At 38.2% G+C, this 979,517-nt stretch overlaps 2 protein-coding genes across 4 annotated transcripts in view; both read right to left on the bottom strand.

The window, feature by feature from the left end:
* Positions 1-7,105: 7,105 nt before the first annotated feature.
* On the bottom strand, positions 7,106-517,734 carry LOC150076514 (trafficking protein particle complex subunit 11-like; the record flags this gene model as incomplete). 3 transcript variants are annotated; one of them, XM_090388020.1, is given in 28 exon segments in its annotated part: positions 7,106-7,210; positions 27,179-27,227; positions 52,770-52,877; positions 79,168-79,293; positions 103,912-103,971; positions 128,348-128,436; positions 134,007-134,179; positions 143,344-143,522; positions 151,481-151,642; positions 166,956-167,013; positions 177,649-177,721; positions 184,136-184,268; positions 207,223-207,284; positions 215,660-215,805; positions 220,639-220,693; positions 238,338-238,416; positions 242,542-242,624; positions 259,461-259,551; positions 280,057-280,198; positions 302,737-302,870; positions 317,015-317,111; positions 367,685-367,758; positions 367,925-368,036; positions 402,097-402,211; positions 415,872-415,942; positions 438,618-438,787; positions 472,372-472,575; positions 517,636-517,734. In XM_090388020.1, coding segments are annotated over 27 exon segments (2,947 nt in total), but the record flags the coding sequence as incomplete, so codon positions are not given.
* A 79,103-nt stretch (positions 517,735-596,837) lies between these two features.
* The window catches only part of LOC150076513 (muscle calcium channel subunit alpha-1-like), a 1,171,392-nt gene continuing 788,712 nt past the window's right edge, over positions 596,838-979,517 (bottom strand). Inside the window, exons 28-44 of the mRNA XM_090387375.1 lie at positions 970,641-970,751; positions 942,322-942,405; positions 925,453-925,575; positions 860,453-860,518; positions 829,020-829,111; positions 818,888-819,044; positions 783,009-783,136; positions 760,163-760,259; positions 731,204-731,306; positions 716,723-716,824; positions 708,797-708,933; positions 699,522-699,632; positions 677,272-677,534; positions 656,159-656,491; positions 627,819-628,159; positions 600,480-600,589; positions 596,838-597,212 (exon numbers count right to left, since the gene is read on the bottom strand). Of these exons, the coding sequence (XP_090243501.1) occupies positions 596,838-597,212; positions 600,480-600,589; positions 627,819-628,159; positions 656,159-656,491; positions 677,272-677,534; positions 699,522-699,632; positions 708,797-708,933; positions 716,723-716,824; positions 731,204-731,306; positions 760,163-760,259; positions 783,009-783,136; positions 818,888-819,044; positions 829,020-829,111; positions 860,453-860,518; positions 925,453-925,575; positions 942,322-942,405; positions 970,641-970,751 (2,733 nt within the window). The remainder of the gene's footprint in view (positions 597,213-600,479; positions 600,590-627,818; positions 628,160-656,158; positions 656,492-677,271; positions 677,535-699,521; positions 699,633-708,796; positions 708,934-716,722; positions 716,825-731,203; positions 731,307-760,162; positions 760,260-783,008; positions 783,137-818,887; positions 819,045-829,019; positions 829,112-860,452; positions 860,519-925,452; positions 925,576-942,321; positions 942,406-970,640; positions 970,752-979,517) is intronic.

The raw sequence follows: 979,517 nt of genomic DNA, 5'->3' as shown, positions 1-979,517 counted from the left end.
ATCTTCTGAAAGCTTCCTCAAGGGCAGCAGTAAACAGCTTCGGAGATATTGTGTCTCCTTGTCGAACTCCTTTCTCGATTTTAAATTTGCTACTGTCTTTGTCTAGTCTAATAAAGGCGGTAGCACTCTCATATATTTTCTTCAAAATCATAATATATGGGGTATCTATGCCTTGTCTTTCCAGTGCCCGAAACATTGCCTTATGCTGTATGGAGTCAAATGTCTTTTCATAATCCACAAATGCCAGGCATAATGGTGTTTTATATTCATTTGCTTTCTCCATTAGCTGTGATATTACGTGAAGGTGATCCATAGTTGAGAATCCTGTCCTAAAGCCAGCTTGCTCTTTCGGTTGAGTGTCAAGAGACTGCCAATGTGACATGAAAAAATTTTAGATAACTTTAGTATAATCAGAAAATGGAACTAAGGTTTTCCTTTGAGTGTTACACAATAATATTTTGCAGCTGCTTGTTCATTTCCCTTAATTCCAGAATGAGTTGACTCCTGCAATACTGTAGTGTCGTTATATAAAGTGTGCTAAATCTGACTGAAAACTGGATAAGTTTTGTTGTTGCGTAAAACTTATACTGGCTCTTCATGTATAGAATACATAAAGAGCCAGTTTTTTTTATATATATATATATAAATATATAAATAGGGGTTATCCCCTTGCTACAATAAACTGAATTAGGGTACAAGCTAGGGATAGGATACAAAATACTACATCAACCAACAATCGTAATATTAAAAAATACACTTTATTTCTGTCCCATACATTGAACAGTGGCACAAAGAGCTTAACAGATTCTTTAAAGATACCGAATTTAAAATTGTGGCCAGGCCAATATGGAAACTACACACTATACTGTGGCCAGGTCAATACGAAAACTACACACTATACTGAAAAATCGCTCAGTCCTTTCCTCGTTTGCAACACAAATAAATTACCTAGTATACAACATTTCTTGTGGTGATTGCAACTTGTCGTACCAAGGTTGTTGTAGTTGTAGTAGTAGTGGCATGTGATGAAAGAAAGCAAGTGTATGAGCTTATGCAGCATCAGCCAAAAAAAAAAAAAAAAGAAATCACACCATTACCTCCAAATGCCTGTCCAGTTCCTCCTTAAATTTATTTATTCTATCAACTTAAATTTATTTAATCTATCAAAGTGCAGGAGAAATTGTAATTTATATGCATCCCATGCATTTTTCTTCTCCGTCACGAGTCTCATTAGTGCATTTGATAAACTTTTAGTAGCTTCTACGATTAATTCCTTGAATGCTTCCCACTTAGAATTTACTGTTGGTAACATCGTCAGTTGATCCCACTGTACAGAATTTAAAAACTGTCTGAGACCACTGTACTCACCTTTACGGAAGCAAAAACCCTTTCCTTTACCCCTGATGGTAATTATATCTTTAAGTAAATCCCACATCAGTACACTGTGAGCACTGCCAGTGGTTCCTTTATCTGCAAATTCTTAATACACGAATGATCACTGCTGATAACCAGATCAAGAGTATTACCCTCTGGATGCCTCTCAAACATGCTGACAAACATTTGGAGAGAGTGGATGGGTGAAATAAGGATTTTTTTTGTTTTTTTTTTGTTGATGCTATATAAGCTTGCTTTCTTGCATCACGTGCCTCTGTTAATGCTAATGCTAATTTCGCTCTATTGGTTCACCATTCTACTGGTGTACATTTTACTTTAGTTTCACAGTTTCAAAACCTAGTGTTAAAGACAGCGCTGTTAAAATTGGTGGGTATGTCACTTAGGGTATGGGGAAGTGATTTGTAGAAGAAGAAAAAAAGTTCAAATTTCTGCCACCAGGGGAGAGTTGCTATTGTAAACAGGAGATGGAATACTTAACTTAGGAGTAAATTTTAATATCAGAACTTTGAAATCTACAGATTGTTCTATGAGCTTTCCTTCATTTGAGATGACATTCTGAAAATGGTGGACTCTGTGCAACACAGTTTCGAATAGCATCTCATTGGGGACGTCGACTACATGCTGTTTAATGCTTGCTTTCAAATCGGCAAGCATCTATAATGGTAAACCCTGTCTTTCAGGTATCTCCACAGGCAGAAATCACAGGGATTGAGATCTGCTGATCAGGCTGGCCAGAACTGCGGAAAGTCATTAGAAAATATTTCCGAACGTTGAACGGAGCAGTTCCTTCACTTGTCGACTAATGTGGGGAGAAGGCACCATCTTGCATGAACAGTATGGTCTCCAAGTATTGCCTTTCTTGCAGAGCGGGAATAATGTGATCTCTTAGAAGAACACAGTACAGTGCACTAGTTACCGTACACCTTACGGGGGTGGGGGCATGAGTTGTAGATTCTTCAAAGAAAAATGGTCCAATTATAAACTCTGCTGTGAATCCACACCATACTGTAACGTAAGGACTTTGTAGTGGTCTTTCATGCATTTACAGCCCCACGAAGAGTGAAATGTGCCTTATCAGACCACAAGATCATTCAAGCCCATGTATTGTCAAGTTCCATACAAGCCAGAAATCGTAGAGCAAAGTCTATTCATTGTTGCTGATCACAAGACTTTAGTTCTTGCACTACGTGAATCTTGTATGGGAACCAGAGTAAAATTATTTGAAGCACTTTAAGTACAGCAGACCAAGGAAGGTTCAAATCTCTTGACACACCTCTGGCAAGCACTATTGACTGATACTGTTTGGCATTCTGACCTGGAGGCCATTGCAACCGCCACTTCATCCACTACCTCCATTCCGATATGTGGTCATCCCCTGCCTGGAATTACACCTAACTCCCCCAGTCACTTCAAATTTAATTATTAGTTTTCGAAGCCCCACTGATGTCAAAGGTCCTTCATGCAAACATTTAAGTTTCTGATATTCACATAGTGCTGCATTAGCCTTACTATTATTCTGGTAGAACAGTTTTACTAAAAGAGCACGTTCCTTTTTTGTAAGAGCCATGGTGGTTATTGACGGTGGCATCAGCCTTTCTGCTTTTATTTAAGAGGATGCAATTTTCATAAGCAGCATGTCTTGAAGTAAATGACAACTTTTACATATGTGCAGTGCTGTTTTTCCCCTGGTTGCGGAAATTTGAACTAATTTTTTTTCTTCTACAAATCACTTCTCCATACCCTAAATGACAGATGGAACGAACTTCCATCTGTCATTGTAGAAGATGATAGCTTAAACATATTCAAGGTGGAACTAGACAAACATTTGGAGCAGGTGGATGAGTGAAATGAGAAGGGTGTGTGTGTGTGTGTGTGTTTTGGCTGATGCTATATAAGCTTGCTTTCTTGCATCATGTGCCCTTGCTAATGCTAAATGACATACCCACTGATTTTCACAGCACTAACTCTAATCATTTTGATACTAGGGTCTCCTGAATAGGGAAACTTATTTTATAACCATCTGGTGTATGGGTATATATGAATGCAAGCTGCCACAACTGATGGAGTTAAGACTTTCAGCACAGAATGATAATAGGGTATCTCAAGCAATCAGTCTCTACGTGACATTTCAATGTAACTGAAGATTGCTAGGTCGATGAATGGTGATGTGATCTTCAAATGGAAATTTACTAGTGCCAAAACTGTCATTAAATGACCCAGAAAACCTTACAAGCTGATGGAATGTCCTTTTAATTTTTGTGACAGGAGAGCCTTTGCAAGGCTCTCCTGTCACAAAAATTAAAAGGACTGACGGTGCAGAAAGTTTTATAGAAAGTGACAGATAGCTTGGACTTGGATGTCATGATATTCATGTATTGAGTATTGGTGGAGAGAAATTATCTGCTGATCAGCTTGCTGCTAAAAATTTAAGGAAGATTTAAGGTCATTTATCAACAGAGAAAAACTGATTTGGAGAACAACTGTACAATACGAATGAAACAGATTTAAATAAGATGTTACTCACAAAACAATGGCAAAAAAACTTTTCTCATCAGGATACAAAAATATCTCAAGAGGGAATTACAGTGGATGCTTGCAGCAGTGCAACTAGAACTCATAAATTTCTGCTATTTATTGCTGGTCAAACAAATAATTCTAGAGGTTTTAAAAATAAAAATCATTTGTCTTTATCAGCTTCCTGTCATTCACAAAAATCAATGACGGGCTCTGCATTATTCAAAGAATGTTTTTTTTTTTGCAAATTTTTAGTTTTGGTAAAGAAATACTTGAAGAAAATAAACTTACATTCTTTCTGAATAATGCTCCTTCACATCCGAATTTTGAGCAACTTAGAGAGGGGATCATAAAGGCCATGATTTTACTACTGAATATAACATCCCCGAACCAGCCTACAGATCAAGGGAGTTCTAGAATTTTTAAAGATCAAGGGAGTTCTAGAATGTTTAAAAATCAGTGATGTATTTAAAGAGATAATTATGAAAGTTTAAAGAGACGATTATGATTCCAGTAACTATGAATATTCTTCATTATCTTCTTAGATGATAATGAAGAAGATAATAAAGATAATGAAGAGCATAGTTTATCCAGTTACTAGAATATTGAGTCTTTAGACAGGGACTCAGTTTGAAAAGAGACTACTATCAAGCAGAGATCTGAGATGCCTACAGGACCACTATAACATTGACTATGCATTTAAAGGGTTGATTGTGAGAAAAATGTAAGGGTGTTGGGAGTTTGGTTAGAATTGTCTGTTCTTTTCTGGTAGTTGAAAAACCTGAGAAAGTCATTAATAATTGCAAAAGACTCTGCATCTCAACCAACTGCACCCAGTTCAACTAGTAAACTGAAGCCACCTGTAGTTGTGAATATTAAAATCACCAAAGAAAATTACCTCATTGTTAAGAAAGTTAGCCTGGTGAAAGTTGAGTTTCAAAGAAAGGAAGTTAAAGAGTTAAGGGCGATTAGTGGAGTTGGGAGAAGGATAGAGACAACAGTTGAATTTTACAGAATGGGATAGAGAAGTTTTAAGCTAGAAGAGATCAAAAAGAAAACATTCCAAATTAGAAAGTCTCTGACAAGGAATATTGGATTCAATGTATACATAAGTACCAACTTTGAAGCAGAGGAATCACAAAACAAATAATTAAAGAAACTGAGACAAGTAACGGTAGAAGCAAGCAATAATTGGAATTTTTTTCAGAAAAAAGTATGTGGGGCTTGGCACACTATGGGTGGAAATGGCCATCACTAAGATAGATTAAAAAATATACAAATTTGTGAATTTGAATGAGGAAGTTTTTTGGGAGGTTTAGATCATTTTTTGCAGATAAGTACCAGTTTGACTCTTCTTCTCCCTATTAGTTTGACTATTTGTGATGCATTCAGTAGATAAAGTAGAAAGGGGACATATATACATTAAGGAAATTTTTGGATATTGAGTACACACAGCAAGAATATACCCAGAGAATATATTTTTATTTCTCCAGGCCAATGCTTCCCCCCCATATCCAGTCACTAGCTTGCAGAAAAGAGGTAACGAGATTAGAGCTGATATGAATGCCTCCTAGAGTATTAACAATAGGTTTTGTCTGGTGGACAATCTGGCAGCTAACCTGTGAAAAGTTTTAGAGCTATATTCCCCCAAAATGTAAATAATTCTAGATCTGTAAGTAATGGCTAACCTATAATGGGCTTCAGGAGAAATTTATGATGTAAACTTATTGTACTATTGGACAAGTGACAGCTGTTTCCAGCAATGGTGGTGGTTGTTGTTTATTGGTGCAAGAGTAGCTTAGGCTATAATTATGGATCCTACCTAGGCTATGTGCCTAGCCTAGGTAGGATCCAGCAATAGTGTGTGATTTTCTGTTCAAACCAGGTGACCAGGCAGTCACATCTATCCATCAAAAACTCCTGGCTGTTTATAGTGACCAGAAAATTGATTAAAGTAATGTCCAGAGGTAGCGCCAATGATTTTGGAAAGGTCATTTTAGCATAAAGGACAAACTAAGAGCTGGAAGACCAATGTCTGTCATAAATAGTGATAACAAAGAATTCACCGACTAGCTCATTCGAAATGAACAGGTGCATAACCACCAGACAAATGATGGACACTGTGAAAATGTCAAAAGGAAGTGATTAGACCATCATCAACAGGTTGAGAAACAGAAAAATCAGTTCTTGGTGAGCTGAAAACAAAACTCCTGGCTGTTTATAGGGACCAGAAAATTGATTAAAGTAATGTCCAGAGGTAGCGCCAATGATTTTGGAAAGGTCATTTTAGCATAAAGGACAAACCAAGAGCTGGAAGACCAATGTCTGTCATAAACAGTGATAACGAAGAATTCACCGACTAGCTCATTCGAAATGAACAGGTGCATAACCACCAGACAAATGATGGACACTGTGAAAATGTCAAAAGGAAGTGATTTGACCATCATCAACAGAAAAATCAGTTCTTGGTGAGCTAAGCAGCTCACATGAAAGATGATGGTCATGAGGAAAGAGATCTATGAAGAGAAGTTTGGTGCTGCCAGTCATGTGTGCTTTAAAGGGGTCATTATATACAATGAAACATGGTTCTTCCATCATGACCCATAAGCCAAATGACAATCCATGAAATAGGCACATTTGATCATTGGCAAACTTAGGCCACCTTCGTCATGATCAAACTTTCACCATGTTAATTGATTTTATTATCAAAGAAAGATATTGCTTGGCTCAGGAAAAGCTTAATTCAGCTCTGAAAACCAAAAGACCTGAACTAAATCATCGGGACATCAAGTTTCATCGTAATAACAAAAAACCACACACATCATTATAGTAGTAGAGGCATGTAATGCAAGAAAGCAAGAGTATGAGCTTCTGTAGCATCATAAGCACCAAAAATAAAAAAAAAAGTAAAAAAAAAAAGAATTTCACACATCTAAAAGTTTGCCCAGTTCCTCCTTGAATTCTTTTAAGCTATCAACTTCCACAACGGCAGATGAAAGTTTGTTCCAGCAATTAACCACCCACTGGCTAAAGGCAAATTTCCGCACATCTATTCTACAACTTTTATGACTTCCTTACATAACAATTTATGGGGAGAACTTAAAAATTACAAGATCCTTCAGGGAGAATGATATATATTTGTGATCACAGATTCAAATATTATTTTAACATATTAAAAAGCACATAAATACTCACCTTTTCCACTGAATAACGTAAGATCCTAGTGGTAAAGGGTTGAATAAAGCAGACGGAACCACAAGGCAGAAACATTCAGAAGCCGATTCTTTGTGTGCTAGAATAACTATATGCATATATATAAAAAAAAAATAAATAAATATAAATACACATACATACACACATTTAGTTTTGTTATTAGTCAAATTTTAATAATTAAAGTATGTTATTGTTATTATTAGCCATATGGTGAGGGAGAGAGTCAAAAGCAGAAGGGAATCACCAAGAAAGAGAAGAATGATGCAATCCAGCTCAGGACCCTGGGTGTGCCAAGCCAATACTCACCAGATGTGCGCCCTTGGGGTTAATATGTATGTCTTTACTTCACAGTTAATCATCGCTCTAAGATTAGTAAATCTTATTCAGGAATACAAATATAACTAATTCACCCATAAATTGTTATTTGTATTTATAAGATTTTTAGAGCCAAAATGAAAACATTTACACCAATTAAAACACACACTATATCTTCAAACAGGCCTATGGGGCTGGGAATTTCCATACTATAATAATTAATGATAAACACCAGCCAAGAAATTGAACTGAAAATTTACTATAAAATGAAATAATATACAGTGAAATGTGATGAAAATAAAAACACTGATTAAATTAAGTTACAATATAATTTAAAATATAGTTAAAAGCAATAAAATTATCTAAAATAAACTGGGTTAAAAGCGATAAAACAATGAAATCTGGAGCTTTCGGAGAACTGCCGTCTCCTTCTTCAACAGCATACTACTAGTGCTAAGACACATCCTTAAGTAGCAGGTCCACGGTACTCATGCGCGTGATCATCAGACACATGATCTACATTCTCCATGCGCGTATCAGAAACGGAAGTGGCTCGGGAGCGTGTCAAACAGAAACGGTCATCCCTTCTGAGGACAACTGCCTCAAACAGGGGGTGTAAACGGATCCCCATGTCCCTATTAATAGTATTGTGACTGGATAAACCGATTCGCAAGCTCTCGAGCCACTTGCGTTCCCAAAATCCATGGGCGCGGTCAGTAATGACCGCATCTTCAGGGGAGATCCGATGCTGCTTTTCCCAGAAATGCTCTGCCACAGCAGACCTCGCATAGTTAGCAGTCTTGATAGCGGTCGTGTGTTCCCCCAGACAGTCCTTTAAATGTCGCCCCGTTTCCCCCATTGTGAGGAGTGTTATGTGGGGGAAACGGGGCGACATTTAAAGGACCGTCTGGGGGAACACACGACCGCTATCAAGACTGCTAACTATGCGAGGTCTGCTGTGGCAGAGCATTTCTGGGAAAAGCAGCATCGGATCTCCCCTGAAGATGCAGTCATTACTGACTGCGCCCATGGATTTTGGGAACGCAAGTGGCTCGAGAGCTTGCGAATCGGTTCATCCAGTCACAATACTATTAATAGGGACAGCGGGATCCGTTTACACCCCCTGTTTGAGGCAGTTGTCCTCAGAAGGGATGACCGTTTCTGTTTGACACGCTCCCGAGCCACTTCCGTTTCCGATACGCGCATGGAGAGTGTAGATCATGTGTCTGATGATCACGCGCATGAGCGCCATGGACCTGCTACTTAAGGATGTGTCTTAGCACTAGTAGTATGCTGTTGAAGAAGGAGACGGTAGTTCTCCGAAAGCTCCAGGTTCATTGTTTTATCGCTTTTAACCCAGTTTATTTTAGATAATTTTATTGCTTTTAACTATATTTTAAATTATATTGTAACTTAATTTAATCAGTGTTTTTATTTTCATCACATTTCACTGTATATTATTTCATTTTATAGTAAATTTTCAGTTCAATTTCTTGGCTGGTGTTCATCATTAATTATTATAGTAAAACACACACACACACAGTTAAAATAAATAAAGCACATTTATAAATAAATTAAGTGCTAGTATAACTATATGCATAAAAAAAAAAAAAAACATATATATATATATATATATATACAAAGGGTACTAGGAAAGTTTTGCAATACAGCTTTGTTTATTTAATTTTTTCAAAGTAATTTCCTCTACATTCAATACACCTCTCCATCCTCCGAAACCAATCTTTAAACCAGTTCTGCCAAGTTTCACTAGGGAGTAAAGCACACTCGTTGTCCCAAGCCCGTAGAAGGTCTCATCACTGGAAAACCGCCTCCCTTTTAGCTTCATTTTCACATGCGGGAACAGTGCAGAGTCACAGGGAGCAAGGTCTGGACTGTAGGGAGGGTGCTTGAGAAGTTTCAGTCCTGTCGTGGTCAAATATTCGGTGCAGGCTTTGGCGTGGTGAGCTTTAGCATTATCGTGATGGAGGTACCAGGTGTCCATTCTTGACTTTGGCCGCAGGTTCTTCATAGATCCAATGACTTTAGGCAGGCATTGTTCAGTATACCACTTAGCTGTGACTGTCTTCTGCGTATCCAAAACGACACGTTCCACAATTCCACTCAATTTGAAAAATACAGCTATCATTTTCTTCTTTACAGATCAGGATTTTCTGACAATTACGGGTGTGTCGTCATCATCAAAGACCCAAACTTTGTTTTGAGCCTTGGTCGGCAGATCGTAATAGTACAGCCAAGTCTCGTCACCTGTCACGATGTTGTTCACATACCGAGATTGCCCCTTATCAAACTTTTTTAACACCTCCCGGCACCAAGTCACACGTCGTGTCATCTGCTCTTCAGTCAGTTGATGCGGCACCCAGAGAAAACAAAGTTTCTTCACGTGCAAATGATCTTGCAGAATCGAACGAATTGCTGGTGCATTTAGGCCCAAAGTATCCTCTATCTGTTGGTAGGTCACTCGCCTGTTTTCGTCAAGCATTTTCCTCACAGCAGTAATGTTTTCCTCCGTAACTGACGTTCGTGGCCTTCCCGGCCTTTCAGAATCCTCCAGAGCGAAATTTCCCCTTTGGAATTCTCTATACCACCTGAATATCGTTGCACGATGTGGACAATCATCATCTAGTGCAAGAGTCATTTCTTCTAAGCACTGGTCTATTGTTAAACCACGCACGAAATTATACCGCTAAACTGTCCTTATCTCATTTCGTAACCACGATGCCATCGCAAGCACTTTACACTCTCACTACTAATGAATAACTGAGCCCATCGACCTGGCGCGGCAGCTACTATACACGTATGAACATGTCTCAACATGCAGCAACAAGCAGCTTCCTGTGATTCATTGTTGCGTCACATTGCAAAACTTTCCTAGTACCCTTTGTATATAGGGTGATTCAATACCAGTGCGACAAACTTGCAGGAGGTGTAGGGGGCACAAAGACGAATCGGAATCACATAACATTGCAGGGTCCGAAATGCCTTCGTCATGCGGTAGAGGACGTTGAATGGGAGGGTGCGTGAACAGCGATCCTGCTGGAAGTCAGCATTTGTGAACCAGTTCCCGAGGCAGTAGGATGGACGAGTATTCAAACGTTGAACTGGCCGACGTGCACCTCGCGTGTGGAGTTGCGGACTGTAACGAGTGCGCCGCTCTGCACTTGTACCACGAACGTTTCACGCACAGGCGTGCTCCTCATCATACGATTTTCGCACTTGTGCACAGAAGGTTATGTGAGACTGGTTGTTTCACGAGAGGTACCATGAATCGAGAGCGAACAACGAGGACACCAGACAATGAGGAGAATGTCCTACGTCTTGCAGAAGGCAATTCGAGTACAAGTACTCGAGCGATAGGCCAATGATTGGGTATTTCCCAATCCACTGTATGGAGGATACTGTCAACAAACCAAATGAGTTCATACCATCTGCAACGTGTCCAATCATTGGAGCCTGTGGATTATCCACTCCGGAGGACTTTTGCTACTTGGTTTCTTCAACAGAAACAGTTCGCAAATGCTGACTTCCAGCGGGATCGCTGTTCACGCGATCTCCCATTCAACGTCCTATACCGCATGATGAAGGCATTTCAGACCCTGCAATGCTATGTGATTCCATTTTGTATTTGTACCCCCTACATCTCCTGCAAGTTTGTCGCACTGGTAGTGAATCACCCTGTATATATATGCGTGCGTGTGTGTGTGCTTTTGCCAGTTCAGAGATGCAATCTCTAAGGTTAATCCTAACCTCCAAATTTCTATTTTCTTGTAACGCATTCACAATCTTCATTATTACCGCCAGGCCTTGCATACCGCAAGTTCGATTAATGCATTTTTCAGTTAAACTATTTGAAAAAAATTATACCACTTCTTACTTTACACGATGCAAATTTCCAGTTAAAGTGATTATTTTTTTATCTGATAATTGAAAAAGATTTGAATCACGTGCTAAGCATACTGCACATCAGACAGGCAATAAACAAGTGTTTGCCCACTGCCCGCCTAGGTGTGTTCCATCAACCATTGGAGGAAGACTTGTTACCTATTTGTCTCCCGCTAATAAAGTTACTTGCATTTAAAAATTCAAATTTTTAAATGAGCCAAATGGTAAAAGAACTAGATGAAATCTTTCATATCGCAGAGTACTTCAAACAAAAGGTTTGAGGTTCTTCTGCGATATTTATTTCGTCAAGGCCTAGAGAAGATTATTGTTCGCTATCGGAAATTAATTGATGAAAAAAAAAAAAAGAAAACCAAAACTGTTCAAATGGCTCTGCTCAAATATTTCCGTAACAAATAGTTTCTTCATTGTGTATTTTATGCCAGAGGTTCCCAAACTGTCTAGGTTCATGGCACCCTTAATGTCGCAGTAATATTTTCACAGTCCCCCGAGGCAAAAAGAAATTACTAACACTTCCGTTTATTAAGTAGTTAGGTCCAAACAACTTAATAAGCAGTGTTGAAACTGTGAAGTACCTCGAGCTAGTAGTTTGTGCGGTGTCCGACAGATCAGCATTAGTAGAGATATATGATGCAAGAAAGCAATCTTATAATCATCAGCCAAAAAAAAAAAAAAAAAAAAACCGCTCCCATTTCACCCCTCTGTTCGTTCCAAATACCCGACCAGCTCTGACTTAAATTTATTTAGGCTATCAACTTCCACAACAAAGGATGGAAGTCTGTTCCACCAACCAACTACCCGCTGGCTAAAGGCAAACTTCCACACATCTCTCCTACATCTGTCTTTCCTCAATTTGAATTTATGCCCTCTCAGGTGATTATTCTAAGATGCCCTCTCAGGCAATTATTCTGAGAAGCCTAGTGCCTAGTCTCCAGACACTGTAATTTGCAAAACTTAAGCCTTTCTTCATAAGAGCAACCCTTTGTTCCATTCACTGATCTTGTTGCCCTGCGCTATACTCGTTCCAACAGCTCTACATCCTTCTTAAAATGTCTCCAGACCTGTATACAGTACTCAAGGTGTGACCTGACCACTGTCTTATACAAGGGGATAATCACCTCCTTACCCCTGCTAGAAAAATTCCTGTATATCATTGACAAGACACCACGAGCTACTCTTGCAGACTGTCTTCACTGCTCAGAAAACTTCATATCTGACTGCACAATTATCTCCAGGTCCTTTTCGTTCTCTACCACTGTCAGTATAGTACCACAGAGTTGATAAGTTATTCTGGGGTTATTGCTTCCCATATATAGTACTTTACATTTGTCAATATTAAACTTCATTTTCCATCTCTCAGCCCATGTACTCAACTTTTCTAGATCCTGTCACAGCAGCGTACCCTCATTAGTGTCATTAACAACCCTGCCAACCTTCGTATCATCTGCAAACTAGGACATTAAGCCTGATATATCATCATCAATATCATTTATAAATATAGAAAACAACAATGGACCCAACACTGAACCGTAAGGGACTCCACTAATAACATTAGTCCACGATGAGCAGTGTCCATTGATTACCAATCTTTGTCTTCTCCCACTCAACCATCCCTTTATCCATAGTAGAAATTTGCCTCAAGAGTCACACTTCTCCAATTTGTTAAGCAGTCTTCCATGTGAAACAGTATCAAAAGCCTTTCTAAGATCCAAATATATGACATCAAAGTTATTCCCTGCATCCAGTTCCTTTGTGACCATATCATAGTATCCAATCAAATTAGTCAGGCAAGACTTTGACTTAACAAAACCATGCTGTGTCTGAGCTATACCTGAAGTCTTGTCTAGATGATCCTGCAGTGCTTCTTTAACCAGTGTCTCCATTCATTTTCCTGGAAAAGAAGTTAAACTAACAGGTCTATAATTACTTGTGTCAGCCTTTGATCCTCCTTTGTGAATTGGGGTCACATTTGCACATTTCCAGTCTATGGGTACCTCCCCTGAGTCCAAGGAAGCTCTCATAATTATGGCTAAGGGTTTGCTTACTTCCTTTGCTGCCTCCTTTAATATAACTGGATAGATCCCATCCACCCCGGGTGCCTTTCTTGTGTTTATCTTCAACAATTTCTCCTCCCCTTTCCTCTCAGTTATTACAAAATCATCTAGCTCACTACCAGAATTTAATTCACCTCTGGCATTCCCCTCCCTGCATAACTCCTCATGTGTGAATGTAGATGCAAAATACTCATTTAGTTTGTCAGCCACCTGAGCATCATCAACAGTTGAACCATCAATATCCAGTGGACCAATCTAATTCATCCCTTTCCTTCTAGAGTTTACATAGATAAAGAACTCTTTGCTGTTTTTCTTTGCATCCTTTGACAAAGATTTCTCATAATCTGTCTTTGCCTGCCTAATCTCCTTTGTGACCGATATGATAGATATAAGCTGGTTACAGACCAGCTTATATCTATCATAGGCTTCCATGTCACCCATTAATTTATATGTATCCTATGCATTTTTCTTCTCTGACATATGTCTCATTAATTCATCTGACATCCATTTAGGCCTAAACCTTGATCAACATTTCTTAGTTGGTATGTAACGCCTAGTAGCCTCCAAGATAAATTCTTTGAATGCTTCCCATTTTTAATTTGCTATTGCTAACATCATCAGTTGGTCCCACCATATAGAATTTAAATACTGTATCAGACCACCATAGTCGCCTTTACAAAAGCAAAAATCCTTTCCTTTATGCCTCATGGTAGTTACCTGTTTGAGTAAATTCCACTTCAGCACACTGTGATCACTGCCACCTAGTGGTTCCTTTATCTGCAGATCCTTAATGCATGAAGAATCACTACTGATAATCAGATCAAGAGTATTACTCCCTCTAGTTGCCTCCTGAACATGCTGATGTAGAAAACAATCATCCAATAAGTCCACAAAAGCCTTGCTATTGTGTGAGTTATCAACTCACAAATTCCAGTCAATATCAAGGAAATTAAAATCCCCTATTATAAGACTCTCTGATTTACTGACCCACTCTATTTCCCTGTACAGTTTCTTATTATAGTCATCTGAGTCATTAGGCCTATAGCACACTCCTACTCTCAATTTTGATCTCCCAATGGTTATGTCACACCAAACTGACTCAACACTGCACTGTGCAGCGATGTCGACTGGCTTTACTTCCTTAGATTTTATGTGTTTCTTAACTAATAGCTATAGTATGAATCAGAGCTGTAATACTCAATATGTTCTACGTTGATAATAATATTAGTAAATTAATAAGAGGAGTATACCTCAATATAGTACGTGGAACACTTCCGTATGACACCCTCCAGAAATTAAAACGGAAAAAATGAAAAAATCGACAACTTACCGGTACATTAAAGTAAAATATAAATAATTAAAGTAAAATATAAATAATTAAATAATCAATTTAACACAATTCAAAACAATTAAAATTCAAATTAACGCAATTAAAAGAATCTAACGAAAAAATTCAAAACGATTTTCCTTCCTGAAGCTGACAATGCTTTTCGACCGACTGTCGTGATCACAGGAATGAAAATTACCGAATCAGGCTAAACCTGCACCTTAAATAGTGATTATGTGTCTTCGCGCATGCGCGTAAAGGTCCACGCATCGGAGATCAAATATGGCCGCCGAACATTAACAGAATTCTCGTGTAATTTAATTTCAACGGTTTCTGCAATTAATAGTCGCGTATAATTACGTTGAATGTTAAGTATTTTGGCCTCGTTAAATAAAAAAGTATGTTTTTCGTTAATGGCATGAAAGGCTAATTCTGACGCTGCTGAACGAGAAGCACGAACTGAGGCTTCGTGTTGATTTACACGAATATTAAGAGAAAACCGCGTCGAACCCTGATAAGACGAGTCGCAATCACCGCAAGAAATGTTGTATACTAGATCGTTAATTTGTGTTGCGAACGCGGAAAGAACCGAGCGATTGTTCAGTATAGTGTGTAACTTCCGTATAGGCCTAGCTATAATTTTAAATTCGGTATCTTTAAAGAATCTGTTAAGCTGTTTGTGCCACTGTTCAACATATGGGACAGAAATAAAGTATTTTTTGATATTACTATTGTTGATTGGTGCAGTATTTTGTATCCTATCCTTAGCTTGTACCCTAATTCGATTTATTGTGTTAATGGGATAACCTCTGTTCAAGAATCTACTAGTTAATATTTGTATTTCTGAGTGCAAAGCAGAATCCGTCGTTGAATATTTATAGGCATTTAGAAATTGATTAAAGATAACCGATCTTTTGTAGGTGAACGGGTGGTAGCTATTATAATGTAGAAGCATACCGGTGTTTGTGGGTTTCCGATAGATGCTAAATTGTATTTTGTTCGAGTCCCGGGTAAGCGTGAAATTTAGAAAGTTTAATGACTTAGTATCCGTATCTTCCCTTTCCAATGTAAATTTGAGTCTAGAATGAATATTATTAAACGAATGTAAAATGTCTTGGATAGTACTACTATCGGTAATAATTAGAACATCGTCTAAATACCTCCCATAGTATGTGATACGGGGACGAAAAGGTGTCAAATGTATCTGCTCAATCGTTGAGAGATAGATCTCTGACATTAAGCCACTCAGACTCAAACCCATTGGTAATCCAAAAATTTGTTTGTACACCTTGTCTCGAAAGGTGATGTAGTTAGCCTCAACTAATAGTTTAATTAAGTGAAAAAGTTCCTTAATAGGCAGCTTCGTATAATTAATCGGTGTCGAGTTTTTATTTAACATATCCCAAATAATATCTAATGTGTATTCAACGTTTACATTCGTATATAATGAGGTAACATCTAATGAGAATAAATTGTCATTGTCGCCAAGTCTACAGTCTTTAAGATTATTAAATAATGTATCGTAATTCTTAATCGCAAATTGTATAACCTGTCTAAAAGGTTTTATAATGTTATATACATGTGTGGCTAAGGCTGAAAATGCCGAGTTCCTGTAGGAAACAATAGGTCGAATCGGAAATCCAGGCTTGTGTAATTTTACCTGACCAAAAAGTGCAGGAATATTGTATGTTCTGGACTTCAATTCCTTCAACTGAACCATAGTAATGTAGTCGTTTTTACGATATGTGGTTAACGTTACTAATTACTACTTAACTAATAGCATAATCCCTCCTCCCTTCCTATCCTTCCTGTACACATTGTACTCCCCAAATTCCAGTTCTGCATTCCTTATATCTGTGTGACACCACGTCTCTGATAACCTAACAATATCTGCCTTTGATGTTTAAGCAATACCTCAAATTCATCAAATTTATTTACCAAACTCCTAGCATTGGTGTGTACGCAAGTATACATGCACCTGTTCCTATTCTTAGCTACCCTAACAAACTCCCAGCAGTCTCTGAAATACCCTGCATATTGTTTTCCAGGCTGCTGCTCATTCCAATAGAAGCAGTGCAAGAATCACTTTCTCCTTTGCCAGTAGAGGAGAAAGTGATTCTTGCCTCAATATCATCATCAGATTTTGGATGTTGAATATCACTGTTTCCCTCGGAAATTTAAAATATTCCATGATGCAGTTTGAGAAATGCTGTTTTATGCAATAAACATTTAATTCCATAATTAATTTCATTATCTTTTACATGGCATACAGTCAAAAAGTTATTTAAAAGGTATTTTTAAAATTCTTTATGGACATTCCTGAATGTCAAGGACAAATTATAATTTTTCCTATCAATTATTATATTCAATTAATGCAATGTGCTTGTGGGACAAATTAATCGCTTTAATTGAGTCCAGCTGGTATTCTCTTTCGATAAAGAAATTTAAAATTTTTATTAATGCCTTGGTTCACTGGCTGGAGTTTTGATGTTAAATTTGGTGGTAAAAACAACAACTTCACACTTTTAAGTTTGACAGAAATACTGGCAGGATGTGCTGGACTGTTGTCAGTAATCAACACAATTTTTCTTTTTGTTATACACTTGTCTAGTTTTAATATTCATCCTTCGAAAAGGTCATACTCAAGATGTTGGGTACAAGTTACCAGTTTTTAAATAGGGAACTCGTTTTCTGCTACAAAAACAGCGGTAAGGCAGGGGCTAAACACCCTCACTAAGGCTAATGATAGCGAAGTCACAATAATCATCCAATCACAGAACTCGACTATACAATATCTCTGATGTTTAAAACCACGCCTACTTCACAGAGACAACTTAGCATTAGCATTAGTAGAGGCATATGATGCAAGAAAGCAAGCTTATTCAGCATCAGCCAAAAAAAAAAAAAAAAGCATAACCACTACTCCCATTTCACCCCTCCGTTCGTTCGAAATACCTGTCCAGCTGAGCCTTAAATTTGTTTAGGCTATCAACTTCAACAACAAGTGATGGAAGTCTATTCCACAAACCAACTGCCCGCTGGCTAAAGGCAAATTTCCGCACATCTATCCGACATTCCTCAATTTGAATTTATGCCCTCTCAGGTGATTACTCTGAGCTTCCTCAGAATAATCACCAGAGACAAAGGAATAGTTGTTTTACCAGCAGACAAAGGGAGATCAACGGTGGTCCTAAATACAGAAGATTATAATAAGAAGGCATTGGAACTTCTGCAAGATAATAACACTTATAAGGTGATCCAGAGGAACCCATTGGTGGGTCTGGAACGGTGAGTCAATAAATTGGTACAATCCTGGTTGAACATGAAGATTTCCAAGGAGAGTTACTGGTCATTACACACTACAGGTAGTCAACTCCCACGATTCTATGGACTGCCAAAAATTCATAAGGCAGAAGTACCCTTGAGACCTATAGTTTCATTTATAGGGAGTCCTTCCTATGTGCTATCAGGGTACTTGGCCAAAATAATTGCACCCATAGTGGGGCAGTCCGAGTATGTTGTTAAGGACAGTAGAGAGTTTGTGAATTTTTGGGGAATTTAACTATAAATGATGATGAGAGCATGATCTCTTTTGATGTTGTATCTTTATTTACATGTATTCCTATTAATCATGCAGTATATTGTGTAAAAATGGCATTGACCAGGGATGCCTCACTTGGTAATAGATCACTGCTCGGTGTGGAAGATATTTGTACCAGGGTAGAATTATGTCTAGCTAGCACTACCATGTTATTTCAAGGAACTATGTATAAGCAGGTTCGCGGTACGGCCATGGGTTCACCCATTAGTGCCACCGTGGCCAACTTGGCCATGGAGGAGTTGGAAAGCATGGTTTTTAGTGGGTGTTCGTTTCCTATCAGGAATTGGAGAAGATACGTTGATGATACCTTTGCCCTGGTCCAGAAGGGGAGGGAGGATGATGCCGTTTGCTGGCTTAATAGCTTCTCCCAATTTATACAATTTACCTCAGAGGTGGAAACGGGCGGTACTCTGTCGGTTTTGGATGTATTGGTCTCTAGGGTGGGTTCTAGGCTTAAGACGTCAGTTTTTAAAAAAACTCATGTGTAGAGGTCAATACACACACTATAATTCAGCACAAGCTGGACAATACAAGAATAGTGTAGCAAAAGCTTTATTTGACAGAGTAAGATCACACTGTACCACTTCTGAGGATAAAGAGAAAGAAATTAATCGTGTCATGGCAGAACTTAGAAAGTGCGGATACCCCCAGAGGATCCTGGATAGATATAGTAGAGGGGTGTCTGAGCGTAGGGAGTCGTTCGTCCCGGTAGCCACCGCATACATCCCCTACTATCCGAGCCTTACTGAGCATCTGGCAAGAATTTTACGGGGTTATAAGACACGCTGTGTACAGCTTCCTGGGCGGAGGCTGTGCACAGCTGTGTCTCAGGTCAAAGACCGTATACCAAAAGATCTCAGTAGCGGAGTTATTTATAGAATAGAATGCCCGGATTGTGGGGAGTGTTATGTGGGGGAAACAAAACGACGGCTTAGGGATCGTCTGGGGGGACATTTAAATGCTATAAGAACCGCTGATTACAGTAAGTCTGCCGTGGCCGAACATTTTTGGGAGAAGCAGCATCAAATCTCCCCGGAGGACGCTATTATTTTGGATCGTGCACACGGATACTGGGAGCGTAAATGGCTCGAGGGTTTATGGATTGGTTCATCCAGTAAGAATACCATGAATAGAGATAGAGGCATGCGTATTCATCCTATTTTTGAAACAATTGTATTAAGTTCGGATGAACGATTTTATTTGCCACGTACTTGAGACATTTCCGCTTCCGGTTCTGACCATGTGCCGATTGAACCACGTGGAGAAATAACACGTGTGGAGGTACCATGAACCTGCTATTTAAGGAGATGTTGCAGAAAGTCATATTACTGTTGAAGAAGAGAGCTGACGCTCTCGAAAGCTCCAGGTTTTTAGCGCTTTTAATTTTATATTTTAGCTTATTTTATGGTAAACGATCTTTTATTACAGTTTTTAGTATTCCGCAATATACAATTATCAGTTTATTATAAATAATTTGTTTTTATACTATTTGTAAAAATTTTAGTTACAGTAAATTTTGTTCAATGATCGGTGTATGAGTATTTCCTAGATATGAGTTTTCCCAACCTCAGAGGCCTCTTTCAGGATATGATGATCAGGTATATAATATTCTTTTCTCTACTACTTTCCTTGACAAATAACAATCATCTAGTTGATTTAAAAATTTTGTCCCTCATGTCGAGTTTCTTTCCCATTTGCTCCAATCAATCAGAGGCAAATTAAAATCACCCATAATAAGACATTCACACTTACTTGACCATTCCACTTGCATGTAGAGGCTCTCATCATAGGTGCCTCCTTAGCCAGGTGGGCAGGAGCAGCAGTGCATAGCACACACTTCTTGATTAGACCGGGGTTCGAGCCCGTGACCACAAATACAGAGGATGCAGAAAGGTCAGGGAATGACCACCGCATATTCCCGGAGCAATATAGCCTTAGTTGATAATGCTCCTAAAAACCAAGTAACAAACAAACAAGCTCTCATCATAACCTTCACAATCACCTGGCCTGCAGATTACTTCCATTCTCATTATACCTTTGCTTCCAACTATCTCACGCCATACAGATTCTATCTATCATGCTAAATGTCCAAATCTGAGAAAGCTTTCGTTATGCTCAGGCTGATAAGAAGTATGACAATATCACTCACTCCTTCTGTATGCCCTATCCTTCCTAAATACATTATACATACCATACTGAAACTCGTCATCTCATATCTGTGGGTGGCACCAAGTTTCCATAAGCCCTATTATATCAGCATTACTTATCCTAATCAGCAGTTCGAATTCACTAATTTTATTGACGACACTTCTGACATTACTGTATAAACGATCAAGACTTCTTACTGTATAAACGATTAAGTGTTCTTGTATAGTTAACTACCCTGACACACCTCGTGAAGTTATTTGAGCTTGCTTCCCTAGCATTAACTACCTGCTCATTAGAAACATTTCAACTCTCAGAACATCTTGCTAATATGACCTATTGCAGTAACAAATAAAAAACTCTTGAGGTATGTGCAAGTGTTACTTTGACCAATATTATCAGATAAAAGCGTATCTATATTATCATTCCCCCCCCCAAATAATCAGTTTCCCTGAACCTTTAAGGTATCCTTAATGATACTGGCAAAACCTGTTGCACAACCTTTGTTTAAATATATCCCATCTCTACAAAACAAATTCCTTCTACCTACAAGTGCAGGCCAAGCTGATAAAAATATTCCCCTCCCAAGAGCCTTTCAGAGTCCTTCAAGTCTTGAGTTATTCCACAAGGCTTTCAGCCAATAAGAGATTAAAAATGAATTTGATAGATGAACTAGAGCTATAATGCTCAATACATTCTACATTGATATCAATATTTGTAAAAGAATAAGAGAAGTTTATCTCAATATGATAACGTAGAACACTTCTGTATGATACTCTCCAAAAATTAAAACGAAAACAATTAAAAAAATCGAAAATCTTACATTAGAGTAAGAAATGAATGGTTTGAGCATGCTCAATGCTGATGGGATTCTTCCTCTTGCTCAGAATAATCGCCTGAGAGGGCATAAATTCAAATTGAGGAAAGACGGTTGTGGGATAGATGTGCGGAAGTTTGCCTTTAGCCAGTGGGTGGTTGACTGTTATTGTTATTTGATTTTTTTTTAGGAGCATTAGCAACTAAGGCCATATTGCTCCGGGGATATGCAGTGGTCGTTCCCTGACCTTTCCACATCCTCCATATTTGGTGGTCACGAGCGGGTGGTTGATTTCTGGAACAAACTTCCATCTGTTGTTGTAGAAGTTGATAGCTTAAATATATTCAGGCAGAACTTGACAAACATTTGGAGCGAGTGGATGGGTGAAATAAGAGGGGGTTTTTTTTTTGGTTGATGCTATATAAGCTTGCTTTCTTGCATCATGTGCCTTTGCTAATGCTAAAATAATTAACAATAATTATCAAATAAAATGAACACAATTAAAAATTAAGTAAAAAATAAATTTAATGAAACAAATGCAAAACGATTTTCCTTCCTGAAGCTGACAATGCTTTTCGACCGTATGTCGTGATCACAGGAATGAAAATTACCGGATAGGAGCGAGCATGGAACTTAAATAGGGATTATTTGTCTTCGTGTATGCGTGTAAAGGACCATGAGTCAGAGTTTAGATATGCCAGTGAACATTAACAGAATTCTCATATAATTTATTAATTGCAGAAACCATCGAAATTAAATTACACGAGAATTCTGTTCATGTTTGCCAGCCTCTGACCAGCTAATCTCTGACTCATGGTCCTTTACGAGCATGCACGAAGACAAATAATCCTTATTTAACTTTCATGCTCACCCCCTTTGGGTAATTTTCATTCCTATGATCACGACATATGGTCGAAAAGCATTGTCAGCTTCAGGAAGAAAAATTGTTTTGTAATTTTTTTTGTTAAATTAATTTTTAATTATTGTTAATTATTTCTTACTGTAATGTAAGATTTTCGATTTTTTAAAATTGTTTTTGTTTAATTTCTGGAGAGTATCATACGGAAGTGTTGTAAGTATCATACTGAGGTAAACTTCTCTTATTCTTTTAAAATGCTTTCAGCATATAATCCCTCCTATCGTGCTTGGCTAGAACTGCAGACACAGACATTCTGACCTAACTTGTGGCATTTCTTCAGCAATGTCATATATTCGTTTAAGAAATCATCAGCTCATGTGTGCTTAATATCATTAGTCCCCACATGAATAATAATAATCTCTTGACCCCCTTAAAATCTGACAATTCATTGACGACATCATTAACTGTTGCTCTCAGCAGCCATACCCTGGTTCTAGACAATCTACCCTTATTACAAAGAATATTCCACAAGTCCCTGATAATGAAGTCTCCTAACGAACTGTGTCCTTCTGAATCAGAGCAGTTTGCACTTGATTATTCTGCTCTGGGGCCTGAATCGGGAGTGTATCACTTGGTAGGTTACTAGAATCTTGAATCCCTGACAAGCCCCCAGTTACATTATTCTCTAGGGAAAGCACCCATTTCTTCAGTGACTCAAATTTTTCTAGCAGTGCACCACATTTTAATTTTAGATCGGTACACTCCATACAATGGTGACAAAGAAAATAATCGCCAGGTGAGCTATGATTATCCACTAGGTCGACCTTGGAATACATGCCACAGGTTCTGCAAATGATGAAATCGTGATTCATCAGGAAATTGCCACAGGCTATTTCTGTACAAGTCATGATACCCTCTGACGAAGTGTTCAAGGTGGATCTTGTCACAACCATTGTTAAATTTACTAAATATTACAGAAAGTACCTTTTAAAAATTGTATTTATAATAATTATAAAAATTTAATTTAACTATTACAAGAAAAAAAATATATATAAAAATAAACTTTGCAATATATAAAAATAAATAATTTAAAAGCAATTATCTAACCCCCTTAGCCCTAATCTAATCCTCTAATCACTTTGCTCTCCCTGCACTTCCTAGGAGCAATATGAGGACACATCTGCTCACTACAAATGCCAACAATCAAATGATGATATTGCCTGGTAACACAGAGGGACAGCATTCCTCCATGTAGTGTGGGTGCCACGCCTCAACCCCTCTTACGTTGGTTTGCACCTGGGTGGTCACCTACAGTGTGCAAGCTGCAGTGTTTCAGAACTTGCTCATGGAGATTACACCCAGAGCTACTAACAGTCCCACCATCATGAAGGTGCAACCAGAGGATTTGGCTGTCACAGATTGACCGTACTTAGTCAAAAGTAGGTCCACTTCATTTAAGTGTCACCTGAATATCAGTTCCATCAGACAGTTTTAGACTCACAGGTAGCAAGCTGTGCTTAACAGATATGTCAAGTCTGTGACAGCCTCAAGGGCCAAAATTAATACTCTGTTCTATGCAAAAGTTAAGATTTATTTAAAGATGTAACCACCATCTCAGAAATAAAGAAATGAGCTTTTACTTTCATTAAGGTGAATATAGTGATCTCAGAAAGTTTTTAAATTCTGTACAGTTTGAACAAATAGTGATATTACCAGAAGCAAATTCTAAATGGGAAGCACTGAGGGAAGTAATCATAGCAGCTATTAGGTTTTCATACCAACTAAAAAAAAATACCGTTTAGGGTTCAGACAATGAATGTCATTTCAATTAATGAGATTTGTTTGTTTGTTATTTGGTTTTTAGGAGCAATAGCAACTAAGGCCATATTGCTCCAGGATATGCGGTGGTCATTCCCTGACCTTTCCACATCCTCTGTATTTGGTGGTGACTGGCTCGAACCCGGTCTAATCAAGAAGCGTGTACTATGCACTGCTGCTCCTTCCCACCTGGCTATGGAGGCGCCAATGAGATTTGTGGCACAGAAGAAAAGTGCATGTAGACATACAAATATGATGCAAGAAAGCAAGGTTATCCAAAAAAAAAAAAAAAAGAAAAAACCTTCCCAATTCACCTATCCACTCCCTCTGAAAGTTCATCTAGTTCTTCCTTGAATTTATTTAGGCTATCAACTTCCACAATGACTGATGGAAGTTAGTTCCAGAAATAAACCACTCGTTGACTAAATGCAAATTTTCACACGTGTATTCTGCAACCGTCTTTCCTCAATTTCGATTTATGCCCCCCTCAAGTGCTGAGGTAGAGAAAGAATCCCATCGGCATAGAGCTTGCTCAAACCATTCAAAGCCTTAAACACCTTAATCAGATCATCTCGCAGGTGCCTAGTCTCCAGATGCCGAAATTTGCAAAAATGAAGGTTTCTGTGTTAAGAGCACCCCTTTGTGTGGACTTTGTATTGCACTTTATGGTGCAGTGAGGGCACAGCATGGAATTCAATAAGAAGTTTTTCAGTAGTTCACTCGTTTGTTTCAGCAGTGTGCACATCAAAAAATGGCTTAGCTGTCAGTCTACATGCTGTTACGCTAAGGTATGCAGAAATGAGAAGTAATTGGATGCTTTAGCAGACAACTGACACCAGATCAAGGTCATGCATCTTGTTCTCGGATACATACTCAGAAAACTGTAGAAATAACCACAGCAACTGCTTTATAGAAATTCAAACAATACTTTTTTTTTTTTCTTTTTTTTCATGTTTGTTACTGAATGGTCATAGCTAGCATTTCCATGAGTCCTCCTTGATATGGTGAAACTGAAAAGTAATTTAATATTGCATTTTTTAATACACAAAAAACTAAGACTTATGGAGCAAAACATCGTACAAACATTTGCTATCATCCTGCTAGTGGTATTATGGTTTCTATCTAGAGTAGCTAAGTATTACTGTTTATTTTATTTTATTTATTTATTTTTTGCACAATACAAATTTGCAAAATACAAACTATGATACTGTTCCAAGATCCTAGAAGATACTGCACCAAAATTTTGTTTGTTGTTCAAAATATAAACTTATAGCATTACAGATTTATCCAAAAGGATTCTTATAAGTTTCATGGCAGATTTAAGGTCACTCTATTCAAGAATTTTTCAACTTTTAATTTAATTATATCAATACTTAAAGTGTCCCCCCCCCCCAGAATTTCAAGCAACATCTCATGTAAGTCAGCTTAACTAAGACAAATAAAAAAATCTCATTTTCTTTAAAATTTTTCAATAATGGCTCTCTCACTAAAATGTAGTGGCATATTCTAAATTTCTATGATACTGTTTCAATTAATCTCTTCTATGCGCTTCTTATTTATAATATGATTATCATATTTCTATCTCTAAACATACCTATGCTTCAACATGCTTTTTGATGACATCTTACTTAAATTCATTATCTTGTATCAGTTTCACTAGTAGAGCTCTCTTAAAAAACGTTTTTGCTTCTAATTTTGAATTCTTTGAGCATTTATTAGTTTACTAAACATTAGAGTCCTTTTAATTAAGTATTCTGTTACACTGGAATTCTTAGTATTAATTATTTTAATACAATTTGACTGCCTTAAATACATCTGCTTTTACTATAGTGCAAAGTTTTTACAATCTCTCTAGCTAAATCTTAACCAGATATATCTATATCAGTTCACCTTTTTTTTTTTTTTTTTTTCCCTCCCCAACAATACGTGGTAGTGCTGACCATAAGTCATCATATCTGCTTTCTCTCTCTCTCTCTCTCTCTCTCTCTCTCTCTCTCTCTCTCTCTCTCTCTCTCTCTCTCTCTCTCTCTCTCTCTCACACACACACACACACAACACACACACACGACATGTGTTAACTGAGGTTAAACACATTGTTCACTGAGGATTGTATATTCACAGAAATATAATATGTATAAGAGACTATTCACTTACAATTAGACAATTCAACATAGGTAAGTCATACATATATAATAAACTCAAATCAATTCTGTTAATATAATTAAATATCTATATTACATCTAGAATAACCTTTTTCTACAGTTACATCTTTTTTCTAGCGCCTCCGTAGCCAGGTGGGCAGGAGCAGCAGTGCGTAGAACACGCTTCTTAATTAGACTGGGGTTCGAGGCCGTGACCACCAAATACAGAGGATGAGGAAAGGTCAGGGAATGACCACCGCATATCCCCGGAGCAATATGGCCTTAGTTGCTAATGCTCCTAAAAACCAAATAACAAACAAACAAACATCTTTTTTCTACATCAATTTTAGCTCCCAGCAGACACCCTCATTCCACTGGTCTGTTAAAAAAAAAAAAGTTACCATTTCTCTGATGGGATTCCCCCAATAAAACTGACCTTCAGTTGTTAGGAGGAGGATGGGGAGCCACATGTCATAGAAAACAGTTTGGGAAGAGAAATGGGTAGTTCGAATTAGCAAAGGAAATTCACATCATGAAGTATTAGCATGTCATGCTTGTATATTGTGTTCTCAAATGTGCGTCTGTTCTTAAAATATAAAAATCTGGGAAAAAATTCTACAGATATATCCAAGCCGAGTAAATTCAGCTGTGCTCGATGCTTTGCCAAATTTCTCAGGATTGAGAGGATTTGAACCCAGACCTTTCTGATTAGTGGAAAGACTGCTTGACCACTGAGGTCAGCAATTTGTTTAAAAAAAAAAAAAAAAAAATGTTGCAAGCAAGTCTGAGGGAGGTTTTGAAGAACATTTGGAAATAGGAATGTTCAGAAATACAGAGCTAAAACTTTGTCCCCAATATGCTTAATTCATCATCATGATAACCACCTATATTATGACACTACTGATTAAAATCTTCAGGTCTATGAAAGCTTATATTTATAAATTAATACATAAATATAAATGCTAATAATAGTACAGTTATGTCAAAAAAAAAAACCACAGGGATGAATCATAAATTAATATATATATTTCACTACAACAAAATATCTTTCAATGACATACCGTTTTTCACTGAAGATTCATTTTCATCAAATGGTTCCACATAAGGAGACTAAGAACATAAAAGGAAAATAAAATTATACATCCAGAACAAAGATAACAGTTACAATTATAAATTCTAGTCTCATAATTTCTGAATAACAATCATGACAGCAACAGCTTACTTATATTAATATAGAATTACACTTAAACAAAAACACCTTATTATTAGACAAATGGGTGGATGTTGACTTCTCAGGAGCAGTCCACAGTGATTGCATGTAAAAAAAAAAAAAACTCTCACATTACTGGTCCAACTCCTCTAATAATGTCTAGTTTTGATTAAATTGATTCAAACCATCCACTTTGACAAAACCAGATAGAAGTTTGCTTCAAAACTTCTATCTGGTGTTTTCAAAACACAGACTGAAAACACACACTAATATCCTACAATCATCATTCCTCAATTTAAATGTATTCAACACAAACCATCATTCCTCAATTCAACACAAATGACAACATTTGTGTTGTCTGAGCAAAAAAAGATGCCATCAGCATTTAGCTTACTCAATCCATTCAAAATCTTTAAATATCTTAATCATTAAGAAAGGGTGCAAGAATGTTTGCTGATGCTATCGAGGCAATGTTAGGTGGGTCGGAAAACTGCTAGATTGGGGGGATACAAGGACTAATAGATTAACAGTAGCCACTGGCAGAGGTGAAAGTGATTCTTGCACTGCTTCTATTGGAATGAGCCGCAGCCTGGAAAATAAGATGCAGGATATTTCAGAGACTGCTGGGAATCATTGGGGTACAAGTAAACACATGGGTTGTGTTAGGGTAGCTAAGAAAAAGAACAGGTGCATGTATACTTGTGTGTACACCAATGCTAGGAGTTTAGTAAATAAATTTGATGAATTTGAGGTATTGCTCAAAACATCAAAGGCAGATATTGTGGGGATTTCAGAGACGTGGTGTCACACAGATATAAGAAATGCAGAACTGGAATTTGGGGAGTACAATGTCTACAGAAAGGATAGACAGGATAGGAAGGGAGGAGGGGTTATGCTATTAGTTAAAAAACACATAAAATCCAAGGAAGTGAAGCCAGTCGACATCGCTGGACAGTGCAGTGTCGAGTCAGTTTGGTGTGACATAAGCATTGGGTGTGACATAAGCATTGGGGGATCAAAATTGAGAGTAGGAGTGTGCTATAGGCCTAATGACTCTGATGAGTATAATAAGAAACTGTTCGGAGAAATAGAGTGGGCCAGTAAATCAGAGAGTCTTATAATGGGGGATTTTAATTTCCCAGATATTGACTGGAATTTGGGGGCTGGTCACTCACACAGTAGCAAGGCTTTTGTGGATTTATTGGATGATTGTTTTCTACATCAGCATGTTCGGGAGGCAACTAGAGGGAGTAATACTCTTGATTTGATTATCAGTAGTGATTCTTCATGCATTAAGAATCTGCAGATAAATGAACCACTTGGTGGCAGTGATCACAGTGTGCTGAAGTGGGAGTTACTCAAAGAGGTAACTACCATTAGGGGTAAAGGGAAGGGGTATTGCTTTCGTAAAGGCGACTACAATGGACTGAGACAGTATTTAAATTCTATACAGTGGGATCAACTGATGATATTGCCAACAGCAAATTCAAAATGGGAAGCATTCAAAGAACTTATTGTGGAAGCTACTTGGCTTTACATACCAACTAAGAAATATTGTTCAAGGTTTAGGCCTAAATGGTTGTCAGATGAACTAATAAGGCATATGGCAGAGAAGAAAAATGCATGGGATACATACAAATTAACATGTGACACGGACGCCTATGATAGATACAAGTTGATCTGTAACCAAGTTACAAAGGAGGTTAGGCAGGCGAAGGCAGATTACGAGAGATCCTTGGCAAGGGATGCGAAGAAAAACAGCAAAGAGTTCTTTACTTATGTAAACTCTAGAAGGAAGGGGATGAATCAGATTGGTCCACTTGAGATCGATGGGTCAACTGTTGATGACCCTGCTCGGGTAGCTAACAAACTAAATGAATATTTTGCATCGACATTCACACATGAGGAGTTATTCAGCGAGGGGAATGCCAGAGGTGTATTCAACTCTAGCAGTAAGCTAGAGAATCTTGTAATAACTGAGAGCAAAGTGGAGGAGAAATTGTTGAAGATAAACACAAGAAAGGCACCTGGGGTGGATGGGATCTATCCAGTTATATTAAAGGAGGCAGCAAAGGAGGTAAGCAAACCCTTAGCCATAATTATGAGAGCTTCCTTGGACTCAGGGGAGGTACCCATGGACTGGAGATGTGCAAATGTGACCCCAATTCACAAAGGGGGATCAAAGGCTGACACAAGTAATTATAGACCTGTGAGTTTAACTTCTGTTCCCGGAAAATTAATGGAGGCACTGGTGAAAGAAGCACTGCAGGATCATCTAGACAAGACTTCAGTTATAGCTAGGACACAGCATGGTTTTGTTAAGGGGAAGTCTTGCCTGACCAATTTGATTGGATACTATGATGCAGTCACAAAAGAACTGGATGCAGGGAATAACTTTGATATTATATACTTGGATCTTAGAAAGGCTTTTGATACTGTTGCACATGGAAGACTGCTGCACAAATTGGAGCAGTGTGGCATTGGAGGCAAGTTGCTGCTATGGATAAAGGGGTGGTTGAGGGGGAGAAGACAGAGAGTGGTAATCAATGGACACTGCTCATCGTGGACTAATGTTATTAGTGGAGTCCCTCAGGGTTCAGTATTGGGGCCTTTATTGTTTTCTGTATTTATAAATGATATTGATGATGGTATATCAGGCTTAATGTCCAAGTTTGCAGACGATACGAAGGTTGGCAGGGTTGTCAAGGACACTACTGACACTATGCTGCTGCAACAGGATTTGGAAAGGTTGAGCAGATGGGCTTCGAGGTGGCAAATGAAGTTTAACATTGACAAATGTAAAGTACTACATATGGGAAACAGCAACCCCAGAGCAACGTATCAACTCTGTGGTACTACACTGACAGTGGTAGAGAATGAAAGGGACCTGGGGGTGGTGGTGCAGGCAGATATCAAGTTCTCTGAGCAGTGCAGACGAGCTGCAAGAGTAGCTCATGGTGTATTGTCAATGATATATAGGAATTTTTCTAGCAGGGATAAGGAGGTGATTATTCCCTTGTATAAGGCAATGGTCAGGCCACACCTAGAGTACTGTATACAGGCCTGGAGGCCTCATTTCAGGAAGGATGTAGAGCTGCTGGAACGAGTACAGAGAAGGGCAACTAGATTGGTGAATGGGACAAAGGGGTTCTCTTACGAAGAAAGGCTTAAGTTTTGCAAATTACAGTGTCTGGAAACTAGGTACCAGCGGGGTGATCTGATAGAGGTGTACAAAGCCTTGAATGGTTTGAGCATGCTCAATGCTGATGGGATTCTTCCTCTAGCTCAGAAAAATCACCTGAGAGGGCATAAATTCAAATTGAGGAAAGACAGATGTAGGATAGATGTGCGGAAATTTGCCTTTAGCCAGCGGGTGGTTGGTGGGTGGAACAGACTTCCATCCCTTGTCGTGGAAGTTGATAGCCTAAATAAGTTTAAGGCTCAGCTGGACAGGTATTTCGAACGAACAGAGGGGTGAAGTGGAAGTGGTTATTTTTATTTATTTATGTTACTTTTTTTTTTTTTTTTTTTTTTTGGCTGATGCTGCATAAGCTTGCTTTCTTGCATCAAATGCCTCTACTAATGCTAATGCTAATGCTAATTTCTCCTCACAAGTGCTTAGTTTTCAGATGCTACAATTTGCAGAATTGATGCTTTTCTTGGCAAGAGTATCCTTTTGTTCCCTTACTATTCTCATGGCCCTTCTCTACACCCATTCCAACAGATCAACATCTTTCCAAAAAAAGGCATATTGCTAGTGATATATGATGCAAGGAAACTGGTACAGCATTTATATAGCATCAGCAAAGGGAGGGGGAACTTTCAAAATGACCTCTCCATTCCCAAAATAACCTGTATAATTCTTCCTTAAATTATACTAGATAGTATGAATCAGAGCTGTACTACTCAATATGTTCTACGTTGATAATAATATTAGTAAAATAATAAGAGGAGTTTACCTCAATATAGTGCGTAGAACACTTCCGTATGATACCCTCCAGAAATTAAAACGGAAAAAACGACCACTTACTGGTACATTAGAGTAAAATATAAATAATTAAATAATCAATTTAACACAATACAAATCAATTTAAAACAATTAAAAATCAAATTAACACAATTAAAAGAATTTAACGAAAATATTCAAAACGATTTTCCTTCCTGAAGCTGACAACGCTTTTCGACCGTATGTCGTGATCACAGGAATGAAAATTACCGAATCGGGTTAAACCTGATACTTAAATGGAGATTATTTGTCTTCGCGCATGTGCGTAAAGGTCCACGCATCGGAGATCAAATATGGCCACCGAACATTAACAGAATTCTCATGTAATTTAATTTCAACGGTTTCTGCAATTAATAGTCGCGTATAATTACGTTGAACGTTAAGTATTTTGGCCTCGTTAAATAAAAAAAGTATGTTTTTCGTTAATGGCATGAAAGGCTAATTCTGACGCTGCTGAACGAGAAGCACGAACTGAGGCTTCATGTTGATTTACACGAATATTAAGAGAAAATCGGGTCGAACCTTGATAAGACGAGTCGCAATCACCGCAAGAAATGTTGTATACCAGATCATTAATTTGTGTTGCGAACGCTGAAAGAACCGCGCGATTGTTCAGTATAGTGTGTAACTTCTGTATTGGCCTAGCTACAATTTTAAATTGGTATCTTTAAAGAATCTGTTAAGCTGTTTGTGCCACTATTCAACATATGGGACAGAAATAAAGTATTTTTTGATATTACTATTGTTGATTGGTGTAGTATTTTGTATCCTATCCTTAGCTTGTACCCTAATTCGGTTTATTGTGGTAATGGAATAACCCCTGTTTAAGAATCTGCTAGTTAATATTTATATTTCTGAGTCCAAAGCAGTTTCCATCGTTGAATATTTATAGGCATTAAGAAATTGATTAAAGATAATCCATCTTTTGTAGGTGAACGGGCGATAGCTATTATAATGTAGAAGCATACCGGTGTTTGTAGGTTTTCGATAGATGCTAAATTGTATTTTATTCAAGTCCCGGGTAAGCGTGAAATTTAGAAAGTTTAATGACTTGGTATCCGTATCCTCCCTTTCCAATGTAAATTTGAGTCTAGAATGAATATTATTAAACGAATGTAAAATGTCTTGGATAGTGTTACTATCGGTAATAACTAGAACATCGTCTAAATACCTCCCATAGTATGTGATACGGGTTCGAAAAGGTGTCAAATGTATCTGCTCAATTGTTGAGAGATAGATCTCTGACATTAAGCCACTCAGGCTCAAACCCATTGGTAATCCAAAAATTTGTTTGTACACCTTGTCTCGAAAGGTGATGTAATTAGCCTCAACTAACAGTTTAATTAAGTGAAAAATTTCCTTAATAGGTAGCTTCGTATAATTAATCAGTGTCGAGTTTTTATTTAACATATCCCAAATAATATCTAATGTGTATTCAACGTTTACATTCGTATATAATGAGGTAACATCTAGTGAGAATAAATTGTTATTGTCGCCGAGTCTACAGTCTTTAAGCTTATTAAATAATGTATCGTAGTTCTTAATCCCAAATTGTATTACCTGTCTAAAGGGTTTTATAATGTTATATACATGTGTGGCTAAGGATGAAAATGCCGAGTTCCTGTAGGAAACAATAGGTCGAATAGGAAACCCAGTCTTATGTAATTTTACCTGACCGAAAAGTGCAGGAATATTGTATGTTCTGGACTTCAATTCCTTTAACTGAACCATAGTAATGTAGTCGTTTTTTCGATACGTGGTTAACGTTTTATTGTACTGATTGACCAAATTGGTAAACAGTGCCGGGTCTACTTCACGATAAGTGGAGGTATCTGACACAACTGAATCTAACTTATTAATATAATCATGTTTATCTAGTATTACCACCGTATCTCCTTTATCTGCCCTCTGTATAATAATGTCCTTATTTCCCCGAACTTCTCGTAAAGCTGAACTGTCATGTGTATTCAATTTAGGAAGTTGCGTTTCTTTTATGTTATTCACTACTTGGTTAACTTGTTGAATAAATACATCTTTTTGTGGAACATTACGAAGTCCAAATTCAATATCAATTACGCATTGTTTTTTAGGCAGTTTTCGAGGTGGTAAATTATAATTTAGTCCTTTGGATAAAAGCGAAATCTGGTTCTGCGATAGTGTACCCGAGGAAAGATTTGTAACCTGTTGATATGTCAGTTCGTTGGATACTGGGTGAGGGGGTGTTCGTGAACTAGCTTGGATACTGGGTGAGGGGGTGTTCGTGAACTAGCTTGGATACTGGGTGAGGGGGCGTTCTTGAACTAAGGAAATTTTTCACTTAATTAAACTGTTAGTTGAGGCTAATTACATCACCTTTCGAGACAAGGTGTACAAACAAATTTTTGGATTACCAATGGGTTTGAGCCTGAGTGGCTTAATGTCAGAGATCTATCTCTCAACAATTGAGCAGATACATTTGACACCTTTTCGAACCCGTATCACATACTATGGAAGGTATTTAGACGATGTTCTAGTTATTACCGATAGTAACACTATTCAAGACATTTTACATTCATTTAATAATATTCATTCAAGACTCAAATTTACATTGGAAAGGGAGGATACGGATACCAAGTCATTAAACTTTCTAAATTTCACGCTTACCCGGGACTCGAATAAAATACAATTTAGCATCTATCGAAAACCTACAAACACCGGTATGCTTCTACATTATAATAGCTATCACCCGTGTACAGAGAAATAGAGTGGGCTAGAAAATCGGAATGTCTTATAATGGGGGATTTTAACTTCCCAGATATTGAATGGAACTTGTGGATTGGGCACTCATACACTAGTCAGACTTTTGTGGATTTATTGGATGATTGTTTTCTGCAGCAGCATGTTCGAGAGGCAACCAGAGAAAGTAATACTCTTGATCTGGTTATCAGCAGTGATCATTCGTGTATTAGGAATTTGCAGATAAAAGAACCACTAGGTGGCAGTGATCACAGTGTACTGACGTGGGATTTAATTAAAGATTTAATTACCATCAGGGGTAAAGGAAAGGGTTTTTGCTTCCGTAAAGGCGAGTACAGTGGTCTCCAACAGTTTTTAAATTCTGTACAGTGGGATCAACTGACGATGTTACCAACAGTAAATTCTAAGTGGGAAGCATTCAAGGAATTAATCGTGGAAGCTACTAAAAGTTTCATACCTATTAAGAAATATTGTTCAAAGTTTAGGCCTAAATGGTTGTCAAATGAACTAATGAGACTCGTAACAGAGAAGAAAAATGCATGGGATGCATATAAATTATCAAGCGACTCAGAAGCCTATGGCAGATATAAGTTAATCTGTAATCAGGTCACAAAGGAGGTTCGGCAGGCGAAGGCAGATTACGAGAAATCCTTGGCAAAAGATGCTAAGAAAAACAGCAAGTATTTCTTTACTTATATAAACTCTAAAAGGAAGGGGATGAATCTGATTGGTCTACTTGATATCGATGGTTCGACTGTTGATGATCCTGCTCAGATAGCAAACTGAATGAGTATTTTGCATCTACATTCACACGTGAGGAATTATTAAGGTTTGAAAATGGCAGAAGGTTATCAAATTGTAGCAAGATACTTAATGATTTTCTAATAACTGAGAGCAAAGTGGAAGAGAAATTGTTGAAGTTAAGCGTAAGAAAAGGACCTGGGGTGGATGGGATCTATCCAGTTATATTAAAGGAGGCGGCAAAGCAACCAAACCCTTAGCCATAATTATGAGAGCATCCTTGGACTCAGGGGAGGTTCCCACGGACTGGAGATGTGCAAATGTATCCCCAATTCACAAAGGGGGATCGAAGGGTGACACGAGTAATTACAGACCAGTTAGTTTAACTTCTGTTCCGGGTAAAATAATGGAGTCGCTGGTTAAAGATGCATTGCAGGATCATCTAGACAAGACTGCAGCAATAATTCAGACACAGCATGGGTTTGTTAAGGGAAAGTCTTGTCTGACAAATTTGATAGGATATTATGATGTGGTTACAAAGGAACTGGATGCAAAAAATAATTTTGATATCATATATTTGGATTTCAGGAAAGCTTTTGACACTGTTGCGCATGGAAGACTATTGTACAAATTGGAGCAGAATGGTATAAAGGGTAAGTTGCTACAATGGATAAAAGGATGGTTAAGTGCGAGAAGACAGAGGGTGGTAATCAATGGGTGCTGCTCTTCTTGGACTAATGTTAGTAGTGGAGTCCCACAGGGTTCGGTGTTAGGTCCACTGTTGTTTTGTATATTTATCAATGATATTGATGAAGGTATATCAGGCTTAATGTCGAAGTTTTCAGATGATATAAAGGTTGGCAGGGTTGTTAATGACAGTAATGGCAGTGTGCTACTGCAACAGGATCTGGATAATTTGGGCAGATGGACTAAGAAGTGGCAACTGAAGTTTAACCTTGACAAATGCAAAGTACTGCATATGCATTAGCATTAGTAGAGGCATTTGATGCAAGAAAGCAAGCTTATGCAGCATCAGCCAAAAAAAAAAAAAAAAAAAGTAACATAAATAAATAAAAATAACCACTTCCACTTCACCCCTCTGTTCGTTCGAAATACCTGTCCAGCTGAGCCTTAAACTTATTTAGGCTATCAACTTCCACGACAAGGGATGGAAGTCTGTTCCACCCACCAACCACCCGCTGGCTAAAGGCAAATTTCCGCACATCTATCCTACATCTGTCTTTCCTCAATTTGAATTTATGCCCTCTCAGGTGATTTTTCTGAGCTAGAGGAAGAATCCCATCAGCATTGAGCATGCTCAAACCATTCAAGGCTTTGTACACCTCTATCAGATCACCCCGCTGGTGCCTAGTTTCCAGACACTGTAATTTGCAAAACTTAAGCCTTTCTTCGTAAGAGAACCCCTTTGTCCCATTCACCAATCTAGTTGCCCTTCTCTGTACTCGTTCCAGCAGCTCTACATCCTTCCTGAAATGAGGCCTCCAGGCCTGTATACAGTACTCTAGGTGTGGCCTGACCATTGCCTTATACAAGGGAATAATCACCTCCTTATCCCTGCTAGAAAAATTCCTATATATCATTGACAATACACCATGAGCTACTCTTGCAGCTCGTCTGCACTGCTCAGAGAACTTCATATCTGCCTGCACCACCACCCCCAGGTCCCTTTCATTCTCTACCACTGTCAGTGTAGTACCACAGAGTTGATACGTTGCTCTGGGGTTGCTGTTTCCCATATGTAGTACTTTACATTTGTCAATGTTAAACTTCATTTGCCACCTCGAAGCCCATCTGCTCAACCTTTCCAAATCCTGTTGCAGCAGCATAGTGTCAGTAGTGTCCTTGACAACCCTGCCAACCTTCGTATCGTCTGCAAACTTGGTCATTAAGCCTGATATACCATCATCAATATCATTTATAAATACAGAAAACAATAAAGGCCCCAATACTGAACCCTGAGGGACTCCACTAATAACATTAGTCCACGATGAGCAGTGTCCATTGATTACCACTCTCTGTCTTCTCCCCCTCAACCACCCCTTTATCCATAGCAGCAACTTGCCTCCAATGCCACACTGCTCCAATTTGTGCAGCAGTCTTCCATGTGCAACAGTATCAAAAGCCTTTCTAAGATCCAAGTATATAATATCAAAGTTATTCCCTGCATCCAGTTCTTTTGTGACTGCATCATAGTATCCAATCAAATTGGTCAGGCAAGACTTCCCCTTAATAAAACCATGCTGTGTCCTAGCTATAACTGAAGTCTTGTCTAGATGATCCTGCAGTGCTTCTTTCACCAGTGCCTCCATTAATTTTCCGGGAACAGAAGTTAAACTCACAGGTCTATAATTACTTGTGTCAGCCTTTGATCCCCCTTTGTGAATTGGGGTCACATTTGCACATCTCCAGTCAATGGGTACCTCCCCTGAGTCCAAGGAAGCTCTCATAATTATGGCTAAGGGTTTGCTTGGGTAGAAGTAACCCCAGAGAAATGTACCAACTGTGTGGTACTACACTTAAGGTGGTAGAAAATGAAAAAGACCTGGGAGTAATTGTGCAGGCAGATATGAAGTTTTCTTCACATGAAGATATGAAGGAGGAACTGGACAGGTATTTGGAGAGAATGGTGTGATTTTTTTTTTTTTTTTTTTTTTTGGCTGATGCTGCATAAGCTCATACATTTGCTTTCTTGCATCACATGCCACTACTACTACTAGCAGATTCTTGAACAGGGGTTATTCCATTACCACAATAAACCGAATTAGGGTACAAGCTAAAGATAGGATACAAAATACTACACCAATCAACAATAGTAATATCAAAAAATACTTTATTTCTGTCCCATATGTTGAACAGTGGCACAAACAGCTTAACATATTCTTTAAAGATACCGAATTTAAAATTGTAGCTAGGCCAATACGGAAGTTACACACTATAATGAACAATCACGCGGTTCTTTCAGCGTTCGCAACCCAAATTAATGATCTGGTATACAACATTTCTTGCGGTGATTGCGACTCGTCTTATCAAGGTTCTACCCGATTTTCTCTTAATATTCGTGTAAATCAACATGAAGCCTCAGTTCGTGCTTCTCGTTCAGCAGCGTCAGAATTAGCCTTTCATGCCATTAACGAAAAACATACTTTTTTATTTAACGAGGCCAAAATACTTAACGTTCAACGTAATTATACGCGACTATTAATTGCAGAAACCGTTGAAATTAAATTACACGAGAATTCTGTTAATGTTCGGCGGCCATATTTGATATCCGATGCGTGGACCTTTGCGCGCATGCACGAAGACAAATAATCTCCATTTAAGTATCAGGTTTAACCCGATTCGGTAATTTTCATTCCTGTGATCACGACATATGGTCGAAAAGCGTTGTCAGCTGCAGGAAGGAAAATCGTTTTGAATATTTTCGTTAGATTCTTTTAATTGTGTTAATTTGATTTTTAATTGTTTTAAATTGATTTGTATTGTGTTAAATTGATTATTTAATTATTTATATTTTACTCTAATGTACCCGTAAGTGGTCGATTTTTTCGTTTTTTCCGTTTTAATTTCTGGAGGGTATCATACAGAAGTGTTCTACGCACTATATTGAGGTAAACTCCTCTTATTATTTTACTAATACTTAAATTATACTGTATATTGTATATATTCATATACAGTGAATATTGTATCTAGTTAGTAGTAACTTGCAGTGTTTTAGTTGCTGCAAATAAACAGCTTGAAGGTTCTAATTGCATAGCTGTTTTTTTTTTTAATTTTTTTTTATTTAAGAAAAGAAATGAGAAAGTTGCAAGCATTATTTTGAAACGTAATAGTGTAACAAATACCGTGCAACAAAATCTGGTAACAGCATGCACTGTTATACTATTCTCTCTTAGTTCTTGTAGTAGTTTTAAATTTTAAAACTAGAATCAACACCTCAAATGAGAACAGCAAAGCAAAAAGAGTAAGACAGCTTTGGCTAGGGAGCGAGCCCATTGATGGATGTTCTGCAATTCACAGCTCCATTCATTCTGCTAACCGTGGCCTTTTAGTGGAGTTATCTGTAACTAAAATGGCAAGTAAGCATTCTAATGGACTTACATGAGGGCTCAAGGAACAGGGCTGATGCCCTTGAAGAAATTAATAAAATAACTCTTCAAGAACTCTGGCACGCTGAAACAAAGGGCACACTCATGCAACACAACATGCAAAAAGATCCTCCATGGCAGAATGCACTTGAGGTACTGTTTGTAGTGTCACTGGATAAGAGTGTTAGGTGTTTTGGTAAGCCACAGAGATGAAGCGTCAGAGTAATGCAGTGGACTTCAAACTCATTATCAAGGCCCAAAAAGTTTCATTCACAGAAGTCCAGAATCAAGATGATACTGACCATGTTTTTTGACAAACAGGTTGTGATTCACCAGGAATTTTTACATGAAGGGGAAGAGAGAGTCAATATGCTACATTCTATGTACAGGTACTTCAAAGACTATTGAAGCAAATTTCCCAGTTGAGGCCATAATTTCAAGAGAAAGGCAGCTGGTTCTTATTGCATGACAATGCCTCACCTATTCCACACTTGTTGTGAAGACATTTCTGATGAAACATGACATTGTACATTTAAAACATCCACCCTACTCTCCTAATCTAGCTTAAACAGACTTCTTCCTCTTTCCCAAGATGAAAACTATCTTCAAAAGAAAAAATTTCAAGATGTTGAGGGCATAAATAAAAATGTAACCACCAAATTGAACATCATTTTGGATACCTTTACTGATTCTTTTCAGAAACTTTTAAGACAGTGTAATAAGCATTCAATCAGGTGTTGATTATTTTGAATAAAAAGAAAACCATTTTTGAGTTCCTTCACTCTATGTTTGTTTTTTTGCACCAGTCTGGGAGCATTATTGGATATCCCATATATGTCAAAATTATTCTTTGCAGTCATTTACTTCGTTACTACATAACAGCATTTAGATTGCTCACATGTAGTAAAATAAAAAAAAAAAAAAAAAAACAGTCGGCTTCTGCTGTCATTGTGTTGTACCGATAAGAAAGTTCAAATTTTGCCTACTCGTAACAAATCCATGCTGTGACTGCAGTAAAACTGCAAGTCTTATGTAATATGGTATTACATAACCGGTAGTGTAGTGCATAGTAGTGGAATTGTAGGTTTTTAATTGTAGTAAACAAGTAGCTCATGGGCTACTTGTTTACTACAAAGGTTCTAATTACAACACATGTATTTTTTTTTTTTTTGTTTTAGCTAACAAACTTGTTTGCAAATTTGATTTGTTTGTTATAAGTAACATGTTTGTTACTTATTGTTTATAATTGCATAAGAAACCACAATCGACTTTTTCCACGATTGTATCAATAGGAAACGTTCAAATGTTGCTGACACTGTTATAGTATTGAGGGCATGGTAAGGGAATTCTGGTGTTTAAATTGTGGCAAATAGGTAGCTCAAGAGTTTGAATCACATAGGCTGGCATTATTCAGATAAATTACTATCTATTATAATTACTCAGAACTTACAAATGTAATGGTATAACATAATACATATAATATTGAAAGGAGATATGAAATACATATAGAGTAAGCTCAATAACATAATACACAATGTAAGCATGATATTGCTATATATATAAAACTTCATAGCATAATATGCATTATTTCTGCATAAATGGTGCATAGTGTTATTACTTCCGAACAATTTTGTGAAGAAGTAGTGGGAAGAAGTCGCAAATAAGACAGACTGTGGTTATTGGATCTAGAAACAGATCAACCACAATCTGTCTCATTCACCACTTCTTCCCACTACTTCTTCACAAAATTGTTTGGAACCTCAGAAAGCAATAGGAAACAGCAAATTCAAATAGAAGAAGGAATAAACAACCAGAAAAGAAAATAGACTAGATACTTCTCCCTTCCGTCCACCTGAACCAGAAACAAGGTCTCATGATGGGTATCAGCAAGATCCCACACTTGCACAATGCACACCAACCGTGATGTCCAGGGTATGAGATTCAGGATAAAAACTTGGCACCAGAAGCACGGACTGATGATAGCATCGGTAAGATCCTGAACCAGCCTGCACACCAACACTGATATCAAGAGTATGAGAGCAAATGTTACCCCAGGATTCTAACAACTCCAGATCCAGAATAAAAACTATCCTAATGGCTGTTAGAGTTAACCCCTTTCCTATAAATTTACTGCTGGCAGCCTCCTGCCTGTATACACATCAGGTTTCTGGACCATCAGCAGGAGAAGTCTCTCAGAAGGTAAGAACTTAAATCTCTTTATAATTTACCTTAGATTTCCCATTTTCTATTGTAATGGCAATTCAAAACTTAATAATTTAGAACCATAATTAACAAATCTTAATTGTAATATTGACAAGGGCCAGATAAAGAAAAAATGCACAAAATTAATCAGGGTATTACAAAATAATACTACACTACTAATTTTAACAAATTGTAAACTGGTAACTGTAATTGTTTTATGGTAATTGTAATTTTATAATTATAATATTTTAATTCATTCAAATTTGTAACCCTTTCTATTTTCTGTTCCCCCAACAGCTTGGGCTGATGATGGGGTATCAGTAAGATACCCATCATCAGCAGGAGGTAACACTAATGAATAGTAATGTAGGCGAACAGCCTAATAAACTATATTATTAATTTTCATGTGGTATAAGAGTGCTTTTAATATTATAATAACCTAAACCTGCCAACCTTTGTATCATCTGCAAACTTGGACATTAAGCTTGATACACCATCAATATCATTGATAAATATACAAAACAACAATGGGTGCAACACCGAACACTGGGAGACTCTACTAATAACATTAGTCCATGAAGACCAATGTCCATTGATTACAACTCTCTGTCATCTCCCACTCAACCACCCTTTCATCCATTGTAGCAACTTGCCCTTAATGCCATACTGCTCCAATTTGTACAGCAGTATTCCATGTGCGACAGTATCGAAAGCTTTCATGAAATCCAAGTATATGATATCAAAATTATTTTTTGCACCCAGTTCCTTTGTGATCACATCATAGTACCCAATCAAACATCAGACAAGACCTCACTTTAAGAAACCCATGCTGTCTCTTTACTACTACTAGAGTCTTATCTAGATGATCCCACAATGCTTCTTTAACCAGTGACTCCATTATTTTCTCCAGAACAGAAGTTAAACTAACAGGTCTGTAATTACTTGTGTCAACTTTTGAAACCCCTTTGTGAATTGGTGATACATTTGCACACCTCCAGTCCACGGGGACCTCACCCGAGTCCAAGGATGCTCTCATTCTTATGACTAAGGGTTTGCTTACTTCCTTTGCTGCCTCCTTTAATATAATTGGATAGATCCCATCCACCCCAGGGTGCCTTTCTTATGTTTAACTTCAACAATTTCTCCTCCACTTTGCTCTCAGTTACCACAAAATCATTAAGCTCCCTGTTAGAGTTTAATAAGCTTCTGTCCACTTCAATACAGAATTCCCCATGTGTGAATGTAGATGCAAAATTCTCATTCAGTTTATCAGCTACTTGAGCATGATCATCAATAGTCAAACGATCTATGTTAAATGGACCAATCTGATTCATCCTCTTCCTTCTAGGGGTAACATAAGTAAAGAACTTTTTGCTGTTTTTCTTTGCGTCCTTTGCCAAAAATTTTTCGTAGTCAACCTTTGCTTGCCTAACCTCCTTTGTGACTTGATTACAGACCAGCTTATATCTACCATAGGTTTCTGTCTCCTGATAATTTAAATGCATCCCATGCATTTTTCTTCTCTGCCACGACTCTCAATAATTCATCTGACACCCATTTAGGACTAAACCTTGAACAATATTTCCTAGTTGGTATGAAAATCCTAGTAGCTTTCAAGATTAATTCATTGAATGCTTCCCATTTAGAATTTGCTGTTGGTAACATCATCAGTTCATCCCACTATACAGAATTGAAAAACTGTGTGAGACCATTGTAATTACCTTTACGAAAGCAAAATCCCTTCCCTTCACTCTGATGGTAGGTTATGTCTTTAAGTAAATCCCACATCAGTAAACTGTGATCAATGCCACCTAGCGGCTCCTTCATCTGCAAATTCTTAATGCACGAATAATCACTGCTGATAATCAGATCAAGAGTATTACTCCCTCTGGTTGCCTCTCGAACATGCTGCTGAAGAAAACAATCATTCAATAAATCCACAAAATTCATGCTAGTGGGCGACTGACCAATCTACAAGTTCCAGTCAATATCTGGGAAATTAAAATCCCCCTTCATTGGGAATTCCGCTTTGCTGGCCCACTCTATTTCCCTGTACAATTGTTCATTGTACTTATCAGAGTCGCTAGGCCTAGAACACACTCCTACTCTCATTTTTGCTTTCCTTCCCACTGCTTATGTGATACCAAACTGACTTAACATTGCACTGTCCATCTGTGTCAACTGGAAGCACTTCCTTAGATTTTGTGTTTCTTAACTAACAGCATAAACCCTCCTCCCTTTGTATCCTGCCTATCCTTTCTGTACACAGTTTTTTTTTTTTTTTTGTTAATTGTTGGCGCATCGGCTTCTGTGGCCATAATGCACCTCCCAATTTTTTTTGCACTACTCTGATCCAAGCCCGAGGCAGGATTTGAACCTGCGACCTTTGGGATGCCAGACAGCACTTGACCCACTCGGCTGTACACACTACTGCCCCTATTCCAAATCTGCACTGTTATATCTGTATGTAACCATGTCTCTGATATCCCAACAATATCTGCCTTTAATGTCTTGACCAGCACTTCAAATTCATCAAATTTATTTACTATACTCCTAGCATTGGTGTACACGCAAGTATACATGCACTTGTTCTTACTCTTAGTTACCCTTATACAGCTCAGGTATTTACTTGTTCCATGATGACTCTCACCAATCTTTGAAATCTCCGGAGCTTGCTTTCTAGGCTGCTGCCCATTCTAATAGAAGCAGCACAAGAATTACTTTCACCTCTGCCTCTGGCTACTGTTAATCTGTTAGTCTGTGAATCCCACCAAGCTAGCAGTTTTCTGACCCACCTAACACTGCCTTCATAGCATCAGCAAATATTGTTGAACCCTTTCTATTTAAGTGTATCCCATCACTGTAGAAGCAATCTCTCCTGTTAACAAGCACAGATCATGCTGAGTAAAATTCTAACCCATGAGCCTTGCACAATTTCTCTAGCGCCAAATTGATTGACAAAGCTCTCATCATATACTTCTTCCTGTCGTGTCTGGGCAGAATTGCAGACACTTTCAAATTTAACCCTAACTTGCAACTTTCTTTCAACGTTGAGCTGGACTTGTTAAGTAAATTTGCAAATCTCCTACTCTTAATGTTATTAGTGCCAACGTGTACAACAATATTACCCTCTGTGCCCTTAAAAGATGATATCTGCTTTACAATGTCATCAACTTTTGCCCCTGGCAGACATACCCTGGTCCAATTCCACCTATCATTTTTGCACAATATGTTACCAGTCTCCCTGACAATCGAGTCACTGACAATAGCTAGTCACAGGAGCTAGTCACTGACTAGCTCCTGTGGGACAACTGCATTCTGCCTTAAAGATTGCTGCTGTGTTAACTGAGGCACAAGAGTGAGCTCTGGTGTTAAGTTGGGCAGTGAGAGCTTGATGGGTCCCCACTTTAATACCTTTGAGGGCATCTACCTGATTCTTCAAACTCTCATAGACACTCATCAGAATTCTGAGTTGGCAGCTAATTTCTCAACACTCTCTCCACCTAGCGCGTGCGCACACACGCACGCACGCGCACACACACACACACACACACAAAGACATTCTCCTTGGCTAGATCATGTCCTGTTCCAGAAAGTTATGCAAACAAGTTGCACATTTTTTTAGGCTGTGATGCGTTGGAGAATTGTCCCCTTTGGTTTTCTCCAGAGCCACAGCACTTCTGCTACTTTGTGCCCGTTGCTTAGCTGCTCTAGCCTTGGGCATAATTTCCATTTGAATACAAATGATTAACAATGAAAATGAATAAGATTAATAAATTTAATTAATTAATTGTCAATACTACACTAACCTAATAGATTCCCAAATGAAGTGATACGTATTATGCTATCTAGTTTTACGTTATACCTTGTGCTAATAAGTTTGGAATATAATACGTTACGCTATACCGTAATGACCACAATGTTAAATTAGTTAAACACAAAGATATATGCGCAACAAGTAAGTTAATTGTAATATATAACAAAATTATCCAACTAACACCAACCTAATTGATTCGAACTTTACATCTACCTATTTACCACAATTAAAAATTTGAATTCCCCTACCACTCGTGCTATACAATAACAATGGTGGCAAGATTTGAACTAAACAACGGTTCTGTGTATATTAAGTAGTAATCTACAAAATTTCTAGCTAAATAAAAAAATAAAAATAACAAGCGTGACTAGGACAATAAAGATACTTATAGAGAGTACAAAATAATATGATAGTTATGTCAATAAAGCGGCAAAAAGTCTTAAAAAACTTAAGATGTCTTGGAGGTGGAAATTCACTGCTGGCACATATATAATCTCATCCACCCAATTATTCAATAACTGGATGGATGAATTATTGAATAATTCAGCTACAAAATCTAAGAATCCAAAACAATGTTTCGTGATCCTTTATTATCCTCTGAGCAATGGTATTTAGTTCCATTATTCCGTCTCTTGTTCATCTACTCTCTCTGAATTGATGCATATTGATCATCCCTTACACATTCTTCAATCCTTCTCTTTATCCTCCTCAATATCACCCCTAATAGAATTTTAGAGATGCGTTGTGATGCTTATTGTTTATAATTGCTGCAATCTAGGCTATTTCTCATCTTGGGTATGGGGATCATTATTGTTTGTTTATAATCCTCCAGCAGCTCCTCTGTCATGTAAATATCATTCTTCTTTCATCTTTGAAAGAAGTGTCTCCAAGGCATCTTTATATTCTTGTAGAATTCTATAAGAATATATTATCCATGCCACGAGTCTTTCATTCTTTATTCTCTTTATTGCTGCTTCTATTTCTTCCCTCATATTTTGTTGACCATACTCTTCCTCTGGGATTTCCATTCCCTCCATACACCTTTTCCCCATATTCTTTCCATCTTTCCATGATGACTTTGTCATCATATAATATTTTGCCATTCCTATCTTTTAACTCCTCCTGGGCCTCTTCTTTCCTTCTGCTGAATTTATTTCTTATGATCCTGTGCATTCTGTTAGTGTCACGTCTTTTATCCAGGTCCTCAATTTCCTTACACTTTTTCTTCGTGCCATTTTTGCTTTTCCTGTCAACATCTTTTTCTTACAGTAGAGTTTAACACCTTGTACTCCTCTCAGTCACTTCTTTCATCTTTCTTCTGTCCTCCATCATGCTTCAGGTTCCTTCTGAAATCCATGGTTTTCTTCTTTTTTTCTTTTGGTATCCTATTTCCTCCTTAGCTGTTTGCTGTATAATTCCTTTAAACCTGTTCCATCTGTCATTCAGTGTGCTTGTGTTGAGTTGCTAGCTTTTATTTTTCTCTTTAATTTATCATTAAATGCACCTATTTTGAAATTCTTCTAAATTCCAATTTTTGTTATTCCTACTCTTATTTTTTCTTTTTTTTATCTTTTTTAGCTTTAGCTTTATCATATAGACCACTGGGTTGTGGTCTGTGCTGCAGTTTGCATCAAGCATAGCTTTGCAGTTCTTCATAGTATTTTTATATCTCTCAGTCAATTTGGTTTCTAATTTCATCAGATGAGATACAAGTTTTTTCCCTCAAACCACATATTACCGATACATAAATCATATCTAATGCAAAATTATATCAAATAATCACATTGTCCATTTCTTTCTCCTAGCCCTACTATGTTTGGCGGTGCCACCCAAAATCCCAACATGCTGATTGTATTTAAAAAAACAAAGTTAGAGACCATATCTCAGAAACTGTTTACAATAAAAAAATGTTTTTCATGTAATCAAAACGGCCACTAAAAACATTATAATTTTATTTGAACACATGGAATGTATACAATGCAGTTATACAAACAGTATATGATATTGTTAATATTTTAATGTCATATTAATGAATAAACAACACACGCACACAATAAAATAATATTTATATACATTGTGCACGATACGATGAAGGTAATCCATTACAGATCTATTTTCACTATTTCACAACTGTCAATTATTCTTGTTTCTCTCTCAACTGTCGTCTTCTTGCGTTTTGGACAGGGTTCACCACGAAATATGCATTCAGCCTGGTTATCGAGCTGCTGCTTGATAACCAGAACTCACATTTAGCGACGTCACACCATTCAGTAAATAGCTGTATTCATGCAGTGATTTGTTTGAAGTCTGAGTGGAGGGACATACCAACAAAATTGTGTGATTAAATGTCTTGAATATTGCCTTCCAAGGCGAATGCGAGGATAGTTTTTTAAAAGATTTAGCTAATTTTGGCATGCATTCTTAAAAAGGTTCGCCACCCCAGCCCTATACAAATATCAAAATTCGACTTGAAAAATTACCAACGAAATGGAATATAATAAAGTAAAATTAATTAAGTCATTTTTATTTGCTGATCGTATTTTAAAACTGTTTGTTTCTGTAACAGAAAACACGATCTTCAAATTGAGAGAGGTATTTGTTGTTAAAATTGTTGTTATTATTTTATATTCTTTCTATATAAAATTAATCTGATAAGGTAAATTTTTACTTACTAAAAAACTAATAAATATATAGAATTATATTCATATATTTTTACAATATAGTAGATACTGTTGGAATTTTGGGCTGTTGGGATTCTGGGCCAGACCCTATGTTTCCATCCTTGTCCTACTTTTGCATTCCAATCACCCATTATAATCACCATGTCTTTAAATTTCCTTTTCATCATGACTTCTAATTGTTGGTAGAATTCATTTATTACTTATTCAGTTATGTCTGAAGTTGGTGCATATACCTAGATTATGAGTAGATCTCTCTCCTCTTACTCCACCCTCATTACAATTATTCTTTTCAAGATCCTCTAGAAATCCTTTATGTAACCAGTTAAATTATCTTTCATGATAAAACCAACTCCTCTTCTTTTTTATTCCTCCTCCTGCAGTTATGACTCTGAAAGAAGTTTCCCCTTCCCATATTGTTGTGGTGAAATCTTTGTTTTCTTCACAAAAGGTTTCTGATATTCCCTTTATTTTTATATCCATTCACTTCCTTTCCTGACACGCATTAGCTAATTTGCCTCTTATATTCTTACCTTGAATGTCCCACATGCAAGGGAAGAATATAAGAGGCAAATTAGCTTAACCTCACTTTGACACAGTGCTGCTTTCAGGAGTTGTGCTATTTTAGAGTTAACAGTTCTGCCTGTTAATCCACCACACCCTGCTGTACTGTGGCTAATTGTTAGGGACTGCTTATTTCTTATTCTCAGCTACCTACCACATCTGATGAGTGTTCCATTATCAACAACCTGTGGACATGCCTGGTAGCAGTCAGATTTGCTCTCTGGGTATAATTCCAGGCCAGGTATAATTTTGTTACTTAACTTAAATATGGACACCATTTGCAATCTATGTGATAATCAACTTCCATCCATACTTGGCCCAGCATATGTGGTGTAATGGTTCAATAGCTTCAGCATTCTTAACAAATTACTTAATATTTTCTCCATCTTATCTACACTATCTATGAATTTTTACAGGATAAATAATGTTCTTAATATTCCCTACTCCCACAAAAAAGGTGCATTAGCAGGACTCCTAGGGAGCCAGAATATTGGTCCACCTCTTCCAATCCAAAATTTGCAAATTTTATCATTCAACGGGCTTTTTTTTTTTTTTTCCAGCAAAAAAAAAAAAAAAAAAAAAACCAATAAAAATAAAAAGTCCAATACCACTTTTATTCATTATTCACCACAAATTAACATTTGGATCATGATGCATATGTTCCATTACAACAAAAGGATTTTTGTAACTTAAAATGTGGCAGCTGAGCTGATTTATAGCACTAGTCATGTGAAATGCGACTTGTGGGGGGGGTTAGAATCTTTGGTTTCTCTTCCCCCAACAGAGTCACAAAATCCACCCATGCAGGATAGTCAGCTGGTTTAATTTTGAATTTCAGCTTAATTTTGTAAATGTGAAGTTTCAGCTATTTGCAAAACATTTTTGGATAGCAGATTTTGGTATTTCAAGCACAAGACTAGAATGCATAACTATGCATAAGATTACATGATTGTCTGATTCAATAAACCAATTTCTCTCTGCTTGATGATTTTCTCTTCTTAACACTGCCAGTTTCTCTATATTGATTATATCAACAAAAAAATAGCCTTGTGGTCTGCAGGATCTCTTCTGTATTCATGAAGAAAATTACATTGCAGTCATAAAAGATTTGTGTTCCACATAGTCATACCATAACATGCACTTAGCTTTCTCTTATACAGTAGCCATCTGACTGATGCTAGCACTGCCACCGCTATGATACTATAGCAGAGAGAAAAACAAGACAGCTCAAGGTCATCCAATAGGCCTTCACTTTTATTATTATTATTTTTATTATTATCATTAGCCATATGGTGCAAGGAAGCCTGAGGCTTTTGCTGCACCAGCCAAAAAAAAAAAAAAAAAATTCTAATTTACCCTAAGAGAGAGAGAGAGAGAGAGAGAGAGAGAGAGAGAGAGAAAGAAGTAGAAGGAAATCATCAAGGAAGAGAAGAATGATGATATCCAGCTCAGGACCCTGGGTGTGCCAAGCCCATGCTCACCAGATGTGAGCCCCTGGGGTTTCATAGTGTTAGTAAAAAAATGGGAGGTTAAAAAAGTAACCTTGAGCCTCCTGTTGTTTTTTTTACCTGCTTTAGTTTCAAACCTGAAAAATAGGAAACTCACAAAGTTTTTTCTTTGGTAATTTGTGACAATAATCAACGTTAGTGTAACTATTTAATAAAATACAGTTCATTAATATTCTGCAGTTTATTAAATCTTTTAATAAAATAACAAAATAACATAAAATAATAATAATAAATAGAATTCATAACTCGCTTAATGAAGTATATGTGTTCAAGAATTCACTTTGTTAACAAAACATTTTATCATTTCATGTTAATATTTTATCTTCATATTATCATTTCATTATCAGAGGTAAAAATAACATAACAGGAATAGGGATATATGTTCTTAAAGGCAAAAATAAATATGTTTCAAGGATTTTTTGAAAATTCTAAATAAAGGGTATGCATTTCTTTGCATTCTTTATTTTTTTTTAAGTAACATCTCACTATAGCAATTCAATGCTTTCTATACACTTCTCTTCGCCGTGAAAAATCATGATAATTTTCGGCTATAACTTCTAATTCATGATTTATCTCATTTAGGTAATCAGATAAAATATTTTTTTTTGTTAATGATCTCTCCAATTTGTCATTTTCTATAGAAACCATGGCTTCTTCTACTCCTTATTGCTTGCACCATCAACTTCAGTAGTCCATTTGATAAAGCTTTTTCCAATAACTCTTGAACATCTTTGTGTTGACCTCTTGTAAGTTGTTGTTGTTTGGTTTTTAGGAGCATTAGCAACTAAGGCCATATTGCTCCAGGGATATGCGGTGGTCATTCCCTGCCTTACCACATCCTCTGTATTTGGTGGTCACAGGCTTGAACCCCGGTCTAATCAAGAAATGTGTGATACGCACTGCTGATCCTGCCCACCTGGCTACGGAGGCGCCCCTCTTGGAAGTTAACTTCTTGTGTCATCTGCATGATATCTTCTTTAATTGAAAAAATAGGTTAGGATTACAAGAACTTCATAGATTATAATCTGTTAGAAATAACAGATTCTAACCTATCAAGTTCTTGTACTACTTTGGCCCGTAGCTTCTTCCAAGCTGCAATAAGACACTCCTGTTACTCCTTCCCAGGATTAATTATTTCATATTGCTTTCATTATGTTATAATTATTCCAGAATTCTTTGATTGACTGTTGTTGAATGTCATTAGCTTTTGATTAAAAGTGTATCATAGATAGGCCTTAAATGCAACTATAACGCCTTGGTCCACTGGCTGTATAAGCAATGTCATATTTGGTGGAAGAAACATCATCTCAACAGGAATGCAGGAATGAACTGGTCAAGGTTTGAAGGATAGCTTGGAACATCATCTAGTATTAATAATGCTTCGGGTGCCAAATTATTTTTTAGGCAATGGCAAAACAGAAATGACTAGCAAATCAGTTACTAAACAAATCCATTGTTACCCAAGCCTTTCTGTTGGATTTTCATATCTTGAGTAAATTTTGTTTGGGAAAATCATTCATTGTTCAAGTGTCTCAGAATGATAAATAAGCAGTGGTGTACAGTTTCATATCTCCTGTTGCATTTCCACTAATAGGATAGTCAAATGATCTTCAGCTTCTTTAAAACTTGAATCCCTTCTTTCATCTTGGGAAATAAAAGTTTTATAAGGTTTCCAAAACACTATTTGTTCCACACTGATAATAAATTTGGAGTGTATCCACCTTCTACTACAGTTAGGTAATATCACTATTTGCAGCTTCACCTATAATACAAATGCTATGGATTTTGGCATGTTTTTTAAAATTTTTCAAACCATCCATAGGACACTTCCTTGGTGGTTACTTCATCTTTCTGGTCTTTTAGGTAAGTAAATAAACTTAATGCTTTGTGCTGTATTGTCAACTGCCTGACCACCATATCATCCAACAAAATACTTAATATTTTCTCCATCTTATCTACAGCACTACTTTGGGTGCATATCAACTTACTTGCACTAATAGTCACACAATTTTACGTAATGATGCTTTAATTATATCTGACTAGTTTAAAACTGTCTTCAAAGTTGATTGTGTCAAAACAAATGTTTGTATTGGCACAATTTTTAGATTTAGATTGGTGACTCAATTGTTTCTTCACTTTTCTTGTTATCAACTTTTATTCTTTGTATGTTCATTTTGGGTTTCTAAGCTTACTTCTTTTCATTTTCTTAACATTGTACAGTAAGATGATGATTTTTTCGCTTTCTATATTTTCTTTAAACTCTTGAAACAGAATAAGCATTTGAAATTGTACACAACATCAGAACATAAGCACAGCAAATACATAAACACATTGGCTACAAAATAAAGGCCTTCTTACAATTCAGATAGCACACGTTCAACTATCACAAAAAAAAACAAAGAAAAAAGAAAAATTGTTAATACGAAGTTTTGCTCTCAGGGATTCATTAAGCAAGATATCACTGTGTGTTGTGCACGCACGCAATAATAAAATAACAGGAAATTATTATTTAATAAAATAATACACAATGAGCTTTCTCTTGTATGGTTACCATCTTACCAATGCTGGCACCAACACTGCGATACTAGTGCCATGCCTGCATGAACAAGGTTGGTCATCTGGTTGGTATTGGATTTTCTGGTGCATCAGCAACTCTGGCTATAATGTGCCACATAACCCCAGGGGCTCACATCTGGTGAGTATGGGCTTGGCACACACCCACACCCAGGGTCCTGAGATGGATATAATCATTCCTCTCTTTCTTGGTAATTCCCCCCCCCCTCTCTCTCTCTCAGGGTAATTCTGAAATTTTTTTTTGGCTGGTGCAGCATAAGCCTCAGGCTTCCTTGTACCATATGGGTCATAATAATAAACAAGGAAAGACGTTTTAAACAAAAATCATCATTGTAGCTTAATTATTTACTATGGGTATCCTTTTATACTGACCCCATATAGTACACAACATGATGTATTTGCAATCAGCCAGAAATATCAGTAATCATACTTATCAAAAGGCAATGAAACAACAGGGAGAAAAAAAAAAAAAAAAAAAAAGAAAGAGAGAAAAGAAAACCAAACTCTTACCAGGCCCAGAAAACCCTCTTCTAGCTGCACAGAAAGAACTGAACTGGAGGTGACATCTATTTTCAACACAAAAGGTTCTTCAGCACGGATATATTGTAGAGGTTCAAACTGGAATTAAATTCATCCATAACAGATCTTGCAGTTATAATAAATCTAATACTAAGAAGTTAAATTAAAGAAAAAATCTTTCATTACACTGATTTTAATACAAAGAAAACTAGTAAACACATAAAATATTTATGAGACATTTCACCCACATACATATAGCATCCCATAAATCAGAAAGTGAAGTTGGAAAATGTATAAAATCATTTATTGCAATCCAATAAAGTAAGGGCAATACCCCTGTACAGCCAAGCTAGTGGGAGGGGAGACGTTTAAAATTTTGAGTGATAATAATAGAATACAAAATTGGTGAATGTGGCTTTAACAATGGAATAAAATAAAAATGTGACAAATTCGATGAAACTGGAGATAAGTCTGAAAATTTAAAGTTTGAGATGAGTGAATTAAAATATTTTTTTTGTACACCTTGTCACGAATTCAAACCTCAGGGTCAAGGTCGAAGGAAGTAGCTAGCTCGATGGAGTTGTTGATGAATAGAAATGTATGTAACTGTTTATTCTGGAGAGTTTAGACTGAAAATAAGGAGTGGCTCCAGTAGCCTTGGGTGAAATTTATCCCTGAAGAAAGTACCAGATGTTAAAGAAGTCACTTTGGCCAGTGATCAGAGTTAAAAAAGGGCTGAATCGCTTTGTATTGCAAGTGAATAGTAACAAATATTATTTCAATTTGTTAGTACAGCTGGTGTTGAGATGACGTAATAGGGTGCCCAGCCTTGGCATTTACCCATCTGATAAGAAAATATTCAGCTGACATGACACGCTGAAGGGCAAATTCTGAGATGAAAGTCCAGATTAGTGATGCATAATGGAAGTGTGGTAAGATATAGATAGCAAAATATTTCCATATAGTGTTCAAATTATGAGAGCAAGGTCACACTTCATAAACCAAAATGCTGTCAGAATAGTAGTCTGAAACTCTGTGTAATGGACTGAGAAGAGAAGGTTAAAATCCAGGTGCACTACTAAGAATTTAATCTGGTTTACAGGGGGTTATTAATTTAGATTGGATTCTAACTTGTAGGCGAGAGGAGACGAGACTGTCAAGGGAGCAAATGGTTAACACTTGGTGTTCAAGGAAGGGGGTTGACATGTAGACCAAAAAGTTCAATATAACTCAAGATGTTGTCAGTCAGTTATTGAGTTATTGAGATGAATTGAAAAGGCTGACGCTGTATGTACATATATATGTATATATTTGTTGCAGTGGCACCTGAAACATTAGTTCAACTCCGCCCTGTTTCACTGTCCATATACAGAACTCTGTAAAAGGCCAGGCATGTTGTTGTTGTATGTTTTACGGCGCAACAGCAGCTATAGGCCATTATGCGCCAAACAATGGTAGGAGGGCCAGGCATGTGAGTAGTGTTATATCTGTGTAAATTGTGCAAGTCATGTTGCACATTTGTGCTGGCCACATTGCCAAATCCTAGGGACAAAAACAAGTCACAAAAGGTATGAAACCCACAAGAAACAGAAAAAATCCTGGAAGCACAAGACAGGAATAAAAAAAATAAATACAATACAAAAGTAAATAAAAAAACAGTAAAAATGGTCAAAACAACGTGGAGATATTAGCAAATATACATAGTATATATGCAGGATTATTAAACTAATTAATGTTAATTAGTTATCATTAAATGTATCGTTAATGTAAAACAATTAATTACAATAAGATATTTTCTAAACATAGACAATGGGCATTAAAGGTAAAGATTCTTTTAAGGTTAAGTCCCCAAAGGATTTGGAGAACCATATAAATACAGCAGGCCCTTGTTATAACGCGGTTCCCTTTAGGTTGATTCGCTATAATGCTGTTCTTATATTATAACCCGTATCTGACTATAAAGCTGTCACAAATCACTATAACGCCCTTTTACAGATTGCATTTTTGGCATATTTAACAAAATTGTTTTATTTGATAGAGTCGATAGCTTGAAAATGAATGGCAAAATAGTATTAAAACATTTCCCACGTCGACTTGAGAAATTTTCCCATGCTCAGTGAAATTTTCTCGCACACTAATTTAATTGCAGTACAGTGACTTGTTACGTAGTTCTGAGATCAACATTTTAAAAAATGATCAAGTATATTGCTTGTAATATTTGTGTTATATGCATTTATCCGAAGTCTAGTCATCACTCAGTACAGTATTAGACATCATGCGTAATGGACAGTTTACTCAAATATTGTATCATAATTATGATGACTGTGCTTATGTAAATATATTTATGGTAAGGAAACGTTGCATTCTTTATGGCTTGGGAGAAAATTATTTTAAAATATATTCAACATAATTAATTAGAAATATTGGACATTAATTGGACATTGAAGAAGGAAGAAGAGGGATAATAGCGTCACCTTATGAATAAATTCATTGACTGTAGATATAATAACTACTGGTGCGAATCTAATGAATAATATATATCCATTTATATACATAGACGACCTCTGGAAACCAGGCGAAAACCAGTTGTAATCAGTCTTCTGCCCTTAGTGGGGGCTCTCAGTAGTCACCTTTCCTCTTCAAGAGCATCTCATGGGATGTATGATGACTCTTCCTATGATTAAAGCCAGCCCCTTTCAAAATCGGCCATGTGGTGGCCACAACAGCTCCTCAGAGAACTATGTGACTGGAAGAAGAAGAACGCAGTTACATTTTCGAAGAGTTAATAATGGCGGATAAAAATGAAAAAGCAACAACGTCTGAATGCAATATGAAGACTATAAATGTAAGAAAAAGACTGAATTTGAAAATTAAATTAGATGTTTTGAAGAGAATCAATTCCAGTCAACGACAAGCATATGTGTGCCATAATTTTAGGACTGGCAAGTTTAACTGTAAGACCAATTATAAAAAATAAAGAATTAATTTTAGCAGTGGGAAAGACAGCTGTTCCACTGCAAGCAACTACGGCTAGGCCGGCTATTAGGATTGAAATGGAGACTAATTTTATTGAAGATAATATCCAATGCAGAATTCAGTTAAGTTAAATATTATAATAATAAAAAAAAAAGAGAGAGAGAGAGAGATTAGCCTATATGATCTGAAGAAAACTCACCTAAAAATGTGGAATCATTTAAAACTAGTAAGGGCTGGTTGAATAGATTTAAAATCCATAGAGAAGCTGCAAGTGCAGATCAAGGAACTGAAACTTCCAAAAAAGAACTTGTTAAAATTATTGAAGAGGGGTATTATGTGTTATACTTCTCAACAAGTTTTCAACATAGATGAAGCAGGACTTTTTTTGGAAACGAATGCCCAAAAGAAGTTTCATATTGAATGGGGAAAAAAAAAAAAAAAAATATGCCAGGTTTCAAATGGAAAAGTGGCAAAGGATCGGTTGACTTTATTGTTCGGTGGTAATGCTGCAGAGGATTTAAAATTAAAACCCATTTCAGTTTACCAGGAAGAGGGCCAAAGTACAACCCAAAATCGACACATTTTTCATGATTAAATTCATCGATTAAATTAAATCAATTTAGATCAATTAAATTCATGATTTTAATTGGAATTTTAAGTTTAATTTTGATACGTAAGTAGTTAACACATAATTATATATATATGTAATTCGGAATATTTTATGTGTACATTTTGAATATTAAATATTTTGACCGACATTTGTGAATCTTTTCACTACCACTTATTATTGATTAGGAAATATCCTATGGCACCGACCGCAACTCACAAATACATGTTACCTTATGGGAATGCGGCGCTTGCTTAGTGCTCTGTTTTTCCAGAACGAATTATCAGTGTTAAGCTAGGGTCACCTGTATACAATTCACATACCCAAATCATATGTAGCCGACCGGGCTAGCCGAGTGGGTAAAGTACCTGCCCGGCAACCCAAAGGTCGCGGGTTCGATTCCCGCCTCGGGCTTGGATCAAAGTAGTGCAAAAACCTTGGGAGGTGCAATATGGCCACAGAAGCCGATGCGCCAACAACTACCAAATCAAAAAAAAAAAAAAAAAAAAAAAAAAATCATATGTATACATACCTATACAAAATAACAAACATAAAAGGCCCCAATTATCACATATGGAAAAGGTTGACATTGCTAAAAAGGACTGGTTTTTTTTTTTTTTTTTTGATTTGGTAGTTATTGGCGCATCGGCTTCTGTGGCCATATTGCACCTCCCAAGGTTTTTGCAGTACTTTGATCCAAGCCCGAGGCGGGAATCGAACCCGCGACCTTTGGGTTGCCGGGCAGGTACTTTACCCACTCGGCTAGCCCGGTCGGCAAAAAGGACTGGAAAAGCCAGAAAAATATCATCAGCATAAGAACTGAAGCTTGGGTGACTTGAAAGAAAAGAATATGGTCAGGAAGAACACAGGTGAGAGAGCTCCTTCTTGGGGTAGGCCTAACTAAGCTAATGTTCTGAATGCAGGTTGTGGATTTGTTAGAGAAGATAAGAGTGTTATTCTTGTTATTTGGTTTTTAGGAGCATTAGCAACTAAAGCCATATTGTTCCGGGAATATGCGGTGATCATTCCCTGACCTTTCCGCATCCTCCGTGTTTGGTGGTGATAGGCTTGAACCCCGGTCTAATCAAGAAACATGTGCTATGCACTACTGCTCCTTCCCACCTGGCTATGGAGGTGCCATATAAGAGTGTGATTGTAAAGTAACTACTGAACCACTTTCAGCAGGGGTCCTGAAATGCAGTAATAGTTCTGTAGATATCAGTAGACCAATAGCAACTGAGTCAAAGGCAATGGTGATATCAAGGAAGGAGTGCAGATTCTCACTTTTCTGCCATGTGTAACTCGTGGAAATGAGCTGAAGAAAACACATTTCAGTTGAATGTGCTGAGATGCCACAATGAATCGATGCTGGTCTAGAAGCAAAAATTTGCCTATAAAATAGAATTTTGTCCAAATGCTTTAGTGAAGGGAAGCAAATAGCAATAGGCTTTAAGTCTTTCAGCTCCTATGGGGGCAGGAATAACTTATGTACCTCCAGAGTGGAATAGCATTTCCACTCCAGAGGTACATCAGCTTGAGTGAGATTTGGCTGTAAAGATTTGCCAAGATGTCAAGTAAGAAAAAGCTGTCGATTTTGAGGTGGCAGTTATTTAACCATCCAGTTCTATCACAGAGCAGTTCAAAAAGGAGTTGATTAACCACTTTAAAGCAGCAGTTGGAGAACATGCTGTGTGAAATCCCAGCATCATTATTATTAGCCATATGGTGAAAGGAAGCCTGAGGCTTATGCTGTACCCAGCAAAAAAAAAAAAAATCCCACAGTACCCTGGGCACGAGAGAGAGAGTCAGAAATAGAAGGGAATCACCAAGAAAGCAAGAAAGAGAAGAATGATATATCCAGCTCAGGACCCTGGGTTTGCCAAGCTATTGCTATTGGTCTACTGAGTTCTTATCACAGCATGAAGAATTCTTCAGCATAGGCACTACATCAGTGGATGAGATAAGACCAAATCTGGTAACATAATCTGCTCAGGCCTTTAACTGTAAGTCTTGAGAGATGGATGTGAATTTTTGTGAAAAGATCCTTTTTTTTTTCTGAGATCAAGCATTAATAAATTCAGTTTAGGGCTGCTTTCTTAGCAGTATTAAACAGGAAACAATAACATGGGTGGGGGAGAATTCCAGTTAATATCTGGAAAGTTAAAAGTATTATAAGACATTTTGTACAGTTGTATAGTATAGTTGTTTTTTATACTCATCACAGTCATTAGGCCTATAATATTACTACTCTCATTTTGTTTTCTCATTGCTTATGTCACACACCAAAATGACTCAACATTGCACTGTCCCCTATTATCCATATTCAAATTCTGCATCACTTATGTTTGAGTTATACCACATCTTTGATATCCCTAGAATGTTTGCATTTGGTAACTTAGTCAGTGATTAAAATCCACAAATTTATTTTCTATGCTCCTAGCATTAGTGTACATGCACCCGTACACTTATAGTTACCATAACACAGTCTTATGTATTTGCTTATTCCATTAGCATGTTACATTGGCTGACTTGTAAATATAGTTGGTAATGCCACTGGTTATTATATGTTTTACATCAGTAGAGATGTATACATATTGGTATGGTTATGCCCAGTTTTATAATTTGAAACATATTTTTACTTATTTTACCAATAATTTTTATTTTATTTTATTTTATTTTTACTAATATACCATTTTAGTGCATTACTAATTATTGGTATAAATTTATTTAGGTGCACATTAAGTTTTAATACTAATTTCAAAGTGATATTAATATTATATTCAGAGTCAAAATACACATATCAAAAAGTATAGGGGTGCAACAGTTATTTTCATAGCAGGTAGCTCAATCCTTGCCTTTATTTATTAGTTCTGCAGCCTCTGATTGGCAAACATATGCATTACGACCATTTTTTGTTTAAATTTAAGTTATGATCTGTCAGCCTAACAATCCCTTTAGGCTACCACAGAATACAGCAAAATAAGTTCTTCCCTCCCTTATGTTAAAATTTAAGTAAAATTATTTAGAGAAAAATATTTTATAATGATGTATCTCCACACCCAATAAATCTATTATTCAAAACTTTGATAATCAGCCCATTGTGATACTGGTATATGGTACATAGAAACATACAGTAATTAATCTAATTATTTATTAGTATGCATTGATGGTTGTTACCACCCAGATAAAGTGCCTGGATGAGTAAAGTTAGATTAAACCACAATTATTTTCTGTAAATGAAATTATTTGCATCAATCAGTGAACTGTGGAGTGACATTAGCATTAGTAGTGGCGTTGTTAATGTTGTTTGGTTTTCAGGAGCATTAGCAACTAAGGCCATATTGCTCCGGGATATGCGGTGGTCAATCCCTGACCTTTCCGCATCCTCCGTATTTGGTGGTGACGGGCTTGAACCCCGGTCTAATCAAGAAGCGTGTGCTACGCACTGCTGCTCCTTCCCACCTGGCTACAGAGGCGCCTGTGTACTGATGTACGATTTACTTAAAGATTTAATTACCATCAGGGGTAAAGGAAAGGGTTTTTGCTTCTGTAAAGGTGAGTACAGTGGTCTCCGACAGTTTTTAAATTCTGTACAGTGGGATAAACTAACGATGTTACCAACAGTAAATTCTAAGTGGGAAGCATTCAAGGAATTAATCGTGGATGCTACTAAAAGTTTCATACCTATTAAGAAATATTGTTCAAGGTTTAGGCCTAAATGGTTATCAAATGAACTAATGAGACTCGTGACAGAAGAAAAATGCATGGGATGCATATAAATTATCAAACGACTCAGAAGCCTATGGCAGGTATAAGCTAGTCTGTAATCAGGTCACAAAGGAAGTTAGGCAGGCGAAGGCAGATTATGAGAAATCCTTGGCAAAATATGCTAAGAAAAACAGCAAGGATTTCTTTACTTATATAAACTCTAAAAGGAAGGGGATGAATCTGATTGTCCCACTTGACATCAATGCTTCGACTGTTGATGATCCTGTTCAGATAGCAAACAAACTGAATGAGTATTTTGCATCTACATTCACACATGAGGAATTATTAAGGTTTGAAAATGGCAGAAGGTTATCAAATTGTAGCAGGATACTTAATGATTTTGGAATAACTGAAAGCAAAGTGGAGGAGAAATTGTTGAAGTTAAACATAAGAAAAGCACGTGGGGTGGATGGGATCTATCCAGTTATATTAAAGGAGGCGGTAAAGGAACTAAGCAAACCCTTAGCCATAATTATGAGAGCATCCTTGGACTCAGGGGAGGTTCCCACGGACTGGAGATGTGCAAATGTATCCCCAATTCACAAAGGGGGATCGAAGGGTGACACGAGTAATTACAGACCAGTTAGTTTAACTTCTGTTCCGGGTAAAATAATGGAGTCACTGGTTAAAGATTCATTGCAGGATCATCTAGACAAGACTGCAGCAATAATTTAGACACAGCATGGGTTTGTTAAGGGAAAGTCTTGTCTGACAAATTTGATAGGATATTATGACATAGTTACAAAGGAACCAGATGCAAAAAATAATTTTGATATCATATATTTGGATTTCAGGAAAGCTTTTGACACTGTTGCGCATGGAAGACTATTGTACAAATTGGAGCAGAATGGTATTAAGGGTAAGTTGCTACAATGGATAAAAGGATGGTTAAGTGGGAGAAGACAGATGGTAATCAATGGGTGCTGTTCTTCTTGGACTAATTATTATTATTATTATTTCATATGGCAAAAAATGAGGATACATTTGTAACAAACAATGTCAAAAAATAAATAAATAAATTACAATAAGCCTAAAAACAATATTTACAGAAAAAAATTATAAGTAACATTTGATGAATTAAAATGTAATGTCCAGTTTATTCAGCCACTTAATAGCATCATCAGTAACACTATGTAGATCTTGGATGGAGCCTTCAAATCTCCTCTTTGGGCACTCCGAGATGACATGCTAGATGGTCTGGGGCACGTTGTCACAGTCGCAGAATGGGTTTTCAGTTTTTCCCCACTTATGCAGCCAAAACTTGCATCTTCCGTGATTTGTTCGGATTCTGTTCAGGGATGTCCATTCCTTTCTTGGTAAGTTGAAACCTAGAACAGCTCTGCATGGATCACTGACTAAGCCCAGGTGGTCGGGATTTGAAGTAGTCCAGTCTTCGCGCCAGGTCTGGTCAGCATTAAAATGTGACTTGATAAGTTTCTCGCCTAGCTTCCATGAGGGGTTCCTAGACTTCAATCTCTCCGGCTTCTGGGGTTTGCAATCCTGATATATGGGCAATTGAGGATTTCTTTGACATTTCTGCCATTCTTTCAGCAAGGCTATTTCTCTTCTTATTTTTTTTTTTTTTTTATTTTTTTTTTATGAGAACCCCAAACACGAGAGGTATTAGAACCTATAGTACTTAGTACCGTGCTTGGGTTGGAGGTTGAGAAGACGAAAGAAGATATTTGTTGATATTGGACTTGAACTTCTGTAGATTGTAGTTTTCAGGAAATACGTATGAAGGAAGGTTGTTCCAGAAAACGGCAGTTGAATGAATAAATGAGGAAGATGAAAAGTTGGTTCTGTGGGTTTGAAGTTGGACAGTAAATGGATGTTGGCTGGTGGCAGCACGTGTTCGGACTGTTTTGAAAGAGAGAGCGGGAATTATAGAAGCCAATTCAGAAGAACAGTGCCCATGGAAGTATCTGTAGAAGAGGCATGCAGCAGAAACAGTGCGTCTATGAGAAAGCGAGTGGAGGGACTCTGTTAGAGATGAATCATTAATTAACCTAACTGCCCTCTTCTGAATGGAATCAAGAAGCCTGAGAGAGGTTTTGGGGGCACCACCCCAGATGTGGGAACAATATTCCATGGCAGGGCGGATTTGCGATTTATACAGAGTGAGAAGCTGTTTGGAAGAAAAGTAACGGTGAGAGCGAAAGAGAAAACCAAGTCTTTTAGATGCAGAGGAAGCAATATTTGTAATGTGCTTGTGCCAAGAGAGATTAGAAGTCAGGGTAATCCCCAAAAGAGATATATCATTTTGCCTAGAAATCGGAGTGTCACTAAAGATAAGCATAGGAGCAGAAGAATCCTTTTTGCGAGATATAAGACAAGATTGTGTTATAGAAGGGTTGAAATCAACTAAGTTGTCTTTGCCCCACTGGAGAATTACCTGAAGATCGGCATTTAAGGAATTGGCAGCAGATTTTCGAGAACTTGAAGCTGATTGAGCTGGACAAGGTTTCTCAAATTGGAAAGTTGAATGCAATGTGCTATCATCGGCAAAACTATGGATAGGATTTCCAGTCAATGGAAGAAGGTCATTGATATATAAGAGGAAAAGAGTGGGGGAAAGAACTGAACCTTGGGGGACACCGGCATTAGTGGAGAAGTTAGAAGACAGAGAGCCATCTACCATCACCCTCAGTGAGCGATCAGAGAGAAAACTGGATAACCAATTACTAAAAACAGTTGGCAAACCATAAGATGGAAGCTTGTTTAGAAGACCTTTATGCCAAACACGATCAAAAGCCTTTGAGATGTCAAGAGCAACTACTTGTGTTTCACGGAACCTTTCCATTGAATTAGTCCATAAATGGGTAACATAAGCCAGAATATCACCAGTGGATCGACACTGACGGATTCCATACTGGCAATCGTTGATCAGATGGAAGGTTTCTAGGTAGTTTAAAAGTTGGCGGTTAATTGATTTCTCCATTACTTTAGAAAGAGTAGAAGTAATTGCAATGGGACGGTAATTGGATGGGAGGGATTTGTCACCCTTTTTAGGAACTGGCTGGATATGAGCAAATTTCCAAGCAGAAGGAAAAACACCTTTGGAATAAGAAAGTGAAAAAAGGCGGCAAAGAATAGGAGTAAGTTCAGGAGGTTTTGAGAACAAGTGGAGAAATACCATCAGGACCTGGAGCTTTCATAGCATTAAGATTCATCAAAATCCTTCTGATATCCTTTTGACAGAAGACCACAGGAGGCATTAAATGGAGCGTGTTGGGAATGGTGGGAGGTGTTTTACCAAGATCATTAATACATGAGCTGGAAGAAAAATGGGATGCTAGCAGGTCAGCTTTATCCTTGGCTGAAGTGGCAACAGAACCATCTGGTTTGGACAGAGGTGGGAGCAAAGATGGGCAAAAGTTGCGGCCAATAGCTTTGGCAAGAGACCAGAATGCTCGGCTACCATTAGGGCAAGAAGCAAGTTTTCTACTCTTAGCCTGTTCAAACTCTAGTTTGGACTGATTGATAACTGCTTTACAATTGTTGCGAGCTTTGGTGTAGGCAGAAAATGAAACTGAAGAATTAGAAACAAGCCAATTACGATATGCAACGTCCTTCTCTTGGACAGCCTTAGCACATTTATTGGAAAACCAAGGTTTAGATAAAGGACGAGATTTTAAAGTGGAGTGTGGGATAAAGGATTCCATTCCTGCAAGAATAATTTCACTGACACGATCTGAGCAAACGTTGACATCAGAAGTTTTGAAACAGTAATCAGACCAAGGAAAAGAAGTCTCGCAGGTCATCCCATTTTGCATTCTTGTAATGCCAAACAATACGAGGTTGGGAATAGCCATGAGATAAAGGTTCCATTGGAGAAGAGACAATCACCAAGTTGTGATCTGAAGTGCCTAAAGGACCTCTCACTTCAACCTTGTACTTAGAAGGGCTGTTTGTGAGAAAAAGATCAAGCATATTGGCTGTGTGATTAGGATTGTCTGGTATTCTTGTAGGTAAATGAACAATCTGTGCTAGGTCATTAGTAATTGCAAAAGCCTCAGCATCTCGACCTGCTGGGTCGGTGTGACTAGAAAACGGAAGCCAGCTGGAGTTGTGAACGTTAAAATAACCAAGGAAAATTACCTCACTGTTAGGAAAGTTGGACTGGAGAAAGTCAAGTTGCAAAGAGAGGAGGTCAAAGAGCTCCAAGTGATTAGTGGAGTTGGGAGAACGGTAGAGACAACAGATGAATTTTACCCAATGAGGTAGAGAGATTTTAAGCCAGAGAAGATCAAAGAGAGGAGATTCCAAATTGCCAAGTCTCTGACATGGAATATCAGAACGGACATATGCACAAGTACCACCTTTGAGGCGAAAGGAATCATACAGCAAATAATTTGGACATCTGAGATGAGCAGTAGTTGAATCAACTGATAACTGAGATTCAGTCAGAAAAAGTACATGGGGTTTGGAAGACTGCAAGTGGAAATGGACATCGTTGAGATTGGAACTGAGACCACGTATATTTGTGAAATGAATTAGGAAGTCCTTGGGAGGTTTAGATCTTTTCGCAGATAAGCTTGCTCTATTATTTTGACAATTCATGGTGTATTCAATAGTAAGAAAAAGTGGGTGGGACATGCTGTATGAAGTAATGAAATTTTTGGATATGGCGTACATGTGGTAAGAATATACCCAGATCCTTGACATAACGTGGCCTCGACAATGCTCCCTGCATACACACTACTCGGACTCCCTCCAGTCACTATCTGGCAGAGTAGAGGTAGCAAGATTATACACTAGCTGATCCGGAAGCCTCCTAGAGAGTTACCAATAGGTTTGGTCCGGTGTACTATCTAGCGGCCGGCCTGCGAACACCGTTTTAGAGCTGTACCCTCGAAATGTAAGGAATATTGGATCTCACCACGACATTCATCATAACCTCAAAAATCATCAATCATACTGCATGATGGAAGAGATAGGGAAGGGTTGGCCGGAACTTAGCTCTAGAGACTAAACATGGGTTCCACCACTTCAGGCCTCCAATAAGCAAAGTGGTGGTATTTCACCGGTTGATGAGAGTCATCTACCACCTAGTACTGCCTGGTAACATAGAGGGGCAGCATTCCTCCATGTGGTGTGGGCACCACACCTCGACCCCTGCTTACATTGGTTCACACCTGGGTGGTCACCCACCATGTACTTGTGCATGAAGGTTATACCCAGGATTACTAACAGTCCCACCATCGTGAAGGTGCAAGCAGAGGATTTGGCTGTCATAGACCGTCCGGACTTCACCGAAATTGGGTCCACTTGTCTTGAGTGTCACCCGAATATCAGTTCCATCAGCGTTTTAGACTCCCACGTAGCAAGAACAGCTTGTCTGGCATATCTGAGAGAATGTCTGTGACAACCTCAAGGACCAAATGTCAATGACCAAATGTCAAATTATATGAGGGGGATAGATGTTAGATAACACTGGTAGCCATTTTAAAGGTGTCGATTTAATGGTGCCTGATATTGTCCTCATTGTGTCATTCAGTTGGATATCAACTTTTACAGAGTGTGCACTATTAAGCCATACGGGGCAACAATATTCTGCAACTGAGTAGACTAGGGCAAGGGCTGATGTTCGTAGCACCGTTGCGTTTGCTCCCCAGCCTGTTCCACTGAGTTTATGCAAGATGTTATTCCCAGTTTTTATCTTTGCTGCAATATTACAAAGGTGGTGTTTATACGTCAGTGTTCGGTCCATTATAATTCCCAGATATTTTGGGCAAGGGTTGTGTTTCAGTCGTTGACCTTTATATTCCACTTGTGGCATATAGTTAGCCCTATGATTATCCAGATGAAAACAGCTAACTTCGGTTTTATTTAAATTAGGTTTAAGTCGCCATGTGTGAAAATATTTATTCAGGTTATGAAGATCCTTTGTAAGTACAATTTCGGCTGCATTGAAGTCAGTAGACTGGGCAGTCAGGGCTATGTCATCTGCGTACATGAATTTCCTAGAAGCAGTTGTTGGAAGATATTAAATAATAATGGGGCTAGAACTGATCCTTGTGGTAAACCATCATTTAATATATAGGGCTTGCTCACTCTGCCGTTTAAGTGTACTTCAAACACTCTGTTGCATAACATATTGTTAAGTAGGATCGTGAGGGGCTTACAAGGAATAATCTTCAAAAATTTCAGAATCATTCCTTGTCGCCATACTGTGTCATAAGCTGATGTGAAGTCCACAAAGACTGCAATGGTCTTCTTCTTATCTTGGAATCCGTTCTCGATATGGCTGGTAAGTGCCAGTACCTGATCGCAGCAGCTTCGGCCTGGTCGGAATCTGGCTTGTTCAATTGGTATGTGTTGGAAGGTTGTGGATGAAATTCTATTGTAAACCATTCTTTCAATTAATTTATAACATATATTTAAAAGTGCAATTGGGCGATAATCTTCAGGGCAAGATCCACTTTTCCCAGGCTTTAGGATGGCAACTATTTTAGTTCTCTTAAACAAAGACAGGAACCTACCATTCTGCAAGATGTCTTTAAAAAATTTAACTAGCCAATTCAGAGCTCTTGGACCACAATGTTTCAGGAACTCTGGATATATTCCATCCACTCCGGCTGCTTTGCCTGGTTTTATTTCCTTCAGAGCTGTCGAAATCTCTGCAATTGTGAATTCTCCTGAGAATTGGGAGGTTCGTTCAGCCAAGGATGGTCTAGTTCTTAATTCCTTCTTAAGTTTTTTGACTTCATCTTTGTTAGTATCGGTTGGTCTCTTGGAAATGTTGACAATTCTCTTGGCTACTTTTCCTGGGGATACTTCTGAGCTCTTATTAATATATTTGGGAGTACTACTTCCGAGTTTCCTCAGAAGTGTCCATGCTTTTCTGCTTGAGTGTTGGAAATTCATACCTGCTGTCATTATATTCCATTTTTCTTTCCTAGCAGAGTCTAAGCATTGCAATAGTTCATCAGCAATTTCTGTTCTATTGCTAAGTTGGTATTCTTCAGATAGTATGAATCAGAGCTGTAATACTCAATATGTTCTACGTTGATAATAATATTAGTAAATTTATAAGAGGAGTTTACCTCAATATAGTACGTGGAACACTTCCGTATGATACCCTCCAGAAATTAAAACGGAAAAAACGAAAAAATCGACAACTTACCGGTCCATTAAAGTAAAATATAAATAATTAAAGTAAAATATAAATAATTAAATAATCAATTTAACACAATTCAAAATCAATTCAAAACAATTAAAATTAAAATTAACGCAATTAAAAGAATAACGAAAATATTCAAAACGATCTTCCTTCCTGAAGCTGACAATGCTTTTCGACCGACTGTCGTGATCACAGGAATGAAAATCCTGTGATTTTCATTCCTGTGATCACGACAGTCGGTCGAAAAGCATTGTCAGCTTCAGGAAGGAAGATCGTTTTGAATATTTTCGTTATTCTTTTAATTGCGTTAATTTTAATTTTAATTGTTTTGAATTGATTTTGAATTGTGTTAAATTGATTATTTAATTATTTATATTTTACTTTAATGGACCGGTAAGTTGTCGATTTTTTCGTTTTTTCCGTTTTAATTTCTGGAGGGTATCATACGGAAGTGTTCCACGTACTATATTGAGGTAAACTCCTCTTATAAATTTACTAAGTTGGTATTCTTCATATAGCTCATCACATCTTCTGTTCCAGCCAGGAATGTATTCTTTCCTATATCCTCTGGGAATATGTTTCTTTGCTATGGAGCATATTAAACCAACAAATCGCTTATAATTGTCGGTTTTTAATGGGATCCATTGAATATTGTGATCCACCTCATTAGTGAAGGCTTCCCAGTGAGTTTTCCAAAGTTCCAGCGAGGTACAAGCTTTGATCTTACTATTGGAACTTCGGTACAAATTTTTACAAGAATTGGTCTATGCTGACTACGAGGAAAATTATTCAAAACTTTCCTGCTACACTGCAAAGGTCTTCCGCACTCATCTCTTGAGACAAAACAGAGGTCTGGGTTGGTATCTTTGTTCCATCTTCCTGAGTGAAAGGAACCTTTCTCTTTTGCATCATGCATTAAGAAAACATCCTCGACTTCAGACCAGGCCATCACACCAAGGCCATCTGCATTAGTGTCAGCATAGCCCCAAAGAGTACTCCTACTGTTGAAATCTCCCATAATAATTTATGGATGATGCACATTCTGGATAGCTTCTTTACACCAAGGTCGAGATGGTGGTTTATAGATATTTATTATTTCCAGGCCCATCACCCCAACCCTGGTAGTGAAAATGTCATTAGTGCTTATGTCCAAAATTTCTATTTGGTCAATTTTATTTCGGATATGCGTAGTGGTACCATAGCTTTTATGGAAACTAGCCGCGACAAGGCTGTATCCTGGTAATTTACATCTAGAGTAAAGTTGGTTTTGACTAATGTTATTAGTGGAGTCTCACAGGGTTCAGTGTTAGGTCCACTGTTGTTTTGTATATTTATCAATGATATTACATCAGGCTTAATGTCGAAGTTTGCAGATGATACAAAGGTTGGCAGGGTTGTTAATGACAGTAATGGCAGTGTGCTACTGCAACAGGATCTAGATAATTTGGGCAGATGGGCTAAGAAGTGGCAACTGAAGTTTATCCTTGACAAATACAAAGTACTGCATATGGGTAGAAGTAACTCCAGAGAAACGTACCAACTGTGTGGTACTACACTTAAGGTGGTAGAAAATGAAAAAGACCTGGGAGTAATTGTGCAGGCAGATATGAAGTTTTCTGAGCAATGCAGACAGGTCATGGGGTTTTGTTAATGATATATAGGAATTTTGCTAGCAGAGAGAAGGAGGTGATTGTCCCTCTGTATAAGGCAATGGTCAGGTCAAGCCTTGAGTACTGCGTACAGGTCTGGAGGCCTCATTTTAGGAAGGATGTAGATTTACTTGAGCGTGTACAGAGAAGGGCAACAAGATTTGTGAGGGGAATGAAGGGATCCTCTTACCAAGAGAGGCTTAAGTTCTGCAAATTGCAGTGGCTGGAGACTAGGCACCTGTGCGGTGATCTGATTGAGGTGTATAAGGCCTTGAATGGGTTGAGCACGCTGAATTCTGATGAGATCCTTCCACTTGTTCAGATTACGAACCTAAGGGGGCATAAATTCAAATTAAGAAAAGACAGATGTAGAATAGATGTGCGGAAATTTGCCTTTAGGCAGTGGGTGGTTAATTGCTGGAACAAACTTCCATCTGTTGTTGTGGAAGTTGATAGGTTGAATAAATTTAAGGAGGAACTGGACAGGCATTTGGAGGGACAGGTGTGAGTTTTTTTTTTTTTTTTTGGCTGATGCTGCATAAGCTCATACACTTGCTTTCTTGCATCACATGGCACTACTACTGCTACTACCACCTCAGGTGCCTTTTTTGTGTTTATCTTCAACAAGTTCTCCTCCACTTTACTCTCAGTTATTAGAAGATTATCTAGCTTACTGCCAGAGTTGAATACACATCTGGCATTTCCCTAGCTGAATAACTCCTCATGTGTGAATGTCGATGCAAAATATTCATTTAGTTTGTTAGCTACCTGAGCAGGATCATCAACAGTTCACCATCGATATCAAGTGGACCAATCTGATTCATCCCCTTCCTTCTAGAGTTTACATAAGTAAAGAACTCTTTGCTGTTTTTCTTTGCATTCCCTGCCAAAGATTTCTCGTAATCTGCCTTTGCTTGCCTAACCTCCTTTGTAACTTGGTTACAGATCAACTTACAGATCAACAGATCATCTATCATAGGCTTCTGTGTCACGTGTTAATTTATATGTATCCCATACGGTTTTCTTCTCTGTCATATGTCTCATTAGTTCATCTGACATCCATTTAGGCCTAAACCCTGAACAATATTTCTTAGTTGGTATGTAAAGCCTAGTAGCTTCCACGATAAGTTCTTTGTATGCTTCCCATTTTTAATTTGCTGTTGGTAACATCTTCAGTTGGTCCCACTGTATAGAATTTAAATACTGTCTCAGACCATCGTAGTCACCTTTACAAAAGCAATAACCCTTCCCTTTACCCCTGATGGTAGTTACCTCTTTGAGTAAATCCCACTTCAGCACACCGTGATCATTGCCACCGAGTGGTTCCTTTATCTGCAGATTCTTAATGCATGAAGAATCACTACTGATAATCAAATCAAGAGTATTACTCCCTCTAGTTGCCTTCCAAACATGCTGATGTAGAAAACAATCATCCAATAAATCCACAAAAGCCTTGCTAGTGTGTGAGTGACCAACCCACAAATTCCAGTCAATATCTGGGAAATTAAAATCCCTCATTATAAGACTCTCTGATTTTCTGGCCCACTCTATTTCCCTGTACAGTTTCTTATTATACTCATCAGAGTCATTAGGCCTATAGCACACTCCTACTCTCAATTTTGATCTCCCAATGCTTATGTCACACCAAACTGACTCGACACTGCACTGTCCAGCGATGTCGACTGGCTTCACTTCCTTGGATTTTATGTGTTTCTTAACTAATAGCATAACCCCTCCTCCCTTCCTATCCTGTCTATTCTTTCTGTAGACGTTGTATTCCCCAAATTCCAGTTCTGCATTACTTATATCTGTGTGACACCACGTCTCTGATCTCCCAACAATATCCACCTCTGATGCTTTGAGCAATACCTCAAATTCATCAAATTTATTTACCAAACTCCTAGCATTAGTGTACACGCAAGTATACAAGCACCTGTTTCTATTCTTAGCTACCCTAACACAACCCATGTGTTTACTTGTACCGCAATGACTCCCAGCAGTCACTGAAATATCCTGCATCTTATTTTTCAGGCTTCTGCTCATTCCAATAGAAGTAGTGCAAGAATCACTTTCACCTCTGCCAGTGGCTACTGTTAATCTATTAGTCTTTGTATCCCCCCAAGCTAGCAGTTTTCCGACCCACCTAACACTGCCTCGATAGCATCAACAAATAATCTTGCACCCTTTCTATTTAAGTGTATCCCATCCCTGTAGAAGCAGTCTCTCCTGTTAGACATGAAGTTCTCTGAGCATTATAGACTGGTTGGTTGGTTGGTTATTGGAAGTTTAATGGTGCATCAGCATCTAAGGCTATCGAGCGCCAAGCCGATATATCTAAGGTAATAAAATATAAATATGTAAAAATATAAAATAGCATATCTAGTTAATATATTATAAACAAAAATATGGCATAAAACACTTACAATATATTAAACATTAGAGCAATCTAAATAAATCTATATATATTAATCAGTTGTAAAAACCTGAATACATCTGACACATTGTCATCATCAGATAAAATCTGCCGGAGTGTATAAGGTTCAGACAGATGGTTAAAATATAAACGGCATTCATTACTAAAATATGTACATTCAACTAAAATATGACGGATAGTTAAAATTGCTTTACAATGTCTATACACAGGACAATCATCAGCCCTCAGCAAATACGAGTGTGTTAGGCGAGAATATCCTATGCGTAGCCAAGCAAGGATTACTTCCTCCCGTCGAACCCTGCGCTGACTAGAATGCCTAAGCATTATTACAGGCTTAATGTCGTTCAGCTTGTTGGTAGGACACCCATTCCAAGATTCTTGCCAACGCGCGCATAATTTTTGGTAGATCAGTTACTTGCAGTCTGTATAGGGGACTGACAAGCAGATGCGACTTTTGTGGGCGTTGCTGATTTTGCTGCTGCATCAGCCAAGTCATTGCCTCTGATACCAACATGGCTAGGGATCCAGCAAAAGTGAATATCAAAGTTTAACTCTGGAAGGGAGTATAATATTTGCTGCACCCGACATAATACTGGGTGAGTGCTTCTCACGGTGGATAAGGCCTGTAATACGCTTAGGGAGGTCGGTATATAACATGCACTTTGGTACTGGTGGATTTTTATACGATCCAGGGCCAGTTCTATTGTGTGTAGCTCTTCAGTGTATATGCTACGTTCGCTTGGAATACGACTGCAGATTGTTTTGCTTGGAAAGACACAAGCAGATCCCGCAAACTCTTCAAACTTCGAGCCATCTGTATAAACCGGCAAGAATTCAGAGTATTCAGCAAGGAGTGCTGCAAAGAGTTGCTGATATATACATGGCAATGTGTTAGCTTTCAGCCATTTCCTAAGAGTGAAGTCACAAGACGGAGATCGTATATTCCAAGGGGGAAGAACTTGCTTGACAGACGTGGATATATTATCCAATGTGAAGTTAATATCATGAACCAGCTCTTGAATCCTGATACCAAAAGGCCGACTGGCAGTTTTACACGTATTATATAGATTTTCCCACCGTGGCATATAAACAGATATCCATGTAGGATGGTCAGGCAGGGATTTTATTTTTACAGCATATTGTAATGACAATTGCTAACATCGAAGCATCAATGGTGGTTCGTTGGCTTCAACGTATAGACTTTGGACAGGCGAAGTACGGAATGCCCCCGTGACAATCCGAATGGCTTTATGGTGGATTGGGTCAAGCCATCGGAGTACAGAATTTCTAGCAGAAGAATAAGCTTGGGAACCATAGTCAAGTTTAGAGTGAACGAGTGCTCGGTATAGATGCAATAATGTGCTTCTATCTATCTGCTCCCCAAAAGTTGGAGGAGACAGCACTGAGCATGTTCAAACCCCTCATGCATTTTTCTCTAAGCTGACGGATATGGTGTAGGAATGTCAGTTTTTTATCCAAGATAAGTCCCAAAAATTTTGTTTCTGCTACCACAGGAATTGGATTTTGTCCAAGTCTGAGTTCCGGGTCAGGATGTAGATTCCGTTTGCGGCAGAAGTGCACACAAATGGTCTTTTGGGAAGAAAACTTAAACCCATTGGTTAAAGCCCAGGAACTAAGGTGATTGACTGCTTGTTGCAATTGTCGTTCAATAACTCTCATGCTACAGGAGTGACAAAAAATACTAAAATCATCAGCGTACAAGGCACTATTTACTGAAGGAGGAAGCTGTTTTGTAATGGAGTTAACTTTGACTGCAAACAACGTAACACTGAGGACAGAGCTTTGGGGAACTCCTTCCTGTTGACAAAAAAAGCGGGACACACTGGATTTAATACGAACCTGGAAGAGTCATTTAGATAAAAAATTTATGATAAAAATAGGGAGGTGGCCTCTTAGACCAAAAGAATAGAGGTCTTTTAAAACACCATACCTCCAGGTTGTGTCATAAGCTTTTTCCATGTCAAAGAAGACTGATACTAAGTGCTCACGATTTATAAACGCATCGCGAATCGCTGTTTCCAGTCGGATTAAATGGTCCAAAGTGGGCCGATTCCTTCGGAAGCCACACTGAATCTTGTTCAAATGGTCGTTTGCCTCAAGGTAATATATGAGGCGGGCATTCACCATTTTTTCCAAAATCTTACATAAGCAACAGATCAGAGCAATTGGACGATAGTTGCTAGAAATTTTGGGGTCTTTTCCTGGCTTTGGGAAAGCGAGAATGGTTGCCCTATGCCAAGAAACGGGAAATTGATCCTCCAAATAAATTCTGTTGTAGAGATGTGGCAACAGCTCTAGAGAGTGAGATGAAAGATGTTTTATGATCTCATACTGAATTTCATCTGGCCCTACGGCACTCGCTTTCGAGGTAGAAAGTGCAATGGTTAATTCCACTTCACTAAAAGGCAGGTTATAAGTTTCGGCTTTGCTTGGAGGGAAATTGAGTTTTTGTTTCTCCACTATCTTCTTTAAAACCAGAAACTCAGCAGAGTATGAAGTTTCAGCAGACAGAATACTTCTCCTAGAGCATTGGCAATAGCAGTTGGGTCTGCCAATGTACAACCATTATGTTGTAACATAGATGAGGGAACTGACGTGTATTTACCCTTCATCTTCCGAATTTTATCCCAGACGACTTTGGCACTGGTCATCTGGTTAATTGAGGATGTAAACTTGACCCAGCATTCCTTTTGGCTCTGTCAGCGTATAAGTCGTGCTTTGGCATGGGCACGTTTAAAGGCTATAAGATTTTCGGTTGTGGGGTAACATCGGAATTTTCCCCATGCTGTAAGTTTCTTGCTTCTTTACAATCTTGGTTCCACCATGGCTTTGGAAAATGTGGAAATCGGGAGAATGTTTTTGGAATTGCAATTGCCACTGCATCAATAATACACTCTGTAATATACTTCACTGCTTCATCAATTGACTCTTGTTGAATTTGTACAGAATCAAATTCAGTAAGCCGTGAAAATTTACTCCAGTCTGCTTGATCATACTTCCAATGTGGAGTTCTAAATGGATGACAAGATTGTGCATCCACTATGGTAGATATTACGGAGAAATGATCGCTTCCATAAGGATTCTGTTCCACTTTCCAGGAAAGCAAAGGTAGCAGAGAAGATGAGCAGATGGAAAGGTCGATGGCAGAGAAATTACGGGTAGGCATATGGAAATAGGTTTAGTAACAAAAGGCCGTTATTGTCGAGAACACGTTCAACAATACGACCTCCTTCATTAGTTTCTGCACTACCCCACCAGGTCGCAAGGAAGGCCCATGTTGTCCTATCAATGATTTATCGAACATTTACTAGTAGATAGAGATAAGGACATCATAAACCCATAATATACGGCAGTTGTAAGACCACACTTGGAATACTCTATTCAATTATGGAGACCCACATCTAAAAAAAGACATTGAGCTTCTTTAAAGGGTCCAAAGATTGGTAACTTGCCTGGTGAGATCGGCAAAAGGGCATCCATATGAGGAAAGACTTCGAATACGTGGGTTGCATAGCTTGGAAACTAGGCACCTTCGAGGAGACTTAATCGAGATGTTTAAAGCTCTGAGAGGCAAAAGTAAAATGAATGAGGACAAAATTTTCACAGCTATAAATGATTCTAGAACTAGGGCTCATAAATTCAAGTTATGGTGTAGATGTTTAGACTGGATTGCAGGAAGCTTTATTTCAGCCAGCAAGTTATAAATTACTGGAATAAGTTACCTACACAGAGGCTGATAGTTGGGGAAGTTCAAAGGTAAGCTGAAGAGTTACCTGTGGGAGGAGGGAAATGCATTGGCTGTCTATTTCCTTTTCTTTTATTGATTATTCATTTTATTTAATTCTTTTTATTATTATTATTTTACTCTTTTTTCTTTTCCCTTTTTTAAATTTTTTTTTATTTTGGCTAGTGCACCATAAGCCTTAGGCTTCCTTGCACGATATGGCCATTACTATTACTAATGGCATACAGCATTGGCCAAAAAAAAAAAAAAAAAAATACACACAGTAGACTCCACCCTCCAAGAATTTGTACAGTTCTACCTTAAATCTACAGGTACTCCCTGATTTATGTACGGGTTGAGTTCCATGGAACTCTACGTAAGTCTAATTTTACGTAAGTCGGAATTTCCCTAAATGCTTATGCAGCACACGCAACTATGCTCGCTGAATTTGATTGAAGCAAAAAAGAAATGTTCAATGAACATGTAAATAGAATTACTCATTAAATTTTTTTTTTTATCTCATGCCTAAGGAAAATTACAAAAGTGTGTAATTACAAAAATTTTGAAATTCTAAAATTACAAAAAAGGGGAGGGGGGGGTCAGCAAGTTTTACTTTTCGAGAATTGTTGCCAGAATCAGTCTCCAGCTGATATGTTCCTGCAGAGGATGAGGGCTGTGGAAATTTAGAAGGGGTTTTTTCGAACACAACACAATTTCTTTGCTGCTGCAGAATCGGCACTGGCGACTTCATTTTAATGTTGTGGGAAACCAGCACGAAGCTTGAACCTATAAAACCACCCATTGCTTGCCACAAATTTGGCTTGGGGTTCGCTGTACTTATCCTTAATATCTTCATAAATACTTCTTGCTTTTGCTTGAATAGCCATTAGACTCAAGGGCACTTGTTTCTAAATCTAATTTTCCATCCATATTATTGATAGTTTTTCCGTCTTCAATATAGCACCTGAACGCTGTTTTGTAATTACTGTTGATCTTAAATGCATTGATCCTTTAACATGTTCTTTTACATGGTCCTTTAAAATAGTATAAACTGTTGAAGCAGCAAGAGCTAATTCCCGTGCACTAGATGACAAACTTTGTCCTACTTCTTACTTCTTAATCATTTTCATTTTTAAATCAATTTTGTTTAGCTTTCTAGCACTGCCACCACTTGCACTTTCCGTTGGTTTCTTTTTCCTTCAGGCGCCAATAAAATCGAAATCAATCAATCAATCAATTTTCCTTCATCATTGTAATAAGTAACTAGGAATGAAGAGATTCTGAAAATTTATTTATGTTTTTTACATGATTGAAGATTTCACATGATTGAAGATAAATGTGTTTACCTTAATTTTACATTATTAAGGTGAACACATTTCACCTTAATAATGTAAAAACCCACACAATTCCAGTTACTGGGATTATTGCAAATGCAATAAGATCGAGTTTACCACCAGTTTATAACAGATTGCACTAACAGAAAAGCCAAATAACCTAGAAAGTGCAAACTTTTTTTATTGTTTTATGGTCATGACCACCAGAAATGTTCTTTAGAAAAATATCAACAAAGGCATTCAAAATTGATTCTTATAATGGAACGTACGATGAAGGGTGAAGGGATTATAAAAATGACCTTTTAGAGAGATAAACAGCATAATAGCAAAATTTTCAACTTCCAAAGTCTTGGAACGAATTACAAAAGTGTTATTGGATTCACACTGCAACATTTTCACAATACCTCCATTTATTCCTAAAGGATGTAGATTATGTTTCCATGATTTTTTTTTAAGTTTGCACCGTCTGGCAAAAACTTACGTAAAGTTGAATTTACGGAAGTCAAATATTACGTAAGTTGGAGAGTGCCTGTATTCAAACCATCCACTTCCACAACAGATGGAAGCCTACCTAACAATCGACCATTTGCTGGCTGAAGGTGAACGTACGCACATCTATCATGCAACCATCCTTCCTCAACTCAGATTTATGCCTGTGCAGTGTTAAATCCAAACTGATTCAACACTGCACAGGCCACCCATATCCACTGGCTGGACTGCCTTAAATTTTATATGCTTCTTAACTGAAAACATAGCTATTCCCTCCCATCTGTGCACACTGTACTTCCCATATTGAAATTCTGTATTGCTTATATCTGAGTGACACCACGACTCTTTTATGTCCATAATGGAAACATATGATTGGTACTTCAAACATATCAAATTTATTTGCGATAAATCATGGGTATATGAGTAGGACCTGGAAATGAAGGCTCATTTCTTTCAACAAATGACTCCATCTTTCCAAGGCGCACACAAAAAAAAAAAAAAAAAAAAGAAAGACTAACAGTATTTCTTAGTTGGAACAAAAAGCCTAGTTACTTCCTTGAATGCTTCCCATTTAGAATTGTTTTGACTGCTTTGTTGGAAAAAAGACCCTTTTATAGGAGGGAAACCTTATTATCCTCTCTTAAGACAGAGAGAAAAAAGAATCTCAGCAACTGTGAAGATCATGCCTATCACGTTTTTTGACATACATGATACTGTTCACATAGTAAAAGAGTGAATCAGGACTACTACAAAATGGATTGCACAACAATGCTTTTTGGAGAAAACAGCATGAAAAATAGGTTTCATGAGGTATTTGCATCACAACCACACCCTTGTACACTCAACACTTCCATTCAAAAATTTCTTTCAAAGTGCTGCATCACTGTGGTCTCCCATCCACTATACCAATTGGATTTAATTCCCTGCAATTTTTTTAAAATTTTGTTTCCTAAGCATGAAACTCCATGAAAGGTCATAGATTTGAATGACTGAACAAATTATTCAGAACATGACACAAAAACTATTAGCAATTCAAAAAGACGCCAATCAGGAATGCACCAGAAGTTGCAGAAGCATTCGAATATTGAGTGCATTCGAATGTTGATGGAGGTCCATCCAAATTGTCAGTAAGCTTCAACATTTCCCATAATATTAGTTCAGTCCCCAAACTTTATGTTCACACCTCATATGTTACTAACAAATATGATATAAATTGTAAATATATTTAAATTCCACTTGGTACTGAAGAAGTTTCTGAAAAGAGATATGTATCGTATAGCTCTGTAAATATTATTTCAACTGAATTGCACAGGAATGTTTTTAGATTTTTTTCCTCTAAGCAGAAAAGTCTATTTTCATTATTTTTGTGTACTGTATATAACCATGTTCTCTGCCAATCATATTAGAAGATTCAGATAGAAAATATCCTTTTGATTTTGTGTTATAGCCTTGAATTTGAGATAAGCAAAAATATCAATGAAATCCATGGCTTCTCATTTTACACTAAATCATAGGAACAGCAAAATACAGTATTTTTTAAATGCTGTTTTCATTTTCTCAACTATTCAACACAAGTATAGAAAACACTTGTGTTGAATAGTTTTATATTGGTTACCAGGAGAAGCATATTCAGTATATTTTGGTCCCCAAATATACTGAATATGCTTCTTTTTTTTTTTTTTTTTTTTTAAATAATTCTATAATGATTTTCCTCCTTTTTTTTTGTAAACCACATTATTACAAGTGTAGCAAAATTTTTCAGGTTTATTCATGAAGCCTCTTCTTGCCATAGTGCACTACAAACTTACAAGTACAGAAATAAATGCAGTTTTACTTGGATTGTTCTGAGCAAATTAAAGAAATAAAACAATTATATTTTCTAGCAGTCTGATGTCTATTTATATAGAAAAACTTCTTGCATTGTGCATTTTTAACACTTCCAGAAGATTCTTTGTTAATGTCACAAACGTAAAAAAAAAAAAAAAAAAAAGACTTGAAAATCTTTATGTGGTGACAAAAAAATGGATATCATTTTTGAAATCAATGTACATAACTGACTAATGTATTCATATAATTATCCAGAATTCCAAACCACTATGGGCTGTGCAACAATATTATACTAGAAGGAAAAGGCTTTTGAGGAATGTATTAAATATTTTTCATTTTAGCTAACTATATGTAGAAGCATTTAAAATCATTTAAATATATTTTTCAAAAAACTTCAACTCTTAAAATAATCAACAACTCATACATGATCTCACCTTCATGTTTAACAAACTAATTGAGAAATCAAATGGTTCAGCACTTTCCAGTTCTAATTTCTCTGTTTTAGAACACGAGTAGTGCAATATCTCATCATCAATTTCGACATCAATTTCATAAGATACCTAGATCAAAATAATATCGCTAAGTTCAAAAAGCCAACTAAATTATAATATAGGGTGGCTGAGAAGTCATGCAACTGATAATAAACATCTTTAATTTTGGAGTAACACTGACATCCTAAGTACAAATAAGTAATCACAGGAGAGTACATCTAACCTTGCCAACATCAGAGATTACAACATGTGTTGAGTTATGTTATGTTTGTTATTTGGAGCATTAGCAACAAAGACCATATTGCTCCGGAATATGCGGTGGTCATTCCATGACCTTTCCGCATCCTCCGTATTTGGTGGTGATGGGCTCGAACCCCAGTCTAATCAAGAAGCGTGTGCTCCTTCCCACTTGGCTACGGAGGCGCCTAATGTGTTGGGAATGCCACCTTTTTATGCACATGCACACACTTTCTCCATGTCCAAAACAAACTTATACAACATTGAAAGATGTGGTTTTTCAATCACTGTCACAATGTTGGTCTTCAGTATGTGTGTGATTGAGTTATTTGTGTATACCATTCCTTTCAGATACCTCCAGAACAAAAAAAAAACCCAGAGATGATCCTCTGGAAGTTAGACAATCTTTAAGAATTCTCAAATAAAGTACATGGTTAGCATTAGCATTAGCATTAGCATTAGTAGAGGCATTTGATGCAAGAAAGCAAGCTTATGCAGCATCAGCCAAAAAAAAAAAAAAAAAAAAAACCACTTCCACTTCACCCCTCCGTTCGTTCAAAATACCTGTCCAGCTGAGCCTTAAACTTATTTAGGCTATCAACCTCCACCACAAGGGATGGAAGTCTGTTCCACCAACCAACCACCCGCTGGCTAAAGGCAAATTTCCGCACGTCTATCCTACATCTGTCTTTCCTCAATTTGAATTTATGCCCTCTCAGGTGATTATTCTGAGCTAGAGGAAGAATCCCATCAGCATTGAGCATGCTTAAACCATTCAAGGCTTTATACACCTCTATCAGATCACCTCGCTGGTGCCTAGTCTCCAGACACTGTAATTTGCAAAACTTAAGCCGTTCTTCGTAAGAGCACCCCTTTGTTCCATTCACTAATCTTGTTGCCCTTCTCTGTACTCATTCCAGCAGCTCTACATCCTTCTTGAAATGAGGCCTCCAGACCTGTATACAGTACTCTAGGTGTGGCCTGACCATCGCCTTATACAATGGAATAATCACCTCCTTATCCCTGCTGGAAAAATATATCATTGACAATACTCCATGAGCTACTCTTGCAGCCCGTCTGCACTGCTCAGAGAACTTCATATCTGCCTGCACAACCACCCCCAAGTCCCTTTCATTCTCTACCACTGTCAGTGTTGTACCACAGAGTTGATACGTTGCTCTGGGGTTGCTGTTTCCCATGTGTAGTACTTTACATTTGTCAATGTTAAACTTCATTTGCCACCTCTCAGCCCATCTGCTCAACCTTTCCAGATCCTGTTGCAGCAGCATAGTGTCAGTAGTGTCCTTGACAACCCTGCCAACCTTTGTATCGTCTGCAACCTTGGACATTAATCCCGATATACCATCATCAATATCATTTATAAATACAGAAAACAATAATGGACCCAACACTGAGCCCTGAGGGACTCCACTAATAACATCAGTCCACGATGAGCAGTGTCCATTGATTACCACTCTCTGTCTTCTCCCCCTCAACCACCCCTTTATCTATAGCAGTAATTTGCCTCCAATGTCACACTGCTCCAATTTGTGTAGCAGTCTTCCATGTGCAACAGTATCAAAAGCCTTTCTAGCAGACATGTGGCATATTGAAACCAATATGCCACATACTGTCTTGATGAAACTAGTTGCATTCATCTACCTGAGTGAAATGAACTGTGTGATGATATCTCGATGATATCATCACACAGTTAGAGGCACCATTCCCCACAGTCTCAAACAAAAGGGGCCTACCAAGCAGCAGTGTAAAACAGAAAAACCATATCTAATTTTCTGTTAGTGCAAGGAGCTTTTCATGAAATGCATGTGGATTTTCAGTGAACAAAATCCTAGTATTTTGACTATTCACATAACCACTGAGATGGAATCAAGCTTCATCAGGGAAGAAAACGCTATCACACTTATCTATTTCAAGTTCATTAGAGAATGCCTGAAACCATCAAAAGTAAAGAAGGTGCCTGTTTTTTTTTTTTTTTTTTTCCCTGTCATGCTTCTCCAGCTTCTGGACCAAGCGAACACAATATGGGTGCAGGTGTAACTACTTCACAGCCTTGTGTGTACTTCAATATGTAAATTCAGCTTTTACTGCAAGTTTCCCAAGACTTTTCACTGGGGGGCTACTGATATTTTTCTATCACTTTGCCCATTGCAATGTTGGTCAAAATGAAACGTGTTTCACTCTGTTTCTGTCACAAACAGTTCCACTTTCACAAAAATGGTACAAAAGTATTGATATCATCATCTTATAAGGGGCTATAGCATCCAGTTATTTCTTATTAAACCTTTTGGTCATCTGTGCATACAAATGCGTTCTAAAACACTATTTGTTTATGAATAAACACTGGGAAAATGACACCTTGCTCATTTCATAAACGAAATACTACTGGTGCTGAACCTAGGTAGGTGACACTACCATCGGTGACTGTTATGTTTAACAACATTCTTCTGCCCCCTATTGGTGAAAATGCAAGTTACAGCACTTTTATGCAAATATACAGCCAAACTTTGGGTTGTACAACTTCTCAATCATCCTGTATAAATTATTCAATATACTATAGTAAAAATGAACAGTACAATTCACGATCTAAATTGGAAATGTTCCATAATAGAATATAATTCCAGAAATTAAAATATAAAAAAAAAAGTAAAGACAAAGAATGAAGTCTGGTTTATTCAATTGCTTTCAGAATGTATTACACTTGCAGAAATTAAAATACATAATGCTTCAGATTTTAATATTCCATTTCAGGTACAACAAATTTTTATTTCTTAAATTTCTTAAATTTTTCCTTTTTCCGTGAATAAAAGAAATAAATAACTAATTATACTTTTACCAATTAATTAATTGATTAACTAACAATAATATGTAAAAGTAATTGTTTTATTCACTGCACAATGTAATATTCAATCAATGTTTTGTAATGTACTCTACTTATTTCTTCCTGTAATTTTAATGAAAATTTAAATGCACAATTTTTTCATCTATCTTCTGCAATTGATTTTAATAAAAATTTTAAATGCAAAAATTTTTTTTATATCTTCTGCCATTTAATAAAATACACAAAGAGCAACACGCGGTATGCGGACAACATTTGTTGGATGTATACCTATATCCTCTGGCATTTCAGTATCACTCGAAAGATAACACACATTCCATGCGTCTGCTATGATTAATATAATAAGAAAATGTAATAATTCATATGTTTAGTTAACTCATAACACATAAAAAAAAACAAAAAAAAACTCAAGTCTCATTTGTATGAACCAAGAATGTTCCTGTTCTCACATATGAAACTTTGGTAATATGGTAGGTATGAACACCTACGTTGACACCTACCATATTACCCATTTATTCCTCTAATGAGAACATAGCAAAAAACATAATTCATTATTGGATATTATCAACTATTATGCAGTACCTGGATAGCCCATGTGACATATAAAAAAAGAAAAGATAGTAACTGTAGAAATTCTAGTTGTCTGATTTTAATGAAAATTGGGGCAGCCAGAGCCATATATAAAATTTCATGAAAATCCATTAACTGGGACTAAGTTATTTCAAGAAGGCAGATGAACAGATTTAACACTGAAGTCAGACTAACTGCATATGTGCTAATGAACCTAAAAAAAGAACTTTGCTAAAAGTTCTCTCAAATATCTGCAAGCAAAGAGTAATTTTAATTATATATATATATATATATATATACACCATATTTCTTCGATTCTAAGATGTCATTGATTGTAAGACACACCTTAATTTCAGAAAAAAAGCTTTGATTCACAGAAAAAAATAAAATAATAAAATAAAACGCTAAAATATTTTTATTATAATAAAATTCAATTCACTAACAACGATAGTACCGGTATTTATCAGTAGGTATGTTATTCATCACTTCCTTCTGAATCTTCTGAGCAGTCTTTATCTTCATTATCTTCTGAGCCATCGAGAGCATTGGTGATGCAACATTTTTTAAACGCTTTACTATTCTTTCTGGGATCAGCTTCCAAGCTGTTGATACCCATTCTGCCATATATCTTCTGAGCCATCAAGAGCTTTGGTGATGCAACATTTTTTAAACGAGTGCTTTACTATTCTTTCTGGGATCAGCTTCCAAGCTGTTGATACCCATTCTGCCAATTTTGATGCCAGTGTTTTCTTAATTTTTCCGGAAGGTGTCAGCAGGTCAACAGCCAGGATTCATATTCCTTTCTCAAGTAATCCTTAAATGGTTTGTTGACTGAAACGTCGAGTGGCTGCAGTTGGTTAGTCATGCCACCAGGAATCACAACCAAGTCACCACGCTTTTGCACGATTTTATTTTTGACACTTTCAGACAAATGTCCACGAAATGGCATCAAGTACTAGCATGCTAGGTGGGTTACAAAGACTTCCAGGACATCTATTTCCATGACATTTAGCCAGTCATCTATAAGCTCTGCCAACATCCATCCATTTTTTTGTGTATGCACAATAACATCTTTGGGGAAAATTTCATTCTTCGGTATGGTTTTTCTATTTAAAAATTAAATATGGTGGCAACTTTCGACCATCAGCAGTGATGCATAGCATCACAGTGATATGCTGCTTTTCGTAGCCTGTGCTTATAATCTTGATTTCTTTAGCACCTTTAGTGTTGACTGTCTAATTTCGAGTTAGTCGGTCTCAGGCATAGATAGCAACGTTTTTCCCACAGAAACTGGGTTTTTCGTCCAGCAAACAGACAAATCGACCATAGAACACACGCAATTAACAGACATAAGGTACAGCACGGCAGATGAATTTAATTATTTGGGTGGCCTAAATATAATAGTTTGCTTAGTTTTTTTTGTGTAATTTCGAGGCATATCGAAGAAGACTGGGGTTTCATCAGCATTTCCAATTTGACTAAACTCATAGTTTCTTTTTTTCCTTAATTTCATCACCTGTCGCTGAAATTTAATCAGCTTCTGTTGAAATTCTGCATGAATTTTTTGACAGATAGATGTTCGGCACCTTAATGATAATTCACTACGATGCATGAGTCTGTCACACCAGCCGCACTGCCTTTAAAAATTATTTTCTCTATTCTGAGAGACTTGGCAATTTCTCCGGCTTTCAATTGCATCGCTTGTCGAGTGATGGGTAATCCTTTTGCGCATGTCTCCATTACAAAACGTATCACAGCTTCATCGACTTGTGGAAATCTTCCTTTCTTAGGCTCTGTAAAGCACTTGGTTGTTGCTTTGCACAAAAATATGGAATTGCGATCATTTCTCCAATGACGAACATTTACTTCACTAATGTCAAAATGTCGACCAGCAGCTCTATTTCCATGTTCTTTTGCATACACAATAACTTTTCGTTTCAATATGGCTTCGTAGCGCAATCTTTCAGACATTTTAATGTGCAATAAGGGATCAAAATTAAAGAAATACAGTAACTCCACTTCTAACATACTTTCGAAGATACAAACAAAACTTACTAGTTTTCACTGAGTGAGCTTCACTATAATGAAATAACAGTGGCTTCACATTTCGAAAGCACTTGAAATCACCTATGCCACTTTATTCTTCAATTGAATTGGAATATGCGATAACGATCAAACTTGGAGGCGGGGTTTCCACGTAAAAACAAAACACGTGGTGCTGTGAAAAATGCAGAAAAATTTTAAAAAAAACTGCGATTGTAAGACACCATCGATTCTAAGACACACCCCGTTTTTAAGGATGTTTATAGGGGGAAAAAAGTGAGTCTTAGAATCGAAGAAATACAGTATATATAAATAGTTAATTAAAACCAGTAGAGATAACAGAAAAATAAAAATGGTTTTGACAAATCAAATGCACCAAGGTTAGATATCAATTTCATTAATATCTAAATAAACCTGAAGAAGCTGTGCTTGGTGCTGATAATTAACTACTGTACTGATCTTGATATCATCTGAAAATTTTGATATCATGCCCTCTATCCCTTCATCACCATCATTAAAAAAAAAAAAAAAATCAAAAATATGAATGGTCCAAGTACTGATCCTCAATGAACCCCACTTCTTACATTAGCCCAATTTAAAGTATAACTGTTATTCACAATCCACTGCATCCTGTACTGCAGCCATTCTGCAATCCAGCTAAGGATTTTTCCTGCAATTCCATCATGTTTCAGCTTAGGTTGATTGATTTAAGAATTCTTGGTGCCAGAGCTAATGCGGCTAAAATGCACCTGGAAGATTTTATACAACAGCTTTGTTCCAATTTGTATCTTTCTGCTAATAGTCTCCAAGAGTCACAGAGTGACTATAGTTGGCTTCGGAGATAATATTTGGTTTCATATTTGATTATAGTAATTTATTTTCTCGAGGAACTGAAAAACATTGCTATATTTTTCCTATCTTCCAGTATGGTTTTGAGATGACAGTGAGGAAGTGATGTTTGTTTAACTCTTTGAAGCAGTTTCGGTGCTCATCTGCAAAAGCTGGACAAGTAATCAGTACATTTCTGTTATTCACAATCCACTGCATCCTGTACTGCAGCCATTCTGCAATCCAGCTAAGGATTTTTCCTGCAATTCATCATGTTTCAGCTTAGGTTGATTGATTTAAGAATTCTTGGTGCCAGAGCTAATGCGGCTAAAATGCACCTGGAAGATTTTATACAACAGCTTTGTTCCAATTTGTATCTTTCTGCTAATAGTCTCCAAGAGTCACAGAGTGACTATAGTTGGCTTCGGAGATAATATTTGGTTTCATATTTGATTATAGTAATTTATTTTCTCGAGGAACTGAAAAACATTGCTATATTTTTCCTATCTTCCAGTATGGTTTTGAGATGACAGTGAGGAAGTGATGTTTGTTTAACTCTTTGAAGCAGTTTCGGTGCTCATCTGCAAAAGCTGGACAAGTAATCAGTACATGTTCTACTGTTTGTTGTGCATGACAGATAGGACACAGAGGGGGATTCCAAAATCTCCTCGCAAAAGATAAGAGTGGCTGAAATGCATGTGTCCTATTCTTAACCTTGCAAGTATCACTTCATCATGTCTATTTTTCTGTATGCTGGATTTCCACGGTTAGAGTAATCTTTTAATCTGATGCAATTTATTAGTGGCTAGTACTTGCCATTGCTGTTACCAGTAATGTATCCCACTGTGATGAATAACTTGTTTGTAGTCTGAGAAAGGGATATATTCTGATGCAGAAATGTTGTTGTTGGCTTCTTTAGCACCTCTATCTGCTTGCTCGTTACCATGTATTCCGAATATAAATTGGGATCCAGCAAAATCTAATGTTACGCCGTTGTTCAAGGAGTTTTGATAATCTGTATTGAATTTGCTGTTGTAGTGGATGTTTGTTAGAATTGATATTTTGTATCGCCATCATGGAACTAAGGGAGTCAGTGAAAATGATGCTGTTTTGGGAACTTGAATGGTCTAGAAAAGTCAAATTTTTTTTGTCAATTCATATGCTCTAGAAAAGTCAATTTTTTTGTCAAAAACAAGTCCTAAGAAACTGACACTATTTTTAACTGGGATGATCTATTCTTTCAGCCTGAGTTCAGGGTCAGGATGGAGATTCCTTTTTCTGCAGAAATGTATACATAGTCTTTTGTACTGAAATTCTATGTCCATTTCTTTCTGTCCATTTTATGACTGTTTATGGCTACTTGTAATTGCTGTTCAATTGTCCTCATATGCTGCACTTGATAAGAAATGCTGAAATCATCAGCATCAGCTAGTCAAAACTATGAGACGATAGTTCTGTGGGTCTGATAGATCTTTTCCCTGTTTTGGGAAAGCTAGTATTATTGCATGGTGCCATTTGTCTAGGAAAGAATTTTCAAGGTATATCTAGTTGTATAGATCTAACAGGGCTAATTGGGACTGTTCATCTAATTGTTGTATCATTGCATAATGAATTTCATCAGGTGCGACTGTGCTGTGTTTCAGAGTTTTAGTTATGCTACTGTGAGGGGCAAGTTTTATCGTTCGCATTGATTGCTGGAAATGTTTAGTTTATTTTTTCGGCCTCATTCTTGTACATTTTGAAAGCAGTTGAGTATGCACAATTAGACAATGTATTGGAAAAATTTTCACCAAGCACATTGACTATACCTAATGTATTTGTAGCCAACTGTCCTTTCAAATTTAGCAATGGAGAGGGGTTTATTTGAGAATTGTTTGTCATCTTTCTGATCTTTTTCCAGATAAAGTGTAGCTGGTGTGGAAATGGTTATAGTGGATGCAAATTTCATCCAAGTTTGCTTTTTTGCTTATTTTTTGCACTTTCCTGACATTGGCTCTGGCTCTCTTGAACAGTATCAGATTGCCTGTTGTTGGATTTTTGCGAAAGAGATTCCAGGCTCTATTTCTCTCTTTTTTAGCTTCCTGGTACTCTTTGTTCCACCATTGTTTTGGATATATTCTAATGTTAGAAGATGTTTGTATTGATTCTCGTTCAATAATGTTGCAGTCTAACTTGGATTTCAGGATTGGGAAACATTCAGGCTAGTGACCTGAATATTTCCCAATCTGCATCATATATTTTCCATCTGCGGTGCCTACTGGCTTGGCATGGCGATTTCTTCATGATTTTCAAAATTATGGGCTAGTGGTCACTGCTCAATGGAGTCGTATGCACGCTCCATTGTGTCATCGGGAAAAGTGTTGGGGAACAGATTGATAAGTCTATTGCAGAACTGCTTTTTGATGAAAGCTGAAAATGTGTGTGTTTGTGTCATCATTTAAAATCATTAGGTTGTTCTCAACAACTCATTTTTAAATTTGCTTTCCCTTCTGGTCTATTTTGGGATCGCCACATAGTGGGTGATGTCCATTTAGGTTACCTAAAATGCAGAACGGAGGTGGTAGTCGAGCAATCAGCTCTTCGAAATCTTTAAATCGGCATTCTTGATTAGGGGGTAGATATATTGATGTATGGTAATATTGAAACCTATTGCTAGATGGGCTGCGACTGCTTCTAATGGTATTGTTGGGAAGGAAATGTCTGTTAACTAATACTGCAACTCATCCTCACATTGTTCCATTCGTTATGCGATCCTTTTTATATGTAGTATAATTTTTGATTATACTATTGTCCTGTGGTTTTAAATAGGTTTTTTGTAAGCAGATACTTAGTGGATGATACTGGGTAATGAGGTAGTAGCAGTGGCATGTGATGCAAGAAAGCAAGTGTATGAGCTTATGCAGCATCAGCCAAAAAAAAAAAAAAAAAAAAAAAAATCACACCATTCCCTCCTCAATTTGAATTTATGCCCTCTCAGGTGATTATTCTGAGCTAGAGGAAGAATCCCATCAGCATTGAGAATGCTCAAACCATTCAAGGCTTTATACACCTCTATCAGATCACCTCGCTGGTGCCTAGTCTCCAGACACTAATTTGCAAAACTTAAGCCTTTCTTCGTAAGAGCACCCCTTTGTTCCATTCACTAATCTTGTTGCCCTTCTCTGTACTCGTTCCAGCAGCTCTACATCCTTCTTGAAATGAGGCCTCCAGACCTGTATACAGTACTCTAGGTGTGGCCTGACCATTGCCTTATACAAGGGAATAATCACCTCCTTATCCCTGCTGGAAAAATTCCTGTATATCATTGACAATACTCCATGAGCTACTCTTGCAGCCCGTCTGCATTGCTCAGAGAACTTCATATCTGCCTGCACAACCACCCCCAAGTCCCTTTCATTCTCTACCACTGTCAGTGTAGTACCACAGAGTTGATACGTTGCTCTGGGGTTGCTGTTTCCCATGTGTAGTACTTTACATTTGTCAATGTTAAACTTCATTTGCCACCTCTCAGCCCATCTGCTCAACCTTTCCAGATCCTGTTGCAGCAGCATAGTGTCAGTAGTGTCCTTGACAACCCTGCCAACCTTTGTATCGTCTGCAAACTTGGACATTAAGCTTGATATACCATCATCAATATTATTTATAAATACAGAAAACAACAATGGACCCAACACTGAACCCTGAGTGACTCCATTAATAACATTAGTCCACGATGAGCAATGTCCATTGAATACCACTCTCTGTCTTCTCCCCCTCAACCACCCCTTTATCCATAGCAGCAATTTGCCTCCAATGCCACATTGCTCCAATTTGTGTAGCAGTCTTCCATGTGCAACAGTATCAAAAGCCTTTCTAAGATCCAAGTATATAATATCAAAGCTATTCCCTGCATCCAGTTCTTTTGTGACTGCATCATAGTATCCAATCAAATTGGTCAGGCAAGACTTCCCCTTAACAAAGCCATGCTGTGTCCGAGCTATAACTGAAGTTTTGTCTAAATGATCCTGCAGTGCTTCTTTAACCAGTGCCTCCATTAATTTTCCTGGAACAGAAGTTAAGCTCACAGGTCTATAATTACTTGTGTCAGCCTTTGATCCTCCTTTGTGAATTGGGGTCACATTTGCACATTTCCAGTCTATGGGTACCTCCCCTGAACCCAAGGAAGCTCTCATAATTATGGCTAAGGGTTTGCTTATTTCCTTTGCTGCCTCCTTTAATATAACTGGATAGATCCCATCCACCCCGGGTGCCTTTCTTGTGCTTATCTTCAACAGTTTCTCCTCCACTTTACTCCCAGTTATTTCAAGATTCTGTAGCTTACTGCTAGAGTTGAATACACCTCTGGCATTCCCCTCGCTGAATAACTCCTCATGTGTGAATGTCGATGCAAAATATTCATTTAGTTTGTTAGCTACCTGAGCAGGATCATCAACAGTTGACCCAGCAATATCAAGTGGACCAATCTGATTCATCCCCTTCCTTCTAGAGTTTACATAAGTAAAGAACTCTTTGCTGTTTTTCTTTGCATCCCTTGCCAAGGATTTCTCGTAATCTGCCTTCGCCTGCCTAACCTCCTTTGTAACTTGGTTGCATATCAACTTGTATCTATCATAGGCTTCTGTGTCATGTGTTAATTTGTAAGTATCCCATGCATTTTTCTTCTCTGCCATATGCCTCATTAGTTCATCTGACATCCATTTTGGCCTAAACCTTGAACAATATTTCTTAGTTGGTATGTAAAGCCTAGTAGCTTCCAAGATAAGTTCTTTGAATGCTTCCCATTTTGAATTTGCTGTTGGTAACATCATCAGTTGGTCCCACTGTATAGAATTTAAATACTGTCTCAGTCCATCGTAGTCGCCTTTACGGAAGCAATAACCCTTCCCTTTACCCCTAATGGTAGTTACCTCTTTCAGTAAATCCCACTTCAGCACACTGTGATCACTGCCACCTAGTGGTTCATTTATCTGCAGATTCTTAATGCATGAAGAATCACTGCTGATAATCAAATCAAGAGTATTACTCCCTCTAGTTGCCTCCTGAACATGCTGATGTAGAAAACAATCATCCAATAAATCCACAAAAGCTCTGCTAGTGTGTGAGTGACCAGCCCCCAAATTCCAGTCAATATCTGGGAAATTAAAATCTCCCATTATAAGACTCTCTGATTTACTGGCCCACTCTATTTCCTTGTACAGTTTCTTATTATACTCATCAGAGTCATTAGGCCTATAGCACACTCCTACTCTCAATTTTGATCTCCCAATGCTTATGTCACACCAAACTGACTCAACACTGCACTGTCCAGCGATGTCGACTGGCTTCACTTCCTTGGTTTTTATGTGTTTCTTAACTAATAGCATAACCCCTCCCCCCTTCCTATCCTGTCTATCCTTTCTGTAGATGTTGTACTCCCCAAATTCCAGTTCTGCATCCCTTATATCTGTGTGACACCACGTCTCTGATATCCCAACAATATCTGCCTTTGATGTTTTGAGCAATACCTCAAATTCATCAAATTTATTTACTAAACTCCTAGCATTGGTGTACACGCAAGTATACCTGCACCTGTTTCTATTCTTAGCTACCCTAACACAACCCATGTGTTTACTTGTACCGCAATGGCTCCCAGCAGTCTCTGAAATATCATGCATCTTGTTTTTCAGGCTTCTGCTCATTCTAGTAGAAGCAGTGCAAGAATCTCTGCAAGCTCCCCCCAAGCTTGCAGTTTTCCGACCCACCTAACACTGCCTCGATAGCATCAGCAAATATTCTTGCACCCTTTCTATTTAAGTGTATCCCATCCCTGTAGAAGCAATCTCTCCTGTTAACAAGTACAGTCCAGGCTGAAAAAAATTCTACCCTTTGAGCCTTGCACAATCTTTCCAGGGCCGAATTGGTCGACAATGCTCTCATCATATACTCCCTCCTATCGTGTCTGGGCAGAATTGCAGACACTTTCAAATTCAACCCTAATTCTCGGCTTTTGTTCAACAGTGACCTGTACTTGTTAAGTAATTCTGCCCGTCTTCTACTCTTAATATTATTAGTGCCAACGTGTACAACTATATCACCTTTTGTGCCCTTATAAGATGATATTCGCTCTACAACATCATCAACCTTTGCCCCTGGCAGACATACCCTGGTCCTGTTCCACCTATCTTTTTTACAAAGCATGTTCCCTGTTTCCCTGACAATAGAGTCACCAACAACTACTAGTTCCTTCGGGACCAGCGCATTCTGTCTTGGGGGTTGTCTCTGTGTCACGCGATGCCCAAGTGCAAGCTCTGGCGTTGATGTGGGCGGCTGAGAGCTTGATGGGCCCCTCAATTTAGTTTCTTCGAGGGTATCCACCCTGTCCTTCAAGCTCTCATATAGGCCCACAAGAACGCCGAGTTGTTGCCTGATATCGATACACTTCTTGCATCGCGCACACACAAAGACATCCCCCTTGGCAGTATCATGTCTCGTACCCGATTGCTCTGCAAACATCAAGCAAACAGTGCATTTTATAAGGCTGTGAGTCAGAGGACAACTGCCCCCCTCAGTTCTGCTCTGAGCCACAGCACTTCCATTAGCTTGAGCCTTTTGCTTTGCTGCTCTGGTCTGAGTCATGATTCTATTAATTTATTAATTAATTACAATTAATTATGTTATGTTATTAATTATGTTAAATATAATTAATTATATTACGTTTGTAATCTAAGTCGTTATATGTATTTATTTAAAAGTACAATTTAACTGCTAACGAAGTTCAACTAACGCTATCTAGTACGGTAGTTATATGTATTTATTTAAAAGTACATATTTATTTAAAAGTCGTTATATGTATTTATTTAAAAGTACAATTTAACTGCTAACGAAGTTCAACTAACGCTATCTAGTATATGACTATCGTATCACAAATGCGGGAAAGTTACGAACGGTAAATCTACGGACACTTAAGTATTAATTAACTTTCAAATCTCGCTGTCTCAATTCAGAATAAACTAACGATCCTTACTAGGTCTATAAGCTACTTACAGAAATAATTCGATGTAAAAAATATTCAATCAAGCGGCTAAATATGGCTAAAGAACTTCTCGTTCAGCGGAGTTGCAAACACGTGGATACCCTTACCGATACTTTTATGCAATTACAAGGCCGAGTAAAGAATAAATACACCAAATTAATCAGAAAATCACAAAATAATGTTATACTACTAAATTTAAATCAAAAGTTTTAGAAAAACAATAATTTCAAATCAATAAATAAGAAAAATCCACTTAGCGGCTTTGAACACGACCGTCTCCTAGTAGCCTCTTACTAGGAGGCTACCTCCTAGTAGCCTCATATCATTGATAAATATACAAAACAACAGTGGACCTAACACCGAACCCTGTGGGACACCACTAATAACATTAGTCCACGAAGAGCAACACCCATTGATTACCACCCTCTGTCTTCTCCCACTTAACCATCCTTTTATCCATTGTAGCAACTTACCCATAATACCATTCTGCTCCAATTTGTACAATAGTCTTCCATGCGCAACAGTGTCAAAAGTTTTCCTGAAATCCAAATATATGAATTAGTGTCAAGTGTCATGCCCAAGAATCGGATATTGCTGGTAATTGGTATCTGTTGATTTCCCAGTGATAATTCCGGTTCTGGATGTAGTTGGCATTTTTTACAAAAGTGAATGGCTGCAGTTTTGATTGCCGACAGATGATAACCATTACGTGAAGTCCGTGACACTATTTTGTTTATTGCAAGCTGCAGATGTCATTCAATGGAACGCATATTCTGTGAACGGCAAGATACTGCAAGATCATCATCATCATCATTGGCCATTTTCAATCCACTGCAGGATGAAGGCCTCTCCAGCAACTTTCCAGTTCCTTCTGTTTTGAGCACTGGCCATCCATTTACTACCCACAAACTCATGAATTTCATCTACCCATCTCTGCCTTTGTCTTCCAGGTTTTCTTCTAGCTATCCGTGGGTACCATTCTGTTATTTTCTTAGTCCATATGTCATCAAGCTATGTGTCCTGCCCAAGACCATTTTAGTTGTTTAGTTTTGATAAGAATATCCTTTACTTGAGTTTGCTGCCTAATCCATGTGTTTCTCTTCTTATCTAACAGTCTGATTCCCAATATAATTTGTTCCATTCTTCGCTGTGTAGTTCTCAGCTTCTCTTCCATTCTTTTGGTGAGTGCCCAAGTTTCACTTCCATAGGTCATGGGGGGGAGTATACATTGGTTCATTATTTTACGTTTCAGACAAACTGGGATAATGCTCTTCAGTATGTGACTATATTTCCTGAATTCTATCCATCCAAAATTTATTCTTCTTTTGACTTCCAGCCATTTATCATTATTACAGCTAATAACTTGTCCCAGATAAGTATATGACACCACCTTTTCAATTACTGCTCCTGCAATCATTATTTCCCTTTCTATGGCATACTTGTTCATCATTATTTTTGTTTTAGCCATATTCATCTTTAGTCCAAAATCCTTACTAACTGTGCATAACTGATTAAGATTTTCCTCTAATTCTTTGGCATCGTGGCTTATGACCACAATGTCATCTGCAAATTGTAAATGGTTTGGGTACTCTCCGTTCACATTGACTCTTTTCTGCGACCAGTCTAATCTTCTGAAAGCTTCCTCAAGGGCAGCAGTAAACAGCTTCAGAGATATTGTGTCTCCTTGTCGAACTCCTTTCTCAATTTTAAATTTCCTACTGTCTTTGTCTAATAAAGGAGGTAGCACTCTCATATATTTTCTTCAAAATCATGATATGTGGGGAATCTATGCCTTGTCTTTCTAGTGCCCGAAACAGTGCCTTATGCTGTATGGAGTCAAATGCCTTTTCATAATCCACAAATGCCAGGCATAATGGTGTTTTATATTCATTTGCTTTCTCCATTAGCTGTGATATTACATGAAGGTGATCCATAGTTGAGAATCCTGTTCTAAAGCCAGCTTGCTCTTTCGGTTGATTCTCAACAAGTGTTCTTTCTAATCTGTTAGTAATGACCCTTGTGAACAACTTGTAGATGTGGGATAACAAGCTAATTGGTCTATAATTTCCAATTTCTGATTTATCTCCTTTCTTATGCAGCAAAACTATGATTGCATTATTCCACTGCTTAGGCGTCTCTCCTTTTCTAATGCACTTTGTGAAGAGCTTTGCCAGTTTTTGTGTTATGTCTCTTCCTCCCAATTTTAACAACTCTACAGTAACTTCATCTTCCCCCGGGGCTTTCTGATTCTTCATTTTCTTCAATGCATGTTCTACATCATCAGGAAGAATATTGGATATGTCGTATGTGTTGCTAATTTGCAATTCATCTTTCCCACTGCTGGCATCATTCCCTCGCTCCTTGTATAATTCTCTATAGTAGTCTTCTGCTATTTGAATTATGCGTTCTCTGCTGTTTATAAGTAAACCATTGCTATTCTTCAGTTTCAGTATCATTTGTCTTTCTGTATTACTGCTCGTGGCTGCTGATTTAAATCCTTTGTTTTCCCTACATGCTTGTTTTACTTTTCTTGTGTTAAATCTTCTTATGTCCTCTCTGAGTCTCTTTCATCATCAGCATAAAGGTAGATTTCTGCATTACCCAAAATATTCTGCACTAAATTGTTTATGCTGAGGGCAAAGAGTGTATCGCTGAGTACTGATCCCTGTGGTACACCTTCTCTTTGGATAAGAGCTTGCAAAACAGCATTACGATAACTCACTTGAAAAGTTCTATTTTTAAGGTAACTCTCTATGATCATTGGGAGTCGACCTCTGAATCCTATGGCATACAGGACTTGCAGAATACCACAGCGCCAGGTGGTGTCAAAGGATTTTTCAATATCTAGGCACACCACAACAAGATGTTCTTTCCGAATAAAGGAGTTCCATATGTTACACTCAGCTTTCACCATAAGGTCTAATGTGGATTGGTTTTTGCAGAAGTCGTAATGATTACAACTGATGACTGAGTGGGATTCTATCTACCATACAAGTCTACTGTGTACCATCTTTTCCAATGTCTTGCACAAGCAGCTGGTAAGGGATATCAGTCTATAGTTGCACGGATTTGTCTGATTTTTTCCAGATTTTGGAAAAGCTAGCACAGTTGAATGACACCATGAGCGAGGATAGTAGCTTTTGGAGAAGATCCGATTCAAAAAAAGCAATAGGGAATTTAATACCTTTTTGTCTAGTGTTGCAACATGAGGTAATAAAGACCGTCAGGTCCTGATGCCCCTTTGTTGATTTGTTTAGAGCATCCTGTAGCTCCAACATTGTAAAGGGTTGATTGTATGGGAGTGCTAGTCTTGTACTGAAATTTAATTTGCTTTGCTCAGTCCTTTAAAGTTGCTGAAAAGCTGGTTCATATGCAGCTGTATCTGAGATTTTGGCAAAGTTTTCTGCCAGGACATTAGCTATTTCAACTGGAGATAAGTCTTGTTCATTCCATCTCAGTATTGGAGAGGATGTTGGACGAAATCTACCATTCAGTTTTTTTATTTTATTCCAGATTATTCTGCTGTTTGTGTTCTTCGTTATAGTAGAGAAACTGGATCCAAGAGTCTTTTTTTGCCTTTTTCCTTATGAATCATGCTTTTGCTTTCAGTTTTTTTAAATTTATAAGATTCTCAGTATTTGGGTGTTTACAAAACAGGTTCCATGTCCTGTTTTTCTCTTTTTTGGCAAGTTGGCACACATCACTCCACCAAAGATTGGCATGTTTAAAAGAACCAGTACAGATTTTTGGAATGGCCTTTGGTTTCTGCATTTAGAATCTGAGATGTGATGTGCTGTGTGGTATCACTGATGGGTTGAAATTTGATAATTTCATCATTGAATGAGTTACTTGAAGCAAATAGCTTCTAATCAGCCTTGGGAAAATTTTCATTTTAAGCGGGAATTATTTGCCTGAGGGATTCTAATTGTTTGGATTTCACAAATTATCGGATAATGGTCACTATTGTCACTGTTTTTGTCCAGAGTTGTCCAGCAGATGAGTGGATATTGGAGAGCAGATTGTTAAGTCTATAGTCTGCAGTGGAATGTATTTAGTAGCGACTCTTGAATTTACTAGAATGGCCACACCTCCACGCACAGTGGTATTGTTATTTCTATTATGCTGATATATAGTATAGTTCTTGATTTTTGGAATTACTTGTGGTGGTAGATTAGTTTCTTATAAACATATGCTTACCGGACTATACTGTTGGATTAGGTCATAGATATCATCGATGTTGCTGCATAGGCCTCTACAGTTCCACTGTATGATGTGATCCATTATTTGTTTTTAGCAGTTGCATTTGATTCAGTCTGCCTTTTAGGTCCAGTCTGTTTTTGTCTCTCCAATTTTATTCTTTCTTTTTTCGAGAAGATAGGAAATGCTGTATCCATGTCGTCTTCTGCGTACAGATCTAAGATTGGCCCATCCGGGTTGATGTTTTCATCTGTATCCATATTTGTTACATTTGGCTGACTTTTCTGCATTGGGACTGCTGTTTTAGTTTTTATGGTTTCTGAGGAAGACTGCAATGCAGTTGGCAGTACTGTAACTGGTGTGTTGTTAGCACTATCTATCGCATGCTGTTCCTTAGTAGATTGTTGTGAGGTTGAGAGTATTTCTCAGGCCCAATCTGCAATAGACATGGATGGGGGAACTGACACGTCAGTTTGAGTTGTTGCTGCATAGGTGTATTTAAGTGTAGCAAGCATAATTTGCTTCTTTGCCTCTTGGTAAGTCACTTTCCGCTCTACTTTGTATTTTTGGATCTTTTTTCCTGTTTTCCATAGTTCACAGGACTTTGAATAATGTTGGCCTTGACAGTTTGGAAAGTGTGGTGTTTCAGCATCACATTCCGTTTGTGTGTGGAATTTTTAACCACAGTTTAGGCACACTGTGGTTGCATCCCTTCGACAGACTATCTGAGAGTGCCCAAACTTTTGACACTTATAACACCTGATGGGATTAGGAATGTAGGGTCTTATGCGGCAATTGAGATAGCCGGCTTTAACACTCAATGGTACATTCGGTGTGCCAAACATAAGGACGATGTTCCGCATAGGAACAAGCTGACCATCTTTTCTGATCATAATCCGCTTAGCATGTGTGACTTTTTTGTTCTTTTAATTATTGGACTAATTCATCTTCTGTGACATTGATCAAATCCCACTCAGTGATGACCCCTTGGGAGGCATTTAGTGTTGCATGTGAGGTAACTTGCACGGGAATACCACCAAAGGTTGGGAGTCTCTGATTGCTTACGACTCACTTTCAATTAGTAGATCACTTGATCTAAGTCTTTTCACCATTTTAAGTGAACTTGCTGAGCTTTCCAATTTCTGTATCAGAAATGAGGAGAGTGTACTCATGCATTTGTTTGACAAGGACTGGAAGATAAGGAAAGATGGACATTCCTTTTGCTCTGTGTCAGTCTGCAGTCTTTTCGACTGTGATGTGTCATGGTCATTATCATTTAATTTAGAACACGATGAGCGTCAAGGCTCAATTTGAGGGAAATTGTCAAATTCCATTTTTGCTCCTTTTAGCCCTGGGAGAGGACTGTCTGCGAATGACAGTTGAAACAATGTAGAGGATTCGGGATATACAGTCTTATATTGCAGTGCAGATATCCTGCTTTTACTGATCTGGGTAGTTTTGGTGTGGTTAAAGTGAGTGTCAGATTCCTGGTGGGGGTGATTATCTTTTCTTTTTTAATTATAATTCTTTTAACACAGATGAATTCTTGTTCCTGGAGCTCAATTTGAATTTCCTCTTCAGGCACATTTAGAAGGTCCCATTCCATAATGACACCTTTTGAGGTATTTAATGTATTGTGTGAGGATACCGTTACTGGTATTCCTGGAAAGGTTGTCATTTGTAATAATCTTTCGGATGTTTAGAATTGGCTGTTTCTACCAAAATATCACCTGATTTTAATCTTTTAATCGTTTTTGGTGGGCCAATATAACTCTCAAGAATCTTTTGTATGAGAAAGGGTGACAATTGGCCTACTGCTTTCTCAGTATTTGAATATATACTAATATATGTTGGAGAATTTAAAGCATGGTATATAAAGGGAATCTTTGTGGAGACAGAGTCATTTCTATCACTTTTCTGGTTGCCTTAGAGGTATCTCCGAAAGAACTCGATTCCTCATATCTTGGGTCAGTTCTATTCGGGTCCATTGACCCCAGTGAATTCCTAGGTATTGGAGTCAGTTCGCTCCATTTCGTCCTGGAAGGGAGAGCTATTCCACTCCAGGTTACCGGCCCCTTCTTAATCTAGTAAAGTTTCTTTCTTTACTATAGTTATTTAATTGTTTTTTTTTTTGATTTGGTAGTTGTTGGCACATCGGCTTCTGTGGCCATATTGCACCTCCCAAGGTTTTTTTTTGCAGTACTTTGATCCAAGCCCGAGGCGGGAATCGAACCTGCGACCTTTGGGTTGCCGGGCAGGTACTTTACCCACTCGGCTAGCCCGGTCGGCCTTATTTAATTGTGTAATATTTAATAAATACTTTCAATAAGGAAATTATTTCTATTTCAAGAAAGAGCACTAATTCAGAGCAGTCACTTGATCGTTTGGAACCTGGGGCCCCCAGCTTAGGTAGTATAAATCTCCACTCTTTGAGTGGCATGGTGTGTAGGTAAAATAAGTTAGCATTAGCAAGGGCACATGATCCAAGAAAGAAAGCTTATATAGCATCAGCCAAAAAAAAAAAAAAAAAAAACCCCTTATTTCACTCATCCCCTCACTCCAAATGTTTGTCAAGTTCTGCCTTGAATCTATTTAAGCTATCAACTTCTATGACAGATGGAAGTTTGTTCCAGCAATTTACCACCCGCTGGCTAAATGCAAACTTCCGCACATCTATCCTACAAATGTCTTTCCTCAATTTGAATTTATGCCCTCTCAGGTAATTATTCTGAGCAAGAGGAAGAATCCCATCAGCATTGAGCATGCTCAAACCATTCAAGGCTTTATACACCTCAATCAGATCACCTTGCAGGTGCCTAGTCTCCAGGCACTGTAATTTGCAAAACTTAAGCCTTTCTTTGTAAGAGCAACCCTTTGTTCTGTTCACTAATCTTGCTGCCCTTCTCTGTACTCGTTCCAACAGCTCTACATCCTTCTTAAAATGAGGCCTCCAGACCTGTATACAGTACTTAAGGTGTGGCCTGACCATCGTCTTATACAAGGGGATAATCACCTCCTTATCCCTGCTAGAAAAATTCCTGTATATCATTGACAAGACACCATGAGCTACTCTTGCACACCATCTGCACTGCTCAGAAAACTTCATATCTGCCTGCACAATTACCCCCACGTCCTTTTCATTCTTTACCACTGTCAGTGTGGTACCAGTGAGTTGATACGTTACTCTGGGATTACTGCTTCCCATATATAGTACTTTACATTTGTCAATATTAAACATCATTTCCATCTCTCAGCCCATCTACTCAACTTTTCTAGATCCTGTTGCAGCAGTGTACTGTCATTAGTGTCATTAACAACGCTGCCAACCTTCGTATCGTCTGCAAACTTGGACATTAAGCCTGTTATACACTCATCAATATCATTTATAAATACAGAAAACAACAATGGACCCAACACCGAACCCTGAGGGACTCTACTAATAACATTAGTCCACGAAGAGCAGTGTCCATTGATTACCACTGTCTTCTCCCACTCAACCATCCCTTTATCCATAGCAGCAATTCGACAAACAATGTTCGACAAACATTTGACTCCATTATGTAATTTTAATATTTCCAATTTGGAAGTAAACAAAATTACAACACAGAAGTTTCAGTCCTTTATCTTCAAACAATGTTTTATTGTATACAGTAGCTCCTCGTGGGATTGAGCCAAATGCTTTGCTGAAAACTAAGTAAACAAGTCAAAATTATCTCCTACATCCAACTCATGAGTGACTGTCAAAATAGGTGATCAGGTCTTCAGGTCTAAACATGATCTTCCCTTTATATACCATGCTGTGTTTCCTTCTGAATTCTATTTCTATCTAAATGACTTGTAATGCACTCTTTATTAATGCTTCCATGGTTTTTCCTTTCACCGAAGTCAGGCTGGGTGGGTGGTAATTATCCACTTCACTTGAAGTCACCTTTATATATTGACAATACATTGGCACATCTCAAATCCAAGAGAATAACTCTTGAATCTAGTGACAACCTCAAAATTAACCTGAGTAGTTGAATGCACTCTCTTTCCACCTCCCTCAAAATTTAATGGATACATGCCATCAACTCAAGGAGCCATAATTGCTTTAAGGCTCAAAAGTTTTTCTTATAAATAATTTAAAATTTCAATATCGCCAATTTCATGCTTTCCATCTTCACTAGCACAGTTTCTCCTCACCACGAAGGGTCTTTCTTCTGTAAATATCAATCCAAAGTACCTGTTCAATTCACCTACAACATCAGCAGGGTTGTCTATATCTTTCCTGCATCCATTATGCAAGAGTTTATCTGATTTGCTCTTTTCTTTTTAATATTTGTGTATGAGAAGAACTTCTTGACTAGTATTCATGATGAGATAAACTCCTGTTTTGCCCGTTCTTTACTCTCTTTGCCTGTTGTTATTTGTTTGTTATTTGGTTTTTTGGAGCATTAGCAACTAAGGCCATAATTGCTACGGGGATATGTGGTGGTCATTCCTTGACCTTTCTGCATCCTCCGTATTATTTGGTGGTCACAGGCTCGAACTCCGGTCTAATCAAGAAGCGTGTGCTACGCACTGCTGCTCCTGCCCACCTGGCTACGGAGGCACCCTCCTTGCCTGTGGTATTGTTACAAATCAGTTTGTAAACATTATAGGCTTTAATCGCTTTGTTACTTTTCCATGCCGTCGTTTTTTTGTTCTATTAAACTAGCTAGTTCATTATGGGGTACTTATTGTGGTACATACCAGAATCCTTCTTGTGCTACATTTTCTTACTCTGGGGAGAATTTTTCTCAGTGTTGTTAACAGGAGTGACAAACTACAGGGATGGAACACACTTAAACAGAAAGAGTGCAAAATATTTGCTGAATGAGACAGTGCTGGGTGAGTTGAAAAACTGCTAGCTCTTGGGGGCGGGGTGGGGTGGGGTGGGGGGAGATACACAGAATAATAGATTAACAATAGCCACAGGCAGAGTTTAAAGTGATTTTTGCACTGCTTCTATTAAAACATGGAGCAGCCTGAAAGCAAGGTGTTAGGAATTTCAAAACCTGCTGTGGGTTCTCATTGCACAAACAAATACATGGGCTTTCTTAGGGCAAATATAAGTGTACACTAATGCACTAGTAATGTGTAAATAAATTTGTCAAATTTGAAGTACTGATCAAATCATCAAATGTAGATGTGGTGATATCAGAGAAATGGTGTAAATCAGATATAAGGAGTTGAGAATTTGAATATGGCGATGTACAGAAAGGACACAATGTATAGCTCTATATACTGTGTCCACAAGTGTATAAAGGCCACAAGTGTAGATTATAGTGTAGTCTGCATGGTGTGCCTTAGAGGTGTGTTTCTCTGTTGTTCATCTTGCCTCTTTGCTTTTGGACCCTTGGAAGGCCAAGGTCCCACCATTGCCTGTCCTTCACCCAAGTGTCTAGTGGACCAGGTAGGGTTGCACGTCTTTGGCTTGGAAAAGAAAAAAAAAAAAAAAAACAGAAAAAGAAAAGAAGAATTTTTTTTTTAAGTGAAACTTCTTTAGGTACACCCCAGGCAGTTTTCACAAGGGAATAACTTGCATCTATGGAGTGACAAAAATTGCCACAAAAATGCAACACAAAATTACGTACAGCGTATATAGCAGCAATGCATGATGCAATCAGTACCCCAACAGTGTGGCCACAGTGTAACTCGCACATGTGTTGCATTTGCATTTTATATCACTATATCATAGCTTCTAGCATGATATAGTGATATACCATTTTTACAAATTTAAAAACCAAAATTTTTTTTTCATCATTCTCTATCATATTTCATAAAAAATTTCGACAGAAAAAAATTGTAAATTCAACATGTCGAAGACTAATAGTGAGCATTGCAAGGCATATAGACCAGATATATGTGCAATGCGGACCACCAAAACCACCTCCATTGAGTACAAAGAAGAGATCTGTAAAAACTTTGTAATAAATTTGTAAAACAATTGTAAAATATTAAACCACTATAACATTGAAATAATAAACATTTCAAAAGATTCTAAAGAAGTTTCACTTAATTTCTGCTATGCATGCTCGGCACATAAACATGAGTTTTAAATTTTAAATTTATTTTAATTTTGACTGGGACTCCCTGGAGTTACTCTTTCCTATTAAGAGGTTTAGGATCTTCTTTTGGTTGAGAACTTTAGAATATCTGCATGGAATAGGCTGTAATACACATCATGGAAGTTAACTACTTGCTTCTTGTTGATTGCTATGCTTTAATGAAATAGGCTTCTTTGAAGGTTCTTCTTCTGGAGTATGATGAATCTGTTGTCAGAAGTATGGCGTTGGAGAAATCCAATATACCTTTGCAGCAAAGGGTGTGTGCATCTGTTTCGGAATTTTTGATTCTACCATGTTGAGTTGTGACTGTTCTCATATCCCGTTTGTTGAGTCTTCTGTGTGTTTCTCTGATGTGGGTTAAGTTTCATGAGCATTACATAAAGTACACGGAGCAGCTAGGGTTAGATCTTTGATACTAGTTCCTGGATAGTTTCTGTTTCAGAGATTGGGTTCCTGCATAGAATGTGGGTTTTTGATAATTTGGCTACGATGCAATTCCTGCAATGGAATAATGACTTAGTCTTAGGTTTGTCTTCTTTCTTCTGTGGAGGTCTGGAACTATTGTTTAGAGTTTTGTTGATGCTGTCTGCTAATGCTAGAAGATAATGATTCTTTAAAGCTATTGCTTTTATGGTTGAGATTTTAGTGGAAAAGGATATTACAGGTTCAAACTCCTAATGTTTCTGCATATAGTGATACTAAATACATTTAGTATTTAGTATCACTATATGCAGATTTTTTAATTTTTTGTAATTAAATAATTAACAAACATTTCACGACAATGGCTGCATATTTTTTTTAATTTATAAACAATAAGTGGTAAAGAAAATATGATAAAAAGAATAACATCTTACCTTAATGAACACTTTACGTAATGCAAATTCAGTACTTTTCATATAAAACTTCTTCTCTATCTAGATATAAAAAAATAACAACTTCAAAATTTTTTCAAAAGTATAGAGGGAATAAAATAAAAATATAATCACAATAAAAACTTCACTAAATCAGAATTCACTCATTTGGACCCTCTATAATTCACATTACTATATTTTTTTAATATATATTTTATTTATGCAGAACAGATATTTTTTCCTAAATAATCCAAATCAAAATCTAAATCAAAGAAATTTAATGGTACAATTCCAAACTTTTCAAAATGGTTTTACGACAACTTGATAAACAAAGTAAAATCATTTAAAAAATGAAAGGTAAATAAAAACATTAAGACATTCTTATTATTGGATAAGGCACCTTCACATCTTTCTGATGAATTTTATCATGCGATAATGGCAACCTCGAGTGCATTTTCGTAAATTCAAGTACCACAGCCCTCATACAACTTAATGATCGGGACTAGCAGAAGAAGCAATGCTTTCAGAGCTGCTAAGTGGGACTTTCTTTATTGCTTAAAAATTGTTTTTCTACAACTTTTGATTTAAAATTGGTAGTGTGGTTATTGTTTATGATTCTTTAAGTCTGATGGTGAATTTGTTTGTTACTTGGCCTTGCAGCAAAACACAGTCAACTTCTGCCACCATTATGTATTGAACTGATAAGAATGTTCGAACTTTGCTGCCATTGTTATAGTATTACTGAGTGAGTGGTAGAGGAATTTGAGTGGTTTAACTATGATAAATAGTTAGCTTGAAAATTCAAATCACATAGGTTGGTGTTAGTAGAATAACTTTTTATTATATATTATAATTAACTTAACCTTAAAGCATAATGGCACAGCCTAAATACATATAATGTAAAATTGGTAGCATGGTAAGAACATTGCTGCCTAACTGGTGAATTGAAATAGGATTATTATTGCATTTAACTGTTGATTTAAAATTAAAAATGTAATTTCTGATTCTGTGATTACATTGGTGAATTTGTCTGCTACTTATCATTCATAACAGCTTAAGAAACCACAGGTGACTTCTACCACCACTGTTTCGTATCAATAAGAACATTTGAATTTTGTTGCCATTATTACAGTATTGAGTGCAGTGTAGGGAAATACTGGCATTTTAATTGTGGCAAATAGGTGGCTGTGAAGTACGAAAGTTCGAATCATGTATGTTGGCATTAATCAGATAAATTTATTATTAGCATTAGCATTAGTAGAGGCATTTGATGCAAGAAAGCAAGCTTATGCAGCATCAGCCAAAAAAAAAAAAAAAAAAGTAACATAAGTAACATTATCTATTAAAATTACTTAGAACATACAAATTGGCATTAGTTGAAGCATATGATGCAAGAAAGGAAGCTTAAATAGCATCAGTCGAAAAAAAAAAAAATAAAATAAATAAAAATAATAAATAAAAGATATAAAAAAAAAAAAACCCCTTCCCATTTCACCCATCCAGTCACTCCAAATGTTTGTCTATTTCAGATTTAAATTTATTTAAGGCTATCAACTTTCACAAAAACAGATGGAAGTCTGTTCCATCAATCAACTACCTGCTGGCTAAAGGCAAACTTCCGCACATCTATTCTACAACTAACTTTCCTCAATTTGAGTCTATGCTCCCTAAAGTTCTTAATCTGAGCAAGCGGAAGTATCCCTTCAGCATTGAGCCTGCTCAAACCATTCAAGGCCTTGTACACCTCAATCATATCTTATTGCAGGTGCCTAGTCTCCTGTGATAAGCTGCAATTTGCAGAACTTCTGCCATTCTTCATAAGGTCCCCCTTTGTATCTCTCACTGATCTTACTGCCCTTCTCTGTACTCATTCTAGCAATCTACGTCCTTCCAAAAATCAGTCCTCCAGACCTGTATGCAGTACTCAAGGTGTGGCCTGACCATTGCCTTATACAAAGGTATAATCACCCCGTCTCTGCTAGAAAAATTCCTATATATCATTGACAAAACTACATTACCTGCTCTGGCAGCCCATCTGCATGCTCAGAAAACTTCATATCCGTCTGCACAATTACCCTGAGCTCTTTTTCATTCTCCACATCCCTGAGTGTAGTACCACACAGTTGGTACATTTCTCTTGGGATACTGCTACCCATATGCAGTACTTTCCATTTGTCAATATTAAATTACAATTTCCATTTCTCAACCCATCTACCTAACTTTTCTAGATCCTGTTGCAGTAGCATACTGTCTTTACTATCATTAACAACCCTGCCACCCTTTGCATCATCTGCAAACTTGGACATTAATAAGCCTGATATACCTTCATCAATACCATTAATAAATACAGAAAACAACAATGGGCCCAGCACCGAACCCCGGGGGACTCTACTAATAACATTAGTCCATGTAGAGCAGTGTCCATTTATTAACACTCTCTGCCATCTCCCACTCAACCATCTCTCTATCAATTGCAGCAACTTACCCTTAATGCCATACCACTCCAATTTGTACAGCAGTATTCCATGTGCAACAGTATCAAAAGCTTTCCTGAAATCCAAGTATATGATATAAAAATTATTTTTTGCATCAGTTCCTTTGTGACCACATCATAGTATCAAATCAAATTGGTCAGACAAGACTTCCCCTTAACAAATCCATACTGTGTCTGAACTATTAATGCAGTCTTGTCTAGGTGATCCTGCATCACTTCTTTAACCAGTTACACCATCATTTTACTGGAACAGAAGTTAAACTAACAGGTCTATAATTATTTGTGTCACCCTTTGAACCTCCTATGTCAATTGGAGATACATTTGCACCTGAAAGCATCTGCAATTCTGCCCAGACACGATAGAAAGGATTATATGATGAGAGCAATGTCAATCAATTCAGCCCTGGGTAGATGTGCAAAACTCATGGAATAGAATTTTTTGCAGTGTGAACTCTGCTGTGTTAACAGGACAAAATTCTTCAATTAAATAGAAAGGGGTGCAAGAATAATTGCTTATGCTATCAAACAATGTTAGGTGGGTCAATAAAATGATAGCATGAGGGGAGGGGGGGAATACAGACTAACAGATTAACAATAGCTGCAGTCTGGAAAGCAAAGTGCCAGGGAATTCAAGGACTGCTAAGAGTCATCAAGTAAATATATGGGCTTTGTTAGGGTAACTAAACTAAGAGTAAAAACAGGTACATATATACTTGCAAGGAAACTAATTCTAGGAGCATAGTAAATAATTTGATGAATTTGAAATGCTGGTCAAGACATCAAATGTGGACACTGTTGGAAAATATCAGAGACGTGGTGTCATTCAGATATAAGGGATACAGAATTTGAATATGGTGAGTACAATTTGTACAGAAAGAAAAACCTATAGTGTTGCTTGTCAGGTGGCACCAGGGTCCTCCCAAATCTATATAGAATATTCTGTGATGGAGTACAAACTCTGTTACAGCCAGAGATAGTGAAGTATTAGTGTAGTCTGCATAGTGTAGAAAATATTTTAATGCAGTCTGCATAGGTACAAAAAGGAGAGGGAGGGGTTATGCTCTTAGTTAGGAAGCACAAAATCTAATGCAGTGCATCTAGTGACATTGGTGGCCAGTGCAATGCTGGGTCAGTTTGGTGTGACAATCACTGGGAAAATGAATATAAAAGTAGGAGTATGTTATGTTGTTGTTTGTTTGATATTGGTGCAATGGCTACTACGGCCATAATGCACCTATTACAATATTAGTTGGTACAGGTTTGGTATACTAAACAGAAGAGTTCAGATCAGATGGTATTTGTTTATTATTTTCAGGAAAGTAAAAAGATCATTTATATCTTGTCAGTCTTCAAGAAACTGCAGTAAAGTAAGTTGAATGGAGGAACATAGTTGGGAGGAGAAAGCTGTTTGTCATTCTCTCAAGTATAATGGGCATTCAATGATAAGGTGTCTTACTGTCCCGTGTGAGTAGGCAACTATGAGTTAGGTGGGTATGCCCAGTCCACAATCTAGCAAGTACAACTTCTTCCTTCCTATTCCCTCTTAGGCTTGATGGCCACTGCTTGTGATCATTTTAAATCTGGAACAGTTTATTGCTTTTGTTTTCCGCTATATGGATAGCCATTTTTTTCCTACCGGTACATTGTATGATGTGTTTGTAATTGCTGTAAGGTATCTGGATGTCTGATGTTATGTGACTCGCATTCTTGGCAGAAAAATCTGCTTTTTCATTTCCTGTTATTCCAGAATATCCAGGTATCCAACAGTATTTTTTGCATGTTTGTAAGAAACAGCACTAAATTTATTTAAATTTGTTGTAAAAAGGAATGACGAAGAAAGTTGACACTGAACAGCAGATAGAGCACTTAAGGAATTGGTATAGATAATGGTTTGAGGGTATGAAGTCCATTTTACATTCTCTAAAGCCATCAGGATAACAAACAGTTCTGCAGTGTAAGTGCTACTTAATATTGAAATTGGAAGTGCACTCTTTCCCCATTGTTGGAAAGGTTTATCAAAGTGTGCCATGGGTATTTGCCATGGCAGTGTAGCCATGCTTTCATTTGAAATTATGTTAACTATATTTAGTTGCGAACATGTTTAAGCTTTGTAACATAATGCTGCATAGTTTATTTTGCAAAGGTTTATTTTTATGCAATTATCCTATTTTGGTGTGAACCAAAATAGGATAATTGCATAAAAATAAAGATATTGATATATGGGAAATTGCTGATTTTAGCTGCATAGTTTAATAGCAGAGCAGGCAAATGAAAGCGTACGAGTAGTTCGTGTGCTTCGATATAAAGACTCTGAACTGGTGATGTATGAAAAGCATCTAAGGCAATTCAGAGAGCATTGTGATGTACACAGGGTCAAGCCATTTTAATACACTGTCTGGCTGAGGCATATACCAGGAGACCCATAGTCTAGTCTTGATCTAATTAGTGAATGGTACAGGTGTAGCAGCATGTACCGACCTGCAGCCCAAGAAATAGCAGAAATTGCCCTAAGCAAATTCAGCTTTCTTAGACAGGTTGTACAGATATGCTTAATATGCTTCAAACAACTTAATTTTTTGGAGCATAATTAGTCCAAAAAATCTAAAACTATGTTGAAAAGTAACTGGATGAGAGTTGAGTTGTAAATCTGGATCAGGATATAAGTTCTATTTACAGCAAAAATGAATTGCTGTTGTTTTTTGCTTTGAGAGTTGATAACCATTATTTTTTGCTCACTGAACAAGCTTGTTAATTGTACCTTGAAGCTGTCTTCAATTACATGCATATTTTGAGAGTGGCATGAGAGAGTGAGATTGTCAGTGTACAGATATGTTTCAATTGTGTCAGGAATGCATTTGGTAATTGAATTCATCCTGATGGAGAAGTGTGTGGCACTGAGCACAGAACCCTGGGTGACCTACTATTCTTGCCCAAGTGTTTGGGAGAGAGCAGAGTGATACCAGAAAGGATCTACTGCTCAAAAAGCTCTGGATAAATTTTGGAAAATGACCTTGAAGACTGGATTCATAGAGATTGTGAAGAATCCCATATCAAGACATATCATCACTAAGTGTTCATTCCTGAGAAATTCATTTTGAATGTTTCCTTCAGCTTTAACCATGATGTCAAGTGTTGAGCTACTCCTTTGAAAGCCATATTGATTTTGACTTTGGTTGTTTTCAGACTTTAGGAACCATGTCAACCTGGCATGGTTGACATGGTTCCTAAAAATTAATTAATTTTTCTAATGTTTTTTTTCCTAAATAGCTAGTTAAAGCAACAGGTCAGTAATTTGTCTTGTCCTTTCCTGGTTTTTGGGAATAATAATACAATAGAATGACCAGCTAGTAGGGTAGTAATTCTCGTAAAAAATTCTATCATACAGTTTTAGAAAAGCAGACTGGGACCCTTCACTCAAATGATATAATATGGCATAATAGATTCCATCAGGCCAGCAGCACCATTCTTTGATCGTAAGGGTCATGGTAAAGGATACATTATATGTAAGCTGGCGTGTAGTATTAAAATTCAGATTATATTTTTCTTTCTGCTTGTACTTTACATGACTGATAAGTTGGCGCTTAGGCAGTTACAGCTGAGAGTGTTTTAAATGGTTCACCTAATGAATTGGCAATTTTGAGAGGATTAAGGATTTCTTTCACTTTTAGAAATAATATAGGAGTGGTTATAGGAGGGTGTTCCCATTAATTCTCCTGACTTTAATCCAAACAGTTTTGATGTCTGTGGTTCTGTTTATAGTGGAGGCATATCAGAACCATCTCTCATTTTTACTCATTTGCTGTATATAATGAGCTTTAGCTCTTGCTTTCTTAAACTGTATCAGATTAGCAGTGGTTATGTGTTTGCAAAATAAATTCCATTACCTATTCTTCTCTTTTTTGGCATTGTTAGGGGCTCCATTCCACCACATTTTCAGGTGGGAGCAGGTTTTCGTGGATGATTTAGGTATGGCAGTTTCTGCAGCTGTCATTATTTGCTGAGTGATGTAACTTACTGCAGAGTCAATGGTGAGAAACTCAATGGGAATATCTAAATGTGTCAATTTTTGATATTTCATCCAGTTAACTTTGTCAAACTTCCAGACTGTTTTTATTCGGTTTGAGAATGAGCGTTAGTCAAAAGTATGCATATTACTGGAAAGTGGTCACTGTTGCGAAGGTTGTCAGTAACTGTCCAATTAATAAGTGGAAATAAATTTGACGAGCATATTGAAAGGTCAACTGCAGAAGTTAACCTTGAGGAGAGATACACGTATGTGTGCCTGCCATTGTTTAACAATGTTAAGTTGTGCCTTTTGAGGGGTTCCCATGCTTGCCTGATAGCTCCATTAAGAGTCTCAGCTAGTGAGTATTCCCTGGCGTACCACCACATGGCCAAGGTTGGGAGTCAGTGGGCAGAGGACCAGGTGTTATTATTATTATTATTAGGCATATGGTGCAAGGAAGCCTGAGGCTTATGCTGCACCAGCCAAAAAAAAAAAAAAATTCCACATTACCCAGAGAGAGAGAGAGAGAGAGAGAGAGAGAGAGAGAGAAGTAGAAAGGAATCACCAAGAAAGCAAGAAAGAAAGAAAAAGAAGAATGATGATATCCAGCTCAGGACCCTGGGTTTGCCAAGCCCATACTCACCAGATGTGAGCCCCTGGGGTTATCTGCTCCATAGCTGCAAAGTGGTCAGGTGCTGGCACTAACACACCAACACTTGCTGGTCTTGGCCTTATGCCTTTTCAGATGTTACAGCAGCAGCATATAGGAGAAACCCCGGAGACCGCAATTAAAACAAACACACTTTCACACATTGACCTTGAGCCTTTCAAGAAATTTTTCAATTAACTGACTTCTCTTATCAAGATGTAAGGAACACCATAGGGAGTGATGCCCATTCCAGTCACTCAAGATACAAAAAGGTGATGGCAGCTGAGTAACAAAATCATCCAAATCAGCAAAAGCATATGATTGATTGGGTGAAGGGTATAAAGAAACAACTGTTATTGCTATCCTGACCATAACTTGGGAAGCGATTGTTTCTAAAGTTGTTTGCAGAGGGATAGGTCTGAAGGAAATTCTGGAGTTTACTAGCAATGCTACCCATCCATGGGCAATATCAGAGTTCTTTCTAAGTATTATGTGATATTTTATTCTCATAGATATTTGAAGGGTAAAGTTTGTTTCCTTACCCTTCAAATATCTATGACAAAGAAAAGTAGGCTGATATTTGGTAATTAGGTCATAAACTTTGTTGGAGCTTCCTTGGACTCAGGGAAGGTCCCCAGGGACTGGAGGTGTGCAACTGTATCACCAATTCACAAAGGGGGGTTCAAAAGGTGACACAAGTAACTATAGACCTGTTAGTTTAACTTGTGTTCTGGGTAAAATAATGGAATCACTAGTTAAAGAAGCATTGCAGGATCATCCAGACAAGACTGCAGTAACAGTTAAGACACAGCATTGGTTTGTTAAAGGGAGGTCTTGTCTGAACAATTTGGTTGGATACTATGATGTGGTCACAAAGGAACTGAATGCCAAAAATAATTTTGATATCATACACTTGGATTTCAGGAAAGCTTTTAATACTGTTGCACATGGTAGACTGCTGTACAAATTGAAGAGATATGGCATTAAGGGTAAGTTGCTACAATGGATAAAGGGATGGTAGAGTGGAAGACAATAGAGAGTGTTAATAAATGGTTACTGGCTCTTCGTGGAGTTCCTCAGGGTTCGGCCCATTGTTGTTTTGTATATTTATTAATGATATTGATGAAGGTATATCAGGTTTAATGTCCAAGTTTGCAGTTGATACAAAGGTTGGCAGGGTTGTTAAGGACAGTAAAGACAGTATGCTACTTCAACTGGATAAAGATAAGTTCGGCAAATGGGCTGAGAAGTGGCAAATGAAGTTTAACATTGACAAATGCAAAGTACTGCATATGGGTAGCAATAACCAAAAAGAAACATACCAACTGTGTGATATTACACTCAGGGAAGTGGAAATTGAAAAAGACCTGGGGGTAATTGTGCAGTCAAATATAAAGTTTGCTGAGCAGTGCAGACAGGCTGGTCATGGATTCTTGTCAATGATATATAGGAATTTTGCTAGCAGGGACAGGGAGATGATTAACCCATTATACAAGGCAATGGTCAGGCCACACCTAGAGTACTGTGTACAGGTCTGGAGGCCTCATTTTAAAAAGGATGTAGAGTTGCTAGAATGAGTACAAAGAAGGGCAACAAGCTTGGTGAGAGGAACAACAGGGTGCTCTTACCAAGAAAGCTTGAGTTCTGCAAACTGCAGTGCCTGGAGAGTAGGCACCTGCGAGGTGATCTGATTGAGGTGTACAAGGCCCTAAATGGCTTGAGCAAGCTGAATGCTGATGGGATTCTTCCTCTTGCTCAGATTAAGAACCTGAGGGGGCACAGATTCAAACTGAGGAAAGACAGTTGCAGAATAGATGTGCGGAAATTTGCCTTTAGCCAGAGGATAGTTGATTGGTGGAACAGACTTCCATCTTTTGTTGTGGAAGTTGATAGCCTAAATAAATTTAAGGCTGAGCTGGACAGGCATTTGGAACGAATGGAGGGGCAAAATGGGAGGTTTTTTTTTGGCTGATGCTGCATAAGCTTGCTTTCTTGCATCATATGCCTCTACTAATGCTAATGGTCTAAATTAGCTAGGAGTCAGCGACAATCCCACTGAATGATTCTATACATGCTTGAGGATTATCAGGTGTGTCTACTTGCCTACAGGATTCAGTTTGTTTACACCTGTCTATTCTTATTTTTTATTTATTTATTTTTTTTCCCTTTTTGGGAATATTGGTCTACTGATGTCTATGTCTTCCTCTGCATGAATTTCAAGAAATGGATCACCCTCATGATTTTATGTCTATGGTATCAGTACTGAATTTTTGATTCCCTCCTTCAGAATCTGTTTGCTTTACTGGTTGCTGTACAGAGTTTTTATTTGGCATCATCAGTATTGTATTTACTGAAAGAGTTTTATGCTGTTCAGTAGGATGTTCTTTTAGCAAGGAAAGGACTGATCTTTCCCAGCCAAGTTTGTCAGGCTTGGAGGAATTGAACAATCAGCCTGTACTGTTATGGAGTCTTGTTGCTTTTGCACAACTGAAGCATAGGAGAGTGTTATTTTTGGACACTAAAATCTGTTGGCACCTCCGTAGCCAGGTGGGCAAGAGCAGCAGTGCGTAGCACACGCTTCTTGATTAGACTGGGGTTCGAGCCCGTGACCACCAAATACGGAGGATGCGGAAAGGTCAGGGAATGACCACCGCATATCCCCGGAGCAATATGGCCTTACTTGCTAATGCTCCTAAAAACCAAACAACATCACTAAAATCTGTTTTTTTGATTCATGGTATGGCACTGTGTTCAACTCTGCACTTTTGAATTCTCTTTTCTCTCTGCCAAATGATTTTCTTGGAAATCTGAACAGCACTGCATTTTGGAAATACAGTCTGAGTGAACGTGCTCTTTTGAACCACAGGAGGTACAGGTAGTTACACCTCTGCAGACTGCTTGGGAGTGCCCAAATTTCTGGCACTTAAAATGTCTGACCGGGTTAGGAATGTCAGGTCGAATTTTACTTCTCATATTAGCATTAGCTTTAGTAGAGGCATATGATGCAAGAAAGCAAGCTTATGCAGCATCAGCCAAAAAAAAAAAACAAAAAACACCCCACTTCCACTTCACCCCTCCGTTCGTTCGAAATACCTGTCCAGCTGAGCCTTAAATTTATTTAGGCTATCAACTTCCACTACAAGAGATGGAAGTCTGTTCCATCAACCAACTACCCGCTGGCTAAAGGCAAATTTCCGTACATCTATCCTACATCTGTCTTTCCTCAATTTGAATTTATGCCCTCTCAGGTGATTATTCTGAGCAAGAGGCAGTATCCCATCAGCATTGAGCATGCTCCAACCATTCAAGGCTTTGTACACCTCTATCAGATCACCTCGCCGGTGCCTAGTCTCCAGACACTGTAATTTGCAAAACTTAAGCCTTTCTTCGTAAGAGCAACCCTTCGTTCCGTTCACTAACCTTGTTGCCCTTCTCTGTACATGTTCCAGCAGCTCTAAATCCTTCTTGAAATGAGGCCTCCAGACCTGTATACAGTACTCTAGGTGCGGCCTAACCATTGCCTTATACAAGGGAATAATCACATCCCTATCCCTGCTAGAAAAATTCCTGTATATCATTGATAAGACACCATGAGCTACTCTTGCAGCCCGTCTGCACTGCACAGAGAACTTCATATCTGCCTGCACAATTACCTCCAGGTGCTTTTCATTCTCTACCACTGTCAGTGTAGTACCACAGAGTTGATACGTTGCTCTGGGGTTGCTGATTCCCATATGTAGTACTTTACATTTGTCAATGTTAAACTTCATTTGCCACCTCTCAGCCCATCTGCTCAACCTTTCCAGATCCTGTTGCAGCAGCATAGCGTCAGTAGTGTCCTTAACAACCCTGCCAACCTTTGTATCTGCAAGCTTGGACATTAAGCTTGATATACCATCATCAATATTATTTATAAATACAGAAAACAACAATGGACCCAACACTGAACCCTGAGTGATTCCATTAATAACATTAGTCCACGATGAGCAGTGTCCATTAATTACCACTCTCTGTCTTCTGCCACTCAACCATCCCTTTATCCATAGCAACAATTTGCCACCAATGCCACACTGCTCCAATTTGTGCAGCAGTCTTCCGTGTGCAACAGTATCAAAAGCCTTTCTAAGATCCAAATATATAATATCAAAGTTATTCCCTGCATCCAATTCTTTTGTGACTACATCATAGTATCCAATCAAATTGGTCAGGCAAGACCTTCCCTTAACAAAACCACGCTGTGTCTGAGCTATAACTGTATTTTTGTCAAGATGATCCTGCAGTGCTTCTTTAACAGTGCTTCCATTAATTTTCCTGGAACAGAAGTTAAACTCACAGGTCTATAATTACTTGTGTCAGCCTTTGATCCTCCTTTGTGAATTGGGGTTACATTTGCACGTCTCCAGTCTGTGGGTAACCTCCCCTGAGTCCAGCTCTCATAATTATGGCTAACAGATTGCTTACTTCCTTTGCTGCCTCCTTTAATATAACTGGATAGATCCCATCCACCCCAGGTGCCTTTCTGGTATTGATCTTCAACCATTTCGCCTCCAATTTACTCTCAATTATTACAAGATCATCTAGCTCACTGCCAGTGTTTACTTCATCTATGGCATTCCTCTTCCTGAATAACTCATGTGTGAATGTAGATGCAAAATATTGATTTAGTTTGTTAGCTACCTGAGCAGGATCATGAACAGTTGAACCATCGATATCAAGTGGACCAATCTGATTCATTCCCTTCCTTCTAGAGTTTACATAACTAAAGAACTCCTTGCTGTTTTTCTTTGCATCCCTTGCCAAAGATTTCTCGTGATCTGCCTTCGCCTGCCTAACCTCCTTTGTAACTTGGTTACAGATCAACTTATATCTATCATAGGCTTCTGTGTCATATGTTAATTTATATGTATCCCATGCATTTTTCTTCTCTGTCATATGTCTCATTAGTTCATCTGACATCCATTTAGGCCTGAACCTTGAACAATATTTCTTAGTTGGTATGTAAAGCCTAGTAGCTTCCAAGATAAGTTCTTTGAATGCTTCCCATTTTGAGTTTACTGTTGGTAACGTCATCAGTTGGTCCCACTGTATAGAATTTAAATACTGTCTCAGATCATCGTAGTCACCTTTACGAAAGCAATAACCCTTCCCTTTACCCCTGATGGTAGTTACCTCCTTGAGTAAATCCCACTTCAGCACACTGTGATCACTGCCACCTGTGGTTCCTGTATCTGCAGACTCTTAATGCATGAAGAATCATTACTGATAATCAAATCAAGAGTATTACTCCCTCTAGTTGCCTCCCGAGCAGCTGATTTAGAAAACAATCATCCAATAAATCCACAAAAGCCTTGCTAGTGTGTGAGTGACCAACCCACAAATTCCAGTCAATATCTGGGAAATTAAAATCCCTCATTATAAGACTCTCTGATTTTCTGGCCCACTCTATTTCCCTGTACAGTTTCTTATTATACTCATCAGAGTCATTAGGCCTATAGCACACTCCTACTCTCAATTTTGATCTCCCAATGCTTATGTCACACCAAACTGACTCGACACTGCACTGTCCAGCGATGTCAACTGGCTTCACTTCCTTGGATTTTATGTGTTTCTTAACTAATAGCATAACCCCTCCTCCCTTCCTATCCTGTCTATCCTTTCTGTAGACGATGTACTCCCCAAATTCCAGTTCTGCATCCCTTATATCTGTGTGACACCACGTCTCTGATATCCCAACAATATCCACCTTTGATGCTTTGAGCAATACCTCAAATTCATCAAATTTATTTACCAAACTCCTAGCATTAGTGTACACGCAAGTATACATGCACCTGTTCTTTTTCTTAGCTACCCTAACACATGTGTTTACTTGTACCCCAATGACTCCCAGCAGTCTCTGAAATACCTGCATCTTATTTTCCAAACTGCTGCTCATTCCAATAGAAGCAGTGCAAGAATCACTTTCACCTCTGCCTTCGGCTACTGTTAATCTATTAGTCCTTGAATTCCCCCAATCTAGCAGTTTTCCGACCCGCCTAACACTGCCTCAATAGCAATAGCAAACATTCTTGCACCCGTTCTATTTAAGTGTATCCCATCCCTGTAGAAGCAGTCTCTCCTGTTAACAAGTACAGACCAGGCTGAAAAAAAATTTTACCCCTTGAGCCTTGCACAATCTTTCCAGGGCCGAATTGATCGACAGGGCTCTCATCATATACTCCCTCCTATCATGTCTGGGCAGAAATGCAGACACTTTCAAATTCAACCCTAATTCCCGGCTTTTTTTCAACAGTGACCTGTACTTGTTAAGTAATTCCGCTGGTCTCCTACTCTTAATATCATTAGTGCCTACGTGTACAACTATATCACCTTTTGTGCCCTTAAAAGATGATATCGGCTCTACAACGTCATCAACCTTTGCCCCTGGCAGACATACCCTGGTCCTGGTCCACCTATCATATATCCAGCTATATATCCAGGATATATACTATATATATCTGGATATATACTATATATCCAGTTTTTACCCTTAATGGCAGTATGTTGTATGTAAGAATGATTGTCTGAGTAGCAGTAAATACTCCATATTTCTTGATGACTATTGAAACCTTCAGCCCATTTTTAGAGGGCTGACCACATTTTCAGGACATTTCTGAATTAAAAATTTGGGACAGCTTAATGGGTTGTCTTTGTCAAGGAGTGCAGAATTAGAAAAAGAGGTTCTCAGTTCCTTCTTTTTTCTGCCACTTTTCACTGAATGTATTTATATCATCTCTGGTCGACGGATCTGGATCAAAGGATCCAAAAGTAGTATGTCTGTTGATATCCATCACTGCACATTTTAGCCCTGGAAGAGCAAGTTTCTTCTCCCAGGTTACTGGGCCCGCCATTTAGAAGCAGGAGCAGTGCCACCAGTAACGAAGCAGTTATAGAAGTTAGTAGAGTTTGTTAGTAATTAATATATATATATATATATATATATATATAAAAGCATGTAAGAATAGATAAGTCTGATGAAGTTTGCACAGATGGAGGAGAAAATTACACAAAGTGCCAAGGCCTAGAAGGGTAAGGATAGTAGAAAAAAGAAATATTGTAGATTTGCAAATGAATGTTAATATCCTAATGATATCCTAAGTTATGATGAATTAGGAAAAATTATGGATTGAACTGCAAAGCCAATTAGAAGTGAGGGAGCTGAAAAGTGAAAAGATTAATAACAAATGATTAAACGAAAAAAAGTAATATAAAAGGTGGTAGAGCTGTCATCAGATATGGGTGGGCAAATTTAGTTATAAGTCAAAAACAAGGGTAGCAAAAATGCAAAATCTGATGTCAGCTGAAATAAATATTGATACATGGTCAGGTATTTGGTCAGATCCTGCAACAGGTTCTAGAAAATTTGAGCAGATGGGCTGAGAGGTGTCAACTGAAGTTTAACATTGACAAATGTAAAGTATTGCATATGGGAAGCAGTAACCCCAGACGTATCAACTGTGTGGTACTACATTGACAGTGGTAGAGAATGAAAAGGACTTGGGGGTAACTGTGCAGGCAGATATGAAGTTTTCTGAGCAGTGCAGATGGTCTAGATCATGGTGTCTTGTCAATGATATACAGGGATAAGGAGGTGATTATCCCCTTGTATAAGGCAATGGTCAGGCCACACCTTGAGTACTGTATACAGGTGTGGACGCCTCATTTTAGGAAGGATGTAGGGCTGTTGGAATGAGTACAGAGAAGGGCAACAAGATTAATGAATGGAACACAGGCTTGCTCTTACGAAGAAAGGCTTCAGTTTTGCAAATTACAGTGTCTGGAAACTAGGCACCTGCGAGGTGATCTGATTGAGCTGTATAAAGCCTTGAATGGTTTGAGCATGCTCAATGCTGATGGGATTCTTCCTCTTGCTCAGAATAATCGCCTGAGAGTAGCAGTAGTAGTAGTGGCATGTGATGCAAGAAAGCAAATGTATGAGCTTATGCAGCATCAGCCAACAAAAAAAAAAAAAAAAAAAAATCACACCATTCTCTCCAAATGCCTGTCCAGTTCCTCCTTAAATTTATTCAACCTATCAACTTCCACAACGACAGATGGAAGTTTGTTCCAGCAATTAACCACCCGCTGGCTAAAGGCAAATTTCCGCACATCTATTCTACATCTGTCTTTTCTTAATTTGAATTTATGCCCCCTTCGGTTCGTAATCTGAACAAGTGGAAGGATCCCATCAGAATTCAGCGCGCTCAACCCATTCAAGGCCTTATATACCTCAATCAGATCACCGCGCAAGTGCCTAGTCTCCAGCCACTGCAATTTGCACAACTTAAGCCTCTCTTGGTAAGAGGATCCCTTCATTCCCCTCAACAATCTTGTTGCCCTTCTCTGTACACGCTTAAGTAAATCTACATCCTTCCTAAAATGAGACCTCCAGACCTGTTCGCAGTACTCAAGGCGTTGCCTGACCATTGCCTTACACAGAGGGATAATCACCTCCTTTTCCCTGCTAGCAAAATTCCTATATATCATTGACAAAACCCCATGACCTGCCCTGGCAGCCTGTCTGCATTGCTCAGAGGGCATAAATTCAAATTGAGGAAAGACAGTTGTAGGATAGATGTGCAGACGTTTGCCTTTAGCCAGCATATGGTTGATTGCTGGAACCAACTTCCATCTGTGATTGTAGAAGTTGATAGCTTAAACAGATTAAAGGCAGAACTAGACAAACATTTGGAGCGAGTGAATGGGTGAAATTAGAAGGGTTTTTTTTTGGCTGATGCTTGCTTTCTTGCATCATGTGCCTTTACTAATGCTAATTTCATCAGGGGACTACACCTGAACATATATCAGGAACTGCATTTCTATACTTGTCCATAACAGTGGAAGAGAGTTGAAATAAAGCCAAAAAGCAAAAGTAAATAAAATTAGCACATTCTCTAACTGTATGGACAAGGCAGTCCAAATGCAGTGTCAATGATATGAAAATTATTAAGGTATAAGGATAAGGCTAAAAAATATAATTAAGTGTTTTCAGAGGGAAAAAGATTTCCTAAGCAAAAGGAAGAATCCATCAGAATTTAGCCGGCTCAACACATTCACGGCATTATACATCTCAATCAGATCACCTCAGAAGTACCCAGTCTAGCAGAAACCAAGCAATCTGCAATTAGCAGAAACCAAGCCTTTCTTGGTAAGATGACCCCTTCGTTCCCCTCACCAATCTTTTAGCCTTTCTCTGTACTCACTCAAGCAACTCTACATTCTTCCTAAAATGAGGCCCCCAGACCTGTATGCAGTACTCAAGATGTGGCCTGATCACTGCCATATACAAAGGGATAATCACTTTTTCCTACTAGCAAAATTCCTGTACATCACTGACAACACTCCATGACCTACTCTGACAACCAGTCTGCACTGCTTCACATCTGACTGCACGATTACTCCCAGGACTTTTTCATTTTCTACCACACTTAGTATGTTTCTCTGGGGTTACTTCTACAAATATATAGTACTTTGCATTTGTCAATATTAAACCTCAGTTGCCACTTCTCAGCACATCTGCCTAACGTTTCTACATCCTGTTTGCAGGAGTACACTGCCATTACTGTCATTAACAACCCTGCCAACCTTAGTATCATCTGCACACTTGGATATTAAGCCTGATATACTTTCATCAATATCATTAATAAATATACATAACAACAGTGGCCTCAACACCAAAACCTGAGGGACTCCACTAATAACATTAGTCCACAAAGAGCAGCATCCATTTGATTACCACTGTCTTCTCCTACTCAGCCACCCTTTTATCCATTGTAGCAACTTGCCCTTAATACCAAACTGCTCCAATTTGTACAGTAGTCTTCTATTTGAAAAATAAGAGATTTAACTCATACCTTTTTATAGGAAGTTCTTCGGTTTGACACTCACATCAAATTAATCCAATTAATACATTATATGAAACTAAATTTATGACACGATATTATGGTTTAAAATTGTTAATATATACGGGTTACTTAAAAAAGAATCCTGTATTCAATTTCCATAATTTACTCACTGCCAAAAGGAAGAGCAAAGCAAAGTCGATATACATCAACCCACTACAAACTACACCACCCATCAATAATGGACAGGAAATTGAAGACAATTGTCAAATTTACTAAAATATTTTAGACTAAACTTCTTAATAAGGGACAAAGTTATTTCAAGATGGTCCGTGCTCACAAGAAATAAAATGACACTTAACAATCTCCACTCTCTTTTATGCTAATAATAAGATTCAATTTAGAGTACCCCGATGAGATTATTTTTATTAACCAATGTAAATAATGTTATTTACACATACGCGTAAAGGTCCATGAGTCCGAAATCGTGTATGATCTACGTACATTTCTAGTGTTAGGGTTTACTTCATTTCAAGTGTTTTGGCTATTAGGAGTTTTGTATATTCATATTGTGTATTAATTACTTTAGCCTCATTAAAAAGAAACATATGGTTCTCATGGATGGCATGAAAGGAAAGTTCAGACACACCTGTTATTTTTGGTTTTCTCTTTCGCTCTCGATGTTATTTTTCTTCCAAACACCTGTTCACTATGTACAAATCACAAATCCGCCCTACCATGGAATATTGTTTCCGTATCTGGGGTGGTGGCCCCGAAACCTCTTTTAAGCTTCTAGATTCCATTCAGAAGAGGGCAGTTAGGTTAATTAATGACTCCTCTCTAACAGAGTCTCTCCACTTGCTCTCTCATAGACATACTGTTTCTGCTGCATGCCTTTTCTACAGATACTTCCATGGGCACTGTTCTTCTGAATTGGCTTCTATAATTCCTGCTCTCTCTTTCAAAATAGCACAAACTCGTGCCACCACCAGCCAACATCCATTTACTATTCAACTTCAAACTCACAGAACCAACTTTTCATCTTCCTTGTTTATTCATTCAACTGCCATTTTCTGGAACAACCTTCCTTCATACGTATTTCCTGAAAATTAGTCTACAGAAGTTCTAGTCCAATGTCAACAAATATCTTCTTTCATCTTCTCAACCTCTAACCCAAGCACGGTACTAAGTACTATAGGTTCTAATACCTCTCGTGTTTGGGGTTTACATAAAAAAAAAAAAAATAGCAAAACCAAGCAATAAAAAAATGCACAAATCAAGGGATGACTGTATTCTGTAAAGAGAACTGCTTCAATCAAAGCAATAGAAGCAGTTTAGAGTTGTTTTGCGGTAGAGACTCTAAACAGATCTTCAAAATATCCAGTAGCAATATGGATGGCCAATTCTGATGGTGGAGTTGGTCAAGCTATCACAATATGCTGTTTCTAGCTGATATATATATATATCTATACCCAGAGCCAATAATCTAGTTTAGAGTAAACAAGTGCACAATGTCAAAATCCCTCATGCACTTTGTCCGCAGCTGCAGATGTGTTTGACAACAGTCGACCTTTTATTAAATACAAGCTCCAAGGACTGTGTATCAAGTACCAGAATGATATTTAATCTAATCTTCAGTCTGGTATGAGAACCTTAACCCCTTCATGGATTATCCTGAGATATCTCGTTTTTAGTTTTAAAAGTTATTTGGAACTACAAAATATCTTGGGATACAATAATACCTGAAGCAAACAATAATATCTCCAAATTTACAATTGAAGCTATTTTCTCGGGCATTTATCTGGCTAATTTTGCATTAGCCAGATAAATCCCAAGATTTCTCAGAATTTTCTTACAGCTGGCAGCAGACGACTGGCTTTCATTTTACTTATATTTACTTATTGTACAGCAATGTCAGAACAAAAACGTGCGTTCCTATGTGCCGCCAGTAAGAAAAATAAAATTTGCCGTCCTAAATACTGAAAAACATTAACCAATTAGAAAACAATATTTAAAAATATTTCAGCGCCCTCTTGAACTGCTGCCCATAAGCGATGCTTACCTCAACTATTCGCTTGCAGCAGCCGTGTTTCAAAATGTTGTTAGTTCACGATTATCACTTGTGGCGGAAGGATACTGCTTGTGCGTTCCACTTGATTTTTTAAATTTATTTATATAATGAGTAGTGAAGAGTGTTTTACTTTTCTTTTTTTTTTTAACTCAAGCACTAATTTATTTAAAAAATCTGTATAATTTTCATACTTTTTTGGCATACACGAAATAACTCGGGATAGCCCAAATAGGTTAATTACTCCTATGTATTTTCTACTAAAAAATTTATAAAAAACACAAAAAACTATACAATGAGTATTTGCATTATGCATACTTTAATTCTGTAAAATAAAAAAAGTTGATCCGTTATAGCACATTTTCAGGGAAAAAATGTTCTGGGAAGGGGTTAAACCATTAGCTACTGCCCGGAAGTTGAGATGGTTGACAGTGTGCTGCAAAGGCATCATTTCAGAGATTGTCTCCTCACTGATAGCTGGGTAAGCAAACTAAATTAACATGGAAAGGAGATACCATCTAGATAACTTTCAGTGATGGAGAGAGAGAGAGACTGGAAAGTTGAATATGTACTAATTTCAACTGGAGGTTACCAGATTCTTCAATGTGTCTGAAAGCAACTTTCCTGCAATTACATGTTCCTATATGTAATTGCAGGAAAGATGACAGCTAGCCATAAAATATCCACATAGGCTATCCACAAAATATCCAGATAGTGATCATCCTCTTTCGGCTAACACTGAAAGAGGATGATCACTATCTGGCCTTAACAGTTAAATACAAGAGATAAATGTCTATATCATTACCTTATATTGGCACTCTTATCCGTCACAGTTGCAGTGTTTTGAGATATACAGTACAATTGTATAACTTGAAGACTTAAAACAAAGAAGATGCCAGTAAGAAATATATGCAATTTACATTCTTTTAACCCAAACCCACAAGAGAGACCATTTTCCTAGGTGTACAGAGCATAGCAATCGGATACTGAACAATGGAATTAAGTTTTGTTCTCTGATGAATCAAGGTTCAGCCTGATTCTTGAGTATTACATCTGGAGAGAGAGAGAATGTGGTGTATGATATCAGTCTTTTATCATATAGGAAAAGAACAGTTTCAGTGGTATGGAGAGGCACTATCATTAATGGCTGCACACCCTTCCACGTGTTCAAGAAGAGAACCCTGAACTGTGTGCTCTTCCAGGGCTGTCCCTAGGTAAAGAGTGACCAGGGCAAGTGGTTCTATTGCATCCTCTATTCCACTTTATATATAAAAAATGTCTCTGATATAATATAATATAATACTCTTTTGTTTGCAAAATGTGTTTTAAATAAAAATAATTATTTTTATTTTTTGAAACAGTTGCTAGTGCAGATTTTGGAAACTTCATTCCAGGCACTCATTGTCATATGACCATCTAGAACAGTTATCTGCTTTGAGATATCGGATGATGTTCCCAAACCTTCATCTATAGACTGGATGATTCTTCACCTCATATCTGATCTATAAAAGATCTTAAAGGTTTTTATTATTCCCTAGTCGAGAGGTTGAATCAGTAATGTGGTATTCGAAGGTAAAAAAAAAAACTAATTCAATGTTTATGAAAGTTAACTTTGGATGAGCTGAGCAATTGTCCAAAATCAATGCAATTTTTTTGTTTTTCTTATCCATTTGCAAATCCCATTTATGAAGATAATCTTCAAATAAAGAAGCTGTCATTCAAGCATTGGAAGCATTATTAGCATTTTCAACAGGCAGTTCTTTTACTCCTTTAAAACACCTAGGCGATTTACTTGTGCCTATAACTTGCTTATAATGGCTTCATATTGATTGTTACCATCTTGTTGCATGTGAAAAGAATTTGTAATCCTGTTTAATTTTCTTTCCTGCAGATGCAGAGGAATTTTTAAAAATCATATAATGGTCTTGGGTAGCCCTGTAGTACAACCCTGTTTCATCTGTATTGAAAATGTCTTCAGAATTATAAGTGTTTAACACAGTGTTCCAAGAGGTTTTCAACCAGTTGTCACTGCAGAACCACCGGAATCCTGTTTTTCCTTCGGCGAAGTTTTTTTGTAAACAATATCATAACTTTTCTTCCATCGCCTTAAACTCTTCATGTAGTTTTTCAGCAAAATCATTAGCTTTTAGAAGAATGCTATAATTGATTGGTGCATTAAATGAGGTGGCCAGTTTGAACCAAACGAACAGAGCTTCATCTACTGTTTAGCATTTCCCTTCATGCTTCCTTTTTCTGGTTTCAGTAATCACATTAGTGTTTAATGTGTGTGATGTGATTTTAATAATTTTGATAAAGATGACTGAGGCCCTCCTAATTTTACTGCCGCTTCCTTTTGAGACATATTGCCTAAGTTTAATTTATTGTACGTTTATATAATTCGTAACTTATCTTTTACACTCAAGTTTACACTCTTTCTGTTCACTGACATTTTTTTTTTTGGGGTGGTAAAATTTAAAACACGGTAAAAAAGATAAGCATCAATCAATAACAAAGCACGCGGCAAACAAAAATTGTTTTGATATAGAAATGAAGAGAAGATTTCTGTGAAGGGGAAACACATTTCACCATAATAATGTGAAAACACAGAATTCCAGCCATCGATATTATTGAAAATGCAATAAGATAGAGTTTACTATCCATTTATTGCACTAACAAATTTGCATTAACAGAAAAGCCCAATAAACCAGAAACTGCAAATTGTTTTTATTATTTTATGGTTGTGACCTCTATAAATGTGACCTCCAGACCTTTAGAAAAGAATGTGATCTTTAGAAAAATATCACAGAGCGTTCAAAATTGATTCTTATAACAGAAAATATAATTCTAATAAACAATGAAAGTGTAGCGCATTTTATTGATTTAAATTGTTTCTTAGAATTTGATTGTACAAAGCAGCTGATTCTAATAACCAGTGATCACTATAACTGGTGCTTACTGTAACTATAGTTAGAGGTAAAACTGACAAGAAATAAAACACAATACACTTTTTTTTTAAAATTAAATAAAATTTACTTTTTGAATCTTTGGATCAGTAAGATGCCAGGTCAAGCTTACATCGCCAGTGATGAGAGTTTCTCATCTATCAGTGTGGAACAATTACAGATTTTAATTAGTTTCAATTTTGAGAAACTTCTTTCAGCACTGGCAACTGTTACTGGTAAGGTCAGTAAAATACGTAGTGCTGCATTCATATAGTTGAGTGATTAAATGTGAAAGTATACTAGTACGCCAACTCAAGTTGAATAGGACTCAATGTTCTTGTATTCTCTCACCTTGTAAATTTCTCTGGCCCATTGTGGCTTTCCAGAATATAATAGAAAATAAATAAATTTTCTTCATTTTAATATAGAACAACTTGTTTTAATATTACCTCCAGTCTTTCCTTTACTGATTCGCCTTGCCCTCACATCAAACATTTTTCATCTAAGTTTTCATGCAGGTTCCGTAAAGGAAGTAAGCATTGAGAGCTTCTGCACTCTTTTGCAATATTAACAGGACCTTTAAATCTACAATTTCTATATCAAGACAAATATTCTAAACATCTATTAAGAAGAGATATTACAGATTTGATATCTACTGCTGAATTTTGCATTATCTTATTCAGTAATTGAATTAGAAATGAATTAGAATTTGAAGTCTTAACTTATTTGATAGGCACTGTGCTTAGTGCCTAATTGCAATCTTCCATGAATTGACTTAACATCTTTTGTTTGATGATGTGCAACTGTTATACTTTCAGTGTGACCTTCTGTCCACTTAATATATAATAATATAAAAAATTAAAGAGGTTCATGGTGCTTCGATCACTTACCAACCAGAGAAGTCATCCCTGACACCCTGCCCCAAAGCCAGCTTTCTTTGCACACATCTAGGGCTGTTAGTTGTTTAATTTCTGAAAAGTAAAAACCTTGTTGCCAGAATGAGCGTTAAGTGTGCCGCAGTGAGGAATAGTTAAACCTGAATTAATCCATTTGTAATCCCTCATCCACAGAAAAAATTCATGAGTTGATTATTCTTTCAAAATATGCATGTTCATTGTATTTTTGTAGATTTTAGCAGTAACTAATTTATAGATCTACACTAGACAACAATTTAATAAATGCATATAAAAGCCTAATAACATGATTACACTATCATATGCTTGAAACAGACTGAGTAACAGACAATAAAATGGCACTCGCCCTTCTTGGACTCTGTTGCTGAGCATTATGCCGAAAAAGCGGAACAAGTGCCGAACATAATGAACATGGATATAATTGAAAACTGCTGTATTAGTGGAATGCTGAAAAGTGGAACCCTACTATATTGTTATATATTGCACAATTCTAGTGTCATTTTCAAGTGTCAACCACCAGAATTGCCTGACAACATGACAATATAGTGTCCTCTGTTTCTAACATAAAGTACATTCCATGCTAATATATAATTACAGCTACAGCTAAAACAAAAATGAACAAAGAAACTAAAACTAGAACAAAGACCACTGTTGAGAGTAGACAAAGGCTAATGGTGGAGATTTATATAAACCTCTATTTATATTATAGCATATAGCTAACCAAAGGTGAAAATAGGAAGGTAATTAGTATAGCTGGAAGGTAAAAAAAATACTCCTGCCCTTGTATTGCAATAATAGCCCATAGTATGGAAAAATTATAGTTTAAGGAAAGTAAACAGTATTTGACTGAAGAATATAATGTTGGAGCTCAGGTTATCCAGGAGCTTGATTCTCGTCTGTGCTGGTAACAGCCCAAGACATATACATAACAGTAATAAGTAGAAGGCAGCGGAAGCTAAAGAGGTCCATTCCATTTCTTTTTTTCCTTTCTCTCTTTTCTTTCTTCTTTCTCACTTTTTACTTACTTCTCTTATCTCCACAACCCTTATTTACCCACTTCTCTAATTCCTTTTTTCATACTCTTTCTTCTACCATTAATATTCACTATATAGTATTAGTATTAGCAATGACCACATGGTGCAAGGAAGCCCATGGCTTAAGCTGCAACAGCCAAAATAAATATGTAAAATAAAATAAAAAAACAATAAATATAAAATAATAAGAAGAAATTAATTTTAAAAAATACATAATTAATAAGAGAAAAGATAAACAACTATGTCTTTCCCTCCTCCTGTAGGTAATTATCCACCTTTGAATTTACCCAAACTGTCAGTCTCTACCACCCATATAGGTAACTTATTCCAGTAAAACTTGTAAATATATATATAATGTTCAATTTATCTTCCACACATTTTTTTAGACCATTCAAAACATCTTTTTATAATAACAACCTTAGAAAAATTAAAAAACATAACTATAACTTCTTACTTTGTCTCCTGGAGCAATATCTTGAAGTTTTATATTCTGCAGAATAGGAAGAAACTGCCCTTTAAATTCTGCACTTTCGGAAAAATGAGCTGTTAAAAATTAAAAGGGCATAATTTTATTATTTATTGACAGGTTTATTTTCCATTCTCAAAATGGAACTTAAACAGTACAAGAATACTTCAGTATTCTTTCATACATACATATTGGCTATTCAATACTCGGGAGTATACAATTGAATGGATCACCCCCCACCCCCCCCCCCATGTAATGTTATATATTGGAGTTACTTTCTGGTACCACAGTCAGAAACATTTTTTTGTAGAAAAGTAAGGTCAAAACCAGACCAACTATGAAACTTTTAATATTTAAAAATTACAGTAATGTAAGCATTAAACCTTTTGTAGCTTAGGCCATCAGAAATTCTAAAAATAAATTGTGGGTCACATTTAATCAGCCATGGGCCACACAAAATTCTCTAAGTATAATAATAGTGTATAACCATTATGCATGTAGAGTAATTGACATTGTATAAAAAACATTATGGGAACCCTGCTGTCTCGAAACTTTACTAGAAATGTTGGACAGACAACTTGTGTGATCGATACCCACTAATATTAGCGGGCCTTGATCACACTGCATTATTCTGCACATAGGTAAAAAGCCAGACTGAAGTTCGGACATAAAAGCACTATACATTTCATATTTTGAAGCAAATTACCTCACTCTTGGCTTTCAAATAAATAACCCTTCCAAATAAAGAAGTGTAACAGTTTATTTAATTTTATACTTTTATGAAAATGGATCAATTCATAGGCACAGTGTATATATCAATGTATTTTATTCCAACAAAAATATTTTAACAATAACATCACAAATTTAAATTAGAGCTGCTGAGAAAGCTTCAGTTTAGTAACCTTAGGAAACAAAACTGAAATGTGTTTTATTTCCTTTTAACAAAGTATGACAACATCATTCAGGTTCTATTTCACATAATAAAACAATTCTCACCACTTTCTAACTAGAAAAAGTTAGAAAACTATTGGAAAGATAAGTAAAGTTGACAAGTTACTTGAGTTTACAGAAATTGCTTGATTGCATATGTGGATTTTCATTCATCATTATCATTCATATCATATAGAATGATAATAAGAGTGTGGGACTACTTTTCTCTGAACTCTTACACTCCTTTTCCATATTAGCTATTAATCTTCTCTATTTTTCTAACCAATGAAGCAACAGGTGAAGACAAAAAAAAAAATGGAATTTGAAATTGAAAAATTAAAATGTTTTTAATTATTGTTATGATGCCAACATCAATTCACTGAATTCCATTTTGCTGGCAGGCTGTTTTCTCTATACAGCATCATGCAATCACCGTAGAAATGCTTTAGTATTCATTGCTTACTGTTTAAGCATGTAGGACAAATACATCATAATGAACAAAGCCCTACAAGTCAAAAAATATGATAAGCATGATCTTCACATCTGACCAAGATTGACTTGCTTTTTTTAAGGCCTTTGAGAAGACAGTATTCCATGAGAGGACTGCACTTCATTTCTGGTTCATAGCCAGATATCCATGGTACTTGAGTAAATGCATCATTGGTTTTTAAAGTTCAAGGGCAGCCTGAGGAAGGCTCATCTTTGATGGATAAGCCCTCTTTAAATTTTGCAAACTGCATAAGTGGGCTTTTATACATCTTTATCTTTGAAGGCTGTTCTGGGTTTCTGTTGCACTTTACCCTAATTTGAAACTAAATTTGATAAAACAGACTTGCTGTGTGCTCTTCTTGTGTTTCATCCAATTTTAAAATTGTGATGAAACATATCAAACACCTTCTATTCAACACATGTTAATTCAATCTGACAGTTAATATAGTTAGTGAACATGTTGCAGCAAGTCACCACTTATGAAGAATGCCACAATTTCAAGATACAAAGCAGTCGCCAAAATTTTTTATCATACCTCATATGATTACTAAGATCTAGATCCTAGCTCTCCCAAAGTGAAAAATTGAATTCCATGACAGGAGCATTCAAATTAAACAGTCTGCTGTTTCTGTGAAAGGTCAATACTCAGGATGAAAAAAATTACATTGTTAATTTACATTGTAAAGGATGCAAAGAAAAACAGCAAAGAGTTCTTTACTTATGTAAACTCTAGAAGGAAAGGGATGAATCAGATTGGACCACTTAACATAGATGGGTTGCCTATTGATGATCATGCTCAGATAGCTGATAAACTGAAGGAGTATTTTGCATCAACATTCACACATGAGGAGTTATTCAATGAGGAGAGTGCAGATGTTTATCAAACTCTAACAGGGAGCTAAGTGATTTTGTAATAACTGAGAGCAAAGTGGAGGAGAAATTGTTGAAATTAAACATAAAAAAGGCACCTGGGGTGGACGGGATCTATCCAGTTATGTTAAAGCATGCAGCAACAGAAGTAAGCAAACCCTTAGCCATAATTATGAGAGCTTTCTTGGACTTAGGGGAGATCCCCATGGACTGGAGGTGTGCAAATGTATCACCAATTCACAAATGGGGGTTTAAAAGGTGACACAAGTAACTACAGACCTGTTAGTTTAACTTGTGTTCCAGGGAAAATAATGGAATCACTAGTTAAAGAAGCATTGCAGGATCATCTAGACAAGCCACATCTAGATCATCTAGACAAGACACAGCATGGGTTTGTTAAAGGGAGGTCTTGTCTGACCAATTTGATTGGATACTATGATGTGGTCACAAAGGAACAGAATGCCAACAATAATTTTGATAATCTTGGATTTCAGGAAAGCTTTTGGTACTGTTGCATGTGGAAGACTGCTGTACAAATTGGAGAGGTATGACATTAAGGGTAAGTTGCCACAATGGATAAAGGGATGGTTGAGTGGGAGACAACGGAGAGTGGTAATCAATGTTGTTAACGACAGTAAAGACAGTATGCTACTCCAACTGGATCTAGATAAGTTGGGCAAATGGGCTGAAAAGTGGCAACTGAAGTTTAACATTGACAAATGCAAAGTACTGCATTTGACCAAAGAAAAACGTACCAACTGTGTGGTACTACACTCAGGGAATTGGAAAGTGAAAAAGACCTGGGGGTAATTGTGCAGTCGAATATAAAGTTTGCTGAGCAGTGCAGACAGGCTTCCAGGGGAGGTCATGGAGTCTTTTTTTTTTTTTTTTTAATGAAAACCCCAAACACGAAAGGTATTAAAACCTATAGTACTTAGTACCGTGCATGGGTTGAAGGAGAAATATGGAGGGAGGGGGGGTGCTGGAAACTTTTCTCTAGAGACTAAACATGGGTTTCACCACTTCAAGCCTCCAATAAGCAAAGTGGTGGTATTCCACCGGTTGATGAAAGTAATCTACCACCTACAAAATGAAGCAAAACAGATACTGCAAAAGAATACATCCGTTTACCGACAATACTGAAAGGGGTAAAAAAAAAAAAAAAAAACCCACTAAGTGCATGACACTAGAGCAGGGATAAAAAACAGAATGTGAAACTTTGTGTGGTACCAACAAAAAAGTGCATCTAATTTTCCAAATCAGGTGCGATTTTGCAAAGAGAAGACTGCTATCAGGCACAGATGACATAGGACACCATTTTAACCTGTACACTAATCCAACTTCAAGAGAACATTGTTGATTTAACTAATTAATTACATACATGTGTCAGTCGGGGGGAGCCTATCAAAAGATTGTCAATGATATATAGGAATTCTGCTAGCAGGGACAGAGAGGTGATTATACCATTATACACAGGCCACACCTAGAGTACTGTGTACAGGTCTGGAGGCCTCATTTTAGAAGGACGTAGAGTTGCTAGAACGAGTACAAAGAAGGGCAACAAGATTGATGAGGGGGATCAAAGGGGTGCTCTTACCAAAAAAGGCTTAAGTTCTGCAAATTGCAGCACCTGGAGAGTAGGCACCTGCAAGGTGATCTGATTGAGTTGTATAACACCTTGAATGGGTTGAGCAAGCCGAATGCTGATGGGATTCTTCCTTTTGCTCATATTAAGAACCTGAGGGGGCACAGATTCAAATTGAGTAAAGTCAGTTGTAGAATAGATGTGCGGAAGTTTGCCTTTAGCCAGCAGGTAGTTGACGTGTGGAACAGACTTCCATCTTTTGTTGTGGAAGTTGATAGCCTAAATAAATTTAAGGCTGAGCTGGACAGGCATTTGGAATGAATGGAGGGGTGAAATGGGAGGTTTTGTTTTTTTTTTTTCCTGGCTGATGCTGCATAAGCTTGCTTTCTTGCATCGTATGCCTCTATTAATGCTAATGCATGTTAAACAGGTATTTTCAGTGACAGCAAAGATGGAAGTCATTTGAGGTGAGTATTACTGTTCATTACAATGTCTGATAATCAGGAAGTGTGACCACAACAAAACATTCCAGGGCTAACCATTCTCAAAGTGCTATGAAACACACATAAAAATGACACAGTAGTATAGCAGCTAACACTATCTGATCTTTAGAAAATGTACAGATTTTGTTCCCTAAATCCTGATTAGATTTAAAATTCTGTAGACTGAAAGGGCACATTCACTGGAATAGTAGAAAACAGAATCCCTCCTACACACACACACACACACACACACACACACACACACACACACACACACACACACACACACACACACACACAAACTGATCAAGAAGACCCTCCTTAAAAGCAAAGATGTTGTTATAATTGGAGGGGGGAAGAATCATCTTCACCATAGTGAGCTGTTGAATGCAGTCACAGTTAATGCTGAGATTATTTCAAACAGATAGCCTGTCTTGTACAACTGAATTAATTTGATTTTTCATATTTTTAGTTCTGAAAAAAAAAAAAAAAAAAAGATCAAACCAAAAAGGCAAAATTAGAAATAGTTTAAGAGCAACTATTACTTAAAATACTGGGTAAAACTGAATCAGTTATATTAAGCTCATAATTTGAGCTTTCTATACTTACAGTTTTTAAATGCACATAATCAGTGTTAAACATAAAGGTTACATCTACAATAGGCTAACTAGTTTCATGTTTAAATTTCATTGTAGCACAGGCCATTTCATAGAATATCAAGTCATTTTTAAAGTTAATACCTTGTTAATCAACGTACAATTTTTTTTTTTTTATTTCCATACTACGAAATTAAGAAATATTTACAAAATCAAAAAACAATTCCATAAATGATTAAAAAGTATTACTTTTATAAATTACTACTCAAAAATTAATTGAAATTTTAAGTAGTAATTTTAATCCATCAGAGTAAATCACTCCATGAAATATCTTATGCTATGATAAAATTTAGACTGCTAGACTTAACTATCCATAGACTATTGTAGATGTGACCCTTGCTAAATCGGAAATTCCCACTGCTAATTAATGTAACTTAACACTAATTATCAGCATTTAAGAGCTTTAGGTACTACTAAACTACGTTTCGTATCAAACCATAAAATAACTACAATACCATAACCACATACCAAGAAAATATTAGCATCACAATGTGAGATCAATGACTTGGGATAATAACATCGTCTTTTCCAATACCAATTTTATTTAGGAAAGCACATAGATACAAAACTGCAAATTTTGCATAGACTAAAAAAAATTTATATTTATTAAACAGAAAATTAAACACTAAACTCACTTGTTTCAAAGAGTTTGTCTTGTCCTTCTTGCAATCCTATCACTAGCATGCAATTTGTGATGGAATTCATTTCTTCACTAGTCACTATCACCGAAAGAACATAAAATTCATTTAAGAGTACAGGCGGCTTGTGATGAAGATCCACGATAATGTGAGGTTTTCTTGGAAGAATTCTGTATATATGCCCCAAAGGAAAGTTAACAATACTGCAACTGATATGTTTCTTCATAGTTATAAAATATATTGCACAAAACTTACTTCAGTTTTTTTTTTTATTTTTTTTTTTATTTCTAACAAATGTCAATAGCAAATGAAAAGTACTGGTTTTCAACAATAATATATATTATTATATAAGATGGGAAGGAAGATATTATTGCAGAAATTAAATACAGACAGGTTTAAAGCACTTAACTGCATTAGGCCGATCATGGAAGAATGTTCTGTACCCTCCAAAGATTGATAAAGTTGTTCTTATGTCCAACTTGACAAACACAATTATCCATGGTTCAGCCTAAGTTGCTAAAATATTTTAATTTGAATACACATCACCCAACAGGCAAATCTGCTATACATTAAATTTAAGATACTGCCAGGACAGCTGTTTTGAAGCTTACTGGCTTTTCATCAGCCAGTAGGTGGCTTCTAACAGTAAATTTATGCCATATAAGTGAGCAATTGGATGTTGTCTAAGTGAACAGAAAAGTATTGAATGGAAGAAAACTTGCATTTAAGTACATAATAATTCCCCCAATAACTGGGTTGTTGGAAGAATTCACCATGCAATATTATTATATACAACTGTGGCAGATGCTAATGCAGAAATTAAAAAACCCCTATGATTATATGACAATCACAGGGTTTATATGTTGTCTAAGTGAACTGCCAAGCACGGTTCACTTACAAAACATAGAGCTGTTCACTTCTTCAGGATAGGTTTGCTAACAGAAGTCACCTGCCAGCTGATGAGAAGCCAGTGAGCTTTAAAACAGCAGTCGTGGCAGTGTCTCCGATTTTTAAATGCATAGTGGATAATCCACTAGAAGGCTATACCTACTAGATGATGCTATGCAATTTAAAAGATATTAGCAACCTTAAGCTGAACAGTGGATAATGGTGTCTGTTTCGACTTGGACATAAACCAACTGATCTTTGAAGAGAACAGAATATTGTCCCACGATCAGCGTAATGCACTTTACAACTGTCTGTAATAATATATTTTTAATGTGAATATTCAATAACCTATCAATATTGTTACATACTTATGCAACAAATCATTATTTTTATGTTACTCGATTGCAATAAAATCTGTTTAGAAATTAGGCACAACTTGATCTAAATATTATACATTTTTTTTATGAACTTCATTAATATTTTTTCATTATTGTGAACCTTCAGAGAAAGTAGCGAATGGTCAGAGACAATTCAGGATAGTATCTGCTACCACCATACTTAAAAAAAAAGTTCAGGAACTAAGTATATAAAATGAGTTAGCATATAATGTTAACATTAATTCTGAAAGGAAATTGGAAATTTTCAATATCCAAACAAAATTTTAAAGCTAATTGTAATACATACTCTCAGTTATGAGCTTTTTTGTGTGTGTAAAATAAAGAATGAATAAATTGAAAACTAAACATTCCTCAGTTTCATTTAACAAAGTAATACCAAAGAAGGTGGAAATACTAAACTTCATTAAATGGCAATAGTGCAGGCAGAAAGGGTTATTCTTCTGTGGTAGGCTGGCTAGAAAATTTTAGGAAGGAAGATGAAAGTTTATGTGCATACCATTATCTGAAGATGACACACGCCAAATCTTGCTATCTGAAATAAAAAATCCTAAAACTGTATATATTGTGGGGGAGAAGAAGAATCAAATTGACAACTAAAGCCAATTGTATTTTTGCGATAGTGGAACAGCAAGATCACATTCACTGACAAGATGGAGAAAAAACATTCACAAAACACACCGATGAGCCAAAACATGGCCAGAGAGTCGTTATGAAAATTGAAGCAACTGCAGGTGAACTACGGTGTATGTGCGGGTTGGGACATGGTAGAAAAAACACCCGATACTGTGCTCCATTAATCAGTGTTAATCAGTGTTACCTTTCCAGATAGGAAAGGCAGCGGACTTAAGTGAGTTTGACAAAGGCCAAATTGTAGTGGCCAGACGACTAGGTCAGAGCATATCCAAAACGGCACGGCTGGTGGAATGCTCAAGGTCAGTCATGGTTAGTGCCTACCAAAAGTGGTCTGAGGAGGGGGAACCCATGAACCGCCAGCGAGGTTTTGGATGACCATGGCTCATCACTGCTCGAGGTGAGCGAAGACTCTCCTGGATGTTACGGAGCAACAGAAGGGTGACTGTGGCACAGCTCACCAGTAATTGGAATGCTGGTGACAGGAGTAATGTGCCACAACACACAGTACATCAAACCCTGCTGAAAATGGGGCTGCATAGCTGCAGGCCGCTCTGAGTGCCCATGCTAAGCACGGTTCACTGGCAACAGTGCCTACAACGGGCACGTGAGGATCGAAACTGGACCTTGAGTGACTGGAAGAAGGCAGTCTGGTCTGATGAATCGCGTTTCCTGTTGCACCATCCGGACGGCCAGGTATGTGTGTGTCGTTTACTTGGGGAAGTGATGGATGCGCCATGGGACAAAAACAAGCCGGTGGTGTCATGCTTTGGGCGATGTTCTGCTGGGATACCCTGGGTCCATCATCCATGTGCCGGGCACTCTGACATCTACCACCTACCTAGCATTCACTGATTTTGCCCAGAAATTGTTTGCAAGACGGAGGGCCAACTACGCCATCGCCCACAACTGACAACACTCCCAGGATAAATTCAATCCTGACTAAAGTAACTGGATCAGGATAAATCAGGATAAATTTAAACAGTGCCCCAAGGCACTGTTTAAAAATATGGACAGTAACCAACGAGAAAAGTCTGTAACTAATCAGGTGAAACGAAAAGGAAACCCCAGTGTCCTATCACAGACGAGACCCCGACTGAGGACAAATGTCAATTCACAAAGCAGGCGAACAGCCTTCTACTATAAACACAACAAAAGAACAAATAAACACTCGGGGATTGCCTGCAAGGACAAGACCCCGACTAAAAAGAAACAAACTGGACTGGACTGGACCATAGGAACATCGACTGCGACAACGAAGGAGGAACAAGAAGGGAACTTAATAATGGACACCCACGAAGTACATGACTAGTCACCTACAACCACAAGCAGAACCTGAGGACATCCACGTAGCTGGAACAAAGGGATCCTTGCTCCTGTTCCAGGACAAATACCAGACTGAAAACTCGGATGGAGTTGATGTGTGTGTGGCATGCAGCCTAGCTGCCGACGCCACGTGGCGATCTGAGCCATGTGGCCAGGATTTAAAGAGAATCGGGCAACCTAGCCCGACTCTTTAAATCCTGGGGTGGGAGGGGCCCTCCCCTCCTTTCCTTCTGGTGAGGCATGTGCATGCCCCACTGATCTACTGGGGTCACCTACTTTATTGTCCCCATACTTCTGCCTTATAGTATATATATATATATATATATATTTTATATGCATGTGTGTGTGTGTGTGTGTGTATATATATATATATATATATATATATATATTTTTTTTTTTTTTTTTAGGTCCTAGCCACTGAAATCTGGCAGGTGGCAAAAAAGGTGGCAGGACCGCCTAATTTTCTGAGATTTCAGTGGTCCAGTCTACTAGGTTCCTGGTCTGCCTCCATGGGGCGTAAGTGGGGCAACGTTGGGCCTCAGCAGGGGTCTAGTGGCTAAACGACCAGATGAACAATGGTACACGACATAACACAAATTCAATACCTACACACTTTTAAATCTCTGGCTTTCCCAGCAAACTGGCACACCCACAATGTAAGCAACGTGGAGATGAGGGAAACCCCTGGTGCCGGCTAGACATTAACACACTTTACATTTTACCTAAACATCACTGCTGACCAGGTACACCCTTTCAAGGCAACAGTCTTCCCCTCTGGCAGTGCAGTCTTTCAGCAAGATAATGTGCCATGCCACACTGCCCGGATTGTTCGAGACTGGTTTGTGAAACATGAGGAAAACTTCCAGGTATTGCCCTGGCCTCCAAATTCCCCAGACATCAATCCCATCAAGCATCTGTGGTTTGTGTTGGAACAGCAACTCCAATCTGCAGCGTATCAACCACAGAACTTCCAGGAGTTAAAGGTTCTACTGGTTACGTGCGGTACTAGATACCACAAGACACATTTAGTGGCACCTCTGTAGACAGGTGGGTAGAAGCACAAGTGTGTAGCACACGCTTCTTGATTAGACCGGGGTTGAAGCCTGTGACCACCAAATACAGAGGATGCGGAAAGGTCAGGGAATGACCACCGCATATCCCCGGAGCAATATGGCCTTAGTTGCTAATGCTCCTAAAAAAAAAAAAAAAAACCAACACATTTAGTAATCTTGTAGCATCCATGCCTCACCAGGTATCAGCTGTTTTGGCTGCACGGGGATGACTAACATTATATTAGGTAAGTGGTCATAATGTTTTGGCTTATCTATGATTATTAGATTCAATTAGTAATAAATAGATTATAACCTTTACATAGTGAAGAGATTTCATTTGAAATATTTTGCTGTACTCCAGTAATCCAGCGGCTTGGAGGCCATTTATGTATACAGCCACTACCCGGCTTACGTAATACTTGACTTACGGAAATTTGATTTTACATAAGCTTTTGCCAGCTGGTGCAAACTTAAAAAAAAATCGTGTAAACATATTTTGCATCCCGCAGGAATAAATGGAAGTATTGTGAAAATATCGCAATGTGTACCCAACAACACATGTTTTTTTGGTAATTCGTTCAAAGACCTTGGAAATTGAAATTTTTACTATATAACTAAGCTATTTATCTCTCTAAAAAGTTGGTTTTTTATAATGGAAATCACAATACACTTTCATCTTTCCATACGCTACGTTATAAGAATCAATTTTGAAGGCCTTTGTGACATTTTTCTAAAACACATTTCTGGAGGTCATGGCCATAAAACGATAAGAGCAATTTAAACTTTCCGGTTTATTGGGCTTTACTGTTAGCACAATCTATTATAAAAGGGTAGTAAACTCGATCTTATGGCATTTGCGATAATCCTGATAACTGGAATTCTGTGGGTTTTTACATTACGGTATTATGGTGAAATGAGTTCCCTCTTCACTGAAATCTTCTCAATTGCATAAAAAACATAAATAAATTTTTAGAATCTTCTCTTCATTTCTATTTACTTATTACAATGGTGAAGGGAAAGGGACAAACGGAAAGTGCAAGTGCTGGCAGTGCTAGGAAACAAAACAAAAGGGACAGTGCACACATATATAGAAGAACGCGTTAAAGGATCAACGCATTTAAGATCACCAGTGACCATTAAAATAGCATTCAAGTGCTATATCGAAGATGGAAAAGCTATTAATAATATGGATGGAAAATCAGATTCAGAAGCAAGTGCCCCTGAGTCCAATGACCATTCAAGCATGAGGCAAGAAGTATTTATGAAGATATTAAGTATAAGTACGGTGAATGCCAAGCCAAATTCATGGCAAGCAAAGGGTGGTTTAAAAGGTTCAAGCATTGTGCTGGTTTCCAAAACAGTAAAGTATGCGGTGAAGTCACCAATGCCGTCTGCAGCTGCAGAGAAATTTTGTGATGTGTTGGTAAAAACCCATTCTAAATTTCCACAGCCCTTAACCTTTGCAGAGTTAATTCTGGCAATGATGCTCAAAAGGTAAAACTTGTTGACGTTATGCCTGTCTCCTCTCTCATTTTGTAATTTTATAATTTTGAAAATTTTGTAAATTTTCCTGCGCATGAGATAAAAAAAATTTAATAAATCATTCTATTTACATGTTCGTCGAACATTTCTTTTTTGCTTCAATCAAATTTGTGAGTGCTGCATAAGCATTTAGGGAAATTCTGACTTAAGTAAAATTCCACGGAACACAATCCTTACATAACTCGGGGAGTGGCTGTATGTTTTGTTTAAGATGTAACTATTTGTAAATTAGATGGTAGCAACCCATCTCCTCAGTGACTAGGGGTGGTAACTTGATCACACAGTCAGATTGTTTTTTTTTTTTTTTTTTTTAGATTTATGCACTAAATATATGTGCTGTTATTTTAACTATAGAGCCCTTAATGTGGATGTGCTGAAGGACAAATAACATTATAAGCAGAGACACAACTGAAATATGAAACTACTCCCATGTTATATTGGTTCACCATGCTCATAAAAGTATCCAGGCATATGCCAATTTCACATTGACATTACTGCCACTTACTTCAATAACATGTCAGTCCTCTTTGGCTGCTATGCCCCCCCCCATCCCAACCATATGCCTTTCTATTACTAACAAACGGTCCGCAGGCAAGTAAAATCTTTCCAGTTGCAAAACTGGAACTTCTGTACTCCTCAACAGATACCAAATCTGCACATAGGGAACCACCCTGACTCCTCAGGGTGCCCACCATGGCAGATCTAGCAGTACAATCGTTTTGACACCAAATCCTCTAATCCACTTGCAGTGACCAGTTGGGCTACTAACATGGGATGTTTTGGTCTAGCCTTCAACTGACTTTCCAGTTTATCCCACAGGTGTTCCATAGAGTTCAAATCAGGACTCTGCACAAGCCAATCCAACATTTACATGTATGTCCATTAACCATTCTTGAACAGCACTGATGGTATGACATGCGGCATCTGCTGAAGCAATTATAGATCCATACCAAAGAAGTGCTACATTAGAATTAGCAGAGGCATATGATACAAAAAAGCAACCTTATTGAATATCAGCCAAATAAAAAAAAAAAAAAAAAAAAAAAAAAGTTCCCACTTCACCCATTTGGTCACTCTAAATATTTGTCTAGTTCAGCCTTAAATTTATTTAAGCTATCAATTTCCACAACAACAGATGGAAGTCTGTTCCAGAAATCAACAACCCACCAGCTAAAGGCAAACTTCTGCACATAAATTCTACAACTATCTTTCCTCAATTTGAATCTATGCCCCCACCTCAGGTTCTTAATCTGAGCAAACAAAAGTATCCCATCAACATTGAGTCTGCTTGAACCATTCAAGGCTTGTACACCTCAATCAGATCATCTCGCAAGTGCCTAGTCTCCAGATGCTGCAACTTGCAGAATTTAAGTCTCTCTTGTTAAGAGAAGCCCTTTATTCCTCTCACCATTCTTGTCGCACTTCTCTGTACTCATTCTAGCAACTAAATGTACTTTCTTAAATGAGGCCTCCAGATCTGCATGCAGTACTTGAGGTGTGGCCTGACCACTGCCTCATACAAAGGTATAATCACCTTGTCTCTGCTAGCAAAATTCCTATAAATCATTGACAAAACTATGACCTAATCTGGCATCCCATCTGCACTGCTCAGAGAACTTCATATCAGACTGCACAATTACCTCTAGGTCTTTTTCATTCTCCACCTCCCTGAGTGTAGTATCACACAGTTGGTCATTTTCTCCTGGGTTACTGCTACCCATATGCAGTACATTGCATTTGTCAATATTAAACTTCAGTTGCCACTTCTGCTCATCTACAGGAACTTTTCTAGATCCTGTTGCAGTAGTATACTCTCATTGTTACACTCATTAACAACCCTGCCAACCTTTGTATCATCTGCAAACTTGGACAATAAGCCTGATATACCTTCATTGATATCATTAATAAATGATATCAACTTCTACAACATAAATGATATCAAGCTATCAACTTCTACAACAGATGGAAGTTTGTTCCAGCAATTTACCACTCGCTAGCTAAAGGCAAACTTCCGCACATATATCCTACAAATGTCTTTCCTCAATTTGAATTTATGTCCTCTCGGGCAATTATTCTGAGCAAGAGGAAAATCTCATCAGCATTGAGCATACTCAAACCATTCAAGACTTATACACCTCAATCAGATCACCTCACAGGTGCCTAGTCTCCACTGTAATTTGCAAAATTTAAGCCTTTCTTCATAAGAACAACCCTTCATTTCACTCACTAATCTTGTTGCCCTTCTCTGTACTTCTTCCAGCAGATCTACATCCTTCTTAAAATGAGGCCTCCAGACCTGTATACAGTACTCAAGGTGTGGCCTGACCATTGCCTTATAGAAGGGGATAATCACCTCCTTATCCCTGCTAGACACTAATACGGTGAATGCCAAGCCATGAATTTGGCTTGGCATTCACCGTACTTATACTTAATATCTTCATAAATACTTCTTGCCTCATGCTTGAATGGCCATTGGACTCAGGGGCACTTGCTTCTGAATCTGATGCTTCCATTTATTCCTACGGAATGCAAAATACGTTTCCAAGAACATTTTAAATTTGCACCGGCCGGCAAAAACTTACATAAAGTTGAATTTCCATAAGTAGAGTATTACATAAGCAGGGGAGTGGCTCTAATTGGTGGGGTTGAACTTAAAACTGTAGAGGAGGAGAAGAATCTAGGAGTTATGATACAGGTAGACATGAAGTTTTCTGATCAGTGTTAACAGACAGCCAGAAAAGTCCATGGTGTCCTATCGATGATTTATTCCTGCAGAGATGGGTAGGTCATAATCCCACTGTATAAGGCAATTGCAAAACTACGTTTGGAACTATTTACAAGTATGGAAACCTCATCTAAAAAAAACTGGACTTCTTAAAAGGGTCCATAGACAGGCAATTTGCATGGTGAGATCAGCAACTGGGCAACAGTTAGGATTGACTTCAATTATGTCGGGGTACAGAACTAGGCAACAAGGTACCTTACAGGGGATTTAGCGTTTATAAAGCTCTGAGAGGGGTTAGTAATATGAATGAAGGCGGAATTTTCACTGTTAAAAAGAATTCCAAGATGAGGGGCCATAAATTCATATTACAGGGGAGGAGGTTTTACTAGATTGTAGGAAGTTTTCTTTTAGCCAGTAAATGGAACAAGTGACATTTAAATAAATTGTTCAGTTATTTTTTAACCCCAGTAATTTTATTCTTAGTTAATAGCATCCTTTCTCAGTTTTTGGGTTTTTTTTTTTTTTTTTAGGAGCATTAGCAACTAAGGCCATATTGCTCTGTGATATGCGGTGGTCATTCCCTGACCTTTCCGCATCCTCCGTATTCGGTGGTGACGGGCTCGAACCCCGGTTTAATTAAGAAGCGTGTGCTATGCACTGCTGCTCCTTCCCACCTGGCTATGGAGGCGCCTCCCCCCCTCCTTTCTCAGTAAATTAATACATAGACTACCCTGTATATACGATAAACATACAATAAAGTCTAACAAAATTACCTGCAAAATGGCTCCACAACCAACTCGTAGAAACTGGGATCATCACTCAAAGTCAAACCCTTTTTAATTTTGTTAACCACACCTGGCACTACAGTTGAGCCATCCGAGTTAGTTAGTGTCCAGTGGAGAACAGCACACAATTTACTTTCAGATCCCAATTGAAGAGCTATGTGTGTAATCTAATAATGAAAAAAGAAATGTAATATGTGATTTTATATCATTTGCTTTATAGTAAAAATATTTAAGAAATCAAATACTGGAGTTTTTCCATAAAAGGATTTTTGAATTACATTTTCACCATTATCAATCACAAATATCCATTCTGTAAGCACCTTTTCAAATCTGCCTTTTTTAAAAAATGCAACCAGCTTTCATATAGATAAATACAAAGGTGAGGAATTTCTCAAACTCAATATCTCAAAAAGTTTACCACTTAAAGTGGTTCAGAGATCTGAATCAAATCTGAATGTGTACAGAAAGGATAGACAGGACAGGAAGGGAGGAGGGGTTATGCTGTTAGTTAAGAAACACACAAAATCTAAAGAAGTGCATCCAATTGATAGGTGGACAATGCAATGTTGAGTGTTTGGTATGACATAAGCACTGGGAAATGAAAAACAAGAGTAGGTGTGTGTTACAGGCCTAATGAATCTGATGAGTATAATGAGTAATTGTGCAGAAAAATAGAGTGGGCCAGTAAATCAGTATAATGGGGGATTTTAAATTTCCAGATATGGAACTTGTGGATTGGTCACTCGCACACTAGCAAGACTTTTTTGGATTTATTGGATGACTGTTTTCTACAGCAGCATGTTCGAGAGGCAACCATAGGGAGTAATACTCAATCTGATTATCAGCAGTGATTATTCATGCATTAAAAATTTGCTGATAAAGGAACCACTGGGTGATAGTGAGCACAATATACTGATGTGGGAATTACTTAAAGATGTAACTACCATCAAGGCTAAAGGGAAGGGCTTTTGCTTTTGTAGAGGTGACTACGGAAATCTCAGACAGTTTTTAAATTATGTACAGCGGTATCAACTGATGGTGTTACCAACATTGAATTCTAAATGGGAAGCCTTCAGGGACTTAATTTTGCAACTAAGAAATACTGCTCAAGGTTTAGGTCTAAGTGGATGTTGGATGAATTAGTGAGGCTCATGGCAGAGAAGAAGAATGTATGGGATGCATATAAAGTATCAGGTGATACAGAAGCCTATGACAGGTATAAACTAGTCTGTAATCAAGTCACAAAGGAGGTTAGGCAAGCGAAGGCAGATTAAGAGAAATCTTTGGCAAAGGATGCAAAGAGTTCTTTAGTTATGTAAACTCTGGAAGGAAAGGGATGAATCAGATTGGACCACTTAACATAGATGGGTTGACTATTGATGACCATGCTCAGTCAGCTGATAAACTGAATGAGTATTTTGCATCTACATTCACACATGAGGAGTTATTCAATGAGGGGAGTGCCAGAAGTATATCACACTCTCACAGGGAGCTAAGTGATTTTGTAATAACTGAGAGCAAACTGGAGGAGAAATTGCTGAAGTTAAACATAAAAAAGGCACCTGGGGTGGACAGGATCTATTCAGTTATATTAAAGGAGGCAGCAAAGGAAGTAAGCAAACCCTCAGCCATAATTTATGAGAGCTTCCTTCGACTCAGGGAAGGTCCCCATGGACTGGAGGTGTGCAAACGTATCGCCAATTCACAATTCACAAAGGGGGTTCAAAAGGTGACACAAGTAACTATAGACCTGTTAGTTTAACTTGTGTTCCGGGGAAAATAATGGAATCACTGGTTAAAGAAGCATTGCAGGATCATTTAGACAAGTCTGGAGTAATAATTCAGACACAGCATGGTTTTGTTAAGGGGAAGTCTTGGCTGACCAATTTGATTGGATACTACGATGTGGTCACAAAGGAACTGGATGCAAAAAATAATTTTGATATCATATACTTGGATTTCAGGAAAGCTTTTGATACCGTTGTACATGGAAGACTGCTGTACAAATTGGAATTAAGGGAAAGTTACTGAAGGGATAAAGGGATGGTTGAGTGGGAGATGGCAGAGAGTGGTAATAAATGGACACTACGGACACTGCTCTATGTGGACTAAGTTAGTGGAGTCCCCTGGGGTTCGGTGCTGAGCCCATTGTTGTTTTTGTGTATTTATTGATGATATCGATGAAGGTATATCAGGCTTAATGTCCAAGTTTGCAGATGATACAAAGGCTGACAGGGTTGTTAATGACAGTAAAGACAGTATGCTACTGCAGCAGGATCTAGAAAAGTTAGGCAGATGGGCTGAGAAGTGGCAACTGAAGTTTACATTGACAAATGCAAAGTACGCCATATGGGTAGCAGTAACCCAAGAGAAACATACCAACTGTGTGGTACTACACTCAGGGAGGTGAAGAATGAAAAAGATCTGGGGGGTAATTGTGCAGTCAGATATGAAGTTTTCTGAGCAGTGCAGAGGAGCTGCCAGAGCAGGTAATGGAGTTTTGTCAATGATATATAGAAATTTTGCTAGCAGAGACAAGGTGATTATCCCTTTGTATAAGGAAATGGTCAGGCTACACCTTGATTACTGTATATAGTCTGGAGGCCTCGTTTTAGGAAGAATGTAGTTGCTAGAATGAGTACAAAGAAGGGCAACAAGATTGGTGAGAGGAACAAAGGGGTGCGCTTATGAAGAAAGGCTTAAGTTCTGCAAGTTGCAGCATCTGGAGATTAGACACCTGCGAGGTGATCTGATTGAGGTGTATAAGGCCTTGAATGGTTTGATCAGGCTCAATGCTGGCGGGATACTTCTGCTTGCTCAGATTAAGAATCTGAGGGGGCACAGATTCAAATTGAGGAAAGACAGTTGTAGAATAGATTGCGGAAATTTGCCTTCAGCTAGCGGGTTGTTGATTGGTGGAACAGATTTCCATCTTTTGTTGTGGAAGTTGATACTTTAAATAAATTTAAGGCTGAACTAGACAAACATTTGGAGTGACCGGATGGGTGAAATGGGAAGGGTTTTTTCTTTCTTTTTTTTTTTTTTTTGCATTCCAGGTTTTCTTTTAGCTCCTCTTGAGTACCATTCTGTTATTTTCTTAATTCCTAATATAATTCGTCCCATTCTTTGCTGTGTGGTTTTCAGGTTCTCTTCCATTCTTTTGGTTAGTGCTCAAGTTTCACTTCCATACGTCATGGTAGGAGTATACATTGGTTCATTATTTTACGTTTCAGACAAATTGAGATATTGCTCCTCAGTATAACTATATTTCCTGAATGCTATCTATCCGAAATTTCTTCTTCTCTTTACTTCCCACCATTTATCATTAGACAGCTAATGACTTGTCCCAGATAAGTATATGAATCTGCCTTTACACTTTCAATTACTTCTCCTTCAATGATTATATCCCTTTCTGTGGCATACTTGTTCATCATTACTTTTGTTTTAGCCATATTCATCTTTAGTCTAAAATCCTTACTATCACTGCATATGATTAAGATTTTCCTCTAATTCTTTGGGATCGTGGCTTATGATCACAATGTTATCTGCAAATCGTAAATGGTTTAGGTACTCTCCATTCATATTGACTGCTTTCTGCGATCAGTCCAAAGCTTCAAGGGTGGCAGTAATCAACTTCAGAGATACTGTGTTGAACTTCTTTCTCAATTTTCAATTTGCTACTGTCTTTGTCTAGTCTAATAAAGGAAGTAGCATTCTCATATATTTTCTTAAAACTCAATGTATGGAGTGTCTATGCCTTGTCTTTCCAGTGCCCGAAACACTGGCTTATTCTGTATGGAGTCAAATGTCTTTTCATAATCCACAAATGCCAGGCATAATGGTATTTTATATTCATTTGTTTTCTCCATTAGCTGTGATATTACATAAAGGTGATCCATAGTTGAGAATCCTTTCATAAAGTCAGCTTGCTCTTTCGGTTGATTCTCAGCATGTATTCTTTCTAGTCTATTGGTATTGTCCCTTATGAACAACTTGTAGATATGGGACAACAAGCTACCGTATTTCCCCATGTACAAGACGCACCTTAATTTTGGGGCCTGAAATTTGAAAAAAAATGTATTACATAAAGTTATTGAACTCAAGTTTTATTCATCATAAAATTCATAAAACTCCTCATCACTGTCAAAACTCCCATCCATTAGCTTGTCCTCATAGTGTCTGATGACGAATCACTGTCTTCATATATTGCCTCGTCCTCAGTTCCATCTATGGCATTTGAAATGCCACACTTCTTAAATGACTTCACAACGATCTCAATCTTGATATTATCCCAGGTACAAACTTCTCCTATAGTTGGTTTCTTCACTCTTCCTGCTGGTATCAAATTGTCCCCAGAAGATTTCATCCATTGGTTCCTTTCGTCTCTCATGTCAGCTTTGAAGGGTTTATTAATGCTGACATCAAGTGGTTGGAGCTGAGATGTCAAGGTATGAGGGCAAGTTTTGTTTTTTTGCTCTGCAGCAATCTTCTTTGTATTTTTTGTTATGTGTGCCCTGAACTGATCAAGCACCAATTGGGCAGGTTTGCGTAAGAGCCCACCTGGTCTCCTGCTCCAAACTTTCTCAAACCAGATCTTCATCCCATCCTGATCCATCCAACCCTTGTCATGAACGTGGATAATCACTCCTCGAGGAATGTCTTCTTTTGTCATTGTTTTGCGTTTGAAAATCAGCATAGGAGGCAGCTTGGTTCCGTTGGCACAACAAGCTAGAACAACTGTATAATGGCTCTTTTCATGTCCACTTGTCTTCACAGTTACAGTTTTCACCCGCTTCTTATCAACAGTTCGTTACTTGGGACATCAAATTGAAGGGGGACTTCGTCCATATTTGCAATCTGTCCCAACTCAAACTGATGTGTCTTCCGACATTGACAAAATGATGAAATTCAAGGACCTTCTGCTCATAGCTTTCAGGCATCTTTTTGGGCAAGTCTGGTGCATGTACACATGCTTAGTCTATTCCATTTCATGAACCTGAAGCACCAATTGTGTCCTCCTTTGAAATCAGTAACTTATTTTTTATCAGCAATTCTTCTTGCTTCATGCTGAACCATCTTTGTTGGCACAGGAATTCCAATTGCCCTTTGCTCTTCAATCCATATCTTCAATTCCCTCTCTAAATCAGGCCATTTTGCTGACTTGCCTCTCATGGCCTTCTTCTGCCGTGACTTTTCAGTAGGGTTTCTTCTTCCCGTAGCCAGTCTCTGATTGTTTTCTCAGTTGGAGGGAGGACCAAACTTACGTTCAGCAACACGATTTCCATTCACTTTTGCAAACTGGATCACTTTTAACTTGAATTCAGCACTGTACGAAAATCTTTTCTGAGCCATTTCTGGGCAGAACGTGGCAAAACGTAACCTAATATACCGGTAACAAGTGTGAAACAATGAGCGCAAAGACAACAAGCACGAAATGCAAGTAAAAAAAAACTACAACCACTGTATAAGACGCACCCAGTTTTTAGACCCCAAATTTTTCGAAAAAAAGTGCGTCTTATACATGGGGAAATACGGTAATTGTTCTATAATTTCCAATCTCTGATTTATCTCCTTTCTTATGCAGCAAAATTATGATTGCATTATTCCACTCCTTAGGCATCATGCCTTTCCTGATGTATTTTATGAAAAAGTCTTGCCAGTTTCTGTGTTATGTCCCTTCCTCCTAATTTTAACAACTCTACAGTAACTTCATTTTCACCAGGGGCTTTCTGATTCTTCATTTTCTTCAATGCATGTTCTACCTCACTGGGGAGGATATCGGGTATGTCATATGTTGCTAATTTGTGGTCCGTCTTCCCACTGCTTGCACATCATTTCCTTGCTCCTTATATAATTCTTTATACTAGTCTTCTGCTATTTGAATTATGCCTTCTTTGCTATTTATAAGTACACCATCAGTATTCTTCAGATTCAGTATCATTTGTCTTTCTGTATTACTGCTCAAGACTGCCGATTTAAGTCCTTTGTTTTCCCTTAATGCTTGTTCTACTTTTGTGTTAAATCTCCTTATGTCCTCTCTTAGACTCCTTCTAATGGCTTTGCATAACTCAGTATACTGAATTTTGTCATTGTCGGTGATTATCTTGCTCTTCATTTGTTGTCTTCGGTTCATCATGACAAGTGTTTCTTGACTAATTTTTTCTTCTTTGGATTTCTTTTTACCTATAGGTTTCTCAGGCTTTATCACTTTCAGAAAATTGTTGTATTCCTTGTCAATATCTTGGTCCTGAAAGGTCTTCAAAATCTCAAACAAACTTTTTCTTAAGTTCCAGTACATACTGCTTTTTCTCATCTTCTGTTATCTCAAAAACCTTTGTATTATTTATTCAAAGGTCAGTTTTTCCTTTTTCTTATATCAAGTGTGCATCTTACCATTCTGTGATCACTTCCAACTTTTACCTTGTTCAGGATGGTAACATTGTTCACAATATACCTTCTGTTAGTGAGGATGGAGTCGATTTCATTAGTTGTTAATCCATTTGGGCTCTTCCATGTCCAAGCTTTGCTCACCCTTTTCTTGAAAAAATTCCTCGAGATTCTGCAAATTCCAGAAGTCTTTCACCTCTTTCATCAATTCCAAAATTTCATATAATTCCCCTTACTGTGCTGTTTTGTCTCCTTCCAACCTCAGCATTGAAGTCTCCCATAATAATGGTGTAAAGAGTTTTCTGCTCATCTAGAAGTCTCTCAATTTTGGTGTACATTTACAACGTAGAACTTAAGAGTGTGTAGTGCAAGTCATGCACAGTAAACTGCATGATGTAGCAACTAACTGTCTGAAGTTGAAGTCTGTGGTTGTGACGTATGTGAACGTTGCTAACGTTTGCCAGTCATGAGCGTGTAGTGCAGGACTGGCACTACACACTCTTAAGTTCTATGTTCCTAAACTTTCAGTTCAACTGATGAAGGTTACCATAATAACCAAAAGCTTTTTGTATTGTATGTATTTAACATATTCTGTTTTACTATTTAACATTAAACCTGTCATTTATTTTACTTTCCATTTCGCTCTGTGCTACATAATAGATTATACAAAATAAATATGGTTTAGTTTACAAAGTAATTTGCGGAGAATCTTCTAGTGTGAATATGTTAAAAGTTGATGAGTGGAGAAAAAGGAAACTACATGTTTTGATCAAACAATATAGAAAGTGTGATATTTTTAATGTTGACGAATTAGGACTCTTTTATAACCAACTTCCTAATAAAGCTTATGCATTCAAGGGATAAGCTCAGTTTGCCACCACAGAATTGTCGTGATGGCAAACTGAGTAAAGAGAGAATTAGAGTTTTAGTGGGGGGGCTAATATGGATGGCTCAGAGAAACTACCATTGCTTGTGATAGGAAAACCCAAGGAACCACAATGTTTCAAGAATGAGAAACACTTCCATGTAAATACAGGAACAATAAAACAGCATAGATGACCTGTGCTCTTTTTGATGAGTATTCTTTATGATGAGTATGTAAAATCCAACTCAAAACATTGAGATTTCAATATTCAGCAGCGATAGAGGGAATGATTATAGTTAAAGCAATAACTAAGGTTTTCCAAAGGCTGGCATTTAGTGGTTATTACCTCTGGGTTTTTTTTTTGGTAGTTGTTGGCGCATCGCTTCTGTGGCCATAGTGCACCTCCCAAGGTTTTGCAGTACTTTGATCCAAGCCCGATGCGGGATTCGAACCCGCAACCTTTTACCTCTGTTATACAGAAAACAATATCTGTCAAGTCAGGAAGGAAAACAAATGAAAACAGAATCTTCTGGCAAAAAAACTAATATACTGTTGAATAAAATTTAACTAGATAAACTTCCAAGGTTCTTCCTAGTTTTTTACCAATGCCAAACAGAGATAAAGTTAAAACAAAAATAAAGTTACAAATTTTAAACATCAGAAAACAAGCACAAATTCTATTTGTGCTTGTTTTCTGGTGTTAAAAATTGTTTTATCATCAAATATTCTAAGAATATTTCATGATGTCATTGAAAAAGCTATTTCAAAAAAAGAAATTAGCTATAATAAGGCCTCATTAATTCAAAGAATATATTTATTATAGTAAACAAAAAAATCTATAATATTTCAGCAATAAATGGTATTTTAACATACCTGTATATCATTGTTTATATCGCTGAATTCTGGTAAAAAGCTGAATGTAAATATGTGCGTTTTTCGAGGTACAAGATAGAGATGCTGACCTTGAATATAATTATTGTCAGTTGTATAGGATGCATTACCAGGTGACGGCAATTCACACTTGCTGTTATAAGCCTAAAAATTTTGAAATATCTTTAATTAAACAAAATTAATTTATAATGAAAGTTTCTGCAATATGCAAAAAATATATAAATATATATTTGAATATAAAATTATGAAAGGTAAAAAAACAATGCAGTAAAAGTAATTTTGGCTGTTCTTTTGTTATTAAGAGTTCAGTGAACATAAGACCAATAAAAATTAAAAATTAATCAAAAAAGATTAATTACATTGGACTGGTTCAAGACTATAGTCATTGAAGTTGGAGAATTAGAGCTCTTGAAATGAGAAGTTTTTTGGAAAAATTTGACTTCTTTCGCTTAATTAACATATTCAATTATGTTAAAATATAGTCTTAATAGTCCATTCATTAGCTTATTTAAAATTTAGCTAAGGATTTAGTAAGTTATGACAATATTCACAGAGCCTTTGTTATCAGCTATTTCAGTGTGAATATTGTGTCTAGTAATTAATAACTTGTAGGCATCATAATAGTAACTGTATTAAAGTATCTTGAAGGTTCTAATCATGCAGGTTGTTGCATTTCTTTAGTTTTTAGCTAAGAAATGGGAATGCCAGTAGCATTATTTAGAAACAAAACGGCACAGCATATATCATGTAACAAAACTAGTAATAGTTTGTGTTGTTATACTCTCACCCCTTACTTCAAACAGTGATTTTAATTTGAATAATGTCTCAAACAAGAGTAACAAAGTGAACAGCTCAGAATAGCACCTTTTTGCAGAATTATCTATAATGGGACATAATTTACCGAAGGTAATATCGTTGTGCTTTTGTTGCAGAGAGTGCAAGGAACCAAAGTGACAAGCAAGTGTTCTGATAGGCTTATATGAGGGCTTCAGAAACAGAAATGATGCCTTTGAAGAAATTAAAAAAGAAGAGACTTTTCAAGGCTGCCCAGCTGGTGAGGGAAAGTTGCAAGTTAAGATTAAATTTTTTTAAGTAATGCAATTCTGCCCAGACATAACAGGATGGAGTACAAGATGAGAACCATGTCACTCATTTTAATTCTGGATATACTGTACAAGGCTCAAAGGTGACAGAATTTTTCTCAGTATGGTCTGTGCTTGTTAACCAGAGAGAGTGTTTTTAAGGGAATGGGATACACTTAAATAGAAGGGATGCAAGAATATTTTCTGATGCTATCGAGGTAGTGTTAGGTAGGTCAGAAAACTAATAGCTGGGTTGGGGGGGGAGATATACAGATTAATAGATTAACAGCACCTGCAGGCAGAGGTGTAAGTGATTGTGTTGCTTCTAGAAAAACATACAGCAACCTGGAAAACAAAGCGTTGGAGATTTCTAAGCCTACTGAGGGTTCCTCATGCAATCAGCAAATACATGAGATGTTAGGAGCACGGTAAATAAATTTACCATGCTCCTACAATAAATCACAAATGCAATCATTAATCAGATTTAGCAATCACGGGCTTCACTCATGGTCCAGTCAAAGAGCCTGTTCTACTGCAGTCTCACTCCTGGCCACTTGGATACATCATGGAGAGTACAATGTGTACAGACAGGACTTTTTTTTTATCATTAATTTATTTAATTAGGTGGTCCCAGCCAACGTTTGGCAACCCCACCGAACTACAGTACAGTTTCATACACAGATATAATGATACAATTTAGAATGTCATACAAAATGCAAAGTAAAGTACACCTTACAAAATGAACATCCTGGATTAATACAATTTACAATTTCAAATATCATACAAAATGCAGAGTGTGATGAGTACCTGGAAATGCAAAGCAAGGTACAATGACTTACAAAATGAACATCCTCGATTGATTCTACTTACAGTTTTGAATATCATACAAAGAGAGCAATGTTCCAGGAAAAGCTTCCATCAGTCATAGAACAAAGTTACTTTTCATCCTACGCTTGCTCTGTTATCTTTCACTCTATTTTCTTTTCTGTTCCATTATGCTCTGAACTGCTCCAAACTTATTCAACCTTTCAAAGAAAGATCCATGACCCATCATGAGAAAACAAACTGTACAAGTCTGTTTGAAACCATTTACAACATATTCTTTCTCACATCTGGTAAACATTTTCGTGTTATTTCTCCTTTATTCGAAGTCTCCCATTGACTTTTCCAAATCACTAACAACTTGTTCCACACACTTCTTTTCTCCCACTTTATATTATCTTCTTCTAGATAGATAGGACAGGAGAAGGAGATATGCTCTTGAATAAAATTTAAATAAAATCTTAAGACAGTGCCTCCAGTCAACATGAGTAGCCGCTATTGAGTCAGTTAGGTGTGGCATAAACATAGAAATACAAAAATAGAAGTAGGAGCATGTTATAGGAGTGTAACTGTGAAGAGTATAAAGAACTAGAAAAAAAAACAGAGTGGGTCAGTAAATCAGAATCTTTTATAATGGGAGATTTTAGCTTTCCGGATATTGAATAGAACTCGTGAGTTGGTCACAAGTTCCAGTCAATAATTGGAAAGTTATTTCACACAGTAGCAAAAGTTTTGTGGATTTATTGGATGACCATTTTCTAAACCAGTGAATTAAACAGGCAACAAGAGAAAGCAATACTCTTGATTTGATCATAAGCAGAAATTCTTCATGTGTTAAGAATCTGCAGATAAAAGAACAACGTGACAGCAATCACTGTGTACTGAAGAGGGATTTATTTAAAAATAAATTTTAAAAAATAAAGGTGACTATAGACAGTGACCTCAGACAGTTTTTAAATTCTATTCAATGGAATTAGCATTAGCATTAGTACAGGCATATGATGCAAGAAAGCAAGCTTATTCAGCATCAGCCAAAAAAAAAAAAAAAAAAAAAAAAAAAACCCTCTCCCATTTCACCCCTCCGTTCGTTCGAAATACCTGTCCAGTTGAGCTTTAAATTTGTTTAGGCTATCAACTTCAACAACAAGTGATGGAAGTCGGTTCCACCAACCAACCACCCGCTGGCCAAAGGCAAATTTCCGCACATCTGTCCGACATCCGTCCTTCCTCAATTTGAATTTATGCCCTCTGAGGTGATTATTCTGAGAAAGATGAAGAATCCCATTGGCATTGAGCATGCTCAAACCATTCAAAGCCTTATACACCTCTATCAGATCACCTCGCCGGTGCCTAGTCTCCAGACTCTGTAATTTGCAAAACTTAAGCCTTTCTTCGTAAGAGCAACCCTTTGTTCCATTTACTAATCTTGTTGCCCTTCTCTGTACCCGTTCCAGCAGCTCTACATCTTTCTTGAAATGAGGCCTCCAGACCTGTATACAGTACTCAAGATGTGGCCTAACCATTGCCTTATACAAGGGAATAATCACCTCCTTATCCCTGCTAGAAAAATTCCTGTATATCATTGACAAGACACCATGAGCTACTCTTGCAGCTCGTCTGCACTGCTCAGAGAACTTCATATCTGCCTGCACAATTACCCCCAGGTCCTTTTCATTCTCCACCACTGTCAGTGTAGTACCGCAGAGTTGATACATTGCTCTGGGGTTACTGTTACCCATATGTAGTACTTTACATTTGTCAATGTTAAACTTCATTTGCCACCTCTCAGCCCATCAGTTCAACCTTTCCAGATCCTGTTGCAGCAGCATAGCGTCAGTAGTGTCCTTAACGACCCTGCCAACCTTTGTATCATCTGCAAACTTAGACATTAAACTTGATATCCCATCATCAATATCATTCATAAACACCGAAAACAACAATGGACCCAACACTGAACCTTGAGGAACTCCACTAATAACATTAGTCCACGTTGAGCAGTGTCCATTGATTACCACTCTCTGTCTTCTGCCACTCAACCATCCCCTTATCCATAGCAGCAATTTGCCTCCAATGCCACACTGCTCCAATTTGTGCAGCAGTCTTCCATGTGCAACAGTATCAAAAGCCTTTCTAAGATCCAAATATATAATATAAAAGTTATTCCCTGCATCCAGTTCTTTTGTGGCTACATCATAGTATCCAATCAAATTGGTCAGGCAAGACCTGCCCTTAACAAAACCATGCTGCGTCTGAGCTATAACTGAATTCTTGTCTAGATGATCCTGCAGTGCTTCTTTAACCAGTGCCTCCATTAATTTACCTGGAACAGAAGTTAAACTAACAGGTCTATAATTACTTGTGTCAGCCTTTGATCCTCCTTTGTGAATTGGGGTTACATTTGCACATCTCCAGTCTATGGGTACCTCCCCTGAGTCCAAAGAAGCTCTCATAATTATGGCTAGGGGTTTGCATACTTCCTTTGCTGCCTCCTTTAATATAACTGGATAGATCCCATCCACCCCAGGTGCCTTTTTTATGTTTATCCTCAACAATCTCTCCTCCACTTTCCTCTCAGTTATTACAAAGTCATCCAGCTCACTGCCAATGTTTACTTTACCTACATCATTCTCCTTCCTGAATAACTCCTCATGCATGAATGTAGATGCAAAATACTCGTTTAGATTGTTAGCCACCTGAGCAGGATCCTCAACTGTTGAACCATCAATATCCAGTGGACCAATCTGATTCATCCCTTTCCTTCTCGAGTTCAAGTATGTAAAGAACTCCTTTCTGTTTTTCTTTGCATCCTTTGCCAAGGATTTTTCGTAGTCTGCCTTTGCCTGCCTAATCTCCTTTGTGACTTGGTTACAGACCAACTTATATCTATCATAGGCTTCCATGTCACCCATTAATTTGTATGTATCCCATGCATTTTTCTTCTCTGCCACATGTCTCATTAGTCCATTTGACAACCATTTAGGCCTAAACCTTGAACAATATTTCTTAGTTGGTATGTAAAGCCTGGTAGCCACCAAGATTAGTTCCTTGAATGCTTCCCATTTTGAGTTTGCTGTTGGTAACATCATCAGTTGGTCCCACTGTATAGAATTTAAATACTGTCTCAGACCATCATAGTCGCCTTTACGAAAACAAAAACCCTTCCCTTTACCTCTGATGGTAGTTACCTCCTTGAGTAAATCCCACTTCAACACACTGTGATCACTGCCACCTAGTGGTTCATTTATCTGCAGGTTCTTAATGCATGAAGAATCACTACTGATAATCAGATCAAGAGTATTGCTCCCTCTTGTTGCCTCACGAACATGCTGATGTAGAAAACAATCATCCAATAAATCCACAAAAGCCTTGCTAGTGTGCGAGTGACCAACCCACAAATTCCAGTCAATATCTGGGAAATTAAAATCCCCCATTATAAGACTCTCTGATTTACTGGCCCACTCTATTTCCCTGTACAATATATTATTATACTCATCAGAGTCATTAGGCCTATAGCACACTCCTACTCTCAATTTTGATTTCCCTATGCTTATGTCACACCAAACTGACTCGACACTGCCCTGTCCATCGATGTCAACTGGCTTCACTTCCTTTGACTTTATGTGTTTCTTAATTAATAGCATAACCCCTCCTCCCCTCCTGTCCTGTCTATCCTTTCTATATACATTGTATTCCCCAAATTCCAGTTCCGCATTACTTATATCTGTGTGATACCACGTCTCTGATATCCCAACAATATCTGCCTTTGATGTTTTGAGCAATACCTCAAATTCATCAAATTTATTTACCAAACTCCTAGCATTGGTGTACACGCAGGTATACATGCACCTGTTTCTATTCTTAGCTACCCTAACTGATAATGAATCAACTGATAATGTCACCAAAACCAAATTTTAAATGGAAAACATTCACATAAGTAAATGCAGAAGTTACTAGGCTTTTTATACCAATTAAGAGATACTATTCAAGGCTTAAACTTAAATATATGTCAGATAAACTGATCAGACTTGCAGCAGAGAACAAAAATACATGGGATGCAAATAAATTATCAAGTAATACAGATGCCTACAGTAGTTATAAACTAGTCTGTAATCAAATTGTAACTTAAGGAGATTAGACAAGTTAAAACAAATTACAAGAAGTTTCTGGCAAAGAACAAAACAAAAGTAGCAAACTCGTCTTTACTTAAACACTAGAAAAAGGGGATGAAATTGCATTCATCCACTAGTTATGAATGGTGTGTCTCTTGATGATCCTGTTCAGGTTGCTAACTGAATAGTATTTTGAATTTACGTTCAGACAAGGAATTTTTTACGAATAGAGATGCCAGAAATTAATCAAATTTTAATAGGCAATTAAATGATTTTGTGTTTGTTGTAACTAAGAGGAAAGTGGAAGAAAAATCATTGAAGCTAAACATAAAAAAGGCACCTAGGGTGAAAGGGTTCTATTGAAATATATTACAGGAGACAATAGCAATAAGCAAACCGTTATTATGAGAGAACTGTTGAATTTGGGGCAGGTCTGTAGAAATTCAACAGTTGCACATCGCCAGTATGGCAATATGCAAATACCTACCTCAATTCCCAAAGGGAATCAAAGGATGAAGTGAGTAATTATGTATATTTGAAGATTAATTTTACAGTTAGCCTAACTTCTGTTCCAGAGAAACTAATGCAGTCTCTGGTTGAAGAAGTAATGCAGGATCACGACAGAAATGCAGTTATACTGCAGTCACAGTATGGATCTGTTAAGGAGCAATCTTGTCTGACCAATCTGACTGGATACTATGATGGGGTAACAAAGGAACTGAATGCAAAAAAAAATAATTCTGGCATCATTACTTAGATTTCTGTAAGATTTTTACACTGTTCCACATAAAACACTGCTAAACAATTTGTATCAGTTATCAGTAGGGTAAATTACAATTATGAATAAAGAGCACTACTCCTCTTCAACTACCATTGTTAGTGGAGTGACAATGAAACAACAATGCATCCAGCACTGAACCTTGGTTCAGTGCTGGATGCAGTGTTGTTTTCTGCATTTATTAATGATATTGATGAAGGCATATCAGAGTTAATGTGTAAGTTTACATTTTTTATATGAAGGTTAGCAGGGTAGAAGATTGACAGTAATAAGGTTATGCTACTGAAACAAGATCTAGAAAAATCAGGCAAATGGGCTGAAAAAAATGCAACTGAAGTTGCTTATCATTGAAAGATGCAAGGTACTACAAATGAGTAGCAGTAATCAAAGAACAACATACCAACTATGTAGTACAGACTCAGGCTATTGGAGAACAAATATAATCTAGAACTAATTGCCCGTCAGACATGAAGTTCTCTAGGCAGTGCAGACAAGCTGCTAGGACAGCTCATGGGGTTTTGTCAATCATATACAGGAAATTTTCTAGCAAGGTAAGAAGGTAATTATCCTGTTGTATAAGGCAAACAGTTAGATCATATCTTGAGTACTATACACAGTTCTGGTTTGTCTTGGTGTTTAGTTTTTTATGGCACAAAAAAGAATAAATTATAATGCACCACAATAAAGTTAAAATTTCAAAAAACATTGGGATTTTGATAACCTTTAAAAAGGTTACCTCACGAGAAGGTTATATATACACATATCATACAGTCTTCTTCTTCTCCCACGTTATATGGGGTCAGCATTCAATGTTCCCAATTCACGCTTCACATCCTCCTCTTCTCCTCTAGTTGGATTAACTTCTTAACCAGAACACATCTATTGGTTTTGGAATAGTTTTTACGAACGGATGCCCTTCCTGACGTCAACCCTCACCATTTATCCGGGCTTGGGATTTAAGCTGCTGATCTACTAAACCTGCGGCAGCCATATAAATGGAGTAGCTCTTATTCAGTGATGAAGCTTCCTCGTGACGTCACAATTTAATAATTTTAGGCAATTTATGCCGAATTTCTAGTCACCACTGAACAAGCAGGTGGCACTGCTGCAGTTCTTTTATCTCCTGGAAACATCCAAATGGCTGACTCGGTAGAATTACTGGAACCTTGAAAATACCAATAATGCATAACTCAGCAACACGTGAGTATTTTTAAATACAATTTAGTATCCTGAAAACTTCTACATCAAAGCTATCAGGTAGCACAACTATTCTACTAAGAATTCCCAGTGACTGATTATAGTTCCTTAAAAATTTAATGACCTTAAAATTTCCTATGTTTTCCTATGTCTGAACATAATAATGATAGCCATTTTAAAAAAGTTCACAGTCCGAAAAATAAAACCACCTTTAGGTCCCAAATCTTAACCTAGCACTCACCCACACTTATTTTATCTAAAATATAACTTCTTTTTGAGCAACACTCCGGAAAACCTTTAGTAATTAATTTTAATAGCACACTAATTTAGCTAGCATACAGCTGGTTTTTTTTTTTTTTTTTTGGTAGTTGTTGGCGCATAGGCTTCTATGGCCATAATGCACCTCCCAAGGTTTTTGCAGTACTTTGATCCAAGCCCGAGGCGGGAATCGAACCCGCAACTTTTGGGTTGCCAGGCAGGCATTATACAGCTGGTGCCACCAGCGCCACATACATATCATACAGTGTAAGAGTAAAAATAAGTTGAATATTTCATATAAGTATCTACATATCAATTGCTTTAAAAATTTAAATCCTTCACCATGTGCAGGTGCCACACATCAAGGGTGCATACAGTTCTGGGAGTCTTATTTTAGGAAAGATGCGGATCTGTTGCAGTGGGTACAGAAAATACCAATGAGTAGTAAGGAGGAAGAAAAGAGTGCTGCCACTAAGAAGAACTGTAGCCTTTCTTATTAACATTAGAGACTAGGCACTTACAAGGAGATCTGATTGAATGGATTGAGTAAGCTCAATGCTGATGTCATCCTTCCTCTTGCTCACAACACACAAATGAGAAGGCATAAATTTAATGAAGGAAGGATGGTTGCAGGACAAAGTATGGAAATTTGCCTTAAACCGGTGGGTAGTTGATTGTTTGAATGTGTTGAAGTGGGTGGTATGAATAAATCAACAAAGGACAAAACAAAAGTATTAGAGGCAATGGACAGATGATATCAAAAGTGTTATTTATTTTTATTTTATCTATTTATTTTTTTTTTTTTTTGGCTGATGCCACATCCGCTTGACTTTTTGCATTTTTGCCACTATTAGTACTAATGTTAGAGGTGAGGTTACCCATGTATCAGTTCTGGGACCAGTGTTGCTTCTGATTTTCATAAATGATGTCGACAAAGCAATAAAGAGCATGTTCCCAAAATTTTTAAATGATGGGAAGAGAAGATTAGAAGAGTGGTTAATGATCAGCAAAGCAGCACTCCTTCAAAATGATCATAAAAGTGGCAGTTATGTTTTAATACAGCAAAATTTAGGGCCTCACACTTGGGAACAGCAACCCCAGAATGACTTATTAACTTTATGGGATTGAATTAAAAACAGCAGAGGAAGAAAGAGATTTGGGAGTTACAATATGGTCCAACATCAATTCTCTTAGCATTGTAGAAAGGTGGCAAGAAAGAGATCCAAGGTATCCTGTCGATGATTTATCTCATATTTACTCGTAAAGATGGGGAAATCATAATCCCACTGTATAATGCAATTGCAAGATTTCACTATAAAATGGTTTTTTTTTTTTTTTTTGAGAAAACCCCAAACACGAGAGGTATTAAAAACTATGGTACTTAGTACCGTGCTTGGGTTGGAGGTTGAGAAGGCGAGAGAAGATATTTGTTGACATTCTGTAGACTGTAATTTTCAGGAAAGATGTATGAAGGAAGGTTGTTCCAGAAAACGCCAGTTGAATGAATAAACGAGGAAGATGAAAAGTTAGTTTTGTGAGTTTGAAGTTGGACAGTAAATGGATGTTGGCTGGTGGCGGCACATGTTCGGACTATTTTTAAAAATAGAGCGGGAATTATAGAAGCCAATTCAGAAGAACAGTGCCCGTGAAAGTATCTGTAGAAAAGGCATGCAGGAGAAACAAATATGTCTATCAGACAGCAAGTGGAGAGACACTGTTAGGGAGGAGTCATTAATTAATCTAACTGCCCTCTTCTGAATGGAATCTAGAAATCTGAGAGAGTTTTTGGGGGCACCGCACAAGATGTGAGAACAATATTCCATGGTAGGGCAGATTTGCGATTTGTACAGAGTGAACAGCTGTTTGAAAGAAAAGTAAACGCCAAAAGCTAAAGAGAAAACCAAGTTTTTGAGATGCAGAGGAAGCAATATTTGTAATGTGCTTATGCCAAGAGAGATTAGAAGTCAGGGTAATCCCCAAAAGAGACATATCACTTTGCCGAGAAATCGAAGTGTCAACAAAGATAAGCATAGGCGCAGAAGAATCCTTTTTGTGAGATGAGATATAAGACAAGACTGAGTTTTAGAAGGACTGAAATCAACTAAGTTGTCTTTGCCCACTAGAGAATTACCTGGAGATTGGCATTTAAGGAATTCGTAGCGGATATTCGAGAATTTGAAGCTGATTGAGCAGAGCAAGGTTTCTCAAAATGGAAAGCAATGTGCTATTGTTCGCAAAACTATGGATAGGATTTCCAGTCAATGGAAGAAGGTCATTAATATACAAGAGGAAAAGAGTGGGGGAAATAACTGAACCTTGGAGACACCAGCATTAGTGGAAAAGTTAAGACGACAGAGAGCCATCTACCATCACCCTCAGTGAGTAATCAGAGAAAAAACTGGAAAACCAATTACAAAAAACAGTTGGCAAACCATAAGATGGAAGCTTGTGTGTAGAAGACCTTTATGCCAAACACTATTGAAAGCCTTTGAGATGTCAAGAGGAACTGTGTTTCACCAAACTTTTCCATTGAATTTGTACATCAATTAGTGGCGCCTCTGTAGCCAGGTGGGAAAGAGCAGCAGTGCGTAGCATACGCTTTCTTGATTAGACCGGGGTTCGAGCCTGTCACCACCAAATACGGAGGATGCAGAAAGTTCAGGGAATGTCCACCGCATATTCCCGGAGCAATATGGCCTTAGTTGCTAATGCTCCTAAAAACCAAATAACAACAACAACAACATAAATGAGTAACATAAGCCAGAATATCACCAGTGGATTGACACTGACAGAATCCATACTAGAGATCATTGATCAGACGGAAGGTTTCTAGGTGGTTTAAGAGTTGGCAGTTAATTAATTTCTCCATTACATTAGAAAGAGGAGAAGTAATTGCAATGGGACGATAATTGGATGGGAGGGATTTGTCGCCCATTTTAGGAACTGGAAGGATATGAGCAAATTTCCAAGAAGATGGAATAACACCTTTGGAATAAGAAAGTGAAAAAAGGTGAAAAAGAACAGGTGTAAGTTCAGGAGCACAGGTTTTGAGAACAAGTAGAGAAATACCAACAGGAAGTGGAGCTTTCTTAGCATCAAGATCGTCAAAATCCTTCTGGCAGAAGACCACAGGAGGCATTGAATGGAGCGTGTTGAGAATGGTGGGAGGTGTTTTACCAAGATTCTTAATACAAGAGTTGGAAGAAAAATGGGATGCTAGCAGGTCAGCTTTATCCTTGGCCAAAGTGACAACAGAACCATCGGGTTTCAGGTTTTAACAGAAGTGGGAGCAGAGATTGGCAAAAGCTGCAGCTTTGGCAAGAGACCAGAATGTTCGGCTACCATTAGGGCAAGAAGCAACTTTTCTACTCTTAGCCTGTTCAAAATCTAGTTTGGACTGATCAATAACTGCTTTACATTTGTTGCGAGCTTTGGTGTAGGCAGAAAATGAAACTAAAGAATTGGAAATAAGACAATTACGATATGCAACATTCTTCTACTGAACAGCCATAGCACATTTATTGGAAAACAAAGGTTTAGATAAAGGATGAGATTTTAAAGTAAAGTGTGGAATAAAGGATTCCATTCCTACAAGAATAATTTTACTGACACAATTTGAGCAACGTTGACATCAGAAGTTTTGAAACAGTAGTCCGACCAAGGAAAAGAAAAGAAATCTCAGAGGTCATCGCATTTTGCATTCCTGTAATGCCAAACAACACAAGGTTGGGAATAGCCATGAGATAAAGGCTCCATTGGCGAAGAGACAATCACCAAGTTATGATCTGAGGTGCCTAAAGGACCACTCACTTCGACCGTGTACTTAGGATTTTCCAGTAAGGTAAATGAACACTCTGTGCAAGGCCATTAGTAATTGCAAAAGCCTCAGCATCTCGACCAGCTGTGTCGGTGTGACTAGAAAATAGAAGCCAGCTGGAGTGGTGAACATTAAAATAACCAAGGAAAATTACCTCACTGTTAGGAAAGTTGGACTGGAGAAAGTCAATTTGCAAAGAGAGGATGTAGAGGAGCTCCAAGTGATTAGTGGAGTTGGTTTGTTTGTTTGTTATTTAGTTTTTAGGAGCATTAGCAACTTAAGGCCATATTGCTCCGGGATATGCGGTGGTCATTCCCTGACCTTTCCGCATCCTCCGTATTTGGTGGTGACGGGCTCGAACCCCGGTCTAATCAAGAAGCATGTGCTACGCACTGCTGCTCCTTCCCACCTGGCTACGGAGGCGCCTAGTGGAGTTGGGAGAAGGTAGAGACAACAGATGAATTTGACACAATGAGGTAGAGAGATTTTAAGCCAGAGATGATCAAAGAGAGGAGATTCCAAATTACCAAGTCTCCAACAGGGAATATCAGAACGAACATACGCACAAGTGCTACCTTTGAGGAAAAAGGAATCATACAGCGAATAATCTGGGCAACTGAGATGAGAAATAGTTGAATCAACCGATAACTGAGATTCTGTCAGAAAAAATACATGGGGTTTGGCAGACTGCAAGTGGAAATGGACATTGTTGAGATTAGAATTGAGACCACGTATATTTGTGAAATGAACTAGGAAGTGTTTAGATCTTTTCGCAACTAAGCTTACTCTATTAGTTTGACAATTCATGATATATTCAATAGTAAGAAAGGTGTGAGGGGGAGGGACATGCTGTATGAAGTAATGAAATTTTTGGATATGGCATACACATGGTAAGAATATACCCAGATCCTTGACATAACGTGGAGTCGACAATGCCCCCCCCCCGCATACACAGTACTCGAACTCCCTCCAGTCACTATCTGGCAGCGTAGAGGTAGCAAGATTATACACTAGCTGATCTGGAAGCCTCCTAAATGGTTACCAATAGGTTCAGTCTGGTGTAAAAACTAATAGCCGACCTGCGAACACTGTTTTAGAGATGTACCCTCGAAATGTATGGTAGATTGGATCTCGCCATGATATCCACCATAACCTCAGTCATACTGCATGATGGGAGATGGGGAAGGGTTGACCAGAACTTAGCTCTGGAGACTTAACATGGGTTCCACCACTTCAAGCCTCCAATAAACAAAGTGGTGGTATTGCAGCGGTTGATGAGTCATCTACCACCTAGTATTGCCTGGTAGCACAGAGGGGCAACATTCCTCCATGTGGTTTGGGCGCCACACCTCAACCCCTGCTTATATTAGGTGGTCACCCACAGGTTGCTTCTGCGTGGGGTCTATACCCAGAATTACTAATAGTCCCACCATTGTGAAGGAGCAAGCAGAAGATCTGGCTGTCACAGACCATCCAGACTTCACCGAAATTGAGTCCACTTGACTTGAGTGCCACCCGAATATCAGTTCCATCAGCGTTTGACTCCCAGGTAGAAAGTTCAGCTTTTCTGGCATATCTGAGAGAATGTCTGTGACAACCGCAAAGACCATGTGTCCAAGTATGGTTTGTTTTTTATTTGGCTTTTAGGAGCATTAGCAGCTAATGCCATATTGCTCCGTCCAAGTATGGAGATTGCACCTAAAAAAAGACACCGAATTTCTAGAAACAGTATTTTAAACCCTTTCAAGTTCAGGAATTCATTTGGCAAGATTTGCAAAAAAAAGTACCTGTATGAGGAAAGACTTTGAATATGTGGGCTATAGAGCTTGGTAGCCAAGTACCTTATGTGGGGGGGCTGATTGAGGTCTATTATACTCTGACTTGGGATAGTAAAATGAATGAAGGCAAAATTTTCACTATAAACAATTATAATGATTTCACAAATCAGACATCAAAAATTAAAATTAAGAGTAAGAGTTTTAAATTGAATTGAAAGAAGTTTTCTTTTAGCCAGTGAGTTGTTAATGAAGGAAACAAATAACCTGTGGGTAGTTGAGGCTGACATCTTGAGGAAATTCAAATGTTATCTGAATTGTAGCCTATATGATGAGGGAAATGCATATACGTAGTTTACTTTCTTTTTATATATTTTACTTTTTTATTATTATTATTATTGTTTTTTTCACTTTTGGCTAGTGCAGCAAAAGGCTGGGGCTTTTTTGCCCTATATGGCTAATGTGATCACAAACTCTAATGCTGTTGTGCTATGCTATATCATCCTTTTCAATAATATTTAAAGATAACTTAGTTAATTTATATCCTTCTAAAATTTAATCCTATCTTGTAACTCACAAAATAGAGTCTATTTTGTGAGTTACGAGACATGCAAACCAGTCAGCATATACTGTGGGAATACTATCCAACTTCAAACTCACAGAACCAAATTTTTTTCTTCTCCACTTATCCCTTCAACTTCTGTTTTCTGAAACAAACCTTCCTTCATATGTATTTAGTGAAAATTACAATCTAAAAAATTCGTCTAATGTCAACAAGTATCTTCGGTTTTCTCAACCTTCAGCCCATATATGGTACTAAGTACTAGAGGACTGACTAAAACCTGTAAGAAAAGTGAACTTTCCAGAAAACCATGAGTGTCACATGAATACTGGAAAAAATAGTAGGCATGCCACTAGACAAGTATGGAATTTTGGGGAAACATTTTCAATTGTACCCCTCCCCATTACCACCACCATTACAAACTTTTTTCTCCTGGAAGAATGGCCTTCAGTAACATCAAAAATCTTGTTGTTTGTTATTTGGTTTTTAGGAGCATTAGCAACTAAGGCCATATTGCTCCAGGGATATGTGGTAGTCATTCCCTGACCTTTCCGCATCCTCTGTATTTGGTGGTGATGGGCTCGAACCCAGGTCTAATCAAGAAAGAAGCGTGTGCTATGCACTGCTGCTCCTGCCCACGGAGGTGCCTCAAAAATCTTGAACACCCTTATTAATATTATGAGAGCCCAATGCAAGTGTTGCTGGATATTAGATATAATTATAGCTGCCGCCCCATTAAGGTCTCTGACATTCTTTGTTGTTACTCATTTTCAAGTGCCACTAGCCAATGTGCAAATTTCAGAAATGACATTTTCTCACACAGTACTACTGCATTGTAATGATGCATCAACATATCGAATTTATCAAGCTGTGTCCAAATTTTGCAAACTATTACAACTCTTACAGTTATATTACATTTATACCTTAACTTTTGTCAAATAGTTATATGCAATGTACAAAAGAAGTAATATATTTACAAAATCCAAAATCAAAAATTTGTGCTAAAAATATAATTTTTAATATTAAAAATACAGAACAACAAATGAAAAGTACTTACTGAATTATTAAAAAGAACACTTAGTTTTGAAAACAACATAGGCTGAGGACAATTCATCCTATGAAAAAAAAATTAAAATGCAACTTTGCTTTGTCTTATTTTTATTAAAATTAAGTTTTGAAAACAACTACCTATTAAGCTAGTAATATGAATAAAATAAAAAATAACTGTAAAATAAACAAATTTAAAAATTCATTTTTTTAAAAGAATCTTTTATAAGAATATTCTCTTTTTAATATTTATTCCTCATGACAAATAACATAAAATATAAATAATATAATATACCTATTAATTAAAATCCAGTACCTTTATAAATATAAGGGTGGAGGAAAGTCTAGCTACACTTAAAAAAAAAAAAAAAAAAAAAGTAGTACTGCAAGTGTCTGATTTATGCATTATGTTGCATTAATAATTTTCAAGCACCAATTTTTATTTTATTACGTATTTACAATGTATAAACTCGTTTATATGTATAAAATCATTAATATTATGAATGGTGGTCATTTTATACCTCATATTAAAAAAATATTGGACAATTACAACACCCATACTGGAGGTAGCATTGAAACACATGACCTTTAGTTTTTTAGGCAAATGTTACACACTGAACCATTCAGCAGTGGATTAACATTTTTGCTTTAAATATCACTCTGTGGAGACAAGATGGTTCTGAGTTACTGAAATAACTAATTACCCCAGAATACTTAGTCTATGTACATAACCTTCAAAAAACTGGAATTTTCAAAAGTTAGCGTGTGCTGGTTCCCAAGGATGTTGGATTTGGGGTTGTACTGTAATATGTTTTGTAATTTTATATATATATTCTGTATTCTCTTTTTAATTTATCATTCATCAAAAAACATATACTGTATAACACTGATTTTTTTTCTTAATGTAATGTTTGAAGACTTCTTTATTTATATGCCTGTTTATTAAAATCACATTCCTACTGCACCATCACAGGCCATTTTTATGAACTATGTCAACTCTTTGAAACAAGATGGCAATGTTCAATATTAAGCTCCTTTGAAATTGAGACAGACTTGTGGTCAGACTCATTAATAGCCTGTTATCTGGCACATCATATTATATTATAATACCCTCTGCTGTTGCATCTTTTATTTCGCACCTTCTTAGAATATTATAATTTCCATGGGACAGATCCCATCCACCGCAGGCACCTGGGGTGGATGGGATCTGTCCAGTTATATTAAAGGAGGCAGCAAAGGAAGTAAGCACACCCTTAGCCATAATTATGAGAGCTTTGTTGGACTCAGGGGAAGTACCCAAGGACTGGAGATGTTCCAATGTGACCCCAATTCACAAAGGAGGATCAAAGGGCGACACAAGTAATTATAGACCTGTTAGTTTAACTGCTGTTCCCGGAAAATTAAAGTAGGCACTGGTTAAAGAAGCACTGCAGGATCATCTAGACAAGACTTCAGTTATAGCTCAGACACAGCATGGTTTTGTTAAGGGGAAGTCTTGCCTGACCAATTTGATTGGATACTATGATGCAGTCACAAAAGAACTGGATGCAGGGAATAACTTTGATATTATATACTTGGATCTTAGAAAGGCTTATGATACTGTTGCACATGGAAGACTGCTGCACAAATTGGAGTAGTGTGGCATTGGAGGCAAATTGCTGCTATGGATAAAGGGGTGGTTGAGGGGGAGAAGACAGAGAGTGGTAATCAATGGACACTGTCCATCATGGACTAATGTTATTAGTGGAGTCCCTCAGGGTTCAGTATTGGGTCCATTATTGTTTTCTGTATTTATAAATGATATTGATGATGGTATATCTAGCTTAATGTCCAAGTTTGCAGGCGATACGAAGGTTGGCAGGGTTGTCAAGGACACTACTGACACCATGCTACTGCAACAGGATCTGGAAAGGTTGAGCAGATGGGCTGAGAGGTGGCAAATGAAGTTTAACATTGACAAATGTAAAGTACTACATATGGGAAACAGCAATCCCAGAGCAATGTATCAACTCTGTGGTACTACACTGACAGTGGTAGAGAATGAAAGGGACCTGGGGGTGGTTGTGCAGGCAGATATGAAGTTTTCTGAGCAGTGTAGATGGGCTGCAAGAGTAGCTCATGGTGTATTGTCGATGATATATAGGAATTTTTCTAGCAGGGATAAGGAGGTGATTATTCCCTTGTATAAGGCAATGGTCAGGCCACACCTGGAGTATTGTATACAGGTCTGGAGGCCTCATTTCAAGAATGATGTAGAGATGTTGGAACGAGTACAGAGAAGGGCAACAAGATTAGTGAATGGAACAAAGGGGTGCTCTTACGAAGAAAGGCTTAAGTTTTGCAAATTACAGTGTCTGGAGACTAGGCACCAGCGAGGTGATCTGATAGAGGTGTATAAAGCCTTGAATGGTTTGAGCATGCTCAATGCTGATGGGATTTTTCCTCTTGCTCAGAATAATCACTTGAGAGGGCATAAATTCAAATTGAGGAAAAGACAGATGTAGGATAGACGTGAGGAAATTTGCCTTTAGCCAGCGGGTAGTTGGTTGGTGGAACAGACTTCCATCCCTTGTCGTAGAAGTAGATAGCCTAGATAAGTTTAAGGCTCAGCTGGACAGGTATTTCGAACGAACAGAGGGGTGAAGTGGAAGTGGTTATTTTTTATTTATTTATTATTTTTTTTTTGGCTGATGCTGCATATGCTTGCTTTCTGGCATCAAATGCCTCTACTAATGCTAATGTGGTATGGATGATATTCAGTTTAATATATACAGGAAACCTACTAATACGATAAGAAGGTTAGCAGAGTTGTTAATGACAGTATGCTGCTGCAACAGGATCTAGAAAAGTTGAGCAGATGGGCTGAGAGGTAGTAGTAGTGGCATGTGATGCAAGAAAGCAAGTGTATGAGCTTATGCAGCATCAGCCAAAAAAAAAAAAAAAAAAAAAAAATTACAAAACAATCCCCTCTAAATGTTTGTCCAGTTCCTCCTTAAATTTATTTAACCTATCAACTTCCACAACAACAGATGGAAGTTTGTTGCAACAATTAACCACCCACTGGCTAAAGGCAAATTTCCACATATTTATTCTACATCTGTCCTTCCTCAATTTCAATTTATGCCCCCTTAGGTTAGTAATTTTCCCCTTAGGTTAGTAATTTTCCCCTTAGGTAGCAAATGAAATTTAACATTGACAAATGTAAAGTACTACCTATGGGAAGCAGTAACCTCACAGTAACGTATCAACTCTGTGGTACTACACTGACAGTGGTAGAGAATGAAAAGGACCTGGGGGTAATTGTGCAGGCAGATATGAAGTTTTCTGAGCAGTACAGACGGTCTGCAAGAGTAGCTCGTGGTGTCTTGTCATTGATATACGAGAATTTTTGTAGCAGGGATAAGGAGGTGATTATCCCCTTGTATAAGACGATGGTCAGGCCACACCTTGAGTACTGTATACAGGTCTGGAGGCCTCATTTTAAGAAGGATGTGGAACTGTTGGAACGAGTACAGAGAAGAGCAACAAGATTAGTGAATGGAACAAAGGGTTGCTCTTACAAAGAAAGGCTTAAGTTTTGGAGATTACAGTGTTTGGAGACTAGGCACCAGCGAGGTGATCTGATTGAGGTGTGTAAAACCTTGAATGGTTTGAGCATGCTCAATGCTGATGGGATTCTTCCTCTTGCTCAGAATAATCACCTGAGAGGGCATAAATTCCAACTGAGGAAAGATAGTTGTAGGATAGATGTTCAGAAGTTTGCCTTTAGCAGCGTATAGTTGATTGGTTGAAGAGACTTCCATCTTTTGTTGTGGAAGTTGATAGCCTAAATAAATTTAAGGCTGAACTGGACAGGTATTTGGAATGAATGGATGGATGAAACTGGAGTTTCCCCCCCCACTTTGGCTGATGCTGCATAAGCTTGCTTTCTTGCATCGTGTGCTTCTACTAATGCTAATACTGGCATTTTTTTGTATTACAATAGTTACCATCCCCTCACTTATAAAAGGTTGATAATCCTAAATCAGTTTCTTAATGTATGTAAATTCTCTACTTCTGAATCTCCTTTGAACACTGAAATACAAGCATTAACAAATTATTATTATTAGCCATATAGTGCAAGGAAGCATGAGGCTTATGCTGCACCAACCAAAAACAATTTCCGAGTTACCCTGTGAGAGAGAGAGAGAGAGAGAGAGAGAGAGAGAGAGAGAGAGAGAGAGAGAGAGAGAGAGAGAGAAGAAAGGAATCACCAAGAAAGAGAAGAATGATGATATCCGCTCAGAACCCTGCATGTGCCAAGCCTATACTCGCCAACTGTGAGCCCCTAGGGTTAACTAGAGTCCAAAAAAACAGTGGTTATCCCTTATCAAAAATAAACTGTATAAAAGTAAAAGCAAAAAATCAGTTACATAATTTGATACCTATAAACAATAGTAATGTAATAAAAAAATATTTTATTTCTTTCCCATACATAGAACAATGATATAACCAATTGAACAAAACTTTTCAAAGATGCAGAATTTAAAATAGCATCAAAGCCCACGAGAAAACTACATGCGGTTCTAAACAATCACTGTTCGATATTCTTTTGCATTCCAGACAAAGGATTTTTTCTATAATATATCCTGTAAAAACTGCAATTCTTCATATCAAGGTTTAACGCCATACAATTAGAAACAAGGGTTAAACAACATACAGCATTGGTACTTGCTTCTTGTTCTTCTGACTCAGAATTAGCATTCCACGCAGCTAATGAAGGACATACCTTCCTGTTTAACGAAGCAAAGATTCTTAATATTCAACATAATTATACAAAATGATTAATAGCAGAAACCCTTGAAATAAAATTGTATCAAAACTCGATCAATGTGCGTCACTCCATTCCCCTTTTCAGACATTTGGTCATTCATATGCATGCACCAAGACAGCAACTAGTCTCTTACCTTTAAATTTTGTCATACATTCCGTGTTGTACTAGTCTGCGATCATGCCCTTTGTCAAAAAGCTTGGTCCACTTCAGGATAGTATTGTAATTACATAATATTCATATTCGTTTTTATTTACTGATGCTGATGTCTTTTTGCCCTCGTAAGTATACGATGCTGATGTCTTTTTGATGCTGATGTCTTTTTGCCCTCGTAAATCGGTTGGAAATTTAATCTATTTTTGGAGTCGAAGTTTTGGGGCTCTTAAACTATTGATACCAAATATGTTGGATCATCGATTTTCCTTTGGGTGTAAAGAGACATTTAAGTAATTTTACTATATTCATTTGTATAACAGAGTGTCGATATGGGAGCATTTTACAATAAATTACTGAAGCAATCCTCTTATTCATTTTTAACTGATAATTAATAAATTTCTTAGTTAATTATTATTTATTAGTTCATATAATATTAATTTAAATTTACATTATTTCTTACCAATACAAATGCTCTACAAATAATAAGTTGTAACTTACAAAATCTCTAGCTTAATTTAAAAATAAGCCAACAAACATGACTAAGACAAACTATTTGTTAAACACAATTTAATATGTTAATTAATCAAAAATGTAAAAATTTTCAAAAAACCTATTGTTCCCAGGAGCTAATAAACACTTGACCCATATAACACTTTATTTTTCATCCAAACAGTTCTAGGTAGCATTCTCACTTTGCTTTCTCTTTTCACTCATCTGAACTACACAGTAAAAAGCACTTCTACAAATCATTGTTCCAAACTATAAAAACTGAGAACACATAACCAGAGCAACAACATGCTTGAGACTGTCAAGTGTGTTGTTGCTCCAGTTACCAAAAGCAAAACCTTTGCTTTATTTTCCCTTTTGGACTTATAAAGCACATTAGCTTCTAATCTCATATATAAATAAATAAATAAATATCAGACAAACAGTATCAGTATGGATTGTGTGCATCACTGGATGGGCATTAACAGAATGTATGGTAACTGAGCATTAGGTATATCGAGGCTAACGAGGTAACGAGGTTATTTATTGATTTGAAATTATTGTTTTTCTAAAACTTTTGATTTAAATTTAGTAGTATAACATTATTTTGTGATTTTCTGATTAATTTGGTGTATTTATTCTTTACTCGGCCTTGTAATTGCATAAAAGTATCGGTAAAGGTTTCCACGTGTTTCAACTCCGCTAACCGTTCGTAATTTTCCCGCCTTTGTGATACGATATACCGTACTAGATAGCGTTAGTTGAACTTCGTTAGCAGTTAAATTGTACGTTTAAATAAATACATATAACGACTTAGATTACAAACGTAATATAATTAATTTTATTTAACATAATTAATTATACATATAACCACTTAGGTTACGTAACATAAATAATTAGTAAAAACAAATAATTAATACATAACTTGATACGAAAGTTATATAAAGGGATTTCGCAGATAACACTCGTTACTGAAACGTAAATATTTCGTAGATAACACTCGTTACTGAAACGTAAATATTCCGTAGATAACACTCGTTACTGAAACATAAATATAGCGTTATAACTGTGTTTGGATACAAGTTTAGGATTTAATTTTGTACAGAAATTGAAATTTTATTGAAAGTAAATCTAAATCATGACTCAAACCAGAGCAGCAAAGCAAAGGGCTCAAGCTAATGGGAATGCTGTGGCCCAGGGGAGAACTGAGGGGGGCAGTTGTCCTCTGAATCACAGCCTTGTAAGATGCACTATTTGCTTGATGTTTGCGGAGCAGTCAAGTATGGGACATGATACTGCCATGGGGGATGTCTTTGTGTGTGTGTGCGATGCAAGGAGTGTAAGGAGATAAGGCGACAACTCAGCGTTGTTATGGGCCTATATGAGAGCTTGAAGGATAGGGTGGATGCCCTCGAAGGATTACAAGTGAGGGGCCCATCAAGCTCTCAGCTGCCCACACCAATGCCAGAGCTTGCACTTGGTCATCGCGGAACACAGCGGCAACCCCCAAGGCAGAATGCGCTGGTCCCAAAGGAACTAGTAGTTGTTGGTGACTCTATTGTCAGGGAAACGGGAAACATGCTTTGTAAAAAGGATAGGTGGAATAGGACCAGGGTATGTCTGCCAGGGGCAAAAGTTGATGACGTTGTAGAGCGGATATCATCTTTTAAGGGCACAAAAGGTGATATAGTTGTACACGTTGGCACTAATGACATTAAGAGTAGGAGACCGGCGGAATTACTTGACAAGTACAGGTCACTGATGAAAAAAAGCCGTGAATTAGGGTTGAAATTGAAAGTGTCTGCAATTCTGCCCAGACACGATAGGAGGGAGTATATGATGAGAGCCCTGTCAATCAATTCGGCCCTAGAAAGATTGTGCAGGGCTCAAAGGGTAGAATTTTTTTCAGCCTGGTCTGTACTTGTTAACAGGAGAGACTGCTTCTACAGGGATGGGATACACTTAAATAGAAAGGGTGCAAGAATGTTTGCTGATGCTATCGAGGCAATGTTAGGTGGGTCGGAAAACTGCTAGATTGGGGGGATACAAGGACTAATAGATTAACAGTAGCCACTGGCAGAGGTGAAAGTGATTCTTGCACTGCTTCTATTGGAATGAGCCGCAGCCTGGAAAATAAGATGCAGGATATTTCAGAGACTGCTGGGAATCATTGGGGTACAAGTAAACACATGGGTTGTGTTAGGGTAGCTAAGAAAAAGAACAGGTGCATGTATACTTGTGTGTACACCAATGCTAGGAGTTTAGTAAATAAATTTGATGAATTTGAGGTATTGCTCAAAACATCAAAGGCAGATATTGTGGGGATTTCAGAGACGTGGTGTCACACAGATATAAGAAATGCAGAACTGGAATTTGGGGAGTACAATGTCTACAGAAAGGATAGACAGGATAGGAAGGGAGGAGGGGTTATGCTACTAGTTAAAAAACACATAAAATCCAAGGAAGTGAAGCCAGTCGACATCGCTGGACAGTGCAGTGTCGAGTCAGTTTGGTGTGACATAAGCATTGGGAGATCAAAATTGAGAGTAGGAGTGTGCTATAGGCCTAATGACTCTGATGAGTATAATAAGAAACTGTTCGGAGAAATAGAGTGGGCCAGTAAATCAGAGAGTCTTATAATGGGGGATTTTAATTTCCCAGATATTGACTGGAATTTGGGGGCTGGTCACTCACACAGTAGCAAGGCTTTTGTGGATTTATTGGATGATTGTTTTCTACATCAGCATGTTCGGGAGGCAACTAGAGGGAGTAATACTCTTGATTTGATTATCAGTAGTGATTCTTCATGCATTAAGAATCTGCAGATAAATGAACCACTTGGTGGCAGTGATCACAGTGTGCTGAAGTGGGAGTTACTCAAAGAGGTAACTACCATTAGGGGTAAAGGGAAGGGGTATTGCTTTCGTAAAGGCGACTACAATGGACTGAGACAGTATTTAAATTCTATACAGTGGGATCGACTGATGATATTGCCAACAGCAAATTCAAAATGGGAAGCATTCAAAGAACTTATCGTGGAAGCTACTAGGCTTTACATACCAACTAAGAAATATTGTTCAAGGTTTAGGCCTAAATGGTTGTCAGATGAACTAATGAGGCATATGGCAGAGAAGAAAAATGCATGGGATACATACAAATTAACACGTGACACGGACGCCTATGATAGATACAAGTTGATCTGTAACCAAGTTACAAAGGAGGTTAGGCAGGCGAAGGCAGATTACGAGAGATCCTTGGCAAGGGATGCGAAGAAAAACAGCAAAGAGTTCTTTACTTATGTAAACTCTAGAAGGAAGGGGATGAATCAGATTGGTCCACTTGAGATCGATGGGTCAACTGTTGATGACCCTGCTCGGGTAGCTAACAAACTAAATGAATATTTTGCATCGACATTCACACATGAGGAGTTATTCAGCGAGGGGAATGCCAGAGGTGTATTCAACTCTAGCAGTAAGCTAGAGAATCTTGTAATAACTGAGAGCAAAGTGGAGGAGAAATTGTTGAAGATAAACACAAGAAAGGCACCTGGGGTGGATGGGATCTATCCAGTTATATTAAAGGAGGCAGCAAAGGAGGTAAGCAAACCCTTAGCCATAATTATGAGAGCTTCCTTGGACTCAGGGGAGGTACCCATTGACTGGAGATGTGCAAATGTGACCCCAATTCACAAAGGGGGATCAAAGGCTGACACAAGTAATTATAGACCTGTGAGTTTAACTTCTGTTCCCGGAAAATTAATGGAGGCACTGGTGAAAGAAGCACTGCAGGATCATCTAGACAAGACTTCAGTTATAGCTAGGACACAGCATGGTTTTGTTAAGGGGAGGTCTTGCCTGACCAATTTGATTGGATACTATGATGCAGTCACAAAAGAACTGGATGCAGGGAATAACTTTGATATTATATACTTGGATCTTAGAAAGGCTTTTGATACTGTTGCACATGGAAGACTGCTGCACAAATTGGAGCAGTGTGGCATTGGAGGCAAGTTGCTGCTATGGATAAAGGGGTGGTTGAGGGGGAGAAGACAGAGAGTGGTAATCAATGGACACTGCTCATCGTGGACTAATGTTATTAGTGGAGTCCCTCAGGGTTCAGTATTGGGGCCTTTATTGTTTTCTGTATTTATAAATGATATTGATGATGGTATATCAGGCTTAATGTCCAAGTTTGCAGACGATACGAAGGTTGGCAGGGTTGTCAAGGACACTACTGACACTATGCTGCTGCAACAGGATTTGGAAAGGTTGAGCAGATGGGCTTCGAGGTGGCAAATGAAGTTTAACATTGACAAATGTAAAGTACTACATATGGGAAACAGCAACCCCAGAGCAACGTATCAACTCTGTGGTACTACACTGACAGTGGTAGAGAATGAAAGGGACCTGGGGTGGTGGTGCAGGCAGATATGAAGTTCTCTGAGCAGTGCAGACGAGCTGCAAGAGTAGCTCATGGTGTATTGTCAATGATATATAGGAATTTTTCTAGCAGGGATAAGGAGGTGATTATTCCCTTGTATAAGGCAATGGTCAGGCCACACCTAGAGTACTGTATACAGGCCTGGAGGCCTCATTTCAGGAAGGATGTAGAGCTGCTGGAACGAGTACAGAGAAGGGCAACTAGATTGGTGAATGGGACAAAGGGGTTCTCTTACGAAGAAAGGCTTAAGTTTTGCAAATTACAGTGTCTGGAAACTAGGCACCAGCGGGGTGATCTGATAGAGGTGTACAAAGCCTTGAATGGTTTGAGCATGCTCAATGCTGATGGGATTCTTCCTCTAGCTCAGAAAAATCACCTGAGAGGGCATAAATTCAAATTGAGGAAAGACAGATGTAGGATAGATGTGCGGAAATTTGCCTTTAGCCAGCGGGTGGTTGGTGGGTGGAACAGACTTCCATCCCTTGTCGTGGAAGTTGATAGCCTAAATAAGTTTAAGGCTCAGCTGGACAGGTATTTCGAACGAACAGAGGGGTGAAGTGGAAGTGGTTATTTTTATTTATTTATGTTACTTTTTTTTTTTTTTTTTTTTTTTTTTTGGCTGATGCTGCATAAGCTTGCTTTCTTGCATCAAATGCCTCTACTAATGCTAATGCTAATGCTAATATCAATCTTTGTCAACCCTTGTCAACCTTTTACCAATGAAATTTAGTCTTTAAAAAAAAAGATTTAAAAAAACTCTTTGAATAATTGAAAAACAGTCTCATATAAAACAAATACAAAGACATTATACCTGAGATATATCTTTAAGGTTACTTGCTGATCAGCTGTGAATATTTTGGAAGTAAAACCAGCTTTACATTCAACTAAAAAAAAAAAAAAAGTTTATTACTACGAGATCCATATGTAAAAAATTAAAATATCAATGAAGAAAAGTACCAAAATCATACTGCCATGCTACCTTAACAAATTGCACTGGTATTGGGCAATGGATGATTGAATGAATAAATAGTAGAATACCAGATATTCTACTATTCATTCATTATGCTTCTACAGGTAGTCAGGTAGTCATAATGAGGATGAAGTTGAAGAATTTTATGAAAATGTATTATGCCTTTACAAACAGGATGACTACCATTAAAAAAATTGTAATGAGAGACTTCACTGCAAGAATTGGTAAGAATCGAAATGGGGAAATATCTGTTGGCCCAGATGGAACTAGAAAAGGAGATCACAGAGGCAACAGACTAAATGATTATGTGGAGGAACAAAATCTGTCATGAACTCATTCTTCAAGAAAAAGGCCCAACGAAAATGAATGTGGAGCCTTCTTGGAAGTACTAGTTAAATTTACTTCATAGTGACAAACAATGAAGCAATATTCATTGAACTATCAGTTACTGAGAGCAAAAGGTGATTGCAGGAAGAATGAAAAAAATTGGTCAAGTCAACTAAAGTGAAAATCAACCCTAACCAACTATTGAAAAATCATCAAAACTTTTAACTAGAACTGTCCAATCGTTTTTGTGTGCTGCAAGACCTTCCTGACAGATATTTCAGCTCATAAAGTCATTGAGACTATTGTGGACACTGCCTATGCCATTGCACCTATTTGTATCTGGTTGGTTTTGCTTGTAAAACAAAAGATGCACAAATAGGTGCATCTTTTGCTTGTAAACCAACCAGAAAAAAAAAAAAAAATTCCCATGATGAAAAAGCAACGAGAAATGAAGCAAAGTGGTAACACAAGAAACAAGGTAAGATATGTAGAAATGTACATTTGATAGCATGAACAAGGGCTGTAATGCTCAATACATTCTACATTGATATCAATATTTGTAAAATAATAAGAGATGTTTACCTCAATATAATATGTAGAACACTAACGTATGATACTCTCCAGAAATTAAAATGAAAAAAAATTGAAAATCTTACATTACAGTAACAAATAATTAAAAATCAATTGAACACAATTAAAAATTAAGTAAAAAATTAATTAAAAGTATTTTAATGAAAACATTGCAAAACGATTTTCCTTCCTGAAGTTGACAACGCTTTTCGACCATATGCCATGATCACAGGAATAAAAATTCAGTGGTAGCACGTTGTGTGTATGTGGGGTGGGGGGGTCATCACCCAACTCATATGTACTTGGTTGCAAGCCTGCGACAATGTGTTAGAACTCGTGTGAACGTGTCTTGACCCTCCTGATAATGCATTCAATATGTTAAAATGCCTGTTTTTTTTTTATTTATGAGGCCTGTGCTTCATGTCGCAAATCTATGGAGGTCTTCGATACAGACCAATCACTAGGATGTAGATAATTTTTTAATTTGTCACGAAGTTTCCTAACCTGGGAAAGGTATTTTTGTTTATTAGAATACCGAGATCTTAAGGCAAGTTTAACTATATTACGCGAGGTGGCAAGTGCTAGTTGCTTTATGCCCAAAATTTTATGATTTAAATTGACCCTGGCAAACTTCAGAACAATTGTTTGTTTGTTATTTGGTTTTTAGGAGCATTAGCAACTAAGGCCATATTGCTACAGGGATATGCGGTGGTCATTCCCTGACCTTTCCACATCCTCCGTATTTGGTGGTCACAGGCTCAAACCCTGGTCTAATCAAGAAGCATGTGCTACGCACTGCTGCTCCTGCCCACCTGGCTATGGAGGCATCTGGAAAAGGCTGCCACATGTCCCTGGGAAGCTTTGACGATCCCACCACGCATATTTTTGTCATTCAAAATGTCGAACTATAGTGCTCCAATTGCCAAGTTGTCTGGTGAACTGACCTTTTCTGAAGTTCCAGACACAAGTTTCAAGGAACCCCTAGTTATGTTGGAGAAAAACCTGGAAGACAAATTTTCCCCTATTCAAGGACCTTTAAACTCTACTCATACTTATAATGACTCCCAAGACTCTGAACAAACTGGTAGTGCAGCTATCCTTGACTATCTCTTTGGATTAAAAGCAAATATGCTAGATGCTTTTATAGAGGGCTACACTTATGGTTGTTGAGATGTCCAAAACTTGGAACAATATGGAAAGGTTAGTGATAGATTAATTATAGAGAATGAAAAGTTCAGAACAAAATTAAATGATCTTAATGTTGAGAGAAAACAACAAAATGTCTTACCAACCATTTCGGCTCCCACCTATGCATGTGTGGCTGCCTTAGGCACTGGCAAACAATCTCAGAGTCATGTTAACTTACTGGATGTTCAAACAAAGTACATACTTATAGTTAACTTACCGGATGTTCAAATGCAAATAGTAATTGTAAAACTAGTGAGGAAGTTAAAGCTGAAATTTCTGAACACCTTAAACCTGAATTTAAAAAATTAAGGATTAAACCAATGAGAAAAATAAGAGACAAGGGCATTTTAACTGAAACTGATAACGGTAAGGATCTTAATAAACTTAAATCATGCCCCAAGTTCAAGGAGCTAAAATTTTCTGTGGATTCCCCCAAAAAAATTAAACCCAACAGTCATAATTTATGACATACATAAAGATATCAATGACCCTGATTTTCTGGAGGACTTATTCAATAAAAATCTTGTGGATCGTGGGATTACCCAGGAAGATTTTTAGTCTGTTAAGGTTCATTTTAAAATCAGATCCCAGAACAAAAACAATCAACATTGGATCCTTGAGATTCCAAACAAAATTAGGAAAGTGTTTTTAGAATCAAATTGCAGGGTTTTTATCAAATTGTTCCCTTCCATGGTATGAAGGATTTTTACACAGCATCACAGCATCTTAAATGTCTTAGCTATGGACACTCGGCTAAAAATGCCAAGTTTACCTGCGGACATTGCGGTGACCAGGGTCACCAAATTCAAGATTGTCCTAAAATGGAGGAACCTGTTGTCTGCCCAAATTGTTGGCTTAAGAAGAGGAATGTGGACCATTCCTTCAAGGACTTTAAGTGTCCTGAATCTGTAAAAGCCCAAGAGCTAACAAAAATTCAGACCGACTTTACTTAACTCTGAAGTGTCTCATGTTTATACTTTACAGTTAAACTGTCAGCGATCTTTATCGGTTCTAAACGACCTTTCTAAGTTAATGGTCCAACACAAACTTCAACTTTTAGGGTTACAAGAATTATATTCCTATAAGGGTGTGGTCAAGGGCCTCCCTCTCATCTGTCACATTATTTCCTCAAACCCTGTTATGGTCGGTGATTGGGGGAACATGACTACCAGAGTCTGGGCTGCCCTGGTGGTTGCTGACCCCCTCATTAGTGTAACAAAAATTTCGAGTCTTTGCTCCACTCATGCCGCATGTGCATGCTTGGAAGGCTGTTTCAGAAAAATTTATGTGATCTCATTGTATGCTCAATGCAGTCAGGCCGGACAGGCCATTGAGCAATTTCTAAATTATATGGAAGACGTTCTGAACCATCTGTCTGGTTTTCCCATCATTTTCATCTCTTGGTCAATCCTATATTGACATTACCCTTTCAAACTCTGCTCTTGGTAATGGCATTTCCAGCTGGCTTAGCCACACATCGTGGTGCTCAAGTGACCACAATATCATCACCTTTACAATCAGTCACCTTTACCAATCAGTCACAGTAAAATCCTAGAGCTATCAAGTGCTGTTTTGACTTCCCACAGTTTAAAACAAAACATGTTGATTGTAATAGCTTTGATGTAAAGGTTAGTGAGCTTATTTCTGAAGAAATAATTGTCCAACTGGGCTCTCTTCCTGCAGATATGCAGGTTACCAGTGTCCAAGAGATTCTAAACAGTCTGTGAGACCACTCTAAAAAAAGAAAAAACGGAAAATGAACTGTGTTCCATGGTGACCCCAAATCTCACTATTCTCAGAAAAAACTTACAAAATGCTTGTCGTAATTTTCAGAGAGCAAAGAGAGCTAACGGCCCAGGGCTGAGATTGACAGAGTTGGTGAGTTGTATAAATCCGGCAGAAGGAGTTACTTCAATACCATCTTCCAAGAGAAAAAAAAACTCACCTGAGCAAGGTTTGTCCAGCACAACATAAATGAAGATGTGGGGATTATCCTACAAACAAGATTCATCCCGGTGATGTTTTCTCATCTATTATTGTGAATGGTAATGAAACCCTGGACTGGAGCTTGTCAATTAATGCCATTTTGGACGGATTGCTCCATGATGAAACTGCCTCCTGTGAAAACACCATCCAAAAAAGTATATTCGTTTGCTGCCAACATTAGTTAACTGTCCTGAGCTGCCAAGATTAGTTAACTGTCCTGAGTATTATGCTGACTTCTCCACCTATACGGAGAAAATGTATAAACAGAGGAAAAGAATTCTTACTCCTGAGGTTCAGTAAAATACTAACTTAATGTTAACTGATAGTAAAAGACTGCCGTCTATCGGTTGGTTGGAAAGACTTTACTGGGTTTTTTAAATTTTCGATGGAAGGGTTTACGGCCCTTTCTATTGTTTTGGAAACTAGAAATTGTAACTACTCTTTTGAAGTATAAATCTTTGAAACACTCAGATGGTTGTTGGGGACTGATCACTTTGGCTTGTTTGTAGACTGTTTCCGTTTTTGGATTCTTTAACTTGATGTATCGATCAGTCTGTTGGACTTTGAAGCCCAGTGTTGATTTTGTATCATTATCATTGTCAATAGCCTTTATGTAACATTATCATTGTCAATAGCCTTTATGTATCATTATCACTGTATATAGTTGCTTTAAATTGTACACAATGTATACTGTTACCTTTTAGCGGTGGACAGGGGGAAATCCTGGAGCCCGCAAAAATTTAATAAAATACTTTGAATACTTTGTTTTTTACTAATATTTTTAAGTGATTTTTATTGGAAACTGAACTTTCCACCTGCCAAGGTTGATGAACATTACTTGAAGATTAATTTGAAAATTATGTTTTCAAATTAATCATTTACTGATTTTGATAAAATTTTGTAATTTGTTCTTTCTTAAATAACTGAGTTAATTGAAAAAATAAAGACTGCCTTTTACGTAATCGGCACTGCTGGCACCCTTATGTTTAAGGCAGTACAGTAGCAGGAAGAAGGTAGCCATGATCTTATCAACCAGTCTTGAGTGAATGTCCAAGACTGGTCTGAGGTGGGCCCCCATGAAATTATAACACACCACTGCACAAAACAAGCAGTAATCAATGCCCTAATTGACCAAGGTATAGATAAAGCTTATGTCAATATTTTTTAATCAATATGTGTCAACAATGATGAAGTTCAGATCAACATAGAAAAAGGCTCCATACAAGGAGACACTATCTCCCCAAAACTATTTTCTGCCTGTTTAGAAGAAATTTCAAGCTAAATTGGAATAATAAAGGAATGAAGATAAATGGAGACTACCTGAATCACTTAAGATTTGCAGATGGTATCTTTCTCTTTGCCAATGATCTGGAAGAACTGCAGCATGAAAGCAAAAAGTTTGGTTTGAGGATCAATATCAAGAAAACATAAGTTATATTTAACAAATTTACCAGACCAAAGAAAATCATGCCTGATGGATAAGAACTACAAGAAATAGAATGGTATGTTTACCTTAGACAAGAAATTTCAACAGATGGAAATACTATGATGAAAATTGCACAGCGCATAAAATTGCGCTTAATTTTATCAATGTATCCTCCCTGTCCTAATATATGATTATGAAACATGAACATTGAATGCCAAAGCTTTACAAAGACTGAGGGTCACACAGACCATAACCAAAAGAGACCGAAAAACAAGTGCATGGATTTTCCAACAAGCCAAGATGTGTGATATAATTGAAAGAACAAAGCGCTTAAAATGGAAATATGCTGATCACATATCATGAAGAACTGATGACAGATGAACCAAACGAATTTTGGAATGGATACTGCTTGACTCTAATGCCCAAGAAAAAGAACAAAGATGAGGTGGTTTGATGAAATTGTGAAATTTGCCAGTGTACAATGGCAACAGAAAGCTGAAGACTGCAGTTGCTGGAAACCTGCTGAGGAGATCTTTATCCTGCAGTGGAGTGACAATGATGATACAGCACCCAAACTTTGAGTTGTGTGGATTCTTGATTATCTTGTATTTGTAATACTAAAAATATTGAATAAATAAAACAGATAAATAAAGAAACCAATGAGCAATAACTGTAGAATTAGTACATAAAACAAATAGATATACAGAGTATAGACAATTCATTTCCCCAAGATTCAAGCTTAAATTCTCAATAAGTGAATATGCATCAAACCTGAAATAAAGGTTGTTTATCATCTGTATTTGTAAAAAAAAAAAATGCAGCTATACTTACTGAATGGTATTACACAGGCCATCTGAACAGTAAAAATCAACATGTTATCCCTAGACATTGTTAACTGCCACTGTTTTTCAGTTTCTATAACATCTTCTTCAGTAATACCAGAGAGTGGAAAAGGAGGAATTCCCTAATAATTAAATTATATATTATTTTAAAACTCAGGAATATTGCTTGTTATTGTTAATAATACTAACAATTCTACAGTTTGAAAACTTCCTATGCTTTTGGAGTTTCTGAACTAAAGAACTTTTTACTATTCCATATAAAAGGAGAGCAAATGCTACAGTTCTTATCATCTTACATAATTCTTATCATTTTATTTACTATTTGTTACTATCATCTAATTATTTACTAATTTCTATCCAAATATAATATATATTTGGATGCTGTTCTCTACCATTCAATGATTGACTATTCACGATATGGCCATGATTGGATTGTATATCATACTTTGTCATTTACTGGTATAACAATAAAGATTATTTTTATAATCTTAAAGAAGTGTGATAAAAATGAAAGAATTATGTGGCTTATTTAGTATCAGTACTAAAAAGGCATAATGATGCGTGGAAGTTCACTATTCTGCATCTGGCAAAAAAAAAAAAAAAAAAATTCTCATCAAAGAAGTGTCTATCCAATCCTTCCTTGGATGTTTCCGCTCTTTACATCAGCTATGCTTGCAGATTACTTTTTCAATATTCCACAACATGCTACCATATCAAAGATAATAAACTACTATTCTTCCCTAGGATTTTATAATTATACTGTTCTGATTCTTGTCTCACTGAACCAGTGCCAACGTTCCTCCCTCAATTAATCCCTTTTATTAATCCCCTCAGGGAACTTACATTTTCAATCAAATCCTCAAAAAGTGAATAGTTACTAAGCCCTGCAAACCACATCTAAGCCACACTTCTTTGTGCCATCTCTATACCATTCTTTAGATACAATCTCAGACACGGATCCAATATCCATGTGTGATCTCACTGTTTTACAGAGAAGAGGAATAATGATTCCCCCCCCTCTCTCCTCTTGTACAGGCACTCCTCAACTTATGTAAGGGTTGCATTCTGCAGAACTGTGTGTAAATCGAATTTTATGTAAGTCGGAATTTCTCTAAATGCTTATGCAATACTCACACAAGCACGCTTGCTGAATTTAATTGAAGCAAAAAAAGAAATGTTCCACGAACATGTAAATAGAATTATTTTTTCCCCATGCAAAGGAAAAATTACAAAATTGTGCAATTACAAAAATTTCAAAATTATAAAATTACAAAACAAAGTGAGGGGTCAGCAAGTTTTACTTTTCGAGCATCGTTGCCAGAATCAATATCTCCAGCTGATAAGTACACCGCTGCAGAGGTTGAGGGCTGTGGAAATTTAGAAGGGGTTTTTTTTGAACACAACACAACTTCTCTGCTGCTGCAGAATCGGCACTGACAACTTCACCGCATACTTTAACATTGTGGAAACCAGTGTGATGCTTGAACCTATTAAATCACCCACTGCTTGCCATGAACTTGACTTTGGGTTCACCATACTTATCCGTAATATCTTCATGGTACTTGTTGCTTTTGCTTGAATGGCCATTAGACTCAGGGGCACTCACTTCTGAATCTGATTTTTCATCCATATTATTAATAGCTTTTCCATCTTCTATATAGAATCTGAATGCTGTTTTGTGATCACTGTTGATCCTTTAACATGTCCTTTTATATGCGCACTGTCCTTTGAAATAGCATTCACTGTTAAAGCAGCGAGACTTAATTCCCATGCAATAGATGACAAACTTTGTTCTGCTTCGTACTTCTTAATCATTTTCATCTTTAAATCAATTTTGTTTCGTTTCCTAGCACCGCCACCACTTGCACTTTCCATTGGTCGTTTTCCCTTCATTATTGTAATAAGTAAATGGGAATGAAGAGAAGATTCTGAAAATTTATTTGTTTCTTATATGCTTGAAGATTTCAGTGAAGGGAAACACATTTCCCCATAAAGACCCACACAATTCCAGTTATCAGGATTATTGCAAATGCAATAAGATCGAGTTTACTACCTGTTTATAATTAGATGCACTAACAGAAAAGCCCAATAAACCAGAAAGTGCAAACTGTTTTTATTGTTTTATGGTCGTGACCTCCAGAAATGTTCTTTAGAAAAATATCAACAAAGCCTTTCAAAATTTATTCTTATAATGGAACATATGATAATGATGAAAGGACAGCTCTCCATTATAAAAATAACCTTTTAGAGAGATAAATAGCATAGTTATATAGCGAAAATTTCAACTTCCAAAGTCTTGAAACGAATTACCAAAAAAAAACAATGTGTTATTGGGTTCACATTCGATGTTTTTACAATACCTCCATTTATTCCTATGGGATACAAAATATATGTTTCTACGACTTTTTTTTTTTAAGTTTACACCAGCTAGCAAAAACTTATGTAAAGTCAAATTTACGGAAGTTGAGTATTACGTAAGTTGGACAGTGCCTGTATTTGTAAAAATCCAATAAATCAATGTGACCTTCATCCCACTGCATGTTGCACTTCATATTCTCTGTATCATAATGCTCATGTCTTTTTCATCCTGAAAACCATTTAATTCCTCTTCTCCTAGTATATAAACAACTCCTGGGCTTCTATTTGCCAAATGAAATACATCACTTTTGGTAGCATTCAATTTTAGCTACCATTTTTCAGATCACATTTTCAATTGGTCCAAATCCTTTTGAATCCATGCATGGTTCAGATCATTAACCATCCTGCCAACTTTGACAGCTTCTCATGTATTCTATCAAGGATATCATTTAAGAAGATAAGAAAAAGAGAGATCAATGTGCTACTTATCTGAGCAAAAGGGCTTTACAGGGTGACCCAGAACAAGTGTTGCCACCATTTAAATCTATTGATACACACAAATTTAAAGAAATGTTACTTAGGTAAGGCTAACATAATAATTGCCAGGACCCATAACAAAAGTGGTTCTTAGTATTAGTAGTGGCAAATGATGCAAGAAAGCTAGCTCATAAGAACAGCCAAAAAAATAAAAACTTTCCACACCACCTGCCCATTTTCCTCCAGTAGTCTGTCTAGTTCTTCCTTGAATTAATTCCAAACTACCCACTTCTACAACAGAAGAAAGTTTGTTCCAACAATTGACTACCCATCCACACATCTATCCCTATACAATCCTTCCTCAATTTGAATTTATGCCCCCCCACTAATGGATATGGGTAGTCACGCACCCGGATTTCAAGTGAAACCTTTCATATTCTTTCCTCTAAATGACCGTTAAGCTGTTCTATATCCCTAGTTTTTCAAATTCCCAAACTATTAGTGAATTACGAGGGGGCGGGAATTTTTCTTCTATCCTGCTTCTATTTCTTTCGCCTACTTACTTATCCTCCCCCCTACACACTTTTGAAATATAGCCTATGGAATGTCCATAGGCTATATACATATACGGCCTTCGACACGTGTTCACGTCCCTTTGAAGATGGTATAAACAAAATGCCCCACATCAAGCTTCGGGTATTCTTCTCCCATTATACATTCAATTATTCACCATGCTTGGATTTAGGGTTAAAGACTTTTTATTCCTTTGTCTTGTTGCATAGTTCTTCCATCTTTAAGCAGGTCTTTGAAATAATTTCCATCTATTTTGATTACATCTTATGTGAATGCAGTTATCCCTGAAAAATATCCCACGTAAGAGATTTCCTGACTTAAAATATAATATTTCAAATTTTTTATATATTTTTTAATATTTCTAAATTCATATTTATTATTCTATTTCTATTTGGTTAAATTCAAAACATTGATTTAAATTCAAAATAAGGACACAGATTCTCTACAAAAGAAAATCACAATAGTTTAGCATTTGTCCGATTTTACAAATATTAGCGGGTCTCAATCACACAAGTTGTCTGTCCAACATGTCTAGTAAAGTTTTGAGACAAGAGGATTCCCATAATGCTTTTTTCATTATGAAAAAAACATTTTTTCATAATGTTTTTTGTACGGGTCATGCCCATACAAAAGATTTTTATTCAGCCACTGCATGCAATATTGCCTTAAAGAAAAATGCTGTCTGATTTAAATATTTATCCAATGATCATATGCCAATTTACTAAGAATCAGTTTAATCTCTGTCAATTTACTAAGAATCAGTTTGATGGATTAGTTCAGGCACACCACAAGCCACTGCTCCAGGAGAAATAGTGTTGTGAAGACTTCACATTACCAGAATAAGAAGTTTTCTGAGAAGTTTACACATTTGCAAGAGAATCTCCAAAGTGAAATTAAGCCCACAGTCACTTAAGACGGACTGTGGGAAATACCCACCCCCACACATACACATACACCACTACGATCAATGCAGTATGATGTTTTTTAAGGTTACGATGGATCTCCTGGCAAGATTCAATCTTCCTTACATTTCAAGGGTACAGCTCCAACAGAGTTTACATGTCGGCTACTATATAGTCCACCAGACCAAACCTATTAGTAACTCTCTAGGAGGCTTTCGAATCAGCTAGTGTATAATCTTGCTGCCTCTACTCTGCCAGATAGTAACTGAAAGGAGTCTGAATAGTGTATACAGGAGGGGGCGGGGCATTGTTGAGGCCACATTATGTCAAGGAGCTGGGTACATTCTTGCCATGTGTACACCACATCCACGAATTTCATTACATCACACTTTTTTTTTTTTTTTTTTTTTTTTTAAGGAAACCCCGAACACGAGAGGTATTAGAACCTATAGTACTTAGTACCGTGCTTCGGTTGGAGGTTGAGAAGCTGAGAGAATATATTTGTTGACGTTAGACTTGAACTTCTGTAGACTAATTCAGGAAATACATATGAAGGAAGGTTGTTCCAGAAAACGGCAGTAGAATGAATAAATGAGGAAGATGAAAAGTTGGTTCTGTGGGTTTGAAGCTGGACAGTAAATGGATGTTGGCTGGTGGCGGCACATGTTTGGACTGTTTTGAAAGAGAGAGAGCTGGAATTATAGAAGCCACCAATTCAGAAGAACGGTGCCCATGGAATTATCTGTAGTAAAGGCATGCAGCAGAAACAGTATGTTTATAAGACAACGAGTGGAGAGACTCAGTTAGAGATGAGTCATTAATTAATGTAACTGCCCTCTTCTGAATGGAATCTAGAAGCCTGAAAGAGGTTTTAGGGGCACTGCCACAGATGTGGGAACAATATTCCATGGTAGGGCAAATTTGCGATTTGTACAGAGTGAACAGCTGTTCAGCTGAAGAAAAGTAATGCTGAGAGCGAAAGAGAAACCAAATTTTTTAGATGCAGAGGAAGCAATATTTGTAATGTGCTTGTGCCAAGAGAGATTAGAAGTCAGGGTAATCCCAAAAGAGATATATCAACTTGCCTAGAAATCAAAGTGTCACCAAAGATAAGCATAGGAGCAGAAGAATCCTTTTTGTGAAATATAAGACAAGACTGAGTTTTAGCAGGATTGAAATCAACTAAGTTGTCTTTGCCCCACTGGAGGATTACCTGGAGATCGGCATTTAAGGAATTGATAGCAGATATTCGAGAAGTTGAAGTGATTGAGCAGGGCAAGGTTTCTCAAAATGGAAAGTGGAATGCAATGTGCTATCATCGGCAAAACTATGGATAGGATTTCCCGTCAATGGAAGAAGGTCATTGATATACAAGAGGAAAAGAGTGCGGGGAAAGAACTGAACCTGGGGAGAACCAAGGAAAAGAAGAAAAGAAATCTCGCAGATCATCCCATTTTGCATTCTTATAATACCAAACAACACCTATAAGAAAGGTGGCAAAGAACAGGAGTAAGTTCAAGAGCACAGGTTTCGAGAACAAGTGGAAAAATACCAATAGGAAGTGGAGCTTTCTTAGCATCAAGATTCATCAAAATCCTTCTGATATCCTTTTGACGGAAGACCACAGGAGGCATTGAATGGAGCGTGTTGGGAATGGTGGGAGGTGTTTTACCAAGATGATTAATACACAAGTTGGAAGAAAAATGGGATGCTAGCAGGTCAGCTTTATCCTTGGTCGAAGTGACAACAGAAACATCAGGTTTCAGGTTTTGACAGAAGTGGGGGCAAAGATGGGCAAAAGCTGCATGCAATAGCTTTGGCAAGAGACCAGAATGCTCGGCTACCATTAGGGCAAGAAGCAACTTTTCTACTCTTAGCCTGTTCAATATCTAGTTTGGACTGATTAACAACTGCTTTACAATTGTTGTGAGCTTTGTTGTAGACAGAAAATGAAACTAAAGAATTGGAAATAAGCCAATTACGATATGCAATATTCTTCTACTGAACGGCCATAGCACATTTATTGGAAAACAAAGGTTTAGATAAAGGATGAGATTTTAAAATGGAGTGTGGAATAAAGGATTCCATTCCTACAAGAATAATTTCACTGACACAATCTGAGCAACGTTGACATCAGAAGTTTTGAAACAGTAGTCCGACCAAGGAAAAGAAAAGAAATCTCAGAGGTCATCCCATTTTGCATTCTTGTAATGCCAAACAACACGAAGTTGGGAATAGCCATGAGATAAAGGCTCCATTGGCGAAGAGACAATCACCAAGTTGTGATCTGGGGTGCCTAAAGGCACTCACTTCGACCGTGTACTTAGGATTGTCCAGTATTCTTGTAGGTAAATGAACACTCTGTGCAAGGCCATTAGTAATTGCAAAAGCCTCAGCATTTCGACCAGCTGGGTCGGTGGGACTAGAAAATGGAAGCCAGCTGGAGCTGTGAACATTAAAATCACCAAGGAAAATTACCTCACTGTTAGGAAAGTTGGACTGGAGAAAATCAATTTGCAAAGAGAGGATGTAGAGGAGCTCCAAGTGATTAGTGGAGTTGGGAGAATGGTAGAGACAGCAGATGAATTTGACACAATGAGGTAGAGAGATTTTAAGCCAGAGAAGATCAAAGAGAGGAGATTCCAAATTACCAAGTCTCCGACAGGGAATATTGGAACCGACATATGCACAAGTGCTACCTTTGAGGCGAAAGGAATTATACAGCGAATAATCTGGGCAACTGAGATGAGAAGTAGTTGAATCAACCGATAACTGAGATTCTGTCAGAAAAAGTACATGGGGTTTGGCAGACTGCAAGTGGAAATTGACATCGTTGAGATTAAAATTGAGACCACGTATATTTGTGAAATGAACTAGGAAGTGTTTGGGAGGTTTAGATCTTTTCGCAACTAAGCTTACTCTATTAGTTTGACAATTCATGATGTATTCAATAGTAAGAAAGGTGTGGGGGGGGGACATGCTGTATGAAGTAATGAAATTTTTGGATATGGCATACACATGGTAAGAATTTAACCAGATCCTTGACATAACGTGACCTCGACAATGCCCCCCCACATACACACTACTCGGACTCCCACCTGTCACTATCTGGCAGAGTAAAGTTAGGAAGATTATCTAGCTAATCTGGAAGCCTCCTAAAGATTTACCAATAGGTTTGGTCCGGTTTAGTAACTAGCAGGCACCCTGCGAACACCGTTTTAGAGCTGTACTCCCAAAATTTAAGGAAGATTGGATCTCACCATGATGTCCATCATAACTTCAAAAGTCATCAGTCATACTGCATGATGGAAGAGATGGGGAAGGGATACTGCATGTCCTCTGCATATTTTCTTACTACTGAATACATCATGAACTATCAAACTAATAGAACAAACTTATCTGCAAAAATATCGAAACCTCCCAAACACTTCCTCTTCACTTCACAAATATATGTGGTCTCAGTGACACAATCTCAATGAGTTCTATTTCCATGTACAGTGCGCCAAAACCGATGTATTTTTTTTAACAGAATCCCAGTTGATTCAACCACTGCTCATCTCAGTTTTCCAATTTTTTTTGCTATACGAATCCTTTCACTTCAGAAGTGATACTTGTGTATGTGTCCACTCTGATAGAGACTTAGTAATTTGGAATCTGCTCTGGCTTAAAATCTCTCTACCACATTCTGTCAAATTCATCTGTTGCCTATATCATTCTCCCACCTCCGCTAATCATTTGGAATTCTTTAACGTTCTCCAATCCAACTTTTCATACAGTGAAGTAATTTTCTTTTGCGATTTTAATGTTCAGAACTCCAGTTTTGTTTCATTTTCTAGTCACATGGACTGAACTGTTTCAGATGCTGAGGCTTTTACAATTACTAATGACCTTGCTCAAATAGTTCATTTACCTAGAAGAATACCTGACAATCCTAATCACGCAGCCAACATGCTTGATCTTTATCTCACAAACAAACCTTCTATGTACACAGGTGAGGCGCCTCAGATCACAACTTGCTAATGCCTTCTTCTTCAAGAGCATTTCTCTCATGGGCATTCCCAAGCTCGTGTTGTTTGCATTACAAGAATGCAAAATGGGATAATCCAAGAGATGTTTTCTTCTTTTCCTTGGTCAGATTACTGTTTCAAATCTTTTGATGTCAACCTTTGCTCAGATTGTGTCAATGAAATTATTCTTGTAAGGATGAAATCCTTTATTCCATGCTCCAGCTTAAAATACCGTCCTTTATCTAAACTTTGGTTTTCAAATAAATGTTCTAAGGTTTTTCAAGATAAGAACGTTGCATATCACAATTAGCTTGTATCCAAATCTCCTGTATCCATTTTCTGCCTGCACCAAAGCTCGTTACAATTGTAAAGCAGTTATTAATCAGTCCAAACTAGATTTCGAACAGAATAAGCGTAGAAAACTTGTTTCTTGTCGAAATGGAAGTCAAGCATTCTCATCTCTTGGCAAAGTTATTGGCCACAACTTTGCCCATCTCTATTCCCACCTCTGCCAAAACCAGATGGTTCTATTGCCACTTCCAAAGATAATTCTGACCTGCTAGCATCCTACTTTTCTTCTAACTCATGTATTGATGATCATGATATACCACCTCCTACCATCCCCAGTACACTCCAATCAATGGAAACTGTGGTCTTCCATCAGAAAAATGTCAGAAAGATTTTGAACAATCTTGATGCTAAGAAATTTGCAGGTTGTGATGGTATTTCTCCACTTGTTCTCAAAACCTGTGCTCTCTTGAGATTACTCCTGCTCTGTGTCACCTTTTTCACTTTACTTTCCAAAGAAATTTGCTTATATCTAGCCAATTCCTAAACAGGGTTACAAATCTCTCCCGTCCAATTATCATCACATTGCACTTCTACTTTTTTTTAAAGTAATGGAAAAATCAATTAACCACCAACTCTTAAACCATCTAGAAACCTTCCATCTGATCAATGATTACCAATATGGATTCCATCAGTGTTCTCTCTAACTGCTCACTGAGGGTGATGGTAGATGGATCTCTGGCTTCTAATTTCTCCACTAATGCTGGTTTTCCCCAAGTTTCAGTTCTTTCTCCCACTCTTTTCCTCTTGTATATTAATGACCTTCTTCCAATGACCAGAAATTCAATTCATAGTTTTGCTAATGGTAGCACATTGCATTCCACCTTCCAGTTTAAGAAACTTTGTCCTGTACAAACAGCTTCAACTTTTCAAATATCCACAACCAATTCCTTAAATACTGATCTCCAGTGGGGCAAAGATAACTTAGTTGATTTCAATCATTGAAAAACAAAGTCCTGTCAAAGGATTGTTCTGCTTCCATGCTGATCTTTGATGACACACCAGTCTCTTGGCAAGATCATATATCTCTATTAGGGATTATCCTGACTTCTAATCTCTATTGGCATATGCACATCACTAACATGGCTTCCTCTGCATCTAAAACACTGGGTTTCCTCTCTTACTCTCAGCATAACAGCTGTTCACTCTGTACAAATCAAAAAATCTGCCGTACTACAGAATATTTTTCCCCAATCTGGGGTGGTGCCCCCAAAACCTCTCAGGATTCTAGATCCTATTAAAAGGAGGGCACTTAGGTTAATTAATGACTCATCTATAACAAAGTCTCTCCACTCTCTGTCTCATAGATGTTCTGTTTCTGCTGCATGCCTTTTCTATAGATACTTTCATGGGCACAGTTCTTTTGCATTGCTGCATTGACTTCTATAATTCCTACTCTCTTTTACAAACCAGTCCATGCTGCAACTAATCAACATCCTTTTACTGTCCAACTTCAAACTCACAGAACAAACTATTCTTCTTCTTCTTCATTTATTCAACTTCCGTTTTCTGGAACAACCTACCTTCATAGGTATTTCCTGAAAATTATAATCTACAGAAATTCAAGTCTAATGTCAACAAGTACCTTCTTTCCTCTTCTCAACCTTCAGCATATGCACAGTACTAAGTTGTTGTTGTTGTTGTTGTTGTTTTTGGTTTTTAGGAGCATTAGCAACTAAGGCCATATTGCTCCGGGAATATGCGGTGGTCATTCCCTTGACCTTTCCGCATCCTCCGTATTTAGTGGTGACGGGCTCGAACCCCGGTCTAATCAAGAAGCGTGTGCTACGCACTGCTGCTCCTTCCCACCTGGCTACGGAGGCACAGTACTAAGTACTATAGGTTCTAATACCTCTCATGCTTGAGGTTCTCATAAAAAAAAAAAAATAATAAATAAAAAATTACTAAGAATCTGTTCGATAGATTAGTTCAGTCACTCCACAAGGACCCTGCACTAGGGGAAAATAAAGTGTAGTGAACAGTTCTCATCCCCAGAAGTTCATACTTTTGGAAGAGAATCTCCAAGGTGAAATCAGGCCCTCAGTCACTTAAAATTGACTGTGGGAAAACAAAGCAACTGATAATCCCATTTATCAATATAGAGGCAATGGTTTCATTCTTTTGATTGAAAAGAGAAAAATTTCTGCCCATGTAAAGAATAAAGCTACAATCACCAATCTGAGTTGTTCAAAGGGGTCTCTTTGATCACAAGACAATCTGTAAAAACACTGCATTTATATTTTGTAACACCAAAAAGAAAAATAACATATATACATATACAAGGTGTCTCAAAAATACACAGCATAACTTCAGGAATGAGTTCCTCATATGTAGACAATAAAAATATTTTATATCAACACAGTTCCGGAAATTCTTGGTTCCCAAGTTTTGAAGGTTTGTCTATGACACTTAACTGTTCACATCACCTTATAGTAATTGTTCAAAATGTCCACCTTCTGCCTGAATACAGGCTTCACATCAACGTCTCATGGACTTGCGAAGACGATGCCAAATTCTTGGCATGTTTTGTATTGCCTCGCAACCTGCCAGAATCAGATTGCAGAGAGTTTCCACATCAGCTACCGGAGTGGAATACACCAATAACTTTAAATGGTCCCACACAAGAAGAAATCTAGTGCCTCTACCTATCCACTGACCAGGAAACCTTTGATTCAGGTAATTGTGCTAATATACTCTCCAAATAGTCAAATGTTGAACAGCCAGTTGCATTGCTATTCTGTGTGTGTGCTGATTCCAGGAATGGCATGCACAACATCCAAAATCTCCTCCTCTACTTCAGGAGTTGTAGATCTTGGTCATCCTCTGTCGGCAGCATGAGGTGTAAAGGTCCCATGTTCACAAAGGCAGCGATGGATACCTTCAAACGTTTTCCTGTCTGGACATCTTTGTTCTGGGAACCTTTCGTAGTACAAATGACGAGCCTCCAGAGCATTGCCATCCGCCAAACCGTACATAAAGTGCATATCCGCTTGCTCCTGATTGGAGTACATGGTCGGAATGGAAACCACCAGATTCTGTCAGTACCTTGTGATGAAGGAAATCACCTGCGGGAGATAAGACATTCCGGTTAATAACTCGGGAACTAAGCATTTCCGGAACTATATTGATATAAAATATTTTTATTGTCTACATATGAGGAACTCATTCCTGAAGTTATGCCGTCTATTTTTGAGACACCATGTATATACATATATACATAACAAACTTCAAAATTCATTCCTTTTTTACAGTTAATAATAAATAAATTGGAGGTCTAAAGCCTCCAATTTATTTACTATTAACTGACCATAAATTTATACTTGTATAGCCTTTGAGACAAACAGTGGCTACTAAGAATTAACTCAAACTATCCATAAACTAATGATAAACATTTAGAATATCAAAGAGCAACTCTGGTATTCTATATAGCTAGAAACAGTCATGACATTGGTTTGGTGTATGATTTTACTGGTGCATTAGCAGCAAAGGCTATTATACCCAAAGACAACATTATAGCATTTAAAAATGAGTTCTAATAACCTTTAAAAGATGATGGTTTTAAAAGAGATTATTAGCATTAGCATTAGCAGAGGCATATGATGCAAGAAAGCAAGCTTATTCAGCATCAGCCAAAAAAAAAAAAAAAAACCCCACTCCCATTTCACCCCTCTGTTCGTTCGAAATACCTGTCCAGTTGAGCTTAAATTTGTTTAGGCTATCAACTTCTACAACAAGTGATGGAAGTCGGTTCCACCAACCAACCACCCGCTGGCCAAAGGCAAATTTCCGCACATCTGTCCGACATCCGTCCTTCCTCAATTTGAATTTATGCCCTCTGAGGTGATTATTCTGAGCAAGATGAAGAATCCCATTGGCATTGAGCATGCTCAAACCATTCAAAGCCTTATACACCTCTATCAGATCACCTCGCCGGTGCCTAGTCTCCAGACTCTGTAATTTGCAAAACTTAAGCCTTTCTTCGTAAGAGCAACCCTTTGTTCCATTCACTAATCTTGTTGCCCTTCTCTGTACCCGTTCCAGCAGTTCTACATCCTTCTTGAAATGAGGCCTCCACACCTGTATACAGTACTCAAGATGTGGCCTAACCATTGCCTTATACAAGGGAATAATCACCTCCTTATCCCTGCTAGAAAAATTCCTGTATATCATTGACAAGACACCATGAGCTACTCTTGCAGCCCGTCTGCACTGCTCAGAGAACTTCATATCTGCCTGCACAATTACCCCCAGGTCCTTTTCATTCTCCACCACTGTCAGTGTAGTACCGCAGAGTTGATACGTTGCTCTGGGGTTACTGTTTCCCATATGTAGTACTTTACATTTGTCAATGTTAAACTTCATTTGCCACCTCTCAGCCCATCTGTTCAACCTTTCCAGATCCTGTTGCAGCAGCATAGCGTCAGTAGTGTCCTTAACGACCCTGCCAACCTTTGTATCATCTGCAAACTTGGACATTAAACTTGATATCCCATCATCAATATCATTCATAAACACCGAAAACAACAACGGACCCAACACTGAACCTTGAGGAACTCCACTAATAACATTAGTCCACGTTGAGCAGTGTCCATTGATTTCCACTCTCTGTCTTCTGCTACTCAACCAACCCCTTATCCATAGCAGCAATTATAGTAATAATATTATAATAATTATAGTAATTATAGTAATTACAGCAATTATAGTAATAGTATTCACCATTAATGCAAGGAAGCCACAAACTTTAGTTGCACTGTTTAAAAAAAAAAAAAACCACCACCAAGTTGAGAAGAAAATACCAATTATATGCTTCCCTCCAGTTGATCTTTGATTTTATGCAAACTGTCAGCCTTGACTACCTATGAGGGCAACTTGTTCCATCAATCAACGACTTGCTAACTAAAAAATAACTTCCTGTACATCTAATCTAAACCTCAACTCCTGTAATTTGAATTTATGCCTCTAGCTCTGGAATTCTTTATAACAGTAAATATTCCACCTTCATTCATTTTACTAATCCTTCTTGAAGCCTTATAAACCTGAATCAGGTCACTTCTGAGATGTCTGGTGACATGCTCTGTAGCCCACATAATTGAAATTCTTTGTACAGTCGTCCTTCTGCTGATCTCACCATACAAGTTGCCCATCTCTGGACCCTTTCAAGAAGCTCGGTATCTTTTTTCAGATGAGGTCCCTATACTTGAACATAGTATTCCAAATGTGGTCTTACTATACCTTGTACAGTGGGACTACCTCCCTACTCTACAGGATAACGTTTGATAAATCATTGATAGCACACCAAGGGCTTTCCTGGTTGTCTGTTTACACTGTTCAGAAAACTTCATATCTGCCCGTATTATAATTCTCAGATCCCTTTCCTCCTCCAACGTTTTTAATTCAATCCCACCAAATGTATACTTTATTTGGGACTTGCTATTCCAAAAGTTACTTTGCATTTAGCAGCATTAAAACATAGCTGCCACTTCTCTAACCATTTTTGAAGTCTGTTCTAATCATCGTGAAGGAACACTGCTTGGCACTAATCATTACTGACTCTACCAATCTATAGATCATCGACAAATTTTGACATCACGCTTTCTATTCATTCATTGATGTAATTTATGAAAATGAGAAACAGTGGTCCTACTCCTGACGTTACATCAATCTGAAGAATATCCATTAATCACAACCATCTGCCTTCTGCTCTGCAACTACACAACAATCCATCTTAGAATCTTACCATCAATCCCAACCTGTTCAAGCTGATACAGTAATCTCTCATGAGGCACCAAGTGAAATGCTTCCCCAAAATCCAAATAAACTATGTCAAAATTGTTCTCTAAATCCAGCTCATGAGTAACTGTCAAATTAGCTTACTAGGTTAGTTAAACATGATTTTCCCTTAACAAAGCCACGTTGTGTCTCTTTCAAATGCCATATCTATCTAAATGTTCCTGTATTGCGCTCTTAATGATTGCCTGTACGATTTTTCCTACCGCCGAAATCAGACTAATCAGTCTGTAATTATCAACTTCAATCTTATATTTGTAATATGTTGGCACTTCTCCAATCCAAGGGAATCTCCCCCGAGTCCAAAGAGCACTCATAATAACCTCAATGGTTCAATACCCTCCCTCGTGCTTTCCCTCAAAACTGCTGGGTATATGCCGTAAATTCCAGGAGCCTTACTTGCCTTTATGTTCAAAAGTTTTTCTAATAAACAAATCATTTTCAATTACGAAATCACTAATTTCTTATGGCTCACTTGCACAGCCTCTTCTCAGCATGGTCTTTCATCAGTAAACACTGATGCAAAGTAATTATTCAATTCATCTGCAACATCACTCTCTTATTATTACACTTTGATCTTAGCCAAAATGCCGAGAAGCAATTCTTATTATTACAGATCAACTTGTACCTAATGTAGGCTTCAGTACTTTTCATTGCCATGTAACTATCCCATGCTATCTTTCTCTGCTTTATTTGACCAGGCAGCTCTGCCGTCGTCCATTTTACCATCCTCTTCCTGCAATATTTTCTAATGGTATGTATGCATTCATGGCTTCTGTGAGTTTTGTTTTAAAAGTACTCCTTAATTCAGATGTATTCACTATCCCTTGGCAATCCACCCAATTCACAGATGCCATACAGCACCTTAAACTGTAGAAGCCCCTCTTCTATATGGGTTAAAGGTATGGGTTGAAGTTAAAACCCATGCCTTCACTTTTAACTACTGCAACATCTTTCTTCATCTTCCAACTGATGATAGCATGATCATTTCCTAACTATGGTTTGTATACTTTAAGTCTTATGTTATCTGATTCATTAGTAATGATGAGGTCAAGTATATTCTCACCCTTAGTATGCTCTCTAAAATGCTGGCACAAATAATAATCTAGTTTATTTTAAAAAATTTTTCACCCATGGTGAGTTTTCCTCCCACTTAGGTTACCTGATCAAAACGTTATATAAGAATACTTTTAAAAGTTGGTATATATAATAAAAATATAGGCATTATTTCATACATATGGATATAAATTAATAATTTGTAAAACTTTAAAAACAGCTGATATGATGTCATTATTGGAAAAAATTTGACTGAGTGAAAAAGGCTCACTCAGATGGTTAAGGGCAGTAAAACGTGTTGCACTCAATTAAAATATTTCTGAGAGATAAAACTGTCACAGGACTTTCACATAGGAGGGCCATAGGCACTCAGCAAAAATGAATGCGTCAGACGACTGTGTCTTTTGCAGATTAGAGCAAGAACAACTTCCTCTTTATGATTCCGGCGCATACTAGACTGCCAATTCAATTCTTTATCTGATGTAATTTATTTGTAGTATGACTATTCTGTGAACCTGCCATTAGTAGTGTATCTTGTTGTATATTATTTACCTGTAGTCTGTATAGGGGACTGCCAGACAGCACTTATTAGTGGAAATTGGTAATCTGGCTGCAGCGGTATCAGCCAAATCATTTCCCCCTAATCCCAATGTGGTTAGGAAACTAGTAGAATCAGATATCACATTCATGTTCATGGAGTGTGTGTGTGTGTGGATCTTCTGCTGCACTTGAGACAGAATTGGATGAGGGCAATATCTCACTGATAATAAAGCCTGTAAGATGCTCAAAGAATGGGAACATAAAATGAACATTTGATACCACAAGTACTGATATGATTCAGGGCTAACTCTATAGTGTGCAGCTCTGCAGTGAATATGCTGCATTCAAAGAGAATCTGCTCAGATACAGTACTGTGTGGGAAGACAGCAGCAGATCCTACATATGATTCCAACTTAAAGCCATTGGTATAAACTGGCAAGAAGTCAGAATATTAAGCTCAGTGTGCTGAAAAGAGCTACAGGTAGACAGATGATGAAATACTTGACTTTCCCCAGTTCTTAAGAGAAAATCACATGCCAGAAAGCATGCCAGGGTGGAAGGAGCTGTTTTGGTGATTGGGCAACTTTGTCTACTGTTAAGTTAAACTCCTAGTAGTTCTTGGACACAAACACCAAAAAGATTACTGGCAGTCTGGCAGGCATCCATGGAGGATGGTTTGGAAGGGATTTCAATTTTAAAGCATACTTTAAAGACAACTGCTTACACTGAAATGACAACAGTGGTTCATTTGCTTTCATGTACAGGCTCTAGAAATGAGATATTTGAAATGCTCTAGCAATACTTATAGCAATATTTTCATTCCTGTGATCACGACATGCGGTCGAAAAGCGTTGGCAGCTTCAGGAAGGAAAATCGTTTTGAATATTTTCGTTAAATTCTTTTAATTGCGTTAATTTGATTTTTAATTGTTTTAAATTGATTTGAATTGTGTTAAATTGATTATTTAATTATTTATATTTTACTCTAATGTACCGGTAAGTTGTCGATTTTTTCATTTTTTCCGTTTTAATTTCTGGAGGGTATCATACGGAAGTGTTCTACGCACTATATTGAGGTAAACTCCTCTTATTATTTTTACTAATATAATATTCCTAGAAACCGGAGTCTGGGTGCGAGGTTAGCCTGTGCGGTCTTTGCTCCTTAAAGCTCTTCAAACAGAGAAGTTTTTCCTGATTTATTTTCTGCTTTATTAGTTTAAATTGTCATATTAACTTATTTTCTAGAGTAGCTTTATATTCCTAGTTACGATACTTAGTTTAAAGTTTAACTTAGACAGAGATTTTGTAGATATTACTTAGTATCGGTAACGGTATCAAATCCACGTGTCACAAACCAAATTTTTTTTTTAACCAAATTTAGTCGATTTATTAACCAACTGTTATATCAAATTATCTTCTATAAGTAGATTATAGACCTAGTCAGGATCCTTAGTTTATTCTAAATTGAGATAGCGAGATTTGGAAGCTAATCAATACTTACGAGTCCGTAGAAATACCGTTCGTGAATTCCCGCCATTTTTACATGATAGCATAAGCTTAGTGTCGTATAGTGCATAATATAATATTGTCAATTAATCAGTAAATCTATTAATCTTGATAAACTTTATTGTCAATTAAATTGTACTTTTAACTCTATATATATATATATATATATATATATATATATATAACGACTTAATCTAACAAATAATTAATACATAACTATAGTGGTACACGTGATACAGAAGTTGTATAAAGGGAACTCGTAGAAAACACTAGATACCGAAAAAAATATATATATAACATAACTGTTTTGGGATATAACTTAAGGATTTAATTTTTGTTTTGAATTTTATTGAATTAAATCGGAATCATGACTCTGACCAGAGCAGCAAAGCAAAAGGCTCAAGCTAATGGGAGTGCTGTGGTTCAGGGGAGAACTGAGGGGGGCAGTTGCCCTCTGAATCACAGTCTATTAAAATGCACTGTTTGCTTGATGTTTGCGGAGCAGTCGGGTACGGGACATGATACTGCCAAGGGGGATGTCTTTGTGTGTGCACGATGTAAGGAGTGCAAGGAAATCAGGCGACAACTCAGCGTTGTTATGGGCCTTTATGAGAGCTTGAAGGATAGGGTGGATGCCCTCGAAGGAAATAAATTGAGGGGCCCATCAAGCTCTCAGCTGCCCACATCAACGCCAGAGCTTGCACTTGGTCATCAGGCAACACAGAAGCAGCCCCCCTAGGCAGAATGCGCTGGTCCCACAGGAACTAGTAGTTGTTGGTGACTATTGTCAGGGAAATGGGGAACATCCTTTGTAAAAAGGATAGGTGGAATAGGACCAGGGTATGTCTGCCAGGGGCAAAGGTTGATGACGTTGTAGAGCGGATATCATCTTTTAAGGGCACAAAAGGTGATATAGTTGTACACGTTGGCACTAATGATATTAAGAGTAGGAGACCGGCGGAATTACTTAGCAAGTACAGGTCACTGTTGAAAAAAAGCCGTGAATTAGGGTTGAACTTGAAAGTGTCTGCAATTCTGCCTAGACACGATAGGAGGGAGTATATGATGAGAGCCTTGTCGATCAATTCGGCCCTGAAGGGATTGTGCAAGGCTCAAGGGGTAGAATTTTTTTCAGCCTGGACTGTACTTGTTAACAGGAGAGATTGCTTCTACAGGGATGGGATACACTTAAATAGAAAGGGTGCAAGAATTTTTGCTGATGCTGTCGAGGCAGTGTTAGGTGGGTCGGAAAACTGCTAGTTGGGGGGGATACAAGGACTAATAGATTAACAGTAGCCAGTGGCAGAGGTGGAAGTGATTCTTGCACTGCTTCTATTGAAATGAGCAGAAGTCTGAAAAACAAGATGCAGGATATTTCAGAGACTGCTGGTAGTCATTGCGGTACAAGTAAACACATGGGTTGTGTTAGGGTAGCTAAGAATAGAAACAGGTGCATGTATACCTGCGTGTACACCAATGCTAGGAGTTTGGTAAATAAATTTGATGAATTTGAGGTATTGCTCAAAACATCAAAGGCAGATATTGTTGGGATATCAGAGACGTGGTGTCACACAGATATAAGTAATGCGGAACTGGAATTTGGGGAATACAATGTGTATAGAAAGGATAGACAGGACAGGAGGGGAGGAGGGGTTATGCTATTAATTAAGAAACACATAAAGTCCAAGGAAGTGAAGCCAGTCGACATCGATGGACAGGGCAGCGTCGAGTCAGTTTGGTGTGACATAAGCATAGGGAAATCAAAATTGAGAGTAGGAGTGTGCTATAGGCCTAATGACTCTGATGAGTATAATAAGATATTGTACAGCGAAATAGAGTGGGCCAGTAAATCAGAGAGTCTTATAATGGGGGACTTTAATTTCCCAGATATTGACTGGAATTTGTGGGTTGGTCACTCGCACACTAGCAAGGCTTTTGTGGATTTATTGGATGATTGTTTTCTACATCAGCATGTTCGTGAGGCAACAAGAGGGAGCAATACTCTTGATCTGATTATCAGTAGTGATTCTTCATGCATTAAGAACCTGCAGATAAATGAACCACTAGGTGGCAGTGATCACAGTGTGTTGAAGTGGGATTTACTCAAGGAGGTAACTACCATCAGAGGTAAAGGGAAGGGTTTTTGTTTTCGTAAAGGCGACTATGATGGTCTGAGACAGTATTTAAATTCTATACAGTGGGACCAACTGATGATGTTACCAACAGCAAACTCAAAATGGGAAGCATTCAAGGAACTAATCTTGGAGGCTACCAGGCTTTACATACCAACTAAGAAATATTGTTCAAGGTTTAGGCCTAAATGGTTGTCAGATGAACTAATGAGACATGTGGCAGAGAAGAAAAATGCATGGGATACATACAAATTAATGGGTGACATGGAAGCCTATGATAGATATAAGTTGGTCTGTAACCAAGTCACAAAGGAGATTAGGCAGGCAAAGGCAGACTATGAAAAATCCTTGGCAAAGGATGCAAAGAAAAACAGAAAAGAGTTCTTTACATACTTGAACTCGAAAAGGAAAGGGATGAATCAGATTGGTCCACTGGATATTGATGGTTCAACAGTTGAGGATCCTGCTCAGGTGGCTAACAATCTAAACGAGTATTTTGCATCTACATTCACGCATGAGGAGTTATTCAGGAAGGAGAATGATGTAGGTAAAGTAAACATTGGCAGTGAGCTGGATGATTTTGTAATAACTGAGAGGAAAGTGGAGGAGAGATTGTTGAGGATAAACATAAAAAAGACACCTGGGGTGGATGGGATCTATCCAGTTATATTAAAGGAGGCAGCAAAGGAAGTATGCAAACCCCTAGCCATAATTATGAGAGCTTCTTTGGACTCAGGGGAGGTACCCATAGACTGGAGATGTGCAAATGTAACCCCAATTCACAAAGGAGGATCAAAGGCTGACACAAGTAATTATAGACCTGTTAGTTTAACTTCTGTTCCAGGTAAATTAATGGAGGCACTGGTTAAAGAAGCACTGCAGGATCATCTAGACAAGAATTCAGTTATAGCTCAGACGCAGCATGGTTTTGTTAAGGGCAGGTCTTGCCTGACCAATTTGATTGGATACTATGATGTAGTCACAAAAGAACTGGATGCAGGGAATAACTTTGATATTATATATTTGAATCTTAGAAAGGCTTTTGATACTGTTGCACATGGAAGACTGCTGCACAAATTGGAGCAGTGTGGCATTGGAGGCAAATTGCTGCTATGGATAAGGGGATGGTTGAGTGGCAGAAGACAGAGAGTGGTAATCAATGGACACTGCTCAACGTGGACTAATGTTATTAGTGGAGTTCCTCAAGGTTCAGTGTTGGGTCCGTTGTTGTTTTCGGTGTTTATGAATGATATTGATGATGGGATATCAAGTTTAATGTCCAAGTTTGCAGATGATACAAAGGTTCTTAAGGACAATACTGACGCTATGCTGCTGCAACAGGATCTGGAAAGGTTGAACAGATGGGCTGAGAGGTGGCAAATGAGGTTTAACATCGACAAATGTAAAGTGCTGCATATGGGAAACAGTAACCCCAGAGCAACGTATCAACTCTGCGGTACTACACTGACAGTGGTGGAGAATGAAAAGGACCTGGGGGTAATTGTGCAGGCAGATATGAAGTTCTCTGAGCAGTGCAGACGAGCTGCAAGAGTAGCTCATGGTGTCTTGTCAATGATATACAGGAATTTTTCTAGCAGGGATAAGGAGGTGATTATTCCCTTGTATAAGGCAATGGTAAGGCCACATCTTGAGTACTGTATACAGGTCTGGAGGCCTCATTTCAAGAAGGATGTAGAGCTGCTGGAACGGGTACAGAGAAGGGCAACAAGATTAGTAAATGGAACAAAGGGTTGCTCTTACGAAGAAAGGCTTAAGTTTTGCAAATTACAGAGTCTGGAGACTAGGCACCGGCGAGGTGATCTGATAGAGGTGTATAAGGCTTTGAATGGTTTGAGCATGCTCAATGCCAATGGGATTCTTCATCTTTCTCAGAATAATCACCTCAGAGGGCATAAATTCAAATTGAGGAAGGACGGATGTCGGATAGATGTGCGGAAATTTGCCTTTGGCCAGCGGGTGGTTGGTTGGTGGAACCGACTTCCATCACTTGTTGTTGAAGTTGATAGCCTAAACAAATTTACAGCTCAACTGGACAGGTATTTCGAACGAACGGAGGGGTGAAATGGGAGTGGTTTTTTTTTTTTTTTTTTTTTTTTTGGCTGATGCTGAATAAGCTTGCTTTCTTGCATCATATGCCTCTGCTAATGCTAATGCTAATACAGATAGCCTGTGATGGACAGGGTCCAATTATCAAAGTACAGAGCTTCTGGCTCATGAGTATACCTGGGACCTGTCTAGTTTAGCTCATACATGTGTATTAAGGTGCACTGGTCCACATCCCAAGATATAGAGTGGAGAGCATGGAGAATAATCAAACCTCTTATGCATTTTGTATGAAGTTGGTGATATGTTTGAGAAAGGTAAACTTTTTTTTTTATTAAATACAAGTTGCAAAAATTTTGCCTATGGTGCTACTGGAATAGCATTTTGTTCAAGCCTCAATTCAGGTTCAGGATGAAGATTACACTTATGATAAAAAAGTAGCAAAGAGGCAATTGTGGCAAGAACCTGAATCTATTAGCCAATGCCCGGGAATTAAGGTGATCAATGGCCTGTTGCAGTTGTCTTTCCCTTCAATGTTGCATGACTGAGAAAATATACTAAAGTCATCAATATAGAGGGCAATGTTTACAGTTGGAGGAAGTTATGTGATGGAATTTACTTTGATGGCAAAATGCATAGCACTTAATACTGATCCTTGCAGAATACCTTTCTCTTGGCAAAAGGGATAAGAGAGTGAGGGATAAGGCAAAAGGGATAAGAGAGATCCTACGCACGATGAAGCAAAAATGGGATGCCCACTACCTAGCAAGCAATAAATACACTCGGGAGAAAGGCATTCCAATCAGCCCAATCAATATCATCCCACTGCTGAGTGGGACAGCAGGGCTACCCAGACACTATACCTGCATGACAGCCAGCCTGAATCCAGTCCCTTGGAACATGAGGTTAGGGGCATGCCATTGGTACAATTGATCCTCACAGGTGACCCACTAAACAACTGATCCTGGCTAAGCCATCTAGGACCACCAGCTTTGTCAAAGCAGGGTTCAAAGTGGTGCGTTGAAGGTGGGCCCCTCAACCAACAGACACCCCTTTCCAAGTTTCCATGGGGGTCACAGTACACAGTAAACACGCTGGATTCTAATGTGGGCATTGGATCCCAGTGATGCTAATCTTGAGGACCAGCAGTGTCGCTGAGAGCTCCCCTCCCCACATACAAGTGCCCATATCAAAGGGAGGAAAGCAAAATGGCATGATACTGAAATACAAAGATAGTGCTCTACAGAAAAGTTGTGATTAGTTAATAAAAATAACAATATATAAAAGTTTCTTGTGTTCTACTTAGTGCCTGCAAGTGAATACTTACATTGAGAACATTATTAACACTTGTCTGTATCAACGCCTTCTCTTCTTCATTGCACTGAACCCCTTTACTAAGTTAAGGAAGTAAAGTAAACTCACAATAATCATATAATTTACAAGATTATAACAACCTATTTTTCAGTTTTATTCTTTTTTTTTTTTTTAAATTTTAGACAAAAATTATACATAGAGTAGAATTTCGATTGTTGGTGAGGGTAAGGGACTGAGACCATGATGGATAATCAAATAGATGGATAATGGAATACGTACATTAAAAACATTATACATAAAATAGACTGGGTCGTCTAACTTGTTTATTTTATTACATAACCTAATGAAATTTAAATAAACTTTAATTATTATTTATTTTTTTACTGGGCCATCAAAAAAATCATAATACAGATATCTACATACTTAATATTTTGTATAGTAATGTCATAAAAAAATTTAAAAGAAAAATACTGTATGTATTGTGTGCGTTGTATGTATATAATAAGAAGTACACATTATCCCTCATATTACATACATACATACATACAACATTGTTCTAATGTCATTAAAGAAATTTAAAAGAAAACAATATTACATATTTAAATTTCTTTTCTAAAAAAGTCAGTCAATTTCTTTTGTTTCATTATCCCTCGAGCCTTTTGGAGGCAACATTACGAATTTAATGCAAAAGTAACACTTGCATAGCATCTGCTTCTTCTTGTACCTCAAACCACTCAATGCACTTTGACAACATAGTTTTGGCTTCATAGTGGCTAATTATGTTTGTTGCAGCAGCTTTTTCTTCTTCTTCAGTTTCAGAATCATCCGAAATTGTCATCACTCTTTGCACAATTTCATTGTCATCTAAAATTTCGCATCCGGCATCCATTTTGTTAATATCCTTCTTCTTTCGTTAGTTGTTGGCGCATAGGCTTCTGTGGTCATAATGCACCTCTAGAGGTTTTTGCACTCTGATCCAAACCCGAGGCGGGATTCGAACCCACGACCTTTGGGTTGCCAGGCAAGCACTTTACCCACCCGGCAGGCGTCCATATCCAGCCATTCATTTACTTCCTCCATTGGAATATTTTTAAAACCAGGAACATTCAAACATAACTGCAAAATTTCAGTTTCTTTTGGTATGGTTTCTGTATCACTTGAATATATTTTTGGCCACAACTTATTTCAGCTTCTTCATATTGTTTGAATTGGAACATCATTCCAGGGATCAGCGACATTGAAAATTGCATCTTTTATAGTGTAGCTTTTCCAAACTTTATCACATCTAATTTATTTTCTGCCAAAACAAGTTTCTAAATTAACATTTTGCAATAACGACATTTCATACTCTTAATCACGCCTTGGTCCATCGGTTGAATGAGAGAGATAGTGTTTGCTGGCAGAAAGTGGCATAATATTTTGCCACCGACCGGGCTAGCCAGGTGGATAAAGTGCCTGCCTGGCAACCTGAAGGTTGCGGGTTCGAATCCAGCCTTGGGCTTTTTTGTTAGCACATCGACTTCTGGGAAGTTGATGTGCTAACAAAAAAAAAAAAAAAAAAAAAAAAAAGATATTTTTTCATCATTACTTTTTAAATCACATACGTGTATGGGATGAGTAGGCGCATTTCCATCAGCAGCATTGCATACTGTGGTAAACTTTTGATGCCAAATGTTTTCTTACACATGGTACAAATATTTTATGAAACCAATCATGAAATATATCTTGGCTCATCCACGCTTTGTTTTGTGAGAAATATTTAACTGGCAAAGCATTTAAATTAATATTTTTAAATGATCTAGGCTTTTTTTGGTTTTCCTACAACAACCAAAGGCAATTTATAACTACTGCTGGCATTAGCACATACCATTATAGTGATGCGATCTTTTTGCATCTTATATCCCGGTGCCATATGTTCAGTCATTGAGGCCAGTGTCTTTTGGAGATAGTGCCTTCCAATTAAAGCCAGCCTCATCGCAGTTATATATTTGGTCTTTAACCAAACTTCGATCAGATCAGCTATTTCCTTCTGTAGTTTTTCATGATAAACAGAAATTGTTGCTGCGTTATCTGCACTTAGCGCTTCTCACCCTGGATTGACAACTGTCCAATACCATGGCGAATCTTAAATTTGTCCAACCATTCGATGATAGCTTTGAATGAAGGATTTCTGCCTAGTTTTTTATTGATTTCAATGGCTTTTTCGATTATTGTGGGTCCTACAATGGAATTCTTTGGTTACATTTTTAAACAAACCATTGAAACATTGCAGTAACCAATTGTTCATTTTTAGCAAGCTTCATTGTTTTACGACTTTTAACATTATTGTCAGTGGTTTCCATTTTCGACACGTGGTTTTCAATTTTGTCTGCATCACACTTAATATCATTTATTATTGTTTTTCCTATTTCATAAACTGATGCTATACTTGTAGCACTTTCACCTTTTCTTAGACGATTGATTATTTCAGTTTTATGTGATTATCCCAATGCCACTCTCTTACGTTTCTCTGTCATTTCAATGGGTTTACTAAATAAAAACTACTAAAATATGAAACAAGAGGTTAAAGTACAACCATACACAGTGAGTTGTAAACAAAGCCTGAGTGACACATGGTGCCAATATTACAATGCATTACGGTGTAGTGGGATTAAGTGATGGTTAACAGAGACTGACGGTAAATAGGGTGACAGACAACAGAAGTTCTACTGTATATTTGTGACACATGACAATGGATGAACTTCAGCAGATATCTTTGCCGCTAAATAAAAATTATTATTTTCTGTCTATATAACCACTATTATACCATTTGGCTTTTTAAAAGTTTATTTAACCTTACTGAGAAATGTACTATACAATTAGGTAAAGTTATATTGTCTGTACTGTTAACAACCTCCTGTCTTGCCAAATGGTAATAGTGGTACAAGAGGTGTAATTTAGAGAGTGAAATTCCATGAAAAAACACCATAATTCCATGTAACATCATTACCTGAAAAAAAAGTAAATTACCATTAGTAGTGGCAAATGATGAAAAAAAGCAAACTTATAGAGTGATGTAAGAAAGATGATGATGCAAGGAAGCAAACTCATCAGCCAAAAACAAAAACCTAATTCCCATTTCACTTATCCATTCCCTCCAATAATTTGTTTAGTTCTTTCTTGAATTTATTTAAGCTATCAAACTTCCACAACAACAGGTGGAAGTTTGTTCTAGCAATCAACTAGCTGCTGGCTAAAGCAAACTTTCATACATCTATTCAGCAAATGTCCTTCCTCAATTTGAATTTGTACCTCCTCATGTGCCCCATCAAGTGCATCTGAGTCTGAGTAAGAGGAAGAATTTCACCAGAAGATTCTTCATTGAGAAAGCTCAATGAAATTCTTCATTGAGCTTTCTCAAACCATTCAAAGCCTTATACATCTCAATCAGATCACCTCGCAGATGCCTAGTCTCCAGACACTGCAATTTGCCGAACATAAGACTTTCTTGATAAGAGCACCCCTTTATTTCCTTCACCAATCTCGTTTTCCTTCTTTGTACTTGTTCCAGCAGCTTTACATCCTTCTAAAATGAGGCCTCCACACCTGTATGCAGCACTCAAGGTGTAGCCTGACAGCTGCCTTATACAAAGGATTAATCACCTCCTTATCCCTGCTAGAAAATTACTTGTATGTCACTGACACGACCTCATTAATGACTCTGGCAGCCTGTCTGCACTGATCTGAAAACTCCATATCTGACTGTACAATTACCCCCAGTTCTTTTTCATTCTCCATCCTGAGTGTAGTACCACACAGTTGGTACTTTACTATTGGGTTACTGCTACCCATTATGCAGTACACTTTGCATTTGTCAATGTTAAAACTTCAACTGCCATTTCTCAGTTCATCTGCCCAACTTTTCTAGATCCTGTTGCAGCAGTGTACTGTCAACTCTGCCAACTTTGTATCATCTTAATTGGAAATTAAGCCTGATATACTTTCATCAATATCACTGATAAATAAATAAAAACAATAATGGGCTCAAAACGGAACCTTGAAGAACTCCACTAACGACATGGTTAGTTAGTTATTTGGTTTTTAGGAGCATTAGCAACTAAGACCATATTGCTCCGGGAATATGCGGTGGTCATTCCCTGACCTTTCTGCATCCTCCGTATTTGGTGGTGACGGGCTCAAACCCCGGTCTAATCAAGAAGTGTGTGCTACGCACTGCTGCTCCTTCCCACCTGGCTATGGAGGCACCTCACTAATGACATTAGTGGACTAATATCATTAGTGACTAATGACATTAGTCCACTAAGAGTGGTGTCCATTGATTACCATTCTGTCTTTTCACACTTCACCATTCCTTTATCCATAGTAGCAACCTACACTTAATGCCATACTGCTCCAATTTGTACAGCAATCTTTTATGTGCAACAGAATCAAAAGCTTTCCTGAAATCCAAGAATATGATATCAGAATTATTTTTTGCATCCAGTTCCTTTGTGATCACATCGTAGTGTATCCAATCAAATTGGTCAGGCAACGTTTCCCCTTAACAAACCCATGCTATGTCTGAATTATCACTGCAGTCTTGTCAAAATAATCCTGGACTGCTTCTTAAACCAGTGACTCCATTATTTAATTACAGATAATTACATTATCTAAAATTACTCGCATCACCCTTTGAACCCCTTGGTGAATTGGGGACACATTTGTACATCACCAGACTGTGGGGACCTCCACTGAATTCAAATATGCTCTCATAATTAAGGCTAATGAAGGTCTGCTTACTTCCTTTGCTGCCTCACTTAATATAACTGGATAGATCCAATCCATCCCAGGTGCCTTTCTTATGTTTAACTTTGGCAATTTTTCTTCCTACTTTTTTCTCAGTTATTACAAAATCATTTAGCTCCCTGTTAGAGTTTAATAAACTTCTGGCATCCACTTCCCTAAAGAATTCCTCACGTGTGAATGTAGATGCAAAATACTCATTTAGTTTGTCAGAAACCCAAACAGTCAAACCATCGATATCGAGCAGACTAATTTGATTCATCGCCTTCCTCCTAGTGTTTACGTAAGTAAAGAAGTTCTTACTTATCACTCACCCAATGGGTGAGCAATTGTTGGAACAAGCTTCCATCTGTTATTATACACTGTTGTGCAAAATTTAAGGACCAGTCAAGTTTCACCTGTAGCTTCTCATAGGAGTGGCCTGGATACGGGAAAAGCATACCAAAGGAACCTTGTGAGATACTGAAATGAAGGAAACAACACTGACATAACAACGGAAACAAAACGGTACAGAGGAACTTTATTCAAAAATGGCAGCATAGCACTGGCTGCCATGATACAGATGCATCACTGCCAAAGATGGAACAAAGGGAAGAGGTGGTCCTCAGTAGGAGATATGGCCACCCCTAATGTCGATGCAGGCTTTGCACTGCCTGTCCATGCCTAGAACAATGTTTTGATAAGTTCTTGAGGTAACATCGTCCATTCCTTTGTCATCACCATCTTCAGCTGGTGAACATTTTCTGGTGGGTGTGGACGTTCTGCTAGGCGTCTCCCCAGAGCATTCCATATGTGTTCGATGGGATTTAGATCGGTGGAACGGGCAAGCCAATAAAAACGAACAGTGTCCTCACTTTCCAAAAGCATATCACAGTTGCAGTGCAATGGGTTGTGGTGTTATCATCCATAAACACGAACTTGGGGCCAATGGCACCTCAGAACAGATGCACATTGGGAAAGATTACCTCAGTACAGTAGCATGCACTGGTTACAGTACCACCTTCCAATATCTGGAGTTGTGTACGTCCATCCAAGATAACGCCGCCCCAGACAAGAACACCTCGACTGCCATATCAATCCCTTTCAGTGATGCTTGCGGGGTGATACTGAGTGCCAACCTCTTGCCAGATTAGCTGACGTCCAGAATCGCTGCTGAGACCGAATCAACTATCATCAGTAAACCGTACCTTCAAAGTTTTCTGAGCAATGCAGACGGTCTGCAAGAGTAGTTCAAGGTGTCTTGTCAATGATATACAGGGATAAGGAGGTGATTATCCCCTTGTATAAGGCAATGGTCAGGCCATACCTTGAGTACTGTATACAGGTCTGAAGGCCTCATTTTAAGAAGGATGTAGAGCTGTTGGAACGAGTACAGAGAAGGGCAACAAGATTAGTGAATGGAACACAGGGTTGCTCTTACAAAGAAAAGCTTAAGTTTTGCCGATTACAGTGTCTGGAGACTAGGCACCTGCGAGGTGATCTGATTGAGGTGTATAAAGCCTTGAATGGTTTGAGCATGCTCAATGCTGATGGGATTCTTCCTCTTGCTCGGAATAATCACCCGAGAGGGCATAAATTCAAATTGAGGAAAGACAGTTGTAGGATAGATGTGTGGAAGTTTGCCTTTAGCCAGCAGGTAATTGATTGGTGGAACAGACTTCCATCCATTGTTATGGAAGTTGATAGCCTAAATAAATTTAAGGCTGAGCTGGACAGATATTTGGAATGAATGGAGGGGTGAAATGGGAGCAGGTTTTTTTTTTTGGCTGATGCTGCATAAGCTTGCTTTCTTGCATCATATCCCTCTACTAATGCTAATGTAAAGATTTTGTGGTTTTAACCTTTAGAAATAGTGTTGGTCCTTAAGTTTTCCACACCAGTGTAGAAGTGGTTAGTGATAGTATGAATAAATTCAAGGAACAACTAGACAAACTATTGGAGGGGATGGATAGGTAAAATTGGGGAAAAAAAATTTTTTTTTTTTTGGGCTGATGCTGTATAACTTGCTTTCTTGCATCATTTGCCACTATTAATACTAATGCTAATGGATTTCTCCATTACTTTAAAAAGAGTAGAAGTAAGTGCCATGGGACTATAATTGGATGAGAAGGATCTGTCACCATTTTTAGGAACTGGCTGGATAGGAGCAGAAGTAAAAAAATTATTTTGTTTTTAAATGGGGAACTGCTGAATATTCACAGCTTGGACACAATCAATTATCACCATGATAACTGATTTGCTTAAATTGCAAATTACTATCTGCACTTTATTCTGTTTTGTTATTTATGTTAAAAATGGAATTAATTTCAATAAATTAATTGCAATAAAGTTTAAGTTAGATTCACTCTTCTTCTTATTATTATTGTTAACTTTAAAATTTATGACTATGAAATTATTATTTGATCATAACATAGTGCAATGCTTCAGGATTGACCTTCAAAAAATAACCATCCATCTTGTCTCTGCCCTTTATCTATAAAGGAGCACCTCTCCCTTGTCTGATGGCATATCATAAAATTTAAATTTGTATCTTGAATAGGAAACAAGCTGGATTTGCTCTTTTAAGCTTGCACATTTTAACTTTCTGAAATATTAGTATTTTAGATAATGTAAATTCTGATGCAAAATAAAATCACATTGTTAGTTTACTTTAATAACTGCCATCCTTGAATTTTTCAGTGACATGGATAAAATGCAGTTCTATTAAGCAATCTATATAGTATGAATCAGAGCTGTAATACTCAATACGTTCTACGTTGATAATAATATTTGTAAAATAATAAGAGGAGTTTACCTCAATATATAGTACGTAGAACGCTTCCATATGATACTCTCCAGAAATTAAAACGGGAAAAACGAAAAAAAAACGACAACTTACCGGTACATTAGAGTTAAATATAAATAATTAAAAAACCAATTTAACACAATTCAAATCAATTTAAAACAATTAAAAATCAAATTAATGCAATTAAAAGAATCTAACGAAAATATTCAAAACGATTTTCCTTCCTGAAGCTGACAACGCTTTTTGACCGCATGTCGTGATCACAGGAATGAAAATTCAAAAAAGCGTTGTCAGCTTCAGGAAGGAAAATCGTTTTGAATATTTTCGTTAGATTCTTTTAATTGCATTAATTTGATTTTTAATTGTTTTAAATTGATTTGAATTGTGTTAAATTGGTTTTTTAATTACTTAATTATTTATATTTAACTCTAATGTACCGGTAAGTTGTCGATTTTTTCGTTTTTCCCGTTTTAATTTCTGGAGGGTATCATATGGAAGTGTTCTATGTACTATATTGAGGTAAACTCCTCTTATTATTTTACAAATATTAAGCAATCTATATACAGAGCTTACAATATATTTCGGTGAAACATCTTAAAATTAGTTATTTCATATTAAATTTAAACTAAAAATTATATTTCAAAATTGCTTATTCATGCAAAAGAATAAATGAAATCCCTAATTGTTATACAAATTAAAATTCAACTACTAATTTTTACAATCTAGAATTATTGAGATTAAAAAAAAAAAAAAACCTTTTCAAACCACCAAAATTACAACTATATTCTATGATGACCCTTTAATATGACCCTTTTGTGATAACATGCTAAAACAAATCCTAATTTAACTTAATTCTTAATTTTAACAGGTTATTAAAGGATACAGCTGCTGATTACCTCCAATCCAAGTGTAATATAATCTTCTAGGCTTGCACTTAAGTAAGCACACTTTAGAGCTAAGTTTAAAATTGTGGATACCAATGGCTGCCACTTCTCTGCTCTGTAGTCCCATAACATATGCTTTAAGAGACTGAAAGAATTTTGGAAATATTCTGAGATCAAGTTTCAAAATAATCAATTTTATTTAGGAAATGAATGGCTGGAAATAACATCTTAATCAACAACAGTTTAAATGCAGCATACACGAAATGCTTACAGGTCATGGTACGGTATCTGAGATTTATTAATTAGTAAAAAGAAAAAGAGAAGGGAAAAAAAGTGATTGATTTTACTGATGCACAATAAAGAAATTATTATATATTTTTTAATGCCCTTTGAGGGATTAAAATTTGAAATGTTAAAAATACTAAAATTTTAAAAATTTATAAATTTCACATTATATTTTAATAAATTTTTCAATAATATTTTATTTTAATTTAATTTATTTTTTAAAATAATAATAATATCACTTTCCCCCCACCTTCTCTTTTTCGCTAAGTAAACTTTAAATACTTCATCACTATATGAGACAACCATATGGCACATCTTTGTGCCAAGTCTCATTGGTACCAATAATCCCAATAAAAAAAACAGGATAATAATTAATTGCAGACAATTATTTTAATATACAGGGTGGTCCAAAAGTAACACCCTTTTTTTTATTTTTATACTTGAAATGTTTATTTCAAATAACTTCTTAATTTTTGGCTTTTTTTGTCGTTATTAATTTTTTTGTTTCCTAATTTTCTGTTTCAGATTTGAAATATAATTTTATTTAAGATTACCCCTAAATGAACATGGATTATCATTTAAGAAAGGCACAAAGAGTGGAAGCAGGTAAACATTATTACCAAAACAAAAATAATGGAGCTAAAGCTGCTCATTTGTTAGCAGAAGAATTTAATATTTGGCAAGTTCAAAGTTGCAATATCATAAGACTGCTCACAAAATTTGAAGTACTGGAAGCGTAAATTATGGGAGAAAAAAAAAAAAAAAAAAAAAATCAGAAAGGCCAGTTTCAGCAACAATGGCAGAAAAGTCAGATGAATTAAGGCAATCATTGGTGAGAACTACTCAAAAATCTAGTACAAGTCTATCTGTGGAGTTGGGTATAAGTAAAAGCAGTGTTCTTCGAATCTTAAAAGAAAACAAGATGAACAAAAGATGACTCCTGATATGGTGGCCAGATAAAGCAACCTTCAAACTGAACAGGCATATCATTATCATTATTGTGTGTATTGGTCCAATTGTAAATCCCATGTTACTTTGGAAAAAGATTTTAACCTATTGGGAATCACAGTCTGGGCAGCCATCTCATCCCATGGGATGAGATGGCTCAATACAGGCCCAATATTCTTTGATGAGACTGTTAATCAGGTTAATTATTCGCAGATGTTACAAACTGAATTTTGGCCTAGAGTTTATGATCAAAATAATATTTTTTTTCCAACAGGACAGGTGCTACACCCTCATTATGGGGTTAGGGCATGATTAAATCTCAATTTCGCAGACAGGTGGCTAGGACGATGTGGTTACATTGAATGGCCACCATGATCACCAGATCTATCCTCACTTGATTTCTATCTGTGAGGTGTAATGAAAGATCTTGTCTACAAGATGAAACCACAAACAATTTGGGAAAAATCTGCCGAAGTTGACATTGCAATATGTATGCGGGTTTGTAGGAGCGTTATAACAAAGTCTGAAGCTTGTATAGAACAATGGGAAGGGAATTTTTTTGCGTTTTTTGTAACATTAACATTCTGCTGCATAAAGGAACATGTTACACAATAGATGACAGCATTTCAGTTTCTTTAATAAAGGAAATCATTAAAAATTTATAAGAAAATCTATTAAGAATTTGTAAAATAAATAGGTATAAAGAGGGGGTTTATTTTGGACCACCCTGTATTTCATAACAAACAATGAACACATAACAAAATACATTTTGAATTAAAAAAACTACAACTACGTTCTAAAAAATGGATGTCAGATGAACTAATGAGACTCATGGCAGAGAAGAAAAATGCATGGGATGCATATAAATCATCAGATGACACAAAAGCCTATGACAGATATAAGCTAGTCTGTAATCAAGTCACAAAGGAGGTTTAGGCAGATGGAGGCGGCAGATAACGAGAAATTTTTGGCAAAGGATGCAAAGAAAAACAGAAAAGGCTTCTTTACTGAACTCTAGAAGGAAGGGGGATGAATCAGATTGTCCACTTGATATCAATGGTTCGATTGATGATCCTGCTCAGGTAGCTGACAAACTAAATGAGTAGTTTACATCTACATTCACACATGAAGAATTCTGTAGGGAAGTGGAGGCCAGAAGTTTATCAAACTTAATAGGGAACTAAACAACTTTGTAATAACTGAAAGGAAAGTGGAGGAGAAATTGTTGAAGTTAAGCATAAGGAAGGCACCTGGAGTGGATGGGATCTATCCAGTTATATTAAGGGAGGCAGCAAAGAAAGTAAGTAAACCCTTAGCCAAAATTATGAGAGCGTCCTTGAATGCAGGGGAGCTCCCCACAGACTGGAGATGTGCAAATATATCCCCAAATCACAAAGGGGATCAAAGGGTGACACGAATAATTACAAACCCCGTTGGTTTAACTTCTGTTCCGGTGAAAGTAATGGAGTCACTGGTTACAGAAGTAATGAAGGATTATCTAGACAAGACTGCAAGTATAGTTTAGACACAGCATGGTTTTCTTAAAGGGGAAATCTTGTCTGACCAATCTAATTGGATACTACGATGTGGTCACAAAGGAACTGGATGCAAAAAACAGATCTAAAAAAGTTGAGCAGTATATGGGCTGAGAGGTGGCAAATGAAATATAACATTGACAAATGCAAAGTACTGCATATGGTAGCAGCAACCCCAGAGTAACATACCAACTGTGCAGTACTACACTCAGGATGTGGAGGATGAAAAAGACCTGGGGGTAATTGTGCAGTCAGATATTAAGTTTTCTGAGCCGTGCAGACAGGTAGCAGAGCAATTCAGGGGAACTTTGCTAGCAAAAATAAGATGATTATCCTCTTATATGGTCAGGTTACACTTTGAGGACTGCATACGGGTCTGGAGGCCTCATTTTAGGAAGAATGTATAGCTGCTGGAACAACTACAGAGAAGAGCAACAAGGTTGGCAAGGGAAAGAAAGGGTGTATTCTTACCAAGAAAGGTTTAAGTTTTCTGGAAATTGCAGCATCTGGAGTCTAGGAACGTGCAAGGTGATCTGATTGTGTTATATAAGGATTTGAATGGTTTGAGAAAGCTCAATGCTGATAGGATTTTTCCTCTTGCTCAGATTACCCACTTGATGGGGCATAAATTCAAACTGAGGAAATTCACAAGAATTATTCACATTGCCACCATGGGCACCTTACTGTTAACATTAATAAATAAACAAGCCTTTAACCAATTGCATATTTCCTTATCATATTCAAAACCTGGAAACTGATCTTTCCACACTATCATCTTTACCCTTTCTTTTATTCTCACCACCTATATTTCTCTTATTCTTGAACCAGTTCCATTAGTTTTGTCCTTTTTTGAAATTAAGTTTCACCAACTTTTGATCTTGACTTCTTAGACTCTTTTGGATTCTGAACCAGACACGAGAGCAATGATGACCTTCCTCTCAGAGGAGTTCTTGGAATACTTCTACCATTAAAAACCTCCTCTCAGTCAGTTCCTGAATTTGTGAAGATATCTCCACATCAACCTGTTCTCTCTCTCTCTCTCTCTCTCTCTTTGTCTTTTACGTCAGTTGCAGTTTCCATCAATTCTTCACTTATAATTTTCCCAAGCTCCATACAACTTGAAGATCCTGACATTAGAATAAATATATAAATAAAATAATAAATAACTATTTACAAATAAAAACTGAAAATCAACAGCAAAATGCAGCCAACTATATACAATACATACAATTAGAATTCACAAAATCAAAAGAAATCTATCCTGAATAATTTAAAATCTAACACATCCAAGTTTAATGGGTCATGTTTGCGAGGAGCAATCACTCTCAGGTTACAGAATTACTTCAAATAACACTTGACATGTGTTCAAAAGAATTTATTTCACCTATTTAGCCAACCAGCCAGGACCCCCCCCCCCCGTAGAATACCATGAATGACAATAATGGCATGTGCAAAGTCATGAATGCTAGTCAAAGGATAACCCCCCCCAACTATCTACAATATTTACTCCCTTCTTGGTCCTTGGTTACTCTATATTATACAGCCTTCACTTGACAACTTTCTTGAAACTTCTGATTGAATCCAAAAATATGGTAAAATGAATTAAAAATGTTCCCTTGTTCAGTTGTTGAGTTCAGCTGCTTTTGTGCTGCCATTCACTGCACCACACGGCTTGTCCATTAATGGCAGTACAAAATTAGAGTACTTGTTCATTTCATGATGGCAGATTTATTCAACACAAAGTGTAAATACAGGCAGATAGTGTGCTTGCACAAAACAATTCTACAGTCCCACCAAACTAAACCTCATTATCCAATGTACATTCATCAGTTGCATGTATGACTACAGAATTTCCTCATGCAAAAATTATGGTTCAAACATTCATATAGACTTTTTTTTCTTTTTTATCTCATATTAGTGTGAGGAGGTCATCTGTAAAGTTTGTCAGTAGTTTTGAAATACCCTATATAATCAATGATCGAAATGAAATATTAAATTAGCCAATCCATCTTGTATGGTTGCTTTAACTTAATTTTTACTTACTCACCTGGGTGCTTAAACTGCAAAATGATATACCAGATTATTTTAACAACAAATTTTTCGAAATCAGCTTATTCGTATTTCAAACAAAAGCAAAAGAAAGGCTTTTGTACAAAATATAAAAAAAAAATATATATATATATACACACACATATATAATTCTTTCATACTTTAATGCTTTGCTGTACTCTTTGAATGAATAATATTCTCCAGCCATCTGAACCACTGAAAATAAAAAACATAGAAAACTAATTTTCAATAAAAGAAAACTTAATATTCTGATTAAAAGTGTGTAATATTATATTGAAATCACTGATTTTTTTTAGGTATACAATTTAGTAATCATCACTAAAAGAGGGCTAGATAAACTTCTCCGAGTACAGTTAGATTTAAGTGAAAAAACTATTGACAAGAAAAATCTTGGTTTTTTTTTTTTTTTTCTTCCAATCAATCCACCTTGTTTGACCAATCTGATATATTAATATCAGTTGTTAAGGATGAAGAATTATTAAAAAATGCAGCAGAACTAATTTTCATATGTTTAGTTGACAGCATTAATAGTAAACAAAGGCTTTATACAGTTTTAACCTGTATCCCTTATTTATCCTTGCTACAAATAATATTTAATTACTCAACAGTCAAATTCTTTTTCCAAGAAAATGTTCCAAAAAAGTGGCATTTTTTGGTGTTCAATCCAAACATCAATTGAATCATGAGATTTTCATGTGTACATCTGCACCCCCACCCTAATAACATTTCTGTTTACAGTCCAATCAAAACCAACTTTGTCACATATTAAACAAAAATTCAACTTCAGGCCCAGCCCTCTCAATCCACACCAAATTAACAAAATTATGTGGATGGAGAGTAGCCAGGGTACGCCACTCACAGCTTGAAATAAGATAGCCAGCACTCAAAATACAGGGTGAACCTGTTTGGAACTTATCTGTTTATAGTCTAATTGAAACAAAACTTAAAATCTTAAAATTATAATTGAAACTTAAAGTGAGTGATTGTGTGTGAGGAAAGAGAGATAGCTGCTTACTGATTTTAAAAAGACTAAGTAAACTTGCTAGAATTTGGCTATAAGCAGCAGGAAAATATGATATTCTTTGACCAAAAACAGGAAGAATGCAGGAGCTTTTTTTTTTGTAAACAAAAAAAAAATAGGATTTCATCGAAAAAACAATGAGGAAACCAGGAGTTTTTGTAAATGAAAAAAAAAAAAAAAAAAAAGGAAGTATTTTAAAGTTCATACTGCCCTATAAATTATATTTCACTGATAACATACACATTTTATATTAAAATACATTATCTATTGGACAGTAATTGACTATGATTGCTTCAAGAAACAAGCAATCATAATCAGTAACCTTTTCCCTCTTCAGAAATGTTAAGTCAATTTTGTTTATAACAATAGCGCTGCTGTGTTTAAATTTTGCTGTCAACAGCATTTCCAAGGATTCACCAGAAAGAGAAGACTAGAACTCAGTTTGTGTGTTGTACGTTTATCCCCGTGCCACCTAAGTAAATCTCTCACAGTCTCTCATAGCATTGCTATGAGAAACTGTTAAAATGCCAAACATGATTTGGGATAATTTGTTATACAGTCAAAGCTCTTTATAGTGACCCTCTTTTTAATGTCCCACATGTTATAACACCCTATGTGGTTGGTCCTAACCAATTTCTAATTAACCTAATGCATTTTATGAACAATCGATATAACACCCAGTTTTCCGACCCACCTAATACTGCCTCGATAGCATCAGCAAATATTCTTGCACCCTTTCTATTTAAGTGTATCCTATCCCTGTAGAAGCAGTCTCTCCTGTTAATACATATATATAAAATATTAAAAAAAGTTATATGATATGATATTTATTATAATATGTACAGAAAGGATATATAAACAAAATAAGATACATAAACCCCTTATCGCACCCCCATATCATCAACAATACGCTAGAAGACTTAAACAGATTTTTAAAAATACAGATATCAAATTAATATTCACATCTTATAACAAATTAAGTTCCAAATTCAATTCATACAAGACAACACACGAGTACGAGACACAAGATTACAACAACATTATATATTTGATCAGATGCCAATCAGATTGCCAAGCATGTTACATAGGCAGTACAACAGCAAAATTCGGGACATCAAAAATTTCCAACACGCGTGCATACTACCACTTTAATAGCTTCAAAACTAATTCAGCCAGTACAGAACTAACACAACACGTCCAATCTCAAAATCACAACACAACACATCGATTCAGCCATCACAGTAGTTAAATTAAATTCTAGCTACAAAATCCTTGAAAACGAAGCCCTCGTTATCGAATGGTTTAAGCACCATACATCACTCAACGTGTTAAACAAAAAGATTCCCGCCAATTTCTCCTCCATTTGGAATTTAGCACGTATTAAGTTTCCACGTGCACTGAAATGCATTTCGGGAACCCAACCTGTATATAACACAAGCGCGCTCTCCCCCCCCCACACTATAGCTAACTGAAGACGAGGAATCTCGAAAGTCGCTCGTGTGCGACTATTAGCTTCTATTTTTCTTCATCTAATTTAATTTAATTTAATTAGACAACCATAGAATGGAAGGTGCACTTTCCTTTCTTAAAAATTTTTTATAGCCCATAACTTAGTTTTAAACCCATAATCCCTGTAAGTTATTAGAATCCTATAACCACTATGTATGTGGTAAAACTCTCCACCAGCTAAGCAGATTACTATGAGGTGAGTGCTGAAAATTAAGCTAAGCTATACATACGATCTAGTTATTACATTACAGCACATAAGGACTCCTTAAAAAATCAAGAGGCAATTTAACACAAATCCTTTAATCATACATTACACCTCTTCCGCATGCCTATCATTTCCACAATTTCCCCAATGCATTCAGATCTGCACGATAGGAAACTCCATTTCACGAAACTATTAGTTAAATGCTTTTCCGACAAATTCCACATCACATTCTTAAAGAACTGTCTCACGTATGACATAATCCCCAATTTCGCTCGTATCTGCACCAAAAACACTGTTAAAAAATACCCTTTTATCATACACCAAGCCTCTATTGCCATAATTAAAGCCGAATTACGGAAAAGATACAGAGAAAATTATCTCCTTTTAGATCAAATACATACCCTTAAATTCAAACTTAAAAAAGAACTAACCCCCACGACTTGGTACGATTACGTACAACAGAACAACACACGAATTCAAGCAACTTTAAATCAGATTACCCAAAAGCATTCCAAGAAATGGGATACTCACTAGGAGACACAAAAAAACCTCCATAAACTCAGTTGTTAACATCTCTACACAAACATTTTCCCCTAACGAACTTGCCAGTCTAGAATACGGATTCAATTTCGCCATTAACAGCAACAACTACCCAGTTAAAGACACCATGATAGAAATACAAACCAAACTTGATAACCACCCATATAAATATCGAATCATACATGAAACTAACGCTGTTTTTAACTCCCAATTAACTAGTAAACCTAACATTCCCCAACAACAATTAACCCACATACGAAACTTTATGAAAACCCCGAACATTATAATACAAAAGGCAGACAAAGGGGATACCATCGCAATCATGGACAAAAACACATATATAAAGAAAATGTTACACATCTTATCAGATTCAACAACATACAGAGCTTGCAACACGTTTAACATTAACAAGCTTAAAAATAAACTTGATGAAATCCTAAGAAGACTCAGAGCCAACAAACAAATTAATTTACATACCCTCCAGCAAATAGGCATACACAGTAACATTCTCCCACACATTTTTGGAATAGTCAAACTCCATAAACAAGATTATCCTTTAAGGCCCATCGTTTCCTATAAACAGTCCGCCTATGCTAACCTATCCATATTCCTCGTCAAAATTATTTCACCTTTAATGAGATTTTCTCAGTTCGGGGTCTACAATACTAAACAAGCACACGAAAATATAACTTCCATAACCATATCTGAAAACGATATTCTCGCGTCCTTCGACGTCATCTCCCTATACACAAACGTGCCCATCGAATCCATGCTACTGGCCCTTAAAGAACTATTAATCAAAGACGACACATTAACAAAACGTACCGACTTAAACATTAATGAAATTTTAGAACTCACATCACTGTTACTTGATGCCAAACAATTTAAATTCCAAAATAACATCTACGAACAAATTTTTGGCCTCGGTATCTCTGCCCCTTTATCCGAGATCTACCTCGCATCTATCGAAGAAAAAATTCTCCAACCCTTTCCCCCAGGAATTAAACTATACATGAGACATGCAGATGACGTCCTCTTAATAGGCAACAGAACCACCATCAATACTTTACTGAACACCTATAACACAACAAACACATGAAAGACTCAAATTTACCCTCGAAGTAGAAACCGATAATAAAATTAATTTTCTAAACCTCACTGTATACAAAATAAACACATCTTTAGGCACAAAAATTTACAGAAAAAACACACATACAGGTAAATTCTTACATTACCACTCACGCCACCCTCTATACATCAAAAAAGCAGTTCTATACAACCAGATAGAGAACACTATAAAATATAGCCACACACAAACAGACCTATCTGTAGAATTGCAATACCTCACCAAAAAATCCATCGACAGAAAATACCCACCACAACTAATAAAAGAAACCATCACCAAAGTTCATAATAACACTAATAACCCAAACAAAATTATTAACCACGTGAACAAGAATAAGATACATAAACCCCTTATCGCACCCCCATATCATTAACAATACGCTAGAAGACTTCAACAGATTTTTAAAAATACAGATATCAAATTAATATTCACATCTTATAACAAATTAAGTTCCAAATTCAATTCATACAAGACAACACACGAGTACGAGACACAAGATTACAACAACATTATATATTTGATCAGATGCCAATCAGATTGCCAAGCATATTACATACGCAGTACAACAGCAAAATTCGGGACATCAAAAATTTCCAACATGCGACCATACTACAACTTTAATAGCTTCAAAACTAATTCAGCAAGTACAGAACTAACACAACACGTCCAATCTCAAAATCACAACCCACTCATCGATTCAGCCATCACAGTAGTTAAATTAAATTCTAGCTACAAAATCCTTATCGAATGGTTTAAGTGCCATACATCACTCAATGTGTTAAACAAAAAGATTCCCGTCAATTTCTTCCCCATTTGGAATTTAGCACGTATTAAGTTTCCACGTGCACTGAAATGCATTTCGGGAAGCCAACCCGTATATAACACAAGCGCGCTCTCCCCCCCCCCCCCCCACACTATAGCTAACTGAAGACGAGGAATCTCGAAAGTCGCTCGTGTGCGACTATTAGCTTCTATTTTTCTTCATCTAATTTAATTTAATTTAATTTAATTTAATTAGGCAACCATAGAATAGAAGGTGCACTTTCCTTTCTTAAAAATTTTTTTATAGCCCATAACTTAGTTTTAAACCCATAATCCCTGTAAGTTATTAGAATCCTATAACCACTATGTGTGTGTGTGGTAAAACTCTCCACCAGCTAAGCGGATTACTATGAGGTGAGTGCTGAAAATTAAGCTAAGCTATACATACGATCTAGATATTACATTACAGCACATAAGGACTCCTTAAAAAATCAAGAACTAATGAGACTCATAACAGAGAAGAAAAATGCATGGGATGCATATAAATTATCAAGCGACTCAGAAGCCTATGTCAGATATAAGCTAGTCTGTAATCAGGTCACAAAGGAGGTTAGGCAGGCGAAGGCAGATTACGAAAAATCCTTGGCAAAAGATGCTAAGAAAAACAGCAAGGATTTCTTTACTTATATAAACTCTAAAAGGAAGGGGATGAATCTGATTAGTCCACTTGATATCGATGGATCGACTGTTGATGATCCTGCCCAGATAGCAAACAAACCGAATGAGTATTTTGCATCTACATTCACACACAAGGAGCTATTAAGGTTTGGAAATGGCAGAAGGTTATCATATTGTAGCAGGATACTTAATGATTTTGTAATAACTGAGAGCAAAGTGGAGGAGAAATTGTTGAAGTTAAACATAAGAAAAGCACCTGGGGTGGATGGGATCTATCCACTTATATTAAAGGAGGAGGCAAAGCAACTAAGCAAACCCTTAGCCATAATTATGAGAGCATCCTTGGACTCAGGGGAGGTTCCCACGGACTGGAGAGGTTCAAATGTATCCCCAATTCACAAAGGGGGATCGAAGGGTGACACGAGTAATTACAGACCAGTTAGTTTAACCTTCTGTTCCGGGTAAAATAATGGAGTCACTGGTTAAAGATGCTTTGCAGGATCATCTAGACAAGACTGCGCAATAATTCAGACACAGAATGGGTTTGTTAAGGGAAAGTCTTGTCTGACAAATTTGATAGGATATTATGATGTGGTTACAAAGAAACTGGATGAAAAAATAATTTTGATATCATCTATGGATTTCAGGAAAGCTTTTGACACTGTTGTGCATGAAAGACTATTGTACAAATTGGAGCAGAATGGTATTAAGGGTAAGTTGCTACAATGGATAAAAGGATGGTTAATCGGGGAGAAGACAGAGGGTGGTAATCAATGAGTGCTGCTCTTCGTGGACTAATGTTATTAGTGGAGTCCCACAGGTTCAGTGTTGGGTCCACTGTTGTTTTGTATATTTATCATTGATATTGATGAAGGTATATCAGACTTAATGTCGAAGTTGCAGATGATACAAAGGTTGGCAGGGTTGTTAATGACAGTAATGGCAGTGTGCTACTGCAGCAGGATCAAGATAATTTGGGCAGATGGGCTAAGAAGTGGCAACTGAAGTTTAACCTTGACAAATACAAAGTGCTGCACATGGGTAGAAGTAACCCCAGAGAAACGTACCAACTGTGTGGTACTACACTTAAGGTGGTAGAAAATAAAAAAGATCTGGGAGTAATTGTGCAGGCAGATATGAAGTTTTCCGAGCAATGCAAACAGGCTGCCAGGGCAGGTCATGGGGTTTTGTCAATGATATATAAGAATTTTGCCAGCAGGGAAAAGGAGGTGATTACCCCTCTGTATAAGGCAATGGTCAGGCCACGCCTTGAGTACTGCGTACAGGTCTGGAGGCCTCATTTTAGGAAGGATGTAGATTTACTTGAGCGTGTACAGAGAAGGGCAACAAGATTGGTGAGGGGAATGAAGGGATCCTCTTACCAAGAGAGGCTTAAGTTCTGCAAACTGCAGTGGCTGGAGACTAGGCACCTGCAATGTGATCTGATTGAGGTATAAAACGCCTTGAATGGGTTGAGCACGCTGAATTCTGATGGCAACCTTTCACTTGTTTAGATTATGAACCTAAGGGGGGCATAAATTCAAATTAAGAAAAGACAATTTAGAATAGATGTGCAGAAATTTGTCTTTAGCCAGCAGGTGGTTAATTGCTGGAACAAACTTCCATCTGTCGTTGTGGAAGTTGATAGGTTGAAAAAATTTAAGGAGGAACTGGACAGGCATTTGGAGGGAATGGTGTGATTTTTTTTTTTTTGGCTGATGCTGCATAAGCTCATACACATGCTTTCTTGCATCACATGCCGCCACTACTACTACTACTATTAAAATGTGTACAGAAGAAAGTCATTAGCAATAGTCATTAGGCATATCATGCAAGAAAGCAAGCTTATGCAGCATCAGCCAAAAATGAAAAAAACACTTCCATTTCACCCCTCCATTTGTTCGAAATACCTGTCAAGCTGAGCCTTAAATTTATTTAGGCTATCAACTTCCACAACAAGGGATGGAAGTCTGTTCCACCAACCAACAACCCACTGGCTAAAGTCAAATTTCCGCACATCTATTCTACATCTGTCTTTCCTCAATCTGAATTTATGTCCTCTCAGGTGATTAATCTGAGCAAGAGGAAGAATCCCATCAGCATTGAGCATGCTCAAACCATTCAAGGCTTTATACACCTCTATCAGATCACCTCGCCGGTGCCTAGTTTCCAGACACTGTAATTGGCAAAACTTAAGCCTTTCTTCGTAAGAGCAACCCTTTGTTCCATTCACTAATCTTGCTGCCCTTCTCTGTACTCGTTCCAGCAGCTCTACATCCTTCATGAAATGAGGCCTCCTGATCCAGTACTCAAGGTGTGGCCTGACCATTGCCTTATACAAGCGATTATCACCTCTTTATCCCTGCTAGAAAAATTCCTGTATATCATTGACAAGACACCATGAGCTACCTTTGCAGCCCGTCTGCACTGCTCTGAGAACTTCATATCTTTCTGCACAATTACCCCAGGTCCTTTTCATTCTCTACCACTGTCAGTGTAGTACCACTGAGTTGATACATTGCTCTGGGGTTGCTGTTTCCCATATGTAGTATTGGTCATTTGCCACCTCTCAGCCCATCTGCTCAACCTTTCCCGATCCTGTTGCAGCAGCATTGGGAGGGTTGTCCTTAACAACCCTCCCAACCATTGTATTGTCTGCAAACTTGGACATTAAGCTAGATGTCCAAGCTCAGAGCAGTGCAGACGGGCTGCAAAGGTAGCTCATGGTGTCTTGTCAATGATATACAGGAACCAATGTAAGCAGGGGTCGAGGTGTGGCACCCAGACCACATGGAGGAACGCCGCCCTCTATGTTACCAGGCAGTACTAGGTGGTAGATGACTCTCATCAACCGGTGAAATACCACCACTTTGCTTATTGGAGGCTTGAAGTGGTGGAACCCATGTTTAGTCTCTAGAGCTAAGGTCCGGCCAACCCTTCCCTATCTCTTCCATCATGCAGTATGATTGATGATTTTTGAGGTTATGATGAATGTTGTGGCGAGATCCAATATTCCTTACATTTCGAGGGTACAGCTCTAAAACGGTGTTCGCAGGCCGGCCACTAGTTAGTACACCGGACCAAACCTATTGGTAACTCTCTAGGAGGCTTCCGGATCAGCTAGTGTATAATCTTGCTACCTCTACTCTGCCAGATAGTGACTGGAGGGAGTCCGAGTAGTGTGTATGCGGGGAGCATTGTCGAGGCCACGTTATGTCAAGGATCTGGGTATATTCTTACCACATGTATGCCATATCCAAAAATTTCATTACGTCATACAGCATGTCCCACCCACTTTTTCTTACTATTGAATACACCATGAATTGTCAAAATAATAGAGCAAGCTTATCTGCGAAACGATCTAAACCTCCCAAGGACTTCCTAATTCATTTCACAAATATACGTGATCTCAATTCTAATCTCAACGACGTCCATTTCCACTTGCAGTCTTCCAAACTCCATGTACTTTTTCTGACTGAATCTCAGTTATCGGTTGATTCAACTACTGCTCATCTCAGATGTCCAAATTATTTGCTGTATGATTCCTTTCGCCTCAAAGGTGGTACTTGTGCATATGTCCATTCTGATATTCCCTGTCGGAGACTTGGCAATTTGGAATCTCCTCTCTTTGATCTTCTCTGGCTTAAAATTTCTCTACCTCATTGTGTCAAATTCATCTGTTGTCTCTACCGTTCTCCCAACTCCACTAATCACTTGGAGCTCTTTGACTTCCTCTCTTTGCAACTTTACTTTCTCCAGTCCAACTTTCCTAACAGTGAGGTAATTTTCCTTGGTGATTTTAATGTTCACAACTCCAGCTGGCTTCCGTTTTCTAGTCACACCGACCCAGCAGGTCGAGATGCCGAGGCTTTTGCAATTACTAATGACCTAGCACAGATTGTTCATTTACCTACAAAGAATACCGGACAATCCTAATCATACAGCCAATACGCTTGATCTTTTTCTCACAAACAACCCTTCTAAGTACATGGTCGAAGTGAGAGGTCCTTTAGGCACTTCAGATCACAACTTGGTGATTGTCTCTTCTCCAATGGAACCTTTATCTCATGGCTATTCCCAAACTCGTATTGTTTGGCATTACAAGAATGCAAAATGGGATGACCTGCAAGACTTCTTTTCTTCTTTTCCTTGGTCTGATTACTGTTTCAAAACTTCAGATGTCAACGTTTGGTCAGATCGTGTCAGTGAAATTATTCTTGCAGGAATGGAATCCTTTATCCCACACTCCACTTTAAAATCTCGTCCTTTATCTAAACCTTGGTTTTTCAATAAATGTGCTAAGGCTGTCCAAGAGAAGAATGTTGCATATCATAATTGGCTTGTTTCTAATTTTTCAGTTTCATTTTCTGCCTACACCAAAGCTCGCAACAATTGTAAAGCAGTTATTAATCAGTCCAAACTAGAGTTTGAACAGGCTAAGAGTAGAAAACTTGTTCTTGCCCTAATGGCAGCCAATCATTCTGGTCTCATGCCAAAGCTATTGGCCACAACTTTTGCCCATCTCTGCTCCCACCTCTGTCCAAACCAGATGGTTCTGTTGTCACTTCAGCCAAGGATAAAGCTGACCTGCTAGCATCCCATTTTTCTTCCAGCTCATGTATTAATGATCTTGGTAAAACACCTCCCACCATTCCTGACACGCTCCATTCATTGCCTCCTGTGGTCTTCCATCAAAAGGATATCAGAAGGATTTTAATGAATCTTGATGCTAAGAAAGCTCCAGGTCCTGATGGTATTTCTCCACTTGTTCTCAAAACCTGTGCTCCTGAACTTACTCCTATTCTTTGCCGCCTTTTTTCACTTTCTTATTCCAAAGGTGTTTTTCCTTCTGCTTGGAAATTTGCTCATATCCAGCCAGTTCCTAAAAAGGGTGACAAATCCCTCCCATCCAATTATTGTCCCATTGCAATTACTTCTACTCTTTCTAAAGTAATGGAGAAATCAATTAACCGCCAACTCTTAAACTACCTAGAAACCTTCCGTCTGATCAACGATCGCCAGCATGGATTCCGTCAGTGTCGATCCACTGGTGATATTCTGGCTTATGTTACCCATTTATGGACTAATTCAATGGAAAGGTTCGGCGAAACACAAGTTGTTGCTCTTGACATCACAAAGGCTTTTGATCGTGTTTGGCATAAAGGTCTTCTAAACAAGCTTCCATCTTATGGTTTGCCAACTGTTTTTAGTAATTGGTTATCCAGTTTTCTCTCTGATCGCTCACTGAGGGTGATGGTAGATGGCTCTCTGTCTTCTAACTTCTCCACTAATGCCGGTGTCCCCCCAAGGTTCAGTTCTTTCCCCCTCTCTTTTCCTCTTGTATATCAATGACCTTCTTCTATTGACTGGAAATCCTATCCATAGTTTTGCCGATGATAGCACATTGCTCAATAAGCTTCAAGTTCTCGAAAATCTGCTGCTAATTCCTTAAATGCCGATCTTCAGGTAATTCTCCAGTGGGGCAAAGACAACTTAGTTGATTTCCACCCTTCTAAAACTCAGTCTTGTCTTATATCTTGCAAAAAGGATTCTTCTGCTCCTATGCTTATCTTTAGTGACACTCCGATTTCTAGGCAAAATGATATATCTCTTTTGGGGATTACCCTGACTTCTAATCTCTCTTGGCACAAGCACATTACAAATATTGCTTCCTCTGCATCTAAAAAAACTTGGTTTTCTCTTTCGATCTCGGCGTTACTTTTCTTCCAAACAGTGCTCACTCTGTATAAATCGCAAATCCGCCCTGCAATGGAATATTGTTCCCACATCTGGGGTGGTGCTCCCAAAACCTCTCTCAGGCTTCTTGATTCCATTCAGAAGAGGGCAGTTAGGTTAATTAATGATTCATCTCTAAGAGAGTCTCTCCACTCGCTTTCTCATAGACGTAATGTTTCTGCTGCATGCCTCTTCTACAGATACTTCCATGGGCAGTTCTTCTGAATTGGCTTCAATAATTCCCGCTCTCTTTCAAAACAGTCCGAACACGTGCCACCACCTGCCAACATCCATTTACTGTCCAACTTCAAACCCACAGAACCTACTTTTCATCTTCCTCATTTATTCATTCAACTGCCGTTTTCTGGAACAACCTTCCTTCATATGTATTTCCTGAAAATTACAATCTACAGAAGTTAAAGTACAATGTCAACAAATATCTTCTTTCATCTTCTCAACCTCCAACCCAAGCACGGTACTAAGTACTATAGGTTATAATACCTCTCGTGTTTTGGGGTTCACATAAAAAAAAAAAAAAAAAAAAAAAAAAAAAAAAAGATATACCATCATCAATATCATTTATAAATACAGAGAACAATAATGGACCCAACACTGAACTCAGAGGGACTCCACTAATAACATTAGTCCACGATGAGCAGTGGAGGCCCTCAGGGTTCAGTGTTGGGTCCATTATTGTTTTCTGTATTTACAAATGATATTGATGATGGTATATCTAGCTTAATGTCCAAATTTGCAGACAATACAAAGGTTAGCAGGGTTGTTAAGGACAAAACTGATGCTATGCTGCTGGAACAGGATCGGGAAAGGTTGAGAAGATGGGCTGAGAGGTGGCAAATGACAAATGTAAAGTACTACATATGGGAAACAGCAACCCCAGAGCAATGTATCAAATCTGTGGTACTACACTGACAGTGGTAGAGAATGAAAAGGACCTTGAGTAATTGTGCAGGAAGATATGAAGTTCTCAGAGCAGTACAGACGGGCTTCAAGAGTAGCTCATGATGTCTTGTCAATGATATACAGGAATTTTTCTAGCAGGGATAAGGAGGTGATTATTCCCTTGTATAAGGCAATGGTCAGGCCACATCCCTTTATCCATTGCAGCAATTTGCCTGCAATGCCACACTGCTCCAAATTGTGCAGCAGTCTTCCATGTGCAACAGTATCAAAAGCCTTTCTAAGATCCAAGTATATAATATCAAAGTTATTCCCTGCATCCAGTTCTTTTGTGACTGCATCACAGTATCCAATCAAATTGGTTAGGCAAGACTTCCCCTTAACAAAACCATGCTGTGTCTGAGCTATAACTGAAGTCTTGTCGAGATGATCCTGCAGTGCTTCTTTAACCAGTGCCTCCATTAATTTTCTGGAACAGAAGTTAAACTCACATCTATAATTACTTGTGCCAGCCTTTGATACTCCTTTGTGAATTGGGGTCACATTTACACATCTCCAGCCTATGGGTTCCTCCCCCTGAGTCCAAGGAAGCTATCATAATTATGGCTAAGGGTTTACTTACTTCCTTTGCTGCCTCCTTTAATATAACTGGATAGATCCCATCCACCCCAGGTGCCTTTCTTATGTTTATCTTCAACAATTTCTCCTCCACTTTACTCTCAGTTATTACAAGATTATCTAGCTTACTGCCAGAGTTGAATACACATCTGGCATTCCCCAGATGTGTATTCAGCAATATTCAGCAATGTATTATTCAGCAATAAAGTTGCTGAATAACTCCTCATGTTTGAATGTCGATGCAAAATATTCATTTAGTTTGTTAGCTACCTCAGCAGGATCATCAACAGTTGAATCATCGATGTCATGATAGGAAGGGAGGTGGGGTTATGCTATTAGTTAAGAAACACATAAAATGCAAGGAAGTGCAGCCAGTCGACATTGCTGGACAGTGCAGTGTCAAGTCAGTTTGGTGTGACATAAGCACTGGGAGATCAAAACAGAGTAGGAGTGTGTTATAGGCCTAATGACTCTAATGAGTATAATAAAAAACTGTACATGGAAATAGAGTGGGCCAGTAAATCAGAGAGCCTTATAATGGGGGATTTTAATTTCCCAGATATTGACTAGAATTTGTGAGTTGGTCACTCACACACTAGCAAGGCTTTTGGGGATTTATTGGATGATTGTTTTCTACATCAGCATGTTCGGGAGGCAACTAGATGGAGTAATACTCTTAATCTGATTATCAGTAGTGATTCTTCACGCATTAAGAATCTGCAGATAAAGGACCCACTGGTGGCAGTGATCACAGTGTGCTGAATTGCGATTTACTCAAAGAGGTAACTACCATCAAGGGTAAAGGGTGGGGTTTTTGCTTTCGTAAAGGCGACTACGGTGGTCTGAGACAGTATTAAAATTCTGTGCGGTGGGAGAACTGATGATGTTACCAACAGTAAATTCAAAATGGGAGGAATTCAAAGAATTAATCTTGGAAGCTACTAGGCTTAACATACCAACTAAGAAATATTGTTCGGGGTTTAGGCCTAAATGGATGTCAGATGAACTAATGAGACCTGTGGAAGAGAAGAAAAATGCATGGGATACATATAAATTAATGGGAGACATGGAAGCCTATGATAGATACAACCTGGTCTGTAACCAATTCACAAAGGCAATTAGGCAGGCAAAGGCACATTATTATAAATCTTTGGCAAAGGATGCAAAGAAAAACAGCAAAGAGTTCTTTACCTGTGTAAACTCTAGAAGGAAAGGGATGAATTGGATTGGTCCACTGGATATTGATTGTTCAACTGTTGATGATCCTGCTCAGGTGGCTAACCAACTAAATGAGTATTTTGCATCTGCATTCACCCATGAGGAGTTATTCAGCGAGGGGATTGCCAGAGGTGAGTTGTACTCTGGCAGTGAGTTGGATGATTTTGTAATAACTGAGGGGAAAGTGGAGGAGACATCATTGAAGATAAAGATAAGGAAAGCACCTGGGGTGGACAGGATCTATCCAGTTATATTAACGGAGGCAGCAAAGGAAGTAAGCAAACCTTTAGCCATAATTACGAGAGCTTCCTTGAACTCAGGGACGGTCCTCATGGACTGGAGGTATGCAAATGTATCACCAATTCACAAAGGAGGTTCAAAAGATGACACATCTACAGACCTGTTAGTTTAACTTGTGTTCCAGGGAAAATAATGGAATCACTGGTTAAAGAAGCATTGCAGGATCATGAAGACAAGACAACAGTAATAGTTAAGACACAGCATTGGGTTTGTCAAAGGGAGGTCGTGTCTGACCAATTTGATTGGATACTATCATGTGGTCACAAAGGAACTGGATGCAGGGAATAACTTTGATATCATATATTTGGATCTTAGAAAGGCTTTTGATACTGTTGTACATGGAAGACTGCTGCACAAATTGGAGCAGTGTGGCATTGGAGGCAAATTGCTGCTATGGATAAAGGGATGGGTGAGTGGGAGAACAGAGTGGTAATCAATGGACACTGCTCATTGTGGACTAATGTTATTAGTGGAGTCACTCAGGGTTCAGTGCTGGGTCAATTGTTGTTTTCTGTATTTATAAATGATAGTCATAATGGTATATCACGGTTAATGTCCAAGTTTGCAGATGATACGAAGATTGGCAGGGTTGTTAAGGACACTAATGACAGTACGCTGTTGCAAAAGAATCTAGAAAAGTTGAACAGATGGGCTGAGAGGTGGCAAATGAAGTTTAACATTGACAAATGTAAAGTACTACATATGGGAAGCAGTAACCCCAGAGTAACATATCAACTCTGTGGTACTACACTGACAGTGGTATAAAATGAAAAGGACCTGGGTGTAATTGTGCAGGCAGATATGAAATTTTGTGAGCAGTGTAGACGGTCTGCAAGGGTATCTCAGGGTGTCTTGTCAATGATATACAGGAATTTTTCTAGCAGGGATAAGGAGGTGATTATCCCCTTGTATAAGCAATGGTTAGGCCCTACCTTGAGTACTGTATACAGGTCTGAAGGCCTCATTTTAAGAAGGATGTAGAGCTGTTAGAACAGGTACAGAGAAGGGCAACAAGATTAGTGAATGGAACACAGGGTTGCTCTAACAAAGAAAGTTTTGCAGATTACAGTGTCTGGAGACAAGGCATCTGTGAGGTGATCTGATTGTGGTGTATAAAGGCTTGAATGGTTTGAGCATGCTCAATGCTGATGGGATTCTTCTTCCTCTTGTTTAGAATGAGAGGGCACTTGAGAGAGCATAAATTCAAATTGAGGAAAGACAGTTGTAGGATAGATGTGTGAAAGTTTGCCTTTAGCCAGCAGATTGGTGGAACAGACTTCCATCTTTTGTTATGGAAGTTGATAGCCTAAATAAATTTAAGGCCGAGCTGGATAGGTATTTGGAATTAAAGGAGGGGTGAAATCTGAGCCTTTTTTTTTTTTTTTTTTTTTTTTGGCTGATGCTGCATAAGCTTGCTTTCTTGCATCGTATACCTCTACTAATGCTATATATATATATATATATACACACACACAGAGAATTGGATCTAACAGGCAGAAAATTGAGTAGGGGGTGCCACAAAATAAAATAAATTACTTAAGGGTGCCATTATTAAAAAAAAAAAAGGTCGAAAACTACTCCGCTATACCATTAAGTTATATCCTTGTTAAAAATAACAATTCCTTAACTAAACAAAAAAAAAATAATAATAAATGGCCAACAAGTGATTAGAATCTTTGTAAGAGTAACTTGGCTTACTCTTTCATCTCAAAATTTGTAAATGAGGTTGGCAATAAAGTTTCTAAATATACTGGTGCAATAAAAAGAACACAAATTGAAGGAGCTCAAAAATGGTTTTATTTTTATTCAAAGTAATCAATATCTGATTAAATGCACTTATTACACCATTCAAAAAGATTCTGAAAAGAGTCAGCAAAGGACTCCAAAGAGACACATGGTATTCACTTTGGCAGTTACATTTTTTTTTATGTTCTCAACATTCTGAAATCGCTTTCCTTTAAAGACTATTTTCACTTAATGAGGAAGAAATCCACTGGAGTTATATCAGAAGATTAGGGTGGATGGTTGATCTATATAATGCCATGTTTCATGAGAAATATCTTTGTATCCAGTGCTGAATGGGTGGGAGCATTGCCATGCAACAAGGACCAACTGCCTTTTGCTCAAAATTATGGCTTCACCCAAGAAATACTACATTCATGTACTTATTATTAAGATTATTAAAACACATGTATTTATGTAGAATGCAGCACTGACTCTCTCTCTCGCCCCCTTTCAGGTACAAGTTCCTTAAGAATCACATTATTTGTTGGAAAACATGGTCAGCATCGTCTTGTTCCCAAACTTCTGTAAATGAAACATTTTGGGCTTTGGTGATTTTATGATTTGATGATTTTAAAGTCCACTGCATGCTCTGAAGCTTCATCTTTGGGTTGTACTGAAACATCCAACACTCATCTCTTCACAGCACAGTTGAAGATATGATTTTCTTGAAAAATTATGATTTTCTTGTCATGTGAAGGCTTCATTCAGACAAGAATGAAGCCTTCACATGACAGCACTCTTCATTGCTTCTGTTTATTTGAGGCTGTATGGCACAAATTTGCACAGACCTCCCTTTAACCTAAATCTTCCTGCAGAATTTGCCAAATCATCTTATTCATATCCAACTTATCAGCCACCATTCTGAGAGTCAAACAATGATTTCTTACAACACTATTCCAAACTTCTGAACTCTGTCCTCATTTTAAGAAGTTGAGAGATATCCACTTCTTCGGCCATTGCAAACATCCTCACGTCCATCTTTGAACCATTTATACCATTAAAGCACACTGGTACAACTTAATGTTTCATCACCATAAAGTTTTTAACATTTCATAAATTTCAGTTGCAGACTTTCCCAGTTTAAGCAAAGTTTGATATTCATTCATTGCTCCATTACAAAATCATGACATGGAACATTAATGCTACTAATGCAACTGGTTGATGCTTGCAACCTGCCAACCTACTGGACAATCTCCGTACCACCATCTGTTGGGGGAAGCTTGAACTACAACACACCACTTTTATTTATTTTCAAACTCATCGGATTGGACATGACCACAACAACACCAGTTGGGGAACTTTATCACCACATCTCACATAAATTCTGTTACTTTAAGCTATACAAAACATTATTACAAACCTAAAGTGAAGAAAGAGAAGATATTTTCAATTTCCTTAAAATGATTTTTTTTAAAGTACTTACCAAGCTGTCTCTTCATACGAGGGCACTTATACTTTTTGAACTGTGCAACAGCACTACTCAAAAGTGAAATTATCAGCATCTGAAATCATACAGAATTAAAAAATATGTGAAATTTTTTTTTATGTCCTTGTGATTCTTTCCATGTGAACAGTAAAAAATTTGTGATTTTGTTCTGAATGATGTAAGTAGAAAAAGGAGAATCTGAACTAGTTTTAACTAATGTTAAATTATAAAACATTACCAAATGGAAATTAAAACTTTTGGTAAAATGTTAATGAACACAGTTAATGATAGAATAAAGAATTATTTAAGTTCCAGCATGCTGACAGAATGTCTTTAACAAACTATCTTAGTATATAATAGTGATTAGTATATAATATGGTCAGTACAGTCCGTTCTGCTAAACGTGCATTTTTGCAATGCAAATTTGCTGCAACGTGACTGATATATTAGGGAACAATATGAGCATAACATGATTTTCGCATTGGCACATGCATAATTCTGTTCACAAGTAACACCAGGTGAACACAAACCCAGCACCAAGCTGAACGTAGCAACCTGCGCAGCAATACATACAGGTTCACGAACCTTAAAATATGTCAAATGTGTGAGAGCTATATTTCCCATTTAATGTAGTTGTATTCGTTGGAAAATCACTGTTGCAATTCACTGTATTCTGTATTCACAAGATAACAGGTGATTTTGTAGGCCAACTCAGGTATTCAGGAGATCGCATTTTTCTGCTCGAACAGAAATTTCATGAGGCGGGATAACGCGAACAGAGGAGCATATTTCTGGAAGTCACTACCATAAAACAAAAACAATTTGCAATTCCCGGTTTATTGTATGTTCTTGTTAGTGCAATCTAATTATAAACAGGTAGTAAACTCGATCTTATTGCATTTGCGATAATACCGATAGCTGGAATTCTGTAGGTTTTTATGTTATTATGGTGAAATGTTTTTTTTTTTTTTTTTTTCCCCTTCCATGAAATCTTCAATCCCATAAAAAACATAAATAAATTTTCAGAATCTTCTCTTCTTTCCTATTTTTTAAGCTTCTTATTTTTACTCATTATCACACTTGTGCAATTTGTGCATGCCATGTTTGTTATTATTGATAGCTTATCTTTTTTACTGTTTTAAATTTTACAATAAAAAAAAAAAGTCAGTGAACAGAAATATCAATTAGTATGTATATATTGCAGTGCTATATTTATTGTAATATTTATTTATTAAAACTTTAAGATGTTTAAACCTGTATTAGAAAATTTTATTGGGTTTCTAACTTTTTTTAGTGTTTTACTTACCACACTGACCATTTTTTTTTTGAGTGCTCTGCCCCATCCCTATTTTTCAAATAAGCCTTGTTGTTTTTAATGTGTGAAATACCATAACGCAGAGATTTTTAGGAATACATGTACTGCGTTATAGCAGAACTGACCGTATATAATAACTACATAAAATAATCCTATTTTACCCTTTCAAATAGGATTTGAAAAGGAAAATGTTTACAAGTTGTTTTTTAAAAAATATTCTGTTCACACTCTAACATGACCACACAAATCAGAGGAATTTACAAATACAACAGAAGCGACACAACCCCTCCCATCAAGTTACCAAACAGCCAAAGACAATCATCAGGTTAAATACTTTTAACCTAAAACATTATCAGAATAATACATCTTACTTATGAAACTGAATGTGTACAAATATAAGATGTGTTTTTGTTTTAGATTTTACTAAAGCAGAAGCATCTAAGGTACAGGAGACTAGCACAAGTTTTTTTTTTTTTTTATTTACTTTATTTTTTTTTAATTAGGGGAAGACTACTAAATCAAAGAGCATATGTTAAAATCAGATGAAAATAACTTGAAACTGGATACTTTCAAGTTATTTTTACCACTGAGCCCCTTTACCATTAAGAGGAAAGAGTTTCTCAAGGACCTATTTTAAGGGTAACACTTTTCACCATCAGAATAAATTCAATTTCAATCAGCTACCATCATTGGTTCCTCATGCTCTTTATGTTGCAGCATCTGTCAATCATGCAATATGTGAGTAATTAAAAGCCAGTGCAACCAGCTTAAACCTGGTTGCACTGGCTTTTAAGGCTAAATTTGGGCATTAGTCAATGGGCACAGGGTATTATCATAAAAGAGTGTGTAAGTCCACTGCTGCTATAAGTGAAACCTTCATCTGACCTCATTCTCAAGCTAAATGGAAACTATCCCATTAAATCTGAAATTAAATTCTTGAAGATTATATATTAACAGAAAGTTGACCTTTCTTGTGCATATTTGCTAATTATGTAAAAATGCTCGAAATGCATTAACATCCTCTTTCTTTGAGGTCTGCCAAATGAGGAGTCAATCAAATACGGGGTAAAAAAGGCATCAAATGTATATGCTCAATTGTTGAGAGAGAGACCTTCGATATTAAGCCGCTTAGAATCAATCCCATTAGCTGTTTGTATACTTTGTCTAAAAAAGTGATATAGTTGGCTTCAACTAAGAGTTTAATTAAGTGAAAACACATACGAAGCTTCCTATTAAAGAAATTTTTCGCTTAATTAAACTCTTAGTTGAAGCCAAACTATATCACCTTTCAAGACATAGTAAACAAACAAATTTTTGGTTTGATAATGGGAATGAGTCTAAGAAGCTTAACATCAGAGGTCTATCTCTCAACAACTGAGCATATACATTTGACGCCTTTTTTTACCCTGTATCACATACTATGGGAGGTATTTAGACAATGTTCTTGTTATTACTGATGGTAGTACTATTCAAGACATTTACATTCATTCACCCTAGACTCAATTTTACGCTCGAAAGGGAAAATACGGATATTAAGTCATTAAATTTTATAATTCTTTTAATTTATTGTTTTTTAATTATTTTCAATTTATTATTTTTAACATTAACACAAAATGAGTACAATTAAAATTAATAAATTGAAAATAATTAAAAAAACAATCAAAAAAATCAATTGAACACAATTAAAAAACAATAAAAAATTAAAAGCAGTTTAACACAAATTTTGTACGCATCATATTGAGGTAAATTTCTCTTATTCTCTACAAATATTACTTGTAAAAAAACACAGTTAACAGATAGAAGCAAATTCCAGAGAATGTATATATATACAGGGTGATTCATTACCAGTGCGACAAACTTGCATGAGGTGTAGGGGGCACAAAGACGAATCGGAATCACATAGTATTGCAGGGTCCGAAATGCCTTCATCATGCGGTAGAGAACGTTGAACGGGAGGTCGCATGAACAGCGATCCCACTGGAAGTCAGCATTTGCGAACCGGTTCCTGAGGCAGTAGGATGGACGAGTATTCAAACGTTGAACTGGCCGACATGCACCTCGCATATGGAGCTGCGGACTGTAATGGGTGCACTGCACTGCGCTTGTACCAGGAATGTTTCCCGCACAGGCGTGCTCCTCGTCATACGATTTTCGCACGTGTGCACAGAAGGTTACGTGAGACTGGTTGTTTCATGAGAGGTACCATGAATCAAGAGCGAACGACGAGGATGCCAGACAATGAGGAGAATGTCCTACATCTTGCAGAAGGCAATCCGAGTACGAGTACTCGAGCGATAGGCCAACGATTGAGTATTTCCCAATCCACTGTATGGAGGATACTGTCAACAAACCATATGAGTTCATACCATCTGCAACATGTCCAATCATTGGAGCCTGCAGATTATCCACTCCGGAGAACTTTTGCTACTTGGTTTCTTCAACAGAAACGGTTTGCAAATGCTGACTTCCAGCAGGATCGCTGTTCACGCGACCTCCCGTTCAACGTCCTCTACTGCATGATGAAGGCATTTCGGACCCCGCAATGCTATGTGATTCCGATTCGTCTTTGTGCCCCCTACACCTCCTGCAAGTTTGTCGCACTGGTAGTGAATCACCCTGTATATATACAGAAGCAACTTGTTTGATACAGCACTGATAGAACTTGCAAAACATACATATTTCTTGAAAAAAATAGTACACACACACGTACTCAAAAATGAGTTAATGACATGAAACTGACCAGTGTCAGCCCAATGTATCAAATAATATATGCATAACTATTGCATCTTTTCTTGATGAACTTGTATTATACAAGGTCGATAATCACTGGACTAAATAAACTTTAAATAAATAAAAAATGGACACTTACAGGATAAAAATACTTACAGAATGATCAACTTCATTGGCTTCCTTATACTGAAGAGCTTTTATCCCTTCTTCTTCCTTATAAGACTCTGAAGATTCTAAATCTTTCAATAAACAGAAAAAAAAAAGTTTAATATATATATATATATATATATATAAATAGCAACAGTTGCTGTGCACTGCTCATACTGCCCTCTATAATCAAATTATTTTCTATTTTATTTCTCTTTCTTTGGCAGCAGTCTGGTTTTTTTAGTGCATTAGGACCTCCATGGTGTATATTATTGCTTCAGTGAGCTGGCATTTGAGCAAGTGTAAGTCATCTGCTGCCATAATTTGCATTACAATCAAAATTCAATAATATTCGCGGCTGTTGTGTCCAGAGCCCTCTGATGAGATTGGATACAATGGTTGTCTATTATTTGTTCCTTCTTTTGTAGTTGGTATATTGTAACTTATTTGTGATATTTCACACTGTTTTGGCATTGGAGGGATGAGGTGGCACTAGATTTATTATTTCTTAAATTTCTTAAATATTAAAATGCCTTTTAATATTTCCAACATTTTTAGATACATAATCCTTCCACTCTCCTTTTCTACTTCTGCCCTTGTTTATTTATTTGTTTCTTTGCTTTTTTACATTTTGGCACTACAGGCCTGATGTAGCCGAGTGTTCAGAAGCAAGATTGCAGTAGTACGCGCTCTTTGAGTGGACCAGGGTTCAAGCCCGTGACTGCTAAATACAGAGTTTGTTTAGATGATTTATTGGAAACTCCACTGACCTGGTGGTCGTGTCAGAGTACAAACAAGAACTTATTACATATACTTATCACACACTGTATATTATATGACATTTTGTTGGATATGCATAAGCAGCCATTATGTCTACAGGCATATATTTATTTCTACTCGTCTTCATAATAGTTTTACTGTTTATATATACAGGCATGTAAAAAAATTATATGATATGAATAGAATGCATTATAGCATAAATCTCTGTACCATTACCAGGGTTCCACAGCAGTGGTTTCATCCTTTCAATTTGATAGCACAGTACATTTTCTGTAGTCTGCTGCACACCTATTGCCCTCCTCACATCTTTCTCTTAAGTACTTGACACTAATTATAAATCTCATATTTGTTTAAAATTTTTTTATACAATTTAACACTCTTGTGAGCATGCATGTAAATTTATGTTTTCATTGTTCTGCTGACAGAACCTTAAAAACCATGGCTGTGCTTTGCAACAATCCTGAACAGAGAGAGTGCAAAGCCCATGGGCAGAATTTTTCTCAGCATGATCTGAACTTGTTAACAGGGATGGGATACACTTAAATGGAAAGGATGCAAAAATATTTGCCCATGCTATTGAGGCAGTGTTAGATGTATTCAAAAACTGCTATCTAGGGGAGATACACAGACTAATAGCCGACCGGGCTAGCCAGGTGGGTAAAGTGCCTGCCTGGCAACCCAAAGGTCGCGGGTTCGATTCCCGCCTCGGGCTTGGATCAAAGTACTGCAAAAACCTTGGGAGGTGCACTATGGCCACAGAAGCCGATGCGCCAACAACTACCAAACAAAAAAAAAAAAAAAAAACACAGACTAATAGAAATTGCAGGTAGTGCAAAAATCACAAGTGTATGTGATTTCTGCACTGCTTCCATTAGGATATGCAGTAACCTGGAAAGTAAGGTGTTGGGTTTTCATGACCTGCTTGGGATCGTCATGGAACAAGCATATACATGGGTTGTATTAGTGCTAAAAAATGCAAAAACACTAATGCTAGAAGCATAGAAAATAAATTCAATGAATTCGAAGTACTGGTTAAGTCATCAAATGCAGACATTATAGGGATATCAAGAACTTAGTTTTGCCAAACATAAGTGATGCAAAATTTGAATATGGGAGTACATTGTGTAGAGAAAGGACAAAGCATTCAAAGTATTTTTCTTTTTCATGTGGTCTCCAGGGTTCCTATATGCTGCAGTTTCATCTGTAAGGCATGTGCCAAAGCCAGTGGGAGGTATGTGAGGGTGTGGGTGTGTTGTGGGTGTGTCTGTTGAATGCTGGCACCTGCCAACTTTGTGGCCAGGGGTGAGAGATGCCTGGTCCCCCACCTCTGAACACACGCATCCATGTGGCAAAGGATATGCCCTTTACACATGGATGTGTGCCAGGGACTGTACACTAGAAAGCCAAGGGTACTTTTGGGAACTGAAACAGGAATAAGTGGGAGAAGTAGGGAAGAAAGGGAGAGGGAAAGGAAAAAGAGGATAGAAAGTTGAGAAGGAAGAGACTTCCCTGGAAAATGAAAATTAGATGTTTAGAAAAGGTAACAGAAAAGTAGTGTGCAGAAAGGACAAACAGGACAGGAGGGGAAGAGGAGTTATGCTTAGTTCAGAAATACATATCTAAGGCAATGCATCCAGTTGACATGGGCAGCCAGCGCAATGCTGAGTCAGTTTGGTGTGATATAAGTATTGGAAAAACAAAAATGAGAATAGGAATATTTATAGGCTAAATGACTGTGAGGAATATAACAAACAAGACAGAAAAATGGAGCAGACCAACAAATCAGAATGTCTTATAATGGAGAGTTTCATTCCAGACTGGTCTTTGTGGTTGGACACACACACAGTATTTTTGAAGATTTACTGGATGATTGTTTTCTACACCAGAATGTTAGAGAGCAATAAGAGAAAGAAATATTCTTGATCTGGCCATCAGCAGCAATCTCCTTGCATTAAGAATCTGCAGATAAAAGAATTGCTAGGTGGAAGTGATCACAGTGTATTTATGTGAGACTTACTTAAAGATGTAACTAATGTCAAGGTCAAAGGGAACTGCTTTTGCTTTCATAAAGGCAACTACAGTGGTCTCAGACAGTGTTTAATTCTATGCAGTGAGATCACCTGATGTCATCAACAGCAAACTCTAAATTCAGGGGTGTAATCATAGAAGCTACTAGGCTTTTTATACCAACTAAGAGCTAGTTTTCGAGGCTGGGGAAAATGCATGAGATGCATATAAATTATTAAGTGATACAGAAGCCAATGCTAGTATACACTAGCCTGCAATGAAGTAACAAATGAGGTTAGGCAAGCTACGGCAGATTAGGAGAAGGCTTTGGCAAAGTATGCAAAGAAAACCAGCAAAGAATTCTTTGTTTAAAGAAAGAAGAGATGAATCACATTGGCCCACTTGATATCAATGGTTTAGTTATTTATGACCCTGCTAAGGTTGCTGATCAACTTAGTAGATATTTTTTATCTACATTCACATGTGACGAATTTTTAGGGATGGAGAAACCAGAAGTTCATCAAATTCCAATGTGGAGTTAAATGATTTTGTGATAACTGAGAAGTGGAAGAAAAATTGAAGTTAAATATAAAAAAAACACCTGAGATCAATCAAATTATATTAAAGGAGGCAGAAAAGGATGTAATCAAACCTTTAGCCATATTTATGAGAGCATACTTGGATTCAGGGAAGGTCCTTATGGACTTTATGGACTGGATATGTGCAAATGTACCCCCAATTCACAAGGGGAAATCAAAGGGTGACATGAAGAATTACAGACCTGTTAGCCTGATTTCTGCTGCAGAAAAAATAATGAAGTTGCTTGTTATGGAATTACCACATGACCATCCAGACAGGAATGCAGTTATACTGCAGTCACACAATGGATTTCTTAAAAGTAAATCTTGTCTGACCAATCTGATTGGATACTATAATACAGAAAGAAAAGAACCGGATGCAAAAAATAATTTTTAAATCATATACAGGCATACCTCGGTTAACGTTACCTCTGATAACGAAGCTTCGATATAACAAAGTCGGCAATTTCAAGCCCCATTTAACATAAAAAAAAATATATTCCAGTTCAATCACCTGAAATCTAAACAAACTGAAGAAATTACGGAAACCTTTGGGGCTTCTCGTGGTTGGTTCGAGAAATTTAAAAAACGGGCCAGGATTCATAGTGTAAAATTAACAGGAGAAGCTGCAAATAAGTTTCCAGAAAAACTAAAGGAAATCATTGAACGTCAAAATTTTCCAAATTTGGTGTTCAATGTTGATGAAAGCGGTTTGTTCTGGAAACGGCTACCAACAAAAAGCTTCATTTCTATTGAAGAAAAATCAGCTGCTGGGTTCAAAGCAGCCAAAGACCGTTTAACGTTACTCTTTGGATCAAATGCCTCTGGCAATTATAAATTAAAATTGTTATTAGTTTACCATTCAGAAAATCCGAGGGCGTTAAAAGGTAACATAAAAATGAATTTACCTGTAATATGGAAAGCATACAGAAAAGCGTGGGTTACCAAGGAGTTATTTACTGATTGGTTTGTTAACCACTTTTGTCCTGAAGTAAAACGGTATTGTCAAAAAAAACAACTTTGAAGAAAAAGCTCTTTTGTTGTTAGACAATGCTCCGGGACGTCCTACTGATCTTAACACGTTGGACACATGCATTCCTGTCAAAGTTGTGTTTCTTCCAGCAAACACAACTTCCCTGATTCAACCATTGGATCAGGGAGTAATAGCATCATTTAAAGATTATTATCTGCGTCGAACATTAAGCAGTTTAACTGAACTAGAGGATAAAGAGGAAATGACAGTTAAAACTTTTTGGAAAAACTACACCATTAAAAACGCAATTGAAAACATTGATAATTCTTAGAAATCACTAAGAAATGCTTAAATGGAGTGTGGCACAAAATATGGCCAGAAGTTGTACTAGAAGAAGAAAATAACATCCAAGAAATTAGAAATGAAGTTATCCAGATGGCTCAATCAATAGGTTTCGAAAATGTCGATGAAGAGGATGTTAGAAATTTATTGAATGCAGAAGATGATGGTTTTTCAGTGGAAGATTTAGAAAACCTTGTTAGCAACGAAGACAAAGATAATGAAGACGAGGTTAAAGAAGTTCCTGCCGAAAAAGTGTTAACAACCAAAGATTTAAAAAGGTGCTTAAATGACATTGAAAACGTTTTAAATTTTTTTAGTGAAAATGATCCTGATTTAGGAAGAAGTGTTATTGTTAAGTGATCAGTGTTAAATGCAATAACTCCATATAGGCAATTGTTAAATGAAAGAGAAAAAGAGCATAAACAACAACTTTAGACTCGTATTTTAAAATGTGATTTCACTTTATATGTAAGTTGACTGTTTATTTAATAAAACTTTTCTTTGTTCGAAAAAAAAGCTTTTCATTTTCTTTACGTAGGAACGTATCCCTATTCTGGCCATAGTATTTTTACCTCTGAAAACGAAGTTTCGCTTAACGAAGTAATTTCGTGGAACGCATCCTATTCGTTATTCGAGGTATGCCTGTACAAAGTAAAAGTAAAAAGTATTTTAAATATAAGCAGCAGTATTTTATATCGCATATAAAATACTGCTGCACAAACTGGAACAGTATGGCATTAATGGTAAGTTACTGCCATGTATAAATGTATTATTCAGTGGAAGAAGACAGATTGGTTATTCAATGGGTACTGTTCTTCTTAGAGTAACATTATTTGTGCATTCCACCCCCTCCAGAGTTCACTGCTGAATCATTTTTATTTTCTATATTTATCATTGATACTTATAAAGTCATATTGGGCTTAATATCTAAGAATGACATGCTTTTAGCATGCTTAGACATAAAATGATATGATACAATTTCATTGTATCATATCATCTTATGATATGATACAATTAGATAGTATGAATCAGAGCTGTAATACTCAATATGTTCTACGTTGATAATAATATTAGTAAATTAATAAGAGGAGTTTACCTCAATATAGTACGTGGAACACTTCCATATGATACCCTCCAGAAATTAAAACGGAAAAAACGAAAAAATCGACAACTTACCGGTACATTAAAGTAAAATGTAAATAATTAAAGTAAAATATAAATAATTAAATAATCAATTTAACACAATTCAAAATCAATTCAAAACAATTAAAATTCAAATTAACGCAATTAAAAGAATCTAACGAAAATATTCAAAACGATTTTTCTTCCTTTCTTCAAAAATCAAACGATTCAAAAATCGTTTTGAATATTTTCGTTAGATTCTTTTAATTGCGTTAATTTGAATTTTAATTGTTTTGAATTGATTTTGAATTGTGTTAAATTGATTATTTAATTATTTATATTTTACTTTAATTATTTACATTTTACTTTACTGTACCGGTAAGTTGTCGATTTTTTCGTTTTTTCCGTTTTAATTTCTGGAGGGTATCATACGGAAGTGTTCCACGTACTATATTGAGGTAAACTCCTCTTATTAATTTACTGATATGATACAATGAAAGGGAGTTTATACGGTATTTTTCACAAGAAGGTCCTCTCCTATATTGCAGTGATATCGCTGGTTTAATAAGTGCCATCATGTGTTCCTAGTGAATGGAGACTATTTATAGACTCTTCTAAGACTAGTTTAAAAGGTGTATAATGGAGATAAAGTACATATCTGTGCCAGTTGCTCATTCAGTCTACTTAAAAGAAACTTATGACAATCTAAAGTTGCTTCTGGAGAAAATTAAATATCAAGATCACGAATGGCAACTATGTGGAGATTTAAAAGTGTTATGTATGTTGTTGGGGCAACAGGGTGGGTACACTAAAATGCCATGCTTTATTTGTGAATGGGATAGCAGAGCTAAAGTGCTGCATTGGACAAAGAAGCAATGGCCTTAGAGGCACAATCTTACACCGGAGTCAAAAAAAAATATATTGTGCACGAAAGTTTGGTGAAGCCAGATAAAATACTTTTACCTCCACTGCATATCAAGTTAGGCATAATGAAGAAATTTGTTAAAGCACTGAATAAGGATAGCAACTGCTTTAAGTACCTTTGCAGTAAATTTCCCGGTTTTTCTGATGCAAAACTTAAGGAGGGTATCTTCACTGGTCCCCAAATTAGAAAATTGGTTTTAGACAGTCAGTTTGAAACTACTATGACTGACGTTGGAAGGGAAGCCTGGATTGCTTTTAAAAGTGTAACAGAAAACTTTCTAGAAAATCATAAATCACAGGATTAAGAGAAATTGTTCAAAATATACTCGAAAAGTTGCAATTTAGGTTGCAATATGAGCATCAAAATTCACTTTTTGCATGCCCATTTTGATTTTTTTCCCCAAAAATCTTGCACAGATGAGCGAAGAATAAAGGGAGAGATTCCATCAGGACAAAGGAAATGGAACAGAGGTACCAGGGAAGGTGGAATACAAGCATGATGGGTGACTACAGCTGGTGTTTAAAAAGAGAGAAACCTAGCACTGTACATAAAAGAAAAACGATTAAACGTTCTTTTCAAACAAAGAGACAAAAGTCTGATTAATGAAAGTTTCAGAATTTTGATTAATACTTGTTAGTATTTACATATTTTTTGATAAATGAAAATGTAATCCTATCAATTTGTCATTACTAAATACAATAAAGTTATATACTTTCGTAAAAAAACAATACATTTTCATTTCTTAAACTGTGATGTATCTGGATGTGATAGAAAAAAATCTAAGTCATATTTGAAATCACCGCAACATATTTTGGCCGTAGGACCTGTTGAAATTCAAATCCCAGTGAACAAACTTAAATTTGTAAACTAGTGTAATTTTTATAAAGATGTATAAAGAATCTAGATGTGGTCATTGTCAGAGACATTTCTTGCTACTTTATCTGCATGCCCATTTCCTGGTATACCAATGTGCCCAGGGATCCAAAGAACATGTTTGTTATGTTTTGTTATTTGGTTTTTAGGAGCATTAGCAACTAAGGCCATATTGCTCCGGGATATGCGGTGGTCATTCCCTGACCTTTCCACATCCTCCGTATTTGGTGGTGACGGGCTCGAACTCCGGTCTAATCAAGAAGCATGTGCTACGCACTGCTGCTCCTTCCCACCTGGCTACGGAGGCGCCGCCAAAGAACATGATGGTCTGTTTATTGTTATTGAGTTGCAATATTTAAGGTCTTATTTGTTTTGCGAATGGATGCAAAGGATATGAAAATTGTTTAGGAAGACTATCACTGCACTCAGAGTCCATGTAGTCTATTGTGGTCTTTGGATTGAAATCATTAGTAAGAAAGGTAAAAGCCATCTAATGGCATAGTTTTGCAGTGAACGCACTACATTCCTATGGTAATGAGACAGACTGTTAATGGTGGGACCACAGCCGTTGCAATTTTAGAACCATCAGTATAAATTTGCAGAGTTCGTGCATTTGTCAAGGCATGGGTTACATGTAGTTTCTGAAAGGTTTGACTGTCCAGAGATTGTTCCCCCCCCACCAATGAAGGAAGCAGTTACTACAGGAGGATAACCGCATTTTCCAAGGAAGTTGTACAATTTCTGTGTAATGATGAGCATTGGTCACATACATGCATATTCCACTGCTGAATTAGCTCTTGTAGGCAGATTCCTGTACATTTCTTTTTTTTTTGCTGAATTAGCTCTTGTAGGCAGATTCCTGTACATTTCTTTTTTTTGCTGAATCAGCTCTATTAGGCAGATTCCTGTACATTTCTTTTCATGAGGTTTATTTCTAAAAAGATTTACTCATTGAGGATCATAGAGGCATGAACAGATAGGATGAGAAAGAAGGCTATGTATTTTAACCATAAGGCTTCTATATACAGGGTGATTCACTACCAGTGCGACAAACTTGCAGGAGGTGTAGGGGGCACAGAGACGAATCGGAATCACATAGCATTGCAGGGTCCGAAATACCTTCGTCATGCGGTAGAGGACGTTGAACGGGAGGTCGCGTGAACAGCGATCCTGCTGGAAGTCAGCATTTGCGAACCGTTTCTGTTGAAGAAACCAAGTAGCAAAAGTCCTCCGGAGTGGATAATCTGCAGGCTCCAATGATTGGATGCGTTGCAGATGGTATGAACTCATTTGGTTTGTTGATAGTATCCGCCATACAGTGGATTGGGAAATACCCAATCGTTGGTCTATCGCTCGAGTACTCGTACTCGGATTGCCTTCTGCAAGATGTAGGACATTCTCCTCATTGTCTGGCGTCCCCTTCGTTCGCTCTTGATTCAGGGTACCTCTCGTGAAACAACCAGTCTCACATAACCTTCTGTGCACACGTGCGAAAATCGCATGATGAGGAGCACGCCTGTGCAGGAAACGTTCCTGGTACAAGCGCAGTCCATTACAGTCCGCAGCTCCATACGCAAGGGGCATGTCGGCCAGTTCAATGTTTGCATACTCGTCCATCCTACTGCCTCGGGAACCGGTTTGCAAATGCTGACTTCCAGCGGGATCGCTGTTCACGCGACCTCCCGTTCAACGTCGTCTACTGCATGGCGAAGGCATTTCGGACCTTGCAATGCTATGTGATTCCGATTTGTCTTTGTGCCCCCTACACCTCCTGCAAGTTTGTCGCACTGGTAGTGAATCACCCTGTATATAGGCACTGGACTGGCGATGTCCTGAATGCCAAGAGCAATCCTGAGCACACTATGTTGTACTCTGTTAACTTGTCTGAACCCAGAGACAAGCCAACAGAGTCTTTCAAGAAGAGTCATAAACTGGGGCTCCATAATTTAATCAAGATCTGATCAAAGCTCAGTATAGGTGGAAGAGGATATAGTGATCAGCTCCCCATGTCACAGATGACATACCTAAGCAAGTTCAGCTTTTTCATCCAGAGAGTTTGTGTAGTACAGTAAACTTTCAGAATAACGACACCTTCAGGGATTCAAGGTGCTGTTATTTCAATTTTTCCATTATCTAGAAAGTTTTATTTTTAATATACTTAATGCAGAAATAATGAGGCTAAACAAGAAATAGAGATATTAAGAATGCAATTTTATTAACTGCACATAAAAAACAAACACGTTGATGATTCAATGTTATATTTTGTCATTAATACATTTCTGCTTATATCCCTTTCCATTTTCTTTGTTATATCAAGTTATCTTGATATAACCTGATATAATAAAATTATCTTGTTAAGTTATCTTGATAGAACAGAGATAGCACAGTGGTATTGTCACCATCCTCCTCACATTGGATGGAAAAGACCGGGCTTGAACAAAGCCCATAAAAGTTCCTCCCGTCGATGATGCAAGGAACTTTTATGGGCTTTTTTCACTCTGTGGCTGAGTTTTGGTCTCAGGCATAGATAGCAAGGTTTTTCCCCACAGAAACTGCGGTTTTTTTGTCCAGCAAAATAGGCAAATCGACTAGAGAACACATGCAATTTACAGACATAATACCCATGGGTATATGAATTAACTTTCCAGGCGATCCTAATATAATAGTTTGGATTATATCAAGTTTATCGCTAAGCATTAATGTTGTTCTTCTTTTCTTCTCTGTATGAGGTTGATTAACTTTAGGAACCATAGTGAGGGTTTTTTAATTTAAAATAAATGTAAAACAGCATGTAAAACAAATAAATGTAAATGTAAAAAATAAATGTATAATTCATGATATCAATACAAAATTAACTTTCAAAATGGCAAATGTACACAAATACAGTAATCACGCTGACTTGCCATTTTCTATTTTCGGCACTGAAAAACATCTGCACTGTATGTAAACATCCAATCTCAATGTGTCATTAGCTCGAATGTTCCATTATTGGGATGCCGTTATTTTGACAGTCTATGGTATATGTTTCTGGAATGTCAATTTGGTGTCAAATGTTACACCTAACAATCGGATATTGTTGATGAGGATATCAGTTGAGTTTCCAGTAATATTTTGATTCTGGATGTAGGTGACTTTTTGCAAAAGTGAATGGCTATAGTTTTTGAAGGTGATAAACAATATCATTTTGTGAAAATGCTATTTTGTTTACTGTGAGCTGCTGTTGTCTTTAATTGGAATGCATATTCTGTAAATGGCAAGATATGGTAAAGTCGTCAGCATAAAGGTAGATGTCTATGTTACCTGGAATGTTATGTGCTAAACTGTTTATTCTAATAGCAAAGAGTATAGCACTGGGCATAAATCCTTATGATACACCTTTTTCTCTTTGGACAATAGATGAAAAAACAGCATTACAATAACTCACTTGAAAAGTTCTATTTTCTATGGCATACAAATCTTGAATGCCATAGCGCCAGGTGGCGTCAAATGCTTTCTCAATATCTAGGCATACCGTAACAAGGTGTTCTTTTCGGATAAAGGCGTTCTTGTATGTTACACTCAGCTTTCACCATAACATCCAAAATGAATCAGTTTTTGCAGAAGCCATATTGATGATTGAGTGAGATTCAATTAACATATGAGTCTACTGAATATCATCTTTTCTAATGTCTTGCCCAAGTAGCTAGTAAGGAATATCAGTCTATAGTTGCATGCATTTGTCTGATCTTTTCTAGGTTTAGGGAAAGCACTGTTGAATGACATTATGAAATAGGATAATAGTTTTTGGAGAAGATCTGAATCAGAAAAAGCAAGGGAGTTTAGGGCCATTTTGTCTAGGTGCTGCAGCATAAAGTAATAAATCTTATCAGGACTTGATGCCCCATTTGTTGATTTGTTTATAGCATCCTGGAACTTAAACATTGTAAAGGATTAATTATATGGAAGTGAAATTTAATTTGCATTGCCCAGCCTTACTTTTCTGGAACTGAAAATATGGTTCATATACAGATATATCTGAGCTTTGTGCAAAATTTCCTGCCAGAGCATTATCTATTTCGACTGAAGATGATAAATCTTGCCATTCCATCTCAGTATTGACAAGGATGGGGTGGAAATCTACCATTTAGTTTTTTTTATTTTGTTCCAGATTGTTCATATTCTTTGTTAAAGTAGAACTGAATCCAACAATCTTTTTTAGCCTTTTTTCTTACAAACTGTGCCTTTGATTTAAGTTTTTTGAAATTTCTAAGGTTCTCAGTTGTTGGGTGCTTATGAAACAGGTTCTATGCCCAGTTTTACTCTTTTTTTGGCAAGTCAGCATGCATCATTCCACCACTGATTAGCATGTTTAAACAGACCAGTATAGATTTTGGATATGGGATTGGTTGCAGCAGTCAGAATCTGCATTGTGATGTGTTATTTGGCACTGCCAATGGATTGGAACTTGATGATTTGAAATCATCAAATGAGATATTCAAAGCAAATAAGTCCCAATGGATTTGTTAAAGAGAGATAATATCTCACCAATCTGATTAGCAACTAGCAGGATATTACAAAGGAACTTTATACAAAGAATAATTTTGATATCAAATACTAGATTTCAGTGAAGCATTTCAATATTGTACTACATGTATGACTGTTGCATAAATTGAAGCAATGCTGCATTACAGGCAGTCTGCTACTATGGATAAAGGAATTGTTAAATCGTAGGAAACAAAGAGTGGTTATAAATAGCCACTGCTTTTCATGGAGTAATGTGATGAGTAGGTGTCCACATGGAGTCAATGTTTGGTTCCATAATGTTTATAATATTTATTAATGATATTATATATGTTTCAAGTTTGATGTCTAAGTGTGCTGATGATACAAAGGCGAGGCACAATGGTTAACAACAGGAATCATGGTATGGGAGTTAGAAGATCTGTAAAACAGCAACTGAGGTTTAAAAGCGATAAATAACAGTGAAAATGGCAACTGATGTTTAACAGTGACAAATGCAAGATACTGCATTTGAATAGCAGTAATCCCAGAATATTACATTGGGGTGATACCAAAACATAACTGAGTTTGAAAGAGATCTAAGGGTAATTGTACAGCCTGACATGAATTATGAACAGTGCAAATAAGCTGTTCTAGCAGCCTGTTTGCACTGCTCACAATAATAGTATATAAACTTTGCCAGCAGGAACAAGAATTGATTATCCCATTGTATAAGGCAATGGTTAGGCCAATCTGAAATACTGCATAAAAGTTTGGAAACTTCATTTTGGTAAGGACATAGATCTGCTGGAAAGGATGCAGAAAAGAGAATAAGATTAGTTGGAAGCACAAAAGGATATTCCTACCAAGAAAAACTAGGTTTTTGTAAAATGAAGTCTAAAAAACTAGGCATCTGCATGGTGACTTAACTGAAGGGTATAAGATTTTTAAAGGGTTAAATAAACTAAATGCTGATAACATCATAAATTGGAAAAAGGTGGTTGAAGAATTTTCTTTCAGCCAGAGCAATCAGTTGTTGGAATAAATTTCCATCCTAACGAAGAAATGGGTAGCGTGAATAAGGAAGGTTTAGATATATTATTAGAATGAATATGGAAATGTAGGGTGGTTTTTTTTTGTGCCATAAAAGCTTTACTTCCATGCATCATGTTGCTAATACCAACACTATGATAAAAAATTATGTTACAGTTATTATAAAATCCCATTGACATTATTATTAATTTATAGATTATACACTTAATAAAAAACTTCTAATATTAACTATACTCCTTCTTCCAGTCACATAGCTCCCTGAGGAGTTGTTGTTAAACAGCTCCTCAGGGAGGTGTTTAACAAGAAGGACCAACAAATTCCTTCAACTGCATCAATCATGTGCTCTATGAATGCAAGCTGTTGTTATTTTTTAGGAGCATTAGCAACTAAAGCCATATTGCTCCATGGAGATGCGGTGGTCATTCCCTGACCTTTCCGCATCCTCTGCATTTGGTGGTCACAGGCTCGAACCCCGCTTTAATCAAAAAGCATGTGCTACGCACTGCTGCTCCTGCCCACCTGGCTACAGAGGCACCTATGTACTCTACAAGTGACATCACAAAGTGTCATGCCCGGAAATTCACTGATCCCATCCTTCCACCTATTTGCAGGTCTTCCTTTGCACCTCTTCCCCTTGATTTTTACTTCCATTGTATTCTTCAACAGAAAGTTTTCCTTTCTTACTATATGACCAAAAAAATTTGAGTTTTCTTTTGCTGATGCTATGAAGAAGAATTTTAGACCTGCCAATTTTATTCAATACCCACTCATTTGCATAATGATTTCTTGCTTGCACCAACCAAGTGAAAAGAACTTAATTAGTGAGAGAGTAAACACAGTAACACATAAAAAACTGACACAAGGCACATATATTTATGAGATAACATATATTAAATTTAGCAAATAGATATCAACCCTGCTTCTCCTTCTCCCCTCCCCCTCTTCCATGACCTCACAGGCTTACATACTCAAAGGTCAGCTACAGCACATAAAAACCGCTTGCCAGTGCTCAATTAGTTGAAAAAGGTTATATACAGTAGCCGAAAGCGTCTGTATTTGCTAATTTTAATATATGTTATCTCCTAAATATCTGTGCTTTGTGTCAGTTTTTTGTGTTACTGTGTTTACTCTCTTTCTTACTAATTAAGTTCTTTTCACTTGGTCGGTACAAGCATATCAAAACATCCTTTTTTGGGACCAGATCAAGAGCTGATTGGTTTGCGGGGTATCACCCCGCAAACCAATGACGTGCACAACTCCAGATACTGGAAGGCAGTACTGTAACGAGTGCATGCTACTGTACTGAGGTAATCCTTCCCCACGTGCATCTATTCCAAGGTTCCATTGGCCCTGAGTTCGTGTTTATGGATGATAACGCCACACCCCATCGTACTGCTGCTGTAATATGCTTTTGAAAAGTGAGGGCATTGTTCGTATGGACTGGCCTGCCCATTCCTCCGATCTAAATCACATCGAACACATATGGGATGCTCTGGGGAAAAGCCTAGTTGCACATCCACACCCACCAGAAAATGTTCATCGGCTGAAAATGGCACTGACAGAGGAATGGATGATGTTACCCCAAGAACTTATCAACAACATTGTTCTAAGTATGGACAGGCAGTGCAAAGCCTGCATCGACATTAGAGGTGGCCATATCTCCTACTGAGGACTGCCTCTTCCCTTTGTTCCATTTTTGGCAGTGATGCATCTGTACCATGGCAGCCAGTGCTATGTTGCCATTTTTGAATAAGTCCCTCTGTACCGTTTTGTTTCCATTTCTGTGTACTGTTTTGTTTCCTTCATCATTTCTGTACCTCACGAGGTTCCTTTGGCATGCTTTTCCTATATCCAGACCACTCCAACGAGAAACTACAGGTGAAAACCTGACTGGTCCTTTAATTTTGCACACCAGTGTAATTACCCTACTAATTTGTAACAAAAAAATGACAAACCATGTTTAAAAAAACTAAGAAAAAAGGCTGCTTAATAGCTATTGAAAATGGCCCTTCTCACTCACTAAATTTAGAGTTTATGCTAAACACGATCAGAAGCTTTAGAAATCTTCCCACCCACTACATAGCACATGCACTCATCCATTACAATCAATTTTCATTGATTTAAAATAATTAATGTAGTCAACTATTTTTATCTTTGCCACTTTCTTTAATTTTAAAATGTTCTAATTACATTAGTAGTAGTAACATATATAATGCAAGAAGGCAAGCTTATATAGCATCAACAAAAAAAAAAAAAAAAACTCCCACATCAATCCTCTCCAATAATTTATCTAGTTCTTCCTTGAATTTATTCAAATTACTCACTTCCACAACACTGGATGTAAGTTTGTTTCAGCAATCTGCCCACTCACTGAAGAGAAACCTCTGCACATCACTTTTGTAACCATCCTTACTCAATTTGAGTTTATGTACCCTCCTATGTGCAGGTTGAGCAAGAGGAAGAATGCCATCAGCACTGAGCTTGCTCAACCCATTCAACCATCCATCCAATCTAATTTCCTATGCTTGTGATCAGCAATAATTTTCATCTTTAATGCTGTCCTGTTCATACTCCAGCACGACAGAATCAGAATCCTCTATGAATTATCTAAGGGGAATGCCTGCACCTTCATGGGCTTCAATGCAGATCCAACTGCTGACCGAGAAGAAAAGACTCACTGCCCACCTCACACAAATATGGTAATCTAGATGAGACAACTCTCCCAAGGGAGAGATCACTAGGAAATTTCTCCCCAACGTGGAGAAATTACATCCAAAGGCCCCGCTGTGGTTCTCACCGGGCCTCTATACAACCTTTTTACTTACTGGACATGGAGCATTCAAGGCAAAACTCACAGCCCTGGACATCACAGAGGACCCTGCTGCTGCTGTGGAGAGTCTGAGAGCACGATTGCCGGCTCTACGATGACCTTCGCTGTCGGCTCATCTCCAGGATCACCTTCTTACCCAGAGACAGGGGAAACGCACCTACTCGACAGTAAAGAGCAATACATGGCATTCTCCAAATTCGCAGAAGACCTCTACAAGAGGACACGTACCCTCATTGTACAACAACCAAACAGTGGCCAACAGCAATAAAACAAATTTAAGCTGAGAACTGATAATGACTAAGTGTCGTGACTGCTGCATCGTGGAACCTACAAGGAAACAAACTCTACTAAGAATAAAGGACACGGCTTACAACCGTATGAATGACCTCAACTCTGGACTTGTCAAAGGAACACACCAATCTGGACCGTGCAGTTCGCTGCCACCAAGACATATTGGTGAACAAAATCGAGCACCTGACTCGATTACTTTAAACCCAAACCCAGGTGGGAGGAGGGGAGACACCCTGTCCCCTCTCTCCCCCCGCCAACCTTCTTCCTTCTGGTAAGGCATGGACATGCCTCATTGACCACCTGGGGACATCTACTCTGTCGCCCCATACTTCTACTTTTACCCCCAGCCTTCTGCCTCCCCTCCCCCACTCTACCTATACATGACGCAAATGCCCTACATACTAACCCTACATATCTAAGTATTTAATGTACAATGCACATTAAATACTTTATTATATACATTATATAATCTTCTTTATATACATAATATAATCTTTCATTATATACATTATACAATCTTCATTATATGCATTATATAATTAATGTCAGCTGGAGTTAAAGAAATGCAAATTTGAAAGATTTTTATAATCTATGTATATATATTTATTAAAAATATAACATTTGGAAGGAGAAAATGTGATTTTATAATGAATTTTCAAATTTACTTTTACTTACTTTGGTTACCTAACCGCCATGGTCTCTGACCATAAAACTCCAATGATTCTATACCCATGAGTGGATCAGGACTAGGATATTCTTTGACATGCTAAAAAATAAATAAATAAAACTTATACAAAAAGATTATTTTAAGTGGAAGAAATAAATTACAAACCAGAATTTTCAGATAATTTGAAGCAACACAGTTAATACAGTAACCCATTTATTAACCAAATTAATTAGGGACTGACCAGTTAAGAGAATTAAATTCAGACAAAAACTGATTCTGAATTTTTTAAAACCTGAAATTACTGGCTATCCTACTACATAACTGGTTGCCAAATGCAATGCAAGATGAAAATTTTAACACAATGGATGATATAATATAGTGCATTTAGTTGTAAGTATAAACAGAAAACTATAGTACAGTGAGCCAGAGAACTCAATTTAAATATATAGTGCTACGCAATTTGTTTAGGACAATAGCCTCAGATTACGAAGTTAAATAACATATAGTTTTGTGCTAAAGCATCACGTTTATAGTAGCCAACTACTAAGTAGTTACAAAATTGGCATCATTTAAGTATATCTCCTATTGTGAATGCCTTCACGAGTTACCATGGTACTGCACTACCTCGAATAAGTAATGCTTCTCTAATAGAGAAAACTACTGGACACAGACAGCACTGTTTCAGAACATATTGGCTCTTCATCGGTGGGTGGGCAGGTACCATGGTGTTGCAATGATGACAACCCAGTTGCAAAGTACAACTCCACAATATGAGAGATGCCTGAGGGTGTACTGTACTGTAATTGAAAATTACATAATTTGTTCAGGGCATTATAGCCTCAGGTTAAGAAGAAGTTAACTAACATATAGGTTTGTGCTATAGCATCATGTTTATATGTAGCCAACCACTAAGTAGTTGCAATTTTGTAACTACAGGTTTACCATCACTAATCCGGCAGCAATGGGACCTGTGGGGTGCTGGATTGGTGAGTTTTCTGGATCGCTGGCGGTTATTTTAGCATTTTTTTTAGCACAATTTTTTTAGTTTACCCAACAGCTAACCGCCTCCTCCTACCTTCAGAGCAATATGACCTTAGTTGCTAATGCTCCTAAAAGCCAAATAACAAACAAACGTTCGTACTACCTTTAACACGGTGACTGCCAAGCTAGTTTAAGAAAAAAATTCCCCAGGGGCCAAAAAATATTTAGCAAATAATTTGATTAGTAATTCTAAAATAAATATTGTAATGTCAGTGTTGTCGTTTTTTCGCTTAAAATATAAAAAAAAAAAAAAAAAAAAGTATTTTTTTATGTAGCATATATGTGGCCAACGTGGCCACATATGTTGGTCACTTTATTTCTTGAGAAGCCGTGTCAGCCATGTACGTGTGACACTATTACGGCATGCATATGAAGGTCATTTGTGATTAGTTTATTGCACGTGTGGTGAGCACTGCAATAAAACTAATTACAATAAAATAAACTCTCGAACATTGCAACAAGTTTGTAAGTATTATTAAAGAAACAAGTTCGTTATGGCGCCGTATTATCCATCATATTGTGTTGTTTTTTCTGCAAGTTTGTATATACAAGTGTTGTAAAAAAAAAAAAAAAATCTAAAAAGGAATGGCTAAAAGAAAATAACTAAAATAAGAGGAACTGAGAGAAATTTCTGGAATTTACAATTAAGCAGGGATAAGCTTCTCACAGACACACCGCTGTCGAATTTTTTCAGAAGTTCAACTTTATCAGTTATGGACAATGTACGGTGTTTGCACTTTCCACCATGAGAGGCACTTCCTTTATGCATTGAACCATGGCTGGGGCTAAATGTAAGCAGGTTATAATAATAAATGCAGAAAAACAAGTGAGAATGACTTGCCAGTGTTTAAGAGTTCGCACCAACAGCTGATGCTGCAACCAATGCCACCAAAACAGTAGTGGCGGGTCAGTGCGCCGACCTGGGAAACTTGAAATTATGTTCGAATTAGCGGTGGAACCAGATTAGTGAGGGTCAACCTGTACTCAGTAGTTGGCTACGTATAAACATGATGCTATAGCACAAACCTGTACATTAGTTACCTTCTTCGTAACCTGAGGCTATATCCCTAAACAATGTAATTTTCAATTATTGTACACCATCAGGCATCTCTCATATATGTGGAATTATACTTCACAACTGGGTACCTGCCCATCCACTGATGAAGAGCCAATAAGCTCTGAAACAGTGCTGCCTGGGTGGTGGTGGTATTCGCTGAGAATAAGTAACAGTAGTCTCCTCTATTAGAGAAGCATTACTTATTCAAGGTAGTGCAATCCCATGGTAACTTCATTGTGAAGGCATTCACAATATGAAACATACTTAAATGATGCCAATTTTGTAACTACTTAGTAGTTGACTACGCATAAACATGACGCTATAGCAGAAATCTATACATTATATATAGTGTTATTAAAGACTTCAAAAAGAAACAAACAAGAATGTAAATGTAGCTATTTTAATTCATGATATTTAATGCATTATATTAAGCCATGTTTATGCAAGAGAAAATTTTCATGACTATCATACAACCTCAGGACTAAACAAAGCTTCAGTACTGAGATCTGTTAGAAGTGTAAAATAGCACAAATGCTCTTATCACTACACCATATTTAATAAACTGCAAAACATATATAAATATGATAAAACATTTCCTTTAACTAAAAACCTAATAGCTAAATGAACCAAATAATAAATAATTAAAAAAATTGAAATTCAAAAAGTAGCATCCATCCCAAGTATAAAACAAGACCCTTAAAACCTTACCGATATAAAATAAAATCAAAGGAACAAAGTCATGAAACATTTCAAAATTTAATCTCATTTTCCCACTAAAATCAAAGATGCCTTCCACTGAAAGGCCAAGTAAGCAGATAAAAGAGCCAACTCAAAGTGTCACTAATGCTTTTCAGATACTTTCTTCAAAACGATATAATAATGCTCCATGGGCTTTTATTGGCATGGGCCATCCTAATGCATCACTTCAGGTGATATGGGAATATCTGTCCCTTTGCTGCCTAACAGTTTGTGATAAGAAGCAAATCAGAATTTTAGTAAAGAAAAAAGGAAACAAGCCCATTTCAAAGTTATCCACTTGCTGTTATTGCAGAAAATATTATGAATGCTAATAAATACATTGGCAATAACAGAAATTTTATTCAGATAATCAAAAATTATAACATTAAAATGGTATATACATTTGACTTCCAAAACCTTTTCACTAGTATATTGCATGAAAATTTAAGATTAGCTCTAAACTATAATTATGACCAATTCAATAGCAATCTAGGTTGTAGTAAGGAATACTGAAAAGAACTAGTAGTACTTTGTTTTTGTAACAACTACATTAAATTTTTGGATAACATCTATGTACAAAACAAAGGCATAGCAATGGTAGCAGTTCTTTGATCTGACTAATTTGTACCTGCACCATCACAAAAGAAATTTAGACACCAGAGTTAAAAGTATTTCAATATATTGATAACATTATAGTTTTTGATTGCAATGAATATGAGGATATTTCTAATGCAACGTATCAAAAAAGATCTTGAAATAGAGCACACAAACAATAGTAATAAAGCAATGTATCTTGATATGGAAATAAACATAATTAACAATGTAGACAATACTGAACTTTACAATAAGTGGAATGAATGCAACTTCAGTACTATAAGCCTAACAAATTAGTACTCTACTATCTCTTAGAAAGTGCATTAAATGTAATAAATATATAAAGGAATCAAAATATGTAACAATGACCAACATTTAATTAGTGAACTGAATAACTTAAAGCTAAAACTGATCAGTAAATATATTCCTAAAAGATTTGTATGTTACCATATGAATATAACTATTAGGGTAATCAGCAGTATTTCATGCAGAAGCTACAATCCTGATCTGGTTATTATCCTAATTTGAAACTAAATTGCATTTGACCTCTTTACTGTCAGTCAGGAGTTGATATCTGTCAGCACTGAGCATCTAGTTGCATTACAAAATTTACTATTAAATTTTCCATCATATACAGTGGCTTCAGCAGGTAGTGCTTCAGTTTATATTATTATTGGTGTAAACATACACCAATGAGCCAAAACATTATGACCACCTATCTAACATGATGTTGGTTCTCCACATGTAGCCAAAACAGCTCGTACCCAGCGAGGCATGGACGCTACAAAATTTCTAAATGTGTGTTGTGTATCTGGTACCAACATGTAACCAGCAGATGCTTTAATTCCTGTAAAGTCCGTGGTTGAGACACAGCAGATCGGAGTTGCTGTTCCAACAGAAACCACAGATGCTTGATAGGATTGATGTCTGGGAAATTTGGAGGCCAGGGCAATACCTAGAAGTCTTCCTCATGTTCTGCGAACCAATTTCGAACAATCTGGACGGTGTGGCATGGCACATTATCCTGCTGAAAGATGGCACCGCCAGAGGGAAAGACCGTTGCCATGAAAGGGTGTACCTAGTCAGCAACGATGTTTAGGTAAGTGACGTCAGAGTGCCCGACACATGGATGACTGAACCCAGGGTATCCCAGCAGAACATCGTCCAAAGCATGACACCACCGCCACCAGCTTGTTTTCGTCCCACGGTGCATCCAGGTGCCATCACTTCCCCAGGTAAACAACACACATGTACCTGGCTGTCCACGTGGTGCAACAGGAAAACCTTATTCATTGGACCACAAGACCTTCTTCCAATCACTCAAGGTCCAGTTTCAATGCCAGTGTGCTCATTGTAGGTGCTGTTGCTGGTGAACCGTGGTTAGCATGGGCACTTGGAGTGGCCTGCGGCTACACAGCCCCGTTTTCAGCAGCTTTCTATGTACTGAGTGTTGTGACACATTACTCCCGTCACCAGCATTCCAATTACTGGCGAGTTGCGCCACAGTCGCCCTTCTGTTGCCACATACCATCCAGGAGAGCCTTCACTCACCTCAAGCATCGATTAGCTGTGGTCATCCAACACCTCGCCTGCAGTTCGTGGGTTTCCCCTCCTCGGATCACTTTCAGTAGGTACTAACTATGGCTGACCGTGAGATTACCCCACCACGGGTAATCTTGAAATCAACCATAGCACAGATTCCATACCCTTTTGCAAAAATAAAAATGTCATTTATCTACTTACCTGTAAAATTTGCAATATCAATTATGTAGGCCAAACTAACTCCTTCAATATAAGAATTAATGGACATAGATCAAAAAGTAAAAACCTAATTATTGGAAAAAACAACAACACTGATTTAAAACTATTACACTTCCACCACCACAACTTCACTAATGCTGTCATAAAATCATTGAAGATAACCACACACGTGAGTACTATTAGCATTAGCATTAGTAGAGGCATTTGATGCAAGAAAGCAAGCTTATGCAGCATCAGCCAAAAAAAAAAAAAAAAAAAAAACCCACTTCCACTTCACCCCTCTGTTCGTTCAAAATACCTGTCCAGCTGAGCCTTAAACTTATTTAGGCTATCAACCTCCATCACAAGGGATGGCAGTCTGTTCCACCAACCAACTACCCGCTGGCTAAAGGCAAATTTCCGCACGTCTATCCTACATCTGTCTTTCCTCAATTTGAATTTATGCCCTCTCAGGTGATTTTTCTGAGCTAGAGGAAGAATCCCATCAGCATTGAGCATGCTTAAACCATTCAAGGCTTTATACACCTCTATCAGATCACCTCGATGGTGCCTAGTCTCCAGACACTGTAATTTGCAAAACTTAAGCCTTTCTTCGTAAGAGCACCCCTTTGTTCCATTCACTAATCTTGTTGCCCTTCTCTGTACTCGTTCCAGCAGCTCTACATCCTTCTTGAAATGAGGCCTCCAGACCTGTATACAGTACTCTAGGTGTGGCCTGACCACTGCCTTATACAATGGAATAATCACCTCCTTATCCCTGCTGGAAAAATTCCTGTATATCATTGACAATACTCCATGAGCTACTCTTGCAGCCCGTCTGCACTCCTCAGAGAACTTCATATCTGCCTGCACAATCACCCCCAAGTCCCTTTCATTCTCTACCACTGTCAGTGTAGTACCACAGAGTTGATACATTGCTCTGGGGTTGCTGTTTCCCATGTGTAGTACTTTACATTTGTCAATGTTAAACTTCATTTGCCACCTCTCAGCCCATCTGCTCAACCTTTCCAGATCCTGTTGCAGCAGCATAGTGTCAGTAGTGTCCTTGACAACCCTACCAACCTTTGTATCATCTGCAAACTTGGACATTAAGCTTGATATACCATCATCAATATCATTTATAAATACAGAAAACAATAATGGACCCAACACTGAGCCCTGAGGGACTCCACTAATAACATTAGTCCACGATGAGCAGTGTCCATTGATTACCACTCTCTGTCTTCTCCCCCTCAACCACCCCTTTATCCATAGCAGCAATTTGCCTCCAATGTCACACTGCTCCAATTTGTGTAGCAGTCTTCCATGTGCAACAGTATCAAAAGCCTTTCTATGATCCAAGTATATAATATCAAAGTTATTCCCTGCATCCAGTTCTTTTGTGACTGCATCATAGTATCCAATCAAGTTGGTCAGGCAAGACTTCCCCTTAACAAAACCATGCTGTGTCTGAGCTATAACTGAAGTCTTGTCTAAATGATCCTGCAGTGCTTCTTTAACCAGTGCCTCCATTAATTTTCCTGGAACAGAAGTTAAGCTCACAGGTCTATAATTACTTGTGTCAGCCTTTGATCCTCCTTTGTGAATTGGGGTCACATTTGCACATTTCCAGTCTATGGGTCCAAGGAAGCTCTCATAATTATGGCTAAGGGTTTGCTTACTTCCTTTGCTGCCTCCTTTAATATAACTGGATAGATCCCATCCACCCCGGGTGCCTTTCTTGTGTTTATCTTCAACAGTTTCTCCTCCACTTTACTCCCAGTTATTTCAAGATTCTGTAGCTTACTGCTAGAGTTGAATACACCTCTGGCATTCCCCTTGCTCAATAACTCCTCATGTGTGAATGTCGATGCAAAATATTCATTTAGTTTGTTAGCTACCTGAGCAGGATCATCAACAGTTGACCCATCAATATCAAGTGGACCAATCTGATTCATCCCCTTCCTTCTAGAGTTTACATAAGTAAAGAACTCTTTGCTGTTTTTCTTTGCATCCCTTGCCAAGGATTTCTCGTAATCTGCCTTCGCCTGCCTAACCTCCTTTGTAACTTGGTTGCATATCAACTTGTATCTATCATAGGCTTCTGTGTCATGTGTTAATTTGTAAGTATCCCATGCATTCTTCTTCTCTGCCATATGCCTCATTAGCGCATCTGACATCCATTTTGGCCTAAACCTTGAACAATATTTCTTAGTTGGTATGTAAAGCCTAGTAGCTTCCAAGATAAGTTCTTTGAATGCTTCCCATTTTGAATTTGCTGTTGGTAACATCATCAGTTGGTCCCACTGTATAGAATTTAAATACTGTCTCAGTCCATCGTAGTCGCCTTTACGGAAGCAATAACCCTTCCCTTTACCCCTAATGGTAGTTACCTCTTTCAGTAAATCCCACTTCAGCACACTGTGATCACTGCCACCTAGTGGTTCATTTATCTGCAGATTCTTAATGCATGAAGAATCACTGCTGATAATCAAATCAAGAGTATTACTCCCTCTAGTTGCCTCCCGAACATGCTGATGTAGAAAACAATCATCCAATAAATCCACAAAAGCCCTGCTAGTGTGTGAGTAACCAGCCTCCAAATTCCAGTCAATATCTGGGAAATTAAAATCTCCCATTATAAGACTCTCTGATTTACTGGCCCACTCTATTTCCCTGTACAGTTCCTTATTATACTCATCAGAGTCATTAGGCCTATAGCACACTCCTACTCTCAATTTTGATCTCCCAATGCTTATGTCACACCAAACTGACTCAACACTGCACTGTCCAGCGATGTCGACTGGCTTCACTTCCTTGGTTTATGTGTTTCTTAACTAATAGCATAACCCCTCCCCCCTTCCTATCCTGTCTATCCTTTCTGTAGACGTTGTACTCCCCAAATTCCAGTTCTGCATCCCTTATATCTGTGTGACACCACGTCTCTGATATCCCAACAATATCTGCCTTTGATGTTTTGAGCAATACCTCAAATTCATCAAATTTATTTACTAAACTCCTAGCATTGGTGTACACGCAAGTATACCTGCACCTGTTTCTATTCTTAGCTACCCTAACACAACCCATGTGTTTACTTGTACCGCAATGGCTCCCAGCAGTCTCTGAAATACCATGCATCTTGTTTTTCAGGCTTCTGCTCATTCTAATAGAAGCAGTGCAAGAATCTCTTTCACCTCTGCCAGTGGCTACTGTCAATCTATTGGTCTTTGTCTCCCCCCAAGCTAGCAGTTTTCCGACCCACCTAACACTACCTCGATAGCATCAGCAAATATTCTTGCACCCTTTCTATTTAAGTGTATCCCATCCCTGTAGAAGAAATCTCTCCTGTTAACAAGTACAGTCCAGGCTGAAAAAAATTTTACCCCTTGAGTCTTGCACAATCTTTCCAGGGCCGAATTGATCGACAAGGCTCTCATCATATACTCCCTCCTATCGTGTCTGGGCAGAATTGCAGACACTTTCAAATTCAACCCTAATTCTCGGCTTTTGTTCAACAGTGACCTGTACTTGTTAAGTAATTCTGCCGGTCTCCTACTCTTAATATTATTAGTGCCAACGTGTACAACTATATCACCTTTTGTGCCCTTAAAAGATGATATTCGTTCTACAACGTCATCAACCTTTGCCCCTGGCAGACATACCCTGGTCCTGTTCCACCTATCTTTTTTACAAAGCATGTTCCCCGTTTCCCTGACAACAGAGTCACCAACAACTACTAGTTCCTTCGGGACCAGCGCATTCTGCCTTGGGGGTTGTCTCTGTGTCACGCGATGCCCAAGTGTAAGCTCTGGCGTTGATGTGGGCAGCTGAGAGCTTGATGGGCCCCTCAATTTAGTTTCTTCGAGGGCATCCACCCTGTCCTTCAAGCTCTCATATAGGCCCACAAGAACGTCGAGTTGTTGCCTGATATCGATACACTCCTTGCATCGCGCACACACAAAGACATCCCCCTTGGCAGTATCATGTCCCGTACCCGATTGCTCTGCAAACATCAAGCAAACAGTGCATTTTATAAGGCTGTGAGTCAGAGGACAACTGCCCCCCTCAGTTCTGCTCTGAGCCACAGCGCTTCCATTAGCTTGAGCCTTTTGCTTTGCTGCTCTGGTCTGAGTCATGATTCTATTAATTTATTAATTAATTATAATTAATTATGTTATTAATTATGTTAAATATAATTAATTATATTACGTTTGTAATCTAAGTCGTTATATGTATTTATTTAAACGTACAATTTAACTGCTAACGAAGTTCAACTAACGCTATCTAGTACGGCATACAACTATCGTATCACAATGGCGGGAAAATTATGAACGGTTGCGGAGTTGAAACACGTGGAAACCTTTACCGATACTTTTATGCAATTACAAGGCCGAGTAAAGAATAAATACACCAAGTTAATCAGAAAATCACAAAATAATGTTATACTACTAAATTTAAATCAAAAGTTTTAGAAAAACAATAATTTCAAATCAATAAATAAGAAAAATCCACTTAGCGGCTTGGAACACGACCGTCTCTAGTAGCCTCGTCAGCAGACTCTACTATGAAAACATTTATATGTGTATCCACAAATCCCTGGTCTGAACAACAAATTCTACAATAGGATTTTATTTAGCAATAGTTCTTTAAACACCAAACACTGTATTTACAAATTATTTAATCTTAGTCATATCATGCTAGCTAGAAAACACAGATATTCACGTGGTAACAAAAAGCACAATCCATACAAAAATATAAAGTTTGATTTTAATAACTTACTCAGTTCTTGGGACCATACTACTCTTAATTTACCCATAATACACCATTTCTTTCTTCACATCAAAATATCTATCTTTAAAACTTTAGTTTCATTCTGTCATAAATTCAGGTTCAACAATATCCAACTAAAACTTTTCCTACCCACTACATTGAATTTTGCAATATTAAATTTACACAAAAATGGTTCAACAATATACCCTGGTCCTCCCTACTCAATATGCAGAATAACCTATTAGCTTCAAACAGCCTATACAAATTTGATATACATCATTCTTACAATTACAATCCTCCATTAAGCTTAAAAATTTGTTTAACTATAAACAACTAGCTACTAACATAGGTAATATTCTATGCCCCATATACTGATCAATATCATGGGCATATTATTATAGGCAATCTTAACATTATTAAGAACCATGACCTAAAAACTGCTATGAGCAAAGGTTTTAAATACAGACCTATAAATAAAGCTAACCTTAATAATATCAACAAAGTATTATATTTAAATCTAATACATTTTGCTAACAAACTTGGTTCAAAATACAACATTCCACATGAAGCATACCAAAATTGGATCACCATCGTATATCATGACATAGTAAAAGCTATATCTAATGCCTACAAACTGTACAATAACTTACACACCCTACTACAACCTTAAAAAACATATAATAGAATTACAAGACAATTTTATCATCGCCCCGGTAGATAAAGCTTCCAACAACTTTGCCATATTTTGTAAACAATTTTACTGTAATCAACTTAAAAATGAAATAGAAAATAGCTCCACTTTCACTCCCTGCCATCTTAATCCTTCTGCCACAGTTAAAAAGCTAATTGCTTTACATAAAAAACTACATACTAAATTACAGAACTCAACCCTACCATTTCTCTATATGATTGCTAAATTCCATAAATAACCCATAGGTTTCAGATTCATTACCAGCGCTAAAAACAGTGGCTGCTACCTTCCAGCCAAACATTTTCTCAAACTACTAAAAACTATTTTTAATAATCTCACATCTACTTGGGTAATAAATAATAACCTAGCTATCATCAACACATTCAAATCTAATATTACCATAACAAACATAGAAACATTTGATTTCACCAACCTTTTTATCTCCATACCACATAATTTAACGATATTTGTGCTAAAACAGCTTTATCACATATACAAAGATAAATTAAACATAAATGAAAATACTTGGAACAACTATGTAAACCTCTGTTTACTCAATAACTACATTTTCGATGGTAAACGTACCTATAAACAAACTATAGGTAAGTTTGGGTTCCTATGGGTTCCCAAATATTCAGTTTAGTATCATACCTATTCTTGCATTATTATGAAGAACTATACACCATAAATAATCCTAATTATAGCTTGTTGCTAAATTCAGATATGTAGATGACATCCTAGTCTTAAATACTAACTTTGAACCTATAGCCAAAACTGTATACCCAAATGAACTTAAACTAAATGAAGAAAACTCCACTAATTACATAGCCAACTTCCTTGACCTCAATATTACTATTAGCACTAATTCACCTTCATATAATATTGACATATATGATAAAAGAAATAAATTTAACTTTGATGCCATCTACCTTACCAACTGGCATTCCAATATTTCCAACAAAATACATAAAAATATATGTACCCAAACCATCAGATTAGCTTACATATGTAGTAAACAACTATTGTTCACCAAGCTATATAATAAGCTTTTCAACAATAATATCCCTATCTACTTTGTAAAATACTGTTTCAATATAGTTTCCCATTTTAACAGAAATAAATTCAGTTATAATTTACTATGAACTAGTCAGTTATAAACGTATCTGTATAGTTGTAAAACTATCTGGTGGAATTCCACTACTTGGTAAGTAATAGTTATACATGATTTCCGATGTAACTATTTGCTTCAGATTGATTACCTTATTTCTTTACTCACTAAGTTTCTACTGTTATGTTTTCACTTTTCTCATGTATCCACTGGATTTGTTTTAATAATCATTCATGAAATTACTTATAATTAACTACCCATGTTGAGTCTTTGCTGACTTTTATTAATATGTTTTAAGTTAAGGTTTATATTATATGCAGAATTAGCATTGGGTCCTGGATTTTTCAAGCTTGTGTTAACATACTACACCATTGAAAATCAATCTCTAGTTTTTCCACTGAAATTATATAGCAGCCTTCAGATTTTAGTGACTTTGGTCTTTACCACTAAACTTTGTAAATATCACTTTATACAATCTCCTAACTACATCACTATTAGGTATAGAGACATCCAAATTTTTGATTCCTTGGAATTACTTCTTGTTCTTCCTTCTTAAGATTGAACTGTTTCATGTCCATAGACTTGTTTCCTGTTCTTCCATAATTAGATTCTTAACTACACTACCATTGGATATGTCAACTGGTACTTCGTCCTTGAATTCATTTATTATTCTTTCCACAGTGAATTCACACCTGTAGATTCATCTAGATTTATACACATGGAATTAATTTCTGTTCGTCCATATTATAGTTGTTTCCTTGGAATTGTTTCATATACATAGACTTATTTCCTATTCTTTTATAATTGGATCCTAACTACACCACCTATGGATCTTAAGTCACCACGTTACTTATATCCAGGGATATAAGTAACGTGGAATTACGAAGTAATGTAATTCCAGGGATATAAGTAACCACGTTACTTATATCCCTGGAATTACATCACTTCATAACTGGATTCTTAATTACTCTACCTTTGGATATAATGTCAACTGATTTTTTTTTTTCCTTAGATTCATTTACTATTATTTCCACAGTGAATTCACACCTGGACTACCTGTGGTTTTATCTAGTTTTATATACACAGAACTATTTCCTGTTCATCCATACTACAGTTGTTTCCTTCGAATTGTTTCATATACATGGACTTATTTCCTATTCTTTTATAATTGGATCCTTAACTACACCACATTTGGATCTTAAGTCACCATGTTACTTATTTCTAGGAATTTAAATCAGTTCTTTTTCCTTGGATGTATTTTCTTGCAAAATTGGACTATAGATTATAATTATTAATCTATTTATATCTCCAAAACATTTGATGATTCTTGTTTTCTATACTCTGTTATGTTTACAATCATTCCCTTATATGAGCCTATTAAACTTAATATAATGTAGCTTCATCATTTGGTCTAACAAGTACAGCCAGTTCTCGCTTTACGAGTTCCCGGGTTTACGAGTCCCCCCCCCTAAGTATCAAGTATTAACAAAATCGAAAATAAGAACTTTAATTGCAAAAAATGAATGTTAAACATTCATAAATACCTCATTCCAAACCATGTGCGTAACTATACAATACAGTGTACCCCTCTTTATGATATTAATCAGTTCCAGAGACACCATCATATCATTAAAATATCATAGTGTGAACCCAATAACACATTGTTTTTTGGTAATTCGTTTCAAGATCTTAGAAGTTAAAATTTTCGTGTATAACTAAGTTATTTATCTCTCTAAAATGTCATTTCTAAGGTCACAAGCGTGACCTTAGAAATGACATTTTAGAGAGATAAAATAGAAATAAAATTTACAAACTCACAACCTTTCATTATGGCCTTAAGGCCATACGAAAGGTCGTGAGTTTGTAAATTGTATTAGTTACCAATTCAAATCACAAAAATGCACTACACTTTCATCGTTATCATACGTTCTGTTATAAGAACCAATTTTGAATGCCTTTGTGTCATTTTTCTAAAGCACACTTCTGGAGGTCACGACCATAAAACAATAAAAACAATTTGCCCTTTCCAGTTTATTTGGTTTTTCTGTTACTGCAAGCAATTATAAACAGGTAGTAAGCTCGATCTTCTTGCAGTTGCGAAAATACCAATAACTGGAATTGTGTGGTTTTTTACGTTATTATGGTGAAATGTGTTTCCCCTTTACTGAAATTTTCAATCGTATAAAAAACATAAATAAATTTGCAGAATCTTCTCTTCATTGCTTTTTTTTTTTTTTTTCTTTTAAGCTTTGTAAACTTGTTACTCCAAGCAAATCGTGTTAGTTGCAATTTGTGCATTCCGTTAAAAAATGCTTATGCATGTATTGAAATATATAAAGAAAAGAGAAGGTTATCTTGGAAACAAATGCCTCTTGAAGCATTTCTGAAGAAGACAACTCCTTGTGCAACAAACTAAGGAGTGCCAAGCCAATAATGAGTGATCAACGAGTATGCATTTAGTCGATGATGATGAAGAATAAACATTCATTAACATTTGTAAGTCGTAAATAATTTCTCTATTATTATAATTTGCTTGATTTTATAGACTACGTTTTCATTTCTTTTGATAAATCAATCATTGTTTAAACAAACTAATTAGCTAACTAATTTCATTGTTGAGAACGTAACCCCTATTTTTAACCTTATGTCCATGGGATATAAATTCCCGCTTTACAAGTGTGCGCTAGGAACTGTTATTTGTTATTTGGTTTTCAGGAGCATTAGCAACTAAGGCCATATTGCTCTGGTATATGCGGTGGTCATTCTCTGACCTTTCCGCATCCTTCGTATTTGGTGGTGATGGGCTCGAACCCCGGTCTAATCAAGAAGCGTGTGCTACGCACTGCTGCTCCTTCCCACCTGGTGCGCTAGGAACGAATTAACTTGTAAAGTCGAGAACTACCAGTATAATTTTTTTTTTTTTTTGGTAGTTGTTGGCACATAGGCTTCTGTGGCCATAATGCACCTCCCAAGGTTTTTGCAGTACTTTGATCCAAGCCGCGACCTTTGGGTTGCCAGGCAGGCACTTTACCCACCCGGCTAGCCCGGTCGGCCTACCAGTATATGTCTTTCGCCAACCTATTGTATAACACTATCACAACCATATTTCTTTTTCCAACACTAATTTAAAATTATCTTCATACACTTGTATCTAAATACGACAATAGAGATCACTATTTTCCCACTGGTTTGTATTTCGTTGCAGCTTATTATTAAGTCCACTACGCTGCTATAAATTGCTTTATCATGTAGTTATATTGCTAATGTGGTTGAAGTTTGTGTGCATTCATCTACTCTACTGAATATGTGCACGTCATCCCCTGCCTTTTTCCGTCTGCTACATATATATTTTTTCCCGTCAGCTTGTTTCCCCTGCGCATTTCTTGAAATACTCCAGGTATCGTTCACTTTCTTAATATACTTTGGGTTTCATTTTAGATTCATTTCTCAACATGTTTTAACACATTTTTTATTTCATTACAAGCATTTGGTATTAGCTCCCTTTTATACTAATGCTTACAAATGCCAGAGCCGTTACTATAAGGTTGGGCTGCACAATCCCAGCAAGCTTAGTGTAATTTAATAACTTTTTATCTTTCTGTTGTCTATTTCTACTGTACTTCTTGTTTATAAAACTGTTACTGTATACAAGGGTGATAAAAACATTCCTACTATCCTAATTCTATTGCTATTTTTCGTCTTTATTTATTTAAAATACTCCTTTTTCCCTTCCCCATCCTCAATTTAATACCTTACTCTATACCATGTGCTTGTTCCAAATTTATTTATTGAATCATTTAAATCCAATCTATACATAATTAAATCCTACACTAAATTCTACATATTTATATTAACCATATTTATAAAAAATACTTATCCCTGTAGAGGGATACGAATTTTTTTAATTTTTAACGTATTCTTTGTTATTTAACATAGTACATTGTGTTTTACAGAGATATTAAATAGGTTTAGTAGCATTCGTTAGCTTCTTATTTTGAATTTAACTAGCAATTTTTGGAAGTTACAACTCCCGGTGTTGGCGCTAATATTGTTGAACTAGTCACCATATTGTAGTCGATAAGAAATAGCTTAACGTATATATATCTCTCCAACTGACAGCGAAGGTATAAAGTAAAACTAGATAGCATAATAAGAAGCACTGTATTAGAAATCTGTTAGCTTATTATAGTATTATCAATTAATCAAAAATATTATTAATCTTATTAAATTTCATTGTTAATTAAATTGTAATTAAATAGAAATCATGACCCAGACCAGAGCTGCGAAGCAAGATCACAGACTAGCGAGAGTGCTGTGGCTTGGGGAAGAAACGAAGGGGGCGATTCTCCAATGCATCATAGTCTCAAAAAATGTGTGAAATGTGAAACGTTTGCCGACCTTTCTAAAACAGGACATGATCTAGCCAAGGAGGATGCCTTTGTGTGTGCTAGGTGTCTGGAGTGTCAAGAAATTAGGCGCCAATTCGGCATTCTGATGGGCGTGTATGAGAGCTTGAGGTGTAGGGTAAATGCCCTCAAAGAAATTAATGAGGGGCCCATCAGGCTCTCAGCTGCCCAGCTCATTCCTGTGCATCAGGCAACACTGAGGCAATCTCCAAGGCAGAATGCGCTGGTACCAAAGGAACTAGTTATTGTTGGTGACTCTATTATCAGGAAGACGGGGAATATACTATGTAAGAAGGATAGGTGGAACAGGAGCAAGGTATGTCTGCCAGGGGCAAAATTTGATGATGTTGTAGAGCAGATATCATCTTTTCAGGGCACAAAAGGTAATATTGTTGTACACGTTGGAACTAATGACATTAAGAGAAAGAGATCTGCAGATTTACTCAACAAGTACAGGTCAATGTTGAAAAAAAGTCGCAAGTTAGGACTGAATGTGAAAGTGTCTGCAATTCTGCCCAGACACGATAGGAGGGAATATATGATGAGAGCCTTGTCAATCAATTCGGTCCTAGAAAGATTGTGAAAGGCTTATGGGATAGAATTTTTCTCAACCTGGACTGTGCTCATTAACAGGAGAGACTGTTTTTACAGAGATGGGGTACACTTAAATAGAAAGCGTGCAAGAATATTTGCTGATGCTATTGAGGCAGTGTTAGGTGGGTCAGAAAACTGCTAGCGTGGGGGAATACACAGACTAAAAGGTTAACAGTGGATGCAGGCAGAGGCAAAAGTGATTCTTGAACTGCTTCTATTAGAATGGGCAGCAGACAGGAAAGAAAGGTAATGGAGATTTCCAGGACTGCTGGGAGTCATAGCGGAACAAATAAATACATGGGCTGTGTTAGGGTGGCTAGGAGCAGGAACAGGTGCATGTATACTTGCACATACGCCAATGCTAAAAGTATAGTTAATAAATTTGATGAGCTTGAAGCGATAGTCAAGACATCAAAGGCAGATACTGTTGGGATATCAGAGACGTGGTGTCACACAGATATAGGCAGTGCAGAGTTGGAATTTGGGGAGTACAATGTGTATAGGAAGGATAGAGAGGATATGAAGGGAGGAGGGGTTATGCTGTTAGTTAAGAAACACATAAATCTAAGGAAGTACATCCAATTGATGCTGGTGGACAATGCAGTGTTGACTCTGTTTGATGTGAAATAAGCACTGGGAAATGAAAAATGAGAGTAGGTGTGTGTTATAGGCCTAATGAATCTGATGAGTATAATGAGCAATTGCGCAGAGAAATAGTGGGCCAGAATGTCTTATAATGGGAGATTTTAACTTTCCAAATATTGACTGGAACTTGTGAGTTGGTTACTTGCACACTAGCAAGTCTTTTGTGGATTTATTGGATGACTGTTTTCTACAGCAACATGTTCGAGAGGCAACCAGAGGGAGTAATACTCTTGATCTGATTATCAGTAGTGATTCTTCATGCATTAAGAATTTGCAGATAAAGGAACCACTGGATGACAGTGATCACATTGTATCGATGTGGGAATTATTTAAAGGTGTAACTACCATCAAGGCTAAAGGGAAGGGCTTTTGCTTTCATAAAGGTAACAACAGAGGTCTCAGACAGTTTTTAAATTCTGTACAGTGGGATCAACTGATGATGTTACCAACAGTGAATTCTAAATGGGAAGCCTTCAGGGACTTAATTTTGGAGGCTACAAGGCTTTTCATGCCAACTAAGAAATACTGTTCAAAGTTTAGGCCTAAATGGATGTCAGATGAATTAATGAGGCTAGTGGCAGAGAAGTATGGGATGCATATAAAGTATCAGGCGACACAGAAGCCTACGACAGAATGCCAAAAACTAGGTATAAACTAGTCTGTAATCAAGTCACAAAGGAGGTTAGGCAGGCAAAGGCAGATTGTGAGAAATCTTTGGCAAAGGATGCAAATAAAAACAGCAAGGAGTTCTTTACTTATGTAAACTCTAGAAAGAAAGGGATGAATCAGATTGGATCACTTAACATAGATGGGTTGACTATTGATGATCATGCTCAGGTAGCTGATAAACTGAATGAGTATTTTGCATCTACATTCACACACGAGGAGTTATTCAATGAGGGGAGTACCAGAAGTTTATCAACTGGTAACAGGGAGCTAATTGATTTTGTAATAACTGAAGGCAAAGTGAAGGAGAAATTGTTGAAGTTAAACATAAGGAAGGCACCTGGGGTGGACGGGATTTTTCCAGTTATATTAAAGGAGGCAGCAAAGCAAGTAGCAAATCCTTAGCCATAATTATGAGAGCTCCCTTGGACTTAGGGGAGGTCCCCATGGACTGGAGGTGCCGATGTATCACCAATTCACAAAGGAGGTTCAAAAGGTGACACAACTAACTATGTTAGTTTAACTTGTGTTCCAGGAAAAATAATGGAATCACTGGTCAAAGAAGCATTGCAGGATCATCTAGACAAGACTGCAGTAATAGTTAAGACACGGCATGGGTCTGTCAAAGTGAGGTCATGTCTGACCAATTTGATTGGTTACTATGATGTGGTGACAAAGGAACTGAATGCCAAAAATAATTTTGATATCATATACTTGGATTTCAGGAAAGCTTTTGATACTGTTGCACATGGAAGACTGCTGTAAAAATTGGAAAACTACAATGGATAAAGGGATGGTTGGTACAATGGATAAAGGGATGGTTGAGTGGGAGACAACAGAGAGTTGTGATCAATGGACAATGCTCTTCATGGACAAATGTTATTAGTGGAGTCCCACGGGGGGTTCGGTGTTGGGTCCACTGTTGTTTTGTATATTTATCAATGATATTGATGAAGGCATATCAGGCTTAATGTCGAAGTTTGCAGATGATACAAAGGTAGGCAGGGTTGTTAATGACAGTAATGGCAGTGTGCTACTGCAACAGGATCTATATAAGTTGGGAAAATGGGCTGAGAACTAGCAACTGGAGTTTAACATTCACAAATGCAATGTATTGCATATGGGTAGCAACAACTGAAGAGAAATGTACCAACTGGGTGGTACTACACTCAGGGAAATGGAATGTGAAAAAGACCTGGGGGTAATTGTGCAGCCAAATATGAAGTTCGCTGAGCAGTGCAGACGGGCTGCCAGGGCAGGTCATGGAGTCTTGTCAATGATATATATGAATTTTTCTAGCAGGGACAGAGAGGTGATAATCCCGTTATACAAGGCAATGGTCAGGCCACACCTTGAGTGCTGTTTGGAGGCCTCATTTTAGGAAGGATGTAGAGTTGCTAGAACGAGTACAAAGAAGGGCAACAAGATTGGTGAGGGGAACAAATGGGTGCTCTTACTAAGAAAGGCTTAAGTTCTGCAAATTGCATCACCTGGAGAGTAGGCACCTGCGAGGTGATCTGATTGAGGTGTATAAGGCCTTGAATGGGTTGAGCACGCTGAATTCTGATGGGATTCTTCCACTTGTTTAGATTACAAACCTAAGGGGGCATAAATTCAAATTGAGGAAAGACAGATGTAGAATAGATTTGCGGAAATTTGCCTTTAGCCAGTGGGTGGTTAATTGCTGGAAAAAACTTCCATCTGTCGTTGCGGAAATTGATAGGTTAAATAAATTTAAGGAGGAACTGGACAAACATTTAGAGCAGGGGTGGGCAACTTTTTTCGTCTGCGGACCGAATGAAATTTTCGTATCATGATGCGGGCCGGAATAGATTGAACGATTTAATAAAAGAAATCAGAACCTAAAAAATGTTATATTACTTGAATTACCAAATTATTAATGTATTTTTAAAAAAAGTATCTGAATGTCCAATTATCATTGAAAATGCGACATTCGGCATCAATTTTTCTTTTTTTTTTAATTGGCTCATTTTATGGGCTATAAATTATATTAAATTAAAAATTGTAATAATTAGAAAAGGCATAAAACATAAAATATCTCGCACCAATATTATTTTTTTCAATAAGAAGTCAAACCCAAAGGAACTTCATTCGATCGATGCTACAATAATAATTAGGAAATAACTCTTTGACGCTGCGTAGAATCACTTGGTTATACTGTTGTACTGGCCGCGATTCCCGATTGAACCGAATTAAGCTGAACGTTTAAGGCGAGTGTAGTCAGGTATGGATTTTCTATATTTATGCATTTACCGAGGGGGCCGGATTCAACATCGTCGCGGGCCGGCTGTTGCCTACCCCTGATTTAGAGGGAATAGTTTTTGTTTTATAAATTTTTTTTATGGCTGATGCTGCATAAGCTCATACACTTGCTTTCTTGCATCACATGCCACCACTACTACTACTTTATTCAACATATTAATACAAACTTATATATTTTTTATTTTATTTTATTTTTTTTTTTTGTTATTGGTAGCAATAAATAAAACATATATATGTTTTTTTTATTTAAAACAAAGTTTTGCTTACATACCAAACACCATTTCTGGCAAGCTTTCTTTCTGGCAATAGAATGATTTGCAGCTTCTTGATAATAAAAACCAGGATGCTGAGTCTGGATTGGTATTAGCCCTTGTTTGACAGACTCATCAAACAAATCCCCAAAGTGACTGAATCTAAAACAATAGCAACATGTGTTATTTTTCTAATTTTTTTAATCCTCTTGAGTTAATTGATATCATATTTAGTTGCTGGACTTCAGCTCTTTAGCCATCCATAACATATTATATTTAAAGATTTTACAATTATTTATGGTTAAATATACAGTGGTGATCACATAAATTGCATTAGGCACCTCCGTAGCCAGGTGGGCAGGAGCAGCAGTGCGTAGCACACGCTTCTTGATTAGACCAGGGTTCGAGCCCGTGACCACCAAATATGGAGGATGCGGAAAAAGTCAGGGAATGACCACTGCATATCCCCGGAACAATATGGTCTTAGTTGCTAATGTTCCTAAAAAACCAAAACAACAAAATAAATTGCATTCCCTCTTAAAGTTTAATATTTCTTTAATAATTATAGGAAAAACTGTCATTTCAAGATTTTTTTTTTTTTTTTTATGAAAACCCCAAACACGAAAGGTATCAAAACCTATAGTACTTAGTACCATGCATGGGCTGGAGGAGAAGTATGGGGGGGATGCCGGAATCTTTGCTCTAGAGACTAAACATGGGTTTCACCACTTCAAGCCTCCAATAAGCAAAGTGGTGGTATTTCACCGGTTGATGAAAGTCATCTACCACCTATCCTGTAAAACCAGCATGATATCTCATCATCATTCTATAATATTCGAGTGGTATTGCATTATCTTGTTTATGGTCCCTGAAGCTTGTCACACATTCTCTCAGGTATGATAAGCTAAAGCTTGCTAACTGCAAGTCTAAATTTGTGATGGAACTGATATTCAGGTGATATCAAAGTGGACCAAATTTCAGTGAAGTTCAGTCATTCTGCAACAACACAACCAAATCCTCTGTTTGCATCTTCATGATGGTGGTATTTTTAATAACTCTGGCTATACCCAGTGCCACCTTAAGAATAAAGCCTGATCACTGCGTCATTTTTGACATCATCAAAAGTGGGCCCTAAGAAGTACATTAAGCTACATTGCTGCACAGAATTGAGAAAAGCAAAAGCAAGAGTTGAATGTAAATCTACTTTATTTTCTGTGCATAGAGGAAAGATAATGCATGTTGCAAGGGACAATATGAAAAAATAAATAAGTAATAAATAAGTAATAAATAAAAATAATTCAGTTTTGATACTTAACTATGATAATTTTTGCTAATCATAACATTCTGGAGAAATGAGGCAACACATTTTATAGTTAGCTATTTCATTACATTTTGAATGTTTTACATGTAATTTGTAATCCAACTAATGTATACATTTATTCGTTAAATCTAATAATTTGATTACTATAGTGGAACAGAAATTATTTTACTTTAAATTTAGCTCTTTTTTCAATGTCTGAAGTTTACGTTTATGTGTTGCTTTTAATACATCATTTTCTTTTTACAATAATTGTTGAGAAAAAAATTGATAATGGTATTAATTAACAAAATTAAAATTATTTCTCTGAAATACTTTTTCTATTAATTGAATTATTATCCCTCACAATTGCTACAACTTTATAACCAATTTTCTCCAAACCCACAATAACTTTTTTCAAAACTGAATGCAATTTTCTGCAGTAATTTTTTTCATGGATAAAATATAAATGACATCTTTGTAATTTGATAATAAGCTTTGAATCATAAATACATAAGCACTTCAAGCTGAATTGGTACTATCAAAAGTATGCTTCCACCTTTGCAATCAATATAAGGTTTCAGGTGAATTTCATCAATCATTAAACTAACTTTGCATTCTGAAAAATTTAAAAAGGGGTCAATTTCTGTTTAGCATACATCAAAATGATCCTCTTGCTGTCATCTGGACTTTTTGTGTTTAGAGAAGAGCAGCACCTACGAATCATTCTTGGATGAGGGAGAAGACAGAATGCAGAATGCTATAGAAATTTGTAGGTATATGGAAATATCGAAAACACCAAAGATTAATACTTCGGTGGAATATCTGTATACATTCTTTTCACATTCTAACAAATGTTCGCATATGAATTTAAACACTGATGCTCTCTCGCTATTAATGTCTTAGTATTTAAAATAAAAGAAATATTATTAACATCACTGTTGTTGGCAATTTATTGGTATCTGTTCTAAGATGCCAGTAATCTGATCGAATCTATTCACCTTCAGAAGTTCCAGTGACTTTGACTTGCCTAAATTATCAATTTCAGCACTCTGTACAAATACCGACAACATCAAACCTTCACAATCACAACTGAACAGGCAATGGAAGGTGCATGCTGAAATATTAAATATAGAAACATAATACAAATTATTTTTTGAAATCAGTTGCCAGCATCCAGGTACTCTATGTCTATTCAGGCACTCTGCTAGTTGTTGGTTGGTTGGTTGGTGTGTTGTTTAATGGCACAAGGGCTGCTAAGGCCATATTGTGCCTTCTGCTAGTTGTGCAAACATATGAAATTGGAGCTTTTTCATAATCACATTTACTTTTCAAAGTTTTTTTTTTCTTCTAATCTTCACTTCTTTTTGGGACTGTCTCCTGTAAATGCCTGTGATGGCAAATAGCTTGGACAGTTCAGAAATTGTAATGAAACAGCTCCGTGAATTAATTTTGGATGCTTGAAATCTACGGTGATTCTCATGTTTTTCCCATCAAATTTAGATGTCCATCTAACTATCTGGGATGGCAAGAAATGAACCTCACATACCTGTAACAATATGAAGTATATAAATAAAATATTATGCTCTCTTCCGAATTTCACTTTACTTGTTATTAGCATCTCATAGACAATTGTTATTAGCTTCTACAACTAAAGATACCTCAGTTCACATACACAAGCCTATAGTTTATCAAAGGTTGCAAATAATTACACTTAGTGTATTTATCTAAGCTAAAAGTTTCAATAAATAAAATTAACATTACATATTGTACAAATATTGAGATTTTTTGATTTCTTAAACAAGCATGCACTTTTCTTCGGTGTATCCAATACATGAAATGAATATTTTATATATAAATGAAACCACAAAAGCCAAAATGCTGACAAAATTTCCTTCTATATTCTGACAAGAATACAACTGTTTCATTTCCTTATGATAGCTAACTGTGTGATTAGATAAATGTACTATATTGTCGTTTCATTAATGTTAAATTACCATTATTTAAGACTATTATTAACGTACCACAAACTTATTTTAGCAAACTTACCTTTGAATGTTAGGATGGCACAAAATCTTTCTTTGGTATTGCTTTCAACCATTTGTTAGTTAAAATAGTATCCTTCAACAGAAAGCCAAAGATGTACTTTCGGACCACCTTTATAATTTCCATGACATCCAGGAATACATTTTCCAGGCATTATCATTAAAAATTTCAAAGCACTTTTATGAAATGAAATAGCACAAGACACAAACACAACAGCACTAATAACACGAACAAAAGCAATGAACAAAGGCAACAAAAGGCTGAAGCTCTACTAGAACTTGACCTTTACCCCTTGGCCCACTTAACACAACGGATTAGTCCACAGATGATATAGTAAATTGACTTTTCTTAATGTACCCCCATCCCCATGTGCAGGTTCAGAAACACTGCACCTAGTATAGTGGAAGTGACCACTCAGGTATGAACGGGTTAAAGTGTGAACCCTTTCTTACTTTAAAAGGTTAAAGTAAGAAAGGGTTAAAGTGTGGTATCCACATAACACAGAGTAATGCCATTCCTCTGAGTCACCAGGAAATACTAGGTGGTAAGTGACTCTCATTAACTGGAGCAATACCACAACTTTGCTGATTTGAGGATTGAAGTGGTGTAAAACATGTTTAGTCTCCAGAGCAAAGCTCTAGCAACCATCTCTTGCTTCATGTAGTATGAATGAAGTCTTGTAAGGTTATGATGGGCATCATGGCAAGATCAAATCTTCCTTACATTTCAAGGGTACAGGTCTAAAACTGAGTTCACAGGCTGGCCTTCGAGTAGTCCCCTGAATCAAACTTATAGATAACTCCCTAGGAGGAGTCTGGATCAGCTAGAACATAATCTCACTGCCTCTAACCTGCCAGATGGCGATTGGAAAGAGTATGAGCACAGTGTATGCAGGAGGCACTGTCAAAGCCATATTATATCAAAGAGCTAGGTATATTCTTGCTATGTGTTTGCCATATTAGCATTAGCATAGGCATATGATGCAAGAAAGCAAGCTTATACAGCATCATCCAAAAAAAAAAAAAAAAAAACACTTCCATTTCACCCCTCTGTTCATTCGAAATACCTGTCCAGCTGAGCCTTAAATTTATTTAGGCTATCAACTTCCACAAGGGATGGAAATCTGTTTCACCAACCAACTACCTGCTGGCTAAAGGCAAATTTCCACACATCTGTCCTAATCTGTCTTTCCTCAATCTGAATTTATGCCCTCTCGGGTGATTATTCTGAGCAAGAGGAAGAATCCCATTGGCATTGAGCATCCTCAAACCATTCAAGGCTTTATACACCTCTATTAGATCAACTCGCCGGTGCCTAGTCTCCAGACACTTTAATTTGCAAAACTTAAGCCTTTCTTCGTAAGAGCAATGCTTTGTTCCATTCACTAATCTTGTTACCCTTCTTTGTACTCGTTCTAGCAGCTCTACATCCTTCTTGAAATGAGGCCTCCAGACCTGTATACAGTACTCAAGGTGTGGCCTGACCATTGCCTTATATAAGGGAATAATTACCTCCTTATCCCTGATAGAAAAATTCCTGTATATCATTGACAAGACACCATGAGCTACTCTTGCAGCCCGTCTGCACTGCTCAGAGAACTTCATATCTGCCTGCACAATTATCCCCAGGTCCTTTTCATTCTCTATCACTGTCAGTGTGGTACCACAGAGTTGATACGTTGCTCTGGGGTTGCTGTTTCCCATATATAGTACTTTACATTTGTCAATGTTAAACTTCATTTGCCACCTCTCAGCCAATCTGCTCAAACTTTCCAGATCCAGTTGCAGCAGCATAGCATCAGTAGTGTCCTTAACAACCCTGCCAACCTCTGTATCGTCTGCAAACTTGGACATTAAGCTACATATACCATCACCAATATCATTTATAAATACAGAAAATAATAATGGACCCAACACTGAACCCTGAGGGACTCCACTAATAACATTAGTCCACGATGAGCAGTGTCCATTGATTACCACTCTCTGTCTTCTCCCACTCAACCATCCCTTTATCTATAGCAGCAATTTGCCTCCAATGCCACACTGCTCCAATTTGTGCAGCAGTCTTCCATGTGCAACAGTATCAAAAGCATTTCTAAGATCCAAGTATATAATATCAAAGATATTTTCTGCATCCAATTCTTTTGTGATTGAATCATAGTATCCAATCAAATTGGTCAGGCAAGACTTTCCCTTAACAAAACCATGCTGTGTCCGATCTATAACTGAAGTCTTATCTAGATGATCCTGCAGTGCTTCTTTAACCAGTGCCTCCATTAATTTTCCTGGAACAGAAGTTAAACTCACAGGTCTATAATTTACTTGTGTCAGCCTTTGATCCTACTTTGTGAATTGGGGTCACATTTGCACATCTCCAGTCTATGGGTACCTCCTCTGAGTCCAAGGAAGCTCTCATAATTATGGCTAAGAGTTTGCTTACTTCCTTTGCTGCCTCCTTTAATATAACTGGATAGATCCCATCCACCCCAGGTGCCTTTCTTGTGTTTATCTTCAACAACTTCTCCTCTACTTGACTCTCAGTTATTACAAGATTATCTAGCTTACTGCCAGAGTTTAATACACCTCTGGCAAACCCCTCGCTGAATAACTCCTCATGTGTGAATGTCGATGCAAAATCTTCATTTAGTTTGTTAGCTACCTGAGCAGGATCATCAACAGTTGAACCATCGATATCAAGTGGACCAATCTGATTCATCCCCTTCCTTCTAGAGTTTACATAAGTAAAGAACTCTTTGCTGTTTTTCTTTGCATCATTTGCCAAAGATTTCTCGTAATCTGCCTTCGCCTGCCTAATCTCCTTTGTAACTTGGTTACAGACCAGCTTATATCCATCATAGGCTTCTGTGTCACCCATTAATTTATATGTATCCCATGCATTTTTCTTCTCTACCATATGTCTCATTAGTTCATCTGACATCCATTTAGGCCTAAACCTTGAACAATATTTCTTTGTTGGTATGTAAAGCCTAGTAGCTTCCAAGATAAGTTCTTTAAATGCTTACCATTTTGAATTTGCTGTTGGTAACATCATCAGTTAAATTCTATACAGTCCCACTGTATAGAATTTAAATACTGTCTCAGACCACCATAGTCACCTTTACAAAAGCAAAAACCCTTCCCTTTACCCCTGATGGTAGTTACCTCTTTGAGTAAATCCCACTACAGCACACTGTGATCACTACCACCTAGTGGTTCCTTTATCTGCAGATTCTTAATGCATGAAGAATCACTACTGATAATCAGATCAAGAGTATTAGTCCCTCTAGTTGCCTTCCAAACATGCTGATTTAGAAAACAATCATCCAATAATTTCACAAAAGCCCTGCTAGTGTCCTTTCACTTCAAAGATTTTACTTGCATATATGTCCACTCTGATGTTCCCTATCAGAGACTTAGTAATTTGGAATTTCCTCTTTTTGATCTTCTCTGGCTTAAAATCTCTCTACCCCATTCTGACAAATTCATCTGTCTTTATCATTCTGCCAACTCCAATAATCACTTTGAACTCTTGACTTCCTTTCTCTGAAACTCTACTTTCTCCAATCCAACTTCTTTCTTATGTGAAGCAATTTAACTTAGCAATTTCAACATTCACAACTGCAGCTGGCTTCTGTTTTCTAGTCAAACAGCCTCTGCTGGACAAAATGCTGAGGCCTTTACAATAATGAATGACCTGACCTTGCAGACACTGTTCATTTACCTACCAGAATAGAAATCCTTCAATCCTTCTAAATCTTAGTCCTGTCTTATATCTCGCAAAAAGATTTCTTCTGCTCCTATGCTTATCTTCAATGACACTCAGATTTCTAGACAAGATCACATATCTCTATTAGTGATTACCCTGACTTCTAATCTGTCTTCATAAGCATATTACAAATATTGCTAACTCTACATCTAAAAAATGGATGTTCTCTTTCACTCCGAAATTAAAAGGGGAAGTTTCTCAAAGTTTTCTCAGAAAGTTCCTCAAAAATGGAAATCAGAAGTCAGAGAGTTTAATTAATGATTCATTTCTAACAAAGTCTCTCCACTCTCTGTCTCATAGACGTTCTGTTTTTGCTGCATGCCTTTTCTATAGATACTTCCATGGGCACGTTCTTCTGAATTGGCTTCTATAATATTCTCTCTCTCTCTCTCTCTCTCTCTTCTAAACCAATCCAAACATGTGCCACACTAATTGGCACTCTTTTACTGTCCAACTTCACACTCACAGAACCAACTTTTCTTCCTCATTTATTCCTTCAACTTCTGTTTTCTGGAACAACCTCTCTTCATACATATTTCTTGAAAATTACAACCTACAGAAATTTAAATCTAATGTCAACAAGTATCTACTTTCATCTTCTCAATCTTCAACCCACACAGTGTATTAAGCTGTTGTTGTTGTTGTTATTATTTGGTTTTTAGGAGGATTAGCAACTAAGGCCATATTGCTCCGGGGATATGCGGTGGTCATTCTCTGACCTTTCTGCATCCTCCACATTTGGTGGCTCACAAGCTCGAACCCCGGTCTAATCAAGAAGCATGTGCTATGCACTGCTGCTCCTGCCCACCTGGCTACGGAGGCGCCACTGTACTAAGCACTATAAGTTCTAATAACTTTCATGTTTGGGGTTTTCATGAAAAATTATCCATGGACAAATTCAATGGAAAGGTTTTGCAAACCTCAAGTAGTTGCTCTTCATATTTCTAATGCATCACATTAGCATAAAGGTCTTCTAAGCAAACCTCCACCTTATGGATTGTCAACCATTTTTTGCAATTGGGTATCCAAATTTCTCTCCCACCACTCACTGCTGGTAATGGTGGATCCAACTTTTCCTCTAATGCTTATTTTCTTCATAGTTCAGTTCTTTCTGCATCTTCTTTCCTCTTATATGTTAGTGACCTTCTTCCACTGACTGGATATCTTATCCATAGTTTTGCAGATGATAGCACCTTGCATTCCATCTTCCAGTTTGAGAAACCTTCCACTACACAAACAGCTTCAGCCTCTTGTGTATACCAATTCCTTAAATGCTGATTTCCATGTAATTCTCCAATGGGACAAAGGTAACTTAGTTATTTTGAATCCTAAAACTCATTTCTGTCTACTATCTCACTAAAAGGAGTCTACTTCTCCTATGTTTATGTTTGATGACACTCAGATCTCTAGACAAGATGGCATCTCCCTTAGGGATACCCTGATTTTTAATTTCTCTCTCTCTCTCTCTCTCTCTCTCTTTCTTGGCATAAGCACATCACGAATATTGCTTTCTCTACATCTAAAAAATAGAATTTTCTCTTTCACTCTCCACATCATTACTTTCTTCTAACCAACTACTCACTCTGTACAAATCTCATATCTATTCTGCCATGGAAGTATCCCCACATCTCGAGTGGTGCATTCAAAATCAATCAATCAATCAATCACTCTCTCTCTCTCTCTCTCTCTCTCTCTCTCTCTCTCTCTCTCTCTCTCTCTCTCAGGCTTCTAGATTCCATTCAAAAGAATGGAGCCTAGAAGCCATCAGTCAGATTAATTAATGATCCATCTCTTACAAAGTCTTTTCCCTCCCTGTCTCTGCTGTATGCCTTTTCTATAGATACTTCACCGAGTACCATTCTTTTGAATGGGCATCTATAATTTCCCCCTCTCTTCCAAACCAGGCCAAACGTGTGCCGCAACCAATTCTCTTACTGACCAACTTCAAACTCACAGAACCAACTTTTATTCTTCCCCATTCATCCCTTCAATTTCTGTTTTCTAGAACAACCTTCCTTCATGTGTATTTCCTAAAAATTACAATCTGCAGAAATTCAAGTGTGATGCGAATAAGTACCTTCTGTCTTCTAAACCTTCAACCCATGTATGGTAGCAAGTACTATGGGTTCTAATACCTTTTGCACTTTGGGTTTTCATTAAAAAATAAATAAATAAGAGCATCACCTGCTGCTATCTGTCTTCACTTCCTATTCAGCAGTGGTATGGCATACAATCAGTTAACTCCAAGGAAGAAAAGTGTAATCACTGCTCTTAATAGGGAGGATTTTTCTAGTAGACATATTTCCACAAAACTCATCTGCAATCAGTCTACTGTGTCAACGTTACTTACAATGAAAATTGAGACTGGAGATATCAAAAGAAAATCTGGAACCAGAGTGAAATGGAAAAGTACCACAGTACAGGAGAGAATTTTTAAGCACGTATGCATGCCCCTCTGATTGTTGTGCAAGCTCCACCAACATAAAATTCACACAGAAGGAACATACGTACTGGGGTAAATCAAATGATAGAAGTGTCCAACAAAGACTTGTAATGAGCAGTCTGAAAGCATATCAACCTTGTAAGAAGCCTTTGTTAATAAAATCCTTGAGGAAAAAATGATTAACATGGGCTAAAGAACATGCTAAATAGTAAACTGAGTACTGTGAATCTGTAATATTCTCTAATGAATCCAAATTTAACCTCCATGCATTGGATGGTAAAAGCAACATGCAGCTTAGATCTAACAAAGCCTATTATCCTGACTGTGTTCAGTCAACAGTAAAGTTTCCATTGGGCCAGATGTTCTGGGGATGCATAATGAGAAAAGGAGTGGGTTGAATGCATTTTGTACAAGGTACTGTTAATAATAACTAATATCCAAAACTTTTAAAGGAGCCCCTTCTGCCAGTCAATAGAGACCTCTTTCTTTTGGGAACAAAAATCTGTTTTCCAACATAACTCTACACTTTGCCACACTGCACATAAGGGTAGTACTTGTCACGTAATCATTTAATACAATTTCCAGAATGTTAATTATAACCTGTTTCAAACACTGCTTTATCAATATATTTTTTTTCTTTAGGTGAAGATCTTCATGCAAGACTCTTATAACCCTCATAATCACCAAAAAATAGTTCCAATTTGAACCTGACTGAAAACTCCTGGAGTGTTATGGGACAGAAAACTGCTGCTAAAAAGCCATCAAGCAAGATAACAATTGCAAGAAACCATTATTCATGTCTATTGCCGTATTCTAAGCATTCAAATTACATCAAGAATTACACCCTATACTAGACAGGTGCAAGGCAGTAATCAAAGCTCATGGTGAGCGAACAAAATAAGTAATATCTGTTATAGGGGGCCTAATGGTATCACAACCATATTTGTTTGCTGCTGGTATATTTTTTCCCATCTTATTACATAATGTTAATTTCAAACATTGGCCACAATGAAATGGCATTCATATTCGTAATGACATATGTGTAAACAGATTTTCTTTAATTTATTTGCTTATCAACAAAATGCATAACACTATTTTACATCAATATATAACAAATTTGAGGCTACAGTGGCAATTATTTCAGTTGTAATACTTTTTTCTGGAGAAAATTTACAGTGATACAATTTATGTGCTGTAGTATTTAGAAATAATGTAGCATTTAGAAATCCTTCATTAGATATATTTTCCAGATATTAAATAAGGGCTTTATTCTTGAATATCTTTCATTATTACTAAACACAATCCTTTGAGATTTACTGTAATTATCTATTACGTTACTTCCACTGAAATATCACCAACGAGTGAAGGAATTTTTTAAACAGCATGTTTACACTAGGGCCACAACTAATCTCAAGCAGAAGTGTGAGGATTTTCCCTGTAACGTATTCTACCTTATTTTTAATTCAGCAAAGCATGAAACCAGATCCACAAACACTTCCACAGATATGAGTCCAAACTAATAACCCCAAATTTTTTTCTTAGATACTGCTCCAGGGATGCCAATTTAAACTGTATATTTTGCTTTCAAGCATTAGCATTAGTAGAGGCATATGATGCAAGAAAGCAAGCTTATGCAGCATCAGCCAAAAAAAAAAAAAAAAAACCCTTCCACTTCACCCCTCCGTTCGATCGAAATACCTGTCCAGCTGTGCCTTAAATTTATTTATGCTATCAACTTCCACAACAAGGGATGGAAGTTTGTTCCACCAACCAACTACCCGCTGGCTAAAGGCAAATTTCTGTACACCTATCCTACATCTGTCTTTCCTCAATTTGAATTTATGCCCTCTCATGGTGATTATTCTGAGCAAGAGGCAGTATCCCATCAGAATTGAGCATGCTCAAACCATTCAAGGCTTTGTACACCTCTATCAGATCACCTCGCCGGTGCCTAGTCCCCAGACACTGTAATTTGCAAAACTTAAGCCTTTCTTCATAAGAGCAACCCTTCGTTCCGTTCACTAATCTTGTTGCCCTTCTCTGTACTCGTTCCGGCAGCTCTACATCCTTCTTGAAATGAGACCTCTAGCCCTGTATACAGTACTCAAGGTGTGGCCTGACCATTGCTCTTATACAAGGGAACAATCACCTCCCTATCCCTGCTAGAAAAATTCCTGTATATATCATTGATAAGACACCATGAGCTACTTCTTGCAGCCCGTCTGCACTGCTCAGAGAACTTCATATCCGCCTGCACAATTACCCCCAGGTCCTTTTCATTCTCTACCACTGTCAGTGTAGTACAACAGAGTTGATACGTTGCTCTGGGGTTGCTGTTTCCCATATGTAGTACTTTACATTTGTCAATGTTAAACTTCATTTGCCACCTCTCAGCCCATCTGCTCAATCTTTCCAGATCCTGTTGCAGCAGCATAGCGTCAGTAGTGTTCTTAACAAACCTGCCGACCTTTGTATAGTCTCCAAACGTGGACATTAAGCTTGATATACCATCATCAATATTATTTATAAATACAGAAAACAATAATGGACCCAACACTGAACCCTGAAGGACTCCACTAATAACATTAGTCCACGACGAGCAGTGTCCATTAATTACCACTCTCTGTCTTCTGCCACTCAACCATCCCTTTATCCATAGCAACAATTTGCCACACTGCTCCAATTTGTGCAGCAGTCTTCCATGTGCAACAGCATCAAAAGCCTTTCTAAGATCCAAATATATAATATCAAAGTTATTACCTGCATCCAATTCTTTCATGACTACATCATAGTATCCAATCAAATTGGTCAGGCAAGACCTTCCCTTAACAAAACCATGCTGTGCCTGAGCTATAACTGAATTCTTGTGAAGATGATCCTGCAGTGCTTCTTTAACCAGTGCCTCCATTAATTTTTCTGGAACAGAAGTTAAACTCACAGGTCTATAATTACTTGTGTCAGCCTTTGATCCTCCTTTGTGAATTGGGGTTACATTTGCACATCTCCAGTCTGTGGGTACCTCCCCTGAGTCCAAGGAAGCTCTCATAATTATGGCTAATGGATTGCTTACTTCCCTTGCCGCCTCCTTTAATATAACTGGATAGATCCCATCCACCCCCGGTGCCTTTCTTTTATTTATCTTCAACAATTTCTCCTCCACTTTACTTTCAATTATTACAAGATCATGTAGCTCACTGCCAGTGTTTACCTCATCTAATGGCATTACCTTTCCTGAATAACTCCTCATGTGTGAATGTAGATGCAAAATCTTCATTTAGTTTGTTAGCTACCTGAGCAGGATCATGAACAGTTGAACCATCAATATCAAGTGGACCAATCTGATTCATCCCCTTCCTTCTAGAGTTTACATAAGAAAAGAACTACTTGCTGTTTTTCTTTGCATCCCTTGCCAAAGATTTCTCATAATCTGCCTTCGCCTGCCTAACCTGCTTTGTAACTTGGTTACAGATCAACTTATATCTATCACAGGCTTCTGTGTCACGTGTTAATTTATATGTATCCCATGCATTTTTCTTCTCTGCCATATGTCTCATTAGTTCATCTGATATACATTTAGGCCTAAACCTTGAACAATATTTCTTAGTTGGTATGTAAAGCCTAGTAGCTTCCAAGATAAGGTCCTTGAATGCTTCCCATTTTGAGTTTGTTGTTGGTAACATCATCAGTTGGTCCCACTATATAGAATTTAAATACTGTCTCAGACCATCGTAGTCACCTTTACGAAAGCAATAACCCTTCCCTTTACCCCTGATGGTAGTTACCTCCTTGAGTAAATCCCACTTCAGCACACTGTGCTCACTGCCACCTAGTGGTTCCTGTATCTGCAGATTCTTAATGCATGAAGAATCACTACTGATAATCAAATCAAGAGTATTGCTCCCTCTAGTTGCCTCCCGAACATGCTGATTTAGAAAACAATCATCCAATAATTCCACAAAAGCCCTGTTAGTGTGTGTGAGTGATGACCAACCCAAAAATTTCAGTCAATATCCTGGAAATTAAAATCCCCCATTATAAGACTCTCTGATTTACTGGCCCAATCTATTTCCCTGTACAGTTTCTTATTATACTCATCAGAGTCATTAGGCCTATAGCACACTCCTACTCTCAATTTTGATCTCCCAATGCTTATGTCACACCATACTGACTCGACACTGCACTGTCCAGCGATGTTGACTGGCTTCACTTCCTTGGATTTTATGTGTTTCTTAACTAATAGCATAACCCCTCCTCCCTTCCTATCCTGTCTATCCTTTCTGTAGACGTTGTACTCCCCAAATTCCAGTTCTGCATTACTTATATCTGTGTGATACCACGTCTCTGATATCCCAACAATATCCACCTTTGATGCTTTGAGCAATACCTCAAATTCATCAAATTTATTTACCAAACTCCTAGCATTGGTGTACACGCAAGTATACATGCACCTGTTCTTTTTCTTAGCTACCCTAACACAACCCATGTGTTTACTTGTACCCCAATGACTCCCAGCAGTCTCTGAAATATCCTGCATCTTATTTTCCAGGCTTCTGCTCATTCCAATAGAAGCAGTGCAAGAATCACTTTCACCTCTGTCAGTGGCTACTGTTAATCTATTAGTCCTTATATCCCCCCAGTCTAGCAGTTTTCCGACCCACCTAACACTGCCTCGATAGCATCAGCAAACATTCTTGCACCCGTTCTATTTAAGTGTATCCCATCCCTGTAGAAGCAGTCTCTCCTGTTAACAAGTACAGATCAGGCTGAAAAAAATTCTACCCCTTGAGCCTTGCACAATCTTTCCAGGGCCGAATTGATCGACAGGGCTCTCATCATATACTCTTTCCTATCGTGTCTGGGCAGAATTGCAGACACTTTCAAATTCAACCCTAATTCACGGCTTTTTTTCAACAGTGACCTGTACTTGTTAAGTAATTCTGCCGGTCTCCTACTCTTAATATCATTAGTGCCAACTATATCACCTTTTGTACAGCTATATACGTTGTATATACATGTACAACTATATCACCTTTTGTGCCCTTAAAAGATGATATCCACTCTACAACATCATCAACCGTTGCTCCTGGCAGACATACCCTGGTCCTGTTCCACCTATCCATTTTACAAAGCATGTTTCCCGTTTCCCTGACAATAGAGTCACCAACAACTACAAGTTCCTTTGGGACCAGCGCATTCTGGCTTGGGGACTGCCGCTGTGTTGCGTGATGCCCAAGTGCAAGCTCTGGCGTTGATGTGGGCAGCTAAGAGCTTGATGGGCCCTCACTTTTAATCCTTCGAGGGCATCACCCTGGGTTTAAGTACTTACATTTATTTTTCCACATATTCCATTAGTTTATATATTTTTTCTCCACCATTGAACCAGAAACCATATTTTCCTCACTTAAAAATTACTTCCAGCTTCCAAGGGCCATTTCTTGATGACTGCAATGACAGTGTCAATTGCTAAAATGTTCCCCACAAATGCCATTCCTCACAAGCCAAAGAGGTGAAAGTGCAAAGCAAAGAATGTATGACAGATGTGGCAAAACAGCCCACCCTCTGTTTTCTCAATTTTCTCCCATAGCAGGTTTTTCACCGTGAACAGCAACGTTTTATTGGGAAGAAAATTGTAAAATACTCCTGTTTCATCCAATTTGAAAATGTCTTTTTTGTTTCATATTCACAAAGAATTGGTTGCACCGATTCCAACCGGTCTAGGGTTTTATCCTTGTCAGCTCCTCTAGATACAGCACAGACTAAGTTTTGATCTGTAGAGCATTGAAGCTAACTATTGCTACACTTAAAATCACTGTGGACATACAGCCACAAAACTCATCTGCAATCAGTCTACTGTGTCAATGTTACTTACAATGAAAATTGAGACTGGAGATAGCAAAAGAAAATCTGGAACCAGAGTGAAATGGAAAAGTACCACAGCACAGGTGCGGTCTCCATACATGAACACAGTATTCAAAGTGTGGTCTAACAATAGCCTTATATAATGGGACTTTGACATCCTTATTTCTACTATCAATTGTTCAATAAATCATCAATAGGACACCATGGGCCTTCCTAGCAACCCGTCTACAATGCTTGGAGAACTTCATGTCTGACCTTATCGTAATACCCAAGTTCCTTTCCTCCAGTACTGGGTTCAGTTGAACCCCACCAAGTGAATAAGTTATTTTGGGATTACTGTTTCCCAGGTGTAATACCTTACACTTTGTTGGATTAAAGCATAGCTGCCATTTTTCTGACCATTCCTGAAGTCTATATAGGTCTCTCTGAAGAAGCTCAGCTTGACAGTGATCATTAACTACTCTACAAATTTTAACATCACCTGCAAATTTAGACATCACACCCTCTATCCCTTCATCAATGTCGTTTATGAAAATTAAAAACAACAGTGGTCCTAATACTGATCCTTGGGGAACCCCACTTCTTACATTAACCCAATCTGAGGAATAGCCATTTATCACAACCCTTTGCCTCCTGCCCTGAAGCCATCCTTGGTATTTTCATTCTGCAAGGCAGTAACAGAGCTAAGTGAGTCCATGAAAATTATGCTGTTTGCTATCTGTTTATGTTTGATTTGGTTTACGGCAATCGAAATGGCTTGTAATTCGGCAGTAAAAATACTGCATTCTTTTGGGAGTTGTTGGATGAAGGTATGATCCTCAAAATGAATTGCAGCTCCTACACAAGTCTCTGATTTAGACCCATTTGTATATATGAAAGTGTTGTGGATATTGTTCTTTGTATACTGCATATAACTGTGGATTTGTTCTTGATAGTGTTTTTCCTCCAGGTTTGAAAATACATAAAATATATGGGTTGAAGTATGCACCATGATTGAATGGTCATGCAATTGCAGTAGCTATGTTGTCATAATCAAGCTCTTGGCTTAGTAGTAAATCTTTCAGACAGATGTTAGCAGGTCGATTCATCCATGGATGGGCTTGGTATATGTTTTCCCAGTTATATGAAAACAGAAAGTCTCTATTGGATGATCACTGATAGATTTTATTTTGACGGCATAGTGTAATAACAAGTTCTGTCGTCTAAGCTGTAATGAAGGTTACTTCATTACAGCTTAGACGACATTACTTCATTACAGCTTCATAAAGGCTTTGTATAGGTGAAGTTGGGAAAGCTCTGAGTGTTATACGGAGTGCACTGTGGTGTATGGGGTCTAACCATCTCAATGCACTTGGTTTCGCTGAGTCGTAAACTGCTGCTCCATAATCTAGTTTGGAATGAACTATAGATCGATAAAGTTTGAGAAGTGTATATCGACCTGCTCCCCAAGTTGTTGCGGAAAGAACTCCGAGAATGTTTACTTTCTTTAAGCAAGAAAGTCTGAGTTGTTTAATGTGATCAAGGAATGTTAGTTTCTTATCCAAGAGAACTCCTAAGAATCTTATGCTTGGTACTCTGGGATAATATGTCTGTCAAGTTTCAATTCAGGATCAGGGTGTAGGTTTCATTTTCTACAGAAGTGTATACACACAGTTTTTTGTGTGGAAATCCGGAAGCCATTTGTTTGAGCCCATTTGCTTATTTTGTTTATTGTTCTTTGTAGCTGCTGTTCTATACTTCGCATATTCTGATAGTGATGGGAAATGCTGAAATCATCAATGTATAAAGCTGCATCAAGATTCTTGGAATGTGCTCGGTTACTGTATTTATTTTAATAGCAAAAAGGGTAGTGCTAAGCGCAGACCCCTGAGGCATGCCTTCTTCTTGGATGAAAAAACCTTTGAAAGGGTTGTCTGCAGCCTAACTTGGAATGTCCCGTGTTGCAAGAAATTTTGAATATATTTCGGAAGATGTTCACGTAAACCAAGGAGGTATAGGTTTTGGAGAATTCCGTAATGCCATGTCGTATCGTAAGCTTTTTCTATATAAAAACAAATCATGACGTGTTGTTCCTTTTGGATGAAGCCATTCCGTACACTGTTTTCTAATTTGATAATTAAATATAGCGTTGAACAATTTTTTTTCTGAAACCATGCTATGCTGGATAGAGAAGGTTATTTCTGTTTAAAAACCATGTTAAACGAGAATTGATAATTTTTTCCATAACTTTTCCTAGGCAACTTGTTAAAGCAATTGGACGGTAGTTGCGTGGGTTAGAGAAACCCTTTCCCCGTTTTGGGAAAGCTAAAATTATTGCATGATGCCAACTATCTGGAAACTGGTTTCTTTGGAAGATTTTGTTATACAATTCAAGTAATGCCATTTGGGATTGGTGGCCAAGTTCTTTTATCATCGTGTAATCGCTTTGCTTTGTCTGTGACAGAGCTGTTCTTAATTCATGAAAAGTTAACGGAAGGTTGTACTGTTCAACATTTCTTGTGGAAAAATTCAGTTTGTGTTTTTCTATTCTTGCCTTGTATATTTGAAAACTAGGAGTATATGATGTGGTTGCTGATGTTTTGGCAAAAGGTTTCAGCCAGTGCATTGGCTATTTCTGAAGGCTATGCAGTGATTTGTCTATTCCAGTTTAAGGTTGGAGGTGGATTAATCTGTTATCTGCCATTCATTTTGCTGATTTTATTCCAGACAGTTTGAGATGGTGTGGAACTTGTTAAAGTGCAAATTTTACCCAGGATGCTTTCCTACTGGCTCTTCTAACATATCTGGCTCACGCTCATGCCTTTTTGAATAATACAAGGTTCTCTGCAGTTAGACATCTTCGGAAATTATTGCAGGTTTTATTTCTCTCTTTTATCGTGTAAAGGTTCTTCATTCCACCATGATTTTGGATGTGTTGGAAGGTGTGATGATGTTTTTGGAATAGTCTGCTCAGCAGCTTGGATTAGTTTATTTGTTACATATTGTACTGCTGCATCTAACAGTTTTTGCTTGATAATATCTGCGTCTAATTTCGCAATAGATTTATACTTTTCCCAATCCGCTTCATTTACTTTCTATCTGGGATTTCTACGTGACTGACATGTGGTTCCTAATATCATGGTAATGATTATCGGATAGTAATTGGTGCTGAGAGGATCTCTGTATACAGACCAATCAAGTATTGGAAATAATGTTGGAGAGCATATTGATAGGTCGATAGCTGTGCTCTTTCCCGATGGAAGATGCGTGTATGTATGTGTGCCGTCGTTCAACAGGGTTAAGTCATTCTGTTCTATCCATTTTTCAATCTGTTTTCCTCTCTGGTTATATGGCTATGTTATCCCACAAAGGGTTGTGTCCGTTGAGGTCTCCCACTATACAGAAGGGTGGAGGTAACTGAGTTAGTATATCTTCTAGGTCTTGTTGTTGTAATTCTTGGCTTGGGGGAACATAAATTGTTATGAGAGATTTAATGGCTATGCATACTGCAACAACCGCCTCAAGAGTTGTGTTTAGTGGAAGAAATTGGGAAGGAATGTGTGAATTTACCAAAATTCACACATTCTGTCTTTACAGTATGTAATATAGTTCTTTACTGTGGGAGAGTCATGAGGTCTGAGATATGTTTCTTGTACTTTTGTAGGTAAAGACACAGCGGGGTATGCAATCAGATCATATATATCATGTATATTAGTACAGAAACCTCTGCAGTTCCATTGGATTATAGTCCCCATTATTTAGTTTTGGAGAAAGTGTCAGAATGTTTCTTAGACATTGCTTTAAGCTTTTCGAGTTTAGGTTTTTCCTTTGGAAAATATGGTTTGCTGGTATCCATATCTTCTTCCACAAAAATCTCTAGTACTGATTCCTCTGCTTGATTGGTCACTTCTGTATCCATTTGTTCCATTAGCTTCTGGCTTATGATATTATTTTTTTCTGTGGCATTTGCTTCTGACTGTTTTGCATTGGGAGGTACAGATAGTGGTGTGTTTGTGACTTTCTATTTTTGTTTTGGCTGGGATGTGATAAGTAGAGCTCATGCCCAGTCTGAAAGAGACTTCTTTGGAGGAATCGTGAAATCTGTTGGGGTCTCTATTGTACGCCGATTCTTTATGACCTGTGCATAGAAAGGTCTGTTTAATATAGTCGGGAATACAGTTCTCTTAGCTTCTTGGTATGTGAAGGAGTGTTCTACTTTATATCAATGAATCTGCTTTTCTCTTTTACAACATTCACAGTTCTTAGAATAGGCGGAATGGTTCCCCTTACGGTTTGGACACTTCGGTTGCTTGGCTGGACAGTTCTGGTTGGTGTGATCTTGAGATCCACAATTGGAACAGATAGCAACTCCACGGCATGCCATTTGTGAATGACCATACTTTTGGAATTTAAAGCAGCAGAGAGGATTCGGAATGTATGGTCTGATGTTACAATTTAGATATCCAGCCTTCACCGATTTAGGTGGTTTGGGAATGTTAAAGGTCAGTATCAAATTTTTTGGTTTTTGGTTATTTTTGGTTTCTTTTAGGAGCATTAGCAACTAAGGCCATATTGCTCCGGGGATATGCGGTGGTCATTCCCTGACCTTTCCGCATCCTCCATATTTGGTGGTCACGGGCTCAAACCCCGGTCTAGTATCAGATTTCTGGTTGGAGTAAGTATACCATCTCTAGTAACTTTAATCCTTCTCGCCCATTTTTAATTTCTTCTTCTGAGACACTAATAAGGTCCCATTCAGAAATTACTCCTTTTGATGTATTTAAACTATTATGGGGAGAGACCGCTACTGGGATCCCACCAAAAGTTCTCATCTGAAGCAGTCTTTCTGCATGTTTTGCAGAAAGACTGCTTCAGATGAGACAATTCATCTCAACTAAAATGTTGCCTGATTTCAGTCGCTTGACATTTTTTGGTGTTCCAGCCACACTTTCTAGAATTTTTGGATAACAAATGGCGACAGTTTTCCCAATGGTTGTTCTGATGTTGAATGAAGGACTAGAAAAGTGGGTGCATAAAGCGATGTCATGGCTTTTTTTTTTGTCCTTTGGTTACATTCATCTCATATCCTCATTTTTCGGATCTTTGGGATCTGTGGTTGTGATATTTGGATCATTCATGTTTGCTCTTTTTAGCCCTGGGAGTGAGAGCTTTTCCCTCCCAGGTTTCTGGCCCCGCCATGGGAGGCAGGAGCAATGCCACCTAGTGACCACGCGCAAGTGGATTAGTAGTTAATAGAAGTAGAAAATAAATAAAAGAAAGGTGTTTTTCCTTTCTTAGGATCCTTTGTGCTGATACCTTTCAGCAACCGTATCACTCTCACTTTAGAAATTGCTTTATAATTGCGGAGAAATCATCTGATCACTAGATACGCTTTACACTCGGGGCCATCTGACTGCACAAATACCACAGGTCTTTTTCATTCTCCACTACCCTGAGTATAGTATCAACAACAGTTGGTACATTACTCTTGGGTTGCTCCTACACATTTGAAGTACTTTGCATTTGTCAATGTTAAACTCCAGTTGCCACCTCTCAGCGAAACTGCCCAATGTTACTGGATTCTGATGGATCAGCACACCACCACTACTGTCATTAAAATCCTACTAACCATTGTATCATCTGCAAACTTAAACATTAAGCCTGTTATACCTTAATAAATATCATTAATAAATACAGAAAACCATAATGGTCCCAAAACTGAACTCTGGGGGAACTCCACTAATATATGAGTCCACGATGAACAGTGTCCATTGATTACCACTCTCTGTTTTTTCACACTCAACAATCCTTTTACCCATAGCAGACACTTTCCTTTAATTCCATACTGCTCCAATTTGTACAGCAGCCTTTTATATGCAACAGTATCAAAAGCTTTCCTGAAATCCAAGTATATGATATCAAAATTATTTTTGCATCCAGTTCCTTTGTGACCACATCGTAGTATTCAATAAGATTGGTCATACAAGATTTCCCCTTAACAAACCCATCCTGTGTCAGAATTATACATGGTCTTGTCTAAATGATCCTGCATTGCTTCTTTAACTAGTGACTCCATTACTTTCCCCGGAACAGAAGTTAAACTAACAGATCTGTAATTACTCGTGACAGCCTTTGATCCCCCTTTGTGAATTGGGGATACATTTGCCATCTCCAGTCCATGGGGACCTCCCCTGAATCCACGGATTTTATCATAATAATAATGGCTAAGGGTTTGCTTACTTCCTTTGCTGCCTCCCTTAATATAACTGGATCCTATCCACCCCACTATAGATCCCATCCACCCCAGGCACCTTTCTTACGTTTAATTTCAACAATTTCTCCTCCAGTTTTCTCTTAGTTATTAAAAAATCATTTAGCTCCCTTGAGTTTGATAAACTTCTGCCCCCACTTCACTACAGAATTCCTCCCGTTGAATGGAGATGCAAAATACTCATTCAGTTTGTCAGCTACTGAGCAGGATCACAGCAGCTGAACCAACAATATCAAGTGGACCAATCTGATTCATCCCCTTACTGCTAGAGTTTATATAAGTAAAGAAGTCTTTCCTGTTTTTCTTTGCATTCTTTGCCAATAATTTCTCATAATCTGCCTTCGCCTGTCTAACCTCCTTTGTGACTTGAATACAGACTAGTTTATATCTACTTCTGTGTCGCCTGATAATCTACATGCATCCTATGCATTTTTCTTCTTTGCAATGAGTCATTAGTTCATCTGACATCCATTTAGGCCTAAACCTTGAACAGCATTTCCTAGTTGGTATGAAAAGCATAGTAGCTTCCAAGATTAATTCCTTGAATGCTTCCCTATTTAGAATTTGCTGTTGGTAACATCATCAGTTGGTCTCACTGTATAGAATTTAAAAACTGAGACCACTGTAGCCACCTTTACGAAAGCAAAAACCCTTCCCTTTACTCCTGATGGTAGTTACATCTTTAAGTAAATCACACATCAGTACACTGTGATCAATGACACCTAGTAGTTCCTTAATGTGTGAATAATCACTGCTGATAATGAGATCAAGGGTATTACTCCCTCTGGTTGCCTCTCGCACATGCTGCTGTTCTGTAATTCAATCGTCTCATCTTTTTTGATCACTCATTCTATCATAAATATAACAAATACTACACAGAATAATGAGCATGAAGTTTAATGTACTCATTATGTACTAATTTAAAATGAAATCTTCCAAGATTTCATTTTAAAAATCTGAGCAGCTTATACTAAAAATGAATATAATTACAGAAAATTTCTATATGCAAATCATCAACAATTAAGTTTCTATGGTCTTACTGTTTAGACATCCAACCACTGTGTTCAAAGGAAAGCTCTTGAGGGCCAGTTTTATTTTTAAAAATTTCCACATTCTTACGAAACTGGGAAATCGCATCTAGAGGAAAGTTACTCATGAAGGACAGTCGACAAAGCTAACAAAAGGAAAACATACATATAATATACAGAACAGCTTGTGAAAACAAAATTAGAGCAAAAAAATAAAAAAAAATAATAATAAATATATAAAATAGATAATAAATAAATACATTAAACTACCTTACATGTCAAAGCTGTGTGGTTAGTTCTTCAGAAGTAAACATCAGTAAACAATAATAAAAATGAATTTACAGCTACTACATTATTTGAACAAATCAAAAGCAAAATGAACTATATCTCCATGGAAACAAAGAAATCAGGGAGAACCGTATCGTGGTAGCATGTCAGAGGACTAGCTCTGCAAAGTTACTTGGCTGTATTAATCTGTGCAGTGGAGAAAGCCTTCCTGCCCTAACCTTGTCAACCATTTAAGTGGAGGGTGGTCAGTAACATCAGTGTTCACTGCAGCTTTGCTGTTGGTTTAAAGGTACTGTTCTTCTGTTGTTACCATTATCAAGTGCTGTAGCTTAGGTTATGTTATGTAGGTTGCATTCCCTATAGTCTTTGGTATTAGAGATGTCAGAGCACTTCTGTTATGATGGTACAATGCTGGTTTTGGTTAGACCACAAATAGGGTTATCAGCGCTACCTAGATTTTCATTAAATGAATTACTGTAGTATTTCTGGATGTGGAAGGTTTCTGTGAAATCACTTTTCTTTTTTATGATAGATCATACTATGCGCTTTGTGATTTTGATTTCTGGTGATGAACATGATTTTTTTATGGAATGGTGTGCCATATTACTTTGTGACACGCTACCTCTCTTTGTGTGGCAAACATGTTCATCTGACCTTTCTTTTTAAGCTTCTCAAGTGTCAGGCATATTGCCATTATCAAGCAGATACTGCTAACGACGGTGGGGTAGTGGGCTAAAGTGTAGCAGTTGCTTCAGATTCCTGTTACCAATGAAATATGTCAATTGGTGTGCTGTTTGCCAAGTTTATTATTATTAGTAGTAGCAGCAGTAGTAGTAGTAGTAGTAGTAGTTGTTGTTGTTGTAGTGGCAAATGATGCAAAAAAACAAGCTTACATAGCATTAACCAAAAAACAAAAAAACCATGCTCGCACGCACGCACACACGCACACACACTTCACCCATCCTTACCTTCTAAGAATTTTCTAGTTCTTCCTTGAATTTATTCAAACCACCCAATTCCACAACAACAGATGGAAGCCTATTCCAACAATCAACCACTCGCTGGCTGAAGGCAAACTTCCACACACCGATCCTGCAACCATCCTTCCTCTACTTAAATTTATGCTGCTCATGTGTGTGTGTGGTTTCAGCAAGAAGAGGAATGCCATTCACATTCAGTTACTCAATCCATTAAAGTCCTTAAACATCTCAATCAGATCACCCCACAGGTGCCTAAGTTTCCAGACTCTGCAATTTACAAAACTGAAGCCTTTCTAGATAAGAGCATCCTTTTATTCCCTTCACCAATCTGGTTGCCCTTCTCTGCACCAATACAGCAGTTTGACATCCTTCCTAAAGCGAAACCTGCAGACCTGTATACAATACTCTAGATGCGGTGTAACCTTGGCCTTGTACAAAGGGGTAATCACCTCCTTATCCCTACTAGCAAAGTTTCTGTATATCATTGACAAAACCCCATGAGCTGTCCTTGCAGCACATCTCTCAGAGATGTGCTGCTCAGAGAATTTCATATCTGACTGCACAATTACACCAGGTCTTTTTCATTTTCCACTACCCTGAGTTTAGTAGCACACAACTGATGAATTACTCTGGGATTATTGCTGCCCAATACAGTCAAGGGCCACTGATTACTAGATTATCTATCAATATATAAATATGTTGAATAGAATAACAAGTGTAAACAAGAGGTAGGAAAATGGGGAAAAAAAAAAAAAAAAGAGGAAGAAGTCTAGTGTGGCAGCTAAAGCAAAACTTAAGCAGAGTATTAACATTAAAGTAAAAAATAAAATAAAATAATAAGAGAAATAGAAAGAGAATATACAGTAAAAAAAAGTATAAAAGAAAAATTACAAAACTGACAAAATAAGGAGGTTGGCACACAACTTATAAAACTTGCCTCTGGTCAGCTGTCAATGGCCAGAATCGTAAGCAAAATAGCAACATTTGTCTTCATTTCTGATGTAAACACCAGACAAAGGGTAAAAAGCATAAGATTAAATAAAAATGAAAATAAAATTTATTGTTATTGAAATATAAATTTGTTACAAAATAAATGAAAAAATTTTGTGAGCAAAATAATTTTTTTACAGGGTAAAAAAGCTTTTTTTGCTTTTTTTTTTTTAAGAATGGCTTGTTGTTGTTATTTGGTTTTTAGGAGCATTAGCAACTAAGACCATATTGCTCCGGGATATGCGGTGGTCATTCCCTGACCTTTCCACATCCTCCGTATTTGGTGGTCACGGGCTCGAACCCCGGACTAATCAAGAGGTGTGTGCTACACACTGCTGCTCCTGCCCACCTGGCTAACAGAGGCACCTGAGAATGGCTTGTAAAGTTTATAGTTGACACCACGAAAACAAAAAATTAAAAACTGCAATTGACAACAGAAATTTCTAGAAACATAACTTGCTAGTCTAATCCAGTAAGGGTAGATTTGAAAACAGAAAAAACAAAAGAAAGTAGCCTAGGAAAAAAATAACTTACTAAACAATATATTTTTTCCAAGTTATTTTCTGTTATTTTGTTATATCATGTTTTCAAATCTCTTTACTTTACTTAGCATTAGCATGGGCATATGATGCAAGAAAGCATGCTTATATACCATAAGCCAAAAAATAAAAAAACCCTTCCCATTTCACCCATCCAGGGTTTGTCTTCAAATGTTTGTCTAGTTCTGCCTTGAACTTATTTAAGTTGCTGACCTCCACTATGACAGATGGAAATTTGTTCCAATTATCAATCACATGCTAGCTAAAGGCGAATTTCCACACATCTATTCCACAATTGTCTTTCCTCAATTTCAATTTATGTCCCCTCAGGTGAGTAATATGAGCAAGTGAAAGAATCCCATTAGCATTAAGCTTGCTAAATCCATTCAAGACCTTACAGACCTCAATTAGATCACCTCACAGGTGCCTAATTTCCAGAAGCTGCAATTTTCAGAACTTAAGCCTTTCTTGGTAACATCAATACTACATTCCACTCACCAATCTCGTTGCCCTTCTCTGTACTCGTTACTCGTTCCAGCAGCTCTACATCTTTCCTAAAATGAGGCTTCCAGACCTGTATACAATACTCAAGGTGTGGCCTCACCACTGCCTTATACAAGCGGACAATCACCCCCCCCCCTTATCGCTGCTAGCAAAATTCCTGTATATCATTGACAAGAGACCATGAGCTATTCTTGCAGCCTTTTTGCATTTCTCAGAAAACTTCATCTGACAGAACAATTACCCCCTTTATTCCTTTTCATTCTCCACAATTCTGAGTGTAGAACCACACAGTTGATACATTAGTCTGGGGTTACTGCTACCCATATCCAATACTTTACATTTGCCAATGTTAAACTTCAGTTGCCACCACTTAGCCCATCTGCTCAACTTTTCCAGATCCTGTTGCAGTAGTGTACTATCATTACTGTGATTAACAACCCTGCCAACCTTCATATTGTCTGCAAACTTAGACATTAAGCCTGATATACCTTCATCAATATCACTGATAAATACAGAAAACAACAATGGGCCTAACACCCTGGGGGACTACACTAATAACATTAGTCCCCCAGGGTGTTAGGCCCATCAATGGTGTTTGTCTTCTTAATCCCAACCATCCCTTTATCCACTGTAGCAACTTGCCATTAATGCCATACTGCTCCAATTTGTACAGTAGTCTTCCATTTGCCACATTATCAAAAACTTTCCTAAAAACCAAGTATATGATATCAAAATTATTCTTTGCATCCAGTTCCTTTGTGACCACATCATACTATCCAATCAAATTTAACTTCCCCTTAATAAACCCATACTGTTTCTAAACTATAACTTCAGTCTTGTCTAGACGATCCTGCATTGCTTCCTTAACCAGTGACTTCATTATTTTCCCTGGAACAGAAGTTAAACTAACAGATGTGTAATTTCTTGTATAATCCTTTGATTCCCCTTTGTGAATTGGGGACACATTTGCATGTCTCCAGCCCATGGGGACCTCCCGTGAGTCCAAGAAAGCTTTCATAATTATGGCTAAGGGTTTTCTTACTTCCTTTAATATAACTGGATAGATCCCATCCACCCCAGATGCCTTTATTATGTTTAACTTAAACGATTTCTCCTCCTCTTTGATCTCAGTTATAACAAAATCATTAAGCTCCCCATTAGAGTTTAATAAGCTTCTGTCCTCCAGTTCCATACAGAATTCCTCATGTGTGAATGTAGATGCAAAATACTCATTTAGTTTATCAGCTATCTGAGAAGGATCATCAACAGTCCAACCACTGATGTCAGGTGGACCAATCTGTTTCATCCCCCTTCCTTCTAGAGTTTATATAAGTCTTCACTGTTTTTCTTTGCATGCTTTGCCAATAATTTCTCATAATGTGCCTTTGCTTGCCTAATGTCCTTTGTGACTTCATTACAGGCTATCTTATATCTGCCATAACCATCTGCCTCCTGATAGTTTATATGCATTAGATGCATTTTTCTACTCTGCCACGAGTCTCATTAGGTCATCTGACATATAGGCCTAAACCTTGAACAGTATTTCTTAGTTGGTATGAAAAGCCTAGTAGCTTCCAAAATTAATTCCTTGAATGCTTCCCATTTAGAATTTGCTGTTGGTAACATCACAAGTTTGTCCTACTGTATAGAATTTAATAACTCTCCGAGACCACTGTGATCACCTTTAAAAAAGCAAAAACTCTTCCTCCTACCCCTGATGGTAGTCACATCTTTAAATAAATTCCACATCAGTATGCTGTAATCACTGCCACCTAGTGGTTCCTTTATCTTCTGATTCTTAATGAATGAAGAATCACTTCTAATAATCAGATCAAGAGTATTACTGGAAGTAATACTCTTGATCCAATAAATCTGCACAAGTATGAATGGCGTGTGAGTGACCAATCCATAAGTTCCAATCTATGTCTGGGAAGTTAAAATCCCCCATTATAAAACAATCTGATTTACTGGCCCACTATTTCCCTGTACAGTTCTTCATTGTACTCATGTGAAAAAGAATGTGAATATCCTATATGTTATATTGAATTAAGTAAAATTGCAGGTAAATTATTTATTAAAATTATAGTAAAATATTATATGTATTCAAATCATCAGGCTTGCTAACATTTGCTATAACCATTTATTGTTCACCCATGGTATACAACTACTTTACAATAAACTTATTAAAAGCAGTATTCCTATCTATTTTATCAACTAGAGTTTTAATACTTTTTTGCTCATTTTATCAGATATAAATTTGGTTATAATATACTTTAATCAGGTCAGTTCTAGTGAGTACTTGTACAGTTCTAATATTACATGGTGGTATTTCCACTACTTGGAGAGTAATAACTTCACATGATTTCCTGGAATGATCTCTTTGTTCCTTTACTTGCTAAGTTTCTCGCTTTTCTATAAACATTTACTTTATGTGTTTAATAAAATCTGTCAAGAAATCACATATAATTATAAGTTACTGTCCTTTATGGAGACTTTTATTAACAAATCATATTTTGTTTTCAAGTACTGAAACAAATATACTTTATTTACAACTTATATGTTTCTTGGATTTTTCAAGTACAGTAAACCCCCGCTATTCGCGAGGGTTACGTTCCTGAGAAATGTCGCGAATACCGAAAACGCGAATACTGAGTTACGGCTCCCATAGTAATAAAGGGGTTCCGTTCCAAAGTATGAAATATATAAGAAAAACTAGTCTAAAATTTTGTCTATGTATGTATTATATGTACCTTCATAATATGACTATGTACATAGTGAAATGCAAGCATATGGCATCGAAATGATAATAAGAAACAATTTAATATTAAATGTAATATTTATTAGAAATTTCAAACAAATCTTTCAAACCAGCATCTTTGCTAGCTAAAAAAACTTATCCCGCCAGTGCTATCACCAGTTTCGCTAAAGTGTTGATAAAGGAGTTTTGCCTTTTCACGAATGATGAGTGAACTTAATGGAATTTTATTTTGAGTTCGGTCTTCTATCCACAGATTTAAAGCCTTTTCCATTTTTTTCTAATTTAACATCACGAGTTACAGAGCAAATTTTTGAAGCAATTAGCGCATTTTCACGGACACTACCGCAGATTTTTTTCTTCCGATTTTTTGATTGATCGTACCATTGACTCATTGATTTTAGTTTTGCCACTGAGAAGACACTTTCACTATTAGAAATTTTATCTAATAACTCCATTTCATTCACTAATATTATCACCTTCTTTGATATTTTCACATTTCTCTTGTTATTCGTAGCCATATTTTTGTAGGGGTTAGAAAGAACTTGTCGACAATAAAGTCACTTTGTTCCGTTAACACACTCGAAAAAGTGTGTTACTGCAACACACTGCAACACACTTACAACACACTGCAAAACGGTAGATTTATCATTTTTGTAAGCACATCAATTTATAAATTGATAAATTTATTCAATTTATAAGCATATAAATTAAAAGCAAATAACGAAACCTTCCATGACAAGCGCATAACATACTGAAAAAGGATTAGCGAGAAACATCCACGCTCGCGATTTTGTCACCTCTCTCCCCCCCCAACCCACTGAGCGTTGTTTTGACCGGGAAAGATAATTTTAGCCACGCCCATGTTTTTTATGGCGGAAAATGTTCACGGCGCTTTAAAATTCACATTTTTTTAGGTTTCATTTTATATTAAATCGGCGATCGCGAATACGCGAAACCGCGAATAGCGGGGGTTTACTGTACTTTCATATTGAATTCCATTTAATACTCCTCCATATTTACTATTGTCACCTTATCATATTAATTCTCCAGCATAGCTTTTACTATTCTTCTTTTTGAATACCAATCTGCTCTTGCCAGCACTGTCACCTAAGAATTTTATGGTATTCATGACCTTTTACTACCCAACATTTATACTGCTTACCACTGTTGGACCACATTAGGATTTATTCACCTCTCTGTGACCATTGGATTTATTTTTTTTTTTATCATTTATAGAATTATCTTCTGCACCTGTCCACTTCCAATTAGATGAATAGCTTTATCTTGAATCTTCAGTATAATTTTCACTTACTGTAGTAAGTCTTCACTTATACATTCTTTTTATCCTTTTCCAGCTAAGGATTTCATATTACTCTGGACAATTCTAACTTGGATTTTTAATATTTATTTGTGTACTTATACATATACTTATACATATATTTATTAATAATATATTTATTATTAATGGAATCTTCTTCTATAATTGTTCACTTCTAATTGGTTGAATATTTCTATCTGGAATCAACATAATTTTTATTCACTGTAATAAAACCTCCCTTATACAGTCTTCATAACATTTATTACAATATAATCCTACCATTTGGACTACAGACAGACAATTATTCTTTTCAATTATTCACCTATGTTCAATCTTTAAGTCATTTCTATCCTTTCCAGCTAAGGATTTAATGTTACTCACTGCATGTTACAAACTGTTGACTTTGATATATGTGAACGATTTTAACTTGGATTTTAAATTATCTTTGTGTACTTTAATAAGGCATTACTTATACAGACTCCATATTTTTGATACCTGGCCCTGCCATTTGGTCTTAAATCTATTAATTTTAGCCTGCATCCATTCTATATACTCCTTTCATATACGTGAACCCTTGGCAGCCATTTTATTACTTCTTGAAATGCTGGACTTGTTAATACTATTTTCAATTTCAGGGAATATGTACTTAGTCAAAGCTTAATAAAAAAAAAAAAAAAAAAAAAAAGATGGCACTCACCTCAATAATCCGTTATGGTTACATGAATTATGAAACAGTGGGAAATCTTTGATTGAAACTAAAATCGGAAGTTAAGAATCGTGATTAAGAAAGCATAACTTAAAAATTACCCTTTCTTTTATTTTTTTATTAAGCTTTGACTAAGTACATATTCCCTGTCACGACTTCGGCATTTTAAGTTTTTGCCAACTCTAATCACGGTATTTCAATTTCTTATTTGAAATTTGAATTTCATTTTTAAAGTATTTCACTCCTGTTTTCCATATATCTTTCTGTCTGTAGAATTTAATTGTTCCAAATATATTTTCCACCCACCTATTTGAATTATAATTTCTGCTGTATATATATATATACTTTCTCCTTGCCAAAGCTTCATTTGTGTATCTCTATACACATACTTATCAAAAATGACTACAGAAATCAACAGAGATCACTAATTATCTCTTTTCACAGCTTTCTTTCAAGTCCATTTTATCACTATAAATTATTATGAGTCCACAAAACTGTCCCTATGTGTCACTGCTTTAGTTACATTTATCAGCGGAATATGTTCTCACTGTCATTTCCTGCCTCTTCTCTCTACTACGCATTACTTGAATATTCTAGGTATCAATTTTATACACTATTTTAGCAGCTATTTATTTATTCATAATGCTTTTGGCTTTTGTTTCTGGCCTTTTTCGGCTCTTATTTTTTGACTTCCTACAACACAATTATTTTGTATTAGTCTCTTTTTCTTACTAACACTTACATAGTCAGGGTGCTTATTAAAAGTATGGGCTTTATGATCCCAGCTAACCCAGTACTTTCAATATCTTTTTCTTAACTTTTTATCTTTATACTTTCTACTTCTACTTTTTTCTGTTCGTAATGCTATTAGTGCCATACAAGAGTAATATAAACGTTCCTATTATCCTTAATCTCTCACTATCTTCGCCCTTATTTAATTAGATACACTTTTATCCCTTCCCTATCCTCAATTCACTCCCTAGCCTTATATCATTTGCCTGCACCAAATTCTATTTACATATTCCACTAAATTCTACATACAAATTCTACCAAATTATATTCACTAACTTCAACTTTTATTTGCATATTCTACCTGAATCTTATTCTACGTTAATTTTTTCTTTTTTTCTTTACACTGCAAACACCTAGTTTTTAATTTTTATTTCTAATTTAATTCACCTTAATTTATTTATAACATATGCTGTGTTGGGACTACCTTGTCCATACTTTGTGAGAGTTATATTGCTTTCCCCTTTTTGATTCTACTTAGTTTATTCTTAAATTATTTCTCTTCCACAGATATGGACAAGTATAGAATGCAGTCCTTGATCATAAATTAGAAAGTATGAATCAGAGCTGTAATACTCAATATGTTCTACGTTGATAATAATATAAGTAAATTAATAAGAGGAGTTTACCTCAATATAGTACGTGGAACACTTCCGTATGATACCCCCCAGAAATTAAAACGGAAAAAACGAATAAATCGACAACTTACCGGTACATTAAAGTAAAATATAAATAATTAAAGTAAAATATAAATAATTAAATAATCAATTTAACACAATTCAAAATCAATTCAAAACAATTAAAATTCAAATTAACGCAATTTAAAAGAATCTAACGAAAAAATTCAAAACGATTTTCCTTCCTTTGTAATACTCAATATGTTCTACGTTGATAATAATATAAGTAAATTAATAAGAGGAGTTTACCTCAATATAGTACGTGGAACACTTCCGTATGATACCCTCCAGAAATTAAAACGGAAAAAACGAAAAAATCGACAACTTACCGGTACATTAAAGTAAAATATAAATAATTAAATAATCAATTTAACACAATTCAAAATCAATTCAAAACAATTAAAATTCAAATTAACGCAATTTAAAAGAATCTAACGAAAAAATTCAAAACGATTTTCCTTCCTTTGTAATACTCAATATGTTCTACGTTGATAATAATATAAGTAAATTAATAAGAGGAGTTTACCTCAATATAGTACGTGGAACACTTCCGTATGATACCCTCCAGAAATTAAAACGGAAAAAACGAAAAAATCGACAACTTACCGATACATTAAAGTAAAATATAAATAATTAAATAATCAATTTAACACAATTCAAAATCAATTCAAAACAATTAAAATTCAAATTAACGCAATTTAAAAGAATCTAACGAAAAAATTCAAAACGATTTTCCTTCCTTTGTAATACTCAATATGTTCTACGTTGATAATAATATAAGTAAATTAATAAGAGGAGTTTACCTCAATATAGTACGTGGAACACTTCCGTATGATACCCTCCAGAAATTAAAACGGAAAAAACGAAAAAATCGACAACTTACCGGTACATTAAAGTAAAATATAAATAATTAAATAATCAATTTAACACAATTCAAAATCAATTCAAAACAATTAAAATTCAAATTAACGCAATTTAAAAGAATCTAACGAAAAAATTCAAAACGATTTTCCTTCCTCTGTAATACTCAATATGTTCTACGTTGATAATAATATAAGTAAATTAATAAGAGGAGTTTACCTCAATATAGTACGTGGAACACTTCCGTATGATACCCTCCAGAAATTAAAACGGAAAAAACGAAAAAATCGACAACTTACCGGTACATTAAAGTAAAATATAAATAATTAAAGTAAAATATAAATAATTAAAGTAAAATATAAATAATTAAATAATCAATTTAACACAATTCAAAATCAATTCAAAACAATTAAAATTCAAATTAACGCAATTTAAAAGAATCTAACGAAAAAATTCAAAACGATTTTCCTTCCTTGTAATACTCAATATGTTCTACGTTGATAATAATATAAGTAAATTAATAAGAGGAGTTTACCTCAATATAGTACGTGGAACACTTCCGTATGATACCCTCCAGAAATTAAAATGGAAAAAACGAAAAAATCGACAACTTACCGGTACATTAAAGTAAAATATAAATAATTAAAGTAAAATATAAATAATTAAATAATCAATTTAACACAATTCAAAATCAATTCAAAACAATTAAAATTCAAATTAACGCAATTTAAAAGAATCTAACGAAAAAATTCAAAACGATTTTCCTTCCTTGTAATACTCAATGTTCTACGTTGATAATAATATAAGTAAATTAATAAGAGGAGTTAAGAGGAGTTAGCATGAATAAGTTAGGATTTAAAGGAAGGAAAATCGTTTTGAATTTTTTCGTTAGATTCTTTTAAATTGCGTTAATTTGAATTTTAATTGTTTTGAATTGATTTTGAATTGTGTTAAATTGATTATTTAATTATTTATATTTTACTTTAATTATTTATATTTTACTTTAATGTACCGGTAAGTTGTCGATTTTTTCGTTTTTATTTCTGGAGGGTATCATACGGAAGTGTTCCACGTACTATATTGAGGTAAACTCCTCTTATTAATTTACTTATAAGTCCTTGATCATGAATCAGTATTTACTTTTGCTAAACATTAGATTTAATTGCAATTCGAAAATTGTAGATCTCTTAAAGTACCATTTATAACTGACACAATATAATAGCATAGCTTAATTTAATTTATTATGATACTCACCTTTTTATAATCTGCATTGATGTTGGAATAAATTGGATGATAATTTTAAATTTAAGTTAGCATGAATAAGTTAGGATTTAAAAACAGAAATAAAATGTGCACAAGGAAGTAGAACCATTGCCAACTGAAGACGTGTAAAACGAAACCCACTTGTTATGGCTATTGGCCTTCTGTTTCCAACCGTATAACTAAAATCCAAGGACAAAGACGTGCACTTCTACTTCCTTGCGCACATTTTAATCTGTTTTTAAATCCTAACTTATTCATGCTAAATTAAATTTAAAATTATCATCCAATTTATTCCAACATCAATGCAAATTATAAAAAGGTGAGTATCATAATAAATTAAATTAAGCTACACTATTATATTGTGTAGATTTAATTGCATATTTGCTCTACACCCCTTTTTTTTTACTTATAGCAAAATTTTCGCACCCATATCTGATTGCTGGTTACTATTACTTTTGTTAATTCAATCATTTTGACTTAATCATTTTTACTTTACAGGTCATCCTCTCTAATTGGCTTTACAATTCAGCCTATAATTTTACTTAATTTCTTTCTTTTTTACATCTACAATTTCTCATATTTCTGCTATCCTTTTCTTATTAGCTTTTGGCATTTTGTGTAATTTACACTTCCATCTTCGCACTTAACTGACTTATTAATTCAACCCTAACCTACACACATACGTGTGCATTTTTTTTTTTTTTTTATGAAAACCCCAAACACGAAAGGTATCAAAACCTATAGTACTTAGTACCGTGCATGGGTTGAAGGAGAAGTATAGGGGAGGGGGGTGCCGGAAACTTTGCTCTAGAGAATAAACATGGGTTTCACCACTTCAAGCATGTGTGTGTGTGTATGTGTTTTTAACCTTTTATTCCCTTTTATCACTCTCTATCTTCCTCATTTCTTTTCTCTTTATATATAAAAATATATGCACACACACAGATACTCTAGAAAAGAATATTATCACATAACTTACAACCCTTGTATCTTCTTTACATTCAAACATCAAGATTGCTGGTAAAGACAGCAACATCACATCTGTTTTGGATTTAAGATACACGCCAAAAAGGTGAGGTCATAACAAAAGTAGAGCAACAATTTTTTTTTTTGGAGAAAATTCAGATTAAATTTAATGAAATTTTACGTAAATATGTTAAATCCAAAACAGATGTACAAAAGGGGTGGAATATTATGTAGAAGGCATGCAGTTTACAGTTGACACTACAGAAAACATATATATAAACAAAAATAACTTATTGCCAATAGTACAAACACACAAAGTACATGCAGCAAAGAGAAATCAAAACTAAAAGCGACTTCATATACATACAGTGTGGGCTAGTGACCTCATGACAACTACTGATCAGCATAGATGAGAAAGTAGTAACTGATCGAAGCAGTATGAGAAAGTGCTGAAAACTTTAAAGTGAAAAAAGTGCTGGAACTAAATTACCATCTCTTTGTATCATAATTCTCTTGCTCTGTGTGATTGCCTGGGATTGTACCTTTTACACAAGCTCATCTTTATTACATTCAACAAGTCCTAAAAACCTTTGGGAGCATTAAAAATTGCATGGGAAAAATCTTAATAGCAATATTAATTTGGTAATTTTTTTTTTGGGTAGTTTTTGGCAAGTAAATCCATTGATTGTAATCTTTTATCATTTTAGATGATCCAGTAGCATTTTCTAAACATCTTTATAGTAAAAATAGAGAAAGTTTGCTCACAGGATGATTAATTAATGATGACATAATGAGGAAGGTAGGATATTCAGTATATGGATGTACACTGAATATATTCTAGCTCCCACTTTTTCAAGTTCTTAGGTTGAGTAATGTCTTGCTCAGTTTCACAATAGTCTAGTGAAACCTCAGTTTCACAATAGTATAGTGGAAAACAAAACCTCAGTTCCACTAGACTATCGTGAAACCTACCTGCACATTAAGGCCTTCTAGCCTTAATGGGCAGGTAGGTTTCATTTTCCACTAGTTCTTTTTAGTCCTGGGAACTAACTTTTACAAGCAGGTTGGCAGTCCACCTAGTGGCCAAAGTTGATGGTTAGTACAATATCAGTAGGACTATAAAAAAAAGAAAAAAAGTTATTCCTTTCCTAGAGCTTTTAAGAAAGCAGAGCTCCTTTATATAAATACTTATAATTATCAGAAAAAAAAATGGAAAATTATCCATCACTGTAAGATCTACAAGCATACAGTAAGCACAAACAAGCATACTTCGCACCTAGGGTTTAACAGCAGTATAAATAGAAATAATAATTATCATAACACAGATGACACAAAAATAACTGTTTATGTTTCAATGGTGACTGCAAATCACATTCATCAGAACAGATGTTGACCAACATATGTACTATTAAAAGTACTTTTCTTATGAAGTAGTCATTTTTGGGGAAAATCTGAGTCTTCAGAGAATTGGGGGGGGGGGGGAAGAAGTTTCTGCAATTATTGTTAATATGTTACATTTAGTAAGAAATAAATTTTAAAGAAGTGACTAGCATTTTCTGTAAATACTGAAGATAAATAGAGCAAATATGAAATAATTCATCTAAATGTTATTAAAAATGAACTATAAAATATCCAGAAAGAATCGTAGTACCTTATAGTTGATAAATCCGGCCACAATCTTAATTTCTAAGATGTTAATGTCAGATATCCTTATTTCCATTAGATTCATGAAAGCTTGTTTGTAATGCCTAAAAGATGGGAGGGAGAAAAATAAATTCTTAATGTGAGAGTAAGGTGGGGGAAAGCAATATTGGCAACAAATATAAAAACTGAACAAACATACCTAAACAAGTTCTTTATTATACAAAAGGTGTATGACATATTGAATGCAGAAAAAAACCTGAGTGTCATCACAACACTAATCATCACATTAATCCTGTGCCAAATTTAATTACACCAAAATTGGAATCTACTCATATAACATTGCACTACATTGAAATAGAAATAAATGATATTTGGACTCATTTAAAATTACAAAAACAGTAATCATTTGAGAAGGTGCTTTTGAGTTGCTGGATTAGTAAACTATGTGAAAAGATAAATGCCAGAACACAAAATATGTATAATGGAATTAAATAGAATTTCATCTGTCAAAATCTCCAACCCTGGCAGGAACCACAAAGCACTTGGCATCCAAAACAATCAAGGGTCATAGCATTGCAATAGCATCTAAACTTGCCAAAGGCTGGGTATAAAAGGCTGTTGCCCTACGTTAAACAAGCTACTAACAAATCAAGACATTACCAGAGGCTGAAGTCAAAAATAAAACTGGGCAGTACTTTTTCAATGATCATCACTCCCGCCCCTCAAATCCAATGCCCTCTTTCGAGCAATGTAATCAGAAATAGGACTGCCAGAATGGTTATTACAAGACACTACGTAGGGATGATCACCAAATCAGTTCAACTTTCTTTTTCGCTAGGTTAACTTTTAAAACAGTCCTTTGGAAAGTTTAGAGATTACTGAAATGCTATTAGCATTAGAATTAATAGAGGCATATGATGCAAGAAAGCAAGCTTACGCAGCATCAGCAAAAAAAAAAAAAAAAAGCTCCCATTTCACCCCTCCATTCGTTCCAAATACCAGTCCAGCTCAGCCTTAAATTTATTTAGGCAATCAACTACCACAACAAAAGATGGAAGAAGTCTGTTTCAGCAACCAACTACCCACTGTCCAAAGGCAAACTTCCACACATCTATCCTACATCTGTCTTTCCTCAATTTGAATTTATGCCCTCTCAGGTGATTATTCTGAGCAAAAGGAAGAATCCCATCAGCATTGAGCATGCTCAAACCATTCAAGCCTTTATACACCTCAATCAGATCACCCCACAGATGCCTAGTCTCCAGACACTGTAATTTGCAAAACTTAGGACTTTCTTCGTAAGAGCAACCTTTTGTTCCATTCATTAATCTCGTTGCCCTTCTCTATACACGTTCCAACAGCTCTACATCCTTCTTAAAATGAGACCTCGAGACCTGTATACAGTACTCAAGGTGTGGCCTGACCATTGCCTTATACAAGCAGATAATCACCTCCTTATCCCTGCTAGAAAAATTCCTGTATATCATTGACAAGACACCATGAGCTACTCTTGCAGACCATTTGCACTGATCAGAAAACTTCATATCTGCCTGCACAATTACTCCAGGTCCTGTTAGTTCTCTACCACTGTCACTGTAGTACTAGAGTTGACACGTTACTCTGGGGTTACTGCGTCCCATATGTAGTACTTTACATTTTCAATGTTAAACTTCATTTGTCACCCTCTCAGTCCATCTGCTCAACTTTTCTAGATCCTGTTGTAGCAGCATGCTGTCATTACTGTCCTTCACAACCCTGCCAACCTTTGTACCATCTGCAAACTTGGACATTAAGCTTGATATACCATCATCAATATCATTTATAAATACAGAAAACAACAATGGACCCAGGCACTGAACCCTGAGGGACTCCACTAATAACATTAGTGCACAAAGTGCAGTGTTCATTGATTAATACTCTGTCTTCTCCCACTCAACCATCCCTTTATTCATAGCAGAAATCTGCCTCCAATGCCACACAGCTCCAATTTGTTCAGCAGTCTTCCATGTGCAACAGTAGCAAAAGCCTTTCTAAGATCCAAATATATGATATCAAAGTTATTCTCTGCATCCAGTTCCTTTGTAACCACATTATAGTATCCAATCAAACTGGTCAGGCAAGACTTTCCCTTAACAAAACCATGCTGTGTCTGAGCTATAACTGAAGCCTTGTCTAGATGATCCTGCAGTGCTTCTTTAACAAATGCCTCCATTAATTTTCCTGGAACAGAAATTAAACTAAAAGGTCTATAATTATTTGTGTCGCCCTTTAATCCTCCTTTGTGAATTGGGGTCACATTTGCACATCTCCAGCCCATGGGTACCTACCCTGACCTCAATGAAGCTCTCATAATTATGGCTAAGAGTTTGCTTACTTCCTTTGCTGCCTCCTTTAATATAACTGGATAGATCCATCCACCCCGGGTGCTTTTTTTTTTATGTTTATCTTCAACAATTTCTCCTCCACTTTCCTCTCAGTTATTACACATCTAGCTCACTGCCAGAATTTAACTCACCTCTGGCATTCCCCTCCCTTATTAACTCATCATATGTGAATGTAGATGCAAATACTCATTTAGTTTGTTAGCCACCTGAGCAGGATCATCAACAGTTGAACCATCAATATCCTGTGGACCAATGTGATTCATCCCTTTCCTTCTAGAGTTCACATAGGTAAATAACTCTTTGCTGTTTTTCTTTACATCCTTTACCAAAGATTTCTCATAATCTGCCTTTCCCAGCTTAATCTCCTTTGTGACTTGGTTACAGACCAATTAATTTACAGTTAATTTACAGATCCATTAATTTATATGTATCCCGTGCATTTTTCTTCTCTTCCATGTCTCATTAGTTCATCTGACATCCATTTAGGCCTAAACCTTGAACAATATTTCTCAGTTGGTATACAAAGCCTAGTAGCTTCCAAGATAAATTCTTTGAATGCTCCCCATTTTAAATTTGGTGTTGCTAACATCATCAGTTGGTCCCACCATATAGAATTTAAATACTGTCTCAGACCACTGTAAATCTCTGTGACACCATGTCTCTAATATCCCAACAATATCTGCCTTTGATGTTTTGAGCAATACTTCAAGTCCATCAAATTTATTTACCAAACTCCTAGCATTGGTGTATACGCAAGTATACATGCACATGTTCCTATTCTTAGCTACCCTAACACAACCTGTGTTTACTTGTACCGCAATGACTGCAGGCAGTCTCTCAAATATTCTGCATCTTGTTTTCCAGGCTGCTGCTCATTCCAATAGAAGCAGTGCAAGAATCACTTTCACCTCTGCCAGTGGATACTGTTAATCTATTAGTCCTTGTATCACCCCAAGCTAGATATTCTTGCGCCCTTTCTATTTAAGTGTATCTCATCCCTGTAGAAGCAGTCTCTCCTGTTAACAAGTACAGATCAGGCTGAAAAAATTCTACTCCATGTGGAAGGGTAGAAAAATTCTACCCTTCAACAATCTCTCTCTAGGGCTGAATTGATTGACAACATTCTCATCATATACTCCCTCCTGTTGTGTCTGGGCAGAATTGCAGACACTTTCAAATTCAACCCTAATTCACAGCTTTTTTTAACAGTGACCTGTACTTGTACGTAATTGCACCGGTCTCCTACTCTTAATATCATTAGTGCCAACGTGTACAACAATATTACCTTTTGTGCCCTTAAAAGATGATATCCACTCTACAACCTTTGTCCCTGGCAGACATACCCTGGTCTTGTTCCACCTATCCGTTTTACTTACCATGTTTCCTGTTTCCCTGACAATAAAGTTACCAACAACTACTAGTTCCTGTGGGATCAGAGCATTCTGCCTTGGGGGTTGCCGCTGTGTTGCATGATGATGAAGTGCAAGCTCTGGCATTGATGTGGGCAGCTGAGAGCTTGATGGGCCCCTCAATTTAGATCCTTTGAGGGCATCCACCCTGTCCTTCAAGCTCTCATATAAGCCCATAACAACGCTGAGTTGTTGCCTGATTTCCTCATCTCGCACACACAAAGACGTCCCCCTTGGCAATATCATGTCCCGTACCTGATTGCTCCACAAACATCAAACAAGCAGTGCATTTTAAAAGGCTGTGTTTCAGATGGCCTCCAGTGTTGCACCATTGCTGTCGAGGTAATGCGGTATTATGGGCTAATTCAGGTGGTCTGTGACTCTCCACAAGTCCTATTCGGCCTCTGCTTCGGTATCGTGAGTCTTTGTGGGGTCCATTCCTTCAAATTCTGTTCACTCGTCCTCTATTCTGGATATCATGACCTTGTCTGTTTCCACTTCAGTTGCTGTGGGTTGTATTTCTTCTTGCTCTTCCTCCTCTAGTTCAGTGGTGGTATGTTCTTCCTCCTCTGGTTTGTTGTTTATCCTTTGTAGTTGATCGCTCTTCTTGCTCTTCCTCCTCTGGTTCTTTGTTGTTTATCCTTTGTAGTTGATCGCTCACGTCCTGCTTGATTTTTTACAAGATTGCAGGAGCTATCAAGTTCTTCTCTGGCTATGGTCCTTCTCTGGTCTGCTATTCGCTGACCTGAATATCCGAGAATCGTTCCAGCCATTTCGTTTGTAGTTTCACCCTATTAGTTATCATATCGGTCTCCAGCTTCATTATTTCGTAGTATGCTTACATGATGTATGTATTCATTTCGATGCTCCACGTCATGCGTTGGCATTTTCTCCCTTCCCAGGTGGTCACTAGCGCAGTTGCACAGGAAGCCTTTTTTTTTTTTTTTTTTGGTAGTTGTTGGCGCATCGGCTTCTGTGGCCATAATGCACCTCCCAAGGTTTTTGCAGTACTTTGATCCAACCCTGAGGCGGGATTCGAACCCGCAACCTTTGGATTGCCAGGCAGGCACTTTACTCACCCGGCTAGCCCGGTCGGCACACAGGAAGCACTTCCAGTTGGTGGGGCTGGATGATCTTGCCCTTCTCTTGTGGTAACCATACGGGGGACAGAGCCACTTATTATTATTATTATTAGCCATATGGTGAAAGGAAGCATGAGGCTTATGCTGCACCAGCAGAAAAAAAAGAATGCCTGAATTATCCTGAGAGAGAGAGAGAACAAGAGTCAGAAGTAGAAGGGAATCACTAAGAAAGAGAAGAATGATGATATCCGGCTCAGGACTCTGGGTTTGCCAAGCCCATACTTACCAGATCTGAGCTCCTGGGGTTATAAGCAAGCAATGTACTTTAAGTAATTCTAAAAATCATGTCACAATACTACAAATTGTTATGTGAGGCTGTATAGCTAGCATATACATTTGTATTTACCCATAACCATTACTCATACTCCAAAATGAAAATAAGCAACTTGCATATCATCTATCAGATGCACTGCTTTTTTTTCCCCTTCCAACTGTTTTTCTATTGTACCCACCGCTTACATGATATATGGGGGAAGTGATGATCATTGAAAAAGTACTGCCAGTTTTATTTTTAGCTTTAGCCTTAGAATCAAGTGTAAGTACTTGATTCTAAGCTTACGAGCTTGGAAAACAAGCTCATAACACTTGCATCACATGCCTCCATTACTATTACATGCTTATGAGCTTGGAAAGAAAGCTCATAAGAATGTTGTGTCTGTTGCACGCACAACATGCATGTATGTTGTGCGTGCACGCAGACACAACATTCCATCAAGATAACCATCCACCTGTTGCTTTCCATATACAAACATATACACGTATGTATGTATATGGAAAGAATAATTACGGTGGATTCCAGTATTTGGACCACCAATTAATGGGGAAAGCCATTTATTGGGGACAAATCTTAAAGAACAGAATCTAATCGAGAAAATAGTCAGGGTTTTTTTCGCTTAATTGGGGCAACGTGCTGTTTAATTTGGGCAGGAGACTGCAGCACCCAGTTATTAATTAAATTGACAATGGCTATAAACTGTAGAGTGGTACTTACTTCAATCCACAATGGTTAGTGGCATTTCGGTGATAAGATGGCGATATGGACAATTCAGCCGGGGCATGCTTATTTTGGCACCATTTGTGCTTCCTTCCCCCATCCTTACACATCAGTGTAGGGATTATCTCTGGTAGCAAAACATCTTCTTAATTTTGCCTGGGCCACTTCTTCTTAAGGTAATGATGTTCTCATGCTCTACATCTGTCAAAGATTTCATGTTTCTAGAATTGTTGTGAACCACAAAGTCATTACCCTAAGAAGAAGCGGCAAATTTAATGGGATGTTTACTGATACAGTACGGTAATGGAATTCATTTATACTTTTTGGGGAAGGGTTGCAATTCTCACAAAGGGAGAAACCACAGCATAGTTTCCAAAGAGGACAGAAGTTTGAAAAAGGGTGATGGGCCAGTTGTTATAAATTTACCAGCACACCACTGCCCACAGCCCTTTTAGTTGTTGCATGTGAATGAATCATCTCTCGTCTCACTCTCGCTTTGCCTTCTCAGAGCGTAGAGTCTCTAATTAGTGTCAATTGTGTGCACTTATGCTATCATTGATACTGAACCAATGCTGAATCAGGAAGTGCAGAGATTTTTCAGTGCTGTGATTTTTGATAATTTTTTTATTATAATTTTATAAAATTTCAGACCCTCAACAAGATGCCACATAGAGATTTGTCAATAGCCGAAAAATTTGCCTTATTGGACCAAATAAAAGGACATCCGCCCGATATCAGTCATCATTGTTTGGTAGAGATAACTGGAGTACCAAAATCAACAACTGAAAGCTCGATTCACCAGCAAGATAAACTGCAAGAAGAATGGACACGCAACGAAAAACAGGGAGCATCCCAAAAACGTAAACATCCAAATAAGGATCCTGAGTTGAGGAAGCCCAAAATCAATGGTTCTCAATTGTAACTGGAAGAGGTGTGTGCGTCAGTGGTCCAATGTTGAAAAAGAAGTCCAAGGAGTTAGCTATAAGAAGCTGGGTCGTGATGATTTTAAAGCAACAGATGGTTGGTTATCTTGATGGAAATGTAGGCTTGAGATTAAATTCAAGAAAGCACATGGCGAAAAAGATAGTGCTGACGTTGTAAAGTTCAGAAGAAACGTAAAGTTCAAAATCAAGAAACTATTCATCTTACTTCAGAAAATTTTTGCAGATAATATCTACGGTACTGATGAAACAGGCCTGTTTTATCATGCCACGCCAGATGATTCTCTGTGCTACAGTCGTGTAACACTGTTGGGTTCAAAGAAAGCAATGGATCATATAACTGTGTTATGTTGTAATATAGTTTGGGAAGGATATTACGCGGTTGTTATTCATTACGAATTATTAATATATATCATAAACCACTCTTATAAAACGTGGAATTACTAATATATTTTATTTAAGCATTAGCCTAAACTAATATACATTGGGTAACGTTTCAGGTAATGACCCATTCACTTCAAGTCCATGAACCCGAAAAGAGGATTCGGTCAGCAGACAGCACAGTCTGATGATGGGTATCGTCAAGATATCTGAAAAGTTACCCAAAGTATATTAGTTTAGGCTCATGCTTAAATAAAATATATTAGTAACTCCACAGGGTATAAGAGTGGTTTATGATATATATTAATAATTCATATGTGTTATGTTGTTCAAACATGCCAGGAACTGATAAAAAGAAGCTGTTGGTTAATGGGAAAAGTGCTAAGCCTCGATGCTTTAAGGAGCTAAGAATGGGCAGTTTACCAGTCGAGTACCATGCTAATAAGAATGCATGGATAACTTCCGAAATTTTTAAGGAAGGGTTAACAAGGTGGGAGTTGGAATTACAATGGAAATCAAGAAAAGTTCTTCTGATTCATGACAATTGTGGGAATTCATGACATTCTGAACACTTGGGGCATACCCCAAGTGTTCAGAATGTTTGAAAAAATCCAGCTGGACTTTCTGCCTGCCAACACATCTTTGGTGCAGGCATGGATATGGGAATCATAAAAAAATTGAAGATGTAGTAAGTGAAAAAAAGTTAGTGAACCACATCCTATAAGGATTGAAGAAAATCTACTGACATCGTCTTTCACAACCAAGGAAGTGAGTGAGTGCAAAGGTTAACCTTCTCCAGGTGGTACAGTTTGTTGCAGATAGTTGGCAAGAAATAAGCAGTAAGACAATTCATAACTGTTTTTCTCACTACAGTTTTAAGCTTTCAGGCTTGGAGATGCCAGAAACAGCCAAAAGTGAATATGAAGCCATTTCAGAATTGAAAAAAAAAAGTTAGGAACTATGAAGAATTTGAAGGTATTGACAATGATATTGAATGTTACTACAAAAATGAAGATTGTGAGAATGCAATTGAAAGCATTCTATCAGAACACCAAGACGAGAAATCAGAAGGCGAGGAAAGTGATGAAGGTGACACAACTGAACTTGAATGAGTGACTACATTGGATGCCAGGAAATTCACTGAAGGGTTACAACAATGCTTCATGCAGGAAGGCAAAAAAGGCAGTCCATTATCTGCACTAGATGTCTGTGCTGATTTTGTTCACTCACAGTCAATCAAAAAACACAGTAGGTACACTTGATAAATTCCTCCATCAATGTCAATTAGGAATTAAAAGTTGAAAGTCATGTGCATGTTTGTTACATAAATTAAAATTTTAAATATCAAATCTTTTTCTCTAATTTGTTGTGTTATTTTGCTTTAATATGATTAGATAGGACTTTAAGGACGACGTATGTATCCTCGGACAGGTCATTAAGATGTTGATATTGACGCTAAGTGAAAATGGAAAGTTCTGCATGAAGAATATAAAAATATTAAATATAAATATTTGGCTCTAATTTATTCTGAAATTTATTTGAATAAATAATTTGTTGCTCAGTAGAATGGTAGTTGGCCCTTTTTTATATTTTTCTAACTATTTATGTGAAACTTCGCATAATTGGGGCAGCCGCTTAATCAGACCAAAGTGCACTAGTCCTGATGGTCCCAACTGGAATTCACTATATATTTAAAAATAATATATACTTATTTCTCTAGGCAGAATATCAAGAGAAATAAGTATATATTCTACAGATATATTCAAGCAAAACTATGGAGTACATCTAGGTTTAGAGTATAAGTAAACATTTGGTTACACACTACTCTCTACCTATAATTAACCCAAATTGCTAAGAAATAAAATTAATTAGGGAGTCTTCAGACAATTAAAAAAAATTTTTTTTAAAAATTATTATTGTAATATAATATACTTGTTCATCATACTTACTAAATACTGTAGTTATCTATAAGTTCATCCAGTTTTGCAGTATTACTATACATTACAGTATTTCTCATAAATCTCTCATAAATTACTTACTAAATACTGTAGTTATCTATAAGTTCATCCAGTTTTGCAGTATTACTATACATTACAGTATTTCTCATAAATTAGATGTGGCAGTTCTAGATCACAAATTTAATGATGGTAGTCCTCCTAGATCACCAAGCAATTTTTCAACAAGACAACATATTCTGTGTCACAAGGCTGAATAATTGGACATTGGACTGGTTGAGTAAGTATTTCATCATTCTGTCTTCTCAAGGCTGCCAATTTCAGCCAATGATGTGTAATGTTATGGAATGGGCCATCAGTGCCATCAAATACCCAGACATTGTGGGATGCTATTTGGACAGCATGGGTTTGTGGACAGCCTACAAAACTACACTCTCCAGAACCAGGCCATGCTACATAATGCACAAGTTTCCTACATGGAAACGGGTAGCTTGGATACAGTGCAGCAGACTAAACAAGGCAGAGGTGACACAATTAGGTATGTAGGTGTTTCAATGCAATGCAATGCAATGCTACTGCGTGTGTGTGTGTGTGTGTGTGTGTGTGTGTGTGTGTGTGTGTGTGTGTGTGTGTGTGTGTGTGTGTGTGTGTGTGTGTGTGTGTCAAATCTGAAAGGTTTGACAAAATACATTTTTATTTGGATAAAAATCCATTTTTATTACTTTAAATAAATTTGATGCCAATCTAGCATTACTAGCCCACCTGTCTATCTGAACCAGAAAGTCTGACAACAATCATTTTTTCATGCAATTTTAATGTCTCTTATGCTTTTTCAAATAACTAATGGGGTTTTTTTTGGTTTTTTTTATTTACTTCAGTAATTACATTCAATAAACGGATAAATTACTGAATTTTATTTGCCGACCTGCTTGCTGTCCTGCCCCATCTATGTCCTTTCCTCAATGTTTTATAGCAGCCGTACTGTTGGATTATAGCAAAGGTTCCTTCTCTTGGTTCACCTTCCACTTGTGTTATGGCCATGATTTGTGGCAAATTTTTTCAACTCATTGCTGATAAAGTGACACTAATGATAAAGTGATGTGTCAAATTTTTTACCAATGGCATAAGAGAAAGCTTTGAATTTTTGTTCCTCTATGTAGCATATCATTCCCTTAGCATTTAAAAAATTTCCAAATGGGTATGCAATTTTTTAATTAATTTCAATTGAGGGTACGAGGATGTTTCACATACAAAAAAAAAAAAGTAGCTGCTCTTTCCCATGGCTGACACTGCACTGTCATGGTAATGAATTCTGACCAACAATCCAAGAGGATACTCAGCTATTAAAGAAGATAATAATAATAAATAAAAGAACCAAAATTAAAAGTGTAAAAACAAACAAAATAAGTGAATTTACTGGATAATCCACGTAGTTTATTTCTTGATGAATGGTTAAAAATTATTTTTTTTTAAATTATTTTCTGGTGACAACCAGAAAATGGAAGAGACAAATATTATGACAAATAACATTCCTATTTAAATATAATGCAATCTTGATCATTGCATTATACCAGTTTCAGATATAATATATGATCATGTAACCAAAAAGGAACATAAAAAAAAAAAAATTTAGTTTATGACAAACACAAATTTCAAATAGCCACCAACAACAGAAAACTCCATACTTCACAAAGGGAGAACAAGCTAATACAATGGTTACCCTAATTTGTCCTTTGTTAACCCCCCCCCCCCTCTCTCACTGCAATTTGAGATCAATGTGCCATGATTTGTAACTTTTCATTTTCAAGATGACTATAAAATATCAAGCGAGATTTACAATTCTTGGAAAGTCCAAACTGCTAACGTACTCTCACATGGGCATATCAAAAAGTTTACAAAGTGTAGCACATGTCCACTTGTGGGACTTTTTTTAAATGCCTACATGACAGTGTGCTAGCATTTTGGACTTTCCAAGAAGTGTAAATCTTGCCTGACATTTGGACTGTTGCCCTGTTTTGTGATTAATAGTTTTTAGCTAGTTGTCTCTGAAAAGGAAGGATAATTTTTTGCACTTTTCAAGATAACTTCATTTTTTTCTCCAAGAGTTTATTTCTATGCTGCATAAATTAAAATTAAGAGTTAAAGTAAAATAAAAAAAATTTATTAAAACTGCTTGAAAATGAAAGGAGTCTAACAAGTTAAACATAGAACACAGAAAAATAAGTTATGACCTTGGCACCAATTGCCAAACAGTTTGATGTGGTGAAGTCAATGGTTATACACATTAACAAGAATAGGAAGATGATTACGGAAGCTTGAGAAAAAACTGCAGTAACAAAAAAAAAAAAAATACCACCACTTTGCTTATTGGAGGCTTAAAGTGGTGAAACCCATGTTTAGTCTCTAGAGCAAAGTTTCCGGCATCCCCCTCCCCCCCATACTTCTCCTTCAACCCATGCACGGTACTAAGTACTATAGGTTTTGATACCTTTCGTGTTTGGGGTTTCATAAAAAAAAAAAAAAAAAAATCAAATTTATGCAAAACAGACTATGAATTTGTTCACATTCTTGTTCTAAAATCATTCTAGAAATGCTAAGTGGTAAACGCAATGTCTCAGAAAAAAGCTAAAAAATCGCATAAATACTTCATATCAAAAATTTTCAATGGACAACTACAATCATTTAGATAGGGAAAAATATAAATTCCCAATTCCTTTCTGGAAAAGCAGCAGAAGTGGACATGCAAGTGAAAGAATAGTGACAACCAAAAACTCTCCTGGAAAGCAATTCTGTTCAGACAAAATAATAGTGGCATACAATCTTATGATGTTATTGGGGCAGCTGCACTACCCTGAGTTCATTGAGACCCAAAAGGAAAGTAACGTAAAAAAAATTTTGCATTTTACCAAGGCCCAAGTTTGAGATATGTCATTGGAATTGGGGCTATTTAAACGACGAATTACTAGAAAAAGTTTGGTTCAGAAGGAGAAATGTAAAAAACGGGAAACTTGCCAAACAAAAGGTTAGTTGTGTTTTTTATAAGTGTAAACGTTTCTCTAGTACTACTACTAGAAAAATATTTACACCCTTAGTCACTGACAATGCCAACAACCTTGTGCATCCAAGGAATATTGTGAACATGAAACATCTCCTTTCTACCAGCAGATGAAAAAAAAGTCGGAAGATTCTGCTGCTGGTTGATACCATTAACAGTCATCATGGAAAAAAAGTAAACAGTAATACAAATCTGAATTTAACAAATCAACATGTACTATCAATGATATACAGGAATTTTGCTAGCAGGGATAAGGGAGTCATTGTCCCCGTGTATAAGGCAATGGTTAGGCCACACCTTGAGTACTGGATACAGGTCTGGAGGCCTCATTTTAGTAAAGATATAGAGCTGCTGGAACGAGTGCAGAGAAGGGCAACGAGATTGGTAAGTGGAACAAAGGGTTGGTGTTACCAAGAAAAGCTAAGTTCTGAAAATTGCAGCTTCTGGAGACTAAGCACTTGCGAGGTGATCCAATTGAGGTGTATAAGGCCTTGAATGGATTGGGCAAGCTCAATGCTAATGAGTTGCAAAATTATTTTTTGCATCCAGTTCCTTTGTGACCACATTATAGTATCCAATCAAATTATCAAATTGGTCAGACAAGACCTCCCCTTGGTAAACCCATGCTGTCTTGTCTAGATGACCTGCAATGCTTCGTTAACCAGTAACTCCATTATTTTCCCTGGAGCAGAAGTCAAACTAACAGGTCAGTAATTACTTGTGTCACCCTTTGTGAATGTAGATACATTTGCACATCTCCAGTCCGTGGGGACCCCCCCCCCAAGTCCAAGGATATTCTCATAATTATAGCTAAGGGGTTTGCTTACTTCCTTTGCCACCTCCTTTAACATCCTCAGGGTCTCACATCTAGTATGGGCTGGGCACACTCAGGGTCCTGAGCTGGATATCATCATTCTTCTCTTTCTTCGTGACTCCCTTCTACTTCTGACTTTCTTTCTCTTTCTCAGGGTAACTCGGAAATTTTTTTTTAGCTGGTGCAGGCTTCCTTGCATTATAGGTCTAACAATACAAATATAACTGGATAGATCCCATCTACCCAGGGTGCCTTTCTTGTGTTTAACTTCAAGAATTTCTCCTCCACTTTGCTCTTAGTTATTACAAAATCATTTAAGATGTTTATCAAACTCCCTGTTAGAGCTTGATAAACGCCCTCTCCTCCTTGAATAACTCATGTGTGAATGTAGATGCAAAATACTCATTTAGTTCAGCAGCTATCTGAGAATGATCAACTACAGTCAAACCACTGATATCAAGTGAACCAATCTGATTCATCCCCTTCCTTTTAGAGTTTATATACTTGTGTGCAAAACTTAAGGACTAGTCAGGTTTTCACTGTAGCTTTTCATAGGAGTGGCTTGGATATGGAAAAAGCATACCAAAGCATTAGCATTAGCATTAGTAGAGGCATACGATGCAAGAAAGCAAGCTTATGCAGCATCAGCCAGAAAAAAAAAAAAAAAAAAAAAAAAACGCTCCCATTTCACCCCTCCATTCATTTCAAAAACCTGTCCAGCTCAGCCTTAAATTTATTTACGCTATCAACTTCTATAATAAAAGATGGAAGTCTGTTCCAGCAATCAACTACCCTTTGGCTAAAGACAAACTTCCACACATCTATCCTACAACTGTGTTGTTATTTGGTTTTTAGAAGCATTAGCAATTAAGGCCATATTGCTCCGGGGATATGCCGTGGCCATTCCATGACCTTTCCGCATCCTCCGTATTTGGTGGTCACGGGCTCGAACCCCGGCCTAATCAAGAAGCGTGTGTTACACACTGCTGCTCCTACCCAACTGGCTACGGAGGCATCATCCTACAACTGTCTTTCCTCAATCTGAATTTATGCCCTCTCAGGTAATTATTCTGAGCAAGAGGAAGAATCCCATCGGCATTGAGCATGCTCAAACCATTCAAGGCTTTATACACCTCAATCAGATCACCTTGTAGGTGCCTAGTCTCCAGACACTGTAATCCGCAAAACTTAAGCCTTTCTTCGTAAGAGCAACCCTACGTTCCATTCACTAATCTTGTTGCCCTTCTCTGTACTCGTTCCAACAGCTCTACATCTTTCTTAAAATGAGGCCTCCACACCTGTATACAGTACTCAAGGTGTGTCCTGACCATTGCCTTATACAAAGGGATAATCACCTCCTTATCCCTGATAGAAAAATTCCTGTATATAATTGACAAGACATCATGAGTTACTCTTGCAGACCGCCTGCACTGTTCAGAAAACTTCATATCTGCCTGCACAACCACCCCCAGGTCCTTTTCATTCTCTACCACTGTTAGTGTAGTACCACAGAGATGATATGTTACTCTGGGATTACTGCTTCCCATATGTAGTACTTTATATTTGTCAATGTTAAACTTCATTTGCCACCTCTCAGCCCATCTGCTCAACTTTTCTAGATCCTGTTGCAGCAGCATACTGTCATTACTGTCCTTAACAACCCTGCCAACCTTTGTATCGTCTACAAACTTGGACATTAAGCCTGATATACCATCATCAATATCATTTATAAATACAGAAAACAACAATGGACCCAACACTGAACCCTGAGGGACTCCACCAATAATATTAGTCCACGAAGAGCAGTGTGCATTGATTACCACTCTGTCTTCCCCCACACAACCATCCCTTTATCCTTAACAGCAATTTGCCTCCAATGCCACACTGCTCCAATTTGTGCAGCAGTCTTCCATGTGCAACAGTATCAAAAGCCTTTCTAAGATCCAAATATATGATATCAAAGTTATTCCCTGCATCCAGTTCCTTTGTAACCACATCATAGTATCCAATCAAATTGGTCAGACAAGACTTCCTCCTAACAAAACCATGCTGTGTCTGAGCTATAACTGAAGTCTTGTCTAGATGATCCTGCAGTGCTTCTTTAACCAGTGCCTCCATTAATTTCCATGGAACAGAAGTTAAACTAACAGGTCTATTATTATTTTTGTGTCGCCCTTTGATCCTCCTTTGTCAATTGAGGTCATATTTGCACATCTCCAGTCCATGGCTACTTCCCCTGAGTCCAAGGAAGCTCTCATAATTATGCCTAAGGGTTTTCTTACTTCCTTTGCTGCCTCCTTTAATATAGCTGGATAGATCCCATCCACCCAGATGCCTTTCTTATGTTTATCTTCAACAATTTCTCCTCCACTTTAGCATTAGCATTAGTAGAGGCATTTGATGCAAGAAAGCAAGCTTATGCAGCATCAGCCAAAAAAAAAAAAAAAAAACCCACTTCACCCCTCTGTTTGTTCAAAATACCTGTCCAGCTGAGCCTTAAACTTATTTAGGCTATCAACCTCCACCACAAGGGATGGAAGTCTGTTCCACCAACCAACCACCCGCTGGCTAAAGGCAAATTTCCGCACGTCTATCCTACATCGGTCTTTCCTCAATTTGAATTTATGCCCTCTCAGGTGATTTTTCTGAGCTAGAGGAAGAATCCCATCAGCATTGAGCATGCTTAAACCATTCAAGGCTTTATACACCTCTATCAGATCAGATCACCTCGCTGGTGCCTAGTCTCCAGACACTGTAATTTGCAAAACTTAAGCCTTTCTTCGTAAGAGCACCCCTTTGTTCCATTCACTAATCTTGTTGCCCTTCTCTGTACTCGTTCCAGCAGCTCTACATCCTTCTTGAAATGAGGCCTCCAGACCTGTATACAGTACTCTAGGTGTGGCCTGACCATTGCCTTATACAATGGAATAATCACCTACTTATCCCTGTTGGAAAAATTCCTGTATATCATTGACAATACTCCATGAGCTACTCTTGCAGCCCGTCTGCACTGCTCAGAGAACTTCATATCTGCCTGCACAACCACCCCCAAGTCCCTTTCATTCTCTACCACTGTCAGTGTAGTACCACAGAGTTGATACGTTGCTCTGGGGTTGCTGTTTCCCATGTGTAGTACTTTACATTTGTCAATGTTAAACTTCATTTGCCACCTCTCAGCCCATCTGCTCAACCTTTCCAGATCCTGTTGCAGCAGCATAGTGTCAGTAGTGTCCTTGACAACCCTGCCAACCTTTGTATCATCTGCAAACTTGGACATTAAGCTTGATATACCATCATCAATATCATTTATAAATACAGAAAACAATAATGGACCCAACACTGAGCCCTGAGGGACTCCACTAATAACATTAGTCCACGATGAGCAGTGTCCATTGATTACCACTCTCTGTCTTCTCCCCCTCAACCACCCCTTTATCCATAGCAGCAATTTGCCTCCAATGTCACACTGCTCCAATTTGTGTAGCAGTCTTCCATGTGCAACAGTATCAAAAGCCTTTCTAAGATCCAAGTATATAATATCAAAGTTATTCCCTGCATCCAGTTCTTTTGTGACTGCATCATAGTATCCAATCAAGTTGGTCAGGCAAGACTTCCCCTTAACAAAACCATGCTGTGTCTGAGCTATAACTGAAGTCTTGTCTAAATGATCCTGCAGTGCTTCTTTAACCAGTGCCTCCATTAATTTTCCTGGCACAGAAGTTAAGCTCACAGGTCTATAATTACTTGTGTCAGCCTTTGATCTCCTTTGTGAATTGGGGTCACATTTGCACATTTCCAGTCTATGGGTACCTCCCCTGAGTCCAAGGAAGCTCTCATAATTATGGCTAAGGGTTTGCTTACTTCCTTTGCTGCCTCCTTTAATATAACTGGATAGATCCCATCCACCCCGGGTGCCTTTCTTGTGTTTATCTTCAACAGTTTCTCCTCCACTTTACTCCCAGTTATTTCAAGATTCTGTAGCTTACTGCTAGAGTTGAATACACCTCTGGCATTCCCCTTGCTGAATAACTCCTCATGTGTGAATGTCGATGCAAAATATTCATTTAGTTTGTTAGCTACCTGAGCAGGATCATCAACAGTTGACCCATCAATATGAAGTGGACCAATCTGATTCATCCCCTTCCTTCTAGAGTTTACATAAGTAAAGAACTCTTTGCTGTTTTTCTTTGCATCCCTTGCCAAGGATTTCTCGTAATCTGCCTTCGCCTGCCTAACCTCCTTTGTAACTTGGTTGCATATCAACTTGTATCTATCATAGGCATCTGTGTCATGTGTTAATTTGTAAGTATCCCATGCATTTTTCTTCTCTGCCATATGCCTCATTAGTTCATCTGACATCCATTTTGGCCTAAACCTTGAACAATATTTCTTAGTTGGTATGTAAAGCCTAGTAGCTTCCAAGATAAGTTCTTTGAATGCTTCCCATTTTGAATTTGCTGTTGGTAACATCATCAGTTGGTCCCACTGTATAGAATTTAAATACTGTCTCAGTCCATCGTATTCGCCTTTACGGAAGCAATAACCCTTCCCTTTACCCCTAATGGTAGTTACCTCTTTCAGTAAATCCCACTTCAGCACACTGTGATCACTGCCACCTAGTGGTTCATTTATCTGCAGATTCTTAATGCATGAAGAATCACTGCTGATAATCAAATCAAGAGTATTACTCCCTCTAGTTGCCTCCCGAACATGCTGATGTAGAAAACAATCATCCAATAAATCCACAAAAGCCCTGCTAGTGTGTGAGTAACCAGACCCCAAATTCCAGTCAATATCTGGGAAATTAAAATCTCCCATTATAAAACTCTCTGATTTACTGGCCCACTCTATTTCCCTGTACAGTTCCTTATTATACTCATCAGAGTCATTAGGCCTATAGCACACTCCTACTCTCAATTTTGATCTCCCAATGCTTATGTCACACCAAACTGACTCAACACTGCACTGTCCAGCGATGTCGACTGGCTTCACTTCCTTGGTTTTTATGTGTTTCTTAACTAATAGCATAACCCCTCCCCCCCTTCCTATCCTGTCTATCCTTTCTGTAGACGTTGTACTCCCCAAATTCCAGTTCTGCATCCCTTATATCTGTGTGACACCACGTCTCTGATATCCCAACAATATCTGCCTTTGATGTTTTGAGCAATACCTCAAATTCATCAAATTTATTTACTAAACTCCTAGCATTGGTGTACACGCAAGTATACCTGCACCTGTTTCTATTCTTAGCTACCCTAACACAACCCATGTGTTTACTTGTACCGCAATGGCTCCCAGCAGTCTCTGAAATACCATGCATCTTGTTTTTCAGGCTTCTGTTCATTCTAATAGAAGCAGTGCAAGAATCTCTTTCACCTCTGCCAGTGGCTACTGTCAATCTATTGGTCTTTGTCTCCCCCCAAGCTAGCAGTTTTCCGACCCACCTAACACTGCCTCGATAGCATCAGCAAATATTCTTGTACCCTTTCTATTTAAGTGTATCCCATCCCTGTAGAAGCAATCTCTCCTGTTAACAAGTACAGTCCAGGCTGAAAAAAATTCTACCCCTTGAGCCTTGCACAATCTTTCCAGGGCCGAATTGATCGACAAGGCTCTCATCATATACTCCCTCCTATCGTGTCTGGGCAGAATTGCAGACACTTTCAAATTCAACCCTAATTCTCGGCTTTTGTTCAACAGTGACCTGTACTTGTTAAGTAATTCTGCCGGTCTCCTACTCTTAATATTATTTATTGTACTCCCCAAATTGCAATTCTCTAATAATAGATTAACAGTAGCCACAGGCAGAGACGGAAGTAATTCTTGTATTGCTTCTATTGGAATGAGTAGCAGCCTGGAAAGCAAGTTACTGGAGATTTCAGGAACTGCTGGGAGTCATCATGAAACAAGTAAATACATGGCTGTGTTACAGTAACTAAGAATAAAAGCAGGTGCATGTATACTTGCAACATGCATGTACACCAATGCTAGGAGTATAGTAAATAAATTTGAAGAATTTGAACTGCTGTCAAGACATCAAAGGCCGATATTATTGGAATATCAGAGATGTGGTATCACATAGATATAAGCAGTTCAGAATTGCAATTTGGGGAGTACAATATGTACAGAAAAGGTTAGACAAGATAGCAATGGAGTAGGGGTTATGATGTTAGTTAAGAAACACATAAAATCTAAGGGCCTGCATCCAGCTGACATGAGAAGCAAGTTACTAGGGATTGGACAGTGCAATGTTGAGAGTTTGGTGTGATAAGTACTGGGAAAGCAACAATAAGAGTTGGAGTGTGTTACAGGTCAAATGAATCTGATGAGTATAATGAACAATTATACTTAACAATTATATTTATTTATATTTATATATATTTATTTATATATATTTATAACAATTATAAATTACTCTAATGAGTACAACAAAGAGAGAAATACAGTGGGCCAGTAAATCTGAATGTCTAATAATGGGGAATTTTAACTTCCCAGATACTGACTGGAAATTGTGGGTTGGTCACTCGCACACTAGCAAGACTTTTGCATGGGATGCATAAAAATAATCAGGTGACATAGAAGCCTATGGTAGATATAAGATAGTCTTTAATCAAGTCACAAAGGAGGTTAGGCAAGCAAAGGCAGATTATGAGAAATTTTTGGCAAAGGATGTTAGGAAAAACAGCAAGGACTTCTTTACTTATATAAACTCTAGAAGGAAAGAGATGAATCAGATTGGTCCACTTGATCTCATTGGTTAGACTGTTGATGATCCTTCTCAGATAGCTCACAAACTGAATGAATCTTCTGCTCTACATTCACACGAGGAATAATGTAGGGAATTGGAGGACAGAAGCTTATTAAAATCTAATAGGGAAATTAATAATTTGTTATAAATGAGAGCAAAGTGGAGGAGAAATTGTTAAAGTTAAACATAAGAAAGGCACTTGGGGTTGATGGGATATATCCAGTTATATTAAAGGAGGGGACAAAGAAAGTAAGCAAACCTTTAGCGTTAATTATGAGAGCATCCTTGGACTCACAGAAGGTATCCACGGACTGGAGATATGCAAATGTCTCTACATTCACAAAGGCGTACACGAGTAATTACAGACCTGTTAGTTTAACTTCTGTTCCGGAAAAAATAATTGAGTCACTGGTTAAAGTGACAAAGCATTGCAGGATCATCTAAAGAAGACTGCAGCAATAATTCAGACACAGCATGGGTGTGTTAAGGAGAAGTCTTGTCTGACAAATTTGATTGGATACTATGATATGGTCAAAAAAGAACTGAATGCAAAGAATAATTTTGATATTATATAGCTGGATTTCAGAAAAGTTTTTGATACTGTTGCACATGGAAGACTACTGTACAAATTGGAACAGTATGGCATTAAGGGCAAGTTGCTACAATGGATAAAAGGATGGTTAAATGGGAGAAGACAGCGAGTGACAATCAATGGACACTGCTCTTCGAGGACTAATGTTATTAATGGATTCCCCCATGATTCGGTGTTGGGCCCAGTGTTGTTTTCTCTATTTATTAATGATATTGATGAAGATATATCAGGGTTAATGTCTAAGTTTGCACACGATATGAAGGTTGGCAGGATTGTTAACGACACTAATGACAATATGCTACTGCAACAGGATCTAGAAAAGTTGGGCAGATGGGCTGAAAAGTGACAACTGAAGTATAACACTGACAAATGCAAAGTACTGCATATGGGTAGTAGTAACCTCAGAGAAATGTACCAACTATGTGGTGTTACACTCAGGGTAGTGGAGAATGAAAGAGACCTGGGGTTAATTATGCAGTCAAATATGAAGTTTTTTTGAGCAGTGCAAGACAGGCTACCAGATTAGGTCATGGGATCTTGTCAATGATATACAGGAATTTTGCTAAGGAGGTGATTATCCCCTTGTATAAGACAATGGTTAGGCCACACCTTGAATACTGCATAGAAGTCTGGAAGTCTCATTTTAGGAAGGATGTAGTTGCTAGAACAAGTAAAGAGAAGGGCAACAAGACTGGTGAAGGGAACAAAGGGGTGCACTTGTGAAGAAAGGCTTAAGTTCTGCAAATTGCAGCTTCTGGAGACTAGGCATCTGCAAGGCGATCTGATTGAGGTGTATAAGACATTGAATTGAATCTTCCTCTATGTCCACTCAGATTACAAACCTGAGTGGACATAGATTCAAACTGAGCAAAGGCAGTTGTAGAATAGATGTGTGGAAGTTTGCCTTTAGCCAGGGGGTGGTTGATAGTTGGAACAAACTTCCATCTGTTGTAGTGAAGGTCAGCAACTTAAATAAGTTAAAGGCAGAAATAGACAAACATTTGGAGTGAATGGATGGGTGAAATGGAAAGGCGTTTTATTTTATTTTATTTATTTTTTTGGCTGATGCTATATAAGCTTGCTTTCTTGCATTATATGCCTCTAATAATGCTAAGTAGTACTGGTTGATTTCACAGCAACAGGTCTGAAGGCCTTATTTTAGGAAGGCTGTAGAGTTGCTAGAAAGAGTACTGAGAAGGGCAACAAGATTGGTGAGGAGAACAAGGAGGGGGGGTGCTCTTAGGAAGAAAGGCTTAAATTCTGCAAATTGCAGGGTCTGGAGACTAGGCACCTGTGAGGCGATCTGATTGAGATGTATAAGGCCTTGAATGGATTGAGCAGGCTCAATACTGATGTGATTCTTCTCTTGCTCAGATTACAAATCCGAGGGGGCATAAACTGAAATTAAGGAAAGAGATGTGCAGAAATTTGCCTTTAGTTAGCGAGTAGTTGATTGCTGGAACAAACTTACATCTGTCTTTGTGGAAGTTGATAGCTTAAATAAATTTAAGGAAGAAGTGGATAAACCTTTAGAGCAAATGGATGGGTGAAATATGAAGGTTTTTGTTTTGTTTTTTTTTGGCTTATTCTCTATAAGCTTGCTTTCTTGCATTATATGCCTCTACTAATGCAAATGTATTGTAACAGTGGCTAAGTAGCAAATGTATTATAAGGAAGTTAGAATATTCAGGTTGTACTTTTGTGAATAAAAACTTGACTAAATATGACAATGATATAGTGCCAAATTCAGTTCAAATAATAGGTAGGCAAAATGAAGTCTGGCAAGTAGAACAGTATATTTCTTTATAGAAGTACTCTCTTCATAAGAATTTCATGCTTCATAATCTTTTCTGGGCAAAAAAAATTCTGAACCAAAGAGTCCCAAAATTTTGAGTACAGGAATGATAACCCTTTCTCAAAGAATATATTTTACTCCTTTGGAAACTGATCCTGATGAAAATGTCTGAAGAGAGTACAGAATCCAGACCCAAGGCTGTCACAGATATTCCCTCAGGTATGTCAAGCTGTGCTTGCTACCTGAAAGTCTAAAAAGCTGATGAAACTGATATTCGGGTGAAGCACAAGTCAAACAGACCTAATTTCTGCAAAGTCCAGTCAGTCTGCGACAGCCAAATCCTCTTGCAACGTCACGATGGACTGTTAGTAACCCTGGGTGTGTTAGCAACTGGGACTGTTAGTAACATCCATATGCAAGTCCTGAAATACAGCACCCAGCACACTGAATGTGACCATCCAGGTGCAAACCAACATAAGCAGGGATCAAGGTGTGGCCCTCACACCACATGGAGTAATGCTGTCCCTATGTGTTGCCAGGCACTACCAGGTTAGTATATGATATGACTCTCATGAACTGGTGCAATACCACCACTTTGCTTATTGGAAGCTTGAAGTGGTGGAACCCATTTTTAGTCTCCAAAACAAAGCTCCAGCAACCCCCCAAATCTTCTATCATGCAATATGACTGATGTCTTTTGAGGTTAAGATGCACATTCAATAAGATCCAATCTTCCTACATTTCAAGGGTACAGTGCTAAAACATAGTTCGCAGACCAGCCACTAGATAGTCCACTGGACAAAACCTACTGGTAACTCTCTAGGAGGCTTCTGAATCAGCTAATGTATGATCTCACTGCCTCTACTCTACTCTGCCAGACAGTGAACTGGATGAAGTCTGAGTAGTGCATATGCAGTGGGCATTGTGATGTCATGTTATGTCAAGGAGCTGGGTACACTCTTGCCATGTGTACGCCACATCCCAGGATTTCATTATTCATACAGCAGGTTCCCCCTCACCTTTTCTTATTACAGAATACATCATGAACTGCAAAACTAATAGAACAAATTTATCCGCGAAAAAAAAAAAAAAGGTCTAAACCTCCCAAACACTTCCTCATTTATTTCACAAATATAAGTTGTTGTTGTTGGGTTTTTTTGGCGCAAGAGTTACTTTGGCCATATTGCACCTGTTCCTGTGGAGAGAGACTGTACGGATTAATAAAATGGTTTATATGAGCATAAATATATTAACTTGTTTTAGACAGTGGAAAAACTCAGGTAAATTGGAGTTGTTCCCGATAATATGTCTAATTTGAAGAGGTTCGTTTGAATTAGATAGGGATCGGAATGATGTCGTTCTGGCAATCTGATAGTGAGTGCACTCTATAAGAATATGCTTTACAGTTAGTGTGGAATTACAGTGGAAGCAAAGTGGTGGATTATTTCCTCGCAATAAATAGTGATGAGTAAGATGGGTATAACCTATACGTGCTCTGGCAAGCACAACCTCTTCGTGTCTGTTTGAGTAGAAACTATATTTCCATAGCTGTGGATTCTGTTTTATATTTCGTAACTTGTTATTTACCTGATTATGCCAAATTTCTCTCCATTTTTCATTGAAAATTCGGCGTATGATTGATTTATAGTCTGTATAAGGAATCTGGATGTTGTTATTATCAGTGGGATTTCTTGCTGCTTTATCTGCACTCTCATTTCCTGGTATTCCAGCATGCCCTGGAATCCAACAAAATGTGACAGTCTGCCTATTGTTATGAAATTCGGATATTTGAGTTCTAATTTGATTTATCAATGGATGTGGAGAGCAAGAATTGCCTTGGAGGGCTGTCACTGCACTCAAAGAGTCTATATAGATAATAGTCTTCAGAGTGAAAACATGAGCAAGTAAGGTCAAACCCATCTTAATGGCTTAGAGTTCTTCAGTAAAAACGCTGCATTCTTGTGGTAATGAAACAGAGACTGTTGATGTTGGTAGCACCACAGCAGCTCCTACAGCTGTGTCACTTTTGGAGCCGTCAGTATAAATTTGCAAAGTGTGTGCATTTGCCAAAGAGTGAGATGCATGTAGTTTCTGAATGGTTGGATTGTTCAGGGAGTGTTTCCCCCAACGTCGGAAATAGTCATCACATGAAGGTATACACATTTTCCATGGAGATTGTACAATATTTCTGTCTTGATATAAATTGGTCAACTGCATATTCCACTGTTGAATCAGTTCTCGTAGACTGATTCCTGTAGGTTTGTTTTCAAGAAGCTTATTTCCGAAAAGGTTTACCCATTGTGGATCATAGAGATATGACCAGATAGGATGAGATGGAAGGCTATATATTTTAACCGCATAATTGAGGAGCAGCATCTTTCTCCGAAGGCGGAGTGGAGGTTCATTGGCCTCTATAAGCTTTGCACTGGCGAAGTCCTGAGGGCATTGTGTTGTATTGTGTTGAGACAAGCTAACAGAGTCTTTAGGGCAGAGTCATAAACAGGGGCACCATAATCTAATTGAGATCTGATTAAGGCCCAGTACAGGTGGAGTAGAGTATAGCGATCAACTCCCCATGTCATAGATGAGATGACTAAGTATATTCAGCTTTTTCATACAGACAGTTCGTGTTTGTAGCGTGTTTCTGGAATGTCAGTTTAGTGTCAAGGGTTATGCCCAAGAATCGGATATTGCTGGTAATTGGTATCGGTTGATTTCCCAGTGATAATTCAGGTTCTGGATGTAGATGGCATTTTTTACAAAGGTGAATGGCTGCAGTTTTGGTTGCTGATAGATGATAACCATTACGTGAAGTCCATGACACTATTTTGTTTATTGCAAGCTGCAAATGTCGTTCAATGGAACACATTATGTGAATGGCAAGATATTGCAAGATCATCAGCATAAAGATAGATTTCAACGTTACCCAAAATGCGCTAAATTGTTTATCCTAAGAGCAAAGAGGGTAGCGCTGAGTATCGATCCCTGTGGTACACCTTCTCTTTGGATAAGAACTTGCGAAACAGCATTACGATAACTCACTTGAAAAGTTCTATTTTTAAGGTAACTCTCTATGATCATTGGGAGTCGACCTCTGAGTCCTACGGCATACAGGTCTTGCAGAATACCATAGTGCCAGGTGGTATCAAAGGCTTTTTCAATATCCAAGCACACCATGACAAGATGTTCTTTTCGAATAAAGGCATTCCGTATGTTACACTCAGCTTTCAAGGTCTAATGTGGATCGGTTTTGTGGAAGCCGTATTGATTACAACTGATGACTGAATGGGATTCTATGTATCATACAAGTCTATCATGTATCATCTTTTCCAATGTCTTGCCCAAGCAGCTGGTAAAGGATATCAGTTTATAGTTGCATGGATTTGTCTGATCTTTCCCAGGTTTTGGGAAAAGATAGCACTGTTAACACGTTGAATGAGGATAATAGCTTTCGGAGAAGACCCGATTTAGAAAAAGCAATAGGAAAAATTTAGTGCCTTTTTGTCTAGGTGTTGCAACATGAAGTAATAAAGACCATCAGGTCCTGATGTCCCATTTCTTGATTTGTTTAGAGCATCCTGTAGCTCCAACATTGGAGCTACAGGATGCTCTCCCATATTGATTATATGGGAGTGTACTGAAATTTAATTTGCTTTGCTCAGTCCTTTTAAGTTGCTGAAAAGCTGGTTCATATGCAGCTGTATCTGAGATTTTGGAAAAGTTTTCTGCCAGGGCATTAGCTATTTCAACTGGAGATAAGTCTTGTTCATTCCATCTCAGTATTGGAGAGGATGTTGGGAGAAATCTACCATTCAGTTTTTTTATTTTATTCCAGATTATTCTGCTGTTTGTGTTCTTCGTTATAGTGGAGAAACTGGATCCAAGAGTCTTTTTTTTTTTTTGCCTTTTTCCTTATGAATCATGCTTTTGCTTTCAGTTTTTTGATATTTATAAGGTTCTCAGTAGTTGGGTGTTTATGAAACAGGTTCCATGCCCTGTTTTTCTCTTTTTTGGCAAATTGGCACGCATAACTCCACCAAAGATTGAAAGATTGGCATGTTTAAAAGAACCTGTACGGATTTATGGTATGGCCTTAGTTGCTGCATTTAGAATCTGAGATGTGATGTGCTGTGTGGCATCACCGATGGGTCGGAATTTTAATTTCATCATTGAATGAGTTACTTGAAGCAAATAGCTTCCAATCAGCCTTGGAAAATTTTCATTTTAAGCGGGAATTATTTGCCCGAGGGATTCTAATTGTTTGGATTTCACAAATTATCGGATAATGGTCACTGTTTAGCGGTTTGTCCAGAGTTGTCCAGCAGAGGAGTGAATACAGTATTGGAGAGCAGATTATTAAGTCTATAGCTGTAGTTGTTCTAGTGGAGAAATGAATGTAAGTATCAGCACCAGTATTCAACAGTGTTAGTTTATGTTTGTCAAGCAGCGATTCCAGAACTTTCCTCATCTGTCTGTATGTGGGGAGCCCCAGATTGGGTGGGGTAATTAAAATCTCCAAAAAACAAAACGGAGGAGGGATCTGTAGCAGAAGTTCTTCTAGGTCATTATAAGTATATTCTTTGTTTGTTAACATGATTCCTAAGGAGACACGTACTGCTACTGCTTCTAAGGAAGTTTGTAGTGGAATGTGTTTAGTAGGGCCTCTTGAGTTTACTAGAATGGCCACACCTCCACGCACGGTGGTATTATTATTTATATTATGCTGATATACAGTATAGTTCTTGATTTTTGGAATTACTTGCGGAAGTAAATTAGTTTCTTGAAAACATATGCTTACCAGAATATACTGTTGGATCAGGTCATGGATATCATTGACTGTATGATGTGATCCATTATTTGTTTTTAGCAGTTGTGTTTGATTCAGTCTGCTTTTTAGGTCCGGTCTGTTTTTGTCTCTCCAATTTTATTCTTTCTTTTTTCGAGAAGATAGGATGTGCTGTGTCCATGTCGTCTCCTGCGTACAGATCTAAGATTGGCTCATCCAGGTTGATGTTTTCATTAGTATCCATATTTGTTACATTTTGCCGACCTTTCTGCATTGGGACTGCTGTTTTAGTTTTTATGGTTTCTGAGGAAGACTGCAAAGCAGTTGGCGGTACTGTAATTGGCATCACATGCTGTTCCTTAGTAGATTGCTGTGAGGTTGAGAGTATTTCTCTAGCCCAGTCTGCAACAGACATGGATGGGGGAACTGACAAGTCAGTTTGAGTGGCTGCTGACTGATATTTCTTTGTTGCTGCTGCATAGGTGTGTTTAGGTGTAGTAAGCATAATTTGCTTCTTTGCCTCTTGGTAAGTCACTTTCCGCTCTACTTTGTATTTTTGGATCTTTTTTCCTGTTTTCCACAGTTCACAGGACTTTGAATAGGCAGAGTGTTGGCCTTGACAGTTTGGTCAATGTGGTGTTTCAGCATCACATTCCATTTGTGCGTGGGATTTTGAACCACAGTTTGGGCACACTGCATCCCCTCGACAGACAGTCTGGAGACTGTCTGTCGAGGGAATCTGTGTATATTGGTAAAAAATCAATATATTTTGGAGTGTGAACAGCATGAACTTGTCTGATATTTGATGCTTGCAAAATATTCTTTCCCCACTGACAGAGATGAGTGTCACAGGTTGATATAGGAGGTGGAACCCATGGTGGCTGAGTACAAGTGGCTACCTGTTGTACGGAATGGATGGAAACATTCCAAACCTGTAGTAGTTCAAGAAGGCGATGACCAGCTGGTTTTACTATGCTAGGTTTATTTCTGTACAGATTTTCTAATGGTGGATTGAAAAGATATGGCTGAATGGGATGCGAGACACAACCTTATATCTTGACAGAATAATTCAGCAAAAGCAATTTCCTGCGTAAAGATTGTGGCGGCCCGTGAGCATCAATGTGCAGGCTATGTGCTGGCGATGTTCTGAAAGCGGCAAGTGCAATCCTCAGTGCACTGTGTTGAACTGGATCAAGCCAGCGTAATGCGCTCTTTCTGGCAGAGTCATAAATGGGAACTCCATAATCAAGACGGGATCTAATTAATGCCCTATATAATCGAAGAAGGGAGGTACGATCTACACCCCAAGTTTATGCAGATAAAGCTCTGAGTATGTTTATCTTTTTTAAGCAGGCAGTACGTACTTTTTTAATGTACTCTAAGAAATTTAGCTTGTTGTCCGTGATTAAACCTAGAAATCTAATGTTACTAGTGACTAGGATGGAGATATTAGAGATGTGAAGTTCAGGATCCAGATGAAGTTTGCGTTGTCTACAAAAATGGATAGCAACTGTTTTCTGCTGCGAAAGCCTATAGCAGTTAAGGCTGGCCCATTGCTGTATTTTATTTAATGATATCTGAAGCTGTCGTTCAATAGATCTCATATTTTGGGAATGACAGGAGATGGAAAGGTCATCTGCATAAAGGTAAGTTTCTACGGTATTTGGAAGTTGTTTGGTGATAGAATCTATTCTAAGGGCAAAAAGAGTGGCACTCAGTACTGATCCCTGTGGAACACCTTCTTCCTGAATGAAAGTTGCAGAGAGGGCATGTTGGTATCGAACTTGAAACGATACCTTGAAGCATGTAGAAAATGCTTTACAAATATAGGAAGGTTGCCCCCACAGACCAAGAAAGTAAAGATCTCTTAGTATGCCATGCCGCCAGTTGGTATCAAAAGCCTTCTTCTCTATATCTATGGAAACCATTACTAGATGTTCATGCTTAATAAAGGCATTATGAATGGCAAATTCAGCCTTAACCACAAGGTCCAAGCATGACCTGTTTTGACGAAAGCCATACTGACTATTGCTCATTAACTGTTCTGACTCAATGATCCAGACGAGTCTACAGTGGACAATTTTTTCTAGAATTTTGCTGAGGCAACTTGAGAGGGATATTGGTCTATAGCTATGGGGATTGGTTGGATCTTTTCCAGGTTTTAAGAATGCCAAAACAGTATAATGATGTCAAGAAGTTGGATAGACATTTTCTAGAAAAATATGATTGTAAAAGAGCAGAAGAAGATGCAAAGCTTTGTCATCAAGATGTTGTAGCATGACGTAATAGATTCCATCTGGTCCGGCAGCACCATTGTGGGCTGTTCCGACAGCATGCAAGAGTTCGGAATATTGTAGGGGTTTGTTATACGGCAGAAGGAGAGCAGTTCGGAAGTTAATAGAGTGCTGTTCTGCAGTGTTTTTAATTCTCTGGAAAGGTGGAGTATAAGCTGCTGCCGCTGAGATTTCAGCAAATATGTTGCCCAAAGCATTTGCAATAGCTAAAGGACTAGATAGATCTTGCCCATTACAGGACAGAATTGGTGAAGGTACGGTAGTAAACTTACCAGAAAGCTGTCTAATTTTTTTCCATATTATTTTGGTGTCAGTGTTTTTGTTAATGCTTGAGGCAAAACGGATCCAGGATTCTTTCTTGGCTTGCCTTTGTATGAAACGTGCTTTTGCCTTTGACTTCTTATAATTTATTAGATTGGGTGTTGTTGGATATTGCTGAAACAAATTCCAGGCTTTATTTTTTGCTTTTTGGCTTTTGTGCATTGCTCATTCCACCAATAATTATAATGCTTACAAACCGAGGGATTTGATAGTGGTATTGTATCTTTAGGCACATTTAGGAGATGTTACGTGATGCATTCTGTCACATCATCGATAGGCTGGAGATGGATTTTTTCATCATCAAAAGATATTGATGAGTGGAATTTTGCCCAGTTTGCTTGGGCAAATTTACATTTTCTGCAGGGTTGAGCTGGAGGAGCCTGTGCTATTAATAGGTTGCAGTTGCATATGATTGGGAAGTGATCACTACCCATTAGATCATTTAAAACATACCACTCTATGGTCAGGACCAGTAATGGAGAGATCTATGGCTGAAGTATGTCCATTTGGGAGCTGAACGTGAGAGTGTGTGTGCCAGCATTAGCATTAGCATTAGTAGAGGCATTTGATGCAAGAAAGCAAGCTTATGCAGCATCAGCCAAAAAAAAAAAAAAAAAACCCACTTCCACTTCACCCCTCTGTTCGTTCAAAATACCTGTCCAGCTGAGCCTTAAACTTATTTAGGCTATCAACCTCCACCACAAGGGATGGCAGTATGTTCCACCAACCAACCACCCGCTGGCTAAAGGCAAATTTCCGCACGTCTATCCTACATCTATCTTTCCTCAATTTGAATTTATGCCCTCAGGTGATTTTTCTGAGCTAGAGGAAGAATCCCATCAGCATTGAGCATGCTTAAACCATTCAAGGCTTTATACACCTCTATCAGATCACCTCGCTGGTGCCTAGTCTCCAGACACTGTAATTTGCAAAACTTAAGCCTTTCTTCGTAAGAGCACCCCTTTGTTCCATTCACTAATCTTGTTGCCCTTCTCTGTACTCGTTCCAGCAGCTCTACATCCTTCTTGAAATGAGGCCTCCAGACCTGTATACAGTACTCTAGGTGTGGCCTGACCATTGCCTTATACAATGGAATAATCACCTCCTTATCCCTGCTGGAAAAATTCCTGTATATCATTGACAATACTCCATGAGCTACTCTTGCAGCCCGTCTGCACTGCTCAGAGAACTTCATATCTGCCTGCACAATCACCCCCAAGTCCCTTTCATTCTCTACCACTGTCAGTGTAGTATCACAGAGTTGATACGTTGCTCTGGGGTTGTTGTTTCCCATGTGTAGTACTTTACATTTGTCAATGTTAAACTTCATTTGCCACCTCTCAGCCCATCTGCTCAACCTTTCTAGATCCTGTTGCAGCAGCATAGTGTCAGTAGTGTCCTTGACAACCCTGCCAACCTTTGTATCATCTGCAAACTTGGACATTAAGCTTGATATACCATCATCAATATCATTTATAAATACAGTATGTCCTCGTATAGCACGATAGTTGTGTTCCTAGAAACTCTCGTGCAATGCAAAATCGTGCAATATAAACAACAGGCCCTATGGGAAAAGTGGGGTTAGGTGCCGACCACCCAAGATTGAACACACATTTGGAACCAAAACATTACAAAACGCAATAAATAATCCGGTAATTTTAATCGTTATAAAATACGTAAGTATTTTATAACGATTATAATACGTAATAAAAAATAATATATATTTTTTTATTATAATATAATAAAAAATATTTTTTTATTATTTATTATATTATAATAAAGTATTTTTAGTATTTTTTAATACTAAAAAGTATTTTTTACGAATAAAATACATATTTTATTCGTAAATAATTTATTATATTAAATAAAATAGTCGTAATAAAATTATAATACGTAAGTCGTAATAAAATGCTTACGTATTTTATTACGACTATTACGTAATAAAATATTGCTAATGCTTTTGCTTCTATCGTAAGCAAACTTGTTTTTTGTTTGATTTTCTATCCAAACAGATAGAAAATCGAAAAACAGATAGAAAAGACAGCCGTTCCATCTCTTCCAATTCTTGTGTCTTAATCTAATGGATTTTAATTACACTTTGAGTTGTTCCCGCTATGAAAGTTGTTTTTATTTTCTCCGCATTCTTTGTAATTCTCGGCGTTGCCTCATTTAGGTCTGTAGCACGTGCAATACCACATGGTCTTTCATTTCGCTCAAAGCGTTTCACAATTTCATATTTTTTTCTCTATTGACAGAGGCGGACTGGCCATAAGCCTCACCGGGGAAATCCCGGTGGGCCGGAGGCGTGATTTTGGCCATAAACCGTAGTATGAGGCCACTATAAATTTTCCCGGGTAAGAATTTTTGACCCAGTCCGCCTCTGTTTATCGCTATTGTTTTCTTTTTCTCTCTGAATCTGCAGTGTCTTCGCCAGGATGCTTCCTTTTCACACCTTTTAAGTATTTTACTCATTTTTAAAGCACAATTACAAAACGAGGAGGCACGCTTAATACACATAAACAAAGCTGCGCGCGTGTAGCAACTGAATAAACAACACCGTAAAGGCTGAGATACACTATTAACACCCCACATTTTACTAAAGCACATTTCTGGGGTTACTACCATAAAACAATAAAAACAATTTCTAGTTTCGTTTCTGCTAGTGGAATCTGTTATAAACTGGTCGTAAACTCGATCTAATTGCAATTGCAAATTATCGATAGCTGGAATTGTGTGCGTTTTTACGTTATTATGGTGAAATACGTTTCCCCTTCACTGATATAAAATACAAATACATTTTCAGAATCTTCTTCATTCCGATCGTGTTGCGTTCGGTTGGGGTGATTCCGCGTTCGACTGCCATTTCTTGTAAACACAAAGGCGAATCGTGCATAAGCGAATTCGGTTCGTGTTATATAAAATAACGTTCCCCTATTTATAAATCGTGTATGATCGAATTCGTGTAATATAAACACGTGTTATACGAGGACCGACTGTACAGAAAACAATAATGGACCCAACACTGAGCCCTGAGGGACTCCACTAATAACATTAGTCCACGATGAGCAGTGTCCATTGATTACCACTCTCTGTCTTCTCCCCCTCAACCACCCCTTTATCCATAGCAGCAATTTGCCTCCAATGTCACACTGCTCCAATTTGTGTAGCAGTCTTCCATGTGCAACAGTATCAAAAGCCTTTCTAAGATCCAAGTATATAATATCAAAGTTATTCCCTGCATCCAGTTCTTTTGTGACTGCATCATAGTATCCAATCAAGTTGGTCAGGCAAGACTTCCCCTTAACAAAACCATGCTGTGTCTGAGCTATAACTGAAGTCTTGTCTAAATGATCCTGCAGTGCTTCTTTAACCAGTGCCTACATTAATTTTCTTGGAACAGAAGTTAAGCTCACAGGTCTATAATTACTTGTGTCAGCCTTTGATCCTCCTTTGTGAATTGGGGTCACATTTGCACATTTCCAGTCTATGGGTACCTCCCCTGAGTCCAAGGAAGCTCTCATAATTATGGCTAAGGGTTTGCTTACTTCCTTTGCTGCCTCCTTTAATATAACTGGATAGATCCCATCCACCCCGGGTGCCTTTCTTGTGTTTATCTTCAACAGTTTCTCCTCCACTTTACTCCCAGTTATTTCAAGATTCTGTAGCTTACTGCTAGAGTTGAATACACCTCTGGCATTCCCCTTGCTGAATAACTCCTCATGTGTGAATGTCAATGCAAAATATTCATTTAGTTTGTTAGCTACCTGAGCAGGATCATCAACAGTTGACCCATCAATATCAAGTGGACCAATCTGATTCATCCCCTTCCTTCTAGAGTTTACATAAGTAAAGAACTCTTTGCTGTTTTTCTTTGCATCCCTTGCCAGTATTGAGTATGGTGAGGTTTACGGCCTCTATTAGGTTCTCAATGAGTCGACCCTCGTCTATTTCTAGAATTTTGCTGAGGCAGCTTGAGAGGGATATTGGTCTATAGCTATGGGGATTGGTTGGAACTTTTCCAGGTTTTAGGAATGCCAAAACAGTAGAATGATGCCAAGAAGTTGGATAGACATTTTCTAGAAAAATACGATTTAATTTAGGATCACCCCATAAGGGGTGGTGCCCATTGAAGTCCCCTAAAATACAGAGAGGTGGAGGTAACTGTATAAGGAGATCTTCAAGATCTTTTAAACAGTAGGTACGGTTTGGCTGTAAGTAGATTGATACTAATGTTATTTCAATATGGAGCATTATATGCACAGCAACAGCTTCTATTTCAGTTTGAAGTGGAATATGTTTAGTTGGGATCTTTGAATTTATCAGGATTGCGACACCACCATGGGCAGCATTTGTTGTATTACGATCCCTTCGATAAAGGCAATAGTTCTTTATCAAAGAAGAAATTTGCAAAGTTAAGTAAGTTTCCTGAAAACAAAGAGCAACTGGAGAAAATCAATTAATTAGATCTTGGATATCGTCTGTATTGCAATGAAAACCTCTGCAGTTCCATTGTAAAATACAAGGCATTATCTGTGTTTAGTTGATGGAGCTGATTCTGACTGCTTTTTGGAAGTGACTGGTTTATGGCGTTCCAATTTCTGTTTGTCTTTTTTCAGGAAGATTGGCCGACCAGTGTCCATTTCTTCTTCAGCATGGATTTCTAAAATACGATCTTCCTGTATAGATGTGCCATCTGTGTCCATGGTTGTGTCCTGAATATTTTTCACAGTATTTGTGTTTGTAATACAAGATGTGGTAGCAATCACTGGTGAAGGTGTTACCACTGGTATTGTCAGAGGTGTATTATCTGCTTGGTCTGTGGTCTTGGATTGTTGCTTGCGTACAGTTGGTTGCATCTCAGAGAGGACATTTCTAGCCCAATCAGAAATTGATTTAGTGACAAATGGGCCTGGAGTACTGGGGTCCATAGTTTAACAAATAGATATTTATTTACAGTATACCCAGTATAAAATAATATAAGTACAATTTCAGTAGCTTTCGGAACTCGTGTCCCTTTATCAACTGACAAATTTGAATACATTACAAGCAAAGTGTGGAACATTACTCATTCGTCATTGTTGTAGCACGGACGTGTGCTGCCTTGCGCCAGTGATCATCCATCAATAAAACGGTTGTCTCCAGGATTGGATGTATACGCATGCCTTTCTGGCGATTTAATGCCTTAGGGTTGTTCATTATGTTTAGTGACTCTAGCCATAGGCGGTGGCGAAAGTGTCGCGCGTGGTCCACTATCTCAAAGTCGCGCTTGGGGTCAAGATCGTGGTTGGTAGCCCAAAAATGTTCTGCAAGCGCGGACTGGTCAGTTTCGGCAAGCCGGATTGCTCTGTCGTGTTCCGTGAGGCGATCCTGGAGACGTCTCGATGTCTCACCTACGTAGCAACTGTTACAGGCCCTACAGGTGATACGGTACACTACATTGCTGCGTAAGACAGGTGACAGGGGTCTTCACACTGGAGACAAGTGAACGTAGGTTCCTACCTGGTAATTGTACACATTTGATGTTGTAACTTCTCAGGATCTTCGAGATACGTCCTGACACTCCTGGATAGTATGGAATGTAGGCGGATGATATGCCGACTTGCTTCGGAGGTCTTGGGTTGGAAGTAAGTTCTTGTGCCTGTAACAAGCATCCGTTTAGTACATGGGATGGATAACCGCATCTGGTTAGGTCCGCCTTCACACGGGAGATCTCGTTACGTCTAATTGTGTCGGTGCTGGAATGGCTCCAGGCCCTGGAGAACAGGGTGCGGGCAGTGCTATTGAGATGGCTTGGAGCGTGGCCGGACCCGTAGTTGGTGAATTGACCGCACCACATGGGTTTGCGGTATACTGAGGTCTCTAGATGTGGGCCTACGCGATGCACTAGCACGTCCAGAAACGGGAGCGAACCGTCCACCTCTGATTCTACGGTAAAACTTGATGAAATTGGATAGAGAGTTGAGGTATTCTAGTAGTACCGTTTCAGAACCACGTGGTATTATGGTAAAAATATCGTCGACATATCTACACCACGTTGTAATAGGTGTAGGTGGGTTCTGGTGTATCTGCTTCTCCAGATCTTCCATGGCGATGTTAGCTACTACGGAACTGACAGGGGCACCCATAGCAGTGCCATGTACTTGTTTGTAGAGTGAGTCTTCAAAGGTGAAGATGCTGCTAGAGAGGCATAGGTTGAGGGCGGTACAGATGTCATCAGTGGATAGTGACGTCCTGGATTGGAGGCTTAAGTCGCTCTCAAGGAGCCTTCTGGCGCAGTGCACAGCCTGTTGGACGGGAATCGAGGTGAATAAAGAAACCACGTCAAATGATGCCATGACAGAGTTATCAGGGATTGAAACGTCCTTAATGGTGTTAATGAATTCACTGCTGTTTTTAACGGTGTGAGATGTATTACCTATAAGAGGCGAGAGGAGGCTCGCGATGTGTTTGGACAGTTCATACGTTGGGGCACTGCAGCAAGACACTATAGGTCTGAGAGGAATACCCGGTTTATGGATCTTTGGTAATCCGTAGAATTGCGGTAGTTGGCAGCCAGTAGCACGCAGAAGATGGTGAGTCGCGGTCGGGATCTTCTTATCTTTAAGCAATGCGTGGACAAGTTTATTAACATTTGCTTCCAGACGTTTCAAGACTTTAACGGGAGGATCAGGTAGAGGTTCATATACGTTAGGATCGAGTAATAGGGCCAAGGCTTTCTCTCGGTAGGCTGATCGGTCCAGCACAACAGTCCGGCGCCCTTTATCCGCAGGAAGTACAATGATGGAGTTGTCTTTTCTTATAGATGACAGGGCGGCACGTTGGCGGTGGTTGAGGTTTGAGCACGTTTTTCGAGTGTTGCGGAGGACTGCGGCAGTCTTGAATCGGATCTCGTTGGCAGTTTCTTCGGGAAGGTTGGTAATACTGGCTTCTATACCCATAGCGAGCTGTGTGATGGGAGGTTTCGATGGTATAACGGCGAATTTCATATCGTTTGATAAAACACTCAGCTGCTCGTTGGACAGTTGTTTGTTACTTAGATTCAAGACGAAAGAAGTCGTGTCGTCTGAACGAGTGTTCGTCTTTAAGGAGTTAGTTTCTATGCTCAAGTTTATGAACTTGCGCTGTTGGCGTAAACGGTAGGTATCCGAGGTCTGACTAGCCCGATGGCAGATGGTATGTATAAGGTTTGTAAATACAATAGGCGAGACCTTACCTTGTAGATGTTGTAACAGTCTGGACTTGTTGTAGTCAGCGTTCCTGATTTCACGGTGGAGATGGGATATCCATAAATTTAATGTGCGTAGGCTGAAGTTAAAGCAGGCACAATCCATATGAGAATTGTGGAACGGGGCTTTGTATCGGAACCCTTTAGGTATAATTCGATTGCTTTTGCATCTGTGTGCGAAGCGTAAATGTTGCCTGTAGCGAGCTATTGAGAGGAAGCACTTTTGCAACTGTGCACAATCATTGTAGGTATTATGGCCATAAAGTGATCGAATAGTGACAAATGGGCCTGGAGTACTGGGGTCCATAGTTTAACAAATAGATATTTATTTACAGTATACCCAGTATAAAATAATATAAGTACAATTTCAGTAGCTTTCGGAACTCGTGTCCCTTTATCAACTGACAAATTTGAATACATTACAAGCAAAGTGTGGCACGTTACTCATTCGTCATTGTTGTAGCACGGACATGTGCTGCCTTGCGCCAGTGATCATCCATCAATAAAACGGTTGTCTCCAGGATTGGATGTATACGCATGCCTTTCTGGCGATTTAATGCCTTAGGGTTGTTCATTATGTTTAGTGGGCAGGTTTGCTCCATCCGATCTGTCTTCAATCTCTTTGGGTTGTCATTATTCATGTCATTTTGGTCTCTATTTGCCATTTTTGCTCCTTTTCGCCCTTGGCAAGAGGACTTTTCTGCCAAGGTTTCCGGCCCCGCCACGGGGAGGCAGGAGCAGTGCCGCAAGGAGGCCAAGCGGTTAGAAAGGTTAGTTGTTAGTAAAAAATATAATATATATAACAAAAAGAAAGGTGAATTTCCTTTCTCTGTCCTTACTTGATACTTTACAAGTGTAGAACTTATTTATGATAAATAAACTGCTGATAGAGAACGATATAAATAAAAAGAATTTTCATCTCTCAGAAAGATCACTGTTTGATTCACACTAGATACGCTTGACCTCGGATTCGCTTGGCACCCAGGGCCCAAGCGGTTGTAAAGTTTAGTAGCTTGTTAGTAATTAATATATATACTCTGAAAAAAGAAAGGTAGTTTTCCTTTCTTGGTTCTTACTTTAACACTTGAAGCACAAAACCACTTTAGGTAAACAAAAGAGAAAATGACACTAGTAAAATTAAACTTTGTCACTTAGAAATAACACACTGTATATCTCAGACAAAATCGCTTGTCACTATCGCTTGGCACTCGGGGCCACAAATATAAGTGGTCTCAATTTCAATACTCAATAATATCCATTTCCAATTAGCCAAACCACATGTACAGGTACTCTTTACAAGAGAATCCCAATTATCAGTTGATTCAACCTCTGCCCATCTCAGTAGTCAAAATATTTTGCTGCATGATTTCTTTCTCTTCAAAGGTGGTATTTGTGCATATACTCTGATATTTCCTCTCAGAGACTTAGCAATTTGGAATCTCCTCTTTTCATCTTCTTTGGCTTAAACTCTCCTACATTCTGTAAAATTCATCTGGCCAACTCCAATCACTTGGAACTCTTTGACTTCCTCTCTTTGAAACTTTACTTTCTCCAGTCCAACTTTCCTAACAGTCAGGTAATTTTTCTTGGTGATTTTAATTTTCACTACTCCAGCAGGATTCAATTTTCTAGTTACACAGACCCAGCTGGTTGAGATGCTGAGGCTTTTGCAATTACTAATGCCCACGCACAGAGTTCACTTATCTAACAGAATACCAGACAGTCCTAACCACACAGTCAACACTGATTTTTTTTTTCACAAATAACCTTTCTAAGAACACAGTCGAGGTGAGTGGTCCTCTCGATACCTAGGATCACAACTTTGTGATGGCCTCTTCTCCAATGGAGCCATTTTCTCGTGGCCATTCTCAACCTCGTGTTGTTTGGTATTACAAGAATGCAAAATGGGATGATCTGCAAGATTTCTTTTCTTCTTTTCGTTGGTCAGAATACTGTTTCAAATCTTCAGATGTCAATGTTTGCTCAGATTGTGTTAGTGAAATTATTCTTGTAGAGATGAAATCCTTTATTAAAAAAAATCTACCTTAAAATCTCATCCTTTATCTAAACTTTGGTTTTCCCGTAACGTGCTAAGGCTGCTCAAGATAAGAATGTTGCATATCATAATTGGCTTGCATCCAAATATCTAGCTTAATTTTCTGCTTCCACCAAAGCTCGCAACAGATGTAAAGCAGTTATTAATTGGTCCAAACTAGATTTTAAACAAGCTAAGAGTAGAAAACTTCCTTCTTGTTCAAATGGTAGTCAAGCATTCTGATCTCTTGCCAAAGCTACTTGCCAAAACTTTATCCCATCTATACTCCCACCTCTGTTAAAACCAGTTCGTTCTATTGCATCAAGCTCTCAGCTGCCCAACTCTACACCAAGCTCACTCTTGTGCATCAGACAATAGAGCAACAATCTTGATTTCAGAATGTGGCGGTCCCACAGGAGCTAGTTATTGTTAGTTACTCTATTGTCACAAAAACAGGAAATATGTCATGCAAGAAGGATAGGTGGAATAGGACCAGGGTATGTCTACCAGAGGCAAAAGTAGGTGACATTGTAGAACACATCTTCTAAGGGCACAATGATATCCAGAGTAAGAAATCTGAGGACTTATTTAACAAGTACAGGGCAATGTTGGCAAAAAGTCAGGAGTTAGGATTCAATTTTGAAAGTGTCTGCAATTCTGCCCACACAATAGGAAGGAGTATATGTGAGAGCTTTGTTAATCAATTTGATGCTGGAGATAATGTGCAAGGTTCGTAGATTAGAATTTTTCTCAGTGTGGTCTGTGTTTGTTAATGGGAGAAACTGTTTTTACAGGGATGGGATATACTTGAATTAAAAAGGATGCAAGAATATTTGCTGATGCTATCAAGGTGAAATAGGTGGGTCAGAAAACTGCTACCTTCGGAGATACACAGACTAAAAGTTTAAATAGAGTCACAGGCAGAAGTGAAAGAGATTCTTGCATTGCTATTATTAGTACATGCAACAGGCTGTAAAGCAAGGTTCTGGGATTTCAGGCCCTGCTGTGGGTCATCATGGAACAAATGAATACATTGGCATAGGATAACAAAGAGTAACAACACGTGCATGTATACTTTTTTTTTTTTTTTTTTTTTATGTGAACCCCAAACACGAGAGGTATTAGAACCTATAGTACTTAGTACCGTGCTTGGGTTGGAGGTACACTAATGCTAGGAGCATTGTAAATAAATTTGATGAATTTTAAGTTCTAATTAAATTGTCGAATGCAGACGTAAAAATAAAGATGTGGTGTCAATTAGACATAAGTGAGGATGAATTTGAATATGGGGTGTACAAAGTATACAGGAAGGACAGATAGAATAGGAAAGATGGAGGGGTTATGCTCTTAGTTAAGAAGAATATTAAATTAAGGCAGTGTACCCAGTTGACTTGAGCGATGAGTGCAATGCTGAGTCAGTTTGGTGTGATATAAGCAGAGGGGAGAAAAACTGAGAGTAGTAATGTGTTAAAGGCCTAATGACTGTGATGAATATATAAAACACTAATACAAAGAAATAGAGTGGGCCAATAAATCAGAATGTCTCATAATTGGGGATTTTAACTTTCCAGATGTTGACTGGAATTTCTGGATTGGTCACTGACACACTGGCAAGACTTTTGTGGAGTTATGACTGTTTTCTACAGCAGCACATTAGAGAGGCAACAAGAGGAAGCAATACTCTTGATCTGGTTATCAGCAGTGATTCTTCATGCATTAAGAATTTGCAGGTAAAAGACCCACTAGGTGGCAGCAATCAAAGTGTACTAATGTCGAATTTAATTAAAGACATAACTACTGTCAAGAGTAAAGGGAAAGACTTCTGCTTTTGTAAGGATGACTACAGAGGTCTCACAGACAGTTTTTAAATTGTGTGCAGCGAGACCAACTGATGATGTTATATCTACCAACAGCAAATTCTAAATCATAAGTATTCAGGGAAGTAATCATAGAAGCTACTAGGCTTTTCATACCAATGAAGAAATACTATTCAAGGCTTAGACCTCAATGGATGTCAGATGAATTGATGAGACACGTGGCAGAGTTGTTGTTTGTTTGTTTGGTTTTTAGGAGCATTAGCAACTAAGGCCATATTGCTCCGAGAATATGCGGTGGTCATTCCCTGACCTTTCCGCATCCTCCATATTTGGTGGTGACGGGCTCGAACCCCGGTCTAATCAAGAAGCGAGCGTTACACACTGCTGGGCGCCTCCGTAGGCAGGTGGGAAGGAGCAGCAGTGCGTAGCACAGGCTTCTTGATTAGACCGGGGTTCAAGCCTGTCACCACCAAATACGGAGGATGCGGAAAGGTCAGGGAGTGACCACCGCATATTCCCGGAACAATATGGCCTTAGTTGCTAATGCTCCTAAAAACCAAAATAACAACAACAACACACTGCTGCTCCTTCCCACCTGGCTACGGAGGCACCCACATGGCAGAGAAGAAAATGGCATGGGATGCATATAAATTATCAGGTGATACAGAAGCCTATGGTAGATAAAATTTAGTATGTAATCAAACTCACGAAGGAGGTTAATGCAAGATAAAGCAAATTATGAGAAGTCTCTTGCAAAGAATGCAAAAAAACCCAGCAATGACTGCTACACTTATACTGACAGTAGAAGGAAGGGGTTGAATCACATTGGGCCACTTGATGTGTATGGGTTAACTATTGATTATCCTGCTCAGTTTGTGGTCAAATTGAATAAGTATTTTGCCTCTAAATTCACACGAGGAATTCTTTAAGGAAGGGAATGCCAGAAGTTTATCAAACTCTAATGAAGAGCTAAATGACTTTGTAATAACCGAAAGGAAAGTGGAAGAGAAATTGATGAGGACAGACATAAAAAAAAAAAAAAAAAACGGAATCAGTGGCTGATGTAATCTATCCAATAATATTGGGGAAGGCAGAAAAAGAGGTAAGCAAATCCTTAGCCATAATTATGAGAGCATCCTTAGATTCAGAGGTTCCTATGGACTGGACAAGTGTGAATATATCCCCAATTCATAAAGGGGGATCACAAAAGGCTACATGAGTAATTATGCAGCCTTTTTCTGGAACAGACCTATATGCTTAAGGTCTGTTCCAGGAAAAATAATGGAATCACTGGTTAAAGATGTAATGTAGGACCATTTCGACAGCCATCAAATATACTGCAATCACAGCATGGATTTTTTAATGGGCAGTCTTATCTAACCAATCCGATAGGTTACTATGATGCAGTGACCAAGGAACTGGATGTAAAAAATAATTTTGATATCGTATACAGATAGTTCCCGATTCTACAAGTTAATTCGTTCCTAGAGCGCACTCGTAAAGCAGGAATATTTTCCCCATAGATGTAATGTTAAAAACAGGGGTACATTCTCAATGAAACTGGATCATAGTAATGTTAAATAAAGGGCAACTAAACAATAGTTTATGATTTATTTATCCAAAGAAATGAAAACAAAGCCCTTAAAATCAAACAAATCATAATAATAAAGAAATTATTTATGTCCCACAAATGTTAAAGAATGTTTGTTCTTCATCATCATTGACTAAATGCACACTCGTTGATGGTTCAACACTCGTTCATTTGTTGGAAACACAAAGAGTCTTCTTCTTCGGAAGTGCTTGTTTCCAAGACAGTCTTCTCTTTTGTTTATAAATTTTACGATACTATGCATAAGCATTTTTAAAATCTGGTCTGCATAAACAAACACACGCACAGTAGTACTGTATTGTATAGCCAACACACGTGGTTTGAAATGGCATATTTATTAATGTTTAGCATTAATCTATTGCACTTAATGTTCATATTTTTGATTCGGTTGATACTTGTAAACTCGAGAACTCATAAAGCGGGAATTTCAGGAAGGCTTTTGATACTTTTGCATGTAAAAGACTGCTTTACAAAATGGAGCAATGTGGCATTAAGGGCAAGTTTCTGCTATGGATAAAGGGATGGTTAAGTGGAAGAAGTCAGAGAGTGGTTATCAGTGGGCACAGCTCTTCACGAACTGATGATATTAGTGGAGTGTCCCAGGGTTCAGTGCTGGACCCATTGTTGCTTTCAATATTTATCAATGATACTGATGAAGGTATATGAGGCTTAATATCTAAGTTTGCAGATGATACAAACAGTGGCAGGGTGGTTAATGATAGTCATCGGGGTGAGCTACTGCAAAAGATCTAGGAAAATTAGGTTAATGGTCTGAGAAATAGCAGTTGAAGTTTAACACTGACAAATGTGAAGTACTGCACATGGAAATCAGTAAACCCAGAGTAACTTATCAACTGGATGTGACAGAACCGTGTGGTACTAAACTCAAGGCAGTGAAGAATGGAAGTTACTTGGCAGTAACTGTGCAGTCAGAAATGAAATTCTTTAAGCAGAGCAGACATGCTGCCAGTACAGTTCATGGGGTTTTGTCAATATACAGAAACTTTGCTAGCAGGGAAAAAGAGGTGAATATCCCTTTGTACAAGGCCATGGTTAGGCCACATTTTGAATACCGTATAGAAGTCTGGAGACCTCACTTCAGGAAGCATGTCGATCTGCTGCAACAGGTGCAGAGACGGACAAGCAGATTGGTGAAGGGAACAAAAGGGTCCTCTTACCTATAAAGGCTCCAGTTCTGCAAATTCCAGCATTTCAAGACCAGGCACCTGCAGGAAGAACTGACTGAGATGTTTAAATTCTTAAATGGATTGAGTAAGCTGAATGTTAATGGTATTCTTCCACTTGCTGATTCTACACACACGAGGGGGCATAAATTCAAGTTGAGGAAGGATGGTTACAGGATAGATGTGCAAAAGTTTGCCTTCAGTCAGAGGTTAGTTGATTGTTGGAACAGGCTTCCATCTGTTGTTGTTGTGGAAGTGGATGGGTTTAATAAATTCAATGGAGAACTAGACAAATTCTTGGAGGGTATGGTTGAGTGTAAACTTTTTTTTTTTGTTTTTTTTTTGCCTGATGCTATATAATCTTGCTTCCTTGCATCATTTTTCATTACTAGCCATTGCCATTTGTAGTACTACTACTACTACCTCAGTCAATCTGCTAGCATGCTACTTCTATTCTAACTATTATATTGATGACCTTGGTAAACTACCTCTTACCATTCTCAGTACCCTCCATTTAATGCCTCATGTAGTCGTCTGTCACAAAGGATGTGACAGAAGACTACAAAAGGAAGAATTTTGAACAGTTTAGTCCTGGTCCTGATGGTATTTCTCCACTTGTTCTCAAAACCTGTGCTTCTAATCTTACTCCTGTTCTGTGTTGCCGTTTTAGACTTTCTTATTCCACTGGTACTTTTCCATCTGCTTGGAAATTTGCTTATATCCAGCATGTTTCTAAAAAGGGAGGACAAATTTCACCAGTCCAATTATCGTCCCTCTGCACTTACTTCTACACTTTCTAGAGTAACAGAGAACTACATTAACTACCAACTCCAGCTTTCGATCACATTTGGCATTAACCCCGGGGGCTCACATCTGGTGAGTATGGGCTTGGCACACCCAGGATCCTGAGCTGGATATCATCATTCTTCTCTTTCTTGGTGATTCCCTTCTACTTTTGACTCTCTCTCTCTCTCTCTCTCTCTCTCTCTCAGGGTTACTCGGGAACTTTTTTTTTTTTTTTCCTGGTGCAGCATAAGCCTCAGGCTTCCTTGCATCATATGGATAATAATGATAATAATAATAATAATAATAATAATAAAGGTCTACTAAAACTTCCATCTTACAGATTTTCAATTTTTTTTTTTTTTTTTTTTGTAACTAATATGTATCCAGTTTTCTTTGACCACTCACTGCAGGTGATGGCAGATGGCTCTCTGTGATCTAACTTTTCCACTAATGCTGAGTTTCCCCAAAGTTCAGTTCCTTCTCCCACTCTTCTCTTTTATATTACTGACCTTGACTTCCATTGACTGGGAATCCTATCCAGTTTTGCTCATGATCGCACATTGAATTCTATCTTCCAGTTTGAGAAACCTTGCCCAAAAAACAGCTTCAACTTCTCAAATATCCACCAAAAATTCCTTAAATGCTGATCTCCAAGTAATTCTCCAGTGGGGTAAAAATAACTTAGCTAATTTTCTAAAACTCAGTCCTGTTTTATATTTTGCAAATAGGATTCTTCTGCTCCTATGCTTGTCTTCGATGACACATTTCTAGACAAGATTGTTGTTGTTGTTGTATTAGTATTAGTAATGGCCGCATGGTGCAAAAAAGCCTATGACTTATGCTGCACCAGGCAAAAAAAAAAAAAAAACACCTGAATAAAACAATGATAAAAAAATAAAAATAAAATAAAATAAATAAATAATAATAATTAATAAAAGAAAAGGAAATTAAACCTATCATCCTATGTGTTTCCCTCACCCGAAGGTACTATCCAGATGACCTTTGAATTTCCCCAAACTGTCAGCCTCTACCGCCCATGTAGGCAACTTATTCCAGTAATTTATAACTCACTGGCTAAAATAAAACTTCCTGCAGTCCAATCTAAACATTTCCCCCCATAACTTGAATTTATGTCCCCTAGTTCTAGCATAATTTATAATCTTGAAAATTTCGTCCTCATTCATTTTACTGATGCCTCTCAGAGCCTTAAACACCTCAATCAAATCTCCTCTAAGGTGTCTAGTTTCCAAACTCTGCAACCCACATATTCGAAGTCTTTCTTCATAAGGACGCCCTTTTGCCGATCTCACCAGGCAAGTTACCGGTCTTTGCACCCTTTCAAGAAGCTCGATGTCTTTCTTTAGGTGCAGTCTCCATACTTGAACACAGTATTCCAAGTGTGGTCTAACAAAAGTCTTATATAATGGGATTATCACGTTCCTATCTCTACTTGCAAAAGTTCGATAGATCATCGATAGGACACCATGGGCCTTCCGTTTACAATGCTCAGAGAATTTCACATCTGACCGTATCCATAACACCCATGTCCCTTTCCTCCAGTACTGGGTTCAGTTGAACCCCACCAAGTGAATAAGTTATTTTGGGATTACTGTTTCCCAGGTGTAATACCTTACACTTTGTTGAATTAAAACATAGCTGCCATTTTTCTGACCATTCCTGAAGTCTATATAGGTCTCTCTCTGAAGAAGCTCAGCTTGACAGTGATCATTAACTACTCTACAAATTTTAACATCTGCAAATTTAGACATCACGCCCTCTACCCTTTCATCAATGTCGTTTATGAAAATTACAAACAACAGTGGTCCTAATACTGATCCTTGGGAACCCCACTTCTTACATTAACCCAATCTAAGGAATAGCCATTTATCACAACCCTTTGCCTCCTGCCCTGAAGCCATCCTGCTATCCATCTAAGGATTTTCCCAGTGATTCGAACCTGTTCCAGCTTATAAAGCAACCGCTCATGTGGGACTGAGTCAAAAGCCTTGCTGAAATCTAAATAAACAATGTCGAAATTATTCCCTAAATGCAGCTTGTGAGTGACCCTTAGCAAACCAGATTTGTTAAACATGATTTTCCCTTTACAAAACCATGCTGAGTATTTTTTGGGAATTTCAATTCTATCCAAATGATCCTGAATTCCACCCTTGATCATTGCCTCCATGATTTTCCCTACCACAGAAGTCAGGCTGACAGGTCGATAATTTCCCACTTCACTCTTAGAACCACCCTTATGTATGGGAGATACATTGGCACTTTTCCAATCCAACGGAATCTCCCCAGTCTAGTGATGCTCGCATAATTAGCCTCAATGGTTCAATGCACTCACTTGCCGCCTCCCTTAAGATTATAGGGTATATTCCATCAACTCCAGGAGCCTTACTGGCCTGTAGGCTCGAAAGTTTTTTAATGAAAAAACTTTGAGCCTAGGATCGCCATCCTTCCACACTGAATGGAAAACCTGAATTCGAGTCCCGCCGATGTGGGGAGGAATCTTTATGGGCCCTCCTAGGATGCTAGGGCCATATTGTGTCTTTCTAATGGTGCATATGAAATACTAACTTTATTGTAATAACTATATTTTATTATATATTCCTATATGATTTAGGAAAGTAAACAATTCTTTCATATTAGAGTCATCTCCAAGAATCTGTAATAACATTAATAATGACTGTATTAGTAAATGATGTAAAGGTGTTGGAGTGGATATTTTAAAAGTGGGGACCTTCCACTAATAAATGATGAATAGTCCATTATACATGACATGATATGCATTGAGGGGTGCTGCCATTCGGTTATAGAATACAGGTGAGTGATGTGAGTATGCCCAATTCTTAGCCTTCCTAAAACTGTTTCTTCTCATCTGCTTTCCCGGAAGCTGGAGAGTTACAGCTTTGGCTCTCATTTTATTTGGTATAGTTTGTTTCCTGGATAATCTTGCCAGATTAGTGACCAGCTATTGTAACATGCTTTATAGATAATATATTTGTAATCAGTATATGAAATTTGAAAACTGAGAAACAGTTGTATCTTGTTGTTTGGCTGCAAGATCTGCTCTTTCATTTCCTGCTATTCCAGAATGCCCTGGGATCCAGCAGAATGTCACAGTTTGGTTCAACTCATTACAAGCAAGTAATTTTGAATGTATTGTTTTATTACAGGGTAAGAAGAGTTGGTATTACTACTTATAGCAGAGACAATACTGAGTGAGTGTATATAAAAGCAGATGTAACTGGAAGTTCCATAATGTGATCCAGAACTAAGTTTATAGCATAAAGCTCAGCAGTGAAGATACTGCATTGTACTGGTAATGAGATAATATTGGTGAATGAATGGAAGATTGCTGCAACACCTACTTGGGTCTCAGTTTCTGATCTATCTCTATAGATTTCACATGCCTGTGAGTTAGAAAGAGAGTAAGCTGCATGTAACTGTGCGATATTGGAAAGAGACAAGGATATTTGCAGATATCTGTCCAAGGTGAATCTAATGGTGCCGTGTACTGAAAAGTATTACTGATTTCTATATTCCATGATTGAGCCAGTTGCAGATTTTTGCACATACAGGAGGAGTAATGTTTTCCTGCTGAGATGTAATGAAAGCCCTAGAGAAACTTACAGAGCCTTGTGCTGGAAGGTGCTTAACTGCTCTAAAGTACTTTTCCTTCCAGAATCATACACTGGAGAGCCATAGTCCAAGTGAGACCTAATGAGAGCTCTATAAAGATGGATCAAGGTATGTCAATCAGCACCACATGAATGGATGACACACACCAGAGGATATTGAGTTTCTTCAAACAGATGGTTCGAAGATAGGCCACATGTGCTTGAAAGTTCAGTTTCCTATTTAGTACCAGGCCAAGAAAACAGACAATGTGAGCAAGGGGAATTGGAAAGTTATTTATCTTTAGCTCTGGATTAGAATAACGTGATTGTAGTTTGTAGAAGTTAGTGGTAGTGGATTTCTGTTCAGCAAGATGGTATCTGTTGCGTAAGGTCGAGGATTCTATTCTTGCAAGAGCAATTTGTAACTGTCTTTAATAGTATTCATACTTTGAATTGGCATGATGAGGTCATCTGTGTACATGTATACTTCGATAGTTTTTATATCTTCCAATATGTTGCTGACCCAAATCGCAAACAGGGTAGCACTCAAGATGGAACCCTATGGGACAGCCTCTTCTTGAATGTGAGATGCTGAGAGCATGTTTTGATATCAGACTTGAAAGGTTTATAATCTTAAAAAGTTCTGAATGATTTGAGGAAGGTAGCCTCTCAGCCCCAACTGATGCATATCTTTAATAACACCATGATGCCAAGTGGTATCAAATGCTTTCTGAATATCTAGGTTGACCATCACTAGATGCTGTCTCATGACGAAGGCATTGCGTATGTTGGATTCAATTTTTACAAGTAAATCTAGGTAGACCTGTTTTTACAGAAGCCATATTGGTGATCAGAAAGAAAATTTTGGAAGTCTAGAATCCAGGTGAACCTCTTATATACCATCCTTTCAAAGATTTTGTCCAAACAGCTTATCAATGATATCGGTCTGTAATTCTGAACTAGAGAGGGATCTCTGCCTGGTTTTATGCCACAATGCTTCAATTTGTAGAGCAGTCTTTCATGTGAAATAATGTAAAAAGCTTTACTGAAATCTAAGTATATGATGTCAAAGTTACTTTTTTTTTTGCTGAATTATTATTATAATTATTTTTTATTTGAAAGTTGGTTGAAAAACATGAAAGGTTTGGAAAAATCTGATCTGGTAAAACAATCAAGTCTGTCTCTAAGCCTAAAAAATGCACTATACAAATTTTATTGGTTTCAAATTCTAATTTTAATAAAATCCACTTGGGTTACAAATGCTTAAATCTTTGTAGTAGTAGTGGCATGTGATGCAAGAAAGCAAGTGTATGAGCTTATGCAGCATCAGCCAAAAAAAAAAATATCACACCATTCCCTCCAAATGCCTGTCCAGTTCCTCCTTAAATTTATTCAACCTATCACCCGCTGGCTAAAGGCAAATTTCTGCACACCTATTCTACATCTGTCCTTTCTTAATTTGAATTTATGCCCCCTTAGGTTCGTAATCTGAACAAGTGAGAGGATCCCATCAGAATTCAGTGTGCTCATCCCATTCAAGGCCTTATACACCTCAATCAGATCACCGCGCAGGTGCCTAGTCTCCAGCCACTGCAATTTGCAGAACTTAAGCCTCTCTTGGTAAGAGGATCCCTTCATTCCCCTCACCAATCTTGTTGCCCTTCTCTGTACACGCTCAAGCAAATCTACATCCTTCCTAAAATGAGGCCTCCAGACCTGTACACAGTCCTCAAGGCGTGGCCTGACCATTGCCTTATACAGAGGGACAATCACCTCCTTTTCTCTGCTAGCAAAATTCCTATATATCATTGGCAAAACCCCATGACCTGCCCTGGCAGCCTGTTTGCATTGCTCAGAAAACTTCATATCTGACTGCACAATTACTCGCAGGTCTTTTTCATTTTCTACCACCTTAAGTGTAGTACCACACAGCTGGTACTTTTCTCTCGGGTTACTTCTACCCATATGCAGTACTTTGCATTTGTCAAGGTTAAACTTCAGTTGCCACTTTTTAGCCCATCTGCCCAAATTATCTAGATCCTGTTGCAGTAGCACACTGCCATTACTGTCATTAACAATCCTGCCAACCTTTGTATCATCTGAAAACTTCGACACTAAGCCTGATATACCTTCATCAATATCATTGATAAATATACTAAACAACAGTGGACTCAACACTGAACCCTGTGGGACTCCACTAATAACATTAGTCCACGAAGAGCAGCACCCATTGATTACCACCCTCTGTCTTCTCCCACTTAACCATCCTTTTATCCATTGTAGCAACTTACCCTTAATACCATTCTGCTCCAATTTGTACAATAGTCTTCCATGCGCAACAGTGACAAAAGCTTTCCTGAAATCCAAATATATGATATCAAAATTATTTTTTGCATCCAGTTCCTTTGTAACCACATTTTAAGCAATCAATTTGTCAGGCAAGACTTTCCCTTAACAAACCCATGGTGTGTCTGAATTATTGCTGCAGTCTTTCTAGATGATCTAGATGTTTGTTGAGATTTGTTTTATGAACAAATCTCAACAAACAGATGCCTGTACACTTCTTAATATTAGTATTATTCATATGGTTTATTATTAACATTATTATTGTTCTTGAACTACTACTCATAACTGGAAGAAATACTCAATAAGGAAACAGCAAAAATAAAAATTTGAAAATTAAACAATTTAAATGTGTTAAATCAGATTATACATTTGAACCATTGCAAAAATAAACTGATCTGCTTGTAATAAGAATATTTCTAATATAAACTTAGTACTTACTTTAGTGCAGCTGAAATATTTTGTCGCAATTCACTAAGGAATGCCATTTTGAATTGGTGCCGTACTAACAGCATCTGAAATAGATAATTTTTTAAAGTTAATATTTAAATTTAAAAAATTATATCTTTTTAAAAAATATATTTTGAATTTAAAATTATTATTAGTAAACTTTCGTTTTAAACAGATGTGTGTGAGTGTGTGTATACACACAAATAAATAAATAGGTATAATAGTGCCTACTGTCATTAATGGTTGATGGGTAATCTTGTCTAAATTCTCCTTATGATTCTTGATTTGATGAATTTCTTGTTGATAGTATGTCTGGGCTAAATCACGGAACGCACTTTCAATTCTGAAAAAAGAAAAACTTCCTTCAGGTCTCTTATTGCAGTTCATAGAAAGAACTCATATTTTTGAAGAATAATATTCTATTAAACTACATCCATTAATTTGACTATTAAAATACTTAGTTTTAGTAACTGTTTTTCTGAAGTTAGTCATGGATATTCATCCAGGGATGAAATTCAAGGAATAACCCAAGAGAGTATGCCATATCACCTGGAAGTCTTTAGTTTAGTTTAGTTTAGTTTTATTGGCGCATCAGCATCTAAGGCTATAATGCGCCAAAACCTTGTCATGAAAATGATAAAAATCTTTCAGTGACCTAACGAATTAGGTCACTAAGTCAGGGTATAAAAGCCACGTATATATTTTAAAAGACGAATATCAGTAAACAAGGTAAAAATAAAAAAGATTTTTTAAATATGGTTAAAAAGGTTTACTGATTTCAGGAAACTAAAAATAGCAGACACGTGGTCATTGTCGGATAAAATCTGAGTGTATAAGGCTCAGTCAGATGGTTAAAAGCGATAAAACGAGCATTACTAAAACTGGAACAGTCGCATAAAATATGTTTAATGGATAAAATGGTGTCACAATGCTCGCACATAGGAGGGTCATCAGCCCTCAGCAAAAAGGAGTGTGTCAAATGACAGTTTACGCGGAGCCGAGTAAGAACAACTTCCTCTTTGCGATCCCTGCGTAAGCTGGACCGCCAAGGATGGATCACAGGCTTAATTCGACATAGTTTGTTTGTAGTAATCAGTCGATGCCACGAATCTTGCCACTGAGATTGTAAATTATTACGGATCACTTGCCTGTAGTCTGTATAGGGGACTAACAGGTCAAGATTATTCGTCAGGGCTGCCGATTTGGCTGCAATGTCAGCCAAATCATTTCCTCTAATCCCGATGTGACTGGGGATCCAGCAGAAACGGATATCGAATCATAGAGGCTGTATATTATCTGCTGAATTCAGGACAGGGTTGGATGATTGGTGTGTGACATCGCTGATAAAGCCTGTAGTGCACTCATTGAATCGACATATATAATACACCGTTGGTAACGGTGTTTTCTTATGTGATCTAGAGCTAACTCTATGGCATGCAGCTCTGCAGTGTAAATGCTGCAGTCAAGGGGTATCTGCTCTGATATGGTATTATTTGGAAAGACAGCAGCAGATCCCACATACGATTCTGACTTCGAGCCGTCTGTGAAAACTGGCAAGAAGTCAGAATGTTCTGCACGGTGTTGTGAATAGAGCTGAAGGTAGACAGAAGGCGGAGTATTAGACTTCGTCGCAAGTTTGAGCGAGAAGTCACATGCTGGTGCTTGTGCATGCCAGGGTGAAAGGGGCTCCTTTGGTGATCGAGCGACTCTGTCTACCGAGATGTTAAGCTCATTGAGTAGCTCTTGAACACGAATGCCGAATGGGCGATTGGCGGTCCGCCGTATGTTATAAAGATTTTCCCATCGTGGCTCAAAAACGGATGTCCACGTGGGATGGTCCGGCAGGGACTTCAGCTTGAAGGCATATTGTAGAGACAACTGCATTCGTCGAAGCGACAAGGATGGTTCATTTGCTTCGACATACAGACTTTGGACAGGTGATGTTCGGAATGCACCAGTAGCGATACGAATGGCTTGGTGATGGATAGGGTCAAGCCAACGAACAGCGCTATTTCTGGCAGATGCATACACCTGAGACCCATAATCTAATTTTGAGCATACAAGTGCACGGTACAGACGTAGTAGAGTGCATCGGTCTGCACCCCAAGAGGTAGAAGAGAGAGAGCGGAGGATGTTAAGCCCTCTCGTACACTTCGTACGTAGCTGACGAATATGTTGAACAAATGTCAACTTTTTGTCAAAAATGAGTCCCAGGAATTTTGCCTCTGATACGACTGGAATGGTGCTTTGTCCAAGTCGTAATTCAGGCTCAGGGTGGAGGTTACGTTTGCGACAAAAATGGACGCAAACGGTCTTCTCCGGTGAGAACCTGAAACCATTGGCCGTGGCCCAGATGTTAACATGGTAAATAGCTTGTTGCAGTTGTCTCTCAATAACCCTCATATTGCATGATTGAGAGAATATGCTGAAGTTGTTGTTATGTTGTTGTTGTTATTTGGTTTTTTTGGAGCATTAGCAACTAAGGCCATATTGCTCCGGGATATGCGGTGGTCATTCCCTGAATGACCTTTCCGCATCCTCCGTATTTGGTGGTGAGGGGCTCGAACCCCGGTCTAATCAAGAAGCGTGTGCTACGCACTGCTGCTCCTTCCCACCTGGCTACGGAGGCGCCTTATGCTGAAGTCATCGACATAGAGTGCACTGTTTATAGTTGGAGGAAGTTGTTCAGAAACAGAATTTATTTTAATGGCAAAAAGCGTAACACTTAAGACAGATCCTTGTGGTACCCCCTCCTCTTGGCAAAAAGGCCGCGAAAGGGAGGATCCTACACGGACTTGGAAATAACGGCAGAATAAAAAATTTTTAATAAAAATGGGAAGGTGGCCTCTCAGACCGAGGTTGTAAAGGTCTTTTAAAATACCAAATCTCCAAGTTGTGTCGTACGCTTTTTCCATGTCAAAGAACACCGACACCAAGTGTTCGCGTTTTAGGAAAGCATCCCGGATGGATGCTTCCAATCTAATAAGATGGTCCAAAGTGGACCGGTTCCTTCGGAAGCCGCACTGGATGTTGGAGAGGTCATTTGATTCGAGATACCATATTAAACGACAATTAACCATTCTCTCCAGGATTTTGCACAGACAGCTGGTCAGAGCAATAGGACGATAATTGGTGGTAACTTTTGGATCCTTTCCTGGCTTAGGAAAGGCAAGAACAATTGCCTTTCGCCAGGAGTCCGGAAACTGCCCTTCAATAAAGATTCTGTTATACAGAAGGAGCAGACAATCCATAGATTTTGGTGAAAGATGTTTAATCATGTCATAATGGATGCCATCTGGTCCAACAGCACTTGCTTTGGAAAGAGCGAGGGCTCTTTTCAGTTCCTGAATAGTAAAATCCCCGTTGTAGGGATAGAGGACCTTTGACTTAAAAGTAAGTGCTTCTCTTTCCAGTTTATGTTTAAGGACCAGGAACTCTGGGGAGTACGAGGATGTTGCGGAGATGTTAGAGAATGTTTCCCCAAGAGCATTGGCTATTGCAGTTGGATCTGCAATAGCGCATCCATTATAATCTAGGATTGAAGAAGGGTGGGATGTATATTTTCCCTTCATTTTCCGGATTTTATCCCAGACTACCTTAGAGTTGGTAGACTGGTTAATAGATGATGTAAAACGGATCCACGATTCCTTTTGACTCTGACGACGGGTGTAGCGTGCTTTGGCTCGTGCACGTTTGAAGGCTATAAGGTTGTTCGTGGTAGGATATCGGCGAAATATCCCCCACGCTTTGTTTTGAGCCTTTTTTGCTGCTGTGCATTGTGAATTCCACCAAGGTTTGGGAAATGGTGGAAACCGGGCAGATGTTTTTGGAACAGCATTCGCAGCTGCTTGGACAAAATTTTCTGTGATGTACTTAACTGCATCATTGATAGACTCTTGACTGACCGTGCTAAGGTCAAAAATTGCCTGATGTTGGAAGGCAGTCCAGTCAGCCTGATCAATCTTCCACCGTGGTAACCTGAAGGGGAGACATGGTCTCCCACTGTGTAACGAGGTTATCACAGGGAAGTGATCACTCCCGTATGGATTCTCCTCCACTTCCCAAGTGAGTGAAGGGAGTAGAGTAGGGGAGCAGATAGAGAGATCAATGGCAGAAAAAGTACGGGTAGGCATGTGGAAGAAGGTGTTTTTTCCAGTATTTAGAAGGGAAAGGTCATTGTCATTGAGCATACGCTCAATGACTCGTCCCCTTCCGTTGATGTTAGCACTACCCCACAGGGTGTTGTGTCCGTTAAAATCCCCGAGAAGTAAGAAAGGGGGAGGCAGCTGCGTTAGACGATCATCAAGGTCTGCCTGGGAGATGTCAGTTCCAGGCGGCAAATAAATGGAGCACACAGTTAATAAAAATCCCACTGAAAGGCGAATTGCGACAGCCTCTATGCTGGTTGTAATTAGCAAGGGCTGCACTGGGGTCTGGTTACCCACAAGGATAGCCACTCCTCCGTGTACAGAGCCATCCGCAATTCTATCCTTACGAAAAATTGTGGTGTTATGCATCGTGGGATCGTCATTTGCCTTTAGGTATGTCTCCTGCAAGCAAAAGCAAACTGGCTCGTGCTTTTGCAGGAGGGCCTTGATGTCATCAATGTTTCGCCGGAATCCACGACAATTCCATTGTAGGAATTTAGCCATTATTTTGGCTTGGTGGGTCCATCAGGCGGCTTCCGAGGTGCTAAGGGCTTATTTTTATCAGTCTTGGATTTGTCCTTTTTGGGGAAGAATGGACGCTGTCCCGTGTCCATTTCCTCCTCCGCGAAGAGTTCCAAGACTGACTCTACGGGTACCTCCTTCTGCTCCACATCCATCTTTTCTTGGGTACTAGGGGGGACTTCCCCTTTCTTATTCTTTTCTTTCATAATTGTCTTTGTTACTTGTGGAGCATTAGGAGGTACCGATATAGGAGTGGCAGCTGATTGGTCCTTCTGTGTAGGTTTTTGCGAACTTAAAAGATACCGCGCGATGGGAGTGAAAGACTCCTTTGGAGGAATGGTCATGTCCGTCTGAGTTCCGACGGAACATCTCCCTGCTACCTTCTGGGCGTAGGTAGGTCTGTTAGTATTCAGGGGTTTGACCGATTTCCTTGCCTCCTGGTATGATATGTTAAGCTCTGCCTTCAGCCGTTGAATCTCTTTTTCTTCTTTCCACCTCTGGCATGCTCGTGAATAGGCCGGGTGTTCGCCTTCACAGTTAATACAGGTGGGTTTTGCGGCTGAACATGCTGTTGTTTCGTGGTCCTTTGCACCGCATTGAGCGCATGCAAGGACTCCACGGCAGGCCATTTGAGAATGTCCATACTTCTGGCATTTGAAACACCGTAAAGGGTTCGGAATGTATGGACGCACTGAACAGTTGATGTATCCAGCTTTAATCTCATCAGGAGGTTTAGGAGTGTTAAAAGTCAGGATAACGCTCCTGGTTTTAACTATTTTTCCATCCCTTCGCGCAGTGATTCTCTTGACGGCAATGACTCCCTGTGGTTTTAATTCGGAGCAGATTTCCTCCTCGTATACGTCGAGAAGGTCCCACTCCGAAATGACACCTCTAGATGAATTGAGTGTTCTGTGTGGTGTCACTGTTATAGGGATTTCTCCGATTGATGTTGTTCGGAGTAGGTGTTCAGATTGCTTGTCATTTGTAGTTTCAATTAAGAGGTCTCCAGAGCCTCTTAACTGATTTGGGTGAACCTACTAACCCATCTAACCCTTTCTGTATAAAGAAAGGTGACATTTTTCCAATCGGTTTTTCATTGGTGGAGTGCATGATTAAAAACCGCGGGATAGGACCTGATGGTAATTCAGCCCGCTGCCTCTTTGAAGCAATATTGCTGTCAGTGTCTGTGTTTTCAGATAGGGACCGGGTTGGGGCCCCTGAAGAAATGAGTTTATCAGGATTCATGGAGTTTATTAAAGTGTTCAGTGCCCGGGCTCCCCACCCACCACGGAGCCCAAAGGGACGCCCACTACCCGGCATGCAATAAATGCGCTCGGGAGTGGGACACCAGGGCTACCCAGACACTATACCCGCACCGCCGCCAGCCTGAATCCTGTCCCTCGGACCATGAGGGTAGGGGTGTGGCATTGACACAGTTGACCCTCGCAGGCGAACCTACTAGCCGATTGATCCTAGCCGGGCCTTCCAGGACCACCTGTCTTGTCGAAGCAGGGGCCAAAGTGGTGTATTGAAGCTGGGCCCCTCAACCACCAGGATCCCCCTTTCCGAATTTCCACGGGTCGCAGCGCACGGCAAACACGCCGGATTCCATTGATGTAAGCCCGGAACCTAGGCTGTGGGCATTGGATCCCAGTGATGCTAGTCTGGAAGTCCAGCAGCGTCACTGGGAGGTCCCCTCACCACGTACAGGTGCCCACGTCGAGGGGCCTGGAAGTCTAAAACACTGATGGAGTTGATATTCAGGTATTGGTACTGATGTTTCAGAGCACAAGGACAACTGAGGCGAAAATGAGTCTACACTTATTATCTTATACAGTCAAAGCTCTACATAACAACCCTGTAGGGGAATGAGAAAAACGGTCGTTATATCAGAAGGATGTTATATTGATCATTCATAAAACCAACACCAAAAAAAGTAAAAGCTTGAAATTTGAATGTAATGCTACTAATATAATATAGTATAATCTTACTTATAATATGTACTATAGTATTAGATAAGAAAATTATGATTGTAAATTTTGCATTGATTGTAGAGTGCAGTAAGGTTACAATGAAATTGTAAATTTCAATACACTGGCTACATACTTATCAAAGACCTAACAAAATTTTTCATACTTTAAAATAATCTGTCAAAACACACTGTTTCAATTGTAGAGCATGTTTTAAAAGAGAATTATGAAGGTGCGCGATGGCAGTCATTTCACTTTTGCAGTTAGGCTGTGCTTTAAGGGGGGAAAAAAAATCAACTTACAAGTTCTAATCCTTGATGAGCATCTTTCACTGAAACTTCTTGTTCAACCACAGTATGTGCCTCATCTTTGTCACCACAAATTTCAGAAGATTCCATTACGTCTGCAATGAGTTCCTCTTTGTTAGTTAATATCCTGAAACATTCAATGTCCGCATCCACTTCTGTGTAATCTTTGAAGCTTGAGTTTTCCTGTAAGTTTAGGTGATGATGCACACCCTCAAATATTTCTTCCCTATTATCAGACTGTTCTTGCAATTAATAGAGGACGAAGCATGCAAAACTTCACACATTGCATCATTCAAGGCAATAAATCCAGCATGTTTGAAGCAGTTGGCAATGACTTTTTCATCACCTTCATCCCATGCTGAAACAGATGAATACATTGCCTGCAGCATGTCAATTTCACACTGATTTTTGCTTTAAGATATAGCACAATTCTGTTTAATAGCATTCTTCAGTAGTTTTTCTTCAATAATTTTCCTTCCATTTGTTTATAGTGTCAATGTCCATGACTGCATTTTCGCCACGCTTTTTTGAAAGCCAGGCCATGAAGAGTCTTAAATTTCTGGAACTATTCATCTGAACTTATAAATTCATCAAAATCCATTCAATGCAAATTGCAAAGGATTCAGTCTTAGCTTTTAAACGATTACCATCTACGGGAACATCTTTTGCATGCATCATCATCAGCCATTCCTAAAGTAACTTTTCGAATCCTACTTGGCACAGCAGATTTCTTTAAACTTTCGATCTTTTTTTCAATCTTTCAGAATAGTGAACAGAGTGATCTTAGGAATGCCGAACTCTTTGGCAATGTCAGTCTTAGAATGCACACCTTATCTACAGCTTGCAAAATCCTAATTTTATCTGAAATGGGCTAAGCTATCTGCTTTCTTGGAGCCATATCAATAAACATACACTTTAACTAATGAAATTAACTTCTAGTCTATGTTCATTTCATTACTGCACTGCGAGAAAAGAGCATTGGAAATCTTAAAAAATGATTTCTCACAGTCAGGCTTCAATTATTTCAATACATTTAAAGCGTTCTGTCATTTTTAAATGCAAATATTGTAATAAAAAAGTAAAAATTCAGATTAAGAGTTAGAAATTTATGGTCGTTACAGATAAATCCTTTTATTTTCAAGGTCCTTATACTGAATGTAAAATAGCATTAGGTTAATAAGAAATTGGCCGGGACTAACCACATAGGATGTTAAAAAGAGGGTCACTATAAAGAGCTTCAACTATAATTTTATGCAATAAATCAGTCCAATTTGGCATCAGAGGAAATTACCTATTCATATTTGCTTAAAAAAGGTATACAGTTCATTTAGGTTCACATTATTTCCAATAACATGGGCAAGTGATAAAATTTTTTATATGCATGCATAGGTATTCCAATAACATGGGCAAGTGATAAAATTTCTTATATGCATGCATAGGCATGGGTATTCCCCAATGGCCGAGGAATACCCATGCCTATGCATGCATTAAGATACATATAGGTTGGGTGTGTATGCCCTATGCATAACCTTGCTATTATAACCATTTCCTGTCTGTTTTTCCTGAAGCTAGAATTCCATAATACTGGTTCCTGTTTGATTTGGAGCAATTTGTTCATTTGAGACTTCCAGGTTTTGGGACCACTGAAATACAGATTTTTTTTTAATGTGCTTCAAATAATCTATATATGGTACTTGGTAATTTGCTGATGTTGTACTATTTTGTTGTTTGGCTGCCTGATCTGCTCTCTCATTACCTGTGATACTAGAATGCCCTGGGATCTAGCAAAACTTCACTGAATAATTTTTATATCATGGATGGTTTAAACAGGAAAAGATTTGTTTTATGGTGGGATGCAATATTGAAAATTTACTGTCCAATGCTGGTGTTTATTACACTGCTAGCATTGCAAAAAGTGTTGATATTTTCTAAGGCTAATTTTATTGCATATAATTCTGCAGTATAACTGCTACATTGAAGTAATATGGAAACTGCAAAAGAAGAAAAAAACAGCCACGGCACCAATGGCAGAGTCAGTTTTCGAACCATCTGTACATATTAGGCATGGCCTTTATGTAGTTGTTTAATACTTTTGTTTTCCTGGGATTTCTTTCCCCCATTGCTTGCTGACAATAGGTATTGCAGTGAGGGAGAATGGATCAGGTACATCAGTCTCTTGAAGGTCAAACTGAAAGTTCCAGTCGTGCAATAAATCTTTTAGTCATAAGTGGGTCTATTTTCAGTCAGTTTGCTGTTATAGAATGCAGCCCATTCAGGATTGAAACCCAACAGTCAAACGGGATGGGCTGGAAGACTTTGAATTTTGTCTACATAATTGAGAAGTAACATTTTCCTTCTAATGGAAGTTCATGTTCCTCTATGTAAAAGACTTTGAACAGGGGATGTTCTAAACACTCCTAGAGCATTGCAAATGGCACTGGGTTGTATGGCATTAAGTCTAATCCACACACTTTTACTAGCAGAGCCATAGGCAACAGCACCATAATCTAAATGAGACCTGATGCAGATGCAGAAGAGTGTGCCTATCGGTGCCCTATGTCATGGCAGAAATGGACCTGAACAAGTTAAGTTTTTTTCAAGCAGACAGTTCAGAGGTCTGCTATAGGTAGAACAAAGTTGAGTTTGATGTCTATCATTAAACCTAGGAAACAAAGATTACTGGTGAGAGGGATCAGGTGGATCTTTAGCCAGTTCTGGATGCAGCTTGCATTTTTCACAGAAATGAATTGCAACTGTTTTTTGTTCTAATATATGATATTCGTTCTGCAGTGTCCAAATTTCTAACTTATTTATGGAAAGTTGTAGCTGTCTTTCAATGATATGAATATTTTGTGAACTGCAAGTTATAGTAAGGTCATTTGCACATATGGCTCTACAGTGTTGGGAATGTTGTAGATTATGGTGTTCAGCCGAAGTGAAAAAAGAGTAATGCTAAGTATCAATCCTTGTGGAACACCTTCCTCAGTATAGATATAAGAAAGTACCTTTTAGTAATGGACTTGAAAGGTTCTATGCTGAATAAAATTTTGAATGAATTTCTGTGTGTCCTCGCAATCCTAGGGAATAAAGTTCTCGCAATATGCCATGCCTCCAAGTAGTGTCAAAAGCCTTTTACAATATCCAAACTTACCATTACAAGATGTTCATTTTTCACATAAGCATTACAGACGTTAGTCTCTGCTTTCACTGTGAGATTCAAAGTGGATCTATTTTGTTGGAATCCAAGCTGATTGTTGTTCATCAACATTTTAGTTTCAAGGACGCAGGTAAGTCGTCTGGATATTATCCTTTCTAGAGTTTTACCTCGGGAAGTAGTGAGGGAAATTATTCAGTAATTTTGTGGGAGTGATCGATCCTTTCCTAGTTTGGGAAAGACTAAAATAACAGAGTGGTGCCATGAAGATGGATATGTACCTTCAAGTACATATCCTTTAAAGAACGTCATTAGTAAATTCAAAGCTTTATTGTTTAGATGTTTCAAACATTATATAAAAGAATATAAAGAATATATAAAGGTCTGCAAGAGTAGCTCATGGTGTCTTGTCAATGATATACAGGAATTTTTCTAGCAGGGATAAGGAGGTGATTATCCCCATGTATAAGGCGATGGTCAGGCCACACCTTGAGTACTGTATACAGGTCTGGAGGCCTCATTTTAAGGATGTACAGCTGTTGGAACACATACAGAGAAGGGCAACAAGATTAGTGAATGGAACAAAGGATTGCTCTTACAAAGAAAGGCTTAAGTTTTGCAGATTACAGTGTTTGGAGACTAGGCACCTGCGAGGTGATCTGATTGAGGTGTACAAAGCTTTGAATGGTTTGAGCATGCTCAATGCTGATGGGAATTTTCCTCTTGCCCAGAATAATCACCTGTGGAAGTTGATAGCCTAAATAAATTTAAGGCTGAGCTGGACAGGCATTTGGAATGAACAGAGGGATGAAATCGGAGCATTTTTTTTTTGGGCTGATGCTGCATAAGCTTGCTTTCTTGCATCGTATGCCTCTACTAATGCTAATGTAGATATTGTTAGATGGAAGGTACAATGGGACTAGAGTTAGTGTCTGTCCCACTGCTATGCGTACTGCAACAGCTACTAAGTGGGTCTGAAGTGGAACGTTTACAGAAGCTATTTTACAATCTACTAAAATTGCAATGCCTCCATGTACAGAGCTTTAAGAATTTATAACATTCCTGTAAGCTGTAAAATTTTTAACTGAATAAGTTACTTGTGGAATTAAGTTTGTCTCTTACAAGCGGAAGGCTACAGGATTGTACTGTAAGATCAAATCGTAGATATCATCACTATTACACAGTAATACTGATGATATCTACAATGTGTTGCATTATTTGGTTTCAAAGAGGGAAGGTGAGTCTGACTTTATTGTGAGCAGTTTGCTTTTGGCAGTCATATTTGGTCTTATCTTTTCTAGGGGAAAAAAAGAACATCTGTAGTCTGTACTCTTTTCTACATCATCAGTTCCAATGGATGAAAATTCGGTCTCTATGTCATCTTCTGCATGAAGATCAAGTGCTGTTTCGTCTTGTGCATTTACATCTTCATTGTCCATGCTGCTTGAATTTGATTATGGAAATTCAGTGGTGTGTTGCCTTTGTGGTTTCCTTGGTACTTTACACTTTGTGTAATTTTAGGTGGAACTAAGATTGGGGTATTGTTTATTCATAGAATAAAACAGGTTTGTTAGTAGGTTGATATGTCAATAGTACAGATCATGCCCATTCTATGATGGATGTGTTAGGCAGGGTTAACACCTCCATTTGGATCACCTTGACTTTCTTTTTTGCTTCTTGGTATGCTACTTTATTTTCAATCTTATACTTTGATATCTTTTTTTTCTTTTTTTTTTTTTTTTTCCATAGGTCAAATGATTTTGAATAAGCTGGATGATTTGGAATAAGCTCTTGCAATTTGGACATTCTTTGAAACTTTGCTGTACACTCTGCTCGTGAATGATTTTTTGACCTACAATTAGTAGTGTCGCCTCTGCATGTTTGAGAATGACCAAATTTTTGGCATTTGAAACATCTTAAGGGATTTGGAATGTATGAACAGACTCAGTAGGACAAATAGCCTGCCTTAACTGAGGTTGGCAAATTAGGTGTACCGAAAGTCAATATGATATTTTGTGTTGGAACTAGTTTATAGTCCTTCTGGATCATAATTCACCTTTCTTGATTTACTTTCTGTTCTTATAATCCCATGACTATCTCCTCTTTGGTGATGTTCAATAAATCCTGCTCACTCACCACTCCTTTTGAGAGGTTTGGTGTGTTATGAGGCATGACTTTGATTGGGATTCTGCTTATAGAGGACATTTTTAATAACAATTCAGAATACCTTGCTTGCTTGGGTGGTTTCAATTAATAGATCTCTTGACTGGAGTTGTTTTACCATTTTTGGTGTTCCTGCTGCATTTTCGACACATCTCTGGATGACAAATGGAGAGGGTTTACTTACTGGCTGAGTCAATAAGGAATGCATTAACAAAAAAGCTGGTAGTTCTAATTTGTTTGAATCCATTCTCATTCTTTTCAGAAGACTGAGATCATGTCACATTCTGCAGGTGTCAGTATGTTGAAAGCCTGTTGGCTCTAGTGGTGGATATGCATTGCAATCCACGATTGCTCTTTTTAGCCCTGGGAGAAAAAACGTTACTAGCAGGATTGGAATTACATTCCAATCCTGCTACCAACGTTACTGCTAATCAAGCGATTAGCAGTAACGTTGCAAGTGGAGAAAGATTTTTGAAAAGCTAGTACTTGTCCTAGAGAAATGCTAGAAATATCGCACCAGAAATTGCTCAGAAACTATTGCTTGGCACTCAGGGCCTAATATTCAGGTCACATAGGAGAAGTGTAATGAAGAACTTCAGAAAGGCCTGTTAATTCGACATAAACCACATCTTCTGCTTGCACGTCATGCTGATGAGACTCAGTAGCCATGATTATATCCTGTTCCCCCTCCCCCATATAAAATATGTCTAAAGCTAAAAATGCCAAATGCAACACATTTAAAAGAATTACAAGGTAGTGTGGCTAAAAGTTCCAGGAATTGCAAAGTGGTAGGCATTTACCCTAACAGTGACAAAGCTACTAGTACAAGTTTATTCCATTTATCATTACAGTGATCACAAGTTTTTACATGTTTATTGTGTCTCATGGCATTAAATTAAATGAAAGTGGTTTCAGTTTCAAAAATATGAAAATGTCTGAAAAGTTTATTGAACTGTGTGAACCCAAAATATCTGCTTAAAATGGACTGTTGATTAAAATGAACTGTTGCAAAAAGTTTAAAGGAGAATCTGCAATGTCAAAGGAATGAATCTAAGTGGCATAAATGATTTTATGTGAATGAAAAAAACTACCTATCGTGGTTTGATTCAAAAGGCAAATAACAACAAAAACTAATGAAAATATTTAATAAGTGCAAGAACTACTTCTTCAGACCAATCAAAGAATGTCAAGAATGATAGAAGAACAAATAGGAATGGATAAACAAAGTATTCATCATTTTGGCATTAATCATGATTGGTTGGTTGATTGGTTTTTGATGGTGAAAAAACAACAAGGTTATAATGCGCCATGGCAGATTTTAAAATTCAGAAAAATGAGTAGTTTAGTAACCTTTAAACAGGTTATCTCATCAGACGTTGATAAATATAAATAAAAACCAGAATGAGTGAAGAATAAATTGAACATTTCATATAAGTGTATATATATTAATCACCTTTAAAAATTAAAAAAAAAAACTGCTGACACATGGTCATTGTCACTTAAAATCTGATAGTGTATATTTCAGTCAGATGGGTAAAAGCATTAAAACGAGCATTTCTAAAACTGGAACAGTTGGATATAATATGTTTTACAGTTAAAACAGTGTTACATTGTTCGCACATAGGAGGGTCATCAGCCCTCAGCAGAAAGGAGTGTGTCAGATGACTATGTCATATGCAGGGTCAAGATAGAATAACTTCCTCTTTACGGATCCTGTGCAGACCAGACTGCCAATGTTCGATTACAGGCTTAATCTCTATAACTTGCTTGCAACCTGCCCATACCATGAATGTTGCCATTGGGAAATCAGTTTCTTACATACGAATTGCCTGGGCGCCTCCGTAGTCAGGTGGGTAGGAGCAGCAGTGCGTAGCACACGCTTCTTGATTAGACTGGGGTTCGAGCCCGTGCCCACCAAATACGGAGGATGCGGAAAGGTCAGGGAATGACCACCGCATATCCCTGGAGCAATATGGCCTTAGTTGCTAATGCTCCTAAAAACCAAATAACAAACAAACAAACAAACAAAACGAATTGCCTGTAGTCTGTATAGGGGGCTAACAGGCAAGAGTTAAAGAGTCGCTGATTTTGCAGATTTTTCTGCCAAATCATTTCATAAGATCCCAATGTGGCCGGGGATCCAGCAGAAATGAACATCAAATTTGGAATGCGAAAGGAAGTGCAACTTCTGCTGTATCCACTGGGACAGGACAGGATGAGGACTGAACCTCAATGATGATAAAGCCTGCAATGCAATGAACTGAGGGAGTCAGTATATATATCATACATTTTTTGTGGTGGGTGGTTTGTATATGATCCAAGGCTAGCTCAACTGTGTGCAGCTCTACAATGAATACACTGCATTCGTGAGAGATTCTGTTCAGATACTGTAGTGCCTGGGAAGACAGCTGCAGATCCCACAGCCATTTCTGACTTCAAACCATCTGTGTAGACTGGCAAGAAGTTAGAATGTTCAGATCGGTGAACTGAAAATAGCTTCAAGTAGACAGCAGATGGAGTACTGTCCTTTCCCCGGTTGTTAAGGGAGAGGTCGCAAAGGAGAACACGAGCATGCCGGGGTGGACGAGGTTGCCCTGGTGATGGGGCAACAATGTCTAATGTAATGTCCAAATATCTGAGTAGCCTTTGGATATGAATACCAAATGGATAATTGGCAGTCTGGCAAGTGTTGCACAAATTTTCCCAACAAGGGTGTCCACATGGGGTGGTCTGGCAGGGATTTCAATTTCAAAGCATACTGTAGAGAAAATTGCTTCCAACTAAGTGATAACGAAGGTTCGTTTGCTTCGACATAGAGATTCTGGACAGGAGATGTGCAAAATGCTCCAGTGGCAATACGAATCACCTGACAGTGGATGGGATCCAGCCCTCGGAGTATGCTGAGTCTAGCAGATGCGTATACTTGGGATCCATAATCTAATTTGAAATGCACAAGTGCACGATAGAGGCACAATAGCGCTTTCGTGCACTTTATACATAGTTGACGAATGTGTTGTAGGAATGTCAACTTTTATCAAACACAAGCCCCAAAAATCTAGTCTCAGGCATTACTGGAATAACATACTGTCCAAGTCTCAATTCAGGTTCAGGGTGAAGGTTGTGCTTGTGACAAAAGTGTATGCAGACCGTCTTTTGTGAGGAGAACCTGAAGCCATTATTCACTGACCATGAATTCAGATGATCAATGGCATGTTGCAGTTGTCTCTCGATAATCCTCATGTTGCAAGATTAAGAAAATATGCTGAAATTTCAATTTCAAAGTATACTGTAGAGAAAACTGCTTCCGACTAAATGATAACCAAAGTTCATTTGCTTCGACATAGAGACTCTGGACAGGAGATGTGCAAAATGCTCCAGTGGCAATACAAATCACCTGATGGTGGATTTCTATTGCCAAAAAAAGGCTGCAGTTGGAGGAAGTTGTTCTACGGTGGAATTCAATTTGATGGCAAAAAGCGAAACACTTAAAACTGATCCCTGGGGTAGTCCCTCTTGGCAAAAAGGCCAAAAGAGGGTAGACCCCACACGAACTTGGAACGAATGACAGGATAAAAAGTTTTTAATAAACGTTAGGAGACGACTCTAAGACCAATGCTATAAAGGTCTTTTAAAATTCCAAATCTCGAAGTTCTGTCATACACTTTTTCCATATTGAAGAACACTGATACCAGGTGTTCTCGTTTCAAAAATGCATCTTGAATGGAAGTTTCAAGCCTGATTTAATGGTCTAAAGTGGACCTATTCCTACAGAAACCACATGCAATCTGGAGAGGAGTTCATTTCCTCCAAATATCATATAAGGCAAGCATTGACCATTCTCTCCAGGATTTTGAATAGACAGCTAGTCAGAGCAATAGGATGGTAGTTTGTTGGGATTTTGGTATCCTTTCCTGGCTTAGGAAAGGCAAGCACAATTGCCTTATACCAGGAATCCAGAAACTGCTCTAGTTGATATATTCTGTTATACAGAAAGAGTAGTTGGTCCATGGATTTTGTTGACAGATGTCTGATCATATCATAATGGATAAGATCTGCTCCAACAGCTCTAACTCTTCCATGGTGAAGAGCCTATTATAGGGATGAGGATTTTTATATTTAAAGTTAATTGGCTGCTTTTTGAGTTTGTCTTTTCAGACCAGAAACTCTTGGAAGTAACAAGATGTTGACGAGATGGCAGAAAGTCTCCCCAAGAGCATTGGCTATTGTAATTGGGTCTGCAATAATGCATCCATTATATTCCAGGACAGGTGAAAGGTACGATGTATATTTCCCCTTCATTTTCCAGATTTTGTTCCAGACAGCTTTACTGCTGGTTGAATAGGTAATAGTGGATGTAAAGTGGATCCACAATTCCTTTTGGCTCTGACGATGAATATATCGTGCTTTGGTGCGTGCTTGTTTGAAGGCTAAGAGAGTGAGCTATAATAGGATATCATTGGATTATCCCCAAGCTTTTTTTTTGCCTTTTTTGCTGCCGTGCATTTAGCATTCCACCAAGGTTTTGGAAATGGTGGAAACCAGGTAGATGTTTTTGGAATTGTAATTGCAGCTGCATGGACAATGCTTTCTGTGATGTACATCACTGCATCATTGATAGGCTCCTGACTGATGTTAAAGTCTACCAGGTGTTGAAAGGCATTCTAGTCAGCATGATCAATCGATAACTTAAAAGGTGGGCATGGTTCCCGTTAAGTAGGCTGGTTATCATAGGGGGGAAGTGATCACTTTCATAAAGGTTCTCCTGTACCTCCCAAGTGAATGAAGATAGGAGAGAGGGGGAGCATATAGAGAGATCAATAGCAGAGAACGTAAGGGTAGGAATGTGGAGAAAGGTGTTAGTTCCCACGTTTAGAAGGGAAAGGTCATTGTCAGTGAGCATGTGTTCTATGACACATCCCCTTCCATTAATGTTACACTATTCCACAGGATGTTGTCCATTGAAATTGCCCAGGAGCAAGACAGGAGTAGGTAGCTGCACAATGAGATCATCAAGGTTTTTCTGGGAGATATCTGCCCCAGGTGGCAAATAAACCAAACAGACTGTTAACAAGAACTCTACTGTAAGGCAAACCACTACCACTTCTATATTGATTGAGAGAGGAATAGGTTGAAATGGAGTATGGTTGCCCAGAAGTATAGCAACACCCCCATGAGCAGGTCCACATCCCCAGTCTGTCCTTTCGAACAATAGTAGTGTTATAAAGGGAAGGGAAGGGTTTTCATTTGCCTTCAGGTATGTCTCCTGTAAGCAAAAGCAAACTAGCTCATGCTTTTGTAGGAGGGCCTTGATGTCATCATTGTTTCGCCAGAATCCATGACAGTTCCATTGTAGGAATTTAGCCATTATTTTGGTTTGGTGGGACCATCAGGCAGCTTCCAAGGTGCTGAGGGCTTACTTTTGTCAGTCTTGGATTTATCTTTTCTGGGGAAGTACGGATGCTGTCTGGTGTCCATTTCCTCCTCAGCAAAGAGTTCCAAGACTGAATCATCTTGTACCTCCTCCTCAACATCCATATTTTCTTGGATACTAGGGGAAGGTATTCAAATTTCTTAGGCAATTGCTTTTGTTACTTGTGGAGCATTAGGAGGTACTGATATGATACAGGAGTGGCAGCTGATTTGTCTTTCTGTGCAGGTTTTTATGAGCTTAAGAGGTAACGTGCGATGGGAGTGAATGACTTTGGAGGAATGGTCATGTCCATCTGAGTTCCAATGAAACATCTCCCTGCTACCTTCTGGGCATAGGTGCATTTGTTGATGTTTATAGATTTCACCATTTTTCTTGCCTCCTGGTATGATATGTTCAAAGAAGAAAAGAAAGAAATTTGAATTTCTTTTCTTCTTTCAACCTCTGGCATGCTTGTGAGTAGGCTGGGTGTTCTCCCTGATAGTTAATGCAGGTGGGTTTTGTGGCTGAACATGCCATTGTTTCGTGGTCCTTTGCACCACATAGAGTGCAGGCGAGGACTCCACAGCAGGCCATTTGAGAATGGCCTGCTGTGGAGTCCTAAAACACCAAAAAGGATTTGGAACATATGGATGCACTGGACAGTTGATGCAACCAAGTTTAATTTCATTAGGAGACGTCGGCAAGTTGAAAGTCAGGATGTTTCTAGTTTTAACAAGTTTCCCATCCCTACGCACATTAATTCTCTTAACAGCAATAACTGTTTGTTTGTTATTTGGTTTTTAGGAGCATTAGCAACTAAGGCCATATTGCTCCGGGATATGCGGTGGTCATTCCCTGACCTTTCCGCATCCTCCGTATTTGGTGGTGACGGGCTCGAACCCCGGTCTAATCAAGAAGCATGTGCTACGTCTGATCAAGTGCATGTCTAATCAAGCACTGCTGCTCCTTCCCACCTGGCTACGGAGGCGCCCCAGCAATAACTACCTGTGGTTTTAGTTCAGAGCAGATTTCCTCCTCGGTAACCTCGGTAATGCTCTGAAATGACACCTCTCGATGAGTTTAGTGTTCTATGTAATGTTGCTATTATAGGTATTCCTCTGATTGACGTTGCTCAGAGTAGCTGCTCAGATTGCCTGTCATTTTTAGTTTCAATTAAGAAGTCCTCAGAACGGGGCCTCTTAATTGATTTATGGAAACCTGCTAACCCTTCTAACTTCTAATCTTTCTGTATAAAGAAGGGTGACATTTTGCCAATCAGTTTTTTGCTGGTTGAATGTATAATTAAAATCCTTGGGACAGGCCCTGATGGTATTTCAGTTCACCGCCTCTTGTAGCAATAGTGCTATCTGTGTTTTCAAATAAGTTTATCAGGATTCATGAAGTTTTTGAAGTGGTTCAGTGCATGGGCTCCCCACCCACCACGGAGCCCAAAGGGACGCCCACTACCCGGCATGCAATAAATGCACTCTGCTCAGGAGTGGGACACCAGAGCTACCCAGACACCATACTCTCACTGTCCCTCGGACCATGAGGGTAGGGGCATGGCATTGACACAGTTGACCCTTGCATCCGAGCCTACTAACCGATTGATCCTAGCCAAGCCTTCCAGCACCACCTCTCTTGTCGAAGCAGGGACCAAAGTGGTGCATTGAAGCTGGGCCCCTCAACCACCAGAAACCCGCTTTCCGAATTTCCATGGGTTGCAGCACATGGCAAATAAGGCGAATTCCATTGATGTCAGCCTGGAACCTAGGCTATGAGCTTTGGATCCCAGTGATGCTAATCTGGAGAACCAGCAGCATCACTGGGAGGTCCCCTCACCACGTACAAGTGCCCATGTCGAGGGGCTCAATCATGAAATTATCTCTGAAGATGATATAACAAAAATCCTGACTCATAGCCAATAAGGTGAGCCCAGGCTTCAATTGACCTTTTGGACAAAATTCAAGCAGTATTTCTGGATAGAATCATCGCAGGGAATGCATCATGCATATTTCAGTCTGATCATAAGCCACAAAATGATGCAGGGTGAACAAAAGGCAGACTTCTCCAAGACTATAAAAAAGGATGAGAAAAATCAAAATTCAAGGCCATGCTCATTTTCTTATTTATATATATATATATATATATATATATATAAAAAGACACTGTGTACTCATAATTCCTTCCCCAAAATTCTTGATGAGACATTTTACCTTCAAGTTCTGAATCATTTGAGAGAAAACTTGTTACAGAAAGATGCAAATTGTGGCTGGACAAATAAGTGTTGCATTACCATGAAATGCCAGCTCACACTGTATTATCAATCAAGTAATTTCTAACAGAAAAACAGATCCTTCAGAAATACCATTCTCATTACTCTCATGATTTGGTTCCATCTTTTTCTATGATAAATATCAAAACAGCAATAAAGAACGTGTTTTGGTTTTTGGAAGAAATGCAGCAGCATATGTAAAGTACATTATTACTGATATAAGTAAACAGTTACAGAAATGCTCCCAGTTGTGGCAGAAGAGAATTTTTTTAAATAGAGCAGCACTTAAGGAAACTAATTTAAAGAGCAAAAAAGCAAATAATTGTTACATTCAATTTAACTTACTTGAAGTCATACTCAGGTCTATCTAGCCACACCTGAAATAGTGGAGGCAGCTACCCAGTGTACAAGTGATACAGATGTGTCTGTCATATGAAATGACTTGCAGTAAGGGGAAGATGTTAATGAGGGTATATGTACAAATCAAATGAGTCTGAAGATTATGATAAAAATTTCTTTAAGCTGGTTGTTGTTGTTGCTTTAGGGTTTAGGCATATCAATGACTTAGACCATATTGTGCCATATATAATATGTCTGTAAATTGCATGAATTCCGTGGTCAGTATGCTGCTTAGGTCTTGGGTCTTTTCATCTGGTGTGGGGAGGACATTAATTATATTAACTCTGCTACCCATGAGGGATTAGACAGATTGACAGGGCTAGTTAAGCTCCTTAATGAGAATTAGGTTGTAGATTTGGTTTTCACTAAGGAGCTAACTGCATCAAAACTTAGCAGTGGGGAACCAACATGACTATAATATCTAATATAGCTTAGGTTGAGTGAAACCTATGTAGTAAAAGATAATGCCAAGAACTTATTTTCAAGAAAAGGGACTGCAACAGAATGAGATATTTCTTGTGTTCCACTGACTGGAGAAACTGGAGAGAATGTATGCTGTCGAATACAAATATGGTATAGAAAATATTTGTGGAATTTTTCCTAAAAGCAACAAATATAGTTCCACTGTTGAAGTTCTATAAACATAAGATACCAAAATGGATGACTAGTGAAATTAAAGTTTAATTCAGTGAAAGGAACAAGAATGGGATGGTTGCAGAACATCGTGAAATTTCAAAGGCAGCCCAAATTTGTATGAGCAATATAAGTGAATATATAACAAATCACGAGTGAGGAAAAACAGGCAAAAGCTGATTACAAGAAAGCACTAACATAGAGAGCAAAGCACAGGAATAGGGAGTTCTCACGAGTAATAACAATCATAGTTTAGTTAATGTATCAAGTGCATTACATTTCAGGTCTCTTTTTATAAAAAAAAAAAAAAAAAAAGCAATACCAAGCCAAATATAAAATTTCATGAAAATCCATCAAATTGAGAGTCAAGTTATTAGAAGCAGACGGATGGACATTGCCAGATTTCAAGTGGGCTGACTTTAATGGAATTTGGAATTACTCTACATACCTCTCTAACAGAACTATCTACATAATTTCATGAAAATTCGTCCACTGGATATCAAGTTATTGCATGCAAATGGAAAGACAAAGAAATAATAATTGTTGGATTGGATTTCTATTGGACTGATTTTAATGAAATTTGAGATGGCCAGACAAATTTTTCTAAGAGATTTAAATGCAAAATTCTATGAAAATTGATGCTTTTCTTTTTTTAGGTGCTCATATGTGAGTAGTGCACCTGTTACTTCACCATGTTTATTCATCCATATACAGTGAAACTTCTCCTAACGGACACCTCTCTTGAATGGACATCTCTCTACAACGGACATTTTCAAATTCCCCAACTCTCCTCTATTGGTTTTAACATGTTTTCAGCTTCTGTCTAGCAGACATTCTCTGTAACAGACGCGGACAGGCAATCTGCACTGTTTCGTTTAGATTAGCACTTAATTTGATCTCCCCATGACGGACAGCGGGCGAGCTCACGGCCCTTTTTCTAGGAACTTTTCTTCCACGTATTGCCTCAATCGTGTGTTTATTTTCTATTTCCGATTCTCTGAATTTTATCAAGGTTTACTTCGCGGTTCTAAACCCTTTTTCAAGAATTTTAAGGCACGTGTAAAACTTCTGATGAATTCGATGTGTGCAGGGGGGGAAATTTTGTCGGTCTTTCGTCTTTTGAGTTTCAGTTTTCAGTTTTGTTCAGTGTCGTGTGAAGCACACAATGTCTTCTCGTAAACATTTAACTTTAAAAGATAAAGTCGAACTCATTAATGCGTATGATCGGCAAAAAAATAATGTTCGCAATCTCGCTGCAAAATTCAAAATCGGGATGACGCAGGTAAGCAACATCCTAAAGAAAAAAAATGAACTGCTCAAACAATTTTGGCAACACGGAATGATCAGGTTCAAAAATCATTCCCATAAACTGTTGGACTTCAAATTGACAATGTTACGTATGAGTGGTTTTGTCGCGCAGGTGATAAAAAAAATTCCCATTAATGGGCCTATTATTAGGGAAAAGGCTTTGGAGGTTGTGAAATCTATGGGAGTAAATGACTTCAAAGCTTCTGTGGGATGGCTACACAAATTCAAAACTCGGCATAAAATTTCTTGGAAAACCGTAAGTGGTGAAGGTGGATCTGTTGATACTGGGGTTGTAACAGAGTGGACCATCAAATTGGAAGATTTATGTCATGATTTTGAAGCTAAGGATATTTACAACTGTGACGAAACAGGGTTGTTTTTTAAAGCTCTTCCTGAAAAAACAATGAGTCTAAAAAACGAAAAGTGCCAGGGCGGAAAAATTTCTAAGGAACGCTTGACTGTGCCATTGTGTATAAATGTGCTGGGAGACTTTGAACAACCTCTTGTTATAGGAAAACCACAAAATCCTCGTTGTTTCAACGGCATAAAGTTGAATCTTTTGAATGTTGACTGGAAGTCTAATAAAAAAGCGTGGATGACACAAGATATCATGAGTGAATGGATAAGTCACTTTAACCAAAACATGATTCGTCAAAACAGAAAAATTATTCTTTTCATGGATAATGCTGCATCTCACCCGCACATTGAATTGTATCATTCAAATCGTTTTTCTGCCACCAAACACATCTGCAGAGTGTCAGCCCTTCGATCAAGGGATAATAAAAAATTTTAAACTTCACTACAGAAAACGTGTTTTAAGACATCTCATTGCAAACATGAATGATGTAACACGTGCGAGTGACCTTGCAAAGAAACTCAGCATCCTAGATGCGATTCAATGGATTTCCTCTTCAGTAAACGCAATTAGAAAACAAACTGTCGTGAACTGTTTTGTAAAGTCTGGCTTCTCAAACGCAAAAATTGAAGTTGTGAACAGCAATGTGGAGCACCAAGAAGAACAAGAACTTCAACATCTATTGATAATGTACGATACTTCTGCTACAAGTGACCCTGGCTACAAAGATATAGACTCGAACCTCACTGCAGAAGATGGTGCTCTAGATATCAACGACATTATCATCGATATTTTTCAAGAAGTTCCTCATGAGGATGAAGAAATGGAAGGAGGTCATTCTGTCGAAGAACATTAACGACGAACCACCGATGAAAATAGAAGAAGCACTCATACAAATCAATCGTGTAAAAATGTTTTTCGCCGCTGAAGAAGATACTGAAGGACTTTCGATGGTTTCTTCACTCCTAACAAATGTTGAAAACAAAATTATCAGCCGGAAGAAGGTGCAGAAGAAAATAAGTGATTACTGTATGTATTTTTCTTAAGATAAAGTCATAATATGAATAGCACAATTGTATGTATATTATTTACAAAAATATTGTGCGAAATCTGTATATAATTTAGTTTAATTTTACATTAAACGTTTAACGATTTTTCTTTATCTCTTGTGTATGTAATTGTATATTATTTACAAAAATATTGTTCAAAATCTGTATATATTTTAATTTAATTTTACATTAAACGTTTAACAATTTTTCTTTCTTTCTTTTTTTTTTTCTCCCTCAGACTTCTTGTTAGCGGACACTTCTCTCTAACTGACAAATTCTCGTTCCCCATGGCTGTCCGTTAAAGGGAAGTTTCACTGTATAATAATTCAACTCCTAATAAAAAAAGAAAAGCGAAAAAATCAGAAGCTGAATTATTATATATGGATGAACAGACAGGGTAAAGACAACAGGTGCACTACTCGCATACAGGTACCTAAAAAAAGAAATGCATCAATTAAAATAGGTAACTCGACTGATCAGTCAATGTGGAAGGCTCACAGAAGAGCCAAAAGAATTAGCAGATGAGTTGAATAAATTCTTTTCAACAATATTTATAGTTGAAATCAAGCTCAAATTGCTGGGGAATGTAAAGAAGTCAAATTTCCATAAAATAAGTGATATAATGATCTCAGGGCAAAATTTGTTAGGAAACCTAAGGTTAAAGCAGGGCAAGGCCCCTGAGGAGGATAGTATAGATTCAATTATAATTAAAAAGTCTGTATAAGTGAATCAAACTGTTAGGAGTGTTAATGAGGGTGCCATTAGACTCTGTAAAGATCCCTTTTGACCAGAGAAATGCAGATGTTTCCCACATTCACAAAGGAGGCTAAAGAGGAGTTGCATAACTAAAGGAGGTGATAACATAAGATCATGGAGCTTGTGGTTAAGGGTGAGATTCAGTATAATCCCAGCATTAATAGTAGCCTTAATAGATCCAGCATCTCATCAGGAAAGAGGAGTCATTCACCATTAACCTTGGTAAATTACTATGATGAAGTCACTGATACAAGAAACAACAATGTTGAAATTACATACCTAGGCTTTAATAAAGTTACATGTGTTTTCCCTCATGAGAGGACAAAATATAAAATTAAACAAAGTGGAATAATGAAAATATCTGAAGCAGAACTGGGCATTCTAGTGCACTGACTGACATACTAATTGCTTTATGCCCATATATGTCACAGTTACTATGATGAAGTCGCTCATGCAAGTCACCATGAGTTGCTCTGGCAGCCTGTCTGCACTGCTCAGAAAACAATATCTGATCACACAATTGCCCCAGATCTCATCCATTATTCACTACCCTGAGTGACAAAGGCCCCGACAACAGATGGGTCGCAAGCCACCATCTATCTCGAAGGCGTCCAGATCGAGCAAGTGCAGGACTTTAAATACCTTGGGTCGCTGGTCCAGGAGAAGAAAGTTGCATCCACCATGGAAATCCACAGCAGAATTGGACAGGCGGCCACTGCGTTCGCCTCGCTCAAATGGTGTCTGTGGAAGAGGACCAACATTTCCACAAAGACTAAAATCCGACTCTTCCGGACTTTGATCCTGCCCATTCTTCTTTATGGATCGGAAACATGGATTTGTCTCAAGTTAGATTTGAACAAACTTGAGGTATTCCAAATGCGATGCCTGCGGCAGATCTTGGGCATCTCTCTTCGCGACCGCATCACTAATGATACCATCCGCGCCAGATGCCAACAGCAACCAACCAACCACTGCCGACCAAATCCAGAAGCGAAGGCTCAGATGGTTTGGCCACGTATGTAGAATGGGCACGAACAGAATACCATCCACACTCCTTTGGAGACAACGACCCACCCAATGGAGCATCCAACGGACCGCGCCTAGGAAAACGTGGGCCAAGCAAGTGGAAGATGACTTGAAGAGCCGACGTCTCGACCTTAACCAGGCCAGGACTGAAGCCATGGATCGTAAGGTATGGAAGAACATCACAGAGCAAGTCCGAAACCCTGCGGCACCTACAGCAGCATACTGGTTGCATGGCCAACCGCCTCCCCCCCCCAGCTGCCAGCTAAGGACCGAAGAAGAAGAAGAAGACCCTGAGTGCAGTGCCATATAGTTGGTACATTACACTGGGGTTACTGCTACCCATATGCAGAAATTTGCATTTGTCAATGTTAAACTTCAGTTGCCGTTTCTCAGCCCATCTGCCCAACTTTTCTAGATCCAGTTTTGGTAGCACACTGTCATTACTGTCATTAACAACTTTGCCAACCTTTGTACCATCTGCAAACTTGGACATTAGGCCATTTATACCTTCATCAATATCATTGATAAATACAGAAAACAAAAATGAAACCAACACTGAACCCTGGGAGACAGCACTAATTACATTAGTCCAAAAACGAGTACTGTCCATAGATTACCACTGTCTTCTCCCACTCAATTCCTTTTTTCATAGTAGAAACTTGCCTTATGCCATACTGCTTGTACAGCAGTCTTTTATGTGCAACAGTATCAAAAGCTTTCCTGAAATCCAAGTATATGATATCAAAATAATTTTTTGCATCCAGTTCCTTTGTGACCCCATCGTAGTATCAAAATCAGATTGGTCAGACAAGATTTCCCTTTAATAAACCCATGCTGTGTCTGAACTATAACTGCAGTCTTGTCTGGATGAACCTACATTGCTTCTTTAACCAGTGACTCCATTATTTTCCCCAGAACAAAATGTTAAACTACCAGGTCTGTAATTACTTGTGTCACCCTTTAATCCCCTTTTTTTGTGAAATGAGGATACATTCACACATTTCCAGTACACAGAGACCTCTCCTGTTTCCATAGATGCTCTCATGATTATAGTTAAGGATTTGCTTACCTCTGTTGCTGCCTCCATTAATATAACTGGATAGATCCCATCCATCCTAGGTTCCTTTTTTATGTTTAACTTTGATAATTTCTCTTCAATTTTTACTCCATTTATTATAAAATCACTTAGTTCCCTGTTACTGTTTGATAAACTTCTGGCATCCATTTCCCTAAAGAATTCCTCATGTGGGGATGTAAATGGAAAATACTCATTCAATTTGTCAGCTACTAGATCACGATCGTCAACAGCCAACTGATCAATATCAAGTGGATCAATCTTATTTATAGAGTTTACATAAGTAAAGAAGTCTTTGCTGTTTTTCTTTGTATCCTTTGCCAAAGATTTCTCATAATCTGCCTTTGAATGCTAACCTCCTTTGTGATTTGACTATAGACTAGCCTCTATCTACCATAAGCCTCTGTGTTGTCTGATAATTTATAAGCATCCTGTGCATTTTTCTTATCTGCCACGAGTCTCATTAGTTCATCTGACATCCATTTAAGCTTAAACATTGAACATTATTTCTTAGCTGGTATGAAAAGCCTAGTAGCTTCTAAGATTAATTCCTTGAATGCTTCCCATTTAGAATTTGCTGTTGGTAACATCATCAGTTGGTCCCATTGCATAGAATTTAAAAAATGTCTTATAATGGGGGATTTTAATTTCCCAGATATTGACTGGAATTTGGGGGCTGGTCACTCACACAGTAGCAAGGCTTTTGTGGATTTATTGGATGATTGTTTTCTACATCAGCATGTTCGGGAGGCAACTAGAGGGAGTAATACTCTTGATTTGATTATCAGTAGTGATTCTTCATGCATTAAGAATCTGCAGATAAATGAACCACTTGGTGGCAGTGATCACAGTGTGCTGAAGTGGGAGTTACTCAAAGAGGTAACTACCATTAGGGGTAAAGGGAAGGGGTATTGCTTTCGTAAAGGCGACTACAATGGACTGAGACAGTATTTAAATTCTATACAGTGGGATCAACTGATGATATTGCCAACAGCAAATTCAAAATGGGAAGCATTCAAAGAACTTATCGTGGAAGCTACTAGGCTTTACATACCAACTAAGAAATATTGTTCAAGGTTTAGGCCTAAATGGTTGTCAGATGAACTAATGAGGCATATGGCAGAGAAGAAAAATGCATGGGATACATACAAATTAACACGTGACACGGACGCCTATGATAGATACAAGTTGATCTGTAACCAAGTTACAAAGGAGGTTAGGCAGGCGAAGGCAGATTACGAGAGATCCTTGGCAAGGGATGCGAAGAAAAACAGCAAAGAGTTCTTTACTTATGTAAACTCTAGAAGGAAGGGGATGAATCAGATTGGTCCACTTGAGATCGATGGGTCAACTGTTGATGACCCTGCTCGGGTAGCTAACAAACTAAATGAATATTTTGCATCGACATTCACACATGAGGAGTTATTCAGCGAGGGGAATGCCAGAGGTGTATTCAACTCTAGCAGTAAGCTAGAGAATCTTGTAATAACTGAGAGCAAAGTGGAGGGGAAATTGTTGAAGATAAACACAAGAAAGGCACCTGGGGTGGATGGGATCTATCCAGTTATATTAAAGGAGGCAGCAAAGGAGGTAAGCAAACCCTTAGCCATAATTATGAGAGCTTCCTTGGACTCAGGGGAGGTACCCATTGACTGGAGATGTGCAAATGTGACCCCAATTCACAAAGGGGGATCAAAGGCTGACACAAGTAATTATAGACCTGTGAGTTTAACTTCTGTTCCCGGAAAATTAATGGAGGCACTGGTGAAAGAAGCACTGCAGGATCATCTAGACAAGACTTCAGTTATAGCTAGGACACAGCATGGTTTTGTTAAGGGGAAGTCTTGCCTGACCAATTTGATTGGATACTATGATGCAGTCACAAAAGAACTGGATGCAGGAAATAACTTTGATATTATATACTTGGATCTTAGAAAGGCTTTTGATACTGTTGCACATGGAAGACTGCTGCACAAATTGGAGCAGTGTGGCATTGGAGGCAAGTTGCTGCTATGGATAAAGGGGTGGTTGAGGGGGAGAAGACAGAGAGTGGTAATCAATGGACACTGCTCATCGTGGACTAATGTTATTAGTGGAGTCCCTCAGGGTTCAGTACTGGGGCCTTTATTGTTTTCTGTATTTATAAATGATATTGATGATGGTATATCAGGCTTAATGTCCAAGTTTGCAGACGATACGAAGGTTGGCAGGGTTGTCAAGGACACTACTGACACTATGCTGCTGCAACAGGATTTGGAAAGGTTGAGCAGATGGGCTTCGAGGTGGCAAATGAAGTTTAACATTGACAAATGTAAAGTACTACATATGGGAAACAGCAACCCCAGAGCAACGTATCAACTCTGTGGTACTACACTGACAGTGGTAGAGAATGAAAGGGACCTGGGGGTGGTGGTGCAGGCAGATATGAAGTTCTCTGAGCAGTGCAGACGAGCTGCAAGAGTAGCTCATGGTGTATTGTCAATGATATATAGGAATTTTTCTAGCAGGGATAAGGAGGTGATTATTCCCTTGTATAAGGCAATGGTCAGGCCACACCTAGAGTACTGTATACAGGCCTGGAGGCCTCATTTCAGGAAGGATGTAGAGCTGCTGGAACGAGTACAGAGAAGGGCGACTAGATTGGTGAATGGGACAAAGGGGTTCTCTTACGAAGAAAGGCTTAAGTTTTGCAAATTACAGTGTCTGGAAACTAGGCACCAGCGGGGTGATCTGATAGAGGTGTACAAAGCCTTGAATGGTTTGAGCATGCTCAATGCTGATGGGATTCTTCCTCTAGCTCAGAAAAATCACCTGAGAGGGCATAAATTCAAATTGAGGAAAGACAGATGTAGGATAGATGTGCGGAAATTTGCCTTTAGCCAGCGGGTGGTTGGTGGGTGGAACAGACTTCCATCCCTTGTCGTGGAAGTTGATAGCCTAAATAAGTTTAAGGCTCAGCTGGACAGGTATTTCGAACGAACAGAGGGGTGAAGTGGAAGTGGTTATTTTTATTTATTTATGTTACTTTTTTTTTTTTTTTTTTTTTTTTGGCTGATGCTGCATAAGCTTGCTTTCTTGCATCAAATGCCTCTACTAATGCTAATGCTAATGTCTGAGACCACTGTAGTCACCTTTACAAAAGCAAAAACCCTTCCCTTTACCACTAATGGTAGTTACATCTTTAAGTAAATCCCACATCGGTGCACTGTAATGACTGCCACCTAGTGGTTCCTTTATCTGCAAATTCTTAATGCATGAATAATCACTGCTGATAATCAGATCAAGAGTAATACTCCTTCTGGAACATGCTGCTGTAGAAAACAGTCATCCAATAAATCCACAAAAGTCTTGCTAGTGCGTGAGTAACCAACTCATGTTCCAGTCAATATCTGAAAATGGTTTGGTTTTTTTAGGAGCATTAGCAACTAAGGCCATATTGCTCCGGGAATATGCGGTGGTCATTCCCTGACCTTTCCGCATCCTTCGTATTTGGTGGTGATGGGATCGAACCCCAGTCTAATCAAGAAGCGTGTGCTACGCACTGTTGCTCCTTCCCACCTGGCTATGGAGGTGCCTAACATCTGAAAAGTTAAGATCCCCATTATAAGACATTCTGATTTACTGCCCTGCTCCATTTCTCCATAAAGTTGTTCATTGTACTCCTCAGAGTCATTATGCCTATAACACACTCCTACTCTCACTTTTGCTTTCCCAGTGCTTATGTCACACCAAACTGACTCAACACTGCACTGCATCCATGTAAATTGGATGCACTGCCTTAGATTTTGTGTTTCCTAACAGGTAACTCCTCCTCCCTTCCTATGTTATACACATTTCTGTACACATTGTGCTTCCCATATTCAAATTCTGCATTCCTTTTATTTGTGTGACACCATGTCTCCGATGTCCTCACAATATGCTTTGATGTCTTGACCAACACTTCAAATTAATTGAATTTATTTACAATTCTTCTAGCTTTAGTGTATGTGTAAGCCAAATTGATTGACAAAGCTCTCATCATATACTCCCTCTTATCATGTTCTTACTCTTAGTTACCCTAACACAGCACATGCATTTACTTGTTTCATGATCACTCCCAGCAGTTCTTAAAATCCTCAATACCTTGCTTTCCAGGCTGCTGCTCATTCCAATAGAAGCATTACAAACTAGCAGTTTTCTGACCAACCTAACATTGCTAGCTTGTGGGAATACAAGCTAGTAATGTTAGGTTGGTCAAAAAACTGCTAGCTTATGAGGATACACGGACTAGCTAGCATTTTCAGACCAACCTAACAATTGCCTCGATAGCATCACTAAATATTCCTGCAAATATTCCATCCCTGTAGAAGCACTCTCTCCTGTTAACAAGCACAGACCATGCTGATAAAAATTCTACCCCACGTGCCTTGCATAATCTCTCCAGGGGCAAATTGATTGACAAGGCTCTCATCATATACTCCCTCTTATCATGTCTGGGCAGAATTGCAGACACCTTTAAATTTAATCCTAACTCAGGACTCTCTTCAATGTTGACCTGTATACTTATTAATTAAGTCTACAGATCTCTTACACAATGTTATTTGTGCCAACATGTACAACAATATCATCTTTTGTGCCCTTAAAAGATGGTATGTGCTGTAGAATGTCATCAACTCTTGCTTCTGGCAGACATACCCTGGTCCTATTCCTCCTATCCTTTTTGCAAAATATAATTCCCATTTCTCTAACAATGGAGTCACTGACAATAACTAGTTCCTGTGGAACCAGCACATTCTACCTTGAAGATCAGAAGTGGTTTGCAACTTCTGCTTCACAGTACAGAACTCATACAGATAAAGTTTAGATGCTAATGCAATAAATAAATGAGGATATCTTGTTTAAATGCAAATTTATAACAACAAAGTGCTATTTTAAAGCATCAGCATTACACCATTTGAATATCTTGATAGACACTTAAGTTTCAGGAAATGAATTATTAGCATTAGTAGATACATATGATGCAAGAAAGCGTGGTTTTTTTTTTTTGTTTTTTTTTTTGTTTGCTTGAAATTTTTTCAGCACATTGCCTTTCATATGTCCATAGGGAACCATACATATGGTATCCAGTTCAGTGATAGAGATAACTCTACCTAAAGAGGTGACATACATTACTCATTTTTAGAAAAGTGAAAATAACTGAGACATTTCTTTCATTACTAAAGTAAAATAAGTGTGTGTGTGTGTGAGACTTTATTTGTGGCTGGAGTGAGGAGATTCTGGCATTCTCTTGCATATTAGCATTAGCAGAGGCATATGATGCATTAAAGCAAGCTTATACAACATCAGCCAAAAAAAAAAAAAAAAAAACTTCCCATTTCATGCATCCATTTACTCCAAAAGTTTGTCCACTTCTTCCTTGAATGTATTTAAACTATCAACTTACACAATGATAAATGGAAATCTGTTCCAGTAATCAACTATCTGCTGGCTAAAGGCAAATTTCCACACATTTATTCTACAACTGTCTTTCCTCAATTTGAGTTTATGCCCCCTCAGGTTTATAATCTGAGCAAGAGGAAAAATCCCATTGGCATTGAGCCTGCTCAAACCATTCAAGGTCTTATAACCTCAATCAGATCACCTCAGGTTCCTAGTCACCATACACTGCAATTGGCAGGGACTTAAGCCTTTCTTCGTAAGAGCATCCCCTTTGTTTCCCTCACCAGTCTTGTTGTCCTCTGTACTCGTTCTAGCAACTCTACATCCTTCCTAAAATGAGACCTCCAGACCTATATGCAGTACTCAAGGTATAGACTGACTACTGCCTTATACAAGGGGATAATTACTTCCTTATCCCTACTAGCAAAATTCCTGTATATCATTGACAGTACCCCATTACCTGCTCTGGCAGCCTGTCTGCACTGACCAGAAAACTTCATATCTGACTGTACAATTACCTCCAGGTCTTTTTCATTCTCCACTACCGAGAAAATGATTTGATGGCGTGACATAAAAAAAAAATTTCAAACATTTCAAACAGTACAACACTTAATTATGATTTTATATTTTCATTAAATGCTGTAATTAACACTACAATCATAGAGACAGTTAATTTGATCACTTGCTAACTTGAAATTGTTGCAAAATTAGAACTTTATGCAATTTTTCAGCCCTTTTAACTACAAAGTGCAAGTCCATGACATTTCTTGAGTGCAGTACCACACAATTAGTACATTTCTCCGGGGTTACTACTACCCATATGCGCAGTACTTTGCATTTGTCAATGTTAAACGTCAGTTTCCACTGCTCAGCTCCCCAACTTTTCTAGATCCTGTTGCAATAGCATACTGTCATTAACAACCCTGCCAACCATTGTAGCATGTGCAACTTTGACATTAAGCCAGATATACCTTCATCAATACCATCGATAAATATACAAAACAACAATGGGCCCCGACACTGAACCGTGGAGGACTCCACTAATAACATTAGTCCAAGAAGAGAAGTGTCCACTGATTACCACTCTGTCTTCTCCCACTCAACCATCCCTCTATCCATAGAAGCAACTTGCCCTTAATACCATACTGCTCCAACTTGTAGTCTTCCATGTGCAACAGTATCAAAAGCTTTCCTGAAATCCAAGTATATGATATCAAAATTATTTTTTGAATCCAGTTTCTTTGTGATCACATCATAGTATCGAATCAAAATTGGTCAGACAAGACTTTCCCTTAACAAACCCATGCTATGCCTGAATTATTACTGCAGTTTTGTCAAGATAATCCTGCTTATTTAACCAGTGACTCCATTATTTTCCCCTGAACAGAAGTTAAACTACGAGATCTGTAATTATTCATGATCCCCCTTGAAACAACTTTATCCAGTCTCATGGATGGATATTTTATACATTCACTGAGGATATGTCTGACTGTAAGCACCATGTTATAGTGGTGACACTGAGGGGAATCCTCTGCACTTAACAGGTAAGCATGGCTGATATTTGTATGACCTATGAGGAGATGACATTACCTCTGTTAGTGTTTTGATCTGAAGCTCGAAGGGCATTATTCAAAGGTTGATTTGAATATTTTGAAGCTTATTGTTATGCTTACCAACTGTGATCCACTCTAATTGCAGTTTTCCTTATTCACAGCTTCAGCTTTATATCAGGTTTTCCCAATCGTGATTTTGCTTATTCACAGAAAATGAGGGTAGCCGATGTAAATTATTCGGTAAATGATTTGATGGCTTGACATAAAAAAAAATTAAAACATTTCAACAACACTATTATGATCTTATATTTTCATTAAATGTTATAATTAACACTACAATTGCTGCAACAGTCAATTTGACCACTTGAAATTGTTGCAAAATTAGAACAACTTTCTGAAATTTTGCAGTGCTTTTAACTACAAATGTATGAGTCCATGCTATTTCCTAAATTTCCATTACCTTACAGCATGTACAGCTGCAAATAATTTTGCACACATTTTTCTTTTAAATTTTCTCTTTCAATTAGCCTTTAATTGAAAGGACTTTAAATTGAACTTTGATTGAACTTTAAACTTCAGCATTAAAAAAAAAATTTTTCTCATTTTCAGTCAATCAACAATTAATTCAATAGAGTGAAACTACAGTGACTACTGCAGCTGCATATCTCTCAACCAAAGTAATAATTAAGCACAAGGTCTAGCAAAATCTTCTTGACAACAGAAGTCATCTGTGTTGTAAGTATAGTTCAGATTTTTAATTGGCAGATGATCAGAGAAAATAGAAATGAGGGGGGGAAACAGTTTAAAAAAAATACATAACTTTTAGTTCACTTTATGTCTACCTTGTACAACACACAAAAATTTGAATTAGATTCACTTACCGTAGAGTATAACCAAACAAATGATCAGAATGAGGAAGAACAAATAATGTTTTAGCAGAAAGATCACATGCACTGCAAATTGCTGCTATTCCATGTGATGTCAAAGAATCGTCAGCTTCAAAAAGAAAGCAAAACAAGGTGTATAAAAACATCTGAATATTAAAATTCTATATTTAATGATTACATTTATCAATTCAAAAACTAATCTTGACAGCACTATTCATAAAAGAAAAATGCATATATAGAGACAGTCCCAACCTGCAATGCATTACTATGTCCTGATGCAGCTGATAAGTTTACTTATCAAGTTCACAGCATTCTGATTTTACTGATTTTAAAACTACCAAAAAATTTTTCCAAAATGTTAAGATGGTCACTGCTGCTTACAAGTTTCACCACATTTGTTATTCATCAGAGTACTTGTAAGTGTCAAGTACTAATAAAAAAGTGTCAGAAACTATGTAAATAAGTGTAACTACTAGTAAGTGTCGGAAACGACGAGTGCATATAATATCTGCATATGCTGGATAGTTTGACAAAATATATTTTTAATCCCTTTTCCAAAAAACTTGCACAGGCCTCATATATATATTTCAATAGTGAAAATCATAAAATAAAAGAATTTATCAAATATCTTAATGATTGTATTGCAACCAACACTGATAAATAAGCAGAATATTATTATTATATATTATTTCTCCCTGATTGGGGGTCCCATCTCGTGACGGGTATTTCTACCAAGTACACAGGGTGGTTGTTGTTATGTCTGGTGTTACTGTTGGTCAAGGAACTCTCTGACTATCCTACACGTGGTCAGGATTGCTACTTTCTGGAGTTCCTTGTAGGTGTTCGCTGGGAGACCTATTGCTTCTAGGCCGTTATATAGGGTCTTTGGCACCATACCTGTGGTTAACACGATGATTGGGATGGTCGTTACTTGTTGCATATGTCACATCACTTTGATCTCCTGTCTTAGGTTCGTGTGCCTCCTAATTTTTTGCTCATGGGTTTTCTGGACATAGTGTTGGGAACCGCTATGTCAATCAGGTAGGTAGCCTTTTCCATCGTGTCCACAAAGATTATGTCTAGTCTGTTGTGCAGGATGGTCTTATCCGTTATTATGGCACATTCCCAGTACAGCTTGGGGTCTCTAGTACTGCCTGGGGTTCGTACTTGTAGTATGGTACACTTTCTGTGGTCAACTGGTATTTCCTCACCAGCTTCTGATGTATTATCCTGGCTACCTGGTCGTGTCTATGAGTGTACTCAGTCTGGGTGATCACTTTGCACCCCGCGGTGATGTGTTGGATCGTTTCTTAGGACAGGTGGCATCGTGGACATGTGTCATCTGACATTCCGGGCTCCTTTGCAATGTATTTTCTATAGTTTCTGGTGTTCATTACCAGGTCTTGGATGGCCAGCATGAATCCTTCGGTTTTGGGGAAGAGCGTCACGCTTGTGAGCCATGCATTGGAAGCAATGTTATTGATGTGATCGTGATGGAGGTCATTGTAGTGACTGCCATGGAGTGTCTTCTTTGCCCATCTTTCCAACTTTGTTTCTTGTGCCATCTGGGCGGGATGGGGTTCCTTGCTTAGGTTGAGTGGGATATACCACATATCTATCTTCCTTATGGCCTGGTGGAGTAGTGCTTTGTTGTTCTCGAAGTAATCCTTCAGGTTAACTATTGCTATTTTCTGTTGCTCTATCAGGCCCCTTCCTCCCTCTTTCCGAGCTATTGTTAGCCTCTCCACTGCTCACTTCGGGTGGTGTTGGCAGCTCTTGGTCATCACTGTCCTTGTCTTTCGCATGATATCTTCTAGCTTGGTGTTAGTCCAATCTATAAACCCGAAGGTGTATGTTTGTACTGGAGCTGCATAGGTGTTTATGGGTTTAACTGTGTTCCCTCCGTTCAATTTTGCTTTCAGCAGGCTTCTGAGTTTCTGATGATAATTTTTGATCAGGCACTTCTTGATTTCCTTGTGCTCTAACTGCTGAGCCTGCATCATTCCTAGGTATTTGTAGGTCTCTCCTTCTGTCATAGCTTTAATCTCTTTACCAGTCAGCAGCTGGTAGTTTCAGCCAACTAATTTTCCCTGGTGCACTGTGTGGGTCTTGCATTTGTCTAGATCAAATTCCATCCAGATGGCCTTGATGAATTCTTGGGTGATCCGGAGTAGTTGCTGGAGTTACTTCTCGGTTGCCGCGTAGAGCTTGATGTCATCCATGTACATCAGGTGGGTGAGAGTGTACAGGTTCTTTCTTCTTTCTTTGAGGTTATATCCATACTTGCTGCCATTAAGCATGATGGATAGCGGGTTTAGTGCTAAACAGAGCCACAGTGGGCTCAGAGCATCTCCCTGAAAGGTTCCATAACTGTGGCATCTATAGGTTAATTGCTCCACCGCTTGCATCCTTTCTGATGTTCGGCCATTATGTTCTGACTCTCTCTAAGTGGTCTGATATCTTCTTGGTTATGCAGCTGGTCAGGACCTTTTACATCATTGGGAGGCAGGTGATTGGCCTGTATTTTGCCAGGTTTCAGTCTTTAGGCTTCAGATATGTGACTCCTTCAGTGAGAAACTTCAGGATTGTCTCCGGGTGCCTTATTATTCAAGTGAACTGCTCTGCTAGGTGCTTGTGTGTGCAGATTCTTGTACCAGTAGTTGTGGATGTTATCAATTCCTGGGCTTCACCAGTTGTGGGCGTTCCTGATCGACTGTTTTACTTCTTCTCGAATTTCCCACTCTCTCATCTCTTGTATGTCCTTGATTTTCTTCTGTTCTACTTCCATCCAGGATGCTCTGCTGTTATGTCTTACTTCACTGCTCCAGATATTTCCCCAGAACTCCTCGATCGTCTTCTACTCGGGTGGTCCATTTCCTGCTTTCTCATCTTCACTCAGTTTTCTGAGTGAAGATGAGAAAGCAGGAAAGTGTGGTAGCCTTACGGGGGCCACCTGCTCCACTGTCTTGCTCAGGAGACTGGCTCTAACTTTGAGCTTCTGCCTAAGGCCTGAACATGAGTGACTTTATCCTGCACCACACTCGATGCAGTATGTACAGTATGTAGTCATGAGCTGTACATTGTCATATCAATCTCTAGCCTGGTAATTTCGTAGTATGCTTGCATGATGTACGTATTCATTTCAATGCTCCACTTCATGCGCTGCCATTTTCTTCCTTCCTGGGTGGTTACTAGTGCAGTTGAACAGGAAGCACTTCCAGTTGGTGGGGCTGGATGGTCTTGCCTTTTTCTTGTGGTAGCCTTACGGGGAGCAGCGGCACTTGCTCCACTGTCTTTCTCGGGAGACTGGCTCTAACTTTTCGAGCCAACCCCTCTACCTAAGGCCTGAACACGAGTGACTTTATCCTGTGCCACACTCAATGCAGTATGAATAACATTTCTTTGCGACATCATCCATCTATGAATGTGAACTTGTTTAGCTTCGGCTTATGTCCAGTGGTTTTGTTTTTTAGTTCTTGCGAGTGACACCGGATGACACCACTATCTGCCTCAGCCGTCACTCCAACCTTGGGGAAGATAAGTCCAATGGAGTAACTTTCGCGATGTTATTTTTTTATTATTATTTTTTTTTTTTTTTATATATTATTATTATATCGGTCTCCCAGTAATAGAGCCATGCTCGCTTCCACCAAGGTGGGATTCGAACCCGGGTCCATCACGCCCCTTTATTATTATTATTAATAGCCTTATGATGCAAGGAAGCCTGAAGCTTATGCTGCACAGGCAAAAAAAAAAAAAAAAAAAAAAATTCTGAATTACCCTGAGAGAGAGAGAGAGAGAGAGAAGTAGAAGGGAATCACCAAGAAAAAGAAGAATGATAATATCCAAGCTCAGGACCCTGGGTGTGCCAAGTCCATACTCACTAGATGACTTGGCACATGATTAACAGATTACATAGAAACATGGTGTAACTCGTGCAGCCTGTGATGACACGGGACAAAATTTGGTATGGGGTGTACCACAGAATAACGATGAAAAACTTCGGCCAGGTATAAGGAACATTTATAGGAGTTGTATAAGAATTACCAAAAAGGCCACATTACAGAAGTCAATATAAGATGCTCAAAAATATGGTAACATGACATCAGTACAGCATATGATCCCCTCCAATGGCTAAACAGGCCTGACAGCAGTGAACCATGCTTGATATAAGGGTGTCTATAAGATTCTGTGGCAATAAATCTCATTCTTCCACCCGCAAAAACGAGGAGTTAGCTGCCAGCATGCGATGTGACACACAAATGCATCCCACACGTGTTTGATCAGATTTAAGTCTGGTGGTTGTGTTGGACACGGCAGTTGCTGGATATCTTCAATTTCAAGATATTCCTCCATCACTTGAGTTGCATGCGCAGTGGCATTAGCATGCATGAAAAGAAAATCTGGGCCAACCACACCCCTAAACAGTCACACACATGGGTTCAAGGATCTGTTCTCGGTACCACTGCACAGTTACGGTACCCCATTCAAAAACATGAAGAGAGTTGTGCCCATTGATCATTATTCCATAGCAGACGAGAACACTGCCTCCACAAGTGCCCCTTTCTCTGATGTTGAAGAGATGGTACCGCATTCCTCATTGTCTCCAGATGAAATGTCTAGAATCTGTTTGTAAGCTAAAATGGGCCTCGTCAGAGAACAGAACTGTACCCCATTTGTCAGGGGGGTCCAAGTCACATGTTCATGGCACCAATTTCAATGAGTTCTGCAGTGGTTTGGGGGTTAATAGGATACAAGCCACTTGCTTCCTTGCATAGAGTCCACATGAACTGAGCCTTCTTAACACAGTCTGGTTGAAAATGTTTTCACCTGTGGCTGCAGCAACCTCAAGAGAGTTAATAACTGGACATTGTAGGGTTGCGTCTTGCTGTTAGAGCCAGACAGCAGTCTGTTCTGGTGACACAGTCCTCAGGCAACCATGGCCAGCTCTTGTTGTAATGATTCCTGTTTCCTGAAACTGATTCCATAGTGTCAAGTCAACGCTGCATGACACTTTAAGAAAACTTGCCACTTCCACCTGCAACTACCCAGCTTTAAGTTGTCCAATGGCCTACCATCTCAAAGAATCATCTAAACGACAATGGTGCACCATTTGAATTTGCATGCCAGGATGCATATAATATCAAATATTTGCCTTTGGTGACACTGTTCACAATACCATATTCATGGAAAACATTTTGATCTGTTAATTTTGTTGAACAGTGTATAATTACATGACTTATTTCTAAGACCGAATAGTATCATCTTCGGAAGTGATGCAATTTGAAAACAGACCGGCTCAAATTCAAATTGCTGATGATTAATCTGAAGTGGAGACTGTTGACACAAATTCATCCTCCCCATAGCATCTTGAAAGCCAAAGTACTGTCTAAAATTGGAGTGAATATTTTACTTGAGTGCAATAGTTCAATTGCACTCAAGTAAAAACATTCACTAATTCAATAAATTTAGTGGTACAATATATATATAGTGATCATGGAGAAATTTACAAGTGGAAAGAAGAAATTCAAATTTCCTCAAAATGTTCTTCAATTGGGCCAACACTTCGACAGCAGTAAAAGTAACATTACTAATAACAAGCTACCTAAAATGTTAAATTTTTAACCTGTTGTGCTTTATTTAAGTCTCTTATTCTTTCAGTAAATATTTCCTTTATCAAATGTTTTTATTATGTGGAACTTGGAATGAAGTAATTTAAATGACTATTGGCCAGTGTACAATACTGCAGGGTCATTTTTGCAAAAATATATTATCTGGCTGATGGATCAGAAGCATAACAATTAGTAGCATTATTCCTATGAAAATAGGTGCTTCAACTCACAACTACAACTCCTATGATGACTTGCAGGAATCAGTTGTGTCATAAGTCAGATGTATAGCATTAGTAGAGGCATATATGCAAAAAAGCAAGCTTATATAGCATCAGCAAAAAAAAAAAAAAAAAAAAAAAAACTCTTCTTGTTTTACTCATCTATTCACTCCAAAAGTTTGTCTAGTTTTCAGACTTGAATTGAATTTATTTATTTACACTGTGAAATTCCACAACAACAGATGGAATTTTGTTCCAGCAATCAACAATCCACTGGCAACAGGGGAATTTCTGCACATCTATTCTACAACTGGCTTTCCTCAATTTGAATTTATGCTTCCTCAGGTGTAGAATCAGAGCAAGAGGTAGAATCCCTTCAGCACTGAACTTGCTCAAACCATTCAAGGCCTTATACACCTCAATCAGATCACCTCACAGGTATCTAGCCTCCAGACACTGCAATTTGCAGAACATAAGCCTTTCTTGATAACAGTAACCCTTTCTTCCACTCACTAATGAGTTCTCCTTCCCTGTACTCAGTCTAGCAGCTCTACTTCTTTCCTAAAATGAGGCCTCCAGACCTGTATGCTGTATTCGAGGGGATAATCAAGGGGATAATCAATTTTACAAGGGGATAATCACCTCCTTATCCCTGCTAGCAAAATTCCTGCATATCATTTACAAGGCCCCATGAGCTACTCTTGCAGTCTATCTGAAATGCTTAGAAAACTTCATATCTGACTACACAATTACCCCAGGTATTTTTCATTCTCCACTACCATGAGCGTAGTGCTGCATAGTTGGTAGCTTACTGTGGGGTTACTGCTGCTCATATGCAGTACTTTGCATTTGTCAATGTTAAACTTCAGTTCCCACCTCTCAGCACATCTGCCCAACTTTTATAGATCCTGTTGCAAAAGCATACTGTTATTACTACCATTAACAACCCTACCAACCTTTGTATCATCTGCAAACTTGGACATTAAGCCTGATATACCTTCATCAATACCACTGATAAATACCGAAAACAATATTGGGCCCAACACGAATCCCTGGGGTACTGCACTAATAACATTAGTCCAAGAGGAACAGCATCCATTGATTACAATTCTCTGTCTTATCCCACTTAAACCATCCCTTTATCCATAGCAGAAACTTGTCCTTAATGCCATATTTCTCCAACTTGTACAGTATTCTTCCATGTGCAACAGTATCAAAAGCTTTTCTAAAATCCAAGTACAGTCGACTCTCGATTTCCGGGATAGATGGTAAAAAACAAATCCGGATAATCGATTTCCCGGTTAATCCAAAAATACAGAAGTCCTCGACATACGTAAGCTAAGACATAACTTCTTACTTCGTCGAGTTTTACGTAACTCGGGAATGACTAATAAAAAATTGCTACTATATTATTATTGACAAATCTGAATTCAGCGCGTTACTTGTCAATCTTTCACCATTTTCATACATTCTTATTAGTTTAATTTTCTAATCCAAATCAATCGCTTTCCTTTTCTTGGTAGATTTACTAGTGCCGCTGTCACTTATTCTCTTAGTCGGCACCATGATAACTGTCAAAATTAATTTTTTTTATGTAAAGAACTTCACAGTGTGAAAGCGAAATCTCACTATTATCAACCTTAACCCAGGGGTTTAGGTAAGTTTCCTGTAGATACACACATTAACAGGATCATATTTTTCAACTGCTAGCTCATCAATATAACTGCATAAGCCACAGCAATTTCATTGGATTATATTCTAGATTACCCAGGTTTTAGACTTGGGTGCATGATCTGACTGCTTATTCAAAGAGGTAGGCCTTATATTGTTCCCATTTTGGCTTATCTTTCTTTGGGAATATAGATTGACCATTATCCATGTTATCTTCTGCATGTAGCATCAATATTGCATCACTTTCTTCCAACTGATCATCTATTTCCATGTTACAAGTAACACAATTCAATTGTTTTATTCACGTAGAAATAGTGTGCTTTGGTTTGGTTAATTCCTGTGATTGGAGTGTTAGTGATTGGTGCTACAGTGATTGGAGTGTTAGTTACTTAATGAAGTAACTAATAAAGTAATTAATTACTTAATAACTAATTAGTAATCAAATAAGTGTTAATTAATTGCTAAATAATATTCATTAATTAGCAATTAATTACTTAATCAAGCACCAAATACAAATGGGCTGTGTCTGAGCATGTATTTGTTTTGATGGGTGAGATCTGATCACACTCAGGTGGCCAGATATATGTTCGGGCAACTAAGACATCTGTTTGAATGGCAATTGTTCTGTAGCCTTTGAAAGCAGCTGATACGAGAGTACAAGCATACTTGCTAAGATTTGTTTTCATACTTTCAGATAAATTATCTTGTTTTCTACCTTGTAATTGAAAAGGCTGGATGATTTTCTTTGCAGTTTGGGCACATAAGAGTACAGTGCACTTCAAATGGCTGTGTTCTTTCGACCCACTAAGAGGACAGACTGCATCACCTCATCTATCGCATGAGAATGCCCATATCATAATTTTGTTTATTATTCTATATCTTCCTTTATACAAGGGCAGTTCGATAAGTAATGCAGAATTACTCACGTGTGTGTGCAAAAAAAGAGAAGAAAAGAATTTATGTTGTACTATCAATTACCCATTAACACACCTATAATTTTTCTGATGTTTTTAGATCTAAAGATATGGAAAGACAAAGTGGCAGCTGTTTCCGGTACAGTGTGCCAATGGAGTTCCTGTCAAATCGGGTGATCAATTGACAACACCTATCCATCAAAAACTCCTGCAGTCTATATGGAATGCACAATTGAAGAGAGGGCGATTTCAACATCAAGAACATAGCAAGAGCTGGAAGACAAACGTCTGTAACAAGCAGTGAAAACAAAGAACTTGTTGATCAGCTCATTCAAATGACAAGTGCATGACTACCAGACAAGCGATGGATACTGCAAAAATGTCAAAGGTAAGTGTTTTGACCATCAACAACTAGGGTACAGAAAAATCTGTTCTCAGTGGGTGCCTAAGCTGCTCATGAGAGATGATGGCTGCAAGGAAAGAAATCTATGAAGGTCTGGAGAGTTTGGTGCTGATGGTCCCGAGTGCTTTACAGGAGTCATCACATGCGATGAAACATGGCTCTTTCATTACAGCTCACAAACCAAATGACAATCCATGAAATTAGCACACCCTACATCATCTATTAAAAAACTAAAACTTCTAAATCATTAACAAAACTTATGGGGCCCACCTTCTTCTGGGATCAAAAAAGAACCATTTTTATCGATTTCTTGGAAAGTGGAGCAACATCAACAAAGAAAGACACTGCTTGTCCCTGCAAAAGCTTAAATGAGCTCTGAAAGACAAAAGACCTGAACTGAATCAGCAGGATATTAAATTTCATTAGGATAATACAAGACCACACACAACACAGATGGCACTATTGGAAATCACCCATGTGGGATGGAGCATAATGCCTCACCCACCTTATAGCACTGACCACACCCCAATGAGATTTTTTTTTTTTTGTTTAGTAGACTGAAGGTATACCTGCATGGTAAGGTTAACAGTGATATTATTATTGTTGTTGTTGCTCTTATATCATTTCTCCCTGATTGGGGGATTCCACTCAGTGACAGGTATTGCTACCAAGTACACAGAATGGTTATGTCTGGTGTTACTGTTGGTCGAGGAACTCTGACTATCCTACAGGTGTTCAGGATTGCGACTTTCTGGAGTTCCTTGTAGTTGTTCTCTGTGAGACCTATTGCTGCTAGGCTGCTAGGTAAGGTCTTTGACACCATACCAGTGGTTGACACGATAACAGGGATGGTCATTACTTCTTGTATATGCCACATCTCCTTGACCTCTTATCTCAGGTTCGTGTACTTTCTAATTTTTTCCTCATGGGTTTTTTTTTTTTTTTTTTTTGTAGTTGGTGCATCGGCTTCTGTGGCCATAATGCACCTCCCAAGGTTTTTGCAGTACTTTGATTCAAGCCCAAGGCGGGATTTAAACCCGTGACCTTTGGGTTGCTAGGCAGGTACTTTACCCACCCAGCTAGCCCGGTCGGCTCCTCATGGGTTTTCCGGACATTGCTAGTGTTGGGAGCAGCTATGTCAATCAGGTAGGTACCCTTTTCCATCTTGTCCACAAGGGTTGTGTTCGGTCTGTTGTGCAGGATGGTCTTATCCATTATTATGGCGCAGTCCCAGTATAACTTGCGGGTTGGGGTCTCTAGTACTGCCTGGGGTTCGTACTTGTAGTATGGTACACTTTCTTTGGTCAACAGGTATTTCCTCGCTAGCTTCTGATGTATTATCCTGGCTACGTGGTCGTGTCTACAAGTGTACTCAGTCTGGGTGATCACCTTGCATCCCCCTGTGATATGCTGAATCATTTTTGAGCCCAGGTGTCATCGTCAACATGTGTCATCTGACATTCCAGGCTCCTTTGCGATGTATTTTCTATTTCTCCCTGATTGGAGGATTTCACTATTATTATTAGCCATATGGAGCAAGGAAGCCTGAGGCTTATGCTGCACCAGCCAAAAAAGATTCCCAAGTTACCCTGAGAGAGAGAGAGAGAGAGAGAGAGAGAGAGAGAGAGAGAGAGAGAGAGAGAGAGAGAGAGAGAGAGAGAGAAGGGAATCACCAAGAAAGAGAAGAATGATGATATCTAGCTCAGGACCCTGGTTATGCCAAGCACATACCCACCAGCTGTGAGCCCCTGGGGTTATATGGAACTCTTTTCTGACATTAAACATTGGTGTAAACATTAGCCTCCTGTTTACCAAAGTGCCTGCAAAGACTGCTAGAGAAAATGCAGAGAGTGTGGTGATTCTTACTTTGAGCGATATTTTTATAAAGTTTGAAAGATTGTATTTTATGTATTTTATGTGTGGTTACAATATTTCAGATTATAAAGATCTTACAGCTTGCAGTGTATTACTTATATACCTGACCTTGTATTTTAATTATTTTTGATTTATTATCAACATTTTATCCTTCTGTTATTGTTGTTGATCATTATTATGCTTTTTTAATTATTATTTTTTTTATTTATTATTTTTTTTGGCCAGAGCAACAAAAGCTTATTGCTTTTCTTGTATTATATGGCTAACACTAATACTATTTTGTGTTTAATGAAATATTTATAGCATATTTTGAATTTTACAGATCAATGGAACAATGTACCATATGTTTGGCTTTTTTTTTTATGAATTTGGGTATACTTATTCTGAAGATTTACTTAATTTTTGCACAATTTCAAAGTTATACAGTATAGTTATATAGTACAGCATAAAATTATACTACAGTATAGTGTTTACTACATTGTGTATGCAGGCTGAAGCTCAATTCTAGTAGACCATTCTCTTCTGCTGTGCTGCTCTATCAGGAGCAGAGAAAGCAAGGAACTTAGCTAAATCCAGCATCTTAAAGTCCTCACAGACTGGTCATGTGTGTGATGTTCTGAGACATGCTCCACACTTCCAGTTTTGTTTATTTATGAACAGAGTGCATACCAGGAATCAATAAGTGTAAATTCCCACTATGAACTAACACACCTTGCAAACTTTTACTTGAATTGTAACTAAAATCAAATTATTCATAAAGACCAATCATATCAAAACAATAGGGATTCTGCAACAATGCAAAAACATATATAAGTGATGTTTTTATGTGGAGGTCTGGGATCCAATAGTTTCCACTCTTTCAAACAAGATGTCAGGAGCTCTGAATTGGATCTGGTTAGACCCAAGTCATGCAAATCATCCAATTCTTGCTGATTAAGGAAAACAGAACACTATACAGGTAACCTTCGTATAACACGGTAGATAGGTTCCTATACAATCTCGTGTAGTGTGAAACTGTGTTATACAGGGCTAAGAAACAGTACAAAAAAGGGGTTACATTCCAAAAGCTAACAAAAAATACACCATTTTTTTTTATGACTATTGGAAACAATTTTTATTAAAAATAGTAATAATTGAACCAACGCCTTACAAACTGTGATACATATATGTCAGATAATGTACGTTCATTTAAGTTTCTTCCTCTTCATCACTGCAAAGCACAACCAAACAAGAAGGTTTTCTCAGTTGCAGAAGCAGAATACCTTCTGAACTTTCTTCTGCAGCATCTAGATTTCATGTATCTTCTGTTCTCTCTAAAAAATCAGTAATCTGGTTTGTTTGCTTTTGCTGGATAGATCTTTGTAAATTTCATGGTATTGAGCAAAGCATTTTTGAAGCTCCCTTTTGTGCTCCATTCAGTCAAAGGATCTGCATACAAAAAATAAGATTCTAATTACTCGGCTAAGTTCATGCCTTCCCATATGCTTTTTGTAAAAGTTGGAACTTTATTATTTTTATTATTATTATTAATATCCATATGATGCAAGGAAGCCTGAGGCTTATGCTGCACCAGGAAAAAAAAATAAAAAAAAAAAGTTCCCGAGTAACCCTGAGAGAGAGAGAGAGAGAGAGAGAGAGAGAGAGAGAGAGAGTCAAAAGTAGAAGGGAATCACCAGGAAAGAGAAGAATGATGATATCCAGCTCAGGACCCTGGGTGTGCCAAGCCCATACTCACCAGATGTGAGCCCCCGGGGTTCAGAATTTTCATCTGCGCTATCATCCTCTGAATTGATTTGGTTTACCACCAATGCCATTTCCACCAAATCTGCTTTGCCAGCCTCTTTTTCTACCAATAATTATTGAACATCTTCAGTAGTCACATCATCAAAACCTTCCCCTCCTACCGGCTTAGCAAGTTGTACTATCACACTGATTATGTTTTCTGCCGGTTCAACCATATTTCCTAAATGAACTGACTCTGGCCATACATTTTTCCAACACTCAGTTAATGTTGATGGTTAGTTTTACTTTGAGCGATAAGGCTATGATTCCGATACAGTCCACAATTGAAAAATGTTTCTATGCCTCCATCACTTCAATAGATTCGGAATCATTTTTTCCCAAAATCCATTGTAATAATTTTCTGATATAATGAGTTTAAAGGTAAATTAAAGTTGTATTAGGTGGTAGAAATATTACTTCAATGTTTGGATGACTTAAATCTTTCGGATGGCCTGGCACATTATCAAATAGTAATAAAACTATTAAATCTAGATTTTTTTCCACACGTTCAATAGCACAGAACCTAACATGGGAATTTTCCCCCTTTTTTTTTTTTTGCATAACGACCAGCAAGCCAAAAGCAGGGATTCACAAAAAAGAATGGAAACGTTGAAAAATTATATCCAACGTAATAGCAGGGTTTCCCCCACCAAAAGCTTAAAAATACCTTGTTATGCGAGGTTTGCAGCAATTCTCTAACCATGTTATATAAGTACCATATTGGGCAAGGATTGCAGCAATTTATCAATCATGTTAGAGCAAAATCGTGTTGTAAAAGTACCATGTTATATGGGGGTTGCCTGTACTTGAATATATGTAATTTGGGAATGACAGTACTCTTGTACGACATGAATACTTCAAAGTTACTTTATTAAGTGCTTGTAAACTTTGCTGGATCATATCATCAGACCAATACAAGAGCTGATACCAGCTCATGTATTGATCTGATGACTTCACTTATTGGCTATCAAACTAAGACAGTTCACGTGGCAGTCATAGTAAATTAGCAGTTATGGAACTATCAATAAACCCCAAAATACTAAAATAGTTTAGTGAACAACCTTTTCTAGTTTGCACACACATTATAAACTGAAACACATAATCAAAAGTATTTCTTTTTTAAAAACAACTGAACATTTCACTACCCTAGTGAAATTCACCTTTATTCCAGATAATCCTGATGATACAATACAGAATAAAGTAAACAACAGAGTAAAAGAATATTAATATTATTAATACAAAGTAGTATTAATATACACAGACAGTAAATTACTGAAGTAATGAAATTACTTACTTCCTAAATGGGGACCTCTTTCTTGAATTAATACCAATGCTACTTTTGTATTTCTTCCTTGTAAACTATTTCTATGACAAATGTGAGAGTTAGTAAATATAAAATAATCCTCATCAAGTAGTTCACTTAAGTCAAAGGCTTCTTTTTTTTGTTCACAATGAAACAAATAAAATGTATTTATCATACTACAATACAAAAAAGTATTTATACTAAATGTTTGAAACAGGTTATCTTGGTCAAAATATATTTATTACTAACAAAAAAGTATAATTAAATTACTTATCACAATAATTAAATAATTTATCACAACACTCAACACTTTAATAAAATATAGCATGGGGAAAAAAATTACATGCACATGCATTTCATTTAAAAGGCAATAGTATGTATCTCGCTTATTTTTGTATTTAGAATGTTTGTCATCTGGACCTTTTTTTGCATATTTGGGTTAATTTTTGAATTTGATGTTAAAATTAGAATAAGTATTACAATTTAAATTTCGTGTCTAAATTTAATTTTCCCTAATTAAGAGCTTTTTCTTTTTCAAATAGGAAAGTTGTTCCTTGTCTTTATTTCAATTTAAAATAGTCATCAGTGTAAATACTTCAGAAATGAAAATAAGCTGATTTCATGAAACAAAAAACAAAATGGTATATTAATATACACTAATAGTTTAATGGCAGCCAAAAGCAGAGAAAATTTATTTTAGCATTGCTTCTATTGGAACATGAATTACTAAGTCTGCAGGGATTCCTCACAGAAAAAGGAAAATATATCAGTATTTTTAGGGTTACCAAGTGCAAAAACAGCCACACACACACATACGTGCTATATTAATGCTGAGAGAATAGTAAATAAATCTGATGACTAAGAATGCAGATGTTGCAGGAATATCAGAAACATGGTGCCACTTGGATACTATGAGGAATGAAGAATTTGAATATGGTGAGTACACATGGGACAAAAGGATGGGGAGGAGTTATGTACTTAGTTAAGAATCACATAGAATCTAAGGCAGTGCATTTATATGAAAAGAATGGCCAGAATAATGGTGAGTCAATTTTCAGTGTAGGCACAGGGAAAACAAAATTGCAAGTAGGAGTATGTTATAGGCCAAATGATTGTGATGAGCACACTGAACAATTATACACACAAAAAGAATGGCCAATAAATCAATGTCTTAGAAAAAAAGGATATTTTAACTTTCCAGATACTGACTGGAACTTGTGAGCTGGTGTTGGTTGTTCACACAATAGAAGAGCCTTTATCTGCTACTGTGTGATAGATGCATTGAATGACTGTTTTCTGCACCAACATGTTAGCAAAGCAAGAAAAGAAAACAGTTTTTTAAGTGATTATTGGCAGTGACTCTTCACGTATTAAGAATCTCCAGATAAAGGAACCACTTGGTGTTAGGGATCATAAATCCCCTGATGTGGGATTTACTTTAAGTGTAAGTTTTATAAAGGGTAGAGGGGCAGGAATATGCTTTTATAAAGGTGACAACAGTCTTAAAAACTTTTAAATGATTTTCAGTGGAACCAACTCATGTTGCCAACTGCAAATTCTATGTGGAAAGCATTCAGGGTTTGAGTAACTGTAGAAGCTATCAAGCTTTTTTTTTTTTATTTATATATTCCAGTATCTCTTTTATCAATATGATAATTTTAGAAATAAAGATTTATTTAAGAGATATTGTTAGGGTTCAGACTTAAATGAATGTCATATGAACTGATAAGACTAGTGGCAGAGAAGCAGAAAAAAAGATAATTATAAATTATTGGGGGACATAAAAACCTACACTAAATGCAAACTAGTCTGTAATCAAGTTAATGGGGGGAGACTAAGGCATGTTATGTGAAATCTTTGCTAGGAATGCAAAGAATTCTTACTTATGTTCACACTAGGAGCCCAATTCTTCTCATGGTTTTCAACAGAAAGATATTAACATTTGATCAATCTTGATGCCAAGAAAACTCTGGGTCCTGATGGCATATCTCCATTGGTTCTCAAAACTTGTACACCCAAGCTGGTTCCTGTTTTTCTCACACTTTTTTTCGCTTTCTTATTCTGCGTATTTTTCTTTCTGCATGAAAATTTGCCAATATCAAGCCTTTCCCTAAAAAAAGATAAATCCCTCCCTTTGACTCATTGTACTTGCCTCTACTGTTTAATAACAGAGAAATCCAGCAACAACCAACTCTTTAACTCAAAACCTTCCACTGATAATTGATCACCAGTATGGATTTCAGTGTCAATCCACTAGGATATATTTTTTTATGTTACACTTCTTTTGACAAATTACATCAAAAAGTCTAGTGAAACTCAAGCAGTTGCTCTTGATATTTCTAAGAGAGTGTTTGAAATAAAGATTTTCTAAACAAGCTCCCTCCCTTTTTATGGAATGGCAGTTTTTAACAATTAGGTAGCCAATTTTCTCTCTAATCACTCCTTGTCAGTAATGGTAGGTAGCTCTCTGTCATTAACTTCTTCACTAATAGCATTAGCATTAGTAGAGGAATACGATGCAAGAAAGCAAGCTTATGCAGCACCAGCCAAAAAAAAAAAAAAAACCCCGCTCCCATTTCACCCATCTGTTCATTCCAAATACCTGTTCAGCTCAGCCCTAAATTTATTTAGGCTATTAATTTCTACAATAAAAGATGGAAGCCTGTTCCACCAATCAACTACACACTGGCTAAAGGCAAACTTCTGCAGATCTACCCTACAACTATCTTTCCTCAATTTCAATTTATGCCCTCTCATGGTGATTATTCTGAGCAAGAGGAATAATCCCATCACCATTGAGCATTATCAAACCATTCAAGGCTTTATACACCTCAATCAGATTACCTCACAGGTGCTTAGTCACCAGACACTGTAATCTGCAAAAATTAAGCCTTTCTTCGTAAGAACAACCCCTCGTAACATTCATTAATCTTGTTGCCTTTCTCTGTACTCATTCCAGCAGCTCTACATCCTTCTTGAAATGAGGCCTCCAGACCTGTATACAGTACTCAAGGTGTGGCCTGAACATTGCCTTATACAAGGGAATAATCACCTCCTTATCCCTGCTAGAAAAATTCCTATATATCATTGACAAGACACCATGAGCTACTCTTGCTGCCCGTCTGCACTGCTCAGAGAACTTCATATCTGCCTGCACAATTACCCCCAAGTCCTTTTCATTCTCTACCACTGTCAGTGTAGTACCACACAGTTGATGTTACTCTGATGTTACTGCTTCCCATATGTAGTACTTTACATTTGTCAATGTTAAATTTCATTTGCCCCCTTTCAGCTCATCTACTTAACTTTTGTAGATCCTGTTGCAGCAGCATACTGTCATTAGTGTCCTTAAAAACCCTGCCAACCTTCGTATCATCTGCAAACGTGGACATTAAGCCTGATATACCATCATCAATAAGTTTATATATACAGAAAACAACAATGGACCCAGCCCTGAGGGACTCCACTAATAACATTAGTCCACGAAGAGCAGTGTCCATTGATTACCACACTCTGTCTTCTCCCAATCAACCATCCCTTTATCCATAGCAGCAATTTGCCTCCAATGCGACACTGCTCCAATTCCGGCAGCAGTCTTTCTTGTGCAACAATATCAAAAGCCTTTCTAAGATACAAATATATGATATCAAAGTTATTGCCAGCATCCAGTTCCTTTGTGACCACATCACAGTATCCAATCAAATTGGTCACACAAGACTTCCCCTTAACAAAACCATGCTGTGTCCGAGCTATAACTGAAGTCTTGTCTAGATGATACTGCAGTGCTTCTTTAACCAGTGCCTCCATTAATTTCCCTGGAACAGAAGTTAAACTAACAGGTCAAAAATTACTTGTGTCGCCCTTTGATCCTCCTTTGTGAATTGGGGTCACATTTGCACATCTCCAGTCCATGGGTACCTCCCCTGAGTCCAAGGAAGCTCTCATAATTATGACTACAGGTTTGCTTGCTGACTTTTCTGCCTCCCATAATATAGCTGGATAGATCACATCCAACCCGGTTGCCTTTTTTTATGTTAACCTTCAACAATTTCTCCTCCACTTTCCTCTCAGTTATTACAAAATCACTGCCAGAGTTTAATTCACCTCTGACATTCCCTCCCTCTATGAATGTAGATGCAAAATACTCATTTAGTTTGTTAGCCAACTGAGCAGGATCATCAACAGTTGAGCCATCAATATTCAGTGGACCAATCTGATTCATCCCTTTCCTTCTAAAGTTTACATAGGTAAAGAACTCTTTACCTATGTAAACTCTGATAACTTTGATGAGTATAATAAACAGCAGTCTCTGAAATACCCTGTATCTTATTTTCCAGGCTGCCGCTCATTCCAATAGAAGCAGTGCAAGAATCACTTTCACGTCTGCCAGCAGTTACTGTTAATCTATTATTCAGTGTATCCCCCCCCCCAAGAGAATTCTGTATTCTGTTTTTATTTGCATCCTTTGCCAAAGATTTCTCATAATCTGTCTTTCCTGCCTAACCTCCTTTGTGACTTGGTTACAGACCAGTTTATATCTATCATAGGCCTCCATGTGTATCCAATGCATGTTTCTTCTCTGCCACATGTCTCATTAGTTCATCTCACATCCATTTAGGCCTAAACCTTGAACAATATTTCTTATTTGGTATGCGAAGCCTAGTAACTTCCAAGATTAATTCTTTGAATGCCTCCCATTTTGAATATCCTGCTGGTAACATCATCAGTTGTTCCCACCGTATAGAATTTAAATACTGTCTCATACCAACATAGTCGCCTTTACCCCTTATGGTAGTTACCTCTTTGAGTAATCTGACTTCAGCACACTGTGGTGTCACACAGATATAAGGAATGCAGAACTGGAATTTGGGCAGTACGATGTGTACAGAAAGGATAGACAGTATAGGAAGGGAGGAGGTGTTATGCTCTTAATTAAGAAAAACATAAAACAAAAGAAGTGCATCCAGTTGATATAGATGAACAGTGCACTGTTGAGTCAGTTTGGTGTGACATAAGCAAAAATAAGAGTAGGAGAGTGTTATAGGCCTAATGACTCGAATGAGTACAATGAACAATTGTACAGAGAAATGGAGTGGGCTAGTAAATCAGAATGTCTTATAATGGGGGATTTTAACTTCCCAGATATTTACTGGAACTTGTGGATTGGTCACTCACACAATAGTAAGATTTTCGTGGATTTATTGGCTGATTGTTATCTGCAGCAGCATGTTCGATAGGCAACCAGAGAAGGTAATACTCTTGATCTACTTATCAGCAGTGATCATTCATGTATTAAGAATTTGCACTTAAAGGAAGCACTAGGTGGCAGTGATCACAGTGTACTGATGTGGGATTTAGTTAAAAATATAATTACCATCAGGGGTAAAGGAAAAGGTTTTTGCTTCCGTAAAGGTGAGTACAGTTGTCTCAGATAGTTTTTAAAATCTGTACAGTGGGATCAACTGACGATGTTACCAACAATAAATTCTAAGTGGGAAGCATTCAAGTAATTAATCTTGGATGCTACTAACGGTTTTCTACCTATTAAGAAATATTGTTCAAGGTTTAGGCTTAATGGTTATCAAATGAACTAATGAGACTCGTTACAGAGAAGAAAAATTCAAGAGATGTCTATAAATTATCAAGCAACTCAGAAGCCTATGGCAGATATAAGCTAGTCTGTAATCAGGTCACAAAGGAGCTTAGGCAGGCGAAGGCAGATTACAAGAAATCTTTGGCAAAAGATGCTAAGAAAAACAGCAAGGATTTCTTTATTTATATAAACTCTAAAAGGAAGGGGATGAATCTGATTGGTCCACTTGATACCACTGGTTCGACTGTTGATGATCCTGCTAACAGCAAACAAACTGAACGAGTATGCATATTAGCATTAGCATTAGTAGAGGCATTTGATGCAAGAAAGCAAGCTTATTCAGCATCAGCCAAAAAAAAAAAAAAAAAACCCCACTCCCATTTCACCCCTCTGTTCGTTCGAAATACCTGTCCAGTTGAGCTTTAAATTTGTTTAGGCTATCAACTTCAACAACAAGTGATGGAAGTCGGTTCCACCAACCAACCACCCGCTGGCCAAAGGCAAATTTCCGCACATCTATCCGACATCCATCCTTCCTCAATTTGAATTTATGCCCTCTGAGGTGATTATTCTGAGCAAGATGAAGAATCCCATTGGCATTGAGCATGCTCAAACCATTCAAAGCCTTATACACCTCTATCAGATCACCTCGCCGGTGCCTAGTCTCCAGACTCTGTAATTTGCAAAACTTAAGCCTTTCTTCGTAAGAGCAACCCTTTGTTCCATTCACTAATCTTGTTGCCCTTCTCTGTACCCGTTCCAGCAGTTCTACATCCTTCTTGAAATGAGGCCTCCAGACCTGTATACAGTACTCAAGATGTGGCCTAACCATTGCCTTATACAAGGGAATAATCACCTCCTTATCCCTGCTAGAAAAATTCCTGTATATCATTGACAAGACACCATGAGCTACTCTTGCAGCTCGTCTGCACTGCTCAGAGAACTTCATATCTGCCTGCACAATTACCCCCAGGTCCTTTTCATTCTCCACCACTGTCAGTGTAGTACCGCAGAGTTGATACGTTGCTCTGGGGTTACTGTTTCCCATATGTAGTACTTTACATTTGTCAATGTTAAACTTCATTTGCCACCTCTCAGCCCATCTGTTCAACCTTTCCAGATCCTGTTGCAGCAGCAGCATAGCATCAGTAGTGTCCTTAACGACCCTGCCAACCTTTGTATCATCTGCAAACTTAGACATTAAACTTGATATCCCATCATCAATATCATTCATAAACACCGAAAACAACAACAGACCCAACACTGAACCTTGAGGAACTCCACTAATAACATTAGTCCACGTTGAGCAGTGTCCATTGATTACCACTCTCTGTCTTCTGCCACTCAACCAACCCCTTATCCATAGCAGCAATTTGCCTCCAATGCCACACTGCTCCAATTTGTGCAGCAGTCTTCCATGTGCAACAGTATCAAAAGCCTTTCTAAGATCCAAATATATAATATCAAAGTTATTCCCTGCATCCAGTTCTTTTGTGACTACATCATAGTATCCAATCAAATTGGTCAGGCAAGACCTGCCCTTAACAAAACCATGCTGCGTCTGAGCTATAACTGAATTCTTGTCTAGATGATCCTGCAGTGCTTCTTTAACCAGTGCCTCCATTAATTTACCTGGAACAGAAGTTAAACTAACAGGTCTATAATTACTTGTGTCAGCCTTTGATCCTCCTTTGTGGATTGGGGTTACATTTGCACATCTCCAGTCTATGGGTACCTCCCCTGAGTCCAAAGAAGCTCTCATAATTATGGCTAGGGGTTTGCATACTTCCTTTGCTGCCTCCTTTAATATAACTGGATAGATCCCATCCACCCCAGGTGCCTTTTTTATGTTTATCCTCAACAATCTCTCCTCCACTTTCCTCTCAGTTATTACAAAATCATCCAGCTCACTGCCAATGTTTACTTTACCTACATCATTCTCCTTCCTGAATAACTCCTCATGCGTGAATGTAGATGCAAAATACTCGTTTAGATTGTTAGCCACCTGAGCAGGATCCTCAACTGTTGAACCATCAATATCCAGTGGACCATTATAAGACTCACTGATTTACTGGCCCACTATTTCCCTGTACAATATCTTATTATACTCATCAGAGTCATTAGGCCTATAGCACACTCCTACTCTCAATTTTGATTTCTCTATGCTTATGTCACACCAAACTGACTCGACACTGCCCTGTCCATCGATGTCGACTGGCTTCACTTCCTTGGACTTTGTGTTTCTTAATTAATAGCATAACCCCTCCTCCCCTCCTGTCCTGTCTATCCTTTCTATACACATTGTATTCCCCAAATTCCAGTTCCGCATTACTTATATCTGTGTGACACCAAGTCTCTGATATCTCAACAATATCTGCCTTTGATGTTTTGAGCAATACCTCAAATTCATCAAATTTATTTACCAAACTCCTAGCATTGGTGTACACGCAGGTATACATGCACCTGTTTCTATTCTTAGCTACCCTAACACAACCCATGTGTTTACTTGTACCGCAATGACTACCAGCAGTCTCTGAAATATCCTTGATATAAATTATCAAGCAACTCAGAAGCCTATGGCAGATATAAGCTAGTCTGTAATCAGGTCACAAAGGAGCTTAGGCAGGCGAAGGCAGATTACGAGAAATCTTTGGCAAAAGATGCTAAGAAAAACAGCAAGGATTTCTTTATTTATATAAACTCTAAAAGTAAGGGGATGAATCTGATTGGTCCACTTGATACCAATGGTTCGACTGTTGATGATCCTGCTAACAGCAAACAAACTGAACGAGTATTTTGCATCTACACTCACACATGAGGAGTTATTAAGGTTTAAAAATGGCAGAAGGTTATCAAATTCTAGCAGGGTGCTTAATGATTTTGTAATAACTGAGAGCAAAGTGGAGGAGAAATTGTTGAAGTTAAACATAAGAAAGGCACCTGGGGTGGATGGGATCTATCCAGTTATATTAAAGGAGGCGGCAAACCAACTAAGCAAACCCTCAGCCATAATTATGAGAGCATCCTTGGACTCACGGGAGGTCCCCCACTAACTGGAGGTGTGCAAATGTATCCCCTATTCACAAAGGGGGATCGAAGGGTGACACAAGTAATTACAGACCAGTTAGTTTAACTTCTGTTCCGGGTAAAATAATGGAGTCACTGGTTAAAGAAGCACTGCAGGATCATCTAGACAAGACTTCAGTTATAGCTCAGACACAGCATGGTTTTGTAAAGAATAAGTCTTGCCTGACCAATTTGATTGGATACTATGATCCAGTCACAAAAGAACTGGATGCAGGGAATAACTTTGATATTATATACTTGGATCTTAGAAAGGCTTTTGATACTGTTGCACATGGAAGACTGCTGCACAAATTGGAGCAGTGTGGCATTGGAGGTAAATTGCTGCTATGGATAAAGGGGTGGTTGATTGGGAGAACACAGAGAGTAGTAATCAATGGACATTGCTCATCGTGGACTAATGTTATTAGTGGAGTCCCTCAGGGTTCAGTGTTGGGTCCATTATTGTTTTCGGTATTTATAAATGATATTGATGCTGGTATATCAAGCTTAATGTACAAGTTTGCAGATGATACGAAGGTTGGCAGGGTTGTCAACAGGATCTCGAAAGGTTGAGCAGATGGGCTGAGAATTGGAATGAAGTTCAACATTGACAATTGTAAAGTACTACACATGGGAAACAGCAATCCCAGAGCAACGTACCAACTGTGTGGTACTACACTGACAGTGGTGGGGAATGAAAGGGACCTGGGGGTGGTTGTGCAGGCAGATATGAAGTTCTCTGAGCAGTGCAGATGGGCTGTAAGAGTAGCTCATGGTGTATTGTCAATGATATATAGGAATTTTTCTAGCAAGGATAAGGAGGTGATTATTCCCTTGTATAAGGCAATGGTCAGGCCACACCTAGAGTACTGTATACAGGTCTGGAGGCCTCATTTCAAGAAGGATGTAGAGCTGCTGGAACGAGTGTAGAGAAGGGCAACAAGATTAGTGAATAGAACAAAGGGGTGCTCTTATGAAGAACGGCTTAAGTTTCGCAAATTACAGTGTTTGGAGACTAGGAACCAGTGAGGTGATCTGATAGAGGTGTATAAAACCTTGAATGGTTTGAGCATGATTAATCCTGATGGGATTCTTCCTCTTGCTCAGAATAATCACCTGAGAGGGCATAAATTCAAATTGAGGAAAGACAGATGTAGGATAGATGGGCAGAAATTTGGCTTGTTGTGGAAGTTGATAGCTCAGCTGGACAGGTATTTCGAACAAACAGAGGGGTGAAGTGGAAGTGGGTTTTTTTTTTTTTTTTGGCTGATGTGCTACATAAGCTTGCTTTCTTGCATCAAATGCCTCTACTAATACTAATGCTAAAATTGCAGTGGCTGGAGACTAGACACATGTGCAGTGATCTGATTGAGGTGTATACGGCCTTGAAGGGGTTGAGCATGCTGAATTCTGATGGGATCCTTTCACTTGTTTTTACAAACCTAAGAGGGGCATAAATTCAAATTAAGAAAAGACAGATGTAGAATAGATGTGCGGAAATTTGCCTTTAGCCAGCGGGTGGTTAATTGCTGGAACAAACTTCCATCTGTCATTGTGGAAATTAGCATTAGCATTTTAGCATTAGTAAAAGCATATGGTGCAAGAAAGCAAGCTTATGCAGCATCAGCCAGAAAAAAAAAAAAGAAAAAACTTCCACTTCACCCCTCCGTTCGTTCAAAATACCTGTCCAGCTGAGCCTTAAATTTATTTAGGCTATCAACTTCCACAATAAGGGATGGAAGTCTGTTCCAGCAACCAACTACCCGCTGGCTAAAGGCAAATTTCTGCATGTCTATCCTACATCTGTCTTTCCTCAATTTCAATTTATGCCCTTTCAGGTGATTATTCGAAGCAAGAGGCAGAATCCCATCAGCATTGAGCATGCTCAAACCATTCAAGGCTTTATACACCTCTATCAGATTACCTCGCCGGTGCCTAGTCTCCAGACACTGTAATTTGCAAAATTACAGCCTTACTTCGTAAGAGCAACCCTTTGTTCCCTTCACTAACCTTGTTGCCCTTCTCTGTTCTCATTCCAGCAGCTCTACATCCATCTTGAAATGAGGCCTCCAGACCTGTATACAGTACTCAAGGTGTGGCCTGACCATTGCCTTATACAATGGGATAATCACCTCCTTATCCCTGCTAGAAAAATTCCTGTATATCATTGATAAGACACCATGAGCTACTCTTACAGCCTGTCTGCACTGCTCAGAGAACTTCATATCTGCCTGCACAATTACCCCCAGGTCCTGTTCATTCTCTACCACTGTCAATGTAGTACCACAGAATTGATACATTGCTCTGGGGTTGCTGTTTCCCCGTAGGTAGTACTTTTCATTTGTCAATGTTAAACTTCATTTTACACCTCTCAGCCCATCTGCTCAAACTTTCCAGATCATGTTGCAGCAGCATAGCGTCAGTAGTGTCCTTAACAACCCTGCCAACTTTTCTATCGTCTGCAAACTTGGACATTAAGCTTGATATATATCATCATCAATATTATTTATAAATACGGAAAACAATAATGGACCCAACACTGAACCCTGAGGGACGCCACTAATAACATTAGTCCACGATGAGTGGTGTCCATTGATTACCACTCTCTGTCTTCTCCCCCTCAACCACCCCTTTATCCATAGCAACAATTTGCCTCCAATGCCACACTGCTCCAAATTCTGCAGCAGTCTTCCATGTGCAACAGTATCGAAAGCATTTCTAAGATCCAAGTATATAATATCAAAGTTATTCCCTCCATCCAGTTCTTTTGTGACTGCATCATAGTATCCAATCAAATTGGTCAGGCAAGACTTTCTCTTAACAAAACCATGCTGTGTCCGAGCTATAACTGAAGTCTTATCTAGACAATCCTGCAGTGCTTCTTTAACCAGTGCCTCCATTAATTTTCCTGGAACACAAGTTCAACTCACAGGTCTATAATTACTTGTGTCAGCCTTTCATCCTCCTTTGTGAATTGGGGTGACATGGGTATCTCCCCTGAGTCCAAGGAAGCTCTCATAATTATGGCTAAGGGTTTGCTTACTTCCTTTGCTGCCTCCTTTAATATAACTGGATAGATCCCATCCACCCCAAGTGCCTTTCTTGTGTTTATCTTCAACAATTTCTCCTCCACTTTACTCTCAGTTATTACAAGATTATCTAGCTTACTCCCAGAGTTGAATACACCTCTGGCATTCCCCTCGCTGAATAACTCCTCATGTGTGAATGTTGATGCAAAATATTCATTTAGTTTGTTAGCTACCTGAGCAGGATCATGAACAGTTGAACCATCGATATAAGTAAAGAATTCTTTGCTGTTTTTCTTCGCATCCCTTGCCAAGGATCTCTCGTAATCTGCCTTCGCCTGCCTAACCTCCTTTGTAAATTGGTTACAGATCAACTTATATCTATTATAGGCTTCTGTGTCACATGTTAATTTATATGTATCCCATGCATTTTTCTTCTCTGCCATATGTCTCAGTTCATCTGACATCCATTTAGGCCTAAACCTTGAACAATATTTCTTAGTTGGTATGTAAAGCCTAGTAGCTTCCAAGTTAAAGTTCTTTGAATGCTTCTCATTTTGAATTTGCTGTTGGTAACGTCATCAGTTGGTCTCACTGTATAGAATTTAAATACCGTCTCAGACCATCTTAGTTGCATTTACGAAAGCAATAACCCATCCCTTTAGTTCATATGTTAAATAAATTTAAGGAGGAACTGACCAGGCATTTGGAAGGAATGGTGTGGTTTTTTTTTGTTTTTGGCTGATGCTGCATAAGCTCATACACTAGCTTTCTTTAGCATTAGCATTAGTAGAGGCATTTGATGCAAGAAAACAAGCTTATGCAGCATCAGCCAAAAAAAAAAAAAAAAAAAAAACCCACTTCCACTTCACCCCTCTGTTCATTCAAAATACCTGTCCAGCTGAGCCTTAAACTTATTTAGGCTATCAACCTCCACCACAAGGGATGGCAGTCTGTTCCACCAACCAACCACCCGCTGGCTAAAGGCAAATTTCCGCACGTCTATCCTACATCTGTCTTTCCTCAATTTGAATTTATGCCCTCTCAGGTGATTTTTCTGAGCTAGAGGAAGAATCCCATCAGCATTGAGCATGCTTACACCATTCAAGGCTTTATACACCTCTATCAGATCACCTCGCTGGTGCCTAGTCTCCAGACACTGTAATTTGCAAAACTTAAGCCTTTCTTCGTAAGAGCACCCCTTTGTTCCATTCACTAATCTTGTTGCCCTTCTCTGTACTCGTTCCAGCAGCTCTACATCCTTCTTGAAATGAGGCCTCCAGACCTGTATACAGTACTCTAGGTGTGGCCTGACCATTGCCTTATACAATGGAATAATCACCGCCTTATCCATGCTGGAAAAATTCCTGTATATCATTGACAATACTCCATGAGCTACTCTTGCAACCCGTCTGCACTGCTCAGAGAACTTCATATCTGCCTGCACAATCACCCCCAAGTCCCTTTCATTCTCTACCACTGTCAGTGTAGTACCACAGAGTTGATACGTTGCTCTGGGGTTGCTGTTTCCCATGTGTAGTACTTTACATTTGTCAATGTTAAACTTCATTTGCCACCTCTCAGCCCATCTGCTCAACCTTTCCAGATCCTGTTGCAGCAGCATAGTGTCAGTAGTGTCCTTGACAACCCTGCCAACCTTTGTATCATCTGCAAACTTGGACATTAAGCTTGATATACCATCATCAATATCATTTATAAATACAGAAAACAATAATGGACCCAACACTGAGCCCTGAGGGACTCCACTAATAACATTAGTCCACGATGAGCAGTGTCCATTAATTACCACTCTCTGTCTTCTCCCCCTCAACCACCCCTTTATCCATAGCAGCAATTTGCCTCCAATGTCACACTGCTCCAATTTGTGTAGCAGTCTTCCATGTGCAACAGTATCAAAAGCCTTTCTAAGATCCAAGTATATAATATCAAAGTTATTCCCTGCATCCAGTTCTTTTGTGACTGCATCATAGTATCCAATCAAGTTGGTCAGGCAAGACTTCCCCTTAACAAAACCATGCTGTGTCTGAGCTATAACTGAAGTCTTGTCTAAATGATCCTGCAGTGCTTCTTTAACCTCTGCCTCCATTAATTTTCCTGGAACAGAAGTTAAGCTCACAGGTCTATAATTACTTGTGTCAGCCTTTGATCCTCCTTTGTGAATTGGGGTCACATTTGCACATTTCCAGTCTATGGGTAACTCCCCTGAGTCCAAGGAAGCTCTCATAATTATGGCTAAGGGTTTGCTTACTTCCTTTGCTGCCTCCTTTAATATAACTGGTTAGATCCCATCCACCCCGGGTGCCTTTCTTGTGTTTATCTTCAACAGTTTCTCCTCCACTTTACTCCCAGTTATTTCAAGATTCTGTAGCTTACTGCTAGAGTTGAATACACCTCTGGCATTCCTCTTGCTGAATAACTCCTCATGTGTGAATGTCGATGCAAAATATTCATTTAGTTTGTTAGCTACCTGAGCAGGATCTTCAACAGTTGACCCATCAATATCAAGTGGCCCAATCTGATTCATCCCCTTCCTTCTAGAGTTTACATAAGTAAAGAACTCTTTGCTGTTTTTCTTTGCATCCCTTGCCAAGGATTTCTCGTAATCTGCCTTCGCCTGCCTAACCTCCTTTGTAACTTGGTTGCATATCAACTTGTATCTATCATAGGCTTCTGTGTCATGTGTTAATTTGTAAGTATCCCATGCATTTTTCTTCTCTGCCATATGCCTCATTAGTTCATCTGACATCCATTTTGGCCTAAACCTTGAACAATATTTCTTAGTTGGTATGTAAAGCTAGTAGCTTCCAAGATAAGTTCTTTGAATGCTTCCCATTTTGAATTTGCTGTTGGTAACATCATCAGTTGGTCCCACTGTATAGAATTTAAATACTGTCTCAGTCCATTGTAGTCGCCTTTACGGAAGCAATAACCCTTCCCTTTACCCCTAATGGTAGTTACCTCTTTCAGTAAATCCCACTTCGGCACACTGTGATCACTGCCACCTAGTGGTTCATTTATCTGCAGATTCTTAATGCATGAAGAATCACTGCTGATAATCAAATCAAGAGTATTACTCCCTCTAGTTGCCTCCCGAACATGCTGATGTAGAAAACAATCATCCAATAAATCCACAAAAGTCCTGCTAGTGTGTGAGTAACCAGTCCCCAAATTCCAGTCAATATCTGGGAAATTAAAATCTCCCATTATAAGACTCTCTGATTTACTGGCCCACTCTATTTCCCTGTACAGTTCCTTATTATACTCATCAGAGTCATTAGGCCTATAACACACTCCTACTCTCAATTTTGATCTCCCAATGCTTATGTCACACCAAACTGACTCAACACTGCACTGTCCAGCGATGTCGACTGGCTTCACTTCCTTGGTTTTTATGTGTTTCTTAACTAATAGCATAACCCCTCCCCCCTTCCTATCCTGTCTATCCTTTCTGTAGACGTACTCCCCAAATTGCAGTTCTGCATCCCTTATATCTGTGTGACACCACGTCTCTGATATCCCAACAATATCTGCCTTTGATGTTTTGAGCAATACCTCAAATTCATCAAATTTATTTACTAAACTCCTAGCATTGGTGTACACGCAAGTATACCTGCACCTGTTTCTATTCTTGCATCACATGCTACTACTACTGCCACCTAGAGGTTCCTTTATCTGCAGATTCTTAATGCATGAAGAATCACTCTGATAATCAAATGAAGAGTATTACTCCCTCTAGTTGCCTCCTTTTCCTGTATGAACAGTTGACTTCTCAAATATCTACTGCTAATTCATTAAATGTTGATCTCCGTGTAATTCTCCTATGATATGAAGAAAACTTAGTTAACCCTTAACCAGGCACAAAAAATTTGTTATAAACTGCTGTAACCAGATAAGGTTAAAGTTGACCAATTATTAGAATTAATGAGCAAAAAGAATACTTTAAGGGAAAAAAAATAAATTTTACCCACTGTTTTGAATATTCCTGCTAATAATTTTTTACACTTGGAAAAAAAAAAAAAAAAAAAACCTCTTAGGCCCCAAGCCTCGTACAGGGTTAATTTTAATCAACCTTCAAAAACTCAATCCTATCCGGAGCAATATGGCCTTAGTTGCTAATGCTCCTAAAAACCAAATAACAAACAAACAAACAATCCTATCTTATTTCTCACACAAAAAAAAAGTCTATTACTCTATGCTCGTCTTCAGTGACACTCAGATTTCTAGACAAGATCACACATCCCTCTGGGAATTGCCATGATTTGCAATCTGACTCTTGACATAAGCACAGCACAGATAGTGCTTCCTCTGCATCAAAAGTTTGGTTTTCAGTGTATCCCCAAATTCCAGTTCTGATTACTTTACTATTAAACTCTATCGGATAGAGTAAAGTATTACTTTACTCTATCTAATCAGATAGAGTAAAGTATTACTTTACTCTATCTGATTACTTTACTATTAAACAGCTACTGACTCCTTACAAGTCATAAATTTAACCTACTTTGGAATACTTCCCCAATTCTGGGGTAGTGACTTCAAAACTCCTCTCAAATTCCTTCCTTCCTTCCTTCGGACTATGCGAAAGTGAGCAGTCAGGTTAATTAATGACCCATCTCTTAAAAAGTCTCTCCACTCTGTCTCATTGACTCTGCTGCATGTCTTTTTTACATCTGCAGGCACTGTTCTTCCAAATTGGCATCTGTAATTCCAATGCTTTCTTCCCAACCTGTCCAAACAAATCAAAGGATATCTGAATAATATGATATCCATTCTTTGTCCAACTCGGAACTCAGAGAACTAACTTTTCCTCGTTTACATCTCTTCTACTTCTGTTCTTTGGAACAACCTTCCTTCATGTGTATTTCCTGAAAATTACAATCTACAAGTTTAAGGTGAACAAGTAGCTTCTGTCTTTTCAACCTTCAACCCATGCACGGTACTAAAATAGTTCTAAAAGTTGGAAAGAGTTTTGTGGGAACCTATCAGAAACTTGTGCACTTTATCTGTGGTATAGCTTTTATTAAAAGGGTTTTTTTTTTTTTTTTTTTGGCCTTGTTCACTAATATATAACTAAATTAGTCCCGCATTCAGAAATCACTTCAGTCCACAGTATTAAAAGCACAAGAAGCATATACTGACAAATTCAAATTATTATTTTAACAATACCAAAGCTTGTTGCTCCTACTCAAATTCTGTTTGTTTATGGTACTCAAATGTGTTTATTTTGTGTATAATAACGTTGAAAAACACAGAATAACTGGTGGGTAACCCTACTTACTCTACCTGAAATCACCTAATTACAGTTCAGTAACGTGGACTTGAATCGCCACTATACCATTTTGGATACATTATCATCAAGTTTGTAGCCATCATTATACTGTCACTCATACTTCAATGCAGTAGTCAGTTTATTCACAAATTGGGTATGTCAGTGCTTGCAAAAGATAAGATGCACCAGAGCTCTTTGCTGAGTCTTCTTCGAGGCACACCAGGTCCCACAAAGAAAATAAAGAAGCATACATAACACCCAAGCTTATACAAAGGGTACTAGGAAAGTTTTGCAATATGACGCAACAATGAATCACAGGAAGCTGCTTGTTGCTGCATGTTGAGACATGTTCATATGTGCATAGTAGCCGCCGCGCCAAGTCGATGGGCTCAGTTATTCATTAGTAGTGAGAGTGTAAAGTGCTTGCGATGGCATCGTGGTCACGAAATGAGATAAGGACAGTTTTGCGGTATAATTTCGTGCGTGGTTTAACCATAGACCAGTGCTTAGAAGAAATGACTCTTGCACTAGATGATGATTGTCCACATCGTACAACAATATTCAGGTGGTATAGAGAATTCCAAAGGGGAAATTTCACTCTGGAGGATTCTGAGAGGCCGGGAAGGCCACGGTCAGTTACGGAGGAAAACATTACTGCTGTGAGGAAAATGCTTGACGAAAACAGGCGAGTGACCTACCAACAGATAGAGGATACTTTAGGCCTAAATGCACCAGCAATTCGTTCGATTCTGCAAGATCATTTGCACGTGAAGACACTTTGTTCTCTCTGGGTGCCGCATCAACTGACTGAAGAGCAGATGACACGACGTGTGACTTGGTGCCGGGAGATGTTAAAAAAGTTTGATAAGGGACAATCTCGGTATGTGAACAACATCGTGACAGGTGACGAGACTTGGCTGTACTATTACGATCTGCCGACCAAGGCTCAAAACAAAGTTTGGGTCTTTGATGATGACGACACACCCGTAATTGTCAGAAAATCCCGATCTGTAAAGAAGAAAATGATAGCTGTATTTTTCAAATCGAGTGGAATTGTGGAACGTGTCGTTTTGGACACGCAGAAGACAGTCACAGCTAAGTGGTATACTGAACAATGCCTGTCTAAAGTCATTGGATCTATGAAGAACCTGCGGCCAAAGTCAAGAATGGACACCTGGTACCTCCATCACGATAATGCTGCAGCTCACCGCGCCAAAGCCTGCACCGAATATTTGACCACGACAGGACTGAAACTTCTCGAGCACCCTCCCTACAGTCCAGACCTTGCTCCCTGCGACTTTGCATTGTTCCCGCATGTGAAAATGAAGCTAAAAGGGAGGCGGTTTTCCAGTGATGAGGACCTTCTACGGGCTTGGGACGAGTGTGCTTTACTCCCTAGTGAAACTTGGCAGAACTGGTTTAAAGATTGGTTTCGGAGGATGGAGAGGTGTATTGAATGTAGAGGAAATTACTTTGAAAAAATTAAATAAACAAAGCTGTATTGCAAAACTTTCCTAGTACCCTTTGTATCTGAAGAGAAAGGAGTGCTTCAAGTCAGCACAGCAGAGGCTGGTGCACTACCAAAGTGATACGATTGCAATAACATCTTGTCATTTTCACAGGCATTAGAAGCTTCGAGCCATTTTCATTTGGCTTTAGGGTTTGTTTTTTTTTGGGGGCTTTTTTTTATTGTTTTTAAAGCTCATCTATACTTAGCAACATTCTACACTTGATCAGTCAATACAACCCTTTATCTAGAAAGATACTTTGTCGATTATGACCTTTAACACATTTGCTGCCATCACTCCTAGTACTGCTTCAATGTGTGAAACAGTACTAGGAGTGATGTGTCACAATGCACAACTGCATTCAAAATGCAACCAAGCAGTGTGCTCTAATGCATACGAGCAGTCATTCTTAAGCATTGATGCAAAAAGTGCCATGAACATAAAGGCACAAAAAATTAAAAACTACTCAGTATATTGGCACACTGATTGAATGCTTTACAGTAATACTAGGCATCTGTTTACAAACTTGGTGCACAGTTTTATTTGGTTTTTGCTTGTGTCAATGTTAGTTTATGTACATGAATAAACTTTCTATAAAATTTTAAGATCTATTCTGATTTACAGCTCATCATAAAATTAAGTGTTCAATTTTAGCAATGAAGTCCAAACTTTTAATTTTCAAAAATTATGCACAAATTTTCAGAATGTTGAAAAAATCAACATTCCGAAAATTACAGCATACTAAACGAGTTCTCTCACATTTATGTGGCAGTGAACATGTTGATATAGTGCTCTGATTGTTAAGCATACACACTACACATTTTTTTTTTGTAAGAAGGATGAGAGAAGTTTATTTTTTTTGGTTGTATCTGCATGTTACCTATGAGACGATGATTAAATTTCATTTAATAACCATCATGCAGAGTGAAGCAATTTAAGAAATTTAGATGGGTTCAACTATAATTAAACAAAGTCAAGACATTGTTTATCATAATTTTATCCACTAAACTGTTATAACTTACAAAAGGTTAGAAAAGATGCTGGGTGTAGTAATAATGTTACAGATCACTCAATCTGAAGGAAAAGATAAACGTGGGTTGATCATTTAATTAATGGAATGGAACCTACGTTAATTTTATTGTTTCTGCAGTCTGACTGTGCTCTCTCCTTAAAATAATCTCCTTCGAAATGCATACATGTTTGTTATTGTTGGAAATGCTATTAGTTAAGAAACACAAAACATCCAAGGAAGTGCAGCCAGTCGACATCGCGGGACACTGCAGTGTCGAGTCAGTTTGGTGTGACATAAGCACTGGGTGATCAAAATAGAGAGTAGGAGTGTGTTATAGACTTGAGTGGCTGGACAGTGTGCTGGCACTGCCATTTTGCAAATTAAATGATTAGCCTATATAAAAAATATCAAATATTAACAGTAAAAGTTGGACCCTTTATATGGGGTTGTATACCCCCATATAAAGCGACAGTGAGGTCATGACTTAAGTAATATATAAAAGTTTGAAACCCCCACTGTAAAAAGGACATGGACTTGCTAGAAAAAGTACAGCGGAACCACAATGAGATATAGTTAAGGATACAAAGAGGCTAGCCTAGCCTTAGCCCTTTAAAGAGTAGAGTAGGAGTAGATTAGTAATTGGTTTTTAAATGTCATCATTCTAGGAATTTAATCTCCAGCCAATAAAAATTACGATTTTCTCATCTGCCTTCATAATATCACAAATGTAACCAAAATACATAAGATCAGGAGTAACTTTTATTTTTCATGTGATCTCCAGAGGCTGGTGAATCTATACTATAAGAAATAGACTTGCATATTTTATAGCATAGTGACTGTAATTATGAAATTATGAGGGTTACACCAAAAGTAATGCACATGTGCTCCTCATTCCATATGCCTGCATAGTTGACATTTATCAGGATAATAATTTGAAGTTTAATTTCAATATTAGCGTGCTTGGAACAAGGCTCCTGCATAGAACATTTTTGTAAAGGCTTTTAAAAATGAGTGGTGATATTGCTTCTAGTCAGATTACAGTTTTGTATCAAAGATCTTTTATCAAAATCAAAATTTTACACAATCAAACCATGACATAAATTTGTGAATTTGTGAAGGTGAATGAAGATAGCGACTGTTGAGAGAATCAAGCATTGTACAGTCATTGAGTACTTTCATTTAAAGGAAATCAAAAAATTCATTTAAAGGGATGGTTGCCAAAAAGAAATTCATTAAGACACGCAGCAATCATTACAGGAATCTTGTCCTTCACACGCCAGGATCAAAACTGGTTTGCAGAATTTAAGAGTAGATGAGAGAGCACTGAAGATGCATCCCACAAAAGCATCCATGATGCTGATACCTGCAAATGTGGATGCCATTCATGACCTAATCATTCCAGACCACAGAATAACACTAAAGCCCATAGAGGCAACATTCATCATCTCCCATGAGTGAGATCATGATATTGTAATATGGTGAAGGAATGGCGGTTTCTTTGTGGAACATTCTAAAAGCACCAAATGCAGATAAGAAGCAGGAAAGAGTGAAGTGTTGTCCTGTGATTGTGCAGCATTTTTAAGCTAATAAATGCTTGGTTTTGAGGGGGCGGTATGTCACTATGGACAAAACATGGGCACGCCACTTTGACCCACAAACAAAAGAACAATCGAAACAGTAGCAGCATCCCTCTTCCTAAAACGTTGGCTGGGAAAGTCATGGCATTGGTCTTCTGGGATGTAGAAGGAGTGTTCATGGTTGATTTCCTGGAACAAGGTGCCCCTATCAATACAGAGTATTATTCTAACCTACCAGGATGTTTCCATGAGGAACGAAGCTCAAGAGACACGGAAAATTGGCAAATGGGGTCATCTTGCATCAAGACAATACACCAGAACACACAGTATTTGGGACTTGGGCAACACTGTGAATGTTTCACTCTATCCAAGAGGGGTTTGAGCTATTACAGCATCCACCCTACTCACCAGATATGGCTGCATCAGATTATTTTCTGTTTCCAAACCTCAAAAAGAACTTGAAAGGACAGAAATTCAACAGTGACTATGCTGTGATGGATGCAATCAACAAGTGGTTTAAGTGAAAGTCATCTGAATTTTATTTCAGCAGGTTACAAAAGCTAATGGATCATGTCAGAAAGTGCGTTCACTCAAGAGAGACTAAAGAAAATAACGTTGAAAAATAAATGGGTTTTCATAACTTTCCAGAATTCCTTCTATCAGAAGCTAGAAACTTTTCGACCTGCCCTCGTAAATATGTAATTAAAAACAACCACTAAAGAAGTGGCAAAATAAATGTTATGTTATTTGGTTTTTAGGAGAATCAGCAACTATGGCCATATTGCTCCGGGGATATGCGGTGGTCATTCCCTGACCTTTCCGCATCCTCCGTATTTAGTGGCAAAATAAATGCCCGAGACAATAAAAATTAAAATTATATTGTTAATTCTCATTAATCAAAGCTTTGATGCAATTAATTAGTACCTGAATCATTAAATTCTCTTTAAGAGCATATTAATAAGCAATAAAGATTAAATTAACTAAATATTGAGGGTATCGATTTGTTTTCTGAAATGATATTTGAAAGGGTAATATACATTTAAATTCAGAAACAAAAATTAGATTAAATTGGCTCTAATAGAATGAATTCTGCTTAGCTTTCTGAAGCAGAACACTTACGTGAATGTATAGGGGTAACTAGATAAATACTTGCACTCATTTAGTTTTTTTTTTTTTTTTTTAACTGATACTACAATACCAATAATAACACTAAATCTTGTCTGTCACCTTTATAAAGAATAGCAGCACATGCAATTAAATATCAGCAGCACAAATTTCTTTCTGCACAAAAGGAAGAAAAAATCAAAAAGAAAATGATAATAAGAAAGAAATTTTCTGTTAAATTTTGAATATTTTTACTTTTTAATTGAATGTTCTGCCACTGTAAATTAATTGCATAATAATTTAATTAATTGCAAAATAAGCACCAACAATGTGGAAATATTATCATATTTACACACATACAAATTGATGAAGAATGTAATATATATAAGGACATAAATGTCATGGGATAGGTCTACTGCAAAAATAATAAAACAAATCAAACACTATGACCTTAATGATAATACTACATTTTTCATATAGGTACAAAATATACACACATTACAAAGATTGTGTGTTGTCACACATGCATGCAAGCACACTTATATAAGCATATATTCATAATACCTCAAAATATCAATTTTTTTAGCACATATATCCCTTTTCTCTATCCAAGAAGGGTCAGTCCAATCTAGATCATAAAAAAGAACAGCAACTGCAGGTATTTCATATAGGTGCTTTGCCATCCAATTCCTTTTTAAGATACCCTTTGGAACATACCATTCATACGTTGGATGCTGCAAAAATAATCAAATTAATTTCTGTAAACTATTCTACAACTGTGCATTTCTCTGTGATAACAATTAAATGGATAAAGTATCCCTTTATTTAATTTATTCAATAAACTAATCTAACCAATCCATTACTGCATAAAATATGAAATAATATCTAATAATCTAACCATTTAAATAAATAATAAACTTGCATACAGAGAATTTGATTAAACAGAAATTCAAACATATGTAACTGAAAGGAAAGAATGTTTATCAGAACTAATCAGTGATTTGTAATTAAATTAACTTGGAATCAATAACATGTTGTAACATTTCAATAAGTAGTTCAAAAGGTTCTAATCATGTATGGTGGCTTTATTCTTTTTTTTTTTTTTTGGTTTAAATTTTGTTACAAAGTTAACTACAACTAATTTATAACATTATGAATATCACTGTATAGCATATTACATATTATTTCTGCATCACTTCTCAACAGAGGTAGTGTTACTACTGCATTTAAGAATCTATTAGTTTAGTGAAGCATTCCTTAAATTAAACTGAATTTAAATGGAAATCATGTCTCAGATTAGAGCAGAAAAGCAAAGGGATCAAACTTGCAAGAGTGTGCTCGAGGAGAACTGAAGGGGCAGTTCTTCAAGAAACACAGTCTTACAAAATGTGTCACTTGTTCAATGTTTGCAGTCTGCCTGCAAAGGTTGGACAGCGAAAAACAGCGAACATGTAAACAGGATATAAAAGCCATATGAACTGGGATATGAAAAAGCCAAGGGGGATTTCATTGTGTGTTTGGTACAAATATCGAGAGAATATTAATGCAAACTCAGAATTCCAATGAGTATTTATGAGACCTTTTAGAATAGAGTGGATGCCCCAAAAGGAATTAAAATGAGGGAATTAAAACCAACTCCTCTGCTGCCTACCTCAACACCAGAGCTTACACTTGAGCATGAAGCAACACAACAGCAATCTCCAAGGCAGAATGTACCAATCCAACAGCGGGGTAGTTATTGTCAGTGATTATATCGTCAGGGAAATGAGAAATATATTGTGTAAAAATGATAGGTGGAATAGGACAATGGTATGTGTGATAGCGGACAAAGTTGATAGCATTCAAGATCAGATAAATGTTGTACACATTAGCAGTAATGATATTAAGAATAATAGTAGTAGTAGCACATGATGAAAGAAAGCAAGTGTATGAGCTTATGCAGCATTAGCCAAAAAAAAAAAAAAATCACACCATTCCTTCCAAATGCCTGTCCAGTTCCTCAAATTTATTCAACCTATCAACTTCAACAACGACAGATGGAAGTTTGTTCCAGCAATTAACAACCCTCTGACTAAAGGCAAATTTTCGCACATCTATTCTACATCTGTCCTTTCTTAATTTGAATTTATGCCCCCTTAGGTTCATAATCTGAACAAGTGGAAGGATCCCATCAGAATTCAGCGTGCTCATCCCATTCAAGGCCTTATACACCTCAATCAGATCACCGCGCAGGTGCCTAGTCTCCAGCCATTGCAATTTGCAGAACTTAAGCCTCTCTTGGTAAGAGGATCCCTTCATTCCCCTCACCAATCTTGTTGCCCTTCTCTGTACATGCTCAAGCAAATCTACATCCTTCCTAAAGTGAGGCCTCCAGACCTGTACGCAGTACTCAAGGCGTGGCCTGACCATTGCCTTATACAGAGGGACAATCACTTCCTTTTCCCTGCTAGCAAAATTCCTATATGTCATTGACAAAACCCCATGACCTGCCCTGGCAGCCTGTCGGCATTGCACAGAAAACTTCATATCTGACTGCACAATTACTCCTAGGTCTTTTTCATTTTCTACTACCTTAAATGTAGTACCACACAATTGGTACGTTTCTCTGGGGTTACTTCTACCCATATGCAGTACTTTGCATTTGTCAAGGTTAAACTTCAGTTGCCACTTCTTAGACCATCTGCCCAAATTATCTAGATCCTGTTGCAATAGCACACTGTTATTACTGTCATTAACAACTCTGCCAACCTTTTTATCATCTGCAAACTTCGACATTAAGCCTGATATACCTTCATCAATATCATTGATAAATATACAAAACAACAGTGGACCCAACACCGAACTCTGTGGGACTCCACTAATAACATTAGTCCACGAAGAGCAGCACCCATTCATTACCACCCTCTGTCTTTTCCCACTTAACCATCCTTTTATCAATTGTAGCAACTTACCCTTAATACCATTCTGCTCCAATTTGTACAACAGTGTCAAAAGCTTTCCTGAAATCCAAATATATGATATCAAAATTATTTTTTGCATCAAGTTCCTTTGAAACCACATCATAATATCCTATCAAATTTGTTGGACAAGACTGCAGCAACAATTCAGACACAGCATGGGTTTGTTAAGGGAATTATTGCTGTAGTCTTGTCTAGATGATTCTGCAATGCATCTTTAACCAGTGACTCCATTATTTTCCCCGGAACAGAAGCTAAACTAACTGGTCTGTAATTACTCATGTCACCCTTCGATCCCCCTTTGTGAATTGGGGATACATTTACACATCTCCAGTCCGTGGGAACCTCCCCTGAGTCCAAGGATGCTCTCATAATTATGGCTAAGGGTTTGCTTAGTTGCTTTGCTGCCTCCTTTAATATAACTGGATAGAACCCGTCCACCCCAGGTGCCTTTCTTATGTTTAACTTCAACAATTTCTCCTCCACTTTGCCCTCAGTTATTACAAAATCATTAAGTATCCTGCTACAATCTGATAACCTTCTGCCATTTCTCATGTGTAAATGTAGATGCAAAATACTCATTCAGTTTGTTTGCTATCTGTGCAGGATCATCAACAGTCAAGCCATCGATGTCAAGTGGACCAATCAGATTCATCTCCTTCCTTTTAGAGTTAATATTATTATTATTAATATCCATATGATGCAAGGAAGCCTGAGGCTTATGCTGCACCAGGAAAAAAAAAAGTTCCCGAGTAACCCTGAGAGAGAGAGAGAGAGAGAGAGAGAGAGAGAGAGAGAGAGAGAGAGAGAGAGACAGAGAGAGTGTCAAACGTAGAAGGGAATCACCAAAAGAGAAGAATGATGATATACAGCTTATATAAGTAAAGAAATCCTTGCTGTTTTTCTTAGTATCTTTTGCCAAGGATTTCTCGTAATCTGCCTTCGCCTGCCTAACCTCCTTTGTGACCTGATTACAGACTTGTTTATATCTGCCATAGGCTTCTGAGTCGCTTGATAATTTATATGCATCCCATACATTTTTCTTCTCTGTCACGAGTCTCATTAGTTCATTTGATTACCATTTAGGCCTAAACCTTGAACAATATTTCTTAATAGGTATGAAACTTTTAGTAGCATCCACGATTAATTCCTTGAATGCTTCTCACTTAGAATTTACTGTTGGTAACATTGTCAGTTGATCCCACTGTACAGAATTTAAAAACTTTCTGAGACCACTGTACTCACCTTTACAGAAGCAAAAACCCTTTCCTTTACCCCTGATAGTAATTAAATCTAAGTAAATCCCACATCAGTACACTGATCACTACCACCTAGTGGTTCCTTTATCTGCAAATTCTTAATACACAAATAATCACTGCTGATAACCAGATCAAGAGTATTACTCTCTCTGGTTGCCTCTTGAACATGCTGCTGCAGAAAACAATCATCCAATAAATCCGCAAAAGTCTGACTAGTGTGTGAGTAACCAAACCACAAGTTTCAGTCAATATCTGGGAAGTTAAAATCCCCCATTATAAGACATTCTGATTTACTAACCCACTCTATTTCTCTGTACAATTGTTCATTGTACTCATTCGAGTCATTAGGCCTATAACACACTCCTACTCTTATTTTTGCTTTCGCAGTGCTTATGTCACACCAAACTGACTCAACAGTACACTGTTCATCTATATCAACTGGGTGCACTCCTTTTGATTTTATGTTTTTCTTAATTAATAGCATAACACCTCCTCCCTTTCTATCCTGTCTATCCTTCCTGTACACATTGTACTCCCCAAATTTCAGTTCTGCATTTCTTATATCTGTGTGACACCACATCTCTGCTATTCCAACAATATCCGCCTTTGATGTCTTGACCAACATGTCAAATTCATCAAATTTATTTACTATACTTCTAGCACTGGTATACATGCTCCTATTCCTATTCACCCTAACGCATCCCATATACCCACCTATTTCACGATGACTGCCATCCGCCCCTGAAACCCCCAACACCCCTCGCTCCAGGTCGCTACTTATTCTAATAGAAGTTGTGCAAGAATCACCTTCACCTCTGCCTGCGGCTACTGTTAAACTATTAGTCCTTGTATCCCCCAAGCTATCAGTTTTCCAACCCACCTAACACTACCTCAATAGCATCAGCAAATATTCTTGCACCCTTTCTATTTAAGTGTATCCCATCAATGTAGAAGCAGTCTCTCCTGTTAACAAGTATAGACCAGGCTGAAAAAAATTCTATCCCTTGAGCCTTGCACAATCTTTCCAGGGCCGAATTAATCGACTAGCTCTCATCATATACTCCCTCCTATCGTGTCTGGGCAGAATTGCAGACACTTTCAAATTCAACCCTAATTCCTGGCTTTTTTTTCAACAGTGACCTGTACTTGTTAAGTAATTCTGCCAGTCTCCTACTCTTAATATCATTAGTGCCAACGTGTACAACTATATCACCTTTTGTGCCCTTAAAAGATGATATACGCTCTACAACATCATAAACCTTTGCCCCTGGCAGACATACCCTGGTCCTGTTCCACCTATTCTTTTTACAAAGCATGTTCCCCGTTTCCCTGACAATAGAGTCACCAACAACTACTAGTTCCTGTAGGACCAGTGCATTCTGCCTTGGGGGTTGCCACTGTGTTGCGTGATGACCAAGTGCAAGCTCTGGCGTTGATATGGGCAGCTGAGAGCTTGATGGGCCCCTCAATTTAGATCCTTCGAGGGCATCCACCCTGTCCTTCAAGCTCTCATATTAGGCCCATAGCAATGCTGAGTTGTCGCCTGATTTCCTTACATCACGCACGCACGCACGCACGCACGCACACGCACGCACGCACGCACGCACACACACACACACACACACACACACACACACACACACACACACACACACACACACACACACACACACACACACACACACACACACACACACACACACACACAAAGACATCCCCCATGGCAATATCATGTTCTGTTCCAAAGAGTTTGGCAAACATTTCACAAGCTGCACATTTTTTTAGGCTGTGATGCATTGGAGAATCGCCCCCCCCCCTCAGTTCTCCCCCAAGTCACAGCACTTCTGCCACTTTGTGTCCATTGCTTTGCTGCTCTAGTTTGGGGCATGCTATTTTAAATTAATAAGATCAATAAATTAAATTAATTAAATGGTCAATACTACGCTATCTAATAGAAACAGTGAAGCGTATTACGCTATATAATTATATTTTAGAGCTACCTAGTTACCTCAATTAAAATAGGAGCTTGGAGGATTTACTTAACAAGTACAGGACAATTTTGACAAAAAGTCATGAGTTAGAAATGAAACTGCAAGACTCATTGATAGAATTTTTTTTAGTAGAATTTTTCTCAGATCTGTGCTTGTTAACATGAAAGATGTTTTACTGGGATGAGATATACTTAAATACAGGGGGTGCATGAATATTTACTGATACTTTTGAGGCAGTGTTTGAAGAATCAAAAAATTGTTGGTATGATGGGGGATACACAGACAAACAAATTAACAACAGTCACAGCAAAGGTGTAGTAATTCTTGCAATGATTCTTTGGAATCATGTGGCAACCTGAAAAACGAAGGGAAGAAAATTTCAAAGCCTACTGGGAGGCTTCTTGTACATCAATTGTACAAGAAGTGTTAAGAGTAAAAACAACTATATGTAGTTGCATGTAAATGTATGATGGAAACATAGTAAATAAAAGTTATGAATTTAAAGTACTGCTAGTCTACGCTTATCTGCAAAAAGGTCCAAACCTCCTAAACACTTCCTAGTTAATTTCACAAATATACGTGGTCTCAATTGTAATCTCACCGCTGTCCATTTCTACTTACAGTCTGCCAAACCCCATGTACTTTTTTTGACAGAATCTCAGGATCTCTTTTGCCTCAAAAGATGCTCAGACTTTTGCAATTACTAATGACCTTGCATAGATTGTTCATTTACCTACAAGAATACCAGACAATCCTAACCATATAGCCAATGTGCCTGATCATGTCACAAACAACCCTTCTAAATCTGCTGATGAGACTAGTGAGAGTCAGACGTGTTCAAAGCCGCCAAGTGGATTTTCTAATTTATTGATTTGAAATTGTTTTTCTAAAACTTTTGATTTAAATTTAGTAGTATAGCATTATTTTATGATTTTATGATTAATCTGGTGTATTTATTCTTTACTCGGCCTTATAATTGCATAAAGGTATCGGTAAGGTATCAAATCCACGTGTTACAAGTTGCAGCTCCACTGAACGAGAAGTTTTTTAGCCATATTAAGCCGCTTTATTGATCAATAGTTACATCAAATTATTTTCTATAAGTAGCTTATAGACCTAGTCAAGATCCTTAGTTCATTCTGAATTGAGACACCGAGATTTGGAAGTTAATTAATACTTAAGTATCCATTGATTTACTGTTCGTAACTTGCCGCCATTATTATACGACATAACGTTATATCCCGAACTAGATAGTGTAAGCTTAGTATAGTACAGTATATAATATAATATTGTCAATTAATCAGTAAAATCTATTAATTTTGTTAAACTTTGTTTTCAATTAAATTGTACTTTTAACTAAATAAATATAACGACTTAGATTACAAAAGTAACATAATTAATTAATACATAACTTGATACGTAAGTTATATAAATGGAACTCGTAGATAATACTCGACACTGAAAAATATTTTTGCGTTATAACTGTGTTGGGATACAAGTTTAGGGTTATAATATTGTACTGAAATTGAAATTTTATTCAAATTAAATCGAAATCATGACTCAGACCAGAGCAGCAAAGCAAAAGGCTCAAGCTAATGGCAGTGCTGTGGCTCTGGGGAGAACTGAGGAGGGCAGTTGCCCTCTGAATCAAAGCCTTTTAAAATGCACTGCTTGCATGATGTTTGTGAACAATCGGGTACAGGACATGATATTGCCATGGTGGATGTCTTTGTGTGTGCGCGATGCAAGGAGTGTAACGAAATCAGGCGACAACTCAGCGTTGTTATGGGCCTATATGAGAGCTTGAAGGACAGGGTGGATGCCCTCAAAGGATCTAAATTGAGGGGCCCATCAAGCTCTCAGCTGCCCACATCAATGCCAGAGCTTGCACTTCATCACGCAACACAGTGGCAACCCCCAAGGCAGAATGCACTGGTCCCACAGGAACTAGTAGTTGTTGGTGACTCTATTGTCAGGGAAACAGGGAACATGGTATGTAAAAAGGATGGGTGGAACAGGACCAGGGTATGTCTGCCAGGGGCAAAGGTTGATGACGTTGTAGAGCAGATATCATCTTTTAAGGGCACAAAAGGTGATACAGTTGTACACGTTAGCACTAATGATATTAAGAGTAGGAGACCGGCAGAATTACTTAACAAGTACAGGTCACTGTTGAAAAAAAGCCATCAATTAGGGTTGAATTTGAAAGTGTCTGCAATTCTGCCCAGACACGATAGGAGGGAGTATATGATGAGAGCCTTTTCAATCAATTCGGCCCTGGAACGATTGTGCAAGGCTCAAGGGGTAGAATTTTTTCAGCCTGGTCTGTACTTGTTAACAGGAGAGACTGCTTCTAAAGGGTTGAGATACACTTAAATAGAAAGGGTGCAAGAATATTTGCTGATGCTACTGAGCCAGTGTTAGGTGGGTCGGAAAACTGCTAGCTTGGGGGAATACAAGGACTAATAGATTAACAGTAGCCACTGGCAGAGGTGAAAGTGATTCTTGCACTGCTTCTATTGGAATGAGCAGAAGCCTGAAAAACAAGATGCAGAATATTTCAGAGACTGTTGGGAGTCATTGCGGTACAAGTAAACACATGGGTTGTGTTAGGGTAGCTAAGAATAGGAACAGGTGCATGTATACTTGCGTGTACACCAATGCTAGGAGTTTGGTAAATACATTGATGAATTTGAGGTATTGCTCAAAACATCAAACGCAGATATTGTTGGGATATCAGAGATGTGGTGTCACACAGACAAAAGGAATGCAGAACTGAAATTTGGGGAGTACAATGTGCACAGAAAGGACAGGAAGGGAGCAGGGGTTATGCTATTAGTTAAGAAACACATAAAATCCAAGGAACTGAAGCCAGTCGACATCACTGGACAGTGCAGTGTCGAGTCAGTTTGGTGTGACATAAGCATTGGGAGATCAAAATTGAGAGTAGGAGTGTGCTATAGGCCTAATGACTCTGATGAGTACAATAAGACACTGTACAGGGAAATAGAGTGGGTCAGTAAATCAGAGAGTCTTATAATGGGGGATTTTAATTTCCCAGATATTGACTGGAATTTGAGGGTTGGTCACTCACACATTAGCAAGGCTTCTGTGGATTTATTAGATGATTGTTTCCTACATCAGCATGTTCGGGAGACAAATAGAGGGAGTAATACTCTTGATTTGATTATCAGTAGTGATTCTTCATGCATTAAGAATCTGCAGATAAAGGAACCACTAGGTGGCAGTGATCACAATGTGCTGAAGTGGGATTTACTCAAAGAGGTAACTACCATCAGGGGTAAAGGGAAGGGTTTTTGCTTTCGTAAAGGCGACTATGATGGTCTGAGACAGTATTTAAATTCTATACAGTGGGACCAACTGATGATGATGTTACCAACAGCAAATTCAAAATGGGAAGCATTCAAAGAACTTATCTTGGAAGCTACTAGGCTTTACATACCAACTATGAAATATTGTTCATGGTTTAGGCCTAAGTCGATGTCAGATGATTGTTTGTTTGTTTGTATTGAGGTTTAATGGCGCATGGACTACGCAGGTCATAATGCGCCAGTTCATACGGTGTGATGTGTTTCAGGGGTGTTTACTTTTGATTTCAATTGTTCATTTTAACCTGATTCATACGTTCTTGTGTCATTCTGTTGCTTATATTCACTTCCTTACAGGAGGTGGTATAAATTGATAGCTTTAAAAAAGTTGAAAACATCTGCGCAGTCATGTTTATTTTTCAAGAGATCTGTTAGTGAAATGGCGTCCTGTGTCTCATAAATATCTTTGAAAGCTTGTTTACGTTCATTTGTATATGTAGGACAGTCTATTAATATGTGTTGAATTGATTGAATGGTGTCACAAGTCTGGCATCGTGGTGGTTCCTCTGCTCGCAACAAAAATGAGTGTGTAAAATGGGTATGCCCGATTCTTAGCCTGGTGAGTGCTGTTTCTTCTTTTCTCGACCTTCGACTGCTAGAAGTCCAGTTTTCAATATTCGGCTTTATTTGGTATAATTTGTTTGCGGTTTGTTGATTCCAAGTTTCTTGCCATTTCAACTGGCAAATACGCCATATCGCAGGCTTGTAATCGGAATACGGGATTGATATATCCTCTCCGATCTGTAGTACGGCTTCTTTGGCTGACTTGTCTGCTGCTTCGTTTCCCGCAATCCCTGTATGTCCTGGGATCCAGCAGAATAAAGTGTCCTGTTCATTTCTGGCGCAGTCAGTTATTATTTGCCGAATGTGCCAAAGGATTGGGTGTTTGGATGTACCTATGTTTTGCATGGATTGTAAGGAACTCAAGGAGTCTGTATATATTATGCTTCTCTTATAATGTTTATCTTGTACATGAGTTAAGGCTATTTTTATTGCGTGTAATTCTGCTGTGTATACACTGCACTCTTTCGGTAGCTGTTGTGTTAAAGTTATATTTGGGAATACTGCTGCTGCTCCCACTAAAGTGTCTGTTTTTGAGCCATCTGTATATATTGGGATATAGTCAGGAAATTGAATTCTGTGCTCTGCATGTAACTGTTGGAAGATTGTTGAAGGTATCGCTTTTTTATTCCATTTCTGAAAGGAGAAGTCGCATATTGGGATATGCGAATCCCATGGTGGAGGAGTATGAACTGGCATGTGTGCTATTTTGTCTATATTAAGGTTATGTACTGCCAAAAAGTCTTGCATTCTAATGCCTAGGGGTCGGTTTGCTTGTTGGCGATTCTGATATATGTTTCTGCATCGTGGATCAAAGAGGGTCTCCCAAGTAGGGTGTGCATGCATAGATTTTATTTTAAATGTATAATACAATGCGAGTTGCTGTCGCCTAAGAGTTAAAGGTGGTTCGTTGGCTTCAGCATAGAGACTATATATGGGAGAGGTACGATAAGCGCCAGTAGCTATACGCAGTGCATTGTGATGGACTGGATCCAGCCATTTCAGAGCTGTTTTCCGTGCTGAATCGTACACTGGGGCTCCATAGTCCAATTTTGATCTAATTAGTGCTTTGTATAGGTTTAGTAGGGAATATCTGTCTGCTCCCCATGCTGTTGACGAAAGGATTTTAAGTATGTTCAGGTGTTTTGTACAGCTTTTACGCAGCTCTCGGATATGCTCCACGAATGTGAGTTTCTTATCTAAGATTAGTCCGAGAAATTTTGCCTTCGGCTGCGTTGGTATATTTTTGCCTTCTAATTTCAGTTCAGGATCAGGATGGAGATTTCTTTTGCGACAAAAATGTACACATATTGTTTTTTGTGTTGACAGTCTGAAACCGTTATCTAGTGCCCACTTACTTATATTGTTGATTGCGCATTGCAATTGTCTCTCGATAGTTCTCATGTTCTGTGCCTGACTAGAGATACTAAAGTCATCAACGTAAAGTGCATGTGAAACCGAAGGAGGGAGTTGATTTGTGATCGAATTAATCTTTATGGCGAACAAAGTGGCACTCAAGACTGAGCCCTGTGGAACGCCTTCTTCTTGTTGGTAGATTTTAGAGAAAGAAGTTTGTACTTTGACTTGGAAGGTTCTGTTCATAAGGAAGTTCTGGAGATTGCCTCTGAGTCCAGCATGGTGCATATCTCGCAGGATCCCATATCTCCAAGTGGTATCGTAAGCTTTTTCGATGTCAAAAAATACTGTAACCATATGTTGTGATCTGATAAATGCATTTCTGATGTTGGCTTCTATCCTGACTAGGTGGTCCAGAGTAGATCTATGATGTCTAAAACCACATTGCGTGTTTGTGAAGATGTTATTTTCCTCTAGATACCAAATCAGTCTCTTGTTTATCATTTTTTCTAATAATTTTCCTAAACAGCTGGTGAGGGCTATTGGTCGGTAGTTGCATGGATTTGTCAGGTCTTTGTCAGGTTTCGGGAAAGCTAGTACTATTGCATGGCACCATGTGTTTGGAAATACATTTTCTTGGAATATTCTGTTATACAGTTTCAATAAATTTTCTAATTCAGTCTTTTTAAGGTGCTTGATCATGTCGTAGTGTATATCGTCTGGGCCTACTGCACTTGGCTTGGCTGTGAGCAAAACTTCGTGTAGTTCGTTTATTGTAAATGGTTGATTGTAGGGTTCATTACCTTTTGATTTAAATTTGATCTTATGCTTTTCTGCTTTTTCTTTTCGGATCAGAAATTCCGGATGGTATGAATCTTTCGCTGATACTTTTGCGAAGGTCTCGCCTAATGTGTTTGCAATAACGGTAGGTTCAGTCAAACTAATTCCATTGCAGATCAGTATTGGTGATGGCCTATTTCTATATTTACCTGTCATTTTTCTTATTTTATTCCAGACTATATGTGCATTTGTTTTTTTGTTTATTGTAGATGTGAATTTTATCCATGCTGCTTTTCGACTCTGCTTCCTGGTAAATCGCGCTATGGCACGCATTCTTTTGAACTGAATCAGATTTTCTGTTGTGGGATACCTGCGAAAACGGTTCCATGCCCTATTCTGTTGTTTTCTTGTTTCAGTGCAGTCATCATTCCACCATGTTTTCGGACGGTTTGGAAAACGTGATGAAGTCTTAGGGATTGTTAGCTTGCCTGCGTTTTGTATGGTTTCTGTGACATGTGCTAGTGCAACAACTACTGTTTCCTGCTCAATGATATTGGTGTTGAAAACTGCTTTCCTCCTGAATGCTTCCCAATTAGCTTTTTCTATTTTCCAACGAGGAGTCCTGCTGGTATGATATGGATATTCACTGACCAGTGTGGAAATTACTGGATAATGATCACTCCCAAGAGGATCCTCAAAAACTTCCCAATTAAATGCTGTGTAAAGTGTAGGGGTACATATGGTAAGATCTATAGCTGTGGTGGTCCGAGTTGGAAAATGGAAGTAAGTGTGGTTACCCCTGTTAAGAAGTAAGAGGTTATGATTATCTAGCAGTTGTTCAATGATGCGTCCTCTTCTGTTGTAGTCGGAGCATCTCCACAAAGGGTTATGTCCATTCATATCTCCCATCAGACAAATTGGGGGTGGTAGTTGTTGTAGTAATGCGTCTAGGTCTTCATAAGAGACATCATCTCCTGGTGGAATGTATAATGAACATATGGTTAATAGGGACCTTGCTATTGTACGAATTGCTACCGCTTCTAATGGGCTATTTAAATGCACCTGTTGTGTTGGTATTCTGTCATTTACTAATATAGCAACTCCTCCATGTGTTATACTTTGAGTTATTCGGTCTCTTCTGTACATTGAGTAGTTCCTGATATTCAGGGTATCTTGTTGTTTGAGGTACGTTTCCTGGAGACATATACAGATTGGTGTGTAATGGGTGATCAGATACAGTACGTCATCAAAATTAGTACGTAATCCACGACAGTTCCACTGGATAATTTTATCCATTATTTATATTTGCTCAGCCCCTCGAGCTGTTTTCGTTGGGTGACTGTCTTTTGTTTTTCTGTCCTTACTCTGTCTCTTTTGGGAAATATCGGTTTTCCGGTATCCATATCGTCTTCTGATTCTTCGGCATGGATTTCCAATGTATCGTCATCTATCTTTCCCGTTTTCTCAAATTCCATAAATTCTGAGTTAGGTTCGTGATTTTGTGGTCTGCTATTACTCTTACACTGTTGCGAGGTTGGAGAATCTGAGGGGATTGAGATGGGTGTGTTTACTGTTTTCTCTTGTTTATCTTGTTGCTTTGCTTGGAGTAAGTGTTTGACTTGTGGAGAAAAAGATTCATTTGGAGGAACTGAGATTTCAGTTTGACATTCCACTGATTTAAATTTAGTTGTTACTTGTGCGTATGTTGGTCTATTGGTTATGGTTGGCTGGACCATTTTTCTTGCTTCTTGGTATGTAATATTGTGCTCTGTTTTGTATTTCTGTATTTCTTTTTCTTTTTTCCATCTATCGCATGCTCTGGCGTATGCGGGATGTTCTCCTTTACAATTTGGACACTTTGGGGCTGTGGCTGGGCACTCATCAATCTGATGTTCTTTGGATCCACATTTAGCGCATGTCGGTGTGTTTCTACATGCTGTTTGCGAGTGTCCAAATTGTTGACACTTGAAACAGCGCAAAGGATTTGGAATATATACTTTTACTTGGCAGTTCAAGTATCCTGCTTTTACAGTGCATGGGATTTTTGGTGTGTTAAATGTCAGGATTAAGGTTTTGGTAGGTATTACATTTCCATCTCTCCGAATAGAAATCCGTCTTACATTTGTCACTCCTTGATTTTGGAGTTCTTTGCTGATTTCCTCTTCAGTAACGTGTAAGAGGTCCCATTCGGAGATTACTCCCCGCGAAGAGTTTAAAGTGTTATGGGGGGTGACCACTACTGGTATACCTCCAAAGTTTGATACATTCAGTAGCTTTTCTGAATGTCTGGTACTAGACGTTTCGACTAATAAATCCCCAGATCGGAGTCGCCTGACCGTTTTTGGTGTTCCGGCTAGTCCTTCCAAGACTTTTTGGATGAAAAATGGGGATTTCTTTCCTAGTGTCTCCTCTCCAGTGGAGTGGATGATTAGGAACAAAGGAATCGGTGATGGTTTAGAGCCGTCTGTTCTTTGCCTTTTGGCAGTATTTTCTGGTTCTTCATCAAGCCGATTTGGTGGGATCTTTTCTGAAGTCCCTTGGGAAGTAGTGACTTTACTACTCATGATTTGCTCTTTTAGCCCTGGGAGCGTACCTTCCAACTCCCAGGTTTCCAGCCCCGCCACGAGGAGGCAAGAGCAGTGCCACCAAGTGACCAAGCAGCTGCTATAAGTTAGTAGGGTTGGTGGTTAGTTTGAGATAAGAGAAAAAAGAAAGGTGACTTTCCTTTCTGTTAGTTTGCTAGATCCTTTTAGCTAAACTTACTTATGGGGTACTAAAAAATTAAGATCGCTATAAATATAGTAAACTTAGTATAATTGAGAAGCGCACTCTAGAATCACTTTAAATCACTTGATCACTTGGAAAACGCTTGGCACTTGGGGCCGATGTCAGATGAACTAATGAGACGTATGGCAGAGAAGAAAAATGCATGGGATACATATAAATTAACATGTGACACAGAAACCTATGATATTTATAAGTTGATCTGTAACCAAGTTATAAAGGATGTTAGGCAAGCAAAGGCACATTATAAGAAATCTTTGGCAAAGGATGCAAAGAAAAACAGCAAAGAGTTCTTTACTTATGTAAACTCTATACGGAAGGGGATGAATCAGATTGGTCCACTTGATATCGATTGGTTCAACTGTTGATGATCCTGCTCAGGTAGCTAACAAACTAAATAAATATTTTGCATCGACATTCATACATGAGGAGTTATTCAGCGAGGGGAATGCCAGAGATGAATTCAACTCTGGCAGTAAGCTAGATAATCTTGTAATAACTGAGAGTAATGTGGAGGAGAATTGTTCAAGATAAACACAAAAAAGGCACCTGGAGTGGATGGGATCTATCCAGTTATATTAAAGGAGGCAGCAAAAGAAGTAAGAAAACCCTTAGCCATAATTATGAGAACTTCTATGGACTCATGGGAGGTACCCATAGACTGGAGATGTGCAAATGTGACCCCAATTCACAAAGGAGGATCAAAGGATGACACAAGTAATTATAGACCTGTGAGTTTAACTTCTGTTCCAGGAAAATAAATGGAGAGACTGGTTAAAGAAGCACTGCAGGATCATCTAGACAAGACTTCAGTTATAGCTCGGACACAGCATGGTTTTGTTAAGGGAAAGTCTTACCTGACCAATTTGATTGGATACTATGATGCAGTCACAAAAGAACTGGATGCAGGGAATAACTTTGATATTATATACTTGGATCTTAGAAAGGCTTTTGATACTGTTGCACATGGAAGACTGCTGCACAAATTGGAGCAGTATGGCATTGGAGGCAAATTGCTGCTATGGATGAAGGGGTGGTTGAGGGGGAGAAGACAGAGAGTAGTAATCAATGGACACTGCTCATCGTGGACTAATGTTATTAGTGGAGTTCCTCAGGGTTCAGTGTTGGGTCCATTATTGTTTTCTGTATTTATAAATAATATTGATGATGGTATATCAAGCTTAATGTCCAAGTTTGCAGACGATACAAAGGCTGGCAGGGGTGTTATTAACAACCCTGTTAATGGATGATTGTTTTCTACATCAGCATATTCGGGAGACAAACAAAACGGGAGACAAACTGACGCTATGCTGCTGCAACAGGATCTGGAAAGGTTGAGCAGATGGGCTGAGAGGCGGCAAATGAAGTTTCTCATTGACAAATGGAAAGTACTACATATGGGAAAGAACAACCCCAGGGCAACGTATCAACTCTGTGGTACTACACTGACAAGGCATAAGGTATGTTCGTGTCAGACGGCACCTGGGATTTCTCCCATCTCCACATGTGTTGCGCTTTATTGAGGACAGTACACTGTCAAACCAGAGACTTGAAAGTGTGTGGGCCATGTCTGTGCAGTGTGATATATTGTGCCCATTGTTTGTCTGGCTTATTGGTCACCAGGCCCCTAGTGGGGCACGACGTTGCCCATACCTTGCCACGTGGAGGCTAGCAGGGTGCATCCATCCAGTATCACAACAAATTGCTCTGGCAGGTCCTGCCACCTAGTTTCCTGAGATTTCAGTGGCTATGGTACTACACTGACAGTGGTAGAGAATGAAAAGGACCTTGGGGTAATTGTGCAGGCAGATATGAAGTTCTCTGAGCACTGCAGATGAGCTGCAAGAGTAGCTCACGGTTTCTTGTCAATGATATACAGGAATTTTTCTAGCTGGGATAAGGAGGTGATTATTCCCTTGTATAAGGCTATGGTTAGGCCACACCTTGAGTACTGTATACAGGTCTGGAGGCCTCATTTCAAGAAGGATGTAGAGCTGCTGGAACGAGTACAGAGAAGGGCAACAAAATTAGTGAATGGAACAAAGGGTTGCTCTTACGAAGAAAGGCTTAAGTTCTGAAAATTACAGTGTCTAGAGACTAGGCAACAGCGAGGTGATCTGATAGAGGTGTATAAAGCCTTGAATGGTTTGAGCATGCTCAATGCCGATGGGATTCTTCCTCCTGCTCAGAATAATCACCTGAGAGTGCATAAATTCAGATTGAGGAAAGACAGATGTAGGATAGATGTGCAGAAATTTGCCTTTAGCCAGCGGGTAGTTGGTTGGTGGAACAGACCTCCATCCCTTGTTTTGGAAGTTGATAGCCTAAATAAATTTAAAGCTCAGCTGGACAGGTATTTCGAATGAACGGAGGGTTGTAAAGTTTTTTTTTTTTTTTTTATTTGGTTGATGCTGCATAAGCTTGCCTTCTTGCATCATATGCCTCTACTAATGCTAAATGCGAAGTACACAGTTGAAGTGAGTGGTCCTTTAGTCACCTCAGATCACAACTTGGTGATTGTCTCTTCTCCAATAGAGCCTTTATCTCATGGCTATTCCCAACCTCGTGTTGTTTGGCATTACAAGAATTCAAAACAGGATGACCTGCGAGATTTCTTTTCTTCTTTTCCTTGGTCGGATTACTGTTTCAAAATTTCTGATGACAACGTTTGCTCAGATTGTGTCAGTGAAATTATTCTTGTAAGAATTGAATCCTTTATTCCACACTCCACTTTAAAATCTCGTCCTTTAACTAAACCTTGGTTTTCCAATAAATGTGCTAAGGCTATTCAAGAGAAGAACATTGCATATCATAACTTTCTTGTGTCATTTTCTGCCTATACCAAAGCTCACAACAATTGTAAAGCAGTTATTAATCAGTCCAAACTAGATTTTGAACAGGCTTTTTTTTTTTTTTTTGGTAGTTGTTGGCGCATAGGCTTCTGTGGCCATAATGCACCTCCCAAGGTTTTTGCAGTACTTTTATCCAAGCCGAAGGCGGGAATCGAACCCGCGACCTTTGAACAGGCTAAGAGTAGAAAACTTGCATCTTGCCCTAATAGTAGCCGAGCACTCTGGTCTCTTGCCAAAGCTATTGGCCGCAACTTTTGCCCATCTCTGCTCCCACCTCTGTCAAAAAGCAGATGGTTCTGTTGTCATTTCAGCCAATGATAAAGCTGACCTGTTAGCATCCCATTTTTCTTCCAACTCATGTATTAATGATCTTAGTAAAACACCTCCCACCATTCCCAATGCGCTCCATTGAATGCCTCCTGTGGTCTTCAATGCCTCCTGTGGTCTTCCGTCAAAAGGATGTCAGAAGGATATTGACGAATCGTGATGCTAAGAAAGCTCCAGGTCCTGATAGTATTTCTCCACTTGTTCTCAAAAACTTGTGCTCCTGAACTTACTACTGTTCTTTGCCGCCTTTTTTCTCCAGTCGGGCAAAGACAACAGTTTATTTTAATCCTTCTAAAACTCAGTCTTGTCTTATATCTCGAAAAAAGGATTCTTCTGCCCCTATGCTTATCTTTGGTGACACTCCTATTTCTAGGCAAGTTGATATCTTTTTAGGGGATTACCCTGACTTCTAATCTCTCTTGGCACAAGCACATTACAAATATTGCTTCCTCTGCATCTAAAAAACTTGGTTTTCTCTTTTGCTCTTGGCGTTACTTTTCTTCCAAACAGTTATTCACTCTGTACAAATCACAAATCTGCCCTACCACAGAATATTGTTCCCCCATCTGGGACGGTGCCCCCAAAACCTCTCTCAGGTTTCTAGATTCCATTCAGAAGAGGGCAATTAGGTTAATTAATGACTCCTCTCTAACAGAGTCTCTCCTTTCGCTGTCTCATAGACTTACTGTTTCTGCTGCATGCTTTTTCTACAGATACTTCCATGGGCACTGTTCTTCTGAATTGGCTTTATAATTCTCGCTCTCTCTTTCAAAACAGTCCGAACATGTGCCGCCACCAACCAACATCCGTTTACTGTCCAACTTCAAACTCGCAGAACCAACTTTTCATCTTCCTTGTTTATTCATTCAACTGCCATTTTCTGGAACAACCTTACTTCATGCGTATTTCCTGAAAATTACAGTCTACAGAAGTTCAAGTCTAATGTCAACAAATATTTTCTTTTGTCTTCTCAACCTCCAACCCAAGCACGATACTAAGTACTACAGGTTCTAATACCTCTCGTGTTTGGAGTTTTCATTAAAAAAAAAAAAAAAAAAAAAGTCATCAAATGCACAATCTAGGGGATATTGGAGACAAGATGTCACTCAGATATAAGGGATACAGAATTTGAATATGGGGAATACAATGTATACAGAAAGGATAAAAGACAGGGAAGGATTATGATCGGAGCTAAAAATCAGAAAAAATGTAAGGCTGTGCATCCAGTTGATATGGGTGCAAGTGCATTGCGGAGCCAATCTGGTGCAACATAAGCACTGGGAAACAAAAATTGGAGTAGGAGCATTTTAACCAAGTTTCATCAGAGTAACAGATGACATATCTCGTTGACATGTGTTATCTATTGCTCCAGGATCCTTGACGATGTATTTCCTGGCATGATTACCTGATCTCAGATAGCAAGCATGAATCCTTCAATCTCAGGGAAGAGCTCTCCTTTCATGAGCCAAGCATTGGAAGCTATCTTACATATGTAGTCTTGATGGATGTAATTGTCTGCCACTGAGTGTCTTCTTTGCCCATCTTTCTGTCTTTGATTCTTCTGTCTGTGTGAGTGTGGTCTACTTGTTGAGGTTGAGTGTTGTGTGCTGTTTGCCTATCTTTCTTATGGCTTGGTAGATTGGTGTTGTATTTTCCTGGAAGTACACGGGTTCTTAATCACCTTCCTTTGTTCAATGAGTCAATTCCCTCCCCCTTCTTTACAGGCTGTGGTCAATTTGTCATTGGTCAATGTCATAATGGCCTCCAGCTCAGTATTGGTCCAATCTATGATCCCAAAGGAGTACCTTAGTACTGGGACTAAGTAAGTGTTTATGGCTGTAACTATGTTCGCGCCATTCAGCTTTGTTTTTAGCAGGCTTCTCAGTCTCTAATGCTATTTCTCAGTCAGGCGGGCCTTGATCTCCTTGTGTTCTAACTGGTGGGCCTGCATCATCCCCAGATATTTGTATGTCCAGTCCTGTCATGGCTTCAATCTCTTCACCAGCCTTCAGGTGGTAGTTTTGTCTGACTAGATGTCCATGATGTAATTCATGGGTCTTGCATTTGTCAGGCCAAATTGCATCTTGATGTCAGTTTGGAACTCCCAGGCGATCTGGAGTAGCTGTTGGAGTTGATTCTCAGTTGCAACATTTTGAAGTCATCCATGTACATCAGCTGAGAAAGGGTGTAAAGATTCTTCCTCCCTTCTTCTAGGGTATATCCATACTTGCTGTTCTTGAGCATGATGGGCAATGAGTTGATTGCTAGACAGACCCATAGTGGGCTCACTGCATCTCCCTGGAAGATTCCTCTTCTGATGGGGTATCGGTCTAGTCCTGGTGTTCTCAACCTTGATGGTGGTCCTCCACTTTGCCATGTTTCTTCTAGAAAGTGTGTCTGTGTCAGGTTGAATTTGTAAATCTTCAGTGTCTCTATCAGCCAGCTATGGGGCACTGAGTTGAAGGCCTTGCAGTAGTCGATGCAGGCCGTGTACAGATTGTGGTGCTTTTTCTAAGCTTGCTCCATAAGTGCAGCATAAGTGGTCAATTTCTCTAGCATCCTTTTCTCATCTGCTTACACTCCCTTGCTACTCAGCCATGAACATTCTGGCTCTCCAAGTGGTTGATATCATCTTAGTTATACAGCTGGTCAGGATCTTGTATATGGGAGATAGGTGATTGATCTGTACTTTGCCTGTTTCTGTCAGCCTTCAGTAGGTGATTCCTTGAGTCAGAGACTCTGGGATTGTGTCACTGTGCCTTATTATCTGGATGAACTGCTCTGCTCTGTGCCCATGTGTGCAGCTGAACTTCTTGTACCAGTAGCTGTGGATGTTATCTATTCCTGGGGTCTGCCAGTTGTGGGACTTCCTAATCGACTATTGTACTTCTTCCTCCCCAATCTCCCATTCTGGCATCCTTGTATTTTCTTGGTTTTCTTCCTTTCTAGATATATCCAGGGGACACGGCCATTATGGCTAATTTTGCTGCTCCACAGGTTATTCCAGAACTTGTCGAGTACCTTCTGGTGGGAAGGGGTCCATTGCTTTCCTTCTCCTCTTGTCAGATTTTCCTGTGGAAGGCTTTCTGTTTTTCATCAAGTGTGTGTGTGTGTGTGTGTGTGTGTGTGTGTGTGTGTGTGTGTGTGTGTGTGTGTGTGTGTGTGTGTGTGTGTACACTATGGGTGTTTAATGGCGGATCAGCTGCTACAGCTATAGCGCACCTATAGCCATATATATATACAAAAATTATAAAAAACAAAACTCAGGTGTAACCACTTCATTCTTATTATAGAGATCTAAAATTTATGATATACTTCCAATTTTTTTCAGAAATGAGAAAAATTCATTGATGTCTGCATCATCGCCGACAATACGTTGTAATGTCACCGGTTCTCAAAGATTTGTCAGGGAAAACAGAACGGACGTTCTGTCCTGTTGATAATAAGTGCAGTCAATCAGAATATGTTCTGACTGTTAAATGTGCAGAACAGTGTAGACACTGAAGAGGATCCTCTCCTGTGAGTAGATGGGTGCAAGTACTATTTCTTCTCTTCAAAATGTTTTGGCGCTAGTGTGCCAAAGCTTTGGGTCCTGTTTTAACTCATAAAGTTTTTATTGGTTTGGGTCTGCCATAGCTCTTTCCACTGTGTGAGACATGCTGTTTGTATGATGTGATTATAGTCAGAGGCTGGAACAGGGATGGAGGTTAAATTAAAAGATGATGCATTTTTAGCAGTTTTGTCAGAGAGTTCATCCCCCTTTATCCCCAAATGCACCAGGATCCAGACAAAAGGTCACTGATTGATGGCACTCATCAATTTGCAATATGAGGCTTTTGGTTTGGTTTAACACAGGGTAAACCTTGTAGGAAGAGTTCTGCATTGCTGCAATTGAGCTGAAGTTGCTATACTCCAGTTTCATCAAATATTGTTGTCTGTTTTCCTCTGGGTTTCAAGATATTATTTGATTCTCTGACTATGGGTCTCATGTTTGCTGTGGACGTTATCTTTCTTGAGGATGGCCTTCACTTTTCTGATCAGCTTCTTACTTCTGTTACCCCATTGGTGCTGGATCGGTTGGCCTATCTTCATTCTTATCTCGTCTATTTTCTGCTGTAGCCTTCTTTCTCCAGTGGTAGTTCCTTGTCTTTGCATTTTGTGTTGTGTTGTTCTCTGGTTTCCCTTCTGTTCATCCTGGTGGCTGCTACACTGCCACATCCATTTACTGTGGCAGACCCAACCCCCCACCTCCCTGATGGGCTGGCACCAAGTCAACAGGGCAATTGTTATGTTTTTGGTGTTACTGTTAGTCGAGGAACTCTCTGACCATCCTACAGGTGTTCCAAATTGTGACTTTCTGGAGTTCCTTGTATGTGTTCTCCGAGAGACCTATTGCTCCTAGGCTGTTATGTAGAGCCTTTAGCACCATACCGGTATTTGACATGATAATTGGAATGGTCGTTACTTGTTGCATATGCCACATCCCTTTGATCTCCTGTCTTAGGTCCATATACTTCCTGATCTTTTCTTTACAGGTTGTCTAGAGGTTGCCAGCGTTGGGCACTGCTAAATCAATCAGATAGGTAGCTTTTCCTTCTTGTCAACAAATGTTATGTCCAGTCTGTTGTGTGGGATTGTCTTGCATGCTATTATGGCAAAGTCCCAGTACAGTTTGTGGGTTGGGGTCTCTAGTACAGCCTGTGGTTCATACTTGTAATACAGTACACTTTCTTTGATCAATTGGTATTTCCTCACTAGTTTCTGATGTATTATCATGACCACCTGGTCATGTCAATGAGTGTACTCTGTTTGGGTGATCACTTTGCATCCTGCAGTGTTCTGTTGGACTTTTTCTGAGGCCAAGTGGCATTGTCGACATGTGTCAACTCGGAGCTCCTTTATGATGTATTTTCTATAGTTCCTGGTTTTGATTACCTGGTCTTGGATGGCAAGAATGCATAGTTCAGTCTCTAGGAAGAGCATCCCGTTCATGAGCCATGCATTGGAAGCCATTTTATTTATGTGGTGGTCTTGATGGAGGTCGTTGTTGTATCTACCACGGAGTGTCTTCTTTGGCCATCTTTCTAGCTTTGTTTGTTCCATCTGGGTAGGAGGGAACTCCTCTCAGTATGAGTGGGGAATATCTTTATCATGGCCTGTTAGAGTGCTGCTGTGTATTATTATTATTCATATTATTTTTCACTAATTGGAGGTTCCACCTCACGACGGTATTTCTACCAAGTACACAGCGTGGTTGTTGTTATGTATGGTGTTACTGTTGGTTGAGGAACTCTGACTATCCTACAGGTGTTCGGGATTGCGACTTTCTGGAGTTCCTTGTACGTGTTCACTGGGAGACCTATTGCTGCTAGGCTGTAAGGTAGGGTCTTTGGCACGATACCAGTGGCTGACAATGATCGGGATGGTTGTTACTTGTTGCATATGCAACACCTCTTTGATCTCCTGTCTTAGGTTTGTGTACTTCCTGATTTTTTCCCCATGGGTTTTCTGCAGGTTGCCAGTGTTTAGTACCACAATGTCAATCAGATAGGTGGCCTTTTACTTCTTGTCCACAAGGGTTATGTCCGGTCTGTTGTGTGCGATTTTCTTATTCGTTATTATGGCATGGTCCCAGTACAGCTTGTGGGTTGGGATCTCTAGTACTGCCTGGGATTCGTACTTGTAGAATGGTACACTTTCTTCGATCAACTGGTATTTCCTTGCTAGCATCTGATGTATTATCCTGGCTACCTGATCGTGTCTGTAAGTGTACCCAGTTTGGGTGATCACCTTGCATCCTGTGGTGATGTGTTGGATCATTTCTGAGTCCAGGTGGCATCATCGACATGTGTCATCGGACAATCCGGGCTCCTTGGCAATGTCTTTTCTAAAGTTTCTGATATTGATTACCTGGCCTTGGATGGCAAGCATGAAACCTTCAGTCTTGGCAAAGAGCATCCCACTTGTCAGCAATGCAGTGGAAGCAATTTTATCTATGTGATCTTGATGGAGATCACTGTAGTGTCTCCCATGAAGTGTCTTCTTTGCCCATCTTTCTAGCTTCGTTTATGCCTCCTGGTTGGGAGGGGGACTCCTTGCTTAGGTTGAGTTGGGTATACCACTTGTCTATCCTCCTTATGGCCTGGTGGAGTGCTGCTATATGTGTCTAGAAGTAATCCTTCAGGTTAGCAATGGCTGATTTCTGTTGTTCAATGAGGTCTATCAGGCCCCTTCCTCCTCCTTGCCGAGCAATTGTCAGTCTCTTCACGGCTGACTTTGGGTAGTGTTGGCAGCTCTTGTCGTCATTGTCTTTCTCATGATATATTCCAGCTTGGTGTTAGTCCAATCTATGACCCCAAAGGAGTATGTTAGCACTGGGACTGCATAGGTGTTTATGGCTTTAACTGTGTTCCCTCCGTTCAGCTTTGCTTTCAGAAGACTTCTGAGTCTCTGATGGTATTTTTTGGTCAGGCAGGGCTTAATTTCCTTGTGCTGTAACTGCTGAGCCTACATCATCCCCAAATATTTGTAGACCTCTCCATCTACCATGGCTTCGATCTCTTTACCAGTCTGCAGCTGGTAGTTTCGGTTGACTAATTTTCCTTGGTGCAGTCCTTGGGTCTTGCATTTGTCTAGACAAAAATTCTATCATATTATCATTGCTGAATTCTTCGGTGATCTGGAGTAGTTGGTGGAGGTGCTTTTTGGTTACCGTGTAGAGCTTGATGTCATCCATGTACATCAGGTGGGTTATTATTATTATTAACCATATAATGCAAGAAAGCCTGAAGCTTATGCTGCAGCAGCCAAAAAAAAAAAAATTCCTGCATTACCCTGAGAGAGAGAAGTACAAAGGCTTCTGAGTCTCTGATGGTATTTTTTGGTTAGGCAGGCCTTAATTTCCTTGTGCTGTAACTGTTGAGCCTGCCTCATTCCCAAGTATTTGTAGGCCTCTTCCTCTGCCAAGGTTTCGATCTCTTTACCAGTCTGCAGCTGGCAGTTTTGGTTCACTAATTTTCCCTCGTGCAATCCATGGGTCTTGCATTGGTCTTATGTATTATTATTATCATCATCCATTTACAGAACATTAAAAGTGACATTAATTATGACACACCACAATTAACACAAAATAAAAATTACCCCAACATGCCTAAACAGTGGTGTTTATAAAACAGAAACAAAATTTATTCAACCCCATTTATCTATCAGCCAATGGCTTTTTGCCCTTACTGTTTTTTTTTTGTTTTTTTTATGTAAACCCCAAAACACGAGAGGTATTAGAACCTGTAGTACTTAGTACTGTGCTCGGGTTGGAGGTTGAGAAGACAAAAGAAGACATTTGTTGACATTAGAATTGAACTTCTGTAGACTGTAATTTTCAGGAAATAAGTATGAAGTAAGGTTGTTCCAGAAAACAGCAGTAGAATGAATAAACGAGAAAGATGAAAAGTTGATTCTGTGAGTTTGAAGTTGGACAGTAAATGGATGTTGGCTGGTGGCGGCACGTGTTCGAACTGTTTTGAAAAAGAAAGCGGGAATTATAGAAGCCAATTCAGAAGAACAGTGTCAATGGAAATATCTGTAGAAGAGGCATGCATCAGAAACAGTACGTCTATGAGACAGCAAGTGGAGAGATTCTGTTAGAGATCAATCATTAATTAACCTAACTACCATCTTCTGAACAGAATCAAGAAGCCTGAGAGAGGTTTTGGGGGAACCACCCCAGATGTGGAAACAATATTCCATGATAGGGCGGATTTGCGATTTGTACAGGAAAGAGAAAACCAAGATTTTTCGATGCAGAGGAAGCAATATTTGTAATGTGCTTGTGCCAAGAGAGATTAGAAGTCATGGTAATCCCCAAAAGAGATATCATTTTGCCTAGAAATTGGAGTGTCACCAAAGATAAGAATAAGAGCAGAAGAATCCTTTTCGCAAGATGCAAGACAAGACTGAGTTTTAGGATTGAAATCAACTAAGTTGTCTTTCCCCAACTGAAAATTACCTGGAGATCGGCATTTAAGGAATTGGTAGCAGATTTTTGAGAAGTTGAAGCTGATTGAGCAGGGCAAGGTTTCTCAAAATGGAAAGTGGAATGCAATGTGCTATCATCGGCAAATCTATGGATAGGATTTCCAGTCAATGGAAGAAGGTTATTAATATACAAGAGGAAAAGAGTGGGGGAAAGAACTGAACCTTGGGGGACACCAGCATTGGTGGAAAAGTTAGAAGACAGAGAGCCATTTACCTTCACCCTCATTGAGCGATCAGAAAGAAAACTGGATAACCAATTACAAAAAACAGTTGGAAAACCATAAGATGGAAGCATGTTTAGAATACCTTTATGCCAAACTCGATCGAAAGCCTTTAAAATGTCAAGAGCAACTGCTTGTGTTTCACGGAACTTTTCCATTGAATTAGTCCATAAATGGGTAACATAAGCCAGAATATCATCAGTGGATCGACACTGACAGAATCCATACTGGCGATCGTTGATCAGATGGAAGGTTTCTAGATAGTTTAAGAGTTGGCAGTTAATTGAATTCTCCATTACTTTAGAAAGAGTAGAATAAATTGCAATGGGACGATAATTGGATGGAAGGGAATTGTCACCCTTTTTAGGAACTGGCTGGATATGAGCAAATTTCCAAGCAGAAGGAAAAACACCGTTGGAATAAGAAAGTGAAAAAAAGCGGCAAAAACAGGAGTAAGTTCAGGACCACAGGTTTTGAGAACAAGTGGAGAAATACCACCAGGACCTGGAACTTTCTTAGCATTAGGATTCGTCAAAATCCTCCTGACATCCTTTTGACGGAAGACCACACATGGCATTGAATGGAGCGTGTTGGAAATGGTAGGAGGTGTTTTACCAAGATCATTAATACATGAGTTGGAAGAAAAATGGGATGCTAGCAGGTCAGCTTTATCCTTGGCTTAAGTGACAACAGAACCATCTGCATTTTGACAGAGGTGGGAGCAGAGTTGTTGTTTTGTTATTTGGTTTTTAGAAGCATTAGCAACTAAGGCCATATTGCTCCGGGGATATGCGGTGGTCATTCCCTGAGCTTTCCGCATCCTCTGTATTTGGTGGCCACAGGCTCAAACCACAGTCTAATCAAGAAGTGTGTGCTACGCACTGCTGCTCCTGCCCACCTGGCTACGGAGGCGCAGAGATCGGCAAAGGTTTCGGCCAATAGCTTTGGCAAGAGAGACCTGAATGCTTGGCTACCATTAGGGCAAGAACCAAGTTTTCTACTCTTAGACTGTTCAAACTCTATTTTGGACTGATTAATAACTGTTTTATAAATGTTGTGAGCTTTAGTGTAGGCAGAAAATTAAACTGAAGAATTAGAAACAAGCCAATTATGATATGAAACATTCTTCTCTTGAACAGCCTTAGCACATTTATTGGAAAACCAAGGTTTAGATAAAGGACGAGATTTTAAAGTGGAGTGTGGGATAAAGGATTCCATTCCTCCAAGAATAATTTCACTGACACGATCTGAGCAAACGTTGACATCAGAAGTTTTGAAACAGTAATCCGACCAAAGAAAAGAAGTCTCGCAGGTCATCCCATTTTGCATTCCTGTAATGCCAAACAGCACGTGGTTGGGAATAGCCATGAGATAAAGGCTCCATTGGAGAAGAGACAATCACCAAGTTGTGATCTGAGGTACCTAAAGGACCACTCAGTTCGACCATGTACTTAGAAGGGTTGTTTGTGAGAAAAAGATCAAGCGTGTTGGCTGTATGGTTAGGATTGTCTGGTATTCTTGTAGGTAAATGAACAATCTGTGCAAGATCATTGGTAATTGCAAAAGCCTCAGCATCTCGACCTGCTGGGTCAGTGTGACTAGAAAACGGAAGCCAGCTGGAGTTGTGAACATTAAAATCACCAAGGAAAATTACCTCACTGTTAGGAAAGTTGGACTGGAGAAAGTCAAGTTGCAAAGAGAGGAAGTCAAAGAGCTCCAAGTGATTAGTGGAGTTGGGAGAACAGATGAATTTGGTAGAGACAACAGATGAATTTGACACAATGAGGTTGAGAGATTTTAAGCCAGAGGAGATTCCCAATTACCAAGTCTCTGACAGGGAATATCAGAATGGACATATGCACAAGTACCACCTTTGAGGCGAAAGGAATCATACAGCGAGTATTTGAATCAACCGATAACTGGGATTCTGTCAGAAAAAGTACATGGGGTTTGGCAGACTGCAAGTTGAAATGGACATCATTGAGATTAGAATTGAGACCATGCATATTTGTGAAATGAACTAGGAAGTGTTTTGGAGGTTTAGATCTTTTCGCAGATAAGCTTACTCTATTAGTTTAACAATTCATGGTGTATTTAATAGTAAGAAAAAGTGGGGGGACATGCTGTATGAAGTAATGAAATTTTTGGATATGGCGTACACATGATAAGAATGTACCCAGATCCTTGACATAATGTGGCCTCGACAATGCTCCCCCCCGCCCCCCCGCATACACACTACACGGACTCCCTCCAGTCACTATCTGGCAGAGTAGAGGTAGCAAGATTATACACTAACTGATCCGGGAGCCTCCTAGAGAGTTACCAATAGGTTCGGTCCGGTGTACTAACTAGCCACCGACCTGCGAACACCTTTTTAGAGCTGTACCCCGAAATGTAAGGAAGATTCGATCTCGCCACGATGTTCATCATAACCTCAAAAGTCATCAATCATACTGCATGATGGAAGAGATGAGGAAGGGTTGACCAGAACTTAGTTTTGGAGACTAAACATGGATTCCACCACTTCAAGCCACCAATAAGCAAAGTGGTGGTTTTGCACCAGTTGATGAGAGTCATCTACCACCTTGTACTGCCTGGTAACACAGAGGGGCAGCATTCCTCCATGTGGTGTGGGTGCCACACCTCGATCTCTGCTTATGTTGGTTCACACCAGGGTGGTCACCCACCGTGTGCTTATGCATGGAGGTTATACCCAGGATTACTAACAGTCCCACCAATGTGAAGGTGCAAGCAGAGGATTTGGCTGTCACAGAACGTCCAGACTTCGCCAAAATTGGGTCCACTTGACTTGAGTGTTACCCGAATATCAGTTCCATCAGCAATTTAGTCTCCCAGCTAGCAAGTACAGCTCGTCTGGCATATCTGAGAGAATGTCTGTGACAAGCTCAAGTTACAAATATCATCGTGCAAATTCTGACATATAGCACATCCACCCAGAGGCCAACACCAACTTTATATTGGTACAGAAGAAGCATTAAAAACTGACTGAATTTGCTTCATCTATAATTTGTACCTTAGTTTGGTGATTATCATGCATCCTGCTATCTGACCATACCACTCGTTCATATATCTAAAAAGTTATCACTACAAACAATCAAGTGAGCCTACCACAGAAACTAGATTTAATTGCCATCTGCATATTAAAAGAATATAATTGGAACCATGCCTGATTTAAGTAACTCCATTTTAAAATTATTCTGTTTTATAATCCAAAATTCTAAGCTAAGCAATTGTAACACATTAGTAATGCTAGCATTAGCCCAAACTGAGGATTGCACATGATAATGAAGATATAACATATAGAGTGATGTACTTCATTGTCATTGCTTGAGCATTGTACATACAGAAGATCCACTTTCATACTGAAGAAAGCTTATAATAGTTTCTTTTTTTAGAAATTTATAATAATTCAAAAACAGAAGCTTGGTATCAAGGATAACACAAGAAATTTAATATTATAAATATTTTTTATCAATATAAGAAATTTAGCATTAGCATTAGTAGAGGCATTCGATGCAAGAAAGCAAGCTTATGCAGAATCAGCCAAAAAAAAAAACCACTTCCACTTCACCCCTCTGTTCGTTCAAAATACCTGTCCAGCTGAGCCTTAAACTTATTTAGGCTATCAACTTCCACGACAAGGGATGGAAGTCTGTTCCACCAACCAACCACTCGCTGGCTAAAGGCAAATTTCCACACATCTATCCTACATCTATCTTTCCTCAATTTGAATTTATGCCCTCTCAGGTGATTATTCTGAGTGAGAGGAAGAATCCCATCAGCATTGAGCATGCTCAAACCATTCAATGCTTTATACACCTCTATCAGATCACCTCGCTGGTGCCTAGTCTCCAGACACTGTAATTTGCAAACTTAAGCCTTTCTTCGTAAGAGCACCCCTTTGTTCCATTCACTAATCTTGTTGCCCTTCTCTGTACTCATTCCAGCAGCTCTACATCCTTCTTGAAATGAGGCCTCCAGACCTGTATACAGTACTCTAGGTGTGGCCTGACCATTGCCTTATACAAGGGAATAATCACCTCCTTATCCCTGCTAGAAAAATTCCTATATATCATTGACAATACACCATGAGCTACTCTTGCAGCCCGTCTGCACTGCTCAGAGAACTTCATATCTGCCTGCACAACCACCCCCAGGTCCCTTTCATTCTCTACCACTGTCAGTGTAGTACCACAGAGTTGATACGTTGCTCTGGGGTTGCTATTTCCCATGTGTAGTACTTTACATTTGTCAATGTTAAACTTCATTTGCCACCTCTCAGCACATCTGCTCAACCTTTCCAGATCCTGTTGCAGCAGCATAGTGCCAGTAGTGTCCTTGACAACCCTGCCTACCTTTGTATCGTCTGCAAACTTCGACATTAAGCTTGATATACCATCATCAATATCATTTATGAATACAGAAAACAATAATGGACCCAACACTAAGCCCTGAGGGACTCCACTAATAACATTAGTCCACGACGAGCAGTGTCCATTGATTACCACTCTCTGTCTTCTCCCCCTCAGCCACCCCTTTATCCACAGCAGCAATTTGCCTCCAATGTCACACTGCTCCAATTTGTGCAGCAGTCTTCCATGTGCAACAGTATCAAAAGCCTTTCTAAGATCCAAGTATATAATATCAAAGTTATTCCCTGCATCCAGTTCCTTTGTGACTGCATCATAGTATCCAATCAAATTGGTCAGGCAAGACTTCCCCTTAACAAAACCATGCTGTGTCCGAGCTATAACTGAAGTCTTGTCTAAAAAAAGGCAAACACAAGTAATTATAGACCTGTGAGCTTAACTTCTGTGCCAGGAAAATTAATGGAGGCACTGGTTAAAGAAGCACTGCAGGATCATTTAGACAAGACTTCAGTTATAGCTCAGACACAGCATGGTTTTGTTAAGGGGAAGTCTTGCCTGACCAACTTGATTGGATACTATGATGCAGTCACAAAAGAACTGGATGCAGGGATTAACTTTGATATTATATACTTGGATCTTAGAAAGGCTTTTGATACTGTTGCACATGGAAGACTGCTACACAAATTGGAGCAGTGTGACATTGGAGGCAAATTGCTGCTATGGATAAAGGGGTGGTTGAGGGGGAGAAGACAGAGAGTGGTAATCAATGGACACTGCTCATCGTGGACTAATGTTATTAGTGGAGTCCCTCAGGGCTCAGTGTTGGGTCCATTATTGTTTTCTGTATTTATAAATGATATTGATGATGGTATATCAAGCTTAATGTCCAAGTTTGCAGACGATACCAAGGTTGGCAGGGTTGTTAAGGACACTACTGATACTATGCTGCTGCAACAGGATCTGGAAAGGTTGAGCAGATGGGCTGAGAGGTGGCAAAAGAAGTTTAACATTGACAAATGTAAAGTACTACACATGGGAAATAGCAACCCCAGAGCAACGTATCAACTCTGTGGTACTACACTGACAGTGGTAGAGAATGAAAGGGACCTGGGGGTGGTTGTGCAGGCAGATATGAAGTTCTCTGAGCAGTGCAGAAGGGCTGCAAGAGCAGCTCATGGTGTATTGTCAATGATATATAGGAATTTTTCTAGCAGGGATAAGGAGGTGATTATTCCCTTGTATAAGGCATTGGTCAGGACACACCTTGAGTACTGTATACAGGTCTGGAGGCCTCATTTCAAGAAGTATGTAGAGCTGCTGGAACGAGTACAGAGAAGGGCAACAAGATTAGTGAATGGAACAAAGGGTTGCTCTTACGAAGAAAGGCTTAAGTTTTGCAAATTACAGAGCCTGGAGACTAGGCATCGGCGAGGTGATCTGATAGAGGTGTATAAGGCTTTGAATGGCTTGAGCATGCTCAATGCCGATGGGATTCTTCCTCTTGCTCAGAATAATCACCTGAGAGGGCATAAATTCAAATTGAGGCAGGACGGATGTCGGATAGATGTGCGCAAATTTGCCTTTAGCCAGCGGGTGGTTGGTTGGTGGAATAGACTCCCATCGCTTGTTGTTGAAGTTGATAGCCTAAACAAATTTAAGGCTCAGCTGGACAGGTATTTCGAACGAACGGAGGGGTGAAATGGGAGTAGTGGTTGTTGTTTTTTTTTTTTTTTTTTTTTTGGCTGATGCTGAATAAGCTTGCTTTCTTGCATCATATGCCTCTACTAATGCTAATGCTAAATGATCCTGCAGTGCTTCTTTAACTAGTGCCTCCATTAATTTTCCTGGAACAGAAATTTAATGTTTGTGATTGGAGTTAACATATAATTTTGAATATATAAAAATAACACTTTGTGAGAATTTATCAGGTAGAAGCATGTATATTTGGTGTTAATTAAATTACAGCTTAAGCCAAAAATAAAAATATATTCAATAAACCTGTATTTCCTGCTGTATTATCTCTAGATAATTTCGCATCACTGTTTGATATTTAAAAAATAAATAAATAAAAAAAAATGCCATCAGCATGTTACAAATATTTGAACTAAAGAATGAGATTAATAATGCCAAAAACAATAAATAGCCTGTAAAAGGAATCTTAGCCTGATGATCAAAAAAGTTCCAATCAGGAAATGACATGCATAAGCAAATGTGTCAGAACAACAAAAATGAAATGGGGAGAACTGCTACTGTTCCAAACTTCGTGAACTACAGCCAAAATGGAGTCGAGGCAAGGGAATGCTGCTCGTCAATTGAGCATAATGAATCAACAGAAGCTTGTAAGTAAAAAAATGTTAACAGATAAAGTCTTTAATGTGACTTCTTCAAGCAGTTGTACAATGTAGAACCAACTGTATTTAACTGTTCACTTTCTGCACAGAAATAATACACTATGTAACCCAGTCATCTGGAACACAACCTTGATCCCAGAACTAACATGATATACAAAACTATACAAAACTAACATGATACCTATAATTAAAAAAAAAAAAAACTCTCAATCTTCCCACTTTGGTAACACACACTGGGTGCCACAACCAAGTTGATAGGTCAATGTGGTTGTGGCACATAATAATGAAAATATAACATAGAGCTTAGAATGTCGACTGGTTAACAGCTGTTAAAAGGTCTAAATATCAACATCATATTTAGCCAATAGTAACTATAAAGGGAGGCCTCCATACCTGAGTGACCAGGAGCAGGAGAAAGGTGACAAACTGGGCATAATGTGCCTCAATAACTAACCTGTCAAAGCACAGGGCACAACTTGCCAATCTCCTAAGTCAACACTATTAAACAGAAAAGAGGTGTGCATGTTTTGGAAAATAAGTGTCTGCTTTTCTTTAAGCACGTATGTATTTTTAATAAAAATCAAAACAGGTTTGTATTGATGAATTCCTTACTAATGACACTACAATTCTGATACATAATTAATGAAGGTGCAAATTTTTTTATGCAACTTGCTTCAGTTTCAATGTTTCAGCTACCATTGCATTCTACACAGACATGGTTACAAATGGGCACAAAAGACACACAGTTTTGCCAATAATATAATTGCATATATTTTAGCCATTTTCTAATAAAAAAAATGGCTATCAACAATCTGTACATCAGGTATGTGCCACAGATATATCAGAAATAACATCAGATCATGCTGGCTCATGATTAATATAATTAGGTAAAAGTATACCTCTTTATGTACTGACAAAGTAACTGGAAAAATTCCAATAACATCTGAAATCCTTATCAGAAATCTCACCAGTACTTTGCCTAACCTGAAATTTGTGTTGCAATATATAACAAATATATATATAAAATATACTTAAAAGTTCTAGTTACATCAAATGAATAGATACCTTTGGTTTAGGTTTGGGAAATTCATGTCCTTCATTAACTTGTCTGAAACAAAGAGGAACCCTATCTGGCAATCTGTTTGTTGTAAAAGAATTCCAAATTGCATTATGAATTTGATTATTGGGTATATCTAGCCCAATGAATGCAATATAAGCCATGGGATGACATGTCAACTCTTGAGGTAAATCACCAACTTCACTCATGTTCTATAATGAAAATAAACTATTTTTTAATTTTCAACATTGCATTTAGGCAAATATTTTGATATTGATTTTGTGTTATTTTTATAGTAGTATTACTATTAGTAGGGAAAAATGATGCAAAAAAACAAGCTTAAACAGCAGCAGCAGCAACCACAAAAAAAAAAAAAAAAAAAATCCTGCCTCATCTTTCTATCCCCTCTAATCTGTTCTGCATCATTAATCTAAAACAGCTCACAAATGTGCTTATACAAAGCCGTATTTTATACTATTTTACAGAATTTACACAGAACTTTATACAGAATTTAAAGTAGGGCTTTGTATAAGCACTTTTATTTAACCCAAAAAATCTTTGCCATTAAGTTGAGATGCAATGCACAAACAATAAAAACTGTTTGCAAGGATACTTGCACTTCCCATCAATTTTCTTTAACATTCCATGCCATTTTTGACATCCAAACTGAATGATTTGGGTATGTTTTTGCATTATCAAGTCAATTATACTCAACCATACCAGTTACATTTGTTTATTTACAGAGCTGTTTTACAGTGAATGAGAATTTATCAGACAATGAAACTGTGATATGGATAAATGATGAAGCCATATAGCAGCTTAAGTGGCCTCAAAATACCTTATAAATCAGAATAAATAACCATAAATCAGAATAAAAATTTAAGATTTTAAATGAGGAATCTGGATATGAATCTGATCAAGAGGTATCCAGAATTTAATATAAGTACTGAAGAAAAATCTCACCTAGATGGAGCTCCTAAATATGTCTAAGGAGAAAAACAAATTTAAATGATGTGGTAGCCTCCAAGAACTGCAACGATTTTTTTCTCTGCTAACATGGCTATCTGGAGATGCAACTTTTTCAGGAGCCACAAAATTGAACTTTATTCCATAAAATTTTTTTTTTGTAACTTTAGATTTAAAATTGATGTAGTTATTTATTGACAGAAGGAAGAATATTTTACTCAGGGAGAAAAGACAACATACATAGAGGAGTCGCTTTCATAGTAAAGAAATATCTATTAAATTCAATAATAGAAATTCACCCAAACAGCTCAAGGATGATAAGTTTAAGAATAAAATGTAAAGAAAAAGGAATCTTCATAAAAATAATCCAGGTATATGCCCCAGACTCCTCACAGAGACAGCTGCCTTCAATTCAGACCTACAAGAAACCATAGATAATGCAAACAAAAAAGATATTTTAATAATAATGGGAGAATTTAACACAAAAGTTGGAGGATTTTCGACAGATTTCAGTGACATATTAGGAAAGTTCGGGATAGGAAATGGAAATGAGCGAGGAGAAGAACCCTTGAACTTCTGCAAAGAAAATAAACTATTCATCACCAACAACACTGTTCTACCACAAATCTCAACATAAATATACATGAACATCACCATATGGAAATACAAAAAACTGTATTGACTACATTTTAATAAATAACAACTGGAAATCATCCATTCAAAATGTTAAACTCTTAGAAGTAAAGAATTTGACACTGACTGAACTGCTAACAGCAACAATTAAATGGAAATTTAAAAATATGAAGCTAAAGAATAATAGAGCAACATTAAATATATCACGATTTGAAGAAGACAAAATAAAGGAAATTTATGGGAAAACACAAGAAAAATTAAAAGATATAAACTATTCATTATCTGTGGAAAATTTATTGGAGAAAAACTAAACAAATGAATAAAGATGCAGCCTTAGAATTAGAAACCTTGGGAACAAAACCAAAACAATCTTGGATTACAGCAGAAATTTTAGATGTATGGACGGAAAAAAGACAAATGAAAAACCTCCAAAACAAAGAAAATAGTCAAGACAAAAGGGAAAAATATAAAGCTCTAAAAAACAAAATACACAACCTATATAAAGCTGTTAAAAGGAAATGGTTAGAAGACAAAGCAAAGCAGTGCAAAGAGGCAAATAAACATCACGACTCTAAAACAACTTACCGGGTTATAGAGGAACTCTCTAAAACATACATTCCGAAAACACTGACGATGAAAAATAAAAACAATATAAAAACAGGAAACATGCAAGAAATTAAAAAAATATGGAAAGAATATTACCAAACCCTGTTCAAAGGGGAAGGAAAAAACACTCTTGCCTTAGATAATAGAAGAGATAAAGCACCCTCGATAACAAAAGGAGTTCAGAAAGCAACTAGCCAAATGAAAAATGATAAGGCACCCGGAAATAATGGTATCCAAGCAGAACTATGGAAATTCGGAAGCGATGCAATGTTAAAACACCTCGCACAATTGTTTAATCTAATTTTATTTACAGGTGATATACCAGAAGCCTAGAAAAGTGGAATAATAGTACCTATACACAAAAAAAGAGATAAAGAAAATTGTCAGAATTATAGACCCATTACCCTTTTAACGGGCCTCCGTAGCCAAGTGGTCAGGAGCGGGAGTGCAGTAGCACACGCTCTTTGAGTAGACCGGGGTTCAAGCCCCTGACTGCTGAATACGGTCGATCTGCCAACCCGCACTGGACCAGCGTGGCAGATTATGGTCCATTTCCCTCAGCATGAATTGTTGAGGGGGCTTCCATCCTGCAGTGGGTTGATAATGGCTGCACTTTACTTTACTTTACTTTTTTACCCTTTTAAACCATATGTATAAAATATTTATAAGGATCTTACAAAATAGGATACTTAAAACATATGAAGAAACAATAGGGGAAGAACAAGTAGGATTTAGAAAAGACAGATCAACAATAGATCAAATATTCACACTAAACTTCACTGCAGAAAAATATTGGAATAAGAAGAAACCTCTTTATCTGTGCTTCATCGATTTCAAGCAGGCATTTGACTCTGTAAACAGAGAAAATTTAATGAAGCAACTACAAAAAATTCCACTTGATCATGAAATAATCATGTTTGTAAACAATTTCTACAAAAATACAACAGCAATAGTAAAATTCAACAACCTTAAAACAGAGAAATTTTAAATAGAGAAAGGAGTCATGAAGGGATGACTTTTTATCTCCATATCTATTTAATATCTACCTAAAAGAACTAATGAAATCAATTTGAAGAAAAAAAACTTTTAGGGGTGCTGCCGAAGAAACGGTCACACATGACACATGTGCAAGATTTGAATGAAGACGTAGATGAGATTGTAACTTTATTTCAAGGAATTCCTGAGTTTCCTGAGTGTGGGCAAGATGATGCAGAGGTATGGTTAAACAATGATGCTGATGAACCTGGTTATCCATATTTTAACAGAAGAATTAGTCCAGGATGAAGAACGATGAAGATTCTGATGACGAAGAAGAGGAGGGAGCGGGCCCACTCATGCAGAAGCCTTCACTGGCTAGAAACTGCAATGGCATGGTGTGAGCAACTGTCTGAATGCAATTCTATGGAGATATTGCTATTAAAGAGGATGAGAGACCTTTTCACGAAAAAAATACAATCTCGCATTGTTCAAAGAAAAATTTGAGATTACATTTTAAAAAATAAACCTTCCCAAGATTCATTATAGTCTTATATGTGTACAATTACTTGTGTTTGTTTAGCATTAGCATTAGTAGAGGCATATGATGCAAGAAAAAAAAAAAAAAAAACACACACCACTCCCATTTCACCCCTCCGTTCGTTCGAAATACCTGTCCAGTTGAGCTTTAAATTTGTTTAGGCTATCAACTTCAACAACAAGTCATGGAAGTCGGTTCCACCAACCAACCACCCGCTGGCCAAAGGCAAATTTCCGCACATCTATCCGACATCCGTCCTTCCTCAATTTGAATTTATGCCCTCTGAGGTGATTATTCTGAGCAAGATGAAGAATCCCGTTAGCATTGAGCATGCTCAAACCATTCAAAGCCTTATACACCTCTATCAGATCACCTCGCCGGTGCCTAGTCTCCAGACACTGTAATTTGCAAAATTTAAGCCTTTCTTCGTAAGAGCAACCCTTTGTTCCCTTCACTAACCTTGTTGCCCTTCTCTGTTCTCATTCCAGCAGCTCTACATCCATCTTGAAATGAGGCCTCCAGACCTGTATACAGTACTCAAGGTGTGGCCTGACCACTGCCTTATACAATGGGATAATCACCTCCTTATCCCTGCTAGAAAAATTCCTGTATATCATTGACAAGACACCATGAGCTACTCTTGCAGCTCGTCTGCACTGCTCAGAGAACTTCATATCTGCCTGCACAACCACCCCCAGGTCCTTTTCATTCTCCACCACTGTCAGTGTAGTACCGCAGAGTTGATACGTTGCTCTGGGGGTTACTGTTTCCCATATGTAGTACTTTGCATTTGTCAATGTTAAACTTCATTTGCCACCTCTCAGCCCATCTGTTCAACCTTTCCAGATCCTGTTGCAGCAGCATAGTATCAGTAGTGTCCTTAACAACCCTGCCAACCTTGGTATCGTCTGCAAACTTGGACATTAAGCCTGATACACCATCATCAATATCATTCATAAACACCGAAAACAACAACGTTTATTTCTGTTTATGTAAAAAAAAAAAAAAAGTGTGATTTATAGTTGAAACCACATAGAACAATTTGGTAAGTTCAAAATAAATGTAACATATAATATACATTGTTTCTTCAAAACATTTTGGTTATTATTTACAAACCATTTCCTATATCAATTATTTTTCATAATAATTCATATTTCAAAATACAATAGCAATAACCTCGTATACAATAATTCAATTGCAGGCCTAATTACACTGTTTCATATAAACTGGGTATTCTCATGTATGTTTGATTATCCGATTAACTGAACCAACTGTGTTACCAATTAGTTCGGTTAATTGACGTTTTTTACATATACCAATCAATTATCTCGGATAATTGATGGGTATATGTAATAACTTACTGGGCTCACCCAGTAAGTTATTACATATACCCATGTGTACTTTGTCTGTGAATTGCATGTGTTCTCTAGTCGATTTGGCTGTTTTGCTGGACAAAAAAACCTGTTTCTGGGAAAACCTTGCTATCTATGCCTGAGATTGACTAACTCAGCCATGGAGTGAAAAAGCCCGTGAAAGTTCGCCATATTGGACCCGAGCCTTTTCCACTCTGTGTGGGCAGGCCAGTGACGATACCACTGTGCTACGCGGGCCCTACACGCAACGACCAGTGGGGAATAAAAAATCAACCAGTGGGAAAAAAAGCAGAAAGTCACAGAGAACTTGAAAGAGGACTTCGGCGCAACTAGAATCAAAGCTATCCGAAAAACCAGGAACCACGGAATAGTTATTGAAATGGCAACCAAAGAACAAGCACAGGAGTAATAACATACCCTAACATCTTCACCCTAGCCTTACCGTGGAGCCCCAAAAGAAAAGGGCCATCTGTTTTTCATATACTGACCAGGACATGACATCTGAAAGTCTAAGGGAAGAGATATTAGCATTAGTAGAGGTATATGATGCAAGAAAGCAAGCTTATGCAGCATCAGTCAAAAAAAAAAAAAAAAAAAAAACACGCTCCCATTTCACCCCTCCGTTCATTCCAAGTACCTGTCCAGCTCAGCCATATATTTATTTAGGCTATCAACTTCCCCAACAAAGGATGGAAGTCTGTTCCACCACACAACCACCCGCTAGCTAAAAGCAAGCTTCCGCACATCTATCCTACATCTGTCTTTTCTCAATTTGAATTTATGCTCTCTCAAATGACTGTTCTGAGCAAGAGGAAGCATTCCATCACCATTGAGCATGCTCAAACCATTCAAGGCTTAAGCATGCTCAATCCTGATAGAAAACTTCCTGCATATCACTGACAAGACACTATGAGCTACTCTTGCAGACCATCTGCACTGCTCAGAAAACTACATATCTGCCTGCACTATTACCACAGGTCCTTTTCGTTCGTGTGCCACTGTCAGTGTAGTACCACAGAGTTGATACGTCACTCTGGGTTGCTGTTTCCCATATGTAGTACTTTACATTTGTCAATGTTAAACTTCATTTGCCACATCTCAGCCCATCTGTGCAACCTTTCCAGATCCTGTTGCAGCAGCGTACTGCCAGTAGTTTTCTTAAAAACCCTGCCAACCTTTGTATCGTCTGCAAACTTGGACATTAAGCTTGATATACCATCATCAATATCATTTATAAATACAGAAAACAACAATGGACCCAATACTGAACCCTTAGGGACTCCACTAATAACATTAGTTCATGATGAGCATTGATTACCATTCTCTGTCTTCTCACACTCAACCATCCCTTTATCCATAGCAGCAATTTGCCTCCGATGCCACACTGCTTCGAGTGCAATAGTATCACAAGCCTTTCTAAGATCCAAATATATGATATCAAAGTTATTCCCTCCATCCAGTTTCTTTGTAACCACATTATAGTATCCAATCAAACTGGTCATGCAAGACTTTCCCTTAACAAAACCATGCTGTGTCCGAGCTATAACTGAAGTCTTGTCTAGTGATCCTGCAGTGCTTCTTTAACCAGTGCCTCCATTAATTTTCCTGGAACAGAAGTTAAACTAACAGGTCTATAATTACTTGTGTTGCCTTTGATCCTCCTTTGTGAATTGGGGTCACATTTGCACATCTCCAGTCCATGGGTATCTCCCCTGAGTCCAAGGAAGCTCTCATAATTATGGCTAAGCGTTTGCTTACTTCCTTTGCTGCCTCCTTTAATATAACTGGATAGATCCCATCCACCCCAAGTGCCTTTCTTGTGTTTATCTTCAACAATTTCTCCTCCACTTTACTCTCAGTTATTACAAGATTATCTAGCTTACTCCCAGAGTTGAATACACCTCTGGAATTCCCCTCCCTGAATAACTCCTCATGGGTGAATGCAGATGCAAAATACTCATTTAGTTTGTTAGCCACCTGAGCAGGATCATCAACAGTTGAATCATCAATATCAAGTGGACCAATCTGATTCATCCCCTTCCTTCTAGAGTTTACATAGGTAAAGAACTCTTTGTTGTTTTTCTTTGCATCCTTTTCCAAGGATTTCTCATAATCTGCCTTTGCCTGCCTAATCTCCTTTGTAACTTGGTTACAGACCAGCTTATATCTATCATAGGCTTCCATGTCACCCATTAATTTATACGTATCCCATGCATTTTTCTTCTCTGCTACCTGTCTCATTAGTTCATCTGACATCCATTTAGGCCTAAACCTTGAACAATATTTCTTAGTTGGTATGTAAAGCCTAGTGCCAACCAAAGATATATTCTTTGAATGCTTCCCATTTTGAATTTGCTGTTGGTAACATCATCAGTTGGTCCCACCGTATAGAATTTAAATACTGTCTCAGAGCACAGTAGTCACCTTAACAAAAGCAAAAACCCTTCCCTTTACCCCTGATGGTAGTTACCTCTTTGAGTAAATCTCACTTCAGCACAATGTCATCACTGCCACCTAGTGGTTCCTTTATCTGCAGATTCTTAAGGCATGAAGAATTACTACTGATAATCAGATCAAGAGTATTATTCCCTCTAGCTGCCTTCCGAACATACTGATGTAGAAAACAATTATCCAATAAATCCACAAAAGCCTTGCTAGTGTGTGAGTGACCAACCTACAAAATTCCAGTCAATATGTGCGAAATTAAAATCTCCCATTATAGGACTCTGATTTACTGGCCCACTCTACTTCCCTGTACAGTTCCTTATTATACTCATCAGATTCATTAGACCTATAACACACTCCTACTCTCAATTTTGATTTCCCAATGCTTATGTCACACCAAACTAACTCAACACTGCACTGTCCAGTGATGTCGATTGGCTTCACTTCCTTGGATTTTATGTGTTTCTTAACTAAACCCCCTCCTCCCTTCCTATCTTGTCTATCCTTCCTGTATGCATTGTACTCCCCACATTCCAGTTCTGCATTCCTTATATCTGTGTGACACCACGTCTCTGATATCCCAACAATATCTGCCTTTGATATTCTGAGAAATATCTCAAAATCATCAAATTTATTTACCAAACTCCTAGCATTGGTGTACACGCAAGTATACATGCACCTGTTCCTATTTTTAGCTACCCTAGCACAACCAATGTGTTTACTTGTACCACAATGACTCCCAGCAGTCTCTGAAATACCCTGCATCTTGTTTTCCAGGCTGCTGCTCATTCCAATAGAAGCAGTGCAAGAATCACTTTCACCTCTACCAGTGACTACTGTTAATCTATTAGTCCTTGTATCCCCCCAAGCTAGCAGTTTTCTGACCTACCTAACAGTGCCTCGATAGCATCAGCAAATATTCTTGCACCCTTTCTATTTAAGTGTATCCTATCCCTGTAGAATCAGTCTCTCCTGTTAACAAGTACAGACCAGGCTGAAAAAAATTCTACCCCTTGAGCCTTGCACAATCTTTCCAGGGGCCGAATTGATCAACAAGGCTCTCATCACTCCCTCCTATCATGTCTGGGCAGAATTGCAGACACTTTCAAATTCAACCCTAATTCACGGCTTTTTTTTGAACAGTGACCTGTATTTGTTAAATAATTCTGCCAGTCTCCTACTCTTAATATCATTAGTGTTAACGTGTACAACAATATCACCCTTTGTGCCCTTAAAAGATGATATCTGCTCTACAACGTAATCAACCTTTGCCCCTGGCAGACATACCCTGGTCCTGTTCCACCTATCCTTTTTACATAGCATGTTCCCCGTTTCCCTAACAATAGAATCAACAACTGCTAGTAACTGTGGGACCAGTGCATTCTGCCTTGGGGGTTGCCGCTGTGTTGCATGATGATCAAATGCAACCTCTGGCGCTGATGTGGGCAGCTGAGAGCTTGATGTGTCCCTCAATTTAGATCCTTCAAGGACATCCACCCTGTCCTTCATGCTCTCATACAGGCCCATAACAACGCTGAGTGGTCGCCTCATTTCCTCACATCGCACACCCACAAAGACATCCCCCTTGGCAATATCATGTCCCGTACCCGATTGCTCCACAAACATCAAGCAAGGAGTGCATTTTAAAAGGCTGTGATTCAGAGGGCAACTGTCTCCTCAGTTCTCCCCTAAGCCTTTTGCTTTGCTGCTCTGGTCTGAGTCATGATTCCGATTCAATTTCAATAAAATTTCAATTTTGGTACAAAATTATAACCCTAAACTTGTATCCCAACGCAGTTGTAACACTATATATATTTTTTAAGTGTCAAGTATTATCTTCTAGTTTCTTTATATAAGTTCCGTATCAAGTTATGTATTAATTAATTATGTTACTTCATAAAATCTAAGTCGTTATATGTATTTAATTAAAAGTAAATTTTAATTGCCAATGAAGTTCAACAAGATTAATAAATTTACTGATTAATTGATAATATTATATACTATACTAAGCTAACGCTATCTAGTTTGGGATATAACGTATCGTATAACAATGGCAGCAAGTTACGAATGGTAAATCTACGGATTTACCGTCGTAATATACAGGAAACAGGAAACATAATATACAGGAAAAACTGCCGAAACAAATTACCTGACAAGGATGAAAAACAGCTGATTATACCCAAGTACAGAACAAAATCTAGAAATAGTGGAAACTGCAACAGGATGGTAGAGCTGGCCCCTGAAGCATGGCGGATCCTATGAATGCCTTTTTTTTTTTCTTTTTTTTTTTTTTTTTTTTTTTTTTTTTTTGTTAGTTGTTGGCGCATTGGCTTCTGTGGCCATATTGCACCTCCCAAAGTTTTTGCATTTTCTACTCTGATCCAAGCCAGAGGCAGGATTCAAACCCACAACCTTTGGGTTGCTAGGCAGGCACTTTACCCACCAGGCTAGCCCGGTCGGCACCTACGAATGCAAAACAGCATATACATAGAGTGGAGCAGTCATTGATTTAGAGAACATGTGGATGTACCGAGGTGCTTCCAATGCTACAAGTACAGCCACACAACACACACCTGTGCCCAAAAAGAAGCAACACGTGGCCACTGCCCTGAAATGGGTCACAATTACAACAGGTGCCCAAATAAAGAAAAAAAGATTCCATCTGCACCAACTGCAAATCCCTGAGGTTCATGCCCATTCCACAAGCGACACAAACTGCCCAACCTACTAGAAAGCTAAGAGTTCATACAAGTCACAAATCAATTATGAGGATACACCATAAGAAATTTAATAACAGAATCCTAGTGGTGCACCAAATAAATGTGCAGTGAGCCAGAGCAGTGGCCAACCAAGTATGGCAAAACACTGATGATGCTAACGCAGATGTTATCCTGATACAGGAGCCCTACACTCACACAGGGTAAGTCAGAGGCTACCTGCTCTGACATAAAATTGTACAATGCAACGAAGACACTCCAAGGGCAGTGGTGGTAGTACGGAACCCGGAGATAACCACGACAAAAATACCACAACTCCACACGCAATGGGCAGCATGTACCCATATTATTAGCTCTGTTGGCAGCTTGTATATGATCTCGCTGTACTGGAGACCCGGAATAGAAATAGATTTCACTATCACTTACCTACAAACAGTGCAAGAAACACCAGCAGGACAAAGAGTCATAATCGGCACCAATGTAAACTGCCACCTCGTCTGGCACAGCACTACACCGGACTGACGAGGTACCAGGAATGGACAGAGGCTTGAGGAGTTCCTAGCAAATTCTATCTTCACTGTAAAGAATCAACCCTTCAATCTACTGACATACTGCAACACCCTATGGGAATCAACCACAGACATCACGCTAACCACAAGAAACATGGAAGCTCGTGTGACCGACTGGACTGTGCAAAACGCCTGGACCACATCGGATCACCGCACAATCACCTTCAATATCAAGAGAACGATGCCAAGACCAACAAATGGCAAATACATGGCGAGCAGGTTTGCCATCAAAAAGGCAAACTGGGAGCTCTTTCGAGAACAACTGATCCGCAAAGCACAAGCAGAGGAGGAAGTGACCGGATGGGATGGAAAATGTGGACACGATGCAGGAGAAAGTCACCCACATTATAACCACTGCAGCTGAAATGGCGATGAAAAGGAAGCCACCCTCCATAGGAGCCATGCCATGGTGACCCCCAGAGTTACAAAGACTACAAAAGCAAGTTCAAATAAAGAGAAAAGAATACCAGAAGGCGCGGAGAACCTGGCCACCGACAGAGGTAGCCTATCTGAGACATCAATTCCAACAACTATGCAATGCCTACACTGAAAAAAAAAAAAGAAAGCCTCCTGGAAGCGACTAGTCTCTGCGACAGGAAATGAGGACCCCTGGGAACTAGTATACAAAATAACCACAAATAAGCTCCCCAGGGTGGAAATAACGATAGCAACAAAAACACCTCAAGGATCCCTCACTACAACATGGGATGATTCAATTAATAACATTCTAAATACAATCATTCTAGAACCCCCCAACATCCTCAGTGACAAGCAGGAAGAAATCTCCCAAGCGAATGAGGCATACACATCACAACAAATGGAGCTGCCCTTCACCATGGAGGAGCTACAAAATGCTGCAGCACAGATGCAAAATAAGAAATGCCTGGACTGGACCTCCTGGAGCCGGAGCTGATCAAAAAGGCTGTGGAACACATACCTGGCCTCCTGCTCAAACTTTTAAACTGCTGCCTGGAAGCGGGGAAATTTCCGACCTCCTGGAAAACTGCAAATCTGAAACTCATCCCGAAGAAGCCTAACAAGCCACCAGAACAACCGGATTCCTACCGACCGATAGCTTTACTGACTACTCCGAATACACTATATGAAAAGCTTTTGCATAAAAGAATTACGAGCCACTACAAAGCCGCAAACCTAGAATCACCAAAACAATATGAATTCAAACTAGGATTATAAACCACAGAAGCAGTCCAAAACCTTATATTCAAAGCAACCCAATGCAACAGGAAGTACTTCCTAGTCATTGCAGTGGACTTCACCGGGGCATTCGACACCCTGTGGTGGCCAAGCGTCCTTGGCCGGCTCCGGGAGACAGAGCTCCCAACAAACCTCTACAAGTGTATAAAGGATTACCTAACTGACCGAAGAATTGAGGTGGTAACACCTTTTCGAAAAGTGGCTCGATGGGTCCACAGGGGCTGCCCCCTAGGGCTTGGTCCTGGGGCCGCTCCTGTGGACATTGTCTTTAACAACCTCCTGGCTCAGAACTTTGGCAAAGTGAACTGCCAGGCCTTTGCTGACGATTTGGCCCTGATGGTGGAGGTGGACTCCAGATCGGGCCTGGAGACTCATGCAAACCAGGCATTACAGGTGTTACAGGATTGGGCAAAGCTACTACACATGTTGAAGATTTCACCCACGAAGACGAACTCTGTTCTACTGAAAGGCTCACTTTCAGTAGAACAGAGTTCGACATCCACAGACCACCACAAATAAAGATAGCAAGAGCAACCATCAAACTTGCAAAACAAATGCGATACTTAAGAATTACAATTGACAGTAATTTATCCTTCACCCCTCACATCATCCACCTGAAAGAAAAACTAAGGAATTACACAGCATTAATAGTATGAGTCTCACGCAAGGACTGGGGATTAAACAGAAAAACCCTGTACTACAAAGCAATTTTCATCCCAGCCATTACCTACAGATACCCAATATGGTACAAAAAAGCAGGAACAGTAGTAAATAAAAGATACCTGGACACAATCCAGTGTAGCATTATGCTCTTCATCTCTTGTGCATGCAGAACAGTGAGCACGCATGCCCACCAGATCCTGAGAGGAGTTCTCCCACTAGACCTGGAGGTGACTCACTGCAGGCTGAGGTATCACCTGTCTAAGGGAACACCCACTACAATCTATGGAGTTACCCTAGAACCAAACAACAACTGCAAAGCAGAAAAGCATAGAATCGTGGCTTACCTGCTACAGCTGTGGCAGAACAAATGGACAGCATCAAACAAAGGCAAAGTGACGAAGAGATTCATACCACTGGTTGCCAAGACGTATCCAAAAGCCACCCCCCCCTGATTTAACCCAGGATTAAATGCAACCTACTTACTAACGGGCCATGACACATTCAAGGCAAAATCGAACATGCTGGGCATACCGGAGGAGCTAATTTGCACCTGCAGTGAGCCTGAAACATGGCATCATATAATGCACAAATGTGAGTACTATAAGGCACACAGAAGCATGCTAATAACTAAAATACAATACATACCAAAAAACCAAGAACACCATCTCTTGGACATGGAAGATGATTAGCCGCTTTCAGCTGGATTGCATGAGAAGTCTTCGACTGAAGAAGAATGGAAATTGCCATCCACAATGAATAAAAGGAAATTGCATACTTGAAGAAAATCCACCACCTCACAAGACTGCAAAGAGCAAGAGGAAATCAAAATGAGCATGGAAGAAGACAAGCCCGACCGAAGTGAGACCACAAATGGATCAAAGGACCCAACAGGATCCTACAAAGATCAAAGAAAATAGCAAAGTGACAAAGAACCTGGTTAGACAGCCATGGGAACTACCCAACGAAGATGAGTGCATGAAAACAAACGAAGTGACAAAAAACCCGGACTGGACATAAATGCAGGAACTACATGCGGTATGCCATATAGCAGTCTGAATAGGACTCCCTAGTCCTATTCACCTTTAATTTCCAATCCTCTGGCAGGGAGGAGACAGTTTCCTGTTCCCTCCCTTCCGCCACTCCCCGCTTCTCTACTCCTGGTGGAGCATGGGCCTGCCCCACTGCTTTTGGGGACACCTACTCTATTGTCCCCCATACTTCTGACTCTTCACCCAGTCTTCAGTCTCTCCTCCTACTCTGTCTATACACCAGCGCATGTCCCACACAATATCGAAAATTAAAACATGTCCAAATTCAAACTGCGCACACAAAACCCTTTCGGCTTAACTTTTTAAGCAATTATTTCGCAACAACAAAAAAAAAATTTTTTTTTTTTTTTTTTTAGGCCCTAGCCACTGAAACCTCAGGAAACTAGGTGGCAGGGCCTGCCAGAGTAAAATATCAACTACCGGGTACCTGGTCTCCCTCCACGAGGCTAAATGTGGGCAACATTGGACCCCAGCAGAGGTTTAGCGGCTAAATGGCCAGAAGAACAAGGATAGACAACACTACACTTACAAAATCTATACACTTTTAAATCTCTGGCATTTACAGTGAACTGTTACACCTACAATGAAAGCACCAGAGATGGGAGAAACCCCTGGTGCCCCTAGACACGAATACACTTTTCACTTTTGTACTACTCGGGCAGACTTAAGGTGGTACATGTGGGAATAAATGGTTTGTTCAACAAATTTTCGAATACATGCAATATCTTAATTAAGTTGTTTGACAGATTTAATTGTACAGCTGAGCCAACATTTTGTGATCAGTGGGAGAAAGTACTGCACAGACTGTGAGCGCATTTGGGCACAATGAAAAAGAAAAAGGCACGAAATTTTACCATTGGCAATGAAGATTTTATGAATGCAACTATATCAAACTATATTCGCAGAGAAACCAAGCAGATTGCAATTTTTACTTAAAGATAATGACAAAATTCACACGAGGAGTTATTCAGCGAGGGGAATGCCAGAGGTGTATTCAACTCTGGCAGTAAGCTAAATAATCTTGAAATAACTGAGAGTAAAGTGGAGGAGAAGTTGTTGAAGATAAACGCAAGAAAGGCACCTGGGGTGGATGAGATCTATACAGTTATAATAAAGGAGGCAGCAAAGGAAGTAAGCAAACCCTTAGCCATAATTATGAGAGCTTCCTTGGACTCAGGGGAGGTACCCACAGACTAGAGATGTGCAAATGTGACCCCAATTCATAAAGGAGGATCAAAGGCTGACACAAGTAATTATAGAACTGTGAGTTTCACTTCTGTTCCAGGAAAATTAATGGAGGCACTGGTTAAAGAAGCACTGTAGGATCATCTAGACAAGACTTCAGTTATAGCTCGGACACAGCATGGTTTTGTTAAAGGAAAGTCTTGCCTGACCAATTTGATTGGATACTATGATGTAGTCACAAAAGAACTGGATGCAGGGAATAATTTTGATATTATATACTTGGATCTTAGAAAGGCTTTTGATACTGTTGCACATGGAAGACTGCTACACAAATTGGAGCAGTGTGGCACTGGAGGCAAATTGCTGCTATGGATAAAGGGGTGGTTGAGGGGGAGAAGACAGAGAGTGGTAATCTATGGACACTGCTCATCGTGGACTAATGTTATTAGTGGAATCCCTCAGGGTTCAGTGTTGGGTCCATTGTTGTTTTCTGTATTTATAAATGATACTGATGATGGTATATCAAGCTTAATGTCCAAGTTTGCAGACGATACAAAGGTTGGCAGGGTTGTTAAGAAAACTACTGGCAGTACGCTACTGCAACAGGATCTGGAAAGGTTGCACAGATGGGCTGAGAGGTGGCAAATAAAGCTTAACATTGACAAATGTAAAGTACTACATATGGGAAACAGTAACCTCTGTGGTACTACACTGACAGTGGTAGAGAATGAAAAGGACCTGGGGGTAATTGTGCAGGCAGATATGAAGTTTTCTGAGCAATGCAAACAGGCTGCAAGAGTAGCACATGGTGTATTATCAATGATATACAGGAATTTTTCTAGCATGGATAAGGAGGTGATTATTGTTTTCTGCAGCAGCATGTCCGAGAGGCAACACAGAGAGGGCAATACTCTTGATCTGGTTATCGGCAGTGATCATCATTCGTGTATTAAGAATTTGCAGATAAAGGAACCACTAGGTGGCAGTGATCACAGAGTACTGATGTGGGATTTACTTTAATATATAATTACCATCAGGGGTAAAGGATAGGGTTTTTGCTTCAGTAAAGGTGAGTACAGTGGTCTGAGACAGTTTTTAAATTCTGTACAGTGGGATCAACTGACGATGTTACCAACAGTAAATTCTAAGTGGGAAGCATTCAAGGAATTAATTGTGGAAGCTACTAAAAGTTTCATACCTATTAAGAAATACTGTTCAAGGTTTAGGCCTAAATGGTTATCAAATGAACTAATGAGACTCGTGACAGAGAAGAAAAATGCATGGATGCATATAAATTATCAAGCGACTCAGAAGCCTTTGACAGATATAAGCTAGTCTGTAATCAGGTCACAAAGGAGATTAGGCAGGTGAAGGCAGATTACGAGAAATCTTTGGCAAAGGTTGCTAAGAAAAACAGCAAGAATTTCTTTACTTATATAAACTCTAAAAGGAAGGGGATGAATCTGATTGGTCCACTTGATATCAATGGTTCGACTGTTGATGAGCCATTCAGCAAACAAACTGAATGAGTATTTTGCATCTACATTCACACATGAGGAGTTAAGGTTTGAAAATGGCAGAAGGTTATCAAATTGTAGCAGGGTGCTTAATGATTTTGTAATAACTGAGAGCAAAGTGGAGGAGAAATTGTTGAAGTGAAACATCAGGCACCTGGGGTGGATGGAATCTATCCAGTTATATTAAAGGAGGCAGCAAAGAAACTAAGCAAACCCTTAGCCATAATTATGAGAGCATCCTTGGACTCAGGGGGAGGTACCCACGGACTGGAGATGTGCAAATGTATCCCCAATTCACAAAGGGGGATCGAAGGGTGACACGAGTAATTACAGACCAGTTAGTTTAACTTCTGTTCCGGGTAAAATAATGGAGTCACTGGTTAAGGATGCATTTCAGAATCATCTAGACAAGACTGCAGCAATAATTCAGACACAGCATAGGTTTGTTAAGGGAAAGTCTTGTTTGACCAATCTGAAAGGATATTATGATGTGGTTACAAAGGAACTGGATGCAAAAAATAATTCTGATATCATATATTTGGATTTCAGGAAAGCTTTTGACACTGTTGCGCATGGAAGACTATTATACAAATTGGAGCAGAATGGTATTAAGGGTAAGTTGCTACAATGGATAAAAGGATGGTTGAGTGGGAGAAGACAGAGGGTGGTAATCAATGGGTGCTGCTCTTCGTGGACTAATGTTATTAGTGGAGTCCCACAGGGTTCGGTGTTGGGTCCACTGTTGTTTTGTATATTTATCAATGATACTGATGAAGGTATATCAGGCTTAGTGTCGAAGTTTGCAGATGATACAAAAGGTTGGCAGGGTTGTTAATGACAGTAATGGTAGTGTGCTACTGCAACAGGATCTAGAAAATTTGGGTAGATGGGCTAAGAAGTAGCAACTGAAGGTTAACCTTCAAAAATGCAAAGTACTGCATATGGGTAGAAGTAACCCCAGAGAAACGTACCAACTGTGTGGTACTACACTTAAGGTGGTAGAAAATGAAAAAGACCTGGGAGTAATTGTGCAGTCAGATATGAAGTTTTCTGAGCAATGCAGACAGGCTGCCAGGGCAGGTCATGGGGTTTTGTCAATGATATATAGGAATTTTGCTAGCACGGAAAAGGAGGTGATTGTCCCTCTGCATAAGGCAATGGTCAGGCCACGCCTTGAGTACTGCGTACAGGTCTGCAGGTTTCATTTTAGGAAGGATGTAGATTTGCTTGAGTGTGAACAGATTGTTTGTTTGTTATTTGGAGCATTAGCAACTAAGGCCATATTGCTCCGGGGATATGCGGTGATCATTCCCTGACCTTTCCGCATCCTCTGTATTTGGTGGTCACAGGCTCGAACCCCGGTCTAATCAAGAAGCATGTGCTACGCACTGCTGCTCCTGCCCACCTGGCTACGGAGGCGCCAGTGTGAACAGAGAAGGGCAACAAGATCGGTGAGTGGAATGAAGGGATCCTCTTAACAAGAGAGGCTTAAGTTCTGCAAATTGCAGTGGCTGGAGACTAGGCACCTGCACAGTGATCTGATTGAGGTGTATAAGGCCTTAAATGGGTTGAGCACGCTGAATTCTGATGTGATCCTTCCACTCGTTCATATTACGAACCTAAGGGGGCATAAATTCAAATTAAGAAAAGACAAATGTAGAATATATGTGCGGAAATTTGTCTTTAGCCAGCAGGTGGTTAATTGCTGGAACAAGCTTCCATCTGTCGTCGTGGATGTTGATAGGTTAAATAAATTTAAGGAGGATCTGAACAGACATTTGGAGGGAATGGTGTGATTTTTTTTTTTTTTTTTTTTGGCCGATGCTGCATAAGCTCATACACTTGCTTTCTTGCATCACATGCCACTACTACTACTATTCCCTTGTATAAGGCAATGCTCAGGCCACACCTTGAGTACTGTATACAGGTCTGGAGGCCTCATTTTAAAAAGGATGTAGAGCTGCTGGAATGAGTACAGAGAAAGGCAACAAGATTAGTGAATGGAACAAAGGGTTGCTCTTACGAAGAAAGGCTTAAATTTCAAATTACAATGTCTGGAGACTAGGCACCAGCGAGGTGATCTGACAGAGGTGTATAAGCCTTGAATGGTTTGAGCATGCTCTATGCTGATGGGATGATTTTTCTTGCTCAGAATAATCACCTGAGAGGGCATAAATTCAAATTGAGAAAAGACAGATGTAGGATAGATGTGCGGAAATTTGCCTTTAGCCAGCGGGTAGTTAGTTCATGGAACAGACTTCCATCCCTTGTTGTGGAAGTTGATAGCCTAAACAAATTTAAGGCTCAGCTGGATAGGTATTTCGAACGAACGTAGTGGTGAAATGGGAGTGGTTATTTTTTGTTTTTTTTTGTCTGATGCTGCATAAGCTGCCTTTCTTGCATCATATGCCTCTACTAATGCTAATGATGTCTGATGAATCTGATTGGATACCATGCAGTGACAAAAGAACTGAATGCAAAAAAAAAACAAAGAATGCTGTATAAATTTGAGTAGCATAGAATTAAGGGCAAGTTGCTACTATGGATGGTTGAGATTGGGAGGAGGAGGGTGGTTTTTAATTTGCTCAGCTCTTCTTGAACTAATGTCATTAGCACTCTACCAGTGCTGAGTACTGGGCCCTTGTTAGTTTCTATATTTATTAATGATACTGATGAAGGTATATCAGGCTTAATGTCTAAGATGATACAAGGTTGGCAGGGTGGTTAATCACAATAATCCCTGCGGTTAGTTGTCTGATGTTAGTTGTCTGACGGCACTGGCTGTCAGACAACTAACAGCACATAATGAGTAATGCAGTGGAATAGTAGTTTTAATTGTGATATATGTAAGTAGCTTGAAGGTTCTAATCACTTGTTGGGCATATACCTTTCAGTTCTCTCCAAGACCTATCGAATGGGCACACCACCCTGTGAATTTAACTGACAGCATAACTAAAATATAAGCAATTTTCGCGGTACCATAAGATACTGCTCACTGATCTTGATCAATATTAATTCGAACATACTATGCAATTTCCTACTGCAAATTTAGACAAATTAGGAACATGGACTGAGAAGACCATGTTCCTAATTTGTCTAAATTGAAAAATCCAAAAGGAGAATGAATGAAAGGGACCTAGAAGTAATTTTTTTCTATGTAAAACCCAAACATGAAAGGTAACAGAATTATACTACTTAGTACTGTGTGTGGGTCGAAGGTTGAGAAGATGAAAGAAGATACTTGTTGACAGACTTGAATTTCTGTAGACTGCAATTTTCAGAAAATTGTGTGAAGGGAGGTTGTTAAAGAAAATGGAAGTTTAGTGAATAAATGAGGAAGAAGAAAAGTTGGCTCTGTGAGTTTCAAGTCAGACAGTAAAAGGATGCTGACCAGTTGTGGCACACATTCAGACTGGTTTGGAAGAGAGAAGGGGCATGACAGAAGCCAATTCACAAGAACAGTGCCCATGAATGTATTTATGAAGGCTTGCAACAAAAACAGATTGTCTATGTGAGTGAGAGACAGAGAGAGAGAGTGTGAAGAAACTTTGTAGGTGATGTGTCATTAATTAACCTAACTGCCCTCTTTGTGCAGTCAGACATGAAGTTCTCTGAGCAGTGCAGACAGGTTGCTGAAACAGCTCATGGGGTTCTGTTAATTATATACAAGAATTTTGCCAGCAGCAATAAGGAGGTGATTATCCCACTATATAAGACAATGGTTAGGCCACATTTTCAGAACAGCATAAAGGTACAAAGCCTCATTTTAGGAGGACAAGGATCTGTAAGAATGTGTGCATAGGAGAGCAAAAGGGGTGCTCTCACTAGGAAATGCTTCAGTTATGCAAATTGCACTGTCACTAGGACCTGGGAGGATTTTCTAACTGAGCTGTTTTTAACATTGAATGGATTGAGTAAGCTCAATTCTGATGAAATCCTTCCTCTTGCTCAGACTAAGAGATTAAAATTGCCAGGAAGGAGAATCCCGTCAATGCTGATGGGATTCTTCCTCTTGCTCAGAATAATCACCTGAGAGGGCATAAATTCAAATTGAGAAAAGACAGATGTAGGATAGACGTGAGGAAATTTGCCTTTAGCCAGCGGATGGCTGGTTGGTGGAATAGACTTCCATCCCTTGTCGTGGAAGTTGATAGCCTAAATAAGTTTAAGGCTCGGCTGGACAGGTATTTCGAACGAACAGAGGGGTGAAGTGGAAGTGGTTATTTTTTATTTATTTATTTTTTTTTTTTTTGGGCTGATGCTGCATAAGCTTGCTTTCTTGCATCAAATGCCTCCACTAATGCTAATTTTAAGCTCGTGGGAATGATAAGTTTACTGGAAATTTTCATGTCCTTTTTCATTGATTAACATATTAAATTGTGTTTTACAAATAGTTTAAATAGACTTAGTCACATTCGTTAGCTTATTTTTAAATTTAGCTAGTGATTTTGTAAATTATGACTTACTATTCATACACTATTGAAACAGTATTTTGGCATGAATATCATAGCACATAATGAGTGCGGAGTTGGGGGGGGGGGACTGCCAGTGCCGTCAGACAACTAACAGCACATAATGAGTAATGCAGTGGAATAGTAGAGTCTTAATTGTGATATATGTAAGTAGCTTGAAGGTTCTAATCATATACCTTTTGGGCATATACCTTTCAGTTCTCCCCAGGACCTATCGAATGGGCACTCCACCCTGTGAATTTAACTGATAGCATGACTAAAATATAAGCAATTCTCGTGGTACCATAAGACTGCTCACTGATCTTGATCAATATTAATTCGAACATACTATGCGATTGAGATCAATGTGACAGGAGCATATAATGTTAAATTATGCAATTAATTTTTGCTCTGGATCATTTAAGTCACATTTATAAATAACAGAAATTTTTATAATATAGCAAAGTATTACACTTCCCCACAGTATTACACTACCCCAAAGTATTACACTGCCCCATGATGCCACCCAGCTGGCAAAATTTTCTGGGAGAACAGTGCCTTTTTGTGTTTAGCTAAGGAATTTTATGTTTAGTAAGAATATAGCTAATTTAACACTGAGATCGTAACAGTACAGCATAATGTATAACATATAAAACTTGATTGTGTAATATTTATCACTGCATTTAGGAAAAAACTATTAGTAAATGTAGTAATATCAATTAATCAATTTAATTTATTAATTTTCATTGTTAATTAAATTGTATTTAAACAGAAATCATGCCCCAGACTAGAACAAGGGGCACAAAGTAGAGTGAGTGCTGTAGCTCAGGAGAAAACCGAAGGGGACAATTCTCCAAAGTATCAATCACAGGCTAACAAAATGTGTAACTTATGAAATGTTTGCAGTTCATTCTGGAAAAGAACATGATGCAGCTAAGGGGATGTCTTTTTGTGTGTGCTAGGTGCAAGGAGTACAAAAAAAATTCAGGGCCAATTAACTGTTCTGATGAGAGTTTATGAGAGTCTGAAGAGTAGGGTAGATGCCCTTGAAGGAAGTAAAATAGGAAGCCAATCAAGCTCTCAGCTGCTCAACTCCAGATTAGGAATGACACTTATGCGTCAGGCAACACAGCAGCAATCTCCAAGGCAGAAAGCACTGATTCCACAGGAGATGGTTATTGTCGGTGACTCCACTGTCAGGGGAAACCGGAAATACGTTGGGTAGGAAAGATAGGTGGAATAGAAGCAAGATATGCCTGTCAGGGGCAAAGGTAGATGATGTTGTATAGCAGATATCATTTTAAGGGCACAAAAATGTGATATTATTGTAAATGCTGGCATTAATATTATTAAGAGTAGGAGATTCGAAGGCTTACTTAACAAGTACAGGCAACCACTGTATAACACAGTACTTCTACAGCAAGATTTTGCTCTAACACAATTGATAAATTGTGGCAATCCTTGCACAACACTGTATTTATATAACATGGTTTCGCTCTAACACAGTTTGACAATTACGGAAAATCTCACATAACACAGTATTTTTGAGCTTTAGTGCTGGGAAAACCCTGCTATTATGTAATTTTCAACGTTTCCATTCCTTTTTGTGAATTCCTGCTGTTGACTCGCTAGTTGTTATTGCCTTTGTGATATTTTTCTAAAGTACATTTCTGGAGGTCATTACCATTAAACGATAAAAACAATTTGCAGTTTCTGGTTTATTGGTCTTTTCTATTCGTGTAATCAATTATACAGTCAATCTTCTTGCAAATGTACTTGCATTTGCTATAATACCGATAGCTGGAATTCTGTGGGTTTTCACGTTATTATGGTGAAATGTGTTCCCCCTTCCATGAAATATTCAATCATATAAAAAACAAATTTTCAGAAACTCATTACTTCATGTCTCACTTGTGCATATCGTGTTCTGTTATTAATTGCTTATCACTTTTACTGTTTTAAATTTTACAACCAAAAAAAAAGTCAGTGAACAGAAATATCAATTAGTTAGTATGTACATATTAATTAAATTATATACATAAGTGTGTAAATTTATTTTTATTTGCTAACTGGAAAATATTCTTCTGTTTTTCAGGTATCATTTAACTTTGTTAATTGGTAAGGTAATAAAGTTAAATTTGTGCTTTATACCTTTAAGGTATAAAGCACAAATATACTGTATTTTATTGGGAGATCTGTGCTATTGAACATGTGCTTGTTTGAGACTATAACAAATTGTGACTTCAAAGTGTGCAGTTCGTGACTTTTAAAGAGAACAGAAGGTACACAAAATCTAGATGCCACAGAAGAGATTGTGCTTAGCAGCGATGAAAAGGAAGAAAATTAAATGAACATACATTATCTGACATATAAGTATCACAGTTTCTAAAGTAAGACATTTGTTTGGTTATTACTATTTAAGTTACTATTATTACTTTTTTTTTTTTTTTTTTGGTAGTTGTTGGCGCATAGGCTTCTGTGGCCATAATGCACCTCCCAAGGTTTTTTTTTGCAGTACATTGATCCAAGCCCGAGGCAAGAATCGAACCCGCGACCTTTAGGTTGCCAGGCAGGCACTTTACCCACCCGGCCCTATTATTACAAAAATAAAGTTATTACCACTATAAAAATTAAGTTTCCAACAGTTATAAAAAAAAAAAAGGTGTGTTTTTGTTAGTTCCTGGAATTTAACCCACCTTTTCGTACAGGTTCTTAGTCATGTATAACACGGTTTTGCATTACGGGATTTTGTAGGAACCAAACTACTGTGTTATATGAGGGTTACCTGTATAGGGATATTTTGGGAAAAGGCCACAAGTTAGGATTGAATATGAAAGTGTCTGCAATTATGCCCAGACAGGATAGAAGGGAGTTGATGTTGAGAGTCTCGTCAATCAATTCAGCCCTGGAGAGACTGTGCAAGGATCATTGGGTAGAATTTTTCTCAGCTTGATCTGTGAGTGCATGTTAACAGGAGCGGGAGGGAGGGGGAGGAAGAGAGAGAGAGTATTTACAAGGTTGGGATACACTTGAATAGAAGATGTGAAAGAATATTTACTGATGATATCAAGGCAGTGATAAGTGGGTCAGAAAACTGCTAGCTTGGGGGGGGGATACCAGACTAACAGCTTATCTAAAGCCGCAGGCAGAAGCAAAAGTGATTCTTGTATGCTACTGTTGGTACAGGCAGCAGCCTGGACAGCAAGGTATCTCTATCTTCAGTCCCTGCTGTGCTCATCATGGAAGAAATATATATGGCTGTGTTAAGACTAAGAGTGAGAACACGTGCATGTACACTAATGCTTGGAGCATTGTAAATAAATTTGAAGTACTGATTAAATCATCAAATGCAGACATTGCAGAAATATGGTGTCATTCAGACATTTAACCCCGGGGGCTCACATCTGGTGGGATTGGGCTTGGAACACCCAGGGTCCCGAGCTGGATATCATCATCATTCTTCTCTTTCTTGGTGAGTCCCTTCTACTTTTGACACACACACTCTCACTCTCTCTCACTCACTCTCTCTCTGGGTAACTCGGGAACTTTTTTTCTTCCTGGTGCAGCATAAGCCTCAGGCTTCCTTGCACCATTTGGCTATTAATAATAATAAGCGATGCTGAATATGGAGAGTACACTGTATATAGGACAGGAGAGGACAGACAGAGGGATTATGCTGTTAGTTAAGCATAATAAATCTAAGGCAGTGCATCCAGTTCACTTGGGTAATGAGTGCAATGTTGAATCACTTTGGTTTGACACAAGGAATGGGAAAACAAATTTGAGAGAAGGAGAGTGTTAGCATTAGTTGAGGCATATGATGCAAGTTTATACAGAATCAGCCAAAAATAAAAAAAAAAAAACACCTTCCCATTTCACTCATATAGTCACTCCAAATGTTTGTCTAGTTCAGCCTTAAATTTCTTTAAGCTATCAGCTTACACAAAAATAGATGGAAGTCTGTTCCAGCAATCAGCTACCTGCTGGGTAAAAGCAAGCTTCCACACATCTATTCTACAACTGTCTTTCCTCAATTTGAATCTATGCCCCCTCAGTTTCTTAATCTGAGAAAGTGTAAGTATCCCATCAGCATTGAGCCTGCTCAAACCATTCAAAGCATTATACACCTCAATCAGATCACCTTGCAGGTGCCTGATCTTCAGATGCTGCAACCTGCAGCACTTAAGCATTTCTTCGTAAGCACACCCCTTTGTTCCTCTCACCAATCTTATTGCTCTTCTCTGTACTCGTTCTAGCAACTCTACATCCTTCCTAAAATGAGGCCTCCAGATCTGTACACAGTACTCATGGTGTGGCCTGACCATTACCTTATACAAAGGGATATAATCACCTCGTTGTCTCTGCTAGCAAAATTCCTAAATATCATTGACAAAACTCCGTGACCTGCTATGGCAGCCCGTCTGCACTGCTCAGAGAACTTTGTATCTGACTGCACAATTACCCCATATCTTTTTAATTCTCCACCTCCCTGAGTGTAGTACCACACAGTTGGTACATTTCTCTTGGGTTACTGCTACCCATATGCAGTACTTTGAATCTGTCAATGTTAAACTTTAGTTGCCACATCTCAGCCCATCTGCCTAACTTTTCTAGATCCTGTTGCAGTAGCATACTGTCTTTACTGTCATTAACAAACCTGCCAACCTTTGTATCATCTGCAAACCTCGACATTAAGCCTGATATAACTTCATTAATAAATACACAAAGCAACAGACCCAGCACCGAACCGGTGAGGACTCCACTAATAAAATTAGTCCACGTAGAGCAGTGTCCATTTATTACCACTAGCAGTCGTCTCCCATTCAACCATCCCTTTATCCATTGCAGCAACTTGCCCTTAATGCCATACTGCCCCAATTTGTACAGTAGTCTTCCATGAGCAACAGTATCAAAAGATTTCCTGAAATCCAAATATATGATATCAAAAATTATTTTTTGCATCCACTTCCTTTGTAACCACATCATAGTATCCAATCAAATTGGTGCCTCCGTAACCAGGTGGAAAGGAGCAGCAATGCATAGCACGTGCTTCTTGATTAGACTGGGGTTCGAGCCCGTCACCACCAAATACGGAGGATGTGGAAAGGTCAGGGAACGACCACCGCATATCCCGGAGCAATATGGCCTTAGTTGCGAATGCTCCTAAAAACCAAATAACTAACTAACTAACTAACTAACCAATCAAATTGGTCAGACAAGACTTTTCATTAACAAACCCATACTATGTCTCAATTATTACTGCAGACTTGTCTAGATGATCCTCCAATGCTTCTTTAACCAGTGACTCCATTAAATGGAGCAGATATTAAACTAACAGGAACAGAAATTACTCGTTTCACCCTTTGATCCCCTTTTGCGAACTGGGGATACATTTGCATATCTCCAGTCCATTGGGAATTCTCCTGAGTCCAAGGATGCTCTCATAATTATGGCTGAGGGTTTTCTTACTTCCTTTCCTGCCTTCTTTAATATAACTGGATAGACTGCATCCATACCAGGTGTCTTTCTTATGCTTAACTTCAACAATAATTTCTCCTCTACTTTGCTCCCAGTTATTACAAAATCACTTTTTTTTTTTTTTTTTATGTGAACCCCAAACATGAGAGGTATTAGAACCTATAGTACTTACTACCGTGCTTGGGTTTGAGGTTAAGAAGACGAAAGAAGATATTTGTTGACATTGGACTTCTGTAGATTGTAATTTTCAGGAAATACGCGTATGAAGGAAGGTTGTTCCAGAAAACGGCAGTTGAATGAATAAATGAGGAAGATGAAAAGTTGGTTCTGTGGGTTTGAAGTTGGACAGTAAATGGATGTTGGCTAGTGGCGGCACGTATTCGGACTGTTTTGAAAGAGAGAGCAGGAATTATAGAAGCCAATTCAGAAGAACAGTGCCCATGGAAGTATCTGTAGAAGAGGCATGCAGCAGAACCAGTGCGTCTATGAGAAAGCGAGTGGAGAGACTCTGTTAGACACAAACCATTAATTAACCTAACTGCCCTCTTCTGAATGGAATCAAGAAGTCTGAGAGAGGTTTTGGGAGCACCACCCCAGATGTGGGAACAATATTCCATGGCAGGGCGGATTTGCAATTTATACAGAGTGAGCAGCTGTTTGGAAGAAAAGTAACGCTGAGCGCGAAAGAGAAAACCAAGTTTTTTAGATGCAGAGGAAGCAATATTTGTAATGTGCTTGTGCCAAGAGAGATTAGAAGTCAGGGTAATCCGCAAAAAGAGATATATCATTTTGCCTATAAATCGGAGTGTCACTAAAGATAAGCATAGGAGCAGAAGAATCCTTTTTGCGAGATATAAGACAAGACTGAGTTTTAGAAGGGTTGAAATCAACTAAGTTGTCTTTGCCCCACTGGAGAATTACCTGAAGATCGGCATTTAAGAAATTGGTAGCAGATTTTCGAGAATTTGAAGCTGATTGTGCAGGACAAGGTTTCTCAAAATGGAAAGTTGAATGCAATGTTCTATCATCGGCAAAACTATGGATAGGATTTCCAGTCAATGGAAGGTCATTAATATAAAAGAGGAAAAGAGTGGGGAAAAGAACTGAATCTTGAGGGACATCGACATTAGTGGAGAAGTTAGAAGACAGAGAGCTATCTACCATCACCCTCAGTGAGCGATCAGAGAGAAAACTGGATAACCAATTACTAAAAACAGTTCGCAAACCATAAGATGAAAGCTTGTTTAGAAGACCTTTATGCCAAACATGATCAAAAGCCTTTGAGATGTCAAGAGCAACTACTTGTGTTTCACCGAACCTTTCCATTGAATTAGTCCATAAATGGGTAACCTAAGCCAGAATATCTCCAGTGGATCGACACTGACAGAATCCATACTGGCGATCGTTGATCAGACGGAAGGTTTATAGGTAGTTTAAGAGTTGACGGTTAATTGATTTCTCCATTACTTTAGAAGGAGTAGAAGTAATTGCAATGGGACGATAATTGGATGGGAGGGATTTGTCACCCTTTTTAGGAACTGGCTGGATATGAGCAAATTTCCAAGCAGAAGGAAAAACACCTTTGGAATAAGAAAGTGAAAAAAGGCAGCAAAGAATAGAAGTAAGTTCAGGAGCACAGGTTTTGAGAACAAGTGGAGAAATACCATCAGGACCTGGAGCTTTCTTAGCATCAAGATTCATCAAAATACTTCTGATATCCTTTTGACGGAAGACCACAGGAGGCATTGAATGGAGCGTGTTGGGAATGGTGGGAGGTGTTTTACCAAGATCATTAATACATGAGCTGGAAGAAAAATGGGATGCTAGCAGGTCAGCTTTATCCTTGGCTGAAGTGGCAACAGAACCATCTGGTTTGAACAGAGGTGGGAGCAAAGATGGGCAAAAGTTGCGGCCAATAGCTTTGGCAAGAGACCAGAATGCTCGGCTACCATTAGGGCAAGAAGCAAGTTTTCTACTCTTAGCCTGTTCAAACTCTAGTTTGGACTGATTAATAACTGCTTTACAACTGTTGCTAGCTTTCGTGTCGGCAGAAAATGAAACTGAAGAATTAGAAACAAGCCAATTACGATATGCAACATTCTTCTCTTGGACAGCCTTAGCACATTTATTGGAAAACCAAGGTTCAGATAAAGGACGAGATTTTAAAGTGGAGTGTGGGATAAAGGATTCCATTCCTGCAAGAATAATTTCACTGACACGATCTGAGCAAACGTTGACATCAGAGATTTTGAAACAGTAATCCGACCAAGGAAAAGAAGAAAAGAAGTCTCGCAGGTCATCCCATTTTGCATTCTTGTATTTTTTGCATTTTTGCATTTTTTGCAATTTTTGCATTTTGCATTCAAGGTTCCATTGGAGAGGAGACAATCACCAAGTTGTGATCTGAAGTGCCTAAAGGACCTCTCACTTCGACCGTGTACTTAGAAGGGTTGTTTGTGAGAAAAAGATCAAGCGTATTGGCTGTATGATTAGGATTGTCCGGTATTCTTGTACGTAAATGAACAATCTGTGCTAGGTCATTAGTAATTGCAAAAGCCTCGGCATCTTGACCTGCTGGGTCGGTGTGACTAGAAAACGGAAGCCAGCTGGAGTTGTGCACATTAAAATCACCAAGGAAAATTACTTCACTGTTAGGAAAGTTGGACTGGAGAAAGTCAAGTTGCAAAGAGAGGAAGTCAAAGAGCTCCAAGTGATTAGTGGAGTTGGGAGAACGGTAGAGACAACAGATGAATTTGACACAATGAGGTAGAGAGATTTTAAGCCAGAGAAGATCAAAGAGAGGAGATTCCAAATTGCCAAGTCTGTGACAGGGAATATCAGAACGGACATATGCACTTAGCTCCCTGTTAGAGTATGATAAACGTCTGGCATTCCCCTCCTTGAATAACTCCTCATGTGTGAATGTAGATGCAGAATACTCATTCAGTTTATCAGCTACCTGAGCATGATCATCAATAGTCAAACCATCTATGTTAAGCAGACCAATCTGATTCATCCCTTTCCTTCTAGAGTTTACATAAGTAAAGAACTCTTTGCTGTTTTTCTTTTTATCTTTTGCCAAAGATTTCTCGTAATCTGCCTTCGCCTAACTAACCTCCTTTGTGACTTGATTACAGACTAACTTACATCTGCCATAGGCTTCTGTGTTGCCTGATAATTTATATGAATCCCATGCATTTTTCTTTTCTGCACAAGTCTCATTAGTTCATCTGACATCCATTTAGGCCTAATCCTTGAACAGTATTTCTTAATCGGTATGAAAAGCCTAGTAGCTTCCACAATTAATTCACTCAATGCTTCCCATTTAGAATTTGCTGTTGGTAACATCATCAGTTGGTCCCACTGCATAGAATTTAAAAACTGAGACTACTGTAGTCACTTTTACAAAAGCAAAAATCCTTCCCTTTACCCCTGATGGTAGTAATATCTTTAAGTAAATCCCACATCAATACACTGTTATCACTGTCAACCAGTGGTTCATTTATCTACAAATTCTTAATACCCAAATAATCACTGCTGATAAGCAGATAAAGAATATTATTCTTTCTGGTTGCCTCTTGAACATGCTGCTTCAGAAAACAATCAACCAATAAATCCACAAATGTCTTACTAGTGTATTAGTGACCAATCAACGAGTTCCAGTCAATATCTGGAAAGCTAAAATCCCCCATTACAAGACATTCTGATTTGTAATGGAGGATTTTAACTTTCCAGATATTGACTGGAACTTGTGTTATAGGCCTAATGACTGTGATGAATATAGCAAACACCAATACAAAGAAATACAGTGGACAAGTAAATCAGAATGTTTCATAATGGGAGATTTTAACTTTCCAGATGTCAACTGGAATTTCTTGGTTGGTCACTCACACTAGCAACACTTGTGGATTTCTTGGATGACTGTTTACTACAGCAGCATGCTAGAGAGGCAGAACCCAGTGCGGATCATCAAGAGGCAATGGTCTCTGTCATGGTGAGTAGAGTTGTGAATTTCCCTTGAAGGTAGTTGTCCAAGTCTTGAGGTTTCCCAAATCGATTGATGTCATAATCAAATTGTCACTTCTCAACTCAGGTATTGGTTTTAGGTGTCAATCCATGTTTTGTTTCTCGGGGAAAAATAGACAAATCCTTTTGTTTCAAAGTCTAAATCAGGTACTGTTACAGTCCAAATGATTGATCTTGCCTGCAGGTTTAGTTATAGATACCAGCCTGATGGAATTTGGATGAAGTAGTGAATAAATCAGTTCAGATGAGCTTCAATGAGTTGGTGGTCAATGCTAATGGTGAGGAGTGCTCAGGATCTGTCTTAAGTTATTGCACTTGGTGGTTTAATAGACTCCTTACTGTTTTTTAGCATTACCATTACTAGTAGTAGAGGCATATGATGCATGAAAGCAAGCTTATGCAGCACTAGTCAAAAAAACACACCCATTTCACCCCTCTGTTTGTTTTAAATATCTGTCCAGCTCTGCCTTAAATTTATTTAGACTATCTACTTCCCAACAAAGGGAAGTTTGTTCCACCAACCAACTACCCACTGGCTAAAGCCAAACTTCCACACATCTATCCTACATCTGTCATTCCTCGATTTGAATTTATGCCCTCTCAGGTGATTATTCTGAGCAAGAGGAAAAATCCCATCAGCATTGAGCATTATCAAACCATTCAAGGCTTTATACACCTCAACCAGATCGCCTCCAGGTGCCTAGTGACCAGACACTGTAATTTGCAAAACTTAAGCCTTTCTTTGTAAGAGCAACCCTTTGTTCCATTCACTAACCTTCTTGCCCTTCTCTGTACTTGTTCCAAAAGCTCTACATCCTTCTTAAAATGATGCCTCCAGACCTGTATACATTACTCAAGGTGGGGCCTGACCATTGCCTTATACAAGGGGATAATCACCTCCTTAAATGAGCTACTCTTGCAGACCATCTGCACTATTCAGAAAACTTAATATCTGCTGCACCATTATCCCAAGGTCCTTTTCGTTCTCTACCACTGTCAGTGTAGTACCACTGAGTTGATACGTTACTCTGGGCTTACTGCTTCCCATATGTAGTACTTTACATTTGTCAATGTTAAACTTAATTTGCCACCTCTCAATCCATCTGCTCAACTTTTCTAGATCCTGTTGCAGCAGCGCACTGTCATTAGTGCCCTTAACAACCCTGCCAACTTTCATATCATCTGCAAACTTGGACATTAAGCTTGATATACCATCATCAATATCATTTATATAAACAGAAAACAATGAACCAGACACTGAACCCTGAGGGACTCCACTAATAACATTAGTCCACGATGAGCAGTGTCCATTGATTACCAGTCTGTCTTTTTCCACTCAACCATCCTATTATCCATAGCAGCAATTTGCCTCCAATTCCACACTGCTACAATTTGTTCAGCAGTCTTCCATGTGCATCAGTATCAAAAGCCTTTCTAAGATCCAAATATATGATATCAAAGTTATTCCCTGCATCCAGTTCCTTTGTGACCAAATCATAGTATCCAATCAAACTGGTGAGGCAAGACTTTCCCTTAACAAAACCATGCTATGTCCGAGCTATAACTGAAGTCTTGTCTAGATGACCCTGCAGTGCTTCTTTAACCAGCGCCTCCATTAAGTTTCCTGGAACAGAAGTTAAACTAACAAGTCTATAATTACTTGTGTTGCCCTTTGATCCTCCCTGGATACCTCCTCTGAAGTATCCATGGATACCTTCCCTGAGTCCAAAGAAGCTCTCATAATTACGGCTAAGGGTTTCCTTACTTCCTTTGCTGCGTCCTTTAATATAACTGGATAGATACCATCCAGTTGCCTGGATGGGATGAAAAAAGGCACCTGGGGTAGCTTTTTTATGTTTATCTTCAACAATTTCTCCCCCACTTTCCTCTCAGTTATTAAAATAATCATCTAGCTCACTGCCAGAGTTGAATTCACCTCTGGCATTCCCCTTCCTGAATAACTCCTCATGTGTGAATGTAGATGCAAAATACTCATTTAGTTTATTAGCCACCTGAGCAGGATCATCAATTGAACCATCAATATCCAGTGGACCAATCTGATTTATCCCTTTCCTTCTAGAGTTTACATAGGTAAAGAACTTATAAGATGCAGGATATTTCAGAGACTGCTGGGAATCATTGGGGTACAAGTAAACACATGGGTTGTGTTAGGGTAGCTAAGAAAAAGAACAGGTGCATGTATACTTGTGTGTACACAAATGCTAGGAGTTTAGTAAATAAATTTGATGAATTTGAGGTATTGCTCAAAACATCAAAGGCAGATATTGTGGGGATTTCAGAGACGTGGTGTCACACAGATATAAGAAATGCAGAACTGGAATTTGGGGAGTACAATGTCTACAGAAAGGATAGACAGGATAGGAAGGGAGGAGGGGTTATGCTATTAGTTAAAAAACACATAAAATCCAAGGAAGTGAAGCCAGTCGACATCGCTGGACAGTGCAGTGTCGAGTCAGTTTGGTGTGACATAAGCATTGGGAGATCAAAATTGAGAGTAGGAGTGTGCTATAGGCCTAATGACTCTGATGAGTATAATAAGAAACTGTTCGGAGAAATAGAGTGGGCCAGTAAATCAGAGAGTCTTATAATGGGGGATTTTAATTTCCCAGATATTGACTGGAATTTGGGGGCTGGTCACTCACACAGTAGCAAGGCTTTTGTGGATTTATTGGATGATTGTTTTTTACATCAGCATGTTCGGGAGGCAACTAGAGGGAGTAATACTCTTGATTTGATTATCAGTAGTGATTCTTCATGCATTAAGAATCTGCAGATAAATGAACCACTTGGTGGCAGTGATCACAGTGTGCTGAAGTGGGAGTTACTGAAAGAGGTAACTACCATTAGGGGTAAAGGGAAGGGGTATTGCTTTCGTAAAGGCGACTACAATGGACTGAGACAGTATTTAAATTCTATACAGTGGGATCAACTGATGATATTGCCAACAGCAAATTCAAAATGGGAAGCATTCAAAGAACTTATCGTGGAAGCTACTAGGCTTTACATACCAACTAAGAAATATTGTTCAAGGTTTAGGCCTAAATGGTTGTCAGATGAACTAATGAGGCATATGGCAGAGAAGAAAAATGCATGGGATACATACAAATTAACACGTGACACGGACGCCTATGATAGATACAAGTTGATCTGTAACCAAGTTACAAAGGAGGTTAGGCAGGCGAAGGCAGATTACGAGAGATCCTTGGCAAGGGATGCGAAGAAAAACAGCAAAGAGTTCTTTACTTATGTAAACTCTAGAAGGAAGGGGATGAATCAGATTGGTCCACTTGAGATCGATGGGTCAACTGTTGATGACCCTGCTCGGGTAGCTAACAAACTAAATGAATATTTTGCATCGACATTCACACATGAGGAGTTATTCAGCGAGGGGAATGCCAGAGGTGTATTCAATTCTAGCAGTAAGCTAGAGAATCTTGTAATAACTGAGAGCAAAGTGGAGGAGAAATTGTTGAAGATAAACACAAGAAAGGCACCTGGGGTGGATGGGATCTATCCAGTTATATTAAAGGAGGCAGCAAAGGAGGTAAGCAAACCTTTAGCCATAATTATGAGAGCTTCCTTGGACTCAGGGGAGGTACCCATTGACTGGAGATGTGCAAATGTGACCCCAATTCACAAAGGGGGATCAAAGGCTGACACAAGTAATTATAGACCTGTGAGTTTAACTTCTGTTCCCGGAAAATTAATGGAGGCACTGGTGAAAGAAGCACTGCAGGATCATCTAGACAAGACTTCAGTTATAGCTAGGACACAGCATGGTTTTGTTAAGGGGAAGTCTTGCCTGACCAATTTGATTGGATACTATGATGCAGTCACAAAAGAACTGGATGCAGGGAATAACTTTGATATTATATACTTGGATCTTAGAAAGGCTTTTGATACTGTTGCACATGGAAGACTGCTGCACAAATTGGAGCAGTGTGGCATTGGAGGCAAGTTGCTGCTATGGATAAAGGGGTGGTTGAGGGGGAGAAGACAGAGAGTGGTAATCAATGGACACTGCTCATCGTGGTCTAATGTTATTAGTGGAGTCCCTCAGGGTTCAGTATTGGGGCCTTTATTGTTTTCTGTATTTATAAATGATATTGATGATGGTATATCAGGCTTAATGTCCATGTTTGCAGACGATATGAAGGTTGGCAGGGTTGTCAAGGACACTACTGACACTATGCTGCTGCAACAGGATTTGGAAAGGTTGAGCCGATGGGCTTCGAGGTGGCAAATGAAGTTTAACATTGACAAATGTAAAGTACTACATATGGGAAACAGCAACCCCAGAGCAGCGTATCAACTCTGTGGTACTACACTGACAGTGGTAGAGAATGAAAGGGACCTGGGGGTGGTGGTGCAGGCAGATATGAAGTTCTCTGAGCAGTGCAGACGAGCTGCAAGAGTAGCTCATGGTGTATTGTCAATGATATATAGGAATTTTTCTAGCAGGGATAAGGAGGTGATTATTCCCTTGTATAAGGCAATGGTCAGGCCACACCTAGAGTATTGTATACAGGCCTGGAGGCCTCATTTCAGGAAGGATGTAGAGCTGCTGGAACGAGTACAGAGAAGGGCAACTAGATTGGTGAATGGGACAAAGGGGTTCTCTTACGAAGAAAGGCTTAAGTTTTGCAAATTACAGTGTCTGGAAACTAGGCACCAGCGGGGTGATCTGATAGAGGTGTACAAAGCCTTGAATGGTTTGAGCATGCTCAATGCTGATGGGATTCTTCCTCTAGCTCAGAAAAATCACCTGAGAGGGCATAAATTCAAATTGAGGAAAGACAGATGTAGGATAGATGTGCGGAAATTTGCCTTTAGCCAGCGGGTGGTTGGTGGGTGGAACAGACTTCCATCCCTTGTCGTGGAAGTTGATAGCCTAAATAAGTTTAAGGCTCAGCTGGACAGGTATTTCGAACGAACAGAGGGGTGAAGTGGAAGTGGTTATTTTTATTTATTTATGTTACTTTTTTTTTTTTTTTTTTTTTGGCTGATGCTGCATAAGCTTGCTTTCTTGCATCAAATGCCTCTACTAATGCTAATGCTAACTCTTTGCTGCTTTCCTTTGCATCCTTTGCCAAAGATTTCCCTTAATCTGCCTTTACCTGCCTAATCTCCTTTGTGACTTGGTTACAGACCAGCTTATATCTATCATAGGCTTCCATGTCACCCATTAATTTATATGTATCCCATGCATTTTTCTTCTCTGCCACATGTCTCATTAGTTCATTTGACATCCATTTAGGCCTAAAGCTTGAACAATATTTCTTAGTTGGTAAGTAAAGCCTAGTAGCTTCCAAGATAGATTCTTTGAATGCTTCCCATTTTGAAATTTGCTGGTGGCAACGTCATCAGTTGGTCCACTGTATAGAATTTAAATATTATCTCAGACCGTCGTAGTCACCTTTTTTCATTTTTCTTCTCTGCCACATGTCTCATTAGTTCATTTGACATCCATTTAGGCCTAAACCTTGAACAATATTTCTTAGTTGGTATGTAAAGCCTAGTAGCTTCCAAGATTAATTCTTTGAATGTTTCCCATTTTGAATATGCTATTGGTAACATCATCAGTTGGTCCCACCATATAGAATTTAATTACACTCTCAGACCACCGTAGTCACCTTTACGAAAACAAAAACCTTTCCCTTTACCTCTGATGGTAGTTACCTCTTTGAGTAAATCCCACTTCAACACACTATGATCACTGCCACCTAGTGGTTCCTTTATATGAAGATTCTTAATGCATGAAGAATCACTACTGATAATAATATCAAGAGTATTACTCCCTCTAGTTGCCTCCGGAACATGCTGATGTAGAAAAAAAATCATACAATAAATCCACAAAAGCCTTGCTAGTGTGTGAGTGACCAACCACAAATTCCAGTAAATATCTGGGAAATTAAAATCCCCCATCATAAGACTTACGTGTTTCTTAACTAATAGTATAACCACTCCTCCCTTCCTATACTTCCTGTACACATTGTACTCCCCAAATTACTGTTCTGCATTCCTTATATCTCTGTGACACCACGTCTCTGATATCCCAACAATATCTGCCTTTGATGTTTTGAGCAATACCTCAAATTGATCAAATTTATTTACCAAACTCCTAGCAATTGGTGTATACATGTACCTGTTCCTATTCTTAGCTACGCTAACACAACACATGTGTTTACTTGTACCGCAATGACTCCCAGCAGTCTCTGAAATACCCTGCCTCTTGTTTTCCAGGCTGCTGCTCATTCCAATAGAAGCAGTGCAAGAATAACTTTTACCTCTGCCAGTGGCTACTGTTAATCTATTAGTCCGTGTATCCCCCCCCAAGCTAGCAGTTTTCTGACCCACCTAACTCTGCCTCGATAGCATCAGCAAATATTCTTGTACCCCTTTCTATTTAAGTGTATCCCATCCTTGTAGAAGCAGTCTCTTCTGTTAACAAATCACTGACCAGGCTGAGAAAAACTGCACCCCTTGAGCCTTGCACAATCTTTCCAGGGATGAATTGATCAACAAGGCTCTCATCATCATACTCTCTCATCATATACTCCCTCCTATCGGAGGGAGTATATGATGAGAGAATTGCAAACACTTTCAAATTCAACCCTAATTCACGGCTTTTTTTCAACAGTATCGATTATTATCTGCAAGTTTCGTTTTATAACTTCCATATCAAGTTATGTATTAATTAATAATGTTACATTTGTAAATCTAAGTTGTTATATGTATTTAGTTAAAAAGTACAATTTAATTGACAATGAAGTTTAACAAGATTAATAAATTTTACTGTTTAATTGATAATATTATATACTGTACTATACTAAGCTAACGCTATCTAGTTTGGGATATAACGTTGTGTCGTATAACAATGGCGGCAAGTTACGAACGGTAAACCTACGGACACTTAAGTATTAATTAACTTCCAAAAGCTCACTGTCTCAATTCAGAATAAACCAAGGATCTTGACTAGGTCTATAAGCTACTTATAGAAAGTAATTTAATATAACAATTTGTCAATAAAGTGGATAAATATAGCCAAAACACTTCCTGTTTGCCGGAGCTGCAAAACACTTGGATTGTATACCCTTACCGATACTAAGAAATAACCTACAAAATCTCTATCTAAGTTAAAAATTTAAACTAAGTATCATAACTAAGAATATAAAGCTACTCTATAAAATAAGTTAATAAACCAATTTAAGTTAATAAAACAGAAAGAACTTCTATATTTTCCGGTGCCATAAAAACTTCACCTGCACAAGGCTTTGTCTGTTAAAGATGTACTGTGCAAAAGTGGTGAGGTATTTATAATCATCATGGGTCTGAATTAGTATATGTTCTCGATCCTTTGGCAAGTTAATAATCTTTGTGATCAAAATAGATCTCAAGTCCTAGTAGTCGGGCCAGTCAAACATTATGTGGTGCAAAGATTCATTGGTGCCACAGTGGCAGCATGAATCGTCTATGATGCCCATGGTCATCAAACTTTTTGTATCGCCCCTTGGACTGTAAGGAGGTACGCTGTGTACAGGCCAGAGGATAACCAGCTTAGGACTTTTGGGAACATGCACGTTACTACAGGGATGGATTTCTTTGTAATTGCTCCCTTAGTGGATGTCGTCCATCTGTCCAGTTCTGCAGCAAGTGAGCAAGAAGGCACCTTTTCTCTGTCTTGTGATTGATTGCTGGGTTGGTGGTAGTGGAGATTCCTTTGGAGAGATGATATATTATATCACACCTAATTATTTCAAGGTCTAGAGGGAGGACCCCAACAAGTACTTGAACAGCAGGAGTGCTCACTGTGCTGCAGGCTCTAGTGATGATAAGAAGTATTGCGCTTTGAATGGTGACTAATTTCTTCTGATTTGTGACAACAGTTCCCAGGTGACACCTGACTCCTGCAGCATATGAGATGGCTAGGAGTCCTTGCTGGCATCAAACATGATTACTGAGGGACCTTTTTTCCTCGCCTGTTCTGGAGTAGGGCCAAGCGACAAGATGGCAGGATTTTGAATGATGCAAGAATTAAATTGATAAGGAAGACCTGAAACGTTGGGGTACTGATTGAAATAGAACACATCATTCAAAACCTGCCATCTTATCGCTTGGCCTTACTCCAGAACAGACGAGGAGAAAAGGCCCCTCAGTAATCATGTTTGATGCCAGCAAGGACTCCTAGCCATCTCATATGCTGCAGGAGTCAGGTGTCACCTGGGAACTGTTGTCGCAAATCAGAAGAAATTAGTCACCATTCAAAGCACAATACTTCTTATCATCACTAGAGCCTGCGGCACAGTGAGCACTCCTGCTCTTCAAGTCCTTGTCGGGGTCCTCCCTCCACACCTTGAAATAATTAGGTGTGATATGATATATCATCTCTCCAAAGGAGTCTCCACTACCACCAACCCAGCAATCAATCACAAGACAGAGAAAAGGTGCCTTCTTGGTCACTTGCTGCAGAACAGTACCCCAACATTTCAGGTCTTCACTATCAATTTAATTCTTGTAGGTTTAAAATGCTTCTTCAGGTTATTCTTGACTGTGTTCTTGACCTCAACACTAAACTTAATTTCTTTGCTGCCATTAGGTTTTAAAATAACTAAATTTTGGGTTTTAGTAATGATTTTCTTTTGGTTGTCAGGCCGGAGACCTCATTACTTGGCTTGTTAGCGGTCCTCAGTGCATCTATGTATGAATAAGAGCACGTTGCATTTGGTTTCCTCATTCCTCCATTTAAGCCTCTAATTTGGCTGCAGCCTTCTCACATTCAAAGTTCTTATTCAGCAGTAACTATTCCATCTTTGACCTGATGGTAATTATATCTCCTCTCAGGGTTGTAGTTATGCAATTATTGGAGTTAGCCATAAAGTCCTTCAATTCGCTTCAGAGTTAGGACCTGGTCTATGATAGGGCCATCAGGGAGTGTTGGGTCCAGGGCTGTGGCATTGTCATTAGATGTATTTCGTTGCTCTTGAGACTCTACAGGGTTGCTAATGCTTCCAGTCTCATTGTCTTGCTTCCTGTTGCTTTTCTTTGTCTCTTTTTACTTGCAGTAACTGGCCTGCATACTCTTGCTCGACTGTGGGATCAAGGGTGCCATGATTAGCCATTGTTCTGGTGAGGACAGTGGCCAGTTGCTTGTCAGCCCTTTCAAATTCTTCATCATACCTATTGTGGTAACATTAGTAGAGGCATAAGATGCAAGAAAGCAAGCTTATGCAGAATCAGCCAAAAAAAAAAAAAAAAAAAACTGCTCCCATTTCACCCCTCCATTCATTCCCAATACCTGTCCAGCTCAACCTTAAATTTATTTAGGCTATCAACTTCCACAACAAAAGATGGAAGTCTGTTCCACCAATCAACTATACCCGCTGGCGAAAGGCAAACTTCCACACATCTATCTTACAACTGTCTTTCCTCAATTTGAATTTATGCCCTCCCAGGTGATTATTCTAAGCAACACAAAGAATCCCATTAGCACTGAGCATGCTCAAACCATACAAGGCTTTATACACGTCAATCAGATCACCTTGCAGGTACTTAGTTTCCAGACACTATAATCTGCAAAACTTAAGCCTTTCTTTGTAAGAGCAACCCTTCATTCCATTCACTAATCTTGATGCCCTTCTCTGTACTCATTCCAAAAGCTCTACATCCTTCTTAAAATGAGGCCTCCAGACCTATATACAGTACTCAAGGTATGGCCTGACCATTGACTTATACTAGGGGATAATCACTCCTCCCCCTGCTAGAAAAATTCCTGTTTATCATTGACAAGACACCATGAGCTACTCTTGCAGACTGTTTCCACTGCTCAGAAAACTTCATATCTGCCTACACAGTTACCCCAGGTCCTCTTCATTCTCTACCACTGTCAGTGTAGTACCACACATTTGATACGTTACTCGGGGGGTTACTGCTTCCCATATGTAGTACTTGGTAGTATTTTGCATTCGTCAATGTTAAGCTTCATTTGCCACCTCTCAGCCCATCTACTCAACTTTTCTAGATCCCGTTCCAGCAGCATACTGTCATTAGTGTCCTTAACAACCCTGCCAACCTTCATATCGTCTGCAAACTTGGACATTAAGCCTGATATACCATCAACAATATCATTTACAAATACAGAAAACAACAATGGACCCAACCTGGAACCTTGACTGATCCAATAATAACATTAGTCCACGAAGGGCAGTGTCCATTGATTACTACTCTCTGCCTTCTCCCACTCAACCATCCCTTTATCCATAGCAGCAATTTGCCTCCAATGCCACACTACTCCAATTTGTGCAGCAGTCTTCCATGTGCAACAGTATCAAAAGCCTTTCTAAGATCCAAATATATGATATCAAAGTTATTTCCCTGCATCCAGTTCTCACGTAACCACATCATAGTATCCAATCAAACTGGTCACACAAGACTTCCCCTTAACAAAACCATGCTGTGTTCAAGCGAAACTGAAGTCTTGTCTAGATGATCCTGCAGTGCTGTAACCAGTGCCTCCATTCATTTCCCTGGAACAGAAGTTAAACTAACAGGTCTATAATTACTTGTGACGCCCTTTGATCCTCCTTTGTGAATTGGGGTCACATTTGCACATCTCCAGTCCATGGGCACCTCCCCTGAGTCCAAGGAAGCTCTCATAATTATGGCTAAGGGTTTGCTTACTTCCTTTGCTGCCTCCTTTAATATAACTGGATAGATCCCATCCAACCTGGGTGCCTTTTTTAATGTTTATCTTCAACAATTTCTCCTTCACTTTCCTCTCAGTTATTACAAAATCATCTAGATCACTGCCGGAATTTAATTCACCACTGGCATTCTGCTCCCTGAATAACTCCTCATGTGCAAATGTAGACGCAAATTACTCATTTAGTTTGTGAGCCACCTAAACAGGATCATCAACAGTTGAACCATAAATATCCAATAGACCAATCTGATTCATCCCTTTCCTTCTAGGGTTTACATACATAAAGAACTCTTTGCTGTTTTTCTTTCCAACGTTTGCCAAAGATTTCTCATAATCTGCTTTTGCCTGCCTAATCTCCTTGGTGACTGGTTACAGACAAGTTTATATTTATCACAGGCATCCATGTCACCCATTAATTTATATGTATCCCATGCATTTTTCTTCTCTGCCACATGTCTCATTAGGTCATCTGACATCCATTTAGGCCTAAACCTTAAACATTATTTCTTAGTTGGTATGTAAAGCCTAGTAGCTTCCAAGATTAATTCTTTGAATGTTTCCCATTTTGAATATGCTATTGGTAACATCATCAGTTGGTCCCACCATATAGAATTTAATTACACTCTCAGACCACCGTAGTCACCTTTACGAAAACAAAAACCTTTCCCTTTACCTCTGATGGTAGTTACCTCTTTGAGTAAATCCCACTTCAACACACTATGATCACTGCCACCTAGTGGTTCCTTTATATGAAGATTCTTAATGCATGAAGAATCACTACTGATAATAATATCAAGAGTATTACTCCCTCTAGTTGCCTCCGGAACATGCTGATGTAGAAAAAAAATCATACAATAAATCCACAAAAGCCTTGCTAGTGTGTGAGTGACCAACCACAAATTCCAGTCAATATCCGGGAAATTAAAATCCCCCATTATAAGACTCTCTGATTTGCTGGCCCACTATTTCCCTGTACAGTTTTTTATTATACTCATCAGAGTCATTAGGCCTATAACACACTCCCAGTGCTTATGTCACACCAAACTGACTCAACACTGCACTGTCCAGCGATGTCGACTGGCTGCACTTCCTTGGATTTTATGTGTTTCTTAACTAATAGCATAGCCCCCTCCTCCCTTCCTATCATGTCTAATCCTTCCTGTACACATTGTACTCCCCAAATTCCAGTTCTGTATTCCTTATATCTGTGTGACACCACGTCTCTGATATCCCAACACTATCTCCCAGTGCTTATGTCACACCAAACTGACTCAACACTGCACTGTCCAGCGATGTCGACTGGCTGCACTTCCTTGGATTTTATGTGTTTCTTAACTAATAGCATAGCCCCCTCCTCCCTTCCTATCATGTCTAATCCTTCCTGTACACATTGTACTCCCCAAATTCCAGTTCTGTATTCCTTATATCTGTGTGACACCACGTCTCTGATATCCCAACACTATCTCCCAGTGCTTATGTCACACCAAACTGACTCAACACTGCACTGTCCAGCGATGTCGACTGGCTGCACTTCCTTGGATTTTGTGTGTTTCTTAACTAATAGCATAGCCCCCTCCTCCCTTCCTATCATGTCTAATCCTTCCTGTACACATTGTACTCCCCAAATTCCAGTTCTGTATTCCTTATATCTGTGTGACACCACGTCTCTGATATCCCAACACTATCTGCATTTGATATTTTGACCAACACCTCAAATTGATCAAATTTATTTACTAAACTCCTAGCATTGGTGTATACCCAAGTATACATGCACTTGTTCTTATTCTTAACACAACCCATGTGTTAATTTGTACCGCAATGACTCCCAGCAGTCTCTGAAATACCCTGCAACTTGTTTTCCAGGCTGCTACTCATTCTAATCGAAGCAGTGCAAGAATCGCTTTCACCTCTTCCAGCGGCTACTGTTAATCTATTAGTCCGTGTATCCCTCCTCCAAGCTAGCAGTTTTCCGACCCACCTAACACTGTCTTGATAGAATCAGCAAATATTCTTGCATCCTTCCTGTTTAAGTGTATCCCATCCCTGTAGAAGCAGTCACTCCTGTTAACAAGCAGAGACCAGGCTGAAAATAATCGGCGAGAACTCGGATAATCAGACCTCATATGGAACAAAGGCCTTTGTTCCATGTGAGGAAAAAGCAATGGCTGCCTCACAGAAACAAAATTATTTATTTTGTTTAACAAATATGAAATTTGTTATATAGAAATATGATTGTTTCTATTAGGTGGCCAAAATTATACACAACTCTGAGTAAACACATTAAAATGGCACCAACTCAGCAAAATAACTACAAAATAAAAAGTTTCAGGGTACACTACAACACAACTGTTGCAGTAGTAGAATCAACTAAATATGGTATATCAAAACTGTCTATAAACAAATAGCCAGACATATTTGATGTAGCCATGCTAAAGTAACAACAACACAAGGAAACAAAACAAAACAAAACAAAAATTAAAAATCATTCATAACATCATAACCCCTTAGGAGTCTAGCATAATAAAGTTAATAACAGGTGTATTGTTCATCTCAACACAATACCCATGTCTGACTCTTATGTGGACACAGACACTAACAACCAAAATAAAAAATAACCCTATGTTTGATTATTTTCATACTTCAGGAGGAAAGAAAACTCCATCACGCACACCAAAATGAAATCTGAAGCTGATACTGTGTGTCACACTAACTACAGGTTTAATATTAATTTTTTTAAAAAATAGTTATATTTTGTAACTACAGGCCACTGTGAATGCATTAGCAGTCAGTAGTGACTGTTTCTGCTACAGTCAGTCAAATTCCACATGCCTGTTCTAGGATTACCAGATCTAGAATTCAAAGGCCAGAACAAAATAGGGAAAAAACTAGGACATGTTTAGTTTTAAAAATGAGGGCAAAATGAAGGCATTTTAAAAATTATATGTATTACTAAAAATTTACAATACATATTTGTTATTGCCAATCGTTTTCAGTGAGTTTTTGGATTATAAAGTAAGTATTATTATATTTAGCCGTATGGTGCAAGGAAGCCTGAGGCTTCCTTGCGCCAGCCAAAAAAATATATATTTCTGAGTTATCTTGAGTGAGAGAAGGAGAGAGAGAGAGAGAGGAACAAGAATCACCAAGAAAGAGAAGAATGATGATATCCAGCTCAGGACCCTAAGTGTGCCAAGCTCATACTCACCAGTTGTAAGCCCCTGGGGGTTAATTATAAAATGTTTTACAATACATTTTCTTATTATATAATAAGTAACCAACAAAACACTATTCAAAGTATTTGTTTCCATTTTATTTCCAATGTTGCTCCACTGATTGCTAATTAATGAAAATACAAGCTCTAAGTTCCAATGCAAATTTAAAATCTGTATTGAGCAACTTTTAAAAGCTGGGAACATACCTCGGGACTCTTGCATTAATTAAAATATTCAGTCCACTTTCCATGGGCTAATTAAGTTCCCAATTATCATCTTTCTTTTTCTCAGAAACAAATTCTTTAAAATTCATGAATTGATCAAATAATCTACTATTATCGATTTTCAATTAGACAAATAATGATAATAGAGTCCACTTGAGTAATTTTGGGATAACAGTCCAAAATGCAACCACCTGTAACCACAGCATCGTTTTTATTTATTCTGCTGTATTGACCGAAGGTGAAACTCACAGAATATTTAATGAAAATTTACTTTATGATGAGATGATTTTTTAAATTACAAAAAAACTACGATTCAAGTTTGTTTGTTTGTATTTTATTGGCGCATCAGCAACTGAGGCTATAATGCGCACGATTCAAGTATAAAATCAGCGAGGGCATCCAAGGACACCATAAACACTAGAATATGTCCTCGGAAACAAGGACGTCTGGTAACATAGCCTATATCCACATACACCTTTGCCGTCGCAATTTGATAAATCTATGGTCATCACTCCACACAATTTTCAAACGCGTAGAAAATACCGAATGGGCGGACCTACAAGAAAAGCTGAGGCGGGGGGTATAAAAAAAGATAAGTAGGTCATCTGTCGGGTCATTTCAGCAAAACTTTCATTTACAGCTCACCTTCAACATAAGATTGCCTTTTTATAAAATCACCGATCAAATCTTTCAAAATGAACACATACCGAAATTTCTCAAAGTGGGAACCAAAAAGCATCAACGCCGAAGGGTCAACATAAAAAAAATAATAATGAATAAATCAACACAACAGAATTGGTAAAACATTCATTTCTCCCACACAATACGTCAACAATATTGTCATTATCAACAGGCTTTATAATCTCATGGGTTTGTTTGTGACTTTCAACCCTACTTCCTCTTGACAAACGCCATTTTTCACCGGAAGCCTTGACTTCCGCTAAAAAACTTATAATAATAATAAAAATAACAAATAACCGCACCCAACCCCTTCCACCGACTGCTGTTCATAAAAGAAGAACATTAATTATTATTATTATTTCTCCATGATTGGGGGGTTTCCATATCGTGATGGGTACTGCTACCAAGTGCACAGGTTGGTTGTAAAGTCTGGTGTTAATGTTGGGCGAGGAAATCTCTGACTATCCTATGGATGTTCAGGATTGCGACTTTCTGGAGTTCCTTGTAGGTGTTCTCTGGGAGAACACCTACAAGGAACTGCTAGGCTGGCATTTAGAGTCTTTGGCGCCATACCGGTGGTTGATACGATGATCGCGATGGTCGATACTTCTTGCAAATGCCACATCTCCACTTCATGTCTGAGGTTCGTGTACTTCATAATTTTTTCCCTCATGGGATTTCTGGACATTGCTAGTGTTCGGCACCGCTAAGTAAATCAGGTACGTAGCCTTTTCCATCTTGTCAACAAGGGTTATGTCCGGTCTGTTGTGCGGGATGGTCTTATCCGTTATTTTGGCGGGGTTCCCGTAGAGCTTGTCAGTTGGGGTCTCCAGTACTGCCTGCAGTTCGTACTTGTAATATGGTACACTTTTTTTGGTCAACTGGTATTTCCTCGCTAGCTTCTGATGTATTATCCTGGCTACCTGGTCGTGTTTATGAGTGTACTCAGTCTGGGTGATCACCTTGCAACCCGCGGTGATCGTTTCTGAGCCCAAATGGCATCGTCGACATGTGTCAGCTGACATTCCCGGCTCCATTGCCATGTATATTCTATAGTTTTTGGTGTTGATTACCTGGTCTTGGAGGGCCAGCATGAATGTTTATGTCTCGGTGAAGAAAGTCCGGTTTGTCCACCATGCATTGGAAGCAATGTTATCTTGATAGAGGTCACTGTACTGTCTGCCATGCAGTGTCTTCTTCGCCCATCTTTCTAACTTCGTTTCTTCTGCTGTCTCGGCTGGATGGGATTCCTCGCTTAGATTGAGTGGTATATACAACTCGTCTATCTTCCTTATGGCCTGGTGGAGAGGTGCTGTGTTATTCTCGAAGTTCTCCTTCAAGATAACTATCGCTGTATTCTGTTGCTCAATGAGGTCTATCGGGCCCCTTCTTCCCCCTTTCCGAGTTATAGTTAGTCTCTGCACTGCTGAATTCGGGTGATGCTGGCGACTCTTGGTCATCCTTGTCCTTGTCTTTCACATGATATCATCTAGCTCGGTATTATTCCAATCTATGGCCCCGAGGGTGTATATTAGTACTGGAGCTGCACAAGAGTTTGTGGCTTTAATTATGTTCCCTCCATCAATTTTACTTCCAGCAGGCATCTGGAAGTAAAAATGATATTTATCGGTCAGGCACTTCTTGATTTCCTTGTGCTGTAACTGCGGAGCCTGCATCATCCCTAGGTATTTGTAGGTCTCTCCTTCTGTCATAGCTTTGATCTCTTTACCAGTCAGCAGCTGGTAGTTTTGGCCAACTAATTTTCCCTGATGCACTCCTGGGTCTTGCATTTATCTAGACCATATTCCATCCTCATGTCCTTGCTAAATTCTTTGGTGATCCGGAGTAGTTGCTGGAGTAGCTTCTCGGTTGCCGCGTAGAGCTTGATGTCATATATACATTAGGTAGGTGAGGGTGTACAGGTTCTTTCTTCCTTCTTGGAGGTTATATCCATACTTGCTGCCGTTGAGCATGGTGGATAGTGGGTTGAGGGCTAGACAGAACCAGAATGGGCTCAGAGCATTTGCCCGAAAGATTCGTCTTCTAATGGGGATGGGCCTGGTTGTGTTGTTCCAGACCTAAATGGTGGTGCACCATTTCACGATTGTTGCTCCTAGGTCTCTATTAGCCAGCTATGAGATACGGAGTCGAAGGCCCAGCGGTCATAGATGTAGACCGTATATACGTTGCGGTGTTCTTGTAGACTTGTTCCATAACTGCGGCAACTATGGTTAATCGCTCCTTGCATCCTTTGCACAGCCGCTTGCATCCTTTCTATTGTTCGGCCATTAGTTCTGATTCTCTAAGTAGCCTGATATCATTTTGGTTAAGCAGCTGGGCAGAATCGTGTACATCGTTGGGAGGCAGGTGATTGGCCTGTTTTTCGCCGGGTTTCTTGTATCTTCGTTTTTAGGATTCACTGTGAACTGTTCTGCTAGGTGATTGTGTGTGTGTGTGTGTAGATGAGGTTCTTGTACCAGTAGTTGAGGATTTGATCAATTTCTCGGCTTCACCAGTTGTGGGTGTTCCTGATAGACTGTTTTACTTCTTTTTCTCGAATCTCCCACTCTCTAACCACTTGTATGACCTTGGTTTTCTTCCGGTCTACTTCTATCAGGGGTGCTCTGCTGTTAAGCCTTACTTCACGGCTCCAGATATTTATCCAGAACCCCTCAATTGTCTTCGGACTCTGCTTTGGTATCACGTGGGTTCTTCTGGAGTCCATTCCTTAGAATTCTGTTAGCGCCTTCTCCGACTCGTCTTCTGTTCTGGATATCATGACTCCGTCTCTTTCCACTTCAGCTACTGTGGGTTGTATTTCTTCTTAATCTTCCTCCTCTGGTTCCATAGTGACCATTTCCTTTGTGCTTTGTATTTCATCGCTCACATACTGCTTAATTTTTCCCAAGATGGCAGGAGCTATCAGGTTCTTTGTGACGATGGTCCTTTTTTAGTCCCCTAATCGAAGTTCGGCGACCTGAATATACGGGTATCGTTCCAACCACTTGGTATGTAGTCGCGACCAGTACATTCTCATATTGGTCTCTAGCCTTGTTATTTCATAGTAGGCTCGCATGACGTAGGTATTCATTTCATGCTTTCTTCCTTCCTGGGTGGTCGCTAGAGCAGTTGCACTGGAAGAACTTCCAGTTGGTGGGGCTGGATGGTCTTGCCCTTCTCCTGTGGTAGCCTTAAGGAGGACAGTGCCACTTGCTCCACGTTTTCCTCGGCAAACTCTCTCCAACTTTTCGAACCTACCGCTCTGCCTAAGGCCTGTACGGAAATGACTTTATCCTGCGCCACCCAGGATGCAGTATGAATAATATTTCTCTACGATATCATCAATCTATGGAGGTGGACTTGTTTAGCTCGGCTTATGTCCAGTGGTAATTTTTGTATTTTAGTTCTCGCGAGTGACACGGAATGGCGCCACAGTCTACCTCAGCAGAAACTCCGACCTTCGGGAAGTTAAGTCCAATGGTTGTGATGTTTTCGACTTTAATGGTGGTACTCCATTTCGCCGTCGTTTCTCACAAGAAGTTTGTCACTATCAGATTGTCTCTGTAGATGTTCAGCGCCTCTATTAACCAGCTATGAAGTACGGAGTTGAAGGCCTTGGGGTAATCGATGTAGGCTGTGTACATGTTGCGGCAATTCTGGTAGGTTTGCTCCATAACCGCGGCATCTATGGTTAATTTATTCTTGCATCTTTCCTAAGCCGCGTGCATCCTTTCTGCTGTTCGGCCATTGTGCTGCGCGTGTAGCACAGTATTTTCGTCACCGTCCTCCCCACACGGGTGGAAAAGGCCTGGGTTCGAATCCCGTCGATGACGCAAGGAACTTTAATGGGTTTTTTCACTCCGTGGCTGAGTTAGTTGGTCTCAGGCGTAGATAGCACGGTTTTTCTCCCCAGTAACGGGGGTTTTTTCGTCCAGAAAAACAGGCAAATCAACCATAGAACATACGCCATTTACAGACACAAACACGGGTTGATGTATTTAATTACGGGCAACCTTAAAATAATATATATATATTTTTTTTTTTTGGTCATTATGTTCTTCCTCTCCAAGTGGTCTGATATCTTTTTGGATATGCAGCTAGTCAGGATCTTGTACATTGTTGGTAGGCAGGTGATTGGCCTACATTAGCATTAGCATTAGTAGAGCCATTTGATGCAAGAAAGCAAGCTTATGCAGCATTAGCCAAAAAAAATAATTAAATAAAAAATAACCACTTCCATTTCACCCCTCTGTTCGTTCGAAATATCTGTCCAGCTGAGCCTTAAACTTATTTAGGCTATCACTTTCCACGACAAGGGATGGAAGTCTGTTCCAACAACCAACCACCCGCTGAATAACGACAAATTTCCTCACATCTATCCTACATCATTCTTTCCTCAATTCGAATTTATGCCCTCTTAGGTGATTATTCTGAGTAAGTGGAAGAATCCCATCAGCATTGAGCGTGCTCAAACCATTCAAGGCTTTATACACCTCTATCAGATCACCTTGCTGGTGCAAGTCTCCAGACACTGTAATTTGCAAAACTTAAGCCTTTCTTCGTAAGAGCACCCCTTTGTTCCATTCACTAATCTTGTTTTCCTTCTCTGTACTCGTTCCAGCATCTGTACATCCTTCTTCATATGAGGCTTCCAGACCTGTATACAGTACTCTAGGTGTGGCCTCACCATTGCTTATACAAGGGAATAATCACCTCCTAATCCCTGCTAGAAAAATTCCTATATATCATCGAGCAGCCCGTCTGCACTGCTCAGAAAATATCATATCTGCCTGCACAACCACCCTCAGGTCCCTTTCATTCTCTCCCACTGTCAATGGTGTACCACAGAGTTGATACGTTGCTCTGGGGTTGCTGTTTCCCATACATAGTACTTTACATTTGTCAATGGTAAACTTCATTTGCCACCTGTCAGCCCATCTGCTCAACCTTTCAGATCCAGTTGAAGTAGCATAGTGTCAGTAGGGTCCTTGACAACCGTGCCAACCTTCGTATCGTCTGCAAACTTGGACATTAAGCTTGATATACCATCATCAATATCATTTATAAATACAGAAAACAATAATGGACCCAACACTGAACCCTGAGGGACTCCACTAATAACATTAGTCCACGATGGACAGTGTCCATTGATTACCACTCTCTGTCTTCTCCCCCTCAACCACACCTTTATCCATAGCCGCAATTTGCCTCCAATGCCACACTGCTCCAATTTGTGCAGCAGTCTTCCATGTGCAACAGTATCAAAATCCTTCCTAAGATCCAAGTATATAATATCAAAGTTATTCCCTGCATCCAGTTCTTTTGTGACTGCATCATAGTATCCAATCAAATTGGTCAGGCAAGACTTCACCTTAACAAAACCATGCTGTGTCCGAGCTATAACTGAAGTCTTGCCTAGATGATCCTGCAGTGCTTCTTTAACCAGTGCCTCCATTAATTTTCCGGGAACAGAAGTTAAACTAACAGTTCTATAATTACATGCGTCGCCCTTTGATCCTCCATTGTGAATTGGGGTCACATTTGCACATGTCCAATCCATGGGTACTTCCCCTGAGTCCAAGGAAGCTCTCATAATTATGGCTAGGGGTTTGCATACTTCCTTTGCTGCCTCCTTTAATATAACTGGATAGATCCCATCCATCCCAGATGCCTTTCTTGTGTTTATCTCCAACAATTTCTCCTCCAGTTTACTCCCAGTTATTACCAGATTCTCTAGCTTACTGCCAGAGTTGAATACACCTCTGGCATTCCCCTCGCTGAATAACTCCTCATGTGTGAATTTCGATGCAAAATATTCATTTAGTTTGTTAACTACCTGAGCAGGATCATCAACAGTCGAGCCATCGATATCAAATGGACCAATCTGATTCATCCCCTTTCTTCTAGAGTTTACATAAGTAAAGAACTCTTTGCTGTTTTTCTTTGCATCCCTTGCCAAAGATTTCTCGTAATCTGCCTTCGCCTGCCTAACTTCCTTTGTAACTTGGTTACAGATCAACTTGTATCTATCATAGGCTTCTGTGTTACGTGTTAATTTGTATATATCCCATGCATTTTTCTTCTCTGCCATATGTCTCATTAGTCCATCTGACATCCACTTAGGCCTAAACTTTGAACAATATTTCTTAGTTGGTATGTAAAGCCTTGTAGCTTCCAAGATAAGTTCTTTGAATGCTTCCCATTTTGAATTTGCTGTTGATAACATCATCAGTTGGTCCCACTGTATAGAATTTAAATACTGTCTCAGTCCATCGTAGTCGCCTTTACGAAAGCAATGAACCTTCCCTTTACCTCTAATGGTAGTTACCTCTTTGAGTAAATCCCACTTCAGCACACTGTGATCACTGCCACCTAGTGGTTCATTTACCTGCAGATTCTTAATGCATGAAGAATCACTACTGATAATCAAATCAAGAGTATTACTCCCTCTAGTTGCCTCTCGAACATGCTGATGTAGATAACAATCATCCAATAAATCCACAAAAGTCTTGCTAGTGTGTGAGTGACCAGCCCCCAAATTCCAGTCCATATCTGGGAAATTAAAATCCCTCATTATAAGACTCTCTGATTTACTGGCCCACTCTATTTCCCTGTGCAGTTTCTTATTGTACTCATCAGAGTCATTAGGCCTATAGCACACTCCCTACTCTCAATTTTGATCTCCCAATGCTTATGTCCCACCAAACTGACTAGACCCTGCACTGTCCAGCGATGTCGACTGGCTTCACTTCCTTGGATTTTATGTGTTTCTTAACTAATAGAATAACTGCTCCTCCATTTCTGTCCTGTCTATCCTTTCTGTAGACGTTGTACTCCCCAGATTCCAGTTCTGCATTACTTATATCTGTGTGACACTACGTCTCTGATATCACAACAATATCCGCCTTTGGTGCTTTGAGCAATACCTCAAATTCATCAAATTTATTTACTAAACTCCTAGCATTAGTGTACATGCAAGTATACATGCACCTGTTCTTTTTCTTAGCTACCCTAACACAACCCATGTGTTTACTTTGACCCCAATGATTCCCAGCAGTCTCTGAAATATCCTGCATCTTATTTTCCAGGCTGCGGCTCATTCCAATAGAAACAGTGCAAGAATCACTTTCACCTCTGCCAGTGGCTACTGTTAATCTATTAGTCCTTGTATCCCCCAATCTAGCAGTTTTCCGACCCACCTAACACTGCCTCGATAGCATCAGCAAACATTCTTGCACCTCTTCTATTTAATTGTATCCCATCCCTGTAGAATCAGTCTCTCCTGTTAACAAGTACAGTCCAGGCTGAAAAAAAATTCTACCCCTTGAGCCTTGCACAATCTTTACAGGGCCGAATTGATCGACAGGGCTCTCATCATATACTCCCTCATATTGTGTCTGGGCAGAATTGCAGACACTTTGAAATTCAACCCTAATTCACGGCTTTTTTTCAACAGCGTCCTGTACTTGTTAAGTAATTCCGGCGGTCTCCTACTCTTAATATTTTTAGTGCCAACGTGTACAACTTATCACCTTTTGTGCCCTTAAAAGATGATATCCGCTCTACAACGTCATCAACCTTTGCCCCTGGCAGACATTTCACTGGATTTCTTGTATCTTCGTCTTTAGGCTTCAGATATGTAATTCCTTGAGTTACAAACTTCGGGATGGTCTCTGGGTGCCTTATCATTCAGGTGAACTGCTCTGCCAGGTGCTTATGTGTGCAAGTGAGTTTCATGTACTAGCAGTTTTGGACGTTATCTCTTCCTGGAGTTCGCCAGTTGTGAGAGTTCTTATTCATGTTTTACTTCTTCCCGAATCTCACACCCTCTCATTTCTTGAAAACCTTGGTTTTCTTGCGTTCTAGTTCTATCCAGGTGGCTCGGCTGTTATATCTTACTTACCTGCTCCATATATTTTCCCCATAACTCTTCAATCGTCTTCTTCTCGGGATGTCCGTTCCCTTCTTTCTCGTCTTCTCCGAGATTCCTGTAGAAGCCTCTTTTGTCCTCATCGAAGATTCGGTTGTTTATTTTCCTCTGGGAGCTCTCTTTTTATCGCCGTAATCTCTTGCGGAGTGCAAGAATATTCTACTTCAATGTGTCCAAGTACTCTCCTATTCTCTGATTTTTTTGTCTCATGTTTGCTGGTGAATGTCTTTCTTGAGGATGCTCTTCACTTTTCCAATTAATTTTTTACTCCTATTGCCCAGTTGGTACTGGGTCAATTGGCCTATCTTGATTCTTAATTCTTCTTTCCGAAGCTGGTGGTTTCTTCTATTTTCGGTTCTTTTGTTGCTGGTCTCTCGCTTCTCTTCCATTAATCTTCGTGCGTGCTACCGCAGCACAATACACAGTTGGTTGGATGGCCTCCAGTGTTGCACCGTTGCTGTCAAGGTAATGCGGTATTATGTGATGATTTAGATGGTCTGTTACTCTGCACAAAGTTCTATTCGGCCTCTTCTTCGGAATCACGTGAGTCGTTCTACTGTCCATTCCTTCGCGAGCGAATCAGTTAAAACTCTTGTGGTTCAGCAGCTTGCTCACGACTTAAAAACAACTAAAATAAAATCCATCAGGAAAACTAGAAACACTGGTGTCATAATTGAGACTGCAACAAAACAAGAGGCCCAGGCAATAATTTCTAATCCTAGCATTAGTTCCCTCGGTCTAACAGCAGAATACCCCAAAAAGAAAGGTCCATCAATTCTTATTTTTGACTTGGACAGGGAAATTACTCCAGACAGCATCGCTGACGAAATTTTACACAGGAACATTCGAGACTCGACCCAAGAAAAAAGAGACAAGGAGCACATAAAACCAAAATACTGCACCAAGTCAAAGTCTCCCAACCTTTGCAATAGGGTAGTGGATCTCTCTCCACAAGCGTGGAACCAGCTAAAACTTCAAGACAGGATCTTTATTGGTTGGAGCAGCCACCGCTTCAAGGAACATGTGGCTGTTCCTAAATGCTTCAGATGCTGTCGTTTTGGGCACACCACCCACACATGCACACAGACGGATCCTACCTGTGGGCATTGTTCCCAAAAAGGGCATCATTATAGCAGTTGCCCAAACAAATCATCTGCTCCGACGTGCGCAAACTGCAAAGCAGTAAAACTGGATGCATCCCATTCAATCAGGGACAACAAATGTCCTATTTACATCAAGGCAAAGCGAAACCAACAACTGAAGACCGACTATGGTAGTGAGGCCTAAGCCATTCAATAACAGTGTTATTAAATTTATACAACTTAATGCTCAGCGAGCACGTGCAGTAGCAGCGGAAATAAGAAAAAAGGCAGATGAAGAAAACATTGATATATTACTACTGCAAGAACCATACACCCACTCCAAAAAAGTTAGAGGCTATCCTCTCACATATAAAATAATTCAAGCAGATGACGATACTCCCTGGGCTGCCATAGTCATCCGGAACCCGAACATAATGGTCACCAAAATCTCTTCTCTCTGCAGGTTGGGCAGTGTGTGCCCATGTAATTGGCCCCTTAGGTGCCTTCTATTTAATATCACTCTATTGTAGACCCAGTCAAAACATCGGCCCAGCTATTGACTACCTAAGAACTGTTACCACTACTCTACCTAACGCTAAAATCATCCTGGGGGCAGATGTTAACTGCCGTTCTCCTGCTTGGCACAGCCTCACAGCTGACCGACCTGGTTGCCATAATGGGCGGCTTTTGGAAGACTTTCTAGCCACCTCACCATTTAATATAATAAACAGGCCCAATAACCTCCCAACATTCTCCAGTACTATGTGGGAGTCTACAATAGACATAACAATTGCTACAAGATCAATCTCAAGTAAGGTGTCGGGGTGGCAGGTAAATGAAGCCTGGACCACCTCCGACCATAGAGCAATTACATACAGCCTCACAAGAAATATAGAATCAACTCCTATTCCGCACTATGATATCAACCGCTATGCCATTAGCAAAGCCAATTGGGAGCTGTTCACCACTTCTCTCCAGTCAACAATCATGGATCACCCTTCTGATATCCTCTCCTTGAATCCCAAGCAGCATCAAAAGCTTGTAACTAACATCATCACCCTCTCCTGCAATCAATCTATGCCCAAGAAAAAAACCTCTTCCAAGTGCTGTACCATGGTGGTCTCAGGAACTCAAACGTCTACGCTGGACTGTTCATAACAAGAGGAAAGCTTTTCAGAGAGCTCGCACCTCTTGGCCAGCTACTGATGTGGAAGCCCTTCGTGAAGACTACAAGAGGACCAAGAACCAATACACTTCCATGATCAGGCAGCGAAAAAGAACTACATGGCAGCGGCTGGTTACCACCACTGGAAACTCGGACCCTTGGGGAGTGGTGTACCGAGTTACTACCAACAAATTGCCAAGAGGAGAAGTAGTCCATTCCACAATAACACCACAAGGAATCATGACAACGTCATGGGAGCAATCCATGATGAATATCTTGGATACTCTCTTTATCCGCGACACCGATCATCTCACAACACAACAGCAGCAAATTTATCTAGATAATGACAATTACGACATTGACTCTGTGGAGGAAGAATTTAACACTGAAGAACTGCAGCAAGCCCTTGGCAAAATGAAGGATAAAAAATCCCAGGACTAGATCGCATTGAACCAGAAATACTAAAAAAGGTCGCCCAGGTAAATCCGCAATTTCTGCTTAACCTGTTCAATAAATGCCTAACCCAGGGATCCTTCCCAGAAAGCTGGAAAATAGCTGAATTAAAGTTAATACTGAAAAATCCATCGAAGCCTCCAGAACAGCCTAACTCATACCGACCCATTGCCCTCTTGTCCACATTGAGCAAACTACTTGAACGCCTCCTCCATACCAGACTCCTAACACACTACACAGAAGCTGGCCTACAATCCAATTCACAGTATGGATTTCGCCCAGGACGCTGCACAGAGGATGCTCTCTACCAAATAACCCAAGCTGCAGCCAACACTAATTACAAGTACTTCCTCCTCATAACCATTGACTTTGCCGGGGCCTTTGACATGCTCTGGTGGCCAAGCATTCTTCGCAGGCTAAGATTGGCACGCATACCAGCCAACTTATACAGGTGTATAGAAAGTTACCTTTCCAACAGGAAGATCACCATCTCCTCACCATACCAGAAGCTCACCAAATCTATCTACAGAGGCTGCCCACAGGGTTCGGTCCTCGGCCCGTTCCTCTGGAACATCGTCCTTGATGAGTTACTTGGTCTGGATCTGGGCCCTGTTACTATCCAAGCATTCGCAGATGATATTACCATCTCCATCGCAGCGGACACCAGAGCAGCTCTCGAGGCCGCTGGAAATCAGGCACTACAGATCTTACAGGACTGGGCAACTCTACACAAGCTCCGGATTTCTCCACAGAAGACACAATCCATACTTCTCAAAGGCACCCTACAAATATCAAGGCCACCTCAGATCAAGGTACAAGGAAAAACCATCAAGCTGGTAACTTCCCTAAAACACCTGGGTATCATCCTGGATTCAAAGCTCTCCTTCTTCCCGCACCTCTCATACCTTCAAGTAAAAATCAGAAATTATGCAGCCTTAATCGTCCGAGTAAGCAGGTGTGACTGGGGTCTGAACCGGAGAACACTGAAACTCCTGTATAACGCTATATTCCTCCCTGTTATTACATACGGATCCGGGATTTGGTACCATAGAGCAATAATTGTTCACAATAAATGCAAACTGGAAACAATTCAGCGAAGTATACTGCTTGCCATTACCAGGGCCTGTTGCACAGTAAGTTCTCCGGCCCTACAGGTTCTTGCAGGTGTCCTCCCCCTTGACTTGGAGGTTATCCGTCGAGGATTGCACTACTGCCTGTCGCGGGGAATCCCAGCTCCCATCTTTGGACATACCATCGACACCCGCACTGACTGCAAGCAAGAAAAGAAAAAACTAGCTGCCATGCTACTACAAATCTGGCAGACAAGATGGGAAGAGACGTACAAGGGCCTGATAACTAAGAAATTCATTCCGGATGTCAAACTAGTTTATCCAAAGTCGCCGCCTTGGTTCTCTCCTGGCCTCTACTGTAAATATATTATAACTGGACACGGTTCTATAAATCATAAGTTGACTACCTTGGGAATCATCAATAACCCCTACTGTACATGTGGAGAAATTGAAGATTGGGACCATCTTCTTTATAACTGGCCAATTTATAACGATTTTCGAGGAACACTGTACACCAGGCTACAACACATACCTCAAGGACAGGAGCACCTGCTAATTTCTGAAGAACAATATTATAAATCATTAACTGAGTATGCACAAAACCTCTTTTCTAGGCGCAGGACTCTACAACCAACTCAAGCCAGGGATAGAAACCTGTAAAGGACTTACTCAAACTGAAATAAAAAATCTGTACTTGACTGTTTTACCAGCATCGACTTGCTAACCCTGGAACATCCAAAGTAGGATTACCTGCTAACTTTCCATATAGTTTGGTAGGCTCCAGTGGTCTTGACCACTCCACCGCAAAATATAAGTCACACTCAGCACTCTCGCTGAGTGGTTTTTCTACCCTTCTGGAGTTATCCTCTCCCCTTTTCTCCTGGTGGGGCATATGCTCCACTGTCAATTTACGGGATGCCCTTACCTACATCCCCTTACTCTTACTTTCATCCCCCATCTTCTTCCATTCACCCTGTATTGCCACACTCTACCTTATTTTTTATTTATTTTTATTATTTATTTACTTATTTTATTTTATTTTTTATTTATTTTATTTTATTTTATTTTATTTTTTATTATTTTTTATTTTATTTTATTATTTTTTTTATTATTTTTTTTTATTATATATATTTTTTTATTATTATTATTATTTTCTATTATTATTATCATCATTGGTTTTTTTATTATTATTATTTTTTTTAATTAAATTTAATTTTTATTTATTTATTATTTTATTTTATTTTTTTATTTTATTTTATTTTTTTTAAATTTTATTTATTATTTTTTTATTATTATTATTATTTTTTTATTATTATTATTATTATTTTTTAATTGGTCTCCGTTCAGAAAGCTCAGGCGACCCTGACGGAGACCTGCCAGAGAATAATGGGCAGCCTGGCTACCTCCTAGTGGTGTGTGCGGGCAACGTGGGGTTCCACCAGGGGCCCTGCGGCCAAATGCCAGGACACACAACAGAACCCAACACAAAACTACACATTCAACACACTACACTTTTTCTGGCATTTACAGTGTTCTGTATTTCTTCACAGTGTACATATGGCGCAGATGTGGGAAACCACAGGTGGCGCCCGACCCTAACACTATGTCCATTCCTTCGAATTCTGCTAGTGCCCTTCTTCCACTCGTCCTCTATTCTGGGTATCATCACTTCGTCTCTTTCCACTTCAGCTGCTGTTGGTTGCATTTTTCTTGCTCTTATTATTAATTATTATTATTATTATTGCTGCTCTTATATAATTTCTCCCTGATTGGGTTTCCACCTGTGACGGGTAATGCTACCAAGTACACAGGGTGGTTGTTGTTATATCTGCTGTTACTGTTGGTCGAGGACCTCTCTGAATATCCTACAGGTGTTCAGGATCGCGACTTTCTGGAGTTCCTTCTACGTGTTCGCTGGGAGACCTATTGCTGCTAGGCTGTTATTTAGGGTCTTTGGCACCATACCTGTGGTTGACACGATGATCGGGATGGTCGTTACTAGTTGCATATGCCACGTCTCTTTGCTTTCCTGTCTTAGGTTCGTGTACTTCCTAATTTTTTCCCCATACGTTTTCTGCAGGTTGCCAGGGTTGGGGACCGCTATGTCAATCAGATAGGTATCCTTTTCCTTCTTGTCCACAAGGGTTATGTCCGTCTGTTGTGCAGGATTGTCCTATCCGTTATTGTGGTGCGGTCCCAATACAGTTGTGGGTTGGGGTCTCTAGTACTGCTACTGCCTGGAGTTCGTACTTGTGGCACGGTACAGTTTCTTCAATCAACTGGGATTTTCTTGCAAGCTTCTGATGTATTATCCTGGCTACCTGGTCGGGTCTGTGAGTGTGCTCAGTCTGGGTGGTTATTATTATTATTATTAGCAATATGGTGCAAGGAAGCCTGAGGCTTATGCTACACCAGCCAAAAAAAAAAAAAAATTCTAATTTACCCTGAGAGAGACAGAGAGGGAGAAAAGTAGAAGGAAATCAACAATATAGAGAGAAGAATGATGATATCTAGCTGGGTATGCGAAGCCCATAATCGTCAGATATAAACCCCTGGGGTTGTTTTTTTACGAGTAAATATGTTGCATTTACTCTATTATAAGTGTCTTTTATCCTGAGAGAGAGAGAGAGGGAGAGAGAGAGAGAGAGAGAGAGAGAGGGTGGGGGCAGAAGTAAAAGAGAAGAGTGATGATGATGTCTAGCTCAGGACCCTGGGTGTGTCAAGCCCCATACTCGACAATTGTGAGCCGCTGGGGTCTTCCTACAACAACGCAACTAAAGATTTAAATTTTAATTGCATGTGCAGACTGGATGGTTCACACCTGCGTAATTTCCAACAATTTCGTTCCCATATGAATCTTTTCATAACTATTAGTCCCATAGACGAAAATTAGGCAGCCCGTACCACATTCAGATCTTTACCACTTGGTGTGGGGGTGAACACTTTAGTAACAATGCTACCGACAAGGGTGTTCACTTCAGAAACAGATAACGGTATCACCAATATTAAATTTGTACAGATCATGATTTAAAGTGCAGTGTCCTGTAGATCAGAGAACCAACCTGGATAATCATTTCCTTGTGGATTTAATTAGAAAAAAAAAAAAAAAACATTCCAAATAAAAAATTTTTTTAATGAGTGATTTCGAACAGAACAACAACCTAATCAGCCATCTAGCAATTGGTATTTGTAAGCCAACGAAGCCGTGAGATCACTACCAGGATTCATAGTAATATAAACTTCCGTTAATGAAAAGGGGAAAAAAATCCAAACATACAGAACCTGTGATAACTTGCAGCACTTCTGACATATGTACTCTCTCTCTGAGAGTAAAGTAAATAACTGGGAGTAAAGTGGAGGAGAAACTGTTGAAGATAAACACAAGAAAGGCACCCGGGGTGGATGGGATCTATCCAGTTATATTAAAGGAGGCAGCAAAAGAAGTAAGCAAACCCTTAGCCATAATTATGAGAGCTTCCTTGGACTCAGGGGAGGTACCCATAGACTGGAAATGTGCAAATGTGACACCAATTCACAAAGGAGGATCAAAGGCTGACACAAGTAATTATAGAGCTGTGAGCTTAACTTCTGTTCCAGGAAAATTAATGGAGGCACTGGTTAAAGAAGCACTGCAGGATCATTTAGACAAGACTTCAGTTATAGCTCCGACACAGCATGGTTTTGTTAAGGGGAAGTCTTGCCTGACCAGTTTGATTGGATACTATGATGCAGTCACAAAAGAACTGGATGCAGGGAATAGCTTTGATATTATATACTTGGATCTTAGAAAGGCTTTTGATAATGTTGCACATGGAAGACTGCTACACAAATTGGAGCAGTGTGACATTGGAGGCAAATTGCTGCTATGGATAAAGGGGTGGTTGAGGGGGAGAAGACAGAGAGTGGTAATCAATGGACACTGCTCATCGTGGACTAATGTTATTAGTGGAGTCCCTCAGTGTTGGGTCCATCATTGTTTTCTGTATTTATAAATGATATTGATGATGGTATATCAAGCTTAATGTCCAAGTTTGCAGACGATACAAAGGTTGGCAGGGTTGTCAAGGACACTACTGACACTATGCTACTGCAACAGGATCTGGAAAGGTTGAGCAGATGGGCTGAGAGGTGGCAAATGAAGTTTAACATTGACAAATGTAAAGTACTACACATGGGAAACAGCAACCCCAGAGCAATGTATCAACTCTGTGGTACTACACTGACAGTGGTAGTGAATGAAAGGGACTTGTGGGTGGTTGTGCAGGCAGATATGAAGTTCTCTGAGCAGTACAGACCGGCTGCAAGAGTAGCTCATGGAGTATTGTCAATGATATACAGGAATTTTTCAAGCAAGGATAAGGAAGTGATTATTCCCTTGTATAAGGCAATGGTCAGGCCACACCTAGAGTACTGTATACAGGTCTGGAGGCCTCATTTCAAGAAGGATGTAGAGCTGCTGGAACGAGTACAGAGAAGGGCAACAAGATTAGTGAATGGAACAAAGGGGTTGCTCTTACGAAGAAAGGCTTAAGTTTTGCAAATTACAGTGTCTGGAGACTAGGCACCAGCCAGGTGATCTGATAGAGGTGTATAAAGCCTCGAATGGTTTGAGAATGCTCAATGCTGATGGGATTCTTCCTCTAGCTCAGAAAAATCACCTGAGAGGGCATAAATTCAAATTGAGGAAAGACAGATGTAGGATAGACGTGCGGAAATTTGCCTTTAGCCAGCGGGTGGTTGGTTGGTGGAACAGACTTCCATCCCTTGTAGTGGAGGTTGATAGTCTAAATAAGGTGAAGGCTCAGCTGGACAGGTATTTTGAACGAACAGAGGGGCTGAAGTGGAAGTGTGTTTTTTTTTTTTTTTTTTTGGCTGATGCTGCATAGGCTTGCTTTCTTGCATCAAATGCCTCTGCTAATGCTAATGCTCTCCCTCTTTCTGAGGATAACACAGGAATTTTTTTTTTTTTTTGCTGGTGCAGCAAAAGCCTCGGCTTCCTTGCAACATATGGCTAATAATAAACTTACATATTCTTTCTTTATTTGCTTGTATATCTTGATGTTTTGTCAATCTCAGCTTGCGGCAAAGTTTTAGAGCATGTAGAATTACCTTATTCATGAGGAAAATTCTCTCGCATACCAAGAATAATAATAGAATCCTGAATATTTTTCTTCTTCGTTGATAACGTGGCACCTTGAGATTAATCTTTCATTAAGATCAACAGACTCAGAAACAGTGCAGTTATCAAATGCTATAAAATAATCTGTAATATCACAACAAATTGAAAGAAAACGAGTACAATAAACCTCTTTCAAAGAAAATCTAATACCAAGGCAGCATAAGGATAGAATGGATTTCAAGATTGGAAATGTATTAGTATTCATGCAATGGACTTATAATTGGAATTATTCTAATCTTTAATCACTTTCAAAGAAATAACTAAGAAACAACAGACAAAGCCAGAGTGATGTCAATATTAGACTGGCCAACAAGGCGGTTAGAAGACCGTGTATTTTAGTGCAATTGCATCATTTATATACAGCTAATTATAGATTAGCAAATTTGCCATAGCGGCATCGTTTAAGTTACATCTCATATTGTGAATGCCTTCACGACGAGTTGCCATGACATCGCACTACTTTGAATAAGTAACGCTTCACCCGAAGGAGAAGACTTGTTACTTATTCTCAGTGGATACCACCAACCAGACGGCACCATTTCAGGGCTATTTGGCCTTTCTTCGGTGGGTGGGTAAGTACCCAAGTGATGTATCGCATTAAAATAATGCATTACATCTCTCTCTCTCTCTCTCTCTCTCTCTCTCTCTCTATGTAATGTATTACATAGAGAGAGAGAAAGAGAGAGAGAGAGAGAGAGAGAGAGAGTCGCCAAGAAAGCAAGAAAGAGAAGAATGATGATAACCAGCTCAGAACCCTGGGGTTGCCAAGCCCATACTAACCAGATGTGAGCCCTCATTTCTATTAATCTGTACTGTAGATATAGTAGTGTGGAATGGTTAGTTCTTACTTTGTAGCAGTCAGCACTCTGAAAATTTTCAGCTTCTTCAGATATGATGGTGCTGTTGAAGATTTTGGAACGTCTACAGCAGCGGAAACATGCATTTAAAATTATTAATATAAAAAGTTTCAAGTTTACAGATGAAAGAAATTCATTATCTTATCTTATTCATCAAAGAGAAGAATTAATTGTGGTTTTTCTTTCAGCCTTCATATGAGTAGCACAGTTGGCATAATTACTTAAAATATGTTTCACTGCAAGAACTTTATGGAAGTAAGTACAAAATGGAGAACCATTGCTTCTGAGTAGGTAGAGTTGAGTTATATGAGAATATCAACTATATCACTGCTAGTAGTCATTGCGGTACAAGTAAACACATGGGTTGCATTAGGGTAGATAAGAATACGAACAGCTGCATGTATACTTGCATGTACACCAATGCTAGGAGTTTGGTAAATAAATTTGATGAATTTGAGGTATTGCTCAGAACATCAAAGGAAGATATTGTTGGGATATTAAAGACGTGGTATCACAAAGATATAAGGAATGCAGAATTGGAATTTGGGGAGTACAATGTGTACAGAAAGGATAGGAAGGGAGCAGCGGTTATGCTATTAGTTAAGTAACACGTAAAATCCAAGAAAGTGAAGCCAGACGACATCGCTGGACAGTGCAGTATCGAGTCAGTTTGGTGTGACATTAGCATTGAGAGATCAAAATTGAGAGTAGGAGTGTGTTATAGGCCTGAAGACTCTGAGGAGTATAATAAGAGAGTGTACAGGGAAATAGAGTGGGCCAGTACATCAGAGAGTCTTATAATGGGGGATTTTAATTTCCCAGATATTGACTGGAATTTGTGAGTTGGTAACTCACACACTAGCAAGGCTTTTGTGCATTTATTGGATGATTGTTTTCTACATCAGCATGTTAAGGAGGCAACTAGAGGGAGTAATACTCTTGATTTGATTATCAGTAGTGATTCTTCATGCATTAAGAATCTGCAGATAAAAGAACCACCAGGTGGCAGTGATCACAGTGTGCTGATGTGGGATTTACTCAAAGAGGTAACTACCATCAGGGGTTAACTGAACGGTTATTGCTTTCGTAAAGGCGACTAAGATGGTCTGAGACAGTACTTAAAATCTATACAGTGGGACCAACTGAAGATGTTGCCAACAGCAAATTCAAAATGGGAAGCATTCAAAAAACTTATCTTGGAGGCTACTAGGCTTTACATACCAACTAAGAAATATTGTTCGAGGTTTAGGCCTAAATGGATGTCAGATGAACTAATGAGACATATGACAGAGAAGAAAAATGCATGGGATACATATAAATTAACAAGTGAAACAAAAGCCTATGATAGATACAAGTTGATCTGTAACCAAGTTACAAAGGAGGTTAGGCAGGCAAAGGCAGATTACGAGAAATCTGTGGCAAGGGATGCAAAGAAAAACAGCAAAGAGTTCTTTACTTATGTAAACTCTAGGAGGTGATGAATCAGATTGCTCCACCTGATATCGATGGGTCAACTGTTGATGATCCTGCTCAGGTAGTTAACAAACTAAATGAATATTTTGCATCGACATTCACACGTGAGGAGTTATTCAGAGAGGGGAATGCCAGAGTTGTATTCAACTCTGGCAGTAAGTTAGAGAATCGTGTAATAACTGAGAGTAAAGTGGAGGAGAAATTGTTGAAGATAAACACAAGAAAGGCGCCTGGGGTGGATGGGATCTATCCAGTTATATTATACGAGGCAGCAAAGGAAGTAAGCAAACCCTTACCCATAATTATGAGATCTTCCTTGGACTCAGTGGAAGTACCCACAGACTGGAGATGTGCAAACGTGACCCCAATTCACAAAGGCTGACACAAGTAATTATAGACCTGTGAGTTTAACTTCGGTTCCAGGAAAATTAATGGAGGCACTGGTTAAAGAAGCACTGCAAGATCATTTAGACAAGACTTCAGTTATAGTTCGGACACAGCATGGTTTTGTTAAGGGGACGTCTTGCCTGAAGGTGGTAGATGACTTTCATCAACCGGTGAAATACCACCACTTCGCTTATTGGAGGCTTGAAGTGGTGAAACCCATGTTTAGTCTCTAGAGCAAAGTTTCCGGCATCCCCCTCCCCCCATACTTCTCCTTCAACCCATGCATGGTACTAAGTACTATAGGTTTTGATACCTTTCGTGTTGGGGTTTTCATAAAAAAAAAAAAAAAAAAAAATTGGATTGGATACTATGAAGCAATCACAGCAGAACTGGATGCAGGGAATAAATTTGATATTATATACTTGGATCTTAGAAAGGCTTTTGATACTGTTGCACATGGAAGACTGCTGCACAAAATGGAGCAGTGTGGCATTGGAGGCAAATTGCTGCAATGGATAAAGGGGTGGTTGAGAGGGAGAAGACAGAGAGTGGTAATCAATGGACACTGCTCATCGTGGACTAATGTTATTAGTGGAGTCCCTCAGGGTTCAGTGTTGGGTCCATTATTGTTTTCTGTATTTATAAATGATAATGATGATGGTCTATCAAGCTTAATGTCCAAGTTTGCAGATGATTCAAAGGATAGCAGGGTTGGCAAGGATACTACTGACACTATGCTGCTGCAACAGGATCTGGAAAGGTTGAGCAGATGGGCTGAGAGGTGGCAAATGAAGTTAAACATTGACAGACAAATGTAAAGTACTGCATTAGCATTAGTAGAGGCATTTGATGAAAGAAAGCAAGCTTATGCAGCATCAGCCAAAAAAAAAAAAAAAAAAAAAGAAACCACTTCGACTTCACCCCTCTGTTCGTTCGAAATACCTGTCCAGCTGAGCCTTAAACTTATTTAGGCTATCAACTTCCACGACAAGGGATGGAAGTCTGTTCCACAAACCAACCACCCAAATTTCCACACGTCTATCCTACATCTGTCTTTACTCAATTTGAATTTATGCCCTCTCAGGTGATTATTCTGAGCGAGAGGAAGAATCCCATCAGCATTGTTTGTTTGTTTGGTTTTTTAGGAGCATTAGCAACTAAGGCTATATTGCTCCGGGATATGCGGTGGTCATTCCTTGACCTTTCCGCATCCTCCATATTTGGTGGTGACGGGCTCGAACCACGGTCTAATCAAGAAGCGTGTGCTGTGCACTGCTGCTCCTTCCCACCTGGCTACGGAGGCGCCTACCATCAGCATTGAGCATGCTCAAACCATTCAAGGCTTTATGCACCTCTATCAGATCGCCTCGCTGGTGCCTAGTCTCCAGACACTGTAATTTGCAAAACTTAAGCCTTTCTTCGTAAGAGCACCCCTTTGTTCCATTCACTAATCTTGTTGCCCGTCTCTGTACTCGTTCCAGCAGCTCTACGTCCTTCTTGAAATGAGGCGTCCAGACCTGTATACAGTACTCTAGGTGTGGCCTGACCATTGCCTTATACAAGGGAATAATCACCTCCTTATCCCTGCTAGAAAAATTACTATATATCACTGACAATACACCATGAGCTACTCTTGCGCCCGTCTGCACTGCTCAGAGAACTTCATATCTGCCTGCACAACCACCCCCAGGTCCCTTTCATTCTCTACCACTGTCAGTGTAGTACCACAGAGTTGATACATTGCTCTGGGGTTGCTGTTTCCCATGTGTTATACTTTACATTTGTCAATGTTAAACTTCATTTGCCATCTCTCAGCCCATCTGCTCAACCTTTCCAAATCCTGTTGCAGCAGCATAGGGTCAGCAGTGTCCTTGACAACCCTGCCTACCTTTGTATTGTCTGCAAACTTCGACATTAAGCTTGATATACCATCATCAATATCATTTATGAATACAGAAAACAATAATGGACCCAACACTGAGCTCTGATGGACTCCACTAATAACATTAGTCCACGACGGGCAGTGTCCATTGATTACCACTCTCTGTCTTCTCGCCCTCAGGCACACCTTTTTCCACAGCAGCAATTTGCCTCCAATGTCACACTGCTCCAATTTGTGCAGCAGTCTTCCATGTGCAACAGTATCAAAAGCCTTTCTAAGATCCAAGTATATAATATCAAAGTTATTCCCTGCATCCAGTTCCTTTGTGACTGCATCATAGTATCCAATCAAATTGGTCAGGCAAGACTTCCCCTTAACAAAACCATGCTGTGTCCGAGCTATAACTGAAGTCTTGTCTAAATGATCCTGCAGTGCTTCTTTAACTAGTGTCTCCATTAATTTTCCTGGAACAGAAGTTAAACTGACAGGTCTATAATTGCTTGTGTCAGCCTTTGATTCTCCTTTGTGAATTGGGGTCACATTTGCACATCTCCAGTCTGTGGGTACCTCCCCTGAGTCCAAGGAAGCTCTCAAAATTATGGTTAAGGGTTTGCTTATTTCCTCTGCTGCCTCCTTTAATATAACTGGATAGATCCCATCCACCCTGGGTGCCTTTCTTGTGTTTATCTTCAACAATTTTTCCTCCACTCTACTCTCAGTTATTACAAGAGTCTCTAGCTTACTGCTAGAGTTGAATACACCTCTGGCTTTCCCCTCACTAAATAACTCCTCATGTGTGAATGTCGATGCAAAATATTCATTTAGTTTGTTAGCTACCTGAGCAGGATCATCAACAGTTGACCCATCGATATCAAGTGGACCAATCTGACTCATCCCCATCCTTCTAGAGTTTATATAAGTAAAGAACTCTTTGCTGTTTTTCTTTGGATCCCTTGCCAAAGATTTCTCGTAATCTGCCTTCGCCTGCCTAACCTCCTTTGTAACTTGGTTACAGATCAACTTGTATCTATCATAGGCTTCTGTGTCATGTGTTAATTTGTATGTCTCCCATGCATATGGGAGACAGCAACCCCAGAGCAACGTATCAACTCTGTGGTACTACGCTGACAGTGGTAGAGAATGAAAAGGACCTGGGGGTAATTGTGCAGGCAGATATGAAGTTCTCTGAGCAGTGCAGATGGGCGACAAGAGTAGCTCATGGTGTCTTGTCAATGATATATATACAGGAATTTTTCTAGCAGGGATAAGGAGGTGATTATTCCCTTGTATAAGGCAATGGTCAGGCCACACCTTGAGTACTGTATACAGGTCTGGACACCTCATTTCAAGAAGGATGTAGAGCTGCTGGAACAAGTACAGAGAAGGGCAACAAAATTAGTGAATGGAACAAAGGGGTACTTTTACGAAGAAAGGCTTAAGTTTTGCAAATTACGGTATCTGGAGACTAGGCACCAGCGACGTGATCTGATAGAGGTGTATAAAGCCTTGAATGGTTTGAGCATGCCCAATGCTGATGGTATTCTTCCTCTTGCTAAGAATAATCACCTGAGAGGGCATAAATTCAAATTGAGGAAAGACAGATTTAGGAAAGTCGTGCATAAATTTGCCTTTAGCCAGCGGGTAGTTGGTTGGTGGAACTGACTTCTATTCCTTGTTGTGGAAGTAGATAGCCTAAATAAATTTAAGGCTCAGCTGGACAGGTATTTCAAACGAATGGAGGGGTGAAGTGGAAGTGGGTTTTTTTTTTTTTTTTTTTTGGCTGATGCTGCATAAGCTTGCTTTCTTGCATCATATGCCTCTACTAATTCTAATGCTAAAAGTACGAAGCCTACAACAAGTAAAAGTTGATTTGTAACGATATCATATTCATTTTTTTTTTTTTTATTATTAGCAAGTGGCCCCTAGCCAGAAACTATGAACTCTGCTATATACATACAGGCAACTGCAGTATAACAGGGCACTTCTACAATACGATTTCCTCTAACACAATTGATAAATTGCAGCAATCCTCGCACTATACAGTACTTATATAACACGGTTTCGCTCTAACACAGTTAGAGAATTGCAAGAAGCCTCGCATAAAACACTATTTTTGAGCTTTTGTCCTGCTATTATGTCAGATATAATTTTTCAGCATTTCTATTCTTTTTTGTAAATCCTTGTTGTTGACTAGCTTGTTGTTATTGCCTTTATTATATATTCCTAAAGCACATTTCTCAAGGTCACTACCATAAAACAATAAAAACAATTTGCAGTTTCCAGTTTACTGGCCTTTTCTTTTAGTGCAATCAATTATAAATGGGTAGTAAACTCGATGTGCTTGCATTTACCATAGTACTGATAGCTGGAATTCTGTGGGTATCACGTTATTATAGTGAAATTAGCATTAGTAAGGGCACATGCAAGAAAGCAAGCTTATATAGCATCAGCCAAAAACACACACACACACACACACACACACACACACACACACACACACACACACACACACACACACACACACCTCCTTCTCACTTCACCCATCCACTCGCTCCAGATGTTTGTCTAGTTCTACCTTTAATCTGCTTAAGCTATCAATTTCTACAACAACAGATGGAAGTTTGTTCTGGCAATCAACCACCCGCTGGCTAAAGGCAAACTTCCGCACATCTATCCTACAACTGTCTTTCCTCAATTTGAATTTATTCTGAACAAGTTGTTGTTGTTGTTGTTATTTGGTGTTTAGAAACATTAGCAACTAAGGCCATATTGCTCCGGGGATATGCGGTCGTCATTACCTGACCTTTCCGCATCCTCCGTATTTGGTGGTCATGGGCTCGAACCCGGTCTAATCAAGAAGCATGTGCAATTTACTGCTGCTCCTGCCCACCTGGCTACGGAGGCACCATTCTGAGCAAGAGGAAGAATCCCATCAGCACTGAGCATGCTCAAACCATTCAAGGCTTTATACACCTCAGTCAGATCACCTCGCAGGCACCTAGTCTCCAGACACTGTAATTTGCAAAACTTAAGCCTTTCTTCATAAGAGCAACACTTTGTTCCATTCACTAATCTTGTTGCTCTTCTCTGTACTCGTTCCAACAGCTCTACATCTTTCTTAAAATAAGGCCTCCAGAATTGTATACATACTCTAGGTGTGGCCCGACCATTGCCTTATACAAGGGGATAATCACCTCCTTATCCCTGGTAGAAAAATTCCTGTATATCATTAACAAGACACCATGAGCTACTCTATGCAGACTGTCTACACTGCTCAGAAAATTTCATATCTGCCTGCAGAATTACTCCCAGGTCCTTTTCACTCTCTACCACTGTCAGTGTAGTTCCACACAGTTGATCCGATACTCTGGGGTTACTGCTTCCCATATGCAGTACTTTACATTTGTGAATGTTAAACTTCAGTTGCCACCTCTCAGCCCATCTGCTCAACTTTTCTAGACTCTGTTGAAGTAGCTTACTGTCATTAGTGTCATTAACAACCGTGCCGACCTTCGTATCATCTGCAAACTTGGACATTAAGCCTGACATACCGTCATCAATGAATACAGAAAACAACAATGGACCCAACACTGAACTCTGGGGAACTCCACTAATAACATTAGTCAACAAAGAGCAGTGTCCACTGATTACCATTCTCTGTCTTATCCCTCTCAACCATCCCTTTACCAATAGTAGCAATTGGCCTTCAACGCCACACTGCTCTAAAATTTGTTCAGCAGTCTTCCACGTGCAACAGTATCAAAAGCCTTTCTAAGATCCAAATATATGATATCAAAATTATTCTTTGCATCCAGTTCCTTTTTGACTACATCATAGTATCCAATCAAATTGGTCAGACAAGACTTCCCTTAACAAACCCATGCTGTGTCAAAGCTATAACTGAAGTCTTGTCTAGATGATCCTGCATTGCTTCTTTAACCAGTGCCTCCATTTATTTCCCTGGAACAGAAGTTAAACTAACAGGTCCGTAACTACCTGTGACTTCCTTTGATCCTCCTTTTTTGGATTGGGGTCACATTTGCACATTTCCAGTCCATGGGTACCTCCCCTGAGTCCAAGGAAGCAATCATAATTATGACTAAGGGTTTGCTTACTTCCTTTGCTGCCTCCTTTAATAATAATTGGATAGATTCCATCCACTCCAGATGCCTTTCTTAGTGTATCTTCATCAATTTCTCCTCCACTTTACTCTCAGTTATTACAAGATTATCTAGCTTACTGCCAGAGTTTAATACGCCTCTGGTATTCCCCTCCCCAAATAACTTGCAATGTGAGAATGTAGATGCAAGTGTCTCATTTAGTTTGTTAGTACCTGAGTAGGATCATCAACAGTTGAACCATCGATATCAAGTGGACCAATCTGATTCATCCAATTCCTTCTAGAGTTCACATAAGTAAAGAACTCTTTGCTGTGTTTGTTTTCTTCCTATGCTAAAGATTTCCCATAATCTGCCTTTGCTTGCCTAACCTTCTTCGTGACTTGGTAACAGACCTGCTTATATCTATCAATGGCTTCTGTGTCACCTGTTAATTTATATGTATCCCATGCATTTTTCTTCTCTTCCACATAATCCCAGGGGCTCACATGAGCTGGATATCATCATTCTTCTCTTCCTTGTTGATTCCCTTCTATCTCTCTCTCTCTCTCTCAGGGTAGTTCAGAATTTTTTTTTTTTTTGCTGGTGCAACATAAGCCTCAGGCTTCCTTGCACCACATGGCTAATAATAATAATAATAATAAATAATAAAATAATGTCCAATTAGTTCATCTGATGTCCATTTAGGCCTAATTCTTGAACAATAATTCTTAGTTAGTATGAAAAGCCTAGTAGCTTCCATGTTTGTTTCTTTGAATGCTTCCTATTTTGAATTGACTATTGGTAACATCATCAGTTGGTCCGACTGTGTAGAATTTAAATACTGTCTCAGACCATTGTAGTCACCTTTACAAAAGCAAAAACCCTTCCCTTTACCCCTGATGGTAGTTACCTCTTTGAGCAAATCCCACTTCAGCACACTGTGATCACTGGCACCTATTGGTTCCTTTATCTGCAGATTCTTAATGCATGAAGAATCAATACTGATAATCAGATCAAGAGTATTACTCCCTCTGGTTGCCTCTCGGGACATGTTGCTGTAGAAAACAATCATCCAATAAATGCACAAAAGCCTTGCTAGTGTGTGAGTGACCAACCCACAAATTCCAGTCAAACTGTGGGAAATTAAAATCACCCATTATAAGACACACTGATTTACTGTCCCACTCTATTTCTCTGCACAATGGCTCATTATACTCATCAGATTCATTAGGCCTATAACACACACCTATTCTCATTTTACCTTTCCTAGTGCTTAGGTCACACCAAACAAACTGAACATTGCATTGTCCATCAATATCAATTGGATGCACTTCCTTAGATTTTATGTGTCTCTAATGTAACAGCATAACCCCCCCTCCCTTCCTGTCCTGTATAACTCTTCTGTACACTTTGTTCTCTCCAAATTCCAATTCTGCTCTGCTTATGTCTGTGTGACACCACGTCTCTGATATCCCAACAATATCTGCCTTTGATGTCTTGACTAGCACTTCCAGCTAATCAGTTGTATTAACTATACCCCTAGCATTGGCGTACATGCAAGCATATATGCACCTATTTCTACTCTTAGTTGCCCTAACTCAGCCCATGTATTTAATTGTTCCACTATGACTCCCAACAGTCCCAAAAATCCCCAATGCCTTTCTTTCCAGGCTGCTGCTCAATTGCATTTCAATAAGAAGCAGTGAAAGAGTCACTGTCACCTCTGCCAGCGGCTACTGTTAATCTGTTAGTCCATGATCCCCCCAAGCTAGCAGTTTTCCGACCCACCTAACTCTCCCTCGATAGCATCAGTAAATATTCTTGCACCCTTTCTATTTAAGTGTATCCCATCCCTTTAGAAGCAATCTCTCCTGTGTTTCCCCTTCCATGAAATATTCAATCATATAAAAAAACAAATAAAATTTCAGAAACTCATTACTCCACGTGTCACTTGTGCATATCATGTTTGTTGCAACTTGTGCATGGCGTGTTCTTTGTTATTTAAAAATCTTGATTTCAAAATTTTATTACTATTGGATAATGGGCCAGACCATCCAAAAGGTTTAAGTCATTTAAACGTTGAAGTAACGTTCCTACCACCTAATAGAACTTCAGCCATTAGATCGAGGCATTATATATACTGTACTTATAAACCTCATTACATCAGAAAATTGTTACAATGGAATTTGGAAATAATTGATGCCGAATCTATTGAAGTGAAGGAGGCATGGAAACATTTTAATTGTGGACTGTATCAGAATCATAGCTTTATCGCTCAAAGTAAAAGCAACTGTCAACTGAGTGTTGGAAAAATGTATTGCCAGACTCAATTCATTTATGAAACCGGCAGTAAACGGAATTGGTGCGATTGTAGAACTTGCTAAGTCGGTAGGAGGTTTTCATGATATGACTACTGAAGATCTTCATGAATTATTGTTAGAAAAAGAGGCTGGCAAAGCAGATTTGGTAGAAGTGGCATTGGAGGTAAACCAAATCAATTCAGAGGATTATAGCGGAGATGAAATTCTAAACTTCAAAATTTTATATTAAAAAGCATACGGGAAGGCATAAAGTTAGCTGAGCAATCAGAATCTTATTTTATTGAAAGCAGGTCCTTCTACTGAAAGGAGCACAAAGTTCAAAAGGGAGCTTCAAAAATGTTTAGCTCCATACCAAGAAATTTACAAATATCTATCAAGCAAAAGTAAACAAACCCAGATTACTGATTTTTTAAAGAAAGCAAAAGATACACGAAATCTAGATGCTGCAGAAGAAAGTTCAGAAGGTGATATTCTGCAACAGACAAAATGTTCTCTTTTGATTGTGCTTAGCAGCGATTAAGAGGAAGATCATTAAATGAACGTATACATTATTATTATTATTATTATTATTAGCCATATGGTGCAAGGAAGCCTGAGGCTTATGCTTCACCAGGCAAAAAAAAAAAAAATTCTGAATTACCCAGAGAGAGAGGGTATTTTGTAATGTAATATGTTTGTTCAGTTATTACTGTTTAAGTTACTACTATTATAAAAATTAAGTTTCCGATAATTATAAAAAAAATGGTGTATTTTTGTTACCTTTTGGAATGTGACCTGCCTTTTTATACTGGTTCTTAGTTCCGTATAACACAGTTTCACATTTCACAAGATTTTGTAGTAACCAAACTACCGTGTTATACGAGGGTTACCTGTATATATATTATATACAGGTAACCCCTCATATGATATACAGAAATATAAATCAGAAATAAAAATTGTGGCACAACGAACCACAGGACAAGCACAATTAGCCATATGACATCATTAACTATCAGGTCAATGACACTGTTTATTTCAACTGTTACACAGAATTCATGTCAATAGTTGATAAACCTTCTACTGTCCTTAATTCAAGTTCAAGCAGCACTACTCTTCTCTGGAATAATTTCTTGAAAATTTTTTGAAAAGCGTGGAAATCTCAGTCTTAATTAACTGAACCTCATTGCCCTCTATCAGGTGAGCAAGATTAGGATGCAAATAAAAATTCATTTCTGAGACCCAAGTGCTCAGGACAATAATATAAATCATGACTCCTTGTCTCCAGAGCCGTGCAGTGACACTGCGACCTTCCAAAGCACCTAGCTGATTCAGCTTTGCGAAAAATGAGCCATGACCATTTAATAAAAACATAGTTTATAGATTAGGCACAAACCATTTTCCTGGCAGAACATCAACAACAGAGGGAAAGAACCTGCGAGTTATTTCACCTTTATTTGAGTTAGCCCATCTATAATTCCGAAGAATCATTAAGATATCTAAGATTCACTTGGCCTCATTCTTAGGATCATTAGCCAAATCCAACTCAAGATCATGAATAATAAAAGGAGTTCCATGCCAAATATTGAAAGTCATTACTCTGTAAATCACAGAAAGAGGCCAGTTGGCATTTTCCTTGTGATCTGTAGCACATCAGTGGAGACAGTTCTACAAACTAGAGCCATCTTCAGGAGCATCATCCTCTGAATGGAATACAGTTTTTTCTATATTTTTTTAAAATTAACACACTCTATCCAAGCTGAGATACCTAAGAAAGAATAGGAAGGAAAACACAGTCATAAAGAAGAGATAGTGCCCTACCTCTAATACCCCAATCCTTTCTAGTAATTCTTGCTATCCTGTTAACAAATTTTGCAACCTTTTCAGATAGAAAATTGATATGGGTGTCAAATCTAAGACCTCTGTCAATGAAGACTCCAAGATATTTAATTTTCTTCACAGGCTTTATACTTTCACAACCAATCAGCAGGTTCTCTACGAACACATAGGTTCCCATTCAACAATAATATTTTTGTTTTTTACCTGGATATTGTTAATTTATGGAAGTCACACCAAGCATGGAGATCTTTTATTATTTCATTAGATTGTTCAATTTGTAGCTGTGAAGAGCCTTCAACTAAGATTACCAGCTCGTCCGCATATGCAACCATATTAATATGACTATATTCCTTTCTTAATAATCCTTTAATACAATTTCCACATTAGCCCAAAACTAGATCCTTGCGGACATCCTCGAATAGTAGATCTAGTTACCGAATTGCAACTAAACTTAACCTTAAAAATTTCCTTAAAATAATCCACTATGATGATATAAAGCTGATGGGAGCATTTTGCAAGGCGAAGCATCAATAACATACTGTCCCAAGAAATATTATCAAAAGCCCCTTCAAAATCAACAAAAATGGCAAAAACATATTTTGCATTTGAATCTCTAATCAATTTAACCAAAGATTTTAAAGTATCCTCTGTACCACGATTAGGAGTAAAGCCATACTGTTTATTTGAGAACCACAAATTTTCTTGCATATATTGCAATATTCGCTGTAAAACGTGTTCACAGACCCTGCCCAAACCTGGAAGAACCGCAATTGGACAATAAGAAGAGGGCTCAGTTTTAAGTTTTTCAAGTGATTTCAAAATGATCTTAAGAAGAGCATCCTTCCAAGGAGAGGGAAAAATTCATTCAAGCAGGCATTTGTTGAAAATCAGAAGATACTCAGAAAACAGTTTATAGAAATGCTTAATAACTTCCCATTCAATGAGATCCATACCAGAACACCTGTTATTATGAATTTTGTTAACAGCTCAATCTTCCATTGAAAATGGTTCCTCTTGGATATCGCTAACACAATCATAATCTAAATGATCAGTACTATCAGAATGCTTCACCTTCTCCATATGATCATGATGAGATCCAATGACTAGGTGATCAAGAATAATATTAATACTGCCGAGCCAATCTACAGTTTCAGAGTCACCACAACACATAGAGCTAATCACATCCCCAGATGGCCTTAATTTATGCAAACACAACTTATAAACAATACCCCCGTGGATCCTCATTACCAGCTGTTTACACTAAGTTTTTCCATGCATCAAATTCCTTTTAGATAATAAAAGGCTATATTTTCTTTTGATCAACTGTTATTCGGTTTTCAACCTAGCAGTAGATTTTTTATTATCCCCCAATTTCTGATGTTGGAACTTCTTACGTGCCCTGTTGACCTCCCTCCGCAGATCAGTAAGATCAGAGGACCAGCATTGCCATGGACACTTTTACTTTGCATTAATTTTATTGACTCCTTCGAGGCATCAAATAACTTCTGTCGTAATAATTGAACCAAATCATATGCATTAATCCTATCCAAATCAGCTAACGACATTTCACCAAAAATTGTCCTAACAGATCTGTCAAACTTACCCCACTCAGCGTGCTTAATTGCATAAGTTCAAAGTTGCAACGAATGAGGATCAATAAATCTACTTCTAGCACAGCTTAAGTTGAAAGTAATCGCCCTGTGATCACTATTAATCCAATCTGGCTTAACTTGCCAATTAGATATGAAATTGAAGGCTATTGACTAACATTACATCTATGTTAGACTCACCATTAATAGTTTAAAATGTCAGTTTGTTACCAGGCTTATTAATCATCTCAAGCCTAGATAAGGATATCGGCTCTTCCAATAACCTACATCTGGCATTCGTAAATCTAGAATGCCATAAAAGATTTTTAGTATTTCAATCCTGACAGATAATCACTTTTCTGCCTTTCAATCTGAATAACACCTCTTCCAAATAGATAAGAGAGCAATGAAGGCCTGTATCAGGCTGCCAGTACATAGATATAATGAAAAATTGTCCCCAACTAGTTTCCATACCAACACAGATTGCATGCGTTGCACATTAGCTTACTTTCTTGCATATGATGCAAGAAAGTAAGCTTATAGAGCATTAGCCAAACAAAATAAAAAATAAAAATAATAATAATAAAAAAAATAAAAAAATAAATAAAAAAAAACCCTTCCTGTTCCACCCATCCGGTCACTCCAAATGTTTGTCTAGTTCAGCCTTAAATTTATTTTAGCTATCAGCTTCCACAACAACAGATGGAAGTCTGTTCCAGCAATCAACTACCTGCTCGCTAAAGGAAAACTTCCACACATCTATTCTCCACCTCTCTTTCCTCAATTTGAATCTATGCCCCTATCAGATTCTTAATCTGAGCAAGCAGAAGTATCCCATCAGCATTGAGCCTGCTCAAACCATTCTAAGCCTTGTACACCTCAATCAGGTCACCTAAGTCTCCAGATGTTGCAACTTTCAGAATTTAAGTCTCTCCTGGTAAGAGAGCCCGTTTTTTCCTATCACCAATCTTGTTGCCCTTCTCTGTACTCGTTCTAGCAACTCTACATCCTTCTTAAAATGAGTCCTCCAGACCTGTACAAAGTCTCAAGGTGTGGCCTGACCATTGCCTTATACAAAGGTATAATGACCTCCTTGTCTCTGCTAGCAAAATTCCTATATATCATTGACAAAATTCTGTGACCTGCTCTGGCAGTCCGTCTGCACTGCTCAGAGAACTTCATATCCAACTGCACAATTTCCCCAAGGTCTTTTTCATTCTCCACCTCCCTGAGTGTAGTACCACAAAGTTGGTACGTTTCTCTTGAGATATTACTACACATATGGAGAACTTTGCATTTGTTAATGCAAAGTTGCTACTTCTCAGCATATTTTCCCAACTTATCTAGATCCAGCTGGAGTAGTACACTGACTTTACTGTCATTAACAACCTGGCCAACCTTTGTATCATCTGCAAACTTGAACATTAAACCTGATATACCTTCATCAATATCATTGATAAATATACAAAACAACAATGGGCCCAACACCAAACCCTGGGGAACTCCACTAATAACATTTCTCCACAAAGAGCAGTGTCCATTGAGTACCACTCTCTGTCATCGCTCGCTCAACCATCCCTTTATCCATTGTAGCAACTTGCCCTTAATGCCATACTGCTCCAATTTTTACTTCCATGTGCAACTGTATCAAAATCTTTCCTGAAATACAAGTACACTGTATATGATATGAAAATTATTTTTTGCATCCAGTTTCTTTGCGACCACATCGTAGTATCCAATCAAATTGGTCAGACAAGACTTCTCCTTAACAAACCCATGCTGTGTCTAACTATTACTGCAGTCTTGTCGAAGTGATCCTGCATCACTTTTTTAGCCAGTGACTGAATTATTTTCCCCAGAACAGAAGTTAAACTAAGTCTATAATTATTTACGTCACCTTTTGAACTCCCTTTATGAATTTGGGTTACATTTGCACATTTCCAGTCCATGGGAACCTACCCTGAATATAAGGATGCTCTCATAATTATGGCAAAGGGTTTGCTTACTTCCCTCACTGCCTCCTTCAATATAACTGGATAGTTCCATCTGCCTCAGGTGCCTTTTTTATGTTTTGGTGTACTGGCATGTACACCAATGCTAGGAGTACAATTAATAAATTTGATGAGCTTGAGGTACTAGTCAAGACATCAAAGGCAGATATTTTTGGGATATAAGAGACATGGTGTCACAGACATAAGCAGTGCAGAATTGGAATTTGGGGAGAACAATGTGTACAGAAAGGATTTTTTTTTTTTTTTTTGGTAGTTGTTGGCGCATCGGCTTCTGTGGCCATAGTGCACCTCCCAAGGTTTTTGCAGTACTTTGATCCAAGCCCGAGACAGGATTCGAACCTGCGACCTTTGGGTTGCCAGGCAGGCACGTTACCCACCTGGCTAGCCCGGTCAGCACAGAAAGGATAGACTGGACAGGAATGGAGGACGGGTTATGCTCTTAGTTAATAAACATAAAATCTAAGGAAGTGCCTCCAATTGATGTTGGTGAACAATGCAATGTTGAGTCTGGTTGGTGTGATATAAGCAGTGGGAAAGAAAAATGAGAGCAGGTGTGTGTTATAGGCCTAAGGAATCTAATGAGTATAATGAGCAATTGTGCAGAGAAATAGTGGGCCAGTAAATCAGAATGTCTTATAATGTGAGATTTTAATTTTCAAGATATTGCTTGGAACTTGTGGGTTGGTCACAGCCACACCAGCATGAATTTTGTGGATTTATTAGATGACTGTTTTCTACAGCAACATGTTTGAGGGGCAACCAGACGGAGTAATACACTTGATCTGATTATCAGCAGTGATTATTCATGCATTAAGAATTTGCAGATAAAGGAAACACTGGATGACAGGGGTCTCAGACAGTTTTTAAATTTGGTACAGTGGGATCAACTGATTATGTTACCAGCGTTGAATTGTAAATGGGAAGCATTCAGAGACTTAATTTTGGAGGCTACTAGGCTTTTCATTCCAACTAAAAAATTAGGCATTAGTAGAGGCATATGATGCAAGAAAGCAAGCTTATGCAGCATCAGCCAAAAAAACCACTTACGTTCCAAATACCTGTCCAGCTCAGCCTTAAATTTATTTAGGCTATCAACTTCCACAACATACGATGGAAGTCTGTTCCACCAACAAACTACCCGCTGGCTAAAAGCAAACTTCCGCACATCTATCCTACATCTGCCTTTCCTCAATTTGAATCTATGCTCTCTCAGGTTCTTAATCTGAGCAAGAGGGTATTGATGATGGTATATCAGGCTTAAAATGTCCAAGTTTGCAGACGATACGAAGGTTGGCAGGGTTGTTAAGGACACTAATGACAGTACGCTGCTGCAACAAGATCTAGAAAAGTTGAGCAGATGGGCTGAGATATGGCAGCGGAAGTTTAACATTGACAAATGTAAAGTACTACATATGGGAAACAGCAACCCCAGAGCAACGTATCAACTCTGTGTTACTACACTGACAGTGGTAGAGAATGAAAAGGACCTGGGGGTAATTGTGCAGGCAGATATGAAGTTCTCTGAGCAGTGCAGATGGGCTGCAAGAGTAGCTCATGGTGTATTGTCAAAGATATATATATACAGGAATTTTTCTAGCAGGGATAAGGAGGTGATTATTCCCTTGTATAAGGCAATAGTCAGGCCACACCTTGAATACTGTATACAGGTCTGGAGGCCTCATTTCAAGAAGGATGTAGAGCTGCTGGAATGAGTACAGAGAAGGGCAACAAGATTAGTGAATGGAACAAAGGGGTGCTCTTACGAAGAAAGGCTTAAGTTTTGCAAATTACAGTGTCTGGAGACCAGGCAGCGGCGAGGTGATCTGATAGAGGTGTATAAAGCTTTGAATGGTTTGAGCATGCTCAATGCCGATGAGATTCTTCCTCTTGCTCAGAATAATCACCTGAGAGGGCATAAATTCAGATTGAGGAAAGACAGATGTAGGATAGATGTGCGGAAATTTGCCTTTAGCCAGTGGGTAGTCATTGGTGGAACAGACTTCCATCCCTTGTTGTGGAAGTTCATAGCCTAAATAAATTTAAGCCTCAGCTGGACAGGTATTTTGAACAAACGGAGGGGTGAAATGGAAGTGTTTTTTTTTTTTTTTTTTTTCTGGCTGATGCATAAGCTTGCTTTCTTGCAAGCTTATGCATCAGCTTGCAAGAAACTCTACTAATGCTAATTTCCATCACTGTTTGATCAGGATGAAAAGAAAAAGAAGAAAGTACGTCTTATATGTATGGAGTATGAACAAAAGATATTGACTGGTGAAGAAGTACCTTCAAAATTAAAAGTTGATGATTTGGTAAAATTATTAGCCTTGGATTCACTATCTTCCAGGAGAGGTTACTTTTTTTTTTTTTTTTTTTTTTTGATTTGGTAGTTGTTGGCGCATCGGCTTCTGTGGCCATATTGCACCTCCCACGGTTTTTGCAGTACTTTGATCGAAGCCCGAGGCGGGAATCGAACCCGCGACCTTTGGGTTGCCGGGTAGGTACTTTACCCACTCGGCTAGCCCGGTTGGCGAGGTTACTTTAGGTATTTATGGAAGATACAGTGTGCACGAATGAATGAAAAACTCCAAAAAGAACAACAAGCAATCGAATGGGCTAGGGTAGGAACACCGAATGTGAATTTATAATTACATGCTAGCATATGCAAAACTCTTTGGACAAAAAATTGTTATTGATGTGGATTATGATCAGCATATGTCGATGAAAGAGTGCAAAGCATGTGATCTACAAATTCGGAATTTGTATGCCCTTAATAGGAGAAATCGAATTCTGTTTGATTTGCACATTTTCAATCTAAAATCTTACAATTTAACTTTATATTATATGAAGAGATGCACTTCAGGGTTCGATGATTGGATCATCACACTGAGTGAGAAGAACTGCTTGGACGTATTTCCTAAACCTAGTATTGTGTACCTTACACCTTATGCAAAAGATGTTTTAAAACATTATGATCCTTATTCAGCATATGCCGACCGGGCTAGCCGGGTGGGTAAAGTGCCTGCCTAGCAACCCAAAGGTCGCAGGTTTGAATCCCGCCTCGGGCTTGGATCAAAGTACTGCAAAAACCTTGGGAGGTGCATTATGGCCACAGAAGCCGATGCGCCAACAACTACCAAATAAAAAAAAAAATAAATAAAATAAATTCAGTATATGTTATAGGTATGGCACACTCAGTTTTGTTATAATAGGACAGTCAATAAGTTCTGTATAGCCTTCAATCTATTCTCTCCTGAATAGATACCACCTCCCACTTTGTATGAGTATACACTTGCGACGAGGTGATCTGACTGAGGTGTATAAAGACTTGAATGGTTTGAGCATGCTAAATGATGATGGGATTCTTCCTCTTGCTCAGAATAATTGCCCGAGAGTGCATAAATTTAAGGATAGTTGTCATTTTGATTTTTAGGAGCATTAGCAACTAAGGGCATATTGCTCGGGGATATGCGGTGGTCATTCCCTGACCTTTCCACATTCTCTGTATTTGGTAGTCACGGGCTCGAACCCCAGTCTAATCAAGAAGCGTGTGCTATGCACTGCTACTCCTGACTATGGAGGCGCCAAGGATAGTTGTAGGATAGATGTGCGGAAGTTTGCCTTTAGCCAGCGGGTAGTTGATTGCTGGAAAAAACTTCCATCTGTTGTTGTGGAAGTTGATAGCTTAAATAGATTCAAGGCAGAACTAGACAAACATTTGGAGCGAGTGGATTGGTAAAATGAGAAGGGTGTGTGTGTGTGTGTTTTTTTTTTTTTTTTGGCTGATGCTATATAAGCTTGCTTTCTTGCATCATGTGCCCTTGCTAAATGCGCCATATAATTTTCATAGCACTCAAAGAGCTTCCTCAGTCCATCCGCAAAGAGGTTCAAGTTGATTTTCTAATCACTTTCAAGGAATATTATGCAGATCACACTGTATTATGACATGCACTGAGGTTTCCATTGACAAGTATCACTCGCAAGCCCAGCTGCTTATCTTTTAATCCATGATGGGAGACAACCATTGTCTGGAATAGCCCTAGAGTGGGCCATTTATTAACTTTTTCCATCATCTTCACTTCAGGCACTATTAAATATGTCACACTGCCTTTTTCAGATGCTCTCTAATGAGCCTGCCATAACTTTTCTCTCTCCACCTTAAATCTTACCCTCTCCTTCCTGACATCACTTTTATCATATGTCTTCTCCAAGAGTGGTCAAGATCTAACACCACAGACTGATTCCTTTTTGTCCAATACAACAAATACTTCTGCATTATCACCTAGTCTCTGAGCTTTCACCCTGCAATAACCTGTAAAGCATTGTTGAAAACCATCCTATAAGCTCTAGTGACACTCAAAAGAACAGTCCTCTGAGCAGAGATTAAATTTCTTCTCAAAATTGAATGATTTATGGCCATTCCCCACACACACACACATGTTATCATGGGAACACACACACACACACACACACACACACACACACACACACTGGTAAAAAGATCCAATGTTCTGCCCTTTAAACTTTTTGCTCAATGTTCTTAACTTTTTGATATGTTGCCTTCACTTTATTTCTAACATACTTCACACGGGGTAGGAAGATCAACTGATCATTCATTATTACACGACGGTATTTGACCTCAGAGGCATAGTCTATTACCAGTCCCCTCAACCTTATGGCAGAATATCTATTAGCACTGAAGGTACCATTAAGCATTATACATTTTGTTTTTGTTGTTGAAATAGCCAATTTATTTATGTATTTCAGCCCAATCTACTAATTGCACTAATGCTACTTCAGCTTTATTTTTCAAAGCCAATCTCGAGTTTCCATAAATCACTAACATCACATCATTTGCGTAAGCTACTACATCACTGCCATTCCAATCTTTTTCTAATGATACATCTAATACTAATACACGTATAGGGCCTAATATAGGTTCCTGTGGAACTCCCCTATTTATCACTTTACTAGCTCTTGTATACTTCAACTTTTTAACCTCAACTTTCCTATTGCCAAAGTAGCTATACATCAGCCTATATAAGTTTATTGGACATTCAAACCTGTAATCATCTCAGTATACATTCCCATCATATGTAATCAAAGGCACCTCTGAAGTCAATAAATATTCATATTACATACTTAAACATTGTACTTCTCACTTATTCATTATATCACAAACCACATCCTCAGCCAACCACACCCCTTCTTAAAACCACACTGCCAGTCTGAATCTAATAATTTTTCTTGATACCTTTTATTTGAATGTTTTATCATCAACCCCTCCAACAATTTATTCACCACAGAAAATAAGTGCCACCGGCCTATTGGATCATCGACTTGTTCATCCTTATTCTTCAATAATATCTTAATCAAAGAACACTTCAGTAATCTGGATAGCTTTCTTCACTCATACATTTGTTTATAAACTTAATAACAGCTGAGGCCAACTTCCAAATTCCTTAAGAATTTCCTGCTAAAATACCATCATTTCCTGGTGCTTTCTTATTTTTAATTTCCTTCATTGCATTCTGAAATTCAGTTATAGTAAAATCCTCCTCTACCAATTTATTACTATATAATCTATTTTCTTCTCCTATCTCTATTTGCTCCCCATTTTCTTCATCATATGGAAACAGCATCTCAAGAATACCCAAGATTCTGTCTTCCAATATATGTGTTCCTCCAGGCCAACCCATACAGAGTACTGGACTTTCTCAATCTTTAATTTTTCCATTATTTTATAGAGCAATCCCAAGGACCCTATTTCCTTCTAATTGCACAAAATCTCTCCATGCCTGCCTTTTATTTTTCCTTATTTTTTGTACATAATTTGTTATAATTTCCATATATCTAATCCTATGTTCCAGCATATCATTAATCTTAGTCCTCTTGGCTCTTTGAAAAGACTACCTTGCTTTATTAACATCCCTTTGCAGGCTTGTTAATCCTGCATGCTATCAAGGCACTGTTCTCTTTCTTTTACCTCCCCTCTTCTCATAGATCCACAGGAAGCCTCATACAAACTTTTTTATTAAAAACTGCCCTCTCTGCTGTTCTAATATCTCTTATTTCACTAATGAATTACTACAAAGAGTTATATCAATATTTGAATCTCTTAATGAGGATGAAAAAGTACTCAACTGACCATCTTCGTTCATTATATGTAACTGTTCGACGTAAAACAATCTTCAAAGAACATTCCCTTATTATCTGTCCACTATCCCACAATACTGACTCAGCATTCGTATTTATTCCTATTATCACATTCTTGGATCTTAAAATATAATCACACTTCATCTATACATTGCAGATAGGCTTATGGTTTGTCTCTGAACTGGCAATAAATACATATTAAATATACTCTTCAAAAATCCGCCGCCTCCGTAGCCAGGTGGGAAGGAGCAGCAGTGCATAGCACATGCTTCTTGATTAGACCAGGGTTTGAGCCCATCGCCACCAAATACGAGGATGTGGAAAGGTCAGGGAATAACCATTGCATATCCCAGAGCAATATGGCCTTAGTTGCTAATGCTCCTAAAAACCAAATAACTAACTAACTTCAAAAATCACCTTTAATCTCAATGTAACATCCATGCAAAAAAGGTCAATTCCTGAATTTGAGTTATTACTAAAGCCTCGTTACCCACAATAACATCAGCCACACAACTTTACAATCAAGAGGATACCCACTTACTTTCCTACCAACACTATAGGGTTCTTGTACTAGGATACAGTCTATTTCCTCTTCCCAACACATTCTTTCTGCTAGCTGCATGACAACCTGACAGGAGTGCTGTGCATTTACTCCATTATTTTATTTTCTTAAGCTCATTATTAATTTCTCTATTCATACTGGATTTTTACCTTCATCTGTTCCATATATTTCACATACATTGGACATTGCTTACTCCTCACTGAGTGATCTGTACTCCTGCCCCATCTCTTGCAGTTAGCACATCCAGGTGCTTCCTGTTTAAGAGGGTACTCTTTGTAGAGATGTTCTTCTCCTGCACAATGCCCACAAATAACTTTTGCCTTACAAACCCTGGGCACATGCCAAATATTAGCACCAGTAGAGGCATATGATAGAAGAAAGCAAGCTTATACAGCATCAGCCAAAAAAAAAAAGCTTTCCATTTCACCTATCCATTTGCACCAAAAGTTTGTCCAATTCTTCCTAATTTAATTAAACTATTAACTTCCATGACAGATGGAAGTTTGTTCCAGTAATCAACTGCCTGCTGGCTAAAAGCAAATTTCTGCACATTTATTCTACAACTGGCTTTCCACAATTTGAGTTTATGCCCCCTCAGGTGTGTAATCTGAGAAAGAGGAAGAATCCCATTAGCATTGAGCTTGCTCAAACTATTGAAGGCCTTATACATCAGATCACCTCGCAGGTGCGTAGTTTTCAGATGCTGCAATTTGAAGAGAATAAGTCTTTCTTGGTAAGAGCAACCCTTTCCTACTTTCACCAATCTTGTTGCCCTTCTCTGTATCATTCCAGCAGCTCTACATCCTTCCTAAAATGAGGCCTCCAAACCTGTATGCAGCACTCCAGGTGTGGCATGACCATTGCCTTATACAAGGGGATAATCGACTCCTTATCCCCGTTAACAAAATTCCTGTATATCATTGACAAGACCCTATCAGCTGCTCTTGCAGCCTGTCTGCACTGCAATTTCTCAAAATCTTCATATTTGACTGCACAATTACCACTAGGTCATTTTCATTAGTCTGAGTGTACTACCAAACAGTTGGTACATTACTCTGGAGTTACTGCCTACCCACTGTACTTTGCATTTGTCAATGTTAAACTTCAGTTGCTACCTCAGGATCTAGAAGAGTTGCTGAACTTTTCTAGATCCTGTTGCAGTAGCATACTGTTATTACTGTCATTAACAGTCCTGCCAACCTTCATATAGTCTGCAAACTTGGATATTAAGCTTGATATACCTTCAGCATAAGATAAATATAGAAAACAACAATGGGCTCAACACCAAACCCTGAAGACTTCACTAATAATATTAGTCCACGAAGAGCAGCTTTATCCATACCCACAACTGGCTATTAATGCCATACTGCTCCAATTTGTACAACAGTCGGGGTCGGGAAGAGGTATATTTGAACCCCTGGTGGGGAGGCATTCCTGCACCCATTTCCAGATAGAAAAAAATTTAAGGTGTTTTTATTGAGTTAATATTTTTATTTTTGCTAGAGAAAAGTTAAAAAGACAAATGTAAACACAAAAAAAGATAACTAGAATATTTATAATGTTTTAATTGTCATATTAAAATATTAACAATAAAAATTTTACAAAAGAGTCAATATTTTATTAGGCATTTATCAAAATACTAGCAGCAGGTTGCAGTTAGTCTTTAATTTATATAATAATAATAAGTTTCTATAATTAAATTTCAGCTGCTCATGCGAAAGAAATGGGATGCAAATAGGATTGTAGCCAATCACCTATATTTATACCAAATTTCAAATTGGTATCCCATCTGGAAGTGGAAGGATTTGGAGACAGACTGACACTTGACAAATACTTAATAGTAGATGCTTAAAGAATAAATATAGAGTTTACATTACATTAAAGCTATTTACAAATAAAAAGCAATTTTTTGTTATTAACACCAAATGTCATATTTTTATCGAGTGCTGAACAAAATTCCTTTAATGCATTCCTTTCCATGATTTTATATCAGAAAATTTATTAATGACATCTGTAAAATCCAAATTTTCAATTGATAGTATTGCTAATGAATTTAATCTTGCTTGTGACACTGATGATCACAAATATGTTTTAATTAGCTTTAATTTGCTAAAACTCCTTTCCCCACTTGCTACAGTTAGTGGAATTGTTAGCATAATTCTCAATGCTATCCATAAATTTGCCAACATATCTTGTAATTTATTGTTATATATAAATTTCAAAATTTATTGTTTCGCAAACTCAGTCCATCTCTGAGTGGTGTGAGAGAAAATTTTCAGTTAGTCTGGTAGCCTCACATTCTCTATCCATTTTCACTAAAACTTTGAAAGGCAGAGGGTCTTTGCATTGGACACATGCCACATGGCTGATGCATTTTCGACTGTTTACTGCACTATAGAGAAAGAAAGGGACAGAAAAAGGGCCTCCACATCTTTTCACAAATCTTTTGTTTCCCCCTTCCATGAAGCATATGCACCCTCTCAAACCTTTGACACCCCTTAATGTCATGTGTCCCCAAAGCATCAGCACCCTGGGCAACAGCCAGGCTCGCCCATAGCTCAAGCCAGCCCTCCCTGGCAACAGTATCAAAAACTCTCTTGAATTCCAAGTACAGGTAGCCTTCGGTTTGCGCTGGTCTGATTTTTGCCGATTCGCAATAGTGCTGATCACTGACCACAATGCCATTTTTATTTTTATTTATTTACTTTTGCAAAATTTTTTTTTTTGCAAATTTTTTATAAATTGAAAGTTTAAAATCGTCAGACAAAATTTATCGGAATCATACTGTGCTATCCACTGTTGAACTTCAGTGCATAGCACACGTGATTTAGGACAATCTGAGGAAATCAGCAATTAGTACATCTGTATCAGAGATGAGAAAGATTCCCGCCCTCAAAGTAACCACTCGTACATGCGGGTAGTAAAGGTACATGTGATGAACCATTCAGTTGGTTGCTGTTTACGCTATTTACACGTGTTGGAAATTTATTACGCTGGCATTTTTTATTAATTATGCTTTTAATAATTGAAATAAAAATAATAGTGATATCCGTGTGCAGTTTTTGCCAATCATGTTATAAAGTTTTTAATTTAATAAAATAAAAAACACCATGCCTGGTAAAAGAAGTTCATTGAATCCTAGTGCAATATTCGGAGGATGGAATCTGGTGAAAGCCGCCCTAATATGTGTAGGGCTATGCATATGCCTCCATCAACTATTACTACAACTATGAAGAATGCTAATAAAATAAAACAATCGATGCAAAGTGGTAGGTAAAATTTTTGGTGCCTGGAACCTAACCCTGTGATTTACAATTGATTCCATTATATAAAGGGTTCCATTTGCACCTGTCTCCCCAGGAACCTAACCCCGACGTAAATCGAGGGCTACCTGTATATGATATCAAACTTATTTTTTGCATCCAGTTCCTTTGTAACCACATCATATTATACAATCAAATTGGTCAGATAAGATTTCCCCTTAACAACAAACCCATGCTGTGCCTGAACTATAACTACAGTCTTGTCTGGATGATCCTGAAATGCTTCTTTAACCAGTGACTCCATTATTTTCTCTGGAACAGAAGTTAAATTAACAGGTCTGTAATTACTCATCCCTTTGACCCCCCTCCCCCACTTTGTGAATTGGAGATACATTTGCACTTCTCCAGTCCATGGAGACATTTCCTGAATCCAAGGATGTTCCCATAATTGTGGCTAAGGGTTTGCTTACTTCCTTTGCTGCCTCCTTTAATATAACTCAATAGATCTCATCCACCCCAGGGCCCTTTCTTATGTTTAACTTCAACAACTTCTCCTCCACTTTGTTCTCAGTTATTACAAAATCATTTAGCTCCCTGTTAGAGTTTTATAAACTTCTGGCCTCCCCTTTCCCACAGAATTCCTTAAGTGTGTGAATGTATATGCAAAATACTCATACAATTTGTCAGAAACCTGAGCAGAATCATCAACAGTTGAACCATTGCTATCAAGTGGACCAATCTGATTCATTCCCTTCCTTCTAGAGTTTACATAAATAAAGAAGTCTTTGCATCCTTTGCCCAAGATTTCTCGTAATCTGCCTTCGCTTGACTAACCTCCTTTGAGACTTGATTAAAGACTAGCTTATATCTACCATTGGCTTCTGTGGTAGACATAAGATTCATTTAAAATATTTAACAATTGTTATATCCCTCACTTAACACTTCGGTAATTTTGTATCTTTATTTGCAGCCTTAGCTATCAACCTTATCTGCAGATCCTTCAAAAATTGTCCTTTAGTTATTCGATAATCTGCTACATTTCATTCAAATAACTGTTCAACAAAATCCTCCTGTATCTGCTGATCTACATTATATATGATTAATTTTGTTTCTTGCTTTCTTGGAACTCATATATGAACCTTCCATTTTCATTCCCTTTTCTTCTCACACTCACTAATACCTTTAGACTTTTTAACCCCTTTAGACTCAACTTCCATGACTACTCCATCATCCCTTATTGTCCTTAATCTTCTCAGTTTTACTTTATTTAAAGCTGACTTTATCAACTGCATAACCTCCTCTTTAACATCTTTGCTTGTTTTATAATTCTCACAATCTGCCTTTATGAAGATAGCATGTGCTTCTTGCTGCTTAATTGTAACCACCTCTTTCTTCTTTACCACATCAGCAAAAAGTCTCTTCTACCCTACCAACTGTTTCATAGCCTTTTATTCAAGTTTTAAGCACCTGGTTCTCCATATAAATTTTTATAGCCTTTGATTCAAGGAGATTATACATCTCAGGGATCTCATTCATTGCAGTCCATGTCACTTTATTGGCCTCTAAATAAAAAGATGCCAATAAAAAGACAAAAATAGTGAGGAAGAAATAGTTTCTTCCTCACTATTTTCATATTAATAAAAGTTCTTATAAGATCATTCACAATCATTTGTTCTTCTAAAACTCCCAATCTTTGTCCAATTACTTCTTTCAAAATTGGAGGATCTACCTCACTTTCTTTCTCTGAAGAATCAGAAGATCCACCTTGTCCCGCTTGCAAACTTTCCAATCTTACAGATAGATTTTTCATTTTAAGAGGGGAGCTTTCCACATCAGCCTCCTGTACATCTTCCTCTTCCTCCATTTTGGCAATACACCTATGGAAATTCTAGGAGCAGAGTGTTGGATAGGGGCAAGACATGCTAATGTACTCACCCTAAGAGAGTCATTGTCAGGGAGATGGGGAATATACTATGCATGAAGGATAGGTGGAACAGGACCAGGGTATGTCTGCCAGAGGCAAAAGTTGATGACGTTGTAGAGCAGATATAATTTTAAGGGCACAAAAGGTGATATTGTTGTACACGTTGAAACTAAAGACATTAAGAGATCTGCAGATGTACTCAACAAGTTCAGGTCAATGTTGAAAAAAAGTCATGAGTTAGGGATGAATATGAAAGTGTCTGCAATTCTGCCCAGACATGATAGGAGGGAGTACATTATGAGAGCCTTGTTAATTAATTCGGCCCTGGAGAGAATGTGCAAGGCTCAAAGGATAGAATTTTTTTCAGCCTGGTCTGTGCTTGTTGGCAGGAGAGACTGCTTCTACAGGGATGGGGTACACTTAAATAGAAATGGAGCAAGAATATTTGCTGATGCTATCAAGGCAGTGTTAGGTGTGTCAGAAAACTGCTAGCTTGGAGGGATACACAGACTAAAAAGTTAATAGCGGCTGCAGGCAGAGTCAAATTCTTGCACTTCTATTAGAATGCGCAGCAACACAGCATGGAAAGCAAGGTAATGGAGATTTCCAGGACTGTCGGGAGTCACAGTGGAACAAATAAATATATGGCCTGTGTTAGGGTAACTAAGAGTAGAAACAGGTGCATATATACTTGCATGTACACTAATGTTAGGAGTATAGTTAATAAATTTGATGAGCTTGAAGTGCTAGTCAAGGCATCAGATATAAGCAGTGCAGAATTGGAATTTGAAGAGTACAATGTGTACAGAAAGGATAGAAAGTACAGGAAGGGAGGAGGGGCTATGCTGCCAGTTAAGAAACACACAAAATCTAAGGAAGTGCATCCAATTGATGTTGGTGAACAATGCAATGTTGAGTCTGTTTGGTGTGACATAGCACTGGGAAAGGAAAAATGAGAGTAGGTGTATGTTATAGGTCTAATGAATCTGATGAGTGTAATAGCAATTGTGCAGAGAAATAGTGGGGCAGTAAATCAGAATGTCTTATAATGGGGGATTGTAACTTTCCAGATATTAACTGAAACTTGTCGATTGGTCACTCACACACTAGCAAGTCTTTTTTGGATTTATTGGAAGACTGTTTTCTACAGCAGAGGCAAGTTCGAAATTCAACCACAGGGAGTAATACTCTCGATCTGATTACCAGCAGTGATTATACATGTTTGTTGTTTGTTCTTGTTATTTGGTTTTTAGGAGCATTAGCAACTATGATCATATTGTGCCGGGGATATGCGGTGGTCATTTCCTGACCTTTCCGCATCTTCTGTATTTGGTGATCACGGGCTCGAACCCCGGTCTAATCAAGAAGCATGTGCTTTGCACTGCTGCTCCTGCCCACCTGGCTACGGAGGTGCCTCATTATCCATGCATTAAGAATTTGCAGATAAAGAAACACTGGGTGACAGTGATCACAATGTACTGATATGGGAATTACTTAAAGATGTAACTACCATCAAGGCTAAAGGGAAGGTCTTTTGCTTTTGTAAAGGTGACTACAGGGGGTCTCAGATATTTTTTAAATTCTGTACAGTGGGATCAACTGATGTTACCAACATTGAATTCTAAATGGGAAGCCTTGTGGGACTTAAATGTTCGAGGCTACTAGGCCTTTGATTAAAACTAAGAAATAGTGTTCAAGCCTAAATGGATGTCAGATGAATTAATGAGGCTCGTGGCAGAGAATAAAAATGAATGGGATGTATATAAATTATCAGGTGACACAGAAGCATATGGCAGATATAAGCTTGTCTGTAATCAAGTCACAAAGGAGGTTAGGCAGGCGAAGGCAGATTACAAGAAATCTTTGGCAAAGGATATAAAGAAAAAGAGCGAAGAGTCCTTTCCTTATGTAAACTCTAGAATGAAAGGGATGAATCCGATTAGACCACTTAACATAGATTGCTTGACTATTGATCATCATGCTCAGATAGCTGATAAACTGAATGAGTATTTTGCATCTACATTCACACATGAGGAGTTATTCAATGAATGGAATGCCAGAAGTTTATCAAACTCTAACAGGGAGCTAAGTGATTTTGTAATAACTGAGAGCAAAACAGAAGAGAAATTGTTGAAGTTAAACATAAGGAAGGCACCTGGGGTGGATGAGATCTGTCCAGTTATATTAGAGGCAGCAAAAGAAGTAAGCAAATCCTTAGCCATAATTATGAGAGCTTCCTTGGACTCAGAGGAGGTCTCCATGGACTGAAGGTGTGCAAATGTATCACCAATTCGCAAAGGGGGTTCAAAAGGTGACACAAGTAACTATAGGTGCCGCCGTAGCCAGGTGGGCAGGAGCAGCAGTGTGTAGCACACGCTTCTTGATTAGACCGGTGTTTGAGCCCGTGACCACCAAATACGGAGGATGCAGAAAGGTGAGAGAATGACCACCGTATATCCCCGGAGCAATATGGCCTTAGTTACTAATGCTCCTAAAAAAACCAAATAACAAACAAACAAGTAACTATAGACTTGTTAGTTTAACTTGTGTTCCGGGGAAAATAATGGTGTCACTGGTTAAAGAAGCATTGCAGGATCATCTAAACAAGACTGCATGGCATGGATTTGTTAAAGGGAGGTCTTGTCTGACCATTTGTTTGGATACTATGATGTGGTAACAAAGGAACTGAATGTAAAAATTAATTCGGATATCATATACAGTAAACCCCGCTATTCGCGGTTCGCGATTGCTGATTTAATATAAAATGAAACCTAAAAAAATTTGAATTTTAAAGCGCCGTGAATATTTTCTGCCATAAAAAGACATGGGCATGGCTAAAATTATCTTTCCCGGTCAAAACAGTGTTCAGTGGGTGGGGGGAGAGGGGTGACAAAATCGCGAGTGTGGATGTTTCTCGCTAATCCTTGTTCAGTATGTGTTATGCACTTGTCATGGGCGGTTTGGTCGTTTGCTTTTAATTTATATGATTATAAATTGAATAAATTTATCAATTTATAAATTGATAAATTTATTCATCAATTTATAAATTGATGAAAAAATAAATAAATGATGAAATAAAGCATATCAATTTATAAATTGATATGCTTACAAAAGTGATAAATCTACCGTTTTGCAGTGTAAAACAGACTTTTTCGAGTGTGTTAATGGAAGAACGTGCCTTTATTGTGGACAAGTTCTTTTTTACCCGTACAAAAATATGGCTACGAATAACAAGGGAAATGTGAAAATATCAAGGAAGGTGATGACATTAGCGAATAAAATTGAGTTATTAGACAAAATTTCTAATGGTGAAAGTGCCTCTTCAGTGGCAAAACATTATAAAATCAATGAGTCAACGGTACGATCAATCAAAAAATCGGAAGAAAAAATCCGCCGTACTGTCCGTGAAATCGCGCTAATTGCTTCAAAAATTTGCTCTGTAACTCGTAATGTTAAATTAGAAAAAAATGGAAAAGGCTTTAAATCTGGGATAGAAGACCGAACTCAAAATAAAATTCCGTTAAGTTCACTTATATTCGTGAAAAGGCAAAACTCCTTTATCAACACTTTAGCGAAACTGGTGATAGCACTGGGGGGATAAGTTTTTTAGCTAGCAAAGGCACTGGAATGAAAGATTTGTTTGAAATTTCTAATAAATATTACATTTAATATTAAATTGTTTCTTATTTTCATTTCGATGCCATATGCTTGCACAGTCATATTATGAAGGTACATATAATACAGACAAAATTTTAGACTAGTTTTTCCTATATATTTCATACTTTGGAACGGAACCCCTTTATTACTAGGGGAGCCATAACTCAGTATTTGCATTTTTGGTATTCGTGACATTTCTCAGGAACGTAACCCCCGCGAATAGCGGGGGTTTACTGTACTTGGATTTCAGGAAAGCTTTTGATACTGTTGCACATGGAAGACTGCTGTACAAATTGGAGAGGTATGGCATCAAGGGTAAGCTGCTACAATGGATAAAGGGATGGTTGAGTGGGAGACGACAGAGAGTGGTAATCAATGGACACTGCTCTTCGTGGACAAATGTTATTAGTGGAGATCCCCAGGGTTTGGTGCTGGGTCCATTGTTGTTTTGTGTATTCATCAATGATATTGGTGAAGGTATATCAAGCTTAATGTCCATGATACAAAGGTTGGCAGAATTGTTGACGACAGTAAAGACAGTATGCTACTCCAACTGGATCTAGATAAGTTGGGGAAATAGGCAGAGAAGTGGCAACTGAAGTTTATCATTGACAAATGCAAAGTACTGCATATGGGTAGCAATAACCCAAGAGAAACGTACAAACTGTGTGGTAGTATACTCAGGGAATTGGAAAGTGAAAAATACCAGGGGGGTAATTGTGCAATCAAATATGAAGTTTGCTTAGCAGTGCAGATGGGTCATGGAGTCTTGTCAATGATATATAGCAATTTTGCTAGCAGGGACAGGAAGGTGATTATCCCATTGTACAAGGCAATGGTCAGGCCTCACCTAGAGTACTGTGTACAGGTCTGTTGGCTTTATTTTAGGAAGGATGTAGAGTTGCTAGAATGTGTACAAAGACCTTTCTTGGTAAGAACACCCCTTTGTTCCCCTCACCAATCTTGGTGAGGGGAACAAAGGGGTGTTCTTACCAAGAAAGGCTTAAGTTCTGCAGATTGCAGTGCCTGGAGTGTAGGCACTTGCAAGGTGATCTGATTGAGATGTATAAGGCCTTGAATGGGTTGAGCAAGCTGAATGCTGAGGGCATTCTTCCTCTTGCTCAGATTAAAAACCTGAGGGGGCATAGATTCAAATTGGGGAAAGACAGTTGTAGAATGGATATGTGGCAGTATTTTATCTTTAGCTAGTGGGTGTTTGCAGGGGTGGACTTTGGCCTAGGTCCTGTAATTCTTTGTAGCCCGTAAAACGGTTTTATTATACATTTTTCATTATTTTATTTTAAATAAATAATGTCCTGCATGTTTCGTGCCAATCAAGACCTGTATTTTTATATTTAATAATAGAAGACCTTTTTTAACACATTCAACTGTGTCCTCCCTTACAATTTCTGATAGGTGGTAACCCTAGGTGGGGCCTGAAATGAGAATCTTGCCTAGGGTCCGATTTTGCCTTATCTGCCACTGGGTGTTTGATTGGTTCCATTGTTTGTTGTGAAGTTGATAACCAAAATAAATTTAAGGCTGAGCTGGACAGGCATTTGGAACGAATGAAGTGGTGAAATGGGAAAGGTTTTTTTTTTTGGCTGATGCTGCGTAAGCTTGCTCTCTTGCATCGTATGCCTCTACTAATGCTAATGCTAATAAACAGGTGCTCCGTAGTCTAGCTGAGATCTAATTAGGGTCCTATGTAAGTGGAGCAGGGTATAGTGATCTGCACCTCACAATGTACTAGAGATAATCCAGAGTATATTAATTTTCTTAGTGAAAGTAGCTCATATATGTTTGACATATTCTTCGAAGTGTAGCTTGTCAAAAATTAGCACTAGGAGACAAATGCTGTTCATTTTGTACTTTTGGATTCTTTTTTCTTCCTTCCATATTTTACACTCTCTTGAATACGCAGTATTTCTCCCTTTACAATTTGCACATTTATGGTTTCCAGCTGTACAAGTAGAAGTGGCGTGTTCTTGAGAACCACAGTTTGCACACATCACCTTACCTCTACATAGTCTACCAGTGGCCAAACTTCTGACAAAACTCCCAGGGGTTCACATCTGGCGAGTATGGGCTTGGCACACCCAGGGTCAGCGCCTCCATAGCCAGGTGGGCAGGAGCAGCAGTGCGTAGCAGTGAATGACCACCGCATATCCCTGGAGCAATATGGCCTTAGTTGCTTTCTCTTTCTTGGTGATTCCCTTCTATTTCTGACACACACACACACACACACACACACACACACACACACACACACACACACACACACACACACACACACACACACACACTCTCTCTCTCTCTCTCTCTCTCTCTCTCTCTCAGGAGTAACTCAGAAATTTTTTTTTTGGCTGGTGCAGCACAAGCTTCAGGCTTCCTTGCACCATATGGCTAATTATAATAATAATAATCGAAGCAGTGAAGAGGATTCGGGATGTATGGTCTAATATTGCAATGTAAATATTGAGCTTTCACTGATCTGGATGGTTTTGGTGTGTTAAAAGTGAGTATCAGATTCCTACTGGGAGTAATTATCCCTTCTTTTTTAATTGTAATTCTTATAACATTTATGACTCCTTGTTCCATAAGTTCACTTTGAATTTCTTCTTTGGGCACATTTAGAAGGTCCCATTCCATAATGACACCTTTTCAGGTATTTAATGTATTGTGTGGGGGATACCGTTACTGGTATTCCTGCAAAGGATGTCATTTGTAGCAATCTTTCAGAGTGTTTAGCATGGGCTGTTTCTACCAAAGTATCACCTGATTTTATAATCTTTTAACATTTTTTGGTGTGCCCATATAACTCTTAAGAGTCTTTTGTATGAGAAAGGGTGACAATAGGCCTACTGATTTCTCAGTGTTTGAATGTATTATTAGATATGTCGGAGAATTTAAAGCTTTTACGTCATTTTTTAGTCTCTTTTTGGAGACAGAGTCATTTCTATCACCTTTTCTAATCGCTTCAGAAGTATTTCCAAGAGAACTTGATACTTTATATCTTGGATCAGTTCTATTCGGGTCCATTGACCCAGTGAATTGCTGGGTATTGGAGTCAGTTTGCTTGATTTCACCCTGGAAGGGAGAGCTTTTCCTCTCCAGGTTACCAGCCCCACCACACTACTCCTGGAGGCAGGAGTAGTGCAACCCTGTTACCAAGCACTAGGAGGTTAGTAATTATGTATATACAAGAAAAGAAAAGGAAAAGAGGTTACTTATCTTCTTAATCTAGTAAAGTTTCTTTCTTTACTATAGATTAGTTAATTGTGTCTAATTGAAGACTTTAAATAAGGAAATGACTTCTATTTCAAGAAAGAGTGCTAATTCAGAGCATTGTCACTTGATCACAGAATTACTTGGTACCTGGGGCCTTTGTTCCCGGGAAAGCTGCCTTGGAACTCACCAAGCTGACACCATGCTCATTCTGAGATTTTCATGGAGTGTGGTATGCAAGGGGTCCAACAGATATGATTGTAGCTGTTGCTATTTCATCAAGTGTTGATCTTTTGTCACCCAAAACCATTTCCTCAATCCAGTGGATGTTGATCTTGGAATGACTGGTTCAATGTCTTGGTTGATGTCCTTCATTCTTGTGAGATTCCTGTCTTCATGAAACTGACACACCCAGCTATGAACATTTTTCACATCCATAAGGTCTACAGGACACACACCTTGTATTTCTTGATGGATTTCAAAGGGACTTTACCTAGCGAGATGCAGAAATCGGACATTGTAGAACAACTACAATTGTAGCTGTTGCTGTTTCATCCAGTGTTGATCTTTTGTCACCCAAAACCATTTCCTCAATCCAGTGGATGTTGATCTTGGAATGACTGGTTCAATGTCTTGGTTGATGTCTTTCATTCTTGTGAGACTCCTGTCTTCATGAAACTGACACACCCAGCTATGAACATTTTTCACATCCATAAGGTCTACAGGACACACCTCGTATTTCTTGATGGATTTCAAAGGGACTTTACCCAGCGAGATGCAGAAGTCGGACAGCGACAAGTTGTTCTTGTTGGATGCCATTTTAAGTATTATAAACCATTGTATACTTAGTGTGCTGCCATCTTCTGAAACAATTCAGAAATAATTAGCAATTAGACTAAAAGCCATCCTGCATGAATACTTTGATTATTTTGTCAGAAATAAATTTGGAGAACTTATAATTTGCACCTCCTTGATGTTTTCCATCATCATACGAGGAATTGCATTTTGTAAAAGGAAGATGAATCTGTCTGCTTTTTATGAGTGAATTGTTTATAATGATCAAGTTTTGATTTTTCTTTTCTCTGAAAAGTGATGTGCCCAGAGTGATTGCTGTCTTCTATATTACCATCTGCACATAATTCAAGCAGTTCTTCTCGACTGGTCTTATCATCTGTATCCATGTTTGTTGAATGTGATTGCTTCACCTCAACAGGATCTTATTTTTGCAATTTTCTGCGCTTGACATTATGGAGGACCATGTGATGGAATTGAATTGTGAGTGGTGTATTATTGCTTTGGGCTACTAAGTTTGGTCTAGACTGATACTGAACCAAGAGTACTGATCGTGCCCAGCGTGAGAATGATGTCTGGAGAAATGGACACTTCTTGGTGCCATCCTAGTGATTGGTGACTGTGGTTAGCAGAAATATGTGTGCATTTTGCCATACTTAACCTGCTTTCTTGCTCATTGGTAAGAAAATTTATTTCAATTTTATATTTTTGTATTTTTTTCCCTAGCTTAGCATTAGCATAGGCATATGATGCAAGAAAGCAAGCTTATGCAGCATCAGAAAAAAAAACAAAAAAAAACAACTCTTCCACTTCACCCCTCCGTTCGTTCAAAATACCTATCCAGCTGAGCCTTAAAATTATTTAGGCTAACTTCCACGACAAGGGATGGAAGTCTGTTCCACCAACCAACTACCCGCTGGCTAAAGGCAAATTTCCGCACATCTATCCTACATCTGTCTTTCCTCAATTTGAATTTATGCCCTCTCAGGTGATTATTCTGAGCAAGAGGCAGTATTCCATCAGCATTGAGCATGCTCAAACCATTCAAGGCTCTATACACCTCTATCAGATCACCTCGCCGGTGCCTAGTCACCAGACACTGTAATTTGCAAAACTTAAGCCTTTCTTCGTAAGAGCAATCCTTCATTCCGTTCACTAACTTTGTTGCCCTTCTCTGTACTCGTTCCGGCAGCTCTACATCCTTCTTGAAATGAGGCCTCCAGACCTGTATACAGTACTCAAGGTGCGGCCTGACCATTGCCTTATACAAGGGAATAATCACCTCCCTATCCCTGCTAGAAAACATTCCTGTATATTATTGATAAGACACCATGAGCTACTCTTGCAGCCCATCTGCACTGCTCAGAGAACTTCATATCTGCCTGCACAATTACCCCAGGTCCTTTTCATTCTCAACCACTGTCAGTGTAGTACCACAGAGTTGATACGTTGCTCTGCGGTTGCTGTTTCCCATATGTAGTACTTTACATTTGTCAATGTTAAACTTCATTTGCTACATCTCAGCCCATCTGCTCAACCTTTCCAGATCCTGTTGCAGCAGCATAGCATCAGTAGCATCCTTAACAACCCTGCCAACCTTTGTATCGTCTGCAAACTTGGACATTATGCTTGATATACCATCATCAATATTATTTATAAATACAGAAAATAACAATGGACTCAACACTGAACCCTGAGAGACTCCACTAATAACATTAGTCCACAATGAGCAGTGTCCATTAATTACCACTCTCTGTCTTCTGCCACTCAACCATCCCTTTATCCATAGCAACAATTTGCCACCAATGCCACACTGCTCCAATTTGTGCAGCAGTCTTCCATGTGCAACAGTATCAAAAGCCTTTCTAAGATCCAAATATATAATATCAAAGTTATTCCCTGCATCCAATTCTTTTGTGACTACATCATAGTATCCAATCAAATTGGTCAGGCAAGACCTTCTCTTAACAAAACCATGCTGTGTCTGAGCTATAACTGAATTCTTGTCAAGATGATTGTGCAGTGCTTCTTTAACCAGTGCTTCCATTAATTTTCCTGGAACAGAAGTTAAACTCACAGGTCTATAATTACTTGTGTCAGCCTTTGATCCTCCTTTGTGAATTGGGGTTACATTTGCACATCTCCAGTGCGTGGGTACCTCCCCTGAGTCCAAGGAAGCTCTCATCATTATGGCTAATGGATTGCTTACTTCCTTTGCTGCCTCCTCCTTTAATATAACTGAATAGATCCCATCCACCCAAAGTGCCTTTCTTGTATTTATCTTCAACAATTTCTCCTCCACTTTACTCTCAATTATTACAAGATCATCTAGCTCACTGCCAGTGTTTACTTCATCTGTGGCATTCCCCTTCCTATATACCTCCTCATCTGTGAATGTAGATGCAAAATATTGATTTAGTTTGTAAGCTACCTGAGCAGGATCATGAACAGTTGAACCATTGATATCAAATGGACCAATCTGATTCATCCCCTTTCTTCTAGAGTTTACATAAGTAAAGAACTCCTTGTTGTTTTTCTTTGCATCCCTTGCCAAAGATTTCTCGTAATCTACCTTCGCCTGCCTAACCCCCTTTGTAACTTGGTTGCATGGTAGACTATTGTACAAATTGGAGCAGAATGGTATTAAGGGTAAGTTGCTACAATGGATAAATGGATGGTTAAGTGCGAGAAGACAGAGGGTGGTAATCAATGGGTGCTGCTCTTCTTGGACTAATGTTATTAATGGAGTCCCACAGGGTTCAGTGTTAGGTCCACTGTTGTTTTGTATATTTATCAATGATATTGATGAAGGTATATCAGGCTTAATGTCGAAGTTTGCAGATGATACAAAGGTTGGTAGGGTTGTTAATGACAGTGTGCTACTACAACAGGATCTAGATAATTTGGGCAGATGGGCTAAGAAGTGGCAACTGAAGTTTAACCTTGACAAATGCAAAGTACTGCATATGGGTAGAAGTAACCCCCAGAGAAACGTACCAACTGTGTGGTACTATACTTAAGGTGGTAGAAAATGAAAAAGACCTGGGAGTAATTGTGCAGGCAGATATGAAGTTTTCTGAGCAATGCAGACAGGCTGCCAGGGCAGGTCATGGGGTTTTGTCAATGATATATAGGAATTTTGCTAGCAGGGAAAAGGAGGTGATTATCCCTCTGTATAAGGCAATGGTTAGGCCATGCCTTGAGTACTGCGTACAGGTCTGGAGGCCTCATTTTTGGAAGGATGTAGATTTATTTGAGCGTGTACAGAGAAGGGAAACAAGATTGGTGAGGGGAATGAAGGGATCCTCTTATCAAGAGAGGCTTAAGTTCTGCAAATTGCAGTGGCTGGAGACTAGGCACCTGCGGGTGATCTGATTGAGGTGTATAAGGCCTTGAATGGGTTCAGCACGCTAAATTCTGATGGGATCCTTCCACTTGTTGAGATTACGAACCTAAGGGGGCATAAATTCAAATTACGAAAGGACAGAGGTAGAATAGATGTGCGGAAATTTGCCTTTAGTCATTGGGTGGTTAATTGCTGGAACAAACTTCCATCTGTCGTTGTGGAAGTTGATAGGTTGAATAAATTTAAGGAGGAACTGGACAGGCATTTGGAGGGAATGGTGTGATTTTTTTTTTTTTTTTTTGGCTGATGCTGCATAAGCTCATACATTTGCGTTCTTGCATCACATGCCACTACTACTACTACAGATCAACTTATACTATCATAGGTATACTTATACTATCAACCGCGGCGCCTCCGTAGCCAGGTGGGAAGGAGCAGCAGTGCATAGCACACGCTTCTTGATTAGACCGGGGTTCGAGCCCGTCACCACCAAATACGGAGAATGCGGAAAGGTCAGGGAATGACCACCGCATATCCCGGAGCAATATGGCCTTAGTTGCTAATGCTCCTAAAAACCAAATAACAATAACATACTATCAACTTATACTATCCCATGCATTTTTCTTCTCTGCCATATGTCTCATTATTTGATCTGACATCCATTTAGGCCTGAACCTTGAACAATATTTCTTAGCTGGTATGTAAAGCCTAATAGCTTCCAAGATGAGTTCTTTAAATGCTTCCCATTTTGAGTTTGCTGTTGGTAACATCATCAGTTGGTCCCACTGTATAGAATTTAAATATTTGTACTGTCTCAGTCCATTGTAGTCGCCTTTACGAAAGCAATAACCCTTCCCTTTACCCTTGATGGTAGTTACCTCCTTGAGTAAATCCCACTTCAGCACACTGTGATCACTGCCACCTAGTGGTTCCTGTATCTACAGATTCTTAATGCATGAAGAATCACTACGGATAATCAAATAAAGAGTATTGCTCCCTCTAGTTGCCTCCCGAACATGCTGATTTAGAAAACAATCATCCAATAAATCCACAAAAGTCTTGCTAGTATGTGAGTGACCAACCCACAGATTCCAGTTAATATCTGGGAAATTAAAATCCCCCATTATAAGACTCTCTGATTTACTGGCCCACTCTATTTCCCTGTACAGTTTCTTATTATACTCATCAGAGTCATTAAGCCTATAGCACACTCCTACTCTTAATTTTGATCTCCCAATGCTTATGTCACACAAAAAACTGACTCGACACTGCACTGTCCAGCGATGTTGACTGGCTTCACTTCCTTGGATTTTATGTGTTTCTTAACTAATAGCATAACCCCTCCTCCCTTCCTATCCTGTCTATCCTTCCTGTAGACGTTGTACTCCCCAAATTCCAGTTCTGCATTACTTATATCTGTGTGACACTACGTCTCTGATATCCCAACAATATCCGCCTTTGATGCTTTGAGCAATACCTCAAATTCATCAAATTTATTTACCAAACTCCTAGCATTAGTGTACACGCAATATACATGCCACCTGTTCTTTTTCTTAGCTACCCTAACACAACCCATGTGTTTACTTGTACCCCAATGACTCCCAGCAGTCTCTGAAATATCCTGCATCTTATTTTCCAGGCTGCTGCTCATTCCAATAGAAGCAGTGCAAGAATCACTTTCACCTCTGCCAGTGGCTACTGTTAATCCATTAGTCCTTGTATCCCCCCAATCTAGCAGTTTTCTGACCCACCCAACACTGCCTCGATAGCATCAGCAAACATTCTTGCACCCTTTCTATTTAAGTGTATCCCATCCCTGTAGAAGCAGTCTCTCCTGTTAACAAGCACAGACCAGGCTGAAAAAAATTCTACCCCTTGAGCCTTGCACAATCTTTCCAGGGCCGAATTGATCGACAGGGCTCTTATCATATACTGCCTCCTTTCATGTCTGGGCAGAATTGCAGACACTTTCAAATTCAACCCTAATTCACGGCTTTTTTTCAACAGTTCCAACCCTTCCAAAGTTCATAATCTTATCTGAGAGAAATGGCCAAATATGGCAGTTTAAGTAACATGCTTTGACTGAAGCCTTTAGGTTTGGTGTACTGATAGTTTATGTTCCAGGTAAAGACTAAGCTTCCATTTTTTCTGACCATGATTCTTTTTGCTTGAATGAAATTTTTATCTTTTAGCTTCTGAACTATTTCTTCTTCAGAAATGCTTAATAGATCCCATTCAGGGATCACTTCCTTGGAAGAATTCAGTGTAGTATGTGGAGTGGCTTGAATTGGAATTCCACTTAAAGAAGTGAGCCATAATAGTAGCTCAGAGCGTCTTGAGTGAAAGGTCTCTATAAATAAATCTTCTGATTGGAGATATTTCACCATTTTCAGTAAACCTGCTGCATTTTCAAAGCATCTCTGAATGAATGAAAGGTGAGAGCTTGCTCACAGGTTGCGCTGACAGTGAATGCGATGTCAGGAATGCAGAAGATTCCTGCATTTTTCAGTCTCTTCGACAGAAAGAAGTCACCCATAGGTGTGGCTATGGGTTCACCTATTAGCGCAGTCATTGCTAATTTAACAATGTAAGAATTTGAGGATAGGATATTGAGTTCCTCTGGTTCACTACTCCTGCGGGCGTGGAAGAGGTATGTGGACAATACATTTGCTATACTACGTCGGAGACATATTAAGCCAACTGAGAGGTTCTCAGTTGGCTTAATAGTGGCTACCCCTTTATAAAGTTCACCTCCGAGGTCGAGTGGGAGGGCACTCTGCCATTTTTGGATGTTTGGGTTTATAGGGTGGGCCAACAATTAAAAACAAGAGTATTTAGGAAGGAGATGTGTCAGGCCCAGTATACTCATTTTGGTTCTGCCCAGACTGGAGGTCATAAGAAGAGTGTGGTTAGGGCTTTAATGAGCAGGGCTTGGTTGCAATGCTCTTCCTTGGAGGATAGGGAGGAAAAAATCAAGCGGGTCATGGCCAACCTTATGAGATGTGGATATCCCCGGAACATGATTGTAAGTTGTTGTGGACATGGTACTTGGAGGGATGAGGGGGTACCTGGCTCCACCGCATACATTCCCTACTATTCGGGCATGTCGCAGCCAACAGCCCTCATTTTACTGTCATACCAATTACGTTGTGTGCAGCTTCTGGGTCGGAAGCTGCGTGCGGTGATGGTGGCAGTTAAAGTTCCTGTTGTGAGAGTTGACAGCAGTGGGGTTGTCTATAAAATTCAGTGCCCAGATTGTGGGGGATGTTACATAGGTGAGACTAAGCGCAGATTATGCAATAGACTAGGGGAGCATAGTAGGGCGCTTAGGTTGGCTGATGTCTCGGGGTTGGCCTTGGCAGAACATGCCTGAGAAACCAGGCATGGTATAACAGCCGAAGGAGCTGTAATTACAGATAAGGTAGAGGGTTTCTGGAACTGAAAGTGGCTGGAGAGCCTAAGGATTTGTTCCTTGGGTGATTTTAGCTTGAATAGGGATAAGGGTTGTAGGATTAATGTAATGTTTGAAACCATTATCCTGGATAGGGATGAAAATTTTAAGGGCGTACAGCCTTGTGCCACTTCTGGTGCTAACATATGAGAAACGGAATATGCGCAGGTACCATGCCGCCGTAGCCTAGTGGTTAGGCGCGCGGGTGCATAAGTACACGTGCCTTGAGTGACCGGGGTTCAAGCCCGTGACTGCTAAATACAGTGCTGTTTCTTGTATTCGGTATATCTTGTGAACTCCTCTGACCATTTGGTCATCCCTGAGTATAAACAGAAAATTTATTTATTTATTTATTACATCCTGGGTCTGCTGGGAAGGCTTAGTGCTTTATAATGAATTGTTGATGCAGCACTACTTGCTTCCTACCAGCAGATGCTGCTGAAAGCTCCAGTTTTATATTAGTACAGGTTTAACGATTTTAATCTATACTTTACAGTCGATTTTACTTATTTATTTTATTTTATTTGTAATTTTATTTCATTTATTTTTATAAAGTTATAACTGGTCAGAGTTGGTGACATCAATTATGGATAGATTTCCTGATCACAGAGGCCATTTTAGTGGTTCTGTCCTTACAAAGTTTAAAGTAACAACCCAAAAAGGGAAATCCACCTTTCTTTTTTTAGTTTACTAACTTCAACAACCACTTGCTCACTGGCGGTGCTGTTCCTGCTCCGCTGAGTAATGTGGAGGGAAAAAACCAACCCTTAGAGCTAAAAGAAGCAGAAATGGACACCAATGAATTTCCACATTTAGAGCCAAAGAGCAGCTCTCAACACAGTGACTAACAATTAAGAACTTGATCGTGACTTCTTTCTGTCGAAAAGACTGAAAAAGGCAGGAATCTCCTGCATTCATGATATTGCATTCACTGTCAGCACAACCTGTATGCAAGCTCTCACCTTTCTTTCATTCAGAGATGCCTTGAAAATGCAGCAGATTCACTGAAAATGGTGAAATATCTCCAATCAGAAAATTTATTTATAGAGATCTTTCACTCAAGACACTCTGAGCTACTATTATGGCTCGCTTCTTTGAGTGGCGCCTCCATAGCCAGGTGGGCAGGAGCAGCAGTGCATAGCACACGCTTCTTGATTAGACCGGTGTTTGAGCCCATTTCCCACCAAATATAGAGGATGCGGAAAGGTCAGGGAATGACCATCGCATATCCCCCTGGAGCAATATGGCCTTAGCTGCTAATGCTCCTAAAAACCAAATAACAAACAAACAAGCTTCTTTAAGTGCAATTTCAATTCAAGCCACCCCACGTACTACACTGAATTCTTCCAAGGGAGTGATCCCTGAATGGGATCTATTAAGCATTTCAGAAGAAGAAATAGTCCAGGTGCTAAAAGATAAAAATTTCATTCAAGCCAAAAGAATCATGATCAGAAAAAATGGAAGCTTAGTCCTTACCTGGAACATAAACTTTCAGTACACCAAACCTAAAGGCTTCAGTTAAAGCATGTTACTTAAACTGCCGTATTTGGCCATTTCTCTCAGATAAGATTATGAACTTTGGAAGCTAGGGAAAAAAATACAAAAATATATAAAATTGAAATAAAAGTTTCTTACCAATAAGCAGGAAAACAGGTTAAGTATGGCAAAATGCACACATATTTCTGCTAACCACAGTCACCAATCAGTAAGATGTCACCAAGAAGTGTCCATCTCTCCAGACACATCATTCTCAGGCTGGGCACGATCACCATACTCTTGGTCCAGTATCAGTCTAAACCAAACTTAGTAGACCAAAGCAATAATACACCACTCGCAATTCAATTCCATCACATGGTGCTCCACAATGTCAAGCGCAGAAAAATTGCAAAAATCAGATCCTGTTGAGGTGAAGCAATCACATTCAACAAACATGGATACAGATGATAAGACCAGTCAAGAAGAACTGTTTGAATTATGTGCAGATGATAATATAGAAGATAGCAATGACTCAGGGCACATCACTTTTCAGAGAAAAGAAAAATCAAAACTTGATCATTATAAACAATTCACTCATAAAAAGCAGACAGATTCATCTTCCTTTTACAAAATGCAATTCCTCGTATGATGATGGAAAACATCAACGAGGTGCAAATTATAAGCTCTCCAAATTTATTTCTGACAAAATAATCAGAGTACTCATGCAGAACTGCTTTTAATCTATTATTCTGAATTGTTTCAGAAGATGGCAGCACACTAAGTATACAATGGTTTATAATACTTAAAATGGCATCCAACAAGAACAACTTGTCGCTGTCCGATTTTTGCATCTCGCTGGGTAAAGTCCATTTGAAATCCATCAGGAAATGCGAGAAGTTTAATCTGTAGACCTTATGGATGTGAAAAATGTTCATAGCTGGTGTGTAAGTTTCATGAAGGACAGGAACCAAGACGTTGAACCAGTCATTCCAAGGTCAACATTCACTGGATTGAGGAAATGGTTTTGGGTGACAAAAGATTAACACTTGATGAAACAGCAACAGTTACAATCATTTCTGTTGGACCCCTTGCATACCACACTCCATGAAGATCTCAGATGAGCATGGTGTCAGCTTGGTGAGTTCCAAGGCAGCTTTCCTGGGAACAAAGGCCCCAGGTGCCAAGTAATTCTGTGATCAAGTGACAATGCTCTGAATTAGCACTCTTTCTTGAAATAGAAGTCATTTCCTTATTTAAAGTCTTCAATTAGACACAATTTACTAATCTATAGTAAAGAAAGAAACTTTACTAGATTTGTTCCTTGGGTGATTTTAGCTTGAATAGGGATAAGGGCTGTAGGATTAATGTAATGTTTGAGACCGTTATCCTGGACAGGGACGAACATTTTAAGGTCATACAGCCCTGTGCTACTTGCAGTGCTAACATATGGGAAACGGAGTATGCGCAGGTACCATAGTACATCCTGGGTCTGCTGGGAAGGCTTAGTGCTTTATAATGAATTGTTGATGTAGCACTACTTATGTTGAGGAAAGCAGCAGATGCTGCCGAAAGCTTCAGTTTTATAGTAGTACAGGTTTAACGATTTTAATCTATACTTTACAGTCGATTTTACTTATCTATTTTATTTGTAATTTTATTTCATTTATTTTTATAAGGTTATAATTGGTCAGAGTTGGCGGCATCAATTATGGAAGGACAGAACCACTTGAGGTAAACAAAAAAGAAAATGCCACTAGAAAAGAAATAAAACTATATCACTTGGAAAGAGCACTTTATATGTTGCTGAGAGAAAACTGCTTGGCACTTGGGGCTGATTGGTATATAACTACAGATGATGTGGTGAGGGTGTTGAAAATCAGTCATTGGTGTAACCTCTTCCCCCTCCCTATTGTTAGTCTCAATTAGAGTGAAAATAACTCTCACAAACTCTCACATTCATGTTTTTGGAAGACTGAAAGGTGACCTACATTATGCCAATTCCAAATGGTTGATGAAGTGAAAGAAGCCAAGAATGATTGCATGAATGGCAATTTATGAGCTGGATGTAAAAAGCCTGTTGTATAGATGGAACAAATGCCTAAACTGCAGTGGAGAATTTTATTCAGTTTTCTCAATATCTGTTTGTGAGAGTTATTTTCACTCTAATTGAGACTAACAATAGGGAGGGGGAAGAGGTTAAAGGTTAGCTTCCTAACTTTCATTCTTTGGCTCTTCAGCTCTCAATATGGTGGTACTCTCCCTCATTGCTTTTTTTTTTTTCTAACATAGGGTCACTGCTCTCTCAACTTCATTAGCATTGTAGTAACTTCAGGAGTTATTACAATGCTATGATCTTTGACTTTTTCTTTCATTGTGATTTTGTGGTTCCTGACTAGATGAGAACCTGGCAGACACACTTTTGATTTATACAGAGTATGACGACATCATGCAGCTCAGATTAACTAACTTTATTTTACTTAGTACCATATGTTACCTACTGTAATTATGCTATACACTAAGTACACTAATTTGTTACCTTATCTTACCTTATTAAAGACACAATAAAGTGAATGCAATTATAATGTATAGCATTGAATGAATATGTGCATGCATTCTTTTTCAAGAACACATGCACATATTAATTTTCTCCGTCTTTGAGGTCACTTTATGCAACATTGAAAAACTAGTTTTCAATCACAATTTCCATAATGGTCTTCAGCTCATTCAATGTATGTGGGTTATTCTTGTTAATTACTCCTTTCAGATAGAAAATTCAAAGATGACAAATGTGGTTATTTTGGGATCAGAGTCCTTTGGAAATTAGATGATCACCAAAGAACTCTTGCAAGAAAGACATGGTTTAAGCAGATTTACAGCATGTTGCACCATCTGGCTAGAACAAACTATTGTGTTCATCTATCTCAAGGAGTGAAATGAACTGTGTGATGTTATCTCAGCATCATTTACTATAATTTCGAGGAAAACAGGATTTTGTCACATTACCCTTATGTGATAATGTGACATAACACACCATACTCTGATTTTTTGATAGTGTAAGGGCTTTTCGTGGAATGCACACAGGTTTCTAATGGACCAAACCCTAGAATTTCAGCTATTCACATAACCACTGAGATGGAACCAAGCTTCATCAGCAGGGGAAATTGTACTAAATTTCTCTATTCCATCATTATCAACAAGTGACTTAAAGCACATATAGAGTATGCATTTTTCTTTATCTGGCTTCTTCATCCCCAGTGAATACAATATGGATGGAGGTGTAACTGTCTCCCAGCCTTGTGCACTTCTGTGATAATCCTGATTGTACTCCAAGTTTTCCTGCAACTTTTGGATGATATCTCTACAACTTTCTCATGACTTCATACACTTTGGTGTTAGACAAAATGGATGATCTTCCACTCTGCTTCTTGTTGCAAACAGCTTCAATTTCATGTTAATGAAATTGAAGCTGAATTTCAAGCGGGTGGTTGATTGCTGAAACAAACTTCCATCTGTCGTGTTGTAGAAGTTGATAGCTTAAATAGATTCAAGGCAGAACTTGACAAACATTTGGAGCGAGGGGATGGGTGAAATAAGGGGTTTTTTTTGGCTGATGCTATATAAGCTTGCTTTCTTGCATCATATGCCCTTGCTAATGCTAATAACGGTACCAGTCTTGCTATGAGGAATTGCAAGGTCTGAATATTTTCTGTTGAACTCTTTGGCAACCTGTATATATGAGTTACAAAATATGTGTATCCATTATGAACACAAGTTGCGCTTGAGAAAATAATATCTTGCTCTAACCATAAACCAAGCACTCATGTTGCCAAACCCGGACACTTCATACCATCGTGGATAACTATTAAACTTAATAACATCTTTCTGATGCTACCGGTTGGCAAAAAGGAAAGGTACAGCATTTTCATGCAAATATACAGTCATCTAAATTTTGAGTTGCATGATGTCTAGATGTTTTCTTTTGTTTTAACTTAAAGAGTGTTACCAGAAAATTGTGTTTATTATAAAAATGTTTTATTAAAAAAAATGATGTAGATTTGTTATAAAAATTTATTTTGCACTAATTTATATAAATGCAAAATAAAAATAAAAAAGCACAATGTTCTTAACTCCCCCCCCAGCCTAAATACATGAATATGTATTGAATACTCACATGAATGAATGCATTCAATGAAACCTTATAGAAGTTTACTTTATGATAACAACTCTGATGAAAAGAAAATTTACAAAGAATGTGAGTATAAAGCAGAAGTGTATTGGAAAACTGAAAGTTCCTCACTGCAAAAATTTATCATGGCAAAAGTGATGATCTTTATAAAACTATTCATACAATGCATTATCTACAGGGCCTTCAGGTGCACCAAATATAGAGAGGTAGGATCAGTGGGCTGTGAAATGGTTTCCATGATAGAGTATTAATAAGGAAAAAAGTAACAAGGCAATTAAGAATTGTAAGATGTTTATTGCACATCATATAACAAAAAATTTCTGCAAAAAGTGATATATATACATATATATATATATATATATATATATATATATATATATATATATATATATATATAATATATATATATATATATTTTACAAGTTTATTATACAATAGTATCTCTGATGAAAGAAGTAGTAAAAATGTAAGAATTTGGACAACAGTGTCATTCTGTGAAAAACATTTTGGAAAGAACAGAGTCAATATTATCTGTTGACTTCCCATAACAAATTCGTTCCACAGTGCTTCTTAAATAAAAGTAAAATAAATGTGTTCATAGAAGCTTAACATTTTTTTTCTTAAAAAATTATCAAAAATCAAAAGGAAATAGCAAAACAATCAGGCACATCACATGATAAATAAGTTTGAAATAAATAATGATATTTGCATTAAAAGTCAAATGATAGTATATGTTTCAGGTCAAATACAAAGATAAATTGATTGTTCTCTTCAGCATCCAACAACATAGAAATCTGCACTGATTTAAGCAAATTTCTTCATTTATAAAAATTTCTTTTATACATAACAGTAGGCAAATATGAGGTGTGTTAGTGTCTATGTATATATTACATATATGTATATTTGTTTTATGTGAGAATATTAAAAATGTATTGAAATGCATCCAACTATTATTCTCTCTCTCTCTCTCTCTCTCTCTCTCTCTCTCTCTCTCTCTCTCTCTCTCTCTGTCAAAGTGCAAGTTTTCTATCTAATCAGCAGCATAACTGATGAAATATGGCAGCTGCTGACATACAATTCCACATAATGACAATGAAATGGTAGACAGTGAAATTGGCTTTGGAACAATAGAGGATAATGGGATGGGTGAGAGGTCTAGATCACATAAATGAAGTCTGCAAATATAACACAAATGTATCCTTTTATCAAAATTTTCCTCCTTGATAAGTTAATCTGACCAAGAATTTATAAGCAGAATATAAATATGTTAGAATATTTCATATTATAAAAATTATATGATCACTCACTATATTAACAGATATCATTTATGTGATTTAATGCCTTGTAACTGAATTATATGAATGTATTAAGGTAAAATCTAACACTATAGGATTACTTTAAGCTTCATTTAATCATTGCCATTATATTATTTTTTGGCCTAATGATTTTAACAAAAATTGTAATTTAAGGTCCTTCATCTGGGGTCACTTTTTCATAAATATTTCAAATTTTGTGGAAATCTGAGTATTTAATGATAATATCTCTAAAAAATGCTACAGTATCATAATAATTCATATATGTATACTTTTTTTTATTTCTGATAAAAAATAATTTATTGCAAATTGCTTTTATCACATGATAAAATTATTAAAACTTGGAACTGGAAGTATAATCATATAAAGCTATAGTAGGGGAAAAAAAAAGTTGTATTTTATTTCACATTTCTCTGTAACTTAATAATATTTATTTTTTAAAATTTCATAATGTAAGCAATTGCTTGTGATAAATATCATACCCTTAGAATTGTAACCCTTAGAATTATAATATAGTCATGTATGAAAATAATATGAAATACATTGGCATCTGTCACTCATTTCGAGAAGTCTACGTTTGATTCCCATCTGCAATGCCGGAATTCTTTAGCACTTTTCAATCGGGAATGTAGTTAGCCAATCTCAGGTGCAAGGTTTTATTCTTTAAGTTATTTCGGGTTTTCCTCTCACACAACATACAAATTGGCTTACGAACAGACCTGTATAGACAAAAGACACATGGCCCGTATTAGGTTTATTTATCCAATATGGGAGGGGAGGGACAGAGTGGGAGATGACCATGAAAGGAAGTGAAATTGCTTCCCTATCCACAGCTCCAGCAGTGTAGTAACCATGTTGTGTGATGTCATGAATGTAACTAATGCAATTTTTTTCTGGCCAATAATACTATAAGCATTAATAAAAATAAAACAAAATTTTAAATGGCATTTTAAGAATAATACAGGATAGGTAGAGAAACCTGACAAATTTCAAATCATATTGTTGTAGCAACAAAGCCAGGTGGAGTAGTGGGGCTTATGTCAGCGGATAGGTTGTCTCATGCCATTTCATTAGCAATGGAGAAATGGATTGCAAAACATGCTTTTGTTATTGAAATGTATTTCAAGACTGGTGACCCTGTTATCACAATGCAGTGGATATTTCCCACTCACTTCAATATCCCTCATCATGGCTCAGTTCTCAGCTGTAACATGATAAAGGTATGGGTACAGAACTTTCAGCAAAGTGCTTCTGTAGTGAATAAGAAACCCCTGGGTGTTGTGCAAAGTGTATAAATTCTGAAGAATGTTGAAGATGTGAGATGAGCTCCTTCAGAGTCCATACAATTTGGCCAGGAGGCAAGCTGCTACCCCAAGAATTTCTGTGTGAAGCTTGTGCAGAATTTTGCATAAGGATTTCAATTCAATTTTCATCATGCAAAATGGTGTTCATTCAAGAGTTAACTGATAGGGACTTGGCTACTTGCTCCAATTTTTCCAAGCAATTCCTCCAGATTATGACTGAGGAAGATGTCGAGAAGGTTCTGTTTATGACAGACGATGCACATTTTGAATTGTCAGATTGCATCAACAAACAGAATTTTCAATATTGGGCAGCTAAAAATCCAAGACAGTTCCATCAATGCCCTCTTTACAGTGAGAGAGTTGCTGTCTGGAGTGGAGGTTGTATTGTTTGGAATCATAGGACCTTACTTCTTTGAAGACAGTGAAGGTGTTACTGTTATAGTTACATCAGCTTGCTACATGGAAATGCTAAGAAATTTCATGTAGCCAGAATTGCATTGACATGGAATTGATCTTAGCACTGTATGATTCCAGCAAGAAGGGGCGACCGCTCATATGATGAGGATAACAATGAGTGTGTTGCACAAAACGTTCCAAATGTTTCACGGAATAGTGATGTGGCCGGCATGTTCTCTGAATTGAATTGCTTGTGACTACTACCTGTGGGGCTAATTTAAGAGTAAAGTGTATGTCACTAGAACCATAAACATTGAATAATTAAAACAAAAAATAAGGGATGAAGTTGCAGCAATTCCAGGAGAAATGATCTAAGGTGAGAAAGTGGTGAGAAATCCTTGAGGTAGACTGAAACAATGTGTGAGAAATAATGGCCACATTTCACTGATGTGATCTTTAAAAAATAAAATGGCATCAAATGTATTTCCTAGGATAGTAATCATTAAATACAAAACCCTGTATATGTTTTCTACCCAACTTTCAGAAGCTGGTAATGAGCATAAGAGTGAATATTTATGATAATTTTAATTTTCTCAATAAGTAATACTGGTTACATGAAAACTGTTGGTTGTCACTATTCCTTTAAATTTTCCTTTATTTATATAATAAATGTACCTTTCAGAAGTCATGAATATGATTGTTAAATTAATATTTAATATTCAATTTAATCGTTAAACGATTAAATAAAGAGTAAAAAAGGGCAGAATGATGTTGGGAAGGAAAACATGTAGAATCTGCTATAAAATAAAAAATCTAGTTTCATAATTTACTTATATTTAAGGAGGAGTTGGATAAGCATATTGCATGTAGGCTTCAGTACTGACACATTGCAAAAAATATGATTTTTGAGTTAAATCTATCTATGGTAATAAATCTATCTTTCAAGTCTGTAATAATGGCACAAGTTTAATACCACGCGAGAGAAAAGTGTCAAATAGTTATTGGGGGGGGGGACACTGGAACAAATAGAAAAAAATATCAAGCACTCACTGAAATCTGGGTCAACATTTAAGATAATTTTAATTTTCTCAATAAGTAATACTAGTTACATGAAAACTGTTGGTTGTCACTATCCCTTAATTTTCTTATTTATATATTAAATGCACTTTTCAAATCAACCATCATGAATATTAAATATATGATTGTTAAATTAATATTTAATATTCAATTTTTTCAAAGTTTTATTTCAAAACCTCATATAAACAAAATGATTACATTGCATACCCTTGCAGTATACAAGCTTGGTAAGGACAGATAAGAAAATGGGCAAACCATACAATGTCTTTGAGTTCAGCCAAGGAGATTTCTTTGATTTAAAAGAACGGTTACAAGGAAATTTTAATAAAGGACACAAGTGGAGAGACATTCAAATTCAATGATATTGCAATTGTCTGGATTGAAAAGAAGCAACCAAACAAGTTTTATTTCAAAACCACATATAAACAAAATTATTACAATGAAGTAAATATTATCATAAAGGAAACAAGAATGAGAAAACATTTGGACCACTTTGGAAAGGATATCAAATTGAAAAATATTTATATGGCTTCAATCCCAATTTCAAAATACAAGTATCAAAACCTCATAAGTTTGCTGCAAACTAATCACATTTCTAAATGCCATGCCAGTCTTTATAACTCCCTTTGATTTTTCAATGATTGAAATTTTTGTGTAGTATATTATCAACAATTGATATTTTGTAATATTCATATTCTGTTGTTTAAATAAAGCATTGTGTTCATTTCTTTACACTTTTATTTAAATTAAATCAACTGGAAGAAAAATACCTGTGTCCTTTTCCCGAACAAACTAATTGTAATAAATCAAAATTATCATCTAGCAAATGCAGCAAAACTGATACAAGTCAAAAGGAGTATATAATTTTAATTAAATGCAAGGAGTTTTTTGTAGATGGAATGAAAAATATTTTTAGTGATGGTTCTTAAAATAATTTAGATGCTGGTTTACCCAATTTCAAAGCTGGCACTTATCCCATTCAACTGTAAAATTATCTGACAATTTTAGCTTGGACTGATTTTTGATGTTACCAAACGACATTTTTTGAGTTTTGCCAATATTTCAACCCATGTGTATTACATCCAAATCCTTATATCTATATAAGATCTCCACTTCTACAAGACTAGGTGATATACCTTTCCAAAAGATGGCAAACTTATGACTACAAGCAAATTTTCTTACACCCAGTCTACAACTGTCTTTCCTTAATATGAAGCTGTGTAAAGTTGCATCATTTTAGAATTAGAAATATAATTGCAATGTTAAGTTTAACAATCTTTTAATTACATTAAACACTTCAAAAGGGATACTCCCAACCACAAAGCTGTTTGTGATTGGTATTACTAATTTAGAGAAAATTATTACGCCAATGGCAGTTTTGAGAAGAGAAACTTACCAGATAGACTATGTGCGAGTGGCAGAGAAATTAGCTGAACAAATCAGATAATTACTTCCTCAAATGCCAAAACTTGCTTTTACCAGCATTAAATGTTCATTTTCAGTATATATATATATATATATATATATATATATATATACACACACACACACACACACACTATATTGCTGAAAGTACCCAGACACCTGAATGAAAGCCCCAGAAATCAATTGTGCATCATAGCTTGGCACTCAACAGTAATAAACTTTATTTTCCAAAAAGTGTTATGAAAATGATTAAACCTTCATACTTACAAACAACTGAAACATGAAATTAAACTAGCTGATTCCTCAATGAATGAAATAGTATAGCTATGTGGTGGAAGTTGTGCTCATGCAGCACAACTTTATATTAAAAAATTAAATTTAATTTTTATTAAAAATTAATTTTATTAAATTAAAAAAAATATTAAAAATAATAAAAGAACCTATTTTATATATCTATTTGACTCCCTCCTCATATAGGTGTCTATTCAGCTGACCTTTGAATAACTTGGTGGCTTAAAGAAAACTTCCTACAGTCCAGTCTAAACCTCTTCCCCCATAATTTTAATTTATGGCCCCTTGTTCTGGAATCATTTATAACAGTGGGTAACAGTGAATGTGTAACTCTGTTTCTCAAAAAAAATTTACAACAATCTTAATTTCTTGAATTGGATTTCGTTTTCTGATGAAGCCACATTTTACCTGACTGGTGCCAAAATTCTGTACTACTGCATTTAAGGTTCTGAAAATCTTCATGTTTAATGGAACATGTGCACAATACTTCAAAGGTTAATGCCAACTATTTGACCTTTCTTTTTTGCCAAAAAACTAATAACTGGCCTGAGTTATTTGGACAACTACATCTTTCTGCAGATGTATGAACTTGGAATGCCAGTTTACTTTCCCAAAAAGATGCACCCCATTACATTTTAGTAATACTGTTATGTCCAAACAGTCTTAAATTACAAATTTCCAAATAACTGGATTGGAAGAGAGAGAGTGATCTTCTGCTCTCCCAAGGCTTTTTGGTGGGAATGCATCAAAAACATTGTTTATTCTGTAAAAATCCATGATTTGCAATAACTAAAGGAAAAAATCACCGACACCACTGCAACTGTTACACCACACATGCTGGGCTGAGTATAAGGAATGAAGTTTAATATTGCAGAGATATTTCCTGAACAACAAATGGTGCCCATATTGAAGTTTTGTTGAATAAAAAAAAGAAACTTTCAGACTTTCTTGACATTTTGTAGCAACAATCACCACTGTAGTATAATTACTTAATAGACAAGCACTTTAAAACATGGGTATTCTTTTATGGTCCACACACACACACACACTTACAACTCAATATAATTGTTTCCTGAGCTAAAATAAGAGTTTATAATTATCAAAATAACCACACTTCAACTTTTGATGAAGACCCACAAAGAGCAGCTGTAATGTAAGATTCAACTCCTCATCTTTGTATTCTACTACTATTACTAATAAAATCAAAAGATGTTTCAATATCTATGAAAACTATTAACCTGCAGTTATGAGCCTGCTTTTTTATGTCACCAGTACTTTTTAACCAAATCAGTCATAGAGCTGATTTATATATATCTAACCATTGCTTCATAGACACTGCAAAACACGCTAAAGAAATCAATGCTATCTACCAAAATGTGTGTTATTTTATTTGTTTTTTTAGGAGCATTAGCAACTAAAGCCATATTGCTCCGGGGATATGCAGTGGTCATTCCCCGACCTTTCCGCATGCTCCGTGTTTGGTGGTCACGGGCTCGAACCCTGGAATGTGCTAAGAAGCATGTGCTACTCACTGCTGCTCCTGCCCACCTGGCTATGGAGGTGCCCCCAAAATGTGTGTGTAAAGTGGAAAAAAAAAAAAAAAAAGAGGGAGTAGAGAGTGATAGCAGGTAACAAAAAAATTTTGTCACCTAGAGCAGTTGACACATCCCAACAACAACAACAAAAAAAAAAAAAAAAAGATGTATAATAAGAGATAAATAATTACAAAATTGACAAAACAAGGATGTTCCTACACAATTTTCCAAACCGGTCTCTTGTCAGTTGCCAATGGCCAGGATTGCAAAAAAAAATAAAAAATAAAATAGCAAAATGCGTCTTCATTTTAGAAATGAAGACATATGTTATTATTTTGCTTGCAATCCTCGCCGTTAACACCTGACAAGAGGCCAGTTTTGTAAATTGGGTGGCAACGCCCTATTTTGTCAATTTTGCAATTATTTATCTCTTATTCCCCCTTCTATCACTCTCTCTCTTTTTTTTTTTTTTTTTTTTTTTTTTTTTTCACTTTATTGTCCATGCTCTGCATAAGTTTAGCATTTGCTGCCTTTGACTGCACTACACTACTTGTCCATTTTTATGTTATTTTTTCCAATTTCTATCTTCTTGTTATTCAACACACACGCGCACACGCACACACACACACACACACACACACACACACACACACAGGCGCCTCCGTAGCCAGGTGGGCAGGAGCAGCAGTGCGTAGCACACGCTTCTTGATTAGACCAGGGTTCGAGCCCGTGACCACCAAATACGGAGGATGCGGAAAGATCAGGGAATGACCACCGCATATCCCCGGAGCAATATGGTATTAGTTGCTAATGCTCCTAAAAACCAAATAACAAACAACAACAACAAACACACACACCTGATAAGTGACTCCCTATTTTCAAATTATTGTCACTTCTTACTTTTTTTAACTATTGAAACCAGTGTTAAATGATTCATTGTTCCTTGATATTTTGCAAATTGATGTTAGTTTCTTTTACAGGTGAATCCTGCCCCCAGTTTTGAGTGTGCAAGAGAAGGCCAAAGTCATAGGTATGGAGGTCCATTATAAGAGTTCAGAGGTGGTGGAGGATCGAATCTGGAATCCATGCAACACTGGATGCAAAAACATTAAAAAAATTGCCATCAGAAGTTAATAACAGGCTGTGTCAGCGATAGGCAGGTTTTACAGTGACTAAGAAGTTCTCAAAGAGCTCAGGAAAGAACTGTCTTTCAACCCTTGGAAGCCACATTACATTCAGCAACTGTTTCCTGTGACTGTAATTGAAGGATAGAATTTTCAAAAATTATGTTGGGGTGGAACTAGGAGTGGCCAGAGCTGTGTGATAACATTGTCTGGAGTGACAAGGCTGTGTTTCAAACTGACGGTTTTATTAATCAACAAAACTGCCGTAATTGGGCAGCAGGAAATCTGGACATGTGTGTTGAAAAGTTCTGAGTAATCTAAATGCAACAGTCTAGTATAGTATCACTCCGTGAAGTGTTATGTATCCCAGAGTTTAAAACTAATGTGTTACCAAATATGGTTTCACACTGACTTTTGAAAATATTTGTCTTTAATAATATTCAATTTTTATACAGTCGAACTTAGTTATAACGAACACAGAAATAACGAGATCATGGCTGTAACGAGCAAAAAGTCATAATGATTTTAATTTACGCATATTCCCATACAATTGCTCACTTTTATAACAATTGTACTACATAGATATACCAAACAAATTTTGTTAACTATGTAAATATTCTTAATTTCTCAGGTAGTCGAAAAACTCAATTCTTGGAATAGACGAAAATGAAAAGGGCAATTTATGATCACCTGCATTGGATTAGTGGCCGGTTTATGACCTTGTCCTTCCTGGGATGGGGGCTATACAATAGTGCATTGGAATTCCGCTTGTTGCATTACCCTACTTACAAATTGCCTTGTATTCACTGAACCATGTATTGCCTTGTATTCACTTTTTTTATTTCGGGACTTCTAAGAATTTTGGAAACGTGATTTCAAAGAAATGCATTTCGGGACTTCTAAGAATTTTGGAAACGGGATTTCAAAGAATGTTGTATGCATTTCGGGACTTCTAAGAACTTTGTATGCATTTTGGGCTTCTAAGAACTTTGTATGCAGATCACTTTATCATTTTAAAGTAAAATCAGTTAGAAACGAACCCTTCCTTCGGAAACATGTCTACTAACAAAAGAAAGTGTCTCTTGATTCACAAAAAAGTCGAAATTATTCATGAGTTAGAACATGGTGCAAAAAATGTTGAAGTGTGTAAAAAGTTTTCTTTGTCCTCTTCAAGTGTATCGACATTGTGGAAGAATAAAGATGTTTACATATCGGCACTGGAAAAGAACATAACCGAAAAAAAAAAAAAAATTAGAAAGTGTGAGGTTACAAACATTGATGAAGCATTGCTTTAATGGTTTACTATACAAAAAAGTGCTGGATTTTCAATAGACGGTCTGATCTTGAAGGCTTAAGCGAAAAAATTTGCTAAACAATTTGGACACAACGATTTTGTATGTAACAATGGTTGGCTGGATCAATTTAAAAACCGACATAACATCGTTTATGCAAAAATTAGTGAAGAATCTCGATCTGCAGATCCAATAATGGCAAATGAATGGATTGACCATGTTTGGGCAAAAATCAGGAAAGAATTCAATGATGAAGACATCTACAATGCGGACGAAACAGGACTTTTTTTTATAATTGTATTTTATATATATAAAATTATATTTTATAATTTTTATAACCTAACAATACATTTAAATGCAAATTGGAAAAATGTGTTGGTGGAAAAAGATCAAAGGCTCGCTTGATGGTTCTCATATGCACAAATATGTCAGGAAATTACAAAAAAGAAAAAAAACTTTGTTATTGGAAAATTGTTAAAACCTCGGTGTTTCAAAAACGTAAGGAAACTTCCTGTGGATTACACTGTAAACAAGAAAGCTTAGATGACTTCGGATATTTTTCGGCAATACGTAAATGACTGGAAAAATGAGCTATTCAAAAAGAAGAGGAATATTTTATTGTTAGCTGATAACTGTCCTGCACATCCCCAGATTCAAAATTTGTCCAACATTAAGCTGGTGTTTCTGCCTCCTAATGTGACATCAATTTTACAACCAGTGGACGTAGGTGTTTGAAAGGATTTTATAAAAGATTTCTAGTTCTACATCTGATCAGTCAAAGAGAACAGAAACTTGCCGAGTTTATATCGATATTGGATGCTATAAATTTATTGAATGATGTGTGAAACAATGTTGTTATTTTGACAACCATATCAAATTGCTTCAAGAAATTGAAATTAAATTCAAATGAAATTTCAATTGTAGATGAAGATGATGGAATCGAAGAAAACAAATTACCATTATCTGAATGGTTGCTATGTAACAACGCTGTAGGTTTTAGTAATAACATCAATGAATTTGTACGAGTCGATGACAATTTGTTAACTAGTGGTCTTCCTATAGAGAGTGTCATTCTAGATGCTGTGCTCAACAAAGACGATAACGACGATGATGGCAAGTGAAGGTGAATCAAAATCAGTGCTAACAATCTCACAAGCTCAAGGTGCAATGAACACATTAGTCAATTTTTTTGAAGGAACTGAGGCAAGTAATGAGACTTTTAACACATTGAGTGTTTTAAGGGGAAACTTAAGAAATATCAAAGTGAAATCTTTAAAACAAACTTATGAATCTTAAAACAAGATTCATTTATGAATCTTGTTGTAAGATTCATAAATGAAGACTAATTGAAATCATGTTTATTATTAAATAGTATTGTTTTTAATTACAGAGAGATAAATTGTGTTTAGTATTAAGTGTATTGTAGTTTATACAAGCATATTAATACAAATAATATGTAGGTATATGCTTATATTATTTTTTTCTCTAATATTTCTTTTGTTTTTTGAATCTATCTTTTTATCAAGTTATTGAGAATCTAGAAAAAAAAAAGGAGATAGATTTAACTCATCACTGATAAAAAGTGTTCATTGCAAGTAATGGTTATAACAAGGAAATTTTGTCAGTCCCTTGATGCTTGTTATAACCAAGTTCAACTGTATATTGTTTTCTCATGTTTTGTGTATCTTCCTTAGCATTATTATAACCATATAATAGGAATGTTATTAGTATTAGTTAATAATTGATGTACTTTTGTATTCAATTATTAAATGTAAAAAAAAAAAAAAAAAGCTGTAAATAAAATGTAGATAACAAAAATTAAATTCTATTTAAAAAAATGCACAATTAGTGGTAAGGAACTGGTCTTTCTGCCCACAACCCACAATAATCCATGCGCCCTGCAACCTTTGGCAGTTTATCTGTTTTGGCCCCATAGCCTGAAAGGATTAGACACTCCTGGCCTAATACAAGAATTTAAGCATTATACTACACTTCATGTTCCATTAGTTTTAGCAGTTTATCAAATGATAAAAACAATGTACAGTATAGTTTGCACTCTAATGCCAAGGAAAATCAAATTATGCTGTAAGTTCAACTAACTGTATTAATTTCTTTCTATTTAAAGATAAATTAGTTTAATGTCACACAATTGTTAATTCTATATGATACTGAAGAAACATTTTTTTTAAAAATTTTTCCACTACCAAAATCCACTACAACCATTACCCAAAACATAAAAATAAAAAGCATTTCCTACAGAACATCATATAAAACAAGTAAATATATAAATTAGAATAATAAGTTATACAGCATATAAGAAATACATATGCAGAGATACATATGTATATGCATACATATTTATTTAATATAAAATATGTAGTAAAATTGAGAGGATAGAACTAAAAGTAAAAAAAAAAACAAACAAAACAAAACTATTGCATGTGTGTGTTATATATATATATATATATACACATCATATATGTTTTTTGGAAAAAAAAAAAAGGAAGAAAAATTATGGGTCACATAATTATGTAAGTATTAAAAATAATTATGCAATTATGAGATCCATCATTAAAATGTTACAAAGATTTTTAAACCAAGTTTATATACTTTTATATTTTCAACTTGCATACTTATAGGATGAAATGGAAGTGGATTTCACAGCACAGACTGTTTTATAAATACTTCACGTTCCTTCTTTCTTTTATTTTTTAAGATGCCTACTGTTATGAAATGTAGAAGTTTAAAATAGTAAGTAATAAAATTATTATTATTAACTCTATGTGGAAGAATAGAGATATAATAGAAAAGTAGCATTTTAAAAGTGTTAAGAGATAAGACTATTTATATCATTATGATTTATGTAGATGTAAATGTGAGTACTTTATTACAGAGTGTGCAAAAATGACAAAAATAATCTGTTATTTAAGATGTGCCAAAAAAGTGCATATTGATTGGCATTTTTGTTTGTATATATGAAAAAACGTCTTCTAAAAATCAAGTTAATATTGTCAAAAGTCTAAATAACATGAAATTATCATACCTACTTTAGTATCTATAAAATAGCAACAAAGCAAAAACAACAAAAAAATACTTTCTCTCTGATACACCTTAAAACTGGTGCATTTTTAAAATCACAGTCATGCTAAAGCCAAATCTCCCAATTTGCTGCAGTCCTCCTGTAGTCACAAGCATTTCAAACCACCTGAACATAGGAAACCATTCTGTATATGTATCTAAATTATTTTCATTATATAGTACAAGTATGAATAAGTAATAAAGAATTAAAATGAGCTCTCCAACTTATCATTTCAAGTTAAAAATATTTGTTCTTCAAAGTACTTTTATATTCCTTTGCCAATAACTTTCTACTTACTGTATGCTTTTCCATAACTATTTATAGTGCTGTAGAAGAATAAAGATTTTTAATACTGAGCAAAGCAAAAGCCAAATTTAGGCATTTGTTTTTATGGGAAGGTGCTTTTATGGCCTAGCTGCTATGCAACGTACAGGCTGTTTTTATTTTATTGTGTCTATGTGTGTGTGTGTGTGTGTGTGTGTGTATAGCAAGCAATGATGTCTGTATGAATGTACGGAGACACATTCAATTAATTGGCAGGGTTCTCAAATGTAGCCTGAAAAAGCCAAACTCTTTGCAAAAGTTATGTTTACACAGCTCGAGAGTTGAAAGTTCAGAATTATGAATGACACAAAAAAGCTCAGTTTTTGGTATCATGGAGCCAACAGTTGGTCTAGGAGGACTGCGGCATGGATACCTGACTCCCTGAGTAGCTGTGTTACTTGCCACACTTCCAGGCCACTCCTGGGTTGTTCTTGACCTCCTGACTGAAGGCACTGATACAACTTCCTGGGATCATTCATATCCCATAATAATAACTTTAATACCTGCAAAGTTAAAGTCTATAAACTCCTCATCCATTCCCCATTTGCAGTAAGTAGGATATTCTCAGGTGTTATTCATGCTATACACAAAATAACACTTTTCTTTTACCGACTTTGGCTTCTCTTCTGACACACAAAAATCACAGGCCTGATGAATGGAGCTATGACTCTATAAATCATGCATACAGATTAAGAATTACTAAATGTTTCAACTGATGCTATAATTTTGTATCTTCAATCTGTTGATCTGTTGAGTCTTGTTCTTCAGATAATATTCCTCTACTTGTAGATGAAATATCTTCCACAGAACTGTTTTTTAAATTATAATTTTCTAGGTCTACAACAACATTGTCTGTTGTATTCACTTCTGATTCTTTAGCACCAGAGAGTTCACTATCACTACAAACATCATCTTCTTGTCCAAGACTCAAATGAACATAAGGCATACTCCTCCTCCTTTCAGCTTGCAGTATTCTATGTGCTGCTCTGTCCATTTCTTCTGGAGTTAGATTAATTGCTTCTGCCAACTCTCGCTGTGCAGCACGTACAAACTCAGGGTCACAAAATTTTCCTAAGCCCTGTTCTTGGAGAACCTAAAGAGGAAAAAGAAAATCTTGTAATATATCACTATGTTTCATTAATTCTTTAAAATTTTTTACAATATTATATTCTCATATAAAAAATGTATCTTCCATATTTTTGAACCCAAAACATTTTGTAATAAAGGTTGGTTGCCTTACTTTTTATGGTGCACCAAGCCAAAGGGTGCCAAGTTCATGAAATTAAAATTGAAAATACTGTAAGTAATAACAATTTATAAAAAGATGTATATTTCATATATTTTTTTGTTTTTAGCTAAGAAATTTTTAGTAAGGCTATGACTGATTTAAACTCTATGAACATAATAATGGTATGGCATAATGTATAACATAAACTAGATAGCATAATATGTATTATTGAATTTAGGTATATATTAGCTTAGTGTAGTTTTCTCAAAGTGAATGTTGTTGTTGTTTGGTTTTTAGGAGCATTAGCAACTAAGGCCATATTGCTCCGGAATATGCGGTGGTCATTCCTTGACCTTTCCGCATCCTCCATATTTGGTGGTGACGGGCTCGAACCCCGGTCTAATCAAGAAGCGTGTGGTACGCACTGCTGCTCCTTCCCACCTGGCTACGGAGACGCCAAAGTGAATGTAAATGGGCATCATGTCCCAGCAGGAAAGAAACTGACTCAAAGTAGCAGAAATGCTGTGGCTTGGGGGGGGGGATACTGGACAATACCAGTCATGGCATAATGAAAAGTGTCCCTCGTGTGATGTTTGAAGACAGATATAGGACACGATACAGCCAAGGGAATGTCTTTATGTTATTTGGTGTAGAGAGTGTGAAGAAATTGGAGCCAACTCAGCATTCTGATGGGTGTTTATGAGAGCTGAAGAGTCAGGTGGATGTCTCGAAGGAATAAAAATGGGAGCACATCAAGTTGTCAGATGCCCAACTAAAAAACAGAGCTCACACTTCTGCACCAAGAAACACAGTGGCAATCTCCAAGGCAGAATGCATAGGAATATACTGTGCAAGAAAAACAGGTGGAAGAGGGACAGAGTAGGTCTGCCAGGGGCAAAAGTATATGAGGTTGTTCAGATATCATCTTTTAAGGGCAGAAAAGGAGATACTGTTGTACACGTTGGCACTAATGATAATAAGAGTAGGCAATAACAAGTATATAGGGAAATGTTGGGAAAAGGTTGCAAGTTAGGAATGAATTTGAAAGTGCCTGCAATTTTCTCCTAGATATGATAGGAGGAAGTATATGCTGAAAGCCTTGTCAATCTTGGCTGTGAAGAGAATGTGCAAGGCTTATGGGATAGAATTTTTCTCAGTGTGGTCTGTGCTTGTTAACAGGAGAGACTATTTTTTTGCATGGATGGGATACACTTAAACAGAAGGAGCAAGAATATATGCTGATGCTATCAAAGCAGTGATAGGCAGATTAGAAAACTGCTGGCTTGGGAGGGGGATACACAGACTAATAGATTAACTAGGACTGCAGGCAGCAGTGAAAATGTTCTTGCACTGCTTCTATTGGAATATGCAGCAGCCTGGAAAGCAAGGTGTCAGGGAACTGTGTGCTGGTAAATGTTAGGATTTAATATCATAATCATAAGTTCAATATTCATCTCTATCAGAGATCCTGACTCTTATTCTCTCTTTCTCTTTTGGCTTAAGCACATCACAAATATTGCGCCCTTCATATCTAAAAAAAACTGGATTTTCTCTTTTGCTCTTGCCATTACTTTTCTTCCAAACAGCTACTCATTCTGTATAAATCTCAAATCCGCCCTATCATGGAATATTGTTTCCACATCTAGCGTGGTGCCCTCAAACCCCCCCCCCCTCTCTCTCTCTCTCTCTCTCTCTCTCTCTCTCTCTCTCTCTCTCTCTCTCTCTCTCTCTCTCTCTCTCTCTCTCTCAGGCTTCTAGATTCCATTCAAAGGAGGGCAGTTAGGTTAATTAATGATTCATTTCTAACAAAGTCTCTCCATTACTTTCTCATAGATATTCTGTTTCTGCTCCATGCCTTTTTTATACATGCTTCCATTAACAACACTGTTCTTCTATAATTTCCACTTTCTTTTGCAAACTCTGAACGTGTGGTGTAACCAGTCAGCAACCTTTTACTGTCCAACTTCAAACTTACAGAACCAACTTTTCTTCTTTCTCATTTATTCCTTCAACTTCCATTTTCTGGAACAACCTCCCTTCATACCTATTTCCATGAAAATTACAATCTATAGAAATTCAAGTCTAATGTTAATAAAATCTTCTTTCATCTTCTCAACCTTAAACCCATAAGGTTGGTACTAAGTACTATGTACATGCTTGGTACTAAGTACTATAGGTTTTAATGCCTTTCATGCTTAGGGTTTCCATAAAAAAATTCTTTCTAAAAAATAAAAAATTCACATGCAAGGCAGTACTTTAAATTTTACCCAGTGATAAAGTTAAGTCAAGTTGTATTTCAATAACACTGAATATGTACCTTTGATAGTTGGAGAGAGCAATAAATATATGGTGTATATATAAAAAAATGGTTCTAATAATACTTAATATTTGTGTGACGGCAGATGACCTGCTTTAAACAGCTACCTCCATGTACTGTCCAACTTTTCTTTGATAAAAATGAAAAATAACAAATATGTTAAACATATTTTAACATGTAAAAGCAGTTTATTTTTCAGGAGTATGTATGTATGCACATATATTTCATGTGCATGTGGGCGTGAGAAAGCTCCTGCGAATATGTATGTTGATCTAAGTTTTCAAAAGGTCACTTTTATTATGTCAAAATGCAAAAAAAAGTCTAGAAAATCAGAGGAGGAAGAGGGCATTGTCACTGTTTGATTCTAGCTTACAAAAGATGAAAGTAAAAAAAAATTCTGGAATTTAGATGTCAATGAAATCAAATTAAGTGATACATGAATGGATGTACAAAATGGTCACTTAAAAAAATAAATAAAAAATAACAAGGTTTTTAAACATATTTTAAAGATTAAATATTTTTTATTTTTGACAATAACTTTACTCTAATCTCAGGAAATCAAGTCAAAATAAGAATAAATTAATATTTATACACATATATGTACAAAGTTTTCATTTTTACAAAACTACTTCAAAATTTTCATGAAGAATTACTCCAAGAGCCTATTGAAAACTAACTATAGAGGGCCTGTACGTTCAGGAAACTTGTGAAAGGGTTAAATATATACTTTTGACTAATATTGCATGCACACACACACACACACACACACACACACACACACACACACACACACACACACACATACAACAACTCACCCGGCCAACAAGACTTTCTGCACTTCCCAATATTTCTTCATAAGGCAGATCTAAAGAAATCTGTTGTGGAAGAGACTGACTAGCTGTTCCCGATGCTGTGTTTCTAGTGCCTGGTATGAAAACAAAATATCAGTATAAGTATTACAATTATCCATATCTCTCTCTCTCTCTCTCTCTCTCTCTCTCTCTCTCTCTCTCTCTCTCCACCCCCCCCCATACATACGTACATGCATGAAAATATTAAAATGAAGAGGTATAACAGTCAACAAACTTCATTAAACATGTCTGAAAGAAAGGGAGATCCCTCTCCCCTTTTATTTTTGACATCCAATGAAATAAAGTTGTCTCATTCTTCTGTCTAATCATGCTCCAATCAACAGATAAAAGATGGTGTGTGTGTTATAGGGGTTTAGGGATGCACAAGCAAGCGCGGCTATAGTGTGCCTATTCATAGGAAAAAGCTGAAAACAAAGTTCAGATGTAACTCCTTCATTTTTATTACCAAGATCTTTTAGAATTTATGATACAGTCCAATTTTTTTTTAGAAAAGAGAAAAATTCATTGATGTTTGCATCCTCGCCAATAATATGTTGTAGTGTTATTGGTTCTCACAAATTTGTCAAATAAAACAGGATGGATGTTCTGTCGTGTTGATAGTGCAGACATTCAATCAGGATATGTGTCACTGTCAAAAGTGCTGAACAGTGTGGACACTGAGGAGGATCCTCTCCTGTCAGTAGATAGAGGTGAGTCAGATGTGTGTGTGTCCTATTTGTGCCAGTGCAAGTACCACTTCTCTTCGCATTGTTTTGGTGCTATGGCGCCAAAGCTTTGGTTCCTGTTTTAATTGGTAGAGTTTATTATTGGTTTGGGCATGCCATAGCTCTTTCCACTGTATGGGACATGCTGTTTGTGTAATGTGATTATAGTCAGAGGATGGGGCTGGGGCAGAGGTTAAATCAATAGTTTTTGGATTTTTGGCAGTTTTGTCAGCTAGTTCATTCCCCTGGATCCCTGCACATTCGGAGGAGACATCTGATTTGATTTAATACAGGGTGAATCTTGTAAGAAGAGTTTTGCACTGCTGTAATTGAGCTGGGCAAGTCCGTGTATACTATGTATTTTACAGAAGGGTAGTGATTCAGGTTTTCTAAGGCCAATTTTATTGCATGGAGTTCTGCTGAGAAGCTACTATACTCAGGTGGAAGGGTAGCTGAAATGATAGTAGAGGGAAATACTGCTGCTGCTCCAACGGCTGAATGTGATTTGGAGCCATCAGTATATATATTGGCAAAAAATTAGCATATTTTTGAATATGGCTTGCATGGAGTTGTTTCACATTGATTATTGGTAGGTGATTCTTTCCCCACTTGTGAAGATAAATATTGCAGGTTAGCTGTGGAGGGGAGGTCCACGGTGGTTGAGAGTAATTTATTACTTGTTGCCTGTTGACAATAGGAACATTCCAACTCTGTGTTAATTCAATAAGGCGTAAGCCTACTGGTCTTATTTTAGTGGGTTTGTTTCTTTAGAAATTTTGCAGTGATGGATTAAAGAGGTAGGATGCTGCCAGCAACTTTTTATTTGGGCTGCATACTTAAGAAGCAGCATTTTTCTATGGAGGTAAAGAGGGGCCTCATTAGCTTCAATGTATAAACTATAGGTAGGAGATGTCCTGAAAGCACCAAGTGCAATCTGCAATGCACTATGCTGTATAGGATCCAGCCATTGTAGTGTACTTTTATAGGCAGAATCATAAAGTGGAGCACCATAATCCAGTCGGGATCTGATCAATGCTCTATATAAGCAACAAAGATGTACGCTCTGCTCCCCAAGACAAGGCAGATAAAACTCTTAGTATGTTCAGCTTTTTGAGACAAGAAGTATGCACAAATTTAATGTGCTCAAGGAAATTTAATTTCCTGTTAGATTAATCCCAAGAATCTGATGTTATTAGTCACTGGAATGGTAAAGTTTGACATCTAAAGTTCAGGATCTGTATGCATTTTACGTTGATTACAAAAGTGGATTGCAACAGTTTTCTACTGTGATAGACGATAGCCATTTAACCCTGCCCACCTTTGGACTTTATTCAGGGATATCTGCAGTTGCCGTTCAATGGATCTCATGTTCTGAGAATGGCAAGAAATAGAGAGATCATCAGCGTAAAGGTAGGTCTGAACAGTATTTGGAAGTTCTTTTGTGATGGAATCGATTCTAAGGGCAAAAAGGGTTGCACTCAGTACAGACCCTTGTGGCACTCCTTCTTCCTGTAAAAACGTTGTAGAAAGTGAGTTGTGGTATCAAACTTGGAATGAATGATTCTGGAGAAAGTTCCTGATGAATATAGGAAGGTTGCCTCGTAGACCAAGAGCATGGAGGTCACTGAGAATGCCACACCAGGTAGTATCAAATGCCTTCTCTATGTCTATGGAAACCATAACAAGATGTTCATTTTTTACAAAGGCATTATGAATTGCAGACTCAGCTTTGATCATGAGGTCTAAGGAGGACCTGTTCTTTTGAAAGCCATGCTGATTATTACTAATTAGTTGTTGTTTTAATGATCCAAACCAGATGATTATGGATAATTTCTTCAAGTAATTTATTGAGGCAACTGGATAGGAAAATAGGTCTATAACTATTAGGACTGGTGGGATCTTTTCCAGGTTTCAAAAAGGCAAGAACTGTGGCATGATGCCAAGAGCTGGGATAAATGTTTTTCAAAAATATTCTATTATAGTAGACCAGCAGTATTTGTAAATTTTTGTCACCAAGGTTTTGAAACATGATATAAGATATTCCATCTGGCCCAGCGGCACTGTTGCATGTTGTTTTAATGGTGTGTAAAAGTTCGGAAAATTGAAGAGGCTGGTTATACAGAAGGAAAACTGAGGTTCGAAAGTTGATGGCTTGTTGTTCAGTCTTGGTCTTTATTTTCTGAAAATCTGGAGAATAAGTTGATGCCACTGAAACTTGGGCAAAGGTTTTGCCCACGGCATTTGCTATGTCCTCAGGAGCAGAGAGTTCTTGCCCATTCCATGAAAGAATCGGTGAAGGGGTGGTTGGAAATTTGCCGGAAATCTGCTTGATTTTCTTCCATATTAACCTGGAGTTAGTGTTTCTATTTATGGTAGATGCAAACCGAATCCAAGAATTTTTTTTAGCTTGCCTTTGAATGAGATGTGCTCTCGCCCTTAGCTTCTTATAGTTAATAAGATTAGCTGTGCTTGGGGATCTACGAAATAAATTCCATGCTTTATTTTTTAACTTCTTTGCATTTGTGCATTCTTCATTCCACTAATAGTTAAGGTGCTGTCGGGACTGGGGGGTTTGACAATAGAATTGAACATTTAGTTGCAGATAGTAGGTGTGAAGTGATATAATCTGTGGCTTCATCTATTAATTGTGTTTGAATAAATTTCTCATCCAGGGTGACAGCTGACTGAAATTGTTTGGTTTTTTTAGGAGCATTAGCAACTAAGGCCATATTCCTCCGGGATATGCGGTGGTCATTCCCTGACCTTTCCGCATCCTCCATATTTGGTGGGGACGGGCTCGAACCCCGGTCTAATCAAGAAGCGTGTGCTATGCACTGCTGACTGACTGAAATTTGACTCAGTTGGCTTGAGAGAACTTCCATTTCCTGCAGGGAAATGGAAGTTGCCAATGGTGGTTGTGCAATGAGCAGATCACAAATAATTGGAAAATGGTCACTGCCCATGGGGTTGTCCATAATAGATATGGTCCCCAATTCAGTTTCCATGATTGGAAACACAGTCGGGGACCATATCGAGAGATCGATTGCAGATGTTTGTCCAGTAAGTAATTGTATGTGAGTGGGTATTACGAATGGTAAGGTTTTGCTTATCCAGAAACGTTTCAATTAGTTGACCATGTCTATCTAATTTAGTCAATCCCCATAAAGGGTGGTGGCTACTGAAATCCCCCAAGAGACAGACAGATGATGGTAACTGTATTAGCAGGTTTTCAAGATCTTGGTAAGAGAAGGTATGTCTTGGTGGGAGTTGTTATTGTTGTCATTTGGTTTTTAGGAGCATTAGCAACTAAGGCCATATTGCTCCAGGGATATGCGGTGGTCATTCCCTGACCTTTCCGCATCCTTGTATTTGGTGGTCACGGGCTCGAACCCCGGTCTAATCAAGAAGCATGTGCTACGCACTGCTGCTCCTGCCCACCTGGCTGCAGAGGTGCCTCTTGGTGGGAGATAGACTGATACTAGTGTTAACGCAATCTGGGCTATCTAATGTACGGCAACAACTTCAATTTCAGTTTGCAGAACAATTTGCTTGGTTGGGATCTTTGAGCTAATCAAGATAGTCACACCTCCATGGGCAGCATTTGAAGTATTACAATCTTGTCGATAGATAGAATAGCTCTTTATGGTGGTAGAAATTTGAGGAGTTAGATATGTTTCTTGTAGACAAAAACCAACTGATGAGTAGTGGTTAATTAAATCTTGAATATTGTTAAAGTTGCTATGAAATCCTCTACAATTCCTTTGTAGAATATAAGGTATTATTGGTGTTTAGTAGAAGAAGCTGTATCTGACTGTTTTTTTTTATGTGACGGTTTATGGCATTCAGGCTTCGGTTTTTCTTTTTTGGAGAAGAATGGCCAACCAGTTTCCATATCTTCTTCTGCATATATTTCTAAGATGGGTCTGGTCTTCCTGTCTGGATGAGTCAATTGTATCCATGGAGTGTCCTGAATATTCTTTTTTTATGTTTGAGTCTCGGTTATTTGATGTAGCATCAATCCTTGGAGGAAGAGAAGAAGATTTCGCAGGTACTCTAAGAGCAGTATTACTTGCTGGTTCAAGTGCTTGGGGATACTGGACTGTCGCTGAGAGAGAGAGAACAGTCCAAGCCCAGTCAGAGATTGAAGTGTTGGAGGTAACTGTAACATCAGTTTGGGTAGCCACTGATTGATATTTTTGTGCCAAACTTTAGAAATATTGGGAGCAATTAATTTTCTTGCTTCTTGAAAGCTTACTTTATTTTCAATCTTGTATTTTACAATTTTCCTTTCAGTTTTCCATTTGTCGCATGTCCTAGAATAAGCAGGATGGTTGCCTTTAAAGTTAGGGCAGGTCATTTCTGTTGCCAAACAATCACTTTGAGTGTGATTGGAGTACCCACTGTTGGGACAAACTGGGTTTCCTCTGCATGTTGTTTGAGAGTGGCCATATTTTTGGCACTTATAACATCTCGATGGATTAGGTATGTAGGGTCAAATGCAACAAAGAAGATAACCTGCTTTTATGGAAGAAGGTAGGTTTGGGGTATTAAAAGTAAGTAAAATTTCCTTGTAGGTGAGTGTATTGTCCTTTTTAATCATGATTCTTTTTACTGCAATTACATTTTACTCCTGAAGTTCTTGACTTATCTCCTCCTCTGAGACATTCAATAGGTCCCAACTGGATATACCACCCTTAGATGTGTTTAGGGTACCACGGGGAGAAACGTTTACTGAAATTCCAGCAAAATTTGTAACTTTCAGTAGATGCTCCAAATGTTTCCTGCTGATTGTTTCTACTAGTAGGTCCCCTGATTGCAGTTGCTTGACTGTTTTAGAAGATCCTGCAAGACTTTCGAGGTGTTTCTGGATAAGAAACGGAGACAATTCGGTGAGAGGCTGATCTGTAAGAGAGTGCATTATGAGAAATGCAGGAAAATTGATGGCTGAGGAGTTGGTCTTAAACCTCTTGGGTTGGGACATGGCATGTTCAATTTCTATGTCTGGCAGAGAGCTTGTCAGCTCTAGAGGAGGAAACTTACTGTGTTCCATAATTGTTCCTTTTGGCCCTTGGCAGATTAACTGTTCTGCTAAGGTTTCTGGCTCCACCATGGGGGGGCAGGTTGTTGTTGTTGTTGTTGTTATTTGGTTTTTAGGAGCATTAGCAACTAAGGCCATATTGCTCCAGGGATATGCGGTGGTCATTCCCTGACCTTTCCGCATCCTCTGTATTTGGTGGTCATGGGCTCAAACCCCGGTTTAATCAAGAAGCATGTGCTGCTCACTGTTGCTCCTGCCCACCTGGCTACGGAGGAGCCGGGGGGGGAGGCAGGAGCAGTCCATGGTGTGACCAAGCGAGAAGTAGCAGGTGTTAATAATAAAAATATAGGAAATAAAGAAAGGTGGCTTTCCTCTCTTGCTCTGTACAAGTACTTTTTTTTATCAAGAGCTGTTATTAAATAAATAAATTTTTTAAGGACAGGAATGTAAAAGAACTATGAATCACTTTTTGGAAAATCGCACTTTAAGCACAGAGAAATCGCTCAGTCACAATCGCTTGGCACCCCCAGGGCCGGTAAAAGATGGGGAGGGAGGTAATGATTTAAGCTAGGAATAAAATCATTGATTCTTGAAATGTCCATTCAATAAGTTTTAATTAGATTTTGTTTCAAATGAAATTGGTTATTAACTGCTAAATTGTTGATGGTTTTATAATGCACCAGCATTTTAAGGCCATATTGCATTAATATATTATCTGTATAAAAAGGATATTATTTCTGTAAATAAAGTTTGTATGTTCACAGGCTGATATAAATGTTGTTTGGGTTGAAAAACACCACTCCCTCCACCTCGGTTCAACTGTAGTTAGCTAAACTCAGGCAGGGGAAGTAGTCCTGTTCCAAGAGGCCATCCTTTAAGAATTTCAACATTGGCTGAAAACTTTCTAGAAGGAATTTTTTTCCTATAATTAATTACTTACATTTTGAAATTAAATCCATTTTAGAGATTACCTTTCAATGCAACATAAAGAGTAAAGCCATGAAATGAAATACAAGGTTTGATAATTAAGTTCCAGAACTGAGTCAATTTAAAGAAAATTACAGTAAGTCCCCGACATACGTAAGAGATACATTCCAGGACTTCATACATAAGTTGAGTCTTACGTAACTCGGGAATGACTAATATCTTGGGGACTCACATCTGGTGAGTATGGGCTTGGCACACCCAGCTGAGCTGGATATCATCATTCTTCTATTTCTTGGTGATTCCCCTTATACTTTTCTTTCTCTCTCAGGGTAACTCGGGAATTTTTTTTTTTTTTTTTGGCTGGTGCACCATAAGCCTCAGGCTTCCTTGCACCATATAGCTAATAATAATAATAAAATATTGCTACTATATCTCTGATATATCAAAATTACAAAAATCACATAATATCCTCAGAAGAATGAAGAAAAATAGTTATATATTTTTCAATTAATTAGTTATATATTTTTTATATATTAATTATATACGTAGAAAAATAGTTATATATTTTTCAATTAATTAGTTATATATTTTTTATATATTAATTATATACGTAGAAAAATAGTTATATATTTTTAATCAGTTCAATTAAAAATTTTATCAGGGAACAGTGGTGAAGTAACCGGAGTGGCACATAAGAAAAGAAAACATAAAAGTAAGAAAAAATGCATGTTATTGTACTGTAAAAACGGATATGTATTTCTTAGCCTTGGTTATTATAGTTGACTTCATTGGTGCCAATCCCTCACCGTTTCTCATATTCTGTCTTTCCTTTATTATTGTGTTGACACTGATAAATCTAACTTCTGCACGATACTTTAATGTTTGACCATTTCATTACATCCGTATTATTTTAATTTTCTGATCCAAATCAAAATCTCTTTCCTTTCCTTGGTAGATTTAAGAGTTTGTTTGTTATTTGGTTTTTTAGGAGCATTAGCAACTAAGGCCATATTGCTCCGGGGATATGCGGTGGTCATTCCCTGACCTTTCTGTATCCTCCGTATTTGGTGGGCATGGGCTTGAACCCAGTCTAATCAAGAAGTGGGTGCTACGCACTGCTGCTCCTGCCCACCTGGCTACGGAGGCGCCCAGATTTACTAGTACTGCTGTGACTTATCCTCTTAGTCAGCATGGTCAAAATGAAATGTTCCATAAAGGACTTCACAAGGTTAAGGCGGAAACACACTATTATCACCTCATGCGATCTCACATTTGACTAAAGCACATTTCTGAAGGTCACTACCATAAAACAATTTGCAGTTTCCAGTTTACTGGGCTTTTCCATTAATACAATCTGTTATAAATGGATAGTAAAGTCGATCTTATTGCATTTGTGATAATATGGATAGCTGGAAATCTGTGAGTTTTTATGTCATTATGGTGAAAAGTGTCCCCTTTTACTGGAATCTTCAGTCATAAAAAAACAAAAATTTTCAAAAATCTTCTCTTCTTCCTATTTTTTAAGCTTTGTAAACTTATTACTCCATATCTCACTTGTGTAATTTGTGCATGCCGTGTTTGTCATTATTGATTGCTTATTTATTTATCTTTTTACTGCTTTAAATTTTACAATCCTAAAAAAAAAAAAAATTGGAGTGAAAAAAAAGTATGTAAGTCTGAAGTTACGTAAATGGAGCTTACATTGGTTAGTTGGTTTTAATGGAGGTTTATTGGCACAAGGGCAACTAATGCCAAATTGTGCCTATCACAGTAGTTCTGCAAACAATTTTTTTTTTTTTTTTTTTTTTTACAGTCATATCTCAGATAAGTTTATAGAAATGAATTTTCTCTAAAAATTAAATAGGTCATACAGATTTGCATCTTCACTGAGAATTTGGTTCATCCTTTAATGAATTATTTTGGGTTTTAGCTGATTTAAAATTTGTTAATCGAGCAGCATGGTTATGTGGACAGTCAAGAAGGATATGTTTCACTGTTAGTAGAATGGAACAATGGCGACAGTTAGGAGGTTCATTGCCTGTCAGCAAGTGAAGGTGAGTGACAGTGCCGGACCAATGCATTTTTGTGCCCCGGGTAGAAAGATTTTTTGGAGACCCTTTTACTAAGGATATATATATATATTTTTTCATGATTTGTAAAATTTGGTGCCTCTTAAAGAATGCCGCCCCAGGCAAAATCCCTGCTAGCCTGTGCCTTAATCCGGCACTGGCGAGTGATATGAGTATGCTCGATATGTGTCCTTGCAAGGACAACCTCTTCTCATCTGTTTAATCGTGAACTATATTTCCAATACTGTGGCAATTTTTTTTATTTGGAAGAGCTTATTATGGGTTTTTTTTCTGCCAGACTGATGCCCATTGGTCGATACATCCCTGTTTTATAGTAAGTTTGCAATCCACATATGAAATTGAGGCAAATGAAGATATAGGGCTGACTGGATTTTTAGGTTGCTTCATCTGCCTTCTCATTTCCCTGGATTCCAGCATTTCCAGGAATCCAGCAAAACCTTACCACTGTGTTGTATCCTGTGAGATTTATCAAGTGTGCTCTGATCTCTTTCAAAACAGGATGAGATTTGGGACATTTATGTTGTAAAGCAGTTACTGCACTCAATGAATCGGTACAGATTATTATCTCTTGATTAGACGTGTTGTAGACATGTTCAATAGCCATTTTGATTTCATGAAGTTCTGCGGTGTAAATATTGCAACTAGGGAGAAGAGCTTCAGAGATAATGCAAGTAGGAAGAACCACTGCAGCACCTACACATGTATTATATTTTGATCCATTGGTATATATTTGCAGACAATGTGTGTTTGCTGATGCATGAGCTGCATGTAGCTGCTGTATATTTTGATTGGTCAGCGCCTACTTTTCCCACTTCCGAAAAAAGTCATCACATATAGACTTGAATGTTGGCCAAGGTGGCTTCATTTTTCAGTATCTGGTTGGATATCATCTAGTGGTACACTCTAATTCTTCATTACATACTTCAATCTGATTCCAGCAAGTTTATTTTCATTTGGTTTATTTCTGTATAAATTTACGAAGACGGGTTAAAGAGGCAAGGTCAGGTAGGATGTGCGGGAAGACTCCGAAGTTTGGCTGCGTACATAAGCAGCAGCAGCATCTGTCTCCGAAAGGATAATGAAGGTTCATGTGCATCGATATATAGACTATGGACTGGCGATGTTCAGTAGACACCTAGAGCCATTCTAAGGGCATTGTGTTGAGTTGAATAGTATTGAGGGACTGCAATGCTGATTTTCTAGCTGAGTCCTATACAGGTGCACCATAGTCTAGTCTCGATCGAATCAGGGCCGGATTTCCCATTAGGCATCATAGGCACAGTGTCTAGGGCCTACGAAATTTTTAGGGTCTACAAAGGAAGGGAAAAAAAAAAAAAAAAAAAAACAATGTTTCACTCTTTTCACTGTGACTAACAAAAAACGAGCTGAGAAAACATATGTGCAATCAACTCTAGGAGCTTCAATTCAATATGTATATGCTATCTAGCGACTGTTCTCGAAACTAGAAGAATCGAAGTGATGGTTGCTCCATCAATTGAGGTGGTTTATCAATTATTATAGTTGAAACTTGAATCACTTTACTTGATGTGATTCACAGTCAAAGTGTTAAAATAGAAGAAAAATTTCCCCCCCTTTTTTTTAGCACATTTCAGAATAAAAGTGCCTAGGGCCTACAAACACCAAAATCCAGCCCTGGATCGAATTATGGTTTTATACAGATGAAGAAGGGAGTATCGGTCAGCACCCCATGACATTGCAGAGAGCACTCTGAGGATATTCATTTTATTCAGGCAAATAGTTCGTACATTCTGTATGTGTTTTAGGAAGTTTAATTTTTTTTCTAACATTAAACCTAGAAATCTGACCTCATTGACTGGTATAACATGATTACCCAAATGCAAGTCAGGATCAGGGTGCATTTTTTGCTTCTTGCAGAAGTGTATAGCAACAGTTTTCTGTGGTGATAGTCTGTAACCATTTTGTAACATCCAAGAATGTGTTTTATTTATTGACAGTTGGAGCTTCCTCTCAATGGAATATATATTTTGTGAGTGACTGGATACAGTGAGGTCATCGGCATAAAGATAAGTTTCTACTGAATTTGGGATGGTGGTTGTTAGAGTGTTATTTTAACTGTGAAGAGTGTGGCACTGAGGACTGATCCCTATGGGACTCCTTCCTGTATGGTGATTTTGTAGAGTGCAGTTCGATAACGGACCTGGACGGTTCGATATCTGAGAAAGCTCTGTATTAATGATGGTAAATGTCCTTGTAGTCCTAGGTCATGAAGGATGTCATAATGCTCACCATGGCCAAATGTTCATTCTTTATGAATGCATCTTGCATATTTGCCTTAAACTTTATCATAAGATCTAGGGTAGTCGATTTTTAAGGAATCCAAACTGATTGTTGTTCATAGTAATTTGAGTTTCCAGATACCAGGTAAGGCAAGTGTGTATGTACCATTTTTTCCAGGGTCCTGCCTAAGCAGCTAAGTGAGTAAGTGAGATTGGTCTATAATTATGCAGGTCTGATTGGTCTTTTCCTGGCTTTGGAATTGGTAGAACTACAGAATGTCGCCAGGATATGGGAAAGTAATTTGCGACAAATATTCGGTTGAAAAGTTTTAAGCGGGAGTAAAGAGTTCTTTCATTTAGATTCTTTAACATTAGGTAGTATATGCTGTCTGGACCAGGTGCACTATCGGCTGATTTTTTTAAAGATTTTTCTAATTCATACATGGTTAGTGGTTCATTATAAGAGAGGGCTGACTTTGTTCTGAAATTTATTTTATATTTTTCAGCTGTTGGCTTTTAGGAAAGTTGGACCATGTGCAGTTGATGCAGAATGGTGAGAAAAAAATTCTGTGAGGATGTTTGCAATGTCTTTAGGAAGGGTTATCTCCTGCCCTTTATAGACAATGATTGAGGAAGGAATTGGTGGAAACTTTCCAGTAAGGCATCTTATTTTCCACCAGATTAATCCTGCACATGTTGTCTTTAGTGACAGATGAGGCAAAACGAATCCAAGATTCTTTTTTTAGCTTTTCACCGGATGTAACAGGCATGGGCTTTATTTTTCTTGTAGATAATGAGATTGGCAGTGGTTGGATTCTTTCGAAACTGATTCCATGCCTTGTTCTTTTCTCCCTTAGCAGTGTTATATGCTGAATTCCACCAGTAGTTTTTGTGCTTGGATCCTTTATTTGAAGTTTGAGGAATGGCAATAGCAGCAGCTGTTAACATCTGGTCTATAATGTGTTTAACAGTGTCATCTATGGGGTGATGCTGGATAATATTGTCATCTAGTATAATGCTGGATGCATATTTATTCTAGTCAGCTTTTGGGAATTTCCATTTAGTTTGACTGCTTACCGGTAAGTTTCTTCTTGTGCAGAGCTTACAGATTATAGGAAAATGGTCACTATTTAATGGGTTGTCTGAAACTCTTCAATCAAAGTCTGGAAATAACGTGGGTGAGCATACTGGCAGGTCTATAGCAGAGGTTGAGCCTGTTGGAAAATGGACGTGGGTGCGGGAGCCTGTGTTAAGCAGTGTGAGATTATGCTTTACAAGAAAAGCCTCTATCATGCATCCCCGGTTGTCTGTCTGTAAAAATCCCCATAACTGGTGATGTGCATTAAAATCACTCAACATGCAGAAAGGAGAGGGTAGTTGTAGGATAAGATCTAGTTCAGTTATTGAGCAGTTCTAATTTGGTGAGATATACATGGATACAAGAGTACGTGCTGTGCCAAGAGCAAGGCATACTGCAACTACTTCTAAAGTGGTTTGCAGAGGAATACGTCTGGAAGGGATTTTACTGTCAATCAATATAGCTACACTACCATGTGAACCATGGGTAGTGATCCTGTCATGCCTGAACAGGGTAAGTTTTCAATTGAAAGTGTCACTTGCAGAGAGAGAGAAATTCGTTTCTTGTAGACAGATGCCTATTGGATGATATTGATTTATCAAATTGTGAATATCGTCTATGTTGCTACAGAGTCCTCTACAATTCCATTGAATCAACTGATCCATTATTTAGCTTTAGCATTAGCATTAGTAGAGGCATATGATGCAAGAAAGCAAGCTTATTCAGCATCAGCCAAAAAACAAAAAAAAAAAAAAAAAAAACCCTCTCCCATTTCACCGCTCCGTTCGTTCGAAATACCTGTCCAGTTGAGCTTTAAATTTGTTTAGGCTATCAACTTCAACAACAAGTGATGGAAGTCGGTTCCACCAACCAACCACCCGCTGGCCAAAGGCAAATTTCCGCACATCTATCCGACATCCGTCCTTCCTCAATTTGAGTTTATGCCCTCTGAGGTGATTATTCTGAGAAAGATGAAGAATCCCATTGGCATTGAGCATGCTCAAACCATTCAAAGCCTTATACACCTCTATCAGATCACCTCGCCGGTGCCTAGTCTCCAGACTCTGTAATTTGCAAAACTTAAGCCTTTCTTCATAAGAGCAACCCTTTGTTCCATTTACTAATCTTGTTGCCCTTCTCTGTACCCGTTCCAGCAGCTCTACATCCTTCTTGAAATGAGGCCTCCAGACCTGTATACAGTACTCAAGATGTGGCCTAACCATTGCCTTATACAAGGGAATAATCACCTCCTTATCCCTGCTAGAAAAATTCCTGTATATCATTGACAAGACACCATGAGCTACTCTTGCAGCTCGTCTGCACTGCTCAGAGAACTTCATATCTGCCTGCACAATTACCCCCAGGTCCTTTTCATTCTCCATCACTGTCAGTGTAGTACCGCAGAGTTGATACATTGCTCTGGGGTTACTGTTACCCATATGTAGTACTTTACATTTGTCAATGTTAAACTTCATTTGCCACCTCTCAGCCCATCTGTTCAACCTTTCCAGATCCTGTTGCAGCAGCATAGCATCAGTAGTGTCCTTAACGACCCTGCCAACCTTTGTATCATCTGCAAACTTAGACATTAAACTTGATATCCCATCATCAATATCATTCATAAACACCGAAAACAACAATGGACCCAACACTGAACCTTGAGGAACTCCACTAATAACATTAGTCCACGTTGAGCAGTGTCCATTGATTACCACTCTCTGTCTTCTGCCACTCAACCATCCCCTTATCCATAGCAGCAATTTGCAGTCTTCCATGTGCAACAGTATCAAAAGCCTTTCTAAGATCCAAATATATAATATCAAAGTTATTCCCTGCATCCAGTTCTTTTGGGACTACATCATAGTATCCAATCAAATTGGTCAGGCAAGACCTGCCCTTAACAAAACCATGCTGTGTCTGAGCTATAACTGAATTCTTGTCTAGATGATCCTGCAGTGCTTCTTTAACCAGTGCCTCCATTAATTTACCTGGAACAGAAGTTAAACTAACAGATCTATAATTACTTGTGTCAGCCTTTGATCCTCCTTTGTGAATTGGGGTTACATTTGCACATCTCCAGTCTATGGGTACCTCCCTTGAGTCCAAAGAAGCTCTCATAATTATGGCTAGGGGTTTGCATACTTCCTTTGCTGCCTCCTTTAATATAACTGGATAGATCCCATCCACCCCAGGTGCCTTTTTTATGTTTATCCTCAACAATCTCTCCTCCACTTTCCTCTCAGTTATTACAAAATCATCCAGCTCACTGCCAATGTTTACTTTACTTACATCATTCTCCTTCCTGAATAACTCCAAATACTCGTTTAGATTGTTAGCCACCTGAGCAGGATCCTCAACTGTTGAACCATCAATATCCAGTGGACCAATCTGATTCATCCCTTTCCTTCTCGAGTTCAAGTATGTAAAGAACTCCTTTCTGTTTTTCTTTGCATCCTTTGCCAAGGATTTTTCGTAGTCTGCCTTTGCCTGCCTAATCTCCTTTGTGACTTGGTTACAGACCAACTTATATCTATTATAGGCTTCCATGTCACCCATTAATTTGTATGTATCCCATGCATTTTTCTTCTCTGCCACATGTCTCATTAGTCCATCTGACAACCATTTAGGCCTAAACCTTGAACAATATTTCTTAGTTGGTATGTAAAGCCTGGTAGCCACCAAGATTAGTTCCTTGAATGCTTCCCATTTTGAGTTTGCTGTTGGTAACATCATCAGTTGGTCCCACTGTATAGAATTTAAATACTGTCTCAGACCATCATAGTCGCCTTTACGAAAACAAAAACCCTTCCCTTTACCTCTGATGGTAGTTACCTCCTTGAGTAAATCCCACTTCAACACACTGTGATCACTGCCACCTAGTGGTTCATTTATCTGCAGGTTCTTAATGCATAAAGAATCACTACTGATAATCAGATCAAAAGTATTGCTCCCTCTTGTTGCCTCACGAACATGCTGATGTAGAAAACAATCATCCAATAAATCCACAAAAGCCTTGCTAGTGTGCGAGTGACCAACCCACAAATTCCAGTCAATATCTGGGAAATTAAAATCCCCCATTATAAGACTCTTTTGAAGTAGAAGGTGTTTCTGACTGTTTTTTAGAGCCAATCTGTTTATAAGCGTTTCAATTTTATTTTATCTCTTCTCGGGAAAGTGGGTAGTGCAGTATTCGTGTCTTCCTCAGGATGTATTTCTAAGATGTTTTCATCATTGTTAGTGGTGTCATCGGTTTCCATATCTGTGATTAGAGTCTTTTGCAGTTTAAAATTTCTCACACTCTCAGTATCTGAACGTGATGGAGTAATAGTAGGTGGTATGGTGGATGGGGTATTATTTGCTTGGTCTTTTAGATGTTCTTTAGGATGTTCTTCTTGGTCTCTAGATGTTTCCTTGCTTCTTGGTAAGCTACTTTCTTTTCTATTTTGTACTTTTGTATTTTCTTTCATGTTTTCCAGGTTTCACAGACTTGAGTAAGCTGGATGGTTACCCTTACAGTTTGGACATACTGGTGTTTGTGTTGGGCAGTCTGTCTCTGTTCCTTGGATCCATAGTTGGGGCACACTGAAACCCCTCTACACACTGTTTGAGCATGGCCAAATTTTTGGCACTTGAAGCACCTGAGAGGATTGGGGATATAAGGTAGGATATGGCAATTCAGATATCCAGCCTTAACTGTAGCTGGAAGGATTGGAGTTGAAAACTCCAATGATGAACTGGTTCATCTTTCTTGATTTTAATTTGCTTTGCTTGTTGTTGTTGTTATGGAGGTTTAATGGCACATCAGCTGCTACAGCTATAATGTGCCTATTCATTTAGTATATAAAGAGATGAGAAATTTTCATAAAGTCAGAAAAAAAATCTGAAATCAGAACTGATTAAAAAGCCTGGTTTGCCTGAGGAAGTTAAAAAAATTCAGAAATATTTTCCTTATCACCAATGAGATTTTCAAGAGTTATTGGTTTACGAAGATTGACCAGTGATAGCAAGGTTGAAGTTCTGTCTTGTTTATAGTAGGGGCAGTTAATGAGAATATGTTTCACAGTGAGTTATAGAACAATGTGGACACTGTGGTGGGTCATCTCCAGTGAGCAAATGTAGGTGGGTCAGATAGGTGTGACCTATTTTTGCCCTTGAAAGGACTACTTCTCCTCTTGATATATGGACACTGGAGTGCCAAATTTTCGATTTCTGTTTGAACTGAAAGAGTTTATTATCTGAGAGTGCCAGAGGGCTGTCCATTCTGATAGGCATGCAGCATTAATGATCAATATATAGTCTGAGATACTGGAACAAAGATATTGGTTAAATCAAGGGTGGATAGATTTTTCGCAGCTTGATCAGCCAGTTCATTGGCCAAAATACCAGAATGGGCTGGAATCCAACAGAAAGTGACCGTTGATGGTGTTCTTCAATCTGCAGTAATAATCTTCTAATTTCATTTATAACACGGTGAACTTTATCTGAGGAATAACACAATGCCTTGATTGAGCTGAGGGAATCAGTATAAATAACAGCTTTTAAAGAACAGTCAGAATAGAGATTTTCTAAGGTTAGTTAAATTGCATATAATTCTACTGAGAATATACTGAATTCAGATGGGAGGGATGCTGAAATAATGATATTTGGAAGCACTGTGGCTGCTTCAATGTTTGAATTAGATTTAGACCCATTGGTATAAATTGGGGAAAAATCAGTATATCGTTGAGTGTGAACTGCATGAAGTTGTTTGACAGTGAATGCTGGTAAAACACTCTTTCCCCATTGGCAGAGTTGAGTGTCACAGAGCTGTATAGGAGGAGGATCCCATGGTGGTTGAATGCAAGTTTCTATCTGTTGTATGGAATAGATAGAAACATTCCAAACCTGCATCAGTTCAAGAAGGCGAAGACCAGCTGGCTTCACTATGCTAGGTTTATTTCTGTAGTGGTTTTCTAACAGTGGATTGAATGGGTATGACTGAATGGGATGCGATGCACAACTTTGTATCTTAACAGCATATTTCAGTAACAGTGCTTTCCTATGTAAACTTAGTGGGGGCTCGTGAGCATCAATGTAGAGACTGTGTGCTGGTGATGTTCTGAATGCACCAAGTGCAATTCTCAAAGCACTGTGTGGAACTGGATCAAGCCAGTGCAATGCACTCGATCTGGCAGAATCGTAGATGGCAACTCCATAATCCAGATGTGATCTGATTAAAGCCCTGTATAGATGAAGCAGGGAGGTACGATCTGCACCCCATTTTTGGGCAGATATAGCTCTGAGTATGTTAAAATTTTTTAGACAGCAAGTACGTATATTTTTAATATGTTCTAAGAAGTTTAATTTACTATCTAGGATTAAACCTAGAAATCGGATGTTATTTGTGACTGGGATGGATATATTAGAGATTTGAAGTTCAGGACAGGTGAAACTTGCGTTATCTATAGAAATGGATAGCAACTATTTTCTGCTGCAAGAGTCAATAGCCATTGAGGCTGGCCCATTGCTGTATTTTATTAAGAGATATTTGAAGTTGTCTTTCAATAGATCTCATTATTTTGGGAATGGCAGGAGATAGAAAGGTCATCTGCATAAAGGTAAGTTTCTACTGTATTTGGAAGTTTAGTGATGGAATCTGTTCTAAGAGAGAAAAGAGTGGCACTCAGTACTGATCCCTGAAGAACACCTTCTTCTTGAATAAACATTGTAGAAAGTGCTTGCTGGTATCAAACTTGAAATGATCTAGTATTATTATTAAATTACAGTTGCTTAGAGCAAAATGGATACAAAAATATAGATTGTGACAAGTTTAATAATAGGAAATATACATGATCATGTATATTTCCTATCATGATCTAGTATGTAGAAAATTCTTCACAAATATAGGAAGGTTGCTCCGTAGACCAAGAGAGTAGAGATCTCTAAGAATGCCATACCACCAGGTGTTCACGTTTAACAAAGGCATTACAAATGACAAATTCAGCCTTAACCATAAGATCCAAGCATGACCTGTTTTGACGAAAGCCATATTGAGTATGTCCCATTAACTGTTCTGACTATGATCCAGACGAGTCCACCATGGACAATTTTTTCAAGGATTCTGCTAAGAAAGCTTGAGAGAGAGAGAGAGAGAGAGAGAGAGAGATATCGGTCTGTAGCTATGGGGGTTGGTTGGATCATTTCCAGGTTTTAGGAAAGCCAAAACAGTAGAATGATGTCAAGAAGCTGGATAAATATTTTCTAAAAAAATACGGTTGTAAAAGTCCAGGAGGAGGCGCAAAGCTTTTTCATCAAGATGTTGTAGCATGACATAATAGATCCCATCTGGTCTGGCAGCACCACTGTGGGCTGTTCTAATAGCATGCAAGAGTTCAGAATATTGCAGAGGTTTGTTATATGGAAGAAAATGGGCAGTTTTAAAGTAAATAGAATACTGTTCTGATGTGTTTTTAATTCGCTGAAAAGATGTAGTATAAGATGATGCTGCTGAGATTTCAGCAAATGTATTGCCCAAAGGATTAGATAGCTCTTGCCCATTCCAGGAGGGGACTGGTGAAGGTGCAGTTGGAAACTTACCAGAAAGCTGTCTAATTTTTTTCCAAATTACTTTGCTGTCAGTGTTTCTGTTAATTCTGGATGCAAAACGGGTCCAGGATTCCTTCTTGGCTTGCCTTTGTATGAAACGTGATTTTGCTTTTGACTTCTTATAATTTATCAGATTGGTTGTGGTTGGATATTGCCGAAACAAATTGTAGGCTTTATTTTTTGTCTTTTGCGTATTCCTCATTCCACCAATAATTATAATGCTTACGACATGGGGGATTTGATGGTGATATTGTGTCTTTAAGCACATTTAGGAGATGTGATGTGATGTATTCTGTCACATCATCAATAGGCTGGACACAGATTTTTCCCTCATCGAAAGATATTGATGACTGGAATTTTGCCCAGTTTGCTCGGGCAGAAAATTTTCTGCAACCCTGCAGAAAATTTTCATTTTCTGCAGGGTTGAGCTAGAGGAGTCAGTGCTATCAAGAAGTTGCATACTATTGGGAAGTGGTCACTGTCCATGAGAATATTTATTACGTACCACTCTATGGTTGGAACTAGTACTGGAGAACAAATTGAGAGATCTATTGCTGAGGTGTGTCCAGTTGGGAGCTGTACGTGCATGGGTGCACCAGTATTAAGTATGGTGAGATTTAGTGCCTCTAAAAAAGCTTTCAATTAGTCAACCCCGCCTATCTAATTTAGTAGCACCCCATAAGGGGTGGTACCCATTAAAGTCCCCTAATATACAGATTGGTGGAGGTATCTGTATGAAGAGGTCTTCAAGATCTTTTAAAGAGTAAAAATTGTTTGGCTGTAGGTAGATTGAGACAAGTGTTATTGCAATATGGAAAGTTATACGAACAGCAACAGCTTCTATTTCCGTTTGAAGTGGCATATGTTTAGTTGGGATCTTTGAATTTACTAGGATTGCCACACCACCACCATGGGCAGCATTAGCTGTATTTCGATCTCTTCAATAAAGGCAATAGTTCTTTATCGAATGAGAAATTTGCAGGGTTAGGTAAGTTTCCTGAAGACAAAGAGCTACTGGAGAAAATCGATTAATTAGATCTTGGATAACGTCTGTATTGCAACGAAAGCCTCTACAGTTCCATTGTAAAATACAAGGCATTGTTTGTTTTTAGTTGATGGAGCCGATTCTGACTGCTTTTTGAAGGCGAGTGGTTTATGGCATTCCAATTTCTGTTTGTCCTTTTTCTAGGAAAACTGGCTGACCAGTGTCCATTTCTTCTTCTTCTTCAGCATGGATTTCTAAAATAGGATCTTCCTATATAGATGTGCCATCTGTGTCCATGGTTGTGTCCTGAACATTTTTCATAGCATTTGTGTTTGTAATACGAAATGTGGTAGCAATCACTGGAGAAGGAGATGCTGCTGGTATTGACAGAGGAGTATTATTTGCTTGGTCTGTGGTCTTGGATTGTTGCTTGCGTACAATTGGTTTTAGCTCAGAGAGGACATTTCTAGCCCAATCAAAAATCGATTTATTAGTAGGGACTGTGACATCAGTTTGAACGCAGACTGCTTGATATTTTTTTACAGCATTTGCATAGGTAATATTTTGGTTTATATTTGGTGCAACTAGTTTTCTCGCTTCTTGATAACTGACTTTGTTTTCAACCTTGTATTTTACTATTTTTTTCTCTGTTTTCCACTTTTCACATGTCTTGAAATATGCAGGATGGTCACCTTTGCAATTTGGGCAGATCATTTTTGTAGCTGTGCAGTCATTTTGTATGTGGTCTGAGAATCCACAGTTGGGGAAGACAGGAATTCCTCTACATACAGTTTGAGAATGGCCATACTTTTGACATTTATAGCAACTTAAAGGGTTGGGAATATAGGGGCGAATGCGACAAAATAAATAACCTGCTTTTACAGCAGAGGGTAAGTTGGGCGTATTGAAGGTAAGAATAATGGGAGACCTGTTAGCTAAAAGAGTGGGTGCGAGAGTACATGTGAACATGCGAAGTTTTTACGGCTCCAACAAATAGAAAAGTTTTTCCTTTTTTTATTGACTTATTTTGGCATACTAATTTATTTTTTAGAGTTGTTTTATATTCTTAGTAACAATACTTTAGTTTTAAATTGAATTTAGATAGAGATTTTGTAGGTTATTACTTAGTATCGGTAAGGGTATCAAATCCACGTGTGGACATGTTTTGCAGCTCCCGCGAATGAAAAGTTTTTAATTATACTTAGCCGCTTTATTGACTTAATTGTTAGATTAAATTATTTTCTATAAGTAGCTTATAGACCTAGTCAAGCTCCGTGGTTTATTTTGAATTTAGATAGCGCAATTTGGAAAGTAAATAATACCTTGTGTCCGTAGATTAACTGTCGTAACTTGCCGTCACTGTTATACGATACGTGTGCTAGCGTAAGGTTTAACGGAAAACTAGATAGCGAGTATAGTAGTATCAATTAATAAGTAAAATTTATTAATCTTATTAAATTTCACAGTCAATTGAATTGTAGTCTTTTTTAACCAAATAAATATATTGACCTAGTCATTACAAACATAACATCATAAATTAATACATATAAGTTGACAGGGGATAAGAAAGTCATATAATGTAACTCGGAGATAATATACGATACCGAAATACATATATATAGTATTAAACTGCATTGGGATATAGGTTTAGAGTTATAATTTGTATTGGAATTTTATTGAACTTGAAATAGAAATCACGACTGAGACCAAAGCAGCAAAGCAAAAGGCTCAAACTAGTGGAACTGCTGTGGCTCGGGGGAGAACTGAGGGGGGGCAGTTGTCCTCTGAATCACAGTCTATTGAAATGCAGTGCTTGTTTGTTCAACAATCAGGAATGGACATGATATTGCCAAGGGGAATGTCTTTGTGTGTGCACGATGTAAGGAGTGCGAGGAAATCACGTGCCAACTCAGCATTGTTATGAGCTTATATGAGAGCTTGAAGGACAGGGTGGATGCCCTCGAAGGATTTAAATTGAGGGACCCATCAAGCTCTCAGCTGCCCACATCAATGCCAGAGCTTGCACTTGAACATCACGCAACACAGTGGCAACCCCCAAGGCAGAATGCGCTGGTCGCAAAGGAATAGTTGTTGTAGGTGACTCTATTGTCAGGGAAACGGGGAACATATTGTGCAAAAAGGATAAATGTAACAGGCCAGGGTATGTCTGCCAGGGGCAAAGATTGATGACATTGTAGGGCAGATATCATCCTTTATGGGCACAAAGGGTGACATTGTTATACAAGTTGGCACTAATGATATTAAGAGTAGGAGTCCGGCAGAATTACTTAACAAGTACAAGACAATACTGAAAAAAAAGCCACGAGTTAGGGTTGAATTTGAAAGTGTCTGCAATTCTGCCCAGACACAATAGGAGGGAGTATATGATGAGAGCCTTGTCGATCAATTCGGCCCTAGAGAGATTGTGCAAGGCTCAAGGGGTGCAATTTTTCTCAGCCTGGTCTGTGCTTGTTACAGGAGAGACTGCTTCTACAGGGATGGGATACACTTAAATATAAAGGGTGCAAGAATATTTGCTGATGCTATTGAGGCAGTGTTAGGTGGGTCGGAAAACTGATAGCTTGAGGGGATACACGGACTAATAGATTAACAGTAGCTGCTGGCAGAGGTAAAAGTGATTCTTGCACTACTTCTATTGGAATGAGCAGGAGCCTGGAAAACAAGGTGCGGGGTGATTTCTGAGACTACTGGGAGTCATTGCGGAACATGTAAATACATGGGTTGTGTTAGGTAACTAAGAATAGAAAGAAGTGCCTGTACACCAATGCTAGGAATATAGTTAATAAATTTGATGAGCTTGAAGTGCTAGTCAAGACATCAAAGGCAGATATTGTTGGGATATCAGAGACATGGTGTCACACAGATATAAGCAGTGCAGAATTGGAATTTGGAGAGTACAATGTGTACAGAAAGGACAGACAGGACAGGAAGGGAGGAGGGGTTATGCTGTTAGTTAAGAAACACATAAAATCTAAGGAAGTGCATGCAATTGATGTGAGTGAACAATGCAATGTTGAGTCTGTTGATGTGACATAAGCAGTGGAAAAGCAAAATTGAGAGAAGGAGTGTGTTATAGACCTAATGACTCTGATGAGTATAATAAACAACTGCACAGAGAAACAGAGTGGGCCAGTAAATCAGATATTGTTATAATGGGGGATTTTAATTTCCCAGATATTGACTGGAATTTGTGGGTTAGTCACTTACACACACTATCAAGGCTTTTGTGGATTTATTGTATGATTGTTTTCTACAGCAGCATGTTCGGGAGGCACAACTAGAGGGAGTAATACTCTTGATTTGATTATCAGTAGTGATTCTTCATGCATTAAGAATCAGCAGATAAAGGAACCACCAGGTGGCAGTGATCACAGTGTGCTGAAGTGGGATTTACTAAAAGAGGAAACTACCGTCAGGGGTAAAGGGAAGGGTTTTTGCTTTCATAAAGGTGACAATGGTGGTCTGAGACAGTTTTTAAATTCTATACGGTGGGATCAATTTATAATGTTACCAACAGCAAATCCAAATGGGAAGCATTCAAAGAATTAATCTTGGAATGTACTAGGCTTTTCATACCAACTAAGAAATATTATTGAAGGTTTAGACCTAAATGGATGTCAGATGAACTAATGAGGCATGAGGCAGAGAAGAAAAATGCATGGAATACATATAAATTAACAGGCGAAACGGAAGCCTATAATAGACATAATCTGGTCTGTAACCAAGACACAAAGTAGGTTAGGCAGGGAAAGACAGATTACAAGAAATCCTCAATTACAAAAAAAAAGGATGCAAAGAAAAACAGTAAAAAGTTCTTTATTTATGTAAACTCTAGAAGGGAATGAATCAGATTGGTCCACTTGATATCGAGGGTTCAACTGTTGATGATCCTGTTCTGGTAGCTAACAAACTAAATCAGTATTTTGCACATGAGGAGTATATTATTATTAGCCATATGGTGCAAGGAAACCTGAGGCTTATGCTACACCAACCAAAAAAAAAAAAATTCTGAATTACCCTGAGAGAGAGAGAAAGAGAGAGAAAACAAGAGTCAGAAGTAGAAGGGAATCACCAAGAAAGAGAAGAATAAAATAATGATGATATCTAGCTCAGGACCCTCAGTGCCGCAAACCCATACTCACCAGATGTGAACCCCTGAGGTAATTATTCAGGGAGGGGAATGCCAGAGGTGTATTAAACACTGGCAATGAGCTGGATGATTTTGTAATAACCAATTGCAAAGTGGAGGAGAAATTGTTGAAGATAAACATAAGAAAGGCTCCTGAGGTGGATGGGATCAATCCACCCTGTGTGGATTGATCCCATCTATCCAAAGTAATTATAGACCTGTTAGTTTAACTTCTGTTCCACAGAAATTAATGGAGGCACTTGATTAAAGAAGCATTGCAGGATCATCTAGACAAGACTTCAGTTATAGCTTGGACACAGCATGGGTTTGTTAAGGGGAAGTCTTGTCTGACCAATTTGATTGGATATTATGATGTGGTCACAAAAGAACTGGATGAAAAGAATAAATTTGATATATATTTTGATCTTAGAAAGGCTTTTGATACTGCTGAACATGGAACACTGCTGCACAAATTGGAGCACTGTGGCATTGGAGGCAAATTGCTAGTATGGATAAAGGGATGGTTGAGTGGGAGAAGAGATTTGTAATCAATAGACACTGCTCATCGAGGACTAATGTTATTAGAGGAGTGCCCCAGGGTTCAGTGTTGGGTCCATTGTTGTTTTCTGTACTTATTAATGATTTTGATGATGGCATATCAGGCTTAATGTCTAAGTTTGCAGACGATACGAAGGTTGGCAGGGTTGTTAATGACACTAACGACAGTATGCTACTGCAACAGGAACTAGAAAAGTTGAACAGATGGGCTGAGTGGTGGTAACTGACATTTATCATTGACAAATGTAAAGTACTGCATATGGGAAGCAATAACCCCAGAGTAACGTATAAACTGTGTGGTAGTACACTGATGGTGGTAGAGAATGAAAAGGACCTGGGGGTAATTGTGCAGTCAGATATGAAGTTTTCTGAGCAATGCAGACAGTCTGCAAGAGTAGCTCATGGTGTCTTTTCAATGATATACAGGAACCTTTCTAGCAGGGATAAGGAGGTGATTATCCCCTTGTAGAAGGCGGTGGTCGGGCCATACCTTGAGTATTGCATACAGGTCTGGAGGCCTCATTTTAAGAAGGATGTACAGCTGCTCGAATGAGTACAAAGAAGGGCAACAAGATTAGTGAATGGAACAAAGGGTTGCTCTTACGAAGAAAGGCTTCAGTTTTGCAAATTACAATGTCTGGAGACTAGGTACCTGCGAGGTGATCTCATTGAGGTATATAAGGCCTTGAATGGTTTGAGCATGCTCAGTTCTAATGGGATTCTTTCTCTTGTGAATTATTGCCTGAGAGGGCATAAATTGAAATTGAGAAAAGACGGTTGTAGGATAGATGTGCAGAAGTTTTCCTTTAACCAGCGGGTTGTTGATTGCTGGAACAAACTTCCATCTGTCATTGTGGAAGCTGATAGCTTAAATAGATTCAAGGCAGAACTAGACAAACAATTGGAGCGAGTGGATGGGTGAAATGAGAAGGTTTTTTTTTTTTTTTTTGACTGATGTTGTATAAGCTTGCTTTCTTGCATCGTATGCCTTTACTAATGCTAACTCTTTCCTAATAATATCTAACATACAAACTACAGTTTGTTTTAAAATTCAACTATGTAATAATGATGTAGTTGCACTAAACAACATCATAGTTTGAAATTTATATAATTTGAGGCTTTTTGCCCTAAAATTTTATTAGTCTATCAGTCAGTCACAATTGGGTCATTAGCTCTTATATCTCTGGATATCCACCCACCAATGGGAATAGACTTGTCTCTAAATCATAGCCCCTGTTGGATTTCTGTTGGCATGTTCTTGTTGGTGGGTGGGTAGCCAGAGATATATATTTGAATAGTATCAATACTTATTAAAATCAGTATTGATATAAGTATTGAGTTTTTCTTTTGTCTGTTTTATTTTGCTGACATTCCTGCAGTTTTGAAGGTGTGGGATTTTCTTGTGCCATACGCACAGTAGTATTTATATCTGTTTTCTCTTCTTACAATTTTTAATTTACAATTTGTAATTTACAGAGGGAAAAAAAGTCTTTTTATTAGAGGATGCACTTTAGAATTTGTGCTTTGAGCAGAGCATTCTACTAGAGAAATAATGGATAGTATTACTAAGAGAGTAGATCTCTGATACATTAAAGGTTTTATGTACATGCCAAATCTTATACTGCAAAAGAAGGGACAAGCTTTTGGAGGATCACCCCCCCCCTTGGTAATGAAATAGTGAGGCCTCATCTGGTAGACAGTTTCAAGAAATATATTCACTGATTTCTATCCCTTACTACTACTACCAGATGAGTTTCCGGTTAGAACTTCCAGAGTATTAAAACTAACAAGCAAATTAGGAACTCCCAAAGAGTTGAGTGGAAATTTATGAGTTTGGTCCAGGAAGGTAGGAAAATGGATATGAAGAAGCAGCCATCTCCTAATATAATTCATACAGTGGACACCGATTCGTATTGAACTATCAGAGGGTACAGAGAGGTTTATCTGAAATGCAGAAGAGAGAAACACCTGGGTGTGTACTCAGGGTACCCAAAATGTGCTATAGTTGTAAGGAGATTGGACACATATTGAACTCTTGAATTAAAGCTTGTGGCAAATGTGGATAAACTACACCATAAGACAAATCTCTTCCTGTCTTGAACATAGACAGACTCAATGAAAGATAAATCAGTACTCTTGGGGGGGGGGCACAAGCAGAAACTTACTCCTAAAAAGTCCATTTCAGTGGCATTTTAGGAGTAAGTTTCTGGAGATTTGGTATAGACAGGGCACAGGGTGTAGGCATTATCACAATGAATATTATGTTTGCAGCCACATATCACACCTCATTCATGCAGGAATTATTATCAATACATCTATAGTTAGTTGAAGCATTTGTAATAATTCTTAAATTTACACTCATGTCACTACCTAATTTAAAATTTAGAAAATTGTATCATTGTTTCACTTTACTTAAAGTGAAAATGACAAATATGCTGAAAGTGGAATTTAAAAAATATATATGTTTAGTTAATATTTAACTAATATTTCAGAAACAGTTATGTGGGCTAAATTTTTTCCTGTTAATAAAAGATCTTGAAAATATTTTTGTTAAATCCTAATTGAAGTGATTCTTTAAATGAATTATGGAAATGGATTTCAAGGACAAAATGAAAACTATTACTTTCAAAATGCTGCAGCTGCTTTTACCTTTAATGAACAGAAAACATAGTAAGTGCACAGAATAAGAATATTTTTTCCTTCATTAACATTCTGCTAATTATGATACATACTATGTAATAAAGAAAATAAACCTCACTAAATAATAGAAAAATGTTATTAACAGAATTTAAAAATATTTTCTTGTTATCTTATTTATATATATTCATATTTTATGCTTATCTCTTCTTGCCAAAGAGGAGACAGACAGAATATATATTTACATTATGCACACATGCATATATACTTGCCATGGTAGGAAGCCCTGTGAGATGGGATGTATCCAGTTCCTTCACTGAGAGCTTTTCTGGGGTAAGTTTTGTAATTTTCGTTCTCTGGTGAAACACCAGCAACAGCCATAGCAGGTAAGTGTGCCAGACGGAGAGAGGCAGCAATATGTGATAAAGTTTCTTCAGAGGAATGGACTGAAGTACTATCTAACGTCCTTTGTCTTAAAATTGGTAAGTCATGACTATCCTGTTTTCCTAGACATGGCAAACGAAATGTACTAATTGGAACTTTGCTAATAAATTTGCGAGGTGGAGGTGTGGGAGGCTTTAGCTCTGTTTGTTCTTCAGAATCCATAGATATACTTAAAAAAGAAAAAATGATACAAGAGTAATGTGTTTAGAGTTCAAAGATTTTAACAGCATACACAAATGAATTTAAAGTATATTAAAAGTAATGATTTTTCTACTCTTTAATTGTATACGAAGTGTATTTTTAACTTATAAATTAAGTGTTCCTAAATCAAAATTTAAAATGACCCACAATATTAAAAATAACCAATTTATTTTGTGAAAAATAACAATACTGCCTTACAAGAATAAACATTATACCATGGGATCTACGGTGTTAACATGCAATTTTTGATGGAACAACTCACAGCTATTACAAAAGTGATCAAGAGAATGTTATAAGTTCTAATATAATACTTATTCTTGCATCATATCATCATTAATTCTTCACTATAAAAATTAGTTAATTTTAATATCAAGGTTTTCTATTATTTTAACTGGCTTTCTTTGTGGATCTAACCTGTGAAGAAACCCAATCACATTTAAGAACATAATTAAATGTAAATCAAATATCAATTTGAGAAATTATGAGCAATGTAAGCAATGTAATTATGAGCAATGTAAGGTGATGAGAGCCTTGTCGATCAATTCGGCCCTGGAGGGATTGTGCAAGGCTCAAGGGGTAGAATTTTTTTCAGCCTGGACTGTACTTGTTAACAGGAGAGATTGCTTCTACAGGGATGGGATACACTTAAATAGAAAGGGTGCAAGAATTTTTGCTGATGCTGTCGAGGCAGTGTTAGGTGGGTCGGAAAACTGCTAGTTGGGGGGGGATACAAGGACTAATAGATTAACAGTAGCCAGTGGCAGAGGTGGAAGTGATTCTTGCACTGCTTCTATTGAAATGAGCAGAAGTCTAAAAAACAAGATGCAGGATATTTCAGAGAATGCTGGTAGTCATTGCGGTACAAGTAAACGCATGGGTTGTGTTAGGGTAGCTAAGAATAGAAACAGGTGCATGTATACCTGCGTGTACACCAATGCTAGGAGTTTGGTAAATAAATTTGATGAATTTGAGGTATTGCTCAAAACATCAAAGGCAGATATTGTTGGGATATCAGAGACGTGGTGTCACACAGATATAAGTAATGCGGAACTGGAATTTGGGGAATACAATGTGTATAGAAAGGATAGACAGGTCAGGAGGGGAGGAGGGGTTATGCTATTAATTAAGAAACACAAAGTCCAAGGAAGTGAAGCCAGTCGACATCGATGGACAAGGCAGTGTCGAGTCAGTTTGGTGTGACATAAGCATAGGGAAATCAAAATTGAGAGTAGGAGTGTGCTATAGGCCTAATGACTCTGATGAGTATAATAAGATATTGTACAGGGAAATAGAGTGGGCCAGTAAATCAGAGAGTCTTATAATGGGGGACTTTAATTTCCCAGATATTGACTGGAATTTGTGGGTTGGTCACTCGCACACTAGCAAGGCTTTTGTGGATTTATTGGATGATTGTTTTCTACATCAGCATGTTCGTGAGGCAACAAGAGGGAGCAATACTCTTGATCTGATTATCAGTAGTGATTCTTCATGCATTAAGAACCTGCAGATAAATGAACCACTAGGTGGCAGTGATCACAGTGTGTTGAAGTGGGATTTACTCAAGGAGGTAACTACCATCAGAGGTAAAGGGAAGGGTTTTTGTTTTCGTAAAGGCGACTATGATGGTCTGAGACAGTATTTAAATTCTATACAGTGGGACCAACTGATGATGTTACCAACAGCAAACTCAAAATGGGAAGCATTCAAGGAACTAATCTTGGAGGCTACCAGGCTTTACATACCAACTAAGAAATATTGTTCAAGGTTTAGGCCTAAATGGTTGTCAGATGAACTAATGAGACATGTGGCAGAGAAGAAAAATGCATGGGATACATACAAATTAATGGGTGACATGGAAGCCTATGATAGATATAAGTTGGTCTGTAACCAAGTCACAAAGGAGATTAGGCAGGCAAAGGCAGACTATGAAAAATCCTTGGCAAAGGATGCAAAGAAAAACAGAAAAGAGTTCTTTACATACTTGAACTCGAAAAGGAAAGGGATGAATCAGATTGGTCCACTGGATATTGATGGTTCAACAGTTGAGGATCCTGCTCAGGTGGCTAACAATCTAAACGAGTATTTTGCATCTACATTCACGCATGAGGAGTTATTCAGGAAGGAGAATGATGTAGGTAAAGTAAACATTGGCAGTGAGCTGGATGATTTTGTAATAACTGAGAGGAAAGTGGAGGAGAGATTGTTGAGGATAAACATAAGAAAGGCACCTGGGGTGGATGGGATCTATCCAGTTATATTAAAGGAGGCAGCAAAGGAAGTATGCAAACCCCTAGCCATAATTATGAGAGCTTCTTTGGACTCAGGGGAGGTACCCATAGACTGGAGATGTGCAAATGTAACCCCAATTCACAAAGGAGGATCAAAGGCTGACACAAGTAATTATAGACCTGTTAGTTTAACTTCTGTTCCAGGTAAATTAATGGAGGCACTGGTTAAAGAAGCACTGCAGGATCATCTAGACAAGAATTCAGTTATAGCTCAGACGCAGCATGGTTTTGTTAAGGGCAGGTCTTGCCTGACCAATTTGATTGGATACTATGATGTAGTCACAAAAGAACTGGATGCAGGGAATAACTTTGATATTATATATTTGGATCTTAGAAAGGCTTTTGATACTGTTGCACATGGAAGACTGCTGCATAAATTGGAGCAGTGTGGCATTGGAGGCAAATTGCTGCTATGGATAAGGGGATGATTGAGTGGCAGAAGACAGAGAGTGGTAATCAATGGACACTGCTCAACGTGGACTAATGTTATTAGTGGAGTTCCTCAAGGTTCAGTGTTGGGTCCGTTGTTGTTTTCGGTGTTTATGAATGATATTGATGATGGGATATCAAGTTTAATGTCCAAGTTTGCAGATGATACAAAGGTTGGCAGGGTCGTTAAGGACAATACTGACGCTATGCTGCTGCAACAGGATCTGGAAAGGTTGAACAGATGGGCTGAGAGGTGGCAAATGAGGTTTAACATCGACAAATGTAAAGTCCTGCATATGGGAAACAGTAACCCCAGAGCAATGTATCAACTCTGCGGTACTACACTGACAGTGGTGGAGAATGAAAAGGACCTGGGGGTAATTGTGCAGGCAGATATGAAGTTCTCTGAGCAGTGCAGACGAGCTGCAAGAGTAGCTCATGGTGTCTTGTCAATGATATACAGGAATTTTTCTAGCAGGGATAAGGAGGTGATTATTCCCTTGTATAAGGCAATGGTAAGGCCACATCTTGAGTACTGTATACAGGTCTGGAGGCCTCATTTCAAGAAGGATGTAGAGCTGCTGGAATGGGTACAGAGAAGGGCAACAAGATTAGTAAATGGAACAAAGGGTTGCTCTTACGAAGAAAGGCTTAAGTTTTGCAAATTACAGAGTTTGGAGACTAGGCACCGGCGAGGTGATCTGATAGAGGTGTATAAGGCTTTGAATGGTTTGAGCATGCTCAATGCCAATGGGATTCTTCATCTTTCTCAGAATAATCACCTCAGAGGGCATAAATTCAAATTGAGGAAGGACGGATGTCGGATAGATGTGCGGAAATTTGCCTTTGGCCAGCGGGTGGTTGGTTGGTGGAACCGACTTCCATCACTTGTTGTTGAAGTTGATAGCCTAAACAAATTTAAAGCTCAACTGGACAGGTATTTCGAACGAACGGAGGGGTGAAATGGGAGTGGGTTTTTTTTTTTTTTTTGGCTGATGCTGAATAAGCTTGCTTTCTTGCATCATATGCCTCTGCTAATGCTAATCTAAAATGCTAATGCTAAATGAACAACTTTATCAAAAACATTCTTTGATGAGGAGTGATTTGCTTCAATTATAAAAAAAAAAATCATATAAACTATTCAAAGTGTTGCTAATGCATAGTTCAAATTCATAGAGATGCAAAACACTTCTGTTTAATGATGAAAAGACGTTACAATAATTCCTAACCTTAAGAGACTCAATTTAAAAACACAGTAATCCACAAGACTAAAATAATTTGGAAGGGAAGGGGGGGTTAATAAATGAAAACAATTAATAAGTGCTTTCTAATTTCCTAAGTATTGCATACCTTCACTGAATTGTTCATTTCTCTGATGCTATTAACATGCTACCTGAATTAAAATGCATGCATTTTGCATTTTAATTCTAGGTGGCAAGTTGCATTAAAATTTTGCATTAAAATGCATACTATGAAAGTAGTTTGCCTAAAATAAGGCATAACACGATACTTCACTTATTGAAAGACCAATAAAAATGTTACTTTTTTTAGAAAAATTTATTGGCTTTTACTGTATCTGTTTTTGTTTAATTATTTCAAACTTCTTACTACAGCTCATATATTACTCAGAGCAGCATTTCTTAAATTGAGATTTGTGCAGAATGTCTTGTCTTGGGTGAGTTAACTTCCTAAAGAATTTCCCAAAGTATATTTCATAGGTCACAAAATCGTTCTTGAATTTGTTTAATTCAAGAATTTCTCATAACACTACCAATAATGGTAGTGTTATGAGACATTCTTGAGATGCAAACCACTTTAATGTTCTACAGCAGCTAACAAGAAAGGTCTGTGAAGTTTTGGAACTTTTCATACACCCATATATATACACAGGGTGTCTCAAAAATATTGGTACAAACGTTTAGGGGAGGTAGGTAACATCTAAAGGAATGTGAATCGTATAGGAACCCATAACCGGAAACGTCACAGGAAAGTAGTAGCAGAGGCACAAGAAGCAGAAATGACACGAGACAGTAATTAGTGGCAAACATTTATTTGATAAAATAATAGTAACAATGGAGTATGAGATGGATGCATTTCATGATGTTACAACAGATGCTCGAAGGTTCCACCATGAGGCGCAATGCATGCGTGACACCAACGCAGCATGGATTGGCGGACATGGTCGAACACACCTGGAGTTTCTTTGACAGTATAGCAGCAGTGCAGACGAGTCTCGCCACGAGATCCATTTCCGTCTCCACAGGCGATTCATGCACGATAGATTTGAGGCCCCCCCCACAGAAAGAAATCACGGCTCGATAAATCAGGTGAGCGTGGGGGCCAGGCAACGGCCAATCCATCGAAGCCCAAAACGGCTGTTCAAATGGTCATGAACACACCTTCCATAATGGGCAGGCGCCCGTCATGTTGAAACCAAATGTTGCATCTCACATTTGCTGGAGCATCGTCAAGTAACCCTGGTAGAACTTGTTCAAGAAAGATTTGATATTTAGCGGAGTTCATGTGGGATGGTAACAGGTATGGGCCGACTAAGCAGTCACCGACCATACCTGCCCACAATCACCGCATGGGGATGCACACCGTGTGGGTTGTCGTGAGCCCACACATGAGCATTGTGCTGATTGAATAAACCTTCCCGAGTGAAATAAGCCTCATCCGTGAACAAAACATATGATAGAAAATTCAAGTCTTGAACAATTTCTTGGAGAAACCACTATGCAAAAGCCACACATCTTGGGGGAGCTATAACTGAACCCTTTGGAGATGAAACCAGTGTAAGGAATCATCATGCCAGACATGCTGTACACTGCAATGAGACACTCCTAAGGCAGAGGCAATGGCACATGTGCTGCTAGTAGGATTATTCTGGACGGCATTCAACACACTTTCTTCCATAGCAGGAGTTCGCGTCGAATGTGGTCTGCCCGCACTACTCCTGTTACCTCTAAATGACCCATAATCGCACAAATTTTGATGCACACGCACAAACAAACAAACAAACAAACGGTGGTCCAGTACATGTCTGTCTGGGAAGCGTTCTCCATAAATTCGTTGAGCGGCTCGTCCATTGCCCTCTGCTAATCCATACACTAGGTGCATGTCTGCCAGCTCACAGTTCGTATATCGATGCATGCAATCCAAAGATTCCTTTGGATTGCAAAAGTGCCTAGGTATTGCCAATATATAAAGGCGACTACTGCTTGAATGAGTAAACCAGAAATTTTCCCTCTCGCGAACTGATGAATGGCGCCGTCTACCGACTTACCGTGACATTTCCCGTTATGGGTTCCTATGCGATTCACATTCCTTTAGATGTTACCTACCTCCCCTAAATGTTTGTACCAACATTTTTGAAACACCCTGTATATATATATATATAAGATATGTGCAGGTCAGTTAAATTTACAAGACCTGGACAAGTGTATGGTGCCAATTTTGTAGATGTCAGTTGCAGTTTTACATAAAACAAATAATCATGGTCAGTTAAATCATAAAAAGAGTGAAGCAGCAACTGCATAAAGGTGCATCCTACTGAAAAGGAACTAGCAGCATAAAACTACATTACCTGGGGGGGAGGAAAATAACTATTTTCCCAATAAGTAATTAGGATTTAGAATTTACAAATGCAAGACTCAAAGTTGGCCAAAAAAAAAAATAGTGTCTACTGTATTACAAAGTGATGTCAAATGTCATGAAACCTGCCAACATTAAGAAAAAATATATATAAACAAATAAAAAAATGAGGAATTTCTTAAAGGTAAAGAGCAAGAGCTTCAGACAAGGAAACAATGAATACAGAAAAAATGATTGGCTGCAAAATTGAATGTCAAGGATTCAACTTTCCAGCAACATGAATCAAGAATTTATAAACTTGGGACAGGTAGAAAGCATCAGCATTCAAACATTAATTTGGATAATTAAGTACTGATATTATTATTATTATTATTATTAGCCATATGGCGCAAGGAATCCTGAGGCTTATGCTGCACCAGCCAAAAAAATTTAAACACCCTGAGAGAGAGAGAGAAGTAGGGGGGCAATCACTAAAAACAGAAGAATGATGATATCCAGCTCAGGACCATGGGTGTACCAAGCCCATACTCACCAGATGTGAGCCCTTTGGGATAATATTGTATCATCCAGAATAAAATGATTAAAACCTTTCCTGTACTTTAATATATATATTTTTTTATTTAAAGTTTAAATTTTTAAAACTCAAGCAATTTGTTTAAAATGTTTAACATTGTAAATTTCAAAGTTTAAATTTTAATGAATACTGATATGCTTGTGAGTATCTAAATCTATAATGCAAAAGTATTAAAATGGCAAAATGATGCAAAGAATCAAAGCTTATGCAACATCTGTTGTAAAAAAAAAAGGTTTGTTGCTGTAATTTTATATTTTATCTATTCTACTAAATACATAATCCTGCATAATACAGGATTATGCAGAAAGAAGTAAAGTTTCAAGGAACTGTTAAATTTTTTTTTTTTTCATAATATGAAAAGTGGCATTTAGTATCGTGCCCAGATGGATAGAAAATCACTGAACATTTATTGTGGACTCTACAGGCCCTACATGTGATCCCAAAGAGTCACACAGCAGATGTCAACTTAGTCCTTTTCTTCCCCCCAGACTCTCTAGTATACATGGATCACTAACAAAATCAGTTACAATGATCCTGTGTTTTAGTTTTAGCAATGTCTGTTGGAAATGGTGGCACAAAAGTGGCAACTTTTTCAGAAACCCCAAAAAAAGAAGTCACAGGTTTTAGATCTGGAAACCTGAGAGGCTAGAAGTACCACATGCCACCTTTTTATCTTTTTTATATTACTAACATAGTATGTTTCTGAGACAGTCTCACACATTCACATTAAAATCAGAGAAAAATCAGAAAAAGTTGTATTGCATGCGCAGGATTTTTACCATTCCTAGAGTTAAATAAGCCTGCAAATAAAGTTGAAAGTGTACCTGTTTATTGTCAAAAGTTTATTATTAAGAAAGTAAATTTTGCTGCCCTTGAGGCTTTCAGCCTGTATCTTGCAATACTGCAGAAAAAGACAGCATGGGAAAGTTACAAGCTGATCTATAAATAATATGAGAACGCACTGGCTATGACAGCAAAGAATTTGTATGTGAATACAAAGAAGAAGCAAACAAATCAGATTGAACCCTTTTGTATGGGGTGTGGGAAAGTTTTAGATAACCAAGCTGATGTTGCTGATGAATTGAAGAGGTGTTTTGAATTGGTCTTTGAGAAAACACCCTTCATGGTGAGGAGAGGCTATGTGAGGGAGGTGACCAGAGAGTGTATTGAACCATTGGGATTAATTATTATAGAATCAAGAGAGATTCCTTTGGATTGCAAAAGTGCCAAGGTATTGCCAATATATAAAGGCAGTTCTAAGAGTGAAGTTAATAACTACAGACTGGTTAGTCTCACTTCAGTGGTATGGAAAATCTTAGAAGCAATGATTAAGAGTGCAATCCACGGATATTAGATTGGCATTCTGAATGACATGCAACATGCTGTGTGTCCTTCAGAATGTCATTTGTTTTCTATTAGATTTGTTTTTTAATCATATTTACTTAACCTGGTAAGCTATTTTGACACAGTTACTTATGAGTTGGCTGTAGAGAATAATTTTGACAGTTTATTTGGATTTTAGCAAGGCATTTGACTCAGTCCATTACTGTATAAGCTGGAACATGTTAGGATTACTGGAAAGATTCTAACATGGATAGAAAGGTGGCTGAGGGCAGAAGGCACAGGGTTATCACGTATTTAATGGATATTCTTCAGATTGGTGTAACATCAGAAGTGGAGTAACCCGAGGATTGGTGCTAGGCCCACCATTGTTTCTGATTTTCATAGACATTGGAATAGGGATAAACGGCACAATGTCAAAATTTGCAGATGATGTAAAGTTTGGGATGGTTGTTAATGATCAGCAGCAAGTAGCGCTCCTTCAGGTTGCCACGTTTTAGACCATTCTAGAATGGTAAAAAATGTGCCAGCTATATTTTAATGCAGCAAAATGCAAGGTCTTATACTTGGGGAATAACAACCCCAAAATAACTGACAAATTGGTGTGGTTGAATTAAAAATAGTTGAGGGAGAAACGATTCTGGGAATTATGATATGGGCAGATATTAAGTTTTTTGAGCAGTGTAAACTGGCAGCCAAGAAAGCCCATGGCGTTGTACTGATGATTTATCAAACAATATCCTGTAGAGATAGGGAGGTTGTAATCTCACTGTATAAGGCAATTGTAAGACAGCATGTGAAATATTGTGTCCATGTATGGAGACCTCATCTGAAAAAAAGACAGTTTTTTGAAAGGGTCAAAAGACAGGCAACTCATATGATGAGGTCAGAAAAAGGTCGACCACACAAGGAAAGACCTTGATTACACAGGGTTTCAGATTTTGGCAACCAAGCTCCTTACAGGAGATTTGACCGAAGACTCTGTTGTTGATGTTGTGATGAAATTTAAGGACACATAGGCTGCTAGGGCCATATTGTGTCTTTCTAATGGTTAATAGGAAATACTAACTTTATTGTAATACCTGTTATATTTTATGGTATATTCCTATGTTATTTAGGAAGGCTAACAGTTCTGTTTTATTAGGGTCATCTACAAGAATATGCATTAATGTTTGTGAAGGTTGTGCATTAGCACATGATTTAAAGTTGTTTGAGCAAATATTGAGAATGTGAGGAAAGCCCACTAATAAATGACGAATAGTCAGTTGCACATGACATGATGTGCATCAAGGAGTGCTGTCATTCATTAATAGATAGAGGTGTATGAAGTGAGTATGCCCAATTCTTAGCCTTCCTAGAATTATTTCTTCTTGTCTGCTTTTCGGAAAGCTGGAGAGCCACAGCTTTGGATCTGGTTTAATTCGGTAAAGTTTGTTCCCTGGATAACCTCTTCAGATTATTGACCAGCTATTGTAACATGCTTTACAGATGATTGGTTTGAAATCAGTAAATGGAACTTGAGAAGTCTTTAAAATAGAAGTATCCGATTGTTTGGTGGCAAGATCTGCTTTTTCATTTCCAGCTATCCCAGAGTGATCCGGGATCCAGCAGAATGTCACAGTTTGGTTTGACTGATTACATGCAAGTAATTTAGAATGTATTTCTCTTATTTTACTGCTTATTTTACTCCTATTACTGCTAATGGCAGAGATAGCACTGAGCGAGTCAGTGTATATTAAAGCAGACGGAATTAGAAGTTCAATAATGTGATCTAGAGCTAAGTTTATAGCATAAAGCTCAGCAGTGAAGATGCTGCATTCTACTGGTAATGAGACAGAAGTGGTGAAGGATGGGAAGATTGCTGCAGAACCTACTTGGGTCTCAGTTTTTGATCCATCTGTATAGATTTCACATGCCTTTGAATTAGAAAGAGAGTAAGTTGCATATAACTGTGCAATATTGGAAGGAGACAGGGCGTTCTTTCCCCACTGTTGAAAATAGTCATCATATATTGCACAGATATTTGTGCAGGGTGGATCTGGTGGTGTCATGTCCTGAAATATATTACCGATTTCTATATTCGATGATTGAGCCAGTTCCTTAAATCTAAGGGGAGCAGGTCGGTTTTCATTAGGTTTACCATTGTAAAATGACTCACATTTGGTATTGTACAGACATCTCCAACAAGGGTGAGAGGGAAGACTGCAGGTTTTTAAGGGAGGTTCACCGGCTTCGATGTAAAGACTCTGAACTGGGGAGATTCTGAAGGCCCCTAGAGTGACTCTCAGAGGACTGTGCTGGATGGTGTTTAATCGTTCTAAAGTACTTTTTCTCACAGAATCATACACTGGAGAATACATAGTCCAAGCGAGACCTGATGAGAGCTCCATAAAGATGGATGAGGGTACGTCGATCAGCACTCCCATGACACGGATGACACACTGGAGGATGTTTAATTTTTCCAAGCAGATGGTTCAAAGACAGGCCACATATAAGGCTCTGAAAAGTTAGTAAAATGAAAGAATGTGTAATTTTCATTGTTATAAAGAATTCCACAACAGGTGGCCAAAAATTCAAATTACAGGGAAAGAGGTTTAGACTAGATTGTAGGCAGTTTTTTTTTTGACTAACAAGTCATTTATTACTGAAACAAGTTGTCTCGGAAAATAGTTTAGACTGACAATTTGTAGAAATTTAAAGGACAACTGGATAGCAGCAACTTATGTGAGGAGGGAAGTGCATAATTTGTATTTTCTTATCTACTTTTTCTCTTTCTTTTCTTTCTTTCTTTTTCTTTTTTTGGATGGTGCAGAAGAGCCTGTAGCTTCCTTGCACTACTTGGCTAATATTAATACTATAATCACTGCTCATTTGAACAGTTCTCTGCTCCCACTGCAAATGGTGCCTCCGTAGCCAGGTGGGAAGGACAGCAGTGCGTAGCACATGCTTCTTGAATAGACCGGGGTTTGAGCCTGTCACTACCAAATACGGAGGATGCGGAAAGGTCAGGGAATGACCACCGCATTTCCCGGAGCAATATGGCCTTAGTTGCTAATGCTTCTAAAAACCAAATAACAAACAACAAAGCACTGCAAATGGTAAGCTGTCATAAGTAAATGTTGCAGATAATATGCTAGAATGTTGTTTAAGGCATATCCAACTCGTGGCTATTTGTAGTTGACTTTAGTGGGCTTTGCTGAAAGACTTCTCTTATATATGTTCTACTGTTTCATCATGTGAGGGTGACCACTGCAGATAAAACCTTACTTTAAAGATGCTTATTAAAGATACCCATCCATTCACTCCAAATGCCTGTCCAGCTCAGCCTTAAATTTATTTTAGCTATTAACTTCCACAACAAGAAATGGAAGTCTGTTCCAGCAATCAACTACCCACTGGCTAAAGGCAAATTTCCACACATCTATTCTACAACTGTCTTTCCTCAATCTGATCTATGTTCCCTCAGGTCCCCTCTGCTCAACCTGTTGAAGGCCTTATACACTTTAATCAGATCATCGCACATGTGCCTAGTCTTCAGGCACTGCAATTTGCAGAACTTTAAGTCTTTCTTGGTAAAAGCACCACTTTGTTCCTCTCACCAATCTTGTTGCCCTTCTTTGTACTCATTCTAGCAACTCTACATCCTTCTTAAAATGAGGCCTCCAGACCTGTACACAGTACTCAAGGTGTGGCTTGACCACTGCCTTGTACAATGGGATAATCACCTTCTTGTCCCTGCTAGCAAAATTCCTATATATCATTGACAAGACTCTGTGACCTGTTCTGGCACCCATTTGCACTGCTCAGCAAACTTCATATCTGACTGCACAATTAACTCCAGGTCTTTTTCACTTTCCCCTTTCCTGAGTATAGTATCACACAGTTGGTATGTTTCTCTTGGGTTACTGCTACCCAGATGCAGTACTTTGCATTTTTCAATGTTGGCTGGTTGGTTGATTTGTATTTTATTGGTGCATTAGCAATATCTGGATATCTAACCATTCTGGATGGATATCCAGAATGGTTTCCGTTTCTTCTTGAGAGCAAGTCTCATTTGTGTCCATAAGGAAAGATTCAGTATGCTGGTTATTACCGGAGAAGAGTTTTCTGTTTGACTATATCTTACAGGAGGTGCATGAGTAACAGGTGATATTGTGACTGATGTGTTACTAGATAAAGTTGAAAGTGTACCTGTTTATTGTCAAAAGTTTATTATTAAGAAAGTAAATTTTGCTGCCCTTGAGGCTTTCAGCCTGTATCTTGCAATACTGCAGAAAAAGACAGCATGGGAAAGTTACAAGCTGATCTATAAATAATATGAGAAAGCACTGGCTATGACAGCAAAGAATTTGTATGTGAATACAAAGAAGAAGCAAACAAATCAGATTGAACCCTTGTGTATGGGGTGTGGGAAAGTTTTAGATAACCAAGCCGATGTTGCTGATGAATTGAAGAGGTGTTTTGAATTGGTCTTTGAGAAAACACCCTTCATGGTGAGGAGAGGACATGTGAGGGAAGTGACCAGAGAGTGTATTGAACCATTGGGATTAATTATTATAGAATCAAGAGAGATTCCTTTGGATTGCAAAAGTGCCAAGGTATTGCCAATATATAAAGGCAGTTCTAAGAGTGAAGTTGATAACTACAGACTGGTTAGTCTATTCGAAGTCTGTTGCTTTGAGGACTGAGATACAAAGGAGAGTAAAGATCGAGCCCATTCAGAAATAGAGATGCTTGGCGTGATTGATGTAACTGTTTGAACTGATATTGAATGAAAGTTTTGAGCAGCATTGGCATATGTACGTCCTGGCATTGGCATCTGTTGCTGTAATTGTTTCCTTGCTTTGGAAAATGAGACTTTCTTTTCTATCTTGTATTTTTTTCTCATATTTCCACTGAATACATGTTTTAGAGAAGGCTGGGTGATTGCCTTTACAATTAGGGCAAAGTGAGGACTGCGATTTACAATCGGCTTGGGCATGTTCCTTCGACCCACAGTTAGGGCATACTGCATCACCTAGACATACTGTTTGGGAATGTCCAAACTTCTGACATTTATAACACCTTTGGGATATACTGCGAATGTGGCAGTTCAAATACCCAGCTTTCACTGATGATGGTAGGTTGGGTGAGCTAAATGTCAGTATGATACTGTGAGTTGGAATAAGTTTGCCATCTTTCTTCATCATAATTCTCTTTGCTTATGTGATCTTCTGATCCTGCAATTCGCTGACAATTTCCTCTTCTGAGACATTCATTAAGTCCCATTCTGAGATAACACCCTTGGAGGTATTGAGCGTTGCATTTGGTGACACCTTAACTGGAATTTCACTGAACGTTGTAAGTTTAAGAAGGTACTCTGAGTGTTCAGAGATTGTAGTCTCAACCAATAAGTCGCCATATTTGAGACGGCGCACCATTTTCGGAAACCCTGCTACATTTTCCAAACATTTTTGTATGAGGAATGGCAATAGATTGCCTAGGACCTGATTCGTTAAGGAATGCAGGATCAGGAAACTTGGATGTTCTATTACGGAAGCATCAATCTTCAGTCTCTTTCGGTTGGTATTGTCATCATTCGGTGGGTGCAAATCCGTTGAATTTTGAATTGCTTTCTGAATAGGTGGGAAGTTTTCAAAATCCATGTTTTGCTCCTTTTGGCCCTGGGTGGATCTTTATGGCATATAATTCAGTGATGTAACTACTATACTATGTGGGAAGTGATACAGAAATAGTAGTATCAGGAAGTACCACTGCTGCGCCCGATTTGCTCTCAGTCCATCAGTATATATTTTAATGAAGTTGGGATAACATTGAGTATGCGTAATGTGTAGCTGTTGGATGTTAATGTCTGATAGAGAGTGTTTTCCCCACTGGTGGAAATAATTGTCACAATGATGACAGATCAAAAAGGGTCCAAATCTATAGGATTTTGGAGGATTTTACTGAAGTGTGTATTCCAATCTTTTTCTGCTAGTTCCTTTAAGCTAATACTGAATTGCCTATGGTTTGTTTCTATAAAAGGTCATAAACTGTGGCCAATTAGGGGCCACCTGGCTTTGGATCTTGGTTGCATAGTTCAGTAATAACATCTTTCTCCTGATATTTAGAGGAGCTTCGTTGGCTACTTTGCACTGGAGATGTTCTGAAAGTGCCTAGTGCTGCCCTAAAAGCCGAATGTTTAATAAGGTTGAGGCAAGATAAAGCATTCTCCCTAGCAGAATAAAAAACAGGCATGCCATAGTCTAGGCATAATCTGATTATGAATCTATACAAGTGAAGCAAGCTGTAACAAGCTGCTCCCTAGATTATGGCTGCTAAGACTCTGTGTACGTACAGTTTTTTGACAAGCAGTCTAGATGTTCAATGGGCTTTTGGTAGTTAAACTTGTGTCAAAATTTAAACCTAGTAGATGAATACTATTAGCTACTAGAAGAGGTGGTTATCCAAGTAGAGCTCAGATTCAGGATGCATTTTACACCTGGTACAGAAGTCAATGGCAGTAGATTTCTGGCTAGATAGTCTATAACCGTTTTGTGTCATCCACATCTGGATGCAATTAATTGATATTTGAAGTTGTTGCTCAACGACATAGTTCATGTTTTGAGAATGACAGGACATTGTGAGGTCATGGGTGTAAAGGTATGAATCCACTGTTGTCGGAATGAGTTCAATTATACGATTCATTCTAATTGAGAACAGAGTGGCACTGAGAACAGACCCTTGTGGGATTCCTTCTTCTTGTACAAAGTTTTTGAAAGAGTGTTCCCAGTAACGAACTTAAATGGACTTTTGTTGTAGGAAATTTTGGATAAAATATGGCCATTTACCATATGGCCATTTTCAGGGCAAGAGAATGTAGATCCTTTAAGATGCCACATGGTGTCAAAGGCTTTCTCAATGTCAAGACAGACCATGGAAAAATGTTTCTTTTTGATTAATGCATTTTTGATGTTTGCTTCAGCTTTAATCATGAGATCCAATGATGATCAATTTTTTCAGAATCCAAATTGGTTGTTGTTAATCAAGTTTTGGGACTCAAAGTACCAAGTGAGACAGAGATGTATCATTTTTTCGAGGGTTTTGTTCAGACAGATGGCAAGGGATCTCGGCCTTTAGTTGTGAGGAACAGAGTGGTCTTTACCAGGTTTTGGGATTGCCAGTACATAGGAATGATGCTAGAAACTTGGGAAGGTATGCTCAGAAAAGATTTGATTGAAAAACATCAGCAGTGAAGATAGTGATTTTTGATCCAAATTTTGGAGCATTACATAATATATCCCATCAGGGCCAGCAGCACTGTTCCTTGAGTTGGAAAGAGATTGCTGCAGTTTAAGCATGGTAAATGGTTGATTTTAAGCAAAGCTCATAAGAGTTTGAAGAAGACAGCTAAGAAAATGTGATTTCCAGTGCATTTGAGATTTCTGTAAGAGTAGAGCTCCTGTCCATTCTAGTTCAGTAGTGGGGTAGATAAAGGAGGAAATTTGCTGTTTATTTTATTTTTCTCTAGATAAATTTGATATCAGTATTTTTATTAACTGAAGAGTGAATTTAATCCAACATTTTTTTTTTTTTTCACTTTACATCTGATATAACGAGCTTTTGCTCTAAAACGTTTATAATTAATAAGATTGGAAGTGATTGGATGTTTGCAGAATAGGTTCCACGCTTTGTTCGTCTCTTTTTTTTTTTTTTGCATTGTTGCAATATACATTCCACCAGTAATTTATTTTTCGTTGACTTCTTACTTGATATTGTGGAATGGCAGAGGACGTGGCTGTCCGCATTTAATTTGTGATGTACTCAGTAACACTGTTTAATGAACAGGTTGTCAAATGAGAAGTGCATTCTGTATTTTGTCCAGCAACCTGTGAAAATTTCCACTTAATTAGATTATCTGTTGGGAAGGAATAGGAAGTTTGAATTTTGCACATTATCAGGTAATAGTCGCTGCTATAAGGATCATTTAGAGTTACCCAATCTATACTTGGAAAGAGGACAGAGAGCAAATGGAAAGGTCTATTGCAGATGTTGAACCTGTAGGGAAATGGATATAGATAAGAGAGCCAGTATTTAGTAACATTAAATTCTGAATTTTATCAATCAGCATTTCGATAAGCTTTTCTCGTCTGTTTGAGGTAGGGGATACCCCATAATGGTTGGTGTGCATTCGCCAAGTAAACAAAACTGAGAAGGTAACTGCAAAACAAGATCATCGATTTCTTGAATAGGGATGATTAGGCAGAAGATAAATTCAAATCAGTGTCAGAGTAATACCAATTACAACTTGTGGCAATGGCTTCTAAGGAGGGTTGCAATGAGATGCATCTGGAGGAGAAGCTTGAATCCACAAGTATTGTTACTCCTCCATGATTACAGTTCTGTCTTGTCTGAAGATAGTATTATTTTTTATTGAAAGTGAGACTTGAGGTGTCAGGTTCATTTCCTGTAAGCACGTTGCAAGAGGTTTGTAGCGGTGGATTAATTAATGGATATCATCAATGTTACTGTGAAAACCTCTGCAATTCCACTGTACAATGTGTTCCATCATTTGATTTTGTAAGAGGAAGATGAATCTGTCTGCGTTTTATGAGCAGGTTGTTCATAACAGTCAAGTTTTAATTTGTCTTTTCTGAAAAAAGTGGGATGTCCTAAATCATTATCTTCTGTATCATCATCTGCATGTAATTCAAGAAGTTCTTGGTTGGTCATATCATTTGTATATCCATTCTTTTTGGGTGTGGTTGCTTCACCTCAACAGGATTTTATTTTTGTAAATTTTCTGCTTCTTTACAGTGGGTTAGGCTTTGATTGCAATTGTGGGTGGTGTATTATTACTTTGGTTTAGATGTAAGCTGGGTCAATAGTACTGATCGAACCTAGTCTGATTTGGAGAGAGTGACACTTCTGTCTGATATGCTACTGATTGGCGACTATGGATAGCCAAAGCATAAGTGCTTTTTGTCATGGTTAATTTTTTATTCTTGATAAGAGACTATTTTCAGCTTGTATTTTTGTATTTTGTTCCCTAACATCATGTCAACTGTTGAAAATGACATTTCCAATTGCATCTAGTCTGTTCAATTCTGACAACAATTTTGTAGCTAAAATTAATGTGTTTATCACTATTCATTAACCTATTTAAAGTTACAAGGGATCCAGAACATTGATATAAAAAACAACCACAAAAAAACTTTTTTAATAAGATCTACATATGCTTAGCAGATAAATTTTTTCCATCTGACCTCCTTACATGTGTAAGTCTCATTCCCTGCACCTCAAAATGGCTTTCATCAGAAAAGAGAACATTTATCCATATCTGCTGCCATTCAGTGTTTATGCCATTGGTGCTGTTCAGTCTTTTTTTTCCTTCTTCATAGCTTGAGTCAAAAGTTGCTTTTCAATTGGCTTACACTGCTAACCTGTAAAAGTTTGTGACAGACTGTTTAATTGTGTATTTTCATACTAGTTCCAACTAAATCCTTTTTATAAATAAGAACTGGTCACATGAGATCAATTTTGCATCTTCGGATTACACAGACATCAGTTTTGGGTATTGTTTTTTTTTTCTGTCCACACAGCATTTTCTTTGAGGTTAAATTGAACCTGTCTTACGTTTCAGCTTGATTATTTTGTAAATAGTTCCCTAACAGTTCTGCTATCTTCATCTGAGTAAGGGAAGTATGTTCATGTAGGGTTAAATCTTAAACCATTTTCCAGAGATCAAACCCATTTCTGTAACAACAGATTTATAAATGCTAAAACTAGAGGACTTCTTGGGTTTTCCATTTGAAAGCACAGATCTCTGCATAAATCATTCAATTCTTCCTTAAAGAACACTTGTAAAGACATCAAACAATCCTCTAAAGAAATTAATGAAAATATAGTTATAAATACCCATTAACAAGCCACAAAATACCAAAATTCTCACTTTATTCACATTAATTTGCATAAGCCTGCATATCAGTACTTCCTTATACTTTAGATGAATTTATTCGGTGACTTACTCTAGCACTGTTCACAATACTCCTTGTCTTATTGAATCTTCAAACATGTTCAACCAATAGAAACCTATCTGTAGTTAATTAGGATGATGAAGGTAAATTCTTGAGTTGGTCTTTCTTCATAAGTAGGCAGAAGAAAAATTTTCATCTTTATCTAATTCTCTTATATACTGACCAATGCATGTCAGCATTAGCAGTGGCACATGTGCAAGGATGCACATGTATACACCATCAAATAAATTCATAAATAAAAAAGGTGTTGGTAAAAAACAATAAAAGTTATTTATTTTTTTAGTATTTCCAGCATGATAAGGAGCATTAGTATACCATATCTGTAAATTTCTTGTGCTCAGTTTGGTTGTTTTCTGGATGAAAAATCCAAGTTTTAGAGGATTAGCATTAGCATTAGTAGAGGCATTTGATGCAAGAAAGCAAGCTTATGCAGCATCAGCCAAAAAAAAAAAAAAAGTAACATAAATAAATAAAAATAACCACTTCCACTTCACCCCTCTGTTCATTCGAAATACCTGTCCAGCTGAGCCTTAAACTTATTTAGGCTATCAACTTCCACGACAAGGGATGGAAGTCTGTTCCACCTACCAACCACCCGCTGGCTAAAGGCAAAGTTGTTTGTTATTTGGTTTTTAAGAGCATTAGCAAATAAGGCCATATTGCTCTGGGGATATGTGGTGGTCATTCCCTGACCTTTCCGCATCCTCCGTATTTGGTGGTCACTGGCTCGAACCCAAGTCTAATCAAGAAGGGTGTGCTACGCACTGCTGCTCCTGCCCACCTGGCTACGGAGGCGCCGTTTCTAGAGGAAAAACCACAAAAATTCCTCTTGTCTTTATAGGATTAAAACCTAGGCCATGTGGACAAACATGGTATTGAAGCACAATGATCATAATCACTGTGCCAAAGTTAAAGACTTTTTTTTTTTTTGGACTGTTCTATGAGCCTAGTGTTTCTTGACTACACTCAGTCAAGAAACACTTGTCATGATGAACCAAAGACGACAAATGAAGAGCAAGAAAAACACTGACAGGGAGAAAATTGAGTATACTGAGTTATGCAAAGCCATTAGAAAGAGACTCAGAGAGGACATAAGAAGATTTAACACAAGAAAAGTAGAACAAGCATTAAGGGAAAACAAAGGATTGAAATCAGCAGCCATGAGCAGTAATACAGAAAGACAAATGATACTGAAACTGAAGAATAGCGATGGTGTACTTATAAACAGCAGAGAAGGCATAATTCAAATAGCAGAAGACTACTATAGAGAATTATACAAGGAGCGAGGGAATGATACCAGCAGTGGGGAAGATGGATTGCAAAGTAGCAACACATACGACATACCCGATATTCTTCCTGATGAGGTAGAACATGCATTGAAGAAAATGAAGAATCGGAAAGCCCCGGGGGAAGATGAAGTTACTGTAGAGTTGTTAAAATTGGGAGGAAGAGACATAACACAAAAACTGGCAAGGCTCTTCACAAAGTGCATTAGAAAAGGTGTGACGCCTAAGCAGTGGAATAATGCAATCAGAGTTTTGCTGCATAAGAAAGGAGATAAATCAGAAATTGCAAATTATAGACCAATTAGCTTGTTATCCCATTTCTACAAGTTGTTCACAAGGGTCATTACTAACAGATTAGAAAGAATGCTTGATGAGAATCAACTGAAAGAGCAAGCTGGCTTTAGGACAGGATTCTCAACTATGGATCACCTTCACGTAATATCACAGCTAATGGAGAAAGCAAATGAATATAAAACACCATTATGCCTGGCATTTGTGGATTATGAAAAGGCATTTGACTCCATACAGCATAAGGCAATGTTTGGGGCACTGGAAAGACAAGGCATAGATACTCCATATATTATGATTTTGAAGAAAATATATGAGAGTGCTACATCCTTTATTAGACTGGACAAAGACAGTAGGAAATTTAAAATCGAGAAAGGAGTTCGACAAGGAGACACAATATCTCCGAAGCTGTTTACTGCTGCCCTTGAGGAAGCTTTCAGAAGATTAGACTGGTCGCAGAAAGGAGTCAATGTGAACGAAGAGTACCTAAACCATTTACGATTTGCAGATGACATTGTGGTCATAAGCCACGATCCCAAAGAATTAGAGGAAAATCTTAATCAGTTATGCACAGTTAGTAAGGATTTTGGACTAAAGATGAATATGGCTAAAACAAAAGTAATGATGAACAAGTATGCCACGGAAAGGGAAATAATGATTGAAGGAGCAGTAATTGAAAAGGTGGAGTCATATACTTATCTGGGACAAGTTATTAGCGGTAATAATGATAAATGGGTGGAAGTCAAGAGAAGAATAAATTTTGGATAGCATTCAGGAAATATAGTCACATACTGAAGAGCAATATCCTAGTTTGTCTGAAACATAAAATAATGAATCAATGTATACTCCCCACCATGACTTATGGAAGTGAAACTTGGGCACTCACCAAAAGAGTGGAAGAGAAGCTAAGAACTACACAGCGAAGAATGAAACGAATTATATTGGGAATCAGACTGTTAGATAAGAAGAGAAACACATGGATTAGGCAGCAAACTCAAGTAAAGGACATTCTTATCAAAACTAAAGAACTAAAATGGTCTTGGGCAGGACACATAGCTAGAAGACATGATGACAGATGGACTAAGAAAATAACAGAATGGTACCCAAGAGGAGCTAGAAGAAAACCTGGAAGACAAAGGCGGAGATGGATAGATGAAATTCATGTGTTTTTGAGTAGTAAATGGATGGCCAGTGCTCAAAACAGAAGGAACTGGAAAGTTGCTGGAGAGGCCTTCATCCTGCAGTGGATTGAAAATGGCTGATGATGATGATGATGATGAGCCTAGTGATGGTGGCCAGATGGTAGGATATACAAAACTGTCTTTGGCATGAAATATCTTCTGGAAAATAAAATAAAGGGATGAGGAAATAACTTGCTATGCTAATGTATGAGACACCTTGTACAGTGACTTTTTACTTTACGCATGTTTAAATTATGCATATTTAAAATATGTACATGCCTGCGTACTGGTACTGAAACCCTAAAGGTTGGATGACTGCTGTTATTTCCAGAAGTTATCTTGGATCTCAGTTACGACCAGAATTGTAAGTGTATTACAAGACAGAAGGAATTCCTTTCAACATCTTACTTATCCTTGATAGTGCCACAAGCCATCCACCCAGTATTGTTGATGTCTGTTCCAATATCAAGATTGTTTTTTCTAGGCAACTATAACCTCAATACTCCATCCTATGGACTAACATGTGATTAAATCTTTTTAAGGTTCAGTATTTAAAGCACATTCTGGCTGATATAATTGACAAGACTGACCATGAACAGATGAGTGTGGAGCAATATTGGAGAGCCTTCAATATAAAAGATGCTTTAAAATCCATTGATGTTGCATGGCGTGAAGTTCCACATGACTGTATTCAAAGTTCGTGGCATAAGTTACGTCCAGATTTTAGCAAATACTTCAAAGGCTCTGATACCAGCGAAGCTTATGCACAAACTAAAGACAAATGTCCAAACTCACTAAAACTCACTAAAAATATAGGGTTCACTGAAGTGGAGGCAACTGATGTCAATGATTTAATTGATTTGCATCATCAAGAATTGTCAAATGAAGATCTGTTTGCACTGGAGCAGCATTGCATTCATGAGGAGGAGGAGGCAGCAGTGAGCGAAAGCCCAAAGGTTAAAGAAGAATGGAGCCTGACAGTGAAAGGAATATTGAAAGCATTTATTATAGATGAAGGCCTAAATCTGTTAGATGAAGGCCTAAATCTTTGTCCTAATCTTGGACAAAGCTCTACTGTGCAATGTACAGTTATGATAGAACTTGGTTGCTACTATGAGTTGTTGCATGAGAAGAGGCAATGTGCAAAGCAACTAATTCTGGATTCCTTTTTCAAGCACTCAGGGGAGCAGCCGAGTAAACTCTCCCCCTCTTTAGCTAAGTTCTACCCCCACCCCCACCTATCTGATCCGAACCCAAGAGAACGTAATCTAATCATTAGCATTAGCATTAGTAGAGGCATTTGATGCAAGAAAGCAAGCTTATGCAGCATCAGCCAAAAAAAAAAAAAAAAGTAAAATAAATAAATAAAAAATAACCACTTCCACTTCACCCCTCTGTTCGTTCGAAATACCTGTCCAGCTGAGCCTTAAACTTATTTAGGCTATCAACTTCCACGACAAGGGATGGAAGTCTGTTCCACCTACCAACCACCCGCTGGCTAAAGGCAAATTTCCGCACATCTATCCTACATCTGTCTTTCCTCAATTTGAATTTATGCCCTCTCAGGTGATCTTTCTGAGCTAGAGGAAGAATCCCATCAGCATTGAGCATGCTTAAACCATTCAAGGCTTTATACACCTCTATCAGATCACCTCACTGGTGCCTAGTCTCCAGACACTGTAATTTGCAAAACTTAAGCTTTTCTTCGTAAGAGCACCCCTTTGTTCCATTCACTAATCTTGTTGCCCTTCTCTGTACTCGTTCCAGCAGCTCTACATCCTTCTTGAAATGAGGCCTCCAGGCCTGTATACAGTACTCTAGGTGTGGCCTGACCATTGCCTTATACAAGGGAATAATCACCTCCTTATCCCTGCTAGAAAAATTCCTATATATCATTGACAATACACCATGAGCTACTCTTGCAGCCCGTCTGCACTGCTCAGAGAACTTCATATCTGCATGCACAACCACCCCCAGGTCCCTTTCATTCTCTACCACTGTCAGTGTAGTACCACAGAGTTGATACGTTGCTCTGGGGTTGCTGTTTCCCATATGTAGTACTTTACATTTGTCAATGTTAAACTTCATTTGCCACCTCTCAGCCCATCTGCTCAACCTTTCCAGATCCTGTTGCAGCAGCATAGTGTCAGTAGTGTCCTTGACAACCCTGCCAACCTTCATATCGTCTGCAAACTTGGACATTAAGCTTGATATACCATCATCAATATCATTTATAAATACAGAGAACAATAAAGGACCCAATACTGAACCCTGAGGGACTCCACTAATAACATTAGTCCACGATGAGCAGTGTCCATTGATTACCACTCTCTGTCTTCTCCCCCTCAACCACCCCTTTATCCATAGCAGCAATTTGCCTCCAATGCCACACTGCTCCAATTTGTGCAGCAGTCTTCCATGTGCAACAGTATCAAAAGTCTTTCTAAGATCCAAGTATACAGGGTGTTTCAGTTAAACGTTTCAGAACTTCTAAGAGGGGTAGGGTACATCCTGACAACTCGAAATCATATAGCAATGTGGAGTCGCAAATGCTTTCCTGAAGCGGTGTTGTACACAGAAGCACCATAAAGAAACGAGATCGTAAGTGAGAAATCGTTTTAATAATACATGAAAAGAAGCAAAAGGTACATGGATTAAAGTAAGTGTTCCAAGTTTCTTCCACGGGCTATAATGCACGCCTCACACATCCGACGCATGGACATCCGAACATTCTGGAATACTCCAGGCGAATTTCGAATTTCTTCGGCAGCTACTGCGATTCTTGCAACCAGCTACTCAGCATTGTCAACAGGGGTGTCATAAACTAGCGATTTCATAAGACCCCAGAAATAAAAATCAAGACATGATAGGTCGGGTGACCGAGCAGGCCAACGCACGGGACCACCACGTCCGATCCACTGTTGACCAAATGTGACATCCAGGTAGTTACGAACATCTCCGCTATAATGGGCAGGGGCTCCATCGTGTTGGAACCACATTGTCTGTTGTGTCGATGCAGAAATCTGTTCATCTCTCAAAAGTTGTGGCAATACTTGGTGCAGAAAGATCAAGTAGATAGGTCCGGTTAGACGACACGGTAACAGGTAAGATCCGATGAGGTGATCTCCCATAATACCGGCCCATACATTGACCGAAAATCGAATCTGTGCTGCACGACGTCGTATTGCATGCGGGTTCTCGACCGCCCAGATATGGTCGTTATGCGTGTTGAAAATTTCTTCCCTTGTGAAGGATGCCTCATCGGAAAACAACACTTCAGCAGGAAAAAGGGTATTTGTAGCACATTTTCCAAGGTACCACTGTGCGAAAGCAATACGAGGTGCATAATCCTCCGGTTGCTGTGTCTGGACACGCTGCACGTGAAACGCATGCATGTCTTGTTCTCGGAGAATCCTCCAGACGCTGCAATGGGAAACCCCGACTGCGTTTGCTAGACTTCGTGTACTCGTTCTTGGATTCCCCTGTACATGCTGCAGCACATTTTGTTCGACGGCTGGAGTCCGTGCTGTTCTTACCCTGTCCCTGTCAGCTCTTTCAAATGAACCTCTCTCAGCTAACCTCTGGTGCAGTCTTGCAAAGAAATTATGACTGGGAATACGCCTCGTCGGATATCGTTCCGCGTACAAATGCTGTGCGGCTGGCCCACTACAATTTGCAGCCCCGTACGCCAAATGCATATCGGCTAACTCTGCGTTCATGTTATCATCCATCCTACTAACTTGGCGTTCTTGTGTGAAATTAAGATTCCCTGCACTAAAGCTCGGAATTTTCTATTCTGCCCATTGGTATATGATTTCGAGTTGTCAGGATGTACCCTACCCCTCTTAGAAGTTCTGAAACATTTAACTGAAACACCCTGTATAATATCAAAGTTATTCCCTGCATCCAGTTCTTTTGTGACTGCATCATAATATCCAATCAAATTGATCAGGCAAGACTTCCCCTTAACAAAACCATGCTGTGTCCGAGCTATAACTGAAGTCTTGCCTAGATGATATTGCAGTGCTTCTTTAACCAGTGCCTCCATTAATTTTCAGAGAACAGAAGTTAAACTCACAGGTCTATAATTACTTGTGTCAGCCTTTGATCCTCCCTTGTGAATTGGGGTCACATTTTCACATCTCCAGTCCATGGGTACCTCCCCTGAGTCCAAGGAAGCTCTCATAATTATGGCTAAGGGTTTGCTTACTTCCTTTGCTGCCTCCTTTAATATAACTGGATAGATCCCATCCACCCCAGGTGCCTTTCTTGTGTTTATCTTCAACAATTTCTCCACCACTTTACTCTCAGTTATTACAAGATTCTTTAGCTTACTGCTAGAGTTGAATACACCTCTGGCATTCCCCTCGCTGAATAACTCCTCATGTGTGAATGTCGATGCAAAATATTCATTTAGTTTGTTAGCTACCTGAGCAGGATCATCAACAGTTGACCCATCGATATCAAGTGGACCAATCTGATTCATCCCCTTCCGTCTAGAGTTTACATAAGTAAAGAGCTCTTTGCTGTTTTTCTTCGCATCCCTTGCCAAGGATCTCTCGTAATCTGCCTTCGCCTGCCTAACCTCCTTTGTAACTTGGTTACAGATCAACTTGTATCTATCATAGGCTTCTGTGTCATGTGTTAATTTGTATTTATCCCATGCATTTTTCTTCTCTGCTATATGCGTCATTAGTTCATCTGACATCCATTTAGGCCTAAACTTTGAACAATATTTCTTAGTTGGTATGTAAAGCCTAGTAGCTTGCAAGATAAGTTCTTTGAATGCTTCCCATTTTGAATTTGCTGTTGGTAACATCATCAGTTGATCCCACTGTATAGAATTTAAATACTGTCTCAGTCCATCGTAGTCGCCTTTACGAAAGCAATACCCCTTCTCTTTACCCCTAATGGTAGTTACCTCTTTGAGTAACTCCCACTTTAGAACACTGTGATCACTGCCACCTAGTGATTCATTTATCTGCAGATTCTTAATGCATGAAGAATCACTACTGATGATCAAATCAAGAGTATTACTCCCTCTAGTTGCCTCCCGAACATGCTGATGTAGAAAACAATCATCGAATAAATCCACAAAAGCCTTGCTAGTGTGTGAGTGACCAGCCCCCAAATTCCAGTCAATATCTGGGAAATTAAAATCCCCCATTATAAGACTCTCTGATTTACTGGCCCACTCTATTTCCCTGTACAGTTTCTTATTATACTCATCAGAGTCATTAGGCCTATAGCACACTCCTACTCTCAATTTTGATCTCTCAATGCTTATGTCACACCAAACTGACTCGACACTGCACTGTCCAGCGATATTGACTGGCTTCACTTCCTTGGATTTTATGTGTTTCTTAACTAATAGCATAATCCCTCCTCCCTTTCTATCCTGTCTATCCTTTCTGTAGACATTGTACTCCCCAAATTCCAGTTCTGCATTCCTTATATCTGTGTGACACCACATCTCTGAAATCCCAACAATATCTGCCTTTGATGTTTTGAGCAATACCTCAAATTCATCAAATTTATTTACTAAACTCCTAGCATTGGTGTACACGCAAGTATACATGCACCTGCTCTTCCTATTAGCCACCCTAACACAACCCATGTGTTTACTTGTACCCCCATGATTCCCAGCAGTCTCTGAAATATCCTGCATCTTATTTTCCCGGCTGCTGCTCATTCCAATAGAAGTAGTGCAAGAATCACTTTCTCCTCTGCCAGTGGCTACTGTTAATCTATTAGTCCTTGCATCCCCCCAATCTAGCAGTTTTCTGACCCACCTAACACTGCCTCGATAGCATCAGCAAACATTCTTGCACCCTTTCTATTTAAGTGTATCCCATCCCTGTAGAAGCAGTCTCTCCTGTTAACAAGTATAGACCAGGCTCAAAAAAATTCCACCCCTTGAGCCCTGCACAATCTTTCCAGTGCCGAATTGATCGACAGGGCTCTCATCATATACTCGCTCCTACCGTGTCTGGGCAGAATTGCAGACACTTTCAAATTCAACCCTAATTCACGGCTTTTTTTCATCAGTGACCTGTACTTGTTAAGTAATTCCGCCGGTCTCCTACTCTTGATATCATTAGTGCCAACGTGTACAACTATATCACCTTTTGTGCCCTTAAAAGATGATATCCGCTCTACAACGTCATCAACCTTTGCCCCTGGCAGACATACCCTGGTCCTGTTCCACCTATCCTCATCATGATGATCCCTCTCATCAATCTGCCTAAGATCTTTCTCTCTCTCAACCCAATCTTTCTCTCTCTCTCTCTCTCAAGATTTGTTGGTGTTGTAATATATATGTTGGTTATAGTGAACATATTTTTTCTTATAGTACAAAAAAAAAATAAATAAATAAAAATAAATAATAAGTAAATCAATAAAGATGAATGAATCTCTTTGGTTGCTCATAATTTTCTTTTGAGTGTCCAGTCTTCCAACCAAAGAAAGTGAATGGTATATACTGGTAGGGATAGGTTGATTGATTTTGATTTGGTAGTTGTTGGCGCATCGGCTTCTGTGGCCATATTGCACCTCCCAAGGTTTTTGCAGTACTTTGATCCAAGCCCGAGGCGGGAATCGAACCCGCGACCTTTGGGTTGCCGGGCAGGTACTTTACCCACTCGGCTAGCCCGGTCGGCTCTGGTAGGGATAACTTAGCTAGATGTGAGAGTTACTCTCATAGACCAATCATCACATTTTTTGGTGATTATTTACATATGCGTGAATTTAAATTGTGTAAGGCATTCTGGAATGTAACCCTTGCATAAATTAAGAAGTTACTGTATATATATGATTTGGTGTATACAAAATTTAATACATTTATTAAATTTCTGAACAGAAAAAAAGTATTTTGTTATATGTACACTTAAGATTTATATTACTCTTTAAACAATTTTAAACAATACATTCAATTTTATGCAACAAACTACTGCATTCCATATTTACATACTCTGTTATTAGACAAGGATCCAGATTTCTTTTCAAACTGCTAGTAGCTCCTTCTAGTTTGTTAGTGGATGTTGTTGGACTCTCTGTTTTTGAACTGCTAGTATTAATGTCTGCCAAATGAGGTTGCTGAGGTCGAAGAGATCGCAAGGGAATAGTTTCATTACACATTTCACAACTGTCATGTTCATCATCCTCTGCTGAAATGCTGCCCTCACAACTACTACAGACATCACCAGAATGTGTGGGGTAGGGACTAACTGGGTGACGAAAAGGGGAGCCACAGGGAGAACGGGCATGGTACTGGTAGAGGTAAACATCATCTACAGACAGAGAGCTGCAACAGCATTACATTAAAATTTTAATGAACTTTATGGTGTCTATCTTCTTTTAACACATAAACCACTACATTTGTTATAAACTAATATTAGTGAAGAGCATTAGTTACTAAATCTAAATTATTAAAGACATTTAAAAAATATATTGAAATATGAACTCTCTATAATGATTGTTCTGAAGGTAATGCCTGTTAGGTCATCAATCTTGTGTACTTTTACAAAAAGTTTTTTGAAACAATTTATTTGAAATATGTAAACTGTCTTTCTTATATGTGTATTTTTTCCCCTAGGTTTGTGAAATTAAACATGAAAATTAAACTAAAAGAGCCATTATAGAATTACTGCCCAAGGAGATACACCACTATTGAAATCCATAACAGGCTGATTAATTGGTATGGCAAAGAGATACCCAAGTTCAGCAATGCAGGGTCTGTGTTAAGATAGAATCCTGGAATGTTCATTTTGTTTGGGTTTTATTCTTACAGTAGAATGTCGGTTATCCAGAATAATTTGAAAGGCTGATTTTTCTTCTTCTTCTTTTTTTTTTTTTTTTTTTTAATCAATGGTAGTATTTGAGACAAATATTTATTATGCTATAAGAGTATTTCTGTCTGTTTTTTTTTATATCATATCTGGTGAAATGTTGGATTAGGACTAATAGTTTTCTTCGAAACCACGAGTGATAGAGTGATAGTGTTATATTTGCTTCTGTGAACCCAATTTTCCATGACATATTTTGTTCTCTTCATTTCATATTATGTTTACTTTAGGTTTAGATTCAATAAGAATACAGTAACATTGGCTGAAACTGTGTGATTTATTATTATTCTCAGTTTTTTACAGTAAAATGTCAATGAAAAGAAACAGCATTGAAATGGGCAGAAAATCAGGAAGAATACGATATAATCAAATCGATCTTATTAAGGAACTTAGAGATTTAGCAGCAAAAAAAAAAAAGTCGCTCACTACAAATGAAACAAAAAATTGACATTATTTAAAAAAAATTACTTTAAATTTTTTTCCACATTCCAAAATTTGCAGTATGTCTGAATATAAATGTGCAAATTTTTATGTATAAGTTATTATTATTATTTTTAATTAAATAAATTCATTTTTTTTCACACTATTTAATGTATTTTTCTTTTACCTTAATACATTATAACAGAATTTATTTAATTTCACCTTACATTCGATAATCTGGAAAATTCTGCTATCCGGAAGAGGTCTGACATTAATTATTCCAGATAACTGACACTCTAAAACAGCTGACACATGATCATTTTCAGATAAAATATAAGTATATAAGGCTCAGTTAGAAGGCAAGAAGCAATAAAGGATAAACAGTGTTCATTGTAACACAAGAACACTCATATAAAATATGGAAATTGTTAAAATGATGTTGCAGGCAGTTGTCTAAAATGTACAAGCCAAAGGACATGATGACTGATGCAGGAAATAATAACAATTTGCTGAAAAAAACATAGTACACTGTGGTATGTACATAACTAGTTTAATAAATTAGCAATTACATTAAAAACCACATTTTTGTGTAGGACTGTGCCTCCTCCTTATGTGGTAAAAACGGATAAAACATTAACAATAATAATATGATAGTATAGGCTTCATTACAGGCTTCAACTGATATAAGCTGTTGTTGTCTTGTATACACCGTGAATCTTGCCACTGGGAGTGTAACCTCTCACGTATTATCTATTTGTAGTTTGTACAGGAGACTATCAGGTTTTGTGTGTGTTTTTTTTGGGAGTGTTGCTGATGTGGATGTACCAACAGCTAGCTCATTCCCTTGATCCTAATATGGTCTGTATCAAATAAATAGATATCAAATTTGTGCCCACAGAGAAAATACAGCTTCTGCTTAAACTGGGACAGGACTGGATAAAGATTATACCTCATTGCCAATATAGCCTGTCAAAGCAGTTAGGGAATCTTTATACACCACACAACTTAGCAAAATTTCAATGCAGTTCAAGGCTAACTCTAAAGTATGCAGTTCTTCTGTGTATATAGTACATTCAGAGGGAAATCTGCTCTGATACAGTAGTTTCATGGAGACTGCTGTTTTCCCAGACAGAGAAGTTGTATAATGGTAGTTGAGCATACCAAAGTGGAAATGACTGCCTTGTTACTGGGTAACACTGTCTATCACAATGGTCAGATACACTTGGACGTGAGTATCAAAGAGGTTATTGGCATCTGACTGGGACTATATAAATTTTCCTGTGGTACCTCAAAACAGATGTCCATATGATGTGATTGGTGCCTCCGTAGCCAGGTGGGCAGGAGCAGTACTGCATAGCACACACACACTTCTTGATTAGACCAGGGTTCGAGCCCGTGACTACCAAATACGGAGGATGCGGAAAGGTCAGGGAATGACCGCCGCATATCCCGGAGCAATATGGCCTTAGTTGCTAATGCTCCTAGGAAACCAAATAACAACAACAACCATATGATGTAGCAGAAACTTTTATTTTGTTCATTTTTATTAAATAATAAAATAACTACTTTCATTTTATTTTACTTGTATCACAAACTTTGCATGATACAGGTAAAAAAATAAAATAAACGGTAAAATGAGATACAATGATTTGTACACCAACTGATAGATGAGACAATATGCAGGATGTACAGGCCTCTTGTACACCTTGTTCACAGAAAGGTCATCTGTGAAGAACCTGAAAAACAGCAGTTAATGGAATTTATCAATGTGAAATAGCAGCAAAATGTTTTTTTGCTGAGCAATGTCACAATATAGCATTAAACATGTTTTGTATTTGTGCCAGATGAGTTCTGCATGATCAGAAGTAAGCTGTTTAAAATGTATGAGCTGAAGGACAATAACAAAATAGATTAAATTAACTGAACACATATGAAAGGGTTATGGTTGCCCAAAAGGACTGTCTCCCCTCCATGGGGCAGGCCATCTCTGTTCCTGCCCTTACAGAAAGCAGTAGATTTCCACAAAATGGAATCATCTTTTGCCTTTAAATACATTTCCTGCAAATAGAAGTAAGCAGGTTTGTGGTAATGTAGGGCATTCTGACAATGTTTTTGAAGAGATGAGAGTTTTGATTTAACCCCTTTGATTTTAATTTTTTTAATTTTAGAGAAAAAGGATAACCTGTATTCATCTTTACCTCAGGATAGAGATTCCAGATAGGATCATCTATGCTTTCCTTTCATTTACTTGTTTTTGAAGAAAATGTATTTAAAAGTAAAATATGATCACATCTTGTGGAAATTGACTACTATCTGTAAGGACAGGAAAAGAAATGGCATGGCCAATGGAGGAGACAGTTGTTTAGTTGTTTTGGGCAACCATAACCATTTCAGTGGAAAACAAAAAGGATCTGGGGGAGGGGTAATTGTTCAGTCCAATATTAAGTTCTCTGAGCAGTGCAAACACACTGCCAGGATAGCCCATGGGGTTTTGTTAATGATATACAGGAATTTTGCTTGTAGGGATAAGGAGGTGATTATCCCATTGTACACTGGTGTGCAAAACATAAGGACCAACACTATTTCTAAAGGTTACAACTACAAAATCTTTACTTAAGGTACTCTTTACTGATGAGAGTAGATTCAGTCTCAGCAGCGATTCTGGATGTCAGCTAATTTGGTGAGAGGTTGGCACATGGTATCACCCTGCAAACATAGCTGAAAGGGATTGATATGGCAGTCAAGGTGTTCTTGTCTGGGGAGGCGCATTATCTTGGATGGACATATACAACTCCAGATACTGGAAGGTGGTACTGTAACCGGTGCATGCTATTGTACTGAGGTAATCCTTCTCCATGTGCATCTATTCCGAGGCTCCTAGTTCCATTGGTTCTGAGGTTCCATTGGCTTCTAGTTCGTGTTTATGGATGATAACGCCACACCCTATCGCACTGCAGCTGTGATATGCTTTTGGAAAGTTAGGACATTGTTTGTATGGATTGGCCTGCCCTTTCCACCAATCTAAATCCCATCAAACACATATGGAATGCTCTGGGGAGACACCTAGCAACACGTCCACACCCACCAGAAAATGTTCACCAGCTGAAGATGGCGCTGACAGAGGAATGGATGATGTTACCGGAAGAATTGATCAACAACATCGTTCTAAGTATGGACAGGCAGTACAAAGCCTGCATTGACATTAAGGGTGGCCATATCTCCTACTCAGGACCACCTCTTCCCTTTGTTCCATCTTTGGCAGCGATGCATCTTTATCATGGCAGCCAGTGCTATGTTGCCATTTTTGAATAAAGTCCCTCTGTACTGTTTTGTTTCCATTGTTGTGCCGGTGTTGTTTCCTTCATCATTTCTGAACCTCACGACGTTCCTTTGCTATGCTTTTCCCATATCCAGGCCACTCCCATGAAAAGCTCCAGGTGAAAACCTGTCTGGTCCTTAAATTTTGCACACCAGTGTATAAGGTAGTGGTCAGGACACATCTTGAGTGATACATACAGGTCTGAAGGCCTCATTTTAGGAAGGATTTAGAGTTGCTGGAATGAGTACAGAGAAGGGCAATGAGATTGGTGAGGGGGAAACAAAGGGGTGCTCTTACCAAGTTTTCTGCAAATTGCAACATCTGAAGGCTAGGCACCTGTGAGTTGACTTGATTGAGGTGATTATGGCTTTGAATGGCTTGAGCAAACTCAACGCTGATGGAATTCCTCCTGCTCAGACTATGCATATAAGGGGGCATAAATTCAAAATGAGGAAGGTTGTTAGCAGAATAGATGTGTGGAAGTTTTCCTTCAGCCCTCAGGTGGTTTATTGCTGAATAGGTTTACATCCATTGTTGTGGAGGGGGACAGCTTGAATATATTCAAAGAAGAAGAACTAGACTAGGGAATTGATAGGTGATATGTGATTTTTTTGTTTTTTTGTTTTGTTTTTTGGCTAATCCTGTATAAGTTTGCTTTCTGTTTTAAGAATTTAGCCACTTTTACTCTGGTTTAGTTGAAAAAGGGGGGAAAAAAAAAGGAAAATGCAAGAGATCCAATCTCAAAAAGCTGGATACTATGGATACTGCATGCTTGCTATTCCCTAAAATTAAAAGAAAAGTAAAGTGGGTACATCAAAATGCTCATCACTTCAAATGCTCATCACTTCATCACTTTAATGAATATTAGCTGGTTTTGAAAGTGATATCCTCATCAGGCAGAGGTAGGACCATATCTCCTTCAGGCATAGGTATCATTTGCATTTCTTTTCTTCATTTACTTCCATTGTATCTTATATCCCACTAATAACAGGTTGGGTATTAGTGTGTGCTCCTTGGATGCTGTTACCTTTGTTGGTATTGAGATTTTTTCAAGTGCTTACATCAACAAGTAGTGGCCATGTGGTGAAATGGACTTCTGTGATGGCACTGAAATATCAATTTTGTGCAAATGTAGAACACGTTCATCAAATAAATTGAACCTAAGATTTCCTGTTATTCATAATAATTGCACAATAATACACCAACCGTTATTAAAAATATAAATAGTGTTGTTATATTTTAATAGCTCAAACGACGTTTCGTTTCACCAACATAACATTATGTTGGTGAAACGAAACGTCAGTTCAAAGATCGTCTGGGGGAGCATATGAACATGATAAAAACCGCAGATTATGGGAAGTCTGCTGTGGCAGAACATTTTTGGGAGGAGCACCATCAAATCTCCCCAGATGAAGCTGTTATCGTCGACGAGGCACATAGATTTTGGGACTGCAAATGGCTCAAGAGCTTGCGGATTTGTTCCTTTGAGAGCAATACCATTAATAGAGACAGGGGAATCTGCATTCATCCGCTCTTCGAGGCGGTGGTTCTTGGATGGGATGAGCGATTCCGCCTGGCACGCTCTCGAGCCATTTCCGGTTCCAATGCACATGAGGAGAATGCTGCCCATGCTCCTGTAACCACGTGCTGAGAACTGTGAGCCTGCTGATATTTAAGGATGTGCAGTACGATAAACCTCACTGTTGAAAAAGGAGGCAGATGCCTCTGAAAGCTATGGTGTTTTAGCGCTTTTATCATCCTGTGTTTTATCTACATTGTTTTATTGTAAATAATTCTTTGCAGTTTAAAATTTCATATTTTATTGTACAGACAGTTACCTTTTTATTAGTTTTATCCGGTGGAATTTTATCATTCTATTTATTTTATTTATCTACATCATTATTTTAATATTACATAACACTATTTATGATTTTAATAACGGTTAGTGTATTATTGTGCAATTATAATGAATGTGAATATTCTCAACCCCAGAGACCTATTTGAAGATTTAGTTAGGAGTTATGGCCATCCTGTGTTACGGTACATCCGAGAATTTCAGAAGTGCAGTGTAGGAGAAGCCAAGCAAAGACAGCATTTGAGGTTTGCGCATTGTTGTAAACCATATGGGCTTATACCCCGTGGATTTCGTGTTAAGTTGCCTTTTGAGAATGATCGTCTGTTGAGTGCTGCCAAGTGGTACCAGAAGAAAGTGTTAAACATTTGGATTGGAAAACTACATAGTAGTCTGAACTATATTAAGAGACGCAAAGGTTTGTTTTTGGTAGTGTGACTCCGGCACATTTTTTGCTTATTATGAGGGTAGTGTCGGCCAAAGCAGCCCGAATTTCAGATATTTACAGGCAAAGGCAAATGGGCAAGTTTAACAGGTTAATGGAGGAGGTTAATTTTTAACAGGTTAATTTGAGCAGCAAACAATTAACTAAAGAGCAAGAGGGGGGTGTTAAACTTAGGTACGAAGTTTGCGGTGATCCCTCCTAATTCGCCAATTGCGGAAGTGGCTATGGGCATCGAAAGAGCTGTGAGTAAATTACCTGTGGTCGTTGCGAATGAAATCCTCAGCCTTTTTGAGTCAAGCTAGGCAGCTCCCTCCAACCTCAGCATTAGTCAGAAGAAAGTGCTTAAGGAGCTTAGAGAAGATGGTAGTATCGTGGTCTTGTCCGCAGATAAAGGTAGGTCAACGGTGATGCTTGACAAAGAAGAATATTGTAGTAAAACCTTGGAACTTTTGAATGATAGAGCGACATACAGGGTTACTTGTAGGAATCCATTGGTGGGTTTGGAACGGCAGGTAAACAAGACTCTACAAGTTTGGCTGAAGGCTGAAAAGATTTCCAAAGATATGTATTGGACATTGCGTGCAACAGGATACCAATTACCTAGATTCTAAGGCCTTCCAAAGATTCATATGCCGCTTAGGCTGATTGTGTCATTTATAGGCAGTCCTACACATGCTTTGTCTAGGTTCCTAGCCAGACTGATTTCTCCTATTGTTGGACATTCCGATTTTACCATCAGGGATAGTGGAGACTTCGTGCGATTCATAAGGGATCAGGCTATAGAAGAGGGCGAGGCCATGGTATCATTCGATGTGATATCCTTGCTCACGTGCAATCCTATTGACCATGGGGTGCAATGTGCATGCATGGCATTGGAGAAGGATGACACCCTAAGCAATAGGACTCCATTAAGCACGGAGGACATTTGTAGTGGAGTGGAGCTATGTCTCTCAAGCACCACCTTGGTGTTTCAAAACAGGCAGGTTCATGGCACAGCAATTGGTTCCCCTATTAGTGCTATCATAGCAAATTTAGCTATGGAGGAGCTCGAAGCCAGGATTTTTGATGGGTCAGTTCTCCCCATGCGCACATGGAAACGATACGTCGACGATACGTTTACAATTATTCGGAGAGAGGATGAGGTGCTTAGTTTCCTTAATAGCTTCTCCCCGTTTATTCAGTTTACCTCGGAGGTGGAAGTAGAGGGTACCCTCCCTTTCCCTGATGTGTTGGTACATAGGGAAGGAAACCCATGTGCCGGGGCCAATATACACATTACAATACGGCACAAACCAACCATCATAAGAATAATGTTATTAGGGCATTGCAGCACCCCTGAGGATAGAAAAGAAGAAATTAAACGTGTCACAGCGGATCTCAGAAAATGCGGCTACCCCCAGAAGATCATAGATAAATATATCCGAGGGGTGGAGCACGGATGAAGAGAACCGTTTACACCAGTTGCCACGGCATACATTCCCTACTATCCATCAAATCTCCCCAGATGAAGCTGTTATCGTCGACGAGGCACATAGATTTTGGGACCGCAAATGGTTCGAGAGCTTGCGGATTTGTTCCTTTGAGAGCAATACCATTAATAGAGACAGGGGAATCTGCATTCATCTCCTCTTTGAGGCGGTGGTTCTTGGATGGGATGAGCGGTTCCGCTTGGCACGCTCTCGAGCCATTCCGGTTCTAGTGCACATGAGGAGAATGCTGCCCATGCTCCTGTAGAACCACATGCTGAGAACCGTGAGCCTGCTGATATTTAAGGATGTGCCGTACGTAAACCTCACTGTTGAAAAAGGAGGTGGATACCTCTGAAAGCTATGGTGTTTTAGCACTTTTATCATCCTGTGTTTTATCTACATTGTTTTATTGTAAATAATTCTTTGCAGTTTAAAATTTCATATTTTATTGTACAGACAGTTACCTTTTTATCAGTTTTATCCGGTGGAATTTTATCATTCTATTTATTTTATTTATCTACATCATTATTTTAATATTACATACACTATTTATATTTTTATAATGGTTGGTGTATTATTGTGCAATTATTATGAATATGAATATTCCCAACCCCAGAGGCCTATTTGAAGATTTCCTGTTATTATTTAGTGGCATTATTGTTTCTTTGCCTTCACATATGGGATATTTTGTCATGAGTTTTCTTGATTTGTTTCTTGTCTTCCCACTGTTGATATGCCATCAAGAATGCAGGATGTTGATATGCCATGAAGAATGCAGCATGATTGTTCACTACCACAATTTAGGCATACTAGTTTTGGGACAGAGCATTCCTAAGTGTGATGCTCTTTACTTTCACAGCAAGAGTATCATAATATGCCATGTGGGGATGATCATATCATATTTTTGCCACCTTAAACACTGAAAATGATAAGGGGGGGTTGGAGTTTTATGGGAGAGTTCAGATATCCTATCTTGATGGAAGCAGTGATGTAGGAATCTTAAATGTAAGGATAAGAACCTTAGTTGAACTGGTTTACTCTCCTTATGCATTGATATCCTCTTAACAGCTGTCTTCCTCAGTTTCTCAATTCAATGTATATCTTCTCTTCAAATGTTTCAAGGAGATTCAATTCAGTAACTATGCCAGTGCATTAAATGTTCTGTCTGGCATTATTTTAATTGAAATGCCTCCAAACAACGTTGCTGGTTGGAGGAGCAATTCAGAATATTGTACTGAGGAAGTTTCTATTAAAATGTCCCTTGATCTAAGTTGTTTTACTGACTCTGGAGAACATGCCAACCCTTCAAGTCTGTTCTGAATAAAGAAGGGTAATATTTTACTAATATCATTTTCTCGTATTGGGTGGAAAAAGAGAAAACAAAGTATAAGAGCTAGTCTGTTTGGTGCTTCTTATTACTTGCGAATAATCCAGTTTCCTTTTCAGGTAGGGACCTAGTAGATGCCCCAGAGGAGGTAGAAAAATTTTAATTACTCATATAAGTAGAGTAAAAAAATCAGTATCTTTAAGGATCTCCACCCATCATGGAGCTCTATAAGGGTATGCCCACCCATGAACTAGCAGGTTTTGTATGCATCCAACATCATATAATTTCAATAAGATCAAATATTATTAGCTATTTTATAATTTTGATGCTCTAAACTCTGTATAGTTAATTTAGGAAATAAAAGTTACTTTTAAAAAATAAAGTGACTCTTCATCTTACATTTCTATACATTTTTATTATTTTATGGTATAAAATAATTAGCTAAAAGAAGTATAAAATAAACAACATACAGAAATGCATACACCATAAATTTCAGGTTACTCAAATAATGTGCAGATTTGAACACTATTACGAATGGTAGGAAGTGCTGTTGAAACAAATATTTTTGAGTGTTATCATAAGCCTAACTCAAAGAGCATTATTTCTCATCTCTCGTTCTATTGATCCAACTGAGTGACAGTGAGTTTGTGCCCCTAACGTAAATGTAAAGAGCCCCTATGTTAAAAGAAAACAAGATGAAAGAAAGCTAAACCCCAAACAAATCAAAACAAAATTATAGAAACTTAATCGGGTATATGCTTCCTAATGGAAGCATATACCCGATTATGGAATCGAAATGAATTCCTATCTTAATTTAAAATAAAACTGCACGCTGAAAAAAAAGTAAACAATGAAATGAAACTTTTAATTGACAACGACTTACCAACACATATGAAGAAAAGTTCAATTGATGAAACTGCTAGCAAAAGGTGAACATGCTTTTGAAGTTGAAGTTGACTTACTTACAAAATCCGTAATTTTTGTCTGTCGCTGTTTTCTCATGATCTTTCTCATGTCAACATAAGAAACCATAATATCATCAATGCCTCTCTTAATTTTTGTACTACTATGAAAGTCGGAATCTTCCTGTATAATCTTCTCTTTCAGAAACTCGGCTGTTTTTAGAATCTCTGATATACTCTTGTTTGTTAGTTCACGTTTCTTCTGCTCTTCATTTTCTTCTTCTTCTTCACAAACATCTTTATTGGAGTCCAGTAGGTCTCCTAACTCCTCGTTTTTTTTTTAATTCCTCCTGATGGGAATGAATATGTTCTAAAATTTCTTCCTGCTCTATATCACTAAATCCCTCACCTCCAATAATGTTTGAAAGTTCAATAATTTTCTCAACTTCTGTCTGAATGATATTGAGGTCTTGAGAATCACTTCCTGTTTCAGGAAGTAGCTTCTTCCAATAGTTCTTCAAAGTTGACTTCTTTATTTCAGTCCATGACTGTACGATTATTTCAATACCTGTTAGTATTGTGAATTCAGCCCAAAATTGGTGCAGGTTTTTATCTGGAAATATTTCAGTTTTATCAAAAAGATTTGCCAAGCTTCTCCTTAGATAATAAGATTTAAAAGTCAAAATTATCCCTTGGTTCAGGGTTTGTAAAATTGATGTTGTGTCCGGAGGAAGAAGCAAGTTTTATATTTGGATTGCAATCAAGAAGTAACACTGGGTGACTTGGAGCATTGTCTAAGGTAAGGTGCACCTTGGATGATAAATTCTTATTTTTCAGATATCTTTCGACTTCAGGTATGAAACAATGCTCTAACCAGTTACTAAAGAGTGAGCCAGTCATCCATGCCTTTCTATTCAATCGCCAGTAAACAATAAGAGAGAATTTATTTTTGCTTTTCAAAGCCTTTGGGTTTTCTGAATGATACACTAATAAAGGCTTGCATTTATAATCACCAGAAGTGTTACTACAAAGTAGCAGAGTGAGTCTGTCTTTTGACACTTTGAATCCAGGTGCAACTTGTTCTTCTTTGGATAAATATGTCCTGCCATGCATTTTTTCCCAATAAAGTCCAGTTTCATCACAGTTAAAAATCTCATCTGTCATGTAGCCCCCCCTCTTCTATTACATTTTTCAATTGCAGCAAAAAATTTTCCACTGCCTCCACATCGTCAGAAACAATCTCACCAACAACTTTAATATTGTACAGATTTGTTTCTTTTTTTTAAAACTATCAAACCATCCCTTGGATGCACTGACATTTGATCTACTATTTGCATTAGCAGCGTGACACTATCTGATGATAAATATGTTGGGCCTTGCACTTATTATATTAGAACTGAGAGGCATATTTCTTTTCCTTTGGTCTTCGATCCAAACATTCAAAAGCTTCCATTTTTTCAATAAGCATATCACATTGACTAACAAAAGTAGATTTTGCACTTGCAGAGTTCGTTGCCAATTTCCAGAGTTCGTTGCTTGCTTTAATTTTGTCCTCACACTTTTTATTTGTTTGTATTGATGATTCATTGGACTCATATTCTTTAGCTAAAGATGCATACGTTCTTCCTTGCTGTATTTTCCCCAAAATAATAATTTTCTCATGCAATGACAGAATTTTTTTTGGATTTTTTTCTTTCCGTAATCACTTTCAGATGTAGAGGCACATTTTGAAGCCATTATGTTAGGGTTACTATTGAAATAAAATAAAAAATTCAATTGAGTGCTCCAGTTATGAAAGGAGAGCTCTGGCCCAGTGATGGTACTGAGATTTTCGTTTGTGATGATGCAGCAACATAACTTTTCAATCACGGCTGCATATGAATGTGAAACAGGAATTTGTAAAATAGGAGTATGCTTTTTGACTTCTTGATATATGACCTTGTGCTCCATCTTATACTTCTACATCTGCTTCTCCCTTTTCCATGGGTGCCTCCGTAGCCAGGTGGGCAGGAGCAGCAGTGTGTGTGCACACGCTTCTTGATTAGACCAGGGTTTGAGCCCGTAACCACCAAATATGGAGGATGCGGAAAGGTCAGGGAATGACCACCGCATATTCCCGGAGCAATATGGCCTTAGTTGCTAATGCTCCTAAAAACCAAATAACAACAACATAACAAACGCTTTTCCATATTTCATAGTCTTTTTGACTTCTTGATATATGACCTTGTGCTCCATCTTATACTTCTACATCTGCTTCTCCCTTTTCCATGGGTGCCTCCGTAGCCAGGTGGGCAGGAGCAGCAGTGTGTGCACACGCTTCTTGATTAGACCAGGGTTTGAGCCCGTAACCACCAAATATGGAGGATGCGGAAAGGTCAGGGAATGACCACCGCATATTCCCGGAGCAATATGGCCTTAGTTGCTAATGCTCCTAAAAACCAAATAACAACAACATAACAAACGCTTTTCCATATTTCATAGTCTTTTTGACTTCTTGATATATGACCTTGTGCTCCATCTTATACTTCTACATCTGCTTCTCCCTTTTCCATGGGTGCCTCCGTAGCCAGGTGGGCAGGAGCAGCAGTGTGTGCACACGCTTCTTGATTAGACCAGGGTTTGAGCCCGTAACCACCAAATATGGAGGATGCGGAAAGGTCAGGGAATGACCACCGCATATTCCCGGAGCAATATGGCCTTAGTTGCTAATGCTCCTAAAAACCAAATAACAACAACATAACAAACGCTTTTCCATATTTCATAGTCTTTGGAGAAAGCTGAATGGTTGTGTCTGCAGTTTGGGTATCATAGGGGTTGTTGACTGCAAGCACAGTCTGAGTGCTCCTTTGATCCACAAAATGCATATACAGCTATTCCTCTGTGTACTGTTTGTGAATGAGTGAAGTTTGGCATTTGAAACACCATATAAGGTTTGGAATGTATGATTAAGTCCCATTACATTATACCCCTTTCGAATAGTTCTAAGTCACGTGTGGGGGAGGCTCAGTCATAGTCACCTATGACTGGGCCTCCCCCAAATATTGAGGCACTGAGCAACAGTTCTGAGTGCCTGTAATAGGAGGGTTCAACTAGCAGATCTCCTGATTTCAATCTGCAAACCACTTTAGTTGTTCCTGCAATAGTTTCCAGGCACCTTTGCATAACAAAGGTGAAGAGTTTACTGATTATTGCTCTGTTAGGGAATGGCATACAAGGAAAGTAGGACTGTGGAGTTGATTTGTACCACTTCTTTGCCTTTTTGCACTGGGATTGTAATCAAAATCAATCTTTTTTTTTTTTTTGCAGTAGATATTATCTGTTTCAGAGAGCTGATCTTATTGTCTAGAGTGAGGTCTAAGAAACAGACACTGAGAGAGCATTATAGGGCAAGTCCTTAATCATAATTCATCTTCAGCATGTAACGTGTTTTTTTACAAATAATGAACTGCAGTAGTTTTCTGATTGGAGAGGCAACAGCCATTCCATGACATCGACTGCACTATTTTATTGAATGCACATTGGAGTTATTGTTCGATGCAGCTCATGTTTGGTACTGGCATGAGATAGTAAAGTCATGAACATGTATGTTTCAACAGTTGCACAAATGTATTTTATCATTTGGTTTATTCTGATGGCAAAAAGTGTAGCACTGAGAACAGAGCCAGCTTGTGGGACTCTTTGATTGAATGCAATGTGCATTCAATCAAAAAGGGAGAGAGGACATTTTGATAATTAAGTTTAAAGGTATATGGGTTTATAAGAAGCTCTATATCAGAAATGTCAAATGTCTTCACAGGCCAGTTATGAATAGATCTCGAACAACACCAAAATGTCAAGTGGTGTCAAATGTCGTTTGGCGATCATGATATACCAATACCAGGTGTTCTTTTTTGATGAAGGCATTTCAGATGTTTGCCTCAACTTTGACAATAAGATCTAAGGAGGACCTGCTTTTCCGAAAACCATATTGATTTTCGCTCATCAGTAATTGTGATTACAGATACCAACTTAAGACAGTTATTCTTTCTTATACATGTCTTTCTGAGACAGTTAGTAATTTCCGAGACAGAAATTGAATGTGTGAATTTGTTTGGTCTTTTCCTGGTTTGAGAAAAGCCAATATAACTAGTATAACAAGTACTAGGATAGTAATTTTCAGTGAGGATCAGTTGAAGAAAAACAGCAGGGAATTATTATTAGCCATATGGTGCAAGGAAGCCCGAGGCTTATGCTGCACCAGCCAAAAAAAAACAATTTCTGAACCACTCCGAGAGAGAGAGAGAGAGAGAGAGAGAGAGAGAGAGAGAGAGAGAGAGAGAGAGAGAGCGAGAGCGAGAGAAAGTAGAAGGGAATCACCAAGAAAGAGAAGAATAATGATATCCAGCTCAGGACCCTGGGTGTGCCAAGACCACACTCACCAGATGTGAGCCCCTGGGGAATGAAGGGTGTTTTCATTTAAATTTTGCAACATGAAATAATATATGACATCAGGAGCGGGTTCATTGTTAATTAAGCTAATTAAGGAATTTTGGTAACTCTGATATAGTAAATGCTAGCGAATGATTTGTGCTAAAGTTTGTATTTCTCAGCGACTGCTTTAGTATTCTGAAAGGCTTTATCACATGTAGTCAGTGCAGATATTTTAAAGAAAAATTCTGCAAAGGCATTTATGATTTCTTTGGGAGATGATATGTCCTGTCCATTGCAACTCAGGGTTGGGAGAGTTGTTGTTATTTGATTTTTTAGGAACATTAGCAACTAAGGCCATATTGCTCCGGGAATATGCGGTGGTCATTCCCTGACCTTCCCGCATCCTACATATTTGGTGGTGACGGGCTTGAACCCCAGTCTAATCAAGAAGTGTGTGCTACGCACTGCCGCTCCTTCCCACCTGGCTACAGAGGCGCCTGGTTGTGAGAGAAGCTGGTGGTAATTTTCCATTGAGGTTTTTAATTATTTTCCAAATCAGTCAGGTATCAGTATCATTGATGACAGTGGATGCAAACTTAATCCAAGAATCCTTTCTTGCCTGTCTTCTCATGTGATGTGTTTTGGCTCTTAGTCTTTTGTAGTTGACATGGTTATTAGCTGATGGATGTTTGTGGAACAATATCCATGCTTTTTTTCCCTTTTTTTGCATAGGTACATCTCTGTATTCCACTAGCGATTAGTACATTTTTGTTTTTCTACATGTGATTGTGGTATAGCAACTTTACTTGCAGCTAGTATTTGTTGCATTTGTTACATCATCATCAATGACTTTGATATGAAATACAACATGAGTGGCATATTTGTTCCAACTCTGCTTTTCCAGTCAAACAAAAGGAAAAGTTTGTTTGACTTTTATTTTGATTTTGTTTGACTTTTAGTTTCTGAAGTGGTCATTGTTTAGGTTTGACAGATTATTGGGGAAAGGTCACTGTTGTAGAGGTCATCAATCAATCCTGGAAAAGAGATTGAAAGGTTGGATCTGTAGGAAAATGAACATATGTATGAAGACCAGTGAACATATATATGAAGTACATTTTGAAGTAAGCTTGTGCTTGTCACTTATTGCTCTAGCATCCGTAAATCTAGAATGCCATAAAAGATTTTTAGCATTTGAATCCAGACAGATAATCACTTTTCTGCCTTTCAATCTGAATAACACCTGTTCCAAATAACTAAGAGAGAGAGAAATGAAGGTCTGCATCAGGATGACAGTACATATATATAATGAAAAATTGTCCTCAACTAGATTCAATACCAATGCAGACTGCATGCGATGTGCATAAGGAATCACTTCTGGTCACAACCAGATCAGAGCCAAAAACTAGTATAGCAGCCCTTAGTTTGTCACACTTCTTTGAGACAATTCTAATAGAGTTGGGATATCCACTTAGCTAACCCCTATAAACATAGGGGGTCAGCTAAACCTGAACACAAACAATGTCAATACTTTCATGTTCACAACTAATCTTAGTTCATCTGATACAGATCTTACACACTGCACATTCACTTGGAGCAACTAGAGTTAACTGCACATTAACTTGGAGCAACTAGAGTTAACTGCACATTAACTTGGAGCTCTTTGAGTTAACTGCACATTAACTTGGAGCACCTTGAGTTAACTGCACATATTATTTCTATGGGTAAGTGCTATTGCTCATTACTGTAAAGCGCAGAATACGTTCTTTCCATAGTAACTTTCAGTGCAAATAAGTATTCAGGACACTTCTTATCTCTAACCAAATGAGCAGCAGACCTATTTTTCACACTACAATTGGAACAACACTGAGGTTTGTTTTCATTTTTACAGAATTTAAAATTATGACCCATCACACTACAATGACTGCAAACCGGCCTATTACTTTTACATGTAGTAGTAGCATGTGATGCAAAAAAGCAAGTGTATGAGCTTATGCAGCATTAGCCAAAAAAAAAAATAAATAAATCACACCATTCCCTCCAAATGCCTGTCCAGTTACTCCTTAAATTTATTTAACCTATCAACTTCCCAACAACAGATGGAAGTTTGTTCCAGCAATTAACCACCTGCTGGCTAAAGGCAAATTTCCGCACCTCTATTCTACATCTGTCTTTTCTTAATTTGAATTTATGCTCCCTTAGGTTCGTAATCTGAACAAGTGGAAGGATCCCATCAGAATTCAGCGTGCTCGACCCATTCAAGGCCTTATACACCTCAATCAGATCACCACGCAGGTGCCTAGTCTCCAGCCACTACAATTTGCAGAACTTAAGCCGTTCTTGGTAAGAGGACCCTTCATTTCCCTCACCAATCTCGTTGCCCTTCTCTGTACATGCTCAAGCAAATCTACATCCTTCCTAAAATGAGGCCTAAAGACCTCTATGCAGTACTCAAGGTGTGGTCTGACCATTGCCTTATACAGAGGGACAATCACCTCCTTTTCCCTGCTACCAAAATTCCTATATATCATTGACAAAATCCCGTGTTTGTTTGTTATTTTGGTTTTTAGGAGCATTAGCAACTAAGGCCATATTGCTTCGGGGATATGCGGTGGTCATTCCCTGACCTTTCCGCACCCTACGTATTTGGTGGGCATGGGCTCCAACACCAGTCTGATCAAGAAGCGTGTGCTACGCACTGCTGTTCCTGCCCACCTGGCTACGGAGGTGCCCAAAACCCCATGACCTGCTCTGGCAGCCTGTCTGCATTGCTCGGAAAACTTATTTGAATGCACAATTACTCCCAGATCTTTTTCATTTTCTACCACCTTAAGTGTAGTACCATACAGTTGGTACGTTTCTCTGGGGTTACTTCTACCCATATGCAGTACTTTGCATTTGTCAAGTTAAACTTCAGTTGCCACTTCTTAATCCATCTGCCCAAATTTTCTAGATCCTGTTGCAGTAGCACATTGCCATTACTGTCATTAATAACCCTGCCAACCTTTGTATCATCTGCAAACTTCGACATTAAGCCTGATATACCTTCATCAGTATCATTGATAAATATACAAAACAACAGGGGACCCAACACCAAACCCTGTGGGACTCCACTAATAACATTAGTCCAAGAAGAGCAGCATCCATTGATTACTACCCTCTGTCTTCTCCCACTTAACCATCCTTTTATCCATTGCAGCAACTTACCCTTAATACCATTCTGCTCCAATTTGTACAATAGTCTTCCATGCGCGACTGTGTCAAAAGCTTTCCTGAAATCTAAATATATGATATTAAAATTATTTTTTGCATCCAGTTCCTTTGTAACCACATCATAATATCCTATCAAATTTCCCTTAACAAACTCATGCTGTGTCTGAATTATTGCTGCAGTCTTGTCTAGATGATCCTGCAATGCATCTTTAACCAGTGACTCCATTATTTTACCCGGAACAGAAGTTAAACTAACTGGTCTGTAATTACTCGTGTCACCCTTCAATTCCCCTTTGTGAATTGGGGATACATTTGCACATCTCCAGTCCATGGGGACCTCCCCTGAGTCCAATGATGCTGCAATAATTATGGCTAAGGGTTTGCTTAGTTGCTTTGCCGCCTCCTTTAATATAACTGGATAGATCCCATCCACCCCAGGTGCTTTTCTTATGTTTAACTTCAACAATTTCTCCTCCACTTTGCTCTCAGTTATTACAAAATCATTAAGCACCCTGCTACAATTTGATAATCTTCTGCCATTTTCAAACCTTAATAACTCCTCATGTGTGAATGTAGATGCAAAATGCTCATTCAGTTTGTTTGCTATCTGAGCAGGATCATCAACAGTCGAACCATCGATGTCAAGTGGAACAATCAGATTCATCCCCTTCCTTTTAGAGTTTATATAAGTAAAGAAATCCTTGCTGTTTTGCTTAGCATCTTTTTCCAAAGATTTCTTGTAATCTGCCTTTGCCTGCCTTAGAAGTGTGCCCGTACCTCTGATAATTATAACAAATGGTAACCAAATGAAATTCCTTAAACCTGTAGGACATCAATCCAATAAAGATTTGTGTTTGTTTATCAAAGAACTGTTTAACTCTACAGGATATTTCCAAGATCCAGTGATTACACCATACAATATTATTTTTAAACCAGGTTTCTTAGGCTTAGTGATATTCAATCTCAATTTCTGTATAAGGTCATTTGTCCAGTTAGACTCAGTCTCAATTGCAATACCCTTGTCAGGCAGTCTTCGCATTCTCCTAATTCGTACCTTTTTAATCAAATGTTCCATGATTTTAGAGACCGCCTTTTCTACATCCATGCTAGACTTAAGTTTAGAATCTTGCTCAGGCCTCATCAGAAGTATATTATTTGAACTATTATTACTATCAACTTTGAGCCTGTGACAAGCAATTCATTCCAATGATCTCCAACCCACTGTCCGAAAGTAAACTTAACGACATCCAGCCATCTGTTACTCCCCAAAATTTTGTATTTTTGCCCCCCCCCCAGTTCTCTCTCTCTCTCTCTCTCAAGTGAAAATATACTTCTGTTGTTCATTTTAATGATTCCATTAGGGCTTTATATACCTGTATTCTTAGGTCTCTCTAAGATGTCTAGTTGGCAAGCTCTTGTATGTCTTACTTCAACTGTACCTCCAGCCTGACCACAATATTGTACTTGTGGTCTCACCATCACGAAAGGGATAATAAGGGATATCTGCCCAAAGGGATAATGATCCTTTTCCCTAATTGTGAAGATCCTATAATCGTAAACAAGACATCATGTGCCTTCTTAGCCTCCTCTTTACACTGCATGGAAAATTTCATGTCTGACTGAATTGTAATCCCCAAATCTTTTAGTTACTTATCTTGTAAGTGACTCCTGGATTTCTGTTCCCTAGCTGCAAAACCTTATGTACACAGAGCAAGACTATCTAGTAGCTGGCTTTCAAAAAAGCATTTTAAAGCTGCACCCTTGAAATGTATAGAACAACAACAACAATGCCATCATACCTTCAAAAGAATTCACAATGCATGACAAAATATTGGGGAGTTGGAATGCTAGAGCTTTACTGTCCATTAAGCAAAGTAATAACATATCATCAAATGATGAGAGTCATCTACCAACTAGAATTGCTACAGAGGCCAGACAGGGGCCTGGCTATTCCTAAGTGGAGTATGGGTGCCAAACCTCAATCCTTGCTCATTTATTGGTTCGAACATGATAAGCCACCTCCACTTACTAAGAATCCATAGTGTGAACCTTGATTATGGTGGAGGCACCTGAGATTATTAAAAGGCTTACCAATATGAAAGTGCAAGCACAGTGCTTGGCTGCCATGGAATGAGCATCCATAGTCAATAAAAAAAAAAAAAAAGAGACTTTTTTGAAGAAATTACATTAAGAAAAATAAAAATGAGATGTTTTAAAACAAATAATGCTGAAATTCAGTGCATTTCATATACTACTAAGACCTCATCTCAGCTATGCCAATCTGATGTGATGTCCAAATCACTGAGCATCTGAAATTGACATCTGTTATCACTGGAAAAATGTCCACAACAAAGATTGTATACAAAGATAATATAGATTTTCTATTACAGTTCTGTTTTTTGCAATTGAATAAAAACAATATTGATATTGTAATGCTAATAAAGCAGTAGAGTATCATAAGGGAGCCATGGAGTGGAGAAATGACTTGCTGACCACGTTTCCAAAATTTGATTGGTTTTTAAGTCCTCCCAGATTCTTGGTAGCTGGGTAAGGAATCCTGTACTTTAATTCTATTGAATTCTAAAACAAAATGCAAAATCTTAGAATTCTGGAATAAAACAAATCACACTGATTGTACAATAAGACATATTAGTGCATTTAAATAGGGTATTAAATGCATAATTAATATTCAATAGATATAGACAAGATTTCTGTGTAATAAAAAGAATTTATCACTTCAGTGTATTAGATTAAATTTCAGTTACATAGTAATCACTATATTTGTCTCATTAAATATTTTAAATACACTTCATATTCAGTGACTGCATTGAAATATTTTAAATGCAGTCACTGGATACGAATATATGAAAAAAACACAAACAAACCTTGATTTGCTTCCCCTTCTACCAATTAAAGGAGATGGACCAGGAGTTGAACTGCTGAGCACTCCACGAATAAGCCTGATATGGTTCAAAATGTGAGGATTTGGAGAGGAAGACTGAAAAGTAGAAACATCTAGGGAATTTGTTGGGGAAACCCTAGCATGAGATCGCGTTGCAGTAGATCGTAAAGATCGGGTGCGTTGAAGTTGTGGTGTGCGCTTACCTTTTACAGAAGGCCACATGCTTCCAAACAAAAAATGATTCCTCTGAAATATTAAAGTGAATGACTAAATAAGAATTACTTTATAGAGAAACATTTCATCACAAAGCAGTCCAATGTTGTTGTAACAGCATATATTAATAAAATTCAACTTAATAGCAATGACTTCTAGTTATAAATATGAATATAATTAAATAAAGTATGTAGCACAAGTTTTAATTTTGACAACTAACCTCTATATCTACTTGATTATAGTATTAGTATAAACAAGTTTGTACTTGTTTATACTACTGTACAAGCAGTAGTATAAACAAATTACAATTACTGTACAAGCAGTAGTATAAACAAATTACAATTACTGTACAAGCAGTAATTGTAAGCAGGAGGGAAAATAGACTTATGGGGCAAAACAAGCAAAAAACAGTATTTTTTTTTTGCAAAAGGCTGGAGGTTTTCTTGAAGCACTGCACTAGAAATAAAATTTCATTTAAAACATACACATTTTATATTAAAAACATAGGACTGTTTACCCGTATAGTATGCTTGTAAACATTAGCTCACCAAGGATTTTTCTGTTTGTGGGTCTCTGTTTGGATTTTCTGTTAGATATCAAATGATGCCAGATGCTACTTTCTCTGACAAGCAGTTCAAAACTTTACCACAAAGAGTCCTGAATTCGGTTTCTGTTTATGTTGCCTATTTGAATATTCCTACACTATCAGCATTGCAATTAAGAACTGTTATAATGCCAAGCATGACTTGGGATGATCTGTTATGTTTCAAGATTCCTTGTGCACTTGTCAGTTCCCCAACCAAAAACACTTGTACATCAAGTCTTTTTTCTTTCATAATAGCGTCTAGTAGATTTCATACTGAAAATGACAGAACAGATTACATGAAGCATTGACTCTTTCTCTTTTACAACACCAAGTAGTACTTGAAACTTGTCCACAAAAAATTTCAAATCTGAAAACGATGCATTTCCAATGATGAAGTTTATGCTACCTCAGCATTTATAAGAACATAATTTGTGAATTGGAACTTGGGCACCATGTAGCTACATGCAGTAATTTTACTTCTTTACTGAACAAAAGAACTGAATCTTCTCCACTAGTTTTAGACCCCTCACACCCTTCACAGAAAAACTGCCTATGACTAAGTCAGAATCATCCTTCTGGTTTGGTTACCACAGCAGAAGATTTAAAACTGTCAGTATCATAAATTTTCATGTAACATTCTTCAACATATCTCAGAGTAATGACCTTGGTACATGAATCTGAAGTATACTGGATTGAAGTTCTGTGTTTGGATTTTCAAATATTGGCAAACATTTTTTCATTTAAAAGAAACAACAAATTGCTTTATTTAATGGTAAGAGGCTTTATTCAAAGAAGTGAAGAACATGAACAGAATTTCTTGTGAGTGTGGACACCATGTCTAGGATTATCAGCCTGCTTGGCTTGTTTAGCATTGCTATTACACAAACTTTGCAATTCAGAAATTCTTTTTCTTGAGTTCATTAATTTGTTTTCTTTCAAAACTTTTGGATTGTGAAATGGATTTGAATAAGTCAGTGCCGCTCAGTAGTGACTGCTTGTTGTTTGAATTTGTTAATGCTGAAAAGTGCTCATATGGCTTTTATCACCATTTCTAACCTCTTCTATCAACAGACAGAGGGTTGCCACTTTCTACCAGTCTAGTTACATATTTTAACAAAGACTAACATGTATACGCAAACAAATAATCTAACATGTATACACATACATGCTTAAAAATGTTTTTTTTTTTTCTTCAATTCCATGCTTGCTTTCTTGCATCATTTGGCACTACTAATACTAATACACTCTAGAACCTTTTAGCTGGCATGTTTAGCATCTCAGGGTTGCCAGATATGGGTTTTTCTGATTTTTGAATAGCCAAACTTAAAATACACAAAAAACACAAGAAAAATTTAAGTAAATAAAAAAATATATATATATTTATAACTAACATCTTCATTCCATTGTTCCGCATTTTGGTCTCCCAAAATGAATGTATTCTAAGTTGATTCCCATCAGTTATGTCAACATCAGAGGGATTATCTTCAGAAATATATTGACTGATCGAGAAAGATGTAGTTGATGGGACATACACATCAGAAGGCTGATGGCAGGGGCTCCGGGATAAATGTTGTACATGTACAGCATTTAACCCTGGGCTGCAGGCAGATTTATCCCTATATTTATACATATAGAGGTTTTCTTAAAGGAATCAATTCTGTGAGGCTTATCATCCTATCCCTAGAGATGCCTTCTTCAACAGCAGTACAATTCACATTATCATCATCACTCTCATCTTTATTTTTGTTCATTACCATATTAGGAATGGCTGGGAGTCATGAAACAAGTAAATACATGGGCTGTATTAGAGTAACTAAGAGTAAGAACAGGTGCATGTATACTTGCATGGACACCAATGCTAGGAGTATAGTAAATAAATTTGATGAATTTGAAGTGCTGGTTAAGACATCCAAGGTGGATTTTGTTGGGATTTCATAAACGTGGTGTCATTCAGATATATGGGATGCAGAACTGGAATTTGGGGAGTACAATGTGTAAGAAAGGATAGATGGGATAGGAAGGGAGGAGGACTTATGCTGTTAGTTAAGAAACACATAAAATCAAAGGAAATGCATCCAGTTAACAAAGATGGACAGTGCAATGTTGAGTCAGTTTGGTGTGACATAAGCACTGGGAAAGCAAAAATGAGGGTAGGAGTTTGTTATATGCCTAATGACTCTGATGAGTACAATGAACAATTATACAGAGAAATACAATGGGCCAGCAAATCAGATTGTCTTACAATAGGGGATTTTAACTTCTCAAATATTGACAGGAATTTGTGAGTTGGTTACTTGCACACTAGCAAGGCTTTTGTTTTTTTTTTTTTTTTTTTTTTTATGAAAACCCCAAACACGAAAGGTATCAAAACCTATAGTACTTAGTACCGTGCATGGGTTGAAGGAGAAATATGGGGGGGGGGGGGGAAAACCGGAAACTTTGCTCTAGAGACTAAACATGGGTTTCACCACTTCAAGCCTCCAATAAGCAAAGTGGTGGTATTTCACCGGTCGATGAAAGTCATCTACCACCTTCCTACAGCAGCATGTTAGAGAGGCAAGAAGAAGGAGTAACACACTTGATCACATTATCAGCAGTGATTATTTATGCATTAAAAATTTACAGATAAAGGAACCAGTAGGCAGCAGTGATCACAGTGTACTCATATGGGATTTACTTAAAGATGTAACTACCATCATGGGTAAAGGGAAGGGTTTTTGCTTTTGTAAAGGTGAATACAGTGGTCTCAGAGATTTTTTTAAGTTCTATACGCTGGGATCAACATGATGTTACCAACAGCAAATTCTGATTGGGAAACATTCAAGGGAGTAATATTGGAAGCTACTATTCTTTTTGTTCCAACTAAGAAAAACTGTTCTAGATTTAGGCCCAAATGGATGTCAGATGAACTAATGAGACTCGTGGCAGAGAAGAAAAATGCATAGGATACATATAAATTGTGAGGAAACACAGAAGTCTTTTGTAAATACGAGATAGTCTGTAACCTTCATGATGGGGGTTAGGCAAGCAAAGGCAGATTATGAGAAATCTTTGGCAAAGGATGCAAAAAAAACAGCAAAGACTTCTTTACTTATATAAACTCTAAAAGGAAGGGTATAAATCAGATTGGTCTGCTTGATATCAATGGTTTGACTGTAGATGATCACTTTCAGATAGTGCCAAACTAAATGAATATTTTGCATCTACATTCACACATGAGGAGCTATTCAAGGAGGAGGAGAGGGCAAGATGTTTATCAAACTCTAACAGGGAGTAAAATGATTTTGTAATAATTGAGAGCAAAGTGAGAAGAAATTTTTGAAGTTAAACATAAGAAAGGCACCTGGGGGTAGATGGGATCTATCCAGTTATATTAAAGGAGGTGGCAAAGGAAGTACACAAACCCTTAGCCATAATTATGAGAGCATCCTTGCACTCAGGACAAGTGCCAACGGACTGGAAATGTGCAAATGTATCTCCAATTCACAAAGAGTGACATGAATAATTACTGTTAGTTTGACTTCTGTTGCAAGGAAAATAATGGAAGCACTAGTTAAAAAAGCTTTGCAGAATCATATAGACAAGCCAGCAGTAATAATTCTGACACAGCATGGGTTTGTTAAGGGGAAGTCTTGTCTGACCAATTTGATTGGATATTATGATGTGGTCACAAAGGAACTGGATGCAAAAAATAATTTTGATATTATATACTTGGATTTCAGGAAAGCTTTTGATACTGTTGCACATTGAAGACTATACAAATTGGAGCAGTATAGCACTAAGGGCAAGTTGCTACAATGGATAAAAGGATGGTCGAGTGGAAAAAGACAGAGTGGTAATCAATGGATACTGTTCTGTTGTTATGTTGTTATTTGGTTTTTAGGAGCATTAGCAACTAAGGCCATATTGCTCGGGGATATGCGATGGTCATTCCCTGACCTTTCCACATCCTCCGTATTTGGTGGTGACGGGCTCGAACCCCGGTCTAATCAAGAAGCGTGTGCTATGCACTGTAGCTCCTTCCCACCTGGCTACGGAGGCACCTGGATACTGTTCTATGTGGACTAATGTTATTAGTGGAGTCCCTCAGGGTTTGGTGTTGGGCCCATTGTTGTTTTGTATATTTATCAATGATATTGATGAATGCATATCATGCTTAATATCAAAGTTTGCAGATGATACAAAGATTGGAAATGTTAGTAATCACAGTTTGGGTGCTACAACTGGATCTGGAAAAGTTGGGCAGATGGGCCGAGAAGTGGCAACTGAAGTTTAACATTAACAACTGCAAAGTGCTGCATATGGGTAGAAATAACATACCAACAGATTAACAATGTAGCAAATTAACATACTAACTGTGCAGAACTACACTCAGTGTTGTGGAGAATGAAAAAAACTTGGGGGTAATTGTGCAGTCATATATGAAGTGGGAAGGAGCAGCAGTGCGTAGCACACGCTTTTTGATTAGACCAGGGTTCGAGCCCATCACCACCAAATACAGAGGATGCGGAAAGGTCAGGGAATGACCACCGCATATCCCGGAGCAATATGGCCTTAGTTGCTAATGCTCCTAAAAACCAAATAACAACAGATATGAAGTTTTTTCAGCAGTGCAGACAGGCTTCAAGAGTGGCTCATGGGGCTTTGTCAATGATGTATAGGAAATTTTCTAGCAGGGATACGGAGGTGATTGTCCCCTCCAATGGTCAAGCCACACACCTTGAGTACTGTATACAGGTCTTTAGGCCTCATTTTAGGAAAGATGTGGAACTGCCGGAATGAGTACAAAGAAGGGCAAAGAGATTAATGAGTGGAACAAAGGGATGCTGTTACCAAGAAACACTTAAGTTCTGTAAATTACAGCATCTGGAGACTAAGCCCCAGCAAGGTGATCTGATTGACGTGTATAAGGCCTTGAATGGATTGAGCAGGCTCAGTGCTGATGGGATTTTTCCTCTTGCTCAGATTCAAACTGAAGAAAGACAGTTGTAGAATAGATGTGCAAAAATTTGTCTTTAGCCACTGGGTAGTTTATTGCTGGAACAAACTTACATCTGTTATTGTGGAAGTTGATAGCTTAAATAAATTCAAGGCAGATCTGGACAAACATTTGGAATGAATGAATTGGTGAAATGGGTAGGTTTTTTTTTTGTTTTTCCAATTAAGAAATACTGTTCCAAATGGATGTCAGATGAACTAATGGGACTCGATGCTGTATAAGCTTGCTCTCTTGCATCATATGCCTCTACTAATGCTAATATCACAGATTTCACTGTCTGTTAGCTGAATGATAACTGGAGCATGAGCATCGATATGGAGACACTCTTCCATTGCATCTTCATCCAAATACAAAAAAACAATGGGCAACAACAAATACAACAACAAAAATATACAAAACAACAATGGGCAACAACAAAAATATACAAAACAACAATGGGCCCAACACAGCTGAACTTCCACACATGACAAATCTGCCCCATAATTCATCAAGGTTTTGGGGTGGATTTCAGCAAATAATTCAGCAAGGTTTTACGCAACAATTTTCTTCTCTTTAGATATCTTAAAACGGATGGATAAGTAAAGAGGATGGGCTTGGCACATACTCACCGGATATGAGTATGGGCTTGGCACACCTAGGGTCCTGAGCTGGATATCATCATTATTCTCTTTCTTGGTGATTTCCTTCTACCTCTCTCTCTCTCAGGGTAACTCAGAAATATTTTTTTGGCTGGTGCAGCATAAGCCTCAGGCTTCCTTGCACCAAATGGCTAATAATAATAATAATAATAATAATAATAATAGCAGTAATAAAGGGGTGTGATGGCCCAGTGGTTATGACACTGGACTACTAAGTCTGATGGACCCAGGTTCGAGTACCACTTAGCGGAACTGAACGTGGCTCCATCACGCTGGGAGACTGGTACAATAATAGTAATAAATTAAAATAATAATAATAAATAAATTAATAGTAATAAAAAATTAATAAATAAATTAATAGTAATAAAAATTAATAAATAAATTAATAGTAATAAAAAATTAATAAATAAATAAACATAGTGAAAGTTTCTCCAAGGGACATACCTACCCCAAGGTTGGAGTGGTGGCTAAGGCAGATTGTGGCGCCATCTGCCATCACCCACAAGAACTACCACTCACTGCACATAAGCTGAAGCTAAACAGGTCCACCTCCATAGATGGATGATGACACAGAGAAATATTAATTGTACTGCATCCAGTATGGTGCAGGATAGTCACTCGCATTCAGGCCTTTGGCAGAGGGGTCAATTTGAAAAATCAGAGACGGTCTCCCGAGGAAGACAGTGGAGCAAGTGGCGCTGTCCCCTGTATGGCTACCACAAGAGAAGGGCAAGACCATCCAGCCCCACCAACTGGAAGTGCTTCCTGCACAACTGCACTAGTGACCACCCAGGAAGGGAGAAAACGCCAATGCATGAAATGGAGCATCGAAATGAATACATACATCATGCAAGCATACTACGAAATAACGAAGCTGGAGACCGATATGACAACTTACAGGGCGAGACTACATACGAAGTGGCTGGAACAATTCCCAGATATTCAGGTCACCAAACAGCGAATAGTGGACCAGAGAAGGACCATCGTTGCGAAGAACCTGATACCTCTTGCAATCTTGGAAAAAATCAAGCAGGATGTGAGGGATCAACTACAAAGGATAAAGAATATGAAACCAGAGGAGGAAGAACAAGAAGAAATACAACCCACAGCAGCTGAAGTGGAAAGAGATGAGGTCATAATATCCAGAATAGAGGATGAGGGGAAGAAGGCCCAAACAGAATTCGAAGGAATAGACCCCACAAAGACTCACATGATACCAAAGCAGAGACCAAATAGAACCTTGTGGAGAGTAACAGACCACCTGAATCGGCACATAATGTAGTATTACCTCGACAGCAAAGGTGCAACACTGGAGGCATCCACACAGCCATGTATTATGCTGCGGTAGCAGCCACAAGAATTAACGGAAGAAAAATGAGAGGCCAGCAGCAGAAGAACTGAAAAAACAAGAAACCACCAGCTTGGGAAAGAAGTCTTCAGCAAAAGATAGAAGAATTAAGAGTAAAGATAGGCCAACTGACCCAGTACCAATGGGGCAATAGAAGTAAGAAATTAATTGGAAAAGTGAAGAGCATCCTCAAGAGAGACAGTTCACCCGAATGATAAGGTTCTCAGAGACAATTCTGAAGTTTCTCACTCAAGGAATCACATATCTGAAGCCTAAAGGCAAAGATACAAGAAACCTGGCAAATATAGGCCAAACATCTGCCTCCCAACAATGTACAAGATCCTCAAGATCCTGACCAGCTGCAAAATGAAGAAGATATCACAGCACTTGGAGAGCCAGAACATAATGGCCGAACAGCAGAAAGGATGCAAGCGGCTGAGCAAAGAATGCAAGGAGCAATTAATCATAGATGCCGTAGTTATAGAGCAAGCCTACAAGAAGCGCCGCAATGTGTACACAGCCTACATCGATTACCGCAAGGCCTTCGACTCCATGCCTTATAGCTGGCAAATAGAGGCGATGAACATCTACGAAGTCAATCCGATAGTGACAAATTTCCTAGGAGAAACGATGGAAAAATGGAGTACCACCATTAAGGTTGAAAACATCACAACTAGGCCAATCCCCATCAGGAGAGGAATCTTTCAGGGAGATGCCCTCAGCCCATTGTGGTTCTGACTAGCACTTAACCCGCTATCCACCATGCTCAACAGTAGCAAGTATGGATATAACCTCAGAGAAGGAAGGAAGAACCTGTACACCCTCACCCACTTGATGTACATGGATGACATCAAGCTCTACGCGGGAACTGAGAAGCACTTCCAGCAACTACTCCAGATCACCGAAGAATTCAGCAATGATATTAAGATGGAATTTGGTCTAGACAAATGCAAGACCCACGGATTACACCACGGAAAATTAGTCACCTATAACTACCAGCCGCAGACTTGTAAAGAGATCGAAGCCATGGCAGAGGAAGAGAACTACAAATACTTGGGGATGATGGAGGCTCAGCAGTTACAGCACAAGGAAATTAAGGCCTACCTGACCTAAAAATACCATCAGAGACTCAGAAGCCTGCTGAAAGCAAAGCTGAATGGAGGGAACACAGTTATACCCATAAACACCTATGCAGTCCCAGAGCTAACGTACTCCTTCGGGGTCATATTTTGGACTAACACTGAGATGAAGGATATCATGAGAAAGACAAGGATAATGATGACCAAGAGCTGCCAACACCACCCTAAATCTGCCATGGAGAGACTGACAATTGCCCAGAAAAAAGGAGGAAGAGGCCTGGCAGACATCATTTAGCAACAGAAGACAATGATAGGATTGCTTACAGAAACACACAGCAGCACTCCAGCAGGGCATAAGGAAGATAGACAGGCGGTATACCCACTCAACCTAACCCTCCTATTGTGTTCAGGTCAATATGACCTGGTCGCCTTCTTTTAATGCCCATAAATCCTATATTTATTTAAATATTTTGTTGCCGCTCTATGACTTTTACTAATTTACCCTAATCAACAGTGCACCTAGATTGACAAAAAAATTTTACAGTTAGTTTTTTTTTATAAATGTAATTGTTACACTTATTGTGCTCGGGTCAATATGACCCGATGATCAGTTTATTAAAATTTAAGGAACAAGAAGCGAATTATTATCATAATGATCGTATTTCATTGGTTTTGTTTTATTTTCATAGAAATAACTTACATTACCATGTTTCTTGAACAAGTTTCAACATGTGTGTTATGTGCACGCAGTGAACGACAAGTTGATGCCTGTCGATGCTGGTGGGGAGCTTGTTGGTGCCTTCTTGCATATATCTGCCAGTGTGTGCACTTGTATGTCAGTTTCTTGGTAAACATCAAGCTTGGTGCTACTCTAAGAGACAACAGTAGAAAGAAATTGTTGAAGATGTGTACTAAGGGATTGTTGACGGACAGTGAAATTGAGAATCTTTTGTATGCTTCTGATGGCAATGATAGTACTTCTGAAGTAGAGGCCCATTTGTCTGAAGCAGAGGTGCATAGGGAATTGGATGATGAAGAAGTGTACCTACGATTTCAGATGAAGCTGTTGTGGCTAATTACGAAACCTCAAAAATAGCAATATAGTGTGTAACTGCAACACAAACAATCAACAAGGAAGATTTTCGTCAGAAAATATTATTACATTGAATCCTGGACCAACAAGGTACGCTATGTCTAGAATATATGATCCTTCTACTGCTTATTTTTTATGCCCAAAATTGTAAACTTAATTTTGAAGATGTCAAATTTAGAAGGAAAGAATTTATGGTGACCAGTTGCAAGAACTAACAGTAGTTGAATTAGAAGCATATTTCAGCCTACTGCTTTTAGCTGGAGTGTATAAATCTCAGGGAGGCAACCTCCATGGGAAGCCTATGGGATGGAAATGTAGGCCACTATATTCAGGGCAACAATGTCCCTACAACGATTCCATGTAATTTTGCAAATAATTCACTTGGACGATAAAAGAACTCTATCACAACACCGCCAGACTGATAAATTAGCTGCCATATGGGACTTGTAGGATGAATGGATTACAATTCTACCTATGGTCTATAATGCTAACGAAAATGTAACACTAGATGAACAAATATAGGTGGTAGATGACTTTCATCAACCGGTGAAATACCACCACTTTGCTTATTGGAGGCCTTGAAGTGGTGGAACCCATGTTTAGTCTCTAGAGCTAAGTTCCGGTCAACCCTTCCCAATCTCTTCCATCATGCAGTATGATTGATGACTTTTGAGGTTATGACGAACGTCGTGGTGAGATCAAATATTCCTTACATTTCGAGGGTACAGCTCTAAAACGGTGTTCGCAGGCCGGCCGCTAGTTAGTACACTGGACTGAACCTATTGGTAACTCTCTAGGAAGCTTCCGGATCAGCTAGTGTATAATCTTGCTACCTCTACTCTGCGAGATAGTGATTGGAGGGAGTCCGAGTAGCGTGTATGCGGGGAGCATTGTCGAGGCCACGTTATGTCAAGGATCTGGGTATATTCTTACCACATGTACGCCATATCCAAAAATTTCATTACTTCATACAGCATGTCCCACTTACTTTCTTCCTATTGAATACACCATGAATTGTCAAACTAATAGAACAAGCTTAACTGCGAAGAGATCTAAACCTCCCAAGGACTCACTAATTCATTTCACAAATATACGTGGTCTCAATTCTAATCTCAACGATGTCCATTTCCACTTGCAGTCTGCCAAACCTCATGTACTTTTTCTGACAGAATCTCAGTTATCGGTTGATTCATCTACTGCTAATCTCAAATGCCCAAATTATTCCCTGTATGATTCCTTTCGCCTCAAAGGTTGTACTTCTGCATATGTCCGTTCTGATATTCTCTGTCAGAGACTTTGCAATTTGGAATCTCCTCTCTTTGATCTTCTCTGGCTTAAAATCTCTCTACCTCATTGTGTCAAATTCATCTGTTGTCTCTACCGTTCTCCCAACTCCACTAATCACTTGGAGCTCTTTGACTTCCTCTCTTTGCAACTTGACTTTCTCCAGTCCAACTTTCCTAACAGTGAAGTAATTTTCCTTGGTGATTTTAATGTTCACAACTCCAGCTGGCTTCCGTTTTCTAGTCACACCGACCCAGCAGGTCGAGATGCTGAGGCTTTTGCAATTACTAATGACCTAGCACAGATTGTTCATTTACGTACAAGAATACCAGACAATCCTAATCACACAGCCAATACGCTTGATCTTTTTCTCACAAACAACCCTTCTAAGTACACGGTCGAAGTGAGAGGTCCTTTAAGCACTTCAGATCACAACTTGGTGATTGTCTCTTCTTCAATGGAACCTTTATCTCATGGCTATTCCCAACCACGTGCTGCTTGGCATTACAGGAATGCAAAATGGGATGACCTGCGAGACTTCTTTTCTTTGGTCGGATTACTGTTTCAAAACTTCTGATGTCAACGTTTGCTCAGATCATGTCAGTGAAATTATTCTTGCAGGAATGGAATCCCTTATCCCACACACCACTTTAAAATCTCGTCCTTTATCTAAACCTTGGTTTTCCAATAAATGTGCTAAGGCTCTCCAAGAGAAGAATGTTGCATATCGTAATTGGCTTGTTTCTAATTCTTCAGTTTCATTTTCTGCCTACACCAAAGCTCACAACAGTTGTAAAGCAGTTATTAATCAGTCCAAACTAGAGTTTGAACAGGCTAAGAGTAGAAAACTTGCTTCTTGCCCTAATGGTAGCCGAGCATTCTGGTCTCTTGCCAAAGCTATTGGCCGCAACTTTTGCCCATCTTTGCTCCCACCTCTGTCCAAACCAGATGGTTCTGTTGCCACTTCAGCCAAGGATAAAGCTGACCTGCTAGCATCCCATTTTTCTTCCAGCTCATGTATTAATGATCTTGGTTAAACACCTCCCACCATTCCCAACACGCTCCATTCATTGCCTCCTGTGGTCTTCCGTCAAAAGGATATCAGAAGGATTTTGATGAATCTTGATGCTAAGAAAGCTCCAGGTCCTGATGGTATTTCTCTACTTGTTCTCAAAACCTGTGCTCCTGAACTTACTTCTATTCTTTGCCGCCTTTTTTCACTTTCTTATTCCAAAGGTGTTTTTCCTTCTGCTTGGAAATTTGCTCATATCCAGCCAGTTCTAAAAAGGGTGACAAATCCCTGCCATCCAATTATCGTTTCATTGTAATTACTTCTACTCTTTCTAAAGTAATGGAGAAATCAATTAACTGCCAACTCTTAAACTACCTAGAAACCTTCCGTCTGATAAACAATCACCAGTATGGATTCTGTCAGTGTCAATCCACTTAAGACATTCTGGCTTATGTTACCCATTTATGGACTAATTCAATGGAAAGGTTCGGTGAAACACAAGTAGTTGCTCTTGACATCTTAAAGGCTTTTGATCTTGTTTGGCATAAAGGTCTTCTAAAAAAGCTTCCATCTTATGATTTGCCAACTGTTTTTAGTAATTGGTTATCCAGTTTTCTCTCTGATCGCTTACTGAGGGTGATGGTAGATGGCTCTCTGTCTTCTAACTTCTCCACTAATGCCGGTATCCCCCAAGGTTCAGTTCTTTCCCCCACTCTTTTCCTCTTGTATATCAATGACCTTCTTCCATTGACTGGAAATCCTACCCATAGTTTTGCCGATGACAGCACATTGCATTCAACTTTCCATTTTCAGAAACCTTGTCCTGCTCAAACAGCTTCAACTTCTAGAAAATCTGCTACCAATTTCTTAAATGCGGATCTTCAGGTAATTCTCCAGTGGGGCAAAGACAACTTAGTTGATTTCTACCCTTTTAAAACTCAGTCTTGTCTTATATCTCGCAAAAAGGATTCTTCTGCTCCTATGCTTATCTTTAGTGACACTCCGATTTCTAGGCAAAATGATATATCTCTTTTGGGGATTACCCTGACTTCTAATCTCTCTCGGCACAAGCACATTATAAATTGCTTCCTCTGCATCTAAAAAACTTGGTTTTCTCTTCCGCTCTCAACGTTACTTTTCTTCCAAACAGCTGCTTACTCTGTATAAATCGCAAATCCGCCCTGCCATGGAATATTCTTCCCACATCTGGGATGGTGCCCCCAAAACCTCTCTCAGACTTCTTGATTCCATTCAGCAGAGGGCAGTTAGGTTAATTAATGATTCATCTCTAACAGAGTCTCTCCACTCGCTGCCTCATAGACGCACTGTTTCTGCTGCATGCCTCTTCTACAGATAGTTCCATGGGCACTGTTCTTCTGAATTGGCTTCTATAATTCCTGCTCTCTCTTTCAAAACAGTCCAAACATGTGCCGCCACTAGCCAACATCCATTTACTGTCCAACTTCAAACCCACAGAACCAACTTTTCATCTTCCTCATTTATTCATTCAACTGCCGTTTTCTGGAACAACCTTCCTTCATATGTATTTCCTGAAAATTACAATCTACAGAAGTTCAAGTCCAATGTCAACAAATATCTTCTTTCGTCTTCTTAACCTCAAACCCAAGCACGGTACTAAGTACTATAGGTTCTAATACCTCTCATGTTTGGGGTTCACATAAAAAAAAAAAAAGGAGTGTGCTATAGGTCTAATGACTCTGATGAGTATAATAATAAACTGTACAGGGAAATACTGTGGGCCAGTAAACCAGAGAGTCTTATAATGGGGGATTTTAATTTTCCAGATATTAACTGGAATTTGGGGACTGGATACTCACACTAGCAAAGCTTTTGTGGATTTATTGGATGATTGTTTTCTACATCAGCATGTTCGGGAGGCAACTAGAGGGAGTAATACTCTTGATTTGATTATCAGTAGTGATTCTTCATGCACTAAGAATCTACAGATAAATGAACCACTAGGTGGCAGTGATCACAGTGTTCTGAAGTGGGAGTTACTCAAAGACGTAACTACCATTAGGGGTAAAGGGAAGGGTTATTGCTTTCGTAAAGGCAACTGTGATGGACTGAGACAGTATTTAAATTCTATACAGTGGAACCAACTGATGATGTTACCAACAGCAAATTCAAAATGGGAAGCATTCAAAGAACTTTTCTTGGCAGCTACTAGGCTTTACATACCAACTAAGAAATATTGTTCAAGGTTTAGGACTAAATGGATGTCAGATGAACTAATGAGACATATGGCAGAGAAGAAAAATGCATGGGATACATACTAATTAACACGTGACACAGAAGCCTATGATAGGTACAAGTTGATCTGTAACCAAGTTACAAATGAGGTTAGGCAGGCGAAGGCAGATTACGAGAAATCTTTGGCAAGGGATGCAAAGAAAAACAGCAAAGAATTCTTTACTTATGTAAACTCTAGAAGGAAGGGGATGAATCAGATTGGTCCACTTGATATCGATAGGTCAACTGTTGATGATCCTGCTCAGGTAGCTAACAAACTAAATGAAGATTTTGCATCGACATTCACACATGAGGAGTTATTCAGCGAGGGGAATGCCAGAGGTGTTAAGGGGAAGCCTTGCCTGACCAATTTGATTGGAAACTATGATGCAGTCACAAAAGAACTGGATGCTGGGAATAACTTTGATATTATATACTTGGATCTTAGAAAGGCTTTTGATACTGTTGCACATGGAAGACTGCTGCACAAATTGGAGCAGTGTGACATTGGAGGCAAATTGCTGCTGTGGATAAAGGGGTGGCTGAGGGGGAGAAGACAGAGAGTGGTAATCAATGGACACTGCTCATCGTGGACTAATGTTATTAGTGGAGTCCCTCAGGGTTCAGTGTTGGGTCCATTATTGTTTTCTGTTTTTATAAATTATATTGATGATGGTATATCAAGCTTAATGTCCATGTTTGCAGACAATACAAAGGTTGGCAGGGTTGTCAAGGATACTACTGACACAATGCTGCTGCAACTGGATCTGGAAAGGTTGAGCAGATGGGCTGAGAAGTAGTAGTAGTGGCATGTGATGCAAGAAAGCAAGTTTATGAGCTTATGCAGCATCAGCCAAAAAAAAAAAAAAAAAAAATCACACTATTGCCTCCAAATGCCTGTCCAGTTCCAACTTAAATTTATTCAACCTATCAACTTCCACAACGACAGATGGAAGTTTGTTCCAGCAATTAACCACCCGCTAGCTAAAGACAAATTTACGCACATCTATTCTACATCTGTCTTTTCTTAATTTGAATTTATGCCCCCTTAGGTTCGTAATCTGAACAAGTGAAAGGATCCCATCAGAATTCAGCGGGCTCAACCCATTCAAGGCCTTATATACCTCAATCAGATCACCGCGCAGGTGCCTAGTCTCCAGCCACTGTAATTTGCAGAACTTAAGCCTCTCTTGATAAGAGGATCCCTTCATTCCTCTCACCAATCTTGTTGCCCTTCTCTGTATACACGCTCAAGTAAATCTACATCCTTCCTAAAATGAGGCCTCCAGACCTGTGCGCAGTATTCAAGGCGTGGCCTGACCATTGCCTTATACAGAGGGATAATCACCTCCTTTTCCCTGCTAGCAAAATTCCTATATATCATTGACAAAACCCCATGACCCGCCCTGGCAGCCTGTCTGCATTGTCCAGAAAACTTCATATCTGACTGCACAAATACTCCCAGATCTTTTTCATTTTCTACCACCTTAAGTGTAGTACCACACAGTTGGTACGTTTCTCTGGGGTTACTTCTACCCATATGCAGTACTTTGCATTTGTCAAGGTTAAACTTCAGTCGTCACTTCTTAGCCCATCTGCTCAAATTATCTAGATCCTGTTGCAATAGCACTCTGCTATTACTGTCATTAACAACCCTGCCAACCTTTGTATCATCTGCAAACTTCGACATTAAGCCTGATATACCTTCATCAATATCATTGATAAATATACAAAACAACAGTGGACCTAACACCGAACCCTGTGGGACTCCACTAATAACATTAGTCCACGAAGAGCAGCACCCATTGATTACCACCCTCTGTGTTCTTCCACTTAATCATCCTTTTATCTATTGTAGCAACTTACCCTTAATACCATTCTGCTCCCATTTGTACAATAGTCTTCCATGCACAACAGTGTTCAAAAGCTTTCCTGAAATCCAAATATATGATATCAAAATTATTTTTTGCATCCAGTTCCTTTGTAACGACATCATAATATCCTATCAAATTTGTCAGACAAGACTTTCCCTTAACAAACCCATGCTGTGTCTGAATTATTGCTGCAGTCTTGTCTAGATGATCCTGCAATGCATCTTTAACCAGTGACTCCATTATTTTACCCGGAACAGAAGTTAAACTAACTCATCTGTGATTACTAGTGTCACCCTTCGATCCCCCTTTGTGAATTGGGGATACATTTTCACATCTCCAGTCCGTGGGGACCTCCCCTGAGTCCAAGGACTCTCTCTCATAATTAGGGCTAAGAGTTTGCTTAGTTGCTTTGCTGCCTCCTTTAATATAACTGGATAGATCCCATCCACCCCAGGTGCTTTTCTTATGTTTAACTTCAACAATTTCTCCTCCACTTTGCTTTCAGTTTTTCCAAAATAATTAAGTATCCTGCTACAATTTTATAACCTTCTGCCATTTTCAAACCTTAATAATTCCTCATGTGTGAATGTAGATGCAAAATACTCATTCAGTTTGTTTGCTACCTGAGCAGGATCATCATCAGTAGAACCATCGATGTCAAGTTGACCAATCAGATTCATCCCCTTCCTTTTAGAGTTTATATAAGTAAAGAAATCCTTGCTGTTTTTCTTAGCATCTTTTTCCAAAGATTTCTCGTAATCTGCCTTCGCCTGCCTAACCTTTGTGACCTGATTACAGACTAGCTTATATCTGCCATAGGCTTCTGAGTCGCTTGATAATTTATATGCATCCCATGCATTTTGAAAGGACCTGGGGGCGGTTGTGCAGGCAGATATGAAGTTCTCTGAGCAGTGCAGACTGGCTGCAAGAGTAGCTTATGGTGTATTGTCAATGATATATAGGAATTTTTCTAGCAGGAGGTGATTATTCCCTTGTATAAGGCAATGGTCAGGCCACACCTAGAGTACTGTATACAGATCTGGAGGCCTCATTTCAAGAAGGATGTAGAGCGGCTGGAACGAGTACAGAGAAGGGCAACAAGATTAGTGACTGGAACAAAGGGGTGCTCTTATGAAGAAAGGCTTAAGTTTTGCAAATTACAGTGTCTGAAGACTAGGCACCAGCAAGGTGATCTGATAGAGGTGTATAAAGCCTTGAATGGTTTGAGAATGCTCAATGCTGTTGGGATTCTTCCTCTTTCTCAGAATAATCACCTGGGAGGGCATAAATTCAAATTGAGGAAAGACAGATGTAGGATAGACGTGCGGAAATTTGCCTTTAGCCAGCGGGTGGTTGGTTGGTTGGTGGAACAGACTTCCATCCCTTGTCGTGGAAGTTGATAGCCTAAATAAGTTTAAGGCTCAGCTGGACAGGTATTTTGAAACAAACAGAGGGGTGAAGTGGAAGTGTTTTTTTTTTTTTGGCTGATGCTGCATAAGCTTGCTTTCTTGCATCAAATGCCTCTACGAATGCTGATGCTAATTTCTTGAAGAACTGGGTAATTCCTTGATCACTCCCTTCTGCAAGAAAGAAAACACCTTCCTCAAAGTATTCCTGCTGCTGAAATGGTTAGAAGGGCATGACCATCAACTAGCACTGCCAAAGAAAGGGAACAGCCTGCCACAAATAAGCATAAAAGATGTAATTTTTGTACCTCTTCAACCAATATACTATGTTGTAATTGCTCAAAATACACATATAAAGCTCATGTATATTACTACTGCCAAAAATGTAAAAAACGAAATGTATGATATATCTACTATGTTTTTCAGATGTATGTAACAATTGTTTATCCATTACTGCCATTCATAAACAAACTTTTGGTCAATAAATGCTACATATATTCTTATTTCTTTTATGATTTAGTAAACACATTACTGCCATATTAATTTAACACCAATAAAACGACACCCATAGACGCTCGGATCATGTTGACCCGAATACAATAAGTGTAACCAAAATGCGAACACAATAGGAGGGCTAAGCGAGGAGTCGCCCCCCAACCAGGACACAAAAACGAAGCTAGAAAGATGGGCAGAGAAGACACTCCATGGTAGACACTCCATGGCAGACACTACAATGATCTCCATCAAGATCACATAGATAAAATTGCTTCCAATGCATGGCTCACAAGTGGGACGCTCTTCTCCGAGACTGAAGGATTCATGCTCGCTATCCAAGACCAGGTAATTAACATCAGGAACTATAGAAAATACGTCACCAAGGAACCTGAAGTGTTCAATGACACATGTCAACGATGCCATCTGGCCTCAGAAACGATCCAACACATCACCCGTGGGATGCAAGGTGATCACCTAGACTGAGTACACTATAGACACAACCAGGTAGCCAGGATAATACATCAGAAGCTAGCAAGGAAATATCAGTTGATCGAAGAAAGTGTACCGTCCTACAAATACGAACCCCAAGCAGTACTAGAGACCCCAACCCACAAGCTGTATTGGGACCGCACCTTACTAATGGAAAGGATAATCCCGCATAACAGACCGGACATAATCCTTGTGGACAAGAAGGGAAAGACCACCTATCTGATTGACATAGCAGTACCCAACATTGGCAACCTGCAGAAAACCCATGGGGAGAAAATCAGGAAGTACACGAACCTAAGACAGGAGATCAAAGAGATGTGGCATATGCAACAAGTAACAACCATCCTGATCATTGTGTCAACCACAGGTATGGTGCCAAAGATGCTACATATTCCTCGATCAACAGTAACACCAGACATAACAACAACCACCCTGTGTACTTGGTAACAATACCTATCATGAGGTGGAACCCCCAAATAGGGAGAAATAATATAAGAGTAATAATAATAATAATAATATGAGTATGCCGAATTCTCAGTCTCGCCAATACCACTTCTTCATGTCTATTTTGTCTGAATCCACGGAGCCATAAATCGCGGTCTTTTTTTTATTGGTAAAGTTTGTTGTTGGTATTACTTTTCTAGATCTGTAACCAGTTTTCATAACAGGCCTTGCGAATTACAAGCTTGTAATCTGTGTAAGAAAATCAAAGGTGCTATGATAAAGTGTTAAGAAGTCGTTTAGCAACACGATCAGTAGTCTGATTTCCTAGAATTCCAGAAAGTCCCAGTATCCAACAAAATGTTACGATTGATTGGACTCTCTGCAGGAGAGTAACTGATAGTGAATAGTTTTTAGTTTAGGATGACATGAAGAGAAATTCTCCATTATTGCAACAGCACTGAGAGAGTCAGGATAGATTAAGTCAGGTGAAATGGTATGTTCAACAATCTGGTCAAGTGCTCATTTTACAGTCAGCAGTGAAGATACTGCATGTGGCTGATAATGAGGCTGTAACTGTAAATGAAGGGAAAATTGCTGCCTCACCTAATGCGATGTCAGCTTTCGATCCATCAGTGTATTGCAGTTGATATTAGAGTATAGATTAGAGTATATTTCAGTATCAGACAGCTGCATGCAACTGTCTGATACTGAAAGTAGCTAAAACATCCTTCCCCCATTAGAGAAAATGATCGTCGTGAGAGGCATGAAAACGTAACCAGGGTTGTACAGGAAGAGTGGTGTCCTAAAAAATGTCACTTAGATCAACATTCCAAATATAAAGAAGTTCTTTAAATCTGACATTGGCTTTTATGTGGCTTACTCTCATAAAAACCCCAGGGGCTCACATCTGGTGAGTATGGGCTTAGCACACACAGAGTCCTGAGCTGAATATCATCATTCTTCTCTTCTCTTTCTTGGTGTTCCCCTTCTACTTCTCTTTCTCTCTCTCTCTCAGGGTAACTCAGAAATTTTTTTTTGGCTGGTGCAGCATAAGCCTCAGGCTTCCTTGCACCATAAGGCTAATAGTAATAATAATAATAATAATAAATAAAGGGAATCTCATTGGGTATTAGTATTAGCAATGTTAACATGGTGTAAGGAAGCCTATGGCTTATGCTGCACCAGCCAAAAATAAAAGATTAAAAAATAAAAATAATAATAAAATAAAAGAACAAAAAAAAAAAAATAATAATAATAAAATAAAAGAACAAAAAAAATAAAAATAAAATAATAATAATAAGAAGAAAATTAAAAAAAAAAAAAAATAATAATAATTAATAAGAGAATCTATATGTTTCCCTCTTCCTGGAGGTAATTATCCAACTGACGTTTGAATTTCCCCAAATTGCAAGCCTCTGCCACCCATGTAGATAACTTTATTCCAGTAATTTATAACACACTAGCTAAAATAAAACTTCCTGCAATCCAGTCTAAACATCTCCCCCCCCCCGTAACTTGAAATTATAGCCCCATGTTCTAGAATCATTTATAACAGTGAAAATTTCATCCTCATTCATTTTACTTATGCCTCTCAGAGCCTTAAAAACCTCAATCAACTCCTCTAAGGTGCCTAGTTTCCAAGCTCTGAAACCCACATATTTAGTCTTTCCTCATATGGACGCCCTTTTGCCGATCTTACCAGGTGAGTTACCCATCTTTGGGCCCGTTCAAGAAGGATTTCTTTCTTTAGGTATGGTCTCCATACTTAAACAAAGAATTTCAAGTATGGTCTAACAACAGCCTTATATAATGGGATTATGATGTCCTTGTCTAGTAGAGATAGGCTTCTCTACTAGATAAGTGCTCAAAATCAGAGCAATGCACTGTATGGTGTTTAGCCATTCTAATGTGCTTATCCTAACAGAGTTGTATACTGAAGAATCATAATCTAGGCGCGAATGGATTAGAGACTTGTAGCAGTGTAGTAAGGTATACTGATCAACTCCCCATGACATGGATGAGACTGATCGAAGTATATTCAAATGGTTTTGACAAGTAGTTCTTAAATGAGTGATGTGAGCTTGGAAGTTTAGCTTGCTTTCCAATATCAGTCCAAGAAATCTAATGGTATTAACAAGTGGGATTGGAGTTTTGTTTATTTCTAATTCAGGATTAGGATGGACAGCCCATAGCTTAATAAATTCAAGGGTCAACTGGATGGTTATCTATGTGACAAGGGAAGCATATAGGTGGTGGTAGGTGGTAGATAACTTTCATCAACCGGTCAAATATCACCACTTTGCTTATTGGAGACTTGAAGTGGTGAAACCCATGTTTAGTCTCTAGAGCAAAGTTTCCGGCATCCCCCCCCCCATACTTCTCCTTCAATCCATGCACGGTACTAAGTACTATAGGTTTTGATACCTTTCGTGTTTGGGGTTTTCATAAAAAAAATATATAATTTGCATTTTTGTATCTACTTTTTTTTTTTTTTTTTTTTTGCCTGTGCAGCAAAAGCCTGTAGCTTCCTTGCACTGCATCATGAATATTATTACTATTACAGTAGTATACTACTGCTCACAGATGGCAAAATTCTAAAGTGGAAAAATACCAAAAAAACCCCCGAATTTTTAATTAACCCTCGCTTTTTTAAATACCAGTATTTCTAATAACTTAAAGTATCACAATTCCTAAATTTCTGACATCATTTTAATGTGAATTGTCAAACTTAATCACATCAAGAGTAGATTCATCTGATTCTAAAAAAGAATCAGATTGAATTAAATTAGAATAATAAGAATGATAACATTGAAAAATACTGTGTTAAAGGTAGATTCAAACTGATTCTTAAGCAGAATCAGACTGAATCTGCTCTTAACTCAGTATTTTTACATATAACTAATTCACATAAATAATACGCTTTCACTTCACTCGTTATGTATAATTAATCAATCCTCAGGGGGGAGTACTTTCACATATTATTAAAACTAACTTTATCTATAAATGTATAGATAACTTACTCTGTGCATTGGTTCAACATCATGCCCACCATCACTATCCTCTACATCCAAACTGCCCGAAATTGCACGACGGATTTCTGGTCCCAGTTCATGCAAGGTACGCAGTCCAGCCTTTATTAATACATCACATGCCAAATTATTAAAAAAAAAACACGATAAGTTATTTGAATAAGTGACATAATCATAATTTTCAGTTATGCCATATCAACCACAAACTTAATTATTTTAATTATTAAGTTTGTAGTTGTTGTTGATCAATTTATTTAATTTAATGTATTTAAATAAGTGGAATAAATTATTGTTTTAGCATCAGTAAGTTAAAACTACTTTACAATTATTTGATATAACTTTCAATACTCCATCTTTCCTGCAGAAAAAAAAAAACATTCTTATAACAGAAACTTAAAAAACACAGTTATTTTTACATTTATTCTTAAGAGTATTTAGGACAATCATTGGAAAAATTAAACATCAAGAAATCAAGCATATAAGCACTATTTGTATTATATGTTTTGGTTTGCATATATTTTAAAATTTGTAAGCAAAACGTTGCATCTTACAAAATATAAATTAATATTTTGTTTAAAAATAAACAAGGAGTTGCCTTTTATTCAGTCAGCAGCATTTCTTCTTTACCAAATCTTCTTATGCGAATAAATTACAAAATGATACATTGAAACAAAATTACATAATTTAAAATAAATTAAAACTCAATGTGTTCCTCACTATCTTACAAAATATTCAGAGTCTTATAATGGGGGATTTTAATTTCTTGGATATTAACTGGAATTTGTGAGTTGGTCACTCACACACTAGCAAGGCTTTTGTGGATTTATTGGATGATTGTTTTCTACATCAGCATGATCGGGAGGCAACTAGAAGGAGTAATACTCTTTATCTGATTATCAGTAGCAATTCTTCATGCATTAAGAATCTGCAGATAAAAGAACCACTTGGTGGCAGTGATCACAGTATGCTTGAAGTGGAATTACTCAATGAGGTAACTACCATCAGGGGTAAAGGGAAGGGTTTTTGCTTTCATACAGGTGACTACGGTGGTCTGAGACAGTATTTAAATTCTACACAGAGGTACCAACTGATGATGTTACCAACAGCAAATTCAAAAGGAAAGGCATTCAAAGAATTAATCTTGGAAGCTACTAGGCTTTACATACAAACAAAGAAATATTGTTCAAGGCCTAAATGGATGTCACATGACCTAATGAGACATTTGGCAGAGAAGAAAAATGCATGGGATGGATATAAATTAATGGGTAACATGGAAGCCTATGACAGATATAAGCTGGTCTGTAACCAAGTCACAAAGGAGATTAGGCAGGCAAAGGCAGATTATGAGAAATCTTTGGCAAAGAATGCAAAGAAAAACAGCAAAGAGTTCTTTACCTATGTAAACTCTTGAAGGAAATAGATGAATCAGATTGGTCCACTGGATATTGATGGTTCACCTATCGATATTCCTGCTCAGGTGGCTAACAAACTAAATGAGTATTTTGCATCTACATTCACACATGAGGAGTTATTCAGGGAGGGGAATACCAGAGGTAAATTAAACTCTGGCAGTAAGCTAGATGATTTTGTAATAACTGAGAGGGAAGTGGAAGAGAAATTGTTGAAGATAAACATTAAAAAGGCACCCGAGGTGGATGAGATCGATCCAGTTATATTAAAAGAGGCAGCAAAGGAAGTAAGCAAACTCTTAGCCATAATTATGAGAGCTTCCTTGGACTCAGGGGAGGTACCCACAGACTGGAGATGTGCAAATGTGACCCCAATCCACAAAGGAGGATCAAAGGGAGACATGAGTAATGATAGAACTGTTAGTTTAACTTCTGTTCCCGGAAAATTAATGGAGGCACTGGTTAAAGAAGCACTGCAGGATCATCTAGACAAGACTTCAATTATAGCTCGGACACAGCATGATTTTGATAAGGGGAAGTCTTATCTGACCAATTTGATTGGATACTATGATCTGGTCACAAAGGAACTGGATGCAAAGAATAACTTTGATATCATATATTTGGATCTTAGAAAGGCTACTGATACTGTTGCATATGGAAGACTGCTGTACAAATTGGAGCAGTGTGGCATTGGAGGCAAATTGCTGCTATGGATAAAGGGATGGTTGAGTAGGAGAAGACAGAGAGTAGTAATCAATGGACACTGCTCTTCGTGGACTAATGTAATGTTATTAGTGGAGTCCCTCAGGGTTCAGTATTGGGTTCATTGTTGTTTTCTGTATTTATAAATGATATTGATGATGGTATATCAGGCTTATTGTCCAAGTTTGCAGATGATATGAAGGTTAGCAGGGTTGTAAAGGACACTAATTACAGTTCACTGCTGCAATGGGATCTAGAAAAATTGAGCAGATGGGCTGAGAGGTGAAAAATGAAGTTTAAAGTTGACAAATGTAAAGTACTGCATATGGGAAGCAGTAACCCCAGAGTAACATATCAACTTTGTGGTACTATACTGACAGTGGTAGAGAATGAAAAGGACCTGGGCAGTGGCGGATTGGTCAGGGTGTCAGCTTGCCCGATGGCAAGTGGGCCCCCTAGCAATAACATTAGACAATATGTTAAAAATGTTAATGTCCTTTTAGTAGTTTGAAAATATAATAGAAGTTCCAATATTATTACTGTATGCAACTAAAATTTACATTGTATTATTATTTTAATTAAAAAATTTTAATAAAATCATTTTTATTAAAGGGTGGGCTCCCTTTGTCTTCTGGCATCCAATATTTTTAGACCAAGTCCGCCACTGGACATGGGGTAATCGTGCAGGCAAATATGAAGTTTTCTGAGCAGTGCAGATGGCCTGCAAGGGTAGCTCATGGTGTCTGGTCAATGATATACAGGAATTTTTCTAGCAGGGATAAGGAGATGATTATCCCCTTGTATAAGGTATACAGGTCTGGAGGCCTAATGTTAGGAAGGATGTAGAGCTTCTGGAGCAAGTGCAAAGAAGTGCAACAAAGTTAGTGAATGGAACAAAGGGTTGTTCTACATAGAAAGGCTTAAGTTTTACAAATTACAGTGTCTGGAGACTAGGCACCTGTGAGGTGATCTGAATGAGGTGTATAAAGCCTTGAATGGTTTGAGCATGCTCAATGCTGATGGGATTCTTCCTCTTGCTCAGAATAATCGCCTAAAAAAAAAAAAAGTAAAGTGCAGCCATTATCAACCCACTGCAGGATGAAAGCCTCCTCAACAATTCATGGACCATAATCTGCCACGCTGGTCCAGTGCGGGTTGGCAGATTGACTGTATTCAGCAGTCAGGGGCTTGAACCCCGGTCTACTCAAAGAGCGTGTGCTACTGCACTCCCGCCCACTAAATTCATATTAAGGAAAGACAGTTGTAGTTGGTTGCTGAAACAAACTTCCATCTGTCGTTGTAAAAGTCAATATCTCTTGTAGTTTATAAGATTGGCGGTGGTAGGATGTTTTCAAAACAGATCCCATGCTTGGTTTTTCCTTTTTTTGGACCCTTGCACTCTTCGTTCCACCAATAACCTATGGTTCTGTGGATGGTTGACTGTGATTGTGGAATTTCATTACATGCAGCAGCCAATATTTGTCTTGTAATGATCAGTAACTGTGTCGACAGGACAGGTTTCGATGATCTGTTCATCAAAGGACATTTGGGAAGTGAATTTTGCCCAATCTGCTTTGGAAAATTTCCATTTTACATAGTTTTCTGTTGTTGTTGTTGTTTGGTTTTTAGGAGCATTAGCAACTAAGGCCATATTGCTCCAGGGATATGTGGTGGTCATTCCCTGACCTTTCCGCATCCTTTATATTTGGTGGTCAAGGGCTCGAACCCCAGTCTAATCAAGAAGCGTGTGCTACGCACTGCTGCTCCTGACCATTTAATGTTGCTAAGGAGGCTCCTGTAGTTTTCTGAAATTATAGAATGTGCTGTTTGAATTGTTCATGTTAATGGGAAGTGATCATTACTGAGCGGGTTGTCAAGGGACATCCACTCAATGCTAGGAAAGAGGGATGAAGAGCAGATGGAGAGATCTATTGTAGAGGTTGTACTCAATATAAGTTGGCGAGCCAGTATTTAGTATAGTTAGTTTTTTTCTGTCAGAAAGTTGAGTTGTCCTTATCTATCTGCATTGGGAGAACCTCACAATGGATGGTGTCCATTGAAGTCCCCCAATAAACAGATAGGGGTTGGTAACTGCAGAATAAGATCTTCGAGTTCATGAATAGTATAGGGATGATTAGGCGATAGATAGAGACAAGTGTCAAATTAATATCAATCACTATACATGCTGCAACAGCTTCGATGGAGGTTTGTAACGGAATGTGTCTGCAAGGTACTCGTGAATCTAGGAGTAAGGCTACCACTCCATGAGAATTATTTGTACTAGCTGTGTCTTTCCTGAAAAGGGTATAATTTCTAATTAAGACAGACATTTGTGATGTTAAATTTGTCTCTTTTAAGCAGATGCCTACAGGATGATAATGACCTATTAGCTTGGAGATATCATCAATGTTACTGCGAAGTCCTCTACAGTTCCATTGTACGATATGATGCATTATTTGGTTTCGTTACATGAGGATAATTCTGATTCTTTTTTATTCCCAGGCTGTTTGTGGCATTCGAGCTTCACTTTCTCTCTCTCTCTTCTTGGAAAGATTGGTCATCCGGTGTCCATGTCATTCTCTGCATGAAGATCTAGAATAGGCTCTTCCAGGTCAGAGTTATTATCGATATCGATATTTACTGCTATGAGATTATTTGTCTTCTTAGTGGGAGCTGATTCGGTTTTCAGTTTTGTAGCATCTGATGATCTATGTGGTGCAGTTGGTGGAACTGTGAATGGAGTGTTGTTGACTCTGTCTGCTACCTTTTGCTCCTTAGGAGACTGTTTCTTTGATGATGACAGCATAGATCGGGCCCAATCTGCAATGGATATTATTATTATTATTATTAGCCATATGGTGCAAGGAAGCCAAGGCTTTTGCTGCATAATATGGTTGGGGAAATGGAAACTTCAGTTTGTGTTCCCGTAGATTGATATTTTTTTCATTGCTGTTACATATGTGTTTTTGGGTGCATTGAGCATAATTTGTTTCTTTGCCTCTTGATATGTAACTTTTTGTTCTTCCTGTACTTCTGGATTTTTTTCCCTGTTTTCCAGAAATCACATGATTTAAAGAAGGCTGGATGTGCGCCTTTGCAATTTGGATGGTGCGGTGTTTTAGCAACACAGTCTGTTTGCGAATGTTCTTTTGACCCACAGTTTGGACAGACTGGATCTCCTTGAGAAGCCATTTGGCACTTGTAGCATCTTATAGGATTCAGAATAAAAGGCTGTAATCAGCAATTGAGATAGCCAGCTTTGACACTAGATGGTAAGATTGGTATTCTGAATGTCAGAATGATGGTGCGGGTGGGAAGTAGATCTCCATTCCTCCTGATTGTGATGTGTTTGGCTTGTATAACTTTTTGATGTTTAAGTTCATGGACCAATTCAGCTTCTGTTATTCATCAGATCCCACTCTTAAATTACTCTCTTGGAGGTATTTAATGTTGCATGTGGGGTGACTTGTACAGGTAGTCCTCCAAATGTTGTTAATTTCAGCAAAGTCTCAGAATGTGTATGACTTCCAGTTTTGACCAATAGGTCACTGGATCTGAGTCTTCTCACCATTTTGGGTGAGTCTGCCACATTTTCTAAACATTTCTGTATAAGAAATGGTCATAGAGTGCTAACAAATTTGTCCGAAAGAGAGTGAAAAATAAGGAATGATGGGCATTTCTGTTGTTCTGTGTCTTTATGCAATCTTTTTGTCTTTGTTCCGTCATATGCAATTTCATGGTCAGCATTGCTGACAATACTAGATGAGCACCTAGGCTGCTCAAGAGCAGGATAGTTGTCACAGTCCATGTTTAGCTCCTTTTTGCCATGGGGGTTAACTTTCCCTCCCAGGTTTCCAGCCTGCCACAGGGAGGCAGGAGCAGTGCAGCAAGGAGGCCAAGTGGTTAAAAGGGTCAGTTATTAGTAAAGAATGTAATATATATTTATATATGTTACTTTTTATTATTTTTTAACTACTTCATTATGTTAATATATGTTTATATATTTATATAACAAAAAAGAAAGTGGAAAGGTGAATTTCCTTTCTCTGTTCTTACTTAAGACTTTCCAAGTGTAGAACTGATTTATAAAAGAACTGCTGGTAGAAAATGATATAACTTAAAAAGAACTTTTATCTCTGAGAAAGATCGCTATTTAATTCACTGGGCACCCGGGGCCAGTATAGGATAAAACACTGGTTATCCACACACTGTCCCTTTTAGACTTAGGAAAGCAAAAATGTGTAGGAAAGTGATAGTAGGAGAGGAAGGAATAAAAATGCCATCGAAAGAGGAAAGGGACATTTACTCCTCACACTCACTCATTGAACTAAGCCACTCATAAATTCCCCGAATAGGCAACGCTTTCCCATTAGAGAAGACTGTCGCTACCTATTTGCAGTAATGACGGCTCCTATCAAGACCCCCCCAGACAGTACTGTTTCGAAACAAGTATGGAGACCGCACCTAAAGAAAGACATCGAGCTCCTTGAAAGGGTGCAAAGAAGGGTAACTCGCCTGGTGAGATCGGCAAAAGGGCGTCCTTATGAAGAAAGACTTCGAATATGTGGGTTGCAGAGTTTGGAAACTAGACACCTTAGAGGAAATTTGATTGAGGTGTTTAAGGCTCTGAGAGGCATCAGTAAAATGAATGAGGACAAAATTTTCAAGATTATAAATGATGCTAGAACTAGGGGACATAAATTCAAGTTACGCGGGGAAATGTTTAGATTGGACTGCAGGAAGTTTTATTTTAGCCAGCGAGTTATAAATTACTGGAATAAGTTGCCTTCATGGGTGGTAGAGGCCGACAGTTTGGGGAAATTCAAAGGTCATCTGGATAGTACTTTCGGGTAAGGGAAGCGCATAGGATGATAGGATTAATTTCCTTTTTATTTAATTTTTAATTTCATTTTATTATTTTTATTTATTTATTAATTATTATTATTTATTTATTTAATTTTTGTTTTTATCATTGTTTTGTTCGGATTTTTTTTTTTTTTTTTTTTTGGCTGGTGCAGCATAAGCCATAGGCTTTCTTGCACCATACAGCCGTTACTAATACTAATACTAACATTTCGATTGGCTTCTCATCAGCAGGTGAGCAGGTACCCTGATGACAACCCAGTTATGAAGTTATTGTTATTTTTGTTATTTGGTTTTTTTTTAGGAGCATTAGCAACTAAGGCCATATTGCTCCGGGGATATGCGGTGGTCATTCCCTGACCTTTCCACATCCTTCGTATTTGGTGGTCACGGGCTCGAACCCTGGTCTAATCAAGAAGCGTGTACTACACACTGCTGCTCCTGCCCACCTGGCTACGGAGGCACCGTCCCCCAGTTATGAAGTATAACTCCACAATATGAGAGATGTCTGATGGTGTGCATGGTTCAATCTAAAAGATATTTCTTGTCTAAATGCCTAAGAGTATGAAGGAGTTTATTTATGCATGGGTAATGCACACACATAATTTCTACTACCTCCATTCATTGTGAAGGTATTCTCAATATGAGATATAATTAAAACAATGCATTAAAAATAACTTGGTAGTAGAAATGGAGTGTGGGCATTACCCATGTATAAGTAAACTCCTTCATACTCTTAGGGATTTAGACAAGAAATATCTTTTAGATTAAACCACACACACCATCAGGCATCTCTCATATTGTGGAGTTATACTTCATAACTGGGTTGTCACTATTGCAAAACAGGGTACCTACCCACCAAAGAGAAGCCAATAAGCTTCGAAATCGTGCCGTCTGGGTGGTGGTATCTGACAAGGATAAGTAACATTAAGGCAGAAACACACTATTATCACCTCATGGGAGTTCACGTGTAAACATGTCAAACATTAAGTGTGTGGAAGCTATTTACCATTTAGTTTATTGATCGGAGACAAGCTGTTGTCATTGGCTGTATTCACAAGAAAACACATCGGTCTACAAGGCTGAGTGACTAGAACATGGTTTGAAGAGCATTCCACAGATTTTATCACCATGGCATGGCCTCCCCCATTCACCAGACATGAACCCCATGGAGCATCTTTGGGATGCTGTGGAAAGGTCCATTTGAGCTTTAGATCCTCTACCCAGGAATACAAAGGAATTATGGACAGTGCAACAAGCATAGATGGAAATACCTATGGAATGCTTTCGTGATCTAGTGGACTCAATGCCTTGCCGTGTGACTGCCCTTATCCGGATGAAAGATGGGCCTACCTATTACTAGGTAATATGATTTCTGTCCACTCAGTGCACTTCTTCACTGGGTTGTCACTATTGTGGAGTTAACTTCTTAACTGGGTTGTCACACTGAGAATAAGTAACAATAGTCTTCTCCATAGGTGAAGCATTACTAATTCGAGGTAGTGCAATACCATGGAAACTCGTTGTGAAGGTTTTCACAATATGAGATATAATTAAAACAATGCATTAAAACTACTTTGGTTTTAATGCATTGTTTTTTTTTGGTTTTAAATTTTTAAGTTTTGGTTTTAAATTTTGTTTTAATGCATCATCAAATAGAAATGATGTGTGTGCATTACCCATGCATAAGTAAACTTATCCTCTATAACATAATTTTATTTATTTTATCATTATAAAATTACAATTTGCTTTTTAAAGCATATTTTTCAAAAACATTCCAAAATAAAAAAAATTGCATAGATCAATTCTTATTGTATTGCTTGTTTCTGTTAGCTATTTTTTTTCCTGCATAGAGATGGTGGGGGGGGGGGTGAGCTGATTTTCACTCCAGGTCTAGCAACCTGACTGTATCCAGTTATATTAAAAAGCAGTAAGGGAGAAGATCAGCAATCCTTTAGTGATAGCAGGAACAGTATTCAACTTGGGCAAAATTAAAAAGATAGATATAGCAGTATTGTTGGCAAACAAAAATAACATAGTACTCATGCTCATTGGGAAAAAATATGCAGTTTCTAGAATATTTTTATTTTTTTCATGGGGAGAAAAGTTATACACATTTATGTTTACAGAAAAACTTGAAAATCTTTTCCTAAAAATGCAAACTTTTGGTCCTAGATTAAAACCTAATCCAATAAAATTCAATTTTTAGTTTTCATTATCTACTTTATCTGAACAATTATTCCCAGAGAATGCTAAAGTTGACACATGATTACAATTGGAAAATTATCTCACCTGTAATGCTACAGTACTTTCATGTGTTTTATCTCCTACAGACTTTTCTCGCTCTTCTTTCCTTTTTTTGAAACGTCTGAAATAGTCTTGAATCAGAAATGTGGCATAAAATTTGCCAACAGTGACATCATCATCAGCTAAGAAAAAATGATTCACTATATGAGATAATATATGTGAGAGAATAATACAGATATAATAATAATATTAACTGCTCATGTAAAATTAAAAATGATCAAATTAAGCTAATTTCCTATAAGAAATAATGCAGCGTGAGGAGGCGGATTTGTAGACAATTACAAACTTTTATTCATATAAGCTACATGTCAAGTAGTAATTTTTTTATTCTTAATGGCACAAGAGCTACTGTGGTGAATTTGTACAATTTGATTTAGTACACAGAACATACCTGTAACACTAAATAAAATTTTTACATCTGATTTTCTGCAGTTGTTATTGGGATTAACGACACAAGGGCTACTGAGGCCAAATTGTGTCTGTTCACATTTTATTTACAGGCAACATATCATTAGAGATGTTAAATTATATGCTCCTGTATAGGCCGATATGTTTTAAATACATGAAAAGTTCTTGTATATCGGCTTCATTTCCTAATATATGAGACAAATTAGATGAGCTGTTCAAGGTTAAGAGTGACTGGAAAGTGTTTGATCAAGCGGTTGAATATAAGGGACACTCAACCAGAAAATGACAAACCGTAAGTTGCGTCTGACAGGATGAGCGAGCACTGAGGTGGGTTTTCTCCCACTAGCCGGAAGAGATGGGTATGGTGAGTGTGTCCAATTCTGAGCCTTGCCAATACCACTTCTCATCTGAAGCTAGAGAGCCACAGCTTTGGATCTTCTTTTATCTGGTAAAGTTTATTGTTGATGTTACCTTTCCAGATCTGTGACCATTTATCATAGCACGCTTTACTTATAGTCACTGTAAGAAACCTGAGGGTGTTGTGAGAAAGAGGGTGGAGGATGTTTAGCGGCAAAGTCGGCACTTTCATTTCCAGGAATGCCAGCATGGCCAGGGATCCAGCAGAAACTGATCGATTGATTGGACACACTGCAACAGAATAGCTGGAAATGAATCTGTTTCAAGATAGGATGAGAATATGAGAACTTCTTTATGGTAGAGACAGCACTGAGAGAGTCAGTGTAAATTATGGCAAGTGAGATGGAAAGCTCAATAATCTTACTAAGTGCAAACTTAATGGCATATAATTCAGCTGTAAAGATGCTGCAAGCTAGCAGTAGTGTGGCTGAAATCGTACATGAAGAAAAAACTGCAGCAGCACCTACCATTTTGTCAGTTTTGGAACCATCTGTATAAATTTTATAGGCATGGTTGTTCATAGTAGCATGAACTGAGTGTAACTGTCTGATATTGCAGGGTGGTATAATATTTTTCCCCCCACTGGAGAAAGTGCACATTGTGAGAGACAGACACATAAGTCCAAGGTGGAACAGGTGCAATTGTGTCCTGAAAAATTTCATTTAACTTGACATTCCAACTCTGAACAAGCTCTTTAATCCTGAGTGAAGCAGGTCTATTTTCATTTGGCTTGCTCTCATAGAATGATTCCCACCGAGTATTATAGAGATACTCCCAACTGGGGTGTGATGGTAGACTATGGATATTAACAGCATATTGGAGCAGTAGTTTTTCTACGCAGGTGTAATGGTGGATCATGCGCTTCAATATAAAGACTTTGGAATGGAGAAGTCCTCAAAGCATCAGGCTGTATGATGTTCAGCCATTCTAATGTGCTTACCCTAGCAGAGGTAAGCACATTAGCTTCATATACTGAAGAACCATAAACGAGGCATGAATGGATTAGCGATTTGTACAGGTGTAGTAAGGTATACCGATCAGCTCCCCATGACATAGACGAGACAAATCAAAGTATATTCATATGCTTTAGACAAGTAGTTCTTAAATGAGTTGAGCTTGGAAGTTTAGCTTGCTGTCCAATATCAGTTCAAGAAATCTAATGGTATTAACAAGTGGGATTGGAGTTTTGTTTATTTTTAGTTCAGGGTCAGGATGGAGAGCCAGTAGCTTGCAGAAGTGAGTGGCAGTGCATTTATTTTCTGAGAGTTGATAACCATTCCGTGAAGTCCAGGATTCTATTTTGTTTATGGCTAGTTGGAGCTGCCGTTCAATAGTGTTCATACTTTTGGACTGACAGGAAATGGTAAGATCGTCTGCATACATGTAAGTTTCAACTGTTTTTGGGATGTTCCGTGTCATATTGAAAATTCAAATTGCGAATAGTGTTGGACTAAGTATCGAACCCTGTGGTACGCCTTCCTCTTGAATGTGAGATGTAGAGAGTGCGTTTTTATATCGGACCTGAAAATACCGAAGTCGCAAGAAATTTTGAATTAATTCAGGCAACTGTTCCCTTAGACCTAGATGGTAAAGATACATTATAACACCATGACGCCAAGTCATGTCGAATGTCTTTTCAAGATCTAAGTTGACCATTACTAGATGTTGTCTCATGACAAAGGCATTGCGAATATGAGATTCAGCTTTAATAAGCATGTCTGGTGTTGATCTGTTCTTCCGAAATCCATACTGATGGTCTGGAAGGGGATTCTGTGATTCCAGGATGTAAGTGAGTCTTGTATGGATCATCCTTTTGAAGATTTTCCCTACGCATCTGGTAAGAGATATTGGCCTATAATTTTGAACCAGGGTAGGATCTTTGCCTGGTTTTGGTATGGTGATAATGAACGAATGGCACCAGGACGAAGGATAGACATTTTCAAAGAAGATCCGATTGTAGGAAATCAACAGGGTATACAAGTCCTCTTCATGTAAATGCTTTAGCATAATGTAATGAACACCATCTGGCCCCGAAGCACTGTTGTGAGATCTATTTAATGATTCTTTCAGTTCTACTAATGTAAAGGGTTGGTTATACGGAAAGGAGTGGCGCATTGAGAAGTTAATTTTAAACCATTCTGCACGATCTTTAATGCTCTGGAAGGAGCATGCATAGGAAGTAGAAGCAGAGCTGGTGGCAAAAGATTCTGATAATGCACTGGCAACTTCTTCAGGAGTAGACATGCCTTTTCCTTTCCAGTGAAGTATGGAAGAGGGTAACTGAACAAATTTGACATTTAGCACCTGTATCCTTCTCCAGATGATCTGTGTGTCAGTGTCTTTTGTGATGGTTGATGCAAAAAAGCAATCCTCAAATCGCATTTTGCTTTCCTTCTAATTTGCCTTGCTCTTGCTTTAAGCCTTTTATAAGCAATTAAGTTAGCGGTAGTAGGACACTTCCAAAAATCATTCCATGCATGGTTTTTAGTTTGACAATAGAGCACTCTGCATTCTACCAGTGATTTTGGTGGGCACGAAATGTCTTGGATTTTGGAATGAAAGCATTTGCTGCAGTCAGAATCTGATTGGTAATATAAGTAGTTACATCATCAATATGTTTCTGTTGGACATAAATTCTGTCTAAGAGCATTTGGGCAGAATAGCCATCCCAGTTCACTTTACTAAACTTCCAATTGGATAGGAATTTGAGTTACCGCTTTTTGTATTGAGCAAATAATCGGAAAATGGTCACTGTTAAATGGATCAGATAAAACCGACCATGTCAGGATTGGAAAGATGGATGGAGAGCAAATTGACAGGTCAACTGCAAAAGTAGATCCTGTAGGTAGGTGGATGTAAGCAGGAGATCCAGTGTTTAGTAAATTAAGATTGCTATTATTCATAAATTCTTCAATTAATTTGCCTCTTCTGTCCATTGTAGTGGACCCCCAAAATGGATGGTGTCCATTAAAGTCACCGAAAAGACAAATTGGAGTTGGTAGTTGTGTAATAAGATTGTCAAGTTCTGAATGGGGAAGAGGTAGAGATGGTGGAATATAAACGGTAACAAGAGTAACTGATGTACCAACTGCAATACGAATAGCCACAGCTTCTAGATTTGTTATTAACTGGATTGGCTTGGATGGCATGTTAGAATTAACCAGAATGGCTACTCCTCCACGTGCAGGAGACTGAGTTTCTATCTCGTCTATACATCATATAATTGGAGAATTTTGGCGAAACTTGGGGTGACAAGAATGTTTCCTGTAGGCATACGGCTATGGGGTTGAATTGAGTCTTGATGTCATCCATGTACATCAGGTGGGTGAGGGTGTACAGATTCTTCCTTCCTTTTTCTTTGAGGTTATATCCATACTTGTTGCTGTTGAGCATGGTGTATAGCAGGTTAAGTGCTAGACAGAACCACAGTGAGCTCAGGGAATCTCCCTGAAAAATTCCTCATCTGATGGGGATTGGCCCAGTTAATGATGGTACTTCATTTCGTTACATTTCTCCTAGGAAGTTTGTCACTCGGATTGAGTTTGTAGATGTTCAGCACCTCTATTAGCCAGCAATGAGGCAAGGAGTCGAAGGTCTTGCAGTAATCGATGTAGGCAGTGCTTCTTGTAGGCTTGCTCTATAACCACAGCATCTATGGTTAATTGCTCATTGCATCCTTTGCTCAGCCTCTTGCATCCTTTCTGCTGTTCGGCCATTATGTTCTGGCTCTCCAATTGGTCTGATATTTTCTTGGTTATGCAGCTGGTCAGGATCTTGTCAGTCTCTCCATGGCTGACTTTGGGTGGTGTTGACATTATTGGGAGGCAGGTGATTGGCCTGTATTTCGCCGATTTCTTGTCTCTTCGTCTTTAGGCTTCAGACATGTGATTCCTTGAGTGAGAAACTTCGGGACTGTCTCTGGGTGCCTTATCATTTGTTTGAACTGCTCTGCCAGGTGCTTGTGTGTGCAAGTGAGCTTCTTGTACCAGTAGTTGTGGACATTATCTATTCCTAGAGGTTGCCAGTTGTGAGAGTTCTTGATCATCTGTTTTACTTCTTCCTTGTCTCATCTCTTGTACGTATTTGATTTTCTTCCTTTTTAGTTCTATCCAGGAGGCTCAGCTGTTATGTCTTACTGCCCTGACCCACATGTTTCCCCAGCGCTCCTCAATCATCTTCTGCTCGGATATTCCATTCCCTTCTTTCCCATCTTCTTCCAGGCTCCTGTAGAGGGTTCTTTGGTCCTCATTGAAGATTCGGTTCTTTATTCTCCTCTGGGAGCTCTTTCTTTGTATCAGCATAATCTCTTGCAGAGTGCGAAGAGGTTCTGCTTCAGTGTGTCCAAGTACTCGCCTATTCTCTGATTTTGTTGTCTCGTGTTTGCTATGGACGCTGTCTCTCTTGAGGATGCTCTTCACTTTTCCAATCAATTTCTTGCTCCTATTACCCCATTGGTACTGGATCAATTGGCTTATCTTGACTCTTAATTCTTCTATCTTCTCCCGAAGTCTTCTTTCCCAAGGTGACGGTTCCTTCTGTTTTCGGTTCTTCAGCTGCCAGTCTCTTGTTTCTCTTCCATTAATCCTAGTAGCTGCTATGGCTGTGTGGATGGCCTTCAGTGTTGCACCATTGTTGTTGTTGAGGTAATGCGGTATTATTTGCCAACTGAGATGGTCTGTGACTCTCCACAAGGTTCTATTGGGCCTCTGCTTCAGTATCACATGGATTGTGACGATGGTCCTTCTCTGGTCTGCTATTCGGGAATTGTTCGAACCACTTGGCATGTAGTCTCGCTCTATAGGGTGTAGTATCAGTCTCTAGCTTCGTTATTTCATAGTATGCTTGCATGATGTAAGTATTCATTTTTATGCTCCACTTCATGCGTTGGCATTTTCTTCCTTCCTGGGTGGTCACTAGCACAGATGTGCAAGAAGCACTTCCAGTTGGTGGGGCTGAATGGTCTTGCTCTTCTCTTGTGGTAGCCATACAGGGGACAGCACCACTTGCTCCACTGTCTTCCTTGGGAGACAGTCATTGACTTTTTGAACCTACCACTCTGCCTAAGCCCTGCACGTGAGTGACTTTATCCTGAGCCACACTCAATGCAGTATGATTAATATTTCTCTGTGACATCATCCATCTAGGGAGGTGGACCTGTTTAGCTTCGGCTTGTGTCCAGTGGCAGTTCTCTGGAGTGACACCAGATGGTACCACAATCTGCTTTAGCTGCCACTCCGACCTTTGGGATAGGTAATTCCATTGGAGCAACTTTTGTGATGTTTATTTTTATTATTTATTTATTATTATTCTACTTTATTACTATTATTATACTGGTCTCCTAGTGTGATGGAGTCATGTTTGCTTCCCCCAAGGCGGGACTCAAACTCGGTTCCATCAGGCTGGTAGTCCAATGTCGTAACTACTGGGCCATCATGCCTTTTATTATTATTATTATTATTATTAGCCATATGGTACAAGGAAGCCTGAGGCTTATGCTGCACCAGCCAAAAAAAATATTTCTGAATTAGCCTGAGAGAGAGAGAGAGAGAGAGAGAGAGAGAGGTGGGGGGGAAACAAGAGCCAGAAGTATAAGGGGAATCAGCAAGAAAGAGAAGAATGATGATATCCAGCTCAGGACCTTGGGTGTAGCAAGCTCATACTCACCAGATGTGAGCCCTGGGGTTGACATGAAGAAGATTCCGCTCACAGATCTTCACAATGTTTCAGAATCTTCTTCTTCTTCTTGTTTCAGGGTCGGCTGGTCATGTCTTACACAAGCTTCAACTAAACGATCTACAGATCCCAGCCTTTTCAGAGATTCTTGGGATCCTGCAACCCTTCTAATCTTTTCTGAATGGAAGAATGATGAAATCTTCACAACTGCCTACTCTCGTGTGGAATGGAGAACGAGGAAAAGTGGTGTCATTGAAGTAATATCCTTATATTGTCAGTATCATCTGAATGACTAGGTAGAGACTTGTTGGGGCAGCCAGGAGAAGAAGAAGGAGAGTATTTAAATATTTAAATTATTCATAAGAGTAAAATAAAGCTTCTGATGCCATAAGTACCTCCCTCACCACAGGGCCCTGTCAAGGAGATGCATATGCCCCGCAGTTGCACATGCCAGATTCTCATGATGGAACCCTGGAACTACGGTGTTGGATCTCAGTTATGCTTATCTGGAAGCCCAATTGCATCACTTAGAGGTCACCTCACCACTTATAGGTGCCCGTCAAGGGTACCTATAAGTGGTGCACTAATTATCACAGAATAAAATCAACTCACACACCTGTTGAAACAAATTTTCTTTCTTCTAATAGAACTTATGGAACCTCAAAGTGCAAAAAATTATCTCCTCTAGATAAAAATGGGAAATGAGAAGCAGCAGTATATAAGAAAGGAAACATCTCTAATCTACTGGAAAATCTAGAAAAGTTAAATTTGCATTTTTGTCTCACAAAAATTGCAAACTTAGTGCTGATCCAAGATGATAGAAATTAACACAAAACATAAGTATTAATAATTATGAAATTATTAATAAATGGAGAAAATGCATGAGAAATAATGTTACTTCTCCAATTAGGTCTCAGTTGGGTTTCTCCAATGATAATAATTGGAGAAATGAGCAGTACAATACAGCTAAAATCAACTGGTTATAATTATTTTGCACTGAGGTATGTGGGCCTCTTCTTAGATTAGGCTGTATTGGCCGTTGCTGTATCTCAATCTATAACTAATTGGTACAGAACTGTGCTATTTCTACAATTACAGATACACGTTCTGGAGGAACTGAAAGCTGCAATAAATGAAGTGTTTTCACAGATAACAAGAAGAAATCAGCAAAAGCTTCAAATGACTAGTGCCCAACTGAAAATAAAGGAAAAGTAATAATTTAAACAATGATTCAGACAATATACATTAAAGCTTATGTTACAGGTATATTTATAAATATCAGTACATGTTTCTAGAAAATACGTCAGGTATATAAAGTTTGAGAATATTTTACTAAATATTTTAAACTAATCATATTTCTATTTATTAGTTTATTTTAATGTAAAATGGAAAAAAAAAAAAAAAAAAACACACCACCAGCAGGTGGCACTACTTGATCCAAGAGTTTCTGACTGGTTCTCTTCCAGATTTTTCTAATAACAGTTCTTAGTTCCTCATTTGCTTGATCAATATTACCTAAAATGAGAAGTCAAAACAACAGTTGAAAATAAATATATTAGTTGTAAATTTTTTAAAGTTGAGAACAAAAGCCTTTGATAAGTTGATTTTATATAAAGTTCATTATCACAAAATAATAATTTTCAGTGGTGCATATTACTAAATAAATAAATAAAGAATATAGTTATAGGGTGTCTCAAAAATACACAGCATAACTTCAGGAATGAGTTCCTCATATGTAGGCAATAAAAATATTTTATATCAACATCGTTCTGGAATTGCTTGGTTTCCAAATTTTGAAAGTCTGTCTATGACACTTAACTGTTCACATCACCTTATAGTAATTGTTCAAAATGTCCACCTTCTGCCTGAATACAGGCCTCAGCATCGACGTCTCATGGACTTGCGAAGACGATGCCAAGTTGCTGTTGGCATCGTCATACCCATTGCAGATGGTAAGGATACATTTGGTGTTCTCACAACACTCTCCAAATAGTCACACATTGAACAGCCAGTTGCATTGCTATTCTGCATGTGCTGATTCCAGGAGTGGCATGCACAACATCCAAAATCTCCTCCTCTACTTCAGGAGTTGTAGATCTTTGTCGTCCTCTGTCGGCAGCACGAGGTGTAAAGGTCCCATGCTCACAAAGGCGGTGATAGATACCTTCAAATGTTTTCCTGTCTGGACATCTTCGTTCTGGGAACCTTTCGTGGTACAAATGACGAGTCTCCAGAGCAATGCTGTCTGCCAAACCATACATAAAATGCATATCCGCTTGCTCCTGATTTGAGTACATGGTCAGAATGGAAAACCACCAGATTCTGTCAGTACCTTGTGATGAAGGAAATCACCTGCGGGAGATAAGACATTCCGGTTAATAACTCGGAAACCAAGCATTTCCTAGGAATTATGTTGATATAAAATATTTTTATTGTCTACATATGAGGAACTCATTACAGAAGTTATGCAGTGTATTTCTGAGACACCCTGTATAATGAAAGAACAGAGCCATACATGTAAAAAAACTTTGTAACAAATTCTTACATAATGAAAATAGCCTTCTTTTATTAAATTTTGCATATGCATAAAGTGCCTATATTTTTCGCCATATCTGTCTATCTGCATTTATCAACAACACAATTCAACTCCAGTGGATGGACTTTCATGAAATTTTATATTTGGCACTTTTAGAAAGATTTGTTGAGTCATCCCAAATTTTGTTAAAATCCAGCTATTATAATTTCTTTTTATACATATCACATAGCTTATTGTACTATTGTATATCGTAACCAAAAGCACTGGATATTATGTTTGTTGCTAGGTGCTCATTGGAGGAATTAACAATACAGTAGATAAGAAATTTTCTTGGTTTAAGCAGTGCATATACAAAAGTTGTTTTCTGATGAATTTTTTTTTTTGTTATAAGTTCCTAAATATATAAATCAAGAAGTATTACAATTTTTTATTACTGTATATTAATCACAGCAGAAATATGAAATATGTGTTACATTACAATATTTATTAAATTCCAGAAGGAAATAAACATATGTAAATAAATAAATAAACAAAATTTTAACTGCATACTAGGATCTGATGTATCTATTGATATTTTTTAATCTTATTAAATTACAGAAGATCCATGAAATACAATATCATATTTCAATTTTATTAAAAATTCAGGAGAAAAAAGTAAAGCCGAGTGAATATTGCAAAACAAGATAATTATCTACTTTTCACGTCTATTAATCATACAAATGGGGGCTTAGAGGGGAACAGGTATCCTGTGTGTTATCAGACACTTAGCCTAAAACACTGATGGATCCAATATCTCTCTATTCCAGAAGGATTTAGAAGAAGTCCGGTTGGCCTGCCTCCCTAAAATCCACTCATGCACACCTTCTCGATGGTAAGCCCTGTTACGTCACTTAGGTGGCAACGAACGTGTAGAGTGGTTCTCTTCAAGACGCCTAGTCAGCGTAAAGAGGAAAAGACCAAACCCTCCAGCATACGACAGCACAACAAAGCAAATGGCCCTCAGTCCCCAGCAGCTTTCACTTTCCCTCTTACGGCAGCGAGAGGATCAGAGTGGAAGCAGAGGGTGCTAAGAATCTCTGGGTACGACCAGGCTGCCATGCACGGAAACTGAATTTGGCCTGTTATAACGTAAGATCACTCATTGGTGAAGACAGGATATTAGAGCAGGAAAAGGAATTAGAAAATGTGAATTGGAATATCATCGGTTTGGCTGAAACAAGAAGAAGAAATGAATCACTTATAAGTTTATCAAGTGGAAATCTGCTGTACACAAATGGAAACAGTGAAAGGAGTGAAGGTGGAGTTGGCTTTCTGGTCCATAAAGATTTTAAAAACAACATTTTGGAATTCAAAAGTACATCACCAAGGGTGTCAAGACTAATACTCAAGATTTCTAAGAGGTACAAGCTAAAGATTATAATGATTTATGCACCAACATCGAGCCATGATGATGAAGAGGTTGAAGAAATGTACACCGAAATTGAGAGTCTTCTAGATGAGCAGAAAACCCACTACACTATTATTATGGGGGAATTCAATGCTAAGGTTGGAAAAAGGCAAAACAGCGCAGAAAGAGGAACTATAGGAAATTTTGGAGTTGGTGAAAGAAATAAAAGAGGTGAAAGACTTGTGGAATTTGCAGAATCTCAAGGACTGTCAGTAATGAACACTTTTTTCAAGAAAAGGGTGAACAGAAAGTGGACATGAAAGAGTCCAAATGGATTAACAACTAATGAAATCGACTTCATCCTCACTAACAGAAGATATATTGTGAATGATGTTACCGTCCTGAATAAGGTAAATGTTGGAAGTGATCACAGAATGGTAAGATGTACACTTGATATAGATGTAGGAAAGGAAAGGAAAAAATTGACTAGAGTAAATAATACAAAGGTCTTTGAGATAACAGAGGAGGAGAAAAAGCAGTATGTACTGGAACTTAAGAACAAGTTTGAGCTTCTGCAGACTGCTCAAGACCAAGATATCGACGAGGAATATTACAACTTTCTGAAAGTGATAAAGCCCAAGAAACCTATAGGGAAAAAGAAATCCAAAGAAGAAAAAATTAGTCAAGAAACACTTGTCATGATGAACTTATTTGAATGAGTTGAATGAACTTATGATGAAAAAATTAGTCAAGAAACACTTGTCAAGAGCAAGAAAAACACTGACAGGGAGAAAATTGAGTACACTGAGTTATGCAAAGCCATTAGAAAGAGACTCAGAGAGGACATAAGAAGATTTAACACAAGAAAAGTAGAACAAGCATTAAGGGAAAACAAAGGATTGAAATCAGCAGCCATGAGCAGTAATACAGAAAGACAAATGATACTGAAACTGAAGAATAGCAATGGTGTACTTATAAACAGCAGAGAAGGCATAATTCAAATAGCAGAAGACTACTATAGAGAATTATACAAGGAGCGAGGGAATGATGCCAGCAGTGGGGAAGATGGATTGTAAAGTAGCAACACATACAGCATACCCGATATTCTTCCTGATGAGGTAGAACATGCATTGAAGAAAATGAAGAATCAGAAAGCTCCGGGGGAAGATGAAGTTACTGTAGAGTTGTTAAAATTGGGAGGAAGAGACATAACACAAAAACTGGCAAGGCTCTTCACGAAGTGCATTAGAAAAGGTGTGACGCCCAAGCAGTGGAATAATGCAATAAAATGCAATAATAGTTTTGCTGCATAAGAAAGGAGATAAATCAGAAATTGGAAATTATAGACCAATTAGCTTGTTATCCCACATCTACAAGTTGTTCACAAGGGTCATTACTAACAGATTAGAAAGAATACTGGATGAGAATCAACCGAAAGAGCAAGCTGGCTTTAGGACAGGATTCTCAACTATGGATCACCTTCACGTAATATCACAGCTAATGGATATTAGCTGTGATATTACGTGATATTAATGAATATAAAACACCATTATGCCTGGCATTTGTGGATTATGAAAAGGTATATGACTCCATACAGCATAAGGCAATGTTTCAGGCACTGGAAAGACAAGGCATAGATACCCCATATATTATGATTTTGAAGAAAATATACGAGAGTGCTACCTCCTTTATTAGACTAGACAAAGACAGTAGGAAATTTAAAATCGAGAAAGGAGTTCGACAAGGAGACACAATATCTCCGAAGCTGTTTACTGCTACCCTTGAGGAAGCTTTCAGAAGATTAGACTGGTCGCAGAAAGGAGTCAATGTGAACGGACAGTACCTAAACCATTTACGATTTGCAGATGACATTGTGGTCATAAACAAGTAACGAGTTTATCTGTTAATTAAAATTTTTCTATATAATGTTTGTATACTTATGATTTCCACTATGAGTGACTATTTGCTTATTTAATACCTAATATTTAAACAAATGCAGAATTACTGCTGTTGAAAGTAAACTGTTAACATAGCGGCAATGACTGCGAAATGCTGGTAACACGTGTTGCAAAATATTTCATTCGTACGTGCTTCAGTCTGTCAACGGTTATTAACTCCCAATAAAAACGAAATTTATCTTCAAAGGCCAAGCACATTTTGCGTTTGTTCCATATACGGTTCCCGCCTGTGAAGGTGAGACAACACAATACACAGTCAAGCAAGTTAACATTATTTTCTTTCTCTGTTATTTCACGCGTGCTCCATCAGGCGAAACATTTCACGTTGTTAATGTTGTTTTTCCTTTTATCCCTCGGACTTTTCTTATTATATACCTTTAAAATAATGGTCTGGAATATATTCGTTAATTTTTATAAAAAAAAAAATTAAAGAATATACTCACAGGGGCTCACAACAGGTGGGTATGGGCTTGGCACATACAGGGTCCTGAGCTGGATATCATCATTCTTTTTTTTTTTTTTTTGGTGATTCCCTCTTACTTCTCTCTCTCTATCAGGGTACCCAAATTTTCTTTGGCTGGTGCAGCATAAGCCTCAGGCTTCCTTGCACCATATGGCTAATAATAATAATAATAATTTCAGGAAAATCTTAATCAGTTATGCACAGTTGGTAAGGATTTTGGACTAAAGATGAATATGGCTAAAACAAAAGTAATGATGAACAATATGCCACAGAAAGGGAAATAATGATTGAAGGAGCAGTAATTGAAAAGATGGAGTCATATACCTTATCTGGGTCAAGTTATTAACTGTAATAATGATAAATGGGTGGAAGTCAAGAGAAGAATAAATTTTGGATAGCATTCAGGAAATATAGTCACATACTGAAGAGCAATATCCTAGTTTGTCTGAAACATAAAATAATAAACCAATGTATACTCCCCACCATGACTTATGGAAGTGAAACTTGGGCACTCACCAAAAGAATGGAAGAGAAGCTGAGAACTACACTGTGCAGAATGGAACGAATTATATTGGGAATCAGACTGTTAGATTAGAAGAGAAACACATGGATTAGGCAGCAAACTCAAGTAAAGGACATTCTTATCAAAACTAAAGAACTAAAATGGTCTTGGGCAGGACACATAGCTCAAAGACATGACGACAGATAGACTAAGAAAATAACAAAATGGTACCCAAGATCTACTAGAAGAAAACCTGGAAGACAAAGGCGGAGATGGATAGATGAAATTCATGAGTTTTTGGGTAGTAAATGGATGGCCAGTGCTCAAAACAGAAGGAACTGGAAAGTTGCTGGAGAGGCCTTCATCCTGCAGTGGATTGAAAATGGCTGATGATGATGATGATGATGAATCATACAAAAATAAAAAAAACAATCAATTTAACAAATAAAAATTGAACACACCTGAAATGTAATGCACTGCCTATATAACTAACTTGTTTTTTTTGCAAGATATTATATTTATATTGTTGGAGTGAAAATTTACTGACACAGGTGACTATGACAAACTATGCTGGTTAGGTGAGATCGATTATAAAATAGTGCTATAATGAGTTGGTTGCATAATCAAAATTTTAGAAACTTAAAACAATTGCATCATTCTGTGGCACCTCCGTAGCCAGGTGGGCAGGAGTGGCAGTGTGTAGCACATGCTTATTGATTAGACCGGGGTTCGAGCCTGTGACCACCAAATACGGAGGATGCGGATAGGTCAGGGAATGACCACCGCATATCACTGGAGCAATATGGCCTTAGTTGTTAATGCTCCTAAAAACCAAATAACAACAAACAAGCATCATTCTGTATTAGATGATGTAATGGTACAGATTCATGATTTCAGAGGAATGAAAGCTACCATTCAAACTGCTTGATAACAAGTTCATTCTAATGTACTTGTTCAGCAAAGCAAAAGGCTCAAGCTAAATGGAGTGCTGTAGCTCAGGAGAGAACTGAGGGGGCAGTTGCCCTCTGAATCACAGATTTTTAAAATGCATTGCTTGCTTGATGTTTGTGAAGCAATCAGGTAAGGGACATGATATTGTCTTTGTGTGTGTGCGCGATGTAAGGAGTGTGAGAAAATGAGGCGACAACTCAGCGCTGTTAGGGGCCTATATGAGAGCTTGAAGGACAGGGTGGATGTCCTCGAAGGATCTAAATTGAGGGGCCCATCAAGCTCTCAGCTGCCCACATTAACGCCAGAGCTTGCACTTGATCATCACGTGACACAGTGGCAATCCCCAAGCAGAATGCGCTGGACCCACAGGCACTAGTAGTTGTTGGTGACTCTATCGTCAGGGAAACGGGAAACATGCTATGTAAAAAGGATAGGGAGAACAGGACCAGGATACGTCTGCCAGGGACAAAGGTTGATGACATTGTAGAGCAGATATCATCTTTTAAGGGCACAAAAGGTGATATTGTTGTACACGTTAGCACTAATGATATTAAGAGTAGGAGACCGGCGGAATTACTTAACAAGTACAGGTCACTGTTGAAAAAAAGCCATGAATTAGGGTTGAATTTGAAAGTGTCTGCAATTCTGCCCAGACACGATAGGAGGGAGTATATGATGAGAGCCTTGTTGATCAATTCAGCCCTGGAAAGACTGTGCAAGGCTCAAGATGTAGAATTTTTTTCAGCCTGGTCTGTACTTGTTAACACGAGAGATTGCTTCTACAGGGATCGGATACACTTAAATAGAAAGGGTGCAAGAATATTTGCCGATGCTATCGAGATATTTTATGTAAATCCCAAACACGAGAGGTATTTCAGAGACTGCTGGGAGTCATTGCGGTACAAGTAAACACATGGGTTGTGTTAGGGTAGCAAAGAATAGGAACAGGTGCATATATACTTGCATGTACACCAATGCTAGAAGTTTGGTAAATAAATTTGATGAATTTGAGGTATTGCTCAAAACATCAAAGGCAGATATTGTTGGGATATCAGAGACGTGGTGTCACACAGATATAAGAAATGCAGAACTGGAATTTGGGGAATACAATGCATACTGGAAGGATAGACAGGAGGTGTTATGCTATTAGTTAAGAAACACATAAAATCCAAGGAAGTGAAGCCAGTCGACATCACTGGACAGTGTAATGTCGATTCAGTTTTTTTTGTTTTTTTTTATGTAAATCCCAAACACGAGAGGTATTAGAAACTATAGTACTTAGTACCATGCTTGGGTTGGAGGTTGAGAAGACGAAAGAAGTTATTTGTTGACATTGGACTTGAACTTCTGTAGACTGTAATTTTCAGGAAATAAGTATGAGGGAAGGTTGTTCCAGAAAACGGCAGTAGAATGAATAAATGAGGAAGATGAAAAGTTGGTTCTGTGGGTTTGAAGTTGGACAGTAAATGGATGTTGGCTGGTGGCGGCACGTGTTCGGACTGTTTTGAGCGGGAATTATAGAAGTCAATTCAGAAGAACAGTGCCCATGGAACTATCTGTAGAAGAGGTATGCAGCAGAAACAGTACATCTATGACAAAGCGAGTGGAGAGACTCTGTTAAAGAGGAATCATTAATTAACCTAACTGCCCTCTTCTGAATGGAATCAAGAAGCCTGAGAGAGGTTTTGGGGGCACCACCCCAGATGTGAGAACAATATTCCATGGCAGGGCGAATTTGCGATTTATACAGAGTGAGCAGCTGTTTGGAAGAAAAGTAACACCGAGAGCGAAAGAGAAAACCAAGTTTTTTAGATGCAGAGGAAGCAATATTTGTAATGTGCTTGTGCCAAGAGAGATTAGAAGTCAGGGTAATCCCCAAAAGAGATATCATTTTGCCTAGAAATCAGAGTGTGTTACTAACGATAAGCATAGGAGCAGAAGAATCCTTTTTGCGAGATATAAGACAAGACTGAGTTTTAGAAGGGTTGAAATCAACTAAGTTGTCTTTGCCCCACTGGAGAATTACCTGAAGATCAGCATTTAAGGAATTAGTAGCAGAGTTTCGAAAAGTTGAAGCTGATTGAGCAGGACACGGTTTCTCAAAATGGAAAGTTGAATGCAATGTGCTATCATCGGCAAAACTATGGATAGGATTTCCAGTCAACGGAAGAAGGTCATTAATATACAAGAGGAAAAGAGTGGGTGAAAGAACTGAACCTTGGGGGACACCGGCATTAGTGGAGAAGTTAGAAGACAGAGAGCCATCTACCATCACCCTCAGTGAGCCATCAGAGAGAAAACTGGATAACCAATTACTAAAAACAGTTGGCAAACCATAAGATGGAAGCTTGTTTAGAAGACCTTTATGCCAAACACGATCAAAAGCCTTTGAGATGTCAAGAGCAACTACTTGTGTTTCACCGAACCTTTCCATCGAATTAGTCCATAAATGGGTAACGTAAGCCAGAATATTACAAGTGGATCGACACTGATGGAATCCATACTGGCGATCGTTGATCAGATGGAAGGTTTCTATGTAGTTTAAGAGTTGGCCGTTAATTGATTTCTCCATTACTTTAGAAAGAGTAGAAGTAATTGCAATGGGACGATAATTGGATGGGAGGGATTTGTCACCGTTTTTAGGAACTGGCTGGATATGAGCAAATTTCCAAGCAGAAGGAAAAACACCTTTGGAATAAGAAAGTGAAAAAAAGGCAGCAAAGAATAGAAGTACGTTCAGGAGCACAGGTTTTGAGAACAAGTAGAGAAATACCATCAGAACCTGGAGCTTTCTTAGCATCAAGATTCATCAAAATCCTTCTGAATATCCTTTTGACGGAAGACCACAGGAGGCATTGAATGGAGCGTGTTGGGAATGGTGGGAGGTGTTTAACCAAGATCATTAATACATGAGCTGGAAGAAAAATGGGATGCTAGCAGGTCAGCTTTATCCTTGGCTGAAGTGGCAACAGAACCATCTGGTTTGGACAGAGGTGGGAGCAAAGATGGGCAAAAGTTGCGGCCAATAGCTTTGGCAAGAGACCAGAATGCTCGGCTACCATTAGGGTAAGAAGTAAGTTTTCTACTCTTAGCTTGTTCAAACTCTAGTTTGAACTGAATAATAACTGCTTTACAATTGTTGCGAGCTTTGGTGCAGGCAGAAAATGAAACTGAAGAATTAGAAACAAGCCAATTATGATATGCAACATTCTTCTCTTGAATAGCCTTAAGACATTTATTGGAAAACCAAGGTTTAGATAAAGGACGAGATTTTAAAGTGGAGTGTGGGATAAAGGATTCCATTCCTGCAAGAATAATTTCACTGACGCGATCTGAGCAAACGTTGACATCGAAGTTTTGAAACAGTAGTTTGACCAAGGAAAAGAAGAAAAGAAATCTCGCAGGTCATCCCATTTTGCATTCTTGTAATGCCAAACAACATAAGGTTGAGAATAGCCATGAGAAAAAGGCTCCATTGGAGAAGAGACAATCACCAAGTTGTGGTCTGAAGTGCCTAAAGGACCTCTCACTTCGACCGTGTACTTATAAGGGTTGTTTGTGAGAAAAAGATCAAGCGTATTGGCTGTATGATTAGAATTGTCCAGTATTCTTATAGGTAAATGAACAATCTGTGCTAGGTCATTAGTAATTGCAAAAGCCTCAGCATCTCGACCTGCTGGGTCAGTGTGACTAGAAAACGGAAGCCAGCTGGAGTTGTGAACATTAAAATCACCAAAGAAAATTACCTCACTGTTAGGAAAGTTGGACTGGAGAAAGTCAAGTTGCAAAGAGAGGAAGTCAAAGAGCTCCAAGTGATTAGTGGAGTTGGGAGAACGGTAGAGACAACAGATGAATTTGACACAATGAGGTAGAGAGATTTTAAGCCAGAGAAGATCAAAGAGAGGAGATTCCAAATTGCAAAGTCTCTGACAGAGAATATCAGAACGGACATATGCAGAAGTACAACCTTTGAGGCGAAAGGAATCATACAGGGAATAATTTGGGCATTTGAGATTAGCAGTAGATGAATCAACCGATAACTGAGATTCTGTCAGAAAAAGTACATGGGGTTTGGCAGACTGCAAGTGGAAATGGACATCGTTGAGATTAGAATTGAGACCATGTATATTTGTGAAATGAATTATTAAGTGCTTGGGAGGTTTAGATCTTTTCGCAGATAAGCTTGCTCTATTAGTTTGACAATTCATGGTGTATTCAATAGTAAGAAAAAGTGGGTGGGACACGCTGTATGAAGTAATGAAATTTTTGGATATGGCGTACACGTGGTAAGAATATACCCAGATCCTTGACATAACGTGGCCTCGACAATGCTCCTCGCATACACACTATTCGGACTCCCTCCAGTCACTATCTGGCAGAGTAGAGGTAGCAAGATTATACACTAGCTGATCTGGAAGCCTCCTAGAGAGTTACTAATAGGTTCGGTCCGGTGTACTAACTAGCAGCCGGCCTTAGAACACCGTTTTAGAGTTGTAGTCTCGAAATGTAAGGAATATTGGATCTCGCCACGACGTGGTGAGATCCGACATGGTAATATGTTAGAAGAATTCTGAAAAATGACACCAAGCAAGTTCTAAGTCCTTGGTGGCATCTCTCCTCTAGTTCACAATACCTGTGGTCCCAAGCTTGATGCTGTTCTGTGTAACTTTTCTTGCTCCACTGGTGTTTTTATTACTGTTTGGAAATTTGCCTCTTCCCTTCCATATGCTTTTACCTTTACACTTTCAAAATTAATGGAAAAATCCATCAATCACAAACTTTTAAGTTCAAGATAACTATTGCAATTGTCTAGCATCCAAATCTCCAGCTTCATTTTCTGCCTATGCTAAAGCTTACAACAAATGTAAAACAGTCATTAATCAATCCAAACTTGATTTTGAACAAACTGAGAGTAGAAAACTTGCTTCTGGTTCAAATGGTAGTTGAGCATCCAGGTCTTTAGCATTGACAAATTCAAGGTACTGCATATGGGTAGCAGTAATCCCAGAAGAACATACTAATAGTGATACCACACTGAATTTAGTGGAGAATGAAAAAGAAAACAGAATGAAAAATGAAAATGGGCAATTGTGCAGTCAGACAAGAAGTTCACAGAACAGTATAGACAGACAGCTAGAACAACTTATTGGATTTCTCAATAATATACAGGAATTCTGCCAGCAGGAATATGGGTGATTATCCCATTGTATAAGGCATGGTGAGGCTAGATCTTGAGTACTGCATACAGGTCCACTAGGTGGCAGTGATCACAGTGTGCTGAAGTGGGATTTACTCAAGGAGGTAACTACCATCAGGGGTAAAGGGAAGGGTTATTGCTTTCGTAAAGGTGACCAGGATGGTCTGAGACAGTATTTAATTTCTATACAGTGGGACCAACTGATGATGTTACCAACAGCAAACTCAAAATAGGAAGCATTCAAAGAACTCATCTTGGAAGTTACTAGGCTTTACATACCAACTAAGAAATACTGTTCAAGGTTCAGGCCTAAATGGATGTCAAATGAACTAATGAGACATATGGCAGAGAAGAAAAATACATGGGATACATATAAATTAACATGTAACACAGAAGCCTATGATAGATATAAGTTGATCTGTAACCAAGTTACAAAGGAGGTTAGGTAGGCGAAGGCAGATTACGAGAAATCTTTGGCAAGGGATGCAAGGAGTTCTTTACTTATGGAAACTTTAGAAGGAAGGGGATGAATCAGATTGGTCCATTTGATATCAATGGGTCAACTGTTGATGATCCTGCTCAGGTAGCTAACAAACTAAATGAATATTTTGCATCGACATTCACACAGGAGGAGTTATTCAGCGAGGGGAATGCCAGAGGTGTATTCAACTCTAGCAGTAAGCTAGAGAATCTTGTAATAACTGAGAGTAAAGTGGAGGAGAAATTGTTGAAGATAAATACAAGAAAGGCACCTGGGGTGGATGGGATCTATCCAGTTATATTAAAGGAGGCAGCAAAGGAAGTAAGCAAACCCTTAGCCATAATTATGAGAGCTTCCTTGGACTTAGGGGACGTACCCATGGACTGGAGATGTGCAAATGTGACCCCAATTCACAAAGGAGGATCAAAAGGCGACACAAGTAATTATAGACCTGTTAGTTTAACTTCTGTTCCCGGAAAATTAATGGAGGCACTGGTTAAAGAAGCACTACAGGATCATCTAGACAAGACTTCAGTTATAGCTCAGACACAGCATGGTTTTGTTAAGGGGAAGTCTTGCCTGACCAATTTGATTGATTACTATGATGTAGTCACAAAAGAACTGGATGCAGGGAATAACTTTGATATTATATACTTGGATCTTAGAAAGGCTTTTGATACTGTTGCACATGGAAAACTGCTGCACAAATTGGAGCAGTGTGGCATTGGAGCCAAATTGCTGCTATGGATAAAGGGGTGGTTGAGAGGGAGAAGACAGAGAGTGGTAATCAATGGACACTGCTCATCGTGGACTAATGTTATTAGGTGAAGTCCCTCAGGGTTCAGTATTGGGTCCATTATTGTTTTCTGTATTTATAAATGATATTGATGATGGTATATCAAGCTTAATGTTCAAGTTTGCAGATGATACGAGGTTGGCAGGGTTGTCAAGGACACTACTGACACTATGCTACTGCAACAGGATCTGGAAAGGTTGAGCAGATGGGCTGAGAGGTGGCAAATGAAGTTTAACATTGACAAATGTAAAGTACTACATATGGGAAACAGCAATCCCAGAGCAACGTATCGACTCTGTTGTACTACACTGGCAGTGGTAGATAATGAAAGGGACCTGGGGGTGGTTGTGCACGCAGATATGAAGTTCTCTGAGCAGTGCAGATGGGTTGCAAGAGTAGCCCATGGTGTATTGTCGATGATATATATAGGAATTTTTCTAGCAGGGATAAGGAGGTGATTATTCCCTTGTATAAGGCAATGGTCAGACCACACCTAGAGTACTGTATACAGGCCTGGAGGCCTCATTTCAAGAAGGATGTAGAGATTCTGGTATGAGTACAGAGAAGGGCAACAAGATTAGTAAATGGAACAAAGGGGTGCTCTTATGAAGAAAGGCTTAAGTTTTGCAAATTACAGTGTCTGGGATTGTACACCTCTATCAGATCACCTCGCACCGGCGAGGTGATCTGATAGATGGGATTCTTCCTCTTGCTCAGAATAATCACCTGAGGGGGCATAAAGTCAAATTGAGGAAAGACAGATAGATGTGCGGAAATTTGCCTTTAGCCAGTGGGTAGTTGGTTGGTGGAAAAGACTTCCATCCCTTGTTGTGGAAGTTGATAGCGTAAATAAATTTAAGGCTCAGCTGGACAGGTATTTCGAACGAACAGAGGGGTGAAGTGGATGTGGTTATTTTTTATTTATATATTTATTTATTTTTTTTTTTGGCTGATGCTGCATAAGCTTGCTTTCTTGCATCAAATGCCTCTACTAATGCTAATGCTAAAATGCTAATGATGGGCAGTCTTGTTTACGAGGGCTAATTTTTGAGATTAAAGTGCCATGATCAGACTTGTATAAGGCAGTTTAGGTTGAACTTGAAGATTAAAGCGTCAGAAATGCATCACAGTTCACAGCTGCTCCTTTTAAATCTAGCTTTTAAATTCCTGGCTTCTAGTCCTGTTTTATAGGAGGAATGGTTTCACCCACTGATCAAATCGTAGTTAGAAGTTACAGAGTTAGTTGCATTAGTTTAAGAATAAAAAAATAAAAGTAACTTTGTTTCTGAATCTCTGCTTACTCCTTATGGGAAAGAATTATTAAGTAAAAATTTAAAGATATAAATATAACTTTGAAGTGCACTATGAGATAATACTGAATCACTTGTTCATTTGAGAAAAATGTTTGGCAATTGGGGCATGTTCTAATGATCTGTTTATCTGTTTTTGTGTGGTGAAAATCTGTACAAAATAAAGAACTATAAACAACAAACCACAGAAGTCTCAATAACAATATAAATTTTTATTACATGCTGAATGTGCAAATCTAAATTCAAAATTTCTAATCTAAATCTAATTTTATAAATTCTAATCTGTATTAGGGTTAAAAATGACACTACTAACCTTCTGTTTTGATATGAAGAGAAGTTCTCACTAGAGCAAACAAAGTTGCATTAAACATAACAGTTCCATCACTATTCAAGGGCATATTCATGGACACGAGTTTCTGGTGGGAAAAAAAATTAATATCTTGTAGGACAGTGTGACATATAATAATTATATGTCAAAATTATTAGTCATTATTGCTGTTACCTTACATAAATTTTCTACAACTATTTTTGTGATCATGCAAAAGTTCTTTTGTAAAATGACATAAATGAAAGTCATATTTAATATTTCACCACTGATGCCTACTACTTTTCCTACACTTTTCTATCCAACACATTTCAGAATGAACATAGGCTGATATGAAGTCACCACTGTTAAGCTTGGCTAGAACTGAAGACAAGAAGACTCCCTTCAACTGCAAACCTGGCAAAGGATCAGATTGACTTGAAAAATTAGCTCTCGCTGTTCTTCTATGTAATTTTTCTTTTACATGTACTCCTCTTGCATTCTGTTTCATGTATGTGAAGTGTGTGATGCCATCCATATAGGTATCAATGGAATAATCCACAACTTTGCCTATACACATTCATTCAATAAACAAAGTCAGGTGTCTAGTAGCTTGCTTTGTCCACTTCTGCATATTAGAATTGAGAAACTACTATAGTCATTTGGTAGGCAAGTTTAATTTTTCATAACAACAAGATTCTATTATAGATATCTGCATCTCAAAGACCTGATATTTATGTGAGAAAAAGAGTTTAGTTGCTGTCACACACATGCTTATGTTAGCAAGCAACTTTTATTCTTTCTATATAATTTTGTATTACTACTCTACTCTGGGAAATTCCATGATTTTTAAAATTTTATTTACAACAACATGTATAAAAATTAAGATGAATGAAGGAAAGTTATCAAATTTGATAATGATTACACAGGGTGTGTAATCATTAGATAGTGCCTATTCTTTTTTAATATCTATGTTAATAAATTAGTTGAAATCTAAAAGAAAACTGTAATAGTAGAATTATGATAAATGAGGAAAACAAATTAAAAGCTTAATTTAAATTTTTAAGTCTGAATACTTAAGAAGTCTGAATTGTGCAGTAAATCTGGTTATTTCAGGCACATCTGTATATGACTTAAAGTTAGGTAATGTATGCAGTATTTTACAACCTTACTCAATAAACAGATGGACATAATGAAGAAAATAGGCACTTATGCATATATATGTGAATGCTCACAAAAAAAAAAAAAAAAAAAAACCACCAGATGATCATTTTGAAAAAAATTTCCAAAGCTTTTAAATGAAAATGTCAAGTAATAAGCATGTCATCATCATCATTAGTTATTTTAAATCCACTGTAGGATGAAGGCCTCTCCAGCAACTTTCCAGTTCCTTCTGTTTTGAGCACTGGCCATCCATTTACTACCCACAAATTCGTGAATTTCACCTATCCACCTCTGTTGTTGTCTTCAAGGTTTTCTTTTAGCTCCACTTGGGTACCATTCTGTTATTTTCTTAGTCCATCTGTCATCATGTCTTCAAGCTATGTGTCCTGCCCAAGTCCATTTCAGTTCTTCAGATTTGATAAAAATGTCCCTTATTTGTGTTTGCTGCCTATTTATGTGTTTATCTTCTTATCAAACAATCTGATTCCTAATATAATTCGTTCCATTCTTCACTGCATAGTTTTCAACTTCTCTTCCATTCTTTTGGTAAGTGCCCAAGTTTCACTTCCATAAGTCATGGAACATTATTTTATTGGTTCATTATTTTACGTTTCAGACAAATTGGGATATTGCTCCTCAGTATGTGGCGCAGTATAACTGCAGTCGTTTTTGCTCCAATAAAATCAAAATCAACCTCAGTATGTGACTATATTTCCAGAATGCTATCCACCTGAAATTTATTCTTCTCTTGACTTTAGGCATTTATCCTTATTACAGCTAATAACTTGTCCCAGATAAGTATATGAATCCACCTTTTCAATTACTGCTCCTTCAAAGATTATATCCCTTTCTGTGGCATACTTGTTCATCATTACTTTTGTTTTAGCCATATTCATCTTTAGTCCAAAATCCTTACTAACTCTGCATAACCGATTAAGGTTTTCCCGAAGGGAAGGTGTGCATATAGTTAGATCTACTGCTGAGGTTGTACGACTAGGAAAGTGAAAGTACGTATGTTTGCCATTATTGAGTAGAGAAAGGTCATGATTGTCTATTATTCTTTCTATTATCTGTCCTCGTCTGTTGATATCAGTGTTTCCCCACAGATGACTATGCCCATTCAGATCTTCCATTATACAGAAACGTGATGGGAGTTGGGAGATTAGTTGGTCTATTTCCTCAAATGGTATATCTGGTCTTGGTGGAAGGTACACTGAACAGATGGTTGCCCTAAATCTCAGTGTTATTCTTACCGCTATCGCTTCTATATTGCTGTTTAAAGGAATGTGTTTGGTTGGGATGTGGTTATGGACTAAGATGGCTACTCCTCCATGTGTTGACCTTTCTCTTAATCTGTCTTTCCTATACATTCTATAATTTTTCATTGAAAGGGTGTCTTGTTGTCTAAGGTATGTCTCTTGTAGACAAAAGCATATTGGCGTACGTTGTATTATTAGATACTGGATATCGTCATAATTGGCTTGTAGTCCTCTATAGTTCCACTGGATGAACTGATCCATTATTTGGTTTTTTAGGGCTTTCGGGTTGCTTCCGAAATGCAGCATTCTTATGCTTTGTCTTATCTTTTTTAGGATAGTTAGGCCAGTCCATGTCCATATCTTCTTCTGTGAAAATTTCTAATACTGGTTCTTCAGTTGTGTTTATTTTTTCTATTTCCATTTGTTTGGTTGCTTTGGTGTTTATAAGTTTAGGTTGGTTTTCGTTGTGATACTGATTTGTGGATATCTGTTCTGTGTGAAAAGAAATTGAGGTATTCACTGTTTTCTCCTGTTTCTGTGCCTTCAATCCAGTAAATGATTCTTTTGGCAGCATGGAAATTTTGGTTTGAACTTCTACTGATTTATATTGGATTACTGCTTGTGCATATGTTGGCTTGTTTGTAGGCCATGGCTGTATTATTCTCCTTGCTACTTGGTAGGTTGTGTTGTGTTCTGTTTTGTATTTTTGAATTAGTTTCTCTTGTTTCCATTTTTCGCACATTTTTGAGTAGGCTGGGTGTTCCCCTTTACAGTTTGTACATTTCAAGATGTTGGCAGAGCAAACTGTAGTCTCGTGTTCTTTAGAATCACATTTTGCACAGGTTACTGAGTTTCTGCATGCCAATTGTGAATGTCCAAATTTCTGACATTTGTAACAACGCAGTGGATTTGGTATGTATTGTCGTACTTGGCAGTTCAGATATCCTGCTTTGATTGTTGTTGGAAGTTTTGAAGTATTAAATGTTATGATAAGGGTTCTTGTTGGAATTATATTTCCATCCCTTCGGATATTAATTCTCTTCACTCCTGTTACTTCTTGGCTTAATTCTTCTGTGAGCTCTTCCTCTGACACATTTAAGAGGTCCCACTCAAAGATACCCTCTGGAAGAATTCAGCGTGTTGTGTGGTGTTACAACTACTGGCATTCTTCCAAAAATTGTTGTTGAAAGTAACTTCTGGGAGTGTTTGGGATTTTCTGTTTCCACTAGTATGTCTCCGGATCTCAGCCGTCGAACTGACTTGGGAGATCCTACTAGACCCTCTAATGTTTTCTGAATAATGAACGGAGACATATGTCCTAATGTCTAATCTCCTGTCGCATGTATGACGATGTATGTTGGTATTTTGGTGGGTCCATATCTGTCTCTTTGATTTTGTGTTTTCTGTTTCACTACTTGGTACAGCTTTGTCTTGAAGCCCTATAGTACTAGTAGTTATTTTACTACTCATGTTTGCTCTTTTGGCCCTGGGAGTGATACTTTCCTCTCCTCTCTCCCAGGTTACCAGCCCTGCCACGTGGAGGCAAGAGCAGTGCCTCTTAGTGACCAAGCGGCTGCGTAAGTTAGATTAGTAAAAGTGAGAATAAGAAAAAAAATAAGAAAGGTGAGTTTCCTTTCTGTGTCTTCACTTACTGATTGTAAGACAAAGAGCTGTTTCAAAAAATAAAGGGAATTTAATGATGAAAATTAAAGAAACTTGTATATTTTTTAGAACACTATAAATTGCTGGGAATCACTTAGTCACTAATAAATCGCTTGGCACCTGGGGCCTAATTAATACGTACTGAAATATGTACATACTAACTAGACTGACATTTGTGGGTGGGGGGTTAAAATTTAAAACAGTAAAAATATAAGCAATCAACAACAAAGAACACGGCACACACAAATTACAAGTAACATGATATGTGCAAGTGAGAACAGAGTAAGAAGCTTTAAAAATAGGAATGAAGAGAAGATTCTGAAAATTAATTTTTTTATATGATTGAAGATTCCATGGAAGTGTAAACACATTTCACCATAATAACCCACAGAATTCCAGCTGTCGGTATTATCACAAATTCAATAAGATCGAGTTTACTATTCGTTTATGATAGATTGCACTAACAGAAAAGCCCAATAAACAGGTGACTGCTAATTGTTTCTATTGCTTTATGGTCGAGACCTCCATAAATCCGACAGAATCACGGGGTATAGTCAGAGACAATCGTACAGTAAAATCTGATGCTGTGGTCTCCTGCCCTGACTAAATGGCATGTTGTCCCAAATAAGCGAAGTAAACCATGGCTACTTTCTCGATTGGATTCTGTTTTTTAAGATTTTCCCCAAATAACCGGTGGCCCAAATAACCAGAATCCACTGTATATGATATCAAAATTATTTTTTGTATCCAGTTCTTGGGATCACATCATAGTATCCAATTAAATTGGTCAGATAAGATTTCCCTTTAACAAACCCAAACTGTGTCTGAAGTATTACTGCAGTCTTGTCTAGATGATCCTGCAATGCTTCTTTAACCAGCGATTCCATTAATTTCCCTGGAACAGAAGTTAAACTAATAGGTCTGTAATTACTCATATCATCCTTTGTGAATTGGCACTACTTTACACATCTCCAGTCCATGGACACCTCCCCTGAGTCCAAGAATGCTGTCATAATCATGGCTAAGGGTCTGCTTACTTCCTTTGATGCCTACTTTAATATTACTGGATATATCTCATCCACCCCAGGTGTCTTTCTTATGCTTAACTTCAACAATTTATCCTCCACTTTGCTCTCAGTTATTACAAAATCATTTAGCTCCATGTTACAGAATGTAGATGCAAAATACTCATTCAGTTTGTCTCACCTGAGCGTGATCATCAACAGTTGAACAATCAATATCAAGTGAACCAATCTGATTGATCCCTTTCCTTCTAGAGTTTACACAAATCAAGAGGTCTTTGCCATTCCTCTTTGCATCCTTTACTAAAGATTTCTCGTAATCTGTCTTTGCTTGTCTGACCTCCTTTGTGACTTAATTACAGCACAGCTTGTATCTACCATAGGCTTTTGTGTTTCCTGATAATTTTTATGCATCTCATGCATTTTTATTCTCTGCCATGAGTCTCATTAGTTCATCTGACATCGATTTATGCCTTGAACAGTATTATTTTTTTGTTGGTATGAAAAGTCTAGTAGCTTACAAGATTACTTCCTCGAATGCTTCCCATTTAGAATTTGCTTTGGTAACATCACCAGTTGGTCTCACTGTATAGAATTTAAAAACTGTCTGAGACCACTGTAGTCACTTTTACAAAAGGAAAAACCCCTCCCTTTTCTCCTGATGGTAGTTACATCTTTAAGTAAATCTCACATCACTATACACTGTGATCACTACCAACTAATGGTTCCTATATCTGCAAATTTGTAATACATGAATAATCACTGCTGATAATCAGATAAAGAGTATTAAACCCTCTGGAACATACTGCTGTAGAAAACAATCATCCAATAAATCGACAAAATGCTTGATAATGTGTGAGTGACCACCCAAGTTCCAGTCATATCTGGGAAGTTAAAATTCCCCATAAGAAGACATTCTAATTTACTGGCCCACACTATTTCTCTCTACAGTTGTTGTTGTTGTTTGTACTCACCAGATGGACAGTTGTATTCATCAGAGCCATATGGCCTATAACACACTCCTACTCTCATTTTTGCTTTCCCAGTGCTTATGTCAACCACACACTAACTCAACATTTCACTGTCTATCTATATCAACTGGTTGAACTTCCTTAGTTTTTATGTATTTCTTAACTAACAGCATAATCCCTCCTCCCTTACTATCCTGTCTATCTTTTCTGTGTACATTGTACCCACTAAATTCCAATTTTGCACTGCTTATAAATGTGTAACAGTACATTTCTGATATCCCAACAATATCTCCCTTTGATGTTTTGACCAGCATTTCAAATTTATTTACTATACTCCTAGCATTGGTGTACATGCAAGCATGCATGCACCTGTTCTTAATCTTAGTTACCCAAACACAGACCATTCATTCCTTGTTCCATGATGATTCCCCCCCCCTCCCCGTACCTGAAATCCCTAGCACCTTTCTTTCCAGTTGCTGCTTATTCTAATAGAAGCAGTGCAAGAATCACTTTGACCTTTTCCTGTGGCTACTGTTAATCTTTTATTCTGTGTATCCCCCTAAGTGAGCAATTTTTCCAACCCACTTAACACTGACTCAAAAGCATTATCAAATATTCTTGCACTCTTTCTATTTAAGTGTATCCCATTCCTGTAGAAGCAGTCTCTCCTGTTAACATACAGACCAAGCCGAAAAAAATTCTACCACACGAGCCTTGCACAATCTCTCCAGGGCTGAACTGAATGACAAGGCTCTCATTATATATTCCCTCCTATAGTGTCTGGGCAGAATTGCAGACACTTTCAAATTCATTCCTAACTTGCAACCTTTTCTCAACATTGCCCTATATATTTGTTAAGTAAATCTGCAGATCTCCTCCCTTAATGTCATTAATGCCAACATGTACAACAATATCACCTTTTTCCCCTTAAAAGATGACAGCTGATCTTTAATATCATCAACTTTTGCCCCACGGCAGACATACCCTGGTCCTATTCCACCTATCCTTTTTGCTCAATGTATTTCCTGTGTCCCTGATTAGAGTAACTGACAATAACTAATTTCTGTGGGACCAGCGTCTTGTGCCTTGAAGATTTCTGCTGTGTTGCCTGATGCACAAGAGTGAGCTCTGGCATTGAGTTAGGCAACTGTGAGCTTAATGGTTCCCCCTATTTTAATTCCTTTGAGGGCATCTACCCGACTCTTCAAACTTTCATAGATGCTCATCAGAACGCTGAGTTCTGATGAGCATCTATGAAACATCCTCTTGGCTAGATCAAGTCCTGTTCTAGAAAGTTCTGCAAACATTTCACAAGTTGCACGTTGTTTTAGGCTGTGATTCATTGGAGAACTGTCCCTTTGATTCTCCCCTGAGCCCATCACTCCCACTACTTTGTGCCCATTGCTTGCTGCTATAGTCTGGGGCATGATTTTTGTTTGAATACAATTTATTAACAACGAGAATTAATAAGATTTATAAATTTAATTAAATAATTGTCAATACTACACTAATCTAATAGATTCCGAAATGCAGTGATACGTATTATGCTATCTAGTTTTACATTATACCTTGCGCTAATAAGCTCAGAATATACAAATTATCACAGGCTGGCCTCGATTAACTTGATTAATTCGTCCCGTGAGCGCATCGCGCAAAACAGAAATGCGTTAATCGAATATAATAATCAATAGGAAAAATTATAATTGGTCCTTGACCTTCTGGAATGTCCATAAAGAATTTTAAAAATACCTTTTAAATAACTTTTTAACTGTATACAATGTAAAAGATAATGAAAATAATTATGGAATTAAATGTTTATTGCATAAAACAGCAGTTCCCAAACTGTGCACCGCGGAATATTTTAAATTTTCGAGGGAAACACAGCGATATTCGACATCTGTCAGACACTGCGCGAACTACTAGCTCAAGGTAGTTCACGTTTCAGCATTTCTTATTAAGTTGTTTGGACCTAACTACTAAACTGAACTGTTAGGTATTTCTTTTGGTCTGGGTGTGTCTTGAAAAAATTACTGAGACACTAAGGGCACCGTGAACCGAGAAAGTTTGGGAACCTCTGACATAAAATACACAATGAAGAAATGACTGTTGCGGAAATATTTGAACAGTGTTGACTTTCTCTTTTCATCAATTAATTTCTGATAGCCAACAACAATCTTCTCTGGGCCCTGGCAAAATAAATATCGCAGAGAACCTCAAGCCTTTTGTTTGAGGTTCTATGCGATACGAAAGATTGCATCTAATTATTTTACCGTTATCTCCTTCGCGGTAACATTTTCATCTGGCTCATTTAAAAATTTGAATTTTTATGCAAGTGTGCATTGTCTTTATTAGCAGGAGACAAACAAGTAACAAGTCTTCTTCCAATGGTTGATGGAACACACTGAGGTGGGCAGCAGGCAAACGTTTGTTTATTGCCCGTACGACTCGCGGTAAGCTTAACGTGCAATTAAAATCTTTTGCAACTATCGCATAAAAAAAAAAGATCGCGTTAACTGGAAAGTTGCATCGTGTAAAGTGGTATAATTTTTCAAATAGCTTAACTGAAAATCGCGTTAATCGAACTCGCATTATGTGAGGCCTGGCTCGCATAACATTGTGTTCATTACAGTAATGAACACAATGTTAAATTAGTTATATTCATAGCTAAACACAAAGATATATGCCGAAAGTGAATGGGAGTTATATAAGTTAATTATAATATATAAAAAAATTATCCAACCAATGGCAACCTAATCAATTAAAATTTTGAACCCCCCCCCCCACTACTCACTAGTTTTATACTATAATGATGAAACAACCGTAGAACAGTTGTTTCATTGTTGTGTCGAATGAAACAACCATTCTACGTATGCTAGGTTGTAACCTACTAAATATGTAGCTAAATTAAAAATAAAATAACGAGCTTGATTAGGATTATAAAGCTACTTATAGAGAACAATTGAATATGACAGGTAAGTCAATAAAGCAGCAGAAGTCTTCAAAAACTTATGGATTTCTTGGAACTGGAAATTCACTGCTTGAGCTTTGATATGCTCTTTATTGAGACTACCCACTTCCACAACACCAAAAGGAAGCTTGTTCCAAAAGTCATTCACTTTCTGGCTGAAAGCAAATTTTTCACATCTATCCTAATGACAAGTACTAATAGTCAAAAAATAATAGTAAATAATAATACAAATAAAGAAAAAAAATTTATAGGATACCAAATTTTGTGTGGGAATGCAATAGTATATACAATGGCAGACAAAAAAACTGCATCACTTGTGAATTTTGCAAATGTGTTCTGCACTGCATTGTGGGTTGCAGAAATGTTCAAAATGCATTTGTTAGATGGGATTTATATCTCTGTGAATGAAATCCAATAAAAAGACTCCACCTGATATACCTAATTGCTATAAATATCTTCCCAAAGGGTAAAATGCATAATTAATGGAAATATGAGAAATCATGCAAATGGCAATCATGACAACTAAACATACATTTTATTGCATTTACATGTACAAACTGAAATGACAAGTTAACATAATAGTATTATGTATTGTAAATCAGCAAAATAAGTCCTCAATATTTTGTTTTCCTTCTCAAGCTGCAATTACAGTCTTGCAGTGATCTGGCCTAGAGTTAATCAACTTCTGGTTATGTAATGTAATTACTGTAATGCCAGCACTGTAATGCCAGCATTTCTGAGGTATGACTGCACCTTAAGGGAGAAAAATGAGGGAAAACATTGGTGTTTTAAGCCTTGTGAGACAAGAACACAAGCTCATCATTAAATCTAAATAGCATATAACTTACCAATTTTGCTGTGGCAAGGTGCTGAGTCCTGTTGAAAAATGCAGTTTTGGACGTCTGTGTGGTGATCCCTAATAACAGGTTTCAGGCACTCCTCCAAGATAGCAGTGTAGGTTTCTGCATTCAGCGTTCTGTTAATAAACTTAATTTGTCTATCCCTTTGCTTGTTATGCATCCCCAGACCATCTGACTGGCGGGGAACTTTACAGTCAGTGTTATGCAGTCAGAATGGTATGCCTCCGATTTTCATCTTCTGATATATTGCTTCCCATCCAAGCCATGAAAGTTGAATTTTGATTCGTCAGAAAAGATGATAGTGTCCCATTGCTCTTTTGTTGAAACGTGTTTTAACCCAAGCAAGTTGCTTCTTCCTCATTTGTTGGGTCAACAAAGGCTTCTTCTTGGGCCGATAGGCATGTAGACCACATTCCGAAAGCCGTCTTTGGATAGTTCATGCACTTGTTTCAACACCAGAGGACATCACAAAGTCCAATTTTAGATGTTGTTGTTGTTTGTTATTTGGAGCATTAGCAACTAAGGCCATATTGCTCCGGGAAATGAGGTGGTCATTCCCTGACCTTTCCACATCCTCTATATTTGGTGGTGACGGGCTCGAACCCCGGTCTAATCAAGAAACGTGTGCTACGCACTGCTGCTCCTTCCCACCTGGCTACAAAGGCGCCCCAATTTTAGATCAGGAGCATTAGTATGCCATTTACAAAGACATAGCCATTTCAAATATTGATCTTGGGAAGGTGCAGTCACTCTCTTACGACCTGATCCAGATCACATCACCGGTTTCACGCTTTAATTTCAGCACCAGGGATACTATTGGCTGGTGGCAGCCTATTTTATCAGTGATAGCATTAATAGAAAGCCCTTCCTGGGACAGAGCAACAGCTACACTTTTTTTTCTTGGTGTCAACTGAACATATGTAGCCATGATTACACCTCCACAAAACAGGCTGCTAATGAGCGTGTATACCCTTCTAACGGCTTATTTATAGAAATGGCTGATGCAATACCTTGCAATTACAGTCTGATACAATAGAAGCATTATCTGATGCAATACCTTTGATTTGCAACAAACAAAATGACTGTAATCAAACAATATCCTATGTTTCACTACAAATGTTACTCTTTTTAAGGTGGTGCACTTTTTTGTCCACCACTATATACTGACCAGAGTGACTGTACCTTAAGAAGAAGAATGAGTGAGAAAAAGAAGAAAAAGAACACTGAAAAGACAACATTAAAAATACATCGTTTATATGGAAGGGTTTCAACATCATTCAGCATTAATGGAAATTCCTCAACCCTTTTTCATACTTTTATCCTTTCCAGAAACAGGTACAAATGTAGAAGCTCTTAAAGAAGCCTTAATCCATTCTCTATGTAATTCAGTCACTGAAAACAGAGGCTTACTTATTACAAACAAAGATGTTCAAATAAAATTCAGATGTTGAACTTGGAAACAAATATAATTGTATATGGTTCTGTCTTTATTATGCAATTATCTTTATTAACTGCATAGTATCAACTGAAAAGGAGAAGGAACTATACATTTAAAATTTGAGGCACTATTCATACAACTATATCGAAACTCACTAGATTTTCATCAGCTCATGAAGGGACTCTGTTGGAAAACATATGCTGACATAACTTTCAATTAAACACGTAGAAACTGCTATGGCGCCATTAACCTCTAGAAAGGGCTGCAATTTCACTATGCAGAATAATACTATAAGATTGCAGAGGGATATTTCAACAAAGAAGTTTAAGTCAAATAATATTCATATGCTTCACTGTTCAATTAAATGGACATTTCACTTTGATACATTACTTGGCTGTACACTTAGACAAAATCAATTATTCACAGTTCAGTACATGTTTACTAACAGATTCCAGCTGATAAGGAGCCAATACACTTTGAAACAGTTGTCCTGGCAGTGTCTCAGATTTTTAAATCTATAGCAGGATTCCTGCTAGAAATTTAAATTATATAATTTAAAATGATATTAGCAAGTTAAGCAGAACTGGGGATAATAGTACTTGTCATTAGGATAGATGTGCAAAATTTTGCTTTCAGTCAGAGAGTAAATGACTGTTGGAACAAGCTTCCATTTGGTGTTGTGGAAGTGGGTAGATAAATGTCACCCAGTAATAGTTGCAGGGCACCTCACAGATGCTCCTCGAAAATGCCGTTACCATGTTGACAATTTTCCTACCTTACTGATTTTTAATGCAATAGTTTTCATAGTGATTTTCTTATAGAAATTGGGTGAAAGTTTGCACAAGTCATTCAAAGCCTTAAACACCTCAATCAGATGCAGTATTCAAGATGTGGCCTGACCATTGCCTTACACAATGGGGTAATCACCTCCTTATCCATACAAAATTCCTGTATATCATTGAAAAAAGTCCCAAGAGCTGTCCTGGCAGCCTGTCTGCACTGCTCGGAGAACTTTACATCTGACCGCACAATTACCCCCAGGTCCTTTTCATTTTCCACTACCCTTTGTGTAGTACATAAACACAGTCGGTATGTTATCTGGGAATTACTGCTACTCATATATACAGTACCTTGCATTTGTCAATTTTAAACTTCAATTGCCATTTCTCAACTGATCTAATTTTTCTAGATATTGTTGTAGCAGCAACAGCATACTTCTTCACTGTAATTAACCATTGTGCCAACCTTTGTATCATCTGCAAACTTAGACATTATTATTATTATTAGCCATATAGTGCAAGGAAGCCTGGGGCTTATGCTGCACCAGCCAAAAAAAAAAAATTTCCAAGTTACCCTGAGAGAGAGAGAGAGAGAGAGAGAGAGAGAGAGAGAGAGAGAGAGAGAGAGAGAGAGAGAAATAGAAAGGAATCACTAAGAAAGAGAAGAATGACGATATCCAGCTCAGGACCCTGGATGTGCCAAGCCCATACTTGCCAGATGTAAGCCCATTAAGCTTAATATACCTTCATCAATATCATTAGCAAATACAGAAAACAACAATTGTCCCAGCAATGAACCCTGGGGGTACTCCACTAATAACATTAGTCCACAAAGAGCAGTGCCCATTGATAACCATTCTGTTTTCTCCCACTCAATCATCAAATTATCCATAGCAGTAACTTCCCCTTAATGCCACAATTCTCCAAGTTGTACAGCTGTCATTTATGTGCAACAGTATCAAAAGTTTTTTGGAAATCACACGTATGTGATATCAGAATTATTTTTTGCAGCCAATTCTTTTTGTTACTGCTGTTGTTTTTGTTGTTATTGATGGTGCAAGGGCTGCTTAGGCCCTATTGTGCCTATAAGTGATGTGGAAATTACCCATAGTGACTGTTATGGGAACGGTCAGAAATGATCATATAATTTTATCCCTTTAAGAAAGCAGAAAAACTCTATGAGATTAGCATCATTACCTACGATATGACAAATCTCAAAAGATTCTTTAAGCTTTGGAAGAAAACTGAATGAGAGTTTCCATTCATGAATGCATAAGGAGCATTCAACAAGAATGTGGTTCACTGTGAGTGGAGAGTTGTAGTGTGTACACTGTGGAGGTCCTTTCCTATGAGGAAAAATAGATGAGTAATCTAAATGTGACCAATTCATACTCTGGCTAGGATTACTTCCTCCTTTCTGTTTGCATGGAAGCTAGAGGCCCTTAACTGTAGTTCTGGTTTTATTTGAAAGAGCTTATTATCCGTTTGAGCTTGCCATAGAAGTGTCCATTTTTCCTTGCATATCCTTCCTATATCATATCTGTAGTCAACATATGGAATGTAAAAACATGATAAGGATGGGTTGATGGATGTTTGGCAGCATAGTCTGCACATTTGTTTTCTGATATCCCGGTGTGATCTGGGATCCAGCAAAAGATGACTACTAGCTGTCATTCCTGAACACAATATATCAGCTTACTTCTTATGGTTTTTATTAACGACTGGGTTGGTGAGAGTGTTCTGTAAAGCTAAAAGTGTACTCTGTAAGTCCGTATATATTATACTTTTTTTTTTGATTTGACAGATGGAGAATATTTTCTACGACAAACTTGTTGGCATTAATCAGCTGTACAGCTGCTACATTCAGTGGGAAGTGATACAGAGAGGGTATTAATAGGGAAAACAGCTTTAGCACCTACTCCACTATTAGACTTTGATCCATCAATATATATTTTGTAAAATGTGGATAATTTAGTGTGTGACCCTCATAGTTGCTGTATGTTAATATGTGCAAGGGAATGTTTCCCCTAGTTTAGGAAGTAATTGTCACAGGTTGGTTTAATATAGGACCATGGAGAACTGAACTGTTTGGATCTTGGAGGTCTTTTTCAAGGTGTACTTTTTCATTCCAAGTTTTTGATAATGCCTGAAATCTGATACCAGTATGCTGAATTGATCAGGGTTTATTTCTACAGTACATTGTAAACTGCAGATCACTAAGTATCTGCAAAATGGGGAGGAGAGTTAGGCATGCTTCAAATTTTAGCTGCATAATTCAGCAGTAACATCTTTCTCCTGAGACAGAGTGGAACTTCATGGGCCTCAATATAAAGGCGTTGTGCTCATGACATTGTATAAGTGCCTATAGCAATCTCGAGGATAGAATGTTGAATAGAAGCAAGGTGTACTAGCATGCTCTCCCTAGCAGAGTCATATACTGGGGCACCACAATCAACAAGAGACCTAATTAGAGTTCTAAACAAATGAACTAAGGCATAGCAGTCTGTGCTCCCATGTTGTAGAAGAAAGAACTCTGAGTATGTTAATTTTTTTTCTGGCAAGTAGTCTGAAGATGTTACATATCATAAGAAACTCAACTTGCAATCAGGCCAAGGAGGTGAACGCTATTCATAACTGGAAGAGAATAATTTTTTTAAGTGTAGCTATGGGTCAGGATGCATCTTTTGTTTGTCACAAAAGTAAATGACACTAGATTTCTGATGAGATAGTTGGTACCTATTCTGTGTCATCCATAGTTCAATATTGTTAAGTGAGATCTGTAGGTGCCTTTCAATGAAGTTCATATTCTATGAACTGCAAGAAACAGCCAGATCATCGGCATAGAGGAATGAGTTTACAGGTTTGGGAATACATTTGGTTATACAATTTATTCTTGTTGCAAATAAGGTAGCACTGAGAACTGAACCTTGTAAGACTCCTTCCTCTTGTATACTGATTTGCAGGAGGAGTTGTCAATAGTAGACTTGAAAAGATCTATGCTGAAGGATGTTTTGTGTGAAATATGGTAAGTGGGACTCTCAGGTCAAGGGAATGAAAATCTTTCAAGATACCAAAACACCAAGTGGTGTCAAAGGCCTTCTATATATCAAGGCATACATACCATAACAAGATACTTGTTTCTGATAAAAGAATTCTTGATGTTTGTTTCAACTTTGACCATGAGATCCAGGGATGATCAATCTTTTCTGAAACAAAATTAGTTATCAGAGATTAGATTTTTGGAATCAAGATACCATGATCAAGAAGAAATCAAGATTTGGCTGATGCTACATAAGTTTGCTTCCTTGCATCATATGTCTCTACTAATGTTAATGCTAATTTCTTGATCAAGGTTGTGAAGAGTATAACAAAAGTCTCTACATGCAGATGGAATGGGCAAGCAAGCGTCAATGTCTTATTATGGTTGACTTGAATCTGCATCAGATTGATTGGAACAAGTGGGGGGGAAACTCACGATGAGGAAAACTTTTTTAAATAAACTATATGATTATTATTTGTACCAGCCTGTCAGAGAAAGGACCAAGGGTGAGAATATTCTTGACCTCATCAATACTAATGATTCAGATGACGTCACAGGGGGTTTAAGTACACGAATCATTGTCAGGAAGTGATCATATAATTGTCAGCTGGAAGATGAAGAAAGATGTTGCAGTGGTTAAAGGTAAAGGCACGGTTTTTAACTTCAGAAGAAAGGACTTTGAGAGTTTAAGGGGCTATATGGCATCTGTGAACCGGGCGGATTGCTGAAGGATGGCAAATACATTTGAATTATGGAATACTTAGCATTAGCATTAGCATTAGTAGAGGCATTTGATGCAAGAAAGCAAGCTTATGCAGCATCAGCCAAAAAAAAAAAAAAAAAAAAAAACCCACTTCCACTTCACCCCTCTGTTCGTTCAAAATACCTGTCCAGCTGAGCCTTAAACTTATTTAGGCTATCAACTTCCACGACAAGGGATGGAAGTCTGTTCCACCCACCAACCACCCGCTGGCTAAAGGCAAATTTCCGCACATCTATCCTACATCTGTCTTTCCTCAATTTGAATTTATGCCCTCTCAGGTGATTTTTCTGAGCTAGAGGAAGAATCCCATCAGCATTGAGCATGCTCAAACCATTCAAGGCTTTGTACACCTCTATCAGATCACCCCGCTGGTACCTAGTTTCCAGACACTGTAATTTGCAAAACTTAAGCCTTTCTTCGTAAGAGAACCCCTTTGTCCCATTCACCAATCTAGTTGCCCTTCTCTGTACTCGTTCCAGCAGCTCTACATCCTTCCTGAAATGAGGCCTCCAGGCCTGTATACAGTACTCTAGGTGTGGCCTGACCATTGCCTTATACAAGGGAATAATCACCTCCTTATCCCTGCTAGAAAAATTCCTATATATCATTGACAATACACCATGAGCTACTCTTGCAGCTCGTCTGCACTGCTCAGAGAACTTCATATCTGCCTGCACCACCACCCCCAGGTCCCTTTCATTCTCTACCACTGTCAGTGTAGTACCACAGAGTTGATACGTTGCTCTGGGGTTGCTGTTTCCCATATGTAGTACTTTACATTTGTCAATGTTAAACTTCATTTGCCACCTCGAAGCCCATCTGCTCAACCTTTCCAAATCCTGTTGCAGCAGCATAGTGTCAGTAGTGTCCTTGACAACCCTGCCAACCTTCGTATCGTCTGCAAACTTGGACATTAAGCCTGATATACCATCATCAATATCATTTATAAATACAGAAAACAATAAAGGCCCCAATACTGAACCCTGAGGGACTCCACTAATAACATTAGTCCACGATGAGCAGTGTCCATTGATTACCACTCTCTGTCTTCTCCCCCTCAACCACCCCTTTATCCATAGCAGCAACTTGCCTCCAATGCCACACTGCTCCAATTTGTGCAGCAGTCTTCCATGTGCAACAGTATCAAAAGCCTTTCTAAGATCCAAGTATATAATATCAAAGTTATTCCCTGCATCCAGTTCTTTTGTGACTGCATCATAGTATACAATCAAATTGGTCAGGCAAGACTTCCCCTTAACAAAACCATGCTGTGTCCTAGCTATAACTGAAGTCTTGTCTAGATGATCCTGCAGTGCTTCTTTCACCAGTGCCTCCATTAATTTTCCGGGAACAGAAGTTAAACTCACAGGTCTATAATTACTTGTGTCAGCCTTTGATCCCCCTTTGTGAATTGGGGTCACATTTGCACATCTCCAGTCAATGGGTACCTCCCCTGAGTCCAAGGAAGCTCTCATAATTATGGCTAAGGGTTTGCTTACCTCCTTTGCTGCCTCCTTTAATATAACTGGATAGATCCCATCCACCCCAGGTGCCTTTCTTGTGTTTATCTTCAACATTTTCTCCTCCACTTTGCTCTCAGTTATTACAAGATTCTCTAGCTTACTGCTAGAGTTGAATACACCTCTGGCATTCCCCTCGCTGAATAACTCCTCATGTGTGAATGTCGATGCAAAATATTCATTTAGTTTGTTAGCTACCCGAGCAGGGTCATCAACAGTTGACCCATCGATCTCAAGTGGACCAATCTGATTCATCCCCTTCCTTCTAGAGTTTACATAAGTAAAGAACTCTTTGCTGTTTTTCTTCGCATCCCTTGCCAAGGATCTCTCGTAATCTGCCTTCGCCTGCCTAACCTCCTTTGTAACTTGGTTACAGATCAACTTGTATCTATCATAGGCTTCCATGTCACCCATTAATTTATATGTATCCCATGCATTTTTCTTCTCTGCCACATGTCTCATTAGTTCATCTGACAACCATTTAGGCCTAAACCTTGAACAATATTTCTTAGTTGGTATGTAAAGCCTAGTAGCTTCCACAATAAGTTCTTTGAATGCTTCCCATTTTGAATTTGCTGTTGGCAATATCATCAGTTGATCCCACTGTATAGAATTTAAATACTGTCTCAGTCCATTGTAGTCGCCTTTACGAAAGCAATACCCCTTCCCTTTACCCCTAATGGTAGTTACCTCTTTGAGTAACTCCCACTTCAGCACACTGTGATCACTGCCACCAAGTGGTTCATTTATCTGCAGATTCTTAATGCATGAAGAATCACTACTGATAATCAAATCAAGAGTATTACTCCCTCTAGTTGCCTCCCGAACATGCTGATGTAGAAAACAATCATCCAATAAATCCACAAAAGCCTTGCTACTGTGTGAGTGACCAGCCCCCAAATTCCAGTCAATATCTGGGAAATTAAAATCCCCCATTATAAGACTCTCTGATTTACTGGCCCACTCTATTTCTCCGAACAGTTTCTTATTATACTCATCAGAGTCATTAGGCCTATAGCACACTCCTACTCTCAATTTTGATCTCCCAATGCTTATGTCACACCAAACTGACTCGACACTGCACTGTCCAGCGATGTCGACTGGCTTCACTTCCTTGGATTTTATGTGTTTTTTAACTAATAGCATAACCCCTCCTCCCTTCCTATCCTGTCTATCCTTTCTGTAGACATTGTACTCCCCAAATTCCAGTTCTGCATTTCTTATATCTGTGTGACACCACGTCTCTGAAATCCCCACAATATCTGCCTTTGATGTTTTGAGCAATACCTCAAATTCATCAAATTTATTTACTAAACTCCTAGCATTGGTGTACACACAAGTATACATGCACCTGTTCTTTTTCTTAGCTACCCTAACACAACCCATGTGTTTACTTGTACCCCAATGATTCCCAGCAGTCTCTGAAATATCCTGCATCTTATTTTCACTTTTTTCTTTCAATTTCACTTTCAATTTCACTTTCAATTTCACTTTTATTTTACTTTTAAAGCAAAAATCACAGAAGCCATGAATGCAGACACACCTTTAAGAAAATATTGTAGAAGGAGGATGACTGCAGAGCTGGGTGGTCAAATAGAGCATATGGTATGGGATAGCTACAGAGCAATGAAAAGTGCTGAAGTCTATGACAGGTAAGTTTATCTGTAATAGTGCCACACCAGTTTCTGGCTAGGGGTCACTTTTTAAAAAAAATGTAATCGTACCACATATAAAGTCAGGAAGGACAAGGCTGGATATGAAAAAGCATTAGCTAAGGGGGCAAAGAATGGGGTCAAGGAATTTTTTATGTATATGATACAAGGAAGAAAAAAGCAAATCAGATTAAACTCTTGTGCTGTTGCACAAGAGTTTAATCTTAGACAATCCAGCTGATGTTGCACATGAATTCAACAGGTACTTTGCATCTGTCTTTACTGACAAAAGTCCCTTCATACTGAGAAGTGGCGGTACGAGTGAGGCTGAGTCATGTGAAATTAATGATGTCGTAATTACAGATGATTGTTTATTAGAAAAACTTAGCATTAGTAGAAACATATGATGCAAGAAAGCAAGCATATATAGCAACCTTTGAGCATAAAGGCAAGTAAGGCCTCAGAATTGATTGCATATCCCTCTGTAGTTTTGAGGGAGAGTGCTAGGGAGTGTACTGAACCATTGAGGCTAATTATGAGGGCATAGACTTTTTAGTGCCAATGTATCACCAATACATAAAAGTGGCTCTAAGAGGAAAGTCGGTAACCACAGACCAATTAGTATGACTTCAATAGAAGGAAAAATCTTAGAGGCAGTGATTAAGATGCAATCCAGGGCCATTTAGATAGATATGGCATTCTGAAAGACACACAACATGGCTTTATAAAGGGTTGTTGTTATTTGGTTTTTAGGAGCATTAGCAACTAAAGCCATATTGCTCCAGGGATATGCGGTGGTCATTCCCTGACCTTTCTGCATCCGTATTTGGTGGTCATGGGCTCAAACCCCGGTCTAATCAAGAAGCGTGTGCTATGCACTGCTGCTCCTGCTCACCTGGCTACAGAGGTGCCTTTTATAAAGGGTAAATCATGCTTAATTAACTTAGTAGGCTACTTTTACACAGTTACCCTTGAGTGGGATTTAGAGAATAATTTCAATATAGCTTGTTTGGATTTTAGCAAAGGATTTGGCTCAGTTTCTCATGAGAGGTTACATAAGCTGGAACAGGTTGGGATCACTGGTAAAGTTCTAAGATGGATTGCTGGGTGGCTGCAGGGCAGAAGGCAGAGAGATGTGATTAATGGATATTCTGTAGATTGGTGTAATGTTAGGAGTGGGGTCCCTCAAGGATTGGTTTTTGGAGCAATATTGTTTCTCATTTTCATAAATGTCATCAAAGGGATAGAAGGCGTAATGTCAAAATTTGCAGATGATGTAAAGATCATCTTGGCACTGATCATTAATGATCGGTGCCAAGCAGCGCTCCTTCAGGATGACTTGAACAGACTTCAGAGGTGGTCAGAAAAGTGGCAGCTGTGTTTTAATGCTGCCAAATGCAAGGTCTTGGGGAATAGCAACCCAGAAATAAATACTTGGTGGGGTTGAACTAAAAGCAGTGGAGAAGGAAAGGGATCTGGTAGTTACAATACAGGCAGATATGAAGTTTTCTGATTTTTTTTTTTTTTTTTTTTTTTGATTTGGTAGTTGTTGGCGCATCGGCTTCTGTGGCCATATTGCACCTCCCAAGGTTTTTGCAGTACTTTGATCCAAGCCCGAGGCGGGAATCGAACCCGCGACCTTTGGGTTGCCGGGCAGGTACTTTACCCACTCGGCTAGCCAGGTCAGCTGAAGAAGTTTTCTGAACAGCTTAAACAAGCAGCCAGGAAAGCCCATGGTGTCATATATCAGTGATTTATCGAATCCTATCCTGTAGACATAGAGAGGTTATAATCCCACTGTATAAGGCAAGTGTTCAAGTATGGAGACCTCATCAGAAAAACAACATTGAGCTTCTTAAAAGGATCTAAAGATGGGCCACTTGAATTGTTAGGTTGGCAGAAGGATGGCCATATGAGGAGACTCCGATTAGTGGACTATACAGCTTGGCAACCAGGCACCTCAGAGGTAACCTGATTGAGTTTTAGAAAGAATGATTAGTAAAATGAATGAAGGTAAAATTCTCACTGTTCTAAACACTTGCAGAACTAGAGGCTATAAATTCAAATTACAGGGCTTGAGGTTTAGATTAGATTGTAAGAAGTTTTCTTTTAGCCAGTGAGTTGTTGATAGCTAGAACAAGTTGCCCTCGCTGGTAGTTGTGGCTGAAAGTTTGAATAAATTCAAACCTGAACTGATACTTATCTGCATGAGGAGAGTAGCATATAATGTTTTCATATCTACTTGGTTCGTTTTTTTTTTTTTTTTTTTTGCCAGTGCAGCAAAAGCCTGTGGCTTTTTTGCACTATAAGGCCAATACTATTACTATTATATTTTTACTTTGAACTACTCTGAATTTATTCCCTCCTTTTTTTCCTTAATTCTCCTTATTAATTTTACTCTGCTACTTTATGTTAGAAATAGAGGACTATATATTGTCATTTTTTTTGTGCAGTTCTGGTGGTTGACACTTGAAAAGATGCCAGGATTGTACGATATACGACAGTATACTTAAATATATTTCTATCTGGTAAAATGTATCATTTCTTATCTTTTATTATTATGCTTTTCACTTTTTCAATTTGTAACTATACTACCTCCTCTCATCTTTCCATTTTGTCTTCCCCAATTTTCCATTTTTTTTCTTTTCTCAACAATTTTTATTTATGCATCACAGAATTATGGTCATTGGGTGCTTTCTGTCTATCAGTGGTCCTTGTCCATAAGTTTCCCCTCTATCTTCCTTAACCTTTGCAAAAAAATTTTATAGTCCCACACATATATACGGTTTCAATAGCCAAGTGGTCAGGAGCGGGAGTGCAATAGCATACGCTATTTGAATAAAACAGGAGTTCAAGGCCTATAATTGCTAAAAACAGTCAATCTGCTAACCTGCACTGGACCAGTGTCACAGATTATGGTCCATTCCCTCAAAATGACTTGTTGAGGAGGCCTTCACCCTGCAGTGCAGGATGAAGACTGCAGGTTTATATATATAAATAATAAATCTGCAGCCATGTCAATCCACTGCATGATTGAGGCCTCCTCATGCTCCTGACCATTTGACTATGAAGGTGCATATATATATATATATATATATATACAATACATTATGGACCCCACATACGGAATCCCGAAATCTAGAAGGTTTGACAATTTACTTTTTTTCCCTTCAATTATATGATACCACTCTACTGTTACTCTGCCCAACTACCTATTGGTAGACTAGCAATTATTTTAAATGAAATTTTAATGGCAGCTTTGATTCTTATAAAAGACATTTTGTTTTATTTACTGAAGGAGTACTACATTCAATGTATATGTGTAAATTAATAAATTTTATCTGCTGTCCTGTTCATAGTCTTGCCCCATTTATAGCCTTTCCTTGATAACTTCTGATTGCGTACTATGGGATTTATGGTGAATGTTCTATTTGTCATAAATGGTTTAAAAATGAAAATGATAAAGTTTGCCTTCCACATGTGTTATGTCCATATTTTCATGGCAAATTTTTGCAACCCACTGCACTTGCTGCTAATGGCAAAGTGATATGTCCAAATTTTTATCATCAGCATGAGAGGAAGATTTCAACTTGTATTCCTCCTTGCAACATATCATCCATTTAGGTTGTTTAAAATATTTACAAACCAGTGCGGGACTTTTTAGCTAACTACGTACAAAAAGTTAGCTACTCTTTCTTGTGACTGATAATGCATGGTCAAGGTGATGAATTTTGACCAACGACCGAAGATACCCAGCTATTAAAAATAAAGAAATAAAACAAAATTACAGGGAGATCAAAAAGCAAGCAAACAAGCAAACAAATAAAATAATATATATAATCCATGTATTTATTGTGATGGCCAGAAAATGTGGGAGAAAAATTTTATAATAGACACCAACAACAGCAAACTCCATACATTACGGAAGGAGAACCAGCTAATTCAGTGGTTTCCAAATGTGAACCACTGAGCTGCTGTATTCCCTTGTGTGGTATATTCTTCCAATTAGAGTATTAATTTTTTTTAAATAACAAGACTTATTCCTGAGTAATTACTGTATATGTTCAGTTTTTTGCACATTAGCATTAATAAAGGCATATGATGCAAGAAAGCAAGTTAATACAGCATCAGCCAAAGGGCAGAAAAAAAAAGCCTTCCTATTTCACCCATCCATTCACTCCAAATGTTTGTCCAGTTCTTCCTTGAATATATTTAAGCTATCAACTTCCACAATGACAGAGAGAAGTTTGTTTCAGCAATCAACCACATGCTGGCTAAAGACAAATTTCCACACATCTATTTTGCAACTCTTTCCTCAATTTGAATATGTGCCCCCAAAGGTGTGTAAATCTGAGCAAGAGGAAGAATCCCATCAGTATGATTTGAATGGTGAAGCCACATAAGTGTGGCTTCACCATTGCTTTATACAAGGGGACAATCGCCTCCTTATCTCTGTTAGCAAAATTCCTGCATATCATTGACAAGACCCCAAGTACTGCTCTGGCTGCTTGTCTGCACTGCTCTGAAAACTTCATATCTGGCTGCACAGTTACCCCCAGGTCTTTTTCATTCTCCACTACTCTGAATATAGTAGGTCACAGTTGGTACATTACTCTGGGGATACTGCTACCCAAATGCAGTACTTTGCATTTGTCAATGCTAAATTTCTTTTGCCAACTATCAGCAATTCTGCTCAACTTTTGTAGATCCTATTGCAGTAGTGTACTATCATTAACAACCATGCCAACCTTCATATATCTGCAAACTTGGACATAGCCTAATATACCTTCATCAATATTATTGATAAATATAGAAACAACAGTGAGCTCAACACCAAACCCTGGGGAATTCTATTAATAACATTAGTCCATGAAGAGCAGTGTCCATTGATTACTGCTCTATGTTTTCTCTGACTCAACCATCCCTTTATCCATAGTAGCAACTTGCCTTTAATGCCATACTGCTCCAATTTGTATAGCAGTCTTCCATGTGCAACAGTATCAAAAGCTTTACTGAAATCCAAGTGTATAATATCAAAATTATTTTTTTTCATCTGGCCACATCATAGTATCCAATCAAATTGGTCAGACAAAACTTCTCCTTAACAAACCCAAGCTGTGTCTGAACAATAACTGCAGTCTTGTCTAGACAATTCTGTAATACTTTTTTAACCAGTGACTCCATTATTTTCTTTTGAACAAAAGTTAAACTAACATATCTGTATACTCTTGTAATCCTTTAATCCCCCCTTTGTAAATTGGAGATACATTTGCATATCTCCAGTCCATGGGGACCATCCTGAGTACAAGGATGCTCTCATAATTATGGCTAAAGGTTTGCTTTTTTCTTTTATTGCCTCCTTTAATATAACTGGATAGATCCCATCCACCCCAGGTGCCTTTTTTATGTTTAGCTTCAACAATTTATCCTCCACTTTGTTCTCAGTTATTACAAAATCGTTTAGCTCCCTGTTAGAGTTTAATAAGCTTCTTTCCTCCACTTCCCTACAGAATTGCGAATGTAGCTATCTGAGCAGGTTCATCAACAGTCGTACCATCGATATCAAATTGACCAATCTGATTCATCCTCTTCCTTCTAGAGTTTACATAAATTCAGAAGTCTTTCCTGTGTTTCTTTGCATTCTTTTCTGAAGATTTCTTGTAATCTGCTATTGCTTGCCCAACCTCCTTTGTGACTTGATTACAGACTAGCTTATATCTACCATAGGCTTCTGTGAATTATATTAGTGGTTAGAATAAAATTTATAACATATTATGCAAAGGAAGCCACACAGAAATTCAAACTGGATGAAAAATGTTTAAAGAGACTTGTTCCATTAATGATAATCCCTGAAATGGAAGGAAGAATGAACGAGGAGACTGTGGCATCTGTTGAGGAAGCTTATCAGCAAAGTCTGTGAAAATCACTAAGCTAAGTATCTCTGAAACTTGGTGTTTGTAAAGAAACAGTGCAAAAAATTAAAAAGTGAAATTGCACAAACAATCTTCAAGTTCATTAAACACTGCTGGAAAAGGACTACTGTGCAAAATTAGCTTTCTGTTGCGCATTTAATGAAAACATCATCTTATCTCTTGATAATCTAAAAATGTTTAGTGATGAAGCAACATTCAATATTAGTGGCTAGATTAATGATTACTGTTATATTTAGGGGACAGAAAAATCACTAGAAATCGGGGAACAGAAAAGGGATTTTGCTAATCTGGTGTGCCCTGGAAAAAATGGGCATAATTTATTCTTTATTTTTTGAAGAAACCAGGGTTAATAGTGACAGCAATGTTGCAATGCTACAGGATTTTTTTAAGAAATATGTTTTTTAGCAGGATTGAATGCTTGACATTTTTAAGCACAAGTCTTCCCAAACAGATGGTCGGCAGAAATGGGCCAATTGCTTGGCCAAGTTCCCCCATTCCTCCCTTAATTTTTCCCCATTGGATTTTTTCTATGGAGCATGTTAAAAGTGGGGTTTACTCCTCAAAACCTCACTCTTTAAACATCTTTATAACAGGATCCTGAATGTTAATGCAACTGAAACAAACGACAGAAAATGTGTTAATGGAATTGCAAAATTATACTGTACTTTGCATCAGTAATGATGCATGTTATGTTGAATCTTAACAGTTTTAAAATTACTTACATATCCCAAAAACTTGAATAAATTACCTTTCCAATGCATTTTACCAAATCTTGTATAGTACCATTATATATCCATTGCATTTTACTTATCTCATATAGAACCTAAGTTGCTGCAGTTTTAAATTGCACAAGGACTTTGTGTGTGTGTGTGTGTGTGTGTGTGTGTGTGTGTGTGTGTGTGTGTGTGTGTGTGTGTGTGTGTGTGTGTGTGTGTGTGTTCCCTACAGAATACTGTGGTAATTTTAAACCAGTCACTCCCATCCCTTTCAAAACTTATTCATAATATTTTTAAGCACCCTATATCACATTCACACTGATAGGTTAGCCCTTGTCTGTTGTACACTTGGTCCCCCTACCTTCCCATAAAAAGGTGATACACAAATGCCACCTCAATGCTACCCACCAAGTAGCAAGGTTTTGGTAAACACTTCTTGAGTACTGTATCTAACTCCAAGTTATGTTATTTGATAAATGGCTTTGTGTGAAATGTAATGCAAAGCATACATTACCTAACTAGTTTATAGATTGCCCTAAAAAAAAAAAAAAAGTGTACTTTAGTATAAAAAATTAAGAAATGTTAAAATAAACCTTGTAGGCCAACATTAACATTCTCATGTGACTCTGCATTGCTTCTATAAATAAATAAAAATAGTGCAGCCATTATCAACCCACTGCAGGATGGAAGCCTCCTCAACAATTCATGCTGAGGGAAATGGACCATACTCTGCCACGCTGGTCCAGTGCGGGTTGGCAGATCGACCGTATTCAGCAGTCAGGGGCTTGAATCCCGGTCTACTCAAAGAGCGTGTGCTACTACACTCCCGCTCCTGCCCACTCGGCTACGGATTGCTTCTATACACCTTCCCAAAAAGCATGATTCATCATGCTAGCAGAAAATTGGTTTCTTTTTCAATATTTGAAATAACACTCTTATTCAAGGCTAACAAGTAAGTAATTATCATGATAATGTGTAGATAGTATACGGCATCATCATAATAGTGGAATATAATGTATTAATCTTCAACTTGATTCTTGGTGGATTAATTCTGATGAAATTAAGCCTTTCTTGGTAAGAGCAATCCTTTGTTCCCCTCACCAATCTCACTGCCCTCTGTACTTGTTCAAGCAGCTCTACATCCTTCCTAAAATGGGGTCTCATGACCTATATGAGTACTTAAAGTGTTGCCCGACCATTGTCATATACAGGAATTTTGCTATCAGGAATAAGGAGGTGATTATCCCTGACCATTGTCAGGCATAATCACCTCCTTATCGCTAATAGCAAAATTCCTGTATATATCATTGACAAGACACTTAACAAACCCATACTGTGTGTGTGAACTACAACTGCAGTCTTGTCTAGATGTTCCTGTAATGCTTACTTAAACAGTAACTCCATTAATTTTTCTAGAACACAAGTTAAACTAACAGATCTGTAATTATTCATGTCACCCTTTGATTCCCCTTTGTGAATTGGGAATACATTTGAACTTCTGCAGTCAGTGGGGAACTCCCCCAAGTCATCCAAGGATGCTGTCATAATGGCTAAGGGGTTTCTTACTTCCTTTGCTGAATCCTTTAATATAACTGGATATATCTCATCCACTTTGGGTGCTTTTCTTATGTTTATCTTGATCAATCTCTCCTCCACTTTGCTTTCAGTTATAACAAAAATATTTAGCTCCCTGTTAAAGTTTGTTAACCTTGTGGCCTCTACTTCTCTACAGAATTCCTCATGCATGAATGCAGATGCAAAATACTCATTCAGTTTGTCAACTACTGAGAAGGATTATTATTATTAGTCACATGGTGCAAGGAAGCCTGAGGCTTATGCTGCACTGGCCAAAAAAAAAAAATTCCCAAATTACCATGAGAAAGAGGGAAATAGAAAATAATCACCAAGAAAAAGAAGAACGATGATATCCAGCTCAGGACCCTGGGTTCGCCAAGCCCATACTCACCAGATGTGAGCCCCTGGGGTTAATCATCAACAGTCAAACCATAGACATCAAGCAGACCAATCTGATTCATTCATCTCCTTCCTTCCAGAGTTTACATAAGTAAAGAAGTCTTCAGTATTTTTTTTCTTTGCATCTTTTGCCAATGATTTTTTGTAATCTGCCTTTGCCTGACTAACCTCCTCTGTAACTTGATTACAGACCAGCTTATATCTACCATAAGCTTCTGTGTTGCCTGATAATATGCATCCCATGCATTTTTCTTCTCTGCCACGAGTCTCATTAGTTCATCTGACATCCATTTAGGTCTAAACTGTGAACAATATTTCTTAATTGGTATGAAAAGATTAGTTGTTTCCAAGATTAATTCCTTGAATACTTCCTATTTAGAATTTGCTGTTGGTAACATCATCAGTTGCTTCCACTGAATATCACGTGAGAACTGTCTGAGACTACTGTGGTCGCCTCACAAAAGCATAAACTCTTCCCTTTATTCCTGATGGCAGTGACAACTTTCAGTACATCCCACATCAGTACACTGTGATCACTGCCACATAGTGGTTCCTTTATCTGCAGATTCTTAATGCATAAATAATCACTGCTGATAATCAGATCAAGAGTATTACTCCCTCTTGCTGCCTCTTGAACATGTTGCTAGAAGTGTTCATCCATTAAATCCACAAAAGCCTTGCTAGTGTGCAAGTAACTAACCCAAAAGTTCCAGTCAATATCTTGGAAGTTGAAATTATCACAATTCTCTGTATAGTTGTTCACTGTATTCATCAGAGTAATTAGGCCTATAACACACTCCTACTCTAATATTTTTGCTTTCCCAGTGCTTAGGTCACACCAAACTGATTCAACATTGCACTGTCCACCCATGTCAACCTGAGGCACTTCCTTAAATCTTTGCTAACTAAGAGCACAACCTTCCGCTCTTCCTATCCATCCTTTCTCTAAACATTTTACTCCCCAAATTCCAATTCTGCATTTCTTATATCTGTGTGATATCACATCTCTGATTTCCCAACAATATCTGCCTTTGATGTCTTGGCCAGTGCAGCAAAGGACAAGAGGGGCCAGTAGAGCCCACAGCACTTGCAAAATGGCTTGCAATGTACCCCCTCTAAAATTTCATTTTTGATTTCATTTTCTTACTTTAAAAATCGGGTGATTTGAATGAATTAAAAGATGCCATTTTTTAATTACCAACATTGATCAATTTTTAAATATAATTATTCTTTAGGTTATAACCTACCTTGCATGCTACACGGTGAGGACAAAGTTTTCCAAAGCCCAAAGGTGGAGAAATTTTTCTTAACAATGTTACTACATCCAAGTGCTTGATTCTACCCCTGTTGAAAAAATATATCTGAATAGCTATGCTAATACACATTAATAATTTATAACTGATAACTCTTAAAATTAAAATTCTTTACCAAAAAACAGCCTTCAATGCAAGGGCTAACTCTAATGTTGTAGTAGGATTTGATGGGGACAGGTGCAAAGTAACTGTACAAGATGAGGATACTAATCAAAGTGGGATGATTTTGTGAGTACAGACAAGGGTATGACTTGCATAATGAACACTTCTAGTCATGTTCACTGCTGTTGTTGTTGTTGTTGTTGTTGCAGTAATACTCAATTTCCAAAATTGATAGGACCAAGTTATCTCTATCAGCAGCAAAATGTAGGAATGTTGTAGAATTATCATTCTTTTGAGATGCATAAAATGTAATATTAGCATTAGTAGAGGCATATGAGGCAAGAAAGCAAGCTTATGCAGCATCAGCCAAAAAAAAAAAACCACTTCCACTTCACCTATGTTCGTTCGAAATACCTGTTCAGCTGAGCCTTAAACTTATTTAGGCTATCAACTTCCACGACAAGGGATGGAAGTCTGTTCCACCAACCAAACACCTGCTGGCTAAAGGCAAATTTCTGCATGTCTATCCTACATCTGTCTTTCCTCAATTTGAATTTATGCCCTCTCAGGTGATTATTCTGAGCAAGAAGAAGAATCCCATCAGCATTGAGCATGCTCAAACCATTCAAGGCTTTATATACCTCTATCAGATCACCTCGCTGGTGCCTAGACTCCAGACACTGTAATTTGCAAAACTTAAGCCTTTCTTTGTAAGAGCACCCCTTTGTTCCATTCACTAATCTTGTTGCCCTTCTCTGTACTCGTTCCAGCAGCTCTACATCCTTTTTGAAATGAGGCCCCCAGGCCTGTATACAGTACTCTAGGTGTGGCCTGACCATTGCCTTATACAAGGGAATAATCACCTCCTTATCCCTGCTAGAAAAATTCCTATATATCATTGACAATACACCATGAGCTGCTCTTGCAGCCCGTCTGCACTGCTCAGAGAACTTCATATCTGCCTGCACAACCACCTTAGATTATATATGCTTCTTTATTAAGAAGCATATATAATCTAAGGCAGTCCACCCAGTTCATGTGGGTGACTGGTATAAAGACAAATAAAATGAAACAGTAAATCAGAATGTCTGATAATGTGGGAATTTAATTTTCTACATACTGGCTGGTACTTGAGGGTAGTGACTCACTTGGTAGTAGAACAGTTTCTAGATTTGTGATTTTTTCTTAGTGCAGTAAGTAGCATGTTAGAGAAGCAACATTCAAGAGAATGCAATATTTGTGATCTGATCATCATCAGCAGTTTCTTTTGTGCATTAAGAATCCTCAGGTAAAGAAACCCTTAAGTGACAGCAATCAGTGTATCGATGAGGGATTTAGTTAAAGACATAACTGCCTGTAAAAGGTAAAAGGAAGAGAGTTTCTTTCAAAAAAGTAACTAGAAAGGTCTTAGATTACATTGAAATTATTTTCAGTGCAGCTAACTGATGTTGTGAAATGCAAATGCTACATAGGAAGTATTCAGAGAAGTAACCGGAAGCTATTAAGCTTTACATACTAAAAAGAGATCCCATTCAATTTTAGGCATAAGTGAATGCCCCTTGAACTCGCGAAACAATGGTAAAGTGAAAAAAATGCATGGGATGATTATAAATTATCAGTAACACAGAAGAACACAGTAAATATAACCTATTGTGTCAAGTAACAGACTAGTTTATAGTTGTTAAAGAAGCACATAAATAATCTGCCTTAGCATGCATAAGGCAGATTCTGTAGTTTCACAATGTATTTTTTTGGCATCTTACTGAAGGACATTTTTAATTATCTTCGCACCACACACACACACACACACACACACACACACACACACACACACACACACACACACACACACACACACTCTGGGGTTACACATATGTTTTCTAGCATTCCAACTTCCACATCCTTCATGCAATACAGAATAGCATACATGACAGCTAATTCATTAATGAAAATAGCAAAAGAAAAGACTATGATATGATGGTGCAAAATGGCTCAAAACACACTGAAAAGATGGAATCTGAGTCTCTATCATAAATGTATATGGTTGGGATATATGCAATTTGAATGGATTATAAGGTAGTACTGACATGGATTTTTAAGTGGAGATCATTTGTTATCCATTTGATTAGGTCATGTCAGCTGACCTAATCAAATGGATAACAAAGAAATATGCTGATATTACACACTTAGATTTCAGTAAAGCTTTTGATACTGTTCCCCATTAATAATTATTGTATAATATAATTCAGCAATGTGATATTAGAAGTCAATTTTCGTTGCTGATAAAGGCATAGTTAAATTGTGGTGCTGTGTGTTTGAATGTTTTTTGGCACAATGGTAACTTTGGCCATATTTCACCAATTGTTGGTATCAATATTGAGGTAGAATTTGGGGTAGAATTTTTTTCCGCGTGGTCTGTGCTTGTTAACAGGAGAGACTGATTCTACAGGGAAAGGGTACACTTAAATAGAAAGGGTACGAGAATATTTGCAGATGCTATCGAGGCAGTGTTAGGTGGGTCGGAAAATTGCTAGCTTGGGGGCGATTCACAGATTAACGGTGGCCACAGGTAGAAGTGAAAGTGATTCTTGAACTGTTTCTATTAGAATGATCAGCAGCCTGATCTGGGGATTTCCAGGACTACTGGGAGTCATTGTGGAACAATTAAATACATGGGCTGTGTTAGGGTAACTAAGAGTAGAAATAGGGCATGTATACTTGCATGTACACCAATGCTAGAAGTATAGTTAATAAATTTGATGAATTTGAAGTGCTGGTCAAGACACCAAATGCAGATATTGTTGGGATATCAAGGACATGGTATCACACAGATATAAGCAGTGCAGAATTGGAATTTTGAGAGTACAATGCATACAGAAAGGACAGACAGGGCAGGAAGGAAGGAGAGGTTATTCTGTTAGTTAAGAAACACATAAAATCTAAGGAAATGCATTCAATTGACATCGGTGAACAATGCAATGTTGAGTCAGTGTAGTGTGGCATAAGCACAGGGAAAGGGAAAATGAGAGTAGGCATGTGTTAAAGGCTAATGACTCTGATCAGAATAATGAACAATTGTGCAGAGAAACAGAGTGGGCCAGTAAATCAGAATGTCTTATAATTGGGGATTTTAACTTTCTGATACTGATTGGAACTTGTGGATTGGTTGCTCACACACTATGAAGACTTTTGTGGATTTATTGGATGACTGTTTTCTACAGCAATATGTGTGAGAGGCAACCAGAGGCAGTAATATTCTTGAACTGATTATCAGCAGTGATTATTTATGCATTAAGAATTTCCAGATAAAGCACACTGTGATCACTGGCTGACAGTGATCACAGTGTGCTGATGTGGGATTTACTTAAAGATGTAACTACCATCAAGTGTAAAGGGAAGGGTTTTTGCTTTCATAAAGGTGATTTAAGTGGTCTCAGACAGTTTTTAAATTCTATACAGTAGGATCAACTGATGATGTCACCAATGGTGAATTCAAAATGGAAGCCTTCAGGGACTTAATCTTGGAGGCTACTAGGCTTTTCATACCAACTAAGAAACACTGTTTAAGGTTTAGGCCTAAATGGATGTCAGATGAATTTTGAATGAAGCTTGTGGCTGAGAAAAAAAATGCACGGGAGGCACATAAATTATCAGGTGACACAGAAGCTTAAGATGGATATAAGTTAGTCTGTAATCAAGTCACAAAGGAGGTTAGGCAAGCGAAGGCAGATTATGAGAAAATCTTTAGCAAAGGATGCAAAGAGGAACAGCAAAGACTTCTTTACTTCTGTAAACTCCAGAAGGAAAGGGATGATTCAGATTGGTCTACTTAACACAGATGGCTCGACTATTGATAATCCTGCTCAAGTAGCTGATAAACTGAATGAGTATTTTGTATTTACATTCACATATGAGTTATTCAAGGGGGGGGGGGGAATGCCAGAAGTGTATCAACCTCTAACAAGGAACTACGTGATTTTGTAATAACTGAGACCAAAGTAGAGGAGAAATATTAAAGGAGGCAGCAAAGGAAGTAAGCAAATCCTTGGCTATGTAATGAGAGCATCCTTGTACTCAGGGGAGGTCCCCATGGACTGGAGGTGTGCAAATATATCCCTAATTCACAAAGGGGATTCAAAGGACGACACAAGTAACTATAGATCTGTTAGTTTAACTTGTGTTCCAGGGAAAATAATGGAGTCATTGTTTTTAGAAGCATTGTAGGATCATCTGGACAAGACTGCAGTAATAGTTAAGACACAGCATGGGTTTGTTAAAGGGAGGTCTTGCCTGAGCAATTTGATTGGATACTATGATGTGGTCACAAAAGAAGTTGATGCAAAAAATAATTTTGATATCATATACAGTAGACTCTCAATTTTCCGGGATAGATGGTAAAAACAAATTCCTGGGTAATCGATTTCCCAGTTAATACAAAAATACAGCAAGTTCCCAACATATGTAAGAGATACGTTTCTAGACTTTTTACGTAACTCGGGAATGACTAAAAAAATATTGCTGCTATATTCCTGATATGCCAAAATTACAAAAACCACATAATATCCTCAGAAGAATTAAGAAAAATAGTATATATTTTTAATTAGTTCAATTAAAACCTTTATCTGGGGACAGTGGTGAAGTAGCCAGAGTGGCACATAAGAAAAGAAAACAAGTGTTATTGTACTGTAACATCTGATTTGTATTTTGTTATTTCATTTTGCCTTGGTTATTATAGCTGATCTCGTTGGTGCCATTCACTTCACCACTTCTCGTATTCTGTCTTTCTCCTTTATTATTTTGTTCACCTTTGCCACTGACAAATCTGAATTTCGTGCGATACTTGTTAACGTTTGGCCATTTTCATACATCCTTATTAGTTTAATTTTCTGATCCAAATCGATCGCTTTCCTCTTCTTGGTAGAGTTACTAGTACTGCTGTCACTTATTCTCTTAGTAGGCACCATGATAACGGTCAAATTAAATTTTCTGAAAAGAACTTCACAGGGAATGAAAACTCACTATCACCACACGCGAGCTCACATTTTACTAAAACACATTTCTGGAGGTCAACAAAAAACAATAAAAACAATTTGCACTTTCCAGGTTACTGGGCTTTTCTGTAAGTGTAGTCTATTATAAATGGGTAGTCAACTGGATCTTATTGCATTTGTGATAATACCGATAGCTGGAATTCTGTAGAATTTTATGTTATTATAGTGAAATGTGTGTCCCCTTCTCTGAAATCTTCAGTCATATAAAAAAATATATAAAAAAAATGTTACGTAAGTCGGGGACTTACTATATCGAAAAAAGCTCAGCAACCTACTTAAAAAGTATGGCGATAGATAAAAAAATGAAAAAACTTACCACGTACTACTACTCGTGTGTTCAATACGATGCTTCCCTTTTTTTACGATGTCGATTTTAAATCATTAGATTTAATGATTTAAAATAAAGGGAAGCTAAATAAAGGGTCTATTTTAAATCATTAGATTTAAAATTGACCCTTTATTTAGCTTCCCTTTATTTTTTAAAATGATGCATATGGTCACCAACATTATAATAGTTCTTTAGAGATTTAACGGATGTATGTTTTCAAACTTTTGAATAATTTCAAGTTTTTGTTTAATTCTCTTTTGTTTGCCCATAATTTTTCGATTTCTAAACAAAAAAAAAAGAAAAAAAAAAATAGTTACTATAAAAAAAATTCCGACATAAATAATGGAACAAAATTTGTCCTTTTGCAGTGTGACGGAACACAACAATCTGACGCGACACAATAAAACAAATTAAACATTTGTTTTCTCTCTCTCTCTCTCTCTCTTTTTTTTTTTTTTTTTTTTTGAGCAACGGGTGTGAAGACAGTGGAGGTTGCAAGATAATAGGCACAATAATCTCCTAATGATGATGACTTATAACACCGCTTGTCGCTCATTCACGACTTGCAAAACTTCTGTTTATACCTATTCTAGTTATTATTTGAATTTTATGATTTCTGGTTGATATATATATTTTTTTAATTGGGAGTCTTGAAGTGTCCCGGTTAATCCAATCCTGGTAAATTGAGAGTCTGCTGTACTTGGATTTCAGGAAAGCTTTTGATACTGTTGCACATGGAAGACTGCTGTACAAATTGATCGCACCTATCTAGGGTACTGGAGGGTACCAGTACCCCACCAGTACCCGACATGAGGGCACATGTTTGAGGACAACCTATCGCAAACCAATGTGTGCTGGTCAATTTACCAACTAGCAGTCAGCAAGCATGCGCAGCCATTTTCTTGGCACTGTGTGAGTCCTGTTACCCCTGCACCTGGACCCACTCTAGTTCTGTGGATGAGAGGCACTGAGATTGCTGGGGTCAAGACAGATCTTGTGAGGTGTGGCTACCCCACCAGTACCCTAGAGAGGTGTGACCTACAGGCCCGTGACCACGTAGCGACCCACAGGACCGTTAACGGTAATGACTTCGCCACTACCACATTCATCCCATACAACCTGAACCTATCACAGCAGGTTTCTAGGGTCTTAAATTCTCATGGGATAAAGTGCGTAGAACTCACAGACAGGAAGTTGGTATCCCTTGTCTCCAAGGTAAAAACACCACTTCCCACCTTGCTGCAGAGTGGACTAGTCTACCACATTTCTTGCCGCGACTTCACTAGTTGCTACAGCGGGGAAACTGGCAGAAGACTCAGCAAACGTGTTTCTGAACACAAAAGAGCCATTCATTTAGTGGACGTAGAACACTCGGCCATTGCTGAGCACTTCTGTTCGACCCAGCACGACATTGACCCATGTCACGATGTCATGGTTATCGATATGTCCCACCATTACCGGCACCACCATTACTGGATTGGAGTCACTGTACATCCCGTGCTCTAATACTTCCTTTAACAGAAGCAGAGGATGTCGTGTCCATCCTATTACTGAAGCAACCATCCTTATGGCTACAAACATTGGCATTCACAACATTCCCATATGTCACAGCCACAAGCTTTACCTTCTAGCAGCTGCAGTTAATTTTTGCATCATATGGTTCCCAATACATGACTGCCATCGCACGCACATAGGTTTTGTATTTCTAGACTTTTAAATTAACAGTTAAAATACTGATGAAGGAATTCCGAAAGCTCTTTTACTGTCTTTTACTGTAAATACATACACTGCTTACTGTATGTATCTTAACATTAAACCTACTTTAACTGCAACTTATTTTATTTTTAATTTTCCGTTCCGCTCTGCGTTGCACAGTAAGAAAATATAAGAATAATGAATCCAGGGTGCATAGGTCTTTTCAATTATGTATGAACTGTTCTTGGCCATCAAACATACAATGTAGTCATGAAGCTACAAAAGAATTTAATTTTTATAGGCTGAGGTAGGCAACATCTCAGGTTCGCCCACTGATGTAAATCTAACCACATCATTCTGAAGGGCTTTCTTTACAAGGCTCTGTTTCCCAGTGAATGTATGCAGTGTGCCTGTCGAAACTTCAGCTACCGGACTCTAAATATTTAGATTGGATGCCTCCATTGTGACTTACAAGCTGTCTCCACCAGTAAAGTGGCCCTGATGCTTTAACTTAGGAGTTTGGTTGCTACCTCTGTTTATTCGAATATCATCCAGACCTTGTGCTCCCAAGCTGTCAGAGAATCCGAACGCTATTGTATATGCACATGTGCATGTTTGAAATTTCATGCTTAATGGTCTTTTAAACTTGGAAAATGGAACAGAATAAGAGACTGATGTTTCTATTTTATGTCTAAAACATTTTTTTGCAAGTTTCTGAACAAACTTGAAAAAAAAAAAATTAATTTTGAAAATAAAAGTATAAAACATATCGCATGTCTTAAAATTTGAAAGAAACCCACATTTTTAAAAAGTAAAGAGAAAGTTTGGTACCTATTAGGTGACCTGTCACTGTTTTTGCTACATTTTGGGAACTACAACTACTGGGTTAAGCATGTCTTCCAAGAAAGAATAAAAGTGCCATCAGTGACATTTGGTTTAATTGTCTATTTAAAACCTTAAAAACTTCATAATCAATCAGGTCACCTTGCAGATGCTAAATTTCCATATTCTGAAATTTACTAAAAAGAAGTCTTTCTTGGTAAGAGTATTCTTCCCCCCGCCAAACAATCTTGTTATTCTTCTCAGAACCTATTCCAACAAATCTACGTCATCCTTCCTAAAATTAAGCCTCCAGACCTGCATGCAGTATTCTGTGCAGCCTAATCATTGCCTTATACAATGAGATAAGGCAACAGTTGCCTGCTAGTCACCACTGGCAAAATATCTGAATATCATTTACAGAACTTGAAGAGTTGTCCTGACAATCTTTTTGTACTGCTGAGAGAACTTTGTTGTCCTAGGCAATTGTCTTTTCCATTCTTAACTGCCTTCAAGGTTAGAATGAAAATTAGATTGAAACTACAGTATTTAAATCTGTATTTCCTTTAAGCATTTCTTTTTTGACTATTTTGACAGGAAGGCATGCAATCCCTTTTTCAGCAAACAAATTAAAAAGATGATAATGACATCTTTTAGCCTTGCTTACTTTAGTTTTTGGCCCATAACCGGGCATTCCTTTGAAAACATGTGTCAAACATGTTTTCAAAGGAATTCCACATACATTCAGGTTGTTCAGAAAGATGTTCAATGTTGTATCCTGTGGAATCACCTTCTAATGCTGCCACTAAAAGCAAGTTGATTTTGATTTGGCAATTATTTTTATTACAAAAAACCACCATACTGGGATATATGTAGCCTGGAATCAACTTTAATTACTCCCATCTGCAGCAAACTCCCTTCCTCTATGTTCACTTCTTGCTCGACAATCCCACTTGCATAGAAAATCAAGACCATTTTGTGTAACCAAGTCGTTGACCAAGTAGCAGACCAAAAACTTTAAAATCTCCATGCATTAGCCAACCACAATCCTTGTCTGGAATTTTTTGAAAAGAAGATTAATATTTGCAAAGTGTGCTGAACAGGCTACAAAGAATGGACACACTTATTTCCATTATGAAGGAGTGCTTCTTTGAGGCTTTCCTCTGATGAGTAGATAAATAGCCTCCACTCTGTTGGTTGGTAGACAATTCCAAAAAGTTCATAAATGCAGGAATGTGTTATTAGTATTAGTATTAGTAATGGCCGCATGGTGCAAGAAAGCCTATGGCTTATGCTGCACCAGCCAAAAAAAAAAAAAAAACTCGAACAAAACAATGATAAAAAAATAAAATAAATAAATAATAATAATTAATAAAAAAAAAAAGAAAATTAAACCTATCATCCTATGTGCTTCCCTGACCCAAAGGTACTATCCAGATGACCTTTGAATTTCCCCAAACTGTCAGCCTCTACCACCCATGTAGGCAACTTATTCCAGTAATTTATAACTCGCTGGCTAAAATAAAACTTCCTGCAGTCCAATCTAAACATTTCCCCCCGTAACTTGAATTTATGTCCCCTAGTTCTAGCATCATTTATAATCTTGAAAATTTCGTCCTCATTCATTTTACTGATGCCTCTCAGAGCTTTAAACACCTCAATCAAATATCTTCTAAGGTGTCTAGTTTCCAAACTCTGCAACCCACATATTCGAAGTCTTTCTTCATAAGGACGCCCTTCTGCCGATCTCACCAGGCGAGTGACCCGTCTTTGCACCCTTTCAAGAAGCTCAATATCTTTCTTTAGGTGCGGTCTCCATACTTGAACACAGTATTCCAAGTGTGGTCTAACAAAAGCCTTATATAATGGGATTATCACTTCCCTATCTCTACTTGCAAAAGTTCGATAGGACACCATGGGCCTTCCTTGCAACCTGTTTACAATGCTCAGAGAATTTCATGTCTGACCATATAGTAACACCCAAGTCCATTTCCTCCAGTACTGGGTTTAGTTGAATTCCACCAAGTGAATAAGTTATTTTGGGATTACTGTTTCTCAGCTGTAATACCTTACACTTTGTTGGATTAAAGCATAGCTGCCATTTTTCTGACCATTCCTGAAGTCTGTCTAGGTCTCTCTGAAGAAGCTCAGTCTGACAGTGATCATTAACCACTCTACCAATTTTAGACATCATCTGCAAATTTAGACATCACGCCCTCTATCCCTTCATCAACGTCGTTTATGAAAATTAAAAACAACAGTGGTCCTAATACTGATCCTTGGGGAACCCCACTTCTTACATCAACCCAATCTGAGGAATAGCCATTTATCACAACCCTCTGCCTCCTGCCCTGAAGCTATCCTGCTATCCATCTAAAAAAAAAAAAAATTAATAAAATTAATTATTCTCCAACCTGTTCCAGCTTATAAAGCAACCGCTCATGTGGGACTGAGTCAAAAGCTTTGCTGAAATCTAAATAAACAATGCCGAAATTATTCCCTAAATCCAGCTCGTGAGTGATCCTTTCGAAATAGCAAACCAGATTTGTTAAACATGATTTTCCCTTTATAAAACCATGCTGAGTATAATTGAGAGTTTCAATTCGATCCAAATGATCCTGAATTCCACCCTTGATCATTGCCTCCATGATTTTCCCTATCACTGAAGTCAGACTGACAAGTCAATAATTTCCCACTTCACTTTTAGAGCCACCCTTATGTATGGGAGATACATTGGCACTTTTCCAATCCAAGGGAATCTCCCCAGAATCTAGTGATGCTCGCATAATTAGCCTCAATGGTTCAATGCACTCTTGCTGCCTCCCTTAAGATTATGGGGTATATTCCATCAAATCCAGGAGCTTTACTGGCCTGTAGGCTCGAAAGTTTTTTCATTAAATAATCTTGCGAAATTTCAAAATCAGAAATTTCAAAATCATTAATTACATATTTTTAAACTTCGCTTTCAACTTTATTTTTCAACAACAACCACAATTTCCCATTGCCACAAAATGTTTTTCATTTGTAAATATCGATGAAAAATAACTGTTGAGTTCATCTGCAATGGCAGCTGGTAATATCACCTAATAATATCACCTTTCCCTTAAGTAAAAGTCTGATCTGGTTTGTCCTGCCCTTTTTGGCATTTATATATGTGAAGAATTCCTTATCGCCCCCCTCTTTGCTCTGTTTGCTAGTGATTTCTCATAAACTGCCTTTGCCTGTCGAACCTTTTCTGTGGCTCTATTACATATCACCTTGTAGCTGTTATAGGCTTCAGTACTTTTTATTGCTCTGTAACCTTTCCCTGACACCTTTTTCTGCTCAAGTAATGTGGCAACTTCACTATTCATCCAACGTAGAACCCTCCTCGTGGAGTATTTTTTTAATGGTATATACGCATTCAAGGCATCTGTGATTAATGTTTTAAAAGCATACCACAGTTCAAATGTGTTCGTTCTCTGCGCGATATCTACCCAGTTAATAGAGGCCATGTAGTACCTTAAGGCATCGTAATTTCCTTTTCTGAAATTAAAACCCATTCCTTTGCCTTTTACTGCTGCTACCTCTCTCATCATCCACCGTAGAACTCTGTGATCGCTTCCTGCTACTGGTTCCTCTACTGTCAGCCCTGTTATGTCATCTGATTCATGGGTGATGATGAGGTCTAGGATATTCTTTTCTCTAGTACTTTCCCTGACATGTTGATACAAATAACAGTCATCTAGTTGATTTAAAAATTTTGTTCTCCATGTCGAGTTTCCTTCCCATTTACTCCAATCAATTAGAGGCAAATTGAAATCACCCATAATAAGACATTGACGCTTACTTGCCCATTCCATTTGCATGTAGAGGCTTTTGTCATAATCTTCACAATCACCTGGTCTGTAGATTACTTCTACTCGCATTATACCTTTGTTTCCAACTATCTCACACAAAGATTCTATACTAGCATGTGAAACATCTAAATCTGGGAAAGCTATTGTCGCACTCAGGCTGCTTCTGATAAGAAGCATTACCCCACCACCCCTTCTATCTACCCTATCCTTCCTAAATACATTATACAAGCCGTATTGAAACTCATCATCCCCAATTTCCAGGTGGTACTATGTCTCCGTAAGCCCTATTATATCCATGTTACTTGTTTTAACCAGCAGTTCCAATTCGCTCATTTTATTGAAGACACTTCTAGCATTACTGTATAAACAATCAAGACTTACTGTTCTTGTATATTTAACAACCCTAACACAACCCTTGAAGTTTTTTAGTCTCTCTTCCCTGGCATTAGCTACCCGCTCACGTGAAACGTTTCTGCCCCTAGAACATCTAGATAGTACATCCAGTTGGGTTAACAGATAAGAACTCTTAAGGTAAGTGCAAGAGTTACTTTGACCAATATTATCCACATCCCCCGCCCCCTAACTAGCAGTTTCCCTGAACCTTTAAAGTATCATCAATAATACTGGCAAAAACTTTTGCACTACCTTTGTTTAAGTGTATCCCGTCTCTACTACAAAACAAATTCCTTCTACCTACAAGTGTGGGCCATGCTGATAGAAATTTCCCCCCTAAAACCTTGCAGAGTCCTTCAAGTCTTGAGTTAATCCACAAGGCTTTTAACATATAATCGCTCCTATGTCTGGGCAGAATTGCAGACACATAAAATTGTGGTCTAGCTCACGGAATTTCCTCAGCATGGTCCTGTATTTTTCCAACAAATCGTCAGATCATGTACATTTAATATCATTAGTCCCCACATGAATAATAATATTCTCTTTACCCCCCCCCTTAAAATCTGATAATCTGTTGGTGACATCATTAATAGTTGCTCCCGGCAAACACCCTGGTTCTACTCCACCTATCCTTATTACAAAAAAATATTCCCTGTTTCCTTGACAATGGAGCCTCCTAATAAAACAATGTCCTTTTTAACCAGAGTAATTTGCACTTGGTTTTTCTGTTTTGAGGCTCGAATCGGGTGTGCATCACTTGGTAGATTGCTGGAGTCTTGAATCCCTGACGAGCTCCCAGATGCATTATTCTCGAGGGCAAGCACCCGTTTTTTCAGGGACTCAAACTGTTCCATCAATGTACCAAATTGTAATTTAAGATCGGTGCACTCCTTACATCGAACACAAAGCAAAGAATTTTGCAATATATTATTGAGCCATCTTTGGAAAAATGGGAATCATTTCTTTTTCACGATATCTATTAGCATTAGCATTAGCATTAGAAGAGGCATTGATGCAAGCTTATGCAGCATCAGGCAAAAAAAAAAAAAAAAAAAACCCACTTCCACTTCACCCCTCTGTTCGTTCAAAATACCTGTCCAGCTGAGCCTTAAACTTATTTAGGCTATCAACCTCCACCACAAGGGATGGAAGTCTGTTCCACCAACCAACCACCCCCTGGCTAAAGTCAAATTTCCACACGTCTATCCTACATCTGTCTTTCCTCAATTTGATATGCCCTCTCAGGTGATTTTTCTGAGCTAGAGGAAGAATCCCATCAGCATTGAGCATGCTTAAACCATTCAAGGCTTTATACACCTCTATCAGATCACCTCGCTGGTGCCTAGTCTCCAGACACTGTAATTTGCAAAACTTAAGCCTTTCTTCGTAAGAGCACCCCTCTGTTCCATTCACTAATCTTGTTGCCCATCTCTGTACTCGTTCCAGCAGCTCTACATCCTTCTTGAAATGAGGCCTCCAGACCTGTATACAGTACTCTAGGTGTGGCCTGACCATTGCCTTATACAATGGAATAATCACCTCCTTATCCCTGCTGGAAAAATTCCTGTATATCATTGACAATACTCCATGAGCTACTCTTGCAGCCCGTCTGCACTGCTCAGAGAACTTCATATCTGCCTGCACAACCACCCCCAAGTCTCTTTCATTCTCTACCACTGTCAGTGTAGTACCACAGAGTTGATACGTTTCTCTGGGGTTGCTGTTTCCCATGTGTAGTACTTTACATTTGTCAATGTTAAACTTCATTTGCCACCTCTCAGCCCATCTGCTCAACCTTTCCAGATCCTGTTGCAGCAGCATAGTGTCAGTAGTGTCCTTGACAACCCTGCCAACCTTTGTATCGTCTGCAAACTTGGACATTAAGCTTGATATACCATCATCAATATCATTTATAAATACAGAAAACAATAATGCACCCAACACTGAGCCCTGAGGGACTCCACTAATAACATTAGTCCACGATGAGCAGTGTCCATTGATTACCACTCTCTGTCTTCTCTCCCTCAACCACCCCTTTATCCATAGCAGCAATTTGCCTCCAATGTCACACTGCTCCAATTTGTGTAGCAGTCTTCCATGTGCAACAGTATCAAAAGCCTTTCTAAGATCCAAGTATATAATATCAAAGTTATTACCTGCATCCAGTTCTTTTGTGACTGCATCATAGTATCCAATCAAGTTGGTCAGGCAAGACTTCCCCTTAACAAAACCATGCTGTGTCTGAGCTATAACTGAAGTCTTGTCTAAATGATCCTGCAGTGCTTCTTTAACCAGTGCCTCCATTAATTTTCCTGGAACAGAAGTTAAGCTCACAGGTCTATAATTACTTGTGTCAGCCTTTGATCCTCCTTTGTGAATTGGGGTCACATTTGCACATTTCCAGTCTATGGGTACCTCCCCTAAGTCCAAGGAAGCTCTCATAATTATGGCTAATGGTTTGCTTACTTCCTTTGCTGCCTCCTTTAATATAACTGGATAGATCCCATCCACCCCGGGTGCCTTTCTTGTGTTTATCTTCAACAGTTTCTCCTCCATTTTACTCCCAGTTATTTCAAGATTCTGCAGCTTACTGCTAGAGTTGAATACACCTCTGGCATTCCCCTCGCTGAATAATTCCTCATGTGTGAATGTTGATGCAAAATATTCATTTAGTTTGTTAGCTACCTGAGCAGGGTCATCAACAGTTGACCCATCAATATCAAGTGGACCAATCTGATTCATCCCCTTCCTTCTAGAGTTTACATAAGTAAAGAACTCTTTGCTGTTTTTCTTTGCATCCCTTGCCAAGGATTTCTCGTAATCTGCCTTCGCCTGCCTAACCTCCTTTGTAACTTGGTTGCATATCAACTTGTATCTATCATAGGCTTCTGTGTCATGTGTTAATTTGTAAGTATCCCATGCATTTTTCTTCTCTGCCATATGCCTGATTAGTTCATCTGACATCCATTTTGGCCTAAACCTTGAACAATATTTCCTAGTTGGTATGTAAAGCCTAGTAGCTTCCAAGACTAATTCTTTGAATGCTTCCCATTTTGAATTTGCTGTTGGCAACATCATCAGCTGGTCCCACTGTATAGAATTTAAATACTGTCTCAGTCCATCGTAGTCGCCTTTATGGAAGCAATAACCCTTCCCTTTATCCCTAATGGTAGTTACCTCTTTGAGTAAATCCCACTTCAGCACACTGTGATCGCTGCCACCTAGTGGTTCATTTATCTGCAGATTCTTAATGCATGAATAATCACTGCTGATAATCAAATCAAGAGTATTACTCCCTCTAGTTGCCTCCCGAACATGCTGATGTAGAAAACAATCATCCAATAAATCCACAAAAGCCTGGCTAGTGTGTGAGTGACCACCCCCCAAATTCCAGTCAATATCTGGGAAATTAAAATCTCCCATTATAAGACTCTCTGATTTACTGGCCCACTCTATTTCCCTGTACAGTTTCTTATTATACTCATCAGAGTGATTAGGCCTATAGCACACTCCTACTCTCAATTTTGATCTCCCAATGCTTATGTCACACCAAACTGACTCAACACTGCACTGTCCAGCGATGTCGACTGGCTTCACTTCCTTGGTTTTTATGTGTTTCTTAACTAATAGCATAACCCCTCCCCCCTTCCTATCCTGTCTATCCTTTCTGTAGACGTTGTACTCCCCAAATTGCAGTTCTGCATCCCTTATATCTGTGTGACACCACGTCTCTGACATCCCAACAATATCTGCCTTTGATGTTTTGAGCAATACCTCAAATTCATCAAATTTATTTACTAAATTCCTAGCATTGGTGTACACGCAAGTATACCTGCACCTGTTTCTATTCTTAGCTACCCTAACACAACCCATGTGTTTACTTGTACCGCAATGGCTCCCAGCAGTCTCTGAAATATCATGCATCTTGTTTTTCAGGCTTCTGCTCATTCTAATAGAAGCAGTGCAAGAATCTCTTTCACCTCTGCCAGTGGCTACTGTCAATCTATTGGTCTTTGTCTCCCCGCAAGCTAGCAGTTTTCCGACCCACCTAACACTGCCTCGATAGCATCAGCAAACATTCTTGCACCCTTTCTATTTACGTGTATCCCATCCCTGTAGAAGCAATCTCTCCTGTCAACAAGTACAGTCCAGGCTGAAAAAAATTCTACCCCTTGAGCCTTGCACAATCTTTCCATGGCCGAATTGATTGACAAGGCTCTCATCATATACTCCCTCCTATCGTGTCTGGGGAGAATTGCAGACACTTTCTCTCACAGGGTCACTGAGTTCACTTTGCATAAATAGCTGTGATCCAGAGTTGTGAATTTATTTGTCACAAAAGTTTATACCATTCTCTAGATAACAAATGTCAGATTTGGGATATGATGATATATGTTCAAGAAAAACTGGTGTAAGTAGTAATGGTAGTTAATGTAAATGGACCTTATAGCTGAAGTAATGTTGTTGGGATACACAATAGTCTGCTTATTCATCATGTTGATGAATTCAGTTGCTACATTTATGAAACAAAAGTCATTAACAGTCATTAACACAATGTAGAGGTTCCTTCCACACCACACCATGAAAATAGAAAATGTCATGGCTTTCTTTTTACTACACTTCTACAAATCCAAGCCCACTATACATACAAAGATAAAAGTTCGCTGAGCAGTTACAGATGGGCTGCCAGGCCAGGTCATGGAGTCTTGTCAATGATATATAGGAATTTTGCTAGCAGGAACGCTATTTATTTTTATTTTTTGGTTTTTTTAGTAGCATTAGCAACTAAGGCCATATTGCTCCGGGGATATGCAGTGGTCATTCCCTGACCTTTCAGCATCCTCCGTATTTGGTGGTCACGGGCTCACACCCCGGTCTAATCAAGAAGTGTGTGCTATGCACCGCTGCTCCTGCCCACCTGGCTATGGAGGTGGCTTGTTTGTTTGTTGTTTGGTTTTTAGGAGCATTAGCAACTAAGGCCATATTGCTCCGGGAATATGCGGTGGTCATTCCCTGACCTTTCCGCATCCTCCATATTTGGTGGTGACGGGCTCGAACCCCAGTCTAATCAAGAAGCATGTGCTACGCACTGTTGCTCCTTCCCACCTGGCTACGGAGGCTGCTCTAGCTAGCAGGGACAGGGAGGTGATTATCCCATTGTACAAGGCAATGGTAAGGCCACACCTAGAGTACTGTGTGAGATCTGGAAGCCTCATTTTAGGAAGGTTGTAGAGTTGCTAGAACGAGTACAAAGAAGGGCAACAAGACTGGTGAGGGGAACAAAGGGGTGCTCTTAACAAGAAAGGCTTAAGTTCTGCAAATTGCAGTTCCTGGAGAGTAGGCACCTGCGAGGTGATCTGATTGAGATGTATATAAGAGGCCGCCATAGCCTAGTGGTCAGGCGCGTGGGTGCATAAGTACACGTGCCTTGAGTGACCAGGGTTCAAGCCCGTGACTGCTGAATATGGTGCTGTTTCTTGTATTCTGTCTATCTTGTGAACTCCTCTGATCATTTGGTCATCCCGGAGTATAAATAGAAAATTTATTTATTTATTTATTTATAAGGCCTTGAATGGGTTGAGCAAGCTGAATGCTGATGGGATTCCTCCTCCTCTTGTTCAGATTAAGAACCTGAGGGGGCACAGATTCAAATTGAGGAAGGACAGTTGTAGAATAGATGTGTGGAAATTTGCCTTTAGCCAGCGGGTAGTTGATTGGTGGAACAGACTTTGATAGGTAGTGTCAAATGCTTTTTTATAGCTCTATAAACCATTATCTGACGATTTTTAATAAAAGCACTGCATATGGCAAATCAGCCTTCATTATAAGATCAAAGGAGAACTTGCACTGACAACCATGGATTTCGGCTTATTAGGCTTTGCAACAAGGATCCAGATTAGGCAACATTTAAATTATATGAGTGGTTGATTGCTGGAACAAACTCCATCTCATTTTGTGGAAGTGGATAGTTCAAATAAATTTGATGAAGAACTAGACAAACTATTGGAGGGAATAGCATTAGCATTAGTAGAGGCATATGATGCAAGAAAGCAAGCTTATGCAGCATCAGCAAAGAAAAAAAAAAAAAAAAAAATACTTCCATTTCACCCCTCTGTTCATTCGACATACCTGTCCAGCTGAGCCTTAAATTTATTTAGGCTATCAACTTCCACAACAAGGGATGGAAGTCTGTTCCACCAACCAACTACCCGCTGGCTAAAGGCAAATTTCCGCACATCTATCCTATCTTCCCTCAATCTGAATTTATGCCCTCTCAGGTGATTATTCTGAGCAAGAGGAAGAATCCCATCAGCATTGAGCATGCTCAATCCATTGAAGGCTTTATACACCTCTATCAGATCACCTCGCCGGTACCTAGTCTCCAGACACTGTAATTTGCAAAACTTAAGCCTTTCTTCGTAAGAGCAACCCTTTGTTCCATTCACTAATCTTGTTGCCCTTCTGTACTCGTTCCAGTAGCTCTACATCCTTCTTGAAATGAGGCCTCCATACCTGTATACAGTACTCAAGGTGTGGCCTGACCATTGCCTTATATAAGGGGATAATCACCTCCTTATCCCTGCTAGAAAAATTCCTGTATATCATTCACAAGACACCATGAGCTACGCTTGCAGCCCATCTGCACTGCTCAGAGAACTTCATATCTGCCTGCACAATTACCCCCCGGTCCTTTTCATTCTCTACCACTGACAGTGTAGTACCACAGAGTTGATACATTGCGCTGGGGTTGCTGTTTCCCATATGTAGTTCTTTACATTTGTCAATGTTAAACTTAATTTGCCACCTCTCAGCCCATCTGCTCAACCTTTCCAGATCCTGTTGCATCAGCATAGTGTCAGTAGTGTCCTTAACAACCCTGCCAACCTTTGTATCATCTGCAAACTTGGACATTAAGCTAGATATACCATCATCAATATCATTTATAAACATAGAAAACAATAATGGACCAAACACTGAACCATGAGGGAATCCACTAATAACATTAGTCCACGATAAGCAGTGTCAATTGATTACCACTGTCTGTCTTCTCCCCTTTAACCATTGCAGCAATTTGCTTCCAGTGTCACACTGCTCCAATTTGTGCAGCAGTCTTCCATGTGCAACAGTATCAAAAGCCTTTCTAAGATCCAAATATATAATATCAATGTTATTCCCTGCATCCAGTTCTTTTGTGACTGCATCATAGTATCCAATCAATCCAATGCCTTTGATGTTTTGAGCAATACCTCAAATTCATTTACCAAACTCTTAGCATTGGTGTACACGCAAGTATACATGCACCTGTTTCTATTCTTAGCTACCCTAACACAACCCATGTGTTTACTTGTACCGCAATGACTCCCAGCAGTCTCTGAAATATCCTGCATCTTGTTTTCCAGGCTGCTGCTCATTCCAATAGAAGCAGTGCAAGAATCACTTTCACCTCTGCTAGTGGCTACTGTTAATCTATTCGTCCTTGTATCCCTGCAAGCTAGCAGTTTTTGACCCACCTGACACTGCCTCGATAGCATCAGCAAATATTCTTGCACCCTTTCTATTTAAGTGTATCCCATCCCTGTAGAAGCAGTCTCTCCTGTTAACAAGTACAGACCATACTGAAAAAAATTTTACCCCTTAAGCCTTGCACAATATTTCCAGGGCCGAATTGAGCGAGAAGGCTCTCATCATATACTCCCTCCCATTGTGTCTCGGCAGAATTGCAGACACTTTCAAATTCAACCCTAATTCACGGCTTTTTTTCAACAGTGACCTGTACTTGTTAAGTAATTCTGCCAGTCTCCTCCCCTCTTAATGTCATTAGTAAATAAATGGGTGAAACGAGAAGATTTTTTTTCCTTTCTGATTGATGCTGTATAAACTTGCTTTCTTGCATTATTTGCCACCAGTAATACTAATACAAATATTTTTAAGCCTACTGTGTGAAAGTAGTAGTAGTAGCATGTGATGCAAGAAAGCAAGTGTATCAGCTTATGCAGCATCAGCCAAAAAATAAAATAATATAAAATAAAAAAATTACAAAACAATCCCTCTAAAAGTTTGTCCAGTTCCTCCTTAAATTTATTTAACCTGTCAACTTCCACAATGACAGATGGAAGTTTGTTCCAGCAATTAACCACCCGCTGGCTAAAGGCAAATTTCTGCACATCTATTCTACAGGAAAGGGAATGGTATGCGGTTAGATGTTAACTATGATTTAAAGGAAATTAAAAACACCACACAATATTGTGGGTACAATGTGTGGTGTAACAGTATTGTTACACCACACAATAATTTTAAATATTTTTTGAAGTGAATCTCATCAATTTACATTTATTACTTTGGTGTTGTTTCAAGGCTCAATTTAACCACACATCAGGTTTATAGGGGGAGTCAAAACAAGACAGAAATCAAAATCGCAAAAGTATATTATATATTAAAAATATGTATAAATATATATATATAGCAATATATATAATAAATAATATGTACATGTAGGATTTGGGGCTAAACAGCCTCAGGCTGTGGGAAGAGTTTACTGTCATATAGTTAGTGCATTAGCATTATTTCTGTTTATAGAAATATGTAATCCTAGGGGCTCACATCTGGTGAGCATGGGATTGGCACATCCAGGGTCTCCTCAGTGATTCCCTTCTACTTCTGACTCTTGTGTTTTCCTCTCTCTCTCTCATGGTAACTCAGAATTTTTTTTTTTTTTTTTTTTGGGTGCTGCAACAAAAGCCTCAGGCTTCCTTGCACCCTATGGCTAATAATAATACTACTACTAATAATAAAACGGCTGCCTATCTATTTGATATAGCAGTTCCCAACACTGGCAACCTCCAGAGGAAAAAATCCATGAGGAAATCCATTTCCTTTTCCATGAGGAAAAAATCAGGAAGTACACGAACCTAAGACAGGAGATCAAAGAGATGTGGCATATGCAACAAGTAATGACCATCCCAATCACTGTGTCAACCACTGGTATGGTGCCAAAGACCCTGCATAACAGCCTAGCCGCAATAGGTCTCCCAGAGAACATCTACAAGGAACTCCGGAAAGTCAAAATTCTGAACATCTGTAGGATAGTCAGGGAGTTCTTCGATCAAAGGAAATACCAGGCATAAGAACCACCCTGTGTACTTGGTAGCAACACCCACCATGGGGTGGAACACCCACAGTCAGGGTGAAATAATATGAGAGCAATAATAATAATAATAATAGCATAAATATATGTTACCTAAAAATATATATTTTTAGGGAAGAAGGGGCAGAGAGAGTGAGAATGGGAACTGGAGGATCTTTCTCAAGCTTCAGGAAGGCCACAATAGTAGAGTGGTTCCAGGAAATAGAATAAATTTTTTTCTTGAACTATTTGATTATAAAAAAATCAAAATTAAATGTGAAGCTTCATCATCAAGATGCTTTTTATATGATATGATAAATGACGCATGGCCCAATACTCTGTTGTACTGTTCCAAAGTTCTGAAAGTTGATTGTGCATTGTCCTTTAGGCGGTCTTCAGTTTTTGGAATGAACATACAAGAATAAGCTAATAATTTTGAGACTTTAACAAAAGTTTTACCCACAGCATCTGCTCAGTTGGTGGGAATAAATAGTTCCATCCTGTTCCAGGAAAAAAGACTGATTAAGACATGGTTGTGAAATTGATGGAAAGTTGTCTAATTTTTTCCCACACTGATCTAGAGTCAGTGTTTCTATTGATGACTGAAGCAAAATGGATCCAGGATTTCTCCTTGCCTTGTTTTCTAATTAGGAGCTCTTTTGCATTCAGCTTCTTATAGTTAATAAGATTAATGACAGTTAAGGTTTGGGTTAAATGGCACATAGAGACAGAAACATTATAGAAAGCAATTGCCAGGACAGAAAAATAAAAGAAATTTTCAAAAAATAAATTAATTAAAAAAAAGAAAAACTAATGTGATAGACACAAAATGATTTTTCTATTACACCAGTTAATATAATTGAAATAAGTGTTTAGTTACAAACTTTTTTTTTGAAGTTGGAATATTTTAAATCAAAATTACTTTTTATGTTGTGAATATAAATAAGAATGTAAATATGAGAATAAATGTGTTTGCACTGCTTATTTTGCTATGGACTATAGTTAACTAAATTTCATTTACAATGCCAGAACTGGGTATATAATGCTAAACCCCAAATATATTTATGATAAAAGGTTAGAACACAAAGCACAAAGGTTGGTTAGCATAAAAAATGTGGTGATATTCATCTGAGGAAATATAATAATCATTCACTTCTTCAAAAAAAAAGAAAATAAATAAACTGATATTTTTAATATTTCATAGACAATTAAAATTCCATCTTGTTTATACACACACTAAAAGGAAAAATCAAGCCAGTACAGCAAATGAGCAAGTAACTGACGGTAATGTCTTTATATAAAGCATAAGGGGGGGAGAAAGAAATTTATCAAAGCATTAACAAGGAATTTATATTCAGAAGAAATTAAGTCAAACTTTATAAGTATACCAAATTAATTTAAAATACCTCTACCATACTGTTATACTTACTTTGCATCTGGATCATATTCAGACCAAAGGCGTACAAACTCATCGAGATGATGTGGTCCCAAAATTGACCAGTCACGAGTAAGGTAATCAAAATTATCCATAATTACAGCAACAAATAAATTAATTACCTATTAATGAAAATTTAATGACCTTCAGATAAGCTTGGAGAAAATACATATTTATATCTATCATCTGTTTCCAAACATTTAAACAAGAAAATCAAAAACGTATAGAAATTATTTATAAATACAAAAAGGCATAATGTGATTAAAAATAACATTACCAAGAGCAGTTACTTTAATAGATACTAGATTAGTTTTCTACATAAAACTCATAACTAAACCGACTAAAAATAACTCGGGGAAGTGAGAAAGGTTTGACATAGTTTAAATAAATTTTCTGTTTATACTCCGGCACGACAACCAAGTCAGTAGAGTTTACAATAAATCGTCAATACAAATATTTATCGTATTTAGTAGTCATGGGCTTGAACCCCGGTCCACTCAAGGAACGCGTGCTATGCACTCTCGCTCCTGACCACTGGGCTACGTCGGATCTCTTCTTTCTAGATAGATTACCCATATCTACAATACCAGATAGGAGTTTGTCCCAATAATCAACCACCCTCTGGCTGAAGGCAAATTTCTGCCCATCCAACCTGCAACCATCCTACCTCAATTTGAATTTATGACCCCTTGTGCATATAGTCCATGCAAGAGGAAAGATTCCATCAGCATCGAGCTTAGTCAATTCATTCAAGCCGTTAAAAACTCAATCAGATCTCCTCACAGGTGCTTAGTTTTTAGATGATGCAATTTGCAAAACTGAAGCCTTTCATGGTAAGAGCACCCTTTTGCTCCCCTCCACAATCTTGTTGCTCTTCACTGCACCCAATCCAACAGATCAACTTTTTTTTATAAAATGAAGTTTCCAGACCTTATGCAACACTCAAGATGTGGCCTAATCATTGCTTTATACACACACTGACCAAAAAAATATGAACTTTTATACAGTACAGAATCAGGCCACCTGTGTTTTGAATAACAGCAAGTGTGTGGCATGGCATGGATTCTATAAGGTGTTTTAGTGCATTTTGGTCTAATTGTAACTATTCTTCCAGCAAAATATTATTACTATTATTATTAGCTACATGGTGCAAGGAAGCCTGAGGCTTATGCTGCACCGGCCAAAAAAAAAATTCCCGAGTTACCCTGAGAGAGAGAGAGAGAGAGTCAAAAGTAGAAGGGAATCACCAAGAAAGAGAAGAATGATGATATGATGATATCCAGCTCAGGACCCTGGGTGTGCCAAGCCCATACTCACCAGATGTGAGCCCCTGATATCATGCAACTATGAGAATGTTGAAGGAAGAGGACTTCATTGTTGAATAGTGCCCTCCAGCATAACCCACAAATTCTCAAGAGGATTGAGATCAAGTGAATGTGTGTGAGCCAGGAAAGATGGTGGATATCCTCTAATTTTTTCCTTTCCCAGCGCTTATGTCACACCAAACTGACTCAAGATTGCATTGTCCACCCACATCAATTGGATGCACTTCCTTAGATTTTATGTGTTTCTTAACTAACAGCATAACCCCTCCTCCCTTCCTGTCCTATCTATCCTTTCTGTACACATTGTACTCCCCGAATTCCAGTTCTGCACTGCGTATGTCTGTGTGACACCATGTCTCTGATATCCCAACAATATCTGCCTTTGATGTCTTGACTAGCACTTCAAGCTCATCGAATTTATTAACTATACTCCTAGCATTGGTGTACATGCAAGTATACATGCACCTGTTTCTACTCTTAGTTACCCTAACACAGCCCATGTATTTACTTGTTCCACTATGACTCCCAGCATTCCTGAAAATTCCCATTGCCTTGCTTTCCAGGCTGCTGTTCAATTGCATTTCAATAGAAGTGGTGCAAGACTCACTTTTACCTCAACTGTTAATCAATTAGTCCGTGTATCCCCCCCAAGCTAGCAGTTTTCCCACCCACCTAACTCTGCCTCAATAGCATTAGGAAATATTCTTGCACCCTTTCTATTTAAGTGTATCCCATCCCTGTAGAAGCAGTCTCTCCTGTTGTACTTTGACTACATGTTCATTATGAGAGCCTATTCCCATGAGATTTCATCTGCTATGTGTTGCCCTCGATTTGACTTTCCTCTTTTTTATACCAATGTGTTGTTCTTATTCATCTTGTATACATTATTACAGTTCATTAATAGTTCTTGCAGTAGTACCCATATACAGTATAAGACTATGTATTAATAAAATTTTCCATGTAGTTAACAGCAAGCTGTTAACTATATTTTCCATGCAGTTAACAGTATAAGCAGATGGCAGTATTACAGCTGTGTTTGACTGATGTGTGAGAAGACAAAATGGTTGATTCAGCAGAACTTTCCTGACCCTGAAAACTGTAATAAATTAATAAATCTACATGAAAACAAAGTCCATGGAAAATAACTGGTTTGGTTTGGTTTGTATTGGGGTTTAGTGGTGCATGGACTTTATGGGTCATAATGCACCAGTTCTTATGGTATGGTGTTTTTCAGAGGTGTTTACTTTTAGATTTAAATTGCTCCTTTAACCTGATTCGTACTTCATGGGTTAGTCTGTTGCTTACGTTGAGTTCTTTAGAGGAGGTGGTATAAATTAATAGCTTTAAGGAAGGTGAAAACATCTGTGAAGTCATCTTTATCATTCACGAGGTCCATTAGGGTAATGGTGTGATGTGTCCTATAAATATCTTTGAAGGCTTTTTTGCATTCAATTGCATATGTAGGACAGTCTATTGATATGTGTTGGACTGACTGGATAGTGTCACAACTCTGGCACTGTGGTGATTCTTCTGCTCGCAACAAGAAAGAGTGCGTAATATGGGTATGTCTGATTCTTAGTCTGGCCAGTACTGTTTCTTCTTTTTTCGACTTTCGTGTAATAGAAACTCAGTTTTCGATATTCGGCTTCATTTGGTACAATTTGTTTGTAGTTTGCCGATTCCAAATTCCTTGCCATTGTAACTGTCAAGTACACCATATCGCAGGCTTGTAATTGGAATACGGCACTGATATATCTTCTTCAATCTGTAGTATGGCTTTTTATGCTGACTTGTCTGCTGCTTTATTTCCAGCAATCCCTGTACATCCTGGGATCCAGCAAAAAAGTGTACCTATTCATTTCTGGCTCAGTCAGTTAGTATTTGTTGTATGTGCAAAATAATTGGGAGTTTGGGTGTACCTATGTTTTGCATGGCTTGTAAGGAACTCAAAGAATCTGTATATATTGCACTTCTCATGTAACTCTTACCTTTTACATGAGTTAAGGCTATTTTTATTTCATATAATTCTGCTGTGTATACACTGCACTCTCTTGGTAGTTTTTGCATTAAAGTAATATCTGGGAATACAGCTGCTGCTCCCACTAAAGTGTCTGTTTTCAAGCCATCTGTGTATATTGGAATATTATCAGGAAATTTAAGTCTGTGAGCTGTATTTAACTGTTGGAAGATTGTTGCTTGTTGGTAAATTCTGGAAAAAGAAATTTGTATTTTGACTTGAATGATTGGAAGGTTCCAATCATATGATTATGATTGGAAGGTTCCAATCATAAGGACGTTCTGGATAAACATAGGAAGATTGCCTCTGAGTCCAGCACGGTGCATATCTCTTAGGATTCCATATCTCCAAGTGGTATCATAAGCTTTTTCATTGTCAAAAAATACTGTAAAAGTATGTTGTTGCTTTTTTTTCCATTTCTGAAAGGAGAAGCCACATATTGCGATATGCAAATCCCATGTGAGGAGTGTGAACTGGCAGGTGTGCTACACTGTCTATTATAAGGTTATGTACTGCTAAAAAGTCTTGCCTTCTGATTCCCAGGGGTCGATTTGCTTGTTGGTGATTCTGGTAGATATTTCTGAAACATGGATCAAAGACAGTCTCCCAAGTAGGATGTCCAGGCACAGGTTTTATTTTAAATGTATAATCCACCACCAGTTGTCACCTGAGTTAAAGGTGGTTCTTTGACTTTGGCATAGAGATTATATATGGGAGAGGTATGAGAGTAGCTATACACAGTGAATTATGATGAACTACATCCAGCCATTTCAGAGCTGTTTTCCATGCTGAATCATACACTGGGGTTCTGTAGTCCAACTCTGATCTAACTAGTACTTTGTATAGGTTTAATAAGGAATATCTGAAATATCTGCTTTTGGCTGTGTTGGTATATTCTGGCCTTCTAGTTTTACTTCAGGATCAGGGTGGACATTTCTTTTGCAACAAAAATGTACACATATTGTTCATTGTGTTGACAGCATTCATTGTAAGACAACAATATAAGTAAGACAATGACAGCATTCATTGTCTTACTTATATTGTTGATTGCACATTGCAACTGCCTCTTGATAGTTCTCATGTTCTGTGACTAACTAGAGATACTAAAGTCATCTATATAAAGTGCATGTAAGACTGAACAAGGGAGTTGTTTTGTGATAGAATTAATCTTTATGGCAAAAAAAGAAGTGGCACTCAAGACTGAGCCCTGTGGGAAGCCTTCTTCTTCTTGATGGTAAATTCTGGAAAAAGAAGTTTTTATTTTGACTTGGAAGGTTCTATTCATAAGGAAGTTCTGGATAAACATAGGAAGATTGCCTCTGAGTCCAGCATGGTGCATATCTCTTAGGATTCCATATCTCCAAGTGGTATCATAAGCATTTTCACTGTCAGAAAATACTGTAACCGTATGTTGTGATCTGATAAATGCATTTCTCATGTTGGCTTCTATCCTAACTAGGCTAGTGTAAACCTGTGATATCTAAAGCCACACTGTGCATTTGTGTAGAAGTTATTTTCTTCTAAATAACATATCAATGGTCAGGCCACACCTTGAGTATTGCATACAGGTCTGGAGGCCTCATTTAGGAAGGACGTAAAGTTGCTAGAACTAGTACAGAGAAGGGAAACAAGATTGGTGAGAGGAACAAAGAGGTTCTCTTACCATGAGAGGCTTAAATTCTGTCAGTTGCAGCATCTGGAGACTAGGCACCTGCGAGGTGATCTGATTGAGGTGTACAAGGCCTTCAATGGAAAAACGGGCTCAATGCTGATGGGATACTTTCACTTGCTGAGATTAAGAACCTAAGGGGGCATAGATTCAAACTGAGGAAAGACAGTTGTAGAATAAATGTGTGGAAGTTTGCCCTTAGTCAGCAGGTAGTTGTTTGCTTGAATATGTTGTTGTAGTTGATAGCTTAAATAAATTTAAGGCTGAACTAGACAAACATTTGGAGTGACCAGATGGGTGAAACGGGATGGTTTTTTTTTTTTTTTTTTGGCTGATGCTCCATAAGGAAAGAAGGCTTTCTTGCATCATATGCCTCAACTAATGCTAATGCTAATAAAACAAAATAAAACAAGAAAAAACTCAGTCAATCTAGAAAAATCACTCTAGGAACTCACAGATTGCTTGGCCACAGAAACACTTGGCACCAGGGCTGTTAGTCCAAGAAAAATTGTGCCAGATGTTACTGGGATTAGTTGTTCTCCTAGCTTTAGTTCTGGTCTGGGTGCAAGTTTCTTTTTGGACAAAAGTGTATTCCAATTGTCTTTTCTGGAAAAAGAAAAGACAATTGGAATACGCTTAGAGAGTTGAAAGCCACTGTTCTGGGTCCATGTTATTGATTGCAGTTGGCACTCTATTGTTCTCATATTTTGCGAGTGAAAAGAAGTGCTGAAATTGTTAACATAAAGTGCTGCATCTATGGTAATTGGTATTTGTTTAGCTACTTAGTTGATTTTTTATGGCAAACAAAGTAGCATTGAGTACTGATCCCTGTAGCACTCCTTCTTGTATAAAGACCTGCAATAGTGTGGTTATTATCCTAACTTGGAAAGTTTGTTGTTGCAAACAATTTCTGATATATATTGGGAGATGTCCTCTCATCTCAAAGTCATAAATGTCTCTAAGTATTCCATATCGTCATGCTGTGTCGTACACCTTTTCTATATCAAAAAATATCATTACTAGATTTTTTTTCTTATGAAGGCATTTCTTATGTTGTTTTCTGCTTTTATCATTAAGTCTAAAGTGGACCTGTTCTTTCTGAAACCACATTGAGTTGTATTTCGTAAGTTATGAGTTTCTAAAAACCACATTAGATGGGCATTTACCATTTTTTCAAGTATTTTTCCAAGCAGCTAGTTAAGGCTACTGGGTGATAGTGATTCAGATTTGTGGGATCTTTATCTTGTTTTGGAAAGGCTAAGACTATTTCACAACACCAATGATTCGGAAAGGAATTTTATAGGTATATACTGTTATACAAGGAAAGCAACAATGTCAATGATTTCTCATCTAATTGTTGTACCATCATGTATACACTTCATCTGGACCCACTGCATTTTGCTTCATCTGTGAAATGGCTTTATGAAGTTCTCTGAGAGGGTATAATGGTTGGTTATAGGATTCGTTATTATACTGGAGATTTTCAATTTATATGTTTCTGTATCTGCTTTATATTTTTGGAAAGCTGGTTCATAGAAGTAGTAGTAGTAGTGGCATGTGATGCAAGAAAGCAAGTGTATGAGCTTATGCAGCATCAGCCAAAAAAAAAAAAAAAAAAATCACACCATTCCCTCCAAATGCCTGTCCAGTTCCTCCTTAAATTTATTTAACCTATCAACTTCCACAACGACAGATGGGAGTTTGTTCCAGCAATTAACCACCTGCTGGCTAAAGGCAAATTTCTGCACATCTATTCTACATCTGTCCTTTCGTAATTTGAATTTATGCCCCCTTAGGTTCGTAATCTGAACAAGTGGAAGGATCCCATCAGAATTCAGCGTGCTGAACCCATTCAAGGCCTTATACACCTCAATCAGATCGCCACGCAGGTGCCTAGTCTCCAGCCACTGCAATTTGCAGTACTTAAGCCTCTCTTGGTAAGAGGATCCCTTCATTCCCCTCACCAATCTTGTTACCCTTCTCTGTACACGTTCAAGCAAATCTACATCCTTCCTAAAATGAGGAAGGCTGTAGGTACTGCTTGATATTTTTTCAAAGGTTTTATCAAGTGCATTTGCTATGTCTTCAGGCTTTGCTATACTTTTTCCATTCCATTTTATAAAAGGAGGAGCAATTCTTTGGTATTTGTTGTTTATTTTATTTATTTTGTCCCTAACCTTCCAGCTGTCTGTTTTTATAGTAATTGTAGATGCAAAACGAATCCAAGATTGTTTCTTACTGATCTTAATAATGTGTCTGACATTTACCCTTGCATTTTTGAATTGTATTAGGTTAGTTGTGATAGGGTGTCTTAGGAAATTTTGCCATGCCTTGATTTTCTCTCATTTTGCTAGAGTACATTCATCATTCCACCATGGCTTTGGATGTATGGGAAACTTTAAAGAAGTTTTTGGTAATGTTAATTTTGCTGCTATGTTCTTCTCTGCAGTAGGGACATCTAGAAGATCAACATATTTCACTGCAGAGTCAATTGAAACCTGTTGGATTTGTTGATCTTCTAATATGGCCAACTGCTTATATCTTGCCCAGTTTGCCTTATCTGATCTCCACTTTGGAGTTCTTTTCAGTTGACAAGGGGTCGGTTCGTATAAAATAATCTTTGCTGGAAAATGATCACTACCTAGTGGATCGTTGTGAATTGCCCACTCCAGTAGAGGGTATAATGATGGAGCGCATATAGAAAGGTCTATTGCTGTGCTAATTCCTGCGGGTAGACGTATATATGTGGGTGTCCCATCATTTAAGAGTATTAAGTTGAGCTTATCTAGCAGTTTTTTTTCAAGAATTTGTTTTTATTTTCCCATAGAGGATGATGGACATTCATATCTCCCATGAAACATAAAGGAGATGGTAGTTAGGTTACTAGGTCTCTTAGTTCTGTATAATTTATATTTTCATTTGGCAGTAGGTACAGGAGGCAACTGTTATATGAAAATATACTGCAATGCATACTGCTATGATCTCCACATTATTCTGCAAGGAAATTTGCCTTTAGCCAGCAGGTGGTTGATGATTGGCATTTGGAACAAATGGAGGGGTGAAATGGGAGGGTTTTTTTTTTTTTTTTTTTTGGCTGATGCTGCATAAGCTTGGTTTCTTGCATCGTATGCCTCTACTAACACTAATGAGCAGTGAAAGCGCCCAATCTGAAAAGGTTTTTTTTTAGGTGGGACCGTTACTTCTGTCTATGTTTCTATTGTTTTATAAGTTTGTGTTATTTGTGCATATGATAGTCTATTTGTTCACTGTGGTTGTATTGTTTTTTTAGCTTCTCGATATGTTTCATTGTTTTCTACTTTATATTTCTGTATTCTCTTTTCTCTCTCTTCCACTCTTAACATTCTTTCGAGTAAGCATTATGTTCTCCTCTGCAGTAGGGACATTTTGAATTTTGTGCTGTACAGTTTTGCTGTGCACGTTTTCATGATCTGCATTTTGCACAAATAGCAAAACCTCTGCATACTGTTTGAGAGTGTCTGTACTTCTGACACTTAAAACATCGGACAGGGTTTGGAATGTATGGTCTCAGTAGCCAGTTTAGGTGGATACCTAAACTGCCTACTGAGCTTTTACAGTTTTTTGAAGAATTCAAGGTTAGAATTATATTTCTTGTTGGGATAATTTCTCCATCCCTTTTAAGTGTTAATTTTTTGACTTGAATAACCCCTTGATCTTTCAGCTCGTCTTGGATTTCATCTTTGGGAACATTGAGGAGGTAACATTGTGTAATTATTCCTTTGGAGGTATTGAGAGTGGAATGAGGAGTAACTGTTATTGGAATATCTCCAAAGTTTTTGCTTTCATTAGATGCTCTGCTTGTTTTTGGTTTGTCATCTCTATTAGTAGATCCCCTGATTTTTGCTCTTCTGACTGTTTTAGGGGAACTAGCTATGCTTTCAAGTTTTTTGGATTCGAAATGGTAACAAACTTCCGATGGGTTGTTCATTCTTTGAATGAATAATTAAAAACAGAGGTGTGACTAGCGGGAGAATCTCTGTCTTTTGTTGCTTAGCTGTACCTGAACCCATTTAATCTAGCTTTCTGCTAGTTTGAGTAGCAGAAACATGGTCTGTGCTTGCCATGTTTGCTCCTTTTTGCCCTTGGTGAGGATTTTTCTGCCGAGGTTTCTGGCCCCGCCATGGGGAGGCAGGAGCAGTGCCGCTAGGAGGCCAAGAGGTTGAAATGTTAGTTGGTTAGTTGAACTAGAAATATATGAAAAAGGAAAAGAAAGGGTTAATTTCCTTTCTGCGTTCTACCTTGTATGTTTCAAGTATGGAACTGCTTTTAAATAAAACTGTTGCAAAAAAGACAGGAACTTAAAAATAACTTTATTCACTTGTCAAGAGCACTCTAAAAGTTGCAGTGGTATTGTTTGGCTTCGAAAAGTGCTTGGCACCCGGGCAGTACTGAAGGTTTAAATTATGCTATGATTGGACTAACTGCCATCTTTTAGTATCATGATTCTTTTTGCTTGAGATATGCTTTCATATTTTTGTTTCTGGACTATTTCTTTTTCTGAAATGTTTCAGAAAAAGAAATAGTCCAGAACTGATTGGAGATGTTTTGCCATTTTTGGTGATCATGCTGCATTTCTGAAGCATCTTTGAATGATGAAAGGAGAATGCTTGTTCTGATAAAAATGTGATATCAGGAATGCTGGTGATTCCTGCTTGTTGCATCCTTTTTTCATTCTCTTTGAAAAAGAGAAGTCATGGTCAGTTTCATAATTGTGTTGAGAGTTCAAATCTATTAGTGTCCAATTCCTTTTGGCCCTGAGGGTTGACTTTTTCATGTTACTGGCCCCCACCACTGACCAAGTACTCAGAAGAGCAGGAGAACAGTATGTTGCTAGTGGGGTTAGCAATAACATTTCAAGCAGAGAAAAAGTTTTGAAAAGTTAATACTAGCACTAGAAAAACACTAATATACTGCACCAAGAAAATCATTAGAAAACTATCATAGCACTTCAGGCTTTAATAGGAGAGCTCAGCCTAAGCCTGAGCCCTCCTATTACAAAATGTGCTAATCAGTTCATGTTCATGAACCTGTATGTAATGGGAAATGATATAGCCAAGGGTATGCCTTTGTGAGCGTTTAATTCATAGAGAGTGAGGAAATTATGCATGAACTCAATGTTCTAATGGGTGTTTATGGGACCTTGAAAAACAGGGTGGATGCCATGAAGGAATTAAATTAAGGGGATCATCAAACACTCACCTGCCTACCTCAACAACAGAGCATACACTGCATCAAGCATTCAGTGGCATTCCCCAAGGCAGAATTTATGTCCTACAAGAGATAGTTATTATTGGTGACTTTACCATCAAGGAAATGGAAATACTGTACAAAAAGGATAGGTGGAATGGGACCAGGATATACCTGCCAGCAGCAAAATATATCATCTTTTAAGGAAACAAAATCTTTTTAGAGCAGATAACATCATTCAAGGCACAAAATCATTTTAGAGAAGATATCATCTTCTCTAAAATGCCCTTAAAAGATGATATCTTAAAAGAAGATATCTTTTAAGGGCATAAAATCTTTTTATAGAAGATATATCTTTTAAGGACATGAAAGGTGATACTGTTGCACATGTTTGCAGTAATGGTATTAAAAATTGAATATCTAATGACTTAATTAACAAATACAGGTCAAGGTTGAGTAAAAGTCGTTAGTTAGGATTAAAGTTGAGTCTCTGCAATTCTGCCCAGACACGATTAACTCGTACATGGTGAGAGTCTTTTCAGTCAGTTCAGTTCTGAAGAGACTGTGCAAGGCTCATGGGGTAGAATATTTCTCAAAGTACTCTGTGCTTGTTAACAGGAGAGACTCAACTGAATCAACTGTTTCTAGAGAGATTAGATACAGTTAAATAGAAGGGGGTGCAAGAATATTTGCAGATGCTATTGAGGCAGCATTAAGTGCATTGGAAAACTGCTAGCCTAGGGGGATACATAGAATAATAGATTAACTCGTGCCACAGGAAGAGGTGAAAGTGATTATTGCATATTCTACTGGATATGCAAGAATATGCAAGATATTGCATATTCATGCATATTTAACTTCCCAGATATCGACTGGAACTTGTGGGTTGGGCACTCCCACACTAGTCAGACTTTTGTGGATTTATTGGATGATTGTTTTCTGCAGCAGCATGTTCGAGAGGCAACCAGAGAAAGTAATACTCTTGATATGGTTATCAGCAGTGATCATTCATGTATTAGGAATTTGCAGATAAAAGAACCACTAGGTGGCAGCGATCACAGTGTACTGACGTGGGATTTACTTAAAGATTTAATTACCATCAGGGGTAAATGAAACGGTTTTTGCTTCCGTAAAGGGGAGTACAGTGGTCTCTGACAGTTTTTAATTTCTGTACAGTGGGATCAACTGACGAGGTTACCAACAGTAAATTCTAAGTGGGAAGCATTCAAGGAATTAATCATGGAAGCTACTAAAAGTTTCATACCTATTAAGAAATATTGTTCAAGGTTTAGGCCTAAATGGTTGTCAAATGAACTAATGAGACTCGTAACAGAGAAGAAAATGCATGCGATGCATATAAATTATCAAGCGACTCAGAAGCCTATGGCAGATATAAATTAATCTGTAATCAGGTGACAAAGGAGGTTCGGCAGGCGAAGGCAGATTACGAGAAATCTTTGGCAAAAGATGCTAAGAAAAACAGCAAGAATTTCTTAACTTATATAAACTCTAAAAGGAAGGGGATGAATCTGATTGGTCCACTTGACATCGATGGTTCGACTGTTGATGATCCTGCTCAGATAGCAAACAAACTGAATGAGTATTTTGCATCTACATTCACACGTGAGGAATTATTAAGGTTTGAAAATGGCAGAAGGTTATCAAATTGTAACAGGGTGCTTAATGATTTTGTAATAACTGAGAGCAAAGTGGAAGAGAAATTGCTGAAGTTAAACGTAAGAAAAGCACCTGGGGTGGATGGGATCTATCCAGTTATATTAAAGGAGGCGGCAAAGCAACTAAGCAAACCCTTAGCCATAATTATGAGAGCATCCTTGGACTCAGGGGAGGTTCCCACTGACTGGAGATGTGCAAATGTATCCCCAATTCACAATGGGGGATCGAAGGGTGACACGAGTAATTACAGACCAGTTAGTTTAACTTCTGTTCCGGGTAAAATAATGGAGTCGCTGGTTAAAGATGCATTGCAGGATCATCTAGACAAGACTGCAGCAATAATTCAGACACAGCATGGGTTTGTTAAGGGAAAGTCTTGTCTGACAAATTTGATAGGATATTATGATGTGGTTACAAAGGAACTGGATGCAAAAAATAATTTTGATATCATATATTTGGATTTCAGGAAAGCTTTTGACACTGTTGCGCATGGAAGACTATTGTACAAATTGGAGCAGAATGGTATTAAGGGTAAGTTGCTACAATAGATAAAAGGATGGTTAAGTGGGAGAACACAGAGGGTGGTAATCAATGGGTGCTGCTCTTCGTGGACTAATGTTATTAGTGGAGTCCCACAGGGTTCGGTGTTAGGTCCACTGTTGTTTTGTATATTTATCAATGATATTGATGAAGGTATATCAGGCTTAATGTCGAAATTTGCAGATGATACAAAGGTTGGCAAGGTTGTTAATGACAGTAATGACAGTGTGCTACTGCAACAGGATCTAGATAATTTGGGCAGATGGGCTAAGAAGTGGCAACTGAAGTTTAACCTTGACAAATGCAAAGTACTGCATATGGGTAGAAGTAACCCAGAGAAACGTACCAACTGTGTGGTACTACACTTAAGGTGGTAGAAAATGAAAAAGACCTGGGAGTAATTGCGCAGGCAGATATGAAGTTTTCTGAGCAATGCAGACAGGCTGCCAGGGCAGGTCATGGGGTTTTGTCAATGATATATAGGAATTTTGCTAACAGGGAAAAGGAGGTGATTATCCCTCTGTATAAGGCAATGGTCAGGCCTCGCCTTGAGTACTGCGTACAGGTCTGGAGGCCTCATTTTAGGAAGGATGTAGATTTACTTGAGTGTGTACAGAGAAGGGCAACAAGATTGGTGAGGGGAATGAAGGGATCCTCTTACCAAGAGAGGCTTAAGTTCTGCAAATTGCAGTGGCTGGAGACTAGGCACCTGCGCGGTGATCTGATTGAGGTATATAAGGCCTTGAATGGGTTGAGCCCGCTGAATTCTGATGGAATCCTTCCACTTGTTCAGATTACAAACCTAAGGGGGCATAAATTCAAATTACAAAAGGACAGATGTAGAATAGATGTGCGGAAATTTGCCTTTAGCCAGTGGGTGGTTAATTGTTGGAACAAAATTCCATCTGTCGTTGTGGAAGTTGATAGGTTGAATAAATTTAAGGAGGAACTGGACAGGCATTTGGAGGGAATGGTGTGATTTTTTTTTTTTGTTGGCTGATGCTGCATAAGCTCATACATTTGCTTTCTTGGATCACATGCCACTACTACTACTACTACTACATGCAGCTGCTTGGAAAGCAAAGTGTTAAGGATTTCAAAGCCTGCTAATGGTCCTCATGGAACAAAAAATACACGGGTTGTTTTGTTATTATTATTAGTAGTAGTAGTAGCATATGATGCAAAAAAGCAAGTTTATAAAGCATCAGCCAAAAAAAATCAAAAAAAAACACCATTACCTGTCCCACTCCCTCCAATAATTTGTCTAGCTCTTCTTTGAATTTGTTCAAATTGCCCATATCTGCAACAACAGATAGAAGTTTGTTCCAACAATCAATAACCCACTAGCTGAAAGAAACAAACGATCCTCAATTTGAATTTATGACCCCCTCATTGGTGAAGTCTCCACAAGAGGAAATTCCAACAGCATTAAACTTCCTCAATCCATTAAAAGCCTTAAACACCTCAATCAGATCATCTCAAAGATGCCTATTATCCAGATGTTGCAATTTTCAGAACTGAAGCCTGTCTTTGTAAGACCACCCTTTCCCCTTCAGTAATCTTGTTGCCTTTCTCTGCATCCAATCTAGTATATTTATATCTATCCTAAAATGAAAATTCCACATCTATACGCAGTACTCAAGATGTCGCCTAACCACTGACTCTTACACCATGCTAGTCATTATCATTACTAGAGGCATATGATGCAAGAAAGCAAGCTGATGCAGCATCAGCCAAAAAGAAAAAAAAACTTCCACTTCACCTATCCGTTGTTTTGAAATACCTGTCCAGCTGAGCCTTAAATTTATTTAGGCTATCAACTTCCACAACAAGGGATGGAAGTCTGTTCCACCAACCAAATACCCATTGGCTAAAGGCAAATTTCCGCACATCTATCCGACATCTGTCTTTCCTCAATTTGAATTTATGCCCTCTCAGGTGATTATTCTGAGTGAGAGGAAGAATCCCATCAGCATTGAGCATACTCAATCCATTCAACGCTTTATACACCTCTATCAGATCACCTCGCCAGTGCCTAGTCACCAGACACTGTAATTTGCAAAACTTAAGCCTTTCTTCGTAAGAGCAACCCTTTGTTCTATTCACCCTTCTTGTTGCCCTTCTTTGTACTCATTCCAGCAGCTCTACATCCTTCTTGAAATGAGGCCTCCAGACCTGTATACGATACGCAAAGTGTGACCTGACCATTGCCTTATATAAGGGAATAATCACCTCCTTATCCCTGCTAGAAAGATTCCTGTATATCATTGACAAGACACCATGAGCTACACTTGCAGCCCATCTGCAGTGCTCAGAGAACTTCATATCTGCCTGCACAATACCCCCAGGTCCCTTTCATTCTCTACCACTGTCAGTGTAGTACCACAGAGTTGATACGTTGCTCTGGGGTTGCTGTTTCCCATATGTAGTATTTTACATTTGTCAATGTTAAACTTCATTTACCACCTCTCAGCTCATCTGCTCAGCCTTTCCAGATCCTGTTGCAGCAGCATAGCATCAGTAGCGTCCTTAACAACCCTGCCAACCTTTGTATCATATGCAAACTCGGACATTAAGCTTGATATACCATCATCAATATTATTTATAAATACAGAAAACAATAATGGACCCAAAGATGAACCCTGAGGGACTCCACTAATAACATTAGTCCATGATGAGCACTGTCCATTGATTACCACTCTCTGTCTTCTCCCCCTCAATCAACCCTTTATCCACAGCAGCAATTTGCCAGCCAATGCCACATTGCTCCAATTTGTGCAGCGGTCTTCCATGTGCAACAGTATCAAAAGCCTTTCTAAGATCCAAATATATAATATCGAAGTTATTCCCTGCATCTATAGTTCTTTTGTGACTGCATCATAGTATCCAATCATATGGTCAGGCAAGACTTTCCCTTAACAAAACCATGCTGTGCCTGAGCTATAACTGAAGTCTTGTCTAGATGATCCTGCAGTGCTTCTTTAGCCAGTGCCTCCATTAATTTTCCTGGAACAGAAGTTAAACTCACTGGTCTATAATTACGCGTTAGCATTAGTAGAGGCATTTGATGCAAGAAAGCAAGCTTATGCAGCATCAGCCAAAAAAACCACTTCCAATTCACCCCTCTGTTCGTTCAAAATACCTGTCCAGCTGAGCCTTAAACTTATTTAGGCTATCAACTTCCACGACAAGGGATGGAAGCCTGTTCCACCAACCAACCAACCACCCGCTGGCTAAAGGCAAATTTCCGCACGTCTATCCTACATCTGTCTTTCCTCAATTTGAATTTATGCCCTCTCAGGTGATTATTCTGAGTGAGAGGAAGAATCCCATCAGCATTGAGCATGCTGAAACCATTCAATACTTTATACACCTTTATCAGACACCTCGCTGTTGCCTAGTCTCCAGACACTGTAATTTGCAAAACTTAAGCCTTTCTTCGTAAGAGCACTCCTTTGTTCCATCACTAATCTTGTTGCCCTTCTCTGTACTCGTTCCAGCAGCTCTACATCCTTCTTGAAATGAGGCCTCCAGACCTGTACACAGTACTCTAGGTTTGGCCTGACCATTGCCTTATACAAGGGAATAATCACCTCCTTATCCCTGCTAGAAAAATTCCTATATATCATTGACAATACACCATGAGCTATTCTTGCAGCCCATCTGCACTGCTCAGAGAACTTCATATCTGCCTGCCCAACCACACCCAGGTCCCTTTCATTCTCTACCACTGTCAGTGTAGTACCACAGAGTTGATACGTTGCTCTGGGGTTGCTGTTTCCCATGTGTAGTACTTTACATTTGTCAATGTTAAACTTCATTTGTCACCTCTCAGCCCATCTGCTCAACCTTTCCAGATCCTGTTGCAGCAGCATAGTGTCAGTCGTGTCCTTGACAACCCTGCCTACTTTTGTATCGTCTGCAAACTTCGACATTAAGCTTGATATACCATCATCAATATCATTTATTAATACAGAAAACAATAATGGACCCAACACTGAGCCCTGAGGGACTCCACTAATAATATTAGTCCACGATGAGCAGTGTCCATTGATTACCACTCTCTGTCTTCTCCCCCTCAGCCACCCCTTTATCCACAGCAGCAATTTGCCTCCAATGTCGCACTGCTCCAATTTGTGCAGCAGTCTTCCATGTGCAACAGTATCAAAAGCTTTTCTAAGATCCAAGTATATAATATCAAAGTTATTCCCTGCATCCAGTTCCTTTGTGACCACATCATAGTATCCAATCAAATTGGTCAGGCAAGACTTCCCCTTAAAGAAACCATGCTGTGTCCGAGCTATAACTGAAGTCTTGTCTAAATGATCCTGCAGTGCTTCTTTAACTAGTGCCTCCATTAATTTTCCTGGAACAGAAGTTAAACTCACAGATCTATAATTGCTTGTGTCAGCCTTTGATCCTCCTTTGTGAATTGGGGTCATATTTGCACGTCTCCAGTCTGCAGGTACCTCCCCTGAGTCCAAGGAAGCTCTCATAATTATGGCTAAGGGTTTACTTACTTCCTCTGCTGCCTCCTTTAATATAAGTGGATAGATCCCATCCACCCCAGGTGCCTTTCTTGTGTTTATCTTCAACAGTTTCTCCTCCACTTTACTCTCAGTTATTACAAGATTCTTTAGCTTACTGCTAGAGCTGAATACACCCCTGGCTTTCCCCTCGCTAAATAACTCCTCATGTGTGAATGTCGATGCAAAATATTCATTTAGTTTGTTAGCTACAAGAGCAGGATAATCAACAGTTGACCCATCGATATCAAGTGGACCAATCTGATTCATCCCCTTCCTTCTAGAGTTTACATAAGTAAAGAACTCTTTGCTGTTTTTCTTTGCATTCCTTGCCAAAGATTTCTCGTACTCTGCCTTCGCTGCCTAACCTCCTTTGTAACTTGGTTACAGATCACTTGTATCTATCATACGCTTCTGTGTCATGTGTTAATTTGTATGTATCCCATACATGTTTCTTCTCTGCCATATGCCTCATCAGTTCATCTGACTTCCATTTAGGCCTAAACCTTGAACAATATTTCTTAGTTGGTATGTAAAGCCTAGTAGCTTCCAAGATAAGTTCTTTGAATGCTTCCCATTTTGCATTTGCTGTTGGTAACATCATCAGTTGGTCCCACTGTATAGAATTTAAATACTGTCTCAGTCCATCGTAGTCGCCTTTACGAAAGCAATAAAACTACCCCTAATGGTAGTTACCTCTTTGAGTAAATCCCACTTCAGCATACTGTGATCACTGCCACCTAGTGGTTCCTTTATCTGCAGATTCTTAATGCATGAAGAGTCACTGCTGATAATCAAATCAAGAGTATTATTCCCTCTAGTTGCCTTCCAAACATGCTGATGTAGAAAACAATCATCCAATAAATCCACAAAAGCCTTGCTAGTGTGTGAGTGACCAGCCGCCAAACTCCAGTCATTATCTGGGAAATTAAAATCTCCCATTATAAGACTCTCTGATTTACTGGGCCACTCTATTTCCCTGTACAGTTTCTTATTATACTCATCAGAGTCATTAGGCCTATTGCACATTGCTACTCTCAATTTTGATCTCCCAATGCTTATGTCACACCAAACTGACTCGACACTGCACTGTCCTGCGATGTCCACTGGCTTCACTTCCTTGGATTTTATGTATTTCTTAACTAATAGCATAACTCCTCCTCCCTTCCTATCCAGTCTATCCTTTCTGTAGACGTTGTACTCCCCGAATTCCAGTTCTGCATTCCTTATATCTGTGTGACACCAAGTCTCTGATATCCCAACAATATCTGCCTTTGAAGTTTTGAGCAATACCTCAAATTCATCAAATTTATTTACTAAACTCCTAGCATTGGTGTACACGCAAGTATACATGCATCTATTTCTAGTTTTAGTTACCCTAACACAACCCATGTGTTTACTTGTACCGCAATAACTCCCAGCAGTCTCTGAAATATCCTGAATCTTGTTTTTCAGGCTTCTGCTCATTCCAATAGAAGCAGTGCAAGAATCTCTTTCACCTCTGCCAGTGGCTACTGTTAAGCTATTCATCTTTGTCTCCCCCCCAAGCTGGCAGTTTTCCGATCCACCTAACACTGCCTCGATAGCATCAGCAAATATTCTTGCACCCTTTCTATTTAAGTGTATCCGATCCCTGTAGAAGCAATCTCTCCTGTTGTATCAGCCTTTGATCCTCCTTTGTGAACTGGAGTCACATCTGCACATTGAGAGTCTATGGGTACCTCCCCTGAGTCCAAGGAAGCTCTCATAATTATGGTTAAGGGTTTGCTTACTTCCTTTGCTGCCTCCTTTAATATATCTGGATAGATCCCATCCACCCCAGGTGCCTTTCTTGTGTTTATCTTAAACAATTTCTCCTCCACTTTACACTCAGTTATTACAAGATTCTCTAACTTACTGACAGAGTTGAATATACGTCTGGCATTCCCCTCGCTGAATAACTCCTCATGTGTGAATGACGATGCAAAATATTCATTTAGTTTGTTAGCTACCTGAGTAGGATCATCAACAGTTAAACCATCTATATCAAGAGGACCAATCTGATTCATCCCCTTCCTTCTAGAGTTTATATAAGTAAAGAACTCTTTGCTGTTTTTCTTTGCATCCCTTGTCAAAGATTTCTCGTAATCTGCCTTTGCCTGCCTAACCTCCTTTGTAACTTGGTTACAGATCAACTTATATCTATCATAGGCTTCCATGTCACCCATTAATTTGTATGTATCCCATGCATTTTTCTTCTCTGCCACATGTCTCATTAGTTCATCTGACAACCATTTAGGCCTAAACCTTGAACAATATTTCTTAGTTGGTATGTAAAGCCTGGTAGCCTCCAAGATTAGTTCCTTGAATGCTTCCCATTTTGAATTTGCTGTTGGTAACATCATCAGTTGGTCCCACTGTATAGAATTTAAATACTGTCTCAGACCATCATAGTCGCCTTTACGAAAGCAATAACCCTTCTCTTTACCCGTGATGGTAGTTACCTCATTGAGTAAATCCCACTTCAGCACACTGTGATCACTGCCACCTAGTGGTTCCTTTATCTGCAGATTCTTAATGCATGAAGAATCACTACTGATAATCAAATCAAGAGTATTATTCCCTCTAGTTGTCTCCCGAACATGTTGATGTAGGAGTCTGGGTGCGAGGTTAGCCTGTGCGGGCATTCCTCCTTAAAGCTCTTCAAACAGAGAAGTTTTTCCTGATTTATTTTCTGCTTTATTAGTTTAAATTGTCATATTAACTTATTTTCTAGAGTAGCTTTATATTCCTAGTTACGATACTTAGTTTAAAGTTTAACTTAGACAGAGATTTTGTAGATATTACTTAGTATCGGTAACGGTATCAAATCCACGTGTCACAAACCAAATTTTTTTTTTAACCAATTTAGTCGATTTATTAACCAACTGTTATATCAAATTATCTTCTATAAGTAGATTATAGACCTAGTCAGGATCCTTAGTTTATTCTAAATTGAGATAGCGAGATTTCGAAGCTAATCAATACTTACGAGTCCGTAGAAATACCGTTCGTGAATTCCCGCCATTTTTACACGATAGCATAAGCTTAGTGTCATATAGTGCATAATATAATATTGTCAATTAATCAGTAAATCTATTAATCTTGATAAACTTTAATTGTCAATTAAATTGTACTTTTAACTCTATATATATATATATATATATATATATATAACGACTTAATCTAACAAATAATTAATACATAACTATAGTGGTACACGTGATACGGAAGTTGTATAAAGGGAACTCGTAGAAAACACTAGATACCGAAAAAAATATATATATAACATAACTGTTTTGGGATATAACTTAAGGATTTAATTTTTGTTTTGAATTTTATTGAATTAAATCGGAATCATGACTCTGACCAGAGCAGCAAAGCAAAAGGCTCAAGCTAATGGGAGTGCTGTGGTTCAGGGGAGAACTGAGGGGGGCAGTTGCCCTCTGAATCACAGTCTATTAAAATGCACTGTTTGCTTGATGTTTGCGGAGCAGTCGGGTACGGGACATGATACTGCCAAGGGGGATGTCTTTGTGTGTGCACGATGTAAGGAGTGCAAGGAAATCAGGCGACAACTCAGCGTTGTTATGGGCCTTTATGAGAGCTTGAAGGACAGGGTGGATGCCCTCGAAGGAAATAAATTGAGGGGCCCATCAAGCTCTCAGTTGCCCACATCAACGCCAGAGCTTGCACTTGGTCATCAGGCAACACAGAAGCAGCCCCCTAGGCAGAATGCGCTGGTCCCACAGGAACTAGTAGTTGTTGGTGACTCTATTGTCAGGGAAACGGGGAACATGCTTTGTAAAAAGGATAGGTGGAATAGGACCAGGGTATGTCTGCCAGGGGCAAAGGTTGATGACGTTGTAGAGCGGATATCATCTTTTAAGGGCACAAAAGGTGATATAGTTGTACACGTTGGCACTAATGATATTAAGAGTAGGAGACCGGCGGAATTACTTAGCAAGTACAGGTCACTGTGGAAAAAAAGCCGTGAATTAGGGTTGAACTTGAAAGTGTCTGCAATTCTGTACAGACACGATAGGAGGGAGTATATGATGAGAGCCTTGTCGATCAATTCGGCCCTGGAGGGATTGTGCAAGGCTCAAGGGGTAGAATTTTTTTCAGCCTGGACTGTACTTGTTAACAGGAGAGATTGCTTTCTTAAATAGAAAGGGTGCAAGAATTTTTGCTGATGCTGTCGAGGCAGTGTTAGGTGGGTCGGAAAACTGCTAGTTGGGGGGGATACAAGGACTAATAGATTAACAGTAGCCAGTGGCAGAGGTGGAAGTGATTCTTGCACTGTTTCTATTGAAATGAGCAGAAGTCTGAAAAACAAGATGCAGGATATTTCAGAGACTGCTGGTAGTCATTGAGGTACAAGTAAACACATGGGCTGTGTTAGGGTAGCTAAGAATAGAAACAGGTGCATGTATACCTGCGTGTACACCAATGCTAGGAGTTTGGTAAATAAATTTGATGAATTTGAGGTATTGCTCAAAACATCAAAGGCAGATATTGTTGGGATATCAGAGACGTGGTGTCACACAGATATAAGTAATGCGGAACTGGAATTTGGGGAATACAATGTGTATAGAAAGGATAGACAGGACAGGAGGGGAGGAGGGGTTATGCTATTAATTAAGAAACACATAAAGTCCAAGGAAGTGAAGCCAGTCGACATCGATGGACAGGGCAGCGTCGAGTCAGTTTGGTGTGACATAAGCATAGGGAAATCAAAATTGAGAGTAGGAGTGTGCTATAGGCCTAATGACTCTGATGAGTATAATAAGATATTGTACAGGGAAATAGAGTGGGCCAGTAAATCAGAGAGTCTTATAATGGGGGACTTTAATTTCCCAGATATTGACTGGAATTTGTGGGTTGGTCACTCGCACACTAGCAAGGCTTTTGTGGATTTATTGGATGATTGTTTTCTACATCAGCATGTTCGTGAGGCAACAAGAGGGAGCAATACTCTTGATCTGATTATCAGTAGTGATTCTTCGTGCATTAAGAACCTGCAGATAAATGAACCACTAGGTGGCAGTGATCACAGTGTGTTGAAGTGGGATTTACTCAAGGAGGTAACTACCATCAGAAGTAAAGGGAAGGGTTTTTGTTTTCGTAAAGGCGACTATGATGGTCTGAGACAGTATTTAAATTCTATACAGTGGGACCAACTGATGATGTTACCAACAGCAAACTCAAAATGGGAAGCATTCAAGGAACTAATCTTGGAGGCTACCAGGCTTTACATACCAACTAAGAAATATTGTTCAAGGTTTAGGCCTAAATGGTTGTCAGATGAACTAATGAGACATGTGGCAGAGAAGAAAAATGCATGGGATACATACAAATTAATGGGTGACATGGAAGCCTATGATAGATATAAGTTGGTCTGTAACCAAGTCACAAAGGAGATTAGGCAGGCAAAGGCAGACTATGAAAAATCCTTGGCAAAGGATGCAAAGAAAAACAGAAAAGAGTTCTTTACATACTTGAACTCGAAAAGGAAAGGGATGAATCAGATTGGTCCACTGGATATTGATGGTTCAACAGTTGAGGATCCTGCTCAGGTGGCTAACAATCTAAACGAGTATTTTGCATCTACATTCACGCATGAGGAGTTATTCAGGAAGGAGAATGATGTAGGTAAAGTAAACATTGGCAGTGAGCTGGATGATTTTGTAATAACTGAGAGGAAAGTGGAGGAGAGATTGTTAAGGATAAACATAAAAAAGGCACCTGGGGTGGATGGAATCTATCCAGTTATATTAAAGGAGGCAGCAAAGGAAGTAAGCAAACCCTTAGCCATAATTATGAGAGCTTCCTTGGACTCAGGGGAGGTACCTATGGACTGGAGATGTGCAAATGTGACCCCAATTCACAAAGGAGGTTCAAAGGCTGACACAAGTAATTATAGACCTGTTAGTTTAACTTCTGTTCCAGGTAAATTAATGGAGGCACTGGTTAAAGAAGCACTGCAGGATCATCTAGACAAGAATTCAGTTATAGCTCAGACGCAGCATGGTTTTGTTAAGGGCAGGTCTTGCCTGACCAATTTGATTGGATACTATGATGTAGTCACAAAAGAACTGGATGCAGGGAATAACTTTGATATTATATATTTGGATCTTAGAAAGGCTTTTGATACTGTTGCACATGGAAGACTGCTGCACAAATTGGAGCAGTGTGGCATTGGAGGCAAATTGCTGCTATGGATAAGGGGATGGTTGAGTGTCAGAAGACAGAGAGTGGTAATCAATGGACACTGCTCAACGTGGACTAATGTTATTAGTGGAGTTCCTCAAGGTTCAGTGTTGGGTCCGTTGTTGTTTTCGGTGTTTATGAATGATATTGATGATGGGATATCAAGTTTAATGTCCAAGTTTGCAGATGATACAAAGGTTGGCAGGGTCGTTAAGGACAATACTGACGCTATGCTGCTGCAACAGGATCTGGAAAGGTTGAACAGATGGGCTGAGAGGTGGCAAATGAGGTTTAACATCGACAAATGTAAAGTGCTGCATATGGGAAACAGTAACCCCAGAGCAACGTATCAACTCTGCGGTACTACACTGACAGTGGTGGAGAATGAAAAGGACCTGGGGGTAATTGTGCAGGCAGATATGAAGTTCTCTGAGCAGTGCAGACGAGCTGCAAGAGTAGCTCATGGTGTCTTGTCAATGATATACAGGAATTTTTCTAGCAGGGATAAGGAGGTGATTATTCCCTTGTATAAGGCAATGGTAAGGCCACATCTTGAGTACTGTATACAGGTCTGGAGGCCTCATTTCAAGAAGGATGTAGAGCTGCTGGAACGGGTACAGAGAAGGGCAACAAGATTAGTAAATGGAACAAAGGGTTGCTCTTACGAAGAAAGGCTTAAGTTTTGCAAATTACAGAGTCTGGAGACTAGGCACCGGCGAGGTGATCTGATAGAGGTGTATAAGGCTTTGAATGGTTTGAGCATGCTCAATGCCAATGGGATTCTTCATCTTTCTCAGAATAATCACCTCAGAGGGCATAAATTCAAATTGAGGAAGGACGGATGTCGGATAGATGTGCGGATATTTGTCTTTGGCCAGCGGGTGGTTGGTTGTTGGAACCGACTTCCATCACTTGTTGTTGAAGTTGATAGCCTAAACAAATTTAAAGCTCAACTGGACAGGTATTTCGAACGAACGGAGGGGTGAAATGGGAGTGGGTTTTTTTTTTTTTTTTGGCTGATGCTGAATAAGCTTGCTTTCTTGCATCATATGCCTCTGCTAATGCTAATGCTAATGCTAATGCTAAAACAATCATCCAATAAATCCACAAAAGCCTTGCTGGTGTGCGAGCGACCAACCCACAAATTCCAGTTAATATCTGGGAAATTAAAATACCCCATTATAAGACTCTCTGATTTACTGGCCCACTCTATTTCCCTGTAAAGTTTCTTATTATAATCATCAGAGTCATTAGGCCTATAGCACACTCCTACTCTCAATTTTGATCTCCCAATGCTTATGTCACACCAAACTGACTCGACACTGCACTGTCCAGCAATGTCGACTGGCTTCACTTCCTTGGATTTTATGTGTTTCTTAACTAATAGCATAACCCTTCCTCCCTTCTTATCCTTTCTGTAAATATTGTAATCCTTATCGCTGCTAGCAGAGTTCCTGTATACCATAGATAAAATCCCACAAGTCATCCGGGCAGCCCTATTTGAATTTATAGTTTATACGGCAAACAGGATGCCAGTATACCTAATCGGGTTTTGTAAGTGTATTGAAGGAATTTAGCTAGCAGTGAGGTAATTATATAGTTGTAAAACTTAATGGTTAGGCCATATCTTGAGTATTGCTTATAGGTCTGAATGGCTCATTTTAGGAAGGGTGTAGATCTTCTGGAATGGATGTAGAGAAGAGCAAAGAGATTGGTGAGGGTTACAGGATCATCTAGACAAGACTGCAGCAATAATTCAGACACAGCATGGATTTGTTAAGGGAAAGTCTTGTCTGACAAATTTTATTGGGTACAATGACGTGGTTACAAAGGAACTGGATATTTGATTGGGTACAATGATGTGGTTACAAAGGAACTGCGTACTGGTCTGGAGGCCTCATTTTAGGAAGGATGTAGATTTGCTTGAGCATGTACAGAGAAGGGCAACAAGATTGGGGAGGGGAATGAAGGGATCCTCTTAACAAGACAGGCTTAAGTTCAGCAAACTGCAGCGACCGGATGAAAAAAATAATTTTGATATCATATACTTGGATTTCAGGCTGCAAGAGCAGGTCATGGGGTTTTGTTAATGATATACAGGAATTTTGCTAGCAGGGAAAAGGAGGTGATTGTCCCTCTTTATAAGGCAATGGTCAGGACCTACCTTGAGTACTGCGTACAGGGCTGGAGGCCTCATTTTAGGAAGGATGTAGATTTGCTTGAGCATGTATAGAGAAGGGCAACAAGATTGTTGAGGGGAATGAAGGGATCCTCTTAACAAGACAGGCTTAATTTCAGCAAACTGCAGCGGCTGGAGACTAGGCACCTGCGAGATGATCTGATTGAGGTGTATAAGGCCTTAAATGGGTTGAGCACGATGAATTTTGATGGGATTCTACCACTTGTTCAGATTACGAACATAAGGGGGCATAAATTCAAATTGAGGAAAGACAGTTGTAGGATAGATGTGCAGAAGTTTGTCTTCTTTAGTGAGCGGGTGGTTGATTGTTAGAACAAACTTCCATCTGTTGTTGTAGAAGTTGATAGCTTAAATAGACTCAAGGCAGAACTTGACAAACATTTGGAGCGAGTGGATGGGTGAAATAAGGGTTTTTTTTTTTTTTTTTTTTTGGCTGATGCTATATAAACTTGCTTTCCTGCATTATGTGCCTTTGCTAATGCTAATGTTAACTGGCTGCAATCCTGCCCAGACATAATGGAAGGAGTATATGGTGACAGCTTTTTCAATCAATTCAGCCCTGGAGAGACTGTGCAAGGCTCATGGATAGAATATTTCTCAGTATGGTCTCTGCTTGTTAACAGGAGAAATTGCTTCTACAGGGATGGGATACACTTAAATAGAATGGATGCAATAATAGTTGCTGATGCTATCAAGGCAATGCTAGGTGGGTCAGAAAACTGCTAATTTGGAGGAATTCACACAGAATAGCAGATTAACAGTAGCAGCAGGCAGAAGTGGAAGTGATTCTTGCACTGCTTCTATTGGAATGAGCAGCAGACTGTAAAGCAAGTTGCTGGGGATTTCAGGAACTGCTGGGAGTCATGAAACAAGTAAATACATGGGCTATGTTAGAATAACTAAGAGTAAGAACAGATGCATGTATACTTGAATGTACAGCAATGCTAGAACTATAGTAAATAAATTTTATGAATTTAAAGGTTGGTCAAGAAATCAAAGGCAGATATTTTTGCGATATCAGAGACATGGTGTCACAAATATATAACAAGGCAAAATTGGAATTTGGGGAGTACAATGTGCACAGAAAAAATAGACAGGATAGGAAGGGAGGATGGGTTATGCTGTTAGTTAAGAAACACGTAAAACCTAACGAAGTGCATCCAATTGACATAGATAGATGGTGCAATGTTGAATCAGTTTGGTGTGACATAAGCACTGGATATGCAAAAATGAGGGTATGAGTTTGTTATAGGCCTAATAACTTGATGGGTACAATGAACGATTTTTAATAGAAATAGAGTGGGCCAGTAAATCAGAGTGTCTTATAATAGGGGATTTTAACTTCTCAGATATTGACGGAAACTTGTGAGTTGGTTACTTGCACACTACCAAGGCTTTTATGGATTTATTGGATCACTGTAGGAGCAACCATAGGAGTAAGAGTCTTGATCTGATTATCAGCAGTAATTATTCATGCATGAAGAATTTACAGATAAAGGAACCACCAGGTGGCAGTGATCACAGTGTACTGATGTGGGATTTACTTAAAGGTGTAGTAGTAGTAGTGGCATGTGATGCAAGAAAGCAAGTGTATGAGCTTATGCAGCATCAGCCAAAATAAAAAAAAAAAAAAATCACACCATTCCCTCCAAATGCCTGTCCAGTTCCTCCTTAAATTTATTTAACCTATCAACTTCCAAAACGAAAGATGGAAGTTTGTTTCAAAAATTAACCACCCACTGACTAAAGGCAAATTTCCGCACATTTATTCTACATCTCTCTTTTCTTAATTTGAATTTATGCCCCCTTAGGTTCGTAATCTGAACAAGTGGAAGGATCCCATCAGAATTCAGCGTGCTCAACCCATTCAACGCCATACACCTCAATAAGATCACCGTGCAGGTGCCTAGTCTCCATCCACTGCAATTTGCAGAACTTAAGCCTCTCTTAATAATTCTCAGAACTTAAGATCCCTTCATTCCCCTTACCAATCTTGTTGCCTTTCTCTGTACACGCTTAAGCTAATGTACATTCTTCCCAAAATGAGGCCTCCAGTTATGTACGCAGTACTCAAGGCATGGCCTGACAATTGCCTTATATAGAGGGACAATCACCTCCTTTTCCCTGCTAGCAAAATTCCTATATATCATTGACAAAACCCAATGACCTGCCCTGGCAGCCTGTCTGCATTGCTCAGAAAACTTCATATCTGACTGCACAGTTACTCCTAGGTCTTTTTCATTTTCTACCACCTTAAGTGTAGTACCACACAGTTGGTACATTTCTCTGGGATTACTTCTACCCATATGCAGTACTTTGCATTTGTCAAGGTTAAACTTGAGTTGCCACTTCTTAGCCCATCTGCCCAAATTTTCTAGATCTTGTTGCAGTTGCACACTGCCATTACTGTCATTAACAACCCTGCCAACCTTTGTATCATCATCTGCAAACTTCAACATTAAGCCTGATATACCTTAATCAATATCATTGATAAATATTCAAAACAACAGTGGACCCAACACCAAAACCTGTGGGACTCCACTAATAACATTAGTCCATGAAGAGCAGCACCCATTGATTACCACCCTCTGTCTTCTCCCACTCAACCATCCTTTTATCCATTGTAGCAACTTACCCTTAATACCATTCTGCTCCAATTTGTACAATAGTCTTCCGTGTGCAACAGTGTCAAAAGCTTTCCTGAAATCCAAATATATGATATCAAAATTATTTTTTTGCATCCAGTTCTTTTGTAACCACATCATAACATCCTATCAAATTTGTCAGACAAGACTTTCCCTTAACAAACCCATGCTGTGTCTGAATTATTGCTGCAGTCTTGTCTAGATGATCCTGCAATGCATCTTTAACCAATGACTCCATTATTTTACCTGGAACAGAAGTTAAACTAACTGGTCTGTAACTACTCATGTCTCCCTTCGATCCCCTTTGTGAATTGGGGATACATTTGCACATCACCAGTCCATGTTGATCTCCCCTGAGTCAAAGGATGCTCTCATAATTATGGCTAAGGGTTTGCTTAGTTGCTTTTCTGCCTCCTTTAATATAACTGGATAGATCCCATCCACCCAGGATGGGATTATTACAAAATCATTAAGCCCCCTGCTACAATTTGATAACCTTCAGCCATTTTCAAACCTTAATAACTCCTCATGTGTCAATGTAGATGCAAAATACTTATTCAGTTTGTTTGCTATCTGAGCAGGATCATCAATAGTCTACTATCAGGGTAAAGGGAAAGGGTTTTGCTTTTGTAAAGGTGACTACAATGGTCTCAGAGATTTTTTAAATTTTATACAGTGGGACTAACAGATGATGTTACCAACAGCAAATTCTAAATGGGAAGCATTCAAAGAAGTAATCATGGAAGCTACTATGCTTTTTGTTCCAACTAAGAAATACTGCGCTAAGTTTAGGCCCAAATGGATGTCAGATGAACTAATGCGATTTGTGGCAGAGAAGAAACCTATGGTAAATATAAGCTAGTCTATAATCAAGTCACCGAGGACGTTATGCAAGTGAAGGCAGATTATGAGAAATTTTTGGAAAAGGATTCAAAGATAAACAGCAAAGATTTCTTTACTTATATAAACTCTAAAAGGAAGGAGGTGAATCAGAGTGGTCCACTTGATATCAATGGTTTAACTGTAGATGATCATTCTGAGATAGCTGCCAAACTAAATAAGAATTCGGCATCTACATTCACACATGAGGAGTTATTCAAGGAGGAGAAGGCCAGATGTTTATCAAACTCTAATGTTGAGTTAAATGATTTTGTGATAACTGAGAGTAAAGTGGAGGAGAAATTTAATATAAACATAAGAAAGGCACCTGGGTTGGATGGGATTAAAGGAGGCGGTAAAAAAAAAGTTAGCACATCCGTAGCCATAACTATGAGAGCATCAATGAATCAAGGGAAGTCCTCATGGACTGGAGATAGTACTAGTAACGGAGGTATGGGATACAAGAAAGGAAGCGTGTGAGCTTATATAGCATCAGCTAAAAAAAAAAAAACACAACCCAATTTCACACATCCATTCCCTCAAAGTTTGTCCAATTCCTCCTTGAATTTATTTAAGCCATCAATTTCCATACAACAGATGGAAGTTTGTTACTGCAATTAACCACCCTTGGCTAAAGGCAAATTTCCCCACATCTGTTCTGCAAGTGACTTTTCCTCAATTTGAATTTATGCTCTCTCAGGTTCATAATCTGAGCAAGTGACAGAATCCCATCAGAATTTAGAATGCTAAAACCATTTTAGGCCACCTCAATCAGATCATTTCGCTGGTGCCTATTCTCCAGCTGCAGCAATTTGCAGAACTTAAGCCTTTCTTTATAAGAGGTCACCTTCGTTCCCTCACCAATCTTGTTGCCCTTCTCTGTACTCATTCCAGCAGGTCTACATCTTTCCTAAAAGGAGGCCTCCAGACCTGTACTCAAGGTGTGGTCTGACCATTACCTTATACAATGGGACAATCACACCTTATCCCTGCTAGCAAAATTCATATATCATTGACAAGACACCGTGAGATATTCTTGCAGCCTGTCTACATTACTCAGAAAACTTCATATCTGACTGCACAATTACTCCCAGGTATTTTTCATTTTCTACCAACCTAAGTGTAGTACCAGGTACGTTTCTCTGGAGTTAGTTCTACCCACATGCAGTACTTTGCATTTGTCCATGGTGACCTTCAGTTGCCACCTCTTAGCCCATCTGCCCAAATTTTCTAGATCCTGTTGGAGTAGCACATTGCCATAATTGACATTAACAACCCTGCCAACATTTGTACATCTGCCATTTGCAGATGTATCTCTAATTCTCTAATTAAGGGGATGAATCAGATTGGTCCAAGGGGATGAATCAGATTGGTCCACTTGATATTGATGGGTCAACTGTTGATGATCCTGCTCAGGTAGCTAACAAACTAAATGAATATTTTGCATCGACATTCACACATGAGGAGTTATTCAGCAAGGGGAATGCCAGAGGTGTATTCAACTCTAGCAGTAAGCTACAGAATCTTGAAATAACTGGGAGTAAAGTGGAGGAGAAACTGTTGAAGATAAACACAAGAAAGGCACCCGGGGTGGATGGGATCTATCCAGTTATATTAAAGGAGGCAGCAAAGGAAGTAAGCAAACCCTTAGCTATAATTATGAGAGCTTCCTTGGACTCAGGGGAGGTACCCATAGACTGGAAATGTGCAAATGTGACCCCAATTAACAAAGGAGGATCAAAGGCTGACACAAGTAATTATAGACCTGTGAGCTTAACTTCTGTTCCAGGAAAATTAATGGAGGCACTGGTTAAAGAAGCACTGCAGGATCATTTAGACAAGACTTCAGTTATAGCTCAGACACAGCATGGTTTTGTTAAGGGGAAGTCTTGCCTGACCAACCTGATTGGATACTATGATGCAGTCACAAAAGAACTGGATGCAGGGAATAACTTTGATATTATAAACTTGGATCTTAGAAAGGCTTTTGATACTGTTGCACATGCTAGACTGCTACACAAATTGGAGCAGTGTGACAATGGAGGCAAATTGCTGCTATGGATAAAGGAGTGGTTGAGGGGGAGAAGACAGAGAGTGGTAATCAATGGACACTGCTCATCGTGGAATAATGTTATTAGTGGAGCCCCTCGGGGCTCAGTGTTGGGTCCATTATTGTTTTCTGTATTTATAAATGATATTGATGATGGTATATCAAGCTTAATGTCCAAGTTTGCAGATGATACAAAGGTTGACAGGGTTGTCAAGGACACTACTGACACTATGCTGCTGCAACAGGATCTGGAAAGGTTGAGCAGATGGGCTGAGAGGTGGTAAATGAAGTTTAACATTGACAAATGTAAAGTACTACACATGGGAAACAGCAACCCCAGAGCAACGTATCAACTCTGTGGTACTACACTGACAGTGGTAGAGAATGAAAGGGACTTGGGGGTGGTTGTGCAGGCAGATATGAAGTTCTCTGAGCAGTGCAGACGGGCTGCAAGAGTAGCTCATGGAGTATTGTCAATGATATACAGGAATTTTTCCATCAGGGATAAGGAGGTGATTATTCCATTGTATAAGGCAATGGTCAGGCCACACCTAGAGTACTGTATACAGGTCTGGAGGCCTCATTTCAAGAAGGATGTAGAGCTGCTGGAACGAGTACAGAGAAGGGCAACAAGATTAGTGAATGGAACAAAGGGGTGCTCTTACGAAGAAAGGCTTAAGTTTTGCAAATTACAGTGTCTGGAGACTAGGCACCAGCGAGGTGATCTGATAGAGGTGTATAAAGCCTTGAATGGTTTAAGCATGCTCAATGCTGATGGGATTCTTCCTCTAGCTCAGAAAAATCACCTGAGAGGGCATAAATTCAAATTGAGGAAAGACAGATGTAGGATAGACGTGCGGAAATTTGCCTTTAGCCAGCGGGGTGGTTGGTTGGTGGAACAGACTTCCATCCCTTGTGGTGGAGGTTGATAGCCTAAATAAGTTTAAGGCTCAGCTGGACAGGTATTTTGAACGAACAGAGGGGGTGAAGTGGAAGTGGGTTTTTTTTTTTTCCTTTTTTTTTTGGCTGATGCTGCATAAGCTTGCTTTCTTGCATCAAATGCCTCTACTAATGCTAATGCTAATTCACAATGTTGGATCAAAGGGTGACACAAGTAATTACAGACCTGTTACTTTGACTTTTGTTCCAGGGAAAATAATGGGGCCACTGTTTTAAAAAAGCCTTGCAGGATCAACAAGACAAGACAGCAGTAATAATTCAGACACACAGCATGGGTTTGTTAAGGGAAGTCTTATCTATCAATTTGATTGGATATTATGTCATGGTCACAAAGGAACTGGATGCAAAACATGATTTTGATATCATATACTTGGATTTCAGAAAGATTTTGATACTGTTGCACATGGAAAACAACTGTACAAATTGGACCAGTATAGTATTAAGGGCAAGTTCTTACAACAGATAAAAGGATGGGTGAGTGGGAGAAGGCAGTGAGTGGTAATCAATGGAGACTGTTTTTTGTAGACTAATGTTATTAGTGGTGTCCCTCAAGGTTCTGTGTTGGGCCTATTGTTGCTTTGCATATTTATCAATAATACTGATGAAGGTATACCAAGCTTAATGTCAAAGTTTGCAGATGATACAAAGGTTGGCAGGGTTGGTAATAACAGTAATGACAGTATGCTGCTGCAACAGGATCTAGAAAAGTTAGGTAGATGGGCTGAGAAGTGGCAACTGAAGTTGAACCTTGACAAATGCAAATTACTGCATTTGGGTAGTAAATTCAGAGAAATCCAGTTAGTACATCCGGTTAGTACATTTCTCTGAGCAGTAACCTCAGAGAAATGTACTAACTGGATGGTGTTGCACTCATGTTAGGGAAGAATGAAAGAGACTTGGAGGTAATTGTGCATTCAGATATGAAGTTTTCTGAGTAGTGTAGGCAGGCTGCCAGAGCAGGCTATGGGGTCTTGCCAATGATATACAGGAATTTTGCTAGCAGGGATAATGTTGCTGTTTTTTGGTTTTTAGGAGCATTAGCAATTAAGGCCATATTGCTCCTGGGATATGTGGTGGTCATTCCCTGACCTTTCCGCATCCTCCATATTTAGTCGCTAGCAGGGATAAGGAGGTGATTATCCCCTTGTATAAGGCAATGGTCAGGCACAACTTGAGTACAGGTCTGGAAGCCTTATTTTAGGAAGGATGTAGAGTTGCTAGAAAGAGTACAGAGAAAGGCAACAAGATTGGTGAGGGGAACAAAGAAAGGCTGAAAGAAAGAAAGAAAGTTCTGAAAATTGCAGCATCTGGAGATTAATCACCTGTGAGTGATCTGATTGAGGTGTATAAGGCCTTGAATGGATTGCACAGGCTCAATGCTGATGGAATTCTTCTTCTTCTTCTTGCTCAGATTACAAACCTGAGGGAACATAAACTGAAATTGAGGAAAGACAGTTGTTGAATAGATGTGCAGAAATTTTCCTTTGGCCATTGGCTAGTTCTAACTTCCATCTGTCATTGTGGAAGTGAATAGCTTAAATAAATTCAAGGAAGAAGTAGACCAACTTTTGGGGTGAATGGACGGTGAAATGGGAAGGTTTTTTTTTGGCTGATGCTGTATAAGCTTGCTTTCTTTGCATCATATGCCTCTACTAATGCTAATATCAATCAATTACTTAATGCTCTGATGTTATTGTCTGCTCATGCACCAATCAGTACACTATCTGTCGATCAATATATTATTCTCAACTTCTACTGCCGCTATCGAGAACACACACCTTCTGTTTACCGAGAATGCAGGGAGAAACTGCAGTAGCTGCAAACCAGTTTGTCTGGTAAGTTTCCCATAGTTTGCCATGGTTCTCGTGTTGGCTTTCTTTACCAAAGCAACAGATGCCAATTCAGAAGTATATTATCTTTAGAAAATGAATATAGCAGAAACAATGTCTATGAGATAGAGTGGAGAGAATTTGCAAGAGACAGGTCACTAATTAATCTGACTGCTCTCTTTTGAACTGTCTAGGAGTTTGAGAGAGAGAGAGAGAATTTTGTGGACCGAACCCCAGATTCCAAAGAATCTGGTGTGAGGCTCGCTCCAAAATTTTTTAGATTTATACCCAGGTATAGCTATTTAAAAGTAATTTTAAGAGGTCAAATAATATCAGGGTGAAAAAGAAAAATCATATTTCTGATTTAGAGGGAGCAATAATTATATTTTTGATGTGTTTATGCTAAGACAGATTGGAAGTTTGGGTAATTTCCAATAGACATATGCAAGTTTGTCTAGAGATCTGAGTGTTATCATAGATGAGCATAGGAGCAGTACAATTTATTTTATTTCTTTTTGAAAGGAATATGATAGGAATGAGTTAACTAAGGATTAAAAGGATTGAAGTTAACTAAGGGTTTTTTTATACCCCACTGGATAGGATAATTACCAGGAGATCAGCATCTAAGGAGATTGAGATCTGAGAAGTAAAAGATTGAGGTAATCTCTTACTTTTTAATATACCCCACTGGATAATTACCAGGAGATCAGCATCTAAGGATACTGGCTGTGAATCTGAGAAGTAGAAGCTGTTTGTGCAAGGGACGGTTTCTCAGGATGGAAGGTGGAAATGTACTGTGTTAACATTAGCAAAACTATGGACAGGATATCCAGTTAGTGGGAGAAGGTTGTTAAAGCTTGCAATCATGCATCACACAAGTAGAACATTCCTCAAGATATAAAGCACTGGTTACACAGGAAGTAGCCATTGTCAGTGACTCTACTGTCAGGGAAACAGGAAATGTGCAAAAAGATAGGTAAAAAGGATCAGAGTATGTCTGGCAGGGGTGAAAATTAATGACATACAAAAACCTTTTAAAAACAAATAAGATGATTCTGTTGTACACATCTTCTGATGTGTACAACAGAATCATCTTCTGACCTTAATGGACTCATGAATAGGTGATCAGAGGATTTAAGGCTGAAGCATAGTTAAGGTTAAATTTGAAAACTCTCAAATTTGTCCAGATATGACAAGAGTTTTGTCAATAAATTTGGCCATGGGGTAATTGTGCAAGGCTTGTGGGGTTGGATTTTTCACAGCATGGTCTGTGCATGTCATCAGGAGAGGCTCTTTTGGATGGAATACACTTAAACAGAAAGGGTGCAGGAATATTTGCTGATGTCATCAAAGCAGGGTTATTTGGGTCAGAAAAACTTCTAGTAAGGAGTAGGAAGATACACAACTAATGGTTTAATCACAGCCACTCGGAGAGGTAAAGTGGGTTCTTGCAATCATTCTGTTGGGATAAAACAGCCTGGAAAATAAGGAATGAGTAAAGCAAATGTATGGGCTGTGTTAGGATTAATAACAAGAAACACAGGCACATGTACATGCTTGTAAACTAATAGTAGAGTAATAAATTTGATGAATTTGAAGTATTTTTTAAGTCATTACTATATGATTTATCATTTATTGTTCTGAAAACTATAATAATAGTAAGAATAGTTTTGAAATAGTATTAACAACTTACATCAAGAAATAATGACATCTTTGTGGACTAGTATTAAAATAATTTGGAGCATGTTATATTTTTTGAAGTAAAAAATATAACATGCTCCAATAAAAAAAGGGTAAGCTTTCTTTTCTGATAAAATATTAAGGAAGACATAAATCAACATTAATCATATGTAATTGAGTGAATGAAAACTTGCATACATAAACATTGAGCTTATGTACATGTATTTTTAATCTTAGTGTATGTCATAAATGTTGCAGGAAAGTAAACAATATATCTGTGGAAGTGGCAGGAGCATAAAAGTGTCCTTATTCTACATTTTAAAAAAAAAATCAAATATCCAAAATTGCATTTTTCCTCCATTTACATCTAATTTCTGCTTTAAAATATAAATGATATTGCAGTTTATTTATTGTCTTACCAAAAAAGAACAGAGTATGTAGAACGAGATGAAATAAGGCAGAGCAAAATCAGAGCCACAGTTTCCATTATTATCATCAGCTCTAATATCACATTTTACAATAATCTTACTGGAACATGCTATCATGATTTCTTGCCACGCTTCCCCAGTAGCTGACCTGAAAAGAAAGAAAGAAAACAAAATCTTCAATCACTAAATTAAAAATTGTGAAATATGAGGGCCGATGAAAACATTCTGAGACTGATTCCACAATGCACAAATAGATTTACTTACACATTATTTGAAATTATTTCCTTCAAAATAGTTTCCTTGAGATTGAATAGACTTATTCCAGTGATGCTGCCACTTACTGAAGCATGTTTGGAACTTTGGAAATGTCTCAGCTCTCAGTATTCCCATTGTATTTTCAAAAATGTCCTTCCTGTTGTCAAAGTTCCTTCAATTTTAGCTTTTAGTTTTGGAAAAAAAAGGAGAAATCACAAGAAGCCAAAGTAGATATGGTACCACAGCAATGTTGTGTTTCATCAGATATTCAATTATAATAAGGTCAGTATGGGAGAACTCATTACTATGATGAATGAACAAGATTCCATTTTTGCATGTTTCCTTCAAACCAAATCATGCATATATACACAATTTCTTGATAGAATTGTCTGATTCACTTCAGAAAGGTATCCGCGGTGAACCAGGACTTCTGAATCAAAAATTGCAACACTGCCTTAATATTTGATTACTCCTTCCACTGTACACATTCCATTGAATGGAATATTGCTGCATGGCTTAGTACTTCACTGCTACATGCTGCCTGCCACATTTTGTGTTTACAACACGATTTTTCTGTGTTTAACACAAAACCTTACTCATATGTATTATTCTTCAGAATCAGCCACTGAACAATTGATACAATAGTTACATATGTTCTTATATTAATGCATATAACAGACAACTGAATGTAGGTGGCATAATGGAACTGAATACATACCAGTAATGGTTGCTAGTGTGTGTTTTTAAACTGGTAGCACTAACATCTTGGTGCACTATAGCCATAGTTGCCGATGCACCTAATAAATACCCAAACAAACACAGGGCTTAATTTTTTCCCCCATTAGACTACTGCTTTTCCACAATATTTAAATAGTGATGAATAATTTTTTTTAAAATAAATTACTTATCTTATTCATTGTGGATTATATTGCGAAGTAACAAACATAGAAGACTAGAAACTGGAGTCATTTTTTGCTTTGGCACTATCTAGCCATCCTGTAGTGATTCTTTAGTGTTACAGAGAATCACTATGTGTGTGTACATGCAAAGGTTATTTGCAATAAAGAAAAATGAGAGCCAGTTTTAAAGTGGCATGTCACTTCATTCTGTTTAGTTATTTAATTATATGCATTTTACATTAGTTATAAACACAAACAATATGAAAATGACCCATCACTCAATGACAATCCAATTGGAAGTGTCAGCCATTTACTTGGGAAGTAATACTCAGGGTCTAAGTTCTCCATGATATTGTTCCATACATCATAGAGATCTTAGACCCTGAGAAAGAAATACAAAATCCTGCTGAAATCGTCAGAGCAACTTTCAAGAAAATGAGATCACTTCTTTGCAATGACAACCTCAAACTGAAATTAAGGCAATCTGTGGTCAAATGCTGTATCTTGTCCATACTTTTATATGGTGTTCAGACATGGACATTCAAGGCAAGTTCTCAGAACCAACTAGAGGCAACTACATCACAGGATGTTGCAAATACTATGGACAGATTTATTAGTAAGCAACAACGAAGTCCTCCACAGAACAAGAGCAGAAAAAACATTAATAACTACCAACAAATGTAGGAAAATCTGTTATCATGGCCACATTCTATGGGGAGAGAAATATCATCTACCTCAATTAATAATAAAGGCAAGATAGCAGAGGAGGCAACTATAATATTCAACAATGGGACTGATATATGAAATGTAGAAGAACTGTTCAGATTAGAGGAAGACAGAAATGCATTCTCCTTAGTAGTCGCTAATGTCCAGGAAACAAGTCAAGGCACATGAAGAAGATAAACACAAAGAAGTAATAAACAAAATAAATATTAATCAGTAATAAATAGAAAAATGGGAAAATTTACTTCTATTTCTTCAGCATTATTATGACTGTATCACGGATAAGTGCCATTTTATCGACAGCTGCAACTGATATATATATGTTATTACCTCATTTGTGGCTTCCATCTTTTCATAAGCCTTGGATAAATATGTCTCAGAATTTTTTGATGGACCTTCATATAAAAAAGAATAACATCTTGACCTGAAATCTTAAAAAAGGTATAAAAATAAAGAAGTTTTAATTAAAATTTAATCTATTAATAGTAGATATAAATCAACTAGTATTAGCAGTTTCTGTTTTCATTTGTTCTTCATCACAAATAAAGCTAGAAGAAAATGACGTTAGCATTAGTTGAGGCATATGATGCAAGGGGATAAGAGGGGAACAGGTATTCTGTGTGTTATCAGACACTCAGTCTAAGCCACTGATGGATCCAATATCTCTCTATTACAGAAGATTTAGGAGAAGTCCGGTGGCCTGCCTCCCTAAATTCCACTTGTGCACACCTTCTTGATGGTAAGCCCTGTTATGTCACTAAGGTGGCAACGAATGTGTAGAGTGGTTCTCTTCAAGACTCCTGGTCAGCATGAAGAGGAAAAGACCAAACCCTCCAGCATATGACAGCATGACGAAACAAACAGCCCTCAGTCCCCAGTGGCTTTCATTCCCCTCTTTCATTCCCCTTCCCATTTCACCCATCAGGTCACTCAAAATTTTTGTCTAGTTCAGCCTGAAATTTATTTAAGCTATCAACTTCCACAACAACAGATGGAAGTCTGTTCCAGCAATCAACTACCTGCTGGCTAAAGGCAAACTTCAGCACACCTGTTCCACAACTGTCTTTCCTCAATTTGAATCTATGCCTGTTCAGGTTCTTAATCTGAGCAAGTGGAATTATCCTGTTAGCAGTAGCCTGCTCAAACAATTCAAGGCCTTATACACCTCAATCAGATCACCTCACAGCAGCATAACCCCTCCTCCCTTCCTGTCCTGTCTATCCTTTCTGTACACATTGTACTCCCAAAATTCCAGTTCCGCACTGCTTATGTCTGTGTGACACCATGTCTCTGATATCTTAACAATATCTGCCTTTGATGTCTTGACTAGCACTTCAAGCTCATCCAATTTATTAACTATACTCCTAGCATTGGTGTACATGCAAGTATACATGGACTTGTTTCTACTCTTAGTTACCCTAACACAGACCACGTATTTACTTGTTCCACTATGACTCCCAGCAGTCTTGGAAATTCCCATTGCCTTGCTTTCCAGGCTGCTGTTCAATTGCATTTCAATAGAAGTAGTGCAAGAATCACTTTTACCTCTGCCAGCGGCTACTGTTAATCTATTAGTCCATATATCCTCCCAAGCTAGTAGTTTTCCGACTCACCTAACTCTGCCTTGATAGCATCAGCAAATATTCTTGCACACTTTCTATTTAAGTGTATCCCATCCCTGTAGAAGCAATCTCTCCTGTTAACAAGTACAGTCCAGGCTGATAAAAATTCTACCCCTTGAGCCTTGCACAATCTCTCCAGGGCTGAATTGATCGACAAGGCTCTCATCATATACTCCCTGCTATCGTGTCTGGACAGAATTGCAGACACTTTCAAATTCAACCCTAACTCATGGCTTTTTTTTTCAGCAGTGTCTTGTACTTGTTAAGTAATTCTGCCGGTCTCCTACTCTTAATATCATTAGTGCCAACGTGTACAACAATATCATTCTTTGTGCCCTTAAAGGAAGATATCTGCCCTACAATGTCATCAACCTTTTTCCCCTGGCAGACATACCTTGGTCCTTTTCCATCTATCCTTTTTGCACAACATGTTTCCTGTTTCCCTTACAATAGAGTCACCTACAACAACTAGTTCCTTTGGGACCAGCGCATTCTGCCTTGGGGGTTGCCTCTGTGTTGGGTGATGTTCAAGTGCAAGCTCTGACATTGATGTGGGCAGCTGAGAGCCTGATTGGCCCCTCAATTTAAATCCTTCAAGGGCATCCACCCTGTTCTTCAAGCTCTCATATAAGCCCATAACAATGCCGAGTTGGCACGTCATTTCCTCGCACACACACACACAAAGACATTCCCCTTGGCAATATCATGTTCCGTTCCTGACTGCTCCACAAACGTCAAACAAGCACTGCATTTCAATAGACTGTGATTCAGAGGACAACTGCCCCCCCCCTCAGTTCTCCCCTGAGCCACAGCACTTCCACTAGTTTGAGCCTTTTGCTTTGCTGCTCTGGTCTGAGTCATGATTTCTATTCAAGTTCAATAAAATTCCAATACAAAATATAACCCTAAACCTATATCCCAATGCAGTTATAACACTATATATATGTATTTCGGTATTGAATATTATCTGCAGGTTACCTTATATGACTTTCTTATCCCCTGTAAACTTATATGTATTAATTTATGATGTTATGTTTGTAATAACTAGATCGCTATATTTATTTAGCTAAAAAAGTACAATTCAATTGATAATGAAATTTAATAAGATTAATAAATTTTACTGATTAATCGATACTGCTATTCTAGCTATCTAGTTTTCCATTAAACCTTACACTATCTAGTTCGGTGCACACGTATCGTACAACAATGGCGGTAAGTTACGAACGGTTAATCTACGGACACGAGGTATTATTTACTTTCTAAATCGCACTATCTAAATTCAAAATAAACCACGGAGCCTGACTAGGTATATAAGCTACTTATAGAAAATAATTTAATGTAACAATTAAGTGAATAAAGCGGCTAAGTATAATTAAAAACTTTCATTTGCTGTAGCTGCAAAACCTGTCCACATGTGGATTCAATACCCTCACCGATACTAAGCAATAACCTACAAAATCTCTATCTAAATTCAATTTAAACTAAACTATTGTTACTAGGAATATAAAGCAACTCTAAAAAATAAATTAATATGCCAATTTAAGTCAATAAAAAAGCAAAAACTTCTCTATTTGCTGGAGCCGTAAAAACTTCCTGTAAAAAAATATGAAATTATAAGGCTACAAGTTACAAACCTGTGGATGCAAAGTGCAATCAGTAAATTAATATGGCATAAAGTATCAAGTATCTGTTAAAGTGTTAAAAAATGCTATCATTTTTTAACCCTTTCACCTGTTTCTTAGAAGCATTTATTCCTTAAAGTGTCCTATACTTTTTTCCACGGTCTATACAATTAATCTGACGGAATGAACTAGTTTAACTTTTGGTTTCGTAACGGCAGTTGGTCGCTTCCCTAGGGGGAAGTTGTGGTTGAAGAAATGATACACCGTGTTTAGTGCCCAGAGCAATTAAATGACGTCAGTCACTCCTCTCCTCGACGTAAAGGGCAGTCTAGTCCGCGTATGCTTAATTGCTCACAAGCGAAAAAAGCAAGTTGCGACTTTGTCAGAAGAGCGTGAGAAATCAGAACATGAGACATAATCCCTTACGAAATCAAAACTAATAAACCCAATGACTGTCATGCTTAAATTCCATTCTTAAAAGCATATCAATTTATGTTCGATGACACGATTTTAAAACAAAAGAAACTGCCTTACGCAAACATGATATTTCCGTTCTTCACAAATATTTCATTTTTAGTGGTGACAATTCACAAAGTTGACAGTCCCCAAATGAAGTTCTTTGCCCAGCATTATTGACCTGGTGATCTCAACAGGTCAGGGCAAATTAAGGGGGAAAAACCAGAGGTATTTATATGAAAAAAGGGAAAGAAAAGGAATCTTTTTCTTTGGACAGTCTTACGGTAGGTTGCGGGTTTTCTAGGTGGAAAAAGAGAGTTTTTGCCAGTCGTAACGTAGATTTTGTGAGATTCGGTGTTGAAAAATTACAGAGCGGATTCTAGAAGCGAAGCGAAAGATTAAGTTGGCAGAGAGAGAAAGAAAGAAGATAGCCAAAATCGTAATTATGGATCAGACGGTAGTACCAAAGAGCACCGAGAAAGGAAGACATTTTGTCGGTAAGTGAGTTTTTCTTAAACAACATAACCTAATCACTCGAAGTTAATCATATTTTCCCACTGCCTTTAATTCACATGCACTGACCTCTCTTCTCATTAAAGTCATTCAGACAAATGTATATCTATTTTTATAGTTAGAAGTTAACAGTAAGCACGAATTGTCCAATTAGTTGTTTTAAATACTAATTGTAATTATTATGTTGACAGATGATTCTTATTCCATTAACAGAACAATTGTATGACATAACTTAATCACAGATTGTAAATTCATTAGCTAGAAAGACACATGAAGAACATTACAAAACTGTAATACTGCTATCAGCAAGATACTGCTTGTATTCAGTTTAATTACCTAATAATCACATACCAATTATTCTAATTTTCAACCAGTTCTATTGTACTCTTTTGTATACTTATATGTTTAATAAATCTTGTTTTGTTGATCATTTTGCCTTGTGACAATTCTCTGACACACATAATTTATATAATTATTGAGTAGTTTTTGAGTTGGAGTTATGCAGGCTCAAGAATCACCTTAAGGAGAACCTCTGAGTTAATCACAATGCGATCTTGATGATGCGAGCTTACTCTTAATTAAGTCTGAGTGGGCTTGAGGGTGCAAGATTTTGTCCTAATCCAACTACTTGACTTTCGATTGAAACCCAGGCCTTCTGGAAACACATATTAGCGTGCAGCCTTGTCAGAAGCTGAGTGATTCATAGAGAACGTTGTTTAGGCAAGCATACACATTAAAACAGAAGGAATCCTGTGGAACATATCCATGGTGGAACATTATCTCAAAACAAGATCAGGCGAAGGTAAAGAAAGCCAACATGAGAAGCACGGAAAAGTTAGATAAATTTACTAGTAAAAGTACTTTGCCGTAACAGCACTTGTATTGTTGCTCACCCAGTAAACATACAGTGGGTGTTATTGGTCAGGAGTAGAAATTGAATCCCATAAGAGATTGAAACCATCCCAAAGTGGAGGGAGTAACCTGACCTTTTTTCTTTTGAATCACTGGTGGCTTAGTGGATAAACTGTTTATTAAGAAAAAAAAAGAGGCAAAGGTAAAGGAAGCCCACACGAGGAGCACGGCAAACTTTGAAAAAGTTTACCTGTGAAACTACATTACGAACATTTTTTTATGATGCCAGAACTTCCATTATGACTGTTCATGATTCAGTTTAGTTAATTCAATTAGTGATTCTAAAGAAAAAAGGTCAGGTTAGCCCTTCCACTTCAGGAGGGTTTCAAGCTCCCGTGGGATTCAACTTCTACTCTAAACCAATAACACCCACTGTCTGTTTACTGAGCAAGCAACAATACAAATGCCATTACAGCAAAGTACTTTTACCGGTAAATTTCATCGAACTTCTGCATGCTTCTCGTGTGGGCTTTCTTTACCTTAGCCCAAGATCATTTAAAATTACTCAATATGATGTTTGCAGGCAATTTCAATGTTACAAGGCATCATCAATATCCGTGATATGGAACACTTAAATTTATTCAGGAAAACAGAACGCTTTAATCAGAATGCTGTGAGATTTTGCACTTATCCGTTTCACACAAAAAAAACAGTATAAGTTAGAGTAATGAGGATTAAGGAAAAGACAATACAATAAGGAGAGAGAGAGAGAGAGAGAGAGAGAGAGAGAGAGAGAGAGAGAGAGAGAGAGAGAGAGAGAGAGAGTAGTAGTAGTAGTAGTAGTAGTAGTGGCACTTGATGCAAGAAAGCAAGTGTAGGAGCTTATGCAGCATCAGCCAAAAAAAAAAAAAAAAAAATCACACCATACCCTCCAATTGTCTGTCCAGTTCCTCCTTAAATTTATTTAACCTATCAACTTCCACAACGACAGATGGAAGTTTGTTCCAGCAATTAACCACCCGCTGGCTAAAGGCAAATTTCCGCACATCTATTCTACATCTATCCTTTCTTAATTTGAACTTATGTCCCCGTAGGTTCGTATTCTGAACAAGTGGGAGGATCCCATCAGAATTCAGTGTGCTCAACCCATTCAAGGCCTTATAGACCTCAATCAGATCACCGCGCAGGTGCCTAGTCTCCAGCCACTGCAATTTGCAGAACTTAAGCCTCTCTTGGTAAGAGGATCCCTTCATTCCCCTCACCAATCGTGTTGCTCTTCTCTGTACACGCTCAAGAAAATCTACATCCTTCCTAAAATGAGGCCTCCAGACCTGTACGCAGTACTCAAGGCGTGGCCTGACCATTGCCTTATACAGAGGGACAATCACCTCCTTTTCCCTGCTAGCAAAATTCCTATATATCATTGACAAAACCCCATGACCTGCCCTAGCAGCCTGTCTACATTGCTCAGAAAACTTCATATCTGACTGCACAATTACTCCCAGGTCTTTTTCATTTTCTACCACCTTAAGTGTAGTACCACACAGTTGGTACGTTTCTCTGGGGTTACTTCTACCCATATGCAGTACTTTGCATTTGTCAAGGTTAAACTTCAGTTGCCACTTCTTAGCCCATCTGCCCAAATTATCTAGATCCTGTTGCAGTAGCACACTGCCATTACTGTCATTAACAACCCTGCCAACCTTCGTGTCATCTGCAAACTTCGACATTAAGCCTGATATACCTTCATCAATATCATTGATAAATATACAAAACAACAGTGGACCCAACACCGAACCCTGTGGGCCTCCACTAATAACATTAGTCCACGAAGAGCAGCACCCATTGATTACCACCCTCTGTCTTCTCCCACTTAACCATCCTTTTATCCATTGTAGCAACTTACCCTTAATACCATTCTGCTCCAATTTGTACAGTAGTCTTCCATGCGCAACAGTGTCAAAAGCTTTCCTGAAATCCAAGTATATGATATCAAAATTATTTTTTGCATCGAGTTCCTTTGTGACCACATCATAATAACCAATCAAATTTGTCAGACAAGAGAGAGAGAGAGAGAGAGAGAGAGAGAGAGAGAGAGAGAGAAATTAAATGGCAGGAAACAGAGAGTAGCCATCAGTGGCCACCTGCACTTCATGGATTGAGATGTTATGAGTGAGGTATCAGTGTTTTCTGCTGAGCCTTTCCCATTTTTAACATTTATTATTAATATTAATAGATATTTCAAGCTTGATGTCTAAATTTGCAGATGGTACAAAGATGGGAAAGGTTATTAATGACATTAATTAGGGTATGCTACCCCTAGATGACCTAGATACTATTCAGGCGGGGTGATAAACAGCAAATGAAGTTCAATATATAGATACATACAATGTACTACATTTGAGAAGCAATAATCTCAGTATAACATACCATTTGGGAATGTTATTCCAAGACACCAAACTCAAGTCAGTTGAATAAAGAAAAGAATATGGCTAATAGTACAGCTTGACAGAGTTCTCCAAGAAGTGAAGACTGGCTCCTAGAATGACTTATTGAATTCTGTCAGCAATATAAAGAACACTGCCAGCATGACAAAGGGATGATTATTCACACTAGAAATAGTTATGTAACATCTGGAATACTTTGTTTGGAAGTGTTGTTTTAGGAAGGACTGATCTACTCAAAACGATGAGTGGAACAGTAGCAAGATTAGTTGGAGACAACAAAGGATATCCTTGTAAAAAAAGACTGTAGTGCTGAAGATTTCAGTCTTCAATCTAACTGAAGCCTATAAAGCTTTAAAAGGTAAAGCAATAAACTAAATACTGTAGGGCTCTTTGATCTTTCACAAAAAGAGGACAAATTTAAATTAAAAAAAGAATGGTTGCAGAACAGATGTAGAGATATTTCCATTCGGCCAGGGAACAACTGCTTGTCTGAATAAACTTCCATCTAGTCTTTTAAAAGTTGGCATAAAAGAGATGGACAAACTAAACAGACAAAAGTTTTATTTATTATTTATTATTATTTTTTTGATGATGCTGTGCAAGTTTTTTTTTTCATGGATCATTTTGTTTCATGCTAATGGTAATACTAAAATGATGTTAAAAGAAAAGAAAATTTACTAGTAAAAGATAAAGAAAAAAAAAATGAGTCACCTCAAGAGAGAGAATTTGGTTACCTGAAGAGCACTAATACTGCCTGAAGAAATGTTTGAAAATTGTTGTTTCTATGGATGGCAGTTGAAGGATCTAATGCTATACGTCCAAACACCTGTAAAAAAATCCAAAACATCTCCTTAATAAAGAAATGCAAATAATTTATATAACAGAATTACTGTACTTTCACTACATTTAACTAAAGTTTCAGTTTCTGTAAATGATATATGTATTTGAATCCTTTTCATTTTATTGATTCGTAATTTACTCGTTCATGAATAAATCAAATGTATAAATAATAATAATAATACTAATAATAATAATAAATAAATAAATAAATAAATAATAATAAATAATAAACAGTAAATCAGAATGTCTTGTAATGTGGGATTTTAACTTTCCAGATATTGACTGGAACTTGTGGATTAGTCACTCGCACACAAGCAAGACTTTTGCGGATTTATTGGAGAATTATTTTCTACAGCAACATGTTCGAGGGACCAGAGAGAATACTCTTGATCTGATTATCAGCAGTGATTATTCATGCATTAAGAATTTGCAGTTAAAGGAACCACTAGGGGACAGTGATCACAGTATACTGATGTGGGTTTTACTTAAAGATGTAACTACCATCAAGGGTAAAGGGAAGGGTTTTTGATTTTGTAAAATGACTACAGTGGCCTCAGACCATTTTTAAATTCTATACAGTGGGATCAAATGATGATGTTACCAATGGTGAATTCTAAATGGAAAGCCTTCCTCCTAATCTTGGAGGCTACTAGGCTTTTCATACCAACTAAGAAATACTATTAAAGGTTCAGGCCTAAATGGATGTCAGATGAATTAATGAGGCTCCTGGCAGAGAAGAAAAATGTATGGGATGCATATAAAGTATCAGGTGACACAGAAGCCTATGACTGGTATAAACTAGTCTGTAATCAAGTCACAAAGGAGGTTATGCAGACCAAGGCAGATTATGAGAAATCTTTGGCAAAGGATGCAAAGAAAAACACTTGGGGAAAGAGTTCTTTACTTATGTAACCTCTAGAAGGAAAGGGATGAATCACATTGGACCACTTAACATAGATGGTTCAACTATTGATGATCCTGCTCAAGTAGCTGATAAACTGAATGAATTTTGCATCTACATTCACACATGAGGAGTTATTCAAGGAGGGGAATGCCAGAAGTTTATCAAATTCTAACAGGTAGCTAAGTGATTTTGTAATAACTGAGAGCAAAGTGAAGGAGAATTTGTTGAAGTTACACAAAAAAAAGCACTTGGTGGTGGAAGGAATCTATCCAGTTATATTGAAGGAGGCAGCAAGGGAAATAAGCAAACCCTTAGCCATAATTATGAGAGCATCCTTGGATTCAGGGGTGGTCCCCATGTACTGGAGGTGTGCAAATGTATCCCCAATTCACAAAGGGGGTTCAAAGAGTGACACAAATAATTATAGACATGTTAGTTTAACTTCTGTTTGGGGAAAATTATGAAGTCACTGGTTAAAGAGTGGTACAGAATCACCGAGACAAGACTGCAGCATGGGTTTGTTAAGCAGAAGTTTTGTCTGACCAATTTGATTGGATACAACACTGTGGTCTCAAAGGAACTGGATGCAAAAAATAATTTGGATTTCATATACTTGGGTTTCAAGAAAGCTTTTGATACTGTTGCACATGGAAGGCTGCTGTAACAAATTGGAGTGGTATGGCATTAAGGGCAAGTTGTTTCAATGGATAAAGGGATGGTTAAGTGGGAGATAGCAGTGAGTGGTAATAAATGGACACTGCTCTACATGGACTAAAACATTGGACTGGGTTTGGAATATAAGATCGAATTATGCACCTTAAATATCCAGCTTCAACAACTGATGGTAGAATTGGTGTTTTAAATGTAAGAATGAGAGTTCGGGTAAGAGTATGCATTCCATCTTTCTTAATGACTATCCTTTTGGCCTGTTTAAGATTTTGATTGCTTATTCTTGAATCATCTCTTTTTCAGATACATTAAGGAGATCTCATATTACACCTTTAGAGGAGTTTAGAGTGGGATGCAGGGTAATCTTTGTTGGAATTCCATCAAAAGTCAATATTTTTAATAGACTTTCCGAGTGCCTATGCTCACTCATCTCCACTAGAAGGTCTCCAGATTTTAATCTTAGAATCACTTTTGGAGCACCATATTTTCAAGACACTTCTGTAGTAAGAATGAGGAGAGCTTACTCAAAGGATGATCAGTCGAAGAAAAAACAGGAGCAGGGTTTTTCTGTTCCTTCTTTTTTTTTGCCATTTTGCATTACATGCATTTAAGTCATCTCTGAGAGATCTAGATCATGAGATCCATAAGTGACATGTCTATTTACGTCCATCTTTGCTCATTTTAGCCCTGGGAGAGGGAGTTTCTTCTCCCAGTTTACCAGCCCGGCCATGTGGAGACAGGAGTGATGCCACCAGAGACCAAGCAGTTGAGAAAGTTAGTTTGGTTAGTACAGATTATATAAATATATACAAGGAAAGAATGGTGAATTTCCTTTCTGGATTCCTACTTTTTTTTTGTTGTTATTTGGTTTTTAGGAGCATTAGCAACTAAGGCCATATTGCTCTGGGGATATGCGGTGGTCATCTTCCGTATTTGGTGATCACAGGCTTGAACCCTGGTCTAATCAAGCGTGTGCTATGCACTGCTGCTCCTGTCCACCTGGCTATGGAGGCATCTGGATTCCTACTTCAAACCTTTTAAGTAAAGAATTGTTTATGAAAAACAGGAAGAAATGACACTGGAAAATAAGTATAACTAATCTGAGAAAGTGCAATCTGTGTATTGCAGGAAAGGTTGCTTGGGCACTATCACTTGGCACTTGGGGCTGGTGTGGCTGATTCGTGCATCATGTAGGACTATTATTAAGGTGGTAGTAGTAGTAGTAATGGCAAATTATGCAAGGAAGCACACTTATGTAGCACTAGCTAAAACACACAAACGCACGCACCTCATCTGTACCCTCCAAGAATTTGACTAGAAGCTATTCAACCCATCCACTTCCAGAACAACAGATGGAAGCCTGATTCAGCAAGTGGAAGAATACCATTAACAATCATATTACTTAATCCATTCAAGGCTTTAAACACTTCAATTAGATTTTCCTGCAAATGCCTGGTCTTGAGCCACTGCAATTTGCATAACTGAAGCCTTTCTAAGTAAGAACACCTTTTTGTTGCCTTCACCAATCTGGTTGCCCTTCTCTGCATTTGAGCAAATTAATATCCTTCCTAAAGTCAGGCCTTCAAACCTGCATTTGGACTCGAGATGCAGCCTAACCATGGCCTTATACAAAGGGATAATCACTTTCTAATCCCTGTTTCTGTTTATCATTGACAAAACCATATGAGCTGTCCTAGCTGTTGCTTGTTATTTGGTTTTTAGGAGCATTAGCAACTAAGGCTATATTGCTCCAGGGATATGGGGTGGTCATTTCCTGACATTTCTGCATCCTCCGTATTTGGTGGTCATGGGCTCGAATCCCGGTAGCTGTCCTTGCAGCATGTCCACACTGCTCAGAGAATTTCATGTCTGACTGCACAATTACTCCCAAGTCCTTTTCTTTTTCCACTATCCTGTTACTCTAGGGCTACTGCTACCCTTAAGCGGTACCTTGCATTTTTCAGTGTTAAACTTCAATTGCCATTTCTCAACCCATAAACCCAATTTTCCTAGATTTTTTTGCAGTTGCTCACCTGATGACTGTCGTTAACCACCCTGCCAACTTTTGTATTATCTACAAATTTCGACATTAAGCCTGATATACCTTCATCATCACTGATAAATATTGAAAACAACAATTTACACAGCATTGAACCATGGGAGCTCAAATAAAAACATTAGTCCCCAAAGAGCAGTGCCCATTGATAACTACTCTATCTTCTTCCATTTAACCTTAGCAGTAACTTGCCTTTAATGTCACAATGCTCCAATTTGTACAGCTGTCATTTATGTGCAACAGTATCAAAAGATTTTTTGAAATTCAAGTATATGATATCAAAATTATTTTTTGTATCCAGTTCTTTTTGTTATTGCTGTTGTTATTATTATTATAATTAGCCATATAGTGCAAGGAAGCCTGAGCCTTTTGCTGCACCAGCCAAAAAAATTTCTGAGTTACTCCTGCTGAGAGAGAGTAATAGAAGGGAATCACCAAGAAAGAGAAGAATGAAGAATGATGATATCCAGCTCAGGACCTTGGGTGTACCAAGCCCATACTTAACAGATGTGAGCCCCTGGAGTTATTGTTGTTATTGATGGTGCAAGGGCTGCTCAGGCCATGTTGTGCCTATCAGTGATGTGGAAGTTACCAATGGTGACTGTTATGGGAACAGTCGGAAACGATCATATAATTTTATTTATCCCTTTAAGAAAGCAGAAAAACTCAGTGAGATTAGCATCACTACCTACGATATGATAAAGCTTCAAAGTTTCTTTAAGCTTTGGAATAAAACTGAATAGAGTTGCCAGGCAGGAATGTATAAGGTGCATTCAACAAGAATGCACTTCACTGTAAATGGATAGTTGTATTGCGTACACTGTGGAGGTCATTTCATATGTGGAGGAATAGATGAGTAATCTAAATGCAACTGATTCATATTCTGGCTAGGATTACTTCCTTCTTTCTGTTTGCACGGGAGCTAGAGGCTCATAACTGTGGTTAAGGTTTTATTTGAAGGAGCTTATTATTCGTTTGAGTTTGTCATAGAAGTGTCCATTTTTCCTTACATATCCTATATTATATCTGTAGTCAACATATGGAATGAAAAAACATGATGAGGGTGGGTTTTATGGATGTTTGGCAGCATAGTCTGCATATTTGTTTCTGATATCCCAGTGTGACCTGAAATTTGGCAAAAGATGACTCATCGCACAAAACAGCGGCAACCCCCAAGGCAGAATGCGTTGGTCCCAAAGGAACTAGTAGTTGTTGGTGACACTATTGTCAGGGAAACGGGGAACATGCTTTGTAAAAAGGATAGGTGGAACAGGACCAGGGTATGTCTGCCAGGGGCAAAGGTTGATGACATTGTAGAGAAGATATCATCTTTTAAGGGCACAAAAGGTGATACAGTTGTACACGTTGGCACTAATGATATCAAGAGTAGGAGACCGGCAGAATTGCTTAACAAGTACAGCTCACTGTTGAAAAAAAGCCGTGAAATAGGGTTGAATTTGAAAGTGTCTGCAATTCTGCCCAGACACGATAGGAGGGAGTATATGATAAGAGCCTTGTCGATCAATTCGGCCCTGGAAAGATTGTGCATGGCTCAAGGGGTAGAATTTTTTTCAGCCTGGACTGTACTTGTTAACAGGAGAGATTGCTTCTACAGGGATGGGATACACTTAAATAGAAAGGGTGCAAGAATATTTGCTGATGCTATCGAGGCAGTGCTAGGTGGGTCGGAAAACTGCTAGCTTGGGGGAAGACAAAGACGAATAGATTAACAGTGGCCACTGGCAGAGGTGAAAGAGATTCTTGCACTGCTTCTATTGGAATGAGCAGAAGCCTGAAAAACAAGATGCAGGATATTTCAGAGACTGCTGGGAGTCATTGTGGTACAAGTAAACACATGGGTTGTGTTAGGGTAGCTAAGAATAGAAATAGGTGCATGTATACTTGCGTGTACACCAATGCTAGCAGTTTAGTAAATAAATTTGATGAATTTGAGGTATTGCTCAAAACATCAAAGGCAGATATTGTTGGGATATCAGAGACGTGGTCTCACACAGATATAAGGAATGCAGAACTGGAATTTGGGTAGTGTTTGTTATTTTTTATTTGTTATTTGGTTTTTAGGAGCATTAGCAACTAAGGCCATATTGCTCCGGAATATGCGGCGGTCATTCCCTGACCTTTCCGTATCCTCCGTATTTGGTGGTGACGGGCTCGAACCCGGGTCTAATCAAGAAGCGTGTGCTACGCACTGCTGCTCCTTCCCACCTGGCTACGGAGGTGCCAATTTGGGTAGTACAACGTCTACAGATAGGATAGGAAGGGAGGAGGGGTTATGCTATTAGTTAAGAAATGCATAAAATCCAAGGGAGTGAAGCCAGTGGACATCGCTGGACAGTGCAGTGTCGAGTCAGTTTGGTGTGACATAAGCATTGGCAGATCAAAATTGAGAGTAGGAGTGTGCTATAGGCCTAATGACTCTGATGAGAATAATAAGAAACTGTACAGGGAAATAGAGTGGCCCAGTAAATCAGAGAGTCTTATAATGGGAGATTTTAATTTCCCAGATATTGACTGGAATTTGGGGGCAGGGCACTCACACACTAGCAAGGCTTTTGTGGATTTATTGGATGATTGTTTTCTACATCAGCATGTTCGGGAGGCAACTAGAGGGAGGAATACTCTTGATTTGATTATCAGCAGTGATTCTTCATGCATTAAGAATCTGCAGATAAATGAACCACTAAGTGGCAATGATCACAGTGTCCTGAAGTGGGATTTACTCAAAGAGGTAACTACCATTAGGGGTAAAGGGAAGGGTTATTGCTTTCGTAAAGGCAACTACAATGGACTGAAACAGTATTTAAATTCTATACAGTGGGACCAACTGATGATGTTACCAACAGCAAATGCAAAATGGGAAGCATTCGAAGAACTTATCTTGGAAGCTACTAGGCTTTACATACCAACTAAAAAATATTGTTCAAGGTTTAGGCCTAAATGGATGTCAGATGAACTAATGAGGCATGTGGCAGAGAAGAAACATGCATGGGATACATACAAATTAACACATGACACAGAAGCCTAAGATAGATACAAGTTGATCTGTAACCAAGTTACAAAGGAGGTTAGGCAGGCGAAGGCAGATTATGAGAAATCTTTGGCAAGGGATGCAAAGAAAAACAGCAAAGAGTTCTTTACTTATGTAAACTCTAGAAGGAAGGGGATGAATCAGATTGGTATACTTGATATCGATGGGTCAACTGTTGATGATCCTGCTCAGGTAGCTAACAAACTAAATGAATATTTTGCATCGACATTCACACATGAGGAGGTATTTAGCGAGGGGAATGCCAGAGGTATATTCAACTCTAGCAGTAAGCTAGAGAATCTTGTAATAACTGAGAGTAAAGTGGAGGAGAAATTGTTGAAGATAAACACAAGAAAGGCACACGGGGTGGATGGGATCTATCCAGTTATATTAAAGGAGGCAGCAGAGGAAGTAAGCAAACCCTTAGCCATAATTATGAGAGCTTTCTTGGACTCAGGGGAGGTACCCACAGACTGCAGATGTGCAAATGTGACCCCAATTCACAAAGGAGGTTCAAAGGCTGACACAAGTAATTATAGACCTGTAAGTTTAACTTCTGTTCCAGGAAAATTAATGGAGGCACTGGTTAAAGAAGCACTGCAGGATCATTTAGACAAGACTTCAGTTATAGCTCGAACACAGCATGGTTTTGTTAAGAGGAAGTCTTGCCTGACCAATTTGATTGGATACTATGATGCAGTCACAAAGGAACTGGACGCAGGGAATAACTTTGATATTATATACTTGGATCTTAGAAAGGCTTTTGATACTGTTGCACATGGAAGACTGCTGCACAAATTGGAGCAGTGTGACATTGGAGGCAAATTGCTGCTGTGGATAAAGGGGTGGCTGAGGGGGAGAAGACAGAGAGTGGTAATCAATGGACACTGCTCGTCGTGGACTAATGTTATTAGTGGAGTCCCTCAGGGCTCAGTGTTGGGTCCATTATTGTTTACTGTATTTATAAATGATATTGATGATGGTATATCAAGCTTAACGTCGAAGTTTGCAGACGATACAAAGGTAGGCAGGGTTGTCAAGGACACTACTGACACTATGCTGCTGCAACAGGATCTGGAAAGATTGAGCAGATGGGCTGAGAGGTGGCAAATGAAGTTTAACATTGACAAATGTAGAGTACTACACATGGGAAACAGCAACCCCCAGAGCAATGTATCAACTCTGTGGTACTACACTGACAGTGGTAGAGAATGAAAGGGACCTGGGGGTGGTTGTGCAGGTAGATATGAGGTTCTCTGAGCAGTGCACACGGGCTGCAAAAGTAGCTCATGGTGTATTGTCAATGATATATAGGAATTTTTCTAGCAGGGATAAGGAGGTGATTATTCCCTTGTATAAGGCAATGGTCAGGCCACACCTTGAGTACTGTATACAGGTCTGGAGGCCTCATTTCAAGAAGGATGTAGAGCTGCTGGAACGAGTATAGAGAAGAGCAACAAGATTAGTGAATGGAACAAAGGGGTGCTCTTATGAAGAAAGGCTTAAGTTTTGTAAATTACAGTGTCTGGAGACTAGGCACCAGCGAGGTTATCTGATAGAGGTGTATAAAGCCTTGAATGGTTTGAGCATGCTCAATGCTGATGGGATTCTTCCTCTCGCTCAGAATAATCACCTGAGAGGGCATAAATTCAAATTGAGGAAAGACAGATGTAGGATAGACGTACGTGCGGAAATTTGCCTTTAGCCAGCGGGTGGTTGGTTGGTGGAACAGACTTCCATCCCTTGTCGTGGAAGTTGATAGCCTAAATAAGTTTAAGGCTCAGCTGGACAGGTATTTCAAACGAACAGAGGGGTAAAGTGGAAGTGGTTTTTTTTTTTTTTTTTTGGCTGATGCTGCATAAGCTTGCTTTCTTGCATCAAATGCCTCTACTAATGCTAATGCTATCTAGATTTACATATGAGCATGATCATCATTATTGTTTAATGCCACATTGCTCCAGTTTGTAAAGGAGTCTTTTATGTGCAACAGTATCAAAACACATCCTGAAATTAGTATTAGTTCAGGCATACGATGGAAGAAAGCAAGCTTATGCAGCATTAGGCAAAAAAAAAACCCTCCCATTTCACCCATTCATTCACTTCAAATATGCCTATCCAGCTCAGCCTTAAATTTACTTAAGCTATCAACTTCCACAATAAGGTATGCTAGTCTGTTCTAGCAATCAAGTAACTGCTGGCTAAAGGAAAATTTCTGACCATCTATTCTACAACTGTCTTTCCACAATCTGAATCTATGCACCCTCAGGTTCTTAATCTGAGCAAGAGGAACAATCCCATCAGCACTGAGCTTGCTCAACCCATTCAAGGCTTTATACACCTCAGTCAGATCACCTAGCATGTGCCTGTTCTCCAGTGCTTCAATTTGCAGAACTTAAGCCTTTCTAGGTAAGAGTACCTCTTTGTTGCCCTCACCAATCTTTTTGCCCTTTATTATACTCATTTGATTTGATTTGATTGTGGGTTAACTGGTGCAACAACAACCTAAGGTGTAATGCACCAGCCTAGTCTTTGTACTCATTCTAGCAACTCTACATTGTTCCTAAAATGTGGCCTCCATCCGGTACTCAGTACTCAAGGTGTGGGCTGGCCATTGCCATGTACAATGGGATAATCATCTCCTTGTCTCTGCTAGAAAAACTCCTATATATCATTGACAAGACTCCATGACCTGCTCTGGCAGCCTGTCTGCACTGCTCAACGAACTTCAAATGAGATTGCACAATTACCTCCAGGTTTTTTCACTCTCCACCTCCCTGAGTTTAGTACCAAACAGTTGGTATGTTTCTCTTAGGTTACTGCTACCCATATGCAGTACTTTGCAGTTGTCAATGTTAAACTTCAGTTGCCACTTCTCAGCCCATTTTCCCAACTTATCTAGATCCATTTGCAGTAGCATACTGTCTTTACTGTAGATAACAACCCTGCCAACCTTTGCATTATCTGCAAACTTGGACATTAAGCCTCATATACCTTCATTAATATCATTGGTGAATACACAATACAACAATGGCGCTAGCACCGAACTCTAAGGAACTCCACTAATAACATTAGTCCACAAAGAGCAGTGTCCATTGATTAGCACTCTCTGTCATCTCCCACTCAACCATCCCTTTATCTCCATTGTAGCATTTGGCCCTTAATGCCATACTGCTCCAATTTGTACAGCAGTCTTCCATGTGCAAATGTAATCCAAGTATATGATCTCAACATTATTTTTTGTATCCAGTTCCTTTGTGACCACATCATAGTATCCAATCATATTGGTCAGACAAGACCTTTAATAAACCCATGCTTTGTCTTAACTATTACTGCAGTCGTCTAGATAATCCCGCAATGCTTCTTTAATCAGTGATTGCATTATGTTCCCCTGAACACAAGTTAAACTAACATTCTATAGTTACTTGTGTCACCTTTTGAACCCCCTTTGTTAATTGGGGATACACATTTGCACAACTCCGGTCAATGGGGATCTCCTCTGAATCCAAGGAAGCTGTCATAATTATGGCTAAGGGTTTGCTTACTTCCTTTGCTGCCTCCTTTAATATAACTGGACAGATCCCATCCACCCAAGGTGCCTTCCTATGTTTAACTTGAACAATTTCTCCTCCACTTTGCTCTCAGTTATTACAAAATCACTTAGTTCCCTGTTAAAATTTGGTAAACTTCTGGCATTCCACTCCTCAAATAACTCCTCATGTGTAAATGTAGATTTACACATGAGCATGATTATCAATTGTCAAACCATCTATGTTAAGTGGCGCAATCTGATTAATCTCTTTGCTTTTAGAGTTTACATAAGTAAAGAACTCTTTATTGTTTTTCTTAGCATTAGTTGAGGAATATGATGCAATATGATGAGGCATATGAGCCTCATGATATTGCATCATATGCAATATGATGAGGCTCATATGAAAATATGACTCAAAAATAATAAATAAATAAAAGCCCTCCCCCATTGCACCCATCCGATCGCTCCAAATGTTTGTCTAGTTCAGCCTTAAATTTATTTAAGTTATCAATTTCCACAACAACAGATGGAAGTCTGTTTAAGCAATCAACTACCCATTGGCTAAAGGCATATATATTCTACAACTGTCTTTCCTCAATGCGAATCTATGTCTCCACAGGTTCTTAGTCTGAGCAAGTGGAAGTATCCCATCAGCCTGCTGAAACCATTCAAGGCCTTATACCTCAATCAGATCACCTTGCAGGTGCCAAGTCTCCAGATGCTGCAACTTGCAGAACTTAAGCCTTTCTTCATAAGTGCACCCCTTTTTTCCTCTCACCAATCTTGTTGTCCTTCTCTGTACTAGCAACTCTACATGCTTCCTAAAATGAGACCAGCAGACCTGTATACAATACTCAAGGTGTGGCCTGACCATTGGCTGATAAAAAGGGATAATCACCTCCTAGTCTCTGCTAGCAAAATTCCTATATAAATCATTGACAAAACTTCATGACGTGCTCTGCCAACTCATCTGCACTGCTCAGAGAACTTCATATCTGCCTGCACAATTACCCCCAGGTCTTTTTCATTCTCCACCTCCCTGAGTGTAGTACCCCAGAGTTGGTACATTTCTGTTGGTTACTGCTACCCATATGCAGTATTTTGCCTTTTTCAATGTTAAACTTCAGTTTCCCCTTCTCAGCCCATCTGCCTAACTTTTCTAATCCTGTTGCAGTAGCATACTGTCTTAAGTGCCATTAGCAACAACCCTGCCAACCTTTGTATCATCTGCAAACTTGCACATTAAGCCTGATATACCTTTATCAATATCATTGCCAAATACACAAAACAACAATGTGCCCAGCAGTGAAACTTGGAGGACTCCGCTAATAACATTAGTCCATGTAGAGCAGCACCCATTGATTACCACCCTCTGTCTTCTCCCACTCAACTATCCTTTTATCTATTGTAGCAACTTACCTTTAATACCATTCTGCTCTAATTTGTAAAGTAGTCATCCATGCACAACAGTGTCAAAAATTTTCCTGAAATCCAAGTATATGATATCAAAATTATTTTTTGCATCTAGTTCCTTTGTAACCACATCATAATATCCAGTCAAATTTGTCAGACAAGATTTCCTCTTAACAAACCCATGATGTGTCTGAACTATTACTGCTGTCTTGTCTAGGTGATCCTGTTTCACCTTTTTAACCAGTGACTCCATTATTTTCCCCGGAACAGAAGTTAAACTAACAGGTGTATAATTATTTGTGTCACCCTTTGAATTCCCTTTGTGAATTGGTGATACATTTGCACTTCTCCAGTCCATGGCGATCTCCCCTGACTCTAAGAGGATGCTCTCATAATTATGGCTAAGGGTTTGCTTACTTCTCTTTCTGCCTCCTTCATTAAAACTAAATAGATTCCCTCTGCCCCAGGTGCCTTTTTTATGTGTAACTTCAACAATTTCTCCTCCACTTTTCTCTCGGTTATCACGAAATCACTTAGCTCCCTCTTAGAGTTTGATAAACTTCTACATTCCCCTCCTTGAATAACTTCTCATGTGTGAATGCAGATGCAAAATACTCATTCAGTTTATCAGCTACTTGAGCAGGATTATCAATAGCCGAACCATCTATGTTAAGTGGACCAATCTGATTCATCCCCTTCCTTCTAGAGTTTACGTAAGTAATGATCTCTTTGCTGTTTTTCTTTGCGTCCTTTGCCAAAGATTTCTCGTAATCTCCCTTCGCCTGGCTAACCTCCTTCATGACTTGATTGCAGACTAGGTTATATCCACCTTATGCTTCTCTGTCTCCTGATAATTTATATGCAATCCATTCATATTTCTTCTCTGCCACAAGTCTCATTAATTCATCTGAAATTCATTTAGGCCTGAACCTTGAACAGTATTTCTTAGTTGGTATGAAAAGCCTACTGGCCTCCAATATCAAATTCCTGAAGGCTTCATCATCAGTTCATCCCACTCTATAAAATTTACAAACTGTCTGAGACCTCTCTTGCTACCTTTATGAAAACAAACACCCTTCTCTTTACCCTTGATTGTTGTTACATCTTTAAGTAAATCCCATATCAGTATACTGTGATCACTGTCACCTAGTGGTTCCTTTATCTGCAAATTCCTAATGCATGTGTCATCACTGCTGATAATCAGCTCAAGGGTATTGCTCTCTCTGGTTGGCACTCGAACTTGTTGCTGTAGAAAACAATCCTCCAATAAATCCACAAAAGTCTTGCTAGTGTGCGAGTGACCAACCCACAATTTCTAGTCAATATCTGGAAAGTTAAAATCCCCCATTACAAGACATTCTGATTTACTGGCCCATCTATTTCTCTTTGCATTCTTTGCCAAAGATTTCTTGTAATCTGTCTTCGCTTCTGATCTCCTTAGTGACTTGATTACAGACTAGCTCATATCTTCCATAGGGCTTCTGTGTCGCCTGATAATTTATATGCATCCTATGCATTTTTCTTCTCTGCAACGAGCCTCATTAATTCATCTGACATCTATTTAGGCCTAGAGCTTGAACAAAATTTCTTTGTTGGCATGAAAAGCCTATTAGCCTACAAGATTCAGTCCCTGAAGGCTTTCTATTTAGAATTCACTGTTGGTAACATCATCAGTTGATCCCACTGTATAGAATTTAAAAACTGTCTGAGACCACTGCAGTCACCTTTACAAAAGCAAAAGCCCTTTGCTTTGCCCTAAGTAAATGTAAGTATATGATGTTAAAATTATATTTTGCATCCAGTTCCTTGGTCACTGCATTATAGTAACATATCAGATTGGTTTGTCAAGAGTGCCCCTTAACAAATCCATGCTGTTACTGCAGTATAATAGCATTCCTCTCCAGATAGTCCTGCATTACTTCTTTAACCAGTGACTCCATTATTTTCTAGAGAACAGATGTTAAGCTAACAGGTCTGTAATTACTCAAGTCATCTTTTGATTCCCTTTATGAATTGGGGATAGATTTACACATCTCCAATCCATAGGGAATTCATGAACCCAAGGATGCTGTCATAATTTTGCCTAAAGGCTTGCTTACTTCCTTAGATGCTTGTTTTAATATGATTAGATCAATTACATCCAACCCAGGTGCCTTTTTTTATATTTAGTTTCAACAATTCCTCTTCCAATTTTCTTTCAAATTATAACAAAGTCATTTAGCTTCTCATTGGTGTTAAATAAACTTCTGGCATACCTCACCTAAAGAATTTCTCATGTGTGAATGTAGATGCTAAATACTAATTCAATTTGTCAACAACCTGAGCAGGATCATCAACAATTAACCCATTAACATGAAGTGGCCCAATGTTATTCAGTCCCTTCCTTCTACTGTTAATATAAGCATTGAAGGCTTTAATTGCTTGCCTAACATGCTTTGTGACTTGATATGCCTATGATAGATAACCAATTTTTATCTATCATAGGCTTCTGAATCACCTGATAATTTATATGCATCCCATGCACTTTTCTTCTCTACCATGTGTCTCAATAGTTCATCTCACATCCATTTAGGTCTAGGCCTCAAGCAATATTTCTTCATTGATACAAAAAGCCTAGTAGCTTCTATGATTTCTTCCCTGAATATTTCCCATTTAGAATTTGTTGTTTGAGACATCATCAGTTGATTCCACTGCATAGAATTTAAAAACTTTCTGAGACCACGGTAGCCACCCTTACAAAAGTAAAAGTCTTTCCCTTTACCCTTGACAGTAGTAATGTCTTTAATTAAATTTCACATTATTATACTGCGATTGCTGCCACCCATTGGGTCTTTTATCTTCAGATTTTTAATGCATGTGGAATGATTGCTAATAGCCAGATCAAGAGTACTGATTCCTCTTGTTGCCTCTCTGGCATGCTGCTGTAGAAAATAGCCATTGAAGAAATCTACAAAAGACGTGTGTGTGTGTGTGTGTGTGTGTGTGTGTGTGTGTGTGTGTGTGTGTGTGTGTGTGTGTGTGTGTGTGTGTGTGTGTGTGTGACCCTCATATTCCATCAACATCTACAGTTAAAACCCCCCCATTATAAGACATTCTAATTAATTTACTACCGCACACTGTTTCTCTGTATATCTGTTTAGTATACTCCTCACAGTGATTAGGCCTGCAGCACACTCCTACGCTCAATTTTGTTTTCACATTCTCTCCAGGGCCGAATTGATTGACAAGGCTCTCAACATATACTCTCTCCTATTGTGTCTGGGCAGAATTGCAGGCACTTTCAAATTCAATCATAACTCATGACCTTTTGCCAATATTGCCCTATACTTGTTAAGAAAGTTCTCAGATATCTTACTCTTAATATCATTAGTGCTAACTTGTACAACAAAAGATATCTGCTCTATGACTTCATTTACTTTTGCCCCATGGTAGACATACACTGGTCCAATTTCACCTATCCTTCTTACACAATGTATTTCCCATTTCCATGTCAATGGAGTCACTAACAATAACTAGCTCCTATGGCACTAGTGCAGTCTGCCTTGAAGATTACTGCTGTGTTGTCTGATGCACAAGACTGACCTCTAGCATTGAGTTGGGCAGCCGAGAGCTTGATGGGTCATATTTAAATTTCTTTGAAGGTCTTAATTGTACTCTTCAAACTCTCATAAAAGCTCATCTGAATGCTGAGTTGATGCCTAATTTCTTGACCCTCTCTGTACCTAGCGCGCGCGCGCGCACACACACACACACACACACACACACACACACACACACACACACACACACACAACAATATCCTGTTGTCTGAATCATGTCCAGTCCCAGAAAGATCTGCAAACATTTCACAACTTGCACTTTTTTTAGACTGTTATGCACTGGAGAATTACCCCCTTCGGTTCTCCCCATGAGCCACTCCCACTATTTTATGCCTGTTGCTTCGCTTCTCTAGTCTGGAGTATGATTGCTGTATAAATAGAATTTAACTGATTAACAATGAAAATTAATAAGAATAATAAATTAAATTGATGATACCTAAGCTAACAGATTCCTAAATCAGCGATACATATTAATCTATCTAGTTTTAAGTTACACCTTACGCTATCAATTTCAATATATATGTTATGCTTTACTGTAATGATTACAATGTTAAATGAGTTATTTATATATCCTTGCTAAAATGGAAAAATTTCACAAAAAATATAATATATTAGCATTAGTAAAGGCATATGATACAAAAAAGCAAGCTTATACAGCATCGGCCAAAAAAAAAAAAAAAAACCCACTATTCTCATTTCACCCATCAATTTGCTCCAAATGTTTGTCTAGTTCCTTCTGCAATGCCAGATGGAAGTTTGTTCCATCAATCAACTACCTGCTGGCTGAAGGCAAATTTCCACATATCTATCCTACAACTGGCTTTGCTCAAATTGAATTTATGCCCTATCAGGCAATTATTCTGAGCAAGAGGAAGAATCCCATCAACACTGAGCATGCTCAAACCACTCAAGGCCTTATACAGCTCGAACAAATCACCTTGCAGGTGCCTAGTCTCCAGACACTGTAATTTGCAAAACGTAAGCCTTACTTTGTCAGAGCAACCCTTTGTTCCATTACCTAATCTTGTTGCCCTTCTCTGTACTCATTTCAGCAGCTCTTCTTCCTTCTTAAAATGAGGCCTGCAGACCTGTATACAGTACTCAAGATATGGCCTGACCATTGCCTTATACAAGGGGATAATCACCTCCTTATCCCTGCTAGAAAAATTCCTATATATCACTGACAAGACACCATGAGCTACTCTTGCAGATCATCTCTACTGCTCAGAAAATTTCATATCTGACTGCACAATTACCCTCAGATCCTTTTCATTCTCTACCACTCTCAGTGTAGTACCACACAGTTGATACGGTAGTCTGGGGTTACTGCTTCCCATATGCAGTACTTTACATTTGTCAATGTTAAACTTCAGTTGCCACCTCTCACCCCATCTGCTGAACTTTTCTAGATCCTGTTGCAGCAGCATACTGTCATTATGTGATTAACAATCCTGCCAACCTTCATATCATCTGCAAACTTAGACATTAAGCCTGATATTGACAGAGAGTGGTAATCAATGGACACTGCTCATCGTGGACTAATGTTATTAGTGGAGTCCCTCAGGGCTCAGTGTTGGGTCCATTATTGTTTTCTGTATTTATAAATGATATTGATGATGGTATATCAAGCTTAATGTCCAAGTTTGCAGATGATACAAAGGTTGGCAGGGTTGTCAAGGACACTACTGACACTATGCTGCTGCAACAGGATCTGGAAAGGTTGAGCAGATGGGCTGAGAGGTGGCAAATGAAGTTTAACATTGACAAATGTAACGTACTACACATGGGAAACAGCAACCCCAGAGCAACGTATCAACTCTGTGGTACTACACTGACAGTGGTAGAGAATGAAAGGGACTTGGGGGTGGTTGTGCAGGCAGATATGAAGTTCTCTGAGCAGTGCAGACGGGCTGCAAGAGTAGCTCATGGAGTATTGTCAATGATATACAGGAATTTTTCCAGCAGGGATAAGGAGGTGATTATTCCATTGTATAAGGCAATGGTCAGGCCACACCTAGAGTACTGTATACAGGTCTGGAGGCCTCATTTCAAGAAGGATGTAGAGCTGCTGGAACGAGTACAGAGAAGGGCAACAAGATTAGTGAATGGAACAAAGGAGCGCTCTTACGAAGAAAGGCTTAAGTTTTGCAAATTACAGTGTCTGGAGACTAGGCACCAGCGAGGTGATCTGATAGAGGTGTATAAAGGCTTGAATGGTTTAAGCATGCTCAATGCTGATGGGATTCTTCCTCTAGCTCAGAAAAATCACCTGAGAGGGCATAAATTCAAATTGAGGAAAGACAGATGTAGGATAGACGTGAGGAAATTTGCCTTTAGCCAGCGGGTGGTTGGTTGGTGGAACAGACTTCCATCCCTTGTGGTGGAGGTTGATAGCCTAAATAAGTTTAAGGCTCAGCTGGACAGGTATTCGGAACGAACAGAGGGGTGAAGTGGAAGTGGGTTTTTTTTTTTTTTTTTTGGCTGATGCTGCATAAGCTTGCTTTCTTGCATCAAATGCCTCTACTAATATACCATCATCAATATCATTAATAAATACAAAAAACAACAATGGACTCAACACTGAACCTTGGTGGACTCCACTAATAACATTAGTCCACGAAGAGCAGTGTCCATTGATTACCACTCTCTGTCTTCTCCCACTCAACTATTCCTTTATCCATAGCAGCAATTTGCCTCCAGTGCCACACTGCTCCAATTTGTACAGCAGTGTGTGCCTCCAGTGCCACACTGCTCCAATTCGTACAGGAGTCTTCTATGTGCAACAGTATCAAAAGCCTTTCTAAGATCCAAAAATAGATATCAAAATTATTCTTTGCATCCAGTTCCTTTCTGGCCACATCATAGCATCCAATCAAATTGGCCAGACTAGACTTCCCCTTAACAAACCCATGCTGTGCCTGAGCTATAACTGAAGTCTTGTCTAGACGATCCTGCAGTGCTTCTTTAACCAGTGCTTCCATTAATTTCCCTGGAACAGAAGTTAAACTAACAGGTCTGTAATTGGTTGTGTCACCCTTTGATCCTCCTTTGTGAATTTGACATCTTCAGTCCATGGGTACCTCCTCTGAGTCCAAGGAAGCTCTCATAATTATGGCTAAGGGTTTGCTTACTTCCTTTGCTGCCTCTTTTAATATAACTGCATCCACCCCAGGTGACTTTCTTATGTTTATCTTCAACAATTTCTCCTCCACTTTGCTCTGAGTTATTACAAAATCATCTAACTCACTCCCAGAGTTTAATTCACCTCTGACATTCCCCTCCCTGAATAACTCCTCATGTGTGAATGCATATGCTTGTGTGTGTTTTGGGTGTTTAATGGCACATAAGCTTCACTGGCTATAGTGCGCCTGTCCATAGAGATGTGTTAGGAAATAATTCAGATTTGAAGGCATTTCAATTTCATTTTAGAAACTATTCAGAAGCGATGATATATTCCAAATTTTTTCAGAAAACCGAAAAGTTCATTGATGTTTGCCATGTCACAAATAATATGCAATTTAGTTTTTTGGTTTTTGCAATTTAGTCAGAGAAAGCAGGAGTGATGTTCTGTCCTGGTGATATTGAGGACAGTCAATAAAAATATGCCTCACTGTTAGATGTACTAAGCAGTGTGGACACTGAGGAGGATCATCACCTGTGAGCAGATGGAGGTGAGTCAGATGAGTGTGTCCTATTCTTGCCTGTACAAGTACCACTTCTTCCCTTCTAGTTGTTTGGATGCTTGAGTGCCAAAATTTTGGTTCCTGTTTCAACAGGAAAAGTTTGTTATTAGTCTGGGTGTGCCATAGCTCTTTCCACTGTTCAAGGCATGCTGCTTTAATGGTGATATCATGGTCAGAGGCTGGAATATGGACAGAGATAAAATCTAATGTGGAGGGATATTTTGCTGATATATCTGCCAGTTCATTCCCCTTTATCCCTGAATGTGCTGGAATCCAACAAAAGTTTGCTAATTATTCACGTTGTTCAATTTTCAAGAGCAACTTCCTGATTTGGTTTAAAACAGGGTGATTCGTATAGGAGGGATTTTGCATTGTTCTAATTAAGCTGAGAGAGTCTGTGTAAATTAAATATTTTTGAGATGGGTAAGATTCAAATTTTCTAGAGATAATTTTATTCCATGTAGTTCTGCAGAAAAGTTGCTAAACTCAGGTGGAAGGGAAGCTGAAATAATAGTGGAGGAAAACACTGCTGCTGCTCCAACGGCTAATTGAGATTTGGACCCACCGGTATATATTGGCAGGAAACCAACATAGCTCTGAATATGACTTGCATGGAGTTGTTTCGGGTTGAGAGTCGGTAGAAGATTCTTACGCCATTGAAGAAAATAAGTATCAAAGTTCAGTTGAGCAGGAGGAGTCCAAGGTGGATAAGAGTAATTCATTACCTGTTGATTATTGTGAAGAGGAACTTTCCAACTCTGTGATATTTCAAAAAACTGTAGGCCTGCTGGCCTTATTTTATTAAGCTTATTCCTGTAGAGATTAGTTAGTTGACGATTGAAGAGGTATGGGTGAATAGGATGCAAACAGCAACTTTTTATTCTGGCTGCATACTTCAGTAGTAACATTTTTCTGCGGAGGTACAAAGGGGGTTCATGAGCTTCAATATACATAGACTGTGAGTTGGAGATGTCCTGAAGGCTCTAAGTTTAATCTGTAATGCGCTGTGTTGTATAGGATCCAGCCAGCGTAGTACACTCTTTCGGGCAGAATCATAGACTGGAGAGGCGCCTCCATAGCCAGGTGGGAAGGAGCAGCAGTGCATAGCACACACTTCTTGATTAGACCGGGGTTCGAGCAGATCACCACCAAATATGGAGGATGCGGAAAGGTCTGCGAATGACCACCACCACATATTCTCGGAGCAATATGGCCTTAGTTGCTAATGCTCCTAAAAACCAAATAACAACAACAAATAGACTGGAGCATAATCCAAACATGATCTAATCAATGCTCTATATAGTTAAAGCAATGAGGTACGATCTGCTCCAAAAGACAGGGCAGATAAAGCTCTTAAGTATGTTGAGCTTTTTGAGACAGGTATTATGTATGAATTTAATATGTTCAAGGAAGTTTAACTTCTTGTCAAGGGTTAATCCCAAGAATCTGATGTTATTACTAGCCTTATAGTGCAAGGAAGCCTGAGGTTTATACTTCACCAGCTAAAAAAAAAATTTATTTTCGAGTTACCCTGGGGGGGGAGAGAGATAGAGAGAAGGGAATCACCAAAAAAGAGAAGAATGATGATATCCAGCTCAAGACCGTGCGTGTGCCAAGCCCATACTCACCAGTTGTGAGCCCCCGTGGTTAAATATTGTTGGTAATCGGAATGGTAAAGTCTGAGATGTGAAGTTTTTGATCTGTATGTAATTTGTGTTGATTGCAAAAATGTATAGTAACAGTTTTCTGTTGTGAAAGACAATAGCCATTGAGTACTGCCCACTTTTGTATTATATTTAGTGATATCTGCAATTGACGTTCAATATATCTCATGTTCTGAGAATGGCAAGAAAGAGAGAGATCGTCAGCATACAGATAAGCCTCAATAGTATTTGGAAGTTCTTTTGTAATGGAGTCAATTCTAAGAGCAAAAAAGGTTACACTCAGTACAGGCCCTTGCGGAACTCCTTCTTCCTGCAAGAATGTTATAGAAAGGGAGTTAAAATATCGTACTTGATAAGAATGACTCCACAAAAAGTTCTTACTGAATATAGGCAGGTTGCCTCGTAGACCAAGGGCATGCAGGTCTCTAAGAATGCCGTGACGCCAGGTAATATCAAATGCCTTCTCTATGTCGATGGAGACCATGACAAGGTGTTAATTTCTCACAAATGCATTGCAACTTGCGGACTCGGCCTTGATCATGAGATCTAAGGCAGACCTGTTTTGGCGAAAGCCATGTTGACTACTACTCATCAGATTTTGGTCTTCAATGATCCTAACGAGTCATCTATGGATAATTTTTCTCAAGGATTTTACTGAGGCAACTGGAAAGGGAAAATGGCCGGTAACTAAAAGGACTCTTTTAGTTACCAGCCATTTGAAACCCAGTAAAGAGGAATCTTTACTGGGTTTCAAAGGCCAAAACTGTGGCATGGTGCCAAGACGTAGGATAGATGTTTTCCAGAAATATTTGATTATAAAATAACAGCAGAAGATGCAATTTTTTGTCATCAAGGTGCTGTAACATGATGTAATGTATTCCATCAGGCCGTGCTGCACTGTTGCATGCTGTTCTAATGGCTTGTAGAAGTTCCCAATACTGAAGGGGGCTGGTTATATTGTAATATTAGAGAGGTGCAAAAGTTTATGGGTCGCTGTTCAGTGATGTTCTTGATTTTCTGGAATTTCAGGGAATAGCTTGAAGGGATGGTCGGAAACTTTCCAGAAAGCTGTCTAATTTTCTTCCATATTAATTTTCAGTCGGTGTTTCTATTTACAGTGGATGCAAAGCAAGTCCAGGAATTCTTCTTGGCTTGTTTTTAAATGAGACGTGCTCTTGCCCTTAATTCCTGTTGTTGGTGATCATCAAAATAGATTCCACGCTTTATTTTTTTCCCTCTTGCTTTCATGCATTCTTCATTCCACCAGTAGTTAAAATGATGCCAGGCCATAGGATTCGTTTTATGGAATAGAGTTTTTAGCTGCTGATAACAAATGGGATGTGATATATTCTGTTACTTCATCAATGGGCTATAACCATATAATTTCCTCAGTCAGCTATCCAGGGTGATAGCTGACTGATTGGTTGGTTGGTTGGTTCAGATTTTATTGGCGCATTAGCAACTAAGGCTATAATGCTCCAAGACCAGCATAGCTGACTGAAATTTGACCCAGTTGGCACGAGAAAATTTCCATTTCCGGCAGGGTTCAGCTAATGGTGGTTGTGCAGTGAGCATATTACAAATAATTGGTAAATGATCACTGCCCATCAGATCATTCATAACAGACCATTCCATGACTGAAAACAGTACCGGGGAGCATATTGAGAGGGCAATTGCAAAAGTTTGTCCAGTTGGCAATTATAGGTTCACCTGTATTAAGAATTGTAAGATTTTGCCTGTCCAGAAAGGTTTCAATCAGTTGGCCTTGTGTATCTAATTTAGAAGATCCCTATAAAGGGTGATGACCATTGAAATCCCCCAACAGACAGACAGGGGTAGGTAACTGCAGTAGAAGGTTTTCCAGATTGTGGTAAGAGAAGGTATGAGTTGGTGGAAGATAGATTGAAACTAGTGTTATTGCAATCTGAGTAATGAAACGTACAGCAACAACTTCAATTTCTGTTTGAAGATTTGCTTCGCTGGGATCTGCGAGTTGATCAAGATGGCCCCACCACCACAGGCAGCATTTGATGTATTGCAATCTTTTCTATATATACAGTAGTTCTTTACGGAGGTGGAAATTTGGGAAGTTAATAGATTTCTTGCAAGCAGAAACCCACTGGAAAGTAGCAATGAATAAGGTCATGGATATTGTCGATATTGCTGTGAAGTCCTCTACAATTCCACCGTAAAATATAAGGCATTACGTGAGATGAGTACAAGGAGCTGTATCTGACTGCTTTTTCAGTATGACAGTTTAATGTCGGTCATACTTCGATTTGTCTTTTTTTGGAAATATAGGCCGACCAGTGTCCATTTCTTTCTTCACATATATTTCTAAAATCGGGTCTTCCTGGTTAGATCAGTAATTAGTATCCATGAAGATGTCTTGGATATTTTTTTTTTTAAATGGAACTTTTACTATGTGATGCAATAGCAATCACTGGTGGGGAAGGAGATGACACTGGTATTGTAAGAGGTGTGTTACATGCCTGTTCTGAGTGCTTAGGGATATTGGACTGTTGCTGAGAGATGACAGCTCTAGCCAAGTCAGAGATTGATATGTTTGAGGGGACAGTAACATCAGTTTGGGTGGACACTGTTTGTTGATTTTGTGTAATACTGGCGTAGGTATGTTTGGGAATAGTAGGAGCAATTATTTTCCTGGCTTCTTGAAAGCTTACCTTGTTCTCAACCTTATATTTAACAATTTTTTTTCTCAATTTTCCATCTGTCACACATTTTGGAATAGGCAGGATGGTTGCCTTTGCAGTTGGGACAAGTTCTCTCTGTCGCCAAACATTCAGATTGAGTATAATCAGAAGATCCACAGTTGGGACATCCTAGGTTTCCTCTGTATGTCGTCTGAGAGTGGCAATACTTTTGGCACTTGTAACATCTCAAGGGATTGGGGACATAGGGACAAACATGGCAAAGTAGATAATCAGCTTTTACTGATGATGGCAGGTTTGGGGAAATTAAACGTAAGGATAATATTCTTGGTAGGTGTAAGGTTATCATCTTTTTTAATCATAATTCTTTATGCTGCAATAACATTTTGATATTGAAGTTCTTGAGTTATTTCTTCCTTCGTCACATTCAACAGATCCCAGCTGGACATCAAACCCTTAGATGTATTTAGGGTAGCATGGGGATACTTTAACTGGTATCCCAGCAAAATTTGAAATTAGTAAGAGTTCCTCAAAATGTCTACGGTTTGCTGTTTCTAATAGGTCTCCAAATTGCAGCCTCTTCACAGTCTTATGAGATCCTGCAATACTCTCCAGGTGTTTCTGGATGAGGAAAGAAGATAATTTACTGAGAGGTTGTAGTAGTAGTGGCATCTATTCTACATCTGTCTTTCCTTAATTTGAATTTATGCTCCCTTAGGTTCGTAATCAAAACAAGTGGAAGAATCCCATCAGAATTGAGTGTGCTTAACCCATTCAAGGCCTTATACACCTCAATCAGATCACCGTGCAGGTGCCGAGTCTCTAGCCACTGAAATTTGCAGAACTTAAGTCTCTCTTCGAAAGAGCACCCCTTCATTCCCCTCACCAATCTTGTTGCCCTTCTCTGTAACACTCAAACAAATCTACATCCTTCCTAAAATGAGGCCTCCAGACCTGTATGCAGTACTCAAGGCATGGCCTGACCATTGCCTTGTACAGAGGGACAATCACCTCCTTTTCCTTGTTCTGAAAGTGAATGCAAAATTAGAAATGCAGGACACTCTGTTGTGGAAGAATTTGTTTTCAGCCTCTTGGGTTGTGATATGTCATAATCAGTTTCAGTTTGTGGCCGAGAGCTTGTCAGCTCTAAAGGTGGAAACACATTTTACTCCATATTTGCTCCTTTTAGCGCTTGGCAGTTCAACTTTTCTGCCAAAGTTTCTGGCCCCGCCACGGGGAGGCAGGAGCAGTGCCTGGTGTGACCAAGCAGATGTTAGTAAGGATTATTACTTAGGAAAGAAATATAAAAGAAAGGTGGATTTCCTTCCCAACTCTCTACAAAAACTTTCTGGTAGAAGAGCTTGCATGAAATAAACAGTTTTTTGAAAATGCTGGAACTTAAAAAGAACTACTAGTCACTTTATGAAGATCACTTACTGAAAGATAATTATCTTTCAGTAAGTGATCTTCATTTCTTTATATATGATCTTCATGATCTTTATAATTTCCTTGGCACCCAGGGCTGAATGCAGATGCAAAATACTCATTTAGTTTGTTAGCTACCTAAGCAGGATCATCAACAGTTGAACCATCAATATCAAGTGGACCAATCTGATTCAACTGCTTCCTTCTAAAGATTATATAAGTAAAGAACTCTTTGCTGTTTTTCTTTGCATCCTTTGCCAAAGATTTCTCGTAATCTGCCTTTGCCTGCCTAACCTCCTTTGTGATTTGGTAACAGACAAGCTTATATCTATTGTACGCTTCCGTGTCACCTGTTAATTTATATGTATCCCATGCATTTTTCTTCTCTGCCACATGTCTCATTAGTTCATCTGACATCCATTTAGGCCTAAACCTTGAAAAATATTTCTTAGTTGGTAGGAAAAACTTAGTACCTTCCAAGATTAATTCTTTGAATTCTTCCCATTTTGAACTTGCTGTTGGTAACACCATCAATTGGTCTCACCGTAGAGAATTTAAATACTGTCTCAGACCACTGTAGTTGCCTTTACGAAAGCAAAGGCACCTCTGTAGCCAGATAGGTGGGAGCAGCAGTGTATAGGACATGATTCTTGATTAGACCGGGGTTCGAGCTCATGACCACCAAATACGGAGGATGGGAAAGGTCAGGGAGCAATATGGCTTTAGTTGCTAATGCTCCTAAAAACCAAATAACAACAACAACAACAAAAGCAAAAACCCTTCACCGATGGTAGTTACCTCTTTGAATAAATCCCACTTCAGCACACTGTAATCACTGCCACTAGTGGTTTCTTTATCTGCAGATTCTTAGTGCATGAAGAATCACTACTGATATTCAGATCAAGAGTATTACTCCCTCTAGTTGCCTCCTGAACATGCTGCTGTAGAAAACAATCATCTAATAAATCCACAAAAGCTTTGCTAGTGTGTGATTGACTAACTGAGAAATTCCAGTCAATATCTGGGAAATTAAAATCCCCCATTATAAGACACACTGATTTATTGGCCCACTCTATTTCTCTGTTCAGTTGTTTAGTATACTCATTAGGCCTATAACACACCTCCTACCCTTAATTTTGCTTTCCCAGTGTTTTTGTCATACAAAACTGACTCACCACTGCTATGCTCACCCATGTCGACTGGCTGTACCAACTTGGATTTTATGTGTTTCTTCACTAATATCATAACCCTTCCTCCCTTCCTATCCTTCTTGTTCACATTTTCCTCCCTAAATTCCATTCCTGCGTTCCTTATATCCATGTGACACTATGTCTCTGATATCCTAACACTATTTCCCTTTGATGTTTTTACCAACACCTCAAATTCATCAAATTTATTTACCAAACTCCTAGCATTGGTGTACACGCAAGTATACATGCACCTGTTCCTATTTTAACTACCCTAACACAGCGCATGTATTTAATTGTTCCACAATGACTCCCAGCAGTCTATGAAATCCCCTGCACCTTTTTTTCCAGACTGCTGCTCATTCCAATAGAAGCAGTGCAAGAATCCCTTTCACCTCTGCCAGGGGCTATTGTTAATCTATTAGTCCATGTATCCCTCCCCAAGCTAGCAGTTTTCCAACACACCTAACACTGACTCAATGGCATCAGCAAATATTCTTGCACCCTCTCTATTTAAGTGTATCCCATCCCTGACATGCATGCTCCTGTTAAAAAGCACATACCAGGCTAGGAAAAATTCTACCCCTTTAGCCTTGGACAATCTCTCCAGGGCCGAATTGATCGCTAAGGTTCTCATCATATACTCCCTCCTATCGCGTCTTGACAAAATTGCAGACACTTTCAGATTCATCCCTAAATCATGGCTGTTTTCAACATTGACCTATACTTGTTAAGTAAATTCTCCGGGCTCCTATTCTTAGTCATTAGTGCCAACATGTACAACAATATCATCTTTTGTATCCTTAAAAGGTGATATCTGGTTTACAATGTCATAAACCTTTCCTCTGGCAGACATACCCTGGTTCAGTTCCACCTATCAATATACTCAATAAGGAGATGGAATTATCACAATGAAACCCCTCTTATTCTTCTGCACTACACGTTACATGCTACAATACAACAGTGGAGTCAAAGATCCATTTTTAAAAAACTTACTGCTTACTTTCAACAGAAGCTGCTTAACTTCCAGGGACACATAATTCAATTGAGGAGAAAATGAAACTGTAATTTTAATAAAATTGGAAAAGGTGACGAAACTTTGGTATTCTTTGAAATATTGTCAATAATACCGTGAATACTAAAGTTCTATTGGAATGAGCAGAAGCCTGGAAAAAAAGATGCAGGATATTTCAGAGACTGCTGCGAGTCATTGCGGTACAAGTAAACACATGAGTTGTGTTAGGGTAGCTAAGAATAGGAACAGGTGCATGTATATTTGCGTGTACACTAATGCTAGAAGTTTGGTAAATAAATTTGATGAATTTGACGTACAGCTCCAAGCATCAAAGGCAGATATTGTTGGGATATCAGAGACATGGTGTCACACAGATATAAGGAATGCAGAACTGGAAATTGGGGAGTACAACGTCTACAGAAAAGATAGACAGGATAGGAAGGGAGGAGGGGTTATGCTATTAAGTTAAGAAACACATAAAAACCAAGGAAGTGAAGCCAGTCGACATTGCTGGACAGTACAGTGTCGAGTCAGTTTGGTGTGACATAAGCATTGGGAGATCAATATTGAGAGTAGGAGTGTGCTATAGGCCTAATGACTCTGATGAATATAATAAGAAACTGTACAGGGAAATAGAGTGGGCCAGTAAATCAGAGAGTCTTATAATGGGGGATTTTAATTTCCCAGATATTGACTGGAATTTGTGGGTTGGTCACTCACACAATAGCAAGGCTTTTGTGGATTTATTGGATGATTGTTTTCTAAATCAGAATGTTCGGGAGGCAACTAGAGGGAGCAATACTCTTGATTTGATTATCAGTAGTGATTCTTCATGCATTAAGAATCTGCAGATAAAGGAACCACTAGGTGGCAGTGATCACAGTGTGCTGAAGTGGGATTTACTCAAAGAGGTAACTACCATCAGAGGTAAAGGGAAGGGTTATTGCTTTCGTAAAGGTGACTACAATGGTCTGAGACAGTATTTAAATTCTATACAGTGGGACCAACTGATGATGTTACCAAAAGCAAATTCAAAATGGAAAACATTCAAAGAACTTATCTGGAAGCTACTAGGCTTTACATACCAACTAAGAAATGAACTAATGAACTAAATGAACTAATGAGACATATGGCAGAGAAGAAAAATGCATGGGATACATATAAATTAACATGTGACACAGAAGCCTATGATAGATACAAGTTGATCTGTAACCAAGTTACAAAGGAAGTTAGGCAGGCAAAGGCAGATTACGAGAAATCTTTGGCAAGGGATGCAAAGAAAAACCGCAAAGAGTTCTTTACTTATGTAAACTCCAGAAGGAAGGAGATGAATTAGATTGGTCCACTTGATATCGATGGTTCACTGTTGATGATCCTGCTCAGGTAGCTAACAAACTAAATGAATATTTTGCATCGACATTCACACATGAAGAGTTATTCAGCAAGGGGAATGCCAGAGGTGTATTCAACTCTAGCAGTAAGCTAGATAATCTTGTAATAACTGAGAGGAAAGTGGAGGAGAAATTGTTGAAGATAAACACAAGAAAGGCACTTGGGGATGGATGGGATCTATCCAGTTATATTAAAGGAGGCAGCAAAAGAAAAGGAAGCAAACCCTTAGCCATAATTATGAGAGCTTCCTTGGACTCAGGGGAGGTACCCATAGATTGGAGATGTGCAAATGTGACCCCAATTCACAAAGGAGGATCAAAGGCTGACACAAGTAATTATAGACCTGTGAGTTTAACTTCTGTTCCAGGAAAATTAATGGAGGCACTGGTTAAGGAAGCATTGCAGATCATCTAGACAAGACTTCAGTTATAGCTCAGACACAGCATGGTTTTGTTAAGGGGAAGTCTTGCCTGACCAATTTGATTGGATACTATGATGCAGTCACAAAAGAACTGGATGCAGGGAATAACTTTGATATTATATTCTTGGATTTTAGAAAGGCTTTTGATACTGTTGCACATGGAAGACTGCTGCACAAATTGGAGCAGTGTGGCATTGGAGGCAAATTGCTGCTATGGATAAAGGGGTGGTTGAGGGGGAGAAGGTAATCAATGGACACTGCTCATCATGGACTAATGTTATTAGTGGAGTCCCTCAGGGTTCAGTGTTGGGTCCATTATTGTTTTCTGTATTTATAAATAATATTGATGATGGTATATCAAGCTTAATGTCCAAGTTTGCAGATGATACAAAGGTTGGCAGGGTTGTTAAGGACACTACTGATGCTATGCTGCTGCAACAGGATCTGGAAAGGTTGATCAGATGTGCTGAGAGGTGGCAAACGAAGTTTAACATTGACAAATGTAAAGTACTACATATGGGAAACAGCAACCCCAGAGCAAGTATCAACTCTGTGGTACTACACTGACAGTAGTAGAGAATGAAAAGGACCTGGGGGTAATTGTGCACGCAGATATGAAGTTCTCTGAGCAGTGCAGATGGGCTGCAAGAGTAGCTCATGGTGCCTTGTCAATGATATACAGGAATTTTTCTAGCAGGGATAAGGAGGTGATTATTCCCCTATATAAGGCTATGGTCAGGCCACACCTTGAGTACTGTATACAGGTCTGGAAGCCTCATTTCAAGAAGGATGTAGAGCTGCTGGATCGCGTACAGAGAGAGGGGCAACAAGATTAGTGAATGGAACAAAGGGTTGCTCTTACACGAAGAAAGGTTTAAATTTTACAAATTACAGTGTCTGGAGATTAGGCACCAGCGAGGTGATCTGATAGAGGTGTATAAAGCCTTGAATAGTTTGAGCATGCTCAGTGCTGATGGGATTCTTCCTCTTGCTCAGAATAATCACCTGAGAGGGCATAATTTCAAATTGAGGAAAGACAGATGTAGAATAGATGTGCGGAAATTTGCGTTTAGCTAGCGAGTAGTTAGTTGGTGGAACAGACTTCCATCCCTTGTTGTGGAAGTTGATAGCCTAAATAAATTTAAGGCTCAGCTGGACAGGTATTTCGAACGAACGGAGGGGTGAAGTGGAAGTTTTTTTTTTTTTTATTGGCTAATGCTGCATAAGCTTGCTTTCTTGCATCATATGCCTCTACTAATGCTAATGCTAAATGTTACTAAAGAAATCAAGTTCATTAATACTGTTTATGAAAAGCAGAATTCACTGCGATGCTATACATAACTGCAGATGGCTGAAGGTTGCTGATGCCATGTATAATTTTGAGCTGCAAAATGATACTAAAGAATGGGACCTTACCCAAAGATGTTATTGTGCGTGGACAAAAAAAAATTCATGGATGATACTTGAGCTAATGGACAACTGGCTAAAAGTGATCTGGAAAAGACCTCCGATGCTCTACCTAGCATGTTAGTTCTTGATGCGTTTTGTGGACATTTATCTGAACAGTTAAAGAATTAGCTGGCCAAAAAGTGTAGTGACTTGGTTGTCATTCCTGGTGGCATGATTAGTCAACTGCAATCTCTCAACGTTTCAGTCAACAAATCATTTAAGGATTATTGGAGGAAGGTATATGAGTTCTGGTTGTTGCTGAAAACCTTCCATCGCCACCTTCTGATAAGATAAAGAAAGTGCTAGTATCAAACTTACAGAATGCGTGGCAGCAGCTTTGAAGAAAATCCTGGAGACAATAGTGGGGCACCTTTAAGAAGTGCTGTAGCATGAACAATTTAGATGGCACAGAGGATGATACTGTGTGCGGAAAATGTGGACTTGAGTCGAAAAGTGATTAAGAAGAATCAGACTCTGAATGTGAAGATCTTTTAGCCTCTGATACTACAGAAGAAAACAAAGTATAATATACAATAAAATATCAGTAAATTGTATTCTGTTGAAATAATTTTGTATTGTCAATTTATTTTAGCATTTAATTTTTTCCTTTGTTAGTGGTACTTAAAATAACGATGCAATCAATAGCACCATTATTTTAATGGTCTCAGAATTGATGAAATGTGGTATACTGGATAAGTAATACTCTATAAGAGCAATACTTATCCAACTGACAAATTCATTCAACCAGTATCCCACCCAATTTTTATCGCAGATGCCAGATAACAGCTTATACTGTGTGTGTGTGTGTGTGTGTGTGTGTGTGTGTGTGTGTGTGTGTGTGTGTGTGTGTGTGTGTGTGTGTGTGTGTGTGTGTGTGTGTGTGTGTGTGTGTGTGTGTGTCACTTTGTCTTTCCTGTTCTTTTGGATGTTGACCTTCACTGTATGACCACATGGAGCAACAAATGGTTTTGCTAGTATGTGCATAACGATGAGCAATAAATGCATTGTTGAAATTTTTGAAACCACTTCATCTGAAAAAGTTTTATCTTACTATAAGTAAGATAAAATAATATTAGATTACTCTATGATATATCTTTGTAATGATATAGTTTGTTAGTGTCATGCAGCTAACAAACTAACTTATTAGAAGTTAAACAATATAAACAGTATTATAGTACAATTCAATATATTACTATTTACCTGCATTCCTATAACGGCATATATGAAGAACAGCATTACAATCAGAAGAGCTACATATGGTAATGCCTAAGATAAAATCAAAATATAATTTTAATATACAGTGTATATAAGATGTTTATTCTAAAATAATGCAGCAAAAGTAAATGCAACAAACTATTGTAATACCCATTAAAGACTCAGGAGTCAGGTGCTTAATATGAAGCTGATGTCATATTATAAGAAAATAATAAAATTAAAAACAACAAATAAAGTAAAATACATATTGTGATAAAAATCTTTTATGGATTATTATTATTATTTCATAAGCCATAATTATTAGTTTAACAGAATTATGATCAATCCCCAAAGAAAAGGTTATAATAATAATTTCAATTATTATAACTAATAATATAATTATAATAAAATTACTATAATTTGTAATAAGTTCTCACACTGATTAACCCTTTTCTGATATGCACCTCTATACAGATTTTTTTTTTTATGCTGGGCTCAAAGGAGTGTGAATGTTTGTGTGTGTGTGCATGTATGTGCACACATATGGGACATGCTGTCATTATTAATCATGTTTACAAGTGCTACAGTAGCTGCTTTTACATTTACAATAGTTTTAAAAATAAGCATGGGAAAGGGGGGGTAAGAAAGTTGTTTGTTTGTTTGTTTATAGGCTTTAAGGCACAGAGGAAACAAGGCCATAATGTGCCTAACTATTGTAATGTTAAATACATAGTTTTATATGTATAAATGTCATTCAAGTTTGCACTGCATTGTATAGTTGTATCCATTTGAGGAAAGTAAAAATTTTGCCCACGTGTGGTGTATCTGCTAAGAGGACAGCAGTACTGAAAGAACTGAAATAGTCAGGGCACACCATAAGTATGTGTGTACACCATACAGGTCCGGAGGCTTCATTTTAGGAATGATGTAGAACTGCTGGAACGAGTACAGAGAAGGGCGAGATTTATGAGGGGAACAAAAAGGGTTGTGCTTACCAAGAAAAGCTTGCTTTCTGCAAATGTCAGCATCTGGAGACTAGTAACCTGCAAGGTGATCTGAATGAGGTGTATAAGCCTTGAATGGTTTGAGCAATCTCAATGCTGATGGAATTCTTCCTCTTGCTCAGATTATTCACCTGAGGTGACAAATTCAAATTGAGAAAAGACAGTTGTAGAATAAATGTGCAGAAATTTTCCTTTAGCCAGCGGGTGGTTGATTGCTGGAACAAACTTCCCTCTGTTGTTGTGGAAGTTGATAAATTCAAGGAAGAACCAGATTAACTTTTGGGGTGAATGGATGAGTGAAATGGAAAAGTTTTTTTTTTGGTTGATGCTGTATAAGCTTGCTTTCTTGTATCATATGCACTTACTAATGCTAAGTGTTCATCATGAAAAATGAGATAATAGCTTGTCGGTCATCAGTGTAATTGGGAAAATCAATGAGTACATGCTGGACAGTGAGTTGAGTGTTGCAGCTTGTGCACTGTAATTGTACAGTGCCTGCAAACAGATAAAGATATGTTATGTTTGTGTGGCCTATTGTAGGGCTAGTATGATTCTTTATGTGTGTTCTAATGCTGGATTTCAACGATTTTAAATCTTTCTTTATATGGAGTAGCTTGTTACTAACTTGACTTTTCCAGATGTGTTGCCATTTTTCCAAACATTACTTCTTTGTAATTAACTTGTAATCTGAAACCTGTAAGCATGGAGGCATTTCACCTCAGTGCTTCCCTTTTGCTGGTCTGACTAATACGTTTTGCTTTTGCCCAAGCCTGTTTAAAGCAGATGAGATTTGCAGTTGTTGGAAACCCCAGAAGAACATACCAATTGTGTGGTACTACACTTAGGGTGGTAAAAAATGAAAAAGACCTGGGAGTAATTGTAAGGTCAGATATTAAGTTTTCTGAGCAATGCACACTGGCTGCCAGAGCAGGTCATGGAGTTTTGTCAATGATATACAGGAATTTTGCTAGCAAGGAAAAGGAGGTGATTGTCCCATTGTATAAGGTAATGGTCAGACCACACATTGAGTGCTGTATACAGGTCTGGAGGCCTCCTTTACTAAAGGATTGATCTAAAAGGATTTAAAAGGATTTAAAAGGATTGATCTATAGCAGATTTGTCATCTATGCCAGCCTGTTCATTTCCAGCAATTCCAACATGACCAGGGATCCAACAAAAGAGAACATGTTGTTTGTTCTTATTTAACTTGGTCATGGTATTTTAAATCTGTATGAGTAAGGGATTATCATGAATTTTATGCTGCTGCATACCTTGGATGGCATAATGGAATCTGTATAAATGTGCAATATGCTCATTGAGAATGTGACATTTAAGGCTATGTGGATAGCACAGAGTTCTGCAGTATAGCTGCTACAAAAGTTTTTTTTTTTGGCTTTGGTAATGTTGGGAAATAATGCTGCTGCATTATTTAGATCTGTATGTATAGATTGGCATGTACTGTGCAGGCTGGGTTTTCAATGCGGCGTGAATTTGTAGAATGTTCTGTCAGGATAAGGTGTATTTTTCCCATGCCTTGAATGAAAGGTTGCACAGTGGTATTAGATATGTCCAAGGTGGGACTGAACAAGCGGCAATAGGCTGTATTTTACCATTGAGTTTTCAGTCAGTGAGCATAGCGTAAACCTGTTGACGGGTTTGTAGATGGGTAAGCTATGTAAAGGTTCTCCTATTTGGGTGAGAAATGTCCATTCCGAGTAAGGTTGTCCGGTTGCCCTTTGAGTTTTGATGCATAGTTTAACAAAAGCATTTGTCTGCATAGATGCAAGGAGGTTTCATTTTCTTTGGCATATAAACTCTGAACTGGTGATGTATGGTATGCCCCTAGCACAAGACAAGGAGATCTGTGGTCTGCGGAATCAAGCCAATGTAAAGCACTTGGTCTAGCAGAGCTGTAGTCTAGATATGACCATATTAATGCATGGTACAAATACAGTAGTGTGTAATGGTTAGCTCCCCATGTAGTGCTAGATAGCACTTTTAAGATGTTTATATTTTTAAGACAAGTAATCCGGAGATCTTTTATATGTTCAAGAAAGGTAAGTTTTTGGTCAGAAATCACACCAAGAAAGTGGACACTAGGAACCACTGGTATGATTTGATTTTCTAGGTGAAGTTCTGGGTCTGGATGTAGGTTATACTTCCTACAAAAGTGTATTCCGAGAGTCTTTTTGGGTGAGAGGTGAAAACTGTTGTTTTGGGACTATAACAACTTTGGTGATGGCACTTTGCAGCTGTCTTCTTACTACCATTCACATATTAGGGGAATGGCAGGAGATACTGAAGTCATTCGGTGCACATGGTAGTGGATGCTGTTTATAGTAGGTCCTGTGTTATTGAATTCAATATGTTAAATAGAGTGGCACTTAGCATTGAACCTTGTGGGACCCCTTCTTCCTGGATAAAATTAAAATAACTGGTTGTTGACTCTATCTTGAAATGAGCAGTGATGTAGGAAGTTTCAGATAAACAGTGGCAGGTGCACGAGTAGTCCTAGATCATATAGGTTTCAATGTGATTTGGGACTTTCAATACCATGTCTCCAAGCTGTGTCAAAGAATCATTTTTTTATGTCAAAGAGAACTATGATGCGGTGTTCTTTTCGTACAAAAGCATCGTGGATGTTTATTTCTGCCCTGATCAGTAGGTCAAGAATGGATCTGCCTTCACGGAAACTGCATTGCACTGGGTTAAGGTTATTTTGAACTAGAAACCAGGTTAGGCAAGCATTAATATATTTTTTTCCAGGAACTTGCTCATACAGCTCGTGAGTGCAGTATGTTGGTAATGTATTGGATTTGTACAAATTTGTAGGATCTTTTCCTGGCTTCAGAAATGACAAAATATAAGCATGACAATTTGTCTGGGAAGGTATTTTCTTTGAATATTCTGTTATAGAGAAGTAACAGTGTCTTAAGAACTGGTTCAGTAAGTTGTGCTGTCATCATATAATGTATTCCATCTGGTTCTTCTGCACTGAGTTTAGTGGTGGTGGTGGCTAGAGCACAGTGCACTTCTGATATTGTGAAAGGGTGCTAATTCGAAGGTGAAGTGTTTCTCAGCCTGTGCCTGAAAATTAGATAAGTAAGATGTAGCTGAGATTTTCATGAATGATTTGCTCAATGCATTCACAATCTCCACTGATTTTTTAACATTGCAGCAGTTAACAGTGAGTATGGGAAGGTTGATGTGTGGATTGTTTTGAGTACATATGTTATATTTTGGCCCATATCATTTACATTTTTGTAGTTCTTGTAATTGTGAAAGCAAAAGTGAAGCATGGAGGCATTTCACCTCCATGCTTCCCTTTTGCTGGTCTGACTAATATGTTTTGCTTTTGCCCAAGCCTGTTTAAAGCAGATGAGATTTGCAGTTGTTGGAAACCCCAGAAGAACATACCAATTGTGCGGTACTATACTTAGGGTGGTAAAAAATGAAAAAGACCTGGGAGTAATTGTATGGTCAGATATTAAGTTTACTGAGCAATGCACACTGGCTGCCAGAGCAGGTCATGGAGTTTTGTCAATAATATACAGGAATTTGCTAGCAAGGAAAAGGAGGTGATTGTCCCATTGTATAAGGTAATGGTCAGACCACACATTGAGTACTATATACAGGTCTGGAGGCCTCCTTTTAGGAAAGATGTAGAGCTGCTGGAATGTGTACAGAGAAGGGCAACAAGATTGGTGAGGGGAACGAAGGGGTCCTTCTTACCAAGAGAGGCTTAAGTTCTGCAAATTGCAGCAGCTGGAGACTAGGCACCTGTGAGGTTTGTTATTGTTATTTTTTGGTTTTTAGGAGCATTAGCAACTAAGGCCATATTGCTCCGGGATATGTGGTGGTCATTCCCTGATCTTTCCGCATCCTCCGTATTTGGTGGTGACGGGTTTGAACCCCGGTCTAATGAAGAAGCATGTGCTACACACTACTGCTCCTTCCCACCTGGCTACGGAGGTCCCTATCTGTGAGGTGATCTGATTGAGGTGTATAAGGCCTTGAATGGGTTGAGCACGCTGAATTCTGATGGGATTCTTCCACTTGTTCAGATTACAAACTTAAGTGGGCATAAATTCAAATTGTTGAATTTATAGAACAGATGTGTGGAAATTTGCCTATAGCTAGCAGGTGGTTAATTATTGGAACAAACTTCCATCTATCATTGTGGAAGTTGATAGCTTAAATAAATTCAAGGAGGAAATGGGCAAACTCTTAGAGGGAATGGTTGTGTGAATTTTTTTTTTTGGCTGATGCTACATAAGCTCATATGCTTGCTTTCTTGCATCACATGCGTCTATTACTATTATCTCCTGAAGATGTTCCATGCTCTCTTCTTCTCTTTTTTTAGTTGTCCTGCATTCATTATTCCACTATAAGTTTGAGCATGCTGATATTTTTTTGGAATTGCTTGGTCATCTGCCTGTAGTATTAAGCTAGATATATATTCTGCAGCCAAGTTTGTGGATGTTTATTTTACCTGCTTTTCTTCCAGTATTGCTAGCTGCTTGTATATATCCCATTTTGCTTTGAAAATGTTCCGTTTGGCAGTTTGGTTAGAAAAGTGGGGAATGCTTGTATCAATGAAGTGGCACAACTTCATTGGGTAATGAACCCTTCACAGGGTAATGATCATCACCCAGCAGATTGCTATGAACAGTCCATCCAAATAGAAGATATATGGGCTGCTGAGCATAGAAAGACATCAATAGCTGAAGTAAATCCTGTAAACAAATGCATATAAGTGTGCACACCATTATTGAGAGTAATCAAACTGATTACCAAATAAAGCAATTTGTAATAAAGTAATCAAATTGATTACTTCAGTAATCAATTTGAGTATGAAAAATTACTCAAGTAATTTTTCGATAGTTTGTCCATGTTTTGATTTCCCCATAATGGATGGTGACTGTCCCCTAGAATGAAGTAGGGTTGAGGAAGTTGTGCCACTAATTCTTCTAGGCCGGCATAGCTTATATTTGGATTAGGGAGCAAGTATAGTGAGATGATAGTTAAAGTTGACTCATGCTGCAACTGCCTCAAGGTCTGTTTTTATTGGAAATGGTTTGGTGGGTATCTGAGTGTTGATTTTCAACACTACACCTCCATGTGCCAGATTGTTTGGGTAGTGTGCAACATGGCCTTGCCGATAAATTATGTAGTTCTGGAGGGAAACAGTTATATGTGGTTGGTTTCCTGTAGGCAGAAAGCGATAGGGTCACATTGTGAGAGGAGGTCTTGGATGTCATTTAAATTACTACGATATCCTCTACAATCCCACTGCAGAAATGTAAGCATTATTTAGGGTTGAAGGGGTTGAAGGTTTATTTCACTCAATTTTACCTTTCCCATCTTTGAAAAGTATGGTTTTTCTCTATGTCCATCTCCTCATCAGTGAATAGTTCTAGTACCTGCTCACCCTATTGTCTAAGTCCATGCAATCTGTTTGGTTTGCATCAGAAGAAGTAGGTACTATAGTGCTTTGCTGTGGAGTGGCATCTGGTTGTACAGTAACCATATTTATAGTTTTACTTTGTTTGCTTGTCATTTGGTTTGTTGGCACAGTGGCCAATACTGACCTTGCCTATGCAGCAATTTGCTTGGTGGTATCATTACCACCAATCAGATTGCAATTGATATTTGTCTTTTGGTTACTTGAGCACAGGTTGGTTAATTAGCATTTGGGGATGGTAAGGATTTTTTGGCCTCTTGGTAGGATTTTGTATCGCTGTATCTTCTTTTTCACATTTCCAAAGGGGACACTCCTTGGAAAATGCCAGATGTACTTCTCTGCAGTTAGGACAACACTGGGTGTTGTGGCTGTGCAATCAGTATTGTGCAGTGTGTGCAGTGGATTCACATGTGGCACAGGCAGCTGCTCTGCTGCAGACTATATGAGTGCCCAAACTTCTGGCACTTGTAGCAGCTTAAGGGGTTTGGGATGTAGGCTTTAACACTGCAGTTAAGATAACCTGCTTCAATCACTGTTGGTGGTTTGGGGTTGTCAAAAGTGAGTATTATGTTCTGAGTAGGAACTTGTATGCCATCTTTCATAGTCATAATTTGTCTGACATTGACGACACCTCGATCTTGCACTTCTTGTTTTAGTTCTTCATCTGACATTTTAGGTTTGAGTTGTTGATGAGGTCCTATTCGGTGAATTCATGTGTTCATGGAAACATGGTGAAATGGTAACAGGAGTTCCACCAAACGTTTTTAGTTTTAGTAGTTGCTCAGACTGTTGAACAGTGGCAACTTCAACCAGTAAGTCTCCCAATCTTATATGATGAACTATCTTGGGGGGGGGGGTGCCTATTATGCTTTCTTGGCATTTCTACACTAGAAATTGCAAGAGTTTGCCAATTGGTTGTTCTTGGGTTGAGTGGATAATAAGGAAGGTTGAAGTTCGGATTCTGCCTATGTCAGTCTTTTGATGTTTAACTGCAACAAAATCAGGCTCCGATTGTTTTCACCCTGTAAGGGTTTCTATGCACTCAGTGGATTTCTGGGCTTTAGGACTGTTTGTTCCATTTTGCCCTGGAAGGAATAGCTTTTTGGGGTGGGGGGAGAGAGTACACAACTTTTCAAGACAAATGTAGACTTATATTAACTGAAATTGAAGGAATTCTCTGGAATTTGGATCCAGAAGTTGATGAAACTGAATAAAAAAAAAAGTAATGGCAAGTTTTTATTTTTTTACTATTTTTTTTTAGAAATTTTAAAAAATAAAAATCTGATTTTATTTTTGCTAATTTTGCTGTACTGTTCAGCTATAAAATCAAAATTAAAAAAATAATAATAATAAACATATTTATATACACAGTTTTTTAATTTTCACAAACTTCCAAATTCATCAGAATAACTCACTCTGGGTGGCTTACAAGCTGTTTGGAAACTAATTTGTGAAGTACGTTAACTGGCTACAGTGCCTTTTGATAATAAATCTATCCTTCCCCCCCTTTCAAAAGTAGATCTTAGTTCATTGCATCTTCTGGGAAGAGATGAACAGTCACCAAATCATTACCTAAAGTTCCCTAGGCATGCTCAAGTTGAGCATGCCTAGGGAACTTTAGCCTGTTTAGGGTACCTAAAGTTCCCTAAACATGCTCAACTATCCTCATTTGGAAGGAATCCCCCTGATTAGCTGACTGCTACAAGGTTGGTTGGTTGTGTTGGGATTTATTGGCCCATAGACTATGCAGATCATGATGTGCCAGTTTATGATGTGCCAGATTTGACTCATTTTAGGTTTGAGTTGTTCCTTTTGGCCTGGTTTCGGGGGGGGGGGGGGCAACTTAATTTGTGATACAATGAACTTTTTTTCTTCAAAATGTGCCACGATCTACCATCTCAAGAATTTCACTGCACATAGTTAAAAAGATTAATCAACACATATTGAAAAATGTTGTTTATAAATTTTAAAATTAAATACAATTCAAATTATTATTTTAAATTCATACATTTTAAATATTGAATGAATGAATAAATTCATTCATTCAATAATTATTATTTTAAATTTATACTCTATTTTATATAATAGAGTATAATAAAATCTTAAATTGAGTCAATTTAAGCTATTCATTTGAGTCAATTTAAATCGGTACTTTAAGAATTCTACAATTTATCTAATTCTTTAAATTCATACGTAGTTAAATTTTTAATTTATGTGAAGTTTGTGTTTTAATGTCATCTGCCAAGCTTTCAAAATCAGGGATATATTGTGATAAGGCCAACTGTAAAGAAGCTTCTGTACGCAAGTCCATAAGAGTAGAGTTATTCTTCATCTTTTTTTGTTTGATATACAAAAAGGCAGATTCGCATAGATATGTGGAACCAAAACAAGAATTTAAAAGTTCACTGCATTTTTTTTACAGTACTTTTCTCAGCAAACATATTTCCAAAAGTCTTTTTCTGATGACCTGGCTTTTAGGAAAATATCGTTTCGCAATGTAATAATTTCATTTTCAAGTAATATTTTCTCCTTGTGAAAAATCTCAACGATTTTTTCTGCAATTTGTTTCGTATCTAAACTGACCTTAAATGGATACGAAATATATTGAACAATGCGTTCAATTGTTTTAAAATCACTGAATCTGGTTTCAAAATCATTCACAACTTTCTCAATTTCAGAAACATATTTCTCACTATTAAATTCAAAAACAGGATATTTTTGCAAATGATCTTGCATATTTGCAAAATGATCGATTTTTTTTTTTTTGAGATCCTTAGCCATTGCCAAAAATTGATATTTATATGCAGAAATATCCACTAATCATGTCACCCACATTTTTATTTTTTCCTTGAAATTCCAAATTTAGATCACTTAATTTACTGGTAAGATCTGCCAAAAAAGCCAGATCTTGTAACCACACCATATCTTGCAGCTGCTGATAATCATCTCCCCTTTTATCAACAAATTTTTTAATTCATTCAGCAAATTTCGAAATCTGTAGAAACATACTCCGGCTCAGCCACCTCACATCTGTGTGTAATATCAGATCTGGTTCATTTTCATCGAGGTGCATTTTGAAAAGTCTCCTTTGAAGAGATTGTCTTCTGATGGAATTCACAATTTTGAAAGCTATGTCGATAATACTTTTAGTATTTAATCTTTTGCTGGCTAACACTTGTTGGTGGATGATACAGTGATAACAAAAAATCTGGGAATTCATCATCCTTTTTGGCACAATGCGATGAATCCATTAAGATGTCCTGTCATTGCTTTAGCTGCATCTGTTGTTATTGGTATGAGCTTAAATAGTGGTAATTTAATTTTTTTCAATAAAATTTTTGAATGCGTTAAATATATCAAGACTTCTAGTTCTTTCTTTTAAGGAAACCATACCCAACAATTCTTCTCTAGTGGCAGAATCATCGAAAACCATACGAATAACAACAAGCAATTGAGCTATATCACTGTCATCTATAGATTCATTCAGTTGTAAAGAAAAGAACACACAATTAGCAATATGAGCACACAATTGTTCACTCACATTTTTACTGTTTTTCAATATGTCGCATCACAGTATTTCAAGATAATTGCAGATCTTGAAGAGCACTTTTAATTTCATTTTTGTTCTTAAAATTTTTGAAAAGAGAATCTGTTATTTCTAAAAATGCGTCTGATGAATTGACCACCAGAAAATGGTTTGCATTTTTTTGCAAGAAATGACTCACTTTAAATGATGCTGCAGTTATTGCTTTACATTGTAAATTAGGTGTCACGAAGAAATTTTGTTGTTGGAATAATCTGGATTTAAGTTCTTTTAATTTATGTTTTCTAAAGTCACTATCAGGTGGAAAATCTGATTGGTATTTACCACGGAGTGCGTTGAAGTGCCTTTCTAAATTTCCTTTTTTGGGTATATGGAAGCACTGCAAATCAAATAACATTTTTCTTTTATCATTACAAAAAAGTATTTTAGTTCCCACTCTTGATGAAAATGATACGTTTTACTCTTTTTCATAGTATTCATTTTAAATCAAAGACTATTAAATTAACATATAGGCACTGTCCAATTATTAATATTAAGTAAGCTAAATAAGAATTCAACACATACGCTATGCTCTCCACAACGTAACTGCATGAATTTTTGCTAGGCAAGCCTAATGGCTGTGCGGCGACAAGGGTGGTCATGTGGTTCAATAGATTTATAATAAATGAATGCAATGGGGTGCATATACTTATTATGAGAAATGCAGAAATCAAGAAACTTCAGAGTGGGAATCTACAGTCGAAGCGATAGTGGGTAGCCTCACTGGAAGACTTACCTTATATGGACAGCCCTGATCAAGCGGAAATTAGACGCATTAATCAGGAATATACGGGAACAACTGAAATTGCCACTTTTAACATGCTTGAGCTAGGAGCTGCAGTAACTAAAGTTAACCATAAAAAATGCCCTGGCATTGACTTCATTGAGAATCAAGTGATTGAAAAATTTTATGAATTCTTCCCCGAGATCTTATTAAACGTATTTAATAAATGCTTGCTAGAGGGGCTTTTCCCTCTTGAATGGAAGCTTGCACTCTTAAAAATCTTGCATAAACTGGGAAAGCCAAAAACAAACCCCAGAGCATACACAGGCCAATCTCTTTATTGGCCAATCTTGGCAAATTATTTGAAAGGATGATTGCCCCAAAGATTTTAAAATTATTCACAGAACGTCAACTCTCCTCTGATTGCCAGTTTGGATTCGAAAAAGGACGATCCATTGAGGATGCAATCTCAACCTTGCTGACTTACATCCAGGAGGTAAACAGCAAATATGTTTTTGCTCTTTTTATTGACTGAGAACACTTTCGATTCCCTCTGGTGGGAGAGTGCCCTCAGATCACTGCAAGTGGCAAAGTGTGATGACTATCTGTTCAAAGTCCTTAGATCTTACTTTAAGGAGTGGCAAATTAGAATATGTGCAAAGTATTTATCATACATGACTACCATTTCCAGAGGATGCCCTCAGGGTTCAGTCTTGGGACCTCTCTTCTGGAATGCAGTGCTAGACCATTGGCTGATGAACGACTGCAAAGGGTTCATCAAAGTTGCATATGCAGATGATATGGTGATGGCTGTGCAGAGAGGATCAAGACAAATTCTCGAACAAAAAATTCAGTCAGTTCTGAATGATTTATTGGCATGGTTGGGTTTAAATAAACTAAAGATTTCTTTCACCAAGACCAATTTCATGTTGTTTAAACCCCACTTTGATTATGGAAGGCAGCCAAAGGTAACCCTATATGGTACTCAAATTCCATATGTACAGAACACAAAGTATTTGGGTTTAACTTTAGATTATCATCTCAGGTTTCATGTACATATCACTAAAATCAATGAAAAAATCAAAAAATTTGTAGCTGCAGTTAGAATTTCCTGCAAGGAATGTGGTTTATCCAAAAAAACTCTGGTATTGTACTACAGGTCGATACTTCTTCCAATTGTGGTTTATGGTGCTGGTATTTGGTTTGCGGCAGTTGCCAAGGTTACAACTAAAACTAAGCTTCTGTCCCTGCAATGTACATGCTCCCAGTACAGTGTCGGCAAATGCCTTGCAGGTTATTGCAGGTACCATACCCTTGGATTTATGCATTATTTTTTGAGGTATTGTATATAACTTAAAGAAGGGAAGGCTGTTACAAATACTGAATATCACCTCTAATCCAAATAACAACATAAAGGAGGAAAAAAGTAGAATTTGGGGTGAGCTTATGAATTGCTGGCAGCAACATTGGGATGTGAGTGAGTTTGGAACCATTACAAGAGTTCATTCCAGCTCTAAGCTTTGCAATGAACAAGAGGGTGTCTTCTTGGTTTGCTCCCACCATGATGACGAGTTACTTAATCACTGGACATGGCTTAAGGTCCAAACTATTTGAAAGAGGATTAGAATCTGACCCCTACTGTTCATGTGGTGAGGCTGAATCTTGGAGACATGTCATCCTTGAATGCAGACTGTATGCTTCAGACAGGCAGGAATTACTAAATAGGTTACCAAACCGCATGAAGAATAATTTATCTCTCTTCGTTCAGAGCTGGGACATCTTTGCTTTGCTTCAAGAATTCTCAGCCAACATTTTTAAAAGAAGACAGGAGTTAAGAACTCTATTGCAGAATACCAATTAATGGAAATGCTGCACATTTGACGACAGATTGCTTGCTGTACAGTCATCTTCATTGGATGTTTCTGGATTATAGTGCGAGTTGATCTTCCACTCCTGGATACCCAAATGCAGGCTTGTATTTGTGGATGGATACTAAGTGGAGATAATGTTAATGTTTTTCTAAGTGTTAATGTTAATATTTTTCTAAGTGTTACTGTTAAGTTAATGTCATTCTGAGTGTATATATGTATTTGCTATTTACATGTAAATAATTGTATAATGTTTTGCAGAGGTTCTGAGCTATCACAGGAGGAATAGGTGGAGATGGGCTTATGTCTAGGAGCCACCCTTCATACAAGGTCACACACATGCATATGTACACAAGGGGCACAGCATATATAAGAGTATGTATATAAATTTTGTATATAAATCTTGTATATAAATTGATTAATATGTATCTTGAGAATGTATATACAATCGTGCGTTAATAAATGAAAAAAAAAATATTAATAATCTATTTTTTATATATATTTAAAATTCGTTGTGATCAAACGAAATTAAAGTGGCGATCAACTGGTAGATCGCGATCGACTTGTTGGCCACCACTGATATAGATTAATAGCTTTAAGAAGGTGAAAACATCTGTATGATCATCTCTATCATTCAAGGCATCCTTTGGGTAATGGTGTGATGCGTCCTATGAACATCTTTGAAAGCTTGTTTGCATTCATTTGCATATGTAGGACAGTCTATTAATATATGTCAGACTGACTGGATACTATCACAATTCTAGCATTGTGGTGGTTCTTCTGCTCACAACAAGAATGAGTATGTGTAATATAGGTATGCCTGATTCTTACTCTGGCCAGCTGTTTCTTCTTTTCTCAACTTTTGTGTGCTAGAAACCCAGTTTTCAATATTCGGTTTTATTTGGTACAGTTTTTTGCAGTTTGCAGATTCCAAGTTTCTTGCCATTGCAACTGGCAAATATGCCATATTGCAGGCTTGTAAGCGAAATAAGGTACTGAAATTTCTTCTCCAGTCTCATATGGCCTCTTTTGCTGATCTGTCTGCTGCTTTATTTCCTACAACCCCCGTATGTCCTGGGGTCCAAGAGAAATGTATGTCCTGTTCATTTATGGCACAGTCATTAGTATTCGTCGTATGTGCCAAAGAATTGTCTGTACCTATGTTTTGCATGGCTTGTAAAGAACTTAAGGAAACTGCATATATTACACTACTCATCAATATTCAGCTTTATTTGGTACAGTTTGTTTGCAGTTTGCAGATTCCAAGTTTCTTGCCATTGCAACTGGCAAATATATCATATCGCAGGCTTGTAATCGAAATAAGGTACTGAAATTTCTTCTCCAGTCTGCAGTATGGCCTCTTTTGCTGATCTGTCTGCTGCTGCATTTCCTACCCCCCCCCCCCCCGTATGTCCTGGGATCCAAGAGAAATGTATGTCCTGTTCATTTATGGCACAGTCATTAGTATTTGTCGTATGTGCCAAAGAATTGGCTGTACCTATGTTTTGCATGGCTTGTAAAGAACTTAAGGAAACTGCATATATATGGTTATACACTTCTCGTATAACACTTACCTTATACATGAGTTAAGGCAATTTTTATTGCGTGCAATTCTGCTGTGTATACAGTGCAATCTTTTGGTAGTTGTTGCTTTACAGTAATATCTGGGATTACAGCTGCTGCTCCCACTAAAGAGTTTTTTAACCCATCTGTGTATACTGGAATATAATTAGAAAATTGAAGTCCATGCACTGCATGTAACTGTTGGAAGATTATTGTAGGTATTGTTTTTTATCCAATTTCTGAAAGAAGAAGTCACATATTGGGGCATGCAAATCCCACAGTGGTGGAGTGTGAACTGGCAAGTGTGCTATAGTGTCGTTTTTTTTTTTTATTTATTACTCTAAAACAGCTTGAGACTTACAGAGGAGAAAAATAACCAATAATAATACAGATACATTTACAAACAATGTATAAATAGAATATAATACAGCTTACAAGAAGAGACTTGCATTTTAAAAAAAAACAATGATGAAAAAGATAAGTATTTTTCTAACAAAACCTTTGTCATTCAATTTTATTGTTTGATCTTAATTAAAATTTAACTATGAATGATTAGCATTTATTATTATTATTTTTTGCTTATTTTTATTTGTTAATTTATTGATTTCTTTATTTTTTCCCCCTCATTCTAGAAGGAAATCCACATTAGATACATTTTGATTTCATGAAATCAAAATGTTTCATGATTTGATGAAACACAAGGTTATGTACTGTTAAAAAGTCTTGCATTCCGGTCCCCAGGGACTGCTATAAGGAAGATTGTTATAATCCATAAAGACTGATTCAGAGCTTCCAACATCCCTGATTCCACCTCTCAAAAATGTAGATATTGGTGGAATCATTAATTGTAATCATTCCCAAGAATATTAGATTGTTATTTATTTGGTTTTAATAGGAGCATTAGCAACTAAGGACATATTGCTCCGGGGATATGCAGTGGTCATTCCCTGACCTCTCCGTATCCTCCGTATTTGGTGGTCACGGGCTAGATCCCTGGTCTAATCAAGAAGTGTGTGCTACGCACTGCTGCTCCTGCCCACCTGGCTACGGAGGCACCCAAGAATATCAGACCACTACAGTAGTGGTCTGATGTTCTTGGGGATGACCTGATGATGAACACATCTTTCATGCTCTCTCTCTCTCTCTCTCTCCCTCTCTCTCTCTCTCTCTCTCTCTCCCTCCCTCCCTCCCTAGATGGCAACACATCAACAAACAGTTTCAAGCAAGAATCTCAAATAATCAGTAAAGAGAATCAATTCCCGATTCTAAAGGTGGTGTTGTCTGGGCCAACCAGATGAGCTTTTCTACGACAAGGGTGATGAAACACAAATGAGGGCTATCTCCCAAAGCTTCAGGGAAGATGATCCTAGTTATCTTCCCTGAGGCAAGCTTTCTTTTTACATTTTGTCTTGAAACTGTTGTTCCTCTGGCTACTGAGAGTTTGAGAGAGATTTGCCTGGTTATCTGGTCCATGAGTGGCCCCCTCTAATTCAGATTAGAAAACTGACTCAATGATTACAGCAATTTTTCTAGATAGAAAGCAGTCATTTAAAGCAGCCACACACACAAAATTGACTGTGTATCTTTGTGTTTATTCTATTAATCTACGATTGAACTTTTTCTTATTAAGTAATGTATGCATTGTATTACATTTCAGGTGCATTCTATTTTTTTTTTTTTCTTAAAATGAAGTGAATTTTTTTTCTCTGATTAACTGAAGTGAAAGTAATATAGTTCTTATCAAATAATTACTACGATTATAACTTTATATAATGCTTAATAAAACTCTATAGTTCTATATTTTCTTGAAACGTAGACGTTTAATCTAATTACAAATTAAGTATTAATTTAGCAGCATGATGCACAGGTATATCAAGAACTAGAAATTGGTGAAACAATGAGCAAATAAACCTGCATGGAGTGTAGTGTGTAGTGGTCACTAAAGAAGTGACTTCTGTATCACTAAATAAGTGATACAGAAGTACAAGAAGTCACTAAAGAAGTGGTAATCATATCACCATAATTTATCAGTTCTGCTTGTAAATTATGGAGATATGATTGACAAAAGTTGTTAATTTTGAATACATTATTTTCTGTTAATTTGATTATACATTATTTTCTGTTAATTTGATTACACATTATTACATGTTAATTTGATTATTTGTTAAGGTTTAGTCTTGATTTAATTAACAAATAGTTATTAGCAAATATCAGGTAAAGAATTAAGTTTTAAACAATTTTATACAATTTAACATTATTTATTAATAAGATTAATAATAAATCAATTAACATTAAATAAATAGATAACTATGAATACATACACATGATTAATATTGTTTGTTATGCTGATAATGAAAGAGCCTTTGTATAGTCTGCTTTTCTATATCTGTTGGTGGTTCGGTCCGGGGTGTTGTTGAAATCCCATTGGTGATCCTCATACCAAGCAAGAAATGTTGGAACCAATTTTGTTACTTGACCATGGGCTATGTAGTATTTATGTTCTTTATTCTTTTGAACAATTTTATACCGATTTGCCCAATATATGATTTCTGGCAGTCTTTGCATTGTAAATTGTATATAGGGTGTTTGGTGGCAAGAGTCTTCATCATGGGTGAAGTGGGGAAGAGGGGTTATGTAGGAGGTGGTAGGTAGATGTGGGGAAGGGGGGTTATGTAGGAGGTGGTAGGTAGATATGTCGATGACATTCTAACCATTTGGCCACATGGGTTAGAAGAATTAAACAACTTCCACAATTACCTAAATACTGTATATTCACACATAAAATTTAAAATAGAAATTATAAGATAGCTTACCATTTCTATATCTCTTGTTAAAGAAGCATAATAACTCTTTCTTAATAGAAATATACAGAAAACCAACAGACACGGGATATATTATAAAGTTTAATTCTAATCACCCCCATGAACACAAAAGTTTCATCATTAGAGCATATAGACCATGTAAAGATCAGGCACTCAATAGAGAAATCAAAAGAATTTCCCAAATATTTATCAACAACTGATACCAACAAAAACTCATAATGAAAACAATAAAAACAAAAAAAAGGGGAAATATCCCAACACACAGGCATCTAACAAAGAACTGAAAAAAGAAAAAGGGTACATTACCCATTGTTCTTCAAATCATTGAACAGATTAAAAACAGCCAAAAAATGTGGGTTGTACACCAGGCTTTCAAGAACTAACACCATATCATAGGTATAGCATAGCTTAACCTGTTATTGGAACTAACACCATTAAAAATATGATAAAAAACCCCTCCCCCACTTCATCCCTGACAAAGACTCTTGCCACCAAACACTCAGTATACAATTTACAACATAAAGACTGGCAAAAATCATATATTGGACAAACCAGCAGAAGATTGTTCAAAAGAATTAAAGAATATAAATACAACATAGCCAACAGTCAAATAACAAAATCAGATCCAGCTTTCTGTGCCTTGAGGATCACCAATGGGATTGCAACAACACCTCAGTCCTAACCACTGACAGATACACTAACCAAAATATTATATTCAATATTCTAAATTAATTGAAATATTCAATATCAACCAAAGCAAATGCATGCAGATAGACAATATTCACAAACATATTTTCAAAAGCAGAATATTAGAGCAGATAAAAAAACACAAATAAGAACCTCAATAATTATATCCCAAAAAACACACTCTTGAACCCAATAACACAATTAACATGCTCACAAAGGTCAGCTGCCAAACAGAGTTCTGATCCGACAACGTCCAAATCCCTACTCTCATTCTAAATACCCTTGCCCTTTAGTTTTTTTTTTTTTTTTTTTATGTGAACCCCAAACACGAGAGGTATTAGAACCTATAGTACTTAGTACCGTGCTTGGGTTGGAGATTGAGAAGACGAAAGAAGATATTTGTTGACATTGGACTTGAACTTCTGTAGATTGTAATTTTCAGGAAATACGTATGAAGGAAGGTTGTTCCAGAAAACGGCAGTTGAATGAATAAATGAGGAAGATGAAAAGTTGGTTCTGTGGGTTTGAAGTTGGACAGTAAATGGATGTTGGCTGGTGGCGGCACGTGTTCGGACTGTTTTGAATGAGAGAGCGGGAATTCTAGAAGCTAATTCAGAAGAACAGTGCCCACGGAAGTATCTGTAGAAGAGGCACGCAGCAGAAACAGTGCGTCTATGAGACAGCGAGTGGAGAGACTCTGTTAGAGATGAATCATTAATTAACCTAACTGCCCTCTTCTGAATGGAATCAAGAAGCCTGAGAGAGGTTTTGGGGGCACCACCACAGATGTGGGAACAATATTCCATGGCAGGGGGGATTTGTGATTTATATAGAGTGAGCAGCTGTTTGGAAGAAAAGTAACGCCGAGAGCGAAAGAGAAAACCAAGTTTTTTAGATGCAGAGGAAGCAATATTTGTAATGTGCTTGTGCCAAGAGAGATTAGAAGTCAGGGTAATCCCCAAAAGAGATATATCCTTTTGCCTAGAAATTGGAGTGTCACTAAAGATAAGCATAGGAGCAGAAGAATCCTTTTTGCAAGATATAAGACAAGACTGAGTTTTAGAAGGGTTGAAATCAACTAAGTTGTCTTTGCCCCACTGGAGAATTACCTGAAGATCGGCATTTAAGGAAGTGGTAGCAGATTTTCTAGAAGTTGAGGCTGATTGAGCAGGACAAGGTTTCTCAAAATGGAAAGTTGAATGCAATGTGCTATCATCGGCAAAACTATGGAAAGGATTTCCAGTCAATGGAAGAAGGTCATTGATATACAAGAGGAAAAGAGTGGGGGAAAGAACTGAACCTTGGGGAACACCAGCATTAATGGAAAAGTTAGAAGACAGAGAGCCATCAACCATCATCCTCAGTGGGCGATCAGAGAGAAAACTGGATAACCAATTACAAAAAACATTTGGCAAACCATAATATGGAAGCTTGTTTAGAAGACCTTTATGCTAAACACAATCAAAAGCCTTTGAGATGTCAAGAGCAACTGCTTGTGTTTCACTGAACTTTTCCATTGAATTTGTCCATAAATGGGTAACATAAGTGAGAATATCACCAGTGGATCGACACTGATGGAATACATATTGGCGATCGTTGATCAGACGGAAGGTTTCTCGGTAGTTTAAGAGTTGGCTTTTAATTGATTTCTCCATTACTTTAGAAAGAGTAGAAATTGCAATGGGACAATAATTGAATGGGAGGGATTTGTCACCCTTTTTAGGAACTGGCTGGATATGAGCAAATTTCCAAGCAGTAGGAAAAACACCTTTGGAATAAGTAAGTGAAAAAAGGCGGCAAAGAATAGGAGTAAGTTCAGGAGCACAGGTTTTGAGAACAAGTGGAGAAATACCATCAGGACCTGGAGCTTTCTTAGCATCGAGATTCATCAAAATCCTTCTGATATCCTTTTGACAGAAGCCCACAGAAGGCATTGAATGGAGTGTGTTGGGAATGGTGGGAGGTGTTTTACCAAGATCATTAATACACGAGCTGGAAGAAAAATGGAATGCTAGCAGGTCAGCTTTATCCTTGGCTGAAGTGACAACAGAACCATCTGGTTTGGACAGAGGTGGGAGCAGAGATGGGCAAAAGTTGCGGCCAATAGCTTTGGCAAGAGACCAGAATGCCCGGCTACCATTAGGGCAAGAAGCAAGTTTTCTACTCTTAGCCTGTTCAAACTCTAGTTTGGACTGATTAATAACTGCTTTACAATTGTTGCAAGCTTTGGCATAGGCAGAAAATGAAACTGAAGAATTAGAAACAAGCCAATTACGATATGCAACATTTTTCTCTTGGACAGCCTTAGCACATTTATTGAAAAACCAAGGTTTAGATAAAGGATGAGATTTTAAAGTGGAGTGTGGGATAAAGGATTCCATTCCTGCAAGAATAATTTCACTGACACGATCTGAGCAAACGTTGACATCAGAACTTTTGAAACAGTAATCCGACCAAGGAAAAGAAGAAAAGAAGTCTCGCAGGTCATCCCATTTTGCATTCTTGTAATGCCAAACAACACGAGGTTGGGAATAGCCTTGAGATAAAGGTTCCATTGGAGAAGAGACAATCACCAAGTTGTGATCTGAAGTGCCTAAACGAGCTCTCACTTCGACCGTGTACTTAGAAGGGTTGTTTGTGAGAAAAAGATCAAGCGTATTGACTGTATGATTAGGATTGTCCGGTATTCTTGTAGGTAAATGAACAATCTGTGTTAGGTCATTAGTAATTGCAAAAGCCTCAGCATCTCGACCTGCTGGGTCGGTGTGACTAGAAAACGGAAGCCAGCTGGGCTTGTAAACATTAAAATCACCACGGAAAATTACCTCACTGTTAGGAGAGTTGGACTGGAGAAAGTCAAGTTGCAACGAGAGGAAGTCAAAGAGCTCCAAGTGATTAGTCGAGTTGGGAGAACGATAGAGACAACAGATGAATTTGACACAATGAGGTAGAGAGATTTTAAGCCAGAGAAGATCAAAGAGAGGAGATTCCAAATTGCCAAGTCTCTGACAGGGAATATCAGAACGGACATATGCACAAGTACCACCTTTGAGGTGAAAGGAATCATACAGCGAATAATTTGGGCATCTGAGATGAGCAGTAGTTGAATCAACCGATAACTGAGATTCTGTCAGAAAAAGTACATGAGGTTTGGCAGACTGCAAGTGGAAATGGACATCGTTGAGATTAGAATTGAGACCACGTATATTTGTGAAATGAATTAGGAAGTCCTTGGGAGGTTTAGATCTTTTCGCAGATAAGCTTGCTCTATTAGTTTGACAATTCATGGTGTATTCAATAGTAAGAAAAAGTGCGTGGGACATACTGTATGAAGTAATGAAATTTTTGGATATGGCGTACATGTGGTAAGAATATACCCAGATCCTTGACATAACGTGGCCTCGACAATGCTCCCCACATACACACTACTCGGACTCCCTCCATTCACTATCTGGCAGAGTAGAGGTAGCAAGATTATACACTAGCTGATCCGGAAGCCTCCTAGAGAGTTACCAATAGGTCCGGTCCGGTGTACTAACTAGCAGCCGGCCTGAAAACCGTTTTAGAGCTGTACCCTCGAAATGTAAGGAATATTGGATCTCGCCACGACGTTTATCATAACTTCAAAAGTCATCAATCATACTGCAGTCATCAATCAAAAGTCATCAATCATACTGTAGTTTGCTGCTACCCTTTAGTAGCAAACTAACCTAAGATTGCCCCAGGAGACATTAACCAGAGTTTTAATTCCTAACATTCTTAGCTTAAGAATATAGTACAGAACATATAAATACAGTGATTTGTATTGTTTTAGTATGACAGGCTGATGGTATCTAAAGACAGCCATTATAGGCAAGTAAGTATTCAGAGTTATCTATTTACTTAATGCTAATTGATTTAGTATTAATCTTATTAACCAAATTAATAAGTCATGTAGTTGTTGTTGCTGTTGTTTGTTGGATTTATTGGTGCAAGGGCTACTAAGGCCATAATGCACCTATTACAATCTTATTTGGTACATGATTGTTATATTAAAAAAAGGATTCAGATCAGTTGATATTTGTTTATCATTCTGAGGAAGGTAAAAACATCATTAACATCTTGTCAGCCTCCGAGAATCTGCTGTAAGGTAAGTTTATTAGAGGAATATAGATGTGAAGAGAAAACTGTTTGTCGTTCTCTCAAGTATAATGGGCATTCAATGATAAAGTGGTTTACTGTGAGTTAAGTTTGACAGTTGCTGCATAGTGAAGGGTCATCCTGAGTGAGTAAATAACTATGAGTTAGGTGGGTATGTCCTATTCGCAATCTGGCAAGTACTACTTCTTCCTTTCTATTGTCTCTTAGGCTTGATAGCCTGCTTGTGATCGTTTTTAATCTGAAAGAGCTTATTGCTTTTTTGTCCCTGCCAAATCGATAGCCATTTTTTTCTAACAGCTATGTATGATGTGTTTGAAATCTGTATAAAGTATTTGCATGTCTGATGTTATGTGACTGGAGTTCATGGCAGCAAAATCCGCTTGTTCGTTTTAGAATGCCCAGGTATCTAACATAAAATTAATTTTTGCCTGTTTGCAAGAAGCTGCACTAATTTGATTTGAATTTGTTGTAGTAATGGATGACTGGAAGGAAATTTACACTGAAGAGCAGATACAGCGCTTAAGGAATTGGTGTAGATAATGGTTTCAGAATATAAGAGCCATCAGGATAGCATACAGTTCTGCAGTGTAAATGCTGCATTCCAAAGGGAGCTGCTGAGATATGTAATGTCTGGTATAACTGCAGCTGCGCCAACTTTACTATCTATCTTGGAGCCATCAGTGTAAATTTAGGTAAAACTAGTGAACTGAAAAGAGTGAGGTGCATGGATCTGCTGAATACTGAAATTTGGAAGGGCATTCTTTCCCCATTGTTGGAAATGTTGGTCAACATTGGCCAAGGGTATTTGCCATGGTGTTGTAGCCGTGCTGATATCTAGAATTATGTTATTCATATTTAGTTCCCAGCACATAGTTATGCTTTGTAATCTAACGCCACATGGTTTATTCTGCAAAGGTTTATTTTGGTACAAATTATGCTATTTTGGGGTGAATAGATACTGCCTTATAGGATGATGTGGGAAACTTTTGATTTTAGCTGCATAGCATAATAGCAGAGCATGCCGACAAAGAAATAGAGGTGTTTGCGTGCTTCCGTATAGAGACTCTGAACTGGTGATGTATGAAAAGTTCCCAGTGCAATTTGGAGAGCATTGTGATGTACTGGGTCGAGCCATTTTAATGCACTTTCTCTAGCTGAGGCATATGCAGGAGACCCATAGTCTAGTCTGGATCTTATGAGTGACCAGTATAAGTGCAGTAGCATGTACCGATCTGCACCACATGACATAGCAGAAATGCCCCGAGGAGATTCAGCTTCTTTAGACAGATTGTACAAATATGCTTAATATTCTCTAAGAAACTAAGTTTTTTATCCAGAATTAGTCCAAGAAAGCTAATACTCTGTTGAAAAGTAATTGGATGAGAGTCGAGATGTAAATCAGGATCTGGATGTAAATTCCGTTTATGGCAAAAATGAATTGCTCTTGTTTTTTGTTTTGAGTCTATATCCATTATTTTTTGCCCACTGAACAAGCTTTTTAATTGTGCTTTGAAGCTGCCTTTCAATGAAACGCATGGTTTGTGAGTGGCATGAGATTGCCAGATTGTCGGTATACAGATATGTTTCAACTGTGTTAGGAATACATTTGGTAATTGAATTAATCCTGATAGAGAAGAGCGTGGCACTAAGCACAGAACCCTGAGGGACCCCCTCTTCTTGCGCAAATGTTTGCAAGAGAGCAGAGTGAAATCATACCTGAAAGGACCTATTGCTCAAAAAGTTCCGGATAAATTTTGGAAGATGACCTTGAAGACTGGATTCGTAAAGATCGTGAAGAATCATATCGCCAGGTTGTATCGAAAGCTTTTTCAATGTCAAGACGTATCATCACTAGGTGTTCAATCCTGAGAAATGCATTTTGGATGTTTCCTTCAGCTTTGACCATAAGGTCAAGTGTTGATCTAGTTCGAAATCCATATTGATTTTGACTTAAAATGCTTTCAGTCTCTAGGAACCATGTCAATCTGGCATTAATTATTTTTTCTAATATTTTTCCTATACAACTAGTTAAAGCTATCAGTCGGTAATTTTCTGGATCTGAATGGTCCTTTCCTGGTTTTGGGAAAGCTAATACAATAGAATGACGCCAACTGGTAGGGTAGTAATCTGCATCAAATATTCTGTTATACAGTTTAGCAGAGCAGAATGGGATCCTTCACTCAAATGATATATCATGGCATAGTACACTCCATTAGAGCCAGCAGCACTATTATTGGATCTTGCAAGTGCACTACGTAATTCTGCCATGGTAAGGGCTACATTATATGGAAGCTGTCGTGAAGTATTTAAATTGAGATTATATTTTTCTGCTTGTACTTTATGTGCCTGGAAATTTGGCTCAAATGTGGTTACAGCTGAGATAGTTTCAAATGTTTCACCTAATGTATTAGAAATTTCAAGAGGATTGCAGATTTCTTTGCCGTTTAGAAGTATTATCAGAGTGGTTATAGGAGGATATTTTCCATTAATTCTTTGAACTTTAGTCCAAACTGTTCTGATATCTGTTTATGGTGGAGGCATATTTGGACCATGTCTCTTTTATGCTTATTCATTGTATATGACGAGATATAGTTCTAGTTTTCTTGAATTGTATGAGATTAGCTGTGGTTGGGTATTTACGAAATAAGTTCCAGTATATATACTTATTTTTTTTGGCATTGCTACAAGCTTTATTCCACCATATTTTTGGGTGTGAGTGGGTTTTCATGGATGATCTGGGTATACCGGTTTCTGCAGCTGCTATTATTTGCTGAGTTATATAAGTTACGGCAGAGTCAATGGTGAGAGTCTCAGTGGTCTAAATTTCTAGATGTGCCAGTTTTTGATATTTCTTCGAGTTAGCTTTGTTGAATTTCCAAACAGTTTTTAATTCAGTTTGAGAAGGAGGTTAGTCGACAGCGTGCATATTACTGGAAAGTGGTCACCATTACGAAGATTATCAGTCACCGTCCAATCAATAAATGGAAAGAGGTTTGGTGAGCACATTGAAAGATCAATTGCAGAAGTTGACCTTGAGGAAAGATGCATGTACGTGAGTCCCATTGTTTAATAATGTTTGGTTGTGCCTTTCAAGAAATTTTTCAATTAACTGACCTCTCTTATCAAGGTGTGGGGAACCCCATAAGGGATGATGCCCATTCCAGCCACCCAAAATACAAAAAGGTGGTGGCAGTTAAGTAATATTAAATCATCCAAATCAGCTGAAGTGTATGAATGATTAGGTTAAAGGTATAAAGAAACAAATGTGATTGCTTTCCCCACCATAATTCAGGCAGCAACTGCTTCTAAAGTTGTTTAGCATTAGCATTAGTAGAGGCATATGATGCAAGAAAGCAAGCTTATTCAGCATCAGCCAAAAAAAAAAAAAAAAAAAAAAAAAAACCCTCTCCCATTTCACCCCTCTGTTCGTTCGAAATACCTGTCCAGTTGAGCTTTAAATTTGTTTAGGCTATCAACTTCAACAACAAGTGATGGAAGTCGGTTCCACCAACCAACCACCCGCTGGCCAAAGGCAAATTTCCGCACATCTATACGACATCCGTCCTTCCTCAATTTGAATTTATGCCCTCTGAGGTGATTATTCTGAGAAAGATGAAGAATCCCATTGGCATTGAGCATGCTCAAACCATTCAAAGCCTTATACACCTCTATCAGATCACCTCGCCGGTGCCTAGTCTCCAGACTCTGTAATTTGCAAAACTTAAGCCTTTCTTCGTAAGAGCAACCCTTTGTTCCATTTACTAATCTTGTTGCCCTTCTCTGTACCCGTTCCAGCATCTCTACATCCTTCTTGAAATGAGGCCTCCAGACCTGTATACAGTACTCAAGATGTGGCCTAACCATTGCCTTATACAAGGGAATAATCACCTCCTTATCCCTGCTAGAAAAATTCCTGTATATCATTGACAAGACACCATGAGCTACTCTTGCAGCTCGTCTGCACTGCTCAGAGAACTTCATATCTGCCTGCACAATTACCCCCAGGTCCTTTTCATTCTCCACCACTGTCAGTGTAGTACCGCAGAGTTGATACATTGCTCTGGGGTTACTGTTACCCATATGTAGTACTTTACATTTGTCAATGTTAAACTTCATTTGCCACCTCTCAGCCCATCTGTTCAACCTTTCCAGATCCTGTTGCAGCAGCATAGCGTCAGTAGTATCCTTAACGACCCTGCCAACCTTTGTATCATCTGCAAACTTAGACATTAAACTTGATATCCCATCATCAATATCATTCATAAACACCGAAAACAACAATGGACCCAAAACTGAACCTTGAGGAACTCCACTAATAACATTAGTCCACGTTGAGCAGTGTCCATTGATTACCACTCTCTGTCTTCTGCCACTCAACCATCCCCTTATCCATAGCAGCAATTTGCCTCCAATGCCACACTGCTCCAATTTGTGCAGCAGTCTTCCATGTGCAACAGTATCAAAAGCCTTTCTAAGATCCAAATATATAATATCAAAGTTATTCCCTGCATCCAGTTCTTTTGTGACTACATCATAGTATCCAATCAAATTGGTCAGGCAAGACCTGCCCTTAACAAAACCATGCTGCGTCTGAGCTATAACTGAATTCTTGTCTAGATGATCCTGCAGTGCTTCTTTAACCAGTGCCTCCATTAATTTACCTGGAACAGAAGTTAAACTAACAGTTCTATAATTACTTGTGTCAGCCTTTGATCCTCCTTTGTGAATTGGGGTTACATTTGCACATCTCCAGTCTATGGGTACCTCCCCTGAGTCCAAAGAAGCTCTCGTAATTATGGCTAGGGGATTGCATACTTCCTTTGCTGCCTCCTTTAATATAACTGGATAGATCCCATCCACCCCAGGTGCCTTTTTTATGTTTATCCTCAACAATCTCTCCTCCACTTTCCTCTCAGTTATTACAAAATCATCCAGCTCACTGCCAATGTTTACTTTCCTGAATAACTCCTCATGCGTGAATGTAGATGCAAAATACTCGTTTAGATTGTTAGCCACCTGAGCAGGATCCTCAACTGTTGAACCATCAATATCCAGTGGACCAATCTGATTCATCCCTTTCCTTCTCGAGTTCAAGTATGTAAAGAACTCCTTTCTGTTTTTCTTTGCATCCTTTGCCAAGGATTTTTCGTAGTCTGCCTTTGCCTGCCTAATCTCCTTTGTGACTTGGTTACAGACCAACTTATATCTATCATAGGCTTCCATGTCACCCATTAATTTGTATGTATCCCATGCATTTTTCTTCTCTGCCACATGTCTCATTAGTCCATCTGACATCCATTTAGGCCTAAACCTTGAACAATATTTCTTAGTTGGTATGTAAAGCCTGGTAGCCACCAAGATTAGTTCCTTGAATGCTTCCCATTTTGAGTTTGCTGTTGGTAACATCATCAGTTGGTCCCACTGTATAGAATTTAAATACTGTCTCAGACCATCATAGTCGCCTTTACGAAAACAAAAACCCTTCCCTTTACCTCTGATGGTAGTTACCTCCTTGAGTAAATCCCACTTCAACACACTGTGATCACTGCCACCTAGTGGTTCATTTATCTGCAGGTTCTTAATGCATGAAGAATCACTACTGATAATCAGATCAAGAGTATTGCTCCCTCTTGTTGCCTCACGAACATGCTGATGTAGAAAACAATCATCCAATAAATCCACAAAAGCCTTGCTAGTGTGCGAGTGACCAACCCACAAATTCCAGTCAATATCTGGGAAATTAAAATCCCCCATTATAAGACTCTCTGATTTACTGGCCCACTCTATTTCCCTGTACACTATATTATTATACTCATCAGAGTCATTAGGCCTATAGCACACTCCTACTCTCAATTTTGATTTCCCTATGCTTATGTCACACCAAACTGACTCGACACTGCCCTGTCCATCGATGTCAACTGGCTTTACTTCCTTTGACTTTATGTGTTTCTTAATTAATAGCATAACCCCTCCTCCCCTCCTCCCCTCCTGTCCTGTCTATCCTTTCTATATACATTGTATTCCCCAAATTCCAGTTCCGCATTACTTATATCTGTGTGACACCACGTCTCTGATATCCCAACAATATCTGTCTTTGATGTTTTGAGCAATACCTCAAATTCATCAAATTTATTTACCAAACTCCTAGCATTGGTGTACACGCAGGTATACATGCACCTGTTTCTATTCTTAGCTACCCTAACACAACCCATGTGTTTACTTGTAACGCAATGACTACCAGCAGTCTCTGAAATATCCTGCATCTTGTTTTTCAGACTTCTGCTCATTTGAATAGAAGCAGTGCAAGAATCACTTCCACCTCTGCCAGTGGCTACTGTTAATCTATTAGTCCTTGTATCCCCCCCAACTAGCAGTTTTCCGACCCACCTAACACTGCCTCGACAGCATCAGCAAAAATTCTTGCACCCTTTCTATTTAAGTGTATCCCATCCCTGTAGAAGCAATCTCTCCTGTTAACAAGTACAGTCCAGGCTGAAAAAAATTCTACCCCTTGAGCCTTGCACAATCCCTCCAGGGCCGAATTGATCGACAAGGCTCTCATCATATACTCCCTCCTATCGTGTCTGGGCAGAATTGCAGACACTTTCAAGTTCAACCCTAATTCACGGCTTTTTTTCAACAGTGACCTGTACTTGCTAAGTAATTCCGCCGGTCTCCTACTCTTTTGCAGAGGGATAGGTCTGAAAGGAGTTCTAAAGTTTACTAGCAATGCTACACCTCCATGTGCTGCATTAGAGTCATTCCTATCCTTTCTAAGCATTATATGATGTTTTATATTCATAGATATTTTAGGGGTAAGGTTTGTTTCCTGTAGACAAAGAACAGCAGACTTATATTTGGTAATTAAGTATAAACATCGTCTAAGTTAGCTCAGAGTCCGCAACAATTCCATCGAATGATTCTATGCATTATTGAGGATTATCGGGTGTGTCTGCTTGCTTATGTGATGTGGTTTGTTTGCACCTGTCTAGTTTTGTTTTTTACCATTTTGGGAAATTTTGTCTAGTGACGTCCATGTCCTCCTCTTCTGCATGAAGTTCAAGAAGTTGTTCATCTCGGTGTGAATTTCTATCTATGTCCATGGTATCAGTACTCGATTTTTGATTATTTCTTTCAGAGCTTGTTTGATTAACTGGCTGTTGTACAGCATTTTTATCTGGTGGTATTGTCAATGGTATATTTACCGAATGAGTTGATTGCTGTTGGGTAGGCTGTTCTTTTAGTGTAGAGAGGACTGACCTTGCCCAATCAGAAATTGAGATGCTTGGCAAAACTGAACAATCCCTTTGTACTGTTATGGATCATTGCTTTTTTACAACTGAAGAACAAGGTGGCAATTTATTAGAAATCGAAAAATGTCTTTTTTTTTCTTCTTGGTATGGCACCTTGTGTTCCACTTAGTACTTTTGTATATTCTTTTCTGTCTGCCACTGGATGCACTCCTTTGAAAATGCTGAATGATTTCCCTTACAATTTGGGCAGCATTGCATTTCAGTGGTGCAGTCTGTGTGAACATATTCTTTCGAACCACAGGAGGCACAGGTGGTTACACCCCTGCAGACTGCTTGCAAGTGTCCAAATTTTTGGCATTTAAAATACCGGACTGGGTTTGGAATATAAAGTCGAATTTTGCACCTTAAATATCTAGCTTTAACAGTTGTTGGTAAAATTGGTGTTTTAAATGTAAGAATGACCATTCGGGTAGGAGTAAGAACCCCATCTTTCTTAATGACTATCCTTTTGGCATTTATTACATTTTGATCACCTAATTCCTGAATGATCGCCTCCTCATATACATTAAGGAGATCCTACTAGTCTATTACCCCTTTAGAGGAGTGTAGGGTGGCATGCGGGGTAACCTTTGTAGGAATTCCACCAAAAGTCGATGTTTTTAATAGTGGAGATGCTTATTCTCACTCATCTCCATTAGGTCTCCAGATTTTAATCTCCAAATCATTTTTGGAGGGCCTGCCACATTTTCAAGACATTTCTGTATTAAGAATGGGGAGAGCTTACTCAAAGAATTAGCAGTTAAAGAATGCAGTATCAGAAAAAGAAGAGCAGGGGTTTCTGTTCCTTCTTTTTTCTGTCGTTTTGCATTACATGCATTTAAGTCATCTCTGTTTGAGAGATCTGAATCATGAAATCCGTAAGTGGCATGTCTATTTATGTCCATCTTTGCTCCTTTTTGCCCTGGGAGAGTGGTTTTCTTCTCCCAGGTTACCAGCCCCGCCACATGGAGGCAGGAGCAGTGCCACCAGTGACCAAACGATTTAGAAAGTTAGTTAGGTTAGTACAGATTATATAAATATATATACAAGGAAAGAAAGGTGTATTTCCTTTCTGGATTCTACTTCAAAGCTTTTAAGTAAAGAATCACTTTATGAAAAACAGAAAGAATAGAGACATTGGAAAATAAATATAACTAATCCGCTGAGAAAGAGAAGTCTATGTATCACACAAAACATCGCTTGGCACTCGGGGCCAATAAGTCATGTAAAATTATTTAAAACTTAATTCTTTACTTGATGTTTGCCCTTTAACATTCTTAGCATTAAGGAATATGTAATGTCTGTGCATGTTAACATGACAGACTATCTACAGGGATGTGATACATTAAATATAAAAAGTGCAAGAATATTTGCTGATGCCATCGAGGCAGTATTAGGTGGGTTGGAAAACTGCTATCACAAACAAATAGATTAACAACAGCTGCAGGCAGAGGTGAAAGTGAATCTTGCACTGTTTCTATTGGAAGACATGCGAGCACTAAGCTTGAAAGCAAGGTGCTGGGATTTTAAGGACTGCTGGGAGTCATCATGAGACAAGTAAATATATGGGCTGTGTTAAGATAATTAAGAGTAAGAACAGGTTCATGTATACTTGCATGTACCAATGCTAGGAGCTTAGTAAATAAATTTGGAGTACTGGTCAAGACATCAAATACTGATATTGCTGGGATATCACAGATGTTGTGCCACTCAAATTTTAAAGGATGTAGAATTTGATTATGGGGATTACAATATATACAGAAAGGACAGGCAGGATAGGTGGGGGTTATGCTCTTATCTAAGAACCACATAAAATTGAAGGCCGTGCATCCAACTGACTTGGGTGGCAATGCAATGTTGAGTCAGTTTGGTGTGACATAAGCACTGGGAAAGAAAAAAACGAGAGTAGGAGGGTGTTATATGCCTAATGACTCTGGAGAGTACAACAAACAAGTGTGTGTGCAGAGATATAGAATAGGCCAGTAAATCAGAATGTCTTTTAATGGGAGATTTTAACTTTCCAGATATTGACTGGAACATGATGGTTGGTCACTCACAGGCCAGCAAAGCTTTTGTGGATTTACTGGATGACCGTTTTATACAGCAGCATGTTAGAAAGGCAACAAGAGAGAGAGAGAGAGAGAGAGAGAGAGAGAGAGAGAGAGAGAGAGAGAGAGAGCAACTCTTGATCTGATTTTCAGAAGTGATTCTTCATGCCTTAGGAAAATGTAGATTAAAAAAATCACTAGGTAGCAGTGATCACAGTGTACAGATGTGGGATTTACTTATAGATGTAATTGTTGTTGTTAGATTTGTTGGTGCATCAGCAACTTAGGCTATAATGCACTAATTATTGTCTAATATCTTCTTCCTTTGTCTTACAAGTGATATGGTTTAGATAATGTGATATTTATTTATCAATTTTAGAAAGAGAAAAATATCATCCATGTCTTTGCGATCTCTTAGAACACACTATAATGATAACTTGTTGCATTTATGAAAATGAGAGGAGAAATCAGTTTTCCATTCTTTTAGAAATAAAGCATGGAATCTGTTCCGCAAGTTTCCAACCACAGACAATCTAATTCAGTTTAAAAGGCTTAAGGCAAAAGTACGACAAATGAGAAGAAAAGCCAAAAAAGTATCATGGATGCAGTTTGCTTCCTCTATCACAAAGGATACTAGCAGTCTAATTATTTAGAAAAAAATTCAACTAAATGGAAAATATCTACCAGTTTCTGTTCCAATCTTATCCAAGAATGGTCAAGAAATATCTTCACCACAAGAAATAGCTAACGCACTTTGAGAGACTTTCTCTGAAACATCTTCCACTACAACTTATGATGCTTCCTTCCTACAAATCAAAGCCTCAGCAGAAAGATACAAGATAAATTTCCACACTACTTGGTCTCTTGCCTACAATCAACCTTTTTGTCTATTTGAAGTCCAAACAGCATTAAATAGATCACCTAATAGCGCTGCTGGGGCAGATGGAATTTTTTATGTAATGCTGAAACATCTAAACAACACGGATTTGAATTTACTAATAACTTTCTTTAACCGAATCTTTCTTGAAGGTACGTATCCCTCTATCTGGCATCATTCCGTTGAAGGTACATATCCCTCTACCTGGCACCAAACTCAACTTTGTCCCACATATAGAATACCTCCGAACAGTATGTCCGAAGAAACTTAACATGCTCAGATCTATTTCTGACTTGAAATGGGGTGCTGATAGATACACTCTTCTACATCTGTTTCGTGCCCTTATCAGGTCTCATCTAGATTATGGTGCTGTTGTCTATGACTTGGCTAGGAAAAGTGTGTTGACTAGACTCAATACTATCCAACACAGTGCCCTACGAACTACTCTAGGAGCGTTTAGAACATCTCCTGTTTAAAGCCTTTATGTAGAGGCACATGAACCTCCACTTCACCTTAGAAGGAAAATGCTGCTTCTCAATTATGCAGCAAAAATTCAAAGTCTTCCAGCCCATCCTCTTTGCCCAATGCTTTTCAACCCTGAATGGACCATATTCTACAACAGCAAACCATCAGAAAATGGATCCACTGATATTCGTTTAAAAGATTTTTTGCATACCTGGAACATACCATTCAACAATATACATCAAGAGACCGATGAAGCTGATCCACCCTGGTCTGTAAATCTCATTCACTGTGATAACTATTTTCATCAGTGGAGTAAGAAATGTCTGGAAAATGAAAGCATTAAATAACTTCATAAAGGCCATGCACTTGATATTTCTCAAAGCTCTCTAATATATACAGAGATGGTTCAAAAACGGACTCTGCCATTGGTGCCACAGCCGTCTTTTCTTCTTTTACAGTTTCCATATCACTACTGGTTGAATGTAGCAGTTATACCGCAGAACTATATGCAATAAAATTAGCCTTGGAGAATATTAACACTTTCTACAATGCTAGTAGTGTAATATACACCGATTCCATGAGTGCAGTATCTGCATTAAATAATAAGTCTTCAATATCGCATCCCATCATAAAACAAATCTTATTCCCTTTAAATCATCTACGAAGTAAAAATCACTCAGTGAAATTTTGTTGGATCCCAGGGCATTCTGGTATCACAGGTAATGAGAGATCAGATCAAGCTGCCTAACAGTACAACACCAGCAAAATACCAAGTGCCATATATAGATTATTTAAAGCATATTAAAAGAATCTGTACTTTTCAGTGCTCCGAAACTTGGAAATCACAATTAAACAACAAATTGCTCCAAATCAAAGAGAAACCAGAATCATGGAATTCTAGGTACAGGCAAATGGAAGGACAGGAAGAAATTATATTAGTGAGATTACGCATTTGGCATACACACCCAACCCATATGTACCTGCTCATGGGGGATGACCAACCGCTATGTATGCACTGTTCATTGCCACTTACTGTCAAACATATACTTCTATATTGCATGCATTATGCTCATATCAGAAAAAGTGCTTTCCATTCACTGTCAAGATTACAAGAACCTATATACACTTGTCCATATTATTGGAAATAACGTGAATCTAAATGAGCTATTCAGTTTTCTCAAGCAAATACGAATAGAATTTGCTTGAGAAAATTCTATTCGTATTTGCGAATATGAATTCCTATTCATATATTCACATATTTTGTATCATAGGAATTCATTTACACGAATTCCTATGATACAAAAATCGGACCGATTAAATACATAAAATTATAATATAAGAATAGGCACATTTTGGTCCCAATTGCCCTTGTGCCCAAAAACAATCATACCAATACCATTCTTTTAGATACTGCGGCATTCTATGTTATATGTTTTACTGTTAACAAACATAAGCAGTTACTGCACTGGGGAGGGTCATTGTTTGAAAGTAGGTAGCTACGAGTGAGGAATGTATGACCAATGTGTTATGTGGCTAGTATGGTTTCTTCCCTTCTGTTTCGTCACAGATTGGATTGCCATTGTTTGGGTTCTCTCTTGATTTCAAGTAGCTTATTATTTCTTTGACTTCTCCACATGCATATCCACTGTTCTTTACATGTCTGTTTGATAATGGATTTATGATCAGTATAAGGAGTCCTGAAATTAGATGGCATCACATTTGTAGCAATTTTAGCAGCTAAACCTGCTCGTTTCCTGGGATTCCAATGTGCCCATGGAGTCAACAAAATATTACGAGCTGCCCATGTCCATGAAATTCTAATAACAGTTCCCGAATTTTATGTATCAGAGGATGACTAGGGAAGGATTCACACTGTAGAGCATTAACAGCAAGAAAGCAAGCTTATGCAGCATCAGCCAAAAAAAAAAAAAAAAAAAAAAAAAAAAACACTTCCACTTCACCCCTCTGTTCATCTGTCTTTCCTCAATTTGAATTTATGCCTTCTCAGGTGATTATTCTAAGCTAGAGGAAGAATCCCATCAGCATTGAGCATGCTGAATCCATTCAAGGCTTTATACACCTCTATCAGATCACCTCGCCAGTGCCTAGTCTCCAGACACTGTAATTTGCAAAATTTAAGCCTTTCTTCATAAGAGCAACCCTTTGTTCCATTCACTAATCTTGTCACAATTCTTTGTACTCATTCCAGCAGCTCTACATCCTTCTTGAAATGAGGCCTCCAGTACTCAAGGTGTGGCCTCACCATTGCCTTATACAAGGGAATAATCACCTCCTTATGCTTGCTAGAAAAATTCCTCTATATCATTGACAAAACACCTAGAGCTACTCTTGCAACCCGTCTGCACTGCTCAGAGAACTTCATATCTGCCTGCACAATTACCCGAAGGTCCTTTTCATTCTCTACCACTGTCAGTGTAGTACCATAGAGTTGATACGTTACTCTGGTGTTGATGTTTCCCATATGTAGTACTTTACATTTGTCAATGTTAAATTTCATTTGCCACCTCTCAGCCCATCAGCTCAACCTTTCCAGATCCTGCTGCAGCAGCATAGCGTCAGTAGTGTCTTTAACAACCCTGCCAATCTTTGTATCGTCTGCAAACTTGGACATTAAGCTTGATATACCATCATCAATATTATTTATAAATACAGAAAACAATAATGGACCCAACATTGAACCCTGAGGACTCCACTAATAACATTAGTCCACGATGAGCAGGATCCATTGATTACCGCTCTGTCTTCTCCCCCTCAACCTCCCCTTTATCCATAGCAGCAATTTGCCTCCAATGCCACACTGCTCCAATTTGTGCAGCAGTCTTCCACGTGCAACAGTATCAAAAGCCTTTCTAAGATCCAAGTATATAATATCAAAGTTATTCCCTGTATCCAGTTCTTTTGTGACTGCATCATAGTATCCAATCAAATTGGTCAAGCAAGACTTTCCCTTAACAAAACCATGCTGTGTCCGAGCTATAACTGAAGTCTTGTCTAGATGATCCTGCAGTGCCTCCATTAATTTTCCTTCTTTAACCAGTGCCTCCATTAATTTTCCTGGAACAAAAGTTAAACTCACAGGTCTATAATTACTTGTGTCAGCCTTTGATTCTCCTTTGTGAATTGGGGTCACATTTGCACGTCTCCAGTCTATGGGTACATCCCCTGAGTCCAAGGAAGCTCTCATAATTATGGCTAAGGGTTTGCTTACTTCCTTTGCTGCCTCCTTTAATATAACTGGATAGATCCCATCCACACAAGGTGCCTTTCTTGTGTTTATCTTCAACAATTTCTCCTCTACTTTACACTCAGTTATTACAAGATTATCTAGCTTAATGCCAGAGTTGAATATACATCTGGCATTCCCCTCGCTGAATAACTCTTCATGTATGAATGTCGATGCAAAATATTCATTTAGTTTGTAGCTCCTTGAGGTTGTAGCTCCTTATGGTCCTTGAGGTTGTCACAGACATTCTCTCAGATATGCCACACAAGCTGTACTTGCTACCTGGGAGAGTCTAAATCGCTGATGGAACTGATATTCGGGTGACACAAGTGGACCCAATTTCGGCAAAGTCCGCACAGTCTCTGACAGCCAAATCCTCTGCTTTCACCCTCACGATGGTGGGACTGTTAGTAATCCTGAGTATAACCTCCATGCACAATTACATGGTGGGTGACCACCCAGGTGTGAACCAACGTAAGCAGGGGTCGTGGTGTGGCGCCCACACCACGTAGAGCAACGCCGCCCCTCTATGTTACGAGGCAGTACTAGGTGGTAGATGACTCTCATCAACCAGTGAAATACCACCACTTTGCTTATTCGAGGCTTGAAGTGGTGGAACCCATGTTTAGTCTCTAGAGCTAAGTTCCGGTCAACCCTTCCCTATCTCTTCCATCATGCAGAATGATTGATGACTTTCGAGGTTATGATGAACGTCGTGGCGAGCTTACATTTCGAGGGTACAGTGCTAAAACGGTGTTCGCAGGCCAACCGCTAGTTAATACACGGCACCGAACTTATTGGTAACTCTCTAGGAGGCTTCCGGATCAGCTAGTGTATAATCTTGCTACTTCTAATCTGCCAGATAGTGACTGGAGGGAGTCCGAGTAGTGTGTATGCGGGGAGCACTGTCGAGGCCACGTTATGTCAAGGATCTGGGTATATTCTTACCACGTGTACGCCATATCCAAAAATTTCATTACTTCATACAGCATGTCCCACCCACTTTTTCTTACTATTGAATACACCATAAATTGTCAAACTAATAGAGCAAGCTTATCTGCGAAAAGATCTAAACCTCCCAAGGACTTCCTAATTCATTTCACAAATATACGTGGTCTCACTTCTAATCTCAATGATGTCCTTTTCCACTTGCAGTCTGCCAAACCCCATGTACTTTTCTGACAGAATCTCAGTTATCGGTTGATTCAAATACTGTTCATCTCAGATGCCCAAATTATTCGCTGTATGATTCCTTTCGCCTCAAAGGTGGTACTTGTGCATATGTCCGTTCTGATATTCCCTGTCAGAGATTTGGGAATTTGGAATCTCCTCTCTTTGATCTTCTCTGGCTTAAAATCTCTCTACCTCATTGTGTCAAATTCATCTGTTGTCTCTACCGTTCTCCCAACTCCACTAATCACTTGGAGCTCTTTGAATTCCTCTCTTTGCAACTTGACTTTCTCCAGTCCAACTTTCCTAACAGTGAGGTAATTTTCCTTGGTGATTTTAATGTTCACAACTCCAGCTGGCTTCCGTTTTCTAGTCACATCGACCCAGCAGGTCGAGATGCTAAGGCTTTTGCAATTACTAATGACCTAGCCCAGATTGTTCATTTACCTACACTTGATCTTTTTCTCACAAACAACCCTTCTAAGTACACGGTCGAAGTGAGAGGTCCTTTAGGCACTTCAGATCACAACTTGATGATTGTCTCTTCTCCAATGGAACCTTTATCTCATGGCTATTTCCAACCTCGTTTTGTTTGGCATTACAAGAATGCAAAATGGGATGACCTGTGAGACTTCTTTTCCCTGGTCGGATTACTGTTTCAAAACTTCTGATGTCAACGTTTGCTCAGATCGTGTCAGTGAAATTATTCTTGCACACTCCACTTTAAAATCTCATCCTTTATCTAAACCTTGGTTTTCCAATAAATGTGCTAAGGCTGTTCAAGAGAAGAATGTTGCATATCGTAATTGGCTTGTTTCTAATTCTTCAGTTTCATTTTCTGCCTACACCAAAGCTTGCAACAATTGTAAAGCAGTTATTAATCAGTCCAAACTAGAGTTTGAACAGGCTAAGAGTAGAAAACTTGTTTCTTGCCCTAATGGTAGCCGAGCATTCTGGTCTCTTGCCAAAGCTATTGGCCGCAACTTTTGCCCATCTCTGCTCCCACCTCTGTCCAAACCAGATGGTTCTGTTGTCACTTTAGCCAAGGATAATGCTGACCTGCTAGCATCCCATTTTTCTTCCAGCTCATTTATTAATGATCTTGGTAAAACACCTCCCACCATTCACAACACGCTCCATTCAATGCCTCCTGTGGTCTTCCGTCAAAAGGATATCAGAAGGATTTTGATGACTCTTGATGCAAGGAAAGCTCCAGGTCCTGATGGTATTTCTCCACTTGTTCTCAAAACCTGTGCTCCTGAACTTACTCCTATTCTTTGCCACCTTTTTTCACTTTCTTATTGCAAAGGTGTTTTTCCTTCTGCTTGGAAATTTGCTCATATCCAGCCAGTTCCTAAAATGGGTGACAAATCCCTCCCATCCAATTATCGTCCCATTGCAATTACTTCTACTCTTTCTAAAGTAATGGAGAAATCAATTAACCGCCAACTCTTAAATTACCTAGAAACCTTCCGTCTGATCAACGATCGCCAGTATGGATTCCGTCAGTGCCGATCCACTGGTGATATTCTGGCTCATGTTACCCATTTATGGACTAATTCAATGGAAAGGTTCAGTGAAACACAAGTAGTTGCTCTTGACATCTCAAAGGCTTTTGATCGTGTTTGGCATAAAGGTCTTCTAAACAAGCTTCCATCTTATTGTTTGCCAACTAATTTTAGTAATTGGTTATCCAGTTTTCACTCTGATCGCTCACTGAGGGTGATGGTAGATAGCTCTCTGTCTTCTAACTTCTCCACTAATGCCGGTGTCCCCCAAGGTTCAGTTCTTTCCCCCACACTTTTCCTCTTGTATATCAATGACCTTCTTCCACTGACTGGAAATCCTATCCATAGTTTTGCCGATGATAGCACATTGCATTCAACTTTCCATTTTGAGAAACCTTGTCCTGCTCAATCAGCTTCAACTTCTCAAAAATCTGCTACCACTTCCTTAAATGCCGATCTTCAGGTAATTCTCCAGTAGGGCAAAGACAACTTAGTTAATTTCAACCCTTCAAAAACTCAGTCTTGTTTTTTTCTCGCAAAAAGTCACTCAGTCTTGTCTTATATCTTGCATTAGCATTAGCATAATGCTAATGCTAATGCTAAAAAGGATTCTTCCGCTCCTATGCTTATCTTTAGTGACACCCCGATTTCCAGGCAAAATGATATATCTCCTTTGGGGATTACCCTGACTTCTAATCTCTCTTGGCACAAGCACATTACAAATATTGCTTCCTCTGCATCTAAAAAACTTGGTTTTCTCTTTCGCTCTCGGCGTTACTTTTCTTCCAAACAGCTGCTCACTGTATAAATCACAAATCCACCCTGCCATGGAATATTGTTCCCACATCTGGGGTGGTGCCCCCAAAACCTCTCTCAGGCTTTTGATTCCATTCAGAAGATGGCAGTTAGGTTAATTAATGATTGATCTCTAACAGAATCTCTCCACTTGCTGTCTCATAGACATACTGTTTCTGCTGCATGCCTCTTCTACAGATACTTCCATGGGCACTGTTCTTTTGAATTGGCTTCTATAATTCCCACTCTCTCTTTCAAAACAGGCCGAACACGTGCCGCCACCAGCCAACATCCTTTTACTGTCCAACTTCAAACCCACAGAACCAACTTTTCATCTTCCTCATTTATTCATTCTACTGCTGTTTTCTGGAACAACCTTCCTTCATACGTATTTCCTGAAAATTACCTTTTTGCCTTTAGCCAGCGGGTGGTTGGTTGGTGGAACAGACTTCCATCCTTTGTAGTTTGGAGGTTGATAGCCTAAATAAGTTTAAGGCTCAGCTAGACAGGTATTTTGAACGAACAGAGGGGTGAAGTGGAAGTGTTTTTTTTTTTTTTTTTTTTGGCTGATGCTGCATAAGCTTGCTTTCTTGCATCAAATGCCTCTACTAATGCTAATGCTAATGCTAAAATTACAATCTACAGAAGTTCAAGTCCAATGTCAACAAATAACTTCTTTCGTCTTCTCAACCTCCAACCCAAGCACGGTATTAAGTACTATAGGTTCTAATACCTCTCCTGTTTGGGATTTACATAAAAAAAAAAAAAAAAAAGCTACCTGAGCAGGATCATCAACAGTTGAACCATCGATATCAAGTGGACTAATCTAATTCATCTTCTTCCTTCTAGAGTTTACATAAGTAAAGAACTCTTTGATGTTTTTCTTTGCATCCTTTGCCAAAGATTTCTCGTAATCTGTCTTCGCTGGCCTAACCTCCTTTGTAACTTGTTACAAAGGAATGTATACTTGTGAATGTATACCTGGTGAATGTATACTTGTATGTACACCAATGTTAGGAGTTTGGTAAATAAATTTGATGAATTTGAGGTATTGCTCAAAGCATCAAAGGCGGATACTGTTAGGATTTCAGAGATGTGGTGTCACACAGATATAAGGAATGCAGAACTTCGAATTGGGGTGTATATATGTGTACAGAAAGGATAGTTAAGAATTAGTTAAGAAACACATAAAATCCAAGGAAGTGAAGCCAGTCAACATTCAAATTTTTTAATTGATAGAGCTAGGTAGCTCTAACGCATAATTATATAGTAATACGCTTCACTGTTTCTATTTAATAGTTTCTATTCAAATACTATTGACATTTAATTTATTGATTTTATTAATTTAAACTACCATGCCCCAAACTAGAGCAGCAAAGCAACGGGCACAAAGTGGCAGGAGTGCTGAGGGGGGCAATTCTCCAACGCATCACAGCCTAAAAAAATGCGCAACTTGTGAAATGTTTGCCGAACTCTCTGGAACGGAACATGATATTGCCATGGGGGATGTCTTTGTGTGTGCGCGATGTAAGGAGTGTAAGGAAATCAGGCGACAACTCAGCGTTGTTATGGGCCTATATGAGAGTTTGAAGGATAGGGTGGATGCCCTCGAAAGATCTAAATTGAGGGGCCCATCAGGCTCTCAGCTGCCCACATCAACGCCAGAGCTTGCACTTGGTCATCACGCAACACAGCGGCAACCCCTAAGGCAGAATGCGCTGGTCCCACAGGAACTAGTAGTTGTTGGTGACTCTATTGTCAGGGAAACGGGGAACATCCTTTGTAAAAAGGATAGGTGGAACAGGACCAGGGTATGTCTGCCAGGGGCAAAGGTTGATGACGTTGTAGAGCGGATATCATCTTTCAAGGGCACAAAAGGTGATATTGTTGTACACGTTGGCACTAATGATATTAAGAGTAGGAGACCGGCGGAATTACTCAACAAGTACAGGTCACTGTTGAAAAAAAGCCGTGAAATAGGGTTGAATTTGAAAGTGTCTGCAATCCTGCCCAGACACGATAGGAGGGAGTACATGATGAGAGCCTTGTCGATCAATTCGGCCCTGGAAAGATTGTGCAAGGCTCAAGGGGTAGAATTTTTTTCAGCCTGGACTGTATTTGTTAACAAGAGAGATTGCTTCTACAGGGATCGGATACACTTAAATAGAAAGGGTGCAAGAATATTTGCTGATGCTATCGAGGCAGTGTTAGGTGGGTCGGAAAACTGCTAGTTTGGGGCGATACAAAGACTAATAGTTTAACAGTAACCGCAGACAGAGGTGAAGGTGATTCTTACACAACTTCTATTAGAATAAAAAGCGACCTGGAGCGAGGGGTGTTGGGGGTTTCAGGGACGGATGGCAGTCATCATGGAATAGTTGGGTATATGGAATGTGTTAGGGTAACAAGGAATAGGCATAGGAGCATGTATGCTTGCATGTATACCAATGCTAGAAGTATAGTAAATAAATTTGATGAATTTGAAGTGTTGGTCAAGACATCAAAGGCGGATATTGTTGGGATAGCAGAGACGTGGTGTCACAAAGATATAAGGAATGCAGAACTGGAATTTGGGGAGTACAAGGTGTACAGAAAGGATAGACAGGGCAGAAAGGGAGGGGGTGTTATGCTGTTAATTAAGAAAAACATAAAATCAAAGGAAGTGCACCCAGTTAATATAGATGAACAGTGCTCTGTTGAGTCAGTTTGGTGTGAGATAAGCACTGCGAAAGGAAAAATAAGAGTAGGAGTGTGTTATAGGCCTAATGACTTGAATGAGTACAATTAACAATTGTACAGAGAAATAGAGTGGGCCAGTAAATCAGAATGTCTTATAATGGGGGATTTTAACTTCCCAGATATTGACTGGAACTTGTGGGTTGGTCACTCACACACTAGTCAGACTTTTGTGGATTTATTGGATGATTGTTTTCTGCAGCAGCATGTTCGAGAGGCAACCAGAGAAGGTAACACTCTTGATCTGGTTATCAGCAGTGATCATTCGTGTATTAAGAATTTGCAGATAAAGGAACCACTAGGTGGCAGTGATCACAGTGTGCTGAAGTGGGATTTACTCAAAGAGGTAACTACCGTCAGGGGTAAAGGAAAGGGTTTTTGCTTCCATAAAGGGGAGTACAGTGGTCTCAGACAGTTTTTAAATTCTGTACAGTGGGATCAACTGACGATGTTACAAACAGTAAATTCTAAGTGGGAAGCATTCAAGGAATTAATCGTGGAAGCTACTAGACTTTATATACCGATTAAGAAATATCGTTCAAGGTTTAGGCCTAAATGGTTATCAAATGAACTAATGAGACTCATGACAGAGAAGAAAAATGCATGGGATGCATATAAATTATCAGGTGACGCAGAAGCCTGTGGCAGATATAAGCTAGTCTGTAATCAGGTCACAAAGGAGGTTCAGCAGGCGAAGGCGGATTACGAGAAATCTTTGGCAAAAGATGCTAAGAAAAACAGCAAGGATTTCTTTACTTATATAAACTCTAAAAGGAAGGGGATTAATATGATTGGTCCACTTGACATCGATGGTTCGACTGTTGATGATCCTGCTCAGATAGCAAACAAACTGAATGAGTATTTTGCATCTACATTCACACGTGAGGAATTATTACAGTTTGAAAATGGAAGAAGGTTATCAAATTGTAGCTGTGTGCTTAATGATTTTGTAATAACTGAGAGCAAAGTGGAGGAGAAATTGTTGAAATTAAACATAAGAAAGGCACCTGGGGTGGATGGGATCTATCCAGTTATTTTAAAGGAGGCTGCAAAGCAACTAAGCAAACCCTTAGCCATAATTATGAGAGCATCCTTGGACTCAGGGAAGGTTCCCACGGACTGGAGATGTGCAAATGTGTCCCCAATTCACAAAGGTGGATCGAAGGGTGACACGAGTAATTACAGACCAGTTTAACTTCTGTTCCGGGTAAAATAATGGAGTCACTGGTTAAAGATGCATTGCAGGATCATCTAGACAAGACTGCAGCAATAATTCAAACACAGCATGGGTTTGTTAAGGGAAAGTCTTGTCTGACAAATTTGATTGGTTATTATGATGTGGTCACAAAGGAAATGGATGCAAAAAATAATTTTGATATCATATACTTGGATTTCAGGAAAGCTTTTGACACTGTTGCGCATGGAAGACTACTGTACAAATTGGAGCAGAATGGTATTAAGGGTAAGTTGCTACAAGGGATAAAAGGATGGTTAAGTGGAAGAAGACAGAGGGTGGTAATCAATGGGTGCTGCTCTTCGTGGACTAATGTTATTAGTGGAGTCCCACAGGGTTCGGTGTTGGGTCCACTGTTGTTTTGTGTATTTATCAATGATATTGATGAAGGTATATCAGGCTTAATGTCGAAGTTTGCAGATGACACAAAGGTTGGCAGGGTTGTTAATGACAGTAATGGCAGTGTGCTACTGCAACAGGATCTAGATAATTTGGGCAGATGGGCTAAGAAGTGGCAACTGAAGTTCAACCTTGACAAATGCAAAGTACTGCATATGGGGAGAAGTAACCCCAGAGAAACGTACCAACTGTGTGGTACTACACTTAAGGTGGTAGAAAATGAAAAAGACCTGGGAGTAATTGTGCAGTCAGATATGAAGTTTTCTGAGCAGTGCAGACAGGCTGCTAGGGCGGGTCATGGGGTTTTGTCAATGATATATAGGAATTTTGCTAGCAGGGAAAAGGAGGTGATTGTCCCTCTGTATAAGGCAATGGTCAGGCCACGCCTTGAGTACTGCGTACAGGTCTGGAGGCCTCATTTTAGGAAGGATGTGGATTTGCTTGAGCGTGTACAGAGAAGAGCAACACGATTGGTGAGGGGAATGAAGGGATTCTCTTACCAAGAGAGGCTTAAGTTCTGCAAATTTCAGTGGCTGGAGACTAGGCACCTGCGCGGTGATCTGATTGAGGTCTGTAAGGCCTTGAATGGGTTGAGCACGCTGAATTCTGATGGGATCCTTCCACTTGTTTTCAGGTTACGAACCTACGGGGACATAAGTTCAAATTAAGAAAGGACAGATGTAGAATAGATGTGCGGAAATTTGCCTTTAGCCAGCGGGTGGTTAATTGCTGGAACAAACTTCCATCTGTCGTTGTGGAAGTTGATAGGTTAAATAAATTTAAGGAGGAACTGGACAGGTATTTGGAGGGAATGGTGTGATTTTTTTTTTTTTTTTTTTTTTTGGCTGATGCTGCATAAGCTCCTACACTTGCTTTCTTGCATCATGTGCCACTACTACTACTACTACTACATCGCTTGACTGTGCAGTTTTGAGTCAGTTTGGTGTGACATAAGCATTGGGAGATCAAAATTGAGAATAGGAGTGTGTTATAGGCCTAATGACTGTGATGAGTATAATAAGAAACTGTACAGGGAAATAGAGTGGGCATGGAAATCAGAGTGTCTTATAATGGGGGATTTTAATTTCTCAGATATTGACTGGAATTTGTGGGTTGGTCACTCACACACACTTTTGTGTGTGTGAGGCTTTTGTGGATTTATTGGATGATTGTTTTCTACATCAGCATGTTCGGAAGGCAACTGGAGGGTGTAATACTCTTGATTTGATTACCAGTAGCGATTCTTCATGCATTAAGAATCTGCAGATAGAGGAACCACTAGGCGCCAGTGATCACAGGTGCCTCCGTAGCCAGGTGGGAAGGAGCAGCAGTGCGTAGCACACGCTTCTTGATTAGACCGGGATTCAAGGCCGTCACCACCAAATACGGAGGATGCGGAAAGGTCAGGGAATGACCACCACATATCCCGGAGCAATATGGCCTTAGTTGCTAATGTTCCTAAAAACCAAATATCAACAACAGCTGTGATCACAGTGTACTGAAGTGGGATTTACTCAAAGAGGTAACTACCATCAGGGGTAAAGGGAAGGGTTATTGCTTTCGTAAAGGCGACTACGATGGTCTGAGACAGTATTTATATTCTATACAGTGGAACCAACTGATGATATTACCAACAGCAAATTCAAAATGGGAAGCATTCAAAGAACTTATCTTGATAGCTACTGGGCTTTACATACCAACTAAGAAATATTGTTCAAGGTTTAGGCCTAAATGGAAGTCAGATGAACTAATGAGACATATGGCAGAGAACAAAAATGCTTGGAATACATATAAATTAACACATAACACAGAAGCCTATGATAGATATAAGTTGATCTGTAACCAAGTTACAAATGAGGTTAGGCAGGCGAAGGCAGATTACGAAAAATTACGAAAAAACAGCAAAGAGTTCTTTTCTTATGTAAATTCTAGAAGGAAAGGGATGAATGAGATTTGTCCCCTTGATATCAATGGTTCAACTGTTAATGATCCTGCTCAGGTAGCTAACAAACTAAATGAATATTTTGCATCGACACATTTGCATTCACCCATGAGGAGTTATTCACCGAGGGGAATGCCAGAGGTGTATTCAAATCTGGCAGTAAGCTAGATAATCTTGTAATAACTGAGAGTAAAGAGGAGGAGAAATTGTTGAAGATAAACACAAGAAAGGCATCTGGGGTGGATGGGATCTATCCAGTTATATTAAAGGAGGCAGCAAAGGAAGTAAGCAAACCTTTAGCCATAATTATGAGAGCTTCCTTGGACTCAGGGGAGGTACCCATAGACTGGAGCTGTGCAAATGTGACCCCAATTCGCAAAGGAGGATCAAAGGCTGACACAAGTAATTATAGACCTGTGAGTTTAACTTCTGTTCCAGAAAAATTAATGGAGGCACTGGTTAAAGAAGCACTGCACTTTCTAGACAAGACTTCAGTTATAGCTCGGACACAGCATGGTTTTGTTAAGGGGAAGTCTTGCCTGACCAATTTGATTGGATACTATGATGCAGTCACAAAAGAACTGGATGCAGGGAATAACTTTGATATTATATACTTGGATATAGAAAGGCTTTTGATACTGTTGCACATGGAAGACTGCTGCACAAATTGGAGCAGCGTGGAATTGGAGGCAAATTGCTGCTATGGATAAAGGGGTAGTTGAGGGGGAGAAGGCAGAGAGTGGTAATCAATGGACACTGCTCATCGTGGACTAATGTTATTAGTGGAGTCCCTCAGGGTTCAGTGTTGGGTCCATTATTGTTTTCTGTATTTATAAATTATATTGATGATGGTATATCAAGCTTAATGTCCAAGTTTGCAGACAATACAAAGGTTGGCAGGGTTGTTAAGGACACTACTGATGCTATGCTGCTGCAACAAGGTCTGGAAAGGTTGAGCAGATGGGCTGAGAGGTGGCAAATGAAGTTTAACATTGACAATTGTTAAGTACTACATATGGGAAACGGCAACCCCAGAGCAGTGTACCAACTCTGTGGTACTACACTGACAGTGGTAGAGAATGAAAAGGACCTGGGGGTAATTGTGCAGGCAGATATGAAGTTCTCTGAGCAGTGCAGACGGGCTGCAAGAGTTGCTCATGGTGTTTTATCAATGATATACAGGAATAAGGAGGTGATTATTCCCTTGTATAAGGCAATGGTCAGGCCACACCCAGAGTTCTGTATACAGTTCTGGAGGCCTCATTTCAAGAAGGATATAGAGATGCTGGAACGAGTACAGAGAAGGGCAACAAGATTAGTGAATGGAACAAAAGGTTTCCTCTTACGAAGAAAGGCTTAATTTTGCAAATTACAGTATCTGGAGACTAGGCACCGGCGAGGTGATCTGATAGAGGTGTATAAAGCCTTGAATGGTTTGAGCATGCTCAATGCCGACAGGATTCTGCCTCTTGCTGAGAACAATCACCTGAGAGGGCATAAATTCAAATTGAGGAAATCCAGATTTAGGATAGATGTGTGGAAATTTGCCTTTAGCCAGCGGGTAGTTGGTTGGTGGAACAGACTTCCATCCCTTGTTGTGGAAGTTGATAGCCTAAATAAATTTAAGGCTCAGCTGGACAGGTATTTCAAACGAATGGAGGGGTGAAGTGGAAGTTTTTTTTTTTTTTTTTTGGTTGATTCTGCATAAGCTTGCTTTTTTGCATCATATGCCTCTACTAATGCTAATGCTAATATTTTGAGAATGACATGAGATGGCAAGATCTTCAGGTATGCATCAACTGTGTCAGGTATACACTTGGTTACTGCATCAATCCTAATGGCAAAGAGTGTGGTGCTTAATACTGATCTTTGGGGAACTCCCTTTTCTTGTACATATGCTCGAGACAATGAAGAATGGAATCGGACCTGAAACGATCTATTGCCTAGAAAATTCTTAATGAATTTTGGCAGATGACCCCGAAGTCCACATTTATATAAGTCCTGAAGAATCCCCTTATCACCAAGTTGTATCGAAGGCTTTCTATATGTCAATGCATATCATGACTAGGTGCTCATTTCTGAGGAAAGCATTCCGATTTGTTTCTGCTTTGATAATGAGATCAAGCATAGATCCTCTTCTCCGGAAGCCATGCTGGTTTGGACTTGGAATGTTTTCCATTTCTAGAAACCATGTCAGTCTAGCGTTAACTATTTTTTTCAATGTTTTTCCCAGACAACTGGTTAGAGAAATAGGATGATAATTTCTGGGATCTGTTTGGCCTTTTCCTGGTTTTGGGAAGGCTAGCACATAAGAATGGCACCAGCTAGAAGGGTAATACTGCTCTAAGAAAATTCTGTTATATGAGGGCAGTTAACAAATTCTCACTTAAATGATAGATGATGGTGTAAAAAATTCCATCAGGACCGGAGCACTGCTCTTCACTCAGGCAAGTGCACTGCGCAATTCAAACATGGTCAGAGGTTATATGAATGTGGGATGGTAGTATTAAAATTTAGTTTGTATTTTTCTGTCTAGGATTTTAAACAATTGGAATAGTGGTTCATATTTGGCAACAGCTGAAAGTGTTTCGAATGAAGTACCTAAGGTATTTGCAATTTCTACAGGTTCAGAAATTTCGTTCCCTTTTACAAGTAGAATAGGAGAAGTTGTTTGCGAGTATTTACCATTAATTTGTTTGATTTTTTTCCAGATTATAGAAGTATCTGTGGATCAGTTTATGGTGGAAGTACAAAGTGCCCATGCTTCTTTTCTACTCTCTCATCTTATATGATGAGCTTTAGCTTTGGCTTTCTTAAACTGTAGGAGGTTGGCTGTGGTTGGATATTTTCGAAACAGATTCTCTTTTAGCATTGTTGCATGCTTCATTCCACCATATTTTTGGATGAAGCCGGATTTTGGAATAGCAGACTTGGATGCTTTCATTATTTTTTGTGTAATGTACCTGACTGCAGAATCAATTGTGAAGGTTGTAACAACGGAAGTATCTATTTGAGCTATTTCCTGTATTTAGTCCAGTTAGCCTCGTCAAATTTCCAGGTTGTCCTAATTTCTCTCTGGGGAGGAGAACCTGAAATGAAAGTACAGATTATAGGAAAGTGATCGGTACCACAAGGGTTATCAGTAACAGTCCAGTCTACAATAGGAAATATCCTATTGTAGACTACAATAGGAAATTGGAGAGCATATTGAAAGATCAATAGCTGAACTTGAGCCAGATTGAGAGTGTACTTATGTGTGATCACCAGTGTTTAGAATAGTTAGATTATGTTTATCTAAAATTTGTTCTATTATCTGTCCTCTAGAGTCAATATGTCGAGAACCCCATTGAGGGCGATGGCCATTTCAGTCACCCATAATACAAAAGGGAACAGGTATTTGCTTTACTATATCATCTGAATCAGTAAGGGTGTATGTATGGTTTGGTGATAGATACAATGAAACTAATGTTACTGTTATACCAATAGTGACACGAACTGCAACCACCTCTAAAGATGTTTGCATGGGAACAGGTCTACAGGGAACAACAGAGTTCACTATGACTGCTACTCCTCCATGAGCTGAATTAGAGGAACTTCTATCTTTTCTATATACAGTACAATGCTTAATTGTCATAGATACTGTATTTTTGAGATTGATTTCTTGAATGCATACTGCAACAGGCTTATATTTACTTAATAGATCATAAAAATCAACTAAGTTAGCACGGAGCCCACAGCAGTTCCACTGAATAACTGTACCCATTGTTTGGCTTAAACTGTTGTCTGTTAACGTTCATGAAATAGTCTGCTTACAACTGTCTATTTTTGCCTTTTCCTTCTTTGAGAAAACTGGTCTGCCTGTGTCAATGTCATCTTCTGGATGAATTTCAAGAACTGTATCGTCTTCACCTGCTTTTTTATCGATGTCCATGGTATCAGATCTGAGTTTGTATCTATCAGTTCTTTCAGAGCTCTTGATTTGTTCTTTCGGTTGCTGATTGGGATTATTATCTGGAGGCATTGTTACTAGTATATTTACTTCTTGAATTGCATATCTGGAGGGAGATTGTTCCTTTGATGAAGAAAGGAACAATCTCCCTCCAAATATCTCTGTATCTAATTTAGCCCAAACAGATATAGAGATATTTGGAGGGACTGAGCTATCAGTTTGAGTTGATACTGAGCGGAGTTGTTGAGTAACTGATGCGTATGTCAGTTATGCAATGATTTAATAGGAATTGCAAAGTGTTTCTTTGCCTCTTGATATGACACATTATGCTCTATTTTATATTTCTGAATGTTCTTCTCTCGTTTCCATTGCTTGCAGTCCTTAGAGAAGGCAGAACGGTTACCATGACAGATAGGACAGTTTTGAGTTTCCTTGTTACAGTCGGTATGTGCGTGTTCTTTAGAACTACAAGCAGCATAAGTGACTACACCTCTGCATACAGTTTGTGAATAACCAAATTTTTGGCACTTGAGGCACCGTACTGGATTGGGAATGTATGGTCAAACATGACATCTGAGGTATCCAGCTTTTATAGTTGTGGGAAGAATTGGTGTTTTAAACGTCATTATGACTGTTGAGTAGGGACAGGCTCTCCATCTCTTTTGATGAAAATTATTTTTTGCATGGATTACATTTTGGTTGTTTATTTAATGGAGAAGTTCATCTTCTGCTGATACATTTAGGAGATCCCATTCTGGTATTACCCCTTTAGAGGAGTTCAGGTGGCATGTGGGTAACCTTTGTGGAAACTCTACCAAAGGTAGAAATTTTCAAGTCTCTCAGCATGTCTGTGTTCATTCATCTCCACTAATAAATCTCCAGATCTTAATTGGCGAACCATTTTTGGAGGGCCAGCCACATTTTCGAGACATTTCTGAATCAAAAATGGAGATATCTTACTCAGTGTTGGTCTGTGGAGGAATGCAATATTAAAAAGCAAGGAGCAGAATAATCTGTCCCTCCTTTTTTTGTCTCTTGGCATGAGATGGGTTTAAGTCATGAACTGAGTCATGCCTATCTAGCTTAAAAAGAGAGGAGCAGAATAATCTGTCCCTCCTTTTTTTGTCTATTGGCATGAGATGGGTTTAAGTCATGATCTGGGTCATGCCTATCTAGCTTTTGGATCAGTACACAAAGCAGCCCACAGATGGACTGTTTTATGTTGTCCAGCATTGCTCCTTTTAGCCCTGGGAGAGTGGATTTCTTCTCCCAGGGTTCCAGCTCCACCATGTGGAGGCAGGAGCAGTGCCATCAGTGACTAAGTGATAAGGAAAGATTAGTTGTTAGTGTGTTAATAAGTTAGTCCTATATACAAAAAGAAAGATTTCTTGCCTTTCTGTCAAGTGAGCTAATTTATTTACTACAGAAGAGCAAAATTAAATAACTTTAGAAAAATAACACTATACTATAATCAACTGCTCTTTTAAGTAAATCGCTTTCAAAATCCTTAGGAATTGCTATAGTCACTTGCTTGGCACTTGGGGCCAAAAGATGTAACTACATTCAAGGGTAAAAAGAAGGGTTTTTGCTTTCGTAAAGGTAACTACAGTGGTCTCAGTCAATTTTTAAATTCTATATAGTGGGACCAATAACAATGTTACATTCAACAAATTCTAAATGGGAAGCATTCAAGGAATTAATCTTCGAAGCTATAGGCATTTCATTCCGAATAAGAAATACTTTTAAAGATATAGACCTAAATGGATATCAGATGAACTGATGAGACTTGGCAGAGAAGAAAAATGCATGGGATGCATATAAATTATCAGGTGAGAAAGAAACCTATAGTAGATATAAATTAGTCTGTAATCAAGTCACAAAGAAGATTAGGTAAGCAAAGGCAGATAACGAGAAATCTTTGGTGAAGGATTCAAAGAAAAACAAAGGCTTCTTTACTTATGTAAACACTAGAAAGAAGAGGATGAATCAAATTGGCCCACTTGATATCAATGGTTCAACTGTTGATGAACTTGCACAGTTTTCTAACAAACTAAACGAGTATTTTGCACCTACATTCACGCAAGGAATTCTTTAGGGAAGGGGATGCCAAAAGTTAATCACACCTAACAGAGAGCTAAATGATTTTGTAATAACTGAGAGGAAAGTGGAAGAGAAATTGTTGAAGTAACACCAGAAAGGCACCAGTGGATGGGATCTATTCACTTATATTAATGGAGGCTGCAAAAGAAGAAAGAACCCCTTAACCATAATTTGAGAGCATCGTTGGATTCAGGGGAGGTTCCCACGAACTGGAGATGTGCAAATGTGTCCCCATTTCAAAGGGGTACAAGTAATTATAGACTTGTTAGTTTCACTTCTGTTCTAGGAAAATAATGCAGTCACTGGTAAAAGAAGTAAAGTAGGATCATCTAGACAAGGCTATGATTACATTTGAGACACAAGTGTGGATTTATTAAGGAGAAATCTTTTCTGACCAGTATTATTGAATACTACCATGTGGTCATAAAGGAAATGGATGCAAAAAATAAGTTTGATATCACATATTTGGATTGAAGGAATGCTTTTGATACTGTTGCTTATAAAAGACTGCAGTATAAATTGGAGCAATGTGGCAATTAAGGGCAAGATGCTGCTATGGATAAAGGGATGTTGGAGTTTGAGAAGACAGTAATCACTGAACATTGCTCTTCATAGACTAATATTATTAGTGGAGTCTCCTAGGTTCTGTATTAGCCAAATTGTTGTGTTCTATATTTATAAATGATATTGATGAAGGCATATTATACTTAATGTCTAAGTTTGCAGATGATACAAAGGTTGGCAGGGTGATTAATCACAGGAATCTAGAAAAGTTAGGCAGATGGACTGAGAAATGGCAATAGTTGAACATTGACAAATGCAAAGTACTGCATATGGGTAGCTATGGGTAGCAGTAATCCTAGAGTAATGTACCAACTGTGTGGTACTACACTTGAAGTAGTGGAAAATGAAAACATATCTGGAGGGGGGGGGGATAATTTTGCAGTTGGCTATGAAGTTCTCTGAGCAATGCAGATACACTGCTGGGGAAGATCATAGGGTTTTGTAAATGATATAGAGGAATTTTGCTATCAGGAACAAGGAGGTAATTATGCAATTGTATAAGGCAATGGTCAGGCAACATCTTTAGTACTGCATACAGATCTGGTGGCATCTTTTTAGGGAGAATGTAGAGCTTCTGGAACGAGTAGAGAGAAGGGCAACGAGATTGGTGAGGGGGATCAAAGGGGTTCTTCTACCAAGAAAGGTATAATTTCTGCAAATTGCACCATCCGGGGATTAGTCACCAGCAAGGTGATCTGATTCAGATGTTTAAGGCTTTGAATGGAGTGAGAAAACTTAATGCTGATGGGATTCTTTCTCTTTCTCAGACTACATACACTTGAGGGGAACTCAAATTCAAATTGTGGAAGGACGGTTGCAGAACTGATGTGTCGAAGTTTGCCTTTAGCCTGTGGGTAGTTGATTGCTGGAACAAACTTCCATCTGTTGTCATAGAAGTTGATAGCTTAAATAAATTGAAGGAAGAACTAGACAAACTATTTGGAGGGAATGATTAGGTGAACTGGGAGGTGTCTGTTTCTTTCTTTTTTTTTTTTTTTTTTTTTTTTTGTTGATACTGTATTAGTTTGCTTTCTTGCATCATTTGCCAATACTAAATTAACATAAAAATGTCTAATAACATGTAATCAAAATTAACAACTTTTTGAAAATCATATAACCATAATTTAGCAGTTCTGCTGCTTTTGCAGTCACAAGAAGTGGTACTGTCATCTGAGAATAATCTGTAATTCTTTAAGAAATTAAAGGCAAATTACATGCCATGCAGGTTAAGGTGCTCATTATTTCACCAATTTTCAGTTAATTACAAATCTATGATTTTTATTACTCTTCTTCTATATATTTTTAAGTCTCTTTTCTCTCTGTATATGTATCTCTTCAAAAGCAAACCCAGGGCTGTGCAAAAGTACTTGGAGGCCCGGAAGCAAAATGGGTTATGGAGCCTCCTTTATTTATGTTGAGATTTGATGGCTCCCTTGATTCGGATCCCAGATAGGGGGCCCTAATGCAGCACATACAACGCACCCCCCCATTTTCATGGCCCTAGAAATACCACATTCATGAGTGACAATACATGAGAGGCATGCACACACTGTCCAAAGCTAACAATACTGTATTAAAACTAATTTAATATTTCTTTTTTCCTATACAAATTGTAATGAAACAATGAAATAAAATGCCCAGATTACTATTTGTCTGATTTTAGTGAATAGTGAAATTTGGGATGGTTAGACAAATCTTTCTATATGAACCAATATAAAATTTTATGATAATCCATCAACTGGGAGTCAAGTTATTACACTGAGTGGACAGAAATCATGGGATACCTACCCAGTAATGGGTAGGCTCACCTTTCACTCAGATAAGGGCAGTCAGACGGCGAGGCTTTGAGTCCACTAGTTCATGAAAGCGTTCCACAGGTATCCATGTTTGCTGCACCGCAGTCCATAATTCCTCACATTCCTGGGTGGAATCTCGACCCAGGAATGAGTCGAATGGGCCTTTCCAAAGCTCGAATGGAATGTAGTAAATCTGTGGAATGCTCTGCAAACCATATTCTAGTCACAAGCTCTGTGGGGAGATGCATTGTCCTGCCGGAAGAGTCCATTGCCCCGTGGGTTTATGATGACCATGAATGGATGCAGATGGTCTGCAAGGATGAACACGTAACCTGGACCATTCAGAGATGCATCTAGATGTACTAGAAATCCCAACGTGTGCCAGTTGAACATTTCCCAGACCATTAGCGACCGTCCACCTGCCTGAACAGTTCCTTGTTGACATGATGAGTGCATAACTTTGCGCGTTTTCCACCAGATATGCATCCTTCTGTCTGCTCGAAATAACTGGAATTGGGACTCATTGGACCAGGAGACCCATCTCCAATCATTCAAGGTCCAGTGCCGATGTTCTTTCGCCCAGTTGAGCCTTGGAGTTCTGTGTTGTGGTGTTAACAATGGGACTGTGTTGGGTAGGCGGCTCTCATAACCTGTTGCGGCTAATTATTGCCTGATGATCTTGGCGAGATGATTTCTGGCACTTCCCTCAATGAAGTTAGCAGTGATTTGTGCCACTGTCACTCTCCGGGTATCTGAAACAATGTGAGACAGACGTTGATGGCCATGTTCATCCACCACCTTTCTCCACCCACTGGCTGTCCACAAGGAGATGTTAATCCAGAAATGGCATATTCCTAATACACTCTTGATACTCTCAATCGGGGATAGTGTAATTTTTGTACCACCTCTGCAATAGAGTGACCCATGCATTGGGCATGGCTATCATCCCTCTTTCAAAGTTGATTAACTCACGATGTTTATCCATATAGACATCAAATTACTGTCTACATGAATGCAGTGTACCTCTCACTAGTGGACGAACCCACTGCTTGGCAGGTATTGCCAAGCAGTGGGTTCATCCACTAGTGAGAGGGGTGACAGCATCGTGTTGCCCAGGAACCAGATGGATGGACAGACAGACAGAGGGATGGACATGGTGAAGATGGGCACTTGTGCATATATGCTAATAACAAACTTAGACAAAAAAAAAAAAAAAGGAACATTTTTTATTCAAACATAGAACTACTACCAAAGGTCAGTTGAGCAGAATTTAACTTTTTTTTTTCAAATTCCACATGGACGGGGGGGGGGGGGTATGGCCATGACTAGTAATGTTTCATTAATTACTGTAACAATATAAAGCAATATAGTTACATGTTTTTTTTTTGAAAACCACCTGTGAACAAAGAAGTGTCTTTGTTCACAGGTGGTACTTTGTGTGCAGTGGCTGTATGCACAGTCTCATTATTTAATAGCCATACCTCGTAAACAGCTAACACAGTGAAAAGCATCAGAAACAACAACTAAGTCCTAAGTAATGCTTACAAATACTTCAATGGAATTGTTGTGATCATTTAAGTAATATCAATGACATTAAAGATCTTATACATGCCTACAATTCTGCCACTGTATGTTTACAAGAAACTAACTTAACTCCAAAAATAAACACTTCAATGAATCATTGTAATACTTTTATGTACAGACAAGGTTGTATTAGAAAAGTCAAGTTGTCTTGGACAAACCTTAGAGTGTTAAACAATTGTCTAACATGGTTTCTTGAGATACGTAACCTTCTTAGTCCTAGTCAATATGATTTTCAGAAAAATAGATCAACTTTGGATATCATGATGGAGGCAAAAGAAAATGTACGCAATGTCTTTCTCATAAATGACATCAAGAAAGCTTTTGATATAACCATATCTCCACCATTGGAGATATGGTATCTTGCATGACTTACAGACCAGGAATGCAAGGCCATTTACTAAATATATCAAACCTTCCAGGTCCGATATAACCATAATAAGTCCCGAAAGCATGTTCAAGATGGGGTTTCCCAAGGTTCAGTCCTCGGTACAACTCTGTTATAATCAAAATTAACCTCATTACACAAGATATTACTGAAGCTGTTGAAATGTATATATCTATGTGGATGACCTCATTATTTCACGTCACTCACAATATGCACTCACAATACAGACAGCAAGGTGTTATAAATAAAATAGACATGGATCATCTATAACAGATATCAGATACAGAAGCCAGCACTATTACATTTCTGTAGTAAATGCAAGATACATCCTGATCCCAAATTATGAATAGGTAACCAAGCGATCCCACTCAAACATATGTCTGATTTCTCGGACTAATCATGAATGATAAAATTAATTTCCTCAAAAAAAAGTGATCTATATCCCATTTTGTAAGGTGCAGATCACTTTTTTTTTGCTGCTGCACATATATATCAGTCATGATAAGATCCAGTTTAGATTATGGAACTTCCCTCTATAACTCTGCTAGAAAAAATGTATTAAAATGGTTAGATACTATCCATCATAGTGCTTTTGTTGCTAATGTCTTGGTAGCCTTTCAAGAACACAGTTTATACACTGAAACCATACATTTCCTCTTAGTGTTCACACACAAGTTCTTCTGAATTATGCTGCAAAAAATCAAATGCCTTTCTGATCATCCAACATGGCAATATCCACATAAAACTTAATTATTATAATAACAACTCTTTTATCACATATTAATAATATAGCTTATTATACCTTATAGCCACTATACCTTGAATGTATAGAGGTTTGGGCTATAACAGTGGTTTTCAACCTTTTTTTAATAACGGCACCCCTAAGTCATTTATTTTATTTTGCGCCACCCCTACTTAATTTTCTGCCTGTTAGATCCGAACCTCTCTCTGTATATATATAATATTAAAAAATATATATATTATATGATAGTTATTACAATAATATAATTATAAAATTATATTTCATAATACAATTTACATATATACACTATATAATAATAGTGTTATATATAATAATTATATCCCGTTCACTTCTCCATCCTGTCCAAAAGTTTGTCCAGTTCTTTCTTGAATTTATTTAAGCTGTCAACTTCCACAACGACAAAGGGAAGTTTGTTCCGGCATTCAACAACTCACTGGCTAAATACAAATTTCCGAACATCTATTTTGCAACTGTCTTAGCTTAATTTGAATGTACATGTTCCCTTAGGTGATTAATCTGGGCCAAAGGAAGAATCCCATCAGAATTGAGCCTACTCAATCCATTCAAGGCCTTATATACCTTAATTAGATCACCTCGCAGAGTCTAGTCACCAGATGCTGAAATTTATTTTACTTTCCAAAAAAGCCATTTTCTTAGCAGACATAGAACACTTGGCCATTGCTGAACACTTCTGGTCAACCTGACACGACATTGACCCATGCCACAATGTCATGGTTTGCTAATGCTAATTGGTTAAAGACAATGATTCCATATCCCGTACACTATGGGAAATCAGTTTATTCAATTGTGACTTGAATCTCATACAATGGAAAAAGGTCTCAAAACAAATATGTCAGACAGCCAAAAAAAAAAAATTTCTTTCTTTTTTTTTTTTTTGGCTGATGCTACATAAGCTCATACACTTGCTTTCTTGCAAACACATGCCTCTATTACTACTACTAAAAGGAAATGAATGCAAAAAATTATCTAGAGCCAAAATATGCCCAAAACACTACTGTAGTCACAGAATGTGACGGTTGTATAACTGTAGTCACAGAATGGATTTATTAAGGGGCAATCCTGTATGACCAGTATGATTGGTCTGGAGGCCTCATTTTAGGAAGGATGTAAATTTGCTTGAGCGCATACAGAGAAGGGCAACAAGATTGGTGAGGGGAACGAAGGGATCCTCTTACCAAGAGAGGCTTAAGTTCTGCAAATTGCAGCAGTTGGAGACTACGCACCTGCGAGGTGACTGATTGAGGTGTATAAAGCCTTGAATGGGTTGAGCATGCTGAATTCTGATGGGATTCTTCCACTTGCTCAGATTACGAATCTAAGAGGGCATAAATTCAAATTGAGGAAAGACAGTTGTAGAAGAGATGTGCGGAAATTTGCCTTTAGCCAGTGGGTGGTTAATTGCTGGAACGACTTCCATCTGTCGTTGTGGAAGTTGATAGTTTAAATAAATTCAAGGAGGAACTGGACAAACATTTAGAGGGAATCAGAAATTTTTTTTTTTGCTGATGCTACATAAGCTCATATGCCGACCGGGCTAGCCAGGTGGATAAAGTGCCTGCCTGGCAACCCAAAGGTCGCGGGTTCGAATCCCGCCTCGGGCTTGGATCAAAGTACTGCAAAAACCTTGGGAGGTGCACTATGGCCATGGAAGCCGATGCGCCAACAACTACCAAAAAATTAAAAAAAATAAAAAATAAGCTCATACACTTGCTTTCTTGCATCACATGCCTCTATTACTACTACTAAAAGGAAATGAATGCAAAAAATTATCTTGACACAATATATGCATAGATATCAAGAAAGATTTCTTTTACTGTTGCACATAAAATACAGCTATACAAAATCGAGCAGCGTAGCATTAATGTAAAATTAATGCTATGGAAAAAGGATGTTTGAGTGGGAGAAGAGAGAAAGTAGCTATCAATGGGCACCGCCCTTTGTGACCTAATGTAATTAGTGGAGTTTCCCAAGGGTTCATTGATGCCCATTGTTGTTTTCTGTATTTATTAATGATATTGATGAAGGTATATCAGGCTTAATGTCTAAGTTTGCAGTTGTTACAAAGGTTGGCAGGGTTGTTAATGAGAGTAATTAAATTATGATACTGAAATACGATCTAGAAAAATCAGGCAGATGGGCTGGGAAATGGCAGTTGAAGTTGAACATTGACAAATGTAAGGTACAGTAATTACAGGTAACAGTAATCTTAGATTAACATACAACTGTGTGGTACTACATTCAGTGTAGTGGAAAATTAAAAAAACTGGGGTGATTGTGCAGTCAGATATAAAGTTCTATGAACTGCCAGGACAACAGCTCATGAAGTTTTGCCAATGATATATTGGAATCTTGCTAGCAGGGATAAGGTGATTATCCCATTGTATAAGACAATAGTCAGGCCAAATCTTCAGTACTGCATACAGGTTTGGAGGAAGGATGTAGAGCTCCTGGAAAGGGTACAGAGAAGGGTTATAAGATTGGTGAGGGGAAACAAAAGGGTGGGCTTAGCAAAAATGGCTTCAGTTCTGCAACCTGCATCATTTAGAGAGTAGGCACCAGCATGGTTATCTGATTGGTGTGTTTAAGGCTTTGAATGGATTGAGCAAGCTCATTTCTGATGGTATTCTTTGTCTTGTTCAAACTAAACATATGAGGGGGGAATAAATTCAAGTTGAGGAAAGACTGTTGCATGATAGATGTGCATAAGTTTTCCAACAGCCAATGGATGGTTAAATGTTGGAACATACTTCCATCTGTTGTTTTGGAAGTGGGTAGTTTGTATAAATTCAAGGAAGAACTAGACAAATTATTGGAAGTGATGGAGAAGTGATATGGGTAGGCTTTTCTTTTTTTTTTGGGTGATGGTTTATATGCTTGTTTTCTTGCATCTCTGCCACTACTCATAATATATGAAAATAAGGCCTACAAGCATTATATCAAGGCAGAAACATGTGCATGGGTGTATATTTGAATTTTTTTTGCACTGATTGATTTTATCATGTTTTTTCATAATTTTAAGCAGAATTAATAAAGGTTGCTGCCCATTTATGCATTCATACATAATATGTTAGCAGAAATACATTGTGCATGTGAAAAATTTGAAATTTTATGCTCTTAACCATTTCCTAAACTGAAAAATGGAGGAGACTATTAATTTCATAATATTTTATGACTAATTTTTTTTGTCTTCAGCAGAATTAATATCTTTTTGTTTTTTAAAAAATAATCTGTAAAAAACACAACATTCTTAAATATTTAGTTTTCTTATTAAAATTTAAATACAATAAAGTAGTATGTTAACTGATTAAAAATAGAATATATATATATATATATTAGTATACTTTATCTCAGAATTTAAAAAAAAATCCAAAAATTTTTTTCCATAAATAAAACACAAATTTGGCCACCTGACAAATGCAGTGAGACCACCAATGCACATACTTTGGTACAACTGCTGCTGGGTTAATATTTATTTAAATGTTGAGTCATTGTTGTTGTTGTTATTTGGTTTTTAGGAGCATTAGCAACTAAGGCCATATTGCTCCAGGATATGCGGTGGTCATTCCCTGACCTTTCCGCATCCTCCGTATTTGGTGGTGATGGGCTCGAACCCCAGTCTAATCAAGAAGCGTGTGCTACGCACTGCTGCTCCTTCCCACCCGGCAACAGAGGCACCTAAATGTTGAGTCAAAACTATAAATTTTGGGCTCCCTGCCAGATTATTATTTTTAAAAAATTATAACCTAAATGACTGTGTTTGTTTATTACAGAATTCCATTTTAGCAATATGCACAATATTGCTAAACTGTTAAAAATACAGCAGCCCATAGCACACTCAGAGTATAACAACAAGTACCAGTTTGAATTATATGATAAATAGAGAGGAAGTGTAGTCAAGTTTCAATTTTTTTTAATAAACAACACTTGATATTATCTATTTGCTACATCTATTTCATATTTATTTTTATGTATTTCACATTGTTCTTATCATATCTATTTCAAAATGTCTCATTATATCATATTTTCTGATGCTAGAAATTAAAAATCGCATCTACATATCAGTACACAAAGCAAATGTGTTACACCTTTACAAGGTTTTATGTTATGCAGAAAATCTTGAACATATGTCATCTTATACACTGCATCATATTTCTTCGGCATCATACTGAATGGCAATTTCAATCAAATTTAGCTTTACCCCACATACAAAAAAACTCACACAAAAAAATATGTAAATAAAAAATACACAGAAAAAATATGGTTTAATGTTATGCAATATCTAACACACAATAAAATTCTATCCTTGGGCATTCTATATGTTTTACACAATGTGACTACAATCTATTTATTTTTAGTTTATTCTTGATAAAACATATAGGTGTAAGTCTCTAATAGTAGTCCCCTCATTCACTGGAATAACTATGAAATATGGTTTCTGTGGCTGATTTTCTCAGCTAAGGAAATTGCATGCTCCCACTTGTTTGTTTACCTCTGGAATAAGCTAAAAATAAATAGTATAACATACGTGGCTAACAGTTTATTAACTAGAGAGAAAAAAAATTAAATCAAGCAGAAATTTGCAAAATTTTTTTTAAATTCTGAATTTAGTAACAAAGTCATAATTTTATTATGTTTTGGGGAAAGGTGGAGAAAAGCTGTTTGGCTGGTGAGCAGGGGGAAGGGATCAAAAAATTCTCTCTTGTAAATTGACATTCAGCACTGAATGCCATGCTCAACTTCTAATATTATTATCTTTAGTATTATCATTTAAATTCCAACTTATATTATTTATCATTTATCATAAATTCTGAAACAATTAAATCCCCTATATTTTGTCCAGTAGAATCAATTTTCAAGGCAAGTGTGGAATGCATGGTTGTTGAAATTCTCTGTATTTTATTCACAACATGTTATAACAATTGAATAAATCTTAGCACATTACTACCACTGACTAAAACAGAAAATCATTAAGATTTCATCCATTTTAATATCACTGCACAACTCTAGCAGTTATATCTGACATCATTTTATTTAAAACAGCTGATGCTTTTTTTCCTACACAAATCATTGCTTTTTTAGTGAATTATTTTTCAGAAAGACTTTTCTGAAAAATGGACTGGCAGCACAATCTACCATAGTCACAGGAAGATCATTTTCTATTAAAATTAATCTTTTAATTTCTATTAAAATTAACATTATATATGTGCTTTAGGCACTTAATATTTTGAGTAATACCACTTTTCCCACCATGTGATATATATACAAAAGGGATATTGGCTTAAACTGTATTACTTCCTTTTTCTGACTTCAAATAAACAAGGAACATATCAGTACATACCTAAATTCTTGAAAAATAATAACTGCTTCTGTTACCTAACATTACTGTTTTTCGTACTTGAAGTAATCATAATAACTGTTTCATATTAGATCTTGACCACTATCAACTTGCTTTAAAACCACACAAAGTACCAATAATGACACACCAAAGATAAATAATGAATGGAGAGCATTACATAGCAAATAAGAGCATTTTGAATGAAAAATAACTTTGTTCACATACAAAAATGATAAAATTAAGAAATTTTTTATTCTGTGAATATGACTGAACATTCATGTAAAAAATAAAAAATCATATCCTTCACATACTTAACTGGCATGTTTCATAAGAGCCACCTAATAACAGCTTTTCAAGTGAATATCATTAAATATGGCAGGTCTATAATTAGGGGGGAAAAACACACACATACACAAACAGAAGCCTTCTTAACTGCAGCTTTCCTCCTCCTCCTCTCTTTAAAACATACTGACTGATTCCCACAGCACACTGCTGTGGATACTAGATCACTATGCTTGCAGCTAAGTAAATTAGTATAGTACATTGCACCGATCTGTTGATTTGTATGCTTCCTGAGAGGTCAATTGTGTGTTTGTTCTAACACATGTTTGACCAGCAAAATTATCTGTTATTGTAATCATGGTATGTAATTTAATTAAATATTATTCAAACTAAGTTGGACGCTTTGGAAAGACTTGATAAAGGTAAATCTCTCTCAAAAAAAATTGCTACTGAATTATATGTGGATGAGACAACTGTAAAAGACTGGGAAAAAAAACAGATAAAAAAACCAGAAGTATTTGGCATTCAGTTTATTTTGCAAGGGTAGTTAAGTTCTTGCTCCACTTTAAAAAAACGAAAATTACAGATAGCAGAAAAGGCCATTGTAGCTGACTGGTTGAGTGCATGGGTATAGAAGTAGATGCAATTTAAACCTGCATGACTACTAAATATGGTAATATTCTTATATTCTCTCTCTCTCTCTCACAAACTCCTCTGACCCTGAGTGTCCTGGAGTATAAGAAGAAAATTTATATTTTGCAATCCAATCACAGTAGACCCATAAAAGCAGTATCAATGAAAAGACCATGATCTTTACATCAGAACAACAGTGCACATAGTTTTCCATCAGAAAAAAAAAGTCATGGCATTCACATATTAAGTATTTGTGGAGATTACCTGCTAACCATTCTTAAACATTTAAGGATTTAATGTTATTTTTAAACATAGAAAAAAAGAACTGATTCGAGAACAATTCCAGTATGGACAAAACAGGTCTAAATTATAAGATATTATCTACAAAAATGCTAGGAAAAAAAAAAAAAAAAAAGAAGCAGATGATGCAGGACCAGGATAAAAAAAAAAGAGAGAGAAAGAGAGAGAGAGATAGTTGCCTGTTGCAATGCAACTCACAGATTTCTGTTTTTTGCTGTTGTTAGTATATCAACTAATCCTAGGGCTTTTAAAAAGATAAATTGTTCATCTTTACCAGTTTACTATCACTCACAAAATTCAGCATGGATGGACTCTACTTACCTGAGTCATACCTGAAAAGGCTATTCTCTTTGTGGATAATGCTCTTTCACATCCTAATTGTGAGGAACTTAAAGAAGGGGACAAAAAGCCTAGGTTTTTACCACTGAATGTAACATCTCTGATCGAGCATATGGATCAAGAGGTTCTGGAATGTCTAGAGAGACAACACGGACAAAAGTTTTGGAGTTCAATTTTGCAAAAATAGAAGACACAAATAAAGGTCTTACATGTTTGTTAAAAGTTATCAACATCAAAGGTGTGTTTATAATATAGCACTAACATAGAATGAAATTCTTGGAGAAAACTTTGGCCCAAAGTTCTACAATGTTAATGAAAGATTCTGAAGATTTACAGCAAGAAAATACATAACAACAGAGATTCAAAAATGTTTTATAACAAATCGGTGGTGATTATGGATGATGCAGAAATCATACACACTGTGACAGAAACAAATTGATCTAAATATGACAGAGATTAAATCAAATCCAGAGCTGAAAATTTCTCATTCAGCAGCCAAAATAACCCTAGATTCAGCTTTACATTATACTGGACAGCCTAATTCAACAGCCAATGATGTGATGTTTAAAAAAAAAGTGGAGAGATAGTGCTACAATATGTAACACTGATTTGTTATCTACATTATGTTGATTAACATACGTAAATTAGCCATTGGTGGTTACCCACCTTTTTTCCGCAATATATATATTGCAGTATGTACTTTCACATTCAAAGTATTCACTCCACTTTCCAAACTTCAGATAATGGTATATAAATGGTACATGTTTTAGTGAAAATGACATTCTTAAAGTATGCATGTATACTTTATTTATGATTCCTCGCTTCGCTTTAACTGACCTTTTCAATTTACTGACGAACTACTAGTCTCTATCACATTGGATAAGAAGGCTTCTACTGTCGTGTGTGTGTGTGTGTGTGTGTGTGTGTGTGTGTGTGTGTGTGTGTGTGTGTGTGTGTGTGTGTGTGTGTGTGTGTGTGTGTGTGTGTGTGTGTGTGTGTGTGTAGTCCAGTCTATTGTATTTGAAAAATACAATTCATAAAAAAACCAGAAGAAAACTAAACTTATTGGAGAAACTGGATGATATCCCTTACTGCTGGAAATTTTCCAATTAAATTGAAATTGGACATTGTGCATAAACAGTTATGCACAATGATTGGTGTTGTCTTCATTGTTCTAGTGGACTAATTAATCCTCCAAAACAAATTTTGAAAACTTTGTAAATTTCCAAGTATTTTGTGTAAAGCCACATACTACAGCAGTAGTATATGGTTTTACACAAAGGATATTCATCAAAATATCATATAATTTATGCAAGTCAGAATGCATTTTTTTTTTTTTTTTTCATTTCAATAAGTATATATTTTACCACTATGATTTCTGTATTCTTACCTGAAAAGACTTGATAAAAGTCCACAGTAGTGTTCTGATACCTTCTCCACGACTGAGCAGTTTTATTAATCGCATTACACGGAAGAGACGAAAGAAGTTAATGCTAATGATATTTGTACCAGGCTAAATAAAAATAAATAAGTAATAAATAATACAAAAAAAGACAAGAAAGAAAGAAGATTAAATGAAAAATAAGGTATCAAAAATGGATTAAACACCACACATTCTAACTATTTAAAAAAATAAGTTGAGCGGTTCACTGGCTCACTGTGTATATGTGGGAGGGACGAAGATTTCAGAAAGTCATTATCGAGCCATAAAAAAAATAGTCCGTATATCTACCTAACTAATCACATTCACTTGATTAGTTTACTATGCGGGATGAACATAACTTAAGTCTACCTATTCCAATGGGTCTGTAGCCAGAATGAATCAGTAAAATATTCAATGAACAGTCAAATTTGAATATGCACAATGCAGATAATGGAGTAAAGAAATAAATAGGAAAAAACAAACAGTTCCTAAATAATCTCCAATGCTTCCAGGTGAAAATGTAGTGATGGCATCAAACAGCATATAGCTCCAGGTCAAATGGTACATAAAAGAATCAAAATGATGAGTAAAAAGAAAGCAAGATATATTGTGATATGATATGCCAATTGCATGCAAAGAAAAACTTAGAAAACATACAAATGAAAAACTTAGGGGGAAAAAAAAAAGAATTCATTAATGCATCCATCTTGCTGGAGGGCAGCTCGAACAATGACTATTTCTATGGAAGATCAGTGTTATATGTAAAACTGTTTTGCAAGAACAACAGACAGTAGTGCACCACCAGCACTGAATGAATTCTGGTTGATTGAAGATTTGAGGTGATGAGGTCCACTAATAGTTTAAGGAAAAATAATTTAGAAATTTTAAGATTCTGCTTTTCATTGTGTTGGCTGTTTATGAGGTAAGGCTATTAAATAATGAAATGTGCAAAGTGGATGAGGAAGCAAAACCCGTTCCTGGAAACACTATTAAAGACGTTGCATTTACAACCGAAGGGGATGCTATGGGTAATATTGAGCACTACATGTGCTTGATATGTGTTGGATGTAGCAATGCATGTGCTACAGCACAATATCTGGATATGTCCCATTCCATAGTCTATTCATTTGCATCATCATGCAAACAAAGAAGTGTTTTGTCTGTAAAGTGTTAGGAAACAATTTACAGAAAAAAGTACATCTATATTTGTATGATGATGTGAACCTGCACAACTGCAGAATGTGGGAAAAGAAAAATCTCTATGAAATTTAGACAAACTTCCATTTCTTGACTCATGCAAATAATTTATCTAACTGTTATAGTATACCTTGATTACTGTCCTACCCATCTTTGTATTATCGGCAAACTTAGGCATTAAGCTATCATTAATGAATACTGGAAATAGTAAGGAGCTAAGAACTGAATTCTGTGGGTCCCCACTCATAATATCAGTCCATGAAGAGAGTGGCCATTTATAACTACTTGCAGTCATCTACCACTTAAACCATCCTTTTATCAATTGTAGTGGATAAAGGGATGGTTAATCCATAGTGAGTGACTTATTATTATTATTTATTATTATTAATGGCCATATGGTACAAGGAAGCCTGAGGCTTATGCTGCACCAGCCAAAAAAAAAAAAAAAAAAAAAAAAAAAATTCCCAAGTTACCACCCTGAGAGAGAGAGAGAGAGAGAGAGAGAGAAGAGAGAGAGAAGAGAGAGAGAGAGAGAGAGAGAGAGAGAGAGAGAGAGAGAGAGAGAGAGAGAGAGAGAGAGAGAGAGAAGTAGAAAGGAATCACCAAGAAAGAGAAGAATGATGATATCCAGCTCAGGACCCTGGGTTTGCCAAGCCCATACTCACCAGATGTGAGCCCCCGGGGTTGTTTTGAGCAACTTACCCTTAACCTTGCTCCAATTTAAAAAACAATAATTCATGTGGTACTATATTAAAAACTTTACTAAAATCTGATGTCAAATTTATTCTTTCTATCCAGCTCTTTACTGACAAATTTAGAGTAGCTAATTAGATTAGTTAGACATGATCTGCCCTTAATGATGCCATGTGGTTATTTCCTTATAATTCCATGCCTGTCCAGAAGATCTTGTATTGCATCCTTAACTAAGGACTTTATAATCTTCCCTGGCACTGAAGTTAAACTGACAGTAGTTGTTCATTTCACCTTTTGAGCCACCACTGTGAGTAGGAGACATTTTCATATTTGTAGTCTATATAGGGATATTGCTTGAATCCAAAAGTGTTTTCATTACAACTGCAAAATGTTTTCTCACATCTTTTGGTGCTTCCCTTGGTATATTTCAATAGATTGCATCAGCTTTTGGAGCTTTGTTCACTTCTAATTGTAATACAAGTAACATTGCCTCTAACTCCTCAACTACTATAAAACAATTTAACTTCCAATTAGTATTAGCTAGACCCCTGTTATCCTAACTATAAAACTAGCACTTATATGTAAAGGTGGAAGCTTTTAAAATAAAATATTTATTCTGCTTATCAGCAACCAGTTCAGGATCATTGATATTGATACCACATATATCAATATGGTTGATGGTAGACTAATACTGCTGCTAACATAAGTGCAGTCTTCTGAGGCTTCTTCTTCTTCTGTTGACGGCAATAAATTTAAGCTGCCAATCTGCAAACCTGTTGCAGCCATATAGGCATGGCAGCTCCTATTTAATGGCAGTTTCCTCACCATATCACAGTACCATAATTGGATATATGTAGTTTTTCCAAGTTGATTTGATTTGATTTTTAATGGCGCATTGGCAGCTAAGGCCATAATGTGCCAAGTCAGATTTAAAATGCTACAATACATTTTGGTAGCCGCGGCTACCACGTCAAGCAAAAAAGGTACAAATTAATAGCATAAAAATTATAAAATTTACATCCTTGAATAAAAATTAATAAATTGTAAAAAGTTAAAAACGTTGGACATATTGTCTCTGTCACCAATAATCTGACTGAGTGTAAATGGCTCAGTCAAATTATTAAAAGCAGTAAAACAGAAGCGTCGTGCTTGTATAAAAACAGGGCATTCAATAAAAATATGACTGACGGATAAAAGAACGTTACACCTCTCGCACATAGGTGGGTCATCCGCCCTCAGCAAATAGGAGTGTGTTAGATGACTATGACCTATGCGGAGCCGAGCAAGAACAACTTCCTCTCTTCGGATCCTGCGTATACTGGACTGCCATTGCAAAATTACAGGCTTAATGTGATGTATGTAATTTATTTGTGGCCTGTTCATGCCAAGAATCTTGCCATTGGGAATATAATTTACAGCGTATTATTTGCCTGTAGTCGGTATAGGGGACTGACAGGCAATGACTATCCAGGAAAAGGGCTGATTTGGCAGCAGCATCAGCTAATTCATTTCCCCGGATCCCAATGTGGCTTGGGATCCAGCAAAAGCGAATATCAAATTCCAATTCTGCAAGAGAAAATAGTATATGCCGGATCTTGGACAGGATCGGATGAGGGTTAAACCTCACCGATACCAGAGCCTGTAACACGCTCGATGAATCACAATAAATCATATACCTTTGGTAGTCGCTATTTTTAATGTGATCTAGGGCTGTTTGTATTGCATGCAACTCTGCAGTATAAATGCTAGATTCTTGTTGGATCTTGTAGGATAATGTTTTGTGGGGGAACACAACAGCAGATCCCACATGACATTCTAACTTTGAGCCATCTGTATAGATTGGCAGAAAGTCAGAATACTGCTGTCTATGTGATGCAAAGAGTTGCTGGTAGACAGATGGTGGTGTAGTAGCCTTCTCCCAGATCTTAAGGGAGAAGTCACAAGTTGGAAAATAGGCATGCCAAGGTGGAAGGAATTGCCTTGGTGACTGGGCAACGTTGTCTACCGTTAAGTCTAGTTCATTCAACAGCCCTTGAATCCGAATACCAAAAGGTTTGTTGGCAGTCCGACGGGTGTTATAGAGGTTTTCCCAGTGCGGCTCAAACACGGATGGCCACGTGGGATGATCGGGCAGGGATTTTAATTTGAAGGCATACTGTAAGGACAACTGCTTACGTTGAAGAGAAAGAGATGGTTCATTTGCTTCAACGTAAAGGCTTTGGATAGGAGATGTGCGAAATGCTCCGGTGGCTGTCTGGATGGCTTGATGGTGGATTGGATCTAACCACCGAAGTGCACTATCTCTAGCAGAACCATAAACCTGAGACCCATAGTCGAGTTTGGAACGGACAAGTGCCCGGTAGAGACGAAGAAGGGTAGCACGATCTGCGCCCCACGAAGTTGACGAAAGGGCACGAAGGATATTAAGCCCTTTTACACACCTTGTCCTAAGCTGGCGGATGTGTTGTAAAAATGTCAGCTTCTTGTCGAAAATAAGTCCCAGGAATTTGAACTCTGCTACAACTGGGATGTTATTTTGCCCAAGCCTTAATTCTGGGTCAGGATGAAGATTATGTTTGCGACAGAAATGCACACAAACGGTCTTCTGTGATGAAATTCTGAACCCATTAGCCAAAGACAAGCTGTAAGATGGTCAATGGTTTTCTGCAGTTGCCTTTCAATGACCCTCATATTGCATGATTGACAAAATATTGCAAAGTCATCAACGTAGAGGTCATTGTTTACAGTGGGTGGAAGTTGTTCTGCGATAGAGTTTATTTTGATTGCGAAAAGCGTGACACTTAGAACGGATCCTTGTGGGACTCCCTCTTCCTGAGAGAAAACTCGAGAGAGGGTGGATCCTAAACGGATTTGAAACTGGCGATTCGAAAGAAAGTTTTTAATAAAAAGAGGAAGGTTACCTCTAAGACCAAAGTTATAGAGGTCTTTTAAAATCCTAAATCGCCAGGCTGTGTCGTACGCTTTTTCAATATCAAAGAAAACTGCTACCAAATGCTCGGATTTAATAAAAGCATCACGAATGGACGTTTACAATCGGATTAAATGATCCAGAGTGGATCTATTTCTTCGGAAGCCGCACTGTGTCCTGGAAAGCAGACCATTTGTTTCTAAATACCATACCAGGCGAGAATTTACCATTCTTTCCAGGATCTTGCACAAACAGCTTGTCAGAGCAATAGGACGGTAGTTACTTGGATTTCTAGGATCCTTTCCTGGTTTTGGGAAGGGAAGAACGATTGCCTTCCGCCAGGAATCCGGAAATTGTTTATTAAGAAAAATTCTGCTAAACAGAATTAAAAGGTGATCCTTACATTGTGGTGTGAGGTGTTTTACCATTTCGTAGTGGATGTCATCGGGCCCTACAGCACTTGCGTGTGTGAGAAAGAGTGCAGCATTTAATTCCTCCTGTGAAAAGGGCTTGTTATATGATTCAAGCCCTTTTGAATAGAAGTTCAGGGGGTTTTTCTCATTTTTCTCTTTCAGGGCCAAAAACTCTGCGGGAAAAGATGTTATTGCAGATATTTTTGCAAATGTTTCCCCTAGAGTATTTGCTACTGCAGTTCGATCTGCAATTGGACATCCGTTATGCTTGAGGATCACAGAAGGGCATGGTGGATATTTTCCCTTAATTTTCCGGATCTTATCCCAGACTACTTTTGAGCTAGCAGCCTGAGTTATGGAAGATGTAAAACGAATCCAAGATTTCCTTTGGCTCTGACGTCGTACATAATGTGCTTTCGCATGTGCACGTTTAAATTTTACTAAATTTTCAGTTGTGGGATATCGGCGGAATATCCCCCACGCTTTGTTTTGTGCTTTTTTTGCTGCTGTGCATTCGGAATTCCACCAAGGTTTCGGAAATAGTGGGAACCGGCTAGATGATTTTGGGATTGCAATTGCAGCTGCTTGGACAATTGTTTCTGTGACGTACACGACTGCATCATTGATTGGCACCTGACTGACTGTAGCGATGTCAAGATTTGCCAAATGTTGAAAGGCATTCCAGTCAGCCTGATCAAGCTTCCACCGCGGTAAACTAAATGGAAGACACGGTCTACCACTAGTTAATGTGATTATCACGGGGAAGTGATCGCTTCCATATGGGTTCTCCTCTACCTCCCAAGCAAGTGAAGGAAGGAGAGAAGGGGTGCAGATAGAAAGATCAATGGCAGAGAAAGTACGGGTAGGCATGTGGAAGAAGGTGTTTTTTCCCACATTTAGGAGGGAGAGATCATTGTCAGTGAGCATATGCTCTACGACTCGTCCCCTTCCATTGATGTCAGCACTACCCCACAGAGTGTTATGTCCATTGAAATCCCCAAGAATTAAACAAGGGGAAGGCAATTGCATGATAAGATCATCAAGGTCTTTCTGGGGGATGTCAATCCCAGGTGGCAAATAAACAGAGCAGACAGTTAATAAGAACCCCACTGTAAGGCGAATTGCTACAGCTTCAATGCTAGTTGTAAGCTGCAAAGGCTGAAATGGGATCTGGTTGCCGACGAGGATTGCGACTCCTCCGTGGGCAGGACCATCCACAATTCTATCCTTACGAATGATGGTAATGTTATGCATGGTGGGGTCATCATTTGCCTTTAAATAAGTCTCCTGTATGCAAAAGCAAACTGGTTTGTGCTTTTGCAGGAGTGCCTTGATGTCGTCAGTATTTTGCCAGAATCCACGACAATTCCACTGTAGGAATTTAGCCATTATTTGGACTTGGTGGGTCCATCAGGCGGCTTCCGAGGTGCTGAGGGCTTAATTTTGTCAGTCTTGGATTTATCTTTCTTGGGGAAGTATGGACGCTGTCCTGTGTCCATTTCTTCCTCAGCGAAGAGTTCCAAAACTGACTCATCATGTACCTCCTTCTGCTCGACATCCATGTTTTCCTGGGTACTAGGTGTTACTTCCCCTTTCTTATTCTTTTCTTTTGCTTTTGTTACTTGTGGAGCATTAGGAGGTACCGATATAGGAGTGGCAGCTGATTGGTCCTTCTGTGCAGGTTTTTGGGAGCTTAAAAGATAACGTGCAATGGGAGTAAATGATTCTTTTGGGGGGACGGACATGTCCGTCTGAGTCCCAATCGAACACCTCCCTGCTACCTTCTGGGCGTAGGTAGGTTTTTTGATGTTAAGAGGTTTCACTGCTTTTCTTGCCTCCTGGTACGATATGTTTAGCTCTGCCTTCGGCCGTTGAATTTCTTTTTCTTCTTTCCACCTCTGGCATGCCCTTGAATAGGCCGGATGTTCTCCCTCACAGTTAATCAGGTGGGTTTACTGGCTGAACATGCTGTTGTTTCGTGGTCCTTTGCACCACACCGGGTGCATGCAAGGACTCCACGGCAGGCCATTTGAGAATGTCCATACTTCTGACATTTAAAACACCGTAAAGGGTTCGGAATGTATGGACGTACTGGACAGTTGATGTATCCAGCTTTAATCTCATCAGGAGGTTTGGGAGAGTTAAAAGTCAGGATAACACTCCTGGTTTTAACAATTTTCCCATCCCTTCGCGCAGTGATTCTCTTGACGGCAGTAACTCCCTGTGGTTTTAGTTCCAAGCAGATTTCCTCCTCGGTGACGTTGAGAAGGTCCCACTCCGAAATGACACCTCTCGATGAATTTAGTGTTCTGTGTGGTGTCACTGTTATGGGTATTCCTCCAATTGATGTTACTCGGAGTAGATGTTCAGACTGCCTGTCATTTTTTGTTTCAATCAAGAGGTCCCCAGAACGGAGCCTCTTAACTGCCTTGAGTGTACCTGCTAACCCATCCAACCCTTTTTGTATAAAAAAGGGTGACATTTTACCAATCGGTGTTTCATTGGTGGAATGCATTATTAAGAACCTTGGGACAGGCCCTGATGGTAGTTCAGTTCGCTGCCTCTTTGTAGCAATAATGCTATCTGCCTCTCCGTCATTATTTTCAGATAGGGACCGGGTTGGGGCCCCTGAAGGAATATGTTTATCAGGATTCATGAAGATTTTTAAATTGTTCAGTGCCCGGGCTCCCCACCCACCACGGAGCCCAAAGGGACGCCCACTACCCGGCATGCAATAAATGCGCTCGGGAGTGGGACGCCAGGGCTACCCAGACACTATACCCGCACCGCCGCCAGCCTGAATCCTGTCCCTCGGACCATGAGGGTAGGGGCGTGGCATTGACACGGTTGACCCTCGCAGGCGAGCCTACTAGCCGATTGATCCTAGCCGGGCCTTCCAGGACCACCCGTCTTGTCGAAGCAGGGGCCAAAGTGGTGTATTGAAGCTGGGCCCCTCAACCACCAGGATCCCCCTTTCCGAATTTCCACGGGTCGCAGCGCACGGCAAACACGCCGGATTCCATTGATGTAAGCCTGGAACCTGGGCTGTGGGCGTTGGATCCCAGTGATGCTAGTCTGGAAGTCCAGCAGCGTCACTGGGAGGTCCCCTCACCACATACAGGTGCCCACATCGAGGGGGTTTTTCCAAGTGTAACCATATCATCAGTTACCCACCTACACCCTGTTAGAGGGAAATGGACCATAATCTACCACGCTGGTCCATTGCGGGTTGGCAGATCGACCGTATTTAGCAATCAGGGGCTTAAACCCTGGTCTACTCAAGGAGCATGTGCTACTGCATTCCCGCTCCTGACCATCAACATGAATTGTTGAGGAGCCTTCAATCCTGCAGTGGGTTGATAATGGCTGCAGTTTTTTTTTTTTTTACCCTGTTAGAACTGTCATCTTGGTCTAGGACTGATTATTTTGGGTTTCCCTTTATCACAGCTAACCCCCATATCTGAAGGCCTTTTGCTATCCACCACCTGCAATCCACCCAGTAGCTGAGGCTTGCACATGCCAAGGAGCATGTGCTACTGCATTCCTGCTCCTGACAATCAACATGAATTGTTGAGGAGCCTTCAATCCTGCAGTGGGTTGATAATGGTTGCAGTTTTTTTTTTTTTTACCCTGTTAGAACTGTTGTCTTGGTCTAGGACTGCTCATTTTGGGTTTCCCTTTATCACAGCTAACCCCCATATCTGAAGGCCTTTTGCTATCCACCACCTGCAACCCACCCAGTAGCTGAGGCTTGCCTTGAAAATCAAAGCAGAAGGCAGGGGACCACAAATGAGATTTGTAAGAAGCATAGCCAGAAAGACAAGACATGACAAAATCAGGAATGATGCGATAAGGGAGGGAATTCAGGTAGAAAAGCTCCAGAGTAGGACTGAAAGGTGGTTCAGATGAATGAGAGGCATTTGCCAAGAAGAATGTTTGATTTACAACTAAAGGACAAAAGATCAAGGGGGGGAGACTAAGAATGAGGTGGCAGGGTATGATAAAGACCAATGTCATTAAGAGAGGTATAAACTGGGGTGAAATCAACGACGGAGAGAAGTACATGGACAGGACATGGTGGCGAGGCTTCTTACATCGACCCATGGAACAGCGGAAAGATGATGGTGGTGGTCATGATGATGGTCTGTGCTGGTTAACAGGAAAGACTGTTTTTAATGGGATGAGATACACTTAAATAGAAAGAGTTCAAGAATATATGCTGATAGTATTGAGGGAGGGTTAGGTGGGTCGGAAAATATAAGTAGTTATAGGAGTATGCTACATGCTAAATGACTGTGATAGTACAATGAACAACTCTAATGATAAATAAAATTGGTCGGCAAATTAGAATATCATATAATGAGGATATTACCATTTCCAATATTCATTGAAACTTATGGGTTGGTCACTCATTTGGCAGTAGTAGAACTTTTATGGACCTATTGAAGGGCTATTTTCTATAGTAACATGTTATACCAGCAACAACAGAAAATCTTGATCTGATCATCAGCAGTGACTCTTCATGCATTAAGAATCTCTAAACTACAGTCAGGTCAAAGAGAGAGTCAAGCAAGTTAAGGCACATTATGAGAGGTCTATGGCTAAGAATACAAAAAAAAAAAAAGTAGCAAACAATTCTTTAAACAATTTCTCTACTAGAAATAAAATGGCATAACTATTGATGGTTCTGTTCAGGTTGCTAAAAACCTAAATAAATATTTTTGCATTTACATTCATGCATGAAGAAATTTTTAAGGATGGAAACTCCAGAGATACATCAAGTTATAAATCGGAGCTAACTGATTTTTTAGTAACTGAGAAAAACATGGAAGAGAAATTTCCAAAGCTAAAACTAAATAAGTCATCTGGTGCTGATCTATTCACTTAAATCAAAAGAAGCAGCAGAGGTGGTAAGCAAACTCTTGACCATAATTATCAGGGGCAATTATGGTCCTGGATTGGAGGTGTACAAATATCTCCTATTCACAAAGGGGGAGGAATTAAAGGGAGACAAGAGCAATTATAGACCTATAAGCATGACTTCCATGGCCAAGTAGTCAGGAGTAGGAGTGCAGTAGCACATGCTCTTTGAGCAGACCAGGGTTAAGCCTCTCAATGCTAAATTTGATCGATATGCCGATCCACACCGGACCAGCAAGGCAGATTATGGTCTATTTTCCTCAACATGATTTGTTGAAGTGGCTTCCATCCTACAGCAGACTGATAATGGCTGCTCCTTACTTTTTGCTTACTTTAAGCTCAAATTCTTAACATTCTTGTTAAGATGACCTTAACAGGAATGGAATTATGAAGACATCACAATATGCATTTGCTGTGGGTGGGGGGTTCTGTCTGACCAATCTCATCATCTACTAGGACACACAGGGACAAAGGAAATGAATGAAAATAATAATGCTGATATCACACACTTAGATTTCAGCCAAGTTTTCATACTGTTCCATACAAAAGATTGCTGTACAAACTGGATCACTAAGGCTTTAGGGGTGAGTTGTTGCTATGCATAAGGGGATGGATGAGTGGAAGAAAAAAGAGAGCGGTTATGAATGGATACTGTTTTTCTTGGACTAATATTATCAGTGGAGTCCCTCAGGGTTCAGTGCTGGGCCCATTGTTGTTTTCTATATTTATTAATGATACTGATGGAGGTATATCAAGCTTTATGTTCAAGCCTAATAATACAAAGGCTGGCTGGGTATTAGCATAAGCATTAGTAGAGGCATTTGATGCAAGAAAGCAAGCTTATGCAGCATCAGCCAAAAAAAAAAAAAAAAAAACACTTCCACTTCACCCCTCTGTTCGTTCAAAATACCTGTCTAGCTGAGCCTTAAACTTATTTAGGCTATCAACTTCCACAACAAGGGATGGAAGTCTGTTCCACCAACCAACCACACGCTGGCTAAAGGCAAATTTCCGCACGTCTATCCTACATCTGTCTTTCCTCAATTTGAATTTATGCCCTCTCAGGTGATCTTTCTGAGCTAGAGGAAGAATCCCATCAGCATTGAGCATGCTTAAACCATTCAAGGCTTTATACACTTCTATCAGATCACCTCGCTGGTGCCTAGTCTCCAGACACTGTAATTTGCAAAACTTAAGCCTTTCTTCGTAAGAGCACCCTTTGTTCCATTCACTAATCTTGTTGCCCTTCTCTGTACTCGTTCCAGCAGCTCTACATCCTTCTTGAAATGAGGCCTCCAGACCTGTATACAGTACTCTAGGTGTGGCCTGACCATTGCCTTATACAATGGAATAATCACCTCCTTATCCCTGCTGGAAAAATTCCTGTATATCATTGACAATATTCCATGAGTTACTCTTGCAGCCCGTCTGCACTGCTCAGAGAACTTCATATCTGCCTGCACAACCACCCCCAAGTCCCTTTCATTCTCTACCACTGTCAGTGTAGTACCACAGAGTTGATACGTTGCTCTGGGGTTGCTGTTTCCCATGTGTAGTACCTTACATTTGTCAATGTTAAACTTCATTTGCCACCTCTCAGCCCATCTGCTCAACCTTTCCAGATCCTGTTGCAGCAGCATAGTGTCAGTAGTGTCCTTGACAACCCTGTCAACCTTTGTATCATCTGCAAACTTGGACATTAAGCTTGATATACCATCATCAATATAATTTATAAATACAGAAAACAATAATGGACCCAACACTGAGCCCTGAGGGACTCCACTAATAACATTAGTCCATGATGAGCAGTGTCCATTGATTACCACTCTCTGTCTTCTCCCCCTCAACCACCCCTTTATCCATAGCAGCAATTTGCCTCCAATGTCACACTGCTCCAATTTGTGTAGCAGTCTTCCATGTGCAACAGTATCAAAAGCCTTTCTAAGATCCAAGTATATAATATCAAAGTTATTCCCTGCATCCAGTTCTTTTGTGACTGCATCATAGTATCCAATCAAGTTGGTCAGGCAAGACTTCCCCTTAACAAAACCATGCTGTGTCTGAGCTATAACTGAAGTCTTGTCTAAATGATCCTGCAGTGCTTCTTTAACCAGTGCCTCCATTAATTTTCCTGGAACAGAAGTTAAGCTCACAGGTCTATAATTACTTGTGTCAGCCTTTGATCCTCCTTTGTGAATTGGGGTCACATTTGCACATTTCCAGTCTATGGGTACCTCCCCTGAGTCCAAGGAAGCTCTCATAATTATGGCTTAGGGTTTGCTTACTTCCTTTGCTGCCTCCTTTAATATAACTGAACAGATCTCATCCACCCTGGGTGCCTTTCTTGTGTTTATCTTCAACAGTTTCTCCTCCACTTTACTCCCAGTTATTTCAAGATTCTGTAGCTTACTGCTAGAGTTGAATACACCTCTGGCATTCCCCTTGCTGAATAACTCCTCATGTGTGAATGTCGATGCAAAATATTCATTTAGTTTGTTAGCTACCTGAGCAGGATCATCAACAGTTGACCCATCAATATCAAGTGGACAAATCTGATTCATCCCCTTCCTTCTAGAGTTTACTTATGTAAACTCTAGAAGAATAACTAGAAACTCTAGTTATTCTTTGCATACAGTTCCTTTGTGACTACATCATAGTATCCAATCAAATTGGTCAGATTTTGGTTACATGTTGGCATCGTCCCCTTCAAAATATTCCCCTCCAGAGTTTATACATCGATCTTAGTGCTTCTCCCACTGTTTGAAGCATCTTTGGAACTGCTGTTTTATGAAATGTTTCCTACACATTTTCTGTGATTCAGCTTGAATCTCCAAAATGTCTATGAATCTTTTTCCTTTTTGGATTTTCATTTTGGGGAACAGAAAGAAGCAAAAAGGACCAAGTTGGGTGAATACGGAGGGTGTGGGGCCATTGCCATTTTGTTCTTGGCTAAAAACTGCTGAACCGACAATGCAGGTGAACTGGTACTAGTTGTGCTGCAGAAGCCAATCCTAACTATACCATTTGTCTGGGCTTTTCTCCTGACTCTCTTCCTCAGTTGCCTCAGCATAGAACTGGTGACTTGCAGTTTAGCAAAGTGGAAGGAACTCTTGATGAACACTTCTCTCATTGTTTGAACTTTATTGTTTCAAAAGAATTCTTGATGAACAATTCCCTCATTCTGTTTGGATAGCAATTATAGTAGTTCTTTGTTTTGTAGTAGTAGCCATCGGGACCGAGCGCATGCATTGTTACCTGAGCAAATGTGCATCTAGTGTTATTTTAATCCTGTACTGTTTTCTGGCTTCTTGGTACATGGCATTTTAATCAGCCCTGACCTGTTGTCTTTTTTTTTTTTTTCCTCTTTGCTGAAGAAAACAATCAGCATTTTCTTGAATTGATCTGACCTTTGATCATCATATATTCAGAATGCTCTGTATAGAGCTTTGTAATGTACACACACATGACCTTTGATCAACTGACATTTGATTTGATCTGCCTTGCCTTTTTTGGACATGGAGATGATGGAATTTTCCACAGGGATGACTGCTGCTTTTTTTCTGAGTCACAGACCTAAACCCAGCTTTTATCCCCAGTTATGACCTTGGAAAGGAAGTTTATCCTTTTTGGCCTGTGCTTGCAAGCCCCTGAAAACAGAAATCTGGTTCTGTTTCCATTCGTTACTTATAAATTTTGCAGCAAACCACATTTTTAAATATTCAGTTAAATGCAGTTGCATGTACTGTATGATAGGCCTAGAATGCCATAAACTGTTTTTAATTGTACATCATCTGTCCTAATGGATGATAATGCAATGTTTCAAAATTTTCTTCATCAGTTCAACTTAATGGATGACCTAATTACTCGAAATCCTCAAATGAAGTTTGGCCACCTTGGAAATATGAATAACATTGAAAACTTTGTGTTCTACCCATAGCAACATTACCATACATTTGTTTAAGCATATGGTTAGTCTCCAAAGCCATTTTCCCAAGTTTATGAAAAAATTTGATATAAATTCACTGTTCCTTAATGTCTGTCATCTCACTTAGCTACAAGCAAACTTTAAAAAAATTTAAACACCAATTGCACAAAAGCATAATGTCCTCTTGGCATGAAATCTGTCACACTAAACTCACAATGAATTAGTTCAACAATATCAAATGGCACACTACTATACCACAACTGGTTAGTGCTCCATGCAGTCCAAAAAAGTTTTGGCTTGCACCTTCTAAACGTGTTATGTAGAAATGTGACTTCTGTTTAGGTAGCAATTGTAGTTGTTCTTTCTTTGGTAGTAGTAGTAGCCATCACAGCTAACCTCTGGAACAAATGTAAAACGTGTATCTAGTGGTATTTTGATCCTGTGCTGATTTTTTAGCTTCTTAGTACATGATATTTTGGTCAGCTCTGACCTGTTGACTTTTTTTTTTGTCATTTTTCCATACACAGTCTCTGGAGATGGGGCAGGCAGTGTGAGGGACCCCTGCAATCTGAGCACTTTTACTGTTCTACTTTTCAGTCCACATGAATACATTTATATGAGCTGCAAGCATTATAAGTAGTTAAACCTCTCTAAACAAAAGTTCATTTTCTGAGGGGAGTGTCTTAAGAATTTCTTAAGGCACTTCATCATCCCAGTTTTCTCATCTGCTATACTCATGGATTTAACTCCATGTCTTTTTTTTTTTTTTTCCCAACCTTAACTCCAACCCAATTGAAGAATCACAGATTTGCAGTGATTGAGAAAATTATTTACAAAGTGACACAGGAACTATCAGCAATTATAAAAGAAGTCTTTTGGAAATGCTTCCAGAAGCACCTGAATCAGTGTATGCAGTGTCAAAGAAATTATTTCAATAGAGAACAATTCTGAAAAGCCAAGAAGATTCATCATTTCCCCAGATAGCAGTATGTTTTCCAAACTTTCTGATCACAACTTTAAAATTATATTCATAACTATTATCTTTGCTTTTCAATAAACTCTGTCCTGTTTAGCAGAATTTTTTGCTTATATCTTTCATTTGATCTTTCATTCCAACAAAGTCAATTTTTAAGCAGCTGATATCTGCAGAATCATTTTCAGTATAAAGACTTTCATTTTTGTTTTTAAAATATTATTTCCATATTTTCATGCCATGAAGGAATTAAAAAAAATTAAAATAAATGGATATTGGTGTGGCTTCAAGACCTCTGAGTATTGTGCTATTTGATCATAATTTTTAAAGAATAGTATCCATTTTCCTTCTGCTAATGAAAATGGAGAGAAAACTCAGCAGAGATGAATTTTACTTATTCGATGGAATAAATATTGTTTGGTAAAAAATAGAATAATTTTGACAAACCTACAGTGAAGACCTGGCAAGTACATCCAAGTGCTAGCTCTCAGTTGTGGAAGAATAGCAGTATTGTAGTATACCTTCATGTAGTGGCAGCATGCACCTGTTTGTGTCCAGTGGCTGAGATGGCTTGACATCTCAGTCCCTGGACATACTACTGACAAGTCTACTATCATGAAGAACCAACCATTGAGTCCCATAATGCCCAAGGAGTTAGGGGGGCTCAATGGCTGGTTTGGTATGGTTGCTAAAGAGCATATAAAGAGCACTTGAGTAGTTTGTGGGGGTGAAAGTAGTTTGTAGTTTTGATTATGTTTTATTTATGTCAGGTAAGGTGTAATGAGAAAGTTAAATCAGCACAATTACTAAGGCCAAGACTATGCATTCACACAGAAATCAAGGTGATATTTTTTGATTAATGTCCATCCCTTCAAACAGTTTTCTTATAAACACGGGTATCACATTTATGCATAGGAATTTTGCTAAATGGGGAGAAAATATTCTTTTTATAAATCATGAATTATTATTACTTGTTAATGTGCATGAAATGAATGCATGAGTAAATTAACTAATTTTTTTTATCTATATCTATAATTTATATCACCTAATAGTTTTTTTTTTTTTTGAATCACACTAACTTTCAAAAATAAAACATGAAACCTTACTTTTCTGATTCATCCCTATATAATATTAGGTTTTTGATGCATATATAATTATTTAAGCAAACAATTATATCTTTATATAACTGCCATTGTTTGGCTTTATCTTCCACAAAACATGTAAGCCACTCCAATTTATAACACTGCAACTGATAAATGCATTGCATTTATATCAACACAAAATACCACTTACACTAAGGATTCTCAAAATATGGATTGTGATACCCTTAGAGGGGTTGGGGGTCATGAGAAACTTGAATGGGGATTAATTTTAATATTGCCTGATTTTTTTTTTGTTGATTTCAAATTTTGTTTGAAATCAAAAAAAATATATATATATTATTTTTATGTAATGAACATATTTTTTTGGTAATGAAGTTAAGGTTCTGCTTTTTTATTTGATATACAAATTAAAATTTAATTATTATGTGTAATCATTAAATTTATAAAAATTTAATTTTATATATATAAAATTAAATTTAATTATTATTTTTATTAAAATTAGTGGTATATTTATTTCTTCCCCAACTCTGACTCAATGAAATCATTAGTTTCATTCATGTCAGGAAGGGAGGGGGGGTTGCACAAATTCATTTATTATTTTAAGGGACTGGTATCATTAAGTTTGAGAATCCCTACATACACTATAGAAACAGAATAAATTTTAATAGGTTGCAAACACTTACATTAACCTCTGAGTAGACAATATCTATGAAGCTTCCTAATACAATGATGAAATCAAAAACATTCCATGCGTCACCAAAATAATTCTGTATAGGAAAAACATTTATAAAAAAATAAGATATGGGGATAATTTATTCTGATTATATTTATTATATTCATTATATATATAGTAAAGTTATTAACACTTATTAAACATATTAATATTTCTCAATTTTTAGAAATATAACCACAGAACTTGAAACTTTTATTTCCAAAATAAAAACTGGACTGCCATTATTTTTTACAGAGAGAGAGAGAGAGATCGAATGACAAAACAAATTTAGGCTCTAAATTAGTATTAGTACTGGAAAAAAAGATGTAAGAAACAGAGCTTGTACAGCATCATCAAAAAAAAAAAAAATACAAAAAAAAAAAGAAGCTTTTTTTAATAAATTTCATTTGCCCATTCTATCTAATAATTTGTCTAATTCTTTAAATTTATTCAAAACACTTACCTTTTACAACACTAGATAAAAGTTTGTCTAATAATTAATTTCCTCTCCGGGCAAATGAAATTTCCAATGCCTATACTGCAACCATCCATTTTCAGCTAAAATTTGTATGTGTGAAATGACTTCATTGGTATTTAGTTTTTTTAACCATCTTAAAGGGCTAAATAAATCACCCTTTAACACTTCAATTAGATCATTGCACAGATGCTTAGTTTCCAGATGCTGCAATTTACAGAACCCAACTCTTATTGGAAAGAACATCCTTTTGTGTCCCTAAAAAAATTTATTATTCTTCTCTGCAACCTTTCCACCATGTCCTATCTAAAATGAGATTTCCAAACATGTGTGCATTATTCCAGTGTGGCCTCACCATTGCTTTATACAATGAGATAATGATCTTTGTCCTAGCTGAAAAGGTTTCTGTATATAAAGTCCATGAGCTGTTCTATCAGCCTGTTTGCACTGCCCAGAGAATGTTAGGTTAATAACATACCATTTGGACAGCACAGATTTGGTCAAGTCCTAGTGATAATTGACCAAATCTGTGCTGTCCAAATGGTATGTTATTATAGGATTACTGTTACCAAAATGCAGTAACTTGCTTTAATCAAAGTTAAACTTAATTTTCCATTTTTGGCCCATTTGCCTAGTTAATCTATATCTTTTTGTATTAGTCCCAAATTAATGTCATTAACCACCCTGCCTACATTTGTATTACCAACAAACTTAGACATAACTTAAATACCTATTAATAAATATTAAAAAAAAAAGGAGGGGGCCCAATATCAAACCATGTAGTATCTTGCTCATCAGGGGGGCTTAAAGGAGAAAAGGTATCCTGTGTGTTATCAGACACTCAGCCTAAAACACTGATGGATCCAATATCTCTCTATTACAGAAGATTTAGGAGAAGTCCGGTTGGTCTGCCTCCCTAAAATCCACTCATGCACACCACCTTCCTGAAGGTAAGCCCTGTTACATCAGAGTGGAAGCAGAGGGCGCTAAGAATCTCTGGGTATGACCAGGCTGCCATGCACGGAAACTGAACTTGGCCTGTTATAACGTAAGATCACTCATCGTTGAAGACAGGATATTAGAGCTGGAAAAGGAATTGGAATATCATCAGTTTGGCTGAAACAAGAAGAAGAAATGAATCACTTATAAGTTTATCAAGTGGAAATCTGCTGTACACCAATGGAAACAGTGAAAGGAGTGAAGGTGGAGTTCGGTTTCTAGTCCATAAAGATTTAAAAAACAACATTTTGGAATTCAAAAGTACATCAACAAGGGTGTCAAGACTAATACTCAAGATTTCTAAGAGGTACAAGCTAAAGGTTATAATGATTTATGCACCAACATCGAGCCATGATGATGAAGAGGTTGAAGAAATGTACACCAAAATTGAGAGTCTTCTAGATGAGCAGAAAACCCACTACACTATTATTATGGGGGAATTCAATGCAAAGGTTGGAAAAAGACAAAACAGCGCAGAAAGGGGAACTATAAGAAATTTTGGAATGGGTGAAAAAAATGAAAGAGGTGAAAGACTTGTGGAATTTGCAGAATCTCAAGGATTGTCAATAATGAACACTTTTTTCAAGAAAAGGGTGAACAGAAAGTGAACATGGAAGAGTCCAAATGGATTAACAACTAATGAAATCGACTTCATCCTCACTAACAGAAGATATATTGTGAATGATGTTACCATCCTGAATAAGGTAAATGTTGGAAGTGATCACAGAATGGTAAGATGTACACTTGATATAGATGTAGGAAAGGAAAAAACTGACTTGAGTAAATAATACAAAGGTCTTTGAGATAACAGAAGAGGAGAAAAAGCAGTATGTACTGGAACTTAAGAACAAGTTTGAGCTTCTGCAGACTGCTCAGGACCAAGATGTCGGCAAGGAATATTACAACTTTCTGAAAGTGATAAAGCCCAAGAAACCTATAGGGAAAAAGAAATCCAAAGAAGAAAAAATTAGCCAAGAAACACTCGTTATGATGAACCGAAGGCGAAAAATGAACCGAAAAATGAACCGAAGGCGAAAAAAACTGACAAGGAAAAAATTGAGTATACTGAGTTATGCAAAGCCATTAGAAAGAGACTCAGAGAGGATATAAGAAGATTTAACACAGGAAACGTAGAACAAGCATTAAAGGAAAACAAAGGATTTAAATCAGCAGCCATGAGCAGTAATCAGAAAGACAAATGAAACTGAAACTAAAGAATAGTGATGGTGTACTTATAAACAGCAGAGAAGGCATAATTTAAATAGCAGAAGACTACTATAGAGAATTATACAAGGAGCGAGGGAATGATGCCAGCAGTGGGGAAGATGGATTGCAAAGTAGCAACACATACATACGACATATCCGCTATTCTTCCTGATGAGGTAGAACATGCATTGAAGAAAATGAATAATCGGAAAGCCCCAGGGGAAGATGAAGTTACTGTAGAGTTGTTAAAATTGGGAGGAAGAGACATAACACAAAAACTGGCAAGGCTCTTCACAAAGTGCATTAGAAAAGGTGTGACACCTAAGCAGTGGAATAATACAATCATAGTTTTGCTGAATAAGAAAGGAGATAAATCAGAAATTGGAAATTACAGACCAATTAGCTTGTTATCCCACATCTACAAGTTGTTCACAAGGGTCATTACTAACAGATTAGAAAGAATACTTGATGAGAATCAACCGAAAGAGCAAGCTGGCTTTAGGACATGATTCTCAACTATGGATCACCTTCACGTAATATCACAGCTAATGGAGGAAGCAAATGAATATAAAACACCATTATGCCTGGCATTTTTGGATTATGAAAAGGCATTAGCATTTAGCATTAGCATTAGTAGAGGCATATGATGCAAGAAAGCAAGCTTATGCAGCATCAGCCAAAAAAAAAAAAAAAAAAAACCACTTCCACTTCACCCCTTCATTCGTTCGAAATACCTGTACAGCTGAGCCTTAAATTTATTTAGGCTATCAACTTCCATGACAAGGGATGGAAGTCTGTTCCACCAACCAACTACCCGCTGTCTAAAGGCAAATTTCTGCACATATATCCTACCTCTGTCTTTCCTCAATTTGAATTTATGCCCTCTCAGGTGATTATTCTGAGCGAGAAGAAAAATCCCATCAGCATTGAGCATGCTCAAACCATTCAAGGCTTTATACACCTCTACGAGATCACCTCAATGGTGCCTAGTCTCCAGACACTGTAATTTGCAAAACTTAAGCCTTTCTTCATAAGAGTACCCCTTTGTTCCATTCACTAATCTTGTTGCCCTTCTCTGTACTCGTTTCAGCAGCTCTACATCCTTCTTGAAATGAGGCCTCCAGACCTGTATACAGTACTCAAGGTGTGGCCTGACCATTGGCTTATACAAGGGAATAATCACCACCTTATCCCTGCTAGAAAAATTTCTGTATATCATTGACAAGACACCATGAGCTACTCTTGCAGCCCGTCTGCACTGTTAAGAGAACTTCATATATGCCTGCACAATTACCCCTAGGCATTTGACTCCATACAGCATAAGGCAATGTTTTGGGCACTGGAAAGACAAGGCATAGATACCCCATATATTATGATTTTGAAGAAAATATATGAGAATGCTACCTCCTTTATTAGACTAGACAAAGACAGTAGCAAATTTAAAATCGAGAAAGGAGTTTGACAAGGAGACAATATCTCCAAAGCTGTTTACTGCTGCCCTTGAGGAAGCTTTCAGAAGATTTGACTGAGGGCAGAAAGGAGTCAATGTGAACGGAGAGTACCTAAACCATTTACAATTTGCAGATGACATTGTGGTCATTAGCCATGATCCCAAAGAATTAGAGGAAAATCTTAATCAGTTATGCACAGTTAGTTAGGATGTTGGGCTAAAGATGAATATGGCTAAAACAAAAGTAATGATGAACTAGTATTCCACAGAAAGGGAAATAATGATTGAAGGAGCAGTAATTGAAAATGTGGAGTCATATACTTATCTGGGACAAGTTATTAGCTGTAATAATGATAAATGGCTGGAAGTCAAGAGAAAAATAAATTTTGGATGGATAGCATTCAGGAAATATAGTCACATACTGAAGAGCAATATCCCAGTTTGTCTGAAATGTAAAATAATGAACCAATGTATACTCCCCATCATGACTTATGGAAGTGAAACTTGGGCACTCACCAGAAGAATGGAAGAGAAGCTGAGAACTACATAGCAAAGAATGGAACGAATTATATTGGGAATCAGACTGTTAGATAAGAAGAGAAACACATGGATTATGCAGCAAACTCAAGTAAAGGACATTCTTATCAAAACAAAAGAACTAAAATGGTCTTGGGCAGGACACATAGCTCAAAGACATGGTGACAGATGGACTAAGAAAATAACAGATTGGTACCCAAGAGGAGCCAGAAGAAAACCTGGAAGACAAAGGCGGAGATGGATAGATGAAATTCATGAGTTTGTGGGTAGTAAATGGATGGCCAGTGCTCAAAACAGAAGGAACTGGAAAGTTGCCGGAGAGGCCTTCATCCTGCAGTGGACTGAAAATGGCTGATGATGATGATGATCTTGCTCATAACATAAGATAGCATTAGTCAATGAAGAGCAGAGGCTATTTTGTCTCCACCACCCAACCATCCCTTTATCCATAGCAGTAATTTGCCCACTGCTCCTATTTATTCAACAATCACTTCTGGTGTTGTTCTTGGAATGATGTTTAGCAACACAAGGGCTACTGTGACCAAATTACGTCTGTTCATAGTTCATTTAATATATCAGAGCTATTGAATTATACTGATGTGTATACACCAATACTACACTTAAAGTAAATTAAGAGTTCTTCTATTTTGGCATGATTTCCAAGGAAATGGGACAAAGTCTAAATTTTGTTCAATCTATAGAATGATTGGAAGGTGCTAAAGCAGATGTATGAGTATAGAGGACTAGAGGACAGTATACCAGAAAGCGATGGAGTGGACTGCGAGTTGAGTGTGACAGGATGTGCACTGGGGGGGGGGGATTTTGTCCCAATAATAAAAACAGGTGTGCAATATGAGTGTGCCCAATTCTCAGTCTTGCCAGCCATCTGTTTCATCAGAATCTGAAGAGTCAACTTTGTATCTTGTTTTATCTAGTAAAGTTTATTGTTGGTATTACATGCCTTGCAAATTATAGGCTTGCAATCTGAAGGTGCTGTGAGAATGTGGGAAGAGGTTGTTTAGCTGTAAGATCAGCACTTTCAAATTCTGGAATGACCTGGGATCCAGCAAAATGTTACTAATTGATGGGTATTGGTATTGGTATGGTTATTTCTGGCGCAAGGGCTACTTAGGCCATATTGCACCTATAAATGAGATGAGGATTACATGGTGTCTGTAAAAACAGTTAGAAACAATTATACAGATGTATCCATTTTAAGAAGCAGAAAAATTCTGAGAGATTTGCATCATTACCTATGAGTTGTTGGAGTGTCAAAGGTTCTTGAAGATTTTGGAGATTACTGAATGAAGCTTTTCGGGCATCAGTGTATAAGGTACATTCAACGAGTATGTGCTTTATTGTGAGAACAGAGTTGCAGTTGCATACACTGCGGAGGATCATTTCCTGTAAGAAGAAAAATATGGGTGAGCTGACTGTGCCCGATTCGTGCTCTAGCCAGGATGACTTCTTCCTTTCTGTTTACACAAAAACTGGAAACCCATAACTGTGGTTCAGGTTTTATTTCACGGAGCTTGTTATTCAGTTGAGATTGCCATAGAAGTGTCCATTGTTCCTTACATGTATTTCTTATATGGGATCTGTAGTCCATATATGGAACATAGTAATCTGGCGATGCAATGTTGGATGAATGTTTGGCTGCATAGTCTGCTTTTTCATTCATTGATATCCCAGTGTGACCTGGGATCCAGCAAAAGATGACTACTTGCTGGTGATCATGGATATGCATCAGTTGAGATTATATAGATTTTATTAAGGGATGCTTTGCTGAGGAGGAATTTGCAAAGCTAAGATTGAATTCTGTGAATCAGTATATATTACACTTTTTTGGATGGACAGTTGGAGAATGTTTTCTAAGGCAAGCTTGATAGCACATAATTCAGCTGTATAGCTGCTGCATTCGGTGGGAAGTGGAAACAGAGATAGTGTTAAAGGGAAAGACAGCTGCAGCACCGACTCTACTACCAGACTTTGATCCATCAGTGTATACTCACGTAAAATTTGTAATTTTGTGTGTGAGCAGCATGCAGTTGCTGTATATTGGTATTTGCAAGCGAATGTTTTCCCCAGTTTAAGAAATAGCTGTCACAGGATGGTTTAATAAAAGACCATGGAGGATTTTGTCCAGATGTATATTCCAAGTTTGTGATAATTCCTGTAATCTGATGCCAGCAGGTCAAACTGCTCTAGGTTTATTTCTGTAATACATTGTGAACTGTGGATCATTAAGTATTGGCCTAATGGGGTGAGTAGGTAGACTTTGATTTTGGCTGCATAGTTCAGAAGTAACATCTTTCTTCTGAGGCTCAGCGGAGGTTCGTAAGCTTCAATATAAATACCAAAGTGCCTACTGAAACTAAGCTTCAATACCAAAGCGCCTACTGCAATCCTGAGGGCAGAATGTTGAATAGGGGCAAGACGTGCTAGCACGTTTTCCCTAGCAGAATCGTACACTGGGGCACCATAATCGAGGCGAGATCTGATTAGGGCTTTGTACAAGTGAAGTAAGGTGTAACGATCTGCACCCCATGATGTAGAAGAGATAATTCTTAATAAGTTCATTTTTTTCTGGCAAGCAGTCCTTAGATGTGTGATATATTCTAAGAAGTTCAGTTTATTGTCAAAAATTAAACCAAGGAGACGAATGCTATTCACCACTGTGATGGGATGATTTGTTAGTTGTACCTCTGGATCTGGATGCATCTTTTGTTTATTACAAAAGTGAATGACTCTAGATTTCTGATAGGATAATCGGTAACCATTCTGTCATCCATAGCTCAATATTATTTATAGATGTTTGCAGCTGCCTTTCGATAAAGCTCATATTTTGCAAGCTGCAAGAGACAGTCAGATTGTCAGCATAGAGGTATGAATTTACAGCTTTTGGAATATTTTTTGTCATCTGATTTATTCTAATTGCAAATAAGGTTGCATTGAGTACAGAGCCCTGCAGGACTCCTTCTTCTCGTATGTATGTTTGTGAAAGTACTTGCCGATAGAGAACTTGAAAGGTCCTGTGTTGTAGGAAATTCTGTATAAAATACGGTAAGTGTCCTCTCAGGTCCAGGGAATGAAGATCTCTCAGGATACCAAATTGCCAAGTGGTGTCAAAGGCCTTCTCTATGTCGAGACATACCATTACTAGATGTTTGTTTTGGATAAACACATTCCTGATGTCTATTTCTGCTTTGATCATGAGATCTAGAGATGATCAGTATTTTCGGAAACCAGATTGATTGTCAGAGATAATATTTTGGGAATCAAGATACCACGTTAGTCGACAGTGTATCATTTTTTCTATGGTTTTACTTAAGCAGCTTGTGAGCGAAATGGGTCTGTAATTGTTCGGAATAGAATGATCTTTCCCTGGTTTGGGTATCGCCAGTACAAAAGCATGACACCAGAAGCTGGGGAAGGAATGCTCCATAAATATGCGATTGTAGAAGGTCACTAGTGAAGATAATGATTTATTGTCTAGATGTTGTAGCATTATGTAGAATATTCCATCCGGGCCAGCACCAGCACTGTTCGTAGCGGTGGATAAAGCTTCTTGAAGTTCTACCAAAGTAAGTCGTGTATTGTATTGGAAAGAGGATGTAGTTCTAATTTCGGATGGGATTTTTCCACTAAAGCTTTAATCTTTTGAAATGATGGATCATATGCCATAGAGTCAGACAACTGTGAAAATACCATCCCCAGAGCATTTGCAATCTCTGCAGGAGTAGATAGCTTCTGCCCATTCATCGTGAAAAGTGGGGATGACAGTGGGGGAAATTTACCATATAATTGTCTTATTTTTCTCCAAATAATCCTTACATCCGTATTTTTATTAATTGTAGTTGCGAATCGAACCCAAGAGTTTCTTTTTGTTTTCTTCCTAATATGACGGGCTTTACCTTTAATTTTCTTGTAATTTATAAGATTAGTGGTGGTAGGATGTTTGCGGAATAAATTCCATGCACGTTTTTTTCTTTTTTTATATTCTTACAGCCTTCGTTCCACCAATAATTTCTGGTTCTACGAGTGCTTGAATTTGACTGTGGGATGGCAGTGGATGCAGCTGCTAGAATCTGTTTTGTGATATGGTTGGCAACCGTGTCAATTGGATGAGATTTTATGATCTGATTGTCGAAGGATACGTTAATGATGTACTTTGCCCAATCTGCCTTGGAAAATTTCCATTTTGTGTGAGTTTCTGAAGGTATGGAGTGTGATGTTTCAATTTTACATATTATAGGGTAGTAGTCACTGTTTAGTGGATCATCTAGAGCTGTCCACTGGATACTAGGGAAAAGGATTGGGGATCAGATAGAGAGATCTACTGAAGAGACTGTTCCTGTTGGGAGGTGGAGGTAAGTTGGTGAACCAGTATTTAATATGGTTAAATTTCGTCTGTCAATAAGCATTTCAATGATTTCTCCTCGTCCGTCTGTATTGGAGGAACCCCACAATGGATGGTGTCCATTGAAGTCACCCAATAAACAAAAAGGGGTTGGCAACTGCTGAATGAGATCTTCAAGTTCATGTATGGTACAAGGGCGACTGGGTGGCAGGTAGATTGAAGCAAGTGTTAGGGTAATGCCAATGGCTATTCGCGTGGCAACAATTTCAACAGTAGTTTGCAATTGAATGCGTTTGCAGGGTACTCTTCCATCTATAAGTATGGCTACCCCTCCATGAGCATTATTAGTAGCAGGTCTGTCTTGCCGAAAGAGAGTGTAATTTTTTATCGAAGTAGACACCTGAGGTGTTAAATATGTCTCTTGTAAACAGATTCCAAATGGTTTATAATGCTTAATTATTTTGTGGATGTCATCGATATTGCTGCGAAAGCCTCTGCAGTTCCATTGGATGATGTTTTTCATTGTTTGGATTTAAATGAAGAAGCTGTGTCTGTCTGCTTTTTGGAAATCTATTTCTGTCGGTCAATTTTTATTTTGTCTCTCTTTGAAAATATTGGTCTGGCCTCTATTACATCTTCTGGATGAATATCCAGAATGGTTTCCGTTTCTTCATGAGAGCAAATCTCATTTGTGTCCATGAAGAAAGATTCAGCATGCTGCTTTTTACTGGGATCAGAGTTTTCTGTTTGACTAGATCTTATAGGAGTTATATGAGTAACAGGCAGTATCATGACTGGTGTGTTATTAGATCTATCAGAAGTCTGTTGCTTTGAGGACTGAGGTACAGTGGAGAGTAAAGTTCGAGCCCATTCAGAAATATAGATGCTTGGCGGGATTGATGTATCTGTGTGAACTGATATTGAGTGAAATTTTTGAGCGGCGTCGGCATATGTACGTTTTGGCATCAGCATTAGTTGCTGTAATTGTTTTCTGGCTTCGGAAAATGAGACTTTCTTTTCTATCTTGTATTTTTGGATTTCTTCTTGTATTTCCACTGATCACATGCTTTTGAGAAGGCTGGGTGATTGCCTTTACAATTAGGGAAAAGTGAGGACTGAGGACAGTAAGGGAAGAAAAGGTTAATGTTTCGAAGACAGGTTTTCAGTTCTGTAAATAGCAGTGTCTAGAGACTGGTACCTGTAAAGTGTTCTTATTGAGGTGTTTAAGGTTTTCAATGGATTGAGAAACCTCAATGCCGATGGCATTCATTCTCTTGCTCAGGCTACACATATGAGAGAGCATAAATTCATTGTGGAAGAATGGTTGCAGGATAAACATGTAGGTTTATGGAAGAATGGTTGCAGGATAGATATGTAGGTTTGTGGAAGAATGGTTGCAGGATGGATATGTAGGTTTGTGGAAGAATGGTTGCAGGATGGATATGTAGGTTTATGGAAGAATGGTTGCAGGATAGATATGTAGGTTTGTGGAAGAATGGTTGCAGGATGGATATGTAGGTTTGTGGAAGAATGGTTGCAGGATGGATATGTAGGTTTCTGGAAGTGGGCAGTTTGAATAAGTTCAAGTAAAAACTAGAACAATTATTGGAGGTGATGTAGTTTTTTTTTTTTTTGGTTGATGTTTTATAAGCTTGATTTCTAACATAATATCCCACTACTACTACTAATAATAAAAATATAACAATCTGTATATATGACAAAATAAAATAAATGCTGGATAAAAAGTATATATTTAATATAAAATAAAATACACTAATAAAATGAATAAAACTATTTAGTTAAAGGTGATAATAAAATAAATAAATATATATACAAAATGTATATATATAACAGTCCTGTCACAATATTATGACCACCCACCAATGCAGAAATCACACATGCCTAGCGAATCATATAGTGCATGTGTGAAGTTCACACACCACAAGCATATAAGGTGTGATGTTTGCCATCCGTGAACGCAGTAACAGCCTCCATCATGGGCAAAGTACGCGACCTATCAGACCTGGAAAAAGGCATGATTATCGGCTATTGGTGCCAGCATTTCTGAAACAGCAGACTCCGTGAAATGCTCACGTGCTGTAGTGGTGAAAGCGTATCAAGACAGGACAGTTTTGACGACCCAATGTGCCAATTGTGGAGTTCCATGCGCCATTGATCCCAGAGGTGAACGTTGGCTGAAACGGTTGGTCAGGATCGATCGGTGTGCTATTGTTGCTCAACTGGCCATTCAAATAAACCATGGGGCCACCAGAAAGGTCACCAACATGACAGTGCAGCGAACCCTGTTGCGCATTGGGCTCCGGAGAAGATGCTTGGCGACAGCACCCATGCTGACGGCCACTCATCGCAAACAGCACCGTCCGTTTGCACAGTAATACCGACACTGGACCCCGGCCGAGTGGCAATGGGTAGCCTTCTCTGATGAGTCATGGTTTCTGCTCCACTGAGTGGATGGACAGTGGCATATTAGGTGTGAAACCTCTGAGAACAGACACCCGGACATGACTGTTGGCAGAAGGCAGGCTGATGGGGGTGGTGTTATGGTCTGGGGAATGTTTCATGGTATGGCTTGGGTCTGCTGATACCTCTGGAAAGCACCCCGAACACAAATGGTTACCTATCTATATTGTGATTTTAAATGTTTCTCACCAACCACTTATAAAATAAAACACGGAAACTGGAATTTTGAAAACTATGTGTTTACTACTATATATTTACAATTAAAATAACTTTACAACTAAAAAGGATAAAATACATAAAATATATATATATACATCAAATAAAATACATTAAAATACCGGGTTAAGAACGATAAAACCAACCGTAGCTTTCGAAGGCTGCTGCCTTCTTCTTTGGCAGTAGCTTCCTTGTACTGCGGTACATCTTAAGTACCAGCAGGTTTACGGTCTAAATCACGTGTTTCATCGCCACGTGTTCTATTCTCCTATGTACCGGGACCGGAAGCAGTTCGGGAGCGCGTCATATGAAATCGTTCATCCCTTCTGAGGATAGTAGCCTCAAAGAGGGGATGAATCTGCAAACCTTTGTCTCTATTAATGTTTTCTGTCGAATTAATCCACAAACTCTCGAGCCACTTGAGGTCCCAGAACCTAGTGCCCGATCAGTGATGATAGCTTCATCCGGGGAGATCTGGTGTTGCTTCTCCCAAAAATGTTCGGCCACGGCGGACTTGCCATAATCTGCATTTCTTATTGCCCTTGTGTGCTCCCCCAGACATTCTTTGAGACGGCGCTTTGTTTCCCCTACATAACATTCCCCACAATCCGGGCATTTAATACTATAAACGACTCCACTAGCATTCTCTTTATGAATGGGGTCTTTTACTTGTGACACGATTGTGCAGCTTCCGTCCTGGAATCTGCACACAACGCGTCTGATAGTTTCTTAGTACCCTAGTTATATGCTCAGTTAAGCCTGGATAGTAGGGAATGTATGCAATGGCTATTGGAGTGAAGGGCTTGCCTCTTCTCTGATTTTTTCTAATATACTTTTGTATAATCCTCTGGGGGTAGCCACACTTAGTAAGATCCACCATGACGCGTTCATATTCTTCTTTCCTATCCTCGGAGGTACTACAATGCGATTTTGCCCTATCTATTAACGTTCTGACCACACTGTTCCTATGATAATTGGTCTGGGCAGAATTATAATGTGAGTACTGGCCTTTACACATCGGTTTCCTTTAGACTTTAGTTTTTAGTTGTTGGCCTTCTCTACAGACAAATACATCTAGGAACGGCAAAAATCCTTCTTCCTCTACCTCCGAGGTAAATTGTTTGAATGAGGAGAAGCCATTTAAAAAATTCAACGCTTCATTTTCACTCCCCTTTTTAATAATTGAAAATGTATCATCGACATATCTCTTCCATGGGTGCATAGGGAGATCTCGACCATTAAATATTCTAGCCTCGAGCTCCTCCATAGCTAGATTAGCTATAATCGCACTAATGGGGGAGCCCATGGCTGCACTGTTAACCTGCTTATACATAATATTACCAAAAGTAATGGTGGTGCTTGAGAGGCCTAGTTCTATACCTTTACAAATATCTTCTAAGTTTAATTGCGTTCTACTCCTCAAGGTGGTATCATTCTGTAAGGCCATGTGGGCACAAAGTACCCCATGGTCGATAGGAATGCAGGTAAAAAGCGATGTCACATCAAAAGATATCATAGCTTCATTTTCTTCTATGTGCTGACTTCTTATGAAGCGCACAAAATCTTTACTATCTTTGACACTGAATTCGAAAGTTCCTACTAATGGAGACAGTATTTTGGCCAGGAAACCAGACAAGGCATATGTGGGACTGCCAATGAATGAAAATATAGGTCTAAGTGGCATACCCACTTTATGTATTTTTGGTAAGCCATAAAATCTCGGTATCTGGCTCGCTGTAGCATGCAATGTCCAATACTGCTCTTTGGAAATTTTGTTGGACTAGCCAACTCTGAATTATTCTATTTACTTGACGTTCCAAATTCATCAATGGGCTTTTTTGAATAACCTTATAAGTTGTTTGATCATTCAATAGATCTAAAGCTTTACTTAGATATGCTTCTTTATCAAGGACCACCATTAATTAATCTGCCTTTGTCCGCTGGTAAGACCACAATACTGTCATCTTGTTTGAGGCTCCTAAGTGCTAATTTCTGTTTCACACTAAGATTAGCGGGGGGGGGGGGGGGCTTTTTTGGCTTGACTCAGAATAGCTGCTGTTTTAACTCAAATTTCATTTGCTGTATCTTCAGGCAACTTATTTATCGCTCTTTATTTATTCCTCAGCGAGGAAGAAGGCAGGAGCCTTCGAAAGCTATGGTAGGTTTTATCGCTCTTAACCCGGTATTTTAATGTATTTTATTCAATGTATATATATATTTTATGTATTTTATCCTTTTTAGTTGTAAAGTTATTTTAATTGTAAATATATAGTAGTAAACACATAGTTTTCAAAATTCCAGTTTCCGTGTTTTATTTTATAAGTGGTTGCTGAGAAACATTTAAAATCACAATATGAATTTACCCAACCCTAGAGGCCTGTTTGAAGAACTATTTAGATGTTTATGGCCCTTCAACGGTGCAGTGCATCAGAGATTTCCAGAAACATAATGATAAAGAGGTCAAACACGAGCAGCATTTGAGGTTTTCCCATCAGTGCAAGGCACACAATCTTATACCCCGAGGCTTCCAAGTAAAAATCCCATTTGAGGATGAACGACTATTTAATGTTAATAAGTGGTATCAAAAGAAGATCTTAAATATATGGATTGAGAAACTACACAGGAATTTATACCACATCAGGGGAGACAAAAGACAGTGTTTTAATAAGATAAGTGAGAGTGTGACTTCAGTACATATGGCGGTGATTGGTATGGTGTCAACAAAAACAAGACAAATTTCTGACATCTACAGACAAAGGCATATGGCAAAGTTTGATAGACTCAGAGAGCAAACCAGGTTCAGAAGCAATAGTGATAATATTGTGAATTTTATAGTGAACATGAGCAGTAAGCAAGTAACTAAAGAACAGATAGAGATTTTAAATTTAGGACCAAAATTTGCCATGATTCCGCCTAAAATACCCGTTGCAGAAATAGCGATGGGTGTGGAAAGAGCGATAAATAAGTTGCCCGAAATACACAAATGAAATTTGAGTTAAAACAGCAGCTATTCTGAGTCAAGCCAAAAAAGCCCCCCCGCTAATCTTAGTGTGAAACAGAAATTAGCACTTAGGAGCCTCAAACAAGATGACAGTATTGTGGTCTTACCAGCGGACAAAGGCAGACTAATTAATAGTGGCCCTTGATAAAGAAGCATATCTAAGTAAAGCGTTAGATCTATTGAATGATCAAACAACTTATAAGGTTATTCAAAAAAGCCCATTGATGAATTTGGAACGTCAAGTAAATAGAATAATTCAGAGTTGGCTAGTCCAACAAAATTTCCAAAGAGCAGTATTGGACATTGCATGCTACAGCGAGCCAGATACCGAGATTTTATGGCTTACCAAAAATACATAAAGTGGGTATGCCACTTAGACCTATATTTTCATTCATTGGCAGTCCCACATATGCCTTGTCTGGTTTCCTGGCCAAAATACTGTCTCCATTAGTAGGAACTTTCGAATTCAGTGTCAAAGATAGTAAAGATTTTGTGCGCTTCATAAGAAGTCAGCACATAGAAGAAAATGAAGCTATGATATCTTTTGATGTGACATCGCTTTTTACGTGCATTCCTGTCGACCATGGGGTACTTTGTGCCCACATGGCCTTACAGAATGATACCACCTTGAGTAGCAGAACGCAATTAAACTTAGAAGATATTTGTAAAGGTATAGAACTATGCCTCTCAAGCACCAACATTACTTTTGGTAATATGATGTATAAGCAGGTTAACAGTGCAGCCATGGGCTCCCCCATTAGTGCGATTATAGCTAATCTAGCTATGAGGAGCTCGAGGCTAGAATATTTAATGGTCGAGATCTCCCTATGCACCCATGGAAGAGATATGTCGATGATACATTTTCAATTATTCAAAAGGGGAGTGAAAATGAAGCGTTGAATTTTTTAAATGGCTTCTCCTCATTCAAACAATTTACCTCTGAGGTAGAGGAAGAAGGATTTTTGCCGTTCCTAGATGTATTTGTCTGTAGAGAAGGCCAACAACTAAAAACTAAAGTCTAAAGGAAACCGATGTGTAAAGGCCAGTACTCACATTATAATTCTGCCCAGACCAATTATCATAGGAACAGTGTGGTCAGAACGTTAATAGATAGGGCAAAATCGCATTGTAGTACCTCCGAGGATAGGAAAGAAGAATATGAACGCGTCATGGTGGATCTTACAAAGTGTGGCTACCCCCAGAGGATTATACAAAAGTATATTAGAAAACATCAGAGAAGAGGCAAGCCCTTCACTCCAATAGCCATTGCATACATTCCCTACTATCCAGGCTTAACTGAGCATATAACTAGGGTACTAAGAAACTATCAAACGCGTTGTGTGCAGATTCCAGGACGGAAGCTGCACAATCGTGTCACAAGTAAAAGACCCCATTCATAAAGAGAATGCTAGTGGAGTCGTTTATAGTATTAAATGCCCGGATTGTGGGGAATGTTATGTAGGGGAAACAAAGCGCCGTCTCAAAGAATGTCTGGAGGAGCACACAAGGGCAATAAGAAATGCAGATTATGGTAAGTCTGCCGTGGCCGAACATTTTTGGGAGAAGCAACACCAGATCTCCCCGGACGAAGCTATCATCACTGTTCGGGCACATAGGTTCTGGGACCGCAAGTGGCTCCAGAATTTGCAGATTAATTCGACAGAGAACATTAATAGAGACAAAGGTTTGCAGATTCATCCGCTATTTGAGGCTATGATCCTCAGAAGGGATGAACAATTTCATATGAAATCGTTCACCGTGATTTAGACCGTAAACACGTGATTTAGACCATAAACCTGCTGGTACTTAAGATGCACCGCAGTACAAGGAAGCTACCGCTGAGGAAGAAGGCCTTGAAAGCTATGGTTGGTTTTATCGCTCTAAACCTGGTATTTTAATGTATTTTACTCGATGTATATATATATTTTATGTATTTTATCCTTTTTAGTTGTAAAGTTATTTTAATTGCAAATATATAGTAGTAAACACATAGTTTTCAAAATTCCAGTTTCCGTGTTTTGTTTTATAAGTGGTTGGTGAGAAACATTTAAAATCACAATATGAATTTACCCAACCCTAGAGGCCTGTTTGAATGGTTACCTATCGATCATTGCCGAACAGGTACACCCATACAGGTTGACTGTGTTCCCTGGGGGGGATGGTATCCATTAACAAGACAATGCGCCATACCATGTCACCAGAATTGTCCGTGAGTGGTTTGAGGAGCACAACAAAGACTTCAAGCTAGTCCCTCTGCCACAGAATTCCGTGGAACTTAACCCAACTGAAAATCTATGGGACCACCTCGATCAACACATCAGATGGATAGGTCCTCCACCAAGGAACCTACAGGAACTCCGGGATGCACTGCAGTCTGCATGTCACAGATATCCGTAGCAACCTTCCGCAGACTTGAGTCCCTCCCACGGCAGCTGGCTGTGGTGCATGCTGTGAAAGGCACACATTCTGGATACTAGTTAGGTGGTCATAATAATGTGACTGGACCCTGTACACACACACACACACACACACACACACACACACACACACACACACACACACACACACACACACACACACACACACAGAATTAAGTGATAAAAACAATGTTGAAGCTTTTAAATTCTAATTTGTTAACAGTGCAATTTTACAATCATTGTACTCTGTTGCTCATTTAGATTCAATATGTTTATTCCTTGCATGACAAAAGTTCACCCAGACTATCAATTGTTTAATGAAGAAGAATTATATACTTCTGAAATTAGTAACATCAGTACCTTTGAGTTTTAATAAATAACACATTCAGTTTCCTTGTGATGTTATTCGATTAAAAATATTATTAGGTATTAGTTCAACTTGTGGATAAACAGGATCATTTCTAAACAGCCTAAGTGCAAGTCAAATTTCTTTTAAATACATGAGTCAAACTTCTGTTAATGAGAAGAATGATCTGGAAGCCTATGATAAATATATCACTGGTCTGTAACCAAGTCACAAAGGAGGTTAGGCAGGCAAAGGCAGATTACGAGAAATCTTTGGCAAAGGATGCAAAGTAAAACAGCAAAGAGTTCTTTACTTATGTAAACTCTAGAAGGAATGGGATGAATCAGATTGGTCCACTATATATATGGATTGTTCAACTGTTGGTGATCCTGCTCAAGTAGCTAGCTAACAAACTAAATGGGTATTTTGCATCTACATTCACACATGAGGAGTTATTCAGGGAGGGAAATTCACAAAGGAGACAATAATTCATAAAGGAGGATCAAAGTGTAATACAAGTAATTATAGACCTGTTAGTTTAATTTCTGTTTCAGGGAAATTAATGGAGGCACTGGTTAAAGAAGCACTGCAGGATCATCTTGACAAGACTTCAATTATAGCTTTGACACAGCATGGTTTTGGTAAGGGGAAGTCTTGTCTGACCAATTTGATTGGATACTATGATGCAGTCACAAAGGAACTGGATACAGGGAATAACTTTGATATCATATATATTTGGATCTTAGAAAGGCTTTTGATACTGCTGCACAAATTGGAGCAATGTGGCATTGGAGGCAAATTGCTGCTATGGATAAAGAGATGGTTGAGTGGGAGAAGACAGAGTGGTAATCGATGGACACTGCTCTTTGTGGACTAATGTTATTAGTGGAGTCCCTCAGGGTTCAGTGTTGGATCCATTGTTGCTTTCTGTATTTATTAATGATATTGATGATGGTATACCAGGCTTAATGTCCAAGTTTGGAGCCGATACGAAGGTTGGCAGGGTTGTACGCTGCGTTGAGCAGATGGGCTGAGATGTGGCAACTGAATTTTAACATTGTAAAGTATTGCATATGGGAAGCAGTAACCCCAGTGAAACGTATCGACTGTGTGGTACTACATTGACAGTGGTAGAGAATGAAAATAATCTGAGGGTAATTGTGCAGGCAGATATGAAGTTTTCTGAGCAGGGCATATGGCCTGCAAGAATAGCTCATGGTATCTTGTCAATGATATACAGGAATTTTTCTAGCAGGGATAAGGAGGTGATTATCCCCTTGTATTAGGCAATGGTCAGGCCACACCTTGAGTACTGTATACAGGTCTGGAGGCCTCATTTTAGGAAGGGTGTAAAGCTGCTGGAGTGAGTGCCGAGAAGTGCAACAAGATTAGTGAATAGAACAAAAGGGTTGCTCTTACGAAGAAAGGCTTAAGTTTTGCAAATTACAGTGTCTGGAGACTAGGCACCTGCGAGGTGATCTGATTAAACTGTATAAAGCCTTGAATTGTTTGAGCATGCTCAATGCTGATGGGATTCTTCCTCTTGCTCAGAATCACCTGAGAGGGCATAAATTCAAATTGAGGAAAGACAGTTGTAGGATAGATGTGCCGAAGTTTGTCGTTAGCCAGCTTGTGGCTGATTACTGGAACAAACTTTCATCTGTTGTTGTAGAAGTTGATGGCTTAAATAGATTCAAGGCAGAACTAGACAAACATTTGGAGCGAGTGGATGGATGAAATTAGATTTTTTTTTTTTTTTGGCTGATGCTATATAAGCTTGTATTCTGTCTTTATTAATTATAATGCTAATGTTACAGTAGGGACAATACAGTCGCCAGGTAGTAAAGACAAAAAAATATTTTCTCAAGCTATGCATAGGCGCTTTCTGTGGGTGTGCTCCATGTGAGCACGTAGTGCAATTTTTCACAGTGAGCTGCCTTAGTGGTGATCTCTTTCTCTCTCTCTGTCAGGCAACATATTAAATGTATATATCATTTTATCTGCCGTGTCTTTCAGCTCCCAAACTAGAAGCACTCTCTTCAATTTCTGGCCTGCTCCAAGTTTGATAATCATCAAGGCATTCCTCATTTGCAATCAGACTGGGAACTTCACCAAGCATTCTTAATAGTTAGGTCAAGGAACATGATTAAAGAGGCCTGTGCACTCTGGATTCATTATTATTATTAAATTACAGTTGCTCAGAGCGAAAAGGATACAAAAATAGATTGTGACAAGTTTAATGATAGGAAAATATACATTTATTAGATTAGATACATACACATAAAAGCTTTCGGTTGTTTAGACAACCTTCCTCAGTTAAACTGACAGTTAAGAATGGAGTTTTTTTTTTTTTTTAAGAATGGAGCATGAGGGCGTGTACTGCCAATCTTGTACGTGAAGTACATGATTGATTGTTGGATGTTGAAGCCTGTGGCTGTGATGTATGCAGACGTGGCCAGCGTTTGTCAATGGATAGGGATTGCTGTTTTGGTGATAGGGCGGACTTGACATCCACTGTTCCTGTTCACAGAGGTATTGGAGCATTTGATGTTTAACGACTCCAACCAGGCGTGTCGCCGATAGTGGCGGGACTTATCCACAATCAGACATCGCGGTGTGGGTCAATGTCGTGGTGGGTTGCCCAAATGTGTTCGGCAATAGCTGAGTGCTCCACATCTGCTACGCGGATTACTCTTTTGTGTTTGGAAAGGCGTTTTTCGAGCCGTCTCCCAGTTTCCCTGATGTAGCAGCTAGTGCAGTCACGGCAAGAGATGCGGTAGACCAATCCGCTTTGTAGTAGGGTGGGAACAGGTGTTTTTACCTTAGAGATGAGGGATCGTAATTTTCTGCCTGGGAGTTGTACGCATTTTATCCTATGTGATTTTAAGATTCTACAAACCTGTTGCAATAGGTTTGGGTAGTATGGAATAAAGGTGCTCATGGCCGAGTCATCACCTTGGATGTTTCTGTTGGTCGCTATGTGGCTGTGTGTCTGTAGGTCACACCTGTCAAGGGTATTGATGGCATAGCCACACCTCGTAAGATCCGCCTTGACTTTAGCAATTTCGATGCGCCTCTCATTTACAGAGCTAGAGTGTGTCCAGGCACGAATTACCATCTTCTTGCCACTGGACGAACCTTGCTAACTCGTGCAATCTTCTTGCCACTGCATGAACCTTGCTAACTCGTGCCTGGACACACTCTAGCTCTGTAAATGAGAGGCGCAGAAATTGCTAAAGTCAAGGCGGATCTTACGAGGTGTGGCTATCCCATCAATAGCCTTGACAGGTGTGACCTACAGACACACGGCCACGTAGTGACCAACAGAAACATCGAAAGTGATGACTTGGCCACGAGCGCCTTTATCCCATACTACCCAAATCTATCGCAACAGGTTTGTAGAATCTTAAAATCACATGGGATAAAATGCATAGAATTCCCAGGCAGAAAATTACGATCCCTCATCTCTAAGGTAAAAACACCTGTCCCCACCCTACTACAAAGCGGATTGGTCTACCGCATCTCTTGCCATGACTGCACTAGCTGCTACATCGGGGAAACTGGGAGACGGCTTGAAAAACGCCTTTCCAAACACAAAAGAGCAATCCGCTTAGCGGATGTGGAGCATTCAGCTATTGCCGAACACGTTTGGGCAACCCACCACGAAATTGACCCACACCGCGATGTCGTGATTGTGGATAAGTCCCGCTACTATCGGCGACGCTCCTGGTTGGAGTCGTTAAACATCAAATGCTCCAATACCTCAGTGAACAGGAACAGTGGATGTCAAGTCCACCCTATCACCGAAACAGCAATCCTGTCCATTGACAAATGCTGGCCATGTCTGCATACATCACAGCCACAGGCTTCAACATCCAACAATCAATCGCGCACTTCATGTACAAGATTGGCAGTACACGCCCTCATGCTCCATTCTTAACTGTCAGTTTAACTGAGGAAGGTTGTCTGAACAACTGAAAGCTTTTATTTGTATTTATCTAATCTAATATAGGTATAATTTCCTATTATTAAACTTGTCACAATCTATTTTTGTATCCGTTTCGCTCTGAGCATCTGTAATTTAATAATAATAAGGTCAAGGAACATTGCACAATTTAACATGTGTTGAATACAAAAACACAGAGAGAGAGATAATTTCTTGTGAAAGGATTAAATTTATGTAGAATACACATCAATATATATGCGTGTGAATGCATGTATGAACATAGGTACATACTCTACTACAAAACAGTAAAAAAATGAGAACTTCCAACATAATGCTCTTGGTTAAGAAGCACATAGAATCTAAGACAATACCTACCCAGATGATGCAGATGGCAAGTGCAATTTTGAATCAGTTTGGTGTGACAAATACTGGGAAAAACTAAAATGAGAGTAGGAGTCTGCCAAATGGCTCTAATGAGTACAATGAACAACTACAGGTAGAGTGAACCAGAGAGATCAGAATGTCTTACAGTGGAGGTCATTTTAACTTTCCAGTTATTCACTGTGACTTATAGGTTTATCATTCACACAATAGCCTGTTATTATTAGCAGTAGTAGTAGTGGTGGTGGTGGCATATAATGATGCAAGAAAGCAAGCTTATATAGCATTAGACAAAACATAAAAAAAACCTCTGTTACATTACTTGTTTATTCCCTCCAATAATTTGTCTAGTTCTTAATTGAATTTATTCAAGAAAGAACTAGACAGATGTTAAAGAGGCAATGAAAAGAAGCCATACTCTCAATCTGATTAGCAGCAACTCTTCATGCATTAAGACTCTGCTGATAAAACAATCACTAAGTGTCAATGATCACAGTGTATTGATGCAGGATTTACTTAAAGATGTAAATACTGTCAGGGACAAAGGGAAGGGCTTTTGCATTCATAAAGGTGACTACTAGTGGCTTCAAACATATTTTAAATTCTATGCAGCAGGATAAACTGATGATGTTATTACCGACAATAAATTCTAAGATTCTAATCAGATGAGCAGATTAGACTAATCATAGGGAAGAAAAATGTGCAGGATGAATTTGATAGTATGAACCAGAGCTATAATGTTTAATATGTTCTATGTTGATATCGATATTTGTAAAAGAATAAGAGAAGTTTACCTCAACGTGATAGGTAGAACATTTCTGTGTGACACTCTCCAGAAATTAAAATGAAAACAATTTAAAAAAATCGACAATCTTACATTACAGTAAGAAATAATTAACAATAATAATTAAAAATCAAATGAACAACAATTAAAAATCAATTTAATTCAATTAAAAATTAAGTAAAAAGCATTGCTTTTTACTTAATTTTTACTTGTGTTCATTTGGTGGGAAGGAGCAGCGTGTGCTATGCACTGCTGCTCTTCCCACATGGCTATGGAGGCGCCAGGAATTTAAGTTTAAGAAAATAGCAATGTGCTTCTCCATTGGAGAAGCACTGTTTTGCTTAGATTAATGCAATACCACAGCAACTCATGGTGCAAAGTAGCTCCAAAATATGAGATAAATGCACTACATGGGACTTCTGTTCTAGAGAAAATAATGGAGCATTGATCAAATTAGTAATGCAGGTCCATCATGGTAACAGATTTGTTAATAGAAGATCCTGTCTGACCAATCTAATCAACTACTATGATGCAGTCATAAGAAAACTGGATGCAAAAGTAATTTTGACATCTTAATATACTTAGGTTTTTAACACTGTTTTGCATGAAAGACTGTTGTACAACCTGGAGCAGTGTGGCATTAAGGGCAGATTATTGCTATGGATAAAGAGACGGTTGAGTGGCAGGAGATAGAGAGTGGTTATTAATGGGCACTACTGTTCATGGACTAGCATTATTAGTGCAGTTACTCAGGTATCGATTTTGCCTTATTGGCAGGAGATAGAGAGTGGTTATTAATGGGCACTACTGTTCATGGACTAGCATTATTAGTGCAGTTACTCAGGTATCGATGTTGCCTTATTGTTTTTGATGGACTAGTATTATTAGTGCATTACTCAGGTGTCGATGTTGCCTTATTGTTTTTGATATTTATTAACAATATTGATAATGTATATCAAATTTACTGTTGAAGGTTGCTGTGATACAAAGGTTGTCATAGCCATCATGTTTAAGTGACAGGAATCAGGGTATGTTACTGCAACAAGACCTAATTAGACACTGATAAAAGTAAGATACTGTACTTGGGTACTAGTAATTCCCGAATAACATACCAACTGGGTAGTACCACACTTAAGGCGATGGGCAATGAAACAGAAATAGGAGTAATTGTACAGCCCAACATGAAACAATCCAGGTAGGCCAGCTCATGAGATCTGTCAGTAATATAGAGGAATTTTGCCAGCAGGACCAAGGAGCTGATTATCCTGTTGAATAAATTACTTGTTAGGTTACATCTTGAGAACTTGGAAGCCACATTTTAGGAAGAATGTGGATCTGTTGAAAAGTGTGCAAAGAAGTGTAATGAGATTAGTCATGGGCAAAGCAAGGAAATCTTACAGAGAACTCAAGAAAAACTTCAGTTCTATAAATTGCGACATCTGGAAACTTTGCCCCTGTGAGGGGACCTGACTCAAGTGTTTAAAGCTTTAAATGTATTGAATAAACTAAATGATGATGGCATCCTCACTCTCTATGTGTATTTTGCCAAAAGTAGCAAAATGCACATAGACAGTGATGGCATCCTTACTCTATGTCCCCTTACTCTAAGGGGACATATATATAAATTTAAAAATAATGATCAGGAAAGCTGTGTGAAAATGTGCTTTCAACTAGAGAATAACTAGTTGTTGAAACAAACTTCTATCTGATATTATGGTAGTTTGAATAAATTTAAGGAAGGATTAGGTGAATTATTAAAGGAGATGGATAAAAGATATTGGTAGGTTTTTTTTTCTTCTTTTTGCTGTAACATATATTGCTGCATATATTTCCTTCCTTGCGTGTCCACTAATAATACTAAATTCTAAGACATCGCCCCCCCCCCACTTCAGAGAATCAGCTTAATAAAGCTTAAACTGTCAAGCTTTATTAAGTTGATAAAATAAGTGGATTCAACATATTAAGTGGACTCAAGTAAAGTTTTCGACTATCTGACACATAAACAGGAGAGTTCAGATTGGCCAATTGACCACAGCAATTACAAGCAATAGGCCATTATTCACATTCTTCTGCTTATGATCTGCTTTTTTTTTAAACCTAACAATGTAATTTATAGTTCATTGGGATACTTGTAATTTAAATGAAATTTTAAACAATTATATTCTTATTCATGAATTTCTTGCCAAATTACCATTGGTAAGAATTGTATGTATAAGTTATACAAAGAATTGTATGTATAAATAGTTAGCCCAAAACAAAACTAAGCTAGTAAATGCAGTCAGGACTCTTAAAACTATTCCTTTATTATAATTTACAATGTTAGTTAACCAAAAAAAATGAAGGTTTAAAATTTTTATAATTCACAAAAATACAGAGGAATGAGGGACAGTTGAATATTCCTATACTAAACCACAACTATTTAAATGTTCAGATAAATGTAAAAATATTCTAACATGATAAGGGCTTTTAATGCTTTCTTTAATACAATTTATGGCATTATCAAAGCAAAAAAAAAAAAAAAAACTCAACATTATCACAAAAACTAATCAAATTCACTAGCTCATGATACTACTAGGTACAAAGACAGACAGCCTCACTCCCACAACATGAAAATTTGTAAAATAAAGTATAAATATGATCGCCAATGCTTAGTAAGGTCAGTTGCTATTGACCTATAGAGTCTAAATCAGATGTCCTCTGTGATCCATGTGGGAAGATACCAAGAGTGTATGAAGTGGATTACAAGGTGTAGTTATTAAATAACAAGACTGATATCAAAATTTTAGTAAAGATTATTAATTACACAACTTATCTCTTTCAATGTAATTCTTCTGAGTTGCTCCCATGCAGAATTTTACAAGTTCCTATATTGCCTCAAAGCATATCTGAAATCTTTTAAGATATTGTAATTTATTTGTGAATCAACTTTGCTCAACTGACTGGAAATGGGTTTACGAGTGATTTTTTTTTTTTTTTTTCAGTTTCAGAAATATAAAAAAATTGCAAAGAGGAATTAGCAGAGTACAGAACATAGTCATGGGCAGAAACTTGTTTGTCATCAGAAAATGCAACTATTATTCTATTGGTTTCTGACAGAGAAACCAACTATTATTCTACAATTATAGTCTTTTTTTTCCCCCTACAAATTCTCTCTCTCTCTCTCTCTCTCTCTCTCTCTCTCTCTCTCTCTCTCTCTCTCTCTCAAGTTGGCAATAGTCGAATGAAATACCAGTGATTCACTGTTTGAGCTGAAACAATGAGCATTATCATTTATCTTCAAATTTTGAAATTCATACTTTTTTTGATCTTGGAAAGGTGAGCTGTTTTTTCACTGCACTGATCGTCGTTTGGTTCACAGATCGCATTGAAAGGCCAAATTTTATCACAGATAACCCAGATTATACAAAAAATATTAGTATTAGTCATATAGTGGAAGGAAGCCACAGGTTTTTGCTAAATTATCTATTTTTTTTTTTTTTTTTTGCTAAAATAAAAAAAAAAACAAAGTATACAATAAAATACAAATTATTTGCTTCCCTCCTCATATAGGTAACAATCTAGGTGACCTTTGAATTTCTTCAAACTGTCAGCCTCAACTACCTGTGGAGGCAACTTGTTCCAGTAATCAATGAAAGCTAGCTAAAAGAAAAATTCCTAAAATCTAGTCTAAACCTCTTCCCCTAATTTGAATTTATGGCCCCTAGTTCTCGAATTCTTTATAACAGTGAAACTTCTGCCTGCATTCATTTTATAACACCGCTCACAGCCTTATAAACCTCAATCAACTCCCCTCTAAGGTGCCTGGTTTACAAGCTCTGTAACCCACACAATCAAAGTCTTTCCTTGAACGGTATAAGGCCTTGAATGGATTGAGCAGGCTCAATGCTGATGGGATTCTTCCTCTTGCTTAGATTACAAACCTGAGGGGGCATAGACTCAAACTAAGGAAAGATAGTTGTAGAATAGATATGCAGAAGTTTGCCTTTAGCCAGCGGGTAATTGATTGCTGGAAGAAAACTTCCATCTGTTGTTGTGGTGTTGTGTTGATAGCTTAAATAAATTCAAGGCAGAACTAGACAAACATTTGAATGATCAGTGAAATGGGAAGGTTTTTTTTTTTTTTTTTGGCTGATGCTCTATACGCTTGCTTTTGTGCATTGTGTGCCTCTGCTAATTCTAATGCTAATTTTAACAATTGTTTTTGTTCTTCAGCAGCCATAATTTTTTGCTTCTCTTTCGGGGAAACAATTTCTGAACAAACTGAATGCCTGCATGATCAACACAACTCAGAGGGAAGGATTTCGTTCTAGGACAAAAGATGTAAATAAACATCAGCACATATGATATCATTTGTACATCATTTCTATGTACTGCAGGCAGTTGTTAAGCTTATTCATTTCAAAATGTCTACTTACATTGCATTTTATGCCCCTTCAAAGTAAAACACCTTAAATACGTATCGAAAAACTGTATAACCTCGCACATATATCTTTTGAAATTTTGCACTGTATTTCTCTGGCATTTTACCAAACAATGTTAATTAGTTCTTCACCACAGAAGTATTGTGAAATGATTGCACTTAACAAAAAATGACATTAATATGCATTTCTGTTTTGCATTGTAGACTACCAAATCACAAATGCAATTTGTTAAGGAAAATAAGCAGAAATTCATGAAATTAAAAATTAAATAAATAATCCAATTTTAACATAATTTTATTTTTTTTTTTTCAAAAAGAAATATACAGAAAATCTTTTTTGTCACCAACTATATTATGACAATGAGTTGGATAATGATAAAATCAAGTAAAAAAGATGTTTTCTCCGTCGAAAATCCAGAGAGTGGCAGCTATATTTTTATCACATACTGGATATGAATTTAACAGAAATTCTTCAGTTTTGCCTTTTGTAAACTGAAATCAGATAACTGTGGTCAACAGGAGCAATCTTTTCCAGTTTTAATAGCTATTTTCATACCGCCATCCCGTATAAACTGTCTACAAAATTAGTTGAATAATAACATATGGTTTAAAAAATTTAGAACAATCATACACTAAAGGAACATGTTGTTTGAAGTGACTTTCAAAATGTAGATTGATTTATGTACTCCCTAGAGCCCACATATGAAAAGCAAATTTATATACATAATGCTGAAAAGAAAAGTCTTTTGTCTGTTTTACATAATTAAAAAATCTAATCACCTTCACTGTGGAAAGAACTGCAACAATGAGTGAGAAATTAATTGGGGGAAATCATCCTTTGATTGACAATAGATGGATGCTTACACCTTTCTATAACAAAAGATGCATATCTCACTGACAAAAGCCATGCTCGCCCACTGTGTTAAATTATTTCTTTTGAAATATTAGAAACATATTTTAAACATCACCATACAAATTTCACATTTTTAAGCAAACAATGCTGAAATTAATAACTGATAAGTGATTCTGTCAGTTCATTAAAAAATAATGGCCATATAAATCCGCATTTGATTTTTGAACTATGGGCAGCTTACAATAAACATAAACATAGATCTCTAAAGTGAAATGCTTTGAGTTTTTCAGCTGATCAGAAGTGAAAGATTTTCAAATTTTATAGAACATCATCTGGTCTCTTAAATTTAAGAAAAAAAAATCAATATTCAAGGGATATATTTTGTAATATAATAATATTAATAACAGCTATTCCTCACCTTGAATCGAAAGGCAATGAGTTTCAAAAGAAATTCAAAAGCAAATACAGCAGTAAATATCATATTCATTATATCTAAGGCCACTGTGTATTCTTTTGGTTGCCCATGATACTGGTAGAAAGGAAAAAGAAAACAGTTATATTTTCAGGAAACCAAAGAAGATTTATTGGCAATTTATGTAAATGAAATAATATGCTTTCAAGATAAAACAAATTAAATACTATTTGTACTTGACCTATTCATGCATATGACCTATTGCACTTGACCTTCCACAACCTCTGAATTATTATTTTGGGGTTGTACTTGCCATGTTTTTTTAGGTTCACTAGCACACCATGAGATGATTCCTGTATAAACCACTATGGCTATTCCTAAATGAGTGGTCAAAGCATTTTGCTTAAATGGCTCCTTTGTAATATACCTTTAATAGACTATTTTATTAGTTTATATTTTCTCTGAACTTTGTCGTTATGTGTATGGGTATATTTTTCTGGTTCTCAAATGTATAATACTACTTTTATAGACTAAATATTTTATTTTATTTATTTAAACTAGCTAAGTTGGTGTAAGAAGAATATATTAATGTATGATATATTAATTAATGTATGATATATTATACATTAATATATATTCTATAGAATATATATACAGGGCAGTCCATAAATAAGGAAAATATTTTAAATAATTGCTGTTGTAAATATCTATAAGTTATTTAGGTTTATAAATATTCTTTTCTATTGTTTTGGAATAATTCAAACATACCATGAGCCATACAATGAAAGAGAAGATTTAAATTTTAAAGTGGCATGTAAAATAGGAAAATGCTGAAGAAGTTAGCAGTTCGAGAAGCTTTTTTGGACAAACACCACCCACAATAAAAATGATAAACCAAATTGTGAAGAAGAAATTTTGAAGTGGAAACAGTGCACAATAAAACAGAAACTGGTAGACCTTTTATCTCAATGATATATACCATTTATTTTTTTAATAAAAACCCCAAACATGAAAGGTATCAGATGCACAGTACTAAAGTACTTAGTACTGTGCATGGGTTGAAGATTAAGAAGATGAAAAATATACTTGTTGATATTAGGCTCGAATTTCTGTAAATTGTAATTTTCAGGAAATACATATTAAAAGAGGTTGTTCCAGAAAATTGAAGTTGAAGGAATAAATGAGGGGAAAAAAAAAACCTGGTTCTGTGATTTCGAAGTTGGACAGTAAAGGGATGCTGACTGGTTGTGGCATGTGTTTAACTTGGTTTGGAAGAGCCAGAGGAAATTATAGAAGCTATTTTCAGAAGAAAAGTGCCTAAGGAAGTACTACAATAAAGGCATGCAACAGAAACAGAATGTCTATGAAAGAGAGAAAAAGTGGAGAGACTTTGTAAGAAGTGGGTCATTAATCAATCTAACTCCCCTCTTTTGAATCGAATCTAGAAGCCTGAGAGAGACTATGGGGACACCACTCCAGATGTGGGAACAATATTAAATGGTATGGCAGATTTGAGATTTGTACAAAGTGAATAGCTGTTTAGAAGAAATGTAATGCTGAGAGCAAAAGAGAAAACCCAGTTTTGCGATGTGCTTATGCCAAGAGAGAGAGATCAGAAGTCAAGTAATCCCTAATAGAGTATGTGATCTTATCTAGAAATCTGAGTATTATAAAGAGATGCATAGGAGCAGAAGAATTATTTTTATGATATAAGACAGGACTGCATTTCAGAAGGATTTAAATTAACTAAATTATGTTTATGCCACTAGAGAATAACCTGGAAATCAGGATTTATAGAATAGATAGTGGATATTGGAGAAGCTGAAGCCATTTGTGCAGAGCAAGATTTCTAAAATTGGAATGATCAAAAGACTTTGAAATACAAAGCACAACTGCTTGAGTTTCATAAAACTTTCCCATTGAATTTGTCTATAGATATGTTGGTTTTGGTCTGGTATAATACTTTTCTGGCACATTAGCAACAATGGCCATTATGCACCAAGGCAAGGTAAAAATAGATTCTGGTAACTTTGAAAAAGTTATCTGGTCAAAAAGTTAAGAATGCATATATGTATAAAAGGCAGTATATATTCTAAAAATATATGCTTTATTTTATATACAGTAGAACCCTGTTAATCTGGACTTGATGGGACCACACTCGGTCCGGATTAGTGAAAGTCTGGATTAACTGGAAGCTATCTTTAACATACCAGTTTTTATTTAAAGTTACTAAATAACAAAATTTTAACTAAATTGGTTTTTATACTAAATTAATAAAACAATATTTTTAAGTAAAAATTATAAAAAGTAAAAGAATATAGTAAGCAAACAATACTGAACAAAGCAATAAAGTTTTAATGTAGAACATTACATTGCACAAAATTAAACACAAAAATATTACAACACAAAACCAATAACTATTTTCGAGAAGTTTACTTGAAATAGTCCTCAATGTTTTTTTGCTTTAATTTTGAAATTCACTTTCGGGCTGCACAGTCTCGCAACCGTTTCAAGGTCAGAAGCTCACCAGCTGATGTGTCTCTCGAAATAAATCAGTAGCTTCTCTAGCATTCTGGTTGCTTCAGTGTGACTCACACCAGTTATTTTCTCACACACTTCATCATGTGTTGTCGTCTTCATTAGCCTGCAACGATGATGATGAGCATGCTTGCACAATGTCTTCTTCAGTGAGGTTCTCATGTCCTAGATCATTATCACACATTATCCATGGGGAAATGTCTTCATTTGTTACGTTTAAAGAACCCCTAGACATTGAAATAACTGAACAAAATCATTATCATCCTTGTCATCATCATCGGAATGTGAAGGAATATCCAGTTCCTCTTCAGATCTTTCTATTGGAACATCAGGCCAAGGTTTTTTCCAGCATTTGATAAGGGTAGTCTTGTCAGTTTCATCCCAAGCTGCAGCAGAAAAATAAATTACTGTCTTTAAGTTGACATTTTTAAGAAGGTCCATAAAGTTTGATTTTTCTTCAAGCGCTTCTTGTTGTTCTAACAGTGAGATTATCAACTTCTTTCTGTACTGTCGCTTCACAGCCTGTTGTTTGTTGTTTGTTATTTGGTTTTTAGGAGCATTAGCAACTAAGGCCATATTGCTCTGGGATATGCGGTGATCATTCCCTGACCTTTCCGCATCCTCCATATTTGGTGGTGATGGGCTCGAACCCCGGTCTAATCAAGAAGCGTTTGCTACGCACTGCTGCTCCTTCCCACCTGGCTATGGAGGCGCCGCTTCACAGGCTCTATAACTCCTTGTTCCATAGGCTGTAATATATTGTGCAGTAATGTTGGGCGGCAAAAATTTTACAAAGGTGTTGCCAGATCTCAGTTGTTCTTCTGCTGGATGGGTTGGAGCATTATCAATGAATAAAACTGCTTTTTCTTCAAGTCCTTGATCCCTTAAATATTTTTTAACTAAGGGAACAAATGAGATGAAAAAATAATCTTTAAAAAGAGCTGAGCTCATCCAAGCTGATTTTTGTGACGTGCACTTAGCTGGGAGGGCATTTAAGTTCACATTTTTAAGAGCATGGAGGTTAGCAGATTTTCCTATGACTAACAGTGATAACTTTAAATTCCCAGACACATTACTGCACAAAAGCAACGTCACTCTTTCCTTACTTGATTTATGTCCTTTAACTGAAGAGTCAAGTTTTGAGGCAAGTGTTTTTTTGGGTAACATTTTGAAAAATAAACCAGTCTCATCAGCATTAAAAATTTGGGATGGAACTAAACTTTCTTCACTAATAAACTACGTACTTTAAATTCTTTGCTTGTAACACAATCACCAGAAAGACTTTCACCTGTAATTCTGAGCTGTCAGATTCCATAATGCTCCTTCCACCTTGATAACCACCCCAAACTCGAAGTAAAAGATGGGTCACCTCCTAACTTTTTGTTAAGGCTAAGAGCCCTTGATTGAAGGGTTGGGCCTGAAAAAGGAACCCCTTGCTCTCGTTCTTGACAAAACCAAATGTGTAAGGCCTCGTACAAATTTTCATTTTTTGCCTGCTTAATGGTAGCTCTATTTCCTAAGCTGTCTTTGGCCACCATTTTTGCACAAAAGTTTGATTGCTTTCCTAATTTTTTTCCAATCGGAAACAGTTTGTTTTGCCACCCCTATATTGAGAGCGATCTTTTTTAAACTTTCCCCCTTATCAATGCAAAAAAGCATGTTCAGTTTTTGTTCCATAGACACAGCAACTTTTTTTTTTGTTGCCATTTCTGTTAACCCAAAACCACAAAAAAATAAATAAAAATACAAGTAAAAACACAAAACACACACTAAAGAAATGCGGTAAGGTGTATGTGCGGACAATGCCAGCTGCAGCTGTCAACCGAATTGGCCAGCACTCGAGATTATCCTACGATTGTCTCCAACCATACCACATTGTCCGGTCGGACTTCTGGAGGTCACAACCATAAAACAATTAGCAGTTCTCTGTTTATTAGGCTTTTCTGTTAGTGCAATCTATTATAAACGGATAGTAAACACGATGTTATTGAATTTGCGATAATACCGACTGCTGGAATTCTGTGGGTTTTTATGTTATTTATGGCGAAATGTGTTGTGTTCCTCCTCCCCTTCCATGAAATCTTCAATCATATCAAAAACATAAATAAATTTTCAGAATGTTCTCTTCATTCCTATTTTTTAAGTTTCATAACTTGTTACTCCATTCTCACTGAACGTGGTAGATGAACGTGGCCATTGACATCTGTCTCGCATTGTTTCAGCTAACCGGAGAGTGACAGTGGCACTCTCCAGTTAGCTGGAGAGTGACAGTGGCACAAATCACTGCTGACTTCAATGAGGGAGGTGCCAGAAATGTCTCCACCAAGACCATCAGGTAATCATTGTCATTAGCCGCAATAGGTTATGAGAGCCACCTACCCACCAGAGTCCCATTGCTAACAGCACAAAACAGGACTCCACGGCTCAACTGGACAAAAGAACATCGGCACTGGACCTTGGATGATTGGAGACGAGTCTCCCTGTACAATGAGTCCCATTTCCAGTTATTTCAAGTGGATGGGAGGGTGCATATCTGGAGGAAACTGCACAAAGCCATGCACCTGTCATGTCAACAAGGAACTGCTCAGGCAGGTGAACAGTCGGCAATGATCTGGGGAATGTTCAAGTGGCACACGTTGGGACCTCTGGTATGTCTAGATGCATCTCTGAATGGTACAGATTACATGTCCATCCTTGTAGACCATCTGCATTCCTTCATGGTCATCGTGCACCTACAGGGCAATGAACTTTTCCAGCAAAACAATGCGTCTCCCCAAAGAGCCATGGTGACTAGAACATGGTTCGAAGAACATTCCACAGATTTTACCACCACGGAATGGTCTTTCCATTCACCAGACATGAACCCTGTGGAGCATTTTTTGGTTACCGTGGAAAGGTCTGTTCGAGCTTTGGATCCTCCACCCAGGAATGTGATGGAATTATGGACAGCAGTGCAGCAAGCATGGCTAACCGTGGAACACTTTCATGAACTAGTGGACTCAATGTCTCACCGTGTGACTTGTTATTTGTTATTTGGTTTTTAGGAGCATTAGCAACTAAGGCCATATTGCTCTGGGAATGTGTGGTGGTCATTCCCTGACCTTTTCACATCCTCCGTATTTGGTGGTGACGGGCTCGGACCCCGGTCTAATCAAGAAGCGTGTGCTATGCACTACTGCTCCTTCCCACCTGGCTATGGAGGCACCCACCGTGTGACTGCCCTACTCATTACTAGGTAGGTATCCAATGATTTCTGCCCACTCAGTGTACTTGAAAAGGTTGTTTGTGAGAAAATTATCAAGAGCATTGGCTCTGTGGTTAGGACTGTTTAGTACTCTGGGCTCACATCTGGTGAGTATGGGCTTGGTACACCCCAGAGTCCTGAGCTGGATATCATCATTCTTCTCTTTCTTAGTGACTCCTTTCTACTTCTGACACACTCTCTCTCTCTCTCTCTCTCTCTCTCTCAGGGTAACTCAGAAATTTTTTTTTTAGCTGGTACAGCATAAGCCTCAGGCTTCCTTGCACCATGTGGCTAATAATAAGTAAATGAACTATCTGTGTGAGGTCATTAATAATTGCAAAAGGCTGAGCATCTTGACCAGCTGGCTTCATGTGACAAGAAAACAGAAGTCTGCTGGAGTTGTGGACATTAAAATCACCAAGGAAAAATTACCTCGCTGTTAGGAAAGTTGCAGTAGGAGAAAGGAAGGCAAAGAGTTCCAAGCGACTAGTGCAGTTGGGAGAATGACAGAGCAACAGATGAATTTTACAGAATGTGGTAGAGAGATTTTAAGTCAGAAAAGAAGAAGACAGGGAATGTCAAGGCAGACATATGTACAAGTGCCACATTTATTACTTTTTGACTGCTGAGTTCCTGGAGTAGTTCTATTTCAGAGACTGTAATTAGGTCCCACTCTGATGATACCTTTGGATGAATTTAAGGTTTTGTGGAGAGTAATTGATACTGGCAACCCACCAAATGCTGCTGTCTTTAACAGCCACTCAGAATGTTTTCAGGTGGTTGTTTCAATCAGGATGTCTCCAGATTGCAGTCTTTTCACTGTTTTTGGTGATCCAGCAATAGATTCTAAATATCTTTGAATCAAGTATGGTGATAACTTGCTCACAGGTTGGGTGGATAGAGAATGTATCATCAGGAAGTTTGATCTATCATCATGACACTGCTTCTCTTCAAAGCCTTTTAGGGAACTGGATTCATGGTCGACATTAGAAGTTTCTGGCCTTGAGCTCGAAGACTCTAAACATGGATAACTGTTTGTATCTATGATGGCTCCTTTTGGCAATGGGGGGTTATCTTTACCACCAAGGTTACTGGTCCTACCATGGGGAGGCAGAAACAGTGCCTCTTGGTGGCCAAGCGTAGAGGTTAGTACAGTTAGTAAGGCTAGCTAAATTAAAGAAAAAGGTACTTTCCTTCTTCTATGCTCTCTTCTTAGTGCTTTTAATGAAGTAAAGTTACTTAATAGAAAAGTTTAATAATAGAAAACAAACAATCTCAGTTGCAGAAGAGAAAAATGCTCATTAAATGCACAAGAATCACTTGGCCATAAAAATGTTTGGCACCCAGGGCCTACCACGAATACTGCCTAATAACATGAAGGCAACACACCTCAACCTCTGCTTACAATGGTTCGCACGTGGGTGATTACCACTTGTATACTAAGTGCCATATTTCAGGACTTGCACACAAGGATTATACCCAGGGTTACCACCAGGCGAAATATGGATGTTACCATACCTCCCATCCAAAACTTTGGAGCAAGTGTCATGTTGTGCATGCATTGTGTGGCATGGCATTGTCCTGAATGACAACATCTTTGCTTAACTTTCCAGGCAACTTGTTTACGCAAAGACAGTAATGTTTGGCAGAATGAGGCAGCATTAATTGTTGTGCCTTTTGCCATAAATTCCATGTAAACAACTTCTTAACAGTCAAAAAACACAGTGGCCATGACTTTTCCTGCTGATGGTGCAGCTTTGAATTTCTTCCGCACAGGCAATGTTGTGCGTCTCCATTCCACAGACGCTCTCTTCGTTTCTGGGGTGAAATGGTGCACGGACATTCCATCACCAGTGATGATCCGGAGTAAGAAGTCATGGCCTTCCACAGAATAGCATTGAAGGAATGCTAGAGAAGGCAAAAAACATTGACCTTTGTGTTCGTCTGTCAGTGAACGAGGAACCCATCATGCACACAATTTGTGATAGTCAAGATGTTCAAGGATGATGGAATGAACACTGCCTATAAAAATATCCAACTCCTTTGCCATTTCTGCGACTGTCAGCCTTCGATCATTGCGAATCATTTCATCAACCTGCATCACGTTGTCTGCAGTGGTTGACGTTGATGGAATTCCTTTTCGATCAGCATCTGTCAATTCTGTACAACCACTTTCAAACTGCTGGCACCACTTCACTATGGCTGGATGTGACATTGCATTTTCCCTATATATCGCTGTTATTTCACGATGAATCTTGGAACAATTCAGATGTTTCACCCACAAAAATCGTACTGTTCTGCATACCTTGAACTTGGAGTAACATTCTAGCTGACGTGCCATTATGAATACTTGCTCCTACATAACTGTTACTGCTACGTCAACGAAACTCACCTACCAGGGGGCACACAATATGAACTCCATTCCGTGCAAGCCCCACATTTGTTGCGCAATTATACCAAGAGATGGTGGCAGGTGTAACTTATTTTTTGAATGCCCCTCATATGAATGGTGCATTATAGGGTTTTATTAAATGAGGATGGTTCTATCTGCTTTTTAAGTCCAGACTGTTTATGGCAATCAAGCTTCATCTTCTCCTTTTTTGGAAAGGTGAGATGTTCAGTGTCTAAGTCATCCTCTGCACGAAGTTCTATGATTGGATATTGATAACAATACCAACTCATCTGGAGTTGATATTGTTATCAATATCCACATTAGTGAAATGCATTATTGTTTGCTTTCCAAGTTGGAATTGCTGTTTTCAATTTTATAATTTATGTGTGTGTGTGTGTGTGTGTGTGTGTGTGTGTGTGTGTGTGTGTGTGTGTGTGTGTGTGTGTGTGTGTGTGTGTGTCACATGCACTTGGAAGAACTGTAAATTGAGTATTGCTGCTTCTGATTTCCACTTCCTGTCTAAGGCTGATGCAAGCATTGTTTGGGCTAAATCTGCAAAGGTTATGTTTTGGGAGAATTGAGACTTCAGTTTGTGTTGCCATTGACTGAAATTTCTGGGTTGCTGCTGCACATATATGTTTGGGTGTATTGAGATCAATTTGCTTCTTTACCTCTTAGTAGGTAACTTTCCTCTCTATCCTATTCTTTT

The sequence above is a fragment of the Mastigoproctus giganteus genome, chromosome 13, assembly GCF_048544385.1.
Source record: "Mastigoproctus giganteus isolate SK-2022 chromosome 13, ASM4854438v1, whole genome shotgun sequence".
Classification (NCBI taxonomy): domain Eukaryota; kingdom Metazoa; phylum Arthropoda; class Arachnida; order Uropygi; family Thelyphonidae; genus Mastigoproctus; species Mastigoproctus giganteus.
Note: the sequence above shows the minus strand (reverse complement) of the source record. Positions and strands in the feature narration are given on the sequence as shown.